The sequence below is a fragment of the Schistocerca serialis genome, chromosome 1 (assembly GCF_023864345.2).
Source record: "Schistocerca serialis cubense isolate TAMUIC-IGC-003099 chromosome 1, iqSchSeri2.2, whole genome shotgun sequence".
NCBI classification, from domain to species: Eukaryota; Metazoa; Arthropoda; class Insecta; order Orthoptera; family Acrididae; genus Schistocerca; species Schistocerca serialis.
This window is the reverse complement of record NC_064638.1, coordinates 514,092,104-515,245,536: the sequence shown is the minus strand read 5'-3', so window position 1 is coordinate 515,245,536 and position 1,153,433 is coordinate 514,092,104. Positions and strand designations below refer to the sequence as shown.

The 1,153,433-nt window shown below is 43.4% G+C and overlaps 2 protein-coding genes, 1 non-coding gene and 1 pseudogene across 4 annotated transcripts; 3 read left to right on the top strand and 1 right to left on the bottom strand.

Annotated features, from left to right (window-relative positions):
- Window positions 1-255,868: 255,868 nt before the first annotated feature.
- Window positions 255,869-896,121, top strand: LOC126485041 (endothelial transcription factor GATA-2-like; the record flags this gene model as incomplete). The annotated part of the gene is made up of 5 exons (XM_050108680.1): window positions 255,869-256,034; window positions 479,846-480,919; window positions 530,786-530,931; window positions 786,285-786,410; window positions 895,891-896,121. Coding segments are annotated over exons 1-5 (1,605 nt in total), but the record flags the coding sequence as incomplete, so codon positions are not given.
- On the bottom strand, window positions 620,872-620,989 carry LOC126427011 (5S ribosomal RNA; annotated as a pseudogene).
- On the top strand, window positions 896,102-905,689 carry LOC126474243 (forkhead box protein B2-like). Of its 2 annotated transcripts, XM_050101709.1 has the most exons (4): window positions 896,102-896,289; window positions 901,634-901,678; window positions 902,272-902,316; window positions 903,247-905,689. In XM_050101709.1, exons 1-4 carry the CDS (start codon window positions 896,122-896,124, stop codon window positions 903,271-903,273), a joined length of 285 nt encoding a protein of 94 aa, XP_049957666.1. In that variant the 5' UTR covers window positions 896,102-896,121; the 3' UTR covers window positions 903,274-905,689. The 2 variants fall into 2 exon arrangements, with proteins under 2 accessions (XP_049957666.1, XP_049957673.1); XM_050101716.1 differs by lacking the exon at window positions 901,634-901,678.
- Window positions 905,690-1,068,141: 162,452 nt separating this feature from the next.
- Window positions 1,068,142-1,068,216, top strand: Trnas-uga (transfer RNA serine (anticodon UGA)). Its single transcript has one exon. It is a non-coding gene; the product is annotated as a tRNA-Ser (tRNA).
- Window positions 1,068,217-1,153,433: the final 85,217 nt, after the last annotated feature.

Here is a 1,153,433-nt window from a genome sequence, read left to right as displayed (position 1 = left end):
TCAAGTGGCAGACGCTTCAAGAGAGGCGCTCTGCATCGCGGTGTAGCTTGCTGTCCAGGTTTCGGGAGGGTGCGTTGCTGGATGAGGTATCGAATATATTGCTTCCCCCTACTTATACCTCCAGAGGAGACCACGAATGTAAAATTAGAGAGATTCGAGCGCTCACGGAGGTTTTCCGGCAGTCGTTCTTCCCGCGAACCATACGCGAGTGGAACAGGAAAGGGAGGTAATGACAATGGCACTTAAAGTGCCCTCCGCCACACACCGTTGGGTGGCTTGCGGAGTATAAATGTAGATGTAGATGTAGATAAGCCACACATCATGCCGGTAATTGCCAAACGATGCTTCGCTTGGTGTAAGGAGCGTAAACGTTGGACGAATGAACAATGGAAAAACGTTGTGTGGAGTGACGAATCAAGGTACACAATGCGGCGATCCGATGGCAGGGTGTGGGTACGACGAGTGCCCGGTTAATGTCATTGACCAGTGTGTGTAGTGCCAACAGCAAAATTCGGAGGCGGTTGTATTAGAGTGTGGTCGTGTTTTTCATTGAGGGGTCTTGCACCCCTTGTTGTTTTGCGTGGCACTATCACAGCACAGGCCTACAATGATGTTTTAAGCACCTTCTTGTTTCCCACTGTTGAAGAGCAGTTTGGGGATGGCGACTGCATCTTTCAATATGATCGAGCACCTGTTCATAATGCACGGCCTGTGGCGGAGTGGTTTTACGACAGTGACATCCCTGTAATGGACTGGCCCGCACAGAGTCTTGACCTCAATCCTATAGAACGCCTTTGGGATGTTTTGGAACGCCGACTTCGTGCCAGGCCTCACCGACCGACATCGATACTTCTCCTCAGTGTAGCACCCCGTGAAGAATGGGCTGCCATTTCCCAAGAAACCTTCCAGCACCTCATTGAACGTATGCCTGCAAGAGTGTAAGTGGTCATCATGGCTAAGGGTGGGCCAACATCATACTGAATTCCAGCATTACCGATGGAGGGCGCCACTGACTTGTAAGTCATTTTCAGCCAGATGTCCGGATACTTCTGATAACATTGTGTATAAATTAATGAATAGTTCAATTTTTGGGAAAACAAACGAGAATTTGAGGGAACGATGTGAAATTTTTACTAGGACCGAGTGGGCTGGCCGCTATGGCGTAAGATAATGCAATGCCAGACCAAATTCTAAGCGGTTCACCATATTCAATAAGAACTTCGTTACTGTGGAGAGGCGAAGGATGCATTAGAGTTTACAAAATCTGTTTATGTGGGGATGTAGGTACTAGACTTATCCAACCTCCACATGTACCGCATTTGTTGTAAGTTGGCGAAAACTAATTTCACAGATCCTAAATTACTTTATATGGATACAGATAGCTTCATCTGTTGGGCAAAGAACTGCGATCCATATGAAGTAATGAGGTTCCATGGTAATGAATTCTACATATCCCCACACACGACCGATAATTCTTATGGTACTGTTTCACAGAAAAAGAAGGCTGTCGCCATTACGAAATACGAGGCGAATGGATTGCCGATTGCGGAGTTTGTAGGTCTGCAATCAAAAATGTATGCGTTTCGCAGACTGGAGGATGCCACCCAGAGGCGGGCTAAGGGTGTGCATCGTATCGCATCGAGAAGCCTCTCTATCGAAGACAATTTGCGGTGCCTGTACAGTGGAGTTCACGGTGCGACACTGCAGCTGCCACGTATGGTACGGCAGACCAGTATTCGATCGAGAGGACACGGGGTGTACCCTGTGCTGCAGTCTAAAATCGGCCTGTCGCCTCATGCTGACGGGATTGAGTCTCTCCATTACTCACATTACTCACTTACAGCGAGAGAAGGGGTGGAGGTTTCTTATTGAGTGTAGGTGAGAGAATGAGTGAGTGAGAGAAAGAGAGAGAGAGGGTAGTGTCTCCAGAGTAGTTGTAAGACTCTTTTATTGTATTTTATTATAGCGTAAGTAATTCTGTGTGTGTGTGTGTGTGTGTGTGTGTGTGTGTGTGTGTGTGTGTGTGTCTTGTAGATATTTATTTATTTATGTGTACTATGTACACAAGTATATCAAACGCAACATGTGTGGAAGTATATATACATATGCGGACCATGTGTGCGAGAAAAGTTAAAAAAGTATAAACAAATAATATTTATGTTTATTGAGAAAGTATAAAAAGATAAAAATATTTGTATATTTATTTATTCATATGGAACGTATCTGAACCCTGTGCACCATGTGCGTCTTGTGTATAGAATATTTTTTAAGTTTTCACATGCCGCTAGCCATTCAAGTAAGATAAGTCTTTAAGTGTATACATATATATATAGCTCACAGTCCATCAGAATTATTGTAATAGCTATGATACTGGGGATGTGGAATTTGGTTGTAGTAGTAAAAAAAAAGTATCTCCGAAATAGTTTTTAACGTAGGTTTACATATCTGGAAAAACTGTAAACATTCCCACTCAGTGCTACTGCAAAATAATTCTAAAACTATTCTCAGCCAGTGCTACGGTTGTAGTGTGTAAGTTAAAAGTATCTCTGCATTGGAATAGCAGGGTCGAATTGTACCTCAAGAACTATATTGTACCTCAAGAACTGACCTGTACCTCAAGAACTGAATTATAATCTCTTGAACTGAATTGTAATGTCAAGAACTATATTTCATCTGTGTAAACTTAATATCATACGTATTTGTTGTTGTTGTTGTTGTTGTCGTTATTTACAGAAAACCTATCCCCTATCGCAAAAATGACATTAATTTTTCTGAGGATGAGTGATATTAAGGGGGTAAAGTTTAAGACAGAGAATAACAAAAAATTTAGAAAGGCTGCGTGGAATTACGCTTGTCATGAAGCACGTATTGGGTTATGGGAGCAGGAGGTGCGTGACCACGTCCACTTCCAAAGACATACGGCAAACAGGTCTAAAATTATATCTCCTGTGCTTGAAGAAACCCACAGACATAGTCTCTGGACGAAATTGTGTACCGTCAAAGTTGGAACAGGGTGAAGAAAAATCGTACACATATGATATTGCAAAAATTCATTTATTTCTCAATACAATTTTACATTTTTCATGAGGAGGATACCAGTAAAATTCCAGGTCTTGAATAGCAGCGAACTTGAAGATCCATGAGATTTTCTCCTTCTGCGTAGATTATGGTCGAGTAATCTTGGCGACGTCACCATATCTCTATAGAGTCTACCGGGATCATTCCAATGAATTCCATGGCAGAAATGTGTTGACCACTTCGCACTCTTCCGTGCTTTATCGCGCTTCGCATCCTTGAAAGACCTCGGTGATGCGATGTTTGCTGAGAATATTACTATTATTCCTGCGTCTTATGTGTATGGCCGGCCGAAGTGGCCGTGCGGTTAAAGGCGCTGCAGTCTGGAACCGCAAGACCGCTACGGTCGCAGGTTCGAATCCTGCCTCGGGCATGGATGTTTGTGATGTCTTTAGGTTAGTTAGGTTTAACTAGTTCTAAGTTCTAGGGGACTAATGACCTCAGCAGTTGAGTCCCATAGTGCTCAGAGCCATTTGAACCATTTTATGTGTATGCTATATCTTTAAATATGAACTGTCTGCGCTCATCATCATAGAAAGCATGAAGTAAAGAAAGAGGTCATTAAAAAAATAGTGGCAGGGTTTTTTTTGCTACTCGGCGGTGTGAAAACGACACCCAGCTTGTGCGAGCGGAGACGTATCATATATTCTTTTTTTCATACACATGTCAACGACAGTCAGAAATGTTATACCGCTGCTTCAACGTAAAGGTACTGTGGCTTTTGTACCGAAATATCACCAGACGTTTGTGGAAAGTAATCAGACTACTGTTCATGTAAGAAAAAATACGTATGTCTAATCGTAAGGGGAGGATAGATGTGACGTGGTGATTTGTGATTTCAAAGCACTGAGGAGTATATCCGAACGTAAGGAGTGACAGATACATTTCGTTAACAGCTGCACTGTATAGCAATTTGAGGGTTCAACTGGATCTGCTGTAGTGTACAAACAGGACGTGAAATACGGCAGTAACAAAATGGATACTCAGAACGTCTCCTCATCGGCTCCTCTGAACAGATCCTTACGTCTCGTTTTCCTTGTTGGACTATCGACTGCGATGTTGATTACAGTACACCAACCGCATCGGTGATGTCTCTCCAACCCTTTCGCCTGAGAAAACGCTGTTCATTATCACATAGTGCAGGATGCTTGTTCTTTTCCAAAACTTTTTTGAGAGAATCTTGACAGGATGCAGCACCTTCCGGAAGAGCTTACTGGAAGATTTAAACGTCAAATAATTTTTTGTTACTGAGCTGAATCGAGACAGGTAGACGGTGTGAATGTGGGCATACCATAATTTTTCGGATGCTGCACACATATAAATGATAATTGCACTGCTATACGTTGCAGTGTAAAGTTACTGCAGTTTATGTTCCGGCATGCGCAGAGAAAATAAACATCGATAGCCGTTAGGGAACGAGAAAGATTTTACTTGGAAAATTATGTCCGCTATAGATATTAAAATTACATCGTAAGATTGATTCTAGGACTATAACCGTCATGAGGATACATTTCCTGTACATCGATCGGAATCAGACTGCAGCAGTAATCGCAATATTTAATCGTAGTTACATTGATAAATATGTTCCTGGTTCCCAATATTCTTGTAAGTCTGGAGGTGGCCATAGAAAGCATAGCAGCAAACAGGCAGGTCGGGGCCGGAAACAGAATCTCAGCGGAAGCCTTTGTTCTGGGCTGGGACTTGCCCATCCTTTTTATACCAGTTCGAGAATGCTTCCGCTCTGCCGCAACTTATGACGATTTATCTCGCGGCTCCCCTGAATGGACGAGCAGTGCAGTAATACCAAGTCTGCACTGAGTCGCCTTCGGGACTGCGTGTGTCGCGTGTATACCCCGTGGAAATTTGAGAAGATTCAGTATAACGAGTATCTGCTCTGGAAGTATTGACAGCATTCGAACTCCTATTACTCAGGTCCTTCTGCGTTGGGAACATTTGGAAATTTGTGGTAGGGTCTTATGAGCCCAAACTGCTGAGGTCATCGGTCCCTAAACTTACACACTACTTAATCTAACTTACGCTAAGGACAACACACACACTCGTACCCGAGGGAGGATTCGAACCTCCCACTGTTAGGTCCCCGACAAGATCAGAGACACAGAGGGGTCGCGAAAACTGACCAAAAAGAAGAAGAGAGACGGCTTAAAAATTAACAGGGAGAGGTACGTGAGTTCTATCTCTCGTGTTACTCTATTCTGCCTCAGCCCGCCACTGTAAATGCACACCACTTTCACAGTGGCATTTCATCAACTAGCATCGTAAGGAAACGACTAGTACCCAACGGACGCCTTTCACTAACGTAGTTTATGTGACAACAGTGCGTTACGTTCGGAGAGCTCCCGCCTACGCAGGTCGCTCATGTCAACAACGGAGTTCTCTGTAGTACTGCAGCAGATGGTGCCCACTCTTGGACTTTGGATGCTGTGACTTCCATTTGGCGATGACTTTTGGAAGACAGTCGTTCACGTACCATTCAGCATTGACTGTACAACGTGTGTCCAAGGTCACAGAGGTGAGATGCCCGATCTTTGTGAAAAAAAGTTGTCACCATCTTTTTTCCAGAGCTCCGACTTCGTCGAACTTTTGTGGGTGGTTCCTCCCCAGGAAAGCACCACACAGAAGACTGTCTCTTCGTTTTAGGTCATAATGGTAGACCCAAGTTTCATCACCTGTGACGATATTGTAGGTGTCTTGGGACTTCCCTCCATTGAATTTTTCGAGCATGAAACGACACCACTCTACTCTCGCCTCCTTTTGGCTTTCTGTCAGGGGATGTGGCACCCAACGGGCACATCTCTTAGTAAGGCCTAAGTGACTATGAACGATGGTCTGTGCTGCTGTTGATCCTACATTTAGTGTCCCTTCAATGTCGCAAAATGTAAGATGTGGATCTTCTTTGATCATTTTCCTCACATCATCAATGTTTTCAGGAGTCACAGCTGTTGCTGGCCGACCGGGACGAGGTTCATCTTCAATTGACTGCCGACCCCTCGAAAACTCGCGAAACCAATTTCCAACTGTGGCCCTAGAAGGGGAAGCTTCACCAAAAACACGCAGCAAAGAAGAATGGCATTCTTCGGCACTTAAACCCTTTTTACAATCGTAAAAAATCATGGCGCGAAAGTCGCGGCGCGACAGCTCCATCCTGCACCGTCTCTGACTCAGCACTGCCTGTGCTTTCCTACCGCGCTAGGGACCGATGACCGTTGCTGTCTGGTCCCTTAAACCCACAAACCAACCAACCAACCTACCGCGCTGTGGGGGGATCGCCGCTAGCCAGGGGCTGAGCGCGCACGTCCCAAGGTCGAAAAACATCGCTTTTTCGAATGAAAACTAGCCCATTGTCCTCCGACTTACGGTTTACGGGCTGCTAAAAACTTTCGGCATAGCCCTCGTATAGCTGTAACGGGAAAAGAAGGGAACCAACTGAAAAATGCTCCTGTCGAAGCACAAGAAAGGCTGACAGAAAAATGGGGAACGAGCTGCCTAGATCCTCATTCTGCCTTCCTCACCAAAAATTTTGAATGTGAACATGTTCGTGATTTTTTGTGCCGAAGAGAGTAGCAAAGAGTCTGCGACGGAGGAAGAAAGAGAAGACAGCGGCGTTGGAAAAGAAAGAGAGAGGAGACAGTGATAGTGGGAGAGAGGAAGAGGCAGTGAAAGAAAAAGAGAGATAGGTAGAGACAATGGCAGTTGGAGTCAAAGAGAGGGAGAAGATATTGATAGTGAATGAGAGACAGTAGCAGTAAAAGAGAAAAAGAGATGGATGGAGACAAGCAGTGGGCGCGAAAGGAAGAGCAGACAGTGGAAATGAAAAATACAGATCAGTAGAAGCCATACATAGGCTTGGGGTTCTGGACCCACTCAGTCACAGAACGGCGGACTGTAAGACGCAAGTAGAGGGGTGGGCGCAGGGGTAAACTTAAGTCAGACCCGCCCGGATTTCTGAGCTGCCGTATGGTGGAGACAGTTACAGTGGATAAGAAAGACAAAAGGAGATAGTGAGAGGAGACAGTGGCAATGGGATGTACTGTAAATCAACGGGAGAAAACGGAGTCAGTGGGAGAGAGACATATATAGACAGTGGCAGTGAGAGGGAGATGCTGAGAACGAAGGCTCCACTACAAAGGGAAATGGGGTGAAAAGATTTATAATGCTTTGTCTTGAAAGAGCGTGAGTATGTCCGATGCAAAAATGTTTGGTAGGGAAGGCGGAATAAGAACTGATTCTGTATTGTAATTAAAACGATCATCTCGAGGGACTTACTCTCTTTTTTGTGCGCCGGCAGGAGGATTTTTCCGCTATTTCACTTATTACACTAGCGGGGGGAAGATGCGAATGACCGCTACTGGTTGGTTGGGAGCAGCTTTGTGTGTCAGGATGGGCTCGACCCCATCGTGCGACGTCCTGGGTTCTTTGCTCGCTTGGTAGACCGGAGGGACATTGTGGAAAGCTGCAGACAAACAGTCGGAGAGCATAAAAAGCTCCTTGTTAACCCAGTAAGCTGAACAGTCATTCGCGAGGGCCCTAGTGTCTTGCGCAATTTGGAGTTTGAAGGCAACTACACAAATTGCATAAGGACAAATAATAAGTTAGGCCAAATAATAAGTGTCGACCACGACGAACCCAGTGTAAGTAATACAATTTTACAAAACAATTTTCACTACGAGACATATTTCCCTGGCCATAAGACCAGTTTACCGTTAACACCTACCCATCGTAGCTGGACAGGATTACTCTCCCAAGAGCGTTAATAGCACTGCCATATGTTCTGAAGACGGTATTCCCGTGGACTGTTGAAATTATTTTGGCGTCTTTATTTGTTAACGGGATCAAGTTACAAAGCTACCATGCTTGTGCATAAAACAGCAAAAACCGGTTCCGACATTTTTGCGCCATCTGTCGCAACTATGTATATAACACTACCAAACCAAACTACTCATATTTTGACTGTATATTATCTAGTCGTCCATCTACAAACGTCATTTTCCCGTTTTAGGAAACTGTATCAATTTTCAAGATACACCAAGAAAACCATGAGTTTTGGGAACCACGAGTACCAATTGTGAAAATGTCCATTACTGTAGTTTCTGATTATGGTAAATTGTTGAAATTTTTATGATATGTCCTCCTTCGTCGGATGATGGGCTTGAGGAACATATAAACTTTTCTTCGATATCATTATCCCTTACTGAGATTCAGAGGTTCAAAGTTACTGTACTAAAGCACGTAAAATATACGTGTAGTATCCGGTCTGAGAATAGTTTTCGCTTTCTTGTGAAACAGTTGCACTGCAGCTATTTAGAGCTTTCAAAGACTTTTGTATTCACCGTGAGAGACACCTGTCATTGGGGCTTAAGCCCTTGGTGTAGTCACTAAGTATAGTCAGTTCATGTAACGAGCAACGCTGTCGGGCGATTAACGACTTTGTGGAAACTAGTTAGCAATCGAATTATCTTGCTGTACAACGTGGCGCGATCCTTGTTGTTTCTCGATATCATCTCACTCTCACGCATATCAAAGTGTGTTTCTAGCTGCGTACATTTTCACTGTAAAAACTCTATTTTTTGTCATTAAATTTCTGCTCCAGTACACTTTATTTTGTGGTCGCAGCACCCTTCCGCTCCCTACAAGCGATTTTCACTACGGGACATATTTCCCTGGTCAAAAGACCTATTTACTGTCAACAATTACCCGTCATAGATGGACGGGATTACACTTCAAAGTACGTTAATGGCATTTACGACAAATACAAGGGTAACAGAGTAGCTGTGTCAAGAGCTGTAGGTTCTGATGATATAATAGCATCATACTTAGCAATCATACACAACCGTTCAGCCAGCCGCGGTGGTCTAGCGGTTCTAGGCGCGCAGTCCGGAACCGCGCGACTGCTACGGTCGCAGGTTCGAATCCTGCCTCGGGCATGGATGTGTGTGATGTCCTTAGGTTAGTTAGGTTTAAGTAGTTCTAAGTTCTAGGGGACTGATGACCACAGTAGTTAAGTCCCATAGTGCTCAGAGCCATTTGAACCATTTTTTGAACAACCGTTCAGTCGACGAAAGTTACGCGGTACCTAAAGACTGGAAAATTGCACCGGTTACATCAGTACGCATAGTAAATAGGACTATTCCGCTGAATTACGGAACCATTTCGCTGACATAGTAGGATTTTGGAACATATACGATGTTCGAAAATCATGAATTATTTCGAAGAAAACGGCCTATTGAAATAGCACTGATTCAGAAAATATCGTTCTAATGAAACACGACTAGCTCTTTATTGACACAAAATAGAGAGTGCTATCAACAGGGCCGCTACGGTCGCAGGTTCGAACCCTGCCTGGGGCATGGCAGTGTGTGATGTCATTAGGTTAGTTAGGTTTAAGTAGTTCTAAGTTCTAGGGGACTGATGACCTTCGAAGATAAGTCCCATAGTGCTCAGAGCCATTTGAACCAGCTATCAACAGGGGATCTCCAGCTGATCTCATGTTTTTAGATTTCCAGATCGCTTTTGACATCGCTCCTCAAAGCGGCTTTTAATCAAATTGCATACCTGTGAATTTCGTCTGAGTTGTGCAACTGGAATCGTGATTTCATGACTGGAAGATTGCAGTTCGTAGTAACTGACGGAAAGCCATCGAGGAAAGCGGAAGTGCCGCGTGGGATTAGCCGAGCGGTCTAAGGCGCTGCAGTCATGGACTGTGCGATTGGTCCCGTCGGAGGTTCGAGCCCTCCCTCGGGCATGTGTGTGTGTGTGTTTGGCCTTAGGATAGTTTAGGTTAAGTAGTGTGTAAACTTAGGGACTAGATGGTTAGGAAAATGGCGACTGACTTTCAAAAATACCTGCAGCTCGTGGTCTTGTGCTAAGCGCTGCTGACTCACGACCACAGGGTCCCGCGTTCGATTTCTGACCCGTTTGAGGACTTCCTACTATCTAGACTGAATGTGTGTGTGTGTTTTCCTCATAATCATTTCATTATCGAGAGCAAGTCGTCAAGGTGTCATCAAATACACTCCTGGAAATGGATAAAAGAACACATTGACACCGGTGTGTCAGACCCACCATACTTGCTCCGGACACTGCGAGAGGGCTGTACAAGCAATGATCACACGCACGGCACAGCGGACACACCAGGAACCGCGGTGTTGGCCGTCGAATGGCGCTAGCTGCGCAGCATTTGTGCACCGCCGCCGTCAGTGTCAGCCAGTTTGCCGTGGCATACGGAGCTCCATCGCAGTCTTTAACACTGGTAGCATGCCGCGACAGCGTGGACGTGAACCGTATGTGCAGTTGACGGACTTTGAGCGAGGGCGTATAGTGGGCATGCGGGAGGCCGGGTGGACGTACCGCCGAATTGCTCAACACGTGGGGCGTGAGGTCTCCACAGTACATCGATGTTGTCGCCAGTGGTCGGCGGAAGGTGCACGTGCCCGTCGACCTGGGACCGGACCGCAGCGACGCACGGATGCACGCCAAGACCGTAGGATCCTACGCAGTGCCGTAGGGGACCGCACCGCCACTTCCCAGCAAATTAGGGACACTGTTGCTCCTGGGGTATCGGCGAGGACCATTCGCAACCGTCTCCATGAAGCTGGGCTACGGTCCCGCACACCGTTAGGCCGTCTTCCGCTCACGCCCCAACATCGTGCAGCCCGCCTCCAGTGGTGTCGCGACAGGAGTGAATGGAGGGACGAATGGAGACGTGTCGTCTTCAGCGATGAGAGCCGCTTCTGCCTTGGTGCCAATGATGGTCGTATGCGTGTTTGGCGCCGTGCAGGTGAGCGCCACAATCAGGGCTGCATACGACCGAGGCACACAGGGCCAACACCCGGCATCATGGTGTGGGGAGCGATCTCCTACACTGGCCGTACACCACTGGTGATCGTCGAGGGGACACTGAATAGTGCACGATACATCCAAACCGTCATCGAACCCATCGTTCTACCATTCCTAGACCGGCAAGGGAACTTGCTGTTCCAACAGGACAGTGCACGTCCGCATGTATCCCGTGCCACCCAACGTGCTCTAGAAGGTGTAAGTCAACTACCCTGGCCAGCAAGATCTCCGGATCTGTCCCCCATTGAGCATGTTTGGGACTGGATGAAGCGTCGTCTCACGCGGTCTGCACGTCCAGCACGAACGCTGGTCCAACTGAGGCGCCAGGTGGAAATGGCATGGCAAGCCGTTCCACAGGACTACATCCAGCACCTCCACGATCGTCTCCATGGGAGAATAGCAGCCTGCATTGCTGCGAAAGGTGGATATACACTGTACTAGTGCCGACATTGTGCATGCTCTGTTGCCTGTGTCTATGTGCCTGTGGTTCTGTCAGTGTGATCATGTGATGTATCTGACCCCAGGAATGTGTCAATAAAGTTTCCCCTTCCTGGGACAATGAATTCACGGTGTTCTTATTTCAATTTCCAGGAGTGTAGAAAGACTTGCGCCAGGCTGACAAACGTTCCAGATGGTATCTTCCGGCCAATAATGCCATACACATTTAATTTCACTCTGAGTAATGCAAAATGTGGAGTCTTCCACTTGAATACTAAAAACAATTCGTTAAATTTTTGCTACGCGATAAATAACACAAATTTAAAAGCTACCAATTCAACTAAATATCTAGGGATTCCAGAGACGAACCTATTACAGTGGAGCGATCACATAGAAAACGTTGTGCTGAAAGCGAAGCAAAGACTGCGTTTTATTGGCAACACACTTAAAAGATCCAATAGATCTGTTAAAGAGACTCCCTACGATACGCTTGTCCATCTTCTTCTGGAGTACTGCTGTGAGTTTTGGGATCCTTACCAGGCAGGATTGACGGAGGACATCGAAAATGTTCATAGAAGAGTAGCTCGTTTTTTATTACGCGAACTTGGATATAGACTGTCATATACGTGGTACACGAGTTAAGGTGGCAGTCATTAAATAAAGGACGTTTTTCGTTGCAGCGAAATCTTTTCACGAAATTTCAATCATCAACTTTCTCCTTCGAATGAGAAAATATTTTCTTAACGCCCACCTACATAGGCAGCAATGATCGTCACAATAAAATAAGAGAAGTTAGAGAATGCACTCAAAGATCTTAAGTGTCCGCATTTTACACGCGCTTTTCGGTTGTGGAAAGGAAGGGAAATAGCCCAAAGACTGCTCGATGAACTTTCCGCCACGTACTTAAGTGTGGACTTCAGAGTAGTCATGCAGATGTAGACGTAGATATGAACACAACACCCTTTTTTTTATCACGTATTCGTTTCGAAACGGCAGTAAGAAGAGTTTTGTCGTTCTTCCTGATGCATCGTGAAAAATAGTCATTTAACAGCCTGTAAATAACAGTTAAGGTCTCGTTCCTTTGTCATGATTACGGCAGTTGGTTGTCACATCATTAAACACAAATGTTTTGTACCTATGAACAGCTGGTTTGCTAAGATTTTCTGTAAACTAAATGAGCTTTAAACACACTGTGTTATAACACATTTCTCCACAATCAGACTTGCATAGCTGTAAATTCCGTGGTAAAAAAAAAATTACAGTTTTACAAAACGATATAATTTGGTTTGTTAACATGGAATTTCTTCGTGTCCTCCGGAACGTTGATTGAGTATTGCCTCTGCGTTTAGTAGTATCGTTGGAGTTATTTCTTCCAAAGATATATCTACAGCTTCAGAGCTCTATCGTTTAGAGACTGAAAGGCTTTTTTAATCATGGACCATGGACTGCAGCGAAGTAGGTTAGTCTTCAACGTGGTTCCAAAATGGACTGCTGTCGGAGAACGTGCAGGAAAAAAAGAAATTCGTAAGTATTTCCGTCGTCAATTAATCTTGTCAATCTTTCTTTCTTCCTTTATCTTTAGTCGTTGGAAGACTAGTGCCGTGTCTTTTAAGTTTCATTAAGTAGGGTGTTGATGTCGTAATTAAAATCTTTCAATCGTTTATATTGTGCATTGTAATTAAAACCATCATCTCGAGTCAACAGGTATATTCGATACTAGTCGTCGGCTTTGACCACAGACGTAAAGTTAATGCCTCGTGTGATAACATCTTTCGTAGCCTATTTTCACTTTCTTCGTTAGTTCGCGTAGGCAGCGAATGTGAAAGCAAAAATCTATATGGTGACAGACCGATCTGAAATTTAGCCCGATGTCTACATTAAGTTGGAAGGTAACAGCTCCGTTGTGAGTTGACAAAGCGTTGAACGTAAAAGATGCTTTCACGCCACGTCTCAACAATGTTCTGAATTCAGTTATTAATCTATATCTCTATTAATTTATATGCCTAATTTTAAGTCTTTAGTCATTTTACATGACCTCATTGAAACGTCGGTTCCGTAGCTGAAGCTCCGTACTTTCCACACGACAGCCTAGTACGTACCTATACTGGTAACTGACCGAGCGAGGTGACGCAGTAGTAAGGCACTGGAAAGCATTTGAGAGGATGTAAACTGTAATATCACTTATCCACATCTCATTATTTATTTATTTAACACGATCTTATTAATGCCATCAGGCCCTCTCTTACATCGGACTAGGGTTTCACACATACAGTACTTTTTTTACGTCATAGTTACCTAAGAAATAACGGATTTAGTATGAAAAATAGTATTAAAATGATTTGAGTGTCTGTAGTGACAACGCGAGTAAATAATATTGACTACAAGCTAATAAAGCTAGTACTGGCAGTACTTTTACTACTAGTGCTATTGCTACCTTTAATAGTGATAGTAATAATAATAATAATAATAGTAATAACAATAATGACTTTGGCATTCATAAAAAGAATTTATAGTTGTACAAAATAGACATTTTCTGATAAAGCGAGTTTTGGGGAAAGGAAATTTAAGGAAACTACACCAGCCAAGAACACTGGGAAATGAGGAAGATCTGGTTGGAGAGGAGGGTGTACAAGGCTAATCTAATGAGTGCGTCCAGGTACAATGGTAATCGTTATTGTTGCTTCAGTACATATGTCATTAACTGTCTTCTGAAGCTGTAGCTGTCATTCACTTCTCTAATATAATGCGAGAGGTTACTCCAGGGTCGGGTTCCTGCCACTGAGAAGGATTTCGAGAAAGTGGCTGAACGATGGAGTAGGACAGAAGATGGGGACGGATATTTCTGCCATATGGTTCAGGCAAGAGCGTTAAGGCCGAAGAGAGATATAAACAACAGTGTACGTTGATAAGACAATGAAGAGGACAGAGGGTATGGAAATCTCTGCACTTGTGTGCGTGCAGCCAGATTAGTTATGCATGTGATGGTGAAGGATGACCAAACTGTCGAACATAACAGATATAGCGAACACGTCATTCATAACCAGTTACAAGTGCCGTGAGCTTTCTTGAGAAATACCTTGCAGATAACATCGCTGTAATCAGTAACTGGAAATATTAGTATCTGTACAAGTTCCTTTCTCAGATCAAGAGGAAGAGCCTTTTATATTTTTGTAGGACATGGAGAGTTGCTGATGCCTTCTTGAACATTGCAGTTAGCGCTCAGTCCAATTTAGATATTTTTCTATTTATTACTCCTAGACTCTTTCCTGAGGAAGAAAAGTCGATATTTGTCCCACTTAGGATTAAAGATGGTAAGGATTCCCAATTTTTCGGGCTAATGAACCTAGAATGACCAACCACACCGCTTGGGTTTAGGATGGATTGAGTTCAAAATGGTTCAAATGGCTCTGAGCACTATGGGACTTAACTTCTGAGGTCATCAGTCCCCTAGAACTTAGAACTACTTAAACCTAACTAACCTAAGGATATCACACTCATCCATGCCCGAGGCAGGATTCGAACCTGCGACCGTAGCGGTCGCGCGGTTCCGGACTGTAGCGCCTAGAACCGCTCGGTCACTCCGGCCGGCGATGGGTTGAGCTTTAACCCTATATCGTACACCCATTTTGACAGTACACACATATCAGTTGTGAGATTCTCGATAGCTGTCATCACGTGTATTGGTTTTACAGTTAAATACCACTGAAGGTCCTCAGCGTACATGTGGTAATGGCAGTAGTACAAAATTGGTGGCACACCACTGACATACAATCATTTATGGTTTCCATAAACCGCGCGAGGCAAATGCCGAGATCGCCGCTTTTTTGTTATTGACATGTCCAATTTTCTTTTTCACTCTCCTCCATTTCAGCCATGTTCTCCATCTCTGATGATCTTGTCTTCGACTGAGAGTTAATCCTATTCTTCCTTCTTTATTTCTTCTTGTATAACAGGGAACACACTACATCTTACATTCCAAACAACATATGTACTCTAGACGAGCTACGTTCAAGTGGCCCTTGCTATAGTATTAAAATACATGGGATAAAACTGGAATTAGTTTTATCTATTTCATTTTAATGCTACAGCGAGGGTCACTTAAAAATGGCTCGTCCGGAGCGTATGTTATTGTATTTCTCTGGGCCCACTGTTCTCAGACTGACACACGTATTAATCTGTTGGAAGATAGAGCCGGTTGCTGAAAACGTTCGCTAAGCAAACCGTATGCGTCACCTTCTCCCACCCATACATTATACGTATGTTTGCTGTCACCCCTTCGATGCAGACAATTGTGTAATGAGGCCATTTGTTATGTGCTCTGAATAAATTGTCTAGTGTCCATTCCCTATCTGATAATGGATCAAAACACTACCTAAGACATCGTACGTGACATGAGATGGTAGTATACTTTGATGTATATTGTGTGCTTCCGAATGGTCCTTTATAGTTTCATTGACGATTTAGCCATTTTCCTAATTAATTTCGTGTTTTCATCTATAGCTCTTAACAGTATAGTGCATAGTGGCTAGGTTAGTAAGTGTCACTCCGAAAGTCCAAACCTTTATCCTCATCGGTTCCGCTATTTTCTATCACTTCTTGCTTTATTTAATCTCTGTAGATTATTTATATACTTGAAAAATACGGTTCTGCATCATGCTAAACTACATGTCCACCTAAGCTGCTTGAGTAAGAGCAGTCGAAGGCGAAGTTAGGATTACCGTATCGGCTCTAATTCTGCCATTCCTGGAAACGTACTTCGGTGTTCAAAGCTATTTTGAAGTGTAGCAGAGTTGCCTCCACGTCAAGAGGTGTGTAATCTATATTACAGATTTCGATCTTCATTTATAACATGGTAACGAATTCCAAATGTGATAGCAACACATGAAATTCATCAGTTATACTTTAATAATTTGTGGTGAATATACTGTAAAATTAAATAATTTAAAAGTGTGCCCTTTTCACCCTTCCCCCAGCCCCCTCCTGCATGGTTTCTATTTTGATAGTAAAATTCTAGATTCGACGTATCATATGTGGTCAAACATCACGTATAAACGAAGTACTTCATATTCGCATGCACGGAAGAACCAAGTAGATATGGACCTGGTGAGCCCATTGGCCGTCTGTATTATTGAAAATTCACATAATTTAGAAATTTGGGAAACTTAATTTGGAGTTAGCTTGTCAAAAAAATAACATTTTCGATTTCCTTTCTCAAATTTTAAGCCTCTGCTGCATCGCCTAAATGGCTTTCACCATTGACTGACATATTCTATGTCGATCTTTTATCTTGGCAATCAACACTGGCAGACTGTGAAGTGAGGATCACCATTACAAAGCTTCTTGTTTAAACTTATAACTCTTTCCTGCAATATCAGGCCTGAAGTCGGAACAGTCTCCGTGTTTCCACGAAACAACGTGAAAAGTGCGTCATTTACCAATTCATTCTTTGGTTTTTTGATTGTCCCACAACTCCCTAAACTGTTCTTTGTTATCATTTTACAACAGTCCATTTCTTTCCGGTTACTCTTTCATTGAGGCACCGTTGAAATTCCTATACAAAATTCAGCGGCAATATTTTCCAACGATACTGCTTTATCCATTCTACGCAGTGCATCTTTTTGTTCAGGGACACAGCCACACAACCACCACCGTTCTCTTCGATGTCATTTTCACCATCCTAACAAACGATTGCAGTACAGTATTGCACAACACACTGTTAACTTGTCGGCAAAGACTGTACCAAGATCCGTGTACGGCGGTTGGTGGGATTTACATTTAATCACTGTCGTCGTTGATCGTAGCCACTATTACTTGCTGTGTATTAAATATTGCACAGCAGCTACTGGCTGTTCCACTAATACTACTGCTACTACTACAGCAAAGCAAAAGCGATCTAGATGAACTGCAGATCCAGATTAATGGGGACCAGATAAAAGAGATTCCACTGAAAGTGTTATCTGCCTGTGGGGCACCTGGTGAATCACTTTCAATAGTTTTAGCATTGCACGGAACGTTTCTAACTGGCGAGATTATTTTAACAATGAAAATATGAGTATATGGTCATACTTTGTTTTCTTTTCCAACGCTACAGTCTGCGGAAGAGCCAGACCTTAGCGACCAGGTGCCTCCTCCAATCATCTCTTGATTTCGCAAGCCATCTCCATCTCCGAACTCCCAATTTTCTCAGATCCGACTCTACACCATCTAGCCATAGCAAGTTTGGTCTTCCCATTGAGCGGCCACCCTCCGACTTTGCAGACAGTACTTTCTTTGATACTCTCTGTTCTTCCAGTCGCTGTGTATGCCCCACCGCTGTAGCCCTTATGCCTTTACTTCTATGTTGGTTGGTGGACTCTTGTAGAATTCATACAGTTGTACGTTAGTCCTAATTCTGCAAGAATCATTATCACATACTGCCCCATATAATTCCGCAGTATTTTGCGTTCCACCTATCCAAGGTTCTCCTAACTTAGCTGTGATTTTGTCCATGTTTCTGACCCATACATTATAAGTTTTATAATCGATTTTTAAACGGTCATCTTCAGCTATCTTGACATTATGGACGATCGCAACATGTTAAGGAAGCTGTAATAGCACCTTTTATTTGTAGCTATTGTTGCCCTTATCATTATTGGTACTATATCTTCGGTAACCATTCCTCCCAAATATTTAAACTGATTTGTTCCTTCAAACAGGTCGACACCTGTCCACATTGTTTTCTTTCTGCTGACATCATATATTTCGTTATTTCCTCACTTATGGACAAGCCAAGTGTTCCAGAACTACACGGTTTTCCGGCAAATTTTTCCTATTTCTTCCAATCGTAGATTGTCATATTCTGTGTCGTCCTGGTGAAAATAGTATCACCTGTTTTGTTTGGCAGTTTTCTTATGACAGCGACTCAAAGTTTGTATGTGCAGTAGGTGTCAGCTACTGGAGCTGCCAGCTGCTGAGGGTATCTTCGATGTTACAGCATAGCTGTAATAAATTTCCCTCCATGTTACTGCAAAATTGTAACTAATTGAGCCATATTACAGCAAAACTGCAACAAACCGCCACTGTTACAGTGAAACTCTAACAAACAGCTCTCCACGTTACAACAACAAACTGTTTTCCACGTCACGGCAAAACTGTAGCAAATTGAATATGTTACAATAAAACTGTAACAAATAGTCCTACATATGGAAGAAAATGTAATGGTTTGGAATTTCACTCTCACGTAATGTTAAAAAACCAGGTTTGCCTTTACTTTGAATGCAATTGGGGCAACGATGGTCAGTTGATACGATGACTGTCATAACCTCGAGATACTGCGTGGTAGGGCAATGATGGTCAGTTGACACTGTGAATGTGATTACCCTTCAAGAGCATTTGTCTCGACTCGGTAACATATGACATGCTAGGACATTGTGTCAATACAAATGATCAGACGTCAGCAACTCTAATGATGGAGTCAACTAAGCAAGCTGATGCTTGTTCCTGTAAGGTGCTACTTGTTCTACCAAGGAGAAGTGGTCAGCAAGTTTAGTCTTATCGATAGCAGTATGTCAAGACCTGTTCCAACAAGGTAAACACTTAGTCAGGTACATGATGTCACATACACCTGTTATTATCGTATGTATGATGTCGCAGTCACATCCATTATTGTGATGTTATCATGTCATCATAATTATGTGAATCATTGACCATAATCACATTATGTCACAATCCAAGATGGCAAAATCCATGATATCATGGTGGAAATATACCAGTCATCAAAACAAAACACCCAATCAAAGCACACAGTGGCCGTTAAAACGAATGCTATCACAACATCATGAACTTGTTACAGTTTTTTTATAACATGGGTCACTTTTTTACGGTTTTGCTGTTACATGATTCAGTTTGCTGCAGTTTTTCTGAACTATTGGCCAGTTGAATACAGTCCTGCTGTAGCGTGGAGGGCACCTATAATTCACACACACGATAGCTCACATCCCGGATAGGTGACACCCCCGGTAGCTGGCACCCACCCAAATTCACACTATCAACTGGTGGTAGAAAACAGGCCGGTAGGTGACATACACTGTCAAGTTATGGCACATACCCCGCCATGCGTTTCAACTGTGTGACAGCGTAAGTTTACATTATCAGCAAAAACTGACAAACAGTTAGTACTGCAAGTAAAGTTAATATTTCTTAAAAAACATCATAGTCGCCATTGACTGTATAAAATATTTATTATTACTATTGCAATTTCGGCCTTACGATGTAATAAGTGTCGTACTCATCGGATCTTGAGGGACTCTCACAGACAAAAGGCTGCATTTTGACGACGACATGTAGTCATGTCAGATAGTTTTATATTCTGACAGAATGTAAGTAATGTACATTTCTCTCCAATTTTTATAATTGAGCTACTTTCTTAATGAAATGTTTCTTAATTATGTATATACGCCTTGTGCTGCACTTTTGTATTTTTGTGTTTAGGTAACTTTTGCAGTGTTACTTGAAAATGGCCATAAGGCCGAAATTGCAATAGTAATAATAAATATTTTATACAGTCAACGGCGACTATGATGTCTTTTAAGAAATATTATATGACTGTGAATCCCAGCCATGAGAAGTTAATAAAGTTAATACCCTAGTTTGAGGGTTTTCTTAATTTTTGGTATTATCAGCAGAAGATATCAGACGTTTTTTACTGCTCGGTAAACTTGATACCCTAACACCGAGTCGCTATATATTATATTTAGGTGACTTTGGAAGTGTAGAAACTATAGCAACCCTCGGTTCTTACTAACACATATGTATATTAATACTGTTCAGTGTGTTCTTTCGTCGAATGTCATGTAGTTTGGACTGTGTGACAGCATGATTTGGCATTATCGGCAGAGGTAGCTAATGTTTCTTTACGGAATATCAATTTAAGACCATAGCATGGGGTCACTATAATCTCTGACTACTTCTTAAGTTGGTAGTTGGAAGCATAGCAACATCGTTTCTCACTTGTTTGAATAAGTATTGGTACTGTTCAGCACGCTATTTCAAATAAAACAGAAACTGAATTTCGGTTCATGATCAGAGTTCTTTAATTTTACTTGTGTACTTCGTTACGCCGTGTGTGTGTGTGTGTGTGTGTGTGTGTGTGTGTGTGTGTGTGTGTTTGTATTCAATATTATTGCTTATTTTGACACATAATTTTATTTTATCGCAAGGATTGCATTTTTGAAATATCGACCTATCATCTCTTAGTTGTTCTACTATTGTCATCGAGCACATTCATTTCTCTCTTTTTCGCCGCTGTCTTTGCCACATTGTGCTAAATTTAAATATATCATACTATGAATTTCTCCTTGTATGTAACGAAAACATGGAGTTTAGGTCATACACTGCAATAAAGATCTCGCCAAAACACCCTCCTCCCACCCTATATTGGTGCTTGGTCAGTTCGACCTTCTGTGGCTGTGTTGTATGCATTTACATGTGGTATTGCGGGACATTGTAATAAGATCCTTGGTATTACGTAGTAGTTAATTATGTGAAAAAACGATTAGTAAACGTTGTACAGAGGCTTGGCACCATAGCTCTGATTGGTAAATATTGCAGCCTTCCTCGAAAGTTCTTGTGCATAATCTTGCGTAGGCCTAAACTATTTGTAATAAAAACAATAATTGCCAACCAGTTTCGTCATTATATTGTAGCACAAGATAGATTACCTTCTCTTCCCCCCCCCCCCCCCCAAAAAAAAAAAACAACTTGTGCTTGCTAAGGTAAAACATTACTTTAAAGTAAAAATGTCAGGTCATGACGGTTCGTTCTATAAAACACAAATAATATAGCCTCAGACTGAAAAAAAGTGGCTCAAAGCCCTAAGCACTATGGGACTCAACATCTGAAGTCATCAGTCCCCTAGACTTAGAACTACTTAAACCTAACTAACATAAGGACATCACACATATCCATGGCCGAGGCAGGATTCGAACCTGTGACCGTAGCAGAAGCGCGGTTCCGGACTGGAGCGCCTAGAACCGCTCGACCACAGCGGCCAGCTCTCAGACTGAAATGCCAATACTTTTTATGTCTTTCAGACGTGAAGATAAGATTTTAAAACTTCACATACACAGCGTGTGTGTGTGTGTGTGTGTGTGTGTGTGCGTGTGTGTGGGGGGGAACAGATGTGGGTGTGTGGGAGGGGGGGGGGGGGCAGCGTGGCACCAATTTACGAAACCCCGGTGAAAGTTATGTATATTTTTATGTGTAAATACTGCACATATTTGTACATGGTGCCATATTTACGTACTTTAAGTGAAGCTTGTAGAACCGGACTCCTACATTGTGATTCATTGCCTCATTTTAATGACCGCTAAAATACACTCCTGGAAATTGAAATAAGAACACTGTGAAATCATTGTCCCAGGAAGGGGAAATTTTATTGACACATTCCTGGGGTCAGATACATCACATGATCACACTGACAGAACCACAGGCACATAGACACAGGCAACAGAGCATGCACAATGTCGGCACTACTACAGTGTATATCCACCTTTCGCAGCAATGCAGGCTGCTATTCTCCCATGGAGACAATCGTAGAGATCCTGGATGTAGTCCTGTGGAACGGCTTGCCATGCCATTTCCACCTGGCGCCTCAGTTGGACCAGCGTTCGTGCTGGACGTGCAGACCGCGTGAGACGACGCTTCATCCAGTCCCAAACATGCTCAATGGGGGACAGATCCGGAGATCTTGCTGGCCAGGGTAGTTGACGTACACCTTCTAGAGCACGTTGGGTGGCACGTGATACATGCGGACGTGCATTGTCCTGTTGGAACAGCAAGTTCCCTTGCCGGTCTAGGAATGGTAGAACGATGGGTTCGATGACGGTTTGGATGTACCGTGCACTATTCAGTGTCCCCTCGACGATCACCAGTGGTGTACGGCCAGTGTAGGAGATCGCTCCCCACACCATGATGCCGGGTGTTGGCCCTGTGTGCCTCGGTCGTATGCAGTCCTGATTGTGGCGCTCACCTGCTCGGCGTCAAACACGCATACGACCATCATTGGCACCAAGGCAGAAGCGACTCTCATCGCTGAAGACGACACGTCTCCATTCGTCCCTCCATTCACTCCTGTCGCGACACCACTGGAGGCGGGCTGCACGATGTTGGGGCGTGAGCGGAAGACGGCCTAACGGTGTGCGGGACCGTAGCCCAGCTTCATGGAGACGGTTGCGAATGGTCCTCGCCGATACCCCAGGAGCAACAGTGTCCCTAATTTGCTGGGAAGTGGCGGTGCGGTCCCCTACGGCACTGCGTAGGATCCTACGGTCTTGGCATGCATCCGTACGTCGCTGCGGTCCGGTCCCAGGTCGACGGGCACGTGCACCTTCCGCCGACCACTGGCGACAACATCGATATACTGTGGAGACCTCACGCCCCACGTGTTGAGCAATTCGGCGGTACGTCCACCCGGCCTCCCGCATGCCCACTATACGCCCTCGCTCAAAGTCCGTCAACTGCACATACGGTTCACGTCCACGCTGTCGCGGCATGCTACCAGTGTTAAAGACTGCGATGGAGCTCCGTATGCGACGGCAAACTGGCTGACACTGACGGCGGCGGTGCACAAATGCTGCGCAGCTAGCGCCATTCGACGGCCAACACCGCGGTTCCTGGTGTGTCCGCTGTGCCGTGCGTGTGATCATTGCTTGTACAGCCCTCTCGCAGTGTCCGGAGCAAGTATGGTGGGTCTGACACACCAGTGTCAATGTGTTCTTTTTTCCATTTCCAGGAGTGTACTACGCTGCGGTTGCCTGGAGTGACGTTGGGACGGGTGAGGAGGTGGAAGGGAAGATGTGGCTTTTGTCTTGATGATGACGATATCATAGATAACTTGTGACATCATTTCCTCGGCATGTAACCAGCCGACGTGACTTCTCTCACGTGCTAGTCGTGTGGGAAGTGCCTATCGAATCTCCACTGCATCCCTCCTCATATGGATTTATTTCCATGTTCTCAAATTTCTGTAGCGTCTACATGCGTCTTTTTCGTTATTTATTGCTTTATTGCGGCATGTTACATAAATGTTGATAATAGGGAACTTTCATAATTAGTCCCGCACAGTCAAGTTCCAAATCACAGGATTTCACCCAAAAGCTCTACGTGATATTATTGTACACATTGTTATGTTACTTTGCCATTTGCCACGTTAACACAAGAAATGATAGAAAAGCGTCCAAGGATAGAAGTCAATGGCGAAAGCATACGAAAATGCCTCTATGGTTTCAAGGATCGCTATTTGTAACATACACTAAGGCGCCAAAAGAACTATTATAAGCATGCGTATTCAAATACAGAGATATGTAAACAGGCAGAATACGACGGTGCGGTCGGCAACGCCTACATAAGACAATAAGTGTATGGCGCAATTGTTGGATCGGTTATTGCTGCTACAATGTCAAGTTATCAAGATTTAAGTGCTTTTGAACGTGGTTTTATAGTCAGTGCACAAGCTATGGGACGCAGTATCTCTGAGGTAGCGATGAAGTTGGCATTTTCTCGTACGATCGTTTCACAAGTGTACCGTGAATATCAGGAATCCGGTAAAACATAAATCTCCGACATCGCTGCGACCGGAAAAATATCCTGCAAAAACAAGACCAACGATGACTGAAGAGAATCGCTCAACTTGATAGAAATGCAAACCTTCCGCAAATTGTTGCAGATATCGATGCTTGCCCGTCAACAAGCGTCAGCGTGCGAGCCATTCAACGAAACATCATCGATATGGGCTTCCGAAGCCGAAGGACCACTCGTGTACACTTGACGACTGCACGACATGCAGCTTTACCCTTCACCTGGGCCCGTCAACACCGACGTTCGACTGTTGATGACTGGAAACATGTTGCCTGGTCGGACGAGCCTCGTTTCAAATTCTATCGAGCGTGTGGACGTGTACGGGTATGGTGACAAACTCATGAATCCATGGACTCTGCATATCAGCTGGGGACGGTTCAAGCTCGTGGTTGCTCTGTAATGGTGTGGGGCGCGTGCAGTTGGAGTGATGTGGGATCCCTGATACGTCTAGATACGACTCTGGCATGTGACACGTACGTAAGCATCCTCTCAGATCACCTGCTTCCATTCATGTCCACTACGCATTCCGATGGACTTAGGCGATTCCAGCAGGACAATGCGACACCCCACACTTCCACAATTGCTACAGAGTGGCTCCAGGAACACTCTTCTGAGTTTGAACACTTCCTCTGGGCGTCAAACTCCCCAAGCATAAACATTATTGAACATATCTGGGATGCCTTGCAACGTGCTGTTCAGATGAGATCTTCACCTCGTTGTACTCTTACTGATTTATGGGCAGCCCTGTAGGATTCATGGTGTCAGTTCCCTCCAGAACTACTTCAGACATTAGTCGAGTCCATGCGACGTCGTATTATGGCACTTCTGCGTCCTCGCGTGGGCCCTACTCGATATTAGGCATACGTGTTTCGTTGGTTCTTTATGCCATGGAGTTAGAGTTCCATCGAGCTTTGATGGAAATTTTTAGAACACACTACTTTTAATTTTGTATTGACGTCCGAAGAAGCTTCTTAACGGTTGCTCGATAGCACTGATAACCAATAATACAGTGGAATCAAATAAGGAGTTTACAACTTATTAACAATTGCACGCAACTCTGTAAGCACTTCATTATTAAATGTCGATTTCCAAGACGAGTAAAACGTACGCATATCTTGTAGTTCTTCTCCGATAAGAACGACGGCACTGGAGTCGAAAGTTTACTTTTATCAGCTCTTGCAATGGAGCGTTAATGTGGCTCAAGAGACTATGTATGATTGACGTCTTCTTCACAGCATGCTTACGGTGGGGATGGCTGCTTTCTGGAGCAGGGGTGGCATAAGCTCAGGAAATAGTCAGATGTCTGTCATTGACCTACTGATAACGAAAAAAAAATCAGGAGTGCTCTTGCCATTCATTTTTCCTCACTCGACGGACTGAAGCTCTTTGGAAAATATCAGCAGCTGCGGTTCTACATCGTGAATCATCTACTCTGCGCCATATTGTTCTCCTTGATGATGCTATACGGCTTTACCCAACAGAGGCTGACAAGTTAATGAGTGTGGAATAAAAATAGCAGTTCCCGTGTGTCGAAAGCAGCGGATTGATAACTTCTTCCACTGTATAAACGCTTCACGTCAGTAAACACTGATCTGGAAACCGGCTGTATAGCAACAGGTTCTTTCCTTGTTGGTGAGCATGCCTCTGGTTAATTTATACTGATCGCAGATAATCTCGGAAACTCACATTAAAAAGAATGCCAACGTCCGTGGCATACCACGTGATACTTCTATAATTGTAATGTAAATGGCGAAGATCGCTAAACGGATTACAGGGAAACTAATTTAAATTAATATGAGTATATCTACAAGAAATCATCCTCATTCCCAAATAATAAAGTTGCCTACTACGTAAATGTTTCACTTAAAGGCAGTCTGTAGTTATCAGGCACTGGATATCCATAGATGGAAACTCTATGGAACATACGGTAGGTGTGTGTGGCTTTTGCAGTAATTAAGTTAACAAGAATTCCACATGAGAAAAGGAATGAAAGCACACCATTTGGCTATGAACGAACATCGAACGATGATTTGATGTACAGTGTTTTGGAATATTAACTATTTAGAAATGGGAAACTATGAAAGTGACTGTTCCGCAGAAGTAGGTAATTATTGCGAAAATAATGGAGAACTCGAACCTGAATAAACTGATAATAAAATCACACGAACGCCATTATTTAGGCAAGGACAGAAATTTATTGGTTGGAGCAAAAGTGGGCAACGAGCTATTGAAACAACATATAAGAAAATTCAACTGGCAAATAATACTTAAGCTTTTCGGCAACTACGAAAACATTGATATAGAATTTCCTACAGTCCGTTGGTTACTAAACGAATGTGAAAGCGCGAAATCAAGCAGTGTGGTTAACTGAAATGTTTAGTACTATAATCGCGTAAGTGATAAAACAACGCACTGGAAGTTGTACCTTATCATTGCGCGTCATGTCTCCACCGTTACGCCATTGGAACCCGCACTGCAAGCAGAGGAACGGTTTGCACTTCTCTTCCCCGACTGCTTTTCATTGGTGAACACCAGCTGCAGCTTTATTATTAATTAAACTGGACGTTGAGTTAACCGATAGCGCTACTTGACTGGTTACATAAATTACGAAGCCAGCGTTTATCACGTATCACTTCCGCATTTTCAGCGGAAACAACACATTATCATGTAAACGAGCAGCTAAAACAATATTCCGGCCTTATGCTGCAATTATTTAACTGGAAAGTGGTGGAAGAATTAATATACAGCGTGATAAAATCGTACATGATTCGTAAATTAGAATACTGTACGACCAAACTTCCCCGGGTGAGGAAATTCTTAATCTGAATTTGTACATCAATATTCGTGACAGATTAAAACAGTGTTCCAGTCCGTGAATGTAAAATGTTGTGTAGCGTTTGCGAACAAAGGGGCAGTAAGTTGCTCATTAACGGTCATAATCGGGTTTGAGTTCCGTTCTGGAACACAGCTCTAATGTGTCAGCACTCTCTTCTGCAAATGTTTGTGTATTTACCTCGCTGTCATCGCTTCTGCGTTTGTATTATTTGCAGATTAAGAGGAAGTTTTCGAAAATATTGCAATTCTGGGGTTACCATGGATAAAATTCATTGAGCGGAAAGTTATCTAAATGTTGTACACAAACTAGACAAGTACGTGAAAGACAGATCCAAATAGAGAAGGGAATGAGGCAGATTTTTTAGCATATCACCTGTGTTACCCCAACTGAGTATAAAGCAAGCAGAGACGCCACTGAAAAGAAATTTGGAGAAAGATAAACATAAAACCCAGATTTGCTGGTGAAACTAAACGTGTATAAGAGATGGTAAGGGACTAGCAAGATCAGTGGATGGAAACGGATGGTTTCGAAAGGAGGTCATTCCATGAACATAAATAAAAATGCAACAAGCTTAACGGAGTATAGACGAAAAATGCAGACTGGTACTTTTCCTGAAAAAGAAAAATTTGGTAGTGTCAAATGTGAATTTAAGTGGTAAGAAGTCTTCTTTAAAAGTACTTGTCTCGTATATAGCGTTTTATGGAAGTAAAACGTGGCCTATGAACAACAGAGACAAGAAGAGGAAGGAAGCTTTTTAAATGTGCTGTTACAGAATAACATGATTCGTCTAGATACGACTGACAGCTGACACGTACGTAAGCATCCTGTCTGATCACCTGCATCCATTTATGTCGATTGAGCAATTCCAGCAGGGCAATGCGACACCCCACACATTCAGAATTGCTACGGATTTATGGACAGCCCTGCAGGCTTCATGGTTTCACTTCTCTTCAGCACTACTTCAGACATTATTCGAGTCCATGCCACGTCGTGTTGCGGCACTTTTGCATGCTCGCGGGGTCCCTACACGACATAAGGCAAGTGTACCAACATCTTTGGCTCTTCAGTATATTTTTAAGCTAGTAAATCAGTATAGTTTTTGCAATAATATTATTGTCGTTTTGAGTGTACACACAAAAACATGTACAAATTATTCTTTGGACATTCGTTTGTAAGTAGCCCGTCTTCTACTGTCAGTAAGGATAATAACTTCGCATTTTCTTGGTCTGATTACAAATACTACTAGTTGAACTACTGTGGATATATGTTGGACTAACACTGCATTAAATTACTTTCATAATCTGTGTATTAGATTTTATAATAACTATAAGAATAATAGTTTAAGAAATTGCTCTCTAATTTTAGGGTAATATTTCTTAAAGGTGTATGAATTACTGCTAATATTTAAGAGTATAATAAAAACTTATAGAAACGGTACTGATCGTCACTAATTATACTTGAATAATTTATGGGAAACACCAGTCTTTTTCTCATCAAGTTGTGAGTGGGGAGGAAGTAAAAGATTTTTTCTTTCCTTGAAGTGTACTTCAGTTTATAAATTTTAGAGTTACACTTTTCAAGTAGGACTCCGTTGCAGGGTAAAAATCTCATTCTGGAAGCACTTTAACGTTTTCAGGGAGACAGCGTTCACTGATCCCCAACTCTTTTAACTGCTTATCAGTTTTTTTTGCAGCTAATGCTGTAATCTTATAACAAATGGTTCGGTACTTCCTTAATAGCACATTATCGCAGTTGTTCTGGTAAAAATTGAAACAGACAGGTAAAGAGTTCATTTTGTAGACTCTTCATCAGAAAATCTTAGAGAATGTTGAACGTATCAGAAAACATACATATTAGATATGTGCAGATTAAGAGACGTGCTAATATTTCTTCCACACATCCCAAATGAGATGATCCTCTAATATAAGGAAAAGTAAAAAGAAATAAAAAGTACACAATTCTCATTTGTAAGTTAATTGAGGAAATTACCACAAATATTTAAATGCGCATTAGCTAGTGCTAGGCTGCTGCCAAAAGACAACAAAACAATAGCAGTTCATAAGGCCAGTTTACTCAGATAGCAATAGCGCACTGAAGCTGCAGAAAAATGAGGTATTACACAACATTTGTGCTATGTAGTGTAGTTAATAAGACATGCATCAGCTGGTTTCCTTTAAAAGGAACCGCGCTTACTCGTCATCACGGATTTCGTTCATATTTATGGTGTATGCAGGGACTGACCAGAAATGGAAGTGACAGAAATAGGAGCAAAAATGGTTCAAATGACTCTGAGCACTATGGGACTTAACAGCTGTGGTCATCAGTCCCCTAGAACTTAGAACTACTTAAACCTAACTAACCTAACGACATCACACACATCCATGACCGTAGCAGTCGCGCGGTTCCGGACTGCGCGCCTAGAACCACGAGACCACCGCGGCCGGCAAAATAGGAGCCCCAGGCGACACAGCATTTACAAAAAATAGGATTTCTGGCGTGGTTTCGGCGAGGTATGAGCCACTTATAGTAGCGGGTTTCCATGCAGCGATTGACGCAGCGAGAAGAGTACAGAACGGTAATTCCAGGGTCGTGGGGTCGAGTCCCAAGGAGGAAAAGTTTTTTTTATTTCCAAGTTCTACGTTACTTACACTGCAAGTATGTCGAAACAATGCTCAGTATGTCGTATTTTTGAATATTTTCATAAAAAATAGGGAAAGGAAAGTTCTGGATTGCAAATAAAATTTCAGGCAGGGATTATAGGGTGTACATGAGAACTGCTGTTATAAAATTACAATAGATACTATTGTTATTTTACAGTTGATGATTTACACTTGCTGGTGTGATAATCGTCGTAAAAAAAGGGGAAGTAGTAATTTTCCTGGAATACTGCACCCGTTTTAAGCACCACGTTTTCATCTTTGCGCCTTATTTAAATCTCTTCTTGGAAATTTACTTGCAATCCCAGTTTTTTCGTTTCCTTTTCATGCATTTTATGAGAATATTAATACATGTACAACGTAGTGAGCATGCTTTTGGTTTAATCCCTGTGTAAATCACGTAAATATAAAAAAAATATTTCTACCAAGCGTTTCGACCTCAAGCCTCTTGAATAATCTATCTGCAATGTTACCGTTGTGCCAACCGCTGCATGGGAACTATGTTGACGTAAGTGGCTCATACCTCCTCCGATTCGCTTCAGAAATGCCATCTGGAACTCCCACCTCTGTCACTTTCGTTTCTGGTCAAACCCTACAGGTACCACAAATTTGGACGAAATCTGTGTTGACGGGTAGGCACGGTATCCTTTTTACAAGAAATAGGCCAGCAGTGAATCCTTACCTTCCCCTTAAACAATACCTTTCAGTAGCTACACTTTTTATGCCTGCTGCCAAGTTATAGAATATCTCAGGTGTACTGCTCGAATAGGATAGTGTGATATACTTATAATTGAAAAGTTGGAGGGAGTAACAGCACACTCCCTCCAACTTTTAAATTATAAATATATCGCACTATTCTGTTCCAGCAGTTTATTTGATCAGTCGATGCATTTAATGTATCATACTGCTTCAGTGTTTCAATCTGACGCAAATATACAGTGGAAATATTTCGTTACGAAGCAGCAACTGTAAATAAAAGAGGGGAAAGCTCTATAACTTTCGCTTAACACACAGATCAAAGAGAATACAGAGGTTTCGAAGAAGGAGAACAAGGATGAGCGGCAACCAGAATGTTTCAAAGAACACGTATTTATTTGGCGAAAGTGGCTTCAGCTACTTCCCGAAATGATTAATCACTCTGTAACCGACAGCGCAGAAAATTTTAAGGTACATTCTTTCTCTAGTAACAACTAAATAACACCAGTATCGCAAGATTTGGGACTATTGCAGACGTTTTGTAATTAGGATCCCTTACCGAAATAATATTTGGTTTAATCTACAATCATTTTTTTTTTATTTTTGCCTACTGGCTACCGGTTTTGGTACACAGTACCATCTTCAGGTCATCCTACGGTCAAAAACTTTCAGTACATAGTTATAACAACAGTGCAAGAGAAATTTACAAAATATTTTCCTCTGTGATAGCAAAAGTATGGTCTGTAGTGTATAGGTAGCCCCTTACCGACGTGGATGGTGTTTAACCGCATAAGAACTGGCACCACACAGTGCAATTCCAATATGAGAAAATGGGAATGTAAAGAGAGCGACTCCTGCGAGTATGGTGCATGCCCAAAAATAAGCAGAACTTGCACAGTGACAGACCTTATCAAAACGTATGACAAAGTCCTCCATGTAGGTGGTTATTGGAAATATACAACATAGCTCTTGACCGGACACGTAAAGTAAGTAATCATTGGCACGCAGTGGTCACGTTCGCTTCCCAACCAAGTGTGTCAAAAACTGAAAGTGAAGGTCAATTTTTAGCTTTAACCGGATGGAAATTGCGGCCAACAGTGATAAGAGGGCCCCCTTATATACAGAGCTACAGGTTTTACCTATTAAAGAGAGTCACAATGTAAAAGACATTTAAAAATAAACATCATAAAATATGAAATTAAGAAATTATGTAATAAAATAGACCCCGCTGTAATACAATATTAAAAGTAAAACAGCGAATCTACTCACCTAAGATTTCATTGAGCGTTTGCATACGGTTTATATATATCGCTATAAAACGTCGATGTAGCCACGAATCTTCAATTGAAGCATGTGTCGTCATAATAAATATGTATTAAAACACAAAATTACTTTTATTAAAAAGAAATTGAGCAGCCAGAGGGAATAGTGGCGCAGTGTGGGTATGTATTACTCTGCAAACGTGAACTACGATCTGTGACTGTGTTGCCAGTTTCATGTTCATCCAAATAGTGTCAATGTGTACGCTGGGCCTGTTGGCGGCACTGCATCGTTCGTCCACGCCCTCTCGCAGCTCTTCGACCAACCACGGCCGGCTCGTAGGTAACGTGCAATTATGAAAGGGTGCACTGAATGAGCCTTGATACTGGCCGACCACAAACTAATTCATACAAACGTGCCGTGATGTGAACGTTGTCGTATTGAGGCACTTTAATCCAGCTGTTCTAAATTAGGCGGTGTTGTATGCCTGTAAGTGATGCTAAGTCCATAGTATCTTGTGGATCTGGGACTTAAAAGAATAAGTCAAGTGCATTTAAAATATCATACGGACAAGGCCCCGTCACTTAAAATCAGTTTCTAAGTTGAAACGTCCCCTTACAACAATTATACATGACTGTGCTTAAACTGACACACAATATTTTTAGCGCAACGCAGTCTGACTTTCAAAAATCCCTACAAAAAATGGCCCTGACTAACATTAACCTATACGTTTCACAAATCGCTTACCTCACAAAAATCTTGGTTACTCGAACTACTGCAATACAGCGAGCGCCACTACTGCCAGCTAAATAAAAGATTCAAACTACGGAAGGCACTAACTACTGATAGGGATAGTTAGAAAATGAAAGATTTTAATAGAGAACAAACAATGTATTTACCTTAATATCATCAAAAGTCAATATATATATAGCAGCTCATGACATCCAGTCTTACAGATTTCAAAACTCCGCCATTTCTTTCCCCACATCCACCACTGCTGGCGGCTCACCTCCAACTGCGCAACGCAACGCGCTGTTCGCATCTAGCTGCCGCTGCCAAACACTACAATGGCAGACAACAACGCAAACCAGCCACAGACTGCACACAGCACAGCCAGTGATTTTCATACAGAGCGCTACGTAACGTTGCCAATAAGAAAACATAAACAGCCTACTTACCCCCATGCTCCCCACAAAAAATTTTACAAATTTTTTTGGGCACTGGCCAAGACATATTTGTTAAAATTTTTTTCACAATTACAATAACAAAGAAATCAAATGCACACACTTATTGATACAATGTTGGTCAAAAGCTAAAATTTTCTCACAGTCCATAAAGACAGTCCTGATCGTTCATCACAGTAAAATTGCAGTGTTTTTCTCAAAGTCTCAGCAGTAAAAGAAAGTGCACACGGAAGTAGTGGATTTCCATGCAGTCTTGAAGAATTAGTGTTTTCCTTCCAACGGAAAGACAGTGCTGACTCTCGACATGCAGACAGGTAATGGGTCACAACAGAGCAAACCCACAGCAGAGTCATTCGAAGTTTTGAAGAATATTGGTAGGCAGGTCATCACACAGCAGATCCACTGTAGTCCTGGTAGAGATTGTAGTATTGGTGGGCCACCAGAGGTGCAGACCCACTGCAGTCCTTGTAGAAATAATGGTATTTGTGGGTCATCAAAGATGCAGACTCACTGTAGTCCTTGTAGAGATGGCCAGCAGCCATCTGTTGTGACTGTGCAGGTGCACAATCACCATTGAAGAGTCTTGCAGATAATATAGCAAGTCCATAAACACCACTTGTGCACTCACAAATTTTTTTTTGAAATGACCTTAGAACCAGCAATGCTGTTATCCAGTCCCTTGCTGAATTATCAACACACGTGCAAACACTATCAGTCCCTACTTCTCACATATTGTCCATATACTATGACTAACAGAAATGTGTGCAGTGAAATGTAACTTACAAGTTACTTAATTTGATGAACTGGTGTCAATTACAATTTTATAACATAAGAATACAATAACAAAGGTACAAAATACATCATTAAAGAACTTAACAATACAGATAACATTTGTAGTAATACAGGCTTTACAAAAGAATAGAAATAAACATGTACATCAGTGTTACAAGAATTATGACATAAGTACATACATAAAAGATCAGAATAACTTTTGAAACATCATCTTCACACATGAGCAACAAAACAGAATAAATAATGTTTAAACATCTTTACAAAGTAAATAACATAGTGTTAGAAAAATTCTATGACATAACAACATCAGCTAAACACATAAAGACAGGAAAAACACAAATACACAAGGGAACACAAACACATAGTGGGATAACACAAGGAAAGGACAGGGTTTCTTTTACTGCAGTATTTTGCAAACAAAACTTTCTTTACTTCTCGGAGATCTCCCTTCATTCTTCATTATTCCCAAAAGTCCTATCTAAGCCTGCTTTCTGTATTCTGTTCACATCCTCTTTAAAAAATAGGTTTTCTCCACTGTACACTACTTTTTTTTGGCCAAACCATTTTCTTATAGCTTCTCAATGCATCTCTTCCAATTCACCATAGTTAGTTTCTTATATAGTCTACCCCCTCTTAAGCTAACTTTAAAATCGACTGAGCTCAGATATATATACCAAGGGACGAGGCAATGCAGCAGCACATAACAAATTAACACAAACAGCAATGACAAAAATTCAAATTGGCAAAGCAAGCAGCATAAATCAGCAAAGCAAATGCAATATTACAACTAATATAAGGTAATGCGCAGCAAACAAGAAAAATAAATCCGTAGTAAAACTGACTTAACAGAGTAATACAAAGTCAAATTCAGTAACATTATGCCTGGCAAACAGCAGCAGCAAATGCAATAACTTATATCTAAACATGACAAAGCTCAAGCAGAAAAAATATTACAGTAAAAATGGCCATGTTTAATACCTATGTCACATCTTAGCACTAGAGTGATGTGTGGTGTCACCGCCAGACACCACACTTGCTAGGTGGTAGCTTAATCGGCCGCGGTCCATTTAGTACATGTTGGACCCGCGTGTCGCCACTGTGTGATCGCAGACCGAGCGCCACCACAAGGCAGGTCGCGAGATACGGGATAGCACTCGCCCCAATTGTACGACGACTATGCTAGCGACTACACTGATAAAGCCTTCTCTCATTTGCTGAGAGACAGTTAGAATAGCCTTCAGCTAAGTCCATGGCTACGATCTAGCAAGGCGCCATTAACCGTATCTGAAGATAGTCTTATTTGTATTATCAAGAGCGATGTACCACAAGGATAGAATAAAGTTAAGTATTCGAGGAGCTGCATACTTTTCGTATTAGCTTTCACTACTTCTCCTGTTCCAGAATTCACGCCCGTCTGCGTTAGATTTCGGCCTCCCCTATCTACAAGGTGTTGGCACATTTGCCAACACACCATGATACATCACTGTAACTTGCTCTAGCAGACAAGTTACCAAGTCACTGACAAAAATTATGTATGCAATTCCTGTGAAGTGGAAATGTCTTTTTGTGCTCCCTCATTTTCTTGGAGTACATCCATCATAAAGTTATTTTTTACTGGATCTGTAGGCATAAAATATTTATATTAGTACATCTATAAAATTTTATTTTAACCAATGCTGCAGTGCGACTAGGAACTAGATATGAAACAAAATGAGCAATTATATATATATATATAAAGTAACACATGAAACGTCATTCACTAGGCAAATGGCATCTCCAAAGGCAAAAAAAATTCTCTCAACTAGAAAGACAATAGATGTAAAATGTTTCTCATCATTTCATTAGGCATTTTAGAAAATATCATAAATTAAGATCTCCACAGTATAATCATATGTTTTCAAGTTTGAGCGTGTCGTATTTGCGATGCTTTCGACAAAAAAATGTCAATAGCGAGGATAATGGCCTCCTTCTTTTTCCACCTAACGGCTTTCTTTTGTTAGACGACTATCTCTCAGCTGGGCGCTCAAAACGCATTACGTCAAAGTCACTTACCTTTCTTTCTGAAATATTTACGACAGCAGCTTCCGCTACAGTGACAGTCTCATATAAAAATATTTTCACAGGTTGAGAATTTGCGTTACAAATGTGTAGGAAATAAAATCCTATAAATATAACAGTGTTAAAAAAAATTTCCACAGCATTGTAATACATTCACGCATGTACACACATTTCATAATTCTTAAAGTACGATTCTCAGTTTCCAACATCCTTTTACACAAATCAGAGTCCCTAACCACTACTCATTATTCCTTACCTTGTTACACATATCAATATTTGTCGACACTTCTTCAATATTTCATCATAATAAATACGTAGCATAATCAAATTCCTCATATAGCATCAGCTTATTGATCATAAACATACCTCAACAGCATAATACACATCGTCATCATAATAATAACATCATAAAAACTCCGCCAAAGCTCAAAAACGTCGTAGCTTTCTGCAATAATTTCAAAACCTAAAGAAAATTCTCTGCTCATTTTAATAGTGTCATCTACCTCAAACGTACTTTAAAAATCATGATCTCATACCAAATACATCATTCAAAGCTCTCATACTATCACAATGGTTCCGAAAAAATATGAACAGTTCACAAAGTACAGACAAAATTCAATTTCATAAGTGTGAAGTTATCCAACTGTGTAATTACGTAAACATCTGTCACTGATGTAGTAAAAAAAATGTTTGTCTCTCTCAGTTAAATGATCAGATAGCTGTGTAATTTATGTGTTAAAGAAATATGGTACCGATGTGTAAAGTTGTATAAGCTAATACCATATTAGCTAGGGCTCCTTGTGCTTGCCAAACACATGGTACACAAAGTAAGCGTGTACCCCCCTGAGGATTAATGTAATTATACCCTCAGGTGTTACAGATTACAGCAATGGGATGAAATGTATCACAGAAAACCTTTGTATCATTGTACTTCAAATATCTTTAAAAATAAATGTTTTAAGTACAAAATTAATCACTCAAATACGTGTACTGTAGCGCTAAACTGTGCGTCTTGTTGTAAGATGATCTCTGTGGAAGTGTCGTAGTTATCGTTCTCCAAAAGCTAAGTTCTGCAGAAGTCAATGTACTTACCTCATGATAAACAAAAGTGAAATGCTTTGCGTATAGATATCTTAGTTATTACGCTTATTGCCGTGATGAAGAAAGTACTGTGCTGTAACGTATTGTTGTGCTACGGAAAAGGCAGTCTCATTGTAGCTATACCACAAAAGTTACTACTAAAACATGTTTTACTTTCCAGAATAATACAGAAAAACTGTGCAGATATAAAACAGATACACCGCAAAAGCAACATTGTAAATTGTCACTCACTAGTAGCGTCCTGATAAAATCGTGTAGCTGTCACATAAACTAACCACTGTGTCATCTGGTATCTCACTGAAAATACTTTAAATCCAGAATGTATTTTCAAGTAAACCAAAATGTTGCATTAAATTCTCATTGGCAGTACCAGTATATGTTCTAAGTATGTAAGCCTTATAGTCGTTACGTAATCGTGCAACTAACAAGCAAGAATGTACACATACAATAACACTGTGACGTCTGTTCACTATAACAATGCATTCGTAATTTCTGTTTAAATAAGTTCTCTTGGTTCTTGATTGGATATTTAACTTCAAACATTGTTGCATAGTAAGAGTTTCTAAGTCTGACAATGCATACTAGAAATGTGAAGTGAAAAGCTTTATGGCAAAGACAAAGTTAAAAAGCAGATTATCTTTCAATAAACGGTTTTACATGTGAAATGTGGTGTAAACCTTTACTCTTCCTAGTACGCAGAGTTTCAGCTTCAGTGGAATTATCATGTGGTATATGGTACATTGGTAGAGAATGCTAAAATTTTTCTCAAGGTTAGCGTCTATGTAATTTTTCCCTGAGCCAGCCGGTGCTCGTGGCTGCCTGCGGTGCGAGTCATTGTCTGTCTCTTTGTTGGCGTGCGTCGTCATTGGGATTAGGAGACCGAACTTCTACAAATTCACCTTGTCGAGAGTGCCCTGCTCTGTTTGAATCCCGCCAGTTCTGATGGAATTCAGGTCTGTCGTTTTGTCGGTAGTTTACATAGTTTCTTGTTTGTCGGTCATGTGGTGGAGAATTTCTCCCGGAATCGTAACTGCGCGCTGAACTGTTGCGTCTGAAGTTATTCTGTCACCATTGATAATAATTGTTTTTGTTCCCATATTGTCTTTTTCTACGGTAATCTCTGTCATATTCATTACTACGGAAATGCGATCTTTCTCTGTAACTATTATTACTCTGCCAGTGGTCGTCATATGGGTGGTGTCTCTTTTGGTCACGATTTGCGTTGTAAGAATAGACTTGTCGTGTCCAGTTATTGTTTCTGTCGTCACGGAATTGTGACGGATGTGACCTGTAGTGATTGTTTTCCTGTTTTCGCATCCCGCGACCATCTGTGTCAATTTCAAATTCTTGTAAGAGTCCCTGAAAAGCTTCAATGTCGTCTTTGCAACGTCCTGCCAAAATAATATTTCTTAAATGTTCAGGCAATTTCATTGAGCAAATGCGGATGAGTTCTGAAGGGCTGTATGGGTTTGAAAGATATTGATTCTTATGCAACATGTCTTCAAAATATTTGACAAGACTGGAAAATTCTGATTGTTCAAAGTGTTTCATCATCATGATGTTATGTTTTACTCGGTCTTGTGTAGCTTGAGACCAACATGCTGAGAGGAAGGCATGGTAAAATTCTCTTTCACTGTGACAATCGTGAATGACCGATCGCATTCTTTCAGCTGGTTCATTCTCTAAGTAGCCACACATAAATTCTAATCTGTGCTCTAATGACCAGTTGGGAGGAAAACAATGAGAGATTCGATGAAGCCACGCTTGTGGATGAATGTCGTTGCCAAAATTCTTAAATGTTTTGAATTTACGTGTAGTAATGAACAGCTTATAGTCAAAATCATCATGTCGGCGAGTCGCATGTCGGTCATTGTTACGTCGTTTCGGCGGTTCCATCTCAAAACTCGGTGTACCTTGCCAATTTCTTTCATAATTTCCGAAGTGCCCTGTGTTATTATTTTGTGGCTGTTCCGTATTCCTATGTCCCTCTTCCCATATTGGAGCGCGAATGTCCTCTGAAATATGTAATTCTTGTAATACCTGTGTCAGCTGATCTTGTACTTCCCGGATTTCTCTTTGGTGTTGCGTATTAATTTGATTCTGATTTTGTTTGAATTTCCTAATTTGTTCGCACTCTTCTGTGTCATTAAAGACTACCGGTTTTGTGTCATTCAGATTATCATCTACCTTCGTAGATAAATTATTTAGCTGATCCGAAAGTTCAACTACTTTCTCTGATAATGAACTAATTTCCTCCATGTGTCTTTCTGAACCACTTTTCGGAGTATCTAGTGTGTCCTTTAAGTTTTCTTGAGTTTTTGCAAGTTGCGTAACCGAATCGGTAGATGCAACTGAGTCAATTTTAGCTTGCAAGGTCTCATGATTTCCATGATAATAGTTTGCAGTTCTTTTATGGCTGCTTCGTGATTCTGTAATGCATTTTCATGCCGCGAAAAAATAGGTTGAAAATCCTCACAAATCTGTGTTTTTACGTCATTACAGACTTTTTGACATTTCGATTGAATGTTATGTATCTCAATAGTTAAATCTTCACGTGTTTGTTCAAGTGTGGTGTCTAACTTTTGAAGCTTTTGCTGTGTTTGTCTCTGATTTTGTTCCATTGTATCTAACTTTTGAAGCTTTTGCTGTGTTTGTCTCTGATTTTGTTCCATTGTGTCTAACTTTTGAAGATTTTGTTCGATTATGTCTAACTTTTGAAGCTTTTGTCCCATTTGTTGCATTAATTGTAATAACAATGCACTGGTGTCTGAAACATGTTCCTCAGTGCTATTCGGCAATGCATTTGAACCGGCAATGTTCACAGTTTGAAAAGCAGAAAATGTGTCTTGACTTATTTGAGAAAACGGTGAGGACGCAAAACCTGAATCTACAGTATTTGCAAGATTGTGTCCTGTCATTTCGGATTCCTGAGGCAAGCTGTTGCCGACCGATCGATCGATAATGCTTTGCCGCGTGGGATTAGCCTAGCGGTCTAAGGCGCTGCAGTCATGGACTGTGCGGCTGGTCCCGGCGGAGGTTCGAGTCCTCCCTCGGGCATGGGTGTATGTGTTTGTCCTTAGGATAATTTAGGTTAAGTAGTGTGTAAGCTTAGGGACTGATGACCTTAGCAGTTAAGTCCCATAAGATTTCACACACACATTTTTTTTGATAGTGCTTCCCTGTTCACTAATTGTTTCACTGTGCACACCATTGTTTGCAGCCCGCTCCATTTCCCTACGCACAATTACCAAATTACTACTTTGAATGTCTGTCAATTCATTACACAGCGGTGCTGGTAAGCTACGCTCGTCGTCACTATTATTTCTCAGTTTACTTTGGAGCCTAGTGTTACGTTTTTCACACGCCATTATTGTCTCAATATTTCACACGATAACACAGAAAAGCACAATTTGAAGAGCAAAAATAAGAGAACGCATTAACATAGCGCTGAAAATAATATCTAGTTAATTGCAAGCGCAGCTGTGAAATACTTGGTGCAAATCTACATGCATGCCACAACTGTTTTACTGAATAACAATGAAAAAACTACAACTGCAAACGAAATTCTCTCTATAATTATGCGCTAACAATAAACAATAGCTACACTAATTACAGAAACTACAAGGAAAAAATCAGAAGATTCCAGTGAGGTATCCTCGGCTAAGGGTCGACATATGAAACGTCCCCTTAGAACAATTATACACGACTGTGCTTAAACTGACACAATATTTTTAGCGCAACGCAATCTGACTTTCAAAAATCCCTACAAAAAATGGCCCTGACTACCATTAACCTATACGTTTCACAAATCGCTTACCTCACAAAAATCTTGGTTACTCGAACTACTGCAATACAGCGAGCGCCACTACTGCCAGCTAAATAAAAGATTCAAACTACGGAAGGCACTAACTACTGATAGGGATAGTTAGAAAATGAAAGATTTTAATAGAGAACAAACAATGTATTTACCTTAATATCATCAAAAGTCAATATATATATAGCAGTTCATGACATCCAGTCTTACAAATTTCAAAACTCCGCCATTTCTTTCCCCACATCCACCACTGCTGGCGGCTCACCTCCAACTGCGCAACACTACGCGCTGTTCGCATCTAGCTGCCGCTGCCCAACACTACAATGGCAGACAACAATGCAAACCAGCCACAGACCGCACACAGCACAGCCAGTGATTTTCATACAGAGCGCTACGTAACGTTGCCAATAAGAAAACATAAACAGCCTACTTACAAAGTTAATAATTTAAAATATAATATATGCGACTAAATACCATACATTTGCATATAATAATACTGGGTACATTTTTACATTTACATATAATAATACTGGATACATTTACCAATCATGGAGGATGTAGCTGGGAGAGGAGGCAGACAAAAGGGAGGAACAACGTAATGGAGTGGTCAAAGAGAATTGCAGTCTTGCATAGTAGAGACAGTGCGTCCATGTAAGACAGTACAACGGGTAGAAAATTTCACGAATATTCATTAAAAATTTTTAGCATGCTTGAGGGACTGTAAGTGCAAGAAAAGCTATAGATTTTCTGCCACGGATAAATGTTAAATATCAGCAAGCAAAAATAGTGGATCATGCTGCAGCAGAATGTTTTCCATCAATCTGCCAGTTTTTTTTTTTTTCAAGTTTTGCAAATAACAACGCAAACTACCACTGAATGGTTGGACGAAACTTAAGTTAAGGTTGAAATAAAGGGGGGATTTTGCCTCATTGGGATAACACTGAGAAGCAATAGTCTTGTGAATTTTGAAACTTTTCTTGCATATTTTCCGTGCTTAGGAAATAAATGTTTTTGGGAGTCCGTCTTCTCCAAAACACCAAATGTTTTTTACTCCACAACAAAACTGTCTCGAAATCTGGTAAGAAATCAAACGAGACTATACTCATACATAAAGTACAGCAACAGCAAGGCATAACTTCTACCCGATAGTAATTGTACTGTTACTGATGACAGTGTCCCTAAAGTAGATTTACGAAAAAGGATTTTTGAAATTCCTTCACCATAGACGACAAACATACTATTCCAGATTCTAAACAAGAACAACTGCCAACATGAGTAACTTAGGAGTATATATCCTCGGTGCATCGAAGCAGCTTAAATCACTTAATAAAGGCAATCTGGTCCAGGTCGTATACCAGTTACGTTCTTTCCAGAGGATGCTGACACAGTAGCCCCATACTTAGCACTCATGTACAACCGCTCGCTCGTCAAAAGACCGTACATAAAGACTGAAAAGTTGCACATGTCACACCAATAGCCAAGAAAGGAAGCAAGAGAAATTCGATGAGTTACAGACCCATATCACTTACGTCGATTAGCATTAGGATTCTGGAACATACACTGTGTTCGAACGTCTACATCTGCATCTACATAGATACTCTGCAAATCACATTTAAGTGCCCGGCAGAGGGTTCATCGAACCACCTTCATAATTCTCTATTAATCCATTCTCGTATAGCGCACGGAAAGAACGAACACCTATATCTTCCGTACGAGCTCTGATTTCCCTTATTTTAACGTGGTGGTCGTTTCTCCCTATGTAGGTAGGTGTCAACAAAATATTTTCGCATTCGGAGGAGAATGTTGCGTGACTGGAATTTCATAAGAAGATAACGTCGCAACAAAAAACGCCTTTCTTTTAAAGATGTCCAGCCCAAATCCTGCATCATTTCAGTGACACTCTCCCATATTTCGCGATAATACAAAACGTGCTGCCCTTCTTTGTAATTTTTCAGTGTACTCCGTCAGTCCTATCTGATAAGGATCCACCACTGCACAGCAATATTCTAAAAGAGGACGGACAAGCGTAGTGTAGGTAGTCTCCTCAGTAGATCTGTTACATTTTCTAAGTGTCCTGCCAATAAAACGCAGTATTTGGTTAGCCTTCCCCAAAACATTTTCTTTGGGTTCCTTCCAATATAAGTTGTTCGTAATAGTAATTCCTAGGTATTTAGTTAAAATTACTGCCTTTAGATTTCACTGATTTATCGCGTAACCGAAGTTTAACGAATTCCTTTTAGCACTCATGTGGATGACCTCACACTTTTCGTTATTTGGGACCAACTGCCAATTTTCGCACCATTCAGATATCTTTTCTAAATTATTTTGCAGTTTATTTTGATCTTCTGATGACTTTATTAGTCGATAAACGACAACGTCATCTGCAAGCAACCTAAGACGGCTGCTCAAATTGTCTCCCAAATCGTTTATATAGAAAAGGAACAGCAAAGGGCCTATAACACTACCTTGGGGAACACCAGAAATCACTTCTGTTTTACTCGATGACTTTCCGTCAGTTACTACGAACTGTGACCTCTCTGACAGGAAATCAGGAATCCAGTCACATAACTGAGACGATATTCCATAAGCTCGCAATTTCACTACAAGCCGCTTGTGTGGTATAGTATCAAAAGCCTTCCGGAAATCCAGAAATACGGAATCGATCTGAAGTCCCTTGTCAATAACACTCAACACTTCATGCGAATAAAGAGCTAGTTGTGTTCACAAAAAAGATGTTTTCTAAACCCATGTTGCCTTTGTGTCACTAGACCGTTTTATTCTAGGTAATTCATAATGTTCGAACACAATATATGTTCCAAAATCCTGCTCATATCGACGTTAATGATATGGGCCTGTAATTTAGTGTATTACTCCTACCACCTTTCTTGAATATTGGTGTCGCCTGTGCTACTTTCCAGTCTTTGGGTACAGATCATTCGTCGAGAGAATGGATGTATATGATTGTTAAGCATGGAGCTATTGTATCGGCGTACTCTGAAAGGAACCTAATTGGTAATCAGTCTGGAGCAGAGGACATGCTTTTATTAAGCGATTTAACTTGTTTCACTACTACGAGGATATTTACTGCTACGTTAGTCATGTTGGCAGCTGTTCTTTATTCGAATTCTGGAATATTTACTTCGTCTTCTTTTGTGAAGGCATTTCTGAAGGCTGTGTTTAGTAACGCTGCTTTGGCAGCACTGTCTTCGATATATTGACAAACGGCCAACACCGATTCAAAAAATATCGTTCTTCTCAAACATAGATACCTCATTCTCACAGACTACAGACAGGGACTGTAAGACTGATTCCCTTATTTTTACATTTCATGAAGGCTTTCGACATTGTTCATCACAAGCGACTTCTAATCAAATTGCGTGCCTACGGAGAACCCTCTGTTGTGCGACTGGATTCGTGATTTCCTGACAGAAAGGTCACATGGTGGTGGTGGTGGTTAGTGTTTAACGTCCCATCGACATCGAGGTCATTAGAGACGGAGCGCAAGCTCGGGTTCGGGAAGAATTGGGATGGAAATCGCCCGTGCCCTTTCAAAGGAACCATCCCGGCATTTGCCTGAAACGATTTAGGGAAATCACGGAAAACCTAAATCAGGATGGCCGGAGACGGGATTGAACCGTCGTCCTCCCGAATGCGAGTCCAGTGTGCTAACCACTGCGCCACCTCGCTCGGTGAGAAAGGTCACAGTTAGTAGTAACTGACAGCAGGTCATCGAGTAAACCTGAATCATAGTTAGTAGTAACTGACAGCAGGTCATCGAGTAAAACTGAAGTAATACCTGGCGTTCCCCAAGCAAGTGTTATACGCTCTCTGCTGCGATGATGTATACAAACAACTCCGAGTAGCCGTCATAGATTGTTTGCATATGCTTTAATTTACAGTCTTGTAAAGTCATCAGATGATCAAAACCAATTGCAAAATGATTTATACAAGATATCTGTATGGTGCGAAAAGTGACAATTCACTCTGAATAATGAAAAGTGTGAAATCATCCACATGAGTACTAAATGGAATCGGCTATATTTCAGTTACTCGATTAGCTGTGGATTCATCTAAATACTTAAGGATTACATTTACGAATAAATTAAACTGGGACAATCACATAAATAATTTTGTGGGGAAAGCAAACCAAAGACTAGGTTTTATTGGCCGAACACTTTAGAAAACGCAACAGTTGTACTAAAGAGACTACCTACGCTACAATTGTGCGTCATCTTCTGGAATATTGCTGCGCGGCTTGGGGTCATCAGAGAGGATTGACGGTGGACATCGAAAATGTTCAAAGAAGGGCAGTTCGTTTTGTATTATCGGGAAATAGGAGAGAGAGAACCACGGATATGATATACGAAGTGGTGTGACAATCATCAAAACAAAGGCGTTTTTCTTTGCGCCAGAATCTTCTCATGAAATTTGTCAGTAACTTTCTCCTCAATGTTTGAATTTATTTTGTTTTCATGAATCTGCAGGGAGAAATGGATCATCGTAATAAAATAAGAGAAATCAGGACTCACACGGGAAGATTTAAGTGTTGGTTTTTTTCCTCGTGCTGTTCTAGAGTGGAAAGGTAGCGGTTTAGCTTGAAGCTGGTCCGGTGAACACTCTGCAAGGCATTTAATTGTGAATTTCAAAGTAATCATTTAGGTGTAGATATAGATTCTGTTTTTTATCAGATATCTTTCAGTCATATGTGGCATCATCAGCTTGTCTCGCTCGTGGTATCACAGGAAAAATAATATCAAAGGTGGAAATGGTTAAAATAATGACCGCGTCTGTTGATTCAAAGATGGTTAAAACTTTTCTTGAGTCACACAGTGCTTTTGTAATCATTAATACACAGCGCATTTCCAACTCTGCAGGTTAATCTTCAAGTTCTATGCTGCTTACTGTTACAGTTTAATATTTCAGTGGATTTTGGTCAGATGCATTTCTAAGGCGAAAATATTCTTAAACTGATACATTTCTCACTAGTTGAAAACGTTCCTTAACGATATTTAATTTATCAGATCGATATACACTCACTGCAAGTAATAGCAGCTTCACGATTACTATTCTTGTATTATATTTAAACCATCACATACATACATTTTAAGTTAACGATTGAAAATCAAAGAAATACTTTAAGACACGTAGAGTGCAATAAGCTCGTGCAGAGATTTTCTTTACGTATGTTTGTGTCAGATTATTATGAGAAGGTTTTATTGCTTTTAATCCTTCTAGATGTTGTTCGAAAATATATTTACAAAATAACTGCATATTTGGCAGCAGTTGAATGTAGATCTCCCATTTGCTACACGACTTCACGTCAAGAACTCCTGATTAAACAGGTCGTTGATATCCAAGTAAGCAGTGAACAGATCTTTCGCATTATATCAATCACCGTGACCTTTGTTGTGTACTGCATTTTCAGAAAGTGCCCACAGCGACAACTAGGCCTTAGTTTCTACGTCACACCCAGACATCACGTTTCGCCACAAGCTAATACTCGGTCTAATATTTCGTTCAGCGAATTTGAAACTGCGCATTCCATGGCATGTATGTCGCATTTGCGGCCGGCTTATAAAATCAAATAGACATAATAGTCTGGTGTTCCAATTGACCGCTATATTCAGATAGGAAACTGAACAGTTGAACTTCACAACTGTCACATGGAACTTCGAAATATCACGTCAGTTTGAATTTAGGATCCAGCTGCAGTTCCGAGACACATGCCACAGATTATTACGTCGAGAAAGCGTACGAAATTCCAGACTGCTTTTGGTCGAAATTCAACAATTTACGATCTAGTCGTGTTGTCACACGTCTCGTGTCCACAACATTCCAAAAAATTACTTGACGTGAACCGAAGGACATCAGTAACCTCTCTAGTAATGATTTGGCAACTTCAGTAACCACCTTGTGCAATTGTTGAGATTGGTTGTTAATATGAAAGGCGTCGTCTGCGATATCATGGTTCTCTTCCAAACATTTAAATCACTTGTAAACGCTTTTTTTATTCAAAGAAGGTTTTCCAAAAGCAAATTGCTACATTTTCAATGTGGTGCTGTACTTTATTCAATGCTTAACGCAAAATTTAATGCGAAATCTTCTTTCCATCTTTTCCACTGGTTAAATCGCCGAATATACCAAAAATCTCTAACCTTTCCGACAGTCAGCAATGAAGTGAGCATACCGTATCTCTACCAGTGTCATAATGCTTTAGAAATAAGTATGTTCAGCTCATTAGTATTTTTAATAGTTCTAGTGTATTATGGGCTTTCTGTTAGAGCAGCTTACTTAGGTAATGTTTACATAACGAGGGTTAGTCAAAGACAATTTAGTCTATTAGTTGATTGGATAGCATAGTCGTAAACGGTTATGTAGAACAAGCAAGAAATAATATGATCCTCCTGGTATGTTATTGGACTTACTCACACTGATAAGCGCAACGCTATGGCTACTGCCCACCGTGACGTTGGATGCCGCCTGGTGACGTTGCAGGCACGTAACACGGCAACAAAAGGATGTAAGCGGAGCAGACACGCACGGAGTATCACCCTAGCAAAGATATGGGCCGCAAATTGGAAAATTCACTGAGATAAGCGACTTTGATGAAAGGGCAGATATTATTACGCAGAGCCTGTGAACGAGTAACTCGAAAAGGCGAAGCTGGTCGAAAGTTCACGTGCTACTGTCGTGAGGATCTACGGAAAGAGGTAAAAGAACTTCGGAGAAAGCTCTGCTAAGCCAATATGAAACCGTGAGCTAGTCCGCGAGAACTGCAATATTGGAAGCGATCGATAGCGCATTCTACGCTAACGGGAGTTCTCGCTCCGGGCCGGCACAAAGCTTTAAACTCGTCTAACATCAATACAGAGAATAAGGAAGTAAGAATCTCGACTTGGCGACATGAACTGGGGATAACTGAAATTAACTACATACCAACAAGATACGAGCAGGAGCAAGAATGCAGACTGCGTGCCACAACTCTGTTAACTATCGCCTCGATCTCAGTATCAAAGTTTAGGCTATTCTCAGAAGCGTGAATGGGATTAACGCACAAATCCTACTGAATCAGTATTGTATTTGATGAGGTGGAATTACTACTTATAGGAAAATATCTTGCAAAGCGTGGAAACGCAGAAGGAAAAATACTGACAAAATCTTGTGCAATTGTTAATGTTTACATCCGTACAAAATCGACGTGTGGAAGAAAGCTAACAAACTCGAAGCTGAACTCATTTGTTTACAGTGGAGGAAAAAGATTTTCACGATGAGGACAGTTCCATCTTAGAGACTGGAAACTCTTCAGTTTTACTGCCGCACCATATATTCTAAGAACCTTGACGGAAAAATAATAAGGGTACAGAAAAAGAAGTAAAAAAAGCAATAAATTTCATTTACTTATTGATGAATGAATTTAGAACAGGCGACTATTTAATAAGACACTCAAAACCGAATACGTTGTATTTGTATTTATACACGTTACTGGCAGTTTTCACCAAACGATAAGTAAATGTCAGTACGACATATCGTTTCTAGTCTATCGTTCTTGAATGTTAAAATGATTTACCCAGCAGCTAGGAAGATTATGAGCAACGCTGCATCATCTATCGAGAGAAGTGTTGAAATGTTTAAGACTGTGGATTTAAGAAGACGAGTTGGGAGGATTCAAATTCCTGTGCGATCAGCCTCATTCAATTTCTCCGCGATGTCTGAAGATCACTTCAAGCGAGCAAACAGCAACCGACTATTCATTCCCTCACCCCTGTGCTACTGAAGCTGCCGTTCCATTTTTAATGAACTAGAGGTCGACGAGAATTTAACATCTCTCCTTCACACCTGCTCTGCAACTTTTTCGGAATTTGAATGCAGATACCGACATAGAAACACGTGCTACGTATATTGGTAAAACATAAGACTCCAACAAAAAACACGGTATAGCCTACATTGAGTGAATTATGCGCCAGGGTTCAGCAGTTCCATGATTGACACTCAGGCAATAGACAAACAGAACCTATCTTTTTTCTCATTTTCAATAATTTTCTTGAAAATACACGAATATAATCATGAAATGAATTAGATGGCGCCAGTGTGGTAGTGCAAACCTCAAGTTTTTGTGGCACCGTAATTGAGTTTATCAGAATAAAGAAGTCGAATCACCTAATACAGAGCGACGGAGATTTCAATTTAAATAAGGCTTGGGCCACTGCACTCAATTTATTAAGATCTTACTGGCCACCATATCCACCAGATCTAGAAAACGCTGGGCGTGTCACTGAATGCCAGTGCGGTCTCAGAAACAAAAGAGCATCAAAGAGTGTCGGAAGTCAAACTCATTTATAATAAATAACAGTGTGAGACCGAACAACAGTTGCCAGAGGTTGAAAATACCGTTTCAGTTGTAATGTTCTTTTTATTTAGGATATGACCGGATTCTGCCACTTGTATGACCATCATCATGTGTATATAAGTTTGTACTGTAACCCCGAGCGCCGCTTTGGATGAGTATTACCGCTTCTTGTACTCTTCCACTGCGGCGCTCGGGTTCACAGCACAAGGTTATATAGACCTGATGATGGGCAAATAGGAGCCGGAAACCGGTCGTTTTCTAAACAAAATGAACCTTACAACTGAAGCGGCATTTTTCAAACTCTCTTATAATGCTCAGCTGCGAATGTTCCTCCGACTGGATTGTTTGCAATAGTTGACAATCTACACTACTGGCCATTAAAATTGCTACACCACGAAACTGACATGCTACAAATGCGAAATTTAACCGACAGGAAGAAGATGCTGTGATATGCAAATGATTAGCTTTTCAGAGCATTCACACAAGGTTGGCGCCGGTGGCGACACCTACAACGTGCTGACATGAGGAAAGTTTCCAACCGATTTCTCATACACAAACAGCAGTTGACCGCCATTGCCTGGTGAAACGTTCTTGAGATGTCTCAAGTAAGGAGGAGAAATGCGTACCATCACGTTTCCGACTTTGATAAAGGTCGGATTGTAGCCTATCGCGATTGCGATTTATCGTATCGCGACATTGCTGCTCTCGTTGGTCGACATCCAATGACTGTTAGCAGAATATGGAATCGGTGGGTTCAGGAGGGTAATACGGAACGCCGTGCTGGATCCCAACGGCCTCGTATCACTATCAGTCGAGACGACAGGCATCTTATCCGCATGGCTGTAACGGATCGTCCAGCCACGTCTCGATCCCTGAATCAACAGATGGGGACGTTTGCAAGACAAAAACCATCTGCACGAACAGTTCGACGACGTTTGCAGCAGCATGGACTATAGGCTCGGAGACCATGGCTGCGGTTACCCTCGATACTATCACAGACAGGAGCGCCTGCGATGGTGTACTCAACGACGAACCTGGGTGCACGAATGGCAAAACGTAATTTTTTCGTGTGAATCCAAGTTCTGTTTACAGCATCATGATTGTCGCATCAGTGTTTGGCGACATCGCGGTGAACGCACATTGGAAGCGTGTATTAGTCATCGCCAAACTGGCGTATCACCTAGCGTGATGGTATGAGGTGACATTGGTTACACGTCTTGATCACCTCTTGTTCGCATTGACGGCACTTTGAACTGTGGACGTTACATTTCAGATGTGTTACGACCCGTGGCTCTACCCTTTATTCGATCCCTGTCAAACCCTAAATTTCAGCAGGATAATGCATGACCGCATGTTGCAGGTCCTGTACTGGCCTTTCTGGATACAGAATATGTTCGACTGCTGCCCTGACCAGCACATTCTCCAGATCTCTCACCAACTGAAAGCGTTTGGTCAATGGTGGCCGAGCAACTGGCTCGTCACAATACGCCAGTCACTACTCTTGATGAACCATGGTATCGTATTGAAGCTGCATGGGCAGCTGTACCTGTACACGCCATCCTAGCTCTGTTTGACTCAATGCCCAGGCGTATCAAGGCCCTACTACGGCCAGAGGTGGTTGTTCTGGGTACTGATTTCTCAGGATCAAAAAATGGTTCAAATGGGTCTGAGCACTATGGGACTTAACATCTATGGTCATCAGTCCCTTAGAACTCAGAACTACTTAAACCTAACTAACCTAAGGACATCACACACATCCATGCACGAGGCAAGATTCGAACCTGCGACCGTAGCGGTCGCGCGGTTCTAGACTGTAGCGCCTAGAACCGCTAGGCCACACCAGCCGGCGTGAAAATGTAATCACATGCCAGTTCTTGTATAATATATTTGTCCAATGAATAACCGTTTATCATCTGCATTTCTTCTTGGTGTAGCAATTTTAATGGCCAGTAGTGTAGTTGGAGTCCAGGCAGCGAGTACACACAATATGACAACTCGTAGCACCTGAAGAATCGTGTCTGGACAGGTCGTCACAATACTGTGTATAAAATGGAAACAACCGGAAGGGCACCAGTAGCATCATTTGGGTGGTGTAAGTTTAGCTGATGTCAGAGGGAGGGACGATTTAACTATCGATGCCACAGGCAGGCAGACCTGAACATGACTTGACTAAATGCAGGACAAGTTACCCCCTCGACTGTCTCTAGAAAAAAAGAGACGTCATCCAAACTGCGTAGCGCTGCTTCTTCTCTAAGGCCGGTTGTTACAGAAACCCGTCTGCCTGATTTCTGTAGCTCGCCCGGAAAACGATTCTGTGCGCGATGCTTGCCCCCGTTCTCGCTTGTTGGCTCTGATTTAACAGCCAGCAGGACACGGCGTGAGGGCAGCAGTGGGTGGCGCCTCTGCCTGGAGAGCTGGAGGCGTCCTCCGGAGCCAATTAACGCAGTGGTGCGCGCGACGCTGCGGTGCGGTCGCCCCGCGGCGCATGAATATTCAGTCACTGTCCAGACGGCGAAGGCCTGATTTTTGTCGCGGCGTCTCCCCTTTGAGGCGCCGGCGCTGCTGGCCTCAGGGCGTTAATCAGATCAGGTGCTGGCAGCTGCCGCCGCTCACTCCATCCTGCTGCTGGCGGCGCTTTTCATCTTCACACTTTGTTCGCTTATTAAAGAGGACTTGCCTCTCTGTAACAAAGGCTTCCCTAATACTGGATTCCTTCACATTTTGGCTGTCTAAAGGTACTTTGACAATCGAGGGAAAAGAGGACTGGCGATGAATCCTGCTTATAATTTTTTGCCTCCACAGACATACAAAGGGGCGCGAAGAAGTTGTTTCATTGTCGTTCTTTGTTATGTAATACCTCTTTATATTCTACTAGTTATCCCTGCACAATTCTATGAGTGAATTACGTTTCCTACTTGGCCATCTACATACTCGCAGAATCGATGCGCAAAGTACTATTACTATTCCATGAGCGAATAATTACTCTTTGTAATATTCTCTTTGGTGTGTTGAGAGGACTTCTAGGATCTTCTCCGTGCCGAATAGCCGCACTGAATAATTGTAATTTTGCTATCGAGATTACTGGAAGAAAGAGATTGAAAATATATTCTATGTTATTCAAGAAAATATATACTGAGCATTTACATCAAAAGTGTGTAAGGAATTTCATTATATATGTATTCTCTAATTGGAAAATTGCACGGAGGTGTAGTTTCGTTGGTAATCATAAGGGAACTTCCGATGAATTGGAAACGAACCTGCAATTATTAGATCGAAGAGCTCCATTATTTCATCGGTTAATTAAACTCTATCAAAGCAAACTTTCCGCTTGATCTGAGGTTTCCCGACTGACTACGCAACGCAAGAAAACCAAGATATTTTATTTACACAGGATTGCAGATCGGTTCGAATCATCGAGACTGCGGACGAAGAGAGTCATCGTCCGATTCTGATTAAACAAGTAAAGCTTAATTATAACTTTCTTGAGCGACTGTGATGACTGTGATATGGCTGCTTATGAATGAGATAATTAATAAAATATTAATAACTAGCTTTCCTCCTCACCAGCAACCAGTATAATACAATATTAATTAAAATTATAGTTAGAAATCTGTTCATACCACTTCTCAAGAACTCGACTACAGTTACACGAACGATTAATATAAAGACTAGAAGAATGTATCAATGGTTTTTTCCTCCTCATTTTCACTAAAGAAAAGATACGTTAACAGTATTGCGCCCCTTTCAATGTTGCTTCAGTTTCTTTAAAATTTGGAACCTTTGCACTTTCGCTTTTCCTTCATATAAAATCGAATCACTACAGGGAAGAAAGATTAGAGTATAACGTCCCGAGAAGGCGAAGTCACTACAGACGAAGAACGAGTGTAGAAATTAATGGCAGGGAAAGGGTAGTTCTGAGTGCCGGCCCCCAACAACAATAACGGACTGCTGCGACTAACGTCCCAACGGGAAGATGAGTTCAGGCTCTCACTGTATTACACAATGCAGTGAAAGTGGGATTTAACCCCACTACTCTTAGCTCTCCGTGTGATCAACTTTACACCACCATTACTCCAAACAAATACGTACAGAACCACGATATTATCTGGAAACCTGAAAGACACATTAAGTCGATTAACCAATAATGTTTACTTTTTACTCAAGAGACTGGCAGTTTTCCTTTAAAATTGAAGCTATGACATCAAAATTACGAGATTATTTCTCTCCTAACAGTGAGATGGTCTTGTTTTAAGAGGATTTTTTTGAAGTGACGGTACACGTTGTGCAAGAATGCAAGTCACATGTTAACTTTATCTGCGGAATAATTTACAGTAGACAGCTTTATAAAATTCATAAGTTGCTTGTGTTTCGTTCAAATGGATAAATTGGAATATCGAGCAGTCATAATTTTCTTTATTTTGATAGATTTTCGCAATGGAAATTAAAATAAAAAATGGTACACTGTAGTAACAAACCTCTGAAGTAGACAGTGTCAACGTTTTACTGTCAAGTCTTAAACAATAAGAGTAAGCTGTAATGACAATATTTTCGTGTGGGTCAACGGCCTGGTGGAATCTTTCAGTTGGACGCCACTTCGGCAACTTGCGTGTCTCTTACCTGCCCCACTAGTCCTACGGGGGAATGAGGACTCATACAGTTTAACGAGAAATCCGAACCATGTATCGTTCCTGGTGAATCTTTAGATCATTGAGGGATGAAGGCTAAGTTAGAAGCGGACAAATGGCATTCGATCGCGCGAGCTCTCGGTTTTCGGTCAGACCCGTACCGCCACCAGGCCCTCCGTATCCGTTGCTACCCTAGAATGTTAAATACTATTCTGAAAGTAAACTCTCTACACAGTCGGTTCAAATTCGAGAGAAGTAGGAGTGCTGTTAATTGAGAAGAAGAATACTGGCAATGTAGAAGACACAGACACAACAGGCTCTTGGATGAAAGGCGAGGCCTGCATTTTGTGTTTGACTGGATTCTATAGTACAGGAGCTTCGGCAGATCATAACAATAAAGAAAGTACACTCATATTTTGATAGGTAAGTCAGAACATGGCCTTGGTCCATTTGACTTTGACAGTAGACGTTAAGTGACTCATTTTTTCCGTTACTGATCAACTCCCTGCATTCGTAAAATTTTCCAATGAAATAACTAGTGTGTTATTCCTAATTCCTGGTACACTGAAATACAGGGTGACACAGAATAACGGGAATGTCTGAAATGAGTAGTGGCAGTCATGGACAGGTGGCAGCACTGTGGGTTAGTGACAGCGAGTAAACAGTCCGCCATTTCAGTACTCATGTATCAGTGGAACGGACAACAGCGTTCGTTAGCTATAAAAATGTTTTATAAAAACAATGATAGTTTGGCAGTGGCGCAGAGGGAGTTTCGACATTTTTATAACTTAGGACTTTATGATGCCGATCCGTCGAAACACACGATAAAATGTTGGATTAATAACTTTGAAGAGACTGGATCTGCCCTCAAGAAGAAACCAACAAGACGATCAAGAAGTGTGCGTTCTCCACAGAACATTGATGTTGTACGCGAAACTGTCATACGGAGCCCGCGGCGTTCAATTCGTAAGCAAGCAGCAGTGGTTTGAATGTCCCGGGAGAGTGTTCGCAAAATTATACGTCTTTATTTAAAATTTGATCCGTACAAACTACAGATGGTGCAAAAATTGAAAGACAAAGATTACCGGTTACGATTAGGATTCTGTCAACAAAAGATAACAAAAATAAACAATGACGATGAATTTCTAAACAAGATATGGATGTCAGATGAGGCACATTTTCATCTCACAGGTTACGTGAATAAACAGAACTACCGTTACTGGGCAAACACAAATACTAACGACGTTCATGAGCGCCCTTTATACGCTAGTAAAGTAACAGTGCGGTGTGGTGTTTCATCACATGGGATTATCAGACCGTATTTTTTCACAAATGAACAGGGAAACACAATAACTGTCAGTGCCGATCGTTACTCGGAGATGTTACGAACTTTCGTTCCACCTGCATTGAAGAACTCCCAACAGAAAAAAATAATTGTAATATTCACATTTAGTGTAACTTCCCAACGGAAAAATCTCGTTTAAGTTCCCAATAGAAAAATTTCTTTCCAGTAATAAAATTTCAAGTTTTAATGTGACCTTCCCTTAAAGACTGTCTGCATATCGAGATTAATAAGTTTTGACGTCAGCAGCGCTGCGTCATGGCCCTGTGAAATCATCCTGAATAAACTGAAAAATTCTTACTTCACAATGATGTCGCCGGATAACGCTATCTATATATCTGCTCTATAAGAAATTTTTGGCACAGCCCAGTGCAATGATGGCCACTAGATTTTCATTTGTAGGAAAACAACTGATTTTCTTTTGCTTCATCAACATGAGTATGCACAGGAAAAATTCGTAAAATCTTTAAACTCAGATAAATGACTGGCAAAAGTTTTCTTCAGAACAAAAGTTATTATTGAAACATTTCTGCAAGGAATTACATGGGACTTTAACATTACAATGGTGGTTAAATCAGTTGTGGTAATTAACATATGCGCGTGGCAGCAAAGAACAAAAAAAATTTTTTTATTACCTTATATTACATCGCTCAGGCACTGCCATCGTTCTGCACGACCGATCCAACACAAGTCAACCGCTGGACTGCCCTGTCCGAACACCAGAACTCAAGTGCTCTGTGCGAGCTACAAAACACGACTGCTCTCTGCGAGCAACTAAACTCAACTTACTACTTATTGCCAACACTGCTGTGGCCTGCGATTCTATTGTAGCATAGACATTCCATATCGCAGGCAGTGCGTGAGCAATCCATCGAAATTACATCTGCTCAAGTGCGCTAGCGAATACTAATGAACCCCTAATGATTCCCTCAAAAACTTTCCAAGCGTTCAAGAAGCCTAGTTTCAACGGGACTGAGCGCAGACATCACACACTGCACGGCAGTCAATGGCATATGTGCGAGATTTGTCTAGCAACTGTGTGAGCTCACGTTTCGGTAACATCCCCTGGCCCCCTAGATCGCCATATTTATCCGTTTGTGATTTTTGCTTGTGGGGCTCCCTCAAGAGCAAATTCGAAATGCAACTCACAGTATCCCAACTGAGATGTTGCAGCGGTCAATGAGGAATCTCAACAGCAGATTTCACGAATGTATTCGTACAAGAGGACGCCATATAAAGGACGTAATTTTTAAAGAATGATAAATGCCATCAATGTTTCGTAAATATCATATTTTCGTAAATTTTGTATTTCATCACTCATGTCAAAACCTGAAACCCATACTAACATCCCCCCCCCCCCCCATTAAAAAGTCTGAAATATTTTAAAGTAGAAGGATTTTGCTCCTCTCACCTTAAGTCATGTGGACAATGAATTGCATAATCTCCTCCTTCTTAACTCTATGACCGAGCGAGGCGACACAATGATTAAATCACTGGATTCGCAGTTGACGGAAAAAGGCTCCAAATCCCCGTCCTGTCTCCAATTTTTAGGTTTTCCATGTTTTTATGTGCCGCTCAATCAAAATACCTGGATGATTGCTTTGAAAAGGCCACGGATGATTTTCTTCCCCACTCTTGTCCAAACAGAGCTGGGGCTCCCTCTCGAATGATCTGATAGTCACGCTGACAGATCTTTCTGTCATCCTCCTCTCTCGATCTTTGAGATAGAAATAGTGAGCAGTTGCTAGTTTTCCACTAGCTACAGATCGATACAATTACGCGCTCACAAAATCTTTAACACGACTGCGAAACAACAAAAATCAGCCAACCAGTTGCCAAACAAAGGTTTATTAGCCCTTGACCAAGGTTCCTATATTTCTAAAAATATCTTCTTCAGAAGGAGTGGGTCTTGTCACATCACGTGATGCTACATTAGATTAGCTGAAGCCGAGCATCTCTTGTCATATCATATACGACTCAGATTCAGCTGATCTAATGTACCATCATGTGATGTAACAAGATCCACACCTTCTGAAGAAGATATTTTTAGAAATATTTTTAGAAATATCGGAACCTTGGTCAAGGGCTAATAAACCTTTGTTTGGCAACTGGTTGGCTGATTTTTTTCTCAACCCCTTTACGCAGTCACATGTGGGAGACAGCTTGGTATTGTATCGAATTTACTTGGAAGTTCTCAAGTAAAATACGTAAATCTGACTAATACTTCTGGGAAAGAAATACACATTCTACTTTGCTAAATTATCGGTTGTAGCATTATGAAAATAAATTAAGATGCGCATGTATTAAAAAATACACTGCAAGGTATATACTTCTGTAGGTCAATATTTTTTATCGAGACATCCAGTTACAGTGGTTTCGTTAGTTTTATTGGACTCTCACGATTTCCGTGCGAACTAAGATTTCGGCAAAGTATAGTTGAGATTCAGCTTTTGAGGTAGTAGTTATGTATCACCGCCCACACATAGTGACAGTGTCAATTTTGTGTGTGTGTGTGTGTGTGTGTGTGTGTGTGTGTGTGTGTGTGTGTGTGTGTGTGTGTGTGTTTGTGTGTGTGATTTGTGAAACACTGTTAGGTACTGTTTTGTGACATAGCATATTTTCTTTACTTACGATCCTTTTTTGTTGTGTGTGCAGCTGCCTGAAGCTAGAAAGGAGTATTGACAAACAACTGTGATCGTTATTGTCACGATTCCTAAAAAAATTCTTACATCAGTAAGCTGTAGCCTCATCACAATAGTACAAAATGTACATGCTTCTCTAAAGAATCTTCAAAAGTTCCCTTCCGAGGTATTAGTAATAACATGTAAATGTGTTAATTTTTACTGAGGGATAATACCGTTTTCCTGGGAGACTGTATAATATTTGTGTTACTGCTGTCACTAGTGCCCTTTAAATGTAATTTTCAAGTGGAACTTAACACGTTCACAACAGTAAAGGCATATCATAGATAACTGAATGAACTGAATGAATCAGCTACAATTTTCTTGAGTGACAGTCTAACTGCTAGACCCTAACATATACAGTCACGGTTGATCGTTTTTCTTATTCAGCGCGATAGTAGCGCTTCTACCTACCAGTAAACCATACTGTTGAACTCAATATCCGATGAATGTGGTAGTATCTGTACGAACAGCAACGTATGTACCGCAACAAAATGTAGCAATAACAAAAAGAAGGCGCCGCAACTGTCATTCTTTAGGTTCTCCAAGGATCCTGAGAGGTACGAGTCACCACGTTAAAGGACTGTTTGGTTACGATATTCTTGTAACCTACAGACAGTTAGCTGTAATTAACGTTTTCTTTATAGAAACATGAAATGAGTAGCATTTACTGGAAGAGATGACATTTGCCGAACCGAACGAAAACAGTTCATGAATACGGAAAACTCACGTGGAATGCAGTACCAAGTAAGACATCGTAACTTTCGTTCAAGAGAAAACCCTCGCAACCCGTAAAATAAATTACTGAAAAAGTGAAACTATTTCCAGACAAACAGAAATGAGTCCTACAACCGGAAACATTAGAGTCTTCAACGAAGGCGTCGTTTGAACATTGCTCATGAGAAGGAAAACGTGAAAGTTATTAGATTTTTTGCAAAATTATTGTGTGATAAAGGAAGCACATTTCATAACAAAAATGGAAAACCACATAAACGTCATAGACGCCAAGTGAAGAAAGACATATTTTTAAAAACATTGGATCCAGGCGCTTAAAAAAGACATTCTTGATTTATTCTTAAGCCAGATCAGGAGACCATTGATGGGAAAGCGTGAGAAAAGTAGAGCAGACGAAAATATGTTAGAAAGTATTTCATCATGGATACGTTGCAGCTTATGTCATTATATTCAAGTGTAATGACTGTTTGAAATTACCTTACGATTACATACGTCTCTTGATATGTTAATACGCTTGGGACGCAAAAATATAAATACTAATTCGTAGATAAAGGAGAAAAAGATTTGAAAACAACCAATGTTGTGACGCCGCATATGACGTTGCGAGAGACAGAGTTCTCGCCTCTGTGGCGCTATTGCAGCTGCGACCGTCCGAGAGTGAAAATGTTCGCAGCAGTCAATGTCACGACTGCGTATGTTAGACAGTAGACAGTGATGCAGTGTTCAGAAAATGAAAACAATTCACTGTCTCTCAGTAAGATATTTATACTAATATACCTAATTAAAGCAAAATATACAAAATTTCATTACCTTACAAATTTGTTCCCGTTGCTTTACCTTTGAGTTACAGTATCAATTCATTGGTCTTCTCTAATTGCCATGGACAATGGTCAATATTGCTAACGATCACTATCACTTTAATTATTGATAATCTTATAGCCTTACAAATTAATGATACACACTTTACAATTTTATAGAAGTAACTACGACTAACATTTACGGTCTCTGTGTGAGCACAAACAATACCATTCATCGCTTCATTTCATAAAAACTGTATTACGCTGCGTCCATAGAAAACAACAACTAAATTGTCACAAGTAGTCACTAGCCTTAAGTCTTACATCCTACCGATAACAGAGTGCAATGGCAACTGCTACTGCGCTCCGTGCGCCCCTACTTACAATCGATTCTACCACTCAGGCAACGTCTTTGGTTCAGTGGTGTCAAAAACACTATCTCTTCTACATATGACAATCGTTTCAGGTCATTTTCCATGAATTATATTACAAAATCGTGCTCCACGTACAAGGGACCCCTCACAAAATGTTGTTTTGTTTGCAAGTAAGTGATATCACATTTCTATTATCTCTTTAAATGCAGTATTAGTCTATTACTCTGTAAATTGTGGACTGTGACAATGTCTAGCCCGAGTAGTAGAAAATGGAATGCTAAAGTGCCACTACGCTACGTTCAGTGTGTATTAGGCAAAACAATTTCGGTTTGTACCTGGCAAAACAGATATCACGAAAACCTAAATTTTTAAGGTTTTTCTTTAATAGGCAAATATGGAGATGTCACGACATAGCTAGCATAAAAATAGCATGAAGGAAGCTGGCATTAAAATAGCATGAAGGAAGCCGTTAGAAAGGTCAGACTCCTAGAAATGACAGGAAGCGAATGAGAAATACTCAGTTCCTACAGTAATTGATACTCTTGAAGCATTACGGACAAACAAAGAGGTGGCAAAAAAATCTGTTTTAGGAAATGTTTTTCCCTGGAACATGCAGCGACGAACGCGAAACAATATTGTACGATCCATGAAACGTTCGAGGAAAAATTGTTTTCTGTGCGACATTTTCGAAGGTTCGACCCTTCAGATTTGTGCCCATTATAGAGCTGAATAATCTTCACTAACGGTTTGATAAATGCTGTAGTAAACGTAAAGTAATATTTTGATTTAGGCTTAATATATTCAAAACAATTACTTACTAACTGCATTATGAATTTTGACTTATTTGAGTCAACTTTTTCGCAACGTAGAAACGTAATACTAATATGTGTACTTTCTAGATATTTTAGTATGATGTTCATAGGCATTTGTCGTCGAATTAAAACTTCTGTAGCAAGATCGACTTTTTTACGCGTTTCAGTTTCATGTTAGATACAATGCTCCCAAGATTTAAACGTCCGAAATGGAAAGGGTGCATAAAATAGAAAAAAAAAATCAACAAACGTATATAATCATGGTATTAAGAGTGATAACTGTATTAAGTTAGGCATCATGGTACTGTTTATTGTGGAAAATGTTCCAATACAACACAATGAAAAAACTACGATCTCGAAAATTCTTACGTGTCCGATATTACCCACCTTCCCCCTCACGTAGATAAAATACCAGTTTTTTCTACTGCTTGTTTCTTTTCTAGCTCTCGCGATGTATGGTGACATGCTGTGCTTCAGCACCAACGTATCGTAAAAATCGTAAGCAGTTGTGCTCGACATGACTTGATGTACGTACCGTGGGAAGGACTCCGTTATCGACCAATCAGTTGTCAAACTGCGCATGTTTGTCAAATTATTAGATAGTGTACTACTTTTTTTAACGTGGCTGTCAAACAAAGATTGTGTTTGACGTTTTGGCAGAAATTTTCACTACTGCCATATCTGACAAACAAGTTTGACCGCCTACTTTTGGTTTTTGTAAAACAAACACCAGTTGCTGGCCCAACTTCGACGATGACGGACGCGCATTTTGAGCGAAACCGACATTTTTCTATTTTTTTTTTTATCATAATGGTAAAGTAAAATAAACAAATGATTCGTCAATAGTGGTAGCCATTGCCACTAGTGTCAAAATATTTCGGGCCTCAATGAAGATAGCGTGAAATCTGGTTCAGAAATGAGGTTCATTTCTACATATTCGATCTATCTAATAAAATACGGCGTCTGTTAGTTTGTTTTATGCACAGCACCAACGTGTTTAGAGAATTTATTCTCATTATCAAGTGTTTGCAATTCCGCCTCTCTTGCGCTGTGGTCGTCTCTTTGCTTTTTACTGCAATTGGAAAATCGGAGAAAATAAAATCTTGGGTCTTTCTACATGCCAATGTTAAAAAATAATATTTTTTGTCTATCTGCTTATAGGTACTATTCTTCCTTCATTGTGCAAACAATCACGCACACTGTTTGCTTATGTGAAATCAAAATATAAACACCATTGTTCTGGCCACAGACAGGCAGTCGGGACCGACCGACCGCCGTGTCGTCGTCTACCAATGGCGTTATTCGAATGCAGTATGGAGAGACGTGGGGTCATCACAACGCACTCCCCACCATTGTCGGATTAACAGAACTGGTGCTGCTATTACCCAGTCAAGTACTTCCTCAAATGGCATCACGAGGCTGAGTGTATCCCACACCAGTCCTCCCACCAAGGATAAATCCCTGGCAGTACCAGGATCGAACACCGGGTCCACCCACATGGTAGCCATCTACAGTGACCAGTCGGTCACCGAGAGCAGAGTGTGGTACAAAGATATTGAGACAATACGGCTTCCCAAAGAGCTTAGGGACAGTCAGAGGTCATACTTTTTCGTGGATTACATTATTTATGTCAAGCTGTCGTTTGTAATTACTAACCTAATATTGATGATGTCCCATATTCCGAGGAGCGTAGGGGACGATACGGGAGACCCGCACTGCCTACTAGGCAAGGTCCTAGCGGAGGTGGTTTGCCATTGCCTTCCTCCGACCGTAATGATGATGATGAAAACGACACAACACCCAGTCATCTCGAGCCAGGGAAAATCCCTGACCCCGCCGGGAATCGAATCCGGGACCCCGTGCGCGGGAAGCGAGAACTCTACCGCCACACCACGAGCTTAACATTACCAAGCATTATTTTCGATTATGCTATAATTCTATTCTATATATACTACTGAGTGAAATGTATGAAGGGTGTAACATATTTATCGATTCGTTATGATTATTGTATACAATAAAAACATTTTAAGAAGTTAATCCCTACATTATCTAGCTTGTGACTGAGAATTTTTTCTTTTTGTTGTTTTGTGTTGTACAGAAATTTCTAGTTCCTTCATTAAATCCAGTCTATGTAATTCCTGGAACATCGATTACGATGAATGAAATTAAGTTGACGGACGTGGTTTTAACGTCTTGTCCGCTGTTTGACCAATCTGTGGAAAGCAAACCGCGAATTAGAAATGGTTCAGATGGCTCTGAGCACTATGGGACATAACATCTGAGGTCATCAGTCCCCTAGAAGTTAGAACTACTTAAGCCTAAGTAACCTAAGGACAAAACACATAACCATGCCCGAGGAAGGATTAGAAACCTGCGACTATAGCGGTCCGCGTATTAGACAAACGAATTTTTTACAAGTGCCTTAAAAACAAATGCGGATAAACGCAAACCGCAATGTTTACTTCCGCGTTAATCTTGCGATGAAGAGGGTGTGGTATCTGGCGCGACCCCAGCGAGCTGCTGCGAGACGGGTACGCGCCATCGCGCACCTGCTGAGCCGTCGCGTTGCCGGAGGCATTAATCGTTACCGCGGCGTCTTGCCCTGCCTCGCTTCGCTTCGCCTCGGCGGTGCCGACAGCCACGCGGCCGATGCGTCCGCACAATGGCGCCATTACGGGCCGGTCGCACCCAACAATTTTTCCTTCGCTTCCCCCAGATAAGCCGCCGGCCGGTGTCCCGTATTACTTGTTAAAGCAGCTGTTACAAGTTAATTTTAATTAACGAATGCCGTTAAGTGCGCCTAATTTTATTCGCGCCGGCGGTGAAAGCGGCAAACAATCTAATTGAAATCTACGGCGCCGGACAGCGGTGGCTCCGGTCGGCGCCCGCCAGCTAATGGTGCGGAAAGTCACCGCCCAGCCGAGATGCCGTCGCGCCACCGACCTGCGGAGTAGCGGACAGCGCGACGGTCACGTGGCGTGTGTCGTTATAGAACATGTCCAAAGATACGTATTCTAAAGGCTAATGCCTTGTCGATGCAACCAATCTCTTCTGTCCGTACCTGTTCGTTTTAGTTCCTTGTAATTGTCACATCCTATTCTCGTCTCTATTCCTTCCAATTACTTCATCCTAGGCCGCTCTCTTCCTTCCTTTTCCAGAGCTTTCCCTTCAAGCATATTAATTATGGACGTATTGCGTTTGATGACATGTCCATAAAATTTTATTTTTCTGTTCTCCGTTTCCTTTAATAGTCTTCTCTCTTCGTCGATTTCCCCCCAAGACTTCCAGGTTGATGTTTCTTTCCGTCCAGCTCGTTTTTGTCATTTTCCGCCATATCCACGTATCATCAACTTCAAGTCGATTTCTTTCCAATTTATCCAGAGTCCTGCTTTTACTTCCGTAGAGCAGTGCACTCCATATGAACGATTTTGCAAAGGATTTTCTGACATCTGCGAAGGTGGTGTGATAAATCTGGTAAATTTCCAAGAAAGAATGAAACATTCTCGTTGCCCCTTCATGAGTGACAAGCTTGACTATTCTAAGGATCGAATAAAGAATTTCAACAATGTACAGCTTACGGTTCATTGTCGACAGCCGTCTGAACTGGTCAGTGTTACTTCATTTAGGAGGTAAAACGAGTGGTACGGCCAAAAACGAATTACAGGTCTAAGGAGAAACACTGGTCATTAGTGGTGGAAGCGTGGCTTCCTTCTATTAACAAGATTACAAAACGCATCGGAAAAGCTTTGGCCAAGTATCGAGTTCAAAACATTTAGAAGGCCTTGAAGACGCCACAATATAATCTTATTGCTGCTTATCTGTGTTTGAGACAATATTCGATATAACTATAAACGTGGCTCACCTTGCTAATTATTTTCTCCTTGTTGTTTGTGAAAGGCCGTATGTTCTTGAGATGTCCTCCACAAAATATTAGTTCAAATTCCTGACAAACATACTGCGCAACTTACGTGGTTGCTCGTGGGAGTTTCAGCCAGTGTTCACCTTTTCGCTTGACAATCGTCGGCGCCTCTCCTGACCAAGTTCTTACCGAATTTCTACTTTGAAATAGAGGAAACCCGCAACTGAATTTTAATGTTTCTGTTGTAGGAACCAAACATAGTTGCGGAGCAATCAGTCTGTTTCCAGTGCTGTACACAGAGTCCTTAAGTCTCTAACTCCTGTAAGAGTGTGTGTTAAGTTATGAACTTCATAAAGGTATACTATAAAACGGTTGTCTATTAAGAATAGGCCTCTCTCCTTCAGTGAAAACTGTTAAGCACCCCATCTGTGAGGATTGTGCTATTATTATTATTATTATTATTATTATTATTATCTTCATGTAGACGTAGCCCGTATACGCAGTTAAATAAATTTTTGTTTATGTGCAATACGCGTTTCGCTTTCTTTTATTTATGAATCATCTTCAGTGATCTGGAATAAATGTAAGGCTACATAATGTCTTTGGGAATATTACTGTATTACGGTCCGCTCCCGGTAGCTGAGCCAGCCGAAATGGCCGTGCGGTTAAAGGCGCTGCAGTCTGGAACCGCAAGACCGCTACGGTCGCAGGTTCGAATCCTGCCTCGGGCATGGATGTTTGTGATGTCCTTAGGTTAGTTAGGTTTAACTAGTTCTAAGTTCTAGGGGACTAATGACCTCAGAAGTTGAGTCCCATAGTGCTCAGAGCCATTTTTTGAACCCGGTAGCTGAGTGATCAGCGCGACAAGGCTGGGTCGGAGATTTTCTCCTCTCAGGGACTGAGTGTTGTGTTGTCCTAATCATTATCATTTCATTCCCATCGACACGCAAGTCGCCGAAGTGGCGTCAAATGGGAAGACTTGCTCCCAGCGAACGGTCTACCCGACGGGAGGCCCTAGTCAGACGCACTGTATTACAGTTTTTCTTTATTCTCTTGTTGTTGGGTAAATGGTACTACTGTATAAGTACTTACGCTCTAGACTTTACAGAAATACCGGTAGGGGACAATCAGACGCTAGTCGAGTGAACTGTAACTGCATTGACTGTTATGTTACCACATGAATACAAACAAGACAAATTTATCTTCTTCGGTTACTAGTGTTACCCGAACAGTTATTTTTGTTCATGGGGGTATTTTTTATCTGTCGTTGCATCTGTAAAAATTCGTGATTTTTTCACCAGACGCGTTTCGCTTTATTGAGGTAAAGCACCATCAGTGGTGAGTAATTAAGTTTATTTACATTTTGATTTGCATTTTAGATCGAAAAACAGTTCGTTAAGAATAGGTTGGTTTGTACTTACGCTGATTTTTCGGCTGCTTTCTCGCTTACATCGGGAAATGCCGTCTGCTAGCACATCGTTGTTTTTCTGTGTTAGACACTGATAATTTTCGTCTACTTTTTAGATGTTCTGTAGCACTATGCATTTCTCACAACACAGTTTTATGCACACCACTGTATTCTGTTTGTTTTCGTACTTCAAGTATGTGTTGATTTGTGTTTTGTAGTGTTGCCAACATAACCTTTCCACTTCTTTGCCTTTGACCTACAAATATTCTTTTTTAAATTAGATTATTGTATGTGTGTAATTCTATTTAAGTATGTTTCTGTGTATTTATAAATCACGCATTTTTGCAGTTGCAATGACGGATCAAAAATACCCTCATGAATTATAAAGCAACTACGGACACTATGGCCACACAAATGAAGAATTATTTTTGTGGTGGCTACTTGTTCTTCTTCACCCATGGCATCCAAACTGTCTTCTGTCGAAACAGTCGCGAATTATATCTTTAAAATTGTGCAAATGGTATTTATTATGAAATTGTTCAGTACAAAAGCTACGTATTTTTTCCCGCAGAATCCGAATCCATAATAAAATTTGGTCGTTCCTATTGAAGATTTCAAAGTTGTCCCACTTCCCACCACCTGGGTGTGAGGCAGTAGGGTCGAGTGTAGTGTCATTGGGCGGCCCCTTCGAGACGAAAAACTGTTATTACAACCATTTTTGTAATCCTAATTGTAGTTTCCCCATATATTTTCCATACAGTTTTAACAGCCACACCCTCGTAATTATTAACATAGTAGAGATCAAAAACTTCCCATACAATTTCACAGTTTACGCTTAAAAGAAAATACCCAAGATGCATACGACAGCCATATCATCAACATCTGAAGAACGAAAGACATATTTATTCAGTTTCAAGAGAAGAAATTTGGTGATTTACATTGAGATTTACTAGCAGCAACGGTTACTTGATTTTATTCCAGTACGGCACTCATCTTACTTGACAGAAGAATTTTTTTTTTTTTTTTTTTTACTTCTTCATTCATCGAAGAATGTAACAAGGCAATCTATGTACTCCGCGATGTTCGACAAAACTGAGTGACAGAATGAATATAGATAAAGGAATATACTTTTCTCGTTATGTACTAACTGCAGCGACAGGAAACATGTTGCTTGTTCATACATGCAAAAGTTCTTAGGATTCTGAACATGGCTGTGAGCCAGCAACCGAACGAGAATATGATTTCTGTAATACAGCCAACGGTTTGCAACAAGATTTAACTTTAACCTGGTTTCGACATCGACTATGGGTATCTTCATCAGAAAATTCGAAAGAATTACCTAAAAAGAATACAAAACCATTAACACAGAAAGAAACCAAGAATAGATGATTATTATACGTTGGGAAGAAATGGGACTTGCACCTAGTTATGTAATTTTTTTAATTTCAAGCAATGTAAAAGAAATCAAATACTTTCAGAATTTCGCTACAGAAAAAATTTCTCTTAAATTAAGTACTCTTAACGGGAAGAAAGTCGCTTTAAATGAGGAAGCTTTCTATCTGTATTTTAAACTAACAAAATTTTTCGTGCACAGTACAGTTTCCTAAATGATGAATTTTGGAATAACATCAGTGACAGCTTAGACAGTTGTAAGGAAATCATTCAGATTAGGCTTAAAAAGAAATTAAGTAAGCTTTCTTGCCTCCTGTCTACAATAAATAAATAAAAATAAAAATAAAAATACAAATTGAGTAAAAATTTTGTAACAGGATTTTAAGTAAAACTGCTCTAAATTTTACAAATGTTTGTCAAGTTTCCTTACTGGAAAAAGGTTTAAAGTATATTGATATGCCTAATTTTTCTGACCAAAATGTCACAGAAAATCTCATTTTAGACCTAAAAGCCGTTCTCTATAGTTTGAAAATGGAAGATTATCGCCAGACAAGAACAGCGCATGATATGTGCAATACTGTAAGTAAAAATTTAGCTAATTTGCAAAGTGCAGTTAACTGTGTCAAAAAAATAACTAAAACCATAATCGTAAAGCTTAAAGAAAACGATCCATTAATAACTAAATCCGATAAAGGCAATGCTGTAGTTGTTGCTAGCAAACAGGAGTATGTAATGAAAATTTTACATTTTTTGAGGAAAACAATATTTTCGAACTACATGAAGAACTCATTCTGGTTTTGCGAAGAGAAATTACGTCCGCTGTTAATCGTGATAAATTTTTACTCAGACGGCACAGATAAATAATATGAACCCCCAGCCTCAAAAGTTACGTGCTCAGTATGAAGTACACAAAATAGATCATCCAATTTGCCCGATTCAGAATTGTATTAATGGTGCCTATCACGACCCAGCTAAGTTTATTAATGACAAGTTAAAAAATCTTATATCTTTCAAAACAAATTATTCGATTTCCAACAGTCAAAATCTCATTAGTATAACAAAATACCAAACTGCTATCGTCCGACATTAAAAACCTTTTCACAAACGTATCTGTGCAAGCAACTTTAGATACTGTAGAAAAATTTACGTCTTCATTAGAAAAGGGATTTCTAATGAGCAGATCACTGACTTCACGAATGTAATTCAAATTGTAGTCAAACGTAACTACTTAGATTTCAAATGACACTTGTGTCAGCAATCCGGCGGTCTAGCTATGGGAAATCCAGTAGCTGACATTCTAGCAGACAAATTCATAAATTCCTCAGAAAAAAAGTAAAGTTTTTCAGCTAGCTTCCATCAGTAGTGTTTGTTCTCCCATACTCCAGATATATAGATGACAATCTTATTTTTCATAGAGAGTCTAATAACGGCAAAAATCACCTCTTCTAAGTCTTAAACGAGCTATATGAGAAAAAATTACTTTGTCATGTGAGATCGAAAACGAATTCTGCCATTTAAATTATTTGGATCTAACACTAACAATATTTGATAACAAAATTTCTTTCAATGAGCTTCCCAAAGAAACCTCCACTGATCGAATAGTTCCGTTCTGTTAAACACACCTCCATTCTCACAAAAAAACGCCTATTTTCATTTTGCGATTCATAAAACTGTGTCCAATCCTTTATCTGATGAAAATCGCAACGCTGAGATTAATTTGATTAAATCTATCACAGTCAATAGTGGACAATATTTCCAAAAACAAAATGAGTCATAGAATCACCATACGTGGCACTATACCCAATAACGGCCGTAATGAAACAAAAAAAAAATTCTCGGTTTTTTTTAGGGCCTGTATCTTGCAGGGTTCAACGTCTCCTCCAAAAAATATAAGAATGTAAATAAGCATTTCTATTAATAATAGTTTGAAAAATTACTCTTATTCATAATTTGAAACCAGTGCATTATAAAACTCAGGTGTCTGTAAAATTAACTGTGATTCATTGCCAGCCTCTTACATAGGACAAACAGGACGAGCAACTGCTATTACATGTAAAGAATATCTCTTAGAAAAAATTGTAGAAATAAATATAACTCGTTCTTGGTTGACCATTTATTAATTACGTGCCATACGCTTAAAGATGTTCATGACTTCGGTATCCTGCACACAAGAAAGAAAGACTTCAGATTCAATATCTTTGAAGAATTAGAAATTTTCAAACAATCCTCTCTAAACGACAGTTTCATTCTGAATGTACAAATGCAGCTACATAATTAAAGTTTCTCTAATAGGGTAAAGCCCTTGCTTAGAAACGCCTGAAATTGACTGCTCCTTTCCCTTAGAGTAGAATCTAAAATATCGTCTTCCTCTCTAATTTTTGTTTTTTACATTGTAATTCGGTTTCGAACAAAATGTATAAAGTTACTGCTGTTGCATTGTCCTGTAAGAATTTTAAGATTGCGTAATACTGGTTGTTGACTTGGAGGATGAGCACTTACATGCTATTTAAAATATTCTTGTAACGTAAGCAGCTGATTTCTTGGATTCTTAATTGGTGACACGATTTATTCCGTGTCCAAGTTGTGGCAACATCGGCCTATGAGCCTCTTAATCGGGTGCCGCCCTAATTGCCTGTTTCCCCTTACAGCCCTTACGTCATGTAGCTGTAATTTTATCGACAATTACAAATTTTATGTCATTTCCAGTACCTGAATTGTTATGTGATTTAAATATGATCTTCTTATGAAGGTAGAATTTCTTATATGACGAGAGCATTTTGCTCGTAAATTTGTTCATCTGTTACTACATGTAAGTATAGTCTCCTCAGAATCTGTTCGGTGTAATAACCATTTATTCTTAGTTTTTCTCTAAGTTAATGGTTTTGAAATCATCTTAGTGAATTGTTTGGGACTTTCTGATAAGGACGCCCATATTTGGTGTCGGAACCATGTTGAAGTAAAATGTTGTTGCAGCCGGCTGGTTGCTTTATAAATGTGACATGCAGTAGTATAACTTTAAAGACCCCTGTGGAATTATCATCATTACTGAAAGCACCTCTTACAAACAACAGCACGCCCGGGGGCGCCCGCATACACACACACACACACACACACACACACACACAATGCGCATGTAATGTGCTGCAAGACCTAACAATGTTTGAAATATTAAAAATTTCCAATGGAATTATCAAAAGTGGTTGTCTGTGTACATGTAATTTAGCCTAGGAATCATTTTGTTGCTGTAATTCTCTTCGTTTTGTTGTGAAAATTTACGAGAGTCATAGGAGATGCGGCAAATTTATGGACTACGTAATCGTTTGTCATTTGTTTCCAGAGTCTTTAGAGTTATCGTGGTTAAAATGTATGTTAAAAGTGATGATGACTATTTTTGTCGCTGGTCTTTTACCACTTCCGTGCATACGCCATTGTTTCGTGTATAAAACCGGCACTAAGCAAAGCAGCGTTATCAGCCATAACAAAGGGCATCAGACCAAGCTGCATGCATCGCTACTGCTGGAAACGCTACACAGCACTTGCTGCGAAGAGCGTGGGTCATTATCCGTGTCATTCAGTTTGGTTCTGTTCTTGCTTCGCGAGTAAACGTCGCAATGTCAGACCGGCATCGTGAAAAAAACAACACTCCAACTTGTTGTGTCGTTTACATTCATTAGTAAGTAACAAAATAGACCAGATACATGTATATGATCCCACAATATAGGGAAACCAAAATTATTTGCGAAATTTCTGTTGATATTTTACTCTGTCATTTAAAGTAATTCTCCGTAGCAACCAGATGCGAATAAAGTTGTTCCAGGAGGGAAATTATTGCTTCCTTATCGAGGCCTCCACGTTATCTTGAGGAACTTTTCCGTTGTTTTCGTCGCACTCTAACCTAACTGCACGGGCCTTTGATCGTTTTTAACTTCACTAAGAAATTTTCTTTTTTCTATTATACAGGGTGTTCCAGGAGGAATGGTTAGTATTCAGGGATATGACAGGAACGATCATTCAAAGCAAAAAATTATAGTAAAGATGGGCTCTAAAATGCATACCTTAAGATCTATGAACTTCACTTCAATACGGTGAAACAAATCTCTTCTACTGCGAATTCTTTGATTTCCATGTTTTGGGAGGAGATAGTATGGAAGAAAACAGGAGAAAACTATGTACTAAACAATAGCTCTAGAAATGCACACCTAAAGAGCTAAGAGTAGCTGCTCAGTAATGAGATGTTTCACATTAGCGAAGATGAATAGGCGCTCATAGCTCTTCACGTATGCATTCTCGAGCCGATGTTTACTAGACTTCCTTGCTTCGAATGACTGTTTCTGTCATATCCCTTAATATCGACCATTGCTCCTGGAACACCCTGTGTATTCAAAACTAAGGCGGAAGTAGTCAATGGTTTTAAAAACATCCGTTTTTAAAAGCTGCTCTCTCTCTCTCTCTAAGAGCAAATCCACCTAAACACTGTTTACCTTTAGACATACAGGCGAACACAGGAGGCGGTTTATTCATGGGCGAATCCAGTGCACCCTGCTGCAACTTAAGCGGCTCGTTTGTCATATCACTGTCTCTCTTTTTATTGCTGCACAGTTTATCGTATGGTTCTGTAGTGCAGTATAGTTCTACTTCACATCACCTTAATCCAGAGAGATACGGTGGTGTGGTCTAAAATCTAACACTAAGCCATAAGAGGCTAGTTAAGTCATCCTTTAAATCATGTCAACCTTAGGTGTCCATATCTGCGTATTCATGAAGGCAAAATGCGTACTGATGTCGAGGAATTATTATATAAAATATGTAGTCATCACTTCTATCTTCCATCGACATGAAAGTGTAGTAGAAACTATCTCACACTGTGACGATTATAGACTTTCTTTCAGCAACACGTGTTTCACATTTTGCTTCATCCTGATGAAACTGTTTCAGATTGCTGCGTTGCAGTTCAATATTCCACCCAAATAATAGTACCAAAGGCTACTGCTCTTCCACACGTTTCACGTTGGTCTTTATCTGCATAGTAACAGCTCGACCGTAAATCCTAACTGCGGTAATTATCGATAACAGCTGTATCGACGGACCTTTTTTATCAGACTGCCAAATAAGCAGAAGTGGACCGCTATTATTGTATAATCACTAAGATTTTCTTCAGTCAATTTTTATCCAGGAGAGCGATTTGTTTTCCCAGACTTGTCGTAAAGCAATAGGTAATACAGTGGCACTTTAAGCCCCTAAGAAATCAACTGAAGCAGTCCACTCGCAACTAAAGGAAAAGTAAAAACGGTTTTTCTAACATCGTAAGGCATCCTGTACATTATACCCTGAACGTTTGGCGTGAAGCAAGGCCGCCAGTTCGATACATTTCGTCTTTATAGTTCAATTATTTTTGAGTATATTCGAATGGATTTAGTTTTCTTGATTTGGGGAAGATAAATTGTCCAAACACTTCCTCCTAATATTTTTTCGTATTGTAAGCAGTGTGGAAGAAATAGTGTAAGGAAATATGGAAATTTGTGGTAAGGTCTTATGGGAACAAGCTGCTGAGGTCATCGGTCCCTAAGTTTACCCACTACTTAATCTAACTTAAACTAACTTACACTAAGGACGACACACACACACTCACCCATGCCCGAGGGAGGACTCGAACCTCCGACGGGGGGGAGCCGCGCGGACCGTGACAAGACACCCCAGACCGTGTAAGGAGCTATAAACGGCTAATAGTATTAAATTTCACGTAAATTGCTGATGTTCATAGAAATTTCATTGATTTATTTTTAAGGCAAATTCACGCTAAGCCACGAGCATTAGAATCAGTTGTGCGCTCAAGAAGAAAGGTAAGAATCAAACAATGAGGAACGAGCCGTAATCGGGAAGGCGTTACAGACCGAGAGCGCAAGAACAGTATTTTTAAGACGCTGGTATCCTACATGGGAGATCGAGGAGTAATGTTCCTCCACAGTTTTAAAAATAACAGTGTATTTTAGATTCCTTCTTGATCTGCTGTAAATACTTCTAAATTGTTGAACAACTGTCACGAGGGGGTTAGTGAATTTTCACTGATGCTAAACTTATTTATTAAAATACATTGGTTACAATACTATAAATATTGATCCCGTGGCAGCCAAAAACAGAGTTTATCGACTTCATCTGTCGATCTCTTTCAGATTACATTGTGAGCCGTCACATCCGTCTACTGCAGACAGTGAGTCCACTAGCAAACTGAGACGTGAAGTATGTCTATAACTAACTTGGTACATGTTAACTACCAATTATTTTTACTTGAAGGTTATGTTTCGTATTGTCACAAACAATCTGAATCGTCACACGGGCCGGCCGATGTGGCCAAGCGGTTCTAGGCGCTTCAGTCTGGAACCGTGCAACCGCTACGGTCGCAGGTTCGAATCCTGCCTCGGGCATGAATGTGTGTGATGTCCTTAGGTTAGTTAGGTTTAAGTAGTTCTAAGTTCTAGGGGACTGATGACCACTGCAGTTAAGTCCCATAGTGCTCAGAGCCATTTGAACCAAGCAGTGACTGCCATTTGTAATACATTTTTTAATGATGTGGCACATCGGTAAATCTTACGCTATAAGAGAGCGGGAAAGACTACACGCGTATTCTTAATCCCTGCCCGCTCCCTCCTCGCTTCTAATGCTACTAATCCAAGAAGGCCCATTAGGCCCACAGGTGTGACTGCTTTGACTCGAGCTACATATTCTACAGTAGGCGCAATCCAAACAGCTCAGAAATCCTTCGATTCAGTTGGAATATTCCCGTTCAATCGAGATGTCTTCACAGCCGAAGGCTTTGCTCCATCAGAAGTCACGGAGAGAGCCGAATTTCCAACAAGTGAAGAAATCAAAAGAGTTCAGCAGGAGGCAAAAGAGTTCAGCAGGAGACCATGGACAAATGCTGCTCATCGGTGACAGATGACGTTTGTGTGCAGTCATCAGGAAAAACCAAGAACGTGACACAAATGACCTTCAGAGTGCTGATGTACGAACAGTTGAAGGCCTGTCCAGTATTTATCCACTGCCAAAATATGATCGACCCACAACAAAGAAGGAAATGGCAAAAAGACCCGAAATTCTGTCTGTGTCTCCGTACAAAAGTGCATTGTTAGAAAAACAAGCTAAACCAGACAAAAGCAAGAAGAGACAAAATACCAGTAATGAACAACGCAGAATCTCTAGGGCTAATCTGGACTTAACCGCAACATTATCTTCAAGAACGACCAGGTCCAAATCCAAGGAGGGATCTGATGTCTTGAATTGCCCAGGGTGTGGTGAAGTCTATAAGGAGCCTATCACGGAAGACTGGATTAAGTGTGATAACTGCTCCCAATGGTGGCACGAAGAATGCACAGGTTATGCCTTCATGGTAAATTTTCTTGTGACATATATTAGGGCGTACTCTCTGACGACTTGTCGCGTACTCTTACCAGACTATGAGAATAAGAGAACGAACGAGCAATGTTTTACATATGTTGACATTTTAAGATTAGTGTTAAAAGTCAAGCAGCTATAAATTATATACATTGCTCCTTAATATACCTTGAATAATATGTTATGAGAAAAGTTTGTTTTAACCTTCGATATGAGCGGCTGAGTACTAAGTGCTACTCTTTGCCCACATGCCCCTACGTTCCAAATAAAGTTACATAAGATGGCAAAAATACACACTCTTCAATGGCACTATTCACAGACTGTTGCAGAAAGAGAGACTACTACAATCTCGCTACAAAAGACGTCGCAGTGACACTAGCAGAAAAAAGTTCATAGCTGCTCGTGCATCAGTAACAAGGGCATGTTGCAACCCTATGAGATATATTTTTATGGTCAAATATTGGCGTAATATTTACCAGTACATGGCTCTTACGTAAACTGAACGAACAGATCTAACTCTTCTCTTTCATCTCCCGTGGATCCGTCTCGTATCGAAACTAAAAACCGCAGACGGAAAGCAGAAATATTAAAATTGGGCATTTAAAATGTGTCCATGTAAGAGGATACTACTGCAGCAATGTTTGACGTCTCCCTGACTCACAAATAAGCGATACCGACATTAGCTTCCCCTGTACTGAGAGATAATTAATACAAGTTAAAGAGACAAGACGCCAGAGCCCTGACTGAATTCCATTTAGATTTTACATTGAATAAGCACCACAATTAGCTCGTTTCCTAGCACACATTTATCGAGAATCGCTTGCGAAGCGAATAATTTCCTGTAACTTGAAAAAACCACAGGTCACTCGTCTTAACAAAAAGGTCAAAAGACCGGATTCATGGAAATGTTGATCAATATCGCTGACGTCCGTGTGTTGCACGATCATAGGGTATAATTCTAAGAAAGAACATTACGATGTTCCTCGAGTAAGACTATCCCCTCTCACAGAGTCAGTACGGATTCAGGAAAAACCACTCGTGTGAAACGCAGCTTGCTTTACCCACACACTACATCTGTGCAGGTGCACAAATAAATTCCGGCTTAATATAATTTCAAAAGGTGTTCGACACTGAGATACATCGTCAACTACTTACCACGATGCGATCATACAGAGTATTTTTGCAAATATGAGACTGGCTTGAGGAATATTTGGACAATATATTAGTGTGCAAAACTTAAGGACGAAAATAACTTTCGCATGATGTCGCACAAACAGGTAACGTAGCTCGATGAAACTTGGATCGTACATATAAAGAATTGCTACAGTATAGTACAGAAGGTAACTAAAAATAATGCACAATGAGACGGGCAGAAATGACACTTTTATTCAGAGACAATAACTACACTGAAGTCACAGGGAGTAATGATGGTCCCCTGACGAAAGGCGGGATGTGGTTCTTAATAGGGTGTGTGATCACTAGACAGCGGACCTTTGGGTTAGAATCTATTCTTTCTCTGAGTCTCTAGTTTTATAGTTGCTGAAACAGCCTATGTTTGCCTATTTTAGCTTTAAATTCCTAAAAGGGGTCTATTTTTTTAATGTAATAAAAATTATTATATTTTCAAAAGATTAGAATTGCTTACAAAAAAAAACTGTAGCTCAGAGAATCCTGGCCAACTGCCTGTTTCCATAATTAATGATATTTGTAGGCCTCGAACTGATCTCAGACGAAAAAAACGCATGCAGAAGGGGAGAGTTAAATCTTTTAACCATTGTAGTAAAAAATAACTCACCTCTCCTTATTTACCCATGGACTCAACTTCAAGAAAGAGAGGCTAGAGTGAATTTTTAGTTGTCCGCCCGCCAAACTAAACTAGCACTTAGAGTACTGATGGAGGTATGAGGTGTAACATGGTTATTGTTCAAAATCTATTCTAGTTTCAGTGCTCGAATCGGGTTGTCAGCAGGTTGGACCCAGATGCGCCATCCAATAACAAAACAACTACCAAAGCCTAACCAGCAAACAATTGCACACTTTGGCAACAATGGACTGAAGGTCTATATCCAAATTTCGTGGATGAAATCAAGGTGCACAGAGATCGCTGCATATAAGGTTACAATGTTTCAATTGCTTCAAGTATTCTACCCTTTGATGCCGCAAGTAAATTGTGCAGCATAAGGAATTAACGTATATCTGAGCAAATAAAGCTAGAATTCCTAAGATAAATAAATTAATCTTGACGGTAAAGCAAGTTTTTGTTAAGAACGGCCAGCCGGAGTGGCTGAGCGGTTCTAGGCGCTACAGTCTGGAACCGAGCGACCACTACGGTCGCAGGTTCGAATCCTGCCTCGGGCATGGGTGTGTGTGATGTCCTTAGGTTAGTTAGGTTTAAGTATTTCTAAGTTCTAGGGGACTTATGACCTAAGAAGTTGAGTCCCATAGTGCTCAAAGCCATTTGAACCATATTACAGTAATCATCTCCCTGCAGTATGCGAGTGATGGCCGCAGACGAGTACAGCATAGCGGCCTGTTCTGGGCTGCAACCTCCTACGGCACACAGCTCCCTCTATAGGCTTTATGGTGTGCGTGTGTGTAGGAGCGTGGGGCCAGGGGAGGGGAGCAGTTAAAACTTGCAGTCACATGCGGTGTTCTTGCAGCCAAAAGTAAGCAATACCCATCACATTGTGTAATTTGTTATCACCGTGTACTGCCGCTTCTACAGGAAGGAGATGTTAATTTCTATCAGGACGGTGCACGTTCACATTCACTTGCTGTCATCAAATTTGTCTACATACCTTGAATCCGCGCCTGTTTAATCATCCTCTGCTTTGGTGAGAGGATCCCCCTCCAAAATTTATAAGAATATTGCTGGCTCATATGATATATGGGTACAAATATTTGACAAAAAGCTTCAATTACAAATTCACACACAAAATACGAGTAATATTGGAAGATTTACTTTAGCACCAGTTATATGGATCCAAAATCGAACGTAAATGTGTGTTATACTAGTTACAGTCGCCGATTTAACACTTTTAGGGTTCGTACGCATGATGTGAGAATGGGCCGGGTGAGACCCTCAGGGCCGACAGCAGCGTGGCGCGGGGGAGGCGCCGCCCTCAAAGCCGTGACGAGCCCTCTGCCTCTGCCGCTGCCGCTGCGGCCAAGATGCGCGCCAGATAAACGCAATAAAGCAGCGCGGCGCCACTATCGCGCCAGACGGTTGTTAGCATAAATCCGGGCCTGCGCGCCTCTGCTCTGCTCTGAATTCAATTGCGGTATGAATTCCTAAAATTTATGTCTCGCCGCTCTAGATACACTAAACTGTGATAAACTGGCCGCATTAAATTCAATCCCGCGCCGCACTGTCGCGAATTAAATCACCCTGACGGCTCTCTTGATTGAAATTTCACTCGTATCGCTGTCGCATTAACAGATAGTGCGCTGGACGACTGAATTAGTGCTTACATTTCAAGCGACGCAGCGCGATACACGGAGACTGCTGCGGGATTTAAATTACCGTCTATGACGTCTTGGCAGGAAATGATGTCCGAAGCAAGAAGCCGTCCCGCATACCGTAGAAAATTCCCGTGTCCAAAGTTCTTACATGTGTAAAAATTTTAGAGTCATATTATTACTATTACTAGCACAGTTATTATTTTCATCGTAAACATCAATAATAAAAATAACAAATTTTACAGTAACTTTATACTAGTCAAAACTGCTTTAGACTTCCAAATCTATAGCCTCTTCTCTACAAGTCTAATGAGTTCATTACTTAGGATCTAAAAAGAAAGCCATGTTATGTTTTTATAGTGCAAGGAGATTTTACAAGAAGGAGGCGTTGTATCATAAGATGATTTATTATTTTATGACCGAGAAACTGTAGACTGCTTTCCTGTTTAACTGTTATGACCAGTTTGGAACCGAGGTAGGCAATTTTGAGATTTAAAAATATTACTGTCGCTATGGCCGCCGTCAGCTGGTGTGCGTCGTTGTCACATTAGTGAATAAAAAGACTTTTGTTCATAAAATAAGAAGTTTTCAATCATACTAGCTTTCATGAGTTGTTTAAGATTTGATTTACGTTGTTTGTGCTCTTTAAAGTATAGTGTCTACCAATTATACAGCCCTTTTGTTAATTTCATTATTACAGCTATATCTGCTTTTGCCATCCTCTCTCTTCTTTTTACCTGCCTTCCAACCACATCTACGCAGGGTAGGCACGGTTGCAATGGATTTGGCATGGTTTATATAAGGAACGGCCGTATTCCCTCCCTGTTGCCATCTAGTTACCTCCACGGTGGGAGTACGTGCACCACAATTGCATGCGTGCTGTGGTAACCACGTGAAAGAGCGCAAATGTTTTTTCTAAATGTTTGCAAAACGTGTAACTGAGACGGGACTGGGATATTAGGCCCGCTGTTATCCTAGTCAGACGTGCGAAACCGACGAAATTCACATCCACGCTGGCTGGCACATCGACCCTCGCCATTAATCTGCCTGGCGGATTCGGTCCGGGGCGGCCTACTACCTGATCCCGGAAGCGGTGCCTTACCACACTCGACAGTCCGCGTGGATGTTTTTGTCGTGCTCTTTGATTTCTAGCAAACGCTTACATACTGTGATAATCACAAGTGAGTATTGTTTTGCTACAATTTACTTCACGTATCCCACGACTTTTAGAAATTACACGCCCTGCTGTTACTTTTCGTACTGCAATTACTTCTGTCTTTTCAGGGTCTTCTCTGCGTTGCGTACAACCTTATCAAGCGTTGATCTCGTAGCAACATAGCTCTAGAAGTTCATGAGAGGAAATAGTTGGTTAGCGGTCGTTTCAGTTGGTATGTTCGTCCCAGTGATCTCTAACACACATCGAAGTAGATGAATGATGTCTTTATCGTATTTATAAATGTTCTTTAGTAACTTCCCCTTTAAAGTAATATTTCTGCTGCAAAGTTTTATATAACCGTTATTAACAAACTGTAATCTTATTTAAGGGATTTTATCGATAAAAACTAACTATGTTTGGATTGACGTGTGTAATACCAGCTACACAAGCATTCATTCAAATTCACTCTCCGCATGTCCTGTAAGTTTTGGACAGCTTCTCCCCACGCCCCACTCCCCGTCTGCACGAATGTTCAGAGGCCGAGCTCAGTATCATTCCAAGAACACCTGTATCTTCTCGTGGAGTAATTCAAGTAATGGAAACATCAAATAAATTCACAACAAACCCAAGCTACCATTTCTGACCGCACCTCTGTATGTTCCCGCTCTATCTTCAACCATCCTATATCTGAATCTTCCGGGCAGATTAAAACTGTGTTCCGGAGCGGCACCCTATACTTCTCACTAAGGCTGTCCAATAGTTACGGCCTAAGCTTAATAGAAGACTAATCTGAAACTGACACTTCGGTTTACAAAAAAGAACGAATTTTTGACATTACCAACGAGTCCTATATGAAGCTTACGTTTTTATGCGGTTATCGTTACTTAAAAAGACCTCATGTGTCAAACTGTTGTCTGGATCTCTATCTCTTTTAAATTTACAAATCCCTTGAAATAATAGAAAGACATGCGTTTCCCATCGCCTTTCACATCCGCCTGCCTTCCACAACTCACGTTGTACACCAGCTCATCCATGTTCCATGTCTTCATTTCTTCGTATGATACCTTGAGAGCAGTACACTAACCGAAGAACACAGACACATTATGCAATATCCTACTCTCTTATGATCAATCTATGTGCACTGCTGCACCACTACACCGGTATCCCACTTTTCATACATATTTGTCCTTGTTAAGCCTATCACACCTGCCTTGAACAACAAACTCTCACTTCGCATCTATCAGCTCTGTCCAGAGATACACCCTGCCCAACAGCCATAACGAAAATTCTCCATTCCAACTTAATCCAACCTATGGTCTGCCTCTTCCCAACACGACATTTCGACGCCTTATCTCGGCGTCATCATCAACTGTTCCCAGTCTCAGGAAACATCTAAAGAAGACGTCGAGTTACGGTATCGAAATATCATGTCGTAAACAAGCGAGTGACCGGGAGAACACCCGATATCAACGAGATGACAAAGAATCGTCGGAAAAGTCTAAACATTACCTGATCCAACCTATTTGGTCATCTCTCCCCGTTTCCTCCCCCAAATCCACTGTTAATAACTTTGTGGCCCTTCACGGTGCCATATCATTTCATCTCCGTCATACCTTGTGAACATAAAGATTATCATACACGATCACTCTCTCATAAGAAAAACAACAACAAATGTTAGGGTTTAACTTCCCTTCGACTACCAGAACACTAGATACGACATACAAGTTTGGATTAGGAGAGGATGGGGAAATATTTCGGCGTCACGTTAAGCGATTGAGGAAACTCACGGAAAAACCAGATGTGGTTAGCCGAACGGGAATTTGAACCACTGTCGACCCAAATAAGAGCCTGGTGTCTTGCGGATGCGCCATCTCGACCCAAATAAGAGCCTGGTTGCACCATCTCGCTTCGTTAATCTATTTCTGAATGGTGCATGGGAACTAAACACTTTAGTAAACTTTTACATGACATGCAACTTCTTTCCAGTAAAGTCAGCTCGTTACAACGTATGAAACCGCTCTTCAGCTAAAAGTGTGAAGAGGGTTTGAAAGCTATACCTTATGACAATTTGAAAAAAAAATTAAAATTCACAGATGATTTTCTAAAAAGATTAAAAAACGCGTTACAAGGAACCATTCCTGCATTCGCCTTAACTTATTTCTAAAAAACACAGAAAGCGTACATCTTTATCGATGAACGGGAATTTTTATTAAGTTCCAGCGTAATGAAGATGTTTCTGTTACAAGAGTAATCAGAAGAAACAAATCCTTTCAAAGCAAAATGTTTTAGACTACTTTTTCATTCTGTTCACATTTCTTTTTGCTAGCTCCTAGATTAATCTTATCAGTCGTAGTGTTGTTCTGACCTGTGCCACCGCCACGATGCTGAGAGTAGCTGTCAGAAGCAGCTGCAAATAACTTCTTGTTGAATTCAGGATGAACAGGGAGTAAAGTGGATGAGACACATTTCTGCGTAAAATGGCTCTCTTCTTAGCAATAATACTGCTCCGGTTTACATCTTATGACAGTGAGGTATTGGAACAAAGGGAGGTATGTTGTCATACAATCATTATTAAATTGTTGCATACTACTCTGTAAAATTTTAATTTTGGTACATAGTAGATGTTTACTCTCACGAAAGACGTGTGTAGGTCAGTACAGAGAGACCCCTTCGGACCCTGTGGCGAGACGGGCAATCTAGCTACGTGTGAAATTCTGTTGCTGGGGCTAGAATATTACTAAAGCAGCGTGATTCAAGACCTTATTCCGCTGTTGCAATATGACCTAAGGCGGGGCCCTATCACAACAAAGTTGGGCAGAAGCACTATAAAAACTCGCCGCTCAGATCCTAGCAGCATATTTTCTTCCACTACGACCGAGACATATCCCACACCAGGCTTCCATTACAGGAACAATCAAGTACATTCGTGTATAAAAGAGACTGAAGAGGCAGAACAGAATCTAAAGAAGGAACTGCTAATTCAACTGCAAACCCATTTTTTCCTGCGTATTTCATACGTCACTCTACTGTAAATGACCACTTACTTCTTCTTTCCTCATTCCGTAGGAATACGAACATAGAACGCCTTTATTACTTCCAGAGATTGCAGAATATTGTTGATGTAAACAGTGTGGTCAGAAACAGTCTTAAAAGCTTGTATAGATGTTGCAGGATAGATTGTGCAGCGAAATAATGTTAGGAAACAAAATCGATACGTTGCGCCGTGTCCGACTTAATTAGCATTGAAGTTTACCAACGAGGCCGTTGTGCGCGCAGATTCAAGTGATCCGCCAGATGCAATAATTAGTCAGTTGTCGTCATAGCATAGATGACAGCGCACGAGACTGCTCAGCCTTTGGCTCGGGTTCGATCTTTACTACTGTCCCATGACCAATTTTTGTATCGCTTCCTTCTTTGGTTTTAGGAAACAAACAAAACCACGTTTGACGCCCCGTCTCCGGAGACTCCCTTGAATCTGCGTACTCAACGACCAGATTGGCTAACTTCAGCGCTGGCCGGCCGGTGTGGCCGTGCGGTTCTAAGCGCGTCAGTTTGGAACCGCGTGACCGCTACGGTCGCAGGTTCGAATCCTGCCTCGGGCATGGATGTGTGTGATGTCCTTAGGTTAGTTAGGTTTAAGTAGTTCTAAGTTCTAGGGGACTGATGACCTCAGTAGTTAAGTCCCATAGTGCTCAGAGCCATTTTTTTAACTTCAGCGCTAATTAACTTGGAAACGATCCGACGTATCGATTTTTTTCTTAACAGCACAATCTACCACGCGACACCCCCACAAGCTTTTCAGACTGTTTCGGGCCACCACGTATAGTTCTTTTGGCACAGTGTTACCCGCAGTAATGTCAATAGTGTGGTGCGTTTGTACTTACGTCTGTGAAATCTTATGGGTCTTAACTGCCAAGGTCATCAGTCCCTAAACTTACACGCTACTTGACCTAAATTATCCTAAGGACAAACACACACACCCATGCCCGAGGGAGGACTCGAACCTCCGCCGGGACCAGCCGCACAGTCTATGACTGCAGGGCCTTGGACCGCTGTTTGTACTTAACCTCAATCCTAATTTTTTTTAATGCTCAAATGCTATATTATCGAATTTCTTGAGGATTGCGTCGTACTGATTTAGGAAACTGATTTTTTCCCGCTGACCTTCAAATCCTATACATATGAAGAATCTGCATGGAAGGAGACCATCAGGGAAGCAGCAATGTGATTGTCGACAACGATAAGACAGCTGGAATAGATTGTTTAACGTGGATGAGCTCCAATTGTAGAGTAAAGGTATATCACAAATTTATATGTCAAGTAACATGTCCAGGAGTAAACAAAGTTATTGGTAACCATCTTATAGACTTTATAACGTGTGCAGACACGCGACTACGTGAAACTTCTACGTCTTCTTTGACTAAGGAGCATGGTGTTACCAGGCTGGAGGCCACTATATACAAGTTCAGAATGGGTCGTGAGTTCGATCCAGTGCAGAGCTGTTTAAGTGTATTAGACACTAACAAGCAGTATTTACAATGTGCTCCACTTTACTCTGTGCCAATTGCGTCTATGTAGTGTCGGCTAACTAACAATTTACACAACAGTTGCTGTGTGGTGTTTAACAACGTTCTGCAGTTTGTCTACTGGGTTAAAAAAACACCCGAAAATTGACTGGTGTGCAAGTAAGTCTGCCGGACTCTCAAGACCGAGAAAAGCTTATAAGTTATGCTCAGTCTGTATACAGTTTTGATTATCTACCTGTAAACTACGTAGATGTTCTTAACACAGACTCCAACAAAGAAAATATTAGTACTACGCAGAAGTGTTATGTTAAAGCAGGAGACACTTATTTTTCTCAGTCTATAAGGCTGTTCTCCTCAATACCGTCCTATATAGATATCGCCGAATTGGGACTGGTTCCTACAAATAATGTTATACCCCAAGTCTTAAGAAAAAGAGTAAATGTATCAGTCTTAAACCATTCCCAATTAAAGAAATTACTCCTTTAAGTGCAGTTATTGTTTTATGTGCACGAAAAGGAAATTGGAAATGGAAGACATCGAGCTAAAGAAAAGAAAACTACAGTATACAGAGAAGACAGCTGTCATAAAGGAAGAATATAAGCTGCAAATGGAAAATGAGGAGTACGTAAGGTCCTCTTACCAGATAAAACCTGATGTTTACACTTACGGGCTTACTACCTGGTGTCAGATTTTAAAGAAATAAAGAATATATGAAACTGCACTGCAGTCTTTTTCACAAGTCTTGGAAACGATATTCCAACACCGGAAAGCACTGTAAATACGCGAATCAAAACAGACCCATAGGCGAAACATACCGTTGCAGCTGCTATATCATGTGTGGCTTCGCCTAAGGACTCTCTCCTCTCTCTCTCTCTTTCTTTCTCTCTCTCTCTCTCTCTCTATCTACCTATCTATCTACCTCAAACAGCAGTTCGTCAAAATTTTAAATGTTGGCATGTGACGTGCCCTGCCTGCCAGGAGTCTTTCATGTAACTGCTGTCCACCTGATGGGTTTCAACGGCCTAACCACACGCTGTGGGCTGATCGGCCCTGTGAAATAGCCGCCGCTCTGTTGTTAAGAATACGGTCGCCGATGAGAAGCCCGTACATGAAGAAAACCGTGCAGGTCTCTGGAAGCACGAACTACGGCGGCACTGCAAGATTAACTGTTTGGAACGAGCTAGTAGAAGAGTGAAGCACGTAGGACGTCCGAGGCCACACAGGGGAAGAGATGGCGATTTGGAGAAACACGCCGTGGGACGAATAGCCAGGCGGCAGAGTAGGGGCCAACTGCGACTGTAAGAATAAGGCAACTTTGTGAATGCCGCACGTTTCAGAGCAGGACATGCCGGCATCCATGCTCCTCGTCGAAATTCCATCAAGGCGCGCCGACACCATGTCATGTCCTGCCGCCCACAATCTCATGAACAGGTACTCTGCGCACGAGGCCTGTTCTCACAGCCGCAATGAAACGTGAGATACTGCTGACTGGCAGGATGTCAGTCTATTCAATGGTGGGAAACACATCTAAGCATGCCTCCCATTCAACTAACTTTCGTATGCATGATACCACCCCTCTAGTTAGATAGGACATAGCTAGCCGCCCGAGATCGGTTTCGTTTCAAGAATACACAATCCCCTTTGTAGGGAAAGACGAATTTTAAAATTCCTTTGCTTCGGGATCCTCAAAGGAAGACGCTAAGAACGTTAACTGTTTCGTTCTCCCCGTTACCGAAGGTTTAGCCAACGAATCAGACACAGTCTTAATTTAATTGCGTAGGCTTCCGCGGCCAGAGTCAGTCGACACAAAAGTTTTCTGGGTATGGTACTGCGCCGGCCGATGAGGCCGAGCGATTCTAGGTGCTTCAGTCTGGAACCGCGCGACCGCAACGGTCGCAGGTTCGAATCCTGCCTCAGGCATGGATGTGTGTGCTGTCCTTAGGTTAGTTAGGTTTAAGTAGTTCTAAGTTCTAGGGGACTGATGACCTCAGATGTTAAGTCCCATAGTGCTCAGAGCCACTTGAACCAATTTATGGTACCGCGTCATAATGTAAAAACTATTGCTGCTGGAGAAAAACACAACGAATCCGCAGTGGCGGAACATCAACAAGACAGCGGAAAAGAAACAAAATTCAGCGAAGCCTGTGTGTTGGACAAGCAGCCAATTATGACGAAACGTAAAATCAGAGGAGCCATCGAAATACTTAACACCCTAACAACATGAACAGGGAGGATGGACTCAGGCTTGCCCTATTTTGACTGCCAGCAATTAGAGCCCAACAGACCGCACTGTTAACACGAGACACGAGCACTACCGGAGAGTAACAGCCGCCGCGCGGCCGACGTCTAGCAGTTGGTAAACAGCAGCAAAGTTCTCATTCGACGGTGACCACCAATCATGGTACATAACGCAAGAGCCAATAGACAACAGAGGTCACGTTCTTCCCTCCACCGCAATAACCTATTAAAATAAAGTTCCCTCTCCTTCTTCCTTAAGTGACCAATGAAACTAACTACCTTTTTAAAATTATGACGTAACGGCATGCGCAGTGAACACTAACAACAAAATATAAAGGACACTGCATAGCTAGAACGCACCATCAGACCCAGAAGAATGCCGCTGCAATCGTGGCCGAAACGTTGGTTTTTCTCCAGCAGCAGTAGGTTTTACATTATGACGCGGTTTCATTCTCAGAAAACTTTTATGTCGACAGTCTTAATTTGTCCAACATTTAAGGACAGAGTTCTAACGTGATGTTCCGCTAGCAAAACGGTTGTTGATTTGGTTGCAGCAATATGGGTCTTCAGCACATTATTCCTTTTTGCTCAAGAGTATCTTAACTAGGACTAGCAGCTTGGACGTCAGGGTTTTCATATGTAGCGTCCCATTTTTATTTATTTTGAAGGCGCGTCAAAGGCACAGTGAATAAACAGTGTATTAAAACTCGAGACGATACCAAGGTTTCAGAAGAATGCCTATCGCTCCCAGATGCAGAAATACTAGGTGATACACAAAATATGCGAAGGCGGGCATGTCTGTTTAGAAGAACACATGTTACCGTTATGTGCAACAGAGAAATGTGGTATTTTCTAGTAATATGTTATTGCTGTAAATTACGAATAAAGCTTATTCAAAATTAAAAGTTTACGAAATTTTCTCCTATTGAAACATTAAAAATGCTCATACTTTGTACTACAAACTTATTTTTTCTTTCCTAAGGGGTTGTGCTAATTGCTAGTTCTTTTCTGTGCTATCACTGAAATGTGCTGAGTACAAAAAACTTTTTAGATAAAAAATATTGTCTGAGAAGTCTTTTCAACTGTGCTGATTTTTTCCATTTTCTTATTTGGAATTCCGAAGTTCAGTTCTTTTTCTCAGTTTCCCAGCAACTTCCACGAAGTAAAGGTTCTTGTCTTATTCTGCCCATATCAGTTTGCCTAAAACCCATGTTACCTGCTGTTACCTGAAAACGGTAGGACGCTTAGCTCTCAGGAGGAAGTGCCTGTACGGAAAGTAAAGTACTGTCTAAGTCTACCCATCTACACTCCTGGAAATTGAAATAAGAACACCGTGAATTCATTGTCCCAGGAAGGGGAAACTTTATTGACACATTCCTGGGGTCAGATACATCACATGATCACACTGACAGAACCACAGGCACATAGACACAGGCAACAGAGCATGCACAATGTCGGCACTAGTACAGTGTATATCCACCTTTCGCAGCAATGCAGGCTGCTATTCTCCCATGGAGACGATCGTAGAGATGCTGGATGTAGTCCTGTGGAACGGCTTGCCATGCCATTTCCACCTGGCGCCTCAGTTGGACCAGCGTTCGTGCTGGACGTGCAGACCGCGTGAGACGACGCTTCATCCAGTCCCAAACATGCTCAGTGGGGGACAGATCCGGAGATCTTGCTGGCCAGGGTAGTTGACTTACACCTTCTAGAGCACGTTGGGTGGCACGGGATACATGCGGACGTGCATTGTCCTGTTGGAACAGCAAGTTCCCTTGCCGGTCTAGGAATGGTAGAACGATGGGTTCGATGACGGTTTGGATGTACCGTGCACTATTCAGTGTCCCCTCGAGGATCACCAGTGGTGTACGGCCAGTGTAGGAGATCGCTCCCCACACCATGATGCCGGGTGTTGGCCCTGTGTGCCTCGGTCGTATGCAGTCCTGATTGTGGCGCTCACCTGCACGGCGCCAAACACGCATACGACCATCATTGGCATCCAGGCAGAAGCGACTCTCATCGCTGAAGACGACACGTCTCCATTCGTCCCTCCATTCACGCCTGTCGCGACACCACTGGAGGCGGGCTGCACGATGTTGGGGCGTGAGAGGAAGACGGCCTAACGGTGTGCGGGACCGTAGCCCAGCTTCATGGAGACGGTTGTGAATGGTCCTCGCCGATACCCCAGGAGCAACAGTGTCCCTAATTTGCTGGGAAGTGGCGGTGTGGTCCCCTACGGCACTGCGTAGGATCCTACGGTCTTGGCGTGCATCCGTGCGTCGCTGCGGTCCGGTCCCAGGTCGACGGGCACGTGCGCCTTCCGCCGACCATTGGCGACAACATCGATGTACTATGAAGACCTCACGCCCCACGTGTTGAGCAATTCGGCGGTACGTCCACCCGGCCTCCCGCATGCCCACTATACGCCCTCGCTCAAAGTCCGTCAACTGCACATACGGTTCACGTCCACGCTGTCGCGGCATGCTACCAGTGTTAAAGACTGCGATGGAGCTCCGTATGCCACGGCAAACTGGCTGACACTGACGGCGGCGGTGCACAAATGCTGCGCAGCTAGCACCATTCGACGGCCAACACCGCGGTTCCTGGTGTGTCCGCTGTGCCGTGCGTGTGATCATTGCTTGTACAGCCCTCTCGCAGTGTCCGGAGCAAGTATGGTGGGTCTGACACACCGGTGTCAATGTGTTCTTTTTTCCATTTCCAGGAGTGTATATGCTATTTTTGCAAGTGGTCTTTCGTCATCCACTTTGACGTCCATAAATTATTTTCCAGATAGCGTCAATCCTTTCTTAATGTATGAAAGAGCGACTAAATGCATCTCTTTTGGAGAGAGGAAGATGGAGCTTTGTCTTTAGTTTTTTTTGTTGTTGTTGTGGTCTTCAGTCCTGAGACTGGTTTGATGCAGCTCTACCCTATCCTGTGCAAGCTTCTTCATCTCCCAGTGCTTACTGCAACCTGCATCCTTCTGAATCTGCTTAGTGTATTCATCTCTTGGTCTCCCTCTACGATTTTTACCCTCCACGCTGCCCTCCAATGCTAAATTTGAGATCCCTTGATGCCTCAGAACACGTCCTACCAACCGGTCCCTTCTTCTTGTCCAGTTGTGCCACAAACTCCTCTTCTCCCCAATTCTATTCAATACCTCCTCATTAGTTATGTGATCTACCCATCTAATCTTCAGCATTATTCTGTAGCAACACATTTCGAAAGCTTCTATTCTATGTTTTTAGTGGTTATTTATTCTATTGGTGCAAGATATACCTAGAATTTTGCATCATCACTGTTTCCCTAAAGCATCGTCTCGGTTTTTACCATCTATCTCAGTGTTCCAGCCATACATAAAAGAGAAACACAAATCACTGAGCCAGTTCAACATTTGCGGTCTTGAATACCAGTTTACTGTTTCCCCAAAATGTCCATTTAGTGTTGTCTAATACGACAGTCCAGAGACGGAAGTATTCTCTAGTTATTGACTGGTGGGCAGTGTTGTCTTCATCCAACGTTTCGATAGATTTCCCTGTAAGTTTACGTGCCAGGATCCACTATGAGGTCATCTTTTTTACATTGTTTGCATTTCACCTCCTCTCCTGAAGAAAGGCGGGAAGCTTGTCGAAAAGCTCCTAATTACCAGATAACCCGAGAAGTTTTTATCATCATTACATATTACGTAAAGACGTTCTTGTTCAATGTATGAATGAATCCTATTTAAATTTAAAGTAGTGTGTTTGTGGTTTAACCAACCACCGCGAATCACTATTGATGTTGTCTCCTGCTACTCTTTCTCTCCCCGTTGCGCACTATAATGGTTGTGTGGTGGTAGCAGTTGTTGCTGTGGAGATAGGTGTGTTTGAAGGGGTCGCTATCAAGTCACCAGGAAATCTTCTGGCTCTTTCGGATCAATGTATTTTTCAAGGGGAAAAATCAAGATTGTGCTATAATGCTTTAGAGCGTTTTCGGATATTTGATATGTTAAAGGATGTTTTAGAACATTCCAGAATGCTGTGAGATAAAACTGGGAAGTCGAACATTGAAATTTAATCCTTTTATTGTGTTAAAATGTTAGCGTCCCAATGAGACGTCATATCGAAATCATGCTGGAGCTTGGCACTTGTGGGTGCTGCCTGCCTACCTCGCTAACGACTTCAACATCGAAATGCTAGACGAGCGAGCGCAATGCTCGTTTTATAATCATTTAAACAAATTCATCACTGTCTCCAAAGCGTGGGAACTTGTATTGCAACGGAAATACCGGCGCAGTGAGACAACAAATTAGGTAGACAAGCAAATGATTATATTTGTCATTTGCGGGTCGCCTATGTAGGATTAGCGGTAGGATAATCGGGTTTATGACTGCAAGGCAAGAATGCACTGAACAATATTGATTTATTGTGAACAAAGTTCTACATGAACCAAGAAAAGTGATTGCTAAGCAGTTGCTATCACGAGAACAATCCGCTGTACAATTACGGCAAACAGAAGCGTCTTTGTATCGTAATGTTTCTCTAACAGTGTAACCTCCCAATTATTTTGTTTCTTTATGAAATTTAGCCCAACTTTACCCCCCACTCTATAATAATCTACGTGTTACAAAAATTACGTACTCACAAACTGTTATCCAGCTTAAACTCGTATGCTAACATTTGACTGAACAGAACCTAATTTGGAACGAACTGTAACTGGTCTCATTACAGCTTGTCTTTATTAAGAGCGCAGTTGAAGTAAAATAATTATCTGCCCTTATTCAAACCACTTACCTCGCGTCTTGACAACATTGTTGCAGATTTCTCGAAAGCACAACAGCAAAAAAGTGAGCAAGCAGCTGCTAAGCTAGATTTGTATTTCTAAATAAGTATTCAATCTATTGCATACCACAGAGTGCATTGTGGTAATGCGTAATAATAAACGCTGGGACGGGGAGAGTAACTATTCCTATGAAATGATATTCCTAGACAACGATTCTAGAATGAAGTATGTATTGGTTCAAATGGCTCTGAGCACTATGGGACTTAACATCTGAGGTCATCAGTCCCCTAGAACTTAGAACTACTTAAACCTAACTAACCTAAGGACATCATACACATCCATGCCCGAGGCAGGACTCGAACCTGCGACCGTAGTGGCCGCGCGGTCCCAGACTGTAGCGCCTAGAACCGCTCGGCCACCGCGGCCGGCAAAGTATGTATTCAGAAGGACTTCACGTGGTCTCCACACATAACCTTCGTCTGAACAATACAGAGAATTTCTAACAGAGAATTTCTATAAAAATCAAACAGTTTAATCAGTTGAAATCTTAATGCATTATACAGGGAAGTGGGATGATCTTTCTCTCGCCTCTGAGCAATTGAACAACGTTAACTAGCTACCAATAATCATTTCTATAGATTATGTGCGCAGTGCGGCAGTCTAACCTCAAAATCCTTCTCTTCAAAAAAATAACATTTTTCAAAATTTGTATTGCTTTCGGCTTTGGATATAAACAGAGCGTTTCAAAAAGGACTTTACAACTTTTAAAATTCATATGAATAAATTCATAGTACCTACAAATGTGATTGTAGTGTCAATTTGTAGGGAAACACATCACGTTTTGTGTCGTCATAGTTCGCTGGTGCCGAATCGCACCGTAAGGAGCGCTAGCAACAGTAGCGTTAAAGATGGCTGCCTTCACTGGATTCGAGCGTGCTAGCTGTGTGTTTTCGTTTGAAGAATCGAAGTCGGCGACAACAGTTTCTAACATTCTGCGTGGTTTCTGTTGTTCTATATCGTGTCTCCCTACCACTTTCGCGCAACGGCGCTCTGATCGTGTTTTTTAGGGAATTGACTAGTTTGAACCTGGGACCTGTTGCTGGTAAGGAGACGTCAGACAACACATGACATGTAGAGTTCAGAAGAGTTCAGTGAGACTAGCGATGATATAACCAAATACTTAATGATTTCAGCGTCAGCTCCACTGCACTCCCTGTAAAAGAATCTTAATACTAACTAAATTTAGTGGAAGGGGTTCAAGGCTTTCCTATTTTTAGTTAGCTGGTAAAATAACGTCGAAAAAGCAGTTAAGTTTACCATTGGAAATTTTGTTCTACTTACAAAACATTGTTTATAAATTGCACTATTGATAAAAGGAAATGTTTTATTACAGGATGGTAAAAACCAACTGCTTTCAACAAGAATGTGAACGAATATTCCCTGAATCGGTTTCCAAGTTCTACAACGGATCGAAGGATGACCCATGCCATATCACATTTATAATCTAGGTTTAAATTAAGTTTCACAAAAGAGAAAACTATCAAAATGGTCTACAGTGACCCTCAATTATCTTTAATTACTTATCTAACTTGTCGTAAATTACAGTGGCTGATGTGGTTTCTCAATAACTATATAACAGAAAAATCATCACGTTTCAGATTTTTACTTCAAGTGGCAAATGTGAACACCATGAGCTTTAATTGACGATCGACACTAGTATTACGCAAAAAGGGGGTGTAACAGATGAGACTTCTGCAGTTCTGAGTGAAGCATTATGCGCTGTTATGCAGCATCGCGTGCGTTCATTACCTTGTTGGTGTTCGTCAGGGGGTGGCGGACAGCACAGCTGTGCTCTCCTCGCCATCTCGGAAGCAACTCTCTCCTAACTTCTCCTTACTACAATTTACCGAAGTTGGTTTAAAAAAACTATCTGGTTGTGTTTTCATCTGACCAATCAGGGTCTCAATGTTAACTTTAAGCTCCGCCTAAAAAATTCTGTCTATCCAATGAGAAACGTTATACTTTTCGTGGTGGGGCAATGTTTTTAAAGTTTGCAACGTAACAGAGACGCGAAAAAGTCTCACGCTAAAACTTGCAGCTGGTGTGGTCCTTTTAGTGTTATCGTAAGATCTATACTGTTCTTCTGGAGGGCTCTAGCCTTTAACATGGGCTGGGGGGTGGTCCTAGCGGTTAGCTGGTGACGTGGGTGTCTGTCCCTTATCGTAGGGCCTTCCAGCTTAACACGGTTCTGCTCTCGGCTTCTGTTCTCGTTTCTCCCCTCTGAACTGCGTCTGTCTCACGGTGGGAAGGTATGACATGCATTTAGGCATTCTTGTGTTAGTCTGTGGTATTCAATTTGCTCACTGGTTACTGGTATTGCTTTGGTTAATTTAATGTCACGATTTATTTGGAGCTATGTGACATACTACTGGATTTGCTTATCATGTCAGGGTTTTCATGGGAGGTGTTGGATTTGCCTCACACCTTACATATCACCACCCTTCGAACTTAATTTTTGCACTGAAGTTAGGCAATGACTGAATCGTTGTCTAAGTCAGTCAAGAATTATTCCGTTATCTAAATTTTGTTGCCTACTGTTCAGCCACATTATTCTGTTCTATGCTAGTTTCTATTATTAATTTATATTTTTTTATTCTTCCTCATTATTATCAAAAATATGTTTATATTGATAAGGGAAGAATATTTTTATTCTATTATAATTATTATTTTTAATTATATTTTTTCTTTATTTAATTGTGAAGTTTGTTTTTTAAGAAGTTTGTTATCGAAAGTGAGGAGTCTTTCACATCGATTTTCTTAGAAATATTGTTTTTATAAATGTAGTAATTAAGTAAAATCTATTCCCAACACATTTTCTAAATATCATGTACAAGTAAAATGTTTTTGTTTCTAGACACTCATTTCAACATTGTTACACTAACAAATAAGAATTATTTCCAAGAATTACTTTGACAAAGAAATATACATACACAAGTATTGAGATATTATCCTAACAAATGGTACAAATGTTAAAAAAAAGGGAAAACATCCAACAAGATAATTTTTTATTCTTTGTTTTTATAAGGAGATAATAAGTGAAATATAGTTATTCTTTTATTTTTATGAGGAGAAAATAAGTGGCATATAGTTTTAGTGTTTATTATGCCTTACTTTTGTTCTTTATATACTGTCCATTTCAGACTAATGACTTATTTTTATCGATAGTCTATTTTTTACTTAAGTCCATAGTTAATGATTGTTATTTTGTAGTTTATTAGCTGTCAGGTGTGCTTAACTTATTTAGTTTTTCACACATTTCTTTTGCATAATTCCTACATCACATAATTTGATTTCACACATTCACACAATCCTATGAAAGTTTAAGCATGAGGTTGGCGAATGTTTTTGCACGAAGGTAATGGACTTGAGTAAGATGGATGTGAACAAGAATTTGCTGTACAGCTTCGTTCATCGTTCCTTGATGGCTTTGCAAGTGTGTGTTGCTGTTGTGGAGGTCCCAGAATGGAATGGAGCTGTGAGTGCATAATCTCGTGGTTTACTGGCTTTGTATGCATGAAAGTCATCGTTATGTGTCGCTAAAAGCAGTAGTTTTTTGTTGTAATACTTCGCAGACGACTAGTTTACAATAGGATAGGGATTTGGGAAGGTATGTCATCTATTCTTCACCCATCTTCTTTCTTGGTCTCACTCTTGTGTATCTTCAACTTCTGTTCTTCCTGCTTTTTCTCTGCTTCTTACTTGCTTCTTGGTTCTTCTCTGGGCAGGATATGGAAATATTTATTGATAACTAGTCGCTTTGAAGTTCTCCTCTCAGTAACAGTTTGATAAATTGTTTGGACATGTCATTTTTACTTTGTGGAAGTTTTCTTCAGTTTCGTGCATCAGCGTGCTGTTTAATAGCAGTAGTGTGACTTTTACACATATTTTTTTGCCAGTGGTGGCTTGCCCAAGCGGTCTTCTCGTCGGGCCATTTTTTGCTCGCTCCGCTGAGTCGGGGCGTTCGGAGACACTTCTGGCGTTCAGTGTCCTGTTCTGTCTCTGCAGGGTTCTGCCACTGTGTGGTTCTGTGTTCTGTCCCAACAGGGTTCTGCCACCCTGTGGTTCAGCTTGGCAGCAGATTTATTTACTAACCACTTTGGCTACAAGGGCCTTCTGTTGGTCTTGCTGTCCTTTCCCTTCTCTTGACGCTTCTGCCTTGTAGGAATCGTGTCTTGCTAATTACGTCCTTTCCCTTCTTGGTACTTCTCGCGTTGCAACTTGTGGGTCGTTGCATCTTGTCCTTGCTGGAGTTTTTACAATGGTTCTTACAAAAAGTTTTATTTATAATCATCTAACATATGTCTAGTACCTACATTGTTTTACGCCTTCTTAAAAGCTTTACAAATTTTGGCGCCCTTTCCATGTTACAATTCTAAGATATTTTGAGTCTTAACTTCTACAAAAATCCTCAAATTCGTTTATTTATTTTTTGTGTAGTGTCATGGTGTATAGCGTTTTAGTATTTCATGCTGTTAGACTATCTACACTTTATCCCTTCACCTTAATCTATGGTACTATTGGTGTTATTTTTGTTTCTGTTTTTACTGAAACTACTTTCTTTTTCCCACCTTTCTCTCTCTTCATTCTTCTTTCTCCTGACGGTCTTATCTGCAACATAATCTTGAAATATTGTGCTGATTATTTACCAGTAATAAAATTAATCTTCAAACTTTTTGATATGGCTCACATGGTGAAGTCCTAAGGTTTTGCCTGCATATAATCGGCATAAAGTGCCTGTGACCTTCATAGATCGTTCTGCTGGATTTACGCTAGGTTTGTACTTAGATAGGTAGATGGGTTTTGTTTTGTGTTGTTTTAACATTTCTGCCATTGCACTGATTTGTATTGTGGGCCATTATTCGAAATTATTCGTTACACTCGACCTACTTGTCTGAGAAAATCTTGTCTAAATGTTTTACTTATAGTAAGACCTGTTGCCCGTTTTAATGGTGTCAAGGTAACAAATTTAGAAGTAAGTTCCAAAATGACAAATATGAAAATATATCCATTTTTTATGCATGGGAGGGGCCCCATCAAATCTGTTGCAGCTATTTGTTTTAATCTTTTAGGAATTATTGGAAACATAGGTGGTTTGGTTTGGAAAGTGACATGTTTAGCCCTCATACATTTTTTGCATTTGACTAATACTGTTCTAATTCATCTTTCCATTTTAGGAAAATGGCTTGTTTGTTTTATTTTTAAAAAGCATTTCCTTGGTCCAAAGTGGCCATTACTTAAATGTGTATACCATATGTACTTATTAATTAGTTCATCTGGGATATAAATTAACCATTCATTTGTTGCAACATTTCGTCTAAAAAATAAAACATTGTTTTTTACGAGATAGTGCTGTCGAATGTCTGGAAAATCCTTACTTCTCCACTTGTGTTTGATTCCTAGTATTTCGGGATCCTTTTCCTGTTCTTTGCCTATGTTTTTCAATACTGTCGTAATGTAGTTTACGATAGGTACTTGTTTCATATAGTACATTGTAAACTGGTCTTCTGCTGCTTCCAAACCTATGTTATTGGATGCACCCTGTGGACATTGTGATAAAGCATCTGCTAATACATTCGCTGGTCCTGGTATGTGTGTAATAGTGAAGTCAAATTCTTGTAGTATTAACATCCATCTGGCTAACCTCCCATGAGTTAGTTTGGCGGATAACAGAAATTCTAATGCTTTGTGGTTAGTGTATACTTTTGTTTTTCTTCCGAATAGGAAGTATCTAAAACGTTGGAAGCCCCATACAATGGCCAATGCTTCCAGCTCCGTGACTGAATAGTTTTTCTCGCTTTTTGTGAGTACCCGACTGGCAAATGCAATTGTTCTATATGATCTTAGCCCTGCCTGTCCGTATTCTTGGAATAAAACAACTCCTAAACCTGTTTTCACTCTATCAGTGGCCATACAAAAATTTTGTGTTAGATCAGGATGTGCTTAAATCGGTGCTGTTGTTAGTGCGTTTTTCACTTTTAAAAATTCTTCATTGGCTTGTTGATCCCATACCCATGGCTTGTTTTTTCCAGTCAGTGCACATAGGCGTGGTGTTGCGAGAGAGTCGATCCAAATAAATTTTTTATGGAATCTGGTGAGACCTAGAAATCCTCTGCGAGTTTTCTTATTATATGGAGTACAGAATTCTTTGATTGCCATTAGTTTTTCTGGGTCGGGCATTACCCCTTTCTCGGAAATTATGTGTCCTAGAAATTTGACCTCTCGCCTTCCAAATTTGGATTTTGTTATATTTACTGTGTCCCCATGCTCTTTCATGATCTGTAAAAACTGATTTAATGTGTCGTTGTGATGTTCCCAAGAGGGTTCTGCTGTAATCACATCATCAACATAACAAGTAATTTTTTGTAAAATTTCAGGACTGAGTATATTATTAAATCCCCTAATAAACGCTGCTGATGATATGTTTAAACCAAATGGCAATCGTTTAAACTGGTAACATCTACCGAATACGATAAATGCTGTAAATGTTCTACATTCTGGGGCCAATTCTATTTGCCAGAAACTACTCCATAAATCAATTGATGAAAATATCTTAGCACCGTGGAAGTTTTGTATCAATTCCTCTAATTTTTCTGGGCGATCTGTCTCAGTGATTATGATTGTGTTGATCTGTCTGGAATCAGGCACTAACCTGATGCTCCCATCTCGTTTTTGTACAATATGGAGCGGGCTATTATGTGTGGAGGTAACTGGTTCAATAATATCGTCATCTAACATTTTAGATATCTCCTGGAATACTTTATTCCTGTAGCTTAATGGGATTGTATAGGGTGCCACTCTAAATGGTTTGTGCTGTTTTACTTCAAACTTGTACTGAATGTGTTTAATACTGCCAGTCTTATGTAAAAATACCTCTGCTTTATCTCGTAAAATACCCTCTAATTCTCTTTTACTGTGTTCCGAAATACTCTGAACTTCTTGCAATTTTTCGTCGATTTCTTTATGGACTTCTAACATGAGTTGAGGCGATTCCCCCTTTTCTGCATACCATTCTAATTCTTCATCCTCTTTATCTCGCGTCATTCTTAATTGTTTGTTTATAACTGATATTTCTTGTAATTTTAGCTTTTTGCTCAAGGAGAAGTGTGACATTCCCGATTGTTACGCTACCTTTCCCCATATCTATTATCGCTCGTCTCTCATTTAAAAAATCTGCACCTATAATCAAATCTACAGTTAGTTTAGGTATAATCACGAAGTTGGCTTCGATCTTTTGACCTTGACACGAAAGAGTTAACCTTGTTTGTCTCGTAACTTCCGCAGCATTGTTTCTAATAGGACCTCTTACTTTAATCTTACGTGTTTTCAGAACTGGCAATTCCTCATTGGCATTACACTGCATGAATAAATTTTCTGAGATCGCAGTCAGTTCACTTCTGCTATCAATTACAATATTGACTGGGATATGCTTTACCATGGCCTTCACAATTGATTGAATTTGAAAGTGTTGGTTCTTTTCTTCTTCTTCTTGCATCAACGAATCCTCCACTGAATCATACATGAGTCTTTTTAGGAACTTCCCTTATGAATTCGAAATTTCTGTAGGATAAGCTTCGACTGCTACTTCTCTCTCTTTTATTTCCTCTTCTCTATTTCTTCCTTCATTTACGCTTTCTTCAACATCCTCTACTTTTTCCTCATCCTCGTCTATCTTCTCCCTCTTCGTCGCTGCTTCCACATAATCGCATCTAAATGCTCTAATCATCGTTTCATAACTTCCTTCATTATATACGTTGGGTTGTGTGCCCACTCGTAACTTATTTTCAACTTCTCTCGACTGCGCATTATCCTCATTGAATTCGCTTTCCCTGGTGTCCATCTCAAATAGCTCTGCAATACTCATTACTTCGTCCTTTCCCCCTACATTCGTTGGGCATGCCTCTGGTAATTCATCTTCCTCGTCAGTATTCTCCCAATTAATTTCGTCCCAACACGATATTGTTATTTTCTTGTCTTCGTTTTCATCTGGTCCCTGTGGATTTGTTTCTTCCTTCTTCTCCTCTCGTGATAAGATTTTTACTTCTCTGTTCAAGGTGCTGCAGTTGTTCTGGGTCGGTGCGTCATTCTCTTTGGCATGTGCGCTTAGCTGTCAATTCGAACGTTTATCGGGGTTTGGTAGTCTTACCTCCACCTCTTCTATCTGTATTCTCTTTTCTTGTTCAGCTTGTTGATAGTGGTTTCTTTGTTGATAATTTGTCGGTCTATTGGTTCTCCAGTACCCGTTCCGGTTGTCGTTATTCCCTCTGTAATAGCTGTTGCCGTTCCTGGGTGAATTATAGTTATTGCCATATTCTCTTCTAAATCCATAACCGGTTCTTTGTTGAAATCTGTTGTCGTTTCTTGGTGCGAAGTTATCACATGGTTCGTAATTATTGTTTCTTCGTACTGTGTCTTGCGGATTCCACTGCTTTTTGCTTTCGTTTTCACGTGCGCTTCGTCTTTTTCTTGCGTCATCTTCCGAAAATATGAACTCTAGTTCCCTTAGAATACCTTTAAATGCTTCGACGTCATTGCCTCCGCGACCTACTAATGTTGCTGGTATTTCAATGGTAGCTTCATCGCGCATAATTTAATCAACTCTCCGTCACTGTATGGTACATCTAAGCATTGATTTTTCTTTGCCATTAATTCGAAAAATTTCACGGGACTCTTCTCTCCTGAATTTTCAAAATATGGGTTCTGTAATAATTCGTACTTCACTCTGTTCTGTGCTTCGCTGGACCAATATCGTGAGAGAAACTTCTCTCTGAAATCTTCGTACGGTCGGCTTGTCGCTGCAACATTCTGCATGGTTTCTGCGATTGTTCCTGACATGTGTGCACATATAAAGTCTAATTTGTGTGCTGGCGACCAGTGTTCTGGTAATCCTACTCGGAACTGATCAATAAAAGTTCGTGGATGTAATGAGTTTCCTTCTCGAAAGTGTTGAAATTTTCTGACTGTGAGGAAATGATCGTTGTCGTACTTCGTCATAGTTCCATACGAAATTCACGATTCTTCGCCACTTCTGTTTCTGATCATTTCTCCCGTCGTTCTTTCCGGTTGTGGTAGATCCATTAGATATTGTCCACTGTAACTTTCGCCTACCCTTGCGTAGTATCGTTGGAGTGGTACGCAATAATTTTCTTCCATCGGTTGTGAACGTGTAGCTGAATGCATTGCACTGTACTCTTCGCGACCTGGCTTTCCATTGTCAGGTATTGGTGCGGTATCTTGTCTGGCTAACCTTGCTGCTTCATTGCACGATCCAAACTGTCTTGAAACATACATTTGTGGTTCCGCATGTGTTTGTGATGACGTTTGTTCATCAAGAATTTCGAAACGTGTTTGTTGCTGTGCAGGCTGTCTGATTTCACGTATGTTACTTTCCGCCTGTGATTGGAATCGCAAATTCGTAATACCTTCGTTAATTGCTTGTTTTCCCGGTGCTGTTACAGATACGGATGTGGTTTTAGACTCTGTGCTTGTTCGATCCTGTCCACTACGCTCGTCAATGGTTTGCAACAACTCTGTTCGCAATTTCTGAAATTGTCGCTTCGTTTGCGCTTCTATTTTGACTATGCGGTTATCATATTTTTTCAGCGCTGCTTTTGTGATACGTTTGTGTAACACACTGTTTTCAACAATTTCACGCGCTGTACCTGCTGCTTGTCTAGTAATTACGTTTATCTGTTTCTCTAGTTTCTTGACTTTACCCTGGGTGTTGTTACGTAATGTTTTGATCTCGTCCTGAATGTCATTACGCAATGTTTTTACGTCCACTTGTACCTTGCCAGTGTCTGTTCTCAATTGATTGTGACCTGTTATTAAGTTTCCTATCACTTCTCGAGATTCTTTTGCCTCGTCTTCAATATGACTTAGGTGTAACTGAATTTTTTTTCTTTAATGTCACGCATTTGTCTCGTGATTTCTGCATTCCGAATCTGAATTTGGTTCGCTATGTCTTTATTTTGCCTTGTCATGGTTTCGTAATTTGTTGTAATAATTCCGCCAGATTGCTGGGTCCTATTGCGTTTTCTTCCGACGTCCTACGCTCTGTGTTTTCGCCCTAGAGTTGGTTCGCAACCGATTGCATTGAACTGTGCGGTGACACGTTTCTGCTCGAATTCCTTGTACTCTGTGGTGAGGGAGCTCTGATTACTTGTACTATGGGTTCTACGTATTCAAGACGCAAGTTAGAATCCTCATCGGCTGTCTCTCTACTTTCCTGCTCCTCTGTCGTATGCTGACTTACGTTTTCTATGCCTTCACGTACATTATCCTCGTTATGGTGCGTTATATGTCCTATTTTTCGCGATACTGCATCGTCTGTTGTATTGTCCTCTATTCTCTGTCCATTTTCATGCTGGGTCTCTACCTCAATTCGGTCAAGGTCTCGATCTGCCATTGCCAACCTTTCCGAATCCCTTATTTTCTGTTTTAAAAGCAATTCACGCGCCCTACTTCGAGTCAACATGCGCTCATACGATCTCACGCGTTTCATAAACTCTTTGTTCACCCGACTTAACACTTATCATATCCAAGACTGACAATCCATTCTCTTACTTGTTGGGTCAGAACCAACTTCTCAACGATGTATCCGCCACCTGTGCGCTTGCATTGAGGAGAAAACTTAATTCTAACAATTTTTAAAATTCATAACTTAATTATGCTATTGTCTCTGCTAGAACGTCTCACCATCTATCGCTGCAGCTACTGTTTTCAACTATATATGCCTTTCAAAATAATTTTTTTTATTACGAAAATTTTTTTAACAGGATATTTTTCTGACATAGTTAGGCATGTGGTCGACCTTCAGTCATGGTATTTTACCATCCTGGCAGAGTCGCCATTTTCTAACATTCTGCGTGGTTTCTGTTGTTCTATATCGTGTCTCCCTACCACTTTCGCGCAACGGCGCTCTGATCGTGTTTTTTAGGGAATTGACTAGTTTGAACCTGGGACCTGTTGCTGGTAAGGAGACGTCAGACAACACATGACATGTAGAGTTCAGAAGAGTTCAGTGAGACTAGCGATGATATAACCAAATACTTAATGATTTCAGCGTCAGCTCCACTGCACTCCCTGTAAAAGAATCTTAATACTAACTAAATTTAGTGGAAGGGGTTCAAGGCTTTCCTATTTTTAGTTAGCTGGTAAAATAACGTCGAAAAAGCAGTTAAGTTTACCATTGGAAATTTTGTTCTACTTACAAAACATTGTTTATAAATTGCACTATTGATAAAAGGAAATGTTTTAATACAGGATGGTAAAAACCAACTGCTTTCAACAAGAATGTGAACGAATATTCCCTGAATCGGTTTCCAAGTTCTACAACGGATCGAAGGATGACCCATGCCATATCACATTTATAATCTAGGTTTAAATTAAGTTTCACAAAAGAGAAAACTATCAAAATGGTCTACAGTGACCCTCAATTATCTTTAATTACTTATCTAACTTGTCGTAAATTACAGTGGCTGATGTGGTTTCTCAATAACTATATAACAGAAAAATCATCACGATTCAGATTTTTACTTCAAGTGGCAAATGTGAACACCATGAGCTTTAATTGACGATCGACACTAGTATTACGCAAAAAGGGGGTGTAACAGATGAGACTTCTGCAGTTCTGAGTGAAGCTTTATGCGCTGTTATGCAGCATCGCGTGCGTTCATTACCTTGTTGGTGTTCGTCAGGGGGTGGCGGGCAGCACAGCTGTGCTCTCCTCGCCATCTCGGAAGCAACTCTCTCCTAACTTCTCCTTACTACAATTTACCGAAGTTGGTTTAAAAAAACTATCTGGCTGTGTTTTCATCTGACCAACCAGGGTCTCAATGTTAACCTTAAGCTCCGCCTACAAAAATTCTGTCTATCCAATGAGAAACGTTATGCTTTTCGTGGTGGGGCAATGTTATTAAAGTTTGCAACGTAACAGAGACGCGAAAAACTTTCACGCTAAAACTTGCAGCTGGTGTGGTCCTTTTAGTGTTATCGTAAGATCTATACTGTTCTTCTGGAGGGCTCCAGCTTTTAACATGGGCTGGGGGGGGTGGTCCTAGCGGTTAGCTGGTGACGTGGGTGTCCGTCCCTTATCGTAGGGCCTTCCAGCTTAACATGGTTCTGCTCTCAGCTTCTGTTCCCGTTTCTCCCCTCTGAACTGCGTCTGTCTCACGGTGGGAAGGTATGACATGCGTTTAGGCATTCTTGTGTTAGTCTGTGGTATTCCATTTGCTCACTCGTTAGTCGTATTACTTTGGTTAATTTAATGTCACGATTTATTCGGAGCTATGTGACATACTACTGGATTTGCTTATCATGTGAAAGGTGGCTACACTGAGCCACAGCGCCAGAGATTGCGCCGAAGAGTATTATTCAGCCGCCTCCACTGGCAGTGCTTATCGAGAAGTCGTGGTGGAGAGTGCTTATTGAGAAGTAGCAGTAGGCAGTGCTTGTTGAGATGTGGCAGTAGCTAGCTGTAGTTGAGAAGTTGCGGTAGTGAGTACTTGTTCAGAATTTGTAGTATTGTTTTGATGGCTAGACACCAGATGTTGTTGGATTGGGGATGCTGCAATGATCAGAGTGTGCTTTTCGTCAATATATATGAAGGTAAAAAATTCCTTTTTTTTATTATTTCAATGTCTTAAACAATAATGCCTCGTTGTCCCAGGTTCAGTCAATTAAGCATCTGGCTCGTGTTCTTGTATTAGACTGTATTTCTGGTTACTATGTGCAATTACAGTATTTCTGTTTATTTTTCTTTTAATTACTTCAGTATAAATGGTATTTAAAATATCTTGTCATATTGAGGAAGAACCGTGCCAGATGTATACGTTGAATCACACTTCCACACACAGAACAGCGACGCTTGTGCCTTGTTGTTTCATAGCTTTCATAGTTGCTGGGGACTTAATTAATTAATTGTGTTAATGGAAATTTCCTTTCATTCTTTGTTGTTATGCTATGCAGTCAGATTGCATACAAATACCAGTCAGGACCAACCGTTTGCGAGACTTCGTAATCGGACAGACAGCTACTAAAATTAAAAAGTATTTGCATTCACTATATATATAATTAAGCCCCCATGCACGTGGCGACCCTGCCAGGATCGTCCCTTGGGAATCTTTTGACAGTAAAAATAGCAGACAGTAGTATTGTTGTAGTAATTTGTAGTTTAGTAATTGTAGTCTATATTGCATGTGTAGATTTGGTAATTGTCATTCTTCTAATGGTATTTTTGCAGAATTTAATTTTTGTTGTATTGCATACAGGTTTGACAATTTTGTGCAATTATGAAGATTGCAATTGTTCGTTAATCGTGTTTGAGGGAAGCATTCCGTGTGAATAGTATTGTTGGTGATAAAGTGTCATATTGTGTGTAATTTTCGTATAGTGACGAGTTTTGTATGTTTTGTAAATGATTACGCGAGCGATGAAAAAGGCAAAAATGATGGATAGTGAGAATGACGAAATTGTTAACATGGCGAATTCGCCAACACAGGAGAACAGGATGATGAATAATGAAGTTGAAAACAATTTAATAAGTCGGGAAAATAGTCCGGAACCAATTCAAAATTTTTCACAATCAAAAAATTTTCAGAATACGAGATTAACGACAGAAGATTCTGGAACAGTACCGAACACAGATAGCTTTACGGCTATGACGAAGGAAGTTAGTTTTATGGGAAATGTTAGGGGCGAAAGAATTTTGAACCAGTTAATATGGAGCAGTTGATGGCTGCAATATTAAATTTGGGATCTGAATTAAAAACAGTGGGATCACAAATAGCAACAATTAAAACAGAGATAGGAACAATTAAAACAGATATGGGAACAATGGAAACGCGGTTAGACTCATTGGGATCACAGTTAGGATCTGAATTAAAAACAGAGATGGGAACTTTGGCAACATGGTTAGAAACTGATATGGGACCAATGGAAAAACGGTTAGACTCACGGATAGGGACATGCTTCAAAAACATGGTTGGTTGGTTGGTTGGTTTGGGAACGACCAGACAGCGTGGTTATCAGTCTCATCAGATTAGGGAAGGATGGGGAAGGAAGTCGACCGTGCCCTTTCAGAGGAACCATCTCGGCATTTGCCTGGAGTGATTTAGGGAAATCACGGAAAACCTAAATCAGGATGGCCGGACACGGGATTGAACCGTCGTCCTTCCGAATGTGAGTCCAGTGTCTAACCACTGCACCACCTCGCTCGGTCAAAAACATGAAAGATGAATTAAAGAAAGAGATTAGAGAAGAAGTACAACCGATTTTGAATGCTCACAATAATAGATTAATTTCAATAGAAATCAGACAATAGGAACAGGATAGAGAACAGGAAGAAAGAGATTGTGTGATAGTACAAAAATTTTCAGAGATAAATTTACAATGAGCACACGATAAGGAAGAAATATTTGAAAGAATCGAGGAATCTGTACCAAATGACAGATTAAATAACCTAACACAACAGTATGAACAGTTAACTACTAAATGTGTCAATACTGAAACCCGAGTCGCGACACTTACGGAAGACGTAAATAAACAGAAAGAACAAATAGGTGACTTATCGGAAAGAGTTGAGGAGATTTCAGATAAATTGACAAGTCTTAGTTTAAATGGGGACAGAGATTCAGATGATACAGCTCCATTGCCATTTGCAGAAACCGGAGAGTACCAGAACATAAATAAGCATGTCGAAAATCAGGGGAAATATAATGAACGCGTTAAAAAGGAATTTGAGGCATTACAAAAGCAAGTCAAACAAATTGAAGGCGAAATCGTAGGAAAAGACAGCAGAAGAAATTTAGAATCACAGATAGCAGAGGGGTTTGAAGAAAATAATTTGTTTCATTTACGAGATGCAACAAGAGAGCGCCAGGCGCGCGAACTTGACAATAATCGACATTCGGCTGGGACAGACGCGGTAGGTCTTTGTCGCCACGAAGAGAAAACTTTGACTATAAACACTTCTTAACTGTTCGGAAATTTAAGATCTTTCGCAATTCTAAGAACGACATACATCCATGTTCATGGTTAGATCAATTTATGTACGCACTTCCACCAAATTGGCCACTAAGTCACAAACTGGAATTTATGTGCGGCTATTAATGTCCTCAGGCGATTCGCTACACTAAGTGAATATGTGCCGTAGCGTGCACAGGGCCCCGAGCTGTAGTGGTGCTATTTCCCTTTTAGTTTTCTGCACCGCAGCCTACTCTTTTACTATTCTTTGCATCTATCAAAACAACTCTTCTACTATCCATCTATCTAGAGAGTCGGTAAAGATTAACTGGATATGACTATTTTACCCAAGAGTGATTTCGGAAATTACCGTTTGGACTTACTGTACCTTCAGCAGCATTCATTCGTAGTTTAAATGAAATTTTACTTGTTTATCTATGTAACAATATTACTTCATATGTGAATCTTCAGGTTTTCGCGGCGCAAAGACTGCTCCATTAAATTTCGGGAATGCAGCCGCATAAATTCTGCTTCTTCATCTAATATTTCGGCTGTATATCTTACAGCCGTACGGCTCTCTCTGAAGATGGCTGAAAGATATACAGCCGAAATATTAGATGAAGAAGCAGAATTTATGCGGCTACATTCCCGAAATTTAATGGAGCATTACTTCATATGTTGACGATATTCTTATTGCTAAACGTTCTTGGAGTGAGCACAACAAAATTTTGGATTCATTATTACGTATTTTTGCAAGGGTTGGCATTACAGTGAACTTGGAAAAATCTGAATTTGGTCGTTCTCAGGTGAAATTTCTTGGTCACATTATTTCTACAGAAGGTATTCTTCCTGATCCAGAGAAGCTAGACGCTGTTCGTAATTATGCTGTTCCTACTACAAAACGTGATATTCGTAGTTTCCTTGGTGTCTGTAATTTTCTTAGACGCTTTGTTAGATTGGACAATTTGGCCACACCTCGGTTATGTGAACTATCTGGAAAGAATTCTAATTGGTGTTGGGATGAGGAAGCTCAGTCAGAATTTGAACAACTTCGTGAGGAGAAAGGAAAGCGTAGCGATTAGACAGTATTATTTAGTTCGCAATGATATTCTTTTTATACGAAAATCGGTCGACAACTCTGTTTGGTTAGTTTGCATTCCTGATGAGTGGGTTAATAAATTGATTTGGTATATACATTTCAGTTATGCGCACTTTGGTCCCAGAAAATGCTTTCATAAATTACGAGAAAATTGCTACTTCAGTAATATGGAAAAACGTATTCGATCTGTTCTTGCCAAATGCAAATTATGTCAAAAGGCTAAGCCGCCAACTATTTCTCACAGAGCACCGTTGTTTCCTATCATTCCAGCGAAATTAAAGGAGATGGCTGCAGTCGATTTGTTCGGTCCAGTGGTTCGTTCTACTAATGGTTTTGCGTACAGTTTGGTAGCAGTGGAACTGACATCAAAATATGTGTGTTTTACACCTTTACGCAAAGCAACAGCTCGTTCAGTATCTAATGCTTTCATCAAACATTTTCTTAAAGAAGTGGGTCATGTTGATAAGGTTATATCAGATAATGGATCACAGTTTCGCTCTAAAATTTGGCTTCGTACTCTACGGCGTCGTAGGATTAACCCAATTTTCATTTCACTTTTTCACCCTCAATCTAACGCTTCAGAGATATGGATGAAAGAAATCAGTAAATTGTGTCGACTCTATTGTCATCAGAATCACAGAACGTGGGATGAGTATCTTCATATTTTTCAAAACATTCTGAATGAACTTCCTAATGATTCAACTTCTTTACCGCCTATATTGATATTAAAAAATAAAGCACCGAAAAATCGCATTTCTGAAATCGTTCCTTTTCCACCTACACGGAAACTGCGGCATTCTGAAGTTGTCAACCTCGCTCTACAAAATATTGCGTCTGCGGCTGGTAGAAGAGAGAAATCAGATAAGCGCCCTGGTCGTTTAAAAACCTTGTCAGTTGGTCAAAAGGTGTTAATTAAGTCTCACCGTTTGTCTCACAAAGGAAAAGGCTTGTGTCGCAAATTTTTTCTCCTTTATAACGGTCCATATAGGATTCGCAAAATTATTCATTATAACACTGTCGAAGTAGAAACTCTTAAATCTCGGCGCTCTAAGGGAATACATCACATATCGAACGTTAAAATTTTTGTGGAATGACATCCTTTCGAGAAACTAACAGTTATACATAAACACACGGAGAGTACAAGGATACCGCGCCGTGTTCCGGCGGCGGCACATACTCAAAGCAACAGTCAAGTCTGCGCGCCGCACAAGGCAGTCGTTGACCGCAAACAATCACTTCCTACGTCACGCGCCTACAGCTGATCGAGCGCTCAGTGCGAATGCACTGACAGCCGTAAACAAATACACAGTCTAATTTCTCCCAATAAATTAAATATAAAGCTATAGTGACTTGATAAATTATGTTATTAACGTTCAGTATTTTTCAGGATACGGTTGTATAAAATATTTAAGAACTTCAGGTAAGTTCTGTGTGTGTCCGACGGTAAGTGGACTTGCTATCGAGAAATTTTCAGGAAGAATGTAATTTCGAAGAAGAAACTAATAAACTAAAAAGGCAACTATTAATTGAGTTTATTTTTCAGGTAACATATTCCCACTTACGTACGTACTTTAGACGTAATTTGCTGCTCGCGATTACGTGATTTATACTTTGTGCTAAATTTCATGTTCTATGAATTTACTTGTGAAGCGACGTGCTTGCGTACATTTGCTGCTTTTGACAATGTTTTATTAATGAACAGGGTTGTTAATTATGTATATTATGCATCGCTTGGCTGCTATGCTTTTTCACTGATGTCACATTTTTTTTACGATGTGCCTGCTGTGCCTATTTATTTAAATTATAATTGTCACCTGATTAATTGTGCTGATGTGGTTATGTATGTAGGTTACACTTTCTGATTTATCTGCTTGCGCCTTCATGTTTACTTATTAAGATTACATATGAACATTTATTTGCTCATGCTGATATGATGCTAATGACCTGTTTATTATGTAAGATACATATTGGCTGCTTTGCTTATGGATTGCATATTTACACATTACTGTTTTGTTGTCATAACTACTCTTTATTTTGGTATATAGGAATGCTGATATACTGTGTACGAACATAGAGTTTAGGTCACACTATGGTATTAATTATAGATTGTTTGCTTGGCAGAGCCTCGTTGTAGGGATTGTGCTTGACATTCTGTTCTCTACTGGTATATTTACTCGCTATTGCATGTTTTGCTTACGCTCAGTGCCTTATATTTTTAAGATAAGAAAATGAACTGCTATAATTCGACTAACGACATTAGTACAAGAAACTTCATTGAAGTCATATGAGCTGGAGGTTTTATGGAAGCCGTATAAATTTATGCTAATAGGAAGGAAGCTAACGACATGACACACCAACACTAGGTTTAGACCATTGACAGTTATTACACTGCATTCTTCGTGAGCAATTGAAATAGTAAGTGACACTTGACACAAGAAATACTCCACATGTTTGCGTATGTTTTGCCATCATGCTTGAAGTGGTGTACACACTGTGAAATATCACGATTATTCACACTCCGTACTCGTACTTACATACTGAAAGTTATTCGAACTAAAGGCTGTTAGAGGTCATGTATGCATTTCTTTTATTAGTATGATGGACAAGGTAACCAAAATGTATTTGATAATTCATAATGAGTAGAAGATTTGGGTCAGGTGGACTACACAGAGGTTGTGTGTGGACATTGTGTCTTCAGATTGCATGGGATGACGAATTGAAGTTTGCACTAGGATTTTATCTGTGCTTGACTAGAGGAAAGAGTTGTTATGGAAATGAAATGATATTGGCGATAAGGTTTATATGTGTCGACGTATTGAAGAGGTATTATTGAGGTACTGAGATTGCGTGAAGTTGATGATTATTGGAGTTTTGGTGGACAAGAGGTACGGTAAATGATTTTGATGATAAGGTTTGTATGTATCGACGTAAGAGGTATTATTGAAGTATTAAGATTGTGTGATGCTAATGATTATTGGAGTTTTGATGGATAAGAGGTAAAGTAAGTGAGGAGCATATTTTTTGTTGGTTTATATGGAACAAGGAGGATGAGGATAGCAGACTAGAACACTCAAGTGGAAAGAAGATTGTCTACACACACACTTTGTTAAATCAGTAAGCGGTATACACTTTTTTTTGGAGAGAGGAAGCATTTGCATATCTTGGCACACTGACAGTTGTTCAGCAACCATACATTTTGATTTGGCTTGGCAAACATTGGTCTTGACATGATGACTACGACGTTGACTAACTATTATTGACTGTTATACATTGCTGCCACTACTACTTGATACACAAAGTGAACATAAAATATTGGACAGAATTGCATTTACACAGTTAACACTATTCAATTATACAGTAGTACTTAATGTGGATGAAAGATGAGTGAGTGTGTTTTGTGTGTTTCCCCTTCCTAATCCCAAATAATTGGTACCGACCTATCTCCTAAATATTATTTTTCTTGTTTGTTGTGGCTTGCACAGACACCCATAAATATTATAGGTTTACCGTTATTTGTGTATTGTAATAGTTAATATGACAATTATCTGATATCATTTGTGTGTTTGTTATTATTTGTATGTTTAGTGTAAGAGCATTGATATAATTTTGTAAAAGCAATTGTGTGTGCATTAAAAACTGTTGTTCGTGTTTGCACCTGTTCAACATTGATGTGTGCCACTTGGAAATGTTTAATTCTGCTGATAAACTCTGATGAGCAGTGTGATTAGTGATAGTGAATATTATGGACTGCTGTCTGCACCTGTTCAACATTGCTGGGTGCCACTGATGGAACTGCTTCTACTGAAATAATGTCACTTGTTGGTGTCTGCACCTGTTCAACATTGCTGGGTGCCACTGATGGAACTGCTTCAACTGAAATGATGTCACTTGTTGGTGCCTGCACCTTGTTCAACATTGCTGGGTGCCACTGATGGAACTGCTTCTACTGACATAATGTCACTTCTTGGTGTCTGCACCTGTCAACATTACTGGGTGCCACTAATGGAACTGCATTTACTGACATAATGTCACTTGTTGGTGTCTGCACCTGTTCAACATTACTGGGTGCCACTGATGGAACTGCTTCTACTGAAATGATGTCACTTGTTGGTGTCTGCACCTGTCAACATTACTGGGTGCCACTGATGGAACTGCATTTACTGACATAATGTCACTTGTTGGTGTCTGCAACTGTTCAACATTACTGGGTGCCACTGATGGAATTGCTTGTACTGAAATGATGTCACTTGTTGGTGTCTGCACCTGTTCAACATTACTGGGTGCCACTGATGGAACTGCTTCTACTGAAATAATGTCACTTGTTGGTGTCTGCACCTGTTCAACATTGCTGGGTGCCACTGATGGAACTGCTTCAACTGAAATGATGTCACTTGTTGGTGCCTGCACCTTGTTCAACATTGCTGGGTGCCACTGATGGAACTGCTTCTACTGACATAATGTCACTTCTTGGTGTCTGCACCTGTCAACATTACTGGGTGCCACTAATGGAACTGCATTTACTGACATAATGTCACTTGTTGGTGTCTGCACCTGTTCAACATTACTGGGTGCCACTGATGGAACTGCTTCTACTGAAATGATGTCACTTGTTGGTGTCTGCACCTGTTCAACATTACTGGGTGCCACTGTTAGAACTGTTTCTACTGAAATGATGTTACTTCTTGCTGTCTGCACCTGTTTAACATTGCTGGGTGCCACTGATGGAACTGTTTCTACTGAAATAATGTCACTCGTTGGTGTCTGCACCTGTTGACCATTGCTGGGTGCTACTGCTGGAACTGTCAACTACTTGTTTATTGAACTATGGAAAGCATTTTATGTGAATATTTGTATAAACTGATTTTTTTGTGTATTTACTGTTTGTGAAATGTTATGAGACTCTTACCTACACCTATTTGACATTGCTGGTGCCATTGATTGAATGGTACTTGTGTAACCTATTATGTAAAATCACATGTATGAAAGCATTTGTATTCCTTACTCTATTTTATATATTAGGTTATGGAACGGTCAGTGCAAAGCCAAAATTTATTTAGTGAAGTGATATTTACTTATTAATATTATCTTTTATTTTTGTCTGTATTTTTTTTGGACGAATTTGGTGGTATTTTCACCACCAATGCTGCCAAAAATACATTCAAATTCTAGCCCGTGGGGGAGGGGCATATGAAAGGTGGGTACACTGAGCCACAGCGCCAGAGATTGCGCCAAAGAGTATTATTCAGCCGCCTCCACTGGCAGTGCTTATCGAGAAGTCGTGGTGGAGAGTGCTTATTGAGAAGTAGCAGTAGGCAGTGCTTGTTGAGATGTGGCAGTAGCTAGCCGTAGTTGAGAAGTTGCAGTAGTGAGTGCTTGTTCAGAATTTGTAGTATTGTTTTGATGGCTAGACACCAGATGTTGTTGGATTGGGGATGCTGTAATGATCAGAGTGTGGTTTTCGTCAATATATATGAAGGTTAAAAATTCCTTTTTTTTATTATTTCAATGTCTTAAACAATAATGCCTCTTGGTCACAGGTTCAGTCAACAAAGCATCTGGCTCGTGTTCTTGTATTAGACTGTATTTCTGGTTACTATGTGCAATTATAGTATTTCTGTTTTTTTTAATTACTTCAGTATAAATGGTATTTAAAATATCTTGTCGTATTGAGGAAGAACCATGCCAGATGTGTACGTTGAATCACACTTCCACACACAGAACAGCGACACTTGTACCTTGTTGTTTCGTAGCTTTCATAGTTGCTGGGGACTTAATTAATTAATTGTGTTAATGGAAATTTCCTTTCATTCTTTGTTGTTATGCTATGCAGTCAGATTGCGTACAAATACCAGTCAGGGCCAACCGTTTGCGAGACTTCGTAATCGGACAGACAGCTACTAAAATTAAAAAGTATTTGCATTCATTATATATATAATTAAGCCCCCATGCACATGTCAGGGTTTTCATGGAAGGTGTTGGATTTGCCGGACACCTTACAAGTTCAGCGTAATTTCCGTACGAGGTATGCTAAAGATCCTTCTAGTAGGCCTACAGTTTAAGAGTGGCATGAATGTTTTGTAGAAACAGGTTGCTCCCTAAAACAAGGGAAATCATCATGTCGACTAAGCGCATCTGACAATATGAGATAGTTGACATGGATATATTACAACAATTTTTGATACCACAGATCGATGACGATGACCAAGAACTTCATGCAGGATGGTATACTAGCCTACTACCTAGATGTCATCTGGGATTTTCTCAGTGATCAGTTTCCAGGTCAATGGATTGGCCATGATGCACTAAATGCGTGGACCCCACATTCCCCAGACCTGACACCACTCGATTTTCTTTTTTATCAGGTATCATCAAGGATATTGTGTTTGTACCTCCCGTGCCGGCTTTTCTGCCTGCACTTAGAGCAAGAACTTACACCGCCACTGAGCAAGTTACACCTGCAATGCAACAGCGAATTTGGGAAGAAACTGACTTCCGATGGGATGTGTGCAGGATAACCAACGGAAGCTACATGCAACATCTTTAGTTTAAAGTAAGAAAAAACGTGATGTGTTTTCCTATAAAATAACACTAAACACAGCTCTATGTCTTCTTTCAAAAGTTTACATGAATTTTTAAATTTGTGAAGTCCTTTTTGAAACACCCTGTACATCATATTCATCCTTGCTGTTCTTCACAATAAATCTTTGTTCATGTAACAGACACGCCGGCCGGAGTGGCCTTGCGGTTCTAGGCGCTACAGTCTGGAATCGGGCGACCGCTACGGTCGCAGGTTCGAATCCTGCCTCGGCCATGGATGTGTGTGATGTCCTTAGGTTAGTTAGGTTTAATTAGTTCTAAGTTCTAGGCGACTGATGACCTCAGAAGTTAAGTCGCATAGTGCTCAGAGCCATTTGAACCATGTAACAGATACAATCACAAGTCAACACAGCAGTGCTAAATATGTCTATCACCTACCACACTTTAACTAAGAACGTATGAGATTGCGCAGAAGCAAATACTGTTCCACGACAAGACCAAAGACTGTTTAACGGCAACGTAACTTGCTCTCTCTCTGTGACGTTCATATCGATAGCAAAAATCAAAATGACATGTCCACCTTACCACAAAACCGAAGATACGTCAAATATAATTGGAAGACGGCCTGAAAAACGCAGCAAACTTTTGTAATCGGCACAACTCGCAAATGCAAAGTAATCGAGTGCAAAACTCGCGAAATAATGCAAATAATCAAGCAACCTAAGCACTGCAAATTGTGAGCTGCTAGAATAACGGACAACACTAATTGCGATGTACGAAACTTAAATGGTGCAAATGGCTCTGAGCACTATGGGGCTTAACTGCTAAGGTCATCAGTCCCCTAGAACTTTGAACTACTTAAACCTAACTAAACTAAGGACATCACACACAGCCATGCCCGAGGCAGGATTCGAACCTGCGACGGTAGCGGTCGCGCGGTTCCAGACTGTAGCGCCTAGAACCGCTCGGCCACACCGGCTGGCTTATGAAACTTACTTAGAACTCTTCGAATCTGTACCCAACGCACAAACTAGCAACGAATGCAAAATGGCTGAGATGGTGGCCGAGAAGAGCTCCCACCGACGCCAGGACCGGTCCAGGCTCCCTCTTCATTCCTAACTCTATGCATCTCGGAAAATATAATCTGGAGGGGAGGATTTCGCATTCTTCTCCTGAATATATGGGAACCCTTTACAAATTTACCATACTTGGCTCACTGAATGTGTTTTAGTATTGACTCCCAGCCAGAGTCCACTCACTGGTAGAGTCCTTCGCGCCAGAGCACGTTTTCGGACAAGATTCACATGACTGAATAACCCGATTTCACAATGAAGGCAACGAATGTTCCCAGGGTAGGTCAGCGGCGCTATATCGTTCTCTTCTGCGATGTCTGTACAGGAAGGTGAATTCGTCGCTCATGGCAATTCCCTGGAGGCTAGTCGGCAACTCTTTTCAAAGGGAAAACCGCATTCGTAACCCAAAATGGACGATCAGGGGCTTGCTACAAACGCTCCTGCGAAAAGCAGCGCCCACGAGACCGGCCGTCTTCCACCAGAGCCTATGCGACAGACCTCCTGCGGCCACGCCGGTACAGCCAAACGGCCACTCAACCCACTCGCTTTCCACCAAAGCAAACTGAAACCTTCCCCCATAGGTCATCACCTTTGTGCTTTCCTCAGACGTAATAAAAAATGAACAAATAAAAAGATATACATCGCATAGAGACATGTGACTGCAATGTCACATCAAACCGCAAAGATCCACCTTCTAGCGAAATCATTTAAAACAACGAGTTGTGCGTCGTAGTAAAGACAGAGGGACACCTCATAGAAGAATTTCATTGCTCATAAAGAGAATGTATACAAACAATGAAGGTCGAGCGAACAGATTTAGCAACAAAGAATGATGTAGTTCAACAAACAGATCAACGAATGCAGAATGTAATAGCAAGAGAAGAAAAAATTTTGGATTCATTAATACAATGATGAACCAAGACCCAAGAGTAAACTTCCGTACAGAGCTCCTAAATTCGAACAATGTTCCCTACATGGCCTCGCAGAAAAACTTCTAAACAACATCACGAAGCGGAAATATTAACTGGGAAAGAAAAGTATACGTCTATATTAATACCATGAATTTCATTCGTTTCTAGTAACTTACCAATCAGCTCTGACAGGCAGATGGGCTGTGCACATTCCATTTCCCGACAAATTGTGATCATTATATGATCAAAAATATCTCACCTCGCAGCAAAATTCCGTAGAAGTCTTGTCATGGGTCCATCACGTGAAGTAGAGTCCTATTAGTGACTGGGTATTCCTTCATTTTTATCATACTCTCTAATATGATAGGAGTACAAAACTTTGACTAACGAAAAGCGTTCTAATGACTGGCAGTTCAATGTTAACGGAAATTAGGGTAGGTTCTGATGTCAGGCTTTGTGCCCGGGTGTGAAGTTTGCCGTTCGAAACTTTCCGAAACCTCCCGTCTTGTAAAGGTCACGTATCGATGAACTTCGGTGCGGCATCCTGGCGGAGACAGACGAGTCAGGGATCTACAGTTTGCGGAACAACTTGGTAGATGTAGGTGAAGAGTTGCGAATCATGGACAGTGTGGATGGCACGTCAGTTGTGGGTAGGAGGCCAGGCCACAGAGCAAGGGGCATTTTTCGAATGAGGAAACCCTGCACTCGGTACAGTCTTGATCTACTACAAGCTTCTCAAACGTCTCGCCAATTCTAATATCGTGTCCAGTAGTAAATAAGGCCATTCTAACAGAAATTTTGAAAAGATTGATTGTAAACTACTTGCAACTGGAATATTCGTAATTCCATACCATCGGTTTATTCAGCAGGCATTTAATTAACACGAACACATGCTATAGGAGATCGCTTCAGGTTAGCACTCACAGCAAAATGATTTCTCAGCAGAATTGCTACACCAAGTACTGACCATTTCTAGGGTCAGCTTCGTGTCAGTCAGATAACTTACCGGCCGAAATGGAGGTAGGGAAGAGGAGATTTCCAGGTCTGGCATCACTCTATCAATCAAGTCAAACTTCCGAAAAACATTGGTCCAAACGATGGTTCCGGACTATTTACAGTTTAATTTTCGGACAATATGTCACATATAAGAACGTGAAGTCATAATGTACGAGGAAGTGTATTTGTTCACGTGTAAACAGGTATGACTTGACCCTATAACGTCTCTCTACATAACAACGTAACGTATAACGTTTTTTTGTAAGATGCGCGGTTGACGGGAATCAATCAGACTGTTAAATCATAAATTATTATCTTGCGGCAAACAATAGTATTGTTAAAACAAAGGAAAACCAAGGAAACGATATTTCCTAAAATGTCTTACCGACAATAATTCTTGCCACGGCTATTCGAGGAGAGGAAGGACAAGATAGTAGCACTGCCAGTGCCCACCGTCACACCGTATGATGACTGAGTTTTTACTACCTGGTCAAAAATTCCAGAGAGCTATTAGTGGACATCAGTATGCGGCATGCCCCCGGTTGCACTTTGCTAGCGACACTTTCAGTAAAGTGTCTGGATGTGAATGGAGAAGTGGTGGCACATTCTTCCTCAAGAACCGAAACTAGAGAAGATAGTGATTTATTTTATGTTTTATTTATTTACTCTTCATAATTACAGCTTTTTTTAGCACTCCGTCTTCAGGCCACGAGTGGCCTACCGGGACCATCCGACCGCCGTGCCATCCTCAGTGGAGGACGCGGATAGGAGGGCGTGGGGTCAGCACACCGCTCTCCCGGTCGTTATGATGGTATTCTTGACCGAAGCCGCTACTATTCGGTCGAGTAGCTCCTCAATTGGCATCACGAGGCTGAGTGCACCCCGAAAAATGGCATCGCAGCCTGGATGGTCACCCATCCAAGTGCCGACCACGCCCGACAGTGCTTAACTTCGGTGATCTCACGGGAACCGGTGTATCCACTGCGGCAAGACCGTTGCCATAATTACAGCTTATTATCTGGAAAGTAAAATAGGTCATACTAATCACATTTCCTTGAAAGGTTATAAATTTACGTATTAACTGTTTCTGATACTTTTTTTCGCGACGTTGGGTGCCAGGGCCTGGAGCGAAGTTGATGGTCTAATTCATCCCAAAGCTGTGCCACTGGATCCAGGTATGCACTCTAGGCAGGCCAGCCATTTGAGCAATGTTATTTTCCACAAACCATTGTCTTCCAGATGCTGCCTTATGACAGGATGTATGATCATGCTGATACAAACAGTCATCATGTCCGAATGGTTCCTCTCCTGTAAGCAGCACACAGTACTTTAAAACTTCTTCATATTCTTCAGCATTTAACGTTTTCTTACACGCAGTAAGAAGACGAAACCCTAAGCAAAAAGAACACCCGCATACCATAACATCAACTCATCCTTACTTCACTGTGGGCACTATTGTGGCAGCAGATAAAGCACTCTAGAAATTCACCAAAACCAAAGCCTTCCATCGGTTTACTTCAGGTTATAACGTCCTTCATGACTCCAGATCACTCGATTCCAATCATCCGCTTTACAGCAGCGTCGCCCTTTACAGCGCCTGAAGTGTCGCTTAGCACTGATTAAAGATACGTGCGGCTTATGGGGAGCTACTCGAATATTATGACAGAGTGAGATGGTGCAGAGTCTAGTACAATGGACTCGCGTATAGATGGGCGAGAGTTCAAATCTCCGTCCGGCGAAATAGTTTTAGGTTTTTCATGATTTTCTTAAACCGCATATGGCCAATGCCTGGATGGTTCCTTTTGACAGGACGCAGCCGATTTCCTTTCCCAAGCTTCCCTAACCCGGGCTTGTGTTCCGTCTTCAATGAATTTGTTGTAGACGGCACTAATCTTCCTTCTTACCTTTCAGTGATTGTACCCCATTCTTTTTAATTCCTTACTCACAGACATTGTACTAGTCGGATTGCTGATAGCGCTTTGGAACTCGCAAGTGGTTCCTTTCGTTGATTCCATACGATGTTTTACGACGATCCTCCGCAACGCTCGACGGTCCCCCTCCGTCGGTACATGAGATCTGCCTAGTCTCGGTTCAGCTGTAGTGGTACCCTCGCGTTTCCGCTTCATATCCACAACCCCTACAGTCGAGTGGTGCAGTTCTTCTTGTTGTCTCCGTGCTTGCTAAGAAAATGGGATGAGAAGTTCCGCCTTATGCAAGACACCTTTTTTCTTTTTGTTTCACCCATACATGTTTCAGCACTTTTGTGCCATGGCAGCGAAAGCTGCGCCTATGTTTTGAGTAATCGAACAACCTGCATTTACACGCGAACACAGGCAAAGAAGTAAGCCTATTTACTTCGCCAACAACGCAGGAAAGCGTACCACAGCTTCAAAACTGTGACAAGTTGTATATTGTGTAGTAGAACAGCTACCAAAACAAGTGGATAATTAGATTAGATTAATACTAGTTCCATGGATCATGAATACGATATTTCGTAATGATGTGGAACGAGTCAAATTTTCCAATACATGACATAATTAAGTTAATTTAACAACATATTTAAGTTAATATAACAACTTTTTTATTTTTTGTGTTTTTTTATTTTTTATTTTTTTAATATTTTTTTGTTTTTCTTTTCTTTTTTTTCTTAATTTATATCTAAAAATTCCTCTATGGAGTAGAAGGAGTTGTCATTCAGAAATTCCTTTAATTTCTTCTTAAATACTTGTTGGTTATCTGTCAGACTTCTGATACTATTTGGTAAGTGACCAAAGACTTTAGTGCCAGTGTAATTCACCCCTTTCTGTGCCAAAGTTAGATTTAATCTTGATTAGTGAAGATCATCCTTTCTCCTAGTATTGTAGTTATGCACACTGCTATTACTTTTGAATTGGGTTTGGTTGTTAATAATAAATTTCATGAGAGAGTATATATACTGAGAAGCTGCTGTGAGTATCCCTAGATCCTTAAACAAATGTCTGCAGGGTGATCTTGGGTGGACTCCAGCTATTATTCTGATTACACACTTTTGTGCAATAAATACTTTATTCCTCAGTGATGAATTACTCCAAAATATGATGCCATATGAAAGCAATGAGTGAAAATAGGCGTAGTAAGCTAGTTTACTAAGATGTTTATCACCAAAATTTGCAATGACCCTTATTGCATAAGTAGCTGAACTCAAACGTTTCAGCAGATCATCAATGTGTTTCTTCCAATTTAATCTCTCATCAATGGACACACCTAAAAATTTGGAATATTCTACCTTAGCTATATGCTTCTGATTAAGGTCCATATTTATTAATGGCGTCATACCATTCACTGTACGGAACTGTATGTACTGTGTCTTATCAAAATTCAGTGAGAGTCCGTTTACAAGGAACCACTTAGTAATTTTCTGAAAGACAGTATTGACAATTTCATCAGTTAATTCTTGTTTGTCAGGTGTGATTACTATACTTGTACCATCAACAAAGAGAACTAACTTTGCCTCTTCATGAATATAGAATGGCAAGTCATTAATATATATTAAGAACAACAAAGGACCCAAGACTGACCCTTGTGGAACCCCATTCTTGATAGTTCCTCAGTTTGAGGAATGTGCTGATCTTTGCATGTTATGAGAACTACTTATTTCAACTTTCGGCACTCTTCCAGTTAGGTATGAATTAAACCATTTGTGCACTGTCCCACTCATGCCACAAGACTTGAGCTTGTCTAGCATAATTTCATGATTTACACAATCAAAAGCCTTTGAGAGACCACAAAAAATCCCAGTGGGTGGTGTTTGGCTATTCAGATCATTCAAAATTTGATTGGTGAAAGCATATATGACAAAAAATTTTGGATAAAGCTGTTAGAAGGGAGATTGGACAGTAATTGTTGACATCAGATCTATCCCCCTTTTTATGCAAAGGTATAACAATAGCATACTTCAGTCTATCAAGGAAAATGCCCTGTTCCAAAGAGCTATTACCCAGGTGGCTGAGAATCTTACTTATCTGTTGAGAACAAGCTTTTAGTATTTTGCTGGAAATTCCATCAATTCCATGTGAGTTTTTGCTTTTAAGCAAGTTTATTATTTTCCTAACTTCAGAGGGAGAAGTGGGTGAGATTTCAATTGTATCAAATTGCATAGGTATGGCCTCTTCCATTAACAGCCTAGCATCTTCTAATGAACACCTGGATCCTACTATATCCACAACATTTAAAAACGATTATTAAAAATATTTTCAACTTCTGACCTTTTGTTCGTAAAGTTTTCCTTCAATTTGATGGTAATACTGTCTTCCTCTGCTCTTGGTTGACCTGTTTCTCTTTTAGTAATATTCCAAATTGTTTTAATTTTATTATCGGAGTTGCTGATTTCAGACATGATACACTTACTCCTGGATTTTTTAATAACTTTTCTTAATATAACACTATAGCTTTTATAATGTTTGATAGTTTCTGGGTCACTACTCTTTCTTGTTGTCAGATACATTTCCCTTTTCCAGTTACAAGATATTTTTATACCCTTAGTAAGCCATGGTTTGTTACAAGGTTTCTTACGAGATATTTAAGTATTTTCTTGGGGAAGCAGTTTTCAAATGCATTTACAAAAATGTCATGAAATAAATTATATTTTAAATTGGCATCAGGTTCACGGTACACCTCATCCCAGTCTAACTGCTGTAGGCTTTCCCTGTTTAGTATTGCTGAATGGAGCTATGTCATATATTGTAACTAGCTGTGCACCATGATCAGAAAGACCATTCTCAACAGGCTGAGCATTTATCTGGTTAAACTTATCTTGGTCTATAAAGAAGTAATCTATCAGTGAGCTGCTATTCTTTACCACCCGAGTAGGAAAATCAATAACGGGTGTCAAATTGAAAGAACCGAATAATACTTCAAGGTCATTTTTCCTATTACCCTCTTTCAGAGAATCTACATTGAAGTCCCCACAAATAATAATTTGCTTCCCCCTGTCTGACAGATAGCACAACAAGGAGGCCAAATTTTTCAGAAATAGATGAAAATTTCCTGATGGGGCCTGTATACAGTTACAATTATAAATGTGCCTTTATTTAATTTAAGCTCACAGGCACATGTTTCTATATGTTTCTCTACACAAAACTTTTTTGTTTCTATACTTTTTGCACAATGATAGCTTTTGACATATATGGCAACTCCTCCTCTCTCCATATTTCCTCTCATTACATGTGCAGAGAGCTTATATCCACTTACATTTACCTTATCCATATCAGTAACAATGTGATGCTCAGACAGGCATAGTATATCTGTTTCATCCTCAGCTTCTAAATCTTCTAAACAAACCAGAAGCTCATCAATTTTATTCTTTAAACTCCCAATATTTTGATGAAATATACTTACATTGTTTTTAATTATACTTTTATGAGAACCTTTCCTTATTCTAACATTTGCATTACTCTCCTGTCTGAGTTTCTCATTGTGCTTAGGCCTAGTTCCTATACCAGTGGTCACATGGTATTCAGAGAGGCAGATTATGTCAGCTGGGTTGGGTGACTTTAATTCATCAATGCAATTACCTAGGACTGAGATACAACTTGGTGGAGATAAAATTTCTGGTGATTGGTGAAAATTTATAATTGACAGCTGTGATTGGTGATCCAATGTGCTAGAATTGTGCTGTTTAATTTCTTTCCTAAACTGAAGATTTGTTTCAATCCTGACCTCTCGTAGAACTTGACATCTTTCTGTCTTACCTATCCTAAAAAAGATGCTGCTCCAACACCTGTAACCACTGGTATTTTACCATTCATGGCAGTGCCTCCCCCCCTTAAATTTCCTGCTATTACCCCAGCCAGTTTCCCTTTCCCTTTCCTGTTGACATGTAGGGCGTGCCTGGTATAGTCCCACCTACTGAGAGAATCAACAGGAACCACACCAATATGAGCCCCCGCACCCGACCCAAGCAGCCGTTCCAACTCCAAATTAACTCTCCCAACAGAAGAGTTCAAATGAGGCCGGTCATGGCGTCTCAGGACAGATACAAATTCAACATTGGTGTGTCTCGATGCCGACGCAATCTTTACCAGGTCACACTCTATACTGTACCCAGGATCTCTGTCGATGCTGTTCCCTGGCCCTCCCACAATAACCATGGTGTCTTCCCTGGTAAATCCTTTACAGAGTGAACCTAAATCCTCTGTCAGCTGATCCAGACTAGCACTTGGTTTGAAAAAATTTGTGACCTGGTATTCTGGTCCTAATTCCTCCTGCAGAAGTTGGCCTACACCTCTGGCATGAGAAGTGCCTAGCAACAAAACTTTCTTCCTTTTCGATGACTTTCCTACATTCCTTTTCAATTTCCTATTGAAAGTTTGTTGTGTCCTGTCTACACCTACCTCTGCTTGAGGCTCATCAGTTTCTAACTGAAGCAACAGGTCAAACTTATTTTTGACATTCACCACAAAACTGTCAGTTCTAGGCCTGTTCCTTCTGCTACCTGTTGCCACTTCCCACCTCTCTTTGCCCTTCTCCCTCCTTAACCTGTCCAGATCTTCCCTAGCCTGATCTAGCTCAGCCAGAAGGGCAGCAATTTTCCCCTCCTGTTCCACTATCTTCCTATCTCTGCTGCAAATCCTACATAACCATTGATGAGCCTGATCCACTTTCCCAACACCCACGCCACTGCAGTCCCCCCAGTGAAAAAAACTTCTGCATCCATCACACCAAACCCCGGAACTAACAATTCTACAGCAAGTCACGCACTTCTCACTCATGGCAAAAATAATACTTTAGCTAGAATAAATCAATTAAATTACCGAAAATCAAAAAAGACGTTACAAGAATTAAGCCTATTCACAAATATATATAAGCAAGTTTCTGATTTAAAATTCCGCTGTTTTTCTGAGATCTGTATTGAAACAATGAAGGTATACGCTATTTATTATATACTTCACTCGATGGAATGAAAAAAGGACAATCAAACGAGATTCTTTAACTTTGATTCTCCAAAAACGTTACGAGAATTAGGCCTATAAACAAATGTATATAAGCAAGTTTCTGATATAAAGTTACGCTGTTTTTCTGAAATCTGTATTAAAACAATGAAGTTATACGCTATTAGCGGTAGTTTACTTACTTGTTACCGAGAAACTAGTTAAATTTCCGTGAAACAAGAAACAAACACGTTTACAAAATTTAAGCCTAACGTGTGTTGTCCTTAGCGTAAGTTAGTTTATGTAAGATAAAAAATGACATCATGTAAGTTAAAAATAAAAATAGAACCCACTGACGATAACACAAAAGTGCTGAAACATGTATGGGTGAAACAAAAAGAAAAAAGGTGTCTTGCATAAAGCGGAACTTCTCATCCCAGCTTCACAATGATTGAAATGTTCCTGATGGTTTGTTTTACTTAGGTGACATCTTCGAATAGTCCAAGTTCAAAGTCACTGAGCGCCCCTAACCGACCTATCGTGTTTTTCTGCGTCTCTAGTGACAAGCTGACACCTTCTATTGCACTAGCAGGTCCGCCTCTGGTGGTCAATTTTACATGGCATAGGGGTGTCCCGATACATTTGATCAGGTAGTGATGATGTCGATCTCTTTGAGAAAAGTAATCACCATTAAAGTGACAGAAAAATGGATCCAGTGTACACCATATTTTGCCACTCATCTCTTCAGCGACGGGGCTCAAGTATCCATCGCATTACGAAACATTCGCGGCTATTTCGCGACTGAATGAGACGCAATGGCCTATGTGCCGTCAGTGCAGCCAGCAGGAAACGATGTCGAAATGTCGATACAAACAAATGCACACCAGCTGTTGTGCTGCAACAGCAAAACTAATGCTGTGGACAAAGTGAAGAGCGGACAAGTGATACACTCCGACATATTAAGCCTCACTACAGTACCGTAGCTCATTGCTCTTCAATGAGTCACATTCTCTTGCGGCTATTTTGTTGCGACAGCGAAAGAAAAGCGCACCCGTTTTCATTTTACACCGAAGCCGCAAGACGGTTTAGTCAGAAACGTTCACGTAAGTATGACATCTCTAAGAGTTTGATTTAGTTTTGTTGGCAATACTCGCGAAGCAAAACAATGTGTACCCGTTATAAAATATTTTCATTTACCCGAACGGAACTCTTAAAACTATTGTAACTTATTACATCAATTTTCCCGGTAATCCCTAGTGAAAACGCATTTGATTATAACGTATGTGGCGACAACAATTAACCGCAAGCGCAACAGAAAACAGACTCACGTGTTACAGTAGGAAACGATTAGCTACCACAACGAGAAAGACAGTGAAACTAGGGGATCAAAAATTCTGAACTTTTGGTGTAAGGGAGATTGTCTTACACGGGATTGTCCGTGCAATGCGCATGTTTACGCAGTTAGTGTAATCTAAAACAGCTCTGAACCTAAACACAAAATCACTGATTTCTGATCACAAAACAACATTTTTCTGCGCATATCGTCAGAGCTGATATGGAGCGCGTGTCAGAAACGTTCACGTAAGTATGACATCTCTAAGAGATTGATTTAGTTTTGTTGGCAATATTAATTACTCGCGAAGCAAAACAATGTGTACCCGTTATAAAATATTTTCATTTACTCGAACGGAACTCTTAAAACTATTGTAACTTATTACAGCAATTTTCCCGGTAATCCCTAGTGAAAACGCATTTGATTATAACGTATGTGGCGACAACAATTAACCGCAAGCGCAACAGAAAACAGACTCACGTGTTACAGTAGGAAACGATTAGCTACCACAACGAGAAAGACAGTGAAACTAGGGGATCAAAAATTCTGAACTTTTAGTGTAAGGGAGATTGTCTTACACGGGATTGTCCGTGCAATGCGCATGTTTACGCAGTTAGTGTAATCTAAAACAGCTCTGAACCTAAACACAAAATCACTATTTCTGATCACAAAACAACATTTTTCTGCGCATATCGTCAGAGCTGATATGGAGCGCGTGCTGGTTACGTTGACGCATTTTGCATCATTCTTCTGTGTGAACACTTATCGAAAATATCGAAGAATCATATAATGTATAATAAAACTCGAGGCGTTACGAATTGTGCAAGGTACTTGTGAGTGGCGGTGTGATTAAACATGGCACTGAATCATAGAATGGCGTTTTGCAGACCGTGGGCTAACATAAGGACGCAATTGCGGGAAAGGAACAAAGGAAAATTCGAAAAACAGGCGCGTAGACACCAAATTTATTGCCGGCCGCTTAAAACGGAATATAGTTATTCATGGACGGGTCTGAACATGTGTCCACATGGACGAGAATGTCAATGAATACTATTGTTCTCTACGATCGTACTAAAAACTATAAGTCCCTCTCATTCAATGACAAATCAGATTTTTTAACATCAGTGTCTTATTGGACGTATACTGGAAAGTGGTCTATTTGTTTGCACCTAGTTTGTACTTCGAAGAGGTTCAGTGTCTGTGTGCTTTTACTGTAAAAGGAGTGCTTTTCGAATCGAGCAAAATATTAATAAATTTGGTTCAAAAATGGTTCAAATGGCTCTCAGCACTATGGGACTTAACATCTGAGGTCATCAGTCCCCTAGAACTACTTAAACCTAACTAACCTAAGGACATCACACACACCCATGCCCAAGACAGGATTCGAACCTGCGACCGTAGCGGTCGCGCGGTTCCAGACTGAAGCGCCTGGAACCGCTCGGCCACACTGGCCGGCCCCCTGCATGACACCGAGGAGCAGAGTATACAAGTTTCTTCACGTATGCCATGTCCAGCTGAGGCGACTCATTGATGATAAGAACCGAAAGAGTTACAGGATTGTGAAGACGTTGATTGTTAGGTTTCACCCGCTGTTCCAAATACACTGACGGGAAAATAATCACAACACCAAAAAGTAATTATGTAGAGTAATGAATACATTTATCCAGGTAACATATTTAAGTGATTAAAATTTCAAGATCACAGGCTAATGCAAGCGCGAGATAAGCCACTGCAAATGTGAAATGCTGGTATCATAGTAACAGCCAAAATATTGAATTCAAGCATGCAGACGTGTATGCATTGTGTTTTACAGGTGCAAGATGTCAATTTGTAAGATGGAATTCCATGCCCGTAGCACTTAGTTGGTCAAAACAGGGACGATTAATCCTGTTTGTGGATGACGCTGGAGTTGTAGCCGGATGATGTCCCATATATGCTAGACTGGAGACAGATCTGGTAATCAAGCAGTGCAACGCAACATGTCGATACTCTGTATAGCATGTTGTTCTACAACAGCGGTATGTGGGCGAGCGTTATCCTGTTGGAAAACCCCCCTGGAATGCTGTTCATGAATGACAGCACAATAGGTCGAATCACCAGACTGACGTACAATGTTGCAGTCAGGGTGCGTGGGATAACCACGACAATACGAAATCGAAACCTAGACTATAATTCTAGTTATTATTATAACTCCAGGTGTAGGTCCAGTGCGTCTAGAACGTAGACAAGGCGTCTGGTACGGAGCTGTACTTGAAGTAACCTGTTTGTTACAATTCGTTGTATCACTGTGGTGTCAAGTTCTGCTCAAATTGCTGCCGCAGATACAGCACGAAGCGACAGAGCTAAACATCGAACACAATGGTTTTCCCCACTAGCGCCACTCTTATGCGAGACGCATGAAAGTTTAATAAAAATCATCTTTCAGGTGTAGGAACACGCCCACCAAATTTCGTGGACGTTGCATAATTCGTCCTTGGTGTTGTGTTTTTCTTTCCTTAGGTGTAGCTACAGTATTTTCAATGGAATTAAGATTGGGTTATTTAGTGGAGCAGTCAACGTGCGATAAGGTAACTGAGTGTTCATGAAACCAGGAACATATGCGTGGAACTCTATGTATACGGTTGACGCCACCTTGTAATAAGGGAGCGTCCACAAAATATAATCGTGATAGAAAAAAGAAAGATCAGAGTTCAGCATCTCGTTGACAATCTGGTCATTAGAGACCGTGCACAAGTTCGGATAAGGAAGAAATGAGGAAGGAAGTCGACTGCGTCCTTTTCAAAGTAACCATCCCGGCATTTGCCCCAAGCCGTTTACGGAAATTTCGGAAAATCTAAACCAAGATGGTCGGATGGTGATTTGAACCGTCGTCCTCCCGAATGCAACCCAGGGTGCCAACGGCTCAGCTATCTCATTCGGTCTCGTCATGAAAATCTTGAGGAAAGAGCAATACCTAGTCTCCGAAAATCTTGAAAAATAAATCCTGATTCAGTCTTACTAACCTGAATGGGTGGGCCCAGCCTAAGGTCCGAAAAGAAAGCGCTCCCAAAACATCATAGACCAGCCTCCACACATGGGGAGTTATACGCTTCATTGGGTCGTCGATGCACGCGATGCCTGGCGTCGTTAGAAGAGAGGCAGAATCGCGACTTGTCGGACCTAAAAACTTGCACTCAGCTAATGTTCAATTTCGATGAAGTTCAGTCCACTGAAGACGAGTGATGCTGTGAAAAATGACCTCTTTGCCGCGTTAATACTGTCTAGATGTTGAAGAGGCATAATACCACGTGCTTTAACGCTCACGCTTAGTCTGCACGGCCTTAATTATAGGAGAGCTCGCTGCCTTAGCAGAGTGATCAGCATGTCTCGCTGCCATGCAGCGGGCTCGGGTTCGTATCCGACCCCGCCGGAGATTTTCTCCGCTTGGGGACTGGGAGTTGGGTTGTCCTCATCATCATTTCATCATCATCGATACGCAAGTCTCACAGTGTGGAGTTGATGAAAAGACTTGCAACTCGGCTGTCGAACTTCCCCAGGTGCGGACTCCCGGCCATCATTGCCATATGATCATTTCAATTCATTGTTCAAGCATAGTTTAATGTTCTTTCGAACCACACACAAAGGGCGCTACTTCCCCTGTCTGAATACACCATCTCTGCGCAATCCTTAGCGCTATTCGGCTATTGCACGTATCGCGTGAGTGTTGATTCATTGGGACTATTCTTTCCGGTTGTTGTAATCTTCACAATAGTTGGTGTACTATCAGACATCTGTAACAAAAATAAAAAAGGTTATAGATAAGTTATAAGGAAGCTATTTGTAACACATGAACAAAGCTCTGCAACAGATTCCTCCCATCACGGCACCAGCTTCAACACGTCTTCCTCATAGGCTCGATTTCACTTCATGGTCCGTATTAAAGAGTTGCACTTTTGAAATTTCTTTATTGCGTGCGAAAGATAAAAGTTAGTCAGCTATCGATGAGTGAGTCTAAACGAGATGGAAGAAGTAAAGTAAAACACTCGTTTACCATGGCTGGAGGGTTTCCTTTGTGAACTGTGAGAGTTATGTCGTAGGTGAAAATGTTTCAAGTGGAATTTTAGTATCGTTCTTCTAGCCAACGGGCTTCCCACAGTGGTAACATCGGTTCCCCTCATATCACCGAAGGTAGGGGCTGTGGGGCTGGGCTAGCACTTGGATGGGAGGCCCTCAGGTCTGCCGAGCGCTGTTGGCAAGCCGGGAGCATTCAGCCCTTGTGAGGCAAACTGAGGAGCTACTTGACTGAGAAGTAGCGGCTCCGGTCTTGTACTCTGACATACGGCCAGGAGAATGGTGTGCTGACAACATGCCCATCCATATCCGCATCCAATGACGTCTGTGGGCCGAGGATGACACGGCGGCCGGTTGGTCTCGTTGAGTCTTCATGGCCTGTTCTGAAAGAATTTAGTTCTCCTGTTTTTGATGAGGGTATGGGATAGAAGCGAGAAGACGAAATGCGGTGCAGGCACTTAGCATACTCCCAAAGACCGCTCAGCTTAATGTCACCATCTGAAACAAAGATAACCGTCAACAGTGTCTGTTAGTTGTTTACATGTTTCATATATCGCTTGAACCAATTCTTTACTGACGTTGAACGAGTCACTTTTATTAAAGCTCTGCATGGCTATACCTTCCTATTTTCTATCATCCGTAACTTAAATGTCAAATTGTAGAGCTTACGCCAGACAACTAATGCTATCTAATGGCAGTTTGTCTATTTACGCGGCACAGGTCGCCTCATCTAGCCAGGGTCATCTTAGCATGTATCTAAGATATATGACTCCATGCTTCTTGCATGTGCGTCATTTTCATATTTTGGTATGTACTATTGTATAACTTATGTGCCAGTTTGTCAAATATTTTTGCAATAACTTTTTCAATTATCAAAATGTCTCCGCTTTATTGTTTGAGTTTTTGTAATTTTTGCAGATTATCATATGGCGATTATATCAAAACGTGTCATTAAACAAATCATTCACCACGAAAGCTGCGACTCCTGTACACTTTTTGTAGTGTCCATATTAGCACTGTTTCGACGATTAAAAATACTCAGAATGGGTGCATACCTTTTACATGACTTTTGTTTAAAGGGTGTCCATAAAGTTCAAAGTTCAAGCGCGGTGCCGGCCGGAGTGGCCGTGCGGTTCTGGGCGCTACAGTCCGGAGCCGAGCGACCGCTACGGTTGCAGGTTCGAATCCTGCTTCGGGCATGGATGTGTGTGATGCCCTTAGGTTAGTTAGGTTTAATTAGCTCTAAGTCCTAGGCGACTGATGACCTCAGCAGTTAAGAGCCATTTGAACCATTCAAGTGCTGTAGGAGAACCACAGCTCAGAATGACGCCCAATTTGAACAGCATAATTTTGACGCAGGGGGAAACGTCATGGAACAAAAAACATTAACGAAATTGAGATCAACAGATGACGCTGTAAGTGACAGAATATGCATACAAACAGACGCGCAGCTTACGACTGTTCCTCGGTTTGCGTCTCAGATGCCCAAAATGATTTTCTCCATAAAGGATCATGCGCTGCTGGTAAAGTTCTTTCACAAGATCGGTGACTGTGCGTCAGTAGCCCTGCTGAAGTTCCGGACGCTCAAGGATATGAAAATGGCATTGGTCCATTGTCTAATAAAATGGAGAATGTCTGGAGAAAATGATCACAAAATTCGAAGAGACAAGTTCTTTTGAAAGTGCAATGTGGCAGAGGCAGGAAAGTAGCTGATCAGACGTGTGTCGAAGATGTGGCTGCATTGCAAGAGGGGTCGAACGCCACGCGGGATTAGCCGAGTGGTCTAGGGCGCTGCAGTCATGGACTGAGCGGCTGGTCCCGGCGGAGGTTCGAGTCCTTCCTCGGGCATGGGTGTGCGTGTTTGTCCTTAGGATAATTTAGGTTAAGTAGTGTGTAAGCTTAGGGACTGATGACCTTAGCAGTTAAGTCCCATAAGATTTCACACACTTTTTTTGTTGGGGTCGGGCGGTGGTGTACAAACATGCAGTGCACGGAGTATTGCCCGAAAGTTGGACTTGCCTGCGAGCACGGTGCATAAAATTCTACAGAACATCCTGCACTGCTATCCATACAAAATCACCCATGTTCAGGAATTGTTTCCTGCTAACCTACCAGCAAGACAAACGCTCGCTCTGTAATTTCTTGCTCGCATGGAAGAAGACAATGAACGGCCATGCAACATTATCCGAAGAACCTAAGTCCATTTACATCTCCAAGCACATTTCAATACTTAGAATTGCAGAACATGGGCAACGGAAAACGTTCACGGACGTCAAAGCGGTGGTAAACGTTATGAGATTCTTTTACGCACCAATGTCATTCGAGGCGTTCAACAGGGTGAATATGTGGGTACGATCATTTTTATCCCCCCATGAACCATGGACCTTGCCGTTGGTGGGAAGGCTTGCGTGCCTCAGCGATACAGATGGCCGTACCGTAGGTGCAACCACAACGCAGGGGTATCTGTTGAGAGGCCAGACAAACATGTGGTTCCTGAAGAGGGGCAGCAGCCTTTTCAGTAGTTGCAGGGGCAACAGTCTGGATGATTGATTGATCTGGCCTTGTAACATTAACCAAAACGGCCTTGCTGTGCTGGTACTGCGAACGGCTGAAAGCAAGGGGAAACTACAGCCATAATTTTTCCCGAGGACATGCAGCTTTACTGTATGATTAAATGATGATGGCGTCCTCTTGGGTAAAATATTCCGGAGGTAAAATAGTCCCCCATTCGGATCTCCGGGCGGGGACTACTCAAGAGGACGTCATTATCAGGAGAAAGAAAACTGGCGTTCTACGGATCGGAGCGTGGAATGTCAGATCCCTTAATCGGGGAGGTAGGTTAGAAAATTTAAAAAGGGAAGTGGATAGGTTAAAGTTAGATATAGTGGGAATTAGTGAAGTTCGGTGGCAGGAGGAACAAGACTTTTGGTCATGTGATTACAGGGTTATAAATACATAATCAAATAGAGGTAATGCAGGAGTAGGTTTAATAATGAATAAAAAAATAGGAGTGCGGGTTAGCTACCACAAACAGCATAGTGAACGCATTATTGTGGCCAAGATAGACACAAAGCCCATGCCTACTAAAGTAGTACAAGTTTATATGCCAACTAGCTCTGCAGATGACGAAGAAATTGATGAAATGTATGACGAGATAAAAGAAATTATTCAGGTAGTGAAGGGAGACGAAAATTTAATAGTCATGGGTGACTGGAATTCGTCAGTAGGAAAGGGGAGAGAAGGAAACATAGTAGGTGAATATGGATTGGGGGGAAGAAATGAAAGAGGAAGCCGCATTGTAGAATTTTACACAGAGCATAACTTAATCATAGCTAACACTTGGTTCAAGAATCATAAAAGAAGGTTGTATACCTGGAAGAATCCTGGAGATACTAAAAGGTATCAGATAGATTATATATTGGTAAGACAGAGATTTAGGATCCAGGTTTTAAATTGTAAGACATTTTCAGGGGCAGATATGGATTCAGACCACAATCTCTTGGTTATGAACTGCAGATTGAAACTGAAGAAACTGCAAATTGGTGGGAATTTAAGGAGATGGGACTAGGATAAACTGAAAGAACGAGAGGTTGTAGAGAGTTTCATTGAGAGCATAAGGGAACAATTGACAGGAATAGGGGAAAGAAATACAGTTGAAGAAGAATGGGTAGCTCTGAGGGATGAAGTAGTGAAGGCAGCAGAGGATCAAGTAGGTAAAAAGACGAGGGCCAGTAGAAATCTTTGGGTAACAGAAGAAATATTGAATTTAATTGATGAAAGGAGAAAATATAAAAATGCAGTAAATGAAGCAGGCAAAAAGGAATACAAACGTCTCAAAAATGAGATCGACAAGAAGTGCAAAATGGCTAAGCTGGGATGGCTAGAGGACTAATGTAAGGATGTAGAGGCTTGTCTCACTAGGGGTAAGATAGATACTGCCTACAGGAAAATTAAAGAGACCTTTGGAGAGAAGAGAACCACTTGTATGAATATCAAGAGCTCAGATGGCAACCCAGTTCTAAGCAAAGAAGGGAAGGCAGAAAGGTGGAAGGAGTATATAGAGGGTTTATACAAGGGCGATGTACTTGAGGACAATATTATGGAAATGGAAGAGGATGTAGATGAAGATGAAATGGGAGATACGATACTGCGTGAAGAGTTTGACAGAGCACTGAAAGACCTGAGTCGAAACAAGGCCCCGGGAGTAGACAACATTCCATTAGAACTACTGACGGCCTTGGGAGAGCCAGTCCTGACAAAACTCTACCATCTGGTGAGCAAGATGTATGAGACAGGTGAAATACCCTCAGACTTCAAGAAGAATATAATAATTCCAATCCCAAAGAAAGCAGGTGTTGACAGATGTGAAAATTACCGAACTGTCAGTTTAATAAGTCACAGCTGCAAAATACTAACGCGAATTCTTTACAGACGAATGGAAAAACTGGTAGAAGCGGACCTCGGGGAAGATCGGTTTGGATTCCATAGAAATGTTGGAACACGTGAGGCAATACTAACCTTACGACTTATCTTAGAAGAAAGATTAAGAAAAGGCAAACCTACGTTTCTAGCATTTGTAGACTTAGAGAAAGCTTTTGACAATGTTGACTGGAATACTCTCTTTCACATTCTAAAGGTGGCAGGGGTAAAATACAGGGAGCGAAAGGCTATTTACAATTTGTACAGAAACCAGATGGCAGTTATAAGAGTCGGGGGGCATGAAAGGGAAGCAGTGGTTGGGAAAGGAGTGAGACAGGGTTGTAGCCTCTCCCCGATGTTATTCAATCTGTATATTGAGCAAGCAGTAAAGGAAACAAAAGAAAAATGCGGAGTAGGTATTAAAATTCATGGAGAAGAAGTAAAAACTTTGAGGTTCGCCGATGACATTGTAATTCTGTCAGAGACAGCAAAGGACTTGGAAGAGCAGTTGAACGGAATGGACATTGTCTTGCAAGGAGGAAATAAGATGAACATCAACAAAAGCAAAACGAGGATAATGGAATGTAGTCGAATTAAATCGGGTGATGCTGAGGGAATTAGATTAGGAAATGAGACACTGAAAGTAGTAAAGGAGTTTTGCTATTTAGGGAGTAAAATAACTGATGATGGTCGAAGTAGAGAGGATATAAAATGTAGACTGGCAATGGCAAGGAAATCGTTTCTGAAGAAGAGAAATTTGTTAACATCGAGTATAGATTTAAGTGTCAGGAAGTCGTTTCTGAAAGTATTTGTATGGAGTGTAGCCATGTATGGAAGTGAAACATGGACGATAACTAGTATGGACAAGAAGAGAATAGAAGCTTTCGAAATGTGGTGCTACAGAAGAATGCTGAAGATAAGGTGGGTAGATCACATAACTAATGAAGAGGTATTGAATAGGATTGAGGAGAAGAGAAGTTTGTGGCATAACTTGACTAGAAGAAGGGATCGGTTGGTAGGACGTGTTTTGAGGCATCAAGGGATCACAAATTTAGCATTGGAGGGCAGCGTGGAGGGTAAAAATCGTAGAGGGAGACCAAGAGATGAATACACTAAACAGATTCAGAAGGATGTAGGTTGCAGTAGGTACTGGGAGATGAAGAAGCTTGCACAGGATAGAGTAGCATGGAGAGCTGCATCAAACCAGTCTCAGGACTGAAGACCACAACAACAACAACATCATTTTTATGCAAGCTGGGGCCCCACCGTACATTGCACAGCCAGTGAAGTGGCTACTGCAAATAAATATCGGAAATTCTAAACTTATCAGCCATCATTTTTTTACAGCCTGGCCGTCCATATCAGCTGATCTTAATCCGTGTGGCTGTGGAGTTATTGTGTTCAGTGCTCCATTTATGAGCGCAGCTGAATTGAAGGCACACATCACATTGCGCAACGCATTCTGGACGTGACTCCCGAGACACTCCGATCTGTTGTGCAACAGCCTGTTTCTCGATTTCAACTTGCGAGAGGAAACAGTGGAAGTATGTTGAATACGTCTTGAGCCAATCTCACGACAGTTAGAAGCCGATACCATTTTGCTTTTTATGCAGTTTTTGACCCCTGAAAAATTAAAAACCAATATCATTCTGCTTTTTATGCGGTTTCTGGCCGCAAGACTATTAAAAACAGATGTCATTTTGCTTTTTGTGTCGTTTTTGGCCCCAGGACAATTAAAAACAGATTTTTTCCATCCGATGACGTACGACGTTGCCGCTGACTTACCTGACAGTGCCACAACTGCTGAATGCCGAACTTGCAATCATGCATGTTGAACAGTACGTATGTCGTAACGTGCAACTCAAACGTAGCCGTCGTGTTGCTATTCGTCTATTTGTGGCCGACCCCATTTACTTTAAGACACTTACAGCGCCATTTAGTGTTTCCTTTCTTCTTTTCTTTCTGTTCCGTGACATTTCCTCCTGTGTCAACAATATGTCTTTATAATTGTTTTTGACTTGGACCCATCGTCAGACGTGAGCGAGGATCTCTCGTATAAATTTCGCTTTTTGTCCTATAATATAACAAAATATTAATGATTTTCTAGTTAACAAAAACTCTTATATTACTTGCAAGGTCTTTACATTCTACTTACTACACGAAATGTTTTGCTTCATACATACAGCATACATGTCTGCACGAATGATGTGTGAGATGCTGAACATGAGCGACGCGAAAGGCAAGATTGCTGACACGTGTTTACGTCTGACGTCACGTCAGCTAGCGATTTTATTGGCTGTACCAAATATTTCTTCAACTATGATTGTATATCATGGAAAGATTTTTTTAAATCCTGAATCGGGATGGAAGCAATACATTTAACGTGTTAAAAATGGTGATAACAATCAACAAACCATTTTTCAGCAGTGTTTTCTTTCTGTTTTTGAATAATCAACTAAAATAACTATGACGTAAATATTCCCTCTATCAGTAGAAAATTTGATTTGTATAAGTTTTTATCCTGGGTGCATCCATGAGTGAAACTGGTTTACACTAATCTGTATCTGGCTGTAGAAGTATTCCATTACTGTACTGTCTTGTTCTTTGTCACAGCTAATCAGACCTCTAGCTGATATGACGTCAGATGCGTCTGCCATTCTTTTTCAATGTTCAGGCTATCACACTTCAATAATGCAGGCTCCTGTACTGCAATGGATATGGGAAAAACCTCCCTATAGACCTATATCTCTGACGTCGATCTGTTGTAGAATTTTAGAACATGTTTTTTGCTCGAGTATCATGTCGTTTTTGGAAACCCAGAATCTACTATGTAGGAATCAACATGGATTCCGGAAACAGCGATCGTGTGAGACCCAACTCGCTTTATTTGTTCATGAGACCCAGAAAATATCAGATACAGGCTCCCAGGTAGATGCTATTTTTCTTGACTTCCGGAAGGCGTTCGATACAGTTCCGCACTGTCGCCTGATAAACAAAGTAAGAGCCTACGGAATATGAGACCAGCTGTGTGGCTGGACTGAAGAGTTTTTAGCAAACAGAACACAGCATGTTGTTATCAGTGGAGAGACGTCTACAGACGTTAAAGTAACCTCTGGCGTGCCACAGGGGAGTGTTATGGGACCATTGCTTTTCACAATATATATAAATGACCTAGTAGATAGTGTCGGAAGTTCCATGCGGCTTTTCGCGGATGATGCTGTAGTATACAGAGAAGTTGCAGCATTAGAAAATTGTAGCGAAATGCAGGAAGATCTGCAGCGGATAGGCACTTGGTGCAGGGAGTGGCAACTGTCCCTTAACATAGACAATTGTAATTTATTGCGAATACACAGAAAGAAGGATCCTTTATTGTATGATTATATGATAGCGGAACAAACACTGGTAGCAGTTACTTCTGTAAAATATCTGGGAGCATGCGTGCGGAACGATTTGAAGTGGAATGATCATATAAAATTAATTGTTGGTAGGGCGGGTACCAGGTTGAGATTCATTGGGAGAGTCCTTAGAAAATGTAGTGCATCAACAAAGGAGGTGGCTTACAAAACACTCGTTCGACCTATATTTGAGTATTGCTCATCAGTGTGGGATCCGTACCAGATCGGGTTGACGGAGGAGATAGAGAAGATCCAAAGAAGAGCGGCGCGTTTCGTCACAGGGTTATTTGGTAAGCGTGATAGCGTTACGGAGATGTTTAATAAACTCAAGTGGCAGACTCTGCAAGAGAGGCGCTCTGCATCGCGGTGTAGCTTGCTCGCCAGGTTTCGAGAGGGTGCGTTTCTGGATGAGGTATCGAATATATTGCTTCCCCCTATTTATACCTCCCGAGGAGATCACGAATGTAAAATTAGAGAGATTAGAGCGCGCACGGAGGCTTTCAGACAGTCGTTCTTCCCGCGAACCATACGCGACTGGAACAGGAAAGGGAGGTAATGACAGTGGCACGTAAAGTGCCCTCCGCCGCACACCGTTGGGTGGCTTGCGGAGTATAAATGTAGATGTAGATGTAAGTGAAATGTGAAGACCTTGTATATAATGTAATAGCTTTTGTAAATAAAATGATAATGAATATTCTGTTATTTTATGCGAGAAAGATGCGTCATTTGTGGGAAAAGTTCTGTTTCATGTTTGACTATGCGCCCAGGCCCTGAACTACACTATTGATTGTGAAAATGTAGAACCCTATGAAATTATCTGAATTACTCCGAAATCAGAGGAAGTGTGGAACCGTAATAAGTGATTAAGATTGCAGCGCTATTCCTTGTGTGACTGGGCAGGTCAATGTTAACGCCACGTTCTATCGGCGCAGAGCCGAAGGGCAATATTAACAAGTCAGTTACATCTAAAAAGTCAGGAAGACTGGTATACGGAAAACGGCTTTTCGGACAGCTGGCACGGTGTATGCTGCTGGAATGTTGATGCGTGTGTAGAACCAGTGAGCAGAAAAGGGTCGTTACACACGACGATCATGACCACAGGGCAAGATGACCGTCATGTTTTTCACATAGCCATAACCGACAGAACAGCTTCCTTCGCAGTTTGACTCGAAGTTAGTGCAACGTAATTGCTGTGGACATTTCTGCATCGGCGGTTCTACGTCGCCTGCTGAGGGCGTCAGCTTCTATTGGCCAGAAACCAGCATAGCGTCAGATTACAGAGACTGCAGTAGATGTGTGAACGGGGTCAATACCGAGGTGAGTGGCAAATTGTTAGTATTTTCGGAAGAGTTCCGCTTAAGCGTGTCCTACGCTGACGGTTATGTCCATGTTAGCACTGGCGGATTTAAAATTTTTGAGCTTCCTAGGCACCCCGTAATACATGCGCCCCTCCAAAAATATGTTTTAAATAATTACTATATATTTCTTAAATCACAGTTTACTTCTTTCACTACAGCTGTAGTGCTAGACCTATCAACAGTGCTTCTTGAAGTCGAACCAGCAACATTTTTTGTCAAAAATTAGTCTACTCTGCCAAGCGTTTTTAGAAAGTTAGCTTCTCGTTCTCCCTATTCCTTCCCTAATATCCGAAATGCCGTTCCATTTAATGCTGCTCGTTTGGTTTCGTCAATCTTCTTAGAGTTACAGACACACGAAATTGTCAACCAATATCAATGAAACGGAAATACGTTTGTAAATGACAGGTGTTCAGTAGCGCACGCCATACGAACACATAGCTTTTTACTTTAAACACAACGGCGATCAACTGACTACCGAACTGTGCTATGAAATAAAATCTTTAAGACAAGAACGGCAATGCAGAATAATTTAATTTCAGTGCCGCTTCTTTTTCTATTCTCAATAAAACGGAAGTAAGAAATCAACAGCATTCTCGGAATAATGACGTTTGAAAGCTAGTATTGTCGACTGTTGTCCTGCAGGCTTTCTTTAAAACATTATTGAACAATTTTATAAACACCACTTCAGACAGAAATTGACTGTTTCAATTTCCATTCAGTCACCAAGTAAATAACATGTCAAACAAAGCTTGTATTGTAAATTGCCGTTCTTATTTAAAGCACCATGTTATTTCACAATATACTCGTAATAATTTTTGTCGTTTGTAAGCGCACTTACTTTAAAACGTAACATGTTAAAATAAATGTTGTGCAAGAAATGCTGCCCTCTAAAGCTTCCTAGGCCCGTGCCTAGTTGGCCCACAAGTGAATGCGCCTCTGAATGTTACAATCGAGCCGGCTTTAAGTAGATCGCTGACAGCTCGTAGCGCTGTTGCCAGCTTTCAACCGCGAAGCGTTAACGGCTATAGGTGAAAACAGTAACCGTCTACGGAGCTGTGTCAACACTGAGGCGCTGTCATAGGGACGTTCGCGAAAGCGCGTTCCATTGTTGGTTGAGGCAGCCCCACGAAACTGCCGCGCCCATCCCACTGCAGCTGCCTGCAATCAACTTACGGCGACTCAACTGTAGACGCTACAGTGGTGAACGCAATCTGACAGACTACATTGTTATGCTACATAGCACACATTGCCAAGTGTGATCTTTCTTCCTACATATCGAGGGCAAAGTGACCAGCAACCGATACGTCAGAGAAGTTTTAGAGCCCCAGGCACTCACTACCTCTCTTGCAGGCAGTTCCCCACCCCATTTTTCAACAGCGTAATGCCGAATACATGTAGCGTGGAAGCTGCAAGCCTTCTACACAGAGATATTGTCGGTCGCCATCAATTTCGTTCTGTCCGTTTGCATTCTTAGTCGATGCTTTGTGGACGCGCCTACAAATCTCATGACAGTGTGTTCCTCAGCAGCACATCTAGGCCATCTTTGGTACCATCCGCGACGTCTAGAGCAGGGGTGACCAAACTGGTCGATCGCGATCGACCTGTCGATCTCGGCTAATAGTATAGTCGATCGTGGCAGGGTAAAACATACATAAGCTTAATATACCTAATAATAATAGTTTATGTAAAAAATTCGTAGAACACACAGCGCAACGTAGTCACCAAGTGCTCTGCACATTATCGCCGTTCCGTCACGTTATTTATCCTCTCTTTCTCGCAGTAGCTTCTTTTGCTTTCGGCACGCCGTGCAAATAGTCGGGAAGCGTGTGGAACGCCGGGTGGGGCTGGTGTCTACGTCAGTCTGTCAGCTGGTGACAGGGACTAGGGGAGTTACGTCAACGACTACCGATGTAAATCGGAATTAGAATCTGCATCGAGTGTTCCATGCTATGGATAAGTGATGGAAGAGAAATGCTCAACGATCTTAAAACGAAGAAAGAAATCCTTCTGGATTCATCAAATACAGGTAGATAATATTTGCCACATTATTTTATCCGGTATATCAGGCGAATTACCCACCTACTAAGTCGGACGGGATTACTTCGGGCTGTTTTGAGATTTTTTCACCATAAACATTCACAGGTTTTGATGGATTGCATTGTCTGTTACAATAGTAGTGGGGTATGCGTATCTATAACGAAATCATACCACACAGTACACAGGTTCGTAAAAACCTCCGTTATTTTTACACGAAAATCTTGACAAACTTGCACAGCAATTGTTACAACGCCGTAGGCTACTGATATAGTTGATAACTGCGGCTATAATACTTTTCAAACGGCGGCAAGAATAGAAAGTTTCCGCTTCATAATACAGCGTGAACTTTCAACAGTCAGACAGTTCTTCGGATAATTACGTAGATAAACAATCGAGCCAACTTAAAAGTTGCGGAACACGGGAATTTTCTCGTACTTAAAATAAGCAGCCCGCGGAGGTGACAGCGTCAATTCGTTGCTATGCAGCGGGAGAGAGAAGATAAATCGTCCTGTCCGAAATCCCCCCCCCACCCCCTCCCGCTGCCTGAAATCATCCCGTAAGACCAAAAGCGTAAATAAATAAAAACTTACAAATAATGTTCACGCGCAGACTTTTTGCATTCATTAAGAAAATAAATTTAATGCATATTTAGTAGTAAGATATCCCTACTTTTATTATTATCCATATTATGTTACTGACATTTAATTTTACTTTCGTAGATCCTCGAATAATGTGCTCTAAAGGAATCAAGAAAGTTATTACTTTCACCAAGAACGGGATCTGGACTACTTATTTACTACGGCGAAGGAAGACTGTTAGCTGCTTTATATTCAATGCATCCTTGATAATATTGAAAAAGGAAATTTACAACGATATTTTAACACAGTTCACAATAAATATCAGACAGACTTAACAGCTAACAGCGAAATAAGAAAGAGTAAACTGCAAGCAGTGAAGTCACAGTTAACAATTTCTACATCTATCTACATCTACATGGATACTCTGCAAATCACATTTAAGTGCCTGGCAGAGGGCTCATCGAACCACCTCCACAATTCTCTATTATTCCAGTCTCATATGGCGCGCGGAAAGAACGAACACCTATATCTTTCAGTACGAGCTCTGATGTCCCTTATTGTATCGTGGTAATCATTTCTCCCTATGTAAGTTGGTGTCAACAAAGTATTTTCGCATTCGGAGGAGAAAGCTGATGATTGGAATTTCGTGAGGAGATTGCGGCCCAACGAAAAACTCATTTCTTTTAATGATGTTCAGCCCAAATCCCGTATCATTTCAATGACACTCTCTCCCATATTTCGTGAAAATACAAAACGCGCTGCCCTTCTTTGAACTTTTTCGATGTACTCTGTCAGTCCTGTCTGGTAAGGATCGCAGACCGCGCAGCAGTATTCTAAAAGAGAACGGACAAGTGTAGTGTAGGCAGTCTCCTTAGTAGATACGTTACATTTTCTAAGTGTCCTGCCAATAAAACGCAGTCTTTGGTTAGCCTTCCCCACAACATTTTCGGTGTGTTCCTTCCAATTTAAGTTGTTCGTAATTGTAATTCCTAGGTATTTAATTGAATTTACGGCCTTTATATTTGACTGATTTATCGTTTTAATCGAAGTTTAACGAATTCCTTTTAGCACTCATGTGGATGACCTCACACTTTTCGTTATTTTGGGTCAACTACCAATTTTCGCACCATTCAGATATCTTTTCTAAGTCGTTTTGCAGTTTGTTTTGATCTTCAGATGACTTAATTAGTCGATAAACGACAGCGTCATCTGCAAACAATCGAAGGCGGCTGTTCAGATTGTCTCCCAAATCGTTTATATAGATAAGGAACAGCAAAGGACCTATAACACTACCTTGGGGAACGCCAGAAATCACTTCTGTTTTACTCGATGACTTTCCGTCAATTACTACGAACTGTGACCTCTCTGACAGGAAGTCGATACGGATCTTTCGTCAAGCATGGAGCTAATGCATCAGCATACGCCGAAAGGAACCTAATTGGTATACACACTGGACCAGAAGATTTGCTTTTATTAAGTGATTTAAGTTGCTTCACTACTCCGAGGATATTTACTTCTACGTTACTCTAGGTCAATTGAGCAAAATAAGGCTATAACTGAAGCTTCTCTCCAAGTAAGTTACAGGAGTGCACTAAAGTGCAAACCTTTTTCCGATGGAGAATACGTCAGAGAAATTTTCGAAGTGTCAGATTCGCTGTTCATGAATTTCAAAAATAAAAATGAAATTATGAAAGCTATCATGGTTTACAGCTGTCTCGAAATACTGTGATACGCCATATCGAAACAATAAGTGAAAACATCGAACAACTACAAGGAGACACCGTCCGCTGTGTTGCTTTGACATTACAACTTGACAAGTCAACAGATATCACTGATAGCAGAAAATTACTTATTTTTATTCGGATGGTCTTTGACGATCTGTCGACGAAAGAAGAACTGTTAATTATGATTTCCTTGAAAACAGCTCGTGGCCTTGATATATTCGTGGAATTCAAAGCATATATTTGCAAATTTAAGCCACATTTGTACAAACGCTTATCAGTGACAACTGATGTGGCTCCTGCAATGACCGGTACTCATAATGGTACGAATACTTACTAGACTGCATTAGCTACCACTGCATAATTCATCAACAAGCAATGGCTAGCAAGGGACTAAACACAAGACATGTAAAGGATATTTGCTTCACGAATTGTTAAATCCATGAAAGGAAAATCTCTCCAAATGCGTCTCATTAAGCGTCAATCAAAATGAGAAGAACCAGATTTGGCATTGCACACAGACATGAGGTGGCTGAGTCAAAGAAAGTTTTTGCAAAGATGTCGAGATCTATTGGACAAAATAATAAAATTTCTTGAAGAGAGAGGTGATGATCACCAACAACTGCGTGATTTAAACTGGCAGTGTGATTTAGAATTTTTAGCAGATTTTACCGTAAATCTGAGCACATTAAACTTGGAATTAGAACGCTAGACTAAAACAGTAGCAGAAATGATAAGTTCTATTGCAACATTCCAAAGTCAAACAGCGCCTATCATAGCTGACATCGAGAAGGAAAAATTTCAACTATTCATAAATTTTGAAGTTGGTGGAATTCATCAGTTATCCATTGAATAATTGCATTGATCATAGTGACATCTATGAAATGGCTAAAAATTTGCAGATACGTTTCAAATGAACCACATGATATTGCAAAATGAAATTATTTTTTCTGCGCTGCAATATATTTCTAAAAACAAGGTCATCCATTGGTCTAGCGTTCTGGACACTGCTTTCCAAAGAGGAATATCCAGACTTGAAGAAATGTGTTGAACACCCACATTCGTGTTCCGGTTCAACATATTTATGTGAATCAGCATTTTCCTACTTAAAACCAACAAAAAGTAAACACAGTTATCGCTTGATATACATTGGATTCTTTAACGTAACTACACACCTTACTTTGCTAATCTAGCGGAAGATGCTGACACAGTGCCCGCACTAATATGAAAAAGTAGTTAGTAAGAATAATTACCAGTTTCATGATTTCCCTCTTAATAAAAGAAAAAGTACTACATAACTGTATACTGAACTATACTGTTTCATTTATAATTTCAAGAAGCGTATATAAGTGGTAGATTGCACAGGGTTTCGTCAGTCAACAGTAGATGATGGGTATAATGTTGGCCAACCCTGCTCCGATTGCTGAACGTTGCTGCATCACACCGTACTGAATTCCCAGGGTTAATGCACGCGTACTGTTCCGTAATTTTAATCATTTGTGTATTGTCATGTCCCCAATCTATGGAATAAAATTCATTTTATTCTCACATGTCTCCTTCACAGTGCTAGTGTAGTTACGGCGAAAAAAAAAATCATTCACTCAAGAAGTGTCACTGGTTACAGATTTTTCATCAGAGATACTTGAGATTAGCATTTTTTGCACAGACAGAAGAATTACTATTTTGCCTCTCTACAACTAACGACAGTGTTTTACCGAGTGAGGTGGCATAGCGGTCGGCACTCTGCATTCACATTCGGTTTAAATCCCGGTCCAGCCAACCAAATTTATGTTTTCTGCGATTTCCCTAATTCGCTCCAGGCAAAGGCCGGGACGGTTCCTTCGAAAAGGGCACGGCCGATTTCCTTCCCCAACATTCCCTATCGAAGGGACGTTAAACTGTAGTCTTCTCTCCTTCCTTTTGCTCTGTATTTCACAGAAGCTATACTTAAAAAGATGTTTGCAAATTTTAAACATCTCAGTTTTAAAGTCAATGTGGAAAACAATTGTACGTTACTTATAGACTCGCCTTACTAGTGAATTCATGCAACAGTTCTAACTTCACCTCGGCCGGCTTCGTTTCTACGGCAGATTACGATGACTACATTTTTTCATTGTACGAGAGATATGACCTACATGAATCATTCTTCTACATTGGCTCTTACGTGTCGCCTGCGTACTGCTTTAATTCGTACTGTCGTTGAAGGTTCATTAGACACAGGCGATTAAATATTGACAATAATCACAGAATAAATTTCTTCCAGTGCTAGGCGGGAGGGACATTAATTGACAGCAGTGTTCTTCTTCATTCCGTAATTGGTGCCCCGCACAGTTTTCCAGTAATATATGCAGGTGCGGCCGCGGGAGCTGGCGGCAGTCCAATTACGAGGCAGCTGTTTCTGCACTCGCCTGAGTTATTAGCCCTGTCGCGCCGCCGCTGGCGCAAGTACCGGAAGGGAACGGGTTGCCTACTGTCGCCAGCACTCGATAATCACGGAGTGGAGCACTGAAATATTAGCGCGCGGGCCCCGCAGTGCGACGCCACAGCTCGCTGTCATTCCTCACTCTGCCCCCGTGCACGATTCTAGCTGTGCCTGATCCTGTACTGAGGATAAACAGTCGTTATTATTCATTGTCCTTTATGACATTTTCAGGTTTGGCAGGATACACGTGGGCGTTGATGGATGGAGAGCAATAAGCAACTGAAGACTAGAAGAGTCACGACATCTGTTGCAGTAGTACATCAGATGGGCAGTTATCGGACGGAGTCTGTTGTCCGATCCAGTGTACTTTACAGCAGACAAGTCAATGGAGGGGCTATGTGCACCTGACTGGAATTTCACCAAAGTTCCCTCTATTGGCTATTGAAAACAAGACCTTTTTATTTTTACGAAGGACAGTATGTACGTCTGCATCTACCACTCGTAAGCGCGAGAGTAAAAACTGTTGATATCTCTTTTTATGATCCCAAATTTCAGTAACTTTAGCGACGTCGTCATTGCTCGAGATATACGTTGCAGAAAGAACATACACTTTTTTTTCTCCTTTTGAAACGGGAAATCTGCCATTTTCTGAATAAAGTTCTGCACGATGCAGACCTACACTCCTGGAAATTGAAATAAGAACACCGTGAATTCATTGTCCCAGGAAGGGGAAACTTTATTGACACATTCCTGGGGTCAGATACATCACATGATCACACTCACAGAACCACAGGCACATAGACACAGGCAACAGAGCATGCACAATGTCGGCACTAGTACAGTGTATATCCACCTTTTGCAGCAATGCAGGCTGCTATTCTCCCATGGAGACGATCGTAGAGATGCTGGATGTAGTCCTGTGGAACGGCTTGCCATGCCATTTCCACCTGGTGCCTCAATTGGACCAGCGTTCGTGCTGGACGTGCAGACCGCGTGAGACGACGCTTCATCCAGTCCCAAACATGCTCAATGGGGGACAGATCCTGAGATCTTGCTGGCCAGGGTAGTTGACTTACACCTTCTAGAGCATGTTGGGTGGCACGGGATACATGCGGACGTGCATTGTCCTGTTGGAACAGCAAGTTCCCTTGCCGGTCTAGGAATGGTAGAACGATGGGTTCGATGACGGTTTGGATGTACCGTGCACTATTCAGTGTCCCCTCGACGATCACCAGTGGTGTACGGCCAGTGTAGGAGATCGCTCCCCACACCATGATGCCGGGTGTTGGCCCTGTGTGCCTCGGTCGTATGCAGTCCTGATTGTGGCGCTCACCTGCACGGCACCAAACACGCATACGACCATCATTGGCACCAAGGCAGAAGCGACTCTCATCGCTGAAGATGACACGTCTCCATTCGTCCCTCCATTCACGCCTGTCGCGACACCACTGGAGGCGGGCTGCACGATGTTGGGGCGTGAGCGGAAGACGGCCTAACGGTGTGCGGGACCGTAGCCCAGCTTCATGGAGACGGTTGCGAATGGTCCTCGCCGATACCCCAGGAGCAACAGTGTCCCTAATTTGCTGGGAAGTGGCGGTGCGGTCCCCTACGGCACTGCGTAGGATCCTACGGTCTTGGCGTGCATCCGTGCATCGCTGCGGTCCGGTCCCAGGTCGACGGGCACGTGCACCTTCCGCCGACCACTGGCGACAACATCGATGTACTGTGGAGACCTCACGCCCCACGTGTTGAGCAATTCGGCGGTACGTCCACCCGGCCTCCCGCATGCCCACTATATGCCCTCGCTCAAAGTCCGTCAACTGCACATACGGTTCACGTCCACGCTGTCGCGGCATGCTACCAGTGTTAAAGACTGCGATGGAGCTCCGTATGCCACGGCAAACTGGCTGACACTGACGGCGGCAGTGCACAAATGCTGCGCAGCTAGCGCCATTCGACGGCCAACACTGCGGTTCCTGGTGTGTCCGCTGTGCCGTGCGTGTGATCATTGCTTGTACAGCCCTCTCGCAGTGTCCGGAGCAAGTATGGTGGGTCTGACACACCGGTGTCAATCTGTTCTTTTTTCCATTTCCAGGAGTGTATTTTATTGAACTCCCATAGCAGTCCGTTAACAATCTGTTAAACACCCTCGCACTCATTCAATATACAGGTGTCTAGATACAAGTTTACACCTTTTCTTTGAATCTTTTTTCTCTTCAGTTGATTAATTTGCCAAGGTTCCCTTGCCAATGAACATTACTTAATAACTGACAAAATTCACTCATCAGATTACACAAAAATTTGATGAAAAATGTTGCCAAGTGGTAGCTTAGGTGATGTGTCAAAAGCACTTTATTGTGCAGTTTACGGTATTTTAAAGAAGTTCGAATATTAAGGTATCAGGGATCTTATTGGTAACTGGTATTCATCTCACTAAAAGGATGCAGAGTGTTGCATTCAGAATCTCAGTGTTCGTACTGAACAATACATCACCTTCTGAATCGTGAATAATCATTACAACTGCACTCTTTTTTATGAGTCGTAAGTCTTCTGGCTGGTTTGATGCGGCCCGCCACGAATTCCTCACCTACGCTAACCTCGTTATTTCACAGTAGCGCTTGTGCCCTAGTCCTCAGTTATTTGGACTGCAATTGCCTCTAGAACAATGTAGGTTATTCCTAGATGTCTTGACACATGTTTTTTTCGCACTGACTCATCTTCAAGTGAGTGGTCTCCATATGCTAGTTTCTCTCCCGATTCTACGGAAGCCCTCCTCATTCCTTATGATAAGTTCACCTAACTTTCAGCTTTCTCCCGTAGCGCATCTCAAAGGCTTCGATTCTGTTCTGTTCTGGTTTTCCCACTGTTCATGATTCACTATCGTACAATGCTGTGTAAGTAGGCTGCTTAGGTTTTTATGTTGGTAACGCCACGTAGCGCTCTACATGAAAGTCACTGACTGTGCTGTGTGAAGTCTCTGGCTGGTTTGCATTGTTCAATATTTGCTATTGTAGTGTTGGGCAGTTGTATGTGAACAGCGCGTAGCGTTGAGCAGTTGGAGGTGAGCCGCCAGCAGTGGTGGAGATGTGGGGAGAGAGATGGCAGAATTTTGAGAGCGGAAGATCTGGACGATCTGGACGTGTGTCCATCAGAAATAGTAAATTTGTAATATTGGATATCGTGAACTGATATACATATGGTGACTTTTGAACATTATTAAGGTAAATACATTGTTTGTTCTCTATCAAAATCTTTGATTTGCTAACTATGCCATCAGTAGTCAGTGCCTTCAGTAGTTAGAATCTTTTATTCAGCTGGCAGTATTGGCGCACGCTGTATTGCAGTAGTTTGAGTAACGAAGGTTTTTGTGAGGTAAGTGATTCATGAAAGGTATAGGTTATTGTTAGTCAGGGCCATTATTTTGTAGGGATTATTGAAAGTCAGATTGCGTTGCGCTAAAAAAATATTGTGTGTCAGTTTAGTGATGATCAGAATAAGTAAAGAAGAGAAATGTCTGAGTACGTTCAGTTTTGCTCAGCTGTTTGAAAATCAAATGACGTAAGAGATTTATCAGCACAGTAATTCATACATTTTTCGAAGGGGATGTTTCAGCTGTCTTCCCAACGTGTTGGGTCTTGCCCTCGTCTCGTATAGAGTGCTTAAGGGATGCTGCGTTCTCGGAATGCTATACAACAATGTAAGTAAATAACCTTAGTAGTTTTATTTCTATAAAACAGATCTGACAATACTTAACTTGGGGATTTTGCAAGGAGTAGTTGCATGTGGTGGGCGATATGAAAACAAGTAATGTTCGTCGCTATAGATAAAGTCCAAACAAGCAATAGATATGGATCGTAGCACTCTTCTCTAGGCCGCGCTAATGCTGTCCAATAATGACCCCTACTGAGCACTAATGTCCGCGTACGGATCCGATATGAGCGGCCGAGGCGGGCAGGAGCGGCGCTTGTATTTAGTTCTTGCAGATGTCTCTCCCGTCGTGACACGGTCCTTGTCAGCGCACCATTGACCGACGTCGTTTCACCGCCTTTTCTGGTCTTCCGTTCCTCGCCTTCATTTCGGCGCTTGTGATTACGCCAGAACACAATGTACTCATATATTCTCAGGAATTTCTTCCTTTGCCCCTTAGGGGTCGATACTGGGTCCGCTCTTGTTTTTATTATACAGGTTGTTTCGCAATTCCAGGTGTTGTAAAAGGGACTTAGTACACAAAGCTCTGACAAGGAACCAATGTCAGAAATTGTACTTTTTCTATGTATCATAAGTTTGAAGATCGGACTTCTTTCGAATCTCCCGCTTCACTGCACACACTCACAGCGGAGACAATGTGGTGTTACCTTTGTGCTCTACAGGCGCTGCTCCACTCTCCGATTCTGTTGTTTTCTTCAGAAGGAGTATCTGCGGCGCATTCTTTCATACATGCGGTCCACAAGCCTTCGTGCGCGTCCGTGGAGCACCACAGTAAACTTTCCTAGTTGCGAACATACCAGTTTCCCGCAGCCGTTGTTGTAGTCCGACGAAAATGATATGTGATGGACTGAGACGACCCGGAAAATGTTTGAATACATGCATTGTGCATCTCTACCATTACGTACCGTACCGTGAAGCAGGAGATTTGAGAGTGAAGCAGTTACAGAACTTCTTTAACATCCAAACGACATACTTCTCGGGTTCCTTGAGAAAACTTTCTCTACAAAGATTACCTCTGAAACCCTTGTAGACCCCTGATATACGAATTGTGGATGTTCAGAATATAAATGAGATTCCATCATATATAAAGAAGCAGAAATAGTTCTCTTTGCTGACGATACAGATGGTAAAATCAAGTGCAATGAAGTAAATTCAACACTTGAAAAAGTAGGTAATATTTTCTTGACTCTTAATAACTGGTTCTCCGCAAATGGACTGTCACTGAATTCAGATAAATCGCAACACATACAGTTCAGTACTACACAATACCTTACTATACCACTGGAAATAATGATGAGGGTAAATCAGTAAAACAAAGAGAATGTTCCAAACACTGATGTGTTTATACTTATAAGAAACCAAACTGGGCGTCACATATTGTAGATCATCTTAAAGGTCTTAGCTCTGAAGTTTTTGCGTTACGGATAACACCACTTCTTGTAGAAGAATGTGTGCAAAAAGTCGACTATCTTTTCCTATTTTCAGTCACTAAAGGCATATGGGGGCATATTCTGGGGTAACTCGTCATTGGGGAAAAAGAGTGTTTTGGACAGAAGCGTTTAATGAGGATAACTTGTGGACTAGAATCTCTTGTCTGCTGCTCCTTAAAACACTTAGGCTTATTGAAAACAGACTCACAGTGCACAAGGTGTCCCAGGAGGAGTGGTCAGTATTCAGGGATATGACAGGAACGATCATTTGAAGCAAACAGCTTCACATAAACATATGCCCTATTACGAATGGTTTCGAATACAGAACACATTTAATGGTCATTGTTATTCGTATTCTGTATTATAAACTCATATACAACAGTTAATTAACATTACAAAATCCGTACTACAAAGCAGTAACTTTTAGCGCATTATGCATTGCCGTGCACGTCACATTACGACTGTTGTACAATCCACAGTAAATGTTAGAACATTCCACCGTCAATTTCAATACGTTTGTGTACTCTTTGGAGAATATGTATTGCTTGCCGAATGCCACTGCACTTTCCCAAATGAGGGCAGCAGCGTGCCTATCTGTTGTCACGTCAACGTATTGTGCAACACTGATAGCAGTGCTGAGAGTCCGAAATATTCCGCACGTAGTCGCTCTGTCCGTATGGATACTTCTCTTGCTGCAGAAAAACACATTTCCTGACAAAAGGTGCGTGACGTAGTCGGATGGTCCTGCACGACTGAGCGAACAATATGTCTGTTTCCAGAATGAGATTTTCGCTCTGCAGCGGAGTGTGCGCTGATATGAAACTTCCTGGCATATTAAAACTGTGTGCCGGACCGAGACTCGAACTCGGAATCTTTGCCTTTCGCGGGCAAGTGCTCTACCGCAGGAGAGCTTCTGTAAAGTTTGGAAGGTAGGAGACGAGCTACTGGCAGAAGTAAAGCTGCGAGGACGGGGCGTAGGGCCGTGCTTGGGTAGCTCAGTCGGTAGAGCACTAGCCCGCGAAAGTCAAAGGTCCCGAGTTCAAGTCTCGGTCCGGCGCACAGTTTTAATCTGCCAGGAAGTTTCAATATGTCTGTTCTCTTGGGTGCTAGTTGCGTGGGCCTATTTAAATCCCGTGTGGCGTTAAGTATGGTCCCCCTAGCTCCATAGATTATATATTCGCGTGACAATAAGTGGAGACCGACAAAAACGAGCAGCAATATTGCAGGACGACAAACAGCAGTGTCGATGGGCTTCGAGTCTGCTGCTGTCGAACCCCAGCATGTGTTGGTAGATTTTTCTTCATTTTTCATGAGGCTTAACAGAATATACTCACAAACAAATAACATTCCAGTAATAGTTCTGAATGATAAACCCCTTGCTTAGTTATGCCGCATACACTGGAGGAAAAAATTGCAACACCTAAAAATAGTTTATGTAGACTAATGAAATTTCTGGAATACATTTATCAAGGTAACATATCTAAGTGATTAACATTGCAAGATCACAGGTTAAAGTAAGCACTAGATGAGCCATTTCAAATGTGAAATGCTGCTACGTTAATAATCGGTATAAACGCCAGACTGTTAAATGCAAGTATGCGAACGTGCATGTATTGTGTTGTAGAGGTGCCAGATGTCAGTTTGTGGGATGGAGTTCCATGCCTGTGCACTTGGTCGGTTAATACAGGGACGGTTAATGCTGTTTGTGGATGATGCTGGAGTTATCATCCCATGATGATGATGATACGTGCTCGATTGGACACAAATCTGGTGATCGAACTGGCCAAGGCAACATGTCGACACTCTGTAGGGCATGTTAGGTTACAACAGAGGTATGTGGACGAGCGTCATCTTGTTAGAACACCCAATGGAATGCTGTCCAGTCTGGAACCGCGCGACCGCTACGGTCGCAGGTTCGAATCCTGCCTCGGGCGTGGATGTGTGTGATGTCCTTATGTTAGTTAGGTTTAAGTAGTTCTAAGTTCTAGGGGACTGATGACCTCAGAAGTTAAGTCCCATAGTGCTCAGAGCCATTTGAACCATTTTTTGAAATGCTGTTCATGAATGGCAGCGCAATACGTCGAATCGCCAGAATGACGTACAAATTTGCAGTTAGGGTGCTTGGAATAACCACGAGAATGCTCCTGCTGTCATATGAAATCGCACCCCAGATCATAACTCCTGGAGTCAGCCCCGTGTGCCAAGCACGCAGACAGGTTCGTGGCAGGCCCTCAACCGGCCGCCTTCTAACCAACACACGGCCATCATTGGCACCGAGGCAAACCCAGCTCTCTTCAGAAAACACCTCCACCTTCCCCTGCAATGAGCTCTCGCTTGCCACCGCTGATGCCATAAATGGCGGTGGTTTGGCTCTGAGCACTATGCGACTTAACTTCTGAGGTCATCAGTCGCCTAGAACTTAGAACTAATTAAACCTAACTAACCTAAGGACATCACACACATCCATGCCAGAGGCAGGATTCGAACCTGCGACCGTAGCGGTCGCTCGGCTCGAGACTGTAGCGCCCAGAACCGCACGGCCACTCCGGCCGGCTGTGGTTTGGGGTCAGTGGACTGCGCAATACAGAGCATCTGGTTGGAACTGTCCTTGAAGTAATCGATTTGTAACAGTTCATGTGTCACTGCGGGGCCAGTTACTGCTCAAATTGCTGCTGCAGATGCAGTACGATGCGCCAGAACCACTCGCCGAACACCATGGTCTTTCCTGTCGGTAGTGGCACCCGGCCGTTCGGAGCCTGGTCTTCCTGTGACTGTGCATTCCTGTGACCCCTGCTGTTAGCAATCGTGCACAGTGGCTACATTCATGCCTAGTCTTGTTGCAGTATTGCAGAAGCAACATCCAGATTCTCGTAGCCCTATTACACAAGGTCGTTCAAACTCAGTGAGGCGCTGATAATGGCCCGCCACACATCGTCAGGTGGCTTGCGGAGTGTGGATGTAGATGCAGATGTAGATGTAGATGGCGTATTTGTCACCTTAAGGATATTCTTGAGTAGCATCAACTTACCACGTCCGTTCTCTGAGGTAGCAACGCTCATGAACGTTACAGTGTGTATTTAATGGAAACCTGATTTGCATATTCATAGAAGCGCTACTAGCACCACTACTCTTATGCAACTGACGCTAAATCTGAACAGACGTCATCTTTTAGATGTAGAAACACACATACCAATTTTCGTTTATGTCGCCCAAATCCTTGGTGTTGCGATGTTTTTTGTTCGTCACTCTATGTACGAGGGGCGTTCAGCAAGTAGTGCAACACATTTTTCTCTCTGCAAGGTTTTGGTTGAAAAAATGTTAAATTTGTTTTGGGACGTCATGAAATATTCCCGCTTCAGCCCCTATAGTTTCATGAAGTTCCGACTGTCGGCAGTGCTAGAGGTAGCCTTAAAAATGACGTCTGTAACGGAGTTGCGTTCCAAGCAAAGACTTGCGACTGAGATTCTTGTGGCGGAAAAGCAGAGCATTCCAGATATTCACAGGTGCTTGCCGAGTGGCAACGGAGACCTGACACTGAACAAAAGCACGGCGAGTCGTTGGGCGAGGCGTCTGCCATCATCATAACAGGCTCGCGCAAATCTGACCGATATCCCGCTTGCCGGCAGGTCGCACACAGCTGTGACTCCTGGAGTGAAACTGAAGACTTCAGTTTGTTCGTCGCCACAAAAATGCAAACGATCTTCTCCACGACAACGCAAGGCCTCTCACAAGTATGCGCACCCGAGAGCTGCTCACAATACTTCAGTAGACTGTTCTTCCTGATCCACCCTGCAGCCCACATCTCGAGCCTTGTGATCTCCATCTGTTTTGCCCAAGAGAAGAAGAATGCTTGCGTGGGAAGCAGTATCTGGATGATGGGAAAGTTATTGGTGCAGTGAGAAGTTAGATCCGGCGTCGACCAGTAGAGTGGTACCGTGCGGGTATGCAGGTGGCGGAACGCCGTCACATTGAACAGACATTATTTTGGAAAAGGTAGTTTTATAGCCAAAAGAGTGGGGAATAATATGTCGCATTCGGGTCCCGAATAAAACCAACCTTCTTTCAGGATAAAATTTGTTGCATTACTTACTGACTGCTCCTCGTGGATTGTAAATCGCGTAGCTCCCGCCCACTTTCGAGCGGCTTTGAAATGGAAACCACGCGCATATCCAAGCATGTAGCACATCTCATGCTTATTTAAAGTTTGTGACATACCGCTTTACTGTGCTGCAGTTTTAATAATCAGCTTAGTATAGCCGTCATAGTCTGCTGAAAGGATTGTGCAATGTGCGTCTAAATAGTTTGGTGAATGGTCTCGGAATATAAATGTCATAAGAGCTACAAACGAAATACCTCTACAGTTCTACAAAGTACTCAGCATTAGCTACAGAACACTTCCGATATCGGTTGGAAAGCTGTCGCAAATTGTCACGAAACGCTTCTTATGGATTCGCTCGAAGCACGGGGGTCACTCGTTTTTGGTCCCCGCAACGTTTGTGCGTTCAACTTTCTCGGTCAGTGCTAGACTACTGTTCTTCAGACACACTCCTTTTTCTGCATATTTGGACCGTCTGCCTCCTTTTTGCTTCCCCGACTTAAATTAGCCCTGAAAGACTTGGGCTTCAGGGACATTGCGCACGGCCGCAGTGCTTCGAGCGATTCCAAACGAAGCATTTGCTGACTGTTAAAGTCCGCTTCTCAACCGAATTTAGAATTGTTTTGTAGCTAATGGTGATTATTTGAAGGGCAGTATAAGTATTTTGTTTCTGTTTCCGTATTAGATCATTCACCGAACTTCTCAGCGCACCTTGTATTCAGCCGGCCATCTTAACAATCGTTAAAGAGCATTATTCACGTCTTAGCCAAGTCCTTGTCTTGTAGATCCCTCTTCGGAGCCCCCGGGTTACGCATGCTCGCTGAGACGAGATCATTAACCCGGCTGCACACTGCCTGCGACCGGCGTTAATGTTAATGGTGCTCCTAAGCAGCCGTTGGATATGCATCTTGGGACGAGTTTTCGGGGAGCGCACAAGCTGGAGAAGTGACGTTGGGTCGGCTGCCCCGCAACCACCTTTTGTCCTCCAGGGCCGGGGCGGGGGAGGAAACAAAAACACGCCGCGCCTATTGACGCTCCAGAGAGCGTAGTCGGTCGCACTGGAAACAGCAGCCGTCACAAGTCAAAGTGTGAACTCTACACGATTCAGTAAAGTATTTCTCAAATCAGTCCGTTAAGCTTGTAATACCCCTGTGTGACTGGCGGCCAGCGTGTTACCCCAGGCTTTTGATCTCATCATCAAGCACACAAATTTTTTCTGCGCCTGTTTCTACGCCTGCTTTACATGCCAGGTGCCGTACGCAGTGTACCTGCTTGTTGATAATGTAGCACAGGAATATTTATGCTCTTGAGCAATTGAATTAGAGATCTCAATTTTTATCTAAATATATAAATTCGTACATTTACGTATTAATATATCTGTGTCATATCTACAGGGTTGTAGGAAACAGTGTGGAAAGCTTGTAAAGGTGTTGTAGGATAGGTTGTGCTGAGAAATAACTATTAAGAAAGAAATGCGACACGTTACGCATTTCCCGAGTTATTTAGCATTGAATTTAGCCAATCAGGTCGTCGTGCGCGCATAATCAAGCAGCCTGCTAGAGGCAGGGTCGCCAGACTTGCTTTCCGTATGGTTTCCTCAAACCGAACAAAGACAGCTTTCGCTCACCTACATTAAATTCTTCACTTCCGAGAAACGCAGATTTTAACTGCTAATGAGCATTTCAGTAAGTGGTAATTTTCGCACCCCAGATTTTTGTGCATTACCGCATTTTAGCGTGTGAAAGTGCTTTAATTTGGGCGCCCAACGACCATATTGATTAACGACAGTACGAAATAACTTGGAAACGGAGCAGTGCATCGAATTTTTTTCTTAACAATTATTTCTCAGCACAACCTCTCCTCCAAATGCCTCAAAAGCTTTTCAGAGTGTTTCTGACCACCCTGCATACTCAACAAGCATGGCGGAGGGGACTTCGAATGTTATCGATTTTCTACCCTATTTGATAAGCGTACTGTACAAGGGTTAAATTAACGTCTATATGACTCTGCGCGTGGCATAAACTCACTTATCTGAGTGTCATGTTAGCATAAAGGCCGCGCAGTTTTCTTCAGATACAGGTTCTCTAAATTAAGTCAATAGGGTTTCGTGACAACTAGGTCGTCTTTCTTCCAATGATTCCTGTTTACGATTCTGATATACTTTTGTATATCGATCTCTTACTATCCTATTAGCTCGCCTATGAACTGTTTCTATTTCTGTTGTCACGCCTACTTGATAAGAGCTCCACACACTCCAGAACGAGTGGCACTGACATCTTGTGTGCCATTTCATTTACAAGCCCTTTACATGTTCCTAGAACCCTTTCAATAAACCTCAGTTTCCCATTCGACACCCCTAATACTGATTTTAGGCGATCATCCCATTTCATATAGCTTCTTAATATTGTCGTTCAATACGAGAGCTGATCCACAAGGACTGAGACTGATTTGTTTCACGAATGTTTATTTCTCCATCTCAGTGTTTACATGGTATTTTTCAGAATACTCCCCTCCTACCTGAGTGCACTTTTTATAGCGTTTCTGCAAGTTCTCGAACACATGGAGCAGGCCGTTCTTCGCCAGGCCCTTGACAATCACCTCACTTTTCTTGAGCACTGCTTTGAAGTTCTCGAATGGCTCGAAGCTTTGACTTTAGTGATGGAACTAAAAAAAATGAATCACAGGTCCCAAGATCAGGACTATGAAGCGGATGTGGTACACTGGTATTCTTGAAGTGGGCAAGAAACTAAATGCCTGATATAGACGTAAGGCGGTGCATTGTCCTGGTAAAGTCGCCACCCAGTCCGAGAAAGTTCTGGTCGTTTCCTTGCAACGAGCACCCTCAGTTTGGATAACGGTGACGTGTAGTATGATACTGCAGTGTGAGGGGTAACTGCATGCTGGTAAATCATTCCATGATAGTCAAAAATATGATCACCGTCACGTCCCCTGCAGGCGGAGCAACTTTCACCTTTTTTGGTGTTGGAGAAAATCGTGATTCCACACTATCCTGCCTCGTTTTCCTGTAGGATCATAATAATGTAGCCATAACTCATTATCGGTGATCAAAGATTCCTGGAACGTATACCCTCCATCAGCAAAGAGAAGCAACACTTAACAGCTAGTCTCCATTCGCACGGCCTTTTGTTCGGAAATTAACGGACGTGGTATCCAACGGGTACTAACAGCGGTCATGTGGAGATGATCACGCATAATCAAAAGACACTGCCGTACGGAATTCTTAACGCTTCACTGAGGTTACGTTATGTTATGCGTCGATCCTCACGAACAAGTCGGCCTTCTTTGAAGTCCTTGAACCACGTAAGCACTGTTGCATGAGGTAGTGCATTTTCAACGTACGCTTGCTGCTGGTTTTTGGAAGTTCTAATGGCGATGTGGGCCAATGTCCCAGCCGCAGTGGTAACACCGGTTCCCGTCAGATCACCGAAATTAAGCGCTGTCGTGCTGGGCTAGCACTTGGATGGGTGACCATCCGGTCTGCCGAGCGCTGTTGACAAGAGGGGTGCACTCAGCCCGTGTGGGGTAAACTGAGGAGCTCCTTGATTGAGATGTAGCGGCTCTGCTCTCTGAAACGATATACGGGCGGCAGACGGGTGTGGTGACCACATGCCCCTCCAGTCTGCATCGGGTGACGCTTGTGGGCTGAGGATGACACGGCGGCCGTCGGTGCCTTTGGGTCCGCCCGGGCCTGTGGACGGAGTTTACGTTTTACGGTTACAATTGTGGTCTGGTTTAAACGAACACGGTGTCTCTTCCATTGTTTGCTATGCGAAATGGAAAGAGCGTCTACAAAATAAAGCGTTAATACCAACCAACTGATACGACAGTACTACCGCCTATGGATTTTGTACACAAAAACCGACTCTTTTCAATACTGATAGTACATAAAGGAAACTATCATGGAAGCTACAGTAAAAACATCAGTCTCAGTCTTCGTTGATCAGCCGTCGTACTTACGAGGTAATGTGCTCCAGATGTTCATTACTAACTTTCTAACTGAACACTTCGTTTTTTTTCTTTTTATTATAGTTATTATTTTTAATTTGTCAACATGTCTAGATTGTTACCGATCACTTCGCTCAGTGGACATTGTTCCCAAATTTTTCTGCATTTCCTTACGATCGTCCGACGACGGTACTTACTTGTAGATTGCAGAATCGTCAGCGAACAACGTTTGTGTATTCTGGGAACGTTACACATCCAACCGGGCTCCCTTGCGGCGTATCCGATGCTTCTTACGTTTCTGTGAGACACTGGCCGTGCGGTATGACGGAGTGGGTTCTTTTAGCCAAATAATCACCGACGATGCTGGAGAGAAAGCATTCCTGTCGCCACGGCGAACGAAATAGTTCGGCGCGTCTCATGGGTGGGGTGTCGCTTGTACTTGTACTGGACGTCGGTGAGACAGATTAGACGTGGAAAGGCGGGCGATATGGCCACATCTGACAGGGGGATATCATGTGCAGCCTCCAGGCTTTCCACTTTCATTCGTCAACCTTCAGAATTTCGATTCGGGAAAAACCGACACAGTAAAATGCTGTACAAAACAACGTCTTTGTGATAGCTAATATACGATTATTCGATATACCGTATAAATCACTCGTCAGCTCAGTGCTTTCCAAAAATGAGCAGTAAGTAGCCATACATCTATATCTCTATATCTCTATATCTACATCCGCAGACAGCAAAGTACTGTGAAATTCGTGGAAGATAGTTTTTCCCATTGTAAACCATATCAAAGTTCCACTCGTACATGGGCAGCGGGCAGAACGACTCACATACCTCCGTCCACGTTGTAGTTGGTCTGATGTTGCCTCTGCGGTCTATAGGGGAGTGGTATGTAGAAGGCTGCAGATCGCTAGATTTTTCAGTTAATACTTTTTGTCGAAAGTTTGTGATGAGGTTTTCGAGGGGTAGTTGGCGTCTATCTTTAAGCATCTCTCAATAAGAACCATCTTGTAGCTATGGGATACAGAAACCACGGACGTAAGACTGCCTGTGTGGTTACAAGAGGACCTGACGCAAATGCTATTGAACACCTCTGAGACGCCATGGAGCGACATGTGCAGAACCTGGCCGCAACCGGACCGATTCTCTGTGAGTTGTGAGGGCGGCTGCTAAGCGATCATCGGTAAAGAGAGCTTCCAAATGCTTCCTTACTCTGGTTTAGTTCTCGCCACGGGGCACTGCCATCGCCATCACTGCAAAAGTTGGTGGTTTACCGTAATGGGCAGACTTCATCAGGACTGCGAGCAGTTCATATTTGAAAGAGAAGGTAGACAAGGAGATCCCACAGTAGCGAAAGTATTCTCAGCAGTTCTAGAGTAAATTTTCAGATTCATAAAGAAGGAAAACAAATAGGATTACAGGATAATGTACTAATGAAGCGCACCTGGACCACCTTTGCTTGACTGTTGGCACTGTATTGCTTTCCTTTAACGTAGATAAACCTCAACAGTTGAAAGTTGGCCGTTTCATTCGTAACTTACACTATTTTATTTACAATTCTGACAATTGAGTACCGGCCGAGGTGGCCGAGCGGTTCTAGGCGCTACGGTCTGGAACCGCGCGACCGTTACGGTCGCAGGTTCGAATCCTAACTCGAGCATGGATGTGTGAGATGTCCTTAGGTTAGTTAGGTTTAAGTAGTTCTAAGTTTTAGGGGACTGATGACCTCAGAAGTTAAGTCCCATAGTGCTCAGAGCCATTTGAACCATTTTTTGACAATTCAGTTATTTCACGAATCAGTCAACGGAGGTCTACTGAAGAGATGAAGTGTTGAACCTAGTCATCGATCGCGAACGACATAGTCCATCTAAGCGTCAGTCTGTGAGGTGATCAACAAGCATTGTGTGACTTCCAGCTGAGCAGACCAATCAGCTCACAGCCCGCCTAGCGCCAAATTAAGGGCCACCTGCTTAAAGTGACACTTTTTGTACTGGAGAACTGGCGGAATGTCTTGTTTTGAAGTCTGATGGAGCAGTTCCTGCTTACAGTTCTGCGGTGCGGTGGGATGCAACGTGGCAGTGTACTAGCTCAGCACAATTTCAATACAAGGTGATTAATCCCTCACAGAGGTCATGTGGTTCATGCTTAATTATGTAGATGATAGCATATGTCGTCACACTGCCTGCCAATAAATTTTTTCCTATGCTTTGTGCAATGTATAGACTTTGCTTTCTTTCACTTTCCCTCTTGATGGAGCTCTGTGCCACGTCTTTTCTCAATATTGTTAACGTGCTATTGTGGTTTAGCTCCTTTCGGAGCCAATTATATAGACCTGCATTCAGACGTTGTTTCAAATTAAATTTACTTGCCATTTCGTTCCTTTATCGACTTGCACTTCATTACTGATACACCAGTTTTCGAAGCTGAGCGCACTACTTGCCTTCAGCAATAGTAAAATTATTCCACATTCCTTACTGCAGTTAACACTACAACGTGAGTCTGTGAACGCTGTGCTTCACATTTCTATGTATGATTTTCAGCATATAAAGTAGTTGTTGAAGGTGACGCAGCTGGATGAGTCGCAGTTTATTAATCTGATACAGAAAGCGTGCCTATTTTATGTTTTGCATTTGTGTGCTATGATAACATACAGTGTCGACAAGACCAGAGCTCAGCACGTGTATATGTTGCTGACACATATTCATGGAAAGTGAGATGTTTGTGACGATTAATTATATTCCTGTACATTTGTCTTGATTTTGCTATGCCCACTACAAATCGTCACGCTAAGTAAGGGTTCTCTGCCTAGGTAAAATTTTACAGCCATATCGCCTTACTCGTTGAAGCATGGATCTAAACAATGTATATGAAAGCCCACTTATTTTTAATTCGGGGTATATCTGGACTTACTTTCATAAGTAATCCGTGTTTAAGGTGTGTAGTCCTCTTTGAAAATTTCAAAAACCGCTTTATTTATTTTTTCGCTTAAAATGTTCGCTGGGATTTCCTGTTCATCTAAATTGCACCAGAAACGTCGTTACAAGGCGATTTGTGAAAAATTGTATTCGAAAACCATTCACAGTGGGACAAAAGTGGTCGATGTGTAGTCACAACGACGCCTTAACAGAGATCATGAAAGCTACGAACGTGCTCAGATTTGAGATCGGACGAACTTGTTACAGCTTTTGAGCAAGAGCGGAAGAAAAGCGTATCGAGTGAGCAGAGCAGCAGATGACAGATGCTGCTAAAAGGATCCGCAGGACCGCCATGGCCACGAAGAAGATGAAGGAGTTCATCCTTTTGTATCTGGAAGAATTGATATATGGTCTAGAGGTCACTGACTAAATATACGTTTAACTCAACTACAAAAAATGTAACCCAAAGCTTTAAACGCTTTTACCTCAAAATCATATTTTTCAAATTGGCGCAAAACATCCTGAGAACGGTACATACGATTTTGATCGGAATTTGATGCTGGAATTTTAAATTGATTTCTCTATCAGCGTAGGTAGCCGTTTTGCGATGTATTCAAAAGTCTATTTTTCGGTGCACGCTTTTGTCTCTATTTTCTGCGCTAAGAAAATGACATTTGTTTCAACGTATCACCATTTCCTTAGGAGTTAATACTTTTGAATTATCCTATATAGGCTGACAAAAAAATGGGGTACTGAGAATGACTTATGCAAAATTAGTTTGTTATCGGTCCAATAGGAGAGCTTCGGGATTTCCCTCCGATGACCAATGTTCCGGCTGCTAGGGATCATTGTGCTTGGTGCAGCGGCTACAGCGTGCGTCTGATGTGGACATAAAAATGATTTCTCAAAGATAAAAGTAAGGAATAAAGCTACGTCTATATCATCAGAGTTCGCATTACTTTTTATTTAAGTCACCTATTTTTCATGCGTTCAGATAGGGCTACCGCCCTGTAAATCTTATCAGGAACCTTATTTAATGTATGGAAAAACTTAGTAGTGAAATCAAAAAATAGAACCACATTTAAAAAGACATAAGTAATGTATCATTATCACATCGAAAAGAAACCTATACAAATGAACAATGAATTTGTAGAACCTAATGTTGATTTCTGGTATTTACAGCAGCTGTAGACAAGTGTTGAGTGGAAAGTAAAGAATATAAGCGTAAGAGTATTATCGCCTGTGAGTACCTCCGTAATATAAAAAGAGTTTACAAAACGAAGTCTCCAACGAACCTAGAATGAAACTGATAAATCGATTTTTTAATTAGGTTAGTTGAAGACTAACAGCCAGTTTGTATTATTAGTTCGTCATAACGACAGTCAAAGATAAACTTTTGATGCGAGAACCTTCCAAACACAGAGAGTTGCTCAGAAAACAATGGTGACATACTTACTGGAAATTATGAGAAACGTCAGGAAAAGAAAAAAATGTGGTAGGGAACAGAGTGGAGCGGAAGAACTGATTACGGTCGTAATGAATAATTTGATTTTTGCAAGACATATAGCTATACGAATGGATAGCAGACAGGCAAGTTCATGACTAGATTCCTTGAAATACGAAAAGACTGAGCCAACGACCTAATATATTGCACTAGAATACATGCAAAAACAACACTAATGCTTGTAAATAAAGACTGTAATATATGGAAAAGTATAGCGGAGGGCTTAGTCCAGTACTGAATGTAAAATATTATCATACGTGTGCCGGTATATGAAACATATAAGTATTGGCATGAGGGGTATAGTATTAGACATAAACAAGGAAATTAGGCGATGTCAATTACTGAGCGTATTTCACATTTTAAATTCACATTTTAACTCAGAGACATCCACGAGCAATTTTCAAGAGTGGGTATGGCAGTCGACTAATAAGACAAACAGAAATAACATATTCTACATGATGTCAGAATTTAACGAGAAATAAAATATCTCTGAATATAACTGATCATGTAAACTGCCTTTCTGGTATCATCATCTTCATATTGGAGATTGGTTGTTTTAATTATGGATCTTGAACTTCTTAAAGCACCCGCAGGCCTTCTTCACTTCATTCCAATCATTCTGTGTTTACAGTACACAGTGATACAACAGAAGTGATAAACATATCCACACTAACATACAAATGCGAAAGTAACTCTGTTTGTTAGGCGTTGACGACTAAGCCACTGAACCGACTTTGATGAAATTTAGTATGGAGATAGCTTGAACGCTGAGGCAAAACATACGGCTCGTTAGAAAATGTGTAATACAAGATATTCAAATGATTCAAATGGCTCTGAGCACTATGGGACTTAACATCTGAGGTCATCAGTCCCCTAGGCTTAGAACTACTTAAACCTAACTAACCTAAGGACATCACACACATCCATGCCCGAGGCAGGATTCGAACCTGCGACCGTAGCAGTCCCACGGTTCCTGACTGCAGCGCCTAGAACCGCACGGCCACAGCGGCCGGCTACAAGATATTTACTGATCTGAAGAATATAACGCGAAATATGGAAAAACAATTGCTCGATGAGAAAGCTATTTACCTTTGACTCTTTTATCTTTATGCTTTTAACAGTACTTACACAATCCTCAGTGTGTGTAATCCGTACTTGTAGTATCAGTCACAAGCGCGCAATTTAGCCGCTGAGAGTCACACGTTTCTTACAGCTTCTGAGACTCTTGAAGACTCACAACAACGACGTCCTTTAAACGCTGTACAAAGAACAAAGATACATCGTGCTTTTCCACGTAGAACGTGGGACTGCGTTTGATTACGATATGCAAGCGCAGCTGCGGGTAACAGGCAGAAACATGAGGACTGCTGACGTTACTACACTTACGAATGTTATACAATTTGGGCTGCACCGCACTACAAATTATTTTTTTCGCCAGTTTAACGTTATTTCGTAATTTCAGGAAGTCCACATTTTATTTTAGTACCGTCACCATCACTTATCGTAACTAAACTACCGATAAGCGTCAACAGCTCGTGGTCTTGTGGATAGCGTTGCCGACCCTGTTCACGGAGTCCCGGTTCACTTCCCAGTTGGGTCGAATTTACTCCGTTGGAGACTGGGTATGTGTCTTGCCCTTGTCAACATCAACGCACAACTCGCCGAACTGGCGTCAAATAAAAAAATACTTGCATCAAGCGGCCGATGATCCGGAACGGTGTCACAGCCATAAATATATTTCATTTCATTTAACTGATAAGCGAGCGCTGCTGAGGATAACAGCTAGTAAAGATATAAAGTCATAATTATTTCTATGCTGGCATATTACATGTTCCTGAATAGCGGTCATCTTTTTTGGGACAAAGTAATCGCCGTTAAGACTTTATAGAGATTTATCTTTCCCTGATACTGTATCTGTGAAATGTGGAGTTGTTTTAAAAAAGGAACCAATTTGTAAATGAATGCTCAGCTGCCCTTGTTGATCCTCGAAACTACCGTCCAGTGTCCTTGACATAATTTTTTGTAGAACCTTAGAGCATATTCTGGGCTCAAACGTAATGAGGTATCTGGAACAGAATGACTCCGTTCATATCAGCAAGCAGGGATTCCGAGTACATCAGTCTTATGTACCCGACTCACGCTTTTCTCGCAGGGCATCCTGATAGCAATGGATTCAGGCAGACAGGTAGACGTAGTACTTCTTGATTTCCGAAAACAATCGACTCAATACCACACCTACGCTTATAATGGAAAGTACGAACTTATGGGGCATCAAGTAACTGAACTGAAGTGGGAAGACGCAGCATGTTATGTTGGCTGAAGAGTAATCAAAAGATGTAGAAGGAACTTCCAGTGTGCCCCAGGAAAATGTTTTAGAACTCTATTAGGTTAGTCACGATCACTGTTATGAAGAATAAGGAACTTCGAGTGTGCCCCAGAAAAATGTTTTAGAACTCTATTAGGTTAGTCACGATGACTGTTATGAAGAATACCACCTGAATATTACTCATAACCGCGACTATCGTGCGCATCAACTGAAATCTCAGGTAATGGTAAGCAGTCTTTTCAATGAAAGTAATTATTTCCGGTTATTCATGTATTTCATTTGCCAAGGGACATCTAATTGATAAGAAATTTCATCCAGAAAGAAAAATATACTAATAAACACTAGTTCTGATACCTATTGTTTTTAAATTTTCTACAGTGTGTTCTTTCACAAGGATCACAAATAGTTTATGTTACACGCTTTTCGACTCAAAGCATTTGCCCGGTTTAAGGAATTACGCTTACAACTTTATCGAAGGACAGTGAGTAGAGTACACCGATACTTATTTTTGGGACACAAATGTCTAGCACCATCTTCTATACAAATTATTATTTATTTTGGGATATCAGTGTTGATGTCAGAACAAACTTTGAATAAGCTCGGAATGGATACGATTGTGGTAAGGAGACTGACCGTGACTTGCCCAGAAGAACCATTATGGCATTCCCCTTAAATGGGCAAGGCAATCGGCGAGAAAACATATCAGAAAAATTGTTCAAATGGCTCTGAGCACTATGGGACTTAACATTTGAGGTCACCAGTCCCCTAGAACTTAGAAATACTTAAACCTAACTAACCTAAGGACACCACACACTTCCATGCCCGAGGCAGGATTCGAACCTGCGACCGTAGCGGTCGCGCGGTTCCGGACTGTAGCGCCTAGAACCGCTCGGCCACTCCGACCGGCCGAAAACATATCGTTGGACGAGTGCTACAACCCAATTCATTCGAGTCCAGTGGCTTACCGATTGCATTACTTTACTTTGAATTGCTATGAAGTTTTCCGAGCGCCTCAGAGCTATTTCAGGTCTGATAAAAATCGGAAACAGCTATCCTGTCTTTGGAGTCTCAGTTTCTGTAATATTGTGGAGGAATGTAGATTCCACACATCACAGAAGTGTTTGTGTTATTTTTTTTAGCTAAGAATAAAAAACAGCCGCGGGGAGTTGCCGCATGGTTTGAGGCGCCATGTCACGGAGCGCCCAGCCCCTCCCGCCGGAGGTTCGAATCCTCCCTCGGGCATGGGTGTGTGTGTTGTTCTTAGCATAAGTTAGTTTAAGTAGCGTTTAGGTCTAGGAACTGATGACCTCAGCAGTTTGATCCCTGAGGAATTCGGACACATTTGAAGAAAAAAAAATGGTTCAAATGGCTCTGAGCACTATGGTCATCAGTCCCCTAGAACTTAGAACTACTTAAACCTAACTAACCTAAGGACACCACACACATCCATGACCGAGGCAGGATTCGAACCTGCGACCGTAGCGGTCACGCGGTTCCAGACTGAAGCGCATAGAACAGCACGGCCACATCGGCCGGCACATTTGAAGATTTTAGAATAAAAACCAGTGCTCAGCTAATCCTGTTGTCCCTCAAAATTACCGACCAATATTCTTGAGATACATTTTTGTAGAATCTGAGCACATGTTTTGAGTTCAGCCGTAAACAGGTATTTGGAACAGAATGACCTACTCCGTATGAACCTGCATGGATTCCGAAAACATCAATATGGGAACCCGACTCACACTTGCCTCGCATGACATTCTGATAGCCATGGATCAAACAGACAGGTACGCGCAGTATTTCTTGATTTCCTAACGTAATTTGACTCAATACCACACCTACACTTATTATGGAAAGTACGAACGTAAGGAGCATCAAGTGAAATTTGTGACTGAATTGAGAATTTCTTGGTAGAGAAGACGCAGCATGTTTTTTGTGGAGGAAGAGTCATCAATAGATGTAGAAATAACTTCGAGTGTGCCCCAGGGAAGTGTGCTGGAATCCTTGTAGTTAATGTTGTAAATTAATGACCTTGCAAGCAATATTTTAGTAACCTCAGACTTTTCGCTGATGCTGAAGTAAAATATAATGAGCTACTATCTGGAAAAACTGCACAAATATTCAGCTGATCTTCATAAGATTTTAAAATGAGGAAAAAATTTGCAAATTGCCTTAAATGTTCATTAACCTAAAACTGTGCACATCACAAAACGAAAAAACATAATATCCTATGACTGCAGTACCAACGAGGCACAGCTGGAATCGACCAACTTGTACAAATACCTGGATCTAACACTTCATAGGGACTTGAAATGGAACAATCACGTAGGCTCAGTCGTAGGTAAGGCAGGTCACAGATTTCAGTCCATTGCTAGAATACTACAGAAATTCAATTGATCTACAAAGGAATTTGCTTACAAATGACTCCACCTTGATTATTACACAAGCGTTTAGTTCCTGTACCAAATGACAGTGACAAAGAATACAGAAGATATAAAGAGAAGGGCAGCACCAATGGTCACAGGTCTGTTTGACATGTGAGATCTTAGAGATGCTGAAGGATAAGATAAGATTAGATTAGATTTTCTTTCATTCCAATTGATCCGTAGTGAGGAGGTCCTCCAGGATACAGAACATGACAGAAAAACAATAATACATGACAAATATTTACAACTGAAACAAATAAGCAACAAATAAGCTAATGTACCTTTGTAGCTTCCACATGTCCCAAGTGGAATAATCATAATTTTTTAATGAACTTTATACGAAAGAATCATTTTACAAACACTAATGCACTGAATTTGAAATAAAAAAGTTTTTGTTTATAAGGTAATAAACATGTAATAGAACTACTACAACGCGTATTTGCAATGAACACATTACTGCAGTGAAATGGTGCAGAAATTAGATTGTACTTACACTCTCTCTCTCTCTCTCTCTCTCTCTCTCACACACACACACACACACACACACACACACACACACACACACACATTTATTTACAATGAACACATTACTGCATTGATGTGGTGCAGAAGTTATATATATATATATATATATATATATATATATATATATATATATATATATATATATATAAGTTGGTTCTACTGAGAAATTCATCAATGGAGTAGCAAGAGTTGGTCACCAATAAATCCTTTAGGCTTCTCTTAAACTGAATTTCATTGATTACATTGATTATAGCGTTTCAACGTGAATGAACAGGAAGAAGCACTAATAGCTGCTATAATATGCCATTCACATCACAATAATAATGTAGCTGATGTTGACAAGTTGCAGCAGGTAGCCAACAGCATCAAAGTAACTCCCATGCTTCAGAAAGAGTACTTATAGAGTCCTATTTCTCCAGAAATCCATAAAATGTGCTAGTGATTTCATAGATGTAGAGTTTAATATCGAGAAATTGTCAACGAAGACTATCTTACAGGTCTTTTAATTAACTGCACTCATGCGAGCCCCCAACATTATTTTTAACTGTCACCACAGTACTACGAGTTAGAACCTGTTTCGACATATTAGCAGAGCTCTGTTTGGAATTCATGTAAGTAAAACTGCTAGCAACATTATTTCCGCACAATCTGAAACTCTCACAATCTCCACCATAAATGCCTCTCATGGTATTGTCCACCTGTGTGTTGTCGCCGCCTGTTACAAGTTCAGTGACTTCCTCAACAGCTAAGACAACAAAGTCCCTGGAATGTAGCACCATCTAACCTCTCCCTGATGTGAGACCTTAACTTTTTCCTTGCACATTGCTTCTTCCTTGCATTTGTGCCTTCAGAATGGCAGGGTGTGCTCCTGTCGAAATATTGGCGGTAGTCGACGACGTCACCCGGCAGCAAACCCGTAAGTTATTTGAACCTTCTCCCTGATGTTCTCTTGTGATTATGTGGTGCATAAACAGCGATAACACTCGCTTCATATCCAGTATTTACTACCATGAATAGATATGGGTTGCTAAAATCATATAAGTGCTTCTGACTTTTTCGTGAGCTTTGTCAGGTGGTAACTTTCATCGGGATTATTTGCTTCTACCTACAGTAAGCCCTTAATAAAAATTCGAACTCTGTCGAATTTATCGTATCGCTTTACTGCTATGGGACTTTAAATCCGTCAGCCATGTTCAACGACTAATTTCTCTGGGAATCTGTGCTGTCGTTGCTTATGACGTGTGGAAAACTCTAGACTTGTTCACGATATTATCGGGTGTCAGTGATTTCTTCCTGTGATAGACGCTTAACATCTGAAACTTCAGATGTAAGTTCCTTTCATATCGCTTATATTGTCGCGAACTTTTTCCCGACACAAGAACCTGCCGATTTAAGTAGTATTAACAGTTGATTTTAATACAACTACTATGAGTGTGAAAGCCTTCATCTCCCGTAGGTCACTGAAATTTCCTTGTACTGATGATGATATTATCCGTATTGCCAACTACTTATCGACTGTTCCGCTATAGAATATACATGGGAAAAATGAAGTACCTATATCTGTGCGAGATCTGTTGTTTCTTATTTTATTACAATAGTCCTATATCCGTCTGTAGCCGGGAGTGAAGAAAATATTTTCCTATTTAGCGGAGAAAATTGTTGAATTAAATTTCGTGAAAAGATTTCGTTGGAGCTGAAAACGCTTTTGGTTTAATTATTACCACCCCAACTCGCGTAGCTTATCGGTGACACTCTCTACCCTGTTTTGCTATGTACAAAACGAGCTGTCCTCTTTTGAAATTTTTCGATATCCTCCGTCAGTCCTATATGATAAGGATCCCACACGGCGCAGCAGTGCTTCAGGAACGGATGGAAAAATGTAGAGTAGGCAATCCCTTCATCAGATTTATTGCACCTTCCAAGCGTTTTACCACTATAACGAAGTCTCTGGCTCGTCTCCCTCACAACATTTTCTGTGTGATGGTCCCAATTTAACAATTTTCGTAATTGTAATGAATAAAAATTTTGCTGAATACGCAGCCTTTAAGTATGTATGATTGAAACGTCCCCTTTGAAAAATTATGAAGGACAGTGCTGGAAAAACTTATACGTTATTTGATTTTCAAACAGCTGAGCAAGACTGAACGTACTCAGACAGTTCTCTCTTTACTTATTCTGATCATCACTAAACTGGCACACAATATTTTTTAGCGCAACGCAATCTGACTTTCAATCATCCCTACAAAAGAATGGCCCTGACTAACAATAACCTATACCTTCCATGAAACACTTACCTCACAAAAATCTTCGTTACTCGAACTATTGCAATGCAGCGAGCGCCACTACTGCCAGCTAAATAAAAGATTTTAGCTACTGAAGTCACTAACTACTGATAGACATAGTTAGCAAATGAAAGATTTTGCTAAAGAACAAACAATGTATTTACCTTAATAGCGTTCAAAAGTCATAATACATATATCAGTTCATGACATCCAGTCTTAAAAATTTCCTTTATCTGACGAACACAGGTCCAGTTGGTCCGCTCATAGTAACCTCTCAAAACTCCGCTATCTCTCTCCCCACATCCACCACTGCTGGCGGCTCACCTCCAACTGCCCAACGATACGCACTGTTCACATGCAACTGCCCAACACTACACAAGCGAATATTCCAACAATGCCAACTAGCCACAGACTGCACACAGCACAGTCAGTGATTTTCATACAGAGAGCTAGATGGCGTTACCAACATAATAACCTAAACAGCCTACTTACATGATTTATAGTGCAACCGAAATTAAGGGATGTTTTTAAGTGCTCGTATGGAGGACATTCTACTTTTCATTGTTTAGGGTCAAATGCCATTTTTGTTTTATGAAGATACCTTGTCTAAAACATTCTTCACTTCATTTCGATCTTCTGATGACTGTAAACGACGGTACCATTTATGGAAAATCTAAGAGGCCTGCTCAGATTTCCTTAAATCGTTTATACATATTGGCTCAAAATACACTAATTTTGATAGCGTTCTACCATTGCCCATTCCAAACCGATAGATAGCTATTTTATTTCTTTTCACGTAAATAAACCATCTGAAGCCAAATTACAGCAAATGATATTGCTCTTTTGTCATTCATTCCAGGAACGAAATACTTCGTGTTTTGTTAATCGACAACGATGACTACGACACACTACCAGCAGCTCTGCGTTGTCCACCTCGTAAGATTTAAGTCTAAACCTCCCAGACAACCATAGCCCTTGGCATTCGAACCTTCCGCTACGAAAAGGGCCGATTATTCGAGAGGACATGCCGACCGCAGGCGCGTCGCTGCGTGGACGGCTGGCTAAAGCTCGCTCCCGGGACGAGCGCGGAGGCTTCAGGCGCACGCGGTCGTGTATGCTAATGAGAACCCGTCGGCCGGGGCGCCTCACAGACGGCTCCATTACGATCAGGCGGTCCTAGCTGACAGCCACTAGCCTTCGGCAAACACACCTGACACGCCGTCTCCGGAAGGGCTTCCTCGGCCTCAAGGCGGCCAATGCCGGAACGCACAGACAGAATTAATCGCCCCTGGCAATACAATATTGACTTCTCTCCTTTGCTGCTGGTTTATCTACACTAACATATTATTACACACACTGAAGCCTACGGACGTCAGTAGCTGCTGTCAGTCACATACAAGAAGCAAATAAGAAATGTGCTGAACAGCGAATTGAAAAAAGGGAACAGAATAGAGAGAAGCAGAAGGCAATGAAGCATAGTTCAGTCGCATTCAAAATAGTGTGCATAGTCCATGACATATTGAAACGTCTTTGTGAAGTCGTTTCATAAGACGCTTGTCGAATTCGGTACAACTTATTCGCTTTACTACCTGATTTTAGCTCAATTCATGAACTCTTCCAGAAAGATTGAGCAATCAAATAAGGCCTATTGAATATTATATGTGTGTTTTAATGTGGGGTTTCGGTTTTGTGTGTGTGTGAGTTGGTCATCGTCTGCTGGGAGCAGACGATGTTGCTTCTCGTTCGAAGGAGAGCACAGGATGACCAACTTAGGTTTCCAATACCTGAACAGAGAGGTTTACCCATCTTAGTCGAAGGCTGTTTTTGTGTGTGAGGTTGGTGACGGAGGGCTACCCCTCTGGTAGCTTCCGCTGCACGGGGGGCTAGGTAATCTCTGAAGAGAAAGGGGCTCTCTTCGGCGAACGCTTGGTGAGTACGGACCGCAGCTTTTAAGGGGGTTTCAGGTGATAGGAAGCAGGTTGAGCCAGGACTTCATTATATTTAACACTTGAAATACTTAAGAACTTCAGCTTGAATGAAGCGTGTGAAGCGAGTTATTTTTCCGGATGTGCCATAATTATAGTGCTTTAATTAGGCGATTTTTGAGTGTTTGTGTTAAAAGTGTGGAAGTTGCTTTTGTCTTTGTGTGTCGATTTTGTACCACGTGTTTGGTAATCAATGACCCTTCTGGTCCACCACGGCAGCGCAATAGGCTTTATTTTAACAGTTTGCTTGTTTAATGAGCTATAATTTCTGCAAGAATATATTCTCTCGTGCGCTTTCTACAAAGCAGCACAACAGTTTGATCCGTAATGCAACACGTGTTCTAGTTCGGCCGTTTGCAAGCAGCAGACGCAGTTAGTATGTTAAATAATTATCGCACAGCCTTGTGTATTGGTTAAACCTCTGTCCAGAATAGTGAATGTGTAGAATAGTAATGCAAATCTCCCTGAGATACTTTTATGGTATTAATGTAAAGGAGATGATAGTATAATTGTCTCCTACCCCCGTTTTCTGTGTTTCTTCTTGCTGTAGTTAAATTGTGCTCTGTTACATTCTCACGTAATTCTTAGTTAAATATTTCTAGTCAGGCACCAGTTATGTGTAGTTAGGATGTGCAACCAAATACTTTGATACAATAAATAATCTTCGAGAAAAATAAATTCTGTGGCGTTGATCTTACCCCTTTACTCCTATTTCCAAACCTGAATTAATCAAGTTGTTTCATGCACGACATGGAGTGCTATTTATCTGGCAACTTAAAGAAATTTGCACACTTGTAATTAAATTATTAAAGTGATTAAACTAATAATTTTCCAGGTCCGTTTTTTTCTAAATGGTTAGGAAATGCTTTGGCTGTTGGCGACCCTGAATTTCTGAATTTTTATCATTATTGGTGTGAGAGAAGCAGCTCGAAATGTGAGATAACGTATATGGCTCTATGAGAAACGTAAACATAGTAATACGTTACGATATTTTTGCTAAGTTTACATAAGTACCTTGTATTGTCAACGACGAATTATTCTGCAATTCTTCTAACAAGGGAACTTCCCCATCGCACCCCCCTCAGAATTAGTTATAAGTTGGCACAGTGGATAGGCCTTGAAAAACTGAACGCAGATCAATCGAGAAAACAGGAAGAAGTTGTGTGGAACTATGAAAAAAATAAGCAAAATATACGAACTGAGTAGTCTATTCGCATGATAGGCAACATCAAGGAGAATCTATACTCAGGAGCGCCGTGGTCCCGTGGTTAGCGTGAGCAACTGCGCAACGAGAGGTCTTTCCCCCAGTGAAAACTTTAATTTTTTATTTCCAGACAATTATTATCTGACGTGTTTTCCTGTGGAGGAATCGGTTGACCTATGACCTTGCGATCAAATGTTTTCGGTTCCCATTGGAGAGGCACGTCCTTTCGTCTACTAATCGCACGGTTTTGCGGTGCGGTCGCAAAACGCAGACACTGATCTTATTACATTGAACAGAGACGTCAATGAACGAACGGACAGATCATAACTTTACGAAAATAAAAATAGTAAACTTTTCACTAGAGGGAATGCTTGAACCAAGGACCTCTCGTTCCGCTGCTGCTCACGCTAACCACGGGACCACGGCACCCCTCAGCTCACATTATCCTCGATGTTGCCTATCTTGCGCATGGACTACTCAGTTTGTATATTTTGCTTATTTTTTTCATAGTTCCACACAACTTCTTCCTGTTTTCTCGATTGTTCTGTGTTCAGTTTTTCAAGGCCTATCCACTGTGCCAACTTATAACTAATTCTGAGGGGGGGGGGGTGCGAAGGGGAGGTTCCCTTGTAAGCATAGTTATCACACACGTCTGGCTGTCACAAAGTCCTCTTCGTCATCTTTTGCACAGTACACGTATTTCGCAGTCTGTCGTAACAATTAGACGATACTGGGATCACTAGTAGCGCCTAGTTACTTATAAACGGATAATGGTGATGTTTTAACAGCATCGCATTTAATTTTGTGTTCGTATCTATGTTACTGCTCAAGAAAATTCACTTAAAATTGTACAGAGCAATTCCTAATGAATATAGATATTACAGAGGTCTATAGCTATTTAGTGCACAGCGATATAGCGATAAGAATGATAGAGAATGCGAAAGAAAGTTCAAAATTTCTGTCGCTGCACGAGCGGAAGTTCGGTTGCGGTGCTAGCACCAAAATGAAAGGTTCACTTTTCTTCATTTGGTCTAGAGTTTCAACAAACATCTACCTGGACGTGCTCGAGCAGTGGCTGACGCCACCCAGCTGGATACGAATCCCATACATTACATCTTTCAGCAACCTACTGCACCTTCCACACTGAGATAGAGAGTTTTGCACATTTTTAAGTCCACGTCTCCGAAGCTGTCTGACAGTCGTATTGCACGTGATGACGCTGTGTTCAGCTCTTGGCCACCTAACCTCCGTAGCTGACACCAGTGTGTTTCCTTTTATGAGGTTACGTTAAAAAGCTATAAAGAATGTAAGAAATTTTGAACTTTCTTTTACATTCTCTAGGATCCTTATCGATATGTCGCTAGGCATTGAACAGGTATAGCCGCGTGTAATCGCTATATTCATTTTGAATTGACTTTCATGTTTCCCTGTCCTGCTAGGATTAAAATTTAAACTTCACATTTAGGTTTTCCTACGCCGTTGCTCATTTCGATTCATCTAGTTATGAAACAGGTAGTATTCCGAGATGGTTAATACGTGTATAAAGACGATTTCTCATACCGTCTGTCTCTTAATGACTGTACTAGCGGACATACCAAACAACACTATCGTCCCGCAAATCAAACTGCTTATTCTGTCGTTGGTTAGAGAATGATTAATACGCTATCACATGGGGAAAATCGATATTGCAATAACAAGGCAAATACCCTAATGGACGAATGAGTATGAAATGAATGAATGTATAAAAGGGTATGTTCAATACAATGTTCGAGGTTGTTGATTTCTCACAGCTTGCGTAGAAATATGATAAAAAGGTCTATACATGGTTGTTCGGACGGCTTCCTATACACAGTGGATCGAAATGGAAGCACCAAGTTTCTCTGTGAAACTGATCTGCGGAAGAGATTTACCCATGTCACACATGTCATTGAAATCACGAGGGGTCTCCATCTGCGGTTTTCCACTCGTCAATCACTTCGCGTGTCTCAAATCTGTAACAAATCTTCCGCTTACCAGATTCTTCGTGAATGATGTCATTAACACTGTCGTCAACGTTAACTCCCCATCTCGCCAGTCTCAGAGACAGTACCCGATTTTGTGCCAACATTTGCTCCACTTGCACCTCATCACCTATTTATCTGCTTGTTAATCTGAACGTCGTACTCAAATGACAATTTCCATTCCCTTCTCTGAATCACTCGCAAACATATTTTCTACTTATGTCGTGTTGTTCACTTGCACAAGCACATTTCTTTCCGCTAGCGTTTTTCACAGTTTATATTATTTTATTCCCTCCCATGAACCATGGACCTTGCCGTTGGTGGGGAGGCTTGCGTGCCTCAGCGATACAGATAGCCGTAATGTAGGTGCAACCACAACGGAGGGGTATCTGTTGAGAGGCCAAACAAACGTGTGGTTCCTGAAGAGGGGCAGCAGCCTTTTCAGTAGTTGCAGGGACAACAGTCTGGATGATTGACTGATCTAGCCTTGTAACACTAACCAAAACGGCCTTGCTGTGCTGGTACTGCGAACGGCTGAAAGCAAGGGGAAACTACAGCCGTAATTTTTCCCCAGGGCATCCAGCTTAAATGATGATGGCGTCTTCTTGGGTAAAATATTCTGGAGGTAAAATAGTCCCCCATTCGGATCACCGGGCGGGGACTACTCAAGAGGACGTCGTTATCAGGAGAGAGAAAACTGGCGTTCTACGGATCGGAGCGTGGAATGTCAGATCCGTTAATCGGGCAGGTAGGTTAGAAAATTTAAAAAGGGAAATGGATAGGTTAAAGTTAGATTTAGTGGGAATTAGTGACTTTCGGTGGCAGGAGGAACAAGACTTTTGGTCAGGTGAATAGAGGGTTATAAATACGAAATCAAATAGGGGTAATGCAGGAGTAGGTTTAATAGTGAATAAAAAATAGGAGTGCGGGTAAGCTACTACAAACAGCATAGAACGCATTATTGTGGCGAAGATAGACACGAAGCCCACGCCTACTACTGTAGTAAAAGTTTATATGCGACTGTCTCTGCAGATGACGAAGAAATTGATGAAATGTATAATGAGATAAAAGAAATTATTCAGATAGTGAAGGGAGACGAAAATTTAATAGTCATGGGTGACTGGAATTCGATAGAAGGAAAAGGGAGAGAAGGCAACATAGTAGGCGAATATGGATTGGTGGTAAGAAATGAAAGAGGAAGCCGCCTGGTAGCATTTTGCACAGAGCGTAACTTAATCATAGCTGACACTTGGTTCAAGAATCATGAAAGAAGGTTGTATACATGGAAGAAGCCTGGAGATACTAGAAGGTGTAAGATAGATTGTATAACGGTAAGACAAAGATTTAGGAACCATGTTTTAAATTGTAAAACATTTCCAGGGGCAGATGTGGACTCTGACCACAATCTGTTGGTTATGAACTGTTGATTAAAACTGAAGAAACTGCAAAAAGGTGGGAATTTATGGAGATGAGACCTGGATAAACTGACTAAACCAGAGGTTGTACAGAGTTTCAGGAAGAGCATAAGGGAATAATTGACAGGAATGTGGGAAAGAAATACAGTAGAAGAAGAATGGGTATCTTTGAGGGATGAAGTAGTGAAGGCAGCAGAGAATCAAGTAGGTAAAAAGACGAGGGCTAGTAGAAATCCTTGGTTAATAAGTCACAGCTGCAAAATACTAACGAGAGTTCTTTACAGACGAATGGAAAAACTGGTAGAAGCCGACCTCTCTCTCTGACACACACTCTAATAGGGTAATATAAACACCCACAGAGCTACAGCGGACGTCTCCATAACTATCAAAATAAACAATAGCAAAACAAAACACGCAAAATGGCCAGTTATACTTTCCAACACAGAAGTGTAAATGTGTTCGGTGCAGTGAAAGTGCAGTGTGCAAATACTCAACATATACACGTGGAAGACGAAGAATACAATAAACAACAACAAAAAACCGATGGTAACGAAAAGAATAAAAGCCGTTCATAGTAATAAGTAAAGCATGCCAACTGTTAATGATCATAACAAAGAAAATTCTATTAAAAAAGAACCATATTGTTACAGTGACCACTGAAGATGCTTTAAAATAAAGCGAAACATGTCTGGTGTTAATAAGACTTTTATTGCAGTTGCTAAGGTCGGCAGTTAACCTCTACAACTCGTATATGTGCAACTGCGGAAAAAAAGAATCCGAAAAACAAAGATGATGACATGTACATAATGTCTATACGTTTCACTAAATTCACGTATCAAATGGTTCAAATGGCACTGAGCGCTATGGGACTGAACTTCTAAGGTCAACAGTCCCCTAGAACTTAGAACTACTTAAACCTAACTAACCTAACACACATCCATGCCCGAGACAGGATTAGAACCTGCGACCGTAGCGGTCGCGCGGTTCCAGACTGTAGCGCCTAGAACCGCTCGGTCACTCCGGCTGGCAAATTCACGTATCAATTCATCACAATTAAGCTTGTAATACCACAATTTCTCAAGTACAAGTATTGCTGCAGACATATTAATCTCGTCGTCATAAAATGTTAATGCAAGTTCATCAATGCGAGCGTCATTCGGAACCAGGAAGGCCACCCTCAAGACATCAGCGTAATAGCGGATGTGATCCCAATTTTGATAAAAGATAGGCCGCGAACGCAGGCATGTACTGTAATTGAATACTTTATCTAGAATGTTACCCGACCCTTCCTTTTACAAAAAGTCGTATACACAATATTTCCTTCTAGAAATGACAAATGCTTAATTTCAATCTGATCTTTAGAATCTTTCTTACGAGGGAACCTCCCCATCGCACCCCTCTCAGATTTAGTTATAAGTTGGCACAGTGGATAGTCCTTGAAACACTGAACACAGATCACTCGAGAAAACAGGAAGAAGTTGTATGGAACTATGAAAAAAATAAGCAAAATATACAAACTGACTAGTCCATCAGCAAGATAGGCAACATCAAGGAGAGGTGAGCTCAGGATCGCAGTGGTCCCGTGGTTAGCGTGGGCAGCTGCAGAACAATAGGTTCTTGGTTCAAGTCTTCCCTCGAGTGAAAATTTTACTTTCTTTATTTTCGCAAAGTTATGATCTGTCCGTTCTTTCATTGACGTCTCTGTTCACTATAATAAGTTTAGTGTCTGTGATTTGCGCCCGCACCGCAAAACCGTGCGATTAATAGACGAAAGGACGTGCCCCTCCAATGGGAACCGAAAACGTTTTATCGCAGGGTCATAGGTCAACCGATTCCTCCACAGGAAAACACGTCTGATATATTCTATACGACACTGGTGACGGCATGTGCGTCACATGACAGGAATATGTTGTCGACCTACCTAACTTGTACACTTGGCGAATGGGTAAAAAGATTCTTCTACCTTTCCCGATATAGGTTTTCTTGTGGATGTGATAATCACTCCCAAAAAAGTGATGAAAACATAACAGTTTGTCACATAAACTGCAACAAATGAATGCAATAGTTTCACAGTCGCTCAGTTTTCCCTGTGCTCTGTCAAAACATATGTTTTTAACGTTTTCAAATTTTTCCGTGTGTAGACCGTCAAATTCTGCATATGTCCAAGCAAATCTGAACATGTCCTGGAATTTTGGAGAGCGAAGTTGATTTTGTGTGAGTGCCTGAACTTTGATAATTGTCTGAAAATAAAAAATTAAAATTTTCACTCTAGGGAAGACTTGAACCAAGGACCTCTCGTTCCGCAGCTGCTCACGCTAACCACGGTACCACGGCGATCCTGAGCTCAGATTATCCTCTATGCTGCTTATCTTGCGCATGGACTACTCAATTTGTATATTTTGCTTATTTTTTCATAGTTCCACACAACTTCTTCCTGTTTTCTCGATTGATCTGTGTTCAGTTTTTCAAGGCCTATCCACTGTGCCAACTTATAACTAAATCCGAGGGGGGTGCGATGGGGAGGTTCCCTTGTTAGGTTCTAGGCTTGACACCATTCATCCAAAATAGAACAGATTTGCTCCCTGAAACAACTTTTCTGCCTAGCATGCATTTTCTAATATGGGCCTGTCTTTCATCTTATCCAATTCAGCAGATTGCTTAGGTTCACTATAGGCGTCATATCTTGGTAGCGTCTGGTTTCCTATTGGTTCATACGCTCGCCGTGTGCGCCGTCGCGCCCTCCTCGCCCCCCGACAGGTAGACCTATACAGTTCCCTGTGGCCAGGACGTGCTCCGCTGGGGCTCGTAGCGTAAGTGGTGTTTATATTCGCTCTTTGTGTACCATTCTGCCTGTCGTGTCCCCGGCTACTCAGTGTGTTGTGGTTTTCTGCCCCTTACGTATGGGATGGTGTGAGCTTGCCTTTCTATACTTAATGACCAGACCGCCAAGCACATATGATTATTTTTAAGTGGGTATGACAACTTTCTGTGGATTACTTTATAGCTAGCCTTCCCTTCTTGTCTTGGCATCTGTTAGCAAACGATATTGGAGCTGAAACACTCTGAAAGCGGTCGTGCAGATAATAAATAAATTCTCCTTACAACTGAAGCGGATACTTAGCTTACGTATTTTGGTATGCAGTTGGACACTTTTTGCAGCGGGAATGGGTATTCCGATTCTGTGGGGAAAGTGGCCTGCTCTTCCCGTTTTGTTTGTTCCGGAATGCTAATCTGCTTATTTTGTCACGTACTTAAGTACTTCTGACCTACCTCCACCCAGTTTCTCTGGGAAACAATAACACAATTTTTTTTTTTTTTTTTTTTTTTTTTTTTTTTTTTTTTTTTTTTTTTTTGCAAAATGTTCACCTTATATCACTTGGAAGATGCTGGAAAATGGAAGAAGCGAACTCAACATTATAAATTCAAATAAGAATATGGAGGAAAGTTGTAACTTTCAAAAGAGCTCTGAGAAATGAATTTTCTCTAAAAGATTTTTTTTATTTTGTGCTGTTTTGTTGATACCTCTTTCTGGAGCTGACAATTTGAACCACTATTAAGAAAAGAAAAGAGATTTTTGGGTGAGGGAAGTGATTTTTAATGTTTCAGTGAAGGGAAATGTTATCTTGTATTTTTAGCTTTCGATAAATTTCGTGTGCAGTTTTAACTCTTGCAACAAATTATTAGAACGTCATGCACTTCTGCTTCGGTCTAAGCCAATAGGAGTTTAAAATTCTTCCGGTCTTGTTCTAAGCACAGTCGTGACCGCCTTTGTGCACTTCGAGCACTCCGAAATATCTGTGCATCTAAGAGCAAGCGCCACGATGAACATGGACGTAAAAAACTATCATATAAAAGTCTCTGGATTCTGCTTATGCTCAACCTGGATTCCTTCACACACAAAGATGTGGGGCGAGACACATTGTAGCATAAATAACTGTTCATATATTATCTTTAATTCGTCTTTTGACTTGTATAGCCAGCCGTGGTGGCCGAGCGGTTCTAGGCGCTACAGTCTGGAACCGCGCGACCGCCACGATCGCTGGTTCGAATCCTGCCTCGGGCATGGATGTGTACGATGTCCTTAGGTTAATTAGGTTTAAGTAGTTCTAAGTTCTAGGTGACTGATGACCTCAGATGTTAAGTCCCAAAGGGCTCAGAGCCATTTGAACCATTTGACTTGTTTATATGATGTTGGGTCGGCTGCAAGTGACTGCTGACCGCTATTGCAAATCCGTGCCTAAGAGTAATAAATAACCTATGACCCAAATGTTTGCTCTCACTAACTTTCTGCAAAACCTAGTCTACCTGTTAACAGTACTAGCGACATTTACCGAACATCAGGTAGAACATTCCATTACTGAACGAGTAACATGAAGACCACGTCACGGACTTCCGGCATTCTACCGCCATGCATCCCTTCTTAGAGGCACTAGCAGAGAGGAAATGTAATTTACGCTGTGTAGTTTCATTCGTTCCCACTCGCTTCGACTGCGCATTTTCAGGAAGAGTGTTTTGAATATATATGCTGCTGTTGTGGTCCCCAGACCGAAGACTAGTTGGAGGCAGCTCGTCATCCTGTTCAGGTCTCTTACTCTGTGCATATCATCATTTCTGAATGTTCTTTGCACTTGTAAGCATCTAATACACCAACTGTTCTTCGTTCAGTGCGCTGTGTATGACGTTAGTACTATTGGAAAAAGAGCATGTGGCCACTGAAAGATATTAATATGTATATTATTATTCATCTATGTAATCAGACATCTACAAAAATTTATACAAAAATCTGTTATAGTCTTTTTCTGTCAGACAATGGCCCAAGGTACCCAAGAAGTCGTACGTAATGTATATCCATGTCATATCCATGGACGCAGAACTGGTGACGAAGGTAAAACCACCAAAACGTGTATTAGAAAATGTGACTAATAACAGCTATTTGTACTTTCAGATTTTCAGATGAAAATAAATATTGCTATTATTCCCACCCTACCTCCCTCCGTCCACCCCTCCCACCATCCACACATCCCTCTCTCCCTCCATTCTTCCCTCCCCCTCTCTCCTTCCCCCTCTCTCCTTCTCCCCTCCCTCCCCCCCACTCTCTCTCTCTCTCTCTCTCTCTCTCTCTCTCTCTCTCTCTCTCTCTCTCTCTCCTCTCCCCCTCTCTCTCCCCGTGTGTGTGTGTGTGTGTGTGTGTGTGTGTGTGTGTGTGTGTGTGTGTGTTTTAACGTCAACCGAGCCACAATACTTCTCAATTTAAGTCACAGAACTTCTCCATCATTTTCTCAGATTGGATTGCTGGTACTGGCGTCTCATGTAGTTCGTACTCATCTTCCTATCATCTTATATACGCTGTAAATACTATTAATACAAGATTTTAAACAACCATGTGATCCCCGTTTCCTTTCTTCCTCCACGGAATTGGGAAGTTCTAACGTATTTCTTACCAGCAGCTTCATTAAGTTTCTCTCGCCAATGCATTTACTAATTAACTCCTTATGGCAATTTCAGAAAAAGAAAAATTTTCTATGTCATAAGAATCTTTGCTCTCCCTCTCCTTCTAAACACGCAAACCACCCAGTGTGTGAGTGGTAGATGGAAAGTTTTCCTCTTATTTTGAGGTCATAGGGAATTCAAATGCGATTACTGGTATTTTTCCGCAAAAACCACCATAACCTGTTAATTTAGTATGATATTTTGTTTCTAGATTATTTTCGAAGGACTGGCCATTTTCTTGTTGAAAAACGTTTAAAAACAATAATAATTTGCATTTTGCCAGAAATGAAACGGTCAAATACTCCATGCTTCAAACATTATATAAGCTTTATCTAAGCGTCCCCCCCCCCCCCGTTACACAGTTCTGGCTGAGGCAGACACCCTATTTCAGATTCTTTTTCCACCACTGACACTTATTTTTACACAGATTGTCTTCCATTCTGTCTCGGTACTTATGTGACTGCACATAACTGAGATTTTACAGCAGCAAAGCGTCACCAATATAGATGTCGAGCCAACCTTTGGGATATAAATCCCATTTGGGCTTTGAAATTCTACTGCTATTATCATGTGGTTTCGGTAAGATCTCCTTTCCGTGCATCGAGTGGGTATTATTACCATTGATGAGAAAGAGTAATTCTTTGGGTTTATTCTAAATGTTCCTGCAATTGACTGACATAAGATTTCCATTTTCCATTTCTGGAAATGTATTCCTCTCGATTAAAAGTGCAGACAACCCTCTATTGATAGTGTGGTGCAATGTACCTAATTACTTCTAATTATCTTTCGGCCTACACAGACGACCTCTAAAGCTAAAAAAGAAATGTACAATCCGTACGTACTGATACCCGAATGCTGTTTGCTGTGCATTGAGCATGCCTCACTGTTAGGGGGACCCTCAGTTCCCAACCTGGTAGCACCAGTCAGGAATTCTGCACCCAAGGTCTTGATGGAACTCTCTGAACTTCGGGCTTAAGTCTCCCAGTAGAGGACAGTACAAGGTCATCTTGTCGTCGTCGTCGTCGTCGTCGTCGTCGTTGTTGTTGTTGTTGGTGGTGGTGGTGGCTGGTAGTAGCAGTAGTAGTAGTAGTAGTAGTAGTAGTAGGCTCTACTGCGAAGACTGATTTCATGCCTCTCTTCACGCTAGTCTGTGCTTTGAAACTACTGAAACTGCTTGCTGTAGTCAAGTCTTAATCCCCCTTTACAATTTTTAATCTCTATTACGAAATCATCTATCCTGTAGCCGATCTGAGGGTTGAGGTGTGTGGCTAGGATATCAGAATGGCAGACAGAGGAGGATTGAGGCAGGATAACAGGCCAGTGAAGGCACAGAGAGAAGCTGCTGTGAAAATTTTTATTTTTCGGTGATAGATTAACACTGCGCCGATGTGGCTTGGTGACCACAAACCCACTCCACGGGAACACGGCAGTTAGCTGGGAAGATGAGAGCAGGCGACTGGTCAGCTGGCTGCACAACACAGCATCCAGCTTTGCTTATGCCTGCACTAGGTGCGTGGCATGCTACTCCATCGCGTGAGCTGCAAACATTAGGTGTCAGTGGCGCATGAAGACGAACAGGAAACTTGTAGAGATAGCCAATTCTGCAATGAGTGACCACATGCAGGTGGCCGCTGCATTAAGTGCAGAGGCACGCCCGCGATGGTGGCAGGAGAGCCACTGCTCCACGGCAGGAATCTGGCTGCCGCTCGAGCGAGTCGGGAAGGCTCGCAATGTTGTGGTAGTAAGCTCGGTGGGCGGACTTAACTGCAGGAAGCAACTGCGACGGAGACCTATACTCGTGACTGCTGCTGGTAACTCCAGCTTCTTCCTCGTCTGGCGTAGCCCCTATGGCCTAGTGGAACTGCTGGACTGTGAATAAAACAGTAAAAAAATTGACAGCTGTTTATACAAGGTAGCAACGCATCTGCTATGCCAGTGTGCCGCTACTATTCACGTACTCTGCAACACCACTGAAAATCGATGGTGGAGTAATTCCCTTGCCTGCACTGCAAGAACAATACTTTACCACTGTGCTGGCAGGTTTTACCAAGCAGGCCTGGCCTGTCTCACAGTCATCTAACAACTTGTTTGCAATAACCGAAATGACTCTACCTTGCATTTGATAGCTATCCGCTGATACTACAACACTCCATCAAACATTCCCACAGATACAACCCTAAAATGATATCAGCATTTCTCGTACAGTTTATTCACACCTCAGGATGTGACCTATGTGCTGAACGGTTCTTTTCGTCAAATAATGCCGTAAGTTTTTCTCTTTAAATGCCAACATTTTTCATTAGGCATTATTATGACTGTTATTAATATCGAATGAAACAACTAATTTTGTGTTGTCAGCCACTGTTAGTTTTCCACAACTGGTTTCGAAGGTTTACACCTTCATCAAGTGCATTTATCTTGATTAATATCGGGTGTATGTGTTGTAGTATAAGTTTGAGGTAACCTATGGCCGCCTAGCAAAGAAATAAAAACCACAATTTCAGTACATGGCTCATAGTTTTCGGAGGTCTCTGACTGAAAGGATGGAAACGAAAATATAAATGTGAAAGTAAAATAAATAAAATCAAAACACCACCACTCGTCCTTGGCTCCTTTCCATGTCATGTTACATCACATCTCACTTGTGACTGTCTGCTTGGCTGATCCATGGCGCTGGCTCTTGCAGCGCTACTTCCCTTTCCGTGGTGCAAGTCCATTCTCTTACTATTCTTTTCCCCTTTGCCTTTCCATTCGATGGTCTTCTTCATGTCGACTATGCTTGGATTTGGTTTATCCAACATGTTTACCCAACATAGTAACCAACCCATTGTAGGTTGTACCTGCATGTTGGTAGCCCCTGAAAAAACAGGGATTGCACTGTTGGTGCCTGAGCTGGAAACTCACTGCATATGTCAAGGATATGTGGCCATTGTGGTTGGGAATGGGAAATCTGGGCATTCGTTCACCAGCTGTCTCTTGCTGCAGCTGTGTGGCACCAATGGAGAGGGTCCCCATTTGGAGTGTGTGGCATGACTCGGCAAATTAAGTAGCTCCAACTTTGTTCTGATGGTGACTGTATGGTCCCAGCAGTCTCCTCTGAACAAAAGGATTACTACAGTGTGGATAGATGTGACCCCAAAATGTTTTCTTCCATGGCTATTCTATGGGAGGAATGTACAGCTAAGAGGCCAAGGGAGAAGTACTCCCCATAATACTATTTTTGCTCTAGAACTGATGGGGATTCCTTTCTGGTCAGTAAGCCATTATTGTTTGTAGAACATCTTGAGGGTATGTTTGGAAGCTTCGCCTGTGACAAGCTGGGTGACATTCCTATAACTATTACCCCGTTACAAGTCTCAGTATGGTACAGGATATCATCTTCCACCACTACCTCCTTTTACAAACCGAGGACGAGTTAATGCGCCTATTTCGAGTGATGAGGTGTGCATTTTGACCATGGTGTCCAGCTGGGACCAAAGAAGAGTGGGGTTGATAAGGGGCTACCATCTTATCCTTTGAAGGCGATTTGTTGCCTGAAAACGTCCAGGTACTTGTCTATCGATGTGATGTGAAACTATATGAGCTCCCTCCCAGACAGTGCTTCAAATGCATCAGAATCAGACATGAGTCTTCAGGCTGTAATGCCAGCCTCAGCCGTAGGGACTGAGGATGTTAGTTGCACATGGACTCTCCCTGTGCCTCTCCACACAACTGTACCAGCTTTGGTGAGCACTATTTCTCCTGTTCACAGGACTGCATCATCTTCTAAAGAGAAAATAAAATACAAGAATACAAGACTCTTGGCTGACTCAAATATCAGGAGAGTAAGAAGAAATATGATTGTCTGCATTCTGTATATATGACAGTGACGTTTGCTACTACTGTGATTATGTCATCCTCTCCAGTGACAGTACTCTCACCGTTCATCCATTCCATGTCTGAACCTCAGGGCTACGTTACTACACCTGCCCCTCAGCCAGGGAAGCAAAACACTCCTATGGCGACTCTCATGAGGAAGGTGTCCGTCAGGACACTCCCCTCTCAAGATCCTGCTGATCTGCAACCCGATACCAGCCAGTGGCTAACAGAGCCATAGGCTGCTGGTCGTATGCTTTCACATTCCTCCTTTGACCCTGAAGCTAGGGAAGACATTCCCTTGAGGAAATCAAAATCATCCAAGGTGAAGAGGGACAAAAAGACCTCCAAAATGGAGGAGGTTCCAGTGGTCCCCATGCTACTGGACCCCACATATTCTGCCCAACATATTTCAACTCCTTACTATACCCAATGTCGAGATCCTGTTTGCTGCTGTCCTAACACATTGCCCTAGCATGGCTCCATGGCCAGACTGCTTCCACAGCCAAATGCTCACACACCTATCGAGGGATTGCCAACACCATGTTCTTGCCATTTTCCACCATATCTAGAGTGAGGATGGGTTCTCATTTCAAGGGCGTGAAAGTGTGACTGTCTCAGTACTGACACTGGATAAACACACCCCTTGAGATGACCATCTATCGCCCATTACTATTATTCACGTTCTAAAGTTGTTCAAATGTATGGTAAGCCAGTGACTGTGTTGGTACCTCGAGTCTTGGGGTATTTTGGCTCAATCTCAGGGCAGTTTTCGCAAAAGCCATTATACTACTGACGATTTTGTCTCCCTGGAGTCTATCAACTGGGCATCTTTTGGCTTCCTACACTGAGGTGTGGTGGCCACTGTTCCACAGAATACTGCTGACTAGCGGACTGGCCACGCCCTGGTGTCAAAAATTCCAAAGAACGCACGTGACGTTAGTTCCGCCACTAGTTCGAAATGATTCAAATGGCTCCTAGCACTATGGGTAAAAAAAATGGTTCAAATGGCTCTGAGCACTATGGGACTTAACTTCTGAGGTCATCAGTCCCCTAGAACTTAGAATTACTTAAACCTAACTAACCTAAGGACATCACACACATCCATGCCCAAGGCAGGATTCGAACCTGCGACCCTAGCGGTCGCGCGGCTCCAGATTGTAGCACCTAGAACCGCTCGGCCACTCTGGCCGGCGCCACTAGTTCACAGTAGCTTGTCACATGTGGTTCGCGTTTGCGCTCATACAGCGTAGACTGTAAGTGATACAATGAAGGATGATACGTCATTCTAAAGTAGCGCTGAAGTTTACCGCAAATCAGCAAAGGTTTGATAACTTTTTTATTATTTAATGTACAAATGAGGTCGAGCACTAAAGCTGTAGATCCGTGCGAGACCCTAGGACTGATCTATCCACCTGCTTTGCATTATCATTAATCAATCATACAAAGAAGGCTTCCAACGACTGGATATTATAGCGACTGATGAGTCTTCCGAGCTTTATGGCCCTGTTTGAAGAAACTTTTCGGTGCCTGATGTTTCGTTCAGAGCCGATCTGGGCATCTTCGTAGGTTTTCCTGGCGACGCTGACGAGTCGGACGTCAGAGACAGACATAAATGCTGTGATTATGTGGGCTTTCCCGGCGTAATAAGTCTTGAAAGTCTCTCCGGGTTTTCTGTCGGATCCCAAAATCAACTTGACTCGATATTTCGGCGATCCAAATGGTCGCCATCTTCAGGATCTGTTCTCAGCGGGACTCATCATCAGAAGCAGCATTCTCCTGAAGATGGCGACCAGTTGGATCGCCGAAATACCGAGTCAAGTTAATTTTAGGATCCGGCAGCAAACCCGAAGAGACTTTCAAGACATAAATGCTGTGTACATTGGGTTGGCCGAGTTTACACGTTATCAGCAGAGATAATCTTTTTCAGAGATGAAACTTAACTATCGACTATCGATAAAAACTTATCTATTGATTCTACTAAGTGATAATTTTTGCCTCCGTAGAATCTATAGATAAATTTTTATCCTTTACTGGCGAGAATCGGTAGTTAAGTTTTATCTCTGACAAAGATTATCTTTGCTGATCACTTATAAACTCGACTACGCACACTTTACGCAGCATTTATGTTGCTCTCCGACGTCCAATTCATCTGCCGGCAAGACTCAGCGTCGCCAGGAGCACCTACGACGACGTCCAGCGCAGCTCTGGACGAAACGTCAGGAACCGGAAAGTTTCTTCGACCGCGGCCATACAGCCCTGAAGACTCATAAGCAACTATAATTAATTAAGCTGTGAGATGCACTTTCATGGGATTCTAACTGAAAACTGATAAAAAATCCGACACAAGCCAAGTACACATCCATCAAGGCTTAAGCATTGACGGAAGTCATTATACGCTATATTCATAAAACTTATAATTTTTGTTGTGTGTTTCATTAGTTATATATAAAATTTGTTAGTTTCGCCCATAGCTCGTGAACTGTTGTAGATATCTTAATTTTGAATCGCGAATTAGAAAGAGAAAAAAGATCATTGTTGTAATATTTGACGGCACGAAGGGTATGAACTGTTCTCAAGTACTGCAACGAAGTTTAGCATTTGCTTAAATTTAAATATTGGGCGATCTATTACATGTAGAATTAAATGTAGGATATCGGTTTGGACTAGAATTTGAGAGTGCATCTAATGGCGAAATCAGTATTTCAGCGTTTCTTGTGTATCAAAAGATATAGGTTGCACTGGTGAAACTGCGAAACTCGTTTAGTGACGAAGACATGGATTTTCTGTGAAGCGGTAAGCCGAGGCTATCAAACGGGAAAGGCCATCTTCAACGGGGACAGTGTTGAGAACGATCTGCTTGGGGCTAAATGTATATATGAGTCTCAGCTGTGTTCTAGCTGCGCTCGTTTTCGGTCGTCAGTAGCGGGACTTGGAATTATTTCACGGAGGTTCACTGTGGACTTAGAATAATTTGGTATTATTAAGGACTCTGACTATTTTATACTACAAAAGCTGCAGAATTTATGATTTTTTCGCGTGAAGCGGGTTGTGGAATTCTGAATCTGTACAGAGAGGTCTGACTTTGACTCAGTTTGCCTGCGAGATACTTACGTTATTTCATCTACTAATCGACACCTAGGTTATAGCATCATGTGTAGGTTTGACTGTATTTAATTGAGAGTTGGTGTGCTATTTAATTTTCAAATATCGTTTATTTGTGAACAAAGCCTTTCTTTTTCCAGCTGTTTTATTTTATTTTAAATAGTGTTCACTAACTGCTATACTGGGAGCTAGAGTCCCTTTCTAACCACTTAACAGAGTAAATCGTTTCACCAGCTTTCGAATTAATGAGAATAATTTGAAGGCACTAAACTTTATCAGTGAATTATTAAATATTGTGATGCGGCTCCTTGTTTATCGTGTTTTGCCCCTGGGTACAGCTTAGTTACCATTTTTATTGCTGATTAATAGTATCAGGGGCAAATTTACTTCTTTGTTTTAATTATAAAGTGCATTTAAGTGTAAAGTGAGGAACAATCATTCCAAGTTAAGACAACTAGAGCCATCATTTACATAGTCAGTTTTTCAATACGCGTCTTCGACGCCCAGTTCACGTCACTTCCGCACCTTCACCAGCTTAAGCGAACGTGCTGGTCACATTTTAATACTCTTGGCTGCCTCAGTAACATTAGCTGGAGGGCAGACATTCTTGCTGCTTTACAAAACTCTGGTCCTGTTTCATTTAGACTGAGGGAGTCTGGCATATGGCTCGACTTCGTCTTTAGCGTTGTGGATGCTGGACACAGTACACCACTGCGGGGTCCCACTTGTGACAGCTGCCTTTTGGACCAGCCCTGTCAACAGCGGTTGGGTTCCCTCAACTACAGATCGGCGCCAATAACTGCTATTCAGTTATGCAATACGCATTCCCTGCTCCCCTGAGCATCCGAACTACAGCGTCTGTTATACTGGTTGGGAGATCCACCGCCCACAAAAGTGGCCAATGGCTGGAGTCACGAGTGTAGTTCCCATACAGTGTCTCTGCTTTGAACTCCAACGTGCCCCACTGTCGTCTCTTGCCGGCGAGCAATTGTGTACATTTCCATGTTGTATGTCCCGCCCTCAATGCGGTCTCGACCTATCCTTTAGCTCGAAAGACTCTGTTGACTGCTGGGTTTTGCACTGCCTCTTCCTGGCTCTCCCTGACTCATTTGCAATTTCGAAAGTAACATACACTGATGACTCTATGGTCTATGGACAAACAGGTTTTGCCGACACACTTGCAAGATGCAGGGAACAACTCTCGCTGCTGAATAAATGTTATGTATTCACAGCATAATTGGCGACCATCGCTCGAGCCCTCAGTCACATTCGTTCTTGCACCAGCGAAAAGTTCTTGATCAGCAGTGATTCCCTGAGTACCCTTCAGGCTATTGACTACTGCTGCCCTCGGCACCTATTGGTTGTGTCTGTCCAGAATCTCCTTCGCGACCTCCAGTAATCTGGATATTTGATCATTTGATCATCTTTGTCTTGACGCCAAGTCGTATTGAGATCGCAGGGAACATACATGCTGACCAGTTGGCCAAGTTGACTGCCAGAGTGTCAACTTTGGAAATGGGGGTAACAGAACCAGACGTTCGGTCGACGCTGCACCGCCAATTGATGGAAGTTTTGAACACAGATTGGTGTGTCCTGGTTCCTCCGAAAAAACTGTGATAAATGAAGGAGACCACGATAATGTGGCAGTCTTCTCATAATGCTTCTCGCAGAGTATCTTTCGTTCTGCCAGCTTCACATTGGACATATTTGGCTGGTCCATGGCCACAATCTATGATGTGGGGATTTACTCCACTGGTGATGTGGTGCCTGTCTGATGGTAACCCACATCCTACTGCAGTGCCCTAATTCGGCCATCTTATACTGAAACATTAAATGTGCCTGACACGCTACCTCTGGTACTACCGGAGGACGCCAGAGCAGCTGATCTGGTTTTGTTTATCCGTGAAGGGGGTTTCCGTTTCTCTCTGAGAGTCAGGGTACATTGGCCCCGTCGGCTGCTTGAGAGATTGGAATGGTGCCCCATCGCTCCTCAAATCCAGGAAATCCATAGCTGCACATTTTTGGTGGTCCTGCCTGGTTCCTGCCCTTCCCTCCGTTTTAATTCTTATTTTTTATCTTTTATTTGTTTACTGTCTCATCGTCGTTGTTCTCTTTCCTGAGGTTTTATCAACGTCTCTAGGCTGCTAGTTTTCTTGCGATAATGATGAGTAAACACTGACCAGATGCAGAGAGTGTGTGTCCCATTGCCTAACATGTCCCGGGGGCATCGAGCTACTGTCTGGGCAGAGCAACTACCCACTTCCAACCTCTTACGTCTCTCTCTGTTCTGCTTCTTTCAGTCTCTTGGTTTTATTGATACTCGGTTACAACTGAGTTCATCAGGATTTATCTTGTGTGTCCTCCCTCTCTGAGGATTCTTCACAGTTTGACGCATGTAGGATGGAGGGACTGAAGACCATGCAGTTTGGCCCCTTAACTGCATTAGTCCACCCCTCTCCAGTCACATACACAATGACACTTTGTAAACACTGAGGGACCCAAGATGGCTTCTAGGACCTAATAAGTGCAAAAACACACAACAGAACAAAACACTATTTCAGAGGAAATAGCAAACCATTGTGAAGATATTTGATTGCGTAGATGAACAGAACAGTAATTGTAAATATATCTGGTGCTCATAGATTCTTTTCTATGAAGTTTACATATCTTAGTATTCTTTGTACGCTTACATAATCTCGGTGACATGTTAGAAACATTGTAATAATTATGTTGCGACAGTAGCAGAATGTATGTGTAAATAACAGTTTACTTATTATTATTATGTTACCCGTAGTGTGTGTGTGTGTGTGTGTGTGTGTGTCTTCAGCATTCTTCTGTAACACCACATTTTAAAAGCTTCTATTATTTTCTTGTCTGTCCTCTACATCGTCCACGTTTCACATCAGGGAAAACTTCTTAATATTCTATCAGCCTTGAATAAAGATTTCTTTTTCAAAATAGCTTTTCTTGCGATTGCAAATCTTCACTTTACATCTCCTTTACTTTTCGCACCGTCAGTTATTCTGATCCACAAATAGCGAGATATGTATAATGCTTTCATTTTCTCTTTCGATACTCTAATTTCAAAAAATGGTTCAAATGGCTCTGAGCGCTATGGGACTTAACATCTGTGGTTATTAGTCCCCTAGAACTTAGAACTACTTAAACCTAACTAACCCAAGGACATCACACACATCCATACCCGAGGCAGGATTCGAACCTGCGACCGCAGCGGTCACGCGGTTCCAGACTGAAGCGCCTAGAACCGCGCGGCCACAACGGCCGGCAATCTAATTTCCTCAGCATCATACCATTATGGTTGTCTTGCATTTGTTGTTGTTCTTCTTACAACCTCTTTTCAAAATGCCATCTATATAGACCGTCCGCATCACGAGCAAGGGCACAGATCCTCACCCCGTTCGCCAACCGCAGAATTCAGCTTAGGTTGGTGAACCGTGGTTTATTATCAAAGAATATTCTTAAGAATTTATTTTATTTACTAGCGATTCATCAAGAACATTAACACATTTAATCACACTATGTAAGCATGGAAGTAGGTGCCAGGGAGTAACTGAAGAAATCATAACCAAATTCCTTTTAACAAATGGGAATTTTATTCACTTTAATAGTGCCTAAAAGCATTTTTTAAAAGAAATGGATTTAAAATTATAATCAGAAAACACCCTCTAAATATCAAAGTTACAATTTATTCAGAGACAGAAAGAAACAAGTTTTGACTGTATGAGCTTTCGGGCAGAGAACCTTGCCGCTCCCTTTTGACATGGCCGTAGTTACGGCCGCTCACAACAGCCTCTGAAAGACTACACTGGTGCAAATCTGCAACACACCAGATAATTTTAAACTAAGAGTTTTAACAATTTACACAAGCACACAAACTATGCACCCCCCGTAGGAAGGGTGGAAATGGTACAAAACATTAACGATTAATATATTAACCTTGTCACCGAAGGTGCAACTTGATTTTAACGTTTAAGATAAGTCTTACGGTGAAAGGGTGGCAACTTTATATACTAAAATGATCATTTAAATAAAAGCCCATGAAATGCAATCTTTTATAAAATTCTACAAGGTCGGCCAAACAATAGTTAAGATGCTCTACAGTACACAGATGCCGCCTCTCAAGATCACAGGCAATAATATCAGAGTTTCCAAAGATCAAAACATATTTCAGGTATTAGGCCGTTACACTCCAAGCAATAAATTCGTTAACGCACCAAATCCGACAAACATGTCAAAGGCAGTTACTAAGGTACGGTAGATTGATAGGGAGATTACCAAACAACCCGAACCGCACGTTGCTCTAACCCGCCCCTACTCCACAAGGGAAAAGCGGACCAACCAGTTTATAAACAACCACCTTCCCGAGGGTGGGCAAACGGAGAAGAATGGTGGGACGACCCCAAAGCAAAACGGCTGGTGACCTCACCAAGAAAACAAGTAGAATTTAACAAGAGTAAATCAAACAAGATATCACCAATCACTTAATTTCTAATAAACTGCGATTTCTCGAGAAGACCTGGCGCAGCACCCCCAAATCGCTCTCTCGAACCGTCCGCTGCCAGCAGCTTCAACGGACGCAGGAAGGCGCGCCGATCTCCCGTCTCACGGCGTCGCAGCTCGCACCGGCCAGACTGATGTCGTGGGTTGAGTCCTGTTGCTCTCGTGTCGACCGCTGAGTCACTACCCCTCGCTATATGCCGCGGCCTACTGAACTCACGTGGCGGCCTCACATGCGCCGACGCTCAAGACGGACAAGTCATCTTGTGTCTCAGTGCGCGACCGACCAACCGATCGATCCAACCGCCAACGACCATTGCCTGTGCAAACTCGAGCAGACTGGCGGCCTAACGCGCAGACTCAGATGCAGGAACTAAGCCCCGACCGGACGACCATTCGCTGAGTTCTCTTACTGGCGGAGTGGAAAGACTCTCATTTTGCCGGCTTTAAAGGTTGATCCGAACGACAGACATACTAGCATTCCGAACGACAGGCTGACACTAACTGCCTAACAAATGCGGGCGAGAGACAGACTAGCAAGCTGGGGACGAGAGACTGAGCCAGACTCACCCACTGGCGAGCTCATAGTGCCCCTTAAATGCACGTGAACAGGCAACCTTTCCCCTTTCCCACCAGAGGGAGACACCAAAGCTGCGATTGCCACAGCGGCGCCACCGCCAGAAACGGAGGGCGACTGCTTCACACTACGCGCTGCGGCGCGCTCTTCAAAACAGCAATTTTTACCACGGCTCAGTTGGTACCTTAAAACAAGCGACAGTTATCGGAGGTGAAAGGCACGCCACGACTTCCAGTTGATAACACCGGTCATACTGAGGATCCCTCCGGTCCTAACTGGCCTGTCTCTGAGTGATCCATCCAAGTTTCCAGTATCGAGCAGTTCGTCCTTCTTTGCAAGTCTAACCTTAAAGGAAGTCGGTCCCAGTCTCAACGACAGCTCGACTCGTGCTGATTCAGGCGCCCTGCCAGCAGCAGTGAAGATCTAAGACCTGTTGTTTAGAAGCACAGATGCAGCACCCGAGATGCACCGGCCGTCGCCGAGGTGGCCTCATTGCCGCAGCCCCGGCTGGCGACCTGAAGCGTATCGAGAACGGGAATCGCGGCATGCACGTCTTTATGGACTGCAGGTAATCCCTCCTGCATCGTAGTCCGCAGGCAACGTTCACTATCCGTATTCAACAGACTAGGCAAGTGAAAGTACCTCAAGATCTGACCTCACCTATTATAGCAACTACGGTCAATACAGGCTGCGCAGTAGCAATTTAAAACCTAACAGTCCTACTTATTTGAAATTCTTCTAGTTAACAATATTCATTACCTCTGTTACCATCGTTTGTTAAACTTCACGCACGCCAATCTTATCTGTCTTCTGTTTTTATAATATCCAAACATTTGAAAACGTGCAACTTACATGAAAGATAAAAAACCTAATGTACAAAAATTCGTGTTGCGTAGGAACTATTGCTTACGAATTAAAAAACGAAAGCTGTAGTTGGCTTTGCTTTCTTAACTGTGTGACGCAGACGGAACACCACCAACGTAACTTTGACTTCGCGTGCCTGTCCTCCAGATGTTCATGCAACACGTATGCCGTCAATTGCTTCCGATATGACTTAGTTTTTTTATGCAAAAAACCTAGAGATGTTCGTCGTTTCTGTCCACTGATGTCCTCCAATTTTAATTTATTTACTTTCTTTTGCTATACAGTTCTAAATACGATTGTGAAAACGGTCATTAATGTACAGTCATCATCAGTGCCGTTAGTAAATAATTTGTAGCGTGTCTGCCTTTCAATCGTCTCATGAATGTCAAAGTGACAGATAATAGAATAAGTTAGGGTTAAGTTGAGAAACAACTGAAGTAACTGAATAGACGGAAAAAATCACTGGATGTCATGGGGCACCCGTCAGATTCTGTATGGAATCATAGATCACTGAGTGTACCATTTGATTGAAGAAGGCAAAAAAAGTGCAGAACCTAATTTTTATAAGAAGTGTTGGGAAGATAGATCCACAGTATTAAGGACCTATTTTACTTCGGCCAGTTTACTGGAAAATATTCTGTGTTTTCTGTTATGACTATTTTCCAGGTAAAATATACACTGACGAGTCAAAACATTATGACCACCTGCCAAAAAGCTTGTTTGTCCGTCTTTGGAACGAAATACATCACTGGTTCTGCGTATCATGGATCCGAAAGTTTGTTCGTAGGTTTGTGGAGGTATGTGGCATTGGATGTCTACGCACAGGGCATGTAATTCGCGTAAATAACGGGCCGCTGATTTGCGTACGCGGTGATGGCACCTGATAGCGACCCAGATAGGTTCCAGAGGATTTACATCAGGCGAATTTGATTGCTGAGACATCGTTGGGTTCACTATAATGCTCCTCAAACCACTGTATTGTATTGTATTGTTTTGTGTTGTATTGTATGGAACTGGGGACCTATAAACGACGGAGAGGCTTCGTCCACGCCGTAGCCCGCAGTGGTACAAAATCCCCTAATAGACTACAGCAGTCCACTCACCCCACCGCTGCCCCACACCGAACCCAGGGTTATTGTGCGGTTCGGCCCCCTGTGGATAACCCGGGAACGTCTCACAGCAGAGGAGTGTAACCCCAATGCTTGCATGGTAGAGTAATTATGATGTACGCGTACGTGGAGGAAGTGTTTGCTCAGGAATCGCCGACAAAGTGTAACTGCGGCTGAATAAGGGGAACCAGCCCGCATTCGCCGAGGCAGATGGAAAACCGCCTTAAAAGCCATCCACTGACTGCCCGGCACACCGGACCTCGACACTAATCGGCAGGACAGATTAGTGCCGGGGACCGGCACGTCTTCCCGCCCGGAAAGCAGAGTTTTGGACAGCAAGGCTAACCGGGCGTACCAAACCACTGTAATATGATTCTGGCTCCGAGACACGTACAGGTATAGATGAGATCACCGTCATGGAAGACATCAAGCGTGAAGGAATGAAGGTGGTTCACAGTGTCCACATGTCTTTTTTTCCTACAACAGGACCCATGCAAGCGCACAAGAACGTCTCTCACGGCATAATACTGCTCCCATTAGCGTGCCTTCGTGCCACCGTTCACCTCGATGTCGGTGTTTGTGCAGACGACCATGATCTAGTGAAGCAAAAATGTGATTTACCGAACAGCCGTCACGTTTCCGTTGATGGTCCAAATGGCTCTGAGCCCTATGGGACTTAACATCTGAGGTCATCAGTCCTCTAGAACTTATAACTACTTAAACCTTACTAACCTAAGGACATCACACACATCCATGCCCGAGGCAGGATTAGAACCTGCGACCGTAGCGGCCGCGGGGTTCCAGACTGAAGCGCCTAGAACCGCTCGGAGTTTCCGTTGATCGACTGTCGAATCCCGATATTCTCTTGCTTAGTGCAATCGTAATTGACCATGTCGTAGGGTCAAAGTGTGAATAAGTGTGGGTGCGGAGCTCCAGATTCAACAACGATGAACGGTGTGCTCCGAAACACTTGTACGTGCACCAGTATTGTGCTCTTTCGGCAGAGATGCCACAGATTACCGTCTATCCTACTTTACAGAGCAGGAAAGCCTCAGAACCCCTCGTTCTGTGGAAAGTTGTGGACGTCCAACCGTGTAGCACCTAGTGGTAGTTTCACTGTCCTAACACTTTCCGTAAATGCTCACGTGAACATCTGACTCACTTCGCAGTTTTCGAGATACTCGTTGACAGGCTCTGCGTAAAATAATCTGTCCTTCGTCAGAGTCGCTTATCTCAATGGATATCGCAATTTACAGCCCATATCTTCGTTAGGGTGATCCCCCGTCCTTGTCTGCTCCGCTTACGTACTTCTGTTATCGCGTCACGTGCCCGCGGCGCCGAAATGCCGCATCCAACGTCGCAGAGAGCAGTGGTCATAATATCTTGGCCGATCTTCAGAAGGATTTAAAACAGGTTCTTCAAGCAGCAGTCCTGGCAGACTTTGCTTGCTCTATTAATTTTCGAGATCGCTGCAACCAACAGGCAGCGAAACTAAGGTTGATGTCGAGTTCGTTCTCTTCCCGAAAGCCTTCGATACAATTTCGCGCTGTAGCCAAGTTAACAAAGTATGTGGTTCCTGGTTTACCGGATGAGATATTTGATTGGACTGACAACGTACGAGTAAAAAGAGCAGAGTGTGTCGTTTTTAATAGGGATGGTGTGAGGTGTTGCCGGCATAAATCAGTGAGGTGTGTTATTACCGTTGAAAGCCTGCAGCTGTTGTTTGGTTTAACCCGTGAGTTCTGATTTTTATTCACTGAAACGTTACCCTTTTATATGAAACCTGACCCTTATGTGAGTAGACGGAATCTCAGTAATTGTCAATAAAATTCTTCAGAGTATGTGAAAGCATTCAGTATATAAAATTCTCCAGTGTTTCGGCCTCTATTGTAAATGACATTCGTTACAATAGACACCATGCAGCTATTAACGACACATGTGTAAGAAGTTGTAAGTAGGCTGTTTTGGTTTTTATGCTGGTAACGCCACGTAGCGCTCTACATCAAAATCACTGGCTGTGCTGTGTGCAGTCTGTGGCTGGTTGACGTTGTTGGAACATTCGCTATTGTACCGTTGGGCAGTTGGATGTGAACAACGCGTAGCGTTGCACAGTTGGAGGTGAGCCGCCAGCAGTGGTGGATGTGGGGAGAGAGATGGCGGAGTTTTGAGAGCGGATGATCTGGACGTGTATCCATCAGAGACAGTAAATTTGTAAGACTGGATGTCATGAACTGATATATTTTGACTTTTGAACACTATTAAGATAAATACATTGTTTGTTCTCTATCAAAATCTTTCATTTGCTAATTATGCCTATCAGTAGTTAGTGCCTTCAGTAGTTAGAATCTTTTATTTAGCTGGCAGTATTGGCGCTCGCTGTATTGCAGTAATTCGAGTAACGAAGATTTTTGTGAGATACGTGATTCATGAAAGGTATAGGTTATTGTTAGTCAGGGCCATTCTTTTGTAGGGATTTTTGAAAGTCAGATTGCGTTGCGCTAAAAATATTGTTTGCCAGTTTAGTGTTTATGAGCATAAGTAAAGAGAGAAATGTCTGAGTACGTTCAGTTTTGCTCAGCTGTTTGAAAATCAAATAATGTAAGAGGTTTATCAGCATAGTAATTCATAAATTTTTCTAAGGGGACGTTTCAAACTGTATTTATAAATAAAATTCATGTTATGCCAATTTTTTTGCTCTGTGTGGTCTATCCTGGGCTAGTCTGGTAGCAGCAATCATCTCGATGTCTTCGTCTACGCTGCCTAATGTTTCTAAACTCAAGACCTTCATAAAGCTTCGGGACGACAGGACTTAGCAAACCAGGAGTACCTCCGAAGATGTCCAATGCAGCCTTGGACGAAACGTCAGGGATAGAAAAATTACATGGACCTCGGCCATACAACCCGGAAGAATTCTCAGCAGCTGAAACATCCGGTCGTGAAAGTCTTCATTGTATTCCCCCCTCCCCTGTTCCATTCATTAAAGGTAGGTTAAAAGAACTACTGTAGACAAACCTCCGCATGATCTCTAATTTTTCTAATTTTCTCGGCTTGGTCATTTCGCGATACGTATATGAGAGAAAGTAATTCTTTTGAAGTGTACACTCTCGAAATATCAACAGCAAACCCCTCAGTCATGCATACTGGCTGTCTTGTAGCGTATGTCACTAGAGGCTGTAATGTCCTCACTTTCAGTATCTATCTCGTGACGAAACACACAGAATTTCGTTGGATTTTCTCGATTTGTTATATTAATACGCCTTTTGAATGGTGCAGACTTATGATCAGTACTCAGGAATCGGTCGACCAAGTTTGTGGTGTACTATATAGAAGTTATTGTAGCTGTGCAGCGTTTAGATGTTTGAAAGAAACATGTTTGTAATGGATATGATGCTGAGTTTTTGCTTAATGGCATCAGGACAACACATTTCATTACACTGCTCATCACAGACTCACACTTCGACCGCAAAATTTGTGATAGCGACAGGCACTTTCATCTTTTTCACAAGCATCAAAGCAGTGAGTTGTGCGACCTTTACGTTAATAGCCCCGGAAATTGTTCTGCGCGCTGGGAAGTGCGGTCATCGGTAATAACCAGAAGAGCTTCGAAAGCCGCAGGCGGTGACGGAACTGAGGGGAGAAAGTGCAGAGCCCTCGTACAGGGAGATCACGACGCTTTTTAGCGACTGGGATTTGGCAGAAATCGTGATCGCCTGAATCCGGAATCGTTCAGGTTCGGCTCGATAGCATTTTTGTAGCTTAATGGAGCGTAGAAGCGGGTAAAGGTTACTTCGAGGTTACTGATTTGAAGATTGCCCAATACGGATGAAGGTCCGGGTATGTTTTGGGAAGTGTTGTTACCATTTTCGTGGCGGAAACGTTTGTGTAAGCAAAATTAAAGCTGATACTTATAGACTAAATTTGTGTTTACAAATACTGTAAGTGAAAATATTTAAATTACTTTTGAATACATTACGGGAAAGGCAGTGATCAATGTCACAAATATTTACTATTAAAACAGTCTTGATCACGATTTATTTATCAAGGTGACCGGTTTCGACCACTACTGTGGTCATCTTCAGACCATTGAGTAGGAACCTCTTTCTGTTGGAGAATCACACAATGATTCTCCAGCAGAAAGAGGTTCCTACTCAATGGTCTGAAGATGACCACAGTAGTGGTCGAAACCGGTCACCTTGATAAATAAATCGTGATCAAGACTATTTTAATAGTAAATATTTGAAAATATTTAGTTTAGAACGAGTCTTATATTGCCAAGTCAGTGTGAGCTTGTACCACGCTAATTCTGTGCATGTGAAAGTTGTCCGCATGCTACTGGGTATGCCTTTATAAGACTTTTCATGAGTTATGTGTAGGAATCGTCAGAAGGAGGTTGCCCAAGGTCGCGTAAAAAGAAATGTTAATGGTTTCTGAGGTGTTCGACAATGAACTTGAGGAATAATTTGTTATTCACACACTGCAAGAACAGTCATAGCGCCTGAATGAACTAATTCGTAACCAGTCCGTGCCGAGGTGAAGTCTACATGAGCCCGAAATAGAACAATCGTTTGACCACAATCTCCGGGAATTAAACATGTTGTATACAATACTAGGGGTCCGCAGTGAAGTAGCCCGGTAGGTACCAAAGTCCACAGGAACAGCAGTTAACGTCAGCCATTTCTGACTATGTCGCTGTCTGCCTGGTGCCTACATAGGGTGATTTTACTAAATGGGGATAAACTGCAAGAAATGTGAGCTTAGAAGATGAGAAACAAAACAGTCATATGGACAAATGGACAGAAATACGTTCCAAGGATGTGCTCTCACTTGACGGAGGAGATAAAACATACCTGACAGCGCCCTGGTTCGAGCACCAGGCAAGTGGCACGCCAGCGAGAGGTGAGCCAGACGATCGTGTGGAACATTCTCCACGACAATTGCCGCTGTCTGCATTACTTACAACGCCTGCGGGCCTTATTATTTGCGGACTTGCGTTCACAGTGTCAGTTTTGTCACTTTAAAATTGAAAACAAAAATACCTTCAATCGTCTATATTATGTATGTAAGTTATTTATGCGATCAGTTTCAAGGTTTCACTATGGTATCTTTAGGCCCCCTGACCAACGTGTAGGAAGAATTCTACCTCACGTGCAGTCGAAATAGGGGCAGCGTTAAGTAATTGGTATCCGTAGACTTCTAGACTCAGCAACACGAGCCTTTCGTTTATCAGTTTCCTGCAGTTTCTCCACACTGAGCAAAATCATCCTGTATACTGACAATGTACCTTAGTTGAGGCCACTGTTTGATGTGGTGGGAGGGTCTCCTAGTGTGGACCACGGTGTAGTGCAGCGATTGCGCGGTGCTTGTATGCGGGTACGAGCGCGAGTTTCCAAAAGTTCAGGGGCAAAAAACTTTCCTTTGGTTAATTTATTTAGTCCCATAGACAGGTTAAAATTTACAGAAACTCGAAATTACTGACTACGGGAATACAGCTGTCAGACTAAGCGGATAACCAGGTGAGCTGAACGTTCTGGTTCCTGAATGCTATTGAATGAATCCTCTACAACGGGAGAAAATGACTGTGATAATCATTCATAGAAGTAAATCTCGTAGTCACTTGCACTGACAGGTGGGAAAGCGCATGATTGAATGAACACAAAAGGAACCCCCATGCCGGGAAGTGACATGATTTTAAAAGGGAAATCAAAATAAACTGGAACCAATTCATAGTCAAATGAGCTCACCATAGTTCCATTACAAATAAGTTAATCTTCACTATCCAGTAACGCGGCGTTTGAGCCAGGTGTGTGCAGATCACGTGTATTAAGCACCACCCCTCTAATATACGGTCCGCAAGTACTGTAAGCCTGTCTTTATCAATTATGTTTTACCGGTATACAGAAGTTCCGAGTTGTCACGTCCCGTGAGAAAATCATAACTTCGTGTGGACCTCGCATGCGAAGATATCTGTCGATGCCATGACAGTCGAAGTCAGCAGGCAGATAGCCTGACAAAGATATCTTCATGTGTGCATTGGACTAAGAAACTATCGTCCTTTGTACGACAAACGAGACGAAAGAGAGATTGTGCAGTGTACAACTGTCTTTCACATACAGTTTATGCATATAACGCTATTATAAGTCTGTGGCTCTCTAACCTTACAAAAAAGGAATTAATTTTGTAATTTACGTATGGAAAAAGTCCATGGCAGTGAGATCCAGCAATCGAACTGGCCATAGAACACGATCTCCACATCCAGTTCAGAGGTACAGCTTTCTATTATTTAGGTGCTCACAGAAATAAATATCGAAGTTCGATGTTGCATTGTCGTGTTAAAACCACATCTTTCATAAATAACAAGAGATAACGTCCAAACTTTGGCATCACACGACGTATAACCTGTAGCTAACATTAAAGCAAGAGACAGTAAATAAGGTTCTATTAAATGATCTACATCTCCAATCCACAAGTTAACAGTAAATTGCTCTTGGTGACCTGAGAAGAGTGGCGTATGAATTTCCATCACTCCAGACATAGCCAGAGCGACATAGCTAGAGCAGCAGTGGGAATCACCATCACACTGGAAGGACTGTAATGTAGCTTCGTTTGAAATACAACATTCATTATTCATTTCATCCATCTGAGCTGCCACAGAGTCATCTTCACCCTTCAGCTGAGTGCACACACTCTAGCCTCCGAAGAAACCTCGTATTCCGCTCAGCCACCTGCCTAACCCCATTCCCTGCCCTCTGGGCTAGCCCTCAAAGCACTCATCACTGCTTGTCGCTCCGTGAGATGGTTCCTCATAATGTCACATAGCCCGGTCTCATACTGCACTTACCTGGTTAACTCCAGTATGAAGTAGCCCCAGTTTTTGTTGTTATAATTCAGATTGTAGCATAGATCCCTACTTGTACTCGTATCAAAACTAGTGTGATGAATTCTCTGAAAATGAATCAGCACGAGTGCTATGGAGGAAACGTACGTACATATAAACAGAAACATGACAGATGCATGTAACATAGCAAAAACATGTTATTATTTTGCATTTAATATATATTTAAGAAAATATTTCTGTTTCTGGGCCAGTTAAGATGACGACTGTAGCAACTTGAAATTTTGTATCTGCCCATTTACTCCTTTTTAAATGATGGCATGTCGCAGTTCACTGAAGCTTTTAGATTTCTTACTCGTTGCCCACGATCTCACACACAACACTTCACCGTATTTGTGTGCCGATTTTGGTCCATGGTGTTTTCTCGTAACGACACCAATGATTGTGACCCATCTCTTATGCCCAAGCTTCATCAGTGGTGCTGATACTCGTCCTCCACTTGCCTCTGCATACTGCCAACAGTGATTTGCACAACTTCTAGCCAGCCACATCATATCCTATCAAATACTGAAAAAACGACCCGAATGAGTGACTCTTTATTCTATTGACCGCATCGATACCCGTGATCAGTCTATTTCAACTCTTCCCTGGTCCACTATGTGTCCATTGTACTTTGTTCTCCGAAGAGATTTACGAAGGCAACAAGACAAAATGAACAGAAATATAAATACAATTGATAAGACAGCTTGTAGCGCAGCGGCGCACGTTCTATTTTGGGACAGTAGCATATTTAATTTTTAGGAAGTTTCTGTCTTACATGTTGCTAATTCCATACTGAATTTCCCTAAGTGGTTTCAAGGATCGCTGCCGACCTCCAAAGAATTAAACTTGTATGTACTGAAGCAGGACTTCTACACTAGAGGTCGTATTCTGTGCACTATTTCGTATGTAGGCAGTGGGAGGAGCCTGTATAGTCAAGTAAAATAGTAGATATACCTTGCAAAAGGTGGGGTAGAAGAGTTTACTTTTTCAATTCGTTCATATGGTTGGAAAGATTAGAAAACTGAGTTTTGCCAACAAAATTTCTCTTGGGAAAACTTTCTGCAGTCAAAAAACTTCGAAAATTTCGGACTTTTTTCAGTTCTTTCAAAATATCTGTTTTATTTGCTCCTATCGCTTTAACGTCTATTTTCTTTTTTAAAGAGCACAAAATTCTCTACAAATTTGATTCTTACCATTTTTTTCTACTTCCAATATCTAAGGCGCTACAGCGCCTCAAAAAATACAAATTTTTCAAATTTTGAGCATAGTGGCAAGATACCTAATTTTTGAACACTATTTTTTTAGTTTCTGTTTGTGTAGTATAAATACATTATACATCATGTTATAAGTTGGAATTTGCCACCTCACTTTCCGGTATTCAATTTCTCCGTATGCAACATGAGGATTGCTGGGCACCCAACTACTGTGATTTCACTACCTGAAGTTCACTAGGGGCCACCTCAGCCCTGGTATTTGTAAAACTATAAATATAAAAATACATCATTAAGAGACATAAACACACACGCGCGCGCGCGCGCGCACACACACACACACACACACACACACACACACACACACACACACACACAAAGTAAATTGTCTCAGGAAACTGAACTATTATTAACTGCAAAAGGCAACCTAATTAGGTAGGTAATTATTCTTGTGTATAAAAGCCACACAGGTGACATTAAAAATTAGTAGCTTTATTAGAATTAAAATGCATTGTCAGTTACTAAAATATGTTGACAGTTATGGGTGTGTAATACTTATAATATAGCACTTAAGCGCACTTGAGACACATATGAGCATCACTTCCAACGTTTTGATGGGCCAGGTTCCTCAGTGTCACCAGAAATACCTTGAGTTACGGATTCAGGGTCTGTACATAGATTTGATCCCAGACTGACCTCCTCTTTATACAGCGAGTCAGCCTCAGCAAGTTCGCTGGTTTCGTCAGCGGCTTCCTCAACATCCTCTATAACATCTTCTTCACTGTCTTCATATAAAAATTTTGGCACGTTTTCACAGTTGACCCCAATACATTTCTTGCAAATTGAAGAACATTTCAAACCCACTTTCCTGCAGGAGCACGCTCCGCCACAGTTCAGCTTGCATGAGCATGAAACAATGTGAAGAGGTGCTTCAGGTGCTGGATCTTGGCTCATTATAATGGATATTGGACCGTGGTCACTGTGATTCCAGCCCCATTTCTCAGGAGGTTCCCAGTTTCACATACAACTTTGGACTTGTTAGTAAGTCCGCTACGAATGATGTTGTGCAGCATCTTGTGTAGGTGGCAACCGTGCAAGATTCAGTTTGCTTTTTGTGGCAGACTTGGCGAATAGCTGGTACCGAAAATGGTCTAGTGTGTGGGAACTGCTGACACCTCCACTATACAATGCGATAGTAACCTTTTCTCCTGCAGTTATTATTTCTTCACGGGTAGCATGTGGTTTATTGAACGTGCAAAGCGCTGAGGTTAGGTGTTCATTTTTCGCAACAATATTGCAGCACTTAATTTTTCCTTTACCAAAAAAAGCAGATGTTGTATCACATCCGCTAAAGGCGTGAGTGAACAGAATATATTCACTGTCAAACTTGTAAGATGCAGTGGAAAACCACTTGTCTTCTGCATTTCCTCTTCGTGGCTTTAAGAAAAGTAACTTTTCAATGCCTTGCCCCAAACCGGTCATGAGCACAGAAGCAGGTCAACATCTTCTCCTACAATACAACACTTCCAAAATCTGTGGTTCTTGAAGTGGCAGATGTTACAATTATAACGTCAGCATCTTCTTGTGCCAGGTGCACTTCAATGCTACACTCCAGAAATTCCATTTTGAGAAGTGTGATCAAACGCCTCTTGTTTCGTTCGTTGAACAAGAACTTGTCCTGAGGGACTTGGTTCACCATCTCTGATTCAACCACAACGTCAACCGAAGAATGTTGTTTGGACCTACGAATCCTCTCAGCACTCTTTGTGCTACATTTGTCTCCCTCACATGGATACCCATCAAATACAATAGCAAATTGAGATCCAAAATTACGTTGCAGGTAAGAAACATGGCTTTGGGCTACTGACTTGAAGCAAACATTTCGAGTCCAAGTCACTTTGTGGATCAGGTACCGTCCATCAATGACAAAAAATTTACTCGGTCCACCTGACCTCACATCTTCCATTGGAACGGAGGCATTGTAGAATGAAGATTTTGTTCCTTTTAGCATGCCTTTTTCTGAGAATAGGGACATTGGGTAAGGACCAAGTTCATATTTCAGAAAGGCTTTTAACTCTTCTTCACTTTGTTTCATTAAACAAATCCTTTGGAAAAGAGTTAAAGGATCAACAGGAGTAATTTTAGTGCTCCCAGCTTTTACAGAATTGTTAGGCAACCAAACGTAATTCCCAGCTGTTGATTATGTCAGCACACGCACTGATAACGGGAATAATTGTATCTGTCTAACGTCAAAAATTCAGTGTTTGTTTCTCGCAATCATAATTCTGAATGACCAGAGATAGTAGCATGTCAGTTAATTCTTGAGCACAGGTTAATTATTGTTTTGACTTTTTTACGTCTGATAAATACTCTGTAGAGCCAAAGAAACTGGTATAATCGAGCGTATTCAAATACAGAGATAAAAAGGCAGAACATGGCGCTGCGGTCGACAACTCCTATATAAGACAACAATGTCTGGCGCAGTTGTTGGATCGGTTACTGCTGCCATAATAGCAGGTTATCTAGATTTATAGTGGTCTTATAGTCGGCGCACGAGCTATGGGACACAGCATTTCCGAGGTAGCGATCAAGTGGGGATTTTTCCGTACGACCATTTCACAAGTGTACCGTGAATATCAGGAATCCAGTAAAACATCGAATCTCCGGCATCACTGAGGCCGGAAAAAAATCCTGCACGAATGGGACCATCGACGACTGGAGAGAAACGTTCAAGATGACAGAAGGGCAACCCTTTCGTAAATTGCTGCAAATTTCAATGCTGGGCCATCAACAAGTGTCAGCGTGTGAACCATTCAACAAAACAACATCGATATGGACTTTCGGAGCCGAAGGCTCACTCGTGTACACTTGATGACAGCACTACACAATGTCTTTCGCCTCGCCTGGGCCCGTGGACTGCTGATGATTGGATACATGTTGCCTGGTCGGACGATTATCGTTTCAAATTGTATCAAGTGGATGGACGTTTACGTGTATGGAGACAACCTTATGAATCCATTGACCCTGTGTGTCAGCAGGGGACTGTTGAAGATGTTGTAGTCTCTGTAACTGTGTGGGGCGTGTGCAGTTGGGGTGATAATGGACCCCTGATATGTCTAGATATGACTCTGACAGGTGCATCCATTCATGTCCATTGTGCTTTCCGACGGTGTTGGGCAATTCCAGCAGGAAAATGCGACGCCCCACACCTCCAGAATTGCTACAGACTGGCTCCAGTAACGCGCTTCTGAGTGTAAACACTTCCGGTCGCCACAAAACTCTCCAGACATAAACATTATTGAGCATATCTGGGATGCCTTGCAACGTGCTGTTCGGAAAATATCTCCACCCCGTTGTACTCTTACGGATTTAAGGACAGCCCTGTAGGATTCGTGGTGTCTATTCCCACCAGCATGACTTCAGACATTAGTCGAGTCCATGACACGTCGAGTTGCGGCACTTCTGCGTGCTCGCAGAGGCCTTACACGATATTAAGTAGGGGTATCAGTTTCTTTGGCTCTTCAATCAATAAGAATGCTTTGATACATAAGCCTAAAAGTACTTCCATATGTAACTTTTCACAAAATAGCTTTAGAATCACGATTATATTTATTTAAACTTTCAACAGTTTCATTACCGAGAATATTATACGTTCTATTCCACACAAACATATTGTAGTGTTTGTGGATGGCATACATAATGATAGATACAAAGCTCAACCAGTTATGAATATTGATGGTTTCACCTAACTTTCCTTCACTAGTTTACATAATTAAAAACATTGGACATAGCAACTAAATGAAGATTCTGGCATCTTATTCTTCCCCACAGCCAGTGTGTCATGTTTGCCTGCCACTTAATTGAAGCGCCTCTCATGAAATAGGAAACAACCAATTACATGCATTTTGTAGTTTTAATAAAATTTGAATGTTTCTTAGAGAAACATTTCGTTTATAGCCTAACACTTAAGCTTGCTAAGCAATTGCCTATAATTACCACATGTCACTGTTGTGATCAGACTCTTAAACAAAACATCTGTATGATGCGAGAAGTCTTTGAATAAGGATACTTGTGAGGTCGTTCACGGTAGTATGAAAATAAATCCGTTAAATTTCTGTTACACGATAAACCACACAAATTTAAAGGCAGTCATTTCAACTAAATACCTAGAAATTACAATTACGAACAACTTTAATTAAGACAGTCACATAGACAATATTATGGGGAAGTCAACCGAAACACTGCGTTTTTTTTTTTTTTTTTGGCAGAATACTTAGAGGATGCAACACACCCACTAAAGAGGTTGTGTACACTACACTTGTCCATCCCTTGCTAAAGTACTGCTGCGCCATATGGGATCCTTACCAGACAGGATTGAGGGGGGTATCAAAAAAGTTCAAAGTATGGCCTCCCGGTTTGTATAACCTGAAGTAGGAAGAGAGGAGAGTTTCATGGATTTGATAAGTGAGTTGGAATGACAATCATTGTAACAAAGTCGGTTTTCGTTGTGGCGAGATCTTTTCACGAAATTTTAATCACCCTCTTTCTCCTCTGAATGTAAAAATATTTTATTGTCGCCAACTTGCATAGGGAGATATGACCAGTGTAATAAAATAAGAGAAATCAGAGCTTTTACAGAAAGATTTAACCGTTTATTTTTCACTTGCACTGTGAGAGAGTGGAATGGTAGAGAAATTGTGTGAAGATGGTTCGAAGAACCCTCCGCCACGCACTTAAGTGTGAATTGCAAAGTAATCATGTAGTCGTACATGTAGCTAATGATACTATGAAATAATCTGTATCATCACAGATAGCAGCTTTTAAATTTAAATAAGCTACACACACCTTTGATATTCAAATATGAATACTTCTACCTACTGCGCCTAATTCTGATACTTAGTAACTTGCAATGCGCATGTGCTTATCATAATGCATAAATAAAAATTAAAGCAAAGAAATAAATTCGTTATTGACTGAATCCCAGATAAATAAAACAAAAAACTAGTCTAAACACGGGTCATGAGCTAACCCCATATCTGATAAGACACTTTCAATACATTAAATTTACATATTGACATGGGTGCAAGTAATTCAACATCTCATTATTCATTATTAAACTGTTATTAAAATCCCACTACACATCTCGTCCCCACACATGAAATTCTAGCTAGAGATGTCACTCCTCATGTGCCATTTGCTCTTTAGTATCATATTAACAGATCTTATAACCATATGCATCTGTCCATGTGTCAGTAATGAATACCCCCAAAATTTTCACTCATAATCGTAATACACAATATTCTTAATGGAAACTGTACTAGTCAAGTCATTTTCTGTTTACCATTGTAACACCTTTCACATTTACAGCTTTCTAAGTCGTATTACACGACATACACATGCAATCTATCGTATACCATGTGATAACGCCACAAAAAAGAATCAGAAAAACAACATTAACACCTGAGACAAAATAAATGTCACTCTCTTTGTAGTTGCGCGATCAACTCACCTCCTGTTAACTTCTTTTTTAATATGATCTTTTTTCTTTATACCTAACATCAACCTTTGGAATTCAGTCTATCATATTACTGTTGCAAGCACATAAATACGAGAAATCCATCCCCAAAATGATGCTCATAGTCAAACCAGGTACCACAAACCAATTAGTAGCAAAACAATTTCCATCAGTCTTAAATTCTGCCGATAGTTCTTATTTAGCTGCCAGCATACCTCAGCTGGTGTTATTATATTTACACTTGCCACAAGTAGTCCCACAAACTCACTGCATCTTATATGTTACCGGAAAGATTGTGATACAACTGACAAACTAATCCCAGACCCTAAAGTATAATATTTTCCACTTCCCCCAATTCCACAGCAACAATAAGTTGAACTTGTACAACAGAAGCTTTCTTTAACGCAGTTTTCTCCAACGAATTTAATTCAACCGTCTTCCTAACTTTCCTTTTCCTTTCTATAACTCACACGCTCAATCCGTTCATCTCCCTTGGTACTTCCTCCATCCAGTCACTACTGACATTATCCAGAACAATATGAACTCCGCTTTCCAAAAGTACAAGATCCTCTACATATTCTTCAGCCCAAATTTTGTTAACAACATATCTATTACCATTATCAACTCAGATTTCACTAACAAGCTTATCATTTGCACCATTATCATCATGTGCACTCATTGGTAAAGGTACATCATTAATATTTACCTCATTGGCCACTGCATTGTCATTGTTAGCAATACTCTCCAGTTTGAACAGGCTTATACAGATCATCAGCATTACTTCCACTCTTACTCTATTACCCACCGTTGCATATCTAGATAATAGTTCCTTACTAGTAATTTCTTTGCTGTGTACTACATTGCCTCTCAGTTCAATAACAAAATGTGTTTCCGCTTCTGGCAACGTCATTACTTCTGTTTCAGAAATCATGTTGCTTGTGATAGATGCCAAACCCACACTGTTTTCATTGTTCTCCGTTTCGATCACATTATTTCTGCTAAACAATTCTCTAACACAATAACTATTTCATTCAATATTTTCATTATTTCTGTTACATTTATTATATTTATATCTTCTGTCCCGTCTGTTGTACTCGTTCCAAGCCTCCCCCTCCTCCACATCTTTTCATTTTCTATAATGGGATCCGTATGGCACATACCAATTTCTTTTTTTCCTTGTAATTAGACTGCTATTTATTATAACACTTTCTGGTAGTGTTTCTTGCATAGTTATTAGCCCCCACTGGAGACCCTAACTACCTGTCTTGCTAAATCTTCTCTCTTTTCCCTCCATAATTCCTGTACTCTCCTCCTTGCTCTCTGCTTCTCCAGGCCCACTCCTATGTGCTGTGGCTATTTCTATAATCTCTTCACCCATTACCTGAATTACTGTTATAATAATTAACTATGTGGGGGATGAGTAAGCAGTGCAACACTTTTTTTCTTGCTCAGTTAAGGTTGAAAATATGCGCAATTTGTTGTGGGACATCACGGAGTATCCCTGTTTCAGGGATGGAGTCCCAATAGACTGCAGCTCTATATGTAGCAATGAAAATGTTTTCTCTGACGGAGAAGCAGAGAGTTGTCGCTGAATTTTTTAGTCGTTGGATGAGATGTCTGTCATCACTGCATCAAGGTCGGACAAACCTGTCCTATCTCTGACGTGGCATCCGGCCGCACACACCTGTCACTCGTGCAATGTTGGACCATACGGACACTTTCATTCAAGGTAACTGACGGATCGCAATCAAACACCTCGCTGCCCAGCTGGATGTCTATGTTGGTAGTACTGACATACTCGTCCAACAGCTGGGCTACACAAAGGTGTGTACCCACTGGTTTCCTCGCCGCCTAACAAATGCCACAAAGAGTGGTGAAGGACCATCTGTGCGGAACAGCTTGTGTGTTGTGAAACATGGATTCGTCACTTCGAACCGGAAACAAGCAGCATTCCATGGAGTGGTGCCACAACACATCTGCTCCGAAGAAAACCTTCAAAGCCACACCCTCAGCCAGTATAATCATTGGCGGTGGTCTTCTGAGACACGAAGGGGTTGTACTGTTTGATATCCTCCCTCCACAATGGCGCAACAATCAGCTCTGAAGTGAATTGTGCTACTATCAGTAAATTGAAGAAGTGTATATAGCTACAAAAATGCAAATAAACATTTCCTTCTCCATGACAACGCAAGGCCTGACACTTGTCTGCGCACAGGACTTCATTGGACTGTTCTTCCTCATCCGCCCTACAAGTCAGTTCTCGCACCGTCCGATTTCCTTCTGTCTGGCCTAACGAAGGATGCACTCCGCAGGAAGCAGTACCTGGATAACGGGGAGGCTACTGATGAAGAAAGACTTTGTTTCTGGCGTCGACCGGTAGAGAGGTATCATGCAGGTGTACTGGCCCTCCCAAAAGGTGGCATAATGCCGTCGTATTGAACAGAGATTATGTTGAGAAATAGGGGTTTATAGCAAAACGAGTGGGGAATAATATGGTGTACTGTAATTATGAAATAACCAGCTTGATTTCAGAAAAATGTATTACATCACTAATTGAACACCCATACTATTGTAATAATTATTATAATTACTACCCCTGTTATAATTTCTGTTATTATTACTATCCCTATGCTCTGTCGACTTTGGACAATACTGCAGAGGCATTTTTACCATTTCAGTAACTTTCAGGAAATCCTCCACAAAATCAATAGCATTGTGAATAATTCCCCATTGCAATGATTCTGGAAATCTCCTTTTTAAGATAAAAATTTGTGTCAGCACCCCCAGTTGTCCATTTAAATGAATCAATTTATTCAATACTCATGATAATATTCTTTCAGCACTTCTTTCACAATCTGATAATTAGGCTCACCGAAAAAATTGTTTTACTGTTTGAGGTGCTTGGCATGACCCTGGTCTTTGTTTAAAAACATAACTTAAGTTGTATAATTAGTAAATTTCTCTGCATTCTGATCATCCCATGCCAGAGCTTCTCTTTTCCCTCTCTCTTTACAAAATTTTAACTTAGCAGTGTCACACACGAGAGCTATAAAATTATATTTACATCCTTCCAAGAAATCTACTACACAGTACTTATTTTTACCACTGAAACGTTTAGCACTTAGTTTTCTCCCTATGGGATACACCACTAAAATTCCTGCTTTCCCAGCTGGAAGATTGTCTGTAGCTTTTTTTCATTGCATTTATTTTCCTCTCTTTGTTGCTTGTCGTCTCTTATAATTTCTAATTGTTATTTTTACATATACACTCGTAGGCTTTACTTCTGTATTGGTCTCCAATTCATATTTCTTACACCTATGCTCTTGTGCCTCAATTCATCCCTACAAGATTACTTGCATAGCTTACACTTTTGCCAACAGTTCCTTTTCTGCAACCTCAATTCCATTTTTGGTTCTCTCGAATGCTTTAATATTTTCTTCAATTTTATCTCCAATTCCCTTGAACCTACCCTCAAACTGATTGAATTTCCCACTGGCTACATTTATTTTCTCACGGAGCTCTGATGTTTCAAGGCTTCAGTTTCTTTCCTCATAATCGATTTTCATTTCCTCCTTCAACTCATTTGATGCATTTAAGATTGCAGTTTCCCTACCGTCCACTGACTTTCCATATCTACTTGTCACTTATACATTTTGGGACTACCTGAATCACTTGCTATACCCTGTAACCCACAATCGCGCAATGTCTTCATAAGCGTCGCTGGCGATTAGAAAAACACAAACCGTAGATGTGACTGTTGTGTGTGCTTTGCTTAATCTTGCCTTCGGTGCACCACCTCTACTGTTCTACATGTAGTATGATGTGATGCCGCCGTCTGCTGCAGCTACGATGTCAGTTGCTGTGTCACGATATGCAGCTGCCACTCACGTAATGCTCTCTGGACGTGGAACGACATGGTGTATACGCCCGGTGCCTTACGGGTGACGACACACTCTGCTGTCATCCGTCGCGACCATTCGCTGTCTCTGCCAGAGCTGCACTTCTCCGTTCGCGACTTCCCCTTGCTTCTAACTGCCAAAACTACACTGCCAGAACTGCAGCTGCTGCACTACATAAAGCCCTCAAGCTGCCACGCTGCCTATTCCATTACATGTTTGGATTTTTCTTCTATTGAGTCAACCAATCCCGAATTAAAATTCTCAATTAGTCCCAAATACAGTCCTATCCTGGACAGATTCTTGAGTGACAAGGCTCAATACTGACTGAGAACTTTCGTTTGCTATTCAATCCTGACTGAGGAGTCCAGTTCACGAGCGCTCCTGCCATTGTATTTGCCATTATCAGTGTGGACAATCCCGGACCCAACTTGTTGGCTTAAGATACAATATGGGCCGCCCATGCACTATCGCTTTAAATCTCATACATTGATTACACATCTGATCTTCAAACCCTTTTAAGCGGACAAGTTATGTAATTCTGTATAAATATTTCAAATGACTGAATAAATCCCAGTGGATTAATGATGCTGAAGAACCAGAGTATTATACTCGTAGTTTAAACCAAATAAATGTCTATGTAATCATAAACACTTGTGTGAATGATAGCCTAAAATAAATTGCAGATTCAGAACAAAAACAATTAAACAATAATTAATGTATTTGGTGTGAGCAGAGCATGTGGTAGGGGAACAGAACAAGTTTGAGTTGGAACCGATATCATGCCGACTACCATTTCTCCCTCTCTCATCAACCAAATCCTGCGACGAGAGTTATTTCGACTGCTAGTATCCGGTCCAGACTATATACCAGTTAGGTTCCTTTCAGCGTATACTGATACAACCGTTCGCTCGACAAAAGATCAGTATCCAAAGACTTGAAACTTTCGCAGGTCACACCAGTATTCAAGAAAGGTAGTAGGTGTAACCCACTAAATTACGGGCTGATATCATTGAAGTCGACATGCAGCAGGATTTTGGAACATATATTGTGTTCGAAAATTATGGATTATCTCGAAGAGAACGGTCTATTGACACACAGTCAACATGAAATTAGAAAACATCGTTCTTGTGAAACACAACTAGCTCTTTACTCAAATAAAGTGTTGAGTGCTATTGACAAGGAATATCAAATTGATTCTGTATTTCTAGATTTCCAGAAGGCTCTGGACACTGTACGAAACAGGCGGCTTGCTGTGAAACTGCGTGCTTATGGAATATCGTCTCAGTTATGGGATTGGATTCGTGATTTCCTGTCCGTAGTAATTGACGGAAAGCCATCGAGGAAACAGGTGTGATTTCTAGCCTTCCCCAGGGCAATGTTATACGCCCTTTGCTGTTCTTTATCTATGTAAAGGTTGTTTGCAGACGGTGCTGTCGTTTTTCGATCAGCAAAGTCATCAGAAGACAAAGAATAATTGCAAAACGATTTAGAAACGATATCTGAATGGTGCGAAAATTGGTAGTTGACCCTAAATAACGATAATGTGTGAGGCCATCCACATAAGTGCTAAAAAGAATTCGTCAAACTTAGGTTACACGATAAGTCCAGTCAAATCTAAAGGCCGTAAATACAACTAAGTACCTAGGAATTACAGTTACAAACAACTTGGAAGGAACACATAGAAAATGTTATGGGGGAGGCTAACCAAAGACTGCGTTTTATTGACAGGACACTTAGAAAATGTAACAGACCTACTAAGGAGACTGCCTACACTACGCTTGTCCATCCACTTTTAGAATACTGTTGCGCGGTGTGGTATCCTTACCAGATAGGATTGACGGAGTACACCGAGAAAGTTCAAAGAAGAGCAGCACGTTCTGTATTATCGCGAAATAAGGGAGAGTGTGTCAGTGAAATTATGCAATATATGGTGTGGACATCATTAAAACAAAGGTGTTTTTCGTTTCGGCAGAATCTTCACACGAAATTTAAATCAACAATTTTCTCCTCCGAATGGGAAAATATTTTATTGACTCCGACCTACAGAGGGAGAAACGATTATCATAAAATAAGGGAAATCAGAGTTCGCAGATATAGGATTTTTCCGCGCGCTGTACGAGATTGGAATAATAGAGAATTATTGTGAAGGTGGTTCGTTGAACCGTCTGCCAGGCACTTAAATGTGATTCGCAGAGTATCGACGTAGAAGTAGAATACATAATTCGCGACCTCTTGGTCGGTAGCTACCGCATTCAGCTATCTTGAGGCACGGAGATGGGTCAGTCTTATTGAGATTCACCCGTTATCTGGCAGTGAACAGAATACTAACATCGCATTGTCTGAGCCACGAGAAGAGATAAACCTCACCACTGACATCAGCGCAGACGGAGAGTAATACACTGAAATGAAGGCCACCCCTTTCCAGCCCAACAATGGAGCTCGTGTGTGGCACGGAGAGGTGTTGCTACGAATAAGTACAGAGTGGCCATTGTGGTAAGAAGAGGATTACAGATCTCCGGCGTTCTTCGGCGGCTCTGCATCTATTAGCTCTCGGTTTTAATTCAGCTCGTTAGTACAGGCATAGTGCGCCGGCCGCGTCCGGTTTATCTGGACGCTAATGGCACATTGTTTTTTACAGCCGTCCATCACGAGCGGCGCGCATCTCTGGGCCGAGAGCGAGCGCGTGCGCGTGCCCGTCCTAATGGTTCGGTAAACTCTTTTTGCCCCGCCGCGCCCGCGCCCCGCGGCCGGCGTATGGGTTCTGGGAAGACGATGAAGGCGCGATTGTAGGGACGCGGCAGTCGGCAGATACGGTCTGGAGCGCGGCCGGCCGTCCCCTGATGAACGGCTTGCGGCAGCGGGTCCAGATGATCTGCGCGGCCGCGCCAGATACCGCGCTGCTCGGCTCACCTGCCCGCCACGACCGCCGTATCGGCCCGCGGCTACTGACGTCCCGCGGCGCGAGCCGCCGTCTCGTCTGCTTCTGGCCAGCGCAGCGCAGCGAGGCTCTGCTTGCCGTAACTGATCGATCTCATTCTGCGGTGTGAATCAGCGCCTCCGCGAGAATCAGGGAGGACGGATCCTTCCCCGGCTTCGCACAGGTAGCACTAGGTGGGCAACTTATCTTAGTTATACAGTGTGGTCCATTGATAGTGACCGGGCCAAATATCTCACGAAATAAGAATAAAACGAAAAAACTACAAAGAACGAAACTCGTCTAGCTTGAAGGGGGAAACCAGATGGCGCTATGGTTGGCCCGCTAGATGGCCTTGCCATACGTCAAACTGATATCAACTGCGTTTTTTTAAATTAGGAACCCCCATTTTTTATTACATATTCACGTAGTACGTAGGGAAAGAGCAGTTGAACGGAATGGACAGTGTTTTGAAAGGAGGATATGAGATGAACATCAACAAAAGCAAAACGAGGATAATGGAATGTAGTCGAATTAAGTCGGGTGATGCTGAGGGAATTAGGAAATGAGACTCTTAAAGTAGTAAAGGAGTTTTGCTATTTGGGGAGCAAAATAACTGAAGTTGGTCGAAGTAGAGAGGATATAAAATGTAGACTGGCAATGGCAAGGAAAGCGTTTCTGAGGAAGAGAAATTTGTTAACATCGAGTATATATTCAAGTGTCAGGAAGTCGTTTCTGAAAGTATTTGTATGGAGTGTAGTCATGAATGGAAGTGAAACATGGACGATAAATAGTTTGGACAAGAAGAGAATAGAACCTTTCGAAATGTGGTGCTACAGAAGAATGCTGCAGATTAGATGGGTAGATCACGTAACTAATGAGAAGGTATTGAATGGGATTGGAGAGAAGAGAAATTTGTGGCACAACTTGACTAGAAGAAGGGATCAGTTGGTAGGGCACATTCTGAGGCATCAAGGGATCACAAATTTAGCATTGGAGGGCAGCGTGGAGGGTAAAAATCGTAGAGGGAGACCAAGAGATGAATACACTAAGCAGATTCAGAAGGATGTAGGTTGCAGTAAGTACTGGGAGATGAAGAAGCTTGCACAGGATAAAGTAGCATGGAGAGCTGCATCAAACCAGTCTCAGGACTGAAGACCACAACAACAAGCAACGTAGGGAAATATGAATGTTTTAGTTGGACCACTCTTTTCGCTTTGTAATAGTCACAAACGTATAAGTACGTGGTATCACGTAACATTCCGCCAGTGCGGACGGTATTTGCTTCGTGATACATTACCCGTGTTAAAATGTACCGTTTACCAATTGCGGAAAAGGTCGATATCGTGTTGATGTATGGCTATTGTGATCAAAATGCCCAACGGCCGTGTGCTATGTATGGTGCTCGGTATCCTGGACGACATCATCCGAGTGTCCAGACCGTTCGCCGGATAGTTACGTTATTTAAGGAAACAGGAAGTGTTCAGCCACATGTGAAACGTCAACCACGACCTGCAACGAATGATGACGGCCAAGTAGGTGTTTTAGCTGCTGTCGCGGCTAATCCGCACATCAGTAGAAACAAATTGCGCGAGAATCGGGAATCTCAAAAACGTCGGTGTTGAGAATGCTACATCAACATCGATTGCACCCGCACTATATTTCTATGCCCCCGGAATTGCATGACGACGACTCTGAGCGTCGTGTACAGTGCTGCCACTGGGCACAAGAGAAATTACGGGACGATGACAGATTTTTTGCACGCGTTCTATTTAGCGACGCAGCGTCATTTACCAACAGCGGTAACGTAAACCGGCATAATATGTACTATTGGGCAACGGAAAATCTACGATGGCTACAAGTGGAACATCAGCGACCTTGGTGGGTTAATGTATGGTGCGGCATTATGGGAGGAAGGATAATTGCTGATTTCCTACGTAATGTTCTACCGATGTTACTACAAGATGTTTCACTGCATGACAGAATGGCGATGAGTACTTCCAACATGATGGATGTCCGGCACATAGCTCGCGTGCGGTTGAAGCGGTATTGAGTAGCATATTTCATGACAGGTGGATTGGTCATCGAAGCACCATACCGTGGCCCGCACGTTCACCGGATCTAATGTCCCCGGATTTCTTTCTGTGGAGAAAGTTGAAGAATATTTGTTATCGTGATCCACAGACAACGCCTGACAACACGCGTCAGAGCATTGTCAATGCATGTGCGAACATTAAGGAAGGCGAACTACTCGCTGTGGAGAGGAATGTCGTTAAACGTATTGCCATATGCACTGTGGTTGATGATCATCATTTTGAGCATTTATTGCATTAATGTGGTATTTACAGGTAATAACGCTGTAACAGCATGCTTTCTCAGAAATGATCACAAAGGTACACGTATCACATTGGAACAACCGAAATAAAATGTTCAAACGTACCTACGTTCTGTATTTTAATTTAAAAAAAAAAAAAAACCTACCTGATACCAACTGTTCGTCTAAAGTTGTGAGCGATATGTTTGTGACTATTACAGCGCCATCTATCACAAAGCGAAAAAAGTGGTCCAACTACAACATTCATATTTCTTTACGTACTACACGAATATGTAATAAAAATGGGGGTTCCTATTTAAAAGAACACAGTTGATATCCGTTTGACCTATGGCAGCGGCATCTAGCGGGCCAACCATAGCGCCATCTTGTTTCCCCCTTCAAGCTAGACAAGTTTCGTGCTTTGTAGTTTTTTCTGTGCGGCTGATTCCGGTGGAGGTTCGAGTCCTCCCTAGGGCATTGGTGTGTGTGTTTGTCCTTAACGTAATTTAGGTTAAGTAGTGTGTAAGCTTAGGGACTGATGACCTTAGCAGTTAAGTCCCATAAGATTCCACACACATCTGAACATTTTTTTTTAGTTTTCCCGTTTGACGATTATTTCGCGAGATATTTGGCCCGGTCACGATCAATGGACCACCCTGTATATACAAACCGTCCTCGTGAATTACACGTTCAAGGTAAACAAGTCTGCCACAGCTGTAAAATATATTTAATAACCGAAGTATTTCACGATAGGGGTCACAATACACTACCATGGTTAAGCGGTCTTAGCCCCATCATCAGGTATATCTGAAATCTGTAGTAAAAGAAGGTGAACCTACTCCATTAAATAATTAAGAAAATTTTTAAAAGTTAATGATTAACGTTTAGAAATTGAAAAATCAGATAAAATCATTAGAAAATAGCCTACGTAGCAATAATAACACGTGATGTCCATGCCCAAGCAACTAGTAGAGAGACCTTTACCCGAGGTGGACCGTCGGATAACATTCCAAAGTGTGGCTGCCAAGAACCCCAGTATTCGACTGTGGCCTTGTCCCAAGACTGCCACCGGAATGCGTGTCGTTTATAGAAATAAAGCCACCACAGGACATTATTTTTTTATTTATTACCAATTTATAGACCAGTTAAAACAGTTCATACATTTCAGAATTTTCTTTTTTTTATCTTTTTCCAGTTTCCTTTTCTTTTGTTTTATCTACATTTTAAAATAATAATACTTTTCAAAATAACAATAACTTAAGGTTGAAATATAAATAAAATTGTGTTGTTTTTTAAGAAGAATATAATAAGATGATAGGGTAGATGTGAGATTTGTTAGTGCCATCACCGATTGTGACTGACGGTTGTAAGTAGGCTGTTAAGGTTTTTATGTTGGTAACACCACGCAGCGCTCTGTATGAAAATCACTGTGCTGTGTGCAGTCTATAGCTGGTTTGACTCATTGTTGGAATATTCGCTATTGTAGTGTTGGGCAGTTGGATGTGAACAGCGCTTGGCGTTGTGCAGTTGGAGGTGAGCCGCCAGCAGTGGTGGATGTGGAGAGAGAGATGCCAGAGTTTTGAGAACGGACGACCTGGACGTGATGGATGTCATGAATTGATAGATATATATATATGACAACTTTTGAACATTATTAAGGTAAATACATTGTTTGTTCTCTATCAAAATCTTTCATTTGCTAACTATGCCTATCGGTAGTTAGTGCCTTCCGTAGTTAGAATCTTTTATTTAGCTGGCAGTATTGCCGCTCGCTGTACTGCAGTAGTTCGAGTAACGAAGATTTTTGTGAGGTGAGTGATTCATGAAAGGTTTAGGTTATTGTTACTCTGGGCCATTCTTTTGTAGGGATTATTGAAACTCAGATTGGGTTGCAGTTAAAAATATTGTGTGTCAGTTTATTGTTGATCAGAATAAGTAAAGAGAGAAATGTCTGAGTACGTTCAGTTGTACTCAGCTGTCTCTGTATCAAATAATGTAGAAGTTTACCAAGACAGTATTTTATCATTTTTCTAAGGGGACGTTTCACGGTGAATACATCGGAATGGTTTCTTTGAGCTGTTGACCGCTAGTCACACACACACACGCATACACACACACACACACACACACACACACACACACACACACACAAATTGGTTATTAGTAGTGAAATACTATAGCTAATCCTATGTACTTCTAATCCAATGTATTAATTCTTGGTGCCCATCCGTGTACAGCATTTGGTGATTTCTTGGCTAGATCGCCAGTACCTTATGCTTATTTACTGTCACATCTCGTCTTCCTCCTGTTTCTCTTCACCGTCACTGTTTTCGCTGTCACTGTAACTCCAGGAGATTGTTGTTACGTTACATATAGGCACGTCTGTCTTTTTCTGTGGGCAGTACGCGAACAATAGACATACACTACACTTAGACTACACAGAAACAGACATTGATATATTACAATACAGCAATAAGAGACGAAGAACAATGGGTACAGCTAAACGTATTGACAAAGAGTATTTCAAAAACAACGCATGAAGAGTACCAACAGACCGCAGGACATTAGGTAGGAGTCACGCGCTAGCCCAGTGTTAAACTAAGCAACTACATTGCGCTACAAACAGTGCAAATTACCTTACACCTGATATGGTGAAACACAAGAAAACGCTTACATTCGAGGCCAATACTTACCGAACGGTGATACATCGTGCGTGTACGACCCATGCTGCTGCGGCAAGCAGTCTGAGTGGTAGCGCTGCCGGCCGTATTCGTGGTAAACGCCGTGAATGGGGTGCATAACACGGCACGGAGAGGAACTAACCTACAAGCAAGTATGATTACCGAAAAAAATGTGGAAGATATACAGGTGACAACAGAAAGTAATGGCAGTCCAGTACGAGAGATGTTCGCCTTAACAAGCAAATAAGAAAACGCAGCATCACTAATTAGCAAAATACGTGCAACATAGCAACACACACATCACACGGAATGCTAAAATAAATAATAGCGTAATCCAAAGGGTGAAATACATAAAATTGCCAAAATACGCATCAAATAGCGGAAAACTGGTCACTGGCGCGAACGTACACGATGTATCTTACCGATCCAACCTCTCTGACGTTTTATTCTAGTCCAACCTACCTCGTCGCTTTCAGTCTCTTTGCTCGAGATGTCGTTCCATACTAACCCGCTGAGCGCGCAGTTTCTCCTGGTTTGTTATGAGTGAAGTAGCAGAGGGGGGGGGGGGGCATCACAGAGGGAAGCATTGGTTCAATCTCTTTGTACACCCACTGGATAAAATGTGACTCATGTACATTAATGAATACGCAGAATAGCGTTAACACTTTCCAGCACGTCGAATTCCTGATCGTAGCGTGTGTCGTTGGTTGGTTGATTTAGCGGAGAGGACAAAACAGCGAGGTCATTGGTCCCATCGCATTACGGTAGGGTGGTCAAGGAAGTTGGCCGCGCCCCTTCAGACGAACCATTCTGGCATTTACCTGAAGCGATTTAGGGAAATCACGGAAAACCTGAATCAGGATGGCCGGCCGCGGGTTTGAACCGTCGTCTTCCCGAATGCGACTCGAGTGAGCTAGCCATTGCGCCACTTCGTTCGGTCTAGCGTGTTTACCAGAGTTTTCGACACGCTGCATGAAACGGGTATTCTTCCAAGTTCTCATTTTTCTTCTGAACGCGTAGTTCAACAACCTGTTCCAGACAAGGCACACATTGTTGAAATGTTGTAGCATAGTCCTACCACCAGCGATCGGCAACTATCTGCGAGTATCAATGTGCCACGAACTCGTGTATGACTATCTTAAAATACATATTTTTTAGCTGATACATTGTACAACACATGCTGTAATGCTTATTGACAGTTCTACACATGTTTAAACCTGAGAATGTGTTGAATAATACAGATTTAAATAACAATGTAATCAAATGTATCCTGTCTTGGTTACCATTAAAGATAGTATCTAGATCTGTACGAGGTTTTTTTTCTTCAAATGATCATTCTCGTCACATCCCCGAATATTGACCATTCTTTCTGCGACATCCTGTATACAAAACATGACTCATTGTATTTAACATAAGATTATACAACGTAATGAGTGGGTTATGTCAGCGTTTTAAATTTGTAAATTTGATCAATAAGTGTACGAAATAATGAAAACCAAATTTTACATGACTCATTGTATTTAACATAAGATTATACAACGTAATGAGTGGGTTATGTCAGCGTTTTAAATTTGTAAATTTGATCAATAAGTGTACGAAATAATGAAAACCAAATTTTTCTGATCGCTGGAATCATAAGGTGACCAACTTCTAGGAAAGTGCGCCGGTATGCCCATTTCAGACTTTTAGTAATATAAATATGTAACAGATATATACGTAAACGTACCAGTCTACCTGATATGTAGCACAGTTTCTATCACTGGTGTCAGCCGGTGTGCGTCGTTACAACTAAGATCACACAAAAAGTACTGTGCTTATATGTGACAGCGTATTAGAGACTTAGAGTTACTATTAAATTAAATAACTGATTGTGCGGTATCATGTATGTACTGATACGTGTTGTTGTCTTATTGATACGTTTATAGCAAAAGCTTGAAAAATAATAAAATTTGTTCTAATACAACAATTTTAAAATTAAACAAATTAAAAAAGGTGTTACTGTTCTGTAGCACAGTAGTTCCATCATTGTGACTTTGTAAATATTAATGAAATGCTTGGTTTGGTTATAATATAAAAAATTCTAAAGTCAACAATAAAAGACAAGTTTCACACATTTACAATAATGTCACAAAGCTTTCAATTTGATACAACTTTGCACTTTGTCTTTTATTGTACGACGTTACAATCAAGGAAGTTTTGTGTCTTCTTAGATGTAACGGCGGACATCAGCGAGCAGTTACTCCTTCCTGTCTTTTAGGTAACGTGGTGCATTTACGTATTTATCCGTTTCATATTTTAATTGTAAACAGGTTATGTGATAGAAAATTTTCACTACTAATAAGTACGTAAAACTGTGATGTCTGTCTGACTATCAGACGAATTTTCATGGGACTTTCGCAGGTAAATTCAGCATAGCGTGGGACACCGGACAGGCTTTAGTTCATCACAAATCAAATCACAAAAAAATATAGTGATTTAAAGTTTTACTGAAAGCGTACAGTCTGCCTGTCTGTTTTCTTGTCTGAACACGCTAATCTATAACATGAGGTTTTCACAAGTAACTTCAGCACAGCTTGGGGCACCGTATAAGCTTTATTTCATCAAAATCGGATCACGAAAAAAGAACTGTAATCGAAAGTTTTATCCACACTAGAATTACGAGGGTCATTCAATAATTAAAGACACAAATTGGTCTGCGGAAGAAATCTGTCACTAGGGCAAGTTTGGTACTTTTATGGCATTAAGTTGGCATCACTGGAATGTGCCCTGATCAGCTGGTGTATCAACATTCTTTTGTTTATAACCTCAAAAATACACTTCAAGATGGCGAGTCCGCTTGAAAGTCCACATTAGTTGAAAAACGTTCTGTTATACTTTTTTTTTTTACTTGCTGAAGGCGAGAAACCAGTGAATATATACTGTAGAATGTCTAAAGTTTATAGTGAAGGTTGTATGAATCGAGCAAATTTTTACAAGTGGGTAGAGTAGTTAAAAAATGGTCGCGATTCAGTGACTGACGAACACCGTTCTGGCCGACCAGTTGCAGTTTCAACTCCCTCACTTGAAAGTCGAATTGATGACATTATTCGTGCCGACTGCCGTGTCAGTGTGGAAATGATAGTTGATAAGGTTAAAGTTAGTACTGGTACAGTTCATAACATTATCTGTAACAAGCTGAAGTACTTCAAAATATGTGCAAGATTGGTCCCAAAGTGCACAAAGCTAAGGGAACGTTATAAAACTGAAGGTAAGCACTTCCTCAACAAAATTTTAACTTTTGATGAAACTTGGGTTCACTATTATAAGCTAGAATCAAAAGAGAAAGCATGGAGTGGAAGCACACCAACTCACCTGTCAAGAAAAAATTCAAAACCCAAGCATCAGCCGGAAAAGTCACGTTCACGGTGTTTTGGGATGCTGAAGGTCAAGTTTTTTGTGATTATCTCGAACAGCAGCGTACAGTGAACAGCTAATACTACTAGATTTTGCTTTTAAACGAGGTGAAGCCAGCCATGAGAGAGAGACGTCGTGGATCTCAGAGGAGAGGTGTGATTCTCCAGCAAGACAACGCACATCCTCATATTGCTTAACTAACCCTTGGAACCATCGACAAAATGGGCTGGGAAGTACTGCCTCATCCCCCTTACAGTCCTGATTCAGCACCTAGTGATTTCCATTTGTTTGGTGCACTGAAGGAGGCATTACGTGGGAAGAGGTTCCAGGACAAAGAGGACATGAAAAAGTTTGTGGGAAATTGGTTCAAACAACAAGACAAAGAGTTCTTTGCAGCCGGAATAAAATATCTTGTAGCCCGTTGGAACAATTGCATAAATGTTCAAGAGGATAATGTTGAAAAATAGAAAAAGTATTGCTTTGTAAAAATAAACGCTTTTTTTTCTCCAGACCCATTTGTCTCTTTAATTACTGAACGACCCTCGTATAAATGCGAAAGTAGCTTTATCTGTTACGTTTTCATCACTAACCCGCAGAACTGATTTTGATGGAATTTTGTATGGAGATATCCTAAGCCCTGAGGAAGAATACAAGGTGCTTCAGAAAGTATGCAGTACAAGATACGTATTGATTTGGAGAATAACACGGGAATTACAAAAAGATACTTAGTCTTTGAAAAAGTTATTTACTCTTTGAATTTTGGTATTGATCATACACGTGAAAATGCTTCTGTTGGTTAATATGTGCTACGAAGTATGATTCAAAGTAATGAATACAAGGCTTATACAATCTTCAGTGTGTTTGATCCATATTGCGACACCATTTGTTGCATTATGTAGGTAAATGTTGTGTAGTATATAGTTACTTCAATAGATACGGTCCTGCCCATGTCCGTCTGTGCGCAGTGCTCGGCAGCGATGCTGCACAATGCCGACGCATTGTGCGTTGGGACAGCTTGGGAGAGAGAATGGCGGGTATGCTTACCGGACGGTGGGTAGCTGATGTTACTGCACATACAGTAGCTTACATATTCAGCATCACTCATCACAGCATAACTACTGATACGCAAGCACAACCGTGGGTAACGTCTAGAAACTAATATTTTTGTTTTTCTTCATCCTACTGTTTTAACCTTAAAGAGAGCATAATTCCGCCAAAATCGCCAGTAACAGTTAAGAAAACGCGATATAGACTGCTTCGTTCGTTAAATAATAAAACAGGTCATTGACTTCTCATGCAAAAACTTGCCGCCTTTCTGTTAATTACTTTCTCTGTCTCTTACAAAGTATCCTTCTCCTTCGACGTATGTCCCACTACTGTAGATGCAACTAAGATTCAGATTAATTGCTGAGGAAAAAGGCAAAAATATTTAAATTGCAAACTAAGTATATGACGGACATCTTGGATGTTCTGAAATCCTTAGGAGCAGACTTCAGAAGGATCAACGAAGATAAAAAAATTGAAACATCTTGGAGAAATTATGAAGAAGTAAGTAAATCCTGTACCAAAGGCTAAGACAGTGCGCCAACATTCCAAAGACTTCTACAATTAAAAGCAGTCTTCACAAACGCAAGAAACCACTCATTTCAATAATGTACTCTACGCATCAGACTGCATCGCTGTAGGGCCTACTCGAAGTAGGTGAAACGGACAGAACAGAGAACAAAGTGGAACAAAAGTCCTTCGAAAACTTCTGGAACTGAAAGCAGATAAAAAAGGAAAATCTTTACTACTGTTACAAATACTAAAGTAATTCTGTGTGCTACGTTTTCACGGTTAAACTGCTGAACCGATTTTGATGGGATATGAAATGGAGGCACCTTAATGGTGAGGAAGAACTTCGTAGGGATGCAGACAATGCTTATGCGGAGGTCGGAGACTCAGTGTGTTCGCAGAATACTATGTTAGCTGGTGCGCGCGTTTGTGAAATTTTAAAAACAACTGCTACATCACTCGACAAAGCAGGGCAGTTTTGCGGCGAAGTATTGTGGAGATAAAGTAATAAATTCGACGGAAATCCCGAGAAAGTTTTTTAAAACTAACAAATCGGAAAAGCGTTAAAATGTACTAGTAATATTATTTGTTTTACTATGTGTCTCGCGAACGTAAGTCTGGTTTAGCTTGTAGTTCTAAGAGAGCTCGAGCTGCAAAAGTTACTCGAACCCTACAAAAATTGGAACACTCTCACATCCGCGGGAACTTAGATGCAGGACATCATGCGGCCTTGAGAGATTAAGACGCCACCGCGCGAAGTGGCCGCGTGGTTTGAGGCGTCATGCCACGGACTGCGCGGCCCCTCCCGCCGGAGGTTCGAGTCCTCCCTCGGGCAACGGTGTGCTTGTTGTTCTTAGCACAAGTTAGTTTAAGTAGTGTGTCAGTCTAGGAACCGATGACCTAAACAGTTTCGTCCCTTAGGAATTCACATACATTTGAACATTTTTTGAGATTAAGACGCTGAGCGTACTTGCGTCTTATAGCTTCTTAAACACTCGAAGACTCACAACGACGGCGTCATTTAAACGCTGTGCTACAAACAAAGAGACATCGTGCTCTTACATGTACAACGTGGGAGACCTTTGGTGAGGCTTTATTTGATTATGATCAATGAACTGTCTACGTTAATCGTCGATTAGTCATCTTAGGGACAATGATGAAACATATAGGCACCGTAATTCGTTGAAATGGACGGAAGAAATGGCTAGTATTTGTTGCTCACGTATTGGACACAGAAATTTTCGCATTTGTAATATCAGTGCCGACTAGCCTACTTCATCACCGACACTCATCGTAATGAAACTGTAGATATTCTATCATAGCCGCGGGTAACATCTAGTGTGTAATAAGGAAGAAAAAAGAGCCTTATAAGAAAATCGAAAGACTTCCACACACAATTTTGCAAAAGCAAGCCGCTTTCATTGGACATTAAACAGATGGAGAAAAGCAAACAAACTAAACAAATATTTCAATTAATCAGCAACAAAGCGAATAAAAATAGTTCGATAGTCGAAACAAAATGGTCTCGCGGAATCTTACTCAAACTGTTTCCCTCTGGGAGCCCTTCACGAGCAAATATAGTATGATTCCCCCTTCCAATCCTTTTTATTAATAAAAATAGTCATTTTTATGTTTTCTTTGCCATATTCTCTGTTTTAGAAAATTCAGTTTAGAAGGATTTGACGCAACAGAAACCAATACTACATTAAGTACTATAACTAAAATACGGAACAAATTGTTAACCTTCACCACAGTCTCGCTTATTCAAAATCTATGAGCTGAACAATATTTACAATTCAGCAAACAAGGATTACAACGGCATTAAAAATTTAAATTACTAAGTTCACTGCTATGGATGGGCTTGCTTTTGAGAAGAAAGTTTTTCAATGATGTAATGGCACAAACAGCCACTCGAAGTTCCTTGACTGCGTTTAGCTTTGAACGGTACATCGGCTTCGTAACCGTCAATTATGTTGTTGCCATAGGATCTAAGATCTTCATTGCACTTTGGCTCAACTTTGGGAGTTCCTTGCTGATATATGTGTAGTACTGCGACGAAGACAGTTTATTAAATCTACTCTTCAGTGATGTACCACAAGTAAGATCAGTAAGTTCTTTTTCGTATTTTATGTGTAACCATTATGGTGCAGAAGCATTTTTGGATGTATCGGTAATCCAACTAAAATTTTTCAAAATCACAGCTGAAATACGTTTAGAAATGAAGTTTTAGCGTTGTGAGATGATGCAGAAGGTAGGCTTTTATCTGCATTGGAAGTATCAAGCTTTTATCTCCACTGGAAGTATCGGATTATCTGCGTCCTCTAACAGCGACACTAGAGGAGGGAACTTATCTAGCAAGCAACTTTCCACTCGGTTTTCCCACAGCTCTGATTCCTTTATGAACACTTTCAAATTTTCTTTCCAAGATAGTACTGTTGCCTGATTACTCTGAAGCAAAGCGATAACAATATTTCCGGTCACAAAAGTGTTGGTGAGGTAACCCATTTTCAATAGAAAATCTCCGTTGCTGAAACTGCCAGAGTGTGACTTTTCGCCTTTATGAAACAGGATACAAAACTGATGAGTTCAGACAGGTTTTTTTGGACTTCGCCCCTTGAAAGCCATCGAGAATTACTAAAAAAAAGCACCCATGCCCTAACATAGCACTTTAAAAAGCCTTGAATTTATTGATTTAGTAACGTTATCTATTCCTACAAGCTTTTGCAGCACTTCATGAAGAGGTAGGCTAAATTCTTCAGCGCTCAGAGCCTCTCAATGTATCATACACACGTCCGTACTGCATCAGGAGCTACAGCTTTAACTTTCGCTTACAATCCACCATGAATTCCAGACATTTAGTGAGCTCCATTTCTGCATATTCCAAAGCACTTACCGTATGATATCGCGTTTTGATTTTTAAAAAAATTATTGACCATGTCAAAAAGACTTCGAGCTATTAGATACTCAGCATTATATAAATCTAAATAACGTGTACAATTACCCCCTTCAGTTATAAAGTAGAAGAAACACAACTATAAAAAAAAATACCAAGTCTTATCAACGAACATATCCATTTAAGCCTATCGCTGTATCTAAATCTCGTTTAAGAATTCGGGTTAAGGGTCGGCACTTCCACTAAAATCTTAAATACCTTGCCATCGGCGGGTTACGGAATACGATATGCTGTTTGTCGTAATTTGTGACCAATACAGCAATTGTGAATTTATTTGTATCACGTTTTACAAATAGCTCTGAGCACTATAGGACTCAACATCTGAGGTCATAAGTCCCCTAGAACTTAGAACTACTTAAACCTAGCCGGCATGTAGCCATCTACATATCAGAGGCCGGAGTGGCCGTGCGGTTTAGGCGCTTCAGTCTGTAACCGCGAGACCGCTACGGTCGCAAGTTCGAATCCTGCCTCGGGCATGGATGTGTGTGATGTCCTTAGGCTAGTTAGGTTTAATTAGTTCTAAGTTATAGGCGACTGATGACCTCAGAAGTTAAGTTGCATAGTGCTCAGAGCCATTTGAATTTTTTACTTAAACCTAACTAACCTATGGACATCACACACATCCATGCCCGAGGCAGGATTCGAACCTGCAACCGTAGCGGTCGCGCGGTTCCAGACTGAAGCGCTTAGAACTGCTCAGCCACAACGGCCGGCCTTGTTTTACAGTTTTTCACAAACGATATTTCGTTGTTTCATTGCAGTTAGGATTAATTTTGAATCTGTTTTAAGCACCTGACTTTGTGCATTCGGTAGATGTTTACCAGTCGCAGCGCAGCTCGGAAATAATATTGTTTTTGGGTGAGCTGTATTTGTATTGTATTTAGATAATTGCTAGATTTTTTTCTAGGTTTTCTTCACTCCAGTGAAGTAACAATTCTTATCTACTCTCAGAAAAGCATCATTAACAATTTTGTAATAATTTCGTAATGCAACATTTTAAGAAGTTAGCAAATAATTTTGTTTCAGATTTTGCACGTGAAATAGCCTTGCAGTTTCAAATCTAGTGACTATGATTATTCGTACTTCAATTCGTACAAACCCGCCACTGAAGATAATGAGATGAGTTACCTTACGTTTCTGAAAGATGATAATCTTCTCAACATAAAGGCAGTCTTCTCTTGTGTCTAGATTTCCTTGTTCAGACTGCGAAATAGAAGAGAAAGAAGAGAAACTGGAGCTTTTCTAAGTAGATGACTTCAATTTTGTGTGAAATTGCTATCATGATTATTAACTTGTCAGCTTACAGTATTTCCATTGACCTGCTTATTGACTTTTACATTGTACTAACTAACTTGGTTGATCGCCAAGGGTCGTCTACTCCCGGCTTCTGATGTGCGGTACACGATGCGAAACATCAACTCCGGTCCCGATGGCACACGCCTTCACCACACGAGAGCTGCCGGCCATCTCCCTGGTTTCGCCAGTTCCGGACCGGTCCACGGAATTATTTAACATCAGGTCTTTAGGCCAATCAGACCCAGTTGTCGCCTGCAGCCAGTTTCATTATCCATTTGCCGTTTGCGCTAGTAGCACAGCCGTAAAGCTACTTCCTGCAAGGCCTTTTTCATGTTTCTCTGCAGCGAGTTTTGGAAACACCTCCGTCTTGGGGAAATGACCCGACCTTTAGCCGGCCTATTAGCACAAGACCATGATCCTTCCACCATAAAGCGATTCCATCTTAGACATTAGCCAAAGGAAGGGCATACATGTTGCAAGCTTTCTATAAAAGGTCTATAAATGAAAATACTGAACAAACCTTTGTTCAAAAAAAGTTTCTCCTCGTGTAACGTGTGCTTTAGACATAGTATTCAGCTGCTGAGCAATACTGACTGTTGATTGGCCCTGTGTTGCGCGTATGAACAGTGTCACGGAACAAAACTTTAAACTTAGTGAAGTACTGAATCTGAAATAAGCAAGACTAATCAAATGCCAAAAGTAAATAATTCTGCACTCGGTGAAAGCTATTTAACTGAAACTCAATACTGAAGTACATTATGAAAGTTGCGTGGCATGAAATGCTATTTTTGACTAGAAATGTCCACAAAAATGCCGCTCTGCTCAGAAGAGAAACAACTGTCTGAGATGACCTACACTGTTCACTGCAAATTAATCTGCTCGCTTTGTGCAACACTCGATAATTCTAATTACGAACTGTTCCCGCATAAGAATGCGAAGGCGGATCTGCCCTGATGGTCTGCATGTTGTTTTGCATCTGGTGTACTGATGTTCTCGAAAGCAAATAGAAATAAGCAGATGCAGCAGCTAAGGAGAAAATAAACTGCTCACTACAAAATATGTTTTCTGGGTGTCAGAAACAGTCTGTGGCTTCGTGTGGCGTAAGGCGCAAGCCGCGCACGACAAAATATTCAGAATTTTTCTAAGAATGTTGAAGGAGGGTTTTATTTTAAAGGAAATAGTTTCTAAAAAATAAACTCTGATTATTGTCAAAAAAGACTGTATAACATAAGAAGACCCTAACTATTACGAAATTCCCTCAATACACGAATTATAGACATTCCTACCAATTGCGCTATTTATGACTTAATGAAAACAAAGAGATTAAATGTTACTAGTTATCTGAGGGAGAAATATTTCCTTTAATTAACAGTTCTGACAAACAAACATTTCATTCCTACGCATGCGTTGGTTGCCTTGAAAAATTTCTCCAAAATATCTCCTCCCTCAGTAGAATAAACAACGTATGATGAAGAACAAAGTTTTCATTCCCATAGTAAAATATTCTCTATAATTTCTCCCAGATTCACAAACATCAGATCTTCTCTAGAGACTCAGCTGCTCGCTATAAGACACAGTGTCAAGGATCTTATTCACTACTTGTGCAGCGCACTCATCCATCTGTGTCCCAGCACAGTAAAGGTGAATTATTTACAATGGAAGAAAACATACGAAAATCTTAGAAGGCACGGCTAGAAAATGATACGTGACAACATAATTACTCTGGTAAATTAAGGTTTTTGCTAATGCGAAAACCTGTCGCAAGATACAACATGGTAGTGTACCTAGGAATAAATACTCTGTTCATACTTAAAAGTGTTGCAGTTGAGAAAATTTGGTCAGTATTGTATTTAATAATATGTTTGTTCCATTATTACTCTACTTCACACTAATAATAAGAAGACGCACAGGGTGAGTCACAAAGGAATTTACAACTTTGGAATGATTCAGAAATGTACTGAGATAACTTACAGAATCGGTAGATGTGTCATTTTGCTGCAAACAACTTCAATTTTTATTGACATAGTGCATCAGAACCCCATGCTCCCCCCCCCTTCCCCCCCCCCCTTCCCCCCCCCCCCCCCCCCCCTCCGAGGAGTTCCAGCGTATTGCACAGTTAAAATCGCTACTTTTACTTATCCGGAGCGTGTTCGCTTTGTGTTTTGGTTTCATGAAGCGAACTCTGCAACAACTCTTCGGTGTAATTTTCGCACCAAATACGCTAAAGAACCTCCAAGAAGGTCTTGGCGCAAGAACTTTGTTGAGACGGGTTGTTCACTTGACTTGAAGAAGTTCGGTCCTTTCTTCTTCATGGAGAAAACTATCCCTGGTATTATGTCTCTGGATGTGCTTGAAAAAAAATTAATTCTACATATCGATAAAGATGACCGAGACCGAATGGTTTACTACTAATAAGACGGTGCATCATCTCATTTCCTCAGGGAAGTTCGAAGTTTTCTCGTTAATCGCTTCCTAGGTCGGTGGCCAGCTCGCTCCCCAGGCTTGACGTCCCTGGATTTCTTCCTCTGCGGTTGTATTAAAAACCTTATTTACGCTCCTCCCCTAACAAACAATTTACCCAACCTGAAAAATCGAATGTACGCTGCCATCGAACAAGTTATGCCAGATTTGCTCCAACGAGTGTGGTAAGGAATTGATTACCGGTGGGATGTTTGCCACACCACAAAAGAGAGTCACATCGAACCCAAATGACGCTTGACATTTTTATGTAAAACTTCGGTTTGTTTGCTACAAAACTACACAGCTACCGATTCTGTAAGTTATGTCAATAAATTTCTCTATCATTCGAAAGTCGTAAAGCCTTTTTTGACTCTCGCTGTATGATCAGAAACCAGTTATAAGTTAAAAACATTTTGAAATTGAAGCCCTTAGCGACCAACACAAATTTCCAATTTCGACATAGCGAAAACTGTTACGACATTGAAGAAGGTAAATTCATTAGCAAATGTCACCTACTCCACGGTAGAAAACCTTTTTCCGCTTCAAGGTACAACAGGGTGCACGACCGCCGAGGTATGGCTTAACTGCCTGTACGTCATGCAACTAGTTTTAAAAATATACAGAATTTTTCTCACCATAAAACTCTGTAACTGAAGAATCGACAATTTCCACCAGATAATTAAAATGTATCATACAGTACTTAGGTATGTATAATTTGTAATATGAAGGCATGCTGCAAAGTAATGCCTTCGAAATTACGTGAAAATTCTTAAGGCTTCCTAAATAAAACAAAGGTTATTAACATTCTACATCTTTATTTTTCATGTTTCTAAGTTTGCAGTCCTCTGTCTCTTGTGGGCTCTGAACTGTATCGTTAACATAGCAATGTGTAACCTATGTCAGTGATTTAGAAATAGCGTGATGAAATCGAGTTTCACGAATTTGAAGAGTTCCTCCACACATGGAGCCCACTACCCTTGCCGGCCAGAGTGGCCGAGCGGTTCTAGGCGCTTCAGTCGGGAACCGTGCTGCTGCTACGGTCGCAGGTTCGAATCCTGCCTCGGGTATGGATGTGTGTGACGTCCTTAGGTTAGTTAAGTTTAAGTAGTTCTAAGTTCTAGGGGACTGATGACCTCAGAAGTTAAGTCCCATGGTGCTCAGAGCCATTTTTTGAACCACTACCCTTCAGTGTGACTAGTGGCAGACCACACACGAGCGCTGCAACATACGCAACAATCCGACGCTTCGATTATCCTTCATACTGTCCCAGTTTAGCCACATCCGATTTTCATCCGCTTCAAAAACTTAAAGAGCGCCTTCGAGGACTTCACTTTGATAATGATAAGGGGTACAAGCAGAGCTGAAGTTGTAGCCCCGCAACAAAATCAAACATTCTACAGTGACGGTATCAACAAACTGGTCTCTGGTTGGGAGAAATGTGTTCGTCGCCAGAGTGACTATGTTGAGAAATAAAGATGTAGGTATGGAGAATAAAGATGTAGAATGTCAATGACATTTGTTTTATTTAAAAAGCTTCGAGAGTTCTCATATAAAAATATGTATACGTTCCTTTTTAGTATGCCTCATATTTACAAACGCTGCAGAAAACACAGCCTCTTGTGTCACAGCAATAAAAATAGTAAAAAATGCCGGAAACTGCTTATGGTGGTATCCAGCGTGCGTTACTTCATGTGACCCTAACATCAGTTTCTAGTTTGAAGCACGGACCAGAAAACTCCACGAGTTCCTATCTACACAAGCTTCCGGTTACAACACTCACCTCTACCACTGATAACGCATTGGAGTCTCGATTTCGCACTTTGTTCATTTACCTGCATCGACAGACAAAAGCGTGTTGTTGGTCTCAAGAGTGGGATTAATAGCCAGTTTATATAAACCTATAAAAGTAGCGCAGTTCATCAGAAGCTGAATGCTAGTCTTCACGCAGTGTCAGTGTAACCAGTAAGTTCGTTGAAAGGCTGATCTTAAGTTAGGTTTTCTTTCTCGAAGACCACGCATTGTTTTGACGTACCTGTCACTGATTTAATTCTACAGGGTTTTCCCGTAGATAAACTTGACAAATGTTCCTCAAAATTTCTGTAAAATTTTTGATATAAATGACGAACTTTCAGTAGGACCATATGCGTTGGCAAAGCACCGCTATGCTTACTAAACTTCGATCAACAACGCGCACGAGTCAGTGCTATGTGGTGATGTGAACCAGATTTTGAAGAGTAGCTACCGGAGTTAGGACTGAATGCTACTTGCCGGCCGGTGTGACCGTGCGGTTAAAGGCGCTTCAGTCTGGAACCGCGTGATAGCTACGGTCGAAGGTTTGAATCCTGCCTCGGGTATGGATGTGTGTGATGTCCTTAGGTTAGTTAGGTTTAATTAGTTCTAAGTTCCATGCAACTGATGACCTCAGCAGTTAAGTCGCATAGTGCTCAGAGCCATTGAATGCTACTTGCACGCAGTGCAGTCTTCGGGTTGCTGAAAGCAGGAAACGGAAGAGTATGAACTGGTGGTACCATCCTGGTCATCGTCGATGTCTGAGTAGAGGATCACAACCAGTAGCGTCACATATTTCTATCATATGCGACGAAGTGGTGCGGTTTGAAAATTAATCAGTGATATTGATGCAAAGTATCTTCAAAGACGACTGTACGCTGCTGCATCGAAGTATTCCAAAGCATAACGAAACTACTCAAACAAACGTTAACTAAGATATTTTTAATTGTTTCCGGAGATTTTACGTGTCCTGCAGGACATATATCAGCCATAAAAATTTATCTTTCGCTGTCAAAGGTTGTTCACGATAGCTGCTGTTACAAAAGGAAACGTCACAACCCTAGAAAATTGCTATGTAGTGGGGGAAGACATCTAATGGATCAAAAATTGGTGTGCAAACTGGCAGTTGGCCTCCATCATAATCGAATCTAATGCATTGTGCGTAAACAGACGGGCAGGTCAATTACGCTTCAATTACATGAAAGGCGATCAATCATTGCAAACGGGCACAACTGTAAAATACCTAGAAATATGAGTGTGCGACCGGAGCGACTTAAGATAGAAAAACAACGTGAATTAGGATAAGGAAAAGCAAGTATCAGACGTAGATTCATTGGGAGACCGCCAGGGAATTCACTCACTCAGCACAATAGCATCATGGACAAGGTCATAAAACACGTGTCAGAGAGACTGTGCGTGTTACAGAGGTTTACAGCTGAAATGTGGACAACGCTTGTTCAAAGAAGAGCCCCCACTGTATCACTCCCTCCCAAACACCTCTAACTAAATGACCCTGTAGATGAAGAATGAGAAATTCGAGCTCATACGACGACTTATCGACAGTCGATTTTCCCGCGCAACATAGTCGGGAAAGGGGTGAAGCAAAAGTGCTACCTGGAGAATCCTTCGCCACACAACATAGGTGGCTTGCGGGATATTCGTTGTTACTGTGGCTGAACTGAATATCACTACAAACGCGTTTGAGGTTGTATACAAGATCAGTCAAAAAATGTTCAAATGTGTGTGAAATCTTATGGGACTTAACTGCCAAGGTCATCAGTCCCTAAGCGTACACACTACTTAACCTAAATTACCCTAAAGACAAACACACACACCCATGCCCGAGGGAGGACTCGAACCTCCGCCGGGACCAGCCGCAAAGATCAGTCAGATTGCAGAGAGTTGCTGTGGTAGAAATACTAGCCTTGTCTGAATTCAGAGTTCTTTTTTTTCCTACCTTAGAAGAGAAATAGCTTTTATGTACTATCAACTCCTAGCTCACATATTTCTGTGCCACGAAAGATCAATTTAGCACCTCCCAGCGTAATTCGAACGAGAACACATTGAAATGTAAAGATATCACCATCCGCTCTTGTAGGGGGCATCCTACCAAACAATTTACAACCATCTAAATACTTCCATCATAATCTCCGATAAGATAATAAAGGGTTGATACGTACAGAGTGTTCCAAAAGTAACAATCCATTTTCATGAAACGCATGTGTAATATACAAAACGTATCTCTGAAAAACAAGAGCACATACGAGACATTAAAAATCATTGAAGTGCCAACTCTGCATGTCAACACAGACACCATCTCACCCTGTAGCCCGGAATACGTTTCGTAGGTTGATCAGGTGTAATGCCGTTTAGCGCCTCCGCAATACGATCACGCTGCTCGTAGAGGGTTCTCATGATATTCGTACACACATGGGACTTGATGTAACCCTACACGAAGAAGTCTAAGGGTGTAAGGTCAGATGACTTCGGAGACAACATATGCGTTGAACCTCTACCCGACCACCGCCCGGGAAATATGCGGTTTAGGTAATATCGAACAATTCATGGAGCACCGGGACCACGGCTTCGAGGAAGATGGTGCAATGATTACGGCGATGGACTCGCATTCGCGAGATGCTGGCTTCAAATCCTCGTCTGCTCATCCAGATGCAGCCTTTTAGTGGCTCCCTTAAGATCTGTCTAGACGAGTTCCGGCATTATGTCTTTGAAACCGACGCTGCTAATTTCCTTTCCCGTTCCTACCCAACGCGAAATTGTGCCTCTCCTTTAACTGCCACGTCGAAGAGACGTTCAATATTCATCTTTATTGACCAAGGGGCTGTGGCAGTTTCTGTGAAATGGCACTGTTCAGAGAAAGGTCGATACACAGTTTTTTTTAACAGTCACATTTTCCTGCAGGATGTATTAACGATCAAAACAAGAAGAGAGGCTTCTGCAATGTCACGTTCGTAAACCCATCCGTGCTGGGATATGGGCCAGTCTGTCGTATCATTGCCATTTCAGTATAGGATGTGCAGCATGTGGTAACCACATATCCTTCAGCCCTTCTTCGCAGTAAATCACGCACTCTTTCAAATGCACCTGGCAGTATTTGAATTGCGTCACGTGCATTGATCACACGCTCCTGTACAGTTTGAACATTGTTACAACCAATAGCAACAGAACTACTGAGTCCCGACACGAATTACTCCGTACACTGGAGTTGTTACTTTCCCAGAAAGACAACGGCTGTTAGTTTATGCACGATGGGGCACCACCCCGTTTCCTATCGATGGTGCGACAGTACTTCACCTCACCGCGACGTGTCGTAGGTGATTGACTGGTCGTGGAGATTCGGTAGCACAGATTCCACGTGCAAAGGACCTGAATCAGTAGGATTTCTGTCTTTGAGGACGTTTAAAGGCATCAGTTTATTCCAAACTCAACGATAATATACAGACGAAACAGGGTGTGTGCCAGTGCGTGTGACGCAATTTGAATGCAGCCAAGTGCAATTTAAAGGGTGCATGATACACTGAGAAGAAGGGCTGGACGATGCGTCGTGATGTGTGGTAACCACATACAGCACTGTCTAAAGTATCTGCTTCTAAATAACAGACAGATACGAATGAGGCGACAGATTGGTCCAAATCTCAACAGGGATTGGTTTCCAGACGTGTAATTGTATGAACTTTTCTTCTGGTTTTGACCATCACTATCTCTTGTTGGAAAATATGACACTATTTTTAAAAAAAGCCCTGTAAGCCTACATCCACTTTTCTCTGAACTGTGCCATTTGGCGGAAGTTTCCACAACTCTTTGGTTAATGTGGATGAGTTTCACGTCTCATCGACGACGAGGCAATTATAGATGGGGCATAATTTTGTACTGCGAAAGAGCGGGAAAGGAAATAAGCAATGTCGTTTTTACATGCATGAGCTCGGATCTCGTCTAGACAGGTTTTAAGCAAGTCATGAAAAATCTGTATTTGGATGACCGGAGTCCCGTTCGTGCCAAGGTGCCGGACGTTCACTGAAACAGAGGGAATCGTTGGCCTCCTTACACCGCCTAAGAAAAAGCACCGGTCGTCCAGAAAATTACAGAAAGTCATTAGGCAGTAATATTTATTCCGCCAAATTGCTTCTGGGAGCCGTTTTTACTGGTTTAATTAAATTTTATTACTTCTTAGAGAAGCGCCATTAGGACATAATTAGCGAAGCGACGATAAATGGATGCGGCGGTTTTACCTGGTCGTGACTGGATACATTCGCAGTTACGGAAGTTGTCTGCATGGCGTGTTCTCGTAGCTGGTCATTTTCACAATATCTTAACATGAGTAGTAGCATACTTTTTCATCTCTTTCGCTTTGAGAATACAACAAATTTTGCTTCCATAAATTATCCATTATTTTGTAGCAGTTTATTTGCAACGAAAGCCAAAACTATTAACAATTTTACCCAACTATAGACTACTACTTTTTACAATTAAACCAAGATTCCGAACTTAATCGAACGAGCTCGTTCATGGTGGAAGCAACTACGCAGATGCTAAGTGCAAAGCCGATGGATGAAATAGAAAGTCGATATTCGGCATTCTTGCTCTTTTTTTACGAAGTCGTATAATTTTCGTGTACAGGATCAGTTTACCACAACAAACATCTAGGAGGAGTAGTATCTTATTTCACACAAGGGACATTAAGGAGCGTATTAACTTGCGAGATTAAGTGCCGTCAACAATGATATTTATTTGGAGAACAAATGATAGCTCCATGAGCTCTTTCGTTTCCATGGTAATGTAAGTTTCTTGGTGCATTATTTCTTGTTGAGGATACTACAGGTTTCCCTCGAGGAAGAAAAGTAGTCTGTTATGCGCATCGCGGGAAAACTAACAGGTAAGGGATCCGACAGTAAGCGGTTGAGGCTGAGTACGACTGTCCGCAAGAGACATTGTGGGGGAGTACACCCAATTTACTCACCCCTGGGCTGTTGAATAATTACATAGGAAGTTACCGGGGAAGCATGAGGCAATCAGTGCCACACGCGTAGTACGTGATTGTTCATCTTTTCAATTGTTATGCAGTGTGTTAGTAAATAAAGCTTAGTTTGGTTGTCACGCTGGTTGCACCCAGCCAAGCCTTACCATTCGGAAGTCTTAACAATGTAATAGAACTTATTGTGCTCTCCCCTTTGTAATATTTTCATTAATTTACCTTCCACTACCTTTTCTTTTCTGTTTGACGAATTTTGACTATGGTTTAGCACAGCCGCTAATAATGATGGTGTCACGTGTTCCAAAATACAGCAATTGTGCTGAGGTTTTCATGTAGAATTACTGTGTTAATGGTTATCCATATGTCAGTGCTCGACCAGCGATAGCATATAAAAAGCTAAATTCCACACGAACAGGCCATGAAGGCCCAACGGTACCGACCGGACGTCGTGTCATTCTCAACCCACAGGCGTCACTGGATGCGGTAATGGAGGGGCGCATGGTCAGAACACTGCTCTCCCGGCCATTTTGTCGGTTTACAAGAGCGCAACCTCTACTTCTCAATCAAGTAGCTCCTCAGCTTGCCTCACAAGGGCTCAATGCACTCCGCTTGCCAACAGCGCTCGGCAGACCGGACGGTCACCCATCTAAGTGCTAGCCCAGCCCGACAGCGTTTAACTTCAGTGATCTGACGGGAACCACTGTTACCACTGCGGCAAGGCCGTTGAGAGATAGCCTATACCCTAACATAATACATATTTGCTGCGGGAACTAGCAATAGAAATTTTCCGTGGCTAGGTGATAGCCTCTCTAGATTGACTTTACGAAGAATTTTGTGAAATAAACACGCACATGAATGTAAGACAAATTTTACATTTTCTCTGACATCATGGTTCAAAAGTGTTACCTTATTGTCTTTCACAGGAGCTTTACTCGAAGAGAACCAAACTCCAGCGATATTTGTGACGAAGTGTACACCAAACTACGTGTTTGCTTCGTTTTCTTTTTCCACTGAAAGAACACGTTTAAACTTGTTTTTCGACTTCACAGTTTTTACATTCTTATCATCTCAAAATATCCACAGTAATTAAAGTTTTATATGATTTCATGCGTGAGTTATGTTCTTGGAAAAGTTGCAGAGTTTTCTTAGTTATTTTATCTAGACGTCCTATGTGCCGATATCTGCAATAATTATTTTTTTTCGAGTTTCTTGATGTTCATTTCACAAATAACCTGATTTTCCAGAATCTCTTACATACGATATCACTAGAATTGTCTAACCTCCTCTTGATCCAAATTCGATTTTTCGTTTTCTAATTTTCATTATCCTAAGACGTTGCGCTCCAGTCTGTTCTACTTTCTCCAACTTAACAGTGACCTCTAATGGATTCCATTCCTGATACAGAGTTTCCGGTAAAAGTGCAGTATTACAAAAAAGTGATTTCGCATCGCATTGTGGCGATTATTCCATGTCGTTTAGTGTCTGTGTGTGTGTGTGTGTGTGTGTGTGTGTGTGTGTGTGTGTGTGTGGTTTTTTTTTCATGTATATACTAGCAAAGAAGCCCGGCTGTGCATTCACACCTGTGCCACGTAACGTCTGGCTTTGAGCTTAATGGTCATGACGTCACATCTTCTGAATTACTTGTCGTAAACTGAAGTAATTGTTTACGTACATCCAGCGGCATATGCGGATACTGTCTGCGAAATGTGTTGTGAATGAAGTTAGTAGCAAAGAAGTAATAACACTAAACGTCATGCATGATGCGGCAGTTTTTCACGCATCTCAATGCTTATGACGCTATACCTCCTTAAGTACGTGTCGTACAATGATGTAGTTTTGCAGTTACATTCAGTGCTATATGTCTATATTTCCCGCAAAATATGTCGCTAATACAGTTAGTAGTAAAGAAGTAATAAAATATAACGTTATATCTCGTGTGGCATTTTGCACGAACAGCGGAAAAGCAGTAAGCGATGAACTTTTATTCCGTTCATCATATTGTAGGGGTTATCAGCGAGAAAAAATTTCGTAAAGGTTTAAAATTATGTGTAACTTTTGTTGCAAGGCGCTATGTGCTGTTATTGGCAACAGCGATTGTTGCCTGACGGAGAGGTTGGTTAAAGTAGTCCCGTGGTTTAGGGGGCGATGGGAACACACACACACACACACACACACACACACACACACACACATATATATATATATATATATATATATATATCCGACCCGGAGTACCTGCCCTGAACAAATTTTAATCTAAAAACAACGTTGAAATACAGAGCTATTAGACATAGGCCCACCATATGTTCATTCGTCGACTTCAAGAGGGCGTATGACTCAGTCGACCGTAAATCGCTTGTCAACACACTTTTGAGAATACGGAATTTATGTGTACACTGTTAAACATACAGAATCTCACAACAAAATATGGACGGATAAAAAGAGTTCAACATTTTAAATACCTGGGGGAAATTTTGGAAACCACTGGACTAGAAAAAAAATCTCAAGATACTCAAGCTCAGGAATTAAAGAGACACACCAACACACCAACTTTACAACAAAAAGTGCATGTCTGTTCATGCAAAAATCAGGCACGAAAGCATTGTCATTAAACGCGAGGTGCTACATATTGAGATGCTACATATTCAGCAGAAACCTTCTCACTCTATAAGAAGATGCTACTACAAAATCTACGAAAAGAAGAAAGAAAGATCATTTGGAAAATCCTTGGACCACGAAAAACTAAAGCTGGATATAGAATGCAAACCAACAAAACTACAGAGAAAATTTCGAATATTGCTGCTAACATTACAAAAAGACGCCTTAAATTCTATGGACACATACACAGACTCCCTGAGTATAAACTCTCACGCCAGATATTCACAGCTACTGAAAATCTTAAAGGCATGACATGGGCCGAACAAGTACGAAGAGACCTTACTGATGCTTAACTCACCATTCAGGACCAGCAGACCGTAACATCTACAGAAGAAAAATAAACAAGTGGGAAGTCCAGCCGGAGACAAGAGCCAAAAAGACCGGTACAAAGAGGGCGGATGAAGGAAAGAAAGCCATAAGCGAGAAATTGAAGGCCTCATGGAAAAACGGCAGGAAGAACTGTAGAAGCTTCAGGTGACCCAGGAAGGATCTACTACGTATTTATCCTTATTTCACAATTTGGCTAATCATCCGGTAGTAATGTTATAAGGCTTTCCACTGAATAAGTTTTGTGGTGAGATATCTGGGGGCCTGTGTTTCAACCCTTTCTACGGCGTATTTAGTTTCTTCTTTAGCTTTAATAAAGAAAGGGAACTAAAGGCGTCATGTTTACACCGAAACTAAAGACAGGGCACCAGCTCAGGCAGGCGAAGGAGGGGAAGGAAATGGTTACTGTACGGTGGTAAAGAATTAAATAAAGACTCCGACAAAATTTTCATTTAGTGAAATGAGTGACACATCACTTTAAAAGTAGATAAATGGAGAATAATGCCTATAACAAAGAAAAAGAATGCGATAGTAACCAAATATAAGAAGAGTACTTGTGAACATCGTGAGCACGTTACAATGTGTAGGTATTTACGTGTAATAGTAAGATGCGATTTGGAATGGGACGATCACGTAAAATCAGTATTACGAAATAAAAATGGAAGACTTAGATTTATTGGTGGGGTTCTAGGAAAATTCATTCCGTTTGCGAATGAAATTGCGTAAAAGACTCAAGTGCGACTAATTATACCATAGTGATTGAAATTCTTGCCAAATAGGCATGCCATCAGACATTGAGACACTGGTCGAATTCAGAAACTCGCTGTAAGGAGCGTAACTTTTACGAAGTGTAGCACACACTGTCAGGGAACTTACAGGGGTATCCTTGGAGAAAAGACGACATATTTCTTGTGAAACCCTGTTGGGTGTGTTCAGAGAATTTGTATTCGACAGAGACAGTGCAATCATTATGTTACCACTCCGTATATATTGTGAAAAGGTCATGAGAATAAGGTTAGATAGACTAGGGCACCTAAGAGTTATATAGAAATTTAGTTTCTCTCACTCAGTACCTAAATGGAATACGAAACCAAATCGATTATACTGGTGCGATCTACCTTCCGCCATGTCAAGCCCTAACCACTGAGCACTTCCCTCGATTCAGTGAATGCTAGACTACCGGTATCTACATCCACAATCCAAAAGCCACCTAGTGCCACAGTGGCACTATCATTTTCCTTTTGGTTTTCTCCAGTCACGAAAGGTGTGGCCGGCCGCAGTGGCCGAGCGGTTCTAGGCGCTTCAGTCTGGAACCACGCGACGGCTACGATCGCAGGTTTGAATCCTGCCTCGAGCATGGATGTCTGTGATGTCCTTAGGTTAGTTAGGTTTAAGTAGTTCTAAGTTCTAGGGGACTGATGACCTCAGATGTTAAGTCCCATAGTACCATTTTTGAACTAAAGGTGTATTGGAAGAAAGATTATCGATAAAATTCTACATTAAGTTCTTCCGATTTTCACACCGTGTGTATTTCACGAGACGTATGTGAGAAGAAGCAATACTGCGTGTTTCAGAATCTTTCCATCGGACATTTAGCAGTGACAGATCATGTCGTAGGGCAGCAACTTCTGTTCCAGACAAAATTTTCTCCGAGCGAGGTGGTGCAGTGGTGCACACTGCACCCGCATTCGGGAGGACGGATGGTTCAAACCCGCTTCCGGCCATCCCTATTTAGGTTTTCCGTGATTTCCCTAAATTGCTACAGGTAAATGGCGGGATGGTTCCTTTGAAAGGGCACGGCCGACGCCTTTCTCAAATCGTATGGGACCGATGACCTCGCTGTTTGGTCCCCTCCTCCCTTACCAACCAACCAACAAAATTTTCGCTGAGTCTTCCTGGCTACGCTAATCGTCTTTATGTGTTGCTTACGCTCCTAAGAGGTTGCAGGGCTTAGGCACTCGGCGGCCTAGTAGCCTTGTTTGTTGCCTATTACCCAGTCATCTGCTCCGTGTAAAGCGGAGTAGGCCCTGCAAAAGTAAAGTTCGTTTTTCGCTTCTAAAATATTTTTCGCCTCTTATAGTCATCCTTTATTAATGTACGATTGTTGAAAATCACTGTGTCGATTTACTGGGGTCGATAGTATGCAGCCCATCTGTTTAGCAGACCCTGCTAGTTGGGTGAAATGTTGTCGTCCTAGGACCAATGAATACTAAAGAACGCCTAGCGTCACCAGAAAGCGCCGGCGAAAGCTAAGCTGTTCCCCAACAAGTTATCTGTCACCCCTAGACATTTGATGCGAAAACTTCGAAACATCCTGTAGTTATCGATTGTTCGAACAGACGATCTTGGCATTGGAGCCGTAATCTTCTCCGTGATGCACAACGTCATTGTTACAGCGACTGCTACTGGATGTTGTTGAGCATCGGTGTCTTCTAACTCTTGATCTTGATTTTGCATTTTAATCCCTGAAAGTTGAGAAGTAAAAGAGTGAAATAGGTCGTATGTGGCGGAGAGGGTTTAAGAGCGAGATATAACCTCTTTATCACACGCATGTCCCGGTGCGTACTTCCGAAAGCTCGTAGTTCGAGTCAGAGTTTCTTTTTATCTTTCGTTGTTGATAAGTGTCATACCTGCGGTTGACACTTGTTACCGACATTATGTGGTAACAGCTTCACGATGTTGGCGACGTAGATTCGTGCTCGATCTCCTTGCCGGGAGTTAACGGCTGCCCACATCGTCTCTCCCCCCTCCCCACCTCTTTTTTTTTATTGCTGGGAGGTCTGTAGGCGTCTCGCTGGCGGAGGCGGCCACCGTTGCGTCCGCTTCCCCCGCTGGTAGGCCGGGCTGGGCGGGCTCGGGCGGCAGCAGGGAGGCGTTGCCCTGGCAACCCGAAGTTGGCCGAAGGTGCGCGGCGGAGGCGGCCGAGCGCGCCGGCTAATGGTCGGGGGGAGCAGAGCGGCACTCAGTCGTGCGCCATACTCGCTGGTCGCGCGTGGCGTGCGTGCTGTGTGCCCTGCCCTCGCCCAGCGCTCAGCACGGCCAGGGAAAGTGAGACCGCGGCGCAACATCTAGTCACCGGACGCCGTCTCTGCGCCGCGCCGACGTCTGTGAACAGTGCATCTGCATCCCGTGTGTTTGTTCTGTGATCCCCTGTGATAACCGACCAGCGAGCAGTGTCGTGCAACGCCGCTTCTCTCCGGAGAGTTATCGAACACGATAATCGACGTATCCGAGTTCGACGCTTCCGAATTGCCGACTGCGATAAGACATTAATTAACGACCGACGATTACAATGTGCGATAGTGTTGGGACGTGTCATTAATTTATGCTTAAAGGTACGTTTTCTTCAACTACTTTCATGTCTTCCGGTATGTAAATTGCCTTTAGACTTTCACTTGAGACGATGACATTAAAATATGTACAGGATGTGCCCTCCCTCATTTTTTTTACTGACTCCTCCCCACCTGTGCGGGCCCCTATTACGTCCAGGCGATGAGCCTATCTGATCGCTGTCGTCTGATTTTACTAACGAAGCTACCCGCGCGCTATCTGGACTCGTTTATCTGTCTCCGTGAGGTCGTCCAACCTGTTTGGACTGGCCTGCAGACGTAACGAATGACCACCTATTCTCATGGGTGCCTTATGTCCCATGGAAAGCGTTCTCGCGTGCCAGACTTTGCCGTCTTCAGTGAAAATACCACTAGAGACATTCTTCGACAGAGATGACGTACATGGAATTATTTGTTGCTTTTTGTATTCAGCGGTCAAACACACGAATGGAAATTCTGCTAATGTCCTGGGGCTTTTAAGTTCATTCTCCAGCTTTGCATTTAGCTGATGTCCAGTTTTTGTCCCGAGAATGAGCCAACGTTCCTATCGTTTGTTCTCTTGACCCACGAAGTCAACTTGCTGAGGAACACAGTTGTTTGAAACTTGACAGTTAGTTAAGTGCCATAAATTTTACCGAACAATGGGCTTACATCTACATCACTATTCAGATTTGGCTAGTTCGTAATTGTAACCCTTCGGTATTTCGCTGAATCGACAATTTAAAAGTTTGTGTGATTTATTGTGTGATCGAAACTTAATAGATTTTTTTTAAAATAAGGTGGAGGACCACACTCTTTATTTTTCAGGGTCAAATGCACTTTCGCACCATACAGATAGCTAGTCTAAATTATTTTGCAATTCGTTTTGATCTTCTGATGACTTTACTAGACGGTAAAGGACAGCATGATCTGCAGATAATCTAAGATTTGTTTTGTTTCAATGCGCTGCAGCTTTCCACTGCAAAGTGCGCTGTCTTCTGTAGTTATACTATTACCTGTACACTGACCTTATGTGCAATGTTTGGAGTCGTCCTCGGGCTACACAGTGGGTACGTAATCACGTACGCGGCGCCGTGGGCGCTGCCTGTAATCTACGGCTATCTGACGGCGTTTATCGCTGGACCACTTGACACCAGATTAACTTGTTTGCCTTCGCGGCTCACCACTGCTTCTGCGGTTACTTCTGTCGCCGCCGAGATTTCCTGCACCGCGTCTCTCGGTAAATATCCTCACGCTTCTTGTAAATGTCTGTTGCGAGTCTTCGCCGCTGCTTTCCTCTTCGCGAAATATATTTCGAGTGTCTTTTGTTAATCGAGTGACATGCTACACAGCAATCTTCACAATGTGTTACGTATCCTGACAAATATTTGCACTTCTTCGGTACGGTGCCTGATGGTAGATTTTTGTTAATTTTATGTTCTATCTGTCCTTTAACTAGACTGAGGTAAAACGATTCACCATTGGTCGAGTGCTGCCTTGACAACGTACAACTTTGGCTTGGCAAATAAAAAAAAGCTACAGACACGTTACAACAATGAGTTGTGTTCGATGTGGTACTTGACGCATCAGAAAGCCAGTATTTCTCAGTATTCGACTATTCAGAACCACAAGTCTGAGTATTACCGCCATTCTCGCAAAAATTAATCCCACTTCTGCTGTATGAGGGGCTAGTGGTACTTGTCGTTATTGCTTTACTGGACAGATATGGCTGTTTGTTCGTTTGAAGTGTTACACTTCGTTGTTGTTGCACATTTCTTGTGATATTGTATGTATTGCACTTCTGTGTTAGTCATCTCCGTAAGCCTAGCGTGTGCGTAGCGAAAACATCGGCTAGTTGCCAACACTTTCACATTCTTTTCGCAGACAGAGTGTTTGCCCAGATAATATCGCCACATCTATTCTTCTCAGATCTACCGCACTGTCCCACAAACAAATCACAGTATTTTGAAGCTGTTGACAGAATTGGTGGCTTCAGAACTGTTGCACACAGTAATTATGTTGTGTTTAATTGACCACAAATATTTAAATATGATGGAGCTTGCAACTGACTTGGGATTCGTGTTCTAGAATTTAGTACAGTGATATCCAGCCCGTCCCAGTTCAAATAGTTAACTTACAGGTACTTTAACGTCGCTATTTAAGTTAATAAAAATTGAAATGCTTGGTGACAATACATTCAGTCTTCTTCTGGCGTGTATGTGTTTCATTTCAGTTTGAAGTCTCAGGAATATTTTTTACAGAGTTCCTTTAAAGAAGGGCGTTCTTTTTGGCGTTCTGTAGGTGTACAAATAGTAAGTCATCGTTTGTGTTGCACGTTGCTTGCTGCCTATGTATCGGTAGATATTTTGATAATCTTCATTAAACATGTGTTGTGTGAAACTTGTCCTTTGTCAGTTGTCTCCGAATTTTTTAAGTTACATGTAAGCATTGAAAATTGCGTTGGGTTCACCTTCTGTATTATTTGCCCCTTGAATGTTATTCTTGTGGTGTTGGTGTCAGAATATAAAATATGAGTGACGGATGAAAGACGTTCTAGTACTATGAATGTTCTAAATTGACATTATTTGCTTGCTAGAGGATGGAACTTATTGTCGCTAGTGGAATTCACTAGCGTTGTAGACACATACTGGCAGTACTATATATTTAAGTTTTTTCAATTAATTATACTTTCGGACGACTTCGTTTGAGTACGATAAACGGGCTAGAGCGATGAAGTTGTTAGTTTCCTTCTCAGCATATTTTCTGTATTGAAGGATCGTAGGAGTTTCTGATTTTTAATCCAGTAACTTCCTTGTTGCTGCAATGAGAAAGTTCATGCAACTTCCTTACCACTTAATGAGGCTTATCACTTTAATATGTGCATAAAGGGAGAGCATAGTTGGTCATCTCTTCTGTTTGAATTTTTTTGCTGTCAAGAGCAGATTATGAGACTTTCGTGAATTTGTTTATTATATTATTCGATAATTTAACCAGCAGAATTATTTGCCACTTACAGTCCTCGATGAAGTGACCCACTTGTCGGAATGAAGCAATGAAGCAATGATTTACGATAATCGGTATTCGAATACCTGTGTTTCACCTCAGAATAAATCTGTAAACCAAAGTTCAGTAAGTTAATTTAGTCTGCCTCTGCAATTGATAAACTATTGACACTCCTGCTTCTTAATTTCTCATACGAGTTTTTATACGTGATATGGTAGCAAGTAGCATTTTGGATTTACATTTTTGCAATTAGGACCACTTCCTTGCCTTGGTATCTCGATGTCTGTTATTTGATGTTCCACAACATTACGTCTTTGAGATAAATTTGGTAATTTTCTTGTGCAAATAAAATCCATTTGATGGTTTCTCTTCATCCATCCATGTCATTCCAGTTGCTAACTTACGAAATGTGAACTAAATATTTTTTCCCCTTCCAAGGATATGAATGAAGTTTACTGTAGTTTATTCCCTATTTTGTACTTTCGTTGTTTAACATTGCGTATCTTGGAGAGCCATAACGTTCATACACGATTTCGAAACAACATAAACTAGACAGATTCAATGTCTAATGTATATTACGAAGGTTTTCTTCCCCCTTCTTTCTAGCTAGAACGTTGTCACAAAATTTTATTTCTTGACATGTGTCCGTGGGGAAGTATTCTACAAATTTTAACTATGGTATCCGTCTCTCCCGGTTCTCTTTTTCTCTTCTCGCACTATAAATTGTTTTAGCTGTCCATTGCCTTACTGAACTGTCATTCTGCTCTGGTTGCGTTCCTCTGGACCTCTGGTATTCAGTAGTCTTTCAGTGTAAAGCGTTTTATCATCACTAGATAGATTACCTGTGCGTCATTTACTGTAATGACCTTCTTGGAAAAAAGGTTATATTCCGTTAAAGCAATTTTAGAAAGAATTGCTCTATTTATTCGTCTACGCCTAATTTATTTTAAAACATTCAGGCACTATTATTATTCTCTGTATCCCCTTTGTTTCTTCCAAACTCACACCGTGACTAAAGCCCTGCATTGATCGCTATGGTGAACATTACTTACTGGACAGTGGTCGATACGCCTGTAACTGTTCTGCAGTGTTGTCCACTTCTGACAGTCATGCGGATGCAAGAGCTTTCATGGTACAGGTCGACTTGCATATGGCAGTTCGATCTAATTTTAAGTGTTTAAAAATTATTTACGCTATTTGAATACTTTTCATTTCATCTTCTACTGTAACAACGGCTTTTATGCCTGCTTTCTACGTAAAAGTTGACGAATAAGAGACACGCACAGTCACACAAAGCGCAAGTGAAATTCCTTTTATTGAAATATTAAGGCACCATAAATAGGACTATAAATTAAAAACGCTTCACCATTATTCCAGAGGCAACAAGTTTAACTAAAAAGTGTGATTTATTCTATCTACGGAGTGTTGGGTGGTATCGAAACTGACAAAAACAACACGGTGTAAATAAACTGTTTAAAAAATAAAGATCACTTGAAATAACAGGTGTGCTCCAAAAACAAATATAAAATCTTGATTACATATTATGTGCGATGGCAGGGATTATGACTTAACATAATGACGGATCTATTCTGATAGTTGACGTTTCTGAGAATTGATGCCACAAAAAATTTTGAACGTATCATCCACAAAAGTAACATATTTCAGTAATTGCTGCAAACATTCTGCTTGGCACAAGTTGTTATGCTTTAGCCGTCAGATCTCAAACGATGCCTTGTACAACTCGAGAGTATTGCCATTGCTTACATGGCAGTAGTCAGATTCGACGTTCGTATGAACTACGATTTTCCGATATTTATTCCATTACTAAGGCAGTCTGGTCCCTTGAAATTTTCTCTACATTACGTCGACATGATCTCAACATTGAAAAGATTGTATGAAAGTACTGTAATTTGGTCTATTTTGTTGCGATTCTTGTATGCAGGAATATTTCACTAAATTAATGGATGTGCAAGGAACAGTAAATGGTACCACGAGAATTAGCTCTTCAATTTTTTTGAGAAGTCTCTGGTAATACAGGGAATGTTCGGTTTTGTGGAATGGAGTGGCAATAAGAAAATGTTTTCATGTTTTTATTATGAAAATATTTCTCGTTAATCGTAGCAATGTATGTTCCATTGGATGAGAGAAAATAATATATTTTCTAATTAAAGATTTTATTGTTGTCACAGGATGCAATTCTGTACGATTCACGCTGAAACTTCGAGCATACGACAGTCAAAATTTTTTTTTCTTCCCTCATTGTGTTTCCACAGCACTCTCATAATTAACGTTTTCGTCACAGCTTAGTTCTTAAGCCGCACACGTTAGCAGAAACAGATGAACATCATCGACGTGTCGCAAAATTTATTTAAGATTTCTATCTTGGGTTGAAAATAATGTGACTTCTGCAAAGAAGCCACAGCAAAATACTGTATTTAGCGTAAATTGTTTAATTATTTTCGATATACCCTGATAAACTGTCAAAATTGGAGCTCTGAGCCTATGCCTTTTATGTTACGTTGGTAATTATTTCCTAAAACAATGTTGGAGTAACACCTGCTTTCAAATTATTTGTTGACTAATATTCTGTGTTTCATTTTGTGGTAGAGGAAAAGGCGGGGTACTTGACAGGTAGTATTTGGCGGAATTCTTTAGATACATATTCGATAGTTACGTCATATTTCCGGTTGAGCGCGTTGGCCGTTTAAGGAATTTAAATAGACTTCACATTGAATACGGGGTTTGCTATATAAGTTTCTAGATTTACAATGAAAGTACTTAAGCATTTCTAAATTTTCGGTATAGGTTACCAATGCCATAAAAACTCAAGGGAGCCTTGGACAAAGGCGTCCTTACACGCGGTACTACTACTAGTAACAATGCAGAACGGGTGCAGATACGTACGTGGCGACCCCTTTCTTGTTTCTAGAATGTTGTGAGCTGTTGTGTGTCTTGCACTATCCCTTCACGGTCTCAAAACACAACAGGAACGACAGACGTGATAATGAAAAAGCAGGAGTCGAATGAAATAGCAACGTCCGGAAGAATTTACAGTTCGACTCTGACCGGAGACACTAAATTGATACATTTTGTTTGAGATTTTGTTAAGATTCGATTTCAGTATTCGATTTGCTGGAAGTTTTCGCATTTGTTAAATTACACGCAGGCTGAACGAATATTGTACAGTTTATCATGCAACTGAATCAAACGTTTATTTGAGGCAATGCGTTTCATTTCGAAGCATCAACAGCAATCGAGGTGTCTTGTTACATATAACGTTTGTGTACTATTAGTATTAGGCGTCAGCTTTTTGATCCAGCGCAGAATTCAATAGATATAACTAAGTGAAACACGAAAACGATAATTTAGTGACTGGTACCGCTTTGGAATAAAGAGTTGAAGCAGTTGTAGAGGATATAGATACACGTTCGTTTGAACTGCCGTGGTAGAGGTAGTAGGATCGCTCGAGAGCATAAGTACATAGTAGTATTCGTGCGATAAGCCCGACTGATGACTCCCTTTCGATGCTGTCACCGACAGACGTAATGATATGGAAGATGATCTTAGGTGTGCTCCCTGCCCAGATTTCAGCCATACAGACCGCTATCTACTTATTTGAAAGCCTCTGTCACCATTTGTGAACACACATTAAAACTGTGCTTAATTGTTTGAATGTTTTCTTCATAATTTCACTTAGTCAGCTCACATACGTTCAATTTAATCCCTCCAAGTACCACAGGTGTCAGTATGACCCCATAAGCACATTGGAAATATATATATCCTTTGTTTTCAAAACTCTTATTTTCGTAAAATACGTGACTTCCTCCCTTGAGTCAATTATATCTTTATTCAACTGTACTTTATTCATGATTCATTACACTGAGTACCAGTTGGGGCAATATAACACCATTCTAAATTTCTTTTTGCTTTTGAATGTGTAATTTACGAAAACAGAATGATGACTGTTGCGATGAACAACTGTAATGTATGTTTTTATGTTAGTTCAGTAAAATAATGCTTATATATTCCCGGTCAGTTACTCGAGGCTTTATGGCCGCAATGGTACTCAGTGAAACGAAAGAAAATCCTGGTAGTAGGAGGGTTGAGGACGTATAAAAGATAGTCACAGAAGCGCCATATATGGAAGTCACACTCTTGTCGTAAGCTACTCACAGAAGCGCGACCACCACTTCGCGAGGCAGCTAAGCTAGACCACACTTACAGAAACGCGGATCCCGTCGCAAACCTCCTCTCTGATGTATATTTGCTTTTCGGCACCAGCCTCGACAAAGCCACTGAAATCACATGTACTTCTCATTCATCACATTCTTGATATTCAGCTAGTAGTGGATATTTTTAAATGTGGTTTTAACTTTCGAAACAATATGTACCTTCATGTCTGACGGTTCGTTTTTCCATGAGTTTTTATTATAGTTCACATCATTCGTTTCAGAGGGCGCTTTCCCTCCTACAGTGTTAAACAGCTAGATTTGTTAACCAACCGTGCTGTTTTCCTTTCATGTATTAAACCCGAAAACGCCTATCATTTGATCTATTTATCTGACATGGTTTTACCCTAGTTCATCTTCCAAAGATATATCGCTCTATTACTGTACTTGTAAGTACTGTCCGTAGATGGCCAGAAGTACGCCCTCTTACATGTACAGCACGATTCCACCACCGTCTCGTCACGTGCACGATAACACAAGACAGTCTAGTACGCCACCCCAATGCAGAGCGCGTTAAATGTTCAGGGATATTAATGAACACTTTTTCTCTTATCTTCCCCATTCTCGATACTGGAAGCAGTGACCGTGATTAAATACACGTACGATTTGTACGTAGACAACCGCCAATAGCTTTACAGTGTCTTTTTCTTGAAATTTATTGGCCCACGGCAAAATTTCGAGCTACTACATGCTCTTCTTGAAATGGCTGGTATTTACAGGCACTTCGCATTACGAAACAAGTGTAGCTAGTCGCCGGGATCGATGCGACACTGTGCACTTCCTGAAGCTGTTAAGTACAGCAGTGTACACCGATCCATTACATACCAATGTCGAAAACAGCAGTTGGGCACACTTGGTTTAACAACATTTTGCGTTTCCTGCAAATTATACAAAGTTGCAGTCATCCTAGAAATAAGATGTTCCTGTTAAAAAGTAAGTCCGTTTAAATACCTTCGGTGGCTTCAAAGCTATTTGATTGAAGAATAAATAAATCGACGAACCTGTATTTTTGGCACTTTCATTATGCAACAGCCCGTTTCCTTCTAAATGAACGTTTTCGGGTGACCGTGATCTAGGGGCTAGCGTTGCTGCCTCTGGATCACGGGGTCCCGGATTCGATTCCCGCCCGGGTTGGGAATTTTCTCTGCCCGGGGACTGGGTGTTTGTGTTGTCCTCATCGTTTCATCATCATTTGTGAGAGTGACTAGATTGGATTGTGAAAAGAAAAAATGGTCTGTGTAATAATTGTGACATTGTACGGGCGCTGATGTCCGCGCAGTTGAGCGCCCCACAAACCAATTATCATCATCATCATCATCATCATCATCACCACCACCACTGTGCACGTCGTGTCTCAGAATGAGCCTTTTAGCGCGGTTTATGGTGATCAGACATTTTCCGGTCATGACACCGGCATATTTCTGCCATTTGTTCCAATTACAAAGACTTGTGCTGATATTTTCGGTCACCAGACAATGTCCTCTTAGAAAGAAATATAGTGTGACGCACTAAAAGATCGGCCCCGGTAGCTGAGTGGTCAGCGCGACAGACTGTCAATCCTAAGGGCCCGGGTTCTATTCCCGGCTGGGTCGGAGATTTTCAGTGAGGGACTGGGTGTTGTGTTGTCCTAATCATCATCGTTTCATCCCCATCGACGCGCAAGTCGCCGAAGTGGCGTGAAATCGAAAGACTTGCATCAGGCGAGCGGTTTACCCGACGGGAGGGCCTCGTCACACGACATTATTATTATTTACGTACTAAAAGTACATGAAATATAGCTGTGGTGTTTTTTTTTTAATTTAACAGTTAAGAATAAGATTTTTAAGGAAGACTATATATATACATATATATATGATCAGTTTAAAGCAGCCACTTGGAGTATTATATTTAGAGCATCCTCGAATCCTTTGGAATTATTTATTTGTTAGTCCAGGGGTCATCTCTTTTTCATATAGGATGTGTCTCCTTAATACAACGAAAATAGTTCAGAACATACACACACAGAGAACATAAGTACATTTCCTCCACCAAAACAGTCTTGCCCTGGTTTTTGCGAGTTTATAACTAAAGTATTTCAAACCATGACGTGGCACCATACCCAGAAAAACTTTAATAACTACCACACCGGCTGCGGAAGCGTACGTACTTATCTCAATATATACGTTTTGTACGAGGGTAGGTCGAGGCCAAGCTGAAAGAGTTACCACGTCATTTGCTTGAACTGATGTAGGAAAACCTAAATAATGATGTTCGGGCAAGGCAAAGTGCATCCTCCCGAATATGCAGTCAGTGCCTTAACAACTGTACTGCCTCATTCGCCTAGTCCCTGGTTCAGAATGTTACTTCAAATGGTTCAAATGGCTCTGCGCACTATGGGACTTAACTGTTGTGGTCATCAGTCCCCTACAACTTAGAACTACTTAAACCTAACTAACCTAAGGACATCACACACATCCATGCCCGAGGCAGGATTCGAACCTGCGACCTTAGCGGTCGCGCGGTTCCAGACTGTAGCGCCTAGAGCCGCTCTCCGGCGGGCAATGTTACTCCATTCGCCTGTGATTCCTAGACTGCGGATACGTTGCTGTGCCACTTGCATACCTTCCACTCTGTTCCGAAAACTGACTCCAGGCCAGTAAACATGACCCACTGCACGTCTTCATAGTTTCCATGCAGTCTGTTATTAAAATCATGGGCTAAAGAGTTTGTGCAGGATGTAAGGTAGTGTAAAGGTTCGTGTGGCGTGGTTGTGTGCGTGGTGAGTCAGTAGTGGTGCGCGTGCGCTGACGCCGCTCGTGTTCCACAGGTCGGCAGCGGCAGCAGCAACAGCAGCAGCAGAGGGTGGAAGCCGGCAGTCGGCCGCGATGATGCGCGCCTGAGCGCCGAGCAGCGCCGCGCAGCGCCAGGGCTCCGCCATGGACATGACGGCGAGCGAGGCGGGCCACCAGCACCACCGCTGGTACGAGGCGCCGGCGCCGCGCTTCGGCCACCAGGTGTCGCCCGGCGGCGGCGGGGGCGGCGACGACGCGGGGGCGGGCGGCGGGCCGGCGGGCGCCGTGGACGCGGCCGGCAACCTGCTGGGCGGCGCCGAGGACCCCGCCGCCGCCGCGGCCGTCGCCGAGCACGTGTCCTCCTTCCTGCACCACCACCCGGGGCTCGCCGACGGCTCGCACCACCGCAGATACTACCACCAGCAGATGCACTCGCCCTACACCGCCTCCCACGGTGAGTCGCGCCGCGTCTGCCGTCTCCACGCGACAGTGTCAACCTGTGTACTCGCCCAACCACGCACACGTCTCACTCCGAAACTCTTTTTGTGTCTCGGTGTACCCAGGTGACGCTGACCGAATCAGATTAGAAAATTATACACCGAAAATAGTGGAAGAGTTTTGCTACGAGGGCTATCCACAAAGTACATTACGTTTTGGAATTAAAAATAAATAAAGTATTGGAAATTTTTTTTATTATATACAAATGAAAGCCACAGTTAAATACTACCTTTCTACATAGTTGCCATTTAAATTAAGGCACTTATCGTAGCGATGGACGAGCTTGGAAATTCCTTCGTCGTAAAATTCGGCCACCTGCGCCTTCAACCACGTGGTTACCTCTTCTTTTGGGACAGAAAAGGTGTGATTTTTGTAGATTTCCTGGAAAGAGGCACTACAATAAACTCTCAAAGGTACTGCCAAACTCTGCACAACCTCAGAAGAGCGATAAAAAACAAGCGCAGCGGAAAGTGGGGCTCAAAGATCTTGCTGATTCACGACAACGCCCGGGCCCACACGGCAAATGCCACTCGTGAAGTTCTCGAATCTTTTAAGTGGGGGTTGTTTCCTCATCCGCCGTACAGTCCCGACCTGGCACCGAGCGACTTCCACTTATTCCCAGCAATGAAGAATTGGTTGGCTATGCAGCGTTTTGATGACGACGCACAGCTTCAAGAAGAGGTAACCACGTGGTTGAAGGCGCAGGCGGCCGAATTTTACGACGAAGGAATTTCCAAGCTCGTCCATCGCTACGATAAGTGCCTTAATTTAAATGGCAGCTATGTAGAAAAGTAGTATTGAAGTGTGGCTTTCATCTGTATATAATAAAAAAATTCCAATCCTTTATTTATTTTTAATTCCAAAACGTAATGTACTTTGTGGATAGCCCTCGTATTTCAGCAGCAAACTGGCGACGTTCGAAGTGGAGGTGATACACAACGTACACGGGCAATGAATGACAAGAGCAGCACGATAATTCTTCGTGTTTTGAAATTAGTCTCGCAGAATTTTTTAAATGACATGTGCGCCGTAGAATGCGATATTATAACAGTTACTCCTGTTGCGTTTTCGCCCGCGTCATTCTCAAGCGGTAATCTGTAACCAGTATATGCAGTGAAGTCAGACATTCTACTGACAAAAATCATACGTCCTTCACAGTACATCTACGAAAAATCTGGATTGAGCCTTAAGAGCCGGCCGGAGTGGCCGAGCGGTTCTAGGTGCTACAGTCTGGAACCGCGCGACCGCAACGGTCGCAGGTGGAATCCTGCCTCGGGCATGGATGTGTGTGATCTCCTCAGATTAGTTAGGTTTAAGTAATTCTTAGTTCTAGGGGACTGGTGACCTCAGAAGTTAAGTCTCATAGTGCTCAGAGCCATTTGAACCATTTCTGAGCCTTAAGAATCAACACACGAGTACCTTTTCTTAATTCTGAGTCCAAATATTTCGTGGATGAACTCTGAAACAAGTATGCTTTATGTCAGTGTAATGTCGAACTTTGTATATAGACTGCAGTTTACCCCTTGGAAACGATGTAACGTCCAAACTACAATAGTAAGAAGTACAGTCGATAGCGAACAACATGTCGTTAAAAAATAATAAACAAGAAAACAGTTTCTGAAAAAGATATATTTGTCAACATTGAATATAGATTAAAGTTTTAGGAAGTCTTTTCTGAAAGAATTTTGTTTTTGGAGTGTCGCCTTGTACGGAAGTGAAACGTCGACGATTAGCAGTTCAGACATGGAGGAAACAGAAGTGTTTGAAATGCGACGCTGCACAAGAACGTTGAATATGACATACGTAGATCGAATAACTAATGACGGGGTGCTGAATCGAATTGGGGAAGAAATAAATTTGTGGCGCTAATTGACTAAAAGAAAGGGTCAGTCGGTAGGACACAGCATTACGCACCAAAAAATCGTTTGCTTGCTATTTGAAGGAAGTATGTGAGCTAAAAATGGCAGAGTGTGACCAAAGTTTGAATACAGTAAGTAGCTTCTGATGAATGTAGTTTGCCGTATCTGTGCAGAGATGAAGAGGCCAGCGTAGGGGGGGAGGGGGGGGGGCTGCAGAAAACCGTCTTCTGGCTGATGACCACAAAAACAACAATAATATACCCAAAAAGGCAACGGCAAAAAATAATTGCGGGCGCAGATTTCCGTGGTCGTCATTTTCAGCAGAACTTTCCTGTGAATATGACTGCTGCTTTAGGTTATGTACCAACGTTTCGCCCTTTCGTGCAAGTAGTCGAAATGGTATGCTGTATAATATGACGTCGCGAAAGTTTTAATTGTGGATTATTGCTGGAGAACGCAACCAGCCGAAACTACTTTTAAAAATGTTTACTTTAATGCCGTGACCAGATTCTGGCTGTCATGGTCATCTTCAGGACGCTACACTTGTTTAATTAGGGTATTACATTTATCAGAACCATGTCGTCCGCTCAGTTGTTGCATAAGAATGTTTGAGAAGATAGCGGGCCTTTAAATACTGTGGGGATGACTTGGATAATACAGAAAAACATAACAATGCGCATGCAGTTGATTATGCATTGAATGTGAGGGTTATACGTACTAAACTTTGTTGTAGTCAATAGCGTTTTGTTACGTTGGGGTCATTAGGCATTTGTGGGTCGATTCACGAAGTGTTTAATTTTAAACAGAACACACGTACTACACAAACAACTGCCTCACACAAGCACTTCACAGCATTCCTTTTGTCACTTTCCGCCTCACACATGTGCTTTACACGTAAAGTGACGCTAACTTTTCAAACATTGTTATGAATTACGTTGCTGCTGATGAATTAATGATGTAATTAACCAAGTGTGGCCATTCGAATATGGGCATGATAGGCCGAAAAGCGGCCATGCATTAAAATAAAACTCTTTAAAAAGTATTTGTGACTGCATTCTCCACTATCAACGCATAATTCAAAAACAGCCAAGGTGGTAAATAAGGTCTAGCAAGGGTAAAATAACAAAAATTTTACTAACGAAAATGATTGTTTTTGTGGTTTACCCTCATCTCTATGAGTAAGTGAGACCTTTCGTACGGTTCGTATAATAAAATAAAATCTTCTCTATAACAACTTGGTTTCAAGGCTGCTGCTTCGGCCTGAATAGCATTTGAGTATTCATAATATTTTGCAATGATGTAGGTAACACGTGTCGTATACAGACTTACATTTATTTAGTGGCGAAACGAGATGGAAATACGAGCGCGCTTCTCTGCTTGACGGCGGTCAGAGAACAAAATCTTCTTCCGTTTCATGACAAGCGAGAATGACTAATGACTCAGCAGCAGAGATGTATTTTGCTCATGTTAGCGACTAATCGTTTGAAAAAGAGACGGGAACGAAAAGGAAGGAAGAAATAGCTCTGTATTACAACCACCAAACCGAATATACTGCATCATGTCGCTAGTAGTGGATGTATCGTATTACATTAGACACACGCTTTTCGTTTCATTTATTTTTAATACACCATAAATGCCGATTTTTTTACGATCGTTTGTTGGGCGTTCGCAGCAACTGGTGACGTCTAGAGTAATAAACAATTATATGTACGACCAAAACGAGACCATTCGGTTGTACTAACTAGTCCTGAACAAATACAGCACTGCACGCACGCAACATTCTAACACAAAAATCCACTACTGACGTTGTTTAATAACTAAGTGGAGTGGAACACGTGTGACTAACAGTGAACTGTCACTTGTTTAATCGCGTAGACGAGTCTGACATTCAAGTGCAATCACTACGGATTTTAGCCAACGAGCCGCTGTATACGGAGATAAGCATACGCTTCGTAGAACTAGATTTATTTTTTTTAATCATCCGCGACGAATTACGTCTGTATGTGATCTTTGTAGGCAGTACGATAATCGCTATTCATAGAACGCCGGTGTTATTTCCAGCCATTTACATTTTGTTATCAACACAGTGAGTTGCGTTGAAATTACACAAGTCCGATAAAATTACGAAGAGCCGAGCTATTGTTGTGGCTGTAAATTAGAGATGGTTATACGATTAATGGTCGAAGAACTGTATGAAATGTATCGCTGATGGCGTTATATGTCCAGTGGTAGCGAATTAAATGCCATTTCTTTTTACCTGGGCGGGTGTGAGTGATGAGCAACTAGATAAAGATGTCTCCAGTTTAACTTTCTTAATGTGGTTTACATTTCTTCAACGTAAAGAGAGTTTTTTGTTCACATTCTATTGTTTTTCATGGAAAACCTTATTTGCACATATCAGATAGTGCCATCTGCAGAAAGTGGAACGAGAGTTGTCTAAAATACGAGGATCGACGAGAAAAAATGCCACATGATACGTATATTGTCACATTGGTCAGAGGTTACAAGTCCGTAAATTTTAGATAGTCAGAAATAACTCCAAGGTTGTTTTGTAGCTGTACTAAAATTCCTTCTGTTTATGTGTTACACCAAGTACCGTAAACGCGTAGTTAAATACAAACTCCTGGCCAAGAATGTTCTAAATAAAGCATGCATATATCTGTTGCTACTCTAATATATTTGTTTTCGCGCGTTTTGTTTCTCACATCTCGTAGAAAATACAATGATCGTCGTGTAGACCGATACCAATTCTCATACGACAGCTGCTTGTTGGTAGCACTGAGGATAAGCCGATGTACACATTTACACAGTTTGGCGCTGTAGCAAGTGCATCATAGATCTTGCTAACAGGAGTGCTTGTTGTGATATGAGTTTCGAAAATAAATAATTTCACGCTGTGTATAATTCTTGGGAGCATTTTAAAGCGCTTCCGTCCAATAATTGTTTCTAACAAAAATTACCTTTACCAGGATACGATATTTTACTTGACAGGGGAGGTGCACTTCAGTGTGATAAGATTAGTTCAAAATTAATGCGGTACATCCACAGTCCCATTTCTGGTAATGGTTTGTAACTTTTGTTGTGGCAGTGCGTGCAGAATGAGGAAAAACCCTTTTTTGGAAACAATATCTGATCACCAACATAGCTCGAAGGAAGCAAACGTTGCTTACGACAAACTGTACATGTTCCCGCAGATTTCTGAATATCTTTTGATGTGATCGAAAATACAGTAATTTTATGTGCGTCGTATGAACTCGGAAAAGGCATTTCGTGTAATGCCTTGGAAATATATTTTTTAACAGCTGCAAATAAGGGTAACTTGCTTTTTTTTGCAGTGTCTACCATTTAGATTCGCACCTTTTTGTAGACTGAAACCTGTTCGACGAACTTAGTAACTCCGGAAGAGAGTTTTACGTAATAAATACAATTCCTTTATGACGTCCGCTGCTACACAGCTGCTGATGTACCTGTGGCATCATTTACACTTCCTCGTTATATGTGCACTATATTTTCAAATTATCGCTTACCTTATCGGTACGGCATCATTATCTATTTTGGATATTTCTAGTTAAAAGATGTTTTTAATCCGCTAAAGTATCACATACGTCAGCAGTAAAAAGTAGTAGAAATTGTACAATATTACTCTTCAAGAAACAATGGCTAAAGGCACTATTGTTCAACTGCACTTTGAAGTATGTTAAGGAACCGTTGATTTTCAGATGACCCACCGAGGACAGGTCACATCAAAACATAAAAATTTGTCCGGAAACAAATTTAATTTCGCAGGGTACAATTTCTCCATGAAGTAATACAGGTTTCAGCTGATACCCACTTCACGTTCATCTCTAATGCGAGACGGCGAAGGACTCACCCGTAACCTCTGTAATCAACTCGGCAAATGTCTATTGCATGTCGTGCAGACTCGAGAATAATCAAAGAGGGCCCCGAACATAGTCGTTACTTTTAGTTGTTGCAATCAGTCGAATTGCCTGGTCTGCATGTGCCAGCCTCACCACGTATTAAGAGCTGTTCCCGCGGCCTACCGCACGGTGGGAGGCTTTGGTGGGAGAGCTCGCCAAGCGGCATGCAGTGCTATCGCTTGCGAAACTAAACCCACCGGGAATTGTAGATGCAGCACTTCATTGAACGTATTACGCTGCACGTCTCAGTTACGTCACTGGAAAGCATTGCCAACCTAGTGACGTGGAAAAATGTGTCCTGTACGTACCAAGCATATTTTATTCAGATAATTGTGTCTGTTAGGCGGCAACGTTGATAGAATTGCTTTCTTAATCTTAGTGTGTGACTTTTTGTCGTCATAAAGAGAGCGAGTAACATTAGATAAAAACACTGTGCGTGTTATGAAAAAGGCGGAAGGTGAACGTACTTAGTTCTTTGCGATTGTATAATTACAGTATCTGTCACCATCTGCGAGTGGCTACCGGTGACTGCTTATTACAAGAAACTTCTGTTACGACACACATAGTTTTGGCACCGTGCCAGTATATATCTTCATTCACAGGTATCGCAAAGTCCGAGGGTCAGCAGCCTTCACCACCAGCTGACTTATATGCCGCAAACTGCTAACTATACTTCAAATTTACCCAGTGTCTTACGCCGTGCCCGAAGTGGCACCATAAGAAACCTGTTCTAGTGGTAACTGGCTGCGTTAGGCAAACTGTCTTCAGCAACACGTATCGCATGAGGGGGCGAGAATCTGGAACTAGCCAGAATGCATTACGCTGGTAACAAGTGTGAAAAAGATTTGTTTTTACACTGCATTAGACAACAGAAGAGGGACGTGCATAAATGAAATCTGCGAGTAAGCGTTCTATTTGACTCTTCTACGGAAGACGTATTACCGCTGATTGAATATGCCGGTGCGGGGACAGCTTTGCAGTGATGAAAATGGCCCCATGGACACAAACTCCTACCGATCCATTGAACTGCAGTGAATGCCGAAATTGTGTACCGATGTAGATGCTGAGTCCATATTCGAAGAGCGAGATCAAATCCACGTCCAGCGGTTATGGTTCACACACACACACACACACACACACACACACACACACACACACACACACACATATATATATATATATATATATATATATATATATATATATATATATATATATATATTCCCGAGGGAGGACTCGAACCTCCGACAGGAGGGGGGGGGGGGGCGGGGGGAGCCGTGCGAATTGTGGCAAGGCGCCTTATATCGCGCGGCTACACTCCGCGGGGCAGCAACTGCTAAAATTCTACAAGACCGCATGTTATATCTGAATAGAATAGGTCGTTGCAAGTGATTTAAGCTATACTGCTCATTTATGTGATGTTGTGATCTTGTACTGCCACTTCGTAGAAAGCGTGTTTTCAGAGGATTGAGTTAGCAAAATATAAAGTAAAACACGTGTCTCCTGTTTTACCGATTTTGCTTTGATATTTAAATGTTCACGAATAGAAACAACGGTGCTATGTGAGCTGTCGCAGTACAAAGTCCATAGATCTAGTTTAGTATAATAGGAGGAGTCGATGTTATTTCATGCATTAAAACGCACTTTTGGGAACGACGGCAGTGTATAAGGTGACGTGGAATCCATGTACTAAGTCAGCACCGACTAAAAGTTGAAGAATGAAAGTGACTGTTCACTACATTATCTAGATCATATATTCAGAAAATTTATCTCACTCTGAGGAGTATAAAGTCTCCTGCAACAATAACCACAGCTGCCAAATTTTATGATTATCGCGAAGATACGTAGAAGTCTGTTTGAACAGCACTGAAGAGGTTAACAAGCACTTGGAAGACCGAGTCTCTTACAGCGTTTCAGATTACGAAACGTATTTAATACTGTTCAGCTAATTCATTTCTAAAAACTGTCCTCAGATTCTTTTTATCTAGAGATGCTTAAAAGGAAAATTTCGTGTGTCTAAGTCTGCGAATAGCAGGTCTGTACTAAGTTGGCGAATACGACGCCGTGTTAGGAAGTTGCACTTCCCCTTAGCTGAGGCAGTTGCATTGCACCATGCATTAGTGGTGCAGTTCTCGTTCAGGACTCGTGCTAACAGCTCCACCGGAAAGGAAACGGCCGGTTGGCGTACTGTGCGTCAGCGAACGCGCTCGCGCCTTTGTTCCGACACCTCGACTTTCTTGTAAAAGTGCGCTTCACAGCATAGCGTAACCAGCTTGCTGCACGTGGCACTAGCATAACTTACGGCAGTTAACGTAGAACACCTAATTTTCATTAATTATTTATTTATTTGTATTAATCGACAACGTGTGGCTTTAAAACGAATTAAACTATCGATTTTGTTATGCGGATGAAACCACAAAAATAATTCCGTACACGTATTATGTGCTGAAATCACTTCGATCGTCGAATTACATTTTTGTTTTTCTGGTGCTATTCATTAATTCTTTTGTAAACAGATTTATTTCATTTTTAAATATGGTGTACGCTATCGTCACGTTGGTTTGATTTATGGCAGAAATTTGCGAGGGCGATTGCCCAATTTAGTCTGTTTGACTAATCGCTGACATTTTGTTTTAGGCAACCAAGTCGGGAGCGTTTGTTATGTAGCAGCTGGCAGCAATTTGTGAAGCGTAGGATTAAAAATCTTTACAAATTATAACGCCGAATTGCTGTGTCCTCTCCGTAGCGGCCTTCACAGCAAAAGAAGAACAGTCCGTCGTTATCGAGGAAGGCTGTTGGTCAACTCACAGAGACGCTCTTGATGCAAGAATCTCTTGATAATCGGTTATCTGAAGTGGCGTCAGCGGCTTGCGCACGTCTTCCGGACTTCAGTTAGATGCAGGTGTTCGTTTTATAATAATTCAGTTTCTGCAGAATCTAGAAGAAAAACGAAAGCGGATGAAAAATCAGGTGGCGATCGATCACTACTCATTCGTTTCTAGATAGAATCGTATGGAAATTACTTTAAATTTTGCTATTAGTAATACTGGAGCTGTAGGTTGTCTATGTTTACAGGTAGGGTATTATTCGATTTCATCCAACAAAACAGGTTTGTTCTCAGTTATGTCAGCGATAGAACACCGTCTTAACTAGGGTTTTTGCTTTGTTGTACAGCAAACTTTGCGAATGGTGCGAGATTAGAGTGTTTTACTAAAATGCAGAATCATGTAACAGGCAGAATGCGACTTCATATATGCCGAACGTAATTTTAAACTGAAACAGACAGGAAGGTGCAGTAGATGTAACGTAAGATAACGATATGATGAAACGTATCATACTGTAACGATTAAGTTCGGACTATGTGGTGGCTCTTCGACCACTAGTGTAGGATGGTCAGGAAAGTATTTTATTGTGATTGCTAGCACCGTCTCTCACACAGTCCGCTCATGGCCGCTTTCTGTTGGCGAGCAAAAAATTGCTTCAACTCGGTTACAAATAATTGTAACAGTATCCTTTGAGTCGAAATACGAGCAACTGTATACTAGCAACAAAGAATTTTATTTAACAATGTTATACCATTCCCACATGTTCGCTCCAGGATTTTCCCGTTTTTGTGTGGCTGTAATGAGATAGTGAAGTATTTTCTTGTATTGTACTCGACATTCGTGCAGATAAATGCCGAAAGATTGGATTACTCAAGCTAAATTGCTCAGATACATGGCGTACCATCTGAGATAGCTTAGTAAGACTTCACATTCACGAGAGAACAAAAACATAGCGTCACAACAGTTCTGTCAATGTTTTTTTCTTATTTTCTTCATTGGTAAAGTGTTTAATTTTGGACTGTTCCTAAGTTTTGTTGTGCCCGCTTACCGTGTGTTTAAATTTAATAGTGGGGTGGAGGTGTGACATTGGAGTATACACTTTCCTCAGCTATTAAGGTGCTAGAGTAAACATATAAAATTCTCTGCGGGTATTCATAATTTCTGTAGGTCTACGAAAAACAATTTTCTATTCCGTTTGTGAAAATCTTTGCTGCCCCACTGGAAAAAAAGATAGATGTTTCCTAGGGGTCAATTTGCCCTTTTATTGTATCTGTTATCCCTCGACAGTAAATGTGAAGCCAAAGTATCGACAGCGGTGATGTACCTCGAGGGGCGGCAGTAATATCTGGAGTTAATTCTTTAGCGCTAATGAGGTCAATGTAAAAGTGATTGACCGTTTCTATTCTGAACATGATTGTATAATAAAAAGTAAATTGAATGGCTAAGAATATCACTCCTTTATAAAATATTCTACCAAGAACTGACGGAACAGCCAGTCAATCAATGGCTAAGTGTTTCAGCAAAGTTAGTACTCTCTCTGACGAACTAATGATTATTGTAATAGAAATTATTAAATCGATGGCAACATCCTGTTTACGCTATCGCATCAAGCACATGAGAATAGGAAGACTCCAATGCTATGCGCAGACTTCCTGCGATCTTTCCTGAGTCTGAATTGTTCAGATTCACACACTCCACGGTTTCAATAGAGATGCCACTGAGATGAATGTGAATTTACCCATGCCAGATAAGCTTATGACATTAGATTAAAGGATGAAGTATGTGGACAGCTTCATATCCGTAAGCTTTCGCCTCAGACTTTCAAACGAATTTCGTATTGTAGTTATTGTGTTGTACTATAAGTTTCTGTGCAACGTACAAGTAAAATCGTGGAAAGAAGTTAGTGGTTCAGAATACCCAATTCTTTAAAACGCTTATGTCGATTAAACGTGTCAAATTTGGTATACCATAGTTATTGGAGCAAACGTGATATACACGGCGTGTATTAATCTGTCGATTATTTCTATCTTCGGGTAAGCACGGGACATATTATGACTTTGTAAAGAGTACTCTATGCGCTAGTCTCAGCGTTCGGTTTTTCTTATCATCTCTATTTAATGTTAACAGGAATAATATCTTTCCGTCACTAACCTCTGATCGTTTAAAGCAGATATTCACACTGTGTTCCCTTCTTAGCTGTGGTAATCCAGTACTTTCACTTGACACTGGGGCATTGTGTACACAGCAAACAGTGCCCCATCTCTGAAATACGGCACCCTGGGAATCCTCACACGAATGATCTGCGAGTCCGTCAACCTTCTCTGATTATGTCGCAGACGGTGGGCATTCTGTCTTGTTTACCGTCCGTCTTTCAATATACGTCACAAGCCCCGATGCCCGTGCGTTGTAGTTGCAGAAGTTCTCCAAAATGATGTTTAGGGATTGACTCTGCCCATTATCATATCCTAGTCTCATCACGTTCCTGTTTTAGCGGTTGCGGAAGGTCGGCTAGAAAGACAACAAACTGAAATTCAAAAGCTAATTTCTAATGTCTGTTATGACCTTGTTTTCTGTAACTCTTTGTCTTCCGACATTTTTGTGTCTAATAGATCGGCTATAAGTGAGGGAGTGAAGTGCAGCACTGCACAAGACACTTGAATGGTATTGGGCAGGAGGGAAGATCGAAAAGAACCGTCTCTGGTTGGGTTTTCGTTGGTTACGAAATGTTCTTGCGATAGTCTATATGGGAACTGCCTGGCTGATTCGCTCTCCTTTCTTCCACTGTTAATATTGTTCCGATTGTATTAACCACTTTGCCGGCAGGACACTAATATTCAAAAAATAATTTCACCTCTCAGATGTTTTTTTACTCCTTAGTTGACATTTTAGATTATTCGCTGAAGGCAGAAAAATAGCTTGATGTATTCCCCCTTACTAACACTGTTAGGCAGCGCTATCTGAAATAATTAGTTTTACTGCTGCTGTGTCTGATGGGAAGCTGACGTGCTTCCATACAATGCTTTTTCCAATATTTTCGTTTCGGAAGTCACGCAGTAAACAAATTCCAGAGGTTGTGTGGCAGTTTTTGAGATCAATTTTCTGACGGTAATGTTAGAGCATCAAGCGTCGATCGTATTTATTGCACGACGCATTATTTAATTAACAAACCGCTTCCAAAGATCGTCTTAACAGTACTTCTTCCACTGTTTCCCATGTAATATATGCGTGTATTAAAGCCGGCCGACGGAGTGGCCGTGCGGTTCTAGGCGCTACAGTCTGGAGCCGAGCGACCGCTACGGTCGCAGGTTCGAATCCTGCCCCGGGCATGGATGTGTGTGATGTCCTTAGGTTAGTTAGGTTTAAGTAGTTCTAAGTTCTAGGGGACTGATGACCTTAGAAGTTAAGTCTCATAGTGCTCAGAGCCATTTTTTTGCGTGTATTAAAGTTTATTCAGTGGAAAGAATATATATTAAGCGAAAGACTGCCTTACAGAATAAACTTGGGCAGAAATTTCCGAAAGAACGTGAAATAATAAATCAATTCTTATAACACGTTGCTTTCTTTCGAAAGTCTGAGCGCATGCCACTACTCATGTAGATCAAATATTTTGTTCGCAGCTTACTCATTTTATCAGTTGCTGATGGATATTTCCACAGCAGTCAAAGAAATTGTATTAATGGCAACTCCCACAGTATTTATTTGCAGTTAAACGAGAGGCTAAAAGTTAGCCAAGCGAAAATGTTATCTAAATGCAATAGCAGTTGTTACGTTTTCGTGAGTATCGCTTTGATCAATAAAGGCCGTTAACTGAAGCAGCACTTTTTTCGACTCCTGGTAGTATGTTCCCTGTGTGTTATACAATATATGTTTTCGCTTCCTCCATTAAATATGTCATCCGGACGGTTTCGTACGTACATGTTACACACAGTCTGTGAGTTACCCAAGTCCTCTTACTATCCCTAGGATACACACAGACGCAGTTCGTTCTTGAGCTTCAAGCGCAGATGGTATGTTACTCACTCGATAATTTTTCGTCGAAAACATAGCGCTATCGGGCTCGGACAGGTCTGTCTGTCACATCCGATATTCATACACAAATACGTCCGTCCAATCCCTGTCACATACAAAAGTTTCACAAATTACTGCCAGATTAAATTCATAAATTTGTTTATGCTGGTAATTTAAGCTACGTCCCCCTCCTCCTCTCCCCATACTTTTTTTTTTTATCCGCACAGATTCGAAGTCGTGCATTTAGTCAGCTTTCCTCGTTTTTTCACCCCGTCCTGCAAATATGCCTCGTTGCCAAACAAAAGCGAAACACAGTGAGCACAAATATATAAATAAACACACCGAATGTCCTACCGGGGCAGTGTTTCGCAAAGTTCATTGTAGATTCTACCCCTCGACGCGAATTAAAAACATGAAATACAGCCCGGCGCGATCTGGATGTGACACGCGTGGGCGGCAAAAGAGAAGAGCTGCGGCGACAAACATCGCCCAGCTTTATCGTATTTTGCGATATCGGACGCTGTCGCTCTCGGCGTAGTTGTAAACGAGCCGACAATCGTGGCTAATTTCGTTTATTTCTTCTACAAAACGATTAACAGGAGCGTAAAATATCTTGTTGAATACGCAGCACTGTTCGCCACTGGATATTTGTGAAAAGTTTGAGAGGGACTGAGACCAACTGCACTGGCGAATAAGAGGGTAAAAAGAGCCATAGGTTAACTTCATTATCACTGATAACTAATCAACGATTTACGGTAGAGTACCGTCTTCAGTGTCGCTGTAACGTGTTAGCCGTCAGAAGCAAACGTGATCTTAGTTATAGGGACGTTAACTTACTTCATTATTAGTGACCAGAGGATAATTGCGAGGATGAAAACTACAATGCGTGTTACAGGAGATGAGTAAATATATAGGGAGACAGTTCACAATAAATCAGTTCCAGCGAAATTTTGTTCTGTTTTTCATAGGTCTAAGTTACATCGGCTGATGGTAGCCCCATGAAAAACAGTGTCTCTTTATACTTGGCGTTACAGTGGTTGGTGATGTAGCCTTTACTAACAAAATGCTCGGAGATGTCGAACAGACTGAGATTTCCCTGCGTTTGGAAGAGTCTCCTTTAGCTGCAGGACTGGGAGCATTCTTTCACTATGACGAAGCCCTGCGAATAATTTAAGACGTTGCGCGTCGTTTATTCATTAGCCACCAGCGCCCTATTGTTTCATTCGTCATATTTTTATAGGAATTTGCCTTTATAACTAAATCTGTAGCTCAAGTGTTGGTCGCAAGCTTTACTAAAATTGCTACACACTCAGTATGAATAAGAGAGGACGTCCAAAAACGTACGCGCGTTTTTGGATAGAAAGTGAAGAATGCAATGAAATCGTTAGAAGGACGTTTAGCTAAAGCTTTTAAATTATTATTTTTCGGTGCTATAAGTACTCCATTAAGTTATTTTTATACACTGCCATTTTAATGGTACAATGAAACAGTTTTATCTCCAGATACATGGCGATTTCCGTGAAATCTTCTCGAGGAATGCAGGGGGTTGACAGATTAATTATACAAAAGTAACCTTTAAGTGTGAGAAGGTAAGTAACTTATAGAAACGTTTGATACGGCAGTGAATGCAATACATCTTCAAGGTTTATTTCAAATGTTCAGCCGGCCGGGGTGACCGAGCGGTTCTAGGCGCTACTGTCTGGAACCGTGCGACCGCTACGGTCGCAGGTTCGAATCCTGCCTCGGGGATGGATGTGTGTGATGTCCTTAGGTTAGTTAGGTGTACGTAGTTCTAAGTTCTAGGGGACTGTTGACCTTAAATTTTAAGTCCCATAGTGCTCAGAGCCATTTGAACCACTCAAATGTTGAGCCGCTATTTACGTAACACGACAAGTGCCTCATCTGTAATCAGTTTCCTACCTGAATAAGCAAGTCTTGATGTGTCGTGGCAACTGATTCTGTTATCGGTTGTCTCAGCTCGCCGACGTTTCCCAGCGGCTGAGGAACAAATACTCTGTCCTTAACGTATCCCCGTACACAGAAGTCCACTGCGGTTAAATCAAGTGATCGTGATGGCTAGGATATTGTTGCACCACGTCCAATCCAAATCGGAATAATCCCGCTTAGATGCGCGACAACTTCACGATGATGACGCGATGGCGCGCCATCTTGCTGGGAAATAAATTCTGTGCCCGTATCCTGCTGTAACAGAGGCATTGATGATGTTCAAGCATGTCCATGTACGATATTCCATTTACAGTTCGCTCGACTAAAAAGAAAATACAGTAAATCTTGTTACAGCTTACAGCGCAAAAAAACACTTACCTTAGGCGAGTCCTGTATATGTTCGATGATGTGGTGGAGTTTCTGCTCACCTCATATCTGAACATTGTGCCGATCCACTTTACCGCATGTATGGAACGTGGCTTCGTCACTGAACACAATTTTATTTAAAAAAATCATCTTCAGTCTGCATTTTCTTAAACATTTCTGTACAAAACTCGGCTCGTTTATCTCTGTCACTTCCTCTTAAAGCTTCCAACAGTAATAGTAGACGTATTCCTTTGTGAGCTGGCACGTTTAGTTGATTCACTCCGAATGTAGACGACCGAACTTGTTCAAGAGCTGCTCCAGATACGGCAGGCCGACACTGACCAGGCGTCCAATGTGATACACAGTCAGTTTCGGCGAAACGATTGTACCGATTAATAGTAGTTTGTCTCTGAGGCGGTGATTTGCGATATTTAGTCCCGAATTGTCTCTGGACTGCAGTAGCGGATTTGGATTCATGAAACCATAAACACAGTGCGAGTGCTCTGCACTTGTTATATGACTCCATGATGACTCTTGGAATCACTCATTCGTGCATACTATCTAGCGGGAACGTAGGGTACTAACAGTTTAGACGGGAATGAGACTTGATGACATACTGCATTCAGCGCTATATCAAACATTTCCGGAAGATGTTTACCATTTTCAGTAAGAAAGGTTACTTCTGTATAACTAATTTATAAACACCATGGGCACGGAATCATATTGACGCGTATATAGGCTACTGCTTCCTATTAAAGCACCTGTAAACTATTAATAATATGGCGGTCTGGCAAACCGCACTCTAATTTTCCAGCAAGACAGCTATACTTACGTTGTTGAGCAATTATTATTACGAGCAGCGTAGACGTTGTGATTGCAGACATCTCACTGCCTTGTCGTTGCTACCGAAAATGCTAATTTGCACCAAGTAAATTGTTCAAGTAAAAAAAAAAAAAAATCTGTAGTCTTGATAATTCCATCTCGTCCATTGATAACGACACATAGCACAGACGCCTGCAAACTGGCCGTCATTCGTAATGAAAATAATTGCTCATCCTCGGCTAAATAATAGAAATTGAAGTTCATTACCCTCAAAGTATGATATGAAAATTATTTGTATCTATACAAAGGACCATAACAAAACCAAAAAAAAAAAGTTTTTATGTACGTATTACTTTTGTCGAGTCGTGTTCTCCGGTATCACTTACTTGGTCCTGCAGAGTATTCACGTATAATGGGGAAGGGTAAAGCAATATCGGAAATACTCCTCGGACGATCCTCGTCCTTCAGAGGCGCTGTCTCCACATGTTGGCGTCTTTCAATAGACTGTTTGTCATACTAATAGCTGAATCTAATTTGCGTCGTCGGAGCAGAAGCGGCGGGCAGCCCGTGTGGTGGCACGGCATCACATTAAGCGGCGCTCGTTGCGTCCTCTCGGAGATTTATGCCCGCCCTCGTCACCGAGCACGCACCGGCTTGTGTCCCGACGGCGCCGATATTAAACCGCTTCCCGTACACCACAATCTGCCTCGTTCGCTTCTCCTCCGTCACGCGAACTGTCTGAATCGTGGCTGATTCCTCTACGGCTCACGCGCCGCAAAAACAGACCTACAGTTCCGTACATTCGTGTTAAAATATATAACTACCGTAATGCTGTCTTCCACGGACTTTTCTTCTCTCATTTCTTTTTTTACAGTAATAAGAGACTTCAGCCCGCACTGGATTGCTGCTGCTTTTCGTAGATCGTAGGATACTTAAATGAAGGCCATCACAAGTGGAACTAAACTGAGATATTACTTTCAAAGCAAAGCTATAAAAAGAGGTGGTCTGCATGAAACTGTAACATTCCCAATTGTGGGATTCCGACAAGCGTTCGTAGACGGTTCTCTGTCTTGCACGAGGCATAAATTAGTCTTGTCAAAAACCCATCAACATGCAGATGCGATTATTGAATGAGAAATGCACTGTCTAATCTTTCCTTATGAAACAAAAAGGTAGATGGCGTTACTGCATCCTATGTTGTGCGATTGCACGGAAATGCTTATCATTCGCACATCCTAGCGTGCTGTACACTACATGCCAATCTGACCTTAGTTGCATGCCGCCTTCGTGGTGTTGCAGTTCTGATGGCGAGCACGGTAGGAATACACTAGAGATCCGTACATGTTGCCCTAGAGAGGATCGCGGCAATTAGACTAATAACACTGAGAACAGACGCATATAAGCATTCTTCCGGCGCTCCATACACAAATGGAAAGCACCCTCTGCCATACACTTCAAATTGATATTGCGAAATATGGATGTAGGTAGAAGTAAACGTGCAAATAGAGGAAAGGGACGAGCTAAAGAGAAGGCCCTTTGCAAATAAGGCGTCCCATGAGTTTAGAGTAGGTTTCGTGCAAGTATGTAGTAGTATCCGAATAAAATATTCTGTGTACACCCACTAGAGACTGGACGAGAAGTAGTGAACTAGACAATTTTTTTTTTTTTAATTCTGGACACTAGACCGCAAGTATCACGCAATTTTCTTCCAAACAGTTATTTGGCAATGCTAGATTAAAACGAGATTTCCAATCGAATGGCGTGCAGATAACTTACCGACACTTTCGGAGACTTCCATGAAGCAAAAGAGGGCTGAACAGAGAGAAGGAAACAGGCTACTAAGAAAAGAGTGCTTAGGTTGTGGGTGGATAGGACTATCTTACACAATGTACAAATCTATAAGTATTATTTATAGTGATGTCTAATACCAACCGCGCGGAGTGACGGTGCGGTTAGAGGCGCCATGTCACGGATTGCGCGGCCCCTCACGCCCGAGGTTCGAGTCCTCCCTCGAGCACAGGTGTGTGTGTCGCTCTTAACGTGAGTTATTTTAAGTAGCGTATAAGTGTAGGGACCCATGACCTCAGCAGTTGGGTCCCTTAGGAATTTACATACATTTCTAATGTCTCAATATAAAAGAAATAATATCAAACGGGAGAGCATTGCTAATCAGGATTTTCAGCTCAAATGGAGTGATGCAAGATTAGTTAGACGTAAGCTTCTCACAAACTTCCTGAAGAGAAAAAATAAGGTTTTTCTGTTCTTTATGGTAATTATGTAGCCAAAGAGAAGTAATTGTATGTCACTGACAGGAAAAAGGAGGGAGATAAGGGTTTAAAGTCCCGTTGACAGTGTGGTCATTAGAGACGGTGTACAAGCTCGTCTTGCGAAAGGATGTGGAAGGAAATCGACCGTGCCCTTTGGAAGCGACCACTCCGGTATTTGCCTGGAATGGTTTAGGATCGTGCTACGCGTATCTGAACCTATGTCCTCCGGAATGAGAGTCCAGAGGACTAACCTCTGCGCCACCTCGCTCGGTCACTGGATGAAGCGAACTTCAAATTCTCAGTGCTATTGTAAAACACTGAATCTGTGTTCTGTAATTCATTAAAAGAAAATTCTATTAACTTCATTAGCAGCTTAGTCGCTTTCACGCTAACGTATATAAATTTCTGACTTAACATTTCTTGGAATAGTAAAAAATGTAGAGCAGATAACTTCTACTATTCCGGTCATGTTCAAGCTTCCCAATTTTTTTTAAACCGATTTCTTGACTCAGCTACAGGGAGACGGCTTTTCTTTTAAATTGTACATGAATTACAAAGTAAACATATTTCTGTGTCCTTTTTCCCCACTCTCCTGTCTTTGTTTTTTTTACTGCCACATTCTGTAGCGCAACTGTAGTAACCAAAAGCAGCGACGCTTGCACGCAGTAAGTAGCCCCCCTGACCTTAACAACAGTCACGGACGTAGGATCTGTCACTTAGATGAGGAGAATTCCAGCACATGCATTCTCTCCCTTTCTTTCTTTCTTTCTGTGTGCGCGCGCGGGCGTGTGTGTGTGTGTGTGTGTGTGTGTGTGTGTGTGTGTGTATGTGAAAATAGCAGAATATGTATCCATATTAAAATAAGAATGTATCGTATGTTGTGAACAATTTAAGGCATCTACCACTGTACTGTTGCCGTGTATGTTATTCCCAAATGGCTCTCAGCTATAACAGGTCCTTTAGAAATTAGAATTCCGATAGAAGATTGAGTTGACAGATGATTCTGGTTTTAGACTCAGGAAAGTTTCTTGCCGAATGCTTAAGAAAGCAATAGGTTACATCTGAAGTCTTCCAAGAAATTATACTATTGACGCAATAGTTTCCCTTCCGTCACTTCCTTACGAGGAGCGTGCTCAATAAGCGAGATCACTTATGTATGGAAATAATGTTTAGAATTGCAGTCTCTGGTTCATTTCATTCAATTTTCACTACCGACTGAATTACCTACAAGATACATAAAAGTCTGAAACCAAGGATGAAGTGGAAGAATCATGGATTTCTGGCGAAGAAAACGTGTAAGATGGGGTGCCCGGTCGTTAAATTTTGTCAATTGATATTCAAAATGACATTTTCCCGTGATTTTTTTTTTTTTTTTGTAAGGTCACCCTCTCGTCCGTTGTCAATATTAGGGAGATGCTTGGCGATAAGACTTAATCGCACACGCCACTTCTGAATTATGAGACAAGTAAGTTCTGTAAGATCCGTCGGCTTTGTAGCTCACATGTTGACTGTCATATTCGTTTTTGTTTGGTTCACTGGTACAGTTGATAATGTCTTACCCATATGGGCGAACTTTACAAATGGCTGAAGACAAAGAATTTTCTAACGCCAATAGGGCGTCTGAGGAAGTATATAAATTAAATGAGACAGAAATATGGAGAAGTGCAAACATGAATATCAAGAAAATAAATACAACGAAAATCTAATACTGGAGATGCATCTTTGGAGTAGCGGGAAAGGATCGTGTGAGAAACCAACAAAGAAGAGAGAGAATGGGATCTGAAACTGATGTTACAGAGACAGTTGAAAACTGGGCAAGGTGGTTTGCACAACTCAGAAAAGTGGCTTTTGTGAGTTTACGCCGAACGATTAGTATAGTAGATACCCGCGGGATGAAAAGAAAGAGAACGGTCTATAAACAACTGAAGGGTGGAAGTCTGCGAAGCCATCCTGACACGCCTATGAGCGTGGGACTGGGAAGATCAACAAAGCCTTTCTACTGAGAGCACGGCATGGCAGCAGGTGTAACAAACTAGTTTAAGCGGTGAGGGGAGTTTGGAGAAAACTAGGTGCGCAGAGTACTCAACTAAGTAAGTAACGTCTGTATCTATAATCCAGCTTGTGTTTATTATTTTACGTTAGTAGCAGTTTTGTAGCGGGCAACGGTGATCATGATGTTAGACAGCAGCTGTTCAGTTTCAGCACATTTGCACTGTCCATTTCGCGTTAACAGAGTGCTTTCCTTGTGCCCGGTATTTTACGTAACAGTAGCCGTGCGTCAGTGTGTAATTGTGCCACGGCTCATCTGAGTGGCGAGGTTTCATGTCTGGATCATTGCTGCCGGCTTTCCCGCGCGTTACGATTTGCAGCTGTGCAGGCACTCATACACTATATGCCAGGAGTACGCTCACGTCATTCGTGAAACAGGCAACTCACATTTCAGAAAACTTTCTTCCTGGTTGCGGTAGATGCAAATCAGCCGTACCAAAAAATCCATTTCAGATAAGTAACAGACGTTCACAAATACTTTAGTCGTGCAAGCGTTTATTTACAGTTAATCACATGGGAAGCGCATAAAATACTGGCATTCATAAATCTGAGAGATGATAATGATTCACTGTATAGAACTTGATGGGTATGGGAAACAGCTCCGTAAGATTTTACTGATATATTCACAGGAATGACAGTAAAACATATTTCATGCGTCTCGCGTTAAGGTAGTAAACACTTGCTATTATTTTAACACAATACGTAACTTGGAAAGAGGAAGATTATTTTCCGTGCACGGTATTAGTAAATTAATGATCACTTTGGAACTAATTAATGTTGACGACAACGTGTATTTTTCGACGAAGCTAGATTGCTGCTGATATGATCAATTGTTCTCTCTGACCGAATGAAATCTGACGCTTCTGCTGTGCAATCGAAGTTGCTTTCTGATACACAGCAACAGTGTGATGAGAAGCTTCGCTTCATTCTAAAGTACTCAAATTTTCCTCTTTCTGAGATCTCCTAGTATATTACTCCTTCTACATAAGTTGCGTAATCGGCGAAACCACAAAACTCTGACTTTTAGAGCTACCTGGAACACTTAAGTCTTAATGTATGGAGTTTCAGTTTTATACAAACATTTTGTGGCTGTCTAGATTAGTATGTTCTTTCATGGTTCTAATTTAAGGAATGAGAAAGAAACACAAAGAAACGGGAAATGCGTGAGCGATGTGCAGAGGTTTGCAGCAGTCGAAAGATAGACAGACTCCAGGTGAATATATGAAAGAAGAATCACATACAGTTTAGGTAACGAGACTGCTTCTTGATCCTCTTTGCCAACTAAACTGAAACAAAGCTACAGATTTCTTCCTCTGTCCTTCACCAACTGTACTAGTGTCCCGGTCTCGTATTTTAACCATCTGAGAGATGTTTAAACTGAACGAGAAAACAGTATTTTCTCTCTCCTGTCCTCCCCCCCCCCCCCCTCTCTCTCTCTCTCTCTCTCTCTCTCTCTCTCTCTCTCTCTCTCTCTCTCTCTCTCTCTCTGTGTGTGTGTGTGTGTGTGTGTGTGTGTGTGTGTGTGTGTGTGTGTGTGTGTAGGTTGAAGCGTTGACCTTATCATTCATTCTGTAATTCACTTATATATATTTTCAAGTAGCCATTTACCTTGGTTATTGATGTTTACTTTTATATAAGACCTGTACAGGCATTAGGTGTGCAATATATTTGTAAATTTTTTGTGATTTCCTGAAATATTATGTTGCTAACACATTACTTACCCTGCCGTCGCAGCTGTTTATGCCTGTACACAACTGTTTATCTTAACATAAAGTGCAAACTAAGCAATCGTATTAGCAATTGTGCCACATTTAGCTAACGAACCTAGTACAAAAGAGCACTGTAAATTTAGGACCGCATGTGTACCGTACACCTATAAATGTAACTACATCCTCGTTGTATAGAGGACTGCCTCTAAAAATGGTTCAAATGGCTCTGAGCACTATGCGACTTAACTACTGCGGTCATCAGTCACCTAGAACTGAGAACTAATTAAACCTAACTAACCTAAGGACATCACACACATACATGCCCGAGGCAGGATTCGAACCTGCGACCGTAGCGGTTGCTCGGTTCCAGACTGTAGCGCCTAGAACCGCACGGCCACTCCGGCACCGTAAACTCTTGAGAAGAAATGGACAACATAGCGGTACAGCCACAGAGGTGTAATAAGGGTAGATGGCGCTAGAGACTTACGCTGTGTATTGTTTTGAAGCCAGTACCACTGTATCGAATGCCTCAAAGAGTACTGTTTACGAATGCTTTTTATTAATTTCTGTAATGTGCGCGCGACATTTGTTTTAAATAGTAAATGATACAGCGCTTTAGTGAACGAACATGTCAGGAAGGCATTTTAAGACGCTTTCCTGGTCTCAGAGCGTATTTGATTCAGTAATACAATGCAATTAGCCTCGTTAACGTAACTATGTTTTCGTTACATGTTTAGAATAAACAGGAAGAGACTCGTGTAATGTGACAAGGCTGATTCCATAATCCAACATTTTCCTGAACACAGAGTGACGAAACTGGTGTTCGGCCTACGGCTCTTCCCGCGTGTATTTAGAGCATATTTCCTATGTTTCTCCGGTCTCCAGTCTTTCTTTCTCAAAGTCCTCAACCAGAGAGCTTTTAAAATTTGACTGATAGGAAATCTAAAGCCGAATGACAGAGATAAAATCACTGTAATAAAAATAATCAGCGCAACTATAACTCATGTGTGTAAAAGAAAATATCGCTTGAACAAGTCCAGTTAAGAATGAAATATGATTCCTTAACACTTAAGACTATAAGCAGAACAATCAGTACACGCACCAATGACGCAAACCAACATTTTTGATCAAACCATGTTTGGGGCAACTGACATGGTGGAAGTTGGCTTTAAGTTTGAGAACTCTTGACAACACTCCATATTATACGACATTATGGGCACGACAGTCTGCCGCTTTTTTCTGTGGTCTTTGGGAAGGGACATTTAGCTATCTACATCGAAAGAGTTCCCTGTTGTGCAGCAGAGGTACACAGACGTCCCTGACAGAAACGCAGTGCATGAATTGAAGTCCATACTGTTTTATGACTAAGAAGTGGACGATGCTTTTAAGTCCAGTCAGGAAGGAAAGGGTTAAAATTTTGTGTTAGTATCGAATATTGTATGACATTGAAGAAGAAAATGAAAGTCCAGAGCAGAAATTTATGCTGCAGGTAAAGTACGAGATAAAGAGACACTGTAAACAACAGCCAAAAAGAAGGCTACAAAAATCTGTTGCTAGAAAGGACAACTTAATGAAACATCTGTTAAGGTACCTAGGAACAGTTAATTGACATTGCCAGAAGTCATAGACGACAAAAACTAGATTTTGTGTGATGTCTGAGGGTCACAGATGGTAGAAAAGAATAAAGTAGCAGCAGAGTGGGACGACAGGGTCAAATTATTTAATACGTCGAAAATTTATACACAGCGGTTGCTGAATGAATGATATGAATTCCGGGTCAGTCTCCAACATTTGTCAAAGCAGCAAATCCGTTGAGAAACATACAGCTCCTTCGTCATCGCCGTTGCATTGTGCTATATTTTATGATGCTTGATACTGTCTGTCACTGATTATGTAATTTGAGTCCGGTAGATGATTATCTTAGCTCCTTTCAGGGGCTTTCGATGTCAGAATCACAGTTACGAAGTTTGGTATAACTTACCGACAGATTTCGAGTTGCAGCAGGACAATCCGTTACAAAAGGCAGTGTGTCTGAATGATATTCAAAATAGGAGAAATTATTGTGTCGTTTCCGTCTGATGCTATTAACTAGCGGTCTCAACTCAGGACGAACTATGTAGATTCCGTAACCAACACATTCCCAGATGTTTATTAGGATCACGCGTTACAACTGAAAACTTTTAAAGATTGCTTCTTTAGCAGGTGTTATGTTTAGTAGTGCAGGCTACAGCGTGAAACAAAAGAAGTTCCTTTGTTGGAGCTGTAGCACTGTCATCATTAGTCGTAGCACATACAAAACGACAAAAAAATAGACAACTACTTAGAAAATGTATAAGGTGTAAAGCAAAATTACAAAGCGTATTTTCTTTGTATTTTGGGATAGGCCAATACGTACTGTCTTATGACTCATTTGACAAAAATTCAAGGACTTTCATTACGTAATAGCGCATGCTAATTAACCTGCTTGAATGAATGACGTGAGATTAATTGCTTTACAAATGGTAAAGCTTGCGCTTTCGTGGTAATATATTTAGTCAAGAGAAAACGGTTAAATACGATTTTTACTTTGAATGTGTAAGACTGGAGTATTCAGCTTTGGTGCGATATTGTATGGGGAGCTCTATAGGACACCTGAAATGAAGTGTCTGATAACGTATAAATTTTACGAGGGACTGAAGTCCACATCGTCTTCTTCCCGCTTTCTCACCTTCGGTATTAGGCCTACAGACCCATTTCCCTTTCGGAGTCACTGAAGTCATTGGCAAAGTAGTATGAGCATTAGTCCTTAATGAATCAATAATAATAATAATAATAATAACAATAATAATAATTATTATTATTATATAATTGCCAAAATTATTGGCAAATAAATCAGCCAGATGAGTGCTTAATCAATACCGATATGGTACAGCAGACACGTGTGGAAGTGACCATAACAGGCTTATGCTACAACAAAGACTACATTCCACGCACGCAACACACGTAATTTCATTCCAGCCCTTTTATTGATTTATTTGACGCAACTGAAAATTCGTGCTTTTTATTCAACGAAACGTGTTTCTGTTCGGAAAATTTGTGGTAAGCTTCTATGGGACCAAACTGCTGAGGTCATCAGTCCCTAGACTTACACATTACTTAAACTAACATACACTAAGGGCCACACACACACACACACACACACACACACACACGCACACACACATGCCCGAGGGAGGACTCGAACCTCCGACGGGGGGGGGGGGGGAGAGGAGGGGTGGCGGGGGGGCGCCGCACGTACCATGGGCAAGATGCCTTAGACCGCGCGACTACGCCGCTCGGCTTGCTGTTCGGTTGCGAGAGACTCTCGCAGTACATTCCACAATGGACAACTGCGTTTACATCTAATTAAAAAAAAAAAAAAACATGTACCGTTGTTTGTACGGATCTGATGGTAGTACTACTATGATCACCTTCTACCGATACATATATACTCGTCAAGCCAATGTACACTGCATGGCGGAGAGTACATCGTACTAATTTTATCGATTTTTTCTCTCATTCTATTTGTCACTGAGTAAAGGGAAAATAACTGCCAAGTTTAGTTCAGTTTTTTCCATGTTCCTTGATCACATTCGTGATGTAGGTTAAGTCAATAGGTTTTTACAAATGAGATACCGTATCTCTGAGAAAACAATGCTACATCTGATACTGACCATAAAGGTAACTGTATATTTTTAATCTCTGCATACAACAAAATCTGATAAAAGTAACTCAACCACATACATGGTCTGTTTTGAAGTAGTTGTGAAATAAACTTGGTTAGCTTTAGTTGAAAATGAGGTGGTCATATATGTTTAAAGCTGCGTATTTCCCTCTCTTTCTCTGCAATACTAAGGCTAAATAATGGATAGCGGTGGAAATTTATGTTACCTTTGTGAATGATACAATTATTTGCAAATAATACTCGATTCTTCAAATTTCGCAAGAGATAAAATGTACTATGAGCGTGTTTTTTATCGTGCTTAATTTTTCAAACTGTTACCTTGGTGAAATAAGGGGATGGACAACATATATTACCCTTAAAGCCATCAGTAGCAAGGAGATTAGGCCTACTGAGTCTACCAAGTGCTTATTCCTGTGACTGGCTATAGTTTGCTGCTTCTTCCAGTAATGAAGGTTCATGTCATGGTCGTCTGCTTTTTGTGTTTCCTGGTACGTCCTTATGGGCATTGCACTACATTTGACGATGTTTTTTTTAGCTGTACACATTTCATTACCATTGCACCTTTAGCAAGAAGTCTGTGATATACCTTCTAGCGATCAAGTGGGAGTTTACAAACTTGATGTTCTTTAGGTTGTAAATTTACTCGAGGTACCATGTGTTATTTCAAGGTTTTCTCGGAAGCAGTCCAGCGCCGAGAAGTTTAGACAGCACTCTTTGTGTAGTCCAGTAGCTTTGTGTACATGGCGGCGAATGATTCACGCCGATGTGTATTATCGATCAGCAGCGCCCACCTCGGACGGACTCGGTAATCCACTCGAAAATTTATGCGGCTCGCGGTACGGCTGGGTACTCTTAACTACGCCGCCCCCGCGCGCGCTCACGGGACAGTAATTTGGAGAGGTGTAATTTAAGTGTCCGCAGAAATCAATAGCGGTGAAAGGGGCGGGGGCGCGAGGCGGCGGGGGCGAGGGTCGGCGCCTGTAATCACACACACACACAAACACACACATACACACACACACACCAAGACGGGAGATAAGCCGTCGTCAAGGTGACACAGGAACATCGCAAGACCGCGGCCGCATGCCCATCAGGCAGCTATCTGTGTGATATCCGCGTGTGGCACTGATAATGCCATAGGCCCTCTACAAGTATCGCATCGCATGCTGCTTGTGTTTCGAAAGCCCGGTCCGGGCTGTTATTAAAGGTCCCTCCCCTCCCCTCCCCACCCCTTCTCCGACCGTCTTAACTGGTCACGACAATTTCAGGCCGATCACGGACGAGACTGTCTGCGTCCTAGTGGCGCACACCGATGCCTTATTTCTAGAACCGTCGACTGAATGTGTTTCCCTGTCGGCCCGACGTGTTCCTTGTCTTTTTAAGTTCGTTCTCTTTTTTAGACTTGTAATACAGGCCTTATTAGGACAGTGTGGCAAGTGTTCTTGAATTTATGACCCATGAGAGTTAGAAAGTCTTAAGTATTTGTTTACGAAGTTATTGTCCTTAGGAAAGAAAGTTACTAAGAAACTTATGTACGATTCTTAGAAGTAAACGTAGGGGTTGGACACCGACATTGTTCAAGGTTTACCTAGAAGGAATAACAAAGAAGTCTACTGCGGAAGACGGAATAATTGCAGTGAATGGAAGGAAAATCATGTCTGTTAGGTTTGTGTAAGATGTAGAATTATTAGCTCAATATTAGAATGTAGTCACTAGCAGATTCAAAGAACTGAAGAAGAACTCCGAAAACATGGTCTGCTGATGAATGTTGGAAAAACGAAGAAAAGTTGTTTCTCGGCGAAGAAAGGGAGATAATTGCTTTCGGAAAGGAAAAATGTTTGGGATACAGCATAGTAAGCGATACTGGATGAGAAGAACAGGAAGATACTGTAATGGCGGCGAGAACATGCTGAAGCAAAAAAAAAAAAAAAAAAAAAAAATCTGAGTTGTCCAACACGGAGAAAACGAAAGCGTGTCAATGGTGTTTTGTGGAACAGAGTCTTATACGGTGCTGGAACAGGGAGACATTGAAGAAGCGAAGGCCCACTTTTGGAAACTTCAGAAATGTGAGCGTCTGGTAAGATTGAATGGGTGACAGTCACGAGGCTATTAAGATCGCTTCCGATGAACCAGAGTTCCATTTTTGGGAACCGTTGTAGGAAGCTCTGCTGTCCGTCTGTTAAGATCCTTTATTCTCAGGAACAGGTAGGGCGATCAAGTTGAAATTTGTCATACGCTGTCTACTGCCCCCTGGCGGAATAAAAACTGAAGCTTATAATTCAATGGAATCAAAAGACACGGCCATTTCTCTCACTTATTTTGATACTCGCTAATGCTCTCATCCAAAACTACGGATGACCTATCTATATAAATAATTAAATTTGCACGGAACCGGCAGAGCAAGAATTCTACTCGCACTTATTCAGTTTCCTCATCATACAGGAAAAAAGTAAGCAAATAAATAGAAAATATATGTGGAATGATGGCACTAATGATTTACACTTGCAAAACGAAGCCTTTAACTGCTACACTTTCATGGCAAAAGCAGTCCTCCTACCGTGAAATGTTACCCAAACGAGACTAATTCATTAAATAATTGCCGATCAGTACGACAGACGAACACACTGTTGTTACCTCTGTTTGATGTATTTGTGTGTATTTTTGTTCGAGTCGCCTGGGGCACAGCTTTCGGACCTAAACAGCATGTTACCACCCCGTCCTACAAATTACGATTTATCAAGTACTTAATAACTTAAAATTAAATCAAGAATATCCTGTAGACAGCGTTCTCTGTAGTTCCTGTGAGCGCTGCAATGCAGAATTCTTCACGGTGGAAGGGTTAAGTGTCCCGAAAAATGAAAGAGTTTTTTCTTTTTCTTTTAGCGAGGAGCACCGGCTGTTGAAATTGACGGAAGTTTTGTTTCTAAGAGAGGGATCTAATGAATTTATAATGCATTAATTACTTAGCCGTCGAAAGACGTCTAGAGGGGAACTTACGGAAGGAAAAACCGGCTTTTGTTCTCAAGCGTTATTGTACATCAAATTATTTATAAAATATTAAAAAGGAGACTTGTTAATAGGTGCTTAATATAGAGGGTAAATGAAAAAGTGTAATAACATTTGTTTTAGAGAGTATTTGTTATCCATAGGAGAGAATTAGAATTCAGCGCTACGTAAGAAGAGCATATGCAGATAATGAAAACACCTTTCAAGCAGGATAAGGTACTAAAAAATCACTCAGGCGCAGGTGATGATAGAACGAAGTAATATAAATTGTCCACCGAAGGACTGAGGCATGAAGTAATGCCAAGATTCTGAGTATAGCATACATGCAGTCCGGAATAACCGCCAAGTCTCACTGCTGCTGCATTCTGGTCCGTATATTTACGCCAAGACCCCTCAGTCATTAGAGGAGATTGCCTCTAACCCGCGGTGCTGTGCGGGGACTTGGAACAGTAATCACCCACAATTCATTCCTAAATACCCTCCCACTAATGGCACAATCGACTAACACCGCTATAGGTCTCGTTACTCGTTCTTCCTTTTTGTTAGACACCGTTCGGCCGTCCCGATGTTTACCCTGAGCTCGTTATGTTCCTCCCTGGTTCGAGGCCCGTAACAATTGTCTTACATCATACGCCCCGCCCGTGACAAGCGAGTAGGCTGGCCAACAGCAGCGCGGCTGTAAAAGCGGATTGCTCCGTAATAGCGTCTCACTGTTATCCGCGTTCCGTGCAGATGCGTATCTGTAGGGTGTATAGGCCGCGTGCCGTATGGCAGCAGCAGTCGCTATGAACAGAGAGCGTAGTGTGTTAAGTCTTCTGGCCCGGTAATTCTTGGGATAAACGAAGCTGGGAGCCAGTAGTCGGTGTAAGTCGATTGCCAGCTGGCCTGCAAGTAAAACCACTCTTTACTTACGAGACGACGGCACGGTCTATGTGCAGTAGCGCATACGTGTTCGCGTTCATGTTACTGAGAAAGTACAACTCCAGCTGCATAACCTTCAGTTGTGTGCGGTTAATTCCGTACACATGTCCTAGCAGCTGTAATCTCAGGAAAGTCGAAGGATATTTTGCTATTGGAATGAAATGCCAGCAATTTCAACTCCGTATTTTGTTAGCATTCCGTCTTATTTTTACACTTCCTTCGAGTTCTACTACTCTAATTTAGATTATACGCGTTTTCCTTGAAGTGCCTTTTTATGCACTGAATAGTCTAACTGGTTTGATGCTGCCTGCCACAACTTCCTCTCCTGTGCAAACCTCTTCATCTCTTTGTACCACTAGCGCTCTACGGCCTCAATTATTTGTTGGATATATTCCAATCTCCGTATTCCTTTAATGTTTTTCCCGCTATAGCTCCCTCTAGTAGCACGGAAGCTACTCTCTTATGACTTAACAATATCCTATCCTCCTGTCCCTGCTTCTCGACGGTGTTTCCTACACGTTCCTCACATCTTCTATTCTGCGGAGGATAACCTCATTTCTTGTGTTTCCGGCCCATCCAGTATTCAATATCTCAGACGCTTCGACTCGGTTCCGGTTTTTTCACTGACAATGATGGACTTCGATACATTGCTGCGCTCCAAACGTACAATCTAAGAATTTTTTTTTTTTTTTTTCAAATTACGGCCGATGCTTGATACTAGTAGACCTTTCCCGGCCAGGAACGGCTTGCGATGCTCTGCTTTTAATGTCATCCTTGGTTCGTCCGTCATGATTTATTTTGCTTCCAAGATAGCATAATTCATTCACTTCGTTATTTGATTGTCTCCAGTTCGGATGTTAAATATGTCAGTAAGCAAATTCGTTCTGCTCCTCTTTTCTATTATTCTCTTTTCCTTTTTTTCTCTCATTTCGTATTCTGTACTCACAAGACCCTTGAACTATGCAAGAAAATCGTTGAATTATCTCCTTAGCAGTACCTCGGTCAGCTGGTAATTTCCACCTTACTTGTTCAATTATGCGCGCTCCCAAACGATCTACATATTGAATGGACGCCAAAACTTACCCTCTCCTGCGTTGTTGAAACACAAAGGCCCCCTTGACCCACAAAATATGTATTAATGCAAATGGCGTTTCAAAGCCTGTGCGTTATAACTTCAGGTAGTCCTTGCACTCCTTTCATTAGGTTTCCCTTATTTTTGTACTAGATACAAAATATTCTTTAATTACTACATGTTTCTTGTATCTTCTTACGTAAATTGAAAACGTCCTCTTGAAGACATTTTAATGTAAAATTCTACGTTCACTGAACTAATATTATTTACAGCGACATGCATTTCCACTTGGACAGCACTTTCAGTGAAAATATGGTAACACTTTTCCCTTTTTTGATTTATATGTGTATGTGTTTTTATTGTAAGGAGTCCTACACGTATCTCGAGGAAAGGATATACTTTCATCTTGACAGACTCAGTGCTGAGTGAAGTCGAAAATCTATGGAGATGCTGTACGCACCATTTGCTAAGTGCTAAAAAAACCGTTTTACTAACTGAAAAAAGTAGTATAAGGAGGGTAGTGATGACGAAGTGTTGATTGTTGTACTGAACAAGGCTGTAGCTAATGAGTAAACTACTATCTCTGACTTACTTTATGACACTAGACGAATAAATTATTGTGCTGGCTGAGAGTGGTAGATATTATGCTATATGTAAAACTGTTTAATAAGCAAAAGCGTAGTATAAGGGGGGGGGGGGGGGAAGTATTCGATTATGTGGCCGATGAAATGAACAGATGTGTCACTGCCTTTGTTACAAATTTATTTTCTGAGTCGGAGCGTATTCTTTCATTAAACGTGGCGAAATACCGATTACCGTCTGGCGTGCAGCTACTCTGGCCAGCTGTAAGCAGTCTCGTGCTGGTAAAGTGCCTATCCACTTCCGAACACTTTTTCGCCGGCGTTCCTGCTTTTTTTCCTGTCTCCAGCTTGTACCCCTTAGTGAGAGACCAGCTCGTTGAAAACCGGTTATTAAAATTAAAGTATATTCTTTCGTGTCTAATTCGTCGGAAGAACGAGAAGGTCGGCCGTCAGGCTGCAGTGGGTAGGTTTCTGGAAGAGGGGTCACGACGAGGGTTGGTCGGAGGCTGGGGGAGGGGCTGGGGGGGGGGGGGGTTACTTCCAGTGGCGTCGGCGGCGGCGATATCGCGCCACCCATCTCGATGATGACTTTGCGCTAATGGCGGCCTAACTTGGCCGTTCGCCAGCCAAAATTACACGTTCGTTTCACGCTCCGCGCAAATTTGTGTAATTTCCGTGAAGTCCTGCCCGCGATATCACTAAACGCCGGATAGGTCGCAACAGGCCTGTCCCGCGAGATCCGAGCGCGGGTGCAGGCGTGCGATTCCTGCACCGGGCTGACCGTCTGGAACGAGCGTCGCGGTCACCGCGTTAGCTAGCTGCGGTCGGAGCCGACTGACGTCGCTGTGACGCCGTATTTAGCGATTTCGCTCGCCGTAGATACCTGTCCGAAACCAGCGAGCGTAGCCGCGTAATTTACGGCTCAACAACCTCAGATCCCTAGCCAGGAGATAAAAGATTTGAAGAGTCAGTTCTTGTGTGACGTCTGGCTGCGGCACAGGCGCGGGGGGAGGGGGAGGAGGGAAAAATAGTTAATAAGGCCTCGTTACCGGGCGACTGATGCCGGTTATCAGTTAATGCTCGGCGCGAGCCTCTGGTTCGCCTTGCGCGGCAGCTGCCCGCAACGCACCAATTCTCGCACAAGTCTTCTCCGCGTGACTATCAATTTTTAAATAATTCCTGATCTCAAGAGATCTGGTGTGCATTTCAGTTCTGCAAACCATAATTTCATTCGATACAACGTTATGCTTGTAAATATAAGCGTAACTATTTACATACCAATATTTTACTTGCAATATGATCAGTAGCACAGACAGTTATAGTTGGGATTAAAACATTCTTTCCCTTTGTCCACTATATCATACTTTAGTCTGTGCAGCCATTCTCAAGTTTCTGCAACACATATCAGATATAATTTAATTACAAAAGCATAAAGCAGGCACTGGTTATTTAGGTGACCGAATAAAAATGAATTTTCGGAGTATTTAAAAAAAAAAAAAAAAACGGCTCTCAGGACTATGGGACTTAACAGCTGTGGTCATCAGTCCCCTAGAACTTAGAACTACTTAAACCTAACTAACCTAAGGACATCACACACATCCATGCCCGCGGCAGGATTCGAACCTGCGACCGTAGTAGTCGCGCGGGTCCGGACTGCGCGCCTAGAACCGCGAGACCACCGCGGCCGGCGGAGTATTTCCTCTTAAGACATATACTTGGGTTACGATCAGTGTACGACACGAAATTTTAGAAGCAGAATCTTTCTGGCCTGACATACAATAACTTGTGTTTAGTATAAAAAAAAAGAAACTATCTCATACAATAGAATATTTAACTACGAAATATGTTAGGCCGACCACTCTCTGCTTTTAAAACGGGGTGATACAGAAAAGTGTGCTAAGTGTAAACCAAGTATGTGCATCTAACAGCTTATACTCCCTTTTTATTCTTTCGACTAAACAACCAATGATTTCTTTATCCTTTTCATGTTAATTTTGTTACATGTCATAATAAAGTCCAGACACTTGAAAATTGCCACAAACCAAAAGTAAATGGTAGTGATAAATATAAAATAAAGAATGATTTAATCCTGACGGTAACGTCGAGTGCGACGAACAGATATCAGCCTTACATATCCTTGCAATCTCAAACATTACCGTTAAACACTGAATTCGTCGATTATTCTAATTGTGTCGTGGGAATTTCTGTTCATTTAACGATCGAGAGTATGAAAGCAAATGTTACCAAAAGCAGAAAAGAAACAAAGAAATTGATAGCTTGATATGTTTTGTTATTTTATTGAAACAACTTATTGCTGAGAAACTTTAATTATTTTATTTTTGCTCCTTTTTAAAAACAATTACGAGAAATTTGGGAGAAATATCGGTATTGATAATATAATGGTTCTCTTCCTAACAGAGTAAAGAAATAACTCATCCCTTCGCTTTTTATTCACGAATGCATCAACTTTGGCGATTTTCGTTTTGTGATATTCAAATTTACGAGGATAGTTCTTTTTTTCTCTACTACAGTAAGTAATCACTGATCCTTGAGGTCGTAATATCTGTTTATTTACGACCAGTTTTACTTTTTTTTAGGTATTTCAATAAATAAGGGAGAATCTCGTGCCTCATATCAAATTGTAAATAACGCCATGCTGAGGTCGAAAATATTTGTTTGCTAAAGTATAATAAAAAGTAAATATCCTCTTTAAATGTCTAATTAAGGAAATTATGGATGAAAAATAAAAGCGTGACTTGCATTAAAATAATTTACAGCTTTTGTTTTCAATAAAAACTCGACGATTGAGTAAACAGGCAATTGGCGGTCACACAGGCCAGAAACACACTAATATACCAAGCATGGCTGCTAACACCACAGTGATGTACTAAATACGCTACTGTTAGAGATAGTGTGTTCTTCTCTCTCTCCGGTCTGTGACGTGACGTATCCTGAAAATTACAGGGAAAACTATTGTTTGCTGTGGATCCCAAGCTGCTGTGCAGTGTCTCATTATACATATAAATAAAACATTTGCAGGGGTGAAAGAAACATCGTAGTCCAAAAACAAAAAATGTCTTTACAGTGAAGATAATGGTTAATTCGCATTATTCGGAAAAACATCGAGATGCGACAAAGCCGCATGTGATGTCTTAATTAGAACTAGCGATTTTATTGAGAACGACGTTAATTACGGATCAAAAACCTAGAGATGATCATTTGTATCTAGGTGATGGTTATACTTCGACAGTATTAAAACTGTAAAGTACAGAAAGAGACCGATTTCTACATGAGGCAGTATATATATTGGTCCAGTTATTTCGACCATCCCAAATTACTTTTGATCAGAAACAAATTGAAAAATGTATCGAGTAAATATTGTTTAGCTGCCACAGACGCATCAACGACCACGACTGCCATTCGTTTATCTTTGTTCGTTACGAAGATACGAGCAACAATATGTCTATTTTAAATAGGTGTAAAATTTAATCCATTGTAGGATTCACGTAAACATGTCTTTATTAAAGACGTACATGGAACTGACTTCGACTCTTGTATTAGTACGTAATGTAGATACACATCTGACATAATTGGTCCACTTGGTGGAGTTGATAGTAATCAAATGTTAACACTAGAGAAATGCACACCACTCATTCAGTGAACCGTTTAAATTTTCCATCGATAAGTAACATTTATAACTTCTCTTTGCTGACCGGCGGATGTGGCTGAGCGGTTCTAGGCGCTTCAGTTCGGAACCGTGCGACCGCTACGGTCGCAGGTTCGAATCCTGCCTCGGGCATGGATGTGTGTGATGTCCTTAGGTTAGTCAGGTTTAAGTAGTTCTAAGTTCTAGGGGACTGATGACCTCAGATGTTAAGTCCCATAGTGCTCAGAGCCATTTGAACCATTTTTTTCTCTTTGCTCGTGTAAATTGTTCGCACACAAACTCACAACTGAGCACAGTTGACTGAATGGCTCTGAGCACTATGCGTCTTAACTTCTGAGGTCATCAGTCGCCTAGAACTTAGAACTACTTAAACCTAACTAACCTAAGGACATCGCACACATCCATGCCCTAGGCAGGAATCGAACCTGCGACCGTAGCGGTCGCTCGGCTCCAGACTCTTGAACCGCACGGCCACTCCGGCCGCCACAGTTGACTGAATGACCGGTGTTCATTTTCCTTGTGTTTTCATTTGCTTACTATCAGCCTCAGCAAGAGGACGAGTTACGGTACCCCAAGCACGCGGACAGTGTACTGTACTATAGTTTGGAATAATTTCATGTTTACGTGATATCTTTTGAAGAGTTCTTAAGGGGTGGAAATGGATTACCAAATAAAAAAGAGAGGGTGCTATTGAAGAAAGACCTATCTTCGCAACAAATAAAATTAAAAGAAAGGCAGTCATTATGATTAATGTGCCCCCCGTAGATAAACAATATTTTCTTGATACTGTTTTTAATTTGCTTCAGGACAGAGTTACCTGAGGCGGTCAAGATAAATGGAATACTCTTTGTTGTCCGAGCGAAACTCGTAGGTTCAGCAGAGGAGTGACGCTGGCCTGTAGCTACTGTGCCAAATCGTGATTTTCACGGAGTAGCTAGTACTTTTGGATACTTCGTTATCGGCGACACCGTGCCCTGCTTTTTCGCTCTGCAACTGCTGCCGTGTTCTGCGAGGCGACTTTGGCGGAGGCGGCGAGCGCCCGCGACCGGAAGCGGCCGTTTACCGGCCCGGGGTGGCGGCCGGAAGGCGCCGGACGCTGCAGCTCGCGGCAGTAACAGCTTCGACAGCTGACGGCCGCCCGGGACAAAGGCCGTTCCAGAATATTGCTAAATAAATTAAATATTGATTAAAGCGCCCTGCACCGTGCGCTGCCCGCCAAAGAGATTAAATTTATATACGGTCGGCCGTCCGGACCGACGTGACTTTCCATCAATTCTTGCTGTCCGTATCGTTGTTCCCTCTTTTTTGCCCCCCATCGCAGAGAGAGCAGGAAAAAACACGTTTTAGAAGTAGCCTTTTTCTTGAGGCGGTACGTCGGAAAATCTTTGCACGCGCTCGCTTCTTTTCACTTGAATGGATTCAACGCTTCGTAGTCGCCCATCACCGAATATCAGATAAGAACGAATAATTCATTGCGGCACACTGAGAAAACTTCATATTGTAGGTCGTTCAATATTTGCGTAAAATTTCCCACAGGGGATTGTATGTTCACTTCGCTATTTCGTCATTGGAAAGGGCGTTTGTTCCACAGCCGAGAACGAATGCATTGGATCTCTCTACAGTGTTTCGCAGTTTGTCCTCGTAATAATGGATCCCAAACTCTTTTGTTTGTCTAATCAGTTTCCTGTCATTCATTTGTTTTTATATCTCGGAAGCACGAAGGTGAGTGTTAGTTCCCTGAGTAGGCATTGTTCTGGGTATTGAGTTTCTTTTTTGAATTTTATCACGTCATAGGCAATATCCGCTATGGACCAGGGAATTGTAAAACATTATAGTAATGTTTTCCTTACTTTATATCATAAATTTGCACTCGGCTACAACAAAGTCGTACAAAATCGATTCCATCTCATGTCTTCTCCACATGTATCAGAATTAATTTTTTTATTTAAAATTGCTGCACATTTAAAATACAAACTCGTGGTGGGACGTAAGCCTTTGGCCTTCGCTGTACTAGGAATCGATCATACCTTGGCTCCTAGGATTACAGGATTGATACAAACAAGTAAATATTAATTTAACAGAGGTCTACATATATCCTTCTCCACTTACATTGTCAATGATAAGTTCTACCCTCATGCTCAGTATAAAAACTAAGGTCAAGACCGTAGCACTAGCGTCCATCAAGATTTTGTTCTGTTGATCGACGGATGGTTAACTTGCTGCTGAAGATATCATTTGACATCAGTATCGGAGGAACGTGGGCCCAGAACACTGCTCTTCCGGCTGTTAATATCGCATTTTGAAACCAGGACTCATACCTGTAATTGACTTACCCCCATGATTTGTTATCACGAAACTTTCAGGTCCCAGTTGGAGCTGTTTTTCAAGAACTAATGTTTTATGGTACCTATAATAGAACCTGAGTCTTCCGTATAGCGGTCAGTATGAACAACCTCACAGCATCGTGCCTGATAATTGTAAATATGAACTCGTAATTAATGAAGGGAATACTTGAGTTTATCACATGTTCAGCTGTAATCCAACATACCAGGTGGCTTAGCACTCGTATTAGACAGAAACGGGAGCAGAATCGCAGTCTTGGCATCATGCTTTAGCGAGCGCGATCCGTATCTGATAACACTGCTATCGACGGAGCAGCAAACCACATGATAAGGATATGGGGGAGGGTCAATATCCAAATAGTGTAACTTCATAGCTGAGAAGTTTGGTTTGCTTTGTGTACACGTGTGTCTTTGATCACTGTAGATTTGTCACTTGCGTGTGTAGTCGGATGCCCACCACAATGTTAGCTCAAACTGGGTGATACACATGCACGCTGTTGGCGTGTGCTGGATTTCTTTGGTGGACTTGAGAAATCAGCGTGGCATTTACCGAAACAGGTGAGCGAAAGCACCTAAATAGTTTATCGCCCAAGCTGATGCTTGTATCAATCCAGCGGTCATTACTTTCGCATGTATTCGATCTGGTTGTGGCCCATAAGATACTAGTACAAGTGAGTGTCAGACTTTACCAGGAGATAACCGCGAAATTACTTTTGTTTAACCATATTCTTTGTCGTAGCGTCTTTGCCTAGCTAAGGGCGACCGTGGAATGGGATGCCCCAGAAAAACGGCAAGCTAGCATTAGGGGAATGAAACTTTGTTGGTGGATGTAGTCGTAAGAGCGTAATTGCAGAGTCGTGACAAAAGGGCGAGTACTCATTTACATAGAACTGTGTGTTGCTGGTGCGATCGATTGAGGCCGCCAGCGGAGGAGCGGAGCGCGGAAACAGTGATTAGGGGCAGTTGTTGTAATGGAGGCTCCAGCGCATGTTTTAGCGACAAGGAGGAAGGGCCTAATTGCGGTCCTCCGCCCGCTCTGGAGAGAGTCCTGGCTACTGCGCAGGATTCTTCATACCGGTGCCGAAATAGGCCGGGAGCACTCGCATCGATGAGGTACACACGTGAAGGACTAATGCGCCTCTCCGCTATTGTAGACAATTCAGACCAGAAATGCCACTTATCTACTCGAGCATAAACCCCAAATAACAAGACTTCGAATCATTTTCTTGTGATAGATCCATCTGCCTTTTGGCAATATATGTTACATATCTATGAACGTAGAAAGCTGCTGATACTGCTTAGAAGTAGCAAATGGAGAAAATATCTGCTTTTAGTTTAATCACTGGTTCTTTCGATGCCACTTCTGGATGGCTTTTTTTTTTTTCCTCACTATCAGAGCTCTAGAGAGAGTGCCATCAAGAAAACATAAAATTTATTTTTCATTCTACACTTTTCTGAATAATTCTTGTATAGCAAATATATCCCCACTTTAATTTATGAGTTGTATAAAAAATTCGTTTTATCCCAAACTGCCGAGTAAAAAGGGAGCAAAAAGCATAGAGTTTTAGAAAATTATATCCCTGTTACAGTTTTAGAAAATTATATCCGTATACAGGGTAGTCAGAAACAGTCTGAAAAGCCTGTAAGCGTAGAACAGATTGTACTGAGAAATAATTTTAAGAACAAAATTTGATACGTCGCACCGTTACCGAGGTTATTAGCATTGAAGTTAACCTGTCAGGCAGCTGCGCGCGCAAATTCAAGCGGTCAGCCAGAGACTGAATCGCCAAACGTGTTCTTCGTTTGGTTTCCTAAAACCGAAGACAGTGATACCAAAATTAGACATGCAACGGTATTAGGAATCGAGCCCGAGCCAAATGCTGAGCAGTCTCTTTCGCTGTCATATACGCTATGAGAACAACTGAGACAAATTATATCTGATGGGACGCTTGAATTCGCGCGCACAACGGCCTGATTGGCTAACTTCTAAGCTACTTAGCACGGAAATGGCGCAATGTATCGGATTTTTTTTCTTATCAATTATTTCCCAGCGCAGCTTACAATGCCATATCCTTACAAAATTTTCACACTATTTCTGACCACCCTACATAATACTTTGATGCACTTTAATTAGCACATTCCCAATTTACTCTATTATCTCGACAGTGTTTTACGAAATTGATGCCGTTATAAATTTCGTTTAGAAACATTTTGCATGTTACTCTGAGGAACACTTACTTGCGTTAAACAAAAAAAAAAAAAAAATAGGAGAATGGTAAGTCCAACGTCTATCAACAAAGCTAAAAACAATGAAACGGTTTTCTCTAACGCCGTTGCCTGTTGGTCTTTCAGTAATTATCCAAGTATTGAGTCCATAAAGCTGACTGTGGATGAATAAAATGTACTGGTAGCGAGATTATTCCCTTGAAATGTAAATAAAACACGAGCACAGATACTGATAAGTGTTACGTTATAAGTAGATATGGACTTACCAAGGTTTGGTACATCATTAACGGTCATGCTTACAAAATTAGATTTAAATAACAGAGAATAGCATGTAGCCTGCAATGAAAAGCAGTTGTAAGATTAAAAAAATATGTCACCTTATACCAAAACCACTGTATGTCTGCGGGAAAAAAGCTCAATTCGGCCCTTCCACCTTTGCAAATGACGACAGTGAACTGTCTACAATAACCTCAAATTAGGCAATATAAACAATCTTAAACAGAGAGCCCTATAACTGAAGATTTTAAGGAAACTTTTAACCTATTTCTTGCGATGAATATAGCTACGCATCTGAAGAAGGCGCGTTAGTTTAGTTTTTAATAAAGGAATAATACGAGTAAAACACAGTACCGCTGATACAGCGAATCATGTTGTACATTAACCGTTCATTTTGAGGTAAACTGTTACTGCAACGCCTTCTCTCGGAACAGTGAGGACAGCGGATAGTGTTTCGGCTAAAGGTGTGGATAAACAAACACGTTGTAGTTGTCACTTGCAAAAGATATGTGGTGAGAAAGCGAAAGTGAGGGGGTGGGGTAGGGATGGAGGGAGGGGAGTAGGTGAACAGAACTGGAGAGGGAAACTGGAGGAGGGATGGTAGGGGACGGAGAAACGGAGGTATATTGAGAGGAAGGAAGGGATTGGTGAAGGTAATAAGAGAGGAGTGGCGCGATGAAGATAAAAGATGTCCATCTGTGATGTCACGATAGATCATTCCTCTGGCACCTCCCTGTAAAAAAGTATTGAACCTGTTTACACATGATAGCACATCACAGCTGTAATGATTACCTTGACTGCAATAGACTTAATTAGTTAACCACATTGGGGACAGCAGCAAGTCGCTGTTTTGGCGTTTCTTTGTGAACTGCAAGATCGTATCTAATGTTATCAGTATGCTGAACACGTAATACAGCAGCACCTATTTCTAGATGTTGCAGTAGTGGGATCTCTCTAGGAATATAGGCTATATGTACGTCCTTTTTTTTAGCATTTTGACGTTGAAGTAATCGAGTCGAGTCTTCTGCACTAAAGATATACTGCCAGAACCCCATGTCTTGCGATGGGAAAGTTTTCTAAATCCCTCAAAGATGATCAAGATAATGAATTATCTTTCAAACCGGCCTACAACCTTGAACCTCAATTGATAGTTGCTCGTTAATAAAAATGTTTGTCTGAACAGCTTCAGCAACAATTAGTGCATAAGGGCGTGCGACAAACATATATTTACAAAAAATACACAGTTGGAAAAATAATTTTGCCCCGTTCTATACAGGCTTTTTGTAGCTGCACTAAAGTTTGTTTCTGAGGATATAAGTCTTGATCAATGAGTGTTTTTAACTTTTCGGTGTTTTTCTTTTTAGGCCTGGTAATGTTTAAGTAAAACCTTTCATATTTAGTTTTCTTTAATCTTAATTACAGATCTGATGGTGACAGTAACCGAAACTTTTATATTAAAGACAGCTTTATTCACAAAAATCCTGAATCATAGAATCAGTTAGGAAATTAATATTCCTTACTAGTAACACTATATTTACCTTCGACAATAACAGTTGTTTATAAACTCCACAACTTTATTTTCGGCCTTTGGAAATTTTCAAGAGAAATAAAGCAAAAATTCCCTACTCCAGCATATGTCAAAAATGCATAACATTTTCCTAGTGTAACACTTGAAATTGACCGAAGGCCAAAACGTCACTCGTGGTCGATACTTATAAATAATTTTACATTTCGAAATTACAGTTCGATCATCAGTGCTTCAGTGGTGAACCTTTTTGATTTATTTTTCATGTATGTGATAATGAAGAAGCTCACACCATCTATTCACACATATTAACATACAACGTGTCATCTTTGAAAACTGTGCAAGCAGGTACTTCCGTGTTAATATCATAGGAGAATTGCCTTATTGTGATGTTATGTACAAACAAAATCAACAAAATGAGCAAATAATCTCGAAGAAATTTAACATTGACACAGTGAGATAATGTTCAAAATCATTAGATTTAAGAAAGTCTTCGTTCGTAAAAATTTTTATTTTATTTTATAATCGCGTTCGATCTATATCATCAACAGATATGTCTAGAAAAGGAAACATAATATGCAAAGTTAATCAGTGGAAGCATTAATTTAGTGTATGACAGTACTGAAACTGGCATTTACGTGCATAAGATGAGAAGCAGCTAAGAGTCGTCATAGGGCAACATAGCTGTGCTGCTAAACTAGTATATAGAAGGTAAAAACGTGTAGCCCCTATAGGTATCCAGAAATCATTAAAAGATATAAATCAAGGTAAAATTCCATAAGAAACGAACGCAAATGCTCCGTATACTGTGCTAGCAGCTGTGGCTTAAGTGACTGAAGAGGGTTGGCCGATAGTTGTTCTCACTGATAATTATGTTGGTACTTTTAGTCTTTTCTATGCATATCAGACGATGATCATACAGGTAAAAAAAGTTGAAGAATAAAACATTGTCTTATATTCTACAAATGTTCGCAGATAGGCATCCTTACTAACACTATCTTACCGAAAGTATCCCAAAACCCTAATGTAATGCGGAATTGACGACTAGATGTCACGAGAGGCAACCCGTCAGTGTAAAAGGAGGCGAGGAATATTGTGTTGTCAATAGAGAAGCAGGAACAGCAGACAGGACCAGTCAAGAGAGCTACTTGGAACGTGGACTACTCATTGGATGTCACCTGAGTGACGAATCCGTGAGGACCGTTCTCAAGTTGCCCAAGTCAAATGTTGATAATGTAATTCTGAAGTGAAAACGCGTAACAAGTGCAGCTAACCCAACAACAAACAGACGTCTTGTTGCGACAGAGAGGGATCGTAGGGATTTGCGGAGGACGGTCGCAAGTTGCATAAAATCAGCGGAAGGAGTCGCCGTTGAATTCCAAAGCGCTACAAGCATTCCAGCTAGACAGTGACTGTGCGTGGGGAGTTAAAAAGGAATAGGGTGTAGTGGTCTAGCAGCTCCTCATAAGCCACTCATTTCTGTAGCCGAAGGTAAGCGACGCCTGAAATTGTGAAAAGAGCGACGGCACTGGATAACTGGAAACGATTGATTTGGAGTGATGGTCACACTATAGTCGGTGGCATTTCGATGGAAGGGTTTGGATTTAGCAAATTCCCGGGAAACGCTAGCTGTCATCCTACGTACTGCTAACAGCGAAGTATGGAGGAGGTGGTGTTAAGGTATGAGGATGTCTTGTGGTGATGGTGTGGTTTTCTTGTTATGCTTAAGGAAACGCTAAATAAGATAGGATATGGACGAATTTTACAGTATTATGTATTTCGAAAACAGTATAGGAACAATTTGGAGGCGAGGGTTGTTTCTATCAGCATGACAGTTCACTCTGTGATACAGCAGCCGGCCGGGGTGGCCGGGCGGTTCGAGGCGCTACATTCTGGAACCGCGCGACCGCTACGTCGCAGGTTTGAATCCTGCCTCAGGCATGGATGTGTGTGATGTACTTAGGTTAGTTAGGTTTAAGTAGTTCTAAGTTCTAGGGGACTGATGACCAGAGAACTTAAGTCCTATGGTGCTCAGAGCCATTTGAACTTTTTTTTTATACAACAGCAGTTTATGGACATTAACATTCCTGAAATGTACTGACCTGTGCAGAGTCGCTCCTGAACGCAATGGAACATCTTTGGGATGATTTAGAACGTGGACTTTGGTCCACATCACAACGTCTAATATTACTACCTTCTCTGGTTGTGGTTCTTGAAGTAGAATTGGCTGCTGTTCTTCCACAGACATCGACACTTCACTACAAATGACTCCAGCAGAGTTGAAGCCGTCATAAAGGCGAAGGGTAGACACACCTCAAAAATGGTTCAAATGGCTCTCAGCACTATGGGACTTAACATCTGAGGTCATCAGTCCCCTAGAACTTAGAACTGCTTAAACCTAACTAACCTAAGGACACACATCCGTGCCCGAGGCAGGATTCGAACCTGCAACCGTAGCGGTCGCGCGGTTCCAGACTGAAGCGCCTAGAACCGCTCGGCCACCAGCGGCCGGCGGACGCACCTCAATGAGTGCCCATTAATAATGTCCAGATACTTTTGATCCAATAGCGCAGTAACTGAAGACCTGATGATGAGACTTGAGACCGTACATTGGGGTAGTAAAAACGTCATTAAAAAGACAGCAGACGAATTTTATTGTTATGTTTCCACGGATATTTTACAATTCGAATCCTTGCCCGTGCTGCAAAATTTGGGCCCGCCGAGGTGCTGCCGCTTCCCCGCGCGTCAAAGGAGGCCCTCTGGCAGCAGTAAACAGGTCGGCCAGCAGCGCAGATAAGGCGTCGCCTGGCCTGAGTAATTATCGCGGATTATTCAGCGCCGCCGGCTGTCCCGCGGCCGCGGGGAGCGCCGGCTTCTTGCAGCGTCGTAGGAAGCGAGCGAGGAAGGAAGAGGGAAGCAGCTAGCGAGCCGCCAGCTGAAATCTAATACGGGCGGCACAGGCACAGGCACAGGCCGCAGTAGAGCAGCACTCTAGCCAACGCGTGGCCTTTTTTCTTGTCGTCGCGCCGCTATCGGCGACATCTGTGTGCGTCACGCTCATTCATCACACCGCTCCGCATTCCCGGAAGGCGAGTACGTACGCCGTGAGAGCGCCTCTTTGTGTCCCTCCCCCACCAATCCCTGCTGCCACTGCTCGTTCGTTTGTTTGCTCGTCTGTTTGTTTACGCCCGTATTTGCGCGTCTCCTCCGCAGCTGCCTTCGCGCCGCCTGCTGCGCTTTCAGACACAAAATCGTCGTCGTCCTGTGGCGGCTCCCCGCGAGACAGTAGCTGTATACGGTTTCTTCTTTGTGTCAGGTCAGGGCACTCAGTGCCTCGTCTCATGTACAGGTATCAGATACCACGGAACAGAGGTTTCTGTAGAGAAATGGGGGGGGGGGGGGGTCAGAAACTGGTGTCCCGTCGGTGTTGTGATATTTACAGTGCAGTAGCTCGTTTGAACTTCGATGATGGGAAGGAATACTGCGAGCCTGTGGAACAGGAATCGTCATAGAGTTCCCCTATTGAGGTTTGGAGGAAACTTTATAAAATCTTTATTATTATGGTCACATTGGCATGGGGATCTTACGGCATACATACATCTGAGACAACAATTTTCTAAATCAGTATAATAAGGCGCTACTGCCTTTGAAGATCGGATTTCCAACTACTATTAAGTATGAAGCATTCCAACCTACTGAAAAAAATGTCTATTAACTGAGTAGATAGCGTAAAAGATCTACAAACAGCGAAATTGCTGGTTGGATTCTTCCTAGTGGCAACTTGCTTTTCTTTACCTTTCTTTTAATTCAGTATTTATTTTTAAATTGAAATGTTACTCGACACATATTGGATCATAATGTGTTAATAAAATTAAGTATTTTATTTTTATTGCTAATAGGACGGAAATTCGAGTCTTCACAATATATTAAAATTTTATACAAAATAAGAGACATCAAATATAAAATAAAATATTTTTTTTATTTGTAGAGATTATTGATGAATAAATTTTTTCCGTTTTATGGTAAGGCATTTCATTATCTCTGCACTAGGATTTTATTTTCGCTTGATTAGTAACTAAAAATAAATTTATTTTTATTAAAAAATGTGCTTATTATTTTTAATCAACATGTCCATTTGCTAACAAATGTTTAATTTAAATAAATTTAAATAAAGTTGCTATTAACGAGACTAGAAACGGTTCAAATGGCTCTGGGCACTATGGGACTTAACATCTGTGGTCATCAGTCCCCTAGAACTTAGAACCACTTAAACCTAACTAACTTAAGGACATCACACACATCCATGCCCGAGGCAGGATTCGAACCTGCGACCGTAGCGGTCACGCGGTTCCAGACTGAAGCGCCTTGAACCGCACGGCCACACCGGTCGGCAACGAGACTAGAACCAGAGAATTGGTGATTAGTAGACTTTAATGCTACCCATTTTTTAAGCTAGCGACCATTGTGTTGTGTAATTAGTTAGATATGTAGGTAGTTTGTTTCACGTTCCACGGATAATTTTTCGCGGTAAATCGAACTGATGTGGAGCGAGTCATTTTACATTCACATCCCAAATTAATTTGTAAACGTGGCTACATGCTGAATATTTGTAAGTTTTTTTTTTATTTTTAATATACAAATGAGAGTTTGTGATTCTTACCCACCACCAATACACAACAAAATATAAAATTTTCTACGGTGTATCAATTCTCAACAACGAACTTTTTCCGTTTGTTTACAAATTTCTGACTTTTGTATCATTAGGTAAGTGATCACACATTATTTGACTGCATTGTACACCACTTCTTGTGCTAAAGACAGTCTTAATGTGGAGTAATGAATGCAACTTCTGCTAATGTTGTTGTAATTATGTACGTTAGTGTTCTTTTGAGCTGTACTGGATTATTTACAACAAATTTCATGAGGCAATAAATATAATATGAAGCAGTAGTCAGAAAGGCCCATTCATTAAACGCATGTCTAGGTGATGCTACTGGGAGCTTGAATTAATTCTCGCTGTTGACGAAGTTAGGACTTGTAGTCCTACTGCTACAGCATAGTGGACAGCAACAAGAGACCTATTTAACAATAGGACCATTAGTCATTTGGATATGTGCCTGACTTTCGAATGGAATGAAAAGAACATACCTATCCATATTTCGTGCCTTGAACGTGTAGTGTTTTGTTCGTACGAAACAGCATTTGCGGGAAATGTTACTGTGTTGCTTTCATATCAAGAAATCTGCTGCGGAAACATATCGTTTGCTTGTGGAAGCGTATAGAGAGCACGCTCTGTAGGAAATAATGCGCAGAAATTGATTTCGAGAGTGCAGAGACAAAGATATTGAGGTGACATACGCTCTGGTCGGCGTGCTGTACCAAGCAACCCGATCAAACGGCGAACGCTACGAAAAACGGTTACTCAATTTGAATCACGCACTTTAAGTCAAACGTCAACAACATACACGGAGACATGATAGTCATTCTGCTTCATGACGATGCCACACCACATGTTGCAAACCGAGTGAAGGAAATCTTGAACGGACTTCAGAAACGATGTCTTGCCCCACCGCCATATTCACCAGTTAGTCTTTTCCGATTACCGTTTGTATCGGTCCATGCAGCATGGCCTTTCTGAGCAACACCATATCTTTTAACGATCTCGAAAACTGTCTCCATGAGTGTATCACCTCAAAAGAACCTGATTTTTTTTTTCGTTGGATACATTTGTTTCACTAAAAGTGGGTAAAGGTTGTAGCTCCCAAAAATACTACTTTCAGTAAATTATCTTGTAACATTCTGTTACAATAAACTTGCGTTTTCTGTACATCAAGCAGCGATAATTAATTCAAGTACCCGATATTTATAGGTTTTGTAATAGAAATCTTACGATCTTGAAAGACCATTTTTTCGAGTTATTTTGGGACTTACTTTAGCAAGTTAATGTGTGCGCACTGATATCCTTATAGTAAAATGCGCAACTAAAGTGGAAATGAAAGGACTACACGTGTGAAACACGTTCGTGGCAAAATAATACAGTAATAAAAATAATAACAAGTCACTGAAAACTGTGAATTGAGACAGGTAGTGTCAGTCCAGTCGACGATTTTTTGAATGGTTCGTCGTGATTGTTAATAGTGCACATTACAAGACTAAAAGTGGTGCGACAGTTGGTTAACAGTTGCTTGACTTTTCTTTCCATTTATCACCCAGAATTTGTGGCACATGTGAAAAAAAGGTCGTTGACCAACATATTTCCTTCAATTGTCCTAAGAGATGAAACAATTTCCACACTCCCCGGTATGTTTAGTGCCAAGATTCTATATTCTTTAGATTTAGTGAATTAGATGAAAATGTTAACTTTTGCACTGTACAGTAAAAATATTTATTTACTTGCATTAAGATAGGCATCTTGAAGTCGACTTAAGCGAGTCAAAAGATAAGACGGCCTGCATTAAAAAGTTTTTTTCAATTAAAGCCAGATAGAGCAATTAATTTACTTACGGAACGGATTTATATTTGCAACGTAGAACGTAGCTAACTGCAGGTACCGCGAGAGGAGACGAACGCTGTACGACCGTGAACTTAGTCTGCTGGAGCGTTCGTGACCCGCTAACTGCAGAGTGGAAGTGGACATGCATATGTAAAGAACACAAGCGAGCTCGGACCATTTACATCATGTCGCGCAGTGATCGAAAGGATACCGAGGCTCGCGATCTGTTTGCCAATCATGCGGAGGAATGCCGTTCAAACGACCTCAAGGATTTACTTTTGAAGGATGTTCGAATTTCTCTTTTCTAATAGCTAGAGAGGCTGCAAGATCGTTGTATAAATAAATAATTAGCTGTCCTCTAATTTACTGAAACTTGCGACTTTCTCATATACGTACCATATACAATTTAAGAACAAATGTGTTACGTAGGTGGCCCCTGAAGTAGACGTTATGCAACTTCACATGCCACCAAAAGGAAGCGAACCCTCCACACGTCAGATATCGGTTTCCAAAAAATCTTGAAATGGCTATAACGCCTTAACTTACCTAATCTGTAGTCTACAAATTATAATTCGAACAATAACTAAACTCTAATTTTTCTATGGCTGCTGAGGTCATTTGTCTTTGGTGTTACATGAGTATACTGTGGGCTAACAAAAATTGCTCTCCTAAAATATATGCAAACACTTTTGCGTAACGTCCGTTGCTCTACAGATTTTTGTATTTTGAAAACACTAAGCGGCTGTTTCTACAATCAGCCGACATAAAAACGGAAAGTAGAAAACCTAAAAGTAGAAATCTATAATACTGTTAGGGAATGTTGCCTTGTAGCGGTAGTGCGGAGTACTACTGCTTTTACATTATGAAGCAAAAAATTCAAAGGTATCCAGAGAAGTACGCTGTCATTTTCTAATGCAGAATAAGGCTAGGACAACATTACTTTTTCCTTTGTTCACTCGACTAAAACACACACCAGTTACGTTGACAAATGAGTGAGAGTTGTTGGTATTTAATTCCGTCTCAATCGAGAGTTTCTCTTCTTTCTTGGACTGGACTCTTAAGGTAGTCGCACGCCGACATTGAGGGCTCGTTCCGTAAGACTGACTGAAAGAATTTATTAACTCTACTGGATTGTGAAAATCTGCTTCATTCTGTCAACAGACCTATTAGAGAGCAATATCAAACGTAACAATTCTTTAACTTATACGTAACACTTGTTTAACTTATATAGCGAAATTCTGGCTGTGCAACAATACCCAGGATATCCAAAGGAGTCTCAATCTGAGGGTAATCACGGCATCGTTCAAACTGCCTCTTCAGGATCGTGGATGGCCTATAACCACTGAGAGGAAATGAAGGAAACAATTGTAGGGATGAGTATCTTTTGTTAGTGTTTTTGCTGACTGCGTTTAATTTTGCATTTCAAAGTATCTTCTGGTCAGCAAATTAATTTGCCGGAAAAAATTTTCCACGTAAAATAATTCCAGTGAAAATAGCTTCGCATTAAACCCTTATTAAGGCTTATGCTACCACAGTTAATTACCAATTGCAATGCGCTTCAAAAACGTTTCATACATTATTCGATGGCGGGTCGTTCTCGACGAGGCAATTTAAGGTTGTAAGAAAAGCAGCAGATCATTGCCCTGAAATATTATTTCATAGTGAAAATAATTGCATCGAAGTAGTAATTTTTTTCGCTGCTGTAATACATGAGCCTCAGATGGTCATTATTTTACACAAATTCAGTACTTTATGCTACACGTGCTATTTATGATCTCTCTTATGCTCCCATTTAGGTCTCGCTAAGGTTTGTAATTCATTACCACACTGCCAGAAGAAGATGAGAAATTAGTCCTCCTACGAAATACGTGAACAAACGGTAATAACAGCTGAAGATGACACAGCAGTCTCTGATTTCAGATTAAATGCGTTACATAAATTTTTCTATGTGACTCATAGAACGCGTATTTTACCCTGACATTCATACTTTCTCACGCGTCGTCTTAATACTACGTATTTGAAGCTCCATCCAATACTAAAGGTAGGGCGGAACGTCTGCTCTCTGGTTCTCCATACAGTGTTTAGTCGTAACGCTATTTGATGTTCCGCCGAACGTAAAAAGAGTGTTTGTCTTTTTGTTTTTGAGGCCTGTCAAGTAATAGGGAAGCTACTCCGTCTTTTGTGACAGTAACAAATACACACACATACTCACACACACACACACACACACACACACACACACACACACACACACACACACACACACGTCACAGCATATCATCTGTCCTTAACCCGCCGCTCCCCTCCCTCCCCCCTCCACCTCCCCCCCCTCCACCTCCATCACCTCTTCCAAAGCATTAATATGACCTGGAAACATAGAAATACATGGACATAGAAAGACAGAAAGGAAAAGCAGACGCTTACACAGCCAGAAAAATAATGCAAAAGGCGGTCGCATTCTTCACCATCAACACAAACAACACATAAATAGGGTGAAAGTGAATTTATAGAAACATGCACACGAAAAATATTGTTTGTCAGTGCAGTCCGCTATGGTAATCGTCAAACGCCTGGCTGTAGTAGAACGCGTGGAAATGTCGTAGAAGTCAAAAAACGTGAATAATAAAAATAATTTAAATGATGAGAACTATTACTAATCTCTCTAGACCGATTTGTAAGAACAGCCGTAACTGTTAATGTGACCACTGAAGAGGCTTTAAAAGAAAGTGAAAAGCGTCTAGTGCAAATAAGCCACAAAAAAAACAGAACAACTGAATTAGTTCTCGTTAAAGACAGGGTCTAACGTGTGCAATACGATTGTCTGTTAACGGCGCCTTCCCTGAAAAGCTGGCGCCGTGTTTCAGTAAAGGTAGCGTTTTCGTACTGGATTTCACTCTGCTGTTCTTCTGTTTCTTTGTGTTCGACCAGCGCGTACAGCAGTTCGCGCGAGTGGAAGGCGCTCCGCAGAGATCCGCCATGTTGTCGGCGATATTAAGTCGCGCTTTGCCGAGTCTCAGGTGGTGACAGTTGGGCCCTGCCCGATGTCGCGTCGAGACGTCCACAGAGGCGCCTGCGCCGGTGTGGTGTGGAAACAAGTGCGCGGCCAGCGTGCAAAGCGGATTATACGGCCGGCCCAGATTAGTGAGCGCTGCGCGGCGCGCGTGTGCCTGCTCGCTGCTGCTGGTGGCCGCTGCGGCGCCATCACTCCCTCATTAGGGCCGCGCTGGATGGCGCGTAATCAGCTGGTACCCGCGACTCTAATACGCGCTCTCGGACGTTCCCACGGGCGTGCGCGAGCACCTCTCACGGCGGGAAAAGCTACGCCCCTGCGTCACACCGCTCGGAACCAACCCGTGCACCACTCCGACAAGCCTACCAAGCCACTGGGGATGGCGGTTATCACTGAAACAACCGGTATTCGGTTTTACCGGTGCTTTTCTTCTCCATTTTTATCTGACTGTTAAAACCGCTGAACAGATCAGGTTTTCGAAACTACCGATTTTCCGTTTTTTTTTCTATTTGCTGTTGAATCCAGTAGTACACGTAGACTTCGAAGAAAAATTAAAATTTTTTTTACTAAGGTGAACAAGTAAGAGATCTCGATAGACACGTGGTTGAAGCTGTGGTAGAATCGCTTTCATTGTCTCCAGCGAAGGTGACGAAGGTGAAGGAGGCAAGCACTGGAACAGCGACAGGGAAAGGTCACAAGCTGATGATTTTGTTGCAGCATCACATCAGATGGTGCCAATTTTTCACACTGAAGCAGCCACAAAATAAAGGGTTCAGTTATTATCACAAGTTTATAGCACACAGGTAAATTTATTACTGTATGATTGACACCTATAATGCCGGCCGGAGTGGCCGTGCGGTTCTAAGCGCTACAGTCTGGAGCCGCGTGACCGCTACGGTCGCAGGCTCGAATCCTGCCTCGGGCATGAATGTGTGTGATGTACTTAGGTTGGTTACGTTTAAGTAGTTCTAAGTTCTAGGGGACTGATGACCTCAGATGTTAAGTCCCATAGTGCTCAGAGGCATTTGATTTTTGACACCTATAATGTCCCATAAGTGACATTTGGGGCCTTTCCTTCTTATATCATGTCGCAAGTTTGTTGTCATTTCTCCCATTTCTAATCAGTGAATGCCATTGAAGCATAGTGCTTCATTGCTGTCGTACTACGTAAACCAAAATAATAACTACTACTTCCAGGATAGGGATGGCAGCATTCTGCAGTATTATTCATTGTATTTCTTTGTGTTTTGTTTTTTGGGTATTCTTTTCAAGACAGTGCCTGTTCCATCACTAAATGTGTACCACCGTGTGTCGGCATCTTCGACTGAATTTCATGAACAGAAAGATCGTGCGCAAGAGCTGTCATAAACTTTCTTGAATAACGGAAAATCTCATTGTTTGAGATGAAATGTGTCCAACTTGCCTCTCCCAATACATCCTAAAAACTATGACATGTCACTAACATATTTTGTTGTCCACATCGCTGTGTTGAAGAATCTGTGGAGCACTTCCCACGTTAGTGGGGAGCAAAATTTCTACATTTTCAGTAAACTGCACTTCTATAAAAGGCGGCAACGTCTTTAAGTCTCCAGCAAACATTTATTACTGCCAGGTACTAGCGAGTATCGTTATTCTGACATATAGCATCCTCATTAGAGTGAACACGGAAGTAATTAAATCTTATATGTGTGACTTCTAAGGAAATAACATTGACTTCCTACTTTCAACAAAGTAATTTATTGTTGGAATAAAGTTCTAACATCTTACTGGACATTAACGTCCAGTTTATGTGCATCTCTCTTGGCTATTTACCAGTGTGGGAAATTGATGCGGATGGGTGCTGAATTACTCGCGCATTGCATTGGCTCTCTCTCTGCTAATATGCCGCACTTCGGCGGTTAGATGCGAGAATTATTTTTAACTGTAGTGCTCTGGAAAAATTTTCAGAACCTGTAAAACTTGCACCCGAACGAATAAAGACATTTTTTTCAGTATTTTCAGTTGCCCTAAGAATCCTCGGAGATTTCGTGTGGAAAACATCTTTGAGTTTTCATTTTGACGTAGCGATGCAGATACAGGTGAAGGTTATAATGCTGAAACCTTTAACTTCGGAACCAACTGCATTATTTTGTAAACAGTTTTTTAACAATACTACTAAACGTATCCGTCAGGATTGTACGACATCACGAATATGTTAGCGTCTGTGTATCCTGTAATGTTTTTCATGTTTTAAATGCAGTTCGTCATGCGGACGTCATAACTTCCTAACAATGTATAAAAATAGAGCTAGTCTGCATATCAGATAAACGGGACTTTTATTCGATACAGAGATTTCGTGCTACCCTATTTCGCAAGGTAACGCTCTGTGCACTGTTCTACTCTAGAAAGCCGTCTATCCATGAGTTGAGAATAAAGTAATCATATCACTCGACAACAGATATATAAGAGTCGGTTACAAGACCAACGTTGAGATTTCGGTGACGTCTGGAGATGAACCCCACTTGCTGCTGGCTAAATCTGTTTGCAAGTGCAATTCTTAATATTGCTGTGTGACAACGCGGTTTAAGGAGCCTAGCATTCTTTCTCCATGATAAATCGGTTCTAGTAGGTCTACGGAACGTGGAAAACTAGTTATATATGTAAGCAATCTCGCAATTCTAATTACATTACATTAGTAGTTCGTCGTAATGGGTATACTAATTTATTAAATCAGCAACCTGGAAGCTCCGTACATTATTCTACGTAAGCAGGTGGGCAAGATAATGTGAATGCTTTTTCTTTAATTTGAACTGGTCTGTAGGGCCATGTAGCAATATCATCAGATGTCAGTTATCTATTTTTCAAACATTCCTATTTCTATACATTTTCTTATCACTCCAACTGCATTCTTTCTTTATTATATTTTGGGAAACTCACAGCAGGACTCAATTTCGTGGAACGAGCGCGAGGTGGCAAATTGGTAAGACACTGGACTCTAAATCGGGAGGATGGAGGACCAAATCGCCGTCTACGGTCTTTATTTAAGTTCTCCGTAATTTCCCTTAATTACCTACGCCGAATGCAGTGATGGTTCTTTGAAAAGAGCTCTTTTGATTTGCCCCCCCCCCCCCCCCCCCCGCCTCCTATGTTTGTAACGTTCGCGTCGTGGAAAGAATATCAGGCCCTAATTGTCCTTCTTATTTTCCTTCCAATCCGTGACCTGTTCAGAAGCACAGCTGACCGAAGTGATCCTACGACCCTGACAGAACTGCTAAAGCGGCCTCCCACAACCTTCCTCTGCAAAACTACTTTTGGGTAATTTTTTCTGCGCAGATTTAGCAAATTTAATAGAAAATTGAATAAAAATGAAGCACTATTAAACACTCATTTCTTGAAATTAGATAATCTATTCTATAAATTAAAAGAGAGTCGAAAGTAGGACAACATCTGTATCTTAATGCTTTGGCAGTTATTTTATATCCCTTTTTGCATAACATATAAAAAAAGACTAGATTTTGTCTTTATAATTGTTAATAATGAGTTAATTACTATTCAAAAACAAAACAAAACTGCTACAATTACGATTTCAGAAAATAAACCACCCAGAAAATTGTTTTTATAACAATTTTATTTGACATTTCCTTGGTTTGAGCGAAGAAATATTTATTGCCACGGGAGCCGAGTTTAGCAACAGTGCTACGTTCTGTCCGCATGACAGGCACGTTCGACCGTCCCTTTCACCAGCATTCGACCTTTATTAGTGTTTTAACTTCCTTAATTTGTGGAAACTGTCTTCACTGGTATTTACAAAATATTTTTAATTTTCGGTGTTTGGATGTGTATCGCTTAACCTATACTTTCAAATTATCCAAATGCTCTTCGGCTTGGAAGCAAGAGTTTCGGTAACTAGCCTGTTGTATCGGCATCGTCTGTATTTTGTTCCAAAACAAGCTGCACGTTTTTCAAGATATGACACAGATGTGTCAGTTGAGTCCTTTCTTGACTGGAAATTAAAAGGTAGATGAAACAGTGTGATACATGCGAGGGTTGCTTTCTATTTAATCAGTCCTATGAAATACTTTCGAGCACTCTGACTGAAACGTTCTCGCCACAGTCTTTATTCGGCAAAAGTCGCCAAAAATGTGAAACACAAGATGATCCCTCTCGCTGACGTTTGATGTCTTTAAATTCTGTAGCGAAGTAGAAGCAAACTGCTGAAAGGGAGCGATCTGTGAAGGCTGCAGCTGTGTGAACCATGGACACTATTAACACATAAACCATGTTAGCGATGGATGGCTTTTAGGTAGCTGGGTTGGGTTGTTTTGGGGGAAGAGACCAAACTGCCACGTCATCGTTCTCATCGGTTTAGAGATGGACGGGGAAGGAGATCGGCCGTGCCCTTTCAAAGGAACCATCCCGCCATTTACCTGGAGCGATTTAGGGAAATCACGAAAACCTAAATCAGGATGGCCGGACGCGGGGTTGAACCGTCGTCCTCCCGAATGCGAGTCCAGTGTGCTAACCACTGCGCCACCTCGCTCGGTTTTCGGTAGTAGTCGCTTCTTTGTGGTGCAGCATTGACGGTATAATACTGTGAAAAGATTATTCTGCGGTCGGAGGAGAAGTCTTCTTCTCGTAGGTACGAGACAGGAACTGCGACGGGTAGGAGAGCTTGCGTACCTATCTCTGTCAGTTCTTGAACAGTATTTCTTTTCAGAATGAGATTTTCACTCTGCAGCGGAGTGTGCGCTGATACGAAACTTCCTGGCAGATTAAAACTGTGTGCTGGGCCGAGACTCGAACTCGGGACCTTTGCCTTTCGCGGGCAAGTGCTCTACCAACTGAGCTACCTAAGCACGACTCACGCCCCGTCCTCACAGCTTTACTTCTGCCAGTACCTCGTCTCCTACATTCCAAACTTTACAGAAGCTCTCCTACGAATCTTGCACAACCAGCACTCCTGAAAGAAAGGATATTGCGGAGACATGGCTTAGCCACAGCCTGGGAGATGTTTCCAGAATGAGATTTTCACTCTGCAGCGGAGTGTGCGCTGACATGGAACTTCCTGGCAGGAGAGCTCCTGTAAAGTTTGGAAGGTACGAGACGAGGTACTGGCAGAAGTAAAGCTGTGAGGACGGGGCGTGAGTCGTGCTTGGGTAGTTCAGTTGGTAGAGCACTTGCCCGCGAAAGGCAAAGGTCCAGAGTTCGATTCTCGGCCCGGCACGGCACACAGTTTTAATCTTCCAGGAAGTTCCAGTATCTCTTTTTCTTTTTTCTTGATCGCCTTTTGCGACCTCTCTGTGCCTGTTCCCCTGGCAGGGGAATATTTCGCCAAACCGTCGGCAGGGCCCTAAGGTGACGATACTACACTGATAGCACACAGGACAGTTGGCAGAAACATATAATCATTGCGTGTTGCTCTACGGTAGAAGATCGACGGAACGAGTTACGCTAGTCGAGTAAATAAACGAACCGAAAGCTCGTTGGACGCCAGTCGTGTAACGGTAGTAATCAAACTGTTGGCTCTCAGGAGGTACAGAACTTACGCAGTGTGTGTGTGTGTGTGTGTGTGTGTGTGTGTGTGTGTGTGTGTGTCCAGCTAGACACACAAACGGAGACGGGAAGTGTGCGCCGGTCCATCGATCGGCCGCCTCTGGTGGCGGCTTCGGCTACCTTGCCAGCGGTTCGGAAAATTGGGATCCGGCCGCAGCCGCGGGCCCTGACAGGGTCGTATCGCGCGCCAGTTTGTCGTGCAATCAGACGGGAGCCGCCAGATAAGCCGACAAACAGCGGCAGCGGTTATAGCGCCGCCCGCGATAAGCATCGGGCCGAATGTGTGCGTATTACCGCTGGGGGTACACAATAATTGGCAGCCGGCTAACGCGATTATTGAATTCCGCAAGTCAGGTGGGCGAGTACGGAAGTACTGCTGATAGCGGAAACACCACGAGCGTTGCGCCGACGGCACGTTGACGTGAAGGAGAGCATTTGTCTAATAACACGTTCTCGCCTTATTTACCGTACCTCGAGCGCTGAAAGGGCTCCGTTGTTTCACGTCTTCAACTCCGAGTAAAATTATCGTAACCTGTCCCTAATTGAAATGTCGACGATGTATGTAAGTTCCACGCAGTACAGTCATGTCTCGCTTGTGCTCGTGTCGTGACAATACAGGCAAATTTTAGGCGGAGCGCTGTTGCTCTTGTATCTGCGCAATAAGCCTCTCCCCGATGTTATTCAATCTGTATATTGAGCAAGCAGTAAAGGAAACAAAAGAAAAATTCGGAGTGGGTATTAACATCCATGGAGAAGAAATAAAAACTTTGAGGTTCGCCGATGACATTTTAATTCTGTCAGAGACAACAAAGGACTTGGAAGAGCAGTTGAACGGAATGGACAGTGTGTTGAAAGGAGGATATAAGATGAACATCAACAAAAGCAAAACTAGGATCATGGAACGTAGTCAAGTCGGGTGATTCTGAGGGAAATACATTAGGAAATGAGACACTTAAAGTAGCAAAGGAGTTTTGCTATTTGGGGAGCAAAATAACTGATGATGGTCGAAGTAGAGAAGATATAAAATGTAGACTGGCAATGGCATGGAAAGCGTTTCTGAAGAAGAGGAATTTGTTAACATCAAGTATAGATTTAAGTCAGGAAATCGTTTCTGAAAGTATTTGTATGGAGTGTAGCCATGTATCGAAGTGAAACATGGTCGATAAATAGTCGGGACAAGAAGAGAATAGAAGCTTTCGAAATGTGGTGCTACAGAAGAATGCTGAAGATTAGATGGGTAGATCACATAACTAATGAGGAAGTATTGAATAGAATAGGGGAGAAGAGGAGTTTGTGGCACAGCTTGACAAGAAGAAGGGACCGGTTGGTAGGACATGTTCTGAGGCATCAAGGGATCACAAATTTAGCATTGGAGGGCAGCGTGGAGGGTAAAAATCGTAGAGGGAGACCAAGAGATGAATACACTAAGCAGATTCAGAAGGCTGTAGGTTGCAGGAGGTACTGGGAGATGAAGAAGCTCGCACAGGATAGACTAGCATGGAGAGCGGCATCAAACCAGTCTCAGGACTGAAGACCACAACAACAACAAGCAGCCTATAGGACGAATCAGTCCAAATGAAATTATTCATCATTAGTGTTGCACTTGTATTTCTTACGTTGGTTCACTCCTCTCAACTCTTCAGCAGGACATGGAGAACCGGAAGCCTTTTGTTTCCAAAATATGAGTCGAAATTTCTTAAAAGTATTTCATATTCTATACGATAACACGTATCGGTTTTCTCCAGGTTCGTGCTAACTGAAGGCAGCAATTACCGGAACTAACCATTTGCACATTTAGCACACCACCGAACGTGAAAGTGATCGTAATAAGGTCTGAGCTTCATTTTTATTAATGCTGCTCTATCTTCCTCAAGAACCTACTACCTACTATTTTCATTCCGTTACATTTCAGTACCGTAACCTATCCGAATTGACCTTTCTGAAGTCCTCACTTCTGAGTCTAATAAAATGAATTTAATGTGGCTGTCGCAAACCGTAAAGTTAAATGCGTCTAGTCTTTGAAGGTTCTAGATTGGGTATTTTGTACTCAGGCGACGTCTTCAGACATGTGTAGGAGATACGTGTTTGTGAACTGATTATGTTCCTGTATCAACACTGACGGCGCTACCCCGGAAAAAAACACATCGTCCTTTCTGACGTCTGTAATGTGGATTTTTCTTCTTATGGAGTTACATGAAACCGGTGGTGCACAGAATCCCACTGGAAACTGAAGAAGTACACGTTGGTAGCGTCATAACTGCTTGTCACATTGTACAGAATTACGGGGATGTTTGAGTGACGATATTTTATGCGACATTGTAACGCATTCACGATGACGAGCGTCGCTATAAAGTTGATGTGAGCTTAAGTTGTTGCTGCAAGGCGAATATTGCTTGTGTCAATAAAAAACTAAAAATACACACGCCAAAAAATGTTTTGCATCACCTCGGTTCCGAGAGTTCCAGAACCTGTACAGAAAATTGGAATAGAGATCAACATAAAATTCATTTCCGCCCTTTTTATTGCTCATGAAAACCACACATTACATGTTGTACCACCATACAGCGAGACCTTCAGAGACTGTGATCCAGATTGCTGTACAGACCGGTACCTCTAACACCCAGTAGCACGTCCTCTTGCATTGATGCAGGCCTGTATTCGTCGTTGCATACTATCCACATGTTCATCAAAGCACTGTTGGTCCCGATTCTCCCACTCCTCAACGGGAATTCGTCGTGGATCTCTCAGATTGGTTGGTGGGTCACGTAGTCCATAAACAACCCTTTTCAGTATATTCCAGGCATGTTCGATACGGTTCGTGACATGCTGGCCACTCTAGTGGGGCGATGTCGTTATCGTGATGGAAGTCATTCACAAGATGTGCACGATGGGGGTTCGAATTGTCGTCTATGAAGGCGAATGCCTCGCCAATATGCTGCCGATATGGTTGCACTATCCGTCCGAGGATGGCATTCACGTATCGCACAGCCATTACGGTGCCTCCCATGGCCACCAGCGGTGTACGTTGGCCGCACATAATGCCACCCCAAAACATCAGGGAATCTCCACCTTGTTGCACTCGCGGAACAATGTGTCTAAGGCGTTCAGTCTGACCGGGTTGCCTCCAAACACGTCTCCGACGATTGTCTGATTGATGGCATATGCGACACTCACCGGTGAAGAGAACGTGATGTTAATGCTGAGCAGTCCATTCGACATGTTCTTGACCCATCTGCGTAGTGTCGTGGTTGGACCTCGCCATGGACGTCGGGAGTGAAGTTGCGCATCATAGAGCCTATTGGGCACAGTTTGAGTCGTAACACGACGTCCTGTGGCTGCACGAAAAGCATTACTCAACATGGTGGCGTTGCTGTCAGGGTTCCTCCGAGCCATAATCCGTAGGTAGCGGTCATCCACTGCAATAGTAGCCCTTGGGCGGCCTGAGCGAGCCATGTCATCGACGCTTCCTGTCTCTCTGTATCTCCTCCGAACAACATCGCTTTGGTTCACTCCGAGACGCCCGGCGTTGGGGTGACTCGACATGGCATAGAGTCAACAAGTCATTGAAAGTCCCCTGCAGAAATATTGAGCCATGCTGTTTCTACAGCCGTCCACAATTTCGAAAATGGTGCCGGTGCACGATTTTGTGCTCGAACTGGCCTATCGATTATGTCTCACAAATGTTTGACAGGATTCACGTCGGGCGATGTGGGTGGCCAAATCATTGACTCGAATTGTCCAGAATGTTCTTCAAACCAAACACGAAAAATTGTGGTCTGGTGATATGGAGCCTTGTCATTCGTAAAAATTTGATGGTTGTTTGGGTACTCGAAGTCCATGAATGGCTGCAATAGTCTCAAAGTAGTCAAGTAGCCGAACATAACTATTTCCAGTGAATGATCCGTTCGATTGGTGTACCCAGTGCATTCCACATAAACAGAGTAAACACAGCGCACACCATTATGGAGCCACCATCAGCTTGCACAGTGCTCGTTGACAACTTAGGTCCATGGGTTGTGTGGTATCTGCCACACTCGAAACCTACCATCTGCTCTTGCTAACTGAAATCGGGGCTCATCTGACCACGCCACGGTTTTCCAGTCGCATAGGATCTAGCCGATATGGTCACGAGCCCAGACTGCAGGCGATGTCTTGCAGTTAGCAAAGTCACTCGTGTCGGTCGTCTGCTGCAATAGCCCATTAACGCTAAATTTCGTAGCCCTGTCGTACCGGATACGATGGTCGTACGCCCCACATTGATTTCTGCGGTTACTTCACATAGCGTTGCCTGTCCATTAGCACTGACAACTGCTCTCGGTTGTGGTGAGAGGTAATGCACGAAATTTGTTATTTTCGGCACAATATTGAACTGTGGATCTCGAAATATTGAATTCCCTAACGATTTCCATCATGTAATGTCCCATGCGTCTAGCTCCAATTACAAGGGTGGTTTGAAAAGATCTCTGAACGGAATAGAAAAAAAAGTAATTACATCACTGAAACTATTTTATTTTTCAATGAAGACTCCTTTAGATTAATGCACTTGATCCAACGATGTTCCAGTGCCTTGATCCCATTTCGAAGATGAGTTTCCTCCACGCCTCCAAAATAATTGTCGACTGCGGCTATCAATTCATCATTTTAATTGAATATTCGTCCACTAAGAATAATTTTCAGTTTTGGGAAGAGACGTAAGTCTGACGGAGCCATATCAGGTGAATAAGACGGGTGTGGCAACAATTCATACCTTATTATTCTATAATTTTGCCATGTCAACGGTACATGTGTGCGGTCGCGCATTGTTTTGATGGAAGATGACTTTCTTCCTTGCTAAACCTGTCCTTTTTTCGCGTATATTTTGTTGCAATTTGTCCAGGAGGTTAACATAGTATCCTCCGGGAACAGTTTGCTCAGTGGGGAGATAATGTACAAACAGAATCCCCTTCGCATCGCAGAACATTGATGTCATGACCTTTCCCGCCGAAGGAATTGTCTTTGATTTCTATAGTGGCGGAGAATCAACATGTTTCCACAGCATTAAATGTTGGTTTGTCCCTGGAGTATAGTAGTGCACCCAAGTCTCATCTGTGGTCACAAACCGGCGCAAAAAATATTGTTCGTTTCTGCTAAAATGGGTCAAACATTGTTCCATTATGTCCATTCTCATGCGTTTTTGATCCAGTGTCAATAGTCGTGGCACCCATCTTGCAGATAATTTTTTCATTTCTAATTCTTCAATTAAATGTGATTCCTTTTCAGATGACATCTGGCAAGCATGAGGAATTTCACGCATTTTCAGTCGGCGATCCTCCATGACCATTTTGTGCGCTTTTGCAATGTTTCTGGAGTAGTGGCATATCTTGGCCGACCACTGCGCGGATCATTATCTAAGCTCTCCCGACCAAATTTAAATTAATTTGTCCACTTGGCAACTGTTGTATATGAAGGAACAGAGTCTTCCAGTGTATTTTGCAAATCGACATGAATGTCCTTTGCTTTCATACCTTTCTTTACGAAGCACTTAATCACTGCTCGGTTCTCGATTTTTTTCCATCGTAGCAAATCACTACGCGGGAATCCGCCTCCGTAACGCAGCGGTAGCTTTACCGCCTACTACGCAAAGGGGCCCGGGTTCGATTCCTGGCAGGGGACTAGGTATTGTGTGTCCTTCATCATCATTAACACGCAAGTCGCGAAGTGGCGCCAACTAAAAAGACGTTCAATACGGCGGCTGAACACCGAAGGGATATCCCGGCCAATAAATGCCACACTTTCATTTTCAATACACGGGAACAATAACAGAGCCACATCACCGCCACAACCCTGTTCCAAGAGCACCGACGTGGCACGTGTTTGAAGGCAACAGTCCAATGAATATCACGTGAACAACTCGTTGCGCTAGCGCTGACCTCTCGTGGTGATTCCGGGAACTTTTCAAACCACCCTCCTAGCACTCCGCGTTCAAAGTCTGTTAATTCGCGTAGTGCGTCCACAAATACGTCGGAAACCTTTTCTAGAGAATCACTCGAGTACAAATGACAGCTCTGCAACTGCACTGTTCTTTTATACCCCGTGTTCACGATACTACCACCATCTGTATACAAGCGTATCGCTTTGTGTATATGAACTGCAACACATTTTCGTGGACGAGCTTGGGGAAGCGCCCAATAACCTGTCATGATGTGATATCACGCTAGCCCTCCATAAACCGAGTGTGGACTTCGTCAGGTTCTGGTTTACTTTCGAACTTCACAAGCGAGTTATATGATCAGGTCTTTAGTACAGTTAATTAGTGAATTAATCATCACGTTCTTTATGCTCCTGGGAGATATGCTCATTCAGGTCAGTGTCAACTAAGCACGGACCTCTAGCCATATTTAGTTTTAAAAATGAGTAACATGGCTTCTAAGTAGATCGCACAGCATTGTAAACTGGACGGCGGGGACGCGCGTGGCGTTCATTGCGAGCAGGGCTGGCCAGCCATGTTGCCGGCTGATCGATGCGGCACGCAGCGTCCCGGCGCTACCTGTGGGCGGAGCCAGCGGCCGACGCCGACGCCACGCGGGCCCGCAGCCCCACGTACTCCCACCTCGCACTGCGTTTGCTTTCCCATGCGCGCCAGCGACACCTCTGGAGTGTTAGCTAAGCTTCCGAAAACGCATTGCGTGCTGCCTCAACCTTACTGATAAGCGGCCACCGGCAGCTCTTGTCCGTAGACGTCGGCGTTTACACACGACAGCGTCTGAACACAGCGGGAAGTTCCCTGCTAACTGCACGCATTCGCTCCATTACTAGCTTTGTTTATTAACTAATCGCCTGCGCTGTGTATTCCACTAATTCATTATCTGCAGTAGCTTTAGTCTACAAGACCTCACACTGTGTTATTACGTTTCTGTTTGTTTTAATTTTCAGCATTCCAAATGACGTGATGCAGCCTTCCATATCTTCACATCTCTTACTGATCTTTCCTACTAAACTACAAATACTGCGTACAACATGCTGATAGTTCGCTTACTCTTCGTCTATTTACAAATAATAATGATAATAATAATTTCGTGTGTCTCAACGGTGGGGTACAAGTGTTTAAATCGAACGCCACTGTAGCGACTCTCATGACCGTAATTTACCCCAGTCATTCAGCCAGGAAAGAGGACCTACTCTGTATTGCAGTATCCGAACCATGTCTCGTTCCAGATGACTCTTCACATCGATGACAGGTGAGCACTAGACAACGGGGAGATTGAAAATTTCGCTGGTCCTTCCGGGATTCGTCCCGCGACCTCTCGGTTTCAAGCCGCTTCATCTTCTGGTAACCCATTTTTTTTTCGTTATTTCATTCTTCGATATGCGACACGAACAACAATGGTGATACCTTATGACTCTCTCCTGCATCCTCCATGAAACGAACATCAACTTCTTGATCTTTCACTTTTAATGCTACTGTTATCGACAACGAAAGGGTTTGTGACTTTATTCAGGAGGAACGAAGATCAAATTCTGGTCCTGTCATATGGTTTTCCGTAAATTGTCCCAAACCGAGAAAGTTAGTGCCCTTTTTTTTTATTCGGCCGATCGTGTTCCCCATCATAGCCCAATCGCCAATCGCAGCCGGCCGGAGTGGCCTAGCGGTTCTAGGCGCTACAGTCTGGAACCGCGCGACCGCTACGGTCCCAGGTTCCAATCCTGCCTCGGGCATGGATGTGTGTGATGTCCTTAGGTTAGGTTTAAGTAGTTCTAAGCTCTAGGGGACTGATGATCTTAGAAGTTAAGTCCCATAGTGCTCAGAGCCATTGGAACCATTTGAACCCAATCGCAGATGTTGTTCCCTCTGATGAGCTTGTCGTGAACGGGACGTCGCACCAGAAACTTCCTTTCTCTTTTTAATGGTTCAGACACTGCTCTTGCTCGAGTGTTGATACTCTAATCCCAGCTTGTCTAAGTTGATTTAGTTTTCAAATTATTATTGTACATCAAATTTTCCCAGCTGAAGTAGTTCTTCATCTCCTGCCATCCTTGATTTTTGTTGGCTCTCAGCAGTTCGATGCACCGTGTAATTCTGTCAGAGAGGGTTCCACTAAATTTGATTCATCTTAAATTTCACTCATTTTTGAAGACTACGTATTTCAAGAACTTTGAAATTCTTCGCTTATTAACTGTATGTTGTTTCCGCCGCTGTTTTCAGGAAATTACTTCTACTGTCATAAATTCAAACTGATAGGTAACGACTTGCTATCGGAATCGAGACCTGTGAACGTTGTTAGCCTTTTCGAAATAGATGTCCACTCTGTTAACATGGCCTCGCCTACATCCCGGCTGGATTCATAATCGCCTTGGCACTCGCGACTCCCTGTCAGCATTTCGCCAAAGCGCGCCCAGATGACTCCCGATCCCCCTCACAAAAGAGCCTCTGCTCGGCGCTTAGCTGGTCGATTAGCAGCGTCAGTCTCTGCTCTTAAGACGGCTGTCTTTTTATTCCATCTGGCGTCGGAATTTCACACGCGCCCGCCTCTCGCTGAAAGCCGCACGCCGACAATGGGACGGCGGGTGGAGGCGTCGGTCGCCGTATTGTTACGCGGAGCCGGGTCTCCTGCGATCTGATCGCCCGTCACCGCCTCCTCTGGAATGCCCTCTCGCCTGTCTGCCGGGGCCGGATGCCTTCGCAGACCGCATTCCTCAAGGCTGCTGCGATGTGTCCGAGGATGTCGGGCGATGTCTGTCGGACGTCTTCCCGGCCGGGGTTTGATTATAACAAATATTATGGGATTAATCTTTGGGTATCAGTGGATGAAGGAGCATATGATTAGATGACCTGGAGCCCGCTGCGTGGTTGTGGCATCTGTGGTGGGTTACGTGAACTGTAATTGTCTAGGGTCCAGGTTGGTCCTGCTGGGGAGGTTAGCGAGAACTGCGTGTTACTGGTCTGCCAGACGCTTTATCCTGTCTGTATGGCAGACTTGAAATATTCAGTATACAACTTCATTTAGGAAGAGTCTGGTAGCATTAGCCCACTTACCAGTGTGACGTTCCACTCCATATGACATGGGTGCTGTTCTGGCGTAACCACAAGCGCCGGAACGAAGAGGAAGAACGCAAGACCAGGGATGGCGGTGGGGCGACGTCAGCCAATCGCCCACTGACAAGGACCGCGTCAAGACAGGAGCGACCTTTGCAAGAACTGAATACAAGCGCCGCTCCTGCCAACCTCGGCCGTACATCTGCGGGAAGTATTCGCCGACTATTAGCACGGCCTAGCAGAGAGTGCTACGAGAACAGTGATCCACAAACTGAGAGAGAGACTTGCCTGAACATTGCATACGTCACAGGACCCTGATTTATATTGCCTGTCGCCCATCGCTTGCGACAGCATGTAGTACATTCAAGTTAAGTAGTGTCAACCTGATTTACTGAAATAAAACTACTAATGTTATTTGATTGAATTGTTGTATAGCATTCCGAGAAGGCAGCATCCCTTCCGCACCCTATACGAGACGAGTGGGCAGGACCCCCCAGATCCATACACTGATACTGCCGCGAACGCCTGTCATAAAGTCGCTGTATAGTCTCCGGAGGAAATCTGGTTCACAATTGTTGTAAGTAGTTCAGGTCCGAGATGGTCCCACATGTGTCCTTCGGGGACAGATCTGGGATCTTTCTAGTCACAATAGTACATCAACATCACGCACACCTTTCATTAATATAAGTGACGAGTGTACACGAGAATTGCCTTGTGCACCTGAAATCATTCCCTGTGGCTACCCACATCATGGTGCCAGGAGTAACACCGCTGTGCCTCTCTAAAACACTGGAAAAATCGGATCTCTCCCCAGGTCCGGCGTTAGTGCAGAACCATGATTCATCGCTGAACACAACGCGACCTCATTTATCAACAGTACATGCTTCGTGGTCATCGCACAGCTGCAAACGCAGCCATTGGGACAACAACAGAAACCTATGCATGAAATGGTAATGCTCAAGTCCGGCTGCTGCTAGTCTCCAGCCAGTGATGCGGGATGACACAGAGGTCCAGTACTTGCTCTGATTTGCTTGGTGCCCTATACAGCAATCCTCTCTCGTGACGTTAAGACGTGTGGGGGTTCGATGGCCGGTTGGCCCTCCGATAGTCCTATCTTGTCTCCTTGAAATGTTTTGTGTATTTGAAAGATGCTCCTCTCCAAAATGATTCCGGTTTCACCTTTAACTTAATTCCTGATAGCCGGCTAAATATGTTACTTACAGGCCGATCACTACCGACAATAGAGAGGTGCTTATTGAAGGAGTGTAGTGCTGAAATCAACATCCTGGTTGATGGCATTATTTCCATGGCTACTCACAACTTTTAGAATACGTGACAGATACATTTGTCTCTACAAATAGCCCTTCTGGAGCTAAGTATGTCATGAGTTAACACATATTTTGTTGTTGACTGAAAGTGGTAATTTTCTTGCAAGTCCTTATTACTGCACCGCATGTAAGACACTTATTGTCTTGCTCTTGTACTATTTAATGCTGTCCATCAGCAAAATTGTGCTTTTATAGCGCTTCTAAGTAGTCTTCGTAATCAACGCACGTTTGATGTCCCCGATCAACATAAAATACAAATTAATTTCAGTTGAAAATCACAGTGTTTCACTAATTACAGTCCAACGCATAAAATCTGCTTTTACCTTTCCAGATATGCCAAATTTGCTCACGCATATGTTAACTTGAAATTCATATCACTTTGCAACGATTAGTACCTCCACATTAATGGAGTTCTGGCCGAGATGATTAATATCCAGAAACACGTAGCAGAATTTAGATCGAAAGCACCCGTGCTATTGTACTCATACTTTTATTACTGAGACAGCGAGCAACGGGTTTGTTTACAAGTAACTCTACAGCCCACAAAAATGATTGTCAAATTTCGTCGCACTCTGACTTTTCATGACGACCCTAGTAGGGAGACAAAAGGTCAACATTTAAAATGCCAAACTGCAATATGTCATTTACAAGTATTTAGCTGTGATTATAGCGATCATATCAGTTCTTATTTGTATGCTATGATGTAATGCTTATCGATAAGAATGGTAAGTTGGTGTTTGTCCTTCAGCTGACGCACAAAGTCCACCGACGGTGACATTTACACAATTTGGTGCAATTGCTGTCGTCAGTATTAAAGATGTACACCTCTCTTTTTTCAAAGGAACTGACTTCCTGTCTGTGCGATACGATAAGAAAACTCCTTTACCTTTAAACCCAGCTATTCATTTTGGCTCGCCGTTTCGAGGCTCCGTTGACTCGCGATTTCCTCTTTGAAATTCCGCCTGCCATGCGATTGCGTGCAACAATGATCGCAGCAAAATTTTTGCTTCTTCTCTTAACATATTTTCCGATCTGTTAGATGTGGCGGCCACCTGGGAAAGACGTCAAGATGATTCTTACGTTTAACTGGGTTCCGTAGAATCCCAGAAATATCGCTGACACAAAAAGGGGAAAAGCTGAGGTCACCAGTTGTCACTTCTTCTTTGAAGATATGGGTGCCACGTTACCGTGTTTTTGCCTACAGAAAACACACGTTGATTTTATTGTATGAGAAGAGTTTTGAATTGGTTGGCGAGGAAGTTGATTAACTGTATTAGAAGGGAGCGGCAACCATAAAAGAGTAGGAAAACAGATTTTGGCCGTACTGCTCGACAAACGAACGAGTGAACTGGTGAACTAGGCTTCAGCTGGCTAGTAGTCTTATATTACGGTTAAAATAGCACTGCTGCTGGCTGACTGCGGTGACAGGGAAGGTGTTGTCGGCGTGCAGCCAGCCACACAAGACTCCACATAGACCTACAGAGAACAGGCCATACAGCGAGCACGTGGCGCTCGGAAAAGAATTACGGTTGGCTGGTGTCTGGACCCTGCAACTCGGCTCTCTCAAATGTCAGTCAGTCACAAGGTTGTTCTTGAGTCTCTGTAATAACAGTAGTTTTGTTTTCGAAAATCAACACTGTGGAATTGTTTTGCCATGGTTTCATTATTCAGCGAATCTAAACATCATTACACGCCTTTTCGATGTTTTTGGTATGTGACAGTGTCTAGATTGACAATCATCTAATCTAAAATATATTAGCTGGGAAGGAGAAAACTATATGAAGATTAGAAGCTGCTAAATTCAAGCAGGAAACTGTGAAATCCCCTCAGAGAGTTCGCAAAATACAAATGAAACTTTATTTTTTCCCTGACTGATTCCCATTTTTTTCCGGAACATTATAATAAATGCCGAATACCCTGCATTACGACACACTATAGTTTACTCCACATTAAATGAGTAGTAGTAATACACTTAGTAAGAAGCTAGAAATTTTTTCTACATCGTGGCCGGCCGCGGTGGTCTCGCGGTTCTAGGCGCGCAGTCCGGAACCGCGCGACTGCTACGGTCGCAGGTTCGAATCCTGCCTCGGGCATGGATGTGTGTGATGTCCTTAGGTTAGTTAGGTTTAAGTAGTTCTAAGTTCTAGGGGACTGATGACCACAGCAGTTGAGTCCCATAGTGCTCAGAGCCATTTTTTTTTTTCTACATCGTGGGTGTCAAATCCATGTCTTGCGAAATTGAACAGGCGACAGTATTTCCGACGCGACTTCTGGTAAAAAAAACTGGCCGCTGTGTATATTATTATCTATGATCTAACGATCATTGGCCACTCAGTCTCTGCTTGGAGGCTCTATGTTACGACAAACACTCCTAAGACATGACAGTAGCCGGCCAGGGTGGCCGGGAGGTTCTAGGCGCTACAGTCTGGAACCGCGCGACCGCTACGGACGCAGGTTCGAATCCTGCCTCAGGCATGGATGTGTGTGATGTCCTTAGGTTAGTTAGGTTTAAGCAGTTCTAAGTTCTAGGGGACTGATGACCTCAGAAGTTAAGTCCCATAGTGCTTAGAGCCATTTGAACCATTTTTGAACATGACAGTACCATCTGTGGTATAACTATACCTTCCACGCACTGCAGGCTATACATGTTATTGGAACGTCAGTGCACTGGGCGCTATACATCATCTGGAATAAGGCAAAATTATGTGGTTCGTCGGAGCACATCACACACTTCCAGGCAACTACTGCCCAATTTTTGTTTTGTCTGGCTCGCTGAAGACGTGCAACTTTATATACGACTGTGAGCAATAGCGTTTTACAAGACACCCGACCACAATTGCTCGCTGCACGCTGTTCCCTTCATAATATTTCCTCAGGAACTGTTTGAGATGGACCTACGTCCACTGACAGCAGCAATTCGTGTCGCGTTTGAAGCTACTTGTCATTTTCAAGACGTGACACTCCGTGCTGGTCCCTGTAGGTTAGGGTCTTTCGACAAACGCTGTTCTTCCGCAGTGTTACATGTCTGTAATTGGGACAAGATTCCTTGAAGACAAGTTGGACACTCCCCGTTCGTACACCACAATGTGGTCAGGGATGCGTTCAAACACGATAGCTCATTTCTGCCCTTCTGTCACGTCTCCACATCGACCCGCTATCACTGCGCTGATGCCAACAAAACCGGCTGCGATATACACACCATAGTACATGTGGGGACCACATGACCTCTTTACAGCGCTCAAAATTGCTAGTGTGTTCCTTTAAGGAAATGACAAATATTTTGTACTGCAGGATTAATATCAAGAACAGAGGCGGTTATATCACAGTTATAGGGCCACACTGAAAGTCGTAAAGAAAGTGTTGTTAAAATTCTAACAGTGTAACAAAAACTACTGCAGGATCGTAATCCACATACCCTGTGTCACATATTGCCACATTGTGACGTTATTAGCGTCTGTCACGTGACCACACGCAGTACATCAAAAATGGCAGACACCAGTGATTAGTTTCGAAAGCGTGCTATCACTGAATTCCTTATTAAAGAGGGGAAATGTGCTATTGGAATTCATCTGAGATTTCGCTGTATGCTATGTCTGGGGAATCCCCCACTCCTACCTCCTTGACCGGACTACTTTTTCACCCTGTTTTAATCGATTTTAGATTCGGTTTACCTCCTTTCCGCCGCACCCAGCTTTCTATTTTGGGTGTTGCACTTTCTTGACTTGTGAGCAATCTTGACCGTAAGGGATAAGGAGTGGAAAAGCTGTGGGTGGGACGTTTTCTATCGCTTGCAGTGACCCGGGGATACCCAGCTACCGAAGTCCCTATCTCCTTCATCTTGCTTTTATTACTGACGGTACGAAATATGTCCGTTACGTTTTTTCCCTTCTCGCTTTTACTGTTACGAATCATTACTCTCCCGACTACATCAGAAAACGTCTCGGTGGACGACTCCAATTCCCGATGCACCACTCTTGGATCGAGAGCCTAAGAAGCTTTTTGTTTGCCCCCTTATCCCCCCTCACTCTCTACCCTTCTCCTTCATTCAACCAACCTCGTGTGAAACTTCAATATGGAGACGTCGGCATGGTCGCTAGCAGTGTTGGGAGATGAGTCAAATATTTCAGAGATCTAAATATGAGTATCCGTGATAGCCTCGTACATGTCACCCTCAAAATGCCTCCTCGGAACGCAGCAAGGAAAGATACTGATTAATTTTCTGCAGGATGCACAAATAATAAACGCCGCCTTCTTTTTGCAGACACTTTTGAAGCGATAAACGGCCTGGGAAGGAGGTCATCCTGCAACAGGATAGCGCGCGTCCTCACACTGTTCGTGTCACTGTGGAGTAGATCAGGACATTTGGGTGGGAGCGTGGGAGCCCCGTCTTGGCACTTTGAGAGTGCCATCCTTTCTGTTTTGTTGTGAAACAGATGTAAGGTCAACGCTACGACAGGTCGCAGGATGTTTCGATGGCAATGCGTCGGTGTCTTCGGGAAGTTGGAACAGAGTTAAGTCGTAATAGTACTTTCAAATTTCCATAGTGACCGGAAGAACGGGTGATAGAAAGTACACTGTTCTGCATATCTTAGGGACGAGGTAGATAAAGTGCCATAACATATTAACTACTAGGTGGAAACGAATAGAAGTGCGAGCATATTGCCTGAGGTCTCCCAGTCGTGCATAGAAAGCTGGACAGAGTGGAACACGACCTACTGGTTGTCGGATCAGCATGCCACAGTCAGCTACAGCTGCAAATGACTGCTACACTGTGCAGCAGTCAAGAAGGGATACATGTGAAACAACGGCTACAGTCTCAGCCACAATTAACGGGACTGCACCGTTTGCGATGGTGCTCAGAGCATAGGGCCTGAACCAACGAAGAGTGGGGTCGCTTGTTCGGATGAGAGCAGACTGATTGATCAGAGATTCAGGACGTACCCCTAAAAAATGGTTCAAATGGCTCTAAGCACCATGGGACTTAACATCTGAGGTCATCAGTCCCCTAGACTTAGAACTACTTAAACCTAACTAACCTAAGGACATCACACACATCCATGCCCGAGGTAGGATTCGAACCTTCCACCGTAGCAGTAGCGCGGTTCCGGACTGAAGCGCCTAGAACCGGTCGACCACAGCGACCGGCAGGCCCCCTCCCCACCCCCCATTTACCGATAGGTGGGAAAATCTATTCCACACTGAAACATTGTCGAACAGGATCCAAACGTTGCGGTGTGGGTAACATCATATTGTAAGTGCGCACTGGCCTCCAAATCATTGAACACGGCACACTCAAGAGTCAGCATCATTGTGTCACTGAACTCATTTCAAATGTCTTTTCGGCTGTAAATTCAGCCCTGCCTTCATTTTTATGAATGACAACGCACGACCGCATCCAACGGCGGAGTTGGAGGACTTCTTGGAACGAGAGGATAATTGGCGGATGGACTGGTCTACCCGTTCCCCCGACTTGAATCCCATCGAGCACGTGTAGGAAGCGTTGGGGAGATGTAATGCAGCACGTCGACATGTGCAAACTACCATCCTGCAGTCGTCAGCTGCGCTGATGCGGGAATGGAACGCTCTACCACAAGACCTCCTTGCCAACTTTGCGACCATCATCAGAGCATGCATTGCTCTCCGTGGTGATGACACGCCCTATTAAGAACCATGTTCCGCCTTTTTTAATGTCTAAGAGGCCATCATAATCGGCGGCGATTTCATTTGAATTATTGTCTTTCAATAAAAGTGTCGTTACTGTTCGTCACAATGCGTATTTATTTCACTTAGCTTCTGTACAGTACCTTAGAAGTTCTTTTATTTGATGGCCCAAGTTTCATCGAGCTGTGTTTCTTGATAATGACACTTCGTGGGAAAGCTGCCTTTGTCCTTGAGTTTTGCAAACCACAGTATGTAGAAAAAGAAGATATTCTTGGTTTGTCTAAAAAACAAAAAATTAATATTTTTAAAAATGTTGCCCATTATTTTCGGTGTGGCCCTCGTACAAACTAGTGTGACCTAATAAAAATCGTCGCATTTGTTCCGTTGGTGGATCCAGCGCGCCGGCCGCTGGTGGCCGAGCGGTTCTGGCGCTACAGTCTGGAACCGCGCGACCGCTACGGTAGCAGGTTCGAATCCTGCCTCGGGCATGGATGTGTGTGTTGTCCTTAGGTTAGTTAGGTTTAAGTAGTTCTAAGTTCTAGGGGACTTATGACCTCAGCAGTTGAGTCCCATAGTGCTCAGAGCCATGTGAACCATTTGTGGATCCAGCGTCGTGGTATCAACAGGGTGACGAATTGAAGTCGCCATACGGCCATTACCTGTACCACGAGGAGGGCTTCCTTTGTGCAGAAGACGGCGCAGTGGGCATAGCGGGGCTGCCGGCGCGACGCCTGCCGATGCTGACTCCCCCTCGTCGGCGCGCGAGCAAGTATGGCGGACAACTGGCCGTCACGGTGCCCCCCACCAGGCCCCCCTTCTTCGTCTTCCTCCTCCTCCTCCTCTTCTTCCTCCCTCCCCCAGCCATCAGCGCGGCAGCGCACGCGGTAAACGAAGGTGAACAAGGATATTGAACACGGCGCATATGCCGGGCTGGGGCTACCCCGACAAGTTCTGGCCCATTACATTAGTGCCTGCAGTACCCGCACACGCGTCCGTCTCTCGCCCACGTCCGCTGAATTACTAATAAGGGTACTTCATTTTAACGACAAGTACCTCACCGCTCAGGGAGCGACACCGAACGACGAAAAAGAGCCCAACAGTTTCTCCTCGCCGCTCAAAAGCAGGTGGGGACGCGGTGCGCGTAATTCTCCGAGGGAATACTCGCCCCTCCCCTTTCACCACTCGTTGTCCGTTTTGTTTTTCCAATACATATTTTTTACTCTTTACCAACCACTCACTTTTTGTATCTCCTTTTTTAGCTTTCCTGTCGTCAATTATCACGACAAACAACCTCTCCAGTTAATATGCGCGAGCCGTTTCCCTTCTATAGCAGCCGAGCTTGCTCGTTCAGAAGCAAGTACATCGGATAAATCCCCCTCTTCGCTGACAAGGCCCGAATGCCAACTTCAGCAGCCGCCAATTGGTCCTGGAAACTACAGAACAATAAACCGATCCCGTGTTTAATTGGTGACACGTCCTTCAGACAGTCACGCCTACTCCTACACTGCACGCGTATTGTTCCCGCACGTGGGTGACAGTGAAGGTGGTAGGATTTAATAGACTCTAACCGCTGGTACACACAGAGTGTTAGTAGCTTCTCTCGTGGCCTGAGTTACTGTACTTTCCACTCCCGTGTGGAGCTCTCGTCTGTTGACTGGAGCATAGCTTAGGATAGCTGATCTCTGTCTGGGTTGTGGTATTGTTTCCGACTGTCTAGTTAGTACAGTGAGTCGCCGACTACTACTCATTCACGTCCCTGTAAATAGGGTCTCCCACTACTCTTCGTAGGACAGACCGTGTGAGCTGGCTTGGTTCACCGCTCAAGAGACAGGGCTTGTATTCAGGCAACAGAGCAGTTTGAATCTCCATTTGGTTAACCTGATTTTCATAAGCGAGAGAGATGGCACAGTGTGAAGACAACAGCGGAGTATTCGGGACGATGACGATTATACCCCCTTTGGAATCCAGATTCAGGTTTTCCGTAGTTTCCTTGGATACTTTAAGGCATATCGGAGTCTTTCCTTTGAAAAGAACACTACTGATTTACTTTCCCATCGTTCTCCAGCTTGAGCTTTTTTCTCCTCATTATTGACTCTGTTGTTGACATGAAGTTAAACCCTAATCTTCTTCCCTTCCTTTTCTACCGAATCTTATTCTACCCAAAGTCACACAGACGTCTGGATGGTGACAGTACCATCATCATTTCACCCACACATTATGTACCTCATGAATTACCGCTCTGTATGTAACATGGATGTATTCTTGACGTTGAAATCATATGGAGTCGATATAGTCCAAAGAAATCATTTAGTACTATGTAGTACATTAAAAGGATAAATCTTTCTCGAAATACCTTTATACTCGTATAAATCGCTACATGGAGCCACTTCTCTCCACTAAAAATTAACGATTCAGCAGCAATTACGCTTTGTAAAAATTTTGGGTCTTCTTTAATCCTTTGCAAAAAGGACAGGGCAGACTGTCTCCTTCTTTCCTTTATTAATGAACAAGTTCTAGACAGTATTTTTGCGTATACTGTCCTGTTAAAATGTGTCAAATACATTCTCTGTTAACGTAAAAAATTTCAGCAATATCAGGAACACACTATCATTTTATTCTCTTCTTTTCCGAGTCTTAATTTAGTTTGATCATCTTCCTAAGAGACTATGCTTTCAAAAAATCTCTTGCACCATTCAGCTATGTGCAGATGCGACGAACAGCCATCTCCTTCAGCATCTGACTGAGTTTGTTCGTCCGATGCTAATTTGTAAGTTCCATCTACATGTAAACTCCCCAAGTGCAAGTACATTTCTTCGCGCAGGGTGCTTGATATATTAGCCATTTTCTGTTATCCCGCGTATTGCGTGAGAGGAATATGATTATATGCGTGTATGTTACTATTATGAAGGCTAACTGAGATACAGAACGATGACAGCAGAACAGTTTCATAACGTTAGTTCTCTAAATTTGATCAATGGGTTTCCGCGAGAACGATTTCATCTTTCTTCCACAAATTCTCATTTAAGTTCCCCGACCATCTCTCTTATATTTTCGTATGGGTTAGACGGACCAGATTTAATTCTACCGGCTAGATGCTGCTGTCAACTCTACTTGAAAAGTACTCTAAACGCTCCAGCAATACTCTAGACTTGGTCGCGCTGTACACTTGACGTCTTGTATCCAAATTTCTTTACAGATGCGCTGAACGTGCCCCCCCCCCCCCTCCCCGTCCTTGCATCAAATCTTAATCTTCTATTCGCTAATACTGATTTTTACATGTTCGCTCCGTTTCAAGCTGCTTCTTAACGTTCCTCCTAAATGTTTAAAGGATAAAACGTGCTCCAGATGTTGGCAAGGAAGTTTTACCTTTGTTTCATGTTCACTCTTAATGGACAACTTGAAACAGTGTAACATACAACTCAAGTTTGCAAAGCAACCGCACGCTAATACACTGTCTTATCAGAGGCGTGCAGACACTCATTAGTGGACATTAATATGGAGTCTGTCCATCCTTCGTCTTCATGACGGCTAGAACTCCGTGAGGACACTTACAACAGGTGTCTGAATGCTTGTGTAGGAATGGCAGCCCATTCTTCCCCAAGAGCCGAAACCAGAGAAGGTAGTGGTGTTAGACGCTGGAGTCTAGAGCAAAGTGGACGTCCTGACTCGTGTCAAAGTCGCCCACTGTGTAGAGGTCGGGACTAAGGGTAGGACGTTCCATTTCAGGAATATTATTATCTACAAACCATTGCCTCACAGAGTCTGCTTTATGGCAGGCTGCATTTTCATGCTGATGCAAACGCTCATTATCTTCTAAATGTTCCTCTGCTGTACGCAGTACACAGTCCTGTGAAATATGTTCATATCCTTCCGCATTTCGTGTATCTTAAACTGCATTACCGAGATCATACCATAGCCACGAAAAATATCCGAATAGCGTAACATCACCTCCTCTGTACTTCACTGTTGGCACTATACCTAATGACCGCGAGCGAGGTGGCGCAGTGGTTAGACACTGGACTCGCATTCGGGAGGACGACGGTTCAATCCCGCGTCCGGCCATCCTGACTTAGGTTTTCCGTGATTTCCCTAAATCGCTCCAGGCAAATGCCGGGATGGTTCCTTTCAAAGGGCACGGCCGACTTCCTTCCCCGTCCTTCCCTAATCCGATGAGACCGATGACCTCGCTGTCTGGTCTCCTTCCCCAAAACAACCAACCAACCTAATGACAGGTGACGGTCTCCAGGCATTCGCGAAACCCTAATCCTTCCATTTGATTGCCTCAGGGCATACCATTCTTAACCACTCCAAATCAATAGTATGTTAGTATCCACTGTCCAGTGGCGTCGCTCTTTGCACCACCTCAAGCGTAGCTCAGCCGCGCGGTCTCAGGCGCCTTCTCACAGTCCGCGCGGCTCCTCTCCGTCGGAGGTTAGAGTCCTCCCTCGTGTGTGTGTGTGTGTGTGTGTGTGTGTGTGTGTGTGTGTGTGTGTGTTTTGTCCTTAGTGTAAGTTAGTTTAAGTTAGATTAAGTAGTGCTTAACCTTGGGGACCAATGACCTCAGCAGTTTGGTCCCATAAGACCTTACAACAAATTTCCAAATTTTTCCGTAGCTCAGCACAGGCTACTGAAATGTGTGGCTTTCAACTGCTCACGCACAGACGTTGTGCTAGTTGGACTGCTGGCAACATTTTGAAACTGATTTCAAGGTACTTTTTATAACTACCCTTCGCAATGCTCGGTAGTCCCTGTCCGTCGGTAGATCAAGTCTACACGGTCTTCATTTGGCTGTGGTTGGCCCTTTGCGTTTCCACGTCACAGTCACATCACCGACTGTAGACTCTGGCAGCTGTAGAAGGGTTAAAATATCCCTAATGGTGTCCGCCCTGATAGCTGAGTGGTCAGGGTGACGGACTGCCGTCCTACAGGCCCGAGTTCGATACCCGGCTTGGTCGGAGATCTTCTCCGCTCAGGGCCTGGGCGTTGTCTTCATCATCATTTCATCCCCATCGAGCGCGCAGGTCGCCCAATGTGGCGTCGAATGTAATAAGACCTGCGCCAAGGCGGCCGGACGTGCCCCGCAAGGGGCCTCCCGGCCAATGACGCCAAACGCTCATTTCCATTTTTCCATCCCTAATGGTTTGATTACTCAGGTGACGTCTGATGTCTTGCGCACGTTCGAAGCCACTGAGCCCTGCTCACCAATCCCTTCTGCTATTACTGCTTCTCCACTGGCAACAAAATACTCCCCATCTCCTTATACAATAGTGGGTCCGCCTCTCCTGACATCTAGTGGCAGATTCGCATTTCTATCAGATTATGTACACTACGACAAATACTTCCTTAGTCATCCGAATTGCTTTGTTTGCATTGTCTCTGTCTTCGTATTTTCCCAAACCATTCTGGAGTTGCCCTACTTGCGGATGACATACCAGACGATTCTAAGAAGCAAAAGATGCAAATTGTAGCAACGAACGAGAGATTGTGTATACTGTTCACCAGGGAACAGAAACTGTCTCAAGTAGTTTCTGAAGCTGCAGATCGCTTTCTGAATCTGATCCCGTGCTGCGGAGATTGATTTCGGTGTACAGGAGTGATATGATTTACGTGGCGGCTTCTGCTTGCAGAAAAAAATGGGGGAGAGAGAGAGAGAGAGAGAGAGAGAGAGAGAGAGAGAGAGAGAGAGAGAGCAGGGGGGGGGGGGGGGAGTGAGTACGTGACGAGACAAGAGGCGAGCTGAGGAGTGCGGCCTCGTCGCGAATCCGAGGCGGCGCGCTACCGAATTCCTGCTCCATTCCGACATCCATCTTCCACTCGCCCGCGCTCTCGCGGAATTAATCCGAATAAATAAGTACTGCCGGCGCTCTCTGCCCGGGCATTCCTGCGCCACGGCACCCCCCCTCCCCCTCCCCCTCCCCTCCCCTCCTCTCCTCTCCTGCTCACTCACACCCGGCTCCTCCCTCTACAGTGTGAAATGTAAAATATCGCGGAGCGAGCGTCTGCTTCTGTAATCTGTGTACGCGCCCGTGAATAACTGCTGCAAGTATAGGCAGGAAAAATGGGTAACACGGGCTTCCTTACCAGTGTGGCTTTCCGATGATCATACCACAGGGATGTATCCGCTGTTTCGCAAGAAATTAATGTGAGGTCAGAAATAGTACAACAAAAAGAGTGAAGTAACTTAGCAACTGCATCACGCAATGCACACAGGTACTCATTTTTATTTTCACAATAGATTTCTGCCACAATCTGACCATTTTCGAACCATTATAGACATATTTAACTACGAGTTTAGCAAATTGTAATGACTAATGAAAATCTTGAAACGCTTAATATTGGTATAATTTGTGGTGTTAAGTATTCATCTGCTTCTGTTTTCCAATATAAACTATCAATACGTTTGAAATCAGGAGAGCCCGCATCTCGTGGTCGTGCGGTAGCGTTCTCGCTTCCCACGCCCGGGTTCCCGGGTTCGATTCCCGGCGGGGTCAGGGATTTTCTCTGCCTCGTGATGGCTGGGCGTTGTGTGCTGTCCTTAGGTTAGTTAGGTTTAACTAGTTCTAAGTTCTAGGGGACTGATGACCATAGCTGTTAAGTCCCATAGTGCTCAGAGCCATTTGAACCATTTTTGAAATCAGGAGAGACGTACACAATCATTGTGACAGACTCCTTCAGTAGGGATGGTGTTTACAGATATTTGTCAGTTTGCTCAAAACTAATGATGCCCACAATGAGAAGTTACAAATCTTAGCAAGTTTTGTGTTGCCTTCTTTGTCTTTTCGGATTGTGATTCAAAAAATGGCTCTGAGCACTGTGGGACTTAACTTCTTTGGTCATCAGTCCCCTAGAACTTAGAACTACTTAAACCTAACTAACCTAAGGACATCACACACATCCATGCCCGAGGCTGGATTCGAACCTGCGACCGTAGCGGTCACGCGGTTCCAAACTGAAGCGCTTAGAACCGCACGGCCACACTGGCCGGCGGATTGTGATTGCTGGAACAGCTTTCGTTAGTTCGAAAAATTATATACAGAGTTTAATTTGGACTGTCCAGACACTCGTGCTCGTAAATAATAAGAGTCCTGAGAAGTTTTTGTATTCTGTACTTCTTTTTCATATTAAACAATCAAACTATTTCGCAACGATAAACCAGCTATCACAGAAATACAACTCCCCAAGACTGCAAAAACATGTCTCACTCCCTTATAACAGACTCCACAAAACACACTGTTAAGTCTCTTCCTGCTAAGGGCGAAATAGAACAGAGGCACTGCAATTATAAGCAGAGTGTAAGGAATTAAGTGGGCCGGCCGGAGTGGCCGTGCGGTTCTAGGCGCTACAGTCGCAGGTTCGAATCCTGCCTCGGGCATGGATGTGTGTGATGTCCTTAGGTTAGTTAGGTTTAATTAGTTCTAAGTTCTAGGCGACTGATGACCTCAGAAGTTAAGTCGCATTGTGCTCAGAGCCATTTGAACCATTTGAATTAAGTGGTACGCAACGAAAGTATTTAAATTTACTTAACACACGGTATTACGTAAATATTACAAAATTTAATGAGAACGTTATTGTAAATAACTTCACAAAATTAACGTGGTTATTTTGTTGTTAATTAGCTACAAAATAGTTGAATCCACATAAAACGAAAGTAGTAATTCGCTAAGTATATCGCTTACATAGAGACAGATTTCACAGAGAGCTACTGTTTTATAAATGAAGCGATCGATACCCACCGGATTCTGACGGTTCTAAATATTCATTGGACTTGATAACATCGTATTAGTTTTATCATTAGGTTATACCAGCATGTAACTTCGGAGATTCTGAACACTTATTGCAGATTCTGAAATGTTGACTTAAATGTGGTCGGATTGTGGGCTAATTCGACTGTCAAAACGAAAATAAATAAAGCTGTATAATCCATGATGCAATTCCTAACCTTTTTTACAGTTTTTAACACCCCCGACACAAAACATTTCTAAATCAAGTTTCTTAATACTTCTCTTTCTTTCTTACAATAACATTATTTCTTTCATTCACCATAGTTATTACGGAATCTAAACACTACGACTGTTACGTAATAGCGGCTTACGTAGGCAAACGCTCTCCACTCACATAACAGTCGTAAGAAAATGATTTAATAACCCATTAGCAAATTTTCGAGCCAGTAGACGCAAACAGTCAGTTAGGAGGCAATTACAGGATGCTATTTTGCAGACCATGCCACCCCAATGTGTTCTTAAAGTGTAAGGAAACCTTGTGCATCTTGTTGGGTACGATCGCAATGCACATCTCGCACTCTGCTGGACCCTATATCATCGAAACCTCAGTGACAGGATGCATGTCGTCTACGAAGCAGAAGACCTATTTTTGAAATATTCGGACAGATTGAAACTGTAATCTGGACCAGGAGTCGAATTTGAATCCTTGTGTTCAACAGGTCAATGTTTTCATCAAGTGAGCTGTCCAGACGAGTTCCTACTTTCCATACTTCACGGAAGTGCTTCTGCTCACTTTGCTGTAGCAGCACACCTATAAGACAGGATACTAAAGAGAAGGACGCTTTCACTCTGCAACAGAGTGTACACTGTTGTAAACTTTCTGGGAGATTAAAGCTGTGTACTTGTCACGACTTGTACATGAAACTTTGCCCTTTGCGGGCTGCAAGGAAGTTTTAAAACGGCGCGTACTCCACTGCAGAGTGGAAATGCTTTCTACAAAAATCTAACACACACGTGTTGCAGGACGTTGAGAATGATGTAAGAAATAAAGAAAACGGCGATTAATGATGATAATTTAACAATGTGTATAGCTGTATGTTAAGCTCTCGAACTGTTCATATTCATCCTTAAGATGAAGAGTAGGAAACGCGCAGAAACGTTGCGACAACATGACACCAGATTCGGTTGATAACCTGCTAAGATTTCCTTAATCAAATTCACCGAAAAGGCCTGCATTCTCATATGTACGTGGTTTCTAAACTGGTGTTTCCTATCTACTGTACTGTACTGTACTGCAACTCAGCTAATGCAGAGTACATATGATTACTATAGATTACTGTAAGTATACTGTTTACCCTTTGTCATGAGGAGTAATCGTGCCTTAGTTATAAGTGGATGCCGGACCTGATCTATTACTGGTAAGTGGTATATTCGTCTATTAAGGCCGTCTAAGACTGAGACCTTATCGAGACTGTCAATAATTTGCGTCGAACGATGAAGACAAAGACAGCAGTTGCGATGGAAATTGCAAACATAGCACCTCATTACCGCTTGCGACAGTCATCTTCAAACTACAGGCAGAAAGTGTAACTTCGAAGCTGAGGGATTTGTTGTACACACACACACACACACACACACACACACACACACACACACACACACACACACATTCGACAGAAGGGACAAGCGTCGCTGCACATACGCCGCGGTAGGCCCATTACCGTAAATACGTGCCGGTGCCGTTTAATTTTCCGTTTCGATGAATATCGGATTAATACGTGTCTAACAATTGCTCACTTTCCACCAAAGGCGGCAGCAAACAATCAATAGCCATTAAGCGTTACAGGAGAGCTCCCGATGATGGACGGACGGCTAACATGGACTGGAAGCCAGCATTAATCTACTATTCAAGTTGTGCGAACGCAGTGAACAAAACTTAAATCTCACCATCATTTTCTCCGTGAAGCAGAGACATTGAGGGGAAAGTGTAGGAACGGTATTTATTTTGCAGATAAGACCGAAGGGCTTTACAGCGTTACCGATTGTCTTCGATAACGGTAGCTATTCAAAAAGCTTTCATCAAGCTGAGTCTTTAAAAATATTCAGCGCATCTTGGAATCAATACTATCATGAAACTTCTTCGTTCTCACTGTAGAACCATTAGAAATCTATAAAAGACTAATTTCCCTATAAAAGTGAGGCATCTTCTGTTTCAACTTAAATTTTGATTCTTCCACATCCCTCCTGAAGAACGTTCAGAAAATCGATTAGTTCGACAGAACACAGTTACGTTTGATCGACGGAGTGAAGTAGGCAAAGTGGAGAATGACTTTTTTAAAATATTACTCGGGGAACGAGAGGATTAGAATAGAACTTCCACCGATATCAATGCTGTAAGTTGTGGATCAAGGATAGGAAAGGGGGAGGGGGGGAGGAAAGATAAGCGTTTAGCGTCCCATCGACAACGTAGTCGTTAGAGACAGCGCACAAGCTCAGATTGTTTAAGGGATGAGAAGGAAATAGGACGTGCCCTTTCAGAGGTTGAGATCGTTAAAACAACTTTCCCGTTTCTACGAGCTTTCGGAGAGAAAATTATGACCCATTGAAGTAGTCCAGGTTTAATTTTATCCCTCTGTAGTTCTGTACCACTACATAAGAATCATTTCTCTTCTTGTAGCCGGCCTCGATGGCCGAGCGGTTCTAGGCGCTACAGTCTGGAACCGCGCGACCGCTACGGTCGCAGGTTCGAATCCTGCCTCGGGCATGGATGTGTGTGATGTCCTTAGGTCAGTTAGAACTAATTAAACCTAAGTTCTAGGGGACTGATGACCTCAGAAGTTAAGTCCCATAGTGCTCAGAGCCATTTGAACCATTTTTTCTTCTTGTAGAAATGTCTGAAACGGCACTTTTGTTAGTGAAGGTCCAACAAAATAATGAATACGAGCTTGCTTCGTTTTGACACAGCGTTGCTAATATTACCGACAGGGAGAAATGCCTGGCGCGCATACGCCGATAACCAAGAGGCTGTTTTTATATTTAGAGTCACTTTGCGGGAACCAGTATTTGCGGAGGGCAGACCGCCGGCTACCTGGAGTTAAGTCTTCCAGGAATCGGCAGTAAATGTCGAAAGCCCAGGTAAGCCACTGACCATCGGGAATATCGTAACGGACGCAGGGAGCGCACGAACACCGTTAGGTTTATTCGCTGGACGCTTTCTCAGAGAGGAATAGATATACGGTGCGTGGCAGTTGTGCCCTGTGTGGAGTGTTCAAATAAGAAAGGAATAAAATGCGAAATTTTGTCAGTATCGGTAGTTTCAGACAGAGCTCCAATCATACCGCTACATTACATTATGATATGTGTAGCAGATCGTTGTCGGGCTACATTTCAAGAGAATAAAATTAGAGTGAAAGAGCTAATAGCAAACATTAGTGTCGCATGCATCGGTCATCGCACATACTGTGCATGGCGAGAGCAAGCGTAAATACACATCCAGGTAGTCGTTGATGTGCGTTAATTCGACTTTAACATTTCCACCGCTCTTCCATACAGCCACAGTAGTTGATGTTGGTTCCTTAGCAGCCTTCCGTCACTGTTCTTCCGTATATATGAAAAACCCTTGTGGCAAAGGACGCGAATGATTTTGTGAAGCATGTTTCACGTCATCTAACTATTTAAAAAAAAAATCACCCGATTTTCAGACGGAAGTTGCACGTTATTATATAAATGACTGTACCTGATAATTTCAACATTTACAGTTTTAAAAATTAATGCACATATCAGAGATTTATGTGGAATTGACCTGTTGCTTCTTTTAATGTAAGCATATTAACAAATTATCGATGTTCGTAGAGAATGTTTTTATACGGCTTATAGAATGCTAAGTGTGTAGTTTGAAAATTGTCGGGACTATCTAACTCATATATTAAAAGGTCTGCAATAATAATTTATTCTGATTCGTTGGACGCATTTAACTCTGTAATCATATTTTACTCCTGGCTGAGGTTGACGTTTATGTGCTATTTTGTAGAAAATTTACATCATTCTACAGGTTCCTAGTTACTAAAAATAACCAGATTTTACTTTCAGTAAGAATTCACATATGTAATCATTGAAACATCATAAACCATCCAGCTATCGTTACAGATATACTTGTTTTTTGCACCTGAGAGGAACGGTTGTTGCGTATTCAGTCCATTTAAAAGGCGTTGATGATAATTCCACTTTTTAGCGAAATACAGTGGTCTTTGCTCATTATTAATTCTGAAATCTATAAATCATAATGAAGAGCGTGGCACAAAACATTTTGTATTCTCTTACACATTGTGTATGCTGTATATTCCATTCAGGGACGCTCTTTAGAAATACGAGTAATGATTATTGTTTACATGATTCAACTCAAGCTGTAGTTAAGCTTACTTTTCCTTCTCAGTTTGTACCGGAGCTAAATGTAGCAAGCTTAAGGAACTACGTAGATGAAACTAAATTTTTTTCTTGTATTTCACAAGAGAATTTCAAGATATAACAGATACCTGTATTCCAAAATATCCTATGTTTTATCAAATAGCGGATTCATTTTTATTTTCAGAAGTAATTAATCTTCAGCTACAAAGAAGTTAGCTAATATTTTTTTTTTAAATTGTCATCTTTGACGAAACTAATTGATGTAATTTAACTTCCGCGTACTTGCTCTGATGTTTGTTAGATGCGTCCCAGACGAATGATTGCATTACCTCGAATATTTCACCATTGTCGATGTTATGAAATTTGCAGTCTCTGAAAATATGCTGCCTCTAAAATCAGTTCAACAGAAAATGAAGCAGACTAACATATAGATTGGGTCGTAAACGTGCAACGAAGTTAACGCTACTGGCCGTGTGTGTGTGTGTGTGTGTGTGTGTGTGTGTGTGTGTGTGTGTGTGTGTGTGTGTGTGTCGCACTATAGCACCCTCGTACAGTGTAGCTCGGTTCTATAAATTTTGCGAGAGTCAATTTTGCATATCGACCGAGCTGCAGGTAATGCGCTCGCCAGGGCAGCCAAGCTTCGCGAATGCGGCTCGATAAATATTAGCCGGTGCTATTCCGACTGCCGCACCATATTTTGCACTGCAGCACGCGGAAAAGTTTAACGCGGCCGCGCGTGTATACACGAGGAACACCGTGTTTAAACGTACATCAAACATGTTTAACAACAACAGCTTGCTAATGAGGGTATAAGCATTAACGCCACATTAATAATACTTTGCTGCATCCCAAAGCAATATGGATACCGGTGTTCGTATTTTTTGTTTATTTCGAAACCACGTGAGATCATCACTGGTACTTCCGACATGGATATCTGTCTGCTTTCAGAATGGCCGTAGACGGCGTAAACAAGAAAGATAACTTTACTGCTTACATTTCTTTCCCCTTGCTGAGCATCATTTCGTGCTACCGAATTGTTTGATACAATGCAAGTGGGACACAAAGATTATGGCCTCGTGTCGTGTTGTAACGGAACATTTTATTTATGTCATTTTGAGAGTTCTCTGTCGTGTCGATTGAGATCTGATCTCTTTGCTCCAGCTGGAAGTAACCTACCTACTATAAAAGGTCGGTACTCAAGACGGAGAGGCTACAATACACATCGCGGAATAACTTCTATCACATTTAGGTGCTGGACACTAAATTCATGATTTAAAAAGAAAAGAGAGTAGAAAAGACAACCATTGTAACATACGGGCAGGGTATTATTACTAAATAAAATTCTCCTGTCGCATTATTATGTCCGCGTGTAAACACCGACCTGGGGAAACACTATGAGGATTTTGATAGTTTTCACTAATAGACTGATTCACAAAGAAGATTTGAGTGTTTAATGTATTAGCGCAAAGCCAGATAAGTCGTCCGACTGTAGATACTCATTGGAGATGAAGTTATTTGTAATTGTCAGTACGGTGGTATGTTCATGCTGTTGGCGTAATGTGCATGCATATCAGGCCATTTCGAACGATAGCTTTATCCAAACGATATTACGCATGCCCCGTAACAGAAACATTTCCATGTGAAGTATAATGTCCTGAAAAATAATCCATAAAAGTTGCTTCCATGCAGGGGATAGTGACGATTTCGACTGTACATTTTTTTTTCTTTTACCGTGGAGCACACGGCTGTTTACATGCTAATTATCCACTGAGCTGTGTTTGTTGTTTACGTCCTCTGAAATCGATTTAAAAGCCTTTTATGGCATTGTTATTGAAATGAATTGCACCCGCAATTATATCTTGTTGTTATACCACACCATCCTCTGGTAAAATAAAGCTAAGACTCAATCTTATATTTTTAAAATGGAGAACCAGTCTCCTTATGAATCTCCACTAACTTTGGATGAATTTGTATGTATAGGTAGAAGTTTATGGAGGCACGATACTGAAGTTTCTCCACTTCATGTAAACACAGACGAGTGCAACAGGACGTCGACCTGTGCACTGCGTCCAGAAAAGTTTGAGGAAAGGTCCACTTATTCCTCTTCCCAAAATGCTCAACTTGAGCGGTTAGTAGAAATGCCAACGTCACTTACGTAGTGTTCTACTGCTATCGAAACTTTTGACAGTAGTGTAGCTGTTACTACCGTCAAAACTGTTTCTACTGACAAAACTTTCACTTTCGAAAGTGATCATAATTTGTTTTATTTCATGTCTGACGCAAGCACAATTTCTTTTCCGACCAGCTCTTGAGAACGTATAATGGAAAATATAAAAACCAACTTATAAACAAGCAATCTAAAAATCATGTATCTTCTACTTGAAAAAGCCTATTTTAAAAATCATAAAGTAAAATATGGTCCATAACTATGGATCAGCATGTGTACATGTAAAGTATGTTGAATGTTTTGTCTCAACAAAGTGCAAGGAGTAAGCACGGGTGATCTGTACACAGTTTCTCCTCCCTCCCCTAGAGCTACACGCGTGTGTCCTCCATGTGTAACTTCTACATGTACATCACTACTCTGCATTTCACAATTAACCAGAGGGCTCATGGAACCACCCTCAGAGTATTTTTTTACCGTTACACTCTCGTAAAGCGCGCAGGAAAAACGAACAGAATATTTCCGCGCGAACTCTGATTTTTCTTCAAAACATGAAAACAAGTTTCTATACATTTATAATATTGTATTGTCAAGAGGAAGATTCATGAACATTATGAAATTCTATATTAAGTAAGACATACTTCAGAAGGAAAGAGTATGAATCATAAAATAACTCATGTAATAACAAATAAGAGATTTTGTTTTGATACTGCATATCATGGTTTTTCGTATCAAGACAGAGTACGCATGGTAGAAGAGGGGAAAAACAGAATTTAAACATAAAAATAACAAGAATTAGTCCGCTTTTCTTTCGGCAGCAGGATGTTTACTCTCTTCGTCATTTGCGTGGCGGCGTCGACGCGGCTCGGACAGGGGGGCGCAGCACCTCGCTTCCACCCACGGTCAACTACAGCAGAAATAAATCGCTGAACCTGACTCCTCCGAGCAGATCGCCATACATGTCGATGTAACCAATTCGTTTTGTTCTGTAAGTGTCAGCCTGGCTCCTTTCATTTTCCAATGTAGATCTCCATTTCATCTAAAACATCGAGTCGCCTGTCTTTCTCGATGTCGTGTATCATTTCCATTTGCTGTTTAAAGATATCTAAGCTAAGTCTCGCATTATCAAAATGAAAACCTAAGTATGTCGTAGCTAGGGTGATCGTTCAAGCTGTTATCCATCGTGGATGACGAGTACTTTGAAAGTGGAGGTAGACTGTGCCCGTAGGTAAAGTTCCCGGTTGATTAGGACCTTCGGGGTGCAAGCAGGCCGCGACTTAATGAACAAGTAGATTCCAGGAATACTGGGCCCAAGTTTCATAGATTTAAATTTATTTTCATTTAGTTTTTTTTTAGTTTACGGCGTGGGGTGGAGGGGGGGCGGGCAAAATTCACAGTGCACAACTTTCAAATGTCCGAACAAGACTACTTTTGGAACCTGTATAAATGAAAACTACCCCTCATATGAAGTTGACAGCTCAGATACAGCTGGCGGGTGTGACCGTGCGGCTCTAGGCGCTTCAGTCTGGAACCGCGCGACGGTCGCAGGTTCGAATCCTACCTTGGGCATGGATGTGTGTGATGTCCTTAGGTTAGTTAGGTTTAAGTAGTTCTAAGTTCTAGGGGACTGATGACCACAGATGTTAAGTCCCATAATGCTCAGAGCCGTTTGAGCCAAGTTCAGATACAGTACTACACATGTAGCAGAAAAATAAGAACAGTACTTCATTGATATCCACACTCTCTGTAGCAGGCCCGTAACTTTTCTTCTCGCACTCGTATAAATCATAACAGATCTATTTCCAAGTTTCGACGCTTTATAAAAGAGGTAGTGCGCAACAATTGAGCCGCTTCTACTCCCACCCCGGCAAGGCTTTCCGGTACCCCCTAGTCACCCCCTCATCCATCCCCCCCCCCCCCCCCCCACCCTCTCCCACCGCTTTTCGCTCCTTGCCACCGGTAATGTGGCCGTAATTCTGAATCCGAATTAACGACTCCCGGCTCGCACTATTTGCTCGCTTTCGGACCGGCCGGTCCGCAGTTGCTAAATAAATCCGAGCTCCGTCGGGCCTGATGAGCGCCTTAAATTGGTGCCTTAATTACGCGCCCGGCGCGCTATCTGAGTTATCACCTCCACCCCCGACACGGCGCGGCCGGCTATCAGACGGGGCGCCACCCGACCTGTCTCGTGCCGCGTAAATTGCCCGCCGCTATTTCTTTCCTCGCCGCCCGGGCACGGAAAAGGTCTCCTGCTCCTTGCGTCTCGTCCGTTCTCTCAGCGCCTTAGCGACAACAAATTGAAAAAGACGGGTGTGCGCAGAAACTGTCCTGATCCGTCCATTACTCTTTCGTTCGGTTTTTAACATCAAAAGATTTTCTGCTTGCAGTCATGAATTTTCCTGCTTTCGTTTTGGTCAGCTGGGGACCACTTCATAGTTTCGGAGTTTTGTAAACTGCGCCCAATGAAATATGCGTCCAGGAATCATTACGCTGTATCAGACGATCTAGTTAAGACGTTCCAGTGTAATAAAACTGCACTAACAAATGGAAACTTATTCAAGGAGAATCTCTTGCGCAATGTAAGGTACACGGAAAAAAAAATCTTGACTGCCAGCAGCAAATCTTATGATATTCAGAAGGAAACAATGCGGTTTTTACGCTCGTCGTGATTTTCAGCAAAGTTTTTTTCAGAAATTAGAAAAAATAAAAATCCCTTTACAGTTAATTCACCTCTTCTAGACGCGGAATACGTGTATCTCGTCTGTACGAGGGGGAAGTAGCGATTCAGTTTCTTTAAGACCCAGCCAAACTTTCACCGGAGTTACACAACCTAGAGAAAACTTATGCCAGCGTAAAAGGCCAACAATTTTTTATCAGCTCTTCTCGAATAATGTGCTACCTAACGTGATGTCGCATTTTTCTATCATGCCACCATAATACTGCTAAAGTCGATGTACTCATAGCTGATACTAGTGGAGGAAACAATGAGACGGACACAGGAGTGAAATGAAGAGGGCCTACTAATGCACTATGAATGTATCCGCAAGCAACGCGTGGAACACAAACTAGGTTGGATAGAATGCAGATATGTAACAACCGTAATGTCATATCTCTTGACAATAAATTCAGATAAATATGACGTGTTTGAACTGACGCGTACAGTACATGAAACACTGATCGCTTCTCGGTAAGCTATTCCGTAAATTTTGAAGGACCAGTTTTCACGAATTCTGTGTTGTTGTAAGTTACGTATGAAGCGTAAACGCAATGTAGTGGTAATTAATGAATGACCCTTCTCCTCCTCCTCTTGCTTCTCCGTCCCCCTCCCCACCCACCCCCTCCACATCACCACCCTTTTCCCTCGTATGTCCATGAAGGGCACATTAATATACGAGTCATTCAGTACTGTAGACGCATTAATGGTCCGCTTCGAAAATTTCCGCCTAGTGTCGAAAGTATACGCTCTACATTGTCGTTTTTGAATATCTCCCGTACAGTTTAGTTCAGTAAGTTTAGAGACGACAGTATTTATTTTCGCTCCTTAACCGGTTCTGTTATATTTAAAACTTACAGGTCATTTAATGGTTTTTCTCTACTAATTTCCCTCCGTCCATTATTCGTAGTTATACCTTATAATCCCTTTCAACCATTTTGTGAGAAACCTCAATGGCACTGTTTCAACGCTATGTGTTGCAATCGAAGAACAAGTAGTTTCTTATAGGGGAAGACGGACGCGTTAACATGCTGCTACATCCAAATACCAGTCTCCAATTTTAGCGTAATTCTTTAGGTATATGACAGATAAATATTGTTGGTTTGCGCTAGGATCTGAGTACTCACATATTTCAGCAGCAGTTTGATCATTAGTGCAAATTTGTTTCCTTTTATTAGTAAGATTTTCGTACAGTACGTTGATGCAGCTCAAACGCAGTCACGGTCTATAAAACACACACATTCACACACACACACACACACACACACACACACACAGGGGGAGAGAGACGGTGGGAGTGGAGGGGGGGGAGAAGGGAGAGAGAGGGTAGGTCGGGCGACACACACACACACACACACACACACACACACACACACACAGGGGGAGAGAGACGGTGGGAGTGGAGGGGGGGGGGGGGAGAAAGGAGAGAGAGAGGGTAGGTCGGGCGAAAGGCGTGTGATCCGGCCAGCCAAGGACAAATTACTTATACTTGACGGCTGAGAGACGGAATGGCGTAGCGAGTGCATAGCGGCTTGTTATTCCTGACCGTAACCTAGCGGTCTGGATTCACCGGTCAGCGTTCGCTGGCAATCTTCTGCCCTTGTGTGTACGTACGTTGGCACTCATAGCGAATTCATAGAAGCTGCACCGTCCGGATGCGCGTCTTGAGGTTGTGCAGGCTGCAGCATAACGTTAACTCTGCGGTCACCTCTTGCATGCCCAAATAGAATTTCATAAGGAATTTATGTTTGCTAGATGTTGTTGCTAATTCAAAGAATCAGTCAAAATAAAGACTGGAAACAACAAACGGTTCAAGCAAATAACTGTAACTAGCCTTAATTTATAGGGATGAATGCACTGTGTCACAAGAAACGTTAGGGTGGTCTACTCTCTAAAGATTACTAGTTGTTCACCTGCTAATTAAATGCGATTGCTATACATTCTCATTCTCTCTCTCTCTCTCTCTCTCTCTCTCTCTCTCTCTCACACACACACACACACACACACACACACACACACACACAGAGAGAGAGAGTTACACAAAACGAAAGAAAATCAGGAAAAAGAACACTGTTGACTGATGGATGTGTCAAGAAGTGCTAGCTCCACCTGTAGCATTTTACAGCGCAGTGTATCCCCGAAAGGACAAGAAAAAAACGTGTTTGTGGAAGAACTCGCGCTGCTGTAAATGAAAGTTTGACTAAGTACAGACGCCTGAGTGTCGGTCTTAGTTATAGTGTCGTAAGAAATATATTACATTTCCTGTATCTTCTTGTACATCAAGTGAAAATTAAATCACTATTAAATCCAGCCATCACGTGTATTTCAAAACAAGGAATCCTAGAACGGGCAGTACTCGAGAATGTTGCGTGAAGGCCAAATTCAATATTTGCGCCCTTGGTATTACGGCCAGCGTATGACACTGTCAATAGCCATGTAAAATGAACTGCACTTTTGTAGTTGCTTAATTTACTTAATTTTTTGGCGACAGCCGTTTATAGGAGCCAGTTTGGATCAGAGCGTCCTCAGGTAGAGAGTTTGCTGCATTTCAGTTGCTATAGCAAACAAAAGTTCGAGAAGGTATGAGTTGAAGTCTACTTTCGCATCAGTTACAGTCGATTCTGAGTTCAATATAAACCACGAGCATTACAGAAAAATGTTTTCAAGTATTCTCTATATCACCCCTTTTACTTTGATAAGGACTGTCATGAACCGTTTCCTTCTTCGTGGATTTGGTTTTTACAAACTGTTGCACCTGATGCACCGTTCCGTTGACAGTAGAGATACTGAGGGCTATTCGTGTAGATTTAATCAGAAACTTCCTCGAACTATTGTAGAATAATAGCGCTATTTGTGAAACGTGTGTCAACGTGGATCTCCCGAGGTATGATGTATACATGTAACTAAATTTAAGCCCCCGCCCCTTCCTTTTTTCTGCGTGTGAAGGTTAATGTCATGAACTACGTTCACTGCGAAAATATCTTTATTACCACTGGCAGGCAACTCGCTCGGAAGGAGTCTTGTCACGGTCCGCGCGATCTAAGATGTCTTTTCATGGTCCGCGCGGCTCCCCCCGTCTGTGGTTCGAGTCCTCCCTCTGGCGTGTGTGTGTGTGTGTGTGTGTGTGTGTGTGTGTGTGTGTGTGTGTGTGTGTGTGTGTGTGTGTTGCCTGTAGCGTAAGTTATTTTAAGTTATATTCGGTGATTAAGTAGTGCGTAAGCTTAGGGACCGATAACCTTAGCTGTTTGGTCCCATAAGACCTTACCACAAATTAAAAAAAAAAAAAAAAAAAAAAAGGTTTGGCTGTACCTACTTAGTGTTGCCAGTGCGAAGCCGGGGTAGGTCGGTAATACCTGTAAATTTGAAAATGACGTACGTATCTCTGTTTACATTAATTTCTATGGATTACAATAAACGGGGAATTTGGTGGTTGGAAGATTATTTGTGATCCCTTGATTTTGAGTATACTACTGATGTTCGTATTATTGTTATTGAATATTAATTATAAAAGTCAATATTTATGATTTTCCATGAACAACATGTATTGCGTGCAACGTGAAATTTGTACGTACAGATTTACTTTTAAATTTTTGCCTCTGATTCCGCTATTTTACTAATTTGACACGGCCAATGAACAATAAAAAGTAAAATGACAAAGACCGATCAGATCCTTATACAATTTTATCAAATGACATCGTAATAATTATATACGAAGAGCTGTTGTTAAGTGAACATCGACATACCTTTGCGTATCCTGCCCGGACACTTAATCCTTAATATAGTGCACAAGAAAATATAATAGTGACTTATGACTGAGTTTGTCAGATCATCACACGCGAGGAGGTAGCGCAGAAATAGTCGCCGGACAGGCCGTATCTGACAGGGAGGGCAAGGCATCCCGATGCAGATAGTGCTGCAGACCCGTTTACCGTTGAAGAATCCCCGGCGACGTGTGGCAAGGGTATTCCTATTATGATTTCGATTTGGAACAATAAATTTGCTTTTTAGTCGGTCGAGACAGGGCCTTAACAGAGGAGACGGATAAGGAAGAATAATGGAGCTTATCTGCGATCTGTGGGGGCCCGGCCGGCGTGCAGCGAGCGTGGGCCATATATGGCGGCGGGGCGGCAGCGCGGTAGCTACCAGCCTGCCCGGTCCGGCCGCTGCCTCCCTCAGAATAGAACTCTGACGTTTCTGCTATATCTGCGACCTCTTCTATCGGTCGTGGAAACGGAATGAAACATGCACAACCTAAAACACAAAATCGTCCCACGTCATGATCTCCCGCCAAACCCCAAGGGAAGTTTCGACGTTATTGGGCGGATTCTCACCAAACGTAAGAAATTAAGTAGCTGCCTTTGCGATGGAAGTAACCTTGATTAGATGCCAAGTTCTTTGCAGTGGCTTCCTTCCGCGCTGAGTACATAAATACTGGTTTTTAACTTGAAAACCCTTTCACTTGCTGCCGTATAATGTTTATTTACGTTCCAAACGCGCTTACCCGATTTGCATCAGTGTAGCGGAAGTGCACCCTCTAATGTCTGACCAGAGCAGATGCAGGTTTTGGCAGAACACACGAGTAACTGACAAACCCCTTGAAGATATAAAAGGCGAAAATATTGTACTGCAGTAAGAAAAGGGTATTTCAAGATATAAAACGATCATGTTCTGTATGTTTGTATTCAACTTGCGGTTTGGCGGCTTAGTGCATCTTGTTACGACTTTAGTTAAAAATTTTGTACTTAAAACGCCTTCGTAGCTCTGTCGAAATGGTTCGGACATTGGATTCATATTCTTAAGACTCTATGTCCCAGCCCTGGAAGGTGTCTAACAGTTTCTCTGGACGAAGCTCGACTGTTATCGGAACTGTCACGGTCTATATTGTTTCGAAATACACATCGTTACTGTATTCGATATACAGATATTTTAAACATCTAATGAGGTCTAGCAATTCAGCCTGGTTGTAGGGAACGAATAGTAGACCAACAATCAGTAAAATCTGGTTTCAGTGCAATAATAAAAGTGTTCGGCAGGACGTAAAAAAATACGAAGACAATCGAGGAAAATCAGTATTAGGGATGGAGAATGGAAGATTTAGAGTTGGTAGAAGTGTTCTGCAAAATAAAATGCATCTGTAAAGGAAATTGCACACAAAATGCTAGTGAGACCAATTCTAAGAGTAGTTCCAATAGTTGAGTACTTACTAAGTAGGCATGACAACCCACAACATAGGACTTCAGAGATGCACTAATAGGATCGTAAGAGGTCGGTTTAGCGGATGCAAAAGTGTAACAGAACTTTTAGGGGAACTTAGACGGGAATCCTTCGAAGAGTGACGTCTCACTGTCGTCTGCTGGCTAAATTCAGAGAACCTACACTCCAGCAAGACTGTCCGACCTGTGTGCTGCCGTCATCGCAGATCTCGCATAGAAGTCACGGTATTAGCAATTAGCTTAAAGTCAAAATTCTTGACCACGTATCTAAGGCAGTCTGCTACCTTGCAAGCAAAATACGAGTAACACATGTTGGGCGAAGCAGGGAGGACATAAAAAAGTAGATTATCACAGGCAAAGACAGCGTTCCTTGCGGAGAGAAATGTTTAGTATGAAGCATAGGCTTCAGTTTGACGAGGACGCACCTAAGAATGTACATTTCGAGCACAGCATTGTGTGGTAGTGAATTACGGACTGCGGGAACGCAGGAAGAAAGAGAATCTAGGCGTCTGAGATGTGGCACTGTAATTAATGTTAAAAAATACATGGGTTGATAAGAGAAGAAATGAGGTTCTTCGCAGAATCGGCAAGGAAAGTAATATATGGAAAACACTGACAAGAAGAAGGGACAGGCTGGTAAGACATCGCTTAAGAAATCAAGGAATGACTTCCATGGTGCTACAGGGAACTACAAAGAGTAGAAGCTGCAAGGGATGACAGAGACTGGAATACATCCAATAAATAATTGAGGATGTAGGGTGCTAGTGCTACTGCGAAATGAAGACGTTGGCACAAGCGAACGAGGCGGGCCACATCAAACCAGTCAGTCTGCAGACTGACAACTCTCTCCCTCTCTCTCTCCCTCTCCCTCCCTCTCCCTCTCCCTCTCCCTCTCCCTCTCCCTCTCCCCCCTCCCTCCTTTAAAGGATAATACCGGTACGATGTAGGCCTGCTCTTCAGCATGCTCTGAAAAGCTGCTAGTGGATTTTATTGCTAGATGTAGCAGTAAATTCTGCCCCACATGCAGCTAGTGTCACAGAATTTGTGGTAGCTGTGGATCCCGTTGCAACCAAAGTACAAAGTATCTTGGTGGAAGGTGACATTCAGGGTGTAATAAAAAGCGGCGACTGAACTTTCAGGACGGAATAGCTTTATTTCGGCGTTAGAGCTAATTTCCTACTTTACTTCATAATCATATTAATCCGGAAACACACAGAAACAGAACTCAGCACCAATAAATGATACTTTTTTTACATCAAATGTTCAAAACGCCTTCTTGGTTACATTTGATTAAAATGTACAGTAAATTGCAATTCTTCGGTTCGCCGCCATGTTTGTTGTTCCAATGCAGCGAAGGTAACGTTGACATGTAACTCACTTCATTGCTTGTGTTGACATGTGACTGACTTCGTTACTATAATGGCATCGATCACTTAGTACCAACTGTTTGGTGTCCATTACGGACACGGTTTCCGCTACCATGCAGCGGAAGCGTACACAGATGCGAAGTTGGCAAATGTCCATTTGCTGTACACATTGGCGAATGGTATTGGAAGTGGTGCTCAGGTTTGTGTCGGTAGACATTTCCAGAAACATAGTGCCCCGACTGGAAGACGTTTTGAAGCAACTGAGGTTTGTGTTGTGGATCACAGGACGTTTAAGCCTACTACCCACGGCTGAGGAAGCCTAGAAGGTTGGGGACACCACAACAGGAGGAGGAAATTCTTCATATATTTGACAACAGTCGTAGTGTCACCATAAGACAATTAACTGCAACAAGCCATGTGGACCTCATGACTATCTGGACAGTACTACATGAGGACCTGCTGTAGCTGTAGCAAGTTCGTACAGCTATCAACAGATGATTTTCCTGCATGGGCACACTTCTGGGAATGGTTCATTCAAAAACGTTTCAACCCTTATTTTAGTGCAAATGTGCTATTCACGGGTGAGGCTTCGTGTCAAAGTATCTGATTAAAGTATTGAAGAGTTGTACAAACTGAGCTCTAACACTGAAATAAAGCGTTTCCTGACCATTGCCCATACAACGTATTTTCTTTCTTCATGTGTGAGGAATGTTTCCACTCAATGTAGTACTTTCGACACCAAATGTGTAGCAAATAAAAATTTTCAGCGTAAACATTAATGCCTGCCAACGCTAGTAACATACGGAGAGACACCAAACTAGGAACAATAGTTGAGTATACCTTGTTGGTTGTCACGTCTTGTTAGTGGCTGTCTTGCACCCACCTCCTTAACGTACAGTGGAGTAGAACTGCCGGTGATTTGGAACGCGTTATATGGCTGATTTCTTTGGCAATCGATCTTTCACACCCCTTTAGAATAGTAATCTCGTCCACGACTATATAGTAAACGTTACCCTTTCTTAATAACACACATCTCTTCAGTCAACGATATGTTGATGACACTGTGCTGACAGAGTTAAATTTCTCCCTATAATAATTTCAGCAATATAACGACCGACCTCGTCGTTACTCTGGCATCCACACCAAATGTCGCCGACTGAATATTTGTGCTATTTGCCAGCCCAGAGAAGATTTTCTGGGTGTCACCAACGAAGTAAAGGTGGTTGTAGTTTGTCCAGTTGGAAAATGGGGTATCAGAAATGAAAGATTAGCTTATTAATGGGCAGAAGTAGAGGAAATTAGTGAGTTTCATCCACGGAAGCACACCGTTCACCAAGAGTTACGTAGGAAAACCGCAATAAGACTAAACCAGTATGATTCGATGGGGCATTACACCTCCCTCTTACAGCATATGAACTCTGCTTCCCAGTCTCTGTTCTCCGTATGAAATCTCGCCAAAACACCTTTCCAACTCAGGGCGGATGGAGATCAGAATTCTTTTGCACTCAGCACCGTTTCTTGTAAACGATCTATTGCTGTTAATGACAGCTTCATGCATCACTGTTTTTCCTAAAATAAATTAATTACAAATAGAATAACTACCTTTGTTTCTTGAGTAATCTACAGATTGTCTTCGTTGTTCCTTAGCTTCAGTTTTCACAAGTAGCACTGTATAACGAAACTGAAATTACGGAACCGGTTTTCATTTCATGTGTAACTTCATACGAGTCTTTCTTCTCGCACGTCCCCGCAAGTACAAACTGACTTGCTAGGTCCCGAGTAGTGGCTGTGCTTGTTGCATTGATGCAGCAAGTTCTGTGCTTATCGACATCCATTATCTAACAACAGCGTCGCATCACCGTAAAGCGGTGTTCACAAGCGGTCATGGATGTGCAGTTCAAATTGCTGTTACTTTCAGTCCCATATACACTTTAGAAGGTAATTCATAAAGGCAGTGGAGTTAAATTAAATCTTCTGTATGCTTGAACTTGAGTTCTTGAAGGCTGGCTGAATGGATGATGTACGGAAACGAAACAAAAAATTTAAAAAAACTGGTCTCAAGAATATCAATGATCCGTCCTTAGCGACTTTCATGAGATAATTTTCCGTGGTTATAAATTCCAGAAAATGAATATCAAGAAATATGGCTCTGTTCTATTTACTACGTGCGGCTTATATTGCTACGCTCGTTTAGGAAGCACATTTTGATCGTCCTTGAGCCGCTTATCTCGAGGAAAATTTATGCTTGTCATTTCTCGTCCGGTAGCTAACTTAATCTCCTCCAAACTTCCAGCAGTTGCTAATCGATAACTCGTAATTTTTTTTACCGTTTTCTGATCTGTCACTAGATTCTGTGTCATTTAGTGATGAACACGACATACGATCTGTCGCAGGAGAGCATTTTTCATGTAGGCAGTTACCCCTTTGAGTAAGTATTCATAGCTATGTCACAGGAGTATGGAATGTTAACTATATAATTATTATTTATTGTTTGATTTTAAGAACATTTTCAAGTTTGATGTAAATGCTTTATTATCTATGAATAACTATATTTTCATCTGTCGGTGTATTTATTTCAGGCACCACCTGCCTGAGACTGAATTTTACAAAGGAGATGACGTTAGGGCACCCTCATGTTCGATATTTTCTCTCTTCAATCCTTCCAGTACCACTGAACATGACTTTTTTTAAACATACTTTGACAGCTGGTTTTACCATTATCGTTCAATCTGACGATGTGGTATGAAGAGAGGTCTATATTTCAGACTGTTCAAAGTGCCTGATATGGACAAAGCAAACAAGACAGCATCATACCCCGATGCTCACATCATTAGCCTTGCTGAATAACGGAACAGTCTGCTTGCAAAACTCAATGAAAAGGTCACTTAGATCTCATGATTAGTGGCCGCCGTAACGCCTAGATGTTCTTACTGTGTGTGTGTGTGGGGGCTTGTATGTGTATATATACACACGAACGTAGGAGCGTGTGCGTAGACATTCGCGTTAGGCGCACAGGCCACGCTGGAAATTGCCCGTATCTTCATTACTCAATTATCCACTCATTACATTCAGAGTGATATGTATTCGTTAGCACTCCTTGTACGGCGTGGCGTAACGATCTATTGTTGACGCTTGTAACGCCTTGCGCTCACTGATCCTTTCCTCGGCTGGAGGCAGCTCCGAATAGTATCCACGGTGCGATCTAACAGGCTCACTGGCTAACGGCAAGGGACGTAACACAATCCAAATTTGGATCGTATCCGTATGTAGTTGTCTAATCTTATGGAGCCTGCACGATTTTATGACTGCAGACATCTGAAACTAATCGTTCTCAACGTATCGAGAACTATCTGCGTGAGTTTCTTATCAGGATACATAAATAAATAAAGATATATTTCTCAAAATTGTGTTTGGCTATCATTGCCATCACCAGAATTTTAAAATGTGTTGTTTGGGCAGAACCTGGTTCACTGACTTTTTTTTTAACGGAGTGTTTCATCGTCCTCAGGAGGAACAAATTTGAGATACATTGTGCCAAGACCTGTATAGACTAATAGCGGGATCATCGTACTTTATGCGATTGGCATGCCCACGCTGTTAGAAATGCGTCCCTCATATCTACTTCTGAAGTGTCGCAGGGATCAATTACACCTGTTAGAAGCGACCCGGATCCAAAGAGGGTAATGACGTCTGTAGTGTGTCCGTTAATGTAGCTTCACTTGATTGCATTCTGCTGCTACCGAAACGTGTCATGATACGAATTTGACCCTCCTTTCTGTATGACGACCATCACACTTTACAGATGCCCAAATTTTTCTTTACGAACCTTGAAAAGGCTTATTTTTCACATTAGATTGGCAGCAAACCTTTCGCGTGCATTGTATCCACATTCACCAGTTTAATATCTGATCGTCACGACGATTTATCTTGCAAGTTAATGATTACACTCGAACGCTGCCTACTTCCGAATACTCTTACATGATAGTAACATTATATTCATTCGCGAGTACTTCGCATCTCTGTCTTCTTCATTAATGTTAATGTCTTGGGAAGATTTTCTTCAGCACCAGATAAATAAGATATAAGTTAAGTAAAAACTGGAACTCAGGGATAAATTTAAGGTATACTTAAATGTTGATTTCGCTATCTCTGCTATTTACGTCATGGGACTGTGGTATAGTCGCTAATACAAACATAACCTGGTGTTTGTCTGAATAATTTACTCATACGCTATGTATCAACCCCGTGAACTACTGCAGTCTAAACAAAGAAGTATGGCATAGTCTTGCCGGTATTTATTCCAGTGGTCAAAAGTAACAATTTTGCCGACTTCGCCTGCCTAGCAGCAGCCCTTGTGCTTATCATCATTCTATAGTAGATGAGATTGGACAGTCTGAGTAAAATTCTTTTATGTAGACTGTCAGGTCACAATGAAAATTTATGCAGTACGAGGATTACGTCGGGTTGGAAGAAGGCGCGGAAACCTACTTACTCAACACTGAACAGATTTAGGGAAACAAGTGTTTTGCATTTACGATATTATCTGCTATAAAACATGTCTACTGCTGCCGTAAACTCTTGAGGCACACTCAGTGTACCGGCCGGGGTGGCCGAGCGGTTCTAGGCGCTACAGTCTGGAACCGCGCGACCAGTACGGTCGCAGGTTCGAATTCTGCATCGGGCATGGATGTGTGTGATGTCCTTAAATTAGTTAGGTTTAAGTAGTTCTAAGTTCTAGGGGACTGATGACCTCAGACGTTAAGTCCCAAAGTGCTCAGAGCCATTTGAACCATTTGAGCGAAACAGGCATTTGATGAGAGTGCAGTGAAATCGCGCCTCTTTGTTATTTAGTCCACCTCCTGCAAATTGAAAATTTGCAACTCTGACATTACTGATACGAGAACTTTCAAAGAAGCAGTTAAAGAGAAGGGCAAGATTCTGCAGTATCATAGAACGGCTCGTTCTGAGTGAGGGATAAATGGTGCGCGTATACATAATGAGGACTGCGACGTTGAGCGAAGTACCTTCTTAACGCTGCGATATTCGGCAACCTAAGCAGCAGATCGAGAAGCAACAAAGCAATCTAAACAGCACAACAGCAAATAGCAGCGAGCAGAGGAAGGCGATAAATTTCGCAGTCACACATTTCAACGCACTGGGTCGTTGTTCTGCTACTTCTTTTTGGGACCTACCCCAGTGTCTCTTCTCAGTCTTCTCAATGCCCCAGAAGTCTGGTTTTCCGATTTTGAACGACCGTCCACGGTCGCTGTACCGCTATAATTGGCCGCCATATGTTCACTTCGGAGATCTCGACGACAGCCGACAACTCCGAAAGCGACCAAAGAGTCCAGGCGCGCTGCTCCGCTCTTTATGCAACTGGATCTTTCTCGCGGTCTTCCCTGTTCCATGCTTTTAAACTTGTCAAAACGAAGAGAGGGACACTTTTCCATTATTTCTGTGGCCGGCTCCGCCGCACACGAGTAACTTTTCACCCGTGTGCGAGCACCTCTCTTCACTGTGGTACAGGCCTGAATTAAATATCACTTCCCCTCGAAGCGAGTGGTTTGCTGGGAAAATGGGTTAGCCTAGCGTTCACTGCATTGCCTCCATATATCAAGCGCAGCCATTTGCGTTTCTTCTTTTTTACTTGTTTATTTCCTCTGGCTGGCAAGTAGAAAAAAAGAGGCGAAAGAAGTGGTGGGAGAGAAACAAACAAAACGTGGCCGCCTTGTAGGTGTGCTGTTTATTCATGCACCGGAAATGGTATTTGGCTCACGTAGTGCATTATACGGGGCGGGCGAGAACGCGGTCCTAAACGACGCGTAACTCACGGCGAGATGGGGACCACAGGGGACTACCGGTGGCGCGGTTACTACCGGCAGAGGCGACCAGAGGAAAATGTCTGGCGAAAAGTGGCCGTGCTAATGTGTCCTCGACACTGCTGCCCGATACAAATACCAGGGGTTCGCCGTGCAATGGTGAACGTCAATAGCAGCGCCTGTTGACTAGCTGCCGCCTTCAGTTGGAAAACGTTACAACAATAACTGTAACGAGGACACTAAAGAGTCCGCGTAGTATACAAATAACTGGGTGGATAAATGAATTTTGGATCATTGCAATCATGTGACTCGTTCAAAATGACCCATTTTTGCAAGACTACCACGACCTGTAATAGCATTGTTAACTACTTCAGAAGGCGGAACTGCGATGAGCAGAGACAACACACAATATTAATTGGCCAAAAGCATAAAGTTGACATTGTTTCGAGAAACTTACAAAACTGTAATGCCCTGGAGAGATAGATGACTAAATTTTCGTGGATACGATAACGAAAAGCAGTCATTGGTAGTATTAAGGAATAGCTACAATGAGAGGAAGCATGTGAAAAGACTATCGTGTATCCCTGTATCTATTAGATTTTTTCATAGGCTATGCAATAGTAAGAAAGAAAATTAGAGCGGAATGGGTGAAATTAATGGAAAAAAATTCCTTCACATTAGGAAATTCATGAACGTAACCTGTATTAAACATTAAGAATCTTACCTGACGCCCTGGGCAAATATCAACCAGTACACAAGTGACAGTTAAATTTAGAAGGCAAGTGAGAGTAAACACGGAGGTAGGAGGGGCAAAAGTAAAGCAAGTGAAACAGCACTCCCAGGCGGACAGTACAGTGATAGCTGGCTACGTAACACCGATGTTTATTAAAACAAATAGCGCATACGTCAAAAAAGAATTCAGGAATAAAAATTACTTTTAATGAACACGTTATTTAAAACAGAAACAAGATATAAAGGCATTATGTACTTTTTGACTGTTAACGGAAAAATCCGTGGAAACTTGTGTGGAGGTAATTAGACGGAACAAAGATTTAGGATTGGAGCAGAGAGACAAAAGCATTTTGCATCTAAGTACTAAAAGAAATTAATGGAAGAAAAATATTAAGACCACACAGGATAAAAAGTAAAATTATCTGGATATATAAATAAATACAATGATTTCATTTAGAACACCCTCAAAGGGAAAGTCTTGCAAACAAAATCAAGAGGCGACCCCAGAAAATCCATGCTGTTTAGTGTGAACAGTGGAAGGAATATGGACAGCGACGTTGATGATGAACAGTTCTCATTATAGCTCTTGTTCACGTCTTAATCCCGTACCATACTGATATTTTGTGTAATATATATAGTACTGAGATAATTTTCCTAATACTGATAATTGGAGACGTTGTTTGCCAGGTTGTGCAGTAAAGGTTTCAAGCAGTAATACTGTCTTTTTCGATGGACTGTGATTTAGGATGTTTGACACATTTTGCCTAAAGTTTTCTGTTTGCTCTTCATGTGTTCTGCTTTTCTCATTTGTTGGTGCGTGTGTATTTAGAATAATGTTAACATTGAAAATTTAAATGTTAGTGTGGAAAGCCATTCATTACTTGATTTAAATTCTCTTATTGAGTTTAATATGGTTTTGTTTACAATAAAATCTGTTCCATTTTCGATATATTTTTCGTAACTCATTTTCCTGTTTTTCAATTAGATATCCTGAATGTCTGAATCGAAGTGATGTTTATGAGTACACCTTGTTTCTTGCAGTGCTGTTATATTTTTCCCCTTTAGAGAACTTGTTAAAGTTTGAAGTTTTCCTGTTCAAAATGGTTCAAATGGCTCTAAGCACTATGGGACTTACCATCTGAGGTCATCAGTCACCTAGACTTAGAAACTACTTAAACCTAACTAACCTAAGGAACATCACACACATCCATGCCCGATGTAGGATTCGAACCTGCGACAGTAGCAGGCGCGCGGTTCCGGACTGAAGCGCCTAGAACCGCTCGGCAATAGCGGCCGGCTTTTCCTGTTTTTAAAAGTGAATTTACATTAAAGGCGTCTAGGTAGCTTATGTTTATGGTTTCATTTTATGAGTTCATTGTTTAAGATAGGTTTCAGAATGTTCAGAGTCATTCCTCGCAGTGTCATAGACCCGAACGTCTAACTTTTCATTTCCTTGGAAATAGAAGACTGGGTCCTCCCTGGAGTAAATTCTCTTCCAAAATGCATCTCAATTGGTCACACACGCAGCCCGTCACGAATTCCTCTCCTGTGGCAACTTCTCCATGTCAGAATAGCACTCGCAACCTACGCCCACAATTATTTGCTGGATGTATTCATATCTCTTTCTTGCCCTAAAGGTTTCACGCTCTACAGCTCCATCTAGTACCATGGAGGTTACCGCTTGTGCCTGCCCCTTCTCCACATGTTTCTTTCTTCGCCGATTCTGTGAAGAACTTCATTTCTTACCTTTTTTCGACATTCTTCTGTGGCACCTTATCTCAAGCGGTTCGATTATCTTCTGGTGCGGTTTTCCCACGTTCCATGATTCACTTCCATACAATGCTGTCCTTCAGACGTACATTTTCAGAAATTTATTTCTCAAATTAAGGGCTGCGTTTGATACCAGGAGAATTCTCTTGGCCACGAACGCTATCTTTATCTATGCTAGTCTGCTTTAACGCCTTCCATTCTTAGCGTGTCATCTCCCCCCTACTTTGCTTCCAAGGTAGCAGAGTTCAGTTACTTCGTGCACATCATGGCCACCGACTCCAAATTTTCATCGCTAATATCATGACGTCTACGTGAGGTATACTCTGTCCGCTCCTCCGTCCTATTTGAGAAGGCCTTGGCAGAACAACGGTGACTCCTTATATCGGGAGCCTTCGGCCGCCATTGTTCATTTTTCATTGTGGTTAGGTTCTAACCCGGAAGGCAGGCGGTTTTTAATTGCTTCTCAAAGAAGCTACCTCCTCTTTTTCTGTTCATTTGTTCCTTCGTAGCTTTCTCGTCAGCGGCTCTTTGCGGATGGCGCATGACATTTTTCAAATCCCATCGATGAAAAGCTGACTCAATTTTTTTTTTTATGACAGAGGATGAAAAGTACCGTGAACGAACACGCTAAGGTATCGTGCAAGCACTCTTACGCCACGAGTACTGTAGAAACCCTCCGTGAAAAATGTCAATGGGATCACCCTGTGGATTCTAGTTTGTTACTCACAGTCTTTCACCGTAGTGAATTGTTTTAGCAAGGCCGCAGTATTCTGCCATTTATATGCACCACTATAACAGATTAGCCTATTTTCAATAAATGACCACTATACCGAGTGGGGTTTTGGGAAAACTGATAACATTTCGACAAAAAGCATCGTTACATGTAGGACAAAAATGCAAGCGCACCGGAGTTAAATGTGTTTTCGTCACTTTCATTGGCTCTGAGCACTATGGGATTTAACATTGGAGGTCATCAGTCCCCTAGAACCTAGAACTACTTAAACCTAATTAACCTAATGACATCACACACATCCATGCCCGAGGCAGGATTCGAACCTGCGACCGTAGTGGTCGCGCGGTTCCAAACTGAAGCGCCTAGAACCGCTCGGCAACCAGCGGCCGGCTCACTTTAATTCCGTAAGCAATCGTTGAAAAAAATGCTGTGACCAGGAAGACGGTCCACGTGCTTGCGACGGTAATGCACGTTAAAAAGTAATCCCGGCTTGGGATGTCGTGGGGATAATCGTGTCCAGCAGTGGACACGAGACACAGCGGCGTGTCAGCGTCCGTCAGCGCACATTACCCTCAGCCGTCGCCGCTGGTTCGGTTTCCCGCTTTTGACGCTGCGGCGTTAATCCGCGAGAGACCGCGCCCCGAGCGGTTTATGTCCCCCGGTCGGGCCGCTTCGCGCTTCAGTGGCCCGCGTTACGGGGTTAATCGTACAGCTTATTGGAGCTGGGCCGGCTCGCGGGGCCTAATGAATTTCACCGACGCGCTTCGATCGCTCTCTTCGCAGCTCTTGCGGCACTCGGGTGCTGGCTCTTCCGCAGACACTAACGCGTTCCCTTTACTAGTACCAGCTGAAATCACGCGTACGCTCTCCACATCAAGATTGCGTTTGCTGTAAGTCTCGGCCAAGAGCGTAATCTTATCTTTCGCCGTTCAGTGTTTTTCCGTATCTCTCAATGCCACGACTGTCGGCAAAGTGACCGTGAGTCTGAAGAGGTTACTTACGAAATAATTTGCAGGTCTTAAAGCCTGCTTTTACTTTGCTATCGATTGTTTTTACTCGTGCCCTTGACTGTGTAATGGAGATAACAGTGGACTCTTAGACAAACTGAACAGAATTTTGATATTTTTTGTCGTAATGTGAATGTGTCCACTCGGTCAAAATATCATCACGAGTTTCAAGGATTCAGTTTAACTGGGTCAGCCTTATGCAAGCAACTCCTTCTCGTGTCTCTAAGACTTCTGACTCATGTGGCATATATTTCATGGCTCGTGGTGGTAATCGCCGTTCTAATATACTTTTCACATGTATTTCCAATTAACTTCTTAGTCATCTATTACATTGTTCACAGGTTCACCTTTAACTACTTTCTAATATATATACTTGTCTGATTTCAACTGCTTTGTGCATTCTTTCATAACTATTAGGAATCTCGTTTCTGATGCTGGAATCTTATTCCTCTGTCGTTTTGTAAGTATCTCGGTATCTCGCCTAATTCTTTTACATAGTTCAGCACGAAGACGATTTCTGAAAGAATGGTTCGTGCATAATTTCCATCAAGAATGTGAAGCTACGAAGCTATGATGGATGTTTTTTTAGAGGTAAATTAATGTTATACGGCTACCCGTGGAGCTTACCGGAAAAGTATAGACCGTAGAGACATCTCATTAGAGTATGTGTTAGATGATAAATACTGACTACGCAAGCAGTATTGGGTGTCTGTAGCCAGCAAGGAAGCATTATCGTTAGGTAAAGACTAGTAGAAGACAGGCGTTCCACAAGTTCGCAGGTTTAGGTCACTTGCCGTCTGAGAACCTCCAAGAAGCAACACAGGGAGGCCGATTTGGGCTTAAACTCTACTCGACGATGTCATTATCGGGATGCTCGTATAGGAAAAAAAGATGAGGAAGGGAAGCGACCGTGTCCATTTCAAAAGAAATATCACACCATTCTTCTTCAGCGTTTCAGAGAAACCACAGGGTAGACGAGGTAGTCGAGGGTCTTAACCCGGCCCATCCCGGAGCGAATTCAGTGTGTTAATCACGACGCCGCTTTGTTCGCTAACTCCGAGAAAATACTACCACTCTGTTTGTATAGATTTGCCAAGTGTCGCAAATACAACATTAAGTAATCTGCGAAACAAATGTATAGGTGCCATCAGAGTATTCAGTAGAAAGGAGGACGGAGTGGCTTGTACGCAACTGGTAACCTTTCATTTAATTCTGTGCAAGTATTTGACGATTTAAATGTCGACATTAGAACCGTAGGCAAAACCCTTATTCAAATCAGAACAGTGTGACTCCTAGAGACCAACTGAGTCTTACGACGCAAAACATTCATAGAACGAGAAGTAAAGCTCCAAACATTTACGCAAAAATATTGTAAGTACAGGAGCACTCGGCGTAAGAACGATGCAGGTGGACTAACTCTGGACTGGTAGAGGAATGTGGGGAACAGCAGCAGGCGGCGAGACCCTTAGAAGGTTCCGGTGTATGACGCTTCTGGTTTCCTTTTTGCCTTCGCGTGGCTATCAATATGACTATAAGAATGGAATTTTTCCTTGTTGTTTAGCGACATTCGTGAACTTTATCAGCAAACCTAGGCCGTTTGGAAAATTAAATTTATAAAAGTATTTACTCGTTTCGACATTGATCAGATGCTTTTCTCGAAATGTTTGCGAGTTACCTACTGCTTTCTGTAATCTAAGGACGACCGGCGACGTCCTAACCGGTAATATTTTATGTAATAGTGACTACCAAAAATATGTTGAAAACGATTTTATCAGTTACTTTAGTCTCCATACCAAGGGTGAAAAGCCGTTTCTTCCAAAACAAATCCAGTATGGACTTTCGAGATTTACTAGAGTATAAAAAATTTGTGTATAAAAACAACTAGTTCATTTGCAGCATCTTGTCGCCACTACGTTTTGTTAGGTACGAAACACGGACATTCGATACGGTGGGGTCGAATTTAGCTGTCACCGTAGGCTCTTGCTCAGAACCTCAATCTGGAAATCAGTAAATAGGTTCTCGAACTTCGCCAAATTTCAGCTGGCGAGTCACAGCCGAGTGTGGACTCGCATTCGGGAGGACGACGGTTCAATCCCGCGTCCGGCCATCCTGATTTAGGTTTTCCGTGATTTCCCTAAATCATTCCAGGCAAATGCCGGGATGGTTTCTCTGAAAGGGCACGGCCGACTTCCTTCTCTAATCCGATGAGACCGATGACCACGCTGTCTGGTCTCCTTCCCCAAACAACCAACCAACCAACCAACCAACCAACCATCACAGCCGAGTGTCCTTTACAGACTCAATATTAACGTGTCTATCCAGTTGGAAATGAGAATACCACCGATCTACGACAGTACAAAAATTGCAAGTTCAGGTCATTTCCAATCCCTTCTTGTTGTTATAATTGGTATCGGCGTCCCATCGAAACTCGCGTGACTTTGTGGGGTTCCAGACCGTGGCAACGTCTGAAGAAATGGCGGTATATGTTTGCGGTGGAGGAACAGAAGTGTTGCGGGCGTTGTGGTTGAGCGTGAACGACCTGCCGACCGCAGAGGTAACTCGCCAATCGACCGCACTATTGACACGGTAAGGTGATCCCACTCACTGCCAACACAACACGAAGAGCAAACAAGGCGGCGTTCCGGTGAGCTGCCTCTCCTGCCTGCCCTTGGCGAACGTTGTCTGAAAAAAGAGACGTTTCTTTTGACGTGCCAGTGCTTGCACGGTCGTCAGGCTCGAATGCATTCTCCTGATTTATATCGCCCTGACTCCTGCTGCACTTCATGACTTTTTTAGCATCAACACGACAGCGAGAAACAAAATTTACCTGATAGTTACATGATGAAGACGGACCGCAAGCCGGCCGGTGTGGCCGAGCGGTTCTAGGCGCTTCAGTCTGGAACCGCCCGACCGCAACGGTCGCAGGTTCGAATCCTGCCTCGGGCATGGATGTGTGTGATGTCCTTAGGTTAGTTAGGTTTAAGTAGTTCTAAGTTCTAGGGGACTGATGACCTCAGATGTTAAGTCCCATAGTGCTCAGAGCCATTTGAATCATTTGAACGGACCGCAAAATGAACAGGTATATGTTGTGGAGCAGTTCTGTCTTAGCTTACATCTTGAGGAACTTCCACATCGCGAAGATACTGCTACGGTGCTCTCCGCATGAAGTAAATGCCGTGTGTGGGTATTAATTTACTTCAAGAGTCTGTGATACAATACAACATGGTTGAAGAATAAGTTTCTGTTTCGGTAGCCTGCTTTAATTGTTGATACTTGGTGTGTGTCACTATTGTATGCACTTATTTCTTCGGCTACGCAAAATGCGTCGTGAATTAATTTAGTATCAAAGTAGTGATAAATTAAAACGTGATTCGAGCAGCGACAGTTTTACTGCATGAACAGAGAAAATGTAGAAAGCGAAAAACTTGTTTCCTTTCATCATTTTGAGGGGGTTGTCGGCGGGAAAAAGTTTCTTCAAGGTTTGAAATTATGTGTAAAGTGTGTTGCAAGTGATCTCTCTCTCAAATAACGTATGTACGAAGTCTGCAAATTCGTACGTCGTCAGCTACGCTACTTTTTCACCACCGTCCCCCGCCCCTTTCATAGGTTCTCAATGATTCTCTCCAGGCGGTAAGTGATATTTGTGCCAAGATGGTTTGCAATAGCTCCAGTGGTTTAGGACAAGTGGAACATACATACATGTATACGCACATCCATTTTTTTATGTGTGTGGATTATACTGTTACATTTTCGGTCGTAATTTCCTGCCGAAAGACAGGGTGTATAGATCAATGACATCTCTGGTGCACCATCCCGACTGACGTTGCTCGGGGACTGCAACGTCGCCTTCGCTACGGTACCGTTAGGGGGTTGCTTCCACTGTAGAGGAGACCACTGCAGAGGACATCGACTCAGGTCCACCCTGACAGAATGCGGACCTGCAGTGCCGCGAACAAGCTCTCCGGCACTCAGTTGTTATGTGATACCTCACAACGGAAACAGCCTACCAAAACTGTGTAGCCTACGTGTAAAACCGTCAGCAATTGGCTGTAATTATGGAGATGCGACGCCTTCACTCGTTCCCTTTCGCTTGCGTCGATCCTGAGTGATCGTCAAAGGAGACACGAGCACCTGTGACTGGCAGACAATGGGAGGAGGACAGAGTCGTGGGGCAGGTAAAGTGCGGCGGGGTGCGGGGGCGGTAATACCGGCCGGCTCCGGTCAAAGAGGCGACCGGAATGCGGCGCGGCCGGCGCGTGTGTCGGCGGCGACAGCGCTATCGGGTTACAGGGCTCGGATTGCGAGCTACTGTAGCCTGTCGTGGGACCAACTAGCCGGCCGCTCGGATCCACAGCTGCACACTGCGCCGGCGCCCTAGTCCAAATGTTTCTACTCGCACTAAACGTTTCGTCACCGTAATGACACTATCCCCGGGTTACGCGTGCAGTTGCTGCGAGGCATTAGAAAACATGTAAATGTATGGAAACCGCCGAAGGGAAGGGCTATCGCACTCCACTATCGAATTGTTAACGCATGCGTTGCGTTGACGCTCGAACATGATACCATTGTATCCTCACTGATTTCATCCCCACTGGTCTACTCTTTTCATTTCCATTCTTTCATTTTATATTGTCTCTTGTGGCAGGGTTTAAGGGAAGGAGACCACGGGATGTGCTTGGAACATACATAGCCAGCTATTACGCCAAGCTGGAGAGAACAATTTCCGGACATCAGCGCAGCGTATCCCATAGGTCTTTCTCTCAAAAAACTCGATGTTGGCTGGACGGCCGATTCGTCCACGCGCAGCCCCTGAGAGGAAGATCTTCAAATGGACAGCGTCATCGTGAGATCGGATCAAGGCAAGAAATCAGGAGCCCTAAATCCAGAAGTAATTAGCACTGTGGGAGATCCAGTTTAATAAATAAAAAATGCGGATAAGTACGAGTAGGGCTGGCGCACAGAGTGTTCCGTACAAACGTAGTTAGGTAAAGGATAGTCCATTCATCACGGGAATCGATAATTTCGACAATTTTTGTCTGTTATCGATACTGACAAGTTGTCAAAATAAGTTGCATAAATGCCGGCCGCGGTGGCCGTGCGGTTCTAGGCGCTCCAGTCCGGAGCAGCGCTGCTGCTACGGTCGCAGGTTCGAATCCTGCCTCGGGCATGGGTGTGTGTGATGTCCTTAGGTTAGTTAGGTTTAAGTAGTTCTAAGTTCTAGGGGACTGATGACCACAGATGTTAAGTCCCATAGTGCTCAGAGCCATCTGAACCTTCTTTTTTTTTTTTTTTTTTTTTTTTTTTTTTTTTTTTTTTTTTTGTTATAGGCCCATTTCGAAATCTAGCAATTCATTGCAATACGGACGCCAGCTTGCTAAAAGCCGTGTAACAGGACTTCGCTCTTGGCAGCATCTTTGTAGACGACGGACGTGCCTCTGGGACTGCACAATATTGGCTGAGTAACACGTTCCATGGAAGTCCGTTGGTACAACTGGTTAAATAACTATGCTTGCATACAATCGTCAGCATCGGAATTAATTGTAGGATGTTCTTCTTGCCACAGTTATTTAGTTATAGTAATGAATGAATAAGAATAGTCGTAGCAGGAAACTTTCTTCGCTGATTTGTGGCCTGGAAATAATATAATGAATTTTGTTCGCTGATAACAATGTTACACTCTACGCCAAAGCGCAACCATCATCGTAACACGTAACTAGATGTGCAGATTAACTGTTGGAACTTAGATATGTAGACGAGCTGAATTTTTATTCATTGTTTTGTAGATGATAAAGCCTAATGGTGAGTCAATAATTAGTTAGCTTATATTATATTCCAAAGTCACCAGTTCCTTGTAACAAGGCTACTAATAATTCACACCCTGTCAAGATGTGGGTTAGTGTGCGAGGGACGTAAAGGAGCTCACACTGTGGAGCAGAATTTGTCACAGCGACCCAACCCAGGAAACCCGGCTAACCTCGCAAGCGGTAGCAACGTTGGTCCACCGACTCAGATCCCGCAGTGGTGCTGTTCTCACATACCCCGTGCGAGAATCTCTGGTACAAGTGATCGTACATCACAGTTGAAAAGAACTGTGACAATAATGGCTTGAGTCAGACCTGGAGGCGTGCTCAAACAGCTTGATGGTTAAGGCGACTGCTCGGGAAAACCAGAAGATCCGCGTTCGAGTCTCGGTCTGCAAAAGATTTTCAGTTCTCACAGTACGTCTATTACAGTACGTTGTACTGTCTGATTGGCTCTGGAGTTACGCGCATGAACATTCCAATTTACTAATATTACCGAAAGTGTCCGTCGTTTTTCATGAAATATCGATATGAGTAGGTATGCTTCCAACTTCATGACTGGTTCTTATTGGCAGAAGACAATTTCGGATTTCTTTGCAGACCCGTATTGCAGCCAACTACAGCTCCTCTCTTCACCCAGACATGTTCTTCATCATTTAAATAGTAGAACACTGCATCAGTTACGTTTTCTCATGATTAGCACGACGCGTTTGGAGATTTTATTCCCATAATCAACTGCAAATGTTTATATTGGTGTTTCATACTACGTTTTTGTGTGTGTTGTCCTGTCCTTCCTGTCTTGTAGTGGCCTTTTTATGATTTTACTGCGAAGAGAAAATCTGAAACTGTATTTTGGGTGGGGGACGGTGGGGAAAAGCCATACTGTCGTAATATTTTTGTGCCATATTTTGGTTTCACACGAAGGATTTGGTTTCATATGAACAAACTGTGAGTATTGGTTGATGTTTGCGTGAGTGTGGATTTCTGCACAGTAAAAAGGGCACAATAATGAGACAAAAAATGCAATTTTCTAACATTAACACGTATAAAAGAATCACAAAACCACAATTGCAGGGCAAGAGAGGCAGAACACACACGCAAATGTCACATTATATACCAGGGTAAATATTTACACTTGATAATTAAAAATGTATTCTCCAGATGCAGCGTGCTATGTATAGAAAAAGAGTAACTGAGGCAGTTATTTATTATTTAAATCATGAACGATACAATTTCAGGCCTTCTAAGGACATGTTGTAGATGACATTCCCCCGCCCCCCAACTTCCCGCCATTCCATTAGCAAATTGACGATTATTTTATGCCTGAGGAAGTGTTACATCAGCCGTTCCCTTCTTTCAGTTACGTTGGGCCACATATTCCTCTTCAACACTGTTTATTTTCTGTAAACGTTTGGTTCAAATGGCTCTGAGCACTATGGGACTTAACTGCTGTGGTCATCAGTCCAATAGAACTTAGAACTACTTAAACCTAACTAACCTAAGAACATCTCACACATCCATGCCCGAGGCTGGATTCGAACCTGCGACCGTAGCGGTCGCGTGGTTCCAGACTGTAGCGCCTAGAACCGCTCGGCCACTACGGCCGCTGTAAATGTTTGTATATGGCATTATACCAGCACCGAAAGCTGCTATAATGAGTATTTATCTATGAACAACCACTTTCGATCAAGTGACCATTTTCAAGTAACGGGTACCATTAAAGAAGTGTTCTTTGACATCATGTATAAAGCTGTAGGTAATGGTACACTCAGGAACATTGAAAATAGCGCACCCGGAGGGATGAAAGCTACATACACGAAACTTTGCACATATCTGCTGTGAGATCCGATGAGTAAATGATCCAAGTTTGGTGCCACTGCGCATGCCCACAGACCCTGCAGTGGCGCTGCAATCGGACAGGGGACTCTGCTTAAACGGCTCGTAGTGGACGAAGCATAAATATGAAAATCACATCCCGACTCGGGGAGTACGTCAGTAAGAGCAGAATGCCAGTTAAGTGTGTTAGGCGACAGTTCTCAGAGTTGAACCAGTTTGGAACGGGCCTAACTGTCGGCATGAAAATTGCAGGCTGCTCGACGCACCGTGTGGCTCGCTAGGTCGATCATTCGGAGTGTTCCGTCAGACGATTTTGGGAGCAGTGGACACGGGATGGTACCGAAGTGCGATGTATGGACTCTGAAAAGACCAGGAAGACGACGAGGTGAGAGCATCGAACGATCGTGCGGCAAGCGATCAGCGATTCTACAGTGCCTCTCTCCACGATACAAGCAGATGTGCGGGTGCCAGTTGTTCCGCACACTATTTCCAGACGCCTTGCGGATGCGAATTTGAAGTGCAGGCGCCCTTGTTGTGTGTTGCCGTTAAGACCATCCCATCGGCAGCTTGGTCTACCAAGCCAGCACGACGTAGAGTGTCACTGACTGGGAAAACGTACTGTTTAGTGATGAATCCCGATTCGTTTTGTGGACGGACGATAGCCAGATACGGGTGTAAAGGGCAGAATGGTGAACGATTCAGTTCCGTCGACACTGACACACGTCTTACCGCCCGCAGAGTTAATGTAATGATGTGCGTGTTTGTGTGGAGGGAGGGGGGGGGGGGAGGTTATAGCTTACGAAAGCCGGTCCTCTCTAATTATACAAGGAAACGTTAGCGGCCAACGTTATGTTGATGACATTCTTCATCCCCAGGCAGGAACATACGTACATGGTCTACCAGGGGCACTTTTCCAGTAAGATAATGCTCGTCGGCATATAACCCAAGTTGCTGAAGACTTCGCACTTATTCCGACTCTACCACGGCCAGAAGATTTATGGTTCAGTCTGCCTGAGCTCAATGCCGGACCACGATTCGACAAGTATTGCAGAAAAACGTGTCCAACGCATAATTGATACTGGACTGTGTTCGTCCACTTGTACTTACAATATTTCTTTAAATGTTGTTTCGATTTTGGGAACAAGTGAATCTCTCGGCTGTGATATTATGTCTAGTAAAATTCATTTTTATATGATGTTCTCCTCTTGGTGCGTTGTTTTCTGTTTTCAAATGGTTCAAATGGCTCGAACTAGTGAAACCTAACTAACCTAAGGTCATTACACACATGCATGCCCGAGGCAGGATTCGAACCTGCGACCTTAGCGGTCTCGCGGTTCCAGACTGCATTTTCTGTGTTCCTCGGTATAATATGTACCTGGCGCAGGCAACCTTCCTTTAAACGTAAGTAGTGGTATGCGTGACTTTGAAGGTGGTCAACTGACCGGAACTGGTTGTTGATAAATGAATATACATTACAGCAGCTTTCGGTACTTTCGTGATGCAGCTGTCTATCTCATTGGCGTGATTTCCTTCCTCTCCAATTCGATTCAGTATCTCTTCTATAGGAATCCAAATACTTACCTAATCTTCAGCATTGTTCTGTAGCATCATATTTTCCAAGCCCCTCGGCTTAATCCTTACAGTCGTAAATGATGTTTTATTTTCCATAATTTTAAAAAAGCTAGGAGGATGACGTACTGTGAGTGTGTAGTAATTGGTGATATCTTCCCACGTTGCTATTGATATTGTTACGTCTTAACTACAATCAAGTCAAAATACGAAAAGACCATCGTCAATGTAGTAAAACACTAAGCACTGAGCCGGCCGGAGTGGCCGAGCGGTTCTAGGCCCACAGTCTGGAACCACGCGCCCGCTACGGTCGCAGGTTCGTATCCTGCCTCGGGCATGGATGTGTGTGATGTTCTTAGGTTAGTTAGGTTTAAGTAGTTCTAAGTTCTAGGGGACTGATAACCTCAGAATTTAAGTCCCATAGTGCTCAGAGCCATTTGAACCATTTGAACTAAGCACTGAACGCGCATTAATTGCGGATCCCAAAGTACAAACAGAACAAAATCCCTCCTGGACGAAGACCCCTGGTATTTACACAAGCATCGACTGTTCTAAAATATGCGAACATTACAAACTTCCGAAATTTCGAGAAAAAAAATTCCATAAATAATAATAATAACTAAATAACAAACCTCTGCTGGTGATCGGGTTTGAACTGGCGACCACTAAACGACACTGCGTGCAGCACAGCTCACGGACATATTTCTGGGGCCAGAATCCCAGTCAATCATAAGACGGCAAAAATATTGGTTAGCAGAAGGCATGCGGTCGGTAAGGAGTGGCCCTGTTCGTGAGGACGTGCTGTGGTGGCCATAGTTTACGATCGGAGCACAACGCGAGCCCGCGAAAACAGCGGGCAGGTCCGCGGCCGCTCGCTAAAAGGACGACTGCGCGCGCTGCAGCTACAGGAACAGGTGTTCGGTAGCCTGCTTTATGGGGACAGCCGCAACACGGCAACAAAGGCGGCCCGGGTAATTTGTCGCGAGGCGAGAGCCGAGCCACGGCAGGCGCGCCGTCTTATGACAGCGCGCGCTTCCATTCCGTCCCGGCCTGCGCCGATCGGCCGCTCCCGATCGGGCTGTGGAATGCGGTATGAGCGCCTCTTTGAATAGCAGAAAGCAGGCGTGCCGTTGCGCCGTCTCGACTCTCACCAGGGGAGGTAGTGCAGCGGCTGAGTCAGCGAACTTGGGTTCAGTGCGAACAGGACACAAATTCCCTATCAAAAGCTGATATTTTGATAACCGTCGGTTAAGGAAAGGCAAACCTACGTTCCTAGCATTTGTAGACTTAGAGAAAGCGCTTGATAATGTTCACTGGAATACTCTCTTTCAAATTCTGAAGGTGGCAGGGGTAAAATACAGGGAGCGAAAGGCTATATACAATTTGTACAAAAACCAGATAGCAGTTATAAGAGTCGAGGGACACGAAAGGGAAGCAGTGGTTGGGAAGGGAGTGAGACAGAGTTGCAGCCTCTCCCCGATGTTATTCAATCTGTATACTGAGCAAGCAGTGAAGGAAACAAAAGAAAAATTCGGAGTAGGTATTAAAATCCATGGAGAAGAAATAAAAACTTTGAGGTTTGCCGATAACATTGTAATTCTATCAGAGACAGCAAAGGACTTGGAAAAGCAGTTGAATGGAATGGACAGTATCTTGAAAGGAGGGTATAAGATGAACATCAACAAAAGGAAAACGAGGATAATGGAATGTAGTCGAATTAAGTCGGGTGATGCTCAGGGAATTAGATTAGGAAATGACACTTAATGTAGTAAAGGAGTTTTGCTATTTGAGGAGCAAAATAACTGATGATGGTCGAAGTAGAGAGGATATAAAATGTAGACTGGCAATGGCAAGGAAAGTGTTTCTGAAGAAGAGAAATTTGTTAACATCGAGTATTGATTTAACTGTCAGGAAGTCGTTTCTGAAAGTATTTGTATGGAATGTAACCATGTATGGAAGTGAAACATGGACAATAAATAGTTTTGACAAGAAGAGAATAGAAGCTTTCGAAATGTGGTGCTACAGAAGAATGTTGAAGATTAGGTGGGTAGATCACGTAACTAATGAGGAGGTATTGAACAGAATTGGGGAGAAGAGGAGTTTGTGGCACAACTTGACTAGAAGAAGGGATCGGTTGGTAGGACATGTTCTGAGGCATCGAGGGATCACCAGTGTGGTACTGGAGGGCAGCGTGGAGGGTAAAAATCGTAGAGGGAGACCAAGAGATGAATACACTAAGCAGATTCAGAAGGATGTAGGCTGCAGTAGGTACTGGGAGATGAAGAAACTTGCACAGGATAGAGTAGCAAGGAGAGCTGCATCAAACCAGTCTCAGGACTGAAGACCACAACAACAACAGCTGTAGTACACTTACGTATAAAGGTTATACCGGGGTATTATAATTAAAGTGCAGCTGGTGACGAAATTCCATTACGAACTGTAATTATCATACGGCAGCGAAACTTGTTAGTATGTTAGTTCGTTAATGCGAAACCGATTTCGGCTGGAAAAATAATTAATTCCAACTGTGGCCACCAGTGAAAATCTGGAGCTGTACTGTTTGCATGGTAGTGTGACATCCATGCTGTCATTTGACTAGTCATAAAGTGAGAGAACATTATGGAGTCGAGAAGACACACAGTGCGCTGTTAGTGAAACTGCTTTATGGGAACGCTAGCAATTATGGTCCTCTATTGAATATCGCCGACTGAAAGGGCTGAGAAGGGTTTAAGGAAGACGGCAATAAAATTTGAAAACACGAATGAATTTGATGTTGCACCCGGATAAACAATGCGTTCTACCCTGCAATGCGTCGCGCATCGTCACGAGCATTGTCCATCACATGATAACAACACGAAACGTTTTACTGTGTCATCCGTACAAGATCCAGACACTTCAGCAACTCAAACCTCATGAAATGTTGTAAACTTGCTCTTCGGTTTCTGGGACGGATCGAAGTTGGTGACATGTGGCCAGGCATTACGGATGAGACACATTTTACACTACAGGGTGCAGCAAATACACAGAACTGCCGAATTTGGGGCACTGTTAAAAAAAGTGTTGTAATCGAAGAGCCATTACACTCTCCGAATGTGACTGTGTGGTGTGGATTCATAAGCACCTTTATTCTCGATCCGTTTCCCTTTGAAAAGAATACATCCAGAAGGCCTGTGAGGTACTTCGACACGTCTCTGCAAGTAATCGAAACTTCCTTGTACACCATCTTATTCCTGCTTTGCAAGAGCACAACTTTTTTTCATTCAAAATTGTTAATACTAAAATCAACATTATGCTTTTCTCACTTGTTTGAACTTCTCCGGCCAAGTCCCGTTCCTGACCCATTACATTGGAAACATTTGTATACGTCGTTCGTGCGTTCACAGCGCCAGATTTACACCTGGCGGCAAAACTTGGAACTTTTTTTTTTCAGCGTAGAGTATCTACAAAGTTTCGCTGTCATACGATAATCACACCACACTCTGGACCTCCATGAGCAGCTGCACTTTAATTATACCCACATACTAATGTAAACAACAACCAGTTGTTTTTTAATCGTACTTGTGGCTTGTTGCTGATTAAATTATAAAGCTTACAAATCTCTTTTAAGCCGTCTAGATTGAGAGATTCCTTGGGTTCCATAATCAACATAAAGTGAATGTAGGAATGATTTCGTTTGTACAGCCATGGTTGATTTTTTTTTTTGGTTAAATTTTTGTGATAAGTTTCCTTCCTTTGTTTTCCAGTTCTTCTTGTTCACCTCTTTTTATTCGGTGTTAGGTATTCAGATTCGTGAAGTACTTCCGGTTTAATTACTGTTGCGTAGTGTCTAATTTTTGCATGGAACGCTACTGATGCGTTATTACATCGGTTTAGGTTGAGTCTGTATGCTAGTTCCATTTTCTTCGAGTTTCCTTTACTGAAGGTGTTACCTAATCCGTTTCATTATATCCATTCTCCATAGTTATGGATTCTCCTGATGTTCCCATGCCGTGTTTGTGTATATTTTTCTCTAATGTGTTTATATTCAATAAATTCCGTCTACTTATACGATATTTGTTTAGTTGCAATTTAGTGAAGTGTTTCTACTATTATCTTTGCATCTGTTGTGTCCTTAGAAATTACTGCAGTATTGGCAGTAAAAGCGAGACATTTCACCTCAGATCTTCCTCTTCCTTGTCACAGATGGATTCCTTCATGTTTTTCTCTTGTGGTTCTTTATCCCGTTCTCTGATGACCTTGTCTAGGACCAGACTGAAGAGAATCGGCGACAGTCCATCGTCCTGCCCAACACCTGTGTTCATTCTGAACGTTTCAGAAACTTCTCCTAGAAATTTAACTTTTAAAGTTACGTCTGGAGTGTTTGTTCTACTAATTGCCTGGTGATTTTGTCAAAGCCTGTTTCTTCCAGTGTTAGGAACACTATTTGTCTGCCTACAAAATCGTAGGCTTTTTTGAAAGCAATTAATGTAACGACTATGTGAAGGTTTCACATGGTTCTGATCCTGGGGATAGCTTTCAAGTTAAAAATTTTCTTTTGGCACGATCTATCTTTTTTTTTTCGGATCCCGCGTGGTATTCGCCAGTTGTGTGTTCTGCTAGCTCTTTTGCCTTATTCTGTAGAACAAAAATATTTTGTTAATACAATTTTCAACAAATAATTTCCCTTTTCCCTCTCATGTGCTTTATGTTAAGACTCCATAGCTCATACGTTTTAACACATAATTAGTCCCGTGACAGAATTATAAGTAATTAGCGATACGTTATGATTTTTTCAACTAGTATTCCATTCGTCGTATGACGTGGGCATAAACCACTAGTGTCACATAGTTCCAGCAGTAGGACGCAGACACACATACTAGGGATATTTCGCGGTCGAACGTTGGTAGGACGCGGCGCCGGGTCGGGGGCCGCCACCGCCGCCTCCACCTGGGCTGCCGGTTCAATTTCCGCACCGGCGGCGCATACATTATAATTACAATAAGACTTTCCTTCTCATTTAGCCGCCTGCATTATTTATACGGCGCGCGGCATATTTTTCACACGTCACGGAGCGGCATTATGCGACCGGTGCGCCGCCTTTTTATACTGTACTATTTTCTGTGTAATTCAGCGCCACCCTCCCTACAACGGAGCTTTCTTGCTGCTCTCTTCATTTTGCCCTTCCCTCCGCCCCCCTCCACCTTCCTTTTCACGAATGGTCGCGTAATTGGCACCCCTCCCCGCGCACAGGCGAATGCAGTTGTTACTCTGCGGATAATATCGGGTTGCCGTGAAATTACGCTTCGCTGCGCCTAATTGTGGCAAAAGTGAGACGAAATTTTATACCAGCAAGCTGGCGATTGGCTGTCGGCGGCCGCAAGACAACAGAGTCCGTTCCGCAGGTGTGAAACCTATGAGACACAGGCGCTGATGGCGTGTTCCACGCTTTTATCGACGCGGGAGAACATTTTCGTAACTATAGGTCTTCGTCTCTTTTACACTCCAACTTCGTTTTCAACTTCTCTTGTAGCTGTGACTCCTGAATATTATCTCATATGTTTTATTTTCTCGAGGTCAATCATGCAATGGACGTGGCGTAACAAATTACTGTGAAACAGCCACCAGACGCTGCATAGATGAAATATTTAAATCATTTTATTTTCAGTTACTGTTAACAACTTCGAACCCACAGTTCATAGTCAGATGGCTGAGGCAATTTAATGAGAAGGCACCACTCATCGCTTGTTTCGTGCTTTTTCTGCCTAAGGTTAGGTGCCAGGTTTTTTTTCGAAGATTTGAACACAGACGTGGTGCTAAAACATGTGCCGAGTCATTTTTCATTGTAATACGTGTGTTCAGCAGCGTTATGAGTCCAAACAGCTAAATTACGGAGTAACGCACCATGTATGAGCTAGAAACGAAGGATTACCAACAGCCAACGTCTTTGAACATTAAAATGTACTTACAGCAACCTTCAGTTGTCTCTTTCCTTTAATTTATATTAGGCAGAATAGTCACTAATTTTATTTCGTCCATGTAGAGCCGTTTTATGAGACCTGCCGCTGTTTACGATATTGGACAAACCAAAACATTTTTCTGCTGCAGTCATTTGTTACACCTCCGTGTAGTACTTCGAGGTTATTCCCATCCTCGTCTTCAGTTGTCTACAGTGCTTTACATGTAGTATATATTTGCTTGCTGCAGCCAGTCGTTTGCCTTGAATGAGGATGAAAACTCCACAAACGCATTGTGGAAGGTTAATAAAAAAGGTGACTGAAACAGATCGTTGTTTTAATTTCTTTTGTAACTTAGTTACCTTTTGATAAACAACCGAAATTTTCAAAGAAAATGGCTGCCCAGATTTTTAGCAATACCACGAAATCTCTCAACCATTGAAAGATTTTTGTCGCAGTTTTGGACTTAACAGTGAAAAGTAATCTACTCTCGGCTACCATCAGAGTGATTCGCTTGCTTTTACAGTTTAACCGGCGGATGTTGTTTGACTGGTATAATATTGTGAATTTGCTACTGTCATTGCAACGAAAACTTTTAGCTAGATGAACTCCGTAAAACACAGAGACGGATGCCTTTGATTTATCAGCTTAATCACTCTTTTGTGTGATAACTCCACTTGGTCGCTGAAACTAATATTTTAGGTTGTATGATATTCTGAGAATGTACAGTAAATATAGCTCTTGTTCCGTAGGAAATTTAATAAGCTAATAGACGAAATTTACATATGTCAGTCAGTGTTCTTTCTAGTGCAAGTCGATCACCACTTGATTCTCGGCGTAATGAATCGCTCTTTCAGAACAAGGATTCGGCATATCAGTACATCCAGTAATGGTATTAGCCAGGCCTGGCCAATAATTCTAAACGCCGCGAGGCAGCAACGTTTTCAAGACCACATAAATTGACATCTGCTGTCAGCAGCGCTTAGTCGTAACACTCCTCTGATAACGTGTCTCTAAAGACCGTGATTAGATCATCATAATGTTTGTAATCACAGCCGCTGTAGACGCGATTCTCTGGAGATTAGGTATCGCAGTTTTCAGTTTGTAAACACGGAAGGGCGGGTGTGCCACCAACTGCCGTCCCCCCCTCACTCACCATTGCGGGTAATGACTGGATACATGGAAAGTGCGTTACGATACTACTTGAGGAATGGCAATTGTTGTTCCACATTTTTTTCTGTCCTCGTTAATTCTATAGAGCAGTACAGACCATAAAATACTTTGGTTTTTTTTACGTCTTCAAGAACATCTAGATGCGTCTCTCCTGCAAGAATACCTCCCCTTAACAAAATTCACGCTTGAAGTCTCACACAAAAAGCAAGGTGTCGACCGCTCTCTGGACCGTGCGTTGAGATTTGTCCACAAAGCGAGAGGGACTGACGTCCGCCTTCCTCCACTGGGTTTTACGCCTAACCGATGGCCGTGCTAACGCACAATCGGGGGACCGAATCGACGGCCATTGTGCAAATAGCAGTATTTTTTGGAGCACGCACATCGGCCATAACCTTTTTTCTTTTTTTATTGGAGAGTGCGTGCACGTTTTTTATTGTTTGTAGCCAGCTAGCGCATTGCTGTTTCAAACAACATTTGGAAGCAGGCGCTATTTCCGAAGTAATAATACTGGGGTCAACTAGCACATACTTTTTTGACAGTGTAACTATCAAGTTGAGCATTTCTAAATATGTGCACAGCGAGTATGGCATAAGAAAAGTGACATACTAGCGAAATGAATGATGTTGATGCATTAAATGCAGTGTTCGTAGCTACATTATTGATCAAAATGTAATATCGATATGAAAGCAAACCTACAAAACACACATACGATTCAGTATTCCGAAGCAAAGTTTCCAACATAGTTAAAAAAAGAGCTGATTATTATGCGGCTTTGTTTATGGTGACGACTTTTTCATCTGGCGGGAAACTGGTGCAATATTTTTTTCTAACGAAACTACGCACTTTCTAACGGCGTTGTTGAACGCTAGAATATAATATTGTATATTTGGACACTTGTCAAAGTATACGGTGGAAAATTTCAGAAGAAAGACAGACACATTGGAGTTAATGCGATATTTCCGTTATGGTGTAGGTCAAATTGCACTCTATTGCCCATCTTCGCCTTAATACTCGTACATAGCAGCTTTCTTTTTTTTTAAATTAAATCCGATACTGCATATTTTAACGAGTGTCATAATACTAACTACTGTTTTCCAACATCCTCGACCGAAACTGTTCCGAAGTCTGTAAATACTTTATGAACAGTTACTGATATGCGCGTATGAGACGCGACACGTGTAGGTAACTGCATCTGAAGGATTCACTACGAAAAATATTGTAAATACTCAAGTGTTATCTGCTAATTTGCCCTAGACAGATGAAGTAAAAATGAACGATATGAGTGGCTCTAATAATGCTCACATTTAAACATTTCGTTATTCGACAAGCGAATTTATAACCAGTTCCGTTCTTCAGAACTTCTCTGCAGTTAAACTTGAAATTGTAAATCATTGTTAACATGAACTACAGAGGATAACTAGTGCCCTCGTTCAATGTACGGGGGCTTTGCATAAGTAATACCATGTATTTTTTTCTGAAAGCTGGTGTAACGTATATGCTACCTATATATGCCTATGCTCGTCAGTGAAACTGGACTCGATAAGCAACCTGAGCTATCAGTAATCGAAGTCTAACCTGCGTAACACAGTGTGCGTGTTGTATGAGTGTCGGTTTCGCTGTCATTTAAGCCCTCAACAGGTCGTTACATGAAAAAAGTAAAACTAACATCTGGATAATTTATCTGACTGCGTATTTGAATATGAAAAACTACAGGAACAAATCAACCTGCAACAACGAATACCTAAGCTATCTGACTTCGTTTTTGAACAAGAATTTACAAATGATACAGAATCTGGCTTGTGCTACGGAATTTACTGGATTAGAGTAGATGACGTGTTGTGGTGTGTCTGTGTCTCTGTTTTGCACTCATCTCTTCAGACGACTGTCTTTTTCCATGTGGTTTACAGCAATTCGCAGCAGCAGCGCCTAAAGCTTATTCTTACTGTTGTGGCGTAGGTTAACAGCCACGCCACTCGGAAGTAGCCGAAAGGCACGCGTTAACTCACGCAGGCTAGAGATAGGTCTGAAACAGGATACGTAATGAATGCTATAAAGAAAATTACGTAGCTTCTGGAATACTTAACTTTAATCCATCCTTGTTGTACATCGCTATTGACGTTACAAGTGAGACTCTGTAGATTCAGGCAATAAACTACTAATGGCGCCTTGCTAGGTCGTAGCCATGAACTTAGCTGAAGGCTATTCTAACTATCTGCTCAGCAAATGAGCGAGGCTTCGTCATTGTGCATCGTTAGCTACGTCGTCCGTACAACTGGGGCGAGTGCTAGTCCGTCTCTCGAGACCTGCCTTGTGGTGGCGCTCGGTCTGCGATCACACAGTGGCGACACGCGGGTCCGACATGTACTAATGGACCGCGGCCGATTTAAAACTTCCACCTAGCAAGTGTGGTGTCTGGCGGTGACACCACACTTACTAAGAATGAATTTAATAAAAAGGAGTTTGCTTGGGTCCTGTTAACTACTACATAACTTGTGAGAAGTGATTTCATAAATTGAGTCTATTTAACGCTTCATAAATAACAGACAATGACAATGACATAGGTATCAATAATGGACAAATGTCAGATTAACAAATTATTTCATTTTCAAAGTTACATTAATATTTAACAACCACAGCATTTATATATTAATTAGATGTGGAGAATAATTATTATTATTTGGAGGATAAGGCGGCTTGTTTAACTGGCAAGCAAAACATGGGATTATTGCAAACTCTACTAACAATCACGAGCCTCACCCTGAAATTGCACTTAACGCTATGCTTGCGAATTTTATCTTTAATTCCATCTTCACAAAATCAACGTTCAGTGCCATCTTACTGGGAGGAATTACATGCCTGCATGGTACCACTCTACTGGTCGACGTGGGTACTAGCGTTTTGTTGCATCAATGATTTCCCCATCATTCACGTACTGCTTCCCGCGCAATGCATTCTTCATTGGGCAAAACAGAAGGAAGTCGGAAGGTTCGAGATCAGGTTGTAGGGTGGGTGGAAGAAGAGTCCAATGAACGTTTGTGAGCACTACCAAGAGAGACGTCCAGTTGAGCAGCGAAGTGTTTCATGATGATCCGTTGATCACCTCGAATGAGTGTCCATACATTCCAATGTTGCAGGCAGCGCAGTTGTGTGCGTTTGGCTGGGACGTGGTAGATACGACTTGTTTGCACACCTTGTTGCGATGGTGAAAGACGCAACACCAAATGAATCACCGTGCTTTTGTTCACTGTCAGGTCTCCGTAGACATTCTGCAGGAGCCTATGAATATCGGCGCTGCCCTGGTTTTCCGCCAAAAGAAACTCAATGGCACTCCTCTGCTTGGAACGCTCGTTCCTTACAGACGCTGTTTTGAAGGCAACGTACGGCGCCGCCACCTATAGGAACTTTATGAAACTATAGGGGCTGAAGCAGGAATGTTCTACGACGACCCATGACAAATTCGACTGAAAAGAAAGTGTTGCATTGTTTACTGAATGCACCTCGTATCATTTTGGTTTCCATTTCAGAAACAACGGTAGCTAATTTTCAGTCACCACTAAATAACAGTTACAGTAAAAGTAAGCTCTCAGCTGCTAAACATCCTCTTTCAGACTGCCTTGACAATCTTTCTCTATTATTAGACTGTGCAGCGCGCTTGCCTTGCGAGAGGAGGGTGTTAACGAGACCCCGATCCAGTCCACGCATCGGATTAACCATCGTGAGCTATTGGCGGTTTCCCGCCATCGTTTAGACAAATGTCGAGCTATTCCTCAAATTTTACCTCAGGAAATACCATACACAAACAATTAAAATACTATGACTCACAGAGCAAAGATAACGCTATTCAGAGACAGGTGATACAAATTCCCTTCTTAGGCTAGCTCACGACTTTGGCTACTAGAAGAGCAAACGGTCCCAAGGTCACATCGTGATAAAAGCTGAGAGAGAGACAGAGAGAGAGAAAGAAAGGAAGAAAGAAAGAAAGAAAGAAAGAAAGAATTTGCATGACGAAATAGACACAGTAACAGCAGTGATTTTCCACAATCCTTTTTTGATGTATTTGATAGCATGTTCACTGTGCGAAACGTGTAATAACCGTCATTGCAGGAACAACGTTAAATCTGATATCCAGAATTCGTTCCCAAAATATAGCTTTTCCTTAAAGATTTTCGAGACTAATGTGCCTTAACCAGTAGCCTCTACCTTATCACAAACACAACTAGCACAAATGATTCAGACGAGCATACAAGGCTATTGGTAGCGGCGGCACAAGAATGCAGATTAATTATATTATTTCTAAAATCGATAAACGATGAAGTACTTTTCAAGTACGACGATTGCAGTTGTTTTATAACCACTGTTTCACGTGGAACACGTCTGGCTCAAAGCAGAGAGCTAGTGAGTAGGCGCGAACTCGCGCGTCGTCTGCCCCAGGCAGGCATTGGCGCCGCCGCCATTTTGTACGTCAGTCTTGGAGGCGCGCATCGATCTGTGACGGCTGGGGCGTCTTCTGCGGCGGCCACAGGTGGCGGAGCCGCTCCTCCAGCTCTGGGCGTTGCGCGCCCCACCGCAGTAGCCAGCCTCGCAAGTTCTGCAGGGAGACACCGAGGTGGCTGTCCTCCCTCGGGCATGTGTGTGTGTTGTTGTTTGCATAAGTTAGTTTAAGTAATGTGGAAGTCTAGGAACCGAGGACCTCAGCAGTGTGGTCCCTTAGGAATTCATACACATTTGAATAATTTGAACCGAGATAGCTGACGTGTCCTTCCGCAGTGATGTGTGGTGCCACTGCTTTACCGATTGATAAGCAGGCGTAGATAAAGGATTCGGTTCTGGAGGGAGTGAGGGGGAAGTGGATAATTTGTTACTGTCCCTGTCCCTATCCCTCCAAAAAATATATCTTGCAGTCCCCTCCACTTTTCAAGGGCTATGGGTGCATAGGATTTCTATAATAATAATCAATACTATAAAAGCTTCGTTCATCTTCTTTTTCCTCAGTTTTATCCCACATCTTGATGGGTTCGTCATGTTGTTCTGCGTTTCACGTTAATAGTAGAGGATGGCCGGATGCCATTCAGTTCCCACCCTTTACCCGATGGGACTGGATTTACGGCTACAAATGGCCCTGAGCACTATGGGACTTAACATCTGAGGTCATCAGTCCCCTAGACTTAGAACTACTTAAACCTAACTAACCTAAGGACATCACACACATCCATGCGCGAAGCAGGATTCGAACCTGCCACCGTAGCAGCAGCGCGGTTCCGGATTGAAGCGTCTAGAACCGCTCGGCCACAACGGCCAGCGCGGGATTTATATACCACATTTGCTTGCGTCTATTGTTACCACAGGTGCAAGTATGAGAATGTTATCTAAATGTTGATGATTGTGTAACAGGCTGGACGTGGGTATCAGCGCAGTATCCACTTAGATGTGGGAAACCTCCTAAACACCATATCCGCACTGGCCGGCACACCGACCCTTGTCGTTAATCTGCCGGCCGTATTTAATCGGGGCCCAGTGTGCCTCACCGAATCTACGTCTCCGTTAATACACCTCAAGTCACCTAATGGTGTGTGGTCGAGGGTACTTCCGATACCACTAACCGATCCCTCCTATCCTGTTCCACTACCGAATGGCGCTTGGGAGGAATGATTGTCGGTAAGCCTATGTATTGATTCTAATTTCTCGAATTTTCTCGTCATAGTCATTACGCGGGATGTATGTGGAAGGAAGTAATATGTTGTCCGACTCTTCCCGAAAAGTTGTCTCTCGAAATTTCAATAGCAAACCTTTCTTGTAACGCCTCCCACTGGATTTCGTTGGGCATCTCTGATACATTTTCGCCCCGACTAAAGGATCCCGTGACGAAACCTGTTGCTCTTCGTTGAATCTTCTCTCCTTTTCTATCAGTCTTACCTGGTAACGGTCCCATATTAATGAGCAATACTCATGTGTAGGTTGAACAAGCGCCTTCGTTGACAATGTACATTTCCATAAGATCCTTCCCATGTATCTGTCTGGCGTCTCCTTTTTCTACTACTTGTCTTATAAGGTCATTCCACTTCAGGTCGCTTCCGACAGTAAGTTGCTAACACGTGCAGCTTTCTGGACGGATCAAAATGAATAAAGTGCTTTAATGTAACAGTACTAATTCTCCCATGAAACATCTGACAAAATGCCCTCAATCCTTCTGTAATTGTGGCCCATTCAGACCAACTTAGATATCTCCTTTGACCCATAATAGCAAAAAAAAAAAAAGTATCTGTGACGTTTATGTTCACATACGTACCCTCAAATTCGTATCCCGACATGGCACAGAGCTCATTCAGTGAGGTATCTGGGGAATTTTGACCACACAGTGTATATGTGTCAAGTGTTTGTAGATAAACTTTAGGAGGAGCTCGTTGTCAAATTTAATCTTTCTTGTAAGTAGAACAATTACTAGTTTATACGATAAGCCTGTGAATAAACGTCATCTCCTTGCTGGAATGTTATATGCTAGTCAGGTCACAATCTGATAGACGTGGGAATGCCCTCATGCAAGCAAGTGATAAGTATGTCGTATTCAACGTAGCTTGTAGTTTTATATTTACGATTTTAGAGTCTCGAAGTCCTCATGCTCTTTTATTCTCCGAAAGTTAGCCGAGAAATTAAGAAACTGATATATACAAAAGTATAAACGCTTCTCCTATTTTCTCCTCTTCCCTCACTTTTTTCACACCCCTTCCTGTAAGTATTTCGCCTGCAGAGTGTCTGCTGTGCTTGGGAAAGAAAACAACGTCCACGTTAGAAGCAAATTTATTGTGATCAGTACTTTCTCACTGACCCTCAGTCACATGTAATGTTTTCAGGGATTGCTTCAGTATTGCCGACGGAATGCTACAGTATTACCGCAACCATGGGCTTCACTTCTTCTCGAAGCTGAAATTTATGTCGTCGATGAAATTAGAAACGACCACTAGCTCAGATGAAGGGGAACGAATCATCCGAGCGTTCGCCTGCAGTGATGGCTGAAACATCCGAGCCATCGTCTGCATTGATGGCTGGGAAACAGAGAAAACTTACGTCAATATGTTACAACGGAGATTTTAGAACCTAAGCTGATAAATACGAGGCCAATTCCTTAAAAACAAACTACCTCACTCGAAAGTTTTATTCCATGGATCACTTCCTGCACTGACATACTTAAAATGCTCGCAGACGTTGCACCTATAACCAAAATTTATCGGTCTTAATTTTCTTCGTCGATGAAGCTATGCGTATTCTCAGGCAAATGCAGCTAGCTTCGCCGTATGAAGAATGATATAGTCTGGTGTATCTTTTTATCAGTCCTTGTGGACATGGTATGTTCGGAGCAGTAACTGCCCCATCTCCGTTAGCTACACTACACCTCTGTTATGACCATACCAACTCAAACAAGAAAAGAAAGAAGGAAACACTTTGGTAGCTCGTCTTCCTTCGTTTCACTGACTATGAATGCTGAAAGCTTCTCGGTCCTTTGCAAGATAAATATAGAGATGGCATATAGAACGGTGATGATTAAATTTCTTCGAAAGAGAAAGAAGCAACAGAATTGCTATTTCGATGCCTAAAAGACTGATTCGATCTTTCCATGCTGTAAAGTTGAATTGGTGGGCTCTCGAAAGAGCAAAAGGTTTTGTCACGCATTAACTGCAGTTCTCTTTGTTCTTCAGATACGATAATACGGACTATCAAGAGCAAAATGCCTGTTAAGCACTAAGCTATCAAGCGTCCTCGAGATAACGTAACACTGAAGTGGCTCGTAGCCGCGTTCGCTTATCAAGCCGTTATCAGTTTCACAGTGAAACTTTCGTAGACATCGGATTCCGAGCTACATCATTGGTTTCTGATATCAAAATTTTCGGCGTTCATTTTTATGACTAGCAGAAACGACTACTTCACAAGATCAGACTAAAACTCACCTCAACCAGCCAGTACGTCCAACTATACAGAGCAGGATAATTACACACGACGTGATGCAACTCTGCATGCTCATGTATAGAGCTTGAAGAAGCAAAGGCGGGTCTAACGAAATTAATGGAATATCGTGATGAACCCGTTGTGGTGAATGTGAATATTTTTACATCACCAATATTCAAGGTACATTTACGGACCCATGCGGAACTCCTTAGCAGAATGTAGAATTAATGGCAAGACATAACTTAAAATCACGTAGAATGAACCCGAGACAAGTTTCGTTGCGCAAAATGTTAAATAACTCTGTTATCACAACACGCGTGGATGTTACTTATCCCCTTTACTTTGTAACAAAGTTGTTGTTGTTCTAAAAAAGTTATTATTTAAAGTTCCTGGCACGTTGCAACTGACTTAGTGGCTTCCGATCTATGATTGTATGGAGAAATTTTTCTCATTTTGGTTTCCGCTACGTGAACTCGTCCTGTTATTGTGGACACTCTACCATTCGTATTTCATGGGACCCAACAGAAAGTTCGAATATTTGAGAGTTACACTTAATGCGAGTTTGGCTGATCAAGGTGGCATAGGAAACAGCTAAATAAGAGTATAAGTTAAGAAATGGTAGTGTAGTTTTATACAAGAAAATAATAGCCAGAAAGCAGATCTGTAACTTTTTATTTTAATACGTCATACAGAATACAGACAGAGCAGTTTCATTCTTTGTTCCATGCTGAAAAAATCGTGTCAACTGTGAAGGTAAAACCTAGGTTGTCAGAAAGCACCGTAGTTTCCTTCAGTTTCTTCTTACAGACTCTACGTTTAGACCTCTCTACTGGGATCTCATTGAGGATCTTCTGGTGACAACGACCACAAAAATCTGCGGGCTCACGCCATCAACATTTGAGTTTATTCACAAGTCTTTTTAAAAATGAAGTTACGTGTCTTTGAAAAGTTAATGAGCAATTTCCGACTTGCGGCGGATAATTCAGTGCTGAGACTGACAGCGAATTAATTAATTATGTACTCTGCGAGAGATACGATATGACCTCAGCAATGACGAATCCTCTTCAACAATCGTTCTTCAGCGGGTGGAAACTCACGCTCCCGTATCCGTTTCCGACTTTCTTACGGATATTTTGAGCTATCTCTCTGCTTCTAGATTGCCGACAACGTGGACATCGGAGTACCCAGTCCTTTCGTTAAATCTTTCATTCTTTCACTCGATATTCCACAAGCTCAGTAACCCACTTTTTTTGCTACGAATGTGGAGCAGTTGTACTATTTCGAAAAGATTTTTGCAACTGATTTTGATGTGCTGCGGTAAGTTATGCATTGTTGGGAAAATAAAAGTGTGACGCCTTGAATGACAGAGCAGTTACCTGAACAATTGACGTAAAATTTAGAATTATTGAGTATCACCGAGCGAGATGGCGCAGTGGTTAGCACACTGGACTCGCATTCGGAAGGACGACGGTTCAATCCCGCGTCCGGCCATCCTGATTTAGGTTTTCCGTGATTTCCCTAAATTTCTTCAGGCAAATGCCGGGATGGTTCCTTTGAAAGGGGCACGGCCGACTTCCTTCCCTAATCCGATGAGACCGATGACCTCGCAGTTTGGTCTCCTCCCGCAACCAACCAACCAACCAACCTATTGAGTGTCAGATAGCTCTGACCTCGAATTATGCTGTTTCCTCTGCCCTCTGTAATGGCAGTGGCTTCGACTTATCGAAGATTTATCCAGAAAATTGATTTGTCGGAGCTCGAATTTGCACGGGTCGACTGAACCGGGTGTTTTTGTAATTATTATTATTATTATTATTAGGTTTATAACTGAAGCAGCAACCAGCCACAGGTATGATTTAAAAATATTTCTTTGGATCAAACCATTATTGGTTTCAGAATTTTTACAAAACCATTTTCAGATAGTTGTTTCCTTGCTGGCTACTAGTTTTGTTTCCGTTACTAGTTTGCTGCGGTGCTGTATGCTTCTATGCGACGTAATAGCCCTTTGTTTTTGTTGTGAATTTTGAAATTAACACCCTTTGTGGACGAGCACTATGTGAGTGCTGTTCACTCATTGAAAAACACATTACACTTCACCATTCTTTGTTTAGTGGCAGCACACAGGATAAACATCTATAATACGAGGGTCACTGTGTACAGGAGTAACATAAGCAGCGTTTTCGAATATCTTAACAAAAAACACAGGGCATTTTCGTCTCGCTTACAGCACTATAATATAATGTCGTGTGACGACGGCCTGCCATAGGGTAGACCGTTCGCCTGGTGCAAGTCTTGCGCCGATGGGGATGAAATGATGATTAGGACAACACAACACCCAGTCCCTGAGCGGAGAAAATCTCCGACCCAGGCGGGAATCGAACCCGGGCCCTTAGGATAAACAGTCTGTCGCGCTGACCACTTTTTTTGTTTTTCTTTTTTTTCCGATCTCATTTTGTTCGTTGAATGTGTTCAGGTCGGACGTCCGATGACACCCGTTCAGGTTCTTTGTTGCTCCGTTCTCTAAGTTTTTTTATTACAGATGGTAGCTAACCCTCTGATCGAGCACGCTGAGTTACCGTGCCGGCTACCAGTCAGCTTACAGCACTGCAGAAAACCAATAATGGATACAAAACGAGACACCAGCAATAAAACAACGAAACATGTAACAAGTACCTGAAAAAAGATTCGTAAAAAAATTCGAAATCGGGCAAGGTTTGATTCAAATAAACATTGTTAGACCGTGCTTGCTGCTGGTTACTGTTTCAATTATAAACCTTGTAGTATTACAGCCACGCTTATCAACATGTCAGATTTCGATAAAAAATTCCTTTTTTTATTGTACGCATTGTAATAGAGAGTCTATTTATATTTCGAAATTGTCAGTGCTGGTTCGACTTACGAAGCGCCGAGGTACTTTTCCAAACACCCCACGCGATCTGATTTACTGTGCACGACTACGTAACCTCAGCTGAGCATATTCGCCTTGTGATGGATTTGCCTCTAGCGATACCCACGGCACACGAACCGAGGCCTCTGAGGCAGTGGTAGCGTCATGGACGGGCAGTAAGTTGCGAGCAGCGGCTACCGCGCACGCTGGGCGTTAATGAGAGTGGAGTGCACGCGTCCAAGATGGCCGCCGTCCCGTCGCCTCACGGAATACATTACGGGCGCCGGGCGCGCAGATGCGGCCGGCCGGCGTCCGGAGCCCGCGGCGCCCTTCCGGTGGTCGCCGACGCCGTCTCTTTGGCTGTCGCTACCACCGCGGCCGCAGCCGCTATAAATAAGGGCGCGCTGCTATTAGGACGCGCCACCCGCCACCCACCGCCGACGCGTCCCCGCGGTGTAGTTTGCGTATCGTCGCCATCTGAGATGCGGGCTCGCGATAGCCACATGGCCCAGACGCGGCCGACCCCACTGCCGCAACGGCCGGCGGCGCGTCCGTTCCTTTTTCCGCCGTACCGGATCCGACATGTGCACCCCGCCACCGCGCGCTCCGACTTTCGTTAACGGATAAGGCCAATTCTGACCTCGCCGGGCCGTGAAGCAGGGGTCGCAGTAGCGTCTGATTCCTGAAACTGAGCAACGTACGTGCCGACCGTATGATTTTGATCACACAATGTTGGGATACTGTGCTGTTGGAAGGGTGGAAGGCGGAAGAAGGGTGTACATACTGAAGTAGAATCAGTGCCTCTTCCTCCCTTCTCCCAACGGTCTTTTATTCTAGGGCGATAAATCGGAAAAAATCTAAATTTCTTCAATTCTGTAAAATTAATATATATTGTAATATCTCTCTACTAATTATCCCTGCACAATTGTATGAGTGAATTACGTTTCCTATTTGACCATCTATATACTCGCAGAATCGATGCGCAAAGTAGTAAATTACTATTACTATTCCATGAGCGCATAATTACTCTTTGTGTTGAGAGGACCTCTAGGATCTTCTCCGTGCCGAATAGCCGCATCGAATAATTGTAATTTTGCTATCGAGATTACTGGAAGAAAGAGATTGGAAATATATTGTATGCTAATCAAGAGAATATATACTGAGCATTTCTATCAAAGGTGTGTGTTGTATATGTGTTCTCTAATTGGAAATTTGTACGGTGTCGTCGTTTCGTTGGTAATCATAAGGGAACTTCCGATGAATTGGAAACGAACCTGTAATTATTAGATCGAAGAACTCCATTATTTCATCGGTTAATTAAACTCTATCAAAGCAAACTTTCCGCTTGATCTGAGGTTTCCCGACTGACTACGCAACGCAAGAAAACCATGACATTTTATTTATTCAGGATTACAGATCGCTTCAAATCATCGAGACTGCGGACAAGGAGAGTCATCGTCCGATTCTGATTAAACAAGTAAAGCTTAATTATAACTTTCTTGAGCGACTGTGGTGACTGTGATATGGCTGCTTATGAATGAGATCATTAAAAAAATAACCGAGCGAGGTGGCACAGTGGTTAGCACACTGGATTCGCATTCGGGAGGACGACGGTTCAATCCCGTCTCCGGCTATCCTGATTTAGGTTTTCCGTGATTTCCCTAAATCGCTTCAGGCAAATTCTGGGATGGTTCCTTTGAAAGGGCACGGCCGATTTCCTTCCCCATCCTTCCCTAACCCGAGCTTGCGCTCCGTCTCTAATGACCTCGTTGTCGACGGGACGTTAAACACTAACCACCACAACCACCACCATTAAAAAATACTAATAACTAAATTTCCTCCTCACCAGATACCAGTAAAAACACAAAAATTAATTAAAATTATAATATATGAAAAATTAATGTTTTTCCACTTGAGATTTTTTCTAGCGCCCTTGAATTAACTGAAAAAAATCAGTTTCTTAATCGCGCATACCTTTTTTTGTGTGACGTTCAATGTTAGATTATTAGATGATATTTCTTGTAGCCTTTTCTTCTTTGAAGACAATGTTACGGCGTCCAGCTTACACTTCTTGAACTTCTTGCTTCTCCTAAGTATTACAGGTACCGGTGACATAGATAAAAATAAACAACTAATAGGCGACATTTGCTTATTACTACAAGAATTAATATATTTCACATAATTAGTGGAGCACACAGAAATTCACGTCCTCTCTCTATCAAGGACGGGAAAGGACAGACAGTAAAAGGTCGATGAAACATCCGATAGGAGTTTTTCCAAGACATAAGAAAATTAATGTTTATTTTTTTCCCCTCGCTATCTCCACAGGCTTGATTGCTGTGGGCATGCCGCATTTTAATCTTTGCCGTATACTACTTAAGCGAATTAATGGATAAAAATAAAAAGATAAAAATATAGGTTAACCAGCATAAGTCCCAATACAAACTGCGGGACCAACAATAGTACTCTGCTCGAGGATTCGGTGAGGCGCGCCGGTCCTGGGTCGAATCCGCCAGTCCGGCTTTGCTGGACACTCTGGAACTGAATTTCATGTGGTTTTCCACATCCGAATAGGTGAATATCGGGCCTCAATCCACATCGCTCTTCAGTTACACGACTCGCAAACACTTTCACTTGGGAGAACACTAGACAGACATATGAGAGTACACAAATTTCGTCCCACGAGGTGAGGGGCGAGGCAGTATTGGCGGGGGAGGTGCTGACGAGAGAAAGGACATCGGACCACCTTTTACCACTACCATTGCGAAGTCCAGATTAACATGCAGACCACGTGACGAAACGAGATAAGACGAAGGCAAAGAAGAGGTTGATTAAGTCAAATTCAGGAATGATTAGTTTGAACAGTTCCCGGCTGATTTTCTTCCCTATCTGACACGTGTCCCTTCTGTAGTGATCTCGTAATTCGTTTAATAACGTCCACGTTACCACACTTTCTTGAGAAACGCTGTAAGCTACTGCTGACATCTCCCGAAGTCAGTGCCACTTACTGGGAACTTTTCAGTCCCGTACCTATATCAGAAGGTCGTAATCATGAATTTCACTTGGCAGCTGTGTGGGGGTGGCCCAGATTATCTGCAGTAGTCTGGATCTACTTGACAAGCATTGCAACTAGTCTGTATAATACAGCTACATTTATATCCTATAATAATATTGTATTAAATGCATATTTATAACCGTTCCAGATCTGTTAACTGTAAAACTATCCAGTGATTATATGGGCTAAATTTTATTTCACAGTTTCACACTTTCTTTGAAGTACCGAGTGATCAAAAAGTCAGTATAAGTTTGAAAACTGAATAAATCACGGAATAATGTAGATAGAGAGGTAAAAATTGACACACATGCTTGGAATGACATGGGGTTTTATTAGAACAAAAAAAAGCTAAGTTCACAAAATGTCCGACAGATCGCGCTGGACAGCAAAACTGCTACTGTGACGGGTGAGAGGTACGCCGATATGTTACAAAATCGCATCGTCCCCAGCCTGGCTGATAAACACCTGCTGGAACGTACGATGTTTATGCAGGATGGCGCTCCACCCCATATTGCTAGACACGTGAAAGATCTTTTGCGCGCGTCGTTTGGTCATGATCGTGTGCTCAGCCGCCACTTTAGTCATGCTTGGCCTCCCAGGTCCCCAGACATCAGTCCGTGCGATTATTGGCTTTGGGATTACCTGAAGTCGCAAGTGTATCGTGATGCACCGACATCTCTAGGCATGCTGAAAGACAACATCCGACGCCAATGCCTCACCATAACTCCGGACATGCTTTACAGTGCTGTTCACAACATTATTCCTCGACTATAGTTATTGTTGAGGAATGGTGGTGGACATATTGAGAATTTCCTGTAAACAACATCATCTTTGCTTTGTCTTATTTTGTTATGCTAATTATTGCTATTCTGATCAGATGAAGCGCCATCTGTAGGACATTTTTTGAACTTTTGTATGTTTTTGGCTGTAATAAAACCCCATGTCATTACAAGCATGTGTGTCAATTTGTACCTCTCTATCTACATAATTCCATGATTTATTCAGTTTTCAAATTTATACTGACTTTTTGATCACCCGGTATATTTCCGAGCAGCAGGCAACGTATTCGGCAGATACGGGACAATTAATTGGAGATAAATCTTGGTTCGAGGGAGAACCAATTTTGTTGTTTCAGATTGACTACAAAGGAGATTTCTTTAATTTCATTTGACAGTTAACTGTAGATGTCCGTACCTTCTTATATATATTCGGACGCTATTCGAGAGATACCCGCCTCCTAGATTGACCTAACCTCGATAAATCACTCGTATTTGAATAGTACATTAGTTTCGTGGTCGAAACATCACATCGGCAACCACAAACGTCCAGTTGGTGAAATTAGTGGAAACCAATGCCCGCGGACGGAGCGCGCGAATTCGCGGTGGGTGAACACGGGGCTCCGTTATTAGCGCTGCCGTGGGGCGGCTCGGTATCTCTGCATCTGCGATGGCCGCCGATAGCTATGGCCGCGGCGGGCTCCCACGCCAGCTGCTGCTACCGTTGCCACAGCTGTGACGTGTGTCCGAGACACAGCGGCGCCGCCGCCTCCCTGTGTGCCTTCGTGCACCCTGATTTTACTGTGTCTCGACAGGTTGGTAAGCGCACACACACTACCTTCTTAACGGCTGGAGAAAAAAACCTGATAATGAGGTCTGAGCAGGGTAGCAGATATCCAATCGAACAAAATTTTCCACAAAACCCTATATCACAAATGCCCCATTGTGGACCTGCGGTCATAAAATGACACCTAATCAGCTTCGAGCGCGTGGAACTGTGTCCGATAAACGAATGTGTTGTGTGATGCTGTGGTTATTGCATTGCGCTTGTAAGTAGGCTGTTTATGTTTTCTTATTGGCAACGTTACGTAGTTATTAATAAAAAAATAAAAAAAACTACGTAACGTTGCCAATAAGAAAACATAAACAGCCTACTTACACGCTTCTTGTAGCATTTGCTTTAATAGCCAAGCTTAATTCAGTAAATAAAACAGATTTCGCGTCCAACGTAACTGGCCATGGATATGACTTCAAAGATTGCCCAGCATTGACAGTTCAAGTGAAGCCGTTCAAAAATGGCTCTGAGCACTATGGGACGTAACATCTATGGTCATCAGTCCCCCAGAATTTAGAACTACTTAAACCTAACTAACCTAAGGACATCACACAACACCCAGCCATCACGATGCAGAGAAAATCCCTGACCCCGCCGGGAATCGAACCCGGGAACCCGGGCGTGGGAAGGGAGAACGCTACCGCATGACCACGAGCTGTGGGCAAGTGAAGCCGTCATCTTCAGCTAATTTATTACTAAAGGCGTCCTTCAGCATCCGTAGCAGGTATTCATTGCGACCGTGTGAAAATACGAGATTTTCCACATGTTTTGTAGCCTAAGTTTTCGGAAATAAATAATTTCTCTGATTGAGGGCAAAATCTTGTACTAATTTTGAATGTAAATGAATAAGCTTTATTAGCAGAAGACCTCTTCGCTTGTTATCCAGAAATCACCCAGAACTTAAGAGTTTAATTATTATGTAAGATCATTTATTATTTTATTTTTATTTCTTATATTCTGTTATTTGTCTGAGATATTCCGCGTGGGCTCCGTGCTATCCCAAGCGCGATAAAGTTGTACTTGGCGTCATGACGTTCGAAGTATACAGAGCCGGGAAAGAATCTTCCGCGAGAATCATGGAGTCCAGGAACAATAATGCATATGCCGATGTACTGAAACTCTTTTTTTTTTCTTAGTTTGATCAAACGACTTGTAACTAGACGATTAAACTCTGATCACATTTTGTAATTACAAGCACATAAATGGCTTCCTATAAATGAGAGTTAAAGAGTCCAGGTTTCGGTAGAAGTAGAGCTCTTCCACAGACAAATGAGGAATTATCAACGGGACGGAGGTTCGCGGACTTCTCTGAGCTGAAGCTTAGCAACGAGGTAATTTATAAATTAACTTAACCTTTGCAAACAGTTGAGTTAAATAAACACACTACCGCTCGTCCACAGCTGGCTGGCCTATCGTTTTATGACTGTAAGCTCCGTGAGCAATAGAGGAAATCGTATAAGTGAATGACTCACGATCGAAATTGGAGACCTCAAAGTAGAGTAGCTGAAGGAATTTTACTATCATGGAAGCGAAGTAACTCATTACGGACGAAACAAGGCGGACATAAATAGCAGGCTAGCACATTCAAAGAGGGCACTCTTGAATAAAAAAAGCCTACCAGAATCAAAAATCGGCCTTAATTTGAGGAAAAAAAAATTGGGAATACACATCTGCAGAACAGCATTGTACGGAAGTGAATCGTAGGCTGTGGGGAACCGGGAAAAAGAATGATGTAACAGTTTGAGGAGTGCTGCTAATCAGGTAAGAAATGACGAGGTTGTCCTCAGAATAGGCGAGGAAAGAAATATGTGTAAAATGCTGGCAGGAATAAGGAGCACAGGGATAAGGAACAGGGGTTAGGACATGTATCAAGACGTCGGGGAATCATTTCCGTGATATTGGAGGGAGCTGTAGACGGTAAAAACTGTAGGGGAAGACATTTTGGAATATTTTAACAAATAACTGAAGACGTAGTGTGTGTTAGTCTGAGAAGAATAGATTGGCACAGAAGGGCGAGTAGTGCCGGCTCTATCAAACCAGACACAGGACAGAAAAAAAGAAATAACTTCATAACAAAAAAAAATGGTTCAAATGGCTCTGAGCACTATGGGACTTAACATCTCAGGTCATCAGTCCTCTAGAACTTACAACTACTTAAACCTAACTAACCTAAGGACATCACACACGTCCATGCCCGAGGCAGGATTCAAACCTGCGGCCGTAGCGGTCGCGCGTTTCCAGACTGAAGCGCCTAGAACCGCTCGGCCACCAGCGGCCGGCTAACTTCTTAACACCTTATGGTTATTTGAAAACGTTTGTTCGCTTCGACGTCACCTTCCACTCTGTAACTCAATTATCATGCTGTTTTTCCCAAATACAGTCCAGGCACACGAACCAGTAACACTACAATGGATTCGGAATGTGTAAAGTTATCAAACCTAAGCTCTGTACCATTTCTCTTGAGGGGATGCGAGAAAAAGATCTGGTAGTAAGAAGAACGGCTTTTGGACGAATAAAATCCGCTGTGTGTACTTATTCGTCTCCACTTTCTCTCAAATAATAATAATAAAAAAAGGATTAAATATGTGCAGGAACTGCTCCACTCCATTGCTCTACATCGGGTTAAACTTATTTCATATGAACATTTTCGCTTGTCATGTGACACTTGCTGTTCGTAGTGCCATGCAGTTCAACATAGCAGTAAGATCTGTATTCCGTACATTGTCAGCTGCCAAACACACTTCATGAGCAGTGCTTCAGAAATCCGTGTGGATCCCTCTTTTATATTGAAAATTAGATAACAGTAAATCAGCTATTCTGGCTCAAATTATGTTTTTCACATGAGCGAATTTTACTTTCGAAGTGCCCATTATGCAATCGCATTTCTTCAAAATAACTGTTACGTTTAATATATCTGCTGAAAATAATCGCCGTACACCTGTGTCATACAATAAATTAATCAAAATTTTAATACTGCCTCAGATTCAGTTGATTTATTTTAAGTCTTTTCTTTAACTTTACTTGTCATTCTTATGATTTTTGCAAGTCAGCACTCACAAGCATGACATACGTTTCTTCTTTATGTTGTCTGAATCTCAGGCAGAATGTTTCTGATTCCTGGAGCCAAGAACCACAGATCTGTTAAATCTAACTATTAATAATCTATTCGCAATGCTGAAAGAAGACACTAAACGATATATGAATTTAAGATCGGTTATGATTAAATAAATTTTGTAGGCAGGCTGAACGCAGTGATAAGATTTAGCCTACTTTGCTTCCATTTACAGAATTGACGAGTCTTTTTTTTATTATTTTCGGTCTTCGGCTTACGGCACTGACACATACACGCAACTACCGATTTCAAGTTTCCGTCAGCTCGGTTAAGGATTTTTTCCATTATCTCTTCTGTCCTTGCAGCGATAATTCCTGTGAAATGTTAGTATTACAGGCAATGTCTTTCATTCTCGAGTATTCTTAACAACAGGATTAAAAATTGCCAATCAGCTACGCTTCACTCCCTCCCTCTCCTCCCTTTGTTTTAATAATATTATGTCTAAAATCCAGTTTTTGCACTTTTCGTGTTTTAAATATAAACTACGTTATCGAAAACCCATTAAACAGCGGATATAATTAGCTTCCATAACATTTGATGCGAAAGTACGTGACGTTACTTAGAACCGACGTAAGGCGGCAAGTCACTGATTAATTCCTCCATTCAGATATTTATAGTTTGAACGAGTAACCCTGTTTCTAATCAGATCCAGCCTTTCAAAAGTGTAAAACCTAGTCTTTGTTCAACAGTAACTACCTGCAGCTCAGTGCGTCAGTTGTGATGCTTTTAGGCCGCATACATTGATGAAAGACACTGCACATAAGGCGATTCTATTTAACTGTTTCATTTATGTAGCAACCTTGGTAACAAAAGGTGAGATTCTGAAGCCTAGCGATAGCTTAACGAGAAGCTGAAACTTGCAACATGTGCTGAAAGTTTAAGATCGTTCCACAAATATTATACCTAATTGATCTTTTCCCCAGTGTACATGAATTCATGAGCTGCATGTATCAGTAATTTCTTATAGCATCAGAGCTCATTCAATTTGTCACAACATTTTCTCTGCTTTTGGAGCGTCTTCTCTAAAAGCAATAACTATATTTTCTTGGAATTAGCGTCCACAAAGGAAAAATTATTCTCTCCCTCAATTTTTTGTTCTGTAGCTGCTATGTAATTTCTGATTTATAACTGGTAAAGTGTCTTCGATCTATCATGTCTAAGCACATAATTATCAGTTCATTTGTACGTGTATGGGACACATTTTGCTTCATATTTTGTGACTTACGTGAATGGGCTATATACTAATGTTTCAAAAGGAAGTCATTGCCATTCTTAAGTGATCAAGTACGGTCATTTTTTAAATTATCGAACAATTCTTAGTGCAATCGATTTGGCGCAGATTCCACACCCTTCCCTCTCCCAACTCTCTCTCTCTCTCTCTCTCTCTCTCTCTCTCTCTCTCTCTCGTGTTTACGCTTCGGAAAGTACCCCACCTCTTTTTCAGTGTAGTCACATGCTGTCTATCACCTCCAAATATGATGGACTGTAAAAGGCATTTACGCAGTATACTTGAAGGGATACTTCCACAATAATCATAATTCAGCCACCGACAAGACTGGACAATATGCTTATTTTTATTGTGGAATTTGTAGGTAAAGAATAAAGTTTATTGGATCTGCCAGGAAGTTTTAATAAAGTTTATTGTATAATATCTAGTTCATTTAATACATTTGACAACTGAAATATCGACAAAATTTGTCACGTTTTTGAAAGCTTTATGTGTTGATATAACAGTGGAAACAACTCTGAGAGTTACTTCATAGTGATGTCGTTGTTGTTGTTGTTGTTTGTTGTTGTGGTCTTCAGTCCTGAGACTGGTTTGATGCAGCTCTCCATGCTACTCTATCCTGTGCAAGCTTGTTCATCTCCTAGTACCTACTGCAACCTACATCCTTCTGAATCTGCTTGGTGTATTCATCTCTTAGTCTCCCTCTACGATTTTTACCCTCCACGCTGCCCTCCAATACTAAATTGACGATCCCTTGATGCCTCAGAACATGTCCTACCAACCGATCCCTTCTTCTGGTCAAGTTGTGCCAGAAACTTCTCTTCTCCCCAATCCTGTTCAGTACTTCCTCATTAGTTATGTGATCTACCCATCTAATCTTCAGCATTCTTCTGTAGCACCACATTTCGAAAGCTTCTATTCTCTTTATGTCCAGACTATTTATCGTCCATGTTTCACTTCGATACATGGCTACACTCCATACAAATACTTTCAGAAACGATTTCCTGACTTAAATCTATACTTCATGTTAACAAATTCCTCTTCTTCAGAAACGCTTTCCATGCCATTGCCAGTCTACATTTTATGTCTTCTCTACTTCGACCATCATCAGTTGTTTTGCTCCCCAAATAGCAAAACTCCTTTACTACTTTAAGTGTCTCATTTCCTAATCTAATTCCCTCAGCATCACCCGACTTAATTCGACTACATTCCATTATCCTCATTTTGCTTTTGTTGATGTTCATCTTATATCCTCCTTTCAAGACACTGTCCATTCCATTCAACTGCTCTTCCAAGTCCTTTGCTGTCTCTGATAGAATTACAATGTCATCGGCGAACCTCAAAGATTTTATTTCTTCACCATGGATTTTAATACCTACTCCGAATTTTTCTTTTGTTTCCTTTACTGCTTGCTCAATATACAGATTGAATAACATCGGGGAGAGGCTACAACCCTGTCTCACTCCCTTCCCAACCACTGCTTCCCTTTCATGTCCCTCGACTCTTATAACTGCCATCTGGTTTCTGTACAAATTGTAAATAGCCTTTCGCTCCCTGTATTTTACCCCTGCCACCTTTAGAATTTGAAAGAGAGTATTCCAGTCAACATTGTCAAAAGCTTTCTCTAAGTCTACAAATGCTAGAAACGTAGGTTTGCCTTTCCTTAATCTTTCTTCTAAGATAAGTCGTAAGGTCAGTATTGCCTCACGTGTTCCAGTATTTCTACGGAATCCAAACTGATCTTCCCCGAGGTCGGGTTCTACTAGTTTTTCCATTCGTCTGTAAAGAATTCGTGTTAGTATTTTGCAACTGTGGCTTATTAAACTGATTGTTCGGTAATTTTCACATCTGTCAACACCTGCTTTCTTTGGGATTGGAATTATTATATCCTTCTTGAAGTCTGAGGGCATTTCGCCTGTTTCATACATCTTGCTCGCCAGATGGTAGAGTTTTGTCAGGACTGGCTCTCCCAAGGCCGTCAGTAGTTCCAATGGAATGTTGTCTACTCCGGGGGCCTTGTTTCGACTCAGGTCTTTGAGTGCTCTGTCAAACTCTTCACGCAGTATCGTATCTCCCATTTCATCTTCATCTGCATCTGCTTCCATTTGCATAATATTGTCCTCAAGTACATCGCCCTTGTATAGACCCTCTATATACTCCTTCCACCTTTCTGCTTTCCCTTCTTTGCTTAGAACTGGGTTTCCATCTGAGCTCTTGATGTTCATACAAGTGGTTCTCTTATCTCCAAAGGTCTCTTTAATTTTCCTGTAGGCAGTATCTATCTTAGCCCTAGGGAGATAAGCCTCTACATCCTTACATTCGTCCTCTAGCCATCCCGCTTAGCCATTTTGCACTTCCTGTCGATCTCATTTTTGAGACGTTTGTATTCCTTTTTGCCTGCTTCATTTAATGCATTTTTATATTTTCTCCTTTCATCAATTAAATTCAATATTTCTTCTGTTACCCAAGGATTTCTACTAGTCCTCGTCTCTTTACCTACTTGATCCTCTGCTGCCTTCACTACTTCATCCCTCAAAGCTACCCATTCTTCTTCTACTGTATTTCTTTCCCCCATTCCTGTCAATTGTTCCCTTATGCTCTCCCTGAAACTCTGTACAACCTCTGGTTCCTTCAGTTTATCCAGGTCCCATCTCCTTAAATTTCCACCTTTTTGCAGTTTCTTCAGTTTCAATCTGCAGTTCATAACCAATAGATTGTGGTCAGAGTCCACATCTGCCCCTGGAAATGTCTTACAATTTAACACCTGGTTTCTAAATCTCTGTCTTACCATTATATAATCTATCTGATACCTTTTAGTATCTCCAGGGTTCTTCCATGTATACAACCTTCTTTCATGATACTTAAACCAAGTGTTAGCTATGATTAAGTTGTGCTCTGTGCAAAATTCTACCAGGCTGCTTCCTCTTTCATATTCACCTACTATGTTTCCTTCTCTCCCTTTTCCTACACTCGATTCCAGTCACCCATGACTATTAAATTTTCGTCTCCCTTCACAATCTGAATAATTTCTTTTATTTCATCATACATTTCTTCAATTTCTTCGTCATCTGCAGAGCTAGTTGGCATATAAACTTGTACTACTGTAATTGGTGTGGGCTTCGTATCTATCTTGGCCACAATAATGCGTTCACTATGCTGTTTGTAGTAGCTTACCCGCATTCCTATTTTCCTATTCATTATTAAACCTACTCCTGCATTACCCCTATTTGATTTTGTGTTTATAACCCTGTAGTCACCTGACCAGAAGTCTTGTTCCTCCTGCCACCGAACTTCACTAATTCCCACTATATCTAACCTTAACCTATCCATTTCCCTTTTTAAATTTTCTAACCTACCTGCCCGATTAAGGGATCTGGCATTCCACGCTCCGATCCGTAGAACGCCAGTTTTCTTTCTCCTGATAACGACATCCTCTTAAGTAGTCCCCGCCCGGAGATCCGAATGGGGGACTATTTTACCTCCGGAATATTTTACCCAAGAGGACGCCATCATCATTTAATCATACAGTAAAGCTGCATGCCCTCGGGAAAAATTACGGCCGTAGTTTCACCTTGCTTTCAGCCGTTCGCAGTACCAGCACAGCAAGGCCGTTTTGGTTATTGTTACAAGGCCAGGTCAGTCAATCATCCAGACTGTTGCCCTTGCAACTACTGAAAAGGCTGCTGCCCCTCTTCAGGTGGTGGTGGTGGTGGTGGTGGTTAGTGTTTAACGTCCCGTCGACAACGAGGTCATTAGAGACGGAGCCAAAGCTCGGGTTAGGGAAGGATTGGGAAGGAAATCGGCAGTGCCCTTTCAAAGGAACCATCTCGGCATTCGCCTGAAACGATTTAGGGAAATCACGGAAAACCTAAATCAGGATGGCCGGAGACGGGATTGAACCGTCGTCCTCCCGAATGCGAGTCCAGTGTGCTAACCACTGCGCCACCTCGCTCGGTCCCTCTTCAGGAACCACACGTTTGTCTGGCTTCTCAACAGATACCTCTCCGTTGTGGTTGTACCTACGGTACGGCTATCTGTATCGCTGAGGCACGCAAGCCTCCCCACCAACGGCAAGGTCCATGGTTCATGGGGGGGGGGGGGGGGGGGGGAGTGATGTCATACTTCAGAACTTTGATAATTTCTTTTTTTAGTGATGTCATACACAAAAGAAATTGTCAAAGTTCTGAAGTATGCAATATGTTTTAACAAAATTTTTCTTTTATTGAGCGAATTGCAATTACAGATGCAATGTAATTACTACAGATACGCATTTCTCGGGTGCTTAAATAAGAGCTTAAGTGCTGATTACGAAGCTGTGAAATATACATCGCCATAGTAAAAACGCCATTCAAAAGATGTTTGACAGATTTTAATATTAAATTTTCAGTTTATTCCACTGTTTCGATTTTACCAACAATAGCTACTAAGGCTACCACGAAATGTGTAACATTCACGCTTTCCGCGTAGCTATTATCGGTTTCTCATCAAATCACGAGACGGACATCGATACGATAGTTCTCTACAAACACGCCGCCACCGAAACGTGTCGTTACAAAGGATAGGGGGCACGCGCTGTGATTTGGGAAGAGCGTGGCTGCGTCACGCGTCCGAGCCAGACGTGGTACACATTAGGCGAGCGGCCGCTATCTCTCGCTGAGTCGCGCCGACTGTTTGATGATATCTCGGCGTGTAATCGATTTGTAATGACGCGGACGGCGCGTGCTGCCGGCGCTTGCCCACCTGCTTGCTTGCTTGCTTAGCCATTGCGCGGTGAGTCCGTCTCTTCCACCGTTTTTTCCTGCTCTATCCTGCCCGCTCCTCGCTGTTTATTGCTCGTGTGCTTTACTGCCCGCACTTCTTTCTCGTTTTTTATGGCCGCGGCTACACGTTAGCCCTGTATTCCACGCTCGTTTCCTGACTCCAGTTACTTCTGTATGAAATAATCTTCCGCCGCACGCAGCGCGTCGATTGCTTCTGAGTAATTCCAGGGTACGTTAAGTGGTTCGCTACTCTTTCCTGAACATCATGTTGAAAGAGTCTTTTGAATTTACAATTGTTCTTGCGTAACGCGCCTCCTGTTTACTGTCGTGAGTGGTCTGGCAGAAGTGCTGCTTCTTGATGCAAAGTCCCGTCCAACAAGTCCGAGTTTTTCGTGGTTTCTCTAAATAATTTCAGGCGAATGATCGGATTATTGTAACAACTCTTCATCTTTCTCTATCGTTACACAATCTTTTCCGCACCTGTTGTTCTGATCTTGAGTCTGAAGCCTGGTTTGACGCAGCTCTTCGCGCTAGTCTATAATGTGCAATCCTCTTCATCATTACTACTGCAGCCTAGATCCATTTGAACGTGCTTACTGTATTCATCCCTTGGATTCCCTTTGCAGTTTTTGACCTCCACATTTCCTTCTGTTATCCACGTCACGATTTCTTGATGCTAAATGATGTGTCGTTATCAGTCGATGCCTGTTCTAGTTATTCTGTGCCACAATGTTTTTTCACGAACACAGGTCATTACCTTATTATTTTGCAGCGCGATCTGAGGCACATTGCCACGGCTCGCGCGACTCCAACCGTCGGAGTTTCGACACTTCGACCATGGGTGTGCGTGGTGTCCTTAGCGTGAGTTAGATTAAGTAATGTGTAAGCCTAGGGACCGATGACCTCAGCAGTTTGGTCCCATAGGAACTTACCAACACCTCATTAGCTACTCGATCTACCCATCTAGTCTTCAGCATTTGTCTGTAGCACTCAATTTCCGAAGCTTATATTCTCCTCTTTGAATTGTTTCACTTCCGCATAAGCTGGACAAATATCTTCAGAAAAGGCTTTCTAACTATTGACTTTATATATGTGTGGCGACTGTTCTTTCGGAATTAAGGCGAGGACGGCCAATGATCTCTTCGTTGGTCGATGCCTACCACCCTTGAACTCAAGGGGATCGACGAAATGCCGAAAGTAATGAAGGTAATGGGCAAGGGGCACCATACTCGTATTGTGTCGGTAAGTTGAGAAATTAGGTCTGACGGGGGGCGTGCTAAGGTAGTTTCAGCAGTTGTGATGACGACTAAGTCAGGATGGTCAACGCATCTCCCTAGTAAGCCGGAACCTGGCTTCGAAACCTACTCCGGCACAAATTTTTAACCTTCCCCACTGATTTCGGCCAGTGTCTGTAATTTCTTTGTGCCTTATCTTGAATTTATATTGGATGTTAACATAATTCTCTTTTTATGATTTTATTTTCTACATTCTGCGTTTTATATCTTCCCCAGTTCTGCCACGGTACGTTATTTTGCTGGCCATCTATACCAGTATAAACTTTGTGTTCGGAAGAAGGGCGATTCAAATTCCGGCCGGTCTTCCAGATTTAGGTTTTGTGTTGTTTCCCTGAAGGCAAAAGACGTAACAGTTCTTTTGAAACGGACGCTTTTCATTTTCTTTCTTGTCCTTCCCGTATTTCTAGCAAGTGTTCTTCTCTAATACAATCCACGTCACCTTGTAGTTTAACCCATAATCTTCCTCCTTTTTACATTATAAACTTCTTCATTCAGTTTGATATTTCATGCATTCACTTTTCGCCTCATATAATGATACGGTCTATAGTTGAAGAACATTTGTTTCTCTATGACTGTCAAAGACAGTTTTAGGTGTTATAAATTTATGAAATGGTCTTCAAAATAAGATCAGAATTTAACGCCTTATCTACAGTGAGGCCACTGGAAATTAGGCTCTAACTCATTTAAATCAAGGTGGCGGAAATAACTGGACAAGGAATTCTCGACGGAACCATCCCAGAATTCGCCTATCGCAAAAAGTAAATCTGGATGGTCGGACGGGATTTTCAGTAACCCTTCGTCTGGATGTAGGTCGAATGCATCAACCATTTCGTCTCCTCACTTATGAGACTCTGTCTTCGTAGATCGTTCGCTGCTGAGGAGGAAATGATCATGTATATACTCTGCTAGAGTACTGCTGTGTGGTATGGGATCCTTCTCAGATGGGATTGACGGGAGACATCGAGAAAGTTCTAAGAAGCGCAGCTCGTTTTGTATTATCGGGAAACAGGTGAGACATTGTCACACATATGATCAGCTAGTTAGAGTGGCTATTATTAAACTAAACGCGTTTTTTTGCTGCGGATAGATCTTTTCACGAAATTTCAATCACTGACTTTCTCCTCTGATTGTGAAAATAGTTTACTCTCGCCAACCTACCTAGGAAGAAATGATCAGCCTAATACAATAAATCACAGCTCTAGCGGAAAGATTTAATTGTTCATTTTTCCCACACACTGTTAGAGAGTGGATCGGTAGAGCAATACTATGTAGGTTATTGTAAGAACCATTTTCCAGACACTTAAATGTCAATTGTAGAATAATATGTCAATTGTAGATTAATATGTCAATTGTAGAATGGTATGTCGATGTAGACGTAGATGTAATCATTCTCTACGGGAGCGAGATGTAGAACATTAGAGTGGATGTGGAGATACGAGACAAGGGTCTGAATCTTGGTTTGAAGGAAGATGCTTCAGGCTAACTGGAGTTCACAGATGCCGAGACGCAGAGGCTGTGAAACATTTACGAAAGAAAGTACGACACTCCTATAAAACACAGAATAAGGCATAAAAGATGACTACAGACTACACTTGGTCTGCAGAAGTAATACGGCTCTAATAGATTGGCACGATATAGGTCGCAGGAAATTCCTGTACCGTTTCCGCAAAGAATGGATGGTGATAACACGACATGGAACCACATTACAAATCAATCCAAAATTTTTAATCAGAGAAAGCTGATGAAAACTGATGTGGTAGTAACTATACAGCACCTGAAACGAGTTCTTTCTATGAGAATCACTCCAAAAGCTGTCAGAAACATTGCGTAGAGAACCCATTTGATGTGTCGTGCGCACGTGGAGTATGCATCCCGAGTGTTACACAAGTGAATATTAAAACTGGACTCAGCATTTCTACTGATATTTGATTTTACGGCCATTTTTTAATTTTCCGTTGCAAAGCATACTGCGTAACGTGTCACACGCAAACCAAACGTCACGCTATATGTCCGATGTCAGGCGTACAGCAAAGGAAAATAATACTGATGTATGGCCGTTTAGGACTGGGAATCGGAGTGGTTACCTAAGGAGTTAGAAAAAACAGACAAACCTATACTGCTTTTATGCCAGCAATGCTTTCGTATATATACATAAGGGAATGTAATTTTATTGTTTTCGTGCATGTGTGTCCTAAGAAATAGTGTAATTGCATCACCTTTAGCTATACATAGCAAATAATAGACCTAAAAATAAATCACACTGCCTAGTAGGGAATACGGTGGAAAAAGCTGCACCTATGCAGAAGTGTAAAAGTGGCGTATGCTACGATTTGAGGCAACACGGAAAAAATATCCATTAATAGTATTTTGAGTGATGTTCAGTGCTAGCCATAATTTTTTTGCGAACTGCCTTCCGCAAATAAAACTAATCGTCCTAATCTTCATCATGTTTGTCGCCTTTGACCCTGTTTTGCAAAAGCAGTAACGCTTACCTTCGTGTTTACGCAGTCCCAAATTTTAAGGTGTGAGCTCTGTGTTTAGAATATTTTCATAATAATTTATTTGTGTTACACAATGAGATGAAATGATTTTTACAACCCAGATGTACGGAAAGGTACAGTTGATTGTGTTTCATGCATGGAAACTGCTTCGTCAGGTAATCCACTTGATTGCTTACTTAGGAATTATACGTTTTTTCCTTGTCTTCCTCACACTGTCACTTCTTCCATTTATAAATTTTGTTTACTTCTGTATTTTAAAAGCGAAGTTTCGAGACAGTTTGAAATTGGGCTCCATCTTTCCAATTTTTGTTTCACGATTCGGCAGTTATCGCGCTTAATACGACAATTTTTGATAAAGAGTATTTGATTGTACTGTTTCTTCAGAATTTCCTCGTCACAAAAAATCGTCGTGAAGGAAAGTTGTCAGTTTGTTTATTGGACGGTGTGTTCGAGATGATGTAGACGAACACTAACGCTGCAGCAGCACTGAACATTAGGTCACGTGTACAATCTTCAAGCTGTTTTTCACACTTCACTTTCGGTAGTTTAATTAAGGTATCAGGCAGTGCCGACGTCAGTGTTCCCTTCTAAAATAACAGAAGAGCTGGACCAGCATTGGAGAAATGCAGGGTTCAACTCCTAATCTGGCCATCCATATCTTTAGTTTCCTTTAGACACTACAGCGGTTGACAAGAATTAGCCTAATAAATAACCTACCTCCACACACTGCTCTATTCCCCTGAATCCGATACACATCTTGGCACAATCAGCCCAGTACACTGTCATTCTGTCTTCCACTAGATTGGCCCTCTACATACAATCTTCATATTCTTATTTATGTTCCTTTCTAATTCTATTTATTTATTTTGCGTCCTACCACTTATCATCTTCTCCAGTTGTCTTAAACAACATACTCGCTGTGATCCAATGGGATTTTGTGTTTTCTGTTATCTCACTAATGAAAATTGAGTCAAATACGGCCAACTTCGACCACCATAATTGTCATGACAGCTGTCACTCTATTTATGACGTAACAAGAACGCTTGAGCTCCCTATACAGTTTATCAGACCTCTCAAAGGGGAGTTTGTTCTGCTAGTGCATCACTCTCAGTACTGAGATAAAGACCACTCGTTTGCTCGCTACCCCTGCTATGACAGCTTCTTACAAGATATCAGGATCGTTATCCTCCTCCCATCAACTGGGGAGCCTTGCGTGCCTCGTCGATACATATAGTCATATCGTAGGTGCAACCATAACGGAAGGGTATCTGTTGAGAGGCCAGACAAACGTGTGGTTCTTGAAGAGGGGCAGTAGCCTTTTTAGCAGTTGCAAGGGCAACAGTCTGGTTGATTGACTGATCTGGCCTTGTAACATTAGCCAAAACGGCCTTCCTATGGTTGCACTGTGAAGTGGCGAAAGCAAGGGGAATCTACAAAAAATGGTTCAAATGGCTCTGAGCACTGTGGGACTTAACATCGGAGGTCATCAGTCCCCTAGAACTTAGAACTGCTTAAACCTAACTAACCTAAAGACATCACACACATCCATGCCCGAGGCAGGATTCGAACCTGCGACCGTAGCGGTCGCGCGGTTCCAGACAGAAGCGCCTAGAACCGCTCGGCCACTCCGGCTGGCGAGAATCTACAGCCGTAATTTTTGCCGAGGGCATACAGCTTCAACGAGAGCTGCATCAAACCAGTCTCTGGACTAAAGCCCACGACAACAACAACATCATCCTTCGTGTCATTTCAGAGCTGGGAAATTACTCGTTTCTCTTTGTATCACACGGATCACGACACAGACCTCACTCAGGTTCTCTGACGGAGCGCAGCATGTCAGCCGGACTGCAGTGAGAGGTGACCTGATGTCTGTGTTTTCCCGGTGGAACAAGCCCGTGGGGCCCAGGTAGGTGAGGCGGAAAGCCATAAAGGGGCTCCTTCCCCCACTCTGGCACGAACCTCCCTTCTACAACCCCCTACCACAGACAGCAGACTGGAAACGACAGGATTGCAACACTTGCCAGTCGTCCGAAGTCCCGCGCATTCGTGAAATCGGGAAAGCTGCAGCTTCGGTCGCCGTGCTATCTTCAGTCGTCACGACGCTTCTATTGGTCACGAATTAAGGGGGCGTCCCGTTCCACCAGCTCGACACTATAAAGATTGTGCTGATCGATAGCGGCGATCGACATTAAGCTTAACGCGGCGCTGGATCCTGGTGTTCACGGAAAGGTGAGTGAGTGGTGGTATGCCTGTCAGGTGGTGCAATGTTATTACTCGCGAAAAATGTGTAATAAATAACCAACGTAAAATTAGGTGACAGAGTTTGTCAAGTAGAGATCTCTCGTACTGTCTGGGCCGATCTTTGGTTCGTATTACTTCTCGCTTGGGGTAAAATAATTAGATAAAATTGAGAGACACGATTTGATCACAATATTCAGTTTCCTTTTATCATTCTGTTGGTTACATATAATACTTATGTCCTTAACATGAAGAAGCTTGCCTACATCGCTCGGTACATTGTGTTGACGTGACACAAAATTCTAAGGGAATTCTTTCGCTTCAGTTTTCGTGATCCTGTCCCAAAATCTATTTTTTTCATCCATGCTGAGAAATTTCAGTTCGCACGTCTAGGACAAACGTGCTTTCTTGTCGTTAATCTTGTTATTTGTACCCGTGCTTCATCGGCAGAAGGTCACTGAAGAAAAATTAGCATTGCCATCTGTGTGTAATTTGCTGTTCTGAGAGTTTAATATTTTTAACAATTTAAATAATTTGGTTGTGGGGTGTATATGGAGGATCAGATCGACAGCTGAGTAAGGTACTGTGGTAAGCCTTCAAAAATCACATTTCTACTTCGCACTAGGATGTGGATTAACTTCCCTCGTCACGTTGCATAGTGGTACAGAATCTAGCTCATACAGCTGCATGTAACTAAAAACTGTGTACCACAACAACAGACTTACGATCTGTTGAGTGCTGTACGTGTGATAAAAACGTGCCATAAGTCTGCGAGGACGCATCCGCGGACGGTGAGTTAAGGGGCCGGGGGAGGTGGCGAAAAGGGGACATTAGGTTTGAATATTGTCAAACGTAAGTTAAAGCTATGAGCTGTATTTGGACCTATGTAACCACGTTGAAAGCGAAATTGTAGCAGTTACAGTATTCACTGATCTTTGACATCAAGCGCAACACTATCATTTATCTGCCTTGTCTTTATTTCATAATTCAGTACAGAAATTGAAGTCTCCTTGTAGCATATAGGCGTTACTAAGCGTACCCTCCGTTGGTAAGTCGCTACCTGTAGCTTTTCAATTGGTGATGGATCTTACATGAAGACATAAAACGTATGGATCATGTTCTGTACTTCAGATAAATGACGCGAACAAAAGAAGGCGCGAAGAGGAATGGACTCAAAAGTTTAAACGAAATATGTGATAATACGTCAATTTAGCGATTTTAACTCATACAGTACTTCAAGTGCACGAAATGACCACCTTTTTGCTGCTTTTTGTTGATGCAATGGGTGGCATCATCAGCAAACTACTACCCGTTCCGAAATGACAGCACTTAACATCACGTATGCTGCGGATACACACTAATAACACACGTGCGAGTTGGGAGACTTGAACGAAGTACATCTTTAAATTCTTCATTTATGTGGGTATATTGTATGCTGCGGATACACACTAATAACACACGTGCGAGTTGGGAGACTTGAACGTAGTACATCTTTAAATTCTTCATATATGTGGGTATATTGTCCGTAGTTGCTTCATAATTATTGAATTTAAATTCCGTCTTCACAACGACAAGAAAATTCGCTTTTGTGTCACCAAACTCGCCTCGCTTTATTGAAATAAAACATCATCGGTGGTGGTATTTTTATGAGTGGTTTTCGCTCATATCAGCAAGCGCCGTCTGCTTGGACGTTTTTGAGTTATTCCTTATTTCGGGACTGTTGATTTTTGCCTAATCCCATGTTGCACTATGGTATAAGGCGAAAATAAACAGTGTCAAACATACAAACAGCCGCCGCCCGCTCATCTGAACGGAAACCATGCTATAAAAACAATCACTGACGAGGTTTCATTTCAGTAAAACTAAACGCGTTTGAAGGACAGAAACACGGAAGTTCTTGTAGCTGCAAAGGCGAAATTAAAATACCTTAAGTAACCAGTACGTCGTGTATATTATCTAATCGCTTTAACTAACTGTGATAGCTGCACCTTTGGGAATAATTTTACTGCGGAGACAGCAATAGCCGTTGAAAGACAGACAGAAGGCTGTGCAGAAAACGGACAAAATAAGAACTCGTCTGCCTGTGACAGAAGGCTAGAGAGTGAGTGACCCTGGGGAACAAAGGAGGACGTTAGGCTGTCCACCCGCGGTGGCAATTGGCACGGTGAGGGTGGCGGGTAAGGCTGGGGGTTATTGTTAGCCGGCGGTATTTCCCCGAGAGCGCCGAGGGTGAAAGCCAGCAGCCTTCGGATGAACAGCGACGCCTCTCTGGCGCCAGAACACACCTCTCTGCAGGAAGCTGGGATCTGCTCACAAAGGCACCTACCTGCTGGCGACAAGTCGTCGTGGCAGCGGACGCAACGCGGCCTTAAAGGGGTGTGTCTTCATGCTAGCGACAACCAGCCACGACCACAACCAGTATTCAGTCCGAAAACTAAATATCCTTATTTTCCAGCAGAAGCGAATGCACGGGTGGGGTGTGTGGCGAGGATATGGGGCTGCAGCTCTCCCCAGAAATACACGTGATTTTTCTTAATCTCAGAGGAGTAAGAAAATACAATTTTAAATCTTTCATATAATTGACTTTTATTATTATGGTAGACAACCAATGCAACAATCAATCGGCAAAAAGTAAACAAGGAGGTAGTTGCACTCTGGAATATTAATGTGTAATTTTTCATAAACTCCATCGTTATTATCATAGTAAGCAACGAATATAAGATGAAATTTGTAAAAGGTAGACAATCTGTTGCTTTAATTAGGTGGTTTTACTTTGGAACCACTGGAACAGTTTGATATATTTGGAGGCAAATTCGCATTTTTCCTCGGCAAAAATCCGACATCTCGAAACGTTCGCGAACTCATAATCCATTATACAAATTATAGTCCTGAATAACAAAGAAAAATGGCTCTAAAATTTAATCAGTTTCTTATTACAGCTACATACTGCCCCAGTGGCTTTATTTCAATTATATTCACAAAAGCAGTAGTACAAACTCAAATTTACATTACAATACAATAAGTAGATATACTTACTTACACTGTCAACGAACACCTAAATGTGACTATTATTTAATAAAAAAATGAGGTCAGCATCTCCTACAGTCACTTAGCAACATCATCTTACCGGCTGTAGCTTTGAACGCTGTAAATGTCTTCTATAGTGCGCTACATTCGTAGAATTACCTCAGAAGAATTAATGAAAAGGTCGTTTCAGGCAGAAACCACTGGACCTCAGAGGGTTAAGTGACTTGAGATTCACGCACTGCGAAAGTTTATAAACCCAATAATTTTCAGTGCTGTGTGTGATGGTATCTGTCCACAATATTTCTACTAAAATTTGCGAAAGTTCGCGTGGGAAATGTTCCAAGTGATCTCACAGAACGAGTCGTGTAGTAAACAGTACTTCAACATGATAATTAACGTCTCAGTCATAATACAGAGGACGAAAGAGACGAATGTAGTCTATGAAGAGATGGTTAAAATGATAGAGGTGAGGAGAAATGTGAATAGAAGGGCTATGGTAACAAATCTAATCCTCAGATCAATACTTAGGACAGAGACATAAGTTGAGAAAGTTGCGGAGGTGCAAAAAAACTAGGATCTTGCCATTTCTGAATATTTTCATTGCCAATGCCTTGTCTGAAAATCTACAGTTCAGGTCACCAGCCTTTTTTTTCAATTTTTTACCTTCCGTTTGTGAGTGAATATTTATGTATATAACAGTGAAAGACGTCCGCGTTTGCATAAGTTTCGTATGTTTTAATTTTCTTCAAGCTCTGCATTTCTGCAAAATCTTTGAACAAGTTGGGGTTTTTTCACCGATACAAACAGGGACTAGACAGTGGTAGAAAGAAGGTGGTTAACCGGATGCTAAGACACGATGGGGAAAAATAAGTGGCCGAGAAATGTTTACAATATGATTGATGTAGGATTGACTCTTGTTAATGAATATCACAGGTGCTGGTGGGAACGGCTACCGTTGACGACGATGCAGCGCTGTACTATATTTATCAAATTGAGAGACACACGTAGCAGCTCCGCCTTAGGGATAGCAGCAATATCGTCTCCAATGTTCTGCTGTAGCTCTAACAATGTGGGAGGATTATTTGGGTATACCTTATATGGGGAGATATAAGGCGATCGATGTGGCCAGGAGGTCGTACTGCCTCTGCTGATCATCCTCTCTTCTCCGAACGCGTCACACATCGTGACAAGTCAATGTGTGCTGTTACTCCGTCTTGCTGAAATATTCAAAAAGTCTTCCACCTTATGTGGGTTGATCCTCATATGATACAAAGAATCTCTCGACATACTGGCTAGCATTAACAGTTTAGTGAAAGTATTGTGTAATGATACGGACAGCAGATTGGTGCACCAAACACCGATCTCGAGATTACGCAATGGCTCTTCAGGATATTCAAAGGGATTATCAGATGCATAATGGCACATGTTTTGTGAGTTCAGATACCTTGATAGGCTGGACCAGGCCTCCTCGGAAGGAATGAAAGATTGAGCACCCAAAAGACCTTCACTCCGAAATCATGGGCTGAAATCTACGAGCGAAAGTTCGTCTGGTCGCTTCAGTTCATGCACAACAGTAAATTTGTAAGAGTAGAGACACAGGTCATTTTTGATAACTTATCGACACGGCTATCTTCTAATTCCCACTTGCAGAGATAAACGGCACTGAAAAGTTTTTAGAACTGTTCGAAGCTTTCCTTCACTCAGTATTTTCTGGGGTTCGAACTCTTTCCTGATTGGAATCGTCTTGTTATTTTTTCGCTACAGACCCCGTTTCATGCCTTTTGCCACTAAGTTTTGCGTCGTGGTTTTTGCTGCAGTTTCGACAAGACTCTTCCAATCTTTAACTTTTACGCAAACAATTTCACACACGTGTTCCACGAATTGTGCTTCACATAAGACTCAACAATGAACATGCGCTGTTTTATACTGAGTACCACTTTGTGTTGTATTCAGATAGTCACTAAGATAATGATACAGCAAAGTACTGCAGACAGAGCATGCGGAAAATGCGCACAACGCAGACATGTCACACCCACTGCATCGAAATCAGTTTCCAGCATTTTCTGTGATATGAAGTACCGCTGTTCATTAACAAGGGCCAGTTTCTCATCAGGCTTATAAGTATCTCTCGGGGTAATTTCATTTTTCCATCTCTATATGTAGCTAGAAACGCGAGTTCTAATCGTTGAAAGTGGATTTCAGGTTGAAAACCATTGGATTAACATAAACACACTTATAATAATCTAACCCCAAGGATAATAGTCAAAGTGGGCTACGAATCTAGTCCACTTTTCTTGGAAAATAGCTTCTTGTGAATAAGGTCACACACTAATGGACTAATATCGTGATCAGATAATTGACACGGACTCGACTATAGGTTTGACCTTATTTTCAGTGCACAACTGTGCACCTACTGCGTCTTGATATACTACTACACTCTTTTTTAATGACCTTGTCGATCAATGTTGATTCTAAGACTTCTTGTGTAAACAATACATGTGGATTGAATTCTATAGATCGCTTGCGTGGTTTGATTTGTAGTATGTTTTTGGTGCCCTGCCGAATTGGTCCCATTTTTGCGCACAATATTTTGATAACTAGTCGCCTATTTCACATGTTGCGAGCGTTGGCATTGTGGGTTCTAGCTGACTAGACTGTGACGCGATGTGCCCGCTACGCTCTATAAAAACACATCTACTTTTCAGTTCCGACGCCTTTGTTAAAAAAAATGGCTCTGAGCACTATGGGACTTAACATCTAAGGTCATCAGTCCCCTAGAACCTAGAACTACTTAAACCTAATCAACCTAATGACATCACACACATCCATGCCCGAGGCAGGATTCGAACCTGCGACCGTAGCGGTCGCGCGGTTCCAGACTGAAGCGCCTTTAACCGCTTGGCCACACCGGCCGGCCCGCCTTTGTTAAGTACACATCTTGACGGCGGATGTAGATCGACGATTGTTCACGGTGAGCTGGACGACAGAAAAGAGCCTATAGGTTCTAACGTTCCACACTGCGTTAATACCCCTGCGGGTGTACTTAGAAGGCACCTGTGGGCCGTTAACTAGCGCCCAGACAGTGGTCGACGACCGTCCCTGGATCGGCGGACCATGTTCGACACTTGTTCTCGTTAGCGTATCGTCCGCTCCGAGGCGCCACTGAGCCGCCAGCCGACGTCTTGATCAGTCCTGCAGCGCTCACTGCTTTTTCTTTCTTTCTTTTGGTCCCTGTTCTTAAAGAGCGTTTTTCTCCGACCGTGTCCGGCGTGTCCGTCGCTTGGAACTCGGGCAGTATATTTCCAGGGACAAAGAGAGAGAGAGAGAGAGAGAGAGAGAGAGAGAGAGAGAGAGAGAGAGACGGGCGGGGGGGCGGCGGGGGGGGGGGGGGGGGGGAGGAAGAGGCCCCTGAGTCTCTTTTACGTCTGCCCCAAGCTCTTCTTTCTCCTCTCTGAGAGCATGTTCATACATTTTCCCCCTGCTTCTTTGCTATCAGCATTCTCCTTCCCCTCTCCCGACACTCTCTCCTCTGCCGACCGAGGCAGGACACCGTCCTCATGTTAATTACCGGCGGGTAATTAACAGGGATACCGAGTCATGGCGAACTGTCTCCACGTTCCGGGTCCGCCAGGCGCCGCGGCGAGGGACCAGCTGCCCTGGCCTGAGCATGCGCAGTTCGCAACGCGAAACAAAAAAACAACCCTTCCCCTCTCGGGCGCCTCCCCGTGGTCCCTTCTGCCACCCTTGCCTGCATCCCGCCCTCTGTCTCTTTCCGTCCGTGCGCGAGCCTGCACCTCGCGTCTTCGTCGCTCCGCTTCGCGCATGCTCCTTCTCGACGCAGCATCGATTTCGGCCGGCCGCCGAGACCCACGGGAGAGCAGCGTGCAGGAGGTACGAGCAACGTACACACGTACACACACACACGCCTCCGCGCGTACAAACTCTCCCACGCGTACACAAAGAGGTGCGCCGCTGGCGCCCGATGAAAATACACGCGCATTAACATGTCGATACTGGTGACTTAATTTATACGGGTGTGCCGACAGGCCAGCATCGAACCAATATTTAGCTGCGTGGTGTGAGTACCCAGCGTGCGCCGTGCTGTCGCCTGCTTGACAAATATGTCTATCTGGCGGTCACTGAATCGGCGAAATCCATCCAATTCACAAGCACGGAAAATCTGCTTATTAATTTGACTTGCCTGCGCAAACAAGAGGTGGTTGTCATTCTGTTCGCTAGAGCAACCATTACGATTTAGCTCTTCTCTCTCTGTCTCAGGTTTGCGCTCGCGTTTCTGTGAGTTTTCGTGTATGTATGCGCGATTTTGGAGGGAGAGGGGATGAGGGATGAGTGAATAGGTGGAAAGGGAGTACGACTGGGATGTAAGTAGCCAACATGCTGGCAAATAATAATATAATTCTCATTTGGTTTTTAGATTATGGGCGTGTAAGTAGCCTTTTAATAGAATGAGATTTTCACTCTGCAGCGGAGTGTGCGCTGAAACGAAACTTCCTGGCAGATTAAAACTGTATGCCAGACCGAAACTCAAACTCGGAACCTTTGCCTTTCGCGGGAAAGTGGTCTGGTAGAGCACTTGCCCGCGAAAGGCAAAGGTCTCGAATTTGAGTCTCGGTCCGGCACACAGTTTTAATCTGCCAGGAAGTTTCAAGTAGCCTGTTAACACTTGTAGTGAAGGAGGCATAATGTTTCAAAGGAAACTTAGCTACTAGGAAAGATAAATAATGGACTGTAAAAATTATCACCAAGCGAGGAGGTAGGAGACTGAATCAATCTTCTGACTGTCGACATTGAATATAATAGTGGCTATATGACTGCAAGTTTTTGGGTATTCGTTTCCTTTTCGTTCATAACGCGGACGCAAAACCCTTAACTACCTCTCAGGGATAGGATTCGCATTGCTATTCATATTTCACGGAGTACAGTGTGTGACTCACTTTTTTATTTAACATTTGACATTATGCTATTGTTTTTCAGTTAATATCGACTACGATACGTTCTAAGATACACCTGCTGTATTGTATTTGTGTTTAGAGAGGGCAACCACGAGTCACTATTGCCGTAGAGAGATTTTGTATAATGATTAAAAGTTTACTTGCGACTCATAAGCTGAAACATAAAGGGTCTGTTTTGCTAGTTCATCAGTGGGAACAGACTATAAAACAGTCTTTGAATGCTCTCCATTCTTGTATTTGTGAAGGAAGTTTTGTCTAGTCAAGTGTGCTCAAAAAATTGCCATAACGAAGGATTGACCACTTTCGTAAATTTTTCTCGAACCAAGGATCGAAATAGTATTTTTTTCTTTTTAAATCCTTGCAAAACATTAAGGGGCATTAAAGTTCGTAATCTGTTTGGTTAACTATCAGTCTTATTTATAATGATGCTCATTCTGCCCCAGTTTGCACCACCAATCTGTATGTAACGTGATGGAATGGAGCGTAAGTACAATTTCCTAAATTTCGACTTAAGCCCATATTTGTAATATCCAGACACTGCTACATTTACGAAAGAAGGTATCTACTCCAGCGTTAGCTCATCTTCCACAAATGAAACAGTTTTATTTCATTTTATTTAGCGTATGGCTATACATGCAGCATTAATACATCAAGTGTTAGACATTAAAATCTTATAACAATCATAAATATAATTTATGTTTATATTGGTCAGTTAAAAGATTATATCGAGGTTTGAGATCCATTCTAGCGCCGATGGGGATGCCTCCAGGAAGTCGGACCAGTTCCCTGCATATGCTGCAAGGAGCATTCACCATGGATGTGTTGGATCGTCTGTCTAGGGGCACCGCAGTCGCATTCTGGTGACATCGCTCTTCCCCATTTGTGTAGTGAATCCGCACACCTGCCATGTCCAGTACGTATTCGATTTAATGCGGACCATGTTTTCCGTGTTAGTTCCATTCCAGAGATGTTGCAGTTATAGCTCTCAAACCAGGTCTGTAGTTGGTCGTTTGTCTTTTGGTTCCAATTTAGTCTCCATTGTTTCATGTGGTCATAGTTATTATTTTGAAGCTGCTCAGCTGTGAGTATGGGTGGCTTTCTTGATTTCAATCGACTGTGTCGCAGTTGTGAGAATTCTTCTTTAATTGGTAGTTCTGGTTTTGTCTCAATCTTTCTGAATTCGTGCAGTAGGGCCGCTTTTCTACGCAGGTCCGGGGGCAGGATATTACGTAGCACCGGTAACCAGTACGTGGGCGTTGATTTAACAGTTCCAGAAATCAACCTCATTGTGTTATTTAATTGCCTGTCAATAAGTTTGGTGTGACAGCTATTAATCCAGACTGGAGCGCAGTACTCAGCCACAGAGAACACTAAGGCGATAGATGAGGTGCGTAATGTTTTTGCGTTAGCTCCCCAAGTAGTACCGCTAAGTTTTTGGATGATGTTATTCCGTGTTCCAATGTTTGCAGTGGTGTTCTCCAGGTGTTTTCGGTAAGAAAGAGTGCGATCCAATGTTATAACTAAGTACTTTGGAAACTTATTATGTTTGAGGTTGGTGTTTCCGAGTTTTATATTAATAATTTCATTTGCCATTTTGTTATTAAGATGGAATGTAGATACTTCAGTTTTGTTAGGGTTTGGCTTGAGTCTCCATTTCTTGAAATAATTGTATAGTATTTCAGCGTCATTATTAAGGACTTCCTCTGTATTGAAGAGATACTTGTCTCTGATAGCCAGTGCTATGTCATCCGCATAGCAAAATTTTCTTGACTTTGTGTTTGGGAGATCTGCTTTATAGAGGTTAAACAGAAGAGGGGCCAATACGGAGCCTAGCGGAAGCCCGTTGTTAATAAGTTTTGTTTTGCTTGTTTTTCTGTTTAGGGTGACCTGGAAGGTTCTGTTACTCAGCATATTATGTATTAAGGATGTTAGAATCTGGCAAGGAATCACTCTTAAGAGTTTGTAAATTATTCCATATCTCCAAACAGTATCATATGCAGATTTTAAGTCTAGAAATACAGCACTTGTTTTCAATTTCTGTTGAAAGCCAGCCTCTATGTAGGATGTTAATGCCAGAACTTGGTCACAGCAACTACGGCCAGGTCTGAAGCCTGCCTGTTCTATAGATAAGTTCTCCATAATAATGCCGCTAATTCGATTATGGACAAGTCGTTTGAGAAGTTTGTATGTACAGCTAAGAAGTGCTATTGGTCTGTAGCTTAGCGGTTGGTCTGCTGGTTTCCCTGGTTTCAGCAAAGCTATTATTCTTGCCTTTTTGAATTCTCTAGGGAGATGGTTTGTAGTCAAAATGTTCGAAAAGAAATTTGCCAGCCATTTGACTACGTTCTTTCCAGCGAAGGTTAGAAATTCTGGATGTATGTTGTCAAAACCTGGGGCTTTGCCCAGTTTCATATCCTTGAGGGCAGTAATGACATCATCCTCAGTGAATGGTCTGGAAAGCTCTGATATATTTGGAGTATTCTTTTTTAGTGTTCTGAGTTCCCGCTTAATCATCCTGGTATGTGGTTTGTCTCTCGGAGCTCTTGACATTTCGACAATGTTATTTGCAATTTTCTCTGGTGTTATGGTTGGATTTTTCTAGGCTGGTCTTGTCGTACCTCCGAGTTTACGTAACAAACTCCATGCCTTCCTACTTGATTGAGTGAAATTCATTCTTTCAGTTGCTTCAGTCCATCGTTGTCTTCTTGCGGAATCTAGATTGTGGAGTCTAGATATTACAAATTTGGCCTTGTTGAAATTTCGGAAATCGTACCTACGCCCTGCACTTTCCAAGTGCAGATATAGATTTGAATGTTTTCGTTGATCGGTGACACATTGGGAAAATATAGGATTACATATCCCAAGGTTCAGTTTTCAATCACCCATTCAGACTGGGGATTTTTTCTGTCGTTTATCTCTTAATTCATCTATGGCAGTGACCTGCGTACGTGAAAAAATGCCGAATGTCACCCTCGTCTTGTGTCAACTTTAAAATGTGTCTTCCTGTAGTTGACTTTGTACGGAATTTCGAAGGCCGGAGGAAGGCAGAGCATACCATCCACAACAAGTCCATAACTAGTGAGTTACTGCGGTGTTCAAACAAACCTTCGGACCGTGGAGAGCTTTACCCTTTTAGCTATTGTGAGACTTCTACATCCAATCATAATGTTTCAGGTTGTTTAGTGTGCAAAACTTTTACTCTTCGTCCGCTTCCGCTTCCTCTTCATTCTTCACGTCCTCATCAACATCTTACTATTTTTCTTCTTATTCTTGTTTTTCTTACTGAATTTCAGCAACTCAGCATATCAAGCCCACTGCTGAAATATTTCCTACGAGGCCTTCACAGGGCTGAACACCAGCTCACATCTGCCATATTACTGGCATAGAGGGCCAGCAAGTACACTAGACTGGACTACAGAGGTTGACAGTCAATATTCACATGTGTTGTTTGTTGTCTAGATTGGTTTTGATGCTTACCATTTTCAATATCCGATATTACGCCATAGCCGATAGCTACATCAGGCATATAATCTACAGGGGATGATATGTGTCGAAACTTGTCTAGCGGACAAACAATATATATTGCAAATGAAAGTAAATTTCCCTACAGCTCCATTTTTAAATTTTATTTTATTTCTTATTTATTTTTTCCTCATGTAAACTGACTGTACATACACGAGATAAAATCAAAATGAATTAAAAAAAAAAGGTTCAAATGTCTCTGAGCACTATGAGACTTAACTTCGGAGGTCATCAGTCCCCTAGAACTTAGAACTACTTAAACCTAACTAACCTAAGGGCATCACACACATCCATGCCCGGGGTAGGATTCGAATCTACGACCGCAGCGGTCGCGCGGTTCCTGACTGTAGCGCCTAGAGCCGCTCAGCCACTCCGGCCGGTGCAATTTTAAAGAAATGCAGCTATTACGGAACTGTCTTTCGTTAGAATACATAAATAACAGCTGGACCTCTTAAGAATATTGGATACGTAGCCAATATCACGAAAACTAGCAATAAAACTTCTGTCCAAAAAAAGATCCAAGACTGATTTTATTCCCGACGACATTGCTAAGCAGTGGACTTGCGGCCATTAGGTGTCAACGTGGTTGCGTCACAAATTGCAATGGAGCAAAGAACGGAATATCTCTAAATCAAGTGTTCAAGACAACACTGGCTGTTTATCCAATGTAAGAACTTCTGAGGAATATCCCAGCATGTTGGTGGTGGTGGTGGTGGTGGTGGTGGTGGTGGTGGTGGTGGTGGTGGTGGTGGAGTAGTAGTGCTTGATGGTGGTGGTGGTGGTGGTGGTGGTGGTGGTGGTGGTGGTGGTGGTGGTGGTGGTGATGATAATCATCATCATCAACAACAGCATGACGCCCCCTAGCAGACACGATTTCACTCGGAAACTTACTACGCAGATTTCGGTTGACAAATTCTAAAAGTTGTGTCGTTAAGAATAACCATATCAAAACTTGCAAATGCTGTTAGAAACGAGTAGTGCAGAGTTGGGCAACAGCTGTGGGAGTGGGGAACCTTTATGTCAGGACTCCCGGCGCGCGCAGGTTCTCGTTAGAACCAAATGACTGGTTCCGAGACGCAGATACAGCAGGACTAACAAGACAGCGGAAAATAATGCACGGCAGCTCTCGCACGTTAGTTGGAGCCCGGGCCGGCCAGTAGCTGGCGACCGGCGGTAAGGCACACCGCACCACGGCCCAGCACTGCACACGGTGCTTTGTCTCGGTCCGCTCCGCTCGCAGACTACTTGAACGGTATTCAAATGAGGGGTGGCCGGCGCGCCAGCTATCGGGCGCAGCATCGCTCCTCTGTATTTGTGGAGCCGCCGTGAGTTACCCATTTCCCGCGGCCGCTGCCCGTCGCCATTACTATTATTATCGTTATTACTCCGACCTCTGCAAGTCGCCTCTGCAGCCGCGCATCTCTCCCCTGGGCCGGTGCGCCGCCTCGGAACTCGAGGGCGGGAAAAGAGAACACGAGGAAACCCCAAGAAAGTGTTTATTTTTTTTTGCTCTCATTTCTCTAGTATTGCCCCCGCGAGCTTATCGCGGTCCGGCATCTCCGAAAGTGGCGGCCTGAGACGGGAAGTTCGAATATTTCTGGCGCGCCCGGACTTCGCCCGTGGCCTGCGTCGCGGGTTGTCCGCCATGCGCCTGACGGCTTGTTACCGCGCTAGTGCGCATGCGCCGACGACGTGTACCCCCGTACAAAATTATGCCCGCTGCTGCTGCTGCTTCTGCCTCTGCTCCTTTGCCCTCCCTTACCGCTCTACGGGACGGGGCGTGGCGAACCGGTGTCGTGGATTCTGATCGTCTGGCCCGATATCGCCGGACGATAATCAGAGGGCACGGGCGCGGGGGTAAAAAAGGAAAAGCTGCGATGGATTTTTCTACTCTTTCCAGCTGTTAACACTTGTATGCGTTATCGCGGCGACGGCGTTTAAGAGATCCCCGGAGTAAAAGGACCGGGTCTTAATTATGACGTCAGCGAAATCGAAGACGCGAGGGCACTCGCCGAAAAACGACTGAGGTAACGTACGGCGTGATCATTAGCGCCCAGCCTATAATCACTTAAAATTAATGCATCGTAAATCAAAGCTTTTCTACCCAGCTGTGGCAGGCGGGAGAAAGAAAAAACATAACGACAGGACGAATACTCGCTGGAATGTGAGTCTGGCATCTGCGCATAGCTCTACGGATATTTTCTGCTATTTTGTATCTGAGTCCGACTGCTCTGAACATAACCTGATACCTTTTCGTTAGATAACTTCCCTTGAAACTTTCGATGCTAGTGGTACTCGATCTGACCCATTCGCTACCCCAGTTCTGAATTCAGTGCGGATATTGCCCTGAATAAAACAGGAGAGAGGTATGGAGAATACAACGTCAGTGATTTGTCGATGCTTCCTTTGGCGTAGTTGTCCTGTGTTTACAACGCTACGTAATTGTCTGCTTCTTGTGAAAGGGATGACAACCCTCTTAAAATGTACTGAAATCCTATTACAAGGATGGGGACGCAGACAGATCCAATAATAAGAGCAGTGGTAAGCTTCTAGTGCCTGTGATATACTTTAAATATCTCAAATTAATATCATGAAGAGATATGAAGCCTGACGAACGTGTGAAGTTGGTAGTAGGGAAGCGAATGAAGACTTAAGTCTGTTGAGATGGTCCGGAAAGTCCGTTGAACCTGTGCATGAAACCAAGCTGTTCTTGAGCAGTGCTCCACGTCTGGACTTCTTTTCAAGCAGACATGAAAGCAGACACTGTTACAAGGATACTGTTTCTGCGTTTAAAAGCGACCAGTTCTCTTGGAGTTGCCGATCATCGATAAATCGATTTGTAGCAGAGTGGCATCTATGGCCGCATGAAACCGAAGTGAATTATTACTAAAAGTAAAAACAGGGCCTATAATTACTACATATACTAAAAATAAAGCGAGTACGGGTCTTGAACCTAGACGAAACTATACACATCAGTTTTATTAATTTTACACAGTGGAGGGTCATTGGTTTCGAGATATAATATAATCTTTTGTCATCATGTAAAACTGAAAAAGGTAGAAAAATCAGGTTTATCTTGCTGATAATAAAATGTCTCTTGTGAAAGACCCTCACTGTATTAATTTTACAAAAAAAAAAAAGTCCATAGTTACAACGGAACTAAATGTAGAAATCATGTCACTGCTATTGCATACATTTTGCTCAATATATACCGTATTTATTAGTGAACTACTTACAGATCGCAAATTTCCTTTTGGTAATATTAATGTCTTTGTTGTAGCATCTCTGAGGTCAAACTAGGCACCTTGGTACAATTTATAGAGTAGTGATATCGCATTCGGGAGTACCGCGAATCAAAACCACTGTCTGTCTTAATTACTTACGACCGGGATGGTTCCATTGAAAAGGAAACATCCTCTTTCTATCTCCCATTCTTTTCGATATGGAAGTTACGCTAGAGCCGTAATGAGATTATCACTGACGGGACATTAAACCTTAATGTTCCTTCCACCCTGATCCACTTTATTAGGCATTTTACATTGAGCGTGTCTGCAGGTACACAAAAGTGTCCAATCTTATTTATTTTTCCGTGTAACGTGAAGCGTTTGTACGGCTAAACGCATGTGTTTCGAAAAAGACTCAGAATTTTTAATGTAAGTAGTTCACTGAAAAAAACGTGTCTCTTCCCAAGCTCTCAGCGGCGTTAAGAGATACGGCCACGAACTGTCGACCAACCGCCCTTCTCGTCGCTGCTTTCGTCGTTACATACTAGTCACATTTCGACAGAAGCCTGTCGGTAATAGGCTGAGAGGGTTTATAAAGCAATATCACCAAGATACTATTCAAGAAGACTGTTATTCCGAATTATACATTAACACCTCCCCCCCCCATCTCTCCCCCTCTCCCCTCACTCCCAGTGTGTGTGTGTGTGTGTGTGTGTGTGTGTGTGTGTGTGTGTGTGTGTGTGTGTGTGTGTTTTTGAGTGAAAGAGAAGGACTCTCAATCACCATCTTACAGTCAGCATTTTGTTTAGGAAGCAGGACAAACGTGTACAGAGTTGTTCAGATGAACCAGTAGTTTCAGACGCGGAGACGGCTCTTTTTTTAATAAATTGAGTAATTAAAAAGTTGACGTCCCATCTTATGTCCTTCGGTAAGAATTCACCTTACTTTGTTTCCATTTAATAAGGCTTCACAGCAGTCCACTTACAAAATAGTTGTTCTTCAGTTTAGTAATCCTGTCTGGTGCTGAGGACTGGGACCTTTTGAGGATCTTGTCACATACATGTTGTCGCTGCTGTTTTTGGGACCTCTCTTCCACAGTCGCAGTTTTGCACTAAATATTGGAGATACTCTGTCGTTTGCGACTGTAATAAAACTCTTACTTAGCTGAAACACGTCTCGCTTTATTTTAAAGTGTAACAGTTGTAGCTTTTTACAAAATATGTGCAGTGAGATCATAAACAGATGGCACTTCATAAATTACTTTTGCTACTGACTTTTTGATTTCTACGTGAGAAATGAGCTCGCTAAATAGATTTATAAGAAAGACCCTAATTTTTACAGTGATCACTGAAGATTCTTCGAAATAAATCGAAACGACTCTGGCCCAAATACGATTTTCAAAAATGGTTCAAATGCCTCTGAGCACTATGCGACTCAACTTCTGTGGCCATCAGTCGCCTAGAACTTAGAACTAATTAAACCTAACTAACCTAAGGACGTCACACACATCCATGCCCGAGGCAGGATTCGAACCTGCGACCGTAGCGGTCGCTTGGTTCCAGACTGTAGCGCCCAGAACCGCACGGCCGCTCCGACCGGCTAATACGATTTTCATTAGAGTCTCAAAAGACGGAACGTCACCAATGTTTCTGGTTCGGTTCTTGTTTACCGTGGCCGCTTTTCTCGGGAGACGTGGACGCACGTGGCCGCGCCCGCATGGCAGCGTGCTCGGTCCCGTTTGATTGGTGGGCGCCGGCCCGTGACACGGCGCTGGCGGAGCAGCGGGGGACGCGCGCTTACTCAGCGCGCGTAATGAAGCGCTGCCCCGCAATGAGCAGGGTTCAACTCGCGCCGCCTCTGATCCGCGCCGCCCGCTGCTACAGCTGCCGCCGGCGAGGTTCGCAGATATGTCGACCGCGCCTCCACTGTGCCACCGGCCTACCACTTAAGCCCGCATTGTGCTATGCGCGCCCGCCGGCGCAGTCTTGTAGACCGAAAGTGAATATTATACCTGGTGCTTAAACTGCGTTCGTATTGGCAATTTTTAAACGGCAATGGGGAAAAAATGGACTTGTAAAAACGTACGCTATGTGATCATAAGTATCCAGACAACCACTATAATTTATTATTGCCAGATTATAGACTTGTTACCTGATGTACAATTTTCTTTTTTCATCTTTTTTGCAGTTTTCTTTTGTTTTATCTACAACATTTACAAAGAATGATACTTTTCAAAATAACAATAATTTAAGTTTGAAATATAAATAAAATTTTATTGTTTTTTTAAGAAGAAAATAAAAAGAAGATACGATAGATGAGAGATTTGTTAGTACCATCACCCAATGTGACTGACGACGAATACCTCGAAATGGTTTCTTAGAGCCGTTGTCCGCCAGTCACACACACACACACACACACACACACACACACACACACACACACACACAAATGGTTATTAGTAGAGAAATGATGTTGCTTATCTTACTTATTACTAATCCTACGTATTAACTACTGTAGGTGCCCATCCATGTACAGTGTTTGGTGTTTTCTTGGCTAGATCGCCAGCACTTTTGCTTATTTACTATCATACCTCAGCTTCCTCCTCCTGTTCATCCTCATTGTCACTATTTTCACTGTCACTGTGGGTATCGCTGTCCATCCTCTGGAGTTTGTTGTTACGCTGCACATAGGCTTGTCTGTAATGTCGTGTCCGCATGTACTCTTCATGTGTAGTTTTAGAAATACTGTTTGTCAGTGCGTTTAATTGTACCCATTGTTCTTCGTCTCTTATTGCTGTGTATATATCTATGTCTGTATCTCTATAGTGTAGTGCATATCTATTGTTCGCGTATTGCCCGCAGAAGAAGACAGTGTGCTCTGAGGAATCTTCTTCCCCGCATGTGCATGTAGGTGTCTGCCTCAGACTCACGCGGTTTAAGTGCGTGTGATAAGTTCCGTGTCCGGTTAAGAAATGTACCGTACCGCGACTGGGATCGAGATATCTCATTCTCAACCGCTCCCTTATGTCAGGGAGGAAGTCGTGCAGTCTACGTCCCTTATCACTTACATCCCACTCACCTTGCCATGTATCCAAACGCCAACTTTTAAGGTGACGTATCGTCTCTATCGGCACACCGGTTACTATGACTACCTTATCTAGTCTCCCCACCTTTAACTAGTACCTTGCAGCTCTGTATTTGATCGTGATATATATGGGGCATATTCCGAGCACCACACACAGTGCATCCGCTTAGGTACAACCACTATAATGCGGCATTGTCCACTAGATGTCACGAGAGGCCCTTCTGTAAAAGTACGCAGGGTGTACTACGCTGTCATTAGAGTACCAGCAGCAGCGTAACAATCACAGCAGAGAAATTTCCAGCCTTTAAACTCCTCACCTCGACTGTTGATGGAAACGCGAGGGAGCAACTACAGCTAGACCAAGAACAGACAGAAATGTGCTGACAGACGGGGTCCGACCAACGTTAGTGGCGGGTGGATGTAAAATTTCGCATGAAATTAGCGGAAGAAATCACTTCTTAGTTACAGAGCGCTACCAGCTCTCTGTCTATCACAATGGTACCGCTTAGGGAGTTAAAATGAACTGAGTACAATTATCGAGCAACTCCTCATAAGCCATGCATTTCAGCAATTAATGCTTGGCAACTCTCGACGAGGCGTAATGCATGACGCCACTGGACAGTGGATGGCTGGAAACGAGTCATTTTGAGTGGTGAATCACGCTATACCCTGTGGAAACCCGATAGAATGGTCTGGGTGTGACATATGTCAGTAAAAAGTTAGCTGGTGTCATGCTTAGTGCAAACAGCGGGGTGCGGAAGCTGTGATTTTTTGGTTTGGGAATCAGGGTGGGTCCCCTTATTGAGCTTAAGAGAATCCTATCTGTGGAAGGATATGAATTCATTTTGCAGCATCGTGTATTTCATAGGGTAGGGAAACAATTCGGCGACGATGATATCAGTATGACAACACACTCTGTCATAAGGCAGCATCTGTGAGGTGATGGTATCTGGACAATAACGTTCCTCAAATGGACTTGAACTCAGTGCCGACCTGACAGTTACATCATGATGAGTGACCGTAAGCCGGCCGTTGTGGCCGAGCGGTTCTAGGTGCTTCAGTCTGGAACCGCGCGACTGCTACGGTCGCAGGTTCGAATCCTGCCTCGGGCATGGATGTGTGTGATGTCCTTAGGTTAGTTAGGTTTAAATAGTTCTAAGTTCTAGGGCACTGATGACCTCAGATGTTAAGTCCCATAGTGCTCAGAGCCATTTTTTTTAACTCATTGGCACAGCTATGGGATGAGTTAGAACGTCGACTTCGCTACAGACTCTAGCGTCCAACATCACTATCTTCTCTGGTTTCCGCTCTCGAGGAGGAACGGGCAGCGATTTCTCCACAAATATTCGGACCCCTCAAAGAAATGTCCTCATCTAAGTTCAAAGCATCATAAAGGCGAAGGGTAGACACATCTCGCATATTAACGTCCACTAACAAATCTCCAGAAATTTTTTATCAGATAGTGTATATTATCAACAATCCTAATGTCCAGTGAAGCGCAGTTCGCTTATCCGTCATTATGCAGACGACTGTAAAAGGAAAACTGTAACTTCCTGACAGATAAATCTGCGTGTAGACCAGGATTCGAAGACTCAACCTTGACTTTCCAGGCAGACACAGCTGTTACATCTGCATTTTCTTCTCTCGCATTAAAACCATTGCCGGTGAGAAACAGAGTTCCGTGTTCGAGTCGCAGTCAGACATACAAGTTAAATCTATCAGGAAGTTTGAATAGAGCACGCACCCCGCAGCAGAGTGAAAACTTCATTCTGAAATTAAAATGAAAAGTTTCGGCAAAGCAAATGCCTACAGAGTGCGGTCTCGAACCGTGAAATCAGATTGCTGTAGCCTGAGCTCCTCTATTAGGCAACCTGGATGGGCCATGCGGCCCGCGTGAAAGCATGCTAGGTGCTTACCTTTTCCACTACATTAACTCTCCTTCTACGAATACGGCCGAGAATTAAATCTCCTCTTTGTACACTTCGAATGCGTACAGTGGTATTATTAGATACAACCTGATTAAAACCCTGACAGAATTCTGCGTACCAAAGGAATTCGTTAGACATGCAGAGATTTGCTTGCAGGACACGTAAGCTAATTTGGGATAGGCAGTAAAACAACAAAGTTTCCAGGTTAAGACGAGGCGATGTTTTATCACCTGTCCTTTTCAGTTTGGCATTCGAGGAGGAAAGGAGGGGGTCAACCAAGAGAACTTTCGGGGCGTTCAGCTCGACAATGAAAATATTACCTATCTGGCCTCCGCAGACGATATCGGACACAAGAAAAAATTGAAAAGAAGTATTCAGATCCCGGAATTAGTGCTATCGAGGTTTGGGACACAAAATGGCACTTAAAGTACTGGGAACACGTCCACGGAAAGAAAGCTCCATAACTTCCAAAAACTACCAGTGAACTGCACCAGGCATAAGTTGTGAAAGATTCCAAATGTCTAGCCTCAATTTTTACTTAAGTAACACGAACTGAATCAGAGATTAAGGCAAGAGCGCAAGCGGGAAACATTGTATTGATCTCTAAATCCTCTATTAAAATCTAGAAACATTAGTGAACAAATAAAACTGATGCTGTATAACAACAACATAAGTAATACCATTGGCATCTATGTAAGTCGTATGTTCTTAGATTGGTTAGTACCTCCAAGCACATATGGAAAGAGCAAGTCATTAATGCTTATTCTCCCCTGAGCAGCAGGTCAGGTGTTGAAGGTTGGACACTTGGATGCAAAACGGTTAGTCTTTACTGACAGGCGTAGTCCATTTAGTGGTGCAGTACGATTACGCCAGGAACATCAGGTCGTAAAGTTTGTGGGAACTCTGTTCCAAGCACAGCAAAGATAAACAACACAATGATGTACGTACGGGTTAAGGCACCTCACACGAAAGTATCTGCATTTACATTCGTTCCACACTGCACATTAAGTTGACTTAAATAATTAACTCATATTGCTCTTCCCAATAGCTGCCGACTAGAGCTGTTGCTTTTTTTCGGTGTAATTAGTATGGCACGTTCCATACCTTAACCCCATTTATTTGCACGTCTGATTCTCAATCAGATAAGCGAACCTTCGCGTCGGCACTTGGGAACTGGTTCCATTACGAATGGCGTGCGATATACCAGCGGCCACCTTGTAGGCCACATATCCGGTATTATCAAAGAGAGCTTAAGATGCTTAGATCACAGCTGTAATACAAGTTCCATGTGTATCACACAGTAAGCTTACAGCCATTCTACAGGAACTGAAATGTTAATAAACGTCATTACGTGGCGCATAGGATCACATAGAACCAACCACACTTAAACTAATCCATTTGAGACGTTAGTTGCTAACAATGTTGAATAGAATTCGCGCATACCGCGGTGTCCTTCATTAAAGGCTACAAGTTCTCAAGGATCAATTTCAATATTTACGCTGTCACTACGTGTTTCGAACACACTCAGTAATTTGATGCTTTGCGTTTTTGTCTGGAACAGTTTGTTGTAAAATGATTCACGCCTGCTCACTGAAGTAAGTGTTACTACACCGAGAATACAGGGTAACACGTTACGAAAATTTTTTATGCCTTTAAGACAGAGAAACTAAGTTCATAGCTCATACAATACGAGTTCGTTAGACATGGAGCGCTTCGTGAGACGGATAAGGTAGCAACCCGCCGTTGTATTAGAAAGGGAGAATCCGGACATCTTTCGAAACACATTTAGGGAAACCACGTAGAGCCCTAAATCATGTAGCCGGACGCACCGTGACCTAACCGCTGCGCGTTCTCGATTAGTATAATGATAGCGCCGGCCGCGGTGGTCTCGCGGTTCTAGGCGCGCAGTCCGGAACCGTGCGACTGCTACGGTCGCAGGTTCGAATCCTGCCTCGGGCATGGGTGTGTGTGATGTCCTTAGGTTAGTTAGGTTTAAGTAGTTCTCAGTTCTAGGGGACTGATGACCACAGCAGTTGAGTCCCATAGTGCTCAGAGCCATTTTTATAATGATAGCGATGTGAAAACGTGATGATACAATGCAGTCTATGTACGAGGATGAGTGAGGTACTCTCGCTTTCTGTTTAGTTTACAGATGCTTACTCGTAACTAAAACGTCGACGTATGCTTTTCATTCGCTCAGTCCAGTCACTGAACTACCTTACAGAATTTCAAGTTTAATTAATTATTATAAGAGGGTCCTCCTCCCCCCCCCCCCCCCCGATCTGCATTTATACACAATGTGATCAAAAGTATCCGGACACTCCCAAAGACATACGTTTTTCATATTAGGTGCATTCTGCACCTACTGCCAGGTACTCCATATCAGCGACCTCAGTAGTCATTAGACATCGCGAGAGAGCTGAAAGGGGCACTCCGTGGAATTCATGGACTTCAAACGTGGTCAGGTGATTGGGTATCACTTGCGTCATACGTCTGTACGCGAGATTTCCACATTGCTAAACATCCGTATGTCCACTGTATCCGATGTCATAGTGAAATGGAAACGTGAAGGGGTACGTACAGCACAAAAGCGTACAGGCCGACCTCGTCTGTTGACTGACAGAGACGGCCTACAGTTGAAGAGGGTCGTAATGTGTAATAAGCAGACATCTATCCAGACCATCACACAGGAATTCCAAACTGCATCAGAATATACTGCAAGTACTATGACAGTTAGGCGGGAGGTGAGTAAACTTGGATTTCATGATCGTGCGGCTGCTCATAAGCCACACATCTCGCCGGTAAATGCCAAACGACGCCTCGGCTGGTGTACGGAGCGTTAACATTGGACGATTGAACAGTAGAAAAACGTTGTGTGGAGTAACGAATCTCGGTACACAATGTGGCGATCCAATGGCAGGGTGTGGGTATGGCGGATGCCCGGTGAACGTCATCTGCCAGCGTATGTAGTGCTAACACTAAAATTAGGAGGCAGTGGTGTTATGGTGTGATCGTGTTTTTCATGGAGGGGGCTTGCACCCCTCGTTGTTTTGCGTGTTTTTATCACAACACAGGCCTACATTGATATTTTAAGCACCTTATTGCTTCCCACTGCTGAAGATCAATTTGGGGATGGCGATTGCATCTTTCAACACGATCGAGCTCCTGTTCATAGTGCACTTCCTGTGGCGGAGTGGTTACACGACAATAACATCCTTGTAATGGACTGACCTGCAAAGAGTCCTGCCCTGAATGCTATAGAACACCTTTGGGATGTTTTTAATGCTGACTTCGTGCCAAGCCTCACCAACCGACATCGATACCTCCGTTCAGTGCAACACTCCGTGATGAATGGGCTGCAATTCTCCAAGAAACCTTCCAGCAGCTGATTGAACATATGCTTGCGGGAGTGCAAGCTGTCATCAAGGCTAAGGGTGGGCCAACACCATATTGAATTCCAGCCATGAACTTGAGATTTTCAGCCAGGTGTCCGGATACTTTTGATCGCATAGTATATCTTTATTTGTTTTAACGTCGTTATGGAAAATAGCTTGTAAGCGATAGGCGTCGTTATTTGCAACAGGACGCATACTGAGTTGTATACGTTTTGTTGAACTGGATGGGACATGGGTGACCCAGTGGGGAACTCCCAACCGACTGTTGTCTGTTTTAGAGCGGACTCCTAACTGCCCCCACCCCGCTACCCCTGCGCAGACTCTCCTGAGCGTGCGCTCGTTTGCGTGCGTTTGCCGTCCCGCAGCGGCTGCCACTAAACGGAAACGTCCGTCGATCTCCTCAGGGAAGTCAGATCTGGCGTCATGATAAGCTTGATTGCTACGATTTAGAGCAGCAAGCCCCCCAGAATCGTGTTCCCACGTATGCTCCGATATTGTGCTCTCTTGGCCACCGTGTGGTATGTGTGTCCCACATCTCGCTGTCGTGCTGGTCCTTATTTTTCGCTGAGAGATGAACAGAGAAAGTAGTTGCAGATATCAGATTAAATAAAAGATAGCTGCGTTTGAATGGCTGTGTGGAAGGAAATTTACCAGACATTAGGAGATTTATGTTTAGCGTAAGTGGCAGTTATGTACGCGCAGAAATCACGAGTGAATTATTAACATGACGTTTAATATGTTTAGAAGTGAAATTGTAACTTTGCTTGTTTACGCGTACTCTGTAGCGACGAGGCGCAAGGGGCAGTCAAGTGAGACGCGAATACCCGCGACAACCGGCTCATGGAACGGTTCCATTCATAAGTAATCAGCACACGCGTGAAGACATTTGACCCTGGGAGACGAGACTATCAGTTTCCGTTTTGTAGAACACGGTCGGTCGCTGACGGATCCACAACCGCGTACACTCGCATTTTCTCCTCCGACTGAAACCGATCTCCACACATGTCTTTCTTCAGGCCGCCAGAGTCGTGAAAATCTCACAGTGAAAAGACGGGGCTGTACGGAGGATGTTGCCGTGTTCCCCAACCAGAAAGCTGAAGATCAGGCTACGTCAGATTGGCAGTGAGCAGGCGGGCGTTATCGCGCAAAAGGATGATTCTGTCTCACTGCATTCCGACATCCAAGAGCAAACAGAAAAGCCAGCAGTGGAAACGTCCCAGATCTCCTTCATCGAAAAAACCCAAAACTGTTCACAGAAGTTCCGGTAAGGGCACGACGACCTTTTTCTTCGACGACAGGGGCCCTCTGCACGTGCAGACCCTCGAGCTTGGAACCACAATTACAGCACAGTGCTATGAAGACACTTTGCAGAAATTGTGACGCGCCGTAAATTCAAAATGCCGAGGAATGCTGTCGGACAAATCATATTGTTGGACGATAACGCCCTCCTCCACATTGGCAATCGGACGGAGGCTACACTTCAGCGACTTTGCTGGAAAACACTACAGCATCCTCAGTACAGCCCGATTCTATCATCGTGTGATTTTCACGTCTTTGACACCCCGAAGAAAGATATGCGTGGATGTCGCCTTCAGTCGGACGAGGAAGTACAAGAGAGGTACGGTTGTGGATACTTCAGTGGCTGATCGCGTTCTATGAAGCAGTAATTGTTCGTCTGGTCTCGTGGTGGAATAAATGTCTTAACTCATATGGTGTGGGTGGAGTGGGTGGATGTTCTGTTTTCATTTGACTGGCCCTCATACTGAAGCAAAAAAGATACAGGTTTGCATCTAATGGTAAAAATAATACAGGGTGTTACAAAAAGGTACGGCCAAACTTTCAGGAAACATTCCTCACACACAAAGAAAGAAAATATGTTATGTGGACATGTGTCCGGAAACGCTTATTTTCCATGTTAGAGCTCATTTTATTACTTCTCTTCAAATCACATTAATCGTGGAATGTGAACACACAGCAACAGAACGTACCAGCGTGACTTCAAACACTTTGTTACAGGAAATGTTCAAAATGTCCTCCGTTAGCGAGGATACATGCATCCACCCTCCGTCGCATGGAATCCCTGATGCGCTGGTGCAGCCCTGGAGAATGGCGTATTGTATCACAGCCGTCCACAATACGAGCACGAAGAGTCTCTACATTTGGTACCGGGGTTGCGTAGACAAGAACTTTCAAATGCCCCGATAAATGAAAGTCAAGAGGGTTGAGGTCAGGAGAGCGTGGAGGCCATAGAATTGGTCCGCCTCTACCAATCCATTGGTCACCGAATCTGTTGTTGAGAAGCGTACGAACACTTCGACTGAAATGTGCAGGAGCTCCATCGTGCGTGAACCACATGTTGTATCGTACTTGTAAAGGCACATGTTCTAGCAGCACAGGTAGAGTATCCCGTATGAAATCATGATAACGTGCTCCATTGAGGGTAGGTGGAAGAACATGGGGCCCAATCCAGACATCCAACAATGCCTGCCCAAACGTTCACAGAAAATCTGTGTTGATGACGTGATTGCACAATTGCGTGCGGATTCTCGTCAGCCCACACATGCTGATCGTGAAAATTTACAATTTGATCACGTTGGAGTACATAATGACGAAACTGAAATGAGCTCTAACATGGAAATTAAGCGTTTCCGACACATGTCCACATAACATCTCTTCTTTATTTGTGTGTGAGGAATGTTTCCTGAAAGTTTGGCCGTACCTTTTTGCAACACCCTGTATACGTAACATAACGGCGCCTCCTGAGTTGCTCTTGTGACTTAAAACCGATGTTAAATCTTATTGGCCACTCTCCAGGAGGTAAAAATCTTACTTGGCAGACTCCACCTTCCACCTTTCACAGTGTAGTGGAACGTGAAATTCCACACCGTGACGGCACTAAACTAGGCAAAATCCTGGGCCATGAATGCTGTCACGTCTCGTTTTGTAAGTAGTAGAAACCCGGATCGCTGGTGCCTCGAAATTCTAGAAGGTGACCTTCGAAGGCGTCGTCGAAGCGTCAGTACAGCTTGTGGTACACAATGGCGCTCAGGATAGGTGCCAGTTGGGCAACCGGTGCTTGCCAGTGCGTTCACCACGGAACCTCGGCGCCTGCGTGGCAGGTGGCACGGCCGGGGCGCGAATGAAGCAGTCTGTGTTGGTGTCAGCTCCCGCCCCGTGGGTGGCTGACCGCCCCCCCTGTGGCGCGCGCCCCGCGGGGTGACAAACGGCCTCCCCGGTAGCTCTGAGGGACCGCCGGGGCGTTGCGCCCGATCGCCGAGGGCTGGGGGGCGCCCGGCGCCTCTGGAATTCTGCCCGCGACACCGCCTTTGTCCCGCTGTTACTGATAGAGGGCTGCCAGCCGGTGCCGGAGCACGTCAGTCTTAACGACGCCGGCCGTAAACTGCCGTCTACAGCAGTCTTTCCGAAAGTTTGAGTTCGTTGTGCCGAAACAATTTCTACAAGCTACTGCTTATATAACTGTGCCGAAACACTGAGATGTCTTCCAAAATAACACTAGTTCTCAGAAGTGAGCAGCTTAGATGATCTAATACAGCTCTTCCCGTCGTATACTGGTGTGCACGTAAGTATCTGCTTGTGGTGTTTCAGTTTCTGGCCGCAACCGACGGCTACTTCTGACTGCTACTGTGAACGCAAAAGATGGTTTCCGGTAGACGAGTATTGTCCAGCCTGGAGATAGTGGGCTGGTCTTCCCTTCATCCGGCTAAATGTGTCGTGGTTTTGCCGACCTTACTGTTTTCAAAAGCGGATGACTTCCGCAGGATGGTAGATGGTACCTAATACTCATGAGGAAAGATGCTGCTGACACTTTAGGAAGCAGTACGATACAGTAAGTACTATGGACGCTAAAAGGAAGTGGCCAGTTGATGTGCCTACATTCTGCTCTGTGGGCTGATTGATCGAAAGGTCTGCATGTTATAATAATTTTGTGGACCGATTCTGGAGCTCGCGTAGTCAGCCGGCAGCCGTCACGAGAGTAGGACTGAGGTGGTCGGGCCTCTGGAGCAGAACTGAGGTTTTGAAAGTGTTGCGTGTATTAAGCTGAAAGAGTGAGCAATTCTTAGTGATCAGTAAAGTTGTTTCACGGTTCTTTGAGAAATGTAATTAGGCGAACAGACGTCTGTTGTTACACAGTCACATTAATGTAACCACCGCCTATGTTCGACTTCAGCGTGAAATAACCAGTCACAGACGGCCTGTTGCAGCATTTGCAGTGGCGGGTTTATAAAGCGTGTAGAACATATGTGGAAAACAGCGAAGTCGTGGTCGTAATGTGGAAACGGGGAGACTTACCTGTTATCCAAAGGGGCATGATCATCGGCTTTCAGGAAAAAGGATGGAAGCATTTCCGAAACGGCTAAATTTAAAAACTATTCGCCTGCCGTCGTCGGTAAAGGATGCCGTGCATGGAAAAATGATGCAATTCAAAACGGACATCAAGGCAAGTATGGTTCACCATTGGGTGTAGATGACAGATGGAGGGGGGGAGGAGCCCCCCGCCCCTGCCCCTCCAACCCTTGCTCCCCTTCCCTAATGCAACTCTCTTTTAAAGTAATTACTATCCCGTAATCTGTTCCTTTCCCTTCCTACCCTACTCCCTCTTCCTCCCTCCCTTCCTCTGCTCTCTGTTCTCCTCCCTCCCTCGCGAGATACCAACTGGAAGGAAAGGGGATGAACAGAAATCATACAAGCAACTCGCATCTGACCGATTATTAATTTTAACGTATAGATACTTACACCAAAAAGAGACAATTTCCTTGTAGCTGTATTATTTAATTTTATTACATTGTTTACTTCATGTATGTACTGTCGATATTTGTTTCGGCGCAGTGAAATGTGTGTGTGTGTGTGTGTGGTGTGTGTGTGTGTGTGTGTGTGTGTGTGTGTGACGAATTATCCAACTCTGAGGCTTTCGCATTAAAAGTGCCTCCCTTGATGGAAAGATAGTTGCAGTACTTCCGGCATTAGGTTCTTGAAACACGCCCAGCAGGGCCCTGAAGGTGAGTTAGTTTTGCCCTGAAATCGATACTATACACACGACATAAACATAGAAATTAAATAAAAACATACAGTTGCAAGGAAATTGACTTTCATGGGAATAAATATAAAGATGTTTATCGGATCGTAAGTGTTTGTATAGGGGACTATTGCGCTTTTATTGTTGTGGATGACTAGAATAATGGGCAGGAGCTGGATGGAAGCTCTTCTCTCGAATAGCACCAAGCTAGATGTCGAAGCTAATTTCAGTCCAATCAGCGACAACGGTGGCATGTACGCGCACTCTCAGACAGTGTCATTTTGGAAATGATTGGTGGACAATGTCGGCCACGTTATATTCACTAGCAGCTTTCCGGAGTCTAGCTCTAACGTTTTACAGAAAGCGTGGAAAGCTAAGTGTTTGTCATCGTAGGGAAGACTGAGCCGCCGTCTGACCGAAGGCGAGCCTTATGTTGTGGATGGGACAGGAGTTTGACACGAGAATCGGCACCTGCCTGGTGAATCTCAGCTGTGAAGGTGCGAGACATGTTTCCAACATGAACGTAACACTAATTTTTAAACAAACGTACCAGAGTGCGTCTACTGGGCGTACGCTCTAGGTGATCAGCAAGTACATTTGCGTCATTAGCTAAGACAAAGACGTATTTATGAGCCGACTCACGAACAAAACGACGTGAACAGGAAGAAGGGCGAGTCCGAGTGTGACTCGTAGAGAACATAGAGGTGTTCGTCGTGCTCGTGTCGCCTCGGCCGCTCTGCGTGAGAAGTCCTGGCGGCAGCAGCGCGGCTTAACGTGGCGGCGGCCGGCGCTCCCACGCCCGCATGCATTCGCGATGAGGGCGAGGCTAGCGTTACAAGAGCGTGGCTCTGCTCAGCTGAGACTTCAGCCGACACTATGTCGCCGGCACACGTCCACGCTACACGGCCGCCGGCCGAGTTGCTAACTGCGCTGCCCTGTTGACATCCCTTACAATACAAACCGCCGCAGCGAGTTGCAGCTCCTCCTCTTTATCATCCTGCTACACTTGCGAACTAGTGCCATTTCTCCGTCCCTTCCTATGCTGTCGTGTCCTTTGCCTTTACCTCACGTATTACGTCGCATTTTTATGCTTTCACAGTTCCATAATTAATTTTTGGTTTGTTTCCGGATACATATTGATCTCCCTGAATCACAATGCCGCAGCACGCAGAGAGGGCAGTCGAGATAAAATGATGCACCTCACTGATATAGTGGAGATGCGTTCTGCCATTTTGTTTTGGTTCCTCTGGCGGTGTGCTGCAGTACTGTGACGCGAGAATTTCAGTGCGTACCAGGCCTGTTGATATCTGTTTCGAGATTGTAATTAAAATTTTGTGACTACCTTTCGTAAATGACGTACCGAGGAAGTACGAAGATCTAAGTCGAGCATTTGTCATACGGTAAAACTGTCAGAGAGAATCTTGAACTCAAATCTTCAACATCTGCAAATGGTTCAAATGACTCTGAGGGCTATGGGACTTAACATCTGAGGTCAGCAGTCCCCTAGAACTTAGAACTACTTAAACCTAACTAACCTAAGCACATCACACACATCCATGTCCGAGGCAGGATTCGAACCTGTAGCGCCTAGAACCGCTCGGCCGCTCCGGCCGGCTCAACATCTGCAGTCAGCGCGTTGCCAACTGCCCTTTCTGTGCTGGCTCACACACCTTCAGGTTTCAAATTAAAATAAATTGCGAAGACGAGGATTAGAAATACCTTTCTCCAATTTATGGCGAGATGATAGAGCAACTAGTGATAAATTTTTTTGGAGAGATGATTTATGTATTTCAATATGTCAAGATCGGTTACTAGCTTATGAGTACTTGCGGTAATTGTCCCTTTGTTTTATTTTACAGGGGGCACAACGCAATGTTCTTAAAATATTGACAACCGCGTTTGCCTGTTAAGACATTTGAATGGACGGCAGCGTAGGCGTTTAACGGCTGCTGTGCCAGGAACTTTGGTTTTAATATTTCTCTTGGTAGTCCAGAGTTTTACTAGAATGGAGTCATGCCATTTTAAGAAGAGGTTTATTTTCTTTGAAGATCAATCTGAAAATGCCTTAAACAAGGCGAAACGCGTTATTTGCAAAATATAAAATAATAAAGCCTGTTTTGGGGAGAAGACTATCAATCTAATAAAAACAAAAATACCTTGTAATGAGTGGCTGTGGGGATACCAGCAAATGTTCAGTATCACGCAAAATTCAAGAATATTAAAATCCTACCTATTTTATCGCTACATAGATAGCTACAACAGATTTTACAAATTCGGCAGTGATCCACTGTTACCTCATGTTGCTTCACCTTGCCTTTATCCTGTATCTTCACCAGGTCGGTGTGTTAATTTTTGGATCTGGTAATGTTAGTGACACAGGGCTACTGGAATGTTCTTCCTAGCATCATCTGTTGCTATCCCACGTGAAAGTGTGCAAACGTTTTGTAAATGTTAACGGATGATGTAACTGAGACGGGACAGGGGTATCAGCCCGGTATTCACCTAGTCGGATGTTGAAAACCGCATAAAAGCCACATCCAAGCTGGTAGGCACACCGACCTTCTCGTTAATTCGCCAGGACGACTCGATCTGCGAGCGGGCCGGGTCCACAATTCTTCGTTTCCTCTTTATCTATTCATAGTCCGAATATGATCCCTGGCTGGTCGAAATGGGCTACAGCCTGTGAAATGTTCATATAATTGTCATTAAAAATAAGAAATAAAAGAATATTAGCAGTCAATGACTTAATCTCCATGGACAGTATGTCATCCTTTTCAAAGCTTGTAGGAGGAGCCACAAAGCTTCCTGACAGACATCAGCTACTGTGTGCTGTGAGGAGCGGTACGTCACACGATGTGTCACAAAACTTTTACGGAGACAACTGTCGCACTTCATAACGGTCGCATCCCCTCAAGTTCCGCCTCAGTGAAAATAGCCTTCCCCGTAGGGATTCACCCCGTACAATAATCTACGCATTCATTCCTAGCTAACGCAGATTCTGTGACTGACGGCTGGTACTGATACGTCCCATGCCAAACGAGTGATGAGCCGCCATCGGTGTGACAATTGCCGGATAACATGTCACTCCGACGCGATAGCCGCTCGGCAGGCGTGAGTGCCCCGCGGGCTAGCCTGCTCGCCAGGGGCGCGCGCGCAGTATGGCCGATGCCCCGCCCGTTATGCAAATCCAGGCCGACAGCGCCGGCAGCGCGCGCGGTACATCCACGGCCAAATTATCGGCCTCGAAATTATTTATCGCCCCTAAATACTGTTATCAAAATTCCTTTTGCCCCCTTCTCGCGAGCGCGGCGTCCGTATGTGCTGCCGGCGCGCGTCCGCGAGATGAGTTATCCGGCCGGGGGTAATGGTCCCCGGGTCTGTGTGTGCCACAATAAACACTTTGCATACGCTACGGGGGCGAGGCCCGCCGCCCGCTTCCACGAACCGCATTTTTTTCGTAACTTCCCCGCGAGCCTCTATGCCTCTCTCTCTGTCGCTCCACTCACACGGAGCAGAGTGCGCTCCGCCCCTCCGAACAATGGATAAGTGCCCGTGAGGATATTGCGGCCGTTACAGGTTTCCAGGAAATGTCGGAGTGAGAGCGGAGTTCCGCAATCTTCCTGCGACCCTGTGATGTCCGTGTTTGCATACTGATGTCAAAAATTTTTTGGCTCCGCCTAACTAAAGGTTGCATTGTTGGCGTTAACTGCCGATATATTGACAGATTTGTGATCTAGACAAGTCTTGTAAGTACATGTTCACACCGATGAAACAATACTGAGTGATTTAATTTTTCTGTTTCCCGGATTTAGGTCAGTCGGCATACTTCACTGCTATTGTCGCAGGAATATCGAATTTTTAGTTTTTCATAACGAAAATGTAGCTGAAACAGTACCGCATAAGTCAGCCATGGTAAGAAGAAAGTGTAAATTCCACGTAAATGCGGAAAAAATAAATAATGCGTAGCTCGAGCGTCAGAACATCCACGAGACTCTCTCGAGACGATGTTGTTGTCTATAGGGACTGTAACGAATTGTAGGTCGATCTGCAGATATTTCAAGGATCGATGCAGTGGGTGACAGCTGTCACAGTCATCCTCAAAAACTAATTTCCCCTTTCATACACTACGTAACTATTTCTTTCTCCATGATAAGATAAGCTAGTGGTTGAGTGATTGAGAAAGGAGTGAGACAGGGTTGTAGTCTATCCCCGATGTTATTCTGTCTGTACAATGAGCAAGTAGTAAACGAAACCAAAGAAATATTTGAAGAAGAATTAAAGTCCAGAGGAAGAAATAAAAACTTCGAGATTTGACGATGACTTTAATTCTGGAAGAAACAGTAACGGCAAAGGGGTTGGAAAGGCAGTTGCACGGAATGGACATTGTCGTGAAATGAGGCTATAATATGAACATATCAAAAGCAAAACAAGAATAATATAATTTATTCGAATAAAATCAAGTGCTGCTGAATGAATTGCATAAGGAAACCAGGCACTTAATGTAATAGATGAGTTTTTCTATTTGGGCAGCAAAGTAACTGACGATGGCCGAAATAGAGAGGATATAAAATATAGATAGTCAATGGCAAGAAAAGCGTTTCTGAAGACGAATATAGAAGTCTTCTCTGAAGGTATTTGTATGGAGTGTAGCCATGTATGGAAATTAAACGTGGATGATAAACAGTTTAGACAAGAAGAAAATGGAGGCTTTTGAAATTTGGTGATGCAGAAGAATGCTGAAGATTAGATTGGATGATCTTGTAACTTATTAGAAGGTACTGAATAGAAGTGGAGTGACTGGAAGAAAGGTATCAGTTCGTAGGACACATTCCGAGATATCAAGGGATCACCAGTTTAGTATATGAGGGAAGAGGGGGGAAGGAGGGGAGGGGGGAATTGTGGAGGAATACCAAGAGATGAACACAGTAAGCAGGCTCAGAAGGATGTAGGCTGCAGAAATTATTCGGAGATGAAACGGCTTACAGAGGATTGGGAGCTGCATCAAACCAACGTCGCATGTACAGGAGCAGCGATTTCTGCATGCCCATCTGACAATCCTAGTGTAAGTATTCCGAGGTTTCTGTTATCTCTCGGTAGGAACGATGGGATTGTTTCTTCATGAAGATCATAGTTCTATTCCTTTTCACCCGTTTTTGAAATTTGGAAATTTGTGGTAAGGTCTTAAAGGGACCAAACTGCTGATGTTATCGGTCCCTAAGCTTACATACTACTTAATCTAACTTAAAGTAACTTACTCTAAGGACAACACACACACGCCCATTCCGGAGGGAGGACTCGAACCTCCGACGGGGGTAGCCGCGTGGACCGTGACAAGGCGCAGTGCTTCAGCCCGCTCGGCTAACCCGCGCGACCCCGGTTTTGATCTTCCCAGTTACGGCAGTAGGCGCCAGCCATTTCTCTTCCTCTACTGTATACAGACAGTAACATTATTTGTTCCCTCGAACGTATCGCCATTTCAATCACCTTTCACGTAAGATGTCCATCATGCTCGTCCGAGGGAGGGAGTACTTGCCTCTCTTTCATTACAAAATTCTCATACGCCTTCGATGATACTGAATTCTATGTGGTAGGCTGTAATAACTTTTTGGGTTACCTATGAAATTCAGTTTCTGTGGCATGATATGTCTCGAAACTGAGGTACTTATTCATATCAGAAATGACAGTTACAGAGTCTTCCACCACCCCTCCGTTACCCACACTCCTTCTTCTTCCTTGGGCAAATTTCTGCGGGCGCTAATGATGGTCACATACAGAAAATTTATGATAGGTCATACGTACAAAGTAAATATAGTAAGGTGTTGGATCACATGCCACCATTTATTAAGTCTCTGTGTGTAGCTCGATGTCCTGTAACAGGATATTCCAGCCGGTTAAATGATTTTGAAAGTAGCTAACCCTGTGACACTGCTGATCGTGATCCGTCCTTCGGATACGAAGTCACGCACTTTAGATATTGATAATGACCTGTTAACTAAAATAAAAAATTTAAAATATTATCGTAATAAATTGTTCACAACAAAATTAGTAGTAATTCACACTAGCACAACGTCAAAGACATTGTTATTCAAAGAAATGCAGCACTTGAAAAGGATTCATCAGGCAATTTGAGCAGTAAACGTATCATTCATGGCATAACAGCAGCAAACTTTACCAACAATGATCACATCGTAATACACACAATATAAAATCGTACTGTGCACTCATCGTTATAAGAATTTCACTTAGCACCACGACTGGGAAAGCAAGTGTGAACAGTGGTAATGCCAGCATGTAAATGATGGGAATGCTGTTGCTTTTTCTGTCTGTCGTTTCCACAAATGTTCTAGAATTTAGCCCCTTTGTATTTCTTTACTTGGTGGAGGGTCTTTCTATCTTTCCTTACCCACGTTCATGTGGTTTACTTGTTCTTTCTTTAGGTTTACGTACCGTGTTTTGGGCAGCAGGTAGGGTCAGGCTGTGGAATATTACCTTTCCTGGGCAGAATGTTATCATCAGGAGGCACATCCACGAGTGCAGCCCCTCACGCAAGAAACCCCAAGGTGTACTGTGTTAAACATACATGGTAATGTCTAGAATTCTCTACCGTTTTAAGAGACTCTTACATCTCATGCTACTTTATTCCTCGATAGTTGACTTAAAAATCTGGAAATTTACATGTGTAAAAACCTAAATCTTATACCTTTATTTTTATTTATTGTTATTTTTTTAATCGCGGTGAGCTCTTGTCCAATAAGTCACCTGTGAACTGATATGCCTTTCAATGAGTCTTTTACATTGTTGGACGGTTTCGATACCGTGTTTCATTTGCAGATCTGACATAACAGAATAACAACATAATGTTTTGTCATCAATGAAAACAGTCCCGGGTTCAGAATGGCATAAGGAAATTAGAGAAGAATTAACATTCTATATTTGTTTTTTCTTTCGGTGTCGAGAATGAAAGATAGCTTGCTACCAGCCTACGAAGAAGCCACAGCGACGAGTAAGTCAGGGGGTGGCTTCTCTTGGCTCGGTAATTAGCCGTGAGCCACAAAGTACTCGGTGGTTCGTGACGCTCTCGGCGAAGAACCTGGACGATACTCGTGAAGGGGCGAACGGCGCTCAGTGCACAGGTTAGCGTGCGGCCGACATTGCGTGCTGTCACGCCACCCGAAGCCGCGGCCATTCCCGTGGGCGAGAGGAAGAAATGCGAGCATTCCTGGCCTAAACAGAGGGCAGCGGGAATAAATACGGCGCCGCCACCTGACGTACGGCGAAGCGTCACGTGGGGCGTCGCTCATTACGGGCGCGCAGTGCAATTCCCTGGTCTGCCGTTGCGTCTGGTCTTCCAGTACGTAGCTTTATTCACGTCTTCCTGGAAGATTGCAGTAGGCTAGAAATGATATACAGATGGAGCAAACAAAAGTGGTCCGGAGAAAAGAGTTCAAGGGTACAAAAAAACACAGCGGGGGAAAGGAAGTACAGTACTAAACCGACAATAGCAAAAGTTGAAATTGACCACCACTCAGTTATTTGCACTTTTGGGCCCTGGCTCAGCAAGTTGCTGAAGGCGGAACTGCTGCAGTCCCATCCGAAATGTTCTGCTGCAGTTCTTGAAGACTGTGATGGTTGTTGCGATACACATTAAGCCCGGTCCACACGCAACGATCTGTCTGCGCAGACATCGGTGCAGATGTTTGTACATGCAAAAGATGGCTGCAAATGTGGTGTGTTCACACGACACAAACCCCAATCTACTACTCGCCCGCCATCTGTCGGTGTAGAAAAGAAATATCAGTGGCAAGCGACTACACTCTCCGTAAACGTCGAAAATTTAATTCCGTTATTTTGAAATATAGAAATGGAGAAAGTTCTGTTGTGGTCTGTGTTCGTAATTTGTATTGCAAAAAACATTCAGACAAACCGCAGGAAACTGAGAAAGCGGTCAAAATGGTGTAGACAGTGGCTGCTAAAGCGAAAGCAGTTTTCTCACGTAAATTTACTGCGAGAGTTGCTGGGCGAACCTAACGACTGGCGAAATTATTTGCGGATGGATGTCGAAACTTACAATTATCTCTTAAAGCTTATAACCCCTCATATTATGTGAAAAATACTTGTATGAGAAGGGCAATTTCTCCTCATGAGAGGCTGGCCATGCAGATCAAAATACCATAACGTTGGCTGGTATACTTGATCTACTCTTACACCTCTGCTCCTACACCAGATCTTCTAGATTTCTGAACTTTGGATAACTCTTTTCGGTAAACAGTTCGCAACGATTTTGTTTTTTATATTACTGTTTCTCTGTTTGCCGAGGCGTCAACTGCCCGCAATTTTTCAATTAGAGCATTGTATGCTGCTGTCTTTTTGTCTCGGTCACTATATTATTTACTTTTAATCTTCCACAAACATGGGTGGTTTCTGTATAGTTCAATGAATTCACTTACAAACTCTCGAGAACACTAAAGAGTATCAGCCATTTTAATGCCCTGTGCGCACATATACAAACACTAGACTGAGCAAACAGCTGTTTCGCGCCAGATTTGCGGCGATCTCCTGTCCACACGCTCCAATTTGTCTGCGCAGATGTGGTTTGAACCCACAGATTTGAGTGGTTTCGCTCAAACCTCCAACTCCAACTTCCAGGTTTGCACACACCTCAGGTTGGTGCAAATCTTCTGTCCACACGCAACGATCTGTCTGCGCAGATGTGATGTGCGCAGACATTTGCGCAGACAGATCGTTGCGTGTGGACGGGCCTTTAGACTTGAGGGCTCCCAACATGGGGTAATCGCACACTAACTGGTCAGATGACCTGGCTGGTCAGCTAGGGCCTCTCCTGAAAACTCTGTCAGTCGTGAAGATTGTGTAAATGTGCTCAAAGGTTCGGCCGATTGTGTGGGCAGTTCTTCCATCCTATTGGAAGTAAGTGTAGATCTTTTCCCACTTCGTTAATGCTCCCACACATGGTCGTACAATCGTATTCACTTGTCCGGGCCACCTGTACTAATGGAAGCTTGGCTCCTATAGCATAGCGGAAAAAAGAATAAGCACTGCACACCTTAAAAATTTCATTGCGTTATAACAGGCGAAATTTAGGACTTGGTACAGTTTACTAGAATTCATTCGTACCTTAACGATGTAGGAAAATTTTCAGACGATTTCGACTAGGGTCCGGAAATATTAAGTTCCTGCCGGCAACAGTATTGATGATACTCTTCTCAGGTATGCATCCACGATATTGCAACGGACCAACAGGCTGTCATCTTCAGGTCAGTAGGCTAATGTACAGTCTCGCCGGAACTGTGTTTCCAACAGAATCGGCGGCTCCTTTGTACACTGTAGCCGGCCCTCGTCCTTGCGTGGAAGCAGCGCTGCTGCGCTCAGGCGCAGGTGACCCAGTAGTGCGCTGGTGGAACAGTTAGGCAAAACGATATATTGCTAGCAGAACACTAACTGAAAGAATCCGCTGGTTGAAATGAAGACTGTTGTTGTTTAACATCAGATAAATTAGAGCCACGTCTTACTGAAAGGGAAACTCTTAACCCTATCAATAATACAGGGTGATTCAAAAAGAATACCACAACTTTAGGAATTTAAAACTCTGCAACGACAAAAGGCAGAGCTAAGCACTATCTGTCGGCGAATTAAGGGAGCTATAAAGTTTCATTTGGTTGTACATTTGTTCGCTTGAAGCGCTGTTGACTAGGCGTCAGCGTCAGTTGATGCTAAGATGGCGACCGCTCAACAGAAAGCTTTTTGTGTTATTGAGTACGGCAGAAGAGAATCGACGACAGTTGTTCAGCGTGGGGCACTGAGAATCCGCGGGAAACAACTCAGTATGAACGTGACTCGCCTAAGGTGAACGTTTTCTGTGCCATTTCAGCCAATAAAGTTTTTGGTCCCTTTTTCTTCGAAGGTGCTACTGTAACTGGACTACAGTATCTGGGCCGGCCGAAGTGGCCGTGCGGTTAAAGGCGCTGCAGTCTGGAACCGCAAGACCGCTACGGTCGCAGGTTCGAATCCTGCCTCGGGCATGGATGTTTGTGATGTCCTTAGGTTAGTTAGGTTTAACTAGTTCTAAGTTCTAGGGGACTAATGACCTCAGCAGTTGAGTCCCATAGTGCTCAGAGCCATTTGAACCATTTTTTTACAGTATCTGGAGATGTTAGAGAATTGGCTGTTCCCTCAGCTCGAACAAGAAGCACAACAATTCATATTTCAGCAGGATGGAGCGCCACCACATTGGCACTTATCTGTCCGTAACTACCTGAACGTCAACTACCCGAGGCGATGGATCGGCCGCCAGGCAGCCCGTGACAGAGCACTTCATCACTGGCCTCCAACAAGCCCTGATCTTACCCCCTGCGATTTTTTCTTGTGGGGGTATGTTAAGGATATGGTGTTTCGGCCACCTCTCCCAGCCACCATTGATGATTTGAAACGAGAAATAACAGCAGCTATCCAAACTGTTACGCCTGATATGCTACAGAGAGTGTGGAACGAGTTGGAGTATCGGGTTGATATTGCTCGAGTGTCTGGAGGGGGCCATATTGAACATCTCTGAACTTGTTTTTGAGTGAAAAAAAACCTTTTTAAATACTCTTTGTACTGATGTATAACAGAAGGTTATATTATGTTTCTTTCATTAAATACACATTTTTAAAGTTGTGGTATTCTTTTTGAATGACCCTGTATTATCAGATTTCAGTAGGTCCCCTAAAAACATATTCCCAGGAGCGGGAAGCAGAAGCATTCATTTGCGTCTCATTATACATCATCTTAGCCGGTCGGAGTGGCCGAGCGGTTCTAGGCGCTTCAGTCCGGACCCGCGCGACCGCTACGGTCGCAGGTTCGAATCCTGCCTCGGGCATGAATGTGTGTGATGCCCTTAGGTTAGTTAGGTTTAAGTAGTTCTAAGTTTTAGGGGACTGATGACCTCAGATTTAAAGTCCCATAGTGCTTAGAGCCATTTAAACCATTTTATGCATCATCTTATGTCCCTCATTAAGACAGGAATGGTCAGCTGTAAGGATTTTATGACTATCCGTAATAGTTTTGTTGGGTGCCATCAAGGATTGTGCAGCTACTCATAAGGATTTTGTTGGTTCTCCGTAAATATTTTGTTGGGTGTCCGAAAGAATTTTATCACCCTCTTATAAGAAATTTGCTAGCTATTTTTAAGGATTTTAGTTGTCCGTAAGGGTTTTGTTGGCTGTATTCATAAGGACCTTCTTAACTGTATCTGCAAGAATTTTACTGGCTGCGTCTTTAAGGATTAGTTGGGTATTCATAAGGAATTTGTCTAGTATTTGTATGGAATTTTCTTTCCTATCTTTTGAAGGCACGTCCTTACGTCCTCCAGCGAATTTGTCTAGTTGTAGAACAGATTACGTCTGGATGTTAGAGAGATTTTGTCTGGTCGCAGAAGAGACTTTACTGTCAGATTTAGAAAATAATATGGGTCATTGAAGACTTTTGTGAGGGTCGCAGAATGGTCTTGCAATTGCTTACTGAGATTTCGTGTTCAGATCCCGAGTGGATTTTGTTGAGCTTCTAAAAGGCATTGCTGCAGCTAAATAAGAAACATAACTCAATGTAAGCCGGTTCAATGGCAGTAATGGAACTCTGCAGCGCAGCCAGGAACATTGTACAGTGTTTTTGCAAGCTATCTGCAAACATTTTGGAAGGAATGGGTACTATTGCCGATGTGTTTTTTTTCTTCGCTTATAACTTCGTAGTATTCTGACCAAAATTGTACGAGCTTTCCCCCCACGAGCAATGACGTTACCGCCAGTTTCTTGGTGGCGCCCGTGTGTACTTTCATGACACGTTGCCAATGCAGCTGAATGAAAATCATTGCAGACCGTTTATGCATTCATTTATGCTTCTAGTGAATCATAATCTCTCCTACTTCTTTTGTAAAGTCATAAGAACTTTATTGGTGATTGGTATATAAAGATCATCGATATAAACGAATTAGCTGTATGTACTACTGAGCGAGGTGGCCACTGGTTAAGGAATCGAACTGGCATACGGGAGGTGCGAAATTCATATTCTCTTTCTGGCCTTGCAGATATAAAACAGGATAAGTAGAAAGTTGTGATTCTACTACAGTGAAATAATATTATTGACTGATGTATTGACCCTTATTGGTGAAGTGTATATACACCTTTAGAATCTGAACTTCTGAGCACTGATGACACGGCCAGCGTTAGTTGCTGACGAGGTGGTGGCGTCAGCGGCTACTGTGACGTGACGAGGCGTCGGCGCCATGGCGCTGCCGGTTATTGAATAATTACACGGAAACGCGAGCAACGGCCGCCTAATGGTAGGCCTGAGCTCATGCTGGTGGTCCCGGCGCCTCTGGAGCAGCACGTGGGAACAGGCGGAAGGAGGGCTGTGGGCGCCGGGCGCCGTCCTTATGGGGCCACGCGACGCTGCGGCCACAACGATCAAAGTGGAGAAGTATTCCGCCTGGCCGACTGCTTCCTCCGTAGTGAAGCAGCCTTCTACCTTTACCATCTTCCGAACTGACTTTCCCAGTCAGTTTTCTAGGAGTCATAGCTCAACGTGGACTTTGGACAATAGTGCAGCTGGGAACCATTCGTACATCCTTTTTGCTTCCATAACACTGAATATTGAATAATTCAGCTGTGAACGATTTTGTTACGGAGCACAAAGGCTATTGTCACACAAACTTTCCAGGCAGTGGTGTCTGCTGTGTACTTTATTTGCAATTGACTTTGAAATGTTCCATGGCTTCATCTTCAGGCACTTAGGCACAGTTATCGAAATTATATACTCCCGCTAGTGTGTCCTGCTGCTGTACCACGGCATCCTCCAATGTGGCATATATGGGTCTTCTTAGAGGATGCTGGTTCTTGTAATTATTTTACTAATTCTTATAAAAGTTATCCATTTTTTGTTTTTGTTTTTTTCTCCTCCTTCAATGTGCTTCCTATACTTGCGGACACAGTTGATATGAGGTGTATGAGACACATAATCTAGAATAACAGTAGGCCTACTCAAATACATTTTCGATGTACTAATATTTCTGCCGTAGGTAGATAAGACGAATACTAATCTTTCTTCAAAGAAGAATTCTAGCCATAGGAGTGTCTTCTAATGGTCTTACATTTGTATTTTAAAAATTTTACATCTTTAATACAGACAGCACGTTTTACACCCACTTGAAAATCGCTAATGTCTTCATCCTAACCCCTTTGTAATTACGTAAAGCCGGCCAGAGTGGCCGAACGGTTCTAGGCGCTACAGTCTGGAACCGCACGACTGCTACGGTCGCAGGTTCGAATCCTGCCTCGGGCATGGATGTGTGTGATGTCCTTAGGTTAGCTAGGTTTTAAGTAATTCTAAGTTCCAGGGGACTGATGACTTCAGAAGTTAAGTCCCATAGTGCTCAGAGCCAATTGCGTAAACACAGTACATTCCATTGGGACATTACGTTTGTAACAATTAGACACAGTTCCTATACCTACCATTTTGATTCGGACACAATTTGTTTCATTGTAGTTGGTATACACGTAACAATAACATTCAAAATAACTTTCCTAGGAATTAAGTATGTGGTAAGATCGTAAATGTGTCTCACAATCACGTTGTCATTCGTTTGAGCGTAATTGAAAAATATTTGTATATTGTCTCCATATACGGATAGGAGGGTTTAACTGCAAAAAAATGGCTCTGAGCACTATGGGACTTAACATCTATGGTCATCAGTCCCCTAGAACTTAGAACTACTTAAACCTAACTAACCTAAGGACAGCACACAACACCCAGTCATCACGCTGGTTTAACTGCAGAATATCACCATAGTAATGGTAAATTTTAAAATATTGTAGAGATGTAAAGAACGATAGCATGCAGGGACAGACTGTTATCCTAACAAATAATAATCCGTTTTATAACTAGTACGACTCTACATTTGTTCTTCAGTCTGTGCCAAGAATTTAGTGATCATATTATACCGGTGCTCACGTAAATCAGAGCGGGGTAGCATAACACTTGAGGAAAGGAAATTTTGAGTTCACTTTCTTATACAATCTTGCTTGTACTTATTAAAGTTTTGTGAGCAGTACTGTACTGATGAAGTCAGTTTGTTTCCTCAATTTTTACTTGATTTAGGTATAAAGAATCAGATTTCTTTATTTTTTGTTTTTTTGTTAATGTCCTGGGCATGCCTGTTCTAACCTTGGCTGCACCTGCTGTCTCCGACACGTTATTCACTTGAGCAGACGTTTCCAAAATTTAACATACTCGAAGCATGTTGTTGGAGGGACATTCGACCGCCTAGCAGGAGCTCTTCTTAACTCAGAGGTGTTACGTTGTGAAGTGAACAGACGTAATTTGGCATGGGCTAACGGGCTGGCAATACAGTTGCAAGTGACCAACACTCTTGCTTCTTTATTTAGTCTGGCTCATAGAACATTTGAGTCCTGCGAAACGCCGGGTAGTCTTACTCCGGTTGCGTCCCCCCGAGTCAACGGCCAGCCCACCTTCAACAAGTCCCCCTGCGCTCCACCGGCTGAAGGAGATAATCATCAGCGTCTCAAGAGCGGTACCTGCTAGGCAGCAAGTTTTGTTTTGAGTGAGGTGGCAGCCCTGCGGCGTCTGTCGCGTGCGTCCGCCCGTCCCCTGCACAATGGGCCGCGCGTCTCCAATGGCGGCAACTTTGTGTCCGCCGACGCCGACGCCGACGCTAGGCTTTCCCTCCTCTCTCCCACACAACGCCCCCCCGCCCCCCTCTTCGTCTTCCCGCAGTTCCCCTCCTTCCCCACCTCGGGCTCCTGACTTCCTCAAAACTCGCCGCCCGGCACTGCGGGACTTTTTTATGGCACTCTTATCGTGCACCTCTTGTATAATCCTCCATAAAGATAGCGTTATATTGTTTCTCGGCCATTACAGCTGTTTGTAGGTTTTAATTCTTTCTGTCAGGACGCCCTGTGTGGGTCGTCTTTTCCCTACGCCGGTTCCACCTTCTCGTTTCTTTCTCTTTGTGGCAAACTAGAAAACGTGAAAATTCTTTGTATTGCTGTCACTGCTGTGCCCATAGCGAAAGAAGTATATATTATAGTGACCGATGGAGAGAAATTCCGCCGACTGCAGGTGCTTTTTTTGGCCCCTTTAGGGAAGCGTCAGCAGGTACAACTGCGTTTAACTTTAATGCCTTTCCGAGGCATTTTCAGTGGGTAGGAATGCTTTTTGCAGCAATAAATACACGACGTGGCATCGATTTATGAATTTTCACGTTTGGTTCTGGAAACAACAGTGATAACTTTTTTTTAAATCGCAGATAGGTAAAAGTGAAATAATATCTAACAACTTAATGTACCTGGTGTTCAACGTTTTAAAATTTTCTGTACTGCAGGACATGGGACAAAAATGTAAAATGTTAATTGCCACAAACTTATTTTCAAAATTGATAATGCGGACAGTTCACGAAATGACAGTCCATGAATGAATACTTTTTACGTACTTGCTTTTTGTTAATGCTGATGCTACTTCCGTGTACTAGTACGGAATCTTTTTGCACCTATTAGCAATAAAGTGCCTATTTCAACTCATGTATCACGCGCATGCATGGAAAGTCAAAAACAGTTTTAATCAACGTGTCTACAAGTCGAAAGTCTCGGTAATCAGTTCTGCTAGTTACTTCCGGTGCCGACGCTGGAGTTTATGAATGAATCTTTGTTATAACATAGATAGATAGATAGATATTCAGCGATCACAGGCCCTGCAGAACACGCTCTGCTTCCACAAACTGCCTCCTTACTTCCTGTTTCGTGCCCAGTTGCTCCAGGTGTCTTCAGTTCCCATGGCTCCTAGGTCCTTCACCAGGTCGTCCATCCAGCGCTGCCTTGGTCGTCCAACGGGGAGTTTGATGTTTTGTTTCCCCGCTAGTGCCGTCTTCGCATGTCTTCTATCTGGCATACGGGCTACATGGTCCACCCATTGTACTGGTTCAAAATGGCTCTGAGCACTATGGGATTTAACTGCGGAGGTCATCAGTCCCCTGGAACTTAGAACTACTTAAACCTAACTAACCTAAGGACATCACACACATCCTTGCCCGAGGCAGGATTCGAACCTGCGACCGTAGCGTTCGCACGGTTCCAGACTGTAGCGCCTATAACCGCTCGGCCACCCCCGGCCGTCCCCAGCAATATACATAACCTGCGCTACTGGTGTTTCCACTTGCCGTCTGTGAGTGGCTATTGCACCTTGACATCGAAAATAGACGGTGGTCACATTAATATGACTAGACCATGTATTATCATTCTCAAAACTCCCTTTCCTTTAACTACAGAGTGAAATGGCTCAGAGCACAGGGTCAACTGCAATGTAACATATCCCTGCTAATATACACTGATAAGCAGAAACCGACCTACAATCGATATAAACCCATCCAAGTGATAGGACCTGGCGAGGAATGACTACTAGTCAGACAAACACATGGTGCACGTAGTATCAGTGAGCGTGCTGTCCGTGTGGAATGGGGAAGGCGTGCAATCTGTCTGAGTTTGTCCGAGGGTAGAGTGTGATGGCACTGGGGATCGGCACTAGCATTTCGGAAACTGCACGACATGTTGCGCGTTCGAGGTGTACTGTGGTGTCTTCAGCACGTGTCGGAACATAGGCGAAACCACGACCATACGTCATGGGGTTCGGCGGCCACCCCTCACTACAGGTGTCGAACGTCGCAGGCTGAGTAGATTGGTAGAACATGACAGGCGGGAACTTCGGCGGTGCTACCTTCAGAATTTAATGCTGGGTCGGGTGCAAGTGTGTATGAACACAGATTGCACCAAATACACCTAACGATGGACCTCTGCAGCCGACGACCCAAACATGTGCCAATCTTAACACCACAGCATCGGAAATGGACATTGGCGCAGTGGCAGAGCGTTGCATGGTCTGATGAATCCCAATACCTTCTTCATCATGCTGATGGGGGGGGGGGGGGGGGGGCGAATCCGTCATCTTCCAGGGCAACAGCTCCTTGACACATGTACTGCGGGACGGTTACAAGCTAGCAGAGGTTCCATTGTGCTCTGGGGAACATTCATATGGGCATCCACTGGTCCAGTGTAGCTTGTCAAAGGCACCATGACGGAGAATGAGCATTGTATAGTTGTTACAGACCACGTACACCCCTTTCTTCTGACGATCATGTTTCCCGACGCCAGTGGCATCTGTCGACAAGATAATGCACTATGTATCAGACCGTGAATGAGATGGATTGGTTTGAGGAACACAGTGATAAGCTGTCCTCCCAACTCGCTAGGTCTGAAACAGATCAAACACATCCCGGATGTAACTGAAGGTGGCGTCAGAACTCATCGGCCCCTCCCTGGAATTTACGGGAATCAAGTGAATTTCGTATGCAGATGTGGTTCCAGCTTCATCCAGCGACCTACCAATACCTTATTGGTTCGATGCGATGACGCATCGCCGCTGTTATCAGTGCCGAAGGTTGACATACCGGCTATTAGGGAAGGTGGTCATAATGTTGTGGCTATGAATGTACATGCAAAAGTCTTTATTTCCTATTAATTAATGGCTTACCGTAATGAGCTGCTGGAAGAGAACTATACTAATCTTATCGTTTACCAAGACAGCCTTCAAAGAACGATTCCAGAGGTTGAAAGCATCATAAATTATCCTTCACAGAGATTTTTGACAAATATTGTGAGAAAAGGGAGAGAGAAGTAGTTACTGTGTGCTGATATCTGTGCATGTTGGACAATTCGAGCAACGAGAAGTGATAAGCGCACGCTTCCAATGTGTTCACAGTGTTCTCGAGAATTGGTATCGAGTATTGGTATGTTCCACGTAGATGTCAACAGTTTTTCACGAATAGGTGTAACGCTTGTGTTTCACTCCGTCTACTCCGACCTACTGCTAGGTATCTTGAGTTCCACTCTCACTTGTCAGTTTCTGTTGTTATCTTGGAGTGCAGGTAGCTGAGCACCCCGCCGTTTATTATGACCGAGCAGAGGACGCGGTAGCTCTGTCCGTCGGCAGCCATTCCCAGCGAACAGGTCGTTACTGGTTCTTGATGACAGCCACGCAGCCGTCGACACAGGCAGCTCTCGGCTTAATTGGCCGTACTGTAATACTGCGGTCGTTTCCAAACCTTTATACCCGCTGCGGAATGCCGCGCTCTCGGCGGACACACTACCTGCTGGAGCCCTGGTACTAAAATAACAGCTGATTTACGATTCCAACAAACGCCTCAAGAATATTTTAGCTGCATGGAGGTGGAATTTTTCAGAAGATAAATATTGCTATTAGCAAATGAAGTACAAAACGAAACTTTCGGTAGCACATAAACATATGGCTGAAAGCATATTTTAATACTCTATTGCCGTTTTTGTTAGTAACAGAAAAGATAATGTCGTCGTTTGTTGGCCGTAATTCGCAGTTAGTGTTTCTATGCCTGATGTTGAAGGTAAATACATATACATGGTTTTTGTGTGTCTACGCCAGATAATGAAGTCCGCTTTCATTTTATCGGCACGCTGTACATTTTTTTAATGGTACAATTGTGTGACATCTTGCACATTGTACTATACATTTCTCGATGTCCAGTAGTGAACTACACAGCCCGAAAAAAAAAATTGAAGGATCGAGGATGGGAGGAGGAAACCAAATGAAATTTCACTGATTGAGAGGATATGTGATACTATTTGAGAGAAACTTCCTGGCAGATTAAAACTGTGTGCCGGACCGAGACTCGAACTCGGGACCTTTGCCTTTCGCGGGCAATTGCTCTACCAACTGAGCTACTCAAGCACGACTCTCACCCCGTCCCCACAGCTTTACTTCTGCCAGTACCTCGTCTCCCACCTTCCAAACTTTACAGAAGCTCTCCTGCGAACCTTGCAGAAATGGCCACAGCCCGGGGGATGTTTCTAGAAACTTGGTATTTCGGATACTGGCAAATTGTCTATCGGGGCCAGATGTGGTGATCTTGCTGGCCACGGGAGTATATCAAAATCACGCTGACAATTCATAGAGGCACGTGCCATGTGTGAACGAGAATTGTCCTATTGAAAATAAGAGAGCGACATTGTCGCACGAGAGGTAGCACTGAGGGTTACAAGATGTCCGTGACGTACCATTGGCCTGTCAAAGTTCCGTCAACCACTACCAGCCGTGACCTGAAATCACTCTGCCCGATGGCTTCCCACACCATGACGCCAGGAACAACGCCCCAGTGCCGCTCCAAAACATTGCAAGAATGGAACCTCGCTTCAAGTCGCCGCCACATCTGGCGACGATGGTAGTGCAGAACCACGATTCATCGCTGAATACAATACAATGCAACAACACTGATCAGCAACCCGCGTTTCCCGGTCACGGCACAACACGAACCGCAGCCATTTGTGTTGTGATGTTAACAGCGGCCTATGTATTTGACGGTAATCCCCCACTCCGGCTGCTAATCTCGTACAAATGGTGTGAGAAGTCCATTACGAGCTCTCTGGTGGCAGACTTAAATGTGAGGGGTTCCGATGTGTTCGGTGCACAATACGGTGATCCTCCCTTGGGATAATCAGACGTTGTCGAATGAACCTTGACGACGAATATGTCTACATTCACGTTCCCACGCAGTCCAACTTGGGCCATACGCAGATCTGAATACCGAACCAATGTGGATTTTGCACGACTGGACCAAGTAGCCAATGGGACTCCCACAATGATGCTCCTTTCAAACTCCGCCAGGTGCTGATAACGCGGCATCTTTGTGTCCTTAACATCAACCACGTAAGATCTGCCACTGATCACGCCCGCTATATACGCTACCAGGCCTGGTAACAGCACTAATCGCGAACATTAGCAGTGTTCTCTGGTGGCCGTTCTACCTGTCAGAGAGAATTGCAACTTTACTGGGTGTTCGGAAATTCCCGTTACAAGCTTTTAGGAATAGGTTTGTTTATAAACAACTCATCTGCAGATGAATTATTTATAAACAAACCTATTGTTTTCACTGTCGCAGGCTTTCAGAACCATTTATAATGGATCAAATCAGAAGCTCTTAGGACTTGTAGGGGTGAGTCAGTAGATTATGTTTTGAATTTAAACACATGTTCAGAAACGTACCGTATCCGTGCTGCAACCATTTGAAAACCCGTTAATACGACAACTTTTGCACCTAACTGATTAGGCGTAACGCCTAACATTACTAGTTTTACAGGTTGGTTGGTTGGTTTGTGGGGATTAAAGGGACCAGACTGCTACGGTCATCGGTCCCACTTGTTTTACAGTTTCTCTGATTAATACCTAAAGAAATTGTTCGTATACTCGTTGACGGGTTCTCTTCAATGTGTTGCAATACGTCCTCTTCCCATTAGGGTGTGCGGCGTCGCCTTGGAGCACTACAGTCACATCTGCCGACGGCAAAGATAACGTTCCTTGGAGCCGTTGCGTAACTGTGGCGAAAAGGGTATATGATGGGGGGGGGGGGGGGACGTTGTCGATAACGATCTTAATGAAGGTGACGAGCAGCTCTTCCACTACCGTGAGCTTCGCCATTCTGAAGGACCAAAATATTACTCAACCATGTTGCTCTAACAATCATGGATATGTGAATACCTACCTAGCAATCACGATTTCAAACGGTAGTAGGACGGAAATGGTCAGTTTCCGGACATAGGTTCCTGTTCAAAATATTATATACTCAATCCCCTCTACAAGTCCTAGAAGTTTGTAACGGGTATTTCCTAACGCCATGTAAACTCATTTACGTTCCCTCGGATGGTATGTACGTGTACGAATTCACAGTGCCAACCAACAATATCATTTTGGTGCTTCATGTTTTTGGTCGGGCCGTTTATGTACATAGCCTTGCCGCAGTGGATACACCGGTTCCCGTGAGATCACCGAAGTTAAGCGCTGTCGGAGGTGGTCGGCACTTGGATGGGTGCCCATCCAGGCCGCTATGGGCTGTTGCCATTTTTCGGGGTGCACTCAGCCTCGTGATGTCAATTCAGGACCTACTCTACCGAACAGTAGCGGCTTCGGTCAAGAATACCATCATAACGACCGGGAGAGCGGTGTGCTGACCCCACGCCTCTTCTATCCGCATCCTCCACTGAGGATGACACGGCGGTCGGATGGTCCCGGTAGGCCACTGGTGCCCTGAAGACAGAGTATATGTACGTAATCGGTGTTGCTAATGCACACCAGTGGCTACATGAGGTAATTTAGAGAAACCGCTGGATACGAGAAGTACGATGCTCAAACGAGGATTGCTATTCTGCTTTCTAAGAGAGCATCGTAGGTACCACTGCAACATCTGCGTATAGTGCTACGCTGTATCCCTATACTAAAAGGACCCCACTATATTTTATCTCGGTTTCGCAGCATTCTAGAAGAGATGGAAATATCTCATCGTAACTGCAAATGATTGGGTCTGTTCACTTTCTTACTGCGAGCAGTTTTATCAAGACGGCGACGATACTGTCAATCGTAGTAAAGGTGTAACCAGGACGACACCTGCGATGGCTGCCTGTTCAGCTTAGAGGTGGACTGAGGCGCCCTAGTGTGAGGGTAGCGGGGCTCCGGCAGTGCAGGCGAGGCAAAGCAAGGCGAGGCGAGGCTGCTGCCAAAAGCGGCGGCGGACCGTCTGCTCGCACCGTATCGATTATTGAAGTTTATTTAGACGCTTGACCTGGCGCGGCTGCCGGGAATATGGGCGCCGCCTGCCCACCTCTCCTCCCGCCTGACCGGCGCAGCATCCGCGGCTGCAGCCGGTGCCAACGAGGACCGCACCAGACACTCTTCTCATGTACATCGTCTGTTCTCTCTCTCTCTCTCTCTCTCTCTCTCTGTCTCTCTCTCTCTCTCTCTCTCTCTCTCTCCCTCCCTCCCTCCCTCCCCCTCTCTCCCCAGGATAGGTCTGATGCCTTAGTTGGTGATAGAAGTGCCTGAGACACATAAGAATCCGGGATGGATAATTTTAATTTCGGCTAGAGCCACAGTCAAGGTAAAAGACGCCGCCGTTCGACTGTAACAATTTTTACACTACTGGCTATTAAAATTGCTACACCACGAAGATGACGTGTTACAGACGCGAAATTTAACTGACAGGAAGAAGATGCTGTGATATGCAAACGATAAGCTTTTCGGAGCATTCACACAAGGCTGGCGCCGGTGGTGACACCTACAGTGTGCTGATATGAGGAAAGTTTCCAACCGATTTCTCATACACAAACAGCAGTTGACCACCGTTGTCTGGTGAAACGTTGTTGTGATGCCGCGTGTAAGGAGGAGAAATGCGTACCACCACGTTTCTGACTTTGATAAAGGTCGGATTGTTGGCTATCGCGATTGCGGTTTACCGTATCGCGATATTGCTGCTCGCGTTACTCGAGATCCAATGACTGTTAGCAGAATATGGAATCGGTGGGTTCAGAAGGGTAATACGGAACGCCATGCTGGATCCCAATGGCCTCGTATCACTATCAGTCGAGATGACAGGCATCTTATCCACATGGCTCTAACGGATCGTGCAGTGGCGTCTCGATCCCTGTGTCAACAGATGGGGAAGTTTGCAAGACAACAATCATCTGCACGAACAGTTCGACGACGCTTGCAGCAGCATAGACGATCAGCTCGGAGATCATGGCTGCCGTTACCCTTGACGCTGCATCACAGACAGGAGCGCCTGCGATGGTGTACTCAACGACGAACCAGGGTGCACGAAGGGCAAAACGTCATGTTCGGCGACATTGTGGTGAACGCACATTGGAAGCGTGTATTCGTCATCACCATACTGGCGTATCACCCGGCGTGATGGTATGGGGTGCCATTGGCTAGACGCGTCATTCACCTTTTGTTCGCATTGACGGCACTTTCAACAGTGGACGTTACATTTAAAATGTGTTACGACCCGTGGCTCTACCCTTCATTCGATCTCTGCGAAACCCTACATTTGAGCAGGATAATGCCGACCGCATGTTGCAGGTCCTGTACGGGCCTTTCTGGATACAGAAAATGTTCGACTGCTGCCCTGGCCAGCACATTCTCCAGATCTCTCACCAACTGAAAACGTGTGGTCAATGTTGGCCGAGCAACTGGCTTGTCACAATACACCAGTCACTACTCTTGGTCAACTGTGGTATCGTGTTGAAGCTGCATGGGCAGCTGTACCTGTACACGCCATCCAAGCTCTGTCTGACTCAATGCCCAGGCGTATCAAGGCCGTTATTACCGCCAGAGGTGGTTGTTTTGGGTACTGATTTCTCGGGATCTATGCACCCAAATTGCGTGAAAATGTAATCACATGTCGGTTCTAGTATAATATATTTGTCCAATGTATACCCGTTTATTATCAGCATTTCTTCTTGGTGTAGCAATTTGAATGGCCAGTAGTGTATTTTATTGTTATACTATCCTGATTTCGGCAGTTACAGTCTTACATCTGTCTTATGCCTTTTTACATTTAAGTAAGTTTCTGTACTCGATAGTGGTCTAAGACCGAAGTCTGGACCGTATAATAATTAAATAAATATGGTTACAGTAAAATGACGACAGCATCATCCAAAAAATCCAGGATCGTGTTCCTGTGCGACACACAGCTTTTATCTGTCACTCTAGCTTGTCTCTCATCCATTCGAGCGTTCTGATTCAAAGCACCCTGCGTAATGGTCGGTATGAGGGCAGCAACGAATGTAATTGTTCGTGTACAGTATCTTCGTTTCACTTTCTTTCGTTGACAGTAAATGTGTATTGTCTGCGTCTAGTGTCATCCCACGTGGGGGGCTGCATCCGGGCTGTCGTCGTTCCTCTTCCGGACGGGTTCGAACCGGAGTCGGCTCGCCACCTCGAATCCCCGAAGCGGAGTCCTAACACGCGTGATTATACGGTTAGGTACAGTAAAAGGTATGCGAGTACAGAACAAGAAAGATAAGGGTCCAAAGCACCTTCGACGGCGCTGTCATTAGAGGCAGAGTAGAAGCTTGTATTCCAGAGGGAAGGGGAAAGCAATTGGCCGTGTCATTTTAAAAGGGTCACCCCACGTTTGCCGTTAGCGAGTTAGGGATATGATGGAAAACCTGTTCCTGGAGGACTCGAGGGTGACTCGGACTGTCAAATCAAAAATGGTTCTAATATCTCTGAGCACTATGGGACTTATCAGCTCAGGTCATCAGTCCCCTAGAACTACTTAAATCTAACTAAGCTAAGGACATCACACACATCCCTGCCCGAGGCAGGATTCGAACCTGCGACCGTAGCGGTCACGTGGTTCCAGACTGAAGCGCCTAGAACCGCTCGGCCACTCCGTCCTCCCGAGTCCAGTATCGAACCAGAGCGTCACATCACTCGGCGCTTATGGGTCTATTCTTTGCGAGTCTGTACATGTACAAAAAGCACAGCACTCCGTCTTCAGGCCACAAGTGGCCCATCGGGACCATCCGACCGCCGTGTCATCCTCACTACAGCTCTCATTTTATTGGGTGTTTTTGTAATAACAGTTGTAATAACAATGTGTTTAGTAAATTTTTAGTTCTTGAATAAATCGGCAACCAGTTGCACAAATGAAATTAAAATTAGTTACCAGCTTCAGGCAAATGGTGACCTTCTTCAGAAGATCAGAATTATTGCGCTATCAGCGAGCGGTCAAAAATAAGCAGGTGTATGCAGCATATCACCGTAGTCTCCAGTTACAGCTTTCGACCCCATAACACGCTTCGCACTTCGTTTTCGCCGATAGGTTCCTTTTTAGCACGTTAGCACACTTACTGTTGCTAAAGATGAATGAAGTACAAATAAATTTTTTAACAAAGGTGAGGTTCATTTCCCAGTCAAAATGTTAGAACTGTATATGATAATGTAGTCCGCTTCATAAGCCGCTACGAAATATTATAGAGAAATGACACTGATCTCACTTTAATACGAATGAAGATTAGTAACCGTTATTTATACGCAGCTGTTCACGCTTCAGAACTGTTCGTGTAAAACCATGCTGTTATAGCAGGTGCCAATACATAACCTACTCCTCTTGAATAGCGTTAAAGCACAACCCTGCTTGCTGTTCCCATGCGCCCATCAAATCTCTACCATCAATATCAGATGCCTCTAGCACTTGTGAAACTGTAGTCGAGTTTAAAATTTTACAGAGGACCTTAGCGTAGAATTTGATCATAAATTGCTCTCATAGGCCAAACTCTCGTAACTTCTCGACCTTGCGAATTTCAACCACCTACCTCTGGATGGTTCCTCAATTCTCTTCCGACTGAGCTAGCGTTCCGTCTTTCGGGATTCCAGAAGTCGATGGGGCAAAGTCTTAGCAGCCTTAGGAACGCCTTTCGGCAGTGTTGCTGCTGCGAAGCAGCAATTATTATGGCACAGTGTCGTTTGCTCCTTTTGCTGATAACTGCGCCATCCGAGCACTCGTTCCTCTGCATATACTCTGCAGGCTGGTATCATGCAGTTTTCTCTCCATAATCTAAGATTTGATTTTCATAGGAGTGTCTAAGATGTGGCTTAAACGTTTCCCACCATATACTTTCCTATAATGGAATCGAGCCCGCTAAGTGTTCTGAAAATCCTCCATTGAATTTGTAGAACTAGGGGAGTCCTGGAAGACTGAACTTACTTCTACAATACTTTTAGTCATATGATCTAATGAAAGCCGATGGAAAATTATACTAAGTGACACCTATCACCTAATCGTAAGTTTTTAATAGACTCGCATGTGGTACACAGATTTTTTCAAGCATCTGAGAATATACTGATATGCAGGTTACTCAAGTAGGAGCTGTTTGAATAGACACGTGCCACACTCACTGTAAACAGCAGATTCCTGTCAAAAACTTGCAAGCTTCTTGCAGCATAGCTACAATTGATGTATCTTTGACATCGAGAACGTAATACGAGTACATGAAGCACTAAATCAGATGGTAAAGCCCGTCGGAAGGAAGACACACTTGTGATGAAATTTTCCGTTATTGATTAACTGTTACGTCGTTTACCGGCAGAAATGTCGATAAACTAAAATCAGCTGGTCAGAATACCAGCCCATTGTCTTAGGAACTGGGGAGCCTAATAGTTCTAATGAAAGTGCCCTCCACCATTCAAAGCCGGTTGGCTTGCAGAGTACAAACGTAGATAAATACACACGTATACTTAACCAGCGCGCTAATTTGCATGGTGTCACCCTGAGATTCTAAACTAAATGTTTGGAAAAGTTATATTAGTCAGCCATAGGTCAAAATTAGATCCATGCTGTTTGGTGGTGGTGGTTGTTAGGATGTTTAAGGGGGACTAAACAGCGAAGGTCATCAGTCCCCATGCTGTTTGAGGGACATGCTGTCGCAAATGCAATAAGTACTTCGAAGATTGACTTAAATATGCTCTAAGTGACTGACGCCCAGCGAACATGTTCGTTGCAGTATTCGAGCACTTCTTTACCTTCCACTACGGCCACTAAAATATTTATGTGATTGAAACGTCATCCTAGGCACTAGAATAATGCTGCAGCATAAACTAAACTAAAATCAGAGGATTTATTCTCTACTTGAGTTGTCAGATATTCATTACCATCAGCTTGAAACTTCAGTTATCACCTTCACGTGCTCAAGGCTGCCAAGACCATACGTCAATGTTTCGAGCAAAAATTTTAAGTCGTTCAATACCCAATGCTGCTTTTTTGTGAAAAAAAATTAAACTCAGTTTGTTTTGAAGCCAGTTCCTCTGGTCAATGTATTCGAGCGCTGCCGTGCCGTGCTTTAGCACTGAAGAACGCAGATAACTTTCCTCGCATATTTCTTGCTTGAGATATGAAACGTAGCCGTACCTTGTGGGCTGTGGAGCTGCCTGCGAGTTCAACGGCCGACCAGCACCTCAGCTACGAGACGTGAATGGTCGCTCTACACAGCAGATGCGGAGCCGCGTCGCTTTTCACCCTCGCGTACTCTGCACACAGGAGCAGAACGCTGCTGCATAAAACATGTCGACGTGCCCCCGTTTCCCCCGTGGTACTACCTTGCGTCATTTTTAGCCCGCGGAAAGGCCGCCAGCGTACTCTAGGTTACGCATCTGGATATGTGAATGCCAGATTTCTGTTGCTTCCTTCCAGAAAAACCGATTTATACAGAAAAAGTATTGCACCGTAACATCATCATTTTGAATGCAATTTTTTGACTTTAAGTTGGACCATTTCTTTTCTCGACTATAAATAAAGCTTGTTAGCATTGTTTTTATTGTCCTTGTTCTCATGGCACTATACATATTTTGATTGCACAATTTCTGTATATATTTTATGGTCAGTTTGGTCTTTTTTTGTGCGTTCCAGAAAACGGAAGAAACGTTAGTTTCATGAGAGTGGTGATGCCTTAAGCGAAGCGACATGGGAGTATCTCTAGGATGTTTAAGTTCAGAAGTCGTCTTGATCGGTCAATATCTTCTACAGTGCTTTTTATTTGTGAGACACGCGAAACTGCACCTAGGTTAGGATTCCTTGTTAAACAGATGATACCCTTAAAACTATCTGAGAGCGGATATTCTCAAGTTGCAGCACTGTGCATATTCAAACCGACTCCGGAACTGGCGACAGCTATACTGCTTATACGAAATGGAAATGAAGATTACTTCATGCTTAAGTGCAGTAGACCATTCTTGAGCCGGCCGCTGTGGCCGAGCCGTTCTAGGCGCTTCAGTCCGGAACCGCGCCACTGCTACGGTCGCAGGTTCGAATCCTGACTCGGACATGGATGTGTATGATGTCCTTAGCTTATTTAGGTTTAAGGGGACTGATGACCTCGGATGTTAAGTCCCATAGTGCTCAGAGCCATTTGAACCATTTTGAACCATTCTTGATGGGTGAGGCAATAAGAGTTGGTTTGTCCAGATCGGCAGTTCGTGAAAGCTAACGGCCCACGAACTACTGATAAATCACTTAACATTGCGTTGCCATATCACAGACATTCGAAGGAACACTGCGAAACTACAGGGAAGTTAGTCGAACGTTATTTTGTAACAGCGATAAATACATTGCGTATCTTGAGTCTAAGTTTTACCTATTCAACTTCTGCTAATATCCATAGATGTAATAGTTGATTTTTTCCTACTTAATTTCTCTTCCGTCCTTCCCTGGAGACTCGTGTAATATAGTTTAGGGTCGCCTTGTGCGGGGGACATCTATCCTGCGAAGTCACAAAGCCGTGTAATCAATCTGGATTGCTGCTCAAGCCGTATCAACTTTTAACGACGACCCAAACCACCCTCGTCCGTTACCCCAGGAGAGAGCGGATCTTTTACGCTTCCAAGACAATCTTCGCTCATTGTCTGCCGTTAACAATGGTTCCAGCTAAAGCGACGCTTAACTCCAAGGAAGTTTCACCAAACTTGGAAGCAGTAAACCCTTCGCGATACCCTCTCTTAGCTCCTCTCCCCCTCGACCCATTCACCAAAGACATTCGCGAAAGTAATCGTGAAGTCTGTCTTCTGATTTCCTCTGCGGTTCAGAAAGTCGATAAAACGAGCGGAATTAGTTTAAGGCGTGTGCCAACGTCTCTGTTGCTGCAGCGACCTACTGCAGCCAGTACTATCCGAGGAGCGCAGTAGAGGCACGAATGTGCACTTAGCCTTAAACTTAAGGAAGTCGTGCTAGAAAATATCGTCATTGTGTCATGCCTGTGTATCTGCTCGCTTCGAGCACCTGATAGAACTCCTTCAGACGATGAGCCACTCAAAACTGCATTGTACAGTTTCCTTGTGATTTATTGCTACGTGACTCGACCTTTTTCTTACCAATACGTCCTGTGGGTGTTTCGTTATTCTTTCATGACGCTGCTGCTCTAGAATTTATCGAGTTGCAGGACTGAAGATCTTTCTTCATAGGTGTGTACTTCTCTATAGCAAATGTGATCAATTTAACTGTACGAGGACTCTTTTAATAAACACTTGTCACCACACTTGACCGTTGAAATGTTCTACTTGATACCAGTAGCTGGACCATTTTTTTCCAACAAGCTTACAACCTTTCATTTAGGTTAATGCACATTTCTACTTATTTCCATTCAGTGCTAGGCTGTTTACATTCTCTTGTCACTACTCCATGTCCTCATTAACCTTAACTTCAAAAAAACCAAATCTAAAGCAAAGTTAAGAGGAGAAATATCTTAACCATTTACGATTAAAGCAGAGTTAGGACAGGGAGACTGTTCATCGCCATTACTTCGCAACTGTGCTCTCGAGTACGTGATAAGGGACTGATGCAAGGAAAATGTTAAAAACATAAGAACTGGAATAAAGAAACACCAAATAAACTTGAATTGTTTGGGATTCGCAAATGACTTAACGTTGCCAGCTAATAGCATTCAAGAAGCCAGAAAGCAAATAACAAGCCTACAAAAGTAACAAAAAATAGGACTTCAGATATCATTCGAAAATACTGAGATAATGATAGTAGATCCACCAATAATCAACCAAATAACACTATATAACAGTATAGTAAAAATAGTAAAGCAGTTTAAGTACATACAACTTGAACAAAAAACCTGCGTGGTAGGAAAGAAATAACGAAATGATAAAATCTCAAAAACTGATATGGTCTAATACAACAAAAATGTCTATCACTAAAAACTAAATTAAAACATTACATGACGGTGGCTTAACGGGAAGTAACACGCGAAAGTGAAACTCTCTTAAGAGCCATCCAGAAAAACAAAATCGACAAAATCTTAAGAATTGAGAGAGGAATAGCTACAACATGCATAAATAATGGATATCAAAAGGATGGGTACTGGCGGCTTGTGACAAATGAAGTGGTTTGAAGTGAACTGGAGCTCATTGGAGATACTATACGGAAAAAGCATTTCTTTCTTTGATAACATTATGAAGACACAAGAAACCAGATTGCCAAGTCAAACTGTAGGAAAACTTTGGAACATGAAGCAACTAGTTGGATGGATAAAGGAAATCAGGAAGGACATGAAAGAGCTAGAATTCACCATTGGCGATTTGCAAACCAAAACAGAAAATTTAAAGAAACTGAAAAACATCGAAATAAGAGTCAAACCAAAAATAGACAACCGACAAACAAATATTTTTACAGATGAGGAACGATAGAAAAATCTCAACGAATGAAGAGATACTGAGCAATTCGAAAAGAAAACCTGTTGAAGAAGACGACCAGAAAATGATTGACTGAAGTGATCGAATGAGGCAGTAGAAGCAGAAGAAGAAAAAGTAAAAACAGTATATAATGAATATATCTAAAGGTAACAGAAATGACAACATTTATTGTCTGGATGTATAACCGAGTAGCCAAAAGTTAAATGATAATAATAAAACGTTTGTCAGTTTTTGTCGGTTGTATGATTTAAACGTACCTACGTTACGGATTAATAAGTCTTTCTTCATGTTTCAGATAAGAGCTCTGACGACATAGAAAAATTTAAAGTAGGCCGACAAACCACAATCCGTTTATCATCACCTACAACAATAGTCATTTTCCCAATAATGCCACTTTTTACGGTGCTTATCACTTAGTAAAGACACAAATAAGTAAGACGTGGAGCACTGCAATCAGTGCACCACAGCCCGGTTGAGAGACGTTCCCAATAAGATCAACGTGGGTAACAGGGTACCAGTGTAGGCTACTCGAAATCATTCTGCTGTAGTTATCTCGTTTGTTTTATTGCCAACTGCTTTTTATCACCAAAACTAGCCACTCGGTCTCCCTTTTTTGCAGGGCATATCTGAACAACGACAATAAGGCATGTAGAGTAACAGTATAAGGGGGTCTCCACTACGCTTACATGGCTTCGTGAGCGCAGTTATCTGCTAATTCGTGCCACTAGTTTTCGACATATCCTGCTACCCAGCAGAATGGCACATTTTATATTTACTTTGGTGTCGCTCTGAGGATGTTGCCGAGGATGAGACTGGCAAAGCTTGATGTTTCAGTACGATATGCTACTGGTGTGTTCTCCCGCAAGTGGTAATTGCCTCTGTCTTGTCACTGTCAAACCCAGCAGCTTGTTTAAGGAAAATGCGTTAAATTACCTGTCTCGCTATGAAAGCACAAATCATTTGACGGCTTTGTTGCGGAGCATCTCTATCAGATAAGACTGGCACGCACGCGGAGTGAAGGACGTAATTGCTCGTCCCGGGAGCCGAGCGCGACGAGTTTGAGAAAATATTCCGCAATTTTCGTTTACATGTTCATTGTTAGCTTATGAGCAGGGCGGACAGAGAAATCATGGGAATATATTAAACAGGTTTTTAATTGGCCTTTAGAAAGTCTCTCTATCTTGATTGTGTGCCGTGCACGCAGGAGCCAAGTTGTCATAGCGTAAACAGCGACGGCGGTAGCGGGAATAATTTTGCGCACGCCGGTCGAAATTAGGATCATTAGCGGTACCTTCGTAATTGCTTCTGTAATTAAATCTGCAAAAACCAACTCTCGGTGGGTTTCGCAGAGTCCTTGGTTGGAGTATGCGAAACGTTGGCCAAAAATGTGTTCATAACCTTCGGAAACAAGCTTGCTTAATTTTTTTCGTTCCAACTCAGAACGTTAAGCAACGTAGATGTTGTGAAATATAGGCAATTTAAAATACAACCTATTCTTTTTACCATTTTGTGCATTTGTTCCGGTAAGACTAACAGGAAACGAAGGAAGTTACTTTCCGCAATATTTTTCAACACTGCACTTTACAAACTACTTGAAGTAAATACACAATTTTATGAATTTAATGAATGATATCGGTATGACGAGAACATATTTTTGTCACCGGACATTCCAGTGGAAGCTGCAATGTTTTTTCTAACACAATTAAGAGAAATGAACCGTAAGACTTCCTTCCGATGTTTAATGACCGTAGTTTACCATCTGAAAACTAAAAGCAGGAGTTATGGCTAAGACTAATAACGATTACACAAACCATCGAGAGTATAAAATTTACGCACATCCTCTACAGTTACTGTTCTCTGTCTGAAAATTTTACTGCCTTTTTCCTTAGATTGGCTATACACTGAATTATGTATTGTCTTTCACGTAATAAACGCACTAATACCTTACCTCCAATTACATGTGAGGTGTACTGCCAAACCTACTGTATGAGACAGCGACACATGCAACCTACGTTATTCCAAAGCAGGCTCCTGCTAGGATTAAAAACTGTTCCTGTGGAGGCGAGTGAGTGAAATATGAAACATTTCAAATAATCAAAATTATTCACATGACTGAAACGGCAAAATCCGCTAATGATGGAAAATTGCTTCAATAATAATAGCAATATTTCCTTATTCCTATGCATCATGTTCAAATATGGTGTTTTAAATCCCTAACCATTCATTCCTATTTAACAGGTACAAATCCCAGTCTGACACACAGTTGTAATCTATAAGAAACTTTCATCCCCCTTCAGGTTTTTTGTAGCTTCCTTAAAGCTCTTAGCGTAAATGCTGGAAGGGTTCCTTACAGGAGACACAGTCAGTTTCGTTCTTCATACTTCCCTCATCTGAATTTGTGGTCTGTGTCTACTGAATTGCCGGCCGAAGTGGCCGTGCGGTTCTAGGCGCTGCAGTCTGGAACCGTGAGACCGCTACGGTCGCAGGTTCGAATCCTGCCTCGGGCATGGATATGTGTGATATCCTTAGGTTAGTTAGGTTTAACTAGTTCTAAGTTCTAGGGGCCTAATGACCTCAGCAGTTGAGTCCCATAGTGCTCAGAGCCATTTGAACCATTTGTCTACTGAATTCATTGTCAATAGGACATTAAACCTTCATATTCCTTCTTCTGCCCATTGCCTTCCCCTCTGCCCATTGCCTCCCCCTCTGCCCAGTGGCTGCTGCTTCCACCTCTGGCTATTGCTTCCACCTCTCGCAAATGCTATTCATCTCTTTCCCACTAATACTGTTGTTCTTTCTTGTCCACTGCTATTTTTCTCTTGTCCACTGCTATTTTTCTCTTGTCCACTGCTATTTTTCTCTTGTCCACTGCTGCACTTTTTATCTTATTATCTTCTGTTCTTCTCTTGTCCACTTCTGCTTTTTCCGTCATTTGTTGATGCTGTTCTCTTGTTTGCTGCTGCTGTTCTTATGCCAGTTGTAGTTCACTTCTGATTTCCTTCATCCCCTTTGCATTTCAATTCTTCTGTCCCTCTTTTTCTTTTCACCTTTTCCGCTGTCCCCATTGCTGCACCCCTGTCCCCTCTCTCTCCCTCTCTTACTTTGTGTGTGTGTGTGTGTGTGTGTGTGTGTGTGTGTGTCTGTGTCTGTGTCTGTGTCTGTATCTGTGCCTGTGCGCGTGTGTGCGCGCGCTCGCAAGAGTGGTAGAAAGCGTAAAGTGTGGGAGAATCGCTCAGGGGTGTATCCGTGCGGTTGGTCTGTGGGAGCACTGGCAGTATGCGCCACGCTACGTGTCACGTGTCAGAGCAGAGCAGGTGGGCGCCGATGCCGGCGTCTCGAACACGCCCCGATGCTTCAGACTGCTCCTCATTAGCGCTGGTGCCTCGTGGCGTGGGAACACTGCGGTTAACCACGCTCTCCTCGGCCCTCATCTGCTGTCGCCATGTCCGCGGACGCTGCTGCCGTTCTGCCAGGCAGTATCTTTGTGTACTCTGAGGGATCTTGTGCTCCCAGTGTCTTGTGGTTTCGGCGGATACCATCATAGTGGATGATTCGGTCCCCTGCGAGGAGTTTTACGATGTTACGAAGAGGGTGCAAAATGTAACACACCGAGGACATACCTTCCTGATATTCTGGAGCTTGTGCTAACGCTAATCTGATTGAGGAGTTTGGCACAAGAGATTAAATGATGGTGAGCTGCATGAAATCAGTCAGAAGACTGACGATGAAAAAAATGCTAATACCTGTCAAAATTCTCCTTGCTTATTACTACCACTACGAATATTCAAGTCCATGTCCTACAGTTCATTGACTCTCTCTTCCCCCCCCCCCCTTTCCTCTCTACACACACACACACACACACACACACACACACACACACACACACAGTTTTCTTGAATGGCACAGTTCTGAATGACCTATTATCTTCAAAATTTTAGGAAATTTCCGTTGGTTTAAATGAAATTGCTTAGCTGGAGATTAACTATCTGCTGCTCGCTGGAAGATAAGCATACAGGTAAGTTCTGAAACGCCTACAATGGCGTAGGACATGAGGATAACATTAAAATAATTACGTTGTTTTTGACCCAGAAATACAGCACAGACTATAAGTTAGACGAAACCACGAATGTGTTACACGTCGATTTCTAGCATTTGCCGTCGGAAACTCGTCTATGTAGGTGGCATGTTAGCTGGGTACCTGAAATATTATCTTAACAACGCGACCACTGAATGGTTCCATTCAAAAGTAATCGCCACACGCGTTAAGACATTTATTCCGCTGGGAGACGAGACTATCAATTTCTGTTTCGTAGAATTAAGTCGGCCGCTAACGAATCAATAACCGCACCCATTCTTGCACTTCCTCGTCCGACTGAAACAGACGTCCACGCACGTCGTGCTTCAGGTCGTAAGAAATGTGAATATAACACTGCGAACCATTCGGACTGTACGGAGGATGTTGCAGTGCTTTCCAACCAAACTGCTGAGCCGTAGTCTTCGTCCGACTGGCAGTGGGGAGACGGGCGTTGTCGTGCAACATGATGATTCTGTCCGACAGCATTCCTGGGCGTTCTGACTTTATGGCGCGTCGCAGTTTCTGCAAAGTGTTTTCATTGCACTGCGCATTCATTGTGGTTCCACGATCGAGAAACCCGACTAAAAAGGGCATTTGGAATCGAAGGAAGTCGTCATGATCTTACCGGAAAATGTGTGAACAACTTTCGGTTTCCTTGGGGATGTGGGATGTTTCCACTGTTAGCTTCACCGTTTGCCATCGGGCTGTCGGAATGTTGGCGGACGAAATCATTCTGGTGCATCATATTGCCCACCTCCACACTGCCTATCGGACGGAGGCTACTCTTCAGCGATTTTGTTGGGAAACGCCGCAACTTCATCCGTGGCCAGCCTCTGTGGCCGAGCGGTTCTAGGCGCTTCAGTCCGGAACAGCGCGACTGCTACGGTCGCAGGTTCGAATCCTGCCTCGGGCATGGATGCGTGTGGTGTCCTTAGGTTAGTTCGGTATAAGTAGTACTAAGTTCTAGGGAACTGATGACCTCAGATGTTAAGTCCCATAGTGCTTAGAGCCATTTGAACCATTTGGAACGTCATCCGTACACCCCGGATATCTCACCGTGTGATTTTCACATCTTTGTCGACCTGAAGAATGACATGGGTGGATCTCGCTTTCTACAGGACGAGGAAGAGAACGAGAGGATGCTGTGTGGATCGGTCAGCGGGCAACAGCGTTCTATGAAAGAGGAAATGATTGTCTCATCTCTCAGTGAACTAAATATCTTAAAGAGAGTGGTGATTACTTTTTAAAGGAACCATTGTATGCTCCGATTGTGACAGATGCTCAGTTTTCATTTGACTGCCCCTCATACGTCTTCACTCAGACACGAAAGTAAAACAGAACAGTTTGTTTTTCCTCTCTATACACGATTTGGTGATAAAAAAAAGGTAAAACAGATTTTTATGGTGCGAGCAGCAGCAGCAAGAGCAAATCATGAGTTTCCAGGTGTGGTGGACTTGTGTGACAGTCCAGAGGAAGAGCCAGGGAGCGGAGGAATAACAGTAGTGAGTGGGTCGTGCTGCTGGGATGGACAGGTGGAGCAGCACCTTGCGCTGGCAGGTGCGTCCGCGGAGAGCAAGGTGCACGCCGAGCCCGCGGCGCCGGCCGCAGCACCTGTAGCCGAAACTGCCTGGTCGCTGGAACAACGTCTTCTGAGGCCGCAGACTGTTCCACGTGTCTCATTGTGCCCCACACGTGACTGTTTGCACGTTCTGACCAAGATGCGATGATATCGAGTATCTTCGCAGCTGCCGGCCGGAGTGGCCGAGCGGTTCTAGGAGCTTCAGTCTGGACCTGCGCGACCACTGCGGTCGTAGGTTCGAATCCTGCCTCGGGCATGGATGCGTGTGATGTCCTTAGGTTAGTTCGGTTCAAGTAGTACTAAGTTCTAGGGAACTGATGACCTCAGATGTTAAGTCCCATAGTGCTCAGAGCCATTTGAACAATTTTTTTCTTCGCAGCTATGTCACTGGCTCGAGGAATATTTGAATAACAGAACCCAGTTCGACGGGTTTATACGACGTTATTTAAAGGGGCTACACAAAAATATGAAAAATGATATCGAATATCTTCGCAGCTATGTCACTAGCTCGACGAATACAGGGTGATCAAAAAGTCAGTATAAATTTGAAAACTTAATAAACGACGGAATAATGTAGATAGAGAGATAAAAATTGACACACATGTTTGGAATGACATGGGGTTTTATTAGAACGAAAACAAAACAAAGTTCACAAAATGTCCGACAGATGGCGCGTGAAAGATCTCTTGCGCGCGTCGTTCGGTGATGATCATGTGCTCAGCCGCCACTTTCGTCATGCTTGGCCTCCCATGTCCCCAGACCTCAGTCCGTGCAGTTATTGGGTTTGGGGTTACCTGAAGTCGCAAGTGTATCGTGATCGACCGACTTCTCTATGGATGCTGAAAGACAACAGCCGACGGCAATACTTCACCATAACTCCGGACATGCTCTACAGTGCTGTTCACAACAATATTCCTCGACTACAGCTATTGTTGAGGAATGATGGCGGACATATTGAGCATTTTCTGTAGAGATCATCATCTTTGTCTTACTTTGTTATGCTAATTATTGCTATTCTGATCAGCTGAAGCGCCATCTGTCGGACATTTTTTGAACTTTCATATTTTTTGGTTTTAATAAAACCCCATGTCGTTCCAAGCATAGGTGTCAATTTGTACCTCTCTATCTACATTATTGCGTGATTTATTCAGTTTTCAAATTTATAATGACTTTTTGATCACCCGGTATTTGAATAACAGAACCCGGTTGGACGGGTTTATACGAGATCATTTGAAAGGGCTACACAAAAATATGGAAACATAGCGAGAAATGCATGTTTGAAGGCAAATGCAGATGCTATCCAAGCCTGCAGGTTGCACTGTTGTATTCGAAAACGAACCGCACCTGTGCAATGTCTTCGATACTTTGCAGGTATCAGTCGCGGTCAGAAGAGAATTACGTCGGAGCTAAGTGGTTCGAACGTGGCCATATTATGGGTCCTCGTATGGTGGGTGCTTCGGTAACGAGGGGAGCCGAGTGTTTGGTGTTTCAAGAGGCTCCGAATTGAAGATTTATTGCGCATACTGGGAAAGCGGAGAAACGTCACCGCTAAGTCACGACGCCGATGTAAGTGTGTGTTGAGTGATCGCGACGTATGTTCATTGAAGAAGTTTGTCACGAAAATTAAGAGGACAACAGCTGTAAAAGTCACTGTAGAACGGAGTATCGCACTCACGGACCCTGTCAGCACCAAAACAGCACGAAGAACCCTCCTTAAACACGGAATTTGCAGGGCGATTTGGAATTCCAAAACTACTCATCACCGATGCAAATTCCCGTAAAACGTGGTGTCGAAGCCATGAAACGTGGGTTATGGAGCAATGGAAGCATGTCATTTGGTTGAATGACTCTTGTTTCAGACTGTTTTCAACTTCCAGTCGAATTTACGTCACAGGAGTGAAACTTGGCGGAGGTTGGGTGGTGATTTGGGCAGCCACACTATGGCATTCCACTGGCCCCATGCTTTCTCTGCAAAATTGCATTACTCGCAAAGATTATGTGACCATTTTAGCTGATCAGGTCAATTCCGTGGTAGATTGTTAGTTACGAAATGGTGAAGCTGTGTTTAATGATGAGAGGGCCCGTGTTCGCATATCTCACATCGTCCGGGAGTGGTTTTGTGTAGACGAGGATAAACTGTCGCTTCTCCTTTGGCCACCAGTCACCAGGTCTCATTATTATCTGGCCTTTGAGATGTACTTTGGAGAAGAGGGCGCATTGTCGCTATCCAGCTTCATCACCATTACCTGGACTTGCCACCATTTTACAGGAAGAATGGTATAACATTACGTTGGAAACTATATACCATCTGTATTTATCCATGTCGAGACAGCTGGAAGCTAGGGACTGGTGACCTTAGCAGTTAAGTCCCATAAGATTTCACACACATGTGAACATGTGAACAACTGGAAGCAGTTTTGAATGCAAACTGATCTAAGCGTGTAAATGCTTTTTTCAGCTCCCGTAAGTAAGCGCCTTAACTTTCGTCCATTCTTTCTTTTGGGTCGAACAACATAGAGTTAGGAAGCGTACCTGCAGGGCACTTCTCATGCCAAGTATATTTCTGTAATTAGAACTCATCACTCCTCCGCTAATTCGTTCCTCGTTTATTTTGAGACTTCAGATAAGAGCAAGGATGTTCGGGTTTACTGCTCCCTGGACGTCGTGACCACGGCCGGAGTACTAGCTCACCTACAAAGGATGAAGAGAGCTTTGGCCGTGGCTCCACAGAAGAAATCTTCTTAGTAATCGAATGAACTACTTCCGGGAAGTCTCGCAAAGGGCACATTGATTTCATTGCCTCTAACGCTAGGTTTTTTTTTTAATAACTTCTCCTCTGTCATCAAGACACTCAGTGCTCTCCGTTTTAGCCATTCGATAATCGAAGAGCGTTCGAGGAACCCGCTTGACAGTCGGACACACTGACGACCCGGGCAGGGAAGATCACATTCCTTACTATAAGCATTTTTTATATTTGCAGTAATGCGTGTACTGGTGTAATACCGAAAGCAAGAGCGTACGTTGTACGTTCAGCTCTATGGGCCGTGAGAGCTGTAATTATAGCGCACAGTCGTACAGTTTTCGAAAGAGATGGCGCGGTTATTGGGAGATCGAACTCATATTCGAAAAGAATGGGATCCATATTGTTGCTGTGCGTTTTTCTAAATCACTCTAAGTGAACGTAGGACTGTTGTTTTGAGGCAAACACATTGTTTCCAGTGTGACCTAATACTGAAAGACCGTCAACGCTAAACTGTCTTCCAGCATGTATCAGGTTTATTGCACAGTCTTGGCTTCAGTATTTAAAAGATTTTGTGATGGGTCGCGTTTCTTAATAATCCACCTTCAAAACTTTTGTACAGTACTTAATTCTGCGAAAGGTCGGTCTGCTTATGTTGACTGACATCTTCGTGTACAGCTTCTTGCTGAGGAAAGCGACAACGGATCAAGACTGCTTAATATACTTGATGGGTACAATTTAGAAATTGATTGCTTTTTTTCTCGAGTAGGTGGTTGATTGGCTTTATTGTTCTCCTTCTTCTATCCTGATGTAAGCGCGTTAAATGGATCGAAGCAGGTTACTCAAACTAAGCAAGTAAGTCCATGTTGCACACAGGATATTAGGTAGAACATATTAATGTGTTTTCAGGATCGATTTCTTGTTCTATCAATTTCTCGGTTACCAACTAGTCACAGTCCCCAGATATTGATTCGTTGTAACTGAACTCCCCCTACTTGAGCCACTACACACGGAATCCTATTTACTGTACAGATCCCCAATTTTACAGGACTGATGTTCAGACTGTGCACTGGAGGATTTGCGTTGTTAGCAGGGTTAGGTTTAAGTAGTTTTAAGTTCTAGGGGACTGATGACCGTAGATGTTAAGTCCCATAGTGCTCAGAGCCATTTGAACCATTTTTAGCAGGGTTAGCGTCATTACTTCCGTTAGGCGCCGGTACCGTAACGGTGATGTAACGTTGAAGCACAAGCATCAGTGCATGTTACATTTTCAGTCAGTCAACATCGGTTTGGACACGGTGAGCAGGGCGTCACTCGCAAAGCTGTTTTTCAAAACGACAGCAATAATGCTGCTGACAGTCGTGAGTATCAAAGCACTGAGTGGATACGGAGAGGTCCTCATTCAAACCGGGGTTCAAGATCGTGACTCGAAATTTATAATTAACTAGCGATTTGGGAACCGCTCCTGGGAGAGGCCGACGGCCAACTGAGCCACTAATTGTACAGGGTGATTAAAAAAGAATACCACAACTTCAAAAATGTGTATTTAATGAAAGAAACATAATATAACCTTCTGTTATACATCATTACAAAGAGTATTTAAAAAGGTTATTTTTCACTCAAAAACAAGTTCAGAGATGTTCAATATGGCCCCCTCCAGACACACGAGCAATATCAACCCGATACTCCAACTCGTTCCACACTCTCTGTAGCATATCAGGCGTAACAGTTTGGATAGCTGCTGTTATTTCTCGTTTCAAATCATCAATGGTGGCTGGGAGAGGTCGCCGAAAAAACCATATCCTTAACATACCCCCCATAAGAAAAAATCGCAGGGGGTAAGATCAGGGCTTCTTGGAGGCCAGTGATGAAGTGCTCTGTCACGGGCTGCCTGGCGGCCGATCCATCGCCTCGGGTAGTTGACGTTCAGGTAGTTACGGACAGAAAAGTGCCAATGTGGTGGCGCTCCATCCTGCTGAAATATGAATTGTTGTGCTTCTTGTTCGAGCTGAGGGAACAGCCAATTCTCTAACATCTCCAGATACTGTAGTCCAGTTACAGTAGCACCTTCGAAGAAAAAGGGACCAAAAACGTTATTGGCTGAAATGGCACAGAAAACGTTCACCTTAGGCGAGTCACGTTCATACCGAGTTGTTTCCCGCGGATTCTCAGTGCCCCATATACAGACATTGTGACGGTTGACTTTCCCATTAGTGTGGAAAGTTGCTTCATCACTAAACACAATCTTTGAAACGAAAGATTCATCTGTTTCCATTTGAGCAATGATAAAATCACAGAAATCGATTCTTTTAATCTTATCAGCTGCAGACAGTGCTTGAACCAATTTCAGACGATAAGGTTTCATAACTAACCTTTTTCGTAGGACTCTCCATACAGTTGATTGTGGAATTTGCAGCTCTCTGCTAGCTCTGCGAGTCGATTTTCCTGGGCTGCGAACTAATGCTTGCTGGATGCGTGCTACATTTTCATCACCCGTTCTCGGCCGTCCAGAACTTTTCCCTTTGCACAAACACCCATTCTCTGTAAACTGTTTATACCAACGTTTAATACACCACCTATCAGGAGGTTTAACACCATACTTCGTTCGAAATGCACGCTGAACAACTGTTGTCGATTCACTTCTGTCGTACTCAATAACACAAAAAGCTTTCTGTTGAGCGGTCGCCATTTTAGCATCAACTGACGCTGACGCCTAGTCAACAGCGCCTCAAGCGATCAAATGTACAACTAAATGAAACTTTATAGCTCCCTTAATTCGCCGACAGATAGTGCTTAGCTCTGCCTTTTGTCGTTGCAGAGTTTTAAATTCCTAAAGTTGTGGTATTCTTTTTGAATCACCCTGTATAAGCAGTTACTGTTGACGTGACTGAGAATGCTAGACACAATGCGTAATCTTTAAGCAGTGAACGAGCATGTCAACAAATCTGAACGATCCATGATCCACCGTTGGAACAGTGCCACGAGCAACAGTCACATGGCATCTGTGCAAACTTCAAATTACTTCCCATCTCAGATGGTCGTTACATTGAACAACGTTTGTACCCCGGTACGTCAACGTGGTAGGCAATTAATTAATGTTATCGTCTGATGTAGAAATTAAAATGTCTTCGATGATTTATTCTTATTTCTCTGATGCTGGTCCTTACAGATGTTCCCACCCCTTTCAAGTAACGAAAGTTTAGTTGTAACCACACTAATTTCATAATGCACATCTTGTGGTACGTCATGAACTTAACTTCTAAAGTATTTGTCAGCCAGAACGGTATTAGGCCCAATAGTCCGTCAGCAGTAGCATGTACTGTACAAATCTACACCAAATTTACTGTCTGTTAAGTTCAGAGTCTTGATTACAGTTAAAAATTCACATCTCTACCGAACACATTGTCGTATGGACATATCATAAATGTGAAATGGTAAACGGCCACACGTTCTTGATGAGGATGTTGTTTTCAAGTACACACAAGCTGCGGAGCGCCCAACATAAAATATTTTAGTATGGTGCAGTAAACATTGTGGCTTACGCATTTTGTTCTAGTGTGTAAAACTGTGAGTGGTGGTGGAAGACAGTGGATCGTATTTGTATTTCATATTTTACATCTTGGAACGTAATTTCAAACATTTTAGTCACATTTGTCTCGAATTAAGTTACAAGACCGCTTATACCTTAATGTCGAGCACCCTACAAGTACCGGGTGGTTATAATTAAAGTGCAGGCACTCACAAAGGTCCAGTCTGGGCTGCAATTGTCGTATGAAAGCGGAAGTAGGTTGATATTCTAATGCGTTAAAGCAAAACCGATACACGCTCAAAAAATATTTACAATTTTAGTGACGAGGTATAAATCTAGCGTTGTGAATGCTAGACAGAAGTATAGAAATGATGCCATTTGTGATGGATTGCGAATGGGACGTGGCCAGCAAAGGTCAATTGCGTGAGAAAAGTATAACGTTGATTTTATTATTAACTGCCACTTACACAACTGGTTCAATAAGAGTACCGGAAACGTCGTCGAGATGCCGTACAGCGGCAGATTTGCACCTGGTGGCCAAATTTTTTTTTTCCTGCCTGAATCCGTTCCTCATTGACGTTTTAGCATGTTCCAAGCTTCGGTACCATACGATAATTACAGCCCACACCCTGAGTAGCTGCACTTTATTTGTAACCACCAGGTGGATAACATCGCTCTACGAGACGGCAGCGTTTGTTCATTATATAGTGATCAGGGTTTCCAGAGACATCACGTCTTCAAGTATGATATTAACTTGTGCAGTAATAGCAGCGCTGTTGTGTGCTCAATCGAGCGAGCGCGAAGCCTGCCAGCCGGCCTGAGTTATGCCTTCCGTTGCAGCAGCTGCGGCGCGCATGGGGACGTCGCAGGTGTGCCGGCCGCACTTCCACACGCCGCTGCACCCTTGGCTGTCGGACACGAGTAAGCCGGCCTGGTGCAGCCCGTTCGCAGCGCCTGCGGGGGCCGGCGTCGGCGTCGACGAGAAGCCTCTGTCCCCCGCGCCGGTGGTGGGTGGAGGCGCGGGGGCGGCGGCTGGAGGTGGCGGGGGCGTGGCGGGAGCGGGGGCCGGTGCTGCGGCGGCGGCCGCTGCGGCGGCGGCGCACGCGCCGCACCACCTGTTCAGCTTCCCGCCGACGCCACCCAAGGACGCCACCCCCGACTCGGTGACGGCCGCGTCGTCGACGGCCGCATCCGCCGTCTCGGAGTACCAGCACGCAGCCGCCGCCGTGGCGCACGCCGCCGCCATGGGCGTCGCCTTCATGCAGCAGCAGCAGCACCAGCAGCAACAACAGCAGCAACAGCAGCAGCAACAACAGCAGCAGCAGCAAGAAGACGGCAGCGTGGTCGGCTACGGCGGCGCGGGGTCCGGCGCGCTCGACGTCAAACCGGGCCTCAACATGCTCAACTCGCTCGGGGCCGGCGGGGGCGGAGGCGGTGGCGGCGCCGGCGGCGCCAACTGCGCGGGCGGCAACGGCGCGGCGGCCGCGGCGGCGGCGGCAGCGGCGGCGGCGGTCAAGCAGCGGGAAGGTATGGCGGCCGTCGCGACGTCGTCCTCCTCCTCGTACTCGACGTCCCCAGGGCCCGGCAGCGCCGGCATGCCGACCGCCAACCACGTGTCCACTGTCGGCGAGTACCCCTACCCGCACCCCCACCACGACATGGGGTACGCGGCGCACCACCACCACCACCACCACCCCCTGAACCACCACCACCACCATCACCACCACGCGAGTACGGCGGCGGCGGCGGCCATGTTCAGCGCCAAGGCCCTGGCGTCGACGGGCCACGCGCACGCCCACGGCCACGGGCACGGCCACGGCCACGGGCACCCGGGCGCCACGCACGCGCACGCGGCGCAGAACGCCGCCTCGGCCAATGCCAAAGCGTCGCGGACGAAATCGCGGTCCAGCGCCGGTAAGCCCGCTCCGCCTGCCTCTGCTCTCCTCTGCCCACGCCTCTCTGCGACTCTCCTTTCTCTCCGCTCTTCGGGAGAAAGCTAACACGTTTGTCTTCCACTGACATGCCTCCACTAACCGCACTTAACAAAAGCAGACATACGGCGGCCCTCCTCATGCCAGTCTCGTCTGTTCAGTTCTCTTCCTGTCGCACTTTCCAGTCATGTCGGCTCGCCACCTCATTGTCCTCGAAGCCTTTCGTGGCAGTATCCTTGTAAGAAAAGACTGCATTCTAGCCACGCCAGTGACGAACGAAAACATATAGTATTTGTAACTTCAATTACTCTTACTCGCCGTGCTAGCCAGTAGTAGTTAGACAATTGGTTTCTGTTGACCCACAGCCATCTTCACTGTAATTTGTATCTCGGACATCAGACAGTGTCATCCACCATGAAACCGTTACTAAGAGTAACTTGGCAAGAAATGTATTTGTAGTGTTTAAATCCTAACAGCCGTCCGACGCATTTTCTCTGTTTCGACAGACATTTTTTATTTCGTTCTTGCAGTATTTGGCTTGAGTCAGCCCTAAGAAACACCGCTCATCAGGCTTGTCACGCGACGCCCGCTGTTGACGGAAAGCGTCGGTTTGTTTCCTCTTGTAAACAAAATTAATTTTGAAGCGTAATTTTACGGTTTCATTAGATAGAGCGGTCCTTAATTAACCTATTGCGATGTTTGTTTTATCAATATGTATACCGATAGGCACAGTAGGATAGGAAGAATAACCAGTACTCCAGCACCGACAACACCACCCCGGGATTTTCTTTCTTGTAAGATACATGATTTAATTAAATTTTTCACTGGGATACATTTTAGCCAGAGGCCGTAATTTTCGAATTATTCAAGAAAAACACACAAAAGTGGCCTTAAAACGCGTTTTTCTTGAATAACTCGAAAATTGTGGCCTCCAGCGAAAACATATTCCAGTAAAAAATTCGACTACATTAAAATTGCTGCAAAAAGTCCTGTACACTCTTTCTGTAGGACTACTGAATTGGGCGTAGTGATGAGGGAATATGAAAATCTTGTGCGTGTTTTAGGAAGATGTGTAATATCCATAGATAGGGGCAGATGTATCACGCTATATTATCTTACATAATTGTAAAATACATATGGCCATTTGAAACACTGTGGCGTAAATAAAAATTTTCCGTTACAAACAACAGTAATTTATGATTCTGTCCGAAAAAGAGTATTTCATTCTCCTTGCGTTACCTTTGGTGTCAAATGCCGCACGAAGTTTCTGTCCCGTTGCTACAGTTACGAAGTCTTCACAACGTAAGTCACGTCATCCTTCCCACAGTATGTGAAATACCTTCTGGTTGCCACGAGCTTTGTAATTCGGAGGTATAACGTAATTTGCACGTGAACAAAAAACCGAAGTCATTCCAGAGTCCCCTCAATTGTAACGCTCCCACATTTTCTAGCATGTTTAAAAATCAGAAATTCAAGGCAGAACGCATATCAGAAAAAAAATTTAGAAGCCGTTCATTATGAGCTGACAGTACACACATTCAATGATTTTTTTTTTCAGTGAATATGTGGTCAAGCTCTTCACCCAGTCTTGTTTCCAAAACACGACAATCCTTTTTTTGATAGTCGCGTACTACATTTTCACGTATTCTCAATATTATGAATGGCTCGAAGAGGTGGAAACTTCATCTCTCTTCAACGCCTTGTGAAGATGAATTATTGGCAGTCACTCTTGTGCTATGAACAGACATCCTAGGGATTTGCAATCGCAGATTATCGAGTGTCTTTGCGCCACAAGCACGACATGGCTGGAGCTCACCTGTTTGTTCGCACCTTGCACTGTTTGTCTGTGTGTCGCCTGCGTTTCATTTTATCACTAACTTTTCCCTAACCCATCTACGTGTTTATGATCTATAATAAAGAGGTTATGGGTTTGCTTTTCTATGGGATGCTTTGATGGTGGCGGTTTTTATTTTGTCATTTAAGCAGCTTTATTTTGTGTTATGCATTTGTTTTATTCTATTTTGCGGTGTCCTCATCAGTACTTCAAGAAACATGACATCAAAAGTTTTGTATCCACTTTTTCAGAAATAGGACCATTATAATACCAGACAAAAATATCTAATTCGTTTTATTACAGTCGCTGGGTCTGGTTATTAGTATATAACTATGCTTTAGTTGTTCGATTTGGAGAAACGCAGCCAATGAGAATAATACCGTGTTACTCTGCTGATTACTACGGAATATGGTTATTGAATAACATGGCTGCTGGGTTGCTGTTACAAAGTATAATGTTTCAAGTATAGGCTGTCGAAAGAATGCAATTACAATACCGAGAAGAATGATGCTCATAAAGCCGGGTACTGGAATTTGATGAGTTGTTCTGTAGAAGGACAAACTGATTACTTCGCTTTGTTGTGGAATGAAAAATAATCAAAAATACCTTAAATGGCCATTTTAATGCAGATTATTGTTAACTTAGGCAGTTTCGTTTCAATAACTTTATCCGAGATATACATTACTTATCAATTAACATTTGATTATCAGATGCTAAGATAGGGAAGGAATTCGTGGAGGGGTGCATCAAACCATGACCCCATGACCGGTGGCCAAAAAAAGATACAGGAACAATGAGTGGGAACAGAGTGTAATAAACACCACCTCCTATTGTTTGGCCGCCAAGTTTAAAAGGTAGAATATTGAGTGCAGGAAAACTCCTAGATTAATGAGTTTGGAAAAATGAATAGCTAAATAGTTTTACTTTTTATGCGGTTTATAATAATTTGTTACGTGAATTTCAAAAATTTGCATACAGTCTTTTCTGAAAAGCAAAGCATTACAAGCTATTACTAGCAACTGGACGTGACATTAGAAACCTGTCGGTCTTACTATTAGCTAAGCTAGTATCGGGAAGTCCACTGTACCGTTTGGAAATGCGTTTTTGACACATTTTGACAACTGATTCGAGAGATATTGGGTGAGAAGTAATCACATCTCGCAGGTATATGGGTAGAGTAGAAAATTCTTGTCACAGAATAGATACAAATGCATTTGACTCGCTACAGAGACCGTTTAACTTCAGCATTTTCGTTCCAGTGTATCTTCAGGGAAATTCAACAATAGATACTGCCTGTGTCTGCTAATATATGCATTCGACTTCAATGTAGAACGTCCCTCTAACATTGAGGACTGATTGCTAGGACGATGTACAGAGGAGTAAAGTACAAAAATGCAGTGAACATAAAGGAATGGAATACGTGTCACAGCGTACTGTGAATGCTGAATGCACCAAACAGGTAGAAATGAAACAGATTTGAACATTTGAAGCATGGAGATCATCATCGAATCAGAAAAAAAAAATCTGGTCGACCTTCTGTAAATCATCGAGTGGTATTGTTCAAGGTTCTATATCTCGGTTTAAGGAGGGAATAGTCCGGTGTCCCAATTAGTAACCTTCCACATCAGAATTCCCATACAACCCACTCTTGATTAGTATTCAAGCGTGTGGGATGCCTTTCAATACCTAATGACTTGCAAATATGTAAATGTCATATGGCACTGCTGGCTGAAATGTCCTGCAGAGTGGAAAGCGTGTTCTTCCTCCCCGGAAGTTGGCTCTTTTCCTTGTGGATAAGTGAAAGGCGTATTATGTGTGTATTTGTGGAGTGTAGGAGAGCTAATAGATGCACGTATAGTGAAGTGTTACGTTTGTACATGAAATATATTCGCAGTTGTGAATATGGACAGACCTTCAGCTGTGTAATGGATGCCGACACTGAAAATTCGTACCGGTCCGGGTTCGAGTCGCGGTGTGACACAAATATTCAATGTTGTCATTCCACGATACAGCTGAATGTGTCCATATTCACAACTGCGAATAAATTTAATGTATTTCGTGACAACTGTAGTCGCTGCAGTGCATCTTCCATTGGAGATGCATGGACTGCAACATCATGTTATATTTGTGTTGTATGATGAAAGTGGGGGAAGGGAGTCAGTCACGTTGCCGGCACATAACCAACTTCTCTCGAGTAACACGAAGGGGGCCACCTCATCATCAACAGTGTCACATGTTTCACTTCACGATACACCTCGAAGATGTTTAATATTTCATGCAAGGCATTGGCGGAAAAACTGATGACCAAGAACCTCACGCCACCACCTCCCTCGTCCTCTTGTCGGCCAAATACTGGCAGTGAAAATTTCACCCACTACCAGGACTCTCTCTGGTTTACGTTAGTCAAGCGCCAACGCACATTCGTGCATTAGGGACCTTCGTTACGGAAGAGGCTAATATCCACTGTTCCATATGCAGCCTTATGACATCAAATAAAATTATATATTTCCAGATACCTTTTCAGATCTCAAACATCCATGATTTACACTATGAGATCAAAAGTATCGCGACTCCTCACTGAAAATGACTTAAAAGTTCATGGCACCGAACATCGGTAATTCTGGAATTCAATGTGGTGTTGGCCCACCCTTCGACTTGATGACAGCTTCCACTCTCGCAGGCATACATTTAGTCAGGTGCTGAAAGGTTTCTAGGCGAAAGGCAGATCATTCTTCACGGAGTGCTGCACTGACGAGAAGTGTCGATGTCGGTCGGTGAGGTCTGGCACGAGGTCGGCGTTCCAAAACATCCCAGAGGTGTTATATAGGATTCAGGTCACGACTCTGTGCAGGCCAGTCCATTACAAGGATGTTATTGTCGAGTAACCATTCCGCCACAGGCTGTGCATTATGAACAGATGGTCGACCGTTCTGAAAGATGCAGTCAGTATCCCCGAATCGCTCTTCAACAGCAGGAAGCAAGAAGGTGCTTAAAACATCAATGTAGGCATCTACTGTGATAGTACGACGCAAAACAATAAGGGATGCAAGCCCCCCCCCCCCTCCGTGAAAAACACGATCACACCATAACATCACTGCCTCCGAATTTTACTGTTGGCACTACATACGCTGACAGATGGCGAGGCGTCGTTTGGCATTTACCGGCGTGATGTGTGGCTTACGAGCAGCCGCTCGACCGTGAAATCAAAGTTTTCTCACCTCCTGCCTATCTCTAATAGTACTTGCAGTGGATCCTGATGCAGTTTGGAATTCCTGTGTGATGGTCTGGATAGATGGCTGCCTATTACACATTACTACTGTCTACACATTAATACTGTCGGCGGTCTCTGTTAGTCAACAGACGAGGTCGGCCTGTACGCTTTTGTGCTATAAGTGTCCCTTCACGTTTCCACTTCACTATCACATCGGAAACAGTCGACCTAGGGATGTTCAGGAGTGCGGAAATCTCGCGTACAGATGTATGACGAAAGTGACACCCAGTCACCTGACTACGTTCGAAGTTCGTGAGTTCGGCGGAGCGCCCCATTCTGCTGTCACGATGTCTAGTGATTACTGAGGTCGCTGATATGGAGTACCTGGCAGTATGTGGCAGCACAATGCACCTAACGTAAAAAAAACGTATGTTTTTGGGGGTGTACGGATGCTATTGATCACATAGTGTACATATACAGACTGAATCGCTGAAAGTAAATTTGTACCAAAGATTCGAACACGGTTGCCTACTCAGTAGCGAGATACCGAGCGAGGTGGCGCAGTGGATAGCACACTAGACTCGCATTCGGGAGGATGACGGTTCAAATCCGCGTCCGGCCATCCTGATTTAGGCTTTCCGTGATTTCCCTAAATCGCATCAGGAAAATGCCGGGATGGTTCCTTTGAAAGAGCACGGCCGTCTTCCTTCTCTGTCCTTCTCTAATCCGATGGGAGCGATGATCTCGCTGTTTCGTCCCCTCCCACAATCCAACCAACCAACAAAGAGACGGATGTGCTAACCACTGAGCCACTCTGATACAGTGGCCTTGCACAATTGCACGGGCTACCCTAGCACACCTCCTTCCTCAATCCCAATAATTCCCATTCATGCCTCAGCGCACTTGGTATTTCACATAAACTCTAACATCATTGCAGAGGCTCTCCAGCTGTGTTGGAATAGCATCTGCGCATGAAACGAAACGGGGGATCCATCCTGAAACACAGGTATGCGTGCTTTAATCGAGTGAAACTATATGGCTCCAGAGATCTTTCCGTATGAAACTTCTATGGTGCATATATGCAGACCGAAGCGACCAATAAAAATTTGTACCAAGGCCGAGATTCAAACCCGGATCTCCTGCTCATCAGACCGATACGCTAATCACTACTCTATGCTGTGATATCAGCAGAAGAGACACTCAAGTCAATGGAAAATCTAGCGATTTTCATTTCGCTTTACGGCATTGATGGCAGGTATAGACAGGTGCCACCTTGTTAACGTGCTCTCTCAACATTAGTCGCCTTCTGTTCGAAATGCGATTAGACTGGTCACAGAATGATATTGCCAATTACTCCACAGTCTCACTGATCACTTGGTTCAGAATGTGGTTCTAGACGTACACTATGAGTCAGCAGAAAGCCGTCACCGTAAACGGAATATTACCATTCACATCTCCGCTTCCTGTCGTATTTCAGTTCCATATATGTTATAGCTGGTGAAAATTAAGTAATCGGCGTGGCTTCTTGGTATCCGTGACCTTTTGCGCGGAAAAGTTCACTGGGAACTAGAACAAACATCACGGCACGAGCGGTATCATCAGGTAGTGGAACACAATAAAGGAGCGCGTGCCGGCACTGTTAACTGCTCGATAGTTCTCCGTGTCGGCGCACCGAGCCGCAACAGATTGCACTGCAAAGGCGCATGCCCAAGGAATTCCGCGGGGCCCCGAAACCAGTGTATTCGTTATCTGGCCGCTCTTTTGCAATTTACATAATCACGAGTGCGCCGCTCGACTCGGGCCGGCGTCGGCCGCCGAGCATAAACACGCAATTAATGTGGACATAAAACAATGCTCTCTTGTAGGAGCGCTGTTTACAGGCAAGCTGGTCCGGAGCCGCGCGTCTGGTCTCGTCAGATTTATACCAAAGTCTACACTTATAGAACACGTCGCTGCCGGAAAATGGGTGTGGATGGAGGGAGAGGGTTGGGGGGGGGGGGGGGAGAGGCGATGCGGGGGTGGGTGTGAGGTGGGCCAGTGCTGCACCTCGGCGCCTGACCGCTTCGCAGTATTTACTGGACTGATTTGCAATTCAACGTGGCCTCCCGCGTGATATACAAGCCACGGCCGGGACGGAGGAGGCTGCCAAATTAATTTGCCTCTTCGCTTAATAGATAGGAAACAGGCGATTAAAAATGCGGCGGGGGTGGAGGTTGAAGTTGCTTTACCTTTGTAAAAAAAATAAAAATAAACAAGCCTGTGTGTGTGTGTGTGTGTGTGTGTGTGTGTGTGTGTGTGTGTGTGTGTGTGTGTGTGTGTGGAGGGAGTGATACAACTTCCGATAAAAGTGGGCAGCGGTTGGTGCACCAGATTCGAGGTGAGAGAGACAGCTGCTCTGGCAGTCGAGAGGCCCACGAATAGCCCGGATAAATGATAGCGGTCATTCCCGAGATACTATCGGCAACGCGAAATTTCCCATGACCGCTTAATTTATACGGCGGAAAGGTTAGCTGCGGCTCGAAGAAGGAAGAGTGCTCGTGCTGTAGAGTCACCAAAGGACGTGGGGTAGAGGGTAGTGGGTCGGAGGGCGGGGATTGGGGGGTGGGTGGATTATGGAGAGGAAGTCTGGGGTACGGACAGCAGGGGCAACGAGCTGTCTTTCAAGCTTAGTGAAAGACGTTCCACGAGATTACGTTTCAACCGGTATCGATCATATCGCGCTTTCCATAGAAAGGGAAATACGGGTATGTCAAAGGGTGGACGTTTCTCTATTGTAAGTCCAGCAATGCGAACATCTGCTTTAGTACTCTTGCCTTTATAATCCTTCTTGATCAGCTCCTGTGAAATAATGAGAAATTTTTTTCGACAGGGAACTTATCTGTCTATAACAAATCACAGTTGATGTAGTAAGATCGTACACTGCGCTGAGGCACTCGAAACAAAGATACATAAGACAAGAGGCTTCTACCCGTAAGAGACTGAAATAAATAATGATGAGTTGTAATAATCAATGAATGAGGTCACTGGCAACACCTTGCCATAAGTGGGTCCGTAGCTAATGAAGCCGCGACAAAAGAGAAAAAAAAAACATCAATCACGAAATTACCTAATGAAATGTTTCGGATCCTGGGTATGAATTCCCATATTAATTTTCCACGTAATTTCAAAAAGGAACAAAATTTTTGCATTCAACCACAGACTCAAAAAAAAAAAAGAACTTAGAACTACTTAAACCTAACTAACCTAAGGACATCACACACATCCATGCCCGAGGCAGGATTCGAACCTGCGACCGTAGCGGTCGCGCGGTTCCAGACTGTAGCGCTAGAACCGCTCGGCCACCCCGGTCGGCCCACAGACTCATGATACTAGTATTCGACGAGACAGTTGTAACTGTCCATCGGCGAGTGCTTGATCTGTGAGGCAGTAAATGATACTTGAGTAACGAATCCCACTGCTGAAATACATGTCCATAACCCTTACTTACACTATGTGACCAAAAGTATCCGGACACCCCCAAAAACATACGTTTTTTACATTAGATGCATTGTGCTGCCACATACTGCCAGGTACACCATATCAGCGACGTCGGTAATCATTAGACATCGTGACAGAGCAGAATGGGGCCCTCCGCGGAACTCACAGACTTCGAATGTGGTCAGGTGATTGGGTACCACTTGCGTCATACGTCTGTACGTGAGATTTCCACACTCCTAAATATCCCTAGGTCGACTGTTTCCGATGTGATAGTGAAGTGGAAACATGAAGGGACAAGTAAAGCACAAAAGCGTACAGGCCGACCTCGTCTGTTGACTGACAGAGACCGCCGACAGTTGAAAAGGGTATTAACGTGTAATAGGCAGCCATCTATCCAGACCATCATACAGGGATTCCAAACTGCGTCAGGATCCACTGCAAGAACTATGATAGTTAGGCGGAAGGTGAGAAAACTTGGATTTCACGGTCGAGCGGCTGCTCATAAGACTCACATCACGCCGGTAAATGCCAAACGACGCCTCGTTTGGTGTAAGGAGCGTAAACATTGGACGATTGAACAGTGGAAAAACGATGTGTGGAGTGACGAATCACGGTACACAATGTGGGGATCCGATGGCAGGGTGTGGGTATGGCGGATGCCGGGTGAGCGTCATCTGCCAGTGCATGTAGTGCTAACAGTAAAATTCAGAGACGGTGGCGTTTTGGTGTGATCGTGTTTTTCATGGAGGGGGTTTGCACCGCTTGTTTTGCGTGGTACTATCACAGCACGGGCCTACATTGATGTTTTGAGCACCTTTTTGCTTTCAACTGTTGAAGAGCAATTCGGGGATGGCGATTGCATCTTTCAACACCATCGAGCACCTGTTCATAATGCACGGTCTGTGGCGGAGTGGTTACACCACAATAACATCCCTTAAGGGACTGGCCTGCACAGAGTCCTGATCTTAATCCCATAGAACACCTTGGGGATTTTTTGGAACGCCGACTTCGTGGCAGGCCTCACAGGCCGACATCGACACCTCTCCTCACTGCAGCACTCCGTGAAGAATGGGCTGTAATTCCCAAAGAAACCTTCCAGCACCTGACTGAACGTATGCCTGCGAGAGTGGAAGCTGTCATCAAGGCTAAGGGTGGGCCAACCCATATTGGATTTCAGCATTACCGACTGAGGGCGCCACGAACTTGTAAGTCACTTTTAGCGAGGTGTCCGGATACTTTTGATCACATAGTGTATTTACAGGTTCTGATGTATATGCATCGTCAGTGATAGCACAGGCTTTGATGAGTTCAGGTATGGAGTGTCCAGGGATTAATGTGCCGTATTTGTTTCTTTTACGACTAATTTTAAGGAAGTAAATTTTACATAAGTTTGGCAGAATAAATTTTAATTTACGTAATAAATACTACAAAATTCCCGTGTGCGTAAATTTTTGTCGCTGTCAGGTATCAGGTGCGAAAGCAGCACCAGTGTTACCACCAACCACATACATGTTTCTTTTGATTTATTATACAGTCAGACCATGCGCTTAACGGTTATAGAAACGTGTTCTAGTAAGTTTCTACTGATAACCTTTACGTAATCACAAGAAAAATAAACAGATCATTTGATTTCTTTAATTTTAAGATCATTACCGTTACAGATGTAATCTGTCACCCCTAAAGTGGTCTGTGTCAGATATATGATAACTAGGTACCTTTCTTTTGTGTCCATGTCGTATTCTGCTATTATTATTATAACAGAAAATGGATTGGACTCAAAATGGTGTGGGAAATCTAACAAAACGGTGACGTAAAATTAGTAGCAAACGTGCACTCTGATGTTGAATGTGTTCACCTAGACTGGAAACTGAGTATTAAAAATAAATTAAATCAAACTGACCGGTTACCTGGGTATTTTAAATGTATTAACAATAGTACAATTACAGGGTTTCTGAACCAATTCAGATGTGGAAAAGCCAGTTCTTTGGTGACCGATAAGTCGAAACAACGTGCGTGGATACTTCATTTAGAGTGGAGTGAGTGAAAGAGAACGACAATGGCAAATGAAGGCAAAATTTTCTGTCGAGGCTCCTTCGGGTACACGTAACATCTCAAGTAAATCTTATCACACCTGGAGTGTATTTATAAGGGCCGACTGAATAAGATTGTCATCTCTAAGCATTCTGTTACTGCGGGCTATAAATGATGGTCGTGAATCAGGTACAATACAAAAAAAACAGTATACTATGTAATACATAAATCAGTCGTTAGCGGAATGTGTATTAAACTTCACATTTTTTTTTCCGCCTTGTCCAATCAACAACTTACACATAGACAAAGCACTAGCTTAATAGACCAAGGATTCAGGAAGCGCGTCGCGAATATGTGCCATTCCAAATTAACAGTAATAGTATGGGTTGTTGAAATGTGGAAATATGCAAGTGACACAGTCAAGACCTCCTTACACATGGCTCTAACAAAAATTTGGGTAACAGAATAATTTCCCGAACATTGGACCACAGCTATCATCCACCCACTACACAAAAAGGGAGATAAGAGCAACCCAGACAACTACAGAGGAATCTCTCTCCTAGATTGCACATATAAAATTCTATCCAAGATCCTATATGAAAGAATCAAGGAGCAATTAGAACAGGAGTTAGGGGAATATCGGGGAGGTTTCAGACCATGGAGAAGCTGTGCAGAGCAGATAATTAGATTAAAATTGATTATGGCATACTACAAGAAACGGAACAAGCCTCTGGCAATAACATTTGTAGATTTTAAGAAGGCATCTGACTGTCTCCACAGACCTTCAGTATTAAAAATTTTAAGAAATCTAGGACTCCATCCAAAACTAATTAAAATAATACAACTCACTCTAACCAACACCAAATCAAAAGTGAAGTTTAGAGGAGAAATTTCGGAACCATTCCTCATAAAAACAGGCTTAAGACAAGGTGACTGCCTATCACCATTACTTTTCAACTGTGCACTGGAATACATAATGAGAGAATGGTACAAGGACAATCCAAAGAGGATAAGAATTGGAAGTGCAAAAGATGATATTAGCTTAAACTGCGTGGGATTCGCTGATGATCTTGCTCTCCTAGCCAACACCGTTCAAGAAGCCAGGCAACAAGTGAAATCACTACAAGAAATAGCAGAGAAAGTAGGCCTTAGAATATCATTGAAAAAACGGAGATTATGCTAACTGATCCACCACTTGCAAACAAAATTACAATAGGAGAACAGGAAATCAAAATTGTTGATAAATTTAAATATTTAGGCGAAATAATAACATACAATCTAAATGAGAAGCCATCATGGCAAAATAGAATTAAAAAACTGAACTATGCAAATTACATTACCAAAACTACATACAACAAAAAAGCCTATCTATAGATGCAAAATTAAAACACTATAAAACAGTTACACAACGAGAAATAACGTATGCAGCTGAAACTATCTTCAAAACAACTAATGCAGCAGAAATTGACAGAATACTAAAAGTAGAAAGAAGAATAATTAGGACATGTATAAATAAACAGTATAAAATAAATGGACATTGGAGAATAGCATCAAATGAAACAGTATATAAGAAAATAGAACCAGTCATGAGCACAATCAGGAAGAAACGCATCTCATTCTTTGGACATCTGATGGGAACTCCAGAAAACAGAATTAGTAAAAAAAAAAATACAAAAATCGTGGAATAGCAAGAGCGACATTAAATGGATCACAGAAATTAAGGAAGGTAGAAAAGAACTTCAAATTACAGTAGATGATCTAAAAAACAAGACAGAGAAAACCAGAATACTGCAAGAACCGCAAACCAGACTACAAATGAAAATCAATAAAAGGAGTACAGGAAGAGTTGTCTCAGATGAAGAAAGAAAGAAAATATCTGAAAGAATGAAGAAATATTGGGCAGACAGAAGAGCAAAACACCTTTCATATAAGAATAGCCTCTAATAATTATATTACCTAAATATATTAAGTTATTGTCGAATCAAATTGTATCCATGTGTAACAAATTGTTTAGAACTTTGTATTTTTGGCTACAGTGGTCCAATGAAGGCCATAAAATAAATAATAATAAGTATGGGTTGGGGTTGGGTTGGGTTGTTTGGGGAAGGAGACCAAGCTGCTAGGTCATCGGTCTCATCGGATTAGGGAAGGTCGGGGAAGGAAGTCGGCCGTGCCCTTTGAAGGAACCATCCCAGCATTTGCCTGGAGCGATTTAGGGAAATCACAGAAAACCTAAATCAGGATGGCCGGACGCGGGATTGAACCGTCATCCTCCCGAATGCGAGTCCAGTGTCTAACAGTAATAGTAATCTGGGTTAAACCTCGAAAGGCTAAATTAGGATGGCCGTGCTAGAATTTGGAATCTGCCTTGTTTACTTGGTAGTAGGGACGCGTTCAGGAAAGAGATACTCACTGCAGTGCGTTGCTGGACATCGTAACTTCCAGCCGCATACGCGCGGGAGGACACGTATGACTGATGAAGACATTGTGAAAAGGGAAGGGTGGAGAGGCCTGCCGGGTAGGAAGCAGGAAGGACTGGTCGCGGTATCGCATTTGCATGAATTAATAGCGAATGAATAGTGAATTATGCGACGAAAGTGAACGTCGAAGCGAACGGCAGAATAGACGCCTCGCGTAAGAAATTGTGCATTCAATACAAACACGGCGAATAACTTAGGCCGTTAAATGATGTACGTCGTCTTTATCCTCCCCGGCCTTCAATGGGACGGCGGGCGGTGGGAAGAGGGCGCCTTTGTATTGCTAGACAGGCCTTCCAGGGCCGTAACTCAGGTTGCCGGACGTGTGGCGAGTGTCCCCCGGGCTGCGTGGGCGTGTCCGCAGTAGCTCGGATATTGTCACAACGGAATTCAGACGTCAGACGTCGTCCACACAGCGCGCCCGCCGCCCGCTTTCATTCTTCCCCCAGATCAGTTGCTCCGAAAATCACGACCACCGTTTCGTATGCCACCCAATCCTTCCCTCCGTCTTCCACGGCAGTTTCTTCGCCATCCGGTTGCTATCGTACGCTGCCCCCCTATGTCGACGCATTCTGTGGCCTGAGTGTTCTGTTATTTCAGCCAGGTAGCTCTCTGTCCCTCTCTAGAGTACGCTCCTTTTCAGTTTTGTTTCCATTTCCTAGACGTCCTTGTCCGCACAGCCCTCCAGCGGTGTCCGCCAGTGCGTCTTTTCATCTTTTGTGGCATGTTTGTGACGCCGACTCTTATGTCTGCTTTTGTGAGGAGAGCGCACGTGGCAAGGAGAGGTGGACTGATGGAGAGAGGCGGGAGCAGCAGCAGTGGCAGGCGGCTGCTGGCGACTTGTCTCGCGGCAGCGCGTGGCTCTCAAACTACCGACAGCAACTGCTTTTGTCGCAAAACGACTTACGGCAGCCTCCCTACCAGCATTTGTTGATGTAATTTTCAGAAAGCTGCACATTTTGGAAAATGGGAGACTAAAACAGGACTTGGCACCTAAAGTGGAGGCTCGTAATATTTCGTAATTATAGCCCAAAACACGATATTCCACAAGTACGAGTGTGCATTTCGGTGAGTATTTCATTGATTCCACTTTTTTATCTACGTAGATCTTGAAGTAAAGATGTTCTCTTGTAGGAACTATGCTCTTTTGTTTTTACTGCTGCAGTATTTAGTGGCCCTCCTTAAGTAAAATAATAGCGGGGAACACAGACCATAATAATTTCCAGCATTATTTAAGGATACGCATGCTAAACAATGAAGACAAATTATTAATCTGTAGAGGTAATAATGTAGCTACAGAAACAGCCTGTACTTACAAACAAAGGCGAAACAAAAGTTTAGGACAGTATATTCATGAAGAAATAAAAAGAAGTTAAGAATATAGTTCTATGATACTTGCTACAGAACCATTAGATCTTGTCGCAACAAAAGACGAGAAGGAGACCAACAATCTATTTCGTCGGCGATGTGTTGTTTTATGGAAAGAAACGACTGTTTTAAGATACAGAGCGGTGTAAAGTAAAAGCATGTGTTTCAACATCTAGCTGGAACACCCAAGCAAAAAACAATTGTATCTACCCGTAGATTAGGGAGAAACATCTTTAAAAATCGTTGATGTTAATGCGAACGCAACAGGCACTAACACTGCCGGAACAGAGCTGCTTACCATCATTTCGACGTAAAAAGTCCACGGTCAGTCTTGGTTTTCATGTTTAGCAAACCTCCGGACGTACTTTGTGAAAACATGCACTGCAAATCATAAGAAGCACTGTATCAAAACACTCCTCCAAGCAAAAGCTACCAGATAGTGTAAACGAGTGCTTAGCGCCATGTATTCAAAATACCACAAGTGCTTCGTATCTAGGTAGATAAAAAATATTGCTCATCCTTGCCGAGAAGCCTCCTTTTCGTGTCTCGAAACGTCTGTGAAATATTACGAATCCATATGTAATGCTGCACTAACATGGACACTGATTACGTATCCCGTAAGGCCCCTCGATGTCTCCTGCGTTCCGGGTGGTGTTATTCTCCATCTTTCGAGAACTTGAGGGTGAAATTACAGCACATGAAACTGCAGAATGACATATTTCAAAACGCGAATTGTTGCTTTCATCCTTTAAGCGACACCACAATTGAATATGAGAAATAAGACGGGAAGAATCATGACATAAGGCGAATACCTCATAACACACACACACACACACACACACACACACACACACACACACACACACACACACAGAGAGAGAGAGAGAGAGAGAGAGAGAGAGAGAGAGAGAGAGAGAGAGAGAGAGAGAACTACATGAAATGACACAGTTCAAGAAATACTACGAATACCACTAAATCAATTCCACTACTCAAAAAAGTGACATACATAATTGTGAACTGATTCAATAATACATTTGTCTCATTCCCTTCCCCTTGTAAGCGCATGCACAGCTGAGTGCTAGAATGTGTACTTATGAAACGCTGTAACAAAATTAAATTTCTTTTCCAGATCATTGTAACTATACTGAACAGTCAAGAAGCTGTAGAGGGGAATTTCCTGTCACAATAGCCACGAATGCTGATGATTCAGGTGTTTCGGCTTAGGTGGGCAGTGAACAAAATATTTTAATTAGCCCAACATCAGGCGCTTTGGACAAGTACCTGAATTCTTTCTCTTTCAATATTGTAACAGTCTAGATAGGTGAAGTATTATTATTTACGAACTGACACTATTTTGATGAAATTATTACGTTTCATGGTTTGCTTGTATTGGCTGCATCAGCTAAGATTTCCTCTTCATACTTTTTTTTTACGTCCTGGAATATATACTTGTGCTTTGAAGCGACTGTATGTAAATCTGGGTTCCATACAGCCAGGCGAGGATTCTGGCTCATGCTTCGAACTATCGGGTCTCTGTGATTAGAGAAGCAGTGGGAATTGAACTATGCAATCTCGTCTTCAACAGATATCGCGTCTACGCAAAGAATGGAACCATGATGCTCTTGACAAAGAGAAGTCAGAGAGGAAGACCTCACAGTTTCCCTTTATTGTTACTGCAGTTCTCACAAAGGGGGCGAGATGGTGCCGGGTAAAGCGCTCTTCCGACAAAGATTGCAAAACTCCGAAAGATGTTTCGAAATACATAAAAACAGATGACAATAGACGATTTATAAAACGTATTTTTATAGAAAAAATCTTTACAGATGATTTTACGTTATAGGTAAAATTTAACGCTGTTGATTATGCTACGGTGTAATGGTGATGTTGGTAAGGGACTGAAAATGATGATGGTCATAACGGATGTGGAATGATGGGTGTGAGCATGGGACACGGTGGAACCGCGAGCAGGGACAGAAAGACTCTGCGGTGGAGGTGGGGGGGGGGGGAGGGGGGGGGGAAGGGGAGAGAAAAACTGGAGGATGGTGTGAGGTGGAGTGTTTTGATTAAGGTTGGAAAGAGGGGTATACGTCGCGACGATTTTATTGTTGGGGAGAGGTAACTGGTTGAAATTCCTGCAGGGAAAGATGGGTAAGGCTAGACGGTGCATGGAAGGTGGAATATGGATGCAGTGGTGCAGCAAGGTACCTGGACTGCTGATCAGTGGGTGGATATTGGGTTTTGTCATTAGATTTTGCGAGTAATACACTACTGGCCATTAAAATTGCTGCACCACGAAGATGACGTGCTACAGACGCGAAATTTAACCGGCAGGAAGAAGATGCTGTGATATGCAAATGATTAGCTTTTCACAGCATTCACACAAGGTTGGCGCCGGTGGCGACACCTACAACGTGCTGACATGAGGAAATTTTCCAACCGATTTCTCATACACAAACAGCAGTTGACCGTCGTTGCCTGGTGAAACGTTGTTGTGATGCCTCGTGTAAGGAGGAGAAATACGTACCGTCACGTTTCCTACTTTGATAAAGGTCGGATTGTTGCCTATCGCGTTTGCGGTTTATCGTATCGCTACAATGCTGCTCGCGTTGGTCGAGATCCAATGACTGTCAGCAGAATATGGAATCGGTGGGTTCAGGAGGGTAATAGGGAACGCCGTGCTGGATCCCTAAGGCCTCGTATCACTAGCAGTCGCAATGACAGGCATCTTATCCGCATGGCTGTAACGGATCGTGCAGCCACGTCTCGATCCCTGAGCCAACAGATGGGGACGTTTGCAAGACAACAACCATCTGCACGAACAGTTCGACGACGTTTGTAGCAGCATGACTATAGGCTCGGAGACCATGGCTGCGGTTACCCTTGACGCTGCATCGCAGACAGCAGCGCCTGCGATGGTGTGCTCAAAGACGAACCTGGGTGCACGAATGGCAAAACGTCATTTTTTCGGATGAATCCAGCTTCTCTTTACAGTATCATGATGGTCGCATCCGTGTTGGGCGACATCGCGGTGAACGCACATTGGAAGCGTGTATTCGGCATCGCCATACTGGCGTATCACCCGACCTGATGGTATGGAGTGCCATTGGTTACACGTCTCGGTCACCTCTTGTTCGCATTGACGGCACTTTCAACAGTGGACGTTACATTTCAGATGTGTTACGGCGCGTGGCTCTACCCTTCATTCGATCCCTGCGAAACCCTACATTTCAGCAGGATAATGCACGACCGCATGTTGCAGGTCCTGTACGGGCCTTTTTTATACTGAATGGCTGTTGCCCTGGCCAGCACATTCTCCAGATCTTTCATTAATTGAAAACGTCTGATCAATGGTGGGCGAGCAACTTGTTTCGTAACAATACGCCAGTCACTATTCTTTATGAACTGTGGTATAGTGTTAAAGCTGCATGGACTGCTGTACCTGTACACGCCATCCAAGCTCTGCTTGACCCAATACCCAGGCGTATCAAGGCCGTTATTACGTCCAGAGGTGGTTGTTCTGGGCACTGATTCTCAGGATCTATGCACCCAAATTGCGTGAAAATGTAATCACTTGTCAGTTCTAGTATAACATATTTGTCCAATGAATACTCGTTTGTCATCTGCATTTCTTCTTGGTGTATCAAGTTTAATGACCAGTAGTGTATAATAGATCCGAAGCTGTTGTAGGAAGAAAAGAAAGTGCAGGAAGTGGAAGCTTTGGTATACGATACGGGTTGGGAAGGGAAGTGGACGCGGAAGGCGAGGTGGGTGCATGTCTATCCAGGATTTCAGGGGCCTGCGCGTATTTCACCATGTGATACGAGTGGCGGCACTGCAAGTGATGTTGAACAGCGAGCGCAAACGTAATCTATGGGCGCAGAAGGACCAACCCACACACCTGCCGTCTCCATTATTATTTAGCCAGTGCCGTGCTATCTTGTGGACATAAAGTGTAAATCTCGCCAGTTTCACGATGGACATTGCCCCTGACTACGAAGATGAAGACAGCCATCGGAAACTCGCGATTTTATCCGAATTTCACGCGAAACGTTAACCCATAACTTTTAATCAATAAAATGAGTCAATGGAATTATGAGCGTGGGATGATCGCAGCTGATAGACAAGCCTTTTCTCACCAAATTTTCCTGATCTGTCGATATACCGAGGGGTAGAGTGTGAGTCGGTCGTGAGAGACACACACATTGGTAGGTCGGGCGGCGCCAGGGAGCGGGCAGTCGCTGGTGTCTGCGCCTGTCTCTCCTTTTTTGTCGGCGCAGCGCGGCGGAAGCAGGTGCCCCGGCTGCCGCAAGGCCAGGCGCGTGCTCTTTCTACAATCAACGCTCCTAAATGAGCGCTTATGTAACCCGAGTGCTGGTGCTGGTGCGGGCGCCACGGCCGCTAGCGGGAGGTGGGGGTCTCGTTCGCGCGCCGGCGCACTTACTCAGCGCTGCCGCCTCGGCTCGACCTGTGATCCGAGCTGAGGCGGCGGAGAGGTGTGACCCACACAGCCACAGAAACAGGATACAAGTCTGGGCACCTGCAGTGTGTAGCCGAAAATCTCTCTTTACGGTGCCCTCTCCAGTTAAGTACACCAGGATGAGTTTATGGCCACCAAAGCTCCCGGATTAAAACCCTAACGAGATTATGTGCGACAACCTCCATAACACTGCTCATGTCATGGATCCTCAAGCATCAAACCTACAGCAGTTGGCCACAATACTGGAATACGCCTGGTTTCACAACCTTTTCGGTAACTTCCGGCATCTCACTGACTTTCTTCCTGCACGTTCACACTGTAAAATGTCCTTATTCAGACACTGGACAGGTGGTCACATTAATGTGAGTGGACCGTGTAGATTTGTTGGATGTGTCCTGGGAAGTTCAACGCGTCTTCAAAAGAAATAGCGTACACGAAGCTGGTATGATCACTTCTAGAATACCTTTTCAGTGTTAGGATTTGTTACCGAATACGCGTGACGAATTCAGAGACGCGCTGTTAGGATTGTAGGAGGCCAGTGTAGCCCACACGATAGTGTGCAGAAATGCTTGTGGAACTTCAGTGGGACTGCTCCGAAGAAAGACAATGTGGTTCTCGCGAAATAGTGTTGGGCACATTTAGAGAACCTGTGTTCGAAGATAACCGTGCCACCATTATGATATCACATTGTACATCACGTTGGGATCATGAGAATAAGATAAAGACATCTTAGAGAGGGTAAAGAAACTTATAGACAGTAAATTTTGCCTCGTACAATGCGCGAATGGAACAGGAAAGAAAATTGATAATATTGGTACGATGTATCTTCCGCCAGGCACTGTACAGTTTCCTGTGGAGTATTTGTGTACGTATAGGTTTAAAATCGTCAGCCATATCTGCAGAAATAGTTTTACGCGGGCGACATTCTTCGTTACAGGTTTCTCAAATTTCATGCAACGTCAGATTTGTTTGTAGCCGCAAAGTCTTCCCCTAACGTGATGGACAGGGGTGATATCGTACTAATTGACCGTGTGGTACTTTCGTATTTAGTTGGCCGAGTGAAGTCAGGGAGAAGTCACGAACTCGTGGGGCTTTCAAATTCTGCCAGAGAATATGTCGATGCATGCACGTATAATGGAAGTACGCCGCGCGAGATTAGCCGAGCGGTCTTAGGCGCTGCAGTCATGGACTTTGCGGCTGGTCCCGGCTAAGGTTCGAGTCTTCCCTCGGGCATGGGTGTGTGTGTGTCTGTCCTTAGGACAATTTAGGTTAAGTAGTGTGTAAGCTTAGGGACTGATGACCTTAGCAGTTAAGTCCAAGAAGATTTCACACACATTTGAACATTTTTATAATGGAAGTACATTATTATCCAATCTGCTTCGTTAGATAGTAGATAACTTAGCTTATTTTTCTGTAGCCTTTGAGCATCAAGCGCCCAATTCCAGGCACCGAAAAGTAAATACAGCCACTGTCCTGGTAAAAGCTGTTGCACTTGCTGACCTCAACGGCTTGGCTGAATCGCAGTAGGTCGACGCACGAGATAAGATTTCCGTTTCATCAAAGGTAATCGTGTGTTTGGCGTCGGTGCTCTGTGCAGTGCTCTGAAGTACTACATAGAGACTGACTAATGTAAATTCCGCCGCATTCACAAGGAATATGTTTAACTCCAAGACCACTGAGTCAAAAGTTGTCTTTTGCTGGACGGAGCATCTCTTTAATTTTCTTGGATGGTCGGCAAATGGATTCATTGTTTTATCTGCTCAGGATTTTATTTATTGTAGTTGCGAAGAAAGATAGGAGATCTATAGAGAGTGCTATAGGCTGTGAGTCTCGTAATGTTTATCTTCGTGCGTTCACTTCTTAATGATGGCCGTGCAAGACATCAGAGAAACATTTATCCGCCGCATCTTTTCCACCAAGAGTGTTAATCAGGCGTGCAGGTTATGTGTTGGGACGGCAGCGCTTTGTGCTTCGATAGAGAACTCGATAAGAGCATTTGATATGAAAGCATAAAGTCCGGTTTCGTGTCTCATCCAGGAGTATAATTTTAACCTGTCACAAAATTTCACCATTAAGGGACCTAGAGGTCGGTACCAATCCCTGTTGGACACAATACTTCATTCACAATTAAAGGAGTACATTGCAAATTGGGACTCAAAATAATCATTATTTTGTTATGACAATTTCTCGCGAGTCATCTACTTAACTGACAGTGGGAGGATTTACTACGATTTGTTTTCTTGCAAGAGATTGCTTGTCCTCGATTAAAGAGACCCACCTTGTCAAAATGGGGAATGCGTGTTACACGTATTTGGGGCTCAGGCACATTCTGCTGCTGATGTACGGTGACATCTTATGCGCCAACAGAATATAAGACCGTTAGATCGAAAAGGTCATGTACAACGTTCTGCGAGAGCACTTCACGTCGGTGAAGTGGGGTCATCCCAATTGTTATGGGTACAGCACTCGCTTTTATACGTTTGAAGTATTGGAGAAGCGAACTGTACATTCTCGTCATATTTACGAGGTAATCCGGGCTGTTTGGAAGAATTCGTAATTCACTGCAGCGACGAATTCAGTATTGCATCCAAATATGGAAACATTCTTTTACAGGTTTGAGTGTATAGTAAACTGATGTAACTGACAGAAGTCGTATTATATTTATTGTTAAAGGTAATTTACGAGTGAAATTTGAGTCCGATTATATGGAGACTTAATCGAAAAATTACATTTCAAATGCATTTCTACTATCTAGGACAGTATCTGATACTGAGGCCAGTGGTGGAGCGTAATTATCAGATTGCCATGTTAATTATGATACACCCTATATGATACTGTAAGGCTGATACGGAAATTCTGCGAATTTTGAACATTGGTTTCCTTCCGGCGTTTGTAATAATTCGTTATAGTAGAGAAGATTTTCAGAAGGCTGTCTAAAGAGTAATAATAAGAATAATAATGAAAATGATCCCACAGGTGGGTCACTACAAAGATGCAGATTAATTACGCTGTGCGTGTGTCACTTTATCTCTGTGCTATAGCAACGGTCATGACATCCGTGACCTGTTAGATCGCTGGATGAAGTACGGACTGTGTTTGCGGTAGCCTTGGTGAGAAATATGGCGGCTCGTAGATGAAAAATGCCCGAATACACGCATGAGCACAGCACTCGTCGCTAATGAAAAGCACTTCGTACAGGCGACCGAGATGGATGGCGGGTAGTGAACGCAAAGCGGAGAGAGATGGTTGTAACTTGGTGAGCCTGGGAGGGGAAGGGAAGGGGGTGAGGAGAGAGGGTCACTAGGTGCCCATCATTTATCCGCAGATGTGATCAATCAATATAGGGGCGCCGGCGAGGCTGTAATATTTCATTAGCTAATGGAGACCGTTTCAACATTTGGCTGTTGATCTTAATGAGCGCATGGAGTAGTAGAAAAACAAGGCGAAAGAATACGTCGACGTAAGGGGTTGCGACTCTGTATACGCAGGTGAAAACAGGGGAGTCGCAGAAGTTTTTTTGGTAACCTTTGGGTACAGCAGTGGCGTTAGAATATTTCTTTTGAGAACTGGTGTTCCAGCTACCTCCGCGCTGCGTGTTAATTATTTCCAGGCGCAGCTGACAGCTGGAGCCTCCCGTTCTACAGCGGCACGCGAACCTCTCGGGCGGGAAGAAAAAGTATCGTCCGGCGTGCTATCGCCCCGCTTCTCTCTCTCTCTCTCTCTCTCTCTCTCTCTCTCTCTCTCTCTCCCTTCCTCCCTCTCACTCCCTCTCCCTATTGTTTCGCCCCTTCCTTGCCGTCGCTCGCCCTCGCCTCCGGCTGCAGCGCCTCTCGGCGGTTCGCTGGCTCCAGCGATGCCACCCGACTCCAGCTTTTCGGCCGCGTTGTTTACGAGGGCTGCGGTAATTAAGAGCGCCGTGCGGGGGCGGATGGATGCGGGCGGGCGGGCGGGCGGGCGGTCGACTGGGCGCCGGGCGACGCGTCGAGCCTCGCGCAGGCCATTGTTCGCCGCTGCCTGGCCTGGGCTGCCCCGGGCCGGCCCTGAATATTCATGCAGAGCGGCCGTTTCCGCGCATTGCGCGCCCTCCTGCTTCCGCCCCGCTTTCCCACGCAGCATATGAGCCCGGCCGGTAGCGGCACAAACTGTCTTCCGTCGCCCCAGGTGCACATTCCCTGCGCTACAAGTCCCCACGTTGTTGTAACCGTGTTTGCTAGTGCTGACAGCAAGTAGTGCGCGTTGCGTGTTGTTGTAACCAGAGGTTCTGTCAGTCACCGTCAGGCGATTGGTAGACAGCCTTCTAATACCTGAGGAGGCTGTCTGTCCTACGGCAGAGACACATTCACTGTCTGATAAAAGTATCCAGACACCCCAGTGTAATGCGTAATTAACCACAACCTGTCACGACAGGCGGACCCGCTACTGTTAAAGGAGATGAGGAGTAATGTTTTGTCAGTCAGTCAGTCAGAATGAGTCGATCAGGAGAGCTCAATCATTTCGAACGACAAATCAATCACGCACAGAAAAGTCCTTAAGGTTTTTTTCAAGCAACTTTTTCTCAGCCCAAGATAAACATATAACAGAAAGCGTAGATTTGTTTTGAAAGTCACTTTTCTCTTTGTAAGAAGCTACAACTACGGTGAGCGTACCGTGTAACACGGATTTTATGAATAGTGACGTTTAATACTCGTATGCATGCTGGACCGTGGAAATAACAGTGGGCGCAGTGGCGTTTCAGGTGCTACGTTCCCAGTCTCAGGTAAACCGTTTTCCAACAGCCCGGGGTATCGCGGCAGCGATGCATTCATTTTCACAGCCGTGCGCGCTGTTAATAGCGAGGTCCAGTACGCAAAGACCCAGTCCTAAATATCACTCTTTATAGAATCTGTGTTAAACTGTATGGTCACGGCGGTTGTAGCTTCCTACAATCACAAATTGAAAACAACCCCACGATTTCTGTTTCCTAATTACTTTGGGTTGAGAAAAAGTTTCCTTAAAAAACCAAAAAAACTATTTTCTGGGGTATTGAAAAATTCTGAAACTAGAATTTTTACTAGCAATGTCTGTAACCTTTAAAAATTTAGTTAACATCGGACAAATACACACATCAAAAATGTTTTGCATCACCTCGGTTCCGAGAGTTCCGGAACCTGTACAGAAACATCATTTCCGCTCTTTTTATTGCTCATGAAAACAACACATTCCATGTTGTATCACGATACAGCGAGACCCTCCGAGGTGGTGGTCCAAATTTCTGTACACACCCAGGTTCGTCGTTGAGTACACCGTCGCAGGCGCTCCTGTCTGCGATGCAGCGTCAAGGGTAACCGCAGCCATGGCCTCCGAGCTGATACTCCATGTTTCTGCAATCGTCGTCGAACTGTTCGTGCAGACAGTTGTTGTCTTACAAACGTCCCTATCTGTTGACTCAGGGATCGAGACGTGGCTGCAGCCTGCCGATGTGGCCGTGCGGTTTTAGGCGCTTCAGTCTGGAACCGCGTGATCGCTACGGTCGCAGGTTCGAATTCTGCCTCGGGCATGGATGTTTGTGGTGTCCTTAGGTTAGTTAGGTTTAAGTAGTTCTAGGGGACTGATGACCTCAGATGTTAAGTCCCATAGTGCTAAGAGCCATTTGAACCATTTTTGAACGTGGCTGCACGATCCGTTACAGCCATGCAGATAAGATGCCTGTCATCTCAGCTGCTAGTGATACGAGGCCGTTGGGATCCAGCACGGCGTTCTGTATTACCCTCCTGAACCCACCGATTCCATATTCTGCTAACAGTCATTGGATCTCGACCAGGGCGAGCAGCAATGTCGCGATACGATAAACCGCAATCGCGATAGGCTACAATCCGACCTTTATCAAAGTCGGAAACGTGATGGTACACATTTCTCCTCCTCACACGAGGCATCACAACAACGTTTCACGAGGCAACGCCGGTCAACTGCTTCTGATGGTAAGACTAGAAACGGTCGAAAGCTTATAAAAGAGTCACAGTTAGGAGCTATTTCTCCCTAATGCGCCCTCTTTTTACAAGACAGTCACGTGTTCTGAATCAGTGGCTCGCAAGCTGTGTCAGCCCATTTCCCGTAATCGTAATCAGATATTAGCTAGTAACACCGCCCGCCCCCCCCCCCCCCCCCCACACACACACACCGACACCGTCCCCGTCTCGCTATCGTCGACTTTAGCGCCATTTAAACTTAAGAACTTTATTTGATTAATGTTATTTTTAAAGTAACGAAAGATAAACTATATATATTTTTCGTAAACCACGGGCTAATGAATGAATGAGACAGCTAGTACTGCTTATTTCTAACAACTGTTTTTTGCAACCTGAAGAAGCAATTCTCATCACATTGCGAGTACAACGTACAACTTGCTCTCAGAAAAGAGTGCGAACCATCAGCAATGAGCATAGACACCTACCACAAAATGTGCTTCTTCGCTCCTGTCCCTAACAACATTTGCTTCACCGTTACCCTGCAGCCCCATCTAGAATCAAATTAAATGGCTCTAAGCACTATGGGACTTAACATCTGGGGTCTTCAGCCCCCTAGACTTAGAACTAATTAAACCTAAGTTAAGGACGTCACACACATCCATGTCCAAGGCAGGATTCAAACCTGCGACCGCAGCAGCAGCGCGGTTCCGGACTGAAGCGCCTAGAACTGCTGGGCCACTGAGGCCGGCCCATCTAGAATCAACCAAGTTAAGATGTGTGCACAATTGTCAGTGTTTCTAAATCACATGATTTCTTGAGTCCTTACTTCCGAAATCGGAGAATTACGAATAATTTGTCTCTTCCCACTGGCAATAATGATGATAATAATAATAATAAATCTATGTACGCCCTACAGCAATGTAGTAACCATTAAATACTTGTCGTTGTGTCACGCTATCAATTTGTTCGTCTTCTGTTACAAAATTTATAGTGAAGCAATTTCTGTTCCATTGCGGGAACTATCTGCAACTCGGACAAAAAATTGTTAATGGATTTTTCAGATCATGTGACGTTTATGTACCAGTTCTACTGTGTTAGATACACGGGACCAAATACAGAGTGTGTCTATTGGGTAAACTACACCATTGAATGATGTTCCAGATGGATATGATTTGATTTTGTATGTCAAGACGAAACTCTGTGTGGATTTATTATCACAACTGAGGATAGCAATAAATTACTGAAACATCAATTACATTATTTTGGCGTAATAAATTACTATGTACTGAAAGCAACATTATCATAAATAATGCAGGTGTGACATAAAATCATGCAGGAGGCTAGCGGCCGTTCTGATAAGTATGTGTAGGATTGTAGTTAACTCGGCTAGTAACGTGAGATGACAGACTTCTACATGTTACGTACACAACTGGTAACGTCCTTGCCCCTGAGCTACCTTTGCACTTGGATGTCTGAAAACTGCAATAATTCCGAAAAGCGTCATTCTTCACCTGCTGTATGACTTTTTATGCGACCTGGCCAGCTTAAATGCAGATCTAAACATAATTATCAGAAATGCTAAACATCACGAAAAGCATCCGCAGTTTTCTAGATGCGCATTAGAGTGGAACAGAATTAAAAAGTTGGCAACATTAATCAGTTTGTAGAAAAAATTTACGCTAAAAAACTGCAAAAAACAATTATATAGATTATAGTAAAATTTAACGACATTGGTAGTACAGTCTTTCCTTTACTCGGTTCTGTCAATAGGTTTTTTTTTTTTAGCGAAACAAATATTCCGGACCTTCGAGTTTCGTGTTAAACTTTTTCAGTGTGTACGATCTTATTTGCCCTTAGCCTCAAGCTGTTAACAGTTAGCACCGAAGCAGTTGTGTAAAATTTAATTAGTACCCGCATGAAGTCTGTGGCGGACTTAGCGGCTCGTGTAGGAGGGAGGGTGACCGCAGAGCGGTTGTCGGAGCTGGCTGGGGCGGCACGGGGGGGCCAGGCGTCGGAGGGTGCATCCGGCACGCGTCAAAAACCTATCGACCGGCGCTGGGGTGGCCGCCCCCGCTGCGCCAGGCACAGCTCCCCGATTATTATTGGGCCGTGAGTGCGGCGCGGCGGAGGATTCGCCCAAATCGAATTTTCCCCGCGTAATTACACTCGCCGCGGGGGCAGGTCGTGTTTACACGCACGGCCAAGGACAAAGGCAGTGCCCGCAGACGGATGGCCAGTGCCACCGCTCTTGCGCAAGGGAAATCTCGCAGCTGATAGCGCAAAAACCGGCTCCAGGCCTGTTATTAGCGTCCGCGCGGGACGGCGACCTCTGTCGATATTTCACGGCCGGACCACAGAACACTCGTCTGCTAAATTCAGCGCACCTTCCATTCCCCCCGCCCCCCCTCCCCCCCAGGAAGGGTCCGAAAAGCGCCAACTACACCACTGACACCTGCGACTAAACAAGAAAATACCTTACCCTAAATATAGTAGATGAGTTTTGTTGTTTGGGCAGCATAATAAATGATGACGGCCGAAGCAGAGCGGATGCAAAATACAAATCGTCAGTAACAACGAAAATATCCGAATAGTGGAAATGTCAAAATTCTAAGTGTCATTTTTCAGAAAACCCGTGTCCAGTGGTTTAGTGTTCTCGCTATTCTGTTGTACGAACATGTCCATAGACTTGTTCCAGATGCCAAATCATGCAGCAAATGTTTCAAACATTCGTTACGAGATGAATCATGGTCTTTGTACCACGCAGTGCTTTCCTCTGCAGTTCCGAGTGCCCTGCAGTTCCCTGATATGGCATGTAGAACGTTATTAATGAATTATTTATTTTCTAATTTGTCTCATTATTTTCCGTCGTGATGAGGTAAGCAGCATAATTATGTGATATCAGAATGCCTTCTCAATGTTTTGGAGACTAATCAGTTCCGTACGAAGAAAGATATATTGTTTTTTGATTCTCTTGCAAGTGCGAGATTTGGCACTTAGAGAGTTTTACATTTTCATTCGTAATTCCTTTAAAAGACATATTTCCTAGCATCTAATGCAAATCTAAATGTTAGGAAGTCTTTCTGGAAGGTATTTGTTTTGAGTGTAGTGTTGTGTGGACACGAAACATGGACGTTCAGACAAGAATAAACTGGATGCATTTGGAATGTGATGCGACAGAAGAAGGGTAAAGATTAGGTGGGTATGTAGGATAACTTATGAGGAAGTAATGAATAGAATTCGGGAGAAAAGAAGTTTGTTGCAAAGGTTGACTAAAACAAAATATCGATTGATTGGTGCACTTTCTGGAACATCAAGTATTCATCAGCTTCGTAATGGATGGATACGGCGTCAAATACACGGAGGGAAACCAAGGCTCTTCTCTGGTAACCAGGTTCAGATGTATGTAGGTTGCAATAATAACGTATAGTTGAAGAGACTTGCTAAGGATGAAATACTGTAGGGAGCTGCATCAAACCTATTTTCGGACAGAGGAAGACGACAGCGGTAACAAAAACAGCAACAGATTCTAGTGGTTCAAATGGCTCTGAGCACTATGTGACTTAACTTCTGAGGTCATCAATCCCCTAGAACTTAGAACTACTTAAACCTAACTAATCTAAGGACATCACACACACCCATGACCGAGGCAGGATTCGAACCTGCGACCGTAGCGGTCGCGCGGTTCCAGACTGTAGCGTCTAGAACCGCTCGGCCACCCCAACGGCCAGATTCTAATGAATGGGCGGCTTGTGAATTTCCTGTCTGTACGATTTTGGCTAAGATGAGCGCAGCTTGTCCCTGACATTTCCACCAACAAGCAACCGTCCTCCGGCACACAGGTTTAATCTGCCAGAAAGTTTCAAATCATTGCACATTCCACTGTAGGGTGATAATTAATTCTCAAAATAATACCTTAAGCTTTGGCTAAGCCATATATCCGCAGTATCCTTCCTCCCAAGAGTGCTACGTGCGAAAGTTAGGTTGGAGAACTTCACGAGAGATAGGAAGCACGAAAAGAGGTAGCGGCGGAATTGAAGCAGCAAGCGGCGAGGGATGAGGAGGAGGGGGGGGGGGGGGCGAGTCGTGAGTTTTGCTTGGATAGCTCAGTGCGCAGGGTACTTGTCCATGAATTGCAGAGTCATGAAAATAGAGTCTCAAGCCGGCACACAGTTGTAAGCTGCCAGAAAGTTTCCGATCTATGGCGTTCACTAGGAGCTAGAGCTGAGGATTCCCATTCATTAACTTAAGATACTAACCACATGATAATGCATGTGATCGTCTGCCAGACTATAAGTAGGGATGTCTCGCATTGTGCAGAGGGACAAAACGAGAAGAGTGGTGGAATAGCCATTACAAACAAGAAACCTGCTCATACCTCGTAGATGTTACTTTCACGTCGCCTACAGAGACTTACTCCAGTCAAGCAGCCCTCTCGACACAAACGCTGCGTCCAGCTGACCGATGCAGCCTTTAAAAGCACGTGAATAATAGGGGTTCGGCTGGCTGGGCGAGGTATTTGTGCCGCAATGTCCGGCGGAGAGCGCCGCGGGCGGAATGCGGCGGCGTTTGGGGATTCCGGTCTCGCCGCCGTGGACAGGGACAGGAGACGCGCGCCGCCTGTGCTATGCCGCGGCCGCACCAGCCGCAGCTGTGTGGTCCGCCGTGGCAGGACTGGGAAACACCTCGTCGCCGCCGCTATTCCCCGCCCCGGGCATATTTCTTCAGAGGGCGCCGCGCCATGAAAAACGGCAGACGTACAAGCTCTTGGCTGGACCGACTTGCCAAACATTCACTGCCGCCAAGCTGTCTCTAGGCTGTTGGTGCACATTCACTATTCCCCTCTTTACGCAGAAGCCGCCTGTTTCACCACCTCTGAAATGTTCCTTTCGTCCGTGGTTTCGTTGCGTCGCGAGAAATCATATACCCGGCCACGGCTAGAATACGCGCAGCCTTGGCAACGTGCGGCGCACGAGACAAATTACGTGATGTACTGCTTCGCAAATTAATCCGGAAAGTTGATTATCAGACCCGGATTAATCCCCTCTGCTGAACTATCAAATCAGTAGCCAGCCTAGCTTTGACCCGCGAGGCACGATTATGCTCCTCACTAATCCAAAGCCAGTAATTAACCCTCGGACTGAGATTCTCACTCTGCAGCGGAGTGTGCGCTGATATGAAACTTCCTGGCAAATTAAAACTGTGTGCCGGACCGAGACTCGAATTCGGGTCCCGAGTTCGAGTCTCGGTCCGGCACACAGTTTTAATCTGCCAGGAAGTTTCAACCCTCGGACTACTGTTCGCGAGTCATGACCCACTGCTTCCCATGTGCTCTTTTCGAGTTTAAGGGTGGCATCTGGACTTCCCTTCGGCGCTATTGAGGAGTACACACGCACCGCCACACCGTTATCTGAGTGCTGTTGGTGAGTTTAAGCGTGCAGTAGAATTTCCGCCCCACATCTCCGAGCTTTCCGCAGTCCTGGCCGCTAAGTTGTCTTCAGATTATTGTCTTTCCTGATATCGTTCTGCCGCATTAGAGTTCGCATTACGTCTTGTTGTTCGTCAGGATTAGCAGCGTTTGTCTCATCCTCTTTTCTACAAACAAAATGACAAGGCGTAGTTGTTGCAGTGAGGAATAGATCATGGAGGCACCCACGCAGAGCGACAGTGAGGACGATTTAATATCGTCGTAAGTAATAATGCTCCATAGATTCTGAAAGCAGGCCTCCTACATCTGTAGGTGTAACGTTACAGCTTTACGTTTCAACAAAAGTTGTAACAAATATTTCTACGGAATCTGGAAAATGTAAAACTGACCAATTTTAGAATACTTTACCAAAATCGGATCCGAAACTACTGAAGTAAATACTACTTATGCATCCTTGCGGATTTGCAACAGCCACAAATTTGCGCAAAAGCTTAAAGTCTGAAACTGATTTATGTAATTAAGGCATGACAACTAATGATCTCTTCAGTGCGGGTGCATCTAGGCCCGAACCACAACAGTAATCGGCAAAATGCCGCGAATAATGAAGATAATGGGCAGCTGGGACTACGTTAGTAGTGTGAGCAAAAGTTGAGGATTTTAGTCTGACGGAAGTCGTGCTAGGGTAGTCCGTGCAGTTGGGATGACCACTGTGTCTGGGTAACGCAGTGGTCGGCGCATCTGTCCAGTAAGCAGGAGACACTGGTTCGAATCCCGGTCCAGCACAAATTTTCGACTTTTCCCATTGATTTGAATCAATGCCCGCTCGCAGCTAATGCCTGTAATTCCTTTGTGTCTAAAGCTTTTCATCACAAAAACACTACCCTCCCTCTCGGTAGCGGTTTCATTTATCTGAGGCCGAAATACGCACAGAAGAGGAAGTAACCGTCTGAAATGTGGACCACCTCCTGTGATCAATCTCCACGGTATTCGACAGTTGGCTTGCGCTGTAGTCGCAACTCACGGTGGTCGGCATTGGTGTCTGCAGTTCAAGACGAATTTCTGTATCAGTTAACACTGTAAACTCCAATTCTGGGCCTTGATTCATCAATTGCAGGGAATCTATCTTTCACGCCATGCTCTCCGTGTATTGGACTTTCGAGTCTCCTAGCCAGTAAAACATCAAAGATTACCCCTCTAACGGCCGCGCCGGATTAGCCGAGCGGTCTGACGCGCTGCAATCATGGACTGTGCGGCTGGTGCCGGCGGAGGTTCGAGTCCTCCCGCGTGCATGGGTGTGTGTGTGTTAGTCCTTAGGATAATTTAGGTTAAGTAGTGTATAAGCTTAGGGATTAGGCTAGAAGACTTCACTAGAAGAAGGGATCGGTTGGTAGGACATGTTTTGAGGCATCAAGGGATCACAAATTTAGCATTGGAGGGCACCGTGGAGGGTAAAAATCGTAGAGGGAGACCAAGAGATGAATACACTAAGCAGATTCAGAAGGATGTAGGTTGCAGTAGGTACTGGGAGATGAAGAAGCTTGCACAGGATAGAGTAGCATGGAGAGCTGCATCAAACCAGTCTCAGGACTGAAGACAACAACAACAACAACAACAACAAGCTTAGGGACTGATGATGAGCTTAGCAGTTAAGTCCCATAAGATTTAACACACATTTGAACATTTTGGAACTCCTCTAATGAGTCCTGTAGTTATGAAATGGCAACATATGCTAACATGATGGCAAACGCTGAGACATTTCTTCAACGATTCCACAACTGAATACCTCTCTCCTAAATGTCAAAATTATTTCTCCACGTCAGAAAACTTTGGTACCGACTGGATGTTTAGTGGTAATCCTTTTTGCGAAAAACTTAGGAGCTTTACTCACAGAAATGCTTTGTTCCTACTGTGCAATTATCTGAATGTAGCACGTTAGTAATCGTTTCTTGGTTTCTTCTCCGATTTCAGCACCTCGAATAATGAACATTGAAGATTATAAAGCAAATAAACGTGTGTCAGTGCTGCTAAATTCGCCACTACCTAGGTTTTGACATCGAGTGAAGTTTAGCCATGGTTACGTTACTGGCGTCGACTCCTTCACAGTTTCTTTAAAATAACGAAGGCCGATTTCCTACCCCATCTTAGCTCAAATGTCTGTGACAACATCGACATCCTCGAACGATAATTGTTCTTTGCTCTTTCCAGCTGTGCTGTAGAAACTGTTTAGGACTGTCCGATTTCAGGTCAGACGTGACCGTCGTCATATCCACAAAATTAGTGACACAACAGAGACGTATGAAGAAGTTCGGGTGAATGAAATTGAGCAGTTGCCTCACTTGTCTCATAATGATGGCAGTGGGCTTCTCTGGGATGAGTTTCAGTACCAGGTGACTTCGAGGAAAGCGCCATGAGCAAAATTACTAGACAATTGATTCGGTAGGAGAGAAAGCTACAACATAGAAATGTATAGGAAATTAGGAATAATAATTTCAAAATTTTGAAGAGTACGACAGCGCCGTACTGCGTAGTATACATGACACCGTGAGAACTACTGCTAATTGGTCATTAACAAGATTGTAATGTATCCTCTTAGGTGTGAAGCACTGTTTTTGAATCAGACAGACGAACCAAAACGAAAAGAAAGGGTGGGAGGAAGATTCGAATGGCTTTGTTTGATAATATGTCGCTGTGGGTAGATTTAGCAGTAACTGGAAAGAATTTTCTTTCCTCGCACATAACGGCATCTTTTCTTGCAAAAAAAAAAAAAAAAAAAAAAAAAAAAAGTTGCGTCGTAAGTGTATCTGTTGAGTGTAGGTGACAGAGAAGCTATGTGGAACGCTAGTGTTCAGTTTTGATCACGCCGCGTGGGATTAGCCGAGCGGTCTACGGCGCTGCAGTCATGGTCGGTGCGGCTGGTCCCGGCGGAGGTTCGAGTCCTCCCTTGGGCATGGGTGTGTGTGTGTGTGTGTGTGTGTGTGTGTGTGTGTGTGTGTGTGTGTGTGTGTGTGTGTGTGTGTGTGTTTGTCCTTAGGATAATTTAGGTTAAGTAATGTGTAAGCTTAGGGACTGATCACCTTAGCAGTTAAGTCCCATAAGATTTCACACACATTTGAACATTTTTTGAACAAAGGTTTAATCTTTCTACATAATGCTAAAAGGCATACTCTGGAACACTACGAGCATAACGAAACATCTCGCCGTTCGCCTGACAGACACAGCCGGCGATACACGCAGGGCACGTAACAACACGCTGCTCTGTAGTGAGTTCCTGTTATTAAAATACCGTGAGAAAGGAGGGAGAGATCTAAAATCGCTGACGGCGGGTGGCGTACTGCACTCTAACAGCACCAAGGGGAGTCTACCTAGCATCCAAACGAGAGCTATTGAAAGGTTCCTAAGACGGGGGAAATAGCAGGATGTGCCTCGAAGTTTCGCTTCCTTTTTCCGCTCAAGAAATACCTCACAGGAAGTTCCCGCTGCGTGTAACTAGGTAATACCTGGACACTCGAAGTGCAAAGCATGCATTACGCACGCTATCAATCTTGTGGTGCAAAGCACGCATTACGTCCCGTTCCGTTCGTGCCGCTGCCGAAATTGCAGGCGAGGAGCGCGCATCAACAGAGCCGCTATTGAAGCAAATGAAGGGTGTTGTTCTGCGGCACTCGAGACGGGCAGTGCGTACAGCAGGCCGCGCCGGCAATTTGCGGGCACGGCCGGGCGCTGGCGCTGCAGGTGCGGCAGCGTCCGCGAGAGCACGTGTGCCGGGCCGCCTGCAGCTGCCCGCCGACGTCTCAGCTGCTCTCGCGGGCGCGTGCCCACTGCCCACTCTCCAGAGCCGCTGCTCAAGCCACAACAGACAGCCGGACTCCTTATCCTTTTCGAGAGCTCACCTGGAGAACCTGTGGGAGGGTGTCCGCATTATGCCACGCTCGGACCTCTATCGGGGGTACTTTGCCTTGTAGCTTGGAAACAGTGCACCAGCTGATAAAATGGTGCAAGCAGTCACAGAATTGGCCCTGATTTTCTGCTTTTACGACACAGTTGTAATGACGAATTTTCGTGTTTACAGAAAAGTACACGGTGATCAAAAAGTCAGTACAAATTTGAAAACTGAATAAATCACGGAATAATGTAGATAGAGAGGTACAAATTGACACACATGCTTGGAATGTCATGGGGTTTTATTAGAACCAAAAAAATACAAAAGTTCACAAAATGTCCGACAGATGGCGCTTCATCTGATCAGAATAGCAATAATTAGCATAGCAAAGTAAGACAATTCAAAGATGATGTTCTTTACAGGAAATGCTCAATATGTCCACCACCATTCCTCAACAATAGCTGTAGTCGAGGAATAATGTTGTGAACAGCACTGTAAAGCATGTCCGGAGTTATGGTGAGGCATTGGCGTCGGATGTTGTTTTGAGCATCCCTAGAGATCCAGAATGAGATTTTCACTCTGCAGCGGAGTGTGCGCTGATATGAAACTTCCTCGCAGATTAAAACTGTGTGCCGAACCGAGACTCAGGCAAAGTAGACTAGAAGGCTAAATAATACTGAGATCTGGTGACTGTGGGGACCGGTGGCATCCGACAATTCATCTTCGTGCTGACAAAACCGGTCCTGGGCGGTCCGAACTGTGCCAACGGAACCCTGTCGTGTTGAAACATACCACCACCATTGGGAAACAAACACTGTGCCATGGAATGGACCTGATCGCCCAAAATGGTCACATAATCCGTGTCAGTGAAGCGACATTGCAGAGTAATCGTGAGCCCATGGAATACCAGGATATGACTGCCCAAATCGTAACCGAACTCCCACCAGCCTTCACTCTTGGGACGTAAACTCAGCCAGCAGTTGAAAACAGTGTGCAAGACTCACCCGACATAATGACATTCTTCCACTGCTGCATAGTCTAGGTTTTATGGTTTCGGTACCACGTTTTCACCTTACGGGCATTTGTATCACTGATGAATGGTGTTAAAATTGCATCTCACCGTGCAATTTCCTGCTTATAGAACTCTTTTTGTTTTGGTGATAGCAGGGTTCGCGACATCAACATTCAGTTCTTTGCAGGTGTCGTCCTGTTCACTGACGGTCTGTCACGATCAATCAGCAAACACTTTCGTCAGCGTTGTGACTTGGCGGATGATGTTTTTTGGCTTATACTGTGTGCGGCATAAAGCTTCGATAAGATGCCTAATCAAACACCAAACACATCGGCGACTTTGGTTTCGGAAGCATTCACCATACGAGCACCAACAATTTGCCCACATTGAAATTTACTCGGCTCCAACATAATGCATCCACAACTACTGAGAACACTGTTCTCACGACCTACTGAGGAGCTCTGTTGCCGTTCGTAATCAGATACAACAGCGCAGTCTGCAGGCTTGGCTAGCACCGGGATTTGTGCTCAAACACGCCTTTCTCTGGTGTTTCCATATTTTTGCCGAGCCCCTGCATAACAGCGTAAACACAATACACACTGCTCTGAACAAGCATTCACCAAACTCGTCCGGCGACACGCACGCACACGTAACAGTTCATAATATGGCTCTGAGCACTATGGGACTTAACAGCGAAGGTCATCAGTCCCCTAGAACTTAGAACTACTTAAACCTAACTAACCTAAGGACATCACACACATCCATGCCCGAGGCAGGATTCGAACCTGCGACCGTAGCGGTCGCGCGGTTCCAGACTGACGCGCCTAGAACCGCTCGGCCACACTGGCCGGCAGTTCATAATACATTTCGGAGGAAAACAAAGGAAAATCACCTGCACTACTGACTTGCCTTCTTGGCCAGGACGGCAGTGTTGAATTGTCGCATCTGTCAAAGAACGCTCGTTTCCTGTAGCAGCTTAACAGTCTCGTTGGTGGTTGGTCAATGTTGCTTACCGTGAAGCATTAATCGTACTGTAAAGAGGGCCGGGGACGTTTTCAGATGTTCAGCATTATACGTTTATCTCAAGCTACCGTGTGGACAGTACAAAGTTATCTCCTATTACTTTCCAAAAAAGGCATTATTTTCGTAACCTTGTCAGATTCCACATGACCAATGAAATTTAATAGGCGTACACATTTATGGAATGCCACACCAGGCGTAAAATTCCCTGTTGTTCAGCGTTAGGAGGAATAAAAATCCTCACCTCTTGAAAGTAAACGACCTTCCGCTTCGTACGGCACAACATCTCTATTTTTCTCCCTCCATAAATTACGCTGCAGTGTGAACTGCGCAATCGTACCATCTACGAAAGGAGGAGTTGTAACTAAAGCTTGTCATTCGATTTTTAGAAAAGCCAATTAAAACTGTTCTTTTTTATTAGGGTCCATAAGGTGCAAGGACACGGACATCGCGTGTATGTGTGGAGTCAAGTAGCCAAGTCCCTTTTAATTAAAAGGATTTTTTGAGTTATGGCTCACCGTCCCAAAAGGGGCACGATTTACTTGTCCTCTGCTACTTTATCTTCCCCCCGTTCCTCTCGCGTTCTTCTTAAACCCGTCCCGCGTGGAAGAGCCGGGAGAAGAGCGTTGTTTGAAGAAAGGGGGACGGCAAAAAGGTTCAGGTGAGGAAGTACGGGAGGGTAGGGGGAGTGACTCCGAAGTTTACGGTGTGCCGCGGGTGAAGTATGGTGCGCCTCCACGTAACATGATCACGTGCTCCCGTTCTGAGGCTGCACAGTCCGCGTAGCTGAGGGGAGGGATTTTTCATCCTCGTGCACTGTCAGCCTCCTAACAACGGGGAGACTTCGTGGCCGGCGCGGTTGCGTGCGCTGCCAACGGCCCGAGGGGAGGCACAACGTCTCCAGAGCCGGCAAAAGTACATGAAAAATCCACACGAGATAAATCTCGCGCGGCCTTCCAAAATATTGTGGCATGCTGACATTCTCCGAAGCCATTGACTAACAAAGAAACGGTTTTAACCACTGTCACAACACAGTGGACGACTAAAAGGAAATATTTACCTACCGTCTGCTTCATCCTTTTAATACTTTACTACCCTTGTTATCATTCAGCTGGGGAAAAAAAATTACTTTTATGTTGTTCTAGATAGCAAAGTAGTGCCTATTTGACAAGTTAAGGACGAGTGAAATCAATTAGAAATGCTAAGTTGGTACAAGGCCGCAACTGCCTGAAGGACGTTAGATTACATCACTGCTCGAGTTATTTTAGAACGACAGGTACGTTGAACTGTTTCACTTATTGGACGTTCCTAAATACATTAACATAAAGCTAAATAACAAATTTCGTCAGCACTGTCATTTATACACCAAAGTAAGCTTCGAAGCACAATCTGATTTTAAGAATTTTGGCTAATTATTGCGGGATATTTGTTGCCGTGTCATTGCCACGGAGTAAAACGATGCTGTACATGAAAAAAGTTATATTATTTCCGAATATCAGAAGATGGAGCTTCTTCTTCAAAAACCTCGGATTTAATTTCATGTATTTCGCTGATGTATCCATTTGACTTCTATCGTTTCTTTCAGTTTCCATTATTTTCCGTTTTCCTCGTTAAGTTCTGTAAGAGGTGACAATGACAATTACCGATTCATTTATATGGTGTGTTATTTGGTACAAACAATAGTGTTCACTGGTTACGAAGATGACAATTTACTTTGCCGTTAACCAGCATTAGTAAACTTCGTGTTCGAAGTTTCTTATAACCGTCATGAAAAGAAAAGAAAAATAGAGCGCTCGGTAGAAAAATACAGAGATATGTCACGTACGACATGGTTTTGGGAACCTGCAGTTTAGTCTACACAACAGACTGGTTACAGATCCAAAATTCGCCTCTCAGTCTGTGATGATAGCGTTTGTCGCAGAGGCCGAATTCTTCGGGCCAATGGTATAACGACAATTTTTTTTCAGTTAGCACAAAATAGGATTGCTTGCAGCCTAGGCTGACCGGTCTGACCGCCTCCACACTGCACGAGTCTTTGATGTATAGTAGCGACAAAGTATACATATGCGAAACGGGAAGAACTTTGAAATAATGTGTTAAAGAGAACGAACATCACGTACGCTTAAGACTGAATCGAAATCAGCGGTAGCGGAGCACCAAGAACAATCTCACCATTTTGCAGATTTTAAGAACACACGAGTGCGACCCAGAGGCTAGAAGGTGTATCGCGCAAGCAGTTCAAGCATGAATGAGTGCAATTTCAAGAGAGATCACGTCTACAGCCTTCGTTCTTCGTGGTTACTCGCTGCCAAGAAAATTAACTCTCAGCCACGGCGAGAGAGGACTGCTGTAAAAACTGCCGGGAAGCAACCGTGGCGACACAACAAGCTCGTATTTTGCATTCCCTTCTCTTCCGACATCTGCTTTCAAAATTTAGGAAGCGACAACGCCTCACCAACGGCAGCCAGAAGATTTTTACCCAGTAAATCCACTCACACCAAAAACAGCGGGAAAATAGCCTGTTCAGCCATCGAGGGACGCCATTGGAATTCTGAAGAAAATTCCAGAGGAGGGGGGGGGGGGGGGGTTGGACTCGTTGAGCATTGAAGAAGGCTTTACTGAAATATGACACAGCCTGACGACTCAGAATATTTTATCACCAATGGTTACTAAACACTTGCCCCGTCTGTCCTAAACCACTTGCCGAATGTGTTGGTTACGTACCAGGTCAAGGACGTACACAAGTAAAAAAAGCACGAATGGTATTAAGCTCCCTTTTGGTTCGTAGTAGAGTGTAAAGTAAACGTCATACAGTAACAACTGTCACACAGTCGATGAAAAGGCAGCTTAATAGTCTTACCTCCGAGAACCTACTTTGTAAATCGCAAGAACCGATTTTCAGATGCAGAATATTCTTAAGCTCCAGTAGAGACGATCGATATGACGTTGTTAGTCCAACAGCAAGCACAGGGGCACACAAAAAGTCAGTCTGGTCGGATGTAAGAGAGCTCATGAAAGTCCTGACGAGATCAGGTTACATAAAAAATTAAATAAATAAAAATTCTTGTCACGCTACATGCGAGAATGCTATCAATTGAGGCGTGGGAGTTGTGACACGGGCTAATGAAGATATCGTCTAAATTCAGCGCCAACACTAGCATAATTTTTAGCTATTGCATGTTTTATATTGATTTAACTGAAAGCCAAGGATACAAACAAAATAAGACAGGACAGTTCCCTTAGAAGACAGTTGTTTCTAGCGGTGCAGATGGGACGTCTTGTTACAGACATGTGGTTCATTCGAAATGATAACAACTACCGTGATCGAACTAAATCTTCGCTAAATTTGTAGTCGGCACTGTCTTCCCTTGACTGATAATATTCTGGAACAGCGGTTCAAAAACTCTATAGACATTTAGATAGAGATTTTTGGTGGTTTGGTTTCACTAAATGACTAAAGGCAAATCCCAAAATCACTGTTTCCGACATATCATTCATGAGAGATTTAACAGCAGCTTTGATACTTTAATTTTATCGCTTATTTTACCGACTCAACTGCGCATTCTCTCCTCTCTCTCTCTTTTTGTTCTAATTTCGATGTTCAACTCTCATCGAAACTAGTCATACAGAAAAAGTGCAACCGAGTCAGAAAAGAAATAATGAAATCTAAATGACGAGATTGTTCCCTGGAAAGGACACGGTTGGTTTCCCTCACTATCCTTCCCTACTCCAAGTTTGTGCTGTCTGTGATGACCTCGTCGTCGACAGATGTTAAATCCCTCCTTCCACCTTCTTTTCCGGGAGCGGAACGGAAAAAACTACAATACTGCGCACAAAAAGAACCAACTGACTAATTTCGCTGGGTGACTATGCGGAATCAGATAATGATTTACAGGCTGGGCTAAGTGACACAGTTAACTCAAGTCTTCGTTTGCTGCCTCGCTGTTGGCCATCTAGTGACGTTTCTCGCTTTCCGCCTCCTCCCATCGCCCGTGACTACAACTCAGCTTCTCCGGTGACCAGCTCATCCCGAGCTGGTCTCTTCCTCATTAGCATAACCAGTAACTTAATTAAGGAATATGCATTCAAACGGCCGTCTAGTCGATCGCATCCTGATGTTATGATACAAATACGCGCAATGTTAACAAGCCCGGGCGCCGAGTGGCGCGCCACCGCACCGCCCGGCGCCAGTTGGGTACGCACCGCGCGGTGGATTGAGCGTCGCGTGTGGGGCTGTGAATGAGCCGGGAGTGCAGGTTTTTGTGGCGGCCTCGTGCGCGCGTTTGTCGCGTCACGACAAGTAAGTCCGCGGCAGGGCGGGGACGATGAGTCAGGCTCAAGGCGGCGCTTTTTGTGCCGTTTGCTGGGTGTTTGTTCCATTTGAGATTCCGGCGGCGCCGCGTCTCAAGAATGCGGCCACTTGACCAGACCGGCTAGGAATTGTCTGTGACACGCCGGGGCGGCTGCCTCAGTGCGCAGAGGATGACGTCTCTGCTGGGAATTACCACTCAATTCGCTGCCGAGTGCCAACTTTTAACCACAACAACAGCGAGATGCTTTGTTTTCTTATAGATCTTTCATTTTTTTTATATTAATCTTCTTGACGTACAAGAGACCAGAATTGTGATCTTTACCCTAGGACGGTGATAAGACAGGCTATGATGGACACATTAAAACACTTTGCCAAACCAGCACTGTTAGCAAGCTTTACGTAAACGCGTACTCGGTAGCACGGTGAAAGATCGATTGTAGAGACAAGTCCTAGGTTGCGGCTAGGCCAGTTTTCTGTGCAGTATCCTCTGCTCAAGGAGTGCTGGTCCAGCAGTGTACGGAGGAGACATTCTGAGAAATGTGCTAAGTAAGATAGAAGTACTGCAGAATTGTAGATTTCAAGGTAGATAATAAGTCTTGCCTGAATGGCTCGGTGGGCAAGGTAACTGCACTCGAAAACCGGCAGTATGAGTTCGACTAGCGGACCAACACACAGTTTCTATCTCTCTGCAAGTTAAGAGGAAAACGCGCACATTCCACAGCAGAGTTAGTCATTCTGAAAGGTCGTTTTATTTAGTCTTCGCGTACTAGGTAATGGTTTTTGCGAAAAATTAATTATTATAATTATTGTAATTATTATTATGTGCTTGACTTGGACCTTTTTCAGACAAACTAAATAATTCCTCGAAGCTTATTTACTATTTTTCGTTCCTTCAAATTAATTTTTTTTCACTTCATCTCATTATATCCCGATACCGACGGAGCGCTAATTTTGTTACTCCGAACCCAGGAAAACAGATATTCGTATATAAATATGTCATTGCTGAGAATCACTAATCGAAAGGAAAGTAAAACAACGGAAAAGGGCACAAAGAAAACTATCCTAATGACGGTAAGAGGTGGCTTAACTGACGACGACTGTTGATGGTCTCACATGCAGATGAAATTTCGTACACATTTTAGAATTATAAAAATTGGCACCTATTTCACATTTTAACTTAATAATTTTCGTTTTCTGAATGTGAAACACAAGGCTTCCCTTGTCCTTATGACTGTAAATAGATGCTTTGTTGATCCATTGTGGATAACTACGGGTCAGCGGGCGGTCAGATATTTACCAAAAAAATCGCTAAACTGCTGTATGTTTTCCGAAGGTGGTATTTTATTTAGACGACAAGTTTCAGCATCTCATTAATGCCATTTTCAGGCCCATATGCACTCCACGTGCACAGAATCATATACATCGATGCATGCATAACTGGAGTCATCGATAACTGGATTCCGTGAATTTCTTGTGGAGAGTATACTTCGAAGACTTGACAACAACTGTTGTTGTCAAATCTTCCACGTACACACTCCACAGAAAATATCCTTCATGTTGTACAAAGCTAAAGGCCACCGTATTACAGAAAGGGTGTTATCTAGTGCAGCCGGTCGCGGTGGTCTAGCGGTTCTAGACGCTCAGTCCGGAACCGCGCGACTGCCACGGTCGCAGGTTCGAATCCTGCCTCGGGCATGGATGTGTGTGATGTCCTTAGGTTAGTTAGGTTTAAGTAGTTCTAAGTTCTAGGGGACTGATGACCACAGATGTTAAGTCCCATAGTGCTCAGAGCCATTTGAACCATTTTAATTTAGTGCACAGACTCGTTACTGGTACGGTTCGTCTCCTTGTCTCACAGCCTGAACTTTAATCTGTATGATCAGGTAGAGCAGTTGCATTAGCACGAGAACGATGAGCCACCCGCCGGCTTCGTATTTCTTGATGTACCCATTTCATGACAAATACGTAATATAGGCCGTTCCAGTTATCTTGACGATCGCGAACAACTTTTATCTAAGAAAAAAGAAATGAATCAAATGTTGTATAGGACTAAGGGTACCTCAACCAGCATGGTGCTCTCGCGTATCTTCAACTGAATACGAATGACTGAATGACCGGTGCGCATTTTCCTAGCGGTTACATTTGTTTACTGTCAACTACAGTAAGTGGACAGGTTACGTTGCCCCAGTTACAGTACAGTCAAAGTCAGTTTTACGTTACGTTTTTAGTAACGTAATGTTTACGTGCATAGTACATTGTAATACGGTGTTTCTGTGCAGCTCGTGAGGAGAGAAAGTAAAAAATATTGGACGCTGCTTAAAAAAGCTAGTCTTCATACCGAATATAATTACAATAAAGGCAGTTTTGATAGTTAACAAAGGTTGTTTTCTACATTTATTTTCTTTTTCGGTCAAAAATTGTTTCGGCATGTCGAGATCGCACTCCCTGTATGTCATGGAGGCTTCTGCGTGATATTATACAGTAATCGAGTCAGTCATGGATTACGTGCCGAACTGATTAAAATAACGTAACGAGATACTGTGGGGGACAAACATTAACCTGTCGACGGCAATTGCCACAGAAGCCAAATTACCACTGTCACAACACAAATAGTACAAAAGCCTTCTGGTGTTGCCTAGCAGACACGTATGACGCGACTGCACTTCGTTATTTTTTCCCGTGTGTAGATACGGAAGCTCTTTGTTTTGGGAAAACAACCGCCGAGTAATAGTGGAGAAAAACAGAGGGGAGGAGGGGGGGGGGGGGGCTGGAGAGTCGCTGACAAGAATCGCCACACACAGCTAACTACTGCTAGCAGTTAACGGCGGGTGCCCCGCGCAGATGCGCACACATGGCCGCTCGCGTGCACATATTTTTAATTCCACGTTATTAACTCGGAACTGCACTTTTTGTCACCGCAACGCTTTTCCCCGCTCGTCCTCCCCCCCCCCCCCCCACCTCTGTCCTGACATTTCGCGTCCTCCCTCTAGTGTTTTTTGTACTTCCCCCCATTCTTCTTCCCCTTCTCCATTCGCTCCGACACCTTTCACATTTTGCTCGCGCGCTTTGTCCTAGTGCGGCCCTGTATGCAAACCTGCATCATGTTTGTGTATGCTTTATCCTGTAAATGATTCATCTGTTTGGTTAATGCAGAGCTTTTAGCGTCAAATGGGCCAGTTCTTTAAGGCGTCTGAAACAGCCAACAGACAGCCCATTACGACACAGTTGAGGGACAATGGAGGAGAGACTTACCCGGGTCTTTATTCTGGCCCGCTTTCACTCTGGTACTAGTAGTTTTAGTCAATACCGTATCAGAATTTTGGAATCAACAAATATTTTACAAAAACACTGGTGCTACACCTCAGTATTCTTGGTCCTCAACGATAATTTTACAAATGGTTAGCACTCCACTACAGCGGTGACTTCATTTGTTGGACCGGAACCTATCCTAGCCATAACTAAGGTAATAGCCAAATCATAACTACGTAGCTTGCTTGATTCATAGGCAGCAGACAGAATGTTGGTTTAAGATCCAAAAACAGAAGTATGACAAGCTAATGATGCCGAAGCCGTGTTTGAAGAGAAGTTCTGTTATTCGGGGCTCGAACAGGAAACAGATTAAAGTCATAGCACGAGTAATGACTAGCCATGGGCGCTATGAGAAACCCCACACACCTTGGACATAAAGAAACCCCTACATGTAGATTATGTGGCTAGAGGGCCGAAACCTCACCACATACAATCTTGCAATGCGAAGCGTTGGAGACCAAAGGACACTGAATATTAAGATTGTTCATTGATGAAGAAATCGTATCTTATAAAGAACTAGAAGGGGTCTTCTACTAGTCTGCAAGGTTACCGGATGGAAGGATAGAAGATTATGTTTAACGTCCCGTCAACATCGAGGTCATTGGAGACGGACCACAGGCTCGGATGATGTCAAGGATGGGAAGGAAATCGTCCGTGCTGCTTCAAAAGAATCATTCTCGCGTTTGCCTGCAGTGATTTAGAGAAATTACAGGAAACCTAAATCTGGATGGTCGGACGCGAGTTTGAAACATCGTCTTCCCAAATCCCAACCCTGTGTGCTAACCACTGCGCCACCTCGCCGGGTGATTACCGGCTGGCTTTATTATAATCGCAGGCAGACATACTGCACAATAAACTCAGTTTTGGTGCGGACAAGGTTGGACTAAGACCACTGTTATTTTGCCTCTCTGCGCAAATCACTCACTCAGTCAGATTTAACGGTTAAAGCACTAGACTCCTATTTGAAAGAAACATAGTTCAAATCCCAATCCATCCATTTGAAATAAGATTTTCTATAATTGCTGTAAATCACGTCTGGCGACAGGTAGGATGGCTCCATTAACAAAGTTTGTTCTGACTTCTACGTGTGTGCTTGTCCAGTTAAGGTAGCCGTGGTGAATGTATGGGATGGGGAAAAACAACGTAGTAATAAAATCAAACCAGCGTCGTTGAACGACCGCTATAAAACAGCCAAAAACTACAGTGGCAGACAGCACCTGTTACGCTTAAGAGCTCAGGCTGCTGATGAAGTTGGCTGAAAGTAGTGGTTTCAGTTAAACAGTCGAAGCTAGATAATCTTTAAATTCCTCTACGTGGTTGGTTGCGTTAGATGCGACATTTTTGTCATATTTACAGGGCAAAGCTTAATAAATTTTGCTACTAAATCAACAACACTAAAAGTACCGTAATGCTATTAATTTGTTAAGATGACGAACTTTACTGCAGAAAGAGCACTGCAGTAAGATAACCGACATGTGACACTGTAAGATGGAACGTTGTTAATAATGATATCTGAAGGCCACAGGTAATGCACAAACGAAATGAAAGAACCAATACTGTAACGAGTACAGCAGCAGCGTAGTCAGACAAAACCGCACTGGTTGACACATCCAAACATGTTCGTTTGTCGGAGAAACTTCCGCAAGATGCTCGCTGGTTGGTTGCCGCTCTATGACCGTTGTTGTAAGTTCTCGTTAATACTGCGCATCCTTTGGGTAATATTATGTTCAGTGTTAGAACTGGTTAGTGTTTCAGTCGGTAAGTCTGCTATCGTCATGAGACAAATGTTACTGTTTCGTTATAATTTGGCGGACTGATTAGCTGATAAGGGCGAATGAATAGCTAGAAAGCCGTGTGTCAGGGATAATTTTTCTCCTCGACAAGCTACGTGTCTGTAAGATGAAGCTCGTTTGTTTGAGACGCCGATGTTATTATTTATAGGAATGAGATGATTTTTCTCCACATTTTGTAACAATTTCTCTCTCAATAGAGGAGAGAAAATGGCATAATTGCTGGAAATACTTGCCCTAACACACCTTGGTTTCCTCGTCAAGCCTTCACATGAGAATACGTGAACACGTGGTTGCGCCTTGGACGTATGCATCTTGCAACGCCGTTCCTTTTTGGTCGTGCCTGCACTTGCCCGGTGCAGATGAAAGCGGTAAAAGCGTTATTTGGAGAACATCTCTCTTCATTTGTTACACAACATTTCTGGAATTTATGTAATCCACAATTTTTATAGAGTCAGTTCTGTAAAACAGCGACTACCTTAACGCTGGTGAAGTTCTATCATGAAGCCCGAAAACTTGCTTCATTGTTTCGGTTGTGTTGGACTGCCACAAGGTCGTCTGAACAGGAAATTATCTAATTTCGAAATCAATCAACAACAAAGCAACTGAACGTGTTATGTAGTAACAGTATGTTAATAAACCACAACTGAACGCCGCTAATGTTCCTTCTATGACGATGAATCACACAAAAACTTAACATTTCGCTTGAAACTTTTGTCACCTTCTCCGTCAGGACTGTAACACCTTTGTTCTATTCAGTGTTAATAAATTTAATGACATTAATAGCAGGCCGTCGCAGATGGTCCGGAAGACAGTTTACCGCCATCGTTTTTCGTGTTCGGATTGCGAGATAACAGCGCGCACTGCTCTGAACTGAAATCTGTCAACACGTTCTCACGTTACCCAGTAGTTACTACGTTTTTGTCGAGTAATACGACGCTAATATCTTTTTTCTTTTTTTTTCTTCGAGGACCGATCTGTCGCAAAATGGAAGCTACAGTGAGTTTTATTTGCAACATTTAGCTACGCCCTCCAACTACTTCTTTACATAGTCGCCACTCCGACTTAGGCATATGTCGTAACGCGGTACCAACTTTACGGTACCCTCGTCATAGAGGGCAGCCGCCTGTGCGTTCAGCCAGTTCTCTACGCTGATGTGCAGCTCGTATGTGCGAAAATGCTGGTCTCCTAGTCAGGTAAACAGATGAAAATGAGAGGGATGCAATTCCGGGCCGTATGGTGGGTGATCAAACACTTCCCGCCGAAAGCGCTGTAGAAGCATCTTTGTTTCACTTGCTCTGTGGAGCCGAGGCATTGTAACGGATAAGGACTTTGACTGATGACAATATTCCTCTTCTCTTGTTATAAATTGCCCTTCGTAGACGTTGAAGAGCCACGCTGTATTTCGCTGCGGTAATGGTCGTGCCACGTCCCCTGCATTCCACCAACAGAACTCCCTTCTTTGGTTTATTCGGGGAATGAGATTGCCCATTGTTTCTTCATTTTCTAAATGAACCGATGTCTCGTCACCTGCGACAGCTACGTTAAAAAAACTCTTCTCCTTCATTATGGTAGCGATGGAGCAACGCTAAGGCAGCGACCATTAGGTGTGTTTCGTGATCATAACACTGCATCTTGGGAACCTATCTCGTACAGAATTTGCGGTAATGAGGTCTTTCACTCACGATGTCATAGACAGCAGACCTTGAAATTTCGAGAAAGAAATGATTCAACACAGAAATTGTGAACCAACAATTTTCTCGAACCGCCTGATTCACCCACTGAACAAGATAATCGGTTAACACACGCTTCCTTTCGTGACGGCCTGCATCATGAACATCTGTACGTCCTGCTTCAAAGTTCCGGCTCAGTTGCTGCACCTTGCTGTCAGTCGTGAAAGCTTCACCATACACATTACCCACTCGTCCATGAATTTCGGCTGCATTTGACCAATCATCATAACGAAATTTAATGACAGAAGGCAATTCAGCCTTGGCGCGGGACTATTTTGCTCTAGGCATGTTTATGTGCTCACTGCGCGCTCAGGGCTGACAATTGTGACATGACGCCATCGTTGTGCATACTTCAGACACTGCACCACACATCTGCGTAAAGCTTCGTCGGATTTTCGTAACAAATCGAACTTTGAAAAAATAATAGCTCTCGTAGAAGCGAAGACTTGTTGTGACTGTTTTCATTTATTTTTTATAAGAACTGGTCTTTTATTCCTTACCTTGGTTGTGTCTGTGTTGTAATGTGAACCTGAACAATGAGAGTGATGTGCTTACGTAAACGCTATTTCATGGAAAGAGTCGCTAGGTTCATCAGCAACTGTGTAACTGGTTTGCAATTATCTTTTACCAAGAATAATTGCAAACTTGTAACTGCAAATTAAATAAGCTATCCTTCGAAATTCTGTATTTTACAGTGCAATGAACAGTGCTAAAATGCGTGACATCACAGTACGTGTCTTGCAATTCTAATACACGAAACAAACGGATTAAGAATTCTGCTTAAAATTACAAGCTGAACTTTGAAAGAACAACTGCCCAAAATGCTTCCATTAAAATGCCCTGTAAATTTACGCAAACAAAGTGACTAAATAAAATTCCAGACATTAAATGATACTCATCCGAATGTATCAGTGCGCTGTAGGCGTAAGAATGTCTGCATAAGAAATGCAATCTGAAACGAACTTCACCTAAACTGACTCTGAAGATAATTTTGAAAAGCAACGCTTGAAATTGAATAATCTTACTCTGTCTCAACTGTGACGTTAAATTGGCCCTAACAAATTTGATGACTCATCTTGTGGCAATGAAAATTCGGTATTGCTCGGAAGTGGGGAATATTGAAATACAGCACCGTAGTTAAAGAGAAACCTTCCTGATTGCAGCGTAAGGAGGAGCAGCTGCACCATGCACATAATGCATCCTTTACATTGAATGACTGCGTTCCGCTCAGTGCAATGTGGCAAACAAAATTCTCGTGAGGAGACGGCGACAGAAACTGAATTTACTGAAAGATATAGAAGAGACTAGGATTCAAAAATTATATTGCATACCATGGAACTCATTCAATAATTATTATAAGAATCTTTACAAATATTCATTTTCATTTTAAAATAATTACTCTGCCATATAATACGTTAATGAAGGGGTAGGCTTGAGGTGAAAGTACAGGGTGGAGCAAATAAGTGGCCCGGCGAACTGAGTTCAAAGGTATAAAGAAACAAAACAGAGGACTGAAAATACAGTACATACCTGACTATAGGAGATGTTGAAAATAACCATAAATCATGTCTTCGCAGTTTTGGGTCCCGGTCAGCAAGTTGCTGAAGGCTGATCGAAGCTGGAGGGCTGGAATTACTGCAGTGTCATCCGAAATGTTCTGCTGTAGTTCTTGAAGACTGTGAGGGCCGTTGCTGTACACCTTGAGGGCTCTCCACACAAGGTAATAGCACACAGTCAGATCAGATGATCTTGGTGGCCAACTAGAGTCTGGACCAGACTCACCTCTGCCGACCAGCTGTACGGGCTGTTGTTCCATCCTGTTGGAAGTAACTACAGGTCTTTTCCTCCACCGTAATTCTGCCACAAATTCACGTCCAGTCGTATCCACTCGTCTGGGCCATTTTTATTTGCGTCACCCTGTATAGCTCTGAGTACAGGCCAAAGAAAGCAGATAATTTGGCTTAACCTCGTCTCGACAGTCGAACTAACTGAGCTGAACCAATAAAGCAAGCATGCTAAAAGTTTGCCAATTTCAAACTCGTGATAAATTACGCACGAGCAACAAATGCGACGACAATATTATCTGATTAATTCCACACTTTTCAATTCAATCTTTACGAAATCCTCTGCGTTTGCATCTCTGCATCCTGCTAGTTATTTCCAGACCGCTCAGCAGCGTGGCCAAAATCCGACTCTCTCCCTTACTTCTCACTCAGTGCTACATTGCCGACGACAGTATTACGTACAACCAAAGATAGCATTGCTTGTATTCAGAACCTCTGTGGTGTAACATAATGTCTACTGGAGACTTCTATTTGAAAAATATCCAGTGTACAAATCTGATGTATGACACATTAAACAGAAAGGAAACTCACATCACTTTAATCGAAAACCAACAAAAGCTACAAACCTTACACTGTAACCAGAGTGGCATTGTATTGAGTGCACACTGTTGTCTGGTGACTCATATTGAGAAGAGGTGCTGCAGTGCCTGCATATTCTCTGTTGTGCCCCGTTTGGAATGAAGCTGTTTGCTCTTTGTTTGCAGAGGGCCGCGAGTGCGTCAACTGCGGAGCGACGTCGACCCCGCTGTGGCGGCGCGACGGCACGGGCCACTACCTGTGCAACGCCTGCGGCCTCTACTACAAGATGAACGGCCAGAACCGACCGCTCATAAAGCCCAAGAGGAGACTGGTGAGTACCATAGTACATAGCCGGCCCGCGCTTCCTCCAGCGCAACTCTTTCCGCGCCTACCTGTGGTCCCGCCACCACCGCAGTAGTTGACAACTAAGCACGCGGGTCAAAAATTACTCAGCCCCAGGAGACGTCACTCCAATACCGTGTAACACCACTTCTTCCCTAATAATTCCCAAAATTCGGTGAGGGAGTTGTCTTCAGGTATTGTCGTGCCCCGAGAGAGAGGAAGGGGGGCACTAGCGGATGACAGGGGCCTTACCTCGATTGAAGCAATCGATGACCAGGGATATAGAACTCGATACGGTTCTCGAGGAAGCCCAGGGTAAATGAAAGTCATAATAATGTAATAACTGGAGAAGTCTATTGCCGGCGACTGTCGACTGACGGCCTCCTCTACCTCGGTGGTTCCTATCATGAACTGTGACCGCGCAGCACTTCCAGTCAGCTACCCGCAAATCTGCGCCTATCTCCTTCGTGATGGCACTATGCCTGTATCTTTAACTAGTAAGTTCGCAGCCTGGCGACGAGTGACACAGGTGTAGCGTCAAAGACGACTGCCGTACTGTCCTTTAACCCTTTCAGACCCGAAATTTTTCTTGAGAAAGGAAAACTTTTCTTTATGTTGTCATGCTCTAATGTGCTTTTATTATAATTTCAGATGCAAGATTTATACAAAAAATATACTTTGTACTTTTGGATTCCTTCTATGCACTAAAATAAATAATTTTGAGGTATTCACTGTTGTAATAAATAAACTGATAATTAAATAATTACCACACGTTGTAATAATAATAATAATAATAATAATAATAATAATAATAATAATAATAATAATACAATTTATGAGTTGGAATACAACTAACCAAGCATTTCTGTCTATTCTGGCAGTCACAAGCTGCTGTGCACTGCTGTATTGACTTGTTGATATTTTTATAGTGAAGCCCAACAGTTGGTAGCACTTCTACATAACAAAAGGATTGAATGTCCATAAATGTGTACATGAGGTTTCCACTGGGGAAAAATATTTCTGTGCCAACTAAGAGAGTAAAATTTATTGCAAACAATTGTAGCCAGTGGGCCTGAAAGGTCTAACTTGGTGGCGGGTGCCACCTCTAATGCTCGTCATTCGTGTGTTATGCCGTACTAGGGGTGCCCTGGAAAACTGAGTTTGACGTACAGGGATCCCCTGCTTGAACCTTACCATATTTGGGCGTATTCTGGGGCACAGCTTCCATCGTCCGGCCACACACTCTCTGCCAGGCACTTAAATGTGATTTGCAGAGTATCGATTTAGATGTAGAGTGTATCGGGATAGTGGGGATAGTGGTGACGCACTCGACGAACACTGGCCTTCTCGTGTGTGCATAGCCTGCCTGTCTGCGCAACGCGAGAATGACGCTACTTAAGCACACAAATACGGAGTGCTTCCTCTGCTTTTTGAAAACAGCTTTTCTTTACTACTTGGAATTCATGCTTGCGTTTGATACCTGTTTCATCTCTCGGTATCGTTTCTCGCGATAGTATGCCCTATGCCCCCTCAATACTGCAGCAATTGACTGATGATTACATCGCATAGAGCTACTAAATTAGGGGGTGTTGACAGGTACATTTCACACGTTGCTCCATATTGTCCCAGCATATAAATACGGGATTAAGGTCGCGTTATTTACAGCGCCAGCAGAGATGCGATGGCATGCGGAGTATTCGACACGCATTGGAACGTGTGTGTGACGCACTGGTAACACACCTGTTCTCATCTCCGATGGTTCGAATGTCTGTAGCATAGTCATCATGAATATGTAAAAGAAAGGACAACCTTGGCCATTGATAATGTTTAAATTTACATCCTGACTCACGTTGGCGGTATGGAATGGTACGACACGTCACAAAAATATCATAGAAATACCTCCTTCGCAAACTGTACCATTCACGCACTGTGCTCTAAACGCTTCATTGTGCCGTCGATCCACTTGATGACTAGCATCATTTGGAAAGAGGCAAAATCGCGAGTCCATAAATGTGTACATGAGGTTTCCAGTGGGGAAATATATTTCTGTGCCAACTAGGAGACAGTAAAAGTTAATGTAAATAATTGTAGTCAGTGGGTCTGAAAGGTCTAACTTGGTGGCGGGTGCCATGACAGAAATGACCGAGATAGAGGAGGCTGTTAGTCAGCAGTGCCGACAGTAGACTTCTCCTTATGAGGTTATTATGACTTTCATTTACCCTGGGCTTCTTTGAGAACTGCACCGAGTTCAGTATGTAGGCGAGTCGCAGTTGGAATTCTATAAGCTGCCCACGCTATCGTCTCTCATCGATTGCGTCATGTACTGTCCACCTTTGGTGTTGTTTGGCCCACCGAAGACTGGCTCTTTTAGGTACTGCAAATGTCCGTGGCAGGTAGTTCCCTTTGCAGTGTTCGCTCGAAATTTGATTGAGATGGACCTACATTTTATGACTGCAGCAATTCTTGTTGGGATTAAGCTCGATTGTCGTTGACAACGCCTGACGCTAATGTCGATCTCAGTAGATGATGATCCTTTAACGACCACTGTTCTTACGCCGTGTTATATGGTTGGAAGTGGTACATCTTTCCTTTCAGACACATTGGGCAGACGACGTTGATACACCAACGAATCGGACAACTTTATTCATTCAAGGTGTGCTAATGGGTAAGTCCAAACACGATAAACCCTTTCTGCCATTGGGTCACATACGCACTTCGAACCATATTACTGTGTTCTCACCGTACCACTGAGAGGCATATACACTCTGCACTAGAGGAGATGGTTACATCAGCGCCTGGTACCAGCTGTAGGCCAGCGCTCCAAAGCGACCAGTAAGTTCTTTCAAGGGCTAATGTTCTGTCGGGTAAACCTATCGTTTTTTATCAGATTGCGTCAATAAAGGTTTCAGTTTGGAAGTGATTTATGTTAGACCCAGACTGATGAAGACGTGCCCCATATCGTGTCGTTTTTTACTTTCTCTGACGCAGAGTTCTTTATATAGCAAAATTCTTCTAGATAATTGATCGCCAGTTCAGTAGTTGTTAAAAGACGCTTTCATCAAGGTATGTCATAAACTAGTCGGTGCCGACAGAGATCTGCAGTAAGGCTGTTCGCAAACCGAAGTTTTGTTTCAGTTAGACTGCCACAAAGACACAGCAGTGCTTTACTAGACGTCGTACTATTGGAGACGTTTCGCCCTTGCTTTCCTCTAACTTTTCACCACACGTACGGTTTACAGTTTAACTTATTTTCCCCAGATCTTACCATATGTTGACACAGCCCTTGCAAAAATACCTTATTAGGCTCGGCGGTAAACACTGCATTTCTAAGCAAGCAACGCCATCTGGGCCACCACTCGACACTGTGGTAGCAGAACTAGACCAGGAAGGCGTATTCCTCCAGTTCTGTCCACGTCAGCAAATATTCTAATGAAAATTACCATCAAGATACGACCCGAGCTCAGCTCTTCCCCACTTCTGCATCTTATCGCATAACGAGTTTTGTTTGCAGTGGTCGGCGTAGGGAGAAACGTCATTGTATTAAAGCCCAAATGATACCGACAAAGTAGTTCTAACATACCATGGTGAAGGCAAACTGAAATTGTGGCCGGAACGTGTATACAACATGTCGCAGTCAAACACCCAGTCACTTTTATTGGAAGGTGTCTGTAGCTGAGACAGATGCCTAAAGTGTCATATAAATCAAGCTGAACCCATATTCTAACATTTGCTTTGAATTTGTCATAGCACTCACTGATGAACCAAAATACTAATCACATGCTGATGATATCATATGACCTTCAAGATTAACAGGTCACCAGATGCTCTGTATTCATAACACAATTTATTCTGTTTTCTCGATGGAATGATACCTAACACCTTTGGCCAAGAGATGGCGTGAATTAGGTGCTAAACAGAGGAACTCAACAAACGGCTTCTTTGTTGATTCTCTTCGATTTAAGTTTTTAAGCACTTGATAAACCACACTGCTGTAGTGCCAGAAAAAGGTCACCACCATGTTTTCTGAGGAGTGAACAAGCAGGACGTTCACAGGTTTTGAGGAATCACTTGCTTTGCAGACCATGCTTAAGCCCATACTACACTGTTCTTTGACAAATATTTTATAAAATCTAGGACGACGATCTAAATTTACAAAAGGAATCAAAAATTATCTCCATAAAATGGCAAAAATTTCATGAAACGTCGTTTATAAATGATATTTGGCAAAGATCTTTATCCAGTGTAATAAGGGCTTAAAATGTTGTGATGGCGAGATCTGCTTTTGACAGCAGTAACAATGGATCAGAGTAATGCCTCTGTTTACTCCAACACAAGCACCTGAATTTCAAAACAAACCTCCAGTTTACATCAAAAGACGGTAATTAGCAGTCACACCAAAGCATTCACGAGTTACCTAATTTTCGAATGGAAGAAACAGAGGGGTGTAAAAGTTACAGTTTGAAACAAAGACCGGAAAACGAAACTTTAATTTCTGAGCACAAGAGAAGACGACACAACCGTTGTATTTCGAGTATAGTGGATTTTATAAACTACATTCTAATTTATTTAGAAGACACACAGAATAATATCATTCATGAGTCCCACACACACGCTCAAGAAAGGACTACAAACGGTGATTTCCGATTTCAGTGGCAGCCACACTAATTGGACAACACAGATCTCAGGAACGTAAAGTATCATGCTGGTTTAAAAAGTGTGATGTGACTGTTTAGTAGCTTTAGATATCTCATGACTAAATGGTATAATGTGAGGAACTGCAGAAATGACGATACTACTTCGCGTGCGAAAACGCTCCTTTTGAGGACTTAGCACCGCGGTTGTACCACCACATATAAGGACACAGGCTGGGCAGCTCCGTCATAGCTGGCTTGTGCGACCCGCCTCGCATTGCTTATTTGTTATTCATTCACACAGGTCGCACTGTCCTGCTTTTTTTCCTCGGCGCTGATTTGCTTACTAATCTGTTTTCTCTGCGCACTAATTACGCCGCGAACGATTTGCAATCAATAAGCGCGACCTCGCTCTCCTTCGACTAGAGAACAATGAGCGTTGTCGACTAGAACATACGGGCGGCTAATATTTCGCTGGCGGAGACTGCTTAATGGGCAGTGGGCGCAGTCTGTACGAGCTTCAATCAGGAACGAGACTCACATCAGTAAACACCTGGTTTGGTACAAGCATTTGAAATACGCCTGGACAGCAGCAGCCCCGGAATCCGCGAGCAAAGGTATGAGATTAGTGATTGCGAAAGGTACTAACGTATTCAACATGAATACCGTTACGATAAAAACTGACTGCGACGGTCTGATCCTTGCCTGTTCATTCGTCAAAAGAAAAATTCTTCACTAATGGCTTGTTTTTCTATAGTGGCATACAGAAACTCTACTTCAACGAAAGTTTCAAGAAAATTATTCTCTTTATATTTTGAATTTACAACAAGTTCTCGTCTATGAATCGCTAATGTTTACGTTTCATGCAATTTTGTAACCCTCAAAAATCAAAGGTTCTCCGAATGTGATAATTACACGGAAGATTAATGTTTCAAACTCATTTACACTGAAGTAACCCTATCACACTGAAGAGCCGTTAATCCTTCCTTCCGTGACAGACTCCACCTTAAACCAAGTTTGGTACTCGGTCGGCAATATGGTTTCTCGTTTCGTCATCACCATTGTCGTCGGGATAGACATATTTGCATAACTCACCATCTTCTGTTACAAAAATTGTCGATTTTCCTTCGATGAAACTGGAAATAGCTATGTCCTTAATGATCTTTAATATTAGAAGAACCATTACAGTGAAATTTAGAGACTTTTCTTGATGTTGCGTTTGTTCAGGGTAATCGCATTTCTGGCCACATCCGTTAATATCAGCCAGACTCTAGGCTTTCACAGTAGCTATGTACTTACTTGCAGTTATTTACTACGTGTGACAGTTTTAAGTTGTGTGACAGCCTGTATAAGTCTATCGCTTAACCCACGAAATCCATAAATGGATCAGTGTAATCGCTTTACCTGCTCCCTGGAATAGGCTACGTGTTCGCAACAGTTTGTGGCCACCAGCATTGCTCCAGTGTTCCCTATTTCTTCTTTTCAACGACGTTATTAAGTTTTCGGGGAGTACCTCATTTCTGTCCTGTTGCATGTGCCTATATTTCTCCGAGCATATAATTTCATTTTCCTAACATTACAGTCTTCTCTCTTTTCTTTCAACCATGAGTATTCAACTTTTACCTTGGACTAACTTTCGCAATCCGCCATCCACACCCATTAAACTGTATGTTTTGCAGCTGCTTTCAGAAATCTATATGCAGTTCTCAGTACTAAACTGTTCCAAAACCAAAATTTCATCCCTAATCAACGTCTCGTTTTACTTCGTATTGCCAGTCGCCTACTCTGTATTTGATCAGACGTTTCTTTCTTAGATTTTTATTATTGCTACACGTTTCGAGCTGAAAATCCGCGTAACAGGCAAATATCGCAACACGAAATTTGTCCTGATAGTAATAAAGCAGTAATTGTATGATGATGTTTTCTTTTTGAGACAGGCAGGATTAATTAAAATCCAAGCAAGAAAACAACAAATTGTGACATGTAGGGGTTGTTGTAAATCACATTTATTAATTTAGCGTTACGGCCGAAATCGGACTGCATGCTTGTAATTTACTCCCCTCAATAGACAACTCTGAAGGAATCGAAGACAAATAATATTTTACATCAGATAACCACATGTACGAATATATGGGCTACTAGGGTTCAACAGATCAATACATCAATGCATCCTGAAAATAATGTTTCTCGGTGGTTTAATAAATCGTATTCCGGCGGACGACAGAAAACAAAATTTTTAAGGTGCTGACACGAATCTCTTAATTTAAATACAAGAATAGATCACACTTTACAAAATAGATATTTCAAAATTAATAAGGACGAATAGAAATGTTGTGCGGAAAACTGGTCTGTTTTCCTAGCTACCTATCCTTTTTCTTTACGTGTTTTACTCAGAAGCTCTTTAAAAAGTTCCCTATAAAGTTTCCTTTTTTTGTCTTAATGTTGCAGACCTTTCGATCCGCAGTCGCTAAAATCACTATGTTGTATTATTAATATTTTTCCATGCTTTTCGCATGAATTAATAATAAAGCATCTTCAACAGAAATTTGTGTTGGTCTTACTGTGTACTTTTACTCGAGCTTTCTTCGTTATTAGCAGTCGTCGAGAATTACACAAAATGAGTACATTTTCTCAAAACGTTTTGTTCTTAACCTTTATGCTGATAGATGTCTAATGTTTACGCTGAAATCATATTCGTGGCATAATTACGAGGTGAAAAGTAGTGTATACTATTTATGGCTTGCGGCAACGAATGTCCGTAGAATTTAAAGTACAACTGTAGTTACTTGGGCAGTAAACCAAGCACTCACATAGTGCAAGAACAATACGCTTTGCCACAGGAAACGATTTTACAAACTTTGAACGACATTTTTGCTTATGAAATGGAGGAATAACTTGAATGGCAAAATGTGAATTGTGTTCATTCAGTTGCATATAGATGCCCGCTCAAAACCGTGAGTATGGAACCCCCTTTTATGCTTGTGGCTTCCGACATTTGCAATGTATGACACCCATCTACGTATTCTGCGGCGAGGGTGGCACAGCTCTCTCTCCATCGAATGGGAGCCCGCGAAATGAAGCCGTCGCTCCGGCTGACGTCAGTGGCAGACCGGCCGCGGGCTAAAACGGGTTTTTGGCACAAAAGATGCGAGCGGTCGCCATGTTGGCGCGCTGTGCCCGCAGCGCGTGCGCGGACGGCTGGCGGCAGTTTGGCGCGGCCCGCAGCCCCCGGGGCAGAGTTGCGTCTTTTTGTCGCGTGATTGTTATCGCCGCCGCGAGTGGAGCGGCAATAATAACAAAAGCCGAGCGCCGCGCTCTGCAGCGGCAGTGGCAGCGCGGATACGCGGCGCGGAGAGGGGCGCGGCGGGACTTCCCCGGAGCACGGTATCTGCGCGTTCCATCTTCAAAAGTAGGTTTTAAAAAATTCAACTCAGGGAGCAGATGGGGACCATGGGCGGTTCCGAGGGGGGGAAAGGGTCGCCGCAGGGGGAGTGAGTAAGTGAGAGAGAGAGAGAGAGAGAGAGAGAGAGAGAGAGAGAGAGATTCTGCTATTGTCAGGGAGAAGGACTCCTCCCTTTTGGTACGTGTTCTTTCTCCGCCTTTATTTTTTAAGGGAAAAAGAGGGAATGAATGAGAGTAAGATGGGTAGAGGAGGGATGGAGAGGGGGCAGCGCCCCTGGTGTGGCCGTGCTGTGTACGGGTCATTGTGTGCGGGCACAGGACCCTGTTGGTCCCCCCCTAACCAGCCCCACGGACATGCAACTTCCTTTTCACTCGCTATGCAGAGGGGAAAAGGCTACAGTAACTTAAAGCTTTTCAAATTGTGTATAGCAATGAGGGAGATAAGAGGTGGATGGCACTGCACTCCCCTTCCACCCCTAGTCTCTCTCTCTCTCTCTCTCTCTCTCTCTCTCTCTCTCTCTCTCTCTCTCTCTCTCTCTCTCTCTCTTCCCCCCCCCCCCCTACCTCACGTTCCGACCTCTACCAGTCGCCCCCCCCCCCCCCCACCAGTCATCCCTACGTCTCTGCCTGACCTGAAAAGAATAGAAGGACCAAAATGCCCTTTTGATAGCACACAATGCATAATAGCTTAGGGAATGAATATGTTAGGGGCGTGCTGTGGTTTTATTTCTGTGGCGCCGTGTTTGTACGTGTGTAAGCATGTAACGTCGTCTCTGTGTGTGTGTGTGTGCATGTGTGTGTGTGTGTGTCTGTGTGTGTGTGTGTGTGTGTGTGCGCGCGCGCCGGACACGCCCGCCCAGCACCGTTCTTCGTTCCACCAATCGCGACCAAAGGGATTGTTGTTGGTGTGCGGTGCTGAATGGTGGCCCCGTCTCTCTTCCCTCCTCTGCCCCCCCCCCCCCCCCCTTCACCCAACTCACCGGTGACGAGTCCCATGGGGTGCACATGGAGCTGGCAGGGGTCCATTATGGTAGCCGGCCGACTGGTGGGTAATTAGCCTAATGCCGCGCCGGGCCGTGATGAGATGAGATGGCGCGACTAGACGCTCTGAATGGCGCGGGCCCGCGTGACTGCTACAAACGCCGCCCGTCACTCCACAGGCGTCCGGGGCGACGCGAGGTGAAGTAGCGGCGCGCCGTGCAGCTGTCACCAGTGTGTACGCTTGCGCACTGGCGCCAGTGCCTACCCTCACCACATCCGTAATCCTCTTTCTTTCGGTCGGTTCTGAAGGAGCAGTATTCAAATCCCCGTCCAGATACTCCATTTAATGATCTTTCGGGATTTCAACCGGATGACTCGACAATCTTGACACGATATTTCATTTGACAACCATTCAGTCATTTTCCAGTAATGATTCACACTGTAAACTGTTGTTGCAAGCTGCAATCCTTTCTACAAAAATTGGCACGGTGGCGCATGTGCCTAGGCTACCGCTTCACGACCTGCCTCTATCGAGTTCAGCGCCGTCCGTCATATATAGAAATGTAGTATTTCTGCACGCACTTCGCCCAGCGGCGGGCCCACGGAATTAAAATTCGTAGATCAAATTAATAAAACTAATTGTTCGTTGACTTGTCATTAGGCATGAAGTTTTGTCTGTCTGAAGATACGATGCGACTTCGAAAACCAAGTTCCACATCATTATGGCAGGCCAAATAACCTTTATTGAATGCTCTACTGCACTTGCAAGTGACAGAAATACGTGACACTGCTTTTCAAGGAGCGAAAGGCTATTTACAATTTGTACAGAAAGCAGATGGCAGTTATAAGAGTTGGGGGGTATGAAAGGGAAGCAGTGGTTGGGAAGGGAGTGAGACAGGGTTGTAGCCTATTCCCGATGTTATTCAATCTGTATATTGAGCAAGCAATAAAGGAAACCAAAGAAAAGTCCGCAGTAGGTATTAAAATCCATGGAGAAGAAATAAAAACTTTGACGTTCACTGATGACATTGTAATTCTGTCAGAGACAGCAAAGGACCCGGAAGAGCAGTTGAACGGAATGGACAGTGTCTTGAAAGGAGGGTATAAGACGAACATCAACGAAAGCAAAATGAGGATAATGGAATGTAGTCGAGTTAAGTCGGGTGATGCTGAGGGAATTAGATTAGGAAATGAGACACTTAAAGTAGTAAAGGAGTTTTGCTATTTGGGGAGCAAAATAACTGATGATGGTCGAAGTAGAGAGGATATAAAATATAGACTGGCAATGGTAAGGAAAGCGTTTCTGAAGAAGAAAAATTTGTTAACATCCAGTATAGATTTAAATGTCAGGAAGTCGTTTCTTAAAGTATTTGTATGGAGTGTAGCCATGTATGGAAGTGAAACATGGACGATAAATAGTTGGGACAAGAAGAGAATAGAAGCTTTCGAATGCGGTGCTACAGAAGAATGCTGAAGATTAGACGGGTAGATCACATAACTAATGAGGAGATATTGAATAGAATTGGGGAGAAGAGGCGTTTGTGGCACAATTTGACTGGAAGAAGCGATCGGTTGGTAGGATATGTTCTGAGGCATCAAGGGATCATCAATTTAGTATTGGAGGGCAGCGTGGAGGGTAAAAATTGTAGAGGGACACCAAGAGATGAACACACTAAGCAGATTCAGAAGGATGTAGGCTGCAGTAGGTACTGGGAGATGAAGAAACTTGCACAGGATAGAGTAGCATGGAGAGCTGCATCAAACCAGTCTCTGGACTGAAGACCAAAACAACAACTTTTCAACATAGTAACTGTAAAGAACGGGTGGAACGTTCTGCCGAGCATTCAGTTCCTCGCCGATACAAATCCACTCCCTGTTACGGAGCCGTCCGAGAACATCTGTGTGAAACTCATCGTCGTAAAATTTCCGATTGCTGCGAATCAGTTCCTCGATTACCTGAACACCGTCGTCTGTGGGCGATAGCTCTCCTTCCAGACCAGCATCACCCCCATCTGTACAGTACACATCAAAATGTTGGCCTCGTTTCACGCGACACCACATTTGTTGCGAATAAAACACAGTGTACAGTACCCAGCCACGGTTGACCTGCCGCGCTGCGAGAGACGAACGTGGCGATCATGTTCCACACACCTTTCCTGTATTGTGCATATGGACTGGCCAATGTAACCTTTGCCATACTGACATAGCATTTTGTACATTCCAGTCGCTATAAACTCAGATCATGCTTTACCGAACTGACGAGCCCACGGATGTTTCTAGGTTGCCAGAAGATGGTTTCCTTAAGGATTCTGCCTAATTTAGACGAAATCTTGGCCAGATATGGACGGAACTCCACGCACGCGAACGGCTCATTCTCTTCCGTATCTTGTGAGTGGTCACGTTTACCATTCGTTAAAGCTGTGCTAATTTGATGTTAGAATATCCACAGCCTTGAAACACAGACTAAAGGCGTTCCACCTCCTTTGCAAGAATGTCTCTATCAGACAAAACGTGTGCTCCGTGCATAGACGTTCGAAGGACACCTGTAGTTCTTCAAGTATGGTGGCAGCTAGACGCCTGCAAATATACGTCCGTAATTGTGGACTTACAGTAGACGGAATGCACCAGTGATCATCAGTTTTCCGACTGAATAACAAGTCTAGAAACTACCATCGTAAATTAGATATTCTCGTGGATTGCATCTATAAGTTTTAGAAAGAGGGATGGTTCCCCTTCTTCTTGCAACCACACAATAAAGGAATCGTATCTGGATTTACTTCTTTCTCTTTAAGAGAATATCATATGGTTATTTCTACAGGAAACGTATTTTCTTGCACCACTTGCGATAGTTCTCGCTCTCCAGTTACTTCCATTGGGATGAACCGTTAAATTTCAGTCTTTCTTCCGATGGCACGCGAAACGGCATGCTGGTTTTGCCACTGGAACAGCAGCGGGATTCAGTTCGTCGTCCAGCCCTTCTGACTGAAGTTTTAATGCTTGTCTATTGCTGACGAACGTCGGGATAGTTCCTTCAACAAATCCAGATTTGTTGAATTGAGCAAGTGCTCTTTGATGATCTACAGGTCGACGACGGATTTAACCCTGACCTTCCTACCTATCAAACGATGTAGCCTGAGGTGCCAAATATTTCCCCCATTTCCTCAGCAAAACGCTGTAAAGGATATAATTTTCACGTTTACAATGATTCTTTCGTGAACCGAGAGATTAATCTGAACGCTAAAACTGCAAAACTGTTTCATTTGAACATCATCTTTATAGAGAAATAGTTACTACACCGTCCCTCGTGAAAAACAAGACAGTAACGAATGTAATGGCGTAATATCCGAATCACGTGTCGACTTTGAATTTCAAAAGCGTGGTACGTTAGGTATGATTGCAAACGAATATTTTGATACAAAGACCTTTTATACATTGCACCCTTGCCGACAAACATAGTCGAACACCGAAAATTTAACACGGCGACTGGTTGGCTCTGAGCACTATGGGACTCAACTGCTGAGGTCATTAGTCCCCTAGAACTTAGAACTAGTTAAACCTAACTAACCTAAGGACATCACAAACATCCATGCCCGAGGCAGGATTCGAACCTGCGACCGTAGCGGTCTTGCGGTTCCAGACTGCAGCGCCTTTAACCGCACGGCCACTTCGGCCGGCAACACGGCGACTGGTGCAGATATTCAGTGACGTTAGAACCGTCTTGTATCTAACAATGGTTTCGCAAAACGGATTTTCGCCAAGAAGGTGACAACTGTCCACCGCTCACGTAATTACGGTGAAAGCGCGTCTAAAATACCTCGAGGACTGGAATCGATTCTCGTTTGGACTGTACTTACAGCTGAAAGGAAATCGTAGTCATATATTCGTTTTAGCGGATATGCCGACAAAGTGATTTGACGAGAGCATTGCATCGAAGTGGTGGACTAAATCTATGGCATACGTGAAACTTACGATCAGCAACTGCTAACACTTACGAGCTGCAGTTCACAACATTTTTGTCTCAGATGGTTGTTTACCGTCGATAAAGAGAGTGATGTGATTCAACGATGTATGCATAAATCACTCTCTCTCTCTCTGTCCTTCTCCTTCCCCTTCTTCTTCTTCTTCCTCTTCCTTCTCCTTCTTCCCCCCCCCTCTCTCTGTATGTGTGTGTGTGTGTGTATGTGTGTGTGTGTGTGTGTGTGTGTGTGTGTGCTTGTGTGCTTGTGTGTTTGTTGGTTCTTTCTTCCTGTTTTAAGGTTGACACATGCGCAAATAACTGCCCTGGGACTCGCTTACAGTGGTGTACATCCACTAATAAAACCCTTTTAATCGCTGCGTAAATTTGCTCGGATAGTTTGCTCGTGGCGCTTTGCGACCTGTGCACCTCTGTGAAATCAAGTGGACTCTTTATTGCTCCAATAACGGAAGACAGATTGGTAGCCACTACTAAAGTACGCAGGAGGCCGCAAGTCTCTGCCCCTGCTGCTGCTGCCGCGACAGGGTTCGCCGGCTAATGAAGCGCGGACTGCGGCTCCTTAACGAAGCGGCCGCGGCCTCCTGTTAATGCTGCGGGCACAGGCCGTGTTTGTTTTGTGGCAGCTAGCGTCATTAATCAAGCGATAACGCCGCATTAATAACTCGTCGAATGACAGTACCTGTTGTTCTGGCCCGGCCTATCTGTTGCTGCCGTTCGTTATTAATAGTGCCTCCCCCGGCGCACCGTTGCTTCTCATTCGCCCCACCGTTTTCCCAGATCGCTGCGGTACTCCACCGTGTCCCGTGTCCCGTGTCCCTCCACTCCGCCTGCTCCATTCTTCGGATTCCTTTGAAGAGCTCCCTGAGGGATAGAGATCGGTCCGGGTTCGAATTCCGGTCTGGCACGCATTTTCAACTTTCCCCCTTCACTTAAATCAGTACCACTGGCAACTAACGTCATTAATAACTTTGTGTCCTGATTCTTATTTTACTCGATCTGACCCAGTGGACTGCAGACAGCTACACACCCCCTTTTCCATTCCGTTCTGTTTCCAGCTTTCTGCCGCCGATCACATTCTGTGTCTATCTGCAACAATTCCTCGTGGATTTCGTTCTCCACTTCTGCCCTAGTCCTCTTACTGGTTCCTCCGTGGGGAGTAAAACCATGGATTTCAAAGACAATCGATGTTTGTACATCCAAGCAATACGACCTGCCCATGCAAGCCGTTTGGCTCTCATAAATTCTACAATGCCGGATCCTCCGTTCCCCAATTATCTGATCTTTTGGTGGGGTATAGGGAGAAATGTGTCAAGGAAAACATTTGTCGCTCAAAAACGAGAAGTCCTTTTCCTGAACATTCCACATGGCCCTACAGGTTGGGTCTGTGTTTTGTACAGTTTGAATATGAAATATCTTGACAGACTACTGTGTCTATAGTACTTTGTACGACCAGTTTCCGACTTATAACCGCGCTTAGATTTCTGCCTCGCGTCCGTTCCCAGATACTCAAAAAGATGAATTCTCTTGTAGTGTAGTACCGGGTTCCCACAACTAGAAAGTGGACTGGATCTCTTGAACAGCCATGTAACCTGTTCATTATAAGATAGTCTGTCGCCGATTCATTCCCCAGGAAACCGATCTTGATCGCCGCAGCTTTTACGCTTTCGCTCGTCCGCATCAGATCTTAGATCCGGAAGTTATTCAACTATCTAGGATTATGTCAGACACAGAGATATTAAGGAAGAAGACGGTTTAAAGCGCCACCGGTGACGAGGGCGTTAGAGAACTAGCTAGGGTTGGTGAAGTATGTGTAAAGAAATGGACTGTGTCGTTATCGAAAGGAACCATCTCCAAGTTTAAGTGTCTTCGCGAAACCACAGAAAAACTATGCCTGGACAAGGATATGAATCACTAGACCACTGTTACCTCTTTCGATAAGAGATAAAGAAAGACCGAGGTGAAGAGCTTATTAAAGATGTTGGATGATATTAGAAAACATGCAGTAACGACATATATGTGTGTGCCTGAGGAGTGACATTCGACCAGAATATAACGACAGCATAACAAAAAAATCAAATTATCAGTGTCTTGACTGTTTGCAGAGTAGGAAGTAGTCTGTATCATGCTTTGCTAAGTAAGTATTTGGGCGTCCTCATGCAAACGTACTAAAACATTTTGTTCATGTTTGTTAGCCTTCATCTTCTCCTCTCTACAAGTTTATACAACTAAAGCTTGAAATTTAGCATCCGATCAATTGTATAAAGAAGAACAGAGGGTTGGCATTAAAGTCTTCGAAGCCGAAGGTTCACACCTGAGGTTATCCATCTTTCTGACGACTGGGTGGCAATGAATTAATTGCACCCGTGTTCAGAGAACCTACTGAAAATTCACTTGAAGTTTTATACAAAATCCCTGAGTGATTCAAATCGAAGTAGTGGGATGGGATACTGAGACCACTGGTATTTTTTTCTGATTGTCGCTTTGGGTACGATAAGTTCCACGTCCACCAAATGGCTCGTTATCTTCGGGCGAATAAAAAGTTCAGTATATTTCGCAGTAGGTTTTGAAGTGCAGAAGAACACTCTGCTGTTTGCAACGACAAGTCAACGATGTCAAAATGATCACTGGCTGATTGAAAAGACAGGAACACCGTATAGAAGTTCTAGAAATGAAAATAATGCACGCTGATCAGCCAGAACATTATGGCCACCGAACTCACATCGATATAAACCTGTCTAGGTAACAGCAGCGTCGCTTGGAGAGGACAGACCGCTAGTCAGATACACGCATTGTGCGTGTAGTATCAGTGAGCGTGCTATTCGTGTGTAGAATGAGGAAGACGTGCGATCTATCTGAGTTTGACTGAGAGCAGATTGTCATGGCCCGGAGGCTCGGTACGAACATTTCGGAAACTGCACAACTTGCCGGATGTTCAAGGAGTGCTGTGGTGGTTATCTTCAACATGTGGCGAAACCAGTGCGAAACGACGTCAAGACGTCGTGGGGTTGGGTGGCCACCTCTCATTCCAGATGTCGGACATCGTAGGCTGTGCAGGCTGGTAAAACAGGACAGGCGGCGAACTGTGGCGAAACTAACATCAAACTTCGATGCTGGGGAGAGTACAAGTGTGCCTGAACACACAGTGCACCGAACGCCCCTAAAGACGGGCTACCGGATCCGACGACTCACGCATGTGCCAATGTTAACTACACGGCATCGGCGACTGCGACTGAAATGAGTAGTTGACTTTTGGCACTGAACATAGGCGCAGTAGCAGAGCGTTACATGGTTCCATGAATTTCTACACCTTTCACATTGTGCCGAATGGAGGGCGTGAATCCGTCGTCTTCCAGGGGAACAGCTCTTCGATACCTGTACTGTGGGACGGAGACAAACTGGTGGCAGCTCCATTATGCTCTGGGGAAAATTCACCTGGGCCTCCATGGGTCCAGTGGAGCTCGTACAACGCACCATGACGACCAAAGAATATCGTACATTGGTTGCAGACCACGTACATCCCTTCATGATGATCATGTCTCCCGACGGCAGTAGCATATGTCAACAAGATAATGCACTGGTGTGATGGAGTGGTTCGAGGAACACTGTGGGGTGTTCCAGTTGATGTGATGGTCTTCTAGCACGCTAGATCTGAACCCGATCGAACACATACGGGACGTGATTGAACGCCGTGTCAGAGCTCATCAATCCCCGTCCCCGGAATTTACAGGAATTAGAGGGGATCCAACTCCCTCCTACCAAGACCCTATTGCTTCCGTGCCACGACACATCGCCGCTGTTATACGTGCCAAATTTGGACATACCAGCTATTAGGTAGGTGGTCACAATGCTCTGGCTGATCTGGATATAATATTCTTTTAATAGAAGCTTTTTCTTCGTCCTTTCCTTAAGAAAACACATTGAACCACGGCTACTATGCATTAAGACTACCAGCCTTCGTGGACGAGATCTTTAACGCACGCTTACGTGTTGGTTTCCAGATACAGAAATTAGAAGTAAAGGAAAACAATTTCGTTACCAGTCTTTGACCAGGAGTAGTGGAAGGCCATTTCTTAATCATGAGACCCGCGCCAATGTACTTAGTTAAATTCCATACATCCGCACTACCTCGAGTAGTGAGGCATGCATGTGACGGTTGACGGTGATCCGTGTGAATCGTGTCCAGTCTCTCTCTTAACTAACAATGAAAAAACTCCACACACACACACACACACACACACACACACTCACACTCACACACAGTGGTCACAGATTCACAGGCAATGACACGTCCGTATAGTGTCTCACACCTGACCCGTTGGACACTGAAATCATCGAAATGACTTCCAGCAGAAAGATTTACTTCAGCCAAAATAGCCAATTAGAAATTACTGAAATACTGTGTGTCTCAAAGGACGGCGGTTGCAAAGGAAGAACCAGAAAAGATGTCAGCCGTCGGCAAGTCGGCAGCAGGAAAACAATTGCCCCTGGCGACCGGCAGTGGGCTATCTAGACAGGGCTCTAATTACGCACGCGGCGATCATTTTCGCTTTTTTCGCTCCCTTCCGCTGGCGGAGACGGTGGCGACGTCCGTAATGAAGGCAGTAACGGCGCCGCCCCGGGCCACAATTTCCTTTGTCTCGGCGACGCCGTGCTCTCGCCCTCCCGAAGGAGGATTGCGAGGCCAAAATGGCGGAGCGGAGGGTGGAGGAGAGGAGAAGCCGGCGGTAACGCATGCGCAGAAGGCGCGACTTGTCAGCAAATCAATCGCGCCGCGCCGTCTTCTCGCGTCGCGACGCTTGGCGTCTCCCTCTTATTGGAGGGAAGATATCTGCCAGGCGTACTGCCGCTGGGCACTGGATGTGCAGTATTCTGTCTCCTCAACTACTACACGAGCTCTTGTTTCTTTTTCGGAGCCGCTCTCTACAGTACAAAATGGTCTCTAGCCTCTACATATTGTCCGAATATACCGTGTACTTTAAAGTATTTTTCCCATAATTAAAACTTTCATTACGAGATTCACTGTCACAAACAAGCAGATTACTCAATCAGCTTCTTCTTCTTCTTCGTCTTCTTCTTTTTCTTTTTCTCCTTCAGTCTCAACATCTACTTCATCTCCGTGTACACTCCGCAAGTCACTGTCGAGTGCATGGTGGAGAGTATATCGCACTAATATCACCCATCGTCTTTCTTATTTCATTCGTATATTGAGGGAGGGAAAAATTACGGTCTATACGCCTCTGTGCACCTCCGTATCTCTCTTATTTATTCTCATGATTCCTAAGTTAAATACATAATACAGTTGGTTCAGTACAATGGTCACAGAGATTTCTTCAAATACCAGCTTTCACGAAAAATGAGTCAAATTTCGTCTATGGTTACCATTTAATTTCTCTGACTAATTTCTGTTAGACTTTCACATAGACTATAAGACCTGTTACGACCCTCGTAGAGCATCTCTGAAATCGTTCGGTGTCTGTTGTCATGCGTCCTCGATGAGGACTAAAAACGCCGGCCGGTGTGGCCGTGCGGTTCTAGGCGCTTCGGTCTGGAGCCGCGCGACCGCTACGGCCGCAGGTTCGAATCCTGCCTCGGGCATGGATGTGTGTGATGTCCTTAGGTTAGTTAGGTTTAAGTAGTTATAAGTTCAAGGGGACTGATGACCACAGATGTTAAGTCCCATAGCGCTCAGAGCAATTTGAACCATTTTTAGGACTGGAAACACTGGAACAACAACCTGAAATTGGGCGCCCTAGAGGCTTGAATACGATTTCTTCATAGATACAATGCAATTTTCTAGAATATTTCAAACAAATCAAAGTCTTACATTCGCCTTCTGTAATACTGATTTGACGCGATCGTCCTATTTCAAATCACTTCTTGGTGATACTCCTAAATGATTGCATACGACATGACGTTCTAAACTTCACCATCAGTGTAGCAGTCAGATACTCTACTATTCTTTTATTTGTTATAGGCATTGTCTTACATTTACGAATTTTTTGTCTTCACGTCATTGTACACTGTCCCATCTCTCCTCCATATATTCTTGCGTGACTTTCCTCTGACTTCTTTTGTTCGCCATTCGTTTAACGTGACGAATTGCCTTAAGTGAGGTCCTTAACAGCCTACAATTATGGTGCTCCTGAAGTTGCAATTGAGAAAATACCGTTTCCTTTCTTCTGTTCTTTTCAGTGTTGGCTAATCTCTCCCGTTCGTTTCCGTGTTGGTTAATCGTCCTCATTACGGTATATTCAGCATTCTCCGTCAGCAGCATAACGTGAAACATGTAGTCTCTTATTTTCTGTTGTTCTTAAAGTGCAATTTTCGTAGCTTTAGGCATACATGCTGCTTACGAAGTTTTCGAACAAACGTTTTCCAGTGACTATGGACGCACCTTTAGATGTCATTGTTCTCGTCTTGACAAATGATATCTGCAATTGAGTTATTCTTCCCTTAGTCTTCTGTCCCTCTGCCATTGGATGCAATGCAGCTCTCCAGATATCTCAAACTGACTACTTGAACATATTATCCCCATCTGGAGAGAAATTTTAATTTTCTCCTTCCAGTCTTCTGCAGCTTCGTTGTTTGCTACGTATCCTTACATTACATCTGTCCTCCAGAATTCCGTTCGTTCAGAAAAGCACTTTCATTGTCCTTACACGACATAACTTCCACGTAACGTAGGATTGAGTCGAGCTATTACTTTATTGACTGTTTTCTTCAGTTTTAGTTTCCCAATGTAGGCCTACTTTACACCCATATGCGACAGGACAAGGATGACAATGAACAATCACTGTCTACCAAAGAAGTAGACATTGCTCGGAAGAGATACAGGTCACCAGCCGCTACTGAGGTATATAACTCAATCCACTCACATTGGTCTCGGTCACCGAAAGGATGAAACTGTTTTTCATTCATAATGATCCTCATGCTTGTGCTCTAAGGGGTCTCGTAACATCTGAGATGCTTTTAAATACTTTTTTACATACACAATTTTTCTTAAATTGATAACACGACTAAAAGAATGCATAACTGAAATATTTTTAAAAGTTATTACTGTGTACCTGTCGTGTGCTAATTATGTGCGATATCCCTCCAAAATACAGCCGAAATAACACCGATCAGAAATAAGAATTAGACTATCCGCTGCAGGGGTGACTCGGTAATGCAGGCATCATATTGCAAATATATGCGACTAGATACCAAGTGCATCGAAAATCGTACTTCGTTGAGATTGCAACCCCAGAAAATTAACGTGTGGCTATGTAGTGTTCATTCACAGAGGAGGCGAATCACGTGTTTCCACGGATTACGAAATAGTTTCCATCATCGAACTGGTTCTATTCAGGAACTCAGAAGACAAGTGAAAGTAATGAGGTCGCACCGCCGAGGTGACCTTAAACTTTTCAAAATACCAGGGCGAGCAACGGGAGCAGCTCGTGTTCATAAATTAGTTGTGTTGTCATTGTTCTCCTTTAGTCTCTACGTTCAACATTCCTTAGGTCGTGCCTCGTAAAACTCTAAACAATTAGCTGCACCAGTCTCCTCTGCATTGGGCCCAGGAGCAGAAACTCCGACGACGGCGAGTCTGGACTGTATGGTGAGTGGCAGAGCCCTACCAAATCCAATTTCAGAACGGTTTTCTTTTTCTTAACGGTGAGCAGCTGCAGTGCTAGGTGCGGCATTACCACAGAATAGACCAATATTTTCATCCTTAATGAAGTGATGCGTCACTTCACCTCATCTTGGCTGAGGTTGATTTCATAGGAATTTTGCTGTGATTTCATATAGTGTGAATTGAGCACTGTGTTCTTTTGTGTTTTCATTTCTTTTTGATGTGCTGTACTCATAACAGGCGGAAACCAAATATGAACACAAAAACGCACTGCTTTATGCAAATCACGTGTACCCGCAGTAACATTTCTACGAATAAATGAAGCGAAGTGCGTATATCGTGAATGCAGGAAAAGAAAAAGAGGGTTCCTATAAGCCGGAGAAATCGCGAGGGCTCAATGTGAAACGTAGTTTTTTTTATACTAAAACCTGTCCTGCCAACGAGTGGAAAACGTGTCGACTTCAAAACGTATAAAAATGGAACAATAAACGTCAGCCACTATTGATAACGCTTTGTGAACAAAAGCGAAATGCGTTTGGCGTAAACTATGTGAAACTGCAGTTCGCTTAATACATAAAGAAATGCACAGACCTCGTAGCCAGTCTGACATTTACTTCGAATTTTTCTTCTTTCATGTTCCCTCGTAATGTTGAAGTATAATTCATTGCGCCCTATATGTGGAATAATATCATCAGATCAGAGGCTGTTCGTTCATATGGTACGTGAGCTGCTGATAACGTACGCAATCCGGCCCCGCGATGCGTAGCCTATACGGAGACGAAGACAGGAGTCACGCTTTGACTGACGGCTGTCGCCGCAGAGCGTCGGCTACAAGCCGCCAAGTTTCTCTCCCTGGCGTCAGCCCCTTTGTGGACTATACTAGGTCGCTGGTCATCTCGAATGACGCCGTCATCGATGTGAACGACGGCGCGTACGCTGGTAAGAGCAGTATTATGCTTTAGGAGACATACTCCTGCGCTTGCATGGGATCTGTAGTGGTATCGAAGACACTCTGCGAGCTGCGAACCACCTGCATCCCTTCATGCGTGATGATTTCCGAGACGGCGGTGTCATCTTTCAGCTGTATAATTGTCCATGTCTCGGAGCCAGAACATTGAAGTCTCGGCGGCCAAAATGGCCTGATGTAAATCCTATGGAACCCATCTGGGTCGCTATCGGGCGCCTTCACCGCGTACGCAAATCGGCGGCCCATTGTTTACGCTAGTTACATGACCTGTGCGTTGACGTCTAATGCCATATACCCCCACAAACCTACCAACTAACTGTTGGATCCCTGATACGCAGAATCAGTGATTTATTTCTTTCCAAAGACGGGCATACAAGCTATAAAGCAGGTGGTCATTACGTTTCGGCTCATCAGTGTGTTTGTTACAGAGCTTCCGCACTGTAACGATCAGCACAATTATTTGACACAAGATCTCACTCTGTTTCTAATACGTTTACGTAAGCCACCGGTTCTTATTATTCCGCGTGTACCAAAAGTGTGTCAATACAGAAGTGGACAGCACTCTAGGAGGCTGCCGCGAGAAGCCCCCTCGTGTAATCCCTGTGGGAGCACAATACAGAGTGATGTTAATGCGGAGAGGTGAAAACCGCCGTCCCCGACCGGCCGGCTTCCCGCGCAAATCCCGCCAGGTGTTTAGGCGGTGGGAGCGATCGAGCGCGACGTGCGGTGACCGATCCGGCGTGCGCGACCGTAATCCGCTGCCGGAGGGTCCCGGCGGTGCCGCCGCTAATGGCACATGCAGTCTTTTGTGGCGGTCCAGGCCCTGATAGCCATCTGCATAGGGCGGGCCGCCGCCGGCTCTTCATTGTGGCGCTATCGGCCGGCCATCGCCGCGAGGAACAGCCGGCCCCATCCGGGTAGCGCCGGCACCGCGGCCAGGGCAGGGGCGCTCCTGTTTGACCGACGCCACCGTCACCGCCGCCGCCCGTCGCGCCGTCGACGATCGCTCCGATAGCCCACACCCATTGCAGCTGGCGTTGGCAGTGAGCGCCACGTCTGACACACACCAGCACTGCCACTTCCGTTGTCTTCTTTCAGGCTTTCATCTAGGGCAGTGTTTTTCAACCTGTGGATTGGGGGGGGGGGGGGGGGGGTCGCAAAGCCTTGCTCAGGGCGTCACGGTCGCAGGAGAAAGCAGCTGCACCATGGCAACGTATGTTTCATGACGATCATCTGCTATGGTATAAATGTCACAGGGAAGTGACTAGGTTTTTGAAAGCACCTAGCAAAAAATGGTTCAAATGGCTCTAAGCACTGTGGGACTTAAGATCTGAGGACATCAGTCCCCTAGACTTAGAACTACTTAAACTTAACTAACCTAAGGGCATGAAATACATCCATGCCCGAGGCAGGATTTCAACCTACGACTGTAGCAGCAGCAGTAGCAGCACGGTTCCCGACCGAAGCCCCTACAGCCACTCGGCCACAACGGTCGGGTAGAACCTTGAAAATTAGCTCAAACGTGTCCATTTTATGCTCGCTACAGCGAAGCGCGAAGACAGTAATCACATACGTACTTGCTGGTATACTGGGACACCTGATTGTAGTGACCGAAAACGCGCGACTATGCCTCCGCTGTCCGCTTCTCACCCCCACGCCTCTCCGGCGGCAAAGAATAAAATTATTTCTCTGCCTGCAGAGCACTGCGACCTCTGTTCACATTGCACTTGATTTCTCGATCAGTATAGGAGCAACAGACAGAAAATTAAATTCATAGCCTTTGAAATAGCTGACATACTTTTATTATAGTTCTGGGGGTTGCCACAATATTTTTACTTGGAGATGGGTCGCGTATTCAAAAAGACTGAGAAACACTGATCTAGGGCAAATCCAGGAGAGACGGCGAACATCCTCAAATTCGTGTACGTCAAGTGTCATGGTCGACGTTTAGGGGGAAAAAAAATTGTTTACAACGAAGCACGCCAGTTGTGTTTGACATACAACTTTTTTATTTTTTATTGTAACGTTTAAACATAATGTTTGACCATGAAAACAGATTTACACTGCAGCGTCGATCCCTTATACTAAGTATATGAAGATGGTATCTGTTTTTTCGGACATGTCCGAAAGAACAGATACCATCCTCATATAGATAAGGCTTACCAACCAGTGATCTTCTTCAGTGCGAATGTATTCACACTACTCAACCTCTTACAGCAATCGGTAGGTTGATTGCCACAAGTAATGAGTATAGTGGGCAGAGGCATTACAAATGTAGAGTGTGGACAATTAGTTGGAAATGTGGGTCTCACGGGGAGCGAGTCAGAGATAGGTCCCTGCAGTCGCACTATCCTCTGTATCCTCGATGGCTCAGTCGGATAGAGCGTCTGTCATGTAAGCAGGAGATCCCAGGTTCGAGTCCCAGTCGTGGCACACATTTCCATCTGCCGCCGTTCATATTTATCAACGCCTGTAAGCAGCTAAAGGTCTGGATTTCAATGTAATTTCATCCTTATACTAAGGGTAATATGCCGCATCCTGAAAAACAGCAAAACTGTCCTGTTTTCTAATTCAAAACTCGTAGTTTACCCGTTTAGGTAACTAGTTTACTTATTGGTAGTTGAAAACGTTAAAACTGAGACACATCCCCCGCCTGCGTTCTGACAATATCTTCCTTCCATCTTTCTGAGTTCCAAAGGCCGCGAGGTTTGGTCCCTGGTTTTCGTTTGTAAAATGTAGGCATTTTTATTAAGCTTAAAATGTACCGCATTGATGATGGTCGAAGTAGAGAGGATATAAAATGTACGCTGGCAATGGTAAGGAAAGCGTTTCTGAAGAAGAGAAATTTGTTAACATCGGGTATAGATTTAAGTGTCAGTAAGTCTTTTCTGAATGTATTTGTATGGAGTGTAGCCATGTATGGAAGTGAAACATGGACGAGAAGTAGCTTGGGCAAGAAGAGAATAGAAGCTTTCGAAATGTGGTGCTACAGAAGAATGCTGAAGATTAGATGGGTAAATCACATAACTAATGAGGAGGTATTGAACAGAATTGGGGAGAAGAGGAGTTAGTGGCACAACTTGACAAGAAGAAGGGACCGGTTGGTAGGACATGTTCTGAGGCATCAAGGGATCACAAATTTAGCATTGGAGGGCAGCGTGGAAGGTAAAAATCGTAGAGGGAGACCAAGAGATGAATACACTAAGCAGATTCAGAAGGATGTAGGTTGCAGTAAGTACTGGGAGATGAAGAAGCTTGCACAGGATAGAGTAGCATGAAGAGCTGCATGAAACCAGTCTCAGGACTGAAGACAACAACAACAACAACAACAACAACATGATCATTTATTCGCTTACGTGTTTCACTACAGAAATTTAAAAAAAGTTACGGATTGGACGTAGTTATTTTGTCAGACGACGAAAAATTTTAAGCATCTGACTAATACGTATATTCGGGAATACTGAATAATAATGTGCACTGATCTCCACGGCTGCGTGAACACCCTAAAAATGCATGCTAAGTCATTTGAACGAAAATACAAACAAAACAGAAAACCAGCTGCACATCATCGAACCAAGGCCTAATCAGCGTCGGCAGAATCATGTTCACGTATTCCACGAGAGGCCAGCACAGTGCTAATACCCCCGTTGAAATAGGACATCTTCAACGCGCAGGCCAAAACTGAGTACTTACGCAAATGGATGAAGAAATTTGCTAAACACCAATATTGGCGCCCAAATAATTCCCTTAAAAAGTTTGATGTCTGCAACTATTCGTAATTTAGCACGCTGTTCTTAAGACACAAGTGAAACAATACAAAATTGCAACTGCAGATCTGTTTAGGAGGAGACCGCACCTTTCAAGTGTGCCCGTTCTTCAAGCCAAGAACTGCGTTCCCAATGGTCTAGAATTCATTAGCGAGAGAGACGCGTTACCAGGAGAGGTCAGATGGTGAGATAACTCGAATCCATTGCTTCTCTGTCATTGACGCTTTGTGTACGACCTGCGCCACTTGGCTCCTTTCTGTGCGTCTGCTGCCTTTTGTGAACGTTTTCGTAGTTGCCGACCAGGAGATCAACTCCTCATTTACAAGTCTGGAGCGTGAGCAGCCAAACTTAGAAAGCATTGAGGTACGAGTTTTTACATTTTCTTCGACAAAGAAGGAAATAACAACAAAACGCAGCTTTGAGTGCCATTAGCAAGGTTCCAAGTAAGGAAAGGCATCATCGTCATCGAAATTCTGTATTAGGCATTGTGTCGGTAGATGAAGCCTTCTTTTGCGCGGTTACAAGCGCCATATCACGGATTGCGCGGCCTCTCCCGCCGGAGGTTCGAGTCCTCCATCGGGCATGGGTGTGGGTGTCTTGTTCTTAGCATAGTGTGTAAGTCTAAGGACCGAAGACCAGAGCAGTTTGGTCCCTTAGGAATTCACACACCTTTCAACCTTTGATGAAGCCTTCAGCCTACATGTGAACGAGCTAGATATACGGGAAGCTACAGTATAGTTAAGATTGCGGCCCTCAGTACAAGTTAGAACGTCTTACATAGGCAGAACACTGTCAAGAGACGAAACTCGTGTTCAGCTGCAGAAAGTAGAATTCTGATGCTGGTTGAGCTTCAAACATTAAACCTTCCGAGTTTTTAAATATATTCCCTTCCGTGGAATCAAAATATGCTGCAGCTGCTTCACATGTTTATATTCTGCAGTTAAATGAGAGTATTTTCTTCCAGGAGTTACTCGGTAGCAACAGTTTCTTTGAAAAGTTCTAAAAGCGAAATATCGTTCCCAATTGCCTACAAAATAACATCACTTTTTTAGCTACTCTTCTCACTCTTTCGTGTTGCACTTGTTTTTCGTTTCATGTACGACATACTGACATGCTCACATATATATTCAGATCTGTCTGACAGAGAGAGGACTTTGGACGTTCCAGATGAAGAAACCATTGCCTGTTCTAACCACTATATCCACAAATTTGTAATCTAATCACGCGCTTAGTAGAGAAAACACTCCATGAGTTGAATCTGTTGCTGTGTTGTAGTTCTCAACCAGAAGACTGGTTTGATGCAACTCTCCGCTCTAGTCTATACTGAGGTAACCTGTTCATATCTGCCTAAGTACCACAGCCTACGCCCATGTGTACCTGCTTGCTGTAATCAAGTTATGGTCCTCCTCTACCACTTCTACCCTTCACATTCCCTCTTCCCCCCCCCCCCCCACCCCGCTTCCCCCCCCCCCCACCCATAACCAAAGTAGTGGTTACTTCTTGCCTCAGTATGTGTGCTATTAACAGGTCCCTTCTTTTAGCCAAATTATGCCATAAATTTCTGTTCCCAGTTCGATACAACAGCTCTTCATTACTTACCCGATCTGCCAACCTACAGCATTCTTTCGTAGCACCACATACCAAAACCTCCTACATCCTTCTTGTATGTCTTCTTTTGTCCACGTTTCACTACCGTCCAAGACTATTCTCCAAACAAATACCTTCAGAAAAGGCTTCAGGACACTAAAATTTAGATTAGATGTTACGAATGTCTCTTTTTTTTCATACAAGCTTTTACTGCTTTTGGGAGTCCTGGCAAATTCGCCCATCTTCACGTATTTTCTGTCCGAATAGTAAAACTCATCTGCTTCTTTTAGTGTACCACTTCCCGCTCTTTGCCTTCATCATTGCCTGGTTTGATTAGACATTCTGCCAGCCTTCTTTTTTTACGTTAAATCTACAGTTGTCGTACTATAATCACATGTAGTAAAACAGTACGGGCGATCTTTAGTGTAGCCAACACTTCTGACAACGCCACCTCTGTCGCAGTCAGTGGGACATTATTCGTTTATTTTTCCTAGCGGTGGCACGATGGCGTTCGGCTGGACAGCTGTGTGTGCTGAGGCACGGCGTGGGTCGGCGCCTGCCCGCCGGCGTTAATCACGCAGATTACCACACACACACACACACACACACACACACACACACACACACACGGTCTGGATTAACTCCCGGCCCTGCTCCAATCTCGACAACAGCCTCCATTACTAGCGCCACCCAGGTCAATCTTTCACGGCTGGCCCGCTCGCGAGAGGCGTGCGGCGTGTGCTGCATTTTCCAAATCACGCCCTCCTGCCACGGGGGGCGACTGCGCAGACGCCCCCGCAGTCGGGGGAGTGCTCGCTCGTACTGATGCTTTGCCTCCCCTACGCAGTCTACATCGCCACTGCAATGGCGTCTGTTCCCTTGTGCCAGTCAACAGGGCGCTGAGTCGACAGGTTTCATTCGGTGCACTACTGCCATACTCGCTAATATCGATCAAATGTGAGCTTAATACGAACTGTTATATGCGTCACTGCAGATAAAATAAACGTCTGGCCTAACGACAGTGATGTAAGATATCATCAGTTCATCCTAATGTTTCACCCACGTTTATGACAGGCGTCTTTAAAGTCTCCCTGCAGCCTCCTAACTTTACGTCTTGATTCTAAGCAGCTTCGCGTGTATGTGCATATTGTCACTGTGAGACTCGTGTTTTGTATTAGATTTCCTACTTGCTCATTTTTCTAGATACACATCGGGAGATTAGAAAAGAAAGAACAGATTTCATAGACCAACTATAAAAGATAGAGACACATGCGCATGTTACTGAATAAAGGAAGGTTCAAAGTTTCGACATAGCAGCGCTATTGTTTGCTTATTTGTAGGAAAATGGCAACTACTGCAAGAGAGAAATGATTATGTGTGTTGGAATTTGCACGAAGTCAATCCGTTGTTCAAGTGCAACGTGCGTTCCTCCATCGGATCAGCAAGAAGTCGCCATTGTGCAAGCAGATTTATGATTGCCATACAAAATTCTTGCAAGCTGCACATGCAAAAGAAACGGCAGTGGTCGGCCACAAACGTCTGGTGGAAACGTGGAGCGTATCAGAGGTGCGTTCACACGGAGCATTTGGAAGTGCACAAGATGGGCAGGCCAGGTCGCCAGACGTCACACCTTGCAATCTTTTTCTGTGATGGCACATAAAATACAGACTTTGTTCCACGTACGACAACCACTGTTCAAGACCTGAGAAATCGATTTGCTGAAGCTGACGCCTGAATAAACAGCGACCTGTGAATTCATGTGTAGAATGATATGAACTACCGTCTCTATGTTTCTCAAGTAACGCTTGGTGTTCATGTTGAGTGTATGATGTAGCGTCTGCGCGATCATAAAAGTTTGTATCTTCCTCTGTCCACTGACATGCGCTGTATGTTTCTATCATTTATAAAAATGGTTCAAATGGCTCTGAGCACTATGCGGCTTAACTTCTGAGGTCATCAGTCGCCTAGAACTTAGAACTAATTAAACCTAACTAACCTAAGGACATCTCACACATCCATGCCCGAGGCAGGATTCGAACCTGCGACCGTAGCGGTCTCTCGGCTCCAGACTGTAGTGCCTAGAACTGCACGCCCACTCCGGCCGGCTTTCTATCATTTATAGTTTGTGGTAAACAACTCAAATTTGTCCTTTCTTTCTGAATCACTCTTATTTATGAACAGTAGTCAGGGTATACATAATTTCTGTTATTGACGCACTGAAGTCATTCCCCCCCCCCCCCTTCCCGCACCCCCCCCCCCCTCTCTCTCTCTCTCTCTCTCTCGTCTCTCTCTCTCTCTCTCTCTCTCTCTCTCTCTCTCTCTCTCTCTCTCTGTGTGTGTGTGTGTGTGTGTGTGTGTGTGTGTGTGTGTGTGTGTGTGTGTGTGCACAAGCGCGCGCGCACCCCCCCCCCCCCCCTCGCGCCGCCTCTCGTGCCCATGTTACAAAGATTACTTGGATGGCAATCTTCCAATTACTCGAGGAATAAATTACAAATCGGGTTGCTAGGCACTTCCCTATTCCAAGAAATAAAGTAAGTTACATTTAAGTAGACATGCTCAGTAAATTGATCATTAGATACACAGTGCTCACTCTACTGGACCAGGACGAGCTGTATCCAAGAAAGAAATAGCCTCCTGGCATTCTCCTGAATGTAGGAAAACTTCAAGAAACCGAGTAAGAGAGATTCTCCCCATTCACCTCTAATGCTACACTATTGCAGTGAATTCTGTTCTAAACTGCGTGATATTTGAACAGGGGCGATTAAGAAACTGAAAATAACCGGTGCGTTACTCCCATTTTCAGTAGTGGTGATAGTAGTCAATGCTCCAGAGAGTACCGTCTAGAGTGAACCGCACCACAATCGATGAGCGGTGCTCGAAACACTCGTAGCGCAGCAGCTGTGTGGGTTGGACGTACGAATTATACCGAGGTCCGCCAGGGGCACCAGCTGCCAACCCGTGGGCATCACTTTTGTGGATAGTGATTGGTCGATGCCTCGTTATATACCGTAGAGCTGAGCTACGGCGGACAGGTGTCTTCAGTGCACCGAGCCGTGTACAGTCTCCAATTACCGCCGAGTCTACAAGCTGCAGTGTTCGTCCGTCGTCTCCGAGGCATCGTATGCCAGCTCTGGACTCTACAGTTCACAAGAAGCAGCATCACCGAAGTTGATTATTTCTTCGTATTTAATAAAAGTCATTTTTTTACTAGTTGTTGGCAATCTTTCTGATGGAAGATAACGTACGCCGTCCTCTTGTATTCCCAGCAGTTTGGCCTGCCCGTGGCTGGAAATCCTGGATTTGGAACTGTTTGTCTTCCTCCTGTAGTCGGATACCAAAACAGTCGCTGTAAACGTTAGCTGTTCCTACTTTTTTTTTCATCAGCTTTCTGACTGATTTGATGTGGCTCACCAGAAATTCCTCTCCTGAGCCAGTCTATTCACTGGCACCCAAGGTCATCAATTATTTGTTGCATAAATTCCAACTTCTTTCTTCCCTGACCCTTTTTGCCCTCTATAGCTCCTTGTACTACAAGGAGGTGGTATCCTGATATTCTATCGTATGTACTACCATCCTGTTCTTTCCTCTTGTCCGTACCGCCTCTGTGGGGACCCACCTCATTTCTTACCGGTTCGATTAATTTTCAACACCATACTACAGCACCACATCTCAAATACTTCGATTCTCTTCGTACCATTGATGAGGGAAGTAGTGTACCATTCTGTCTGGTCGCTGGGTCGGACCATCACACGTTAATCAGGGCACGCGGATCAGAACGTGTCTGCCTCACGACTGCCACCCACCATTCAAGACCACTCCCCTTCTCTCTTCTCGCCCTCCCGACTTTTACAAGTCAGCCCAGAGAGCGTTACGCTACGCGAGCAGGTCAGACCTTTATTTATTTCTGTGCACCAGTACGAAATGAACTGCAGAAATGTATCTACGGAGATCGGCAACGTTTCCGTGCCAAGCAGTTCAATCTGTCATGCACCGGGGCATATTCTACTAAAAGATCTCTCCGCTCATCCACTCGGCGGCAGCAGTACGCGCGCGAGATAGCTCCGCCCCGAGTGGCTATTTAGTCTGGCTACCGCGCGGCGGAGTAACGCCCGGACGCGTCCCCGCGCCGTTAAACGACGGCAGTTAAATGTCGCCGGCCGCCCGCCGCTCGCGAAAGAAAGCAATATCGGAGGCGGCGGCCATCGGGGGCCTGTAAACAGCGCGACGAGCTGCCGCTGCTACGACCGCGGCTGTCTAGCGGCGGGCAGAGTCAATTCCGCCGCCCACGCCAGGCTGCGCGCCCGAACCGTAAATCTCCCTCCGAATCGTTACCGTCCGCCACTTTGTTAGCCACACTGTACGCCTGTTTACGATCCCTGACGCGCCGCGAACAAACTCCTCTCCTGCAACGTCCGCCGACTGTACTATGGAAATTGAGATGCAAATTTTTGCCTCGGCAGTGGAGTGCGCTCCCCCTCGTCTCTCTTTCCTGGAAAAGAGGAGGTGGCTGGCGCGATTTCGCGGTACCGGGCGCCCATATTGGCCCCGAAGCGTGCCGGAGGCGTGGAGCCACGTCGTTAACACGCGGACGTCGCCTCGCGAGGCGCTGATCCGCGCCTCACTGTAATTCAATTGTGCGCTCCGCCACGCTGAACAATGTGCTGGCGTTTACCCTGGGCGTCTCGTAATTAATAGCGATAAAAGCTTATAAGCGAGGGGCGCGAGCTTTGTCACTTGAAATACCGATGTCATCTCGATAAACAACGAGGAAGCGGTCGTCTAAACTTTTGCTGACTGGTCTAGAGATGTACACACAAATCCTACTAAAGACTATGCGTGTGGGTTCAAAATCATAATTATTATTGAAAACTGACACCAGTGAAAGTATTTTAATTTTGTTGGTTAATAACGCAACCAGCCAAAAATAAATTAAAAGGTTTAACTTTATTCCGGTTTCCAGCCATCATTCCGATTATAATATGCGGTATGCCTCTTCAGTGTTGCATTATCAGTGACTTGTCCTCAGTTAGTACTTCACTTATTATTTTGAACTCGGTTGGCCGGCCGGGGTGGCCGAGCGGTTCTAGGCGCTACAGTCTGGAACCGCGCGACCGCTACGGTCGCAGGTTCGAATCCTGCCTCGGGCATGGATGTGTGTGATGTCCTTAGGTTGGTCAGGTTTAAGTAGTTCTAAGTTCTAGGGGACTGATGACCTTAGAAGTTAAGTCCCATAGTGTTCAGAGCCATTTGAACCATTTGAATTCGGTTGTATTGAAGGTGATATCCACGTACAACGATGTCAAGTTTTCACTTAGCTGTTCGCCTTGATATTTACTTCTTAGCTTTCCTTAGAGGCATGATAACGTCTGCAGGTTTGCCTACTAAGTGGAAAAGAAGGACCGTGAAAATCTGGTAATTCTCAAATTACGAAATGAAACAAAGTATTTGAAACTTTTCACACATTATGATGTCATTTGAACTAACAATTCAAACAGTACAGCTGCTTTCAGCGATCCTAGTAAATGACTTCACCACCGTTCATCACAACCTCCTACCAAGTCCGTACACACTAATGAATAATCGAGATACTACACAAATCAAAGAGTGTACATCTTTATCACAGACAATTGCTCGTAAGTATTTAGCAAAATCTTATAGAACTATTTTACAAAAATTTTTTAGAACTCTTTTACAAAATTTCATCCTCAAAATTCAACAAAGTTCTAATCACATAGGATGTAAATATGAAGATATGAATAAGATAATTAATTTTTATGGATACAGTTTATATGAAAACTTTTCCCTTTGATAACGATGATATCGATACCCGCTCGTATTGTGGAATTCATTGTGTGTTATGGCTGGATTATATTACACCATCTTAAAGTGGCTAATTTTTCCCAACTACAGTAATTTATTCGTCAACAGCTCCAATACATTGCAGTCGACGGCGTTCTCTTTATTTCTTTGGTCCTCAGGACTGGAATCAAAAATACCCAATTACAGAAGAACTGGCAAAATAACTGCACGCTAAAATCTAGTCTTAATGTAATCACACCATCAATCTAAGCTATCCCAAAATTAAACATACGGCGATACTGGGTCAAAACCCTGTTGTTGGTAACGACAGACTGTTCCGGGTAACCGCAGCAGCAGCCTTCCTTGAAGCGTTGTTACCATCTCTGGCATCTCTGCGCCCATCTGCCACATCATATATCCGTGTACTGACTGAAAAATTCAAACGTGCCCCGAAATTCTAATTACATGTTAATGGAATCTCATAAAGTTACAAGTACCACATTATAGCTCCCACAAAAAACAGAATTTAAGTAAATATACGAAATATTACAGCCCGCATCTCGTGGTCGTGCGGTAGCGTTCTCGCTTCCCACGCCCGGGTTCCCGGGTTCGATTCCCGGCGGGGTCAGGGATTTTCTCTGCCTCGTGATGGCTGGGTGTTGTGTGCTGTTCTTAGGTTAGTTAGGTTTAAGTAGTTCTAAGTTCTAGGGGACTGATGACCATCGCTGTTAAGTCCCATAGTGCTCAGAGCCAATTTGAAATATTACAAAGTGTACGACAGTATAAGCAAAAACGTTCCAGTAAACGTGAGTCCACAACAAGCCGTTCGAGAGATAATTTTATCCAACAGAGCTCAGATTTCAACCATGGCCCACGGTTGCTTCAATGACAGATGCATAATGCGACACCGACACATTTTGCTAATGATCTAATACGATAGCTATCGCACCAAAGTGGTAAAAAAGGATAGGTCGAGGAGGTCCTGTACTTTGGTCTCTAAGGTCATCTGACTTCAGTCCTCTGGATTTTTCTGCCTGAGGTCATCCCAGAAGTGAAAGGTACAGTATTCCCTTGGGTATAGTTGAAGAACTGGAGCAGCGAATTTATAGCCTTGCCAAGATTTACTAGGCGGTAACTCATTGCACAGACGATAGCAGTACTGCATCCAAATGCGCAGACGACACATGGAAGACTTTTAAGAGAGATGAGCGTACAGTATGTTATAGCTTTTAACGTATTGAAGTAATCCCGTATTTCTTGATAAGACTGATGGTGTGTGATATTTGAGCCCAGTCTGACAGAGACCCGCCCAAAATGCTAAGATATGAAGTATATTTCTATATTTTTACCTATTAGGACAATATTTTCATACATTTACTTGACTGTACGTTATGGTCAGAAATTTTTTGTCATCTGACATCTTCAGATCTGTTCTATGAAACATGTCCTGATGTTCTGCACCCACGGTGGCATCGTCAAATGTTAAACACAAAATCAGTGGCAGCATTTGATAATGCCACTATGGCTGCAGTACGTTAGGACATATTTTTATAAAAACAGATCTGAATATGGTCATTACAGAACGAAACCGGTAATCTGATGAGAAAAAAATTGTGACAATGGACGTAAAGTAAAGGAAATATATTCTGTTTTCGGGTCACTGTTTTATTCGCGACCGTGTCGCAGCTTGTGAATATTTTCATATTAGCAGTCACAATTTACAGTTGTGAGAGGATTACGCTGAGCTTGGTGCACTGTGCGGCGATCCTCCCTTGAGGCGGTCGACCAGAACCTTGACGATGAGTGTGGCTGCCCTCACATTCCCATACAGTCCAGCATTTGTCCGCTGGCACATCCGAATGTCCCACACATCTGAGTGTTGCTCGACTCGATCGGCCGGCCTTACGGACACCCAGAATGAGAACTCCCTATCAAATGCTGTCACGTTCTGATAACGCTGTTCTTCACAGTGGTCACTCAGTATCTGATACCGTTTTTTTTCCAGTAACTGAGCAAACAGACAGACTCATCCTAAAGATAGAAAATATTCCTACATCAGCAGAGTCGCTGCTCGATCTCATGCTCCAGGTCTGCCTGCGCAGGTCAGAATCTTTCGACTTGGACAAAATATATATAGATCATGTAAGAGCACACGGACGAACATATTTTGATTACTCACAGACTGGCAGTAAATGTTTTGTACACGTAAAACACCCAGAACACATAGACAAAAAATGAATATCTTACAACATAATACAAAAAACAGTAAGACAGTCAGCGCGGAAATCCCTAAAATAGCACAAGACCCGCAGGCAGACATCATGTGCTTACAAGAACCTTATAATAGAAACGGGCAACTGATATGTCTACCAAAACATGCTACCACAATAACAGGCAGCAATGACTGTAAGGCTGCAATAGTAATTCTAAATAGAACTTATAACATAATTAAGGTAACACAGTTATGCAATCAACACTTGGTTGCCATAGAGATAACTAAAGGGAACGTCACATGGGTTATTGCATCCATGTACGTCCAATATAGCCATCAAATACAGCCATATGCAGACTACATCAGAGACCTAGCAATGTATGCCACAGGCAAAAAATTTGTGATAAGTGCTGACATTAATTCCAGATCGACCCTCTGGAACTCAGACAGAACAGATGACAGAGGACGCATAATCACCGATCTAATACAAGAAACACAATTACATGTAATGAATACGGAAGGACCTATACCAACACATGCAGGGTTCGATGGTACGAGCAGTAATATCGACTTCACGCTAGCAAATAATACAGCAATGGCATACGTAACAAACTAGACTGTACACGATAACATAACCAGTAGTGATCATAATGTCATAACATACACACTAACTCACATTCAGAACACAATGACCAAATCACACACCAGACACTTGCTGTTGCACAAAGCAGACTGGAACAAATAAACGGAAATTATCCAACGACACGATCTTGAAAACATCAATGGAAGTATCTATTATAGAGCACACAAGTTAACGCAGGTGATACAACATGCACAAAACACTTCAATACCGACAGCGAAGACACAAATTGCTCACCAGTACCATGGACCAACGAACTTACGAGACTCAAACAAGACGCAAACGAAAATTATATCAAAGGGCGATAGCAGATAGGGACAGACGAATAAGACTTGAAGCATATAGGCATGCACAAGACTTATATAGACAGACCCTATACAACACGCGTAGACAACAATGGGAGCCATTTGTAACAACACAAACAGAGCAAAATATATGGGGGGAACCATACAAAATACTGACAGAGAAGATAAAAACCCCACTAGTTCTGGGAACGCTAAGGCAGGGTGACTGCACGATGGCGAGGGGATGGAGGAATACAGCGGAGTTTCTGCTGTATAAACTGCTCCCTGACGACGTTATCGATACAGACACACAATATCATGCAACACTAAGAGAGAACCTACACACACCATACAACACTGCAACTGTCACCTGTCCTTTTGCGCAAGAAGAGGTTGCGCTAGCAATCTCAGATCTCAAAAACAAAAAAGCACGTGGACCAGATGGTATCCACTCGGAAACACTGAAGAAACTAGCACCGCAGATCACCCCGTTCCCAACAACGTTATTGAACGATGCATTACGGCTGGGCAGGGTACCTGCAGTACGGAAAACCTCCAAAGCAGTCATTATTAAGAAATCAGCGGACAGGGATCCTTCAGATCCAAAGACTTACAGGCCAATATGCCTAATAAACACCCTAGCAAAGATTCAGGAGAAGCTACTGTGTAAGCGCCTGCAAACACGCAGAGCTCTCAGGGGTATGAGCCAACACCAGTTCGGCTTCAGATCTGGCAGATCAATAGATGATGCCATCAACCAGGCCCTGCACATAGTTAACAACACAAAACAGAAATACACCATGGCAATAATGATTGACATTGCCGGAGCATTTGATAATCTTTGGTTGCCAGCACTGTTTCAGAGGCTAAGACATCTGGAGGTACAGCAATCACTGTACAACAGTTTTCTAGACTACTGTAAAGACCGAGTAGTCGAATGGCAGATGGACAGCCGGAAAGTAATTAAAAGAATTACCAAAGGCTGTCCTCAAAGGTTGATCTGCGGCCCCATCTTCTGGGACATAACAATCGAACCCCTCCTACAGCTTCTGGATGGGGATGACAGGTCAGACGGAATTGTCGCCTATGCAGATGACCTATTAGTTGTAGTCACTGCAAACAACAGAGCCCAGTTAGAAGAGAAAGCCAGTGGATTACTACAAATAATTACTCAGTGGGCCGGCCGCGGTGGTCTAGCGGTTCTGGCGCTGCAGTCCGGAACCGCGGGACTGTTTCGGTCGCAGGTTCGAATCCTGCCTCGGGCATGGGTGTGTGTGATGTCCTTAGGTTAGTTAGGTTTAAGTAGTTCTAAGTTCTAGGGGACTTATGACCTAAGATGTTGAGTCCCATAGTGCTCAGAGCCATTTGAACCATTACTCAGTGGTGTCTCAACAACAAACTCAGGATAGCCGAATACAAAACAACATACACTTTACTGAAAGGATCACTCCAAAGGAATCCTTCGGTTAAAATTGGGGACACAAACATCAAACGGGTACGCATTACGCGCTATCTTGGGGTACACATAGATAAAAAATTGAATTTCCACGAACACGTAAGGCTAACAACAAACAAAGCAGAAAAAATACTACACAAACTGGTGAGGCTAAATTCAAAACAGTACAGACTACCTCTACCAGTCATACGTACATACCACTGTGCGCTCTTCGAATCGGTACTCAGCTTTGCAGCTAGCACCTGGGCACATAGACTGAACGTGGTCGCCAACAAAGCATCCGTCAGACGAGGGCAGAGAAGTGTCCTACTTAGGTTATCTGGAACCTTCGGTACCACCTCAGCGGATGCACTGTGTGTGGTGCTCGGTATATGCCCCATAGATATCACGACCATATACAGAGCTGCAAGGTACTGGTTAAAGGTGGGGAGACTAGATAAGGTACACACAATAACCGGTGTTGCCATAGAGGCGATACGTCACCTTAAAAGTTGGCGTTTGGATACATGGCAAGGTGAGTGGGATGTAAGTGATAAGGGACGTAGATTGCACAACTTCCTCCCTGACATAAGGGAGCGGTTGAGAATGAGACATATCGATCCCAGCCGCGGTATGGTACATTTCTTAACCGGGCACGGACCTTATCCCACGCAGTTAAACCGCGTGAGTCTGAGGCAGACACCTACATGCACATGCGGGGAAGAAGGTTCCTCAGAACACACTGTCTTTTTCTGCGGGCAGTACGCGAACAATAGACATACACTACACTTAGACTACACAGATACAGACATAGATATATACACAGCAATAAGAGACGAAGAACAATGGGCACAATTAAACGCACTGACAAACAGTATTTCAAAAACAACACATGAAGAGTATATGCGGACACGACATCACAGACATGCCTATGTGCAGCGTAACAGAAATCTCCAGAGGATGGACAGCGATACCCACAGTGACAGTGAAAATAGTGACAATGAGGAGGAACAGGAGGAGGAAGCTGAGATGTGACAGTAAATAAGCAAATTGTTAGCAATCTAGCCAAGAAAACACCAAATGCTGTACATGGATGCGCACCTAAAGTTGTTAATACATAGGATCAGTAACAAATAGGGTAAGCAACATTATTTTTCTATTAATAACCATTTGTATGTGTGTGCGTGCGTGTGTGTGTGTGTGTGTGTGTGTGTGTGTGTGTGTGTGTGTGTGTGTGTGTGTGTGTGTGACTGGCGGTCAACGGCTCGAAGAAACCAATCCGAGGTATTCACCGTCAGTCACATCGGTGATGGTACTAACAAATATCTCATCTATCCTATCTTCTTTCTATATTCTTCTTACAAAACAACAAAATTTTATTTATATTTCAACCTTAAATTATTGTTATTTTGAAAAGTGTCATTCTTTGCAAATTTTGTAGATAAAACAAAAGGAAAGAAAACTGTAAAAAGATGAAAAACGAAAATTGTAAGATGTACGACCTGTTTTAAACATCGGGTAACAGGTCTATAATTTGGCAATAAATAAATTAAATAAAAAATAAATTAAATTAATTAAAAATCTGATACCGTTCACGCCTCTCGTATACCCTACCGGGTCCGGTAACTATACCGAACACTCTGGTAGCCGTTGTATCTGTCACTGTAGTGGCTCTAATCATTTTCATACCCGCTGAAAGTGTGTACGTGTGCGAAGTTACCTTGACATCCGACCACGTCTGTCGGGCGCTTCACTTTTTTATGACGAGCAGCCTACGCCGTGCAACTGCGTGAGAGTCATACTGTGGGTGCGCTCGCTGCTGGCGGAACCCAGGTGCTAAGTCTGCACGTATATGGGGATTTACTGAGGCGCGGTGTAGCCGTGCAAGCTGCGGGCGTCACGACCAGGCGCCGAATGCAAGCGTGACGCAAGCCGCGCTCTGCGGGCAGAGCCATGTTCGGGCGTCGATGGTGTCGTCACTAGCGCGTCCCTGATCCCAGCGCTCCTGCACCGTGTTCTCCGTAACTCCCGGACGCCATATGACGTATCGCTGTTGCCGAGTAGCAGAGCGAAAGCGGCACAGTTGCAGTAAAGCGTAAATTTAACGTCAAGGCGAAAGGCGAACACTCCAAGAAAAAATAAAAGACGAATGAAATGTTCTCTTGAGGTCGCCTTGAAGCCGAATAGAGCAAACTTTCTCAGTCGCACATTTAAGTGCGTTAATAATACATTTATGTATTTTTTATTGTTACTTGGATTGGTCTTAGAAGATAATTACGTAGTTTTCTTCATTTGTGACTTCAGCTCCGTTACTACACATTCGTTTCCCTTGCACATTACATAAACACATACAAACAAAAAAAAAAAAGAAAAAAAGTGGGGGTGAAGTTGATAACGCTACACAAAACACACGAGACATCTATAGCCAACAAACAAAACAGAAATGCGTATTTGATCAAAGCAAAGCGATTAAGCCGGAACCAATAGTGGTAAATGAAAGAATAACTCAAAAACGTGCAAGTAGATAGCGTTTCCTCATGTGCTAGAAAACTGAGGCTTAAATTTTGTAAACGTGTTTGTTTCTTGTTTCACGGTAATTTAACTACTTTCTCGGTAACAAATAAGTAAACTACCGTAAATAGCGTATAACTTCATTGTTTTAATACAGATTTCAGAATGAAAATTTGACTCGTTCCATGAAAATTTGACTCGTTCCACATCATTACGAAATATCGTAGTCATGATCCATGGAACTAGTATTAATCTAATCTAATCTAAGCATACTCGTAAAATACCGTGAGCAAAATCAACATCTTATGTAACGAAGTGTTTTTCGACCCCAGAGAGCTAAGCATTTTGTAAATAGCTATCACTGACGATTTATTTCCATAAAACGAAACGCGTTTGGTGACAAAAACACCAACTTTTTCAAAGTTAAATGACCTTCAATAACTGCATAGTACTTTACCTGAATTTGATTTCTTGTCTTCTTCTGCGTTTCGTATGCTCTATTCCTTTTCTCTTTTATCCATTATGATATTAGTGAATAAGGAATAGCTACAAAATGAAAGAACATGCCCACAAAGTCATACCTCAATTTCGTTCCTTAGTTAGTCTTCACGGACTGACACACAGAATCAGCACTGACAGTACTCAGTCCATAGACGCAGTGTTCAACGCAGGTGAGACTAAAAATTTCGGCAATAGTCACTAAAACGTAAGAAGCAAGTATCAATGAATATTGATTCATAAAATATCTGTAGGAGACTTTGGAACAATAGGCGACATTCATGGAAATGGAGCGCTGCAAATGATAGTGCTGCCTGCACCTTACACGAGGGAAAACTTCTTCAGCAGTGGGTTGTCTGCCTCTTGAAGTATCACAACTCTTTAAAAGTAAGTGATAATATCAGTAACGTAAAATCGGAGAGTGATATCATCCTTACTGTTATTTCTACAATAACTCTGATATTCCACTGAAATTATTTGTACTCACTACGAGATATTACACTGATTGTCACTAACTCGTGTTTTCACCTTGATGCTTCCGAATCCGAGTCCATTATTTTGTTTCGACTATGCTGAAGAAGTATCGCTGGGAAGCTCTTACTCGTCCTCCATACAGTCCCTATATCTCCCCACGCTATTTCTATATTTTTGCTGCTCAGAAGAAAGACATTCGTGGCCGTGGATTTTCTTTGGACTGAGAGGTACGCGCATAGGTACAATCATGGTTCATGAGGCAACCACAACATTTCTTCTGTGAAAACACTGGCCATCTCGTCTCGCAGCGGGATAAATGTATTAACAATTATGGGGACTATTTTTGAAATAATAAACTTTTACTTACTTTTTCCATCCTTCTCGTCTTGATCTGACCACCCTTACATGAACTGAGAGCGACGTAATAACAGAATTAGTTTGCGCTAAAATTATAAGAAATCTAGGAATTTCCAGTGAAGTACGGTACCTTTTCGTTCTGAGGTGAGGTGAGGTGATGTAATGTGTCAGGGGCGTTTTCAAAAAGATGATCCACGCTGGAAGAAGAGGCACTTAGTGAGATCAATGGAAATAGTACGGATTGTGGGAGTCAGAGGTTCGCCTTTCAGTCCAGATTATAGTAGTTACACTCATATAGATATAAGAGTGTGTCAACTTAATGCAATGGTTTAGATTTCAGGCTACTTTAGTGACTTGTGAATCAGTTTATTTATCATCGTAGCTTCTCATCTGTCATCAAGGAGATGAATGGACTTCTTTCGAAGATTCCTTCGCCCAATACGTCTGTATCAGTAGCCAACGAGATTAACTACTGTAGCATGGAGGTGGTCATTTTAAATTCTTCATTTCCTACGTGACCTGAGTACATTACAAATGTAAACCAGATTCGTCAATCATTCCTCAGACTTGTTGCTCGTCGGAAGTCATATTTCCTAGAAGAGCGCTTTTGTCGTATAATCCCGGAATCTGCCCTCAGCCATCCACTCCCTATGAAGATTTAGATTTGTGCTGGTGGTACTTTTCGATAGCAGCACCACTGCAGCTCTGGTATAATAACGAAGACCCGTTTCCCCTGCCTCCCGAAGCAGTGACGAAAAACCGACAGCAGTGTTTGACTCTGGCGCGATGTCGCTTTTGAGCGTTGCCAGAGCAAAACTTGGGAGCTACACACACGGGACCGACTGTAGACCCGGCTCTCTCTCTTTTGAGCCGGAGCGACCATCTCCGCGGAGGGACAACCAATAAACTAAAGCTGATTACCGGGGGCTGGTGGTGTTGGTTGCGGCGCCCAGCGCTGGGGTTGGCGTGCAGTGACGCCAGGGCACTAAGAGGATTAGCGGGGGTGGAAGAGGGGAGGCGCGACCCGCCGTGTGGGCCGACTTGCGTTCTGGCGCCATCCACCCTCCTCCCTGTGTATGCAAAGCAGACGGCGGACAACGGGCAGCGTGTTGTGAGGCGCGCACTGCTAAGGCCCGTAGCGGCATCTAGCTGCAGTACAAACTTTTCTGACCACTGCGAGGATAGGAAGGCTCTACTTAATATCAGTAAACATAGGAATTTTTCTGTGTAGCGTTGGTTCCATTCATTACAACGGTTTCTGTTTTATTTATTTATTTTTTCTTGTTTTTTTGTTTCCAGTGTAGTGTGACACTAAATTCTTATAACCGCTTCGGGAGAGGAGGTCAACGAGCTCACAGTGAATGGTTCGATCATGCAGTTTACCATTGTATTCAACGACATTAAGTGTCGTAGTTTAGAGTATCATAAGGTCTGTCTTTGTAACTGATAGGTGTATCATAAGGGCTGTTGGATGGATTGCAATCCACTATCGCCAGCTTAACTTGTGAGAACAGACCTCGTCCCCCAGAGAGATTTGCATGCTGACACCCTGTAAGGACCCTGAAGACCGTGCTATTCAGCGCCCCATATCCAAGAGCATCGTCTTACAACGCCCGTATGAACACTTGTTTCTAAGATCAATTAGATGCAATTTAATATAGCATACCATATCTGCGAGCGTCTTTTATCACAGAGAGGTTTACTGTAAATGTTCCAAGCACGTATGTTCCAAGAGGACTTCAGTAACACGTTACTTTCTTCCACGAACACCTCGCAGAGTGATCACCACGGGAAAGACACTGTAATTCGAGCTCAACCGTAAGGCTTACGGCAGTCGTTCTCCCCGCAAATCATATTATTCCCCGCCACACACCATACGATGAATCGCGCAATATACGTGTATGACGTAGACAGTTGGAGACGAATTGTTTCCGCTCTGTGAGCACGAAGACGTAGCATTTCTACGCCAGAATGAGTTTGCTGAATGTTACAGCTTTTACCTTTGATCGCAATATTATGAAAAACGATCAGTGACAACAGCTATTGTAGTAATTCAACAGAATGTGGAATATGACGAGTCATACACTTGACAGCATCGATTTCATGCTCTAGACACGTGAGCATCCTGTCTGTCGGGATTAATTTGTACGCATGGTTATCTTGAATATTCTAAGTGTATTTTTTTTCTTTTTTTTCAGAAAGACAAAAAATATATACTGTTGTTAGGAATTGACAAATCCTATACGCCACCTTTTACAAATCACCGTAATCGAAATCTTCTATGAAATAGGACTAGTTGTCAAGGAGAAAACTTACTGAGTTGAAAACAAACTTTTGTTTGCTGTCAGACATTTTATACCACTGGGAAAGAGATTCAAAATTTTTGTTGCAGTATTGTGCAGCCCTTTTTGTGCTGAAGACATCGTAATGTGGAGTAAATGAATGACATTCTCACTCTCGTATTGTAATTACATCATTGTTTCCATTTGAACTGTAGTGCATTATTTGTAACAAAATTAATGAAGGAACAAATATACTGTGAAGCAATAGTCAGAATGCCAACGCCTTAAACAGATGGCTACAAGATTACCGTGAGTGATGACGATGATATTATTCTCACGGCGTGTTTTTGCGCAATGAAAGACTTTCTTCTCTTAAACGTGAGTTAGCCGAGAACACTATTCAATATGACATTATTGAATGAAATACGAAAAACATGTCAACTTACTGATTTGCCTCTCCCCAATATTTCCAATGATTATAAGTGCACATTTGGTTGAAACTAAGATGTTTCAGGAGTTCCAAAACGTGCTTTTGCCAATTTCAATTCTCATCAATATGGACACCTAAGAATTTGAAGTTTCCATCCTGTTCATTATTAGCTCGCCATGTTTTACACTTATTATTGGTGTCGTACCCGCAGATGTGCAGACCTGAAATTGAGGATGAGAACATTCGCAGAAAAACAGTCAATAATACTTTCAAGAACTTTGTTTACCATTTCTTCTGTTTCTGTATGCGTGCTTGGATTGATTACAGTACAAGTGTCATCTGCTTACTTGAAATTAGAAGGAAAAATCTTTGCATATATGAGGAACAATATTGGACCGAAGTTTGAGCTTTCGGGACCCCCGTACTTGATTTCTCCCCAGTCAGAATTATGTCCCAGACTATACTGGTTGAATTGCTGAGAACAACTTTCTGTTGTTTTAACTTTCAGTGAGAATGGGTAAGAGGGGAGGAAGAGACGCAGCGTGTGTACGATGTGACCCCCGATTACCGAACATTTTGTTCGCTCTGCATTAGTGAGGTAGCACCAAGCGCAGTAATTACCACAGTCACAGGGAGTTACACTTGCTCATCAGAAGCCTGATACTGGAGGATGTAATTTTACTTTGCCTATTCCTTTATCAGGGGCTGATACTAGTCCGGATATGAGTCTATATTCAAAATTATATCTTCCCCGTCCCCATTAGTAATTCATAGTCTGAATTTAGGTACACCTTGCAGTGCGAAGAACCAAGCGAACGGGGGTGGTACTGACGTAGTTTTCCTTAATACACTCCTGGAAATTGAAATAAGAACACCGTGAATTCATTGTCCCAGGAAGGGGAAACTTTATTGACACATTCCTGGGATCAGATACATCACATGATCACACTGACAGAACCACAGGCACATAGACTACAGGCAACAGAGCATGCACAATGTCGGCACTAGTACAGTGTATATCCACCTTTCGCAGCAATGCAGGCTGCTATTCTCCATGGAGACGATCGTAAGAGATGCTGGATGTAGTCCTGTGGAACGGCTTGCCATGCCATTTCCACCTGGCGCCTCAGTTGGACCAGCCGTTCGTGCTGGACGTGCAGACCGCGTGAGACGACGCTTCATCCAGTCCCAAAACATGCTCAATGGGGGACAGATCTGGAGATATTGCTGGCCAGGGTAGTTGACTTACACCTTCTAGAGCACGTTGAGTGGCACGGGATACATGCGGACGTGCATTGTCCTGTTGGAACAGCAAGTTCCCTTGCCGGTCTAGGAATGGTAGAACGATGGGTTCGATGACGGTTTGGAATGTACCGTGCACTATTCAGTGTCCCCCTCGACGATCACCAGTGGTGTACGGCCAGTGTAGGAGATCGCTCCCCACACCATGATGCCGGGTGTTGGCCCTGTGTGCCTCGGTCGTATGCAGTCCTGATTGTGGCGCTCACCTGCACGGCGCCAAACACGCATACGACCATCATTGGCACCAAGGCAGAAGCGACTCTCATCGCTGAAAACGACACGTCTCCATTCGTCCCTCCATTCACGCCTGTCGCGACACCACTGGAGGCGGGCTGCACGATGTTGGGGCGTGAGCGGAAGACGGCCTAACGGTGTGCGGACCGTAGTCCAGCTTCATGGAGACGGTTGCGAATGGTCCTCGCCGATACCCAGGAGCAACAGTGTCCCTAATTTGCTGGGAAGTGGCGGTGCGGTCCCCTACGGCACTGCGTAGGATCCTACGGTCTTGGCGTGCATCCGTGCGTCGCTGCGGTCCGTCCCAGGTCGACGGGCACGTGCACCTTCCGCCGACCACTGGCGACAACATCGATGTACTGTGGAGACCTCACGCCCCACGTATGAGCAATTCGGCGGTACGTCCCACCCGGCCTCCCGCATGCCCACTATACGCCCTCGCTCAAAGTCCGTCAACTGCACATTACGGTTTCACGTCCACACTGTCGCGGGCATGCTAGCAGTGTTAAAGACTGCGATGGAGTTCCGTATGCCACGGCAAACTGGCTGACACTGACGGCGGCGGTGCACAAATGCTGCGCAGCTAGCGCCATTCGACGGCCAACACCGCGGTTCCTGTTGTGTCCGCTGTGCCGTGCGTGTGATCATTGCTTGTACAGCCCTCTCGCAGTGTCCGGAGCAAGTATGGTGGGTCTGACACACCGGTGTCAATGTGTTCTTTTTTCCATTTCCAGGAGTGTATATTTATTGTTCTTTTCGACAGGTCTGTCTGTGTAATAATACTACTGGAATATCTCTCTCTCTCTCTCTCTCTCTGTGTGTGTATATGTATTGTGTGTGTGTGTGTGTGTGTGAGAGAGAGAGAGAGAGAGAGAGAGAGAGAGAGAGAGAGAGAGAGAGAGTAAAGGGGGGGAGGGGGGGGGCGCTCGCGTTGCTGTGGTTGCTGAGGTTTCACTACCGAGCGTTGCAATGCATTCTGGGAAGCGGCTGCAATATAGTGCAGCACGGCTGTCCTGTAAATCAAGGGGTGGCCATTGTCTCAGCCGGCCCCCGCGCCGCCGGAAATGCAAACGACTCGCATCCGTACTCATTACGCCGGTCTCTACAACAGCCGATAAACGAACGGAGAGTACCGCAGGTACTACAGTGACAGGCGACTTGGTGAACTCAACGCAAGAGAAGCGGCGACGCCGCCTAAAAAGGGGGATATGAAAAGTAACTTGATTGACTTACGGAATAAGAGGAGTATGTAATGATCATTGCCAGTAGTAAATCAGCCTAGGCTGCTATCGACAACACCTCTGTAGGATTCAATTCATACATCACCATATCACATCTGCAGGGAAATCCAGACGTCAACCACATACACTTAGGTACCCTAGGCACAAAAGAAAATCAGATTGACTGCTTACAGAGCTGCTGCGCTTGAACCAAGAACTTCCCTCTTGTGAACAGTTAATACAGACATGTATAAATTGCTTGCTTGTGGAATACTTATTAAACGTTGGAATTAAATTGGAAACGTTCAGTTTAGGTGTGTGTGTGGGGGGGGGGGGGGGGGGGGTAGGGGGAGGTGCTTCATCAGAGACCATTCCGTCAACGTGAAATGCCACGGTAATTAATTGTTTATTATCAGCTACACAAAATGTATTTGTGTACTGCATCTGTTAGAAACTGCGGAAAAAAGATCGGTGTTTCCAAAGGACAGGCAGCGGTGTTAGTTTGGACTCATGATATTGGTATTCCCTAGAGACCAACAACAATAATATTAAAAAAAGACACACACCCATGAAATCACTGATACCTTGTTCAGAGGTGTAGTTAATACGGATACAAGTGAAATCTCATACCTCCCCCCCCCCACCCCCCCCCGAGTGACCATGACATGAGACGTAACCATTATAGTGAGAGCCACCCCCTACATGTCTTATGAGCTCATGAATTCAGGAGTAATAATGAGAGTATAAATTTGCTACAGCACCACAGAAGTTATCTAGCCTGAATTAGGATCTTCATCTTCGCAAGTATCGTCCATAATTTTCTTACAGTGTCTCCCTGTACGTCACCCCTGTTTCTGAAGGAATCAGCTGAAAAAAGTGAGCTTAAACATGAATGCTGTCTACTGCCGACCTTCAAGAATGCTGTACCAGTTGCTCGTAGAATATTTTACGACGAAATTTACAGAGCCATTTTTGCTCAGTGTTGGTTTTGTCGAAAAGAGGATCAGATTTAGAATCAAGCAGAGATACGGCGCAGTGGCTCGCACTCGGTATGAGAGGCTTTCAGATGTTTGTGGTACCTTATATATAGCATCGTATTGAAATTTGAAACTCCAGTACAAAGAGAAATATCACCTTCAATAGGAGCATGCGTTGGTTTAAAATCCGGCAAAGATTGTCAATAGACTTCTGCTTTCGATATCACTCTCGCTCGGTAACTTAGAAAAAATCTTTTTTCGTCTTGCACGATGCGAAAGAAAGTGCTTGGTAACGATCAGAGAAGTTCATTCATACGCTCTGCAGCAGTTCTACTATACAGCGACTGGAATTGTGCTCAGCACTTGTAGTTTAACGGACGACTTGTTTTCTTTACTGTAATACTTTAATGAAAACTCTCTTCTCCTTTTTTCCGTGTCAACTTTATTACTTCCAATGCTCAAATGATACTACTTGTTGGTTTAAATTTCTTCGTCTTGCGTTTGCTTACATTCTCATTCTTTCGTAATTGATTTATAATCTGATTCCTATCATTGACGTAGAAAGAGCGTTAAAAAGAGAACTCTCCCGTGGCACGATCTCAGTTGCTAGCTAAGCGACAACAGTTAACACAGGTGAAGCTGTTTTATTGTATCAGTCACCGTTTTATTCTTATATTTCGCCTATTTCGTCGACTCTGCGTGTTTCAAGGCCATGTTCTCTTACTTTTACTCCTGAGTTAATTTGATTACACAGTAATTGTTTCTGACTGTGCCATGAGGCGTCAGTAAATAACAGATCCAGAAATAGCTACCTTGTTAACGTAAATAAATGTAAGACAACCAGATCATCTGAGCAAGCCCGCCGGCCGGTGTGGCCGTGCGGTTCTAGGCGCTTCAGTTTGGAACCGCGTGACCGCTATGGTCACAGGTTGGAATCCTGTCTCGGGCATGGATGTGTGTGATGTCCTTAGGTTAGTTAGGTTTAAGTAGTTCTAAGTTCTAGGGGACTGATGACCACAGATGTTAAGTCCCATAGTGCTCAGAGCCATTTGAACCATTTTTTTTTATTACTAAATGATCCTGTAACGAAACGCGCTGCTCTCCGTTGGAACCATTGTCAGTACAAGGAATATCACCCAGGTGGCAAATGCAGTCATCGGATGAAAATCGACATCTTCTTTTCAGGTACTATTTTTTTCCGGCAGTGTATATTTCAACAAAGGGAGGGCGTTTTAATGTTCTAAAACGAACAGTGTTTCTTATATCGTCCAGTTACGTCGTTAGTGCTATACGTGGTTAGTAAATGGACCAAGAAGCTCATGCTCAATGGTGTGGTTTTAAGTGTTGACCCGAATTGTTTCCGTTTTATCCACAATATTTCGCCGGCCGGAGTGGCCTAGAGATTCTAGGCGCTACAGTCTGGAATGGCGCGACCGCTACGGTCGCAGGTTCGAATCCCGACTCGGGCATGGATGTGTGTGATGTCCTTAGGTTAGTTAGGTTTAAGTAGTTGTAAGTTCTACGGGACTGATGACCTTAGAAGTTAAGTCGCATAGTGCTCAGAGCCATTTGAACCACAATATTTCGACGACCAGCCAGCCTTCTCCTTCAGGTGCTCTGTTTAGTGTAATCGCTGCCTGGACTCCAAGCAGTGTGATCTGACTCGTCGGAACATTGTGCATAAAATGGGAGCAATTCGGCTGAACACCTGGAGGCTCACCATAAACCAAACATGCTCAGGAAACTTGAGATACGACAACAGGCTCGTGTGATCATTGGACAGTCACCTGTTCGTTGGCCACGTATTTTGAGTTTAAACTGTGCCAGTGGAGCGTTTCACCGCGTTATTTTACGAGGGAGCACGTACGAGCCATCCGTTTCGTGTGGTAGCTGCGCGTGGCGCCGGATAAGTCGTCAGCTCCCGTGACCTGGCGGGTTGACATTTCATTTAGCGGGGCGCACCAGGAAGCGGCAGGTGCGCGGTGCCCCGTGGACAATGGCGGAGCTCGGCTGCCGCGGACGCCACGCCGGCCATAAATCCAGCGCCGCCGCCAGGCGCAACGGTTCTGCCGCGCTCGGCAGCCGCAGCCGCCAGACGCCAGACCTGGCCACCGCCCCACCCACCCACCCACCCGCCAGGCCAGTGCGCGGTCCTGCTAATTGGACCTCAGGAAGCAGTTCGCCGTGCCCCTCACTGTGAACCCTTGCTCGGTAAATGGGATAAGCCAGCAGGGCGCTGCTCCGGACTCTTACTTTCATATCGACAAATTTCGAGGCAACTACTCTGTTATTAGCAATACTGGCTATAATGATCGGGCGCTTGTCCCTGAACCGGTGGCACGTGGTGAAATGGTTGTCGCATACTGTATTCCTCTCAAGACTCGCTTATTTAAATATACAAACTGGCAGCATATGGAATCAAATGAACCGTGACACCATGACAAGTAATTATAATGGCAAGTTGACATTTTCCTGAACAAAAGGTGGCTATTCTCAGCCGTCAAAAGTGCGAGGAATGGGTAGGAGGAACTATTTAAATACATACTGAAGAAGTATGATGTAGTCCGGCATATTTAAACATGCACAGGTGAACAGTTTTTCTGTCTAAGTGCTGACGTATCGTTTTCACTTCTCGCCAGCCGGTCGCTGTGGCCCAGCGGCTCTAGGCACTTCAGTCCGGAACCTCGCGGCTGCTGCGGTCGCAGGTTCGAATCCTGCCTCGGGCATGGATGTGTATGATGTCCTTAGGTTAGTTAGGTTTAAGTAGTTCTAAGTCTAGGGGACTGATGATCTCAGATGTTAAGTCCCGTAGTCCTTAGAGCCATTTGAAACATTTCTCGCCTGATACAAACATTGGTACTTTTCTGGGAGTGTCCCAGAAATGATTGTGGTCGGCCACGTGCGAAAGCAGGCGGTTAGCTTCTCTGGAGACACATCTCACCTCTTCTTGCTCTAGAGATCCGACGCCTTCTTACGGATGAAGGGCGGTAAAGATGTCACACCTCAACGGCGACGAGATCAGCTGCACAAGGATGGTGAAGGAATACTCATCTTTTGGATCTGCAGCTTTTGTCCTTTATTTCCGCATTTGCAGTTAAATTGTAAGATATGGGTTCCGCGTTTTTGCAAACACACTGATTTTTCTTTTTACCCAGTGCTTTTTTATGTACCAAAAACTGTAAAAAGTGAAAATATTTTACATTGTGATTCATTTAACAAAGTGAGGCCTTAAGAAAGTTTTTCTTCGTTTTGCTTCTTAGCTTGATTTTGCAATATGTGGTTTCGCAGGACCAAGTCTATAGTGTGCCGCACTTATAGCTTGTCATCTGCAAAACAAACTATGTAAATGTAAACTTCATCGGAGATTTCACGCATCTCTTGATTTTCAAAAACCGTGATTTTTGAAGTGACAGAATTTATTGCGTATACATTCGTTACTATTCACGTTTTGTTGTGACTGATCCTCCTCCTTTTGGTTTCCGAGGACACTGTACACACGCATTAATGTAATTTATTTATTTATTTATGAACACCTTTTTACTTCGAAAGATGCGGTGACCATTAAGTTGTGTTTCCTGACCGCGTCGCTCTTCATTTGTCCCCGACATTGTTTGGTGCCGTACTTGAATTTTGTTTAATTTTTTTCTCTCTTTCTCTTTCTTTCTGTGTGTGTGTGTGTGTGTGTGTGTGTGTGTGTGTGTGTGTGTGTGTGTGACATTATTTAACACATTAAAGGGACTTCACGGAAAACGCAACACAAACAGCTAAAGGAACTTCACACACACACACACACACACACACACACACACACATGATTTCAACTTGGTACTGTCAGAGATTTTCCCTTTGACAGATGACTGGAACCGGATGCATTCAGCCTCGTGATGCCAATTGAGAAGATGCTTGACCGGGTAGTAGGGACTCCCAAGACACGGGATTTGACGACGGTCGGGGAGAGCCATGTGTTGAACCTATGCCCCTCCCTCCCACTTCAAGTTATGCCATAGGCGGGTGACGACACGGCGGTCGGTCGGTACCGATTTATGCCATAGATGGATGATGACACGGCGGTCGGTCGGTATCGATGAGAGCGCCAGGGCCTGTGGACGGAGCTTACGTTTACTTTTTGTGATGGACAACATAAATTTAAATAGTTCCCGTCCCGCAGTCGGACACAATTTTCGGGTGGTTTCCCTTGGTCGTCAGTCGAATACCGCTACTGGAATTTCCCTCCCACACATTCGCAATTGGGATTCCTCTTCCCCACAACCAGCATGTTGAGATATTTCGCTGAAAAGATCGAGATTCTACAGCAGCTCTCCTTGCTAGCACGAGTTGGAAATGAAGAATGTTACATAGGAAATGTTGAAAACAAATACCCTTTTCCTTCATGTCCTTAACTCCTATCCGTTGATGTAGTGAATACTGCAAACCTAATCGGGGCTTCTCAAGAGGTCTCTTTAATGCTGCAGCAATATTGCATTGTCTACCGTGTCTTATTAAAGTGTTCATGATGCCCTCGTCTGTCCAATTGTCAAGAATCTCGACGAAGAAAACGACTGATTTTAGAATTTTGTTTGCTACAAAGGAAGAAGCTACAACTCCTTTGCTTTGAAGAAATAACACGGTGTGCGTTTGAAAAGTTAACAATGGAACACCAAGAGAAATTAAGTCATAATTGCTGTAAATTAACACTCCCCGTCAGCTAATTCAATGGAATCACTTTACAGATCAAGAAAATAACAAGGAGAAAGAAAAATTCTAGAGGAAAGAAGTCCACATAGTAAGACAAGCGATATAGAACAACGCTAAGTTGGGTTCTTAGTTATTAGCATTCAATGAGATTATTTGACACTTTTCCGCTGTCGACTGTAAGATGTGGAGCACGTCATTTCAGCCATGAATCTTGCTGTAACATACAGAATTACTGCTTTTATAGACACAGCTAGTCCCTTTGCATTTGGGCCTCACACAGCACGCTAGATTTGTTATTTCTGTGGTGCGGGGGAAGCTTTTATCTCCTCCGTGACTTGTTAAGCTAATTTTTTTCTGACTGAGCTTCGATGCATGGCCATAAATGACCGCAATCGGCTACTCGCGAAAGTACTCGAGAACCTGTCTTGGGTAATGACGATCAAGGGAGCTCGAAGTACCGGATGGCGAAATAACTGTACACGAATTGAAGACGTTTCCAGACATGCAAATTCGTTCTGATAGCGCAATTTGCTGACTATCCATGAAAAATTGACGAGTTCGGTTTTCAAATTAAAGACTTATTTCGAAGCACTGAGGGTATCATACCATGGCGACTTTACGATCTGATCCATTTAGACATGAGATTTGAACAGAAAAAACGTTCAGAATTTTTCCATTTGGTCGCGTGACGACATATTCGTTGAGCTATGGCCATTTCTTGATCGGATCAGTGACAGTTACGCAAGGAAGGCTGCAGAAATGACAGCTTAATTTGTGAGTTTATTTATATTTGACATATATTATCAGATGCAAAGTAAAAATTTGCGGAATGTTACTACAAAAATTATGTTGAACAATGGGAGAGTAGATATTAACAATTTTTGCAGAAGACAAACTGCTCCGTAGTGACATGGCAGTATAGAGCATCCTCCGTGTTACTGGAAAGGTTTCTTGAAAGATTCCATTCTGCAGTGAGCGCGCTGTCTCGGGAATTGCATATGTAAATGCGACGCTTGACGTACGCCCTGCCTCCAAGAGCAGGAAACAGCCAACCACTTGTTGGCCTTGGGCGGTAACATTTCTTGCCCACTGTATCGACATCAAAACGATCGTTGTGCAATGTTTTATGGCTACATAGCTCATACATTTGCGGAATCCGCGGGTGTGGAAAATTATGTAGACACAAGGAAATTCTTCTTCGTATTCATCGGGAACAGAATCCATGTCATGAGAATATTCGAACGACACTTCCTGCTGCAGTGAGTGTGCTGGAGCGGCTAGCTTTGTGTAAGGATAGTCGGTCACATTCACGTGGGGACACTCCGTATCAGCAACCTAAGTTAATGAACATGAAGGTAGTGCTTGCGGTTGTTCGTAACTTGATATCTTGGTGAAGTTCGATGTTACGAAAGATACTGGAATACTTCTGAACTACAGACCCATTTATCACACTATATGAGAATATATTGCATTGTACTCTATGCAGTTCTTCCGTCTGTTGAAACAACTCACTGAACCAGATTTTTCCTTTATCTTCTAACACGTGGGCAAAGCCATTTTCCTATAGTCGATGTACCTCTGCCTTAGAAAATTACTGACATTTTTGTTGCATCTAACACATGTAGCAATAAGACGAAGTTCCTATATCAGGAACGTGCCTACGTGGAAATGATTCCAAAAATTTGAAGCTTACTGTAGCAAATCATATGTAACTGTTATTGAATGGAACAATTCACATCACACTCCAAGGTACTGGGAAAAGATTAATTTTTTTTTACGCCACTGCAGTCATGAGCCATGAGTAACCTTGCCCAGATATCAGTCTTACCACTGAAAGTAGCCCCGAAGGTAAAGTCAGCAATGAAACAATTGAGTGCAATATTTTTTTCTTTGTTTTTCCGTACAGCTGACGTCCCTTCTGTTCATCTCTGGTCTTCACATTTCAGTAGTGGCATGAGCACTAACAGGCCAATGGAATTCGCAGACCCCCAAGTTGTCTTATTACTCCAAGACTCTTGAGCAACTACTAATACAATCGTAGAACTCAGTAACTCATATGGAGGCTGTCGCCACGATGAAAAGGCAAATGGATGGTTTTACGGACTTGTGAATATTAAGAACGTATTTTTCAAGTGATTTTTTACAGTAAAGGTAATTAAAGAGTCTGTTTCCGTCAGAACTGGATTTAAAAAAAAGCATCTCCCACACTGATCAGTTTTTTGCGAACTGCAATATTTAATAAATATGAAGATAAGCTTTGTTACCTGTAACAATGCCACTCAGGTAGCAACGCGTTCCGATTTCGAACATTTTCTGCATTTCTTTACTTTACGACACACGATCTTCCATCTACTTGGCTATCAAGAAGTGAAGCAGTTTCAAGGAATAAAGCTACCTGACTTTATATTGATATTACAGGATAGTGTGAACAGCAGGCTCAGATAGACCCAAGCCATTCTATGCCACTCGGACACAGAAGCCTTTTCCTACTAGTTTTCTTACTGCAACAGCTCTCTTCTGTAACCGATGAAGAGGATCAAGCCTGAGGTTGAAGTTGCCTCTCTATCAACCTTAAAATTAACTAAATACGTTAATGTATATAATCTTCTCTCCAAACACAGCAGACGTTTCCTGGAAGTCCTACTCCACTGTCAGTGATCGAGAGCAATCGTACCTCAAAATTAGTCACCGAATTTCTTTCCTTCAATAGATCTTCTGATCCTGGGTGGTGGAGAACGAGTCAATAAGTGCAGAATTAGACAGTCTGATCACTACTTGCTAGCGTAATAGAGAATATTGTCAGAAATGTGGTGTATCTGAATATAAGTTTTACGCGAAATATGGTGTAAGGATGTATCATGCTGACGAAGTAGCCGTTCCAACGATGCGCTCCAGTTGATGTGTGGGCATTTAACTTGGGCGACTGAAGAATTCATCTTAAGTTTCTTCTTGGAGATGCCGTGTTTTAGACATTCAGAGAGCTCCAGATTGTTGTGGATGATAGTGTACTCCTAAGTACAGAGTATTCGAATAGTATTTGCTGAGGCTGAAAATGTAAGTGAAACATGATTTGGAGTACGTCCAGTTAGTACTGGATATAGTCAGCGTTTATTTAAGATCGTATTAGATGAGGTGTAATTGTAGGGGAAATACCAATTGGATTAATTGGTTCAAATGGCTCTGAGCACTATGGGACTTAACATCTATGGTGATCAGCCCCTAGAACATAGAACTACTTAAACCTGACTAACCTAAGGACAGCACACAACACCCAGTCATCACGAGGCAGAGAAACTCCATGACTCCACCGGGAATCGAACCCGGGAACCCGGGCGTGGGAAGCGAGAACGCTACCGCACGACCACGAGCTGCGGACAATTGGATTAAAGCGTGAATGGGAATGTAGACCGAGGAGGGAGGTGTGCTAGAGTAGTTCGTGCAGTTGTTGAAGTGTCACTGTGCCAGGGTGGCGTAGTGGTTAGCGCATCTACTTAGTTAGCAGGAGACTCTGGTTCGAGTCCCGGCTTTGATACAAATTTTCATTCGTGGGTGCAGTCTGCACATATACATATTAATTCTTGTGCTTTGATCATAGGAGAGCAGCTGTATCAGTAGCGCGTTCACTCAGTGTCCAGATCAGATGCTGGAACTTAAACTATACTACATCCCTTCTCAAGAAGGAGGACATGAGTACTGACTTGCTGTTTATAAACGTCCCGGGTAGACACACGTCTCAATGGAGTCGGGAGAGACGGGATGCGTGTGGCGCGCTATCAGCCAGCCGACTGCCGGCCCCGGCGCGGGTGGTCGCGTACCGTGCAAAGCGGCTGCTCGTTACGCAAATCGCCAGAACCGGCCGACCCGCCGCTGACGTGGGCTCCGAGCCGTTCTTTCTGCCGCAGCGCCAGCCATACCGCCGCTTTGTGTGTCGACACTGCGTGGCTGCCGCCGCCGCCGCCGCCGCCGCCGCCGCTGCTGCTGCTTTATAGCACATTAGTCCACACTGACTCATAAACGGCGCACGATCGCAGAAGGACGTTCACTTTTCCTTCTGCCTTCCACCTCAAGTCCCAGAGCGTCCAATTTTTGGCAGGCCTATTATCATTTACTCGCACGCCGAACTTAGTTTCATTTTCAAATAAACCCAACATCTGCGTTCGTAGCTAACGAACGGTTCACTGCAATCATCACTGGTTTGAAGGAACACCAGCTTGTTCAATGTTCACGTGCTAAATGCTCCACCGTCATTTTCAGACTGTCGTGTGTTAGACGGCTTTTACATAGCCACATTACCAACCATGACGTCACAAAAGGCTTCTCAAGGCCCACGAGAAAGACAGGCCGTGGGGGTACTTCACATCACGTGACACTGAATGTCTCAAGAGTGCCAGCAGCCTTCTCTGGCAGGGAGCGAGTAATTATTACACACGAATTTAATAATTCTCGACTGCGCGTTTAAGTTCATGGAAGCTCTCGATAGCACACGACAAACTTAAGACTCTTAGTGGGTACCTTTTCAGCTACATAGTAATTTCCCCTGGGACCTGCAAGGAGCCGAGCGCACTAGCCGACAAGTGTGATGTCACAAGTTCACTGCACTGTCCTTATTTTCCGTGGGTCCCGTGCACACAACACTGAAGAACCGAGGAAACTGGTACACCTGCCTAATATCGTGTAGCGTCACCGCAAGCACAGAAGAGTCGCAACACGAAGTGGCATGGACTCGACTAATGTCTGGAGCAGTGCTGCAGGGAATGGACACCATGAATCCTGCACGGCTGTCCGTGAATCCGTAAGAGTAAGAGGGGATGCAAGTCTCTTCTGAATAGCACGTTGCAAGGCATCCCAGATACGCTCAATAATATTGATGTCTCGGGAATTTAGTCAGAGGAAGTGTTTAAACTCAGAACAGTGTTCCTGGAGCCATCCTGTAGCAATTATGGACGTGTGGGGTGTCGCATTGTCCTGCTGGGATTGTCGGTCGGCATGCACAATGGACATGAACGATGCAAGTGATCAGACGTACGTGTCACCTGTCAGAGTCGTATCTACAAGTATCACTCCAACTGCATACGCCCCACACCATTACAGAGCGTCTACCAGCTTGAACAACACCGTGCTGACATGCAGGGTCAATGGATTCATGAGGCTGTCTCCATACCCGTACACGTCCACCCGCTCGATACAATTTGAAACCAGAGTCGTCCGACCAGGCAACGGTTTCCAGGCATCAGCAGTCCAATATCGGTGTTGGCGGGCCTATGCGAGGCATAAAGCTGTGTGTCTTCCAGTCATAAGGGTACAAGAGAGGGCCTTAGGTTCCGAAAGCCCATATCGATGATGTTTCGTCGAATGATTTGCGCGCTGACACTTTTTGATGGTCCAGTATTGAAATCTGCAGCTATTTGCGGAAGGGTTGATTCTCTTCAGTTGTAGATCGTCGCGTTTTTGCAGGATGGTTTTCCGGCCGCAGCGGAGATTTGATGTTTTCCGGATTATTGATATTCACGGTCCACTCGTGAAATGGTCGTACGGGAAAATCTCCTCTTCATCGCTACCTCGGAGATGATGTTTCCCATCGCACTGACTATTAACGCCACGCTCAAACTCACTTAAATCTTGATAACTTGCCATTGTAGCAGTAGTAACCGATCTAACAACTGCGCCAGACACTTGTTGTCTTATATGGGCGTTGCCGACCGCAGCGCCATATTTTGCCTTTTTACATATCTCTGTATTTGAATATGCGTACCTATACCAGTTTCCTTGGCACTTCATTGTATATTGTCGTACAAGATACTGTTTTCACTCAGTGCTCGCTCTACTCGCTGCTAACTCGTGAGGACTGGATTCTATTCTGTGCTCCACAACACTTCTCAGCGCCCGGGCTGCTGTACTGGTCAGTCGTCTGTCGCTACATGATGGATATGCGGCCGAAAGTGCGTAGTGTTTCATTTATTTCTCCTGAATTGGTGCACTGAATGATTTTTTTAAATCTGAATCGCCTCGAGAATGAAATTCGTAAATAATGTAGGGTTCCATCTTATTTCTGCCCGTTCTAGTGGCTTGGGAAATGTAACCGAAGAAACTGAGGGAGGAAAAAAGACACAAGGGATATATTAAGTTTACAAAAGAGAAGGTTGAAAATGTGAAAGATATGTGGGCCTAGTTAAAAAGATGAAATTTAGAAGTATTAGACTCCAATATGTTTGATTCAACACCTAGGATATTTCACCAATGTATGTATTTTTTAAATTAAAAACTGGCTTTGGGGATGTCCCTATAAACCATATCAACATCGGAAGACGATACGACAGCGTGATTAGACAATTCAGAACACTCCTGAGGGCTAAGCTGCACTCTGGTACGAAACTACATGGGCTGGGACGTGTCATGTGACGCAATGCAATCGATTTTCGTGTCAGTTATGACGGTACGACGGTAAGGACAACACAACACCTAATCCCCGAGTGGGAAAAACCTCCGACCCAGCCGTGAATCGAACCCGGACCTCTTTTATTAGCAATGTATCGCGCTGACCGCACAGCTACCGAGGCGATCCTGTAAGCAACGTAAACGTTCGGTAAATATGTGAGGTATGTGTTACGTTTATCGTTGATAAGGAATTTACCAACATGTTCCTTTTGTTTTAGGTAAAGTTTATATTACATCTCTGCATTAACAACAGTCCAAATCCTAGTGTGATTTCTACCAATAACGTCTTACAGTAACTTAAAAATCTATCTATATCGTCAGTTGTGTAACAATAAAAGGGTACGGTGAGATTTGGTTAGATACGTATGTATGTACAGTTGACAATAACGTGCCTGTTTCAGTGCCTTGCATTTAATTACATAAAACTTCTCAATGTTACGTTCTATAAATGGATGGTCACACGTCACCGTGTTCGGTATTCCTGTTGGTGCCATTCGAGGGAAGCTGACACCCTGCTTCACTCTCTCAGTTCATTTTACTTCTGCAATTTGCACTCATTGACATCAGATAAACACAGCACTTTTCTACGCAAGCATTAGACACAATCACGGCCACGAGACAGGTGCACACTTACTCTATGCTAAAAAGCGGAGAGGAAACCTGTCTCAGTGTGACACAGTGTCCCACCAACAGCCATGCAAATCGCCCACGACGTCTGGACTCGAACTGATAATTACACAAAAATTAAAAGAAAGTTAAAATGCAGAATCATGTAAATAAATGTTTAGTAGTTACCATACGCCAAATATTCGCCTGACTGTAAATTGAGGCTCAAAATGAGTCACGACTTATTGAACAGAGAAATACTATGTCTGCAGCCCGTAATTCGGCTGTACCAGGGCTTGCTGAAAAGTAATGTCTTCGAATTTTTATGTGAAATATTTTACAGGTTTTTAAATGAAGCAAACTTTATTAACATTCTATTTCTTTATTTTTCATGTTTACCAATTTGTCTCCCTCTGCTGCTAGAGGACTCCGAATTGTAACGTGTAACATGGCGGTGTGCAACGTAACTACGTTGTTGCGTGAGAAATAACGAGCTGTAATCGAATTTCGAATTCGAAGAGTTCGTCGACACATGGAGTACACTCTACTTCACCATGACAGAGCCAGACCACACACAAGCGCTGCAACATCTGCAACAATCCGACGCCTGGGGGCCGTTGTCGTCGATCATCCGCCATACGGTCCTGACTTGACCGCATCCGATTTTTATCTGTTTGCAAAACTTAAATCGAGGACTTCACTTTGATAGTGACGAAGCGCCGAAATCAGAGGTGAGGTTTTGGCCCCGTCAAAAAAAAGTCAAACACTCTACAGTGACGGTATCAACAAACTGGTCTCTCGTGGGAGAATTGTATTTGGTAACAATATTGAGAAATATATATGTAAACATAAAGAATGATGCTGTAGGATGTTGATAAAGTTTGATTCATTTAAAAAGATTTAAAATTTTACAAGTAAAAAATTCTCACGCGTCACTTCAAGGCACTCTCTCATATTTGTAAGTGGTGTGAGTATAAGGGAAACAAAGTCCAGCTCTATTAGGGAAGCAACACGGTTGCGGATGTAAGATAGCTTACCTTTGTGCTTACGTGGAATTCCCATAGTTTGTGCTCCTACATACTGTGATACAAACCATCAGCTCGAAATGTTCTCTTCAGATTCTGGACTACCTACAGTTCATATGGTAGGTACGTCACAAGTATAGAGCTGTAATGACGATTAAATCGATTGTGATACTGAAGTTTTGTTATTAGATCAGATTTTATGTTCACGGAGTGAATATTTCGCTCTGCAGTGTAGTGTGTACTGTTTTACAACTTTGTGACAGATTGAAAGTGTGTGTCGCAGCGAAAACTTGCCGTATCGACAGAGCTATCTAGGTACGTCTGAAAACCGGCCCTGGATTCTGCCCATACCTCAAGCACTCCTCATTCCTACGCGAATGGTCGAGTTACCTCTTCGGGCATCCGAGAGCGAATCACAACCAGACTCGGAACTTCCATATGTCTTCAACCATGTGGCTTCAAACCTTTCTTGTATATCCTGTTCATATATTGTCGCACAGGGGAGACATTTAGCTTGAAAGTCACTTGCCCTCTCTTGGGGGATATGTACTGTACGATATAGTAGTGTCCTTGTTACTCCGAATGACAATGCAATGTTTCTTCGGACATGCATTTGCGAATAAGGACGACTAGCGGGAAATCCGGCCTCGAGTCCTAGTCTGGCTCAAATTTTCACTGTCGTAGTTCCATCATGTAACTGATGCTTGCCCATATTGTCCATAATATATTTCACGTCCTTCATGCCTTGTTGGACTAACACTCAAAGAAGAAAGGATCTCGCGAAGAAACGGCGTAGCCAAAGTCCAAGGACTGTTTCCAGAAAGACCCTCCCATTCTGCAGGGCAGTGTGGATTTATAAGGGTCAGCAGATGCCTAGGCCATACTAATAAGCAAAAGCCTGTAGAGATGTTGAAGGTAGGAGAGGTTAAACACTGTACAAAACAGAGTCAGTGATGCTGGAAACCGGGGTTGGGCGACCGTAGTCTGAAGGTCTCCGTGGTACAGTGTATGCAATACGAAAATAGAAACTGGCTCCACTCGAGGAAGCTGTTAGTGTGTAATGAACGCTCCTCTTAAGCAAAGCCACATCGACATAGAAATTACGTGTGAACAAGCCGGTAGAGGGGCCGGTGCGAGGGTGTGGACTACCGCGTACATTATAGAGGTGCCTCGCGGCCGGCCAGCGCACCGCCGCATTCCTCGCCGTGCGGCACTCGGGACGGCGCGGGGCTGTGGCTGACCTTCCGCAGGTCGCGCGGCGCCGGGTCACGCCAGACGCCAGACGCCGTGGCTTTAATTAAGACGCCGCTGCCTGCGCTGCGCTTTGTGCGTGGCTGCGCGTGCCATCCTCCGACACGTAATTAACGCGCGCTCCTCGCAGATTCAATTATTGCCACACGCCGACTCTCCAAGTTCCGTCGTCTGCCGTCTGCGGAGCGTCAAACTGTCCGCTCCTCGACTGACGTGCGCTAGATGAGGGGCTGCTGTGTGTTAGAACACCGCGTGACTCGATTAATTTCGACGGTCTGGAAGCTACAATGCCTCCCGAGAGCTGAAGTTTGGGGTCGGTTGAAAAATTACGAATACGGAACGCACGTCCTGAATCCACACGTACTGATGGTGTACGTGTATATGCAGACATAAAACAGAAAAATATTTATTATGCTGCTACAGGGTGTTAAAAAAGTATACCACATTCTGGGAGGTGCTACTATGGACCAAACCAAGAAAAAATGTCCAATAAACATGTGCTGTGAAATGCATACCTTAACGGCTATAACCCTTTCATCATCTTCACTACTTGAATGAGATTTTCACTCTGCAGCGGAGTGTGCGCTGATATGAAACTTCCTGGCAGATTAAAACTGTGTGCCGGACCGAGACCCGAACTCGGGACCATTGCCTTTCGCGGGCAAGTGCTCTACCATCTGAGTTACCCAAGCAGGACTCACGCTCCGTCCTCACAGCTTTACTTCTGCCAGTACCTCGTCTCTTACCTTCCAAACTTTACAGAAGCTCTCCTGCGAACCTTGCATAACTAGCACTCCTGAAAGAAAGGATGTTGCGGAGACTGGCCGAAGTAAAACTGTGAGGACGGGGCGTTAGTTGTGCTTGGGTATCTCAGATGATAGAGCACTTGCCCGCGAAAGGCATAGGTCCCGAGTTCGAGTCTCGGTCCGGCACACAGTTTTAATCTGCCAGGAAGTTTCAAATTACGCATTACTGTGGCAGGCCAAGTAACTTTTTTTGAATGCTGCACTGCACTTCGAAGTAATGTTATTTCTCAATTTAGTGACTAAATCCTTGAAAGCAACGTCGGAAATTTCTACCAGTCGTCGTATTTCTCCACGATAGAAATCCGCTCCCTAGTGACATACCCATCCGCGAACCTCTGTATGAATATCCTCACCGTTGGAAAATCTCTTTCCCTCCAGATATTCTTTAAGCTTGTTGAAAAGATGGAAATGGCATTGTGCAACATCTGGTATTCCCGATCAGAATCACCAACGCCCGTGTGGTCTACGTCAAGTTGTTGGCACCGTTTTACTACGGCTAGATGCGACACTGCATTACGTCCATACAACTCTAAAACTTCGCAGTGAAACTGCGTAAGATTTAGACGTTTTTCTCACCTGAATCACCTTGACCTGCGTATTTCAAATGCGGGGTATGTTTACACTTGCCGCGCAACTTCACTTGCAACAGTTACCGGTGCCGTAGCAGAACTGCGTCTGTAGAAAGCCCTGAACATGCTGTTTTCTGAGAACACGAAATAGCAGTGCTTGTGTTATTAAGAAAAAATGGTTCAAATGGCTCTAAGCACTATGAGATTTAACAGCTGAGGTCATGAGTCCCCTAAACTTACGGTTCAATCCCGCGTCCGGCCATCCTGATTTAGGTTTTCCGTGATTTCCCTAAATCGCTCCAGGCAAATGCCGGGATGGTTCCTTTCAAAGGGCACGGCCGACTTCCTTCCCCGTCCTTCCCTAATCCGATGAGACCGATGACCTCGCTGTCTGGTCTCCTTCCCCCAAAAACCACCGCCACCACCACCCTAAACTTAGAACTACTTAAACCTAACTAACCTATGGGCATCACACACATCCATGCCCGATGCAGGATTCGAACCTGCGACCGTAGCAGCCGCGTGCTTCCAGACTGAAGCGCCTAGAACCAACCGCTCAGCCACCGCGGCCGGCTTGTTATTAATAAATATAATGCAGTGTTCCTTGGGGCATGCATGCTGTTTCGTATTTATTCGCTAATACTAGGTCCTCGACCCTCAGTAAATATGTCCTCCTGGACGCAAATATACGTAACGTACGATTGCAGGTTGTGACACGTGGATGACAACATACGAGACTTTAGGTCTGGCCGGGATTCGCCCTCGGATGGCAGAAGCGGTTAAGGCGACCACTTACGTAAAGTGGACAATCCGTGTTCGAGTCCCTGTCGGGCACAAATTTTCAGTGTCGTCATTTCAATATACAGCCAAATGTGGTTGATATTCGCAACTGCGATTACATTTCCTGTATTTCTGACAATGGCTCTGAGCACTATGGGACTTAACATCTGTGGTCATCAGTCCCCTAGAACTTAGAACTACTTAAACCTAACCAACCTAAGAACACCACACACATCCATGCCCGAGGCAGGATTCGAACCTGCGACCGTAGCAGTCGCGCGGTTCCGGACTGAGCGCCTAGAACCGCTAGACCACCGCGGCCGGCTTCTGACAATGCGCCACTTTGGTTGCGTGATGGGCTTAGCGTAGGACGACATGCGTTAAGTACATTCTGAAGTCCCAGCGTTCTGTTACGTAGGCAAGAATGGAACTGTGGTGGACTAATCCTGCACAGATTATTACCACGCATCTGCACGTGAGGCACTGATTGCGACTGGTTGCCTACGATGGAAGAAAAAGATGCGTTACTAACCCATGGTTGTCTAATATCTCCGTTAGCGTACGTCCGAGACTGGCATGCACACCTGGTGCGTACGATCGAATTTCGGGCGCGTACCAAAAATGAAAGTAAAAAGAGCGGAAAGGCCTCGGCGGCGGCGGCTGCGGCAGCGGCGGCCTAATGGGATTCGGAGAACGTAAATGGCGCGGGGTTCCGAAAGTGTTCTCGCGCCAGGGGGGCGGCCTACGCCACCAGTCATGAATATTAATTAAAAAACTTTGTGCCGCTCTGCCCGTTCCGATGGCGTTTTAACACCTCATACGTCACGCTAATGCGGCCGCTTGCGCAACGGCGACGGGCGGGGTCGCGGCCCACCTGTGGAAGACGCCGCGTCCTTATCGATAACCACCGGAGTCCTTATCGATAGATGCCTGTGTCGGTCGGCCGACCGAGGCCTGCCTCACAATTCCGGGACAGGTGGCAGTGTCGGCGGCAGCACTGGGTCACCGGAGCTCCGCCTGCTTAGCCGGCGGCCGTTCCTGCTACCGTCGTAGACTAACCTTGGTCCGAATGTGTTGCGGCCGGAGGGAGTACAGCGGTGAATGGCCCGCGTCGCGCACGTATGTGGTCGGCCGCTTTCTTGCTGCCAAAGCTTTGTTATTTGCGGTATCTAGATCGCTGCGCTGTTCTGTAGCGAGTATGCGGTCGTTACTCCTGAAAGTCGTAATGAGTGCCGTCACAGTCAAATACTCTGAAAATTAACGCACGTTTAGTATACGTTACGAAGGTGCCAAGTAATATAAAACATTACTGACGTAGCAGTGACTTACATCAAGACAGAAAAAAAAAATTAAATGTCTTTTTTACATCGATGGCCTCGTATTATAATAGAGGAGACATATAAACCCTCAGAAGTGGATCAGAGTTATTTACTGGAAGTTTCGGTATAAGAACACTTGGTCTTCAGTCATGCTTTCTGTTTTTTACTCGAACTTCTTTGTGAAATCCTCCACGACATTGCCATCGCGGATAATTCGGAGGTTCTATTGGCTCGTGGCTCTAGCTGCTGGCAACGTAGTACAGTGCTACCATAATTACTTCATGGTCGTTATCAGCGGCAGTTATCAGCGATCGTACAAATAAGTTAACTACCAATGCTTAGTAACTTACCGCTGACGATGCCAGAGGTACAGTTCACATCTTGATTGGTGTCATACATCGTACGACCGGCAAGATGTTCTAATTTTTTTTGTTTTACGAGGAAGCCGCCTCGTTATCTTAACTTCCATAATACTTCCTGTACATCTTGTTACTGTGTGCAGCTCAACAAATTATTATTTTTATTTTTTCGCTGTTCCACCCTCAGGTCCGTATAAAGTAGTCCTGTGTTCCTTTCGCTTTCCAGCTGTGCTATTTATTTCAGCACAACTACTGCATTCCACCTCTGACTTACTCATATATGGGCCTGCCCCTGCCCCTGCCCTTGCTCCTTTTCACCGCTCCATCAACAGTTTTAAGCAACAACCCCTCGATTCGTTATAAATAGCGCGAAGAAACGGAGGCAACTCCGTTTCTCAAAACCACTCCAGGCAACTACGGGCGTGTTCAGTCGCAAGGCCACCATTGACTCCTTTCCCCATTCTTTGAAACTGGCACAGTGCTCCTTTTTTAATGACCTCGCTGTCAGCAGACCATTAAATCATGCGACCTACCGGCTCTGCCTCCCGACCCCAATCCTCATATGTCCTCCAAAAATAAAAAGACCAAATATGTCCATTGACAAATTTGATACCTCTCATCACGTCGATGAAAAGACGTCCTCCACCGACGAGAAGATCGAAACTGGTGTCTACGAACAGCGTTTAGTTCAAACCACAATTTACTGTGTTTGACTGTAAATCAGTATCATGCGAAGAAATGTTTCCCGGTGATAATCAGCTGTATCTAATGATTTTATGTGCACTTCTAGTAAAATGATAAGTTTTACAAAATATCATTTTGCGTGGAGGTGGTTTTGAAGGTACGTAACTCAGTAATTAACTTAATGTACAGTTATTTCAGATACTCTTTTGGAAAGAATCTCTTCATGATTACAGAAAAGGTGTTATACAAATACGTGAAGCATTGGTATTCGATGAAAAGTGAGAATGGGCATTGGACGTAGTCTGTGTGACAGCTGCACATCTCGTGTTAGGACAGTGGCAGTGAAGTAAGAGAGACTTGTGTACTTACGAAGGCAAGTCGACGATAAGTTTTCCCTTGCTCCACAAGCTAGTGAAATAATGAAGAAAAGTGACTAACACTGGTACAATGTAAGCTCCACCTTGCACTGTATCTTTGCTTACCGGGAATAAGTGGAGACGTAGATGTTAGAAATGAAGAGATCTGAAATCATGAAATACGCTTGCGACACAGGACCCATCCAGACTTCCACATGTCACTGTGTGTCCAAGTCCTGCTCTCGCATAGTTGCTGTTATTCCCGCACTGGGAGATACTTTCATTAAAATGGTTCAAATGGCTCTGAGCACTATGCGACTAGAACTTAGAACTAATTAAACCTAACTAACCTAAGGACATGACACACATCCATGCCCGAGGCAGGATTCGAACCTGCGACCGTAGCGGTCACACGGTTCCAGACTGAAGCGCCTTTAACCGCACGGCCACACCGGCCGGCATACTTTCATTATTATTGTCGCGGCTTTGTCTAGACATGAAATAGTTTATGCAGTGTCTGGTTATACTATGAATGTAGTGTACCTCAGACAGTCATGCATATCTGAAGGACATAGCACAAAACATCGTATAACAGAGAAACTGCAAACACTAAAGCAGTTGTTACTGCTTCCGTCACGTAGTCCGTCTTGTATTCCGCTTACAAAACGTAAAACAGTGAATCCTCTGTTAGGTGTGTGCCGACGTAGTGAAGTCGCAGGCAGACCCGCAAATGCGTACAGATGCCGGTTCACCTTTGCACTCGTCTTGTGCACACGGTTCCCTTGCATGCCGGCCAGAGTAGGTGTGCGGAGCTTTCTTTCCCAGCACCCCACAGAGCTACGGCACGACTCGCGGGGCCGCGTTCTGTTCGCTCGCGCTGACATTTATCGGGAACACGAAGGCGCCGCGGTACATGCAGAGTGTGGCCTTCACAGAAGTCGCACCAGCCTACATTTCTGCACAGTTGCAAAGCTACAGAAAAATTCCCGCCGCTGCACCTGTGAAATCGACGCGGGCCAGACACACAGTCTGGCTAAATCGTCGCTAACTACCCTCGTAATTGCACGCCGTCGGCGTGCTGCGTCCTTGCTGGGTGCAACGCCGAGATAAAATTTATGGGGCACTGCGAATTAGTGTGACTCGCTGTGATCACAGTGTTGCAGGTTTAACGAGCTGTTGATTAGGAAATTTGCTCCGCCATCGGGCGCGAAGGCGTGGCAATCCGACGTAATAGGCGATATTTACGACCCGATTACGATATTCTGATAGCAGCCTCTCGTGAAGTGTAACAAGAGTATTATGTCTCTACAATCGTTGCGCGGTAAGGTGGCCGCCATTTTCTGTCGTGTACTAGGTGAGATACAGAATTCAACTGACAACATTACTATCGTGCTGAAATAACTCTCTAAATTTCTCACCTCAGGGGTCACTAACCTTCAAAATAAGACGCATAAACATCTATTTACGAAACTTTCATTCACATGAAATACAGCGGCTAGGATATTGCACTTTGCAACAGTGAATTTGGCGGATTTCATTGGTACATATTTCCCTATAAGACAGGACAACAGTTGTGTTGTTATTGTATTGTACTAATCGTTGACTACATTTACTCCCGTTATGACATGAGGTTACTCGACTTTACACGCAATGTTTGGTTTTTTCGAGAAACGAATACTGATAGAAATATTCAATTGTTCTTCTTTTTCTACTAGTAAAGTGTTCGGAGTAACCGTTCTTCGGTGCGGTGGACAGCTTAAAATGTCAATTTCCGCCTTCTGGGATAATACCTGCTGCAGCCAGGAACGAAACGATAGGTAAGAAAATCATTGCTAGGGCCTACTTTAAGACTCAAAAACGTGACGTTATCAACTGTCAAAGTTAAGATAGTGGGAAATACTCTCATATCACGTCATTTATCTACTGCTACGTCTCCAAGTCTGTAGTGCTCCCCTGTTTTGGAGATACACCCACTGTTGATAGCATGATTTTTCATAGTACGTGGGGCACAAAGGGCGCACAATTTCCGTTAAAATCATGCACTGTGTTCTTCAAAATACCCTTCTGATGTACGGTTACTTTACTTTAATCACTGAAAGAATAGGACAATCTGATGGCATTCTGCCCTTGGGTGATTCCATAAGCAAGTGAAGACTCCGTAATTGAGCAGGAACATAGAGCTGACCAAGAGTTAGTCGAGTGGATGATAAACCATACAATTAATTTCTGTCATTCCATATATCCCTGTGATTCACAGTTCTGCTTCCTTTGTGTCTTATAAACGCTTTTGGCACAGGAGACGCTACCATTCATTTCGATATTTCTTAAACCAGGTGAGTGACAGCCGCCTTTGGCAACAAGGCTGATCAAATTTTTTGTTACAACTTGCTATGTTGTAAAACACCATCAGTGTTTGCTGCTCTCTTGACCATCGTGGGCAGCCGCAAGTTTGGTAGCTTCCGGCTGCTCTGGATGCTGCCTGTCGCTAGCCACGAGGAAGCGGAACAGTCTACTATTTATCAATTGATATGTTACCTCTTTTTTTTTAGAACAAGAAACATGTTGTGTTGGAGCATAAGTTCGTAGCGTTTATCCATAGTTTTAACAAACGCGACAGATACACATAAGCCGGCCGCTGTGGCCAAGCGGTTCTAGACGCTTCAGTCTGGAACGGCGCGACCGCTACGGTCGCAGGTTGAATCCTGCCTCGGGCATGGATGTGTGTGATGTCCTTAGGTTAGTCAGGTTTAAGTAGTTCTAAGTTCTAGGGGACTGATAACCTCAGAAGTTGAGTCCCATAGTGCTCAGAGCCATTTGAACTATTTTTTGTTACCAAGATACGGATCTACAATGTTTGAACAGTTTGCAAGTGAAGATGCCACACAGTGACCTGAATCGATCTATAATTTTTTTATTTTTTTTTTTTTTTTTTTTTTTTTTTTTTTTTACTGTCCTTTACACCGATGCTGCCATTTATCAGAATGTATTAATATTCACTATTAATCATTTATGACTCGGATAGAATTTTTGAAATGAAAATATAAAATTACATTGGGCTAGATGATAAAGGAATACAAACGAACAACTAAGAAATTTTACCAAGATTAAAAGATAGATGGTAAGGCAGACATAGGAAAGAGGAGAGGTGATGTCCCCCCACGGAGCCAGGCAGTCCTGTAAGCCTCGGAAAACGTCGCTATCTGCAGTCCTGGGTCGCAACTGTTAGGGACATACAGTGTTACAGATTCTTAAGAACACTGGGCATTTAACACTTAATTAAGTACTGATTACTACTTTGCGAAAGGCGTTGTCTGGATACCGGATGGTTGGCTCTGGTCGGCGTTGCAGCCGTGTCCGCCACGCGGACCGCTGACCTGGTTGTGCGAGCTGGCCGCCGCCGCCGCCGCCGCCGCCGGTGGGTGGGTGGGCACCACGCCTACCCGCCGCATGACACAGTTGCCATAGATTTATTATTGATTGAGCCACGAGTCGCAGGCGCTCTCTCTCCTCCTCCCTCCCTCCCCCCTTCTCTCTCTCTCTCTCTCTCTCTCTCTCTCTCTCTCTCTCTCTCTCTCAAACACACACACACACACACACACACACACACACACACACACACACACACACACACCTTGTTCTCACAGTCGCCACATCCCTTTGTATAGATACATCTAGATACATCTACATCCATACTCCGCAAGCCACCTGACGGTGTGTGGCGGAGGGTACCTTGAGTACCTCCATCGGTTCTCCCTTCTATTCCAGTCTCGTATTGTTCATGGAAAGAAAGATTGTCGGTATGCCTCTGTGTGGGCTCTGATCTCTCTGATTTTATCCTCATGGTCTCTTCGCGAGATATACGTAGGGGGAGCAATATACTGCTTGACTCCTCGGTGAAGGTATGTTCTCGAAACTTTAACAAAAGTCCGTACCGAGCTACTGAGTGTCTCTCCTGCAGAGTCTTCCACTGGAGTTTATCTATCATCTCCGTAACGCTTTCGCGATTACTAAATGATCCTGTAACGAAGCGCGCTGCTCTCCGTTGGATCTTCTCTATCTCTTCTATTAACCCTATCTGGTACGGATCCCACACTGCTGAGCAGTATTCAAGCAGTGGGCGAACAGGCGTACTGTAACCTACTTCCTTTGTTTTCGGATTGCATTTCCTTAGCATTCTTCCAATGAATATCAGTCTGGCATCTGCTTTACCGACGAACAGCTTTATATGATCATTCCATTTTAAATCACTCCTAATGCGTACTCCCAGATAATTTATGGAATTAACTGCTTGCAGTTGCTGACCTGCTATATTGTAGCTAAATGATAAGGGATCTTTCTTTCTATGTATTCGCACCACATTACACTTGTCTACATTGAGATTCAATTGCCATTGCTTGCACCATGCGTCAATTCGCTGCAGATCCTCCTGCATTTCAGTACAATTTTCCATTGTTACAACCTCTCGATATACCTCAGCATCATCCGCAAAAAGCCTCAGTGAACATCCGATGTCATCCACAAGGTCATTTATGTATATTGTGAATAGCAACGGTCCTACGACACTCACCTGCGGCACACCTGAAATCACTCTTACTTCGGAAGACTTCTCTCCATTGAGAATGACATGCTGCGTTCTGTTATCTAGGAACTCTTCAATCCAATCACACAATTGGTCTGATAGTCCATATTCTCTTACTTTGTTCATTAAACGACAGTGGGAAACTGTATCGAACGCCTTGCGGAAGTCAAGAAACACGGCATCTACCTGGGAACCCGTGTCTATGGCCCTCTCAGTCTCGTGGACGATTAGCGCGAGCTGGATTTCACACGATCGTCTTTTTCGAAACCCATGCTGATTCCTACAGAGTAGATTTCTAGTCTCCAGAAAAGTCATTATACTCGAACATCAAACGTGTTCCAAAATTCTACAACTGATCGACGTTAGAGATATAGGCCTATAGTTCTGCACATCTGTTCGACGTCCCTTCTTGAAAACGGGGATGACCAAATGCCACTCGCCGACACGATCGACATCAGGAGAAATGCGGCACCCTACGTCATCAAACTTCCGTGACCGTAGAGAAGGAATTGCTGCTACGCACTATAGCTTAACTTAAAGTTATCAGGGCAATCATCATCAGCAGGTGCACGACAGCCCTTTGTAAACCTTTGCCTTCTGCGGAAAATTATTCCCTTCTTTCCAGTTTAGTGTCTAAATCCTCCAATACTTAATTCCCTTATCACCTATCGGACACCTTCCTCCCACTTTACCTATTGTCTTCCAGTCCTCCTCGTTCCTTCGGATACTGCGTTGAATATCTTTTTACTCACTCTGTCATTAGCTTTCATTATATAACCTGCCCATTCCAACTTTGCAACAGATAATGCCTAGTTAATTATATAAATCATATAATTCACAGTTGAATCTCCTCCTACTTCAACTGGGCAAGATTGTCTTTCAAGATCTTTATTCCAAATACGCCAACTTGCTTCCCATCGATTTTCATTAGTGTCCAGGCTTAAGAACACATTATTAGTACCGGCCTCACTAAAACTTGATACATCATACGCTGCATGTTTCCCTGAACTGTAACTTGGAAGTCAGCTGTTCACCGAGCCTATGATGGCATGTCTTGGGGGACAGTATTCGTCCTTGCATTTCAGAACTGACAGTGTTCCTACTATTTACGCATGACATCAAACTTATACGAACCGATTTTCATGAATTTGGTTTATTCCAGGCCAAAAATTCCGACTTTGGTACTCTGCGAGTGCTGCCTCCTTTCCTGAGAGCCAACCACACTCAGCCTAGAGAAAGTCATTATCAGCTAATAGCGTGCCGACAAGAAAGATGTCGTTGACTAGTATTCTTCCTTATCCCGCCCAATCGCGGTTTTAATGGCACTGAAATTACGTCCACACTGCAGTAGCCTAATGTGCAACCCTTAATGTAAATAAAATTTCTCACCAAACTAAAATCAGAATTGGACGCGTCAGCACTACGTAAAACGTATGCTATACGAGGGGTAGTCATATAGTTTTAAATATCACATCGAAAAAATAAAGGAACGTCATTTATTTTTGTTCATTCTGCAATACACCTCGGAACCCCTCTAGACAGTACCTCATCAGGCCATTAGGGCAGTCAAAACAGTTAAGTCCAGTTCATTGATAAAGTGGAGATGGGCTGCGCAATTAATTTTTGGCGCCTATAGCGGTGTGATAGGGCACTACGTCGCGGGAATTTCAAGCTGTACCAGGGCTACATACGTGTACCTCAGAACAAACTTTATTTCTTCTAGGTGATATTTAAAACTAACTCTCGGACGGGGTCTGAAGTTATATTTTACAAGTGGATCAATATTCGGGAATAACGGTGTTCAAAATTGCCGTCCAACCGTTTTCAGTCATCACCCTGAACCGTAACTGATGACTGTCGAGATGTTCCCGAACGAGCCAACCTGTAAGTAAGGCGACGGGAGATTCGTTACGCCATCGTCGTCCAGTCCGAGCTGTAGCACCCTGTTTAAAGACTACGATGTTGTCAGGACGTTGAACTCTTAACATGTCTTCCTGCCGAGTGAATAACGTCTCTTCACCCCGAACGAAGGACGCACAAGTTCGCACCACTCAGGCCGCACAGTATGAGACTGCGTATTGGCACAGGTGCAACAGACGTAAGCGAAGCGGAACGGGCGCATAGGGCGCGTCGTGGGCGGCGGCGCCTTTTTGTGCAGCCCTGGCGAGGCGCGTGATCTCGACATTGGGTGCCCCCATTCCTGGGCGGCGCGGCGCGCATTGGGCCGCGCTGTGAGTCAAACCCAGGTGCAGCCGGCCGGGCCGCACGTACTTCCGCCCGTCCAGCGCCGCGCCCTCGGCTCTGCTCTGCTCTCTCTTTCACTCGCCTCGCGGTGGTTCTGAGAGCGGGAAACCATCGCCTGAAGAAGCAGCGTGAGGTCTGTGAGGTCTCTTAACGCACTGGCAAAAACGAATACGTCGTGCGGCCATAGTTGCTAAAAGATCCCTCAGCTCAGTCTCTGGTCCGTTTCTATGTCAGAATGGTGGAAAACTTGCAAGCTTCCGTGAGTACCACGGTATCTACTCCATCCCAGAGGATACTCACTGTATGGGCAAAAGTCACGAGAAGGCACTGGAATAAGAGTCTGTCTCCAGGTGTTGAAACCTATGCCGCGCAACGGTCTCCATACAGTTCTGGTAAAAATGGGTAATGACGCCGAACAGCGACGATTAGGCTCCCAGAAAATCGTTGATAGCACACATGTCCCTGTGCAGGTGACCGCCAAGTACTTAATGGTCGTCGTTTGCAGAAATTTACCCGTGTGGAGAAATGGCTCGGCGCTATTGAAGATACGCTGTAAGCACTGTTGATCTCCTAAACCAGAATTCTCATGTAGTCACCGTGTGCTAAACCCCTTGCGTATGGTACCGATTATCACCCCACGTTCAGGCTCTGTTATCTCACGACGTGCTGCCATTTTCGCTAGTCATTTCACACGTGTCTGTAGCACACTGCTCAGAAATACTGATGATCCAGAACGCTATCGGCGGAAATTGTCAAAATCTGGATCCTATACAACACGCCTCATCACCTCATTACCCCACCGCAGTCTCCGGACCTCAATCCCATTGAAAACATCTGGAACGGACAGAAAACAATACTACACAAACGCCATGTTAGCAGTTTGACACATCTACGTGCATTGATGGAAGAACAACATCAGTTCCGATATAACGAAAAAGGTTGTTTACTCCATGCCACAAAGACTGAGGGCTGTAATACCTCTAACGGACGCATTATCAAATACTGACTTCTGAGTGTCTGAACATTTTGCCCACTGTATATTTCGATTTTCTTTCTTTATTTTACATAAGCCGTGGTTTGTTACTTGATGTTCTACAATGTTCAGATTGACATATGTACTACACATTTTAAAATTGCTACACCAAGAACAATTGCGGATGATAAACGGGTATTCATTGGACAAATATATTATACTAGAACTGACATGTCATTACATTTTCACGCAGTTTAGGTGCATAGATCCTGGGAAATCAGTACTCAGAATAACCACCTCTGACCGTAATAACGACCTCGATACGCCTGGGCATAGAGTCAAACAGAGCTTGGATGACGTGTACAGGTACAGCTGCCCATGCAGCTTCAACACGATACCACAGTTCATCAAGAGTAGTGACTGGCGTATTGTGACGAGCCAGTTGCCCGGCCACCATTGACCAGACGTTTTCAATTGGTGAGAGATCTGGAGAGTGTGCTGGCCAGGGCAGCAGTCGAACATTTTCTGTATCCAGAAAGGCTCTTCGAGGACCTGCAACATGCGGTCGTTCATTGTCCTGCTGAAATGTAGGTTTTCGCAGGGATCGAATGAAGAGTAGAGCCACGGGTCGTAACACATCTGAAATGTAACGTCCACTGTTCAAAGTGCCGTCAATGAGAACAAAAGGTGACCGAGACGTGTCACCAATGGCACCCCATACCATCACGCCGGGTGATACGCCAGTATGGCGATGACGAATACACGCTTCCAATGTGCGTTGACCGCGATGTCACCATACACGGATGCGACCATCATGATGCTGTAAACAGAACCTGGATTCATCCGAAAAAATGACGTTTTGCTATTCGTGCACCCAGGTTCGTCGTTGAGTACACCATCGCAGGCGCTCCTGTCTGTGATGCAGCGTCAAGGGTAACCGCAGCGATGGTCTCAGAGCTGATAGTCCATACAGCTGCAAACGTCGCCGAACTGTTCGTGCAGATGGTTGTTGTCTTGCAAACGTCCCCATCTGTTGACTCAGGGATCGAGACGTGGCTGCACGATCCGTTATAGCCATGCGGAGAAGATGCCTGTCATCTCGACTGCTAGTGATACGAGGCCGTTGGGATCCAGCACGGCGTTCCGTATTACCGTATTACCCTCATGAACCCACCGATTCCATATTCTGCTAACAGTCATTGGATCCCGACCAACGCGAGCAGCAATGTCGCGATACGATAAACCGCGATCGCGATAGGCTACAATCCGACCTTTATCAAAGTCGGAAACGTAATGGTACGCATTTCTGCTCCTTACACGAGGCATCACAACAACGTTTCAGCAGCAACACTGGTCAACTGCTGTTTGTGTATAAGAAATCGGTTGGGAACTTGCCTCATGTCAGCACGTTGTAGGTGTCGCCATCGGCGCCAACCTTGTGTGAATGAATGCTCTGAAAAGCTAATGATTTGCGTATCACAGCATCTTCTTCCTGTTGATTAAATTTCGCGTCTGTAGCACGTCATCCTCGTGGTGCAGCAATTGTAATGGCCAGTAGTGTATGTTTTGAGTTTAAAACACATTTAAGGTTTACTTCACTGATTATTCCCAGTGTCTGAATACTTTTTTCCATATATGTAGTGTGTGTGTGTGTGTGTGTGTGTGTGTGTGTGTGTGTGTGTGTGTGTGTGTGTGTGAGATGACCCGCATGACCTCTCGGCGTCTTGGACCCTCGCCTGGTCGCTCAGACGGAGAGATGGACGAAAAAGTGGGTGAGTAGTGTGATAAGTGGAAGCTGCGTAGCAGGTGCCCCGTTTCTCCGGAGCGCTGCGTACGGTCGTGACCGAGGCCGCAGCCACCGTTCCGAGCCGGCCGGACCGCCGACGACGCCGCGCTGGCCTGCCCACTAACAATGCCCGGCCGTCGCGCAGTCCCGTCACACACGCACTTTACATATACCGCGATATTCCCAGCCGCCGCGTCCCATTTTTCTCCGTCAGCTCGCCTCTCCTCGGGCCGCTCTGCCGACGCCCGCATCCCGGTACGGAGGCTCAAATATGTAGCAGAACCGGTACGTTGCCGGCGCCCGGATGGGCCGGGCCGGGCCGTTCCATAATTTGGATGGAACGAGGACCCCGGCACTCGGGAACGGGTTTTATGCGCAATTTCGCGCTTGAAGTTATTCACGGTTTTCATTAAACACGGCCCGTATAATTACTGGGAAGACTCTGCCGATTAAATTCAAATTTGACATCGAGAAATGGCCGAGCGAGTGCATTGTGATGTGGTGTGTGTGTGTGTGTGTGTGTGTGTGTGTGTGTGTGTTGTGCTGGACCCGGTTAACGTTGGGTCGTAACGGTAATCTGCAGTCAAAGACGTGACGGCTTGAATACAGAGAGCGTGTTGCTGGACGGGGCAACGCCCGCTTGCGCCACCGTCCGGGAATGTCCCAGGCCCGAACTGGCTGCCGCTGCTTCGGTATTGACGTTAGTGCCTACCCTATCACCACTGAGGAAGTACAAATGCGAGGTTCTCGTAGGTGATAAATACGTACGTACATCCTCTGCAGGTTCACTCGTCTCCTTCGCCAGTTTCGTTCAGTCACCTGGCCGAGATCACCAAATAACGGCATTGCTAAGAGCCTGACAGGAGTTCACCCATTTTGTTTGCGATGCTGGAATGCATCGTGATCATTGGGATGTGACTCGGAGCTGTTTCCTGTACGTCGATTTCCCAGTATAAACACGATCCGTCAGTATTCAGACATAATTTGCTGAGATTTACTCTATATTTCTCAGTGGGAAAGAATATTGCACCCCAGCAAGAACAGCGACAGATTGTAGTTTAGTCACTGAAAAATATGGCTTAAGTGCCCCCAAGTGCACGCAAAATAAAAGGTGTGTCAGAAAGAATAATCCAATTATTTTAAAAAAATCACAACTATTTTGTTATTTGAATTATGTTCGTGAGCAACATTCTGCGGGAAAGAGCAGAGTCTACAGTTTTACATGGTTCCTGCTAGGTAGCAGCAGTGTGCGTTCACTTCTGTTCTAGTAAAAATAGTGTAGGAACAACAGAAAGCGTTTTGTGTTCTACATTTTGTGTAATAACTGTTCTTCGTGACGTTCGTACTAAGTGTGGTGTGGATCTTCCTACAGCACAGAGCATTAGACGATGACATGAACAATTCCGAGGAACAGGTTGTTCGTGCAAAGGCAGATCGCCGTCCCCGAGTGTTTGACGCAGACGTCGAACGCATCCGTCATAATGTCACTAGGAGTCCGCAGAAATCCGTTCGCCGTGCACCTCAACAGCTCAACATCCTCCGATGTCCGTCTGGCAAGTGTTGCGTCGACGCATACACACGAAACCATATAAAATGCAGCTTCCTTACGCTCTTCGTGAAGGTGACTAACAACAACATGTCTTCTGTAATTTCGTTCTTGCCAATATGGAGGGCGACACTTTTCTTCCACGCATAGTGTTTAGGCACGTTTAGTGACGAGACAACAATCCATTTAAATGGAAATGTGAACCGTCATAATTTGAGAGTACGGGGTACGGAACAACCACAACATGAGAGGGACTCTCCAAAATTTATTGTGTTTTGTGCAGTTTCGCGCTTAAAGGTGTATGGACCAATTTTCTTTGCCAAGAACGCTGTTACAGGAAGCACATAGCTCGATATGCTTGAAAACTTTCTTTTCCCACAGTTGGAGACTGATTCGAACGACTTCATTTCCGAATGGGATGGGGCACCACCACACATACATCTGGAAGTGCAGCAATTTTTAAATCAAAGTATTACTGAACGATGGATCGGTCGCACTCGATCAAATGATTCAGCCTTATAGTAATGGCCTCCAACGTCACCGGACCTGACTATGTTATTATTTCTTGTGGGGTTTTATAAGAGAGTTTGTTTATGTGCATACGTTACCAGCGACTATGAATGAACTGAGACATCGCACCACAGCAGTTGTGCAAGCTGTAACTCAAGACATAGCCGCTACAGTGAAGGAACAATTTGAACACCGCATTGATATACACCGTGCATCTCGAGCGGCGCATTTTGAACACATATGAAAAGCTACGAAAATTTTTTTTTTGAGTTTCCCATTCATCAAAAAACAAAATTCATTTTATGTGTTCATTAGTTTCAGAATTATAGATTTGCCAAATCGGATGATTCCTTTTGATACACCTTGTATAATGGCATATACGGCCAACAACTTACCTGAAATTTAAGGAAAGTTGCACTACTTCAGTATATATTTCATAGAGACTACTAGTTGACAAACGCGGCGTTTTTCCGAGAATTTATTTTGCCAGTTTTCTATTAGGAAAGAAACCAAAAAATGAAGTATAGAAAAATTTCATTTCTGTGTATTAGTGAAAGCATTCTGAAATTATGTAACAGTTGTACACAGAAACATGCACAAAGTAAGAATGTACAAGTACAGTTGTAAGTAGGCTGTTTATGTTTTCTTATTGGTAACGCCACGTGGCGCTCTATATGAAAAATCACTGGCTGTGCTGTGTGCAGTCTGTGGGTAGTTTGCATTGTTGTCTGCCATTGTAGTGTTGGGCAGCGGCAGCTGGATGTGAACAGCGCGTAGCGTTGCGCAGTTGGAGGTGAGCCGCCAGCAGTGGTGGATGTGGGGAGAGAGATGGCGGAGTTTTGAAATTTGTAGGACTGGATGTCATTAACTAGTATATATATTATGACTATTAAGGTAAATACATTGTTTGTTCTCTATGAGAATCTTTCATTTGCTAAGCTTATCAGTAGTTAGTGCCTTCCGTAGTTTGAATCTTTTATTTAGCTGGCAGTAGTGGCGCTCGCTGTATTGCTGTAGCTGGAGTAACGAAGGTTTTTGTGAGGTAAGTGATTTGTGAAAGGTATAGGTTAACGTCAGTCAGGGCCATTCTTTTGTAGGGTTATTGAAAGTCAAATTGCGTTGCGCTAAAAAAAATATTGTGCGTCAGTTTAAGCACAGTCATGTATAATTGTTCAAAGGGGACGTTTCACAGTATTCAAATTAAGAAACTTGATCCCGGACAGTTTCTGCACATTGGGTGCAGCTGTTCCGCGAGTCTACAACGCGATTTTGTAAACGTCTGTAAGGCTCTATAGTGTACGGATTCTTTGAGTCGTGGTTTCTGAAGTATTGCATTTTAGAGTTGTCACTGCTCTTCCCGGGGTGCAATATGCTTGCATATCCAATTGAGATGCAGACCTATGACACCCATATATAAATTTTCTGACATAACTGAGTTGCTGCAAATTCAAATGGCTCCAAGCACTATGGGACTTAACATCGGAGGTCATCAGTCCCCTACACTTAGAACTACTTAAACCTAACTAGCCTAAGGACATCACACACATCCATGCCCGAGGCAGGATTCGAACGTGCGACGTAGCAGCCGCGTGGTTCCAGACAGAGGCACCTAGAACCGCTCGGCCACTCCGCCCGGCACACATTTTAAAATTTTTGAACTAAAATAATTTTTTAAATCTTATAACAAATCCTTCAATGACAACCATGCACTGCGGTTTGGTTGCTCACAAGTAGATGTGTGCTGTGTTTGTGAGGAGTTTAACAATAAAATTAATAACCCCAAACTGAACCGAAGTCAATTGTAGTATGATTCTAAGTTTAATTTGTTTATTCTCATTGTGCATTTGATTACGATTACAAATAACCTAAATTGTAACGATCACATAGATAACGTTGTGGGTAGAGCGAACCAAAGACTGCGATTCATTGGCAGAACACTTAGAACGTCCAACAGGTCTACTAAAGAGACTGCTTACACCACGCTTGTCCGCCATATTCTGGAGTATTGCTGTGCGGTGTGGGATACGCATCAGGTCGGACTGACGGTTGACATCGAGAAAGTACAAAGAAGGGCGGGTCGTTTTGTGTTATCGCGAAATAGGGGACATAGTGCCACAGACATGATACGTGAATTGGAGTGGAAATCATTAGAACAAAGGCGTTTTTTGTTGCGACGGGATCTTCTTATGAAATTTCAATCACCGGTGTTCTCCTTCGATTGCGAAAACATTCTGTTGGCACCCACCTACATAGGGAGAAATGATCATCACGATAAAATAAGAGAAATCAGGGCTCGCACAGAAAAATTTAAGTGCTCGTTTTCCCCGCGCGCCTTTAGAGAGTGGAACGGTAGAGAGACGGCTTGAAGGTGGTTCATTGAACCCTCTGCCAGGCATTTTATTGTGAATAGCAGAGTAATCAAATGGTTCAAATGGCTCTGAGCACTATGGGACTCAACTGCTGAGGTCATTAGTCCCCTAGAACTTAGAACGAGTCAAACCTAACTAACCTAAGGACATCACAAACATCCATGCCCGAGGCAGGATTCGAACCTGCGACCGTAGCGGTCTCGCGGTTCCAGACTGCAGCGCCTTTAACCGCACGACCACTTCGGCCGGCAGCAGAGTAATCATGTAGATATATATGTAGATGTAGAACATCCAAATGAGCAGCAGTAGCTGAACTAAAGATTCACAAAACGAGAAATAATAAATTTTACAGTGCTTTAAAGGAAACCAAGGAAATATGTATGAATAATGAAAACACTGTGGCCTTAGTGTTTGACTTCAAGCAAGACCTCTACCTGACAGCAGTACCACTTCAAGATATGTCCTATTTGAGGCAGTTATCCATCAGTACGTTTTCCTTTCACAATTTTAAGAAGAAGAAATGGAAAAAAAACAAATTTCTGTATGTATGAGGAGGGATAGGGGAGAAAAAGTGCAGATTAAGTGCTGTCATTTTTTAATGATTTTATTGACCAATTTGTCCCAAAGACCACATCGAGAAATACACTTATTTAGCCACAGTTTTAGTGTAGAAAATAAGAAAAACACTTTTGCAAGATTTTGTTTAGTTTTAACCGATACGAATCGATTTAATACTGTTATCCATCTCTATCCACTAAGAGAACATTCATTCTTGCCATATGATCGGTGGTTTGGGATGATAAAATGTGCTCTTAAGGAGAGAGAGACAGGATTCACATACCCTATGAATATTGCGAGCTCATTGTTGCATCTCCAAAAACAAGCACATTTACTTTGAAAATAGTTGAAACGAATGATATTAAGGATTTTATCATATGGTGGCCTCAATTTTACAAGACGACGGTATCAGTAGAAACATTAGGCGCTTCTGGAGAGAGAAAACAGCACTTCAGTGTGTCCTAGTTTAGTTATTTTAATTATTCGTCGAAAACGTTAGGTTGTGTTGTAATAAGCACATGGATTTGTAATTGATGGAAAACACCTTTTACTTTTATCCCAGAAAAAACTGCTCCACACATTTCAGCGGGCCGGGTTGGCCGAGCGGCTCTAGGTGTTACACTCTGGAACCGCGTGACCGCTACGGTCGCAGGTTCGAATCCTGCCTCGGGCATGGATGTGTGTGATGTCCTTAGGTTAGTTAGGTTTAAGTAGTTCTAAATTCTAGTGGACTGATGACCTCAGATGTTAAGTCCCATAGTGCTCAGAGCCATTTGAACCATTTTGAACACACGTTTCTCACTCACGAATTACATCGAGACGATATAGTTCCTATAAAACTGAGTGAGGCAGAAAGCGCTGGGAAAGTCCTACGTTACATCCCTCAAGAATGTACGAATTTTAACGAACAGATTTTATCCTGCCACGTGCTGACACAAATATTTTTCAAATAATAAAGCACAGCTGTTAGATTCAGTACAAGCAAAATATTATGAAGAAAATGCTTATCTAAAGTTTCGCTTTTTCGTGCATAGTAAAGTGAAATCATATTTCTCGAAATTGCCTTTTACTACCCGTGACGTTATCCTATTAATGTATGTGGACGACAGCAACGTTCTTCAGGTAATAAAGTTAATCTGAGAAAATAATTTCAGTTGGGAATAGCATCGAATGCTTTCAATGCAGAGAAGTACCTAAGTCACCCGATTTTGTGAAGTTATGTACACTAAATTACTTAATTATCGAGCACTTGATTATACAACATCTATTTCATTTTGTCAGAAACCTTAACTAGTATTTTTCTTTGACTGTATGTTCCCTAGTTATTGAGCTGGACTGGTTTTTGTTGTTCCTCAAAATTTGCTTCAAATGAATTAGGGACCTTTCTGCAATGACACATTCAACTGCGTCGTGAATATGTTAAATTTTCGGTAAGTCCATAATGTTTCCTTGTGGTCATGGAGTGTCGTTCTGTTTTGAGCTAAGATTAAAAAATGCGTTCGAGCAATCAGTATTACAATGCTGACAGCGTTACTGTACTACGTTTAATGAATGAAATATTTGAACGTCGTTTAGCATAATAGGTATAGTCCTGCATCGTTACATTTCATCCACTGATATTGTATAAATATTTCGCTACTACGGGTTTAGAAAAACAGCTCTCATCATCTAGTGCTTGTTGACTGCCTCTCGTATATGGCCTTACATCTGCTCCGATCGACCATTAAACGGTTGATTGCAGTCTGTGAACGTAGCCTTTGGAAGAGACGCCCGGAGTTCTTTGACGGTCTGTCTTGAAGGAGACCAATTTTTTGCCCTAGGCCGCTGAAGTTATCGAAATGCATGATCAGCTGTCTGTATTACAAACATATCCGCAAAGTCATTAAGAATTTTCGTTAGCGTTTTTATTGTTGCAAATTGGACCGCAACTGTGATTTGTTATGACATCAGGACCTGCGATGCGCGCCTTAAACGGCCGCTTCCTTGGCAGGTCCGTGCCACGCAGCCTCTGCTGTCGCCGACGCACAATTTTTTCCTTGCACGCAAATGCGGCGGCATCGGCTATGGAAAGCGCGTGGCCGGCCGCTCTGTAACCGAAATCGTCGGTCTTGAATTATTCAGCGGAACCGCTGCGAGGAGCGATCGGGGGCAATGTTGGCGCGTTAGCAGTAGCTGCATCTGGAAGCGGGCGGAGGCTCGGGAGGGTTGTCTGCGGAGCGCGCCACCGAATGTGATGGATGGCGGCGTGAACCCTCGTTATTGATGAAGGTGTATTAATGCCACCGTATATATCTGAACGTAATCACGTGTTACTAATGCAATAATAGCACGAAAATTATCAATTAGGTTATCGGGCGCCGGAATCTGGACTCGGATTTAAATGCGGTGGCATCATGCATATTCAAACAGCAGCGCATAGCCTCCTGGGCGATGGGGCTGCAAGTAGGTAGCGAGATCCTGGCGAGCGTGGTCAAAAGTTCAGGCGAAATGTGCGCATGAATGTTGAAGAGGGTGCGCGATAGTGCTTTCCACTGCTGGCTCCCGTGTTCGACGCTATGAAGCTAATTACGTGTTTCGACACTGCCGCCACAACAGGTTTTATGACCGTTGATGAAGAATGACACGGTGACAGCCTGTGTTTCACAGAATTGACTGCGAGGAGTCGCAAATAGTCCGGAAGATGATCCAGTTGGGCACTTGATGCAAATCGGATTCTGTGTACACTGGCTCTTCTTCAGAGTTTTTCCCCAGGTACTGATAATCGAATCTTGACTGTTCCAGTGCAAATAGGTGGTATTATGCCACGATAGAAATTAAGATTGCTGCGAAAGAACCTTTCCGTAGGGGGGAGAGTGTCGAAAACCTGCGAATAAATGTAAATGTATTAAGGAACGTACATCAGCTGTGCGAAAGAGGAAGCCTATGGCAGTACAAAGAATGTCCAAGGAGCGATGCTCAGTGTTCAGGGATATGACAGGAACGATGGTTCGAAGCAAAAATGTCTACTAAACATGGGCTTTAGAATTTTTGTCTTAAGAGCTATGATCACTTGTTGAGTAGAACAGATGTGTATCACAGTGTCTGAGATGAAGAAATGCTCCTAGCTCTTAAGGTATGCAATTTAAAGCCCATGTTTACCAGATTCTTTAATTTCTGTCATTTCCTTGAACATTGACCATTCCTCCTGGGACACCCTGTATATATCGTCCAGATTCATCTCTTCACGTCGGTGTACACTTTTTAGAAGAATATCGTTTATTTTAGACTAATTCTGTTGCTGTGTACCTTTTTAATTCATATTTGTCACTACCAATATCAAAACGTCGAACTGTCTTTGAAAAGAACACCTGTTTCGTCATGCATCAACACATTATCCGCTCAGCAAATCACAAACTTTACCTTACAAAAAATGGTCCAAATGGCTCTGAGCACTATGGGACCTAACTTCTAAGGTCGTCAGTCCCCTAGAACTTAGAACTACTTAAACCTAACTAACCTAATGACAACACAAACATCCATGCCCGAGGCAGGATTCGAACCTGCGACCATAGTGGCCGCGCGGTTCCAGACTGTAGCGCCTAGAACCGCTCGGCCAACCCGGCCGGCCTTTAACTTAAAAGTTGTACAAATAGAAGAGAACCGTAAACTCAGTAAGTTCGAATAAGGAACCAGGGATTCACTACTTTCCTATGGCGTAAAAGGATGCCTTTCTAATAAAGAAATACGTGTTTGCACGGTAGAATCTGTTTTACTTTCTTTGTGTTATAGGGTTCTCAAACACCTGTATAATTTTGACCCTAAAGCTATGAGGTTCCTTGTGTAGCTATTCGTAACCAGCCCAGCAATCTCGTCATCCAGTAAGAGACTTTCAAGACATTCAAGTGTTTCCAGCTTGTAAAACTGTCCCGTGGCAATAAGGCTTCTGTGAATCCGGCTAGTGCAACAAAAATTCTAAGTCCGTATGGCTGGACAGTAATGTCACAACAACAAAATCAGAGCGCACTGCATTTGGTGTGAAAGTCACCGGACTAAATGACTTTGGTTTCTCCTCCCACACAGTGGGTCCGCGAGTGGGAAATAAGACAAAACAAAACAAGTCGGAGACGGGCGACGGCAGCGGCGCATCGCATGCCGCATTGAGGGCGGTTGACAAGCGCAGAATCGCTGGTCCCGAGTATTCCATTAGGCAGCCACCGCTGGTCGCTCGAGAACCGGCCGCAGCGCCGAGCGTCGTCGTAAAAAACGGGGCCCCGAGTGAGAGGTGAAAATAAGAGCCACGCTTTGGCACACGACAGCCCATTGTCGCAGCAATCTAACAAGTAATCAATCTAGATAAAGCCTACTCCCTGACACTCCAGAACTTGAAGCAGTTCTCCGCGCCGTGGCGGCCTGGCCTTATCTGACCGGCCTGCTTAAAGCAGCGACACGAAGAAAAAGGCCTCGCCGCTGTATCACCACGCCTAATTAAGCCGTTAGATTGTCGCTAAACACGCTGGCCCGGCCGAGTTGTCAAACAGAGGATGTTCCAGCCGCCCTGCGTTATCTCCGTTCTCTAAATATGGAACATTTATCTGGTGGGCACGGCTACGACCGAATTTGAGAAACGCATTTGGCGCGACTGAGAGACAGTATGGTAATGTCGTGCCGCTGTAGTCTCATTTTTCACTTGAACTTACCATTCAGAGAGGGGATGACAAGTAAATTAATGCACTGCAACTCGTCAATGTATTTATCAATATACCCCCTAAGTGCGTTTTCCGCTTGCTGTGATAAGATCTCAGCTCTTCCTTTCCTCCTCCTCCTCAACCTGTAGACGCTGCATTCTTTCGCTACAGAAGGTCCAAAGCAGCTATATTATTTAACCATAAAGTGTTCTTCGTAGAAAGACATATTAGTAAAGAGGAAAAGATTTACCGTTCGTAGCTCCTTATTCTCACAGACGACTTTTCAGCTCGTAGCACCAAGGAATTTCTACAGCTTTCTCTTCAAATAGAGACCTGAGTTATTCTCTTTGTATATCAGAAAGAGCAGACAAACTGATGTCACCCACGGGCAGACCAGTAATTTTCTACTTATGAACTTGGAATTTCAAACAGTGTTCAGGCATCTGAAGATGTTGCTGCCTTGATCGTACCCTCTGAAATCCGATTATAATTTTCCATGAAGATGTTAATGTCCTTCAAGGAGATGGCACCGAAGGAAAATGGAGAAGCAGGAGGAGTAGAAGAAGAAAATTTTACAGTTAACACTATGTGCCACTATCTCCGCATCTCTCTTTCATGACTGAACGCGTGTATAATTTTGAGAATGAGAGGCAGTGAATTATTTATGGCTCCTGTCCTTTTCGGATTGATATGTTATTTCTTGGTTCAAACGGCTCTGAGCACTATGGGACTTAACATCTGAGGTCAGCAGATCCCTAGAACCTAGAACTACCTAAACCTAACTAACCTAAGGACATCACACACATCCATGCCCGAGGCAGGATTCGAAACTGCGAGCGTAGCGGTCGCGCGGTTCCAGACTGAAGCGCCTAGAACCGCTCGGCCACACCGGCCAACTGTTATTTCTTGCCTACTTCCGCATCTTTCCTTATAACCTTCAGCCGAATCCTGTGACATTTGTCGTGGCTATCTGCGATTCTCTTGGGAAGTTAAGGAAATTTCCAAATTAATACGCTGATAAGGTAAAACATTATGACCAATACCCACCGCGATGTTGGATGCCGCCTAATGGCATTGCGGGCACGTGACAAGGCAACAAAAGAATGTAAGCGGAGCAGACACGGACGGGGAATCATCCTAGCAAAGATATGTGCTGCCAATAGGGAAATTCATTGAGATAAGCGACTTTTGCAAAGAGCGGATTATTATTACGCAGAGCCTGTGAACGAGTACCTCGAAAACAGCGAAGCTGGTCCAATGTTCACTTGTTACTGTTGTGAGCATTGCGGAAAGATATAGGACAGTGAAACCACTCCTAGGCGCTAAACGACTGGACGTCCACCATTCTTTACAGAATGTGGAATTCGCACGCTTGTGTGCTATGTAAAGTAGGATAGACGGTGATCTGTGGCATCTCTGCTGAAAGGGCGCAATGCTGGTGCACGCACAAGTGTTTCGGAGCACACGACCATCGTACATTGTTGAACATAGAGTTCCGCAGCCGGCCAACCGAACGTGTTCACATGTTGACCCAACGACATCGTCAGTTACGATTGCAGTGGTCACGGGATCAGCGGGATTCCATCGCCGGTCAATAGAATCGTGTCAGCTCTTCGGGTGAATCACATTTTTGCTGCAATGTGGTGGTTTCCACAAATGCCGTCATCGAGGTGGACGGCGGCTCGAGACGTGCTGCACGCCACGGACGTTGTCTGGTGAGACCAGTGTTCCGCTGTGGGAGACATTCTGCGCTTGCGTGGGACCTGTGGTGGTAATCGAAGGCACGCTGCCAGCTACGAACCACCTACATCCCTTCCTGCTTGATGTCTTCCCCAACAGTATGTCATCTTTCAGCAGTATAATTGACCGTGTGTCGGAGACAGAACCGTGCTACAGTGGTTTGAGGGACATTATAGTGAACTCACGTTGATGTCTCGGCGACCAAATGCGCCTGATGTAAATCCTATGGAATCCGTCTGGGTCGCTATTGGGCGCCATCACCGCGTACACAAAACAGCGGCACGTTATTTACGCGAATTGCATGACCTGTGGGTAGACAGCTGATGCCATATACATCCACAAACTCACTAACAAACTGTTGGATCTCTGATACGCAGAATCAATGATTAATTTCGTTCCAAAGAGTGAGAAACAAGCTGTTAAGCAGGTGGTCAAAATGTTTTGTATAACTTCTGGGGTCGTTCTGACTTTATTTATTGACTGTTAGTTTTTGGGATATCTGTATAGATTAACGTTTCCAGTAATATGCACAATTTAGCGATAACTAACTTCGTACAGTTCGTCTCTTCTTCTTTAAACCTATTAATGCCCCGATCCTGTATTCTGTCGTGAATTTCAAATTTACTGAGTATTCAGTGTCGTAAGTAACTGTAAGTTGCTCTAAGGATATATGGTTATGATCCGTATTTACAGCATTATACTCTATATTTGTAATGCTGGCGGTTGCTCGTACAAAACGATTCACATTTATTCGTCTTTGACGTTTGGAACGTATAGTCGCCGTATAGAAGCAGAGCAGCGAAAGTGTCGTTCATTCTACGTTATGCAGAATGGATGTTTCGAGGTTTACATCATCGCAACGCTGAGCAGTCCCTTCAGGTAGTTTGCTCGATGGCTTTTCGACTGAGATTGCGATCAATTATTTTAACGATTTGGACCGTTCAGGAGACAGCGCCAGAAGAGAACCTGTTCCCCGCACCTTCGAAGATGCTATTTGAATATTTCTGACTCGCTGCTCTAGAACCAGAAAATTCTGCCCTGTAGCGTCGGTCATCTGCGCTCTTCTCAAACCGCGCAGCTCGCAGATGAACATGTTCAGCTTATTTCACCGGTGAATCTCAAATACAGAGCTCAAAAATCTGTTGTATGATTCCACTATTAGCAGAAATGACCAATAGGTTGTAGGGTGAAACCGTTCATAGTCTTTACATGAGGAGATGAGTATGAGTAGCTAGGTGCCAGTCTAATTGACAGTTATCATTAATTTTGTCAAGTACGAGCGGGAACGCTAAGATCGTTACACGAAAAAGTGTCATTTCCTAGTTGAATGGTAAATGACCGATTTGTGTTTCTTCTCTCGCTGAGCGGCGCTGAAATCAACTTGTTAGAAATTGGAAACCGTTCTTTCTCCTAGGCACTGAAAAAACTATCTTCGAAATCAGCGTATTTATCACATTGAGTCTAACAGTTGCGATTCGCCTTTCTAAGAAAAGTAAGTCATATTATCTTCCCAATTAGAGGAGGATGTATAGCTGAAGGTTGATTTCGATTTACGGCCCCACTCGGCTTAGTGGACAAACACTAACCTCTGTCTAAGGCACTGCGGCGTGGAGTGGCAGAAATTCTCGTTTAACTTAGAGACAACTGAAACCAAACTACATTACGATTCTCGCACCTAAGAACAGAGTCGCTAGCCCTCTGTGTAAACTCAAGGTTTTTCGAACACCGCTTGTAAACATCGAGGGAGGTACTCAAGTTTGCTGTCTATGAAAACAGCAGTGACACAAAACAAAATATTGTGAGCTAAAATATTCATGTTGCAATGCCAATGCTGTGCAACTCTTTGACACATTGTTCACGGAATAGAAACTTGAACGCGAGCGTTAGAAACCGAATAGAGCAGAAATAGCAAACGGAACAAGATTATTGAGACCGATGACCTCGCTGTCTGGTCTCCTTCCCCAAAACAACCCAACCCAACAAGATTATTAGTGTTGTGATGTTCAGTTGAGAGACTATGCAGCCAATAATAAAAGATATATACAGATTAATGATCGGAGAGTTCGACGTTTCCAGGTGTCAAGACGTTGGTACAGCAATACCAGCAAAGTGCAGTTTCCAGAAATTTGTAGTTTAGTGATCTAGTGAAAGTTTTCAGAAACAGACAACACTTATCCACAAATTCAATCGTTGCTCTAAGTCGAAAAAAATATGCTGTCATATTCCTGATGCAGAAATTGAGCTCCACTAACATGGTTTAGTACTTGTTAAATTCTCATGAAAATGGAGTGTGCACTGCGTCTTCAGGCCACAAGTGGCCCATCGGTACCATCCGACCGCCGTGTCATCCTCAGTGGGGGATGCGGATAGGAGGGGCGTGTGGTGAGCACACCGCTCTCCCGGTCGTTACGATGGTTTTCTTTGACCGGAGCCGCTACTATTCGGTCGAGTAGCTCCTCAGTTGGTATCACGAGGCAGAGTGCACCCCGAAAAATGGCAACAGCGCATGGAGGCTCGGATGGTCACCCATCCAAGTGCCGGCCACGCCCGACAGCGCTTAACTTCGGTGATCTGACGGGAACCGATGTATGCACTGCGGCAAGGCCGTTGCCATATGAAAATGGAGTGGTACCACGTAAATCTGCAGTTCCAGCTTTGTTGTGTATTTCCAGCATGAAGTCTTAGATGAAATGTACTGTTGTGTGTCTTGGTAGAACAACAGGTAATCGACGTCGTCACAGCAGGAGCAGTCGCTGGACATGCACTGCTAGCAAAGGCTACCTGCAGACTTTTCCAAGCATTTCAGTATTCAACCATTCACTTCCATCTTTTCTTGCATCTTTTCAATCGACGTGTCTACCATCAGGCTGATATTAGTAAATGTCACACTAAATATCCATATATTCCCTGGTCTGGAAAGCCAGTCGGTAGGGTGAGTTTCGGATATGATTCAGTCTTAATTAATGTAAGTTTTACTTCTGATAACTGTTCCGTATGGTGAAAAATCAAGTCGTTCTGTGTTGGGATTATTGGAATTGCAGAATTAATCGCAGATCCCGCCATTACGTTCTGTCTGGTCGTAAGAAGGCGAAGACATACCCCATTCAACACGATCATGCAATATAAATCCCTGTAATGTTTGTTTTGATTTGCTGAAACAGACCAATAAGGAAGTATCTGCCACGGCCAGCTTACGCAGAAGCGTGTTGCGGACTCCCAGCGTACGCCCCCGATGAAAGAAATTATAGAGGAGTGGCGCTTAATTTGCATACCTAGCTGTCCGGCGAACGATGTCGCGGCAGTTCTGACCAGTCACAGATATCGCGGAAAGACGAGGAGTCCCGAAAAAACAATTACTTACCGCGAAGTGAGCGGGAGCCGAGTGTGTACACACGGTTGCGTGGCTCTTAACGTAGATTAAACACGTCGTTTGGGGCCGTAATACGTGAATTCATTAGCATTCATTTGGCCGCGATTGCCCACCGCGGCCGCGGCCGCGATGTTTATCTGTGTGACAGCTCATCCGAGAGCCGGCGGCTGGCTGGCTGCGGACCGCAGCCGGATTCCGGCAGCCGCCAGCCGCGCCGGCGTCAGCCCACTTCGTTATCCCGGGGCGCCGCGGGAGAGCTCGGCTTGGCAGTGCCGTGCTGTGCTGTGCTGAGCTCGGCGTGCCGCTCCGGGAACGTGGCTCCCATAGGATGGGGAATAACGTGCCGGTATCTTACGAGGCCGGAGGTGAAGGGGCCTCGTCCTACCACAGAGGTGGACTGTTATTAATTAAATTTTGATTTTGTTACGTTTGTATGAGTTCCGCAGTAACTTGAACAAGGTGTCAACTCGGCTTGTGTAAATAGTTTCGCAAATAGGGTCGCAATTTAAAGTATTCGTGTTGTATGAATCTCTTCCAAATGACCTTGCGAGGGGCGTTCGATAAGCATATATATGGTGAAAAGTATTTAAACCGACAAACGCTGGGAGGTTGTAGGGGACATCAAAACAAATATTTTTCCCTAATATCATTTTTTCCTACGAGGATTATTTAAACCGTTGGAGGCCGTATTACCCTCGTCAGTTGTTAGAGTCTGTATTACGATCTTCAGTTGCAGGCAACTGCTGTCCACCAGTGTAGTAGTGAACTGTCCCTTACTAATGAAGCGATACACATGGAGTGAGTACACTGATACGGTTGGTGCGTACTACGTAGCGCACCACAACGGACGAGCTGCATAGCGGGTTTATCAACAACAATATCCTAATCGCCGTATCCCGCATCATACGACCTTTGCTGCTGTGTACCAACGTCTGCGTGAGACCGGGTCATTTAGCAGATTACCTGGACAGGGACGCCGTCGCACGGTAAGAACGCTGCAATTTGACGAAGCTGTCTTGCAGCATGTGGAGCGGGATCCTTCAATCAGTGCAGTTCTTCGTTAATGTGTGAGTCGGTGTTGTTGGGGACTGTTTAATTGGGCCGTATCTGCTACCTAGGCCATTAAATGGCAGGCACTATTACAATTTTCTCGCCAGAGCATTTCCAGAATTGCTGGAAGGCGTCCAGCTCCCTACAAGACAACGCACGTGGTTCCAACATGACGGGGCGCCGGCACATTTCGGTCGTCGTGTGCGTCGATTCCTGGACCGACGGTCCCCAGAAACGTGGATTGGCAGAGGTGGTCCTGTACCATGGCCTGCTCGATCGCCAGATATGTCCCCTCTGGACTTTTTTGTGTGGGGCTAGATGCGCAATCCTGTTTACGCAACTCCTGTTGCATCAGAAGAGGATCTGATTGCCCGGATAGTAGCAGCAGCAGGAACAATTCAGGATACTCCTGGGGTTTTTGCCTGTGTCAGACAGTTAATAGACTTGAACGAGAACTACGACGAGATTTAAGTAGAAATTCTATCTGAAACACCTGGTGCTTCACTGTAAGGCCGAGAAATATTCACCTTGTCCTGGTATATTAACAGAAATCGAGGAAGACGAACAATAATTTCGGCAACCAGTGGTACAAGCCACTCGATGGGCAACTACAAGATCACAAAGATAGAGTTGTCTCAGATGCTGTTATGTCCAACGACTAATGCTTTGCATAGTGAAGTCATTGCAAGTAAAAAAGATGAATATGGACCTTAATAATACGTGACCGCTAGTCGTATTAGAAATTACGTGCCGACATTAACCTACAGAAAGGGTCTAATAAGACAATGAATGAACCTTTGCTGTAGCTTCCAGTATTGCTCTCCTTAGCAGCTCTGAGAGAGGAAATACTGAACACACACCATAGGTTAAGGTAAGACGTTATCCGCAGTACTGTTTCTCCCAGGAGTGCTTGTTAGCAAAATACTCAAGAGTACTTTTGGGAACTTTTGTTCGGTAGTGGAGGGACAGTGGGTAGATGGATGCTGAGATACGGGTCGTTTATCGTGTCTGAGTGTCTTAGTAGGTAACAGGACTACTTACGAAAGGCCACCACACGAATTCCAGTCCCAGTCCAAGACACTTTTTTAATCAGTCGGAAAGTTTCAAGCCGTTGTTCTACTTGACATTTATCTCCCGCATTACTTCTTATATGTAAAAATACCAGTTGCTTCTCATTACAAATTAGATTGTACGTTGGACTCGCATTCGGGAGGACGGCCGTTTTCCGTGATTTTCCCTCAGTAGCTCCAGGAAAATGGTGGTATAGTTCCTTTGAAAGTGCACGGCCGATTTCCTTCCCTAACCTTGAAACATTCCGCGTGTGTACTCTGTCTCCGATGACCTCGATGTCGACGGGACTTCAAACGCTAATCTCCCTCCCCTTAGATTGTACATTCTCCTAGCCTGATACTGCGAGGATATTCTAGCTCTAATAGTACTTCTCATTATAAGCGAATACTACAGTAAATTCCTGTTTCGCAGCTGGGTTCAGATCCAGCGCAGGCGTACGCTTTTGTTGTTATTGCTTAGTGACTCTCCTCGTGTCAGCGTTTCAAAGAGTCTGCTTTCGAGTGTAGAGACCAGATAAACAGTTCGGAATCTCCCGTACTGTAGTGTATCAGTTTTATTGCATCCTCTCTTAAAGTTTCATTTATTTACTGACCCATCCACTCCTTGAATAGAGCTTGACAGTCTTGTAACAGGAGTTATTCGTGCTATTCGCAGCAACAAAATGACGAAGTAAAATAGAGACTATCTGAAGAAAAGTGTGTTTCGCTTTTGCCTTTAAGGACTGAATTTCTGCTTTCTCCGGTTGTATCGTAAGCTCAACTGCAGTTACCTAACTGCGCTCTCAACAGATATTTGAGTCTCGTTGCTCACATTTTTGCTGTGGAGCACACATGGTATTTTTATATCACTCACTTTATTTGCAGTCGATTTCGAAGCCTTTTATGGCTTCCTTCTCAGGCTCTCATGAGCATTTATAGAAATCAGTTACATCCACAAATAAATCTTTTTGCTGTACCGCAGACTGATGAAGGCATCGAAAACTGTAAATATTGACTGTAAATAAAGTAAAAAAGAAACGCAACTGAATGGAAGTTTTTTGTGTGCTCTAAAACAAAATACGAGGGGCGTTCAACAATTACTTTTTTTCTGAAAACCCGTTGCTTATATTCAGGATTCCAATACACCATATAATTCCCCACACTTTTGGCTTCAAAGACCCTTTTTTTTCGAGATAATGCGACGGTCTTACGCCACCATACAGGAAGGACCTGTATGCCCGCATGGTACCATTTTACTGGTCGACGTAGGAGCCAACGTCTTGCTGCCTCAGTAACCTTCCTGTGAAAGGTGTAGTTCCTTTGAAAGTGCACGGCCGATTTCCTTCCCTAACCTTGAAACATTCCGCGTGTGTACTCCGTCTCCGATTACTTGCTTCGCGCGGAGTGCATCCTTCATTGAGCCAAACAGATCGAAATCGGAAGGTACCAGGTCAGACACGCGGGGGATCTGACAGGCTTGTGTGACCTTATTGCGTTGACCATAGACACCTTGCCCAACGACTTACCTCGCTTTTATTCACTGCCAAGTCTCCGTAGTAGACACTCTGTAAGCTATGAATATCTGCGAAGCTCTGGTTTTCCGCCGAAAAATGCTCAGTGACAGTTCTCTGCTTGGAACGCATCTCCGTTACAAACGCTATTTTGAAGGCTACGTGTAGCGCCAACACCTATCTGAACTTGATGAGATTATAGGAGCTGAAGCGGAAATATTCCACGATGTTTCACAAAAAAATTCCTCATTTTTCTCCAACGAGATTGGCCGAGACAGAAAGGGTTGCATTACTTGTTGGACGCCTCTCGTATAATGGCATTTATAGCCAACGATATTTACTAGAAATTTAAAAGAAGCTCGTAATATTTGAATATAAGTTTTTACAGAGTTTATTATTTGGGTTGTGATTTTTCAAGTTTTGCGTTTTTTAGTCTTGTTCTCTTCTTGCCAAGATGCGATTTGTTTGCACATCCGATTGAGATGTAGACGATGAGAGCCATATAATGGATTTCTGGCGGAGTCCGGTTGTACACCACCACAGGGTTACAATTTCTTCTAAATGTTCATCAGTCGTATCGTTTGTCACGTATACCGTTAACGTCTAAGTTTGCCGTGCATCTGCAAACTGGCGAAACAAGTGTAGGTGTTTTTGTGTATAACACCGTAGAGCATCTGAAGATTTACGGCTGAAGTCCACATTAGCCAATGTTATCGAAACAAACAAACAGTTTTAGTCTTTACTGATAATCCCATCTGTGTGCCCGTTCCTGTTATACCTTACAATAATTACTGAGCTTTCCGTGGGACTCCATCTATGAAGCGAATTTATGGAACAACTATTTTCACATCAGAATGCACTTTACTGTTTCTTAATGTGTTTTCGCGGAAAAGTGGGGCTAGTACGAGTGCAGGTATCCATTTGCTCGTTCACGTTACATGAGCAGTTTCTTTAAGATAGATCAGAAAATGCATTAGTAACGGTTCTCCAGCTCATATGATACAGTGAACTGAAACTGAAATTTTGGCACGCTTGCGAAACTGTTGTTGTTGTTGTTGTTGTTGTTGTTGTTGTTGTGGTCTTCAGTCCTGAGACTGGTTTGATGCAGCTCTCCATGCTACTCTATCCTGTGCAAGCTTCTTCATCTCCCAGTACTTACTGCAACCTATATCCTTCTCAATCTGCTTAGTGTATTCTATTCATCTCTTGGTCTCCCTCAACGATTTTTACCCTCCACGCTGCCCTCCAATGCTAAATTTGTGATCCCTTGATGCCTCAGAACATGTCCTACAAACCGGTCCCTTCTTCTTGTCAAGTTGTGCCACAAACTCCTCTTCTCCCCAATTCTATTCAATACCTCCTCATTAGTTATGTGATCTACCCATCTACTTTTCAGCATTCTTCTGTAGCACCACATTTCGAAAGCTTCTATTCCCTTCTTGTCCAAACTATTTATCGTCCATGTTTCACTTCCATACATGGCTACACTCCTTACAAATACTTTCAGAAACGACTTCATGACACTTAAATCTATACTCGATGTTAACAAATTTCTCTTCTTCAGAAACGCTTTCCTTGCCATTGCCAGTCTACATTTTATATCCTCTCTACTTCGACCATCATCAGTTATTTTACTCCCTAAATAGCAAAACTCATTTACTACTTCAAGTGTCTTATTTCCTAATCTAATTCCCTGAGCATCACCCGACTTAATTCGACTACATTCCACTATCCTCGCTTTGCTTTTGTTGATGTTCATCTGATATCCTCCTTTCAAGACACTGTCTATTCCGTTCAACTGCTCTTCCAAGTCCTTTGCTGTCTCTGACAGAATTACAATGTGATCGGCGAACCTCAAAATTTTTATTTCTTCTCCGTGGATTGTAACACCTACTCCGAATTTTTCTTTTGTTTCCTTTGCAAAACTAGTGACTCCTAATTTTTTAAATTCCTTTTCTCCGTCACCACTATGTTGAGAATGAGGATTCAATAGTTTCAACTCTTGTTACAACAGAAGCCGAGGCAAGAGTGCCGATGACTATATCGCAGGCTGTGCACGAAGTTGCGCTAGTCGATTGATATCTTTGGAGCACGGCAAAGGTGATATCAGGCCGCATACCGGTCCTGCAGACAGAGTAATTAATTTGCTGCGCTAATTGGGCGCAGAAAGCAGCGGGGAGCGGCTCAGCTGCCGGCAGCGCGGGCAACGGGGCCGTCTGTGCGTGCCTACCTGCTGGCGTGTGACGCAGCCGGGTCCAGAGAGCTACCAGGAAGCTCACCACACCAACGGCCCGTCAGCATCTGGGCCATTAGAGACGGAGCAATAGCTCAGCTGGGCAAGGGGGACTGTGAAGATGCCGTCTCGTGAAAGGAGCTACTAGCAGTCCACTTTAGGTCGAGCCAACATTTAGCAGACTCTCAGATGAACAACTCGCGTGGATATGCAAGAAAAAAAAAAAAAAAAAGGAATACATATGTTCAAATGTGTGTGAAATCTTATGGGACTTAACTGCTAAGGTCATCAGTCCCTAAGCGTACACAGTACTTGACCTAAATTATCCTAAGGACAAACACACACACCCATGCCCGAGGGAGAACACGAACCTCCGTCGGGACCAGCCGCACAGTCCATGACTGCAGCGCCTTACCGGAAGGGCAGTTTTAGGAAGATCAAGTACATCAAAGCACTCTTCTGGGTTCCTCACAAATTGCCAATTCCGTCTGCATACAAACCATGGTTATAAAATACTGATTAATCCGGATTTACATGGAGATAGAATATCTAAAAATACACAAAAACTAAAAATCGATACAAATCTGTCAGAACAGAAACTGAACAGAAAGTCGTCATTGAATTTTTAACGATATTTTAATTAATTACTATCAGTTAACATATCAACGTCCAGGGAAAGGTGGATTTTACGGAATTAATGCGGAACGCAGTTAATCCTAGTCTCCTCGTGGTTTATTTTCGTAATATTTCACTCCTTTCTCATTTTACTACGCTTCAGTCACATCCCTTCTTTATCTTCTTCTTCTTGTACCCGCCCCGAATTCGTCCTCCCTTCTCTCGATTTCTTTTCGCCTCTAGCAATTTTTTTTTCTATCTCACTTGTCCCAAATCTGCATCCCGCACGTGAACAGATCCAGAACACGCACCCATCTGCCATTCCGTACGCCCGACAGTGCATGCCTTCCGCATTGTTCCTAGCGTTCATTGTATAATGTGAAAATCATAACTTGTATGCTTGACGGGATATCGAAGCCTGTGGTATTCAGACTTAGAACATTTAACTGTCAAAACGAATTTACTTACTGCTGCAAGGGCTGTATGATCCACTGTGTAGTTACTACCGCGTGCTGTACGTTCCATCAATAACAGACTAACTGGTCTGCCTGCATATTTCCTGTACTTTGGTTCTGCAATTACTTGTCTTCTACCTGCTAGTACGGAGCAGCTATAAATCACAGCGTATTAATAGAAGTTCTATGTAATTCAGTAGTAAGATATTAACGGTTACTTGCTCCGTAAATGAATGATGTATTGGCGGTGATGTTGCACGCCGTCAATCTTGCACCGTCTCGAGTCACTGCGTTTACGCTAAAACGCCGAGGCGAGTGTGAAGCGCAGCTCGTCGAGTCTGCGACGCGTCGATTTATCGCGCGACCGCCTCCATAAACTCGCCTCGCCGCCCGTGTTCGATTAGGCGGCTGGTAGAGGGCGGAAAAACTGGCTGCCTGATTTAAGGATTTCAGCGCTGCCGGCGAACCGGCCACGCCGGAGCAAAGCGGGCTAAGGCAGGGGCACGCTGTGTCCACGGCGCCGCGCCCGTAATAGAACCCGGCCGCGTAAATTACGGCCTAATAAGGACTGCGTTATTGACAACGAGTAAATGCAAATGAAATTAGCTCCGGGTTGGACGAGCACGAGGAAATGGAGGAGGGGTGGTCCTGCGGCTTTCCCGTTGCGGAGACGAATTTATTAACTCGTCCGCCGTAACTCAGCGCTGCGCCAGCGACGAGGAAAGAGCACGATTTTGGGGCGCGAACGGGGCCACGGCGCGTCCGCCGGCTAAGAACCATATACTAGAAGCTATTTGCCTTTAGCCCAGAAAAGAAGTCCGCCTGTATATTAATGGCCTATTAAGGTGGCGTGTAAATCAGGTTTAGAGCATTTAAATTGGGTGCTCCCTGCCGTGTGTGTGTGTGTGTGTGTGTGTGTGTGTGTGCGCGCGCGCTGTTGACCCCGAGTGTACGCGGCAGCTCCGAAGCTCTCTCGGGGCGTGCTTTATTGGCGGCCGACGGGACCCGAACAGGGCGCTGTTGGCTAGTTGTCGGCGCGGCGCGGCTGTGGGTCGACGGGTGACCAGGAAATTGTCTGCTGGCTCACGGTTACGTCACGCGCGAGCTGGTGGGCGTGTTCGCGCTGGAATTACGATCGGCGGCGCGCCGGGGCCGGTACGCGGTGGCAACGGGGTCGACTCTCGAGTTGTTATTAAAGAGGGTTGCGGGAGTCACTACCGGCCGGCGGAGAAAGCCTTCATTAGCACGCAAAGGTGACTTCCAGTACGTGCTACTGTGACTCCACGGCGCAAGTCGGCCGAACAAATTGCGTGCCCTGTGATCAAGATAGTCCAACTGTCGATTTGTGGTGTCGTGTGTATGTGTGTAAGACAGTGTGGGAACTTTGCGCGAATGGGAAATGGAACATTTACAATAACCCTTGAAACCTCCCCTTGGAAAAAATTATGAATTACTGTGCTGATAAACCTCTTACGTTATTTAATTTTCAAACAGAATAACAAAACTGAACTTCCTCAGACACTTCTCTCTTTACTTATTCTGATCCCGAGCGGGCTAAGGCACTGCAGTCATGGACTGTGCGGCTGGTCCCGGCGGAGGTTCGAGTCCTCCCTCGGCCATGGGTGTGTGTGTTTGTCCTTAGGATAATTTAGGTTAAGTGGTGTGTAAGCTTAGGGACTGATGACCTTAACAGTTAAGTCCCGTAAGATCTCACACACATTTTTGAACTTATTCTGATCGTTACTAAACTGACACACAATATTTTTAGCGCAACGCAATCTGACTTTCAAAAATCCCTGCAAAAGAATGGCCGTGACTAACAAAAACCAATAACTTTCATGAATCACTTACCTCACAAAAATCTTCGTTACTCGAACTACTGCAATACAGCTAGCGCCAATACTGCCAGCTAAATAAAAGATTCTAACTACTGAAAGCACTAACTACTGTAGGCATAGTTAGCAAATGAATGATTTTGATAGAGAACAAACAATGTATTTACCTTAATAATATTCAAAAGTCATCATATATATATATATCAGTTCATGACATCCAGTCTTACAAATGTCGTTTTTCTGACGGACACACGTCCAGATCGTCCGCTCTCAAAACTCTGCCATCTCTCTCCCCACATCCACCACTGCTGGCGGCTCACCAACTGCGCAACGCTACGCGCTGCTCACATCCAGCTGCCCACCACTACAGTAGCAAATATTCCTGCAATGCAAACCAGCCATAGACTGCACACACCACAGTCAGTGATTTTCATACAAAGCGCTATGTGGAGTTACCAACATAAAAACCTAAACAGCCTACTTACACCCTTCGCCGGGCAGGATTAGCCGAGCAGTCTGGGGCGCTGCAGTCATGGACTGTGCGACTGGTCCCGGGGGGGAAATTGCAACAAAAATAATTTTATAAACATGTGTTACGACTACTAAGTACCTAATGTCCTACAGATCTGTAGCTTTTTCTACGCAATTTTGTCAAAGCCGTCGTCGCGGTGACTGTTAAATAGCTTTCTGTAATATAGTTAACAAACTGCAGTACCTCCTAAACTTTTCACGGTGATTAAGTCCGTAGAAGCATGGTCTTTATCGAATGCACTTCTGATCAAAAAGCGATTCTGCTTTCATAATGAAATATTTTCATAAAACTTTTCATCCCCTATTTCACTCCCCTTAGGGACTGAATAGGAACTGGAACTCCAAAAACAGTGCATCACTTTTTCTTATTTCTAACTGAGAAGTAATATACCAATTTTCGTAGACGGAGCTTTAAAAATGCTTTGGTAATCCATTAATAACGATTTATTAAAAGAAAAACTTTCACCTCCCCAGGGACTGAATTTCCAAAAGTGGTGAAACACGTTCCTTTTTTTTTTTATTATTCTAACCGAGAAACCTAATACCAGTTTTCGTAATTCTAGCTTCAAGATTGCCTTAAGAGGTACAAATTTTCAAAAAATCTTTTACCCCCTAGGTATTTCACACCCTTAGCAGTGGAATTTCGAAAAATAGCTCCCTAAACTATGCCTTTAGTGCAGATCAACCCATTCACCAAATTTCTAGTTACTGTCCTTAGCGATTAGGACTGGGCTGTGATGAGTCAGTGAATCAGTCAGGACTTTGCTTTATAAGTAATTGAGAGTAAACGCTAACGATAACTTATTCCCAGTTGCCGGTTGCCTATGTAACGGCTTCCAGAGGAGACCAAAATTATATTTTCTGTAATTTGTACAATTACTGACCGAATTTACAAACGTAAAATGGTCTCACAAGCCATTCGTTAAAGGTATGATCTTACGAGACCACAAGAAGTTCAGATTCGAAGGTAGAAAATGCGCATGTAAATTCAGGCAGCGTAGCTCATGGTGGGCGAATTACACAACCTATATTCATACACACTCTCTGCTGATTTCAACGAACTTTCTATATAAGTTCAAATTTTTATCACCTAAACCCCCACAAAATAATAAAAGGAAAATCGTTGATCACTTTTTCGATTTATTAATTTTGCTTTTTGACTTTTGCATTAATCTGTGAATGAAAAACCCGAAACAAAAGATAATTAGAATTTTGCGTCTTTGCCGGCCATGGTGGTCGAGTGGCTCTAGGCGCTTCGGTCGGAACCGCGTGACTGTTACGGTTGCAGGTTCGAATCCTGCCACAGGCATGGATGTGTGTGATTTCCTTAGGTTTAAGTAGTTCTAAGTTCTAGGGGGATGATGACCTCAGCTGTTAAGTCCCATAGTGCTCAGAGACATTTGAACCATTTTGCGTCTTTCACCATGAAGGTTTTACTACATGCTTAACGACAAAAATATAACACGTTAACTCATATGTAAACTACGAGACGTGTGAACACGTTTTAACACATGGGAGTTCGATTCCTGATAGAATCGACGCTGGAGGTTACTGATTCTCTGTCTTCGTTGTCTCAAATTCGGCATTCTTCATATTAAGGAGAAATTCGTTGCTAAATGTAGACGAATAGGAGGCTCTCTTCATCTTACAACTACTTCCTCATATTCCATATTTCATCGCCTTCCCCAAACTCCCCCCCCCCCCCTTTCCCTTAGGCCCGGGCATAAAGAGACAACCTAACAAGCGCTGATAGTGAACTGGATGTAAGTTGCAGTTTCGACTTGTAACTATAATATCTAAGGGTTCCGCAGGGTAGTGCAGGAATAACAAATTTACGAGCATGTAGTTTTTATTATACAAAGCTCCCGAGGGTTCAGACTGAGCGGAACGACGTACTGATCTGCATTTATTCGGGATGAATGGGACCTCGTCAACGACCCGCCATCCAGAATGGGTATTCTGTGGTGCTTTAATCATGCCAAGGGTACTACACAATAGTTAACACAGAACTGCAACAATCGACTATCTACTCCTTCCTTGTACGAACGAGAGTATGCTTAGTCTCTGATTACACAGATGCCAAACAGTGGTTTAGTCTTCCTCTTTACCATCTTCTTGGAAGGTCAATGTTACAGTGCACATGTAGCTGCTGTTTGGAATAAGCCCAATGGATATCCGGGATGTCTCTTTTTATTTGATCATCTCAAACACATACTTTTATGTTGTTTACCATGCTTATTAAAATTACAATAACCATAAAAAAATCATCATTACGTCAGTCTCTGGTATATTTTGTAGCATGCAGATGCATAAGCAGCCAGAAATCACTATGTACGAAAGAAAAAAGTCCAGCAAAGTTACTGCGTAAATAACAATTCAGTTTTACACGTTGCAGTAGCATTTTCATTGTACAATAAGACAGAAACAGAATATGGTACTATATTTAGTAAAAATATCGTGCACGGCTTTTATATCGGTTCGTAAAAATAGTTCGGTTGGTGAGATGTTTGACTCCACCATTAGATGTGCGCTCATAATGCCTCCTGTCTTAACTTTCGTTTAAATTATTGTTGGCGCCCACGGTGTTACGATATTCAGTTACTTACTTCCTGTTTCTTATTTCATTTCCGAGCTACAGTTACTTATCCCATGCCGCTGTGCTTAAAAGATGCTGCTGAAACTGTAGGCTAGATAATTACATTAAGCTACATTATCGACGTGCAAGGTTTTAGTACATCAAAAGCAATACAAATTCTTCTCGCATGTATACGATATATTATAAAGGGCCCTTTCTCTGGTGGGCCGGCCGGAGTGGCCGAGCGGTTCTAGGCGCTACAGTCCGCAACCGCGCGACCGCTACGGTCGCAGGTTCGAATCGTGCCTCGGGCATGGATGTGTGTGATGTCCTTAGGTTAGTTAGGTTTAAGTAGTTCTAAGTTCTAGGGGACTGATGACCACAGCAGTTGAGTCCCATAGTGCTCAGAGCCATTTGAACCATTTGACTGTAAGCAAACGCGTGATATCATCGGATGCAGTCACTCGTGAGCTCCAAAGTACTACCAACAGTCCAGCTAGAACAATGACTTTGCATAGGAAGATGAAGAGAATGGGGTACAATGATCGAGCAGATTTTCGTAAGTTCTCTGGTGCGTTATGGAGGCCCGAATCTTTTTTTAGGACTTACTTTAAGGTATAATTTATACCAATCCATTCATGATTTGGCATCAACAAGCAGTAACTGACAACCGCTATCTAGAAAACAGGTTACTCGATCGCGTTCACATATCTTAGCGGACGGCTAATCTGAACCTGAGCAGGGGACAGGTTATCGCAGCGATAAATAAGACGTGTTCTGTTAATGTGGTCTCTATACCTCAGACTATACCTATTACGGCGACGGGCGACTATCTCGAGACTGCCATTTGCCCTAACCGGTCAGTTTGCAGCCCATTAGAATCAACCGGCTCGACGTGTAGATGGCTGCATATTTGAGAAATGTATTGGGATTTGCGAGTTGTTGGATACGTCCTTCCACATTTTGCGTCTTTTTAAATCCTCCCGAGCAAGATTCCGAGTTCGTGGACCGCGGAGAATTTGCAACCAGTTCAATCTGCGGAAGTCATTTGGCCGCGTACCCAGACAACAAAAAGCAAACCGGGATAGTTAGCGAAATGATTACAGCTACCGTACCGGTTTTTGTCCAATTTTCTCGCTACGTAACAGTGGAAAAGATCACTGGAAGCCTGCGACATACTTTCTACTCCACTGCCGAACTCTGGTTTTCTGGTGGGTCGTAGAAGTAGCCGTGGAATGTCGGAGATTCCGGGTAGATATTCTCTCGTTTTTCAGCAGTTAATTGTTGCATTTTGTAAACTTCAGAGACATTTATGCTCAATGTAGTCAGTGTATCAAAGCCCTTTGTACAGGCATCCAGATACAAAGCGTCGTTTCCAAATTACTGTTAACGCCAATTTAATGATCGACGCTTTCTGCTGTCGTAAGCCAATCCGCGGTGTTCCAATTACATGCTTTGTAATTATATTCTTTCCAGCTTTCCATAGCTATTGCAGGCGAATAATACACTGTGTCCTCACATGGAATATTAAGGATTTCATTTTTCTGAGTGTTCATATAAGTCAGAAAATAACCGCTACAACCGTCGACTGGAATAGTCGTTTCACACTTAGTATGCGCCCCCCCCCCCCCCCCAGATTAAAAAATACTGAGATGAAATGTTGTTTTTCTCTACACCTGTATCAACACTGATAATAATACAACCCCAGGAAATAATCGTGATAACGATAAATGTGTCGAAAGATCCATTAACTGAAATATGAAGAAGGGAAACTTGCCATATGATAGATGGGGAGAAATATCTTTCGGTGTAACTAATGTTAGAGCACTGGAAGTTACAAAGGAATGGCCGGCCACTGTGGCTGAGTAGTTCTAGGCGCTTCAGTCCGCAACCGCGCTCCTGATACGGTCGCTGCTTCGAATCCTGCCTCTGGCATGGATGTGTGTGATTTCCTTAGGTTAGTTAGGTTTAAGTAGTTCTAAGTTCTAGGGGACTGATGACCTCAGAAGTTAAGTCCCATAGTGCTCAGAGCCATTCGAACCATTTGAACAACGGAATAGAAGTCACTAAAACCCACCTTTCCTTATAGACCGCGTCATGGAAGGCAATCAGCCACGTCGGACGCCAATAATTTCTTCATAATTTGAAGTAGATTCCATGCTACTATCGTTTTAACAAGTATGTCAGTTGCTAAATACAGACCGCGAGAAATCCATACCTGAGCACAAACACAGATGCTAGTCAAAGAAGCAGGTTTTGCTGTTGTGTTTGAGACGAACTGCACCTGTGCATTGTCCTTAGTACGTTGCAAGTGTCAATCGAGTTTACGACAGTATTCTGTGTGGGTGTGACTGCGTCATATCGGTGCTAAGTGACTTCGAATGTGGGCAAACTGTTGGTACTCGTTCTGTAAGTAACCAAGGTAACTAAGTAACCAAGGTAACCGACATTTGGGGTTTCGAGAGACATCCACATACGGAAAAAGCGGGAAAAGATCATCCACTAAGTCACAATGCGAAGGAAAATGTTTGTTGAGTGATGGTAAAAGACAGTTATTATAGAGGATTGTGACGAAAAATAAGAGGACAAAAGCTACAAAAATCACTGCAGAACGGAATGTTGCCCTTGCGAACCCACTGTGCACCAAAAATAGCCGATGGGAGTTTCATAAGCAGGGAATTGCTGGAGCTCTCCAGAACCCCTCATCAGTAACGCAGATGCTTGTAATAGGGAAACGTAACGCCGAAGCCATAAAACCTGGGCCATGAAGCAATGGAAGAAAGTCATTTGGTCGGACGAGTCTTTTTTTTCACACTGTTTAGACCTTCTGGCCCATTGTATGTCCAAATACTGAAACGTGAAGAGGATTCGGTGAAGATATGGGAAACCACATAATGGCGTTTCATGGGTCCCCGAGGAATTCAGCGAAGTCGCAATACTAAAAGGGATTATGTGGCCATTTTGGTAGATCTGGTCCATCCCAAGGATATGTTTGTTCCCCAATACTGATGCTGTGTTCCAAGGCGGCAGGCCCCCTGTTCGCAGAGCTCGCATCATTTTGTTAGCACAAGGATGAATTGTTGGATCTCCCCTGCCCACGATATCTCATCATTCAGCTTTTGTGGTCGACTTTGGAGAGAAGGGTGCGTGATTGCTGTCCACCTCCATCATCGTTGCCCAACGTTACCACTATTTTGCAGCAATAGTGGTATAAGATTCCCTTTTAAGTAATACAAGACCTGGATTTAACCATTCCGAGAGGAGTGGAGGCTATTTAGAATGCTAACAGTTTTTTTAATACCGTATTAGGCATGGTAATGTGATGCGTTTTTGGTGTTTCATACTTTTGTGCACTCACTGTAGCTTAAAAAATTGGCTTTTAAAGTTTAGATCATACAGTATTCGTTTATAAGTAGCTGTGGCTGTTTTGCACGTTATTCGTTATGTTTAATTATATCAGTGCCTTTTTTTAACTTTAAGTTGCAAACCTTATACATTCGTTCACTTCCTACGACAATGAAGTGGACAGAGCGGAACTTTAAAACCTATTTCGGTGCCCGAGCCAGAGAACTCCATCAAACAGGACTGATTTTGTAAGTAATTCAAGACTGATCTGTCATCTCAAAATGTATACGTCTATTTTTTTTTCCGAAGAGGGTTGGGGGCTATATGATATTCTCTCTGGTTTATAGAATAGGATGTCGAGTTACAGAAGGTTAATTACTTAACGAAAGGTATTCAACGAACAATCTGAGGGTATGAAAGAGCATTGCGTTCATACTGAAAATCTGAAGCCAGAAAGTACTGTCGTTACCGTTGCTCTCTGCCGTCAGTATCCGTGAGTGGCTATGGCACCAGATGTGCAAATCTGCAACGTTGACAGCCTATCCAACTGGTCGTTTAAAAGTTTAGAAACCTCTCTGACCGTTGATGCTAGACGGCAGTAAGATTCCAGTTCCATTCGAACGTCCTGCTGGTGAGGACAAGTTGTGACAGCGAGAGCGGCCAAGCGTCCGAAAAGCCGTTTGTGGAGGCAGCGTTCCAGCAGAGGCGCGTATGTTGTGATGGCTGGGGCGGTGGGGGGGGGGGGGGGGGCAGCGGTTTCTATATTTAGGTGCAGCGAGGGGCCGTCCCGGAACGCCGGTGTTTACACCGATTTCGCGGCTGTCAAGTTGGTAGCGGTGTTGTCTACTGGTTTGTTGTTGGGTGTGGCGCGGCGCGCCGCCCGGCTCAGCTCGGCTCGGCTCGCCTTAGTGGAGCACCGGCCGGTACACACCGCTCCGCAAAAAAATGGACACCGCCCACATGCTGCAGCACGTGCTCTTGGACCGTGTCGAACAGCCGTATCTAACTGCCAGTCAATTGTCTTTTTCTAGAGGATCGTATGCGCGGAAGAAGACTATCCTGAATAAATCTTTCGCTCTGCAGCGAAGTGTGGGCTATTTTGAAACTCCATGGGCAACTGTGTGCCGGGCCGAGACTCGAAGTCGGACCTTGTTTACCGAGATTCATCCGACCAGGCAACATGTTTCTAGTCGTCAACAGTCCAGTGTCGGTGTTGACGGGCCCAGGCGAGGCGTAAAGCTTTGTGTCGTGCAGTGATCAAGGGCACACGAGTGGGCCTTCGACTCCTAAAACCCATATCGATGATGTTTTGTTGAATAGTTCGCACGGCGACACTTGTTGATGGCCCAGCATTGAAAAGTGCAGCAATTTGCGGAAGAGTTGCACTTCTGTCACGTCGGACGATACTGTTCAGTCGTCGTTGGTCTCGTTCTTGGAGGATCTTTTTCCGGTCGCAGCGACGTCGGAGATTTGATGTTTTACCAGATGCCTGATAGTCACGGTACACTCGTGATGTGGTCGTACGGGAAAATCCCAACTTCATCGCTACCTCGGAGATGCTGTGTCCCATCGCCGACTATAACACCACCTTCAAACTCACTTAAATCTTGATATTTTGCCATTGTAGCAGCAGAAACCTATCTCACAATTGCGCCAGACATTTGTTGCCTTATATAGACGTTGCCGACTGCAGCGACGTATTCTACGTGTTTACATATCTCTGTACTTGACTACGCATGCCTATACCAGTTTCTTCGCAGCTTCAGTGTATATCGCTCATATTCGTCGACGTCCTGCAGTTTTACTATGACGACATCGTCCCATCTCATTTATAGGCCAAGATAAAATCTGATGCAAGTGGACAGGGAACCGAAGACTGATATCGCTGCATCTGGTTCAAAGAAAGTTTCCAACCGATTTCTCATACACAAACAGCAGTTGACCGGCGTTGCCTGGTGAAACGCTGTAGTGATGCCTCGTGTAAGGAAGAGAAATGCGTACCATCACGTTTCCGACTTTGATTGTAGCCTATCGCGATTGCGGTTTATCGTATCGCGATATTGCTGCTCGCGTTGGTCGAGATCCAATGACTGTTAGCAGAATATGGAATCGGTGGGTTCAGGAGGGTAAGGAAGGTAATACGGAACGCCGTGCTGGATCCCAACGGCCTCGTATCACTAGCAGTCGAGATGACAGGCATCTTATCTGTATGCCCGTAACGGATCGTGCAACCACGTCTTGATCCCTGAGTCAACAGATGGGGACGTTTGCAAGACAACAACCATCTGCACGAACAGTTCGACGACGTTTGCAGCAGCATGGACTATCAGCTCGGAGACCATGGCTGCGGTTACCCTTGACGCTGCATCACAGACAGGAGCGCCTGCGATGGTGTTACTCAAAGACGAACCTGGGTGCACGAATGGCAAAACGTCATTTTTTTCGGATGAATCCAGTTTCTGTTTACAGCATCATGATGGTCGCATCCGTGTTTGGTGACATCACGGTGAACGCACATTGGAAGCGTGTATTCGTCATCGCCATACTGGCGTATCATACGGCGTGATGGTATGGGGTGCCATTGGTTACACGTCTCGGTGACCTCTTGTTCGCATTGACGGCACTTTAAACAGTGGACGTTACATTTCAGATGCGTTACGGCCCCTGGCTCTACCCTTCATTCGATGCCTGCGAAACCCTACATTTCAGCAGGATAATGCACGACCGCATGTTGCAGGTCCTGTACGGGCCTTTCTGGATACAGAAAATGTTCGACTGCTGCCCTGGCCAGCACACTCTCTAGATCTCTCACCAATTGAAAACGTCTGGTCAATGGTGACCGAGCACCTGTTTCGTCACAATACACCAGTTACTACTCTTGATGAACTGTGGTATCGTGTTGAAGCTGCATGGGCAGCTGTACCTGTACACGCCATCCAAGCTATGTTTGACTCAATGCCTAGGCGTATCAGGGCCGTTATTACGGCCAGAAGTGGTTGTTCTGGGTACTGATTTCTCAGGATCTCTGCACCCAATTTGCGTGAAAATGTAATCACGTGTCAGTTCTAGTATAATATAATTGTCCAATGAATACCCGTTTATCATCTGCAATTCTTCTTGGTGTAGCAATTTTAATGGCCAGTAGTGTACATAAAATATTATTCGGTGGAAGTATGCAAACTATGTCAAGAGGTTGATTCGTTTTGTTCCGAGTCTAGAAATTATACGAAGAGCTAAAGTATCTAAACTTAATTGTTTGATCAGCTCAGAACAGGTCTCTTCCAATTCAAGTGTTCATAGTTATGTACACCCAAAAATTCCACTGTCTCCTCTTCATGTATTTCATGATGAAGCTGTAATGGTGGTCCTGGCTATAAATACTGCTTTCAAAAGCTATTGTGTGCTTTTTCGGAATGAAGCGACGTACTTCACTTCGTAGACTGACAATTTTCAAGTTCCGCGCGGCCTTTTCTCCGCTCGCATGCGTCAAACTGGCCGTGAGTGAGTCCGCTCCACGTCGTACGGCGGGGCAGGGGGAGGGGATGGAGGAGGAATCTGAGCAGTGGCGACGCCCGGTGCTTGGCGCATCGCGGTAATTGCCCGACATTAAGCGCCAGTTGGACTCGTGGCGAATGCGTCATTAGGATGCGGGTTTACTGCCTCGGCCGAGCGCATCGCGAGTGTAAATCAGGGCCGCCGCTCATCAGCCGGTGCCCGTCCGCCATTACACCATTCAGTCGGCAGAGGCGCGCACGCGCGTAAACACGTCGCGAAACACCGCAGCAGAAGCCGGCGACGGCCGGGGGCACCTGGCAGGCGGCCACGGGTCACCTCTCTCTGACAAACGTGCGTGACGATCTCGTCAAGGTGAAAATAGCCTGCCTTGCCGTTGACTTGTCAGAGGCTTTTGCGCAGAGGTACAGACGTGGAGTTTTCATTAGGTGCAAGTACCTGCTCTAGCTTCGTGGACCAGTCCTATAGAGACTGTAGGCGATAACATGTTGGATTATGCGGCAGTGCTCAGCGTACACATGACTCTCCTGCCATTTAACGTGATTCTTCTGCTCTTGGCGGCAGCGTGTGCTTCTGGGTGCGTGTATAACATTAGCGTTGATTTCCATGTCAGGAGTAGTATACTTTTCCACTCTAGTGTTCATTAGTCGTGGCATAATAACTCCCTATTCCATTCCTTCCATTCCACTCCATATACAGGGTGACAGAGAGAGAGAGAGAGAGAGAGAGAGAGAGTGTGTGTGAGAGAGAGAGAGAGAGTGAGAGAGAGAGAGAGAGAGAGTGTGTGTGTGTGTGTGTGTGAGAGAGAGAGAGAGAGGGGGGGGGGGGGTAATTATGTGTGTGACTCCGTATGCAACCGAATCTCTCCGATCTTATGCTGCAAGTATGATTTGCTTACCTTAAATTATGCTCCACTTAAGCAAGAAGTGAAGGAAACAACAGACAATTTCGGAGTAGGAGAAGAAATAAAAACTTTGGTGTTCGCCGATGACAATGTTATTCTGTCAGAGACAGCAAAGTACTTGAAAGAGCAATTGAACGTATTGGACAGTGTCTTGAAAGGAGGGTATAAGATGAACACCAACAAAAGCAAAGCGAGGATAATGGAATGTAGTCAAATTAAGTCGGGTGATGCTGAGGGAATTAGATTAGGAAATGAGACACTTAAAGTAGTAAAGGAGTTTTGCTATTTGGGGAGCAAAATAACTGATGATGGTCGAAGTAGAGAGGATATAAAATGTAGACTGGCAATGGCAAGGAAAGCGTTTCTGAAGAAGAGAAATTTGTTAACATCGAGTATAGATTTAAGTGTCAGGAAGTCGTTTCTGAAAGTATTTGTAAGGAATGTAGCCATGTATGGAAGTGAAACATGGACGATAAATAGTTCAGACAAGAAGAGAATAGAAGCCTTCGAAATGTGGTGCTACAGAAGAATGCTGAAGATTAGATGGGTAGATCACATAACTAATGAGGAGGTATTGAATAGAATTGTGGAGAAGAGGAGATTGTGGCACAACTTGACTAGAAGAAGGGACTGCTCAGTAGGACATATTCTGAGGCATCAAGGGATCACCAATTTGGTATTGGAGGGCAGCGTGGAGGGTAAAAATCGTAGAGGGAAACCAAGAGATGAATACGCTAAGCAGATTCAGAAGCATGTAGGTTGCAGTAGGTACTGGGAGATGAAGAAGCTTGCACAGGATAGAGTATCATGGAGAGCTGCATCAAACCAGTCTTAGGACTGAAGACCACAACAACAACTTCAGTGGGTTGTTAATGCCTATTCAACGTTGATGGAACGATCTGGTTTCCCATCATCGTCGACGATGCCAGAATTATTTGCTACAGTAAAGAGAAATAAAAGTGCTATCCATTTCGAGGGAACTATATTTACGCTCATATTCACCAAAAACGGATCACCTTGAACGACTAGAGATAGAACGTTCATATTCACATGACATGTACATTCGTATGGTCTGCAGAAATGATTAGCATTTCCGTTACGTCGGTTCAGCATGTGTCCTGTTGGCTAGGAGGCACAGGGTCCGCCTTGGGCCCTAATAACTTGATCCACGCGTGACGGCATCGAGGCGTAACGGCTCGAATACTGACGTGTGGTACAGCCATCCATGTTGCATTCACCTGGTCCCAAAGTTCATCTGCGGTGTTTGGCACTGGGTCACCGCAATGTAGACGTCGTTTCACCATATCCCACACAGTTTCGATTGGCTACAAGTCTGGTGGTCTAGCGGGCTAAGGCAAACGGTTGACATCCTGTGACGCCAAGAAGACACATGTTCGTGCAGCAACATGTCTTGTCTTGCTGAAAAATTGCGTCTGGGGAGTTGATCAGGACGGTTATGGCTACAGGTGGCAGGATGTATTCATATAGGTCACACTGGCCACAGTCTCCTGGACACGCACCAACAGTAAGTCATTTTTTTATCCAACAGCAACCCACGCATAAGGTCTTTTAGTTGGCGCTTATGTCTCGTTCGAATGCACTCATTGTGTTGCCGCCCTCCCTGTCTGCGGCGGATCAAAATGCGGCCATCATTTTCAAACTAACAGAACCTTAGTTCGTTCGAAAACACTATCTGATGCCATTCCTGTTCACGGTGACGTCGTTCCATACGCCATTGCCGTCTGGCAAGTTTCTGCACGTGCGTCAAAGGCAGTCGGAGAAGCGGACGACGCGCACGTAACCCATTCCGTAATAAACGGCGACGGGCTGTCACCCCTTATAGTGTACGATGTGTTACACTGTTGCGCCAAAGTCGAACAAAACGCAGATCTGTCCTGAAATGTCATTCCGATGAGGTGTCGGTCTTCTCGGGGGGGGGGGGGGGGGGGGAGGGGGAGAGAGGATCTGCGTGGTACGACCTGACCCATCTCGTCGTGTTCTACGACCTTACGCGAACAAAAAAAATGGTTCAAATAGCTCTGAGCACTATGGGACTTAACAGCTGTGGTCATCAGTCCCCTAGAACTTAGAACTACTTAAACCTAACTAACCTAAGGACATCACACACATCCATGCCCGAGGCAGGATTCGAACCTGCGACCGTAGCAGTCGCACGATTCCGGACTGCGCGCCTAGAACCGTGAGACCACCGCGGGCGGCCTTACGCGAACAACTCGGCACAAACCCGTTCCACTGCCGAAACATCGTCCCACACGAGCAGCAATTTCCCGGATGGATGCATCACATTCTCTCATGCTAATAATGCGCCCTCTTTCAAACTCACTGATTTGACGGTACGGGTACGGTTCACGCATATGTCTGCGAGTCATCCAGCACGTCTGCTCAAGTAGCACTGATCTATTGCCGTTGGTTTATAGCGACGACGAGAGCTTCAGCTACAGTTTATCTGTAGGTGGTGTTGCACCGCGATATCGCTTTTGACCTTGAACCCGCAGGCCGACATGGTTCAAAATGTTCAAATGTGTGTGAAATCTTATGGGACTTAACTGCTAACGTCATCAGTCCCTAAGCTTACACACTATTTAACCTAAATTATCCTAAGGACAAACACACACACCCATGCCCGAGGGAGGACTCGAACCTCCCTCGGGACCAGCCGCACAGTCCATGACTGCAGCGCCTGAGACCGCTCGGCTAATCCTGCGCGGCCGACATGGTTCAAATGCTAATCATTGCTGCAGAACATACTAATGTACACCTCCTGTGAATATGAACGTCCTATCTCTAGGCGTCCAAGGTGCTCTGTTTTTTGTAAACATTTGTGTAGCAACGTCGTTTACCGGTCTAGATAGATGGACAAAGGAGAACGAAAAGACACAGTAACTGTTTACTAATATTATGACATTAAATTATACTGTTGTTGGGGACTTCGTGCATTCCACACTACGGAATATTAACTACAGATGAAAAGTTGCTTTTATTACTTTCTGTTTTAGCTCACGGGGTCATGTAGTCGGAGAGACAGTATGTACTTCAGTTTTCTACGTTTATAAACGCAGGCTAGAATTCACCTCTCAACTTGAAAAGCAAGTCATGTATACAATATTAAATTCTGAGTTCGGCTGCCTAAAGGCTTACTGTGTAAGCATTTACGGTATCGGTAACAGCCTTGCTCTTAGGTAATCGTAATAACTTTTTATACTGCGCTCTGCAGTGAAGTAATTTCTTTTATGTCAGATTCCCGCTGCGCTGCTTGCTAGACGCCCAGCAAGCTAACAAAAGGCGACAAGGCGCAATGCAGTGCTCATTTCTAATATACCGACGAGCGGCCGAGCGTGCGTTCTTGAGTGTCACTCACAGGGGAGCTTTGTCAGCTGTGAGCCTGCCCGCCAAGCATTGTCTGGCCGAGTCTTTTCACAAGACGGCGCATAGACGCTCACGCCTTGCCAATACCTCATTCGCCGGCTGCCTGTAGTCTGTACTGTCTGAGAGGCTTGGTAGCCGGGTTATGCAACTCACGGAGAACGAGAGAGAGAGAGAGAGAGAGAGAGAGAGAGAGAGAGAGAGAGAAGCCTTTTCGCTGGGAACAAGATGAGTTATTTTAAATACATTCCCCTCATCGGCTCATTTTATGTGGGTAACGAATTGCGGGGGGAATTTAATATTTAAATTGCCTTGCTTGCCGGAGCGGCCACGAAGCGGTATTCATGACACACTCTTCACTGGCTTGAAGCATTCCAGAAACGGTCTGTTTTCTCTTCATTCTTGTATAATGATGCGACGTGCTGTCCGTGGCGCAGTAGTGTTAGGACATGAAAGCAGGTAGCTTTCCCACAACACTCATATCATAGTACTGCGGAACTACTGGCAACAGGAGAGGCCCTGCGCAATCGGCGATTGATTCGCCGAGTATTTGAACATTTTACTTGGAAAATCAAAAAGTCCACCATTACTGCACGTTGCTCTGCGAACGGATCTGTGGTAAAGATGTACTGAATGGATTCCGTGCATAAGTATAATTTTATAGATTCATAAGTAAATATATGTCATTTTCCTGTACTAGGTTTTTGAGATCGATAAAAGCTTTGAAAGATTTGAGTATCTTATGTTGTCAAACGTTGTATCTCCCAACGCCTCTAAACAATACGTAACACGGCATAGACAACGGACATGCAGATGAAAAGGCAACCGCTGTACCCTTGCTGGAACAAGATTCTACTATACCACTGTCATCACTTACAAGGCTCTCATGCAGACGACAGGTAATTTACTTAATGCCTACGTACGGTGTAATATTCGTAATAAGCAGCACCCGATACTCGATCTACATAATTCCCTAGAAAAATTTCCAATGTTATATAGGTCACCTCGACGGAAGTTTACACTTACTAGTTAATTTTCATGCTAAAATTATTACCCGAGCTAGACAACGTAATTTTACGCTGACTCGAGCGGAGCTGAAAAATTACGTGCAGTGACATATCATCGTCTCACAAAAACATGTATGGTTGTCTTTCTCGAAACCTGTTACTAAGCGAAAGGGACAGTTTAATCTCATCCGCATTCTTTTTTCTGATAAATAGTACGAGTAACACTGCTGCAGCGGCGGGTATCACAAATAGGCTTTCTTCTCCCTGGCTGCGAATCTGACGGGATTTTGCTAAGTATTTCTTATTTACTACTAAGTTTCAGATGCTTGCATTTTCATAAAAAAACGTGCCATGGTAACACTTTTCTGACATTTTAGTTCATACAAGGATGATGATGATTGCACGTTATCAGCGCCCATACGAAGTCCCAATTTTTACAAAGTCCAATTTTTTCATACTCCAGTGTAGCCACTGTCACGAATGATGACGATGGTGAAATGATGACAACTCAAACACCCAGTCCCCGGGCAGAGCAAATCCGCAACCCGGCCGGGAATCGAACCCGGGACCCGGTGATCTAGACGCAACAACGTTAGCCACTAGACCACGAGCTGCGGACTTTCATAGAAGTAAGGGGTACGTAAAAACTGATGATATATGTAAATTTCTTGATTAAAATTGCGTTACGAGGAAAATGAATCGTGTGGAAGGACTGATTTTTGGTTTCGTTTGAACAATTCCTAAGCGTTGATGGCTCCTGAAATGATAGTTACTAATACATTAGCTGTTCTGCCCACTGGTTGCTGTGCTTCGATATGGTTAAAAATGAAAGAAACAGAGAGAGGCGTAGGTTTTTACTTTTTTAGAGAAATTTTGAGGTCTTATGGGACCAAACTGCTGAAGTCATCGGTCTCTCAGCTTACACACTGCTTGAACTAACTTACGCTAAGGACCACACACACACACACACACACACACACACACACACACACACACACACACACACACACACACCCGAGGGAGGACTGGAACTTCCGACGGGGGAAGCCGCGCGGACCGTGACAAGACGCCTTACACCGCTAGGCTACCCCGCGGCCTTTTTTAGAGCTTTGGTAACAATGTCTCCCCTTTATATATTATACGTATTGAAAATACATAGCCTATGTATATGTGAAAGTTCATTAGAGTATTGTGTAAAAATCTGAAGCAAATTGGTCAAGAACATTTCGAGATTTTTGGTAATAACATTTCCCCACTAAATATTTTGTTGTACATATATTTTAAGAAAGGTATATAAAAACACTTGTGCTTTGAATGCAACGCTGTGTCAAAATATCGTAGCAGTCGGTGAAGAACTTTCTAAAATTTAAGATTTTGAGCAAACGAACGTTTATATTTTTATTGTTGCATTTGTAATTGCTCGTTTGTTTAAAATCTTAAATCTCCAAAAGTTCTTCAGTGGTTTCTTTGAAATTTTGACACAATGTTGCATTCGAATATGCACATGTTTATGTATACCTACGAAAGCGTCATACGGCATGTGTATACACATATTACATTTTTATTTATTCTATGTATAATTTATACAGGGTGATTCAAAAAGAATACCACAACTTTAGGAATTTAAAACTCTGCAACGACAAAAGGCAGAGCTAAGTACTATCTGTCGGCGAATTAAGGGAGCTATAAAGTTTCATTTAGTTGTACATTTGTTCGCTTGAGGCGCTGTTGACTAGGCGTCAGCGTCAGTTGATGCTAAGTTGGCGACCGCTCAACAGAAAGCTTTTTGTGCTATTGAGTACGGCAGAAGTGAATCGACGACAGTTGTTCAGCGTGCATTTCGAACGAAGTATGGTGTTAAACCTCCTGATAGGTGGTGTATTAAACGTTGGTATAAGCAGTTTACAGAGAATGGGTGTTTGTGCAAAGGGAAAGATTCTGGACGGCCGAGAACGAGTGATGAAAATGTAGCACGCATCCAGCAAGCATTTGTTCGCAGCCCAGGAAAATCGACTCTCAGAGCTAGCAGAGAGCTCGAACAAGAAGCACAACAATTCATATTTCAGCAGGATGGAGCGCCACCACATTGGTACTTATCTGTCCGTAACTACCCGAGGCGATGGATCGGCCGCCAGACAGAGCACTTCATCACTGGCCTCCAAGAAGCCCTGATCTTACCCCCTGCGATTTTTTCTTATGGGGGTATGTTAAGGATATGGTGTTTCGGCCACCTCTCCCAGCCACCATTGATGATTTGAAACGAGAAATAACAGCAGCTATCCAAACTGTTACGCCTGATATGCTACAGAGAGTGTGGAACGAGTTGGAGTATCGGATTGATATTGCTCGAGTGTCTGGAGGGGGCCATATTGAACATCTCTGAACTTAACTTGTTTTTGAGTGAAAAAAAAAACCTTTTTAAATACTCTTTGTAATGATGTATAACAGAAGGTTATATTATGTTTCTTTCATTAAATACACATTTTTAAAGTTGTGGTATTCTTTTTGAATCACCCTGTATATTTTACACGCTGTAGCATACCTTTGGGTATATAAAAACACGCGCTTATTCGAATGTAATGTTCTGTCAACATTTCAAAAGAATCGGTAAAGAACTTTCGGAGATATACGATTTTGGACAAACGAACATTTATCTCTTTAGAAGTAGGTAACGTCAGAATCGGTTTGTATAGCCACGGTTACAAGCTAAGATAGCGCCACGTGCCTAGTACTTGTGAAAAATGGATGACATTTATCCCTGCACCGAATGCACCTCCTCCTGGTATCCTTCGCCTCAGCTTGATGCCCTTCCAGTGGTCCACGCCCATAAATTCGCAGTTCTGCGTGTTCCTCAAACGGGCTATGCCGTGCATAGTCACAGCTTAACTAGGCGCCCATGCCTCGCACGTTGAGCAATGGTCCTCGGTCTGGGGCTAACAACCGGGTCGGAGCTGGACCCCAGCGCGCAGCCGGCTAACGCCCAGGCGCGCGCCCGTGTCGCCACAACACCGCCCTTGTTGTGCTCGTCGCATTGCTGTTGCCGATAGCGTAGCGGGAGAGCGGCGCGCACCGCGAACCGTTAGCTTAGCCGTTGCAACACGGCTCTCCGTATGCCCACTGCAGGGCGCCGTCTGTGTACCAGCGTGCGCGCTGTGTTCGACTGGCGGCTCTTCTTCAGCCATCGGTTCGGTCAGCTGTCCCGTCCAAGAAATATACTCTTCGCGCAATAGTTGACTCGGAAATACCCTCTACCATCCATACTTCAGCCGGCACCGCGGCTCGCCTGCGAAGGTGAAAGTCTTTGGAGTATTAATAGCACTTGTCAGAGATTGGCACTGTAACATTCCGTAAGTATATCGTGGTACAACGTAGCCATTCATAAATTCTACCAGTCACTGGTCAAAATCATGAGCTTAATCTCGTGTTTGCTGTTTCTGCGTGTGTAGCAATTCAGGCGAATGAAAATGCTTCTCCACTTAGAGACACAATTTTATTTTAAACTATCAATCATGACATTTTGGAACTTGTGAATTCACGTTCAGACGCTTCCGTTTCTACAGCATCTATGTGCATTCTTTTATACGATTTACTACCCGATGTTAACAACACCGACGTTATACATATTAAGTATAATAAATAATGAAAGCTAATTGTTTATAGAAGGGTTCTTCTCAATATATCGACGTAACATAATCCCGGGCATGTTAAATTATAATAAACGAAAAAACACAGTACAGTTCCTAACTAGAGGACTTGCCCCGTTCGATATATACACATCTGAAGGAAGTGGAGATATTCAACGTTGTGTATATTTACAGTTAGCAAAGGTGCTCTACTAATGGATTAATATTGTTTCCAGAACTGTTATCTGAATTCGGTCGACAAAGAGAAAAGCCCAACATACTGTGCGTCAATAACTTGAACTGGACGCAGTAGCTCGCACGTTTACCCCAACTCTACCACAATTTTTTTTCTTTATCATTTGGCCTCAAGTGGTTCAAATGGCTCTGAACACTATGGGACTTAGCTTCTGGGGTCATCAGTCCCCTAGAACTTAGAACTACTTAAATCTAAATAACCTAAGGACATCACACACATCCATGCCCGAGGCAGGATTCGAACCTGCGACCGTAGCGGCCACGCGGTTCCAGACTGTAGCGCCTAGAACCGCATGGCCATTTGACGCTCACTCGTCGCTGTAAATTTCTAGAGTATCCAAGTAAAACGTGATACTTATTAGCATGACGAACCTTTCGTTCGCCATACTCGTTCTATGTTGGCTGTGCCGTCTTTCAGTTCTTCTTACAAACTCGAACCGATAAAAAATGATTGGAAACTGTAGAGAGAACACACAAGTGTCCTGTCTCATCAGGGGTCATTATGACATTACTTGCGCTGACTCTGGGTCGAGGAGATTTTCTGTGCTTCGCTGGCCACGATTCTGCAGTTAAATTTATTTAGTTAGATTTTAACTGTCCGACCTCATGTGCAGCTGTGCAGAAACCTCAGTCACCCTCACAGTGAAAGTTGTCTACTCCTTCTGTCTGTTAATCATGTACGCCTAGGCCTGTGTATGTTCGTACTATGAATGCACTCCATTTATGAAATGGGGAACCAGCCAAGCATTTGCCTGGAGACCTGTAGGTTGTTTAAAGTTCACAGTCATGTTCAGATTCTCATTTTTCACGTCGATGAGGACAGGTGCGGATCCAGGGTACGCTTCTGGAGGCCACCTCTCTCCCTCTCCCTCCCTCTCTCTCCCTCCCTCCCTCTCTCTCTCTTTCCCTTCTTGCTCTTCACTTTCGACCCCTCCGTGCTCCAGACATCTAAGATTTTAATAATATATATATGACAAGAATCTAATTCATGGGGCATTTAGAAAGAATGTACTCAAACAGGTTAACGCACAGAATCCATACATTTTTAAAGAACAAAACTGTATGACCGAACTGGTATAGACAGACGGAAAAATACCTTAGAGAATTGGGGTCTCCAAATCTACATGACAGAAATGAAATCAGAAAAATCACAAACACACGGGGTTTTGAGGAAGAAGTGAGAAAAGTAACCGACATACGTGGTCTACGCAACGAAATCTAGCCCATTCGTTGCTTATGGAGGAATATTGGGTGAAAAGGAAGGCCAACAAATGTTGATTACGCGTGGTCCTAAGTAGTCCATCCGCGAAGAAGAGGAAAGAAGAAGAAATATTGTTTACCATAGTCGTTAGTACAGTGCTATTGCTTTGGGGTTCATGACCCCCCCCCCCCCCATCTCTGTGGATCCGCACACGGATGAGAACCACTGATAAGCCAGTACAGTAAATGAGGAGATAAGTAGTTAGAGGGATACAGTTCTACAGAACTATCACTAAATGTAAAGTGTTACGTATGCTACTTGTAAGCCTAGAGAACATTTTGATAATTTTGGTGGCTACTGGGGAGTGTTGCGTATTTGAATGGATGGGTCATTTTTAGAGAACGCTACATGGAGGGGGCTGGGAGACGAACTGAGAGGGGCAGACTATACGGCAGGTTTATGAACCTTACTGGAGCGCGCCGCCCTGCAGTACACACACAGAGCAGTCGGGCCTGGCGGGCAGCGAGTCCAGCTGGAACTGGAACAACTGGGCGTCCGCCAGGCGGCGAGATTTACAACGTGCCGACACTCAGCGGGGCTGGTCGCGGCCGCCCTTATATCTCGCCACAAAGCTGAGGACCAGGCCCCGCTCGGGGCAATATCTCCGCGCGTGGCTGACTTGGCAACGGATTCGATATAACGCCCATCAGTCTGGCCTCAGCTGCTAGTGTTGAGTGCGCTACTCTAGAAAACAGAGAGCTAAGGATAATTTACACTTTCAATATCTATGTCTATAGAAAGCCTTGTTTATTACACTGACTGTAAGCCACGTGGAGCTATACCAGGCTGTAGATAATTAGGTGGACTGGTAAGGTAATAAATGAGATGGGCCTCCACCGAATGGTCGACGGAAGGAATATCTGGACACACTGACAAAGCGAAAGTGCAGGTTGACAAGATCTGTGTAAAGGCACAAGGGAATAATTTTCGTGATATTAGGGGCAGCTGAATAGGATAAAAATTGCAGGGAAAGACAGGTACCGGAATATCTCCAATAAAAAAAATTGTCGATGTTGTGTGCAACTGCTGCTCTTTGATGAAGCGGTTGGCACAGGTCCGGAAGGCGTGGTGGATCGCATCAAACGCATGAGAAGGTTCAGGGAGGAGTTGCCCTTACCAATAAGTGTTATCCAACTCCCACCACCTCCAAAAACCATGTGCGAGAATTTCACATTTTCTGGCTCACTACACACAAACTGCTAGTCCTACAGAGAAATACACAGGACCTTTTTGTAGGAAATTCAATGTAGTTAAATTTTGCACTGGAATACACTTGCGCTAGAGGCTCAGTTTTAGAGTTATTCGAGAAAAATGCTTTTGAAGATAGCTTTTATACATTTATCTTGAATATTCGAAAACTATGGCGTCTAGCAGGAACGTATCTCAGTACAAAATTAAACTATATTAAATTCCCTACAGAAAAGTTCTGTTCATAATTCCTGTGGGACTAACAGTTTGAGCGTAGCGAGTGAGACAATATGAAAATCTAGCACGTTATATTAGTAGGCACTCCAGGTCGCATAAAGCCCAAGAGTAGGGGGCAGCTGAATCATCCCGACGGCCGGCCGCGGTGGTCTCGCGGTTCTAGGCGCCCAGTCCGGAACCGTGCGACTCCTACGGTCGCAGGTTCGAATCCTGCCTCGGGCATGGATGTGTGTGATGTCCTTAGGTTAGTTAGGTTTAAGTAGTTCTAAGTTCTAGGGGACTGATGACCACAGCAGTTGAGTCCCATAGTGCTCAGAGCCATTTGAATCATCATCCCGACGGAAAAAGGTTGCAACGCCAAGGAGGAGCTGTGCGACATAAACGGAAGTTGGTAGGCGTGTTACTAGATATAAATGGTGATGTCTATTCAAGTTTCACGCCAGTTGCATAGGAGTGGCACTAGTAGTGCTTCTATGAAGATCCAGTCAAGTTTGCTTTTAAATAGACTCTGTAACGGTCGTGAGCGTTGCTTACCTTTGAGGGCGTGATGAGTAGATATTAGTGAAGAATACCTTTGAGGCACAAGGACGCCATTATCAACACCTCACTGAGTTTGAATGAGGTCGTGTAATAGCACCAACAGAAGATGGATGCTCCTTCTTGGCAGGAATGTAGCCAATGTACACGATTGCCGGCAGCGGTGGCACTACCGAGAGGGAAGACCATCGTATTCGGCGAGTGGCTCTGGGCGTATCGTGCAGCATCTACAGCACCAATTTCGGCAGCAGTTGCCACCACCATGACACCACCAATCGCTTACTTCAACGACAACTCCGAGCTAGACGCCCTGTAGCGTGCATTCCACTGACCCCAAACCACCGTCATTTGCGACTTCAGTGGTGTCATGCGAGAGCTCATTGAAGGGCAGGGTATAGGTCTCTCGTGTTTTGTGATGGAATTCGGTTTTGACGCGGTGCCGGTGATTGCCCTGTGTTGCTTAGAAGGATACAAGTTGATGGCCTGCAAACAACTTCTTTGCATCCTATACACACTGGACCTACATCTGGAGTGCGTTTTCGTATGACAGCAGGAGCACTCTCGTTCCACGCACGCTGACTGAAAATTTGTGCGTCAGTCTGGTGATTCGACGTGTTACGCTGCCATTCATGAACAGCATTCTAGGGGGTGAATTCCAACGTTATAGCGCTCGCCCACATACCGCCGTTGTAACCCAGAATGCTCTACACAGCTGCTCAATCACCAGATGTCTCCAATCGAACACATGCGAGACATCATTGGACGATAGCTCCAGCGTCGCCCACAAACAGCATCAACTGTTCCTATGCTGACCGACCAACGGCAATAGGCGCGGATCTTCAACCCACAAGCTGACATCGAGCATCTGTACAACACAATGAGTGAACGTTTGCTTGCAGGCGTCTACACCAGCTGTCAATGTACCAGTATTTCAGATTTTTAATGGCGTATCTCGCGTTTACATTAAACTGCGACTGGGGGACAGTGACACTAAAAGCAAAAAGACAATATAAAGGTATGATATGATGCTAGGGAAAGTCTGGTCTTTCGCTGGTGACGAAATTATCGTAAAGTCTGGTAAAGGTTTTAGTGAGGATAATTTGCTGTTGACTGCCTCAGATTTAGGTAAAAATATGTCACATTTGTATTAGTCCAGTGAAGAGAGCGGTAACGAGTCGTCTTACTTTTATCGAAAGCATCTAAAGGAGTGGTTGAAAGATACCTGAAGGAATGGTCGACTTCAGAGACTTCATCGAAGAGACCCGTCACTGTCAGCAGAATCTTTACATATTTCTCTATGGAACCCTGTAGACAAGTTTGTAATTTAATTCGTAATATTGCCGTCTAGCGTGTTAACCGGAAGTTGTTGGTAACTACGTCTGCTTCGCTCATCGAACAAAAGTGTCGCTGTGAGTTCGAATCAGCTCTTTGTGCGTTTTGCAAGTTAAGGAACTCAAAGGAAGAGGCTGATTGGTCACTGACTTTCAAAACAATTCATTTGTCACTTTTACAATAAATGCCAGTACTGTCATATTTTTATAAAAGCTGAACTGTGACCATATCACCTGAATATTTTAATCGAAATCATATGGATTAGAAATGACTAGACTTAGTAAGCACTAGACTTAGTAAGCACTAGACTTAGTAAGCACTAGACTTAGTAAGCACTAGACTTAGTAAGCACTAGACTTAGTAAGCACTAGACTTAGTAAGCACTAGACTTAGTAAGCACTAGACTTAGTAAGCACTAGACTTAGTAAGCACTAGACTTAGTAAGCACTAGACTTAGTAAGCACTAGATGTGTCGTTGTTAACAACCGAATGTCGTCTCCCCTTCCTCCATTCCACTTCAGCAAGCCGTTAACAGTGTTCCATTTAGAGGCCAAAAATCGTCCACTCAACCGTTCTTTTGTAGATAAGTCATAAAGTGTCGTTGAAGCCAGTACTAGTCATACACCGGGTGTTTGCTTTATGATCCGAGCGCCCAGCCCGAGGCGTGGGTGTGGCACTACCTGGAGTCCCAGAGGAGAGACAGTTAGTTTACCTTTCAGTGCTGCCGCTTTCTAGAGATTTAAATGCCTTTTTAGAGTGATAATAATGTGCAAAACAGTTCGAACGATATCTCGTCGTGGTTTACTTGTTGCACCAAAGATGGCATGATGCAAGATGAGGAATGATTTTGTTTCCTTCGTACAGCGCCAGACATCTTCACAGATTTTTCGACGTCTGCAGTAAGATAATACCTGGAAAGTGATCACAGCTTATAAGTTGGTGTTGTTAATGTTGTTACAGACAAAGAATAATTCAGACCGAAAGAAGTTCCAATGCCGTCGTCCTTAACTTCATGTTTAGATCTGTGAGTGTCATCATATCATAGTGAACACTCTTATTCGAATAGGTTTGCCTTCCTATCGTCTGAAGTCCAGAGCTGATCATACAGCCGGATGCGAGAAGTACATTTTGTCCGCAGTGATGACAGGTGGTGCCAGATGGAGCATCTTCTACCCACCAACTCATTATCTTCTCAATGCTTACTCTTATTAGTCGTTGATGGTCAACTGTTTCCTTCAAAAAGAAGTACCCGCGATGGGTTGGTGGTCTCCCAGTTGTTAACATGTATTAAATGTGACATTTCTTTATGTCAGCGTTAATTACATCCTTAAACCGTTTCTTCAGACCTCTCAATCAGCTTATCATCAGTCTTGACTCACAGTAAAAAACAACTGTTTGGGAATGCCATTGGGCATGCGGACTGTATGCCTTACCCAATATAACTAGCGTGTTAAAACTATAGCTTTTAAAATGGTCTACTCTAAGAGGGTAGTACTCTGGAGAAAGAAGATATGAACTATGTACATTCTGTGAGAGAGGGTGGCGGTCTTCTAACGAAATATACGAAATTTCTTTATTGTTGTATGCTGAGAAAGATTGTCATTTCTACTGGGATTAGAAACTGTTATGTTACAACGATATTCTCGCTATGTAGAGGACATTCCGGTATAGGTAAAAATGAGGATAGTGTGATATGGGAAACAGTAGGATAATTTCTCCACCAGCTGGAGATGGAGATCTTGGAGAGGAACATAGAACTCCAGCATCTTGGTCGGGCAGCGACGTATACTAGTTTAGCCCACAGTTCCCTACAGTGACGATGATTTTTCTGAATGCCAGGAGTCTCATCCGTACCACAAAGGGCGCGCAGCGTTAGTAATGTATGTGCTGTTCCCGTGTTGCAGTTAATCTCATGTTCCTGTATCAGTCACTTTTTAAAATTAAGAAAGTGTGAGTCGAGGCGTTTCGGTAACTGGCTACCGTCTTCAGTAGAGTACGTGGGGCGTGCCAGTTTTGCATCCGATGTCAGGAGAATTCTGTTTCAGGATACGTAGCACCGATTGATTGAAATTCTTATTCCAGTTCGCACAAGAAGAAACTGCGGGGTTCTGGAGGCCAAATAGCCATTCGGAGTGGCCGAGCGGTTCTAGGCGCTACAGTCTGGAACCGCGCGACCGCTACGGTCACAGGTTCGAATCCTGCCTCGGGCATGGATGTGTGTGATGTCCGTAGGTTAGTTAGGTTTAAGTAGTTCTAAGTTCTAGGGGACTGATGACCTCAGCAGCTAAGTCCCATAGTGCTCAGAGCCATTTGAACCATTTGAGGCCAAATGATAAAGAAAAAAAAGAAAAAAATGTGGTATGGTTGGGGTAAACGTGCGAGCTACTGCGTCCATTTCAAGTTATTGACGCACCGTGTGTTGAGCTTTTCTCTTTGTCGATCGAATTCAGATAACAGTTTTTTCCTGCTCTCAGGATTCGAAGTGGATACATGTGGGTCGAGCGCCACCACCTTTAGGATTTGGTCCTGGAGCCAAAATATGACCTCCCCACCTATACGCCTTCAAACAGTTGGAATGATGAAACATCTTGGCAGATTAAAACTACGTTCAGGATCGGTTCGCGAACATGTGACCTTCGCCTTTCGCGGGAAAGTGCTCTAGATTCACCATAGAAGCAGGACTCGCGACCCGCGGAAGTAAAGTTGCGGGGGGTAGGGTTCGGAGAGTTTAGTCTGTAGAGCAATTGCCTGCGAATTTCAATGGTTCCGAGTTCGAGTCTCGGTCTGCCACACAGTTTGAATCTGCCAGGAAGTTTCAAATCGGTGCACACTCCGCTGAAGACGGGGAATTGATTCTGGATGTGGGAGTGACACTGTACACACACATTATTCACTTCGGGTGCTTGTTTGCTGAAGACGCCCGTGATAAGAGGCAGTGGCGGGTGCGTTATCAGCGCGGCAGATAAGCGGCGGCAGCAGCCGGGGCCAGCAGTAGGCGGCAGCGAGTATCCCGGTGCCGGCCGGCCGGCACTACATCACGGCGTATGACAAGCGCCGCCCCGGGCTCTCCGCCCGGCCTAGCCGCGCCTCGCTCGCTCGCCTTCCTGTTTCAATTCCCGTTGCTGGCCGGCGCGCCGTGTCGCAACACCTGCCCCCGGCGCCCGCTGCCGGCTACCGATACGGGCAGCGCCAGACGCGGCCTCCCCAGGGCGAGATCAATGGACCGCGTGCTCGCGTCCGCCACCGCCTTCGTTGGGCCACGGCCGGAATCCACGAAAGGAACTCGTCCGTGACCTCGCAGGGGGGAGCCAGGTGATTTTTGTCAGACGAGCGCGGCGACTCGGCAGTGCTGGCAAGTGCCTCGGAGACGCTAGACGAGGGCACGGGTTGCGAGCTCGTGCCGACACTGCAAAGCCGTCGGCACACGGACCGTGCTGTCGAACGTTAACGTTCAGCGTGCCGAGTTCAACCAATACCGACTCAAAGGAAGGCCTCGGCGCTTGTTGGTGACGTCACGTCAGCTAGGCACGGCGTACGCCAGGTCTGTTGCAGGCAGAAACGCCTGGGCGTGCTTATCACTATAAATCTCTTATTTTTGGACAAAATGTTTGGTATCGTTTTGGTTCAAATGGTTCAAATAGTTCTGAGCACTATGGGACTCAACTGCTGAGGTCATTAGTCCCCTAGAACTTAGAACTAGTTAAACCTAACTAACCTAAGGACATCACAAACATCCATGCCCGAGGCAGGATTCGAACCTCCGACCGTAGCGGTCTTGCGGTTCCAGACTGCAGCGCCTTTAACCGCACGGCCACTTCTATTTAGATGAAAGATTTTCTTACTATCGTAAAGCTACAAATGAAATCATAGTTCTGTATTATTGAATCCTATCGAAACAAACGTAGACCAATATGAGAAGATGCTTTGCCCCATTGCAAGCTTCGGAAATATTACATTCAAGTAACTATATTTACTTGATCCATTTTGTTATCGAAACTTACCCCAACCCCCTTACAATTAACTCGTTTCTTTTATTTATTTGTTTATTTATTTTCGTTTGACATCGTCACTGGAAATGTGAACTAATTTACATGTGTAAATGTCCAACTTTTGCCAGTCATTAGATTACAGTCGTTTTCAACGAAAGGAATTCTAAACAGGAAACAAAATAGCTTCATACATCGAAAATACTGCTGAGCTTAAACTTTTTTAAACATGCATATTAGAAAAGATAAATATTCCCCTCTTGCAACTGAACGGAGAAACTTCATAAGATACAAAAATTTTATTTGATAAAACAAGTATCTCTCTTTTGCCTCTTCTTCTGTCCCCCACCCCCTCCCCCAACGTGTACAATCGCAAGATATTTCATTAACATTCAGTGCTCCTCACCCCATAGTCAACCAAGATACCTAAAGAAGAGCACCAATGTGTCCACAGTTTCTTGTAGAAGCAACCCAGTACAAACGTAACTTCCTCAGATTTACCAGTAAGGTAAAGAAGCACGAATTCTGTTACTGCTGGACCATGAAGTTGTTTTTCTATGTCAGTCCTTAAAACACGTGGAAATTTAAGTTCAGGAGTACACTATTTGTTTAGAAGTGTAATGAATTGCACAATTAATTGATTCCAGAAATCTCTCAGAACATTGTGTGTTGGCCAACTACTGCCAATAGTTTCACATTTTCCTGTGTAAGAGAGGGAGACACCACCATTATGAATATGCCTGAGACAGACCTGGCGTTCGCCGTGCCTAGCTGACGTGACGTCACGAACAAGCGCCGAGGCCTTCCTTTGAGTCGGTGTTGATTCAACGTGCTGCTCAACGCTCAGGAACGATGCGACTTGTGCATACGGTACATGGGCCCCAACGTGGGATACGCGATCGCAACGCACTCCAGCGGCAGTGGAGGGATGTTTCTAGTTCGTAAATCACACTGTTTACTCAACGGGCGAGCGTAAAATTCCCACGTTAACTCTATTAAAACGCATATTTCCTCCATTGTCCACGAAAAGGGAAAGCACCAGGTCCAATCAGTAAGGACATAGGCTTATAAAAGTTCCATTACAAAACAGTGCGGTACAAATTTGGAATACTTCTCCGCATAAGATAAACATTGTTTCATCATTCCCACATTTTAGTAAAACCTCGAGGTCAGTCTTACTTGATCACTGTTCCTGCCCAGTAGCAGAATCTTTGCAACATGTGAATTACGAAGCGTAAAAGAAAAAGGAGCAAAATATCTTTATACAAATACCGCAAGCTGTCCTTTAAATTGAACCAATCGAACAAAGTCACACCTCACTTGTATTTAAATAACATCAAATATTATAGTATACACTTATATTAAACTAATAATAAAGTATCAGAACCTAATAAAAACGTCAATGTTAGGAAAAAATGGCCATTTCAAGACGCGAACCATCGCCCCAACAAATATTTAATTAAGAGACAGTGACGCTGCTCACTACGCTATACTGACATCAGACCCTTAGTAACTAATCAGAGTATCTCACCCTTGGTGGAAACCTTAATCATAGATATCTTACTAATTGAAATTTAATTATAATAAATTGTACCAAGAACAACGCGTTTGGGTGGATCTTCAGTGTGTGACTGTCTTCAAATAGCCTACTCTCATAATACACAAGTTACAATAATTCTTTTGCCACGAATATGATGTTTCGCATTATTTTATTCGAACGAATCACACAGTTAACAACGGGTTTTCCAGTGATTCTCAATTTGCTGGTGCTCAGAAACGGCATATACAGGGTGTTACAAAAAGGTACGGCCAAACTTTCAGGAAACATTCCTCACACACAAAGAAAGAAAATATGTTATGTGGACATGTGTCCGGAAACGCTTACTTCCCGTGTTAGAGCTCATTTTATTACTTTTCTTCAAATCACATTAATCATGGAATGGTAACACACAGCAACAGAACGTACCAACGTGACTTCAAACACTTTGTTACAGGAAATCTTCAAAATGTCCTCCGTTAGCGAGGATACATGCATCCACCCTCCGTCGCATGGAATCCCTGATGCGCTGATGCAGCCCTGGAGAATGGCGTATTATATCACAGCCGTCCACAATACGAGCACGAACTACATTCGGTACCGGGGTTGCGTAGGCACGAGCTTTCAAATGCCCCCATAAATGAAAGTCAAGAGGGTTGAGATCAGGAGAGCGTGGAGGACATGGAATTGGTCCGCCTCTACCAATCCATCGATCACCGAATCTGTTGTTGAGAAGCGTACGAACACTTCGACTGAAATGTGCAGGAGCTCCATCGTGCATGAACCACATGTTGTGTCGTACTTGTAAAGGCACATGTTCTAGCAGCTCAGGCAGAGTATCCCGTATGAAATCGTGATAACGTGCTCCACTGAGCGTAGGTGGAAGAACATACTGACGAAACTAAAATGAGCTCTAACATGGAAATTAAGCGTTTCCGGACACATGTCCACATAACATCTTTTCTTTATTTGTGTGTGAGGAATGTTTCCTGAAAGTTTGGCCGTACCTTTTTGTAACACCCTGTATACGTATAAGCTTGGAATGAATGCCAATATGGCGCCTCACGGCTCTGTACAGAAGGGAGACGGCGTGCGTGTGGCGTAGGTGGCGTTGTGCCATCTCATTGGTCAACGCTCAGACGCACGCTCAGAATATCTGACATGCCAGATGTTGCTCTGCATGTTCGGAAAGACTCCCGAACGTGCTATTCCACGCTGTGACGTCAGAAACTCGGCACGCTCAACGCTCAACGTTCGGATGCACGGTCCGTGTGCCGACGGCTTAAGCCATCATTTCCTAGCCGCCCAGGCGCTGTAGCCCCGTTTGAGTATGGTAGGCGCCTCAGCGAGTTTCGGTCGCCTAGGGGAAGGGTATTTCTGTTCAGCGTGAAGATGATCGTATCTCTCTCTCTCTCTCTCTCTCTCTCTCTCTCTCTCTCTGTTTGTCCACACTCGCAAATCAGTAGATACAGGCGCCCAATAGATGTGTTCCTTTATTCCCGTAAGGCATTCGATTCAGTTGCGCTCTGTTTCTTACTGAACAAAATACGAGCGAATGGGATATCGGGCCAAGTGTGTCATTGGACTGAAGTGTTTTTAGCAAATAGAACACATGTCATTCTAAAGTCTTCAGACGTTAAAAGTAACTTCGTTCGTTATCCGGGGGATTGTTACACGACCGCTACTTTCCACATTACACAGGCTGTTTCACAATTCATGTTACACACATCTAGAGGCTGTAGAGGGCAGTTAGCAGATCAAGTTTTACTCACGGACCCATGTACGAAAAATCAATCAACGACGCTACAGAGCGTCAAAGTTACAGATGCCGGCACCTGAAAATGTGTGTATCTACAGGATGATTCCGAAGATGTTTCTGTTATAAATGGATAAATGTATCAGTTTGAGCAAAGGGTCCGTGTAGCGGGAAAGAACGAGTCGAAAGTTACGAGCGAAAAACATTTAGTGAAATACATGTATCGGTACTATTGTTGCAAAGATTGTAGGGTATGGACTAAAAAAAGGAAAAAAAAAGTGTCAAACACGGGCTCTCAGCTGCATATTTTAAGAGTTGTGAGCATTTGGTCGTCTTTGCTAGTGTGAAACACTTCTCCTCTATTCCTCACAACTCTCAAGGTATGCATTTTGCAGCCTATCTTTACTAGACATCTTTTTCCTTTTTGATTTATACTATCACGTCTGAAAGTTTCATAACCCACAACTTTAGCAACAACAGTACCGGTACATATATTCCACTGTCAGAGGTATCAGAACGGTTTTCATAACTTCCGACACAGTCGTTTCTGGTATAGGGACGTTTACCTCCAATTTATACATTTATCTTTCTCCATCGTCCTTGAAAATTTTCACATCACGGACACACCCTGTAGATAACATACATTAGAAATTCTTCCAATCCATATGTGGCATACAGCAAACCAGTGCTTAACAGTATTGGTTAAAAACAGTCTTGGTTGCAATTTTTAGTTTTTAGTTTTCAACGAAGCGTTTCGCTTTATTTATGCCTCTTCAGGTTATCTTTTCAAGACGGACGCGGGAGGCATCAAGATCTGCATAACGCGTTCCCATTCACGGGAGCGAGTAACAGAGTTAGATGGGGGCTCAGGTCTCTGTTTTTAACAAATACTATAGCGTACATTTACAGACCCTGGCGCCAATAACTTCGACGCTTTGTAGCGTCGTTCGATAACGTCTCCGGACATGGGTTCCTATGTAAAACTTCATGTACTGAGTCCTCTCTACAACTTTTGAAATGTGTAACACGAATTTTGAAACACCCTGCATATAATTGACCTCTTAAATAACGTCTGAAGTTCCATCAGGCTTTTCGCGTATGATCTTGTTGTATGCAGAGAAGTCGGCACGCGACTAAACGAATATATCGTATTGTGAATACGTAGACAGAAAAACCCTTTTTTGTACGACGAGAAAATTGCAGAACGATCACTGATAGCAGTTACTTCCATAAAATGTCTAGGAGTATCCACACGGAGCTGTTTGAAGTGGAATAACCACATAAAATTAATTGCGAGCAAGGCAGATGGCAGACTGAAATTCACTAGAAGAATGCTCGGGAAATGTAGCCCATCAACCAAAGAAGTAGCTTACAAAACACTCGTTCATACCTGAACATTGCTTGCCAGTATGGGATCCGTTAACATGACTGATTGAGGAAATAGAGAAGATCCAAAGAAGAGCATCACGTTTCGTCCCAGGTTCAATTAGTAAGCGCGAAAGCGTCACAGAGATTCTCAGCCGTGTCCAGTGGCAGACACTGCAAGAGAGGCGTTCTGCATTACGGCGTGGTCTACTGTGAAGTTCCAGGAGCGTACATTCCTAAAAGACTCAACCAACATGTCGCTTCCTACTGCGCAAAAAGTCCAGCAACTCCGTTGTCCATTAATTCATTTCTAAGGCAAAACAACAATTTCGTGTATGCAGTAAAGATCATTAGTTGTGCCTTTATTTTAAACACCGCTACGCGTGACATTATTCATGCCATTAACACCCGTTGGAGTAAAGTATTTTTGCCTCGTGGTATTTCCTTGTCACGTGCGAAGAGCGATGGTTACGCATAATCTTGCATGCAATTCTGGAGGACCTTTTCAATACTGCCATAGCGCACCACCCGTGTTTGTGTCTACACATTTGAATACTGAAGGACGTAAAGACATCTAAGATCATCTGATGAGAATGGTATGAGCTCTGAAACGCTTAGTGGTCGTTAAAATAGAAATGACTGAAGCACTAGATTGATGATCTTTTCTTTGTGTATTACCCAGTCAGTCGCAGTCCTTCACAAACCACCCATTAGGGGCGAGGTATTTGTTGAACGTATGTATTTATACGTAATTGCTCGTTTATACGCTTCAGACTACATGCAGGAAAGAGAGGTCTCAGCACTTAGCGGTATTCACTTATTTCTGCACACACATTGTAGATTGTAAGTACAGCGAGGCGGGGTGGTGCCTCACTTGACACCCAGACCGCGCTAAAAGTCACTCTCTATCTTGAATGAAGTAATAGAAACTCGAGAGCCCTCAGTGGCTGGGCACTCACAGCAATGATTAAACACTCCAATCTACTTCTCACCGAGCGAACAATGGCCAGTAACACACGCCGCGGCCGCCCAATAAGTCTTAATTGCACGCCGTCTGTCGTAGCGCGCCGCCTCTCGCCCTTTGAGTAATACCTGCTCTCGGTTCACGGAGCGTTTATTCACGTCACGAGGAGCGGTGGCTACAATATGCTATATTCCGTAATTCCACGGAGGCATGTTACGAAGCACTGTGAGCCCACTTTGCTCCCCCCCCCCCCCCCCTTTGCCCCAGCCACCCTCCCGTCTCTTTGAGTGTGCCCGCGCGCTGTTCCGTCCCGGGCACTCGAGTCGCCGCAGCGCGGGACTTGTTGGCAGCGACGTGGAGTTCTCATTACCTGCCGTCACAATTATTCCAGGTCGGCTGTGAAAATATGACGCCGCGTGGCAGCCTTCCAGAGCGTGGCCGCCGTCCCTGGAAGGCGTGGGTTTCCCGCTGTCGCCCCGGACCGCGCGCAGAGTCGCTGACGTCTGCTGGCCCACCGCCGCGCCACCTATCCTTCACCTGCGATAAATCATTACCGTCGGAGCAGAGACAAAGAGGTGGTGGCAGCCAGGAACATACGAGCCAGCTTCGGGACACTGCTGGGCGCGACTTATACTTCGAAATGGGGTTGTCGATGCGTATATGAAAGTGAGAGATTCGTCAGAACCGTTTCGTGGCTTCAGAACTAACTTTTCACGAAATTACGGTTCCTGGCCGTCAGGAGGGATGCATGTTTAATTTCCGCGGATTTCATACGTGATACACACTTTCCAGGTAGTACAAAGCGAAGCCCTCTTGCGTCCTTGCCAGTAAAACGGCTTCGGTAAATTTTAAAAAAGGCACCGTTTCACAAGGATGCACTTTGAAGTTGTAACAACTGTTACAAATTATAACACATTTTATTCCCACAATAGTATTTTACCTGATTGCATGTGTTCTGCTTAACTGTAGGAGAGTATGGTGAATAATGTCTCCGCATTTTTTATGTGAAAACTCTTAAAGCTTCTTAAACAAAACAAACGTTATTAACATGCAGCGTCTTTGTCCTTCATGCCTCCACATTTGCAGCCCTCTGCCGCTAGAGGGCTCCGAGCTGTGGCGTGTAACATGGTGGTTTGTAACGCAATTACGTCGATGCGCGAGTAACAGCGTGCGTCAATCAGGTTTCATTCGAAAAGTTGGTCTACACGTGGAGACTACACACGGAAGCTGCGACAACAATCCTACGCCGTGGGTTCCATATCACCGATTATCTTCCTTACAGTCTCGACTTTGCCCCATCCCATTTTCATCTATTTCCAAAATTTTAAAGCACATCTTCGAGGACTCCACTTTGATAGTCATGAAGCGGTGCAAGCAGAAGTGACGTTATGGCTCCGTCAACGAAGTCAAACATTGTACAGTAGCAGTATCAAAAAACTGGTCTCTCGTTGGGAGAAATGTACTGGTCGTTAGAGTGACTGTGTTGAGAAGTAAATACGTAGAGATGAAGAATAAAGAGGTAGAATTTGAATAAAGTCTGTTTTATTTAAAAAGCTTTAAGTGTTTTTCACATAAAAAGAATCATTACTTATGACTTCGCCCTCGTACCTGGGTATTCGTCAAGTATGTGTGCAATGGTGACCCATGGCGATATTACCTCACAAACTTGTTTCTTGGTTACAGGATGCCAAGCTAATCTCGTTTATATCTTTTAACAACGTCACTTCGGCTTACTATATATGGATAACATAAATCTTCTGCTTTATTCGGCTGTGTTTCATCACATTTTAAACTCATGTTTTCTTACTATATATGGATAACATAAATCTTCTGCTTTAATCGGCTGTTTTTCATCACATTTTAAACTCATGTTTTCTGTAATTTGAAGGTAGTACTTCTCCATTATTTTATAATTTATTGTTAACAAGATTTAGTGTGTTCAGCATTTGCATTTGGTTTCGCTTTTCCTGACGAATCTGAAGACTGTCGTTACGGACTGAAATCGATAGTCTGACAATTTCTTGTGGTCATCGACTGGAATTAAAGAAACACATTCTTTTAAATTTCTGCCTTATTAAGCTTAATAAACCACAATTTTAAAGTACGGTCTGGTGCAATGATACAGGATTCGTATTGCTGAAGGTGATTTCAACTATATAGTGCGTTGCTGGGCATGTTAGTTGTTGAGACGGTGTGCCTCCCTATAATCTGTGAAACGACTCATCCTAGGCGCGGCTTCGTGCTGTACTGTGCAATGTACGAAATTGTGGTTCTAGGCAAGATTCCTGTCAAAATCGAACAACTGCTATGTAAGAACCTCCACCGATCCCGCACGCACTGAAAGCGCCATACCCCGTTAGTTTCTCTCTTCTATAATGGTGCAGATATATAGAAAGCATTTCTGATATCGCTGCTGTAGACAAAAACACACTAGACGAACTATGCTGTTGCAACGAATGATTCCTAGGAGATCTAACTGATCTATTACGCTGTTCTCGATGAAAAGAAGTCTACAGAAGTGAAAATACCATCCGAAGATCTTCAAAGAAATTGATAGGTCAGTTGCTCTCATTTCAGAGCGTTCTCAGTTGAAGCAGTTGTATGAATTGAGGAATGCCGGCTGAGTTGCAGACAGTTACATATACTGGCCACTGAGTGTCAACTTCAGAAAATGCAACGTAATGTGAGTATATAATCGATAATCTCTGATATTGCTTGATTACGTATCTGGCGTATTGACCGTGGCGATAAAATTACAGGAAACTGACCCTCAAGAAAGGTGCAGTGATAATCTTACATCATTTGAGAATCGAATACAAAAAGCAGGAAGAGAGGGAAGCATGTACAAATTATACGCGCTTGGTCATACACCGTTTCGTGCCATCTGAAGAATAGCGGGTGTCTTCTAATTACTTTTACAAATGGTAGTTTTCACGCAGAAGCAGCTCGTATATGTACGGAAGTAACGAAAAGTTGAAGGAAAACTACGTAGGAATAACAAAGGATCGACTCGAAAAGCATTGGAATTTTAGTCTGATACGTATTCAGGTGTTTGGTTACTGCGAACATTCTTCGTTCAGAACTTAACTGATATGTTTACGTTGTTGGAGGCTGCTTAATTTCTCATTATAGACAGATACCAGAGATACAGTCTGGTTTAAAATTTAAGAGATCCCTGGAGCATCGTTTGCGCTCCATGCTAGTGCGAAACTATACAACATAGGTGAATCCGAACTCTCATGCAGCAGTGTTGACGCAAATGTGACTTAACCTAAGCTCGCTAGAGCGTTTATTGACATTAGGATGAACAAACGTAAGAATCCTAGTAGTCACGATGGTTACTTCCAACGGTTCACCAAATGCCTCACATCAGCGTTCAATATCGTCAATGCAATGCTCTTACCGCTACTGGCAGAACTCCTTATATTTCACTCAGAATAAACATATAGGAATGGCGTAACAGCAGGTACCTGTCTCGGTCAGCGTACTGTTCTCAACACAATAGCATGACTCACTGCATAAACTGCTGATGAGGAAAGCGTGCTTTCTGTCGCTGCTATATCACTCACAGAGCATTCATATTACATTTGCATACTGTTTCCTTCGTTTGCATGTTAGCCGGCAGGAATGTAGGAATAACTTTTATCTTTCAGAAAAAAGAAAAAGTGTGTAACGAACCTAGACTTACGATAGTTGTCACTGATACCTAATGGTTCAAACTTTGAACCGCGAGTCGTTTCAGTGTGCTAGAATACACATACTGCCAATAGGAGATTTGTAATGAATTTAAGGAAGAATCAGATAATTATCTGTGAACAAAATTTATAATATAGAGCTTACACAAGGAAGTACATTTCACAAAATTTACTGCATGCATAGATAGTTGCTGTATCTTAGCACTTGTCGCTACATCTGCACTACTTTCTCAGTTTCAGAATTAATAACCCGTTCTCATTCCCCGTTCTGATGTCTCTTCCCTGCAAATACAGGAGTTTCACACTGTTCGATACCTTTGAAATCGGTCCTGAGGATGTAGATGGCAGCATTCACCGTGACACTTAAACAGAACATGCCGTTAATTGTGAACTTGGACCTAAGTGCTCATTTCTGCGAAATAAATTGTTATGCAGCGCTACTCGCACAACTTGCAGGTTTCCGTCCTCGACTAATTTCAGCAAAGGAAGTTATGTACAGATACTTAACGAAGAAGCTAGACGCACAAGTATTTTGCTTTGCCAGTTATATATTAAAAGTACTTCGCGTGGTGTTACTAAATCATGAATAATAACCTTAATAATCATTTCCAGGTACCGGAATCGCTACTGTGTCGAATTAATTTCCATAACAAATTACGAATTAACTTCAGTAACAAATCAGTGGTGTGTAAGTATCGCCTGATCGAGACCTGCGGACGCACAAGGAAAACTATGAACGTAATGATCAAACTGCATTCTCTTTAACGTATTATACAACTATTTATCAGAAGCCTTCCGTATATTCGTGGCTTGAGGTTCAAATTACACATGGCAGCCGGTACAACTTGATGCTCCGTGAACATCCCAACATACGAGTTCCTAAGTAAGCGAAGTTACAAAACATAAGTTATCAGCCACACATTGTGCTCACACACAAGCATATTTTCCGAGTAGTGACTTCTTGAAAGTCAGTTTGTCACGACGACAGATAGTTGAGCTTCTGTGTTAAATGAAACGTTTTGTTATGGAGTCTGTTAACGAACAGTTAACAAGTACAGTACATACTATAGGCAAAAGCAAACTGGCGCTTTTCATTTATGATAATGTAGTTCTACCAAGAATCGAGGGAGGATTCAGGTATCATAATTAAGAACTGTCGTATCCTCGACGATGAAGCGATTAGAACATTTATGTTCTGACGATTCTTCTCAGGGAGCCGCTGTTCAAATCACTTTCCCCACTCTAGTGAACGAAGCGTTGTTGTTCTACTGATATGTTGAAAACGGAGCTGTTCACTTTGGGTGTCGTGAGGATATCAGTCAAAATTCAACAGCGGACTTTCTTACGTTCCTAACTCTGACAACCTCAGTGTAGACGGTTCGTTGAAACTAAGTTCTCTTCCTTTCTTCCCATTGTTCTGATAAGCTACATTCTCTCGGACAGCTTTTTGGTCATCCCACTCTACTAAACGTTATAAGTTGCAATCAGTGTCGCTTGTACATCTAGGTCTACATGATTACGCTGCAGTTTATGATTGGCAGAGGGTTCATTGGAACAGTTTCAGACCATGTTTCACCCGTTCCGCTGTCGAATAGCACCTACTCTTGTTTTTACTACGATTTTCATTTTCATCTACTTAGCTGGGAGTCAACAAGAGAGCTTGGCACTCTGAGGAGGAAGTTACAGGTACTGACATTTCTTGGAAAACACCTTGCCGAAACGAAAAACGTCTTTGGGTTGAATACTAACCCATTATGCCCCTGGTTTATAGATAATTTAGTATTAAAAATCGCTATGTATGGCGTTGGTCTTGTTTTCCTTTCAGTTCAGTATTTTAAATGCTTTATCAAGTGTCACATGGTCTTAAATGGATGTTTACGGTGATGTGACACCAGATAAAATACAGGGCGTTTATCAAGTTACTTAGCAATTCCCACTTGAACACTCTGTTGTGGAGTATAAACAAAATGGCTCAAATGGCTCTAAGCACTATGGACTTAACATCTGAGGTCATCAGTCTCCTATACATAGAACTACTTAAACCTAACTAACCACCGAGCGGGGTGGCGCAGTGGTTAGACACTGGACTCGCATTCGGGAGGACGACGGTTCAATCCCGCGTCCGGCCATCCTGATTTAGGTTTTCCGTGATTTCCCTAAATCACTCCAGGCAAATGCCGGGATGGTTCCTCTGAAAGGGCACGGCCGACTTCCTTCCCAATCCTTCCCTAATCCGATGAGACCGATGACCACGCTGTCTGGTCTCCTTCCCCAAACCAACCAACCAACCAACCTAACTAACCTAAGGACATCACACACATCCATGCCCGAGGCACGATTCGAACTTGCGACAGTAGCAGCAGCGCGGTTCCGGACTGAAGCGCCTAGAACCGCTCGGTCACAACGGCCGGCTGGAGTATAAAAAGATGATCGTAGGTTGAGACATTTCTCGATACAGATTTAGTTTATTTCAGTGTTTAAGTAAAAGTCCCAACGATCTTGTGTAGCCCGAAACACCCATGCTAACATAGCTTTGTTCCACATCTGCAAAACTGCGGTTTTTCTTTTGTTGAAGATTACTGATTTTCACTGGATAAATTCCCAGATGGTTTAATCCACCGGTGTTGGATCAGGCTGGTGGGGAGCCCCAAATCTTGGCGATGCAAGGCCAATCCATCTCCCAGGGGAAATGGCACTCAGGCAGTCGGCCAGGAATAACAGCTCTCCTTTCTATCACTGCGCACATAATGTTAGTAAGAAAGTAAAAATTTTTAACGTTAAGACAGAAATGGTAAGGGACTTTACGAACACCCCGTATTTAAAATTCCAAAGAATCGGTACTGAATTTACACAGTTTTAATCTGCCAGGAAGTTTCATATCAGCGCACACTCCGCTGCAGAGTGAAATTCTCATTCTGGAAACATCGCCCAGGCAGTGGATAAGCCATGTCTCCACAATATCCTTTCATTCAGGAGTGCTAGTTCTGCAAGGTCCGCAGGAGAGCTTCTGTAAAGTTTGGAAGGTAGGAGACGAGGTACTGGCAGAAGTAAAGCTGTGAGGACGGGACGTGAGTCGTGCGTGGGTAGCTCAGTTGGCAGAGCACTAGCCCGCGAAAGACAAAGTTCCGGAGTTCAAGTCTCGGCCTGGCACACAGTTTTCATCTGCCAGGAGGGTTCAATATTGAATTTCTTCTTAAGCTTTCAGTAGTGTATTATTTTCATAAACTGATCCATTAGCAACAGCCAGGCGCCGTTGTGTAATTTAGACAGTAAATACCTAGGTCCTAACACGCAACCCTGTGGGACACCGCAATTTACATGCTTCTCTACCGAAGACTCGGCTCGCTGGGTAACGTAACGGCCTGCACCGATCCTCTAATAGCTTCCTGATCACTAATGCGGCAGGAGCACACATTAACATTTTGCTGAGGAGCGTTACAACACAAGAGAGAAGGCGAAGGAGGAGGCACGAGCACGAGTGCGAAGGCCACGGCGGCAGCGGCGGTGGTAGCGTGTGCGCGTGACGCCGGGGTCAGGGGGTGTCGCGACGCCAGAGACGCTCTCCACCGGCGGCAGGGCTCGATAAATCGGCGCCCGGCGCACACTAAATCTCGCCCGGTGAAGGGGATCCTCGCACCGCGCCGCAGCTCCGGGCGCGCCGAACTGAGTATACGAGCACGGTGCAAGCAAGCGACACCCGGATACTGTGCAGGCGCTGCCGAGTCCGTTCCGAATGAGGTGAGCTGCGCTGCGAGGGAATCGGGCCGACTGCGAACCACACGTGTGTGCAACTTCAGGGCATGTAGTCGCTAAGAATTCGGACTGATGACGCCGCTTACACTAACGCAAACAGTAGATGGACGCCAGTTGCATTGTGCTAGTATTTCGAAGGACAATCCCCGTGAACGTGCTCCGTTCTCTGGCCTCATTCCAATCTAGGTAGCCTACATTCATCGACACTGTACACGAACACGGCACGCATGTCTCATGTAAATGCGGTTTCTCATTCGCAGTTTCGTTTGTCAGTTGTTTCAACTTGTGAGAACATTTCTTCGATGTAGTCGAATGGTTACACGCAGTAAAACATGTGGAATTCCGCAAGAGGTGGAGTTCTGTTCCAGTAGTTGTGGTTAAAGTATCTAACGCTTTGCATTAAACAATAAGTTTTAATTCTTTCGCGGATGTTTATTATTGATTTTCACCTCATTCTTACCACGATAAAATTTGCCTTTCCTCTGACTTTGCTGTTGATCGAAAGTAAAATTTGGCATATAAAAGAATGAGAGTCAGGAAAGCAATGAAAAACTATCATCAGTGTGCTTAGTCACCTTTCTGATTAATATCGGTCCATGCATTGCACGTGATACCTTAAATCATGCTGTGTGGTAGGTACAGGAATCAGGACTAATATTGACGTTACTCATAACGAGATCACAATGAATATGTGCATGATAATCTGTGCTGTATAACCATTAAAGAGTTGTCAGGATCAAAAACTGCACTGTGGGCAGTTACTGTTAATGCTACAAAAGTACCTTTTGGCACTGCTAAAGTTGTCAGTACTGAAGTAGCCCTTAAGAAACAGTGACATCGACTCACTTGCCATTAATAGTAGTGTCTTCCGCAGCAGCTTCCCCAAGACGGGCTCACCACGCTGATCAACGATACCAGCAATGAAAAGCTGCGCCGTATATCATCAATTAAGGAAGACGGAGTGTATCGTCAGTCAAGAAAGAGTAGCGATTCATTGGAACACTGTCGGTGTTTTGCAGTTCCGGACGTGACTATAGTTGGCAGCAATATATTGGCATTTCGTAAATATTGGTATTAAACAGAAATAATATTAATACTGAAACGTCAATATTACACAGTTGATACATCCCCAGTATTGTTGCATTTCCAAGAAAAATCTATCTTCGATCATTATATATTTGGTAATACCAGCAGGATGAACAAGAACACGTTCGTAAGGCAAATCTTTGACATAGGAAACACTAGTAAGAACAAGACAAAGTTGACCACTGAAACAGAGGAAGATATTAAGGAACTGGGAATCACACAAGACAACATTAAAAATCTAGAATATACACTTAAAAAAAACGAGAAAACAACAGGAAGTGAATGTCGGAAGAATGCAAGAGATAGTACAGCGAAAGTATGAAGAGAATTTGGAAACAACGAAAGAAGAAGAAGAAATGATGACTACTCAAGTTCAATCGCTCTCTTCTCTCTTAAAAAGAAATTATATGTCGGATGTAAGTAATTATCGTTATTCAGACATCCAATCAAATGTTGTTGTTGTGTTCCTTAGCCTCAAGTCTCACTTGATGCTGCTCTCCATGCACATCCATTCTGTGGAATTGTTTTCATCTCTGGCAACTCCAACAAACTACACCTAAGTAGAATTTGCAACAGTATTCATCGTTTGGTGTCCACGTACATATATTACCCCCAGACTTCTCTCTGTTACCAAACACTTACTTCTTGATACCGTAGGATGTCTCCTAACAGATATCCCTTCTTTTAGTCAAGATCTCCGAAATATTCTCTCACTGGTATTCGTATTAAGATAGGCTTGGCGTATTTAACCAGATCTATAAATTTTACTCGTTCTAAAGCAGATTTTTTGACAAAACTTATATACAAATCAACACTGACAAACCTCCTACAGAAGTAATCTAAATAACAGTTTCTACTTCAAATTTTAATATCTATTTTCAAAAAAGGATCAATCTTTGGAAAAAAAATTCTTTGGTCGTGGAGCCAGTGAATGTCTTTCTGATTGGGCACTCCATATTTTCCTTGACATAATAACAGAGAGTTGTATATCGCGTTAATCACTATCCGCCGCTGTACTGTACTGTACTGTACTGTAAGCAGTGTCATTTGGTAAACAAAAGACTGCTTTGACAGACTTAAAAGTATTTGTGTTTTCAATCACTCCGATGATGACCAGTGGTGGCCGATACTGGTTAACGAAATGAAACAATTTTCTGTGATTGCGTCAAGGAAACTATTAAGTGTACAAAGAATTTCTTACTGATGTATCGAAGATTTTTTATTTCGATGTATTATGTTCTATTTGACATCTGTATCGATATGAGCCTACTGTATACACGTAGATATGTCAGTACCTCGAGTGCTTGCCGTATAAGGTAGGGACATAATTGATATAATACACGCGATATACCGTCGATATCGAGACAGCGGCTTTTGTGTAAAAGTTGGTACGTCGAACGATACCTCAGAACCGAGCTGTATATAAATGTGAAAATATCGACCTATTACTTCTGATACATCATCCGCATCATTCGATTTGTTGAAAAGGTGATATGTCGATGCCACATAAAGTCTTGCCTTCTGTAGATGTGAGGGTCAGCATGTAGACTACTCATAAGGCGCGACACCAATTCAGGCGCTCGGCATACGCTCGGTCGAACCGGCTGTCGCGGAGCTATACAGCTAGAGCGTGGGAGAGTCCCGTCTGCATCCACGGGGCGGGCTCGTCCATGTGTGAAATTAATTTCCAGCGGCGATCGAGTCTGCGCGGGGCCGTGGCGGCGCGCGTCGGCCACTCGGAAGCTCAAATAGGCCGGCGGCGGCGGAGGCGGTGGCGGCGGCAGTGGGGGCGGCGGGGGCAGATGCCACGTGACGATACCGGCGCCGAAATTGCCCGCGCTATCTAGCGCGCCGATCCCGCAGACGTCCTTATTGAAACATTCGAGCGGGTGTGCGTTTACAAGCTCTTACCGCGATGTACACACGGAATTAGCCCGGCCGCGGAGGGGTACACACGCTGCCGCGGCCCCGCTCTGCTCTCGATTCCGCCGGAGAGGCGCCGTTAATTAGAAAGACGCGCGTGGTCATTAGTTTTGCTTGTTCCCGCACGGCCGCGCGTGATGTCCGAATAAACACCGCTCTGATAAATTATTCAGCACTGACAGCGCCGGTCGGCCGGCCGGCCGGCCGGCTGTCTGGTCCGAGGGAACGCGTCGGTCGGGCCGCGGAGTCTTCCCGTTAGCCGCGATCGATCCGCGGCGGTGCCGGCGGAAGGCGAGGCGAGGCGAGGCGAGGCGAGGAGCCGTGCGTTACTGCTGTCAGGCCTCGTAATGGCCCTGCAATATTGATGAGCCCTAGAATTTCAGGATAGATGTCCCTTCGGCCTGCCCATCGACGTGGAAGTGACAAAAAAATACGCCTCTATCCCGGCGCATCAAATTTTATCGCCACATCTCGCCGGCTGCGGGTTCCCATGCCCGTCCGATATGAAACTCTGCCGTTACAGCATTACGTAGGCAGCGATGGAGTACAATCGAACGTAGGGACTGTAATTTGTCACGAATACCGTGACTATTCGCGGAGTTAGAGCATTCGAAAAAATTGCAGTGAAACCGAGTTACTGCTAGACTACTGACTCAGTGAGATTCATCTACACTAATTTACAATAAACGCAAAAAATTACAGCTAACCCCGTCTGCGGTCTTCAGTCGAAGAAATATTTCTTTGCATCTCCACGCATCTTTTTGAGTTCTATTGAGTTCCGTGCCGATGACGCTTACCTTAATTACCTTTCTTCATCGTCCATCTCCTCCTGACATTATGGTTGTCTGTAGAACCTCTGTGTATGACATGTACGAGACATCCGTGTCGAAGCAAAGAGCTCATACTTATAACCAAGGCTTATCTTAACAATAAGTCACCGATTCTTCGTCGTTAATGTCTGTTGTTCACAGCACCTGAAGCATCTAGTTACTGAAAACGCCAAAAAAGCATCCACGTCACCCTGTCCTTCTGCACCAGTTGCTAATAAGACAAGCACTGCAGACAAAAGCAACGCTAACTTACTTTTCTAATACCGGCCGGAGTGGCCGAGTGGTTCTAGGCGCTACAATCTTGGAACCGAGCGACCGCTACGGTCGCAGGTTCGAATCCTGCCTGGGGCATGAATGTGTGTGATGTCCTTAGGTTAGTTAGGTATAAGTAGTTCTAAGTTCTAGGGGACTGATGACCTCAGAAGTTAAGTCCCATAGTGCTCAGAGCCATTTATTTTTCTAACTCAAATTCTTGTCGTTTAAGGTGACAGGAATCTCTTTTTTTCTTTTTTTTTTTTTTTTTATTGACAGCTGCCTTACCATTATTGTTTCTGTACGCAGCTAGTCTGATGCTTGTAGCATCCGATTGACAACAGGCTATAAAAAAGAAACAGGAATCCAGGTATAGAGAAGTCCAACCAAAGATCACCTAAGAAATGCTCCGTTTCCTCTCAGAAAGAAGAAGAAATGTAAGGGTGGTACTAGCGACGGCGAATGGTTGACTTCGATTTAGTGGGAGATTTTAGGAAAGTGTAGCTCATCAATTGAGGGGACGGCATATAGAAACTAGTGCGACCCTTTCTTGAATACTGTTCGAATGTTCCAGATCGTCACCAGGTCGAATTAAAGGAAGACTTCGAAAATGTGGAATTGGGAGGTTAGATCAACACCCTAGTATTACAGAGATTCTTCTTGCACTCTAATGGGAATCCTTGGAGGGTAGATGACATTTTTTTCGCGAACAGCGCCGACCACGGTGGCCGAGCGGTTCTACGCGCTTCAGTTCGGAACCGCGGGACTGCTACGGTCGCAGGTTCGAATCCTGCCTCGGGCATCAATGTTGTTGTTGTCATTAGCTTGGTTAGGTTTAAGTAGATCTAAGGTCTAGGGGATTGATGACCTCAGATGTTAAGTCCCATAGGGTTCAGAGCCATTTGAACCAATTGAACCTTTTCGCGAACACCACTGATAAAATTTAGAGAACCGACATTTAAATGTGACTGCTACACGTTTCAGCTGTCACCAAAGTACATTTCGCGTAAGGACGACAAAACCAAGACATATTGGGGCTCGTACGGGGCCATACAGACGGTCGATTTGCTCTAGGTATGTGCGAGCGGAATAGGAAATTAAATGGCTAGTAGTGGCACATGGCAGCCTCCATTATGCACCATGGAGAATATATAGATGTAGAAATTGTGCGGGAGCGAGAGGGGAGAAAGTGTAAACTATAATATGAAGATACCGTTACTATGAACTGCTATTGCTGTTTTGGTCGCAGACGAATTTGAGTCGTCACTCGATCGTCATATCCACCGATCGACACCAGATTAGTTTTCTGTTGATATTCAGGTGAAATTTCGATTACGAGAGGTTCTCATTTCGCAGCCTGTACCATGTCTAGATGAGTATTTCTACACGGTACGATTTCAATTCCCCCTTTCTCTTCGCAGAGGTTCGCATGAGATATTTTGTGTCCTCACAACTAAATCCTGACGGTGAGGTATGCGGGTTATAACAACTGCCAACTGGATCTCTCTTAAGGAACAAGTCGAAGGCGCAGAAGTTAGTTTGGATTAAAGTTTACTCGGTCACGTAACAATAGACGGTACGCACCACACCTGCGCATAGTGTCGGTAACCTAGACGTGAGTGCGGACAGTGGAGAACGGTATTGATGAGCCAGAGGAGCGTCTTTCGGCAGCAGCAAGATGGCGTCGGCGGCGGTGCCGGTGGCGGCGCCCAGTCGATAGCGGCGCGTCCGTCTCGGCGCCCGGCGTCGGCGTCGGCGTGAGCGCGTGCGCGCGTGCGCAGTGCATTCCTGCCGGCCGCTGTTTGTTTACCGATTGTGCTTACTCACGGCGAGACGCGCGCACAATGCCGCAAACCGCTCCATTAGCTCTCGGCGGGCGCTCGCGCCGTATTGTGCGGCCCTCTTGTTAACGCGCCTCGAGCCAGCGGACAACAAAGACGCGACAGCGGCCCGGAAAAACTTTCCTCGCGACTCCGCCGACCCTAATATTACGCCCCCGCGGGATCCCGTTGGGGAGGGAGAATGGTTTTGACGCCCTGTCAGAGTCCCGGGGTCCTGACGCGGGAGGAGGTGGCTCTTCCCAACCGCAGGTGTGGCTCTTTCGACAGAGCCATAACAAGTGATTTATTGGAGCAAACGGAGAACTACGACCTCTGGAGGCCGTGTATTACAATCAGTGTAACTGTTTACTCTTCGCAACAAGTGCCAACCTCAAAACTATTCTTTATAAAATGAAACAGGATCACATAATTCTTATTTCGCCTTCTTAATGTGTCAGAATGTTCTACCTCGAGACACTGTAATTCATAAACGACTTCTGCGTCTGCCTTGACGCAAAATACTTTCTTTTTAGTGCAGACCCATGTCTCAACAACGTGTTCTATCGACAAAATACGGTCGGAGTCAGTCGCGCTGACGTCCGTCTTATAATGTGATTAAAACACCAAAATAAACCGATGTTTCGTTACAGTTGCAGCAGCTTTCCTAGCTCTTTGACCAAGCGAAGGTAGCTCCAACTCTAAGTAAACGTCGGTTTATTTTAGTGTTTTAAGCACTTTGTAGGATGACGCGGCTGTGCAACCAGGAAGACGTAAACGAGACACAAAAAATGCCCTTACCGAATTTTGAGATATAAATACCCACTAAAAGCGGCAGAACTTTGCCAAAATATGTGTGGGCAAGACAAACAGTTTCGCATCAAGGCACACTTACAAATTCTGCACTGATTTTGTGCAGACGTGGACCATACAAGAGATGGTATAGGCACAGTACGCTCTGGAGCTGAGCCTTAAGCGTAGGAAAAGGGTTGCGCAGCAGGTGCGAAAGAAGTGTATGTTAATGTGATTAGACGGATACGACTATAGTAACTTACGAACTGATTGCGCATTGTTCGTTTTACTCTGTCGCTCACAATTTTACGCAAGCAGCACGACTATTTCGCTTTAGCCTGTATCTTAGAACATTCTTACTGGTTTGCAGCTATTATTTTGAAGCGCGAACGACGGACGTTATAGACTGCTGTGTTCACCTTTTCCAAAACGTGACTTTGTCTCTTCTCAGCCATATAAATTTCGCCACTGACGTGGCATCATCAGCGAGACAGCTATTTTGTTCTGACATTAACGTTTATATTATAACTATTACTACATAATGATGTTGGATGTATTATGAGTTGCCTACTAAAACGTAAAACGGAACATAAACACCACCGGCAGGACCTGGTGGGCCCAGCAGGACACACCGACCGCCGTGTCATCCTCCGACAATGGCGTCATTGGATGCGGTGTGCAGCGGTGCGGGATCAGAACAACGCTCTCCCAGTCCTCGGTTTTCGTAACCTGCAGCCAGTACATCTCCGTCAAGCAGCTCCTGGGCTGGCTTCACGAGGCTAAGTGCACATTATTTCAGTCATTCCACCGAGGAAACATCCTTGGCAGTAACAAGAATCCAACCCTGGTCTTCCACATGACACGAGTGCCGAGTTGACTAGTTTTTTTTATGTAAAAGTAAGGTCCCTGGTTCGAAAGTCATTAAAATAACTATCATCAACCTGCCACGCTATGTACTATTTTTTCGTTCTGTCTGTCTGTTTTCGCCAACGGCTCTGTGGGGATATCACAAAAAAAATGGCTCTGAGCACTATGGGACTTAACTTCTGAGGTCATCAGTCCCCTAGAGCTTAGAACTACTTAAACCTAACTAACCTAAGGACATCACACACGTCCATGCCCGAGGCAGGATTCGAACCTGCGATCGTAGCAGTCGCGGTTCCGGACTGAGCGCCTCAACCGCGAGACCACCGCGGCCGGCTGGGGATATCACATGACTTCTCTCAAACACCATCGATGAAGACATCACTCAGTTTTTTTTATTATTATTATTGCAGAGGGCGGTTAGTCCGTTCACCGCAAATGCTGAGCTACCGTGACGGAAATCATGCAGCTATGGAGCCGGACAGCTTACAATAACAGCTTCATCAGATGACTTTATTAGTGCGGCAGCGGTTCGTCAATCCAGGATAATGCGTCAAGTGTTTATATATTTCAATGTGCACCGTCAGTCTGATATGTCTATGTCGCACATAAATTAACAGGAAATGCTCAAAGTTTTCTATCATCAGACGAATTAAATTCCATTCAAAATTTACAATCTGTAATGATGTACTGCATGCTATGAAGTAACTAAAGAAAACCTCGCTCAAGTTTGGTTGAAGGATCAACATCTTAACTTGACGTACATAAGTAGTATTCAATATTAATTACTTAATTTTATAGTGACGTGGTTCAAGGAAGAATTTCACAGTGATGAGAAGGCTTTAGTTACCTACACGATTTACGTCTTGGGTGAAGCCGTGGAATCTCCTGCTTACATTAGACGAACACTGGCAATAGCCGAGCTTGCGGCCATGTTTCGCGGTAATTAATGGCATCAGTCAGTGCTGGCGCGCATGTTTCCTTTTGACAGATCTCCCTCGCCCACTAAGCGCGCATTGCCGGAATAAATCTGAATATTACCCGAAGCGACAGGACTGGTCCTGATCGACTGCCACCCTTCACGGCAAATATTAATTAGTGCCTTTGGACTACATGATAGACTCCATTAGACAGAAATGTACCAGCGGGCTCGTCGCGCATAATTTGAAGCGCTCGGCCTGTAATGTTGATACGTCCGTCGCCGTCCCCGTAATCATGGCACCTAGCGGCTGTTAGGCGCTGTCACATTACTGTAATATTTTCGGTCGCTTTCGCACCCTGCCGCCGAGCCGACTACAAATGCTCCTTATTATTCCAGCTCACTGATGATGCCGCTAGTCGGCCCTCTTAACGTGGAAGGCGCTCTTAAGTACAGAGTATTACGCTGAATTACGCGGCGCGTATAATTAACGGCCGGTGTGTTCTATCAGCTGGAGCAGCAGTTAACAAGTCGTAAATCTGAAGCGGGTTGTCGCGGCCATGCTCTGTCTCCTGACTCTTGGCTCCCTCCCCCCCCCCCTTCCCTCCTCCCCTGCGCCACGCTTCAACCCTGAGCCGCTGTATGTGCCCTTGGACCTGTACCGTTCGCTGCAGCACTCTCTAGTTCGAGCAATTTAAACGGGACGAAGGACGGCGGCTTTCTAGGGGAACGAATTCCAGTGCTTATGTAGTGTCACGACTTTCTTTCGGGTCATTAGTACATAGGGCATTTCATTCGACAGGAACTGTTTCAACAGGTTATCGTCTTTACCAGCGTCATTGCTCCTCCTAGCCTATTGCTCTAAACAAATGGGACAGTTTGACGCAGACGCAAAGTAAAGTAAAGCAGTTGTCAGCCACAGGACCTGAACCCTAAAGACAGGGTGGTCCTACTCGCGGCAGTATGCCCTCGCTTCCAACGACCCGAGGAAAGCAGATTTCTCATCGCATTCTAGTCTAGCCTGGAATTCAAACCTCATGCGGCCTATCAGTTTTCAGACACACCAAATTTTGCCTCTGTGGTCACGTGGACACAGTCTTTTGACACGGAGATCATGAGTGGCCAACACAGAGTGGAACTGTGCGCCCCCCCCCCCCCCCCCTTTCCGTCATTCTCGGAGTTCATATGACAAGCTGTTTGAATAAATAACCGTGGAAGTGGTGTTCTATCGAAACGCTCGCACAAGGATGGAAGCCAGACGACAGTAATGGATGTACATCAGTTCTTTGTGGATTTCTAACAGGCTTATGATAGCGTTAAAAGGAGCCAGCCGGTCTGGCCGAGCGGTTCTAGGCGCTTCAGTCTGGAACGCGTGACCGCTACTGTCGCAGGTTCTAGTCCCGCCTCGGGCGTGGATGTGTGTGATGTCCTTAAGCTAGTTAGGTTTAAGTAGTTCTAAGTTCTAGGGGACTGATGGCCTCCGATGTTAAGTCCCATAGTGCTCAGAGCCATTTGAACCATTGTTTCGTTAAAAGAAAAAAGATGTTTTAGATCCTAGTGGATATGGAATTTCCGTATAAACTAGTCAGCTTTCTACAAATGAGTGTCACCAGCACTAAATGCCAACTGAAGGTACAAGGAAACTCAACCAAAGGGTTACGACAGGAGGATGTGTTATTCACAGTAATTTTCAACATAGTGTTGGAGAGTGTGATGAGGAGGGTGGAGAACAATAAAACATGCGGCACTTTGTTTAACCGTAAGAACCAAATGCTAGTACATTCCGATGGTGCTTCTGTGCTGTGTAGAAGATTGACAGAGGTGGAAGAAGGATTTGGCAGACTAGAAAAGGATGCAGAAGAGTTGGGGCTTCCAGGAAACGACAACAAAACACGGCAACTCTTCGCTTCCAGGAGAGACGTCGCCGTTAATGAGAAATAAGCAGAGTTCAGTGAAGCCAACTGTGAGAGATGTAAGGGGAACCCTGGTAATCGATGATAAAAGCTTAAGTGCAGAAATGAAGACAATTATTGCTGCAGGAAATGGTGCTTACTGGTCCATGATTAAGATTATTCAGTCCGCGGCCTGAGCAGAAAATCTATGACCGTCTGTCGAATAGTTACAATGCCGGAGGAAATGAGATGCATAGAAAAACGTACAGTGACTGTGGCAGACCAGGAGTTTCTGGGAAGATGGAAGAGGAAACTATTAAGAAATATTTCTGGAGCAGTGAGTCAGGGAAGGCAATGGAGAATACGGAAAAACGAGCAACTGGAAGAACTGTACATTTGTGCTGATCTGATGATGATGAATACCTTTCTAGTGTTGCGTTCGCTCTTCATGTAGATGGTCATGGACATAAAAGAACGGCCTGCCGCGGTGGCCGTGCGGTTCTAGGCGCTTCAGTCCGGAACCGCGCTGCTGCTACGGTCCCAGGTTCGAATCCTGCCTCGGGCATGGATGTTTGTGATGTCCTTAAGTTAGCTAGGTTTAAGTAGTTCTAAGTTCTAGGGGACTGATGACCTCAGATGTTAATTCCCATAGTGCTCAGAGCCATTTGAACCATAAAAGAAAGGATGAATGACTCGCGACCTCCTCTTCTGGAACTGGGACTCCAGGTTAGCATTCTCATCCGATGGTCGAATCCGTAACACCATCAGTCCCTTCCCCCCTCTTCAAACCAACCAACCCTACCAATAGTCAAGCATACTCTAATCAGCTGACATAGCAGAGAGAGATTTGGGGCTTACCTGAGAATATTTGCGCAGAACCTGGCGATCGCAAATCACGCCTCTCCCTGCGGTCGGCCATATACCGGTGCTGAAGAGATCTTTTAAGTACACGAATCGACCAACCTATCATAGTACGAGCCCGACCTACTCGGTGACGTTTCTGTAAACTAGGACTTATGGAGGCAGTTTGATCTATCAGCTGTGGTCAAGAAACCTTCACGGTGCATAGGCGTTGAAAGTTTTTACCAGCTACAAGAATGCGATCCCGATAATGGGGTTCCTGTTCATACCAACTCGTACAACAAGAGTGCCCGCGGCTGTCTGTAATTCCCTGCAGCCAACTACGGCTTTCGTAACCGGCGTAATGACACGGCCGGCCAGCACAGTTTCACTTAGAGCCGTTCTTGACGCACTATGATCACCGAAATCGGGGCAAGGTGGAGCGTGTACTTTTTCTGTTCTCTTCTCGCTCTGAAATTGGAGCCGCGGCGACGGACGGAGGCAGCATTTGGCCGCTGGGCGCCGGCCTGAGTGACAGCGCAACAATGGCGAGCGCCTGCGGGCTCCGACGCCTCCCACGACCTGCCGGCGAAGAGGCGAGGAGGGAAAAAAGACCCGGGGAAGTGACGCGGCCGTTTCTTGATTAGTACTCACTGAATAGGGGGAGGTGTCTTGTTCCTTCAAGTGGGGATACATAAACATCATTGTTGAGGTAACAAGAGATGATGAAGGTAACGGGGATCCTCAATGAAGAAACACTTACGGGGCAATAAGAGTGTGGCGGCATCCAGCAGAACAACGACTTCTCTGGAGAGAACGGTCGCGATGAATGCTTTTAGGCACAGTGCGAAAGGCAACACGGTAAGGAACTTCGTCCGCTGTGAAAGGTAACGCTCCCTACTTCTCTGCTCGAACAACCGAAAAAATTTGTTCCTCTTTTATTTCATAACTCTACTACGAAAACGTCTAACAGTAATGAAATTCGTCCTCTGAGCAGTTTACAGTCTATTCGTAGAGAACATTGTCATCCATCTCAATACATACACTGAGGTGACAACAGTCATGGGATAACTATATGCACATATGCACATGGCGGTAATATCGGTACACAAGGTATAAAAGGGCAGTGCATTGGCGGAGCTGTCATTTGTACTCAGGAGCTTCACGTGAAATGGTTTCCGACGTGATTATGGCCGCGCGACGGGAATTAAGAGGCTTTGAACGCGAAATGGTAGTTGGAGCTACGCGCGTGGGACATTCCATTTCGGAAATCGTTGGGGAATTCAGTATTCCGACATCCACAGAACCAGGAGTGTGCCGAGAGTATCAAATTTCGGAAATTATCCCTTACCACTGATAACGCAGTGGTCGACGGCCTTGACTTAACCGCCGAAAGCAGCGGCTTTTGCGTAGAGCAGTCAGTGCTAACACATACGCAACACTGCGTGAAGTAACCGCAGAAATCGACGTGGGACATACTACGAACTTATCCATTAGGACAGAGCAGCGAAATTTGTCGTTAATGGGCTATGGCAGCAGAAGACCGACGCAAGTGCCTTTTCTGACAGCACATAGCCTGCAACGCTACTTCTGGGGTCGTTATGATATGGTTGTATCCTAGGCGACTGAAAAACCGTGACCTGTTGGTAAGAGCTGATGGTAGGGTCTGAGTGCGGCGCAGACCCCACGAAGCCGTGGACCCACGTTGTCAACAAGGCCTTGTGTAAGCTGATAGTGGTTCCATAATAGCGTGGGCTTTGCTTACATGGAATGCACTGGGTCTTCTGGTCCAACTAAACCGATCGTTGACTGTAAATGGCTATGTTCGGCTACTTGCAGACTATTTGCAGCCATTCATGGATTTCATGTTCCCAAACAATGATGGAATTTTTATGGATGACAATGCGCCAAGTCACCAGTCCATAATAGTTCGCGAAGAACATTCTGGACAACTTGAGCGAATGATCTGGCCGCCCAAATCGAGCAACACGAATCCCATCGAACGTTTCTGGGACATAATCGAGAGGTCAGTTTGTGCCCAAAACCCTGCATCGATAACCCTTTCGCAATTATGTTCTGCTGTAGGGACAGTATGGCTCAAAATTGCTGTAGGAGACCTCCAACGGCTTTTTGAGTCCGTCACGTCGAGTTACTGCACTATGCCGGGAAAGAGGAGGTGCGTCACGTTATTAGGAGGTATCCCAAGAGTTTTTTCACCTCGTTGTGTTATAACAATGGATGTGTGGACGTGTGTACGGCTGTGGCAAATCTCCTCTTAATCCACTGGGCCCGCATCTCGTGGTCGTGCGGTAGCGTTCTCGCTTCCCACGCCCGGGTTCCCGGGTTCGATTCCCGGCGGGGTCAGGGATTTTCTCTGCCTCGTGATGGCTGGGTGTTGTGTGCTGTCCTTAGGTTAGTTAGGTTTAAGTAGTTCTAAGTTCTAGGGGACTGATGACCAGGGATGTTAAGTCCCATAGTGCTCAGAGCCATTTGAACCAATCCACTGGACCGATTTCAGCCAAATTTGGGAGACACATCCGTTACTGTAAGGCAAAAATCGCTGTTCGGGTAATAACCACCTACCTATCATAGTTCAGTGGATATGACCTCATGAACTCTGAGATGCATGAAAAACTGCCGAATGATCCAAGGCTTCTAAATGTATTATTTCTGTGTTACGAACTCCATTCGCAATAAATTTCGCAGACAATATCCAAATAAGCCGCTACATCCACCTACCAAATTATATCATGGTACCAGACATGGTTCAGGAGAGCCGGCAGGTGTGGCCGTGCGGTTCTAGGCGCTTCAGTCTGGAACCGTGTGACCGCTACGGTCGCAGGTTCGAATCCTGCCTCGGGCATGGATATGTGTGATGTCCTTAGGTTAGTTAGGTTTAAGTAGTTCTAAGTTCTAGGGGACTGATGACCTGAGATGTTAAGTCCCATAGTGCTCAGAGCCAGTTCAGGAGATACGAAGTCGTAAACACAGAGATCAGTGAAAAAATTCCTCGTAATGCCTGAAACTTTAGTACATTTATTCATTACTACTTAGACACTTCTGCAGTCGTATCTACTGGAAGAAATCCCTGGCACCTGGTAGCGCTTTTGACAGCTTTCAGCTACGAAGCGGAAATGACTGTAGGCGAAAACAATTGCCGTCTATAGACCTATGAAGAGGCGTTACCATAGAGACGTTTACAAAATCACGAAGCAGCTGTGCACAGCATACGGAAACTGGCAGAGTCTGCTTTAGAAGTACGTATAAGGCTGCGTTTCCAATAGAAAACTGGCAAAAAGAATAACCGGGTAGTATTAGTATAAATTTTATAGCTGTATATGACAAGCTAGAATGATTATCTTCTATTAATTCAAGCGTGGACCGAAGGGGAGGAAGTGTCAAGGTGGCAACGACCTCGATCCCTCCAAAAACCACAAGCACTCTACTGACTGCTGATAGAGACAAATTATTTTATTATATTTTTTGGTTGAGAATAAGCCAACTAGGACAACACAAAGTATTTACTTAGTGGTGGGACTTCCTTTGAGCCCATATTCATTTCACTTTCCTCTTGTCAGCGTTCTTGCACTCCTCAAACCACGTTGTTCCTTTGGTTTCTTTTTTTTTTTTCCTCGTGGTCAATTTGCCACAGTCTTAACCTGAGTTTCCTGATGTCACTATGGTACTTGCGTGTTGTTTAACTCCCTGTTTGTCTCTGAGTTTGTACTGTTGGTCTACCAGTTCTGGGCCAAGAATTTTGTCAGACGATACTGCGTTCCTTTTTCTCTAAGTTTTCAATGTCTGTTTTCATGTTCAAAATCAGTGTTTCGGATGCATAGAGTCATTCTGGTTTAATTACTGTACTGTAATGTGTTAGCCTTGTGTGCTAGGAGATATATTTTTTCTTGCAGATACTTTGGATAAACTTGTAGGGAGTTTACATCTTTTGACATCTAATTTCGTTTGAGTGTGTTTCGATTCCAACTCCCTAAATCGTTTGCCACAGATATCTAAGTTTGTAACACATTTGATTTTGGCATATTTCATCTCCGTGAAATTTTGGTGCTTGTTTGTTGCAAGTCATGCATTCTTTTTTTAAATAAAATATCAGGAGACAGGCTTTATCTGCAGTTTCTTTTAAGACTTCATCTGATTTTAGGCTAATTAAATGTCACGAGTTAAGATTGATAAATCATCTGCAAATGCTAAGAAAGCTATAGATAACTTGCTTCTGCCTAAAGTGATTACTTAGTCAATTCTGAGGACTGATTTCTATTTGCGCCAATTTTGTAGTCCTTTCACAAGGGAAAGTAATGGGTACTGCCCATCACCTTGTCTTACTTGGGTATTGATTTCAAAAGGATATTAACCTTGGATTTCGTGTCTGTCAGTTTCTGTTTTATGACTGTAAGTATTTTCAGTTGTAGATCTTGTTCTTCTAATACTTTCACTAATCAAAATATATACTACAACAATATATACTCCTGAAAATACTTAGCCTTTTGTAATAAGCAAACGTGCGGATTAAATACTAATTGCTACACATATCTGATTTCTTAAGAATGGCTTTAGGTTATTTGGCACATTTAATATGGGGGACGGTAAGTTACAGTGGAAGGTGGTAGGAGAAATACAGTAAAAGACTGTGACTTTCTACAAAACCGATCCTCTAATCCGTGTCTGCAAGAATTTAGTACCCTTTTGCCACCCGTCTCGATTTGTTAAACGCTAGGGGGCTCTGATCTCACCAGCCATCCTCATTCTGAATCTTAAAATTGTTTGTAAACTAAATCTGGTCCTCTCGAAAGGCGATGACGAATTTCTTCCCTGTGCTTGTCCAGCTAAGCTCGTCCTCCGTCTTTACCTGAAATTCGCAACGCGGAATTCGATCGTTATATTACAGTGAGTTTGAAACAAATTTTGTTCATTTCTCACAGGATAACAAAATTGCTTCGTGATTTATAACTGGAGATCCCCGCATAGATAGAAGACAGACGTTCGATGTTCATACAGAGACACTGAAATGCATTGGGATAAACGTAGAAGATAAATTGTTGAAACTGCGTCATTTTAGATAATAGCATACAAGATCATAATTGACATATCGTTGTTATGACAGCAGGCATAATCGTGGACATTCATTGTTAGTTTGTAAAAGGAGAAAACACTTTCAAGTTTTTGCTGCAGTTGAGTAATCTATACGTCCCCTACTTTGCGTAGCAGTTGAGAGTAGATGTGTCAATATATGCTTTCGTAATAGTTTAGCATATCTAGTTTAGCGTACCTAAATGCGACGGCTGTTGTACGATCGGGTTTAGAAACCGAAGTGATTGTATGTATATTGCCCGGCGTTGTCTAGAAAGTTATATCTACATCCTATTTACACTAAGAGTATAACAGCTCTGCAGGCACCAACCAATTACTGACTTCGATAATAACATCGATGGCTTATGAAGTCATGAATATTGCTACTAGTTCCTCCCCAACTCAGTGTTTTCCCACATATTTTCATCTATTCCCACAAATTACTTGAAAGAATCTGTGTAACCTGTCTTGTTGATTCCATTCTTCATCTGTCCTATGATTTTTCTTTTCTATCTGCTGTTCGTTGAGGCTCCTAGTTCGTTACTCGTGAATTACGTACAGATATCCCACTAACCTGTCCCTAATTTCTGTAAGGGCAATTTTTCATAGACATTCTTTATAGAAACCCATCGTTTCAAACCTACTGTAGACAACTCAGTTTACTTACGTTACTGAGTAGCACAACATTTCAAATTCCTCCAATTTCTTCGCGGCTTCACTAGCATACAGTCACTGGACTTTGCAGAAAACCTGGATGCCTGGTCAGTTTCCCTGCTTTACTTAAACCGAATGTATTGTCGATTTCGATACCATTCCCAAACTCTAGATCATGTATTTCGTCTCTTATGACCTGATCCTAGCCGGAATTATATATTTTCCTCCATTTCCTAACTGCCCATCATGCAGTTTCTCAGTTGGCAGTATGAAGCTTGGTGCACCCCATTCCAATCCTTCCAAGCACATATCACTGGAAATACCTGGGATCGAACTCGGGTCCTTCGCGTACGAGCCACTCATTCTGTCTACTATGCGTCGTCAGGCTCATTTTATCTCTTGTTCGGCAGATATTTTCAGTTTAGCTTTTGCAGCTTGTGGCTGGAGTCAGCCCAAACAGCTGCTCCTCATCACGTTCCTCATACGACGCCCAGCGTCGACGGAAAGCATCGGTTTCCTTTCCCTCCTGTTAAAAAATGATTTTTAAATGGGAATTTTATGTGCCCATTCGGCAGAGCGGTCCCAGATTAATCTACTGCGCTATTCGTTTCATCCACGTGTGTTAGCAGGAACAGTAAAACATGAACACAGTACTCCAGCAGTGCCAGGGCAATGCTTCTGACTCGCGGTAGCAGTCAGTGCGGTCCAGGGCGATGGTGTCGCGGCTGGAGTATTAGTTATTCCTCGCATTTTACTGTTCCATTTAATGCAATTCGATAAAACGAAAATCACAGTAGACTAATTTGGGACCGCTCTGTCGAATGGAAGTGAAACATGGACGATAAATAGTTTGGACATGAAGGGAATAGAAGTTTTCGAAATGTGGTGCTACAGAAGAATGCTGAAGATTAGATGGTTAGATCACATAACTAATAAGGAGGTACTGAATAGAATAGGGGAGAAGAGGAGTTTGTGGCACAGCTTGACAAGAACAAGGGACGGGTTGGTAGGACATGTCCTGAGGCATCAAGGGATCACAAATTTAGCACTGGAGGGCAGCATGGAGAGTAAAAATCGTAGAGGGAGACCAAGAGATGAATACACTAAGCAGATTCAGAAGGATGTAGGATGCAGTAAGTACTGGGAGATGAGGAAGCTTGCACAGGATAGGGTAGCATGGAGAGCTGCATTAAATCAGTCTCAGGACTGAAGACCACAACAACAACAATTGTCGAATGAGCACGTAAAATTCCGCTTTAAAATTCAATTTGTTTGTAAAGCGATACTAACGGACGGTTGTCATTGACACTGGACGTCGCATGAAAAATGTGATGAGGAATATTTGTCTGCGCTGACTCCAGCTACACGTTGCAAAGCGAAACTGCAGGTGTGCGCCGAAGCAACAAAGAAAATGCGGCTGACGACTCTCTGAAGAGAGACCCAGTATATAGGGTCGCCTTAAATTATCCTTACAGATTTAGACTTTAATAATAACTTGAAATTATACTACATAAGAGGAACTGGTTTTTGAAAGATGTCATTTTAACTAATAAAATTTTGTTTCGTTGTTGTTACATGTCAGTTTGTACACTGCTTTTATTATGTAGTAGAATTTTAAAGTTATTAAAATCTAACGCTGTAAAGATAGTTCTGGACATGGTGCAATTCTGCGTTTTAGCAGAACTCGTCTCTCTTAGTGCAGCTCGCTTTCAAAGCACCTACTCGCAAAGGTGTTAGTGGTCATTGTACGGGATTGCAACCACACACATTGAGAATAGTCCACAGTCTTCTCACGTGGCAATGTCCCAACTGCCGACGCAGCAGCCCACGACAGCCCCAATTGCGTTCTGCGACGCAAACAAACTGGACGTTGATTGTGAGTAACTCTGACAGTGATCGATACGACATTATGGCCGCACATTAAAAAATAAATAAAATACATATGCCGGCACCGATGGTCTGGGTAGCGAGGGAGGAGTAGGTATCTCGACTCAACAAATAAATACTTCCTTCCTTTTCCTTCTTTTTTTTTTTCAGCATCTAGCCAAAGCTCGTTGGACCGGTTGATCCTACTGAAACCGAAGCGGGCCAAATAAAACAAAGTGCGCGCAAAGGGATAAAAAGAAAATTGATAGCGAGCGGTGCGGCGCGGCGGCTGCAGCGCGGCGCGGTCGGAGGCTGCCGGGAGCCCCGCCGCACCGGAGTATAACGGGTTGGGGGCGAGGAGCCTTGCCGGCGCGACTGCGGGTGCGGGGGAAATGTGTCGAAAGTGGAGTAAGGTACAGTCGGCGCGCCGGCCGCTGGAGCACCGGCACCCGCTTCGAGTCTGGGCGCCGGCTGCGGCGCGCCGTACCGGAAGCCCGCCTCCTGCTCCTCTATTTGCCCGTCCCCTGCTTTATTCGTCTGTTGAGGCGAGCCTCGTTACTTCCACGCAACCTGAGGTCAAATTCTCGCAGCCGGCCGGCTTCGCTTGGCCCCGCAGCGTTTGCTTTCGCCAATTATGATAATGGAGCTCTATTTCCATTCATTTCGCTCACTGTGTTTGCATATTCTCGTTTCCTTTCCTTTTTGGATTATGCTGCATGTTGTGCATGTTTATAAGGGGGACCGGTAGCCAGTACTGGGTCCCCTGCACACAACTGTTTGTCGACCGAACTGCTTACGGTAAACCGAGAACATCTCTTGCCACCTTCATTTAGTTGTACCAGGAAATGCGACGCTAAAGGTAGTCCATAAGTTTTACAGTTTGGGCAGCAAAATAAATCACGATGGCCGAAGTAGAGAGGGTATACAACGAAGGCTGGCACAGGCAAGAAAAGCGTTCCTGAAATCGAATAAAATTTAAGTGTTAGGAGTTCTTTTCTCACACTGAAACGTCCCCTCAGAAAAATCAATGAATTACAGTGCTGATAAACCCCTTACGTTATTTGATTTTCAAACAGCTGAGCAAAACTGAACGTACTCAGACATTTCTCTCTTTACTTATTCTGATCGTCATTAAACTGATACACAATATTTTTAGCGCAACGCAATCGGACTTTCAATAATCCCTACAAAGGATGGCCCTGAATAACAATAACCTATGCCTTTCATAAATCACTTACCTCACACAAATCTTCGTTACTCTAACTACTGCAATACACTGAGCGCCAATACTGCCAGCTAAATAAAAGATTCTAACTACTGAAGGCACCAACTACCGATAGGCATAGTTAGCAAATGAAAGATTTTGATAGAGAACAAACAATGTATTCACCTTAATAGTGTTCAAAAGTCATATCAGTTGATGACATCCAGTCTTACAAATTTACTCTCTCTGATGGACACCCGTCCAGATCATCCGCTCTCAAAACTCCACCATCTCTCTCCCCACACCCACCACTGCTGGCGGCTCACCACCAACTGCGCAACGCTACGCACTGTTGACATCCAACTGCTCAACACTACAATAGCGAATATTCCAACAATGCGAACCAGCCACAGATTGCACACAGCACAGCCAGTGATTTTCATACAGAGCGCTACGTGGTGTTAACCAATCTAAAAACCTAAACAGCCTACTTACAAAACTATTTGTGTTCAGAGTTTGGCCTTCTACAGAAGTGTAACGTGAGACTAAGCAGTTCAGACAAGAATGGAGTGGAGCTTTTGAAATGTGAGACCACAGAAGAATGTTGAAAAATAAATGAGTAGATCGCACAGCTAATGAGTAAGTGGTGAATCGAACTAACAAATAAATTTACGGCATAAGTTGACCAAAAGGAGGCTCTGGTTGATAGAATATATCGTTTGGCTTCAAAGAATCGCGAGTTTAATAATAGAAAGAAGTGGGGAGGGAGGGCGGGCGTTAAAATTCTAGAGCGAGATCCTGGTTGCACAGGACTGACTAGCATAGCGAGCTGCTTGAAATCTGTGTTCGGCCTGAAAACCACAACAACAACAACAACAACAACAACAACAACAACGACGACGACACATTCGTTTACTTTAATTTACGTATTCTGCTGGAACGGTCCAGGATTCACTATATGATATTTTCTTCTCATGAATGGTAACTTCAGAATTCAGCAGCTGTTTATTGATCTGCAACAATCTCGTTTAGCGCCTGATTTATTTTCCCGATTTATTTTTCTGTGCAAAGTATATTTTCACGCGCGAGCATGCATTTGTTATACAGAATTTACGAAGTTCACCATTTTAGATAAATAAACACTACCTTCACAAAAAAAGGTTCAAATGGCTCTGAGCACCATGGGACTTAACTTCTGAGGTCATCAGTCCCCTAGAACTTCGAACTGCTTAAACCTAACTAACCTAAGGACATCACACACATCCATGCCCGAGGCAGGATTCGAACCTGCGACCGTAGCGGTCACGCGGTTCCAGACTGTAGCGCCTAGAAACGCTCGGCCACACCGGCCACCCAAATTTCAAAGAAAGCTGAAGTGTTGTCTTCTGGTCATCATCTGCTATTCCCCAAGAATTGTTTTGCGTAGAAACTCGAAGCTTATATAGCGCAAAACAGTCTTGTACTTACTTTCGTTATGAACTTAAATATGTAAAGCCTGTAGAAAGTTTGTTTAACTGGTTACGCCAATCTTTCCGGCTCAAAACAGTGACGGCCTCATCGTGTGGGAGTGGGCGACGACGACACCAATAAACAGGTGTGAAATTAAATTTTATCCCACATCTTAAGATCTTACGTCGCTTGCATAAGTCACTTCAGGAGATGGTTAAGATGGTGCCCACCAAAGATGTACTGCCCCGTCGTTGTCCAGCAATCATCCTCTGATCTTCAGTGGTGTTCATGTCAAAGGAAGGTTTAGATCGAGATTACCACCCACTTTGCCCACGTTTCACATTAGTATATTGGTTATAATGCGTCGAAATGTATATAGCAGGACGTAACCACGATTGGATTTGAAATGGATATTGATGAGCCGGCCGGTGTGGCCGAGCGCTTCTAGGCGCGTCAGTCTGGAACCGCGCGACCGCTACGGTCGCAGGTTCGAATCCTGCCTCGGGCATGGATGTGTGTGATGTCCTTAGGTTAGTTAGGATTAAGTAGGTCTAAGTTCTAGGGGACTGGTGACCTCAGATGTTAAGTCCCATAGTGCTCAGAGCCATTTTTGATAATGATGATGATGGCGGTGACTGGGTAGGGCAGGAGTGCTGAAGCTTCGATAGCGACACTGTCCTGAGGTCGTGGGATGAACAACGAGGTATCACCCTGCGCCACACGCCCGACGAGAGCCGCCGCCGGAGTACCCAGTACGGTACACTGCAACTGTGCCAAGAATCCCAGGCGCATTTATGAATTTAAATGAGTCCGTGCGCTCACGAAGGCCGTATCGGTCCGTCATGAGACATCCTTGCCGCGCCTACCGCGTCATGCGACAGCTGGGTGAAGTCATCGGCGATCGGCTGTTGCCGCGTTCCCATACGCAGCGGCATTGCCCGGTGTCAGCAGAGGAGGTGGCGTTAATTCATTTCCCGCGTCACGTGGCAGGCCGGAGTGGGGTCAGCTGGTCTTGTCGCCGTCGATAGGTTGAGTTATGACGCCGCCGCCGCCGCCGCCGCCAGCAGCGCACGCATGCGCTTTCGCCGGCCGCTGCCTGTCTGCCACGCGGGCCGCCGAGTCGCCGCGCTGCCGGAAGTCCGCCGCGGCCGATTTGCATAGAACATGAAATATGTTTTAATGGAGGCGCAGCCAGCTGGCACCGGCCGTTGTTTCAGCGTATGATTTCGCCGCGCCGTAAAGCAGCGTAATTTATGCGACGTCAGGCCGCCAGCGCACTGTCGATATCCCGGTGGCATTAACGAACCGTCTCAATTAGCCATGTTCCGACTAGTTTGGCCCATTAACGATCGCCGTCCCGACATGCGTCCTTCCACAACGCTCATCTCTATTATCCTCGCGGCACTTCGTTATTGATCGTGTGGTTTATTACAAATTTTCATCGCTTAGTTAAACGTTTACTCGGCTAGCTGCTTCGTGCCGTGAGAATTGCTGGACTGTTAAGAACAAGTGTGGGTCAGTTCTCTTCGCGAAAGATTCCGTCAGGTTCCACGCGAGTTGACTTACTTCCATTCTTTCACACTGGGTTACTTTCATTCATCAGGTCTGCGGTAGTTTCCCATCCCCCATCTATTTAAATCTGACATTAATGAGGCTCTTTCAGATGTACATCGATCAGATTTAAAGAGGACCATTAGGTTTCGCATGGGTAACTGAAAAATTGCAGGCGTCATTAAACAACGATCCGGACGTAGATTCAGTCGAAAAATACGTTCTGGGCTAAGAGCTACAGTGGACTTGATTTACACACCATATTAGGAGCCTTCGCTCAACTGGATATTAAACATCGTCTGAAAAGAGTGGCATTTTGTGAAATATTAGATTACAGAAAGCCACGAAGTGGAACGCGTGCAACAAAAATACCAATAGGCTTCTTGTTCTGATTCACAAGGGAAATAAGAATACATGAAAAATGGCGATAAAACGATTTTAGCCTATAAAATGGAATTATTACATGGTTCGCCAATAACGTTTACTGAGTTATACGGGAAATTAATTCAAATCCTTCGTAATGTAGACATTGTTATTTCTTCGATAGAACATCTCTCCTGATGAAACTGTTTCTCTAAAATCTGTTTCACCACTGGACACAAAAGTCGGAAGAAATGTTATTCTTCCTCACCAATTTTTGCGGTCTTTCCATTAGCGCCGGCCGGGATGGCCGAGCGGTTCTAGGCGCTACAGCTGGAAGCGCGTGACCGTTACGGTCGCAGGTTCGAATCCTGCCTCGGGCATTGATGTGTGTGATGTCTTTAGGTTACTTAGGTTTAGGTAGTTCTAAAGTTCTAGGGGACTGATGACCTCAGAAGTTAAGTCCCATAGTGCTCAGAACCATTTTTCCATTAGCAGAAAACACACTATATGTTGTTCAAAAGAGTTTCTCACAATGTGACTATCTGGAATTAGTTTTTTACGCTCTCCTGCTACTGGAACCCCCTGCACTTTTATAGTCTGTGAGAAATCCTGTTGCTGCTTTTATGGCCACGGTCTCTCCCTTTTCGACCTGAGAGCATTGCAATGTCGTCATAGCCTGAAGCTGCCACATCTTCCCGGACACGTCGCTGATTCATTCATGGCCATTAAGAAGCGGAAGCACCGACCATGCTGCCAAGTTTCCTCCCATCTCTTCTCGTAAGGTGTTTCCAAATCGCTGCCTCGAGAACGTAGTTGAATCACTGCATTTTTGTATCGTACCTGTTGTTCCAGAGACGAATGGTTAAATTACTGTACGAGTACAAATAACTATCATTTATACGAATGTCTAGAATAAATAAGTGCACAAAGTGTAATTACTTATATCAGGCTACTGTGTATAATCCATATCCCGCGAATGTGGAGAAGTTTTCATTGTTTTAGCAAGTGCCTGGTGATAAATTATATACTATGGCTATAAGTCAGTTTTCGCATGTGATAGTTTACTCGTATGGAGTGTGCTCATTAAGACTTCTGCTGCAGGAAAGTTTACGTACGTTTTTCTTTGAACACAATCAATGTGAATGACACAATCGCGTGTGGAATGTTACGCGCTCGGTCTGTCTCATGACACGCACTGCCAGGTTTGAGACACTGATTTTAAGAGCGACTTCTATTTTGTTTCATTCTGTGAGTAAATTTGGCGTGATTTTCAACATTCTAAATACGCGACTTTACTACGTCATCAACCGTCAGTGCCACTCGAATCACGGGAAAGTCAATCACAAAGTTATTTCAGTCGAACTCTTCATTGAATTGTTGGCTGTGACGAGGGAGAAATAGTGTTTACAGAAATGAACGAAGTTGAAGAGAACAACAGATGTGATATTCGGGAGTGGCTGAATTTCTGAATGTCGAAAACCACGGCGGCAGTTATTTCTCGTGAAATATGTGAAGATTATAAGAGCAGGGTGCGAATGCGTAATTCAGGAAATGAGAGACTGTTGGCGCCGAAATGTGAAGCGGGTAACCGTCAGAAATGACTTACGAACTAATGAAGAGACGTAGGTACACGTCTATAAAAAATAAATGTTTACCAGTACTCCACCTGCGGCGTCATAGCGATGCTGAAAAGTAAGTTACCGTCATTGGTGGGAAATTTCTATGACGAGCATACGCAGATATTTATTCCATGTTGTGATTAATCTGTCACCAAGGGGGTAGGTCGAAAGTTATGTCCTGTGTGATCCTTGTACATCTGTTCTATTTGTGAGTCGACCCCACTGTCGGGATGTTGAAGCAGAAAGCAAAGTTCAATATACGTGTCACACTTTGTGCAAGCACATAAAGGAACTTCTTATTTATTTATTTATGACGTAGGAAGGATGAGAGGAATGAATGGTCCATACGAAGCACCACGATTTGTATCGTAGGTTTTGTAACGCGGCGCGAATTAGCCACATATACACTTAACGAGCATATATGCTGAGAAAAATGTATTTATGCAGGACTTAAGATATCAGTACGACGCAATAGGAGGAGGAGGAGGAGATTAGTGTTTAGCGTCCCGTCGACAACGAGGTCATTAGAGACGGAGCGCAAGCTCGGGTGAGGGAAGGATGGAGAAGGAAATCGGCCGTGCCCTTTCAAAGGAACCATCCCGGCATTTGCCTGAAGTGATTTAGGGAAATCACGGAAAACCTAAATCAGGATGGCCGGAGACGGGATTGAACCGTCGTCCTCCCGAATGCGAGTCCAGTGTGCTACCACTGCGCCACCTCGCTCTGTACGACGCAATAGGGAAAACTGGTTCTAATTTAGAATTTTCTGAGAGTGTATCCAAATCGACGTTGTGACCTTTAGAACAGTATATGTTTGTGATATTTGAAGTAATGTTAAATTATCAGTCATTCACTTTATGCGTAGCATATACTTGCTGCAACACAAACGCCATTATTTTCAGTGTATCGTGTGTATAACTGATTTTGTCGCAAAGTAAAGTAGTGGTTAACAAAGAAGTGGAGTTGATCCCAGCAGTTGTTTAGCAGGGCATTTTATGAAATGTGATTTATCCTTGACTTTTTGCGACTCCGATTGACCTAGCAATTGGTTATCTCTAGCAACGACAGGACAGTGTATACACTTATTCCAGTAGCCGTTACGCCACGAGAAAGCTGGTGATTCGGTATCATGAACAAATCTGTCTCAGAGTAAACAAACCGAGCCAGGTTTGGTGCTGATTATTGAGATGAGCTGAGCTGAAAGAGCGAAATCGGGAACACCGTCCGATTAACTACAATTTAGATTTACTGTGGATTTCATTTAGTGCGAACGCGGAGAAGATTCCGTAAAGGAAGCCACTGGCGATTTTCTTCTTCCAACCTAAGCCTGTGTGTATTCCAGTTATCCACTCTTTTTGCTGTTGCGAATAACTATGTTACGCTGCTGTGTCTTAATGTAGAGTTAAGGGCGAGAAGCACTGCTCTAAAGAGTGGTATTTCAGTAAAGCCTTCGGAGATGAGAGGTAGCAGAAAGTCGTCTCTTCGACCGAAACGCTTGATTAAATTAACTTAACTAATTAGAGGTAATTCTGGCATGAAATTGCTTCTGCAGACCTACGTTATAATACTTTTATTCAAATAAGCAATTTACACGGACATACAAGCTCTTCCAGCTTCAGATTAACTCCTGTTAAATATATAATTACTTCATCAGAGAGGCGTTATCTCTCTTTTCCCTACATTATAATCCTCAATTTATCAGGGCGATCAAACTTCAATACTGAAGCGTATTCTATACAGAGAAATTTTTCCTGTTCTATCTTTAGTCAAATTGTGACAGCGATATCTTTACAGGAACAGGCATTGAATTAAAAAATGGATTCTCAACGATCGGAAATTAAAGTAATGATCGGAAGTTAAAGTCATCAACTTCGCTTAGTCTGTCCCATCTCATATCACGGATTCGTTACCAGTTAATTTCTTGTCGTCTTTGTTCGGTGGCGATGTTCTTACAGAGAGAGGGCTCCCTCAAGCCGCTCAAAACTGTCTCTGTCGCTTGCGTAGGAATGGTTTCTTTTATAGAGCGATTCAGGTGCAATCTCTAATGGCTACGAGTACCATTCTAGAGTGTCGTATGATGATCCTCTCTGGGATTAGCCTCATTTTTGTGGTGGGAATACCCTCAAATAAATGTCAGTTTCGACTGTGATAGTGGTACTAGCGTCAGAGAAATTTCCTTGTTGGAGGGGAGCCAATTCGGCTTTCCTTAGAATGCTTTTGTCTGGATTTAAAGTTCACTTATCGGTTCCAGCGCTTAGTGATTTTTTTCATCGTTGTGGACCACAGTCATGATGCCCTTTCCGAATGAAACTGCCAACATTTGACTGTAAGTTTTTTATTATTCGTTTATTTTACTTTCGCACGAGTTCAGATTCGTAGCCAAGATCGAGTCCAAAAGTGAAAAAAGTCATTAGATATCCGACATGTTTGTACAACTTGTCGTCGGCGAAATATTACGACACGTATGTTATTCGGACATGTCGGATCTTTAACGACTTTCTTTACCCTTTGCTCTTTATAATTTCAATAAAGGTGGAATCGCGATGGTCTGAAATGGATGAATAGAAAAAGATTATAATCAAATGGTGGCAGTCTCATTCAGAAAATTAATGTTTACTGTTTTCTTATTGACTCGAGTTTCGTCTAAGTCAGGGGTCTCCAAACTACGGCCCGCGGGCCGAAACCGGCCCGTGTTAGCTGGCCGGACATCCCCGGTATCCGTCCCGCCAAATATTTGGGGTGGCACCTATACTGCCAACAGTTGAGTTTCGAGGCATATCGCGACCAATACACCGCGACATTGGCTCTGCTGCTTGCTACGAGACTACAAAACTAAACTTATTGTTGCGCCGCTTGAAATAACAATACGTTGACATACTCTACATCTGTTACGTATTGCAGTAATAGTGTTGCTAACAATGATTTTGAAATTTCGTTAACTTTGCAGGACGCTTTCCTGAAGAATGTGCAGTGAAATACTTTTTTGTCGGTGAAATTCGCCAGAATAAAACACATCAGAATTTCGGTCAGGTACGTCCACCAATCAAAATTATGTAATTAAATAAAAATCGTAGTTCGTTTCAGTGCTAGCTATTCCCACAACCTTAGATTTTTGCGACTTCATCTTTCCTTTAGCCTTACATTGCATTACATGATGGCGTGCTAGGGTGTTTTAATTCCACTAGGTAGATCTTGGCCCTTATGACTTCGTGGAGGAGTCAATGTGGCCCGCGGACTAAAAAGTTTGGAGACCCCTGGTCTAAGTTATCGGGTCAACAAAACTTGTAACTAAAAGTGATGGCGAAGAATACGTCTCCTATCGAACTTTTACCTCTTAACGGTCATCAGAATTTGCCTGATGACCTCAGTATTGATTAAATGTTGAACTTCCGTCTTGAATCTTTCCCTCAAAAGCAAGAGTTTTGACAGAATGTTTATTCTCATTCGATTTGTTTCCCAGCTAATGCGGACTCGTATGATTCGTTGGGTGACAAATGCTGGTTTCTTACGGGAGAGAGAGGGAGGGAGGAAGGGCCGCCCGGAGCGGGGCAGGTGCTTCCTCGTCGCTGCCTTCCGTCCCTACATATTCATCAGAGGCCAGCAGTGCGGCCAGCCGTACCGAGAGGCAGCATATCTGCGCAGTAATTATGTTGGCAGCGCCGAATGCGCCGCCACTTCCTACTCGCGCCAATTACGCATTCATGGCGCCCTGAACGCGCCGCGCTCCCTGGTAGCTGGGGTCACAGCGCCCTAGGTCCCTGCTAAGCGGCAATTTTGTGGCCGCCTAACAGGTTTCTGCTCGCCGGCGATCAGCGCGCGGGCCGCATTGACTCAATTCGCCCGACCTTCTTTTTTTTTTCCACGCACAACTTTCAGCTTCCGTCGCTAGGAGACCGAATTCTCTTGCCAGCTCTGGACAAAAATCAAAGTTGGTCGCGTTGTGGTTGGTTAACGTTCCTTCACATCATTGATGTTACGACTGTTCCCAATCCATCCTCGGTTCCTTTCTCGACTGTGGCATCCTCTCCATATCTACTATTAGCAAAGACCTGAACAGTCTGTGTCACATGAAAGAGTGGCTGTATCTAGTGGTACTATTGTCACCGTTTATGGAATGCCAAGTTCCTCGTATCTATCAGGGTTAACTGCTGCTTCTCTCATTCCTTAATGTTCTGTCCATCGACTGCACTGATGTACTTATCCTCCACCGACGGACGCTCGGAACACTACGGCAATCTACGTACTTTATTTCGCCTACGTGTTGACTCTTCCCGCTGAAACTGCAGTATTTCCCTATTTCCTGCCATTTACTATGCGGCGTCTGTCTTCTGGTTCCATGACCTGTTGCAACTTCCAAACTATGTTTGATACATCACACTTTTATTCTGGCTTGCGTCTAATGCTGTTTTGGCAAACAGTCACAACGTACACGGGAATAGACACCATTTTATCACCGAAATTATCTACAATACTCTTCTCCTGAGTTTATCTGCGCATGTATCAGACCGAACTGTCTAAAACTGAACGATCCAGTATTATTTCGCTGCTTGGGGATGTCCAAATTCGACTACATTGCATGCTACATGTAATACCCGCCGCTCCAATGCACTAACTTTAAACTGAGCTTCGTATATCATCTTAAACACTCGTGGTTGGTCGTTTTCAGAACCTATTCCCTCTTACTATTATTAAACTGTATTTATTGTGGATTCATACATCACTATGGCGGCCATTTATGATTACTGTGACTGGTTTCTAAGTTGTGAACTTTACAGTCATGTAGTTACCTGTTTGGGACATGATGCTAGTGCTGTAATACGATCAGCGCTCGTTAATGTCCGAGAACATTCCTGCATGGGTTGTGTGTTTCCCTAGCCGCTGCTGTCCAGCATACACTTGTAGCGACAGATCGTCCTGTAAGCGACCTTTAAATTACAAACTTGCTTGCCTCTTGTTGCGCACTTCACTCTGTGCAGTAACTTTTAACGAAAATTATCATAAAAGAACGCGTCGTTTCTCATCCTGAGTCAAATTAAATACTTCTCGAATATCCCAAAAAATCTGTCACTTCCTCTGTTCTTCATTACGCATATATATCAGCTTCCTTACAGCAATGCCAGGAAATCACGAGCCATTTTCGGATCGGCCAGAGGCAAACTCAAATCCTTTGAAAACAAATCGGTCGTCTTAGTAAATCGGTCGTCTTAGTAAATCGGTCGTCTTAGTAAATCGGTCGTCTTAGTAAATCGGTCGTCTTAGTAAATCGGTCGTCTTAGTAAATCGGTCGTCTTAGTAAATCGGTCGTCTTAGTAAATCGGTCGTCTTAGTAAATCGGTCGTCTTAGTAAATCGGTCGTCTTAGTAAATCGGTCGTCTTAGTAAATCGGTCGTCTTAGTAAATCGGTCGTCTTAGTAAATCGGTCGTCTTAGTAAATCGGTCGTCTTAGTAAATCGGTCGTCTTAGTAAATCAGTCGTCTTAGTAGTAATTTGGTTTTGAGTTTAAGGTAACATCGACATCATCAGATGTAGAGCCTAAGGTATTACCTTGTCTCCAGTGACTATTCTAGCACATTTCTCCAACAACTTCTCGAGATTACATAAAACCTAAGTCTTGCTGTCTGAATGAAGATTAGAATTCTGCATCTTAGCCGGCCAGGATGGACGAGCGGTTCTAGGCGCTACAGTCTGGAACCGCGTGACCGCTACGGTCGCAGGTTCGAATCCTGCCTCGGGCATGGATGTGTGTGATGTCCTTAGGTTAGTTAGGTTTAAGTAGTTATTAGTTCTAGGGGACTGATGACATCGGAAGTTAAGTCCCATAGTGCTCAGAGCCATTTGAACCATTTTTTCTGCATCTTACCATTTAGAGTCCAATGTGTTAACTATAAATCCACAAAGATCATTATCATTCCCAAGATGATGTTTACAAAGTGTCCTATGTAATCTCATTGTATTTCATTGCCCATACTATCTTAAAAAATAAATCTCAAAATAGCAGACTACGCCTTACCGAGTTCCACTATGCGGCGGCTTTGCTTCCAGTAACATCTTATATTTACGAAGGAGCCATTATTTTTCTTAGTAAATATTCACCAAGTGAACTTGAAACGGTTTGTTGAACTGGCATCTTAGAAAGCTATTTAGCTACTGGATTATTTCGGATTCAGATATGCATAAACGGTTTTAAGAAAGTTCCTGTAAGTTTTTCAGATTAAATGAAGTGAGTGTCTTCTACGGGCTTACTTTGTAGCCGTTAATTATCAGTCAATCTCGTTCCCCTGTAACACCACATTCAGTGGACTCCTGTATTCTGGATACGGCCCAGTTATTAGACTTGTTTAGTTCATCATTAACGCGATACTGATGTATTCTAAAAGTGCTAGGTAGTTCCGTTGAATGCATACGATAAATTACTACCATTTTCAAGAATCTTAATACAAAGCTTTCATTAATGCCATAGAATGGCGTGTTTTGCAGTTATTCTGTAAAATGACAAAATCTTTCTAAGAGTTACCATTTCCTGCAGATTGTATGATACTTGGACATTGTTGGAATTAAAAAGACTGTTAGAGAACGAAGCGATATATCAAAATAATGATACAATTGCACGTGAATCGAGCAAAGATAGCCACAGCTTTTGCGCTTCCTCTAGCGTACATCGAACTGAACGAAATCGGAAGTAATGCACTTCACTAAAACAACATTTTGGGTAATGAAAATGGTTCAAATGGCTCTAAGCACTATGGGACTTAACATCTGAGGTCATCAGTGTCCTAGACTTAGAACTACTTAAACCTAACGAACCTAAGGGCAACACACACATCCATGCCCGAGGCAGGATTCGAACCTGCGACCGTAGCAGCAGCGCGGTTCCGGACTGAAGCGCCTAGAACCGCTCGGCCACAGCAGCCGGGTTGGGTAGTGAACTGTCACCCTGCAGTATCGGTAGAAAACTGAGTTGTTGCCGGATAGCATAGTCGGTAGAGCATTTGTCCGCGAAAGGAAGAGGCTCAGGGTTCGAGTTCCCGTCTGGCACACAGATTTATCTGCTAGGAGTTGCGAGACTGCCTGAGATTGGAAGATAGTCTACTGAGTTCCTCATTCAACGTTTCATGTTGTTACATTAGAGGCCTAGGAGAATTGCTGAGTTCTGGAGGGGATAATCGAAAAATTGGTCAACTGTAAACCTTTGTCCACCCAACATGGTTTAGAAAGGAAGGAAGGTTAGCATTTATCGAGCCATCGACAACGCGGTCAGGAGAGTAGAAGCACAAGATCAGTGTAACCAAGGATGTGAATAAAAAAAATCCGTCGTGTCTTTTGTAAAGTCGGTATCACAGCGTTCGCATTGAGCTATTTAGGGAAACTACGACGCTATTCACGTTTTCTTTAGTTTCTCAATATCAATTTCGGAGGGAATACTGGAATGATACTGTAAAACGGAGACTGCTACGTTCTTTCCCCATATTTTTCCCTTCATCCAGCCGAGGCATTATTCCGTTTCTGACTTGTCGACGTCGAGGTTGTTAAATTCTTATCCACCTTTGTCCATGTAAACTTTTGTTTTACAACAGCGATATTTCGAGATAAGGAGTAATACGGCCTCCGCTCCTGAAATACCCACGAGCATTCTCCACTTCGTCATAAATGCGACGATACTGGAGTTTTGTAGATAAAAACCTACATGCGGCTTCCTAAGAGAGTGAGATTGATTTACCTCTGCCATCGGCTTCTGTCTACTGCGAACGCGTCCATCCCGAGGAATATCCTCATTAATGGCGATAATGCCCACGGGCCGCCATTAAACAAATGGTGCTGTCCCCTTTAAATGTCGTGCTCTCGCTCGCACAGCACATTAGCCCTTCAGTAAGAGACGACCTGTCGCCTTGTCGCCCCTACTGTATCCCTGAAATCCAGTTTCTGTGAAGGCGGCGCGGGCGACCGGGGCTGGGGGCTAAACAAGCACATTAAAATGCTCTAAAATGTCCGATGAATACGTAATGACAGAGCACTGCCGTCGTTAGGCCGTCTTGCCCATTAGTGGGGACCCTCTGTTTATACTGCACTCGCCTCTAATGAAAATCATGTCAGTTTATTGTGAATATATTATAATTGATCAATCAGCATTATTTAAAGGCGGGCAGAGCGGCAGGTACAGTCGGCGCAGCACGCTAGTGGCTGGCCAGCCGCGTCTGCGGCGTTAGCGCGAAGGGTGGGCAGGCACCCGACTGTACACGCGCGTACCTGAAGGCCCGCCATAAATACGCACGCTTTCAATGTCCTGTAGCGACGGCCGATCTCGTTCCTTATACGCGCCCGGCTGCCAAGCCGCGCGGCCGCTCATATTCATAACTCTGCGCAAAACACCGGCTGCGCAGCCTCCTCGCGTAGCAAATCATCTTCGCGCTGGTCGGGCGCCGGCAGTGGCCGCTGCTGCTGGTAGAGGCGTCTTTGAGGGAGGGTTGGGCCGCACCGAGCTACATATCAGCTAGCCCCCTCAGTTCCTCCCTGGAGCAGTACGGTCTCTCACCTGGAATGTAGCGGCGTAAATAAGACCTGTGGTCGGCCGGCGTGGCCGAGCGGTTCTAGGCGCTTCAGTCGCAGGCTCGAATCCTGCCTCGGGCATGGATGTGTGTGATGTCCTTAGGTTAGTTAGGTTTAAATAGTTCTAGGGGACTTATGACCTTAGATGTTAATGACCTTAGATGTTGTCCCATAGTGCTCAGACCCATTTGAACCATTTCGGATCTCCTTTTACCTGGCGTAGTTCAGCAGCTCAACGTGGCATGGTGTGAACGAGTCGTTGGAAGTCACCTGCAGAAATACTGAGCCATTCTGCGTCTATAGCCGTCCATCAATGCGAAAATGTTGCCGGTGCAGGATTTTGTGCACGAACATACCTATCGATTATGTCCATAATGTTCGATAGGATTCATGTCGGCCGATCTGGGCCACCACATCATCGCTCCAACTGTCAAGAACGTTCCTCAAACCAGTCGCGAACAGCTGTGGCACGGTGACAATCCCATCGTTGTTTGGGAACATGAAGTCCACAGTGGCTCCAAATGGTCTCCAAGTAGCCCAACGTAACCGTTTCCAGTCAATGATCGGTTCAGATGGGCCAAAGGACTCAGCCCATTCCATATAAACACAGCCCACACTATTGTAGAGCCACCACAAGCTTTCACATTGCCTTGTTGACAACTTGGGCTGATGGTTTCTTGGGATCTGTGTCACACTTAAAAATCGGGACTCATCTGAGAAGGCCACCATTTTCCAGTCGTCTATGGTCAAAACGATGTAGTCACGTACCCAGGGAGGCGCTGCAGGTTATATGCTGTAAGCAAAGGACATGGCGTCGGTCGTCTGTTGCCATTGCCCATTAACGCCCCACTGCACCGCACTGTGCTAACGGATACGTTCGTCGTACGCACCACATTGATTTCTGAGGTCATTTCAAACAGTGTTGCTTGTCTGTCAGCACTTGTAACTCTACCAAAAGGCCGCTGCTCTCGGTCGTTAAGTGAATGCCGTTGCCCACTGCGTTATGCGTAGTGAGAGGTAATGTCTGAAATGTGGTATCCTTGGCACTCTCTCGACACTGTGGATTTCGGAATATTGAATTCTCTAACGATTTCCGAAATAGAATCTCTAGCTAATTCCCGTCCTCCTACCATATTCACCTCGGAAAGCCTTTCACATGAATCACCTGAGTACAAATGACTGCTTCGCCGATGCACTGGCCTCTTCTACCTTGTATACGCGATACTACCGCAATCTCTATATGTGCATATCTCTATCCAATGACTTTTGTCACCTCATTGTGGATATACCTTGCAAAATGTGGGGTAGAGGATTTTTTTTTAAACTCATTTTCATGCTCGAAAAGACTGGAATACCAAGTTTCGACAGCAAAATTTAGGTTGGCTAAATTTTCTGGAGTAAAAAATCTTTGAAAATTTCGAATTTTTTCAGTTTTTCAAAAAATTCTTTCTTGTGCTCCTAGCTTTTTGGCAGTCCGATATTTTCGAAGTTTTTAGCTACTGGAAGTTAGCATAAATTTTGTTGGTAAAACTTGTTTTTACAATCTCTCCCACCATATAAACGATTTAAAAATATAAAATGTTCTTTCTCACTTTTCCAAGATACAGGCTTTTTTTCCCCACAATTTGACTGGACTATTACAGCTTTGCGGCGACCTAGCATCTCTCAGCCGTTTCGCATTTTGCTCATGGGAAAACTTAGAAACATTGCAAATACATTTATTGCATTTCCCGCCGGATAATAATGAATAAATCGCACAATATCTCATCGATACAGCTGAGCGACAACTTCCGGTGGTGGTAGTTGCTGTTGTCACTGCTGCATGACGCGACTGATGTTGATCGCGCGGCAGCGTCAAAATTTATCAGTCCAGGAGCAGGAAATGCGCATGTGCGAGGAAGCTCTCACAGTTGGATAAAAGCGGAACTTTTTGATTGGCTAGCTTTGAGAAATTCCAGTCTAAAGATCGCATTAAGTGTCCTAAATTTAAAGACATGCGTCCAGACAAGATAGTGAGAAGTGACATAACGTTCTGAAAACATAATCATAAACGTTACAGTTTCATGCCATACTGATACACGGAACATTATTTTGCCTGGGGTAAAATTGTGTGAATGAATAAACAGCCCTGCATGCAAGAATCATCGCAGAATTTGCCTGAAGTAAGGCTAATTAAGGGGTCTAGTTTTCAGTGCCTTGCTTCCCACTACGAGACTAAAGCCTTGCCGAGTACTTTGGATTGCTGCCTGTCTTGCTCCTCCTTTAGAATACAGACACCGAGGTTGGTAATTCATTGATGGTTTTACTAACGAAACATTACTGCGGGTACCGATTTTCAAGGCTTTATACCAACATGTATGTGGCCATTCCAAACATATGGCTGACATTGCACTGAAGTAGCAGTCATTACAGTAATAAATGATACATAAGGTAGAAAACGAGATACGTGGTACATTAGACAAGTTTAATAAAACGCAGAAAGAGAATGGAAGTATACACCAGACACAAATGGGACATCGATTTAATGGTCCTATACTTTGTCATCGATGTTTCGTCTCTTTCAAAAATCTATTTTTATCTCGTACAGATCTGGCTACCTGAGTTTTGTGTTACCTATAATAAAGCGTCTGCGCTTGTTTCATGTGACTGCTGCTAGTGGCTATAGGCTATATGCAGTATATATTCTAGTGACCTTCACACCCGCTCTTGCATACAGGTCTGTGAATGCGTAAACTCATTAGTAAGACACCACCTAGGACACAATAGACAGAGAACTTTTGAAGAATAACTTCTGAACCAGTGGGAAGAAAGAGCCACTGCAGCGGTATAAATGTCTCGCGTAACAATGTAGAGGGGTAGTAGAGTATTTAATAGACTACGATTGCGAACATCGCCATTTGATGGAGGATGCAAGAAAATGTTAGTTCTTGAGTTGATGAAATTGTTGTCGGCCTTTGACGACGTCTTCAACGCCAAATACAGACGTTGTTGTCGGCCTTTGACGTTGTCCTCGAAGCCAAGTAAAGCTATCTGGTATCCGCAACATGCCAAAATAAAGGTTTATTTGATTGTAATTTGGGGCTCTGAATGTCATTTGGTATAATAGCTATCTTTTCGTCTTGGTGTCATGTGCTTCCCTGTTGTAAATCTGAAAATTCATCTGGCAGTCAGAAATCAGTAATTTGTTCTGAATTTAGTAGATGTAGGGTTGCCAGCAACTTGAGATGGGCCGCTTTTTAATGGGCCGTATTTCCACCTGCAGTTGAGATGTTTTATACCGTCAGATTGCAAATATCGAGGGCTAAAAGTGGAACTTCAAAAAATGGTTTAAATGGCTCTGAGCACTATGGGACTCAACATCTTAGGTCATAAGTCCCCTAGAACTTAGAACTGCTTAAACCTAACTAACCTAAGGACATCACACACACCTATGCCCGAGGCGGGATTCGAACCTGCGATCGTAGCAGCCTCGCGGTTCCGGACTGCAGCGCCAGAACCGCACGGCCAGCACGGCCGGCTGTGGAACTTCAATTTAAGCCCATATCTGAAATATATTCGAAACTGATTTTCATGAAGACAAAGGTGCAAACTACACTTAGCCTTTCGACACGTTGACCAAATTTTTCCCGCAGTTCAGCGAAAAGGGAATGCAGAAAGTTTGTTAATAATAGTATCCAAGTGAATTCAAGGAAATGTCAGTACTGTTGATAGGATGAATAACAGTATTTTCTGACTAAGGCTTTGTTGTATGTATAGTTTATTAATGATTTCATACATCACCAGACATTTAGTGTCTTTGGTCGTACAATTCTTATCACAGGCTTATGTTCGTGAATTGCAGGGTAAGAAATATATCCACAGTATAACGGAATAGTTCAGGTTTCTGTTCTATATGCGTTTTAGATAGTTCTACAACGACTAAACGAAAGAACCAGTATTTTGTACTATCAAAATTATTCACAAATTCTGTTTATAGTGAACTGTACTTTAGCTATAAGATTATTTACTGCCCCTCTTCCTAGAACTATCTCTCGAGAATGTGCATGCATCTGTCGTTATATTCCCTGCTCTTTTTGGCAGACTCCTTCCCATTAGGCCCGAACGCTTTGTCTCCTTTCTGCAGGTGCCATAGCTCCATCACAAACGGGGAGCGCCGTTCAGCACTCTACCCAGTGTCCGTCTATGACAGGTGTCTGCGGCTTATGTCTGAAAGCCCGCCTTCCAGTTTCTTAGAAGAGCGAAGCGCCTGCCGATGGCATTTCGGAGAGAGCTGCCTTGCTTGCCTGCTGCTCACCTTTGTTCCCAGAGCAGCGCGTGACTCACGAGGGGACGCTTTCCAGTGACGTCAAACATACCGCGAGCGGGACATGGCTCCCAACACTTTGGCGAACTGCGGCGCCGCACCGAGGTTGCGTTCTGAATGCCCCAGCAGGCGATCGAACAGTATTTGTCAATCTTTGGTACTTTGTCGAATTAAATGGCAGTGTGGTATTTTGTTCGACGCGTTTGTCAAACATAGACTGTGTTTGACGTGTTTCAGAAATATTTTGACCGACCCCACGTTGACACGATGTCGGACGTTGTTTACGTTGATGTTTCATCGCGTATGCTTAGCGAGGTATGTTTTTCTCACTGTATCGTGAGTTTCCACAGTTGTGGAAACTACGATCGAAAGAGTATATGGATGAAAACGAAAGAGCTCCAGTAATTACCAAAATGGTAAAGGTGTTCAGGTGTTGCATCTTTCCCAGCCACATATTGCGCAGAAGGGCAAGCGGGAGTGCAATAAAATAAAAGTCGGAGCCCTTCGGTTGTTCAACGTACGAAGTACATATACCCACATTGTGGGTTTTTAACGTATTTTCATTATATTTTCACGGATATATCTATCTCCATATTTCAAGTATTCCATGTGCTAGAATCTTAGTTTTTTTTATGCACAATGTTAAAGTTGGTGAAAGCAATTATCCGTCTGGCTTGGTAGCCATTACGATTGGCGTCAAAACATATCGCGACAGCTGCTTCAAAACTGAGAGAGAGTGTTTGATGAACTTTGTAGGTGTGCCTATGAGCTTGATGGACAAACACTTCGATAAAAACTGCGAATTTGATAAACATGTTGATACTTCACAGGACCTTAATGGTCTCGTCTTGGAAGAAATAACCAATCTCTGTTTCCAGCTCGATACCAAAAATGCAACTCTCAGCAAGTGCAAACGTGTTACTCCTAAGACTAGCGAAAAACTATTGCTGATATTATGGTTTTTCACCGACAGTTATACATTTAGATGTGATGAGAAAGGATCATTGGTATATAAAGTGCCATCAATGCGAGGTTGTCAAACCAAGATAAATAAAACAACATTGGAAAAGACGTGTCATTAGGGTTAGTGAAACAAACAACTCGACATTCTCCTAGGATGACTCTGCCCAAGCACAGACAAGGTAAATGGGGATGACCAGGCGAGGATAAAAGCCTCTTCTTCCAATAAAGTGCCCAATTTCTTGATGCGCATATAAGAAGAATCACCTTTGGTACTATTTGTTGCTGCACAATGACGTGGTGTAGTGGTTAAGGCACTCGGTTTGTAAGGAGAGAGATTGGTTGAACTGTGTTTCCGACCATCCCTATATAGTATCTCCATAGTTTTCTATTAACGGTTGCTACGAACTGTGATATGGTTTTTTCGAGAAACACGCGTTCAGTTATCTTACCCAATCAATTCAAGATTTCGTGGGTAACAACACTATGTGGGCGTCACGTATCCGAAACGACTGATTAAAAAATTGTGTATACCTTACTGTAAAAAAAAAAAAAAAAAAACGAAAACAAAAACGAATATGACCTTTGATTAGTAAGGCAAGAAGAAGTAATAGCGTGCATTCAGCACTGAATCAGTCCCGGAATACATTTCTTTCGCACTAATCACACTGATTTCCTTTTCACTGATCTTCCAGTATCAGAACTGTGCCAATACGATACCTGAAAGTGTACGGAGATAAGGTTGACTCAATGGGACGTACTCACATGTGTACAGTGGCGTATAAGTTAAATCTGAAGAACGATGCTATCATTGAAACGCGATACTTTGTTTATGAAATATAGAAACACGTAGAAAACTGCCTTTAATGAAAAGCCCGAACAGCCATTAGACATGATAAATTTCTTTCACTTTAGCCCTATGGTCTTTAAACACCCTCGCGCTACAGTTATCCGACGACGGATGTGCCAGGTAGTAGCAAATTGTGTAATGAACCCCAGAATCTAGATCAGAACTGATGTCAGTGTAAATGAAGCACTAGCTGAGGTGGATAAGAAAAGCAGCCGACTGCCTGTTGTTGCAAGAGCCGTCTCGGCGTTTGGCAGAATTTGCTTAGCTAACAGCAGAATCGTAAATGTTAGTGGTTGTACAGGAAGTTTAACACAATTGCCCCTGAATACAGGTATATCCTCTACGCAACCTTACTCGGATTTGCGTGTAGACGCAACTCTTTCACAGCGTTAGTGAGAGATTGTTCTTTATTTTAAAAAAAAATAGCCTCACATCGTATATTGTACGTAGACGGTCGTCACAAGAGCTGAATACTTCCCACATTAGTCAAAAAGCGTCGGCTGTTACCTGTATAAGCTGTGGTTCGTGAGTTTGAAAAGTCAGCGAGTCCTATAAATAGCAGTGGCTGTCAAGCACTGAGCTGTTAAGAATACAAGGAGCGCCAGAGCTGCTCGCTGAGTGGCCCAACTTAGCGTTAAGTGGCGACAGTGAAGCGAAGCGCTCTCCACGGAGGAGACTGTCCCACTCGAGACACAGACCACGCGGCCACCACGCGACCAATCTACCGCCTCGATAGTCGTCACGATTCTCACATGCACGTGGCGTAGTCCCATCCACACCGCGAATTTGTGGCTACACTCTTACAGTTTCTTTTTATCGCCTTTTCCTCTGCCTAGCCTTCACATTTACTGTATAAAGAAACAGGTATACGAGGGATGTTCAAAAAGTTTGAATTATCACCACAAATAATATTCACATAATTTATCTTTGATTTGTTTTCGTGTGTATATCTGCAGTCATGGTACACACTGAAATTCACGCGCCATAGTTCGGTAGATCACCGCTAGAAGAACCAGATCAAAATGACGCAGCCTACTGATAAAGTGGAAGTTCAGATTGCGTTGCAGATCAGTCTTTTACTACAACCATTATATGGCAATCAACGTTCGTTGGCTTCGCGAATAGGTTGGATAGGAACCAAATAATGACCGTTGAACCTAACCTAGACCTCGGGCTACGATACAGCTCAGTCTATCAGCACAACGAAATCGACGAATGTCATTTTAGCGACTGATAGTGGTGGCGGGCTGTGCAGTTTTGATCTGCTGCATTACTACTGCGCGGATTTATCAGTAAATACCAGGATTACAGATACGAAACTGAAAGTCGGGATGGTTCTTTCAACCCTACTACAGGTGATCAATTGGTTTATCCATTATTTTCCAAATAATACACAGATATGGAATCCCATTGTCTTACGTTGGATAGGTCCTACTTTTAAATGTGGTTAACGTGAAGCACAGCTCAGTCCGAATGTTGCTTTGAACACCGCAGTTATTTACTGGACGATGCTGTTACCTTCTTCCGAGTTTTAAGCGGATCGAATCATTTACAAATGTGGAAATTCGTCGGAGTATTACTGTTTCGTGGATGCTGGTTGCACAAGTTGTCAGACGACATAACTATCATCATCGCCCAGTAATTACTCAGATTACCATTCTACGTTGCTACGATTTCAGCATGTAATGGAACACAAGTAATTTTTTAATTTAAATGATGAGGTCCCATACTCCGAGGAGCGTAGGGGACGATGCGGGAGACCCGCACCGCTGTACTAGGCAAGGTCCTAGTGGAGGTGGTTTGCCGTTGCCTTCCTCCAATCGTAATGGGGATAAATGTTGATGATGAAGACGACACAACAACACCCAGTCATCTCGAAGCAGGAAAAAGCCCCAACCCCGCCAGGAATCGAACCCGGGACCCCGTGCGCAGGAAGCGAGAACGCTACCGCAAGACCACGAGCTGTGGACTTTGAATTTAAAATATTTTGGTAATGCTAGGCTTATCAATCCACGGTGGTTAACAGATGAAAGTAGCGCTCAGCAAGATGAGAACTGAGTACCTAGCCACCGTCATAGTTAGCGAACAGCAGAGAAATGTTACCACAGCTATCAAGTACCTTGCTTTCACTCCTTCTCTTACGTTTCCTGTCCTCACATTTCACGGCTCGCACACTTAAATGTGAAGTAAATTAACGGGATGTTGCAGAAACTCTTTAATGTCGCTACCAAGTAATTAGCATCATTATCACTTTCTTGCTGAGCAGCAGTGTTACGTATGCTTTTGCGTAAGATGCATGGGAAAAGCGAGTAATACAAGGAGCGATACTAGAGTGAGACGGTATTTCATTGTTTTACCACTTGACCTATAAAGTATCTCTACATCGCTGTTCGTCATTTCCTGCAGAGATCATACGTACACAGACAGCTTAGCTGCCACAAGCAGCTCACAGAAGATTCCTTTAAAGTTCCTCTCACTTCTGTCGCTACCTCTCCAGAAATCGAGGAGAAACACGCGGTCCACTTAGCAATGGTAACCTAAAGAAGTGACGTCGATCTTCAGCCATGGAGATTTTTGATGAGAGATTTTGTGAATACGGTATCAGATCAAAGTATCCGGACACCTAGTAGTGGACTTTGATGTAGGTTGTGTCCGCGCTCTTCGCCCTTATGACGCTTGAACTCACTTGGGAACTCTTTCAATGATGTTTCTGGATGCCTGTGGAGGAATGACAGCCCATTCTTCCTCAAGAGCCAAAACCAGAGAAGGTAGTGATTTTGGATGCTGGGTATGGTGTGAAGCAGACGTTCCGATTTATGATAAAGTGCCCCATCCTGTTCTGTTCGGAACTCTGGGCAGGCTAGTCAGTTTCAAGGATGTTACTGTCCACAGATCATTGCCTCACACATGCCACTTCATGGTATGCTGATAGTCATCGTCTCCGAACTGTTCCTCTATTGTACGCAGTTCAGAATGCTGCAAAAGGTGTTCATATCCTTCAGCATTTAGCGTTCTCTTTAACACAGTAAGTGGACGACACGCTTGCCACGAAAAGCACCACCAGCAGCTCATTTGTTCTTCACTTTGGGCTCTACAGGCGATAACAGGTAACTATCTTCATGCTTTCGCCAAACTTAAATCCTTCCATGGGATTGCGATCCTTTCCAGCCATCCGCTGTCCAGCAGCGTCGCACTTTACACGACCTCAAGCGCTACCTAGCGTCGAAAACAGTAATGTGTGGCTTATGAGTATCTGCTCGATCATTGTACCGCATTCTTCTTGACTCTCTAAGCACAGTCTCCTCGCCGTGCTAGTTGTAGTGCTGGTAGCACTCTGCAACTCACGAATGATATCTGTCGTTGATTTCATGTGTGTTTTTTTACAACCTCCGTCCGCAGTGCTCAACGATTCCTGTCTGTACAGGAGAGGTGTCTGGTCCAGGTGTGTTTGTTCCTTCGCGTTTCCGCTTCACAGTCACATCACCAACGGTCGACTTGTGCTCCATTAGAGAGGTTTAAATGGCTTTGATAGATTTGCTACTCGGTGACATCCAATCGGAATCTCACGGACTAAGTTACTTTGCTCTCCTGGCCAGCCCATTCGGCTGTTACTGCTTCGCTACTGACAATGCAATACTACCCGCCTCATATCACCCAGAGGGGCCGAAATCGCGTGATATCTAATGGTCAATACTGCATTACATGGGGGTGTCCGGATATTTTCGATCAGACAGTGTGTATCTAGAAGCTAAACCAAAGTATTCAAACAGAAGTCTGATACAGTGTCTCAAGCATATTTTGTGCATTAGTTGAGTGTCAGGAATTCTCTATCATAACGTCCCCCCCCCCCCCCCCCTCCCCCGACTCTTTCACTTCCTCCGCCTCTCCCAACTCCACCTCCCCCCTTCTCCCATTCTGTATGTTCCCACGACAACCATCGGCATATGTCACTCGGCCGCGCGGTCCCTACAGGCCGGCCGTAACCCGACGACACCCGCGACGTCACACCACGCGAGATATGACCCTAGACCGCGGGTCGGAATGCCCCGGCCGCCGGTGCTTTATCTGGACTCGCTCGTTGGCTGCCGCGGCGCCTGCTACCTCGCCCCTCCGGGACAGTCAATTGTTTTCGGTAGTGAGTTAAAACAAAACCAGCGACACTGGTTTTCCGGCCCCCGGACACAGGCGACATATCCACCATCTCCGCCGAGTCCCGATTTTTATTTCCACTGCCTAGCAGCGGTCCTCCACTCCCTCTCTCTCTCTCTCTCTCTCTCTCTCTCTCTCTCTCTCTCTCTCTCTCTTCCTCGTTCTCATCGCCTCGCTCCGCACCGCACCGCCGGCCTCCTGTTCGTTTTCGCTCCTCTCTTTGTGTGTGTGCTCGGTCGCGCGCGTACAGTCTTGGTCTTGTTTTGCGCCGGCTAGAACACCAGTACCACGGCATTCCAGGCGTGGCGGCAGCGGGTACAGTCAGCACAGCGACGCCCGCCGATAAAAAAACGCTGCATGTTAATGTGGTCGGCCGCCGAGAGCCACGCCGCTGCCCCGGGGTCGACACCGGCGCCGGATCCTATGTCCGGCTTCTGACGCCGGTTTGCCCACTGTCCGATCCAAAACTGCGGTCGCTCTTCTTTTCCCTTCAGCAGCTCCCCCCCCCTCCCCCCCCCCCCCCGTCAAATCCATACGGCACTTTCCCATCTGCAGTTGACTTTCGGTTAACCGACAATCAAAAAAAGGAAGGAACGAAGGGTCGAAATCTAGATTTCCATCCACTACAAGCTCGTGAGACTGATCACTATTCCAGTTAGAAAATAGGGGAGACTAGATAAGGCAAAAACAATAAGTGTTGTGCCGATACTGATGAAAAATCTCCTTAAACGTTGGCGTTAGGATGCACGCCAAGGTGAATGGGATGTAAGTGTTAGGGGACGTAGACGATACGACTTGCTCACTGACGTAAGGGAGCTGTTGCGAATGAAACATATCGATCCCAGCCGCTGCATGGAACATTTCTTGCACATACAGGGAAGAAGGTTCCCCAACACACTGCCTTCTTCCGCAGGAATTACGCTAACAATAGACATACACTACACTTAGACTACAAAGAAATAGAAATACTTATACGTAGATCAATAAGAGACCAGGAACAACGGGCACAGTTAGATGAATTAACAGACAGTATTTCAAAAACAACACGACAGACGCGACATAACGGACATGCCTATATGGAACGTAACAACCACCTCCAGAGGGTGAACAGCGACACCCACAGTGGCAGAGAAAACATTGAACAGGCTCAGGAGTAGGAGAAAGAGGAGGAGGATGAGATGCCACAATAAATAAGACATATAAAATTATGAACCAGGCACAACATGCCAAAATGCATTGACATCATTGACAAATTCTACATACCAGTCAAATAATAGTTAAGGATTGGGAATAAAATGGTTCAAATGACTCTGAGCACTATGGGACTCAACATCTGCGGTCATCAGTCCCCTAGAACTTAGAACTACTTAAACCTAACTAACCCAAGTACAGAACACACATCCATGCCCGAGGCAGGATTCGAACCTGCGACCGTAGCGGTGGCGCGGTTCCACACTGTAAAGCCTAGAACCGATCGGCCACACCGGCCGGCTGACTGGGAATACTAGAGTAAATGTAGTGGAAGGTGATGGAAATTCAGTCAAGGGAACACACAATGTTGTACAGATGCATAAATTCGGGGTATTCACCGCCGGTCACAATCCATGATGGCACTGACAAATGTGTCCTCTGTTTCATCATCTTTTCACATGCTTCTTAAAATAACAAAATTTTATTTATGTTTCAAGCACAATAATGAATTATTTTTACAAAAGTATTTACTCCATGTCAAATGTTGCAGATAAAAACAAAACAAAAAATTACAAAAAAGATGAGAAACGAAAAATGTAATATGTACGACCTGTTTTAAAATATCATGTAGCAGATCTTTAAAATTGCAATAAATAAATAATGATTTAAATTTTGCGTAGGTTAGGTAAATCTCTCTGGACGAGTGCACGAAGGGCGAGACGGTTTCTTGCCCACACCGTTGCTCAACTGAGCTACTGTTTCTCATGCTTCATGGCATGTGCTGAACACAGAGTAAGAATAATTAGGAAAGAAATGGGTATAGAGACGGACGCGGATTAACGCATTATTCTCCGATTAGTTCCTGTAGCGACTCGATATGGCTTATCTACTGTTCAAGGACTGGATTCTTAAGTCTTCTGTCTGTCAACACGTTATTGCGCACCGCGTCTTTTCACACATAGATACTAAACGTCACTCTGGTTAACTAAACAGCAAATCTCAGTGTTCACGCGAGAACAGTTTCGTTGGCAGTGTGAACATAAAAAGCCGCACTTTACTCAACAGGGGACAGGTCGGTGCGGGTGACCGCGGAGGTGGCGGGTGCAGGGCTGCTTGCGGAAGGCAGGCTGGCTGTTTCTCTACTTTTTCTGTTTTTTAACGCCACGCAGGTTAAAATATCGTCACGTCGGTCAGTATTTCAAAGAATACCGCTGCTGTCGTTCCCGCGTAAAAACAGGTTTACACAGCGGAATTTATTTCCGTTCCCAGCGCATTATGTGGACGTGGTGACACGACAATGGCCCGCCGATATGATACACACAGGAACGGCGCTCGCGACCACGGGTTGTATGGACGGGGGATGGGGGGTGGGGAGGAGCAGAACCCAGAACCTCCAGAGCAGTTGCTCTGGGCAAGAACACTGTCTTCTGCAGTGGCGACACATCTCTCTCCGCACCAAGAATGTTCTGCTAGACCGAATCGACAATGCACATTCTAACACGACACTACACTGACACTCACACCTTAGCCGCTATTGATTTAAACTTTCCTATGAACTGCTCCTACAGTTTGTTCTTGCTTTTCTAGACCGTTCGTTTCGTACAAGGTTTCAGGAGTCACGGATTTCTGTCGTTGCCTCCTTTTCCTCTTTGAGGCTGTTCTTAAAAACTGAAAGGCAGTGCTTCTGATGGTTGGTAGTAAACTTTACGTACCGAACTCGGACTAAATCTGAAAGCGTAATTCTCCGTCAATTTACGCAGTCGCCATTTGAGAGAAAGTGCAGATGCTACGTGAAAACAGCGCAGTGGAATTTCTTGCATCGATGGAGGTGACGCACTGGGAAGATGTATTCGGTACGACGGCAGTTCAGATCCCGATCCGAGCATTCAGAATTAAGTTTTCTGTGGTTTCCTTAAACCGAGTAAGGCGGATGTCGGGATAGTTCCCTCGAAAGGGCACTCCCGACCTCCCTCCACAACCTGTCCAAATCTAACATTGTCTGCCGTCTCTAATGAGATCATCATCGACGAACAGTTAAACCATAATCTTCTCCATCTACATCTACTTGATTACCGGTGCTCTGATATTCACAATTAACCGGTTGGCTGAGGGTTCATTGAATCACCTTCACCGGCCGCGGTGGCCGTGCGGTTCTAGGCGCTCCAGTCCGGAGCCGCGCTGCTGCTACGGTCGCAGGTTCGAATCCTGCCTCGGGCATGGATGTGTGCGCTGTCCTTAGGTTGGTTAGGTTTAACTAGTTCTAAGTTCTAGGGGACTGATGACCACAGCAGTTGAGTCCCATAGTGCTCAGAGCCATTTTAACCATTTGAATCACCTCCAAGCTGTTTCTCTACCGTTCCACTCTAGAAAAGCACACGAGAAAAACGAGCGCTTAAATCTTTCTGTGCGAACTCTGGTTCGTCTTGTTTTTATTATGATTATCATTTCCCTCTATGTAGATTGGCGCCGACAAAATATTTCCGCCAGAGGACAACTTTGGTGTCTGAAATTTTGTGAGAAGATCCTACCGCCACGAAAAACTGATGACTGCCACCCAATTCTTATATCATATCCGTGCCACTCTGTCCCCTACTTCGCCATAATACATAATGATCTACCATTCTTCGAACTTTTTCGATGTCTTCCGTCAATCCTGTCTGATGTCGACTCCATATCGCGCAGCAGTACTCCAGGAGAGGACGGACAAGCGTAGAGTAGGCAGTCTCTCTAGTAAAAAAATGGTTCAAATGGCTGTGAGCACTATGGGACTCAACTGCTGAGGTCATTAGTCCCCTAGAACTTAGAACTAGTTAAACCTAACTAACCTAAGGACATCACAAACATCCATGCCCGAGGCAGGATTCGAACCTGCGACCGTAGCGGTCTTGCGGTTCCAGACTGCAGCGCCTTTAACCGCACGGCCACTTCGGCCGGCAGTCTCTCTAGTAGACCTGCGGCATTTTAATGTTTCCTCCGTGTACGAGACGTGTCCTCTATTAATTCTATAGACAGTTTTTCCATTCTTGAAATCATTTTTATACATTTTTACTGTGGAAACTTGCTGCCTGTGAGTGTAGATATTTCAGTCAAATACACAGTAGCTGGGTGAAAAATGTGCAACCACCAATAATAAGACACATCACCATGTCTAATACAGTACTGGAAAACTGTTGGTATTCATAACAGCTTCCAGTCGTCTCTGAAATGGATAAGTACTGGTCATTAATGGTTTGTAACGAAATCTCACACCATTTTTCCTGTAAAATAGTAACAAGTTCAGGAGACGATGATGGAGATGGATAGCGCTCACGCATTCTGCTCCCCAAAGCGGACCACAAAGACTCAATAATATTGAGTGTGGTCATTGTGGGGCCTAGCGGAGATGCGACAACTCCTCCTTGTGCGTCCAAAACCAATAATGTACGCTGCTAGCTATGCGAACAGGACCGTTGAGGTCTTGGAAGACAGCATTACCACCGGAATACAAACATTGTACCATGGGGTGGACATGATCAGCCAAAATGGTCACGTAATTCTTGGCAGTAATGCGACCCAGCAGGACAACCACGGGGCCAAATGCAAACCAAGATATGTGTGTCCAAATCGTCAACGAATCCCCATATTTCACTCCTGGGACGTGAACTCTGCCAGAAGTTTGCAACAAGACGGAAATGATTTTCTTGAAGTGCTCCGTAGCGTCTGACGGGCATTTTCATCACTGAGTCAGTATGGTTGTGGAATTCGAGCTCGCCTTGCAGTTCCCTGTTTATGGAACTTCCTTCATGTGGTTTTGGTGCTGACAGCGCGGTGTTCAGTTCTGCAGTGATTTTTCCGTCTGTCGTCCCCTTATTTTCCTACACAGTCCTCTTCTATGACTATCTGTTATGATCACCCTATATACACTTTCGTACACGTTGTGACGTTTTATTGTTGTCCCTGTATGAGGTTTAAATCTTAGGTACGGTGCCTCTTGACACACCAAACACTTCGGCTTTCATGGTTACGTAAGCACCTACCGTACGAACACCAACAATTTGCCGACGTTGGAATTCCCTTAGCTCCAACATCATGTATCACAAATACATAGAACGCTGTTCCAAACACGGGTTATTCTGCTTGGTCGCTGATGTCGTTACGGTATGTATAGCCACAAAGCACAGATTCGAAAACGAGTGGAGTTTTCGAGTTTCTCTGATTGATCAGTAACCATCGTATACGATAACATGCAATATTTTTGTGCCTAATTAAGAAAAATATTACGTTGATAACAGCGAGAGAGACTGTATGCAATTCACCAGAGTGGTGGTGCGATTTTGCTTGCTGCTCTGTCTCCGGAGCTCCGCCCCTGGAAAGATCTCGTTACGGCAAAGGCGCTCTACCGTACACAACAATGCGGCATCTAATGACTGCGACGGCAGATGGAAGTAACTCACGCCGGCATTGCCGCGGCAGTACCTTACGCTTTCCTGATTACAATACTCGCAGAAGGACGAATATTTTATACCTTTTGTTCGGCTGAAGGTCAGCTGCCCCATTGTCTACTCGGATGCAAAACACAGTCTTTAATTAGTCTTAAAATACGAAGGGCTCGTGAAGAGCCGTCTCCCATTCTCCGCTGCGGAGCGACCTTTAAACAGCCGTCGATCTTTCCCCAGAATCCGACGACTACGGGGACGGCGCGGCGAATGACTTCCGTAATTGGATCGCAGTCTTGCCTGGACGTCCCTCCTTCCGACGAACCGACCTGCGGTCGCAGCCGCGCACTTGCGCACGTTCTGGCTGGAAAGGCAAACCATTTGCCTCAGAAGAAATCTGCTGCCCTCGATTACCGAAAATTTGTATTCGTACTGGGGACTGGATCCGGCAGAGCAACACTGAAATTGACTCGTGATAATTCTTTCAAAATATCACGTACAATTTATTTCAGTCGTTTACAAATGACTTTAATATTGCCGTTGTAAAAACGTTAGATGCCGTGTTTCTTGACTTCCTCAACGCGTTCGATACAGTCTCCCACAGTCGTTTAATGAACAAAGTAAGAGCACATGGACTATCTGACCAACTGTGTGATTGGATTGAAGAGTTTCTAGATAACAGAACGCAACATGTCATTCTCAATGGAGAGAAGTCTTCCGAAGTAAGAGTGATTTCAGGTGTGCCGCAGGGGAGTGTCGTAGGACCGTTGCTATTCACAATATACATAAATGACCTTGTGGATAACATCGGAAGTTCACTGAGGCTTTTTGCGGATGATGCTGTAGTATATCGAGAGGTTGTAACAAAGGGGGGGGGGGCATCTTTCTTGCTCTTATCTAACACAGTTAGGGATTCATTTTCAGTTATAACACCAATGGATTGAAGCTGTGCCAAAATCGTTGTTGAACGCACAATGTTTTTCTTGATACTACGGGGCTCATTTACTACTGATATTTAAACCTTCTGCAGCGCTCTACAGTTTTACCTGCTAGAAGAACAGTTTCAGTTTGCGTACGTGGCGATTTTTGTTTTACAGCCCGTAGGCCGTTGTCTAATGCTGGAGACATCACCAAGGGCTATAAGCAATCAGTAGATTCGAACTTACACAGGGTCAGCAAGCTGAAGACCAACGTATATACCGTAAGGCTTCTTTAAGCTTGAAACTGCTACCTCAGTCTTTATTGACACCGCTGTTTCTCCAGGTTGAGACAAGGGCCTAATGCACATAAAACAAATAATCGGCAAGAACAGAAATACCACTCGCGAAATCCTGCACTATAGGAGGAAATGGTGAAAGCCACAGCTTTCGTTGTAGGTGCATCTGAAACGAAACACATTTTGCGACCAATTGGTAGACTTCTATGTTTTTATCAATTGCGATTTTCAGCATGGCAAGTAAGGAAACACGTTAAACTTTATAAGGGGAAATGAAATGAAAACTAGACGAGATGGTCGATACCTTCATAGCGAAAATATTTGCTGTTGCCTACGAAACAATGATTGCATCTAGGCGTGCATGTCTTAGTACGAAGAGCTGGCCTACATGTTCCCAAGGTTGTTTCGAATACGGTGCAGAAGTGTCACTCCGAAGCTTTTACACATACTCCATACAATCCCGATCTGTCCCCAAGCGATTTCCATATTTTTGGAGTCCTGTAGAAAGACATTGGCGGGCGTAGATTTGCTTCGGACGAAGAGGTGCACGCGTGGGCACAATCCTGGTTTCGTAGGCAACTACAAACATTTTTCGCTGGAGCCACTGATTATCTCATCTCTCAATGGGAAAAATGCATCAACGATTATGCCGGTTACCTTTGAAATAATGAACATTGTACTTACTTTTATCCATTTGTATCGTTTTCATTTGTTCAAAAAAATGGTTCAAATGGCTGTGAGCACTATGGGACTCAACTGCTGAGGTCATTAGTCCCCTAGAACTTAGAACTAGTTAAACCTAACTAACCTAAGGACATCACAAACATCCATGCCCGAGGCAGGATTCGAACTTGCGACCGTAGCGGTCTTGCGGTTCCAGACTGCAGCGCCTTTAACCGCACGGCCACTTCGGCCAGCGTTTTCATTTGTCTCGCCTATATATTTATATTCCTTTTTTATGACTGAAAGACATCGGCCAGCCGATCACTGTGATCTTGTTTTCAGGATTTTACACATGTAGTTTTAGATGTTTTGTGTTCAGGAATATATAGGATCACTAGCGGACAGAAGTATCAATAAAGGTACCCTCACCTTTGTGGCTAGCTTTCTGACAGCAATTTCGGGATACAGATCATGAATAGTTATTTATAGTTGCAACTAAAACATACTCGCTGGCACTATTTTCCAGCCTGTTACTTTGTCATCTCTCTAACACCCGTGAGACGCGGGAAAAAAGTACACATTGCCTAATCTGGATGCATGGTATAAAGCTACCTGCGCTGCAGACGAGTGTCGCCGTATTAGTTTGTCGTGTACCAATTCCTTTAAGCGACTTTTCCGTTCAGAAACGGTTCAAATGGCTCTAAGCACAATGGGACTTAACATCTGAGGTCATCAGTCCCCTAGACTTAGAACTACTCAAACCTAACTAACCTAACTAACCTAAGCACATCACACACATCCATCCGTTGTGCCAGGGTGGTGGAATGGTTAGCGAAAATCTCTAATGAGAGGGAAACCTGGATTCGAATCCTGGTCTTGGTACAGAAGTTCATTCGTCACTTCACTCTGCATATACAGGGTGGTCCATTGATCGTGAGCGGACCAAATATCCCACGAAATAAGTGTCAACTACAAAGAAAGAAACTCGTCTAGCTTGAAGGGGGAAACCAGATGGCGCTATGGTTGGCCCGCTAGGTGGCGCTGCCATAGGTCAGACGGATATTCACTGCGATTTTTAAAATGGGAACCCCCATTTTTTATTACATATTCGTATAGTACGTAAATAAAAATGAATGTTTTAGTTGGACCACTTTTTTCGCTTTGTGATGGATGGCGCTGTAAAACGTTCAAACGTACCTGCGTTCTGTATTTTAATTTAAAAAATCTACCTGTTACCAACTGTTCGTCAAAAATTGTGAGCGATATGTTTGTGACTATTTTCTGCGCCATCTGTCACAAAGGGAAAAAAGTGGTCCAACTAAAACATTCATATTTCTTTACGTTCTACACGAATATGTAGTAAAAATGGGGGTTCCTGTTTAAAAAAAAAAAGAAAAACACACACAGTTGATATCCGTTTGACCTATGGCAGCGCCATCTAGCTGGCCAACGATAGCGCCATCTGGTTTTCCCCCTTCAAGCTCGACAAGTTTCGTTTTTTGTAGTTTTTTTCGTTTGACGCTTATTTCTTGAGATATTGGCCCGGTCACGATCAATGGACCACCCTGTGTAGTAATAGGTGTGCTGAGTAAAATACAATGTGAGACTTTACAAGAAAGGTGTGATGTATCGCAGAGAGCCTTCCTCACCAAATTCCGAGAGCATAGTTTCGAAAACGAGGCAAGGAGCACAGCATTTCCTCCGAAACAGCGCTCGAGAAATTGGAGAATTTCTTCCCGCGTATCATCTTCGAATGGAAGAGGAAGGTGGAGGGGGCAGGTGATACTGGGTGAGATACGATGTTCCATTCGCCGGACAGCATATGGTGGTTCACGTAGCAAGGATGTAGTGCCCCGAGCGAAGGTGGTGTGTCTTTATGTCTGAGTCCTCAGAGATGCGTTCCTTGCCCACTTTCCACTAGTGTAGTTTCCAAATAAGAGCGTGCCAGAAGGGCGACGCGGCGGCATGTGTAGGAGGGCGTAATTGATTGGTATAATGGCGGGTGTGTACGGGAAGCAGTGGGAGGCTGGCTGGCTAGCTAGCCCCGGGGCGCGGTGCTGGTCGCGTGCCGCCGGCGCAGATGCCCGGCCACGCCGGCGCTTCGCGTGCGGATGAGATGCACCAGAGGCCTGTAGCCGCTGCTCCGACAAGCTAACATCTGGCGGTCGCGGGCCATGCGATACTATCGCCGCACAGCCCTACCCTGCCCTTCTATGCCCTGCGCTGCACATGTCACGGTTTACCTCAGATGCTCCGTGGGAAGACAACCATTAGTCTATGAAAATGAGATTATTAACTGAAATTTGGCATTACACTGGAACACGCAGTCTTTTCTGAAATTTCCTTGATCGCTTTTTATGGATTTATGGTAGCTGACAGTTTTCAAATCGCTGAATCCTCGTCACAGCCATTGTCGTGTTACAACTGTAACACGTCAAGTTCTCATACAGTGCTGATCGCAGTCAACTGCAGCGGGTGGACTGAAAGATGGAAACATAAACACATTACAGAGTCCAATAAGATGCAGAAAGCCCGACCGGTTGGCCGTGCGGTCTAACGCACGGCTTTCCGGGCGGGAAGGAGCGCCTGGTCCCAGGCACGAATCCGCCCGGCGGATTTGTGTGGATGTCCGGTGAACCGGCCAGTCTGTGGATGGTTTTTAGGCAGTTTTCCATCTGCCTCGGCGAATGCGGGTTGGTTCACCTTATTCCGTCTCAGTTACACTGCGTCGGCGATTGCTGCGCAAACAAGTTCTCCACGTACGCGTACACCACCATTACTCTACCACGCAAACATAGAGGTTACAATCGACTGGTGTGAGACATTCCCTGGGGGGTTCCATGGGGGAGTCCACCGGGGGCCGAACCGCACAATAACCCTGGGTTCGGTGTGGGGCGGCGGAGGGGTGAAGTGGACTGCAGCAGTCGTCGTGGGGTTGTGGACCACTGCGGCTGCGGCGGGGACGGAGCCTCTCCGTAGTTTCTAGCTCCCCGGTTAACATACAATACAATACATACAAAGGTGCAGAAAAGCCTTTGGCATTCTAAACAGCTTCCACTAGTCTGCGAACGGATAATTACATGTCCTGTAAGTTTTTAAGGGATTCTCGTACCATTCTTCGTGAAAAATAGAGCCAAATTCCGCTAACGATGATGGAGGTGGATAGCGATCTCTCACCGCTCTCTCCACGGTATGCAACGAAGGCTCAATGATATTGACATCTGGTGGCTGTAGTGACCAGGGGAGATGAGTCAATTCATCCTCGTGCTCACAATTACCAGTCCTGGACGATACGATCTCTGTGAACTGAAGTCTTGTAGTCCTGGAACACAGCATTACCGTTGGGGAACAAATATTGACCTGATCTGCCAAAATGGTCACACAACCCTTGGAAATACTGCATTCTTATACAATGTCTTCTACCAAAATCATCACCGACTGCCCCTCCAAGTTTCACTCCTCGGATGCAAAGACTCGTCCTATCAAATTACTGTCTTGCATTTCACCACAGTCCAGGCTTTATAGTTTCGGCGCCACGATTTCCTGTCACGGGCATTTGCGTCACTGGATTCTAGAATTCCAATTCGCTTGCAATTCCCTGCTTATGGATCTCCCATCGTATTGAATTGGGGTTCACAGGATTCGCGAGTGCGGCGTTCAGTCATGAAGTGGCTTTTGCAGCTGTCGTTCCCTTATTTTGGTCACGCTGTTCTATTACGAAACTCTGTCATGATCATTCAACATACACTTCCGTCCGCGTTGTGACTTAGCGGATGATATTTTCCCGCTTTCGCTGTGTGTCTCTTGAAACATCAAACACTTCGGCTACCTTGGTTACAAAGGCACCTACCGTACGAGCACCAATAATTTGCCAACGTTAGAATTCACTTAGCTCCGGCTAAATGCGTTTACAACTAGCTTACACGGAACACCGTTTTGGCCAAGACTGACCCTAGCGGCGTATTGAAGACATTACGCTGGTGCCCTTATTAGTCAAACACAACAGCTCAATCTGCAGGCTTCGCTCGAATCTGAATTTGTGTTCAAGCATGCAACCGGTGCAGTGATTTTATAATTTTTTCCAGCCCCTGTAGAATGACGTGTACGCAGCGTTCACGACAAATGCTAGATGCTGATTTGACGTGTTACGTCTTTACAAGATAATGATTGTGATGATGACTCAGTAGAGTCGAAACTGGTCGACTGTCATAAATCCACCGAATGCGATCAACGCATGTGCGAAGAACAAAGAATTTCTCTTCTTACGTAAGTTTGCAGCCGTTCGTGGACGATGTCATTGAAGCTAAACTCTTACAGTTCGGTCGCGTGATGTTCCTCTTCTATTTATTCTTACGTAACCGATGCATTGACCCCTCTTCTAGGATCTTCTTACAGATTTTCGGTTTTTTCCCGTTAGAGAACGCCATTAAACTCCCAGAAGAGGGACTGAAATGTCGATTCTGTAAGAAGCAATTGCAGAGGAACAGGGCGCGGCCTAACTACTTAAAATCTTTTCGCTACATAAAATCTTTTCAACATCTCTTGTTTCCTAGATCTGATTTGACACCTTTTACCTTCAAAACTTCGCGGCTGTCGGTAGGGCCAACTATACTTTTTGTTTGTGGTAGGATGCTGTGAGACCAAACTCCTGAGGTCAGCGGTCCCTAGGCTTACACGCTAGTTAATCTAACTTTAACTTACGCTAAGGACAACACACACACACACACACACACACACACACACACACACACACACACACTCTCTCTCTCTCACACACACACACACACACACACACACACACACACACACACACACACACACACACACACACACACACGGGCGCGCGCGCGCGCACGCCCGAGGGAAGACTCGAACTTCCGAAGGGGGGAGCCGCGCGAACCATGGTAAGGAGCCTCAGACCTCGCGGCTATTCCGCGCGACGTACTCTTTGTGATGTCAGGCATATATGGGGATAATTATTCTACATTTCACTTCTTATTTTCAAAGATAGAATTACATGTTGCTGTTAGGAATGAAGCAAGTCTCTGTGGCCCCGATGACCACGGAAAATGTTTAAAACCAAAAGTTTACACGCGTGAGATACTGGTACTTCTGATAACATGATACCGTATTCACAGGCTGGTGAGGTTACCGATGATAGTTTCAGTGGAACAATGTAAATTGGCCGAGCGGTTCTAGGCGCTAAGGTCTGGAACCGCGCGACCACTACGGTCGCAGGTTCGAATCCTGCCTTGGGCATGGGTGTGTGTGATGTTCTTAGGTTAGTCAGGTTTAATTAGTTCTAAGTTCTAGGGGACTGATGACCTCAGAAGTTAAGTCCCATAGTGCTCATTTGAACAATGTAAATTACACCATAGGAAAACAGAAAATCTTACAGGTGGCAGCTCTACGAGGTGTTTTTCATCTGCCGTTGATCGAACCCTCTATTTCAGTGCTGCGCACTTCGGATCCAGTTGTTGGAACAGCTGAGAGCGATAACAGTGCTATCACGTTGAAGGTACTAACGCCTTAAGGAATTTCTATACTTGTATAGATTTCCTTACTTATGTTACGATTCTGTCCCACCTGTAAGCAATTTAAATAGCAACATAATATCCACAAGTCATTTGACTGGACTCATCGATAGTGTCTGCCGCTGGAGAACGTAGTTACATGTTCTAAAGTCTTACCGGAGATTCCTTGAGATGAATTTTGAGGTTCATTTGTGTCCTCTCTCGTATATTTCTAGCCACGGCGGTATTAGAAGTGGCAAAGTTTGTGTGTTCTGTTTACGAACTTTCAGCGATTATTTTATTGTTCTCGTCTTTGACCTCCTGCTTCGATGAATACTGCAGTGACGCTACATTTCTTGTTTCTGCCATCAAAATTGATGGTAGTTAGCAGCTATTTTTCACTGGCAAGTTTCATACGCAGAGGGCAGGAAGTTGTGCGCTAGAAAGCGTAAAGCCATTAGTGAGCCGAACACGCAGGCATTAATTAAATTGCAAATGAGTGACGGAAATTTATTGCGCGGGCGGAGCCTTGCATCCGTTGGTAACGAGAAGTTCTGGGCACATGAGGTGTTAGTGGCTTGTCTGTTCAATTCCAACATTAACTTCGTTGTCTTGTACTGGGTCTGGCGTAAGCTAGTAATCACGTTAGCGGGATGCTTGTTCGTATATGTTTGTGGACAGGAAACATAACTCCAACAAAAATTTGGTCGTAGGCTTAGTGAAAACGTGAAACGCCTTAGCTATGTCAAGTGTAGAAGATAATAGCCACTGACTGTCATCGCGAGCTATTAGCGTACGGTGTTTCATATCTTCTGAATAAGAAGCGTGCCTGATTAAGTTAGCTACGAAGAAAAAATACATAAAGGGGGACGCTCGAGGTTTCAGTTCCGATCTCACACGAATACCAGTTATTAATTATCATTGTTGATACGCACAGTGTCAAAGTCGCTTACACTTCGAAATCAGTCTTCCTCATGGTTGCTAGTTGGTTGTTCTCTGCAAGATGGTCTAGAATAATGTAAATTCTCCTCCTCCGTAGATGGGCCAATACCTGTGCGAGAAAGTCCTTATTCCATTGCAAGTTTAATCTTCCCTCGCGTTGCCTTAAGCTGTTCTGTCTTCTGTAACGCACAAGAGTGCAGTTTGCCAAGATCCGTTGCTGTAGTCCAACCAGTTATTTGATTCGTTCTGGATGTATCCTCTGTGTCCCCTTCCTGCATTTGTTGATGTTATCTCTTTCGGAACCAGTACGTCGCTCCATCTTTTGCCATTCAGAGAACTACTGAACTCAGGAGCGACACCATAAGTAAAAAATTACACCATTCGGTATATTCCAATGACTCTCATATTATACCTCCATACTGCATACTACGTGATTCCGTTGTACCTACAACATAACATATCAAGAAAATTATTCAGTTCACAACTGTGTATCTAGCTAATTACAATAGGAGGCAAATATCTGGTTATAAATTCAGCTTGTGTTATGAGACACATTCTAGTAGAATAGTGCTAATGATCAGATGTGATAGCTCCGTTTTTATTTTCTTTAGTAAATTTATTAATTCTCATGAGTCAAACACACACACACACACACACACACACACACACACACACACACACACACACACAAATTCAACACTAGGTGCGACTAGATCCTACTGGATCACCTACAACCCTATGATTCAATACTCCAGTTTCCATGCAACTTTCGTTTGCTTTCCGTGTATTATTTTTCTTTCTTTTGGCCAATTACTTTACGTTCATTCATAATTTCGTTCTACAACAACACTTCTAAAAAAAAATAAAAAAAAAATAAAAAGGTTCAAATGGCTCTGAGCACTAAGGGACTTAACTTCTGAGGTCATCAGTCCCATAGAACTTAGAACTAGGCTACTTAAATCTAACTAACCTAAGGACATCACACACATCCATGCCCGAGGCAGGTTTCGAACCTGCGACCTTAGCGCCTAGAACCGCTCGGCCACTCCGGCAGGCCACTTCTAAACATTAAGTATTTGGTTTTATTAATTCTGCCTGTGGCTTCCGAGGAATGCATCGGGGGCCATTCAAGATTTATATTGACTTGTTAAATTCAGGATAAAGTTTTTAGTGTGTCCGTGTATGTTAAAACTCGGGGTTAAGTCTTGTTACTGGGAGTCTGTAGACGAGTTCGTGTCAGAACTACATACGACTTATTTAGTGTTTCGTATTAGATATTAATCGTACAGCGTTATTCTGTAGATTCCTGCTTTATGTGACAGTCACGTATGGTGACTGGCGGACGCGGAAAAATTTAAGGAAAGTCAGGGTCACCAACAGTGGCTGCCGTCCGTGAAATAGTGTGGGTCCTAGTGCGGCAGCGCACGAGACGCCGATAAATAAGGGCCCTTGGCGCCCTTGCCAACTGACGCGGCTCGGCGCCCACAAAAACACCTTCCGCCCGCGCCAGTCGATCGCCCTGGAAGGGTGTTGCATAAGTCTTTCAGAAAGGGCTGCCCCGCCAGACGCCCTTTTCTTATTGAGCTCTGGTGCAGGTAAGCGCCGCTGCCGGTGCTGCTCTCGGCCTTCGGCCGGATAACGAGCACGAACTGCTGTTCCCCCCATCAGCGAGACATTCCACAGCCCACGAAGACAGAACATCCCTAATTCAGGATTTTTGTCCAGCAATGAGAAAAGATTATCCTTACGAACATTTTTATCTCAGTCGAAGGAATCAGTGAGGTGTGGTGCGATGGTTAAGGCATTGGAGTCGTGGAAATGGACCTGAAATCCCTGTTTGCCCTTCCTAATTCATATTTCTGGCATTTTCCGTAAGTAACATAATGCGAACGGAGGGCTGGTTGCTGCAACAAGACCACAGTTTCTAGAATGAATGTTTCACTCTGCAGCGGAGTGTGAACTTCCTGGCAGATTAACGCTGTATGATGGACTGAAACTCGAACTGGGGACCTGCGGTTTTCGCGGGCAAATGCTGTACCAATTGAGCTAGCCATGAAGCACAACTAAAGGCACATGTATTCCGGAAGCATCCCCCAGGCCCTTGGTAAGCCGTGCCTCCGCAACATTCTTTCTTTCAGGAGTGCTAGTCTTGCAAGTTTCGCAAGAGAACTTCTGTGAAGTTTGTGAGGTAGCAGCCGAGATACTGCCGGAAGTAAAGCTGTGAGGACGAGTCGGGAGGCGTGTTTGGATGGCTCAGTTGGAAGAGCACTTGCCGGCGAAAGGCACAGGTCCCGAGTTCGAGTCTCAGTCCGGCACACAGCCTTAATCTGCTAGGAAGTTTCAAAACCACGTTGATTGCTTGCACCATCGATGTCCAACCCTTGCAAAATTTTCTCATCTGATACGCTCATTATCGGCTATCTTTTTCTTTTTGTTCTTCATGGAGAAGTAATAACGCTAGGAACATGTGAAAAAGTAATAAAAATATCAGGACACCTGTATACATGATGTCCCAGGAGAAATCTTCAGTATTCAGGGATGTGACAGGAAACATCGGTTGAAGCAAAAATGTTTGATAAACATGGGCTCAAAATTCATGTTTTAAGAGAAGAGATGTGTTTCACATTATCGAATATGAAGACATGCTTATAGTTCTTAAGGTATGCGTTTTAGACCCCGTATTTACTGGAACTTTTTGCTCCGAATGATGCTTCGTGTCATATGCCAGAATATTCACTATTCTTCCTGTAACGTCCTGTGTATTTCAAATATTATTAACAGCAAAACTTGAGTAAAGAATTTAATGGTAACAGCAGTTTGCATTAGGTATTGGGTACCGGTGTTTCAAGGTGATAGGTTGGGAGATCAGATGGCCGATTAAACGACACTGACCATAGTTTCCAAACTCTTCAGTATCTATTCCAAAAACTATGGGACCAGCGTGGATTGGATAATGATGCACAGAACAGTTTATCCCAGTAATAAGCTCTGTGGAGTTGAGGAGGTAATGTGAGAAGCTAGCAGCTAGTTGGACTACAATGTCTGTCGGTGAGGTATGCATTTTAGTAACACTGCCTCTAAGTACAAAATGGTTAAAATGTCTCTAAGCACTATGGGACTTAACATCTGAAGTCAGCAGTCCCCTAGAACTTATAACTACGTAAACCTAACTAACCTAAGGACATCGCACACATCCATGCCCGAGGCAGGATTCGAACCTGCGACCGTAGCAGCAGCGCGGTTCCGGACTGAAGCGCCTAGAACGGCTCGGCCACAGCGGCCGGCCTCTAAATACAAGAATCCGGGTTTCAGTAGAGGTCTGACATACAGTTTCGATTCACCACAAATATACACAATTTTCATAAAATATTTATCTAACTCCATCTGCCTCTACCTCTACCGTTTTCTTCCCCCTTCTCTTCCCGTATTTTAGCAGCAGTATCTTCATTGTTTCTTATTTATATGTGGATAATACGCGGAACAGCCACCTCCATTTCCCCAATTCTGCTACTTTGAAGAAAGTTAGGAAACTGATGTAAGATGTATTTCTTCAAAAGAATAATGCTCCCAGAAACTTCGTTCTTCTTATGGATACAGTGTTTTCTGCATGATATTTACGGCCATAAAATAGTGTGTTCAGGAGAAGAAATGTCATGCGTAGTACTTGTGTCACAGTGGGCTATTTCTTCGCTCTGTGAAAAAAGCACCCCAAAAATAAAATAAAAATGTCTTACCGTCACCTAAAGCAATGGGTTTATAACAGTGGAATGAGCGTTTGTAGCTACATTGGACATCGAGCGCATATAAGGCTCAAGCGGGAAGTGAGCCTGCAGACAGAGAAACACGCGTAACACTTCATGAAATATTAGAAGAATCAGTTTTATGGACGGAATAAATCAGTATTCTGAGTAATGGAAGTGGGTGCTACGTTTTACAATTGTTGCAGTCAGACCGTCATCTTCAGTAAAGAATAAACGATTTAAAAATGCCCTCTGGCGGCATCCAGTCTTGTCGGAGCACCCCAGTCACCGCAGCGGCTGCCACTGAACAAACACAACATAACAAAGTCTCTCATTTACAGCAGGAGCACCCAACAACAGAACAGTAATTCTATTAGTGCCTTCCTGAGTTAAAATCTCTAAATTTATTTACAGGTACTGTTCTCGTTCGATATCAGTCGCGACTCACGTTACACAAGCAACACGCGGAGCTTCCATCCGCTCGAATGTTATCTCGTCTAAATCTTTCATCTCCACGATGAGAGGCCAACCTCGCCTTATCGCAACACTGTTTCGACGTTGCCTAATAAAGCAAACTGCCGTTTTTTTCCTGTTTCTTTGTACTGCACGAACAAAAGGTAATTGGAGTTACTCGCAGTGACGGAGAGTGTTCTTTTGAACGCCGGCATGTTCATTGAAAACGGCGTTGCCCGCGGAGATAAGATTCGAGGTGCCAGATTATACAGCACAGTGGCCTTTTCTTAAGAGAATGAGCTCCCTTTGATGCCACCACTGGAGTGCTGTCAGGGAAATTAGTTTCCCGCGACGCATGAGCTGCTATGAGGTGGGAGATTTCTCAGTGCTGCATCACTAACAAACCCTCCGTACGAGCACTTCAGTTCCATCACACGACCCACTATTCAAGGGAAGCTTTTCTGTCAGTTGCATAACAGCTGAGACGCTGTACTCGTAAGTACGACGAGCTGGGTTGGGATCCCAGTCCAACCACTCTGGTCAGTATTAATCCGTGGTTTGTCTAAACAACTCCACGCGAATAGCTGTGTCGTTTCAGAAACAATTTCACCTCCAATTTATTTTCAAGTACTTGTTTTCAGTCTTTGACCTCTAACTCCAAGGCGACACGAAGTTCTGACATAAACTACACTCGTGTGCAAAACTTGAGAGCGAAAGTAACTTTCGCATGATGTCTCATTTACAAGTAACGTAACTCAGTGAAACTTCGACCATAAATAGAAAGAACCGCTGCAGTATAGAATAGAAAGCAACTGAAAGAAATACGCAATGAGGCGAACAGAAATGACACTTTTTCCCAGAGACTATAATTACACTGATGTCAGTGCGATTTATGCTCGTCCACTCGTCACGGTTCTTAACGGGGTGTGTTATCATAAATGGCGGCGGTGCATGCTCTGTAAAGTGCTCCCACACTGGCAACAAAGTTGCTGAGGAGTTCTTGTGGTAGAGCATTCCAGTCCTCCAGCGGCTCGACTGACAAGTGCTGCAAGGTTGTTGGTATATGTGAATGTGCTGCATCAAGTCTTCTCAAAGTAACCCACACTTGCGCGATGGGGTTTCAGTCGCGAGAGTGGTCTGGGAAGTTCATTCGTCGAGTATCCTATCATTCCAAGAGATGCTCCACCTGTGCATTTGGATACGATCGTGCATTATCATCGATAAATATCAAGTCCGGGTCCAATGTACCCCTGAAAAGATACACATGGGGAACTACAGTGCCGCAATAACATTGACCTATGTGTTCAAAGATTTGGCCGTCAGTACGACCATGCAACTTTATGCTTCCCCACACCGTAACACCTGGCCACCAAAACGATCAAGTACGACAATGCTGGACATGGCCGTACATGATGACAGATGGGAACATGTATTGCACTTAGCAACAATGTCCCGTCTTCTTGTAATGTCCAGGGCACCATCATAAATCGCGTTGACTTCATTCTGATTATTGCTTCTGAATAGAAGTTCTATTTTTGTTCGTCTCACTGGGTATTTCTTGCAAGTACCTCACGTACGATACCGTAACTGTTGTACGTATGGCGCAAATTTCGTCGAGCTATGTCAGTCGTAAGTGACACATAACGCGAAAGGTACTTTTGTCCCGCGTTTTTCACACCAGTGTATTGAACCACTATGCACACAATCCATAATGATTAGAATTCACCTAAGGATGACTCGTTTCCATTTCAGAGTAATTTAAGATGTTGCGGCACCAGAAAGGACACCTAGATAAACAACGTATTTGCAAATCACTCAGATCGCCGTGCCACGACTAAATCAAAATCTAATATGATACCGGAGTCATGGTTAGGAAAACCTGCCAAACTACATCCAGCTTATAAGCAGTTTTCTACATCTGTTTAAGAACGTTAAGCCGATTTCGTTCCAGGAATACTTCGACACTGTCAACAGTCCTGGGATACAACAGAGCTTTTAAATCCCCCCCCCCCCCCCTCCACCACACACACACGCAAAAAAAGTCAACGAACTCAAGTGGAGGGAACTGAAAGGCCACGGCCGATACACTCGCTGTTGCAGATTCGTGCTACTTATTCCCAAACAGTGCACCATCTTGCATTTACCTCATACTCAATGTTTCACCGCAAGGAACATCATCAAAAAGAAGTCTTAAACATTAACAGTGTTGTGATATTAGCGTGGCTGCGTTTGTGGACACGCAGTAACGGCGAAACCATATGTTTATTAGGATTATTTGCTTGTTTCATTGTCCTCTATTAGCTCCTTTCGTTCGTGCGCAGTCAAACATCCTCTGTAAAATCCATTACAAATTTTGCCTGTTATGGCTTTAAAATTCCGCCGCCGCTGGGGTATTTACTGAAGAGTGAAAAGAGTATAACCAGCTGCATTAAGCGTGGGCTATCGCAATGTTCTTATTTCTCATCAGTACAATTAAATATTTTAGGACAGCTGCGGACATGCACAAAGTAACGGAACACCAATGCAAGACATAAGATTGAATTGGGAAGTAGTGAATTCAGAAATAAAATAAAGCTGTAGACTTCCATTTTACGAAACACTTACACAACATAGAAGCAGTAGAGTCGGCATCAAAATCGTTGTTTCTCAAATGGGAAGCTTAATGATAACATCCGTCTGCCTTTCAAAAGTTTTTTTTACTACGCCAATGTGCATTTCGAAGTTATAGTTTCAAAGCAATGTCAGCACGCCAGAAACATCTGTCTGTGTGAGATACAGTACGTTCTTAATTGAATTTTACGAAACTCTGGTGGAAAATATAAATAATTAAAGAATATATGTAGATACTTGTGAAAAACTTGTATTATGCCTGGGAGTATTGAGATTTGTTATGTGTATGAGATTGCAATGAACTTTCACTTGTTGTTTGCATTGTGATATCAACATACATAGTTTTCCAGAGATAAGATTACAAGTTTCGAAGCCCTGATAATAAAGCTGTGACGTCAAAACTTGCATTTCTATAATAAATACGCTACTGAAAAAACAGTCGACAGATTTTGTCAATTTTCCATTCATTTCACTGCCTAGACGTTGCCAAGAAAAGCCACTATGGGTACCATCAAATCGTTGTTCCTCACTTGTAAGGAATGCCAGTCCTTTTCGTCTGATGACTGCGGCTTCACCCTAGTGGCTGTAGCTGCGTAGGTTGCGAACCGCTCGTCACGTGGTCGATAACGGGGGAGTGCGGCCGCCTTTGTGGGGGTGTCCACGAAGGCGCCAAGCAGCGCGGGCGGCGGCGGCGTCAGCGGCGCACGTCGCGACGCCTGTTAGGGGTTGCGAGGACGCTGCTAGTTCGCGGCGTCGCCGCCAGGGCGCCAGCCCTTCGCCAGGTGGCAGCAGAAGCCGGTGATCACTCGGCGCCGACGCTGAATGCTCTCAAATTCCTCTGTTAGTGCTAGCACTGCAGGCCGGAGCAGTGAGAAAGTAAATGTCTACTGTTGGTTTCACAGTGGACCTGTGTAGACAAGATACTCCGTATGGAGACTGTGGGTCTTTACAAATGACACTGGTGAAACCGGAAGCAACCTCTCGCTTACTTCTGAAATCTTTATTAATTTGGAACTTCACATTTTACAGATGCAGTAATACCTACATTATATATTTGTAATTACGTCTGATATGTTGTGTTGAGCATCTAACATCTTTTACGGAGACTTCTTTCTGCAAGTATTGCGAATGTTATATTTTATCCTCTTCGTTTACCGCTTGTCGTATACGAGAAACGGAACTGACCAGTTTTACTAAACGTGCAGAATTGATACTCCGTCGCGGTGGCTGATGGGAGCGTCCGTAAAGGCATTTCCCATTTACATAGCTCCCATCGACCACCGCATCGAGTGTCAACTTTGTCTGCGCGAATAATGTCTCCATACAGAACCCATGTAACACCAAAGAAACAGGCGCCAATACTTTGCTTACCTTCTGCAAAGTGTCATTACCTACTGCAACAAGATTCAGCGCTCTTTGTCGTCAGCTACATGTAATAGAAATGTTAGAGGAATCAAAATACTCTTGGTGCTCTGAAACTAAAGAGGGTAAGTCTTTAAGTAGACAAGTGTGGAGAGCTACATCAAACCACCTTTCGAACTGAAGACCACAACATCAAATGAATCATTTGAAGAGCGCCATACTTCTCTTGGTCTGGAAGATTATTACAAAGCTTTGTAAGTTTTACCTATTTGGAATTATTGACTGTATTACTTTCGTACGGCAGTGCTTGAAAAACTTGTTCATATCTTTCATCAAACGGCCCGCTTTTTTTCTTTTCTTCCCCCACCCTCCCCCCCCCCCTCCTCTAACTACAGCACAGATGCGCCATTTTGTGTCCTAAGAAGCATCATGTTACGTGGTCTCCTGAAATAGTGAATATCAGCCTGACTGAACGGTTTACTTCAAATTTTCGTGGAGGAAGTAACGTATTATAAACGTGTTTACAGATTTTACCGATGTGCTACGTTACATCAGAGCAAAACATGTGAACAGCTTCCGTAATTACCTAATGGATAGTGCAGTTATATATAATACACCAGCAGCTCAGTAGTGGTTCTCAATATAATGAGGGGATTCATTCCAGCCTCTGGTTTCTGACATGAAAAGGACTTCCAGGAAGCGGCTGAGTGATGGGGTAAGATAGGTACGATTTTGTTCTCATCGGAACGAATATTTCTGCACTTAGCTACGATAGCTGTATATAAGACAGTGAAAGATGATCAAAACGTCGAACGCCACAGAGACATCGAAACCAGGCCTTCATCACCAGTTACAGGTGGCGTGAGCTTGCTGAGAGAGACCTTGCATGATAACACCACTGTAATCAGCATTATGAAAAATCAACTATCGTTGCTGAGTATGGCTTTAGTCATACCTAAACTCTCTGAGTGACTATGGTTCTTTTTCTCGATTAAAAAGCAGTTCTTTTTCTATTCCCCAAATTAGTCACGAACTACATAGAGAAACCATTGGATTGTTAAGTATTGTCTATTACTTTTGGAACACTCTGTGTAGTCGGGACTGTACTTTCGGAAATGCAATGAGTAAGTTGGGACCTTCGTGGTACAGAAAAATTATCGAGGTTTCGTAGGTTTCTAGATAGGAGAGAACTGCGAGAGCGCCTTTAATGGAAAATACACCCGCGTATAAACTACCTGCCAGCTATTGGTTTAGTCAGACCGCAAAATGAAGCGGGGGCCCAGTTAAAAATAACTGTACGGCCGAGTGTGGGAGAATATTAGAGGCTGGAGCGCGATTGCAGGGAATCACCGAACGATTAGGCGGGGCCACGCGTGATGCCGCGTCCAGGCCATTACTGGCAGGACCATGTCCGGGGTGGGAGGGAACGTGAACGTCGTGGCTAAGCGGCGGGAGGCTGAAAACCCAAGAGCTATAAGTTCCTGGTTATAAGGTAGTTAAGATTGGTACACGCCCCTCTCTTCGGGACTACAATATACTCGCTCTAACAGGAACGGGGAAGAGAGGAGTAAGGCCCGTGAGGAGGCCGGGGCGTGGGAGAGGGGGAGGGGGAAGGTAGGAGGCTGCCGAGTGACGAACCGTAACAAGCTGGCGCAAGAGACAAAGGGCGAGAAAAAAGGGGCCCTTGTAATAAGTTTCAACTGATAATAATGCCGGGGGTAATCATCGAGTGGGTACATTATTAAGCTCACACGTGGTTCAATAAACGCTGAGTTACGACGCGGAGCCCTTCACACGCTGCTAGCTGCCATTTAGCGCTGACTGCTGTTTGGATTGAAACGTCACCGTGGGGGGAGGGTCGCCCTCTCGCAGGGAAAGGACCCCGTTTGGGCCAGTTCAGGAGTGCGCTGGAGGAGCGCTTAACAAACACCCGCGACCCAGTCCCGACTGTCTTAGAAAACTCTGAGCTATGTTAAATCACTACTTTCTTCTCCCACAAGAAACTTCTGTTCCTTCTGGATATCATGTAATCATAAAAATGTGTGTTAAGGTGGTTATATGTGAAGTATGTGTGACATGTGCGTACGCAGAGAAAGCTACGGATAAAAAGATCTTAACCCTCTGGACTGATTTCAACGAAATTTGGTACACGTACTATCTTACAAGAAATACTGTAGGCGTAAGAACGAGCAACATCCTATTATGGTAGGCGTGATGACGTGGAGAGGGAAGGGTGTAGGAGGAGGAGATGGGCAGGCAGAGAGGTGGAAGGAAGACATAGACAGGTGGGAAAGGAGCAGATGGACAGAGGGGGAGAGGCAATTGGACAGAGAGATGGGAAAGCAGGAAATGGATATATACGGGGGAGGAGGAGATGGATAGACAGAGGGGGGAACGAGCAGATAGACTAAAACTAAGATAAATATACTGATCAGCCAGGACATTATGACCACCCACATAGTAGCCGGTAAGTCCACATTTGGCACGGACAACAGCGATGACGCGTCTCGGCATGGAAGCAACGAGACCTGGGTAGGTGTCTGGAGGGACATGGCATCACATCTGCTCACACGAGTCACCCAGTTCCCGTAATTTGCGGTGAGAGGGGGGGGGGGGGGGCGATGAGCTCTGACGCCACGTTCGGGTTCAGATCTGGTGAGTTGAGGAGACAGCACATCAACCGAAACTCGCCACTGTGTTGCTCGAAGCTCCCCGTCACACTTCTGGCCTTACGACGTGGTGTATTATCTTGTTGAAAAATGCCTCTGCAGTCAGGAAACATGGTCGTTGTGAAGAAGTGTAAGGGTTCTGTAACCACTGCACGATACCCCTTGAGCGTCATAGTGCCTTTCACGATCTCCGATGGAACCATGGACGCCCCTTTTTAATGTTTCCCAGAGCATAATGGTAGCCACCGCTAGCTTATCTCCGTCCCTCAAGGTGCCAACGAACTTCTCCTCTAGAAGACGAAGAGTTCACGCCCTCCCATCGGCATGATGAAGAAGGTATTGGGATTCATCAGGCCATGGAACGCTTTGCCACGGCGCCCACGTCCAGTGCCGATGGCCACGTTCCCATTTCGTAGTTCCGATGTCGTGGTATTAACATTGGCACAGGCATGGGTAGTCGGCTGTGGAAGCCCAACGTTAGAAATGTTCGGTGCACTGTGTGTTCGGACACTCTTGTACTCTACCCAACGTTAAAGTGTGACGTTAATTCCTCCACATTTCGCTGGCTGTCCTGTTTTACCAGTCTGACCAGACGTCCGACATCTGTGATGAGGGGTGGCTGCCCAGCCCCACGACGTCTGGACGTGGTTAGACCTAGGTTCCGCCTCGTGTTGAAGACGCCTACTGCAGCACTCCGCGAACACCCGACAAGTTGTGCAGTTTACGAAATGCTCGTGCCGAGTCTCGGGACCGTCACGATCTGCCCTCGGTTACACTCAGATAGATCGCGCGCCTTCCCCAGTCTACACACGGACAGCATGCTCGCTGGTACTACATGCACAGTGCGTTTGTCTGATGAGCAGTCATTCCTCACCAGATGACGCTGCTATCTCCTGGACGGGTTTATATCGACGGTAGGTTGGTGATACTAATTTTCTGACAACGCCGGGTACTCAGCTGGTATGTTGATAAACATCCACATTCGTCAAATAATTTTGGTTTTGTGCCTTTGTTTTCATGTGCCAAACATGTTCCAGTGCAATTATATCAACTTCAGTGTGTTCTCTTTATTTACTGATGTGTAGCTATCATCGAAAACCTTTTTAAGACTAAATTGACCTCCGTAGCCGAGCTCGCTAATTTCCGCCTGTGGGGAGGCGTTCGACTCGGAAGTAAGCTGACTCTGATCTCTGGCAGTATTTGGCTGGCAGGGGGAGGAGTAGGGGCGAAAGCTTCTGACCACTAGCATTTGGCCCATTGTTCTCGATTAAATTCCAAGCCTCTCTACAGAGTCTTATGAAGTTAGGGCATGTGACTCTAAGTGATGGCGATCCGTCCGTCGGATGGGGACGCTAATCTTGGCGGTCACTTTGTGGTATTCGAGAGGAGTTGGCTGTGTGCCTACAGCGGGTTTCACTCTGATTCTTCTCTCATCTTCGATATAATCTTCACCACCACCACGACCACGACCACCACCACCACCACCACCACCACCACCACCACCATCATCATCAAACACAAACGACATCAACACGCATTCCATTACACTCACCTACACATTCCAGCTACATATACGACACAATATATCGAGGAAAGGGGCCAATGTACCTGGAGACAGAGCACCATTTCCGACTGAAGTCATCCCGTGGCATACCCCGAAATAATACAGGGCCTTAAAAAAATTGAGACAAAACTAGATACATATAGGTACAAGACAAAAATCATTTATTTTGATATTAAAAAGAATAAACCCATATTTAGTTAGTCACGAACCTGCTTTCAGCCTCTCAGGCCACCTTCACGTGTCAAATGACTGTCGCAAACACAGATAAACATGATGTGCGACGTACATATTATTGGTACGTAGGATACAAAAATGGCAAAGTGTTTTCTTAGGAAAATATTACAATAATTACATTTAGCTAAAAAGGGGGTGTAAATACAGGTTTTATGTACACCGACATATGAAAATAAGAGAAATAAGATGAATTCACAGTTAGAATCTGGTATTTGCAACGAAAACTTAATTTAACTGGAGGGAAAATGGAAACTGAGTCTGATCATTTAATACTAGGTTGGCATTCTGTGTCCTGTATTTGTTGATTTCCATTAATTCCAGTAGGGTCGCCTTTTAGCTTTTTTTGACAGAGTGTAAAACTCAACATATTACATCATGTGGATGGTTTTCTACTAATATATGATCAGCAAAGGTCGAATCATTCACCGGCCGCGGTGGCCAAGCGTTTCTAGGCGCTTCAGTCCAGAACCGCGCGACTGCTACGGTCGCAGGTTCGAATCCTGCCTCGGGCATGGATGTGTGTGATGTCCTCAGGTTAGTTAAGTTTAAGTAGTTCTAAGTTCTAGGGGACTGATGACCTCAGATGTTAAATCTCATTGTGCTCAGAGCCATTCGAACCACTTTTTCGAATCATTCTTCCTTAATCGCCAGCTGCATTTACTGTATGACACGACCTACCACCTGCACCTACCGAAAAAAGGCGGAAGCAAAGTTGTAGACCTAACAGTTTCAGTCAGTATCTGATAACCTTCATATGTAGTTGAATAAGCAAGTCGTCGTGTCCATACAAAACTACACATTATAATGCCACACACAATTTTTCCTAACTAAGCGCATTCTTAAATCCAGAATATTCTCTTTCTTCTTCTTGAATCCATTCCTGCTTTATATTTACACTTTATCACTGCATGCAGTCCACATTTCTCCCTTTCTCTCTGAGCCCGCGTCGCCTTCCGTCACTGTTCTTTCTCCACCATCCCCCCCCCCCCCTCTCTCTCTCTCTCTCTCTCTCTGTTTCTAAATATATTGGATTTTCGGAAAAAATCACAAGAAATTTCGGTGTGCGAAACGTGCCGCGCACCAAACCTGATGCTCCAAGCGTTCACCGAGCAATACCGTGTAATTAACGGAAGAAAAAGATACGGGTGGATGGGGGGAGTGCTGATGGGCGGTGGTCGCGTGGGCGCTAATCAAGGCTGGGGCCGCCAATTAAGGCGAGATTGCGCGCCGCGGGCTGTGCGGCAGAGGACGGCGGCGCCGATCGGGACCGCTCGCGATGCACGGGCGGCCGCCGCCCGACGGAGCCGGCGAGCTCGGTTTCATCTCCGCGGTAATCGATTGCCTTGCCTGTTAATAGCTGAGACAAGATTAACATTTCACTCGGAACCAGCTAGGCCGGCCCGTGTATCGGGGAAAAAGGCGTAAAAGGAGGAAAGGCGGACGGCAAGCCATCGTCCCCTGCCTCGCCTCTTAACAGCACTCCGGACGTGTGGTAAACAAGGATGTGGCTTCCGCCGATGGGGTTCCCGAGGCTGAAGAGGCGGTGGACTCCCGCCAGCGGCGGCTGGAATTGTTGCAAGAGGGACTCTAACAGGCTAACAGGAGAGGAGCTATCCTATAGACACAGAATCCGAACTACACTTTTTGCAAATTTCTTTGCGGATTAAGACGGTGCACCAGGCTCGGATCCGAGTCTTTGCTTGCGTTTCGCAGGCAGTGCCCTTAGCGGCTGAGCTATCCCGGTTGAAGTGGTGACGCACCGTCGGAGCTTCGCGTTCATCCGGAAGAAACAGTGTCGGAAGAAAAAAATTGAGGGTCTGTCATCGGTATTGCCTAGATATTCAGTCGGCAAAAGCATTGTCCGCTGAACCACAAGCTTCTGGGTTCGATTTTCGGTTCGGCACACCCACGTATACAGTGAAAGACTCTTTCTAGGAATTGTTCTTTCGTTTAGCAGAGGATTTTCTATTCCAAAACTGCTACACAAATTTCCCCTACTTGATTGAGAGAAATATTGGGAGAATGATAACCTTAAGGACAGGGTACGTTAAAATGGAACCATATTATAGTGAGAAAATTTACAAACCGCATACAGACACTGAGGAGACTAAAGTCATGGGATAGCGACATGCACATATATGGATGACGGCAGTATCGCGTACACAGGGTATAAAAGGGCAGTGTATTGGCGGAGCTGTCATTTGTACTGAGGTGATTCGTGTGGAAAGGTTTCCGACTTGTTTATGGAAGACTTTGAGCACGGAATGCTTGAGATATTCCATTTCGGAAGTTGTTAAGGAATTCAATATTACAAGTTCCACAGTGTCAAGCGAGTCCCGACATAGCCATATTTCAGATATTACCTCTCACCACGGATAATGCAGTGGCCTACGACTGCCACTTAACGACCGAGAGCAGTGACGATCGCTTAGAGTTGTCAGTGCTAACACACAACCATCACTGCGTGAAATAACGGCAGAAATCAATTAGAGACGTACGAGAAGCATATCCTTTAAGACAGTGTTGCGAAATTTGGCGTTACTGGGCTGTGGGAGCGTACGGCCGACGCGAGTTTCTTTGCTAACAGCAAACACTATATTAGACCTCGTGAAGTGTTCTGTTATCTGTTTTCCCATTTTTACGTTGGCGCTATCGTCGTCGTCGTCTTCATTCCGAAGGCTGGTTTGATGCAGCTCTCCATGCTACCCTATCCTGTGCGAGCCTCTTCATATCCGAATAACCACTACAACCTACATCCTTCTAAATCTGCTTACTAGTATTCATCTCTTCGTCTCCCTCTACGATTTGTACCCCCCCCCCCCCCCCCCCATTTCCCTCCTATACCAAATTGGTGATCCCTTGATATCTCAGAATGTTTCCTATCAACCAATCGCTTCTTTTGGTCAAGTTGTGCGACAAATTTCTTTTCTCTCCAATTCCATCCTGTATCTGCGCGTTAGCTACATGATCTGCACATCTAATCTTCATCATTTTTCTGTACCACCATTTCGAAACCTTCTAATCTGTTTTTGTCCAAACTGTATATTGTCCATGTTTCACTTCCATACTTGGCTACACTCCAGACAAATACTTCCAGAAAAGACTTCGTAACAAATGGTTCAAGTGGCTCTGAGTACTATGGGACTTAGTTGCTGTGGTCATCAGTCCCCTAGAACTTAGAACTACTTAAACCTAACTAACCTAAGGACATAACTCACATCCATGCCCGAGGCAGGATTCGAACCTGCGACCGTAGCGGTCGCGCGGTTCCAGACTGTAGCGCCTAGAACAGCTCGGCCACTCCGGCCGGCCGACTTTGTAACACTTACAAGGGGAGGCCGCCAATTGTGAGATTCAGATTCGATTCATACTGCGCATAATAAAAGCTCATGGCCAGAGGTGTAATGTGGCAAAGCACCAAGATGCACTTCTCAGCCGTTGTCAAGAAACCTGACAGTTAAAAAGAAACTGCTGCGGTGAAATACTCTCTACGATTAATAATTTTCTACAGCGTCGTGGCGCAGCGGTAAGCGCTCGGGTTTGTAATCCGAAAGTGGCCGGATCGAATCTCGCGCCATGCAACCTTTTTTTTTACTATTTGTTTTTTGCAATTCAAATGTGTATATATATATACACACATAATATATATAATACCCGGCAATCAGTTGCAACAATTACGCATATAATAAGTTGTTGAAAGTCGTTTGTCGTGGAAAAACTGGCGACTTCGAACATCATTATGTTTCCCGCAAACAAAGTTGTATTTCACAAATGTTATTAATTGTCTTCACAATTGAATGGCTCTGAGCACTATGGGACTCAACTGCTGAGGTCATTAGTCCCCTAGAACTTAGAACTAGTTAAACCTAACTAACCTAAGGACATCACAAACATCCATGCCCGAGGCAGTATTCGAACCTGCGACCGTAGCGGTCTTGCGGTTCCAGACTGCAGCGCCTTTAACCGCACGGCCACTTCGGCCGGCTGTCTTCACAATGTTTACCACGTATAGTTAACGGAAGACGCAGAAACGATATTCCGAAACGAATACGTATAGCGTAAGTCAAACGTTCGAATTAGAATAGAGACCCCACGAACACAAATTTGCTGTGGCAGGTATGAAATATAAACTCCGTTACTCGCTCGCTACACTTGATGGACAGATGTTGAATGGGCGGAAAAGAGCCGCCGCATAACAGCGTAGTTATCCGCCAACTTCGAAAGAAGGTAGATGGGGTCCCTAGCGCAACTTATAACGTCGTCGAAAATCAGTGCGGACGTGAGAGCTTTGGTACACCCTGTTAAACAAACGGCAAAATGGAGGCGGTACGATTGGAGAGCGATCCGCCTTCACCAACATGCATAAGCAATTCATTAATAGTATATATATATATATATATATATATATATATATTTGAATTACAAAAAACTAATAATAAAAAAAAGTTCCATGCCGCGGGATTCGATCCGGCGACCTTCGTATTACGAACCCGAGCGCTTACCGCTGCGCCACGACGCTATAGAAAACCATTACACGTAGAGAGTATTTCACCGCAACGGTTTCTTTTAACTGTCGATTTTCTCGACAACGGCTGAGAAGTGCATCTTGGTGCTTTGCCACATTACACCTCTGGCCATGAGCTTTTATTATGCGCAGTATGAATCGAATCTGAATTTCACAACTGGCGGCCTCCCCTTGTTAAACCTTCTTCACAAATACATTTCTTGTCATTGCCAGTCTACATTCCATATCCACTCTACTTCGGCTGTCACCAGTTATTTTGCTGCCCATATCGCAAAACTCATCCACCACTTTAAGTGTCTCGTTTCCTAACCGAATTTCCTTAGCATCGCCTGATTTAATTCGACTACATTCCGTTATAGTCGTTTTGCTTTTGTTCATATTCATCTTATATCCTCTTTTTAAGACAATGTCAATTCTGCTCAACCTCTCCACCAAGTCCTTTGCTGTCTCTGACAGAAGTACAATGTCATCGGCAAACCTCAAAATTTTTATTTCTTCTCCAGTGCTTCAGCTTCTTCTCCAACATTTTCTTCGGTTTCTTTACTGTCTGTTCAAGGTACATATTGAATTACATCGGGGATAGGCTACAACCCCAGCTCCTTTCTTAACCATCGCTCCCTTTCGTGCCCCTCAACTCTTCTAACTGCCATGTGATCTCTGTACAATTTTTAAATAGCCTTTCGCTCCCTGTGTTTTACCGCTGCTGTCTTCAGAATTTAAAAGAGAAGTCAAAGGCTTTCTCTACGTCTACCAGAGCTATAAATGTAGATTTGCCTTCCCTTAACCTATCTTCTAAGATAAGTTCTAGGATCGGTATGTCCCTGCGTGTTCCTTCACTTCTTCGGAGTCCGAACTGATCTTCCCTGAGGTCGGCTTCTACCAGTTTTCCTACCCTTCTGTAAACAATTCGTATTAGCATTTTGCAACCATGACATTTTAAACTGATACTCCGGTAATTTCCACACGTGTCAGCCACTGCTTTCTTAAGAACTGGAATTATTAAATTCTACTTGAAGTCTGACAGTATGTCGCCTGCCTCCTACATGATCTTGCTCACCGGATGGAGGAGATTTGAGATGACTAGCTCTCCCAAGGCTATCAGTAGATCTGATGGAATATAGTCTACTCCCGGAACCTTGTTTCGACCCAGGTCTTTTGGAGCTCTGTCAAATTCTTCTGTACACGCCCTGTAAATGAGAATTTTAGACAAGTGGCAGGACAGGTTGATATTTTAGTTCTTTAAGAGATTTCTCGATATACTTTCTTTTATTCGGGATTTCGCCACTCGTCACTGTTCGCACGACGATACTTCAATATCGCACGGGCAGTAGATTGTAGTTCGCGAGCGTTGAGTGCTGAAATCTTGCTGGCGAATGTTTGTGGCTACTACTGCCGGCTTCCAGACGCGCGCTGTTTGCGGGTCGCAGCTGGCCGCAGGTGCAGCGTCCAGGTCGCCCATTACGGTTGCTCGCCATCGCTAATTGGCCGCCGCCAGAGCGCGCGCACGTCGCCTCTAATGGTGCGCAGGAAACTACGGGATCCTCGTTTGCGTAATGGCTGTCGTCCCGAACGCCCCCTTCACAATTGATTCGAGGGACGAGGACCGCACTAATACCCACCTTGCAGTCAGCGAAATTGCCGGTTTCTGGAAATGGGTTAACTCGTCGCGTCACCTCTGCAAGCGGTTGCCGCGGGCCGTTTAATTTACTGCTGCTGTCGAGGGGGTCTCTCCGTGGTTAGCGGTCGCCGTAGCTTTGGCGTTCGTTTCCCCTTCGTTTCTATCCTCGTGATCAGGAGCCGAAGCTGTCTCAGAGTGTTCTTTCTTTCAGTGCTTAACGTGACAGATGTGCTATGCCTTTTTCTAAAATCACGCCAGTCTAGAAGTCCTTTCGTGTTTTGTACATTAGCTGTTTCGTGAATAGCCGGCCGATGTGGCTGAGCGGTTCTAGGTGCTTCAGTCTGCAACCGCGCGACTGCTACGGTCGCAGATTCGGGCATGGATGTGTGTGATGTCCTTAGGTTAGTTAGGTTTAAGTAGTTCTAAGTTCTAGGCGACTGATGACCTCAGATGTTAAGTCCCATAGTGCTCAGAGCCATTTGAACCATTTTTTGTTACGTGAATAAACACTGACGGGCTTGTTCAGTGTTGGAAAATTCCAGAATTCTGCAATTGCCTAAATATCAAAGAATGAACTGAGATGATTAGTCTGATATTTGTATCATTGTCCAATTAGAAAGACAGTCAGTGACTGCCGATTCACATACAAAAAATAAGAGCCTACTTCCCTGCATCCCACCCCATCACGCCCTCGCCAACTCCTGTGCACATTTGACGTTTTCGTAAATACAATATTGCAGCGCCTGTATTGCTGAGAAGTACGATGCAGTGTTCTTCGCACAAGGATGCACGCCCGAAGGAACATTGCGTCGTACTTCTCAGCAATACAGGCGCTGCAATAGGCCTGTCACACTTATCCGTTGACAAAGGACAAGTCAATTTATTAGCAACGAGCAACTAATTGTGTTCAAATGGTACGAGCATACACGGACATACACTAACATTAAATAGGGTTGCTTTCCTGATGCTCGGCAAAATTTTGCAAGCAAGGTTTTTCCTATTTCATAATATCCTGTGTCAAGAGCGGAACAAAAATTCTGCTAGAGAGCCTACGTTGTATTAAATACAGGCGTCCTTAGAACATGGAAACAAAAAGCACAGTTTTCAGGGGAAATGTATAAATGAAAGTCATTTGACAAAATTTGCCCATTTGCGATGTTTTACTCGCGTCCCTTTATATTAATTACTGTTGTTATAACTGGCGACTGCTTAAGACTTGATAGTGGTCGCATCATCTACTTGTCTTTTGATAAACCCAAGTCTCTCTGACGTACACGCACGCACACACACACACACACACACACACACACACACACACACACACACACACACACACAGACAGACAGACAGACAGACAGACAGAGAGAGAGAGAGAGAGAGAGAGAGAGAGAGAGAGAGAGAGACGATATTCGATTTATCACTTCATGTTACACGTATAGGTAGGCACAACCTATAATGGTGCATTTAAAACACACCTGCGCCAGAGGATGGACTCGAACCGTGACCTCTACTTCACGAATCGACGGCTACGCAGGACAACTTCATTATAATTCTAACCACTTGCGGGGTTCTCCAGTAACCATCGATGAAATAGAGTTGCCTTTCTTCCAGCGATGACTAACGTTACCTGTGCTACAGTAACAGGCTATTGACATAACTTCACACCCTGTGGAGGCGTTCGTGCCCTTCCAACTGTCAGCACGGTGGAGGCCCCGAGGGGGAATCCATTTAATCTCGGCGGCGATGATTTGTGTCCTTCGGTCTGTGAAATCTCATAGGAGAGGAGTGCTCGGGGTCAGCAACCCGGGGAAAGAGGCCCGGGGCAGCTGGGCGCGGTGTTAACGAAACAGCTGATGAGCTCGGCGCTGGCTTGCGCTTCCTTCCTAGCCCGTCTGCGGCGCGCCGTCCGGTTTCTTAACGAGGTGGAGGTGCAGGGTCCGCGCCGGCGGCGGTGGCTGTGTGTTTAAGGCGGCCGGCCGGCACACTTCCGCCCGTTCGCCCTCCCTCTCCCCCCCCCCCCCCCCAACCCTGCGGCCGGCGCTATTTATTTGTGGTTTCCTCTGGGCGCCCCTTCCACCTGTGCGGTTAGCACCTGCCACGTATTAGCCGTAATAATATATCATGCCGCCTACCTGCCAGCACGGGCACCTGGGTTCGCGCCCCGCGTTCCGGACGTCAACGCACCTGCCGCCCTTCTTGCACCCTCCAAATAGGTTGCCGCAGGAAGCGCCAAAGTTGTCTACTCCTGCCAAAGTCGCCGCCGTCGGCAGGACGTTTAGCTCCACCTTCGACTCACTAGGTTTCAGTTCAGTTTAGGGCCGTTGATAAAATATCGATATACCGATGTATCGATTATTCTTCTAAAAATATCTATATTGGCGATATTTCTTCGCCAGTATCGAAACGGCAATATCGAGTGCCGATATTTTTATTTTATATTGTAATGTTTTAGCTATTTTCGATAAATTTTTGAAGTTGTTCTTTTGAAATTGTGGTAGAAAATAATTTTACTTTCACTGTGTGAAGGAGTCTTGCTACTTTTTGAGTTGTCAACACGTCCAGTCTTTCTCTTCGACTACGTGAAGCAAATATAATGGCACAAAGAAGAAACTCCGATTCCACTGGGGGAGGAGGGGCGCAGTGTGAATGAAATAGTGATACATGCGATGTGAAGAAATAGCATACCAGCTGCGTTAAAAAGCACTTTTTAACGTAACGGGTGTGCTATTTCTTCACACCAGCATTCGTCAAAAACAGCTGCTGAAAGTGACGAGCAAAACTCTAAATGACAAGATTGGTCTTTACTGTGTGCGGAGACGTGTGAGGGGACATGCTGACGTAATGGGCTCTTGGCGCTAGCAACAGAAACTACGACGTTTAACGTCTCATACCAGACGAGTGTAACCCCTCATGTTTGCGTGAAAGAGTAATCATGGTGTACGTGTACGTGGAGACAGTGTTTGCGCAGCAATCGCCTCCATAGTGTAACTGCGGTATAAGGGGAACCAGTCCACATTCGCCGAGGCAGAGGAAAACCATCTTGAATACCATCCACAGGCTGGCCGGCACACCGGACCTCGACACTAATCCGCCGGGCGGATTCGTGCCGAGGACCGCCACGACTACCCGCTCGGGAAGCAGCGCGGTAGACCGCGCGGCTTGCCGGGTGGACTATGCTCAATTTGTGTTACAGGCCAATATAAACAGGACATTTTTGTAGAAAGCTTAATGCAGTTACATTTTGTATGGGAACACATTTTCGCTGGAGGCCCGAAGTTATTCAAGAAAAACGCGTTTGAAGGTCACTTTTGTGCGTTTTTCTTGAATAATTGGAAAACTACAGCCTCTAGCGAAAACGTATTCCATTACAAAATTTAACTACATTAAATTCCCTAAAAAATGTACCTGTTAATTTTTTCTGTAGCATTAGTAGTTTGCGCATGGCAACCAAGAGAATGTGAAAATATTGCGCGCGGTTTTTGAAGGTGTAGCGGGATGCATAAAACACATATGTAGGGGCAGCTGAATCGTCCTTCATGTTGCAAGATCAGCTGTTTCGATACCAAACATGTTCTCTCTGTTTGAGGAAGTTATAAAGCACCAAATAACACCCCCTCCCTCCCTACCTTTCTGGGCACAACTAGCCACCGAGATGGAGCTTTTCTTTCTTCTTTGTCTCTTCCCCTCCTTGAGTCATGGCCGCACTTAGCGGTAAACGCTTTCCTCAGGCGAGGATAATTGCTCCACTTTCGCCGGCGGCCAGTGAGCGATACGGGCGCCGGAGAACGCGGGGGAGAGAAAGAGCGGTACGTCTACGTCACGGGCCGGACAGCCCTCGTTAAACTGTTACGGGCGCGCGGCGGGGGGCGGTCACCGCCGGCTCCCTTTGTTCTTGGCCGTCTGGGCCGGTGCCCGTCCCTGTCCCTGGCTGCGCGAGCCCGCTGCCCGCATTTACATCGCGTCCATTACGGGCCTCCTACGCGGCCGAGGCCCGCAGTGGGCGCGATCTTTATGTGCTATCACAATAGCACAGCAGCAGGTGCTCCAGAATTGATCTGTCCGGGAGCGTGGGCCAGCCGTGACTTGGCAGCGCGTGTTTCTGTGCGCCCAGAGGTCCGCTCCTTTCTGTGCCGCACAACGGGAGGCTGCCCCTAAATAACTGGGGCGGGATGACAGGTGGACGTCTCGGCCACAACCCAGCGTGACGGCAGAAAAGAATTCGTGGCGAAGATTCGTGCTACAAACGCGTAGTTACCAATAAAAGGCACATCACTGTGCTCGGTAGTGTCAGGCGTTTGTTCAGACTGCTTATGAAGTACCTAACGAGATGAGGCAGAGGAGGATGCTCCCACCATTCAGGCAGTACATTTCCGAGTATGAGCTGCTTCCAGGTAGTGCGATACTGCGCCGCTGTAGCTAGATGCGCTTAGGAACGTCATTACGAAAATACCTGGACCGTGGACCGAGCGAGGCTGCGTAGGAGTTAGACACGTCGAACTCGTATGCGAGACGTGTGCGATTCAGATCCCCGTCTGGTCAGACAGATTCTGGTTTTCTGTAAATCGCTTAAGGTGAATGACAGGCTGGTTTCTTTGCCGATTTCTTTCCCTTTCCTTTTCTTCCCGAATCCGCTCTTGCCCCCAATTTACTGTTGGCGTAATGACCCGAATACATGTGCCTTTAGGCAATATGTAATCAGCAGATAGCGAATTTCTCAGTGATCTATGTCTACATACGTCATCCGTAAGCCGCCATACGGTGCTTAGTGGAGAGTACCTTGTACCACTTCCTGTAATTCCCTTCACTACTCTACTCGTAAACGGAACGAGTGGAAACCACTGTCAATAAGGTTCCGCATTAGTCCTAATGTCTTTTATCTTTGCGGTCCTTCTGCGAAGTGGGGTCTGGTTGTAGTAGAATCCTCCGTAACATTCACGTGTTGATCGAACCTACCGCTAACAAATTTAGCAGCTCACCTCTGAAATGCTTCGATGTCTACTTTTAATTCGACGTGGTGAAGGATGCATCACTCGAGAAAACACATGAGCTTCACTTTCCTAGAATTTTCCCTAAAACCGAAATGGGCCATTCGCCTTCCCTGCTGCCATCCTTACGTCGTCATTCCATTTCACGTCGCTTGGCAACATTACGCGTATGTATTTAATCGACTTGACTGCGACATGCCGCACACTACTAATGCTGTGTTCGAACACTACTGGTAGGTTTATCCTATTAATCTACATTAACAAACATTTCGCAAATTTAGGGCAAGCTGTCATTCATCATACAAAATCGAAATTCTGTCCAGTTCACCCTCCTACAGTCACTCAACGGCGACGCTCTACCGCACACCTTAGTATCAGCAGCAAATAGTCGCAGATTGCTGCTCACTCTATCTGCCAAATAGTTTATGTAAGTTATCTGCCCTGTGGCACTCCTTTATCATAATAAACTCTTCTTGTAAACGAGATAAACGTAAGCATAGAAGTAGTGAATGGTAGTTCACTCCACATGCCTGCTTTACCAGTGTCCACCCACCATGTTACTCATGAGATACGCTCAGTTCACTCACTTTTAGAATTTGGTCACATGATGTGCGACTGCTGCAAACCTTTCAAACTCAGACTTGCTGATACTTGGCCAAATGCGTGTCAGTTCCACTGCTTATCTACTCAACAGGCTTCAACGTTTCGGAGCAGATAGCAATAACATGAAGCAAATTCCCACAGATTGTCTGATAACCAGTCGTGGGCCACGTGTGTCCCAATGGTAGTGGAAGGGAGAAACCAACCAGCGATAAGTTGCTGGGTCACTTAGTTCGGAAGTCAGATGAGAGCAACGACATACCACCTTTAACCCATTCGCTACTGTGGGCGTATATCGCGATAAGCCATTCCCGAGGCGCTGTGGACGTGTATATCCGCGGCGCTTGGGTTTTCCTATAATGTATGCGTCCTGAGCTGCCGACTTCTCACTGCTTCTGACGTGTTATTTCCATATCCCAGTTTAAAAAAAAAAAAAAAAAAACCCAAAAGTACAGAAGTTTCGAGTATTTATCATACATTATATGTGTTTCATTGCGTTCTGTTGTTTGCAAAACAGCTGGTACCGATATCTTAAATCATTCATGAGACATGATGATTGTTACGATGACATAATTTGGAACACGCGAGGATGTGAATGGGCACGTCGTAACACGAGCGTCCTTTGGTTACGGAACTCAATAACTCGAGAACGAAAGTGGATATCGCTCTGCTCCCGATTTCAAATAAAATTTCGATGTCTCATCTATATTTCATTCACTGCAGTGCATGGGCTCAAATCAGCCATCCGTAAAGTTTACACAATGCATCTCTACCTCCGGAAAACCGAGCTAGGTGGCGCAGTGGTAGCACACTGGACTCGCATTTGGGAGGACTACGGTTCAATCCAGCGTCCGGCCATGCTGATTTAGGTTTTCCGTGATTTCCCTAAATCGCTCCAGGCAAATGGCGGGATGGTTCCTTTGAAAGGGCACGGCCGACTTCTTTCCCCATCCTTCCGTAATCCGATGAGACCCATGACCTCGCTGTCTGGTTCAAATTGGTTCAAATGGCTCTGAGCACTATGCGACTTAACATCTATGGTCATCAGTCCCCTAGAACGTAGAACTACTTAAAACTAACTAACCTAAGGACATCACACAACACCCAGTCATCACGAGGCAGAGGAAATCCCTGACCCCGCTGGGAATCGAACCTGGGCCTGGGAAGCGAGAACGCTACCGCACGACCACGAGCTGCGGACCGCTGTCTGGTCTCATCCCTCAATAGAACCCAAGAACTACCTCCGGAAGCTCTTTGAAATTATCTGCAATATTTGATGCAGCGCAATAGCTATGGCAATAACGAGGAGAAATGCAGTCCTTTGTCGAGCTAAGACATCAGAGTTCAAAATGTGCAAAAATCAGATTTTTCACCTAATAGTTTCGAAAAATCAGACGACAGGTATTTCGTATGTGCCGGAACGGGCAGGCACCAGCTCATGGTTAGCAGTACACCAGTGCAATCACAACAAAAGCCGCCTCAGCGCGAAGTGCAGAGAGCACGTCCGTAGCAGCGAAACGGTTACGCATTTAATAGCACCGTTCCTGGAAGAGCACTGTGTGTCCAAATTAACCGTCGGGTTGACAACAGCTTTACCTAACAGCAGCTTGGCAAAACAAAGTTTTTACGAGGCAGTAATGCTTTCTGGTGGGCGGTGCACAGACGTTAAGCTTTCAAGAAGGTCAGAATACAGGAGCGGCCGCGGGCGCAGCGCGTGACGCGGCTGGAATGCCAGCCCAGCGCGCGGCCTACCTGCGCTACCTGCTCCGGCCGTCCAGCCGGCCGCTGGAAGACACCCTGCATCGCCTCCCCTATTGTCGCCGGCGTCCGTCTCGCTGCACACGTCGCGCGCCCTCAGCGTCCGGTGCTGCGGCTGCCGCCGGCTCTGGCGTTGCCCAAACGCCACCGAGGCCTGCGAGAGTGGCTTTCCCAGCCGCCGGGGCATCCCGCTGGGCGGAACAAAGCCACGACCGACTGCGTGAAATACCTTAACTTTTCGTCCCGGGATCAATAACTAACAGAAGCCAAACCCTTGTTGGGCTGAACCAGTGGCAAGGTCGAATTACTGCAATTGATGTACGTTGACGCCGATGCCTCCTGGAACTCTGTGTTCTGACAGGTTGTAACAACGTATTTTCTGACCGAGTCTCTGTGCTGTTCCTCTGCCTATTGTCTGATAAAGCATGGGGTTCTGGGAGAAGAAGACTTTGTTCAGCCTGGAGCAGATGGGTCAATTTTCCCTTATCCTCCTAAGTGTATTATGATCACAGCCTACGTGGCTGGCGTACAGGCCGAGAAATTTCCCCTTTACGGCCTGTCTTTCCAAAATCCATGGCAGGGAACGAAACAAACACCACTTAAGCCTGTCGCGGCAGACAGTACAAAGAGCGATCTACGATCGTGGAATGTGATCAGCTTTCGTCAGTTACTGCAGACTCTATTGATATAAGATGAATTCTGACGATGCGGCTGTTTCTTTATTCAAGTAGCTCCTTATTTTGCCTACGAGACTGAGTGAACCCTGTTACCGACCTCCAGACCTAAAAAATAGTGAAGAGTTACCATGAATTTAGGGCTCTCTCTGATCGGTAGTGAAATGGACAGTGATTTTTTTCTTTTTTTTCCCAACATTTAGCTGCACATCCCAACTCCTTCTCAACATAGTCGCTTCTCCGACACTTGTAGCGCGGTACCAACTTTCCAATACCCTCGTCATAGTACGCAGCTAACTGTGATTTCCGCCAATTCCCTACACTGGTAGCCGGTAGGTGTGGCCGAGCGGTTCTAGGCGCTTCAGTCTGGAACCGCGAGACCGTTACGGTCGCAGGTCCGAATCCTGCCTCGGGCATGGATGTATGTGATGTCCTTAGGTTAGTTAGGTTTATGTAGTTCTAAGTTCTAGGGGACTGATGGCCTCAGATGCTAAGTGCCATAGTGCTCAGAGCCATTTGAACCCTACGCTGGTCCGCAGCAATTTGTCTGTGTGAAAATGCTGTCCTCCTATCTAGTTCTTGATGTGAGCGAAGCCATGAAATGAGGAGTAGTCAAGTCCGGTCTCTTTGGTGGGTGATCACAAGCACTTCCGATAGAAAACGCCGCAAGAGTCTGTTCTTTGCACCTCGAGTATGGAGTCAAGAACGGGCTTGAAGTAAGAAATACATGACAGTTACGTTCCGTGGGCTGCATGAAATCAAGCGTAACACCTCAACAGGCACTTCACTCTGGGCAGAAAGACACTACTTCCTACTCATCTTTACGTACTCGCTATTTGCTGAGAACGGGAAAGTGCAAAGTGGGGCGATAGATGGGCATGCTAGAGACACTGTGCAACACATATGTGGAAAGCTTCATCAGATTCTCACTGCGGTTTTAATTCCGCGACCAATCGGAGGTCGGAAAAAAAGCCGTCGTATGTCTCGTGTGCCGCATATCTCCAACAGTCCGTGAGTTTTGGCGGCTGGCGCGAGGGCTCGGAAACTCTGACTCGGGCGAAATAAGCGTTTCCAGGCCTCAGCAGTTTCACATCAGTGCTGAAACCACACGATGAATTTGAAACGTTATAATGTCGACCGTTAAGTGCTACGCTCCTGGAACTCCCTGCTGTGTCGGGTTTTCCTAGGCTGACACAAATGTTGAACCGCACTTTACAATCTAAATCAGCGGCGCAAAATTACAACTGCAATTTACTGTTGTCTGTAACAATTTACTTTGTTTCTATATACGCCTTATTGGCTCTCAGTTAAAGCCCATATTCGGTGAGTTTTATGTTGTAACTTAATTCCTACCAATATGTGCCATTTCAGAGCTCCAGCAAATCCGTCACTCATTGGTACGATTTGCTGTAATGAAATGATGGGGAACATCATATTAGTGGTAAACAACGCGCTTCAGAAATTTGAATCTCCACGATCTACATGTCTTATATGAATTAATAAGACATGCTTGTGTTGTGTGGACGACTTCGGATTACCGTATGGCACAATGTAGTAGTAGCAGAGTGTAGTGTCATGGGTAGGAGGGAGATGTCTTATTCTATCCAGAAGTTCTTCACACAGCGTCACGTTTTTAATTGGTTCTGAGATTTCCTTGATAATTTAACGGAAGTGTGTTCTATAATATTTTATGTGACGTAAATATAAATATTCTCTCTCTCTCAGGAGTGTGTTTGCTCGATTGGCTTCATCTACAGGAGGGCTTGCACTAACTGCAAAAATGGTTCAAAAGGCTCTGAGCACTATGGGACTCAACTGCTGTGGTCATAAGTCCCCTAGAACTTAGAACTACTTAAACCTAACTAACCTAAGGACATCACACACAACCATGCCCGAGGCAGGATTCGAACCAGCGACCGTAGCGGTCGTGCGGTTCCAGATTGTAGCGCCTTTAACCGCTCGGCCACTCCGGCCGGCCACTAATTGCAAAAAGATATTTTACAGTCTCTTGTTTAAAGTTTCATACTTCACATGTTCTTAAGATTCTCCTACTAAACAGAATCAGTGAACAGGTAAGAATGACCTTAGGTTTCTACTAAAAAGTTAGAATGATGAAATAGTTTTTATCGTAGGGGGAAGACTACTGTAAATTGTGTCGCACCATTTCTAATGGAACTGTTTTAGACTGATGTCCTTACTGACTGGATATAGAAAATTCCCTTCTGCCTTGTAACATGTATATGGGTGTTGAAGTATTCACTTACGTGCTCTACAGACAGAACAACATGGCTATCATGTGGCTCTGAGCACTATGGGACTTAACATCTATGGTCATCAGTCCCCTAGAACTTAGAACTACTTAAACCTAACTAACCTAAGGACATCACACAACACCGAGTCATCACGAGGCAGAGAAAATCCCTGACCCCGCCGGGAATCGAACCCGGGAACCCGTGCGTGGGAAGCGAGAACGCTACCGCAGGCTATCATGTGGACATGGGAGTAAATACGCGTTTTAATAGAGCTAACGTAGTCTTTGTTGTAAAGGAACTGTGTAGACTTCGAGCCAGATACAGCCGACAACTGCCGCTGAAGCGCGCTGCGATCGTGTATACCATATTAAGGCACATGTACTGTGTGTAAAAGCCGGGTTGTTGCTGAGCTTTCGGAAGCACGGTGGAGATGAAGTCAGAGTGCTGCACCTCGAATGCCACGGGTCATGTGACGTCGGCTGTAGAGGGCACGCTACGGTCGCAGGTTCGAATCCTGCCTCGGGCATGGATGGTTGGTTGGTTTTTTGGGGAAGGAGACCAGACAGCGTGGTCATCGGTCTCATCGGATTAGGGAAGGATGGGGAAGGAAGTCGGCCGTGCCCTTTCAGAGGAACCATCCCGGCATTTTCCTGGAGTGATTTAGGGAAATCACGGTTCTAAGTCCTAGGGGTCTGATGACCTCAGATATTAAGTCCCATAGTGCTCAGAGCCATTTGAACCATGTTTTGTAGACGGCATGGCTAGGACGAACATCGACGAAGGAAGTATTTGATCACTATCTTGTTAACTTCACCGACTTCCGAAAGTGCAATAGTGAGAATGGCGAAAACTCGAAATAGGACATGGTGAGGGGGAGATGCCAAATGAAACACTGTTGCGTCACTGCAGGACGTCCCGGGGCTTATTAGATACACAGGTACGGCCGATTGGCGTGCGTCAGAGGACATGACACTTCAGATTTTAGGAGTTCTAGCGACCGTCTCCGGCGGGGTGCGAGTTACTGTTTCTGAACAGTTTGATAATTCCTAAATGTGCGTTTAATCGCACGCAAACTCCCGATGACACACGACGTAGTTAATACTTTCAGTGGGTACCTTTTCATTGGCATAGGGATTTCCTGTCGGCCACGGACGAAGCCAAATATTGACAGAGTGCAGTGGGCCCACGAGAAATACGGGCCCCACTACGACGTCACAGTAGTCGAGCCGTCCGTTACGCTTCGCGGAAGTTCGGCTCTGTGTAGGGCCCGCGGAAAGGCGATGTGTAATTGAAAAGGTACCCTCTATAGATCTTAACTTTGTCCTGCACTATTGAGAGCTTGTATGCATTTAAACGCACAGTCAAGAATCATTAAAATCAATCTGTGACGTATGCACCACGGCCTGTCTTTCTGGTGGCCATCGAGGCAACTGGTGTGATCTCAGAGGTTCGTTGCGGGGCCCGTATTTTTGTAGGCCCCGAGGTTGTTGCTGCTGTTGTTCACGGTCAATGACGTCACTGGCGGTCGGGCCGTGGCCCCGTTAGCGGTGGCCGCGCATAGGCCACGTGCGCCGCGCCGCCCCGGCCTGGGAGACTTCATTAGCGTCGCGGACGTCGACCGTACATCGCGCGCTGGCTGGCTGGCTGGCTGGCTGGCGGCCGCTCTCGCTCAGCGCCGCGCTGTCAGCGGTCCAGCGCGGCCCGCCCTGCTGACCTCCTTGCTCCTGCTCCTCCCGCTTCCGAGGCAGATCGGCAACGCCAGCTGCTGTGCCGTAACGCCTTCCACTCACATCTGTGTCCTCACTAGAACGAACGTAGAGCAGAACATATACCGTATCTTGCACCGACAGGTTCTTTTGGCAATGACGGCAATTGTTTTCTTCAGAATGAATCATTGGCCCTGCATCGGAGTGTCCTTCGTTTTAATCCTTCTTCAGAGATGGAAAGCAGTATCTCGATCCGCCTCTCACACCCGCACCTTTTTGCCCGTCGCAGCAATTGCTCTTCCCTACTGAGCTATCCAGGCACGACTGACGTCCCGCCCTCATAATTCCATCTCTACTAACACCTCTGTTCCAACTTCCAAACTTCACAGGTAAGGTTCGGGGTTCGAGTCCCGACCTGGCAAACTCTTTTTACCTGCAACAAAGTTGAATTCCAAGATTCGATGGCAGCGTTAAAATTGTCACAACGCCACTGCCAAGGAAATGGTGAAACGCACTGACTATTTTTTGGAGTAATGAGCTCTCTGTTACTACATATGAAAGATTCATTATACCTGCTACCTTAAATACTTTCTAGACACAGTAAATGTTAAATATTTATGTTCACACTGATTACATAAGTACTTACACTTTCTTTCCTTTTTGAGAAATAGATCTCACGCCTGATGTATACACCGAAGAGGCAAAGAAACAGGTACACCTGCCTTATATCGTGTAGGGCTCCCGTAAGCATGGACTCGACGTTTGTGTTAGCAGAAGAGCCACCACCGTTTTACGAGTAGAGGCCGAAATGCACGCGTTTTAGCTCACGCAGGCTGGCGTGAGGAGAGAAGAACTATACTGACGTGAGGTCTGGAACATGACAAGGAATGAGAATCCAGAAAGCGGACGTAATTAGTTTCATACTTAACTTTCACCCATTAATGATGAACGTTGCTCTTGACGGTACATGATTCACAATATTATCTGTTCAGAATACATTCTTGAAGATAGTAATTATAGTAACTGAATATGGCGCCTTGCTAGGTCGTAGCAAATGACGTAGCTGAAGGCTATGCTAAACTGTCGTCTCTGCAAATAAGAGCGTATGTAGACAGTGAACCATCGCTAGCAAAAACGACTGTACAACTGGGCCGAGTGCTAGGGAGTCTCTAGACTAGACCTGCCGAGTGGCGGCGCTCCGTCTGCAATCACTGATAGTGGCGACACGCGGGTCCGACGTATACTAACGGACCGCGGCCGATTTAAAGGCTACCACCTAGCAAGTGTGGTGTCTGGCGGTGACACCACACGACTAGTGTCTGAAACAGTGCTGGAGGAAACTGACACCACAAAGTTCGACAGAATCCACAATGGACATCACTGGATGCACATGATCAGACAGGATACCTACGTACGTGTCACCTATCAGAGTCGTATCTAGACGTATCACAGGTCCGACATCACTCCAAATGCATACGCCCCACACCATTACAGAGCCTCCACCAGCTTGAACCGTCCCGTACTGACGTGCAAGGTCCATGAATTCATGACGTTGTCTCCACACCCGTAGACGTCCTTTCGCTCGATACAATTTGTAACGAGACTCGTCCGACCAGGCAACATGTCTCCAGTCATCAAGAGTCCAGTGTTGGTGTTGACCCCAGCTGAGGCGTAAAGCTTTGTGACGTGCAGGTATAAAGATAACACGAGTAGCCTTCGGCTCCGAAAGCCCGTATCGATGTTGTTTCGTTAAATGGTTCGCACGCTAGCACTTATTAAGGGCCACCATTGAAATGTGCAGCAATTTGCGGAAGGGGTTGCAGAGCCACGTTGAACAATTCTCTTCAGTCATCGTTGGTCCCGTACTTGGACGATCTTTTTTCCGGCCGCAACGATCAGAGATTTCATGCTTTATTAGAGATATGATGTTTTACCGGATTCCTGGTATTCATGGTATACACGTGAAATGGTCGTGCTGGAAAATCCCCACTTCATCGGTACCTCGGAGATGCCGAGTCCCATCGCTTATGTGCCTACTATAACGCCACGCTCAAAATCACTTAAATCTGCCATTGTAGCAGTAGTAACCTATCTAACAACTGCGCCAGACTCTTGTCTTACATAGGCGTTGCCGACCGCAGCGCTGTATTCCGCTTGTTTACATATCTCTGTATTTGAATACGCATGCGCACACCAGTTTCTTCGGCGCTTCAATGTATAAACTGAATTACTCCTAGAGTAATTAATCATGTAAGTACCACAAGCTCTGTTACTATTAATTGATCGTTCCTCATTTTCGACCGCGTTTGCAACATCTGTCAGCATTTCATCAGCCTGTAGCATCTAATCAGCGTAATTGAAACAATATTAATGAATCCTGTTCGATGATGAATGCCTTCTTAACAACACAGCAGAGTTAAAATATGAGTAAAATAAATGCTAACACCATGCTTATTAATCAGTTAATGTCAATAAAATACTTGTAGATAATGTACGCAGTAATTATGGCTGCTGTAGACTTAATAACAGCTGCAGGATTCAATAATCGACATGTTACAGTAGTTACGTGGGTGACCAACGGGAGATTTAAATGGGCAGCACTTATGATGCTGTCAAAAACACATACCACGAGAAATAAATATGAGAAGACAAGCCATGAGATAGAAGGAAACGCAGTTTGAAGACAGTGCACATTGTTCGTTTGCTGGTTTATGGAGATCTTAAGTTGTCTGTCAGAGAGTTCGTCAACAGTATCTGCATCTGTGTAGAATCCTTCAGCACTGTTTTAAGTGGAAAGTCCACTTTGTATCAATGAATAAATCGTCGCTAAGTTGTAGTCGGATAAGAGAAATGCGACACTGATGGTCAGGATTTTCTTGGAAGTACAAATGGGTGATGGATACTTTTCGAGAAACGATATAAAATGAAGTTAGTGCCAGGAAATGAATATATAACTGTCGCAATGGATTTGTATAAGGAGAAGACAGTTTGCATATGTCAATCCGACGGCATTTCTTGCTGACAGTGTTTTTAGAGTAGAAAGGCTCTATGCATCGGCAATTAGTACCACACGGAACCCGGCCGGTGTGGCCGTGCGGTTCTAGGCGCGTCAATCTGGAACCGCGTGACCGCTACGGTTGCAGGTTCGAATCCTGCCTCGGGCATGGATGTGTGTGATGTCCTTAGGTTAGTTAGGTTTAAATAGTTCTAAGTTCTAGGGGACTGATGACCACAGATGTTGAGTCCCATCGTGCTCAGAGCCATTTGAACCATTTGAACCACACGGAAATACGCTACAAAAAAGTGTAGCAAGAAGATTTTAATTCGTTTACGAGAAGCTATATGCAAGAAGACGTCTGTGAGGAGGGAAAACAAAATAAGAAACGTCTTAACGCACCGAATTACGTAGTTACAATGTGAGCTAATATGAAGAAACTATACCATTCCCACTATCACTATTTCTTTGACGTTCCAAGACTCCTCAACATCAAACAATGAAAACTGTACGACCGCGTGTAACGCTACGTAAGTTTACTCTTTCGATAATGACAACCATATGAGCACTGCTCGAATGTGTGACTACTTTTAATAACATTATCAGATACGTCCCACTAGCCTCATGCACTTGAGACTGTGCGCCGTCATTTAGGCCAATACTATATGGTGGACGGGACGTTAAACCACATAGCACCCCTCACCCGTCCATGGCTAAAGCAATAATTGCGATGGAAATTTCTTTCGCTAGTGTGGTTATAATAGGATACCTCTTGTCCGAGCGCCAGTTCCCTGTGTTGTGCAATCGACCTCATCTGTGTAGGTGGAACGACTTACAATAACGGCTGTTTCTTCGTGTACGAGTAGCCCTTCGTCGAAGATGCATTTCCCAATTGTGTTGGCGGGGCACTCTCATTAATGGACCCACATACCTGGCGATGTTGTGTGTCAACGCTGGGAGACGTTAACGGTACGCATTACGAGGATTCCCACGTCGACGGCGAATATTTGCCCGCGGCCGGCAGGGGTGTCCAGCAGCGGAGACGGCCGGCGCCGTCGCTGGCGCTGACTCAGCGCAGGGCTGTCCAGAGCGCGAGCGGCCTGGGGGAGGGGCGCGCGCCGCCCGCCGATCACCGGCGGGTTCAAGAGGTGCCCTGCCGTGTTATTACACGGCCAGCTCCATATGGCCAGCCCATTGGACCATGACTAGACGATAAAATGTAATCATAGCTCAGAGAAATAATAAAAAAGAAAGGAGTGGCGCGCTGCGGCGCGGAGCGAGGGGTGGGCCGACTGCGGGAGGAAAGGAGCGAGTCAACAATTTGTTACGTAAAGCAGCTGAGTGCGTGGCATCTGCCCGCGCGCTATTCTGAAAGGGGGGAGTGGGGGCAGCAGAGGCAGCGATATATGGTCGCGGCACCACTTGGTGCCTGTCTGTGCTCCTCATTCAATATGCGCCGTAAACCGCTCCGAGTGCCATTGCTGTAGACAGGAATGTGCGTGTCTACGGAAGAAATCGCGGGTACCGTGCAAGCTACTGCGCAAGGCGTGAAACCGGTGCTGGAAGGAGAACAGACACTCTGGACCCACAAGCTGTGACACTCCACTTAATTTAGTAATCTTCTTATTTCGTCATGTAATGTAAACCGTATGAAATCAACTCTGTGGTTGCAAGACCAGTTATTACCCGATCTTAAATCCATTCGAAAGGAAACATCCGTGTACGCATTAGAAACGCTTGTTTTTACTATCGTTCAAAGGAAAAGAAATGACGAAGAAGAAAGGTAAGAAAAATTGTAATGAAGAAATTAGGCAACAGAAGGACAGCTAAAAATGGTTCAAATGGCTCTGAGCACTATGGGACTCAACTTCTGAGGTCATCAGTCCCCTAGAACGTAGAACTACCTAAACCTAACTAAGCTAAGGACATCACACACGTCTATGCCCGAGGCAGGATTCGAACTGGCGACCGTAGCGGTCGCGCAGTTCCAGACTGAAGCGCCTAGAACCGCTCGGCCACACCGGCCGGCAGAAGGACAGCATACTCGTATAAACCGTAACAGGAAAGAATACAAACACTTCGACAATAAGTATAAGACGGTTACAGTTAAAGATCAATTGTTTTAAGTTCACGTGCAAAGATTCTCAGCAGACTTACGATGGCGAAGAAATGACACAACGCTTAAAAAAACTAGTGATAAGCCCAATCGTTTTAGAGAATAACATGGTGACCTGGAGAACGCTGCAATTAATGAGAAAGAAACTGATGACAGCACAAAGTACAGAGACATAATTAAATATTAAGAAGGCTTACAACAAAATTCACAAAATGAAATGTGAAAGGAGTAAATTATACATGGTTAGAGAAGGACAAAAGAAACCATAGGGGCCTTAAGGAAATTCTGAAGATAATTCAACTGCTTGAAACCGAACCTCATTAAGCCTGTAAAGTGTGTGTGGGTGACTGGGTGGGCGGGTGTGTGGGTGTGTGCGAGAGAGAGAGAGAGAGAGAGAGAGAGAGAGAGAGAGAGAATATATACGTACAGAAGAAAGCTGGTGCAGTCATTTAATCCAAGAATCCTAGACCACTACGGGTAATATGTTACATTGTTACTAAACCAACCATCGTAAGTTTTACTATTCCATTTTTATTCAAAAGTTGTAATAATTTATAGTTTATGCACTAGTTGATTACAGTTGTAAGGTCTCCTAAGGTATGTGGAATACAAAATGAGTACAAAATTCCCTGTTTTTACACCCTATACAGTACCAGATAGGCGGGAACCAAGAATTGTTGCCAACTGCAATCGTAAATTTAATGAGAGTTCAATAATGAATAGTTAAATAAAAAAACACACTGCCTGTTCCTCCCTGGTTTTTTGCTCTTGATTTTATTCTGGAGTGGAAAACAAGCATGATTTACAGCTGGCGCTCAAATGAAGGAATGCAACTCATAAGATACATGTTGTGCTCATGACTTTGCAGCATCCATAGTTCTCGAGAAGGGTTGCCGGAAATGATACTACGCGCAATTTGTTGCGCGCAGAGTGCATTGGAACATGTGAAGTGCCTTGTTCTTGTCTACAATAACACTTCACTTGGTTTTTTTCCGCAGCAAATCGTTACCCGTTCAGTGACTAAAATAGCAGCCACGTAACAGTTGGTGCTACTGTTGTACTTCGCGTAAGTAGAGATATCAACTGTGGGAAGCATTGTGTTAGCTTCAGTCTAATGATTCATGGTTTTTAAGCGATATCATAAAAGTGAGGAACCAAAAGGAAACCTGTCTAGACCAACACTCAAACGTAAACTGTACCACATCAGTTATTAATCAAGGGAAACGTGAACATCACTTACACTGATGTACATTTACTGTAAATAGGGGAAAATCCCACATACGACAAACAGCAGAAAAGAACTTCGCTTTACTTCTCACTTTCTGTACATACCTTCGTGTAAGATCGGTCTTCCTAAAACATTTACCTCCACAGAAATCTAAGTCGGTGAAAGGAAGGCACGAACTGATGGAATACCTAGAGGCGATGCAGTATCTCGCATCAAACATAAACAGAGGGCAGAAACTAAAGTCTGTTTGTTAAAGAGAAAATGCTCGCCATCGTTTGATATACTCGAATTTTGGAGAACTAAATCGGCGTGAACGGATCTCCCGTCGATGAGGAGTGTGATGGAGTCTTAATTCCTGCACCACATCACTTGCTATGTGCGGGAAACAAATTATGTACGATGGAGACCTAAAGCTTTGAGATTACTTCCCCGTTACAATGAGCTGTAGTTCAAATGAAACATTTTCTCAGAACTTCCTGCGCTCATGAGTTACGAGTACCGTTAATCTGTTATAATGCTAATGAGATTTAGCGATGCAACTAGAAACGAAAGGTTGCCTTTGTGCTCAGTGGCGCTTCCGCTGTATAATGGCATGTCTCCCGTCCGTTTCGCCGTGCACACGTGAAGGCACCTCCCTCGGCCCTTTACCATTACCGGCAACTGCGACTCGGTGATGCCTTCCGTGCAAAATAGGCATTAGGGCTGGGCTGGAACGTAACGGCGCCCGCTGGCGCTTGTTCCAAGACGGAGGTAAAACAAAGATATTAATGGCCGGCTGAGGAATGGCACTCGGTTGCACGTGTAATTAGCGCCTATCGATCAGCGCGGCCGCCGACTTTTGGGAGCGTGTCTGGCCCTAATGAGCCGACACCGACGCCGCCGGCGATGGCCGCTCTGATATATTCCCGCCATTAGGTTTCATACGTCCCGGCACAGTGGCGGGTGCTGGTCGACGCTGTCTGCCCAAGGGACTGCACAGGTGCTGGTACCGGCAGTGAATGATTTTCGGGTGGACAACAAAGTGCTTCGGGGCATGTGGCAGATATCTAGTGAGGCACTAACGCTTTGTTTCTCCCTGACACCCGAACTTCGTCGGAGTTCCACTCCATTGCCTAGTAGACAAACTCTGGGCTCATAAAAGACCAGATTAGTTGCGACTGGAGTGCAGACTGCTAAGCAAACAGGACGTAGCTCTTTTCTCTGAATGGAACGATACTGCATAAGTGAGTGTCTGAGTACCTCAAAGAAGTGTAGTAGGACAGAGACGGAACAAATTATACTTTCGGATGAGCATGGGGAAGGAAACCGGCCATGACCTACTGAGAGGAGTTGTCTTAAACGATGTTGCGGAAATACAGCAAACTTAAATCAGGTCGGAGGTTTGACACATCGCTACTTCTGAGTCCAGTGCCTCAGCCGTTGTGCCACTTCTTCGGTCTGTAGCTCTCGCAGAATGTTCACACAGGGTGCAGCTGTGCACAGAGTCACGTCGGTAGAAACTTCTTACGAAACACAAAAAGATTGCAGATGCTCAGCGCAAATCAAATTTATTTTGTTGGCTACAGACTCGCCACTCACTAGAACAGTCACGTAGCGACGAACATTTTCTTTTTTAAAAAGTTACTTCTCATTTCCAACGACGCACTGAAGAGTCAGGAACAAAAACAAATCCGAGAGGAGCTGGTAGTGATTCAGAGCCAGTATTTTCTATTTAATTTTAGGATGATTTGTTACAGACCAGAAATGATAAAGCCAAATGTCAGTGACTGTATATTTGATCATGCGTACACTGGATACAGTAGACGGCTTGTTCAACATGGCGAGCGCTCCTGGCGTGAGAGAATCCTTTTGCGAGCAGCTGCCCAGAACGGTTTCAGGAGGAGTGGCAGCATAAGTCAAACTGTGAGAAAAACAGATGGCAGACTCGAGTTTGTAGGAAGAATCTCAAGAAAGTGTAAAACACCCACAAAGTTGTTTACGCATAAACATTCATTGAGCTAGTTCCTGGACATTGTTGACCCCCCTTCCCAAGTCGAATTAACGAAAGAGTGAAAGAAGAGCTGGTCATAGACCTCTCGAAAACGTCACAGAAATGCTGAAGGAACTCCGAGCGAAGTGACGTGGTGGTAAGACACTGCATTCGCATGCTGTAGGCAGCCGGTTCGGTTCTTCGCCGGTCATTGTCATTAACGTTCTTCGTGATTTCCCTAAATCATTCAAAGCGAGAGACGGGATAGTTGCTTTGAGAGAACACGACCGAATTTCTATTCGGTTCTTCCTCACTACCAAAACATGCCCCGTCTGCAATCACCTCGTCGTCGGCGGAATGTGAAACCCTGCTCTTGCTTCACACCTTCCAGCGCAAGGTGCTACGACAGAGATGACGTGGAGCGCGGTTCCCGTTAACCACAGTTTCCCAAGAGCACCGTATCGGCACGAGTCTCGAAACACATCACATCACGCAACACATATTACGCGTGATTACTATTACAGTACAGTTCCAGGACAGTTGGTGCCATGGTTACGACAATAGTTTCTCCAGCCTTCTATCTTCCATTCCGATTGGAAAGTGAGAGAATACTTCTATTATACTGTGTATGCGCAACAACACACCGAATGTGGATGCAGATGTCAATAAAGTCAAAATATAGGATGTATGTCTGAAGCCTTTTACACGAATTGTCAAATACTATAAAGGCTCTGTGTACTAGTACTGTGACTATAATTACTTTTTTTCCTCGATGTTACAATTCCAATTTTGGAGAGTTCTTTTCAAAATTAATTTCGGTGGACTTGATACAGGCACCCGGAAACCTTTTACGATAGTCAATGATTAGTCTGTTGATTTTATTTTCTCACACTTGACACGTCTTTGACATCTCTCAGTGGTGTGTGTGCTGTTATAGTCCATCTTTCTTTTTTTATTGTCGGAGCTTTCATTTGTACTCAGGAGATTCATGTGAAAAGGTTTCCAGCATGCTAATGTCAGCACGATAGATATTAACAGACCTTCTTCGCCGAGTGGTAGTTAGAGCTAGACGCATGGGACGTTCCATTTCGGAAATCGTTAGGGAATTCAATATTCCGAGATGCACAGTGACAAGAGTGTGCCGAGCATATTACATTTCAGGCATTACCTCTCACCATGGGCACTACAGTGACCGACGGTCTTCACTTAAAGAGCGGGAACAACGGCGTTTGCGTAAAGTTGTCAGTGCTAACACACAAGCAACGTTGCGTGAAATACCCGCAGAAATCAGTGTGGGACATACAGCGATTGTATCCGTTATAACAGTGCGGTGGAATTTGGCGTTACGGACGACCGACGCGAGTCCTTTGCTAACAGGACGACATCGCCTGCAGCGCCTCTCCTAGGCTCGTGGCCATATCGGTTGGACCCTACACTACTGGACAACCTTAGCTTAGTGGGATGAGTTCCACTTCTTTTGCTAAGAGGTGATGGTAAGGTTAGATTGTGACACAAACACCACGAAGCAATGCACTTCTGTTGTCAACAAGGCACTGTGTAAGCTGATGGTGTCTCCATAGTAGTGTGGGCTGTGTTTACATGGCATGTGGTCCAACTGAACCGGTTATTGATTGTAAGTGCTTATATTCAGCTACTTGGAGACCATTTGCAACAATTCATCGGCTTCATGTCCCCAAATCTGTCTGCAGGCCACAGTTGTTCGCAATTGGTGTGAGGAATATTCTGAATGATTCGAGCAAACGATTCGGCCACCTAGATCGCCCGACACGGATTCGATCGAACATTTATGTGACATAATCGAGAAGTCAGTTCGTGCATAAAAACCCTGCACCGGCAACACTTTCGCAATCATGGACGGCTATAGAGGCAACAGTCGACGGCACGTCGAATTGCAGTACGCCGGGCAAAAGTAGGTCCGACACGATGCTAGGAGTTCTTCCGTGACTTTTGTCACCTCGACGTAGGTCACCAGGTAACTGGCTTGCTGGGCTGGTTCACTGTTTCTGATACGTAACACCGTAGCACACCCAGCAGAAGCATGTCCAGTGTTACAGCAGGCCAACCTCAAATTTAAGAACCTCTTACCTGACCACAGACACGGCGGTGCGAACGCCTTGGCTCGTCTGGTTGGCGTGGAGCGTCGCGGCAGCTGCTTCCTCCGCGCCCGCCAGGCGAGGAGTCGCGTTCTCCGGATTTGGCGGTAGGCGTACCTTTAATGACGCGCTCCCATTCTGCAGGTGCTCGCTGCCGCCTAATTAGGGCAGCTGGCGCCTTCGCCTTCAATTAGGCTCGCCTTTGTTCCTGCCGGTCACCTGCGAGGCCTCCGCTCACTTCCCCGCAGCGACCACCTATCCCCCAGACTTGCAATAACTGCGAGGACGTCAGCTGAATGACACGGTGGTTACTGTGGAGTTGTGCTTCAAGCTAAGTGTGAAGCCCCATTCCATTTTTTTTTCTAGGCTGCCGCAAAGAAGAAAAGCTAATAAATCTGGAATGACGACGTCGATTTTGAGCCGATGACGGTATATAACACCTGGGTGGTAGTACATGTAGTCAAATGGTTGAAATAGGTCATCTGAGGTCATCAGTTCCCGCGCCTTAGAACTACTTAAACCTAGGTAACCTAAGGACATCACACACATCCATGCCCGATGCATGATTCGAACTGTTGTGTACATAGTTCCGCGTAGTCAGCGCGTACACAACTTTCCCAATAGAGCGCGCCCCGCTAAGCACAACAGCGCAGGCGCAGCGCTCGTCCGTCTCCGCACTACGAGATGGCGCTGTCTTAGAGACGGACCAAATTCTGCTTCCGCCGATCCGCGTATTAATATGTAACGCAGCCAATGGGATTGCTGCTAACATAGAACCTGTTCTCCTCGCGGATCACACTCGCGCAGTGATACCTGAACGCTCGAGGTATTATAACGAGTGTACAGACCTCCGATTAGTCAGTCTGCATTTGTCTGTACCAGTCTGCATTAGACTGTACCAGTCTGCATTTGACTGTACCAGTCTATAGTCAAGTTTCAGTCTGCACCTACGAAGATTATCATATTCCTGTAGATAGCCATGAAGATAAATGTATAGAAACTTTGTCAAGTATCAGAGATATGTGAGAATAAGATTAACGTACCAAGACCAAAGGAACTTCAGATTGTCTTTTGTAAATAGTATCCAGAATCAAGTTAAGTATCCTTTATGATTTTTATTATTTTAATAAATGTATGTGAAAATTAATCAAGTTCTGTTTAAAGTTGGTCACCGTCAATCTGCTACTTTAAAAAGGCCGGCCGGTGTGGCCGTGCGGTTCTAGGCGCTTTAGTCTGGAACCGCGTGGCCGGTACGGTCGCAGGTTCGTATCCTGCCTCGGGCATGGATGTGTGTGATGTCCTTAAGTTAGTTAGGTTTAAGTAGTTCTAAGTTCTAGGGGACTGATGACCACAGATGTTAAGTCACATAGTGCTCAGAGCCATTTGAACCATTATTTTTGCTACTCTAAGCGTGCAAGTGGCATTTCTATCGTCTGACCTAACGGCAGAAGATAAACACGCCACAATAAGGCCACGAGACATATTGCTGACATTCGCCTACTTCGTTAGAGCGACAAGTCAAATAATCTGATGCCGTGTGTACCGAAGGTCTTACAGTACGCACACCACACGAACGTGCGACTGTAGCAGCAGCGCGGTTTCTGGACTGAAGCCCCTAGAACCGCTCGGCCATAGCGGCCGGCTAGTACATGTACTGATAGTGATTTCAAAGTCGTCCGCTAACAGATAGCGTAGTGACATAACAACATCTACATATACCCTTTTCTACGGACGCAAAGTTTAACCGACTGGAAGAAGATGCTGTGATATGCAAATGATTTAGCTTTTTAGAGCATTCACACAAGGTTGGCGCCGGTGGCGACACCTACAACGTGCTGACATGAGGAAAGTTTCCAACCGATTCCTCATACACAAACAGCAGTTGACCGGCGTTGCCTGGTGAAACGTTGTTGTGATGCCTCGTGTAAGGAGCAGAAATGCGTAACATCACGTTTCCGACTTTGATAAAGGTCGATTGTAGCCTATCGCGATTGCGGTTTATCGTATCGCGATATTGCTGCTCGCGTTGGTCGAGATCCAATGACTGTTAGCAGAATATGGAATCGGTGGGTTCAGGAGGGTAAGGAGGGTAATACGGAACGCCGTGCTGGATCCCAACGGCCTCGTATCACTAGCAGTCGAGATGACAGGCATCTTATCTGTATGCCCGTAACAGATCGTGCAGCCACGTCTCGATCCCTGAGTCAACAGATGGGGACGTTTGCAAGACAACAACCATCTGCACGAACAGTTCGGCGACGTTTGCAGCAGCATGGACTATCAGCTGGGAGACCATGGCTGCGGTTACCATTGACGCTGCATCACAGACAGGTGCGCCTGCGATGGTGTACTCAACGCCGAACCTGGGTCCACGAATGGCAAAACGTCGTTTTTTCAGATGAATTTCAGGTTCTATTTACAGAATCATGATGGTCGCATCCGTGTTGGGCGACATCGCGGTGAACGCACGTTGGTAGCGTGTATTCGTCATCGCCGTACTGGCGTATCACCCGGTGTGATGTTATGGGGTGCCATTGGTTACACGTCTCGGTCACCTCTTGTTCGCATTGTCGGCGCTTTGAACAATGGACGTCACATTTCAGATATGTTACGACCCGTGGCTCTGCCCTTCATTCGATCCCTGCGAAACACTACATTTCAGGAGGATAATGCACGACCGCATTTTTGCAGGTCCTGTAAGGGCCTTTCTGGATACAGAAAATGTTAGTGCTGCCCTGGCCAGCACACTCTCCAGATCCCTCACCAACTGAAGACGTCTGGTCAATGGTGGCCGAGCAACTGGCTCGTCACAATACGCCAGTCACTACTCTTGATGAACTGTGGTATCGTGTTGAAGCTGCACGGACAGCTGTACCTGTACACGCCATCCAAGCTTTTTGACTCAATGCCCACACGTATCAAAGCCATTATTACGGCCAGAGGTGGTTGTTCTGGGTATTGATTTCTCAGGATCTAATCACACAAACTGCGTGAAAATTTAATCGCATGTCAATTCGAGTATGGTTCAAATGGCTCTGAGCACTATGGGACTCAACTTCTGAGGTCATTAGTCCCCTAGAACTTAGAACTAGTTAAACCTAACTAACCTAAGGACATCACAAACATCCATGCCCGAGGCAGGATTCGAACCTGCGACCGTAGCGGTCTTGCGGTTCCAGACTGCAGCGCCTTTAACCGCACGGCCACTTCGGCCGGCTCAGTTCTAGTATAATATACTTGCCCAATGAATACCCGTTTATCATCTGTGTTTCTTCTTGGTGTAGCAATTTTAATGGACAATAGTGTAGCTTGCGGACGCGATGCTTCTTCCAACTGTATAAGTGCGTATCTCTATTCCCGTGACGTCTGTCATCTCGTTGTATCTCCTACGTATGGCGCGCCTGGTGGACAACCGTGTGTCGGGATATTGGCATTCGAGGATGTGGCGATGTGGGAACGGGGCATCGGCACGCGGGCCGGGCTGCTCGTTACACGGCAGCCGCGTCAGTACGAGAAGGACGGCGGGCGGTGGGTGGCGGGTGACGGCCGAGACCACCTAGCCGCCCCGGCCACGTTTTTTGCGCGCCGGCCGCCGGAGATGGATGGCCCGCCCGGGCCTCGCGGACGTGTCGTGCCGTGGCGTGCGTGGCGTGGGCCCCGGGCCCGGCGTCGCTGCCTGCCCGAGGAAGCGGAGTCCCTGCTGTCAGCCCGCGGAGGAGCAGGTGCATCTCACAGTGGCGCAGGGATGTGCAGCTGGAAACGAAAGTATAATGTTTGACACGACTTCCAGTAATATAATTCTGCCGTCTGTGGGGTGCATTCCGGAGTGAATGCCGAATATTTTGACGACATTCGTGCTGAAACTTCGTGATAGATTAAATCCATGAGCCGGACCGAGTGTCGAACCCAGAACCTTGGGAGGGAGGTACTGGTGAAATCAAAGCTGCACGGGTGAGTTCTGAGTAATGCCTGGCTAGCCCAATCGCTACAGCTAATCTCTGATACAGGAAACGTCCAGTGTTTTACCCCACTGCTGCATATGGTATAAATCTGCCAAAGATTATTATATTCACTTGCATGGAAGGAAGAGCCACAGGGAGGGAATCGTGCCAACCGCTACCAATAACACTGCCAAATTCAGAATAACATGTCGACCTCGTGAAGATACTGTACAAGGGCAGGCAAAAGGAGGGGGAGGGGAAGGAGGAAGTTTCACATTAGCATACACTCCGTTGCACAACGAAATTTTATTCTGAAAGCAATACCCCAAGGCTGTGGCTAAGCCATTTCTCCACAATACCCTTTTTTCCAGGGGTGCCTGCCCCGTAAAGTGTCCAGGAGGGCCTCTGTGAAGTATGAAAACTAGCAGAGAGGTTCCGGTGAAAATAAAACTGGGAGGGCAAGTCGGAAGTCGTGTCTGAGTAGCTCAGTCGGCAGAGCACTTGCTAACGAAAGTGAAGGTTCTCAGGTTCCAGTCCTGGTCAGACACACGACCTCAATCTACTATCTTCACCTACTAGGAAGTTTCGAATCAGCGCTCACTCCGTTGCAGATTGAAAATGCTTTACGAATAATTCTTTACGGAAAAAACTCGTGTCTTTTTATCGTAAACGTACTTAGCGTTAACAGGGGTATCAACAGGTCAACACAGAATATGTGTTCATGCATAATTTTTCGTCATGGAACACCAGCATCAGACACTGGGTCTTGATGTGGAGCATGTCACGTTGCTGGTTGCCAAGAAGGCTGAATACTGTGATGCGGCACTAAGAAAATAGAGTATCAGGGACCGTACCGCCTTCCTCGCGTCGTATTTGAAGTGCCTCTCTACTGAGGACGTAACAAATCCCACCCTCAGTAAGGGCGCTCCACTACGTGTTCCTGGTTAGCAGAGCAGCATATTTCTGCTATGAGATCATCGGAACTGCTTAGAACCTGTTATGTAATCTGCTACATGAATATTGCATCCGGGTTCTACTCTGATTTTGATCGACACGATATCCCTCGATTGTTGCCCATTTATTCTTAAGATTATTTTATCATAGTCAACAGCAGAAAATCGGTGTAGAGTAACTGATAACGCTAACCGCTGTAACGCTGGCTTCGTAATTGTTACACATAGCTTTAGTTTTCACCTAGTTTCTAGTAGGTCGCCAGGGTTATATGGAGTCATGCTGTTGACATTTTTCCTGCAGGCGATGGAGGATTTCACAGCGGGGACTGTTGCAATGATCCCACATATGTACAATTCGGATATGATTTGGAGAAGCCGGCCGGTGTGACCGTGCGGTTCTAAGCGCGTCAGTTTGGAACCGCGTGACCGCTACGGTCGCAGGTTCGAATCCTGCCTCGGGCGTGGATGTGTGATGTCCTTAGGTTAGTTAGGTTTAAGTAGTTCTAAGTTCTAGGGGACTGATGACCTCAGTAGTTAAGTCCCATAGTGCTCAGAGCCATTTGAACCATTTGGAGAAATCGGGAGCCATGGAAGTAATATGAGAAAGATCTCACTGTCCCGACGGAAGACAATGATGAGTTACTGGCGTAAACTGTATTCGAGAATACGTCTTAAACTAATCAGCCAAAAGTGCTTCCCTATCCATGTTATGGTTCCAGAGAATGCTACAAAAACTTGCTACAGACCATAACAACGCTCATCTCGCTTTCTGTTGCGTCGTTTCGTTCTTCTTAATTTTTGTGGAGTACAGGGCCAAATCTATCCATCGAAAGAGGCATTAAACGATCCTCATCAACGAAGTATGCTTTATTTGCAAATCGAAGAGACAGTGAAGGAAGGAAAAGACTGTTTCTGCGTGGGGATTGTTTGTCGCGAACAGATCATCATCGTAACACGGTTCACAGACGACACATCAGTAATCGCCGAAAATGATCAAGGATTTAGTTGAATGCTTAATGACGTGGAAAGAGTGTTTGCTGAATGATATAATACGCATATAAAATACACAAAAGTAACGTAATAGTGTATGCAACAGGTGGATATATTGTACGTGTAAGTATTGGATCTTCCAGCTCAAGACTTCCGCCACGTGGTACTTACCACGAGGTCGCTTGTAGTGGACACTGACTACACGACTCGTTCCTTACGTGTTGGCTGTTGCAGGACACATGACGAATGAGAAACTAAGTATTAAAAAAAAAATGGCTCTGAGCACCATGAGACTTCAACATCTGAGGTCATCAGTCCCCTAGAACTTGGAACTACTTAAACCTAACTAACCTATGGACATCACACACATCCATGTCCGAGGCAGGATTCGAACCTCCGGCCGTAGCGGTTGCGCGGTTCCAGACTGAAGCGCCTAGAACCGCTCGGCCACACCGGCCGGCGACTGCATATTCCTTCTGGGCCCTGTATAGAGACTTCCTATTCCTACAGAAATCTAGCTTCCTCTTACGAGCGAGCTCTAAAGCAACTCTCTAGATCCGTTGAACTGTCATTACCTGGCTAGCTTACCAGCATTAATTTCCTAGCACTCTTTACATCGTCCTTCTGACGAAAGAATCTATGTAATTATCACCGGCATCTCGGTGAAAATTAATAATTGTTAATTGAAGACTTACCACAAAATTAGAATGATCAAAAATAATCTTTCTTATGTGGTGAATAATACTTCTTATTTTCGCCATTTGTCTCAGGATCACGTAAAAAAATTAAAGAATTTTGAATATTGATTAATAATACATTACCTGAACGAAGTATCACATTTACATTTAACTGTCATCGAATTTTGGTCAAAAAATTATCTTAAAATCTCCATTGATCAGTATGCTACTCCACGTGATTATCTCATTTTACGACTTGGGTAAATAGCATATGTGACGCTCCTGAATAGCTGTTTTCTGTGACCGTCGCTTCTGTAGAGGTAATCACAGCAACAGGAATAGACGAGTAAACAGCCGAGTAAGCATCTACACTATGCTGCCTATGCGTACATATTGATGAGTTTACACTCGATGTACGTAATGGACAACCAGTGACGTCTTGCCGTTCTTTTGCTGGCGCCCACCAGGCGTATAACTGGCGACAGGAATTCTGGGTTCGTCTGTACTCTAGGTAATACAAAAACGATCAGCAGCGAAGGAATCGATCGCACGCTAGAGCTGATACGAGCGTGATACTATGTGGAAGCTGCTGAACGTGTCTACACAGAGAGACCTCCGTTACCAGGGACGCGTCACCAGCCGACGTGTACGCCGGGTGCCGTAATTACGCCGCGCCGCAGACGCACTCTGGCGCAAACGCTTTGCACAACGCTCGCCCAGCACGACAGATAGGCCGCGCTGATACTTCCTCCCATTGTTGCTGACCGCTAATGGGAACGCGGTGCTACTTCCTCCCATTGTGGGGATCCTCGGGAACAATCGGACACCCCGCCGTCTCGCCGCGCGGCTCAGTTTCACAAGGAGCTCGCGCCACCGACACAGACACCGCCGCGACACCAAAACACTTTATTTTTTATTTTTGTAAGAACATTCGTGTTTCGTATACAGGCCATTATATCACGAAGAGAGAAAGGAATTCCCTGCCAGTAAAGATGTCGACAGTGGCACGCTGTGAGGTGTCATGCTCGCTGCCTCCGGCGCTTTAAAACCACCAAGTTAGTACTTGCGCAAGCGCCTCTACCACTTTGATAGCAAGCTATGTATCAAACGTTTGTATCCTGCGTAGGCGCGAGCGACTGGACAGTTCAGTATTGTGTGGTTTTAAATACCGTTTCCCGCATTCCCGTCATACCTATATCTACACATATCATCCGGAAGGAACCGCACGGTGCATGGCGGTGGGTACTTTGTACTGTTGCTAGTTATTTACTTTCCTGTTCACCTTCCATATGGAGGAAGCGAAAACGACTGTGATATGCTTCCGATCGAGCCTTACTTCCACTCATCCTGTCTTCGCAGTTCTTACGTGAGATGTATCCTGGTGCTGGTGGCAGTAGGATCGTTCTCCAGTCAGCCACAAAGACTTTTTTTGTAAACTTTTCCCAGTACTGTATTGAGATGATGAGGATCCCAAACACTCGAGCAGTGCTCAAAAATGTGTGACACGGGTGGCCTCTTTTTGTAGATAAACAGCACTTTCCCAGAATTCTCTCATTCTTCTTCCCAACAAGCGAGTTTACGTGCTCGTTCCATTTCATGTCTAGGTATTTAATCGACGTGACTATGTTAAGTAGGACTCTACCGACAGTGTTTTGGAGTACTGTAGGATATGTTTCCTGCTTAGCAGCATTGACCTACATTTTCCCCTCATACATAGCAAGATGCTATTCATTTCACTAAACAAAAACTCTTCCCAAGTCATCCTGCATCCTCCTGCAGTCACTAAAACACGACGCTTCCCCTGACACCGTGGTGTCATCTGAAAGCAGTCACAGACTGCTGCACTCCCTATCCGATAGTTCGTTTGTTTACGATTAAACTTTCGCTACTTTAATCTGTGCAGAGGCAAAACTATTTACTGCGCGGGTATCCATCGTTATAGGAATGTTGTTCCGATATTGAGCTGCCGCATTTACGTTGTTAGTGGTGTTAGTGTCGTGAGTTACCGTTAGGAGACGGTACTGCCACGGCGACATACGGATGAAACACAAGCGTCTGTGAGAATTACAGCTGCAGACAGTCAGTATAGTTTTGAACAAGGTGAGCAGGGCTTTAATCATAAAGTTTTTTTTTGTCAAAATGGCAGAAATAGTGTTGCTACTCTTCGCGAGCATCGATGCATCGCTCTTAGAGGTCACTCGGCTACTCCGGATTACATTTGGAGAATCCGAATCGTTCCAAATTGGGTGACCGTGAAGATTACCAGATTTGAATCCGTGCTGTTTCCTGAAGGACAGCATTTATCAAGGGAAAGCTAACACAGTTGCTGGTTGAAGATGAGGGAAGTAGCGATCTTCCTACCTCAGATGTTACGGACAGCAGTAGAGCAGTATCTAGTGCTGTTCCAGACTGTCGTGGATGCAGAAGGTTATCACATTGAGCCACGTTAGTAACCTGGAACGTAAACATAGCACGCAATTAACAGATGTTACCCTCCCTTGTGGAAATTAAAAGGTGTTTCTTCCAATGTTTTTTTTTTCTTTATTTCTCTTCCGCGTGTCGTTACAAAGGCCTTAAGATCATTCCTTTTTTACGGAAGCCCCCGTACGTTTAGCTATAACCACCCTGTGCGTAGGGGACTATAGCGGTCCTATGGTACCTCCCAGGGACAATCCAGAACCTGTTCCCTATTCTCGAACCTTCACTAACATTCTGCAACATAGCAGTGCGGCACTTAAACATATAGTGGTGCTTTAAATCAGAAAAAGCGTTTGATGCCTTTACTTCACCCTCGAAGAGTAGAGTTACTGCGAACTGTCGTACTGTAATGTCAAGTAGCAAATCTGAGGTGCTCCTAAAAGTTGAGGGCGATCAACGAGAGGATACTGAAAATGAAAATGGCTACGTACCGGAATCTGTGACTTGGAATGACATTACTATTATAGGAAATCAATTAAGCAGATGTTGGCTTATCAGCGTAATGAAACGTGTCCACTGTACGGAGTGCGCAAGAGTACAAGCTTTCGAAAGAGCTAACAAACACTGTCAGCTTTCGAAATGAGAAAAGGGTTCCTAGCAGAATTGAAGCTGTAAAGGCGGTTCATCAGTAGCATACTTCGCTGTAGTGTGAATGAGTCATGCTTTGCGAAACATATAAACATTTATAAATTTTCTTGGGTACACTAAATTTTAGCTATTTCTAAATACTTTATATAGTTGATTGGGCTCAAGAATCGCAACATAAAAACTGCCGATTAATCATATAATTAGACAAACATTATATAAGTTAGGCGTTCTTTTTACACGTACCTTCTGTAACTGCAAGAATTTTTGTATGAAGCGTGAAGAATTCTGTCAAACAGATGAGGTCCGTAAGATTGCAGTGCCATTCTGATAGAAGGCTTTACCCGGCACTGTGGCAGTCGATCCTGGAAATCATGTGAACGGCATTTACAGGAATCGATACTTCGTCGATATGGGAGAAATAAAGCAGATGGAAGTCCTCAGGCAAATCTTTGTTCCAGGAGAGCTTCCGGAAGCGAAACTTGCGTCGCTTTTGTATGGATGCACACGTCAGTGGATGTCTCAGACGCGGACTGGCGTCTCAGTGGGTGAGGCAATAGCGGTGCAGTGGTCTATCTTGTCGTCCATCACTTCTCTGGCTAGCGGCCCATCGATGCCACTAGCATCGTCCGTCACCTGCTTTTCCGGCTGGCGCCACTGCGCTGGCGCCCCGGATCGCATTGTCCTACCGTTCCCACAACTGTGTCGAATGTTCGGATAACCGTTCGCTGTGCTCTGTCGGAGGCTGACGTGACAAAGTTTTACTGACAGATTAGGCAACTGTGACGATGTGATGAAACGCCAAAATGCCGCCAATCATACGTCGCTGGAGTTGCATTTTGAGGCCTGTCCTTCAATGAAGTGTTTGCCTGATGGAGTCACTGTTGCAAGACAAGAGTATACTGCCGAAGTGTATCGAAGGGAAACTAGCGCGCGGTAGAAACATACTTCGCCCATCTTCTCTGTTATACCACGTGGGAGAAGTTATTTTTGGATTCTTATCTGGAAGAACGAATGTTCAAATCCTCTTTCGGCCATACAGATTTAAGTTTTCCAAGGTTTTCCTAAACTGGTCGAGGTAGATGTCCCCAAGATCTTTTCGAAAAGGACAAGGTGGATTTCTTTCCCCAATCTAAACTTGCACTCCAACAATCTCATCGTAGACGAGACAGCGAATCCTAGTTTTTCTTCCTTTCTATACCGTAAACATATTTTCAAAGAAAACAACAAACAGGATGGACTGTTACAATTCGAGGTTATTGCAAACTCATTCCGTACATTTAAAAGAGCGACGTACTCTTCATGACAATAACAAGAATCTTTCAATTCTGCAGGCTGGGTTCACTGTCGACTAATTTTATTAAAGGGATATCATTGTTGCCTTCGTACGTAAGACTACCAGTATTAATTGATTAAAATCCATTGTCTCAAATTCGCTCTGCGACCTTTATCAACTAGAATACTGCGTATATTGTGCTTCACCACACGTCAAAACATTAAAAAAAACATCTGACATGTGCACAGGGTGTCCGAGGAAGAATGTTCAATATTCAGGGATGTGACAGCTTTCGAAACAAAAAACCACAGTAAAGATGGGACCTAAAATGCGTACGTTAAGAGCTAAGAGCACTTCTCATCTTCACTACAGTGTGACACACCTCTTCTGTTGAACAAGTGCTCATAGGTATTAAGGTATGCATTTTAGACATCGTGTTTAGCAGAATTGTTTACTTCGAATGATTTTTCCTGTCATATCCCTGAATATTCACCTTTCCTAAAACACGTTCACTGTATTAATGGGTGCCATTAATTTCATTCATCGCCAGGTCTGTTTAAATGGTACTCTATCCTCTTCGCTAACTCACATTGTTTTCCTCTTCTGTTTCTACTGTGTCCTTAATTTTTTTCATTACAGTAATTAACCCCAAGCACGAATTTTCCAGGAATTATTTCACAAGTATGGAATGATTTAGAGACCGATTGACGTGTCGTATTAGGTACAACGGTTTTGACTATCAGCTTTTTGGTTATTCTATAGAATTTTGGTTCCTATGCAACAATTTCCTTTTAGTATAAGCGTGTTTTCTTTCTTAAAAGAAGGTTTGCCACGTTTCGACTGTCGCTAAATTCTTTTGCTTTTATGTTACCTGCCATTGACAGTTTTGCTACGAGTACCTTGTAGTTTCTTTGACGAGGAAGAGCCTATCACGATAGGCCTTCGGTATGCGAGACATACGCGAACTAAATTGCGCGTGCGCCGGCTGTGTTTACACGGGCGCGACAGTGGCTGGCTGCTGGCGAGGTGCTAGTTCGCCACGCGGCCACCGCGCGTCGCGGCAGCACCTTCCCCCCCTCGGGAGGGCAGAATTTACTGCGCCTGCGCCCACCCACTTGCCATACTTCACGAGCCAATAACAGCTTGTCGGCCGGCCTGCGAGGCCCCGTTTTAATTACACACCGCGCCGTGTTTTACATTCATCGGAAAACTTTATTAGTGCACAGATTAAATACAGCTAGGCGCGCGTAATTATATAACACCTGGCGCTATCGGCCCGGTGCCCTCTTCTGGCTCTCGGTCTCGGCCGCTGCCAGGCGTGCTGTGGCCGGTCTCGTGTCGGCATTCCGTGGCGAGCAGCGGAGGTTATCTGCTGTGCAGCAAAATCGTTACGGCGTCGGTGCGTCACTTCTTGCCCCCTGTACACGGCTCGGCTGTGGAGCCCATAATTATAACGATGAGATTTCCTTTCCTTTGATTCCTTTTGCCTTACAGTACAAAGAGTAATTATTGACCTGATCGTCAGCAAACATCCTGACGTTGCAATGCAACAGCGGTATTGTTTGAACGATTTATCAGCCTAGTAGTTTAGCGTTGGAAGATTTTTGTACTTCACTTCGTTTTGTTCGAAATTATTTTTGTGACAGCGGGAGTTTGTAGATTAACGAGTATCTGTTAATGAATGTATACCAGGAACAGGTGAGTATTTACCGGGTGTCTCTCCTAAGGGTGGTCGGGCGCATTTCCTCTGGCATTTCCTCAGAAATTTGCAATTTAGTTTTTGTAATGTGTAGCTGGAGGCAGCCCAAACAAATACAGCTCGTCATGTCTTTTATACGACGCGCAGTGTCGTGAAAAACGTAGGTTTGTTTCCCCTTTTACAAACAAAATTATTTTAAAGCGAAATTTTAAGTGCCCATTCGACAGAGCGGTTCCAGATTAGTGTAGTGCTATATTCGTTTTATCGGTATCTGTTAACAGGTGCAGTAAAACAAGAAGACCAAACAGCAACCCAGCAGCAACTAAGTAGTGCTGCATGCTTGGCGGTAGCAGTCAGCACGGGCCAGGGTGGTATTGTCGTTGCTGGAGTAATGGTTTTTCTTCGTATTCTACTACTGTCCCTGCTGATATCGCACAAGACTAATCTGGGACTGCTGTATCGAAAGAGCACGAAAAATTCTATTTTATTTGTAAAGGGGAACATACCTACGCTTTCGTACGACAACGGGCGCACATGAAAGACTTGATCAGTGTTGGTTTGAGCTGATTCTTAACTACGCAATGCAAAAATGAAATTGCAGATACCTGCCGAAACACTAGATAAAATGCGTCTGACGATTCTGAGGAGAGACACCCTCTGTAAGGAAGCGTGGCATGCAGCAGTTTACTCAGTTGTCCCCATGTGTTAGCTCAAGAATTAACTTTAAATGCCGCGTATATGAATACATGAACACACGTAAAAATTTCAGATTATAACGATTTAAAAATGTATACAAATAATTTCAAGACGTGTGTAAAAGCTATATTTCACCCTTTTTACAAAAAGTTTTATTGCAAACGATGCCGACCATAACTTCACTCCTCTTTTCAAGGGCACAGGTTTTATTGTTTAAAAAATACTGCTTCAGTTTTTGGGTAGATAAACGATTTGTGGCCGTAAGCACACAGCATAAGACTTACTACTTCGAACACAATTAGATGTCACCAGTGTTCCGTCAGTTTCTTCATCAGTTTCAGTATAGAGGGTGATTTTCCTAAATGAGGAGAATCTGCAAGGAACGATCCCTGAAGGATGAGTAGCACAAATGGCTATAGGAACATGTGTCTGGGAATGTATCCCAAGGGATGTACACCCACTCGAAGTGTAGACAAAAGATCTGCGAGCGTGTTCCCGTTATCAGCACCATTGGGATTGCCCACCAGCTTGGGGTAAGCCAAACGACCGCGTGGAACATAGTCCACAACAGTTGCCCTGTCAATATCACTCACAACGCGTGCAAGCCGAATCACCTGCGGACTTAACCCGTGGGGACGGTTTTGTCGCTGGTTTGAAGCACAGACCCTCACGGTGCTTGCTTGGGGTTTATGTCACCCTTCCTATTCACAGATTGGACTACCTTTACGAGGGGCGGTATCGTCAATCTTCGTAACCCTCAAGTAAGAGGTACGGAGAATCTTCGCGGTATGGTGGGAGGGAACCGTCAACACCGGCTCAGCCTTAGTGTGTGGAGAGGTGTTGGTGGCGAACCCTCGTGGGACCAGCCGTCATAACAGAGCGCTTCGCAAGCGAGGCATATCGGCACTTCCAGCGGGTGACCTTGCCTCCCCCGCTGGAAGACGCACCTTTCGTGGTACGAAAGGTAATGTGGCCACTACACGATGGTGCTCAAGTTCACTGCCCTCTTGAGTGTTGAGATAAAACACTACTACAGACAGAATATTCCCACTTGGCAGGTGTGTTCTCGTGTGTGCTTTCAATCATCGAAACCTCCACTGTAGAAGATCTTTTCTCTCCGCCCCTCTTGGAACGCGTTTCCGGCCAATTGTCCATATAACGTTTCTTGTTCACATCGTCTGAGATGTTTCCTCCGCTTTTGCCACAGTTAGCGAAATCACTTTGCATATTTGAGATTAGTAAGATAATCTACTTCGACATTTACACGAGAACCACAGCAGTCTTTGCTTCAATATGTCGGCAGATGAACGAGTTACGAACAGTAGTGGGTGCGTGGAAACCATTAATTTGCTTAGTTTAATGTATGGATTCCTTACGGATAAGATTACGGTATCTGTGGTGGTAACTGTATTATACACCGTGGTTCTAAATTATGTTACTGCTCAAATGGTAGATATGTTTTTGCTCATGAAATGCGTATTTAAATGAAAGTTGCCTTAACACAGTGGTCTCAACTCGTAGACCATCATGCACTAACACACAAAAATTATGCTACGCTACACTTGGATATAGAACATGTCTGGTGCACGTTAATAGATTTAAAGGGCTATCAGATGATAACGAGACAAATGAGAAAAAAATGTTCGTAAACTGTTTATTATTTCGAAAGTAAGTGCCATAACTGCAAAAATGTTGAAATGTGCGTGAAAACTTATGGGACTTAACTGCTAAGGTCATCAGTCCCTAAACTTACACATTACTTAACCTAAATTATCCTAAGGGCAAACACACACACCCATGCCCGAGGGAGGAATCGATCCTCCGCCGGGACCAGCCGCACAGTCCATGACTGCAGCGCCTAGACTGCTCGGCTAATCCCGCGCGGCAAGTGCTGCAACTGTTAAGACCGAGCGAGGTGGCGCAATGGTTAGCACACTGGACTCGCATTCGGGAGGACGACGGTTCGATCCCGCGTCCGGCCATCGTGATTTAAGTTTTCCGTGATTTCCCTAAATCGCTCCAGGCAAATGCCAGGATGGTTCCTCTGAAAGGGCACGGCCGACTTCCTTCCCCCTTCTTCCCTAATCCGATCAGACTGATGACCTCGATGTTTGGTCTCTTCCTCCAAACAACCCAACCCAACCATAACTGTTAAGACATTTATCCATTGTGGGCCAAGACAGGTAAATGGCCTCATGGAAAAATTTTAGCTTCTGCTTGCGGAACCATGATTGTATCTAGGCCCGCAACTCTTCTTTCCAACCAAATCGACCGCAACGAACATCTCTCTTCACGGTTCCAGACATGTGAAAATCGCATGGGGAGAGATCGGGACTGTATAAAGGATGTGTAAGGAGTTCCCAGCGGAACTTGTGCAGCGAAGTCGGGACAGTGTTGGCAACATGTGGGCTCGAGAATCAATCTCGTTTTGACTGCTCCCAGTTCGTGTTCGTCCCATTTGAGTTGTGACATAATTTTGAATCGCTCTGCAGTTTCTGAGGCTAGCAATGAATTTCTCTGTTTGTGACTTAATCTTAACACAGAAATTAACAGCACGATCTAATCTTGAGATCTGCTCTCCTGGACTGAATCTTCTCTTCTACTTGCTCGTCTCTCGCCTGCCACCGCTTGCCCTCCCGCTTGCAGCCCCTCCCGCCACTAACCAACTAACCCTGCTCGCAGCTGGTGCAGCCGCTGTGCCCTCGCTTTATCGCAGCGCGGCTAGACGGCGTCTGGCGCGCGCGCTAGCTGCAGACAGCCAGCCTGCTTTCCTGTCCGTGACGGGTATGATATCGTGCCCTTTGTGCCAACTGTCTTTGCAGTCGGCGGCGAGGCGGGCGGGCACGAGCTGCGCCAACTGCAAGACGACCACGACGACGCTGTGGCGCCGCAACCAGAACGGCGAGCCCGTCTGCAACGCCTGCGGCCTCTACTACAAGCTGCACAACGTGAGTAGCGCGCCGAGCCACGCACCTACCTACCACTCTGTCCACGGGAGCGACTAACCACACCCGACTCTGTGTACCTAACAACTGTCCGAAACGGCTGCGCTACAGGGCGATGTATTTAAAATTCTAGTTTAAGACGAGACAGAATTTCCTGTGCAGATATTACCAACTAGGGATCAGCACCGGCTTCTCACAGGTAGCACCAAGTACCTACGCCTGTAAGACTTGTCTGTAACAGGTAGTGAGGAGCGAGATAATGCATGAAGGTCTCGGTCAGGGTTACGTCGCACCCCTCTTTCGGAAAAGTTTCCAAACAGCCTGTTAAAGCCTGATGTAGTCGAGCTGCAGCAAGTCTTGCCTCACAATTTTCATTGGGTTTTTGAGACCACGTACTTCTCAGTGCTATAGCCGTTCTAGTGCACTAAGAAAGACTCAACCGTTTCCTACGAATTTTTTTCATAAACAAAACGAAATCAAAATGTTATAAGTAGGCACCTAAGTAAAAAACTAATACCGTTAAATTCGTTTTTCCTGGTCAAGAAATCAATATAAATGAAATCTATCGAAAGAAGTAAAGCAATTTCATCGAATTTTTAATACACAAAGCGAAATCAATAAATCCATAAATCCTAGCCAAGTAAATTCTATTTTAATTTTTATTCGTACAGATAAGATTTCGACGTTTAATTCTGTCATTGACCTAAACTTCGGCAACGGCCTTGCCTCAGTGGATACACCTGTTCCTGTGAGATCACCGAAGTCAAGCGCTGTTGGGCGTGGCCGGCACTTGGATGGGTGACCATCCAGCCACCATGCGCTGTTGCCATTTTTCGGGGTGCACTCAACCCCGTGCTGCCAATTGAGTAGCTGCTCGACTGAATAGTAGCGGCTTCGGTCAAGAATACCATCATAACGACCGGGAGAACGGTGTGCTGACCCCACGCCACTCCTTTTCCGCATTCTCGCCTGAGGATACCACGGCGGTCGGATGGTCCCGGTAGGCCACTTGTCTGAAGACGGAGTGCTTTTTACCTAAACTTCCAAAATTACTTTTTTCAGTGAGGTTAAAAAACTAACAGTGCCATCTGTTGGTACTACATTGTGACGATCACGCCACTGAGGTAAACATCCGAACTACTAAAAACTTTAAATTGTCTTTTTTCCGTCATCCGATTTTGATGAAATAAAGCCTATATGTTACCCCAGGCTACTCTCAAGTTAACAGTATCTATGAAAACCCCATGAAAATTCCTCTAGTTGGGAGTTAGCGTATTCAGACAGACAGATGGACAAAGTTTTTAAAAGTAGTCTTATTATGATCTTACACTCCCGACATCACCCACAGTCAGTGCTTGGCAAATATTTTTATTGTACAGGCACAACTGTTTTACAGCTCCTATTATTAGTATAGACACTCTGTTCAACTTTACCTTATGAGTGACAATAAGCACTCCGTCTTCAGGCCACAAGTGGCCCAACGGGACCATCCAACCGCCATGTCCTCATCAATGAGGCTGCGGAAAGTAGGGACATGTGGCCAGCACATCGCTCTCCCAGTCGTTATGATGGTTTTCTTTGACCGGAGCCGCTACTATTCGGTCGAGTAGCTCCTCAATTGGCATCACGAGGCTCAGTGCACCCCGAAAAATGGCAACAGAGCATGGCGGCCCGGACGATCACCCATCCAAGTGCCGGCCACGCCCGACAGCGCTTAACGTCGGTGATCTAACGGGAACCGGTGTTTCCACTGCGGCAAGGCCGTTACCCTTATGAGTGACAAATACAAGAGAAATAGAGCGGCGATGCTTCCTCAGGAGGCACGAAATGCATTCAGTCAATCTCACGAGACCTGTAGAGACAGCAACAATCTGCGGTTGCCGATCTTTCACCCTCACCGCTATAACGTTTCTTCTTGCACTTTACCTTATGTTAAGTTCGTAAGGCGCTAAATGAAAAGTGTAGGTGTGTTATTGGTTGTCTGAAACCACACCACTTGTAAAACTCTACCAGGTCGCAGGCTCATGGCCGCCAGATATTCGTCGTAAGGTAGCTGACAATGAGGAGAGAGCAAATCAGGCTTACCAGGAAATCTATCCATTTCGTGGGAATGTTACAGCAGCTCCAACGTTCATATCCAGTAGAAGCATCATAAGGCTCAATGGACCCCATATCGTACCATCCCCTAGGAAACATCCCTGGCAGTACTGGGAACTGAACCCGGGTCCTCCTCATGCAGCAGCAGTTCGGTTCCAGGCTTGTGCTTTGTGAGCCAAGGATAGCGAACAGGCTTACAAATTCGGCGCTGCAGGCCGACATCATCAAGCGTGTCCGCGCCTCGTCTGCGTCCGCGATAGTCCTCGAGGGTTCCGTAATTACGGGGGAGAGCAGGGGCTGTAGCTGCCCCCTTTGTGCGAGGAGCGCGCCTCTCACGCTGGCACGATAAACATCGCGGCACGGAGCACTGCCACAATGCGGCCCCGCTGCAGAGACACACGGCCGCCGCCATTCTCCGGCGACAAATTGGCGACATTCTTTATTATTTCTCGCTGAAGGGTTGGACGTGCCCGCCGAGACGTGAGCGCGCCTCTATGGGAGTCGCTGCCCGGAATTAATGGCCCGCCGACAATGGCCGTATTGGGCCTAACGCGTGTCGACGTTTTGAATGTGTATAAAAAGCGGGAAACAGCCGGCGGACGGACAGCCCGCGCACTCCACCCTTATCATCTCGATCGAAACGGGCGCGGACTACCGTGCTGTGCCAGACAGACATGGGACCCAGCGGCCGGCGCTGCAAGTAGGCCGTTGTCTAGCGCCGAGATAAGGCCGCTTTCAGCGAACTGTGAGCACGCCAGGAGGGCGCGTCGTAGACCGGGGGTAGGTGTTCCGTGGCAGGTTGGGCTTTCACGTCATAACTCTCCTGCTACTGACATTCAGAGAATTGATTACGTGATTCTTGTACCGTAATGGACCCTCCTGGAGAACTGTGCTTGTTAAAGCACCGCTCGCGGGACGGTGAGTTCCACCGGCTTCGCGGCGAATCCGCCCAGCAAATTAACGATGAGGATCGGTGTGCTGGCCCTGCTGGATGTGGTTTTTAGGCGGTTCCCCACAGGGTGAACACCGGTCTGGTACCCAAGTCACGCGTCTGTTACCGATTCGCAAACATTTAGAAAACTTTCTCTCACTTTCACATGTATAACACTAGGTGTAGGCAGTAGGAGAACACATATTCCATCTCGGGAGTACCGGTGATCAGAGTGGCGAGAGGAAGGACATCCGACCACCCCTTGAGTTAGCCATGCTGACACTACAAAGGGACGAGAAAATGATGATGGTCTGACGTGCCACAATGGGCAAACTATGAATGTAGGAAGTTTCATGTGTAATTTAATTGTTACGAAGGAAGAGTCATGGGAAATATGATTGAAGAGGCACTGAAAATGTTGGTCTCGGAGGAACTAGAGATACTCAGTTAAGAGCACACGGCGAGGAGCGACGAGGTGTTGTGAAGAAAGGGGAATAACAGAAATCTCTTAGACACCTTAAGAAAAAGAAAGAAGAATTGGCTAGGCCACATATTGAGTCACCAGTGCTTACTCGAGATAGGAATTGAAAGGATGGGAAAAAGAGGGAGAAGAAACTCAAGAAGATGCCATCCAAATGGTTCAAATCGCTCTGAGCACTATGCGACTTAACTTCTGAGGTCATCAGTCGCCTAGAACTAATTAAACCTAACTAACCTAAGGACATCAGACACATCCATGCCCGAGGCAGGATTCGAACCTGCGACCGTAGCGGTCGCTCGGCTCCAGACTGAAGCGCCTACAACCGCACGGCCACTCCGGCCGGCTTGCCATCCAAACAGACAGTTTCAACGAGGAAAGCGATGACGACTTGGAGCTAAAGATGGAAGCACAAGACAGGTAGGAGGGGGTGGGGATGGGGAGGGGTGTAGGAAAGAAGAGGAGTACCATGCTTGGACCTGCCCCAAGGCAGAGCAACTGCTGATGAGGATGAATGCTAAGCCATATTTCAGGACATCAGGGGAGGTCAGCGGATAGCCTCCACGGCACTAGAGGGAGCCACAGAGGGCAATAACTGTAGCGAAAAATAGATATTGGGATGGAGGGTGGAGGGGAAAAAACAGCTTGATAGTAAAGTTAGAACAGTGTATGAGACACAGTTTTCTAAATAAGCATCCGTCGAAAATGAATGTGGACCTAGGCCATAAAACGACAGCCAAACAGCCACGAGATGGAGTAGTTTGTAATTGTCTAGCAGTGCAGTTTTGTCCGACTAAGTTGCTAATGTGTAATGCGGTGTTTGTTGCGCTCCATAGCACTTGTTGCCGTGTGCTCTCTGTACATTCTCAAAGAGTTAGACATGTTGCCGTCAGATTTAAATATTAAAATCTCGTTCTACTGCATGTCGACCATCGTACTGCAGTTCTGTAGTACTGTAATTTTAAAGTAATTGCTTTACTAACCAGGCTTCGCGCAATGAACATCACAGAACGCTGGCGTCTAGCGATGACTGTAAAGCTGAAACATTTATCACAAACTAAGGTAATTAGTAACGGCGTGCTTTACCGTAACAGGTATTAGCTACGACAAGTTAGTTTAAGTGCATTGTACTCTGCTGAGAGCCCATCACTTGTTGGATATCGTTTTACGGCCATAGCTCCACCCGGTGCATTTCGAACCTGCTGATACCTGCAAAATGTTGCTCGGGAGTGCAACGTCCAGTGGAGATCCGGACCGTTACTGGCGCAGTAGTTGTGCGCATTCGACAAGCAGAGAGCGGGAATAGGCCATCACGTTTCTGAACTCGTCAGTCCGAATTTGACCCGAAATTATTTAAAGAAAATCCTGAGGAGGAAGAAAGATTGTGTTTGACGTTCTGTCGACGACGACGTCATTAGAGGCGGAGCACAAGTTTGGCTGGGGGAACAATGGGAAGGGAAATCGTCCGTGCCAATCTCAGCGTTTGCCTTTAGCGATGCAGCAAAACCTTGAACTAGAGTTGATCTATCGTCCTCCCGAATATGTGTCCAGTGTTCTGCCAAAACGTCACATATCTCGGTACTGCTGAGAATCTCAATGAAAACGGCCAGCCGGGAACCTAAATGCCGATCTTATTCTGCAGAAATCCATGCACTGAGCCTTCCTCGGATACGTAAGTGGATGCGGTCCATGCAACGGTGCTTTTCACAGGTATGATATTTATTTTCCTACCAGCGGAACCAGACGAAGGGGAAAACAATTAGATACAGGCACTTCTGTACAAGAGTTCTCTGCAGTACATTTCGAGAAATTCATTCAGTCTTTTCTCGTGTATAACAAGTAACCATATTGGGCCCAGGCATGGTTGACTGCGGTAGTGTTATTCCAACAGTAAAACAGATCTTATCATTCCATTCGACCAATATTTTCAGTTGGTTTTTGTAGACCCTAAGGCAAATTTCTGAACTAAACTCCTGCTGTAGTAATGTTGCCAAATTATAATATCGAGAAAGATAGGGCGGGGTAGGGGCAAGTGTGGGGTAATCGCAGGTACTGAAGTCCACGGAGTTCGAAAGTCATGCAGGCTGAAGTTTAAGAATACACATTCGAAGATACGGTCGCCATCTTTTGTCCTGTAAGCTTATATGCTCAAGTTACTTCAGTCAACATTGTGCATCAAGACATTAAACTATCCAGATTTGAAACACGCACAGTTATAAATATAGTGTAATCAGTATTATACCTCGGTTCTTATAGCAACTGGCGATCCCAAAGTTGATAGAATACTAGCTGTAACAGCAACGATAGCCGCACGAACAGCAATAGAAGTACTATGAAGGTACCTCGTTATGTTATCTACGGAAATTAGAGGCGCTACGTAGTTCGTGTTACTAGCGATAATTCTGGTGCATGTGACGGTTTTATTAAAAGTACTACTTGTGCCTGTGGTCAATTTTCAAGCCAGTAATAGCGTGATGCTTTCAGTGGAGAAATATTGTACTCAAAAAGCTTGTGCTTGTGGCCATTAGGAGACAATGACCGCAGTGTTTGCCATCAGCAGTACTCTTTTTCTCTCTCTCTCTCTCTCTCTCTCTCCCCCTCTCCCTCTCCCTCTGTCCCTCCCCTCCCCTCCCCCCGCCACCTCCCTCTGGCGCCAGGAAGCGCGCTCCGTTTGCCTCCGCTAGCCGGACATGATGCCATCCCCTACGCCATCAACGACCCTCTTTGTCCTTAGTGACCAGCCAAGCTGTGGCTCGTTTCCGCGAGACCAAACTGCCAGACATTCACTACACGAGAACGTCCGGAGCTGTGTTACATCCAAGTCACACTCTTGTCCTGAGCTAAGCTACTTACATTTCGTTCAGTTATTGTTAACTTGCACATTCGTGTTTTTAATACCTCAGCATCAGATTAAGCATGAAATCTAAACGTCGTTACTTAACGTCTGTATCTAAGACAGATACTTACTTTTGATCTTCTCGGACCATAGATTTAGTTTTCAAGGTTCATGAAGAACACTCACATCCCGGCCACGTGTATTCGGTTAACTGTGCGGTCTTATCCGGTACATATTATGTGTCACATACAAATGATCTTGAATGTATCGAGACGTCAGAATTAAAACGGCTGTTATCCGCTATGTATCAGATAAGGTGTTTTTCTTTGTAGCTTACAAAATAATAACTGAAGAGAACTTTTATTCAATAGGTCGTTACTTTAGTTACTTACCAGAGAGTTACAGCAACAAGTTAGAATTGTTTGGGTAGAACACTATTTTTTCGGAGATGTAACAATGATGCATTTAAACTAGCTGTATACAAATCAATTTAAATTAAATTTCTATCAATTTCAAGTAGCGAGCTTTAGGGATGAATGCAACATGCTGTAAATAACTGGCTGTGTTCAGATGGATGTTCTCGTGGCGGTATGTTCATTTAAGCGAGGGTTCAAACGAGTGGCCAGTGTCCTGAAGGCATAACTCAGCACACCCTCGACCTGTGGATGAAATGTAAAGGTGGTTGTGTCACGAAGCGACGAGCTTCCTCAATGCGCTGTTTGAGGTGTTCGGTTGGATTTCGCCGTCTATCTGAATATAGCCACTATATGTACACCATGTTGCATCCACCCCGAAACCTTTGAAATTTTCTAGTTCCATAACCGAAATTGATAGACTCTTCATTCGAACTGATTTAGAAACAGTTACAAGATGAAAAACTGTTCTACTTCAAAAATTATAAGTTGTTCTGTAACTTCCTGGAGGATAAACCTAAACTGACTTGTTCATAACTCTGGAGAAAAAGTAACTTTTCTTATATTTATGTATGTAAATAAATATTGTCTTCACTTATTATTTTGTAAATTATAAAGGAGACCACCTTCATCTGGTGCACCCAGTATGTATCTCTAACTGTTCGGTTACACCGTCATGATGTTCACACCAGTAGATTCAGATTAGTAAAGAATAACAATAATAATAGTCATACACATTGAGGTCACTGTCTTGAGCAGCACAGTTTGTTGTGTTTTATTGACCCCCCTCCCGCCGGTCCCCGTCCCGCGTCTTCTCTCTCTCTCTCTCTCTCTCTCTCTCTCTCTCTCTCTCTCTCTCTCTCTCTCTCGACACAACTCTGTACCGCTGTTTGATGATAAGAGTATTCTTACTGGGGCATTCATGAGTTTTCGTGAACAGTAATAGGTTACGTAATATTTGCTGGTTTCGTTGCTCTTACTGAGGATCACATTGCGGTAATGGACTACATCACTGTTTACATTTTTATTTCCTTTAAGGATTTTATCCTTCGTAGGTACGTTTTGTGTAATTGTCATAGTGATTAAACCTTAATTAAGTCAATTACTTTTCTAGCAACTGAGGATTAACAGATGAACGATGTCAAAAACGCATCCTGAAATTAGTTCTTCTTCACTGTGTGGTGCTGAAAACTTTTTCCACTAGTTTCTCTTATAAAGCTGTCATATAAATTCCTTTCGCCTTCTCTGTTGCATCAAATATCTTTCTTTGTAGCCAGAGGTCACTCATCGCAACTGTAGCGTAGAACATAAAACACACTAAACAAGTATCTTGTTTAATAGATTTCGTAATTATACATGAAAGCAATATTTCATCACTAAATTAATAAATTAAAAACATAGTGACATAAATGTGAATAAAGAAGCTCAAAGGGAAATTAAATGATAAAAAGAAAGTTAGAGTACCTCCAGTTAGCAGGATGGAAGGCATCATTAGTTAAAAAATGTTAGTGGAAACCCACATTTTTTACTCATTTACAATAAAATCGGTGTATAAAAGGCAGCGGGTAACTATGATCAGTGAAGATTGAGTCATTCAGCTTCAGACTCAGTTGCTTTCTTGATCCAGGCAGCAGCGATATTTACCAATATTTCAAAAAAATTTTCAAGTGTGTGTGAAATCTTATGGAACTTAACTGCTAAGGTCATTAGTCCCTAAGCTGACACACTAATTAACCTAAGTTATTCTAAGGACAAACACACACACCGATGCCCGAGGGAGGACTTGAACCTCCGCCAGGACCAGCCGCACAGTCCATGACTGCAGCGCCTGAGACCGCTCGGCTAATCCCGAGCGGCACCCATATATATTATTTATATATATAATAATCAGTAATTGTTAACAGAATTACTAAGTGACGAGTCATTTCCCTACTTCGAATTTGTTAATGGCGTGGCATTTGGATACTTTAAGAGAGTAAACACGTCACGAGGCCTTCGACTTCCTTAAGTGAAATGTTAAGTTACGAGGCACTTCTGTCTTAACCATTGCAACACTAAGAGGGAGAGGAAGGAGACTCTTCGTGTTCACCTTTTGAAAATATTTAATCTAGCCAAACCTCTTATATGTTAAAATTCTGAAAAAATCTGTTTACTGTTTTAATGAAGTCTTCTTCCAGATTTCGGAATTACTTCAAATTTTTCAGTCAAACTTAACCCAAAAATTTTAGGTTTTGGTAGCAGATCTGATTCAGTTCTTGTTCAAGATTTTCAGGTTCAGGACCATATTTACACATCAACATCTTTTTATAAAGTGTGTTGTGAGAAAAAGTCAAGTACAGTTACCGGAATTGGTATTTTTAAAAATTTTCTGTAGTGATCATAAAGTTGTTCCTCCCCTACCTCCCCCCCAAACTTGGTAGTGCACATTACTGAAAATGCTTTGGTATAGCTAGACCTTTTCTAAGAGATATTTTGTGGTTGTGGACTCTAGATATACATAAGTACCTCCTTAAAAAGTATGTTGCTGGCATAAGTCAATAGCAGTTAACGAATTTATTTTTTAGAGATTTTTTAGTGTGGGTCTGAAGTATACCCCTCTCGGCAATACAAGTTACTGAAAATGCGTTAGTTGTTTGTTGTTGTTGTCTTCAGTCCTGAGACTGGTTTGAAGCAACTCTCCATGCTACTCTATCCTGTGCAAGCCTCTTCATCTCCCAGTACCTACTGCACCCTACATCCATATGACTCTGCTTAGTGTATTCATCTCTTGGTCTCCCTCTACGATTTTTACCCTCCACGCTGCCCTCGAATGCTAAATTTGTGATCCCTTGACGCCTCAGAACATGTCCTACCAACCGGTCCCTTCTTCTAGTCAAGTTGTGCCACAAACTCCTCTTCTCCCCAATTCTATTGAATACCTCCTCACGTGATCTACCCACCTAATCTTCAACATTCTTCTGTAGCACCACATTTCGAAAGCTTCTATTCTCTTCTTGTCAAAATAATTTATTGTCCATGTTTCACTTCCATACATGGCTACACTCCATACAAATACTTTCAGAAACGACTTCCTGATACTTAAATCTATATTCGATGTTAACAAATTTCTCTTCTTCAGAAACGCTTTCCTTGCCATTGCCAGTCTACATTTTATATCCTCTCTACTTCGACCATCATCAGTTATTTTGCTCCCCAAATAGTAAAACTCCTTTCCTACTTTAAGTGTCTCATTTCCTAATCTAATTCCTTCAGCATCATCCGACTTAATTCGACTACGCTCCATTATCCTCGTGTTGCTTTTGTTGATGTTCATCTTATATCCTCCTTTCAAGACACTGTCCATTCCGATTAACTGCTCTTCCAAGTCCTTTGCTGTCTCTGACAGAATTACAATGTCATAGACGAACCTTAAAGTTTTTATTTCTTCTCCATAGATTTTAATACCTACTCCGAATTTTTCTTTTGTTTCCTTTACTGCTTGCTCAATATACAGATTGAATAACATCGGGGAGAGGCTACAACCCTGTCTCACTCCCTTCCCAACCACTGCTTCCCTTTCATGTCCCTCGACTGTTATAACTGCCATCTGCTTTCTGTACAAATTGTAAATAGCCTTCCGCTCCCTGTATTTTACCCCTGCCACCTTTAGAATTTGAAAGAGAGTATTGCAGTCAACATTGTCAAAAGCTTTCTCTAAGTCTACAAATGCTAGAAACGTAGGTTTGCCTTTCCTTAATCTTTCTTCTAAGATAAGTCGTAAGGTCAGTATTGCCCCACGTGTTCCAACATTTCTACGGAATCCAAACTGATCTTCCCCGAGGTCGGCTTCTACCAGTTTTTTCCATTCGTCTGTAAATAATTCGCGTTAGTATTTTGCAGCTGTGACTTATTAAACTGATAGTTCGGTAATTTTCACATCTGTGAGCACCTGCTTTCCTTGGGATTGGAATTATTATATTCTTCTTGAATGCGTTGGTATTTCTAGGATTAAGTGTTGGCTAAGTGACGAGGCATCTGGCTATTTCAACAAAAGCCCGATGTCCGCTGTGGCAAGGCCCTCTCGGGAACCTAATAGCGTGGCCGTCGGTGTGCGGAGTGCGGCCTACGCGGCAGGGGCGGGCGCGCTTGCCACCCCCCCGCCGGGCGGAAGCCGTGTGCGACATTGTGTCGCCTACAAAGCCCCATACAAGTGTCCAAACACTCGATATCCCGGCCCCGTGGAAGCGATTGCCTCGGTTGACTCCATTGTGTGTCCCCTTCTCTTCTGCTCTCGCCAGCGCTTCCGACAGTGCCGCCTCGATTCGCGCTGAGTGGGTCCTCTCCGCCAAAGCTCTGTGCGCCTCTGCCGGCCAGGAATGCGACAGCTGGGGAGGGGGTGGGGGCACGAGGACCTTCAGTCCTTTGCGCCATCAGTCACTCCGCGCTACTCTGCCGACAATAAATGTTAGCGTTCACGGGCGATACGGATCCTTTTCGACCGACGAGCTTACAACTTTTGAGTGTTTGCAGTCTGGGACTACAACAAACACAATTGCGACTGTTGGCGTAACATTCTCCACTCCAGTATTACCAGAAAAGTAACAACGCAATGGATTATAACAACAAAATAAAAACTTTTATCAATTAAGAATGCTTCAAGGTGGAAATTAATCAGCTACTTGGCACCTTTCAACAGCTCGGTACTGAATCTTTCCGTATTGGAATAATACGAAATGTTCAAATGTGTGTGAAATCTTATTGGACTTACCTGCTAAGGTCTTCAGTCCCTAAGCCTACACACTACTCAACCTAAATCATCCTAAGGACAGACACAGACACCCATGCCCGATGAAGGTCTCGAACCTTCTCCGGGACCAGCCGCACAGTCCATGACTACAGCCCCTTAGATCGCTCGGCTATCCCGCGCGGCGAAGATTACAGGAAAATTTTTCTCCGTGTTAGGTAGCAAATGCTCTCAGTGGCCTCGTCGCGTAAATTCTCAATAAAAAATCCGATCTTTCTACATTATCCATATTTGTCTTCGGAAGAAATTGACTGTCAAAGAAGTATCAGAATCACAGATTTGCGACCGAAGATTACATTGACGGTAACTATAAATAACATTAACCCTGTCTGTATTTCAATCGCGATGCATAGAAAGAGACATATACTTATGCAGCCTTGGTGAGTGCTTAGCCGGTATCCCTATGGAGTCGCTGACGTTTTATAATTTGCAGATCATATATCGTGATGAAAACAGGGTCGACGAGGAAAATATTTCATCGATGGCGCCAGTGTAAACGCTGGCCGCAGTGCGCACTACTAAGTTACTTGTATCTATGTGATGCCGTTGCATCTTCCACAGTCATTTATTCACCTGACGAATATAATGGTGGACGTTGGTGAAAACTGATATTTTTATGGTGCGTTAACGCGACAAGCGCACTGAGAAAATTTAAAACAACACATCCGTTGCGAATTGTTTCGTGGTTGCATCCCTTCACTGTATTTGTGGAAAACGTAACCGTCGGCAAAAGAGTTATAAAGCCCCTTCATAACCCGGAGTGGCCGAGCGGTTCTAGGCGCTACAGTGGAACCGCGCGACCGCTACGGTCGCAGGTTCGAATCCTGCCTCGGGCATGGATGTGTGTGATGTCTTTATTTAGGTTTAAGTAGTTTAAGTTCTAAGGGACTGATGACCTCAGATGTAAGTCCCATAGTGCTCAGAGCCATTTGAACCATTTTGAACCTTCCCATAACGAGCCAATACTGGCGATGAAAAACTTCCCCAATCACAGTTCGAACTGCGTACCTAAGAGTCGAGCGTCTTCACATATGCGTGCACTTGCTACGTCGGTGGTTTAGGAGAGTGCAGAAGTAGATCATGAAGTGACACGATGTGAATGAATTCAGAGCACTACCCTCAAAACTGTGTGTGCGCCGTATGGATAGTTTATGGACCAGTTTGCTAAGTAGTGAACACGGCAATTGAAACTAAAAGCATGTGAGGAACTAAAAATGTTAATTTTATTTGTTTATTTATGCTAGATTACGATCTCGAGGTTCCGTCTTACATTCATCAGACATACTTAGGGAGCCCGTTTCCACGTAAAACTGCAGTGTGTATAGTACGTGAGGTTTATTCTTAATAATAATAATAATAATAATAATAATAATAATGATGATGATGATGATGATGATGATGATGATGATGATGATGATGATGATAACAGAACAACGACTAGCTGATCAGATCCGTGTCATAATCAAAAATAACAGGATACCCCAGTCAGAATTAGAAAACATCAAACAACAAGTACAACAAATACTAGAACAAAATAATGTGCAATCAGAAGAAGAAGAAAATACAGTAATGGACTCAAACATTGCAGAGCAAACAAACAAAGAACAACACGCATCAATTAAACAATCAGAGGAAAACGACATCTTAAGACAGCCACCAGAACAAGCACAAATAGAACACGAAGTGACACACATGTTAGATATAGAAGAAAAATTTCAGCTGACATATATAGAATACAAAGACACAAGTACAGACATTAGACCATTCTTGCATAGACCACCAAATAACCCACAAGTCGAAACAACAATAACAACTATCAACACAATCATACACAACAAAATAAATGAAAATACAACTATGGAAGAGTTACAACTACTGGTTTATGTAGGAGCACTCACTAAACTAAATATACACACTAGGCCGAGATCAGAACCAACCAACACACAGAAGAAACCCACAAAACCAGCATGGCAACACAGGCTACAGATCAGAATAGAAAAATTGAGAAAAGGCATCGGACAGCTAACACAATTTATAAGAAATGAAATATCAGACAAAAAACAAAAAAGGTTAGGTAAAATCTCACAACAAGAAGCAATAGAGCAATTAGATGAAAAGAAGCAGAAATTACAAGCATTGGCCTAACGACTTAGAAGATACAAAAAAAGTGAAAATAGAAGGAAACAAAACCAAACATTCAACACAAACCAAAAGAGATTTTACCAAGCAATAGATAACACACACATTAAAATAGACAATCCACCAAACATAACAGACATGGAACACTTCTGGAGCAACATATGGTCAAACCCGGTACAACATAACAGGCATGCACGGTGGATACAAGCAGAAACAGACTCATACAAGATGATACCACAAATGCCTGAAGTGATAATTTTGCAACATGAAAGCCGGCCGCGGTGGTCTCGCGGTTCTAGGCGCTCAGTCCGGAGCCGCGCGACTGCTACGGTCGCAGGTTCGAATCCTGCCTCGCGCATGGATGTGTGTGATGTCCTTAGGTTAGTTAGGTTTAAGTAGTTCTAAGTTCTAGGGGACTGATGACCACAGATGTTAAGTCCCATAGTGCTCAGAGGCATTTGAACCATTTTTTTTGCAACCTGAAGTCACCCGAGCAATTAATTCTACGCACAATTGGAAAGCCCCTGGAAATGATAAAATAGCAAATTTCTGGCTAAAGAAGTTCACCGCAACACATTCACATCTAACTAAATTATTTACACAGTTACATTGCAGACCCATACACATTCCCTTAGCCGACCGAAGTGGCCGTGCGGTTAAAGGCGCTGCAGTCTGAACCGCAAGACCGCTACGGTCGCAGGTTCGAATCCTGCCTCGGGCATGGATGTTTGTGATGTCCTTAGGTTAGTTAGGTTTAACTAGTTCTAAGTTCTAGGGGACTAATGACCTCAGCTGTTGAGTCCCATAGTGCTCAGAGCCATTTGAACCATTTTTGAACACATTCCCTGATACACTTACACATGGAATAACCTATCTGAAACCTAAAGATCAAGCAGACACAGCAAACCCAGCTAAATATCGCCCCATAACATGCCTACCAACAATCTACAAAATATTAACTTCAGTCATTACACAGAAATTAATGACACATACAACACAGAACAAAATTATAAATGAAGAACAAGAAGGCTGCTGCAAAGGAGCACGAAGATGTAAAGAGCAACTGATAATAGATACAGAAGTGACATATCAAGCTAAAACTAAACAAAGGTCACTACACTACGCATACATTGATTACCAAAAAGCTTTTGATAGTGTACCCCACTCATGGTTACTACAGATATTGGAAATACACAAAGTAGATACAGTTCCTAAACATACTTATGAAAAACTGGAAAACCACACTTAATATCCAAACAAACTCTAATAATATCACATCACAGCCCATACAGATTAAGCGTGGAATATACCAAGGAGACTCATTAAGTCCTTTCTGGTTCTGTCTTGCTCTGAACCCACTATCCAACATGCTAAATAATACAAATTATGGATATAATATTACTGAAACATACCCACACAAAATCACACATTTGCTATACATGGATGATCTAAAACTACTGGCAGCAACAAATCAACAACTCAACCAATTACTAAAGATAACAGAAGTATTCAGCAATGATATAAATATGGCTTTTGGAACAGACAAATGTAAGAAAAATAGCATAGTCAAGGGAAAACACACTAAACAAGAAGATTACGTATTGAATAACCACAGTGACTCCATAGAAGCGATGGAAAAAACAGATGCCTATAAATATCTAGGATACAGAAAAAAGTAGGAATAGATAATACAAATATTAAAGAAGAACTAAAAGAAAAATATAGACAAAGACTAACAAAAATACTGAAAACAGAATTGACAGCAAGAAACAAGACAAAAGCCATAAATACTTATGCTATACAAATATTGACCTACTCATTTGGAGTAGTGAAATGGAGTAACACAGACCTAGAAGCACTCAATACACTTACACGTTCACAATGCCACAAATATAGAATACATCACATACATTCAGCAACAGAAAGATTCACATTAAGCAGAAAGGAAGGAGGAAGGGGATTTATCGACATAAAAAAACCTACATTATGGACAGGTAGACAATTTAAGAAAATTCTTTCTAGAACGAGCAGAAACTAGCAAAATACACAAAGCAATCACTCATATAAATACATCGGCTACACCACTGCAGTTTCATAACCACTTCTACAACCCTTTAGATCACATAACATCAACAGATACGAAGAAAGTAAATTGGAAAAAGAAAACACTACCTGGCAAGCATCCGTATCATCTGACACAGCCACACATCGATCAAGATGCATCCAACACATGGCTAAGAAAAGGCAATATATACAGTGAGACGGAAGGCTTCATGATTGCAATACAGGATCAAACAATTAACACCAGATATTACAGCAAGCATATTATTAAAGATCCCAATACCACAACAGATAAATGCAGACTTTGCAAACAACAAATAGAAACAGTAGATCACATCACAAGTGGATGTACAATACTAGCAAATACAGAATACCCCAGAAGACATGACAATGTAGCAAAAATAATACATCAACAGCTTGCCTTACAACATAAACTTATAAAACAACACGTTCCCACATACAAGTATGCACCACAAAATGTACTGGAGAATGATGAATACAAATTATACTGGAACAGAACCATTATAACAGATAACACAACACCACATAACAAACCTGACATCATACTCACGAATAAAAAGAAGAAATTAACACAACTAATCGAAATATCCATACCCAATACAACAAATATACAAAAGAAAACAGGAGAAAAAATTGAAAAATACATCCAACTGGCTGAGGAAGTCAAGGACATGTGGCATCAGGATAAAGTTGACATTATACCAATTATACTATCAACCACAGGAGTCATACCACACAATATCCACCAGTACATCAATGCAATACAGCTACATCCAAACTTATATATACAATTACAGAAATCCGTAATTATTGATACACGTTCAGTTACCCGAAAGTTCCTAAATGCAATATAACATATACCGTACAGTTAAAGGGAAGTGACGCTTGATCAAGGTCCGCGTCACTTTCCATTTTTAACCAGACTTAACGTCTGAGAAAGTAAAGAAATAATAATATTAGTAGTAATAGTAGTAACACTAATAGTAATAATTACATAACAGCAAGAAAAATTCCTAAACAGCTTCAACAAACGGGAATTTTATACCACAACACAAAAGAAACAGAGACAGAAAATAAGTACACAGGAGCAGTGAAAGAAACAATGAAGCCAACACATTAAGAGAATTGAGGAGGAATGGGAAAAATGAAATTTTAGGAAGACAAGTTCAAGAGCTCTCTTTAACCGTGAATGACGGTTAAGAGTACTACTACTACTAATAATAATAATAATTATTATTATTTTTATTATTATTGTAATGATGAACGTAGATGTTACAACAACGACAATCCCATAAGCAAGTGTGAAATAAAATGGCTATCCTGACAGAAATGCATGTCAGCAGTACAAAAGATTCTAAGATAACTGGTCAGAGGAAGTCTGAAAAATAATTTGGTATGTATTGACAGCAGGAATGAGAACAAGAAAAGGAGTAACCAAAGCTGAAGTAGTGTGACACTAGACAGATATTCTCATTGACCAAGGTCCAAGTATGTACGTCAGTCCTTCAAGATTAAATTTCTGTTCTTTTCCCAAATGATTTCAGGTGACTACTGCCATGCTTCCTTTAACAGCTAGTCTCGTCTTCCATCTAAGGTTGGGCCCCATGTTCTCAATGTCAACCAGAAATCATCATTCAACACTCTCTTCCATGAAATGAATACTAATAAAGACAGGGTGAAGTACTGTAGCTCTATTTTAACTTCTAACAGCTCAATTACGTTCCTCGTTTTTCGATGCAGCTAATGCCTGAAGAAACTGGCCAGGAGAGGCTTGATAGGAATGAGATTGATGTCCGCGGAGGACGCTAGCCAACCACGGCCAAAGTACTTCCGGCAGCTCGAGAACTCGTTGCTACGTTGCGCGTCCTATTAGTAGGCAGGAGTGAGAGGTCCCGATGGCACATAAATCGCCGACCGGAGGTGGCGATGACAGGGAGCTGACGCATTACGTATTTACTCAGAATTAAGCGGCCGACCACAGTTTTTACGTGTCCGCCGCCTAAACGCCGCCATCGGTAATTACGAGCGTTCTTTTTGCCGGGTGGCCGTCTTTTGAAGCAGCCGGGCTGGTCCCGCGACCGGCGGCCATCAATCTCTGGCAGGCGAGCGGGCTCCGGGGCCCTTTACATTGAACGCTTGGTAGCGTCCTAAATGAGTTCAAATAGTTGTGGGCTAATTTAATAGCGCCGCGGAGGTTCCGGGAATTATGAATGAAAGGGCGTCGTTGTCGGCGTCTGCCGGGACGGCGCCGGCTCGTCGCGCTCCGTTAGCGGGGGCGTACAGTCGCGGCCGCCGCCGTGTGGGAGAGAAGCCGAACGCTTCCGAGTCAAACCGAGCCAGGACTCGGGTGAACCAGAATATCACGTAATGAAACAGATAGCTGCGTCAGCCTGTAAGGGGTACAACTAACGGCAGTGCTATGATCTAACCAGACGAACCCCTTACGCAACGCTGGTTCTCTAGAACATTAGAAACTTCTGCGGCAAGAGCCACTATCGCGCTGTTTCGTGCAACAACGCAGCATCACGCTGCTGTAATTGTAAATATACGGAGCAGGCAAATAATAACGAGACAGATGGGAAATTTAATAAGTACACTGTTTCTTATTTAAAAAGTAACCGCCACAACTGTTCATACATCTGTCCCACTGTCAGACAAGACGGTCAATGGGAAACGTTTTTGCTGTTCCCTACGTGAACCGTGATTTTAAGCAGGCGTGCACTCTACGTCCAAGGGTTCGCTCTTTTCGACTGTGCTGCAGAAGTTTCGTGGGAAGCCCTTACACGTCCTCCATATAACCCCGATCCCTCCCCATGCTATTTCCACAGTTCTGGAGTCCTGAAGAAAGACATTCGTGGTCATCTACACACATAAAAAATATTTTGCATCATTTCGGTTCCAAGAGTTCCGGAACCTGTACAGAAAATTGGAATAGAGATAAAAATAAACATCATTACCGCACTTTTTATTACTCATGGAAACCACACATTGCATGTTGTACCACCATACTACGAGACCTTGAGAGGTGGTGATTCAGACTGCTGTACACACCGGTATCTCTAATATCCAGTGGCATGTCCTCTTGCATTGATGCATGCATGTATACGTCGTGGCTCAAATGGCTCTGAGCACTATGGGACTTAACATCTGAGGTCATCAGTCCCCTAGAACTTAGAACTACTTAAACCTAACTAACGTAAGGACATCACACACATCCATGCCCGAGGCAGGATTCGAACCTGCGACCGTAGTGGTCTCGCGCTTCCTGACTGAAGCACCTAGAACCGCTCGGCCACAGCGGCCGGCTACATCGTGGCATACTATTCACAAGTTCAAGACACTGTTGGTCCAGATTGTCCCACTCCTCAACGGCGATTCGGCGCAGATCCCTCTGAGTGGTTGGTGGGTCACGTCGTCCATAAACAGCCCTTTCCAATCTATGCAGGGCATGTTCGATAGGGTTTCTGGAGAACATACTGGCTACTCTAGTCGAGCGTCGTCGTTATCCTGAAGGAAGTCATTCACAAGATGTGCAAGATGCGGGCGCGAATTGTAGTAATTGAAGACGAATGCCTCGACAATGTACTGCCGATACGATTGCACTATCGGTCGGAGGATGGCATTTACGTATCGTACAGCCGTTACGGCGCCTTCCATGATCATCAACGGCGTACGTCGGTCCCACATAATGCCACCCCAAAACAGCAGGGAACCTCCACCTTGCTGCACTCGTTGGACAGTGTGTCTAAGGCGTTCAACCTGACCGGGTTGCCTCCAAACACTTCTCCAACGATTGTCTGGTTGAAGGTATATGCAACTCTCATCGGTGAAGAGAACGTGATGCCAATCCTGAGCGGTCCATTCGGCATGTTTTTCGGCCCATCTGTACCGCGCTGCATGGACCTCGCCATGGGCGTCGGGAGTGAAGTTGCGCATCATGCAGCCTATTGCGCACAGTTTTGAGTCGTAACGCGATGTCCTGTGGTTACACGGGTATTTTCATTCAGTTAGTAATGAAAAATAAAAATTAAATGAAGCTTTATGGTTTCAGACACCTTTTCAGGTGTCAAGCGTCTACGTGGTATATATGCAGCCTGTAGTGACGAATGAAAATTTGTGCCAGGGCCAGGATTCGAACATGCGCCTCTTGCTTGGTAGTCAAATGTGCTAACCGGTACGCCACCCCGGCACAGTGGCTTGGTACAGCTGCACAGACTGTGCTACCATGACTCCTCAATCCAAATTACCATTGATGCCTCAGCTCACTTGGTATTTCCTCTGAACTCGAACAGCACTGCTGTTCCAGTCCAGCTGGAGAACCTCTGCAATGGTGTTCGTGTTGAGGGAGGGTGGGGGTGGGGGGAATACCAAGTGAGCTGTGGTGTGATTGCTAATTTGGGTTAAGGAGGAAGTCGTGCTAGGGTAGTCCATGAAGTTATGCAAAACCACTGTGCTAGGAAGGTGTAGTAGTTAGAGCATGTGCCCAATGAGCAAGAGACGCCGGTTCGAATCCCACCCTTGGTTCAAATTTTCATTCGTCGTTTTAGTCTGCATAAGTATAAAATAAAAAAATAAACGTTATTTTTTATTTAAAAATAGTTTACTATCTGTTGATAGGTACGGAATGTAAATAAAAATAAAAAATGTTGTTACTAGCTAACGTCACAATTTCTAGATAACCTACTAATGCGCTGCGGTACCGACGACCATGTGTTTAAATTACAAATGTTTCGTGTTTAGCAGCAGTTGCAATGCTGGAATCTTAAAAACAGATTTTTTCGAGTTTGTTTGAGAATTGCGGCTGACTGTATTGTTGTCAGAGCACTGTGCTTGAAACCCTATGAGTAAGGTCACCTGTTAAGACGGACAACTGCTTAACCTTCGACATGAAGAGCTAGAAATGTCATTTAGAAAGAAGGACCTCGTCTTCACTGGCTAGCGTATTGAGGACTTCATCGAGAACCAGTGCGCTGGAAGGGTCGCTTCTGTCGCAGCCGTCGTGTCAGGTGCCGAGCGTGCCCTGTTCGCAGCAGGCGACGCCAGCCGCGGTGCGTCGTGGCGCCGGGCGCACTAATCGCTGCCACATGTGACGCCGGCACCCCCGTTCTCCCCCCCACTCGGCTCGACTCGCCCCATCCACTTCGCGTGTTTTTACGCGACTGACGCTGACGCCGGCGTCGGGCGCCACCGAGTCGCTCCACCGTGCGTGGTGCTTGGGTGGTCGCCGCTGCCGACAGCGCTCGCTCTGTCTGCTACGAGTCGTCCCAGTAGGGGGAGCGGCACAGTCTACCAAAGGGGAGACTCTTCACCCTTCCCTTCCATTCCTTCCTTGGAACTGAGCATTTTAGTTCTTAAACTTTTACAATGTATTTGTGAAAAAAGTATTCCGTATATTGGACACCAATTGTATACGCTGAAACGGTAGTCATGGTGGTAGTATCGTGTATGCAAGATATAAAAAGGCAGTGCTTGTCGGAGCTGACATTTCTACTCGGGTGATTCGTGTGAAAATATTGCGCACCATGAAAATTAACAGACTTTCAATGCGGAATGGTAGTTGGAGCGAAAAGCATGGGACATTCCACTATGGAAATAGTTAGGGAATTCAATATTCCTAGGCCCACAGTCTCCGGAGTGTGCCGAGAATATAACATTTCAGGCATTACCTCTCACTACGGACAACGTAGTGGTTGATGTTCTTCAATTAACGACCGATAGCAGCAGCATTTGCATAGACCTCCAGTGCTGACGGGCAAGCAACACTGCGTGATATAGCTCCAGAAATCATTGTGAGACGTACGACGAACGTATCCGTTACGACAGACAGGTGAAATTAGGCGTTAATGGCTACGGCCGCAGCCGACCTTTGCTAACAGCACGATATGGTCTGCAGCGCCGCTCCTGGTCCCGTGGCCATATCGGCTGGACCCTAGACGACACGAAAACGGTGGCCTGGTTAGATGGGTCTCGATTTAGTAAGTAAGAGCTCATAGTAACTTTCAATTGTGGCGCAGACCGTACGAAGCCATGGATCAATGTTGTCAACAAGGCACTGTGCAAGCTGGTGGTGGCTTAGTAATGTTGTGGGCTGTGTTCACGCGGAATGGACAGGATCCTCTGGATGTTCGGCTACTTGCAAACCATTTGCAGCCATTCATGGATTTCATGTTACCAAGCAGTAATGGAATTTTTATGAATGACAATGCGCCATGCCGTCGGGTCACAGTTGTTTGCGATTGGTTTGAAGAACATTGTGGACATTTCGAGAGTATAATTTGGCCATCCAGATCACCCGACGTGAGTCCCATCGAACATTTGTGGGACCTAATCGAGAGGTCAGTTCGTGTACAAAATCCTGCACTGGCAACACTTCCGCAATGATGGACGATTATAAGAGGCACCATGGCTCAATATTTATGGAGGGGGACCTCCACGACTTGTCGAGTGCACGGCACGGCAAGCTGCTCCACTACGCTGGGCAGAAGAACGTCCGACACCATATTACGAGGTAGCCTATGACTTTTCTCACTTCACTGTGTGAAGGCAGTATTATTTCGCATTGATTGTTTACGGGAAAATAATTGTAGCCCAATTTGGGTGCCTCGGTGACTGACGTATGTGTAGAAGTGTCGAAAACACGTGTCTATCAAAAAGGTGAAAGCGAACTTATAAAGAAAGTGCTTGTTGTCACGGTACGTGCTTGTTGAGAACGCCTTCAGGACTCCTAAATCATTCGTAATAAATGGTCATTGTCAGATACAGCTGTTTCGAACTAGTTTCAAAATAAAGGCAATAAATTAGTTATTCTACGCAACGATAGCTGACGTCCCCATCTCTAAAGCAAAATGGAAGATGAAAGAAGTGAGTAAAGTATTTTAAACGTATTAGGCAGAAACACAGTAAAACTGGTTTTAGTCATACGAGTGCATTATCTGACCAAAAGTATCCCGGCGCCTCAGTGTATGTTAGTACACTAGACTCGTATTCGATAGCATAACGGTTCAAATCAGCATCCGGTGGTCTAATTTCGTTTTTCCGTGATTTCCTTAAATCGTTTCAGGCAAATGTCGAGGTTCTTCGTTTGAAATGGCACGGCTGATTTCCTTTCTCATCGTTTCGCAATCCGAGCTTCTGCCCCGTGCCTAATGTCCGTGCAGTAGATGTGACACTAAGCTCCAACCTTCCAATCTTCCTTTCACCTCTCTGTAATGCGGAATCGCCAACTAGGTATCACGAGAGGCTGACCCGACGGTATGGAAGATGGACAGTATTGTGCTGTTAGTAGAGACGGGGAATGGGTCGGTGAGGAGAGCTCATTGGTTTCATATGGTTCAAATGGCTCTGAGCACTATGGGACTTAACTTTTAAGGTCATCAGTCCCCTAGAACTTAGAACTACTTAAACCCAACTAACCTAAGGACACCACACACATCCATGCCCGAGGCAGGATTCGAACCTGCGACCGCAGCGGCCGCGTGGCTCCAGACTGTAGCGCCTTTAACCGCTTGGCCACCACGGCCGGCTCACTGGTTTCAAACGTGGACTGGTGACTGATGTGACCTGAATAACACATTAATAAGGAACGTGTAAACGCTTCCAAAGCTGCCCAAGTTGACTGTGGAGTTGAAAAAGGAAGGAACAACGACAGCTAAAACGGGATCGCGGGACCTCAGGTACTGACGGACAGGGCACTGCAGACTGTGATTGTAAAAAGTCGTGTAAAACTAATGGCAAGAATCAGTCGTGAGCTCTTGTTGTCGACCAGCAGTCGAGCTAGCACAATGATTGTACATAGGGAATTACTGTGATCGAGCAGTTTCCCATTAACCACGCATGTGGGTAGTCAGTGCAAAGCGACGCTTGTTGTGGTGTAAAGTGCAACGCCACTTGACAGTGGATGGCTCGAAACGATGGATTTGGCATGACGAATCAAACTGTGCCTTATGGCGCTCCCATCAAAGGTTCTGGGTTCGGCGAATGCCTGGAGAACTCCACCTGCCATCATGTGTAATGTCAGAAATGAAATACGCAGGACGTTGTGTTCCAGGTTGAGGTTCTCTCTTGCGGTCAGGGTGTAGTCCCCTTATTCCGCTGAAGAAAACGCGAGAGCCGAAGTTTACGGACAAGTTTTAACTCCACAAGCACAGTCTTCGTGCTGACTCGACTGCCGGTGGAACATTGGAACTTGCGAGTCATTCCTAGCGCTGATTTCCTGCGATTTTACACATTGTAGAGGAACTGTTCTGAGACAATCATTGTTTGTGTCGGTACGGTAACGCCCCCTCTAATAAAGAAGCATCTGGAAGGCAGTCATTTAAGGGCAATAACATTCCTGAAATGGACTGGCCTAATGGGAGCCCCGACCCGAGCCCAGTGGAAGACTTTCCTCGTGATCTCAGAATACAACATAACTATCTTCTCTTGTTTCGGCTCTCGAGGAAGAATGGGCTGAAGTTTCTCCGCAGACATCAAAATACCTCCTTCAAAGTATACCCCAACCGAGTTCAAGATGGCATCACGGTGAAGTGTGGACGCAGCTTATATTAGTGACCACTGGTACGTGTCCACATAGTTACGGTGATTTAGGGTACATTGATCATCTTCAGCTGCCGTAAGTCATAGGCAACATAGTGTGTACAATGCATGCATGTTAACGTGATAGTATTGTGAATAGCCTCCTTGTATACAACGTGTGGACTATGAGGACAAAAGAAATAACAGCTTATCCGTGCTTATTGTAGCAATAAAAATGCAAATAATCAAGTTAAACGTTTCCAGAATGAGATTTTCACTCTGCAGCGGAGTGTGCGCTGATGTGAAACTTCCTGGCTGATTAAAACTGTGTGCCCGACCGAGACTCGAACTCGGGACCTTTGCCTATCGCGTGCAAGTGCTCTACCATCTGAGCTACCTGGAAGGTAGGAGACGAGATACTGGCAGAAGTAAAGCTGTCAGGACCGGGCGTGAGTCGTGCTTCGGTAGCTCAGATGGTAGAGCACTAACCCGCGAAAGGCAAAGGTCCCGAGTTCGAGTCTCGGCCGGGCACACAGTTTTAATCTGCCAGGAAGTTTCAAGCTAAACGTTGTCACGACTATCGACATAGACCATATTGAGACTGACAATTTGCGCCTGCTGTATGTAAGCTTAATGTGGGCGTGGTGCCTTTCCGGTGAGTCGGGGTGGAGGGCAGCGGCGCCAGAGAGTCGCGGAAGAGTTGTAGGCGGAAGCGGCCCGGACGTGAGTTGGCGGGGGAGGGGCGAGGGTGGAGCCGGAGGACGTAACAGAGCCACGAGGGTGAGAGGCGCGACAAATTGGCGCAGGCGCCAGCGGCAGGCGGGAACGCGCGCCCAGACGTCGCCACTTCCCTCTTCCCCCTCAGTCCGGAGAGAGAGTGAGAGAGATAGGGATGTAGAGAGAAGAGGGTACCGTGTCTCATCCCCACACGATTGGAGTCGTACATGTAGGATCTGACTGTCTATATGTGAACGGATTGTGGAATCAGGATACTTCGCGTGTCGTACGGATAATTGTCAGTAGTAATGACATAGGGCGCTAATAATAAAACTGTAAGACACGCTTAAAGATTATCAGCTTTAAAAAATCACTGAAGCGCTGCTGCTAAACAGAATATGGCATGTCCGGTTGGAGGACAGAAAGAGTCGATGGCAACGGTGGAAAAATGGGTCCGCCCAGGGTAGCGTCCTAGCCTTTGTATACCAATGGCCAACCAGCACCAGATTACACGACCCATTACCTGTACGCCGACGATCTGGCCAACACAGCTCAAGAAAAGAATTTTGGGGAAGTGGAACTAAACCTGAAAGTGCTCTAAGCACCACGTCAGAATAATAACAGTAAAATGCCTTTAAAGCAAATTCCTCAGACACTATGCATCGCCTTCTGTATTTACTCGAAAAGATGAGATTGAAAGCTGAATGTAACATGGAATGACATTATCTGGGAACACACAGATATGGGTGTCGTAATTGACCGGTTATTGACGTACAGACATCATAAAGGACCCATCATAAAGTCGTAGCAATAAATAATTGATAAAACTGACTGAAAACAGATGGTAGCTAGACGAGAGGTGATGAGAACGCCAGCCGCAATGCTCCTCCGCGACAAGATATGCTTGCCCACTGTAGTCCAGATCTGAACTTCACACAAAGTTCAAGTTAGGCTGAAACGAAACATGGCGACTAATAATTTGCCGCATGGAACCCACAGCGCTAGATAAACTGTACAAGGCGGTCAGATTTATGGGCCCCAACTCCAGAAGAGCGGGTCACGAACACACTAAAAGACTTACGTATACCGTCGATGAAGGCTGGTGGCTATTTGGAGATTCCTGTAGACCCGGAGGACGTAAATCCCGCTAGATATTCTTGATCAAAGACTCTGGAGATGACCAGCGGCGAGAACGAGGATCTTAGGTAAATATGGGGTACCCTGAACCGTATCAGAACGGACGTAGCACTAGTGAAGGCAGAGATAATCAAGTGCAGCCTTATAGATGAAAATGACGGTATATATAATTGTGGGGAATATCAGGATCTGGAACACCTCCTGAACCGTTCTGTCACAGTAAATGTACGCTTGGTGAATTACGACAGGGAAGCAAAAAAGCACTGATTGTAGTCCAATTTTGAGCCGAAGACCTTTGATCTACGGACACGAGAAAGCAAAGTTAGCAGCACTTCCACAATAGATTTTTCAGTTAAGAACGAAGCGTGCTCTGTGTAAAGCTTCCAGGCAGATTGAAACTGCATTGGAGACCTTTTCTCGAAGCACCAATTTTGCCTCTGGCTGACGGCACTGTAGGCCTACCAGCCGAACCGTTCGAAAACGCCTCGTGGTTTGACCTACAACTTCTGTTTGCTTCTACTTGTCTCCTACTTCTTCATTCTCCTCATAAGCATTGCTGTGCAGTAATAGCTTGCGGACCAGGGCAGAATGTGTGAACACTGGTCACCTATGCTTGCCATGGTACTGTTTACTGTATTAATAGTAATACAGGCTTATTGTTTTTTACTGCACGTCTACGGACATGTTCGGAAGAACAGACACCATAGAATCTGTTCTTACGGACATGTCCAAAAGAACAGACACCACATACATATAATTAAATCTATGACGGCCAATGATACCTTCAGTGCAGGTGCACATCAAGCTCGAACTCTTGCCGTTATCGGCAAGTTGCTGCGAGCAATGAGGTTAATGAACTGCCACACTACATCAATAGTGTGCGGCATAAGTTGAGTATTTGAATCTGAAACGAAGCGAGCAGGGTAGTGGTGACTATTGCATCCGGATGACGTAGTGTTCATCGCATCTGCCTAGTAAGCGGAACACCCTGGTTCGAATCCCGGTCTGGTACAAATTTTCAACTTGTCCGATTGATATAAATTAATGTCCACTGATAGATAATGTCTTTAATTCCTTTGTATATTTCTCTCTGTCTCTATACGTCTCTCAAAATGTCTTTTCGTCAAATGTCTAGGGGTGATAGGTCACGACGTGGCGAACAACTTTTGTTAGAGGCAAAATGTTCGCTGTCGCTTCCCGGTGATGATAGGCGTCTGTCTGTATTGGTTATGTCCCTGAAAGGTGGTAGGGTGTACTAGGGACACCTTTGTGTTCGTATACAAAGTGTGTTACCTGTAACACAGTCATCTGTTCCAGCTGAAAGGGACTGGACCAAGCAAAATTAAAGTTCCTGATCCACTAGTAAGGTACCTTCCTCCAGTTAGACACACTCATTCTTATGATTTTCTTGCTGAAAATCCCTGTATCGATTAACTGGGGAAGATAGTGTGGAGTACACCTTGTTTACTAGACCCTGCTACTATGATGAAATCTCACCATCTCTGAGATGACGAATACCAAAGGGCGTCTAGCGCTGTTGGAAGGGTCTAGAACGCTTGGATTGTAACAAAAGTAGTTCCCAATGACGTGATCGATCACTCCTAGATGTTTAATCCAAAGACTTTTGACACACACTATGTACCTCGCTTCGCCTCCTTCCCTAAGCAGCAGAACACATCAGACTTTCAAACTTGCTCACAATTCTAAAAGGAGGAAAAAGGGTTCGGTATTAAATTTTCCAGTTTTCAGAGCTACCGCTAACCCTAAACAGAGGTAAAAAAAATTCTCACCGACTTTCTTCATTTCATTACTGTTATTAGGTCTTGAACTAGCTGCAGGTGCTAACATTTTTTCCTCTATCAAAGTAGAGGTAAAAAATGTAGCAACCCTCATCAATCATTGTGGTTAAGAAGGGCTTTCGTTAAGGGTGCAGCACGTGTTTTTCACGGCCAGTATCTGTTGAAGAACTGTGGAGTATGTTGTGAGACATCGTGGAATATTCCCCCTTCACCTGTTAACGTTTCATGAAGTTACGGTAGGTGGTGGCGGCATCGTAGCCTTCAAAATGGCTGCTCTAACGGAGGTGCATTCCAGGCAGAGACCTATCACTGAGTTTCTTTCGGTCGAAAACAAGAGCACCGTACATATTCAGAGGAGCTTGCAGATTGTCTACGGAGACAGTGAACAAAAGCACGGTGAGTTGCTGAACGAGGCGTCTGTTACCACAACAACAAGGTCGCGCAAACCTGGAGCCACGCAGCAGTGACTCCTCAGCGTGTTCGTCGCAACAAAAATGGAAACGACTACTTCTGCATGAGAACACAAGGCTTTGCGCTCCCGAGAGGAGTCGCAAAGCTTCGTTGGACTGGTCTCCTCATTCGCCTTACAAAATGGTTCGAATGGCTCTGAGCACTATGGGACTTAACTTCTGAGGTCATCAATCCCCTAGAACTTAGAACTACTTAAACCTAACTAACCTAAGGACATCACACACATCCATTCCCGAAGCAGGATTCGAACCTGCGACCGTAGCGGTCTCGCGGTCCCAGACTGTAGCGCCTAGAACCGCTCGGCCACCCCGGCCGGCATTCACCTTACAGCCCGGATCTCGCACCCTGAGACTTCCATCTGTTTGGCCCAATGAAGGATACACTCCGCGATAAGCAGTATGTGGATGAGGGGGAGGTTATTGATGCAGCAAGATTTTGGCTCCGACGTCGATCAGTAGAGTGATACCATGCTGGCATACAGGCCATCTTACGGCGGAATAAGGCAGTCGAACTGAACAGAGATCGATTTGAAAAATAGTGTTTTGTAGCCAAAAGATTGGCGAATAATATAGTGTGTCGGAACCGCGAATAAAACCAATGTACTTTCATAAAAAATGTGTATCATTTACTTATTAAACGCCTCTCGTAATGTTAGGTCTTGAAAGCGCTGCAAGGTGCGAAGCCTCGAGTGAAGATTGAGCGCCGTCACTTGTGCTTTGGAGAGCAAACGAAAAGGTTCTTCTGAGATTATCGCCCGATGAACCTTAAGCACTGAGACGAGCCTTGGATACGGTCGGTAGGAAGAGACCGTCGAACCGACCGTGCGCGCACCACAGCACATTGAAGAAGCAGCGCCGATATCGGAGGAGACGGGCCGGCGTGCTAATTTTAGCGTCGGCTGCGTGGAATGTGGCGGGGACAGACAGGCATCTCATCAGAGCGCTCATCTGGCTATCTGGGCGGCGCATCTCGGCGCGCCGCCGCCGCCGCCGCTGGTAGCCCGCCAACTGCTGATGGCTTATCAGGCGGAGCCACCAGGGCTGCCCCGAGCGCCGGCGCGCCGCCGTCGCGCACTCGTCGCACTCTCGCTGCGCGGACACGCATCGCGTCGCGCCGCCGTCTGCAGCAGCCGACCGCCCCGGCGCGCGTCTCGCTGCGTCCCTCAGCGACCTGCTCGCCGTTTTCGGACGCCTGTGGTGCCGCGCCGGCAAGCCTCGCGATTGGGTGCTGGCCGGCGGCGTGGTGCCCATCCCTGGGTAATTAACGGTAGTATTCTGGGTCGGTGTCGGCGACCGCACACCTGTCGCGGGCCGGGCTGCGCCTCGCGGACGGTCTACATGGAGAGGAAAACAAGCAGCCCTCTGTCTGCTGCAATGAGCGCCCGCTATCGCGTCCGGAAATCTGGGAGCGAGACGCGCCCAAAGTAGTTCCACGGGACCTCCGGCGTATTTCTGAGCCCGGCAGCGGTGTACTTCTGCCGTTGTGAGCTCTCTGCACCGCCACCACAACAGCGGCTGAAACTGCTGTACATAACTAAAAGATACATTACACTAAGAAGTCAGTTCCAGTTTTCTGGATTCATATCAATCACATTACCTTTGTAAACAGGCCTCCTTCAGCACTCTAATACCAATACTATTATGTAAATTGAGGGCGGACAGGGGGGAGGGGGGACGAAGAAAGGAAAGGAAAGGGAAGGGAAGGAACTGATGATATCAGCTACATCGGGACTTTATACGCAATCAGCGGCGGCGAGTGAAAATGTGTGCCGGACCGGGACTCGAAAACGGTATCTCCTGCTTGCTAGGCAGGTTCGTTAACCACTGCGCCGTCCGGACACAGTTCTTACATCAAATGCACGGACTATATCGGCACGCTCCAGACCTACTCACATCCACAACTAGCGCCCACTATTCGTAGCCCATATCACGTCCTCCATGCTCGCTAATTTTAGATTCCCATTCGACGTCGAACGATATTATGCATCAGCACAGGCCATCGAGGCAAATCAGTTATGTGAATGCATCGTCTCTCTTCCTTCCGACATGTACGTAAGAGAACACAGCGCGGAATCCGCTACTTTGATGCGTATTATGTGAGCTGAGGAAATAGAAGAAATTTCATTAGAAGCATTCCCTCAGTGTTTGTGTGTGTGTGTGAGGGGGGGGGGGGGGGGGTGTCAACTCGGCACAGTCATGTGTGCTCTGAAAACAAAACAGTTACTGCGAGTTTTCGTCTTCAGTCACTATCAGACAGCTCAGTTACTCCTTCCAGTTCTCTTCAGAATGAGAATCGCCTTAATCACTTTTGTTACCACAGTTTCTGCCACCTAAACTTATTATTATTATTTTATCTATTTCATCGTCGAAAGAGATTTCTTCCTGCATTCATTCATTCTCCCTCAAATTTTTTAATGTGTTGGCATGACGTTAACCAATCTTCTTTAGTCATTGAATTAAATTTCTCTTCATATAAGTGTTCCACAGACGAAATGTTGCAGAGAACTTTTCTAGAATCTAGGGCAAATCTTTCACAACAAATTAAATATTCTCTGTTCGATTTAACACCAGGTGGTAAGGAGGATGGCTTAAATCAATGTGATCAGCAGTTTGTAGCATCTTTATCGACGGAATACTCGATGGTCATCCGGGATTGGGGCAGCCATTTTCTTCAAAAATGGCTCTGAGCACTATGGGACTTAACTGCTGAGGTCATCAGTTCCCTAGAACTCAGAACTACTTAAACCTAACTAACCTAAGGACATCACACACATCCATGCCCGAGACAGGATTCGAATCTGCGACCGTAGCGGTCGCGCAGTTCCAGACTGTAGCGCCTAGAACCGCTCGGCTACCCCGGCCGGCCAGCTATTTTCTGTCACTGCCTTTAGTGCAATTAGACGTTGGAGCTTTGCTTATTTTGACATTGTGATATGGAGCATTGTCGAGAATTAGTACAAATTAGGTTTTAAATAAGGAATAACCTTTCCTGTTGTTTCAGGTGGTTGCAGTAATCTCCTGTTGCCTGATTTGTCTTCCACATGACAGGCGCATTAGGAATAAAGCCAGTCTCCTGTATGAGTTATTATTAGGCGTCTTCCCTTTGATACCGGTTTTTAGGAAACCATGAGTTTTATTACTGTTCCATCATTTACTACTAATGTGTGATGATAAAATGAGTGTTTCATCAACGTAAACAATATCTCTGTTTCCCTCCCTAACTTTTTTAGTTGCTTCAAATACACAATTATTTTTTTTCGGATGTCGCTTCTCTCTAAAAATATGAGGCCTTTTTTCCAGTTGAAACTAATTGCTTTAATAGCCGCCTTACACTAATGTAGCTAAATTGTAAGTCTATAGTGTCTTTCAACTTCTGTTTAATTTCTTCCACTGTTGAAATCATTCTTATGTCATATAAAAGTTCTAAAACTCCTATCAACGGTATCATCAAAACTATCGATGTCTATAAAAGCTATTTTTTTTTCTTTTTTGGCTGTAGTTACAAATTTCCTTCCTCTGCTAGATTCCGATTGTCTGCCTTCCCTTTTTAATTTTCTGAAAAGTGCTACGCGAAATACCAGTGGCCACAGTTGAAGTTGGTGCACCGGTGTGTTGCTCCTTTATGTTGATTCATCTCCCATAAACATTAAAACATTATGTAGAATCATCCGAGACATTCATTATTTCTGCCTTTGAATTCTGAAGTCATAAATTCAATCTTAAGTCACTGCGCATTAGTAATACAAACACGGAAATACACATAACGCACACAAGTTGCAAACTGAAGGCTGCCAAAGGTATTAGCACTGAACATTATACGACGTTCTGTACGGGATGTACAGAAGGTCAATGTTAAGCTATCCTTTGTTCCTAGGGGAGTGGCCTGTTAGGCAGAACGCGGGAGGTACTTCACCTGTCCCTGGTTGCTGGGTGACCGGCGGCCGTGCATCTCGACACGATATAAATACGTGCGGACGATCGCCTCCAACTTCCTCGTCGTAATGGGCGGCTCTGCGCGGCCCATGTGTCGCCACCGTAGCGTCGCCCGCGCCGTACCGTGTAATGAAGCAGCGGCGGCGTGCGTTTGATTTCACTTGCCGCGCTGTGGACCGGCAGCCTGTGGCCGTCACATAACTGCTCCCCTCTGTGAAGGCGTCGCCGAAAGCACGTGCCGAACCGTTGTAAACTCCGCGCCAGCTATCTGAAAGCTTCTCCACCTCTACAGTGTAACTGCCGGGTGGTCACTGCGCGCGTTTCCACCCTGGCCCGCACTATCGTGCGGTTTTGCCTTTTAATTTACCGCGGCTCAACTACATCTCTTTATTTCCGTCATGCAACGGACTGCAACGATTGTGCAAGTTGCTGGCTTCCGTTTGACAACTCTATTGTTTCATTTTGTGACGACCAGAACGCAACAGATGACTTCAGACTTAAACGGCTAGATAGGGGAATGCGTTAGCGGGGTAAACATAATGTATTTTCCTAGATCTTGCCATTCCTGCATAATTTTAGACTAGGAATATTTCATTTAACGTATATAAGGTGTATTAACTAACGCAGGAACTGCCAGTTGCATGTTACACATGATTCTATTTTAAGTAGTGCCATTATGCTAGACACTTTTCGAACAAACTACCACCATGACAATGTTTTCAATATATTTACCTGATACTACGGGTCATAATGTATGGAAATTTTCTTTCAGGTTCGAAAGGGACAATCAACAGAAGGCAGGAAGGGCGAGAAATAAGTAGGGATGAATAAAAACAGAGGAGCTGAATAATTTTTGGAGTAAGAAAATTCAACAAATTCACAGAGCCATTTGGGGTTGAGGTGATTCAGTAGTTGCATGTTCTTGGAATTTTTAGTGTAACTGAAGGGATTTTTCCGCTATGAAAGCCGGCCGCTGTGGCCGAGCGGTTCTAGGCGCTTCAGTCCAGATCCGCGCTGCTGCTACGGTCGCAGGTTCGAATCCTGCTTCGGGCATGGATGTGCGTGATGTCCTTCGGTTAATTAGGTTTAAGCCGTTCTAAGTTCTAGGGGACCAATGACTTCAGATGTTAAGTCCCATAGTGCTCAGAGCCATTTGAACCATTTTTAGATTAACTGACGACTATATCGACAAGAAGAACATCCGGTCACAAAGTTAAAGTAATCTCCCGGCGACTGCATAAATGCTACTAAAGAAACAGTTATAGGTATTGTGACTTAGAAGGTACATGAAATATATTCGCAGTTGCAAATAGGAATAGCCATCAGCAGTATAAGGGAACGATGTCAATGAAAATCTGTGCCGGACCGCGACTTGAAGCCCGATTTCTCACTTTACCGTTTGGCTATCTGCGCACAAATCGTGGTCAGACCCGAACTTCCATACGTCGTCTTTCATGCGTCATAACCTGTACTCGTAAGTACATTATGTAATTTCCATACAGGGGAGGATATATTATTTGAAAATCGCTGCCCGGTATCGGCGGATAATATCGTGTATTGCAGCGACCGTATTGCTAAGAAGAACGATGCTATTTTCCTTCGGATTTGCGTGCATTTATTCGCCGATACAAGGTAGCAAGTTTTAATTAAAACCTTTTCCACTGTAAGGGTATTACATACGAGTGCAAGTTGTGACACAGGAACGACTACATGCGGAAGTTATCGTCTGCCCGTAAATCGTGCACGAATAGCCAAAGCATTTACGGCTACCGCTCACAAAATGCGGGTTCGAGTCCCGGTCCGGTACTAATTTTTATTGTCATCGTTTTCTTATACAGCTGATGGTTGTTCGTATTCGAAACTGGAAACACATTTCACGTATATCATTACGGCTGCAGTCGCCACAGTACCTCTCCCTTCTGACATGCATCTATGTCGGAGGGAACACTGCATCGTTCTTTTTAACAATACGGGCACTGCAATAGAGCAATTAGAAGATAGGAAGAGTAGTATTTAACGTCCCGTCTACGACGGGTTCGTCAGAGATGGAGATTGAGCTCGTATCAGACGAGGATGGCGGAATACCCGCCGTGCATTTTCCAAAGGAACTGTCCCGCAATTTGTCTTCACAGAGTTGTGAAAACCACGCCAAAAGTAAATCTGGGCGACAGGACTGGGATTCATACTGCTTTAACTTGGGTACATTGCTGGCGTGAATTAGTAGCTTATTTTCAGAGACGTGCTCCAAACTGTTAGGATTCGACCACATTCGCTTCGCCGCGGTTCAAATGATATTCACATCTGTTAATACTTCATGTGTTAACTGGAATGTGTGTTGCCTGCGGACGACGGTTGTTGAAGCAGCGTTGTGATGCTACGTGTTATCCTCTGTGTTGGTGGCTCTCCCACGCGAGAGTGGGGTATAGCAGCTACAGGGTAGCGGTCATTAGACGCTTTGCTCGCCGCGGCGCCGTTTCTATTCGTGAGCGGCGCCCACTCGCCGCAGACGTCACTCAGCGGGCGTCGCTTATTTCTAGCGCCGCTATCTACGCGGCCCATCTATCTACACGGCCCTGGCTGCTCTAGCCGCTGCAGAAGTCGCAGCAGCAGCAGCAGCAGTGCCCGAATCCCAGCGCCCACGCTCCCTGTCGTTGGCCGAGATACTCGGCGTTGCATCGGAAGCTGCTTCGCGGATAAACGGGAATTTTTACACAGAGTCAGCTCATCTGATGGGATTCCGTCGCTCTATTCTGAAAAGTAGTGCTCGTCTGTTACAAGAGGATCTCCTGGTTGGTTTGAAGCGGACCTCCATTTCTCTCACATCACTTCCTCCCGTTGTTCTATACTTCTGCTACACCCCACCTCAGTAATTAACGATAGACATTACAATACGCACATCTCTCCATGCTACAGTTTTCCTCCAGTATGAAATCAGTTTCTTCTGGATGCATTATATATTTACTTGTATTACCAAGCGCTCCTTCTTCTGATACGGTGCTCACAGAAAACCTGTCCTTTCCCAGTAGTTTTTCATTTATTATTTCATCGATACATTCAACATTTTACGTCCTGCTGCAGCATTTCAAATGGCTCTAATATTAAGCACTATTTCAACTTACACTTCAGACTTCAAAAGAACAATTTATGATCACATTTCTCATTACATATACAAACAACACCGTCCCGACAGGCATTGAAAGCTCAACGGCACCGCCCGGCTACCGTGTCATCCTCAGAACTTAGGCGTCACCGGATGCGGAGGGGCATGTGGTCAGATCACCGCTGTCCCAACCGTTATTATTTTGCGTGACCGGTGCGGCTATTTCTCAAAAATGGTTCAAATGGCTCTGAGCACTATGCGACTTAACTTCTGAGGTCATCAGTCGCCTAGAACTTAGAACTAATTAAAGATAACTAACCTAAGGACATCACAAACATCCATGTCCGAGGCAGGATTCGAACCTGCGACCGTAGCGGTCGTGCAGTTCCAGACTGAAGCGCTTAGAACCGCTCGGCCACACCGGCCGGCTGCTGCTCTCAAATCAGGTGATTGACAAATGAGAGGGACTCGTAGCAGGCAGCATCAAACTAATCCGAAGACTGATATAAAACCTCTTCCATGGTACAAGTTCCAAGCAACACGTCGTTGCAACTCCCTGATCTTTGACAGCGGTTGTATGACGTCACGGTTGTGGCCTCTGTTTTGTCAGGAATAAGCGGTTCGGCTTGTTGTACTCGGTTGAGTTCGAAGTTCAACTAACGACGTCTTTGGAATCTCTCATGACGTGACCAGAATTCAAACGTGCAGGTGGAGAAACATGCCTTAGACCACACACTGAAGCCCTTAAATAGAAAAGCTCCAAGGATGTAGATACTGCCCGTCAAAGCCTGCACTGTATGACCGACGATGATTCGTTCTCCCAGCCCTGTCTCTACTGAGCCATTTCACAGTACCAGTCGAACTCCGGTGTTTCTTCCTCTCCTTACCAATGGCTAACAAAGCATCTCGAGAGGAAACAAAGGAGATGTGAACACGGCGAGAGCCGTTTACTCCTTAGCGCTGTCACTACTTTTTTTTTACTCGTTTAGGCGTTGCGCCGCCTCCTCCGGCGTAGAACAACGGAAGCGGCGAGAGTCGGCCCTGCCACGGGGGATGAGCGCAGCGCGCGCATAAAATACTCGCGCGGATTTATCGCCGTGGCGCGAGATTGAAGCGCGGGCAGGACCCCCTGATATATCGTTCCGTGGACGTGTGGACGGATACACCTGCAGCCGGTGCATCCAGGCCGGCCAGACACTTAACTAGTTTACGGCGCGCACCACTTAGAGGCGCAATAAATATCTGGCGGGAGGAGCCCAGTAATATACGCAGACAGCCTTTCAGTGGCTGTCAGGGTCGGCGGTCGAACGCTCGGGAATCGCGTTCTTGCCTCGCTCGACTCCTCCGTACGCCTGCCTCGTGTTCTATGATAGTTATTGCCTCTGGCGTGCGCGAGAGCTTATTTCAGACGTTCGCGGTGCTTCACAATTCTCTTCATAACGGCGTCAGGTTGGAATTGCACACTGACAGGAGTAATGACTGCGAAGTGCTGCATACTAAGAAAGCAACTAGACCTGTGTAGGTGACACGAGGGTCCGAAGGGCAACTGCGCAGTTATTTCACATGCGAGCCATTTAGAAAAAGCATTCAATTCTAATGTAATGACGCTGCTGAATTTGAGTTTTCTTGCCCTCAGTGATTGGTGTAAAGAATGGCAGCTAACTCTAAATATAGATAAATGTAAATTAATGCAGATGAATAGGAAAAAGAATCCCGTAATGTTTGAATACTCCATTAGTAATGTAGCGCTTCACGCAGTCACGTCGATTAAATATTTGGGCGTAACATTGCAGAGCGATATGAAGTGGGACAAGCATGTAATGGCAGTTGTGGGGAAGGCGGATAGTCGTCTTCGGTTCATTGGTAGAATTTTGGGAAGCTATGATTTATCTGTAAAGGAAACCGCTTATAAAACACTAATACGACCTATTCTTGAGTACTGCTCGAGCGTTTGGGATCCCTGTCAGGTCGGATTGAGGGAGGACATAGAAGCAATTCAGAGGTGGGCTGCTAGATTTGTTACTGGTAGGTTTGATCATCACGCGAGTGTTACGGAAATGCTTCAGGAACTCGGGTGGGAGTCTCTGGAGGAAAGGAGGCGTTTTTTCGTGAATCACTACTGAGGAAATTCAGAGAACCAGCATTTGAGGCTGACTGCAGTACAATTTTACTGCCGCCAACTTATATTTCGTGGAAATACCACAAAGATAACATAAGAGAGATTAGGGCTCGTACAGAGGCATATAGGCAGTCATTTTTCCCTCATTCTGTTTGAGAGTGGAACAGGGAGAGAAGATGCTAGTTGTGGTACGAGGTACCCTCCGCTACGCACCATATGGTGGATTGCGGAGTATGTATGTATATGTATATGTAGATGTGGATGTAGGGACGGGAAACACCGACCCGTTAAAACCGATACCGATGTTTTAGTTCTGAATAACCGCTCTTTCTCGATATTGCTCTCGGTTATACCAGGAGCTTTCTTTATTTTTTTTAGTAATAACCGAGTGAAAAAAACTAAATATCACTTAGCCAAAGCAGCATCGGCAAAATTTTTGGTTTTTAAAGGAACCTTTTTTTTTAAAAAAAAGTCGAGTAATTTTTATTCGAAAAATTTTCATTGCTTGGAAATATTACGTTATTATATAAACTAAGAAAAACCACCAGTGCTGTTGCAATATTAATACCGACAGAACGATCAAGAAACACGTAGCGTAAGGATCTGTAGAGCATTACTTGGGCAATAATGTACCTCTTACCATGTGGCGTGGCCTACTGGATAGCACGCGTGGACGTACAATGTGCGAGACTTGCCCTGTGTGTAGTTTCACGCTGTCGTCGTGCACTGATGGAGTACTGTGTTCTGCTTCCTTTAAAAGATTAAGAACGGGAGGAGTCACAACAAATTGCGACATCTTATAAAGGCGGTCTTAACACTCAGGTTAAACTCGCATTTGAAGAAACCGATATAACCGAAAACCTGTTGTTTCAGCGATAACCGCTGTCCTTAGCTTTGTGTTGATTTTAATAGGTGGTTTTAAAGAAAAGCACGACGAAACCGCCGAAAGTTGCGGTATGTGTAGTTATTAGCAGAGTAGTAGCTTCGGTCAAGCGACCATCTTCAAGCCACTAACACCATTACATCAGGATGATGAAACCTTTTTGTCGTCACGTACATAATTATTATCGGTTGCTGCGTCTGTCACGTACACTCGGATCTTGGTAATAGTCATCGAATGACTAAATATTCTTGATTATTAAATGGAACCTTCGCAGTATAATTATTTCAAACCAGTGGAAATAACTAATAATAAAATACAGTTATTTTACACTTTACGTCTGTATTATTCTTCATTTGGAGTGGGACGAATTTTGAAGCTTTCTTGAAAGGATGCTCCTTCCACTGTACAACACACACGACTGGCGAGTGGTCTATTGTTTATGGAAACCGCGTATAGTTATGTGCTGCTGGACTGTGATTTTAGATTTTCCATACTTTGATAAACCAAAGTGCCGAGGACATTTCATCCTGTTTAAAAAGCCTGTACAGTTTCTTTGTAAAAGATGCAAATGCTGAGTGTACACAAAAAATGGTTCAAATGGCTCTGATCACTATGGGACTCAACTGCTGAGGTCATTAGTCCCCTAGAACTTACAACTAGTTAAACCTAACTAACCTAAGGACATCACAAACATCCATGCCCGAGGCAGGATTCGAACCTGCGATCGTAGCGGTCTTGCGGTTCCAGACTGCAGCGCCTTTAACCGCACGGCCACTTCGGCCGGCTAAGTGTACACACTTATTATCATACTCATTATATGAAGCACATACACGTTTGGTACAATTATCAGTAGCAGGAAAACTTGCGATGCATCCCATACTTCAATAAAACCCAAGAGAAATTGAGAGTTACGGAGCTGACCCGTCTACAGGTTAAGAGAAAAGAAGGAAATAAAATGAAGTAAGGGTAAAGTTACGCGTTCTGGCAAAAGGGGCCAACTGAGCTCGCCCCACCACCGTGTCATCCTCTGTCAATGGCGTCATTGGATGCAGTGTGGGGAGTCACGTGATCAGCACATCGCCCTCCCGATTCTTACTGGATTTTTTGGCGTTGGAACCGCTATTAATCGGTCGGGTAGCTAGATAGACAAAGATTTTTAGATATATAGACACACACACACACACACACACACACACACACACACACACACACACACAGAGAGAGAGAGAGAGAGAGAGAGAGAGAGAGAGAGAGAGAGAGAATATCACAAGAAAAATAGTGGAGGATGAACTTTGGACTTTCCTAGATTTCACTTCCTAAGAGCTTATAAAAACGTGGTTAATAAACATCAGATAAACGAATTCCCCTCTGTCCTCTGCGAGGGTGTGTAGAAGAAATTCTGAAGTCTGGCACTTTCCCTGTTGAGCGAAAAGCGCACCACTCTTACCTAAACCTCTGTGGGACACCAAAGAATATTACTTTCCAATTTATGGCCCGTGTTTTGTCTTTGTTTTTATTATTCTGGAAAAGTTTTCCCTGGATGCGAGCGTAGCGGGATTTATGGCGTAATCGTAGCAGCGCGCGGGGAATTGCCTAGCCGAGAAGATGGCGGCAATTTGTGGGTGCAGGCGGCGTGGCGTTTCGGCGACACAAACACAGCCACAGGGCTTGTGCTGCGAGAGCGAGGAGCTGCTAGCTGCTGCCAGCCGTTGCTGCCGCCGCCACCTCCACCAACAACACACGCCGCCGTTACCTAAATTGAATCTGTCCCGTTTACAGCACTTCCGCCATTACCGCCGTCACACGTCTACCGTTTCGATTAATATTCAATTTTACGGAGCCGTGAGCCACTATTGCTTTTTTCTCTTTTTTCTGCCTATTTCTTTCCTCCTGTAAGCGACACGTCGTTCTAGTTATATTACCTGAAAATATGTCGTTGCTTTCAACGACGATCGTGGCACGTGCTCTCGTCGTAAAATTACGAACGGGCCGGATATAGCTGAATAGCTCACAGGAATAGAGAGACGTTCCGAAGAAAGCTTGAGCTGCTATTTTTATCGTAGACACTCGGGAAGTAAATAAGTTGCGTAAACTGGCTATGTTTGTTGTAAACAAAAAGATCTTGGTGCACTGAAGTAGATTTTATCCGAAATACACTGAAGCGTCGAAGAAACTGGTATAGGCATGCGTATTCAAATACAACGATATATAAACGGGTAGAATACGGCGCTGGGGTCAGCAACGCCTATATAATACAAGTATCTGGCGCAGTTGTTAGATCGGTTATGCCGCTACAGTGGCAGGTTATAAAGTTTAAGTGACTTTCAACGTGGTTTTATAGTAGGCGCATGAGCGATAGTATACAGCATCACCGAGGTGACGATGAAGAGGGGATTTTCCCACACGAACATTTCACGAGCGTACCGTGAATACCAGCAATCCGGTAAAACATCAAATCTCCCACATCGTTGCGGCCGGAAAAAGATCCTTCAAGAACAGGACCAACGACGACTGAAGAGAATCGTCCAACGTGACGGAAGGGCAACCCTTCCGCAAATTGCTGCACATTTCAATGCTGGGCCATCAACAAACGTCAGCGTGCGAATCGTTTAATAGAATATCATCGATATGGGCTTTCGAAGCCGAAGGCCCACTCTCGTACCCTTGATGACTGCTCGACACAAAGCCTTACTCTCCACTTGGGCCCGTCAACTCGGACATTGGATTGTTGATGACTTGAAACGTGTTTCCTGGTCTGACGAGTCTTGCTTCAGATTGTATCGAGTGGGTGGACGTGTAAAGGGTATGGAGACAACCTCAAGAATCCATGGGCCCTGCATGTCAGCACGGGACTGTTCAAGCTGGTGGAGGCTCTAAAATGGTGTGGCACGTGTGCAGCTGCAGTGACGTGGGATACGACTCTGGCAGGTGACACGTACGTAATCATCCTTGCCTGATCACCTGCATCCATTCATGTCCATTGTGCATTCCGACGAACTTGGGAAATTCTAGCGGGACAGTGCGACACCCCACACGTTCAGAATTATTACAGAGCGGCTCCAGGAACCCTCTTCTGAGGTTAACCAGTTACGCTGGGCACAAAACTCACCAGACATGAACATTATTGAGCATGTCTGGGATGCCTTGCAAGGTGATGTTCGCAAGAAACCTCCACCCCCTCGTACTCTTACAGAACAGACACCATGTCCATAAAAGTATATAGTTCTGACAATACCGGCCATGACCTCCATCTGTGCGGATGCACACATATTACCCGAACTCTTACGGGACTCGGTAAGAATGTCTTCCACGAGTTATGAGTATGTTCGGTTGGGACACTACGAATGTAGTGTGTGGAGACATAAGGTGAGAATGTGGGTCTAGCGGGATGCGTACGGGACATAGTCCCTGCAGTCGAACTATCCTCTGTGCCCTCGGTGGCTCAGGTGGGTAGAGCGTCTGCCATGTAAGCAGGAGATCACGGGTTTTTCACCTGTCCCCGTTGATATATATCAACGCCCGTCAGCAGCTGAAGGTATTAATATATAATTCTAACTTCAAACATTAGTCGAGTCCATGCCATGTCCTGCTGCGGCACTTCTGCATGCTCGCGGGGGCCCTACACGATATTAGGCTGATGTAACAGTTTTTTTGGCTTCCAGTGTATATGAAAAGTGCGGACTATGGACTTAGAGGAGTCCAAGTGGTACGTAGAAAATAAGTGAGTCAACAAATTTCTTTAAAAAAAGCACTCATGTGTTAATCATAACTATCCTTTGAATGGATGAAAAGTTGCATAGTTCAACGCCTGTGAGTCTTACTGTATTTAGTGGCAAAGGCAACCCTTTGTGCACGTGTGGTTCAAACATTAAACAGAGTTTATCCTTAAGGGAGCGGTAGTCATTAACTTTTAATTACGTACTCGAAATTATAATGTAGGTCATGGTTGCTAAATACTAACACAGATTAGTTACAGAAGCATCTAGAAATTGATATAAGCCGAATTCGTGAAGAACAGCTTGGTTCTGGAGAAATATTGGACGCTGGAGGTAAAACTGATCCTTCGACTTGGCTTAGAAAATAGGTTAAGGAAAACAAACCCACATTTATAGCATTTTTAGATTTAGAGACAGATTTTGACAGTGTTGACTAAAAATTTTTGAACATAACAGAGGCAAAATACAGGAAGTGAAAGGTCATTTACAACTTATACAAAAACTAGGCTGCAGTTCATGAGGGCAAAGTGGATAAAAGGCAAGCTGTGGTTGGCAAGAGAGTAAAAGAGGTCTCTAGTCTATCCCATGTTATTCAGTCTGTACTTTGAGTAAGCGGTGGAGGAAAGCAAGGAGAAGAATGGAAAGGGAATTAAAGTTCAAAGAGACGAAATAAAAATTTTGCGGTTTTCTGATGATTTTGTAATTCTATCAGAGACGGCAGAGTACTTGAAAGTGCTGTTGAACGGAATGGATAGTGTCCTGAAAGAAGGGTATAAGGTGAACACCAGCAAAAGCAAAATAAGGGTAATAGAATGTAGGCGAATCAAATCAGGCGATGCCGAAGGAAGTAGATCAGGAAATACGAAACTAAAGGTAGTAGATGGTTTTTGCTATATAGGCAGTAAAATAACTGGCCGAAGTAGAGAGGATATAGACTGCTAATGGCAAGAAAAGGTTTTTTGCAGAAAAGAAATTTATTAACACTGAATGTGAAGTCAGGGGTCAGAAAGCCTTTTCTGAAGTCGTTTGTCTGCAGTGTAGTCTTGTAGGGAAGAAAAACTTGGATGGTAAGCAGTTCATACAAGAAGAGAAGTTCTTGAAACGTACTACTACAGGAAACTGCTGAAGATTAGATGCGTTGATTGCCTAGCTAATGAGGAGATAACGATAGAATTGGGAAGACAAGAAATTTGTCGCACAACCTGACTAAAAGAAGGAACCGGTTGAGAGAACACCTTTGGGACACAAAGGAAGCGTACATTTAATAGTGGAGGAAAGTGTAGGAGGTATCAATTGCAGAGGGAGACCCAAAGACGAATACAGTAAGAAGCTTCAAAAGGATGTGAGTTGCAGTTGTGCAGGATAGATTAGCGTAGAGAGCCGTATCAAACTAGTCTTCGGAGAAAAGATAAGAGCAATAATTTGTTTTGCGCTTGTGTGTAGGTATATGTCTGAAGTCCTGGTAAACATTGAAATCTGGTTCCACAGTAACAGAGTACACCGCTAGAGCAGCAAAGACAAAATCTGACCCAGTCCATCTCTATTTTATCGATGCGTTGCGCCACTCTGTTTTGGGTCCTCTAGCGGCGTGCTACGGCACTGTGGCAAGAAGGTTTCAACGTTTACCAGGACTGCAGAGATGTACCTACACACACACACACACACACACACACACACACACACACACACACACGCACACACGCACACACACACGAGTTTATTTCTTCTGTGTGATAATTAAAACTTAATGACTACTGCTCGCAGTTTGCTACACGGTTAGAACGAGAAAGAACTTCGCCGGATACCGTGAGATACAAGAAGACCGGGGCTGGATAACTATTGCATAGAGAAGGGGGCTAGATGAAATTAGAAAACATCCAGTGCAACTCGGCTTTTGGAGATTGAAGGCCTTAATGCATACTGATATCTAGCAGAGGTCATTATCCATCAATGGATGTGGAAGAAAGATAATGATGAAGATGATGATCATATTTTACACGAGCGTGAGCACCATAGTGTCTTAGCAGTTTCTGTGTCACAAAAGAAAGGGTATCAGGACATTCAAACACGTTGTGGAACTGTGTCTATGTTGGCGCAGTATGGCATTTAATTGTCTGGTCTTCCACCAGGCATCAATGCTGATTCGGATAGTGTTGGCCCGTGCTGGGTGCAGGAATTGACTAGGCGTGTGTGGGAGGCGCGCGGCGACATCCCAGGTGGGGTGCGTCTTGCGCCTGCCCCCTCTGACCCCTGGACTCCGGCGCCGACTGGGCGCCGTCGCCGCCACCCCCGCATTCCTGCCGCCGCAAAAACAGCCGCGCCCGCTGACTCAACAGCGCTGGGCGCCCAACAGTGCCAGCGGGTATCAGAGCTGCGGGCAGTAACAGCACCCCATAGCAACAGCTGGTAACTGGGGGACTCTTAACCCTATAGCACTCGCTACGCTAGGCGCTGTGAAATAATTACGTCACACGTGATTTCATCCATCACGTACGAAGCAGTTTCAGTGATCATTCAATAAAAGACTGTTTTATTCAAACCACGTCCAAACACGAATTTATTTTGAATTCATCAGGTTTCGGATGATTAAACTGAATAAAAAGCAACCACATTTATTCAGAAGTTTGAGATTTAGAATAGTATAAAATGAAATGATTCGAACATTATACGTCTCACGAAAAGAACATGCTTTGGCCCTTTAGGATTCATGAAGAACTTCTCTAGTAATGCTAGTGATCTATATGTCAAGTCACTTGTTTCTGATTTCAGTGCGTATCTGTTCCTCCATGTCAGCCTACCTAGCTTAGTGACAAGCGAGTCTGGTTGCTGTGCGGAGCACCAGAATTAGATTCCCCGTACTTCCAGAGATTTGTCTTTTGTAGGGGGACTGGGACGGGGTGCAGTCAGCCTTGTAGTGCCAAATGAGGAGTCACCTGAAAAAGAAGTAGCGGCTGCAAACTCCAGCAAGCCGGCAGCGGCTGGGGAAGTGATGTGGGACCCTACGCCGCCCCATACCGTATCCATTCGCATAAAAACAGGAGAGTTAAATTCGAGAAAATTTTGGTGAAGTATTATTTTTCCGAATCCTAAGCGTTCGGAAATCGGAATGAGTCACAGTGACCACCGCAGGAATCAAGTACATAAATGAGAATTAAAATAAGTCATGTCGATACCATTTCTACTGCGAATGGTCTGAGTTGATCCGTTCACCGGATATACTGGTAATCAGGTACCAAAATGTTGATGGCAAGCAGAGAAGTTTGGTGACTGTAGACCGTGTTTGTATGGAATGTGAAGGTAAGTTAGATTCGAAAAATTCGACTTTTCTGGGGTGTGCAAATCTGCTAATCGATACGTCACCAAACTGTCCGCAGCTCGTGGTCGTGCGGTAGCGTTCTCGCTTCCCGCGCCCGGGTTCCCGGGTTCGATTCCCGGCGGGGTCAGGGATTTTCTCTGCCTCGTGATGACTGGGTGTCGTGTGATGTCCTTAGGTTAGTTAGGTTTAAGTAGTTCTAGGGGACTGATGACCTTAGATGTTAAGTCCCATAGCGCTCAGAGCCATTTTTGTCACCAAACTGGTGTCCGTCCAGCTTCAGTTACACTGTAAAATAGAACTCTTACTATCATTAGTAACAAGGGTCAGCAACCACGCTCTTAAAATGAAACGTAGACATAAGTATCGACTACAGTTATTATATTTCAACTTCCTAAATGCTAGTACAAGGATCCTTACATGCTTGGCTGCTGCGGGCCACAAGACTAATCAAGAAGAAGTGATGACAAAAGATGGGCGAATCGTATCTCACTTATTTACAGAAGAATGTGGTAATTATCATCGAAGATTGTTGTACAAATGTATAGCAATATTTGTGTTTTATATTTAAGAAAATATACGTCCCTTGAGAATGTCTTTATGCTATGACACGTCTAGCTTCGGCGGCACATTACCACCATCTTCAGACCCCACCACAGCCTAAATAAAATTAGATTTCCATGGCGCATTTACTGTGGTATCCTTGTTACTAGCACACGTTGGCTAGCTCTCGTCAGAAGTCTGTACTCGACACAGTGTTGTCTCCAATACCAGTATGATAGAACGTCTTTATTCTCAAGATACAGCTGTGGTGGTACTTTCTCTCATATATAGCGTCAGATGAAGTACCTCATCCATGCAATAAGATGGACATGAATAAATTCGTGTATAACATCGAAATAATTACTTTCATTAGGCAGAGGATGACACTACTGTTCGTCGGTCCCGACTGGCATGTCTGATCCAGAACTAGAACTTTGCATTTCCTTCAGGTCCTCTCAAGGTTAGAATGGGCTACAAGTGTGCGTACTGAATCACGGTTGCGCCTTGAAAAACGGAGGGAGTTTAGAAAACTGGAAGTTCCGCGGTCCGATCCCTGCTGCTGTTACTAGGATTTATGCTGTTAAAGTGGTTTTCTTAATTGGTTATGTGATTCGGCGTATTGGTGGAAAGTAAACAAGGACTTACCATCTCATACAAAGCCATCCTACTACAGCATTTCACTTACTAAATCCGTTCTTCGGTTCAGTGATCAATAGCCTTCACAACTGAACAGCAAAATGGCTGCTTTCACATCCGCTGTAGATAACTCTTTCAGACGGTGTACGCAGGTTCTCTGTTATTTTACACTAAATAAATTTACTTTAAACTCTGTTACGTTAAACAGGTAACTGTGTAACGTATTGCTCTATACTGCGGAAACTGATTATATTTTAAGATGATGTGACATGTGACTGTAACAGACGGAAGCAAGGGCGATTTCGCTGTGGCCAAGTCCTGCCTACCGAGCAGTGGTCAGCTGCAGGAGGCTGTTTAGCTGTTGGCTGCCCGTCCTGTGACGAGGGATGCCCACGGCCTCCACTATAAAGTTATATGGCACGGCGGCGTTGTTTGGAAACCCGCCGCCTTCTACCTGCCCGAGAGCCTTAGCCACAAATGCGGCAAGTCTCCCCATAAACACTCGCTTCCGTAAACCCAACACTGATTTCTCGTGATGGTACCGACCTGGCACCGGCGTCCCACGTACGACGTTAACTTATGTTGTATCCGAGTATGAGCAAGAATCCTAAAACATATCGATGCAACATCCTGACTCGGGGAACACGTTGCGAGGAATAGTTATTTGTTTGACATTCAAGAGTGCGTGCAAAATTTGGACTTTGTACACAGGTCGAGCATTCTCTACGAATAAGTAAGGCAATTTCGCTTACAGAATCGTTCTGCCAGATATAATTTGTAAGTGGCATCAAGTGTCAAGTTTGCATCTTTGTTGTGTGGATGAAAGCTTTCTATTCTCGTTCAATGTAAAGTTGTGCTTGTTCTGTTACGAGCAGGCATGGAATAGAGAAGGGTCGTGCAGCTAAATGCGGAGTTGGGAGTTATACTAATTCCCCGAAGCGTACTAGATTAACATTTCCAACCGATGGAAGGATCACTATAAATTATGTAACCTGCTCGCACTCCAAGAGACACTACGGAGCGATTTTATTCATAGCCCAAGGCATTCTTGGTAAACCCTATTATCAGAATCTTGGTTCCATCAGCTTTCGTCTAGTTTGCACCTAATTACCGATCATGAGAATTCCAGTCGTAGAACTGGGTGCCCTTGATTTGAGAACAAGGATTCGAGCATTAATTAGTAACGTCATCTAAGATGGCGGGTATAGATGACAGAGTGAGCGTAATAATAATGACCGGATCAAGATTTGCAAAACTGTTTTTGTGATCTTTAGAAGAGCACACGTTCCATTGCAAGACTTTCACCGAAAATTTTCATTTGTGAGCGAATATATGTTTCTAAAGATGTGCGAATGCAAAATGTCTGCGAGCAGCTACACACATCATTTCTCACTGGTCTCTTGTAATTTCTTCAAATGGTCTATAATACAGAGCTTTGTTATAACTGAAACACCAAGCAATCCGGACCATCAGTAAAACGTCGCAGTACTTTGTCAAACACTACTGTATTGCAGATGAGTCGTACTTGTACCTTCCAGTGCTAGTTATACCGTAATCTACGGCTCCTCAAACCGAAGGCAGGCCACGAAACCGAAGTCTCCCCTCGCCCATCCCCTGTCACACACACACACGCGCACACACACACACACACATACATACACACACACATACATACTGAGAGAGGTGTAAGTCTGTTCCTCCAGGGAAGCTAAATCTACATCTACATGGATACTCTGCAAATCACATTTAAGTGCCTGGCAGAGGGTTTATCGAACTACCTTCATAATTTTCTATTATTCCAATATCGTATAGCGCGCGGAACGAACGAACACCTACACCTTTTCGTACGAGCTCTGATGTCCCTTGTTTTATCGTGGTGATCGTTTCTCCCTATGTAGGTCGGTGTCAACAAAATATTTTCGCATTCGGAGGATAAAGCTTGTGATTGGAATTTCGTGAGAAGATTCCGTCCCAAAGAAAAACGCCTTTCTTTTAATGATGTCCACCCCAAATCCTGTATCATCTCATTGACATTCTCTCCCATATTCGCGATAATACAAAACGTGCTGGCCGGCGCTTCAGTCCCGAACAGCGCGCCTTCTACGGTCGCAGGTTCGAATCCTGCCTCGGGCATGGATGTGTGTGATGTCCTTATGTTAGTTAGGTTTAAGTAGTTCTAAGTCTAGGGGACTGATGACCTCAGATGTTAAGTCCGATAGTGGTTAGACCCATTTGAACCAATTGAACAAAACGTGCTGCCCTTTTTTGAACTTTTTTGATGTACTCCGTCAGAGTTGTCCGGTAAAGATCCCACACCGCGCAGCAGTATTCTAAAAGAGGATGGACAAGCGTAGTGTAGGCAGTCTCCTTAGCAGGTCTGTTACATTTTCTTAGTGTCCTGCTAATAAAACGCAGTCTTTGGTTAGCCTTCCCCACAAATGAGATAGAAAGTTTTATTATTATGTTCTGAATGATTTTGATGAAAACTTAATTTGCAGTATCAGTAATGCGTGTCACGTGAATGACATACGTAGGACGGCAAGAGTTCAAAAAGTGGAATTATATTTATTTTTCGTGCAGTAGATCGATTAAATAAGTGTCCCGTGGCAGTTGCAGTTTACCAGACTCGCTGAGTGAGGAACTTACGACACTCCTCAGGTTGCGGTTAACCTTCACATTTATTCACTGTCAACATACAAGGCAGTAATCGTTGTCAGATGCTGAACCTGTCGCAGCAAGTTTATTGCCACAGGTAAAGTGGAGGGATCTGAATATATAACAGGATCATTAAATCTATCCAACCACGAGATCTTTAAGTTCAGATGTAAAGTTTCTTATACTGAAATTTTTTGCTCCATCTAAAGGTTTTATATCTGAAACAGACTTACTCCTGACCGAAATCGGGAACGCTCGCTCGCCCTTGAGTTGGACAGTCCAGCTACTGGTGGGCTGCTTCACACTACTGACCATTGCAAGCTACTGGAGCACACCATCAACTACTAACAGCGTGACGATCATCAGCAAGATGCCGAGTGGTCAGCGCGGCCGAATGCTGTGAAAAGGAGATTTTCTCCGCTCAGGGACTGGGTGTTGCGTTGTCTTCATCATCCTCATAATCCCATCCCCATCGACGCGCAAGTCGCCAGAGTGGCGTCAACTCGAAAGACTTGCACTAGGCGACCGGCCTACCCAACGGGAGGCCCTACCCACACGACATTTCATTTTCATTTCATCAGCAAAATACTGTTTCAGTATCTGAACTGCTATGCGACGTGCTATCTGCACAATAGCAAACGAAAGTGTGGTTCGTATACATGAAACAGCCACACACGAACTATAGAAAAAGCATCAGCTGTCAATTTTTGAAACGTACTCTTTTAAATTGTTACAGTAGTGACTGAGAAGCAGACATTCATTGCTGATCGAGGTGTACAAATTAGGGGTCTTTCCCTATATTACATTACAGCAGTCATTAGTTTTGTGAGTCAGCTGCCAGATTTCAGGACACTGGTGTCATCTCCAAGTCTGTCTGTACTTCGTAAAAGTTTTCCAGCTACATAATGCCCCTGTACACCAGAACGTCGTTTGTAAACGGCCTCAGATTTCCTTCTAGGGTAAACCGTACGTTCTCTTCCCTCCTGACAATGTTACTGCATTAAGAAGACCTTAAATATTTCTTTCCGCCAAGAAGTCTGCAATCCAAGCATGTTTACATCTGGCGGAAGTAAGTATGAAAGGCTACTGCTGCTAATACGCAGATTTTGCAGATCTATAATACGGGGTAGTAATAACCAAACTTTTGATGCTTAAGCCGGTGTAGACGGAAAATTATTTACCTTGTGGGTAGCCAACTTACGGGAACGATGATCAGGCTTTGCCTTGTTTGCAGTGTCAGAGTCGTGACTTGACGTTAGGCGCCGCTAATGGTGCGGCGACGCAGGGTTGAAACAGAGGCACGAGTGTGCATTACAGTTGCAGACAGTCAACACGGGTCTGGAGGAGGCGAGCAAGGTTTTAGTAGTAAAGCTATTTTATCAGCAATACTGCAGCTGGTGTTAGCGAGTAGCGACACATCGCTCGTGAGGCACTCGGCTACTCCGTAACAAATGGCTCTGAGCACTATGGGACTTAACTACTGAGGTCATCAGTCCCCTAGAACTTAGAACTACTTAAACCTAACTAACCTAAGGACACCACACACATCCATGCCCGAGGCAGGATTCGAACCTGCGACCGTAGCGGTCTACTCCGTAACACATTTGGATAAAATAAAATCATTGGTCCATCGTTTCAAACTGTGTAGCCACCAAGATCATCAGATTTGAACCAGTGTGATTTCTGGCCGTGGGGTTACCTGAAGGACTGGGTTTATCAACGGGATACTGACACACGTTGGAGGCTGAAGATGAGCATAGCGAGGGAGGTAGCGAACTCCCCACCTGATATGTTTCGGGTAGCGATAGAGCAATCTCTCTTGCGGTTCCAAACAGTAGTGGAAGCGGATGGTCGTCGCACTGAGCCACGTCAGCAGATGTTACCTTTCTCATGTGGAGCCGGCCGCGGTGGTCTCGCGGTTCTAGGCGCGCAGTCCGGAACCGTGGGACTGCTACGGTCGCAGGTTCGAATCCTGCCTAGGGCGTGGATGTGTGTGATGTCCTTAGGTTAGTTAGGTTTAAGTAGTTCTAAGTTCTAGGGGACTGATAACCACAGCAGTTGAGTCCCATAGTGCTCAGAGCCATTTGAACCATTCTCATGTGGATATTGAAATGTGTTTCTTTGAGTGGTTTATTCGTTATTTCTCCTTCCGTGTCCTTACAAATATTTCCATAAAGTTTCATCATCCTACGATTGCTCGTTCTTCACGGGGGCTCTCTCAAGGAGCGGAAGTTTAATCATACCCTGTGGATTTATAATCTGCTTATGTCTATCCTGTCGAGAAAAACAAATATTAGTACTGATGCCTATTATTGTTTTCAGCCAAAGTTGTTCCGCCGATTTGTGTGTTAGACGTCAAGAGTTGAATAAGAGGTAATCGTAAAACTATACATTTTTTGTTATTAGTCGAGCAATATTTCTTGGCATCACGTTTATCTTATCTTACTATAACGGACAGTCAAATGAAAATGAGACAGGTGTAAAAAAATTTAAGTGAACTGTTTATAATTTCAGAAGTAATCGCAATAACTGTTACTACATTTATCCCAGTGTGAGACAAGACGGTCAGCGCCTTCACAGGAAAATGTCTGCGGTTCCCTACGGAAGCGTGATTGTATCCAGGCGTTCACCTCTCCGTAAAAGGCACGTCGACGGCGGGGTGTGTCTTTCTGCAGAACTCCAAAAATATGGAAATCGCGTGGGGGCGAGTTCGTGTCTTATATAGGATGTCTAAGCGCTTCCCAGCGAAACTTCTGGAGCGAACTCGGAACTACCTCGGCAGTATGTGGACCCGAAGAGGTACACTTCTGGGACAATCATGGTTCCGGTGGACACCGGAAAACATTTTTCCATAAATGCATTGACCGCCTTGCCTCACTGTGGGATAAATATATTAACAGTTATGGCAATAATAAACAGTTTACATACTTTTCCATCTGTCTCGTTTCCATTTGACTGATCCGTATACTTACATTTACTACCGCGTGATGTTATACACTCCTGGAAATGGAAAAAAGAACACATTGACACCGGTGTGTCAGACCCACCATACTTGCTCCGGACACTGCGAGAGGGCTGTACAAGCAATGATCACACGCACGGCACAGCGGACACACCAGGAACCGCGGTGTTGGCCGTCGAATGGCGCTAGCTGCGCAGCATTTGTGCACCGCCGCCGTCAGTGTCAGCCAGTTTGCCGTGGCATACGGAGCTCCATCGCAGTCTTTAACACTGGTAGCATGCCGCGACAGCGTGGACGTGAACCGTATGTGCAGTTGACGGACTTTGAGCGAGGGCGTATAGTGGGCATGCGGGAGGCCGGGTGGACGTACCGCCGAATTGCTCAACACGTGGGGCGTGAGGTCTCCACAGTACATCGATGTTGTCGCCAGTGGTCGGCGGAAGGTGCACGTGCCCGTCGACCTGGGACCGGACCGCAGCGACGCACGGATGCACGCCAAGACCGTAGGATCCTACGCAGTGCCGTAGGGGACCGCACCGCCACTTCCCAGCAAATTAGGGACACTGTTGCTCCTGGGGTATCGGCGAGGACCATTCGCAACCGTCTCCATGAAGCTGGGCTACGGTCCCGCACACCGTTAGGCCGTCTTCCGCTCACGCCCCAACATCGTGCAGCCCGCCTCCAGTGGTGTCGCGACAGGCGTGAATGGAGGGACGAATGGAGACGTGTCGTCTTCAGCGATGAGAGTCGCTTCTGCCTTGGTGCCAATGATGGTCGTATGCGTGTTTGGCGCCGTGCAGGTGAGCGCCACAATCAGGACTGCATACGACCGAGGCACACAGGGCCAACACCCGGCATCATGGTGTGGGGAGCGATCTCCTACACTGGCCGTACACCACTGGTGATCGTCGAGGGGACACTGAATAGTGCACGGTACATCCAAACCGTCATCGAACCCATCGTTCTACCATTCCTAGACCGGCAAGGGAACTTGCTGTTCCAACAGGACAATGCACGTCCGCATGTATCCCGTGCCACCCAACGTGCTCTAGAAGGTGTAAGTCAACTACCCTGGCCAGCAAGATCTCCGGATCTGTCCCCCATTGAGCATGTTTGGGACTGGATGAAGCGTCGTCTCACGCGGTCTGCACGTCCAGCACGAACGCTGGTCCAACTGAGGCGCCAGGTGGAAATGGCATGGCAAGCCGTTCCACAGGACTACATCCAGCATCTCTACGATCGTCTCCATGGGAGAATAGCAGCCTGCATTGCTGCGAAAGGTGGATATACACTGTACTAGTGCCGACATTGTGCATGCTCTGTTGCCTGTGTCTATGTGCCTGTGGTTCTGTCAGTGTGATCATGTGATGTATCTGACCCCAGGAATGTGTCAATAAAGTTTCCCCTTCCTGGGACAATGAATTCACGGTGTTCTTATTTCAATTTCCAGGAGTGTACTTACTTTTAAGTCTCCTTGTCCTCTGCACATTGGCTCTTCTGTAAGCGCTACATCCACACGATCCACGTTTGCGGTTAATTGTATGTCACAGGTATTTCACTGGACGTATCATTCCTTGCTGTGCACTGCACTTTATGGTTCGTAGAGGAGGGTACTTTTTTTATCCCATCAATTTTTCATGTTTCTTCTTCTGTTCATGAATGAGTTGTTGTTGTTGTGGTCTTCAGTCCTGAGACTGTTTTGATGCAGCTCTCCATGCTACCCTATCCTGTGCAAGCTTCTTCATCTCCCAGTACCTACTGCAACCTACATCCCTCTGAATCTGCTTAGTGTATTCATCTCTTGGTCTCCCTGTACAATTTTTACCCTCCACGCTTCCCTCCAATGCTAAATTTGTGATCCCTTGATGCCTCAGAACATGTCCTACCAACAGATCCCTTCTTCTTGTCAAGTTGTGCCACAAACTCCTCTTCTCCCCAATTCTGTTCAATACCTCCTCATTAGTTATTTGATCTACCCATCTGATCTTCAGCATTCTTCTGTTTTCGAAAGCTTCTATTCCCTTCTTGTCCAAACTATTTATCGTCCATATTTCGCTTCCATACATGGCTACACTCCATACAAATAGTTTCAGAAACGACTTTCTAACACTTAAATCTATACTCGATGTTAACAAATTTCTCTTCTTCAGAAACGATTTCTTTGCCATTGCCAGTCTACATTTTATATCTTCTCTACTTCGACCATCATCAGTTATTTTGCTCCTCAAATAGCAAAACTCCTTTACTACTTTAAGTGTCTTATTTCCTAATCTAATTCCCTCAGCATCACCTGACTTAATTCGACTACATTCCATTATCTCTTCATGAATGAAGAGTAGGGACAACGACTGCCGTTACGCCTCCATATGAGCTGTAATCTGATTTTTCCATCATATTCATGTCGCCATATGTGTGCTGTGGGGAATTATTACGTTTCTTGCCTTTAGTGCGAACGTCTGCTGCTGGAATTGTAGGAATAATTCTATAGATAAAACACACAAATAATCTCTTGTCGAGTCTACCGCCGGAGTTGGACGATAATTACCGTAACGCCCTTGCTCTATTTAAACGTTGTCTTGGGACGAAACATGCCACTGTTCTTTATTAATCTATATCGTAAGGACCTCAGATTTAAAATCACTACTCAAGAATCAAATGAACGTGTGTGTTCTCCCATCGGCTGTGTTACTGAGTGAAGTGCATTTCTTCAGCATTATTTCGTAATATCATCTTCCCACAACCTGAGGGTCGTTCGGGCGCCGTCCATTGTTTAATATGGTCGTTATTGCGTCCAGTAATTTATCACCAATAGTGTAATCGGTTGGTTGGTTGGTTGGTTGTTGTGGGGAAGGAGACCAGACAGCGAGGTCATTGGTCTCATCGGATTAGGGAAGGATGGGGAAGGAAGTCGGCCGTGCCCTTTGAAAGGAACCATCCCGGCATTTACCTGGAGCGATTTAGGGAAATCACGGAAAACCTAAATCAGGATTTCCGGACGCGAGATTGAACCGTCGTCCTCCTGAATGCGAGTCCAGTGTCTAACCACTGCGCCACCTCGCTCGGTAGTGTAATCGGACAGCCGGTTGTGGTGGCCGAGCGGTTCTAGGCGCTTCAGCCCGGAACCGCGCGACTGGCACGGTCGCAGCTTCGAATCCTGCCTCGGGCATGGATGTGTGTGATGTCCTTAGGTTAGTTAGGTTCAATTAGTTCTAAGTTCTAGGGGACTAATGACCTAAGCTGTTAAGTCCCATAGTGCTCAGAGCAATTTGAACCATTTTTTGTAATCGGATAGTGATGTGCCTTTCCTGTTATTTCTGCACAATAAAGGTCAAGTAGAGTTGAGTTTGAGGCACTCAACCCAGTATGGGATTCTGTGATGATTGCAGGCAGCAGCCTTTCGTTCTTCGTGGCAGTAGGAGGGGAAGGGCGGCGAGCCCATCGTTCCCGTCGTCTTTTTCCACCGGGAAACTTCACCGGCACTCAATGCGACAGCAAGCTGAGTAGATCTGGGGCCGTCCTGGAGGCCCTGGAGCGAAGAAAAGTTTCCGCTCCTACCTGGTACTAATCCGAGATCTCCAGTGCCAGAGTTTAGTGCTCCACGCGCTAGGCCGCTGTTTATGCGCAATACGTGACGCCGAGGGTGAACTGTCATCTGTCCGCGAATATACAGAGTGCTTGGCTATGCGAGGTATGTGGCCCATCGACCTTGGGCAGCTGTCAGCAGGTGACGTCGTCGCGTAGAGAAACGTCGCGTAGAGAAACGTCACGTTGGAGAAACGTCAGCCATGCAGGCTGTGCCGCCAGGGGCAACGAACGCGGCCGAAGAGCCATCGGCACCCGGGCAGGCGGTGTCTTTGGTGACCGCGTGACCGGATGCGTGTCCTGTCCGCCCAAAGGTGCGACCCCGGGCCACTGCGCCGTGACCTCAGCTCCGCACAGCTGGCCACGGAGGCAGCACAGTGGCTGCCAGCTTGACACCAGGCCACCTCTGAGCAGTACCTCGTTTCAAAGTTATCGATTGAACTCGAAACGAGGTACTCCTGTTGTGCGGAAAAAGGATTTGTGTACGGTCCTGCTGTATAACGGCTAAACCGACAGAATGCGGAAATAGTCATAAATTCTTTATTAACTTATGAAAGACGTTCAAATTACTCGTGGTGACTCTGGCTTCGTGGAAAGTAGCTAGCCAATGCACTACGTTTTTTTAATGAGTTGAACTAAACGAATGATCTGGGTCTGATATCAGTGAACATGCAGTGACATGTAATTAATATATTGTCACTGTTGGAAGTTAATGCTACACTGGATCTAGAGGATTCAGTTCGTGCTCTTTGCCTTAATCATTACACTATCTGAACATGCTTCAAGACTAGTTCGTCACTTCACGACTGACGTTCCCACATTTGATCCAATAATTAGTAACAGAGAGAGACGCACATTTTAGCGATAGAGTTGTTTTTGCCTGAATTACTGAGTTTATTACTATAGACTGTTCGCAAAGTATTCCTAAGACCTTTTCTATGTTCAAATCTGTAAATTCCTAAGGGACCTGCCGGACGTTGTGGCCGAGAGGTTCTAGGCGCTACAGTCTGCCACCGCGCGACCGCTACGGTCGCAGGTTCGAATCCTGGCTCGGGCATGGATGTGTGTGGTGTCCTTAGGTTAGTTAGGTTTAAGTAGTTCTAAGTTCTATGGGATTGATGACCTCAGAAGTTAAGTCCCATAGTGCTCAGAGCCATTTGAACCATTTTGAACCGAAGGGACCAAAGAGACCGGATCTACGGGAGGGGGAATCCAAAATCTTAATTTGTCGTCACCACCACTTTTAACAAGCCAACAGACGGACACGGTTATAAGAAAATAACAATAAAATATGTTAATATAGTTATGATTTGTACCCTAGGAACTGTCAAGAAAATTAAAATGTCAAGATACTAGACAGAAGATTCCTAGGATTCAACACATAGAAAAAGACTACGGAACAGGTTAGAGACCGTAGAGATATCTAACATATTGCGTATCATGAATAAACGTCGACTGAAATTTTACGGGTAGTGCCGGGCAGCCCACAAGCTAAACAGTTTTTGTAGTACAGAGAAAGAATAAGAACAGAACGTGGGTCATCGAAGTCAGAAAAAGAATTTAAAGATGCTATCATAACAAACAGAGGTACACAAACCACACAAAAATCCAGCCATAAAATACGAAAGTTGAAAGTGAGCCAAGAGGGCAAAAAATTTGAAATTCGAGGAGTACAAGTCTCACGCAGTTGGTTTAGGAACTACAGCAGTAATAAACTCATAATTTGGTAACATCAAATTTTACACAATATAGATTCAAAGTGTACATTAATCATTCACAGTATTTAACTTAACAATAAAGTTGTAAGTATAGGTCGGCGAAATATGAATATGAAAAGGTGAAAAAATGACTTGCAGGCTGTTTCTTTCAATTATTTGTATCTACGTTCCGGAAGCTAGTCTTTCTAATTTTTTTTTCTTAGCTCTTAACGTTTCAGTCTTGATTTGCTGAAATTCCCGTTGTTTACCTACCGTGTCGACGTGTCGAATAAGTCGCAGACAGCAGTTACTTTAAGCCTGCGAAAGGTCGTCCTTTTCCGCAGGCGTCCAGGACGCACATCCATGCGCGTGGGTAAGAAACAGAAAAGTGCGTTGTGATTTCCTAGAATTGATGAGACTCTTAATTTTTATGCTACTTCCCTCTCCGAAAATTATCAGAGATAACTGGTGAACTCGCCACGTCCCTATTCATAGTGTAGCAGTACGATGTATTTGCCGTCAGATTCTAACGACAAAAATATCACGCAGGTTCGGGATACAGACCAGCTGTATTCTGTCACTGCTTTATATCATCTCTATAACGTTTGCAGATTAATGTAGGGATTAAGAAACTGAATCATCTTGATTAAGTATGGTACATCGAGAGGGGATTACATAGCGAATTCGGAAATTACCATACGACCACCCGTGATCCATACAGTTCTTTTACATATGTCGTTCCGCGATGAAACTATTTTCACGCGGAAGACATTAAATAAGATATTTTGTAGGAGACGGCGAAAGTTATGGCAGAGTTAATGAACACTGTATCTCCCCAGCTGGCTCCCCAGTCGGAAGTGAGATGTGAGCTGACTGGCGTCGCTGAGGTATGAAATGGAGAGCACTGGAGCGGCGCTCGCCTCAAATCCGAATATATTGCCGTCGTTCCTCCTGATTAACTGCCCGTGCGACAAGAACGGGGAGCTAAAACGACGAGAAAGAAATATAATCAATTCGTCGTTACCATTTTGTAATCATTAATTCGAACACGAACGGGCATATGTTTTCAGAGCTAGTCAATAAGAACAATGGTGCCGAGACCGTCGCCGTCCGCCTCCAAATACGGAGAGATATCCAGCATAAAAACTTATTATACGGAGCGGCCAATCTCTATACGGGATTACGGTATCTTTGTGTCTAATCTATCGACTGATCTTTATACATGCCGGTCGACGCGGAGAAGCGAGAGCGCGGGGGGGGGGGGGGGGGATCTTACAAAGAAAAGTAAAAAGTCAACGATAACGTCGTAAGGAATGGGGCCAAATTTTCTTTGTTCCGACAAATGTCTTCTGGCGGAATACAAAACAGAGGTGAGCGCGTGGGGGCGAATTTGTGCACGAGAGGGAGGTGAGGGAGGGGGCGCGGAGTGGAGAAATGCCTCCAGTAATGTGGCGCATTAAAATCTGCGACACGGGCTTGAGCATCAGGTGGCGCTTGATCAGATAATCTGGCACGGGAAGGCTGTGCCAGCATCAATCAAAGTACGTGAGGACTGGGGTGGGGCGAGGGAAGAGGGGAGGACAGATATTTGCAAAGGTTGTGTCTGGAAGGTAGCCGCTTTGCGGTTTGGAGAGGGGGACTGAGGCAGAGGTGGTGTGGGTAGTTAGCTGATGTCCGAGCACGAGAGAGAGAGAGAGAGAGAGAGAGAGAGAGAGAGAGAGAGAGAGGTAGAGTGAAAAAAAAGCAAAAAAGAAGATAGCAGGAACGCGCCGACCTCAACACAAAAGAGACAGCGCTACAATTCTCTCGCACACCGGGGCGCGGGCACACATATACACAGGAGGATACGCGGAAAGCCGCAGAGTTTTAAATATCATACGCCGGCTTTCAGCAGTGGCGGTGGCGACTCTCGTGGGTGGAGAGAGCCTGGGGGAGGGGAAAGGTGGGGTAGGTGGGGGGCAGTGGACCAGCCATAAAGAATGCCGCGTTATGTAAAGCGGGCGGACTATCTGGCGCCTGCATCAGTGGGAAACGGCACGGGAGGGGCAGGGAAACATGATTACCCGCAATAAAACCAGATGCGCTTTGTGGCCGCGCGCGGAGAGCCCGCAGAGGCCGCGGCGGCCAGGAAAGTGGGGGAGGGGAGAGGGGGGGGGGGTCGACACACACACACACACACACACACACACACACACACACGAGCGCGCCAGAGACACGGGACAGATAAATACGGCGGGGCAGACGGACGCACAGATGCACACGCGCGCTCGCGGCAGCGCGCCGAGTATAAATAAATACATGAATAAACAAGGTGGCTACCGCGCACAGAGCAAAAACTGCCGGCCACGGCTGCGCGCGGTGTGCTGTCACGGTCCGTACGGCAATTAATACAGCCTCCCGGTCCAGCTAGCTCCCTGCCAGCCAAACTGCACCACACTCGCAGCCAGGGCTATCTTATTACCCACTCTCGTTTTGTTGTCCACTGAGTTGGTAAGCTCCGCTTTCAAAAGGGAGACAATGTGGCTGTTTGTCAAGTCGGACAACGGCGTAAGGCTGATCACCTTCGTTTTGGTCATAGCGAGGATGAGGGGGAGGGTAGGGGGGAGGAGGAGAAAAGAGGCGAGGAGAAGTGGGATGGAACAGTTCTCTGTATCTCACAGTGGATAAGTCTCCACTAGTACATTGTACAGCTTGCATACCAAGCTCTGCTGTTTCCGAGGTCTTTATTTCAAAGCATTGGTAACACACTGTACTGGAATCCGGGAGGGTGTAATTTCAATTTATCGTAACCTTGCGAAGATATATGTGGTATCTGTTGTTTTGGACAGGTCCGGAAGAACAGACACAACAAATACAGGGAAAGACACGGAGGATATAACACCCGTTTTATTTCGTGAACGGTAGCAAGTAGCGAACAGCGATTTTCCAATATGTTAATGTGTCGAGGGACACGTATGTTTCTGTTCCGTTAGTGATTTTAGCGCTGGTGTCAACTGGGATATTGAAGTAAGCTCTTGAGAAGGCAATTACAGTGATATAGCGTTTCCCAATGTTGAGGTTGAAACCTGTCCTAAAAAAAAAAAAAAAAAAAAAAAAAAAAAAAAAAAAAAAAAAAAAAAATGAGAAATGCCCTAGTATGTGGAAGCAAGGTGGTCGGGAACGGCATTTGCGGTGCACTGACAAGCAGATGACTCTGATCAGCCCACATAGACATACCGTAAAGTAGGACAGCGCTACGATCATGAAGCTTTATTTCCACTTGAATCAACTTATGACTTATAGATAAGTTCACATACCATTGCCGGCCGGAGTGGCCGACCGGTTTCGATGCAAATTTTCATCTTGTTCCATTCATATAAATCAGTGCTCACTGGCAACTAATGTCATTAGTTCCCTTGCTTTTTTGCGAAGGTAGTAGCAGTCACAGACTGACTGCGAAATGACAGGATTTCCAACCCAGGCATCCAACCAAACGTAGGGAAAGGTTGCTATCAGTGGGCCACTCAAGGAAAATATGTAGTGATGTGATCGGATATTGTAATAAAAATTTAATTTCAGTGTACCATGAACCTCATCTTTTTTCATTCCAACTAGTATTCACCGCCGGCCGGAGTGGCCGTGCGGTTCTAGGCGCTACAGTCTGGAACCGAGCGACCGCTACGGTCGCAGGTTCGAATCCTGCCTCGGGCATGGATGTGTGTGATGTCCTTAGGTTAGTTACATTAGTTCTAAGTTCTAGGCTACTGATGACCTCAGAAGTTAAGTCGCATAGTGCTCAGAGCCATAGTATTCACCGTTAATTGAACATTTGAAAAATAAGAACCTGTGTCATTGGCCCATTCAAAGCAACTGGTTTCCTTCATTGGATCAGACAATTTCCGAGAATGGGCTCTAGCGTAAGAACTGTTAAATGCTACACACATCTAAATAAGTTTTTTTTTTATTTTAGTTTTTATTTCATCTGAAGCGGGGAACATGTATTTGAAACCAAGGTGTCTAAAAGTAGAAATGCCACCTTCGAAGGTAAAAAGAAAGACACCTTCGACCGATTATGAAAACACTTAAAAACTGTTAGAAAACATATAATGAGAAAAATTGCTTTCATTCTGTTCGTGGTGGCCTACTTAGGCGTAAGATTAGACAACATTCAAGGCGGATCGTTCAAGGTAACTCGGGTTGGAGGGAGGGAGTGCCAAATTTCTGTAAATGGGTTGAACTAACAAAGTTCGCAATCGTGACATCAACACCTCGCGATGCTGACAGGTCACCGTGCCATTCTGTGTCAACGTCGCGGGTCGAAGCTGTGTGGAGGGACGATGTTGTCAGCTCATCAGTCTTTAAGCATTTGTCAGCTTTTCCAGTGTCTGATTTTTACTTGTCAGGTACCGGTAGCTGTTAGGGTGGGTGCACTCTACTCCAGTCATCCTGCCGAGAGAATCACTCCAGCTGCACCAGGAAGCGAACCCGGATTCTCCACATCACAATCATGAACGGTAATACGTCCTGGGTAGTGATTATACGTCCGTGGGTAGTCACATTTGCTTCGAGAGCTGCATTCTGCAAAGGTCATAACCACACCACCACAATTTCTGACGTATTTTATATTGTACCATTGCTAGAATCACGTATAGCAGTCCACCATGATATGCCAAATAGCTAAAAAACTTCTTTAATGAGACTGAACTTGCATATAAATACGGAGCAAGTTGACGCAGTGGAAAAGACACTCCTTAGGAGAAGGTTTTGTTGCCATTCGGTCATCCACATCTAGATTCTCCACTATTTCTATATACTGATTAAGTCAAATACCGAGTTGCTTCCTCTGGAAAGGACACGTCCGATTTCTTTCTAGTTCGTTGCCATACCTGAGCTCCTGTAGTAAGATTAAAATGACTAAAACATGTACTTCGCTGATATATCCTGTACCTGCCTCTCTAACAGCGACGAGAAAAACTAGCACAAATTGCCCTCAGCCTTATTGGAGTATCGGCGGAAATGGAATTTCCTGTGCCGTCTACAATATCAGTAGTAATGTGTCATTTCCTGGACGCTAGGCCAACTTGTCTTATTGGGTGTCTCTCAGTATCACATACACATCCTGTTCGGCTGTTGTATGGTCTCTTCGTTAGAGCTGACGGTTTGCGTAGTCCACCTTGCATCGGGTCTCGTCGTTACCTAAATATTTTGTCCGCGAACGCAACTTACTGAAAAGAACTCAATTTATTTGAAGCCAACTGTGGCGATACTGGCTTTGTAAGCTCCACTGAAATATGAAATCCAAGAAATTAGTTACCAGCTCACTAGTAGATGATGTATTGCTCGTATTACCCGCTCATAATAGCGGGTTTAAATTAACTGGAACTAACTGCAATACAGTTTGAAATTTATGGTCACATTCAAACACATTTTAATAGTAGTCATGTGAGTGTACTAAGTAATTATGTACTCACTTGCGCGCCGCGCGGGATTAGCCGAGCGGCCTAGGGCGCTGCAGGCATGGACTGTGCGGCTGGTCCCGGCGGAGGTTCGAGTCCTCCATCGGGCATGGGTGTGTGTGTTTGTCCTTACGATAATTTAGGTTAAGTAGTGTGTAAGCTTAGGGACTGATGACCTTAGCAGTTAAGTCCCATAAGATTTCAAACACACACTTACTTGCGGATGTGGAGATTGGAGTAACACTTAATTTAACCCATGGATATAATTGTAGTGTTTCAAATTTCTTAACTAACGATAGTCGTTGTAACGGGTTCAGGTGCAGTTATAAAATGTATTTGGAGCTTCAGTAAAGGACAAACCGAAAATAGTAAAGTGTATGTGATCCCAAACCTTTGTTCATGTCTGGATATTTAAGATCTATATTAGGCTGTGCAGCGCTGCGATGTTAATGTTTTTGACTGGTTTGGATGGAAACTTTTTCAAGATGAAACTGTGTGTATGTTTCCAAGAGTGTTCTTCGTGAGACGTACAGTTCTGCTTGTGTGTTACCTGAAGTGCAAATGAGAAGGCAGGAAGATAGCTTTGACTATTAGAGTCTCAATAAAATCAGTGACAGGTTGGACCTGGCAGGTGAAAGTTATCGGCACGTATACCTGTTGATGAAACCATATCAACGTTGGCATAACGTCAGTCGGAAAAAAATACGGATAGCGAAAACTCGGAGATGCGAATGGGTTGCATGTATTTTGACGAAATACAAAACGCAACTGAAGAGTTTTCATTCAGCTGAGAATAGCTTGTCGGAGCCCGTTGCGTGTCGGGTGCGGTTAGTAATTCCGTAACTCTGCGTAAGAGCACAGTTTAATAACGGGTTTCACTGACAGATAGACAGGCACCAAGACAGCTCGCGTCAGCTGCTTAAGCACGCCCACAATTGACGTCGCTGCTGGTCACGGACAGAACACTTAGGCGCGAACTGGAGTGTGGCAGGACAACCCATCACGCTAACACGCTACGACAGGTGGAAAACTATCGGAACCTCTGAATAACTGAACGCACGAATACGTAAATACTGGGATGGAAACCTCGTTTTGCATATCATCCTACATGTAAATTAACTTGGCCAGGAAGCAAGTACGTGATACGTCTCACTGCAATGTTTTTGCGAAAAGGAAATTAACGGGAATGTGGGGTGCAGGTTGGTGCCTGTGAGAGAGGACTTGATGCTCCAGTTTAACATGGCGATACAGATTCACCAGGTAGAATTAAAAGAATACCAATGCCCAGCATTTTCATAAACGGCAAAAAAGTGTGTTACGTTCTAGAATTTTAATGTGCGAGGGACATTCATATTCTTCAGTAGCCTAAATTATAATATCACTCAATTATCTCTTTTTTCCCATTTCAGAGTAACACTTACAAGCTACATCCTCATTTATTCCAAACCCTGTCTTCCTCTACAGTTTTACCCTCTACAGCTCCCTCTAGCAACATGCATTCCTGAAGTCTTAACAGGTGTCCTATCATCCTGTCCCTTTTTCTTGTTAGTGTTTTCCATTTACTCCTTTCCTCTCCGATTCTAGGCAGAACCTCGTCATTCCTTACATTATGTCCACCTAATTTTCAACATTCGCTTGTAGCACCACATCTCAAATCTTTCTGTTCTCTTCTGTTCCGGCTTTCCTACTGTCCTCTGCCTAGGCAGCAAAATAACCAGTGACGGACGGAGGAAAGAGGACATAAAAGCAGACTGGGTCTGACAAAAAGGGCATTCCTGGCTAAGGGAAGTCTACTACTGTCAGACGTGTGTCTTAGTTTGAGGCAGAAATATTTTGTTAAAGTTTTCATGTCGCTCATTGCTCAGCAAGCATTCCGACGCGTGGAAGCAAAACAGGACTCTGCGAAGTCGAGCTTAGCCGTATTCGGTAGTATAGTCAGTCGTGATCGTGTTAACAGTAATTACGGTTTTCTTTCTACCTCGTGAGTGTCAGCGAGGAATTAAACATAGCTTTAGCCACATCATTATAACGGATATCATTTGAGGGTAACCTTAGGGTAGGAGCAAATTAGTTAGCTAGAAAATATTATGTATTTAGGTGAATGACTTGCTTGAAAAAAAGGAAATAAAAGTACAAGTAATATACTACTAATGTGACTTCAGCCAACGATTAACGTGCTTACCCGTTCTACATTATCCTCTCCCCCCGCGCCCTGTTCTCGTCTTCTAATTCCCGTCCCCTCTTTCCATCTGTAGTTCAGCGGGATATCTACATAGATATCTTCGTGGATGTTTACCCCAGGATTATAATAATGAGACAGCTGCATATGGCACCTAGACTGACACGCTACTTTGTTACAAAGCTTCAAAGAATATTGTAGAGTGTGTTCCACAATTCCTATGACAGGCTGCTGGGGCTTGTAGAGGGGACTTAGCAGATAAAGTTTTGACAGGGAATCCATGTCCGGAAATGTACTGTTTGGATATAAAATAAGTTTGAAGATCGGATCACTTTCAAATCTCCTACTACACACTACGCTCGGAAATTGAGTAGAGGGAACCGTCGTCAGTCGTTTGTGTAACTATGACATCGCGTACCACTTTCGTCTGCTAGAAAATTTGCACTAGAAGCGCCGGTTGGTGCTCCATTGACGCACCGTACACTCTACGTTGGAGAGGACGTTCCTCGTCAAGTAGAAGAGAACCCGACGACGAGTACTCGAAACATTGGCCATAGCACGGCGTCAAGTAGAGCATACAGGTCACACCTCATTATCTCCACTGCGTCCGTACAGTGAAGCGATAGTTCTGGAAGTGATAACACCTCCGCAGTATTTCAGCCCCAAACGGTACGTTTCCGGACATGTGTTCCTTATGATAACATTACCTACTATGTCCCATCTAGAACACCTAGAATCCTGTACTGAGAAATGTGAAACGCCATATAATATATATATATATATATATATATATATATATATATATATATATATATATATGTGTGCAGATATTTTTATACGCGGTACCTTAATATGTATAAACATATGAGTGTGTTGGTGGTTCACAAACTTTACGACCTGATATTTTTGCATGACTGTAAGTGCACCACCAAGCGGACTATGTCTGTTAGTATAAACTAATAACCTAACCATTTTGCTTCCACGTGTCCACGCTTCAGCACCTAACTTCATGCCCAGGAAGAAACAAACAAACATTAATGGTTTGCTCTTGCCCCATGTACTTGGAGGTACAAACTGATCTAAACACATACTTCTCCTAATTGCCATAATTATTAGTCTGCAAATGAAGTAAATGCGCCGGCCGGTGTGGCCGAGCGGTTCTAGGCGCTACAGTCTGGAACCGCGAGACCGCTACGGTCGCAGGTTCGAATCCTGCCTCGGACATGGATGTGTGTGAAGTCCTTAGGTTAGTTAGGTTTAAGTAGTTCTAAGTCCCTAGGGACTGATGACCTCAGAAGTTAAGTCCCATAGTGCCTAGAGCCATCTGAACCATTTTGAAGTAGATGCTAATGTAATGTTGCTCAGTATAACGTTCTCGGTTACAGTCACAAATATCTGCGCAGAAATATCCATTACATCTTATACCGGATATATACTGCATATCTGAAATGGATGTATACACTTAATGAAATAGTAGGATAGTTCGACTGCCGGCCGGAGTGGCCGTGCGGTTCTACGCGCTACAGTCTGGAGCCGAGCGAACGCTACGGTCGCAGGTCCGAATCCTGCCTCGGGCATGGATGTGTGTGATGTTCTTAGATTCGTTAGGTTTAATTAGTTCTAAGTTCTAGGCGACTCATGACCGCAGATGTTAAGTCGCATAGTGCTCAGAGCCATTTGAACCATTTTTGATAGTTCGACTCTCTCCCTGTATTTGGCATTTTAGTTCCATTTTTGCAGATCTGAGGATTGCTGCTAAAGGTCGATATCATTAATTGCTTCGATTATGTCGCAACTGTAACTAAAATAAATAATCGGCTGTAATCATCCACGCGTTGTATTGTTGATAATCTTCCCTACTGGTTTCAATCTTTATAATTTATTCCCTGAGAACGCCAGATATTTTACAAAGCTTCTTCTGCAAAATCTGCTTACCGGTTGGTTATGGATTCATATTGCAATTGTGTACGTCACTGTTGTGATATCCTTCGTTTCTGGCTCAGGTTTTTGGGGGCACCGCTAAAGCGGGGGTTAACATACAGACGCGCACATTAAGCTTTACTGAACAGCCGGGTGCCGTAAGAGTCCCATTGGGTCTCGATGCGTGTGAGCGCTCTCTGGAGCGGGTAACGACCTCTTCCCGTGAAGATGCAGCCAACAACAACAACCTGGAGACGCAGCAGGGAAGCTTGCATTCCGCGGTCCACAAAAAGCCTGTAGGCGCCGTGAGCACTCTAGTTGCACTTCCTGTGTCGAATGCGGCCAGGTTCGCCGCTATAGACAGTTCAGAAGTAGTGAGGAGGAGTGGGGGAAAGGGGACAGGGGAAGAGGACGATTACTGAAATCTAATCGAGCGCCTCGTGGCACAGTCCCGTGCTAAGCAACATCCGACTGTTTGCCATTCCAACATGCTTCTGCTTCACCTAGGACTTCTGCGTCGCATTTTAGACTAAACGTTAACGTAAAATTAATCTAAAAATCAAAATTATCCATAACGTCCGTACGGAAAAAGTAAAGAAAAAATAGAACGAACATCTCACTGGAAAACGTGGGGTAAGAATAGAATTAAAATCACTGTTAGGCTGCGAAATCGATTGGAGTTGATTTTATCTCTGGAGAAATGATAGTGTTACCTGTCGAAAAATATTGACAAAAGAGAGAGTACATGTTTGAGGAGAAATCTATTTATTTTAAAGCGTGTAGAATTAGGTTCATGTAGAATAAATACAGGAATTTTACGAACACTTGGCTCAAAAGGTGAGAGAGACGTATAAAACGAGTACTTTTAGTTTGGAAACAAAAATAAGGTGACTATATCAGGAGTGATAAGGTTGGAGGTGAGAATGAGGGTGCAAGGGTGAGGACAGCGCTCATTGAGGTAACGTACTGCTTTATGTTTCTTCACAAACAGAAGCTCTACAGCGATTTCTATAACTAACGAAACAACTTTTAGTGAAACATCGCAGATAAAACCATGACGTCATTGCATCTACTCTTCATATGTCGTATTAGCAAAGGTGCTGTTTCACTTGCTTACATTCAGAAACAACATGGAGCCTAATCCTACTGTTCAAATTGATGTATCTTGTATCATCCTAGAAACAAGTACTAACAGCAAGTGAAACTTTGTCTCTCATAAATAGGCGATGCTCCTGTTTCTCCATGCCTGCTTTTATTTTCGCGCTGTCTCTGTAATTACGTTTCATCTATGAAACTGAGAAATCCCAGTATAAAGTTCAGGGAAGTAATATAAATTTGAGATTTGCCTATTATTATTCTTTAATGGAGCACAGCCTGCTATGAATATTTGTGACATTGTGTGCCCCGCCAGGACTCGATCTAGAATGATTGTTGTTCACGGGCAGTGTGTAACCGATTACACTTTATAACTCAGAGCTACGATTCTCCAGTTCTTACCTTCCTGTCTCCTCGCAATACAGTGCATGATGCTTCTGGACTGCCAGGGGGAAAGGGTACCGCGTTGTAGAGGGATCCGAGGTGAGTCTGTCAGTGAGACGCACTTAAATAGTATAACTGGTAGCTGGTCGGATTCTACCAGTTTTTCCATTCATCTGTAAGGAAATTGTGTTAGTATTTTGCATTTTTATTGGGTCGAAAAAGAGTCCTTCACGCTTTAGCGGTGTGTGTAATTTCACTTCTTGACAGACTAAAACCCAGCACCTGATCGGGACTCAAACTGCGACCTTTCTAATTTCCACAGCCATTGGGTTTTGCAAAATAAGACTGAGACTCTGGGTGACTGAAGCTTTTGCTCGTTCCTTGTAGCGTGTCTTAATATTTTAAAACAGATATATTTCAAAACTACCAAGGGCTGCGGATAAATAATTCTCCATTTGCTACCAGATCAGAGCTTCCTGCATCATAGAATTATTTACAATAGCCTATTCTTATTCCGTCACACGTTACCATTTCGACTATTGTACACCTGAATATAATCTATAACGGAAAGGGCTAGTGCAAAATAATTACTTACTAGCAGCTCATGGTGATTTAGAAGTGTTTTATAGTATTTCAGAATAAAATTCAGTCAACTGCAAATATATTTTTATTACATATGTACTTTTATGAATGTTCCTTCCTGCTGGCACAACAGCTTGAGATATATAAAGATGCGATTCAATTACTGTAAATTATCAGTCTGTTTACAAAAATCACGTACAACACATACATTTTTGGACATATCATGGCATTATGTTCCTATAAAGACGATTTTGACGTATGCTAAACCAGTACTAACTAAATTCCTGCTCTACACTTCATATACTTCACTTAAATGTATAACCAAGGTCTAAAGATTTATAATATCCCTAATTTTGCAGGCTTCTGAAGATCACAGATTAATCTGTCGAAACCGCTACAGGGAAATAAAATTAAACTTGCAACTGAGGACAGAATTTTATTCTGAAATACTCACTACAGTTTCTGAAAAGTAACAAATACAAATAAAATAACATTTTATAATACCTACCAACTATGAGGGTAGCAGCTGCAAAATAAATTAACCGGCAAGGACATCGCCTTAAAGGGGAGCGTTCTGGCTGCAGCTGTCATTCCGATACACAATTTTAATCTGTCACGAATATTCAAGGCTTTCAATTTGGGGCCGATGCATGTCAGACGTATTTTGAGTACAGTAACGTATTTCAGATTGCGCTGAAATATATAGACAAGACAGGCTTTATCTTGATTCCTAGTGGATTGCGGTAGAATCGAGCTAGCCAAAATGGTTCAAATGGCTCTGAGCACTATGGGACTTACCATCTGAGGTCATCAGTCCCCTAGAACTTAGAACTACCTGAACCTAACTAACCTAAGGACATCACACACATCCATGTCCGAGGCAGGATTCGAACCTGCAACTGTAGCAGTCGCGCGGTTCCAGACTGAAGCGCCTAGAACCGCTCGGCTTCCGCGACCGGCCGAGCTAGTCAGCATCTATGGTCTATAGAAGTGGTTATACGCGGTCGGTCATATGCGCTCTCAGCGTAGTACGGATGTCGAGTTGTTTCTCAGCGAGGACACCGGAGATAGAACAGATCGGCGAGTGAGGGTCAGTGGCTCGTGTCGGTAGGTAGGTATCGCGGGCCGTGTCCTGTGCAGAGGAGCTCTGTGTACCTGGAGGCGGTAGCGGACGAGCAGGTGTGCGTCGCGTTGGCGATATAGTGTTACCCGCGGCACGGGCTCTCAAAGCGGCGTCCCCCGTATCTGTCGCACGCCGCGGCGCTGCGCTACGCCGGCTCGCCGGCTCGGGTTACCGATACTGTACCCGCGGCCCTCGCCGCCCACCGCCTACCTGAGGACGCTCCCCCGCTGTTACTGCCGTAAGGCGGCCCTGCACCGGCGGCGCGTACACACATGTGACTGGAATTGCGAAAAGTACAATTCAGGAGCGACTGCCAACAAAGTTAGCAGGACACAGCTGTTGCAATATACACGCACACTGTTGCAGTTTCGACCTTACACCATTTTTAGTGGTCACAGCTGCGGTAAATATATACCGGGTGATCAAAAAGTCAGTATAAATTTGAAAACTTAATAAACCACGGAATAATGTAGAGAGAGAGAGGTAAAAATTTACACACGTGCTTGGAATGACATGGGGTTTTATTAGAACAAAAAAAACCAAAGTTCACAAAATGTTCGACATATGCGCGTCGTTTGGTGATGATCGTGTGATCTGCCGCCACTTTCGTTATGCTTGGCCTCCCAGGTCCACAGGCCTTAGTCCGTGCGATTATGGCTTTGGGGTTACCTGAAGTCGCAAGTGTATCGTGATCGACCGACATCTCTAGGGATGCTGAAAGACAACATCCGACGCCAATGCCTCACCATAACTCCGGCCATGCTTTACAGTGCTGTTCACAACATTATTCCTCGACTACAACTATTGTGGAGGAATGATGGTGGACATATTGAGCATTTCCTGTAAAGAACATCATCTTTGCATTGTCTTACTTTGTTATGCTAATCATTGCTATTCTGATCAGATGAAGCGCCATCTGTTGGACATTTTTTGAACTTTTGTATTTTTTTGGTTCTAATAAAACCCCATGTCATTCCAAGCAAGCGTGTCAATTTGTACCTCTCTATCTAGATTATTCTGTGATTTATTGAGTTTTCAAATTTATACTGACTTTTTGATCACCCGGTACATCAAAGTTGACAAAATAAATATATTTTTTTGTAGACAGACGGAAGTGGTGAAAGAAAATTTGTACCAACGCCGGTATCGAACGCGGGTCTGCTGCTTATTAGGCAGGCGTGCTAGCCGCTAAGTTACCTTGGCACAGTGGTTCGCACAACTGCACGAATAGCCCTGCCGCCCTCCCTCCTCGACCCAAATTCTCACTGCTGCTCAAGGCTACATTATATTCCCTTTACAAATGAACATAATTGCCGAGGCTCTTTTTCGTTTGATGCTGAAGTACTGTTCCACCAGAACATTGGGGAGCCTCGGCAGTTCTGTTCACGTGTGGGGAGGAATATAAAGTAGACTGGGGTGGCAGTGAGATTTAGATCGAGGAGGGAGGACTGCCAGGGTAATCCATGCAATTGTGCGAACTGCTGCGCCACGGTTGCTAAGTGGTTAGTGCAAGCGCCTAGGAAGCAGGAGACCCTAGTTTTATTCCCGGCTTTGGTACAAATTTTCATTTGCCACTTCAGTCTGTATACATACAGTCATATATGTATGAGACCAGTAAAGTCTCAGAAATAGTGTCATTTCATTTACAAAAAAATACATACCTGATTCGGCCACGAGAAGTAACCGTATAAATTGGGGAATACCAAGACGCCAACGTCCTTCATGAGGGCAATTGCCGGTATGGAGCTTTCGAAAGAGCACGGTTGATTTCCTTCCCCGTACTCCAAACAAAACGAGCTGGTGCCCGTCTCTAATGACCTTGCTGTTGTCGGGACCTTAAACCCGAGTGTTCCTTTTGTTCGCCAGTATGAGGGTGTGCGATGCACGTTAGCGGCGGCTCGCCTCGGCAGACGGGACGCGTGACGCCAGACTACGGTGGACGGCGTGTGACAGGCGGGCTGGCACGCCTCCAGGCGCTGCGGCGCGGGCCCGCGCGGGCACGTCGCGCTTCCGCCGGCACCGGCGCGCCGCCGGGGTCACGAAACACTCAGCTGGCAGCAGCCCATCTCACGCCGAGCGCCTCACTGCCGCTCCTCCCCCACCTCCTTCCACTTGCCGTACCAAACGCCAAAAGAAAGCTCCAACTCAGCGATGAAAATGTTTCGGACTTCGTACGAGTGCTCTTTTCCTCGAACTGTTTCACGGATCGAATATACAGGGTGCGTCAAAAAAAAAATAAAATAAAATATATATATATATATATATACACTTTGAAGCGTCATAGAAAATTTATTTCCCGTTCTACAATGTTAAATTTCTGGAAATGGAAAGCTTAAAGTCCGATTGGAAAAATAAATGTACTTTGCAAATATGATTAATGTTCAAACTGGTGGCCTTCAGCATCAATACATTTCTGAGTACCAGTCACCACTAATTCCGTACATCGTACCAAAGTGTCCAATGACATTCCTGCGCACACCGCCTGAACCTCATTCCAAAGTGTGTCCATGTTACGTGGTTTACTTTCGTACACCTCTTCTTTTACTGTGCCCCATAAGAAGAAATCCAGCGGAGTAAGGACTGGAGAGCGTGCAGGAAACTCGATTGGTCCCCTGCGACCTATCCACTGACCTGGTACATTGTGATCCAGGTATGCTCGTACGTCCCTATGATAGTGCGGCGAGGCGCCATCTTGTTGGAAATAAAACTCATCATTACCGTATTATGCACGAATGGCAGGGAATATGGAGTCAGCAAGCAGACAAACCACACCACACATTTACACCAGGCAAATTCACAGCCTTTTCAACTGTAATGTGAGGATTATCTTCAGCCCAGTACAAACAACTGTGCCCATTGACAGTTCCATTGAGCTTGAAATGGGCTTCATCCGACCATATTATTCTACCCATAAATCCCGGTTCACGTCTCACCATCTCCTGAACCCATTCACAAAACCCTAACCTTCGATCTGGATCGTCGTCACTTTGCTGTTGCACCAGCCTTGGAATGTACACACGAAACTTCCCTTTCTTCAGAATGCGTAGCACACCACTAACACTTACATTACTCTCACGTGCCGCTTGCCTTGAAGACTTTTGAGGCGAACGCTGAAACAGTTCCGAGACCGCAGTTGTGGAATCATCTCTTGTAGCTGTACGAGGTCGCCCTGGTCGACCTTTATACACATCACACACTGTTCCATGAATTTCGAATTTGTCTCGTAGACGTGTAATAGTTAACCTTGAAGGTGGTTCTGTACCATACTCACTTCTCCATTGTCTTCGAACCGCAGCTACATTCTCAAACTTCCAGTACCACTTAATTACCTGCTTCCGCGCTTCAAAGCTCAAACGCACGTCCGCCATGTTGCAGTTACTTCCTTGCCACTGCTACCACCTGTTGAAGAAACATAACATTACTCTCTCACAGATATTTAACCTTGTAGAACGGGAAATAAATTGTCTATGACAGTTAAAAGTGTGTGTACATTTTTTTGACGCACACTGTACTGTTGTCATCAGCCTAGTAACTGGGTAGTCCTCTACACCAGACGCTCTGTACAACAAACACAACACTGCTTCTCCTTTGGCAACACACGGAGTCTATGATGCGATACCAGCACGAACAATTTTATGGAGCAACAGAAAAAGAGGGCGTCAACACTAAGACTGCAATCGGAATTCCACTGTTAAGTGTAGGGGAGAGAGCGGATAGGTCGAAACAGTACATTGCGGGCGTCTGCGACGTGGAGGACTTGGGTGATGTAACTTGGAAGAAATGGGAGTCGATATTGAATACAAAGGGGGTACACTATTAGAGCCAGAGTTTAATTGAGCTGATCAAATAAGGCAGAAAGAATAACATCAGAACTTCCCAAATCATTGGGGATAGTCGAAACCAAGAGGCGTGTAGATTCTTTGAGTCCGGAAACATACCATTAGATCTTCGGATAAATCTCTTCCACATAATCTCGAAGACTGCAAGGTCAGACATACCCTTAAACTATAGAACAATTAGTTTAATAGCTCATAAATCTAAGTTGCTGACAAGAATAATATACAGAAGAGTGGAAAAAAAATTGCAGAATTCCTAATTGACTATAGGTTAGGCTTACGGAAAGGTAAGCGTACAAGAGAGGCAGTTCTGACGTTGCTGTTAATAATGGAAGCAAGACTTACGAAATACAAAAACACTGTTATAACATTTATCGATCTGCTAAAGCGTTCGAGAATTTAAAATGGTACAAGGTGTTCGGAATCCCAAGAACATAAGAGTAAGCTATCGTGAAAGATGGATAATATGCAATATGTACAGGACCCAAGAGGGATCAGTAAGATATCAAGGCCAAAAACGAACTGCTCGGAATAAAAAGGATGTCATCTCTGGCTCTCCTAACCTAACACATCGAAGAAGCAGTGACGGAAATAAAGCGAGGGTTAAGAGTGGGATTAAAATTTAGGGTGAAGTTATATCGGTGGTAAAATTTGCTGATGACATTTATCGTCAGTGAAGGTGAAGACGAACTACAGCACCTGCTGAATGGAATGAACAGCCTAACGATTACGGAATTTGAATTGAGATTAATATGAAAGAAGACGAAAGTAGTCAGGAGTAGCATAAATCAGATTAGCGATAAACTAAACATCAAAATTGAGTACCACGAAGTACAGGAAGTTAACCCATGATGAACGAAGAAAGGAGGACGTAAAAAAGCAAATAGACATAAGCAGAAATGGTTCAAATGGCTCTGAGCACTATGGGACTTAACATCTGTGGTCATCAGTCCCCTAGAACTTAGAACTACTTAAACTTAGCTAACCTAAGAACATCACACACATCCATGACCGAGGCCGGATTCGAACCTGCGACCGTAGCGTTCGCGCGGTTCCAGACTGAAACGAGTAGAACCGCTCGGCCACATAGGCCGGCAGACATAAGCAGACATAAGACATCGGCCTTTATCTTAGGGAAAAGTCTATGAGAATTTGGAGCACGACAGTGTGGTACTGAATCATGAACTGTGGGGAAACTCGAAACGAACAGAGTCGAAGTGTTTGAATAGAGAGCTGTTGAAAATTAGGTGGACTGATACGGTAAGGAATGAGGAGGTTCTCCGCAGAATCGGTGAAAGAAACATACGGAAAACACTGACATGAAAAACGGACAGCATGACAGGACTTGTTAAGACCTCGGGGAATAACTTCCACGACACTAGAGGAAGTTGTACTGGGTTAAAACTACCGCGGAGGAGAGAAACTGGAATACATTGTCTAACAATTAATTGAGGAGCTAGGGTGGAAGTGCTATTATGAGATGGAGAGGTAGACACAAGAGAGCGATTCGTGATGGGCCGCATCGCACCATCAGATGGCTGATCTCTCAAAAAGAAGGAAAGAAATGAAGACAGAAACTGTTTTTGCCCCTTAGGGTAATCCTAAATCAAGACAATGTGTGACACGAGCACATCGCCTCGTCTGTATTCCTTGGTGTTCAACCGGTTTTGCTCGAAAAAGTGCCGTCTACGTCATCCGACACCATTTCCAGTTCCGAGGAAGGTAGAAAAATAGCCGTCGGCTGCGTGCTGAGGCAGTCTTCTGCGTGGTTACTAAATATGTGCAGCTCTTGTCGAACTAGAAAGCTATCATGCCATTGATAGATGGGGAAACAGTACGAGGTCGAGAAGTAGTGAAAAATAATGTAAAACTAATCACGTTGCGCTAGACAGTCACAATCGTAACAGGTTTATCTATTTTGATGTGACAATGAGTCAGCAAAAAATAGAGCGACAGAAGCCCATTCTAGCTGTTGGGCGATTACAGTGTATCGGCGGGAAAAATAACCTACCTCCACAGCTGACGCCGGAAAATGGCGAGGATGCTTCAACCCATCCCCCAACCCTCCACGCACCATCTCACGGTTATCCCTCTCCACAACCTTCTTACGCACCCCACCTTCCGAATAATGATTCGAATTGCGTTTATAGAAATAAATAATTTCAGGATTTGGAAGGATTCAACACCCCGTCGACGTCGAGGTGATTAGAAACGCAGCAAAATCTCGGGTGGCCAAGAATGAGAAAGGAACTCGGCTGTGTCCGTTGCAAAGGTGTCATCCCAGCATTTGGCATAGCTAGTTTAGGGAAACTACGGTAATCTTTAACCAGCATTGTTGGAATGATGTTTGAATCTGCGAGTACAGTGTGCCGACCAGTACGCCGCCTCACTCGCTCTAGAAGGAAGGTGTGTCAGATTTTTATCGGTGGAGATTCTCGGGGATTCAGATGCCCTTGTCGCGGCTCAAAGTTTTCTTAGCCGCATCTCATATCCAAAGCTGAGGGAGTCGTGGAGAAGAGACGTTGAGACTAGGCATTATGTGGATAGATACGGAGCTCACAACGCAATACTTAGCCGCCCCCCCCCCCCCCTCCACCTCACTACAGCATTTCACTCCAATTCTGATTCCTCTGCTGAAGTCAGAGCTTATTTCTTCTTGCAATCAAGTCCATATGTTTCAGTAAAAAATTTTCTGGTTGTGTAAACATGTAGATTGAGTAAAAGCTGCCAGTGTCTTGGCTGCTGTTGCAGGCAGTGCTCATGATGAATGCTGTCTCCAATAGCATCCGAAACGTTGGTAGTTTTAATAAACATTATGCGGTCACACACCGAGAGAAATTTTATTGAAGTATGCTGCGGCTATACAGGCTGTAGGTGTTCTCTTTCTCGAGGCTCTCTCTGTCGGATGCAGCATATGCGCAATACAGCACGCCAACTATCTGAATAAAGTCAGCGACGTGCACCAACAGTCCCCAGTGTAAAACTCACCAGAACATGGATCAACGATTGTCAGCCGAAATGCGGCAAGATATCAACGTCACCAGGCTGCAGGCCCGAAACCTCGTAGAGTATTCAATACACCGGGAAAACATCAACAATCACAACAGTGAAGTGGTGTGCACTGAAACCCAGGCGCAAAGGCTGGTGCCTCGAAACATAAATCGTCATTCATTGCTTTTTATCGCCACCCAGTTCTGATGAGCGAGCCGTCGTAAACGTTAAAACCTAACAGAATGTTGAGAGGAAGCGAAATTTAAATCCAAGTGGCAGTGTTAAGTCTTCATCCCAAAGCAGCACAGCTTCAACGATAACGTGACTGGTCATAGAATAGAGCTGAGAAGGAGACCAGGCTGTTTCTCCCACACGCGGGCAACGTTTCACCTAAATGACAGAGAATCCTAAGTGAAAACCGTGTTAAAGTAATCTTTCTGCCAGCTAGAAGAACTTGTACTCTTCTCGGCTCTGTGAAGTATCACTCGGGTTTATGGGAGCGCTGGGATCTACAAAATACCGTGTCAGCATGGCAAAGCCTACATACCTTACAGATAACACACTTCATGAAAGGTGCGTGCAAAATGACAATAACACTTGCCTCTCGTGCCCGCAAAGTCAGCCATAGCAGAAAATTCTGTGGATTATTCTGCCACGAAAATCTATGGCACGGCGAGGTCTCTCTGGCATTCAGTTATTAAGCAGTCTGGGAAAATAAATTTGAAGGGAGATCTTATTAATCGGACGCATCCAGCAACAATTTATTTCATTATTTTGACAACTGAATTTTTAAGTCCGCAGACACGCAGTTCGATGAGGGCGCGCATGCAATACCCTTGCACAGGCGACTACGCGCCTCGGAGCAATACTCCCCAAGAGCGTTACATTCGACAGAGGGCACTCACTCAGCGACAACCCATGCGCATGGTCCATCACGCCCGTTTCAGCATGAATTCAGCGACGTGCACGAACAATCTCCAGTGTAAAATACACCTCAAGATGGCTGTCCACAGAAATATCATGGCAAAGGTGTCCAAGTCATCCGGCTGAAAGCCCGAAACCTCATGGAACACTTCACAGATGATATGAAATGGTGGAAGAAACAAACGAAAAGTCTCCTCACTAACCCCATGCACAGCAAGGCAGAATGCGATTACTGTATTACCTTCGAGGCCCAAGGACGAGAACTGAAGTCTCCAGTATTAAGAGCTCTGCTTTACCACTGAAGTCAACACAGGCAGTCTCGTGTTTGGCGGCCGGAGTGAGACATTTTCTATCCACCCGCCACTGTCGGCGTGCAGTGTTTACGTGACAGAGTGTGGACAGCGTGGTGCGTCTGCGGCCGCAGCCGCCTGCATCTGGATGCACGCCCCGGCGCCACGGCGTCACGCTCCTTAGCTTCCGCCGCAGCCGCAGAATGCCTGATCCGCGAAGATGAGCCTGTCACTTTGCCAGCGCAACAGCCCAAGGACTCCCCAAAAATCTTATGGCTCTGCATGCGCCCGTCGGCGTCAAGCTGCCGTCAGTGTCTTCCGAAAGGCAAACGGCACCAAGCAAGTACTTGCCTCGTCTCTTCCGCAACAGTAAAATGTGGCAATGATACTACTTTCTTTCCACGTTGTGTAACAGGACTATGAGCTGAAAACGTGACACTATTTTATCGCCTATTTTACACTGTAGTACACTACTAGACAGTCAGGGCACCATACAACAGTATGATGCAACAGTGCCCAACTTCACGATCAAGTAAGACTTTTCAGCTGAGTCGCAAGTGATTCGCTTCAGTTACTTTTTAAGCAACTTCACTAATGATGTGTGGAGTATAAAATATAGATGGCCGATGTACAACACGACATGGGGCGTTTGGATTCGTCTAATATCTGCTAACTCTGCTGTGTCACGGGGGAAAGAAAGGAAGTTCTTAATTTCCCATAGATATTGTGATCATTAAAGACAGAGTGTCTGCACGGGTAGAAAATATGGGTTCTATATTTGGGGTGTCTTCGTTGAAAGACCTGTAGTAATGTTTGACTACATATGTTTTTACTGACAGGAACATTTCTGAAAGCAGACTGTCTGTACGTAGATATTGCTGATCTGAAAGTTTCTGACTCTGAGGATGATCGTACTTGACTGAAACTGATAGCGAAGTGAAGTATTTAATATTATCAGTTTCAGTGTTATCAACGCGGCTTTCTTGGAATGTTTAACAGCTATCGCTCACCGAAAATATTTGCGGAAAACTGAAAACCAACCAAGGAATAAGCGAACTTGGAATTCAGCTCTCATATTTCTTAATACGAGTTAAGTGTTTTATTACTACGCAACGTCACTCGCTGAAGGTACGTTCACAGTAATTACGCCGGCTGTACGTACTGCAGGGAAGTTCTAAATTTTGTATAAAGACTTTAATAACTGGAAAACATGTAACAATACATCCTTTTATTCAAATTATTCCGCCGACGGGCCATTACAGAGTGATTTTTTTTCGCAGTTTAGAAAGTCTAGGGACTGATCGATGAGAGGATACGAAACGAAAAATGTCTAATGAATTTGTATGCTGAAATGCATGGTTTCCATGTTAGAGATCATTTATTCAGCCATACATTGTTACAGAGACTGCGGTCTAATACGCGTTGTACCAGGCAGTTACAGTATTTGTTGAAAACGGTTTCCATGTGCCCCATCGCATACATGGACGCTCCGTAGCATGTTCTGTGTCTCACATTCGCTTCGGCCAGGCTACATCTGAACAGTGTCAAAGGTAGCATGAATGTGATGCTCCTGTGTCTCCAAATCCGGAATAGGCTTTGCGTACTCGATACTTCTGAGATGGCTCCATAACCAGAAATCCCACAGGTTGAGGTCCGGTGAACGAGCATGCCGTACAACTGGACCCCATCGTCTGATCCGTCGATTGAGATGTGTTCGGACGTTAACGGTAAATGGGCTGGAGCACCGTGATGTAGCAGCCACATAACCCTTCGAATCATCAGCGGCACTTCTTCCAGGAAGGGAGTCAAAGTCACCCGCTAGAAGCGCCGATAGCTGCGACCTGTTACGTGACATTAAAGAAAAACTTGTCCAAAAATACGGCCGCCAATTACCCCGGCCCACACGTTCCGTCTACATCGATGCTGATGATTCGCTGTCACCATACCATGGGGGCTCTGCTTACTACCCACAGGCGACTGTTTTGAAAGTTGAAGATACCACTCCGCGTAAAGATGGCCTTGCCTCTGAATAGGATGGATGACACAAATTGCGGAATCGAGGTTGCCTGGTGAAGAAACCAACGACAAAACTGCTCCCAACGAAGACTGTCGCTGGTAAGCCCTGCACACACTATACGTGATCAGAGTAGTAACAATTGTCATGGAGAATGTTCCACACGGTCGTCTGGCTTACCGTGTAATGGCGGGCCAGCTGCCTGGTGCTGACTGACACGGGGGTCGCCTTCCACAGTGTTAATGAAATTTTCCTTCATGTCTGATGTCCGAACATTTCGAGTATGTCCATGATTTCCCGCTTCCTGAAACGACCATGTCTCAGACAAATGGTGAAACAATGTTGGAAACATTGTTGTGGGCTGGGATAGGTCTCGTGATACAACCTTGCTGCCCGCCGCCTGTTACCATTTGCCTTTCCGCAAGTAAACACACCGTGTCGATTCTAATACGGAACAACTGTGTTCAACGTTGTATCACATCCACTACATGCTGAGTGAGCAAGAGAAATGAATCGGACAAAACATTACCAATTATTATGGCTGGAGAGGGAGCTAGAGTATGACGTATGAGGAACAATACCACCCTGCATACTGTAACTATGGCTGCATGGTGCGTTCTAAGCGCTACAGTCTGGAACCGCGCGACCTCTACGGTCGCAGGTTGGAATCCTGCCTCGGGCATGGATGTGTGTGATGTCCGTAGGTTAGTTAGGTTTAAGTAGTTCTAAGTTCTAGGGGACTGATGACCTCAGAAGTTAAGTCCCAAAGTGCTCAGAGCCATTTGAACAATTTTTTGCTGCATGGTGCAGCGCGTTCAAAAATGGTTCTAATGGCTCTGAGCACTATGGGACATTTAATCCCTTCTAAAGGTCTCAAAGTGTACGGTTGATGATGAGGATGTGAAATGAAAATGCGAAGGGTCAACGGCGGCTAAACCAAGATCCACCAGACTTCATGTACTGGCAACAGGGACCGCCGTGCACAGTGGGGCGCGGTTGCAAAAACTCGCATGAAATCAGCGAAATACGTCATTCTTGAGTTAGAAACTGCCACCAGCAGTCCAGCTAACACAATGACTGTAAATGGGTAGCTAAAAATAATGGGGTTCAATAGGCGAGCATCTTTTCATAGGCTACGCATTTCTGTAGTGAGTGGTGGGCTTGAGATGGTATAGAGAGCGACAGTGAATGAGTAGAAACGAGCAATCTGGAGTGTTGAAGCACGTTATACCCTGTGGTAATCCAGTGGACATGGTTCAAATGGCTCTGAGTACTATGGGACTTAACTACTGTGGTCATCAGTCCCCTAGAACTACTTAAACTTAACTAACCTAAGGACATCACACACATCCATGCCCGAGGCAGGATTCGAACCTGCGACCGTAGCGGTCACGCGGTTCCAGACTGTAGCGCCTATAACCGCACAGCCACTCCCGCCGGCCGGTGGACATGGTTGAGTGTAGATAATGCATGTGTGGTGACAACAGTGAAGTACGGAGGATGTGGTGTTACAGTGTAGGGGTGACTTCCTTGGTTAGGGTATGGTTCCCTCATTGTGCTTGAGAAAAAGCTAACTATGGAAGGATATCAGTATGGACAATGGAGGGCCACCTCGTAGACGATGTTTGTATGAATCAGCACGGCAATACGCCCTGCGACAGAGTAACATTTGAGTGACAACGGTTTGTGTGCAGTAAAATTTCTGAAATGGACTGGCCTTCCCAAAGTCACGACCTGAACCCAGTGAAACACCTTTGGGATGAGTCAGAACGTCGCCGTCGCTCCAAACCGCGGCATCCAACATCCCTACCTTCTCTGGTTTCAGCTCTTGAGAAAGACTGGTCTGTCCTTCCTCCACCGACATTTAGACACCTCACTGAAAGTGACCCCAGAAGAGTTCAAGGTGTCATAGAGACTTAACACGACCCGTGTTAATATCCACTGACAAGCTTGCGGATCCTTTTGATCAGACAGTTACAAGGCGACAACGAAGGGAGACTGGATTGCGTGCGACGTAGTATTGCGTACCTCGCAAGCCCAGTGCCCAGACAAACGGCTGGGGTTCCCCGAGCAGAGGCGGGACGGGGCTCACTTGGGAATGCGCATCGGCGGCCGGGCAGTCCTTCGCGGGTGTGCTGCGACCGAAACGCGCTGCTTTGTCGGCGCGCGCAGCTGCATGCGGTCTGCGGCGTCGCATTTGTCGTAATGGCGCAGTTGCGGCGACGTGATGTGTGCTGCGCGGCCTGTGCGGCCGTGCGCCGTATAGCAAGGCCCGCCCGCTGCCGCATCTGCCGGCCGCTCACGTGCCGGGAACCTCGCCAGCGCACTCCTCATTTTCCCTTTCGCTCCCTCTGCAACATGTAAATATCTTTCCCGGGAACGGTGTACGCTTGTCTTACACTTGTCTGGCAGTATAGAATTGCTGAGCGTCATTACTTTCATGTCGCAGAAACAATGGAGCGGCTGATGGGAAGTTAAGTAGGACAGTTACACATGGCAAAGACCCTACCTCCACCGCCAATGGCAGTAGCGTTCAATAGTGCCTTGCGCTTGACCCACATGTTGTGGTTCGAGTATTGGCGGTAGATAAGTTACGATCTCAAATATTATACTGGTGAGAGGAGAGATGTGTACGAGAATGCCCTGTGTAAGAATAATAATTCATCAAGTATGTCACGAAGGGAGGTCGTGTGACTTCGTTGTTGGTGATACGTTTGCCTGATAGGGATGTAAAGCTCTGCGGCCCCCTTAGCTTTATCCGAGACTATTAGTTTACTACAATGGCCCTAGGTTTCGCGTTCTCTGCTCTTCATCAGCAACACATGACGCTACGAGTAGTGATCAGTCACCGGCATTACACTGTTGCACACGAAGGAAACAGTCTGTGGCGAAATGTGTTTTGCATCAATCCGTGAACTACGGAAAGTAGAACAGAACGGAGACATGTGGTCAGATTAACAGCTGCCTCTTGCTTAGAACACGCCTCCGTAGCCGGGGTCGCTTACGCAGGCTTGTGCAGTGGCGTTCGATTAGGAGGTCTGCTGGTTCGAATCCCGGTATAAAATTGTCACTGCCACCATTTAGTCGGCAAAAGGAGATGATTTGGTGGCTCATAATAATTCTCCGATTAACACATGTTCTTGCGCGTTTTTATTATCTTGTGTAAGACACAGCGTTTCACGATGACGGCTAGTCTTACGTCAGACTTTCTTATTGTTTATATACTTTATTTTTAACATCACCAGAAAGCCTTCCATTGCACCTCCATTATCTCATTCCATTCTTGTCACAAAAGCTATTGTACATGTAAACTGAAATGACTGTGTAAGCAGATCTGTCTTGGACCTGTTCGCAAGAAATACCTGCTATTCGTCTATAGAGATAGGAAGTCTGAAATAATTACACCTCTAACAGTTAATTTAACGCCTGTATGTGGCTCCTGCGTTCCGCCGATAATGTACTCAACAAAAGTGAAGAGGCGAAAAGTGACCCACAAACACCATATTCAAATTTCCACGTAAACCATTACAATTTAGTTACTTTACTGCAAGACTTAGTAAATCCATCTCGAGTACTAAAATACCAACCGTCCAATTCGATTTTCACCACCACATGATGGTTTGAGGACTCTGCCTACTGCCAGTGTCTACACTCGCTAAATGCCGACACTTTCCTACCAAAACGGTAAACTCGTTGAACGTTCCACACCCATACACGGGAGCCACCCTTGTCAGTTCTCTCAGCTTTCCGTACTGGCAGAAAATACTTCATATACAACTAAGTCTCGGAAACTGCCATCAGTATCACTCCCGAATCAGCATCCACTCTGGACAGAGCCCACGCCTCCAACACCCGGGAGGGCTACCGATCGATTGCCCAATTTCACTTTCTCCCATACGCTCCGTGAAATTATCTAACGTGTAGTCCTTTAAAACAATCAGAATCAGGAGCAGAATGATGGCATTTTCATTGATCATTTCCTCCTTCCGCTATAATAACTTCCGTCAGTTGCTGCTTCCCCAAAGCAACGCTCCTAAGTTTTTTCGCAGAGGTTGGAAAACGTCGGCCGTCCTGGAGAAATTACTCGCTCTTTCATTAACCTAGTCAGCTCCGACCATCGCTGATTTAGGACGATTTGGGAAAAAGCGGCCCGTCATCTTCAGGATCAAAAGTTTCTTTGTGTACTTCTGTGTGTAACAAAGTGTTCCATTTTAATATGTAATTTAATTATCAATCTCCTTTCGAAGCGAGCTTTCCTCTGACTTGCTTTTTCTGTAATTCCGAGCATACCTACTGCTCTTGTGAGACGAAATCTTGCATTATTTTGTAATTTTCTATTTAATACCGATTTTCACTTATAATCCGGTGAAAACTTTTATTGTTCCATTAAGTTTCCTAGTATTGCTCCGGAAGTATTTCCCAGTAACAGCCGAATCAATGTGTTTAATGCGTTTCCACGCTACACCAATTTATAACTTTACACAGAGTGCATACACTGGTGCGATGACGTCACAGGCAAAACAAACACTGTGCAACAAACGCTAACACACATAATATATCCACTGTGGACGTAACCATCGTTTACGTATTTTAAGTCTAGTAGTTACGCGTGGTTCAAACTTGGCGGTATTTCGTCACGCAAAAAGTTCGACCGACAAGCCAATATTCGTTTTTTACGTCAAAACCCGCTACCACTGCATCCGAAAACAGGCCAACAGGACTATAATAGCCGACAGGGTTACTGCACGTGCCCCCCCCTTCGTAGCTGAGGACCCGGGTTCGATTCCCGGTATTGCCTGGGACTTTTCTTTGCTCCACTCAGCCTCGTGATGCCAGTTGAGGAGCTACTTGACTGAGTAGTAGAAGCTCCAGGTTACGAAGACTAATAAGGGCCGGGAGAGTGGTGCGCTGACTCCACGCCCATCCATACCGAATCCAACGACGCCATTGGCAGAGGATGATACGGCGATCGGTGGGTACCGATTAGACCGCCAGAACCAGTGGATGGAGCTACCTAGCTCACACCGACAGCCAGGAAATGATACGTTACACTTGGTTAGCAAGGTATTAATCTGTACATTCAGCCACAACTCCCTGAACAGTCACGAGATTTCCATGTCAACAATACTCACCGAGCATCGGTGGAGATCCGTCGAGCGGAAAATACCGGGGCGGTACTCAGGTATCACACAAGTGTGGTTACGCCGGCCCCTCCCGCGTTTCCAGGTAGTGCGGGCAGTGCTCCTCTACTCGCCCTCGATAGCCGCTCGTTAATCAGCAGCGCCCTTTGTGCGGCGCTCGTCTGCATACGGGCGCCGCCTGGCGGCGACTAATTTCGGCCGCGTCCATCCCCCGGCCGCCAGCCGCAGCCCCGGAGATTGCTAGCGCCGGGGGGTCGCCGCCACCTACTTAGCGGCTAACAATAGCAATCGATTAGTCACAGTCGATTATCGCACAAAGCGGCCGGGTCTCGGGTAATGGCGGCCGCTTGACCCCGGCGTCACGTGACCGCAGTATGTGCCGCGCCAGCGGGACCCGGCCCGCGGCTTATTGAATATTCTTTCCCTCCCTGCATTCCCCGGTGACGCTCTCGTTAAACTCCGCTTGTCCTCCCGCCTGTTGCCGTCCCGTTGGTTCCGCCGCTGCCGCTGCTGCCACCTTTGTGCGTTCGGGTGAAACGGTTTCTCTGACGGGAATCGTGATCGTTGATCTGCGGTGGTAAGCATCTTGGACTGAGACGAATGTCACTCACAGGGGACTGCATGAACTTCCCTTCATCGGTTGGTTCATATTGACAGGATGTGTAGGGCACGACTAGCACTTCAGTGTACGCAAACAGGAAGGTGCCACTCCACGGTTGGGGAGAAAATAGATTCGGAATTTTTAGGCCCGCTTATTCACTTTGTATGGTCGGTAGCATTCCAAGACTCTGCAGATGATCGAGTAAGCAGTTAGTTACATAAGCGCGAGATAGGTGGGGCGAATCTGGCTACAGGCATTTTTTTTTTTCATTTTCATGTTATTTTGCCAACTTGCAATATTAAAGATGCAACAAGTCCACTAAAGAGACAGCATACACTACACTCGTTCGTCCTCTGTTGGAATATTGCTGCGCGGTGTGGGATCCTTACCAGGTGGGATTGACGGAGGGCATCGAAAGGGTGCAAAAAAGGGCAGCTCGTTTTGTATTATCACGTAATAGGGGAGAGAGTGTGGCAGATATGATACGCGAGTTGGGATGGAAGTCATTAAAGCAAAGACGTTTTTCGTCGCGGCGAGATCTCTTTACGAAATTTCAGTCACCAACTTTCTCTTCCGAATGCGAAAATATTTTGTTGAGCCCAACCTACATAGGTAGGAATGATCATCAGAATAAAATAAGAGAAATCAGAGCTCGAACAGAAAGGTTTAGGTGTTCTTTTTTCCCGCGCGCTGTTCGGGAGTGGAATGGTAGAGAGATAGTATGATTGTGGTTCGATGAACCCTCTGCCAAGCACTTAAATGTGAATTGCAGAGTAGTCATGTAGATGTAGATGAAGTAATTCTCCCCAAATTTACTCCGCTGATGCAGTCTTGTGACATTTAGTTTTGCATGCACTCGAAGAACCTTTCAAAACGTCTATAAAATTGCGCGTACATCATCGAACAATATAGAGAGAGAGCTTCAAATGAAAACTGCATAAAACTTCGATCTTCGATCAATCATACACGAACAGTTGTCTGTACCAATATTCGGCGATACCATTTGGTGCGAGTGGTACTCCGCTAAATTGTGTGATGACTGAAAACCGTTTCGAATGTGAACTAAGTTTTGTTTTCCAATTGACACTCTGGAAAATCATGCACATGGTAAAATTCGTGGTTAACCGGACCTGGTATATATAGGAATAATTATTATTTCCTATGATCAGCATCACAGACTCGTGCTGTGCTCCATAGGTTCCACATTATACTTGTCAGAAATTTAGATACAATATCATAAATGAAATGACTACTGTGATATGATTGACAGTTCTCCCGTATCCTTTTCTATTTCTAGCCTCCATACGAAAAGAGTTTTTTCTCCCTTTTTCAGAATAACTATTATGTAAATAACAAATGAATAATTACGTGTTGATAATTTGCACAGTCGTAATAAATCTGCTGTTAGAATAAATTGGGAAGGAAGAAAGACTACCAGCAGCGACGCTCGATCCAGAGACCTCGAGCTAATAAAACTACGCTCATACTCTCTCAGCTGTCAACTGCTTGAATATTTGCGACCATACGAAGTATATAGGAACGCTTAAAATTTTTACATTCCATTTTCTGTGAAACGGTTGAGAGATGCGTTGTGCTGTTTACGTTTGTTGGAGCCCTATTCCTGCTGTACACACCTTGTCAATATGGAGTAAATCGGTGAGGCAAAGTTCGTATGGTCCCCTCGTCAGAGCATATCAGTGGCTTGGCCTCTTCTCTATGCTTTAAGCGAACTTTCGCACACTGCTCCTGCTCCCAATTACGGACTAGCCGTGTAAAAGGCAACTGCTTCACCTCCCACTAACAAGTCGGTGTTTCGTTTTCTTAAGAGTACAACACGGCAAGTGCCATAACCCGAGTTCCCAGAAACTTCGCCCATTGGAAAGGAATCAAAATAGGTGAACACGTCTCTCAAATTATCCGTAGAGATTCGACCGTTTCTATGAAAATGGAGGTCAAAGTTTTCGTGGTACTTAAAGGAGCCTTTTAGCGAGTACATAGTTCAGCCGAAGCGGCTTTACACTTTTTCACCTCGCGTTGAAAACCGGATTATTACTTTCCTTTTATTTTTCATGTATGTACCCATGTCCGTAGACGATTAATATACGAATAATTTACTATACAATGAAATAATGTTATCCATATTGTATGTCTGGTGAATTAATAAAAACAAGAATGAGAAAATTATTTCATTTTTTTTTCAGTGAAATTCCTGTAGTGTATCTTCAGTCATAATCGATTACAAGCACCAATTTTCGGTAAACTGATCTGTTATGCGTGTTCTACCGCGGAATTATAGCAGTTCGTGAAATCTTCAGCATTGTTAACGTTTCTTTCCCGGATGAGATTCACATCAAGAGTTGTCACTGTGCCAAACCTGCCTTCGGCGATGCTCGTGGTTATCGGAATTTCATTTTCAACTATTTCTACGATGGGTATAAAAATTTGTGTAAGAATTAGCTATAAGAAAATGAAAATTTAAAAAACTGCAACCCCTGAAAATAGCATACTAACATATATACTGTATGCCACTCGTTATGAAACCCATTTGTGATGTTACAAGTAATAGAGCACGCTTGTGTCCCCTAATTTGATAAGAAACATTAATGTAGTAACTTTCTACGAACATGGTAGATAAAAAAAAGGGGTTTGAACACGGAGCGCAAATGTCACAGGCTGCGATGCTAGCTACTGTACCACCACTTTGGCAGAGATTATCGCACGCTAAAAGGCGTCCAAATTACGTTAAAAACTTTGAATGTCATTTTCTGGGAAACAGCCGAGTATCCACGGATAAGTCGAGATACGTGTTCGCTTATTTTGACTCCTATTGAGCGACGTTTCTATGATTCCTGGTTATGGCCCTTGCCGTGCTCTCCTCGTTAGGAAAACTGGATAGTATTTATGGCCGTTAAGACAGATAAGCCCGATGTCTAGTACTTAAGCCGGCTGCGACAATTCTGCCTTCAACCTGAAGCTTACCCTGCACCTTAGTTTGTCCTATTCAAATCTCATCATCTCTGTATGATTATTACAACGTACAGTTTATTGTTTCGAAGCGTTTGTCTGCTGAATCTACAGTTTTATCCTGTGTGTAATGGTGTACCCGGTGACCACCAGATAAATATTTCGAAGAAAGTTTCTATTGTTTTGCCAGTACGGATTTTCTTCTGCTGTAGTCAGTTATTTTACTGCCTAAATAGCAAAGTTAGACTATTATATTGTCTCATTTCCTAACCCAAATCTCCCTACATCACCTTACTCAATTCTCAGTCTTCAATCCAAAGATTCGTTCGAGAGTCACATTTATGTACTAGGTACGATAATATCGTAGTTGGCACATCTTTGACTTCGTTCGAACTTCAAAGTGGATTACCCAGCCTTTTAAGGAGGGACTATGGTTTAACCTGAACTCTAAGCCACAGTGCGACTCTATGTTTATCACACAACAAATCATTACCAGAGGTGAAAAAAAACGATGAGTGGCCAAAAATGAATCGTAGCACCGATACTGAGTAGTGAATCCCAAACGTTAGGATCTGTGAAGTGACGTTTATCCACTAGCCTACTAAATATGCCAATTTGCCCTGTGTGGAAATTCAGACATAGGAATGCAGAAATAACGTGATCCCCTTATTAAATTTATGTACTTCTTTTCGCCGGGTATCATAAATTTTTTGGTCTCTTCTTCCCTTCCTCCCACTGCCTCTCATTTTTAAATTTCCATGTCACGATTCTGTATAGCTTATTACGTTATTTTCCATTTATTAGGACTGTTCATTGAAATTGCTGTTTTACAGTGATCTCTAGATCACTGGTCGAAAACAGTCTGAAAAGCTTGTAAGGTTGTTGAAGGACAGGTCGTACTGAGAAACAGTTGTGAAGTAAATTAGCATTCAAGTTAGCCAATCCGGTCGTTGAGCGAGCAACTTTAAGCGGCCCGCCAGATACAATTAGTGTCAGTTGTTCTCGTAGCGTAAATCACAGCGCACGAGACTACTGCCACCCCATGTCCAGTTGTCTCTGTTCTGTTCAGTTTTAGGAAACCACACTAAACACACGTTTGGCGGAGCCGTCTCTGAATTTACTCACGCAACGCATTGATGGTCAACCTTCAATGCTCGATTTTTTTGTTAACAATTATTACTCAGTACAATCCACCATGCAACACCCTTACAAACATTTCAGGCTGTCCAGACCACCGTGAAATATTCTAATTCTACGGTACGCCTTAATTTCGTTTTGTTTCAATTATGAGGACAAATGGTTCAAATGGCGGTGAGCACTATGGGACTTAACATCTATGGTCATCAGCCTCCTAGACCTTAGAACTACTTAAACCTAACTAACCTAAGGACATTACACAACACCCAGTCATCACGAAGCAGAGAAAATCCCTGACCCCGCTGGGAATCGAACCCGGGAACCCGGGCGCGGGAAGCGAGAACGCTACCGCACGACCACGAGCTGCGGACATTATGAGGACACTATCAGTTTATAAGATCTGTCAGTAGTTTCTGAAGGAGAGATCTTACAAGAATTGAGAATGTAGAGGAGAAATAGGAATAGTAAACTCTAAGGACAAAGTGAAAGAATATAGGGATAAATTAAGCCAACAGCTTAAACGTGTAGATGAAGACACAACTCGTCTTCAGAAAAAAAACGACTTTGGAATGAGGAGACAAGTATGGTCTTAAAATGTGAAGTGAGAACAGGCATAATGCCTAAACCATCTACATTTACACCGTTACTCTGCAAATCACTTTTAAATGCGTGGCAGAGGATTCATCGAACCACTTTAAGATTAATTCACTGTAATTCCACTCGCGAACAGCGCGCGGAAAAAACAAACACCGATATCTTTCCGTTCGAGCTTTGATTTTCCTTGTTTTATTTTGATGATCGTTTCTCGCTGTGTAGATCGGAATCGACAAAATATTTCCGCATTCGGAGGAGAAAGTTGGAGATGGAAATATCGTGAGAAGATCCCGCCGCAACGAGGAACGTCTTTGTTTTAATGTCGTCCACTCCAATCCTGTATCACGTCCGTGACACTCTCTCCTCTATTTTGTGATAATGCAAACCGTACTGCCATTCTTTGAACTTTCCATCAATCCTATCTGATAAGGACCTTACACCACACAGCAGTATTCCAAGAGGTGAACGGACAAGCGTAGTTTTGGCAGTCTCTTTAGTAGGTCTGTTTGCTTGTTCTAAGTGTTCTGCCAATAAAATGCAGTCTTCGGTTCGGATTTCCGACAGTATTTTCTGTATGCTCTTTCCAATTTAAGTTGTGTAACGTCCCCTTAGAAAAATTATTGAATGACTGTGCTGATAAACCTCTTACATTATTTGCTTTTCAAACTGCTGAGCAGAACTGAACGTATTCAGACATTTCGTTCTTTGCCTATTCTGATCAACACTAAACTGACACCCAATATTTTTAGCGCAACGCAATCTGACTTTCAAAAATCCCTACAGTGGCCCTGACTAACAATAATCTATACTTTTCATCAATCACTTACTTCACAAAAATCTTCGTTACTCGAACTACTGCAATACAGCAAGCGCCACCACTGCCAGCTAAATAAAAGATTCTAACTACTGAAGGCACTAACTACTGATAGGCATAGTTAGCAAATGAAAGATTTTGATAAAGAACAAACAATGTATTTACCTTAATAGTGTTCAAAAGTCATTTATATATATATATATATATATATATATATATATATATATATATATATATATATATATATATATATATATATATATATATATATATATAATGTATAGGGTGTTACAAAAAGGTACGGCCAAACTTTCAGGAAACATTCCTCACACACAAAGAAAGAAAATATGTTATGTGGACCTGTGTCCGGAAACACTTACTTTCCACGTTAGAGCTCATTTTATTACTTCTCTTCAAATCACATTAATCATGGAATGGAAACACACAGCAACAGAACGTACCAGCGTGACTTCAAACACTTTGTTACAGGAAATGTTCAAAATGTCCTCCGTTAGCGAGGATACATGCATCCACCCTCCGTCGCATGGAATCCCTGATGCGCTGATGCAGTCCTGGAGAATGGCGTATTGTATCAGAGCCGTCCACAATACGAGCACGAAGAGTCTCTACATTTGGTACCGGGGTTGCGTAGACAAGACCTTTCAAATGCCCCCATAAATGAAAGTCAAGAGGGTTGAGGTCAGAAGAGCGTGGAGGCCATGGAATTGGTCCGCCTCTACCAATCCATCGGTCACCGAATCTGTTGTTGAGAAGCGTACGAACACTTTGACTGAAATGTGCAGGAGCTCCATCGTGCATGAACCACATGTTGTGTCGTACTTGTAAAGGCACATGTTCTAGCAGCACAGGTACAGTATCCCGTATGAAATCATGATAACGTGCTCCATTGAGCGTAGGTGGAAGAACATGGGGCCCAATCAAGACATCACCAACAATGCCTGACCAAACGTTCACAGAAAATCTTGTGTTGATGACGTGATTGCGCAATTGCGTGCGGATTTTCGCCAGCCCACACATGTGGCGGTGAATCGAGGAAGTACAGTACATACTGACGAAACTAAAATGAGCTCTAACATGGAAATTAAGCGTTTCCGGCCACATGTCCACATAACATCTTTTCTTTATTTGTGTGTGAGGAATGTTTCCTGAAAGTTTGGCCGTACCTTTTTGCAACACCCTGTATATCAGTTCATGATATCCAGTATTACAAATTTACTGTCTCTGATGGACAGACGTCCAGATAATGCGCTCTCAAAACTCCGCCATATCTTTCCCCACATCCACCACTGCTGGCGGCTCACCTCCAAAGGCGCAACGCTTCGCGCTGATAACAGCCAACTGCCCAACGCTACAATGGCGAATATTCCAACAATGCAAACCAGCCACAGACTGCACACAGCACAGTCAGTGATTTTCATGTAGAGCGCTACATGGCGTTACCAACATAAAAACCTAAACAGCCTACTTACAGTTGCTCGTAATTGTAATACCTAGGTAATCGGTTGAATTTACGGCTTTCAGATTTAGTTGATTTATTGTGTAACTGAATTTTAACAGACTGCTTTTAGAGCTAATGTGAATGACCTCAGACTTTTTATTATATAGAGTCAGTTGCCAATTTTCGCACCACACACCTTGAAGAAGACGAAATAGAAGAGGAAGAGGAGGAAAGGAGATAGAGATACGTATCTATTCAAATATTACACGATTTGGCCGTCTCCATAACGTGGATGATGTGAGGGATGGGTGCTACGGGCCTTTTAAAAGTGCAGCGCCCCTCGTTTCGACTAGGTGCGGTGTACTTCGCGTCTCCCTCGTACGAAGTGGAACAGCGTCCATGATAAGAGCCCTGGACGGACGAGTCGTCAGCACAAAGGCCAACTCGGGCGGCGCGCTGGCCCGCAGTCCCGCTGGGATGACTTGCGCGCCGGACAGAGTGGCTATAATTGATGGTCCCGAGCATTCCGATCCGGTTGTCCGTCGCCCCGCCATTACGCCCGTCGCCGGGCCGTCACACTATGCTAATGCAAGCGCGCGCACTCGGTCCGCGGGCTACCTCTCCCGGGACCGAAGTCGACAGCGCCGGCCGGCGCGTCAGGGACTTCTTTTTTTCCGAATCGAAATCCGCTTTCTGGCTTTCCTCTTATTATTTTCGGGTGGCGGGCACCCCCACACCCTACCTCCCAGCGGCCCCTGGCGCCCGCCGCGGCACTCTCGGCTGCTCTCGGTCCGAATTCCCGGCCGAGTCCACCTGAGGTCTGGGTGTAATCTACTTTCCGGAGATGATGGATGGATTGTTTGCCGCGCGTTCCTTTTTAGACGCGAAGCTTAGTCACCGGCGAGGGGTCTGCCTGTCCAGAGAGTGCATTAGCTTTTGTCAGCGCTAACAGGCCTTAGGATAGCTCTGCGACCGGGCAAAAAGCGTTGCTCTTTTTTTCTTTGTTTACGATGTCGATCGTGTGAGAAACGCAGGAGGATATGGCACTGGCTTTGTCGTCCTGTTGAGATTGCCTACCGGAGACCGTTCTCTGCTAAAGTAAAAGAAAATATCATTTCCGCCCCTCTATCTGAAACTCAGACTGGTATTTGTAATTAAGATACTAGCTGCACCACGATAGTCGTGTGCATTACTACTGTTGTTATTAACATGCAAAATTTAATAATAAAACCTGTCTGCTGCTTCTTCTATAAAGGTTAGGTTAGGTTTGGTTTCAAATGGGTCTGAGCACTATGGGACTTAACTTCTGAGGTCATCAGTCCCCTAGAACTTAGAACTACTTAAACCTAACTGACCTAAGGACATCACACACATCCGTGCCCGAGGCAGGATTCGAACCTGCGACCGTAGCGGTCGGGATATTCCAGACTGTAGCCCGTTTTACTATCTATCTGAGAGCGTCATCATAAGAGCTTCAATTGTTACACAAGGAGCTTCACTGCGTTGTCAGTACACCAGAAACGAGCATCTGCGTGAGGTTTGGTGCATTTGCAACTGCCATTGCTGAAACTTTCGTGGAAGGTACAGAATGTTAAAAAAAATTCCATATTTTGAGACGTGATAGCATGGACCAAAACCAGAAAAAAATGCTCAGTAAACATAGGCTTTAAAATGCGATTCTTAAGAGCTATGAGGATTTGTCCATACTCCCTGCTGTGACACGCATCTCTTCTAATGGAGCCGCTTTGCTACTGCGAACTGATTGCATTGCTCTGTTATCGTTCATGGATGAAGCTTGCAGTAAATATCTGTCAGTTATGTTGCTATAAATCCCATTTCCAGTTCAGCGTAAGTGCAGCGCTTGCCTCAGTTCTAATAGAACCAGGTCGTGTTGTGATAAGTTCGTGTAATCTTTTTACATTGTAGTTCTATCTTTACATTTACCAGCATAACGGAATCCTATTTTTCCGAATGGGAAACAGAAGACATGATCTTCTGTTACGCCATACCGTAACACCCCATGTTTACTGGATCACCTCTCCGAATACGGAATGTTTTCTTAATACCCAATATGCAGAATAATGTACTATAAGTTTTAACAGAAGTCCACGTATATTATTGTGTAATTCTGTACATATTTCACACAGTTTCGCAAATGACAAATGAGAATACACTGTAACTCCATGTACTTGTTCCTGGCGTTTTATATCACAATGGATGTCCTTTTATACAACGTGATGAAGTTGTTTGTTGGAAATAACATTGCTACCGTGAGAACTCTACTGTAAAGAGACTAGATATATTTTGTTATTAAGTTTTCCACTTATTTCACTGCCTCAGCTTTGTCTAGATCAGACAGTATGGCTACCATGAAACCAGCAAATAACGCTTATCTAAAACAATCTACTTTGCTGCTGAGCAGTACGCATCTCCGACAGTAACGTGGAGAACTTACGGTCAGTGTCTGCTACGGCCATGAGCTTTACACTTCGCGAGAGGTTTGAAACATCGTGCACTCAACCCCTAAATCACAACTGAATAGCTGCTAGAAGATGAGGTAGCGTTTCAAGTTGGGAATAAACGGCATTAGCGATTAGAAGAGTGATGGACTAACTATATTCTAAATGCGGATGAAATGTAATACAGTAAACTCTCGATTATCTGCTGTAATTGGGTACAAGAAAACTGCGGATGACCGAATACCGCGAATAATCCGCAACAAAAGTTCACTGTAAGATATTAGGGCCATTCAAAAACAAAAGCTAATTACAATGTTATAGAAATATTTCCTTTGTCAACAGTTTCACACCCGGGAGTACTTAACAAAATAACAGCCAGCGTTGGTGATGAGAAGCCTTCTTCTCCTCATTGGAATGACTGATTTCGTCAACTTTAGGATTAATATTTTTGCATGACTTGGCTATGGTTGACTGCCTTAAGCCACGCCTTTGACACTACATAAGTTGAGTCTGGCACAGTTAACTGTTTCCAAAACGTTTGAAGATTGCTGCCCCTTATCTATAAGTTTTTGTAGCAGATTTCCTCCTCATGGCAACAATGACATACTGATGAGGATGTCCCATTAGGGCGTAAATAGTTTACAAATGTCTTCCAGTCATCCGATTGCAGATCTTCCTCGTTCGAATGCGGTATTGCATTATCCAGTAACAACACAGCCCTTACTGGTAGACACTTCAACATTAAATGTTCTCGCACCAGTGGCACAATGCAAATACAGAATCATGTTTGAAATACTGTATGGCTCATCTATGCCCCTTTCTGATGAAAATAACGGACACGTAAACTGTGCATTTCTTTTCCTTCCAAACTGCGCGTTTTTTAGCTTTATCTGTTATACTAGGCTTAGCTTTGTGGTCCCGTACCATTAGCACAACGCAACGGAGCTATCCTTCCCTTGCTTGGTTTATGAAGAGGCGCCTATGCTCGGTCCCTAAAGACACTTCGAAAACAACCTGGTTTCGTCTGAATTGCATATTTGCTCAGGCTCTAAATTTTCTCGTGCAATAAACTCTTGGAAATTATTGCGAAATTCAGAAGCTGCCTCATTATCCCCACTTAATTTTTCTCCTTGGACGGCAGTCTCCTGAGTACCATGATACTGTTTAAATATTGTTAACCAACTGGAAGATGCATTGAAATCTCCGCCAGTCCCCAAGGTTTCGAAGAGGACCTCGCCCGATGTGCACTTGCTGGGCCGAATACTTGCGTGCCCTCTGCTCTTTTCTGTTGAAACCACTCACACATGGCTTTATCCAGTTCTGCGTACGTAGACATTTTCATAACCTTCCGATCTGACAAATCCTTGGATGAATCAGAACTGATAGCGAATTGAATTATTTTGTCCTTTCATTTGCCGAATATCACTGATAGTAGTTTTATCAACATTGTAAATCAAAGCCAAATTTCGTGCAAACACAACCTTCTTTTGTGTATTGTCTCTAGTTTCTGTTGTTTCGTTACCACAACACGTTTCTGCTTTTCAGACATTGTTCGGCATTAACAGAAACCAATGACTATCTTCCGCAACAATTAGAGCCCAGTGCATGCAGAGTTTGAGCTGTACATTGTTCAGTAAATTCGTACTGTAACGTGAAATTATCCCTCAGCCGTGACCACTACCGTGATATATATAGACAGATATTCAGCGATCACAGGCCCTGCAGACCACGCGCTGCTTCCACAAACTGCCTCCATTCCTTCCTGTTTTGTGCCCGGTTCCTCCAGGCGTCTTAAATTCCCAGGGCTGCTAGGTCCTCTGCCAGGTCGTCCATCAAGCGCCACCTTCGTCGTCCATAGGAGCGTTTGGTGTTTGGTTTCCCCGCTAGTGCCATCTTCGCCTGTCTTCCATCTGGCATACGGGCTACATGGCCCACCCATTGTATTCTTTTGCTCTTTATCTTCTGTAGGATAGTTGGTTGTCGCATCAGAAGGTAGATTTCGTAGTTTTTCCTCCTCCTCCATTCTCCGTTATCTAAAAGTGGTCCCCACATCTTCCTCATTACTCCCGTGTTGAAGAAAAATTTTCAGCAGGAAAAAAAGTTGGGGAAAATAAGCTCCGGATAATCGAGAATTTACTGTAGTCTGTTTGGAGAAATGCAGCAGTTCATAATCTTGTGAAAGATAAGTTCTAAATATCTTGAGTTGTAAGAAGTAGAAATGTGTTAAAGTGGCAAACAGTGGTAAATAAGTGAGAGATGGAGGTAGGTTGGAACAAACCGTCGTCTGTACCCAGTCAGCGATGAAAATCGGCCTCTCACCGCACGCCATCGCAGTCGGACTGCATCGCTGGCCGGCACAGCACGCGGAGCATTACCGAATCACTTCGTCACGTGCTGACGCGGAAATCGAGGGCCCTACAGTAAAGGGCCGGGCCCTCCGGCCGTAGGAATTCGCCGGAGTGAATACACAATTAAAACATCGGCACAGCGAGCGCCGCCCTAATGGCGACCCATTTGTAATCGTTACGGCCGCGAGGCGACCTAATGGATCCGAGATCGTCTTTTGTTACAGTCAATTTGTCGAGTATTCGGCCGCGTTCCCGGGCGGGCCGGGGCGTTAATAGTCGCTCATTAGGCGGCTGTGTGGCCGCGTGCAGGCCACCCCACCCACCCCACAGCGCTCCACGCCACTCCACCCCGGGGCTGAAGCACCCGCGGCCCAACCGTGCCTTCGATGGCAATCGTTGCGATACTTGCCAGGTGCAAAGAATCACTGTGACGAATGTGACGTGACGTCTGGATGAACCCCGTAAACGAACACTCCACGAACTGCGGACTGTAAACCCAGATGATGCATTGCACTCGCCTCCCCATTCTACCACCCACTCCATATAGCTTCCCTTTCGGATTAACACAATACGCCGAAATATAAAAATAAATGCACAGTATTCGGTTTATTTCTTCTGAGTGAACATCACAGCCTCGATAAATTCGAAGAAAGACATCGTTGCCTGTTGATTGTTAGGTTGAACAAGTACATCGTTAACCAGAAGTTCCTCCGGGCCTTCGGAGGATGACTGCATGAAAACTACAAGACATGCAGAAACGTGACACATACGGGGAGGCAGAGCATCTTCCCAAGTCAGATTCTTAACATGCGCATTGGTATTAGTACACTAAGGGACAGGCGTGACAGAAGATGGAGACAGATCGTTGACTTTGTATTGCCTCATTTAATTAATTCGCGCCTGCAGGTAGGCAACCGATTGATCAGATTTCCAAACGGGCTGCTGTCACACGTTTCTGGGCAGCTTCATCGCATTTCGTGCACCTGTTTCACCTATTTGTGTCCGCCACGGTACAAACGGCCCTATATTCAGCACCTGTAATTTGAGTCAAACACCAGGAAACATGCTCTACCACTGACATGTTTCTAATAAGTGGATGTCTTCTAGTTTTCACGCAGTCAACTTTTGAAACCCATGCAGTAATTATAAATATCCGCGTACAGCCGGAGAGTTTCGAGCCGTAAGCTTATTTTCAAGAGAACAAATGGATGTGGATACTTCTTCCTAGCTCACTGTCCGGTGAGTTGCTGCGGAGTGCTGGCAGACGGCTGTCAACTCGGTGCCAAAGTGGTCTGGCCATGGTTCCTCGTCTGAGCATGAAGACTGGTCCTTTCGCCCCTGCCAAGCCCCACGCGCGGAACATGAAATGTAAGAAGTAAAAAAATGGTTCAAATGGCTCTGAGCACTGTGGGACTTCTGAGGTCATCAGTCCCCTAGAACTTAGAACTACTTAAACCTAACGAACCTAAGGACATCAGACACACCCATGCCCGAGGCAGGATTCGAACCTGCGACCGTAGCAGTCGCGCGACTCCAGACTGTAGTGCCTAGAACCGCTCGGCCACACTGGCCGGCTAAGAAGTAAAAGACATCCTTAAAGCATCACATATGCCAGGTGATCAAAAAGCCAGTATAAATTTGAAAACTGAATAAATCACGGAATAATGTAGATAGAGAGGTACAAATTGACACACATGCTTGGAATGACATGGGGTTTTATTAGAACCAAAAAAATACAAAAGTTCAAAAAATGTCCGACAGATGGCGCTTCATCTGATGAGAATAGCAATAATTAGCATAACAAAGTAAGACAAAGCAAAGATGATGATCTTTACAGGAAATGCTCAATATATCTACCATCATTCCTCAACAATAGCTGTAGTAGAGGAATAATGCTGTGAACAGCAGTGTAAAGCATGTCCGGAGTTATGGTGAGGCATTGGCGTCGGATGTTGTCTTACGATCACGATACACTTGCGACTTGAGGTCACCCCAAAGCCAATAATCGCACGGACTGAGGTCTGGGGACCTGGGAGGCCAAGCATGACGAAAGTGGCGCCTGAGCACACGATCATCACCAAACGACGCGCGCAAGAGATCTTTCACGCGTCTAGCAATATGGGGTGGAGCGCCATCCTACGTAAACATCGTACTTTCCAGCAGGTGTTTATCAGCCAGGCTGTGGATGGTGCGATTCTGTAACATATCGGCGTACCTCTCACCCGTCACGGTAGCAGTTACAAAACCAGAATTACGCTTTTCCTCGTAGAAAAAAGCCCGATAACGGTAGATGTGGTAAATCCAACCCATACCGTGACTTTCTCGTCGAGCAGTGGAGTTTCCACGACAGTTCTAGGATTTTCGGTAGCCCAAATTCTGCAGTTGGCGTTGACAGAGCCTCGGAGCGTGAAATGAACTTCATCGGTCCACAACACGTTACTCAACCAATCGTCATCTTCCGCCATCTTTTGAAACACCCATACCGCAAATGCCCTCCGCTTCACTAAATCGCCAGGTAACAGTTCATGATTGCCGATGGATTTTGTGCGGATAGCATCGGAGGGTACGCCTAAGTGCCAACCAAACAGTAGTGTATGGAATGCCGGTGCGACGTGCGACTGCACGACCGCTGACTTCCCCGTGCATATACGAACCCGCTACAGTCTCCATTTCTTCCTGAACTGTCTCAGCAGCATTACGCTTTGTGCTCAGTCAGCCACTACGGGGTCTATCGTCTAAACAACCCGTGGCTTCGAACTTCGAAATCATTCTCGCCACAGCTGCATTTGTCAACGGACCTTTACCCGTTCGGATCCCGTTCGTAACGCTGAACTAGCACATTCCCCAATGTGATAATACAGCTTCACTAAAAGCGCCTTTTCAGGTAACGCCAACATGCTGCGACTGCTGGCGCATCTGATTATCTCTCTCATTACAGCTCCTTTTATGCACGATTGTCATGCGCAGTCACTGACGTTTTGCTGTCCAGCGCCATTTGTCGGACATTTTGTGAACCTAATAAAACCCCATGTCATTCCAAGCAAGTGTGTCAATTTTTACCTCTCTATCTACATTATTCCGTGGTTTATTAAGTTTTCAAATTTATACTGACTTTCTGACCACCCGGTACACACTGGAACATACACAAACACTATAAATCCTACAAAATTTATTAATACCTACTTTCCACGTATTGTGTGGCGGAAATTTTTCGATGATACGGCCCATAAACCACCCTTTTACAACAAAACGTAAGAGACGCATGTAACATCTTTTACGTACCATCGCCCGTGTGAAAGCTACAGCCTTCGCTATTCTCCACACGTTATTTGTTGTGATCAACGACGCCCTTACTTCAGTCACCTGAGTTTTCCGTCACACACGGACGCCGTTAATCACGGCTGGGGAGCGCGTCGTGGCGTAAAGCCGACAGGCCAACAGAGCGGAGGCAGGCGGGGTGGAGGAATGGAAAGGATCGACGTTTCCGAGAGGGGCTGCGACAGCCGGCTCTCGAACGTTACTTAGCTTACAATAATAAGCCACTTAGCCGGGCAGCGGGGAGTCCGACTGCGCCGATTCTTCGCCGAGCGAGGGATTTAATGTTTGAGCCGAGGTCGGGAGGGGCTGCCGCAGAGGGCGAGATGAGTAAGGGAATTATGTAAAAAGTCAGCCCGGCCGGTTCGGGCCGGACCCCCGCCGCGGGTTTATGGAGTCCACCAGCCAGGGTGGCCGCTAATGGCATAATCACTTCATACATCACGCCATAACGAGATCACAGGCGGCGCCTACCCAAGCGCTCTCTGACTTATTTGCTGGATGGCCGCGTAGCAACTGGCTTCATTTCAATTACTCCAGGGAGGGCGCTGTGGCGTACTGGGGGAGGCGGAAGACACTTGACCCCTCGACACCCTCGCGACCGTTCTTCTTTTTCTCCCCTTCACGTGGCGCTATTGTCACGGATGAGGGCGTTTTGGAGACTGCTACGAGTGGAGGTGCCGCGACGCGAAAGAAAAAGTGGCTTCTTTTGTAAGTGTGAGTCAAACGACTTTATCGTCGGATTGTGAACGCCGGATTTCAATGCCTACAGAGGAAAGAGACTACAGTTGCGTCAGATAGTGTCTTACTGTAACGACTGCATAAAACCAGTTGTAGGGAAAGGCTGATGCCAGACCCAGATTCATCGGAAGAAACATAAGGAAATGTAAGAGCAATTCATCAGTGAAGGAGGTAGCTTACAAAACCCTATTTCGAATGATTCTGTTCGTCTGTTTCTTATCCTTAACAAGAGAATTAATAGACGAAGTGCAAAAGGACATAGATGAGCTTTGTGCTTCGTCACGGATTCCTTTCGTAGCTGCGAGAGTTTCACAAGTTAAAACAGAAAATCACCGTTTAGTCTCTAAGGATACTTGTCCCAGCAAGACTTAAACAACATTTTACGCGCTCCTACATGGGTCGTGAAATAATGTCGACCGTGAACGCAGAGAAACTAGACATTGCACGACGGATACACGAAAGTTACACGAAGGTGGACATTATTTATATGTAAACCGCGACCAGTCATTTTGTTACGTTTTTAAAATTTCTTTTTATCTATTTATCTCAAAATATTGTAAATCAATTAATCACCAATTCCCACATCACGCACTGATTTAACTCCAGTCGCAATTTTCGACGTCCAAATTGGATAAAATGTGCTTACCGCCTTTATTTCCCCGTACGTACCATTCACGATGGATAGTAGTACACATTCCGACGAATGGTAATTGTTTTCAGTTTCAGTTTTTGTGCCTTCTGCTTCATTTTCCACTCGAACTCACTGATGTTATGGCTGGATACGTATCCGTATGTGTCTGAGTGATATAACGAATAGACAAGTACTCCTTCCCAAACTGATTAGCGTTCTTGTTCGTAACTCGAGACTAGCCTATGAACAGGTCCCGTCTTTGGTTGACACCTCAACTTGCAGTGGAACCAAAATCCTCAACCGATTACAACGCGCTATCAATAAACACCCTTGCTGTAAAATTTGGATCTTTGCCGATTTCGAGCGATTATAAGACGTTAAAAAGGATGGAACATACTTGAAACTGCTACACTTTTCAAAGAGCATTGTTGTGATATGCATATACGGTTTGTGAACTAGTTAAAACTACAGTTAGCTCAGCAGGTTGCGATGTATGTGACACTGATTAAAAAAGTATAGTCCCATTCGACAAGGTCACTGGTTGTAATCTCGATTTTTCTTAAAGGTATTCAAGGCGAATTGTAGGTTAATTTCAGAGTTCCACAGTTTATGCCCCGTCTCCCAAAGATCCCGATGACGAAAACGTTAGAAGACGAACATGAGATTGAGAGCCGTTGTCCACTTAACAACACTGTGTGTAGACTGGCTTCATGAGAGAGCGTCATAACTGTCATCACGTTCTTCTTCTTCCTTCTTCGGCGACATTGTTATATGGGTTATGTGGCAACGTCAGTGGTAGTTTCTGACCGGATGTCCGTCCCACGGCCACTACTCACACCGAGAAGGAATTCTTGTATGATGTGAGGAGGTTTTCTAAATGTCTGCGTATCTTGTATCCGTGGCGGGACGTGGGTACCATCCCGTATTCACTTAGAGGGGTACGGCCTAAAAACCACATCCTGGCTGGCCGACTCACCACCCGTCATCGTTAATCCGTGACGCCATTTCGATTCAGGGCATGCTCCATTTCCAGTATCACGGACGTGGTGCGTTAAAATGCTCAGGTATACGGGTGTTGGGTTGTTTGCGGGAAGAGACCAAACTGCGAGGTCATCGGTCTCATCGGATTAGGGAAGGACGGGGAAGGAAGGCGGCCGTGCCCTTTCAAACGAACCATCCCGCCATTTGCCTGGAGCGATTTAGGGAAATCATGGAAAACCTAAATCAGGATGGCCGGACGCGGGATTGAACCGTCGTCCTCCCGAATGCGAGTCCAGTGAAGGTATCCGGGCGGGTCGTTCATGAGACGGAATTGACGCAGAGATTTCGTGGGGAGAGAGTGCAATCGTTTGCTTGCGAAACGTCCAGCAGCTACAGTGTGGCAGAAAGGAGAGCATTAACGACATTTAGCTATCTTTGCGAAACGAAACTGAGTGTGCGACCTTTTACGGACAGCGTGCCAATGGCCGTGCGCGGCGCCTGCACGAGTAATGCTTAAGAGCGGTCCCGCCCCCCTGCCTCGCTCGCCGCCCCGTCCCGTTCCTGGAACAGACGCCACCGCCCGACTGCCACGACCAACGGCTCAACCGAATGCCCTCAGGATTACCGGCCGCTCCACCGGCCCACACAGGCACCCGATCCTCAGCGTCCCTAATGAATGATCTCTGGGCGCGGGGCGATTTCCTCAAGTAAAGTACACCAGTCCTATTACCGACTGCTGCTGCTGTCTGTCAGGGGGAGTATTATTAATGGCACTGCCGCCTCTCCACACAACAGCCATTACGACACCAAGTGCTTGAACAGCTGAAACCGATTGTTGAACGCTAGCTAAGACCCGGAGCAAATCGTACTCCTACACTGGCGGTCTCTGAAAGCTGAAAAATACACGCGTTATCTGAAAGTACAGCCAAATATTATAAAATACGATACATGACCGCCGCCGCTCCGATAGTTTTGTCCTATTAGTTTGTTAGATGCCAGAATTCGGAAACACACAGGAAACTGTTTCCGATTGTAGACGAACTGAAAAAAGGAATAGTTCAGAAGTTCTTCTGTTTGATAAAACTTAAAACTGGATTCTCTTTAGGACGTTTGCATAATGCATCATGTGGAACTACGAGGGTGAGTCAAATGAAAACCTTAAATATATTTTAAATACTATTTATTGTGCGGAAGTGGTACAAAGCTGTATCACTTTTTAACATAATCTCCTCCACGCTCAATGCAAGACCTCCAGCGCTTAGAAAGTGCATAAATTCCTGTAGAAAAAAATTATTTTGGTAGTCCGCGCAACCACTCATGCACCGCGTGGCATACCTCATCATCAGAACGGAACTTCTTTCCTCCCATTGCGTCTTTGAGTTGGGTCAACGTCTGGTGAGTATGGTGGATGAGGAAGACACTCAAAATGCAGGTCCGTGATTGTTGCAACTTTTGTACGAGCAGTGTGGGGCCTTGCATTGTCATGTTGAAAAAGGACACCTGTTGACAGCAATCCACGTCGTTTTGATTTGATTGCAGGCCGCAGATGATTTTTTCAGGAGATCTGTGTATGATGCACTGATGACAGTGGCCCCTCTAGGCATGTAATGCTCCAAAATGACGCCTTTTTCGTCCCAAAAGAGAGTCAGCATAATCTTCCCTGCTGATGGTTCTGTTCGAAACTTCCTTGGTTGTGGTGATGAGGAATGGCGCCATTCCTTGCTCGCTCTCTTCGTTTCCGGTTGGTGGAAGTGAACTCAGGTTTCGTCCCTAGTAACGATTCTTGCAAGGAAGCCGTCACCTTCTCGTTGAAAGCGCCAAAGAAGTTTTACACAAGCATCAACACGTCGTTCTCTCATTCCAGGAGTCAGCTGCCGCCGCACCCATCTCGCAGACACTTTGTGAAACTGGAGCACATCATGCACAATGTGGTGTCCTGATCAATGACTAATCTGTAAACATGCTACAATGTCATTCAGTGTCACTCGGCGGTTTTCCTTCATTATAGCTTCAACTGCTGCAATGTTCTGTGGAGTCACAACTCGTTGTGCCTGACCTGGACGAGGAGCATCTTCCACTGAAGTCACACCATTTGCGAACTTCCTACTCCATTCGTAGACTTGCTGCTGTGACAAACATGCATCACCGTACTGAACCTTCATTCGTCGATGAATTTCCATAGCTTTCGCACCGCAAAAACCGAATAACAGAGCGCTGTTCTTCGCTGGTGCAAGTCGCAAGTGGGGCGACCACCTTTATACTGATACTGTGACGGTATGTGTGCATCTGCACTATGCTGCCACCTGCAGGCCATTCTGCACGCTGTTTGTAGCACGCTTACCAACTTACAGGTTAACGGTGCGAAATTTCGATTTGTTATTACAAATTTAAGGTTTTCATTTGACTCACCCTCGTAGAATCTTAAATCTCTTCTGAAAACGCTCGTGCTAAGTTAATGAAAAATTAGCGTTTGCGTAAAGATTGGCAGCGGCAAGAAAAATGTTTCAGAAGAAGAGAGATTTGTTGACATCAAATATAAACTTGTTAGGAAGTCTTTTCTGAAGTTATTCGTCTGGAGTGGAAGTGGAACATGGACAATAAAAAGTTTAGGCAAAAATAGAATACAGACCTTTGAAATGTGCTGCTGCAGAAGGATACTGAAGGTTAAATGGGTAGATCGCGGAACTAATGACGAAGTAGTGAATACGATAGGAGGGACGAGAAATTGGCTCAAAACTTGACTAGATGAAGGGATCGGCTAATAGGACACATTCTGAGGCATCAGGTGATCAAAAGTTTAGTATTGGAGGGACTCGAGACCAACATATGAGTACAGTAAACAGACTCAGAAGGATGTACGTTGCTGTAGCTATTCGGAAATGTAGAGGCCTGCACAAAATAGTCTAGCACGGAGAGCTGCATGAAACCGGTCTTCAGTTTAAGACCAGAACAACAACAACGTAATTTTTATCTGAACTCATACAAGCTCACGAGCTCCCCTTGTAGTATGTTATTTGAGCAGCATTGTAACAGTTATCTCAGCCTCAGCTCTAAAAAATTTCAGTTAGGGTTGAATCATGGAGTAGTTTATGGTTTCGCTTTAGATATGACGCCCAAAGTCTAAAAACCTTCTTATGTGAGACGATCGTCACACAGATAGGCTCATGTCCCAATAAATTCGTACAATTATTACTCCATACAAACTCCGCTTCACCTTCACACGTCGAGTCTGATATGCTGGAGAGCTGTATCTGAGTGTCGCACCACAAATGTGAAGAAGAGAATCTGTGCTCCTTTACGCGCTAATGTTAGATTTCTGTTTCTTGAAAGCACAGTAGACGTATGAACCATAGTGAGGTTTGTGATTTCGTGCAGTGGCCATTATATGCAGTTAAATAATGTTTATTTTCACAAACATTTTCCCCATACATCCTTGTTTGATTCTTATTCTTACTACTTAGAAATTCGCTACAAATTTTTTTAGCTATGGTTCTGTTTAATATTACTCTGGTTTAAAGTGTTGGCTGATAATAATTCCGGGATTCGGCAGTGCTGCGTATGTTGTATCTGGTCTCTGTTTATGAAAAGGGAAATGTAGTGCCATTATGACATACTGGTTTCACGGTCACTTTCGCGTTGTACTTTTATACATTGCTGCACCAACATTCTGCCGTGCCCCCTTCAGGCTAAATGAAGGTGAAAAATTTAATGATTTACGTTTGGTCAGTGTCGAAGTTATTCTTTTACTCATACGTTTGAAGTGTGTTGGGGAAAGAGCATAACAGGTAATCATCGTGAACGGGGATCTGACGCTTTCAGCGTGCTTATCTACTATTATTGCGAAGATTTCCACGCCTTAAAGATGTTGTCTTTGCATGGAAGCTAAACTAAAACGTATATAGCGTCGTACATCAGTTAGGGGATTTCGGGGATAGCGAATATCATGCAGGGTGACAATTATTGAGCTATATGAAATAAAATCGTGATAACTTCTGAACAGTTGGCGTTAGGACGTTCAAATTCTGTGAGGTGTGCAATGTCCAGTCACAGAATAATCGGTGAGATATTCCTTGACAGCACTGTGACTACCGAATTGTACATAAAGGTTTTGGAAGATGATTTCATCCCCTGATTTCGAAAAGATGTGGTTTATGCAAGACGGATGTCGACCCCATCGAAACAGGAGAGTGTTTGATGTCCTGGAGGAGCTATTTGGGGACCGCATTCTGGCTCTGGGGTAAGTAGAGGCCATTGGCATGGGCCTCAATTGGCCATCCTATTCTCCGGATCTGAACACATTTGACTCCTTTCTGTGCGGCTATATTAAAGAAATGGTGTACAGCAATAACCACAAAACCATTGCTGAGCTGAAAACAGCCGTTCAGGAGGTCATCGACAACATCGATGTTCCGACACCTTACCGGGTCATGCAGAATTTCACTATTCGTCCGCGCCACATCACCGCCAATGACGGCAGGCATATGGAGCACGTCATAACCTAAATCCGAATATCTGTAGTGACGTCAACATGTTGAATAAAGTGTATGCACGCCGTAGCTAGTAACAGATTTAGGTTTTTTTTTCATGTAGTTTCAATAATTTTCACCCTGTATATTCTCCGTACTATCGCGTTCCCAAGTAGTAAGTGGTAATGACGCACTGACTGTGCAAAGATTTCCGATTGGATTCCATACTCTAGCACTGGTCGTAGGATATAATTAGTGTAGACTTGTGGATTCATTCCTGCATTTCTTGACTTCTAATAAAAGGAAATGAGATTGTTACTAAATAACCTGTTACTTGCAAGGGAGCATTGAAGGAAGTTCATACTTAACATGTGCTCTTTTGAGAATCTGAATGCATCATATTTACAATTTGTTCACAAATCATGTCAGAATCCTATCTCAACGAAACATTAACTGCCTTCCTCCATCTTATCAGGAAATACGCCCTGCAATCAACTCATGCTCCTTTCCCTCACGAAGGCACGACTCTTCTTGTGCATCCCTATCCAACACCTCAGATGGGGATCGGATTCTCAACATTTTCGTGCCACATGCTTTCCAGTAGTGCATCCTCCATAAACCCGCATACCTACTACTCATTTCTGTCTGATAGCAACATATCCCAGTTTTCGTCACTCTTTATTCCCTAACATCCCCATCACCGTCACCAAGAATCCCGAAAGACAGTAGAAGATATTAATTTCTTATTGTGTTCATTGTGCAGGAGCCACTCTTTGGAGGGGGTAAGGATGAATTACTTAAAAAAAATTTTTATTCAAAAGTTGAGTACGTTGCTGTGATGTCTGCGCACAGCCTGCACACAGACCCAGAGCGAGATATTGGTGTGAGTGTACTTGATACGGCGAGGATTGCTGACTGATGGACGCCTTGGTAGACTTTCGGTCTCAATCTCCGACCAATAGAAGTGTTGGAGGGGATCACGTGTGGTCTGGGACGCGGGAAGCCGAGGTATGTGTGCTTCGCTCTCTCGACTTTTGGCTTTGCGATCCGCTAGGAAATTCCTCTCCTGCTATCCTACGTTCCATTCGGGATTTGGGCCATAACCTCCAAAGCGATGGCGGCTTCCTTAGGTGCGCTGTCTGTAGTCCCTACTGACGAATAAACGACCTTTGGGTTCTTAGCAGATTTTGCTACCTTCTATTCCATGATGCAACTACACCAGATGTCCGCATGAAGGCCCATTCTCGCACCATCCTGAATATCACAAAATTTTTGCCTTTAGCTTTTAATAAAAACTCAGAGAGTGTCAACATTTATTTAACTTTCGAACCATACTTATTCTAATATCTCCTAACGTTTTCTTTAATTATGTTTGTCTATCTTAAAGTTTACTGGCTTAGGAGCGGATGTAGCATTTCCCTCCGCGCCAGTGACAGGCAAGGGACTGAAATAACTAAATAGGGAGAGAAGGAATCCGGACTAGCCTGGCAACAAGTAACAATGGCCACTATTCTTTGCCCCCAGGTGAACCGGCCGCTGACGATGAAGAAGGAGGGCATCCAGACGCGCAACCGGAAGCTGTCGTCCAAGTCTAAGAAGAAGAAGGGTGGCGGCGGCGGGTGCCTGTCGCTGGGCGGCGTCATGTCGGATATGATGAAGCCGCTGGACGCGGCCAAGGGCGGCGCGGCCGGCTTCGGGGCGGCGGCGGCGGCTGCGGCGGCGGGCGGCGGCTTCGGCGGCGGGCACCTGCACGCGATGCCGCACTACATGTACCACCACCAGCACCAGCAGGGCTTCATCAACCACCACCACCAGCACGCCGCGCCGCCGGGCCCGCCGCCGGCGCCGCCCCACCCCGCCATGCACCACCACCACATGGCGCCCCTCGGCGGCCTCGGGCTCGCCGCCTCCTCAAACGGCATGGTGAGCGTCTCCTTCACTCCCTCAGTCTCCATTGCTTCTTTCTTTGCCAGGCGCTGCTTAAGATCCAGAACCGTTACCTCAGTATTCATACCCCACGGTTAAATCCAGTAATACACCGAGGTGACAAAAGTATACCGCTAATACTGTAATGGACCTCCTTTTGCCCGGAATAGTGCAGCAGACCGACGTGGCATGGACTCAAAAATTCGATGGAAGTCCACTGCAGAAATATGACCCATGCTGCCTCTACAGACGTCCACAACTGCGACAGTGTTGTCGGCGCAGGTTTCTGTGCACGAACTGACCTCTCCATTACGTCTCATGTTCGACGATCAGTGTGGCCGAATTGGCTGGAGTGTCCTTCAAACGATTCGTGAACAAGTGTGTCCCGATGATATGACGCACTGTCATCCGTAAAAATTCCATTACTTTTTGGGAACGTCAAGTCCCTGAATGGCTGCAAATGGTCTGCAGGTAGACGAACATTTCCAGTCAATGATCGATTCACGTCTCCAGGTAGCCGAGCATAACCATTTTCAGTCAATGTTCGGTTCATTTGGACTAGAGGACCCAGTTCATTCAATGTAAATGCAGCCTACGGCATTATGGACCGACTACCAGCTTGCACAGTGTAGTATGAATAATTTAGGTCCGTGGCTTCGCGGTGTCTGTGCCATACTTGAACTGTGCCGTCAGCTCTTACCAACTGAAATCAGGACTCATCTGACTAGATCACGGTTTATCAGTCATCTAGGGTCCCAAAAATGTGGTCAGGTGCCCAGAAGAGGCACTGCAGGCGATGTCGTGCTGTCACAGTCCATTAACGGCAGATTTCGCCGTACTGTCCTAAAGGAGACGTTCGTCCTACACCCCACATTGATTTCTGCGGTTATATCACGCAGTGTTGCTTGCTTGTAAGCACTGACAACTTCCAATGCAAATGCTGCTGCTTTCGGTCGTTGAGTGAAGGCCGTCGGCCACTGCGTTATCCATGGTGAGAGATAATGCCTGAAATTTGGTATTCTCAGCACGCTCTTGACCCTATGGGTCTCGGAATACTGAATCGCCTAACGATTTTTCAGAAGAAATGTACCATGCGACTAGCTCCAGCTACCATTCCACTTTCAAAATCTGTTAATTCTCCCGGCCATAGTCACGTTGCAAACCTTTTCGCATGAATCATCTGAGAACAAATGGTAGATACGCCAAAACTGTCCTTTTATACTTTGCGTACTCGATGGTACCGCCATCTGTGTATTTCCGAATCGCTATGCCATGACTTCTGTCACCTCATTGTATAGGCACTGAAGAATTTATAATGAAGGAAATGCTCAAACATTTAGTTGCTGTTTTATTCAGTTTCAATGCGGGGATGCAGTCTTCCTCATATTGTTCTTCTTTTCTTTCTTTTCCGGTGCTTGAACAGCCCGGGCTTTGTCAACCATTAGTTGCTCCAGTCGTGTCTCGATTTCGCCAGCCCTCTCCAGTCCCGTCTTCACATCATCCAGCTCACGCAATATTGGTCCCCCTACTGAGCGGCTACCCTCTGGTTTTGCAGTTAGTACCTTCTCCGGCATTCACCTTTCCTCCATTCTTCGCACATCCTTCAACAAGCGTAGCCTTCGTGCTTCCACAACTACGTTGAGTGGTGGATTTTTCTAGAGATCACATAGTTCTGCATTAGTCCCAATTATCAAGGTACCATTTTCATCTACTTCTCCACGCATCTAAGACATTTCTGTTTTTTTATGTTGTTGTCCACGTTTCGGAGTTTCGAACCCATAACAACTAGTTTTGTGCTCATTTTGTAAACTCCCTTCTACAGCTGTTTTGGAATGTCAAGGAAGCTGTTATGGCACCTTTTACCTGCTCATATTCTTGCCTTTATCTCTGTTAATGCCATATTATTCTCCGTAACCATACCTCCAAAATACTCAAACTAGTTTACTCTTTCAAATCCATCATACAGGTCAGCAACTGTCCACTTTGTTTTGTTTCTGGTGTTGATCATATGTTTAGTTTTTTCTTTACTTATGACCAAGCTAAGTGCAGTCACTTCGTTTTCTAATACTACATAGTTTTCCAGCAAGTATTTTCTGTTTCTACAAGCATGGCTATGTCTTTCTCCCTTAATATTTTATCAGTAGCGGAGGGTATTGTACTTCGGAACACTTTTCCGATTTTCCGCCTGCAGCCATTTTTAAATGATAACAATCATTTTGTGTGTTCCCTAGCATTTGTCTGAAATTACAAAAATTACTCTGAAAAAGTAAGGCTTATACAAACTTGAAATGCTTTCCCAAAGAGCAACATTATCATGTACCTAGGAACAAACATTCTATTCAAATTTAAAATGATTGCAGTCGAGAAAAATCTTAATAATACTGTATTTAACAATCTTTGTATTACATTGTTATTCAGCTACACACCAGTAATTTGTAAGCTAAATGAAATTGAAAATTTTGAAATTATCAAAAATCAATTACAAGTTAGAAACAGTTAGAAACGAAGCCAGTCGGCAAGTAACACAATTTTCCAGCTTCAGGAAAGGCAGAATTGTTCAGACTTAAAGAAACGATATTCATTTTCAGTGTGATCCATGATACACAACATTCCGCGTACAACACTATCCCCTACGTCAAAGAATCAATGACGCAAAGAAATGGAGGTTTCAGAAGTCGGCTTAAAATTCAGGGTGAAAGAATATCCATGAAGTGATTAGCTGGTGACATCGCCATCCTCAGTGAAAATGAACAAGAATTACAGGATATGTTGAATGGAATAAACACTCTACTGAGCACAGAATAGGTATTAAAAGTAACCCGGAGAAAGATTAAAGTAATATTGGTTGGCAGAGGTGATGTCAGCAACAGATTTAACATCAGAGTTGGACACCATCAAGTACACAAAGTGAAGGAATTCTGCTATCTTGATAACAAAATATCGTATAACAGATGAAGCGAGGAGGACATAAAAAGCAAAGTAGCACAAGCAAAGAGGGCATTCGCGGTCAGAAGAAGTCTGCTAGTATCAAACATCGACCTTGATTTGAGGAAAACATTACAGAAGAGAAATTCGTGACAAGCCGCACCACATCATCAGAGGACTGACACAAACACAGACATACACATACACACTCTCTCTCTCTCTCTCCCTCTCTCTCTCTCTCTCTCCCTCCCTCCCTCCCTGCCTCTCTCTCTCCCTCCCTGCCTCTCTCTCTCCCTCCCTCCCTCCCTGCCTCTCTCTCTCCCACCCTCCCTCCCTGCCAAACCGGGTTGTAACGATGCGCACCACCTCACACCGACGCTTGTAAACCTCCTTCTGTGTTTTAGGTCTGAAAATTCAGCAGAAACCAGCCACTGTATTTGAATGATAAAAAAAGAAAGTGGCCTAGGTTTCTTTTTCAAAGAATTGTATGGCAAGATGACTATTAGCTCCCGTGATACAATAGCGCATGATTGTACAAAGTTCCAGATGTTACAGCGTTGTTATCAACTTATCGCGGTCCGGTTGACTCTTCAGGTGTCATTGCCGTAGGTAATTTGTTTCGATCCATATTAACTAGCTGTTGCTCTATTAACAGGTGTGGAACAGTACTTTGCACTCGAAACTTTTACGGCTTCACTGCAGCCGCTGATATAAACCCAGTATGTCTAATTCCGCATCAGCCGCACGTGTTTGATTCCATGGGAGCCGGCATCAGACTAGTTTGTTTTCAAGTGGCATCAGAAGGCCATAAACAAGCGGAATGTTACAAAAATGAAATCAATGTGTCATCCAAAAACCTAGAAACACTATTAGCATACCTGGTTAACCAGCGTCCGCCCTACTCTAATTACTTACTCTACCACTTAACTACATGCAAAGGCTTTGAAACACGTGCGACGAATAAATAACTGGGTGAGAAAAATAGATTGTTTTACTGGTTGTTCTAGTCTTCATGCAACAGTCACAGGGAAAACTTTCAACAACTATATGTTCTTGCATTAATGTCAACTACAAAACATGGATAAATGATATGGAAATGATCGTATAACTAAAAATGACCATTTAACGAGCTGTCTGTTGCTAGAATAAATACATCCATCACGTTCAAATGTCTAGCCAGCTTCCCAAGTCGCTCACATCTAAATGCTTAGTGATGATATCATCGATGGTCGCTCGATCGGAACATTCTCTAGTCTTGTTCGTAGAATTTATGCCTCGCTGCTACATGGTCGACAAATGTAGTTCTTGCTTCACAGATACGAATGTATGTTTCGCATGAGATACCATGGCATATTTTTTTTTTACGTCGAAATTGTGGTAAGAGAGTTGAAAAGGTACTCTTGCATCACTGGGTATGATTGAATCCGTTTTTCAATACTGTGTGGCGATGCCTATAACTCAACTTATTTTGCCCTTTTAGTTGAATGAGGTGAACTCACAGATCAAGTACGGATATTCAAATAACTTTTTCTGTCTTTGAATGGTGGTATAATATTTGTTTTACTACTGGTTATTCGAATTTTGAGCATTTATCGTCATTTGTGTGTCTTTCTGAACTTAATAATACTGCGTCCTTAACGGTATGCAACATTCGATTGCTCATAAGGTTGACTTTCTCATTTGTGTTAGCATAAAATATGTTTTCCCTAATGTTAAATACAGTTTTAGTTTTAAAGAACCGTAAGCGAAAGTAGAGCGATTTTTGTACAGGTTGTCACAAGTATTGGAAAATGCCGGTCTCGCGGCGATGAAAGTTAGACGAAACTTAACACTTAAGCTTGGTTTGTACCGATGACAGCTCATCTTCGTCTTACTCTTTAATGACGCAGTAAACATTCATTGTCTTTTTGGAGCGGTAGTGGTAACTCCAAACAACGACCTTTTCTGCAGATTCTGAATCATAATTTATCTCCATATTTAAAACGGCACGTTAGTTTTCAGTTTTGTAGGAACTGGAAGCATTGTACAAGTAGCTCATCTCCTTAACCGAATCAAAATATCAGTTAGTGAAAATGTGATACATAATTAAAATGTTTAGATATTTTAACAGTGATTTAGAGAGGAAAGGAATGCAAATAAGTGACACGTTGGTTTTGCTGATGAAATGTTCAGTTTCTGATCCATTACCTCTGAACAAAGCGCTTGGGCTATGTCTGTTTTCCCTTCACTTCTTTCATATCTGAAGCAAGTGTGTTAGTGCCGCTACTTGCTACTTTGCCTAACGCCGCTTTAACCATCGCTGTGTCTGCTGCGGTTGCATTCTAACATTTCTGCCACCCTTAACAACAATAACGAAGATACTAACCATAGCGCATGGGAATTCATGATTGTGAAGTTCTGCTACCTTTGTTTGCAGATCCAGTGGGATATTCGTAATACGAACAATCTACAGAAAGTCAATGTAAGTAATCACTTTCGAATCTCCTACATTGTTAGCTGTAAAATTATCATGATAAAAATTCTTATTTCGTCCGAATCACGTTTCCAGAGAACTAAACAAGTACTAAATTTCCGTGTGTTTACGTTGCACGAGAGTTGACACTGGTACAATGTGCGCTGATGCCTTCTTTCAAAGTCAGGACTAAAAACAACTCGTTATAGCCTAAGAAAGCATCCAGTAAATTAAAACCTTTTGCGAAGTCCGTACATTATTTATTCTACGTTGTTATGAACTTTCAGAGAGATTAAAACTGTTTCCTGGAAGAGCACCTGAACCTTGTCTTTTTCTCTTGCATCTCATTTTCTTACTTTCCCGCACTATAAGCCTACCTTACGACCGACTACATTTAGCTTTCCTGATTTCAGTACGACGCTACAGGCCCAACACATTGTTTTAACTTGTCAGAAGAATGGATTACAGCATACACTCTACAGAATGAACAGTTAACACGTCCACACAGTCAAATTCAACTAGATGACGAAGTTATGCACATTATCTCTTAGACTAACTGAATCTTTGTAATTGACTAATATTTTTGTTTTTGTGTTTTGCAGATTCAGTGGGATATTAGGAATGCAAACAGCCTGCAAAGAGACAATGTAAGTATTTAGTCCATTCTCGCTATTCATTTAAGCATAAGATTATTATCAGAATGAATGCATCATATTTACAATTTTCGGGACTCAAATGATCTTAACTAAGAAACATAGAACTAAAAATGTAAGACTCTCATACAAATTCAGATAAAATGAAAAGCTTGGCGACTGGTTGCTTAACACAGATCATTGCCTCCAGGAGTAAACGTGTTCACTTATTATCTCGTGTTAAACCTGTCAGATGATCTGCGACTTCCTCGGGTTCCCGACTAAAAGTTTCCAGTTACCAGTTAGCTGTGCTCGTTGACTTAGTACAAACAAGCTGTCACGTCTTCTCATCATGCGTTCTCATACACCTTATTTTGTCAGCCATTCTGTCCGGCCTATTCATTTGGTAACATCTTTCTGCTCCTGAATGTACAGGTTCTCAAATCCGCTTTTCTTCCACGTACTGCTGCATTTCTGCCGAGTAGTTTCAGAGATTTCTTCTTGACTTTCATATATTACTTTCTTGGCTGTTTATTACTGTTTAACTACCTTCATTCATTCAACCGTATCCTTCAAAAATATGATTCATAAGGGATTGCTACTGAACTTCTGTCGTCTCGGGAGTGGTGTCGGCGCTGCAAACCGAGCAGCTCGCAGATACTTGTTTCGAGACCCGCGTTTCTTCAAATAGGCAACAAATAAACATAAATAAATAGAGGAAAACGATAAACTATGACTATGGAACTGCTGTTTACAGAAAAAAAGGAGAGTGAATTATTTCCATTAGTATTATTTGTCAGTTGTTCCCTTCATGTGCTAACAAACGAGTCGCAATGACTGTAAACAGATACAGAAAATAACCTGTGTAAACTATAACGTCAGCTGCAGTTAAGACTGCGTGCTGAGATGGAGTTGCTAACACGAGCATTTGCCCCTGTGTTGCAGACCAGCTGGCGGGCAGAGTACACGTGATAACTCGGGCCGCAGCCGCCGGACTTCGCCGCTGCCCCCGACGCGGCGCTGTTTCTCGGCGGAGACAACCCCCTATGGCTACCGCCGCCATCGGACCTTCTCCTATGACGAGGATCACCTGTCACCCCGCAACAATGCTGTTGACGTTTCCTGGAAGCGCTGAAACGAGAGTTTTGCGGGACCCCTTGTGATACCCAATCGTGACTAAAATATCGTCTAGCTCTGGTACTGCGACAATGAAAACATTTGTTGTCCATTGTGCGTAGACAAAGAGACAAAAACGACTGCAGTTCGTCGGTTCTGCCGCGTGCGGCTCTAAAACTAAAAAAGTTAACCAAGTACAAAGAGTTGAGAAAAGATATGTCTATCAGAGCAAAGAGATTGTGAGTTGCCCCTCTCTGTTCCCGCTCCCTCCCAATGGACGCCGTGGACGTGACTACGTTTTATGTGTGCAATCAACATATTTCTTAATATCTATATATCTAAATATAATAAGCTAGTGTAAAGAGAATTGACTAAGAATTGTGAAACAAGCTAAAAAATGGACGAAATCAAGTATCAGGTTTATTGCAGACGATTTCACGACTTTATATTTTGTATGTGTTGCAGAATTTGTTTTTAAGCAATGTAACAAGCAAAAATGCAGTCAAAACTTTCCTGTTTGTCTTGTTAATTTTGCGAAAAAGAGACGGAAATGGCGATGGTCATTACATAGATTGTTGTAGCGCTTTAAGTAACAATACAAGTGTGTCCTCTTGTTGTTGATAATGGAAATTGAGTCACTGTTTTGAATCAATTGTACGCACTTACCGTTTAAACAATATTCATTACGATAGTATTAAAGTTTCTCTCTTTATACAAATAAAAACCAATCTTCAAGGCGTGTGCGCATGTCTTTCGTCGTTTTCAGTCACCGTTACGTTTGTATGATGTGAAGAAAACTGAAGATAACAAATTTACTTCATATGTACACTAATATTTTTGTGATGAAATATCAAACACACACACACACATATATACAAATGAAAAGAGAAAAACACTGAAAATGTATCTGCTACATTATGGATCAGCCGAGCTGTTATTTATTGAAATTGATGTATTACACAGTACTATTAATTTTCATTCGTGTAGCATATTCAGGGAGTTGAATCCATTTTGTTTTTCTCAAGGCTATAACTTTCTAGTCTATTCACGTAAGTGCAACCGACAGAAATTACAATATTCTCCCTTTCAGCGATGTGTACTCAGTGCATAAATTTCACACACACAGTTGTTGCAGCAACGCACTTTCCTTTTACTCCTAATTGGTTAAGCATTCATTTTTCGGAACTCACTGTTGTTAGGCCAAGAGTTCCTTAAAGTCCTGATACACATAGAGAGAATTAAATCTCAAATTTATCCATTCCCTGATGAACGTTTTATTCTCCATTACTGAAATAATAAACTGGAAATAGATAACACATACATCAAAATCTACAGCATCAGGCTGGGGGTCTCTGTGTTTGATTGTGCAGAAATTAACAAAATATGCATTTATTTATTTACCACTGGTGCCATTTGAGCCTTCATTAAAACAATAATTGAATACAATTTTAACATAATCAGCAGCAAATGCTTCCATATTTTTGTACTTAGTCAAAAATGTTATATTGTTGCCAGTAAACTAAAAATATTGATTGTAGTTTGCTTGCACACGTAACTGGAAGTTTCAACGGATGCTCATTGACCACTAATGCAAAATAACCATTCACAGAGGTTTTTGTGTTTTCTGCACGTATAAAGAAAAGCTTAATATTGTTGAAAACTGAGAGAAATTAGAAAACTCTTAAGCTAGCATAATGATGTATAAACTGAATTGTAAAAATCAGCTGCAAAAGCCAACTGACAAAACAGCAACATTTAGAAATTGCACTGAGTGAGAGGATAGCCATTCGGACAATGGCACTAATAGCCTGTGTCACGTCATGGTGTAACTCTACAAGCAAGCAAGAAAGAATGAATGTGAAGACAGAACTAACATCTCTGTAATGATTATGTCTTTCCAGTAGTAGCTCTAACGACTACTTACTCCTGAATATGCTCACTGAGTGAAATGGCCGAAGAGTATTATTTCAAATATTTCGATGTTGTGTTGTTTAAATAAAGTGTCATTTTAGTGTGGAAAGCGTGTACAGTATTTCTGTGCGTGAGATTCGGTGTGGTTGTTGTGTGAGCACTCTCACGGGTTGACCGTGCGCAACATTTGTGTGTCTTATTGTGGACGTTTTAGAACCTATGTATCTATGTATATTTACGCATACGCCTGTCTACATGTCACTGTATACTGGCTTATGTGTGTATGCGTGCATATATGTACATATATGTAATATCCCACCACCATGAATGTCTGAAGAATTGAAATTATGCATTTCCACCACATACTTTTTTTTATTTAAAACATCATTCTTTGTAGCAATGTATATATGATTAAATATCGTGTAAAATGGCATAAAGCGAAAACAATCGACATCCTGTTTTTTTATTAGTAAATCCTTAAATTTAAGTGCAGTCTCCTCTAGAAGCATAAAAATTCTTTGAAACCAGAAAGAAAATGGTTTTGTGATGTACGACAATTACATTCGGGGAAAAAGAAGTCATTCGTGTCTACATCGTATTACTTCAAACAGTTAAAGAGATTCCAGCTTTAGCTCATTTACGAAACTTAAATCGCCTTTATAGGAAAACAAAACAATTTTTTAACCATTACGACTTATCGTGATGCAAAATCCTTTTGACCGTTCTCATAAGTTTTCCAGTTCAAATAGTTCGTAAAAGAACAAATCACATAGGAAATTATAAATGAGAAGCGTCCTTCACCATTTCAAAAGTAAACGCAAAAATTAACTACTCTGTACGCTATAGGAAATAGTTTTGTATCTTTCAACGCTTTTCACTCATTTTTCTCTAGCCACCTCCATAACACAAGTTTAATTTATTTTCTGATTTCATTGTTAAATGATGTCATTCACTTCTTTGTGGTTAAATATTTTTCGGAAACTACAAAAACTGCTCCGGAAAAGTAAGCTTTTTCCACATGTGAAAAAATTTGTACAACACGATCATGTACTTAGAAACAAATAGTCTATCGAAATTCATTAGTGTTGCATTCGATAAAATCTTGTGAAAACTGTGTTTAAATGTCTGTTACATTATTGCTCCACTGTATACCAATAATAAGTAAACGAAATCAAATTAAGTAGAAGTTTTATCAAAAGCCAGTTAAAAGTTGAAAATACTTTTGAACAGAAGGTATTGGAAACTAACACAAATTTACATTTTCAAGACAAGTAGAATTATTAAGACGTTGAAGAAGCTAAGTTCATTTGAAAATATTACGTGTTTCATGGTAGAATACCCACTTCCATTTCAAGGTGCATGATGGCGCACGACCCACGAATTGAGGCGAAACTGTCCACATGTTACATAAATAATTTTAAAAGCATGTGGCATTTTATTCACCATAAAATTCTGTTGCTGAAGGATTAACAACACCTTTCAAATATTTTTAATATATTATGCATCACTTACATATGTAGAACTAAAAATAATTACAAAAGCTACACCCAACACAAGCTGGTATCTCCCAAAAATAAAAACAGCAGAAAATGCCAGATATTGGTTACGATGGCCTCCAGAACATTTTTCAAGCATGTAACTCTAAAATCACCCACTAGTTGGAAATACCGAACAAAAAACAGGGTGTTTCAAGGTACACTATTCTGAAGGTGCAATACTCTCCCTACAGTTTGCTACATACAAATGAGAAAATATTAAAAGCTTTAACGTTAGAAAATGAACAAAAATGGACTCAGACCTTTTTCAGTTAATTCATCAACCAGACATCATTAATAAACATTGGGTGGTACCAAATACTACGAATGAACTCGTTACTTCTTAAAAGTAAATGGGATATGAAGTTATTAATTAAAATGGATAATTAATGGAACTATCTGGTGAATAAGAAATTAGAAAAGGAATTGGGTCAAATGGCTCTGTCATCAGTCCCCTAGAACTTAGAACTACTTAAACCTAACTAACCTAAGGACATCACACACATCCATGCCCGAGGCAGGATTCGAACCTGCAACCATAGCCGTCGCGCGGTTCCAGACTGAAGTGCCTAGAACCGCTTGGCTGGTCTAGTGGTTCTGGCGCTGCAGTCCGGAACCGCAGGACTGCTACGGTCGCAGGTTCGAATCCTGCCTCGGGCATGGGTGTGTGTGTGATGTCCTTAGGTTTGTTAGGTTTAAGTAGTTCTAAGTTCTAGGGGACTTATGACCTAAGATGTTGAGTCCCATAGTGCTCAGAGCCATTTGAACCATTTTTTTTAGAGCCGCTTGGCCACCACGGCCGGCGAAAATAAATTCCGTGATATCCAGACTGTTGAGTTATTAACAGTACCTATGTCGAAACTGCGAGTATATGTATGATGCACTAGATTGAAACAAAAGAGACATCAGTAGTGGGTTGGCGCCCTCACAGAAAGCTTTCTTTAACAAACGATGTAAGTACGGAAGTGAAACACAGATTACGGAAATTTCGAAAAAGCAACTATTTGAAATGTACCTGTAAAGCAGAAAATTCAACAAAATTCAAATATTCATCTTGAAATTTTGCTTCCGCGTATCGCTCATTATACAGACCTGTATTTCATTAAAAGTGAATCTATGTTTGAGGATTCCACATTTAGCGAAACACAGTGTCCTTTTATGCACTGTTTCGTAATTATTTCGTCATTCTCAGTGGTTTCATGTATTTTTAGTCAGCAGCACAATAGGTTGCTCGTGTTGCAGTGCGTCACTCAGTCAGAAAAACTACAGTAACATACTCAAATATGGACGGCTAAAAATAACTAAAAATAATTCTAATAGTTTGGATGAAGAACCGCGGTCATAACGTGTATTAAATCAACTCCTGCGTTAAATAAGCCAGAAAGCAACAGGAGAAGCCAAATATAGTGCTAACTGAACTAAGGAGACTAAGACTAAGCATACCGCAACGCCATCGAATCGTGGATACAAAATAATGAATAAGAAGCAATTGCGTTTTCCTGAAGGCGGGATCCTCAGAAGATATTCTTTCAATGAACTTGTAGAGTGTAAAACGAAATGGTACAGGAAGGAATGAGGCAGGAGAGAAACTTATGGAGAACTTTAGCAAAATAAGGAACACTCTTGTTACGCCCAGTAGTGGTTAACTCAGAGCTGGAGAAAGCTGAAGGGAGAAGAAATAAAAGCGTGAGAGTTAAGAAAAGGTCGGTCAGTTTGTAGACCATGTGTGTACTGCGTACAGAGACAAGATTTGCATTGGCCAGGAAGAGAGGAGTACTGCATCACGCCAATCAAATTAATTACACGAAGACCTTCTGAATAATTTTTAGAATTTGTTTATTCCTTATGTTTCAAATTAAGACAAACTTTGACAGGGTTGATGTACCCCATGGTGCGAAAGGCTGAACCAATAATATAACCCTGAGTTGCAAGTAAATGATAAGTTTGTTGATGTTTTTGTTGTGGTCTTCAATACGAATGCTGGTTTGATGCAGCTCTCCAAGCTACTCTGTCCTATGAAAGCCTCTTCGTCTGCGAATGACTCCTACAACCTACATTCATTGGACCCTGCTTGTTGTATTGGTCCTTCGGTCTCCATCTCCAATTCTTAGCCTCCTCCCCCCTTCCTACCCCGTATACTTCCCTCCATTTCTAAAGTGACTAAGACTTTTTGCCAGTTCCGTGACGGCTAGAGAAGGAAATTTTTACGCACTTCATTCATCCTTTTCGATTTCCAGGTAAGTACTTGTCGCAGCATGCTCGCTATCTGCTTGGCCTTGAGGCCTATTTTACGATGCCTTTGATGATGAAAACGTGGGGGGGGGGGGGGGGCAGTCATGTGGAAAAGGAATGGTACAATTTCTATTTGAAGTGCTGCATATTTGGCATGCACAAATGCATCAATCAGGTACTAAGAAGAAATGTATAGAAACTGTGGCTCAGTGATCATTTAAACACTTGGCAATAACATTTATTTTTGAAGAGCAAAGTTCAGACTTAAAAAAAACCGGTTTTTTATGGGTAAGAATACGTTCACTGAATGCAACAGATTCTTCCACTACCATTGTTCTTCCGAAAATCATAGTTGGTGTTTTTTTGGTGTTGAGAGTGGTATAAGAGAAATGTACAACAGCACATTAGTAAACAATATGTATGTATTTATGAACAAAGCGTTTTAATGGTGATTAAACTTTAGTATCTTTTGTTCCTGAATTTCATTCAACAGTTTAGTTTTATTATTCAATTTTGACCAGTGCTTTCGTCAAAGTTTTACATTTGATAGCATTAAGAGGTATGCTTGATGAGATACAAAAGGAAAAAGACGACTAACGAAGAGGCTGGAAGAATATGTATCGTCACAAACACAAACATTTGTCGTTTAATGTAATTTTGGACAACAAATATGTTTTCTTAAATGCCACTCTGAAATTAAGTTGCACTGACCCAAAACGCTAATTACGTTGCTCTGACTCAAAACACTGTAGGTAATCAAGTACATGGAAACAAAAACTTGGTGAAGAAGTATTGAGTGGCTGCACTATGAGAGGATTTGTTATGAATGCGAGAGAGAGAGAGAGAGAGAGAGAGAGAGAGAGAGAGAGAGAGAGGGAGATAGAGAGAGAGAGAGAGAGAGAGAGAGAGAGAGAGAGAGAGCTGTTGCATACAACATATTCAACAGAGGAAACATTGCGTCCTAGAACCTTAGTCTTAAGCGTGGACAAAAATAAGTTTCTGTAGGTTGTTATACTGGAACGAGTCAGACTGATAGGGCCAGGGTCAAAAACGGCGTCTGTCATTGGTTATTGATACGGTTGAAAAGCTAAATTACAGAATAATTAACAAATTAATGAAATACCAAAGTTGATGATTTTTGCATTACACCAGTACCGTCCTCTCCTAAGTATGCCTTCCCGCTTGCTGGTGAGTGTGCACAGTAGATGCTGTTTACAAAATTAGTTGTGATCATCAGGTATCAGTCTACCCCTGTACTCTGCGAACCATGGGGTGTGGCAAAGGGCACATAGTGCAGAAGTATTATTTTACCCTCTCCTGACTGTTCTACTCGCTGATACCACGTGGGAGGCAAGTCTGCCGGAACTCGAATTCCGTACCCAAATTTCTTCAATCTAGGGGTCTTCGTCATTACATGAGACTCCTCCAACTACCTGGACCAATCCTCACAAGGCTAAGTACATTTCAATGTGTCCATACAAATTGTATGAGACGAAATGGGACCGAAATAACAGACCAGTTGTAAGATGCAGTCATAATACAGTTTCATTACGTAGTAATCATAACGATCTGCTGTAGTCAAACACAAACTTTGACCTAGCACGAATCAGCTGCATATGTATACGCGTGAATATTTAACAAGACTGAGGTAAGGCAATGCCAAAATCTGATATGCACAGGCGATGAAAGATTTCTCTCAGTTTCAGTGAGATGGCATACCGAATCATAACTCAAGAATAAGATTGTAAAATTATTATAATGTGTATCGTGTGAAAGTTAAAGAAGCAGGTGGAAACATTAAACCGTAACGTTGTGCCCGGATCAGAATGACAGAGTGATTGACAGCGAAGCGCTGTTGAGCGTGGAAAGGCGCGATGTCGATTCCCCAGTGCGTGCGGGCGCAGTCTGGTTGCAGCACTACGTTCTCACGCCGCCTTTGAACGTTATTTTAACGGTATTGAGTTCCCTTTATAGGATCGTAATGTCGTTGTGGCTTAACAGATGCACTCCCGTGTGTAAAATGACATCGTGATCCCGTCATTTTTATATCGAAACAAAAGCAACAGGTAGCGCAATAGTCTTTCACAATAATCAGAATAAATCTCGTTCTGTTGTGTTCGACACGAGAAGCGTGTGAAAATGGATCTGAATCGTTCATGTAAACTCAATAACTAACAACATTAAAATAATATCAACTGCTTGAGTACTTACCAACCGCTGCAGTGTGCATGTAGAGTTTTATATTTGTGTAGATGAGTATACCTTAATAATAAGATTAGATTTATTGTGCAAATGCAGTACACGCCGTTCCGTCAAAAATACGAAACACAAACACAAAAATAAAGACGAATGAAAGCAGAGGGTAAGTGCCACTTCTTTCTGAATCACTTTATTCCTTGACATAGTAAACCTGAACTCTGGTCATTGGACGAGTAACTGGAATTGCCCGAGGACATAATTACATTTTCAATATTAATCTCTCAACTCCCTCCACTTTTCCATGCTTCTTTAACAAGCTTTTCTGTATGGCGCACAACATCATTCCAATTCTCTGGCGCTGTCTGTGCCACTGCTTCCTCTAACACTCTTTGAATTTCTGCCGCAGTGAAGCTTTTGTGTTTCGTTGCCACGTAATTTTTAATCTGTATCCAAATCATTTCGATGGTGTTGAAGTGGCAGTGGTATAGTGGACACCTAAGAAGACTGTGACCACGTTCATTAGTTATCTCGTCCAGAACATACTGTTGAAACTGTCGATTGTTTTTTTTTTCCTCTATGTGCTGTGCCTTACAAAGTCTTCCTGAATTTTTACATTGTGGCGTTTCAGTCATTCAACACTGTCGGCTTTTTTTGTTGGAGCTTTATCTTTAGTAAATGAATGGTAGGGGGTGGGGGCGGGGGGAGGTATTATCCAATGCAAAAATAGATTACCGATTTAGGTTTTCCAATAGTTGTCCCATGAACCACTTCAGAAAACTATCTCGGTTGTTCATCTCCTCTTGGCAGTCGCTTGTTTTCCTTGATTTAAAAACAAGGAGAAAATTAAGCACGAAACAGATGCAGATCAATAGTGTAACACAATAGTTCTTGAGCCATTTCCACGGGAACAGCAGAACTTCTACATACGCCGTCATCTATCCAGTGTTTTCTGACAGAATGACCGGTGTATATCCAGGTTTTGTGGAGCCACACAGTGTCTTCAAACGGCACTTTAACGAAGTTCCTTGAAAATCGAGAACGCTACACTACAATTCATCTCTCGCCGTTGTAATTTTCCGTCCATTAATTTTTTTTGTAGCGAAAACCGTAGGCTCTGACAACCATTAACAAAGACGCCTTGCTACCACTGAATAACTGCCTCTCCAAGAGTAACACACTTTTTTTTATAGTTGACTGTGAAACGTCCCCTTAGAAAACTTAATGAATTACTATGCAGATAAACCTCTTACATTATTTGATTTTCAAACAGCTGAGTAGAACTGAACGTACTCAGACATTTCGTTCTTTACCTATTCTGATCAACACTAAACTGACACACAATATTTTTAGCGCAACGCAATCTGACTTTCAATAATCCCTACAAATAATGGCCCTGACTAACATTAACCTATACCTTCCACAAATCACTTACCTCACAAAAATCTTCGTTACTCGAACTACTGCAGTACAGCGAGCGCCACTACTGCCAGCTAAATAAAAGATTCAAACTACTGAAGGCACTAACTACTGATAGGCATAGTTAGCAAATGAAAGATTTTGATAGACAACAAACAATGTATTTACCTCAAAGGTGCTCAAAAGTCATAATATATATAGCAGTTCATGACATCCAGTCTTACAAATTTACTGTGTCTCTGAGGGACACACGTCTAGATCATCCGCTCTCAAAACTCCGCCATTTCTCTCCCCGCATCCACCATTGCTGGCGGCTCACCTCCAACTGCGCAACGCTACGCGCTGTTAACAACCAACTGTCCAACACTACAATGGCGAATATTACTCCAACAATGCAAACCAACCACAGCCTTCACACAGCACAGTCAGTGATTTTCATATAGAGCGCTACATGGCGTTACCAACATAAAAACCTAAACAGCCCACTTACAAATGTTCTTCTCGAAAAATACACATATGTGGCGACGAACAGCATATTGTTGAAAAGGGTCCAAGTTTTTACGCGTGGTTTTGTGCTTCTCTTATTACCGCGTGTCCACCATTTGTATGAACCAAAATCTCCCCATTCTGTACAGTATTTCTTCTTAAAATTTTGACGAAGGTATTTTTACATGTCTTAAAAGCGTCTGCATTTCTTTCGACTACCTTCGTTAGAGGCAATAGAGTTGCATCATTGTCTCCCTCCTTCTCGAAATATTCTCCCACCGGGAGCACAGAGTCACGTATCGGAGCATGAAAAACATGGGCAAATCGCTGAACTTTCCGTTTAACAGCCATGATTTTTTGCATACTTCCACTACAAGCTTCAGACATTCTCTAGTGCATAATAAATTCGCCGCACAGAGAAATAAAGGACACAGCGAAACGGACAATAACTGTTTATGTTACCGGCCTCGAGCGTCATCTGCAACTGACTACAGTAGCCGCTATCTGCAATACCAGAGAGATTTCACAACGGACTCAGGGATCGAGACATGGCTGCACGATCCGTTACAGCCATGCGGATAAGATGCCTGTCATCTCGACTGCTAATGATACGAGGCCGTTGGGATCCAGAACGGCGTTCCATATTACGCTCCTCAACCCACTGATTCCATATTCTGCTAACAGTCATTGGATCTCGACCAACGCGAGCAGCAATGTCGCGATACGATAAACCGCAATCGCGATAGGCTACAATCCGACCTTTATCAAAGTCGGAAACGTGATGGTACGTATTTCTCCTCCTTACACGAGGCATCACAACAACGTTTCACCAGGCAACGCCGGTCAACTGCTGTTTGTGTATGAGAAATCGGTTGGAAACTTTCCTCATGTCAGCTCGTTGTATTTGTCGCTACCAGCGCCAACCTTGTGTGAATGCTGTGAAAAGCTAATCATTTGCTTATCACAGCATCTCCTTCCTGTCGGTTAAATTTCGCTTCTGTAGCACGTCATCTTCGTGGTGTAGCAATTTTAATGGCCAGTAGTGTATTTTGCGTAAATAACGGCTCGATGATCTGCGTACTCGCTGATGGTGCCCGATAGCGACTCGATGGATTCCGTAGGATTTACATCAGGCTAACTTGGTAACCCAGGCATCAACTTGAATTAACTATAATGCTCCTTAAACCACTGTAGCAGGTTCCGGGTCTGAGACACGGACAGTCATACTGCTGAAAGATGGTATAACCGTCGGGGAGGATATCAAGCATGAAGGGATGCAGGTGGTTGGCAGCTGTCAGCGTGTCTTCGATTACTACCACAGGTCCCATGCAAGCGCCGCAGAATGTCTCCCGTTAGCATAATGCTGCTCACACCAGCCTGCGTCCGTGACGCGCTGCACGTTTCGAGCCGCCATTCACCTGGATGGCGGCGTTTCTGGAGACGACCATCGACCTAGTGTAGCGAAAACGTGATTCATCCGAAGGGCCGACAGGTTTCCATTGATCGACGGTCGAATCCCGATGATCCCGTGCCCAATGGATTCGTAATTGTTTATAGAGCAGAGAAGCCTCCGAACCCCACGTTCTGTGAAGAGTCATGGACGTCCAACCATTTACCAAAAATGGTTCAAATGGCTCTGAGCACTATGGGAGTTAACTTCTGAGATCATCAGTCCCCTAGAACAGAGAACTACTTAAACCTAACTAACCTATGGACATCACACACATCCATGCCCGAGACAGGATTCGAACCTGCGACCGTAGTGGTCGCGCGGTTCCAGACTGTAGCGCCCAGAACCGCTTGGCCACTCTGGCCGGCCCGACCATTTACCGCCTAGCGGCTGTTGCACTGTCCGTCTACCTCTTTCCGTAGATGTTCACGACTGTAGTACGTGAAATTTCGACCAACTTCGCAGTTTCAAGATAATCTTAACAGTGTCTGTGGAATAATAATCTGCCTCTCGTCGCCGTCGATTGTCTCAAGGGCTTTCCCCATTTGTAGTCCATATCTTCTCTAGGGTCATCTCTCGGCCCTGTCTGCTCAGCTAACATACTTTTGTTACCGCGTCACGTGCCCTCAACGCCACCAGGCGGCATCCAAAGTCTCAGTGGGCAGAGCTCATAATCTTTCGGCTTATCAGTGTATTCTTACTCCTGACTGAAACAGGGAGAGAATAAAGACAATAATTCTGAAGTACGTGCCCTCATTGTAGTGCTGGTACTAAGCAGACTAAGGTTTCATTAATCATACCGTTAGCTACACTAAAATTTATTCTACAAGTATCTCATTTTGTTCAAAATAATTATTCTAAAGTCATACTGGAAACATGTTTGATGATGCTTCCTAGAGACCATAGGACTGTGACTTGAGATTAGGCGACTAACTTTCCCTAATTTATAGTTTGATAAAGGTTAATGTCTTCATACTCGCTGTTTATCTGATACCTTTCACCATTGGGGTTTCACAGGGTGTTGAAGAATGTAGCGTTAACATGTCCATCTGTGGTTTACATACAATAATTCCGTAAGTGTATACTGCTGAACCGCTTAACTGGAGAGCGACATAATAAGATACTGAGCAAGATCACGTGAGTTTTTTGCACCGAAACAACGCTACGTTCCCGTTGTCAATGAGATGAGTTTTTCAACAAATGAATTTTGGATTGAGTTCTAACGTCGCTTCACATTGTTGTTTAGTCAGAGCACTTAGTAAATGTAGTATTAGATCTCTCCATTCACGGGTCTACTTTACAACTATGCCGGACATGTAACTTATCGTCACACAACAGAAGAAATCTTAGAACGGAATATTTTGATACCACAGTCAAAGTAATAATAGTCTCTTGTCTAACCTAAAACATTATAATTAATAGAATACTGCTTACTTTGTGAGCCCATGCCATGTTTCCTTTCATCTTTCTTCACCAGACGTCGTTTCAGAGTTCTATATGGGATCCCATATTCTTGGGAAGCTCTAAAACAATTCATTCCACCAGTCCTTACATCTTCCATAGCCATTTGCAGGGATTCTTCAGGCCACTGACACCTGTTTGATGTTCTAATAAAAGGGTCAGAAACTTTAGTATCTCAGCAGCAATTCAATAAAAAGAAATCCTATGTAATCGATGTCGACTTTCAGACAACTTGCAGTTCCTGGTACATCAGGTACGATATTAATAAAAGCAAAAATCGTTGCAGCTTTAATAGGATTAAACAGTTATTCAGCTGAATTAATTTACTGTCCTGTGACAAACCTAACAGAAACGTTAAACAAACCAGAAACTTTCATGTCATACTAAAGGAGAGAGTTGTAAAATTTGTAATATAACTTACCAAGGCTACTGCACTGGAACGTAGAGTTCTACTATCCAGAGTGCAGAATGATGTTGAAAACAGAAGTATTTTCCAACATACGAACAAAGCTTTCCTCACCGGAGGAACTCTTCTGCGTTTAGTGAAAAACATTTTAAATACTTACCTAGGACAGAATAAGGTAGGTAACACAGTAACTTTGGGACACGAAACATGGTCAGTTGAAACCATGAAAGCTTGTTGAAAACTAAAAGAGCGCTGATGTACTAGCTAACTAGAAAGCTTTAGACGGGGATCTGTACACGCTTAAATGTGAAGTATTAGGTAACATGGTATGAAAACAGACTTTTGAGACTAGACTTGTCATGATTATGCAACACAACACCACAAAAAAAAAACTAAAATCTGTTACCTCTTTTGTGATTTAATAGTTCTAGACACCATCTTGCATGTTGTCTGAGAAATGTTTGCGGGGATGAGTTATTAAACTAAAGTAATAAGACAATAGGATACTTGAGAAAGAGGTTCGGTGAGGGTACTGCATTAATTCGAGTTAGAAACTTCACTGTAACTAAATATACTACGAGAATACAAAGAGTAATGTTCTTGCGGATTGTTTGGCGTATATTTCATTAGAGCTTCACATGTGAGCTGGAAACCGACACAATACGATACCTACTTCCAGTTTGGCCCAAAGTACCGGACATAGAAGGGGCGAACCACACGTGTCCCCATTCGTTACTGCAATCCATTATCGACCCAACATTGTCGACGAAGCGATGTGGCCTGTTATGAGTATGTGGGTAACACAGCAGTTATGTGGGTAACACAGCAGCCATACCATGGGCCAGTTACGCTGCACGGAGCAATAAATATACTTTAACTTCTTGTATGAACCTCCTTTATCCGCTGGTTCCCATTGCGCTCCAGTATCATAGAGTTACAACGACGTAAAAAATGCATTTCCCAGAGACAGATCGAACTGGCAATTCAGACTCACTTACACCTTGATGTTGCGCTCTTTGATGCCATCAGGGCATATTGGCATTGGCTTTTGCGTTTCTGCTGTTATATCTCTTTCCAGAATGCGTTGCTAGACTTATGCTCATAGTTCCCCTGCGCGTTATTGATATGCGCTTGCTGATTAAATTTGCCACACATTTTATGAGTTTGGATAAATTTTAGATGTTAACAGTTTTCAGAAATTTTAGTGTGTAAGCGAATTAATTTCAGAGACTAATACGATACCATGAGTATAGAAACTCACGTCGAGAAATAGACGTGAAATGATAGAAGAGGACAGAATGATTTAAAATGTCCTTCCCACGTTTTGTTTTGGACACTCGAACAACTTTTTCCACGCCGATGAGTCTGCACTAATAATTTCCAGGAAATGAAGTGTAATTTTACAAGAAGATAATCAGTCTTATGTCACTATTGGCTGGAAATCACCGAGAGGTTTAGCCACATAACTGGAAAGGTTCTTCTTCCTCCACGAACAATGGCTGCTTTTCTCGCGGTGTTTGGCGATCGGAGTGGCCGTGTGGTTTGAGGCTCTGTGAAACGGATTGCGCCGCCCCTCCCGAAGGAGGTTCGAGACCTCCCTCGGGCATGGGTGTGTGTGATGTTCTTAGCATAAATTAATTTAAGTAGTGTGTAAGTCTAGGGACCAGTTAACTCAGCTCTTTGGTCCCTTAGGAATTGACACACATTTTCTCGCGGTGTTTGAAAGCTGTTTCTTAAGCAAATCTGTTGAATGTAGGTAACTGTAATGGATATCCAGAGAGTGTAATATTATATGTTGTATAATGATGACAGGCGGGAGGGAGGGAGTTAAACATGGTGCTGGCACATGGCACACTTCTAACGAATAGCACCAAGAGGACCGCCGATTTCTGCTTTCTCATTCGATGGACAGATCGCCGTTAACATGTCAAAGAGGCACTGTGCAGAGGTTTGTAATTTGATCCAGGACATTAGCCCAAAGTCTAGTGATCGGGAACTTCATTTCAAATTTGACAGTCAAAGCTTCCTTCACCCCCAAGATTCAAACAGGTGACTTCCGAATAGAGTACGAACGCACAGATGTGTGTTAGCGACCTCTGTCACGGAGGCGCGTATCTGATTTTAAATTTATTTTATAATAAAACCTTAAAATCTAGAACGGTAGTCTGTTAGCAGATATAGGAAGGAGACCAAATTTTCTGCAGTAATAACAGCAACCACCCTGATAAACAACCTATACAGAAAGAGTTTTGTTGAAGAAGACATTGGTCTTGGAAGTCCATTTTTGCAGTGGTGCAGGAAAAATGGAACAGTGGCACACAGGTGTTAAATAATGCATCGACAATATCGATATTCTCTTTTGTAGATTTTTAGAGAAACACGAAATGTGGCTAAAGCAGTTAGTTCTTTGATTACCACGGTAGAGTCAAATATCGATTTGCCCCAGTGACTCACAAATGAGAGATATATTGATATTGATACTGGCTGCACTGAAAAAGAGATTAGATTTTACACTGAATATGTTGCCGATTTAGCTCATTTCGTAAACCATCTCACGTTTATCGAGAATTTCTTTCGCAGAAACAGTTCCGCTTGACTCGAAGAGAGAGCAGTTATTGACGCTCACGCACAAGTTCGTCAAACAACTCCCGCTTACAGCTCCACTAGATGTACTTTCTTTACTAAAGTATCATAATACTTATTCGTAGTTTAGAGAGTAATAATGGAACTATTAGAATATATCTAACCCACACTTAAAACCATCACAGGCTCACGTCAGGTAATAGGCTACAGTTGAATGGTGCGAAAGCTCTGGTGTCAGAATTCATTGTTGGATTCCAAGAACCTGATAGTCATAGTATTATGGAGTGGAAGAAATCGTGCGGGGTCGTGCGTCGGATGAGACACCGGATTAGCATTTGAAAAGAGATGGATTCAAAACATCGCTTGTTCATCAGATTTCCACGGTTTCCCTACATCTCTTAAGGTGAATGCTGGGACGCTTCTTCGGAAAAGAACTCAGACAGTTTTCTAGCAATTCGAGTGTATGTTGCTTCTCTAATAACCACAGATTGATGTGTCGAACACGTATCTTCCTTTCGTAGCTTGCATGATATATAGGGTGACAATTATTGAACCATATAAAAAAAAAACCTAAATCAGTTACAAATTACGACGTGCACACCTTTGTTTGACATGTAAACGTCACTACATATATTCGGATTTAGGACATGACGTGCTCGATATGCCTGCCATCACTGGGGATGATATGCCGCTGACGAATAGTGAAATTCTGCATGACCCGCTGAAGTGTCGGAACATCGATGTTGTCGATGACCTCCTGAATGGCTGTTTTCTGCTCAGCAATGGTTTTGTGGTTATTGCTGTACACCTTGTCTCTAATATAGCTGCACAAAAAGGAGTCGCATGTATTCAGATCCGCCAATCGAGGCCCTTGCTAGTGGCCTCTGAGTACCCCAGAGCCAAAATGCTCCTCTAGGACATCAAACACTCTCCTGCTGCGATGGGATCGAACTCCATCTTGCATGAACCACATCTTGTCGAAATCAGGGTACTTTGGATAATGGAGATGAAATCATCATCCAAAACCGTCACGTACCGTTCGATAATCACCGTGCTATCAAGGAAGATGGCACCGATTATTCCCTTCGTCGCTAAACCAAACCATGCATGCGCATACTAATTCCCATTATGCCCCGCTGCCAACCGTGCAGTATGTACGTCCTAACCCAAACCGTTCAGAAGTTACGAAGATGTTATTTCGTTTAGTTCAATAATTGTCACTATGTAAGATTTTATTATAGCTATAACGACTCTAGCCAACTTTCACCACTGCCGATCTGGTTGCATACATGCCAGGTGCATACGAATGCTGCCACACACGCGGATTGCGTAGGTGAAAGAAGCGCGATACTGTGCCAGGAGAAATATGGTACACAACTACGCAAATAAAAATTATTCCTTGTGAGTAAACACTCTTCCTCATCACCAAGAATTCTTCATCAGTAAAATGCATCTCTCGTCTCATATACATACATACACTTTTAGAACTCTCAAGCTAAGCCCAGTAATTTGAAATGCGAAACAAAATCAACCAATTACAATGTAGCCCCAGAGCCGCCAACTTGCCCATGTCCAAAAGTATCCAAATGATCTGAATTCTTTATCAAAAGTATGTAATGACGTAGTACTGTAGTACTTCCATGTCTGCAATGCATCAGCTCCATCACCAATGAAAAAACACACACACATACACACACACACCTCCAGGTTCAAAAGAATTCAGAAGATTTATATAATAGATGAGAATATATCATTACCACCAAAATTTATGAACTGGTTTCGTGTTCAAGAGTATCTAAATGAGCTGATTTTTTTGCACCATGTTCAGAAACGTAAAAATGTTGATAATGGCGGTGCAAAGTACAGTATTTTCACCCCAAAAAATATGCAAGCACACACAGATATCTCATCCTCCCCCCCCCCCCCCTCTCTCTGTCTCTCTCCGTGTGTAAGTGTGTGTGTGTGTGTGTGTGTGTGTGTGTGTGTGTGTGTGTGTGTGTGTGTGTGTGTGCGTGTATGTGTATATGTTCATATTTCACTATTTCGCTAGAAACATGTTTATGTCAAATACTGTACTTTCTCGTCTGCAAATTTCCTTGGAAAGTATAATACTTCCACTATGGAATACGAGAACGAGTATGAAACATACTTGCCAAAAATAGTTAAAAACTAGTATTCGCTATTGCAGTGTATTTAACTGCAGTGGTTGCTGAAGATGAGTTTTGTTTCAACTACTCTTCTGAAAAACTTTGAAATACGAAATAAAGTCGACTGCTGCTTTAGGCTCAAGTTCACTGTCATCAACAGATGGCAGCACTTGTGGATGTCCATAGTTAAATATTTGAACCACACTTACTGTAAGGCTTCCCAGGCACTCAAATTAATTTTTTCCACGTCTATGTTACTCCAGAAAACACATGACGATTGTCAAATCTCACAATGTTATTTCAGTTTATAAAAGTCTGTAAATGTAATGTTTATGTCAAGTGTCACAATCTTGTTTCCCACTCCCCCCCCCCCCTCCTACCCATACACATCGATCAACATTGATGTCTGAAACATGACACTGAACTCTCAAATTAAGAGTCCCAATGCTTTTTCCACGTCTAAACTGGTACAAAACACATTTGACTGAAAATAACATCGTAAGCAGGCACTAGACTTTTAATGTTTAGGCCTACACTTGATGCAAAGAACAATGGACCCTCAAATTACGTATTGCCATATCTAAAGTGTTTTATGATGCTTTCAAAATATCACAGTATTAAGTCAACATCTAAAAATCTGCAAAAATACACCAGCAACATAAAAATTCAAACACACACACACACACACACACACACAGATATCAATAAAAACTTATGTCTAATACATGACTATGGACCCTCAAATTAAGTACTCCAATGCTATTTCCGTTTGTAAATTGTTACTATGAACTAGATGAAGCGTATAACTGCAGAAAATAAATTTTGGTTTCAATAGTAAGCTAAGCAAGGAAGCTCACAAACACACAGTCAAAAATTATTGACAGCTGCTTGGATAATGCAGTTAATGTCATCTGAGGCCTAAATGAACTATGAGCAAGAACAAACTCGAACAAACGATATTTGAGGGGGGAAGAAGATAACAACATACACAATATATTTGTTAAGTGCCAGAGTGTTACTGCCATGTGTAAAATATTCAGAAGGCTAATATTATTGCACTCGAAACAGGCCTACTTGAGGTCACGAACAAAGAAAAACTGTTAAGGAAGGCTACAACATTTACTAGTTGGAACTATGGTGTCAAGGATGTCTGAAACGTTTACAGACTGTATTTACTTAATCAATTAATAAGTAATGTAGAAAATCTAACCGCAAGGCTCCAAAATATGGGTTGTAAAATCATACTACTTATAATGATGAAACTTACCATTGAAACAGCACAGGCGAACAATCAAAATTCGATATACATGCACAACGGACTCTCATGTTAAACCGCTCAACATCTAAGATGTCGGTCTTACTTGTCGCTTACTGGCAATACTGAAATAAATTACAGGTTAGTCATGCAGCTGAATTTGGTCTTAGCAACACCCATTAAAGAAACCAAAATTCATAAAAATTTGTTTTGTAACATTACAAAACAAACATGGACACTAATGCTGCTCTAATTTACAGCTTAAAGTGCAGTTGTCAATGACAGTTAATAAAGTAAACAATGTTGCTCAGTTTGGCTAAAACTGATGTCAAAATCAGCCAGATATTTAGCGACCCTCAAGCTTTGGCGTTGACTTCATCCTTCAGTCCAAAAAGTTTGTCATGTTCTGCTGATAATGATAAATTATGCTGTTACGTTGTGGAAACTACATGTTACTCAAATCAAACAGCAAACTAAGTGGTAATGATACTCATTCGTACAGGCAAGGAATTAGGGCTGCTTTGGGTTTCAGTCAGTAAAAAATTCACAGTGCTCCCTCATACTAGGGTATTAACTTTATCTTGCTGTACGAAACATTTGTCATCAAATGCATGGTGGATACCACTGGGGCAATAGTGTTCAGTTGATGTGATTGACATTACCGTGGTCAGTGTGACTACCATCACCCTATTGCATTGAGAGTAACGCTTGAGGTGCAATAATGAATAGCTGACGTGGTGACTGCCATTATCTCGGTCATGGTAACTACCATTACCCCAAATCGCTGGTGGTTACTGTAGGGCAGCAATGACGGTCAGTTGACAGGGTGACTGCCATTGCCATAACCGTTCTGACTACCATTACCCAATATGCATGGTGGAGAATATTGAGGGGCAATGATGCTCGGTTAATGTTGTGGCTGCCGTTATCCTGATAATGGTGACTACCATTTCACTGAATGCATGGTAGGTATAACTGTGTAGACAAATAGTTAATTTTGCGAGGTGATTACCATTACTCAAGATATTATTGTAGTTGGAGGTCTGTTCGCTATCCATTGTGCTTGACTGTCACAATTCAGGGGGAATGCGATGTGGGCTGAGGTGTGAATCGGAATTTGCATTGAGGAGACAGGTGTGCAGCTGTACAAAACCAACGTGCGAGGATGGAATAGTGGCTAGCACATATGCCTAGTGAGCAGGAGACCCGGGTTCGAATCCCAGCCTTATTACATATTTTATTTGTCACTTCAGTCTGCATATAGATCTTCGAGACTTGTAAAAGCCTCTGTATCCATTTAGTTTCATTCCACTGAAGCAACTATGCCTGCGTTTCAGGCAAGATTGCCCGTTTTGTTCGATACTGAGGTACTTTTCAAACACAGTTGGAGAACCTCTGCAGTGCTGTTCTAGTTTAGGGGGAATATTAAGTGGGCTGAGGCCTGAATGGGAATTTGGACTGAGGAGCAAGGCGTGCTATAGTACTAAGCATAAATGTGGAAATCCACTGTGCCACGGTGGCGTAGTATTTAACGGATCTGCCTAGTGAGTTGGAGACCCGGATTGTATACAAATTTCTATTTGTTGCTTCAGTCTGCATATATACTTCAATAAAATATAACCGCTATTTTCACTGGTTACGAAGCCAACATCTTGTTCATTTTTGGTACGATGTATCTTCTTGCATTCTGAAGCACTGCCTGGCGAACTTTTAGGCTTAAACTTACTTCGCTGCGGTGTAACACCATCTTCATTTTTAATACGATTTCCTACAACACGCTTTTGTTATTGCTGTAAATTTTACGATTGGAATGAAACTGCTTAGTTTTTGACATTTTTAGGTGCAAAATCGTTGAAATATGCCACAGACAGTCCCAAAAACAAATGAACAACAACTGCGCGGGTGAAAAAGTAAGTGCCGGCCGGTGTGGCCGAGTGGTTCTAGGCGCTTTAACCAGAACTGCGCTGCTGGTACCATCGCAGGTTCGAATCCTGGATGTGTGTGATGTCCTTCGGTTAGTTAGGTTTAAGTAGTTCTAAGTTCTAGGGGACTGATGACCTCAGATGTTAAGTCCCATAGTGCTCAGAGCCATTTGAACAATTTCAAAAAGTTAGTGAACTGAAGTAAACTACCTGTATCGACAGAGAAATCGATTGCAACAACTCTTTGCTAGCCGAACAGTCGAAATGTTCTTCAGGGGTATTACAAAAAGGAGTCGCTATAGAAATCTTGGCACGAAAATTAAGCAACGAGAAAATTTAGGCAAGGTTTTGTGTTTGAAAGTAGTGTGGCAGCTAGTCATTTTAACAACACGCTCCGCATCTGCTTTAAAAAGGCAATTAAACGTGGAAATCATGAGGTAATCTACATAAAGTATATATGTTTAGAATCAGGAAGAATAACAGAATTTTATTAAATGAAATGCAAAGTTTCGATTTGTCAAGCCTCATGATATCCACGTCCCCGTAGTGACGTATACACACAGTCCATTTACATACATATTCCACAAGGCATCACGCGGTACATGATGACGGCTGCTTTGTACCACTGCTGGTCATTCCGTTTCCTTTCCAACTCGCGAAAGGAGCGAAGGAAAAACCAGTATCTACAGAATTTCGTGCGAGCCCTAACTTCTCTTATCTTCTGTTTGTGGTCTCAACGCGAGATGTACGTTGGTGACAATGGATCGTTCGGTAGACTGTCACAAATGCCAGTTCTCTGCCCATTATCAATAGAGTTTCGCAAAAGGAACTTCTTCCCTCCAGGGATTCTCATTTGATATAGTGGAAGAGTTCCGTAATACTCTCATGTTGATTGAAACTAACTTTAACTAATCCAGCCGCACGGCTCTTAATTGTATTTCTATAATCTGTCTTGGAGTGGATCCTAAAAACTCTAGCAGTACTGCAAAATGGGTCGCACAAATGTTTTACGTAGTCTCCTTCATAGGTCAGTTTCATTTGCCTATAATTCCTCCAGTAAACCCCAATCTGCTATTCACCCTCTCGATAATCGATCTCACGTTTTCATTCCTTTTCTTGTCGCTTTGCAACGTTAGGCTTACATATTTAATCGATGTGATTCTGTCTACCAGCATGTCGCATGCCGCGCTAATACTATGTTTGTACAACTTTTCTTCATGAGCTTATATTTTTCCTCATTTAGAGGAAACAGAAATTCTACCAAAGTTATTGTATATCGTCCTACAGTCATCCAAAGACGACATTTTCTGTAGACTACAACGCCATCAGCAAACAGTGATAGACACACTACTCACCCTATATATCCAGATCGTTTATGCGTACGGTCCTGTACCTTTTCCCTGGAGCACTGCTGGCGATAATTTAGTCTCTCATGAGAACAACGTACTGCCTGATATTACTTAAAGAGCCTTCGAGCCATTCACGTATACTGGTGTGGCGACGTATACCATGTTACCATATCCTTAGGCGTTCATTACTGTCTGCAGTGTGACACTGTGTTCCGCGCTGTCCAGAAATACAGGAACACGGAATATGGAGTACAGCTAGATATACAACTAGGAATAAAACAACTGGAGCCAAGGTTTCGTAACGAAACTAAAAATGACATTCATCGGCGATAGTCAATAACATACAAATTAATGAGACACATGAAACCAAAAGAGAAAGACACAGCAAAAATAAATGTACTAACTTTAGGGGACATGCTCGTAGAAACGACCAAAAATTTGAAAAAAAAAATTCTTGGTCTATAGAAAAGAGCATTTCATGCTGATTTCAAAAATGCATAGTTTGTGGGCATTATCATTTTCCGTTCGTTCTAAAATTGCGGTTGAACGTATTGTTGAACAGGGACTACGCCGATTTGTCAGTTTGAATTGCGTCAGAATACTTGATGCATTATTTTGTTCTTCCGTTTTTTCCGTCGTTAGTTCAAAAATAGCTCTGAGTACTATGGGACTTTACTTCTAAGGCCATCAGACCCCTATAACTTAGAACTACTTAAACCTAACTAACCTAAGGACAGCACACACGTCCATGCCCGAAGCAGGATTCGAACCTGCGACCGTAGCGGTCGCGCGGTTCCAGACTGTAGCGCCTAGAACCCCCGGCCACCCCGGCCGGCCCGTCGTTAGTTACGGATCGTTAACACAGGTGTATTCTAGAAGCTGCTGAATCCCGGAACCAAAGTACAGGCATGTCTAGAAGGCTATGCTTCGAATGTAAACAAGTATCTCAGAATATATGATTTCGGAATTTCAGACGAGTGTTGTTCTGTAGTTCTTGTGTATTGTTTTGTTTCTGTGTGTGTGTTTCCTGTGCTACAAATGCCGAGAGTATAGGAATTTAGCCCCAAACGGAAGTTTTGTGGCAACCAATTCCAAATACAACCGAATAATACATATCAATTGCTTCAAAAGTCGCCCGCGGAAACCGTGTCTACAGGCAGTGCTTCCAGACGTAAACTTTTGCTTTCTGAATGTAATAGGAACACGCCTAGTAGTACTGTGAGTAGCAATAACGACTGAAATGTTATTGCGGACCAGAATATGCTGTCAAGACTTTTGAAGATTGCTGTGAAATACAAGTACTGCTATTGTGAAGATAGTATCGACGTTTCTGACGACATTTAAGCAAAGAAGTGTCTTTCAAGTCGGTTAGTGATTATCTGTAACTTGTGTAAGATGCACAGTGATACTGTGACGTCACCGGTCACTGGTAGTCGACATTACAGTTTACAGTGTAAATATTCAGCTTGCTTATGCAATGCGATGTATTGGAAGGGGAAGGAGAGCTGCTCAGACTTTTTATGCAGTGATGGATTTGCCTCCACCTCAACTGAGATTTGACAGATACAATAAATTAATACATAACGCTTTATGTGGTGTAAATGAACATTCAATGAAAAGAGCAGCAGAAGAAGCTGTGTCCTTGTCTGAGAATACAGACATTGTAGCAGCATTTGATAGATCTTGGCAGAAGAGAGCTCATACTTCTCTGAATGATGTTGTAACTGCCACATTTATTGAAACTGGTAAGATACTAATTGTGAATGTCTAACGAAGCACTGCCAGGGTTGTTCCAGTAAATTTATTGGCACCCACGTTTGTGTAAGGAACTTTGATGGCCTAAGTGGAAACATGGAAACGAAAGGAGTTCTAAACATTTTTAGAAGATCAGAGTTCAGTCATGGTGTGAGGTATGTAGGCTACCTTTGGGATGGTGACTGTAAAGGTTACACTACTGTTGTTAATGAGAGACCATATGGGGACACTTTGATAGAAAGGCTTGAATGTTTTGGGCATGTGCAAAGAAGAATGGATGCTCAGCTAAGAAAATTATGTAAAGAATTCAGTGGAAAAAAAACTGTGAGACGGAAAACACATAGTTGGTCCAGGTCGTCTTACAAAAAGTGAAATTGGTTCTTTGACTCAGTATTAGGGACTAGCAATAAGGAGAATGTAGGAGATTTGGAGAACATGAGACGAGCTGTTTGGGCAACGTGGTTTCACAGACTGTCAACAGATGAAACCCCACAGCATGGTTTGTGTCCAAAAGGGGGAGGTTCGTGGTGCAAGTACTGGTTGAGTAATGCTACAGGCATACAATATACCGACAAGCATTCCTTACCACTAGCTGTAATGGAGGCAATTAGGACAATACGTAGGGACCTGGTAAATAAAAATCTACTTAGGAAATGTATGCATGGCCTCTCTCAGAATGCAAATGAAAGCCTCAGCAGCTGTATATGGGAGAGAATACCCAAAACTGTATTTGTGTAATGGATACAATAATAAAATTCAATGATGGTGCAATTTCAAGGATCAATGTTATGAAGATATTGAACATCCATACAGGAAGGAATATGGCTTCAGCTCTAACTGCTATTGATAAGCGGCAGGTAAACAAAGCAGAAACAGCTACAGAAACTGCTACCAAGGAGTCAAAGCTAAAGAAAAGAATGAAGAGAAAGGGTATGGAGGATAAGGAAACAGGAGGACAACTGGAGTAAGGAGCTGGAATGTTCTAGACGAGCACAGTGGTAAGTTAATAAATCTGTAAATTTTCTTTTGCGATTGACCGAAAACTTGAATTTTCATCATTCAGGTAAATTTTTCTCCTAAATGACTGACGTTAAACTCAAAAAAATTGGTACAGATATTTAGAATGACCTCCTCTACCTCCCTTGCCTACTATGTCCTGAAAAATTTATAACATGATGATCACGTCGGTGATATTTGAGCTACACTTTTAAATTTTTTGTTGTAGTAAAATAAATTACTTGTCTTTTTCACAAATTAGCATCAGGGAAGGAAATTGCAGGCATAAACCACTTATGTGAATGTTGTATGTACTCTGACTCTTTTTCCAAGCTGTACAGTCAGTGGTTCCACAGAAAATCGTACCGCAGTCAAACAGTGTTCCGTTTTTTGTACTATTATAAATATTGTTGTCAGTACCAAGATACAATAAATATCTCAATGATATTTTGGGAAATGCTTTTCCTAATGACCCTAACTGTGTGTAAGAATTTTGAGCTATCTCTCATTTATAGGTCAGTTGCGCAATGAGGGTTGAGATACTGCTAAGGATGCAGCCCGTTAAGGGGCGTGTCCCCTTTAGGACGATGGAAACAGTATTATAAAAATCTCTGGGCTCAGGAGTCACCAGTATAGGAAATTTTCCCATCAACAGAAAGAGACGTCATCGAAATAAATGAATTACATGTAACAGTGCAAAAGTTTGAGGACACCAGCGACAGGGTAGATGCAATAAATGCTGAACTAAATACAAAGGGCTCTTACTGTGGAGACGTGTCGTATACCTCATTAACATAAGGTGGACAGTCAGTAAAGCAACTGAGGAATGGAATCTGGCTAAAATTTTCTCCATATTCAAGAAAGGTAACAGAAGTGATCCAAACAATTATAGAGGAATTAGCCTTGTTAACAAAGGTTATAAAATCTATATCACTGTGTTAACTAACAGATCACACCCTCTGGTACAATTTTATTAGAACAAGTAGGTTTTATAAAAGAACGATTCTGCACTGATTGTATTTTTAGTCTAAAACTATAGTTAGAGGAAAGAATTTTACTTAGAGATGCACATAGCGTTTGTAGATTATGAAAGAGCTTTGGACAAAGTTGATAGACACTTGCTGGGGAAGATTATGGAAAAAGAAGGCTTCCCAGTGCATCTAATTAACACTGTAGAAGCTAAACAGAGCGTCTAGACTTTCACGGCCGGCGTCTTCAGTAATTAAAACTTCCGGTCTAAGAGGCCGTGGTCCAATAGTAGAAATACTTCTCCCTGACGTTTCGTTGCCAGCTGCGGACAACATCATCTGAGGTGAGTCTACGACTGGCTGCTAGGCCGTGGAGGTCCTGTTTATATAGAGCGCGTAGAGGGCGCCACCACTCGTCACGTGTTGTCAACAGTAAAACTATCTCTGGCTGGCGTCATTACTCTCGATCGAAGGTAATCGATTGTCACATCTTTGGTACAAAGTCGATCGCCATATCTTATCTAACTTCAAGCCTTCTTCTTTCCTGGTAAAATTATTGTGGTGTTTAAAAATCTCTACAGGCTCTCTATACATACGTGCATAATAATGCGATGTCTTAGCTAGCACGCTCGTCTCACTAAATTATATTTCATGGTCACCCGTTTCAAAAACATGTTCCGCTACAGCCGATTTGTCCGTGTGTCCCAGGCGACAGTTCCTTTTGTGTTCAGTTAGGCGAGTATTGATACTTCTTTTTGTGGTTCCAATGTAAACCTTCCCACAACTACACGGAATTTTATACACACCAGGAGTAGCTAAAGGGTGTCGTGCATCTTTCGCCGATCTTAAGCATTCACTAATCTTCTTGGTGGGTCTGAAGATTGTTTCAACTCTGAACTTGGCCAGCACTTTCCCGATACGGTCCGTAATATTGTGGATGAATGGAAGAAAAACTTTCCCCACCGATGGTTGTTGTTGTTGCACGTTTTCGGATATTTTTCTTCTGGGATGGAGTGCTCGATCTATCTCCTCGCCAGAGTACCCATTTTTCTGGAAAGCGGTTCGCAGGTGGTTTAGTTCCTCTTGCAAATAAGCTGGCTCACAGATTTTATTAGCCCTGTCCACCAATGTCTTGATAATACCTCTCTTCTGCCTGGGCTGGTGGTTCGAATCCTTATGAAGATAACGATCGGTATGCGTGTCTTTTCTGTAGACTTTGTGACCCAGAGTCCCATCTGCTCGTTTAATTACTAAGACGTCCAAAAAATTAATCTGTCCATTACTCTCTGTCTCCATAGTGAATAGTATTTTTGAATTGATGCTATTCAAATACCTCAAGAAACGGTTCAGTTCTTCTTCACCGTGATTCCATACGACAAAAGTGTCGTCCACATACCGATACCACTTCAAAGGCCTTTTTCTGGCTGACTGCAGTGCTTGCTGTTCAAAAAATTCCATAAAAATATTAGCAACGGCTGGATTTAGAGAGCCACCCATTGCCAGTCCATTAATTTGTTCATAGAACTCATTATTGTACTGAAAATAAGTCGTGGAAAGGCAATGTCTAAACAAAGATACTATATCAGTAGGAAATATGTCAGATATGCAAGCAAGAGCTTCGTTGACAGGAACCATGGTGAACAGAGACAACACATCAAAGCTGACAAGAATATCACTGGGGCTGACGGTAATCCCCTTCAATTTTTCAATGAAGTGCATAGAGTTTTTAATAAGATGATCAGTTTTTCCAATGCAACAAGGTGGCAAGATGTCTAGCCAGCTCTTGAGTAGGGGATCCAATAGCACTTAATATCGGTCTCAGTGGGACATTAGGTTTATGCACCTTATGTAGCCCATATAATCTAGGAGGATAAGCTTCCGTTTTACAAAGATCTTTTTTATCCTCTGAAGGAGTAGAAGACTTTTCTATTAATTGATTGCTGATGAAGTTAGGATGGAAACAGCCAGGATACTGCGTAAAGCTAAGCCACCTAGCAGTAATCTGTCTCTAGGAGAAAAGAAAGCATTACGGGAGATTAATGCGGACAAGAATATTATTGTACTTTCTGCTGAAAAGGGTAATGCTACCGTGGTGATGAAGAGTGAAGACTACCACAAGAAGATCAGTGCCCTTTGGATCTTACCACTTATAAAAAGTTGAAAAAGGATCCTACAACGAAAGTGTTGACAGTTACCAATCAATATGTAATAAATCAAAGCTTATGGTATTCAAGAGAAAATCGCCTATAAAATCTACAGTTATGACAGTGTGATACTTCAACAGGTAGCCTACTATCAGTATACTGGCTGTGTGTCATGAAATATTGATTCGTGGCACAGTTCACGTCCTACCCCATTTGACTATTGGTGCCAGCGCTTTTGATGCGTTCCTGACACAGCAGATCCATGTGAAACGGAAAAACTGTTGAGCACAGCGGCACATCGAGGCAAGCGTAGGCTGTAAGTGGCAGGGGGGAGAAGTCTGCTGTGGGAAAAGGGAGTGGCGACAATTTGAAGTCGGCACTGGCAGCCGCGGATAGCAGCAGGATGAGAATTTTCTTGCGGTCCGGACAGTGGATGGCGTGGCGCCTGGCCTTTTTTACCTCCTGGAGTGGCTGGTTCAGGAAGTTGGTTGCGATCAGCGATGCCCTGGGGGACAGATGGCTGCTAGCTGCTGTCAGTATGTAATAGCGGACACAGGTGTACCGAGTCAACAACGTCAACTAGGTTAACATTGGCTCACTTTTCCATTAACTTTGACATTTTAAGCTCTAATTAGCTGATATGGTGCTGCCGTATAATATTTTATTTTTAAAAATATGTATATCTCTTTTGTGACTAAATCAATGTGATATTATATTTAAGAAACTGTGTGTACTAACAACATTATTTCGAAAAAATTTGGGCAGTTTTACTTTTATTTGGGGTTATTTTATCCCACGCGTTCAAATCTACTCATAATAAGCTAAAAACTGAATTGATGTCATGTTAATCCAACCAAAAAGAATCATACTTGTTGAAATCTACCAGTCTCCTCTATATCTCTTTTGTTACGCAACCTTCCCTTCTACAAAAACCTATGAAACATTTCCTTAGGATTTCTATCTCTTGCTTAATAATAACAAATGAAACCTTCCCTTTGAAATTTATTCTCTTTCTCAATCTTCGCATACAAATTTAATTGCTGCTTATTAAAAGTGAATTTCTAATTATTTCGACAAAACATAGAATGTGTCGTCGTCGTGGCCCTCAGTCGTTATCTGCAATAACCCAAAACTGTTCCTTACCACTTTTACTGTTACTGGATCGCCATCTGACTGCTACATCGAACTGCGACATGAATATACTTACTCTGGTTTACTATACTCTATTAACTGCTGGTGGGCTGTCATAATAAGTGGCTGTATTTACTATCAAAGCTGACGTTATTCTTTAATAGCAAAGCTGACGTTATTCTTTAATTAATTTGACTGAAGTTACGTAATTCATAGTTACACTTTTTATAGACAACAATAAAAATTTTGCAAAGTTTTACGTTGATGGTTTTTGGGATGGATTATAATCAGTAATGCAAAATTGCTGGCAAAAATTAATTGTATTCTGAAAACGTTTCCTCAAATATTTACTGCTGTTAATGAAATGATTTTACAAACGTTGAAATGGGACTTACTTTTTACAATAATCTTGCAGCTAGCATTGCGTAAACATACGTTCAGTAGTCTTGAGTTTCGCAAGGAAAATAATTCAATAATATTAGTTCCTCTTATGATAATAGTTAGCTGATGTCTCTGTACATCCGTTTATAATCTCTCGTAAATCATACAGCTGGTGGCTGGCAGGCACACTGCTCCTCTCAACCTCTCGCTTCTGACCTGCTATCAACTCGCTTCACATCTCGCTTACTACTGGCTTCCTACGAACGCTAAAGTGCGGTCTCTCCCGCCCTTTTTAAAATTATATCAATTTGCGCTCTCTATTGCCAACAATACTTTGGTGCAGACATTCCCCGCTACCACAATTATTTCCAACATGACAAATATTAATTATTCCTACTTAATCCTATTAATAAAATATAAACATCTTGCATAAATTGTGGTTTGGCAATAGACAATAGAAATTTAAAGAGATAAGTTGAACCATAAAAATACTAATTCGTTTATTTTTCTTAGGTCAGTCATGTCAAAAGCTCTACACAACATAATGTTAACAAAACTGAATACACAAAGCTACCTGGTGAGAAACAGAAAATTGGTTTCTTTTAGACTCTTTGATGGGTTGATGTATTTTGCATATGAAGTCCTCGCAGTAATAAATCATTGAATGTGATCATTCAGGCCACCTCGAACACTATAGTCTTTACTGCATGCTCTCAACAACAGAGCTAGTCTTATTAATATTTGTAATTTTTCGTAGGTGCATCGCTAAGTCATCACTACCACAGTCTCCAGGATTTATTTTCCTATTATAGATGAACATTCTTCAGGCTCTGAAAAAGTTTCACTCTCCTCATCTGATTCTTCCAGTGATAGATCATCAGGATTGTGATCTTCTGAACTAACTGGCAATCTAATTCTCTTTTGTCTTTTCTTCTTGGTCTTGAACAATGGAGAAGAGACAGTTGCCCCAGACGCAAGCAGTTCCAGTGTTTAATAAAGATGCTTTTTTCAGCAAACACATCTATATTTAGCAAGCGTTGAGGGTGTTAAATAGATACCTCTATTTTGTCTATATGTTCTGAGAATGCTTCTTCTACTTTGTCAACTTCCTTTTTGTTGACTGTTAGGCATTCAAGAAACTTTTTCCTGTTTAGCGGAAAAATTCCAGTCATTTTGAACCAGGAAGTAAGGTTTAACATCTTCATGAGGCCATTTGGTACCACAGAATACACTCTTTAGCCCGATGGGAAATAATTCTATATAAAAGAGTAACAAATTTTTAAAATAACTACTGGTACGTAATGAAATAAACAAAATTTGAACTTAAAATTGATCTGGACAAAGCTATTCCAGAAAAAAGGATCGTCTTATCTCAGTGTGAAATATAGTCTTTATTTCGCACAAAAATGAAGAAATTCAAATTTCTTGTTTTACGCCTCAATATAAACAGACCAATCAATAATGGAAACAAATTAGCAACATTATAATGACTTCCATAACAGAAAAACACGTGAAAGTTGGAACACCACTATTCTGCCTCAACCAACAGACCGTTACTTGACAATTGCTGTCGCAGTTGCGTATTTGTGAAACCTGGAAACAGTGCAAAAATAAAGTAGCTAGTACAGCAACCGGTCGTTTAAGACAAGGAACATCGATATTTGTTGGTGTATATAGGAGCTATGTGGCAAAATCTCTTTTTTTTTTCCTCTGGGCTATTGTTGCCCACAAAGTGTCAGTGGTACTACAGTTGACGCTAGTGTAGGTGCCACAATACAATTAGCATCAATTGAAATTAATTTACGTGTTAAGCCCTTGGAAGACGAGGTGCTCCCCAAATCATAGTTAAAGAGATTACAGGCCGCGATAGCGCATTATGTGAATCGATCATATGGCTTAAGATTCATAATCGCTGTGGTGGAGTGGGGGGGGGGGGGGGGGGGGAATTCTGGAAGGGCTCTGCAAACAGAGTTGACATTAAATAATATGCTGTCAATAGCTTCAGTAGGAGGCAATGGGGTAGTTTAAATTAGGTGTGGGATGATGATGGTTGTCAATTTAAGAAGTTAGCAGGTCCAAGTGTAGAGGCGGTACAGAGGCGTGAAACATTTCTAGGTTACCACACCCTCCCCTAGGGCTGATGAAGGGGCAAGTGTTCTTTCTGGATTCTGTCCCAGATACGGTACAATTTCTGTACTATTTAGTATCACTCGATGTTTGGGTTTGGGTTTCATCACGTGAATATGTTACAGATCTTATTTCAAAACGCTGGTGGAAGTTTGGTTCAACGTGCAGCCAGAGTAGTAACATGATGAGAAACTGTAACGATCTCCCATTTACAGTGGTGCATACAACTGAGCCCACGTGGGATTATGAAGGAAATTTTGCTAAGATTAACAAGGCGGACATAAAGCTGATAGGAAAGCTTCTGCAGACTTTCAGAATTCCTGAGAAATTATGTTATTATATGTAATAAGTTTTAGTAGATGAAGATCCTATAGGAATTCAATCCTAAAGATGTTGTTGCCACTTGAGCTTAACTGAATTATCTTCTTGACTGTTTATTGCTGACTTTGTTGAATTACTGGTTTGATTTATCTTGTTCTATGGCCCGCTTTGTGCAGCCTGGCTCCATGAACTTTGTTGATTAGTTGTATTCGTATTTGTTTTTCTACAGGTTGTGTTTTTTCTTTTTTCCATCCAGATGTGTTTCGATTAAGTTAGAGCATCGTTAGTGTTATTTTTCTTTCCTTCTGTTAAATTAAAGTAAATTTTCTCTTTACTATCTATACAAAAAGAATTTCAGTTTCTAAGGAAAATATTCATAAATTTAAAACAAAGAAATTTTTTACACCTTCCTTGTTAATTCTTACTGTTGTTTTTGTGGGCTTCTATATTTTGAATTATGCCTGTTTTTCTTTCACAGTTCATCTGTAACCACAGAGCAAGGGTTCCGAAACTTTTTCTCTGATAGAACACTTTTTATATTTTGAACGCTAATAAAAATTCTAAATTAAGTATAAGATTAAACAGCCAACCGGTTGCACATAAATGTGTACATTTACCTAAGTATCGACACCTTCACCCGAATGAACAGTTCCTAAATCATAATCAAATTTTTAGTAAATAATTTCGATAGTCAAATTGTTGAAAAACGCCGTGCGGATCACTTATTCAGTCCCTGCAGCACACCAGTATTTGTGGAACACAGTTCGGGAAACCCTGCCGTAGAGGACTTAATGTAGGAAAACTATTTACATCGAAAACTTACGTCTTAGGTGTTTGTGTTTCTTAAAATCTGAAATGCTGTGTACACATAAGAGAAAGCAATTTTTCTCTCATTTAATCGAAAGAAAATAAAAATAACCACTGATTATGCTGTAACTTCAGTGAAATGTGACTGGAAAGAGAAGACAAAAACAGTTGTCTTCAGTGGAGATGGAACCTATCGTAAAACACTTGTATTGCAAGCATTGACACAAGGATAACCTTCAAACCTAAGATGAGTATTTCAGCGTCATTCCAGCCGTTTGTAAACTCTAGAACAAATTACGAAACACCACAGAAAAACTATATCACACTATTCTAAACATAAAATTCAACGCAATGTGTCTTTTACATAATGTAATACATAAATTTACATATATTATTGTCATAAATACGTCACTTGCTGTCCAATACTACAAGAAGAAAGCCTACATTGAAACAAGAAATGAAATGACTACATACCAGGAAGCAGGAACTTAATACTGAGCAACTCAAAGTGTATCTGCACATAGGAAATCATATCAGTATCTCTTAAGTATTCAGTATCATAAATACGGTCAAACACAGTGCAGAAACATTAACAAAAATAAGAAGGGAATAACAATAATAAAAATAAAACTGTTAAATGCAGAAACGGAAGACAAATGAAACACACATTTTACAGACGCCTGGTCAGCCTTACCGACATAGAAGTACAGCCAAACAGTAGAAAGAAGGATCTAAATACAATATCAATACAAAAATTACACACAAGACAGTCGTGTGTCAATACTTTGGTAAGAATGGAAAAGGAGGAATACATAAATAAAACCCTAGAATTTCTACAAGATAACAACACAGGAAAAGTAAAACAAACCTGCGACCAACACTAGAGCTATCAGAAAAATGCACATACCGTTCTAACAAAAAAAAAAAAAAAAAAAAAAAAAAGAAAAAAAAAAAAAAAAGAAAACAGCCTCACACATGTTCAGAAAACAGAAAATGAAATAGCATAGCAAAAAATCCATGAGATACCCACTTTAAAAAGCCTACCAAAAATTGATAAACAGTATATATCGATACAGTCAGTTGTAAACTTCAAAATAACATCTACATATCACCTAGTTGGAGAAATAGTATACACAAACAATAGAAGCATACACAACACCGAGAGCTGTTACAGAAGATCGAAAACATCAACATACCCACAAGAATCACATTTATGGCATTCGAAATCGCATCTATATACACCAATCTGCCCCAGCACAGGAACCATCTCATTATCAAACAGAAATTAGAACAACAGGAAAGCATTCCCAAACCCCACATAAAGCGATAACGAACGATCTAAAATTAATCACACAGCAGAACAATTTCTCATTTGACAACCAGTTCTGCTTACAAGAAGATGGGCTTCCCCTGGAGTCACAAGTCAGTGAGCTCCTAGCGAGCATATTCCAGCAACATACTGAGACTAAAATATTTGATCTGAAACCATAGTAAGAACCAAACAATACAGTATAGTATATTGGCATCACTAGGTACCTGACATCGTCTGTCTTCCAGATGAAATACCCAGTTGCATCCAACTGCAGAATGACATAGGAAGGCTGTTTGTAAAGTAAGGTCCGACAGGTCACGAAATGGAGAGGGCGGTGAAAATCTGATGAAGCTTTGCACAGATGAGTAGGGCAGCATCTCTAGTATGCCTGTCGATGGCGTCACATTGCTCTTTTCAGTTTTGAGTACACAGTGGGCATGTAAAGATGCCTAGAATAGGAATGTCTCGCGCCGAGTATGGTCGTCCCCTGCTTGATTTCCCCTGATTTCATGCAGCCGCATATAATGTACCTGTCATGCATTTTCTTCTTCGTGACCTTAAACTGCGATAAATCTGCCGGTTCTCCTGGTCTGTACAAGGTAACTTCAAAGTCTTTAAGCCTTAATCTGTACAAAGCAAAGAAAACAATATTTTCTTTTCTCCTTGACTCACACTCTGTGACTGTTGCTGATGTTGGTGTCCTGAATCGCTCCTTTCTGTCTCTTATTGGCGCTGAGCTGGAACACTTGTGACCACCCATTTTTAAGGCTTTCCAGCTAGTGTTTTGTAGACGCAATGAAGTAGGTTCAATTACGGTATATTGATAATTTTTACTTATGGACCGTCTGACAGCAACTGAATAAAACACAATTTTAGTGCCATACGCGTTTCGCCTTTATTTTCTGCAAGGCATCATCAGTGGCAGGTTGCGTGGACAATTTCTTACATATTACGCTCCTGTTGCGTTTTTGGTGTTGTTCTTCTTCTTATGAACGCCAATTTGAGGTTTTTTCCACATTCCACAGCACTATGCACTGAACGCTTGTTTTAAAGCAATGTTTTGGTTTCTGTTGCCGACTGTAGAGCATCATGTTTAGGTAGGCTGTTTTTTCGAATAGAGCATCTTAATTTCATGTAGTAACCAACATCGTTCTGCAAATGATTTCGACTTTTGTGCCACTGTAGAACTGTTTTTAACCTTTACATTAATGTAACTTGGAATTAAATCGTTCTTTTTGCATGTTTTGTTGAATTTTATATGCTGTATCGTCTTATGGAGTCTCAGATGTATTTTCTTGAACCTGTTCTACACGTTGACAGGGAATGCTTGACATAGCTGTATTGACATCTTCAACATTTATAGTCCTGTCTTCCTTAGTTGCGTGTAGTATTACGGTATATTGATAATTTTTACTTATGGACCGTCTGACAGCAACTGAATAAAACACAGTTTCAGTGCCATACGCGTTTCACCTTTATTTTCTGCAAGGCATCATCAGTGGCAGGTTGCGTGGACAATTTCTTACATATAACGCTCCTGTTGCGTTTTTGGTGTTGTTATTCTTCTTATGAACGCCAATTGGCTGTTTTTTCCACATTCCACAACAGGAGCGTAATATGTAAGAAATTGTCCACGCAACCTGCCACTGATGATGCCTTGCAGAAAATAAAGGCGAAACGCGTATGGCACTAAAATTGTGTTTTATTCAGTTGCTGTCAGACGGTCCATAAGTAAAAATTATCAATATACGGTAATATTACACGCAACTGAGGAAGACAGGACTATAAAAGTTGGAGATGTAAATAGGTTCAAGATTATTAGATTTCTTACTGAGGGTACAAGTCGTAGAAACGTCTTCTGCGACGCCTCGTGGTTGCATAATCTGGAGAAGAATCCACTGAATCCAACAGAGTATTCAAGGTTGCCGAGGACCTGCATTAGGTCGGAGAGAAAGTCGCTGAACCTGGTTCAAAAATGGTTCAAATGGCTCTGAGCACTATGGGACTTAACTTCTGAGGTCATCAGTCTCCTAGAACTTAGAACTACTTAAACCTAACTAACCTAAGGACATCACACACATCCATGCACGAGGCAGGATTCGAACCTACGACCGTAGCGGTCGCACGGATCCAGACTGTAGCGCCTAGAACTTCTCGACCACTCCGACCGGCGCTGAACCTGGGTGCGGCAGTTTGCCGCCCGCTGGCGAGGTAGGCTCGCCATGTCGGTGGTCCTGCTTGGAGGAGGCGGCGACCGGGACATGTGTGTTTTATTGATACGTCGTTTTGAGGAGTACTCGGTCCCTCCCAGATCACTGCCCACATTGTCCCATAAGGTGGGCCGCGACGTCGGATGCCTTGATGTTGTGTAAAATGCTGAATGTGGATCGGAAGGCCGTCAGACTTGTGCTATGGCCAGTTTTAGGGCAGCTTCTGCCCTGGACGGGAGCTGTGTTGTTAGACCGCTTAACTACCCATCAGTGCTGGCTGCTGTGGTGACTTCAGGGCTGGATACTTGACTTCAGTGTCCATTGCTATGCATCGCTGATCTTCCCGTAAGTCAGCAAGTGTGGGACCAGCACTAGAACAATCACACACACAAGATTTTACCCAATCATAGCTAGAGAACCGACTGAATGCAATCGATCCTAATGATCCAGTGATAACACTACCGGCTACTACCAAATTAGCAATACACCGATAATGCTACTCCTGTGAAAATAGTTTTGTTTTGTGACCGTGAATGTGTGCAAAGGAAAGGTATCGGATTGTTTTTCGTCTCTGGCGAGATTCCTATTGAGAGGACACAATAGCAAAGCAAACAGGAATTGAACCAAGGGTCCACTAGTAATAAAGTAAATTGTAATTACATAAGAGGAAACGGTTTTCAGTCTTATCAGAAGGAGCTGTGGCAAGTGCTAGCACTGCTCATAAAGCAAGTTAACTATTAAGACGGAATTTACTTGATACTGGAATTCTGTTTTGCTGATAACTTACGAGGCAGTAGTGTGATTAGTAAGAAATGTAATAATGGTTTGACATGAACTACACAGGAGGAGTATTAATTCGCTTAGGCTGAACTAGCTCTCAATAACACTTACTATCTGTGCCTTACAGTAGTAAGCTAATGATCGTTGTAGGTAAATGCTTATTAATGGTGGAGCACTACTAACTTGGACAAGAGGTTCTTTTGTCACTTTAATTTCTGGAAATTACAATCACTGAAATAGTTTTCAAGTAATTCTATCATCTGTATTGATAATTATTTGTATTCTCAAGGAGCGTTCACTTCCTTATACTATTTAGCTCAATGGGACCTGCATCTAGTATATTTTGAATATTTGTAGCTATTTACTTACTACAGGCCCGTAAGTTGTAAGAATGAAAGTTGTACATCATGAGTACTGTTAGTATAAAATGAAATTTAAATTCGTATCAAGTATTAGCACGGGTACCCGCAAAGTAGTCTATCGACAGACTCAGATCAAGGCTGAACATCTTAGGCACAACACAATACGAGAAACACTATTTACTATATACACATAAAACTATAAACACTGTTATTTCCAAACCTGCGCAACAATCAATTCTTATGCTGGTCCTTCAAAGCCTGCTAGCCAGTAACAGACCGAGCGATGTCGTGAAGTGGTTAGACACTGGACTCGCATTCGGGAGGACGACGGTTCAATCCCGCGTCCGGCCATCCTGATTTAGGTTTTCCGTGATTTTCCTAAATCACTCCAGGCAAATGCCGGGATGGTTCCTCTGAAAGGGCCCGGCCGACTTCCTTCCCCGTCCTTCCCTAATCCTATGAGACCGATGACCTCACTGTCTGGTCTCCTTCCCCAAACAACCCCCCAATCCCCCCCCCCCCCCCCTAGCCAGTAACAGTTATGGATCATCACCGTTTTCGCATGTAACTGTACTGTTGTACAGAGATTTCAACAGGAGCCATGTTTAAGCTGGTGAATGCCTTAATTCTTTTCTGGGGAACTGAACTTGGTGAAACTTTGACTATCCTTATATGAAAAATACGCGAAGTACTCCAAATCTTATGCTCATTGAATAACTATGAAATTTACGAGTCCACGAAGTTTATTAACCGTAGCGAAAGTTTAACAGAATGTCTTTTTTAATAAAATAGGATACTCGAATATACCGCAGCACTTAGAGAAGAAGCTGTCTTGGTCAATGACTAGGGATAAAATACAGATGCTCAACGTCAAGTTTACAGAACACAAACTTATTAATGGAAAAGAAAGCACATAACTGGCCCTCGCGTTTATACAGTACTCAACTGATAATTTGAGATGAAGGTGGCGGCAGTGTCGATCTTCTCTAGCTTTTTATAAATGGAGGCGGAAGTATCCATAGATCTTGTTGTGTAACTAGCTCTGAAAATTCTTTCGCTAGCTTCGGATTTTCGTAATACAGAGCCAGCGAAAGTATGTCATCAATAAAGAGCGAAACTATTCCCACATTCGAGGCTATTTTACATGAACTTGCGGTTCTTCTTGCCTCGTTCGTTTCACAAGATGCGAACACGTTGCCTGCTAGCCACCGATTGACTCACGCCACAAAGGAGTTTTGCATTTCGACTGCCGGATCCACCTTTTCTATTCCTGCCAAGCCAGGTTCGTTGCAGAAGGGATTTCTTCCATGTTTTACATCGTTAGAAGCCTACACACTCTATGCATGAACGAGTAGTGTTTTAACATTTCCATCCTTTCACTGTATAATACTTTTGAAATTATATCCGTAGATTAATTATAATTGCACAAATGGTCATAAATAATGAATAAAACATTAACAAACGTGTTACATGAAAGAGCATGGCTATACAGCAGTCTCATTAAGTAAAAACAAATAAAGAAGTTAGATAAGATAATTACAGGTAACGACGACAATTGCGTTACAGAGTGCTCTAAGCTAGACGGCGTGGAGGATTCATGCCATCGAGATGTCATTCGTAACGACCATATCGGTTCTGCTCTTTCCCAGTCGTCAGCGGCATTCAGATCCGCTATATTTGCGCATCGGATTTGTCACATTGTGTATACTGCTTTGTCAAACCTCTGTTAGGTGATGCTGCGTCCTACCTAGTGTCTCTTACATAACGTCACGGGAGATACGAATACGGTTCGGTGTGCGCTCGTATGGCCATTTTCTGCTGAACTCGCTCAGAGTCACAACAGGAGTATCGAGGTTGCTGTCTTCTATATCAAGTAACGGCGCTGAAGCGTTTATGATTCCCGGCTGGCAGCTGTTGTTACTTCAGCGTGACTGAGTAACTCCGGCTGTTCGGACTTAAAAAATTCTACTCTCCCGCTTCCTTACTAATTTGTCGCATAACAGTTGACAGACACAACAATCAAGGAATTTTACATCTTCAGGAAACTCACCACTCGGAACCGCGGGACTGCTACGGTCGCAGGTTCGAATCCTGCCTCGGGCATGGGTGTGTGTGATGTCCTTAGGTTAGTTAGGTTTAAGTAGTTCTAAGTTCTAGGGGCCTTATGACCTAAGATGTTGAGTCCCATAGTGCTCAGAGCCATTTGAACCAAACTCACCACTACCAGCACAGCCATACACAAACCACTCTGCTACACACAAACAGGCCGGTATCCAACGCATATTGCAGAGACAGAATACAGCTCCACTTCATGCAGACAAGTATAAAAATGAACTATACAAACTCAGTAATCAGCTGTGAGGAATGGATGTGACACAAATGTTATAGATCTCATTTTTATGGTTGACAATACGAGACAGGAGGACTGTTGGAACTAGAGGATGTTCGGTCAAGGCACTGGCGTTACCGCTCCATCGACTTAAATCCCATGGTGAACATGTCGTGAGATCTACTGCTGCACTTCCAGATGCACGTCCGACCATTCAGCAGTTGTCAACCGCACTGGTGAAGGGATCGAGCGCCCTGCCAAAAGGGCTCCTTAGCAGACTTGTGGCCAGCACGGGAGCGCCTTGCACTGTCGTCAGTGGTGATCACGGACATTATTAAGAATCATGTGAAACATCCCCTTAGAAAAATTTATGAATTACTGTGCTGGTAAACCTCGTACGTTATTTGATTTTCAAACAGCTGAGCAAAACTGAACGTACTCAGACATTTCTCTCTTTACTTATTCTGATCAACACTAAACTGACACACAATATTTTTAGCGCAACGCAATCTGACTTTCAATAATCCCTACAAAAGAATGGCCCTGACTAACAATAAGCTATACCTTTCGTGAATCGCTTTCCTCACAGAAATCTTCGTTACTACTCCAATACAGCGTGCGCCAGTACTGCCAGCTAAATAAAAGATTCAAACTACTGAAGGCACTAACTACTGACAGGCATAGTTAGCAAATGAAAGATTTTGATAGAGAACAAACAATGTATCTACCTTAATAGTATTCAAAAGTCATGATATATATATATCAGTTCATGACATCTAGTTTTACAAATTTCGTTTTTCTGAAGGACAGACGTCCAGATCGTCCGCTCTCAAAACTCTGCATCTCTCTCCCCACATCCGCCACTGCTGGCGGCTCACCTCCAACTGCGCAACGCTACGCGCTGTTCACATCCAACTGCCCGACACTACAATAGCAAATATTCCAACAATGCAAACCAGCCACAGACTACACACAACACAGTCAGTGATTTTCATACAGAGCGCTACGTGACCAACATAAAAACCTAAACAGACTACTTACACTGCCTTTTGTAATGTCGACGGGACCATCACTAGTCGCAATGACTTCAAAATGTTATGCATGTTAGTCTCACTGCTCATGTATTTAAATTACCTTCTGTACTATACCGTAGCAGTTCTTTCTTCGTATCATCCAAGTTTCATCGATCTATGTTACTTGGCTGTCCACATCATGCGAAAGTTACTTTCGTCCTTAGGTTTTGCACGCAAATGTATTTTTAATAGATTTTCACCACTAATGTTGTATGGTTGTTGATTGAGGTGAGGCAGGTACACGTGTAAATCTCAATAAATCGTCGATAGGTTTAAATGCTTCAGAACCAGCAGCTTTCCGGACAAGACCAGCGAGGAAAGCTGCGAGATTGTCGGCACATATTTCTGCCATTGTTATTTGCGCATGAGTCGGCTGATATTCAGTAAAGCCGGCGCGGCGGCATGTATTATTCATCAGCGTGTCGGACAAGACGGCGGGAGCAGCCGCAGCCGCAGCCGCGGGCGCAGCCCGGACACGCGCCGTATTTCTGGAGCGCGGCGCGGCGCGGCCACGCCCGCGGCGCAAGGTGAGAAGCAGAAGGCGAGCTGGCACCGCAGGGCCCTTCACCTGTTGGAGCCGCTGCTGTAGGCGGCTCCCCAAATGCTGACTCCGCCTCTCTGTCGCACTGTTCTTATCGCACAAACCCATTCGCTCGACAGAAACAACGCCCTGGGGCGGAAATGCCAAGATCACACATTAGCCAAAACTGAGCTCACTGGGAAAAATACGACAACCCCCACAGAAGGAACACATTGGTCGCTTTGGAAGGCTGAAGACGGTGTAGAACTGGTACCATGAGGTCACGTGATCCTTGTGATAGCCTTTTTTATAAATTAGTTGGATAACCAACCGCTCCACAGATGAAACGATGTGACACAGCAAGCAAATTGTGTAAACGTAATCTGTGACTCGTCAAACGTGAGCTACTGTCTGTTGAAACAAACGATTCCAGTATTTTCAGCGAGCGATCTTGTCTGTCTTTGCTGTCGATGCAGTGTGTGCGCCTGTGTGCGCCTGTGTGTGTCTGGAACTGATGGGCGCTCAACGGCGATGTTATCAGCGTCCTTACTCTCAGTATAAAAAACCAATGTGGATAAAATCTCTAAAATTGTTGCACACACTGAGAAGGAAATCTACTAAACGACACCAATTCACTCAGTCCCACCTCAGGCGTTGAGCCACACGGTCATTCTACCTCACACGCCTGAAGACAACTGAGAAAAGGTGGAAGGTCAATATGTGGGATTATAATAGATGTAAAACCGTAGTAGAGCTAAAAGTAAGACACAGTGAAATGTAACTGGCTGACCACTTACAAAAAACATGGGTGAGCCAGTCACCCTGTAAACACGAAAGAACATCTCCTTAAGATTTTTGGAAACAAGTTGGACAGCCCAGAAAACGTTAGGACCGTAACCACATTCGTTTCAATGTTATTTAAACTAGAGGGTAAATCTGCCGGCAAATCTGCGGCTGCCCTCTCATCCGTAAATAACTCGCACTATAGTAAATATGGACCATAGTGATCAGTATGCCGCAAGCATCACACATTGGAGGGTAGCTTCCGATGTAGACGCTCGCTTTTATAAGGGGTGCTGTATTTTTGATGTTTGCATATTTTATGTCAATATATTTGTTATGTTCTGAAAGTGAATCATTGAATCTACATTGTCCTAGACGTATTTATCGGTTTCAACATTAATTTGAAACGAGGCGAAGTGGGAATCTTGATAAGGTGGTGCAACTGATAACCGCCCTTGTAGCAGACTTGCATTGTAGAACCAGTCTTCAGTACCTTTTTATAGCTTACGAAGTCAGATTACAATTTGTTGGACACATTTTTATGCACGCCAGCATTGGCGATCCAAATCTTTGTTACCGATACACGATCTAGCGTTACCCTATTAATGACTGATTACCGAAACCAGCTCGTCGATTGTAAAGCCAAACTTTTATTCATTTCATTATCTTTATCAGAACGTCATATCTTTTCTTATAATACTGATGTTTTCATCTGTTCCTTTAGTAAACATTTTCAGGAATTACCTCTGAACCGGAGCAGAAGTATTATAAAGTGCACTACGGACGTAAGTAAGGCAGTGAAGCAGTGAAGTGTTGTGGGCAGAGTTTATAGAACCTTTTGAACAAATAATAAATAACCTGCCAATTTACACCACAACATAGACACATGCAGAATTACTGAGAAACAACATAGAAGCGAATGACTGGATTAATTCCTTGCTACGTCTGCCGGAACAAGAAATCACTGTACGAAAAAAGTTAAGACACCGACTAATGGGAATGAGAGAAAGCGCCAGGATTCGAAATAAAACACACAATAAAGAGATAGTTCGTTTGCAGTTGTACAGTATTTGAGAAACAGTTGTGCTAAGATCACACCTGAAATCTTTTACACTGCATAAATGCAATAGTTAATGGTAAGTGCTCTACACTGACCAATATAAGATCATTAGTATAACTGATCCTGGCAGTTAGCTTTTGGGTTTTCCAAGCTTAGAGAAAATTTAAGTTTTATATGCCCACTAGCATCTCAAGAGATATCTAAATAGCTAGTCACAAAGTTTTAAAGCTGACAAACATCATAAAACAATATATCTATTTATTGCCAGTAAATTGCGAAATGTCATGAGAGATTTAAGGTTTTGCACATGTAACTACATTATGTTGAAAGGTCACTAACGTCGGTAGACTGTTTATCCTTGTTTGAAGAATTATTTGTATGAAAAACTAAAGAGCAATCCGATATCCAAACATCTATTCTGTTGAGTATTTCTATTATTCTGTTTAGCGTGAAAAGACGTGAAATTACGTTCTGAGATAGCAATGTCAATACGGCTGTTTCTTTACGTTATACAGAAACTATCTGCCGAGAGATGTAAGATTTCTATGTGAAAAAGTTTTATTGTTTCCATGATACTAATGTATAACCAGTATGAACACTCTGAGCAAGACAAGCAGTTTATCTCAACAATACATGACTCCTGTGCTCTATGAAAAAGTAAAACGCACAAGCTGTCGTCTCATTAGTGGGTACTATGAATTATTGGATATAGGTTCCGCCTTTTAGGCAAAACACTGTTTTTTTTCTTGTTGCCCAAACATGTTTCGGAACTTCTAAGCCATCATCAGTGGCTTTTGTTTATCAAAGAACAGTAAAAATTGAACGTATTTTAGGTTATAACTGATCTAAAAAAATGAGGTCTAAAGAGAGTTTTTGTTCGTATTTGGTCTTCCCTTGATTTTACGTTGTATGGTTTTGCACGACCATCTGAATGGTGTCCTGCACTCATAGATTGTTATCTGCAAACCAAACGATGTAAACGTGAATTTCATCGGCGAGTTAGCACACCCCTTGTCTTGATTTGCAGATGACAAGCTATCACTGCAGGACACCATATAGATAGTCCTGCAAAAACATATAATGTAAAATAAAGATAAGAACAAAAATGAACAAAAACTGTCCTTGGGCCTCGTTTTGTTAGATCAGTTGCAACCTAAAATGTGTTCACTTTTAACAGTTGTCGAATAAACAACAGCCACTAATGACGCACAGAGGTGCCAAAATATGTTTAGCCAGCAAGAAAAAACTGTGTTGCATAAAGGGTGGAACCTATATCCAATAATTTTAACGAAAAAATTTACGAGAGCTGCACTCTAAAAGATAGCTACTACAACTTTGTATTGGGGAGTAACGTGAATATGTATGTATCTAAGAAATTTTCTTTATGTATACGTTTTACGTTAAAGCAGTAGTCTAAATTTATTAACTTCAAAGACTATTTAAGGCATTATTCTGATAACTTTATGTAGAATAAGAAAATAGTACTGTATAGTGGACGAACGTATTAGTGAAGCTGATTGTATGCACACTGTCCAGTGATGCTCCATGTTTTAGCTTTTCCTTGCTTTGACTAAGTTCACGTGCGATTTTTTCCTTCGTCCCATGCAGGTGTTTTCTGCTTGATAAAGGGCATGTTTTGTGTCTAAATTTTGAAATAGTATAGCTTCGAGATCATAATGAGTATTTAGAACACCAGATCGGCTTGACTGCTATTTACTCAACTATACATGATGTATTGGTATACAAATTAGCCACGTGGAGTGGCCGCGCGGTTAGAGGGGTCATGTCATGGATTGCGCGGCTCCTCCCGCCGGAGGTTCGAGTACTCCCTCGGGCATGGGTGTGTGTGTGTTGTTGTTAGCATAAGTCAATTTACGTTAGTTTAAGGAGTGTGTAAGTCTAGGGACCTATGACCTCAGCAGTTTGGTCCCTTAGGAATTCACACACACAATATATACAAAGTAAAATCTTTTGTAATGGAGAAGGCTGGACTCATACACGCAAAAGAAAACTGTTGTCGTTTATAAGTAAAGTGTATAGAATAATTAGAATTATTGCTTGCCGATATCCGTAGGGGCAAATTGGAACTGTATTGGGATATGTAAGAAAGTATAACAAGCTACAAAGAGAAGGACTATATGGAAACTAGACTGAAATCTATACAAAACTATTTTGCTACTGTCTGCCGATACCTATTCGTGAAAGTAAGGATTTAAAGATGGACAGGGTGGAGTGATTGATGTAAGTTGCTACCTGTGAACGGACTATTTCGTTGACACTTAAAGGAAAGACTGAACTATGTTCTGTGGGCAGTTGACTTCTTGTGGTCTATGGTGTGAGATGCTGGATGTCCATGGTCTCATCAAAGCGGCGTCATCTTCGAATATCTCGCGCGGGAAAGCGGCTGCACTCCTCTGACTACCTCGGCGCGTGTGCATGTACGGCGACAACCCTAACTACGTACCACAGACTTGCCTGTCGAACCGACTGCCGCGCAAGTAGTGCCGCTGCATAATTTCAAATCATATTAAGTGCCAGTGATCGTAAAGAGAAATAATGACATGGACGCAAATACGCGGTGCGTGTTACGAACATTTACAGTGAACTGGGGTGATAAAGACTGCATCGTCTTGTACCGATATCGCAGAACTTGCGTGATTACACTGTGAAGAGAAGTAGTAAACAAAATATGACAAAATAAACTTTAAGAAAGGTCATGTGCTTTGTCAAAAAACTTAACGTATCTCGAAAAAAAAAAAAAAGGAAATTAACTTTATATTCCTATATTTGATGCCAAGAACAACAATTTTGTAGTTTTATGTCTAATGGCTTTCTTTCTGCACAATCATCGTGCGTTCTGCTAATGCATCACTGATTCTATTGTGTTATGGTTTCATGATTCCCGAACCTGAGGCCTCCTGAATGACATCCTGGTCACCCTGTAAAGCCATGTGCCAGTCCAAGCAGACAACTCCTTGCTTGGGTAATAATCCTTGGCCTTGTACCACTCACCACTCTCTGTCGCCACTCGTCACACGTGGTCTATTTGTCGACAATGGTCCTACATCTAGCCACATCATACACTGAAGCGCCAAAGAAACTGCTACAGGCATGCGTATTCAAATGCAGAGATATATAAACGGGCAGAATACGGCGCTGCGGTCGGAAAGCCTAAAAGACAAGTGTCGGCGCAGTTGTTAGATCGGTTACTGCTGCCACAATGGCAGGTTATCAAGATTGAATGAGTTTGAACGTGCTGTTATAGTCAGCGCACGAGCGATGGGACACAGCATCTCTGCGGTACGACCATATCACAAGTGTACCGTGAATATCAGGAATCCGGTAAAACATCAAATCTCCCACATCGCTGCGACTGGAAAAAGATCTTGCAAGAACGAGACCAACAATGACTGAACAGAATCTTTCAGCGTGACAGAAATGCAACCCTTCCGCAAACTGCTGCACATTTCAATGATGGGCCATTCAATGATGCGAGTCATTCAATGAAACATTATCGATATGGGCTTTCGGAGCCGAAGGCCCACTCGTGAACCCTCGATGACCGCACGACATAAAGCTTTACGCCTAGCCTGGACCCGTCATCACCGACTGTTGATGACTGGAAACATGTTGCTTGGTCGGACGAATCTCGTTTCAAATTGTATAGAGTGGATGGACGTGTACGGATATGGAGACAACGTCATGAATCCATGGACCCTGCATGTCAGCATGGAATTGTTCAATCTGGGGAGGCTTCTAATCGTGTAGGACGTGGGCAGTTGGAGTGATACGGAACCCCTGATACATCTAGATACGACGATGATAGGTGACACGTACGTAAGCATCATGTCTGTTCACATGCATCCATTCATGTCCGTTGTGCATTTCGACGGACTTTGGCAATTCCAGCAGGACAGTGCAACACCCCATATGTGCAGAATTGCTACAGACTGGCTCCAGGAACACTCTTGTGAGTTTAAACACTTCCGCTGGCGACGAAACTTACCAGACATGAACGTTATTGAGCATATCTGGGATACCTTGCAACGTGCTGTTCAGAAGAGATCTCTACCTTCTTGCGCTCTTACAGATTTACGGACAGCCCTGCAGGACTCATGGTGTCAATTCGCTCCAACACTACTTCTGGCATTAGCCGAGTCCATGCCACGCCGTGTTGCGGCACTTCAGCGTGCTCGCGGGGGCCCTATACGATATTAGGTAGGTGTACCAGTTTATTTGGCTCTTCAGTGTATATTCGAATACAGAATCAGTGAGGAATCTGAAACTGCCACCTTTATTCTTTCTGTAAACCCTTGGGTTTGTTAACAGTGGAACAACTGTTCAGCATCTAATGTCGTCAATAATCGTCAAAAAATCAGTATGTTAAGAATGCTGTACTCAAAAGAAAACGGCAATGCAACTTCCAAACTTTGCAAAGACAATATCTTTGTGAATAAAATTACCATCTGTTATTTACGAACTCACTTATACGTAAAGCGAAAACTTTGTGTAATGTAATGTAAAATAAGTTATTGAATTATTAGTGTGAATAAGTGTTAATGAGAAATGATTATGAGGGTAATTTTATTTTATTTTTGTTTATTTATTCCCAAATTATAGACCTGTTACCTGATGTTTAAAACAGGTCGTACATCTTACAATTTTCGTTTTTCATATTTTTACAGTTTTCCTTTCTTTTGTTTTATCTACAACATTTACAAAGAATGATGCTTTTCTAAATAACAATAATTTAAGGTTGAAATATAAATAAAATTTTGGTGTTTTTAAGAAGAATGTAAGAAGATGATAGGATGGAGGAGAGATTTGTTAGTACCATCATCGAATGTGACTGACGGTGAATACCTCGGAATGGTTTCTTCGAGCCGTTCGTTGACCGCCAATCGCACACACACAGAAACACATGGACACACACACACACATACAAACACACACACACACACACACACACACACACACACAAATGGTTATTAGTAGAGAAATAATATTGCTTATCCTATTTATTACTAATCCTATGTATTAACTACTTTAGGTGCCCATTCATGTACACTATTTGATGATTTCTTGGATAGATCGCCAGCACCTTATGCTTATTTACTGTCACATCTCAGCTTCCTCCTCCTGTTCCTCCTCATTGTCACTGTTTTCGCTGTCACTGTGGGTATCGCTGTCCATCCTCTGGAGATTGTTGTTACGTTGCACATAGGCATGTCTGTTATGTCGTGTCCGCATGTACTCTTCATGTGTTGTTTTTGAAATACTGTTTGTCAGTGCGTTTAATTGTGTCCATTGTTCTTCGTCTCTGATTGCTGTGTATATATCTATATCTGTATCTGTGTATTCTAAGTGTAGTGTGTGTCTATTGTTCGCGTATTGACCGCAGAAAAAGACAGTGTGTTCTGGGGAACCTTCTTCCCCGCATAGGCAGGTAGGTGTCTGCCTCAGACTCATACGGTTTAAGTGCGCGGGTTAAGGTCCGTGTCCGGTTAAGAAATTTGCCATACCGTGGCTGGGATCGATATGACTCATTCTCGCCGCTCCCTTATGTCAGGGAGGAAATCGTACACTCTACGTCCCTTATCACTTACATCCCACTCACCTTGCCATGTGTACAAACGCCAACTTTTAAGGTGACGTATCGTCTCTATCGGCACACCGGTTATTGTGTGTACCTTTGTAAGTAGGCTGTTTATGTTTTCTTATTGGCAACGTTACGTAGCGCTCAATATGAAAATCACTGGCTGTGCTGTGTGCAGTCTGTGTCTAGTTTGCATTGTTGTCTGCCATTGTAGTGTTGGGCAGCGGCAGGTGGCTGTGAACAGCGCGTAGCGTTGGGCAGTTGGAGGTGAGCCGCCAGCAGTGGTGGATGTGGGGAGAGAGATGGCGGAGGTTTGCAATTTGTCATGAACTGATATATATATTATGACTTGTGATGATATTAAGGTAAATACATTGTTTGTTCTCTATTAATATCTTTCATTTGCTAACTACCCCTATCAGTAGTTAGTGCCTTCAGTAGTTTGAATCTTTTATTTAGCTGGCAGTAGTGGCGCTCGCTGTATTGCAGTAGCTTGAGCAGCGAAGATTTTTGTGAGGTAAGTGATTTATGAAAGGTATAGTTTAATGTTTGTCAAGGCCATTCTTTAGTAGGGAATTTTGAAAGTCAGATTGCGTTGCGCTAAAAAATATTGTGTGTCAGGTTAAGCACAGTCCTGTATAATTGTTCAAAGGGGACGTTTCATATGGCGACCCTTCATGGGAACTACATAATCGCATCCTCAACAGTTTGTTACGTATTTTTGCAGAATCTGGAATTACAGTTAACTTGGAAAAGTCTGAATTCGGTAGGACAAAGGTGAAGTTTTTGGGACATATTATTTCTTCTGAAGGCATTCAGCCGGATCCTGAAAAGTTAGAAGCAATCAGAGCCATTCCAGTTCCATCCACAAAAAGACAAGTCCGCAGTTTTCTAGGTCTCGTAAATTTTTACCGTCGTTTTCTGAATATGCAAATTCTTGTTACACCAAAACTTTGTTCTCTCACTGGAAAAAATACTATTTGGAACTGGGACGAACAAGCACAGTTGGAATTCAATTCTTTGAAAGAAGCGTTACTTCACGCGCCAATCTTAGCTCATCCAGATCTGTCACAAGATTTCTGCCTTAGCACGGATTCTTCTAAAGTCGGTCTTGGTGCCCATTTATTTCAAGAAGCCATAGAAAATGACACTACCATTCAGAAAACCATTGCTTTTGCTAGCCGAGTGCTAACAAAATCTGAAAAAAATTATTCCGTTACTGAATTAGAAGCTTTAGCTATCGTTTGGGCATTTAACAAATTCCGTTTCTTTCTTTCTGGTAAGCACGTAAAAGTATACAGTGATCATCGTGCATTACAATTTCTTATGTCTTCAAAATTAAATCATGACAGGTTAAAACGTTGGGCATTGTTTCTGCAAGAATTCCGCTTCACAATAGTCTACATTCCCGGCAAGGAGAACATTGTTGCGGACGCACTGTCACGCGCACCGGCTGGGCTTGAGAAAAGTACCACAGAAGGCAACCTCGAGAAAAATTTCAGTATTCTTTACATTCAGAAAGTCGCCTTTGAAAACTTCATCACCACATCTTTAAAGGACATTGCTCATGAACAAGATAAAGATCCGATTTGGAAAGACATCAAGAGCAAATGGCATGAAAAGACACACACACAGATTCGGCATTATTACCTGGTTAGAAACAACATACTCTTCAAACGCTGCACTGTTGATGACAAGCTATGGGTACTTTGCATTCCAGACGATTTTGTTAATAAGCTCATTTGGTACATTCATTTCAGCTACGCACATTTTGGCCCACGAAAATGTTATCATATTCTTCGAACGACTTGTTATTTTAACAATATGGAAAAGCGAATTCGAAGAGTCTTGTCTATTTGTAAACTTTGTCAAAAGGCGAAACCATCTACTGTCTCACATCGTGCTCCGTTGTTTCCTATTATTCCTGCTAAATTAAAAGAATTTGCTGCTGTTGATCTCTTGGGACCGCTTGTCAGAACATCCAATGGATTTTCGTACGTTCTAGTCGCTGTTGAACTTACTTCAAAATTTGTTTCTTTCACTCCGTTACGTAAAGCCACTGGACGGTCTGTATCCAACGCCTTTGTTAAAAATTTCTTACGTGAAGTTGGACACGTTAGTAAAGTCATTTCAGATAACGGACCGCAATTCAGATCTGCTGTTTGGTCACGCATGCTTCGCAACCATAAAATCAAACCTGTTTTTATTTCACTGTACTCACCACATTGTAACCCGTCTGAACGGATTATGAAAGAAATCAATAAGCTTTGCAGACTTTATTGTCACAGGAAGCATCAGCATTGGGACAGATATTTACACTTATTTCAAAACGTGCTGAATGAAATGCCTCACGACTCCACTGCTTTACCACCTACTCTTGTACTGAAGAATGAAGAACCACCGAACAGAATCAGAGAGCTTGTACCTTTCCCGAATACACGTAAACTTCGACACAAAGACATAATTGATTTGGCTCTTAAAAATATAAAATCTGCAGCAGACAAAAGGAGAAAACTACACGGTAAAGCAAATGCAAAGAAATTGTATATTGGTCAGAAAGTTCTCATTAAAGCTCATTCATTGTCACATAAGAAGAAACACTTGAGTCACAAATTCTTTCTAGTTTACAATGGACCTTACAGAATCCGACGTATACCACATGATAATTGCGTTGAAGTTGAAACTCTGCGTACTAGGAAGAGTAAAGGTTTACACCACATTTCTCATGTAAAACCATTTATTGACAGATAATCTGCCTTTTAACTTTGTCTTTGCCATAAAACGTTTCACTTCACGTTACTAGTATGCTTTAGAAACTGTCACCATGCAACAATGTTTGAAGTTAAATATCCAGCCAAGAACCAAGAGAAATTATTTAAACAGAAATTACGAATGCATTGTTATTGCGAACAGACGACACAGTGTAATTGTGTGTGTACATTCTTGCTTGTTAGTTGCACGATTAGAACATTTACCAGTACTGCTAATGAGATTTTAATGCAACATTTTGGTTTACTTGAAAATACATTCCGGATTTAAAGTACTTTCTGTGAGATACCAGACGGCACAGTGGTTAGTTTATGTGACAGCTACACGATTTTTTCATGACGCTACTAATGAGTGACAATTTACAATGTTGCTTGATCGGTGTTTCTGTTTTATATCTGCACAGTTTTTCTGTTTTATTCTGGAAAGTAAAACATGTTTTAGTAGTAACTTGTGTAGTATAGCTACAATGAGACAGGGTTTTCCATGGCACAACAATACGTTACAGCACAGTACGTTCTTCAACACAACAATAAGCGTAATAACTAAGATATCTATACGCAAAGCATTTCACTTTCGTTTATCATGAGGTAAGTACATTGTCTTCTGCAGAACTTAGCTTACAGAGGACGATAACTACGACACTTCCACAGAATTATCTTACAGCAAGACACACACTTAGCGCTACAGTACACGTATTTGAGTGATCAATTTTATACTTAAAACATTTATTTTTAAAGATTTTTGAATTACAAAGAAAGTTTTCTGTGATATATTTCATTCCATTGGTGTAATCTGTAACACCTGAGGGTATAATTACATTAATCCTCAGGGGGGTATACGCTTACTTTGTGTACCATGTGTTTGGCAACCACAAGGAACCCTAGCTAATATGGTATTTGCTTATACAACTTTACACATCGGTACCATATTTCTCTAACACACAAATTACACAGCTATCTGATCATGTAACTGAGAGATAAACTTTTTTATTTACATCAGTGACATATGTTTACGCAATTACAGAGTTGGATTACTTCACACTTACAAAATTGTATTTTGTCTGTACTGTGTGAACTCTTCATAGTTTTTTGGAACCATTGTGATACTATGAGAGCTTTGAATGATATATTTGGTATGGATTCATGATTTTTAAAGTACGTTTGAGGCAGATGACACTTTTGACATGAGCAGAGAATTTTTTTAATTATTGGAGGAAGCTACGACGATTTTGAGATTTGACTGAGGTGTTATGATGTTATTTTTACTACGACGATGTGTATTATGCTGCTGAGGTATGTTTATGATTAATAGGCTGAGGCTACATGAGTTATTTGATTATGCTTCATATTTATAATGACGAAATATTGACGAGTGTCGATGGATACGTATATGTGTAATAAGGTAAGGAGTAATGAATAGTGGGTAGGGACTCTTGACTTGTGAAACAGGATGTTGGAAACCAAGAATCGTACTTTAAGAGTTATGAAATGTGCGTAGATTCGTGACTGTATCACAATGCTGGCGAAAATTTTTTGGACACTGTTATATTCATAAGATTTTGTTTCTACAGATTTGTAACGCAAATTCTTGACCTATGAAATATTTTTATATCAGACTGTCACTGCAGCGGTAAATATTTCCGTAAGAAAGTTAAGTGACCACCTGCACGTAATGCGTCGCGGGCACCCAGCTGTGTCAGACGCCTGGAGAAAAAGCCATTATTGCGAGCCCTTTTCAGCGGCACAGGTAGAAAAAAAAAGAAAGGGAAGGCCATTGTCCGCGCTACTGACATCTCCTTGTTGAAAGCATACTGTGGAGCTCGTAATTTATGATATTTACTGAAATGCCTAATGAAACGATGAGAAACATTTCACAGCTATTGCCTTGCTAGTTAAGAAAAATGCCATATGGCTTGCTTTATGTATTTATTTACACATTTTGTTTAATATCAAGTTTCTAGCTGCACTGCAGCATTGGTTAAAATAAAATTTTATATATGTACTAATATAAATATTTTATGCCTACAGATCCAGTAAATAATTTTATGATCTATCCAAAACAAATGAGGGAGCACAAAAAGAAATTTCCCTTCACAGGAATTGCATAAATAATTTTTTTACGATTTGGTAACTTATCTACTAGCGTAAGTTTTTGTGATGCATCACTCTAATGTTAAGATGTGACATAGGTATTAGACATGGCCATTTTAGTGTAATATTTTTTCTGCTTGCGCTATGTCATGTTTAGGTATAAGTTGCTGCTGTTTGCCAGGCATAGTGTTATTGAATTTGACTTTTGCTAATTTATACTGTAGCTTGCTTTGCAATTTTCCATTTTTTTTATTGCTGTTTATAATAATTGTTTTACGTGCTGCTGCATTGCCTCGTCCCTTAGTTTAGCATCTGAGCTCAGTAGATTTAAGTTAGCTTAAGAGGGGGTAGCCTCTAAGAGAATGAGTTGCGATGAATTGGAAGAAATGCATTGAGAAAACAGGTTTAGGTAGGATTTTCTTGGAAATAAATCATGAGGTAAGATAATGGAAAATAAAAATGAGGTAAGAAATGTGTGAACATATAAACACAGAAAGCATGCTTAGTTAGAATTTTTTTTGGTGGAAACAAAGGATGAAATAAGAGGAAAGATATATGAAGTTTTGGGTTGGCCTGCAGTACCAAATGTTACACTGAAAACGAACCCTGTCCTTTCCTATTGGTGTTATCCCACTATGTGTTTGTGTACCCTTGAGTTTTTGTTTTCTTCCTGTCTCTGTGTACTGTTTCATAGAATATTTTTCTCTTCTAATACTAAGCTATATTCACTATGAGGAGGAATACTGTTATCCTCAAATATAAGTTGCATTAATAATATGTTATTTTCTTTGTAAAGTTGTTTACAATTCTGTTCTGTTTCAATGTTCATGTGTGAAATTAATGTTTCGAAAACTATTCTCATTATTTTATGTATGTACTTATGTCACTATTTTTGTAACACTGATGTATATGTTTATTTCTATTCTTTTGTAAAGCCTGTACTACAAATGTTATCTGTATTATTATGTTTTTAATGATGTATTTTGTACCTTTGTAATTGTATTCTTATGTTATAAAATTGTAATTGTCACCAGTTCATGACATTATTAACTTGTTAGTTACGTTTCACTGCACACGTTTCTGTTGGTCATAGTATGTGGACAATATGTGAGAAGTAGGGACTGTTAGTGTTTGCACGTGTGTTAATAACTCAGCAAGGGACTGGATAACAGCATTGCTGGTTCTAAGGACAATTTCAAAAACTTTGTGAGTGCACAAGTGGTGGTTTATGGACTTGCTATATTCTCCGCAAGACTCTTCGATGGTGATTGTGCACCTGCACAGTCACAACAGATGGCTGCTGGCCATCTCTTCAAGGACTACAGTGGGTCTACATCTTTGATGATCCATCAATACCATTATTTCTACAAGGACTGCAGTGGGTCTGCACCTCTGGTGGCCCACCAATACCATACTCTCTACCAGGACTACAGTGGGTCCGCTCTGTGATGACTTACCTACCAATACTCTTCAAAACTTCGAATGACTCTGCTGTGGGTTTGCTCCATTGTGGCCCATTACCTGTCAGCATGTCAAGAGCCAGCACTGTCTTTCGGTTGGAAGGACAACACTACTTCTTCAAGACTGCATGGAAATCCACTACTTCTGTGTGCATTTTCTTTTACTGCTCAGACTTTGAGAAAAACACTGCTATTCTCCTGTTATGTACGATTAGGACTGTTTTTATGGACTGTGAGAAAATTTGAGCTTTTGACCAACATTATATCAATAAGTGTGTGCATTTGATTTCTTTGTTATTGTAATTATGAAAAATTTTATCAAATCATTATTGGCCACTGCCCAAAAAAAATTTTGTAAAATTTTTTGTGGGGAGCATGGGGGCTATGTAAGTAGGCTGTTTATGTTTTCTTATTGGCAACGTTACGTAGCGCTCAATATGAAAATCACTGGCTGTGCTGTGTGCAGTCTGTGTCTAGTTTGCATTGTTGTCTGCCATTGTAGTGTTGGGCAGCGGCAGGTGGCTGTGAACAGCGCGTAGCGTTGCGCAGTTGGAGGTGAGCCGCCAGCAGTGGTGGATGTGGGGAGAGAGATGGCGGAGGTTTGCAATTTGTCATGAACTGATATATATATTATGACTTGTGATGATATTAAGGTAAATACATTGTTTGTTCTCTATTAATATCTTTCATTTGCTAACTACCCCTATCAGTAGTTAGTGCCTTCAGTAGTTTGAATCTTTTATTTAGCTGGCAGTAGTGGCGCTCGCTGTATTGCAGTAGCTTGAGCAGCGAAGATTTTTGTGAGGTAAGTGATTTATGAAAGGTATAGTTTAATGTTTGTCAAGGCCATTCTTTAGTAGGGAATTTTGAAAGTCAGATTGCGTTGCGCTAAAAAATATTGTGTGTCAGGTTAAGCACAGTCCTGTATAATTGTTCAAAGGGGACGTTTCACCTTATCTAGTCTCCCCACCTTTACGAGTATCTTGCAGCTCTGTATTTGATCGTAAAATCTATGGGGCATATTCCGAGCACCACACACAGTGCATCCGCTGAGGTGGTACGGAAGGCGCCAGATAGCCTGAGTAGGACACTTCTCTGCCCTCGTCTGACCGATGCTTTGTTGGTGACCACGTTCAGTCTATGTGCTCACGCGCTAGCTGCGAAGCTGAGTACTGGTTCGAAGAGGTCACAAGTGGTATGTCCGTATGACTGGTAGAGGTAGTCTGTACTGTTTTGAATTTAGCCTCACCAGGTTGTGTAGTATTTTATCTGCTTTGTCTGTTGTTAGCCTTATGTCTTCGTGGAAATTCAATTTTTCATCTATGTGTACCGCAAGATAGGGCGTAACGTGTGCTCGTTTGATGTTTGTGTCCCCAATCTTAACTGAAGGATTCCTTTGGAGTGATTCTTTCAGTAAAGTCTTCGTTGATCCAATCTGGACCGTGGGACAACGGCTGGCATGTATTTCTTGATGCAATAATGCATCATAATACAGCCGTATGGATTGTAGAAATTTATTTTATGAACTTCTTACGTGCTACCAGATTCGGCATTACACTGATGCCATCTTCAGGCCCCACACGTCATAGTCGTAAAAGCGCTATACACGGAAGAAGCCATAAGACTGGATCCGTGAATCAAATCGTTATGCAACAGCTCTTGGTGGCCAGGCGACACAGAGCCTGTTAGTGTATTTCGCTAAGACACCATTTGTTACATAAGGATTGATCGTTTTATATGGAATATTATATCGAGGGTGAACAGAGGTAGCCACCACTTACAGCGGATGTTCAAGAAGAGACCACTGGAAATAATTTGGAGGGAAGGGTCATCGTAGTTAGAAGCCAACAAATGAAGATGTCCAGCTATGTGACACCATGGGTAAGGTTCAGATATAAAGTGGCGGTGGTGACTTAGTGATTTATTTTCCTTCATTTTTTTTAATTAAATGTGATTAGACTTTCGAGTAGGTTTTTCTATGAGGTATGAGTCATTCGTTGCTTGCTGCATACCGTTGACTGTATTCCGGAAGAATTAATAAAGCGCTTGGAAGGTGGGTATGTAAAAACTGAATTCTTGTTAAGAGATTCATTTGATAGTTCGCATTGCAAGTAAGAGAATGAAATAACGCGGAAAGCGCTACTGAGTATCAGAGAGAGTACACGTTAAGAGAATACGAAAGTATGTTGAGTACAAATAAAAGAACTGTAGCTACTTTCAAAGGTAGGAATTCTAATGATAACGACAATAAATTAATATTTATGAACTTGGTGTGACTTCGGTAGAGAAAGAAGTTTCGGTAACGAAGAAGTCATTATAATTTAAAGTTCCCAGATTTTAGTTATGGGGGTGGGTTTTGCGATAGAGAAAGTCTTTAATTAAAAATTACGTTATAAATGAAAAGTGTCCTGAGATGTAGGTATTGACGTTAACTTCAAATCTGATGTAATGTCGCAGACGGCTGTTAGTAATAGTCTTTGATTAAACGGAACTTTGTAACTGAGACAAAGAATAAAGCTTGTACAAGCATTTCGTGGTATAAATTTATAAAGAACTCTAATGTAAAAAGTGATTCAACGGTTTTGTAATGTCCATTGATACCTGACTGGTGAAATATTGGTGGAATCGGTCCTTTTGGCATGGATTTAGGGTAAGATAAAGGTTTGTTCTCTGCGAGCGATATACAGAGCTACTGTCAAGTATTATGCTGTTTATTTTTCAGCGAAATGCTTATAGTTTAGCTTGACTGACGATGGTTATTCTGTTTTACTAGTTATGAGACCACGTGTGGTAAACTGTGGAAAAAGATTTTAAGGAATCCACTGTTTGCTTGATTAATACTGGCATGGCATATTGCACCGTTCGTGTTGTTAGTGTTGATCACTTTGAGAGCTCTTAAAAATACGTAGCAATTCCACAGACAATAATACTAAGCAATATTAATAAGAGCTTTCCCCCGATGAGTAATAACGTGTAACTTGAATACTTTATCAGAACTTTGTTTTCTTGGAAAGAATTAACTCAAAGTGGTCAGTTTAAGTTCAATACTTGTGGTGTAGTTACGTTGTGTATCGTTAGTTGTGTGTTGTGTAGGGTGACCAAGGCCTTCTCTACTACAGAGTAGGAACATTTATTTTATATCTGTTGCCATTTAGGTATCTACACTGCGCAACATAGTTAAAGGATAACGTTTTCGAAACCTCCTAATTCTCTCCCATTGAAATTCGGCTCAAAGTTGCCTATATCCGGGCCTCTGAAACATATCCCTTCAAGGTCACTCCCCAAGCTCCGTAGAGTTGGTAATATAACTAACAAACAAGTGAGGAACACGAGGCGCTGCGTCTTCTGAACCAATGACAGCACCGAACAAAAGCCGGTTCCGGAGTCGACGCTGTCACGTTGCCGGCTTCCGTGTAAACATTGTATGTTAGTGCGCGAACGCCTGCTGTTGTGTTGTGTTACCGTCTGGACTACAGTTTTTGTTAGTTAAACAGTGTCACCAAAACGATATCGTTCACCAAGCGACAATCCGTTGCACCGTGGAGTACCATTAAATAGTCAGGCTGTGGAATTGCTACGGAGGACGCCTGAGTTTTACGAGCAAGAAAAAGAATTTGTCTCTGTTCTTGGACATGCGTCGACTCCTGCTGATACAGTTTTAGAGCGTACCTCGAAAACTCTAGGACTCAGTGAAAGAACAGTTATAAGGAAAGGTGTTCTACTTCAAGACTTACAAGACAGTCTAGTAAACCGTGAGGAAGAAATCCCCTGTGGGGGAAACAGTGTGTTTTTAAGCACTCCGGGAAAGAAGAAAAAGCACCCTCGTCCTGTTAGAGATCTTGATTCTTCAGGAGTGCTAGTCCTGCAAGGTTCGCAGGAGAGCTTCTGTAAAGTATGGAAGGTAGGAGACGAGGTACTGGCAGGAGTAAAGCTGTGAGGACGAGGCGTGAGTCGTGCATGGGTAGCTCAAATGGTAGAGCACTTGCCCGCGACAGGCAAGGGCCCCGAGTTCGAGTCTCGGTCCGGCACACAGTTTTAATCTGCCAGGTAGTTTCATCTTGATTCTTTCCAGTCCGATGCAATTCGTCCGCACATATACCAATACTATAAAAGGAAAGAATACCCAAAATAGCCAAGCTGCTAATTTCTTTAAAAGAAAGTGAACTTTTCTCAGGTGGTAAACGTCACTTAAGGTGAAATTAAAAAGTATGGGCTTCCGTTTTAAAAAGTTCGATGGACGAAAACTGTTACTTGCAGCTCGTACCATTTTCTTACACACAATTGTAGGAAAGGACATACATGCAGACATATGGTTAGACGAAACCTGGGCCAACACTGGAGAATCAGTTGAGAAACGCTGGACAGATCAGCGGTCATAAGCCAACAGGAAGAGGATCCCGATTAATTGTGGCCCAGGCTGGATCTGCAAATGACTTTGTGCCTGAAAGACTTTTAGTTTTTCGATCAAAAAAACCGGTGACTATCGTGAGGATATGGACCACCCACGGATTCTACAGTGGTTTAAAAATTTGTTTCTCCAGTTTAGTGTTCCGACAGTGTTTGTGATGGACAATGCACTGTATCATTCCGTAGTTTTAGATAAAATTCCCACGACTAGTGACCGTAAAGAAATTATGGTCCAGTGGTTGCAGGAGAGAGACACTGCTGCGGACATGAGCATGACAAGGCTGCTGTTATACTCGCTCGTAAAACAAAATAAGCCTGCGACGCCTAAATACGTTGTAGATGAAATCGCAAGCAAAGAGGGACACCTGGTAATTAGGCTACCGCCTAATCACCGCCATTTTGATCCGATTAAATTGGTTTGGATTGAAGTCAAGGCGTACATTTGAAGTAACAATAAGATTTTTACTATAACAGAAGTGGAAAGACTGCTACGTGAAGGTCTTGCTAGTGTAGACGCTACCTCATGGAGTTAAAAAGTAAACCATGTTGCTTAACTCATAAGAGATGCACAGACTATAGACGGCATGATAAATGAAAACGAACAATTAACGATTTCTCTTAATGATGATGATGATGATGAAGACAGCAGTTTGGCGCCGATTCCGATGATAGTGAAGGAGAACTGGATGGAATTGCGTCACTGACATCGTAAATTGGTGAATGTAAATGTATACAGAATTAATTCTTTCTCTCTGCAATTGGGTTTTGCTTTATTTCTTTCTATGAGTGTGGATAGCGTGTTCTTTGGTATGCTTAGGTTTACATTATTATACGACGTGCAGCTATTACGGTAACAATTTGGAACGACTTTTCATAGATATTGTCATTAACTTCGGGTGTTTTTATTTCCCAGTTTCGTATACTATCAAACGCTTAGTCTCCGTCGTCGTTCTCTCCACTGTTAGAAGAACGTACTTTGTAGCACTTAACGTATAAACGTTGATTGTAGCTTACATTTACAAAACGTATTTCGGAGTTGTGGGCGTGTGCCGTGGCAGCTATTGCAAACTCGCAACCGCAGTATAGCCAACCACACGGGAGCTGTGAAGTGTCATGTTTCACCGGACTGGGTATACAACCTTCCTCTTTCTTAGTCCATTAAATTTCGGGCATGCAGCCGCGCTCATAAAATTTCCTCCACTGATATTTCGACCGCGTATCGTAGGGCCATCCTCAGAGTGAGTCACAAGACTGACGACAAGATGCCAAGTGCGGGCTTATATGTTCCATCGCGGCGGTACTGCGCATACGGGTCACAGATGCTCGTCAGCGGGAGAGAAATACGCTTACACATGCGCCGCCTGTGGTGAAGGCGTACAGACATTAGATTTGCTTTTCGATGTATGATCGGCGGCGGTGACTCCATGACGACTTCTCTGCAGTTAAACTTCCCCAAAAGCCGGATTCCATGCTTTGTCCAAATTAAAACCATTATCTTTATGTAATAAATTATTAGCTAATCTAATCTCTATTGCTTCCTTGAAGACAGATTCCCAATAAGAAGAGGTGGATGTTAAGAATCTTCACATCACTGTAATTCATGGAATGCCCTGTATCAATACAATGTTCGGCCACAGCTGACTTGTCTGGCTGTAATAAGCGTGTGTATCTTCGATGCTCCACACACCTCTCACAAACGGTGCGTGTTGCTTGACCTATGTACGACTTCTCACCATTTCCGCAGGGAATATCATACACACCCGCTTAACGAAGCTGTAAATCGTCCTTCACAGAGCCGAGTAAAGCTGAAATCTTCGTGGGGGCCAAAAGATCACCTTAACACAGTGTTTCTCAAGAATACGGCCTATCTTCGAGGAAAGAGCACCCACATAGGGCAAAAACGCACTAGATCAGAAGGAATTACTATCTTCTTCCACATCACATACCTGCATTTTAGGTTTTGCATCGAATGTTCTACGAATTTGTTGCGGAGAAAGTCCATTCGATTTAAAAATGCTCTTGAGGTATGTGAGCTATTCTTGCAAATTGTCTTTATCGGATATACAGTGCGCCCGATGCACTAAGGTTTTAAGAACACCTATGGTCTGTGAAGGGTGATGGCAGCTACTGGCATGAAGATATTAATTTGTGTATGTTGGTTTCCGATATACGGCATGTCCTAATGTACCATCAACCTTACGGCGAACGACAACATCCAAAAAGGGGAGGCAGCCTCTTTCTTGGTGCAAAAGCATGACGTCCTTCGACCTCGCTCTCCAGCTCGGTGAGGCTTCAAACAGCAAGGTGTCTAGATATACGAGGAAAAGGCCGCAGCTCAGAATTCATGTCAGCTGTAAAATAGGTCAGTGATGTCACGTTGGCACCAAAATCCGCCACAATTCTGCTCGACGCCGTTGTGGACGTGTCATACGATGGGAGGGTCGTCAGTTTTCTTCTTACTCACATCTCAATCCTTCTCTTGACGCCCCTGCGAAGAAAGGAAACGCGACGTCCAGTGGTGAAACTTACAGGTGTCTGAGGGAAACATTTCAAGCAGACCGCCGCTCACAATCAACCAATCAACCCGGTAAGGTCAGTGGATTTGGGATAAAGGACATCAATGAAACCACTCCTCTTGGAGTATTGATTTCCACAAATTTCGCGGCCGAAAACGACAGTTCGCAGTGCGATGAGCTACAGGACGATGTTCTCGACAAATTTGGCGGCTGCTACTGCCAACCCTTGAGCGTTTCAACCCTACTCTGTGGACGAAATGGCCCTTCAACCTCACTGAACGTGATCTTACCCCTTTTGAGCATCGCGCGACAGCAATTTTTGTTGTGACATACAGGCTTTAACCACTAGCGACCGTTCAAAACCATACGACGAATTGTGAACGTGATCCGAAGCAGAAAACTGTTTTATGCTTTTTAAGCCCTTCTTGTTCAGAAGAATGTCGAAAATTCCGGTGGACTCATAAGGCAAGAAATGCGGAGGGTCTCCAGAGAACCGTTGCGCAAAGGAATATATCGAAAACACTGAAAAGAAGAAGGGACAGGATGATAGCACATCTGTTAAGACATCACGGAATAACTTCCACGATACTAGAAGGAGTTGTAGAGGGTAAAAGCTGTAGAGGAAAACAGAGATTAGAATACGTCCAGCAAATAACTGAAGATATAGGATGCAAGTGCTGCTCTGAGATGAAGAGGTTGGCACAGGAGAGGGCAAAAAGATCGGCGATTGCCTCGGTGCCAACCACGCATCATCCTTGAGCACGTTAAAAATGTACCTGTCAGAAACTTCGATAACAATTCAAACCCGTAGTCGCTCTAGCGCCTGAAGATAGGCAAACTCCATCTAAGGGCGTCGAAAGGATAGGCTAATCCTCAGGCGCCAGAACAGCCGCTAGGCTGAATTGGTGTCGAAGTTTGCGACAGGTACATTTTTAATGTGCTCAAGAAAGGTGTATGGGCAGCACAGAGGGTGTTGCCGATCTTTTTCCCCTCTCCCCTCTTGTTGGCCTTAGACGGATACTTTATAATTTCATTCAGACACGCGTCAATGGCGAACTCTCCTTTGATGACGTCAAAAGATGGCACGACAAAAGAGGGATGAAGAAGCATAAAAATACTTTTCTACTTCGGATCACGTTCTAATTTTGTCGAACAGTATTGAGTGGTTTTAGTGGTTCGAGCTGAAAGGCTGCTCATCTTCGAGGACCTTACGAGATTTTGACTACGTAACTCCAAGGCAGAGCTCCCGTTTGGAGTTTACCAGTGTCAAGAAAATTGCAGAAGGAATTACGTGCAACCTCCACCAGTATAAATAACGAGAAGTAAATCATTAACTGACGTCCTAATCCCCACAATCACTGAGATTACCAACTGTAAACGTTAGCATTCATCAACTGACATCACTTGAATCCAAACCAAATGAATTTAAATAAAATATGAATATGAAACATGAGATGTGTCAGTCCAGCAATAGACTGTCATGTATGTCAACAAATCTGGGAATCTTACTAGCCATTGTAATACCTCGTGGGAGAAACGTGCCATATGTGGATGAGGTTTGTTGTGTTGGAAAATTGCACCATAATACCGTAGCATGAGAGGTAGCACATGAGGGTGCAGGACGTCCGTTGCATACTGCTATGTAGCCAGAGTTCCCTCAGCCACTACCACCTGTGACGTGAAGCCATAAATGACTCCTCACACTATTACGCAATGAGTAATACAGTTCTGCCTTTTCAAAATGCTGGATGAAAGGGACTTGGCCCCATGCCGTCGGCATTTTCGCCGAAGTTGGTCATCCGGGACAGTACAGAAATGTGATTCATCGCTGAACACAATGCTACGCCATTCATCTGCATATGCTTATATGGATATGGTATTCGAAACAACAGACACCATATCCATATAAGTATATAGTTCTGGTAATACCTGTCATGACCTTCTTCTTCTGTGCGGATGCACACATATTCCCCCAACAAGAGTAAGAATGTCTTCCATGAGAAATGTCTGTGTTGGATAGGGACACTACGAATGTAATGTGTGGACATATAAGGTGATAATGTGGGTCTCGCGGGAGGCGTGCGCGAGATAGTCCCTGCAGTCGCACTATCCTCTGTGCCCTCGGTGGCTAAGATGGATAGAGCGTCTGCCATGTAAGCAGGAGGTCCCGGGTTCTAGTCCCGGTCGGGGCACACAATTTCACCTGTCCCCGTTGATATGTATCAACGCCCGTCAGCAGATGAAGGTATTAATATATTATTCTAATTTCATAAATCTGCAGTCCAGCCTCCCGCTGACAGAACTACTCCAAATACTACTCTTTGTGTTGCGTTGACGGCATCCTACACATGGGACGATAATTCCTGTCCGGCTGCTGTTAGTTTCCAACCAATGGTGCGGGATGACACAGAATATTGCAGGATGGCAAGTGTGAGAGGTTCCATGCCCTCTTTTGCATGTCACCTCTCATTTCCATCAATTTTATTAATGTTTTATGTCATTGCACGGTGGTAACAGGCCGAATAAGGTTATTGTAATGAGAGTATTTGTACTGAGAGCTCAAAATACTTTTCACTTCATTCCTATGCATGATGGGTTACTTCCCTGGGTGGCCTGTGCGAGGTGAGCACTGGAAGATGCGGCACACGCGTTTCCGGTTGGGGACTGCACTTCCGCGAATATACTGAGAGGGTCGTACATCAATGGGCTTCAGCGCCTGGCTGGACGACTGACGCCTGTCGAGTTTCGCCTAATGTACGCAGGGTGAAACGACCTGCGAGACATCTGAGTGTCGCCATAGTTTATGTATTTACCGTTCTGGCGCATCTAGAACGAAGACGGCTGGCACCGACTGACTGCATTGTCCTCATGATTCTGAGAATACTTGTGGACCGTGCCCTGCTGGGCACGACTGTCTGGCGCTGGACAGCCGGTGGTCTAGGCATGTTGTTTTTGTAGCCGGTCAAACGGCAAGTTCAGTGCCCTCAACTGAATAGCAGAGATATGATTGGTCAACTTAAACTGAGGCTAATTGACGTCATAAAGCCCTGTTCGAAATTGGAGGGAACGGTCGCTATTTGCGCGAATGATGTTCTGAGACAGTGGTGGGAAATTTGGAATCAGCACTGAATGCTGATTTGCGGTGTTCGAGGGTAGTGGGGAGTTGAGCAATGTTGGCTTCGCTCTTGCGTCGTGTGGGCACAGGACATTCTGGATCTTATCTTCGTCGGAGTCGGACTTAGTCGCACTTTTTCGGCAGAAGTTAGAATTCTCGGACAGCCTTCGGGGCCATGGGTTGAAACAAAGCTTCTGCATAGCAGAAGTCGGCGCCTACATCATCAGAAAGCTGCCTACCGACGATCTGCTACAGATTTCAGGATTGGTAAAGTATTTTGCGGCTCCGGCATTTTCTATCAGTTTTATACTGAAATCCTCAACAGCAATCCAATATCGGGCCACTGTCAGATCCAAATGCCCCACAAATCTGGATTTTACACGATTCCACTAGCCTTCCACATGGAGATCTACTATGAGGCCCTTTTCAAAGTTTGTCTCCTGCTGATGTCGCTGTCTCTCACGATTAGGAGGAGGAGGTGAGGGAGGGAGAGTGGAGTGTAACGTCCCGTCGACTGCGAGGTCATTAGAGAAGGAGCAGAGGCGCCGATTACAGAAGGCGAAAGAAGGCAATCGGCCGTGCCCTTTTCAAAGTACCGTCCCGGTATGTGCCTTGACCGATTTAAGGAAATCACGGGAAACCTATATCTGGGCTACCGGAGGGGATCTTAACCATTGGTCTCCCGAATCCGAGTCCAAGGTGCGAACCACTGCGCCGCGTCTCTTAGCCTCTCACACGACTACACGACATCCTTGTCCTTCACGGTCAAGATCTGACAATGTTCACGCCTCTTATATATCCTACCATACCTGGTAACAACACCATGTGCGAACAACACTAACGCATTCTTGTGGCCGTTCTACTGTCACAGTGGCTTCCAACTCTAATCATTTACTCACCCATTGAGGGCCGTATCTCAGCAGTCAGTGCGCGTGGCTACTATGTGGATTACTTGGTATCGATTTTAGGTAATGCCTGGGACTTTTCCTTCATGGGAGAACTGGAACAGGGTGCACTCAGCACCACGAAAACAACTGAAGAGTTATTTGAGTGTGAAGCTCGACTTTATGGTCAAGAAGCCCGACAATGACCAGAAAAGTGGTGTACTGATCTCCGCCTTCCCATACCGCACCAATGACGCAGGTGGCAGAGGATGACACGTTTATCTGTCGATTTCGACAGAACCCAGAATTTTCCTTTACTTTGCGATGGTGTGTACGAGTATGAAGTCACATTGAAATTCGATCATGTATTCTTGGGGCTTCGTTTTTTTCTTTTCTTTTTCTTTTTTTTATGCAGTTTGCCATTTTGAACGTTGAAATAAACGTCCTGATTTACGTTGACCTGAATAAGTGAAAGAGTAGCGTGCATGTCTCGTTTTCATGCAAAACGTCACAAAGAAGACACTTTCTGCCTGAATTACATCGTCCACAAACTGCTCTCTAATCGCTCCACTGGGCCCTCGGTGCATTCCACACCTTGTATAATTTGAAATTAGACAAAATGAGGACTCGGGGGAACCCATTACACACGTTCTGTTACCAGCTGTCCACTTTCTGTGTTGTTTGGCCCACTGAAGACATACAACTTGCCGTGCCACTGTGAGCAATGGACTTTTATGAGGTACCAAACTGCAAATGTTAGCTGCATGAAGTTCCATCGCAGTTTCGTTCGAACGTTATTTGAGAATGTCCAATTAGTTTAAAACTAATTGCCACCGACAGGGTGAGACACTCATCTCGGGTCCGTGTCGATTGCGATCTTTAAATGACCACTGCTTTTACGCCATGCTGCATGGCTGTGTGTCATACACCATTCCTTGTAGACATGTTGGACATTACGCGTTAGTATAAAAAAATTGAGCAACTAATTTTACAGTCTGGTCATGGATACGTCCAGGCACGACAAACCCTTTCTGCTGTTCTGTCGTGTGTCAGTGTCGTCCCACCTTACTCTGCTGATTCCTTAAAACTGGCTGGCATGCACACTATCTGATCGGAAGTATCCGGACACTTTTCAGTGGGCAATAATATGGCGTGATTATTCACTTAGCAATTATGACGTCTTGAACTCTGCTAGGGACACTTTCAGTCACGCTTTTGAACGTCTTTTGGAGGAATTGCAGCCCACTTTTCCTCTGGAGCCGAAACCAGAAAAGGTTGCTATGTTTAACATTGGAGTCTGGAAAGAAGACGACATTCTAACTCATCCTAGAGCCTTTCCATTTTCTTCAAGTCGTGATTCTGGACAGACCACTCCATTTCAGGAGAGTTACTGTCCACAAACCACACCCTCACAGATGCTGCTTTGTGACAGGGCGCATTGTCATGCTGAGAGAAACATTCATCGTCTCCGAACCGTTCCTATACTGCATGCAGTGTACAGTGCCGTAAAGTATGTATGTCTTCCGTATTTAGCTTTTTCTTAAGCGCATTAAGTGTACTTCACCCTAACCAAGAACTCCCCACCCCATACACCTCTTCCGTACTTCACTGATGAATTTATTTATTTATTATTTTAAATTTGTGGTAATTCCTTATGGGACTAAACTGCTAAGGTCATCGGTCCCCAAACACACTACTTAATCTAACTTAAACAACTTATAATAAGGACAACACGCACACACCCATACCCAAGGGAGGACTTACCCATACCCAAGGGAGGACTCGAACCTCCGACCGAGGGAGCCGAGCGGACCGTGACAAGACGCCATAGACCGCGTGGCTACCCCGCGCGGCTCCACTGATGATACTACACATTGTGGGAGATAACGTTTTCCAGGTATTCGCTAAATCCAAATTCTTTCATCGGATTGCCACAGGGTATAAGTGATTCGTCAGTCCACATCACTCGTTTCTAGTCATCCATTTGCACTGTGCCGGAATTTCCGCCGACAGATATCTACGTATCTAGCCCCAAACCAGTATAAGAGGAAATCGAGAAAGAAATATAAATATAATGCAATTAATTGCTGCTAATTCGTGAAGAGGTGCAATAGATCTCAATCTAACCTCTAAGAAGATAACAGATTCTTTGAAACAGAGTGTGAACAATTCTGAAAACAATCAACACTGGTCTCTCTGATTAAATTGATAAATAAACTTTCCAACATTATAACATTATGACGATCTCACGGATCGTTTCGAGTTAAGCTCCTAAATAATTATAGAGGTCATCAACACACCATAGACGAGTGTACCAACAAATTACTGTTAATGAAAATTATACATGAAAGTCATAGCCTACCACGTAATATTGACATCTCTTAACTCGTTCCTCAGATAATAACGTTGTACTTGGGATTAAACCATTTCAGTTAATTAATCTCAATTCTTCATTACGGCAACTGCGCTCTCCAAAATGTTTAAAAAGGTTCTGCATTTAATTATGCTTATAAAGCAGTTGACATCTCAGGCCACAAATGTATTTGTTACTATGGAAATAAACAATAGTTATTTATATCTTCTGATTTGCGTTACGTCAGCTAATGAAGTTAAAATATAGTCTTTTTTACTAAATCGGGATTCTTTCGTAAGTAAATATTTACTTATTGGTTCATAATAGTCAACTAAAATATTTTTTTAACTGTAATTCTAGTGTAACCTCTCAAGAAATTACGTAAATAATAAACTTTGCGTCGTTAAACGTTGATAAAATACTTCTCTGCTTTCTTTTCAAAGATTCATCATTCATTTATTTATATTATATCGCTGAATTGAGCGTGCTTGCTCTGCTTGTCGTAAGTCATGTTACTAATCTTTCAACCTTCATTTCCTTTTTTTTCTTCCTTTTAAAAGTTCAAAATTGAATTATTGTCTTTCACTTTATTTAGAATAGTGGATAAAATGATAAAACGGGGACTTGGTTTTAATTTTAACGAATCAGAGTGTATCTTAGCTCTTTCAATGAATCAGATCTTTACATAGGCCAACGTTGATGTGAGCGAGTGACTACAAATCTAATCCCCACACCGAACGAGATAAAAAAAGAAAAAAAGCACAAAACCTTCGCGCTACCACGACTTCCACGCTCAACTTGAAATAGATATAAAAAATTCAACCATTTCAGATGTTGGCTTCTCGAGTGCCCACTATAAATGTAATTAGATGCCATATCGTCACGCGTTACTAGAGTAATGGTAGCAGTTGGGTTTTCCGTCTTCAAACGGTTCAGCTACGGCAAGGGACTCTCTATAATTGCGATATTAACGATGAGTACGGGCTAAATAGAAAAGCTTACGTACTCTTCTACTCCCCGATGTTGACTAACTGCTTTTTTCCACAAAATCATAGCTGAACCATTAATCTAGAGAAACATAGGGCGCTACTATTATTCTTCAACAACAATTGCTTGTGGCTGTCGTTTCGGTGTATGGCGGCCAGCTCGCATAGGATGATCCCTGGCGCGCGTTCTTGCTGTTAGCGACCGTCCCATAGATGGGTCTTTATCGCTTCTAGGTGAACACTCATACAACTGGCTAAAATATTGGTTTTTCTAGGACATATACACGTACACTGACTTTAGTTACAAGAGGTAAAGCATTTTCACATCCTTTATCTGTTTTACAACGTTCTGCTGCTGTCATAATAGATTGAAACGACCACATTATTTGCGTAACGACACGAAACTGTTCAAAATTAATATTCACACGTTACACCCTATCCGGCGGCGTTGCTCTTTACGCTATCTCAAGCGCCACTTAACAGTGAATACAGAAACGTTGGCTTACGAGGATCTGCTCGATCATTGTACCCCATTCTCTTTATCTCCCTACGCAAAGTCATTGTCCTAGCTCGACTGTTGATAGTACTTTGGAGCTCACGAGTGACTGCATCCGCTGATATCATACGTTTGCTGACAGTCACTCTCCACAGTAGTGGACGGTCGCTGTTCATGAGTGCATGACATCTACCTACTTTTGTTTCAGGTGTAGTTTTCCCTTCGAGTTTGTACTTGACTGTCACATCACCAGTAGCCGATCTGGACAGTGCTGAAATGTCCCTGATGGATTTGTTATCCGGGTGACATCCGGTGACTAGTTCACGTTCGACGTCAGTGAGCTCCTCTGTTACTGTTTGGCCTCTTACAACGTAATACTGAACGCCGCCTTTTATACCACGGTAAGTCAATTATTATCCGCAAACTTACAAGAACATAGTTTTTCGATAGTCTCCTTGCGTTTCAGCGCACTTGGTCCATCGTTCTACATGCGTCCTGATGTCCTCATAAAAGAAGGTTCTCGGTTGAGCTGCGAGCCAGGAATGCACCGCTTCTTTCACTGCTTCGTCCGAGGCAAATCGACGGTCCCTTAATGCCTGTTAGAGTGGACTAAACAAGTGATAGTCAGAAGGGGCAAGATCGGGACTATGTGGAGGACGATCCAGTACTTCAAATTTGAGTTTCTGGAGCGTTTCAGCAGCGTGGGCAGCAGTATGCGGACGGGCATTGTTATGCAACATCACAGCACATTTTGACAGCAATCCTCGGCGTTTCCTTCGACTTGCAGGCTTTAGCCTGGCAGTAACCATCTGACTGTAAAGTACACTGTTTATTGTTGTGCCCCTTTCCCCACAATGTTCCAGGACTGGATCTTGTGCGTCCCAGAAAACCTTAAGCATCATTTTTCCTGCGGACGGTCGGGTCTTGAACTTTTCTTTGCACGGCGAATTTGGATGTTTCCATTCCATATGTAAGTAGGCTGTTTAGGTTCTTATATTGGTAACGCCACCGTCACGTAGCGCTCTGTATGAAAATCACTGGCTGTGCTGTGTGCAGTCTGTGGCTGGGTGGCGTTGTTGGAATTTGCTATTGTAGTGTTGGGCAGTTGGCTGTTAACAGCGCGTAGCGTTGCGCAGTTGGAGATGAGCCGCCAGTAGTGGTGGATGTGGGGAGTGAGATGGCGGAGTTTTGAGAGCGGATGATCTTGACCGAGACAGTAAATTTGTAAGACTGGATGTCATGAACTGATATATATATTATGAGTTTTGAACACTATTTAGGTAAATACATTGTTTGTTCTCTATCAAAATCTTTTATTTGCTAACTATGGCTATCAGTAGTTACTGCCTTCAGTAGTATGAATCTGTTATTTTGATGGCAGTATTGGCGCTCGCTGTATTGCAGTAGTTCGAGTAACGAAGATTTGTGAGGTAAGAATTCATGAAAGGTATAAAAACTTAGAGGTTCGCCGATGACATTGTAATTCTGTCAGAGACAGCAAAGGACTTGGAAGAGCAGTTGAACGGAATGGGCAGTGTCATGAAAGGAGGGTATAAGATGAACATCAACAAAAGCAAAACGAGGATGATGGAATGTAGTCGACTTAAGTCAAATGATGCTGAGGGAATTAGATTAGGAAATGAGACACTTAAAGTAGTAAAGGAGTTTTGCTATTTGGGGAGCTATTTTGATGATGGTCGAAACAGAGAGGATATAAAATGTAGACTGGCAATGGCAAGGAAAGCGTTTCTGAAGAAGAGAAATTTGTTAACATCGAGTATAGATTTGTCAGGAAGTCGTTTCTGAAAGTATTTGTGCGGAGCATAGCCATGTGTGGAAGTGAAACATGGACGATAACTAGTTTGGACAAGAAGAAATTAGAAGCTTTCGAAATGTGGTGCTACAGAAGAATGCTGATGATTAGATGGGTAGATCATATTACTAATGAGGAGGTATTGAATAGGATTGGGGAGAAGAGAAGTTTGTGGCACAGCTTGACTAGAAGAAGGGATCGGTTGGTAGGACATGTTCTGAGGCATCAAGGGAATACCAATTTAGTATTGGAGGGCAGTGTGGAGGGTAAAAATCGTAGAGGGAGACCAAGAGACGAATACACTAAACAGATTCAGAAGGATGTAGGTTGCAGTAGGTACTGGGAGATGAAGAAGCTTGCACGGGATAGAGTAGCATGGAGAGCTGCATCAAACCAGTCTCAGGACTGAAGACAACAACAACGTAGGTTATTGTTAGTCATGGTCATTCTTTTGTAGGGATTACTGAAAGGCAGACGGCGTTGCGCTAAAAATATTGTGTGTCACTTTAGTGAATGTCTGAGTACGTTCAGTTTTGCTCAGCTGTTTGAAAATCAAATAACATAAGATGTTTATCAGCACAGTAATTCACTAATTTTTCCAAGGGGTCGTTGCACATACTCTGCCGTTTACCCTCCGTCTCCTAATAATGGATCCATGTTTCGTCACCAGTAATGATCCTGTCTAAGACGTTATCCCCTTCGTTACCATTGCGATCCAACTATTTTTTTTTCCAGGTGTCTAAGAGCGTTTGTTTATGCAACTGTGTGAGCTGTTTTGGTACCCATCTTGTACAAACTTTATGAAACCCAAGTCTGTTGTGGATGATTTCCCAGGCAGAACCGTAACTAATTTGCAGACGATGTGCCACTTCGTCAATAGTTAATCGTCTGTCTAAAAGAATCACTTCACGTGAACGCTCAATGGCTTCTTCATCTGTGGCGGTAAACGATCGTCCGGCTCCTGCATCGTGCGTAACACATTGTGCGACCATTTCGGAGTTTTTCAATCCATTCATAGACACTCCGTTGTGGCAAAACACTGGTCCCGTACTGTACCGAAAGTCTTCGATGAATTTCGGCCCCTGATACGCCTTCCGACCACAAAAAACGGATCACTGAACGTTGCTCTTCTTTGGTGCAAATACACAGCGGAGCAGCCATGATTAACAGCACGGTAGCGATAACGAAACTAGCCTAGCAGATTGAAAATTGCAAATGTATAACAACAAATAAAATAAGCATGTGTCAGAAACGGAAAACGACAGTACTACCAAAATAAACGAAAATATAACTAAATTGCGGATACTAATTAACTTGCCCTCGCGTTAGCGGACAATTCTCTCATGAAACCTTGTGGTCAGTTCTGCGTCACATAACGCGTCCGGATACTTTTGGTCAGACAGTGTATACAAACCAATTCGCTGCCATGACCTACGTAAGGGGAGGATAGTGTCACATCACCACCTAGTAACAGTTCTATTCAGTCCTCTTCGCTCCATCCCGACTGAAATGTGTATTCTTATAGGACGACTATCCAATGAGTTCCACCCAATAATACCCAAACAGCAGACTTTGTACACAATTTATTAAATTGCCAATACTAAACACCTTTAAATAACAACAAATTCATACAACTTACAAAACTTAACAAATGGCTAAAGAGTGAGCTCTAAAAACAATAACGGCAGCTTGCCACCATAAAATCAAGAACCTTTTACAATAGTGCTTTTACAGTTTACCCAAAAGACAAAATCCAATAATAAGTTAACTTGGCATTACAATTTAAAATGATTTATATAAAAAACTTTGAGACAGATAATGGCGCTTGTCACCATAAAATGAAAGAAACGCAACACACAACCAATAAATATAATAAAATAATAATTTGATACAACCAAAGGGCGAGGGCAACTCCCAACGCAATCACAGACGAGCGAGCTCTCAACACTTCGGAGCTTTCCCACTAGAAACGGTCCCCGAAATAAACCGCTGAGAGCTCCCCGACATGCCTCCCACAACTGCCCATCACTTACGCACCTTCGTTATGTTCTGTAACACACGACAGATAATATCAACACACGATAAAATTAAAAAGTCAGATAACAATATAACATCCCGACAGCACATGATAACCACGGCGCTGTTAACTCGGGCGCTCTTAACAAGTGCCGGAAGCCAACACACACACAAATCTTAATAAACAATTCTCGCTTCTTAAAACAAAACAATAAAAGCCAAGCGCACATCAATAGTCAAACCACAGTCTTAGAAGTGCCTTAACGACACCAAACGCGACTATTCCACCAAGTTAATAATAACACAGTAAAAAATATACAGAACATACCACTAAATGCTGTTACACAACCAAATTGACTAGATCATGTTGTTCAGGTCCCAGAAGACCACATATACCAGGCAGCAGTAATTCACTATGTATGTAATGCACAAAACCGCCCTTCTTAGGCGGACTTTACCTGACACATCGACTGCCAAATGTACCATACATGAACGCAACTCCGGGCAGGACTCCAGTTGAGCAAATAAATTAGTACCAATAAATATCGTAACGAGCCCCACACACACACAGCAAAATGTTCCAACAACACCGTCCGACATCAGAAAAGTTCAGAAACCGCTGTTGGAGCTTCCAGGGGAAAATCTGAATAGCCAACCGAGCCCACACCGTAACCTGGCAGACGATTCCAAAATTCAGCAACTAGTTGTCTCCGGGCCAGAGTATCACCGGACCTCCACATCAGACAGGCAGGAAGAACAAGTACGCCGACTCCAATTAATCACCACCGCATGGCCAGCACAGCGGCGAGTCGGCTCCACCCCAGACCACTCTTCTCATATTGCGAGGCACAACAACCTTAGCAGTAGTCAGTAGCCGGTCAGGTAGAGCAAACTTCACGTTCCGTGCAATATCCGGAAAACCAACTACCCTCTCGCTTTCCGCCGGCCACCGCAAACACACGCCAGTGACGTCATAGCAAATCGTCACTGGAGCGCCATCCGCACCAGGACAGCGAACTACACTCCTGGAAATTGAAATAAGAACACCGTGAATTCATTGTCCCAGGAAGGGGGAACTTTATTGACACATTCCTGGGGTCAGATACATCACATGATCACACTGACAGAACCACAGGCACATAGACACAGGCAACAGAGCATGCACAATGTCGGCACTAGTACAGTGTATATCCATCTTTCGCAGCAATGCAGGCTGCTATTCTCCCATGGAGACGATCGTAGAGATGCTGGATGTAGTCCTGTGGAACGGCTTGCCATGCCATTTCCACCTGGCGCCTCAGTTGGACCAGCGTTCATGCTGGACGTGCAGACCGCGTGAGACGACGCTTCATCCAGTCCTAAACATGCTCAATGGGGGACAGATCCGGAGATCTTGCTGGCCAGGTTAGTTGACTTACACCTTCTAGAGCACGTTGGGTGGCACGGGATACATGCGGACGTGCATTGTCCTGCTGGAACAGCAAGTTCCCTTGCCGGTCTAGGTATGGCAGAACGATGGGTTCGATGACGGTTTGGATGTACCGTGCACTATTCAGTGTCCCCTCGACGATCACCAGTGGTGTACGGCCAGTGTAGGAGATCGCTCCCCACACCATGATGCCGGGTGTTGGCCCCGTGTGCCTCGGTCGTATGCAGTCCAGATTGTGGCGCTCATCTGCACGGCGCCAAACACGCATACGACCATCATTGGCACCAAGGCAGAAGCGACTCTCATCGCTGAAGACGACACGTCTCCATTCGTCCCTCCATTCACGCCTATCGCGGCACCACTGGAGGCGGGCTGCACGATGTTGGGGCGTGAGCGGAAGACGGCCTAACGGTGTGCGGGACCGTAGCCCAGCTTCATGGAGACGGTTGCGAATGGTCCTCGCCGATACCCCAGGAGCAACAGTGTCCCTAATTTGCTGGGAAGTGGCGGTGCGGTCCCCTACGGCACTGCGTAGGATCCTACGGTCTTGGCGTGCATCCGTGCGTCGCTGCGGTCCGGTCCTAGGTCGACGGGCACGTGCACCTTCCGCCGACCACTGGCGACAACATCGATGTACTGTGGAGACCTCACGCCCCACGTGTTGAGCAATTCGGTTGGACGTCCACCCGGCCTCCCGCATGCCCACTATACGCCCTCGCTCAAAGTCCGTCAACTGCACATACGGTTCACGTCCACGCTGTCGCGGCATGCTACCAGTGTTAAAGACTGCGATGGAGCTCCGTATGCCACGGCAAACTGGCTGACACTGACGGCGGCGGTGCACAAATGCTGCGCAGCTAGCGCCATTCGACGGTCAACACCGCGGTTCCTGGTGTGTCCGCTGTGCCGTGCGTGTGATCATTGCTTGTACAGCCCTCTCGCAGTGTCCGGAGCAAGTATGGTGGGTCTGACACACCGGTGTCAATGTGTTCTTTTTTCCATTTCCAGGAGTGTATAATAGATTACAGTGCGCGCTCTGAACAAGATCACAGGTTAGCGGCGGGCGCCATATCACCGACCAGTGTGATCCTGTAAGAAACTCAGCCTCGGTAGGCCCAACGGTACCAAGAAACATCGTGTCATCCTCAGCCGATAAGCGTGGCCGGATGCGGATACTGAGGGGCATATGGTCAGCACACCGCTCTTCCAGCTGCTGTTAGTTATCGCGACTAGAGCCCCTACATCTGGAACAACTAGCTCCTAAGTTGGCCTCACAAGGGCTGAGTGCACCCCGCTTGCCCAAAGCGCTCGGAAGACCCGGGCGGTCACCCATCCAAGCACTAGCGAAACCTCATAGCGCTTAACTTCGATGTTCTGACGGGAACGGGTATTACGACTGCGGCAAGGCCTTTGGCGCTCTTGTAAAAGGATAACCAATATTCTGTTCGGTGATGTTATTTCTGTTTTTATATATTTTTTTATATACCGGGTGATCAAAAAGTCAGTATAAATTTGAAAACTGAATAAATTCCGGAATAATGTAGATAGAGAGGTACAAATTGACACACATGCTTGGAATGACATGGGGTTTTATTGGAACCAAAAAAATACAAACGTTCAAAAAATGTCCGACAGATAGCGCTTCATCTGAATAGAACAGCAATAATTAGCATAACAAAATAAGACAAAGCAAAGATGATGTTCTTTACAGGAAATGCTCAATATGTCCACCATCATTCCTCAACATTAGCTATAGTAGACACGATCATTACCAAACGACGCGCGCAAGAGATCTTTCACGCCTCTAGCAATATGGGGTGGAGCGCCATCCTGCATAAACATCGTACGTTCCAGCAGAAACTGATGGGGAATCGGGTTTGCTATTGCACTCTGCTGGAGTAGTAAAGGACACTCGAGGGTCTATGGCTTCACACCACACAGTTAAAAGTGCTAGGCAGGTGGTTTCCATCGCCGGACATGCTTGTGTTTAGCGGGGACACAATAAGCGTCAGGTAGGCCGCTGACCTCCCTGTCTGCCGCTTACCTCACTTTGGTGCGAAAACTATCCACTTTGCGGCCTTTGTTGGCGGCAGTCGGGACGCAGCAGGGGCGCGGCGCGCTGGCGGGCAGCGGGCGACACGTCCCGCGGTAATCCCCGGCCTGTGGGACGGGGTGGGGCGGGGCCGCTCGTGAGAAGTGGGAGCGGCTGAAGCCGAGCCTGAGGCGAGCGGCTTACGGCAGACATATTGCATCGCTTCAGGACCACCGGCCCGGAAAATAGAGTTTCGGCTTTTGTGCGCGCGCAGCGCCGGGCTGCAGAGGGGTTCGAGGGACGCGGGACGCGCGCCGTTGGGGACACGAGGAGCCGGGCTGCCACCTGCGCAGTACGCACCGCCACCGGCTACCGACCCGCGGCCAAATCTAGTAAGGTTGTCAGGCCTATGAAAACCTGTGTCCAGAGAAATTTATCCCCACACTGAAATCTATGATATTTGCTCCCAGTATTACTGGTCACTAGTCCGCCTGCATAGCTGTGTGGACAGCGAGAGTGACCCGTGCGGGGCCGGCAAATCGATTTCTGGGTACTGCCAGGGATTTTTGCTTGGTGGGAGAACTGGCACGGGTGCACTCAACTTCGTGAGGCTACTCGAAATATTGGCAGCGGTTCCAAGGTCAAGAAACCCAACAATGACGAGGAAGACGACGGTATGCTGACGACATGTCCCTCCATACCGAATGCGATGACGCCTTTGGGATAGTTGTACACGGCAGTCGGCCTGTCCCGATTCGTTCCTCTGGGGCCAGAAGGAGGAACTTTTTTAAATTCTACTCATGCACACTAAACCACGACCTACCTGCACCCCTACAGTTCTCGTCCACTGGGAATACCTCCCATGACTCGCAGACTACTCGCCCTCCGAAAATCCTCGTCCACATACATAAAACTGCTCCCAGTGAATTTGCGCACATACAAACATATCAGTAATTTGCGCCGAGCATTGCTGGAAACCACACAGTTTTATAATATACAGTTTTATAATGTTTATTTTCCACTTGGCAATAATGACGACAACGATGTTGAGACCCGGTGGTCAAGGGAAGGCAGGATTCGGTTACGATTGTGGACGGGGCTGTAATCAGTTACTATTGCTTCCCTTTTGCAATTACACACATTTATTTTAAAACGATAATTCCAGACTCAACAATAAATAAATATATCACACGTTATTAATGAAAGAATAAACAACTGTGTAGTTAATAGTGCTTTCAGTGCATTACAATTTACCAGATTAGCATAAAATACAGACACAGCAAATAATGTTTCTAAAAACAAGCCAATGTGATCCCAGTTAGAATTTTAAGGCAATTAACCACAGTCACGGGTGAACGCCTCTAACGCCAAGAACGGCAATTGTAAAAAAATTAACAAACGTACTATAAAATAGCAATGCAATAGCAAAGGTTAATTTGAAAAGACAGGCAACTGATCATCAAACGGGTGAGACAAATGATTGTTAACTTGGTAGCACAACCATTTAAACCTGCTGTAACGCCAAGAATGACAATTATATAAAAAATAAAAAAATACAGTAAAACAGCAAATACAACACCAAAGGTTAATTTAAAATGACAAGCAACTGATCACCAAACACGTGAGACAAAATGATGGTAAACTTGGAAGCATAATCACTTAAACCTGCTGTAACGGCAAGAATGGCAATTATATAAAAAAATTAGAAACATACAATAAAACAGCAAATACAATTATAAAACACAAGGGCCAGTGACATACGGTGCACCAGGAATCGACCTCTCAGTAGGTCCGGCAAAAACACTTTCGCGGGCGATCAGATAGGCAGTCAAGAGTTGCATTCATTTCACAAGATGGTAACTCAGACTAGTGGCAATCTAACGAATGACTAATGATAATCTTGCTGAGGCTATCTGACGTCCAATAAACGAAATACAAATATGTAAAAATACGCTAGAACCGGCGGTCTGGACTCTGTCCACAGAATACTGTGCTTAGAGCGCCTGGAACGAGAATGGAGTCACTACCCCAGAGTAGAAAAATGGCCAACCAACCTACAATCAAGAAAGCTGTCAGAACTACACGCCTCACTGGACAGCAGCGGCAATATGAGGAAACGTACACTGCCGTTACATGCACTAACCTCCAGGGCAGGTAACTGGGGCGTTAGAGACCACCAGGAAAGAAAAATACCGCTGGTTGAACTTAGCAAATAGTAACAAACTGAACGCAATAAATAGTAATTAGAAGTCCAGGAAAGTTAATCAGATCCGGCTTCCGCAAACATTCCTCTCGCTGCTCTTTGCCTCGGCAACACTACGAGCAGCAACTCGAAACCAAGTCACTGGAGAATCGCAAGATCTCACAATGGTGGAGGTTTCTCTACTTGAATCCAAATGCACTAAACTTAAAGCTTGCTGGATCCGGTTTACGACGAGGTCGTGCACCCTCGTGACCACAGGCCTTTCATCCGGCAGTCCATGCGCGCCGCCAGCAGTCACGGCGCTTTCTCGCGCTGCCCCTACCTGGCTCCTCCTGAGTCCCCAACGGAACTGCCCACTGACTCGACCGGGAAGAACCACGACGTCGCCCCAAAGATAGGGCCACAGTTACTACATGTCGATAACCGCCGCTGCTGCCACTAGCGGACAGGCAACGCTTGCGAAACCAAGTGGCGCCAATCAACACGAGAAGAAGACAAACAACCGCAACCATGCCAACTAAACGATACGGTCTGGCCTCCAGCAGAGGGCGGAAACTACAAACAGCACCTACGCGAGCCGCAGCACGGCTCAGATGTGCAGAATTGTAATTACGAATAAAGTAGGAGGAGGACCTATGTGTAGCGTATTTCACCTCTAAACTTGTTTTATGCTTCCAGTTACTATGGCACAGCATTTATGTACATCACATACGATTATATCATATGCTGATCCACATATTTAAATTCTGTTGTGAGTGCGTCCGACAGATAATAAAATAAATTATAATCAGTCCAGGTAGTAAAAACTTTGGCTTTGAATTCTTGTTCAAGTATCTTCAGTTCTCTTCGTCAACAGAGCACCAAAGACCCCTCGGCTCTTGGACCAAACGGCTAGTTGCGTAATTCGGATAGGTGGGGATTTCTCGACTCGCAAAATTTCGCTGGCCGAAGTTCACAGTACACCTCCCAGTCCACCCCAATGCATAATTGGTTGAACAATCACTCTTGCTACTTAGTTCATTATTTCATCCATTAGAAAAGGCTGATGAAAGCCTGCGATTGTAAAAATAATGTGTCTCTTTATGAAGTAACTCCTGCTGTCAGTCACAATTCTCTTGTATTTATTTGTTGCGCAGGCGTTTCGGGAAATGATACAAATTTTCAGTTGCGGGAAATAGATACGATTAACAAACCATTATTACCACTCTAGGGCTATTTGTTTCGTGCACCTTCTTTGTTTGTGTGCTTATAGGTTCATTATGGAAGTGTCAATGACCATCGATAGTCATCATTGTGGTCACTGTGAAGGTTACTGATACATCGTAAAGAGAACTATAGTAGACAGGACTGTGATCTGGCGCCGTTCCAAAAAGATGTTAACGAATTTCCGAGGAAGTGTTCAGCTCTAAGAAGCATCAATGTAGTGATTCGAATGACGCTGAATCAGACGAGGAAGAAGACACAGGAGTAAGATACTTTAATTTATAAAATATATCGTGAAGACTTAGGTGACCTGCATATTATAGTTACTGGAATGACAGAATAGCAAGTAACGAAGAAGACATACATCCACAGGGCCAAATCACACGGAAATCACAAAGAACCTGAATCACTGCAGGACGGTTATCTTCGAGAAGGGGTTATAACTACGAGTAACGGTAGCAATTCTAGAATGAGATTTTCACTCTGCAGCGGAGTGTGCGCTGATCTGAAACATCCTGGCAGATTAAAACTGTGTGCCGGACCGAGACTCGAACTCGGGACCTTTGACTTTCGCGGGAAAATGCTCTACCAACTGAGCTCCCCAAGCACGACTCATGCCCCGTCCTCAGCTTTACTTCTGCCAGTACCTCGTCTCCTACCTTCCAAACTTTACAGAAGCTCTCCTGCGAACCTGGTTCTGTAAAGTTTGGAAGGTAGGAGACGAGGTACTGGCAGAAGTAAAGCTGTGCGGGCGGGGCGTGAGTCGTGCTTGGGGAGCTCAGTTTGTACAGCACTTGCCGGCGACAGGCGAAGGTCCCGAGTTCGAGTCTCGGTCCGGCACACAGTTTTAATCTGCCAGGAAGTTTCGGTAGCAATTCTCTATTTAACCCTTGCAGACCTGAATTTTTAGTGGAGGCGGGAAAATTTTTCTTTATGTGGTAATGCTCTTAGGTGATTTTTACTGATCTTAGGTACAAGATTTATACAATAATATGTACCCGCTTTCTAAACATACTTTGTACATTTAGCTTCATTTTATGGACTAAAATAACATGAAATATTTTGTGTTGCAACAAACAGCAAAGTGATCACTAATAATTACCATGTAAAGTAACAATATTCAACTGTAGAGTGGAGTATAGCGAAACAACCTCACCCGTGTACTCTGGTGGTCACGAGCTGCTGCACATTGCTACATTGATTTGCCGATATTTTCGTAGTGATGTCCAACGGCTGGTAGCGCTTGCCCATAATGAAAAGGTTGAACATCCACAAATGTGTACCTTAGGTTTCCATCGGAAAAAAATACTTCTGTTGCAACTACGACATAGTAGAAGTTAACGTACACAATTGTAGCCAGAGGGACTGAAAGGGGATTAAGTGACAACAACATTGGAAATAGGACTATAGTTTTTAGTGGAAAAGTGGGAATGGACGCTGATATGCTGTAATAAGCAGTTTTCTAAGATATATACCATTTACACAAATGTTTAAAAATCAACCTGATGGCCTCTGAATTCTTACCAAACAAAAGAAAAGAGACCTAGATGGGTTGGGAGAAAAAATGAAAACAGCGTGAGAAATTCGTGCTTGAACATAAATGCAGATGCTAGACAAGCCTGGAAGTTTCGCTGTTGTGTTTGGCCATGAGTGGTACCTGTGCAATGTCATACATACGTTGCATACGTCAATCGTGATCAGAACAGCGTTCTTTGGAATTGCGAGTGCAATATGTCGAAGCTAAGTGATTTCGAACTTGGTCAAATAGTTGGTACACGTATGACGGGCGCTTCTATAACAAAGGTAGCAGAGATGTTTGGTGTTCCAAGAGGCACCGTATTGTATTAATGTAGCATACAGGGAAAGTGGAGAAACATCATCCGCTAAGTCTCAACACGGACGAAAGTGTGTGTTGAGCATTCATAACGGACGGTCACCGAAGATGATTGTGACGAAAAATAAGAGTACGACAGTTACGAAATTCTCTGCAGGACTGAATGTCGCACTCGCGAACCCTGACAGCACCAAAACAACACGAAGGGAGCTCCATAAGCAGGATACTGGAGGGGTATTTGGAGTTTCAAACCTACTCACCAGTGATACAAATGCTCATAAGAGGATAACGTGGTGCCGAAGCCACAAAATCTGGACTATGGTGCAGTAAAGAAATTTCATTTGGTGGAATGAGTCTTGTTTTACACTTTCCAACTTCCGGCCAGGTTGACGTGCTACGAGTGACAGATGATGGGGGTTCGGTGATGATTTGGTCATCCATAATGGCATTCCTTGTGCTCCAAAGTTACTCTACAAGGTCACGTTACTGCCAAGGATTATGTGACCATTCTGAATCATCAGTGCATGCCATACCACATGTTTGTTCACTAACTGTGATGCTACATTCTAGGACGGCAGGACTCATGTTCACACGGCTGGCATTGTTCGGGACTGGTTTTTCGGGAACGAGTATGAGTTGTCGCGTCTCCACTGGCCACCACAGTCATCAGATCCCAATATTATTGAGCCTTTGAGGTCTACTTTGAAGAGAAGCACGCGTAATCGCTATCCACCTCCATCATCGTTACCTGAGCTTGCCGCCACTTTGGAGGAAGAATGGTATAAGATTCCCCTGAAAACCATACAGGACCCTGGTGGTTGGTTAGTTGATTTGGGTGAGGGGACCAAACAGTGAGGTCATCGGTCCCTTCGGATTAGTGAAGAATTGGGAAAGAAGTCGGCCGTGTCCTTTCAAAGGAACCATCCAGGCATTTGCCTGAAGCGGTTTTGGAAGATCACAGAAATCTTAAATCAGGATGGCCGCAAGTGGGTTTGAACCGTCGTTCTTCCGAATGCGAGTCCATGTGCTAACCACTGCGCCACCTCACTCGGTACGGGACCTTGTATTTATCCAGTTCGAGACGACTTGAATCTGTTTTGAATCCTAACGATTTTCTTCACCATGTAAGGTACGGAAAATGATAGGGCACATTTACTGCGTTATATAGACGTCATCGAAGTTCTAGCAGAATCACAGGAAGAGATGGCAGAAAATATAGAGGACCTAGCGCAAAATGCAAGTAATATCGGGTTAAGGATTAATGCGGAATGGAGCTCGTCGAGACGTAGAAGATAACCAAGAATTGTATGAGCTGATGAGGCAACCGAACTTTGTTCAGAAATTAAAAGCGCGGAGAATAAGCTTGGCAGGCCACATTGCTAGTAGACCACACACCTCTCGGGTAAAAGCCGCACTTGTGGGAAGACCTGACGGTACCCGTCCAATCTTCAGAAAGCAATGGGAGTATGAGCTACAGAAAGATCTTTGCCAACTAGGAGTCTGTGACAACTGGATCCAAAGTGCACAAGATCGCCATCTATGGAGGAGCATTGTGAGGTCGACGCAAGATCTACAGGTTCCTCGATCGCCGATTTGATTGACTGATTGATTGTAAGATACGGTAATGTGTGTTTGGTGTTTCCATATTTTTGCCCACGCTCTGTATATCAGCCGTCTCCGCAATTTGATAGATAATACAGGAGAATGCTGTTTTAAAAACGTTTGTAATTTGGTTTTTATGTTTTCCATTGTACTTTGTGAAGATCTGGTCATGTGCAAAAATTTTGTGATTCCTAGATAGGAAGTAAAATAAAGTATCATCGCGTTCGACTGTAGACATTTTGACATTACTGTTATTGTTCGACAGTATCCAGTCCTCTTCATCAGTAGTTATTGAGAATTAAAGTACCACATAAGAGCCCTCGGCTCTTCTACTCACCGGATAAATTGCGGAGTTCATACAGAGGGATCAATAGACTTTTCCTCGACCATTCACTGGTGGAAATTTTACTTGGGCACAGTTTACAGCATGCTGTCTTCTTTGGCTTCAACGATGTTTTGCTATATTATGCCGGAAAGCAACTACGAGAGGCAGTCCTAAGGTTCTAATTTCACATCGATAAGATGAAGCTGCTACCATTCTTGGTGATGATGTTTCTCCTGCTCTACTTATTCACCCTACAAGTAAACAGCAAAAGTTTCACAATGGTGGATCACCAGACGGTGGACTTGGTTGTAGAAGTCTGCATTTTGGCTATTCCACCTATAAAATCAACTTAGTCGATGTTCTGGAAATATTTGTCCTGCAGTGGTTTCTTCATCCAATTGCGGGGTCTCGATTGTGGTTGGAGCATATCCCTATGGTGCACAGCGCGAAAATCTGGTGACCAAGAGAACGATGCACCATTTCAAATGATCATGTAATTTGAAACAAGGGTACTGTCTTATTTAAATGAATATTAACAGAGGTGGCCCAATTAAGCATGAAACGAATGAGAACTACACCACTCACGCAGATATATTAATGGAAGGAGAGAGATGTTCTAGCTATGAAGGGAAACAAATGGTGAATAAAAATTAGTTTTACTGTCTTTAAACATGGAAGCTATCCACTGATACATTGGAAAGAACTATTAACAAATCGACAGTGGTTTATATCTCTAAAGCATAACCTTCGTACAGGTGGATTGGGAGGAAGAAACACAGTTACGTTAATAATTTGCGAACATGGCCGCCAAATGCAGAAGTTGTTAGTTAAATTTGAGTAGTACATGGAGAGTTGGAAGCGTACAATGTAAGATTGCCAGAACGCGCACTAAGACAAATAAGGTGGTTGTTGTTGTTCTGGTCTTCAGTCCTGAGACTGGTTTGATGCAGCTCTCCATGCTACTCTATCCTGTGCAAGCTTCTTCATCTCCCAGTACCTACTGCAACCTACATCCTTCTGAATCTGCTTAGTGTATTCATCTCTTGGTCTCCCTCTACGATTTTTACCCTCCACGGTGCCCTCCAATGCTAAATTTGTGATCCCTTGATGCCTCAAAACATGTCCTACCAACCGATCCCTTCTTCTAGTCAAGTTGTGCCACAAACTTCTCTTCTCCCCAATCCTGTTCAATACCTCCTCATTAGTTATGTGATCTACCCACCTTATCTTCAGCATTCTTCTATAGCACCACATCGAAAGCTTCTATTCTCTTCTTGTCCAAGGTAGTTATCGTCCATGTTTCACTTCCATACATGGCTACACTCCATACAAATGCTTTCAGACACGACTTCCTGACACTTAAATCTATACTCGAAGTTAACAAATTTCTCTTCTTCAGAAACGCTTTCCTTGCCATTGCCAGTCTACATTTTATATCCTCTCTACTTCGACCATCATCAGTTATTTTACTCCATATATAGCAAAACTCCTTTACTACTTTAAGTGTCTCATTTCCTAATCTAATTCCCTCAGCATCACCCGACTTAATTAGACTACATTCCATTATCCTCGTTTTGCTTTTGTTGATGTTCATCTTATATCCTCCTTTCAAGACACTGTCCATTCCGTTCGACTGCTCTTCCAAGTCCTTTGCTGTCTCTGACAGAATTACAATGTCATCGGCGAACCGCAAAGTTTTTACTTCTTCTCCATGAATTTTAATACCTACTCCGAATTTTTCTTTTACTGCTTGCTCTATATACAGATTGAATAACATCGGGGAGAGGCTACAACCCTGTCTCACTCTTTCCCCAACCACTGCTTCCCTTTCATGCCCCTCGACTCTTATAACTGCCATCTGGTTTCTGTACAATTTGTAAATAGCCTTTCGCTCCCTGTATTTTACCCCTGCCTCCTTCAGAATTTGAAAGAGAGTATTCCAGTTAACATTGTCAAAAGCTTTCGCTAAGTCTACAAATGCTAGAAACGTAGGTTTGTCTTTTCTTAATCTTTCTTCTAAGATAAGTCGTAAGGTTAGTGTTGCCTCACGTGTTCCAACATTTCTACGGAATCCAAACTGATCTTCCCCGAGGTCGCTTTTACCAGTTTTTCCATTCGTCTGTAAAGAATTCGCGTTAGTATTTTGCAGCTGTGACTTATTAAACTGATAGTTCGGTAATTTTCACATCTGTCAACACCTGCTTTCTTTGGGATTGGAATTATTATATTCTTCTTGAAGTCTGAGGGTATTTCACCTGTCTCATACATCGTGCTCACCAGATGGTAGAGTTTTGTCATGACTGGCTCTCCCGAGGCCATCAGTAGTTCTAATGGAATGTTGTCTACTCCCGGGGCCTTGTTTCGACTCAGGTCTTTCAGTGCTCTGTCAAACTCTACACGCAGTATCTTATCTCCCATTTCGTCTTCATCGACATCCTCTTCCTTTTCCATAATATTGTCCTCAAGTACATCGCCCTTGTATAAACCCTCTATATACTCCTTCCACCTTTCTGCCTTCCCTTCTTTGCTTAGAACTGGGTTGCCATCTGAGCTCTTGATATTCATAAAAGTGGTTCTCTTCTCTCCAAAGGTCTCTTTAATTTTCCTGTAGGCAGTATCTATCTTACCCCTAGTGAGACAAGCCTATACATCCTTACATTTGTCCTCTAGCCATCCCTGCTTAGCCATTTTGCACTTCCTGTCGATATCATTTTTGAGACGTTTGTATTCCTTTTTGCCTACTTCATTTAGTGCATTTTTATATTGTCTCCTTTCATCAATTAAATTCAATATTTCTTCTGTTACCCAAGGATTTCTATTAGCCCTCGTCTTTTTACCTACTTGATCGTCTGCTGCCTTCACCACTTCATGCCTCAGAGCTACCCATTCTTCTTCTACTATATTTCTTTCCCCCATTCCTGTCAATCGTTCCCTTATGCTCTCCCTGAAACTCTCTACATCCTCTGGTTCTTTCAGTTTATCCAGGTCCCATCTTCTTAAATTCCTACCTTTTTGCAGTTTCTTCAGTTTCAATCTGCAGTTCATAACCAATAGATTGTGGTCAGAATCCACATCTGCCCCAGAAAATGTCTTACAATTTAAAACCTGGTTCCTAAATCTCTGTCTTACCATTATATAATCTATCTGATACCTTTTAGTATCTCCAGGATTCTTCCAGGTATACAACCTTCTTTTATGATTCTTGAACCAAGTGTTAGCTATGATTAAGTTATGCTCTGTGCAAAATTCTACAAGGCGGCTTCCTCTTTCATTTCTTCCCCCCAATCCATATTCACCTACTATGTTTCCTTCTCTCCCTTTTCCTACTGACGAATTCCAGTCACCCATGACTATTAAATTTTCGTCTCCCTTCACTACCTGAATAATTTCTTTTATCTCGTCATACATTTCATCTATTTCTTCATCATCTGCAGAGCTAGTTGGCATATAAACTTGTACTACTGTAGTAGGCATGGGCTTTGTGTCTATCTTGGCCACAATAATGCGTTCACTATGCTGTTTGTAGTAGCTAACCCGCACTCCTATTTTCCTATTCATTATTAAACTTAGTCCTGCATTACCCCTATTTGATTTTGTGTTTATAATCCTGTAGTCACCTGACCAGAAGTCTTGTTCCTCCTGCCACCGTTGTGTGGTTGTGTGACTGTGTGACTGTAAAACTGCATACTAGGCACCTGAAGGGAGCGAATCAACCTCGCGTCTGAATGGGATCGGCGAGTGCGATGATGGCGCATCTTACCAAACACGTGGAGAGTGAAAGACGAAGGCTGCAGCAGTAGCGGCTGGAGACTACGATTTTATCTCTCTCTTTGCACTTAACGTTCAAGTATAGACGTACTTCTAGTGGGGCTAAGGCTCGACTCATTAGCCATCGTTTAGCAAGTGTCTTTCCTGTTCTAAATTCCGCAAAGGCCTTATATGAAGTCTTTACCGGAGCCTAACGTGAGGCGTAATTTTCAAAACCCTAACAATAAGCTGCTTACTGTCCGAAAACCTCAAGTTGAGTGTTCCTATCTGAAGACTCTGAAACTCGGCTGTCCTTCCGATTGAGCGGACTGATGCAAAATATGTAACTGAGTCAAGCAATCTCCTATCCTTTTCCAGCTCATTATTCCTAAACCAGTCGACTGGAAGTGGGAAAATGGTGCCAGGAGGCTTCTCCCACTCCCTGATATGATTCTGAAACTTACGAATGGCAAACTCGGCTTTTAGGCCGCAAGTCAAAAGCATGTGAAATCTTGGGAAGGAGACGCTAAGCTGAAAGGAATTCTGTGTTCTGATAATTTTGAACAAAACATTAGCTGGCATGGACGCGAGCTCAGCGTGTTTCTCACGGAGGTCTAAGACAAGCAACACCTGTACAGAAGTTTTTTATCTGTCCGTGAAGTGTTCTCTTCAGAATGCTACGTCTTTCAGAGAAACCTACTCGGCCATCGCCCGTCATCCGCGGTTTGCGGGAAGCCCAGTGAATGCGATTCTGGCCGCATCCTGAAACCCACTCTGTGTATAAACCATTTTACGACTCCTCTGTGGTTTCTAAAGAAGCGCCTTATCTTTCGCTATCCAACCTCGCTCTCAACTTTTGGAAGCCTGCACCGTACTACAGAAAGAAGGGCAGAAATACAGTGAAATGAAAACAACCACTGGCGTTACGGACCGGGATCTGCAGTGTAAGTGAAAGACTAATTGATCAAGGGAATTTGAATATGATCCACAGAAGTATGTTCGTATTAGTGGATAGTTTCAGAGGGCAACCTAACACAATAAAAGAGTAGGAAATGGCTAGGTGCCACGGTAAGATAACACGGGGGTTAGGTGGCACTTGCCCAATGGTTCAAATGGTTCTGACTACTATGGGACTTAACTTCTGAGGTCATCAGTCCCCTAGAACTTAGAACTACTTAAACCTAACTAACCTAAGGACATCACACACATCCATGTCCGAAGCAGGATTCGAACCTGCGACCGTAGCGGTCGCGCGGTTCCAGACTGTAGCGCCTAGAACCGCTCGGCCACCCCGGCCGGCGGCACTTGCAACTGCAAAGAAGCAGGATGTGTCATGGTCTCCTGTTGAGACTGAGGTGGGGCGTTCCTGCAGATTTCCGTATTGAGTGCCTCCCGTTTCCTCGTCAGGAGATTTAGGCAGAATGCACGTGTGACAGTTTACACCTGACGAACATAATCTGTTAGCATCACATAATGAACCCCCAAAGGACACTCAGCTTCACCTGGTCGGGTGTTGGTTTTCCAGGACGCCTCACACGTGCCTGGAGAGGCACTAGTAGCTGTTACTCCATCCTATCCATAGAGAGAGTACGAATTTAATAAATTAATTTAAAATATGATCGCAGATTCAGACATAAACTGAATTTACAAGTTCCAATAACGGAATCACCGGCCAAGTACTTGCCTATTAAGTAAGATGATAAACGTAATATGAAAAGTTTCCCTGTCAAATCAATTTTGCTAAACGTTCTAGACCTGCCGATGTGTTGCAGAAGCTTCAGGCTACCGGATGATAGAATTAATTTGTGATATCTGAAAACCATATTATTAAAGAAAGCCCAAGACGGCGTGGCCTGTTAAACAGATGAGAAAAGCCGATTGGTTCAGATTTATTTCGTGGTCACGCTGTCATTGAAGAACACGGTTCGTACTAAGCACCCTCGAGTTGCCAGCACAATGGAAGAGCTAAGTTAAAGCCTTGAAAGACACGAAACGACCCACCACAGGGAAGCAGCGGTAGAGATCAGCGGAGACTCCCGTGTAAGGTTGACGGCGACGGCTATTTTTTGACGGTGGAGAGACTCATACTACACTAGTGGCCATTAAAATTGCGACACCACGAAGATGACGTGCAACAGACGCGAAATTTAGCCCACAGGAAGAAGATGCTGTGATATGCAAATGAATAGCTTTTCAGAGCAATCACACAAGCTTGGCGCCGGTGGCGACACCTACAACGTGCTGACAAGAGGAAAGTATCCAACCGATTTCACATACACAAACAGCAATTGACCGGCGTTGCCTGGTGAAATGTTGTTGTGATGCCTCGTGTAAGGAGGAGAAATCCGTACCATCACGTTTCCGACTTTGATAAAGGTCAGATTGTAGCCTATCGCGATTGCGGTTTATCGTATCGCGACATTGATGCTTACGTTCGTCGAGATCCAATGACTGTTACCAGAATATGGCATCTGTGGGTTCAGGAGGGTAATACGGAACGCCGTGCTGGATCCAGACGGCCACGTATCATTAGCAGTTGAGATAACAGGCACGTCTCGATTCCTGAGGCAACAGATGGGGACGTTTGCAAGACAAGAACCATCTGCACGAACAGTTCGACGACGTTTGCAGCAGCATGGACTATCAGCTCGGAGAGCATGGCTGCGGTTGCCCTTGACGCTGCATCACAGACAGGAGCGCCTGCGATGGCGTACTCAACGACGAACCTGGTTGCACGAATGGCAAAAATCATTTTTTCGGATGAATCCAGGTTCTGTTTACAGCATCATGATGGTCGCATCCGTGTTTGACGACATAGCGGTGAACGCAAATTGGAAGCGTATATTCGTCACCGCCATACTGACGTATCACCCGGCGTGATGGTATGGGGTGCCATTCGTTACACGTCTCGGTCACCTCATGTTCGCATTGACGGCACTTTGAACAGTGGATGTTACATTTTAGATGTGTTACGACTCGTGGCTCTACCCTTCATTCGATCTCTGCAAAACTCTACATTTCAGCAGGATAATGCACGACCGCAGGTTGCAGGTCCTGTAAGGGCGTTTCTGGATACAGAAAATGTTCGACTGCTGCCCTGGCCAGCACATTCGCCAGATCTGTCACCAACTGAAAACGTCTGCTCAATTGTGGCCGAGCAACTGGCTCGTCACAATACGCCAATCACTACTCTTGATGAGCTGTGGTAACTTGTTGAAGCTGCATGGGCAGCTTTACCTGTACACACCATGCGAGCTCTGTTTGATCAATGCCCTGGCGTATCAAGGCCGTTATTACGGCCAGAGGTGGTTGTTCTGGGTACTGATTTCGCAGGAATTATGCACCGAAATTGCGTGAAAATGTAATCACATGTCAGTTCTAGTATAGTATATTTGTCCAATGGATACCCGTTTATCATCTGCATTTCTTCTTGGTGTAGCAATTTTAATGGCCAGTAGTGTAGGTAATCAAACTAGCACAGACACTGTTTCTTCCCCGCTCTTACGCAGTCTCTCTTCTCGTCCGCTTGGTGTTGATTGTTCATGAAGACTGGTTCTGAAGTATTGCCATCATAGTCTGCAGCATGTTCTGAACTCTATCACCGTGGAGGCAGAAGTGCAGAATTTAAATGTGGGCGCGTCGTGAGCAGACGTGCTCGGTTACTGCTGGCCCAACGACCATGTGCGGCCGCATTCGGCGTTCGAAGACGACTGCAAACATCACTCTGAGACAGTTTTGGTAAGCTTGTTCCATATGTGGCCTTTGAAACGAGTTCCGATTACTCCTGTGTCCAAGCTGTTTCTTCCCTCTTTTTCTCAGAAAAGTTTTACGCGCTTTGTTCAAATGGTTCAAATGGCTCTGAGCACTAAGGGACTTAATATCTGAGATCATCACTCCCCTAGAACTTAGAACTAACTAAATCTAAGTAACCTAAGGACAACACACACATCCATGCCTGAGGCAGGATTCGAACCTGCGACCGCAGCGATTGCGCGGTTCCAGACTGAAGCGCCTAGAACCGCTCGACCACCCCGGCCGGCTACGCGCTTTGTGCCCACTTAAAATTATCCATGGTCTGGAACGAACTTCTTCGTTATCAATTAATTTAAAGAGATCCTCTTCAGCTGTATACTTGATTATTCAGACTACGACGGGTTTCGGGATGTTAAAATCCCATCTCCGGGAGTATAAAACTGCAGCATACAAAGAAGAGGAGGGGAGAAATATAAAGCAATATATGTGTAAAAGCCAAAAGACCAGTCTACTGCAACAAGGCGACTTACTTTCAGTATGCGGAACCTCATAACATGTAGTCGTGCCAGTCAGTGCAAGGGCTCCAGATCACTGCATCTTGGACGTAACTATAAAAAAGGGCAGGGCCCAAGAATCAAATGGACCTAAACATGTAACGTCTGGGTGGGTAAGACGAAGGTAAATGAAACCGAGAGCAAACATACTCACGCTGCTGGCAGCTGACGCTATGAACACCAACCATGACTAAGTGGAGGGTCACGCCGGACGTCTGGAGGTGTGGCCTATATGTCACAGGTAAAAGCCTACTTCTCTAAACTCCCATTGGTTTATTAATCCAGGAGTATAAAACTGCAGCATACAAAGAAGAGGAGGGGAGAAATATAAAGCAATATATGTGTAAAAGCCAAAAGACCAGTCTACTGCAACAAGGCGACTTACTTTCAGTATGCGGATCTTATCTTGATCGTATTCCCATATTAGTATTATTTTGTCTAATGAAGGGCGCTGAACTTGACCTGTTAATTCGTCATTTCGCTGCTCACATCTCTATACTTACATTTCAGATTTTTATGATGTTTTTTGTCCGCAACTCGTGGTCCCACGGTAGCGTTGTCGCTTCCCGAGCACGGGGCTTGGCTTCGATTCCCGCCGGGATCAGGGGTTTTCACCTGCCCCGAGATGACTGGGTGTTGTATCGTGCCGGCCAGGGTGGTCGAGCGGTTCTAGGCGCTTCAGTCTGGAACCGCGCGACCGCTACGGTCGCAGGTTCGAATCCTGCCTCGGGCATGGATGTGTCTGATACCCTTAGGTTAGTTAGGTTTAAGTAGTTCTAAGTTCTAGGGGACTGATGACCTTAGAAGTTAAGTCCCATAATGCTCAGAGCCATTTGAACCATTTGCTGTATCGTCTTCATCATCATCATTCATCCCCATTACGCTCGGAGGAAGGCAATGGCACACCACCTCCATTAGGACCTTGCTTAGTACGGTGGTGCGGGTCTCCCGCATCGTTACCGTACGCTCTGTCAAGAAGGATCGGACTTCATTTCTATTCCATGATGGTTTTTATATTTTTATATATTTCATTTTAGTCACTTGAGGACGTAATTTACCCTTCATTTATGATGATCCACTGAGTACAGTTTATCTTTCCATTACTTTTATCATAGCTTTACTGTTTTATCCTGTGTTCACTCATGTGGCCTAGGTACCATTGCCCTGATGGCCATTGTGGCACATATTCCATCACCGCCACGCCACGGTGTCTTATCGTGCGGAGGCGGAAGAAGAGGAAACTGCGAACGCGCTGCATTTAAATGTCACTGTAGGGGCACTGCATATTGCTTGATTCTGAACGTCACACTCCTCAACAACACAGGTCACAAACAAAACAAATTTTCAGAGTTATTTAATTACTTTTGGCGCTCTGAAGACGTAATATAACTTTTATCACGTACAAACTGCCGGCATGCGTACAGATGAAAACAATGTCACAGAGTTTCACACTCAAGTTGTGACGTAATTGTGAATTATCTTTTTTCGTAATCGGGGAAAGGGTTTCACACAGATAGGTCGATCGAAACATTGTAGCAGTTTTGCAACCTCATTATGGAGACTTGGAAACTCTACCTGAGGAAAGCAATATCGACGATCTGGACAATTTTCATTTTAACAGATTTACCATTAAATCTGGAATTACGTTGCAGGTCAATTACTTACATCTTCACAAGCGCCGGACCGATTCAGCTGAAACGACAAACGGTGTCATAAAAGCTACACAATATAGTTGTGTAAATTATTTTCATTACTCAGAGTATGCACTGATGAGCCAAAACACTATGACCACTTGCTTAATAGCTTGTTTGTCCATCTTTGGAACGAATTACACCACTGATTCTGAGTTTCTCGGATCCAAGAGTTTCTTGGTAGGTTTGTGGAGGTATGCAGCACTAGATGTCTAGGCACAGATCATGTAATTCACCTAAATGACGGACCGTTGATTTGCGTGCGCAGTGTTTGTGACCGATAGCGACCCAGATTTACATCAGGGGAATTTGGCAGCTGAGACGTCAACATGAATTCGTATAATGCTCCTCAAACAACTGTAGCACAGTTCTGACTCAGAGACACGGACAATTATATAGTGAAAGATGACACATCAAGCGCGAAAGGATGCAGGTGGTTTGCAGCTGTGAGCGTGTCTCCGATTATTACCAAGGTCCCATGCAAGCGCAGGAGAATGTCTCCCCATAGTGTAATACTGCTCCCACCAGCCAGCGACCGTGGCGCACTGCATGTTCCGAATCGATGTTCACCTCAATGACGGCGTTTGTGGAAACGACCATCGACATAGTGCAGCAAAAATGTATTCACTAGAAGAGCCGGCGCGTTTCCATTAATAGAATCTCGATGATCTCGTACCCACTACTATCATAGATGACGGTGTCGTTGGGTCGACATGTGAACACGGAAGGGTGGTGTGCTGCAGCACTCCATTTTCAACAACGTATGATGAACGGTGTGGTCCGGAACGCGTATGGGTGCACCAGCATTGTGTTCTTTCGGCAGAGATGTAACAGATTACCATCTAACCTACTTTACAGAGCAGACGAGCCTCCGTACCCCACGTTCTATGATGAGTCGTGGACGTCCAACCATTTAGCGCCAGTGGTAATTTCACTATCCTTATATCCCCTTCCTTAGGTGCTCACGACAGTAGTATCTGAACGTTCGACAAGTGTTGTGTACATAGATCCGCGTAGTCAGCGCGTATACAACTTTCCCACTAGAGCGCGCCCCGCTAAGCACAATAGCGCAGGCGCAGCGCTCGTCCGTCTCCGCACTACGAGATGGCGCTGCCTTAGAGACTGACCAAATTCTGCTTCCGCCAATCCGCGTATTAATATGTAACGCAGCCAATGAGATTGCTGCTAACGTAGAACCTTTTCTCCTCGCGGATCACACTCACGCAGTGATACCTGAACGCGCGAGGTATTATAACGAGTGTACAGACTTCCGATTAGTCAGTCTGCATTTGTCGGCACCAGTCTGTACCAGTCTGCATTAGTCTGTACCAGTCTATAGTAAAGTTTCAGTCTGCACCTAAGAAGATTATCATATTCCTGTACATAGCCATGAAGAGAAATGTATAGACACTTTGTCAAGTATCAAAGATATGTGAGAATAAGATTAACGTACCCAGACCAAAGGAACTTCAGATTGTCAATTGTAAATAGCATCCAGAATCAAGTGACGTAATGTCTATGCTTTTTATTATTTTAATAAATGTGTGTGAAAATTAATCAAGTTCTGTTTAAAGTTGGTCACCGGCAATCTGCTACTCTAAGCGTGCAAGTGGCATCTCTATCGTCTGACCTAACGGCAGAAGATGAACACGCCACGATAAGACCACGGGACATATTGCTAACACTCGCCTACTTCGTTAGAGCGACAAGTCAAATAATCTGATGGTGTGTGTACCGAAGGTCTTACAGTACGCACACCACAACAAGCTTCGAGATACTCGTTCACAGGCTATGCGTAATAATAATCTGCCCTTTATCAAAGGCGCTTATCTCAATCGATTTCCCCATTTTGAGCCCATGGTTTCGCTAGCTTTAACGTTGAGCGTGCCAAGTTCAACGTGCTGCTGAACGCTCTGGAACGATGCGACTTGTGCATACGGTACGTGGGCCCCAACGTGGTACACGCGATCGCAACGCACTCCGGCGGCAGTTGAGGGATGTTTCTAGTTCGTAAATCACACTGTTTACTTAACGGACGCGCGTAAAATTCCCACGTTAGCTGTATTAAAACGCACATTTCCTCCATTGTCCACGAAAATTAAAGTACCGTGTCCAATCAATAAGGACACAGGCCTATAAAAGTCCCATTGCAAACAGTGCGGTACAAATTTGGAATACTTCTCCGCATAACATAAACATTATTTTAACATTCCCACATTTTAGTAAAACCCCAAGGCCAGTCTTACTTGATCACTGTTCCTGCCCAGTAGCAGAATCTTTGCAACATGTGAATTACAAAGCGTAAAGGAAAAAGGAACAAAATACCTTTATACAAGTAGCGCAAGCTGTCCTGCAGATTAAGCCAATCGAAGTCACCCTTCATAAAAAGGTGAACTTATGTTTACATAACATCAAATATTATAGCATATACTTATATTTAACTATTAATAAAGTATGAGAAAGCGAATGATAGGAAAAAAAAAATTGGGAGTGTTACGACGCAAACCACCGCCCCAACGACAACTCATTTCTAGAGAGACATGCTACTCATTACGCTCCTTCTACTTAATCATTTTGTGTTACCCCTTGATAAAAACGATAATAGTAGATAATTATGACACTAATTGAAATTTAATTATAACAAATTGTACAAGAACAATGCGTTTTGGGTGGATCTTCAGTGTGTCGCTGCCTTCAAATAGCCTACTCTCACAATACGCAAGTTACAATGATTCTCTTGCCACGAATATGATGTTTCTCATTACGAATCACGCAACTAACAACGGGTTTTCCAGTGATTCTCAATTTTCTGGTGCTCAGAAACGGCAATTATACATATAGGCTTGAAATGAACGCCAATATGGCGCCTCACAACTCTTTACTGAAGTGAGACGGCGTGCGTAGGACGTAGGTGGCGTTGTGTCATCTCATTGGTCAACGCTCAGACGCATCCTCAGAATATCTGACAAGCTCTGCACGTTCGGAAAGACTCCCGAACGTGCTATTCCACGCTATGACGTCAGAAACTCGGCAGCTCAACGCTCAACGTTCGGATGCACGGTCCGTGTGCCGACGGTCTTACATACGGAGTTAGCTCGCGTCACGTGCCCGCATGGCTACCAGGCGACATCCAATGTCGCGATGGGCATTGGACACATTGTTCTGGCTTATCCGTCTGTAGAAGTCAAGAACCTTAGGACGATACTATACAGAAGCGAATGCTGTCGGTCGTGGTCACTACCTGTCTGCCGGTGACAACACATTCATTGCTGGTGAACAACTGGCGTACGACAGCAGTAGGGGTGGCTCTGGACGGGATACCCACGGTGCAAAACTGCTTGGTCGGAAGTCCCACAGTACCTGCGGGACCTATAAAAGGGTTGGGAACACTACAGTGGCAAACCCCACATAACGCTGCCTCAATTCGGAGTATTAATAAACTAGTGCCTTACGACTTTTCTTGTTCTGATATAAGAACACCTACTTCCATGATTTCCAGGCTCAAAGAGTACATATTCAAATCGGCGAGTAATGCGTTGATTGTCGTTGTTACGAAGTAAGTGCTAATCTTAACAAGACATGGTATACTCATGTGAGTGCCGAAGCTGGTTTTCCATGTTCCAATGTGTGATACCACATGCTTCCATCGTACTTCACAACAGAGATTAATATTCTTAGTGTATGAAACACGGAGATGAATTGACTGATACAATGTGGAAAGTAGCGGCGATCGCGACTACTGGATGGATTACTAGTGCTTCTTTTGCCATCAATTCATGCTGCATTTATAGCTGTGTTTTTTGGGTTTCGACATATAGATTCGATCGGGATCAGGTGGGGAAATAGAGTTTTATAACGAAACTTAGATGTATCACTGTGAAATAATCATGTTTTTCAGGTTGAAAACTCCTATTAAAGTTTTTCCGTGTCTGCGAGTTAAATTTGTGTTGTTTAAGCTCCGTCTTCTACAAAACACACTGCGTTTCTTTTTTCTGTTTACCTAGACTTGTTTCGACACCCGTACGCCATCTTATGTGGATTTCGATTTATTTATGAATTACATTAATTGTAAAGCGGATTAGTACAGGTCGGCCTGTATTTAAGCTTTTTTTGTGATTTTACTTTTATTGAATATCATGCTTTCCATGGTATGTTACGTCACTGGTGTTTTTTGTTGTTTGATTTTAGGCCTAAATACCTATAGATGAGTGTGTTCAAAATCGGATCCCCATTTAGTTTTTTATTAAAAAAAGAAAATACTAAAAATTATATTTTATAATACGTAATATTTACCTTATAATGTCAGACACCATTTACATTTCACTCTTATAAAATGTAATTCAAAGTTGTTTTGAAAAATAAAAAAATCACAGACCTTAGTAAACGTGAAAAATAGTTGCCAAAATTGAATCTCTTCGACAAACAATCAACATAGCACTAAATACAAGTGAAAAATGTACAACTCAGAGAAAACATAATTTAGTTTCAAAGCAGGTATACTATAACGCCTTCGAGAAAGTTATAGAATTTCTCTGTTTTCTTTGCTGAACGCATCTGCCCTGCTGTAGGATGTGTTTGTAGCATTTTTTTCTGGCAGTTGGGTTTTCTGATGATTCAGAAACGGATGAACCCACTTTTTTCCAGCAATGTCGTCTCTGAAAGGCTGTTAGACATTATTTCTCTCTGCCAGTTGCACGGCCATTATTCATAAGTCACTATGAGTAAGCTCAAAGGAATAGGCTTCCATAGCAAGACAATAATAAAGCAGCCCTTCTTCAAGATCTATAGCCAAAATTGTAGGTCTGCCTCTTTTTCTCTTTTGCTGCTTCCTCAAAAAAAAAAAAAAAAAAAAAATGGTTCAAATGGCTCTGAGCACTATGGGACTTAACATCTATGGCCATCAGTCCCCTAGAACTTAGAACTACTTAAACCTAACTAACTTAAGGACATCACACAACACCCAGCCATCACGAGGCAGAGAAAATCCCTAACCCCGCTGGGAATCGAAACCGGGAACCCGGGCGTGGGAAGCGAGAACGCGACCGCACGACCACGAGATGCGGGGTGCTGCTTCCTCAAGCGTACTATACTTCTAGTGGAACGACCTTATAAGTTTTGTTTTTGTAACATTAAGCTGTTTATTGGCCTTCTTCCGACCCATCTTCTTTTTGTGAACAGCATCAATAGCTTTAGTCATTTTAGAATTCGAGTTTATTTTCTTTTTTTAGTGAGTAAACAAATAACATCCAAATGAAACGGTTTTGTCATAAACGATAACCTTAAACCTTACTATTGAAGAACAGGCATAGACTGAAAGGCTTAACTATCAATATCTAGGAGAAATGATGAACCCTCTAGTACAATGTAAAATCTTTATCCGTTGTCAAAACATGTAATGGCGAACTGATAGGTAGAAAGAGAAGCAGACGACCTGTAAATTCCGTTGCAGAGTGGAAGAAGGCTAAACTACTGTTACGCTTGGTTCTGCTAGAGTTCAGGAGAATGCAGAGCCAAAACGAAGGGGTCCGCTTTAAGGGAAGTTGGCGGGCATTTTCCTCTACTATTTTCATATCTTTTGCACTTCACCTTCACCTAGTATCACACGTTTCCATACACGGAAAGAGATCCGGGAGTCAACCTATGCCAGCAAACTCGTCGAGAAACACAAAAGAAATACACTACTGGCCATTAAAATTGCTACGCCACGAAGATGACGTGCTACAAACGCGAAATTTAACCGACGAGAAGAAGATGTTGTGATATGCAAATTATTAGCTTTTCAGAGCATTCACACAAGGTTGGCGCCGGTGGCGACACTTACAACGTCCTGACATGAGGAAAGTTTCCAACCGATTTCTCATACACAAACAGCAGTTGACCGGTGTTGCCTGGTGAAACGTGGTTTTGATGCATCGTGTAAGGAGGAGAAATGCGTACCATCACGTTTCCGACTTTGATAAAGGGCGGATTGTAGCCTATCGCAATTGCGGTTTATCGTATAGCGACTGTACTGCTCGCGTTGGTCGAGATCCAATGACTGTTAGCAGAATATGGAATCGGTGGGTTCAGGGGGGTAATACGGAACTCCGAGCTGGGCCCCAACGGCCTCGTATCACTAGCAGTCGAGATGACAGGCATCTTATCCCCATGACTGTAACGGATCGTGCAGCCACGTCTCGATCCCTGAGTCAACAGATGGGGACATTTGCAAGACAACAACCATCTGCACGAACAGTGCGACGACGTTTGCAGCAGCATGCATTATCACTCGGAGACCACGGCTGCGATTACCCTTGACGCTGCATCACAGACAGTGCCTGCCTGCGATGGTGTACTCAACGACGAACCTGGGTGGACGAATGGCAAAACGTCATTTTTTCGGATGAATCCAGGTTCTGTTTACAGCATCATGATAGTCGCATCCGTGTTTGGCGACATCGCGGTGAACGCACATTGGAAGCTTGTATTCGTCATCGCCATACTGGCGTATCACCCGGCGTGATGGTGTGGGGTGCCATTGGTTACACGTTTCGGTCACTTCTTGTTCGCATTGACTGCACATTGAACAGTGGACGTTACATTTCAGATGTTTTACGACCCGTGGCTCTACCCTTCATTCGATCCTTGCGAAACCCTACATTTCAGCAGGATAATGCACGACCGCAGGGTGCAGGTCCTGTACGGGCCTTTCTGGATACAGAAAACGTTCTACTGCTGCCCTGGCCAGTACATTCTCCAGATCTCTTACCAACTGAAAACGTCTGGTCAATGGTGGCCGAGCAACTGGCTCGTCACAATACGCCAGTCACTACTCTTGATGAACTGTGGTATCGTGGCTGGCTCTGAGCACTATGGGACTCAACTGCTGAGGTCCTTAGTCCCCTAGAACTTAGAACTAGTGAAACCTAACTAACCTAAGGACATCACAAACATCCATGCCCGAGGCAGGATTCGAACCTGCGACCGTAGCGGTCTTGCGGTTCCAGACTGCAGCGCCTTTAACCGCACGGCCACTTCGGACGGCGTGGTATCGTGTTGAAGCTGCATGGGCAGCTGTATCTGTACACGACATCCAAGCTCTGTTTGACTCAAAGCCCAGGCGCATCAAGGCCGTTATTGCGGCCAAAGGTGGTTGTTCTGGGTACTGATTTCTTAGGATCTATGCACCCAAATTGCATGAAAATGTAATCACATGTCAGTTCTCGTATAATATTTTTGTCCAATGAATACCCGTTTATCATCTGCATTCCTTCTTGGTGTAGGAATTTTAGTGGTCAGTAGTGTAGTAGCAGTGTACTTGGCCAGAATTTAGAAACCTACGTTAACGGAGCCTTAAATGTCTTGTCAACCTAAGCCCGTCGATCATCTATGGCTTGACGATCTAGAACAAAGTTTTGAAGCCATGAGCGGTCGTCTCAGCGCGTTCACGACTCGCGAGGCAGCTACTTTGTGGAGTTGAGTCGATAAGCGTCTGAAAGCCGGAAGCGGCGAGTCCCCGCTGAGTGTTTGCCTGTTGCGCCAGACTGCAGAGGGCGCAGCGGGGGTTGCGGAGCTGAGTACACACGGGCCGGCCGCTTTGTTGCGCCAAATCCTCTCGGTCGCCAAACTGTCAGAGTAGGCGACCGTTGAGTGGCGACCATTCACCAGGCCTACCTTCCGACCCCGTCCGTCCTCACTTTGCTCGCGTGGGCGTAATGGCGTCCCCGGCTCAGACGGGGATTTGGGGGTCGACAAACATCGGGCCGGGGACAGTCAAAAGAAGAAATTACCGGCGGGAAGAGCAAGGTCACTGAACGAGTGGGAATCTGCTTCCGCAAGCATGTTGCCACTAGCGGTATAAGAGTTTCACCCGAAGCGGGCTCAGGTACTGGACATCGTATGAAAATCACTGCTAAATAAGCGAAAAGGTTGGAGCATCTTCTTTCTATGTGCCCCAGCTCCTGTGAGATTGGTCTCCATTGACAAGGTCAAGTAGCCGGGGTAGGAGGCCAGTGTTTCTTTTACTGTAATGGACGCCAATTCACAATCCCCCGATTACAAGCTATTGATGAGGAAACTGTTCTATCAGGAATGAGCAGAGGATTGGCGCCTCTCAGTCTGCCGTAAGTGTCAGTACTACACACAGATCTAAGTGGTAAATAAAAGTACACCCTCGTTTAGAAAACTATGGGCAAACAGTATGCCGGTAACTACCTTCACTAGAGTGCACACGAACCACGTTTCAAGTTCTTCCCATTTACATCGCATAAGATTCAACGATAATTATTTCTGCGACTCGCAGAAGAAGTAAGAAGGACATGACACTGCTTACTCTTTTCTTGCAGTTTCTTTGAGGCGCAACAGTTATCTATGTGAATAAATAACATTATTTCTGCAAGAATCACTCTGTATTTTGTACACAAAACGTGTTTGCAGCAAAATGGCACTTTGTACACAAAATGTCAGTTTGCAGCAAAATAGCGCAACAATTCTCTGCAACACCTTGTGAATTTGAAGGTGCGAGTTCCAACAAGAGAGTGCTCCTGTTTCATTACGTATGTAGTGACGAACCTCAAATATATAAAACCCTATTTTGTTTTCTAAGAGACTGTGACGTTCTTTATCTGAAAACTACCTTGAGCAGTTAAACAGAGAACCGACCCGTGGCGATAACATATTAGACCTTCTGGTGACAAACAGACCCGAACTATTTGAAACAGCTAACGCACAACAGGGAATCAGCGATCATAATGCAGTTACTGCATCGATGATTTCAGTCGTAAATAGAAATATTAAAAAAGGTAGGAAGATTTTTCTGTTTAGCAAAAGTGACAAAAAGCAGATTACAGAGTACCTGACGGCTCGACACAAAAGTTTTGTCTCAAGTACAGATAGCGTTGAGGATCAGTGAACAAAGTTCAAAACCATCGTACAATATGCGTTAGATGGGTATGTGCCAAGCAAAATCATGAGAGATGGAAAAGAGCCACCGTGGTACAACAACCGAGATAGAAAACTGCTGCGGAAGCAAAGGGAACTTCACAGCAAACATAAACATAGCCAAAGCCTTGCAGACAAACAAAAATTACGCGAAGCGAAATGTAGTGTGAGGAGGGCTATGCGAGAGGCGTTCAATGAATTCGAAAGTAAAGTTCTATGTGCTGACTTGGCAGAAAATCCTAGGATATTTTGGTCTTATGTTAAAGTGGTAGATGGATCAAAACAAAATGTCCAGACACTCTGTGATCAAAATGGTACTGAAACAGAGGATGACAGACTAAAGGCCGAAATACTAAATGTCTTTTTCCAAAGCTGTTTCACAGAGGAAGACTGCACTGTAGTTCCTTCTCTAGATCGTCGCACAGATGACAAAATGGTAGATATCGAAATAGACGACAGAGGGATAGAGAAACAATTAAAATCGCTCAAAAGAGGAAAGGCCGCTGGACCTGATGGAATACTAGTTCGATTTTACACAGAGTACGCGAAGGAACTTGCCCCCCTTCTTGCAGCGGTGTACCGTAGGTCTCTAGAAAAGAGTAACGTTCCAAAGGATTGGAAAAGGGCACAGGTCATCCCCGTTTTCAAGAAGGGACGTCGAACAGATGTGCAGAACTATAGACCTATATCTCTAATGTTGATCGGTTGTAAAATTTTGGAACACGTATTATGTTCGAGTATAATGACTTTTCTGGAGACTGGAAATCTACTCTGTAGGAATCAGCATGGGTTTCGAAAAAGACGGTCGTGTGAAACCCAGCTCGCGCTATTCGTCCACGAGACTCAGAGAGCCATAGACACGGGTTCACAGGTAGATGCCGTGTTTCTTGACTTCCGCAAGGCGTTCGATACAGTTCCCCACAGTCGTTTAATGAACAAAGTAAGAGCATATGGACTATCAGACCAACTGTGTGATTGGATTGAAGAGTTCCTAGATAACAGAACGCAACATGTCATTCTCAATGGAGAGAAGTCTTCCGAAGTAAGAGTGATTTCAGGTGTGCCGCAGGGGAGTGTCATAGGACCGTTGCTATTCACAATATACATAAATGACCTTGTGGATAACATCGGAAGTTCACTGAGGATTTTTGCAGATGATGCTGTGGTGTATCGAGAGGTTGTAACAATGGAAAATTGTACTGAAGTGCACGAGGATCTGCAGCGAATTGACGCATGGTGCAGGGAATGGCAATTGAATCTCAATGTAGACAAGTGTAATGTGCTGCGAATACATAGGAAGATAGATCCTTTGTCATTTAGCTACAAAATAGCAGGTCAGCAACTGGAAGCAGTTAATTCCATAAATTATCTGGGAGTACGCATTAGGAGTGATTTAAAATGGAATGATCATATAAAGTTGATCGTCGGTAAAGCAGATGCCAGACTGAGATTCATTGGAAGAATCCTAAGGAAATGCAATCCGAAAACAAAGGAAGTAGGTTACAGTACGCTTGTTCGCCCACTGCTTGAATACTGCTCAGCAGTGTGGGATCCGTACGAGATAGGGCTGATAGAAGAGATAGAGAAGATCCAACGGAGAGCAGCGCGCTTCGTTACAGGATCATTTAGTAATCGCGAAAGCGTTACGGAGATGATAGATAAACTCCAGTGGAAGACTCTGCAGGAGAGACGCTCAGTAGTTCGGTATGGGCTTTTGTTGAAATTTCGAGAACATACCTTCACCGAGGAGTCAAGCAGTATATTGCTCCCTCCTACGTATATCTCGCGAAGAGACCATGAGGATAAAATAAGAGAGATTAGAGCCCACACAGAAGCATACCGACAATCCTTCTTTCCACGAACAATACGAGACTGGAATAGAAGGGAGAACCGATAGAGGTACTCAGGGTACCCTCCGCCACACACCGTCAGGTGGCTTGTGGAGTATGGATGTAGATGTAGATGTAGATGTAGATGTAGACGTGTATACATGAAATTCTTGTTCTGTCTGTAGTTACATAAACACTCTAATCTCCAGCAGTATCATTTCCAATCCCTGCTGGACTTCTTTCTTTTCTACGTTCTCTCAGTCAATAACTTAGGTTTCCTTAGCTTTACGTACTGTAGCTATGCGAACGTTGTGAAGTAATTTTAAATCATTGGTCCAACTTTTCATATTGTAATTTCTTTGTATATATGTTTTATCTTCGTGCCAAGGTGTTAGCAATGTGATTTAAGAAACCAAAATGAAGTAAAAAAGCAAAAGTTGGATTTTTTTACTGTCTAAAGAGATTTAAGATCCTGGCTTTCAACATGAGGTATTCTATAGCCCATATTTATGCTGTTTATTGTCCATATTTTGACGCAGGACGTAGAGTGACGCTTTTGTTAGATGCAAAGTGTGGTTCTACATCTGAAGTGCATGCCAGAGTCTGCTACCCATTGTGCCACGTCTCAGGGTTTCTTTCCTTACATTCACGTTTCACATGAGGGGAGAATGCCTGCTTAAATGCCCACTGTAATTGCTCCCCGTACGAAGAAATGTGTAGGAGGTGTAGTATATTCCCAGATTCCTCAATTAATGCTGATTAGTGAAATTTCGTAATCAGACTTTCGTGGAATCCTTACCGTTTATCTTCAACTATATGTCAGCCAGATTTATTTTAGCAATTTTACTAGGTTAAACAAATCCGCGACAACTTGTGGTGCCCTTCTTTGTGTATTTTCGATATCCCACTTTACTCGTGTTTGGTATAGATTCCACACAGTTGAACAGTATTCTAGGTTGGATCTGACGAGTGTTTAGGGGGTGATCTCCTTCATAGACTGACTGTATTTTCTCAGTATTCAACAAAATCGTCTGGAATACTTAACATGTTGAGCAAGTCATCGATTCTATTCAGTACATATACGAAAAAAAAACTCGTTTACGAAACTAAGCTTACTGTTTTTAGACATATCGATCCAGATTTAAGATCAGTTCCAATCCCTCGGTTCTGAGGTTTTCTGGATGCTTACCTTGCTTCAAGGCTACTTCCGGAATTGGAAATACCCTCCCAAATATTCCCAACTGAGATTTGCCACGCCCCACTACCAGCTCGCCTGGTATTTGGCTGAAGAGTCCCTGACTCTTCAGGGGTCATTACTCCAAGGGAACGCCCCTACCTTTAGAGATAGGGAATGAAAAATATTTTAAAAAATTAGAAAAATCTTAGTAACCTACTAACGTATTGAGGCCTTTCACCTGTATTATCTACAGCTGATTCTATGTGATCATCCCGTTTAATACCGCCACACATTGTTATACCCTCTTATTCGTATGATTTGACTGGGATCCGATTCACTGATATTTTGTCAGTCGGACTACTTTTTTGGTTTTAGGACGCAACTTGATATTACTAAACTGATAAAGGAAGCTGTCAGAATCTGCACCACTTTGAAACCTTATCGACATCCGACAATATTTGTGTAGCTTTTCCGATTATTCCTTAAGAAAGATGATTTCACGAACTGGAGAAAGTCTGAGGTTACAGTGAAAACTGGTTACCATGTCACTACTGTACAATATGAACAGCAGTTTTCCCGTCGCACTTCCTTGCGGCACCCCTCAAGTTACTTCCACATTATTCGATGACTTTGTACCCAAAATAACGTGCTGCGTCATTTCTTCCAAGAAGTAATGCATTCAACAGCGACTTCTTGTAACACTCCGTATGACTGGACTTTCGTTAAGAAGCGTTGGTGCAGTATTGAACAAAAGGATTTTTGGAACTCACAAATTTTGTATATGTCTAACAACATGTTATTTCACAATAAAGAACAAGTGCAGCGCACTACAAGAAAACTGAAGTAAATTTCTGATATGAAGAAAAGAAATGTGCAACAGAGAAATAAATTGACAGGATGGTGAGAAAACAGTGAGAAATGAGAAAGTAACTCTTTTTAAGAATTGTATTTCGAGCTTGCTAAATCCTGTAGTCCGGCCAAACGGCGTAGAAAATAGATGTAGTATAACTAAGTGAACTTTAGCAGGACTTTATGATGCATCTACATGCAACTGAATGGTTATTACGATGATTTTTCTATTATTTTAGACATGCCATGCCAGATGGATCGAGAAGTATTGATAGTGGTGGTATAAGCACGTGCTCCTTATCCTTATTCTGGATGGCAGTGGCAGAGCGATTCACGGCGCATTGGATGAGCTGCTGTTACTGACCACAAGGTGGCTGTAGCACAGACTAATTCCATATCTCACCTACGGTTCCAGCTTCGTTCATCAGAAGCTACTTGTGGGATGCTTTGCCGTTCTCCTAGCCCGACCCCCCCCCCCCCCCCCTCTATCTCTCCCTCCCTCTTTCTCTCTCTCTCTCCCTCCCCTCTCCACCGCACACCGCGCAAACCACTTCCGGTAGTATACTGTAAAGCCTAACTGGAAGAATGGATAGAGGGAAGTAATGTTTAACGGAAACTGCAGATTCTGCCTTGGCCACAGTGACGCTCTGATACGACTCCTTTGTCGATGTGGAATACCCCATCTACCGGAGTGTGTCAAGCGTCATATAGGACCAACCTCGGGCAGCACGGTGTGGTCAGCGTTTTATTGTGAGCCCAAAAAGAGTGTAGATTTGAGTAAATTTGTACGACTAAAGTACAGAAATTCTTAACTGAACTGAACTGTCTGATTTAGTTTAGTGAATAAGTTATCGATTACTGAAAGCTAAAATTCCTGAGACAAGAATAGGCGGAAGGCGAGTAATATTGTTCGCTAGCTACGGAAGTATAGTTGGTACCATATATTTTAATTCTGATGTAACTCTTCTCAATTCGTAATTATTCACTTCCACCTAGATGGCAGTAAATGCCAAAGAAAGTTCCTTTCTCACGTGTTTTCTTGATGGAACTGTGTCTTTAAATAGAGCTGGCAGGACCATTCAGTCTCACTTTAGTCAGTCTCCTGAAGGAAAGCAACTAACGTCCTTGCCGTGTAGTCAATGTAAATCACAATGGAAATCGTACTAGGCGTCACTTTGCCGAAATTCTTGTTTCTAGAGCCCACGTATTTAGAGGGTTAATCAGAGCCCATGTTGTTAAGAGTGACGTGTACTATTCAAGAGTTCTATAAAACGCCAGTAATATACGCTATCGGAAGAAAAGCCTCTGATCCCCGATGTGCAGTTACACACCGAAATGTGTGTTGGATAATACGCCGTGATGTTCCAGTATCACTTCTCACTGTTCGCATATCTCTCTTTCTCGACCCTATAGTGCCCTATAGAGTAAACACATAAGATACATTTCTACCAATCTGTCAAAAATTAATTGAACCAGCCTCACTGGGGTTGACATAATAAATTGCTGGAGGATAAAATGGCTCCAAAATGCCACAGAAACATGTCCGCTGTTACCCTGTATTATTGAGACTATCCCTAGGTTTGAACAACCTCGCAAGATACAGTCAACTCGTAACCGACTGAGAACTGGACATGGAAGACGTGCAGACTCATCTTCTAAATGGTGAATGCTGTCCTCACCAACTTGCGGCTGCAGCGTTCTGAGGCAGGACTGTCCAACAAATCAGGGAAGAATGTAGCAACAGAGCACATAGAAGCGGTTAAGAGGAAGTTCTGATGGCAGTCCCAAATTCTATCGAATATACGAGGTGTGTTCAGTAAGTAATGAAACCCATTTTTTTCTCAGATAACCTCAGTTGAAAAAAATGAAGAATTTTTTTTGTAGAACGTCGTGGAATATTACCGCTTTAGCACGTATGATTTCACGAAGTTCCTGCGGGACTAAACGTAATCTTCAAAAGGACGTCTGTAACGGGATGTACGTTCCAAGCGGAGAGAAGTCATTGAGTTCATTTTGCCGGAAAACCAGATCATCGCAGATATTCATAGGCGCTTGCAAAATGTGTACGGGGACCTAGTATTGAACAAAAGCATGGTGAGTCGTTGGACGAGATGTCTGTCATCATCGCAACAAGGTCGTGTAAACCTGTCTGTTCTCCCACGCGGCGGCCGAACGCACAAAGCTGAGACTCTTGTAATGCTGGAATGTGCTAACATTCTCGTTCGAGGTGATCGATGGATCATAATCGAACACCTCGCTGCCCAACGGGACGTCTCTGCTGGTAGTGCCAACTCGTCCAACAGTTGAAGTACTCAAAGGCGTGCGCTCGCCGTTTTCCTCACCGACTTACAGAAGACCATAAAGAACAACGAAGGACCGTCTGTGCAGAATTGCTTGCACTTCGTGTGGATCATTGAGACATTTTTTTGTCCAACATCGTCACAGGCGATGAAACATGGTTTCTTCACTTCGAACAGGAAAGAAATCGGAATCAACCACTTCTCCTCCGAAGAAAAAGTTCGAAGCCGCAGCCTCAGCCGATGAAGATACGGCGACTGTCTGCTGCCACTCTGATATCCTCCTTTGTGTTGCGACCACCAACTCTGAAGGTTATTGTCGACCCTCAGGAAACTGAAGAAACGACTTCGATGTGTTCGTTGCTACAATAACACAAACGAACTTCTCCTTTCCCACGACAGCTCAAGGCCTCACACGACTCTGCTCACCCGAGGGGAGCTCACAAAACTTCACTGAACTGTTCTTCCTCATCCACCCTGCAGCACGGAGCTCGCGCCCTCCAACATCGATTTCATTGTCCCAATGAAGGATGCACTCCGCGTTAAGCAGTATGTAGATGATCTACTACGTGATTACTCTGATAATCACAATAAAGTGCCTGGCAGAGGGTTCAAGCTGTCTCCCTACCGCTTCAATCTCGAACAGCGCGCGTGAAAAACGAGCACCTAAATTTTTCTGAGTGAGTGCTTATTTCTCTTATTTTATCGTGATGAGCATTTCTCCCTATGTATGTGGGTGCCAAGAGAATGTTTTCGCAATCGGAGAAGAAAACTGGTGATTGAAATTTCATGAGAAGATCTTGTCGTAACGAAAAGACTTTGTTTTAATGATTGCCACTTCAAGTCACGTATCATGTCTGTGGCACTATCTCTCATATTTCGTGATAATACAAAACGATCAGCTCTTCATTGAACTTTCTCGATGTCATCCGTTAGTCCCACCTGATGCGGATCCCATACCGCACAGCAATACTCCAGAATAGGGCGGACAAATGTGGTGTAAGCAGTCTCTTTAGCAGACCTGTTGCACCTCCTAAGTGTGTTAGATGGCTATAATTTCACACCTTACATGTACTCATTTACATACTTTGCCTTGATTTACATCCGGAAGTAGGTATCATTTGATAGGTTTTACTCCGTACATTTGAATATTCAAAGAAGACTGACATTGTCACTTACACCTTGTAAATAGTTGTTAAATGCTTATTGCATTAAAGGTAATAAATTGTCTTTATTATCAAAATGGCGTAATGAATGATTGCCCATATTAGCAGAGGTTGGAATGCACATGGAAATGAAAAGGCAGGCGTAACTCAGGCCCTGGGTGGAAAAGCCCGCATAGGTGTGTTGGTCCTGCTAAAAACAGGAAGTAGCCCAAGACAGACGTTCGGAGCACATGAGCGCTGGATCACAATACAGCGGCGGCTGGACCGTATTGTAGCTAGGCCGGAAGGATAGCCGGGAACTCTGAATATCTTGGAGGCAGCAAGGATGCGTTACCTCGCAGGCTGGGTTATATCTGAGGATTTTTACTCCGAGGAGTGTACCATTGTATGACATAATAATTAGCGGGGATAGGTATTTCCTCGCAAACTTTCCGTGCTGGACGACAAAAGGCTAAAATGTTCTTGTTCGGAAGAATCTATAAAGAGGGAGAACAGTCTGTCGTTTCAAGAATATGATTCGCCAACTGCAGTTACGAGGGAGGGGAGCAGAGCTTTGCTGGGAAGCCAGCGGTGGAGGGATAGAGATGTTCCGTTTTTAGCCCCCGTGTTTGACCGTCGCTTGGTATCAGCTTTTGTTGGTACAGACAGATTTGCGGTCTTTGCTCTCAGGGCATTTTATAGTTACAACGGTTAGGCACTGTACTGTGGCGAACTTATACGATTCTGGATTCGCCTCCGGGTAGAGAGTCGCCGTTGAGTACGAAGCGTTCAGTGATTGAGAGCACTTCCTCTGCCTATACTCACGTACAGACGTTATCTGAATTCTGTCCTTGTGGCTGGGAGCTCGCGTTTCTTGTCTGTAGAACACAGAGAGGAGTATTAGATCACACTAGTCAGAGGACCACCTTCTGCCACCCTAGTGTTTGAAAGAGTTTTTTTATTTTGTGCCTGGAGTTCTTCCATCGTCGCAGATGTGTATGAGAACCATCACTCTGACGCACTCGACGCAATAAGTATGGTGATATTGCTAATTGCTTTGGCTTATTAGGGCTATAAAGCTAAATAGCTGTGATCACGTAAGTTTTATTTCCACTGAGGTTGCACACCACTGTAGATCATCTTTGAAAGTATTGTCTTCTCGTGTTTGGTTATTTATTTATTTATTGTTCCGTGGGACCAAATTAAGGAGAAGTCTTCATGGTCATGGAACGAGTCAATACAAGAAACTATAACACGATAGTAGAAACAGATGAAATGAAATACAAGATATGTATTCAGGCGACAATTCGTAAGTTTAAATAAAGAAATTCAACAATGTAGCACTGGAATTTGCTTAATTTTTCAGCTCTTCCAGGAGCTCCTCGACAGAATAGAAGGAGTGGGCCATGAGGAAACTCTTCAGTTTAGACTTAAAAGCGTTTGGGCTACTGCTAAGATTTTTGAGTTCTTGTGGTAGCTTATTGAAAATGGACGCAGCAGAATACTGCACTCCTTTCTGGACAAGAGTCAAGGAAGTGCATTCCATATGCAGATTTGATTTCTGCCTAGTATTAACTGAGTGAAAGCTGCTAACTCTTGGGAATAAGCTAATATTGCTAACAACAAACGACATTAAAGAAAATATATACTGTGAGGGCAATGTCAGAATTACCAGACTACTGAGTAGGGGTCGACAAGAGGTTCTCGAACTTACACGACATATAGCTCGAACAGCCCGTTTTTGAGCCAAAAATATCCTTTTTGAATCAGAAGAATTACCCCAAAAAATAATACCATATGACAAGCGTATGAAAATATGCGAAGTAGACTACTTTTCGTGTTGAACTGTCACTTATTTCAGATACTGTTCTAATGGTAAATAAAGCAGCATTTAATTTCTGAACAAGATCCTGAACATGGGCTTTTCACAACAGCTTACTATCTATCCGAGCGCCTTGGAACTTGAACTGTTCCGTCTCGCTTATAATATGCCCATTCTGTCTGATCAAAATATCAGTTCTTGTTGAATTGTGAGTTAGAAACTGTAAAAACTGAGTCTTACTCTGATTTAGCATCAAATTATTTTCCACAAGCCTAGAACTTATTTCATGAACTACATTATTTGATAATGTTTCAATATTACACACAAGATCCTTCACTACCAAGCTGGTGTCACCAGCAAACAGAAATATTTTTGGATCACCTGTAATACTAGAAGGCATATCATTTATATAAATAAGAAACAGCAGTGGCCCCAGCACCGACCCTTGGGGAACGCCCCACTTAACAGTGCCCCATTGGGACTGAACATCACTTCACTCTCAATATTGCGGAGAATTACCTTCTGCTTTCTGTTCTTAAAGTAAGAGACAAACCAATTGTAAGCTACTCCCCTTACTCCATAATGGTCCAACTTCTGCAGTAATATTTTGTGGTCAACACAGTCAAAAGCCTTCGTTAAATCAAAGAAAACACCTAGTGTTCGCAACCTTTTATTTAATCCGTCCAAAACCTCACAGAGAAAAGAGAATATAGCATTTTCAGTTGTTAAACCAATTCTAAAACCAAACTGTACTTAGATGATGTCTAGATGATGGCAAACTCAAACAGTCTACTGCCATATCTGCATAAGGGTCAGTTTTCACTAGAGTGAGATGTCGCAGGATGTGGGTACTGAGATGTTTGCGTACGTCTGGTTAAGGTTAACCATTAATACGCGTTCATCTGTAGATAGATTGAGTCGAAGTCGAACGAAGGGTAGCGATTTGAAGGCCAGAGCAAAAAAAAGTGCCAGGGTAAGAGCCAAGGGAAAAAACCTCTGCGATAGTTAGGTCGGGTGGTAAGAGCAGTAGCGGATTTCTTGCTGCCTACGATAGGTCATGCAAGGTTAGGCTTTGTTAGCAGTGGGTATCATGCATGTCGATACGTTTGACGTTGTGCGGTGCTGTTGCTCGGCGGCTTCCGCTGGGTGCCGGTGTTGAACTCTCGATCAGTGTCAGCAACCTGCAACCGTTAGGTTTATCATAGTTTTTGTGTCCGATAGGTCATATATCGGATTCATAGTATAGGGTGGTGTTGGCGATTTGTTTGTGCGTCAGTTGGCGAGCTCGTCGGTTTCCCTGCTGTGGCCTGCTGGTCAGTCTAATAGCAACTGGTAATTTCCAGTCAACGTTGCTGATATGCAGGGGCTTGCCAACGTTTGTCGCTTGTTGGTGTATGTTAGTTTGCCATAGATGGTTATGCCCTAGCTAGTAGTCTCTTTGGCCGCTTATGCTTCCACCTATGGTTGTGATCGTAGTTTCCCAGAGTAAGGTTGAAAGGTTTGTGTAAAGTATTACTATGTTTACGACGTTGCTCATCGATCGATATACGTTATGGATTTGGTTGCACATCCTAACTACACATAACTGGTGCCTGACTCGAAATATTTAAGTGAGAATTGCGTGAGAATGAAACTGAGCACAATTTAACTACAGCAAGAAGAAATACAGAAGACGGGGGTGGGAGACAATTATAGTATCATCTCCTTTGCATTAATACCATAAAAATATCTAACAAGGGGAGGCCGCCAACTGTGAAATTCAGATTCGATTCATACTGCGCATAATAAAAGCTCATGGCCAGAGGTGTAATGTGGCAAAGCACCAAGATGCACTTCTCAGTCGTTGTCGAGAAAATCGACAGTTAAAAGAAACCGTTGCGGTGAAATACTCTCTACGATTAATAATTCTACACAGGGTCGTGGCGCAGCGGTAAGCGCTCGGGTTCGCACTCCGAAGGTCGCCGGATCTAATCTCGCCCTATGCAACCCATTTTTTTAGTATTTGTTTTTCATAATTCAAATATATATATATATATATATATATATATATAATTCCCGGCAATCAGTTGCAACAATTATGCGTATAATAAGTTGTTGAAAGTCGTTTGTCGTGGAAAAACTGGCGACTTCGAACATCATTATGTTTTCCGCAAACAAAGTTATATTTCACAAATGTTATTAATTGTCTTCATAGTGTTAACCACGTATAGTTAACGGAAGACGTAGAAACGATATTCCGAAACGAATACGTATAGCGTAAGTCAAACGTTCGAATTAGAATAGAGACCCCACGAACACAAATTTGCTGTGGCAGGTATGAAATATAAACTCCGTTACTCGCCCGTAACACTTGAATGACAGATGTTGAATGGGCCGAAACGAGCCGCCGCATAACAGCGTAGTTGCCTGCTAACTTCGAAAGAAGGTAGATGCGGTCCCTAGCGCAACTTATAACATTGTCGAAAATCAGTGCGGACTGGAGAGCTTTGGTACAACCTGTTAAAAAAAACGGAAAAATGGAGGCGGTACAATTGGAGACCGATCCGCCTTCACCAACATGCATAAGCAATTCATTAATACTTTATATATATATGAATTACAAAAAACTAATAATAAAAAAAATTGCATGGCGCGAGATTCGATCTGACGATCTTCGGATTACGAACCCGAGAGCTTACCGCTGCGCCACGACGCTGTAGGAACGTATAAATCGTCGAGAGTATTTCACCGCAACGGTTTCTTTTAACTGTCGATTTTCTCGACAACCGCTGAGAAGTGCATCTTGGTGCTTTGCCACATTACACCTCTGGGCATGAGCTTTTATTATGCGCAGTATGAATCGAATCTGAATTTCACAATTGGCGGCCTCCCCTTGTAAGTGAGATTTGCATTACGATTCTACGCATGCACTATTCTGGACAGAGGTTTAACCAATACACAAGGCTGTGCGATAATTATTTAACATACTAACTGCGGCTGCTGCTTGCAAACGCTCGAACTTCAGCACGTGGTGCATTCTGACTCAAACTGTTGTGCTGCTTTGTAGAAAGCGCACGAAAGAACAGATATTCATGCAGAAATTGTAGCTTATTAAACACGCAAACTGTTAAAATAAAGCCTATTGCGGTGCCGTGGTGGACCAGAAGGGTCATTTATTACCAAACACGTGGCACAAAATCGCCACACAAAGACAAAAGCAATTTCCACAAAATATAAGATTAAAAATCATTAAAAAAATAACTCGCCTCACATGCTTCAGTTAAGATGAAGTTCTTAAGTATTTCACCAGTTAAACATAACGAAGTCCTAACTCAACCTGATTCCTATCACCTGAAACCCCCCTTAAGAGCTAGATCCGTACTCACCAAGCGTTTACCGAAGAGTGCCCCTTTCTCTTTCGAGATTACCTAGCTCCGCGTGCAGCGGAAGCTACCAGAGGGTTAGCCCTCCGTCACCAACCTTACACACAAAAACAGCCTTCGACTAAGATGGGTAAACCTCTCTGTTCAGGTATTGGAAACCTACGTTGGTCATCCTGTGCTCTCCTTCGAACGAGAAGCAACATCGTCTGCTCCCTTGCAGGCGATGACTAACTCAGCGTTTCCCACAAAACGAAACCGAAACCCCACATTAAAATACACAAATAGGCCTTATTTGATTGCTCAGCCTTTCTGGAAGAGCTCATGAATTGAGCTAAAATCAGGTAGTAAAGTGAATAAGTTGTACAGAATTCGACAAGCGTCTTATGAAACGACTTCACAGAGACGTTTCAATTGTTCGAGTGTCTCGAGTTCCTGTATAGTCGTGTGGCACGATTTTTGAATACATCCTTATTATATGATGTCAGTCACCTCGCGTTATTTATATTAGATCGCGTAGCTATAAAAAGGGGCAGATTTGTGCAATTGATCAGTAATATTAATTAAGAAATTTATTTGTGTCTCTTTATGTCCATTGGACATTGACATATAAACATTTGTAACATGTAAAAGGGGTTTTAATATACATTAAATGTCTAAGCAGACTCGAAATTTATCATTTTGTAGCTACTAGTTCCCTTAATCATTCATTTATGTAATTTATATGTTAAAGAGCAACAAGAAGCAAATAATATTACCATTAAGAGATCTTAAGATCTGCTCCAGGGGGTAGTCAGACAAGGCCAAATCTTCATTTTCAGGTTCAGTATTTTCCGTCGCGCACGTTCATTTTTACACCCGCCTGGAGTAGCACCTTGGATGTGTTCTGCAAATGAATCGCAGTCTTTGGTTTGCTCCACCCACAACATTTTCTATGTGATCGTTCTAATTTATAATATTTGCAATTGTAATCCTTAAGTATTTAGTTGGATTTACAGCCTTCACATTTGTGTGACTTATCGATTAATCGAAATTTAGCGGATTCCTTTTAGTACTCATATGAATAACTTCACACTTTTCTTTATTCAGGGTTTATTGCCACTTTTCACACCATACAGATAGCTTATCTAAATCATTTTGCAATTCGTTTTGGCCATCTGATGACTTGACAAAATGGTAAATGACAGCATCATCAACAAACAATCTAATAGGGCTACTCAGATTGTCTCCTATGTCGTTAATATAGATCAGGAAAAGCAGAGGGCCTTGGGGAACGCCGGATATTATTTCTGTTTTACTCAATAACTTTCCGTCTATTACTACAAACTGTGACCTTTCTGTTACTACAAACTGTGACAGGAAATAACGAATCCTGTCGCACAATTGAGGCGTTATTCCTTAGGCATGCAGTTTGGTTAGAAGACGCTTGTGAGGAACGGTGTCGAAAGCCTTCTGGAAATCTAAAAATATGGAATCAATTTGACACCCCCTGTCAATAGCACTCATTACTTCACGAGTATAAAGAGCTAGTTGTGTTTCACGAGAACGATGTTTCTTGAATCCGTGCTGACTATGTGTCAATAAATCGTTTTCCTCGAGGTAATTCATAATGTTCAAATACAGTATATGTTCCAAAATGATGTTGAAGTTATTGTTATAGCAAGACGTTGGCTCTGACCTCGACCAATAGAGTGGCACCATAACAGACGTAGAGGCCCTCCCATTAAAGTGGCGCAAGGCTGTTGCACTGAACGAAGATTATTGGTTCTGTAACCAAAAAAAGTGTGAAATAATATGGTGTGCTGGAAACGTGAATAAAACCAAGCTGCTTTCTGAAAACAAAAGTGTTACATTACTTTTTGAACGCACCTGATGTACTCGGACCAGATCTTTCTTGTGATTAAATATTAAGTGTACAGAAATAACGAAATGTAATTCAACAGTGAAAAATACTTAGAAGCCATACGCCAAATAAATAAATAAAGGCGTTGCTATTTTGTAACGTAAGGAAGCTATATAAGGCATTGAAGCTACAACGAAGTCATTTTGTCAGCAAATTTTCCCATCTATAATATGGATAATATGTGACTAAAACGGCACTCCTGTTGTACATGTCGATGACTGTGCTGCTCATTTTTTATTCCGATGAGTGAGTCAGGGATGCGTTTTGTTTTGAATAATCTCTGATAAGTAGGGCTATATTACCTAACGAATGAAAGTTGAGAAGAAAATATGACAGACAGAAATAATTGAAATAATAACGTGTTTATGTAACAGTTAGTCAGCCTCTGAAAAACGTCTTGTATTCAAGACTGAAAGCGCCGCCGCAATTGGGGAAAGCCACTGACATAACCTCCCTGCCGCCGTTGGATAAGCAGCTGCCACCAGAAAGTCGTATACTCCTAGCTCACTCATTTTTTACATAGTTTAATTCTTAATTTCTTTGCTTGTTTTTGGTACTTGCATTGTTTAATTCATAAATTTCGGGCGTAGTATAGTATTTGAGAGTTGTAGCATCGTGTTTTAGTACCTGAATAGTGTAAAATCGCGTAGTCTCCTTCCGCTGCCAAGCAGTGTGTCAGCAGTGCACAAGTAGCAGCATTACTGCATTTACTAGGCAGTCTTGTATTTTAATAACCGTTTAAATTTTGAGTCGATTTGTTTGTGCTCTCTGTAGATTAATTCAGACGTTCTTTGCACAACAGTTTTTAGCATGGATAGGGACTGCAACTGCTGTGTTCGGATGCAGGCTGAGTTGGCATCCCTTCGCTCCCAGCTTCAGGCAGTGTTGGCTTCGGTCACACAGCTTGAGGCTGTTACCAATGGGCATCACTGTGGGGGTCCGGATGGGTATTTGTCGGGGACGGCCAGCTCGTCCCACGCATCCCCCAATCGGACTACGACTGTGGCTGCCTGGGATACTGCCCACATTGAGGTTGATCCCTCACCTGTGGTAGAGTGGGAGGTCGTCTCGAGGTGTGACAAGGGGCGAAAGACATTCCGGAGGGCTGAACGGAAGGCCTCTCCAGTTTGTCTGACGAACCGGTTTCAGGCTCTGTCTCCGGCTGATACTGATCTTCGACCGGAGATGGCTGCTTGTCCTGTTCCAGAGGTTGCCCCTCAGTCTGCAAGATCCGGGTAGTCGCAGAGGGTGGGCTTACTGGTAGTTGGGAGCTCCAACGTCAGGCGCGTAATGGAGCCCCTTAGAGATATGGCAGCAAGAGAGGGGAAGAAAACCAACGTGCACTCTGGGGGGAGTCATTCCAGATGTGGAAAGGGTCCTTCCGGTACAGGGTGCACCCATCTGCAGGTGGTCGCCCATGTCGGCACCAATGATGTGTGTCACTATGGCTCGGAGGAAATACTCTCTGGCTTCCGGCGGCTCTGATTTGGTGAAGACTGCCAGTCTCGCCAGCGGGATGAAAGCAGAGCTCACCATCTGCAGCATCGTCGACAGGACTGACTGCGGACCTTTGGTACAGAGCCGAGTGGAGGGTCTGAATCAGAGTCTGAGACGGCTCTGCGACCGTGTGGGCTGCAGATTCCTCGACTTGCGCCATAGGGTGGTGGGGTTTCGGGTTCCGCTGGATAGGTCAGGAGTCCACTACACGCAGCAAGCGGCTACACGGGTAGCAGGGGTTGTGTGGCGTGGACTGGGCGGTTTTTTGGTTAGATGGCCTTGGGCAAGTACATAAAGGGCAACAGCCTCAAAGGGTGCGGGGCAAAGTCAGGACATGCGGGGACCAAGCAGCAATCGGTATTGTAATTGTAAACTGTCGAAGCTGTGTTGGTAAAGTACCGGAACTTCAAGCGCTGATAGAAAGCACCGAAGCTGAAATCGTTATAGGTACAGAAAGCTGGCTGAAGTCAGAGATAAATTGAGCCGAAATTTTTACAAAGGCACAGACGGTGTTTAGAAAGGATAGATTGCATGCAACCGGTGGTGGCGTGTTTGTCGCTGTTAGTAGTAGTTTATCCTGTAGTGAAGTAGAACTGGATAGTTCCTGTGAAATATTATGGGTGGAGGCTACACTCAACAACCGAGCTAGGTTAATAATTGGCTCCTTTTACCGACCTCCCGACTCAGCAGCATTAGTGGCAGAACAACTGAGAGAAAGATGGCTCTATGGGACTTAACTTCTGAGGTCATCAGTCCCCTAGAACTTAGAACTACTTAAACTAACTAACCTAAGGACACCACACACATCCATGCCCGAGGCAGGGTTCGAACCTGCGACCGCAGCGGTCTCGCAGTTCCAGGCTGTAGCGCCTAGAACCGCACGGCCAAACCGGCCGGCAACTGAGAGAAAATTTGGAACACATTTCACATAAATTTTCTCAGCGTATTATAGTCTTAGGTGGAGATTTCAATTTACCAGATATAGACTGGGATACTCAGATGTTTAGGACGGGTGGTAGGGACAGAGCATCGAGTGACATTATACTGAGTGCACTACCCGAAAATTACCTCGAGCTATTAAACAGAGAACCGACTCGTGGAGATAACATCTTGGACCTACTGATAACAAACAGACCCGAACTTTTCGACTCTGTAAGTGCAGAACAGGGAATCAGTGATCATAAGGCCGTTGCAGCATCCCTGAATATGGAAGTTAATAGGAATATTAAAAAAAAGGGAGGAAGGTTTATCTGTTTAGCAAGAGTAATAGAAGGCAAATTTCAGAATACCTAACAGATCAAAACAAAAATTTCTGTTCCGACACTGACAATGTTGAGTGTTTATGGAAAAAGTTTAAGACAATTGTAAAATGCGTTTTAGACAGGTACGTGCCGAGTAAAACTGTGAGGGACGGGAAAAACCCACCGTGGTTCAACAACAAAGTTAGGAAACTACTGCGAAAGCAAAGAGAGATTCTCTCCAAGTTTAAACGCAGCCAAAACCTCTCAGACAAACAGAAGCTAAACGATGTCAAAGTTAGCGTAAGGAGGGCTATGCGTGAAGCGTTCAGTGAATTCGAAAGTAAAATTCTATGTACCGACTTGACAGAAAATCCTAGGAAGTTCTGGTCTTACCTTAAATCAGTAAGTGGCTCGAAACAGCATATCCAGACACTCCGGGATGATGATGATGGCATTGAAACAGAGGATGACACGCGTAAAGCTGAAATACTAAACACTTTTTCCAAAGCTGTTTCACAGAGGAAGACCGCCCTGCAGTTCCTTCTCTAAATCCTCGCACAAACGAAAAAATGGCTGACATCGAAATAAGTGTCCAAGGAATAGAAAAGCAACTGGAATCACTCAACAGAGGAAAGTCCACTGGACCTGACGGGACACCAATTCGATTCTACACAGAGTACGCGAAAGAACTTGCCCCCCTTCTAACAGCCGTGTACCGCAAGTCTCTAGAGGAACGGAAGGTTCCAAATGATTGGAAAAGAGCACAGGTAGTCCCAGTCTTCAAGGAGGGTCATCGAGCAGATGCGCAAAACTATAGACCTATATCTCTGACGTCGATCTGTTGTAGAATTTTAGAACATGTTTTCTGCTCGCGTACCATGTCGTTTTTGGAATCCCAGAATCTACTCTGTAGGAATCAACATGGATTCCGGAAACAGCGATCGTGTGAGACCCAACTCGCTTTATTTGTTCATGAGACCCAGAAAATATTAGATACAGGCTCCCAGGTAGATGCTATTTTCCTTGACTTCCGGAAGGCGTTCGATATAGTTCCGCACTGTCGCCTGATAAACAAAGTAAGAGCCTACGGAATATCAGACCAGCTGTGTGGCTGGATTGAAGAGTTTTTAGCAAACAGAACACACCATGTTGTTATCAATGGAGAGACGTCTACAGACGTTAAAGTAACCTCTGGCGTGCCACAGGGGAGTGTTATGGTACCGTTGCTTTTCACAATATATATAAATGACCTAGTAGATAGTGTCGGAAGTTCCATGCGGCTTTTCGCGGATGATGCTGTAGTATACAGAGAAGTTGCAGCATTAGAAAATTGTAGCGAAATGCAGGAAGATCTGCAGCGGATAGGCACTTGATGCAGGGAGTGACAACTGACCCTTAACATAGGCAAATGTAATGTATTACGAATACATAGAAAGAAGGATCCTTTATTGTATGATTATATGATAGCGGAACAAACACTGGTAGCAGTTACTTCTGTAAAATATCTGGGAGTATGTGTGCGGAACGATTTGAAGTGGAATGATCATATAAAATTAATTGTTGGCAAGGCGGATACCAGGTTGAGATTCATTGGGAGAGTCCTTAGAAAACGTAGTCCATCAACAATGGAGGTGGGTTACAAAACACTCGTTCGACCTATACTTGAGTATTGCTCATCAGTGTGGGATCCGTACCAGATCGGGTTGACGGAGGAGATAGAGAAGATACAAAGAAGAGCGGCGCGTTTCGTCACAGGGATATTTGGTAACCGTAATAGCGTTGCGGAGATGTTTAACAAACTCAAGTGGCAGACTCTGCAAGAGAGGCGCTCTGCATCGCGGTGTAGCTTGCTCGCCGGGTTTCGAGAGGGTGCGTTTCTGGATGAGGTATCGAATATATTGCTTCCCCCTACTTATATCTCCCGAGGAGATCACGAATGTAAAATTAGAGAGATTCGAGCACGCACGGAGGCTTTCAGACAGTCGTTCTTCCCGCGAACCATACGCGACTGGAACAGGAAAGGGAAGTAATGACAGTGGCACGTAAAGTGCCCTCCGCCACACACCGTTGGGTGGCTTGCAGAGTATAAATGTAGATGTAGATGTAGATAAGCGACTTTAGATAAGGGCAGAACGTTATGGATTGGTGCTTGGGACGGAGCATCTGGGTAAGTCAAGCCACTCGACTTATTACCTGCTATTGATCATCTAGACAAAGTGGTTGAAGGACGATGAAACCACAAGAGAGCGACAAGGTACTGGACGTCCACGTGTCATCGCAGAATGTGGAATTCAGAGACTCCCCTCTGTATGAAGAACGTCCCCGGATCTGCTATACTTCCAAACAGGGGCAAGCAATGGATAGTCACGCCTCCCACCCTCCCCATCGAGCGTTTGAGATAGGACGTCAAAAATTTTAAAAAGTAATCGATTTCTCAAAAATATGTTCATTTTGTAGCGTCCCTCGTTCTGAAGAGTTTGATATCTAAACATGTATGTTCGAGAAAATGTAAGACATGTTATTTGGTCTTAAGTGTGCCAAAGTGTAGTCCCACGCCTCTTCACACAGCATTCTTCTATGGCACGTCACAGTGTTTAGCTCTGTCGAATTCAAACGTGTATGTTGTACAATGGAACCCATCAAACGTATATTCAGGACAGTGGTAATCAAAATGGCTTGTGGTGTCTCTCCCGCTCCCAGCCTGCCGGTTTGTTATCCTACCCCATACACCCCACCCCGTAAAAAAAACTCACAATTAATACTGTGTGGGATTATTTGTGACCAGGAGAATAAGAACTCTTCAGAAAATCTGCTCTTTTCATTGCCTACTAGCTAATAACTTTCTCTTTAGTGTGACATTAAATTAAATATAGGGAATGTAAAAACAGTAAAGGGAAGGCACAAGGAAAACAGTACACATTCCTTCAGCCCTAAGGTCCCAACATTTTTTCACTCTAATGTTGCTACATCTTTGCACTGTGTGCTTCCCTTCGTGCGAAAGAACCTACTACCTCATCGAAGTTCGTCAAACGTTTTGCCACATGAAAAATCAAAATGTCGCTGTCTAATAGTGAAAAATCCTTTAGTACGAAAAGTACCCAAGACTTGTGTAGTTTCCCGATCTGATTAAGTCTAGTTTGTCACTGTCTGCATCGATGAAACGAAATAGGCCTTTCTAATGTTGAAGCTATTGTAACACACGCCAAATAAGGGAGACTGTTTTGGCATGAATGGTTGTTTATAAGTACCACATATTCATAAATAACACAACAGACTTCACGGAGTACTAATGTCAAATGTCTGTTAGACCTATTGCAAGCAAACAACTTTGTAAGGAAATAGTTTCACATATCATTCATGTGCATGAGTTTGTGAAGCATGGAATCGAATTTTTATATAAATTTTGGATCTACATATTCCATATAATTTGTGCGATTTCCCCGTTTCTTTTCCTTTCTCTTCTAACAAACAATCTTGTCATCACTAATTCTGTAACTATTCCTACAATCGTCAAAACATTCTCCAGTTAACTTAATTAGCACTGCCAGAATCATCGGTTTACTTAACCCGCGTTTATTCTCCGATTAGGCGTTATTAAGTGTTCGTTCAACGAGTTTTCCGCGCTATTCTGAGAATAGAACTTAATCGACTGCTAACCGGAGACTGTAGAAGTGGCCCTTAGTGGTGTAGCGATGTGAAAAAATTTTCTGTCAAAATTTCATGTTCACCGAGAAGATAATACGTAATCTTCATTGCCTGTTCTTTCTGTTAGTCTTATATTTCCATTCTGATAGTCTGAATCTATGGATTTCGCTAGTAATTATAACAATGCTTATCATTCACATATCCAATCTACCACATAAACAAACAGCAATTGTCATTCAGGGCCAACGGCCTCGCCGCAGTGGTAACACAATGTCCCGTCAGATCACGGAAGTTAAGCGATGTCGGGCTGTGCTAGCACTTGGATGGGTGACCATCCGGTCTGCCAAGCGCCGTTGGCAAGCGGGATGCACTCAGCCCTTGTGAGGCAAATTGAGGAGCTAATTGATTGAGAAGTAGCGGCTCCAGTCTCGTAAAGTGACATACGGCCGGGAGAGCGGTGTGCTGACCACATGCCCCTCCATATCCACATCCAGTGACGCTGTGAGATGAGGATGGTTCAGATGGTTCAAATGGCTCTGAGCGCTATGGGACTTAACATCTGAGGTTACCTAAGGACATCACACACATCCACGCCCGAGGCAGGATTCGAACCTGCGACCCTAGCAGTCGCGCGGTTCCGGTCTGAGGCGCCTAGAACCGCTCGGCCACCGCGGCCGGCTGAGATGAGGATATGAGGATGACACGGCGGCCGATACAGTTGGGCCTTCATGGCCTGTTCGGACGGATCCATTATCATTCACCCGTTCGGCTTTATTCAGCTCAGCTCGTGTATCCCCGCTGCATTTCGCCTGCGGGAACTTTTTTTGTTTTTTGATTTTCAGAAGCGACGGGGAGTCCCCTGGAAGAACCATCACATACCTATGCAAACATTGAAAAATCAACTTTATTCGTTCAGAAATCAACTTCGAATGCGTTCAAAATTATTTAAAAACCAACGGTGACGCGTTTCAAAATCATGTGAACCGTCGACAGACCAACGTGCTCTGGATGATAGGCGCTTTGTGATGCAAGGCTTTTTCCTCAAGAACATTATTTTGGCTCCCCCTGAATACCACGGTTTGCCATCCTCCCCCCCCCCCCCCCCCCTCCCGATACATAAGGATAGGCAACTATCTTTGGTAGATCGGAAGACGGAGTGCAATGCTGGTAGAGGCACGAGTGTTTGAGAGCACACCTTTCAGCGCACATTGTGGATCAAGGGCCTCCACGGCAGACGATTTTACGCATTTAGTTGTTAAACCAACGACATCTTCAATTACGATTGCAATGGGCACACGATCATTGAGCTGGTACTATGTATCGATGGAAATGTGTCAGCTGGTCGAACAAATCACGTCTCTTGTTACACTAGGTCCGTAGTCATGTCCTGATACGCCATCATACTGGCGAATGTTCGAGACACGGACAGTGGTCTCTGGTGGCAGTATGACGGCATGAGGGTTTCCATGACATCTGTGGTAGTAACCGATAGCACCACGACAGCTGTGGACCACGTGAACATTTTCTGCGGATCAATTACTTCGCTTCATGCTTGATGTCTTCCTTGGCAGTGATGGCCTCCAATTCCTCAGACATGAACCTGGCGGAACACCTCTGAGACACTATCGGGCGACAGGTTCGCGCTCACGTAAAACCGGCCTGTAATTTACAGGAACTGCCTGGCCAATGCGTGAGCCTACCAAGCATTTGACGAATCCATAACACGCAGAGGCGCTGCTGAGTTACTTTCCAAATGTGGACATATCCTTTCTTATGCGTGAGTCATAATGTTTCGACGCATCTGTTCGCATTCTTAAAATGCAACATGTACTGCTGACTTTATGGGATTGCTAGCTAAGTTAGCAGCGCTTTTGTTTTATATGTTGGTGTTCCGGTTGCTATGGCTTTACTTATCGATTGTCATTTTTTATTTGTAGTTCGCTATTGCTATTTCAGTTTACACATTGTCATTTTGTCAGTTAGAGTTAGTGAGTGGAGCTGTGGGTGCTAGAAAATGGATTTCCAAATGGAGAAATCGGAACATTTCCGCCATATTTTTCTGTAACGAGTTCAGTAGACGGGTGACAGCAGCTGAGGCAGCAAGAAGCATTTGCTCCGTTTATGGGGTTAATGCATTGTCAGACCACGGAAAGAAAATGGTTTTCTCGTTTTAAGAAGGATGATTTTGACATTAGTGACTCTCCACGTTCAAGCAGACCTCCAGGGTTCAATGAAGATTATTTAAACTTATCAATCCATAATGGTCCGCGTCGTTGTACTCAAGAACTGGAAAATGTGTTGAAATGTGAACATTCCACCATCTTGCGACGTTTGCATGCAGTGGGAAAGGTTTAAACATCGAGTGTATGAGTACCGCATGCTCTGAGTCAAAATAAAAAAACTCTGCGGGTGGCCATGTGCGTATGATTGCTTGCTCGACATCAATTGGCTCATGAACAACGCTGACCATTCCCAACCTCTATCGTTATTGGTGACTAGAAGTGGTGGCTTTACACTAATATAAAGAAAAGTAAGGAGAGGTTGCGCACAAACTATGTAGAAACTCCCCGTGAAAATACCTGCTCGTATCCACAAAAGTTAATGTTAGGCATCTGGCGTAACGGTGACGGTGTAGTGTACTGAGAATTGCTTTCCCGAAATGTAACCATCACTACTGAAATTTTTTGTTAATAACTTCACTTGAAAATGGCATGAAAGGACGAAACCTGGGTTGTATTAAATAAATAGCAATACAGTCAAATATCGGTGTGTTCATTAAAAAAAATTATTCACCCGATCGTGCGCTCTCATATTTTAAGCTTTTCCGCTCTCTGTGGAACAATCTTCAAGGAACTTCCTTTCCCGGACGAAAATACGCTCCGAAAAAGGCTCGGAAAGTTCTTCGCCTCAAAACCAGGTGATTTCTACAGTCCCGTAATCGAAAAGTCACCCCAGCGCAGGAAGACTGTTGCGAGCAGTGAAGGGGAATATATTTTTGATGACTAATGTCTCTGTCATGTGTTTCCGTTGTCTTTATTAAACTTATAGAAAAGCGCCGCGAACTTGAACACCAACGCAGTAGTATTCTGAACCACAGTTAACACATAAAGCTACAGACTGTGTGGATCGACAACCCATCACTGGACTTCTGACTGTCACAGTGTTATGTGAAATCACTACTCGATAAGCAGAAACCAATGGGGAGTGATGGTCACTGAAAGTACACCACTGCAAAGTCTCTATGTCATCCGTACATTCTGCTGTAACAGTGACAAGCTAGTGCATAGAACACCATATTCATTTCTTATATCCGTCTATAGCTTTGATTTCTCAATTGCTAGAAAACAGAGAGTTATCCTTGTTTGCTATAAATTTCAATTGAAGTCGCGCTACTATGAAGTATACCCACAGAAATATTTTTGTCACGTTTTTGAACAGGGCAAAGATGTGATATTCAGAATTTCGACGGTAGTATTATTTTTAATTTTTCATGTGGTTTACTTGAATCTATCTTGCAATCGAGTTCTGTAATGCTGAGTGCCAAGTAATAAAAGCTTCTGCGATCAATTTTGTTCCTATGTTCTCGTACCGAAAAACCCATTATGGAACCTATAATCATATTACGGTAACATGTATTTGTAGACAAGGTAATTAACATGTGCCTGTGCTATGGCATACGAAAGAAGCGGTCTAAGACACTATTGTACTGTTGGAGCTTAGTATGCATGCGCTGTGATACGAATCACTTGTTCATTCCTGTTTGTTTCAGTATTGATTCATAGCGATATGCCCCCAATACTCTACGACAAAAGCACCCTACACAAGCACTTCACGTAAGCACATTGGTCACATTACACAGATGAAAGAGAGGGATCATAATTTAGTTCTTTTGTGTAATCCACTAACGTCACAGTTTGTGAGTTTATTTGTTCTCCCCGATGGAAAACTGAGAGAACACTAGCAACCCATGCGTAACGGCATTTTGTAAAGTGGAATGCGTCCTCCACACTGGGGAATTATATTGCCAGTTCTCGAAGTAGGAGGTGAGTGTCCTTACTCACATCATCTTGCATGTAAGTCAGACGTTATTAATGACAAAGAAATAAGAAAATTAAATTTCATGCGAGATATTCCTGCCAGCTATGAAAAATCAGCAGTGGACACGCAATGTAATCCTGGACAACACGCTACTTGGGCATAAATCACACAAATTTTTCGCCAACATTCTGCTTCAGGTGTCTGATGCGGTTGATAAGGAAAAGCCATGGCGTACAGATGAAATGCTTTTCGGAAGTGGCATAAAATTCTAAAATAATCCGATTTTAAACAAAATACGTGTAAATCTATTGACTAAGAAAACCGTCTTCAAGAAACAATTTTCAGTTAACACCTTACAAGAAAGTCAATGTGCATACTTACAACGGTTAATCTAGAAAGTTTAACGTTTTATACGTCTAGAGTAACGCTGATTACAAGATTTTTCTCACTTCATTGTGTAGTCTGCTATGCTCAGATGAGCCACGATGTTGATATTTCCTATTTACTTGTATTAATCCCTTGTGGCATTTGTTAGCGTTTGACAGGATGGTCTACACATTCGATAATATATTGCTTAATGCGAGAAATGTGTGTACGGATGATTTGCTAACGTGTGTCCTGTTATCAGTGACGTTACAGTTACTAAACGTCATAATTTTCTCTGGTTTCCTGGAACAATTATATACAACAGCAAATCTAGCCTTTTCCATGAAAAGAGCAGATAATGTTAAGGTGAAAATAAAAAGGAGAGTGTGTGGTGGTTCCCCACTTCCAGTATCTTACATTGTAAAGATCGACACGAGAAATCTTCCTGCCGCAATACGTTACTGCAGCATTTTTTTTTTCCTCACAGGCACTGCCGGGCTCTTTGGTACTGACTGACTGCAGTGTCATTCTCTTCCAGTGGCGTCCTTGGATGCGAAGTGGAGGGGCGTGTGGTCAGCACACCGCGCTCCTGGCCGTTGTCAGTTAGTTTTCGTGACCTTCAACCGCTACTACTCAGTCAAGCAGCTACTCAGTGGGCATGGCTAGGCTGAGTGTGGAGTCCGTTCGAGTCCTTCTTGACTGTACAGGGAATCGAACAATGGCCTCCGCGTGGTAGCCGCATATCAATATACAAAAACATTGAGTTGTGACTTACACAAAGATCCATAAGGAGGGCCTATTTTTCTTTTTTGTTTTAAGTCGTCAGTCTTCTGACCGGTTAGATGCGGCCCACCACGTATTCCTCTTCTGTGCCACCCTTTTTATATCAGAGTAGCACTTGCACGCGACGTTCTCAGTTGTTTGTTGGCTGTGTTGTAATCTCTGTCTTCCCCTACATTTTTTACCGCCTGCACATCCTTCTAGTACTGAAAGATACGTATGTGAACCATTTCATAATATTTCGCTAAAATTTAACTTCATTTGCTATGTCTTTAGCTCCTAATACTCTCGGTGCATTTAATAAACATGCCGGGAGGCAGAGTCAGTAGCTGAGTGTGTCCATATCAGGAACAACGTCATACATTCCCTGAATTCAAGTTTGGCATACATATGTTTTACTCGCAAATAAGTCAATTTATTAAATCTCTGTGATTCTCCTACCTCCCCCACACTTGACTGTGATGTCATAATGTTGTACTGCTAGCCTTCTTTACATCGTCATATATGCAACTCAGTATTATACAGTACATTAATGGTTATCTTTTAATGGTGACCCTGGATTAAACCTGTATCTTGTACATTAAGTTAAAGCTTAATTGAATATATTTATATCAACTGAATAACGCTTGTAATATACAGAGTGATCCAAAGCTCCATTAACATTTGAAAACGCACTAAGTCACGGAATAATGTAGGTTGACCACTCACCATGAACCATGGCCCACGCCATTAGTGGGGTTGATTGCATACCTCAGCGATACAGATAGCCGATAGTAGGTGCAACCACTTCCGGGGGGTATCTGTTGAGATGCCAGAGAAACGTGTGATTCCTGAAACGGGTGGCAGTCTTTTCTTTAGCTGCAGGCAAGGTCTGGGTGATTGAATGATCTGTTACTGATATAACATCAACCAAAACGGCCTTGCTGTGCTAGTAATGCGACCGACTGAAAGCAAGGAGAAAATACAGCCGTTATTTTTCCCGAGGACATGCAGCTCTTCTGTACAATTAAATGTTGATGGCATACTCTTGGGTAACAAATTCTGGAGGTAAAATGGTTCACCATTCGGATCTCCGAGCGGGAATTACTCAGAAGGAGGTCGTCAACAGGAAAAACAAACCTGGCGTTCTAAGTATCAGAGCGTGGGATGCCTCATCCCTTAATCACGCAGGTAGGTTAGAAAATTTAAGAAGGGAAATGGATAGATTGAAACTAGATGCAGTTGGAATTAATGAAGTTCGGTGGCAGCAGGAACAACGCTTCTGGCCAGGTGACTTCAGGTTTACAGAAAATAAATCAAATAGGAGTAATGCAGGAGTAGCTTTAATAATGAATAAGAAAATAGGAATGCGCTTCAGTTACTATGAGCAACATAGTAAATGTATTATCGTAGCCAAGATAGACAGAAGCCCACATCTGTCGTATTAATACAAGTTTATACGATGAGGTAAAAGAAATCATTCAGATAGATAAGAGAGGCGACTGGAATTTGGTAGTAGGAAAAGGAAGAGGAGGAAAAATTGTAGATGAAAATGAACTGGAGGAAAGGAATGAAACGAGAAGCCGCCTCGTAGAATTTCGCACACAGCATAATTTAATCTACGCTAACGCGTGGCTTAGGAATCATGACGGGAGCTTGTATACGTGGAAGAGACCTGGAGGCACTGGAAGGTTTCAGATTCATTATATAATGGTAAGACAGAGATTTCGAAATCAGATTTTAAACTGTAAGACATTTCCAGGAGCAGATGTGAACTCTGACTCCTATTTATTGGTTATGAACTTTAAATTAAAACTAAATAAACTGCAAAAATGTAGGAAATTAAGGAGAGTGGAGTTGAATAAGTTGAAAGAACCAGAGGCTATTGCGACTTTCGGAGGGACCAATGGGCAACGACTGACTAGAACAGTGGAAAGGAATACAGTAGAAGGATAAAGAGACAAGGGCAAGCAGAAATCCTTGGATAACACAGGAAATGTTAAATCTGACTGATGAAAGAAAATAATATAAAAATGCACCAAATGAAGCAGGCGAAAAGAAATACAAACGTCTAAAAAATATGATTGACAGGAATGGTTAAGCAGAAATGGCTAGAGGACAAATGTAAGTATACAGAAGCGTGTAATACTAATAAGAAAGACAGGCACTGCCTATAGGTAAATTAAAGAGGCCTCTAGAGAAAACAGAAGCAGTTATATCAATATCCAGAGCTCAGATGGGAAATCAGTCGTAGCCAACGAAGACAAAGGTCAAAGAAGGAAGGAAATTATAGAGGGTGCATACAAGGGAGATGAAATTGCAGGCAATATTATAGATGCGCGGAGTAGCCGTCCGGTCTGGGGCGCCTTGTTACGGTCCGCACGGCTCCCACCGTTGGAGGTCCGAGTCCTCCCTCTGGGTGTGTGTGTTATCCTTAGCGTAAGTTAGTTTAAGTTAGATTAAGTAGTGTGTAAGCTTAGGGAACGATAACCTCAGCAATTTGGTCCCCTAAGACCTTACCACAAATTTTCAAAGTGCAGTAATATAGAAAAAGAAGAGGACGTGGATAAAGAGAAAATAGGAGACACGATACTGCGAGCAGAATTTGACAGAGCACTGAAAGATCTACGTCGAAACAAGGCCCCAGGAGTAGACGACATTCCGTCAGATCTACTGACAGCCTTGGGAGAGCCATCCATGATAAAACTCTTCATCTAGTGTTCAAGATATAAGGGACAGGCGAAATAACCTCAGATTTAAAGAAGAATATAGTAATTCCATTTCCAAAGGCAGCAGGTGCTGACACTTGTGAATATCCATCTAACTACCAGTTCAGTAAGTTATGGTTGTAAAATACTAACGCGTATTCTCTGGAGAAGAATGGAAAAAGTGATATAAATCGATCTGTAGTGAGATCAGTTTGGAATCCGAAGAAATATGGACGCACACGAAGCAGTACTGACCCTACGACTTATCTTAGAAGATAGGTTAAGGAAAGACAAACCTTCGTTTATAGCCTTTGTAGATTTAGAGAAAGCTTTTGATAATGGTGAATGAGTACTCTCTTGGGAATTCTGAATGTAGCAAGGGTAAAATACAGGGAGCGAAAGATTATTTACTAACCAGACGGCAATTATAAGAGTCAAGGAGCATGAAAGTGTAGCAGTGACTGAGAAGGGAGTGAGACAGGAGTGTGGCCTATTCTCAATGATATTCAATCTGTACATTGAACAAGCAGTAAAGGAAAATAAAAGAAAAATTTGGAGTAGATATTAAAGTTCTCGGAGAAGAAATAAAAGCTTCAAGCATTACCGATTACATTATAATTCTCTCAAGAGACAGCAAAGGACTTGAAAGAGCAGTTAAACGGAATGAACAATGTCTTGAAATGTGAAATTACAATGAAAGCCAGACCTTTAGCTGCTTACAGGAGTTGATAAATATCAACGGGAACAGTTGAAAATGTGTGCCCCGAGCAGGACTCGAAACCAGGATCTCCTGCTTACATGGTAGGCGCTCTATCTGTCCGAGCCACCGAAGACACAGAGGATAGTGCGGCTGCAGGGAATCATCTCTGGCACGCTCCCCGAAAACTCACATTCCCAACTTACTGCCCACACACTACATTTGTAGTGCCCCTTCCCACTATACTCATTACTTGTGGCTGTCAAGCTACTAATTCCCGTACGAGTTCGGGCAATGTGAGTGCACCTGCACTGAAGAAGATCATTGGCCGGTAAGCCTTATCTATATGAATATGGTATCTGTTCTTTCGGACATGTCCGGAACAACAGATATCATTTTCATATTCATATAATATTTTGAACGGTGGAAATAAGGTGAACATCAACAGAAGCAAAACAAGGATAAAGGCATGTAGTCGAATAAAATCAGGTGATGCTCAGGGAATTAAATTAGGAAACGAGACACTTAAGTAGTAGATGAGTTTTGCTATTTGAGCAGTAATATAACTGATGATGGCCGACGTAGAGAGGATGTAAAATGTAGGCTGGCAATGGCAAGGAAAAGGTTTCTGAAGAAAGTAAATTTGTTAACATGCAGTATAGGTTTAAGTGTCAAGAAGCCTTTTCTGAAAGTTTTTGTACGGAATGTGGAAATGCATGGAAGTGAAACATGAACGACAAACAGCTTAGACAAGAAGAGCACTGAAGCTCTTGAAATATGGTGCTACAGCAGAATGCCGAAGATTACGCGAGAAGATCACATAACTAATGAGGAAGTACTGTTCTGAATTGGGGAAAAAAGAAATTTGTTATACAACCTGACAAGAAGAAGAGACGGCTGATAGAATATATTTTAAGACATCATGGGATCACCAGTTTAGTACTGAAGGAAAATGTGGTAGGTAAAATCTTGGAGACAAAGACATGAAACAGCAAGCAGGTTCAGAAGGATGTTAGTTGCAGTAGGTATTCTGAGATGACGGGGATTACTCAGGATAGAGTAGCACAGAGAGTTGCATCAAACCACTCTTTGGACTGAAGACCACAACAACAACAAAGTGCGTAGAGAGGTAAAATTCACACAAATGCCATGTGATTTATTGAAACCAAATACGAGTACAAGAGCAGGCCAACAGATGGCGATAGATAGCAAAACGTCAGTGAGTCCTAGTAGAACCATGTATAAAATGAGATGTTGTGAGAGAGTCAGATCATCCATAGGCTGTCTGATAAACACCCACTGGAAGGTACGACTGTTATGAAGTATTATGCTCCTCCCCGTGTTGCTACACGTGTGAAAGAAGTTTTGCACACATCGTTTGGTGATGATCGCGTCCTGAGCCTTCACGTCCATCATGCTTGGCCTCCCAGATCCCCTGACCTCAAACAGTATGATAATTGATTGTGGGGTTACTTGAAGTCGCATGTCCACCGCGATCGTCCAACCACATTATAGATACTAAGAGCCAACAGCCGACGGCAGTTGCTGACCATACTTACTGATACGCTATAGGTGCTGTTCACAACATTGTCCCTCGAGTACAGGAATTGTTGATGAACGTCGGCGGGTATTCTGAGCACTTGTTATGAAGAATATCGTCTTTGCTCAGAATCATTTGTTGTAGAAATTATTGCTGCTGTATTATATGAAAAGCCATCTGTCAGCAATTTTGGTATTTTTTTTGTTTTGTTTCAATAGAATCTCGTATTATTTAAAGCATGTGTGTAAACTTTTACCTCTCTAGCTACACAATTCAGTGAAGTATTGAATCTACAACTGATAACGGACTTTTACGTCTCCCTCTACATAATGTTCATCACAAAATCAACATACGCTGTTCACGTGGCGATCGTGCCAGAGGATTTCGCTCATTTTAGAGACTCTTGTGAAAAGTAGTTAATTTTTTTGTAGGATGCATTGATGTACTAAAACAGTAGTGCAAATGAGCACAAAGGCAGGGTTCCAACGATAGTATTAGTACAATCTCTGAAGCATACTTGTATCGAATTTATTATGAAACAAGTAGATACACTATAACAAAAAAAACGGCGCACTACAAAGGAATTATCCAAATGGAATGGAGATCGGTACATGTGATGTACATGTACAGATAAATAAACAGATTACAAATGGTCAGCCTCTGGCCTTTATGCAAGCAGTTATTCGGCTTGGCAATGATTTATGGAGTTGTTGGATGTCCTTCTACGAATACCGTGCCAAATGCTATCTAATTGGCAAGGTAGATCGTCAGAATCCCTAGATAATTGGACAGCTTTGCCCACAATGCTCCGAATGACCAATGTAGCGTTTGGCAAGCACGGAGATGAGCAGTAGAAACTTATGTCGTGTGTCGGGATGCATTATATTGCTGTAATGTAAGCCCAGGATTGCTTGACATGAAGCGCAACAAAACGGGGCGCAGAATATCATTGACGTACCGCCGTGCTGTAAAGGTGCCGCTGATATGATCCTGCTAAGCACAGAAATTGCACACCTGACGATCTCTTCTGGTTGTCTGACCATATGGCAGGCGAGAGTCAGGTTGGTATTCCACCACCGTCTTGAGCGTCTCCAGACACGTCTTCAGCCTGGAATCTCATTAACTGGAGTAGAAACTCCAATTAGTCCCGTTCGAACTGAACCCCAATGACCAGCAAAGACGTCTCTGCAAATGCCCCAGACAGCGATACTACACCCAACTGATCCTCGCCCACCATACAGCCCGACAGCCAGCAGTGATGACCTGGGGTGCCATTTTTTTTTTTCATAGCAGGACCTCTATGGTTGTGACTCTCGGCAACCTTAAGGTGTAGGGGTACGTCGATGGTATTCTGCGCCCCATTTTGTTGCCCTTCACGGCAAGCCATCCGTGGCTTACATTTCTGCAATTTAATGCCCATCCACCCACGGCGTAGGATTCTACTGCTTATCTTTGTGCTTACCGGACTCCATGTTGACCAGCAAGGTCGCCTTATCCTACCCCAATCGACATCGTCTGGAATATTAGGAGGAGGGCCCACCAACCACCTAGGTATTTTGACGATCTAACGCACCAACTGGACACAATTTGGCACGATATCCCTTGAGAACATCCTACAATTCTCTCAATCAATGCCAAGCCGAATAACTGCTTGCATAAGGGCCAGAGGTGAACCAGACTGCTCAGTTTGTGACGCCCTTTCTCTTGAACAAATCGTCCATTTTTTCTGAAATCGTTTGCCTGTACACATACATATCGCATCTGGGAATTTCCGTCACATTCGGATAATTCCTTCGTGAAGGGTCTGTTTTTCTTCTAAGAGTGTTCGTATAAGAAGTTAACAATCACGACGTACTTACATAGTTTCGTTCACAAAACGATTAACAAAATAAGGCTTTTCCATTTCCTGGATGAGGATTGGCACTACCTGTCCTGTGTTGTTATTGCATTGTTAGTACTGTGTCGAATCTCCGTTCTCCATAATTATCTCAAAAATTCTCTGTGGCATTGACTTCGTTCAGTTTTCTAGTTCCTTTAATGAAATTGTCACTCACTATTCTCTTATCGCTCTTTTCAGCTCCAGTACAGCCTCAAATTGGCTTCCATTGCAATAAATATGCCCAGTAAGTATTACTCAAATTTTTCACATGGGTTTCAGATCAGGAATACGTGCAGGCCTGGGCAACATATCGTTGTTTTTATCTTCTGACCTCTTTTTGGTTGTAACAGAAACATGCACAGATGCGATATCTTATTGAACCACTGGATTTTTGTCTCCTAGGTCCTTGTACAGTGTAATTAATTGTGTCTCTAGCATCTCACTGCACATGTTAGAGTTCAGTCTAATGTTCTTCCAAGCAGTGCGTGATTTACCTTTAAAACAGAAGGCTGCCCAAACCATGACACTTCCATCACCAAAATTTCCGCTCATCCTTACCTGCCACACTGTCTCAGCTCATGCCAACAATATTGAAATCCATCTGGTCCATAAACAATTAACTTGTTCTGATCACTAGAGATCACTTTATCGCATTCTGTAGTCCGTGACATATGATATTCAGTGAACTACAATGTAACCTGCTTGCTTTTGGCTGTTCAGTTGGTTCCTGCGGTCGATTCTTGTTTGTAAGTTTGTTGCACAGTTCTGGCAGTTAATGGCAACTGTGAATCAGCAACAATTTCTGGAACACTGGAGGTAGGAAGGTCATGTTTCGTGAATCAACAGTCAACACCTACTGAGAGTATGTTACTGTTCAATTTTATTGTCTGTTGACACACTGGACTCTAATAGCTCATGAGTCAGTCCAATTCCCTTTCACTTGCGCACATTCCTGCTATGGACATTCACACTCTTAATGTGTTTGAAAAAAATTACTTGCATGTATGTCATTCAAGGTTTAGGATAAAGCTAATAATTATCTGTTTGGTTGGGGTAATATAGTTTTTATATTTGTTCTTAATTGTTTGTGTGATTTTGTAAATGTTTACTTTAGTTCATTTGTTTGTTACTATTCATTTTTGTGGCACTTTTGTTTTTGTCTGTTATGCACATAAAGCAGAGTCCAGGTGTATCATTATGTCTGGTATCTCCTCCCAATCCCCTGGATCGATTTCAACCAATTTTGGCACAGATACAGCAGGCTTCACATATATCAGCACTGTGGGATTTACAACATCCTTGCCCCAATAAGAGTGGAGATATGAGCAAAGACTTTCTTTTCGAGCCTGTAGTGTATAGGCTACCCTTCACGACAGGCAAATTATGTGGGAACAATATAGGCCTTCCAACTCATCCTGATTAGCAGGGCAGCCTATATGTCAGGGGCAAGTAATGGTTCTTATGGGCCTCAACATGCAGACTGCCTCACATGACAAGCATGTTGTGTTGAAGCAGTACCACCCTGCTTTATCGACCTGCTTTGCACGGCAGCCTGGATGTCAAGCAAAAATAAATGATTTTTAAGCCCCTGATGTGTAGCCTGTTTGCATGACAGTCATGTTGTGTGCATAGTACTGGCCTGCTTTATTGAACTGTGTAACAGGGTATACAAGTGACATTATGTGTAGTTGGGAACAATTTGAGATGAATAAAGGTAGCAATGGACAGAGCAGGAATGAGGAGGCAATGGATGAGAGAAGGACTGAGAGGGGAATGCATCAGACACGTGGAAGGTGTAGAGGGATGGTGGGAAGGTGAAAAGGAAGAGAGGGAGGTGAAGATGGAGAGAGGAAGGGGGAAGAAGTTATGGGCAGAGAGAGGGGTGGAGGAAATAGATAAGGAGTGGAGGAGAAGGGGATGAAAAAACAGAGGGAGTGAGGAGGTGGAGGTATACAGGTGGAGGAGGGTGGAGGTAGGAGAATGAGGTGGACAGAAAGATGGAGGAGGACGTGGACACAGAAGTGTGTTCAGTTCATGTGTCAAATGCTTACGTGGGCTAGGCTGCAAGAAAAAGGCTAGTTGTCAATATTTGTGAATACTCTTTGGTCTTTGACGGTGTTAGTGTTTGCACGCTCTTTCATTGAACTATATGAGGTGAATCACGTAATGGTAACAGCCTCCTGTTCATTTTAAAAAAGTAGCGCAGTAGCCGTTTATCTTTTACTTACCTAAATGAAGTACTAGTTAATTATTTGGTTACTGAAGAATTAGTATGTTTCGAATATAAATTGTTATTCTTAGGTGAAATTTAAACCTGTAATGTTAGTGTCTTGTAATCTGTTTTACATATTTTACTCTAAATCTTTCCCCATCAGTTCACTGAAACTCTTACGTGAGTTTATAAAGGCTGCTTGGTAATGTCCTTACAAGGCACATTCTTTCTGTTGGAGCCTGAGGGTCATGAAAGGACTCTATATGAACAATTTCATAATGTTTCACTTTCCATATCTTTATCAGCTCATACTGTCGGTGCATTTAACAGATCATGAGCGAAAAGAGTCAGAGGCTGAGTGTGTCCTTATCAGCCACAACGTCATACATTCTCTGACTTCATGCATGAAATGTTTTCAATTCTCTTGCCACGTCAAATTCGGATAAAGCTTGGAGCACGCATAGACTCCGTCGCGAAAAACTTTTCGCTTTGGTGAGTGTCTGTTTTTCATGCATATACGTCAATTTTTTAAAAAATCTCTATGTTTCTTTTACGTTCGCTACACTTTATTATGATACCTTAATGCAGTACTGCTATCCCTCTTTACCATTCCTCCCCTCTTTGAATGACTGAGTGATGAATGCGACTGTGTATTGGGTTTTCATAGTGTTTGGTGGCGGGTAAATTGCTCGTCTGTTACTGTGGCAGTTTAGCCAACTCTTGTATAGGCTTAGAGAGAGGCAAACAAGTTTTCTGTAGCTCCTAATCGAAGCGCTATTGTGTTTAATTTGGCAGCGTGTGGACAGGGTTTCTCTGACCACTTCCGCTAACTGTGTAGACTTCGATTTGGCTAGAGTGCCATTCACCCGTTGCTGAGATTTCGGTGAGTAAGGTTGTTCGTGGGAGGTCGTTTGCAGTAGTCGAGCATGGTAACTGACTTTGTGAAGTTTCAGTCTAGCTGCAGTCTTAACCCACTTATTTTGCAGCTTCAGACCTTAATAATCATACAAAGTATCTAATTCGGCGAAGGAAGTGATAGAGATTTTAGTAATTGTTCGATTTTTTAGGTAGTTAGTTTGTTTGGCAGAAACGTAAGAACGTGAGAGAGTGGTGTGGGAGTTTGGTCTCGTCTCAGTAAGAAATAGTGTTTCTTAATGTGAATGTGCGTGTGTTTGAGTTCCTTGTATTGTTTTATTCTTCTGTTTCGTTAATTTCATTTATATTCTGTAATTTCCATCCACTAGTACGTGTGCCTTTGTTCCCTCACACGTGTTCATTGAAATGGTTAGGAGAGCGTTCCGTTTTCGGAATCTGTTTCTTCTTGCAGTTGTTTCGCGGTAATTTACTTACGTGAGTAATTTTTCCAAAGATTCACAGACTTTTCGGAATATTAATATTTTTGTTTGGTCTGGCGTTTTGTGTTTTAAAAACGAACAAGCCTTCATCTTACCGCTTTTCAGTTCTTGTTCTTTGTTTGACAGAGTTTAATTTATATATTTTTCAAGTGTATGTTGTTTTTTATATGCTTGTCTATTCGTGTAACTTGTTCGGGCTCGTAATTCTTTCTATCCACTTTAGGTGAATCGGTATTCCTGTGCATAAATGAATCACTGTTTCCCATCCCATTTTTGAATGTAATTCTCACTCGATTCTACGGCGTGAATTTTCTGTGTTTTGCTTTAGGCCGATGGAACAAACCTTTGCTATCTATATGTGTTCGTGCTGCACATTTTAATCCTTCTAGTCGCTTTTCTTTCTCGTGCGTGGTGTTTGTGTGGAAGTGAATGGCGTGTGAGTTTCTTTAGACAAAATTATTCGTATTTTACGAATGTGCCACGAAATTCAAGCCCATGAGGCAAGGTATGCGGTAAGTTTTTTCATAACTTGGAAAAGCAGGCACCAGCAACCGTTGTGTTTTTATGTAAATGAGTCATGTTTTTCTAATTGTTTGCATAAAATAAATGTTCAGTGCAAGTTTGAATTGAATTTCACTGTTATTGCTAGTGATTTAACCCCCTCCCCCCCCCCCCCCCCCCGTCACATCCCAGTCTCTGTCTCATACGCTCTAGAAATCAGTACTCCAATGTGCACTATCCTTCGATGACAGAGGGTAATCTTGTACTTGCTAAATTTAAATTATTTAAATTATTTATGGTCGATCTAGGAGAATTATGCGGTGCAGGAGATACTTTTAATTAATCTTGAGTTTCAGCCAACCTTTTCACCACTGACCCATTTAATTTATCAGTGTTAAATCACTTGACAAGCCGATTATTATTTAATATTATCTCTTAACAAATATCTTTTAATGCTCACTCTGAATTAAAACTGTGTATGGTATACTGAGTTAAAGTTTTGTTGAATATTTTCCCCTTTACTGAATATTCTCTAGTATTGTAAATACATTATTGAATGTAGCCCTCAACATGGAGGACGACGGTTCAATCCCGCGTCCGGCCATCCTGATTTAGGTTTTCCGTGATTTCCCTAAATCGCTCTAGACAAATGCCGGGATGGTTCCTCTGAAAGGGCACGGCCGGCTTCCTTCCCCGTCCTTCCCTAATCCGATGAGACCGATGACTTCGCTGTTTGGTCTCTTCCCCCAAACAACCCAACCTCTCAACATGGACGTAAAGTTTATAGCATGTCAATGAGTAAACTTCGTCATTTCTCTACATACACCGTCGACCTCGTTCTGGCAACGGCCTTACAGAAGAGCACTGTGGAGTTTGGGGGTGCCGTCTTGCTCATGGGGTGAGGAACTGCTCTTAAAAGTTGAAAGAATCAACAATGACCAAAGAAGTGACTATTAAAGGGCAAAGATACCTCCACTGGCAAAAAATTTACGATTAATTCCTCATTCCGATCTTCGGAAACGGTCTGCCAAGAGGGAGGCAACGATGAGAAAAAGAGATAATAATCCTCGAAAGGGTACCATTCTAGGTGTCGGGGCATGTAATATCAGAAATCTAAATGTGGTATAGAAGCTGAGAAAGGAAATGTAAAAGCTGAGTCTATATACAGTGGGGGGTAAGTGAAATAAAACTGACAGAAGGTAAGCATTTCAGACGTACCAAGTAATATCAGCAGCAGCAGAAAATGCAATTACAGGAGTGGGACCTGGAATAGGGAAGGCATGTCACAGAGTGCATGCTACGTTGAGCAACACAGTGATAAGATTACTCTCATCAGAATCGACAGTAAACTAACATCAATAGTAAAAATTCAGGTATAGAAGCCGACGTCGCAAGAAGAAGAATGGAGAAAGTGTATGAGGATACGGAACTTGAAAATCAGTATGTAAAGGGAGATGAAAATCTAACAATCATGAGTGACTGGAACGCTACATCAAGAAAAGGGATAGAAGACTATTAAGAAAAATATGGCCTGTGTGGTAGGAATGAGAGACAAGAAAAACTAATTGAGATCTGCAATAAATTTCAGATAGTAATTGCGAAAACTATGGTTTAATCGTAAGTGGAGAAGATATACTATCTTAGGTCGGCAATAAATTTCAGCTAGTAATTCCGAATACTGTGTTTTGATCATGGTCAGAAAGCAATTCCTCAGTTCGATATTGGATTACAAGGTGTACCTAGGATTATAAATGAAATCAGATCACAACTTACTGATGATGAGAAGTTGAAAAAAGGTTAAGGGTATCGTCCGGAAGAACCAACGTAGAAAGGGTAGGGATACTGAAGCGCTGAGAAACGATGAGATGTGGTAGAATTTCTCAAACACTGTAGATACTGCGACATTGGGTACCACAACAGCAAGTTCGGCTGAAGAGGAATGGACTTCCCTGAAAATGGAATCGCAAAATATGACAGATAAATATAGGTACAAGGGGAGTACCTGCCAAGAGACATCGGGTCACGAAAGATATACTTCAATTGATGTACGACAGAAGGAAATACCAAATGATCCGAAAAATACAGAAATGCAGTAATATAAGTCACTTAGAAATGAAATAAATGGAATATGCAGATAAGCAAAGGTGAAGTGGATGCACGAACAAAACTAGAAACGGAAACAGAAATGATCGTCGGTAGAACTCTTGGAGCACATAGAGGAGTTAAAGCAGCTCACAGTGAAATTAAAAACAAACGTGCCCACATTGAGAATGCAAGAGGAAGTCCACTGCAAATCGCAGAGGGGAGAGCGGATAAGCCGAACGAGTGCGTTGAAAATCTCTACGAGGGGGACGAACCGTCTGATCACGTGACAGAAGACGATATGGGAGTTGACATGGATGACATAGGCAATCCAGTATTAGAGTCAGAGCTTGACAGATTTTTGGAAGACTTGAGATGAAAAAAGATACAAGACGCGGAGAACATCCTTCGGAATTACTGATGTCATTGGGAGAAGTGACAACCAAAGGCCTATTCAAGTTGGTTTGTAGAAGCTATGATCCTGGAAACATACCATCAGACTTCCCGAAAGACATCGTCCAAGCATTTGCGAAGGTAGGAAGAGCAGATATGTGCTAGAACTATAACACAATCAGCTTAATAGCTCACGCATCCAATTTTTTGAAAAGAATAATGGTACAGAAGAATGGAAAACAAAACTTAGAATCTGTTAGATTAAAATCGTTTTGTATTTAGGGACGACAAGGGTGCTGATGTTTCGTATGATGATAGAAGTAAGACTTAAGGAAAATGAAGACACACTCATAGCATTTCTCAACCTAGAAAACGCCTTCGACAATGTTTAATTCCACAAGATGTTTTATATTCTCAGGTTAAGAGGTGTTAGATATTGGGAAAGACACATAATATATGAGTACAATATGTATAAGAATCAAGGCGAAAACCAAAGAATAGAAAAGAAAACAAAGAAGTGCTGGGATTAGGAATGGTATAACGCCTTTAATCTTCTTTCTACATATCGAAAAAGCAACGACTGAAGTAAAAGGAAGATTCTAGAGTCCGATTAAAGGTCAGGGTTAAAAAGTATCAATGATAATATTCATTGATAACAGCATTATCGTCAGTGAGATTAGAGAAGAATTGTAAGACGTGTTTAATGGAATGAACAGTCTTCTAAGAGGAGAATATTGTTGTAGAGCTAACCGAAGAAGAATAACGTAAGGGGGGGGGGGGGGTAACAGAAACAACATCGAGAATAAACTTAACATCAGAATTGGAGAGTACGAAGTAGACGAAGCAAAGGTACGCTGCTACCTTGGAAACAAAATAACGCAACGTGGACGAAGTAAGAAGGACATAAAACACAGACTATCGCAGGAAAAGAGGAATTCCTGGCCAAAAGAATTCTATAGGGATCAAACAACAGCCTACATCTGAAGAAGAAATTTCTGGGAATATATATTTGGAGCACAGCATCGTCTGGAAGTGAGCAGGGACTGTGGGGGAAACGCACAACATGAAAATCGAAAAGTTTGAGATGCATTACTATTGGTGATGAAGACAAGGTGGACTGACAAGATAAAAGATGAAGAGGCCATCCGCAGAATCGATGAGGAGACTAACACTGACAAGAAACTGAAATAGGACACAAGTTCTTGGTGCGTAAAACCAGTCAGAACAATGATGACACCGTCTCCTCTCCCCTTCCTAAAAACAAAAAAATATCATGAAAAAACCTCATCTTACAAGTGAAAGTTAGATATTTTGCTGCTTCGACTGACATAGTATATTCCCAAAGTCTATTGTTTCTGAAATCTGTCTAAAAACAAATATTACAGTGCTTCCGTATAACAGGTTTAGTGGCCTAATGGAAGTAGCTGAATGAAGATGTCTTCCAATGGATCTATTCGAATGCTGAAGATTAGATGGGTAGATCACATAACTAATGAGGAGGTGTTGAATAGGATTGGGGAGAAGAAAAGTTTGTGGCACAACTTGACTAGAAGAAGGGATCGGTTGGTAGGACATGTTCTGAGGCATCAAGGGATCACCAATTTAGTATTGGAGGGTAGCGTTGAGGGTAAAAATCGTAGAGGGAGACAAAGAGATGAATACACCAAGCAGATTCAGAAGGATGTAGGTTGCAGTAGGTACTGGGAGATGAAGCAGCTTGCACAGGATAGAGTAGCATGGAGTGCTGCATCAAACCAGTCTCAGGACTGAAGACCACAACAACAACATCATTTATCACTGTGAATAAATGTTAGTAACTTTAGGGATAGTTCCTGAGCAGGGAAACCAAAACCAAGATCACATTTAGAAGATATAAGTAACGTGATTGGTGTTTAAATAAAAGGGATATTTCACATTATTTTTGTGTCCAAACTTTTCAAATGTGAAAATCTAGATTAAATGAAAACATAACTTTTCTTCTGAGCAATGAATCAGACATCGATCGATATTTTTCTTTGATCGTAAAGAGTTATACTTCGTACTGGGTTGAGCTACATTTTTCTCTGCACAGTAAAAAGGAGGAAAGTGAAGTGACCTGGCTAGGACTCAATAAGCTAGAACAACTTCTCCAGCAGACAAATAACAGTAAACACTCTATTTGCAAAAATATGAAAAATTTTTCTTATGAAACCACAAGAGCTCCAGTTAATTCCGTCACTGGAACACAAGAAGATTTATTAGGTGAATCATAACTGTCAACTGTTTGGTAATTGTGTTATCACTGACAAGTGTGAATCTGTGATTCGTGATGAAGCACTATCACTGTGAATATAACAGTATAAACTCTGTGTCCAGATGGACCACTGGTCTAAGACAGATACGATTAAGTGGTACCTGTATCCGTTTTGTTGTTCTTGCTCCTCAGGAACACGTTCTTTTGATCTATCTGGTTTGCAGAAGGCTCATAAACAAAAAATCTGTACCATGAGTAGTTTGTGCCGTTACTCAGAACAGACTTTCGAGGCAATGACCTTTCTTATAGGAGACAGCAGTCCTCTTTAATGCCCTACTAAACTGAGTCGAAATGTGGAAAAAAGGAACAGATGGCGGCACAACATGACCAAAAAATATTAACGGTGTAGCGAATCAATTCAAATGACTTAATAAAGGCAAGTATTTCGACCGAGACCGCATACCGTAAATTCCTGTCAGAATATTCTGATCTAAGAGCTCAATATTTAGCAATTATATACAACCGCTCAATTGGCAAAAAATCACTGCCTAAGGGCTTGAAAGTTGCACAGGTCACACCTGTACTAAAGAAAGAAAAAAGAATAATCCGCTGAGTTACAGATCCATATCAACGGTGTCGATTTTTAGTACTATTTTGGAACATGGTTCGAACGTTATGAATTACCTTGAAGAAAACGATCCTTCGACACATAGTCAGCACGGGTTCAGAAATTATCGTTCTTGTGGAACATAACTGATTGCAGTGAGAACTATAGATATGTCTGATAATTTATTCCGTACTTTCAGATTTCCAGAAGGCTTTTGATGCCGTTCCTCATAAGCGAGTTCTAATCGAACTGCATGCCTTGGGGTAGCGTCACAGTTGTGTTACTGGATTTGTGATCTCCTGTCAGAAAGATCACAGTTCGTAGTAACTGACGGAGAGTTAGCGAGAAAAAGAAAAGTGATAACCGATGTTCCCCAACGAAGTGTTATAGGACCTCTGATGTTCGTGCTTTGGATAAATGATTTAGGAGACGATCTGCGCAACCATCTTAGATAACTGCAGATGATGCTGTCATTTACCTTCCAGTAAAATCCCGGGAAGAACATAAACAACTGAAACACGATTTATACAAAAAATTGTATGGCGCGTAAAGTGGCAATTGACCTTAAATACTGAAAATCTTGAGGTCATCCACATGAGTACTAAAAGGAGTCCGTTACATTTCGGTTACGCGATAAATCATACAAATCTAAAGGTCGTAAATTCAACTAAATACCTAGGAACCAAAATTATTAACAACTTAAGCAAAACGATCACGTAGTTAATGTTGTGGGGAATGCGAACCAAAGACTACGTTTTATTGGCAGACCACTTAGAAAATGCACCAGATCTACTAAAGGGACTGTTTATACGACGCTTGTCCGCCCTCTTCTGGAGTAATGCTGTGAATTGTGGGATCGGCATCAGATTGAGCTGACGTAAGACACCGAAAGAGTTCAAAGAAGGGCAGCTCGTTTATATTGTCGCGAAACAGAGGAGAGAGTGTGATGGACATAATACGCAGCCCCGTATCTACGATATTTCCGATCGTTGCAGGAACTTCATATTGGCGTCCCCCCCCCCCCTCCCCCCTCGTCCTCTCCAGCGTTTTTGATAGGACATCAAAAACTTTAAAAAGATATTGATTTTCCAAAAATATGTTCATTTTGTAGAGCACATCTTTCTGAAGAATTTGATGTATAAGACATATATGTCCAAGAAAATGTAAGACATGTTATTTGGTCTTACGTGTGCCAAAGTACAATGTAACGCCCGTTCACAAAGCATTCTCCTATCGCACGCCACTGTTCTCCTATCGCACGCCACTGTATTTAGCTCTGTCGAATTCGAACGTGTACATTTTGCAATGGAAGCCATCAAACCTATATTCAGGACAGTGGAAATTAAAATGTGTTGTCGTGCCTCTCCTGCTCCCACTCGGCCGGTTTGACATCCTACTTCTTCCTCCCCCCCCCCCCCCTTAAAAAGACTCACAATTGATGCTGGGTGGGATTATTTATGACCGGGTGAATCAGAACTCTTCAATAAACTTGCACTCTTTATTGCTTATTACCTAATAACGTTCTCTTTTGTGTGACATGAAATCAAATACAGGAAACGTAAAAGCAATAAAGGGAAGACACAAGCAAGAGAATACCCATTTTTTCATTCCGTAGCACCAGCATTTTTTTCTCTCTAATCTTGCTACAGCTTTACACGCCGTGCTTTCCTGTCTGTGAAAGAATCAATTACCTCATCAAAATTCTCAAACGTTTCACTACATGAAAAAATCAAAATGTCGTTGTCTAATACTGAAAAACGGTACCTAAGATGGTGCGGTTTCTCGACTTGATTACGTCTACTTTCTAACTGTCTGCTAGTTTTAACGAAAAAGGCTTTCCTAATTTTGAAGCAATTGCAACACACACCAAACAACAGAGACTGTTTCGGCACAAGTGGTCATTTTTACGTTTTTCTTTTGCATAAATAACACAACAGAACATAATTCACGAATTACTGATATCAAATGCCCATTAGGCCGACTACAAGTAAAAAGTCTTATGTTAGGAGATAGTTTCACATTTCGTTCATACGTTCCAGTTTCTCAAGCGTGAGATCGAAAAGTAGTAGTACGAAATTTTTATATAAATTTGGATTCGTCATACTCTTTCACATAATTTTTGTGTTACCCCTTTTCCTCTCCTCCCTCGTTCTAACAAAAAATCTTGTAATCACTAATTCAGTAGCTGTTTCTCCCATTGTCAAAATTCATTCTCCATTTAACTCCACTAACCCTGCCAGAATCACAGGTTCAGTTATCCCGCGTTTATTCTCCGGTTAGTCGTTATTACGTGTTCGTACAAGGCGTTTACTGCGCTATTGCAAGAATATAACTTAAAATGACTGCTAAATGGGGAGTGTACAGGTGGTAGTGTGCAACTGGTAGTGTAGCAGATCTGGCAAAAAGTTTCTGTCAAAAATTCATTTTCTTAGATACACTGAGAAGATAATATGTAATCTTTTTTCTCTGTTATTCCTGTTAGTCGTTTATTTCCACTCTGATAGTCTGAATCCATGGACTTCGCTAGTAATTATAACAACGCAGATCATTCGCATTCCTAATCAGCCACATAAACAAACATCGATTGGCATGCACCCGTCCGGGTTTATACGGCTCAGTTTGTATAGCCCCTTCTCATTTTATCAGCGGGAAAGTTTTATATTTCTAGATGCGACGAGGATTCACCTGTCAGAGACATCATGTACGCTACGCACGCATTCAAAAATCAGCTTACTATTCGTTCAGAAATCAACTTAGACTGTGTTCAAAAATGTTCAAAAACCAACTGGGAAGCGTTTCAAAGTATATGAATAATCTATACCAACGTACGTGGAACAAAGGCTTTTTCTTCAAGAATATGAATTTGGCCCTCCCCCCATGATCCGGGCCTGATGATAGACGAGTTTGGGTGGCAAAAATTAAAACAAGGGCGTTCTTCGTTACGGCAAAGATCTTTTCACGAAATTTCCATCTCCAAACATCTCTAAATATTTTGTTGAGAGACGATACAGGTAATAAAATAAGAGAAATCAGGGCCCTTGCAGAAAGATTTAAGCGTTCGATTTGCTTGCTCAGTGTTCAAGAGCGGAACAGTAGAGAACTAACCATGCCAGATTTGTAAATAACCACGCCGACCCTGAAACCATATGATTTGTGGCACGTTAAAGGTGAAAGTGAAGGTAAATTAATTAAATAACGAACTGTGGCCACCCCCAGAACAAAAACCCTGCATCTCTGTTTACTGCGTTTCGAAGATGAAGTACTTCAATGAACTCTTTACACTCTCGTTTCTGTATGTACATACGAGATCTAGATGCTCCTATAAGATTTAAGTCTGTTGTTATAACCAAAATACGATAAGTTTGTTACAGACAGACTGCAGTGCTGGTGGTCGGCTGTAACAGCTTGCAGACAGTCACACCTGACAAAACAGGCAACGTAGTGAGAATATGTTTCTCGAGAAAGTACTGCGAGTGGATGGCCGCTGGTCACGATACCCTATTCGCTGAAACCTCAATTAAAAAATAATTGTAATCGGAATACGAGAAAGAACTAAGTGCGTGCTGACAATCTAACCTCACTGAAAATTTGGAACGACCCACAAGAGGTGGTACGTAAGTTTAATACCACTATGATCACATACGTAACGGAAGAGCAGAACACTTAAAGAGATGTTATCGTACAGGAACATAAGAGGAGTACGGTGCGGTACTGGTAAGTCAGAAAATAAGTTCTGAAAATTATGTTTTTCCTCCTTATCTTGAGCTTAGATCTTACGAATGAAAAGATTATATTGTCGCCAGTGCACCGTTCTGGCACAAAATAAGACCAAAATAGTGAAAGTAAGAAGTTGGTGTGATTCACCAAAATATTAGGACATGCTCAACGTCAGTACTATTTACGTTAGAAAATATTAAGATATGCCAAATACTGAGAGAACTCAAAATTAATCACTTAAAAATTATGAAAATAATGCCGGTGGAAAATCGAAAAAAATGTCGCTGTATTATTATGATGTAATAAACAATGACTTACGTGACAGTATTGGGTATATTAGGATTTTACAGAATATTCTAAATGAATTATACTCGAAAATTACTAGAAATAATCAGAAATTACCTTTATTTCTCGAAGACATGATGACAATGAAATAAAGATCTTCCTTCAAGCACATACTGCCACATGTTGAGAGCATGCAGCAACGAAAACAAATGATGCACAGAAAGCACGTAGTGTAAAACATATTCCCCAGTCACGGGTTGCCAGTGTAGTTTATTCCCTGATCTAAAAAAAATAAGGGTTGGATGTAGGATATGTGCTACTTTAAGGATTGAGGAGGCTATACAGGGTGGTAATGAATAAACTTACGGAGGTCCAATGTGCGCTGTAATTATCGTATGGCAGCAAAACTTCGTAGCTGTTCGAATGAGTTAATACAGAACCGATTTAAGGTAGAAAAAATTAGTTCCAGTTATGGCCACCAGGTTCAAATCTAGCTTTGTGAATGTAAGACAGACATATATAGGAATGTTTAAGTATGTGACTGTTTAGGAACACGACGTGGCCAGTAAAGATCAAATAAGTGAGAGAGGCATAACGACGACTTTATTGCCGCTTAGAGGATCTGTTTAACACGAGCACCAAGGACGTCGTCGAGATGCTGTACAACGACAGATTAAATAGTGGTGGCCCAGATTATAACTAATTTTTGCCCAGCGTAAATTGGTTTCGCATTGACCCATTAGGATATCTACCAAGTAGCTGCCATATGATAATAAAGCCCACACTGCTCTGTAATTATAACCACCAGGAACAAGGTTGCAAATGTTATCTACTCCTATTCACTTGCATGCAGAGCTTGTCGGTTGAGGGTGCAGACTAGTCACACTAAGAATTAGGCGTTGGATACATGCTACTTAGCCATTGAGGAAGTGTGACTGTAAAATGTACTGCAAATTGTGTAGACCAGTGGTTTCCAACAGGTGGTCCGCGGACACCCAGGGGTCCGCGAGCTATGCCAGAGGGGTCCGTAAGATCCTATTAAAATAAAAAATATGTTAAATATATATCGTATGATAACAGATTTTTTTGTTTTGGCCGCTTCCTACATGAGCAGAGCTTTAGCGAACGCTAACTTCTGCGTCTAGCGTCTTCGAAGAGTGTAAAGAGATCGGCAGTGAGCATGAGCAACTTCTTATTCATACGGAAGTAAGATGGCTTTCTCGAGGTTGGATCCTGTCAAGATTTTTTGAACTTACAGACGAGGTTCGTGTCTTCGTTCTTGACACAAAGTACGCAAATTTCGTCACTAACTTCTCTTGGTTTTGCTCAGTTACGTACTTAGCTGATGTGTTTGAACACTTCAATGTGTTAAAATTGAGTTTACAAGGAAAAAATGTAGACATGTTCCAAGTTGAGGATAAGATTAGTATTATGGTCAAAAAGTGTCAGATCTGGGAGTCAAGGATAGAAAACGAGTCACTAAGTAACTTTTCTACTTTAAAACAATTCTTGGAGTCATCAGAGGAGAGTTTGCCTGACCAGATCAAGATCAATGTAGGCGAGCATCCTCGCAGCCTAGCCGCCACTTTTAGAGAGTATTTCTCTGAACCTGACCCTGACGACAGATGGATTCGAAATCCCTTCGGCTTTGAAGATATAGACAAAAACCAGGGCCTCAATGAAGAAGAGCAAGATCAACTTGTGCATCTGTCCAGCTGTGGTACGATGATAAACATTTTCATCGGTGATAAAATTACAGACTTCTGGTCATCAGCACGCTAGGACTACAAGAAACGTGGAGATAGGGCAATGAAAAAGAGCCTTCCATTTGCAATCACATATCGGTGTGAACAAGCATTTTGTTTCATGTGTTTCATGAAAAACAAATATAGGAATCGGCTCGACATGCGGTCGGATTTCAGAGTGAAAGTTTCAAGTTTGGAACCTAATATTTCAGAAATAATGGACTCAAAGGTCAGATTCAACTCATCTCATTAAGAACTGAAAATTAAAAGTAACTGTATACTGATGGAGTACTCTGTTGTAACTGTATATTTTCAGATGAATAATGCCTTGTATGAAATTAGTGTTTTCTTATTTTTCACACATGTCTACTCAGTGCAATCTCAGGTGTAGTACACTTGAAAGACCCAGACACTCAGTTTTAATTTTTTCCTGTCATTTTCAGTTCATAGTCAATTTTTATTTTTTTAAGGAGTTTGTTATACTGAACACCAAGATTTGAAGACAAAGATTTTGAGCAATAATAAAAAATTTAACAATAACAATGATGGCTAAACTGAAAAATTTTTAGGCTCAATATTTTTTCAATAATGAATATGCCAATGTTTTTGTAAGTACCAAAAATAGAAAACGTATAAAAAGACTCTTAATTTGGCTTTTTTAGGTACTTGATACTGTGATATGACAAGGTACCAATCATGCTCGATAAGGGGGTCCTCGAGAAAATTTTGTTGGGAACACCTGGTGTAGAGCACATGAATAACGGTGAAAAGTAGTCGTCAGTGGCGCATCGCACAAGTGCCACACAACGCACAGTAGCACACAGAGTGTAGAACAGGCCAGCTGGCCTGGGGTGGGTGGGTGAGTCGAGTCGAGGTCTGGGTGCGCTGCACAGGACGAGCACAGTGGTAGAGGAGGCGGGGGGGGGGGGGGGGGAGGGGAGGGGGAGGGACGAGTCTCTGCTCCGGGGCGCTTCCTGTTTGCAGGCCGGGACGCAATCTGGATTTGCGGTTGATTCCTGACGGGCGGCCGTAATCCGGGCCGCCATTCACGAGGCGCAGCTTCTAAATCCAATTACAGGGCCGGCCGGGCGCGCCAAATCCCCGCCCGGCTGCGAACAAGCACGGCACGGCAGGGCGGCCGTCACGCCGGGACCCACTGCTCACCGCTCGCCGCGCTGGTCTTCCAGAGTACGGCCGCCGCCGGAGACGCCGTGCTACGCGCACGTGAACAAAATACTGTGTGCCCCCAGTGCTCAACAATAATTATGGACACTCGATCAGACACTTCAGCTCACTGGACATCTCCTGGAGACATTTACCGAAACAGCATTAGTGATAACAGTAGTGCTACAGACTATTGTTAAAAAAGCGAAAAGCTTCTGCTGGAACAGTCATTCTTTAAGAAGAATAAATACGACACCTGACAAAAAAGTCAAGTACACAGATGGGAAACTTGAAACGAATTTAAAATGCAAGGGGTGAGTGACCTCATGATGTTACTTAATGGAGTCAAATTTACTACGCTCTTGCTAGTATGAGCTCATTTATCACTATGACCTTTCACCCACTCCAGCCTGGATGAATGTAGTGATTCGGTTGAAAAGGATGTCGTAAAGCTGCTGACTCTTCTCCTAAGAAAAATTTGTCTACAAGTGTCGTAACTTGTCCTTTTTATTGCGGATACTACACGGTAACCGAGTTGATGATTAACCCAATCCCACACCTGTTCTGTCGGGGACGCATGTTCAGATCTTTCTGGCCGCGGGTTTACCTCAACATTACGTTGAAAATTCGTAGAGACACGTGCTATATGTGTGTGAACTTTGTTCTGTTGAAGAAAGGCACCATGATACATCGCGTAAGAGGTAAACATATGAGGACACAGGATACCCGCAAGTACTGTTGTGCCGCCAGAGTTCCCTAAATCACTACCAGCCGTGACGGATGTTGTACCCTAAAGCCGTCGGCACATGAACGGTGCTGTCGAACGTTAACGTTGAGCGTGCCAAGTTCAACGTGCTGCTGAACGCTCAGGAACGATGCGACTTGTGCATACGGTACGTGGGCCCCAAAGTGGTGTACACGATCGCAATGCACTCCAGCGGCAGTTGAGGAATGTTTCTAGTTCGTAAATCACACTGTTTACTCAAAGGGCGCGCGTAAAATTCCCACGTTATCTCTATTAAAACGCACATTTCCTCCATCGTCCACGAAAAGGAAAGTACCATGTCCAATCAATAAGGACACAGGCTTATAAAAGTTCCATTACAAACAGTGCGGTACAAATTTGGAATACTTCTCTGCATAAGATAAACATTATTTCATCTTTCACACATTTTAGTAAAACCCCAAGGTCAGTCTTACTTGATCACTGTTCCTGCCCAGTAGCAGAATCTTTGCAACCTGTGAATTGCGAAGCGTAAAAGAAAAAGGAGCAAAATATCTTTATACAAATATCGCCAGCTGTCCTTTAAAGTAAGCCAATCGAACAAAGCCATCCCTCAAAAAGAGGTGAACTTATATTTACATAACATCAAATATTATAGATTATACTTATATTAAACTAATAATAAAGTATCAGAAACTAATAAAAACGCCAATGTTAAGGAAAAACAATTGGCAATGTCAAGACGCGAATCACCGCCCAAACTGACGTTATTTAAGCACAGTGACGCTGCTTACTACGCTAAACCAACATCAGAACCTTAGCAACTAATCATATTGTTTTACCGTTGCAGTAAACCTTAATCGTGGCTATGTTACTAATAGAAATTTAATTATAACAAATTGCACCAAGAACAATGCGTTTTGGGTGGATCTTCAGTGTGTGGCTGCCTTCAAATAGACTACCTCATAATACGCAAGTTAAAATGATTCTTTTGCCACGAATATGATGTTTCTAATTATTTTACTGGAACGAATCACACAGTTAACAATGGGTTTTTCAGTGATTCTCAATTTGCTGGTGCTCAGAAACGGCATATATACGTATAAGCTTGAAATGAATGCCAATATGGCGCACCGAGCGAGGTGGCGCAGTGGTTAGCACACTGGCCTCGCATTCGGGAGGACAACGGTTCAATCCCGCGTTCGGCCATCCTGATTTAGGTTTTCTGTGATTTCCCTAAGTCGCTTGAGGCAAATGCCGGGATGGTTCCTCTGAAAGGGCACGGCCAACTTTCTTCCCCATCCTTCCCTAATCCCATGAGACAGATAACCTCGCTGTTTGGTCTCTTCCCCCAAACAACCCAACCCAATATGGCGCCCCACAACTCTGTACTGAAGGGAGACGGCGTGTGTGTGACGCAGGTTGTGCCATCTCATTGGTCAGAATATCGGACATGCCAGATATTGCTCTGCACGTTCGGAAAGACTCCCGAACGTGCTATTCCACGCTATGACGTCAGAAACTCGCCACGCTCAACGCTCAACGTTCGGATGCACGGTCCGTGTGCCGACGGCTGAAGGCTCCCCACCCCGTGACGCCAGGAGTACCACCGCCTCTGTAAAATGTTGGAAGAATGGGTCCTCTTCCCATTTCGCGCCACTATCGCCAACAATAGTCATCCTGTGTAGTGCAGATTCATCAGCGAACACGATGTGACTCTATTCGTCAGCTTCCCATTCACGGCACCACTCTAAACACAGCTGTCTGTACGATACCGCAGTGCCTGTGTCTTTAAGATCAACGATGCGTGCCGGAAGGAACATTGCGTCATTCATCTTAACGACACAGGCAGTACAGAATCTTATCTACACGTCAACACCAGACAACGACTTTAAATTAAAATTTCCTCCTCTATACAGGAATTACATAATGAGTATACAATAATAAGTTGCGATGCAAGAACAACGATATATGGAAATCTGGGTGTGGCCGTAAATCGTGTACGCATATCCAATGCGGTTAATGCGATAGCTCATGTAAAGTGAGAAATCAGGTTTGGAGTCCCGGTCCAACACAAGTTTTTCCTATCGTTATTCCCTTCTACAACTGATGGTTGTCCGTATTTGCAACTGTGAATACATTTCATGCATTTTTTGTACAGCTGGTGGTTGTTCGTCTTCGCAGCTGCGAATAAATTTCTTTCATTTCATAGCGGCTATAGTCGCCGCAGTGTCTGATCCTTTGGCCATGCATGCATGTTCCAAGGAACATCGCATCTTTCTTCTTAACAACGCAGGCTATGTAATATCACTTTTATACCGGGCAGTGACTTTCAATTAAAATTTCCTCCACTGTACGAGAATTACACAATGTGTGTACGAAAACAGGTTGTGACACGAGAACGATGATATGTGGAAGTTCGGGTCAGACCATGGGTTGTGCACGGCTAGCTTATGCGGTTAAAGCGATCGCGGGTGTAAAATTGGAAATCCGGTTTGAGTCCCGGCCAGGCACAAAATTTCAGTGTCGTCGTTCCCTTATATAGCTGACGGTTGTTGCGAGTACATTTCATGTACAGCCCTTTGTGTTGTGATAACGGGAACATGTGTGCGGGGTACTAATTCCCCAGTCCTGCTGCTACTTGTCTCCGATCAATGGTGCAGAATCACAAAGAATGCTATTGGAACTCCAATACTTGTTCTCGTGTCCTTGCAATTCTGTCAAGGGATTACGATGTACATGTTGCACGACACAGAGATCCTCGTTACCGCTTTGGTCCACTGCAACCTTGGCGACGAGCACACACACCCTCACCTTCCCACGCAGTCCCATATCTGGCGACTGTCACACGTAATCTACAGTGATGAACCTTTCAATCTACGGTAAGTTCTAACAAGCTGGCTCACACGATTACGTAGTATCTCCGTGTTCTTCACAGTGAACGCTCAACGTCTGACCCTTTTCGCACCCGTTAAATTTCCTATCAGACCCGCTAACAACACTGTTATGAACCACACTACTACTCTGTGATGGCCGTTCTACGTGTCATAGAGAATGACAACTCTATATACACAATCGTCAGTGGTGTGTACGTTTACGAAGTGGTACTGACATTCAAACATGTCTTCTGGGAATATCAGTATGCAAACTATATATTCTAGCTATTCTGATGTGGGTAAATCAAGTCGTTTCAAAAGTGTCGTCATGTATGGAGCTTCGAATTGTGATCACACTAAATAGTTTCGTGGGAACCCAAAGTTTGTGGAACAGGGGAGAGTTCTGCCAACATGGGTAGTAGCCAGTGAGGCGAAACAGAGGTTGAAAACAGGTCTTAAGTATTTAAGTTATAAATTCGCGCATTAAAAAATTGTTATTGATTTCTGTACTTAGATTCTATCATTTGTTTTTCTGATTAACTACTGCTATAGCAGTTAATGCTGATGTAATTTAATGCGTTAACACTAGGCAGTGCGAAACAATACAAAGCAAATCGTAGGAACACGACCGCAGTAAAGTTAATGACGCCATCAGTTGTCATGGAGACAGCGTGAAGTATCGACATGATACGTCCGCAATAAGCTGATGATAAACCAAAGAAATAATTGTGACAGGCGGGCACTGTCTGTGGCTATGGAGACAAAGTTTCGTTGAACCACTGATGTGCCAAAAAGCGGACGTCGTTGGCAGCCTTGGAGATGAATACAGTTGATGAGCTGCCAGAAACTGATGAACGAAACAATCGTAGGCCTGTGACGCATCTGCTGTAATGTAGACGTCACGCCGAAGTTTTAGTGGCGACAAGACAACGCCGCTGGACACATTGGAGATGTGAAAATCTGTGAACAAACCAAAGTATGCAGTTTAAAAAGCAGTTGGCTGAGTACCTGAAAGCAGAAAAAATTTACCAAGGGTCAGAAGCAGTCTGCTGAAAATAGTTGTCCTGGAACTTGCCTGTATTTATATGAACAGATAAAAAGAATCAATGTGACCACTAATTGGAAAATAAGTATAATTTGAGACAATATACTGCGGTGACAAAAGTAGTGGGATACTTCCTAATATCATGTCGGACCTCCAAAGCAGCTGCAAGTGGGAGACACTCAACAAGTTGTTGCAAGTCTTCTGTAGAGATACTTAACAATGTTGCCTCTACAGCCGTCCACGAAGTGACCTCTCTGTTATGACTCATAAATGATCCACTGGATCTATGTCGGTCGATATGTGTGGAAAAATCATTCTCTCGAATTATTCGCAATGTTCTTCAAACAAATCACGAACAATTGTGGTCCGATGACATGGTACATTATCATCCATACAAATTGAGAACATGAAGTCCTAACATATCTATTTCCAGTCATTGATACGCTCATTTGGAGCAGTGAACCGAGTCCATTCCATGTAAACACAGCCCACACCGTTGTGAAGCCACAACCAGCTTCCACAGTACTTTATTGACAGCTTGGGTCCATGGCTTCGTGAGGTCTGCGCCGCATTCGAACTATACCATCAGCTCTTATCAACTGAAATCGGAGCTCATCTGACCAGGCCACAATTTTTCAGTCTTATAGGGGCCAACTGATGTGATCACGAGCCCAGAAGAGGTGCTGCAGGAAATTTCGTCCTGTTAGGAAAGACACGTGGGTTGGTCGTCTGTTGCCATAGCCCACTAATGCCATATTTAGCCACGTCGTCCTAACGGATTCCATCGTAGTGCATCCACATTCATTTCTGCCATTATTTCACGTAGTTTTGTTTGTCTGTTAGCACTGACAGCTCTAAGTAAACACCGCTGCTCTCGGTCATTAAGTGAAGGTCGTCGGCCACTGCGTTGTCCTTGGTGAGAGATAATACCGAAAATTTGGTATTCTGCAGCACCCTCTTGACACTGTGGACATCAGACTATTGAACGTGGAATGGTAGTTGGAGTTATACGTTTGGGACATTGTTGTTGTTGGTGTGGTCTTCAGTCCGGAGACTGGTTTGATGCAGGTCTCCATGCTACTCTATCCTGTGCAAGCTTCTTCATCTCCCAGTACCTACTGCAACCTACATTCATCTGAATCTTAGTGTATTCATTTCCTGGTCTCCCTCTACAATTTTTACCCTTCACGCTGCCCTCCAACACTAAATTTGTGATCCCTTGATGCTTCAGAACATGTCCTACCAATTGATCCCTTCTTCTAGTCAAGTTATGTCACAAACTCCTCTTCTCCCCAATTCTATTCCATACCTCCTCATTAGTTATGTGACTTACCCATCTAATCTTCAGCATTCTTCTGTAGCACCACATTTCAAAAATTTCTATTCTCTTCTTGTCCAAACTATTTATCGCCCATGTTTCACTTCCATTTTCGAGTTTCGAAAAGAAGTGTCCCAAGCGTCTAGATCCATCTACGATTCCACGTTCAAAGTATGTTAGTTCCCGTCGTGAGGCCATAATCATGCCGGGAACCTTTTCACGTGAATCACCTGAGTACACGTGACAGCTGCGCCAGTGCACTGCCCTTTTGTACTTTTGTGTACGCGATACTACGCCCATCTGTATATGTACAAACCGCTAGCCCCTGTATGGTTCATGGGGCCCAAGAATAAAATGAGACTAAAAAATAAGTAAAAAATACAAGCTTTGCCATAAATATAAAATCTGATAAAAAGGAGAAGACAAAAAATTTTTCCATAACAAGTCGTCGAGAAGATCACAAGAATGTTTTTCTCTGTGGTTCAACTGCTTACTTAGTAAATAAGATGACAGTTTCTTGTAAATTGCATTAATCTCAAATTATTCAAGGATATTCCGAATGTGCCATCTGAGAGCATTACGCTCAAATTTTACATTATTTTGGATAGAGCTTTCGCAAAGACTATTTTGCGTGAAGTGTTGGCAAAACAATTATTTAATACAAGCAATACCTGTAGTGTGTTCTGTAAAACGTATAAGGAAATCGCAGCCATTTTGCCCAATGTATTGTGTATGGCAGTCCTCACAAAGAACATCATAAACACCAAAATCAGAGCATTTGTTATCATAACATCCAGTCGTTTGTTTGAGCCTGTTCTGCAAATATAATTAGTACAGAAAGTTATAATGTTGCCAGTATGTTTACGAATTTTCTTATCTTGTTGGAATTGTTACCAGTATAAGGCTTTTTGGTAAATTTTAAATTAGTTATGTCAAGAGAATCTCTTAATTTTCGTGATTTATGATACAAAACATCTACTTTATTAGTACCGATATTTTTGGCCCTGGCAATCTGTTTAAGAATAATTATTTCTTTCCTTATTTCATCTGATTTCTGCAGTAATTTTAATATTCGATGGAGCATTGCTGTTTTATATTTTAGTGGAAAATGGATTTATGATAACATCTGTTGCAGGTGGTTTTCCATGAATGTAGAAATATTGCCTTCATGTTTATAAAGCTACGATCAAGAAAATTGATTCTTCTGTCATTTTCATGTTCTGCACTGAATGAAAGTGAACATTATTTAAAAATTTAACTAATAACTTCGTTTCAGCCTTTGATCCTTCGTAAAACAACAGAGTAACTTCAACATATATCGTATAATAAATGGATTTGCTGCTAATTTTAAGATGTTTGCGGATTTTCTTTTAAAAAAAATTAATTTCAGCATAGTTGACAAAAATTTCCACTCAAGTACCACCTGAAGGATTCCCCATTGCTAATTCAACTTTCTGAAAAAAAAATTTGTTATTAAAAGGATAATAATTAAAAGCAAGTGTACTTTCAAGCAGTTCAAAAAATTAATTTTCTTGCTGTCCTCAAGATTTTATATCTTAGTATCTTACTTTTAATGATATCTATAGTTTCTAGAATTAGTATGTTGGCTTGTAAATTTGTGACATCTAATGGGACAAGTCTAACACCTTCAGGGACACTTACATAACAATTCTTTTTGACAAATTCATAGCTATTCAAAATACTACAATTTACTTCATAAATATAAATTGATCTTATGATATCACTAAGTTTTCTTCAATTTGTGGAAAGTACAACTTCATTGTTCTTGACTGACATACAAGCACATTTTATTGAGTAACTGAAACTTGGGCGACTGCGGATTCAAAAGTTTCAAAGAAATCTTCTCTCGTGGCAAAAACAAAAATTACTGTTATAGATTGGCTTTTTAATTGTAGTTTCAAATGTAGATGCTGGATTTTTATTAATTTCCATGGAATCATTTCCACAGAAAAACTTTAAAGTTTTGGAAGAAAATTCATCCTCTTTAGCGATTACTGAGGCATTCCCTTTATCTGATTGGGCTATAATTCCATTACCTGTTGTTAATTTATTACTTACACTTTTTACTAAGTGAAAATGATTATTTCTCTTGTGTTTCATTTTTTTCTTTTGTAATAAGTGCTTTGGTTTCTACAGCTTTTTTTTGCAAACAGCAGTTTGGCTTAAATTGGTGTCAAATTACATTTCATGCCTTTATTTAGCTGGCCAGTTTCAGCTGTAGTGACATTAGCAACATTGGAATAAATACTGTAATATGCACATTATTTGTACAATCCTGAAAAGTTCTATGTTGATGAGAGTCAAAGAGTTGATTTTCTCGAATAGTTTCTCAGCAGTAACATCACATTAATAGTATTCTTTCAACCTGTAAGTCTGAGAAACTTGGAGAATATTAAAGGTAAAGTTTGATTACTTAAAAGCCAAAGCAGTTTACAAATTTCGTAATTTAAAATGTCTTTAAATTTGTAGGCCTCTCTAATTTTGTATTTAATCCATAAAAGGCTGCTCTTTTGTAGCACACAGGAAAAAATGTGAAAAATCTGTATAAAGTTAAGTTTTGCGTATTTCGTAACTATAAGCTGAGCTCCACATTGCTTATTGAAGTTGATTTTAATGTTAAGTTTCATGCTTTTAGTTCTGATCATCTGAACTGACTAGGCAGTAAGTTATTAATTTTGGAAAAGATTGTTGGTATTTATTTCTTTTAATTTGTTGCTAGGTTAGAAATCCATACCTTTTCCCACTAGATTACCACGTGTTGCCAGAATGGAATGAGTATCCCACTAAATAGTCGAAACTTATTCGCAAGTGCTTACAGCGATATTCCTTGCTTACTTTTATATGCCGAAATGACCGTGCTTTCCAGCTTGACCAACAAGCATGAACCATAGCCCATGTCTGTCACTTGATAACCATTATGTATATATTACAGTTATTCGTCTTAGAGTGTGAGAATCGGAGAATGAATATCTACACGTGCAGGGATTTCCAATGTTGAACTTTTTTGTGAGCAGTCTCCCACATTTCGTATTCTCTCAAACCCCCTCCGATTGTTTTCCATGTGCTATAATAGCAGAAGTAAATGCTGCCTATTTCCTCCTACTGTGCTTATCCTCTGCACCCTACCGCTGTCCCAAACATGACGCTGATCCTTTTGTATGCAAGCCAATGCTACCAGTGTATCCCATTTTTACGTTCATTAAGGAACACTAATTTAATGTCAAGAAGAGGAGCGAAAATGAGCAATGTGTTTCCTACGTAGAGCATGGGTACTTTGTACTATAAATGTTTTGTAAATATGTGTAGCACATCCACCTCCATTTTAAATAAATTTTTATTTTTGACGTAAGCGAATCCGCTCTTTTATAGTTTTTGTGATTCAATTACACTACCGATTTCCATCTGCTTACATATATTACACCAAGATCACCTACGGGAGATGAATATGTGTGTCCCAAGACATAATGAAATCAGTTTAACGGATATTTATTGAAGTGAACCCCCAATTCTAACTTTGTGACGTCACTTTTACCTACATGCTTGTCTCAGTTCGTCCAAGTTACCTGTTGTGCAAGTTACATGGCCATGTTCACATTGCAGTCTTGTACGATGAAAGCGTGTCTAATAACTACCAAATATGACTTGAGTGGAATGAGGCTGTCGTATGGGAGGCGGAATTAATGACCACAATCCCAACTCATAATGGAGGCATTTAAAAGAACCCTATTCTTAATTCTGGCGTCATGCATAGGAGCGATACCAAAAGGTGGTATACTTTCCTTCAAGTGTGTCTGATAATCATTTGTACGTCAACCATTCTGCATGGTATGGCCTCGACAAGCCCTTGGCGAATTTCCCGAGGTATATAGCACCAGATCATACTCAAAGATCACGCGATTCCCATAAATTAACTGCCTGGGGCACGCCATGGCGATGTAATTATGTTCCATCTGGTTCAGATAGGCGAAACTGCTGGTCAAGGCATCAATGTGAGTTCATTATCATCTTACTGAAATCTGTTCAGCATTACTTTGACGCAAACAGGTATCCTGCTGGAAGATTCCATCGCTATGAGAGAAGACATCACGCTTGATGGGTTTTAAGTGATCCGCAACAATGTTCACGTAATTCACAGCTGTCGTGTTCTTTCGCTTACTAGCGCACATTGCATGGAACTCCAGTCGAATGTCCCCCGCAGCATAGTGTGGCCACAGCCCTCACTGGCCTACGTCTGTGGTTTGGTGCATGTTTCAAGCATGCGTTTGGCTGGATGATGGCAAATCCGTACACTACCATCAACTCAGTGTGACAATAAAAGTGATTCACTCGACCATCTGACGTACTCTCATTGATCTTTGGTGATCCTGGGCCCACAGAAGTCGTAACTGGTGGTATCCTTGAGTCAACATGCGACAAGTAGGAGTTATCTAAGTTTTCTACTGCAGAGTCCTACGGTCACCAGCATCTGCTGAACAAAACACTTGGGCCTGCACCAGCATTGTAGTCTGTCGTCATACGTGCCACTGATCACCGCCTATATTGTTTTACAGAGCGAACCACAGTTGCGTTTACACGTCCTATGAAGAGGCGTGGACGTACACCTTGTCGTGTTTGATTGGTTTCGCCGTCCTAGAGATGCTCAAGACAGTAGCACGAGAACAAGTGGCCAGTGTCTGCTCATTCTCAGACTCTGGGCCATAACTACACATGATTTGTCACAGTCGATGAGTATTACCGTTGTCCCTGTACGCTTCTGCTACCCTGTACATCCCACTTTCCAGCCTCATCGTCCTCATTTCCCAGCATTCTTAGCCGATGAAGTCTCCTTAAATTTCCTTTCTCCAGAACTCGCCATGCCAGAAAACATCTATTTTGTACACCTATACATTCTTCTTACATTTGACACTAGCATTATTGTTGTTGTTGCCTTACTACTTTCATTATTATTATTATTATTATTATTATCACTATCAGTGGCAGTATCTGTAGTAGTACAAGCACCGCCAGTGTTAACTATATCAATTCCTAAGTCGGTATTATTTACACACAGTGCCACTTCAGACACTCAAATCATTTCAATACTATTTTTCATATTGTAATTTTTATTTCTTATGCAACTACGAAGTAAGAAAGGAACTGTATGTGTGAAACCCTGGACCGATATAAGAGAGTGCCTGATGACCCTAATCGAATCTAGTTAAGTAAATAATAAAGTATATGCTCTTCTTGCTATGTCACGAGGCTGCTCTATCAGTAAGTGGCATTTAATCTCGCAATGGCTCACCGGTGTATGTGCTAGCAACACAACATGGACGTCTTCAGTCTCTAAGCTTGCAACAGCCATCCTAAAATTTACATTGCTGGTATACGTATATTTAGGTAATAATTAAATCATTCATGAGATTATAATATCTAAAATTACCCCGTTGTTTTTCCCAAGTCAATTCAGAGTAAAGACTTCAGCTTTCGCCCATTTCCGTCATCTTTGTCAGTAACAACTGCCTGTCATCATCGGCACGTCTTGTTGTCAGAGGTAGTGTTGACGCCTGTGACGGTGATGGCGCCGCGGTTCCCGTCGTGTAAACTCTGTGAATGTTTTTGAGTTCTCTCAGCGTCGAGATACAGCAAACTGATAATAATTGGCTGCTCATTATAATCACTAGTTCTCAAAACCGAATGTCAACGGGTAATTTTTCTGGGACAGTGGCCATGATTTTAGTGGTGCTTGGAAGTCGGCTTTCGAGGTTGACCGCAAAGAAATACGCAGATTTCTTATCTTCCAACGAGAGCGGAAGTGCGACTACTATTGCAAACTCCGCCATATGTGACATCAGGCTGTCGTATCTTGTCCAGGCAGATGCACTTTATTTGTTGCATAAAGTCATAATAAAACTGAAAAAGCAAAAAAAGAGGGAAAAAGAGGAAAACAAAGCAAGGAGTTAGAAAGGGGCCCAAGAATGAGTGATAATACTGAGACGCAGTTGAGGTGTATTCCAAACGAGAAGAATAAACATTTTTTGAATAAACCACTGAACTGTGACACACACCCATGGCATCAAGTCTTTTGTAATCAGCCGTGGATTGGTCTTCCTCAGAAGTGTGTGAAGTTGACTGGAAAGTGACTGGAACCCACTATACATTCATATATGTAAAAAATTAAAATACTTTTGTGAACAAGCGATCAATCTTCTTTTCTAACATGATGTTTTGCATTCGTTTTTGTATAAACTTAATGCAATTTTGTTAGCAAGTGGCCAAGAATCTTTTGTAACATGTTTTATATTCCAGAATGAAATTTTCACTCTACACCCGTAGAGAGAAAATTTCATTCTTGAAACATCCCCCAGGCTGTGGCTAAGCCATGTCTCCGCAATATCGTTTACTTCAGGAGTGCTAGTTCTGCAGGGTTCGCAGGAGAGCTTCTGTAAAGTTTGGAAGGTGGGAGACGAGGTACTGACAGAAGTAAAGCTAAGAGGACGGGGCGTGAGTCGTGCTTGGGTAGCTCAGTTGGTAGAGCACTTGCCCGTGAAAGGCAAAGGTCCCGAGTTCGAGTCTCGGTCCGGCACACAGTTTTAATCTGCCAGGAAGTTTCATGTTTTATATTCATTTTTGTATCAAATTGGGGCTGTTTTTTCAACAAGTGTAGTGTTGTTTTACGTAACGGCCGGTCGGAGTGGCCAAGCGGTTCTAGGCGCTACAGTCTGGAACGGCGCGATCGCTACGGTCGCAGGTTCGAATCCTGCCTCGGGCATGGATGTTTGTGATGTCCTTAGGTTAGTTAGGTTTAAGTCGTTCTCAGTTCTAGAGGACTGATGACCTCGGAAGTTAAGTCCCATAGGGCTCAGAGCCATTTGAACCATTTTTTTTTTAAAACAACAATGTGTGATGGTGTGTGTAATGTGTGCAGTGAATGGGAGTGAGAAATTAATTAATAGTGTATTACAAGAATTTTACATTGTTAAATACCTCTTTGCAAAACAGTATTCTGCACTAGGTATAAACTGTTTCAAACATACTGGTTAATTACGTGTTCCATAGGGCACTTGAACGATATTTTTTTGAAGTGAGGTATAACGAGTTAGTTTACAGAATATTTATACGCAGTTAGCTTTAAAAAATGAAAGTATTATTTTTTAGCCCTATTCGTGTAACGATACTTAAAAAAGAGATAGCCCTTTTTATTTTTTTACAACTAACCATTTTTCGATAAAAATTATTCCATGGAACAGAAGAAGTGGTCCAGAAGAGACGTTATTTTAGATTTAAAACTGCTTTGCTACCTGTTAGAGACTTTGTTATTGGGGAAATGACCAAAAAATTTTTTGCTGCATATTGAACTACTATCTGAGGCACACACAGCTTTAATGTACCTAATAAAGATTTTTTTTCCTCTAGTGTTGTTGGTATGGATATCATGGTTCTTCTCAAACTGTGAAGGTTTATTTATGAAGAAGTTCATTAGTGAACGTTTGTATTGTTATTGTGCCGTTAAAAGGCCCAACTCCTTGAAGAGGTGCCTACATGATGAGCGTGGGTGAACACGGTATATACTGCTCGCTTCTCAGCAGTCACAGTGCTTTCTAAGAGATGAGTCACCCCCAAAAAATTATTCCATTAGACATCATTGTGTGAAAATACGCAAAATAGGAGGCTGATTCCTTTGTTTCCAAGATCAGCAATTGTGTGGAGAGCAAAAGTAGCTGAGCTTAATTATTTCAGCAGTTTAGTAATATGCTTTCCCACTTCAAATTTTCATTAGTATGCGAACTCATAAATTTGGAGTATTCTGCCATATTTAGTGACTCCTGTTCATGTACCACATCAATTGTTGGTATGACTACCTTTGTTGTACAGAACTGAATAAAGAGTGCTTTCTCGAAATTAAAGGTGTCTCAAGTGACGGCAATGTTCCACGCACCTGTCCTGAACTGTGCGAATCGAACGGCCGATGTAAGCCTTCCACCACTGAAACAGAATTCTGTGCACGCCAGCCTTCCTAAGTCACAAATCATCTTTGACAGATCTGAGTAGTGTCTTATCTTGGAGGGTGAACGGAACACATTCTTAATGTTAAAACTCATTTAACTTTTTTCAGTGTTAAAAATCTGACCCGCACAGGGAATGAAGGTCACAGGTCTAAATGGTTCAAATGGCTCTGAGCACTATGTGACTTAACATCTATGGTCATCAGTCCCCTAGAACTTAGAACTACTTAAACCTAACTAACCTAAGGACATCACATACATCCATGCCCGAGGCAGGATTCGAACCTGCGACCGTAGCAGTCGCGCGGGGTCACAGGTCTATGCTCCACTTTATGTACCTCCGGGGATTGCGCAAATATCATAGTCAGATGAATCTATTTCTGAGAGCATCTATTTTGCTTAAACACAGTGTTCTAATGTGCAAGTTCCTCGGTTGAACTTTTCGCGTCGGAAGTAGCGTAAACTCTGTGTGCCAGAGTCCTAAGGATATCATTGCATTGGTATGATGGATGGCAACACTTAACGTGCATATACCTATCGGTATGTGTCGTGTTTGGGTGGACACTATGTCCCAGCGTATCTTCATATTTTTTTGTCGCTTCCGACCACCGAGGTAAATTTTCGTGATGAAAACAGCTGGAGTGGTAAAATAAATCGGTTAAGAGCATTACATCCATAAGACATGACAAAGAACGTATGGTCAACACATCACCAGAAGCACGTCACGGTGGATGAAAAACTGAAGTCCTCAGTGCCCTGTCGTCGACGCCCTCCGTGAGTGAAATGGCAACTATGGATGATAAAAGACTGCCCAAAGAAACTCCGTCTTTTGTTCAAAAATACTGGCACAAAATAAAAATTCCCGAACTTCGCACATGACGAAAGAGTTTCACCAATCGTTCATCCAGTTTTTTTTATTAATCAGAGTCAAGGACTCTTCCAGAGGGACTCGTGTGAACGGAGATACCATGTCAATACTCACAAGTAAACCCAGAGGGTCCAGCCTTTGACATATCTGCTATGAAATAAAATCGACCGAATTGGAGGGGCGCGGCTTGTGGCCTAGTGGCCAGCGTTGCTGCCTCTGGATCACGAGGTCCCAGGTCAGATTCTTGGCCGTGTTAGGGATTTTATCTGCCTAGGGGCTGGGTGTTCGTGTTGTCCACATCATTTCATGAACATTCGTGGAACGGGCTAGGTTGGACTGTGTAAAGATTGGGACTTAGTATGGGCGCTGATGACCGCCCAACTGAGCGCCCCAAAAACCAAACATCATCGTAATCGAATTGGAGGAATAGTGTTCGGCACTTGCCAAAATATGAATTAAGAACAGATGTTAAATACTTTGGCAGGTAGTAAGTGGCTACACACAAATTAATAATTATAGGGCGTAAGGTTACTCCTTCCTTATGTATCGTTGTCAGACCATACAACTAGGTGAACAGCATCATCAGGAGAAACTGGCGAACAGTGATAGGGAAAATTGGTTCCACTTCTTGAAATTGAAGGTGGTGTCCCACGTTTGATGTCACTTCACTCTTCCCCTCCAAAAAGCAGTTCTGACATACGAAAAGCACGTGAACGCTTATATAAATTACACCACCAGGCAGGAGTTACACGGCTCGTGTTGTCTGTAGTTCAACCTTGCCTAGACGGTCAATATCGCGGTTCGATCGCGTCCGCATTATTTCTTTGTGCCAGGAAGGGCTCTCAACAAGGGAAGTATCCAGGCATCTCGGAGTAAACCAAACCGATGCTGTTCGGACATGGAGGACGGCAGGAACAGTCGATGACATGCCTCGCTGAGGCCGCCCAAGGGCTACTACAGCCGTGGATGACCGCTACCTACGGACTGTGGCTCGGAGGAATCCTCACAGCAAGGCCAACATGTTGAATAATGCTTTTTGTGCAGCCACAGGGCGTCGTGTTACGACTCATACTGTGTGCAGTAGTCTGCATGATGCGCAACTTACAGACGTCCATGGCGAGGTCCATCTTTGCAACCACGACACCGTGCAGCGCGGTACAGATGGGCCCAATAACGTGCCGAATGGACCGCTCAGGACTGGCATCACGTTCTCTTCACCGATGAGAGTCGCATATGCCTTCAACCAGACAATCGACGTGTTTGGAGGCAACCCGGACAGGCTGAACGCCTTCGACACACTGCCCAGTGAGTGTAGCAAGTTGGAGGTTCCTTGCTGTTTTGGGTGGCATTATGTGGGGCCGACGTACGCCGCTGGTGATCATGGAAGGCGCCGTAATGGCTGTATGACACGTGAATACCATCCTCCGACCGATAGTGCAACCATATTGGCAGCATACTGCGAGGCACTCGTCTTCATGGACGACAATTCGCACCCCATCGTGCGCATCTTGTGAATGACTTCCTTCAGGATAATGACATCGCTCGACTAGAGTGATCAGCATGTTCTCCAGAGATGAACCCTATCAAACATGCCTAGGATAGATTGAAAAGGGCTGTTTATTGACGACGTGAGGAGTGGGACAATCTGAACCAACAGTGCCTTGTTGAATTTGTGGATAGTATGCCACGACGAATGCAGGCATGCTTCAATGCAAGAGGGCGTGCTAGTGGGTATTAGAGGTACCGGTGTGTACAGCAATATGGAGAGTAGCATACACATCCGGGTAGTCGGGCTATTCAACAACCACAACAACATTACAAAAAGGTCTGTACTCGATGTATTCTTATTAGATAGATAGATATCGGTATATATATATATATATATATATATATATATATATATATATATATATATATATATATATATCACTGAATTCAAGTTATCGAGATCTGCTATTCTGGCGGAAAAAAATTTAAGGAAGTAGCAAATTTAAAAAACGTTAATAAATTTGCAAGAATGAACAGCTGTTAGAAAAATGAATCATTATCTTGAGCTGCTGGTAAAATACTTTATTTCCACAGCCAGTTTCAGTCGACTGACCATCATCAGGTTCATAAATGTATTCGCAGCATCATGTTAGCCGAAATTTAAAAAAGTTTTCGTCATGTGATAAGACCATGAATAATACTCTGTTAGCATATAGAGGTATAAATTACGTCATCAATCTATAAAAACTGTGCATGTTTCCATGTGACACAGTGCATGATTCATCTATTTATCACATGACAATAACGATTTTATACTTCACCTAAAATGATGATGTGAATACTTTTATGAAACTGATAATAATCATACGGCTGAAACTGCTGTTTGTTTCATGATTTCTTGGCCACTTTAGGCATAGATAAAAATACGTCACAAAAGTCTCAATGGGTGAAAAGTAATACGAGATGAAAAAGTTAGGCTCTTCTCTTTGCACATACACATGTACACGAGATTCTTTCGCTTCAGTGAATAATACTCATACTTCAAACAGGAAATATGCCTAGTAAGTACAAATTAACAATGTAGCTGCATCTCTAGTGGACTTGACAGCCAGTAACACTGCATTACATCTATATTTAATGATTTCAGTGTGCAAGCATGTGAGCTGCATTGTATAACACTAAGTGATGAAACGTTCTTAGCTAATCTGGGAACCTGTCATTGCAGCATAGCTTCTGATACCTATTCAGTTGTTCGAACAGGCAATCTAGTGCAGTGCTGCCAGATGAAGCGGGCGACTTGTGTTATGCTCTCGGCGGTCTCAGACGATGACAGTGCAAAACTTCTCACAGTTCGCCGGCCAGCGGCCCGGGGCGGAAAAACGAAGACATTTAACTAACGCACAATGGACTGCTGTGTAGTTACAGAGTGTCAGCTCGGATTGTTTTGCTCTGAGGTGGAGAATACAAAGCAGGAATGAGAGGAAAGGGGCAAGCGCGGAGAAAGGAACAAGGGAAGCGCAGAGAACAGGACGAACGAATAGGGGCGAAGCAAAGAAGGAAAAAAAAAAGAAATAAAGCTTTTAAAAAGCTATCGAAGTGGAAGTGGGCGAGCGGCCGGGGCGGCACCTCCAATTTATTGAAGTCCTGCAGGCGCAGGGCAGGCGGCCATATTTCAATTCGGAGCGCGCGCGGTCCGATTCTCGCTTGTTTTCGTAATTTATCACTCGGGCTCCCAGAATACCCCGCGAGAAAATGAGAACAGAAGAAGGCGGGAAAGCGCCGTCCCGCAGGAAGTTTAGCCTCGCGAGTGTTAATTTATGACAAGTGCGTTATTACTCTTGTTTATTTATTTCTCGTAACAGGAGTTGTTTCGTGAGCGCCGCGGACGGTACAGTCCGTGTGCGCCCGCATCTTGCCCCTCGGCTGCGACCTCTCGCGTCCGCCTGCAATTAGCCAATCGGCTCTGTACACAACAAACGTGGGAATCATTCCGACGTAAATCACCCCGCGAACAGTCCTTCTTCGATTGTCTGCGTCGCGGGGTATTAAACTCAACGAAAATGAAGTCGAGATCTCTGGGTATAATCCACGGCGCACCGCATGCGAGAGGTGAAGTGTTGCGTCGCGACTGTATCGTGGAGCTATAAATTGTGCGAGAGTTCTTCGTGAGTGAGACAAAGAAGGAAGACAAAAAGAGCGGTTAACAGAGGGAAACAAAGGGTTCCGCACACTGCAGTGAGCCAGTACCTATAGAACAAGAACCTCGAGACAATGGCCTTAACAGGTACGGTGCACTCGAAATAAATGTTTATACTATTCAGGTGAATACTGTGGAGCCCGTGTTAATTCACATGTTGATGAGCCTGCATCCAGTACGTAAATTTAATTAAAAGGATGTTGCAGAAAACGACGTTTCCAGGTTGTGACGAGAAATACATAAATACAGGAAAAACGTTTCTAGAGGAACTCGCAAAATACCGTGACGCTTATGTTGAGCAGACGGAATGTTGACCCGCCGCTACGCAGTATTAGTACAATGTCACTACAAATCAATTGTACTTAGTTTAAAATTAGTAGGCGCTTTGCTCTCGTTTGAATCTCACGTTTCTTTGGCTTCTTGGCCTTCGTTTACTCTGTAGTTCGTTAGAGGAGCGAAGCGTCTCTAATTGATGGAAAAAAGCGCAGGTCACTCTCGTTTTCCAGAATGGTTGTCAAACAGATATACAAATCTGTACGCCTCTATCTCTGTCGTCGGTCTGTCGTAGAATTTTTGAAAATCTTTTATGCTCGCGTATTACGAAGTTTCTGGTGACCGAAACTCTCCCTAAAAGTAAATATGGGTTCCGAAATCAACGACCATCTGAATTCACTCCAGCGAAGAATGTTGGTGCTACTTCTAGTTGCTAAAAGTTTTGTGGAATGACAATTTGAATACATTGTCTTGCTTCTTCAACTGAGCCATTGAATCCAATTTTTTTGCTGCTACTTTCAGAAAGTGACCGGTAACAGTAATTGCAACTTATGTACTATTAGTCACGACGTTGTCATTTGGTTTAATTGTTATGGTATCTTGTACACTACCTGGTTGTACTGTCTCCCGATTCACAGTGTCCCGTACATTTTTAGGCTCATTATCTGCTTTCTGGATAACGTTTTGGGACAGCTGTTTTCAAGTACTGACACAGATGTACTATGGAATATACTGAAATTCACATTAGGATATTTCCCTATATACACACCTCATCCCTTATTACCTCTTTCAGCTTATTCTTAAAATATTGTATCTCTTCCCATTAGCAAGCCTCATCGCTTTGTATGAATATGTTTCAGAGCTGTAAGCTGCTACATTATTTACATTAATTGTGCGTCGTGACCAGACAGTCCATTAATAATTGGGTACATGTTACATGGTACAGCTTGAACACTGTCTACAAATATGTTGTCATTCAGCGTCTTGCTATTTTGCTGCACGCAAGTTGGAAAATTTACCACTGAAATTAGATTGAAAGAGTCAAATAACGATTCCAGTTAAGTTCTGCAGTCAGAATTTTTCAAGAAATCCACATTCAAATCTCCACAAATACTTTTCTTCTTTTCTGACAGGTTCCTCAATAATGCATCTGTACTTTTCAACAGCAGCTGAAAGTTTCTTAGAGGAGACCTATTGATCATTACAATAGCATTAAAATACAAATTAAATATTCTACAGCACATGATTCTGGGTTCTGATCTACGCAAAAACTGGTTGTATCGATATTTCTGTCTTTCCGTGCAATTTTTACATATGTTGCAACTCGTTCTTTTTCCATGTTCAATATGTACGAAAATTATGCTAGTCTATAATCCCTTACATTTAACTTCTCTATCCCTGTGGTCACATAGTATTCAGAGAGGAGCAGAACGTGTACCACTCTAAAAATTATAGTGGCTCAGATGGGGCATGGAGACGGTTGCAGTTGTGAGGATGTTCTCCAGATCTGAGGACCAGTATGGTGTTAGAAATACTAAATACCTTGGTGATGGGAACTCCTCTTCGTTCAAAGGTGTAACAGGTAGAAATCCGTACAATACAACAATAAAAATGTTGGAATGTGCTAGCCACATCCAAAAGAGGCTTGGTAGGAGGCTTCGTCTCTTGCTGGAAGAGAAGAAAGGTGAAGTACTTGAGGATGGAAAACCACTAGGAGGAAAAGGCAGGCTTACTCTGAAAGAAATTGATTCTATTCAGTTAATTTATGGTAGAGATATCAAGAAAAACACACATAATTTCGAGGCAATGAGGCGTGCTGTGTGGGCAATTTTTTACCACAATCTATCCAATGACCGAACACCAATGCACAATCTGTGTCCGAAAGACGATTAGTGTAAGTTCAACAACAGAAATGAGACGTATTTACATAAACACTCATTATCAGAAACTTTTATGAATGCAATTAAGCCCACATTCAGGTTTCTTGCAAACCCTGATTTATTGAGGAAGTGTCTTCACAGGAAGACACAAAATGCGAATGAAAGCCTCAATAACTTAATTTGGATTAGATGCTGAAAAAGGACATTTTGTGGACTTGAAGTATTCAAAATAGGTGTCTATCATACAGTTTTATGTTACAATAACGGAAATAGAATTGAAGTGCTGAAGAGAGTTGGTATAGATCCTGCTGTATTTACAACAAAACCATTTTACACCATCGACGAGACCAGGGTCAAGAAACCTAACAGATCAATGTCTTACCTGCAAATACAGGTCTGGCAGATTCTAAAAGGAGAGAAGAGAAACCTGGAGGATGATTTTAAAATTAAGGTAAGCTTATTACATGTAGAAGTATCATAAGAATATCTTTGAACCTCATTTTCTCTGTTTTACATTTTTTGCGTTATTAGAAGCCTTTTCTTCAAAAATGTATGTACTGATGCAACGAAATTTTCAGGAACTGTTCACAACTTACTACTGTCTCCCTGGAACTAAAAAAAATACGAGATCCTGCAATTACATTCTGATTTTTAGATGATTGTATGTAAAAAAAGTTAATTTTGGATGTACAAAATTAAAAACTCTGTTAAAGATGCCATTTGTACCATAAATTAATAACTACAATTCAGGGGTCTTATGGCTTCCTCAGGACACTACAACAAAATATTCAGATTAATTGCATGTTTAGAATTTGAGTTAGGGCTCTTTATAAAAAAGATAATAAAAATAAAAAATTCAAATTTATGGCAAAATATTAATCCGCCATATTTTATTATATTTTTCTGTTAAAACACAGCTCTTTTGCTTTACACATGCGAAATTTTAGATTTGTACATTAATAAATATGGCTATAATAGTTTTTTAAATCCGCGACTTCCTCCCCTTAAGTCGTTCAGTAGAAATCAGTTCAGAGATTGCATTAAGTTAGTCCAGTAAATCCAGAACTCTATCTTTCTTTTACAGTCGCTACGCGATGGTTCCTAACGCTCGTTACAAAAACTTTTATGCTGACACAGAAAACAGACTTTTTATAAGAATTGTGTTAATGTCAAATGGGAGCATATGATATTACAAACATTCACATAATAATTTATTACGCTAGCACCAACTAATTACTACATCCATTGACGTTACTGATTTTAATATATTATTGCCCTCTCAATATGTGATAACGAGTCTGTGTGATAGTTTGACGCTTATTATACCATCTCATGATGCTCAGCATGCATATAACTGGAGTTTGTACATCATGGCGAAACTGTGTATGTATTAATTATATCTGAAAATTAATATAATATGTTAAAACCAGTAATGTGAGTGTATGTTGCAATTAGGAGATCTTGACAGGATAAATTGACATAGGAGGAAAGAGATTGTTACAGATAATTCCCACACTGTCCTGAATGCCTTTGTGTATGTGTGACTCCGTCGACCTATCTGCTCCAGGTATTTCATCACCAAAGTCTTACACCGATTTCCACTGTTGTCACAACACTTTGTCAATTAGGTACACATGTGACAATGTGAGTGTACACTTCAGGTGGAGCTTTTTCTAGTGTTCCACAATTTTGTGACAGTGCTGGTTTCGATCAATCTAAACAACGGTTTTTCTTTTTGCCGAGATCAATAGAACGACCATAGAAATCGAGTTCCTTCATGTCTCTACGTATAACTCTATTCTTGGTTTCTGAATCTGCATCAACTGCAACAGTTTCAAGACAACGTTTTAGAGCTTCATGGTCATTATTAACAGATACCCTCCCGCTGCCCCCACCAAATCCCAGCTAAACTGTTGGCGTAATACATCGCCACGACGTTGGGATCACAGATTTACTACAGACTTAGTACGCCTTTAGTAGGCCGCTAAAAAAACATAATATGCAAGTTGTAAGGTGCACTACTATGGCAATTCCGTGAAAATCGCAAGAGAAATTTTACGCTAGTATTATATAACTTACTTATTTGCATGGGTGCCAGACGTTTAGAGTTTACAGTGGTCGAGTGGTTTGGCTACTTACTCAGCGTGTTCGGTCGGAGGGTTGGTTGCCCTCTGTGATAAAAAAAAAAAAAAACTGAGTGAATGGATGAACGATGACTTTGAACGGTGGTCATGGAATGTCCGCCCCGAAAAAATGCGACGAACGCCAAAGAACAAAATGAAATTGAAAAAAAAAATTGTGATTAGCGCTCGAATTTCGTAAGAATTTCGTGTATGAGACGACGGTTCGACTCCCATTCTAACTTATTTGTAATCTATATTTTTTTCATCACTGGTCATATTTAATTTATATCACATCTGAGCGGTAATGTAATCAAAGGAACCACGCTTATTTGCATGAAGTTTTGATGAACTTCATGTTATTTGACTACTTACTATTTTTAATTAAAGTTAATTATTAGAAAAAAACGTATTTATAACTATCGGCAATTAAATGAAGAAACGCATAGAGTTTTCTTGAAAATGTATGCCTGTTGTGATTTGCGAATCCCTTGTACATGCAATCTGGTAACGTATCCGAAACTACTTCGCACATCGACGCTTCGAGCTGGGCCGGCCGGAGTGGCTGAGCGGTTCTAGGCGCTACAGTCTGGAACCACGCCACCGCTACGGTCGCAGGTTCGAATCCTGCCTCGGGCATGGATGTGTGTGATGTCCTTAGGTTAGTTAGGTTTAAGTAGTTCTAAGTTCTAGGGGACTGATGACCACAGCAGTTGAGTCCCATAGTGCTCAGAGCCATTTAGAGCTTCGAGCTGCAGACACAGATGCAGGTCCCATTTGGCAGTTAGCGTGCGTAGCGGTGAGACGTTACTAGCGTAGAAAGAAAGAGTAGTTTCTGAATATCACAGTATTTAGACTTGCACTACAAAAACGATGGTTTGAGCGGGACTCAAACTGTCGGCCCTTACACGTTCGCCTTACGAAGTTCGAAGGCTACCCACTTGTTCTTTTTTTCTTTTCGGTTTGTTAGAGCTACTGTCAGGTACAGGTTGGAGGAGGCAAAGTAAGCAGGGTTCGAGTCCCGAGGCCTGACCACGATGCCTCCCGCCGCCGTGATCCACCCTCACATTGCTCATATTAATCTTACTTATTTGTTTATTTCAATTTTTTGTGCACATTTATACAGAGGAAAAACAAATTAAAAACCAGCCCACGCATCTGGAATCCCGCAAGGTGATAAAGGATGTCAGGCAGGCAGAATCCAAGTTGTAGCCACGTCATGTATCATTCCAAATCGGCGGGAACCTGTCATGCCGGGAACACACCAACTTAGTGGAGGCGCGGTAAAAACGCTGTTGAGGTAATTGGCAACATACTGGATATAAAGGGAACTGCGAGCAACTGCACATGTGCAGTCTGAAAGTATTGCCAAAAATCAAGGTGCGAGTGATGAGCATCTCCATACAGATATGCCAAAGTCTAGCCCTTTATCCAGAGAACCGCCAGAGACTTTGTTGCAGGACAATATTCCACTGCTGGATGAAGAAAACACTCTAACGTGCAGCGGCATTCGTAGAAAATACGTAACCACTTATCCCCCAACAACCAGACATCCGAAAAGGCTATACAGCTCAATCGATGATGATAATCGTCGACACTACGAGAGGCGGCGCAGATGGGAGAGTCAGCCAATCTTATAGCATGGAGCCGTTGATTAGTTGGATTCTTCCTACAGGTTGCATAATGCCAAGTCGATCTAATATGCGTCGGAAAGATTCTGTGATGAATGTGACGCCAAATCGCAGACCACCGCAACAATGGGAAACTGCGTTCAGCGGCGTTACAAGCGACACCACGCAGGAAAAGGAGGTAGAAATCATTCGCGCGCGACAGGCGCGTTCATGGGAGTTCGGCGTGAGCGTAACTGGTTTCCACGAAAAATGCCACGATGTGTGCAAAACGCGGGCCTGATGCTACCGACCGGGACCGACGGGGTGCACAAGGACGGCAAGTAAATGGTGCGTAATGGAGGCCTCGACACTGCGCCATTTAATGCATTGTGGCGACGTAAAGTGCTGCCTCACGATAGCGGACGCTCGTAAGACCAAGCCCTCCTGCACGCGGGGGCGAGTGAGTGGTGAGTGTGTCACAGCGTACATTGAAGATGGGCCCAGCCGTCGGAAAAATGTCTGAATGCCGCTCGAATAGAACTTCGTATAATTAACGTCAGCGGTATAATCTGCATTCAGGTACCGAGCGAGGTGGCGCAGTGGTTAGCACACTGGACTCGCATTCGGGAGGACGACGGTTCACTCCCGTCTCCGGCCATCCTGATTTAGGTTTTCCGTGATTTCCCTAAATCGCTTCAGGCAAATGCCGGGATGGTTCCTGTGAAAGGGCACAGCCGATTTCCTTCCCCATCCTTTCCTCACCCGAACTTGCGCTCCGTCTCTAATGACCTCGTTGTCGACGGGACGTTAAACACTAATCTCCTCCTCCTCCTCCTGCATTCAGGTAGGCAACACCCTTCATCGAGGAGGCGGAAGGAGTTGTGACTGATCGTCGTGTGGGCAATTCCAAAAACTTGACGAAAACTGACTGCGGCTGAACGGGGCGTTGACGGCGTGAGGGTGATCCGAAGACAGCGGAGATTTTGCACAGGACAGGGGCCCCAGAACTTCCGGGGGCAGCTCGCAACCATTATACTGCACCGTGGTCTTGCGCACGTTCATCACACTTCCAGCAGCTCTCCCATGAGCCATGATGATGTCGAGATCCGTGCGACCTCCTTCCGAGGACGAAGCGGCAGCATGAGGTCATCTGCATATGCACGACATCGGAACGTGTAACCGCGTAAGGAGAGAGTACAGACACTTGCGTCATCAGCGGGCTTATGAGCGGCTTCAGCGCCACTGAATGGAGGTACAGTGACAGCGGGCAGCCTTGTCGGACCGACCGTTGAATCGGTAGCGCACCCGGCACACGCCCATTGACCTGAACCAACCAGCGCGTGCTGCTAAAGAGGCGCCGAAGAAAGCTGATGAACCTGGTAGGGAAGCCCATCTGTTCCAAGACAGAAATGGTTCAAATGGCTCTGAACACTGTGGGACTTAACATCTATGGTCATCAGTCCCCTAGAACTTAGAACTACTTAAACCTAACTAACCTGAGGACTTCACACAACACCCAGTCATCACGAGGCAGTCTAAGACAGAATATAGGAAGAAATGGAGCACATTGTGAACCGAGCTGTCAAAATCTACGATAATAATCGCCGCACGAAGTCTGCACGCTTCTGCCAGCGCAATCACGTTACCACAGTCTCCGTTTGCTGTCTGGACATTAACTGTGCCACCTGGCATAGTTTGCGCGGTGGAGTGGACACGTGATAAGAGGGGTCTGCAGCGCGCCGCTTATAAGCGCGCAAATCTCTTGTAATCATTATTTAATAAGGGGATAGTGTGTCAGTAGCCCGTAGCAATTCCAGGCTCCGGTTTATGAACGGGAACAATAATTCCTTCGAAAAAGACTGGCGGAATCACAGCTGCAGACGTGATCAGTTCATTATACATCTTCGTCCATCGTGTAGATATGAGACCATCAAACGTACGACAAAATTCAGTAGTGAGTCTGTCTATGCCTGGTGACTTGCACAGCACATCCCTGAAGATAGCGGTATTGACTTCCTCGTAGTTGAAAGGTTCCATTAACGTAGCCCCCTCCTCAGTCGTCAGGATTCGTGGAACGTTCATGGCAATAGGATCGTAGTCCATCATCGGCACGGTAGACTCGGCGATAATGTTCAGTAAAGCTGTCGACTATGTCCGCTTGGCAGGTGACCCACTGCGCACGATGGTCTACGAGTTCGGTGACTAAGTTTCGTCTGCGACCGTCCACAATATGGTGCGTGGATGGACTCTCTCGCTACACTCCATCAGTCTGCGGGCACGCATCACAGCCCCCTGTAGATTCCGGCTAGTAACTGCTAGTAGCTTCGCTTTAATCATGCTGCGTTCAGTTTGAACTTCCGGTAAAGTTGGCCGGCCATCAAGGTCGCGGAGGGCGCTGAAGTAGAAGCCCGTAGTGTGGCTATGACAAGCGGCCACCTCCATGTTGGTCCTCCCCCGGTAGTTGAATGGCCAGCGTGACGGATTGTCAATCCTCTGGGCCCTGGTTCGATTCCCGGCTGGGTCGGGGAATTTTCTTCTCCCAGGGAATGGGTGTTGTGCTGTCCTCATAATCATCCTCATCGCCTGCAAGTCGCCGAAGTGGCATCAAATTGAAAGACCGGCACCCGGCGAACGGTCTTCCCGACGGGGGGCCCTAGCCATACGAATAAATAAAACCTACCTGTTGTAAGTGATGAATGTGCCCCGGAGCATCGGTTTGGCATATTTCAACCGCCAGTCCACGACGGATGTGTAGGATCGGAGACACCATTCGCATCTTCTCCACGTCATAGTCATACATTGGTGACAGTCACGTTCCTGCAGAAGCTGAGTGTTGGGTTTCCATGGTACTCTACTCCTCAAAATCACCTGGCGGGGAACGTGCAATACACATATGTAGCCTACTCTCTGTAGTCAGAGAACACCAACAGCCAGCGCTCGACATCGAGTACCTCATCAGCCAGTATACGGGAAAAATAGATGCTGTCTAGCCGAGTAACCGAACGGCTCGTGTAAAACGTAAATCCAGGGTCGTCGGTGTGCCGTACCTCCCAGGTATCCCGCACCGCTAGATCAGGAACAATGAGATGCAGCTCCTGGCACGGTGTAAAATTCGGCTATTGATCTTTCCGGCTGCAGTTTAAGTCCCCCCCCCCCCCCTCCACCCCAAAGGGAAGATTTTCATGTCGATCTAAGAACGGTGGGGCAATCTCCTCCGCATAAAATCGTGCTCTTTTACGCCGACGTCCAGTACCAGAACGAGCATAGACATTAATGATACGAGTCGAGTGAATCGTAAAAGCCATACCCCTGGCCGATGGAAGATGTGGTCAATCAGGAGGCCTTCGTGTACATAGACTGCCATTCCGCGGCCAAGATGATCAAGATGAGAGCCATAGAGAGGTATAGAAGTCGTATACTGCTACCGCGGGTAGCGCAGCTAAATGCACCTCCTGTAACAGTGCAATGTCTAGTTCCGAAGCCCATGTCACTTCTTTCAGAAGACGTAAGATACGTCTTCTGAAAGAAGTGACATGGGCTTTGCGGACGCCGTTGACATTCGGTGTCGCGATATGGTATGCGTGGAGCTGTGCCCTACTAGGTTGGGGGGCTGCGGGTCGCTGCTGTGAAGATGCGGGGGCACTAGGCTGCAGTCGAGCGGAATGGCCGCGCTGTTTGAGGCGCCATGTCACGAATTGCGCTTCCCCTCCCGCTGGATGTTCGAGTCCCCCCTTGGGCATATTTGTGTGTGTTGTTCTTAGCATAATTTAGTTTAAGTAGTGTGTAAGTCTAGGGACCGATCCCCTCAGCAGCTTGGTCCCTTAGGAATTCACACACCAGGCAGCAGGACCTGCCGGCGCCACTCGCACGGCGGCGAAGCTGACATCAGTAGGTCGCCCCCCCTCCCCCCTGACAGTGGTGACTCCTGTACGGCACCTGATGTTCCTTCAAACTCGTGCACCCCGGTAGCTGAGTGGTCAGCGCGACAGACTCTCATGCTAAGGGGCCCAGGTTCGATTCCCATCTGGGTCGGAGATTTCCTCCGCTCAGGGACTGGGTGTTGTGTTGTCCTAATCATCATCATCTCATCCTCATCGACACGCAAGTCGCCGAAGTGGCGTCATCTCAAAAGACTTGCACCGGGCGAACGGTCTACACGACGGGAGGCTCTAGCCACACGAATGACTGCCGACACTACCAGATCGGCTGGTGTCGTTCCTTCTTCACTAGGGGTTTCAGAAGTAGGAACATTCCGTTCCGTCAATGCGAGAACCACTGAGGGCCACCGATCCGCAGATGCACTGACGACGCCGTCGTTCACGGTCTCAGACGCTGAAACGTTGATTTCTTCAACAGACCGTGTATCATTTGGAGAGGGCGAAAAGTACGGTTTTGACGTCGTACGGCGCCTCCTTTTGCGTCCTTTAGGCGAGAGTTGTTTACGCAATCGTTCTTCTATGTCCGAAGACGAGAGGGAGTCGCGCCGTCGGGACATCCAGAGTCGACTATGGACACACGTTCGACATCAGCGTCGGGCACGGGCGCAGCCGGAGCAGCCACCGGAACTGAGGACATGGCTGAAGTCACATAGTCGGTCAACTCGTCCGCAACTGGTTCAGGAAGGAGCGTAAGACTATCCAACAGTTGTTCATTTGATTTCGGGAGCTGCCGGTCGGCCGGTGGTGGCTTGAGCGTCTTTCTATACGTGATAGGAAGTATCGTAGACGACTAGACAAGTACTACGCCTCAAGTTGGTACCTGCGTTATCGGTCGCTGCAGACATTCAGATCTTCTGAGACCTTTTGTTTCACACCCAGAACAAGTACTCGGCTGTCCGTCGTACATGATTACGGCCCGACATCAGCTGATGGTCAGATAAAACGGAACACGGCTGCGGATATCAATGGTGAACTAATACATCCCGTTAAGAATAGGGCACGTGCACAAGTGGGCCCAGCTGTCTGCACCGGCCGATGTGGCCGAGCGGTTCTAGACGCTACAGTGTGGAACCACGCGACCGCTACGGTCGCAGGTTCGAAACCTGCCTCGGGCATGGATGTGTGTGACGTCCTTCGGTTAGTTAGGTTTAAGTAGTTCCAAGTTCTAGGGGACTGATGATCTCAGCAGTTAAGTCCCATAGTGCTCAAAGCCATTTTTGAACCCGTGTTTTGCCTTATGATTATGAACAGCGGCGTATGGCTGGAAAGCCGCTATGACGTCCTCTGCAGGTAGGAATGGCAGTTCGAACACACGAATAGTTCTAACGCCTTACCCTGCATTTTCGACTTTGGCAACGCCTACGTTGACGTCAGCTTGACGAAAACTGCGTCCCCGTTTGGTGGCGTTCAAAACGAGTTTGCACTGAATGTCATTTATCATTTTAACGTACCCGATGTTACTGAGACCCCCGGGACTCGAACTCGGGACCTTTGCAAAGGTCCCGAGTTCGAGTCTCGGTCCGGCACACAGTTTTAATCTGCGCACACTCTGTAAGGTGTCAGGCAAATCCAACACCTTCCATGAATACCCTGACATGATAAGCAAATCCAGTAGTATGCCACATAGCTCCGAATAAATCGTGACATTAAATTAACCAAAGTAATACGAGTAACGAGTGAGCAAATGGAATACCACAGACTAACACAAGAATGCCTAAATGCATCTCATACCTTCCCACCGTAAGACAGACGCAGTTCCGAGGGGAGAAACGAGAATAGAAGCCGAGAGCAGAACTGTGTTAAGCTGGAAGGCCCTACGATAAGGGACGGACGGACACCCACGTCGCCAGCTAACTGCTAGGACCACACCACCCGCAAGTTTTAGCGTGAGACTTTTTCGCGTCTCTGTTACGTTAGGACCACCCCCTAGCCCATGTTAAAAGATAGAGCCCTCCAGAAGAACAGTATAGATCTTACGATAACGCTAAAAGGACCACACCAGCTGCAAGTTTTATCGTGAGACTTTTTCGCGTCTCTGTTGCGTTGCAAACTTTAAAAACATTGCCCCACCACGAAAAGTATAACGTTTCTCATTGGATAGACAGAATTTTTGTAGGCGGAGCTTAAGGTTAACACTGAGACCCTGATTGGTCAGATGAAAACACAGCCAGACAGTTTTTTAAACCAACTTCGGTATATTGTAGTAAGGAGAAGTTAGAGGACAAGAGTTGCTTCCGAGAGGGCGAGCTGGACGGAGCTGCGCCGGCCGCCGCGCCCTGACGAATACCGACAAGGTAATGAACGCACGCGATGCCTCATTTTTGAGCGCATAAGGCTTCACTCAGAACCGCAGAAGTCTCATCTATTACATCCCCTTTACGTAATACTAGTGTCGATCGTCAATTAAAGCTCATGGTGTTCACATATGCCACTTGAAGTAAAAATCTGAAACTCGATGATTTTTCTGTTATATAGTTATTGAGAAGCCACATCAGCCACTGTAATTTACAACAAGTTAGATAAGTAATTAAAGATAATTGAGGGTCACTGTAGACCATTTTGATAGTTTTCTCTCTTGTGAAACTTAATTTAAACCTAGATGTGATATGGCATAGGTCATCCTTCGATCCATTGTAGAACTTGGAAACCCATTCAGGAAATATTCGTTCACAATTTTTGTTGAACGCAGTTGGTTTTTATCATCCTGTATTAAAACATTTCCTTTTATCAATAGTGCAATTTATAAACGATGTTTTGTGAGTAGAATAAAATTTCCAATGGTAAACTTAACTGCTTTTTCGACGTTATTTTACCAGCTAACTAAAAATAGGAAAGCCTTGAACCCCTTCCACTAAATTTAGTTAGTATTAAGATTCCTTTACAGGGAGTGCAGTGGAGCTGACACTGAAAGCATTAAGTATTTGGTTATATCATCGCTAGTCTCACTGAACTCTTCTGAATTCTACATGTCATGTGTGGTCTGACGTCTCCTTACCAGCAACAGGTCCCAGGTTCAAACTAGTCAATTCCCTAAAAAACACGCTCAGAGAGTCGTTGCGCGAAAGTGGTAGGGAGACACGATATAGAACAAACAGACAGCACGTAGAATGTTTAGAACTCCGCTGCAGACTGAAAATCTCATTTTGGATTCCATATCTAAGGCTTTCGGTCTTGCATATTCCGGACAAAAGTTGAAACGTGATTTCGATTTCCTGAACTTATTTACCATGACGTCAGTGCGCGTGCCCATGCGTAGGCTAAGTCGTGACGTAAACAAACACGAACTTACACATTCCGCAGACGGAAGCATGGCACGTCAACTCTCAGCAGCCGCTAAATCCAGACTATGCCACTTGGCCACCATCAACTCTAGCGTCCGGCACCCACGGACAGTTACATATTAGACGTGTGAAGTTTCTCTTGCGATTTTCTCGGAATTGCACTTTATTACTTGCACATTATCCGTTTTAATGGCTACTAAAGATGTACAAAGTTTGAAGTAGATCCGTGATCCCAACGCCGTGGCCTGCCTTTGTAAGAGACGGGATACTTTCAGTTTGCAAGTCATAGATGTTAGCTACTATTTCTGTTGCTGATTTTTACATAGACATAGGATCAGGAATTGGAAAAAAGTTGTTGGAACTACATCTATGGAATCCTTTAGTCTTCCACGAAAGACGATGATTCTGTGGAAGATTGAGATCTGTTTTGATAATTGAAGTTTTATGGATTCTCTGAATGGGGAGCAGAAAAATTACACCATCATCATTTAAAGATTGAAACTATCAGCACCAATGAAGTAAAAATCTGGTAAATTATTGTACAACTCTCTCTCTTCATTTAAAAGTGCATACTGACAAGATCCTTCTCTTGATTGAGAATAATAGTCATTGCTAAATAGCACATAATGCTGGAGAAGATGCTTTCAGAAACGACAGACAGCTTTGTCATAAGTGTTTTCATTTGTAAACAGTTTCATAACTTACGAAGATAGTATAAATCTGATGAAATTTCAACGCAATTCATCTTTAAGCACGAAAGATGTAGAGTCGTACATTTACCAAATGCCCAGTAAATGGAAATGTAATGCACTGTAATTTGTTTTGCATTGCATTTTTATAAGAAGTTTCTCTTGTGCAAAACGTATATCTTTCTTACAGGAATATATACAATGTTAGAGAATCTTTCTGGGCGGTGGAATAATACTTTCAACCTCTGGAGAAAGAAATACATACAAGGGGTTAGTAACTGGTTCCAGTTAAGTTCAGTATTTTCTATCTTAGACAAATGAAGTTTATGTGTTTGTCTTAATCATAGCTTTTTTTATACTCTGCTACTACTGATTCTTCGTATAACTTAATTTGAATGGTCGTGTAGCCCAAGTCTTTAAATAATTTATTTATTTGCAAACTGTCATACACTTTAATAGTGCCTGAAAACTCTTAGCGTTATTTCGCTTTCAAATAGCTTCGAATTTATTGGTTGAAAATAGAAATAAGGTATTATTGTCGCTTGTATCTGTCTTAGTGCTGTATTAATTTTGTGATAGGTGTTTGTTGCAATCCAGGCACCATTATAGTCCTAGTTTTGTCAATGTTATCAAAATTTCCCCCATGCGAGCTAACAGTGCTATTTGTCTGTACGACTCAACTAAAATCTTTATAGTTATGAGGCAAAAGTATGTACAGTCCCTTCTTGAGGTAGCTCTTACTAGCATCATACATCATTAAATGTTTGGAAAAAGTCTGTGATGATTGTCTCTACCAGAGTATTAGTCATTTCATAACGGATATTGTCAATACCTGCAGACATATTAAAAATTAAATTAATAGTTTTGAGTATTCACCCCTTTGTGGAGAACAGACAAGAAAATGGTAGTTTCTTATATTAATTACTTGGTACAGCTACATTATCTATGAAAGCTTTTCATCCTGAATGATCAATTGTTTTTGTAGGCCAAATACGTTTCTTGCAACGAAATTTTCAAATTTATTAGCACCGCTTTGTCCATGTTACATTTTGTGAAAACAAAATATTTTCCAGAATGACTTCCTTTCTTTTTGCAACTTCAGCAATAAGCTGCATGTTATTCAAGTAACTGCTTAATTGTCATGGTTTTTCTGTCGCTGTTAGACTTCATTAAACTCACAACTCTTCAATGGTCTTCATTCTACCAAATACACTATGTGATCAAAAGTATCCGGACACCCTCAAGAAACGTACGTTTCTCATATTAGGTTCATTGTGCTGCCACCTACTGCCATGTACTCCATATCAGCGACCTCAGTAGTCATCAGACATCGTGAGAGAGCAGAATGGGGCGCTCAGCAGAACTCACGGGCTTCGAACGTGGTCAGCTGATTGCGTGTTACTTGTGTCATACGTCTGTACGCGAGATTTCCACACTCCTAAACATCCCTAGATCCACTGTTTCCGATGTGATAGTGAAATGGAAACGTGAAGGGACACGTACAGTACAAAAGCTTACAGACCGACCCCATCTGTTGACTGATAGAGACCGCCGGTAATGAGTAACAGGCAGACATCTATCCAGACCATCACACAGGAATTCCAAACTGCATCAGGATCCACTGCAAGTACTATGACAGTTAGGTGGGAGGTGAGTAAACTTGGATTTCATGGTCGAGCGGCTGTTCATAAGCCACACATCACGCTGGTAAATGAAAAAACGACGCCTCGCTTGGTGTAAGGAGCGTAAACATTGGACGTTTGAAAAGTGGAAAACGTTGTGTGGAGTGACGGATCACGGTACACAATGTGGCGATCCGATGGCAGGGTGTGGGTGTGGCGAATGCTCGGTGAACGTCATCTGCCAGTGTGTGTAGTTCAACAGTAAAATTCGGAGGCGGTGGTGTTATGGTGTGGTCGTGTTTCTCATGGAGGGGGCTTGCACCCTTTGTTGTTTCGCGTGGCATTATCACAGCACAGGCTTACATTGATGTTTTAAGCACCTTCTTGGTTCCCACTGTTAACGAGCAACTCTGGGATGGCGATTGCATCTTTCAACACGATCGAGCACCTGTTCATAATGCACGGCCTTTGGCGGACTGGTTACACGACAGTAACATCCCTGTAATGGACTGGCCTGCACAGAGTCATGACTTGCATGCTGCAGAATACCTTTGGGATGCTTTTGAACGCAGACTTCGTGCCAGACCTAACCGACCGACATCGATACCTCTCCACAGTGCAGCACTCCGTGAAGAATGGGCTACCATTCCCCAAGAAGCCTTCCAGCAGCTGATTGAACGTATGCTTGCGAGAGTGGAAGCTGTCATCAAGGCTAAGGGTTGGCCAATACCATACTGAATTCCATCATTACCGATGGAGGGCGCCATGAACTTGTAAGTCATTTCCAGCCAGGTGTCAGGATACTTTTTATTCATTTCTTTCCGCCATGTTTTCTGCGTTCTGCCGTAACCAAATGTTCAGCTTTGCTTATTATATCCAGTAGCAAATAAAATTTTTAATAGTATAAATTTTATGTAGCTACACAATATTTAAGTCCATCTCAACTGAGCTGACACCAATAGGATTTTTTCGATTTTCTGTTGCTTTCCGTAACACTACTAAATTTTATCTGATAATCAATTGAAAGAAAAACAGCCCTGGTCACTATTTTTAACAAATTAACCTGGTTTCAATACTGCTAGCTTGGAGTGTCTTCCTCAGAATTTAAAACAGAGAATGGTCTCTATTCTATAACATGGTCACAGTGTTGAAACCATGTTAATTTGTTAAAAATAGTGACCGAGGGCTGTTTTTCTTTCAGTTGTAACTATTCACGGTCCCTGAACGTGCAGCCATGTACAAAATTTTGTTATCGGAGAATGTTGTAAGTTTATGTTAGTTGGGAAGTGATCCGATCCGAATATATCCCTCAGCTCTCACTTGCTTGACCCTTGTGCAGAATGGCTTGCAGTTTACTGCTGCATCCTTTCTCAATAAGCTACCATAACAATTTCAAAATCTTAGCAGTAATCCAAGCGCTTCAAATCTAAAGAGTTTCCTCATGGGTCACGCTTTCTATTTTGTCGAGGAAGTTCTTAAAAATTGATTCCTTTATTGTATCGTTGACTGCGGCTATATAAACTTACGGCTTCTCGTTTTCTTGATTCATAGATATTTTATTTTATCTATTATTACTTTTCTATTGTAATTTAATGTACTGACTCGTTCCATGACCTTGGAGATTTGGTGATCAGTTTAGTTCTATGGAATCAGACGTGTAAAACAGAATTAATAAAAAATCATGCAACCTTACATTATGTGTCATTGTCAACCATTTCCATTCGTTTGACTAATTCCTATTTTATTCTGCTTCTGTTTTTCATTTCGTCTGACTTGCTACCACATTATTTCTACTGTCTCTCTTCTTGAGCTTTAACTGCCACCCAATGCCCCTACATTCGCTTCCGCCTTCCCTGCCTTCATCTACAATTTTTCCTAGAAACCTTTGTACGTTCGTAATTTTTGACAAAGCGCGCCACGCTCCTAGATACCTTTAGGAAAAATTTCCAGTTCTAGTAGATCTTGTTCGACTTCTTTAACCAGATCCCTTTGGTTTTCTGATCTTCAAAGCTGGTTAATATCCTTTTAAATTTCCTTCCCAGGCTCAGTCATGTGGCGTGGCCATAAAATTCAATAATTTTTGACTCGTTTTACTTATCATCTCCACGTGTTGATATAAGTCGTACTTGTGATGCTTCCCGTTTTTGCAGGTTTTCTTTTTTTTTTTTTATGGGACCCACGATTTTTCTCGAAATATTTCTTTCTTTGATCTCAGTCATCTCCATTAGACCTTTCTAATCCACTGTAAGTCGCTGCCGCATATAGAGCCTCCGATATAGTGATGGTGGAGCAGTGTATAAATTTGGGGCTTATTGTAAAGGCCTTTATTTAGTTGGTAGGCCTTTTCCATTTCATTAATGGGTGCTACGAAGGAGCCTGTTATGTCAGACTCTATCCACCATTCATCTGGTTATTTAATCTTTCTGCCTGCTTAATTTTACGTAGCCTGTCCTCCATTTCACTTAGTCCTGTCTCTTAGTGCTGATTTTATCTTTGTTATAATGTTCGTCTTCTCAAAGGTGATTTGAAGCGCAGCCTTCGCTGACTGTGTCTTCAGTTGGTTACGTTGTCTTGCTGCCCTTTATTTATGGATCTGGCTCATCCACATAGGCTAGACAATCGAGTGTAAAACTCATATACCTGTATCTTAGCCTTTATCCCATATTTTGCTCTGAATTATTCATTTCTTTCCGCCATTGTCGGATGAGTTTTGGAAAACGCAACTAAAGAGCAGAGGCGAGAGTCTACCTCCTTGTCTCACTCCTATGCTGATTTCAAAGACATCAATCTCTCCTCTGCATCACTTTGGAGGTGGTGCTGGTTAGCTGGTTAGATTTTCTTGAATTATCACTTTTGTTTTGTTATCTAAGCAAAACTCTTCAGGGATCTGAAATAGGATGGTTCAATCAATTGATTCTTACACCATCGACTAAGTTCATCACGAATTGCCTATTCCTGAGTTTTGGAAAGGACGGACTTATAAACTGCTCAGCAGCTGATCGTCCATTCCTGAAACCCTCTTGCTAATCCCCCAGTCTTCTATCTATTGGTTGTTTCGTTGTATTCTGTAGAGATTTTTAAAGGATCTCGTTAAATGTTGACAGGAGAATTACGCCATGGTAGTTGTTCGCGTCTGTTACGCCCCATTTCTTATTTAGTGGATATGTTACGGCAGAGATCCATCCACTTGAACGTTTTTCGTTTTCCCAAATCTCTTGAATAATTGCAACAATTTTATCGATTTCCTGATCCCCTGCATGCTTCCACAATTCAGCTGTCATCTGATTTTCACCCTGTACCTTATTGTCCTTCAGTGCTTGGATGATCTCATTGATTTCTCCCTTCGTAGGTGGAGACGAATCTGGATGAATGTTTGGATTGTTTTCATAAACAAATCCTCTCTCTGGGCCCTCACGATTCTGTAAACATTCAACGTAACTTGCTAGAATCTCGCAGTTTTCTTCATCACTATATACTAGTGCCCCATTGGAATCTTAAAATATATGCTATGGCGTTGTATTTGTTCAGATTGTACTTCACGGTTTTACAGAAGTTCACGTGTTGTTTTTTTTTGGAAGCTTTGCTCAATCTTTACCAACAAATTATGAAACGCCCGCATCACCCTGCAGATGGTTTTTGATGTAAATTGTCTCGCTTTTAGGAAGTTAATCTTGGTCGCTTCATTTTTCTGTAAGTTCCATTTCAGCCAAACAACATCCCTTAGCTGTACTGCTGCATCGCATTCTTTGTCCTGCCAAGCATGCTTTCTTCATTTCACAAGTGGAGAGTCTTCTTAGATGCTAAGACAATAGCGTCTTACTGTTGTTCCTAGTTCTTCGGATTTAAAATTTTCAACTTGTGGGTGAATTCTTAATTACTCCCTAGCTTGACTCCGTTGAACTTATTTTTTATGGGAGTAACCCACTACGTAACACTTGGAATTAGTCTAACTTTGGTATTGGAAAGGTAGTAATCCGCGTCTGGGTTGGCATTTCTCAGAACCTTAACATTCTGAATCTGTCGTTCCGCTTTCCGTGAAATGGCGACATGGACATGGTCATTTTCGAACTCACGGAGGTTGGACCTTGGAGACGTCCAGGTATTTTGTTTTGAAGCAAATGACTTTGGAGCCAGACTGAATGCTATGTGTAACTCCATTGCGGTTGGTTCTCCTGTAAGATGGGTACTTTCCAGTAACTTTCTAATATTTTCTTTTCTCGTCATGCTGGGCATTGAAATCCCTCAGCAGAATGATGGTGTGTTAGTCGGGTATCTACGATAGCATGTCTTATAGCCGCTCCCATGATGCATCTAGCTTGTTTTTATCCGCCTGATTGATTGGCGTATGTAATTTTACGGTGTGTAAACTATATTTATTCACCGAAAAGACATAGTAAGCCTCTCCTGTTAGGACAGGTGAAGCTCATCATCGAGCTAAACATCTTACTTATTACAAGAAATCCAGTGACTAGCTATGAGATTGTTTTTATTGCATGTTTACAAGTCACGGCTACCTCTCCCCGGCTGCGACAGCTTGGTAGGTTCATTGTGATTTATGTTTTATTGTAGTTCTCCATTCCATATATATTTGAGTTAGTGGCCTACATGTTTATCTTTAGGAGTACGCTGTATTTCTTATTTTCAAGCTGCTAGGTTAGTTTTGTTATCGCTGCCGTACTGTTAATCATGGCTGCTTCGCTGTCTATTTGCACCAAAGGAGAGCAACATTCAGTGATCCGTTTTTTGTGGTCGGAAGGCGTATCAGGGGCCGAAATTTATCGAAGACTTTCAGTACAGTACGGGAATAGTGTTTTGCCACGACGGAGTGTCTAAGAATGAATTGAAAAATTTCGAAAGGGTCGCAAAAGTGTTACGCACGATGAAGGAGCCGGACGACCGTTTACCACCACAAATGAAGAAACCATTGAGCGTTCATGCGAAATTATTCTCTTAGACAGACGATTAACTATTGACAAAGTGGCACATCGCATGCAAATTAATCATGGTTCTGCCTACGAAATGATCCACAACAGTCTTGTGTTTCATAAAGTTTGTGCAAGACGGGTCCCAAAACAACTCACATAGTTGCAAAAGCAAGCGCGCTTGGATTTCCATGATTCGAGTGAAACTATCATCGCCATCTCCACCTGCCACTGTCAATACAATATGTATGGCGGATGTTGATGTTGGATGTATCGGATTAGCTGGTAGATCGATGACTGTATACTGAATAACTACATGGGCTGTCGTGAAGGGTAACCTAACATGGATGCATAATCTCACACCATTTAAGGGCGAGAGGGTCAAATCAGTAGTGAGTTCCTAGCACTCGGAAGGCGAGTAGAAGTAGATCGGGTACTGGCTGCTAGGTACTACCTCCTGTACAACATCTGTGTTGGTATTCTATAGATCTAAACTATTTCCTGTCTTCTTAATGCCCTAGTTGTTAATTTTAAGCATTTACATTTCCTAATTACTTTTAAGTGTCCAAGTATTTGACGCTATAATATCGTCGATGATGGAATTTCTGTATGAGGAGCATTTACACTGACCAATTATGATCTCTGGTTCTTCACTGATGAAAATTTAAAGAACCTACATATGGATCAGGTGCTTCTAATTCCTACAGCAGCAACGCCTCGCTGAGTAAGACAGTGCTACAATATTATTTCACACTGTACAGATTTTTTATGTTTCCTGAACAGACCTCAAATAACGTGTCAACGAAGGCTGTAAAAAGCTGAGTAACCAAACATTGTATTTTTTCCACAACGCAGCAAATATAACGACCGAAATACTTATTTGCAGGATAAACGTAATGACGGCAAGCCAAACATCAGCGTAATTTTTTTCGAGACTCACCATGACAATATACTACTGAAAATTGTGTGCAAGGACAAAAGGCCCCACATTTTAGCTCTAAGTATCGGATGTCGTTCTGACGTATGGAGTATGTCGACAAAGATCAACGCTGTTGTGTCTGTGGGCTTCAGTGTGACTACTAAGGCACTGTGACGGTCCGACGAGGTCGTAGGAGATCAGACTTCTTGTGACATCTTGTATTGGTGGCACAGAACTATTCTTTGAGGTCAACTTTTCATTTAACTTAGTTGACAAACGATTTGCTGTTATGTGAAAATATCACTCGAAAGCTGAGCATGACATGTATGGTCATTGGAAAATGTACTGATTCCACTACATATGAATTCGAACAGTGCTCACGTTTGACAGTTGCGAAAATACTGCCTTTCATAGCGCCCATCCTTCACTCCATCTTTTGGTCTGAAAACTGTTAATTTCTACTCGGGTCTCTCGCTGATTCCTTCCTTTACCCTTTTGAGCAGCGAGTTAAATGTGCACAGCTGCACAGGCTGTCCCGTTATGCTGAACAGTTTCTTCAGTCTCGTTCTCGAAGCTCCCGTGGCGTCGCCTGAAGCCGTACACGCGGCTATGGTCGTAATACACAAACTCTTAGTGCGCGAAACAAACTACTCAACCGAATTCTCCAAACGTTATAGGAGGAACTTTTGCTGGCGGACCTGAATCTGTTTTCTCCGCTGATGCTCTATTAATACATCCAAATAATGGTAGTCAACCACGTTTTGACTCGCAAGACAGGATTAAACTTGTTACCGCTCACAAAGTAATGCACAAATTGTAGCTTTCTAACTGCTTTCAGGAGGGTGACTGAATCTGGCAACTGGACTGAAAAAATAAAAAAAGGAATAAAAAGGCCACTTGTTAGCGAACACGTGCCCGCTCGCAAACTGTAACAGTGGTCTAGAAAACCAGAAACGGATTACACAGAATTCCACTCCCACACATGGGACACACTCTTGACTTTTGAATCCTTGTACAATTTCCGTATTGCAGAAGCCACATTATTGATAAGTACAGTTCACTAACTAACGACTTCAGAACTGTCTTCTTCTGCGCTGACTTTTCCCACTAAATGTTAGTAGTTTTTTTCTTCCAGTAGTCTCGGTTTCTCTAGCCAAAAGATGTTAATTGCTTCCCATCCATTTGACGATCAATGTACAGGGTATTACAAAACGATAGTGACAAACATCGAGAAGTTCTAGAGGGTCTTTTGAGGAACAAATTGACTATAGGAAGTCTTGTCTTGAAACATCAAGTTATGGGCGCCGGATGTCACGATCGCCATTGGAGAGGATGCTGCTAGCTGCTGCATGCACAGGACTTGTCTCGTGTGAATGAAATGTTCCATGGCGTTGGTGGATGACGGTTCCGGACACGGTTTTCCATCTACAGTTTAATTTTCTCCTGTATACCGAAAAAACAGGAAATTTAAGAGGGTTCCAGGACAAAAATAACTGCGGATGGAAGCCTGTATCCGAAACAGTTATCCATTGAGACAACAGAATACCGCATTCATAGGAAACAAGACCTGTTTATGCAGCAGCCAGTTAGATCTCCTCTAATTGCTGTCACGGCATTCAGTTGCGTTGACAGAGCAGCAAACAACAGTACCAGACGTTCCGCATACGGTAAGTCGGCGCACAAAGTAACATTTGCTGCCGAAAGGGTGGTCTAGCTGCACGTGCCAGCACTTATGGCATCGACGCCCTGTAGCGAGCGTCTTTGGATGACATTTCGAGACACGGGTACCTATTCTCAATTTATTCCTCAAGTCACCCTCAAAATGGTTCAAATGGCTCAGAGCACTATGGGACTTAACTTCTGAGGTCATCAGTCCCCTAGAACTTAGAACTGCTTAAACCTAACTAACCTAAGGACATCACACACATCCATGCCCGAGGCAGGATTAGAACCTACGACCATAGCGGTCGCGCGGTTCCAGACTGCAGCGCCTACAACCGCTCGGCCACTCCGGCCGGCCAAGACACCCTCACAACCCCTCCAAGTTTTCCATTATCGTTTTGTAACACCCCCCCGTATAATTGCTAAGAGAAGGGTGGCCATCCCCTTATGATTGTCCTCGGGGACTATATTAATACCTTCTTAATTCACTGTGCCCATAATTTTAATACGTGGAAACCACTGAAGTCTCTTATTCTCCAAGAAGCTCGTTATGGACTGTGTACTCACATTTTTTCCCTGTATTTTACATATTTTGATTCTGTCTTCACAGGTGACCTACTGTCATTTCCTCATAAAATCTAATACTATTGACCTTCTTTTTCATACGTGGCTATATTCCTTCACGTAAGTAACTATATTCTCAATAATACTATGTTGCTGTTGTTGTGGTCTTCAGTCCTGAGACTGGTTTGATGCAGCTCTCCATGCTACTCTATCCTGTGCAAGCTCCTTCATCTCCCAGTAACTACTGCAACCCACATCCTTCTGAATCTGCTTAGTGTATTCATTTCTTCATCTCCCTCTACGATTTTTACCCACCACACTGCCCTCCAATATTAATTGGTGAGTCCCTTGATGTCCCAGAACATGTTCTACCAACCGATCCCTTCTTCTAGTCAAGTTGTGGCACGGACTTCTCCCCAATCCTATTCAATACCTCCTCATTAGTTATGTGATCTACAAATCTAATCTTCAGCATTCTTCTGTAGCACCACATTTCGAAAGCTTCTATTCTCTTCTTGTCTAAACTATTTATCGTCCACGTTTCACTTCCATACATGGCTACACTCCATACAAATACTTTCAGAAAGGACTTCCTGACACTTAAATCTATACTCGGTGTTAACAAATTTCTCTTCTTCAGAAACTCTTTCCTTGCCACTGCCAGTCTACATTTTATATCCTCTCTACTTCGACCATCATCAGTTATTTTGCTCCCCAAATAGCAAAACTCCTTTACTACTTTAAGTGTCTTGAAAGGTCTCTGTTGGATTCCTTTCATGTTTAATTTCTTAAATCTGTTGTCATTTATGGAGTAAATTCCTCTCCTAAATTTACTGTGGCGTTTCTGACTATCTGGGAGGAGACCGAGTAGTGGAACGTGTTACTTTTACACATAAACAAGAACGATCTGTCACACTACTACACTTTAAAACACAGTTTATATGTAATTCATGTCACTCAGTCTCATACGGAACCTACATCCGCTTTCTTTTATATACTGTATATGATAAGATACTGTCATCCCCCTTCCCTTCTGTGTGAGAGTATGAATGAGCAAATGTATTTGTAGTTGCATGCTTGAGGGTAGCAGACAAGCCTGTCTGCTAGAGAACAGTAGGACCAACGTCGGAACAGGTAGCTACGCTTCCTAAAAGCAAAGAGGTTGCTATCCTTAGTATGGTTCTGTCCGTCCCTTGTCATGTTGGTATAGGAAGCTGCCCCTCTGGCCACTTCCGTTTGTCTTTGTGAGCCACCCTCAGGAAGCGCGCTCGGCAGTAGGCAGATGCTGTGGGACCGTGGCGAGCGTCTGAAGTGGTAAGATCTCCGGCTAAGCGCGTGTCTGCTAAGTCCGTAGGACAATGGATTTCTTAAGTTCAGCCTAACTGAAAACTTAATACCTTGATTTCAGATTTAGCTCTAAAATATCTAATGCTATCTTAAATTGCAGCGGACTGTAATTCTCGTGTGAAGTTCAGATTATTTTGCGGTAGTTGCTTTGTCATTACTTTGTGAGTAAAGTGGAACCACGTGTTGATCAGTAACTCTAACTAAGTTCATCAATCTTAAATGTGAATGCTTGTGTGATTATAACGTCTCGTCTTGACAATATTTTACAATATAGCAACTTTTCTTTATGCTTTTCTTTATGTTCAACCCACGTGGAGTGTACTTTGCGAGACCAGTACCACGTGCTTATATAACTGTTTGACCCATCAGGTTAATAGTAAGACGTTAGTAACCAGTTCAAGGTTTTTCTTTTGTCAATTGCTTTTCGATCGAATTTATTTTAATTATCAAAATTACTGTGGAGTTATACGCTTTCTGTAAACCAAGTTGACCACGTGGAGCATGTGGTGTAATCATCAAAGTAGCCTTCAGCTATTCTTTTTGGGAAGATTTCACAAAGAGTTAATATGAATTTAGTATACCAGTGTGTGGTAATTACATGACGGACAGGATTGTGTTACGAACGTAATTTCTTTGGGTGAAAACTGAATCTGTTGGTTGTGGTTAATTTCTCCTTGCTTATGTTTCAACGTTCTTTGGGTGTTGTTTTGTGAATGCAGTGTCGTACGCAGTCTCCCAATCTTGGCTCCATATTTGATGTGTTCCGTAAGATTAAAATCTCACATTTTTACAATCCTTAAACAAGGCACCAGCTCAGTTATAACTCACGTATAATATGCTGAAATTTCAATGAACAATCTTAAAATAAATTTCCAAATATAAACTGATTTCTTTCTTTTTATTTAAATTCTCCTTTTTATATATAGATATATTACCGGTTGTTGTATGACTGTAAAAGATTATAATCAATGTTAGTCTGGTAATGTGGTAAACCTAGACTAGTTACCTGGTGAAACAGTTGCGCAGTAATGCATGGTTAACTTCTCCCCAGACAGCTCACAGCTTTTAACCCGCTTTTATTCTACTATTAGCACCCGATTTCAGCATACCAAATTCTTGTAGCAATATTACAGTCTCATTTTCTAATCTAATTCCCTCAGCATCACCCGACTTAATTCGAGTATGGAACATCATTATTCTGGTGGGTTGACTACTAATACTGTTCCAGATCAATAACTGCAGGGACTTCGTCGTTTGTTACCCGTCACTACTTTGATCTCAATATCGTTGTCAGCAGTTGTCGTCAATGGATAAAGTAGATACATGAAATGTATTCGCAGTTACGAATACGAACAACCGTCAGCTGTATGAAGGAATTGCCACAGTGCAAATCTGTAGCGGACCGGGACTCGAACCTGAATTTCCCGCCTGATACGAACGGTGGCCTTAATCGATATGACTATCCGTGCACGATTCACGGCCAGAACCAAACTTCCAAATTTCGTTGTTCGTGCGTCACAATCGGTACTCGTACACACATTATGTATATTTCGTAAAGGCGAGGACATTTTAATTGAAAGCCACTACCTGGTAATGGCGGATAAATGCGACACTGCAGTGGCTGTGCCACTAAGAAGAACGATGCAGTGATCCTTCAGGCGTGCATCCATATCCGAAGGAATTGTGCATCGTTCTAGTTAACAACACCGACACTGAAATATCGGGTACAATAAAACCTAAATATTTAAAATTTTCACATTTTGTAATTTTTCATCTTCAAAAACTAAATCCTTCTCTTCTTTACTAACACTCATGTAGTCTGTCTTTCCAAAATTAAGTTTTGGATCCCAATTTGGGTATTGTTTCTGTAGTTTATCAAACGTGAATTCCATATCTTGTCTGCTGCTTGTGAACAGTACTTGGTCATCGACAAGATGTAGTGAAACCGTTAGTTGGGTTGGGTTGGGTTGATTTGGGGGAAGAGACAAAACAGTGAGGTCATCGCACTCATCGGATGAGGGAAGGATGGGGAAGGAAGTCGGCTGTGCCCTGTCAAAGGAACCATCCCAGCATTTGCCTGAAGCGATTTAGGGAAATCACGGAAAACCTAAATCAGGATGGCCGGACGCGAGATTGAACCGTCGTCCTCCCGAAAGCGAGTCTAGAGTGCTAGTCACTGCGCCACCTTGCTGAAAGCGTTAGTTCTGTCCATGTAATGTATACATTTCTGAACACTCTTTGTACCTAGACTCCAATGCTTGGTCTATTATATATGTTAAAATGTAGTGGGGATAGATTGCAACATTGCTTAGGGCCTTTGGAGGTTTTAAAGCTTTCTGTTATTCTGTTTCACGTATTTACTTTTGCTTCTGTACACATGCACAGCAACGCTTATCCCATAATTTTAGTATGGGATACTACAGTATGCTTTTTCCAAAACCACGAAATTCACGTATACTTCACTGTTATTAGCTCTGTTCTTTATCCTGATACTTTAATCCAAAATTGATCTACCAGCCCCAAAACCACTTATTTTCTTTGAGAAATTAATCTTGCACTTCAGAAATGTTGAACATCTTTTTAAATAACCATCTATGCCACACAGGCAACGCAGCTTTGCTCTAAGACTCTTGAGGTCAGTCAGCTGATTCCTCAATCAACTCCAGGGGAATAAAGCAGGCATTTTCTTTGGTGATATCCTGCTGCCACAAATGACAATCCTGAGCGAAGTGTTACTTATGGCCCGGACTCCGAAGTTTATTTCCAACTGGTGCTAGAAGACACACGCCGCAACAGAAAGCCATTATCTCTTAAGGAGGCATAGTGTGTTCTAAGCACAAACCGCTTTACGAGGATTACGGAAAGACCAGCCCATCAGCTACACGCTCCATGAAGTCGTCTTCCACCGGAATACCGGAAACCAACTCTGGTGTCCCAAACTGCCAGTAAAATAACCCAACGCTGAAGCTACATTCTCTGTATGCTTCATTAGTTGCAGTTTTCAGACCTCAAATTCAGAGAGTGTTCATAATGCCGTACAGGTTTATTCGTCAGTACTTCCACATTTATGAATATGACTTAGTACAATAGTACGAGGGCGTACTGAAAAGTAATTCTTTCCAATTTTTATGAGAAAACTCTTAAAGCATTTAAAAAAAGTTTATTAACGTTCTAGATCGTCTATGTGTTTAACTTTCACCATAGTCAACTTGGCAACGAGCACATTTTCCCACAAAGACAGACCGGTTTGTTGATATCGTCACTGTAAAATGTTAGACTTTTTTGACGGAACCCAACTTCACCTCTGCTTGCATCTCCTCGTCGCTATCAAAGCGAAGTCCTCGAAGGAATTTTCTAAATTTTGAAAGCAGATGGAAATCCGATAGGACCAGATCGGGAAATTGGGAATGATCGATGACAGTGAACCCAAGGTATCGGATTGTTGCAGATGTCGCAGCGCCGGTGTTTGCTCTGAAATTTCCGTTCTGAAGATGAAGATGCTCCATGTGTGGACAAACCATTTATATTCGGGATTTCACTTTTCTGAGCTGTTTCTCATACCAAAGAAACTGGTATAGGCATGCGTATTCAAATACAGAGATACGTTAACAGGCAGAATACGGCGCTGCGGTCGACATCGCCCACATAAGAGAGCAAGTATCTGGCGCAGTTATTAGATCGGTTACTGCAGCTACAATGGCATGTAATCAAGATTTAAATGAGTTTGAACGTGGTGTTACAGACGGAGCACGAGCGATGGGACACAGCATCTCCGAGGTAGCGATGGAGACTTTCCCTGACGACCACTTCACTAGTGTACCGTGAATATCAGACATCGGCTAAAACCTCAAATGTCCGACCTCACTGCTGCCGGAAAAGATCCTGCAAGAACAGGACCAACGACGGCTGAAGAGAATCATTCGACGTGACAGAAGTGAAACCCTTCCACACATTGCTGTAGATTTCAATGCTGAGCCATCAACAAGGGTCAGCGGGCGAACCATTCAACGAAACATAATCGATATGGGCTTTCGGACCTGAAGGCCCACTCGTGTACCCTTGACGACTGCACGACACAAAGTTTTACGCCTCGCCTGGGACCGTTAACATTGACGTTGGACTGTTGATGACTGGGAACTTGTTGTCTGGTGGAACGAGTCTCGTTTCAAATTGTACTGAGCGGATGGATGTGTAAGGCTATGGGGAGAACCTCATGAATTCAAGAACCCCGTATGTCAGCAGGGGACTGTACAAGCTGGTGGAGGCTGTGTAATGGTGTGGGGCCTGTGCAGCTGGAGTGATATGGGACCCATGAAACGTCTAGATACGACTCTGACAGATGAGAGATACGTAAGTATCCTGTCTGTTCACCTGCTTCCATTCATTTCCACTGTGCCTTCCGACGGTCTTGGGCAATTCCAGCAGGAGAATGCGACACCCCACACGTCCTGAATTGCTACAGAGTGGCCCCAGAAACTTTCTTCTGAGTTTAAACACTTCCGCTGGCCACCACACGCCCCATGAACTTTATGGAGCATATCTGGGATGTCTTGTAACGTGCTATTCAGAAGAGATCTCCACTCGAAATCCTACGGATTTATGGACAGCCCTGCAGGATTCATGGTGTCGATTGCCTCCAGCGCTACTTCAGACATTAGTCGGGTCCACGCTACATCGTGTTGCGGCACTTCTGTGTGCTCGCGGGGCCCTACGCGATATTACGCAGGTGTATCAGTTTCTTTGGCCCTTCAGTGTAGTTACTTCACGCACCGCCATGTTACAGGCCACAATTCAGAGCCCTCTAGTTGCAGAAGGTTTGCAACTTACGTCAGAGAACCAGAAAAGTCGACTGAATAATATACATCTCATGTAATACCTCAACAGAAACTGAGAACTGAATAAAAAGTTCGGAGTCATTACTTTTCAGAATGCCCTCATAAGAAACACAAGAATTAGCACTCCGTGGAAGGTCTACGTAATATTTGTGTACTACAATCAAAAGTTTTATTTCAATTTTTTTGTTTTCCTGTCAGAGTCTTTTGACCTATTTGATCCGGCCTGCTACGAATTTCTACTGATTCAGCCTTCCCGTGTCGGAGTAGCAATCGCAACCTACGTCGTCAATTATTTGCTCGGTGTACTCCAGTCTCTGTCTTCCTCTACAGTTCTTACCCTCTAGGACTCCCTCTGGTACCTTGAAAAGTAGTCCCTGATGCCTTAACAGCTATCGTGTCATCCTGTCCCTTCTACTTCTCAGTGTTGTATATGTCTTCCTTTCCTCGCCGTTTCAGCTGACAACCTCGTCAGTTCTTGCATCATCACTCCATCTTATTTTCAACATTCTTCGATTTTAAATGCTTCGATTTTCTTCTGCTCCGATTTCATACGGTCTAAGGTTCTTTACTTACAGTCGTGTTATTGTATAACCACATGCTTTAGGTTTTAACAACATTAGAATATTTATATTTTCCGCGTAACGGCATAATTCCACACACTGTCAGATGCTAAGTACATTCCCGAACATTTACATCACAGTGATGCATTTTACTAACAATACCACGTTTAGGGAACTGTTCGTCTCTGAAGGTCAGTGGTCAGTGTTTCTGGATGCTATGTGGAGGACCCGGGTTTGATTGTTGGCACTCCAAAGGATTAATCATTGATGGGTGGACTGGAATGGTGTGCACTCAGTATCGAGATGCCAAATGAGGAGCTACTGGAATGAAAAGTGGCGGCTTCCATGTCAAGAGAGCCGAGAACGGCCGGTATGGCGGCTTGCTTACCTCACACTCACCAGTACCACGTGTGACGGAATTGGCAGGTGCTGACATCCAGGTTGGTTGACCTGTTCATCTCATTAGGTCCACCACGCAAAGGTTTGCTTTTTACTAGTACTATAAATTGAAGTTAGATGCGTTTTCTCGTATGTTTTACGTCAGCTGTTCTTTCCTTTCAAAGAATAATACAAAATATTTTTAAGATGGCACAGTAGAAAATATTTAAATCACAGACGAAACCGAGTGAGGTGACGCAGTGGATAGCACACTTGACTCTCATTCGGGAGGACGACGGTTTAAACCCGCTTCCAGGCATCCTGATTTAGGTTTTCCGTAATTTCCCTAAATCGTTTCAGACAAATGCCACGATGGTTCCTTTGAAAGGACACAGCCGAGATCCTTCCCCATCCTTCCTTAATCCGACGGGACCGATGACCTCGCTGTTTGGTCCCCACCACAAATCAACAACCAACCAATCCAATCACAAACGAAATGTAAACGTGTTACACTGAGATTTTTCGTCTGGTATGTGGTACAAAACCGCTGTTGAACCGACCGCCCCGATAGGTGAATGGTCAGCCGGCACGGTAGCTCAGCGTGTTCGGTCAGAAAGCTGATTGGCCTCTGTGATAAAAAATACTGAGTGGTAGGAACAACAAACGAACTTGAACGGAGCGGATGTCATGTGACGTCCGCAACGACCGAACACAGCGATCATCAACGAACAAAACGCAAAAAAATGTCAGCGTGACGGACTGCCGTCCTAGGGTACTCGGGTTCGATTCCCGGCTCGGTCGGGGATTTTCTCCGCTCAGGGACTGGGTGTTGTGCTGTCTCCATCATCGTTTCATCCGATCCGGCGAGCAGGTCGCCCAGTGTGGAGTCGAATGTAATAAGACTTGCACCAAGGCGGCCGGACCTGCCCCGTAAGGGGCCTTCCGGCCAATGACCCCAAACGCTGATTTCCATTTTCTATTGTTGAACCGTTTTAACAGGGCTTAGAGAACATAAAATAAAAATAAGAGTCATTTGTACGTCGTGTTTACTAACATCTGGTTACTGATCGTAAACACTGGAAGTGCCTCACAGCGAGATATCTGAACCGGAACTGAGATTCCTGACTGTGTTACGAAAAGTATTTTATAGCCTATTAAGTGTGATCATAACGTAAAGGGAAAAGATATACTTACACATTGTGAGAAACATAGACTTAATCTGTTATTGGTATGGACCGAATTTGTAAATTCATGAGTGACTGAATCAAATGTATTAGCGGTATCAAACGTAGTAGCAGTATTGGAGTGAAAACTCTCCTGTCGCTAAGGCGAATGGTGTGCTTCGATTTATCATATGACTGTAATATCTTCATACCTTGTAACGGCCATCGATGCGAAATACGAACGAAGGATGAACGAGACACACGATGCCAACGCAGGGGATGTTATGCACTTCGAAGGTGCCCAACGCATGAGACACGTCTCCATTGTTGAGTAGGCACTGGGATTTAGAATAGTCACCATGTTAAAAATATTCCATGAATACTTCAATCTGGGGAAAAATACTTTCACCAGAGCCAAGAGCCGTGGCTATCGACATGTTAATGACATGAGTCACGGGCAACTTTCGCGGACTGTAACAGAGAGTAGACAGGCCGCAGGCATACAAAGTTATTCACCATTTCGTTGTGATACAAGAACTGGTGAACAGGCACAGCAACAGAACCACCACTCCTTGCTATGCGGTACAAATTCTAAGACCCTATACACATATCACTTATCACTGCATGTCACAGTGTGCGGAAATTAGCATTCCGTATTAAACACCACCACTAGACACTTGAATCATTTAGAAATCAACTGTACATACGAGTAGTATTGGAAATGTCGACGACAGGATACGAGTACTTGAAAAACAGGGGCTATTCTTCCCGCTTGCTAACAAGACATGGATTATATGGAGGAGAAATTATCATGAAGCGGGCCAGATACTGACGTGAGATAAAATGAGGACTCTGATTGGTCTACTACGGTATGTTACCAGCCAACAACATGGAAACATACGCTCCCGTAGTGAGCACTCTTTTGTGCATTACAGCACTTGGTAGGCAGGCTTTACGTCATCAAGACAGTGCACCACACTGTCGCTGCAAAAAAAAAGAGAACAGCCAAACATAATACGCATGAAGGTGCCTGATGGACCATCTGGTAACGTGACCTGTTCTGTACACCACTGAGCAAGATTTGTGTGCTTCGTACCCAGCTCCAGTCACTCTCCACGAGTTACGAGTGGCAATTTCGTTACGTCGTGGAGTTAATTAACGATACGTCGCTGCTGTCAAAAGAGTGAAAGCGGATGCTGCACACTACTAGTTAGATTTTTCTAATTCAGTTACTCATGCACGTAGATATAGGTTAGTAACTGAAGCCTTCGATAGCACTTTGCCAAACCGCTGTTAACCTGTCACCTTTTTACATTACTTTGGACTACGGTACAAATGCCTGTCACCACAAAGAACGTTCCAATAAATAACAGAGACAGAACCGAGTGAAGTGGCGCAGTGATTAGCACACTGTACTAACATTCGGGAGGACGACGGTTCAGTCCCACGTCCGGCCACCCTGATTTAGGTTTTCCGTGATTTCCGTAAATCGCTCCAGACAAATGCCGGGATGGTTCCTTTGAAAGGACACGGCCGACTTCCTTTCCCATCCTCCCCTAATCCGATGAGGCCGATGACCTCGCTGTTTGGTCTCTTCCACCCCCCCCCCCCAAACAACCCCCCCCCCCCAACCCCAACAGAGACAGAGGAAATGTATTCGCAGTTGCGAATATTAACTACCATCGGCTGTGTATTATATTTATGAAAATTTGTGTTGGTCCGCTACTCGAACGTGGATCTCCCTCTTTACGCAAGTGGTAGCCTTAACCGCTTAGGCTATCCGTGCACGAATCACGGCCACACCCATAATTCCATATGTCGTCGTCCATGTACGAAAATCTGCACTCGTACGTTTCGCAGATTTCCGTCCAGGAAGGCAATATTTATTGAGAATCGAGGGCTTGGTATTGGTGAATAAATATGAAACAGCGGTCAGTGACTGGTGATTAAGATGCAGGATGCAATGTTCCTTCATAGATGCGTGCAAGTGCAAACGAACATCGTATCGAACATCTTAATAACACAGGCACTGCTGTTTCGTAAATAATATAGACCAAAAAAATATTTTCACTGCTCTCTTCTCTTTCTATGTACGGCGCCTCATGCCACAAAATCCTTGCGTCACAGTAGGAAGCCGACAATTGGTATCACTAGATTCACTGATGGATACTAAGGCCCATTAATGAATGTTGCCGCGGGGTACAACAACACAGTGGTAGATGTGTGGGACGAGCACGTGGACCTGGACCACAGAGGGCCGGCGGCAGCTGGAGTCGCCAACACGGGGCGAATTAGCGGCGGGACGTGCCCGCTGCCGCCCCCGCCCCGAGTCCATAAATCAGAGCGCAGCCGCCGGAGGCCCGGGGTGGACCCGCATCGACACATTCCGGCGTAATTGCGAGCCGCACCACTGTATGGAAATGCGCCGCGTGAACGCCGCCCGCGGGCGCTTCGCACTCTGTAAATAAACACGTCTCCTCCTGCGTGCACGCACTCGCACGCACAAACACACGGGCGAGCCGGCGCGATCGCTGTCTGGCCGGCTAATTATAAGCCCGGCACCCGCCGTCCGGCCCTTTCAGCCCTTGTAATTACTGCGCCAGCCTCCCCCTCTCGCCCTGTTCGCCCTCTTCGCTCCACCTTCCGAGAACAGTGACGTAGCTATCCTGCATCACACCCCTGTTCCGAGCCAGAAGGGCGCTCACCAATACAGAAGTTACTCATAACTCAATGACATTCACTGTGTTTGTCCTATGTATGCTTCTGTGCATGCATATAACAACTCACTGTGGTTTCCACTATACCCTACTTCTCTGAGTATTGTAATCTTACAACAGTGTTATGGAAGACACGCTGCAAACACAGAGCAACGAAAGCCCGCAGGGATGCTGCGGATTTCTTTAATTCCAAGAACGACGTGTGACGCAGAGTAAACTACGAGGGCTGTTTAACAAGTAAAGCAACACTTTATTTCTCGGACAATTTCAATTGAAAAAATGCTGATTTATTGTAGGACACGTGGAATATTTCAGCTTCAGGCCCTAGAGGTTCATGAAGTACCGACAGATGACGAAGCTATACATAGCTTTCAAAACGGCGTCTGTAACGGAGGTCCATTCCAAGCAGCGAGCTGTCACTGGGTTCCTTTTGACGTAAAAACAGATCACCGCAGATATTCACAGGCTCTGGCAAAATGTCTGGGGAGACCTTTTACCGAACAAAGGCACATTTAGTCGTTGGGCAAGGCGTCTGTCATCATCGCAACTAGGTCGCTCACAGCTGTGACTCTTGCACTGCTGGAACAGGCGGGCATTATTATTCGAGGTGACCAACGGATCGCAATCATCACGTCGCTGCTTAGCTGGGCATCTCTGTTGGTAATCCTGACACGTTCGTCCACCAGCTGGGTACTCAAAAGTTTGAGCCTATTGGGTTCCTCCTCGCCTACCACAAGACCATAACGAAGGACTATCTGTGCGGAACCGATAAGGCGTTCCGAGTTTTTGTGGCACATCGTCACAGGCAGTGAAACATGAGAAGCAAAATTGCAACCCATGGACTGGCACCGCACCATCTCTCTCCGAAGAGAAAGTTCAAAACACCCTCAGCCGGTAAGGTCATGCCGCACGGGATTAGCCGAGCGGTCTGAGGCGCTACATTCATCGACTGTGCGGCTGATCCCGGCGGAGGTTCGAGTCCTCCCTCGAGCTTGGGAGTGTGTGTTTGTCCTTAGGACGATTTAGGTTAAGTAGTGTGTAAGCTTAGGGACTGATGACCTTAGCAGTTAAGTCCCATAAGATTTCACACACATTTTTTGAACGCTAAGGTCATGCCAACGGTCCTCTGGGACTCTGAAGAGGTTATTCTGTTCGATGTCCTCCCTCATTGGTCAATGATCAACTCTGAAATGTGTTCTGCTTCACTCAGGAAATTGAAGAGACGACTTGAACGTGTTTGTCGCCACAAAAAGGCAATCCAACTTATCCTTCTCCACGACAACGCAAGGTTTCATACAAGTCTTCGCATCCGAGGGGAGGGACTGTTTGTACTCATCCACTCCACAGCCCGGATGTCGCACCTAAGGACTTCCATCTGTTTGGCCCAATGAAGATTGCAGTCTGCCCGGAAGCAGTACGTGGATGGTGGGGAGGTTATTGATGTAACAAGGCGTTGGCTCCTACGTCGCCCAGCAAAGTGGTGTGATGCGGGCATAGAGGTCCTCCCACTAAAGTTGCATAAGGCCGTTGCATTGTACAGAGATTAAGCTGAAAAATAGTGCTTTTTAGCCAGCATAATGAGGATAGTATGGTGTATTGGATTCCTGAATAAAGCCAACCTGCTTTCAGAAAAGAAATATGTTGCGTTACTTATTGAACGCATTTCACTTCCAATCAACATAACAATAATTTCTGGGGACGTCATTCTCATAAAAACCAATCGTTTTTGAGAAGCAGGCTCGATGGCGCTATGATAAAGACACCACAGTACTCAGTATAAGGGCCTACACAGAAATTGAACAATTAATCCAATCTATACTATAAATGTGAAAGTTCGTGTTTGAGTATGTTTGTTACAATTTCAAGTTGAAACGGCTGTACGAATTTGGAAGAAATATGGAACGAAATTAGCTTGTATCATGAATTAACATACAGGCTGCTTTTGAAACTGTGTAATACAAGATATCTAATGATTTCAAAAACATAACGCGAAATTTGGGACAATAATTACTCTCAGAAAAAAGCCTTTTGCTTTTTCACTTTCGAGCTGTATCGTAATTGGGACAATACTTTTACTGTTTAACATGTCCTATACAACGCTATTCAATGTAACCAATATAATGCTTATACAATCATCTGAGTGTTTAATCCTTACTTCCATAAAAGCCCGTTGCATTTTAGCTGCTGAGTTGCAGGCGTATCTTCTAGCTTCTAAGACGCTCGAAGACTCTCAACGACGGTGTCATTTAAATGCTGTACGGCAGAGACATGTCGTGCCTCTACACGGGGAATGTCTCAGGCTCTTAGTGAGGTTGAATTTGATTATGATATGCGTGCGTGTCTTCTGGGAACAGGCACGTACATGAGGGCGGATGACGTTGTTACACGAACAATTTTTATACAATTTGCGCAGCAGCGAACCAGGAATAGATCATTTTCTATCTTCGTCGAGTTAATATGTTTGTTACTACTTCACGCTGAGGTGGCTGGACGGATTTGGATGAAGTCTGGAATGGAGATAGCATATACCCTGAATCAACACGTAGGCTACATTTATTTCGAAAAAGAAAAAAAAAAGAAAATCGCTGATCCTCTGGGACGGTCAACGTGACTTCTGTTCTCGTGGGATAGCTAACGTTACTAAAACGTAATCTGTGAAAGTTAACTATGCGTTATGGTTAGTGTAGAGTTTAGTTTTTATCTCTTTTTGACAAATGAAATAAGTATGTACATAAATCTAGAACAGCAGAGATTCTGTAATTCTGTAGGATAAAATCTTCACTGAACTCCATACCAACGTAACTGATGCATATCCTGGAAGCACCAAGATTGTGCAGTGGCGCCATGTTACGCAACACAGAGCTGAGAAAGCCTATCGTGCAGGCCACCATCATCACCGGCCACGGAAGCAGAGACAGTACTGATACCACGAATTTCGATCATCCCAACAAAGTTGTCTTTCCAGTTCAAATGCTTGCACTTCTTTACGAAAGTGGCCGCCTCAATCACTATAAATAAGAGTCAAGGACAAATGTTAAAAGTTTCAGCTTTCCATCTGGGCACACCGTGTCTTTCGCACACACAGCTCTCCGTCGGCTGGTCACATGTATCGCGGACCTGAAATCTCTGCGTATACGAAGAGAATAAGAAGCCTCGGAACGTTATTGACATGGACATATTACAGTAGGTCTCTGACTCTCCATACACACCAGGACAATTACGATCTTTTCCGTACTAGGCAAGTCGAAACAGTCATGATGTTGTAAACAGTCTTCACTGGTTTGGCGTCGGATCACGTTGTGCAAATTCCACAATATTTCCTCGGAGCAACTGTCCGACATCTTCAGGTGGTTCAACCTTGCTGGCGGCCAGGTACGACTGACCGTATCCGCACGTCGACGCCTCATTTCTAGAAGCCGCGCGCGAAGAACGCACAGGCGGGGAAATCTCACGTGTGCAATGATTTGCAGATATATAATACCATACTCAAACGCCCTCTGCCGAAAATCGCAGAGAGGCTCTCCTGCGCGTGCGCTGTACACTGCGTTTACCAACAGTGCGGCCAGACGTTACTCACCAAAGACCGTACTAGGCCAATGTTATGACAGGTAGCAGCAGCACTCCGTCTTCAGGTCACAAGTGGCCCATCGGGACCATCCGACCGCCGTGTCATCCTTAGTGGAGGATGCGGATAGGAGGGGCGTGTGGTCAGCACACCTCTCTCCCGGTCGTTACAATGGTTTTCTTTGACCGGAGCCACTACTAGTCGGTCGAGTAGCTCCTCAATTGACATCACGAGGCTGAGTGCACCCCGAAAAATGGCAACAGCACATGGCGGCCCGGATGGTCACTCATCAAGTACCGGCCACGCCCGACAGCGCTTAACTTCAGTGATCTGACGAGAACCAGTGTATCCACTGTGACAAGAGCGTTGCCTTATGACAGATCTGTTATCGAAAAATCTTGATTTTCGCGCCGTGATTTAACAGCAGCCAGTGCTGGGTTTCGGGTTATTCTCAGTTGAAATCCCACATCTCCGTTGATGAGATTATCGGCTGTATAGATATGTACTGCTTCGTTAATGACGCAATCCCAGAATGATGATGCCGGGGATAAGAGTTCCGTCTTTTCATATATCGTGCGGTGTCCTGTTTCCGCAGTTGCCAACATTTCCGGTTAACGAAGGCGTGTATGTTCATCGCAGCGTTCTTGTATTGTGCGACATGCCTGTCCTATATATGCTACCCCACACTGGCAAGGAATCTTGTGTACATCACATTTCCTCGGGCCAATATCATCCCTAAATGGTTCCAATGGCTCTAAGCACTATGGGACTTAACATCTGAAGTAATCAGTCCCCTAGACTTAGAACTACTTAAACCTAACCAACCTAAGGACATCGCACACATCCATGCCCGAGGCAGGATTCGAACTTGCGACTGTAGCAGCAGCGCGGTTCCGGACTGAAGCGCCTAGAACTTCTCGGCCACAGCGGCCGGCGATCATCCCTAATGCTTGACGACGTGCCACCAAAAACGGCAAAAGGGTCAAAGTGGTGGGTGTCTTCGTATCTTCATTCTGCTCCATAGCCTGAATTCGCCTGGGCCTGAATGCATTACGTATATTTCTCTCAGAATAAACGTTTTAACACTGTCTTCAAATGCTTTAGTTCACTCTACACGTTTTCAGGATCAGATACCATATGTGCTCTATGAGCTAACGTACGTAATCCACTACCGCATTGTGCAGTATGATGATTTTTTTGACAAGAGGTGGAGCCCCTCCACGCTCACACTGGCATGATGGCCAACTCAAAAGGTCTGCTGCCATCTCTGCATAAGAGTTAGTTTTCACTAAAGTGGGGTGTCGCAGGATATAGGCACTGCGATGTTTGCGTACGTCTGGTTAAGGTTAACCATTAATACGCGCTCATCTGCAGATAGATTGGGTCCAAAGTCGAACGAAGGGTAGAGGTTTGAAGGGCAGAGGAAAAAAAGTGGCAGGGCAAGAACCAAGTGAAAAAATAAGCCTCTGCGATAGTTAGGTCGGGTGGTAAGAGCAGCAGCGAATGTCCTGCTGCCTGCGACAGGTCATGCAAAGGTAGGCATGGTCAGTAGCGGGTATCATGCATGTCGATACCTTTGACGTTGTGCGGTGCTGTTACTCGGCGGCTGCCGCTGGGTGCCGGTGTCGATCTCTTGGTCAGCGCCAGAAACCTGTAACAATTAGGTTTATCATAGTTTTGTTTCCGATAGGGCATATATCAGGTGCACAGTGTAGGGTGATGTTAGTGATATGTTTGTGCGTCAGTGGGCAAGCTCGTCGGTTTCCCTGCTCGTCGGCTTTAGTAGCAGTTGGTATTTTCAGTCAACGTAGCCGATATGCGGGGGTTTGCTGACGTTTGTCACTTGTTGGCATGTTTATCTTGCCATAGGTGGTTATGCCCTAGCTAGCAGTGTCTGGCCGCTTATGCTTCCGCCTATGGTTGTTAGGATGATGATAGCTTGTGGCCTGCTGTGTTGGCTTGCGGTAGACGCTGTGTCGCAAGGTTCCATCTGCTTTCCTTCGTACCAAAACATCAAGAAAAGGTAAAGTACCCTCTTTTACCACTTCAGTTGTGAAGTTTATATTCGGATGGAGCGTATTCAGATACTGAAGAAATGTAGGTAGAGTATCAAGTCCATGTGGCCACACCACAAATGTATCATCCACATACAGCAGAAAACAAGAGGGTTTGGGAGTGGCTGACTGTAGGGATTTTTGTGAATTCGCTCCATCAGAGACTGTTCAAAAATTATTGAACTGTTATTCATATTTGAAATCCACCTGGCATTGTGCTTCAATGTTAAACCTGGTGAACTCTAAAATGAAACTAGCACAAAAAGTGATGAGCGATACTTATATCTGTAAAGTGCACCGTTAGCTTGGGACGAAGCGAATGATAGTCGGCACGGGACGACTCTTATGAAATGTATAACAAGAATGCTAAGTTACTTGCTCTCAGACCAAATTCTCTTTGAGTGTGGCAGCAAGCTTCTAGCCCATCGGACGAACGTAAATGTGCCTCGAAACCTGAAAATAGGAGGGTAGCTGCCACCGTTTCTCTGATATGGCGTACAAATACGCATAGAAAATATCTAATATTACTACCGAGCTTGAACAGTCGTTTGCACAGAAGGGGAGGCAATACACAGGATTGGTCGAACAGAAAGTACCGTTGAATTTCTCGTGTTTCATGGGAACGGAGACGCAGCAGTCTTATTGATTTAATTCTGAATAGATACTAGCTACATCACAAGTCGGCACTTGGGAGGGGTGGGGGAGGGGGGAGCTAAGACACCGTTGCTGTCTTGTGTCAGGTACTACTTCCCGGAAACCACAACTTCAAAACGCGCCTTGCTGTCTTGAGGACGATCCCAGAATGCCACCTATTTGATAATCGTCTGCTGCACTTCATGGTAAACACATGTCCTAAAATTCGCAAATTCGCTTGAAAACCTTTCAGTCACCAGCCAACATTTTTTTCTAACAGTCCTCTTGTACATCATCCATGTATGTTAACTATTAGTGGTAAGTTGTGATAAAATATCTAAAAAAAAAAAGAAAGGAAGCCGAATGCAAGGCTCTTTCAGATGATTCTGTCAAGCCGGAAAGTTAGCTATGAACTGTGAAACCTGAAACTGTTGGTAAGAGAACGGGGCTACACCTGGGAGTATGGAGTATTTTTGATATTTTGGAAGATATTTCAGCTCGCAACCTTCTCTCGATAAGCTAGAGTAATTATGTGCGAAAACATCTTTATACTACCAACCTTAGTACTCGTATTAGAATACTGGTGGACAAGTTCGCGTTCTTCAACAAATGTCAAATTTCTTCCATTTACAATACAAATTAAAACAATGTCGGAACATCCACGATATATGTACCGGTATTTTCATTAGTCAATTAGTTTTTATCCTATTTGCTAGTAGCAGAAGCAAGTAGTGTTTTGTTCCATTTGATTCGTTAGAACTAGGACACAAATTTTTCAACTAATGTCAAATGAATACTACTTACAGTCCTTTAAGGAAGAGCGTGATCGTCATTGCACACAGATGCTAAAACATATTGACTTAGTTCTTTCACAATCCAACAGAGGGAACCTTTGTCCTTTATGCAATGTCCATAAAGAACTAGTTTACTTTGAATTCTTGACTGAGATACACAAGAAGAAACATGAGTGCAGTTTAAGCATCGCTTTTAGCAAAGATTTTTGTTGCCAACTGCCAACCGTTGGTCGTCGATAAAAATCAGGACTGGATACTGCTGGAGGACAATGATACGAAGCACAGCAGCAGTCTTTGCTGCGACTGGGAAAAGGAGAAATGTGTGCAAATACTGGATTGTACCTAAAAGTCGCCTGATGCTAATCCTGTAGCAATGTACGGTCTTACACCAAAAAGTAGTTGCAAGGAAAAAAATCTTCACTTTTAAACAGATGTCGACGCAAATTCGAAACATTTCGTGGTTTTTTCCACAAGAATAGGCGGAAAATTTAGTTTCACGCATGCCTCAGAGATGTCAAGCTATTATCGACGCTGCGTTTGACTAGATGTATTATTAATTGTAGCTGCATTTTTCTTTTATTCTTGTATGATATATGTATATGTTTTAGTTTGTTGTCAAATACATCTTTCTACTGATTAACCGCACCAGGATCTTACATAACAGACTGTATACGTCATGAGTTGATATATAATTTTGTTTGTCCTTGAAATGGATATTCGACAGCCGATACTTTAGCTTCAAGGCTTGGCAACAGGCCCTTGCGTTATGGGCATCCTACGGTCTACCACGGATCATTCTGCGCATGCAAGCAATAAATAATTCTCTGACAGCAGCTATCTACATATTACGATTGTATTCTGCATCTGTAGCTGAATAAATTACATTCAGTGTCTACGTGAGCTGAGTCGTTAGAAAGCACAGTCACTTAAAGTTACGAAGATGTCAGCTGCAATTCTTCAACTGAGATTTGAGTTGCGAGAAGGGAAGTTCTGCATTCGCAACCTATCGATTCATAGGTGCGCAAAAATAGCATCCTGGATACGACAAAAGCCGTACACTGAGCTACAGGTTTTCCAAAACATGCCAGCACCGACATTTCAGTAATACAACGACATGACTATTTCGCTATATTTGTCCAAAAGAGCCGGTGCTCTTTTCCTAACCTGGGACGCACAATACCTTTGGGCGTAATATACAGGGTGGGCCTTATGTCAATTGTTATTAGCAGTTCTTAGATTTCGTTTTGCCCAGCACAGTCAGTTGTGAACATCCCTAGTGTGTAGTACCCCTAAGTCCCTTAACACTAACAGTTTGAGGTGATCTTGTTTGTTCCATCTGAGAAGCAACGAATAGAAACAGAATAGCGTGTATTTGTTTTGCAAAGACTGTAGAAACGTGACATAATTGCAGTGATGATTGTGAGTGCCCTGTGAAACACTTCCAATCATTCAACATCCATTTCGACAAGGTGTTTTGCAAATTAAATTTAACATCTGAAGAGACTGTGTCAGTAGCAGAGCTTCCTCGTTCAGGCAGGCTAAAGTCTGTTACTCCAGAAGAGATTCTTAAAGTTGTTGTGAAATATTTTGTGCAACCACTGACTAAATCTCAAAGAAAATTGCCCTAGGAGCATGGAACAACAGTAAAAAGTATATGAAATATTCAAAAAAAGCTGAAACTGAAACTATACACACCAAAAAATAGTTTTGAATTACCTCCGTTCCGAGAGCTCCGGAACCTGTACAGAAAATTGTAATATAAATCAACATAAACATCATTTCCGCCCTTTTCATTGCTCATGAAAACCACACATTGCATGTTGTACCACCATACAGCGAGACCCTCAGAGTGCTGTACACACCGGTACCACTAATACCCAGTAGCACGTCCTCTTGCATTGATGCATGCCTGTATTCATCGTGGCATACTATCCACAAGTTCATCAAGGCACTGTTGGGCTTGATTGTCCCACTCCTCAACAGCAACTCGGCATGGATCCGTAAGAGTGGTTGGTAGATCACGTAGTCCATAAAGAGCCCTTTTTAATCTAGCCAGGCATGTTCGATAGGGTTCATGTCTGAAGAACATGCTGGCCACTGTAGTCGAGTGATGTCGTTATCCTGAAAGAAGTCGTCCACAAGATGTGCAGGATGGGGATGCGCATTGTCGCCCATGAAGACGAATGCCTCGCCAATATGCTGCCGATATGGTTGCACTGTCGGTCGGCAGTTACGGCGTTTTCCGTGGCCACTAGTGACGTACGTCAGCCCCACATAATGCCACCCCAAAACAGCAGGGAACCTCCACCTTGCTGCTCTCGCTAGACAGTGTGTCTAAGGCGTTCAGCCTGACCAGGTTGCCCCCAAACACGTCTCCGACGATTGTTTAGTTGAAGGCATATGCCATATTCATCGGTGAAGAGAACGTGACACCAATCCTAAGCGGTCCATTCGACATGTTGTTGGGACCACCTGTACCACGCTGCATGGTGTCGTGGCTGCAAAGATGGACCTGGCCATGGACGTCGGGAGTAAAGTTGCGCACCATGCAGCCTATTGCGCACAGTCTGAGTCGTAACACGAAGTCCTGTTGCTACACGAAAAGCATAGTTCAACATGATGACGTTGCTGTCAGGGTTCCTCAGAGCCATAATCCGTAGGTAGCGGTCATCCAGTGCAGTAGTAGCCGTTGGGCGGCCTGAGCGAGGCATGTCATCGACAGTTCCTGTCTCTCTGTATTTCCTCTATGTCCGAACAACATCGCTTTGGTCACTCCAAGACGCCTGCACACTTCCCTTGTTGAGAGCCCTTCCTGGCACAAGGTAACAATGCGGACGCGATCGAACCGCGATATTGATCGTCTAGGCACAGTTGAACCACAGACAACACGATCCGCGTACCTCCTTCCTGGTGGAATGACTGGAATTGATCGGCTGTCAGACCACCTCCGTCTAATAGGCGCTGCTCATGCATCGTTGTTTACATCTTTGGGTGGGTTTAGTGACATCTCTGAACAGTCAAAAAGAATGTGTCTGTGATACAATATCCACAGTCAACGTCTATCTTCTAGAGTTCTGGGAACCGGGGTGACGCAAAGCTTTTTTTTAATGTGTGTATTAGACCTACTTCACTTCAAGGCCCAAATGAAAGTGATCCGGACAGACGTATGGAAATCTGTGTGTTGTACAGAACCGAACAAGAATCAGATGCCAGGTTCGGAGCGACGAAGTGACTTTTGAAGCGAAAGGCAGAGTGAACCGAAACTCCTGCCTGTACTGAAATTCCATAAATCTCCATGTGGTGATGTAGACAGAGTTAAACTCTCTTGGTATGAGTATAAGGCCAAGTACTTTCAGCTAACCATGCCTTATTTTTTTTAACAGTACAGTCAATTTAGAAAGCTGTCTTCATATTCTTCAAGATGTGCTGTTAGAACTGGGAAACGTTACACTTTTTGAACAACTACAGCCGATTGAGGAGCAGCTGATACGGCAACAAGATGGGGCACCTCTGCATTCTTGAGTTATTGTGAGAGACTTTCAAAATAAAATATGTGATGAATGGTTTGGCGTACGGTGTACTATTTTATGACCTCCGCGATCCCCAGTTGTCACACCCATGGATTTTTCAGTCTGCGGTACGCTAAAAAATGAGGTTGAGTCCGTCAACATTTGTGATATTGAGCATTTGAAGGATCGAATCCAATCAGAATTTGAAATCCTACAGTCCTGGAAGATTTGTGACAAAATTAGTAAATAATTGTTGAAAAGATGCAATGTTTGCTTGGAACAGCAATAGCAGCATAGAAACCAATTTGAGCATCTTTTGTACGTTCAATGGTCTCTACGTGTTATGTCTACGTTGCTAATAAATTTGTATTTTCATTAGTTTAGTATTATAGCACAAAACATATTTTTGACATCTGACTTATAACCCACCCTGTACTACTGAGAAAACTTGCTTAGATTGCAGGCTACAGACTCGAGTAAAATATCATTTGTACTGCAAATAGTAAACAGACAGACAAACAGTACGTGATAGTATCGTTTATATTTTGTTCATAAGGTTATGAATAAAAATATTGTAATCCTAAAATAGTACAGATTATAATATTAACCACTTTATTTGACAGAAAATAAAACGGGAATACTGGCGACAGTGAATTTCACAGAAATACGTATGGGTGTCAAAGAAGAAATTGAGTTTGTTCAACATAGAGCCATTTTTTTTATAAATATGTATTTGAAAAAAAAACACGGACAAAAAGTGAACTTCAGCCACAAGATAAATATCTGTTCGTATTGCTATTCTGAATACTAGTGTATCTTGCGTTTCGATGAAACGATTAAATTGGAATTCCATGCCTTCACAAAATTATTTCTTTCCCGCCGTTTACTTGATAAAGAATTCTTTTTAAAGTTAGTAACGGTTTGTAAGGATTCTGTTGTTTAAGAACAGGCAATCGTATTCACCGTGTCCGTACATCTCTTGAATGTGATCCAACTAAAGAACGATACAAGAAATAATATAAGATGGTGTTGGACGATGGCTCATAATGCTTTACGCCGTAGAAATAACTATGAGAAAGCCTTATGCCAGATGCATGGCCGGCCGCGGTGGCCGATCGGTTCTAGGTGCTTAAGCCCGGAACCGCGCGACTGCCACGGTCGCAGGTTCGAATTCTACCTCGGGCATGGATGTGTGTGATGTCCTTAGGTTAGTTAGGTTTAAGTAGTTCTAAGTTCTTGGGGACTGATGACCTCAAATGTTAAGTCCCATAGTGCTCAGAGCCATTTGAACCATTTGAACCACTTGCATGTTGCACTTACTGAATGGTTCAGAAGGAACCGGACGTAAGGCTGGATCGAGTAGTATCATCAGTTCAGCGACTTGAATTTGTGCTGACCTGAAAGCGAAGTCGAGTCTTTCGGATGCATAAAGTAGTAGAACAGAAGAAGGGGTAGGCTAAATTTACACTTGTGGAACAACACACTAAAAGACCACTACGAAGGTTATTATTCGAATAGCACGGAAATCGGTAGAAGTACTGTATATGTATACACAACCAGGTGATTAGAATTTAAGAAAAATTGGATGATTTATTCAGGAGAAAGAGCTTCACAAATTCAGCAAGTCAGTAACTCGTTGCTCCACCGCTTGCCCTTACGCAAGTACTTACTCGGTTTGGCACTGAGTGATGGAGTTGTTGGATGTGTTCCTGAGGGATATCGTGCCAGACGCTATCAGGTTGGAGTGGTAGATAGTCAAAGTGCCGTCCTGGCTGGAGGGCCCCGCCCATAATGCTCCACACGTTCTCAATTGGGGAGAGATCCGGTGATCCTGTTGGCCAAAGTTGTGTTTGGTAAGCACGAAGACAAGAAACTCTCGCCATGTGCGGGCGGCCCTTATCTTGCTGCAATGTAAGCCCAGAACAACTTGCCACGAAGGACAACAAAACGGCACGTAGAATATCGTCTACGAGCCGCTCTGCCTTACGGGTGCCGCCGGTGAGACGTCTTCGCTTGTCGCCAGGCCTCAGTTCGAAGCTGGACTGATCTCTGAAGACAATTCTACAACAGACAAAGTGATTCCAGGCCGAAGGACCTGTCTGGAGACGCACAGGACAGTGGTGGGATACCAGCCTATCAGTCGCTCGCCATACGACTCAACAACCAGAAGTGTAATCTCGGGTGCCATTTCTTTTCACAGTAGGACCCCTTTGGTTGTCACACGGGCATCCTTACAGCACAGCGGTACATCAACGATATTATGCTCCCCGTTTCGTTGCCTTCGCAGCAAGCGGTCCGGGGCTTCCATTTCAGCAAGTTAATGATCGCTCGCTCTCGCCGAGAATTTCTAATGCTTGTCGTTTTGCTTGCCAAAACACACCTTGGCCAAAAGGTCGCAGATCTCTCCCCAAGTGAGGCCGTTCGCAGCATTATAGGCATTTTGGCGACCTAACGCGCCAGTTAGAATTAGGCAGGATATCCATTAACGACGACGTCCAGCAACTCTATCAATCAATGCCTAGCCGAATAACTGCTTCGTAAGGGCCAGAGGTGGAGCAACGCTTGCTCAATTTGTGAAGCTCTTTCTCTTGTTTTTTTTTTTCCTCAGATTTTAATCAATTGTCAATCTGTAGAAGTGCATCACATCTACCGATTTCCGTTCCATTAAAATAAGTACTTCAAGGTGCGTTTTCATTCTTTCTTTCTGGTTTTTGTTTGTGTACATAGCATGAGAGACGACGTATTCTAAGCGCAACAAAGTCGCAGATACAGCGAACATATCCCATTACTGATACGGACCTCGCTCACGTCAGAAGCGTGTCTTTATTAGGTTAGTAGATGTAATACACCACTGCCCATTAAAATTCCTACCAAGAAGAAATGTAGATAATGAACGGGTATTAAATGGACAAATATATTATACTAGAACTGACATTTGATTACATTTTCATGCAGTTTGGTTGCATAGATCCTGAGAAATCAGTACCCACAGCACGATACCACAGATCATCAAGGGTAGTGACTGGCGTATTGTGATGAGCCAGTTGCTCGGCCACCATTGACCAGGCGTTTTCAATTGGTGAGAGATCTGGAGAATGTACTGGTCAGGGCATCTTTCGAACATTTTCTGTATCCAGAAAGGCCCGTAAAGGACCTGCAACATGCGGCCGTGCATTATCCTGACGAAATGTAGGGTTTCGCAGGAATCGAATGAAGGGTAGAGCCACGGGTCGTAACACATCTGAAATGTAACGTCTACTGATCAAAGTGCCGTCAGTGCGAACAAGAGGTGACCAAGACGTGTAACCAGTGGCACCCCATACCATCACGCCGGGTGATACCCAGTACGGCGATGACGAATACACGCTTCCAATGTGCGTTCACCGCGATGTACCCAAACACGGATGCGACCTTCATGATGCTCTAAACAGAACCTGGATTCATCCGAAAAAATGACGTTTTGCCATTCGTGCACCCAGCTTCGTCGTTGAGTACACCATCGCAGGCGCTCCTGTCTGTGATGCAGCGTCAAGGGTAACCGCAGCCATGGTCTCCGAGCTGATAGTCCATGCTGCTGCAAACGTCGTCGAACTGTTCGTGCAGATGGTTGTTGTCTTGCAAACGTCCCCATCTGTTGACTCAGGGATCGAGACGTGGCTGCACGATTCGTTACAGCCATGCAGATAAGATGCCTGTCATCTCGACTGCTAGTGATACGAGGCCCTTGGGATCCAGCACGGCGTTCCATATTACGCTCGTGAACCCACCGATTCCATATTCTGCTAACAGTCATTGGATCTCGACCAACGCGAGCAGCAATGTCGCGATACGATAAACTGCAATCGCGATAGGCTACAATCCGACCTTTATCGAACTCGGAAACGTGATGGTACGCATTTCTCCTCTTTACACAAGGCGTCACAACAACGTTTCATTAGACAACGCCGGTCAACTGCTGTTTGTGTATGAGAAATCGGTTGGAAACTTTACTCATGTCAGACGTTGTAGGCGTCACTACCTGCGCCAGCCATGTATGAATGATCTGAAAAGCTAATCATTTGCATATCACAGCATCTTCTTCCTGTTGGTTAAATTTCGCGTCTGTAGCACGTCATCTTCGTGGTGTGGGAATTTTAAAGGCCAGTAGTGTAGTATTCTGTTTCACAGGGGAATGAATGTAGACAGAAAACCTGGGCTGTACTGAGTATATGTAGGCTGACTGGATAGAATATAAGATGACACCTTATATGAGCCTACCGGTTACTTTGGAGCACAGCCGCGTGAGTGGCCTCGTGGTTTGAGGCGTCATGTCACGGACTGCGGGGCCCCTCCCTCCGGAGGTGCGAGTCCTCCCTCGGGCATGGGTGTGTGTGTTGTTCTTAGCATAAGTTAGTTTAAGTAGTGTGTGAGTCTAGGGACTGATGACCTAAGTAGTTTGGGCCCTTAGGAATTCACACATTTTTTGGGGCACTTTAGGCGTTGGAAAACTGGTGCCAGGCAACCCTATGGCCTCCACTGCTAACCTATTATGGCAGTGAAGTGGTGTGTTTGTGCGAATCCTTTGTATGGCATCGGCTCAGTTAGAAAGATTGACATTAGACGTGACAGAATGGCAAAAAAGAACTATCGTGTTCTGGCGAGTCCATAAACACAACGTGACTCAAGTTGTCCGAATTGTTGATGTATCAGTGCAAACGGCGCAACGTGTCTTAATGGAATGGTGTACCAATCGCAGCCATTGAACACGGCGTAAGAACAGTTGTAAGAACCAGCAGGGACCATAGACGGAAGTAACACCGTGTCAGTGACAATCGATTTCAAATTGCTGCTGTTAGTGAATGTAGCTCCACCTTTTATAAATCATTTGCGAACACACACAGAGAAGGGAACAATATTCAACAGACGTTGGTAGTCTAGCGTCCTGCAGAACAGTGTTGCTCACAGCAGCCTGTAAAGCTACACGTCTTCAGTGTGACAAACACAGAAATTGGACAGCAATTGGGTGGAGACACGATTTTGATTATTTTAATATATGCTATTATAACGAATTAATTGTTATTGCATTATTACTTTTTGTTAGTGTTGCAAACTTTTTGGGTCTGCTTCAAACAAGCTGTCAGGTGATGGACTCTGTAATTGAGTTCATTTAGGAAATCGGCTTCAGGAGAGTGCACAATCATTTAACCACAGACAGCATACACAAAATGGGTAGAATGTGAGGCATGGTTGAAACAGAAAAGGAATAATGATCGAACTGTTTTTGAACTGCTATAAAAAGAGAACAAATATTGGCGTTACGGTCTAAAGAGAACTATACTCGCCATAGGTACCTGGCTCAGCGTAGTATGGCCTCAGAGGAACCAGCAACTAGCTCTATCAAGACAACAATGACAATTTTCTTAGTTTCGTTGAAAGGCAGGAAAATTTGACATTCTTTTCAAGCTATATTTAAAGCAGGGAAAAGCTCAAGAAATTCATGACCATTATCTCGGAAAACATTCAAAATGAATTTATAAATTTGCTCGCTAGAAAGTAAAACACAGCATTGTTAATTTTGTTAAACAAAGCAAACATTTTTCAGTCATACTTTATTGTCCTCCTGATAACAAGCCACAGTGAAGAAATACCATTGTTTACACTGTTTGCTTTGTAAACTTATGAGAAGATGCAGTGACTGTAGAACACTTCCTCAGCTTCCTGAATGCTTCAGCAACAGCAGAAAGCCTTTTGTCGAAACTAGCTCAGCTAGGTTTCGATATTCTTTATTACAGAGGCCAGAGTTACAATAACGGCTCAAATATGAGAGGTCATCAAAGTGGTGTTCAAGCCCGAATACTATACGTAATCCAGGAGCATTTTATACACCATATGCTGGCCACAGTCATAAACTTGTGTTATCAGACGAGACAAAATCTACAGCAAAAGCAGTCACATTCTTTGGTGTTATCAAAGACTATACATTGTCTCTGTTACATCCACCCAGAGATGGGAAATCTCATTGAACAAGATACCAACTTTAACAGTGAAGAAACTTTCAGATGTTCGATAGGAAACTAGGGTAGAGTGTGTCAAAACTATAAGGAGCCAGACAAGAGAAGTTAGACGTATCCTTCTTGGTGTGAGCAGGCCGGCCGCTGTGACAGAGTGGTTCTAGGCGCTTCAGTCCGGAACCGCGCTGCAGCTGAGGTCGCAGGTTCGAATGTTCGGGCATGGATGTGTGTGATGTCCTCAAGTTAATTAGGTTTATGTAGTTCTAAGTCTAGGGGATTCATGACCTCAGATGTTAAGTCCCATAGTGCTTACAGCCATTTGAACCATTTGAGATGAGTAACAGCACTGATGAATCTAAAACAAAGAAAGAAGCACACTTGCTTGCTGTCAATGAATGAGGAAACTAGGAGTTTATTGTAGGCATTGTACACTACCGGCCATTAAAATTGCCACACCACGAAGATGACGTGCTACAGACGCGAAATTTAACCAACAGGAAGAAGATGCTGTGATATGCAAATGATTAGCTTTTCATAGCATTCACTCAAGGTTGGCGCCGGTGGCGACACCTACAACGTGCTGACATGAGGAAAGTTTCCAACTGATTTCTCATACACAAGCAGCAATTGACCGGCGTTGCCTGGTGAAACGTTGTTGTGATGCTTTGTGTAATGAAGAGAAATGCGTACCATCACGTTTCCGACTTTGATAAAGGTCGGATTATAGCCTGGCGCGATTGCGGTTTATCGTATCGCGACATTGCTGCTCGCGTTGGTCGAGATCCAATGACTGTTAGCAGAATATGGAATCGGTGGGTTCAGGAGGGTAAACGGAACGCCGTGCTGGATCCCAAGGACCCCGTATCACTAGAAGTCGAGATTGGCATCTCATCCGCATGGCTGTAACGGATCGTGCAGCCACGTCTCGATCCCTGAGTAAATAGATGGGGACGTTTGCAAGACAAGAACCATCTGCACGAACAGTTCGACTACGTTTGCAGCAGCATCGACTATCAGCTCGGAGACCATGGCCGCGGTTACCCTTGACGCTGCATCACAGAGCCTGCGATGGTGTACTCAACGACGAAACTGGGGGCACGAATGGCAAAACGTCATTTTTTCGGATGAATCCTGGTTCTGTTTACAGCATCATGAAGGTCGCATCCGTGTTTGGCGACATCGCGGTGAACGCACATAGGATCATTGCCATACTGGCGTATCACCCGGCGTGATGGTATGGGGTGCCATTGGTTACACGTTTCGGTCACCTCTTGTTCGCATTGACGGCACTTTGAGCAGTGGACGTTACATTTCAGATGTGTTACGACCCGTGGCTCTACCCTTCATTCGATTCCTGCGAAACCCTACATTTCATCAGGATAATGCACGACCGCATGTTGCAGGTCCTGTACGGGCCTTTCTGGATACAGAAAATGTTCAATTGCTGCCCTGGGCAATACAGTCTCCAGATCTCTCACCAATTGACAACGCCTGGTCAATGGTGGCCGAGCAACTGGCTCTTCACAATACGCTAGCCACTAGTCTTGATGAACTGTGGTATCGTGTTGAAGCTGCATGGGCATCTGTAACTGTACACGCCATCCAAGCTCTGTTTGACCGAATGCCCAGGAGTATCAAGGCCGTTATTACGGCCAGAGGTGGTTGTTCTGGGTACTGATTTCTCAAGATCTATGTAGCCAAATTGCGTGAAAATACAATCACATGTCAGTTCTAGTATAACATATTTGTCCAATGAATACCCGTTTATCATCTGCATTTCTTCTTGGTGTAGCAATTTTAATGGCCAGTCGTGTAATATGGTATGATCTTTTCCATGCCATAAACGCAGCAAGTAAGGCATTTCAAGTAGAAAATATGGAGGTTAAAAAGCAGCAACTAAATCCCTGGAAAGCTTGATGTAGTTTGAGAATTTCCGTGAAGAAGGTTTTGTTAATGCAAAATAACTGTGAAAGAGAGCTGAACGTTTGCAGATTGAGCCAAACATTTAAGAAAAGATCATTTGTAAGAAGATGAAGCAATTTTATAATGAACGTGACGTCGCGTGTTGCAGGGCAGATATTCCAGTAGAAGAATACTAAACTGTTTTTTTTTCTATCTTGTTGTTAGCACAGTACTAAAAAGTATGAAAGAAGGTTTTGGGCAACAGGCTAAGTGTTCCCAAACATTTGGCTTTTTCTTTGTTCGAGAAAGTTTAAGACCCATACAGCACGAATAACTGAAAATGCTATGTAAAAAAAAAAATCGAGAAAGAGCTAAGGGTAAACATAAGCAGCGAATGTTCAAAAGACATTTGTGCATCGGAACTTTTGACAAAAATCGAAGAGTTCAAAGATATGGTGCCCAAGGATATTTAAACTCCAGTGTTAATTCTGAAATACTTAAATGATATTGGAAATCCATTCCCCAACATTCATATTACCTAGACAGTTTTGCTAACCGCGCCAGTGATCGTCGCCTCCGCTGGGAGTTTTCACGTTTGAAGCTGATCAAGAACTATTTCGGGAGCAGCATGTCGCTAGAATGCCTGTCTTCTCTGTCCATGTTGTCAGTAAAATACGACGTGGTTCTAAAATTAAATTTTGATGTTCTTGAAAAAGCACGGAAAAGATTTGTTGTGTAAAGTGTGAAAAGTAGAAAACCCGCAGTGTCCATAACTTACAAATCGTTTGGTTTCATTTGAAGATAGAGTGCATTGAACTGATAAATACGTTTGAGAATGTATCCTAAACAATATCTGTGAACGTTATTTGAAGTTGCATTTCATTGAAGTCGTAGAATTCCCACAGCTAAGTTCGTTCTTATTCATAATACTTTGTTAATTACCAGACCCATTAAGATTGCTTCTCCCACGAATTATTTTCCTATCACAAACGTAGGTACGATGTGGTAATAGTCTTTGGACCCGTTCGTAGCAAGTTAACGACGAAACTTACAATTGTTTTAAAAGTGACAAAGCTGTAGAATCTGTATTTATGGAGGGATCGAGTGGGGGAACGGGGTGTGTGTAATTGACGGACGTGGAAGAGCCCCACAGAAAAGAGCCCCGCGCCAGCTAAGGCCGACTCTGGATATATGTCCATTATCAACAACGTCAGTACTTGTGTGTTGAACAAGTGCCAAACGTGCTCTCCTACAGCAACGCCAAGTTGCTTAGGAACGTGGAGTGCCTCTCGGATCAGAGCCACCGCGACAATTGAAGCTAGGATGTGAATCCCCGCAACTTAGCAAATCTGGACATGTGCTACCGTTTTATTACGTTGTCGATATTGCTTTGTGTGACGTCGGAATCCAGGGCGGAGCCGGTACGATTTATGGGACCCCATAAGACACGGTGACGGTACACCGCGCCGCCCCTGCACATTCCGCGTCCGGCGCCCTCTAACCCCCATAAAGCCGGGCTGCAGCCGCCCGGGCCGTAAAGCTGTTCTAACTTTTATTTACCAAACGATGTTAAATTGCCAGCATTAAAAAAGGGATGCCTAACCGTAAAGGGGAGGGTAATGAACGTGTAAAGCGCTGTAAGTCCCATGTCTTGGTTTACTCGTTAACGATGCCCTGTAATAATTCTTTACGCATGTTCTTAAGTTGGCAATAGTGCAGACAAAAATTCGTTTCTGGATAATACGACAAAAAAACTAAGCATATTCTTGTTCCCGTTTTATCACGTATAGAGCTCAACAATGAACATCAAAATTAATTTTTGCTTCCCGTTCAGTAAGTTAGGTGAAAATTAAATCTTGCTGCTGATATTTATTTTCCCTTGATGCTACATCCTTATGTATTAGTTGTAAAAGATGACGTTCTCTATGTCGACTGCTACGGTTATAAATGTAATCCAGTCTGAAGTCGGACAGGATAAGGGAGGGTTACAAGAGCTATTCTAGCAAAGTACGCAGGAAAACTCTTGTGAGGTTTTGAAAGTAGGAGACATGAACAGGGAGGAATGAAACTTTGAGGTCAGGCCGAGAGTCTACATCTACATCCAAATAAACATTACTGATCGGCAGTTCACACGTAAGTGCCTCGAAGAGGGTTCTTCGAAACACCTTCAGACTATTTCTCTATCGTTACACACTGTAACAGCGCGATGAAAAAATGATACTTAAATCTTTCTGTATGTGCCTTGAGTTCTCTGTTTTATTACCACGATCATTTCTCCTTATGTAGGCTGGCGATAACAAAATATTTTCACATCCAGAGGACAAAGTTCATGACTGGTATTTTGCGAAAAGGTCTAGCAATAACGCAAAACGCCTTAGTCACTAGGAACGCAGTCTATTGCGCAATTTAATCTACCAGGAAGTTCCCGTGTGGAGTAGCATCGAATACCTCCCGACATTAATGGAGTCTAATAGTACTTGCATCTACCCTCCTCTTCCTCTTCATAAAATCTTCGTTGTGATGACACCATTACCAAATAGGACTGACGGAGTTCAAAAATGTTCAAATGTGTGTGAAATCTTATGGGACTTAACGGCTAAGGTCATCAGTCCCTAAGCATACACTCTACTTAACCTAAATTATCCTAAGGACAAACACACACACTCATGCCCGAGGCAGGACTCGAACCTCCTCCGGGACCAGCCGCACAGTCCATGACTGCAGCGCCCCCTAGACCGCTCGGCTAATCCCGCGCAGCTCTGACGGAGTATATCGTGCAAGTTCAAAGAAGGGCAGCACGTTTTGTATTATCGCGAAATATGGGAGAGAGTGTTACTAAAGTGATTCAGGATTTGGGGTGGAAATCATTAAAACAAAGGCGTTTTTCGTTGTCGCAGAATCTTCTCACGAAATTTCATTCACCAACTTTTTTCTCCGAATTCGAAAACATTTTGTTGATGTGGCCAACACAGGGAGAAACGATCATCGTAATAAAATAAGGGAAATCACAGCTCGCACGAAAAGATATAGGTCTCCGTTTTTTTCCGAGCGCTGTACGAGATTGGAATAATAGGTTTTTTTATGCATCTTACGTACATGTATCGTACAGCAAATGCGAAACATTGCAGTGGGCTGTTATCGTAGTTTCTACTGAAAGTTAAGTATCTTATTTCGGAAACAGCGCTCCAGAAACATACCAGACTCTCACTGAGGAGAGATTTCCCAAGATAAAGATATATATTTCCTAAGGTGTAAGATTATTTGAGCGAAAACGAAACAGATGTAAAAAAGTAAGTAAAAAATTTTTTAATACAAAAATAATCGCCATAGCTGTTAATACATTTATCCCACCGTGAGAGAAGACAGTCGATGGTTTCAGAGAAAAATGTTTGCTGTTGCCTGCGGAACCATGATCGTACAGAAGCGTGTACCTCTTCGTCCAAAGCAAATCTATGGTCACGAATGTCTTTCCCAGGGCTCCAAAAATGTTGAAATCGCATGAGGAGACATCGGGACTTTATGGAGATTTGTAAGGGCTTCCCTGTGACTCTTCTGCAAGCTTGGCAATATGTGAGTCGTCCTTCTACTTTTCAACTTTTCAAATCATCCTTTGGATTGAAATCTGGAGACCCTTGACTTCCTCTATCAGAATGTTCCTCATAGCACCTCCATCTCCCTACTGCCTCCTGGAATATGGGGTCACATGTTAACAAAAATCCTTAGTGAAAGTTCACTTCCTATCCGTATGCGAAATTACTCATATCTCTCCCAGGAAGTGAGTATACAACTAGACAGCCCATCACTAACAGAAAACCCAGAATTATATAGTGACATAATGTACGAAGTGTACCAGAAGTCGCAGGTCTTTGTGGAATATATGTGGGTGCCTTCAAATCATCGGAGGGAGATAAACAAGGATAAGAAATATTTCGATTGCTGAAAGGAACTTCAGATTTTTCTGTAGGCTCCTTGCCTGTACAGGAAACCTTAATGAATGTAGGTCACCTTCAGCCTCCAGGTTTCCAAGTACCGTATTCTGTCCGATTCGATGTCAATTTTATACCGTCTAAAGCATAAAAAATGGAATTCCAAAACATGCAAGCTAATCGTGGCAGTCATTTACATCAAGGCGTGAAGTTCAATCAGACAATAAAATCTCTGTGGGTTAAATCACACTGCAACAGCACTCATAAAGAAGAATTCAATATTACTGCCAAAGAAGCCACTAAATCCCCGAAAGATAGATGTCAAACTTTCGGCTCCTGAGTTGTACCCTCTGGCTGCACGAAATGGCTTTCAACAATGGCAAGAGAATTGGAATGTATCTCAGTTATTCGGGGAATATAATATGGCTGTGTTCAGGCAATTAATTCTTGTAAAGATGGGTTTCTCGATGTTCACCTATCCAGATTCCTCCTAATCGCTGTCTGCCGTAAGCGATTCAACCACGAAATTTTTCCGATGCACCTTCAACACATTGGAATTTATTTAGTTCTGTGCTGTGAATGCGCTTGGATTACACAAGGCCACATCAGCCACATCCTCTTTGCATATGCAAAATCTGAGAAGACAGATAATCTTTTTTACAACAGTTACGTTGTCTGAATGTAGTTTTCCTCGAGAGTAACCGTCCTACGTTCTTTCAGTAATCCCGCATATAATACAGAACTTTTCAAATATTTATAGGCTGCAAAGACACCTCTCAAGTAATAGTTCAGCGATTGGAGCTGTGTTTAGAACCGGTTCATGTCAATGTGCATTTCAAGTTGTCTCAAGTTTGGTAACCACCATTTGTTTGCTATTGCCCTTATTCTTTTCGATTTATTTCTTAAATTTATAGTGTCAAACTATTTTAGTCAAATTACCCTAATAATTCGATACGTCATGTCAAATACCTCGTATGTTTGTATATTTATATTTGTGCTGTAACACCATAGTTCATTAATCCATGCATACCATAAAAGTCATGTATGTGTGTTTGTACATTCCAATATCTCCTCCTAAACCACTGGTTCGATGTCAATCAAACTTGTTACACGTGTCACTTACTGTCTGGAAACAACCACTGTGGATGTGAGAACCACCTGCCTCTCAAAGCGGCGGTGGTACGGTAGAAAAAGAAGCGTAGCTCGCGACGCACAAATAGCCAGACTGCATACATCCACTATTTGAGAATGAGAGCACTTGGTGACTTGCAACCAGCTCTGGACGTAATATGAAACCTTTACGAGACTTTTTCTCGTAGACATTCGTCACAAAATGAAGAAAGGAAGAAAGTTGATCCCTTACTACATTTTCGCTGTTCATGCAGTAAAACTGCCACATTTATTACTTTTTTACTACTAAGGCTATTTGCATCACATTTTACAGGCAGTATTCACGTGGATCTCCGAATGCAAGGCACAAAGTTCAGTAGGTATGATGTCATAAACATTGAGCTACGTGAAAACGAAACTTCAGGGCGAAATCTATAGAGATACAAGTGAAATATGTATACTAATATCTACGGAAAATGTTAAACTTACACTGAAGAGCCAAGGAAACTGGTATAGGCATGCGTATTCAAATACAGAGATATGTAAACATGCAGAATACGGCGCTGCGGTCGGCAACACCTATATAAGACAACAAGAGTATGGTACAGTTGTTAGGTTGGTTACTGCTGCTACAATGGCAGATTATCAAGATTTAAGTGAGTTTGAGCATGGTGTTATGATCGACTCACGAGCAATGGGAGACAGTGTCTCCGAGGTAGCGATGAAGTGGGGATTTTCCCGTCCGACCATTTCACGAGTGTACCGTGAATATCAGGAATCCGGTAAAATATCAAATCTCCGACATCGCTGCGGCCGATAAAAGATCCTGCAAGTACGGATCGACGACGACTCAAGAGAATAGTTCAGACTAACAGAAGTGCAACCATTCCGCAAATTTCTGCAGATTTAAATGCTGCGCCATCAACAAGCGTCAGGGTGCGAACCATTCAACGAAACGTCATCGATATGGGCTTTCGGAGGCGAAGACCCACTCGTCTACCCTTGATGACTGCACGACACAAAGCTTTACGCCTCTCCTGGGCCCGTCAACAACAACATTGGGATGTCGATGACTGGAAACATGCGGCCTGGAAGGGCGAGTCGCGTTTTAAATTGTATTCAGCGGATGGAGACAACCTTATGAGTCCATGGACCCTGCATGTAAGCAGGTGTCTGTTCAAGCTGGTCGAAGCTCTGCGATGGTGCGGGGCGAGTGCAGTTCGAGCGTTATGGGACCAGTAATACGTCTGGATACGACTTTGACAAGTGACACGTACGGAAGCATCCTGTCTGATCACCTGCATCCATTCATGTCCATCGTGTATGCCGACGAACTTGGACAATTCCAGCTGGACAATGCAACACCCCACACGTCCAGAATTGCTACTGGGTGGCGCCAGGAACACTCTTCCGAGTTTAAACACTTCCGCTGTCCACCGAAGTCCCCATACATGGACATTATTGAGCATATCTGTGATGCCTTGCAACGTGGTTGTTCACCAGAAGAGATCTCTACCCCCTCGTACTCTTACGGCTTAATCGACAGCCCGGCATGATTCATGGTGTCAGTTCCCTCCAGCACTCCATCAAACATTAGTTGAGTCCATGCCACATCGTGTTGCGGCGCTTCTGCGTGCTCGCGGCTGCTCTACGCGATATTAGGCCGATGTATCAGTTTCTTCGGCTCTTCAGAGTATGTGACATGTTCGTACACGGTCAAAGCCATGGGTAAAAAGCTCGCTCTAAACCCCTGGGTAGATTTCAGCCAAACAGTTTACACATGTTACTTGCTGTCTAGAAGAAATACTGTGCCAAGACAGAGCCAGAAGTCTCCTATTGGGGTGGAAGTGAGGAGGAATGAGCACTTTGACTGAAAGAGGGGTAGGACAAAATGGACGGAGAGGCAGCGCAGAAGGACTTGGTGAGAGCAGGAAGATATACGTAGGGATAAGCTGGACTTTGATAGGTAGGAGGCGATAACAGAGGGGGGAGGAGGAGATGGAAGAGGTAGAAACATATGGAGAAGGGGAACATGGACTTAAAGAGGGGAAGGAGTAGGTGGACAGGGAGAAGAGTGAGGAGCAGAAAGACAGGGAAAGGGGAGATGGACAGTGAATGGACTGATAGAGGATCAGGAACAGATGGACATAGAGAGAGGCTGGTGGAGGTGTACAGAGAGTTCTGAGAGGAGGAGATGGAAAGAGAGGTGGAGGAGGCGACAGTCATAGAGAGGGGTGAGGAGGAGATGGACTAATAGAAGATTGGAGTACGTAGGCAGCCAGTCAATACCGTGTACTTGGATAGTGTTATTATATTGTTCATCTACAAGGTGTACAATATTTGAGGCTTTAATGAAACAGATTGGTTACACATGTATAATCCAAAGTATTTTCCATCGCTTGCCACTACTTTCTCCCATCTTTCGGGCAGTGTACGAATCCCACGTCGAAACAGTTGTTCATCTTTTGAAGCGATCCACGAATCGATCCAATTTGTGACTTCCTCTTGAGATCGGAAGTGTTAGTCAGCCAGGCCATGCGCCATTGATCTAAACATGCGATAGTCAGAGGTAGCAATGTCTGGAGAATACGGCGATTGGGGTAGGAATTCCAATTTTAACGTTTCCAAGTACGTTTTGAAGTCTTTTGCAACGTGGGGTCGAGCGTTGTCGTGCTGTAAAATTACTTTATTTTGCCTCTCGCTGTATTGCTGCCGTTTGTCTTTTAATGCTATGATCAAACGCATTAATTGCGTGCGATAACGACCACCTGTGATTGTTTCGATTGGTTTTAACACCTCATAGTACACGATACCGGGCTGGTCCCACCAAATGCAGAGCATGTTCTTGGAGCCGTGAATATTCGGTTTGGACGTCGACGTGGAAGCATGGCTGGGATATACTCATGATTTTTTGCGTTTGAGGTTATCGTAATGAACCAATTTTTCGTCCCCGGTGACAATGGGATGCAGAAATCCCTTCCGTTTTTGCCTCTGAAGCAACTGTTCACAAACACACAAATGCCGTTCAACGTCTCTTGGTTTCAGCTCACACGGGACCCAAGTTCCTTCTTTCTGAGTCATGCCCATAGCCTTGAGACGTTTTGAAATGGCTTGCCGTGTCAATCCCACTAATCGTGCGAGTTCGTCGTGAGTTTGACGCGAGTAATGTCTCCAATTCTGCATCTTCGAAAACATTCTCTCTTCCACCACTATGCCTATCTACGACATTAAAATCACCGTTCTTGAAGCGTTGAAACCATTCACGACATGTTCTTTCACTGTTAGCGTCCTTACCATACGTACTTGAGAGAATTCGATGAGACTCAGCCACTGTTTTTTTTTTTTTTATATTGAAAAGAAACAGTAACACCTCAGGCAAATGAGAAGAATTAGTCTCGTAAACTGACATTTTCAATCAAGAACTTTATGATGCAGACACAAGTCGACTAATGTTTGAATGAGGTTATATTGAGCGAGGTCCAAGCTAACTGCCTGACGTCTGTTATCCGTGCCTTTCGAGCGCTACTTACCGTTGTCGCCACCTATCGGCAAACGGCGGAAGTAAAATTGTACACCTTGTATGTTTTCCATTAAATTTACCAAACCTATCGTCCAAAATTTTAATTACACGTCATTCAAGACAGACTTAAAAGGCCACTTGTTAAACTCGTATTTGTATGCTCTAATATTAAGTTATCAATTTCTGTTTTGTACTGTATATCAACTGTTTATCTGTTAGCTGCATTCATGGCCGTTAGCTGCCGAGGACCAAATAAATAACCTATACTGTTCAGTGTACACACATCGGTCTTGCTTGTGTAACGTTCCCACGGTCATCTCCAAAAAATAGTTACCGAGCGAGGTGGCGCAGTGGTTAGCACACTGGACTCGCATTCGGGAGGACGACGGTTCAATCCCGTCTCCGGCCATCCTGATTTATGTTTTCCGTGATTTCCCTAAATCACTCCAGGCAAATGCCGGGATGGTTCCTCTGAAAGGGCACGGCCGACTTCCTTCCCCATCCTTCCCTAATCCGATGAGACCGATGATCACGCTGTCTGGTCTCCTTCCCCAAACAACAAACCAACCAAAAAATAGTTGCAGCCAGTAATTGAAATGCTGTGAGTAGCTCTCGCTGTATATGTTTTTCTTTCTGCTGGTTCTTTAATTTACACAACAGACACTGAAACACGTATGTAACATAGCAGCGATGGCGAGGCATTGTAGCATCTGTGACCAGAGAGTTTGCGCTTGACCGCGCGAGTGTTGCGAGCAGTACTCTGTCGGTAGTCGTCGCGAGCAGTAGCTCTGTTCAGTTGCGGGCAGGCAGTCGTTGCGAGTCTGTAGCTCTGTGTAGTCGTGCAGTGCAGTACGCTAATAGTCGTCATGCAGAGCGGTCGGTCAGTAGTAGCAGCCCAGTGCGGTTGTGTGATGTAGGCGGTCGGCAACACTGGTCAAGATGCTGAATGAGGTACACTGTTAATTAATATAATCATTAGACAATGTAAACTTATTTATTGTAATCAATCTCTAACAAGTCCCCCAATAATAATTTTGATTTCAAAAGCATTTTTCAAAAATTTTATTTTTTATTGAACTAAAGATTTCGTTGCACTTCCCATTTCATTCCACTTCTTTTGAAGAAAAATTTCAGTAAATTCACAAAAAAAAGGAATATTATTATTTGCAATGCAGTTCCTCCAAGCGGTGCGCAACAACAAGAGCAGAAATTTGACTAGGTGTTGCAATGAGGTAAGAATTTAATTATGATTGTTTTACACAGGGCCAAAGACCGATATTTCGGTTTAATTGAATTTTCTTGTCACTGAATGGACTTTAATTTTTTGGTGAAGAATTTATATTTGAGTCAGATTGCGAATTTCACATTTTTGTTCCCATTGTCAGTACATTTCATTGTGGGCAGGTTGCGCATAGAGCAATGACCATTAGCATTCTTAAATAATATTGTCATTCATGTAAATTTTTGTGGGGAGGTTACACTCGGCTCCCATTTCTATTAAGTATTGTCTTTCATTCTTGTAAATTTATTGTGGGGAGGTTACACTTGGCGACACCCAGTCCAGGATCGAATTTCGTTGAGAGTCTTTTGAGCAACAGTCAGATATCTGCTCTTATTTGCTTAGATATAATTAGGATTTAGCGCAACGCTTTTATTAATCTTGTGACTTTCTTTCTACAGGTCAACGGCAATTCGTTGCTCTATTGTATTTGTGTGTTGCTTTTGCATTTGTGCTTATTGTTTTGTGAATAATTGTGACTGTTGTTAAAATGCCGCGAAAGACTGTGAATAGTGTATCGCGAGGTATTATGAACGAAATAAGCGAATTAAATAACTTCACCAATAATACTAGTGACACGCAGTGTAATCATGACAATCCTGCGTCCACTAACAATCAGTGCATTCCAACCACTAATGATGACTTTCACCTTAATGATGAACAAACGAACTCAATTGTCTCGTCTGTTAACTTGACGACAATTGATGACGCGGAGCGGTCTATAGTAATGAGCGCTGCCGAGCTTAACACACCCGATTTAGAAAATCCAAGTAATGTACAGACAAATTTTTCGAATGAAAATGGGCAGTGTAGTGAGAGTATGACGGATCCATTTAATTCCGAAATAATTTTGCATTGCAACACCTAGTCAAATTTCTGCTCTTGTTGTTGCGCACCGCTTGGAGGAACTGCATTGCAAATAATAATATTCCTTTTTTTTGTGAATTTACTGAAATTTTTCTTCAAAAGAAGTGGAATGAAATGGGAAGTGCAACGAAATCTTTAGTTCAATAAAAAATAAAATTTTTGAAAAATGCTTTTGAAATCAAAATTATTATTGGGGGACTTGTTAGAGATTGATTACAATAAATAAGTTTACATTGTCTAATGATTATATTAATTAACAGTGTACCTCATTCAGCATCTTGACCAGTGTTGCCGACCGCCTACATCACACAACCGCACTGGGCTGCTACTACTGACCGACCGCTCTGCATGACGACTATTAGCGTACTGCACTGCACGACTACACAGAGCTACAGACTCGCAACGACTGCCTGCCCGCAACTGAACAGAGCTACTGCTCGCGACGACTACCGACAGAGTACTGCTCGCAACACTCGCGCGGTCAAGCGCAAACTCTCTGGTCACAGATGCTACAATGCCTCGCCATCGCTGCTATGTTACATACGTGTTTCAGTGTCTGTTGTGTAAATTAAAGAACCAGCAGAAAGAAAAACATATACAGCGAGAGCTACTCACAGCATTTCAATTACTGGCTGCAACTATTTTTTGGTTGGTTTGTTGTTTGGGGAAGGAGACCAGACAGCGTGATCATCGGTCTCATCGGATTAGGGAAGGATGGGGAAGGAAGTCGGCCGTGCCCTTTCAGAGGAACCATCCCGGCATTTGCCTGGAGTGATTTAGGGAAATCACGGAAAACCTAAATCAGGATGGCCGGAGACGGGATTGAACCGTCGTCCTCCCGAATGCGAGTCCAGTGTGCTAACCACTGCGCCACCTCGCTCGGTAACTATTTTTTGGAGATGACCGTGGGAACGTGACACAAGCAAGACCGATGTGTGTACACTGAACAGTAGGGAAGGATGGGGAAGGAAGTCGGCCGTGCCCTTTCAGAGGAACCATCCCGGCATTTGCCTGGAGTGATTTAGGGAAATCACTTAAATGAAAAATTAGACGACAATTCCAGACAGCTTAGTGAACAAATTAGAGCCGTTGCCACGCAGTGCCATGACACTAAGGAACAGTTGCGCGTGGAAATTGAGGCTTGTTCAAAAAAAAATAGCGAAGAAATTAAGTCTGTTGCGCAGGAATTAAGAGAAATGCAAACAGCCGCAACAGATACACTCAGAGACGAAATTAGCGGAGTCGCTAAACAATGCTCTGAAAAAGCTGCACAATTACGGGACGAGTTTAGAACAATGACGGTAGAACTTTCGCGCACTATGGACGCAAAGATAGACGCGAAATTCGAACAGCAGAACACTCAGATAAACGAGCGCTTTAATCAGCACATACAAAACAGTGATACGCGTTTCCGCAGATTTATTCAAGATCAAAACAAAGTAAAACGACAAGTCATGGAAACAATCACTGCACAAAGACAAGAGGACAAACGTAAAATGTTCGCGAAAGCGAAGACGTATGTAGACAATAATATTACTACAGTGTCCGACAAAATTAACACCATAGAACAGTTGAACGCGGAATTACGGGATGAAATTTCTGATCTTAAATCAAAAACAGATACACATACAGTGTACATTCGACTGACAAATCTTTTTGTAAATCTCAAAATAACCAAATGGTTACAGAAAGCGAAACAATTCCAGATCCACCATTAAACAGCACTGAGAATAGAAATGCTGACTTTGAGTCGAATCCAATTATGGCATTGTTGCTACAAATGACTAAGTAGTTTAATGAAAGAGTTGATAACAATTCCAAACAACAGAGTGAACAGGCCAAACACTTAAATGAAAAACTTGACAATAATGACGAAAATCTCAAACAACTTAGTGAACAGGTCAGACAACAGAGTGAAGATTTTAAACAACTTAGGGAACAGAACAAACAAGATAATGAAAATCTCAAACAACACTTAAATGAAAAATTAGACGACAATTCCAGACAGCTTAGTGAACAAATTAGAGCCGTTGCCGCGCAGTGCCATGACACTAAGGAACAGTTGCGCGTGGAAATTGAGGCTTGTTCAAAAAAAAAATAGCGAAGAAATTAAGTCTGTTGCGCAGGAATTAAGAGAAATGCAAACAGCCGCAACAGATACACTCAGAGACGAAATTAGCGGAGTCGCTAAACAATGCTCTGAAAAAGCTGCACAATTACGGGACGAGTTTAGAACAATGACGGTAGAACTTTCGCGCACTATGGACGCAAAGATAGACGCGAAATTCGAACAGCAGAACACTCAGATAAACGAGCGCTTTAATCAGCACATACAAAACAGTGATACGCGTTTCCGCAGATTTATTCAAGATCAAAACAAAGTAAAACGACAAGTCATGGAAACAATCACTGCACAAAGACAAGAGGACAAACGTAAAATGTTCGCGAAAGCGAAGACGTATGTAGACAATAATATTACTACAGTGTCCGACAAAATTAACTCCATAGAACAGTTGAACGCGGAATTACGGGATGAAATTTCTGATCTTAAATCAAAAACAGATACACACACAATAAATATTCAAACAGTGACAGACAGATTCGAACAATTAGATCTAACACAGGATTGCGATGTCATCAAAGCTGATGTTAAAAAACTGAGCGAAACTACGCGTAAGTTGCAGAAACAGATTAATGCGTCCGATTCTAAAACCGATGATCAGGCAAAAATACTGACAGAAAAATATGATGAATTGGCCAGTCGTATTGATGCTATCGAAAGTGCTAATGACAATAAATCAGACGATACTGCACCGGTTTCATTTATCCAAACACCTGAATTTCAAAATTTACAGCAGACAATTAATGAGATCGATTCATCTAACAACACGTTACGTAGGAAGTTATCAAATTTACAACAAGAAGTAACAGAGATGAAAAACATTTCAGTTAATAACATACCGCAACAGACGCCACTTTATGAACATGTGTCAGACTCACGCAGCGCGTATAATTTGGGTAATGTACAGAGAGTACGGGCCTTAGATTCCGATCAACCACAGTTCAATAGATTCTCTTACGATCCTGAACCTGTTCCATCACACAGAGATGATAATTTCGACTACAAACATTTTCTGTCAGTGAGAAAGTTTAAGGTTTTCAAAAACGATAGAACGCAGATTCACCCACTGGATTGGATTCAACAATTTAGCTTTGCTCTTCCACCGACTTGGCCTGTAACGCATAAACTTGAATTTATTTGCAGTTTTTTGGAAGGCGAACCGGCAACTCGTATGAGACCGATCGCGAGGCAATGCTATTCAGTAGAAGAGTTTCAGAATGCTTTTCTATCTGCGTATTGGTCGAAGACGACACAGCGCGGAATTAAAGACCAACTAATTAGTTTGCCGAACTATGAAAACTCAAATTTTCCCAGTGTAACGCAATTTTTTGAGCACATGGTACAACAAAACCAATACCTGAGTGAACCGTACAGTGAATCCGCACTTATACAATTATGCATTTCCAAATTACCACGGTCATTACGATTGTCACTTCTAACGGGTCAGCAAAAAGAAAACATTTCAGCATTCAGAGATCTTTTACAGCTCTTGGAAGTACAGCAATCTGATTATTCTTTTGTAAACAAAAACTTTTTGAGTAACAACCAAGGTCAACAACCGTACTGCAATTATGATCAGGGACGTAATTCCAATCGGAAAGATAACAGACGTTTTAGGAACGACAACTACCAAAACTTTAATAACAGACAGAATTCAGATTATCAATATCGTCAAAATTTTCAGCAACAGGAAACACATTTTGGTAACAATAGACGTTTTCCACCACAACAGTATGAAAGTCAGCCGGTTGGAATACATAACCAACAATGTAATGCACAAGGTCAACCAGGCTTTAATGTTCCGCCACGTGCGCATATAGCCCAAGATCCAACAAATAGTAACGCGCGGCAACAAGGAAACAATTACCTACAGAGAAGACAGTATTTCAATGCCTATCGTAATGCACCGTATAGGAATGACTATCACGACAGACGTAAAAACGATGAGCAGAATTATCAGCGTACATATAATAACAGTCGGTCTCACCAGCAACAAAATAATCAACAAGGACCTATTCTCATGAATGAACCCGACAGTAGGTACCATCCAGAACGTAATACGTCTGGAAGAAGTAATAGGACAGTTCAAATAGTCGAAATGCCACAACATCCTCCTAATAATAATAACGCGTCAGATAGAATCTGACTAGATACTGTACAGGACGCATCTTGCAATAATACAAGCACTACCTTAGACACGCAAAATGTTGTTCACGAAAATGTAATTACTTTTGACGACATCAGAGACACTCTTTTACAGGAAAGACCAGTTATTCAGAAAACCATTTCACATCCTGTTATCGAAATTAAAATTGGTTCATCGAAATTCTCAGCAGTAATTCATTCCGGATCACCAATATCAGTAATAAATGAGGAGACTTTCAACGAGTGCAACAAAGAGAATACCTATCCGACATTACCTTTAGGCAAAACAAAAGTGAAAGGAGCAGTACCGAGTAAAGGAGTAGACGTTAAATTACAGACGCATTTATCATTTTGTATCGCAGGTCACACGTTTCACTCTAATTTTTGGATTGTTCCTTTATTGACAACAGACGTTATTTTAGGCACGAATTTTCTGGTACAACACGACGCAGTTATCGATTTTCAGAATTCTTATTTAATGTTAAAGGATGAAAATGTACAACTTGCTTTAGAATTTCAGCACTCATTATCTGCGGAAGAACAAACAATCAACCGCACAGAGGTCATTTCCGCAACACGTGACATAGACTGTAATCCCACATTGTTAACGGATACGTACGTACACAACTATAGTACTCCAGACGAAGCTGACTACGACGTAATACAATTGATTTCTGATAAGGTTAAAGAGAGCAGTGCAACTACAGACGACGAACGAACGCAATTACACAAAATTCTTTTACAGCAAGCTCCAGTTTTTGACAACATTCCTGGTACTATGTCCGGCTTTATGTATGAATTTCAAGTCAAACCGCACGACACATTTAAAGCAAAGCATTATCCTATTCCATACATTCACAGAGAACAGGTTAAAAAAGAATTGCAGGATATGCTTGATCAAGGAATTATTGAACCAGCAGTTAGTCCGTACATAAACCCGCTACATATTGTTAAGAAAAAAGATGGCTCCCTTCGCCTTGTACTTGATTCACGTCACATTAATGACATTATTATTAACGAAACAGATCGACCACAGACACTAGAGGAACTTTTACAGAAATTTCATGGTACAGATATTTATTCTACACTAGATTTGAAATCGGGATTTTGGCAAATTCAACTTCATCCGAACTGCAGAAAATATACAGCTTTTCTCTGTTTCGGCGACTGTTATCAATTTTGCAAACTACCGTTCGGCTTAACTATTTCTTCTGCAGCTTTTATTCGCGGTTTGAACACTATACTTCCGACAGAACTTAAAGACAGAATTACGACGTATGTAGACGACATTCTTATCGCAGAAGCTAACTGGTCCGAACACAATCTGATTCTTGAACAACTGTTACAAACTTTTCATGTACAAGGACTTACAGTTAATCTTAGTAAATCGCACTTTGGCAAAACTTCCATAAAATTTCTTGGACACGTAATTTCAGCAGAAGGCATTGCACCTGATCCGGAAAAACTTCAAGCTCTACGTGACATTACCGTTCCTACGACGAAGAAGCAATTACGCAGTTTTTTGGGCTTAATTAACTTTTTTCGTAAATTTACTCACCATTCTGCTTTAGACACGCCTAGACTATGCCAATTAACAGGTAAAAACAGTATTTGGTCTTGGGATAAGCAAGCACACTCTGAATTCATGAACCTGAAACATGCTTTGTTGAATGCCCCACTTTTATCGCACCCAGATCTTACCAGAAATTTTTCCATTGCCACTGACAGTTCCAATACCGCTTTAGGCGTACACATTTTCCAGGAAATTGAAGAAGACGGTTCTACAGTAATTAAAAACATCGCATTTGCAAGTCGCATTCTGTCACCTGCTGAACGAAATTACTCTGTTACAGAATTGGAAACATTATGTGTTGTATGGGCTTTTACGAGATTTAGGCACTTTCTTTATGGCAGACAGACCACAGAGCGATACAATTTTTACTTTCGGCTAAACTCACTCACGACAGGTTAAGCAGATGGAAACTATATTTACAAGAATTTAATTTTACGATTGTCCACATTCCTGGCACACAAAATGTTATAGCAGACGCACTATCGCGTTCTCTCGGCAACAATCAGCAAGACGTAGCAACCAACTTCTGCAAAACAAATTTCAGTGTCATGTACATTCAGCAAGTTGCATTTGAAAACTTTATTTCATCGTCATTACAGGACATAGCACAAGAACAAAATAAAGACAATGTGTGGAAAGAAATTAAACACCTTTGGCAAGATAAGAATAATGTTACGATTAGAAACCATTACACTGTACGCAATGACATTCTGTTTCGCCGCTCTCACCCTGACAGCAACAATTGGTTATTATGCATACCTGACGAACTGGTCAACAAATTAATTTGGTACACTCATTTAAGTTACGCACATTACGGAGCAAGAAAATGTTTTCTTATACTGAGACAGAACTGTTATTTTACCAACATGGAGAAACGTATACGACGAGTTTTAGCGTCTTGTAAAATTTGCCAGAAAGCTAAATCAGACACCACTTCACATATTCCTCCTTTATATCCCATTATACCTGTTAAATTAAGACACATGGCCGCAGTAGACATTTTTGGTCCGATTCCGAGAACTAACAGAGGTTTTTGCTACATTTTTGTCGCTGTTGAGCTCACTTCAAAATTTGTTACTTTCACTCCATTACGCAAAGCTACTGCTAAAACTGTTTCAAATGCATCTGTAAAACATTTTCTATCTCATGTAGGGCATGTAATGAAAGTAATTTCTGACAATGGATCACAATTTCGTAGTAGCGTATGGACACGCATGTTACGAGCCAGAAACATTTCTCCGATCTATATATCCAAGTACCACGCTTCTTCGAACCCCTGTGAAAGATTAATGAAAGAAATTGGTAAACTGTGCCGAATATACTGCCACAAAAGACATATTGATTGGGACACACACATATTCTCATTCCAAGATGTAATTAATTCCATTCCAAATGAATCCACTATGCTATCTCCGTCTGTTATACTGAAAAATGCTGAACCACCTAACAAAATTAAAGAATTAATAACATTTCCTACATCTCGTCGATTACGACACCACGAAATAATTGACATTGCGCTGAACAACATCAAACGTGCCGCAGAGCGCCGGAGAAGACAGCAAAAACAGGTTTGTACACGCCGCGTCTTTCACGTTGGACAGAAGATACTAGTACGTACACACTATTTATCCAGCAAATTAAAAGGTAAGTGCAGTAAATTTGAACTTCTATACGCAGGTCCGTATCGGATTCGCAGCATCCCTCACCCCAATGTTGTACACGTCGAAACTTTGAGAACTAGAAAATCGAAAGGCAATCACCATATCTCAAACATTAAACCGTTTATTGAGTGAAACCACTGTACGATTCAACACACTATGATGCCATTTACTAATGCAATTACTTCACCTGACTAATTACTGATGATTATCGTATTTTTTCTTGGCAAGTGCCCGGCAAGGTAAGGTTAGCAGGTCGCTTTTCTTGTCGTTACACATCAGACCGTGCATATTTTTCCAGATGAACTCACGTACTTTATGACTAATTATGCAATGTTAGCTAATGACGTATTAATTTTATCAAATTCTTTCTCCATTAAAGTCTTTAATTCTCGCCTCTATTAACTACACTACATACAAGCTGAACACAACGAACGTCACATTTGTCTTTTTTATGTACGATTGTATTCCAGTTTTGTCTATATGCACTGTGAAATAATTAAGATATAACACACACCAGTCGACATTGACATTTTTTTTTTGCCCTATGACATCTCAAGATCGCGACTGTTTTACGTTTTTTTTTTTTGCTGCTGCATTATATTATTCTGTGTATATTTTTGCATTTGAACACTGTCAATGTTTTTGACATATTACGTTTTCTGTCATGTTATGCTGTATGCTTAAGTATGTTACCATAAACCAGTCATTATTTAGTGGGTATATGATTTAAATGCAAGACATTAATCTCTGCTCATCAATTTCAGAAAGAAATGATGTATGTAAGAAATAAATCCAACAGAAATGGGAATTTCACCTACGGGATAAACGAAAGAAGATGCAATAACTTTATGAGGAAGAGTAAATGGATCAGGATTAACAAACATTAACAAGAATATACTATACTCATCACAGAATAGCAGTCTTAACTAATTTTTTCTTTCAGAATACAAGGTGATTGATGCAGGCTGTCAGACTGAACTACACATCTTAGTTTTAGTGATGAAATATGCTAGAGATAAGGAATAGTTATGTAATGAGTAATGAAGTGATTTTTTGCAGATGATAATGAATACTGATGAATAATGATGAAGGATATGGTATTATGAATAATGAAGTTTTTCTTTACAGATGATGATAATAGTGACGTTATGATGATATGGATAATGAAGTTTTCTTTACAGATGAGGATAATGTTGAAGTTATGTATTTATGTTATGTAGTTATTTAAGTATTTGTTGCAGTTTGCTTTGACAGCAGGTGTTATATTGCATAGTAGGATGACGGAAAGTTTTGGAAAGGACAGCTATGGAACATTTTTATACACATTTCACTACCTGTTAATTCGAAGTTCACTACTTTTCAGCATAGTGTCCATTTCTTCTTTCAGGTCAATAATCCATTTTGTATTTTTTCCAGGAGAAGCTTTTCATGATACTTACTAAACCTGTTACTTATTATACCTGTTCTAGTACTTGCATTTTTTTTTTATTTTTTCCCATTTGTGTTTATCATTTATAAATGTGATCACATATACTGCCTTGTTACATAACCTTGCTACAGCTGACTCATGACGTTACCTATCCTCGTTTGCAGCAATAGGTCAAAAGCAAATAGTGTTATGCCTCAGTAATTAATTATCGATCCCAACGCAATGCATTGCTAACAAAAAAGAAAATAAAATAAAAAAATAAAAAAAAGGTATTACCAGTCCCAAATAGTGACACCAGTTTGAGACAATTCTGAATAATACTGATTAGCTCTGAATAGTACGTCAAAAATATATATATATATAAAATAATGCTTTGTCACTAGCTAATAACTGCCACTGTTTATTGTAATGAGACTACTTATAATGCCCACGATTATTAATGCTATGATTGTAATTAACTGATTTTAATAATGACTTCATAATGATCTGAATAATACTGAATGAGGAACAATGTTTTATTGTAATGAGGCTACTTATAATGCCCATGATTATTAATGCTTTGATTGTAACTAGCTGATTTTTAATAATGACTTTGTAATGATCTGAATACTACTGAATGAGGAACACTGTTTATTGTAATGAGTACTTGTAATGCCCATGATTATTAATGCTATGACTGTAATTAACTGATTTTTAATAATGACTTCGTAATAATCTGAATAATACTGAATGATGATTCTATTCAATACTTGCTGGCCACTGAGTGCCAATAATTAATGTCACTCCACGAATTGTTATTAATTATGCCATTGATTAACTCTTGTTTTCAATGTTCATACTTTGTAATTGGAAATGAATGTGACTGTTTAATAATGCTTTGTAATTAGGAAAAGGCTAATGATTATTATTGGAACGACAAATGATTAATTACCTGTAATTAGACAAATGATTAATTAACGACAAATGATTAATTAACTGTAATTAGACAGATGATTAATTAACTGTAATTAGACAAATGATTAATTAACTGTAATTAGACAAATGATTAATTAACGACAAATGATTAATCAACTGTAATTAGGAAAAGGATAATGAGTATTATTGGAATGACAAATGATTAATTAACTGTAATTAGGAGAAGGTTAATGATTCTTAATTATACTCTGTAACTGAAAAGAATGCGATTATTTCATAATACTTTGTAACCAGGAAAAGAAGGCTACTGATTCTATGTAAAACAATTAATGAACATTTTTCTGTAATACTGCATACTTAGTACAGAAATGTTCAATAACTGGGCTATGAATGCCGCAAACTACTAATGAAGACTGTAATTGTCAATGGTATGTGACATAATGTCCTTCACCTCATGAGCTAACTACCCTGAATTATTGCAATGTCCATTTGTCCTGTTTATCCTAGTGATCATGGAGCACTATCTTTGGTTTTGCACTAATTCTACGTTGGTGTGCCTTGTAAGAGCGTGGTGTTGACACGACATGCTGTCCACCACCGTGAGCGATGAAGACATTATTATGGTCCCACTGTTTGGTGTACGTAATGTACTGCCAAAATGAAAACATGGAACATTACTACGACAGTTCAGTGTCTTGGCTACACTGATAAATTCTGATGGGAAAAGAACTTCAAGTTGTGTCACTTGGTGTTGTACTTCTGTGGAAAGATATGGACTTTCAGAACAGCTGTGTGCAATCTAAAGTGCTACAACCATGATGCAATCCTTCCCTTTCCTATCCTGATTCTTGTCACATAAAAAAAAAAAAAAAATTTTTGCTAACATCATTTATGTTCATAGGTTATACATTTTTCGATTCGCTGAACTCCAATGCGAGTACACTCATGTCACTTGTCAACATAATATTTTTTGCCAGTCTGTTTATTTGTTCTGAATATGCTAAAGAATTTTTTCAGTGCCTGTGCACTTTGTTATCTGTCAAATAATTTGTATATGCATTTTTTCTGATTTGCTACTATGTTTTGTATTCACATTTTGTCTTTGTCTGATATATTTTGTACTTAGTGCGTGTGCACAACATTTAAATATTCAGTAAGTTGTAGAATTTTGTTGATTAAAGAAAAATTTTGCCGCGCTTGCCAAGTCCAAATGACTCACCATCGCTGCCAAATTTTTGCCTCCCCAGTGGAGGGTTATGAAACACGTATGTAACATAGCAGCGATGGCGAGGCATTGTAGCATCTGTGACCAGAGAGTTTGCGCTTGACCGCGCGAGTGTTGCGAGCAGTACTCTGTCGGTAGTCGTCGCGAGCAGTAGCTCTGTTCAGTTGCGGGCAGGCAGTCGTTGCGAGTCTGTAGCTCTGTGTAGTCGTGCAGTGCAGTACGCTAATAGTCGTCATGCAGAGCGGTCGGTCAGTAGTAGCAGCCCAGTGCGGTTGTGTGATGTAGGCGGTCGGCAACACTGGTCAAGATGCTGAATGAGGTACACTGTTAATTAATATAATCATTAGACAATGTAAAACTTATTTATTGTAATCAATCTCTAACAAGTCCCCCAATAATAATTTTGATTTCAAAAGCATTTTTCAAAAATTTTATTTTTTATTGAACTAAAGATTTCGTTGCACTTCCCATTTCATTCCACTTCTTTTGAAGAAAAATTTCAGTAAATTCACAAAAAAAAGGAATATTATTATTTGCAATGCAGTTCCTCCAAGCGGTGCGCAACAACAAGAGCAGAAATTTGACTAGGTGTTGCAATGAGGTAAGAATTTAATTATGATTGTTTTACACAGGGCCAAAGACCGATATTTCGGTTTAATTGAATTTTCTTGTCACTGAATGGACTTTAATTTTTTGGTGAAGAATTTATATTTGAGTCAGATTGCGAATTTCACATTTTTGTTCCCATTGTCAGTACATTTCATTGTGGGCAGGTTGCGCATAGAGCAATGACCATTAGCATTCTTAAATAATATTGTCATTCATGTAAATTTTTGTGGGGAGGTTACACTCGGCTCCCATTTCTATTAAGTATTGTCTTTCATTCTTGTAAATTTATTGTGGGGAGGTTGCAACACCAAGCGTTCAACTGAACCACGCTGAAGATGGTGGTTTATTTTTACCTCTATCTCAGATAGTGATTCCATGTGTCAAAGAATGCCAGCAGAAGAGGGCAGAAAAGTGTTAAGAATATTACTGTCGTGCAAAGTAAACCCCGTACTGGACGTTAGCGGGCCATTACCATGGCCAGCCTTCAGATGGTACGAGACGAAAAGTGGAGAGATTTCAACAGTCTTAGGTTAGCGCAGCAGCAAGAGATTTGTTTCCATGACTCACTCATATCTTTGTCATTCTGTCTACCTATCGGCATAATCATTTCTGTTCATCTGCCTGTGAGTCTAGTTCGCTGCCAAAGCTACTACGACCGCCGTTGGAATATTAAACCCGAAATTATCTGACTCCACACTCTCAGAATTTGGCTGTTGAGTACGTACAGACACTAATTGTCTTACTAATTTAACCGATTGAATTCTATGGGGACGAGGGACGAATAAAAGTGGGAAAATACCGTACCAACGTCTCAGTTCTCACGACCCGTATACGAAGGTAGAGCTAGGAGTCACCTCATACTTTCCAGAGTTACCAGTCGACGACAAGATGAAAATGTCGAGCTCTGGTTCGTCACCTCCATATTTGGACACTACCAGGATATCCACTGCGGCCGATTGCACAGCCCTTAGGCGTTAACCGGACGTCAGGTGCTTCCTCACTCTCCTGCACTTAGCCTTCTGTCGATAACACTGATTTGCTTGCTTTACGACATCGTATCTCGCACGGCTGCCTCATTCTACCGCTCGCTACGTACAACCATAGTCGTAAAATTTACGACACAATTTCCTGTTTAATTATCTCCATACGGCCCCTACTCCGCGTGGTGTATCTACAAATTAGTTTCAGTAATGTGTTCTTGATGAGGGTACCGCTATATGCACATTTTGAATATTTACAAGAGAGTTTAAAACTAGTAGAAATTCTATGTGAAAGCGTTGACCGCTTCTCATTACACACCTCCTAATACTAGATGCTAATCTGTACGCAAAATCACAAAGCTTCAACCGGATACTCTCTCATATTTGGTTGAAATAGGGATCCTAGCGTTCGTTTTAGCCCAATTAATATGTCATAGTTGTACTTCAGTACCTCAGCTGCTATCGTTGGTTAAACGCATGCGCTATCGTTGGCAAGGCTGCATCAGCTGATCTCATGAACTTCATACTGTGTGTGTAATGGAGTAGACGTCCCTACAGCGCTAAAATACCACCTAACCTCAAAGGAGTCCTGCAATTACATCATATGTGAGGTTAAATTTACCTGTCACCTGTTCTTCTCATCATATGTACTGCCCGTTGACATTTCATTGTTCTAGCTTCTCTTCGCGTTTATACGTTGCATTTCACTTCTGATTTATTGTTTTCTACTTACAGTTATAATTATCACTTGTACGCAATCGCTGTTATTTGTTTTCTGACTTCTGCATCCGTGCTGTGCGTCATATATGATTGAAAGTTTGATACATGACTTTGAAAGCTGCTTATCATAATAATAACTATCATATCAGTGATGAAAGTTGAGGTATAATCGGACAGCTAAGGATAAATCAAGGTAATAATGACAAATTGCACAGTTCGGACTTCAAATTTATTTCAGCGAAAGATAAACAAGGCTTGAAGAACATATATGAGTTATGAAGGCTTATTTTTGATAGTTTGAATTATATTTAATGCAACTCAGGACCGTGTAATATACGGTTATACCCCTTAGCTTGGGACACAGACGAGCAATGTTATACTTTACCTCTGAGGCGTGGTATTCATTCAAGTCATCTTCAGTCCAGCCTGTACAATCCTCACGTACTCCCTTCTCACAATTTAAAATACTTTGGCATTCCGGCCAGAGCGTCGGGTGGCAGTGGCCAAGTTAGAGTGAAGTGTGCTTGCTTGGATGAATGTATACCTCTTTGCTGAGGGAAGCTTTGACCGATGGCTGCATGTGTAACAGTCTTTTCCTTGTGCCTGTCTGCAATTCAACGGGTCATCTTCACGGTGAGCAGCAATCTATTCTACTCCTTATACTGTTGCTATTCCAACCTGGAGTTCCCATTGTTTGATTTTGCCCAATCATCTGATTTCTGGATAACGAGTAGGTCCCTTTGCAAATAAGACGAGGCATTTCGTTCTATTCTTCAGAAGAGCTGTTCGCCCCACACGTCTTTAGATTCTTCTGAGACTTTTTTGTGGTCTAGACCCAGGATCCCCCAACAAGTTTTTTGACATATCGGGAAGATACTTTTCTTGCACTGAGCTCATTTTTGCAGGGAGACTTCTTGACCACGGCGCATTTCCCTCTTCATCCAGTTGGTAATGGCCTCTCGTAATAAGGAATCGGCTTTACGCTTTCTGTTGATACAGTGAATGAAAACTGCGTTTGTACAGCAGTTGGCGGACCAGGATGCGGAGACGAAGCTGTGACGCTGTTGTTCTATATGTAATTATTAAATTGTGGTTGTTAAAATGTGTACGCACGAGTAGCGTTCTGCTAAAGCATATATTTCTTACGTCACATATATAATTTGTACGTCACGAAGCCAAGGGGTAATATCAGTAGTTCCGGTTTTACTCCATTGTTTCTACCCATTTGTACCTTACCTGTTAAATTCCTTCTGCAAAAGAAAGAAGGTAAAGAATCGTTCAAGATGGCATATATTCATAAAGCCTGTTAAAAGTGTTATTTATTTTTATTTATTTATTTATTGTTCCGTGGGACCACATTAAGGAGAAGTCTCCATGGTCATGGAACGAGTCAATACATGAAATTATAACACGATTGTAGAAACAGATAAAATGAAATATAAGAAACATATTCGGTTGTAGATTGTAGAAACAGATAAAATGAAATATAAGGAACATATTCAGGCGACACGTCGTTAGTTTAAATAAAGAAAATCAAGGATGTAACACTGGAATTTGCTTAATTTTTTTGCTCTTCCAGGAGCTCCTCGACAGAATAGAAGGAGTGAGCCATGAGGAAACTCTTCACTTTAGACTTAAAAGCGTTTGGGCTACTGCTAAGATTTTTGAGTTCTTGTGGTAGCTTATTGAAAATGGCTGCAGCAGAATACTGCACTCCTTTCTGCACAAGAGTCAAGGAATTGCATTCCACATGCAGATTTGATTTCTGCCTAGTATTAACTGAGTGAAAGCTGCTAACTCTTGGGAATAAGCTAATATTGCTAACAACAAACGACATTAAAGAAAATATATACTGTGAGGGCAATGTCAAAATTCCCAGACTATTGAATATGGGTCGACAAGAGGTTTTCGAACTTACATCACACATAGCTCGAACAGCCCGTTTTTGAGCCAAAAATACCCTTTTTGAATCAGAAGAATTACCCCAAAAAATAATACCATATGACATAAGCGTATGAAAATATGCGAAGTAGACTACTTTTCGTGTTGAAATGTCACTTATTTCAGATACTGTTCTAATGGTAAATAAAGCGGCATTTAGTTTCTGAACAAGATCCTGAACATGGGCTTTACACAACAGCTTACTATCTATCCGTACGCCTAGGAACTTGAACTGTTCCGTCTCGCTTATAACATGCCCATTCTGTCTGATTAAAATATCAGTTCTTGTTGAATTG

Coding starts and splice junctions, on each gene's coding strand:
- LOC126474243 (XM_050101709.1), top strand. CDS start 896,122: ATGCCGCACTACATGTACCACCACCAGCACCAGCAGGGCTTCATCAAC. Junction 901,679..902,271: donor ACAATCTACAGAAAGTCAAT/GTAAGTAATCAC, acceptor TGTGTTTTGCAG/ATTCAGTGGGATATTAGGAA. Junction 902,317..903,246: donor ACAGCCTGCAAAGAGACAAT/GTAAGTATTTAG, acceptor CCTGTGTTGCAG/ACCAGCTGGCGGGCAGAGTA.